Source organism: Mesoplodon mirus, assembly GCF_964341445.2.
Source record: "Mesoplodon mirus genome assembly, chromosome: 6".
NCBI classification, from domain to species: domain Eukaryota; kingdom Metazoa; phylum Chordata; class Mammalia; order Artiodactyla; family Ziphiidae; genus Mesoplodon; species Mesoplodon mirus.
The window spans coordinates 55635317-56788749 of NC_138982.1; the positions used below are offsets into that span (position 1 = coordinate 55635317).

The 1153433-nt window shown below is 36.0% G+C and overlaps 1 protein-coding gene across 4 annotated transcripts; it reads right to left on the reverse strand.

The window, feature by feature from the left end:
• Positions 1-125017: 125017 nt before the first annotated feature.
• Positions 125018-862826, reverse strand: NLGN1 (neuroligin 1). 4 transcript variants are annotated; one of them, XM_082625148.1, is made up of 7 exons: positions 862208-862826; positions 844174-844986; positions 630117-630176; positions 622969-623121; positions 133291-133503; positions 129087-129876; positions 125018-128302 (listed from the first exon to the last, which is right to left on the reverse strand). In XM_082625148.1, exons 2-7 carry the CDS (start codon positions 844664-844666, stop codon positions 127480-127482), a joined length of 2532 nt encoding a protein of 843 aa, XP_082481274.1. In that variant the 5' UTR covers positions 844667-844986; positions 862208-862826; the 3' UTR covers positions 125018-127479. The 4 variants fall into 4 exon arrangements, with proteins under 4 accessions (XP_082481274.1, XP_082481272.1, XP_082481273.1 ...); XM_082625146.1 differs by having other exon boundaries at positions 862081-862826; XM_082625147.1 differs by lacking the exon at positions 630117-630176 and adding an exon at positions 843688-843747 and having other exon boundaries at positions 862081-862826.
• Positions 862827-1153433: the final 290607 nt, after the last annotated feature.

Genomic DNA, 1153433 nt, shown 5'->3' on the forward strand with positions numbered 1-1153433 from the left:
TCATGAGTCTGGCTAATGGGTTATCAATTTTGTTTATCTTCTCAAAGAACCAGCTTTTAGTTTTATTGATCTTTGCTATTGTTTTCTTTGTTTCTATTTCATTTATTTCTGCTCCGATTTTTATGATTTCTTTCCTTCTGCTAACGTTAGGTTTTGTTTGTTCTTCTTTCTCTAGTTCCTTTAGGTGTGAGGTTAGATTGTTTATTTGACATTTTTCTTGTTTCTTGAGGTAGGCTTGTATAGCTATAAATTTCTCTCTTAGAACTGCTTTTGCCACATCCCATAGTTTTGGGTCATCATGTTTTTATTGTGATTTGTCTCTAAGTATTTTTTGATTTCCTCTTTGATTTCTTCAGTGATCTCTTGGTTATTTAGTAATGTATGGTTTAGCCTCCATGTGTTTGTGTTTTATACGTTTTCTTCCCTGTAATTCATTTCTAATCTCATAGTGGTGTGGTCAGAAAAGATGCTTGATATGATTTCAAAAAAAAAAAAATTTTCTTAAATTTACTGAGGTTTGAGTTGTGACCCATGTTGTGATCTATCCTGGAGAATATTTCATTTGCACTTGAGAAGAAAGTGTAATCTGCTGTTTTTGGATGGAATGTCCTATAAATATCACTTAAATCTATCTGGTCTATTGTGTCATTTAAAGCTTCTGTTTCTTTATTTATTTTCATTTTGGATGATCTGTCCATTGGTGTGAGTGAGGTGTTAAAGTCCCCCACTATAATTGTGTTAATGTCGATTTCCTCTTTTATAGCTGTTAGCAGTTGCCTTATGTACTGAGGTGCTCCTATGTTGAGTACATATATATTTATAAGTGTTATATCTTCTTCTTGGATTGATCCCTTGATCATTATATAGTGTCCTTCTTTGTCTCTTGTAACATTCTTTATTTTAAAGTCTATTTTATCTGATATGAGTAATGCTACTCCAGCTTTCTTTGATTTCCATTTGCATGGAATATCTTTTTCCATCGCCTGATTTTTAGTCTGTATGTGTGCCTAGGTCTCAAGTGGGTCTCTGTAGGCAGCATATATATGGGTCTTGTTTTTGTATCCATTCAGCAAGCCTTTGTCTTTTGGTTGGAGCATTTAATCCATTCACATTTAAGGTAATTATCAATATGTATGTTCCCATGACCATTTTCTTAATTGTTTTGGGTTTGTTTACGTAGGTCCTTTTCTTCTCTTGTGTTTCCCACTTAGAGAAGTTCCTTTAGCGTTTGTTGTAGAGCTGGTTTTGTGGTGCTGAATTCTCTTAGCTTTTGCTTGTCTGTAAAGCTTTTGATTTCTCCTTCAAATCTGAATGAGGTCCTTGCCAGCTAGAGTAATCTTGGTTGTAGGTTCTTCTCTTTCATCACTTTAAGTATATCACGCCACTCCCTTCTGGCTTGTAGAGTTTCTGCTGAGAAATGAGCTGTGAACCTTATGGGAGTTGCCTTGTATGTTATTTGTCATTTTTCCCTTGCTGCTTTCAATAATTTTTCTTTGTCTTATTTTTTGCCCATTTGATTACTGTGTGTCTCAGCATGTTTCTCCTTGGGTTTTTTATGCCTGGGACTCTCTGTGTTTCCTGGACTTGGGTGGCTATTTCCTTTCCTGTGTTAGGGAAGTTTTCAACTATAATTTCTTCAAATATTTTCTCTGGTCCTTTCTCTCTCTCTTCTCCTTTTGGGACCCCCATAATGCGAATGTTGTTGCGTTTAATGTTGTCCCAGAGGTCTCTTAGGCTGTCTTCATTTCTTTTCATTCTTTTTTCTTTATTCTGTTTTGCAGCAGTGAATTCCTCCACTCTGTCTTCCAGGTCACTTATTCGTTCTTCTGCCTCAGTTATTCTGCTATTGATTCCTTCTGGTGTAGTTTTCATTTCAGTTATTGTATTGTTCATCTCTGTTTGTTTGTTCTTTAATTGTTCTAGGTCTTTGTTAAACATTTCTGGCATCTTCTCGATCTTTGCCTCCATTCTTTTTCCGAGGTTCTGGATCATCTTCACTATCATGATTCTGAATTCTTTTCCTGGAAGGTTGCCTATCTCCTCTTCATTTAGTTGTTTTTCTGTGGTTTTATCTTGTTCCTCCATCTGGTACATAGCCCTCTGCCTTTTCATCTTGTCTATCTTTCTGTGAATGTGGATTTTTTTCCACAGGCTGCAGCATTGTTGTTCTTATTGCTTCTGCTGTCCACTGTCTGGTGGATGCAGCTATCTAACAGGCTTGTGCAAATTTCTTGTTGGGAGGAACTCGTGGTGGGTAGAGCTGGCTGTTGCTCTGGTGGGCAGAGCTCAGTAAAACTTTAATCCGCTTGTCTGTTGATGGGTTGGGCTGGGTTCCCTCCCTGTTGCTTGTTTGGCCTGAGGCAACCCAACACTGGAGCCTACCCAGGCTCTTTGGCAGGACTAATGGCAGACTCTGGGAAGGCTCACACCAAGGTGTACTTTGTAGAACTTCTGCTGTCAGTGTCCTTGTCCCCATGGTGAGCCACAGCCACCCCCTACCTCTGCAGGAGACCCTCCAACACTAGCAGGGAGTCTGGTTCAGTCTCCCGTGGGGTCACTGCTCCTTCCCCTTGGTCCCAATGCACACACTACTTTGTGTGTGCCCTCCAAGGTGGAGTCTCTGTTTCCTCCAGTCCTGTCAGAGTCCTGCAATCAAATCCTGCTAGCCTTCAAAGTCTGATTCTCTAGGAATTCCTCCTCCTGTTGCCAGACCCCCAGCTTGGGAAGCCTGACATGGGGCTCAGAACCTTCACTCCAGTGGGTGGACTTCTGTGGTATAAGTGTTCTCCAGTTTGTGGGTCACCCACCCAGCAGTTATGGGATTTGATTTTATTGTGATTGCACCCCTCCTACCAGCTCATTGTGGCTTCTCTTTTGTCTTTGGATGTGGGGTATCTTTTTTTGGTGAGTTCCAGTGTCTTCCTGTTGATGACTGTTCAGCAGGTAGCTGTGATTCTGGTGTTCTCGCAAGAGGGAGTGAGAGCTCGTCCTTCTACTCCACCATCTTGCTTCAGGGCCTAACTTATACTTTAGAATATTTAAAAATGCAAAGAAAATAACACAAAAATAAATGTAGCAATTAACAATACAAAATGGACTTTCTCAAAAAACCTAGAAGACAGAATATTTTCATTAATCCCAGAATAAGAAAGGGCAGGGCCAATCATCATCAGGTCTGAGAAAACTACAGGGTTCTGATTCTAATCCAGTACCATTTGTTTTGTGATTCATCCTAATCATCCTGCTTGCCTATCTGTTCCCTCTCACTCTAATACTCCATCCTTCTCTAGGAGTAACATCCCCAGACTGTTTCCTCTAAGCTTTCTCCCATCTTGACTCCGGCTTCTTCCCTTCCTGCTTAAATGAAACAGGAAGGCTGGATAGAGCTGGATTAGGGCAGAGTTTCCTTTCTCCAGATGGGACAAAATTTCAGAATAGTCCTTTGTTAGGAAGAAAACTTTGGGAGGTTTTCACCATTGCTACTCTTTCTCTCTCCTTGGCAATTTCACGTGGTAACTTTCTTGGATTCCTCCTTTGAGAACCTGGCAAGGCTCCTGAGAAAAAGCCTGCAAGTACATGGGGGCCCTCCTATGACTATGGAAGTCTTTCACTCCCAAGCTAGTGTACAAGAAGCCTCCAGCAACTTGTCAAAAATATTCTTTAAATGTTCTTACCACCTTATAGAGTCTAGTGGCTTCTGCTCCAAAGAAACAAATCTTAGTGGTTTTATCCTCTGGATGTGCCTGACTTTACAGTTTACAGAGTGGCTATATGCCTGTGTTGTACATTCTGTCATGTGTCCAAACCACCAAGCCACTTTTTTAAAGAGGTCATTTCTTATTATTCTTCAAAAAAAAATTTCATAACATTAAAAATCTTATTACAAAACTTTTTTTTTTATTGAAGATGTTCAGAAAATACAGAAACAAAGTAAAAATCAAGCACAATTTCAACATGCAAACACTACAAATGATATATTTTGACATCTATCCTTCCAGGAGTTTTGAAAAGTTTTTTAAAACACTAATTCATTTATGCAGCATCAAAAGACACTGCCAGTTTCTCCTTGGCCCAGGCAAATGCAGGAAATCTCCTTAGAGTAGATGTTTGTGAGCCTTGCCATAACATTGAACAGCCCCATTTGCCTATGCATATTGGTCCCAATAACTGAGCCTGGAAATCTCACCTTGGGGGCTTGGGCATAGTGCCTTCCTGAAGCCTGTGCTGGGAAGCAATATGGGTCAGGGATGCTTCTATCTTGGCAGGACAATGTTTAAAGAACCAGTTTAATTGGCAGTGGGAACAATAGCAAACCCAATATGGTCCCCCTATAGGACTGGTTGCACTTTCCATTTCTCTCACTCTGCCTGGAATTTTGGACAATACATGAGGGAAGAAGCCCTTATGAAGGAGATCTTGAGATTCCTGGTAATATAAGCATTGGGGTCTAAAGCAACTAATTAAAAAGAAAAGCTTTGTTATCAGTTTTTCTCCCAAGATTAAATGGGTCTCATTTATAGTCAGATGCCTTTTTTTTACAAATTATACTACTGTATATTTTTAAACATTTCTAAATACTTCTAAAAATTAAACCCATGCCTGGACTAATACCAGTTTCTCTTACTTTTATAAATTAACATAAAAGATTAAAAAAAAAAACAGGATAAGGAGAAGTAGGAGCCTGGTTGTGGACTAATTTAGAGACCTCACATGTTTATGCCTGGTCAATGACAACCTTTCTCTCATAGGTCTGCTCATTTCTGAATACCAGTCTCCTAATAGGATTCAAAGATTTCCTGTCCTCACCCCAGGCTCTGTTTCAGAAACGCCTATCCAACAGAGTGAGTAGGAACACAGGAAGGGAAAACACAATACACTCGTGTTCTTCTCTAGAGCCCTGTATTATTTAGGTTGCAAACTAGGCTACTATGACAAAGGAACCAAAAAGCTCCAATGAGATAGAAGTTTATTCCTTGTTCATGTATGTGTCCAAAGGTAAGCAGGCAGTCTTGGCCTTGTAGTTATCTCTGCCATGCTCAACTCATGGCTTAGACCTCTATATATAACACAAGGAAGATGTTCCAGTGCTTGCAATATCCCAACCAGTAGAAAGAGGAGCCTATCCCCAATTATATTTAGCATAAGACTCAGAGTGATACATGGTACTTGTTTTTTTACATCTCTTTAGACAAAACTCTGTCATGTGGTCACCCTTAACTACAAGATATCTGGAAACTATAATCTTTAGTTGGGCAAATATGTAGCCACTTAAAACTTTATTATAATACATGGAAAGAAGAGAATGAAAATAAGAGACAGCAAGGAATCTACTGCAGATCTCAACAGAGCCAGAGCCTTCAACAACATTCATTTGCTTATTTGTATTAATTACTCTAGACTTAGAGTATGAGAAAAGAAGGGGAGGAAAATGGCAGTTAGGTCATGATGTTCCTTATGTTGTCTTTTTATCCCTTTTTGTAAGTATTAGATGAAACAATACATAAAATGTATCCTGAAGATTTCCATAATGGGAATGTTATCTATTATACCATTTTTAATGTTAGTATTAGTAGTATAGGTAGATGTGATAGATTGAGTTATTATATTTAGGTATTCATTCCTCATCTTTGTAGGAAAATTTTACATCCCTACAATTGCTGCAATTACTATCTCATTCCCAATTTTTAGTCCTTGGCTAGTTCTTAGACCCACAACTCATTGGCTGAGAAAGGGGCTTCTCAAGAAGAATAAATCAACAATATCACAGCAAATGTATACAGCCATGATTCCTCCATCATTATTTAAAGGTATCTATGGCCGTTTACTTAGATAAACATACTCTGGGGAAAGAGAAATGCACATATTGAAGAATTTTGGCTAAAGGGTCTGAATTTATGCTGGACCCAGAGTCCCATCTTGGTTCCCTCAATTAGAATAGGAGATCTGGTTAATAATCATAGCATATTGACAGGTCCTATGAGGGGAAACCTCACTGTCATCAGTTCAGGTGTGGGTATAACCAGAAGACTTTGTATATGGAGGGTCAATGTGATGCAAAAATGTTTGTTTTTGACTTGTTCTAAAATATCTTTCCAGTAGATGATGAAATGCAAAGAGAAACTCACTATTAAGACATTTCTAACACTAATGTCTAAGTTAGAGGTGCAGGTAGGATTCCCCAACATTCTGCAGAATGAAATTTTAACTGCAGACATATTTGCTGGATGAATCCTGGACTCATACAATCACCCCAGAATGTGGTCCATGGGGAAATAATTCCCCTGGTTAGGGTAAATTTTCAGCAATTGTTTTATATCCTTAGTATTGAGGTCTCCAGAAATACTTGCCTGAACTGCCCTGCAAATAGGAATTATAAGGGGTCAAAAGTTGAAAGATCTGGGGCTTCCCTGGTGACGCAGTGGTTGAGAGTCCGCCTGCCAATACAGGGAACATGGGTTCATGCCCCGGTCCGGGAAGATCCCACATGCCGTGGAGTGGCTGGGCCTGTGAGCCATGGCCGCTGAGCCTGCGCCTCCGGAGCCTGTGCTCCGCAACGGGAGAGGCCACAACAGTGAGAGGACCACATACCGCAAAAAAAAAAAAAAAAAAAAAAAAGTTGGAAGATCTGGTGGAGAGAGTGTATGTACTGGAGCTACAAACATCTGCATTAGAATCCTCGTTCACTTCTCACTAGTTGTAGGACCTATAGTTGATAATTTTTTTGTATTACACTTTTCCTATTCAAATTATTCTGTCATTTCTCTCTTTCAATAGGACTAAGATGGATATACCATCTGTAAGAGAAAGTTATCCAGAATTCAAAAACAGCTCCTGGCATACTACTGAACTCAGATAGAAACTGAGCTTCTGACCTGAGAACATCAAATAACCAAGTAGTAAAAATTATCAATCTTGACCTATCAAGTCATAAAATTGGGTGAGCCCTGTAGCAATCTGTTGTAAGATGGAAGTGGTCTATCAATGTTCAGGCTCACATAGGTCCAGAGAACATAAGTAACCTATAAGAATAAATGACCCAGACTCCCACGTCAGCTGCAAATGCTGCATTAACAGCTCTCCTTCAGCTTCTTGGGAGGGGTTCTCCATTACCAGCTGATAGAGGAAGGAAGTTTGGACTTGATTCATGAATGGATTTTCTTGGCATATGGTTGCAAGCTGAAAATAAACTTTTTTTTTTTTTTTTAACCTACATCTCCTACTTCAGAATGGTCCTGAAAGAGGTAAGGGGAAATCCTCTCAAAGGGCAGAGCCTCAGCCAGGGCATCTGGTCACTTACTTTGTGTAGAGAGAGAAGTGGTCCAAAGTAAGGGTATAACTGGATGCTTAGGCAGTGCTGAATGGATTAGCCGTTTGGTCAGAAGTCTGAAAGGAGCACAGTTGGAAGACTGGGGCCTGTGTTTAGAGCTATGACAACGGGCATACAGTGTGAGCATCTTTGTTTAGCATGCTAACGACACTCCCACCCCCAGCTTCCATCCTTTTATGCCATTTCTCATTAAAGCACCGGCTCATTTGTACTGCAGAATTTCTCACAGTTTCCACTGGATTGATTATATCAGTGTGGTATTAATTAACATGTTCCTTCACACTCACGTCTTTACAGTAATCTGACAGTAGATACAGACTTGATTAGCTCAGCTTTGCTTTCTCTCTCTCTCTTTCTCTTTTGGGTAACAAACCACAGAAAGATGATATTATGTGTACTACCTATTACATCTTATCAAGAAGAACATAATATGATTGTCCTACTTTTGAAACTGTGCACCGCAGATTGGGACTTGAACTCACATGTCCGGACTTGAACACAGCCAAAACCCAGATTGGAACTTGAACCCACATGGCTGGGACTCGAACCCAGCCAAAACCCACAGTCTTCCAACTGAGATCACACACTTGGTTTCAGGACTTAATGAAGCTCAGGTTCTTGATGTCTCATCGCAGAAAGAATTCAGTGAGAGACAAAGTGATAGGTAAGAAGTGGATTTATTTAGAGAGAAACACACTCCACAGACAGAGTGTGGGCCATCTCAGAATGTGAGAAAGGCACCAGGGTATGGGGTTGTTAGTTCTTATGGGAGTGGGTAATTTCATAGGCTAATGAGTGGGAGGAGTATTCCAGCTATTTTAGGAAGGGGTGGAGATTTCCAGGAATTGGGCCACTGCCCACTTTTTGATCCTTATGGTAGGTCTTGGGACTCTCATGGCACCTGTGGGTGTGTCATTTAGCTTGCTGATGTGAGCTTGCTGATACTGAGCCTCAAGGTCTAGTAGAAAAAGTCAACTTGTCCACCATCTTGGACCCATTTTGTTCTAATAAGTTTTTCCTCTGGCTATGTCATTCTTTCAAAAGTTGTGCCCTGCCTCCTTCCTTCCTTATATAAATCATATATATGATTTATATATGTATAAATAATATATATATGAGAGACATATTTTGATATCATTTTGATAATGATTGCAGTCATTGTCTTTTCATTGCACAGTTTCTTGCACCTTTTGCAAACGGTGCTAGAAAACAAATATTTTTTTAGAAATAAATAAATAAAGCATAAGTTTGTTATTTGTTTTACTTATCTATTTGATTTTATATTTGTATCTCTTCTGTTACTTTGAAAAGCCTTGTTTCTTAATGATATAAATATAATTACTCATTTGCTTTATCAATGTGCATTGTAATACATATATTAGTTTCAAAATAATAATACCATTATATGAAATACCAGAATAATGATATCAACATTACTATTCACAAGAGCACTGAATACAATTTCAGTGTGCTTTTGGTATTGTTTCTTTGTTTCCCTTAGGATATGTCCACTAGGGAGGTAGAGTCAAAATATTGTGTTTTAAACTTATTTGGAATAATTCTTGTCCATTCAGTTATGGTACCAACCAGATATACACTTAGGCTGACAATTTGTCACTTAGGTTGTTTCAATATTTTTCAAATTTGGACTATAGTTTGTTCCTTCATCCTGATTTATTATTTTTTCAAAAAATATGTATGACATTTATATAATTCTGTATTCAAAACTAGCTTTCATCCTGAGCTGTCTCTCCTATTCTCTCTTTTCTTACACAGGTAAACCACTTTTATTCATTTTTGACCTACCATGATTTTGGATTTGGGATTTGAACCCAGATAGTCTGGTTCCTTAGTCTGTGTTCTTAAAATGCCGGATTGAAACTGCCCCATCAGAAATTACTAAATCTTTTTTTATTGGGAGGAGTGGGGGAGGCGTGTGCAGTTGAAAATTGCATATATTTGTACCCGGTTCTTAAGATGTAAACTTGGAAAATATCATTCCAGGACTCTCCATAAGTTTCGCCCCCTACCTGTACCTCCCAAATTCAAAACCACCAGGCAACAGCTAAAAGCCTCTTTTATGGCTTTTTGTGTTGTTCCAAAAGCTTACAGTCTTAACCCAGATACCTACTTTATAGATTCATAGCATGCAAGCTTGGCAGATATTCTTTTGAAGTTTGCATTTATAAGCCTTTGTGTACCAGCCTCTGTAAATTTCCATGTGACCTGTCTGAACTGCTTGAAGACAGAGTATGAACAAACATTACAAGCTTTTTGTGAAAGAGAATGTAGGTTCCATATAAAAGATTTTCCTTAAAGCCAGTTATATCTCTTTTAACCATATCTGTTCATTCTGACAAAGTTTCACTACCCTAGGTTACTATCACATTTCTCTCCTCTCCTACTTCCTGACTGTTAAACTGAAATTCTGTAAAGAAAAATATCAGTAAGCAAAACCAGAAACCAAATTTGATAGCTCCAGTTATATCTTATCTCCCTATTTCATGCAACAATAGACTCAACCACATCATCCTGCATTAATTTACTGTTTGTGTTAGAGGTCTATATATTGGGGGTTTTTTTTTGTGGTTTCTTTTGTTTTTGTTTTTTAAATTGTTGACTCTCATGTTAAGATTGAATTTCCCTAGACATAAGTAGGACATTGGTAATTCATATTTCCAATGTTCTTCATTTAAAAAAAATTATCTGTGTCATCCTGTGCAAGTTACTTAATTTCTCTGTTCCTAAATTACCTTATCTGTAAAAGGGAGATTATAATATGTAGTTCCCTCATAGCAGGGATAAAATGAGGGAATACATCAAAGTTTTTAGATCTGTGCCTGGTACATATAATTATTTTTGCACTCCCTCCAACACCAAGAGAGCTATTTATTTTATTTATTTATCCACCAGAACACTTTATCCCTTTTCCTAATAGTTGGATAGTTTAAATGCCTGATTTAAACTGAGTTTAGCCTCTACCCATAAAAGAGAATGGTGGTTAATGATAGTCAAGAGATGGGGCAGGACATCTAAATTATTGGAGTTATTGCAAATACCCACTTAGGACATACCTCAGGTGCTGGACAGACTGAGGTACCTGGGGTACTGAAGAGACAATCAACTTTAAAACGAGAACCTTTTATGAGTAAGTAAGTCTCTCTTCTGCCCTCTGGCCATCATCATGAATTATTTGTGAAACTAGAAGAAGGTCATGGTCAGCCAGGGAGCATCACTTGACTGTCATTAAGTAGAGAGTGGCTGATATAGAAATTATACCAATGATTGTCAACCTATTATATCCAATGGCTCCCCTTTTAACAAATATTTTGAATATTCTCTTTATCGTGTTAAAGTTAAATTCATAGTTAATATAGCCTATCTACACAATAACAAAATTAATGAATCAATATGTTTAACCTGACATAAGGGAGAAAAAAATGCAATTTATAATAAAATAGTATGTACTTCAATATGTGAATGTTCCATCCCCTTAGTTACTAGACTATATAACAAAGTGGACAATTGTTTGTACCATTTGTACAATAATTGTGAATGCTATAACCACAAATTCGGACTGATGAGACATGTTTTAATGACAAATCAAGTATATAAGTAGTACTGTCATTGTGAATTTCAGCAATGGTGAACACTCTTAGCTAAATCTTCCCTCAGTTTACACAGTAATAGCTTTATTGGAAAATTCAATATATGTTAAACTTGCAAGAAATATAGTTTTTTAAATATATACAATGAAGTTAGGTTTCAGAGTCCTATTGTTATAAAAAGGGTTTTAATCTATGGGAAGATTTGGTGATACATTTTAAGGTCTTATGGGATGTGGGGCAGTGCTTATTGTGCAGAACATCTAACAGCCCTGCTTCCACCCAAATGAATACCAGTGTCATCAACTAATCTTTGCGACAAACAACATTACTTTCCCCCTCACTCCAATATTTCCAAAAACTCCCCTAGAGGATAATACTAAGAGGAGAGAAAAGTGCCAAAACAGCATAAGTACATTACATGGATTAAAGAATCTCCATTTTTTCTCATTGCTAGAAAGATACAATAAGTGACACGCTACTCTGTACCTAACTGTCATCTTGGAGAGATTTCTGGGATGGCAACAGATATCTGAGAAGTTAGGAATTTTTGCCTGAAGAAAATAGGATCTAATGATGTTGCTTAAATTATTACATAGAACTAAATTTTTCCCCATTATACATTAGGTGAGGAATTATGGTTTTTCAGACAGCTTAGCTGTAGCCAAGAAATAGTTGTCAATAGTGTATTTTAATACCTCAGGGAATAAGCTAACTGCAAAAGCTAACTGCAATATGGGGGCTATTTGTGACCTAAGGGAGAACAGTCTTCATGGACTTCTGTGTTGCCATAGGAGATATCCTTGGGAAACAAGGATATGGAGACAAAGAAGCCTGGCTGTGAAAAAAAGAAAAATGTCTTTTCTCTTACTAATCTGCCTTTTGTCAGTGTAATTTGCAGGCCCCCAAACACTGAACATAAGAGGGTAGCAAAAAAGTATTGTTCTACCCTGACAATGGCATACTAACTAGCAGGAGATGAGAAGCAGAGATTTTTTTGTTTTTGAAGATGGGAGAAACTTAAACAGGTTTATTTGCTATGGAGAAAATGTCAGTAGAGAGGAAATGGTTGAGATAATGAAGAGTGGAGCTGATCAATTAAGGGTGCACGCCACAGGATGAACCGGGAAGCCACAGTGAAGGGATTTCTCTTTCCCAGGGAGCAACTGTGGAAGTCAAAGCAAAATATTTGGGGATTTGGAATCAACTGAAGGGAAAAGCTCAGGAATTCTTGCATTTTACTCAATATATTTAATCATTAAATGTGGATTATATTTTGAGTAAATCTTCAGAGGGTTTATTAACCTAGTTTCAATTAATTCTTCATACTTGTTTTTTTTATTGAACTTTTAAAGTATAACATATATAAATAAAATTGCCTAAATCATAAAATTATAGCTCAATGAATTGAATAAACCCCTATAACCACCAGCCAGGTCAAAAGACAGAATATTACTAGCACCCTCAGAAGTCCCCTCTTGACCTCTTTAAGTGAAAGTCTCCCCTCAAGGTTGACCATTAATCTGACTTCTAAATCATAGGTTAGTTTTGCATGCTTTTGAACTTTATAAAATATTATACAAAAATAATACAATATATTATACAATTATACAATATACTCTTTTTTGTCTGACTTCTTCCACTCAACATGTTGTTGAGATTTGTGGTACGTGGTTGCAGATTTTTTATTCTCATTGCTATATAGTATTCCATTGTGTGTATACACTCCCAGGGTATATATCCATTCTACTCTTGATTGTCATTTTTGTAATTTGTAGTTTTAAATATTATGCATAGTACCACTATGAACATCTTTGGTTTTGCCTTGGTTTACACACTTACATATTTCTATTGCATATAGACTTAAGAATAGAAATAAAGGGTAAGTTGGTTTTTTAACTGCCAAAATTTGTTGACCCGTTTTACTAGCATGGAGAAACAGTGACATCTGGTGCATAAAACAATGAATTTCAGGTTTCAGTAAATATTTGAAATTTTATAGAGAATCTATTCTTAAAGGTGATATGAAGTCACAAGAATCCTTATGTACAGTGAGCTTATACTTCTTGTATCCGATATTAAAATTAATCTACAATGTATTCACTTTGAACACAAAGAATTTAAGAATAAAATTCATAAACTCATAAATAATTGATAGGTCAAGTAATTAGGTAAGATTAACAGATTTATGGAAGAAATGCTATTTTGATGTGTACTAATGACAATATTTTAAAATGCAAATCACTATCCTTAATGTTGCCACAAAGTAAAGGCTTTAAGGTCTGTGAAAATACGCAATTTTCTTTCTAACCTAAACTAAAAAATCTTGAACAAAACAAAATACAAATATACAGGAACACTATGCTTATAAGGTAATTAAAATGTAAAACTAGGGCTTCCCTGGTGGCGCAGTGGTTGAGAGTCCGCCTGCCGATGCAGGGGACACGGGTTCGTGCCCCGGTCCGGGAAGATCCCACATGCCGCGGAGCAGCTGGGCCCGGTGAGCCATGGCCACTGAGCCTGCACGTCCGGAGCCTGTGCTCAGCAACGGGAGAGGCCACAACAGTGAGAGGCCTGCGTACCGCAAAAAAAAAAAAAAAAAAAAAAGAAATATGTTATATGATTAGAAAACATACAAGTGCATACTACTTTACTTTTATGTTTCTGTGTAATCTTTGTTACAAAATAGATGGATGGGTCACGTATATCCTTTACAGCATTGTTTGGTTATGCCTACAGTTCTAGAAGGATGGTAGAGTTTTTTTTCCATTACACCATGAAGCTCATGTATCAAGGTTTATCACACTGAAACTTAATGCTCTTTAACATTTATTCCACAAATATTTATTATAACCTTTTATCTGCAAGCATATTAGCTAGTGGAGTCCTAGATGAAGTTCCCTCTTTCTCCCCTCTGCCTTCCTAAACACCCTCCTATCCTTTTCTTCCTGTCTTCTATCTCTCTTTAATGTGAGAGAAACATGAGTAAATTTAAATGCTGACAAAAAATTGATTACTGGAGATATTGAAGACACATGAGAGAGCTGGAGAGATGGATGGAACAGAGAAGGCAGAAGAGCAAAAATGGAGGAGTATTAGATAAAAGTAGAGCGACAGGAAGCTGAGGAAGATTTGGTTACTATTTTCTATAAGTAATGATTGAGTTCATATTCTGAAAGTGACATTGGAAGAGGTATCTTGGTAGTTTGAGAAAGTGAAGAAAGTTTGTGGTAGTAATTGTTGACAACTGGAGAAAGTAGGAGCAACTAGAGGAAGTATAAAGGATTCCTGAAAAGCACTGAAAACCCAGTTGAGGCAAAAGATCTTGAATTTGTAATGGTGCCAATTATCAGCAGTGCTTATCAAGCAAAATTTGGTCAGAGAGGAGGAGGATAGGTGAGCTGGGTTGGGTTGAATTTTTTAAGAATATATATAATAAAAGATAAATGAGCTAGAGAGATAAGGGCCTAAAGGATAATTATGAAAATATTTCATGGAGTCGATGTGGGATCTGAAGATAAGGGGTGTTTCGCAGATAGATTACAGATAGATCTGATGGATCAAGAGAAGTTTGATGATTCTTCAGTACTTGGAAATTAGATGAAGACAAAGTATTATGGTAATAATGAAATAGGAGAGGTGGAAGGACGAGTGAGGTTAAGGTGAGAGGAAAATTGTGAACTGATGACTTTATGAAGCATTTGCAGTGATGAGTGCGACAGGAGAGTGTGGCAAATGTGAAGTGGAAATGGAAGTCATTGGAAGTGAGGAAGTCAATAAAATGAGAGGCAAAGATATTAGATGGACATTGGTAGATAATCAGAATAGCTGCGGAACTTAAGCAAGTCTGAGTAATTTAACAAAGCCCTTAATAAATGAGGGACAGTGATCGGGATATTAGTAGATGAAAGTAGTATTGGTGAGGACCAAAAGTAAATAAATGAAAAAATTAATAATTTTCAATAGAAGAAAATTAACTGATTAATACACCTATAAAACAATGTCCAAACTTACAAATAATAAAATGACTGTAAATAGAAAAAATGAGAAACCTTATATTTTATCTATGAAATTATCAGAATTCTAAAAAATCACTGTCAAGGGTGTAATGAAATAGACACTTTAATAAATGTGAATGTAAAGTATTGGAACATTTTGGAAAGTAACAATATTTATTGAATATGTATCAATAAACTTTGACCAGGTAATTCCACTTCTGGGAAACTATTATAAAGGGATTGTACAAAATAATTTCAGTGTTACTTAAAATAATCAAAACTGAAAAGAATCCAAGTACTTAACAAGAGAGGAAATTCTTCTTGTGTAATGTTAAGTAGAAATGTATCTTGCAATATTAAATATACAATATGATCAAATTTTTCAAAACCAAAACCTATGCATTAAAAATAAAAGAAAAAAAGATTGGAACAAAATGTCCTAAGAAGAAAGAAAAATAATACATTTTTCCTCATTTAAAAATATTTTCTTTTGTGTTTTTCAAAGTTTCTCTATTTAGTGATTTATTAATTTTTACTGGAAATATAAAACCAAGTTTATTAACAGTAGAGCTAACCACCAACAGCACTACCACCAACAAAAATTCTAGTGGGTTAAAAATATAAAATAAAATCAAAATAAATGTGAACAAAATAAACAAATAAAATAAGAGAATGATAATCTAAATTAAGATTCTAATGATATTTAAAAGTGGAATTTCATAGGTTGATTTGAAAGTTATTCTTGAGGAGTAAATGAAAAGGGAAACATATACATTGTAAAGTTTAATTTGGTAGAGCCTATTTATAAGTATCTCTAAAATATTTAAGTGTTTAGACCCTTTGACACAGCAATTCCACTTTTGGGATCCTAACTTTAAAAATTGTTAGAACAAGTGCAAAAGATATATTTGTAAGGCTATTTATCATAACATTATTTCTAATAGTAAAATCCTGTAAGTAACCTAAGTGCCTTTCACTGAAGAATGGTTAAATATATCATGCTGCTTCTGTTATGGAATGCTATGCTGGCTCTGAAAAGAATGAGATGTGATATGTGACATTAATGCAAAAGATCTCTAAGACATAGGTGAAAATAACTCATAGCAGTCCTGGCTTCTATCAATAGGTGAAAAAAAAAATCATAGGAGTTCTGGAGTATCAGACTCATCCTCCTGCTGATAACAATGATAAAATTCTGGAGAAAACATTAAAAACAAGATTGTTTAAAGGCAACCAAAATCAGAAACTGGAGGGAGTTTGAACCTTGGAAGGAGACCCCATACAGATTGACAAAACTCATTCTCTGTGTTTCTCCTTATTCTGATTTCTGAAAATTCTGGCTGCACTTGTCTCCAAGCTTTCCTCAATTCAGTGAGACTGTTGGACTCTTTTTGCATTTGCCTTCCTTATTCCAAAATCTGGGAATAATTTCCAGTCAGAGGTCAGAGCCATGACAGGACTCACCTCATTTGATTTCCTTTCTTAAGGATCACAGATCTGTCTTACCTATTGCCCACTATCTGAACATAGTTGTTTTCTATAATTTTTCCACTTTCTAGTTGACAGCAAGAGGTAATTCTAGACCATCTTACATCCCCATGCCTGTAAGTAGAAGTCTCACCTAGAATTTTAGATCCAGCAAAAATATCTTTTGAAAATGAAAGAAAAATAATACATTTTCAGATAAATGGAGGCTGAGAGAACTTGTTGCCAGAAGAATTTGCCACAGTACAAGATATGCTAAAGGAATGTCTTCAAACTGAGGAAATTGATACCAGATGGGAATTCAGGTATATAGGAAGGAGTGGGAAATAATGGAAATATTATATGCACAGGTAAACACAAAATACTAACTTTCTTAAATTCTTCAAGTCATCGAATACTTAAAAGAAAAGTAAAAGCAGTATATTTTGGGGTCTATAACACTTTTAGAGATAAATATGTGACATAGTATCACAAAGGAGAGGGACAGTGCAAACTGAATTTTACCACTATTTCTTACACAATGTGTGAAGTGACATAATATTAATTCAAGAAGACTGTGATTAATTAAGGATGCATACTATAACCCCTAGAGGAAACATGTCAAAGTCCAAAAAGCAAAGCAAAGCAAAATTCCACAAAGCTGTATTAGCTAAACAGCCCATAGAGCAGACAGTACGAGATACTAAAAATTTTATTAACTGAAAAAAAGACATATAGGGAAGAACAAATAAACAAATAGCAAATAGAAAGCAAATAGCATGATAGTAGATTTCATCTCAATTACATCAATAATGTGAATTCAGAGTTTATAAAATGCATAAAAAAGCAAATCCTGGGCTTCCCTGGTGGCGCAGCGGTTGAGAGTCCGCCTGCTGATGCAGGGGACATAGGCTCGTGCCCTGGTCCGGGAAGATCCCACATGCCGCGGAGTGGCTAGGCCTGTGAGCCATGGCTGCTGAGCCTGCATGTCCGGAGCCTGTGCTCTGCAACGGGAGAGGCCAAAACAGTGAGAGGCCCGTGTACCAGAAAAAAAAAAAAAAAAAAGCAAATCCTAACTATTTGCTGCCTACAAGAGATCCACTGAATAATAATAAAGACAGAGTGAACATAAAAAGATGGAAATACACCAAACAGTAAGCATATGAAAGCTGGTATGCTATAGCAATGTCAGACAATACTGACTTCAAGACAAGAAGCATCGTCAGACTTAAAGAGGGTCATTTTATAATTACGACAAGATCAGTTCATCAAGAAGACGTAAAAATCCTAAAGTGAATACACAATGACTCCCCTGGTGGCACGGTGGTTAAGAATCTGCCTGTCACTGCAGGGGACATGGGTTTGAGCCCTGGTCCAGGAAGATACCACATGCCACAGAGCAACTAAGCCCGTGTGCCACAACTACTGAGCCCGTGGGTCACAACTACTGAAGTCTGCATGCCTAGAGCCCATGCTCCACAACAAGAGAAACTACCACAATGAGAAGGCCACGCAACACAAAGTAGAGTAGTCCCCACCTGCCGCAACTAGAGAAAGCCCACGTGCAACAATGAAGACCCAAGGCAGCCAAAAATAAAAATTATTTAATTAATTAATTAAAAAAATAATGATAATATTTCAAAATACATAAAGCAAAAATGGCCAGAATTAAAGGGAGCAATAGATAAATCCCCAAAGTTAAAGATTTTAATAATTCTCTCGGTAATTGGTAGAATAAGTAGACAAAATATCAGCGCAGGTCATCATATAAGATTTGAACAACACTATAAATCAACACGATCCAAGTGAAATTTACAAAACACTATATCCAACAACTGCTGAGTATGTATTTCTTTCAAGAGTGCATGGAACATGCACGAAGATAAATCATATGCTGAACCATAAAACAAATATTAATAAATTTCAACGTCTCAAAATCGTGTTCCCTGTCCACAACCAAATTAAATTAGAAAAAAGCAGCTGAACAATATGTGTAGTATGACCTTATTTATGCTAACCAATATTTTTTTAACATCTTTATTGGAGAATAATTGCTTTACAATGGTGTGCTAATTTCGGTTTTATAACAAAGTGAATCAGTTATACATATACATATGTCCCCATATCTCTTCCCTCTGCGTCTCCCTCCCTCCCACCCTCCATATCCCACCCCTCTTGGTGGTCACAAAGCACGGAGCTGATCTCCCTGTGCTATGCGGCTGCTTCCCACTAGCTATCTATTTTAATTTTGGTAGTGGATATATGTCCATGCCACTCTCTCACTTTGTCACAGCTTACCCTTCCCCCTCCCCATATCCTCAAGTCCATTCTCAAGTAGGTCTGTGTCTTTATTCCTGGTTTACCCCTAGGTTCTTCATGACATTTTTTTTTCTTAAATTCCATATATATGTGTTAGCATATGTGTATGGTGTTAGGGAGTGTTCTAATTTCATACTTTTACATGTACCTGTCCAGTTTTCCCAGCACCACTTATTGAAAAGGCTGTCTTTTCTCTACTGTATATTCTTGCCTCCTTTATCAAAGATAAGGTGACCATACATGCGTGGGTTTATCTCTGGGCTTTCTATCTTGTTCCATTGATCTAATTTTCTGTTTTTGTGCCAGTACCATACTGTCTTGATTACTATAGCTTTGTAGTATAGTCTGAAGTCAGGGAGCCTGATTCCTCCAGCTCCGCTTCTCGTTCTCAAGACTGCTTTGGGTATTCGGGGTCTTTTTTTTTCCAAACAAATTGTGAAATTTTTTGTTCTAGTTCTGTGAAAAATGCAAGTGGTAGTTTGATAGAGATTGCATTGAATCTGTAGATTGCTTTGGGTAGTAGAGTCATTTTCACAGTGTTGATTCTTCCAATCCAGAAACATGGTATACCTCTCCATCTATTTGTATCATCTTTAATTTCTTTCATCAGTGTCTTCTCATTTTCTGCATACAGGTCTTTTGTCTCCTTAGATAGATTTATTCCTAGATATTTTATTTTTTCTTCTTGCAATGGTAAATGAGAGTGTTTTCTTGATTTCACTTTCAGATTTTTCATCATTAGTGTATAGGAATGCGAGAGATTTCTGTGCATTAATATTGTATCCTGCTACTTTACCAAATTCATTGATTACCTCTAGTAGTTTTCTGGTAGCATCTTTAGTATTCTGTATGTATAGTATCATGTCATCTGCAAACAGTGACAGCATTACTTCTTCTTTTCCAATTTGGATTCCTTTTATTTCTTTTTCTTCTCTGATTGCTGTGGCTAAAACTTCCAAAACTATGTTGAATAATAGTGGTGAGAATGGGCAACCTTGTCTTGTTCTTGATCTTAGTGGAAATGGTTTCAGTTTTTCACCATTGATGATTATTTTGGCTGTGAGTTTGTATTATATGGCTATGATGTTGAGGAAAGTTCCCTCTATGCCTACTTTCTGCAGGGTTATTTTTTTATCATAAATGGGTGTTGACTTTTGTCAAAACTTTCTCTGCATCAATTGAGATGATCATATGGTTTTTCTCCTTCAATTTGATAATATGGTGTATCACATTGATTGATTTGCATATATTGAAGAATCCTTGCATTCCTGGAATAAACCTCACTTGATCATGGTGTATGATCCTTTTAATGTGCTGTTGGATTCTGTTTGCTAGTATTTTGTTGAGGATTTTTGCATCTATGTTCATCAGTGATATTGGCCTGTAGTTTTCTTTCTTTGTGACATCCTTGCCTGGTTTTGGTATCAAGGTGATGGTGGCCTTGTAGAATGAGTTTGGGAGTGTTCCTCCCTCTGATATATTTTGGAAGAGTTTGAGAAGGATAGGTGTTAGCTCTTCTCTAAATGTTTGATAGAATTCGCCTGTGAAGCCATCTGGTCCTGGGCTTTTGTTTGTTGGAAGATTTTTAATCACAGTTTCAATTTCAGTGCTTGTGATTGGTCTATTCACATTTTCTATTTCTTCCTGGTTCAGTCTTGGCAGGTTGTGCATTTCTAAGAATTTGTCCATTTCTTCCAGGTTGTCCATTTTATTGGCATAGAGTTGCTTGTAGTAATCTCTCATGATCTTTTGTATTTCTGCAGTGTCAGTTGTTACTTCCCTTTTTTCATTTCTAATTCTATTGATTTGAGTCTTCTCCCTTTTTTTCTTGATGAGGCTGGCTAATGGTTTGTCAATTTTGTTTATCTTCTCAAAGAACCAGCTTTTAGTTTTATTGATCTTTGTTATCATTTTCTTCATTTCTTTTTCATTTATTTCTGATCTGATCTTTATGATTTCTTTCCTTCTGTAAACTTTGGGGGTTTTTGTTCTTCTTTCTCTAATTGATTTAGGTGCAAGATTAGGTTGGTTATTTGAGATGTTTCTTGTTTCTTAAGGTAGGATTGTATTGCTATAAACTTCCTCTTAGAACTGCTTTTGCTGCATCCCATAGGTTTTGGGTCATCGTGTTTCCATTGTCATTTGTTTCTATGTATTTTCTGATTTCCTCTTTTATTTCTTCAGTGATCACTTGGTTATTAAGTAGTGTATTGTTTAGCCTCCATGTGTTTGTATGTTTTACAGATGTTTTCCTGTAATTGATACTAGTCTCATAGCACTGTGGTCAGAGAAGATACTTGATACGATTTCAGTTTTCTTAAATTTACCAAGGCTTGATTTGTGACCCAAGATATGATCTATCCTGGAGAATGTTCCATGAGCACTTGAGAAGAATGGGTATTCTGTTGTTTTTGGATCGAATTTCCTATAAACATCAATTAAGTCCACCTTGTTTAATGTTTCATTTAAAGCTTGTGTTTCCTTACTTATTTTCATTTTGGATGATCTGTCCATTGGTGAAAGTGGGGTGTTAAGTCCCCTACTATGATCGTGTTACTGTAGATTTCCCCTTTTATGGCTGTTAGTATTTGCCTTATATATTGAGGTGCTCCTATGCTGGGTGCATAAATATTTACAATTGTTATATCTTCTTCTTGGATTGATCCCTTTATCATTATGTAGTGTCCTTCTTTGTCTCTTGTAATAGTCTTTGTTTTAAAGTCTGTTTTGTCTCATATGAGAACTGCTACTCCAGCATTCTTTTGATTTCCATTTGCATGGAATATTTTTTTCCATCCCTTCACTTTTGGAGTGTATGTGTAGCTAGGTATGAAGAGGATCTCTTGTAGACTGCATATATACGGGTCTTGCTTTTGTATCCATTCAGCCAGTCTATGTATTCTGCTTGGAGCATTTAGTCCATTTACATTTAAGGTAATTGTCAATATGTATGTTCCTATTACCATTTTCTTAATTTTGGGGGGTTTATTATTGTAGATTTTTTCCTTCCCTTGTGTTTCCTGCCTAGAGAATTTACTTTAGCATTTGTTGTAAACCTGGTTTCGTGGTGCTGAATTCTCTTAGCTTTTGCTTGTCTGTAAAGCTTTTAATTTCTCCGTCAAATCTGAATGAGATCCTTGCTAGGTGGAGTAATGTTGGTTGTAGGTTTTTCTCTTTCATCATTTTAAATATGTCCTGCCACTCCCTTCTGGCTTGCAGAGTTTCTGCTGAAAGATCAGCTGTTGTCCTTATGGGGATTACCTTATGTGTTACTTGTTGTTTTTCCCTTGCTGCTTTTAATATTTGTTCTTTGTATTTAATTTTTGATAGTTTGATTAATATGTGTCTTGGTGAGTTTCTCCTTGGATTTATCCTGTATGGGACTCTCTGTGCTTCCTGGACTTGATTAACTCTTTCCTTTCCCATATTAGGGAAGTTTTCAACTATAATGTCTTCAAATATTTTCTGAGTCCCTTTCTTTTATCTTCTTCTGCTGGGACCACTATAATTCGAATGTTGGTGCATTTAATGTTGTCCCAGAGGTCTCTGAGCCTGTCCTCTATTGTTTTCATTCTTTTTTCTTTATTCTGCTCTGCAGTAGTTATTTCCACTATTTTATCTTCCAGGTAACTTATCCGTTCTTCTGCCTCAGTTATTCTGCTATTTATTCCTTCTAGCGAATTTTTAATTTCATTTATTGTGTTGTTCATCTCCGTTTGCTTGCTTTTTAGTTCTTCTAGGTCCTTGTTAAGCGTTTCTTGTGTTTTTGCCATTCTATTTCCAAGGTTTTGGAGCATCTTTACTATCATTTTTCTGAATTCTTTTTCAGGTAGACTGCCTATTTCTTCTTCATTTGTTAGGTCTGATGGGTTTTTGCCTTGCTCCTTCATCTGCTGTGTGTTTCTCTGTCTTCTCATTTTGCTTAGCTTACTGTTTTGGGGGTCTCCTTTTTGCAGGCTGCAGGTTCATAGTTTCTGTTGCTTTTGGTATCTGTCCCTAGTGGCTAATGTTGGTTCAGTAGGTAGTCTAGACTTCCTGGTGGAAGGGACTAGTGCCTGTGTTTTGGTGGATGAGGCTGTTTCTTGTCTTTCTGGTGGGCAGATCCATGTCTGGTGGTGTATTTTGGGGTGTCTGTGGCCTTATTATAATTTGTGGCATCCTCTGTGTTAATGGGTGGGGTTGTGTTCATTTCTTGCTAGTTGTTTGGCATAGGGTGTCCTGCACTGTAGCTTGCTGGCCGTTGAGTGGACCTGCGTTTTGGTGTTGAGATGGAGATCTGTGGGAGATTTTCACTGCTTGATATTATGTGGAGCTGGGAGGTCTCTTGTGGACCAATGTCCTGAACTTGGCTCTCCCACCTCAGAGGCACAGCCCTGATGCCCGGCTGGAGCACCAAAAACCTGTCATTCATGCGGCTCAGAATAAAAGGGGGAAAAAAAAGAAAGAAAGGAGAAGATAAAATAAAATAAAGTAAAATAAACTAGTTATTAAAATTAAAAATTAATTATGAAGAAGAAAAAAATATTTTTAAGTAAAAAAAAAAAAAAAAAAAAGGACAGACAGAACCCTAGGACAAATGGTAAAGGCCAAGCTATACAGACAAAATCACACACAGAAGCTTACACATACACACTCACAAAAAGAAAAAGGGAAAAAGATATATATATCTTTGCTCCCAAAATCCACCTCCTCAATTTGGGGTGATTCGGTGTCTATTCAGATATTCCACAGGTGCAAGGTACATCAGGTTGATTGTGGAGATTTAATCCACTGCTCCTGAGGCTGCTGGGAGAGATTTCCCTTTCTCTTCTTTGTTCGCACAGCTCCCATGGTTCAGCTTTGGATTTGGCCCCGCCTCTGTGTGTAGGCCGCCTGAGGGCGTCTGTTCTTCACTCAGGCAGGACAGGGTTAAAGAGCCGCTGATTTGGGGGCTGTGGCTCACTCAGGCCGGGGGCAGGGAGGGGTACAGATGTGGGGCGAGCCTGTGATGGCAGAGGCTGGTGTGATGTTCCAACAGCCTGAGGCGCACCGTGCGTTCTCCCTGGGAAGTTTTCTCTGGATCATGTGACCCTGGCAGTGACGGGCTGCACAGGCTCCCGGGAGGGGATGTGTGGATAGTGACCTGTGTTTGCTTACAGGCTTCTTGGTGGCGGCAGCAGCAGCCTTAGCGTCTCATGCCCATCTCTGGGGTCCATGCTGATAGTCACGGCTCGTGCCCGTCTCTGGAGCTCCTTTAAGAGGCACTCTTAATCCCCTCTCTTTGTGTACCAGGAAACAAAGAGGCAAGAAAAAGTCTCTTACCTCTTCCGCAGGTCCAGATCTTTTCCCGGACTCCCTCCCGGCTAGCCATGGCGCACTAGTCCCTTCAGGCTGTGTTCACGCGGCCAACCCCAGTCCTCTTCCTGGGATCCGACCTCCGAAGCCAGAGCCTCAGCTCGCAGCCCCTCCTGCCCCGGCGGGTGAGCAGACAAGCCTCTTGGGCTGGTGAGTGCTGGTTGGCGCTGATCCTCTGTGTGGGAATCTCTCTGCTCTGCCCTCTACACCCCTGTTTTTGTGCTCTCCTCCATGGCTCCGAAGCTGCTCCCCTCTGCCACCCCTATTCTCCGCCCTCAAAGGGGCTTTGTAGTGTGTGCAAACCTTTCCTCCTTCACAGCTCCCTCCCACTGGTGCAGGTCCCATCCCTATTCTGTGGCTCTGTCTTTTCTTTTGCCCTACCCAGGTACGTGGGGAGGTCTGAGGTCTTCTGTCAGCATTCAGTAGGTGTTCTGTAGGAGCTGTTCCACATGTAGATGTATTTCTGATGTACCTGTGGGGAGGAAGGTGATATCCGCGTCTTACTCTTCCGCCATCTTGAAGCTCCTCCTCTCTTGTTTTTATATTTTGGAAGTGATATATGTTTTATTATGAGTGTCTTTAAAAATATGGCAATGGTTGGTAAAGAAATATAGAAAATGAAATAAAACTCTAAATTAGGAGGGAACAAGTAAAGAAAGAGCAGTAACTTAAAAATCAGAAAAAAATAAGTTGAAGGACAGGGAAAGGGAGAAAATATTAAAGTAAGTAGGAAACAAAGTAAGATGAAAGGAATAAAAGCAATTATATCAGTTACCTAAATATAAATGAAACTAATTTTCTCATTTAAAAACAGAAATGTCACTAAAAAACAGAAATTACAGTTTAAAAAATACTAGGTATATGTTGTTTATAAGAAACAATGTAGGGGCTTCCCTGGTGGCACAGTGGTTAAGAATCTGCCTGTTAACACAGGGGACACAGGTTCGAGCCCTACTCCAGGAACATCTCACATGCTGCGGAGCAACTAAGCCCATGCGGCACAACTACTGAGCCTGCACTGTAGAGCCCACGAGCCACAACTACTGAAGCCCGCATTCCTAGAGTCCATGCTCCACAACAAGAGAAGCCAACACAATGAGAAACCCGTGCACCACAATGAAGAGTAGCCCCCAGCTTGCTGCAAATAGAGAAAGCCCATGCACAGCAACAAAGATCAAATGCAGCCAAAAATAAAATAAATAAATAAAATAAATAAATTTATTAAAAAAAGAAACAATGTAATAAAGAAGGTGTAAGGTGATAAAGAAAGAGATTGTTGAAGAAATACCAGGTAAATAAAACCTGAAAACAAGCAAAGGTACAAGATAGACATATTTAGCTATATAAACATATTAAGGGAAATAAGACATATTGCCTGGAAAAACATACCATAAAAAAAGTTGACAGTCTAATTATAGATAATAAAACATATTTCAAATAAGCATATGATAGATAAAAATTTAATGTCTATTACACAAAGAACTCATATAAATTGATAACAAGAAAACAAATATTCCAATAGAAAAAATATCAGAATATTAAAATGCAGTTCATGAAGGAGCCCATCTAAATAACTGTTAAACACTAAAAGTGTGCTAAACTTCCCTAGTAGTAAGGAAAATGCAAAGTTAAAAAAATGAGCTACATACATTTTACATTGATCAGATTGGTAAACTTTAAAAGTAGTAACCCCAAATGTTAGTAAGCATGAGAGGGTAAAGCTATATAAAGCTGATGGAAATGTAAAAGCTTACAATCTTTTTGGAAAGCAATGTGATGATAGATTTTAAATTTATATATATATATATATATATATATATATATATATATATATATATATACACACACACACACACACACACCCCTTTGGTCTAGCAATTTTACTCTTGGGAATCTATTCTGTAGAACTAAAGGGAAACATTAATATGTATTATTACAGCAACTTTCTTAATGTTAAAAAAACCAGATGCAAGTAAATGCCTCTTGATATGGGTATATTTGAATACATTTTTAAAGAGAAAACTTTTTATTATGGAAAATTTAAACATACATAAAAGTGAACGACATAACAAAATGAATCCCTATAAATTCATCAAATCACATGGAAAATTATGACCATTTTTTCTGATTTTATCTTATGTGTCTACCCTCCAATTTTTTTCTTCCTGGAATATCAAAAGATATAATTTCACCCATAAATACTTCAAATAAGAATTCTTAATAAAACTACAATATCACTATACCTAGGAAAATTAATAGTAATTCATTAATATCTAACATCACTTGTTCAAATTTCCTCTTCGATTTAAAAATTCTTTTTACAGTTGATTTGTTTGAATCAGAATCCACACAAGACCTACATGTTTCATCTTGTTGGTATATTTCTCAAGTCTCTTTTCATCTGTAAGAGTTCCCTGCCTCCTGTTTTATGCAATTTATTTGTTGAGAAAACTTGGTTATTTGTTTTGTAGCATTTTCTACATTCTAGATTTAGCTGTTTGCTTCCTTGTGGTCTTCTTTAACATACTACTTGATTCCTCATTTTTTTTTCTTGTAAACTAGTCAGCCATTAGATACCGAGGGTCTACTAGATTTTAGTTAAATTATTTAGATAGAAATATTTCATAGGTGGTGCTAAATACTTCCTGTTACAACACATTTGTAGGCATATAATGTCTAATTTTCCCACTTTTCAGTGTTAATGTTGATTAGTGGGTTCACATGTTATTGGTATGATCACCAACCTAGTCTTCACCTAAAGGGTTTAGCATCCATTGATCATTATTTCCTAGATCCATTATTTCATCAGGTTTTCTGGTTTAATACATTTTGGTACATGTATACCATGAAATAGTATTTTTCAACTATTACAAATAATAATAGCTAATGTTTTTATGGAGCTTACTTTGAGTAATGTTCTGTTCTAATCACTCTATATCAATAAGCAGATTCAACTCAAGGGTGTTGTTCTTCAGGATTTTGTCAATTGGAAGGCATCTTCTTCCAATCCTAACTAGAAAAAAACCCAAAACATTTCAAAGACCTTGTAATTTTTCACCCCATTCCAAGGATATTGGCTTACACCAATAGCCATAGTTTCCCATTATTTTATCTTTCTTTACCTAACGGTTACTATACCTGGTTTCTAGAACTTATATACTGAAGACCTATTCTAAGCAGAACTCAAGGTTGAACAACAGAGCATACAGTATACCTGATGGTTCACAAATTTATATCTCCAGTTCTGAACTCTTACCTCAAATCCCAAGCTCAAATATCCAACTACCAACTGTTTATTAAGCCTCTTAAACTTCACAGGTTCGGAAATTGCAGACAAAATTGTAAGCATCACCTCTCTACCTCTAGCTCTTTTTGTATCATTCTCTTCCTGATTTATTGCACTTTGCCACACTGGCCTTCTATTTACTTGAAAACACCAATCTTGTACCAAACCCAGGGGCTTTCCACTGTCTGTTCTCTCTGTCCCAGAAACTCTTCCCTCCAATTTATACATGGCTAACTTCTTCACCACATTCAGGTCTCAGTTCTAATGTCATGTCCTCAGTGGACCCTTCCCTGACTAAACTAACTCAAGCAGTCCCCTTCTCCATGTTTTAATATCCCACTATGTTTCATTTTATTTATAACACTTTCACTATCGGAATTTTTATCTTATTTATTTTTATTGTCTGTCCCTCTCCACTATTCACATACTCTATTAGAGTAAGGACATTATCTGTTTTCTTTACCATGTATCTTTAGGCAACAAGAAATTACTGTGTGGTACACAGTAACTGCAGAGTATCAACTTTGTTTTCAATAAATTATTGAATGATATTATTTTTCAATGAGTTCAACACAACCAGTGTTTTAAAACTGTAGAACATATCACCATTTCTTGTGTTGAGCATTAGAGAAAGTAGTTGGTTTGTTTAAAGGCCATGTTGTACAAATAGTATGCATCTTTAATCCCTAGATTCAAATTAAGAGTGGTATATTGTGGCATAACGGATTTGAAACCTACAAACGAGAAACCAGATTCATACCTTCTGTTTCACTCTCACTCTGTGGTTTTTTCCAATTATAACTTTAGCCTCATTTTAGCTTGTCCTCCCCATAGATAAGATTTATTAAGATACCCAATTACAGAATTATCCTTGTTTTCTGACAGCACCCAATTCAGAGCAAAACGCTACTTCCTTGGACCCTCTCCAAAATCACTCAACCAAGATCCAAATCCTTTAATAAGTTCTTTCTGATACTCTCTTACTGAGACACCCCAGGATTCCCCATGATGTGTATTCTCTCTTCCGGCAACTGGTAATAAACACAACTTGTTCAATTACCTGTGTTCTTGGGTCTTTGGCTGTAGGACACTGTTGCACCTGACAGCTTGTTACACCTGGTGGCAAGTGGTAAAATCTCATCTATACCCAGGTAACCCCATATAAGGGAAATTCAAGGGCTCCTCTTGGGTTACTTGACATAGCAGTGATACACTATACACCTAAGCAGAGAGCTGCAGCTGCTAAGATCTGCTGTTAGAAATATTGTGTCTTCTTCCTCCAAAAGACCACAGCCCGGTATCTGAGGGCAGTGACACTGAAACTGTAATGTGCATATGAATCACCTGCAGATCTTGTTTAAAAAATATACAGGTCCTTTCTGTAGGTTTGGATGGGATCTGACATTTTACATTTTTAACAAGTTCCAGAGTGATACTAAACTTTGAGTGGTAAGTTTTTAAAGGACCTAGAGACCCCTACTCCCTCTTTTCCCTTAATGAGGATGCTCAGATGACCACCAGATAGGTAAGATGTAAGTTATGTCCTGGAATGATACAATTCTTCTGCCCTTTCTTCCTATTTTGGGCCAAAGGGTAGAAAAAGGTGGAAGCCTTTGTATTTAAATTAGAAGTGTATATATGCTTGTGTTCCTATGCTTTAGGCACAACCAAAAGCAAAAAAATATTTGAGATTGACTTGTAACAACGTGTGTTACCTGAGAGTTTTTTTTTTTTTTTTTTTTTGGATTCCCTCAGAAACAAACGCTGAGACAAAGATTGAGAGTCAGTTGGGAGGTGATTCCAGGAAACACCAGTAGGGAAATAGGGAAGTAGGCAAGAAAAAGAAGGAAGGCAATAGAGAATAAATTATCAAGCAATTTACCACTGTGGGCAACAGAAAAGTAATCCCATTAAAGAACTCTGGAGGTCTGTGCTGACCATACCTTAGAATTACCTCAAGAGAGGGGTGAGTATTCTTCATTGGTTGAGGCTTGCTTCTAGGGCCATTAACTCCTATCACTTTTGCCTAGCGTTGATGGCAAGTCTATTGGGCTACCAGGCTGGGGTGGGGTGGCAGACCTCTATTAAGGAGTGACACTTATTCACAATAAGCAGGCTTCAGCTTAGAGGTGAGCACTGAGAAGTTGTGGGTGGGACTGGACAGCACTGCTTCCTGAGCAGCAGGGGCTCTTCACTAGTACACAGGTGAGAGGTATTTCATCTATTACCATCAAGAAACAGATGTTTCTGATCAAGGGAAGAAACTGCCTGAAGCTAGCTCCTGTCACCAACAACCTTTTCCATTGAGAGTTGACAGTAGGGCCTCCTGAGAGACCCTGAGGCATCATTTCAAATGGCTGAGACCTTGCTCTTCAGATAAAAGCTCTCTTCTCTTTATCCTCAGCCACCTATCTATCTAGTAATACCCATTCTGCAAATCTAACCAGGTGAACTCTCCACGTTCTTTACAAGCAGTTTATTCATGACTCTTGGTTCAGCAATGAACTGTGTGGTAATTCACACTCTCTCCATTTCTTTCCAGACTCCTTTCTCACTATCATAATTGGAGAGGCATATGGGCTATGATGCAGTAATGATCCTATTAACCAACAGTTCTTTAAAATGATCACTCAGGTCATTAATCTCCTACAAAGCAATCCTCCTAGATTGTTCCCGAAATGCCCTTGAATCATCTAACATGATGCTGGGCTGCTCCCCTTGGGCACATCCCACGAGCCAGGCCTGTAGGGACTGACTTCAGTTTTCACCTCAAACTCTCCTTCTGCTCAGATGTTGGGGATCAGGCCATGGGTGTTTCTAAGACAAGACCAAGGAGGAGGGACTAAGGGGTTGTGGGTTTTTTTTTTTTTTTTTGAAGAATATCTGGCCTCTCATGCTTACAGAAGCCTCCATGCCACAGACTTGATCCCGAGACATAGATCTATATCTGCAACAACGTCCACCGCCAAGGCCTAGGTTAGGCCACAGCTACTAGCGTTACACTTGGTCCCAGAAGTTCCTAAATTGTTGCATTTTCCTTCTCCTCTGGGATAAAATTCAGTATTAGTGAGAAATCAATGAAAGGGGTCGATGAACTACTGTTCAAGTGTCTCACATACTATTAAATTTTCAAAACTTCCACAGCTCATATTAGTTAGAAAGCTCCTGCTTTTGCTGCTCTAAATGAGAATGGTTTGCTAATTTTAACTCAGAAGAGTGGTTAGGACTCTGCGTTTTCACTGCTGAGGGCCTGGGTTCAATCACTGGTTGGGGAACTAAGATCCCTCAAGCAGCACGGTGTGGCTGGGGGGGAAAAACAACTTAACAACTCCAACACAAATGTTGAAGATCTTTTTCCTCACTCTTGATATTGCCATGAATTAAACTTACAGATTCCTGTCACCCTTATAATTTTCACTCACTTGGTTGACCTAGAGATTTCCATAAGTTGGTCCGAGCTGCACATAACATATCCAGCCTGGAGACTGAATCCTGAGAATTCCCTTTGCCTTTTCCTAGTAGCCCTGTGCCATGGGAGCAAGGATGTTTTGTTCTGGCTTTGGCACTATTGCAGCTTCTCAGTACTCAGGACTGACCTTCCAGGATGTCACTTCCCGCACTGGATAGCCTTTCCCACATCCATACTTTCCCTCTCCCCATGCAGCTGTCTATGCAGAAAAGGGGGTGACCCAAAGAATTTTTTTTTTGCCCACCAAATGCTAATCATTGATATTTCTATCTGCTTTCAGCCTCATGCCTCCTTCCAGTTTTCTAAGCAGATTCTGTTTGCAGATATTTACCCCACAAATGTAGGTATTGTTATCATTATGTTTTCTTACATATGTAGCTGGTTTATGCTATTCCTTTTGCTTACAGAGTATGCCTAACTCAGCTGCATCAATTAAGATCCATTCTTGTGTCTTTGAGAACATCCGTATTTCTACCTTTTTCATCAAAGTTTCCTTTATCCTTTGAAAAGTACTCTGATTCATGTCTTTTCCCAACTTAAAATATTGAAACTTAGGATAGTACTGGTAGAAAAAAGCATTAACAAACACTTAATACTGCCAATCCTTTCATAGATGGGGATATTAAGGCCCAGAAAAGTTGTGACTAAGCAAATGCCAAAAGCTATTAGCAGCGCTCGGACCTGAATCCGATATATCACAGTTGTATCAAGTGCTGTTTCCTCAAAGAGAGAAGCCCTGTGGGTTGTAAGCACCTGAAGTTTTATCAACATAGGACACACCACATTCTGTCATTTGTGTATCAATACATGTTTTGTTGTCTTATGTCCATTCTGAGATTGGAAGCTCTTCACAGGCAGAGGTTGAGTCTCCCTCATTTCTGTATTTCCTTTATTATTAGGCACAGTACCCTGCCCTGAGAAACAGCTGGGGCTCACTAAATGTTTAACCAGTAAACAATGCATGAACAAATGAGTGAATGCTCTTTTGCTAACAGTTATAAGGCAATACAGTTTAACTGGAAGAAGTAATGGATGGTTTGGAATGCCTGTTGTTCTGTACCACATTACCTAAACAGCTGGTTAATTTAAGTAATGTGAGTCAAACCAATGTTTTGTCATCACAGAGACAAAAACTGGCTCATTAACTGGATTGTTCACTTTCTAGTTTGTGGCTTTGAGATCAAATAGATAGAAACTCATAGTGTTTTGCATTTTTCCCAAATAAAGCAATGTTTAATTGGGTGGTCTTGACCATGTAACTTAAAGTCCCCTTGGGTCTTCTCCTTTTCATCTACTAAACGGTGTAGTCAATTCTACCCTCTCGTTGCCTCAGAAGGAAATTGCCATGCCAACATTTTTAATTAATTAATTAATTAATTAATTAATGGCTGCTTTGGGTCTTCGTTGCTGTGAGCAGCCTTTCTCTAGTTGCGGCGAGCGGTGGCTACTCTTCGTTGTGGTGTGTGGGCTTCTCACTGTGGTGTCTTCTCTTGTTGGGGAGCATGGGCTCTAGGCATGTGGGCTTCAGTAGTTGCAGCATGCAGGCTCAGTAGTTGTGGCTCATGGGCTCTAGACTGCAAACTCAGTAATTGTGGTACATGGGCTTAGTTGCTTTATAGCATGTGGGATCTTCCCAAACCAGGGCTTGAACCCATGTCCCCTGCATTGGCAGGCAGATTCTTAACCACTGCACCACGAGGGAAGTCCAGCCATGGCAACATTTTTATAAAAGAGGATTTTATGGAGAGAAATAAAGGGACAAGTGGCCCAGTTCCTATCTCTTTCCAAGGAAGATTGTGTAAATGAATTGTTTTATTCTAATATATCAACCCAGCTTTGTGTTAGAGTTTGGCAATTTATGTGGCATGAACTCCTCAACATCATCCTTATTGTCACATCCTGACTCTTTGGTTGATTTACTAAATAATGTGATTACAAATAAAGACATTTGATGGATATTCTGGGGTTCCTTGGTTCCTGGGGTTCCTCGGTTCCTGTGGTTCCTTGGGCTATAAGACACATACACACACACACAAAGAGAAAGAGAGAGACAGAGGTATTTGCTTTTGAATATCTTCAGACTCCTTGGAAATTGGATTTCTGGGTTTTGCCAAAAAAAATTAATTATTGACTTAAACTGGCATATAATCTATTCTTGTGAGTTGTCAAAGGGAAAATTCTCAGTTTGAGTTCTAAAGGGGATCATATGTTCTAAAAACCTGACTGACTCATACTTGATGAATGTTGCTTCTTTCTCTTCATGCCTTATACCAAGTCTGTTAAGTCTTAGTCTTCTCAAGCTTTCTCTGCTTCTATTTTCTCCCTCCCCTAAATCATTGTGTACATTACTATTAAATGTATCTTCAAAAAACACATCTTTGATAAAATCCCTCTCAAATACCTTCAATCATTTATTATTGGCTATATCAGGGTTGGTAAACCATGGTGTGATGACCAAATTCAACCTACTATCTGTTTTCATAAATGAAATGTATTAGAGCACAGACATGTTTATTTATTTTCTTATTGCCTATGGCTGCTTTTGCGTTATAGTAGCTGAGTTGAGCGGTTGCCACAGAGACGGTATCCCTCACGAAACCTAAAATTTCCACTGTCTTGCCCTTTACAGAATTAAAGAAAAAAGTTAGCTGACCTCTGAACTACAGGACAAAAGAAAAACTCTACAGCATGGCATTTATGGCCTTCTGTAAATGGTAGTTAGTGCATAGTGGGTGATCAATAAAAGTATAAGATATGTAAAATTTTATGCTGGAAATAAATCCTGCACTATTAATTCCTAGCTCAGTCTCTTAGCTTCAGCAGTCTCCTGTCCTATGGGGAGACAGCATACAGTGAATTGTCAGGGCATGTACATAGCCTGTGCATTCCAACATGCCTGGGTTCAAGTTCAAACTTTGGCATTTAGTAGCTGTGTGACTTTGACTAAGTTAGTTTTCTTTTCTGAATCCTGGTTTCCTTATTTATAAAATGACTTCAAGGGGTTCTAAGAATAAAATGAAGTAACACGTTTAAAGTACCTAGTACAGGGGACTTCCCTGGTAGCACAGTGGTTGAGAGTCTGCCTTCCAGTGCAGGGATCCCTGGTTGGGGAACTAGATCTCACATGCGTGCCACAACTAAGAGTTCACATGCCACAACTAAGGCGGCTGCCTGCTGCAACTAAGACCCAGCACAACCAAAATAAAAAATAATAATATTAAAATACCTAGTACAGTGCCTGAAACATAATAGTTCTGAATATGTGAAAGAAAGCCTGTTGCATAGTTTCTTGATTAGTACAGGAGCTAGGATTGACTGGAAAACATGGTATATTTGTCAGCTTGCACTGACATAACAATATATCACAGACTGGGTGTCTTACACAACATAAATTTATTTTCTCACAGTTCTGGAGGTTGAGATACCCATCAAGATGCTAGCCAGTCTGGTTTCTGGTGAAGTCTCTCTTCCTGGCTTTCAAATGGCCACTTTCTGGCCATGTCCTCACATGGTGGAATAAGAGAGAGAGAGAGAGAGGGAGAGAGACAGAGAGAGAAGGAGAGAGAGAGAGAGGGAGAAGGAGAGAGTGCTCTGTTGTCTCTTCTTATAAGGATACTAATCATATTGGGTCAGGGTCCACCCTTATGATCTTATTTAACCTTAAGTATCTCCTTGTAGGTTTTATCTTCAAATACAGTCACATTGGGGATCAGGATTTCAGTGTATGAATTTTGGGGGCACATAATTCCGTCCATAGCACATGGCATACAGAGAGTGGTGATTCAGGTTGTATTTGGTGGATTGGCCATCGTGTCTCCCACAGAGTGGATTTAACCTTTAAATGAGGTGTGCATTTGGTTTTCAAATTTCAAAACCATGACATCTTAGCATAATATAACATTTATGTATATTGTTAAGCCACAAAACATATTATAGGACTATGTATATGTGGTAGGATTACATTTTTGATAAAAATATACAGAAAAAAAGACTGGAAGGATATATGTGCACAAATTAAATGAAATTATTACTATGCAGTAGGATAATGGGCAATTAGGTTTTTTCTTTTTTCTTTCTTGCTTTTTATATAATAAATATGAATTGTGTATTTTAAAGTAAAGACGTGAATAAGAACATGATTAAAAAACTTAAAATAAGTACAAAAAACACACATTCTGACAGTGTTCAAACTTTTTAGTTATTTAAGTTTTGAAGGTGAATTTCCCATAACATAAAGTATGCAAATCAGTGGTATTCCATACATTCAAATGTTGTGCAACTATCACTTCTGTCCATAACTTTTAAAAACATCTTTTTTGAGGTATAACTTGCATGTCATAAAATTCCTCCATCTAAAACACACAAGTCAGTGAGTTTTATAAATGTAGAGCTATACAACCAAAACTGAAATCCAGTTTTAGATCATTTCCATCACCCAAATAAGATTCTTGTGTACATTTAGATTTTACTCCCATTTTCACTTCTAGCTTCATGCAAATACTAATCAACTCTCTGTCTTCTTAGATTTGCCTTTTTTAGACATTTCACATATATGGAATTACACCAAACGTAATCTTTTGTTTTGGCCTCTTTCACTTTACATAATATTTTTGAGGTTTATCCCTGTCATAGTAAGTATCAGTCGTATCAAGTATCAGTGTTTCATTCCTTTTTTTTTGCCTTTCCTCAATAGTATTTCATTGTATGGATAAATCATATTTTGTTTTACTCATGAACACTTGAGTTATTTCTATATTTTGCCTATTATGAATAATTCTGCTATAAACATTCACATGCAGGTATTTGTGTAAACAAATAATTTCATTTTCCTTGGGTAGGATCTTAAAAGTGGAATTACTGGGTTGTATGGTAAACTTATGTTTACTTTTTCATGAAACTGTCACATTGTTTACTTTATAACTTGGTTTTTAATTTATACAAGCATGGGACAAAAACAACTACATCTTTGCTTTCATAAGTTGTGTAGCCTACGCTGAGTTCCTATGGCTTCTACATCTGTTTCCTCATCTATAAAATAGGGACACACATGGAACTTATACCACGGAGCTGCTGTAAGGATTAAAGGTATAATGTGTTAAACACTTAGAAAGTGATTTATATGGTTACATGTAGAAATATTTATAGCTATGTGTTCACAGACGTGTTAGTGTACATGCATATATTTCCTTGTTCTGTCAGGTAAGAGGAACTAGAAACAATGGCACACTTAGAGCTCAGATCTTGGTTTCTAACACCATTCTCCAATAAACGTATCCAGGGCTGCTTGGAGAAATGGTTGATTCTAGGAATAGAGAGGAAACACTCAAGATGATCCTAGAGAATCTACTAGTGCCAGAAAGTAAGGAAGTGTTTAAAAATAACAATAAAAAACTAATAATAGGGGTATGTCCATTGGACAAAAGAACCAACTGAAATAGCTCTCGATGGCTAAAACTAAAAAAAAATTGAGCACCGAAATACACAAAGTAGTATTGGATTATAACCCAAAGTATAAAATAATTATCCATAAGACCACACAGATATAAATTTTCAAAAAGTAAGTTGATGAAGAGTTTGACATGGAAGAATAACTAAGATAAAGCCCAGGGTAGGGTTAGTACAAAAATTCCATCTTATTCTCTATGCTCCTATAGATGGACTGTATATTTCTTCTGAGTTTCTAAACAGTCAAAGCAGAGAATAAAGTAAGTTACAGGACTCCTAGAAAATACAAGCATATGTAAAAAATCAAATTACTTGTTCAGGGGCTTCCCTGGTGGTGCAGTGGTTAAGAATCCGCCTGCTAATGCAGGGGACATGAGTTCAAGCCCTGGCCCGGGAAGATCCCACATGCCGTGGAACAACTAAGCCCGTGTGCCAAAACTACAGAACTTGCACTCTAGAGCCCGTGGGCCACAACTACTGAGCCCACGGGCCACAACTACTGAAGCCGGTGCATCTAGAGCCCATGCTACACAGCAAGAGAAGCCACCACATGAGAAGTCCTTGCACCACAAGGAGAAGTAGCCCCTGCTTGCTGCAACTAGAGAGAAAGCCAGCATGCAGCAATGGAGACCCAACGCAGCCAAAAATAAAATGATAAATTAAATAAATAAATTTATTTAAAAAACCAAAAACAAACAAACAAACAAAACCAAATTACTTGTTCAGGAGAAGGCCAGTTTCCGTTGAAAGTGAAATTCAGGAGACATTTCTTTCTTGGGTTCTTACAACATCCTTGTAATAAATATAATAAGGAGTTTTAATAAGATTTTTTACCATAGACTAATTAATAATAAATTTGTTTAATTTATTATGGCATATTTACAAGATAGTGTTTATGGGGACTACATAATCTGTACTAACCTAAAATCTAAAACCATTACTTTCTGAAAGAGGAGGTTTTGATTTAGTTGAAGTCTTGAAGTCATAGGTGGCAGAAACTGGCAAAGAGTAAAATATTTAAACATTACTTGAAATTTTATTTAGTTTTACAATCCAGACTTTCTCCTGATTATTAAGAAATTGACTTCTTAAAAACACATATTTCCCATTTCAATCCTGGGTTTCATATACATGCATTTAAGAAATGGTTAAGACCCCAGCTACTGACATTAATCCTTCCTTTTAATACTATTGCATCCTATTCTGGCTACAAACCTCTGCCTATCTTCAGCTGCTTGCACGACTTTATCTATAAGCCAAATTGTTCCAGAATTATTTAGAATAGGTTGCTTACACATTGAAAGGCAGGGGTTTTCATCAACTGCCAGCATTATTCTGAACTTTCTAAGTAAGATTGGTTTGTCTTTCCTAATCTACTGGAGTTGTAAAGCAAGGCTGTGAGATCACACTGGAAATGGTCAATGGGTGTCCCACAGGGCCCACTTCCAGAGGAAGAGCTAGGAGCTCTGGTGGGGTGGCTCACAAGCATTAGGTTTAAGGAGAAAACCAATCTATATTCACCCCCACTGAGGATTGCTACTGGGAGGGCTCATTTGTTCCAAGTGGGGAAGAAGCACTACAGACTCCCTGCTCTAGGCTGTGTGGGTTCTTATCATTTAACTCATCATGGTACGTCCCACAGACGCTGACCTGGAATTATTCTGGAGTGAGATTACAGAGACAGATGCTTGTGACGGTACTCTGCATAACTGCTTCCATCAGATATCACATTTTTTTTAACATCTTTATTGGAGTATAATTGCTTTACAATGGCGTGTAGTTTCTGCTTTATAACAAAGTGAATCAGCTATACATATACATATATCCCCATATCCCCTCCCTCTTGCGTCTCCCTCCCACCCTCCCTATCCCAGCCCTCTAGGTGGACACAAAGCACCAAGCTGATCTCCCTGTGCTATGCGGCTGCTTCCCACTAGCTATCTATTTTACGTTTGGTAGTGTATATATGTCCATGCCACTCTCTCACTTTGTCACATCAGATATCACATTTAAATTACATTATGTTTTAGTCGCTCAAATACATTTCTGTAAACAGAGCTGCTGCTTAACTTGCAACACTTACATTACTTGTAACATTTTATCCAAAATCAGAGGCTCTATCTAAGGAAGTGATTGGCAAATTGACTGAGGTTCCCTTTCCTTGTGTTAAAAGACCAAGACCTATACTCTCTTCACTGTATAATTTAGTAGCCTATGATTTTAATAATTGTCTTAGATCCAATCATTTTGTCAGGTATCAAATAAACTCCAGTTGAAATGACCATTACCCTCTTGGTGTTTGTCAGTAGGGTATTATTTAATTTAAGATAGATTTAGCAATTCCCCTTTCAAAGCTTGAGCAGATACTTTAACTGAGAAATGAATTTTTCAAAGTATGTCCTTCCCTACATCAAACCTCTGTTATGGTGTGTTTTATTTCCACAGGGAAAACATTTCTTCTAATGTAATTGTGCTTTTTAAAGTGCAGTATCACTTGGGGACATTTTTTCTTATTTTTTTTACCTAGGAACGTGAAGAGAACAAGATAAAAATAACAATTAGCAGTGTACTTTTGTAAAACCTAAATATTTTCATTTAAAGTAGGCTCTTTTAAGGTTTTTATTGATGGATAAGAGTAAACATTAAGATACACTAGAATGGTAAGGTACAGATTAGGTAGACTAGAATTCAAATATAAAAGTAGTCAATGAGTGGAAGGAAAACAATTGTTACATAACTTTGAAAAGTTATTTAGGAAAAGTAAATAATTTTTAAAAATAATTTTAAAAATCATCAGGAAAAAATAGAGTCTCCTCTACTAAGATTCACTTTTACTTAAATTGTTATCAGATTCCATATCCCATTCTCTCTTGCCACTTTTAGCAAGTTTGCCTGCCTTATCTTCTTTTTAATATCTTCTATCTCTTCCTCTCTGCTAGCTACTTCTATAAACATTCTAAAATAATCTCAGGTCAGAAAACAACTTCCTTTGATCCTGTTCCCTTCTGTGTATTGCATTATAACTTTTTCATTGACCTGTAAACATGGTGAAACTTATTTACCATTCATGTTTCAATCCTTTGCAAACTGTCACTTTCAACTGTATTTGATTCATTATTAATTATCTTCATATTGTCAGATCTCTTTAAGTTATTGTTTGACATGAACTGTGTTCCCTGTATGCACCCCATCCTTACTTCCCACATGAAATGTCTTCTCTCTCTTGGCTTCCTGGATAACACTGTATATATTTTTCCTTACTTTTTTTTTTCTTTTAACTGTAATGCTTTTAAAATCTCTTTCTTTGAAGTCTCCTCTATTGCCTGGTTCTAAAGTATTGGTTTGCTCTCCCCAGCCTTCTCCATCTGTGCTAATGCTAAGTGATCTCTTCTATTACCAGGGCTGCAGCTCCCATTACTGTGGTGATGAATAAAAAATCTAAATGGATCAGACAAAGGAAAGTGGGACTACTTTAAGAAGGAAAAGTGGATATTCTGGGTAATAAAAGTGGAAGGATAATTGTAGACAGATTATAAAATAACACTCAATACAGTTAATTACAAAGTAAATTTATAGGCCCTAGTTATTAAAAAAAAAAAAGAAAATTAACCCAAGGCATTGAATTCAGAGGATGTAGAAGATAATAGAATTACTTAAATTAAGATCAAAGAGTCATCATAGTATTTTTGAGCTCTGAGATGCTCCCTCCCCCTCTCTGGATAGAGCAGGAATCTCTTGGCCTATATTCTAGGTGGCGTGTACTAAACGATAGAAAAATGTCATGATATGGATTTTATTTTTTTGCTATGATTACAAGTTATGAAGCTTGTGGGATAGGGTGAAGAACCTAGAAAATAACAAACATCAGTATTTCTAAATCACCCATAAAATATGCTCTTACTACATCTCGAAGTGGTAAAATAAGATGAGTAGGCAGATCAGTTAAGACAGTAAGGCAAAGGGTCCAGGACTTCATTGCTGATTTATTGAGAAGTATATGCTTCAATGTTGAAAGCAAAGCCTGAAAAAATTGCCTGAGTCAGAAGTGGGTTTTGTGAGCCAGCAGTAGCATGCCGGACAGTCAGTGCTGTTTCAGAAGATAGCCAGGCTTACAGGATGGGGGCCATAGAGAGTACAGTGTACTATTCATACTTAAAAGGTAAAGGGAAAAAAGAACTTCTCTGATTAAATAAAGTCATAGCAAGGGTTTACTAACAGATAGTATTAGAATCCAGACTTCTGTCTTGTGGGCCTTCATACCAGGCAGCTTCTAAAAAATGAGGAGGAATTAGAGTATCTTAAGGAAGTTCTTTCTGTTTCAAAACCACTTTAACAATAGTTTGCCCCAACCAAGTAAACATCAACATTTATTAAACAAAATGCCTTAATTCACAGGGAAAATGTTAAGTTATCAAGGGTGGCTGACAAATGTCTTATTGCTCCTTCTACTGTTCTGCTCCCTGGAGCCACTTCAGCATTGTTGGCTGCAGGAACAATTCACTCCTTTTAAAATTCTCTAAATTTACAGCTGAGATGCTCAGAAAATCATTCATCACATGTAAATGAATAGACTGATTGTCCATTCCAAAACACTGAAAATCTTGGGAAAAACAGGAACACAAACTTTCCTTGAAGAATGTAGTGCCTTTGCTTTGTGGGCCTCTCCATTTTAAGAGGCTCTTCATTCTAGATAACTCATAGTGCATTCTCATTTGACAAATCATGTAGTTTTTTTTTTCTTTTTTCAGTGAGATTATTCTTTGCAGACTTTCCTTTCTTATTTAGCTTGATTATTAATAACTTAGAAACACTTACAAATGTCGTAAATGATCCAACGTAATTAAAAATGCAATATAGATGAGAGGTATATATTGAATGAGATTTTGTAATAAAAGAAGTCAATCTTTGAAGGAGAAAAGCCCACTTCATACACAGCCCTTGCATAAATTGACTGCTCTTGGGAATTCCTTGGCCTTCCAGTGGTTAGGACTCTGAGCTTTCACTGCCATGATCCCTGGTTCAATCCCTGGTCGGGGAACTAAAATCCCACAAGCTGTGCTGTGTGGCCAAAAAACAAACAACAACAACAAAAAAAAATTGACTGCTCTCTCTGTAGCTCCATCCTCCCAGCACAGGAAATCACTTCATGGGTGCTGTACAAAGACTTGGAGCTTTAAAGGATAGGCCATGTTGATTGAGTTTAGGTATTGATTTTTATTTCATTTTTGTTATGCTACCTGAAATTCTTAGAATATTTGGGCTCAAAAATGAACACTGATAAAATTGCAAACATTTATGTGAATGGTAAATGGCTTTTAGGTGTTTACATGTTAGTATGAATTCATTTAATCAGGTTGCTTTCCTCCTAAACTCAGCTGGCCCTTGGCAATATGAGATTTTGTTTGGAGAAAGGAAAGCAAATAATTTGAAAACATGAAACACTTTGGTTGCTGTGGGCCAGGCCTGGGTGGGCAATACTGTGGTACAGGAAGAATATTGAAATTAATTTTAATGAATTACAAGAAAAGAGATTTCTAAAAAAAGTATCCTCTGTTTTCTGTGCGGGAGCTTGTATGCACATACACACACACACACACACACATACACGCAGAGGCTATATTCAAGATCTCTGCTCTGTCAGGAAATAGAACTCAGGGAATAACAGTAGCACCATAAAAATTAGCTATATTGTAGCTTAAACAGCTTTTATGGACTGGACTTTTAACACCTTTCTGAATTTCAAAGTACAGACCAAAAAAAAAAAAAAAGAAAGAACATTTTCAATATAATTGGATTATACATTTTAGAATCTCTAGACACCATAAATAAAAGGAGAGTCTCCTGGATGTTTTATATAATAAGATTATCTTTAGGGTTTAGCACCCCAAAAGAGTGTCTCTCTCTTGAAGAACTGGAAAGTTTTCTTTTAATCAGATAATTTTTATTCCAGTCTCTAATAAATTCAAATTTGAGCCCTAATCATATTAATAAACCTGGTTCTTAATATGTTATTGGCTTATATGTCACTCATTCCTTTTTATTATTTTGATTTTCAACTTCTAATTAGGCAACCTAAGTATAAGCTGCCTGAACTCTTTTTTTTAAAAAAAAATATGGCAACTAAGAAAAGAAGGCAGAAGAAACAGGATATTATTGTAAATTATGTGCTACGTGTTACACATGCATTACCTCAGTTATTTCTCCCATCAGCCTGTGACATAGGTCTTATCACCCCATTTTTATAAATGAAGCTGAGTTCAAACAAATCCGACGTGACGATATTGATACTCAGACTTCTCTGTATGTAACTACTTTATTGCACAAGTGAAATTCTGATAGGTTATAACCAGGACACAACTTTTTTTCATCCATGTTTGCATTCTAAAAGGTCCTTTGCATCTCCCCCTCACCTGATCAGGAGATGGCACAACTTTCAAGTCACTTTCAGCTTAAGAATACTTTTGATAATGAGGTGTTACCAAGTCTGATCCTTCTTAAAACAAATCTTCAAACATCCATCTGATTCAAAGTTCTTCCCCTGCCCTAGCTAAGGTCAGAGCTGGGCATCAGAGATCGGAAGTGAGGAAGCTGCTGTTGGCTTTTTACCCCTCTCCATTTACTCGGCACTTGGTTGCTCCAGCGTATTCAGTGTGTGTGTGGCGGGGGGTGGGGGGCGGCCCAAGTTGGGGCTGGAGGGGGTTGAGGTAGGAGGACAAAGCAATGTCTCTCTTGCAGTAAGCTCTACAGTTCATCTCTCGGTGTCCTCTCTGATGGCACACTTCCAAATGCTGGCTGACACAGGGGATTCATGTTCTGGCTGACTCCTTGAAACTTCACTTGCCTTACAGCGAGGAACATTTCCAGCTTCTTCCTGTGGATGCCCTTTTGGCTGGGGCCCATCCATATGTTTTTTTTTTGGGGGGGTGGGGGGCGGTACGCGGGCCTCTCACTGTTGTGGCCTCTCCCGTTGCGGAGCACAGGCTCCGGACACGCAGGGACAGCGGCCATGGCTCACGGGCTCAGCCGCTCCGCGGCATGCGGGATCTTCCCAGACTGGGGCACGAACCCGTGTCCCCTGCATCGGCAGGTGGACTCTCAACCACTGCGCCACCAGGGAAGCCCCATCAATATGTTTTGAACCCTACCTTCCAAGGAATCCATTTGGCATGAGGGAACTCAAACCTCCTTTCTTCACAAAACAATATAAGTGCCGTCTGCTTCCCACTACTGCCCTCTCTACTTGCCTTGCAAATCAAATCAGTTCCACCATCCTCCCACCTTTAACAGTCTCCAGGTGAGAGGTAGCAACCAAGTTCCATGTTTGTATAGGTCCGGGGAATATATGTCAGGTTCCCCAAACAGCCAACTGGGGAGTGAGATCCTCAGTGTACCCCTTTTAGACACTCCTAATGTTTATGTAATTCTCTTATTCTACGTGTCTTGGTGTGGAGGGGGGAATACTTCAATAAGGCTGATGACTCTTTTTACCTTGGTTACCTCTCTGATGGACTAGTGTTCTTTTATATAGGTAGGAAGTAGGGGTTCATTGCTGCACTGGTTTTGCTGCCTTAAGTTAGTCTCACATGGATGTATCTAGCACTTTTCTTTAGAATGTAGGAAGTACCTATCATCCATTTTTCTCAGACTTGGGGCTTCAGCTGAAATTTAGAGGCAATAGGACAAGCCCTAGCTAACACCCTGTTATATTGTTTTTAGAGTTAATATTCTTTTCACTATAACATGCTGTTTCCCAAAATTTGAGAGGCACTGAACATGGCTGGCCCCAGGAAAGCTGTAGGAGGAGGTAAAGCTGTCTTTCCTTCTGGGCTGTCTCCATCTGTCCCTAACCCTTGTATGCCCCACCTTACCCCTACCAGAAAGTAAAGCAACAACAATGACAAAAACCAAAACCAAAACCAAAACACAGGATGTTTTCACTGTCCATTGCTTTGCGTTTCAATAAAAAATTTTTAGTGTGAAAAAAAGAAAAAAAGTCAAATCTACTCCTATTTTTCAAATGCCCTGTAATCTATGAGTTCAATATGAAAACAAATGTATATATAATATATAAAATGAGCAGGCCTTACATTGTGAAGCTCTTTTCTACCTCTCTTGTCTTTTATGAACATGAGATACATATTTTCTGCTACAAATATAATATTGAATTACAACTATAGATCGTCAAAATGTCAGGGTTTGCCAAACCCAGCAATATTTCTATGGAAATAGTTGCAATCAAGCATTAAGGACTTCACCACTTTATTCTAGTTTCTTTCCAACATGGCCACTAGTTGGCCAGTAAATAGTGTTCTGCAAAGAACCACTTATTGAAAAAACGTGTAGGTCTTATTTTTGGCCTTAGAACTACATAGATGTGTGAGCTTAGCAAATATGTTAACCTCTCTTCCACTCAGGGTTCTTATTAAAGACTCTAAGTAATCTTTATAGCCACAAAATGTTAACCATGCACAGAGTGTTCAGATGAACCATTTCAGCAAAGCACTGAAATCCTTCTAATAAAACCAGAGCCATTGAAGCTGCTAACTAGAAAATAACCCCTGACTGATAATAAGTCTCAACAAGCCATTATCCAGGATGGGTTGCTTCGATTTCAGTAAAGTTAAGTGTTAATCTAAGCAGTTAGTTCTTCAAAATTTCCAGAGACTAAAAGATGTATACCAACAAACAAGCACACTTACAGAACATGTTATTTCTTTTCTTTGTTTTTTTTTTTTTTTTTTGCGATACGCGGGCCTCTCACTGTTGTGGCCTCTCCCGCTACAGAGCACAGGCTCCGGACGCGCAGGCTCAGCGGCCATGTCTCACGGGCCCAGCCACTCCGCGGAATGTAGGATCTTTCCGGACCAGGGCACGAACCCGTGTCCCCTGCATCGTCAGGCAGACTCTCAACCACTGCGCCACCAGGGAAGCCCCCAGAACATGTTATTTCTTAAACTGACAATGCAGTGTGTGTGTTCACTAGTATTCACAGAATATTATTAATAATATTCTGAAACATTTTCACAAGTACTGGACTAATCTTTCTAGATAGACATGTTTCAAAATATGGATGAGGGCTTCACTGGTGGCACAGTGGTTGAGAGTCCACCTGCCGATGTAGGGGACACAGGTTCGTGCCCCGGTCCGGGAGGATCCCGCGTGCCATGGAGCGGCTGGGTCCACGGGCCGTGGCCACTGGGCATGCACGTCTGGAGCCTGTGCTCCACAAAGGGAGAGGTCACAACTGTGAGAGGCCCGCGTACCGCAAAAAAAAAAAAAAAAAAAAGATGAATAACCACTGGTTCCAGGATAAAACACCATGGCATGAATTACTCTGACCTCCATAACTTGACCTCTGCTAATCCCTTTCAGTCTTGTCTCTCGCCTTGCCCTGACTCAGACTCTGTCCTTTGGCCATGCTCAGCTACTTGTTCTTGCTTGAAAACACCAGGATTTTTTTTTTTTTGATAAGTAATTTTATTTTATTTTATTTTATTTTTTTTTATTAGTTTCTGCTTTATAACAAAGTGAATCAGTTATACATATACATCTGTTCCCATATCCCTTCCCTCTTGCATCTCCCTCCCTCCCACCCTCCCTATCCCACCCCTCCAGGCGGTCACAAAACACTGAGCTGATCTCCCTGTGCTATGCGGCTGTTTCCCACTAGCTATAAACCTTAGGTTTGGTAGTGTATATATGTCCATGCCTCTCTCTCGCTTTGTCACACCTTACCCTTCCCCCTCCCCATATCCTCAAGTCCATTCTCAAGTAGGTCTGTGTCTTTATTCCTGGTTTACCCCTAGGTTCTTCATGACATTTTTCTTTCTTAAATTCCATATATATGTGTTGGCATACAGCATTTGTCTTTCTCTTTCTGACTTACTTCACTCTGTATGACAGACTCTAGGTCTATCCACCTCATTACAAATAGCTCAATTTCATTTCTTTCTATGGCTGAGTAATATTCCATTGTATATATGTGCCACATCTTCTTTATCCAGTCATAGGATGATGGACATTTAGGTTGTTTCCATCTCCGAGATATTGTAAATAGAGCTGCAATGACCATTTTGGTACATGACTATTTTTGAATTATGGTTTTCTCAGGATATATGCCCAGTAGTGGGATTGCTGGGTCATATGGTAGTTCTATTTGTAGTTTTTTAAGGAACCTCCATACTGTTCTCCATAGTGGCTGTATCAATTCACATTCCCACCAGCAGTGCAAGAGTGTTCCCTTTTCTCCACACCCTCTCCAGCATTTATTGTTTCTAGATTTTTTGATGATGGCCATTCTGACTGGTGTGAGATGATATCTCATTGTACTTTTGATTTGCATTTCTCTAATGATTAATGATGTTCAGCATTCTTTCTTGTGTTTGTTGGCAGTCTGTATATCTTCTTTGGAGAAATGTCTATTTAAGTCTTCTGCCCATTTTTGGATTGGGTTGTTTGTTTTTTTGTTATTGAGCTGCATGAGCTACTTATAAATTTTGGAGATGAATCCTTTGTCAGTTGCTTCATTTGCAAATATTTTCTCCCATTCTGAGGGTTGTCTTTTGGTCTTGTTTATGGTTTTCTTTGCTGTGAAAAAGCTTTGAAGTTTCATTAGGTCCCGTTTGTTTATTTTTGTTTTTATTTCCATTTCTCTAGGAGGTGGGTCAAAAAGGATCTTGCGGTGATTTATGTCAAAGAGCATTCTGCCTATGTTTTCCTCTAAGGGTTTGAGAGTTTCTAGCCTTACATTTATGTCTTTAATCCACTTTGAGCTTATTTTTGTGTATGGTGTTAGGGAGTGATCTAATCTCATACTTTTACACATCCCTGTCCGGTTTTCCCAGCACCACTTATTGAAGAGGCTGTCTTTTCTCCACTGTACATTCCTGCCTCCTTTATCAAAGATGAGGTGACCATATGTGCGTGGGTTTATCTCTGGGCTTTCTATCCTGTTCCATTGATCTATCTTTCTGTTTTTGTGTCAGTACCATACTGTCTTGATTACTATAGCTTTGTAGTATAGTCTGAAGTCAGGGAGCCTGATTCCTCCAGCTCCGCTTCTCGTTCTCAAGACTGCTTTGGGTATTCGGGGTCTTTTTTTTTCCAAACAAATTGTGAAATTTTTTGTTCTAGTTCTGTGAAAAATGCAAGTGGTAGTTTGATAGAGATTGCATTGAATCTGTAGATTGCTTTGGGTAGTAGAGTCATTTTCACAGTGTTGATTCTTCCAATCCAGAAACATGGTATACCTCTCCATCTATTTGTATCATCTTTAATTTCTTTCATCAGTGTCTTATCATTTTCTGCATACAGGTCTTTTGTCTCCTTAGGTAGGTTTATTCCTAGATGTTTTATTCTTTTTGTTGCAATGGTAAATGGGAGTGTTTCCTTGATTTCACTTTCAGATTTTTCATCATTAGTATATAGGAATGCCAGAGATTTCTGTGAATTAATATTGTATCCTGCAACTTTACCAAATTCATTGATTAGCTCTATTAGTTTTCTGGTAGCATCTTTAGGATTCTCTATGTATAGTATCATGTCATCTGCAAACAGTGACAGCTTTACTTCTTCTTTTCCGATTTGGATTCCTTTTATTTCCTTTTCTTCTCTGATTGCTGTGGCTAAAACTTCCAAAACTATGTTGAATAAGAGTGGTGAGAGTGGGCAACCTTGTCTTGTTCCTGATCTTAGTGGAAATGGTTTCAGTTTTTCACCATTGAGGACGATGCTGGCTGTGGGTTTGTCATATATGGCCTTTATTATGTTGAGGAAAGTTCCCTCTATGCCTACTTTCTGCAGGGTTTTTATCATAAATGGGTGTTGAATTTTGTCGAAAGCTTTCTCTGCATCTATTGAGATGATCATATGGTTTTTCTCCTTCAATTTGTTAATGTGGTGTATCACATTGATTGATTTGCGTATATTGAAGAATCCTTGCATTCCTGGAATAAACCCCACTTGGTCATGGTGTATGATCCTTTTAATGTGCTGTTGGATTCTGTTTGCTAGTATTTTGTTGAGGATTTTTGCATCTATGTTCATCAGTGATATTGGCCTCTAGTTTTCTTTCTTTGTGACATCCTTGTCTGGTTTTGGTATCAAGGTGATGGTTGCCTCGTAGAATGAATTTGGGTGTGCTCCTCCCTCTGCTATATTTTGGAAGAGTTTGAGAAGGATAGGTGTTAGCTCTTCTCTAAATGTTTGATAGAATTCGCCTGTGAAGCCATCTGATCCTGGACTTTTGTTTGTTGGAAGATTTTTAATCACAGTTTCAATTTCAGTGCTTGTGATTGGTCTGTTCATATTTTCTATTTCTTCCTGATTCAGTCTTGGCAGGTTGTGCATTTCTAAGAATTTGTCCATTTCTTCCAGGTTGTCCATTTTATTGGCATAGATTTGCTTGTATTAATCTCTCATGATCTTTTGTATTTCTGCAGTGTCAGTTGTTACTTCTCCTTTTTCATTTCTAATTCTATTGATTTGAGTCTTCTCCCGTATTTTCTTGATGAGTGTGGCTAATGGTTTATCATTTTTATTTATCCTCTCAAAGAACCAACTTTTAGTTTTATTGATCTTTGCTATCGTTTCCTTCATTTCTTTTTCATTTATTTCTGATCTGATCTTTATGATTTCTTTCCTTCTGCTAACTTTGCGTTTTTTTTGTTTTTCTTTCTCTAATTGCTTTAGGTGCAGGGTCAGGTTGTTTACTCGAAATGTTTCCTGTTTCTTAAGGTGGGATTGTATTGCTATAAACTTCCCTCTTAGAACTGCTTTTGCTGCATCCCATAAGTTTTGGGTCGTCGTGTCTCCATTGTCATTTGTTTCTAGGTAGTTTTTAATTTCCTCTTTGATTTCTTCAGTGATCACTTCGTTGTTAAGTAGTGTATTGTTTAGCCTCCATGTGTTTGTATTTTTTACAGCTCTTTTCCTGTAATTGATATCTAGTCTCATAGCATTGTGGTCGGAAAAGTTACTTGATACAATTTCAGTTTTCTTAAATTTACCACGGCTTGATTTGTGGCCCAAGATATGATCTATCCTGGAGAATGTTCCATGAGCACTTGAGAAAAATGTGTATTCTGTTGTTTTTGGATGGAATGTCCTATAAATATCAATTAAGTCCATCTTGTTTCATGTATCATTTAAAGCTTGTGTTTCCTTATTTATTTTCGTTTTGGATGATCTGTCCATTGGTGAAAGTGGGGTGTTAAAGTCCCCTACTATGAGTGTGTTATTGTTGATTTCCCCTTTTATGGCTGTTAGTATTTGCCTTATGTATTGAGGTGCTCCTATGTTAGGTGCATAAATATTTACAATTGTTATATCTTCCTCTTGGATCGATCCCTTGATCATTATGTAGTGTCCTTCTTTGTCTCTTCTAATAGTCTTTATTTTAAAGTCTATTTTGTCTGATATGAGAATTGCTACTCCAGCTTTATTTTGATTTCCATTTGCATGGAATATCTTTTTCCATCCTCTTACTTTCAATCTGTGTGTGCCTCTAGGTCTGAAGTTGGTCTCTTGTAGACAGCATATATATGGGTCTTGTTTTTGTATCCCTTCAGCCAATCTGTGTCTTTTGGTGGGAGCATTTAGTCCATTTACATTTAAGGTAATTATTGATATGTATGTTCCTATTCCCATTTCCTTAATTGTTTTGGGTTCGTTATTGTAGGTATTTTCCTTCTGTTGTGTGTTTTGACTAGAGAAGTTCCTTTAGCATTTGTTGTAAAGCTGGTTTGGTGGTGCTGAACTCTCTCAGGTTTTGCTTGTCTGTAAACGTTTTAATTTCTCCATCAAATCTGAATGAGATCCTTGCTGGGTAGAGTAATCTTGGTTGTAGATTTTTCTCCTTCATCACTTTAAATATGTCCTGCCACTCCCTTCTGGCTTGTAGAGTTTCTGCTGAAAGATCAGCTGTTAACCTGATGGGGATTCCCTTGTGTGTTACTTGTTGTTTTTCCCTTGCTGCTTTTAATATGATTTCTTTGTGTTTAATTTTTGACAGTTTGATTAATATGTGTCTTGGCCTATTTCTCCTTCGATTTATTCTGTATGGGACTCTCTGTGCCTCCTGGACTTGATTAACTATTTCCTTTCCCATATTAGGGAAGTTTTCAACTATAACCTCTTCAAATATTTTCTCAGTCCCTTTCTTTTTCTCTTCTTCTTCTTGAATCCCTATAATTCAAATGTTGGTGCATTTAATGTTGTCCCAGAGGTCTCTGAGACTGTCTTCTGTTCTTTTAATTCTTTTTTCTTTATTCTGCTCTGCAGCATTTATTTCCACTATTTAATCTTCCACGTCACTTATCCGTTCTTCTGCCTCAGTTATTCTGCTATTGATCCCATCTAGAGTACTTTTAATTTCATTTATTATATTTCTAATCATTGCTTGATTCATCTTTGGTTCTTCTAGGTCCTTGTTAACTGTTTCTTGCATTTTGTCTATTCTATTTCCAAGATTTTGGATCATCTTTACTATCATTATTCTGAATTCATTTTCAGGTAGACTGCCTATTTCCTCTTCATTTGTTAGGTCTGGTGCATTTTTATCTTGCTCCTTCACCTGCTGTGTGTTTTTCTGTCTTCTCATTTTGCTTATCTTCCTGTGTTTGGGGTCTCCTTTTTGCAGGCTGCAGGTTCGTAGTTCCCGTTGTTTTTGGTGACTGTCCCCAGTGGCTAAGGTTGTTTCAGTGGGTTGTGTCAGCTTCCTGTTGGAGGGGACTGGTGCCTGTGTTCTGGTGGATGAGGCTCAATCTTGTCTTTCTGGTGGACAGGTCCACGTCTGGTTGTGTGTTTTTTGGTGTCTGTGGCCTTATTATGTTTTTAGGCAGCCTCTCTGCTAATGGGTGGTGTTGTGTTCCTGCCTTGCTAGTTGCTTGGCATAGGGTGTCCAGCACTGTAGCTTGCTGGTCGTTGAATGAAGCTGGGTGCTGGTGTTGAGATGGAGATCTCTGAGAGATCTTCACCATTTGATATTATGTGGAGCTGGGAGGTCTCTTGTGGACCAGTGTCCTGAAGTTGGCTCTCCCACCTCAGAGGCACAGCACTGACTCCTGGGTGCAACACCAAGAGAATTTCATCCACCCAGCTCAGAATAAAAGGGAGAAAAAGTAGAAAGAAAGAATTAGTAGAAGTAGAAGGAAAGAAAGAAAGGAAGTAAGAAAGAAAGAAAGAAGGAAAGAAAGAAAGGAGGGAGGGAGGGAGGGAGGAAGGAGCAAAGGTAGAAAAAAGAGAAAGAGAGAAGATAAAGTAAAATAGAATAAAGTATGAAAAATATAATTGCGTTATTAAAATAAAAAATAATTATTAAAGAAAAATTAAAAACAAACAAACAAACAAACAAAAAACCGGACGGATAGAACCCTGGGACAAATGGTGGAAGCAACGCTATACAGACAAAATCTCACACAGAAGCATACACATACACATTCACAAAAAGAGGAAAAGGGGAAAAAATCATAAATCTTGCTCTCAAAGTCCACCTCCTCAATTTGGGATGATTCGTTGTCTATTCATGTATTCCACAGATCCAGGGTACATCAAGTTGATTTTGGAGCTTTAATCCACTGCTTCTGAGGCTGCTGGGAGAGATTTCCCTTTCTCTTCTTTATTCTCACAGTTCCCGGGTCTCAGCTTTGGATTTGGCCCTGCCTCTGCGTGTAGGTCACCAGAGGGCGTCTGTTCTTCATTCAGACAGATAGGACGGGGTTGAAGGAGCAGCTGCTTCGGGGACTCTGGCTCACTCAGGCCGGGGGAGGGAGGGGTATGGAGTGCGGGACGAGCCTTCCGCGGCAGAGGCCGGTGTGACGTTGCACCAGCCCGAGGCGCGCTGTGCACTCTCCCGGGGAAGTTGTCCCTGGATCCCGGGACCCTGGCAATGGTGGGCTGCACATGCTCCCTGGAAAGGGGGCATGGACAGTGACCTGTGATCGCACACAGGCCTCTTGGCGGCGGCAGCAGCAGCCCCAGCATCCCACGCCCGTCTCTGGGGTCCGCACTTTTAGCCATGGCTCGCGCCCATCTCTGGAGCTCCTTTAAGCAGCGCTCTTAATCCCCTCTCCTCGCGCACCAGGAAACAAAGAGGCAAGAAAAAGTCTCTTGCCTCTTCAGCAGGTCCCGACTTTTCCCCGGACTCCCTCCAGGCTAGCTGTGGTGCACTAACTCCTTCAGGCTGTGTTCACGCCGCCAACCCCAGTCCTCTTCCTGTGCTCCGACCGAAACCCGAGCCTCAGCTCCCAGCCCCGCCCACCCCATCGGACGAGCAGACAAGCCTCTCGGGCTGGTGAGTGCCAGTTGGCAGCGATCCTCTGTGTGGGAATCTCTCATCTCTCCGCTTTGCCCTCTGCACCCGTGTTGCTGCACTCTCCTCCGCCGCTCTGAAGCTCTCCCCCTCCACGACCCGCAGTCTCCACCCGCGAAGGGGCTCCTAGTGTGTGGAAACCTTTCCTCCTTCATGGCTCCCTCCCACTGGTGCAGGTCCCGTCCCTATTCTTTTGTCTCTGTTTTTTTTTTTTCTTTTGCCCTACCGAGGTACGTGGGGAGTTTCTTGACTTTTGGGAGGTCTGAGGTCTTCTGCCAGTGTTCAGTAGGTGTTCTGTAGGAGTTGTTCCACGTGTAGATGAATTTCTGGTGTATCTGTGGGGAGGAAGGTGATCTCCCCGTCTTACTCTTCCGCCATCTTCCTCGAGTCCACCAGGATGTTTTAAGCCTCCACAGTTTTTCACAGGCTGCTCCCTTTGGCTACCATTCTAGTTATCTACTGCTGTGTAATAAATCATGCCAACACTAGCAGTGGTCAGGAGAGTTGGTGGTGCTTAGTTAGGTGGTTCTTGCTCAGTGAGGTCTATCCTGTGGATACAATAAGATGGTGGCTGGAATTGGAATTGTCTGAGATTTGTTAATTCACATGTCTTGTTCCTGGGATCAAAGGACCCAAGCAGCTGGTATCTGGAACAGTTGGCTCCTTGAGCATCTCTCTATGTGGTCTTTTGAATTGATCTCTCCAGAATGGCAACTTCGGGAGAGTCAGACTTTTTATATGGTGTCTTGGGCCTTCAAACATACATGTCTCAAGTGAGCAAGAGAGGTGGAAGCTATATCATCTTTTAGGACTAGCCTTACAGTAGTCATACAGTGTAATTTCTGTTGCATTCTATGCATTAGAAGTGAGTCACTAAGGAAGAACAATGTTCAAGAGAAGGGTTATTAGATTCCACCTCTTGGTAGAAAGAGTGTCAAAGAATGTGGGGATATGCTTTCAGACCACTATATGTATATAGCAAATACCTGTTATCTTTCAAGACAGTCATCTCCACTATGAAGCCTTTGGACCATGTTCATATCCTACCTTATTCCTTTCCCTTTTTCAAATTGATCATTTGTTCCATTGTACCTCTACTCATTATACCTGCTGTTATTACTACATGTATGATTACATGTGTTGAATGAGACATATGAGAGTATATGTGAAGCTTATGAATACTAGAAAATTTATTTATTACAAGCCAGATTTGCTTTCCAAAATGATGTTAAAGAATTTTCCAAAGCTAAGAACATTAGGCTTTTGGCATTTTGAAAAATTACAAGTTGCTTACTACTTTGTCTATATTGAGAAACAGGTGACTAGAAACCCTAAACTTATTTTCTTTTTGCTAGAATTATGGTCATTGTAAGTAAAGTGTCTTAGCCTACATTAATAAGTGCCCATACTCTTAGTTTTGAGGCAGTTAAAAAAAATTAGAGAATAACGTGGAATACATTCATCTTCTTTCTCTCAAAACTTTAGTCCATGTTAATCTTGTAGATCTTCCAGTGCTGATTACTGTGAGAGCCATCAAAGGTCCATAAAAGCCCAATATAGTAATGGAGGAAGGAACTTTTCCAAGATGAATTTGAGATGTGATGGATTTGCAAAATGTAATGGCTAACTTCCTGGCAGCTGTGTAATGAATGATAAGCAGAAGTTAAGCAATGCACTTCTATTTGCTTTAGATTTATATGTTTGCCTTTTGGATACATGCTGGCCATTGAAAATGACAGCATTAATCTTTGGCATCTTCCTTTCATCTCCTATATAAAAGCTAGTTAAAAAGCATGTTGCAACTCTCACCCAAATTAGTAGAAGCAAGGTTATATATATATATATATATATATATATATATATATATATATATATATTTAATTTTCCCAAGAGCCAGACTTTTTACTTCCTATGCATTCCTATATCAATATTAGCACCTTGTATGTTGAGAACTTTTCAGAAGTTGAGTACTTTACTGGCATATTTTGGCAACTCAAGGTCTCTGGCACACGCAATTGCAATTGCATGGGGAATGGGTAATTATACTTTAATAGGAGAAGAATAGTAGGGGTCACATTTGGCTCAGAGTCATGGGTAGCATTTTCATTAAACATCACCTTGTAATCATTACTCACTGCACACTTTAGCAAGACAGCTGATGAGGAAGGATGACAGAACAGGGGCATTGTCATCAACAGGCAGAGCACGCACAGGCTCAAGAGTGTAATTTGGTTTGACTCATACTTGGAGACACTTACTGTCACATTATGCCACCCTACAACTAAAAAGAGTTTAGGGGATAAAACTATTGTTTAGGGGAAATGTGCAGTTTCCTGATGGCACACACTTCAAATTCTGTTCAAATAAAAGCTAAGACAAGTGAGAGATCCCATCCATTCTATTGTGACTTCAGTGAAATTTAGGACACAATCCCACAATTTCATAATGTTTCCTCAGGTAATGCATGTAATAGTATCCTTCACTCAAGTCAAGTGATATGAAATGAGAGATACTACCTAATCATTGAACATAGAGGGAGGTAGAGGCAGGGCTCTTTTACTAATCTTTCTATGCCTTTACAAATAGCATGAAGAAAACTTTTACACTGATTCCCACCATGGTTGTTTTATATATTTTTAATTTTTTCAGTTCAGAAATTGTAAAAAAGATGACCACTCATTTATTCTCAGATATTTTCATTCTAAATATGTTGCTTTGTTATTTTTGGTGTGTTCATAAAGTGAAAAACAAAACCCAAATCCCAAGAACCCAGGTATGCATGGTGTTTAGTGTCGACGCACATGGATGGCTTGAGAAGATTTATCCTGTTCACAATCTTCATCAGCCACGCTCTTCTCCTTAAGCTTTCCCCAAACAAACATATGTGCCAATAAAACAGAGAGCATGCATGGCTGACACTTCTCTCTAATAAATCTCTCAGCCTCTGATTCCAGCCAAATTACTGTCTACAAGTCCTTTCTATATAGAAATTTTCAAGTTGCCACTGTTTACATAATTTTCATTAGAACACTTGGCTCCATTAAAAACTTCCCACTTCTTCAAATAGATATTTGCAGCATATGAGAAAAATAATATCTGGATATTTATTATTTATCCTAATTTATGATATAAATTATGACAGAAGAGGTCTGGGATAAAAACTATTGAAAAAGCATAAAAGGATGGGTAAGGTCATTAATGTGTGATATACAATACTTGCTTGAAGTAATTTTGGATGGTTTTATAAACTTATTTTGAGGGGAAATTCTCTCTTTACTTCACGCTTCATGCTTTTACTAGTTTCTTATCTGTATGTTGAGTTAGAGTGATCAGTGTTTGTGTATGATTTCAGCCAATGGCGGCTTCCGCTTGCTCATTAGATGGGAAAAAAGAATAGGAAATAGGCAAAAGATTCACTTCAAATGAGGAGTCGCAGTTTGGAAAGTGATAGACAGCAAACACAGACTCCATTCCTTATCAAGGATGGTCTGTCATAATTTCCCTTTTCCTACCTATTGTTTGTTTCTAATTTGACTTCTGCCTTTCACATGACCTTAGTGGCTCTGTGTAATCTCTTTTATTTTCCCTTTTTTTTTTAAACTGTGAGATATATTATACAATGCATAGAACATAATGTAATTTAAAAAATAATTATGCATACCCTGTATCCACCATCTACACCCAGTGCTGAATCACATCTAGCCCCATTCCTCAATAAGTTTAAAATTTTAGTGGGAAAAAGAAAAAAGTAAGTGACCGAGAAAAATGAAATGATATAGATATTTTAACAGACACATGCATATAAAGAGTGGACACCAAAAATAGGGCGTGGTCAATTGCATTCTTTGGAAAGAGGAAGGAAGAACAGGGATGACTTCATAAATTAAATTAGAGGTGAGCCTTAATAGACCAATAGGCTATTGCTGGGTGAACAATGCGTTGGTATAGGACTCTAGGCAGAGAAACTGCAAACTCCTGACGTGTGAAAAATCTTGGTATATTTTGAAATCACAAGTGAGATTGTGAGATGTAGGGCAGGGAAAGGGCCTTAGTACCTTACATTTTCTCTACAATCTCAGTTCTGAAAAATGAGTGGGACAAACCTGGAGGCAGAGTGACCTGATAGAAGGCTGTTTGGGTAGTCCAGAAAAAGATTACGGTATGGATTAGGGAACATGGCCACACTATGCCAATTCAAGGACTTTTAAAGAGGTACAATTTTAAAGAAGTACAATTTTCAAGAATTGTTGATTAATTGAATCTAGAGGGTAATGAAAAGAGGGTACAAGAATCAGCCCCAAGTTTTTATTCTAAGTGATGTCACTTAGGTTGATGGTGATACCACTAAGTAAGATAGAAAATTCAGTAAAATTGCTTTATAACATGAATTTGGATATAATGGGATTTATGATTGCTTCCAATCCTCCTCCCAGCCCCAGGGAAAGAGGAACATGAGGAAAAAAAACAGGCGGGAGGAATATGGAACAAAGAGTATTTGGGAAGTGAGTGCCTTTTGATCATTTGAGCCTTTTTCAGTCAGTGTATGGCCATCTGTACTCAATATATGTTTCACTGTCTTTACTTTTGTGCCTATTACAATTTTATAGCATGACTTTTAAATTAACCTTACAATAATGTGACCTTGAATTTTAGCCAAAGCAATTTTTTCGACTCCACATATAGCATTTTGGTGGGGCTCTGCAGTATGTATCAGTAGGGGATAGGATCAAAGATGTTGAATTGAGTTTTTGTGGTGCTTATCATGCATGAACATGGAATTCATTAAATAGGTATATGAACACCTATATCTGAATATCAAAACTGTTTTAGATGGAAATATAGATTTGGTGGCCATCAGTATATATTGGTACTTGAAATCATGATTATATTTTTTGTGGGAAACTGACATTTTAAGAGTAGATGGAAGAAGAGCCCACACAGAAAACAGGAATGAAACATTTCAGGGGATCCAATGAATACAGAGTCATGGGAACTGAAAGAATAGGAAAAGGTTTTGAGAAGAAAAAAGAGAGATGGTAACATAAGACTCGAAATTTCCCCTGTGTTTGATTATTAGGAAGCAGTTTGTGGTCTTGGTTAGAGGCATTTTAGTAATATTCTGGGGGTGGAGGGTAGATTGTAGTGAGCTGAGAAATGAATGAAGTTAATAAAGTGAGACTGAGTGTATTCTTTCAAAATGTTTGAATGAGAAGGGGAGGGTGGGATTTGCAGGTAGTTATTCAAGTAGGTAGGATCAGGAGGCTTTAAGATGGAGGAAACTTAAGCCTTTTTGTGGTGCCAGGAGCTAGAGAGAGGTCTAAGCCTCAGGAGAGAGAGAGAGAGGCTAGACTATAGAACAAATCTCTTGGATATTGACAAGAATTAGATCAAGTGCCAGGATGGTAGATTTAGCCCTGAGAAAGAGAAGGAACATCTCTTTCTCTAAGGTTAACTGAGAGGAAAGTAGGATAAATTTGTAGATCAGAAGTAATCAGAAATAGATCAAGAAGAATCAGAAGGAAAAAGTGACCTTGGCTGTTGGCCTCTATTCTTTCAGAGAAATGGGGGGAATGTTGATGACAAACCATCAAAAGAGCTCTTGAATGCAAACTAACAAAGATACAAGGCTGTTTGATGTGTGTTAGTGAGAAAACTACTGAAATGTACCAAAGTGCCTTATGTTTTCTTAAGTATTGTTAAAAAAACACCCTGTTGTTTTGATTACTAAAAAGAAGTTATGAGAAAAAATCTGCTGTAAAAAAAGTAGCACTAGACTGAAGGTCTGGAGGCCGGCTTCTGACTATAGTCTGGCAATAGTTCTAGCTCCATTATATTAGAGGAGCCAATTTAAGAGGTTTCTCATCTAAAAGGGGAGAATTGAACTAAATAACCTCTAAATGTCCTTCCTCATACAAATCTAACTTTATCTGTTTTGATTTTGATTAGGGCAACTAAAAAGGGTGGAGAAATGTTTAAACCACACTATTTAATTTATATGCCCATGTCATTCTGTGGTCACCTGGTAGCAGGAGACAAACTATAGCTTCAAGTTTGGGGTAGAATTTTTTATTTATTTCAAAAATATTTATGACATACCTACTTTGAGTCAAACACTGTACTAGGTGTTGTGTGAATAAAAAGATGTATTAGATGGGTTTAGGTCCTCAAGGGAGCTTACAAACTAGTTAAAGAGTGGAATATCCATCTTTCAAATGTTGAAACTATAAAACCAAGACAGGAACAGACTATGAACATTCCAGGACTGAGCATAACAGGGTAGATGGTCTTTGTTCCCAGGCTGTTTGTTAATTGCCACAGACATTTGCTGTTAATTGGCCAGGACATTTTCCAGTTCAATTCATGTGATGTGCTGCTAGTTCCCTCTTGTCTACTAAATCTGTTGCCACCGTAGCCTGGAGAGATTCTGAAAGTACCACAGAAGACTACAGAAATGTTACCTCCCTGCAGAGGGAATTGGTTTGGGCATGAACCCATGAGCAGTTTAATGTCATTCAGCTTAAGCCTTGTATTATCCTTGTGCTAACGAAACTCTGCCATCAGAAGCAGGGTTGCTGCCTGGGGGCTAAGGGTTGGGGGTTTCAAGGGATAGTATTCTATTAAACTTGACACTAACTCATCCTCTGCTTCTCTGCAAACCAAATGAATTTTCAACACTCTCACCCTCCCTCTCTCTTTTCTTCCCTGTCTTCTTTCCTGTCATTCTCTCTCTCTCTCTTCCTGCTTTATTTGTTCATGTACTCTATAAATTTTCATCCCAATGTTATTGGGCCTGTGCTAGGTTATAAAGATGTAGAGATAAAAAGTATGGTCTTTTTCTCATAAAGCTCATAGAGGAAGAATATACAAATAAACAGTAGGAATACACCTTGATAACTATTCCGGCAGTATTGTGCAATAAAGAGAAAGAGGAGTGATCCACATAAAGAGGAAAGAGGGCAGGGATAATGGTGAGGGAAGACGTTCTGAATGGAGTCTTGAAACATAGCTGTGTGTGAATATGTGCATATGCATATGCTTTCTGGGGAGACGTTACTACATCTTCAGAAAATCTGAGGCAAGAAAATGCCACATGTGGTAGAATTTGATAGAGGTCTGAACATTTTGTTTCTGCTCCAAATGGTGGAAGAAAGTTGAATTTCAATCCTACTTCGACAACTCACCTGCCAAACTAGAGTATATCCATTCTTCTCTCCTATTCTCTCACATCTTCTCTCCTATTCTCTCACATTTTCTCTCCTCTTCAATTGACATTTCATCAAGGAACACCTCCTACATACACACTCACAGGTCTCAGGACCTTGTCTTAATCTATTTGCACTGCTCAACAGCAACAACAAAAAAAGTAACTTTCTCGTTGTTGTAGAGTGTATGTGCTATTACTCATTTTTACTAGTCAGGCTGCTGACGAGAACAGGACAGGGTCATTAGGGGAAGTTCCAGTGGTTTGGAAGGGCTATAGGGTACAAAAAAAGAGTGCATAGTATGAGGTTGGAAAGGTAGATAGAGGTCAGATGATGAGGTGCTTAGTATGCCATTCTAAAGAGAATGGATCTTACTCTGAAGGTGATGAGAGCCACTGAAGCTATTCAAGGAGGGAAAAACACAATCAGACCTATATTCTATAATGGCCATGATTTATTCTGAATCGTGAATCATATTTCATAGTATGTAGTCAAGAATTTGGCATTGCCCAAAGAGAAGTCTGGCTTTTGTCCTCAGCTTCTTGGAGGTAATCCATGTCATACCTGATAGAATTATCTTTGTTCAGAGTGGGGGGTGGCCATACCAGATTTTAGGGTGGGGTCAGTCACATCTGATAATCTTAGGGTCGAGATTGGTTATGACAGAGAGAACAACCTTGTTATTTAGGGTGGGGTCATGTGGTATCAGTCAGACTGGTGGCTGAGATCAATGACATGGGTAATCAGTCAATCCTATGTAGGGACTTCTCTGGTGGTCCAGTGGTTAGGACTCTGTGCTTCCACTGTAGGGGGCACAGGTTCAATCCCTGGTCAGGGAACTAAGATCGTGCATTCAGTGTGGCGTGGCCAAGAAAAAAAGAAAGAAAGAAAAAAAAATCAAACCTGTGTAATGGAACTCCAATAAAAATGATGAATTGTGATGTTTGGGTGAGCCTCTCTGGTGACAATGCTCCATGAGTTTTGCCACATGTTGATTCTGGGAGAGTAATGCATCCTGACTCCATGGGGAGCAGACCAAGGAAACTCACATTCAGAACTCTCCTAGACAGTAAGTTTTATGAGTCTTTTTTATGAATTATTGAAACTGATGATGGCTTTGGGACACCACTCTTCCCCTCCCCACCTCCCCTCCCCACCACACACACACTGCCAAACTCGCAGTTGGTATAAAAATTGAGGTCAGTCTTGGGAACTGTGCCATCTAACTTTGAGGTTGGCTGAAACTTCTTACACATAAGAGTTAAAAGTAGAAGCTTTGGAGTCACACTTGAATATAAATCCGTGTTTGATTACTTTTCAATCTGTGTTACCTCTCAAACCTTTACTTTCTTCATCAGAAGCAGATGGCTTTGGTGCTCTGTGTCACCTCCCCTTAGCTTACCTTGGGTTTAGCTGCAGCCGTGCTTAATAGTTCCATGTGAACTCAGGCTCACTTTGCCCTGGTAGTAGTCCAACTCAAGTGTATGCTGTGTATCTTTTCTCTTTTTATCCCTGAGCTGTAGGAGCCTCTCAATCAATGCAAAAATGGCCCAGGGCCAGTTCTCTAACAAAGGGGGATGGCAGATGTGGTAAATGGCTCAAACTCTTGTCTTTTGGATGGCCATTTCTTGGAGACCTTCTGTTCATTTCTCAGATATTCCAGCTCCTGTTGCCTATAGAAGCAATCATAGCAATACACCTTATATTGGCTCTTCTTCCCTCCCTCACTTCTGCTTTTCTCACCTAAGACCTTTCTCATGCTCTATTTTAGAACCTAAACTACAACATTATCACACTGTTGCTATGAAGATTAAGTGAGATACATATTTCTTTAAAAGAGGTTTAGTGCTTAGTAGATAAAGGCTGCTATTAGAACAGGACACAGAACAAGCTAGTGTTTATATGGTTGGAGAGAAGGAGATTCATTTGAGAGATTTGGGATATCCATCTGAGAGATTTAAAAGATACTGCATGGGTAAAATATATGGTTAAATATGCTAAGGGATAGTGGGAAATCTGAGATGACTTTGACAGTCTTTGAGGAAGTGACTGTGAGAGAGAGAGGCGGGTTTAGTGGTGGCAAATGCCGAATTTAATATCTGACGTATGAAGCTTGATATTCTTGTGAGTAGACAAGTGTGACTGTCCATTATGATGTTCTTTCTACATCTCTATGACTAGAAAGATGGGTAGTCTAAAAACCAAGTTACCACTGATCCTAAGTGACCCTCAACGTCATCAGAGAGATGTATATAGAACAAAGGTTACCAACTGGACCTGTGGGCCATTCACATAAATGGCTTTTGTTTGGTCTGCATAGTGTTTCCCCACATATTGGTATTTTTTTGTTTGTTTGCTTTTGTTTTATTTATTTTTGAATCGTTTTCTGTGATTTTATATGAAAATCAAGATTTCTAGTTTTTCTTAAAAACAAAATCAACTTAACGTCACTAAGCTTGCATTTCTGAATGACAACACTCAGATGGGTCTGAACAGCTTGTCACCTTTAGAATACGACACTCTTTCTTCAGTTGACCACAGGCCATTCCACCTGCCTTTAGACCAAGGGTCGATTGTTATTTACAAGGCAGGCGTTTTTTAGTTTTCTTTATAAAAGAAACATATCACTCATTTTTGTCATATGTTTGCTTCCTTGTAGACATTTGTGTTTGAAACCTGTGCAAAATAAGAGAGTGGGGAATGAAGAAAAACCTGGACAAGGTTATATTTTAAGGGGTGGGTGCTTTGAAATAAGGTCCAAGAAAGGAGCTTGTGCTGAGTTGAATAGTTTCCTGTCAAAATTCATGCTCACTGAGAACCCATGAATGTGACCATATTTGGAAATAAGCTCTTTGTAGATGTAATCAAGTTAAAATGAGGTAATATTGAGTTAGAGTGGACCCTAAATTCAGTATGACTAAAATCCATATAAGAGGACACATACGCACATACACATACATGCACACACATGCACACACACACAAAACACTATGTGACGACAGAGGCAGGGATCAGAGAGATGCATCTACAAGCCAGGGAGAACCAAGGATTTCCAGCAGCCACTAGAAGTTAGGCAGCGGCAAGGAAGGATCCTCCTTAGAGACTTCAGCAAGGGTATGGCCCTGCTGACACCTTGATTTTGGACTTGCAGACCCCAGAACTGTGGGAGAAGAAATTTCTTTTGTTTTAAGGCACCTATTTTGTGGTACTTTGTGATAGACGCCCTAGGAATCTAATAAGGGTAAGATGAAGAAAAGAGGAGATCAACAGAAAAGCCAGTTCAAGGAAAAGTGTCTCATTATTATGATCAAATGCTGAAAAGTGGTCAAATAAAATAGACTGAGATTGGTAGAAGTGACAAGTAGGAGTTTAGTGATGAGGCTGGGAGGATCCCTTTCAAGTGAGTGATGGGAGTGAGTGGAAGCCAGAGGGAGGTGGGCAGAGGAATGAATTCAAAAGATGGTGACAGTAAGTAGATTCAAGAAGCTTCTCTTGGAAGGAGATGAGAGCAACAGGATAATTGAGGCACGTAGAACTTAAGGAGCAAACATAACTTTTTAAAAAAGATAAATACTTTGCATATCTGTAGTGACTAATTGCTGAATGTGCCTACAGATTCACTCAGCACCCTTCTCCATCTGCTCTATCAGAAAGTCGACCTGTATGAATTGCATTAGGAGTGCTCGTGCACTCTGACTGCTGGTTAGTTTTGGTCAATGGGAGGCACCAGCCGAAGTGGAAGCATTGTCCAAAAGTGAGATCAAGGTATTTATTACCCAGCCTTCCTCCCTACTGGTGTCATGGGTTAGCAGTGGCTAAGTTCTCCACAGCTTTTGTCTGATGAGACTCTCCCACAGTAATGGTTCTCTCCCCACCTTCTGGTAACTGCTCCTTCCTCTTCCCCCTTCAGGCCTGTGGGTGGAAACCAGAGAATATCACTTTCTTTTGTTGGTTTCTCTTTACCCTTCCCCTATTCTCATATGCAATCCCTTTCTTACCTGTTTCAGTTACTCCATTTGAATGTTCACCTATTGGAAAGAAGCCCATGAAAAAGGCAGTACATAAGGATTGAGACAATAATTGATATATGTAGATAAATCCAGAGAAGTTGAGAAAACATGATTTTTGGAATCTCTTTCTACTTATAGTCAATCCTTCACACAGGCACCAGAGTGATCTCTTTAATAACATTGATTCTCTACCCTGAGCTTACAGGGACTTCCCATGTTAGTCAGAGTGAATCTGCAGCTTTTCCCATGACATCCAAGGCTTATATGATCTGGTCCCCAACTAACTCCCTGACCTCGTTTTTTTTTTTTTTTTTTTTACACTCCATCTTGCTCACTCTACAGTAGCCTTCTACTCTCCTTCTTGTTTTCTCAACTAGCTTCCTTGTTCTTCCTTGAGCAAGACATGCATATTCCCACCTCATAACCTCTGCATTTACTCATCCCTCTGCCTAGAATGTTCTCCTACAGACATTAAAGTGGATTACTTCCTCACTTGATTCAAGCCATTGCTTGATGTTACCTATCAGAGACAATTGTAACGCCTGCACTCTCTAAAATAGCAATATATATCTCCAAGCATCACATCTGCAGAGTCCAGATGAAGATTCACAATATTAAAAAATCCCCAGATTCTCTTATCCTCAAAATGAGTATTGTCCCATTTTTATCCTTCAAAATATACAAGGTGTGGTGGCCACAAAAATGCCTCTCTAGGATCTCTAACTGGGGAGAATATAATTCCTGTATGTCCCTAGCTGCTGTGCTCTGAAATTCAACAACACATTCATGACAACACAGCACTTTCTGGGGGCTGCTCCCAGCCCGTGACTGAGTGCAGCAGGAATACTAATGCAGGCCCAGTCTTGTGGGATGTGGGACTTGTCTGATGGACAACTTTGCTTTGAGGACTCCCATTGACATTGCTGAATTATTTTAGAAGTGCACCTTAGTCTAAGATTCTTCTATCCGAACTTCATTCCTTCTCTGTCTTTTATGAGAACCAGGCTTACATTTAGTCTTTTGGCTCTTCCAAGCTTCCCTAGCTTCCTCCTCACTTTCCCTCATAGGCACTCATCCTTGTCAATCTTTTCCACATTTAACTCTGTCTCCCTGTCTGCTGCTTGCAGAAACTGGAATAACACATAAAGGAAATTTCTCCCCAGGGCTCAAGGCACACAGCATTGCCTCTTGCTCAGGCCTTTGCTTTCCTAGAAAGCATTTTGATGACAAATCCCAAGGTATTTACAAATTCACTCCCCAAATCAATAACTTCCAAACTCCCCAAATCAATAACTTCCAAAGAGTTTCTCCCATATTTTCCATTAGTGTCATTATTCTATTTTCTGACTCTTCTTTCACACTTGTCATATTTCCCTCCTTTCCATTCTAGTTCTCTCCACTGCCAGAGAAAGCAAAGACCTCCACCAGTTTTAAGCATGAAACTTGGCCTGCAGGCCTCCTTTTTTTTGAAGGGAATACAACACATCACCAGCAGATGATGGTGAACTATGTACATAGGAAGCAGGCTTATTGTTTAGAGTATATATGCGTGTGCATGCATGCAAGCACATGTGTATAAATGGGATTTGTTGGCATCCTAGAAATGGCAATGATGAGGAGAAATTTGGTTGGATGTGGCTGAGGTGCCAGTTTCCTTCAAGTCCATGCTCTGCTAACAAACAGCACATGACCCCTGATAATTCCCAGTTTGCAGTTTTCTTTCCTTTCTTCTGCTTCTGGGGTCCTTTCTTGTGTCCTTCTCAGGGGTCTCACTTTAAAATTTTTCTTCCTTCCTTCTCACATCCTGCATCTGTTACCTCTCAAATGGGTTCTTCTGTGAAGCACATAAGCATGCTTAATTATCTCCCATCAAAACAAACAAACATATAAACAAACAAACACATAAACAAACAAAACTATTTTCTATCTAAACTGTAATCCTACCACATAAACAAACAAAAACTCAAAAGACCATACCTTCTCTACCTACTTCACAGGAATGTCATGGGGGGACATTAGTGTAAACTCCATGCAAGTGGGGATTAGGTCTGCTTAATCAGTACAGCATCTCCAGCCCCTTGTCTGTTACCTGGATCATGACAGGAAATACATAAGCAAACAGACAAATGAAGAGTTATGAAATGGATGAATAAAATGAGATAATACATGTGCTTTGAAAGTGGTGTTCAATATAAGTAGAAAGGCATATAGCATAATTAACTTTTATCTTCTTTTTTGAGTAAACTTTTGCTGAACTATAAAGTACATGCAGAAACATGCACATACCACAGCATAGCTCAATGACTTTTCAGAAAGTATTCATGCTTGTGGAGCCAGGACCAAAATCAAGGAACAGAATATTAGTGATATCCAGAACCCCAGCCTTCCCCACCTTGTTCCCTTCCAGAACCTCCTCATACCAAGCTCTCTTGTACCCAGCTTCACTGATGAGACTTTTTGCTTGGGAATTTCATGCATATTATTCTGTGAAGTTATCTATTCTCATGGCTATGCAATATTTCATTGTATGGATAGGTGACAGGAAAGGAGGGGGGGCAGGGCACAACCCTTAAAGAATGACACAGCTGTTGAGAAAAACTGGATATGACAAAAACTGGTTAGGACTGATGAGGCCCAAGATGGCAGAAGATTTGATTCCCAGTAGACCTTGAGCCTCCTTATGACCTCACTGTAACACATTAGCATATGCTAAGTGACACACCCACAGACGCCATGACAGTTCTGAAGCTGACCATAAAAGGCCAAAGAATGGGCGGTGGTCCTATTCCTGGAAATCCCCACCCCTTCCCCAAAACAGTTGGAATAATCCTCCCACTGTTTAGCCTATGAAATTACCCAGCCCATAAAAACTAACCACCTCCACAGCCCCGGTACGCTGTCATCTTCTGAGATGGGCTGCATTCTGCCTATGGAATGTGTACCTCTCTCAATAAACCTGCTTTCAATTTACTATGGCTTGCTCTTGAATTCTTTCCTGCACGAAGCCAACAAATCTTACTTGGTGGCCTGTCCCAGGAACTTGCCCGAGACCTGGGACATGACCATTCTCTCTTGCCCCATTTTCCTGAAACAAATATACTAAAATTTAGGAATCAGTTCTACTTTTGATAGACATTAGCTTTATCTCCAGGTTTGGCCACTGTGAATAGTGCTTCTCTGAACATTTTTGTATGTGTCTTATGTTGGATTATATCCAGGAGTAGAATTGCTGGGTTATATAACTGTTTTTTTAAGGCTATGTATTAAAATACCTCCTGTAAACACTCCTAAAACATCTAATGAGTAATAGAAACTCAAATTCACTAAAGTAAAAAGGATTTTATTGCAAGCTAAACAAATTCCACAGAATTCAAAAAAATAGAAAATTACTAAAAGCAGACATATAAATTCATAAAGCTCAGCATTTGTGTTTAAACCACACTACATATTTTAATAGATCCAGAAGCACTTAAAATTTTATAACCCAGAAGGATGCTTATGAGGAGGCCACACAGTCATCAAGAGCAGATTAAATTGTCAGGGTCATGTAATATATTTTAGGAAATTTTCTATTAAAAGATTAAAATATAATCTGAATCTTAATAAGGAAAATATTTAGCAATGTAGGAATATCTTCTACCCCAATTTTATTTTACTCAGGAGTTGAAATAGCTGCTTTTTTTTTTTTTTTTTTTTTTTTTTGTGGTACGCGGGCCTCTCACTGTTGTGGCCTCTCCCGTTGCGGAACACAGGCTCCGGACACGCAGGCTCAGCGGCCATGGCTCACGGACCCAGCTGCTCCGCGGCATGTGGGATCTTCCCAGACCGGGGCACGAACCCGTGTCCCCTGCATCGGCAGGCGGGCTCTCAACCACTGCGCCACCAGGGAAGCCCGCTGCTATTTTTTTGAGAGGAAAAAAGACAATTTTTTATGGTGAGGAAAAATATAATGGGGAACACTTAAACTTACTTTCAGCATATTTCAAATAAATTATATTTTCATATACTTTAAATATACATTTTACAAGAACATACATACAGTAACCATTTAATAAATATATTATTGTATTTATAAATTATGTAATTATCTTACATATACATATAATGAAATACAAGTAGAAGGACTTTCATTAAAATGTGTTGATTAAATATCTACACAGTGCATATAATATACATTATGTATATTTTATATTCATCTACCTACATTATTAAAAATTCTTTTGGCCACACAGTTCCTCACAGGTGATTAATTTGTGCTGGAATCTTTATGCTGATTTCCATAGTGATATCCTACCTACATCATAAGGGAAGTAATTACTGTTTTCAGTAGGTGCTTATATAGGTGACCTTGTGCTTTGTTATTCAGCCTTCACTGAAATATGTCATGAAGTGCAAGAGAGAACGGGACTATTATACTATTAGATAAGCATACCTGTCCCCTGGCTAGTTCAAAAGGACATTGTAAGAATTAATGAGATTATATCATTGAAGTACCTTTAAATACTGGAAAAATTCAAATGATGTAATGGTTATGACCGTAAAATAATCACCAAAGGTATATTTTGGGAGTTTGATTGTATTCCATTTGAAAATTATTGTCAATAAATTAGCTTTATAATGTCATTTTTACTAAATGCAAAGGGTAGAGTCTTGGATTAATTTAACTTTTGTGAGAAACACCTTTTCTATGCAGCAAGATTCTTCAGTGGCAAGTCTGAAAACCCAGCCCAAAGGGGCTTAACTATCATAGGGAATTGATTGGCTCAAGTAGTTGAAAAGGCTGCGGGTAGTATAACTTCAGGTCTGGCTGGGTACCAGAGGATGGAGCAATGAAATGGCCACACTCCACTCATCTGTCTGTTCTCAGTCCTGCTTCCTCCTAGGTTATTGCCATTTTCAGGCAAGTTCTCCTATGTAAGAGCAAACTGGGTCAATAGTAGCTTCAGAGGTTTTTTAACCCATGTGGAAACCCCAGAGAAAACAACAGCTTATCTCTCCCAACAGTTTTATGAAAATCCCCAGACTGCTTTGGCTCACAGTGGTGATGCATTCCCCACTGTGGTCAGTGTGATGTGACTCTGTTAGCCAGGGCTGGGCCACCAGTGGATCCAGGAGTCAATAGTTTCAGCATTGTCTGATCCATAGAGTGAAAGGGAAAGGGCTCTCTGCCCAAAGGAAGAGCAGGTGCTGCTACCAGAGGATGAGACTAAAGGAAAACTCAGCAAAGGACCAAGTTTTCTTTCATCAGTGTGAAACGTATAAATCAGAAAGTCCCCCCCCCCAAAATTCTTCCACCAAACCCAGTTTTTTTTTTTAATATTTATTTATTTAATTTATTTATTTGGTTGCACCAGGTCTTAGTTGCAGCAGGCAGGATCCTTGGTTGTGGCATGTGGGCTCCTTTGTTGTGGCATGTGAACTCTTAGTTGCAGCATGCACGTGGGACCTAGTTCCCTGACCGGGGATTGAACCCAGGCCCCCCTGCATTGGGAGCATGGAGTCTTATCCACTGTGCCACCAGGGAAGTCCCCAAAGCCAGTTTTGTTTTTAACATTTCTTGAAGATTGATGAAACATTTAACAGTCTGTGCCTAAATGTTCTGCCACTCTAAATTACCTCCTGTATTTAGCAAAACTACTTGTCAAAATCTCATTGACTCTGTATTTCAGATTCACTGCCATGTTCTTCCCCAGCAAGATCACAACTGTACATGTGTTAATCAGGATATTTGGGACCCATAATCGAACACAATGAATACATAAGACAAATCGGATGACCCTGTCAGGTTCAAACACCTATTAATTAGGAAGCTGTGAGGTTTCAGAGAGTAAGTGACTTGTTAAAACTCCAATAGTTAAAGGAAAACTAGAAGACTAATCAACTTGATTTTATCTGTAGAAGAGATTCTCCACAAATAAATAATTAAAAAGGACTTTAGAGCTTCAAGGGGAAAATTCAAGATCTTATAGAATAGTAGAAAAAAGTAACAAGGGCAAAAAAGTCAAATTACAACAGATGTACTTGTTGGTGGGCCATTTGAATTTTGCTGGCAGGATAACCCCAGCAGGAGAGGTACTTTCACATTGTTTAGCAGAGGCCACAGCAGGGATAAGGAGTTTTAATCACTTTATTAGAATTGCAAAGTCATCAAAGGAGGCATGGGCATGTGAGAGCTATTTGTAGAAATATTCAGTGAAAGGCTTTTGTGACCACAAGAAATAATGGAAAGTAGATGTTGTTCGTGGACACATTAAGAGAAAAAAAAATGATTTATCTTGGCTGAATAGATGAACTCATGAGATGCTCTTTGGCGAAGGAAAATAATTGTTCTGAAAATGAGGTCTTATGCTGGCAGCTTTAGTGCACAATCTTGGACCATCTACTCCAATTAAGTTCTTATGCCTCTTTGGTAATGGCGATTAAAATACTAATCTACCTTATAATGTTGATTGTAACATATAAACTTGAACATAGTTTTTAAAAATCATTTCTGATAGGGGAGTTTTGAACTACTGTATTTGGGATTCTGCTTTTCCTACCAATAATTTCTTTTTTTTTTTTTTTTCTGGTACGCGGGCCTCTCACTGTTGTGGCCTCTCCCGTTGCGGAGCACAGGCTCCGGACACGCAGGCTCAGCAGCCATGGCTCACGGGCTCAGCTGCTCCGCTGCATGTGGGATCTTCCCAGACCGGGGCACGAACCCGTGTCCCCTGCATCGGCAGGCGGACTCTCAACCACTGCGCCACCAGGGAAGCCCCACCAATAATTTCTTAATGAATTTTTTTTAACTTAGACACAAGAGATCTTCGTGGTTTTATAAACCTAACTTTGATATGTAAAATCTGCTGGTTCATTACACCAATCTCATTTATAGCTGAGGTTCAAGGAAGTCAAAGTGTGCATAGCAGTGGCTAGGTTCAGTTAGGCACCTATCACCACAGGCCAGGCCACTTTTTTGCAGTTGGGTATGGATTAGTTTTCTATTGCTGTGAAACAAATAATCATACATGTAACAGCTTAACATCCATTTGTTACCCCACAGTTTTTTAGGTCAGAAGTTCAGATGTGGAATGACTGAGTTCTCTGTTCAGGGTCTTGCAAAGTTGAAACTGATGTGTTGGCCAGCTGTATTTTCATTTGGAGACTCTGGGAGAAAATTTGTTTCCATGTTCATTAAGCTTGTTGGCTGAATTCAGCTCCTTGTGGTTGTAAGACTGCAGTCCTTGTTTCTTTGCTGGCTGTCATGTGGGGCCTTCTCTTTGCTCCTAGAGACTGCCAGTATACCTTGCCACATGGCTCCTTTTAACTGCAAATCCAGCAATGGGGAATCTTGTCAAGCCTCTCTTATACACTGAATCACAAACTTCAGGAAGAGCCCAGTCTCTTTCAAGAGCTCACCTGATTAGGTCAGGCTTACCCAGGGTAATCTCTCTTTCTTAAAATCAACTGTCGCATCTAATATAACCTAATAATGGGAGTAAAATCCATCATATTCACAGTGTCAGGGATTATACAGGCTATGTACCCAAGGGAGGGGGCATCTTGGGAATCATCTTGGAATTCTACCTACCAGAATATATCTTTCTTTGACCCAAATGTAGGTGGCTAACTCTATAATGGTCTATATTTCAAGCAAAGTATTTTCACTCCAGTTTTCAACCTGTTTCTACTTATCTATCACTGCCCTTCCTCCCCACAGCTGTGAAAATTGCCAAGCTATGACACAACATTAGGTAGTGGTTTCCAAATTTAAGTATGCATGAATCTCCAGGAAAATATTAAATTTGCTGATTGCTGGCTACCAACCCTAAGAAATTCTGGCTCAGAGACAGCCCAGGAATACACATTTTAATAGTGATTCTGATGTGTACATTCAGCAGAACAAAATTCATGAAACGCTATGGCTTCAGCATCTGTGCAGTGATCTTGGCAGTCTAGCCACACATGCTCCTCATAGCCTGGCATACATAGCATTGTTCAAACTTGAAAACTGGAATTTCTGAAAATATTTGAGGGCTAAATTTGAGATCCTCTCTATCTAGTCCTGAAAATGACAAATTACTTTAATGTAAAGCAACTTTGGATGAGAAACTTAAAATAAAAACTATACATATATATGTATATATATATGTAATAGAGGAATTACTTTTTGAAGAATTTTAATGTTGTTTCTCTAAGTGTCATTATTAAAAATGGTATCTTTAAAAAAACAAAAAAATGTTATCTTTTTTATCTGTGCTATGTCTTGTTAGATTTACATTAGGCAATGTAAGGCATTCTTCATTGAGATTAATTGTCATGAATATTGACTGCATTTTGCTTTTATTCATACATAATGATGATCATGGAACAAAACAAGAAAAAAATGTTGCAGACTCTGCACTCATGCTAAAATAGACATTGTATTTTGGGATCATCAGTTAAAACCTAAATACAGAGGCAAAGTCTTGATTTATGGATAGAAATGAGAAATGAAAAATAAAAAATAGCACTATAAGTAGAAACACATTCAAAAGGAATGCTTTGGGCTTCCCTGGTGGCACAGTGGTTGAGCGTCCACCTGCTGATGCAGGGGACACGGGTTCGTGCCCTGGTCCGGGAAGATCCCACATGCCGCGGAGCGGCTGGGCCCGTGAGCCGTGGCCGCTGAGCCTGCTCATCCGGAGCCTGTGCTCCGCAATGGGAGAGGCCACAACAGTGAGAGGCCCGCGTACTGCAAAAAAAAAAAGCATGCTTTTTTTGGACAATTTTTTAGAGTTACACTAAATATAGGATTGTTTCATCTTTTCTTAACTCTAGTGACTTAAGTTTTATTCATATTTTATTTTCAAGACCTTTCACCCCATCATTTGATTAAACCTTGTTTGTCTCTGGAAAGTATTAAACTCTTTAAACAAGAAATGTGTGCATTTCACCTAAGACATTTGCAGTCAGGCATGTGGTAACTCCCTCATGATTATGCCACTTTTTGAAAAACAAGGTAATAGATACAAATTCAGATACTCTCTTTAAGAATTGCAATCCATATAAAATACTTACTTTGTTTCACCTGATAAAATGCAAATAAATTTTTTCAATTGCCATTAGTACCAATGATTGTGGTAATAAATAAATATGAATATCCAGCTTCACTTTTACTTACCCATTCATAGAAACCAGTATAAGATTAATTTATCAAATTTTCATGCCTGCTAATTCTACTATTAGATAAAAATCTTGGATTTTTAATAACAGAGTTCCATTCAATATCTAAACATTGTATATGATATTGTTACTGAAATTTATTAATTTCAAAATATATGTGATAATATATGATGATTAACAAAGTGAATTCTAGAACATATTAATTTGGCTAGTATGATTGAAAATGTAACATATATCAGGGTGCTAATTTTTTTACCATTGCATTTCCATATGAATTTTTTCCCAGGAAAAAAATTTTCCCCTTTTTTTCCTTCTTTTTTTGATTTACATTTTCCCAAGTCATCCCTCAACGAATTGAAAGGCAGATTTTTTTCCTCGACTTCAGATCTTTCTTCAGTATCTTCCTTAGGCACATGTTCCTTTCTTTTCTATACACTTCCCTCTTTTTCTTCTTGGTTTAAGTTCCTAGAGTCTTGAATTTTCACTAAGTTGCTGGAAAGTAAAAGTGGTAATTAAAAAAATTTCCATAATCTTCATTACCTTTCTCATCACCCTTATCACTTGAAGATGAGGCATATGAACTTCCTCCTCCTTTATTGAGTAAAACCTAAGCTCTCATACATAGACTCCCTCTGATTTCTTCTTCTCTGTAACTTAAAGTATATTCATATAGCATGTCCTGCTTGCTTGACAGAAGAAATGTCTTGTCATATTAATGCTAATCCCTTTGACTATGGTCCAGATTCCAAATGATCATGTCTCTTCTGAGAACTGTTCAATCTCTTGCTTTTGGATCTTCAATTTGACCACTAACTTTTTCTCTTTAGTTGTGTAGGGTACGGAAAATAATTTTCCCTCTATCCTATTAGGTTCTTGGCTGAGACCCCCATATAATAAAAAACAGATTAACAGGAGAAAAAAACAAACAAACAATTTTAACTCCTGGTATGGCCCCCTTTCTAATGTAAATTTCCCTTACAAAAGGGAAACTTCTACTGTTTTCAGAGCTTCTTTTGTGTCTGAACTTTTTCAAAATAGTCAGCTCAAAATAATCCTTATGCCAAAGGAGCATATTTTGGAGTGGCACATTCTGCTACCCCTCAGCTTATAAACATACTCAAATCTCTATTAATCAATTTTCCCACAAAGAACCAAGATTACCTCTGTAGACCACCAAGTTTTCTTAAAAGCATAGTCTACATGAACTCTCTCCATTTCTGATCATTAGTCAACAATCTCTTGCAGCCCGGCTTTTCCTCTCATGAACTCCCACTTTCCTTCTGAAACTTTAATCTTCCAGTCTTTTCTCTTTCTATTCAGTCTCTGCTCATTTTGATATTGATGACTCCATCCTTTTGGAAACATTCATATAGATTAATATCACTTGGATGATATTCCACCATTTTTCTATTTCTATTATTTTATATCCATCTCTATCGCTATTCTAACTTAGTCTTCTTTGTTTCCTCTTACAATGTATAACTATAAATATCAGGGTTCTAGTTTTTGTCTCTGTCTGTTGCCTTTTATTCTCGGTGATTTCATATATGATGATAACCAGAAAAATCACTTCCTAATCAGATTTCTCTTAGCCTAACCTCTCTCTTGAATTTCAAAATCACCTTTTCAATTGTTTTGTTGAATATTTCACAAGGATGTCCTGCCTGAATCAGAATTTCAACTTGTCCAGAACTGCCACTCTCATCACAGTAGTCACATTTCCAGAATGGTGCTCCTTCCTCTTCATCTTTATGTCCCTAGTACTGGGGAAGGATTCAACATATGCTGAATAAGTTGTTCCCTCTCTATCAATAGTCTTTCTATTTTACTTGTGACTTAGGTTAAGGCCATAGAATTTTCTTCAAATTCTTCATTTTCTTGACCATCAATATCAAGAGAGTCCTGTCAACTCAAGCCTTTCAATATCTCTTGCTGTCATAGTCTTTCTTTCTATTGCTTTTGCCCTCAACTGCTAAAATGTGAGTCACTAGAGGGTAGGAATGTTAGACTGTTTTGTTCACAATTTTAACCTAACCACCTAGAATAGTACTTGGTATATAGTCATTGTTCAATAAATATTTGTTGAGTTGGATTGAATCAAGGGCTCATTGTTTTGTTGTTGTTGCTGTTTTTTATCTGCTTTGTTTTTTGTTTTTGTTTTGCAGGGACTATTACAATAGACTTCCATCTGAACTCTCTGTACCCAGTTATTTCCCTAATCCATCATGCATGTCATTGTCACTTACAAACTACTCCTCCTCTATCTTGGTATACAAATTCTTACTTCTCTGGAGTATATGCCACTCTTTATCCTGACTCATAGTGATCATTTACCAAACTCCTGGTTATTCCCAAACATCTGTCTAAGATAGAGATGCAGAAAACTCATTTTTCTTTTCCATTTCAAATTTTTCCATCACTGAGAGTACAACAGTATTTATGTATATGATCCTCTACATCAAATATCACAATTTCTAGCTCACTGTATCAACCTTCCAGAAACTCTTGAATACATTTTAGCTTGTTGAAAGTATACAGGACTTTGTTGAGGTATCTCTGTATCTTTTAGTTTGTCCAATGTATTTTAAGAGGGTTTTACCTAATATCAAAAAATAGCTTTAATAGCCTATATAAGTTTTCATAATCCTTTTGTTCCATGAAAACAAACTGAATACCCACAGAACTATGTCTCTTTCTTTCTGATAAAGAATGGGATGGGGGCTTCCCTGGTGGCGCAGTGGTTGAGAGTCCGCCTGCCGATGCAGGGGACACGGGTTCGTGCCCCGATCCCGGAAGATCCCACATGCCGCGGAGCGGCTGGGCCCGTGAGCCATGGCCGCGGAGCCTGTGTGTCCGGAGCCTGTGCTCCGCAACGGGAGAGGCCACAGCAGTGAGAGGCCCGCGTACAGAAAAAAAAAAAAAAAAAAAAAAAAAAAAAAAAAAGAATGGGATGGGGTCAGGAAGCTCAATTTTAATCAAATTACAAGTTATTCACTTAATATATTGAGAAGATTATATTCCATAAATGATACTGCCAGACATTGTAGAGGACTGTGTTCTTATGAATAGCTCTCTTGGGAAAAATAAATTATTTCCTGCATTTGAGTTGCCAATCCATTTATGTTAAAATTTAATCAGGTTAGCAAGACTTTATTTCTCATTTTACTCTTTGCATTAAATTACTATAAAGTGATTGGCTTTGTAACTATATGATGCATGTTGATCTTGCTTTATGCTCTAGATCTGTGTTTTGAAAGAAAAAAATGTTATAAAATGAACATCGTGATTTAGAGCCATGTTTCTATTTACATCTATTACATTTCATTCTCATAGGATTCCTTTGTCAATAAGCAGAATATGTTCCTTGAACTCTCCCCCATATTCTGATTATAATTTGCATGATTTTGATGTCCCACGTGTTACAAAGCAACCCAGAGATAATTCTCTTTTTACATTATGTGAAATTACGAGTTATTATCACTAAACATCATTTAATAGTTTAAGTTATCACCTTGCTATTATCTGCAGTCTTGTGCAGAAAGTTTGGATTAGAAATGTTATGAATAGATAATGTTGCAAATCAAGTTCATGCAACATTAATGGGTATTTCTTGTATTACCACAGACGCAACAGTTTACATGTTTTATTTATTTTTTTTAATTTAATTTTATTTTTTTGCTTTATAACAAATATAATCAGTTATACATATACATATGTTTCCATATCCCCTCCCTTTTGCGTCTCCCTCCCACCCTCCCTATCCCACCCCTCCAGGCGGTCACAAAGCACCGAGCTGATCTCCCTGTGCTATGCGGCTGCTTCCCACTAGCTATCTACCTCACGTTTGGTAGTGTATATATGTCCATGCCGCTCTTTCACTTTGTCACAGCTTACCCTTCCCCCTCCCCATATCTTCAAGTCCATTCTCTAGTAGGTCTGTGTCTTTATTCCTGTCTTACCCCTATGTTCTTCATGACATTTTTTTTTCTTAAATTCCATATATATGTGTTAGCATACAGTATTTGTCTTTCTCTTTCTGACTTACTTCACTCTGTATGACAGACTCTAGGTCTATCCACCTCATTACAAATAGCTCAATTTCATTTCTTTTTATGGCTGAGTAATATTCCATTGTATATATGTGCCACATCTTCTTTATCCATTCATCCGATGATGGACACTTAGGTTGTTTCCATCTCCGGGCTATTGTAAATAGGGCTGCTATGAACATTTTGGTACATGTCTCTTTTTGAATTATGGTTTTCTCAGGGTATATGCACAGTAGTGGGATTGCTGGGTCATATGGTAGGTCTATTTGTAGTTTTTTAAGGAACCTCCATACCGTTCTCCATAGCGGCTGTACCAATTCACATTCCCACCAGCAGTGCAAGAGTGTTCCCTTTTTTCCACACCCTCTCCAGCATTTATTGTTTCTAGATTTTTTGATGATGGCCATTCTGACTGGTGTGAGATGATATCTCATTGTACTTTTGATTTGCATTTCTCTAATGAGTAAAGATGTTGAGCATCCTTTCATGTGTTTGTTGGCAGTCTGTATATCTTCTGTGGAGAAATGTCTATTTAGGTCTTCTGCCCATTTTTGGATTGGGTTGTTTGTTTTTTTGTTATTGAGCTGCATGAGCTGCTTATAAATTTTGGAGATTAATCCTTTGTCGGTTGCTTCATTTGCAAATATTTTCTCCCATTCTGAGGGTTGTCTTTTGGTCTTGTTTATGGTTTCCTTTGCTGTGCAAAAGCTTTTAAGTTTCATTAGGTCCCATGTGTTTATTTTTGTCTTTATTTCCATTTCTCTAGGAGGTGGGTCAAAAAGGATCTTGCTGTGATTTATGTCATAGAGTGTTCTGCCTATGTTTTCCTCTAAGAGTTTGATAGTGTCTGGCCTTACATTTAGGTCTTTAATCCATTTTGAGCTTATTTTTGTGTATGGTGTTAGGGAATGATCTAATCTCATACTTTTACATGTCCCTATCCAGTTTTCCCAGCACCACTTATTGAAGAGACTGTCCTTTCTCCACTGTATATTCCTGCCTCCTTTATCAAAGATAAGGTGACCATATGTCCGTGGGTTTAACTCTGGGCTTTCTATCCTGTTCCATTGATCTATCTTTCTGTTTTTGTGCCAGTACCATACTGTCTTGATTACTGTAGCTTTGTAGTATAGTCTGAAGTCAGGGAGCCTGATTCCTCCAGCTCCATTTTTCGTTCTCAAGATTGCTTTGGCTATTCGGGGTCTTTTGTGTTTCCATACAAATTGTGAAATTTTTTGTTCTAGTTCTGTGAAAAATGCCAGTGGTAGTTTGATAGGGATTGCATTGAACCTGTAGATTGCTTTGGGTAGTAGAGTCATTTTCACAATGTTGATTCTTCCAATCCAGGAACATGGTATATCTCTCCATCTATTTGTATCATCTTTAATTTCTTTCATCAGTGTCTTATAATTTTCTGCATACAGGTCTTTTGTCTCCTTAGGTAGGTTTATTCCTAGATATTTTATTCTTTTTGTTGCAATGGTAAATGGGAGTGTTTCCTTGATTTCACTTTCAGATTTTTCATCATCAGTATATAGGAATGCCAGAGATTTCTGTGCATTAATTTTGTATCCTGCAACTTTACCAAATTCATTGATTAACTCTAGTAGTTTTCTGGTAGCATCTTTAGGATTCTCTATGTATAGTATCATGTCATCTGCAAACAGTGACAGCTTTACTTCTTCTTTTCCGATTTGGATTCCTTTTATTTCTTTTTCTTCTCTGATTGCTGTGGCTAAAACTTCCAAAACTAGGTTGAATAAGAGTGGTGAAAGTGGGCAACCTTGTCTAGTTCCTGATCTTAGTGGAAATGGTTTCAGTTTTTCACCATTGAGGACGATGCTGGCTGTGGGTTTGTCATATATGGCCTTTATTATGTTGAGGAAAGTTCCCTCTATGCCTATTTTCTGCAGGGTTTTTATCATAAATGGGTGTTGAATTTTGTCGAAAGCTTTCTCTGCATCTATTGAGATGATCATATGGTTTTTCTCCTTCAGTTTGTTAATATGGTGTATCACGTTGATTGATTTGCGTATATTGAAGAATCCTTGCATTCCTGGAATAAACCCCACTTGATCATGGTGTATGATCCTTTTAATGTGCTGTTGGATTCTGTTTGCTAGTATTTTGTTGAGGATTTTTGCATCTATGTTCATCAGTGATATTGGCCTGTAGTTTTCTTTCTTTGTGACATCCTTGCCTGGTTTTGGTATCAAGGTGATGGTGGCCTCGTAGAATGAGTTTGGGAGTGTTCCTCCCTCTGCTATATTTTGGAAGAGTTTCAGAAGGATAGGTGTTAGCTCTTCTCTAAATGCTTGATAGAATTCGCCTGTGAAGCCATCTGGTCCTGGGCTTTTGTTTGTTGGAAGATTTTTTATCACAGTTTCAATTTCAGTGCTTGTGATTGGTCTGTTCATATTTTCTATTTCTTCCTGATTCAGTCTTGGCAGGTTGTGCATTTCTAAGAATTTGTCCATTTCTTCCAGGTTGTCCATTTTATTGGCATAGAGTTGCTTATAGTAATCTCTCATGATCTTTTGTATTTCTGTAGTGTCAGTTGTTACTTCTCCTTTTTCATTTCTAATTCTATTGATTTGAGTCTTCTCCCTTTTTTTCTTGATGAGTCTGGCTAATGGTTTATCAATTTTGTTTATCTTCTCAAAGAACAAGCTTTTAGTTTTATTGATCTTTGCTATCGTTTCCTTCATTTCTTTTTCATTTATTTCTGATCTGATTTTTATGATTTCTTTCCTTCTGCTAACTTTGGGATGTTTTTGTTCTTCTTTCTCTAATTGCTTTAGGTGCAAGGTTAGGTTGTTTATTCGAGATGTTTCCTGTTTCTTAAGGTGGGATTGTATTGCTATAAACTTCCCCCTTAGAACTGCTTTTGCTGCATCCCATAGGTTTTGGGTCGTCGTGTCTCCATTGTCATTTGTTTCTAGGTATTTTTTAATTTCCTCTTTGATTTCTTCAGTGATCACTTCGTTATTAAGTAGTGTATTGTTTAGCCTCCATGTGTTTGTATTTTTTACAGCTCTTTTCCTGTAATTGATATCTAGTCTCATAGCATTGTGGTCGGAAAAGATACTTGATACAATTTCAATTTTCTTAAATTTACCAAGGCTTGATTTGTGACCCAAGATATGATCTATCCTGGAGAATGTTCCATGAGCACTTGAGAAAAATGTGTATTCTGTTGTTTTTGGATGGAATGTCCTATAAATATCACTTAAGTCCATCTTGTTTAATGTATCATTTAAAGCTTGTGTTTCCTTATTTATTTTCATTTTGGATGATCTGTCCATTGGTGAAAGTGGGGTGTTAAAGTCCCCTACTATGAGTGTGTTACTGTCGATTTCTCCTTTTATGGCTGTTAGTATTTGCCTTATGTATTGAGGTGCTCCTATGTTGGGTGCATAAATATTTACAATTGTTATATCTTCTTCTTGGATCTATCCCTTGATCATTATGTAGTGTCCTTCTTTGTCTCTTCTAGTAGTCCTTATTTTAAAGTCTATTTTGTCTGATATGAGAATTGCTACTCCAGCTTTCTTTTGGTTTCCATTTGCATGGAATATCTTTTTCCATCCCCTTACTTTCAGTCTGTATGTGTCTCTAGGTCTGAAGTGGGTCTCTTGTAGACAGCATATAGATGGGTCTTGTTTTTGTATCCATTCAGCCACTCTGTGTCTTTTGGTGGGAGCATTTAGTCCATTTACATTTAAGGTAATTATCGATATGTATGTTCCTATTCCCATTTTCTTAATTGTTTTGGGTTCATTATTGTAGGTCTTTTACTTCTGTTGTGTTTCTTGCCTAGATAAGTTCCTTTAGCATTTGTTGTAAAGCTGGTTTGGTGGTGCTGAACTCTCTCAGCTTTTGCTTGTCTGTAAACGTTTTAATTTCTCCATCAAATCTGAATGAGATCCTTGCTGGGTAGAGTAACCTTGGTTGCAGGTTTTTCTCCTTCATCACTTTAAGTATGTCCTGCCACTCCCTTCTGGCTTGTAGAGTTTCTGCTGAGAGATCAGCTGTTATTCTGATGGGGATTCCCTTGTGTGTTATTTGTTGTTTTTGCCTTGCTGCTTTTAATATGATTTCTTTGTGTTTAATTTTTGACAGTTTGATTAATATGTGTCTTGGCGTATTTCTCCTTGGATTTATTCTGTATGGGACTCTCTGTGCCTCCTGGACTTGATTAACTATTTCCTTTCCCATATTAGGGAAGTTTTCAACTATAATCTCTTCAAATATTTTCTCAGTCCCTTTCTTTTTCTCTTCTTCTTCTGGAACCCCTATAATTCGAATGTTGGTGCGTTTAATGTTGTCCCAGAGGTCTCTGAGACTGTCCTCTGTTCTTTTCATTCTTTTTTCTTTATTTTGCTCTGCAGCAGTTATTTCCACTATTTTATCTTCCACCTCACTTATCCGTTCTTCTGCCTCAGTTATTCTGCTATTGATCCCATCTAGAGTATTTTTTATTTCATGTATTGTGTTTTTAATCGATGCTTGATTCATCTTTAGTTCTTCTAGGTCCTTGTTAACTGTTTCTTGCATTTTGTCTATTCTATTTCCAAGATTTTGGATCTGGGAAATAGAATCTTGGATCATCTTTACCATCATTATTCTGAATTCTTTTTCAGGTAGACTGCCTATTACCTCTTCATTTGTTAGGTCTGGTGGGTTTTTATCTTGCTCCTTCTCCTGCTGTGTGTTTTTCTGTCTTCTCATTTTGCTTATGTTACTGTGTTTGGGGTCTCCTTTTTGCAGGCTGCAGGTTCGTAGTTCCTGTTGTTTTTGGTGTCTGTCCCCAGTGGCTAAGGTTGGTTTAGTGGGTTGTGTAGGCTTCCTGGTGGAGGGGACTAGTGCCTGTGTTCTGGTGGATGAGGCTGGATCTTGTCTTTCTGGTGGGCAGGTCCACGTCTGGTGGTGTGTTTTGGGGTGTCTGTGGACTTTTTATGATTTTAGGCCACCTCTCTGCTAATGGGTGGCGTTGTGTTCCTGTCTTGCTAGTTGTTTGGCTTAGGGTGTCCAGCACTGTAGCCTGCTGGTCGTTGAGTGAAGCTGGGTGCTGGTATTGAGATGGAGATCTCTGGAAGATTTTCGCCGTTTGATATTATGTGGAGCTGGGAGGTCTCTTGTGGACCAGTGTCCTGAAGTTGGCTCTCCCACCTCAGAGGCACAGCACTGACTCCGGGCTCCTCAATTTGGGATGATGTGTTGTCTATTCATGTATTCCACAGATGCAGGGTACATCAAGTTGATTGTGGAGCTTTAATCCGCTGCTTCTGAGGCTGCTGGGAGAGGTTTCCCTTTCTCTTCTTTGTTCTCACAGCTCCTAGGTCTCAGCTTTGGATTTGGCCCCGCCTCTGCGTGTAGGTCGCCGGAGGGCGTCTGTTCTTCGCTCAGATAGGACAGGGTTAAAGGAGCAGCCTCTTCGGGGACTCTGGCTCACTCAGGCCGGGAGGGAGGGAGGGGCAGGGAGTGCGGGGCGAGCCTGCAGCGGCAGAGGTCGGCGTGACGTTGCACCAGCCCGAGGCGCGCCGTGCGTTCTCCCAGGGAAGCCGCCCCTGGATCCCGGGACCCCGGCAGTGGCGGGCTGCACAGGCTCCCGGAAGGGCGGTGTGGGCAGTGACCTGCGCTCGCACACAGGCTTCTTGGCGGCGGCAGCAGCAGGCCCAGCGTCCCACGCCTGTCACTGGGCTCCGCGCTTTCAGTCGCGACTCGCGCCCGTCCGTGGAGCCCCTTTAAGCAGCGCTCTTAATCCCCTCTCCTCGCGCACCAGGAAACCAAGAGGGAAGAAAAAGTCTCTTGCCTCTTCGGCAGCTCCAGAGTTTTCCCGGACTCCCTCCCGGCTAGCTGTGGCACATTAGCCCCCTTCAGGCTGAGTTCTCGCCACCAGCCCCAGCCCTCTCCCTGCGCTCTGACCGAAGCCCGAGCCTCAGCTTCCAGCGCTGCGCGCCCCGGCGGGCGAGCAGACAAGCCTCTCGGGCTGGTGAGTGCTGCTCGGCACCGATCCTCTGTGTGCGGATCTCTCCGCTTTGCCCTACCTAGGTATGTGGGGAGTTTCTTGCCTTTTGGGAGGTCTGGGGTCTTCTGCCAGCGTTCAGTAGGTGTTCTGTAGGAGTTGTTCCACGTGTAGCTGTATTTCTGGTGTATCCGTGGGGAGGAAGGTGATCTCCGCGTCTTACTCTTCCGCCATCTTACCCGGAAGTCTCAGTTTACATGTTTTAAATCTGACTTGATAGATTTAGAAACTACTAAGGTGAGTTATTTAACAACCGTCATTTAAAACATCACCAAAATTAAAATTAAGAAAGATAATAAAAAGAGTAAAATTTTAATACAGTGGAAAACCTTAATGAGAAGGATAATTTTCTGGAAAAGTATAAATTGCCAAATTTGAATCAGGAATAATTTTAAAAATATAATTAGAAAAATACAGGGAACTTGATAATATAATAAAATAATTATTCTAGCATATATTTGGAGTAACATGGCTTGTTAGCCAATTATTTAAAACTTAAAAAGACATATAATGCTTATACTACATAATATATTACATGGTGTAACAAAAAGGAGAAAACTATCCAAATTTATTTTTGAAACTGGAAAACCTTGATACTAAAACTTGACAAAATAAACCCAAAACAAACTCTAGGTCAGTATCATTTAGAAATATATATGTATAGATTATAAGCAAAATATTAGCATGTTGAATTCAACTCTGCATTAAAAATTATCAGCTATCATGACCAATTAGGGTTTATTCCAGGAAATATAGATGATTGAAGCTTAGGAAATCTATTAATATAATTTATCACTTCAAACTGTCAAGGGAGAACTGTCCTCTTTTTAAAAAAATTTATTTATTTTATTTATTTATTTTTGGCTGTGTTTGGTCTTCGTTTCTGTGTGCAGGCTTTCTCTAGTTGCTGTGAGCAGGGGCTACTTTTCCTTGTGGTGGGTGGGCTTCTCATTGCCGTGGCTTCTCTTGTTGCAGAGCACAGGCTCTAGGCACACGGGCTTCAGTAGTTGTGGCACGCGGCCTTCAGTAGTTGTGGCACACGGGCTCTAGAGTGCAGGCTCAGTAGTTGTGGCGCACGGGCTTAGTTGCTCTGCGGCATGTGGGATCTTCTCGGACCAGGGCTCAAACTCGTGTCCCCTGCATTGACAGGGGGATTCCTAACCACTGCACGACTAGGGAAGCCCTGGAGAAGAGTCTTATCATCCTTCTCATTGAGTCCAAAAAAAGTTATTTCCTGAGAATATTTGTAAGGAAATTCAGAAAGAAAAATGCTTACTTAAAAATCATAATATCTACTTTGATCAATAGCTCATGTCATGCTTAATGGTGAAACATTTAGAAAATTGCCTTTAAAAGTCATGAACAAGATAAGGATGGCTTATGGTTGTCACTTCTAAAGGAAATACAGCCAGGATCCCTAAGTCTTCTAATGTCTTCCAGTCATCAGTTGCTGATATAGTTGCTACTGCCTACCCTTAGTTTTGACACATGAAATGTGATAGCCAAACTGATACCTTTTCTTGTATGTTATGGCTCCAACCATGTTATCATGGAGGATGAATGAATCTGAAGGATCAAACTTTAGCCTGTTATATGGTGTACCTACTAGTGAGAAAGGAGTCAGTCAAGCAGGAAGTCCCATGGGTCTTAATATTATTAAACCATCCACATTAGATAAAGAAGAGAAGAGAGATACACAGAGGCCAGAGAAAAAGAACTCTAAATGAGTGATCCTTCCTAATCCATTTTTACTTATTTAACCTATCTGTTAGTATAGTCTAGGCTTTGCTGTTGCGACAAATTAACTCTGAAATCTTAGATACTCAAGTAATAAAAATTTGTTTCTTGTTTATGCTGCATTTTCAGTGAGAATTGATATGGGTATTGCTTCACTTAGTTACTCAGGGACCTAGGCTGATGGCTTCACCATCTTGTACCTTCATCATCTGGCACATGTGGTCTCCTTGGATGGCTTGCCCAAGAAGATAAAGAATGGAGGTTGCTCACGGGCTTTTTATTGCCTCAGTCTAGAAGTGATTAGTGTCATTTCAATCACACTTCATTGCAATAGAAAGTAAGACCCTTTAGAATAACAAGTGGGATATTTGTTGACCATTGCTGTCTACCACAAAGATTAAAACTAATCCTCTTTGGAACTTCCCTGGTGGTCCAGTGGTTAAGACTCTGCACTTCCACTGCAGGGGGCTCGGGTTCGATGCCTGGTTGGGGAACTAAGATCCTGCATGCCCCCACGGTGTGGCTGAAAAACAAACAAACAAAAAAACTAGTCCTCCTTGGTGACCCTCTGGCTCTAATCAGTATAAAAATGAGATTGCACTAGCTGGGATGGAAAAAAGTTTTTAAAAAGTGGAGTATTTATTAGTTCAATTATTCCTTACTGTAAGTAACTGTGACCTCCCAGGTTTTACTAATAAACTGATTTGAAATGTAAATACCAAATATATTCTGTAATTGTTAGCTTGACCAGCACACTCTGCTTATGAACAAGCCATAGGAGATGCCAACATTATCAGAAAGTTGAGGTGAGCCTAGATTCAGAAACAGGAATATAGTTATATGATTTTACTTATAGTAATAGTAACAATATCACAACAACAGATACTACTTGTATTAATCTTCTATAGTTGCATAACAAATTGACACAAACTTAGTGGCTCAAAACAATACACATCTATTCTTACTATTTCCACGAGTCAGGAGTCTGATTATGGTTTAACTGGGTCAACTGGTCAGGATCTCACTATGATGAAATTAAGATATCAGCCAGGGCTATAGTCTCACCTGAGGTCTGAGGTCCTCTTCCAATCTCACTGACTATTGGCAGAATTTATTTCCATGTAGGTCTGTTAGGTCCGCATTTTCTTGCTGGTTTTCAGCTGAGGACCACTCTCAGCAACTAGAGCTTGCCCTCAGGTTCTTGCCTATCGCCACCTCCTCTCATAAAATGGCAGTTTGTTTAATCTTTGAAACCAGCAGGAGAATCTTCCTAATTTTAAAGGACTCACCTGATTGTGCCTGGCCTATTGAGGATAATCTCCATTTTGGTTAACTTATAGTCAACTGATTAGGAATCTTAATCATGGAAGTGATTACTTCATCATATTCACTGGTTCTTGACACACTCAAGGGGAGGTGATTATACAGGGTGTACATGAAAGAAGGGAATCTTTGGGTCCATCTTATTCAGTCTACTACACTCATAATATTTATTGAGTATATAAAGATTATATAAAGATTATAATCCATTTATAGTTATTATAAAATATTGGCTATATTTCCTGTGCTGTACAATGTATCCTCATAGCTTATTTATTTTATACATAGTAGTTTGTACCTCCTAATCCCCTATCCCTATCATGCCTCTCCCCCCTTTCCTTTCCTTACTGGTAACCACTAGTTTGTTTTCTACATCTGTGAATCTGTTTCTTTTTTGTTATATTCACTAGTTTGCTTTATTTTTTAGATTCCACATATAAGTGATAAAATACAATATTTGCATTTCTCTATCTGGCTTATTTTACTAAGCATAATACCCTCCAAGTCCATCCATGTTGTTGCCAATAGCAAAATTTCATTCTTTTCTGTGGCTGAGTAATATTCCATTGCATGTATATACTACATCTCTTTTATCCATTCATCTGTTGATGGACACTTAGGTTGCTTCCATATCTTGTCTATTGTAGCTAATGCTGCTATGAACATTGGAGTACATGTATCTTTTCGAATTAATGTTTTCATTTTCTTTGGATATATACCCAGGACTGGAAGTTATATCCATTTTTAATGTAACTTCCTGAAAGTCAGTTTATTTTATCGTGCTCCAGGTATTCTCTACATATACAGAAGTTGTGGAAGGAGACATGAAGAAAAGGCTGAAGATTAGAGTCCATTTCAGAAAATTTCCAATTTTTCTTACAGGAAGAAATCTTACAGGTACTGGTCTCTGAGAAAGAAGGATGTCTTCTTAAGTAGAGTTGTTGTTTTTAATCCAAGTATATGGAAATCTTAGTTTCACAATTTATCTCTTTCGAGGATGTATCTTCTAAGTGTTATGAAGTGTACTTGTGGTAGTTTCTGAAGAACTGCACAAGATGCCTGGCACAAGGTGAAACTCAGAACTTGAAACTCAGAACTCTCATCCATCTCTATAGTGATCTGTGTGCACCTCTAATTCATTTAATCACTAATTCTCTGATTTAGTATTCAGTGATGATTCTCAGTTTGAAAAGGAGTACACATTTCAACTAGGACACATTTTTAAATAATTCTTTTTCTTTTTCCCCCTACCTTTTCTATGGGGTTACACATCCTAAGAAAGATTTTTGCTTACCTCTCACTCATCTCCATTCCCTCAAATCACTGTAATGAACCACCTTACTGGTAGAAGTAGATACTATCTTTTGGGTGTGCTGTTGATGAAAAATTGTTTCAGAATTATTGTCCTAGAAATTAAAATTATAATGGAATCTGTTACTCAATTTTTGAATGGGAAATATAGTTGCAAAGAGAAACAATTCATAGATTAATAGCTGTTAAGGTTGTTACTATTTTTTCTAAGGCTGATTGTGTTCTCAAAAATCTGTAGGTATGGGGCTAGCATTGTTTGTTTTGTTTGTTTGTTTTGGCATGCGTGGATCTTAGTTCTCTGATCAAGGATTGAACCTGTACCCCCTGCTGTGGAACCACAGAGTCTTGACCACTGGACCACCAGGAAAGTCCCAGAGCTAGCATATTCGTATGTCACTAACTTCAGGAAACAGAAGGTTGATAAGAAAATCTTGGAGCTGAAGTCACAGAATTTTGGAGGTTGTGGAAGAGTATCCCAGCTGTGGCCTCTGAATGAGAAACCCAGACTCCAACCAGTGACCCTCTGAGAAGAATATGAAGAAAATCAGGAGGGGAGTTATTTATGTATAGTCAGCTAATTAAAAAAATATACAATAGGTGGTTTAGCAGACTTGAACATTAGATAGGGTTTGAAGCTTTACATTTTGTGAAATGGAGTAAATATTAGATAATTATATATTATTTGGATTAAGATGATATTACTTTGGGGCAAAGATGGGGTAGAGGGAAGTACTCTCTCTGTGGGGCCAGACTTTTTGGATTCTAATCCCCTCTGGGTGAATTAGCTGGAGCTAGTTACTTAACCTCTGTGTTTTCTAATCTATAAAATGAGAATAGTAGTAGCATCTACTAAATAGGGTTATGTGAGGATCAAATTGATTAATGTCTGTCAAAGTACTCAGCATACTGCCTGACACAGTAATTAATTGATGTTAACTATAAACATGGTGCCATTAATGTAGTAGGACAACAGAGTCAGTAATATTTTGAGAATTAGGAATAGTCTAGAGGTGACTGCTACATTTAGTGTATAACGTGGGCTAAGGTCACTTGAAACATTTCAATGGCTTCTAAGCAATATCAAACAGCATTTTTAAATGACTTTGAGGCTTGAAATAATTCTCATGAAGGTGCAGGAAGTGTTCAAGAATAATCCTAATAGGGAAAAACAACAGACAGAAAAGAGTATAAATTTATAAATACACTGGGTTAACTCCAGGAAGGATACATGACTGGTAGTGTGGGTCACAAGATTTAACCTCTAAGGGGAGTTGAAGTGTTCCCACTCCTTCTGCCACAGTAGTCTTCGGGAAGAAGAATTTAGATATAAGACAAATATAAAGTGCAACCCTCAATCACATAAAAATTTAAGACAATGGCTTCGGGCTTAATTTGGTTGTGGGAGAGATATACATTACAAGTAAAATTGAATCCATCTTGAACACTTTCAGAAGCAAGTTGAGTAAGAAACAAATGTATCAAATCTAGAAACAAATTAAATTGATTCATTTAATCTTTCTCTTACACCCCTCTGTAGGCTCTCTCCTAAATCTTTCTTACACTGTGCTCTTTGATTCCTTTCACTAGCATTTGTAGCATATGGTAAGCCTGGGAGAACATGAGAAGTCATGCAAGAATCTGGATGTGTTCAGAGGAAAGAGTAGTGAGGGCCACCCTTGCCTGTCTTTAAGCCTTATATGTAAAGTACGGATGCTTACATCTGGTCCAGTTCTCTTGATCAGAGGAGACCTGATTGAAATACAAATCCAAAGCACCAATTGGAAGTAAAGAGCATGAAGGAGCTTTGGGGTCTAATATATATACTACAAATGTGGGGTTAGTTAATGATGTGTGCTTTGAAGAGTTTGGGGTCCTGGTATTTTCCTTTTACATTATATTTACATTACAAATACTCGTATTAACATTGTCCTCAAATTTCTTTTCAATATGTAGAGATAATATAAGTTGATTCCTGAAAAACCCACGTCTAATATCTCTCTGGTATAGAGGCTGCAAAGCTGAACACCTACCACAGGAGTAACCATGTAACCCAGTGACAGGTAAGCATAAGTCCCCAGGAAGGCTTTCTTTCATAATGAAAAGCAAAGTCTCACCAAGAGAAAGCCCTTCACCCCTTCACTTTTCAGTCCTTTCCCTGCTGGGAACACAGAAGTAATGCCTCAAGGGGGAGTAGCCATCTAGAAATGGTGATGCAATAAAGACAAAAAACCCAAGCACAAAAAAGCAGAAAGACAGAAAAAGCAGCTGCTAGGCAGATGTGTCTTCTTCCCAACTTCTTTAGATATACTTTTAGTTGACATATAACAGATATAGAAAAGTACAGAAGTCATAAGAACACAGCACACATCTGTGTAACCACTACCAGAATCAAGATAGTATTAGCACCAGTATTAGCACCTCTAATACCCTCTACCTGTTATTATCCCCTTCCACAAAGGTCATCACTATTGTCTATCATCATTAAATAATCATTAAATAATTTTTAAATAACTATTATTTTTAAATAATTATTATAAATAATTATTTATTCATCAGTAAATATTTTTTCCTGTTTTGGAGCTTCATATAAATGGAATCACAAGATATATATATATATATATATATATATATATATATATATATATATATATATATATATATATATATATATAGAAAATTTAATAACCATGTGGCCAGTTATTACAGTACTAGGAATACAGTACTCAGGAGCTCACGGAGCTTATATTTTAGTGGAAATAAACAGAAAATAAAATAAGCAAAATATATGTTAGATGATGATAAAGCATTGCAGGGAGTTGGAGTATGTTGTCGGGGGGCCCGGGAAGATTATAATTTTAAATCAAGTGGTCAGAAAAGGTTGCAACGAGAAGGAGACATTTTAGCAAAGGCCTAGGGCATGGGCAGGCAGACCGAGATTTGGAGTCTGGATGTTTGCCAGAGTACTCTATTAGCAATAACATTTTCATGACACATAATAGTACGAGCTTTTCTGTAGGGTAAGGGAACACACAACAGTGTTTCCTTCTTGTCTTCCTGAAAGCTTTTTCACCAGTCTTTCAGACTCTCATTTTTCAAGACCAAGTGATGGAATTCCATTTAGCAAAAAACGGAGAGGAAGCAATCCTGATAACGTCAACATTTACAACATGAAAAGGAAGGCGGCAGAATTGGATTACCGACAAATGGAACAGGGGGCATGTAGCATTGAGCCCTTTGCCTTCCTTCCCTACTTATGGGGACCGCGTTCTATGGACTGGTGAGTGTTTCTTTTCAACCATAAAAGGACACTATGCAAACTGAGGATGCTTTGCTCTCACTGGTCCCCAAGATATCTATTCTAGTAGCCCCAGCTTCACCTCCAGTCCAGGTCCATTTCAGTTCTCCTTTACACTGCTGTCAGAGGGTCCTTTCTAATATCTAAATGTGATCCAATCCTTCTCTCCTGAAACTCCGTTAGGTAGAAAACTCTCATTAGGATTTACAAGACCTGTCAAGGTTAATCTGTGCCTAAGTTTCAAGTCTCCTCTGTCATACTTCTGCCACATGACATCGAATTCTAGCCAGAGGCTGTACCCTTTTGCCTTTCTGCATGCTGTTATATTTTCTTAGATGTCCTCTCTTCTTTCTCTTTCTCAGCAATGTAGGAGAATATCTCTGCCATGGCTCCCTGGCAACCTTGCACATATCCACATAGATCATGCAGGCAAAAGCTTGAGCCACAGCTAATCTGAGTCTTGGCAGAATGCCTTTTGTTCTTTCCAGGACTTGAAAGGATGAGAGGCTTTTGAGAAGAAGCTATGAGGTCATCTCTCACTTGCTTCCCTATTTCCCTGGGAGGCTGTTGGGAGACAGTTTCTCATCACCTCTGATGAAGTATGAGGCTTTCTGTCCTATCTCCTTCAGAGAACGGCTGTATAACACCACTTAGCCACAGTCTAGAATTGAGTCCTCAGCAGTAGGGTATCCCACAACTCATATGCAGTCAACCAGCACCTTTTTGTTTTCCTGTCACCCTTTTTGGTGTGCAGGACAAAGACCCAGGGAATTGGTATTTTTAGCTATTCTTTCTTTCACTGTCACTGTAAGTAAGAAGCTTCCTGGATCTAACTGTGGCTCATTATATCTTTACTGACTGAGTCAGTCAGGGCTTACCCTTGACCCTTGCCTTGGCTCTGCCTGGTGTTTTGTTCTTAATAGATAATTCCTGACTCCTTCAATTCCCAACTCAGCCCTCTCCTCACTCTGAAGCCTTTCTTGTCCCACAGAGGTTGCCTTAAATACCCCTCCCCTCCACTTTAATTATATCTGTAAACACCTCTATCCTAACAATTAAGACATAATTTGTCTACACCTGCACTGTCAACTATGGTAGCTATTAGCCAGATGTGACTATTAAGTACATGAAATTTGTCTAGTGGATTACAAATATTTAGTATGAACAAAAGTATAAAATTTTCTTGATACTTAAAACATATTGATTATATGTCAAAATAATACTTTGGAACTGTAAAATTGAGTATATTATTAAAATTAATTTTACCCATTTTCTTTCTTTTTTTTTTAATAGACTTTATTTTTTAGTAGTTTCAGGTTTACAGAAAAATTCCCCAGAAAGTACAGACAGTTTTTCATGCCTCCTCTACTCCCAGTTTCCCCTATGATGAATATCTTGCATTAGTGTGGTACATTTGTAAAATCGATGAACAAATATTGATGCATTATTATTAACTAAAGTCCACGGTTTACATTAGGGTTTACTCTTTGTGTTGTACAGTCTATGGTTTTGACGAATGCATAATGTCATGTGTCCATCATTACAGTATCACACAGAATAGTTTCTCTGCCATAAAAATCCCCTGTGTTGCATCTATTTATCCCTCCCTTCCCCTCAACCCTTGGAAACCACTGATCTTTTTTACTGTCTCCTTAGTTTTGCCTTTTTCAGAATTTCATACAGTCGGAATCATACAGTATTTAGCCTTTTCAGACTGGCTTCTTTCACTTAACAATATGCATTAAAATTTCCTCCATGTCATTTTATGCTTTGATAGACAAATTCCTTTTACTTAGTAAGTCTAATTAAAGATTTGTCAATTTTGCTTACCTTTTAAAAAAATCAACTCAGTTTTATTGATTTTTTTCTACGGCTTTTCTATTCTCTATTTCATTTATTTCTGCCCTAGTTTTTATTGTTTCCCTCCTTCTGCTAACATGGGACTTAGTTTATTCTTCTTTTTCTAGTTCCTTGAGGTGTAAAGTTAGGTTTTTTATTTGAGATCTTTCTTCTTTTTAATGTAGATGTTTATTGTTACAAACTCTTTTAATACTACTGTTGCTGCATCCCATAAGTTTTGGTATGTTGTGTTTTCATTTTTATTTGTCTCAAGATATTTTCTAATTCCTCTTTTGATTTCTTTTTTTAATCCATTGATTGTTCAAAGGTATGTTGTTTAATTTCCACCTATTCGTGATAGACTTTTAAATGAATATTTTAGTATATGGCTTTCATGATAATTGCTTTTTTTTTTTTTTTTTTTGTGGTATCCGGGCCTCTCACTGTTGTGGCCTCTCCCTTTTCGGAGCACAGGCTCTGGACGCGCAGGCTCAGCGGCCATGGCTCACTGGCCCAGCCGCTCCGTTGCATGTGGGATCTTCCCGGACCGGGGCATGAACCCGTGTCCCCTGTATCAGCAGGCAGACTCTCAACCACTGCGTCACCAGGGAAGTCTGATAATTGCTTTTTAAATTTGTATGCCTATGGGACATTTAGCAACTTCTCTCTTCTCTGTAGCATCCCATGCCCATCTCTATAATATACATATCGCATTCCATTCTAATAGTTGCTTATACAACTGCACACAGCAGCCTGGATTAGGAGTACATTGAAGGCACATTCTCATCTAGTCTTCACAGTGCCTAGCTCAGTGTTTTGGTGGCTTATGGTTTGCTGAATGTTTGCTGAATCTGTGAATAAGTTAATGGATTTAAATATTAGTGGTGTCAGGTGTGTTCTAACATCACCAATCAATAAACATATGTGCCAGGAATAATTGTATGCCATAAATGTTGAATTCAGAAAGCCAGCACAATTTTAAGAAGCATGAGGGTTTGAAAGGAGAGAGTGACATCCATGTCTTAACCCTAGGAAGCACAACAAGTAATCCGTGTTTGAAGGCATGAATAACACTTCATTACAAAAGTCAATTTCCAGGACTTCGCTGGTGACGCAGTGGTTAAGAATCTGCCTGCCAATGCAGGTGACACGTGTTTGAGCCCTGGTCTGGGAAGATCCCACATTCCGCAGAGCAACTAAGCCTGTGCGCCACAACTACTGAGCCCTTGTGCCCCAATTACTGAAACCCAAATGCCTAGAGCCCATGCTCTGCAACAAGAGAAGCCACCACAATGAGAAGCCCACGCACTGCAACGAAGAGTAGCCCCCACTCACTGCAACTAGAGAAAGCCCGCGCGCAGCAACAAAGACCCAATGCAAGCAAAAAAAAAAAAAAAAAAAAAAAGTCAATCTCCTACCATATCCCTGGAGCAGCTAACACAGAAATTGTCGGTTTTCAACCTATTTGCAACTGTTTTATTTTATTTTCCTCTTCAAGGGCAATATGGATTCTAGTAATTTTAGTGCTCTAGAGAAGCAACACATTTGAGCATAAGCCTCTGTTCAAATAAAGCAGGTAGCTGACCCTTTAATTTCTGAATGTTATATTTGTTGTTGTTGTTTCTCTCAGTGAAATAAAAGACGGGAAAATTTTTAGAAAAAGTTTAGGAGCAGACAGTGTGCCAGAGGAAAAGATAAAAGGAAGAAGTCTGGAGAATTCATATAAATCAATTGCTCACTGCATAACACTCAGCCTACAGCAACCAAAGCAGTTTTAAACTTGTAAAACCAATATGTGATATTATTTTTCAATTTGCTTTGGACAGATTTCAAAGTTAATTTGCTTTAATGTTAATTTTTAAGGTTTTGCATATTTCATCTAATATTTATCTACTCATACAATCATAAATTTATTTACATGAAAGGATTTTTCTGTCACCAGAAAAGACTTTGTCTATACCTATATATTCTTTGCCTTACGTTTAATTTTTATTTGTCTAGATTGGCAAGCCTTTATTCCTACTAATCACAAATAGAGATTCCCAGCTGTATTTAAGGAATTGAAAATTTTTTGACTCAGGTGTAATTGACACATGCTGTCTTAGTGACAAATCATGCCAGCAATTCTCTCTTGAACCTGACCAGAATAATAGCATACTTAATAATGTAACAGAAGTTCGTGGGGGAAAACAATGGTTCCATAGAGTACCAAAACAAGAGTGCCAAGTGTCCTAAGTAATTTGACTGGGAAACCTTATGGAAGGAAATGTGAGGTCATATTATGAAAGAATTTTTTTTTTTTTGGTGCTTTATAAAATTTCGCCCTTACAGTTTGCAAAATGCTTTCACATGTCCTTTTTTTTTCAACTCCATATTATTATCCTCATGGGTCATAAGTTCAGAGAAGTTAAGCAATGTCCCCAACATTTCTCATCTCAAAGATGTGGCAAATATGCCAGTTGGACTCATGTCATCCAAGGGCATATTTTACAGACAAACTGTTAGGAACATATCTGTTCAGTGTGTGTTTTATGAAACATGTCATTCAACCTTGAGAAGAAAAGCAAAAGTACCCTATTTCCTAGAACAAACCAACCAATCCCTAACAACAACAAAGTACATCCATTCATAAACAAGTTTCATTGCCAGCACTAAGGTAATTGGTACATCCGTTTCTTCCAAATCTCTTAGGGCCTGTAACAGAGTAGTATTATAATGCTTCAGTTGATGTTGTATGGAATCTCCTTGCAGTAGCATTATGTAATAGCATAAGATCAAAAATTTATTTTTGGAATCCTTGTTAATCGCTTTCAAAGTATCAGCTACTCACCACAATGTCACTTCTGAAAGGTAGTTGTTAATATTTATAGAGTTCTCATATATGTTAGATTCTGAGCCGTATACAAATGGCCTAAATCTCTGTTCCCTGGAGCAGTAGTTCCCAACATTACACCACCAAGAGTCCTTATTGTAATCTGTCTTTCCACTGATGGTTCAGACAAATATTTTGTCTTCCAAGTAAACTGTTTACAATAATTTACTGTGGTCTTATATTGGGAAAATAGAATTTTTCTCTAAGGATTTTTCAAATATTTAAGTTGGGATTACCATGGCTACTTCATGGATGTCTGGGTTCCAAGAATTCTAGATCTCTTGTGCCAAGGTTCACACAGTCAAGTGTACAGAGCAGGCAGCACCTTCATAAAGGGACTGGAGTGGTAACATTTACTCCTTTGCCTGGGCACAGCCCATACCCTAAAATTCCCTCATTTTCCTTTGGTAAATTGAATCTAGGCTCCAGAAGGATCTTCTGTTTTATTCCAGAAGTAGCTCTGAATGAAAGCTAGTGTACACTGCATTTCTCTAATGATTAGTGATGTTGAGCATCCTTTCATGTGTTTGTTGGCAATCTGTATATCTTCTTGGGAGAAATGTCTATTTAGGTCTTCTGCCCATTTTTGGATTGGGTAGTTTGTTTTTTGATATTGAGCTGCATGAGCTGCTTGTATATTTTGGAGATTAATCCTTTGTCAGTTGCTTCATTTGCAAATATTTTCTCCCATTCTGAGGGTTGTCTTTTGGTCTTGTTTATGGTTTTCTTTGCTGTGCAAAAGCTTTGAAGTTTCATTAGGTCCCATTGTTTATTTTTGTTTTTATTTCCCTTTCTCTAGGCAGTGGGTCAAAAAGGATCTTTCTGTGATTTATGTCGTAGAGTGTTCTACCTATGTTTTCCTCTAAGAGTTTTATAGTGTCTGGACTTACATTTAGGTCTGTAATCAATTTTGAGTTCATTTTTTTTGTATGGTGTTAGGGAGTGTTCTAATTTCATTCTTTTACATGTAGCTGTCCAGTTTTCCCAGCACCACTTATTGAAGAGGCTGTCTTTTCTCCATTGTATATTCTTGCCTCCTTTATCAAAAATAAGGTGACCATAGGTGTGTGGGTTTATTTCTGGGCTTTCTATCCTGTTCCATTGATCTATCTTTCTGTTTTTGTGCCAGTACCATATTGTCTTGATTACTGTAGCTTTGTAGTATAGTCTGAAGTCAGGGAGCCTGATTCCTCCAGCTCCGTTTTTCTTTCTCAAGATTGCTTTGGCTATTTGGGGTCTTTTTTGTTTCCATACAAATCTTGAAATTTTTTGTTCTAGTTGTGTGAAAATGCCATTGGTATTTGATAGGGATTGCATTGAATCTGTAGATTGCTTTGGGTAGTATAGTCATTTTCACAATGTTGATTCTTCCAAATCCAGGAACATTGTATATCTCTCTATCTGTTTGTATCATCTTTAATTTCTTTCATCGGTGTCTTATAGTTTTCTGCATACAGGTGTTTTGTCTAGGAGACCTTATTGAAGACAGTCTAGAGGAGAAGATTAAGAAATGTGAGGTTGTACTATGAAAGAATATAAAGCTGAGAAAAGATTTCAAGGCTATTCGTACTCAAACCAAAAAAGTTCAGTCTGAAATATTAGCCAAAAGTGGACTCGTCTAGATTTAACCAGATGTCAGAAATGTTGCTGCAGGTACATCTTTACTGAAGAAATAAAACCATGTGCAAAAATGTGCGTGTGTACATACATACATACATAAACACATAATATTTCTCAGTATACAATATTCTTTTTCTTTTCTTTTTTTCTTTTTTTTTTTTTGGCCACACCATCCAGCTTGTGGGATCTCAGTTCCCCAACCAGGGATTGAACCTGGGTTCTGGCAGTGAAAGCCCAGAGTCCTAACCACTAGGCCCCACTAGGCCTAATCCTTCTCCACTAGGGAACTCCCTGTATATAATATTATTATTTTTTAAATTAATTAATTAATTAAATTTTAATTTTTGGCTGCATTGGATCTTTGTTGCTGTGTACAGGCTTTCTCTCACTGCCACAAGTCGGGTCTACTCTTCTTGGCAGTGCGCTGGCTTCTCATTGTGGTGGCTTCTCTTGTTGTGGAGCATGGGCTCTCAGTGTGCAGACTTCAGTAGTGTGGCACATGGGCTCAGTAGTTGTGGCTCATGGGCTCTAGAACACAGGCTCAGAAAGTGTGGCGCACGGGCTTTGCTTCTCCACAGCACGTGGGATCTTCCTGGACCAGGGCTCGAACCCATGTCCACTGTATTGGCAGGCAGATTCTTAATCACTGCACCACCAGGGAATTCCCTACATAATATTCTTAAATGGTGGAATTTCCTCTTGAAAATTTTGGTTGGTTCCTGTTCCAGATTGGTCAGAACCATTGTTAGCAAACCAGATGTATAATAAATCACACTAACTTGGGTAGTTGTTTTATTTAAACATTTAAGAAAAATTGTAAAATATAAAATACATTTAAAAAGGCATAAAACATAAATATATAGGTAGTTGAATTATTGTATACACCAACATCTGTGTAGCGACCTCTCAGTTCAAGTAAGAGAATGTTGTCAGCACCCCTGAACCCCTGTGTCCCCTTTCCCAATGACAACTCTCTGTCTCCCCCTTAGAAGTAACCACAGATCCAGCTTCTATGGTAATCACTTCTTTGTTTTATTTGATAATTTTCACACCAAAGATTGAACTCCTAAACAATAGCATTTAGTTTTGCTTATTTATGAAGAAAACATATTTTTGGCTAGAAATGATTTAGCATTTGCAGAAGCCCAGGTCATCACCATTCAGTACTGATTAAGCACAGCCAACATGTCCACTGACAACATGAGAGGCAGTGTGTTCCCCGCAAACAGCTTAGCTGTGTCTTTGTTAACAAGAAGTTAATTGATTTTCAAGCAATATTTTCTACCATTTAAACTCTTTTCCTCTTGATTCCTTCTTTTTAATCTCCCTGCTTCTTTAAAAATGTCACTGGGTCTTCCCTGGTAGTGCAGTGGTTGAGAGTCTGCCTGCTGATTCAGGAGACACGGGTTCGTGCCCCGGTCTGGGAGGATCCCATGTGCCACGGAGAGGCTATGCCTGTGAGCCATGGCCGCTGAGCCTGCACATTCGGAGCCTGTGTTACGCAGCGGGAGAGGCCACAACAGTGAGAGTCCTGCGTACCGCAAAAAAAAAAAAAAGTCACTGGATGTAAAGGTTAAACAGTTTCATAACAATGCTTTTTTTCTAAAAAAAAACGTCATGAGCTATTTCTACATTCATGGCTGTAGACTGTTCAAACCTGACTTTGATTAAGCTAATCAATTGCTATTTCTCTACACAGCAGTGTGACTGGCAGAAGCTGGGAGGTATTGATTAGTTCAATCTTGCTGATGTCTGTAAAGACTGTTGAGCTGTTTGAAAGAAAGTTGTGGCTTGGACAACTCTCAGTACCATTCTGCCATCTCCTGTGTAGGCTAGTCTATTGATCTCGTAAAACTTATAGATGTACTTGAAATTGTTTTACTTGTACAAACCAATCTAAGAAGAGTTTAGTCCCTTAAAAAGCAGCTGCTGGGCATAGAGAGGCTAAGAGTTCAATACCTCAGAGTATTTGGGGCTAGTAGAAAAAAATGAAGTTATTTTTCTTCAGATCAAAAAAGACTAAAGGGACAAAGACTGCAACACATTAATAAATGAGACATGAACCTTTCCACTGATCCCAGATATTAAAGTTGCCTTTCCAAAGTAAGAGTTTTATTCTTCAAGAGAGACAGGGTCATGTGGGAAAGAAAAAGATCAGAAAATGAAAGGTGATGTCACATCAGGGTAGTTATAATTAATAAGTCTTGCTGGAAACACTATGAGAAATGTTGAGAAAGTAAAAAATCATAATTTTAAATGACTATTATAATCTAGAATGTTGTTTTCAAAAGAAAAAATACTTTCAAAGACAAATTTGCATGTGTTTAATCAGACATAGCTCAGTTGAAATTAGATTAAATACCAGATGTACACTAACTGATTTCAGGGCATGTGGGATTAATCTTTTTTAGTTCATCATGTGAAAAAAGATAGGTCACCCTATGGCCAATGTCTGGTCCTTATTTTGGGAACATTATAAAACAACATGTTAAAAAACTTTGTGGTATGGGAAATTTAAAATACATACAAAACTAAGATAATAATGACTCCATGTTTCCATCACCCAGCTTCAATAATGATCAACTCAGGATTAATTGTTCTCAACCTGGACACCACATCATTTCATTAGTAAATAATATTTTAACACTCATCTCCAAAGACATAGATGTTTATTGCCATTTTCATAGTTACCATTGAAGTTTTATGTTTGTAAAATCCTTTCTCTCAAATAATTACTCTACTTTCTCCTCTCTCATAACAGTTCTCAAACATTAGAGTGGGTGAGAATCATCAGGAAAGCATCTAGGATAGAGATTAAGAATGTGTATTTTCAACACACATTCTGGAAATTTTGATACTGTTGGTCTGTGGGACACACTTCGAGAAACATAACTTTGGAAATTCATACTAGAATTTCAAAGTAATTCAGTGAGGTTAAAAGTAAAGTATTTCATGTGAAGTCCACTTTTAAAGTTGTTTTCTCTGTGTTCATCGTAAATATTAATATTTAGAACTCATCAGTGTTCTATTTGCCATTTCCCCTTATGATAATTTTACATTTGTTCTTTGTTTAAATGACTTTCAAGTTTCATGTAAGTGAGATCTATATGTTATACTTTTAAATAAATTGAGGATTTATCTCTTCTTTTAGGAGGTATTTGTTTTAGAAAGCAGTCTTTTCTGATCCTGTCTACAATATTTGCTATGGGGATTATTAAATATTTAACTTTATAAATTGCATAGCTGAAGCACTCTTCAGGAAAGATGAGATAAATTTGGGTTTCTATTAGAAAAAATAAATAGTAGTTCAATACAAAAAGGCATTCCTCTTATTGGTTAAAGCAAAATTAGAAAATCATTCTGGTAGAGAAATGCTTGGGATGATCTACTTTGTGTTTCTGACTCGGCCCATGAAGAGAGAGGTGGACAAATAAAAGATAAATGGGGAGACTTAAAAGCCAAGCTAAAAACCTTTGGCCAAAGTTCTGGGAGTAGAAGGATCATTGTGAAGAAAAGCTAATGGTTGCTCTTTTATAAGTTGTAAGTAAGCAGGGGTTCTCACTAGAAAGAGAAACAAAAGCTTTCCTTGTTCAAGAAAGTTAAATAGACATTGAAAAACATTCTTAGCAAGCTTCATTATAAAGGATTTGGATCTCTATTGGCCAAAAAGGGAAGTCTGACAAGGAGAAATATGTGGTCACCAAAAATTACAAAAGGAAAATAAAAATCATCCTGTTTTTTAGGATGAAGGTAAGTGTAGAATTTGCAAGAAGACGCAAAGACCATCTCACACCAGAGCCTGTGGCTGCTTAATGTCATTCTTATATAGTTACAAGTATGTTTGAGGTCCTCCTTGGTCCTGAGTTGTACAAGTCAGCTGGAAATTATTAGTGGATGTGAAAAGCAGATGTGGCACTGAAGGTTGAAGGAAAACAGTGTAAATGGAACTTATAATTTCCATGGAAGAGAATGTTATAGGTAGAGGAATGCAGGGAACTATATTCAAATTCTATGGTGTCAAGTAGATGTACCAGGTATGTGCTAGTAGGCAGTATAGGATTAAAAATTCTCTAATGATCAATGGATACGTTCCACTAAGTCATCAGTTTGATTTCTGAGTTGCGGATATGTTAATGGAGTCTGTGAGCTCCTTAAATATTACTGTCAAAAGCTGGAAGACATTTGGAACATACCCTTTTTTTAGAAAATATGTGCTTAAGTATCTGGTTGTAAAGTGTCATAATATGTGCAACATACAGCCAAATACTTAAGTCAAAAGAGAGACAGGCATAAATAACTGTTGCAAAATGTTAACGACTGGTGAATCTCAGTGAAAGGTACCATTCTTTAAATGCTTCTGGGGCTTCGAAAATTTTGAAAATGAAAGTTGGAGAGTAAAAGAAATAATACAAGCATATTTATAAATATGAAGGTAAATACCACATAAAACTATTCAAAAGAGTTGAAATTGATTTTCTCTGGAGAGAAAAACCTGATAATAGTGGCTGTCTGCTGGTTTTCATTATATGACTCAGTACTATTTGAGTCTTTAAACACTATGATTGCAACACTTTGACTAAAAACTGAACACTGGCTTTAAATGAAAAAAAGTCAAATAGGCAGACTAAGAGATCAGATTGCCAGATGATTCACGGAATCAGAAAACCCATTGATAAATATGCTGGAGCAGTTTTTTGTTTGTTTGTTTTTTTGGGGTTTTTTTTGCGGTACGCGGGCCTCTCACTGTTGTGGCCTCTCCTGTTGTGGAGCATAGGCTCCGGACGCGCAGGCTCAGCGGCCATGGCTCACGGGCCTAGCTGTTCCGCGGTGTGTGGGATCTTCCCAGACCAGGGCACGAACCCGTGTCCCCTGCATCAGCAGGCGGACTCTCAACCACTGCGCCATCAGGGAAGCCCTGGAGCAGTTTTATCTATGTGTATAAGGAAAAAAAAAGTATACCATCTCAATGAAGAATGGAATCACTCCAGAAGAGAGTGATAGCCATATGCGAGAGCAAGTCAAAGATGAAATACAGGGAGTCTGCATGTCAGGAGAGGGGACAACATTCCTTATGGCCACTCAGTTCAGTCTTTCTTAAGAGATAATACAAAATAATTTATTCATGAAGGATTACCCAAGCTAGGTTATTTCCCAAATCAAATGAAATCATTACATGCTTTTACTGACGTAGGTGACATAGGTCATCGTCTATACCTCAGCTTCATGGGCACATTGTAGGTGCCCTAGAAAATTAATTTACTAACTACTGGTTCTTGCTCAAGAGGTCAGAGATCATTTGTGGGTAGAGGAACGCAGAGAGCTACTTCACATTTTATGATAGTAACTGAGAAAGAGCTCACCATTCTGGTTGTTTATGTTTTTATTTTGTTGTTACCTCTTGAACAAAAACACCAAGTGCTCTAAGAAGAGGGAGAATCCTGATGATATACTTATCTGTGTTCCAAAAGTTGTATCAATGTACTTTTAAATGGCCTCAGTCTTGATCTCTAAAAGGAAGTATCAGTCACAGGTGATAGCCAGGGTGGACACTGGACCATTGAGCAGCTTGGGTGGTGGGTGAGTCATAGGACTAAGTAGTTGATATGCTCCCGACATATGAATCAATGGGGACAATCATCAATTTCGACAAGAGATTTAGGCTGACATGACCAAGGTTTGGACCGTGATGCTGCTGGATAGTTCTGAATCTTGGTGCCAGTGAATCTGGGCTGCCAGTCCCCTGTCTCTGCTCTATTATTCCATTCTTGTTCCTGGCTGAGGTGCCAGAACTGCAAAGCTTTGTGGACTTCTGATCTGGCCTCCTGTCAAAGCTGGTAAATGACCTTAGTGGCTGTCTCCTTAGAGATTGTCAGAAGCTGCAACTCAGTGCTGAGCTGCCTTGGAGGCCATGCAATGCTAACAACTTGGCTTAAAGATGGAAGAGAGATCCTGACCCACATTAGTCTTTGTGCAAATGAGAAATAAACATTTATTATGTTAGATCATGACTAAAAATTCGGTATCTTTATTGTGACAGCTAAAGATGATTATCCTCATTAGATGAAATATGATTTGGAGAAAGGAGTCACTACAAATAGCATCAAAGACTTCAGAGTTACTCTGGAGATAAGGGTGCTGAGTTCTACAGTGAGACAGTAGATTCCACATCTGTGATTAGGTCATGGTTCCTGGCTGGCAGAATTGGGTAGGAGACTTCAGCAACTGCCACAAGTCAGGCTCAGCAGCAAATCTCAGTGGCTGCTTGGGGAGAAAAAAATCAGTCACTTAAGGAGAGAGAGGGGCTCATGAAAGATATTACTCCAGGGTATTTTGGTTGTGTGGGTCCCAGACATCTTCCTGGAGACGGGATATAAAATACCTGCCTGATCTCCAGTCCTGGATGAGAAGGGGACTATGGCACTCATTTGGTGTTTGGTCTCAGATCCATTGCCAGTATCACAAGGGATTAACCCTGCTGGTTTTCATTTGGTTTGGCCAATGGAGGGAAATGGCAGAAAATTGGAAGGTAAAATCAAGAAGCCAGAGTTCTATTCTCCCTCTTGCACTCTGACTTGGGAGATGTTTAAGGTAATGGTTGTGCTTTTTCTTGTGGTACCAGCTTACCATTCAGTTTACCCCCAGTGGTATTTGTTCGTATCAGGCATCCCTGAGTCCAGGGTTCTAGTAATTTCATATTCTTTTTTAAATCCCTGCAGCCTGAGGGGTGATAGTAGCTTTCTGCTGTTGCTAATGTTAAGGGTTCTCTCATTACCCATTCTGGTTGTGCATCTTTTCCAACACATGTGTAACTAGTTCCCTGTATTTAAGGTCCCTTTGAACTACATGTCAGGAGCTCTGTTTTGCTAATTGGACTGGGCTGACTTGGACTGTAGACCTTGCTGAGGTCCCAGGACCCAGAGTTGGATAAGGTACCAGAATGGAACTCTAGATATAGGGGGAAAGACAGAGGGTCATGCCTTTGGATGAGTAGGGAGATTTGGAAAAGAGTCCTGGAAGAATGGGACACTGAGGGAGAAAGATGTCTTTTATGGGATACCCACATTTGAGCTGTTAGGTAAGGAGTGTGCATTTTCTGTACCCTGTTAGCCATGTTTTGAGTAGGTCTCTCAATTTTGAGTAGGTGCACTTGGAAAATCCTCAGAGTACCTAACTTTCCTCTTACTCACTCATTAAAAGGATCTGAATCTGAGTTTCTCTCCTAGTGAACAATCAGTCTCCTGGTGTCCAGGGCAAAAACTAGACCTCAGTAATATAGACAGTTGTCTTTGGAACATCTAAGTTGGTTTTCTTAGGTCGACTCTCTCTTCCATCCAGTTGGTTTGCCTTTTGCAGATGGTAAGACCCTTATGCAGACTCTGACCCACTTCTTAGGAAAGGGATAGAACTATGCCAATGCTCAAAAATCTTGGACTTAGGTTCACAAATGTAATTATTGAAGTGAAAAATAGAGACTTTAATTAAGTGCCTGTGTGTGTTTGTAAAGAATGAATGATGTCATAATATCCTTTAAAAACTTCAAATATAGGTTCTCAGATTTTCTACTTGTACGTTCACCATTCACACTGAAATGTGAGAGCAAAGAAAAGGAAGAGATGAACTTAAATGCCATGAACTTAAATTTGTTCTAAGCTTTTGGAGAGAAGATATAAATTGCTAAGGAGGAACTTTAAAGACAAACTGAAAAACACTCTATTTCATTGTAGCATGCTTCATTTCATGGGTTTTTAAACTTAACCACAGCGATATGTACTCATGGTGGCAGAGACGTTCCACAATTGTTTGCACAATTCCACTCAGGCAAACTGGGTCAGGCAAGGAGGCATGACTGAAATGACAAATCATCCGAGTTCTCTTTCAATTCTTCCTCCTCTCTAGCTAGTCATCTCTAACCTATTATTTAAGGCCACCTCAAACCCTGCTTCTTTTGTACAAATTTTCTTCTTTGGGAACCCTCTGCTTTTTTCTAACCTGTTTGGTTTTACTGTTGGTACCTGTAGTTAGCACATTACTCAGTAGAAAAGTTTATTCCAACTTTTTCCATTGTACCATGTAACACACTTTTTTTTCTTCAGATATAACAACACTTAAATTGAAAAGAAAAACCACAGAAGCAGGCATGTTGAAAAGAACTCAAATAATACTAAATAGTTAGAGTTAAAGTGGTAAGTCTTTCTATTTTTTCCTCTCCAGGACCATTTCCTTCCCAGATGTAACTACGTCAACTCAACTTTTTCACATGTGTGACTTCAGGCTTCTGTGCCTTTGGAGTCGTTTTTCTCTCTGCCTGGAATGTGTTCTCACATTCTCTGCCCATCTTTCAAGACCCTTAAAAGCAACACGCTCTGTAGACTCTTCCTTGGTGTGCTCAGTCAGTGTTTTGTTCTCTGTACTCATTTCATTCTGCCCTGTTTTGCAACAGCTCTTTACATATCACCTTCACTATAGTATGATATTCTTTCCTTGAGAGAAGGAGCCTATTTTATTCATCTTTGTACCTCTTACAAAATCAAACCCAGCCACTCTTACTACATACTTAGGTCAATGAACAAAATGTATATGATATAGTATATCCATTATCTGTTTTATGAGGCTTTGTCACAGCCAGAATGGCAGCATCTTTGGGACAAGGCTTGAGACCTTTTGCTTTCCTACTAAAATAAAAATGAAATTAGTTAAAATATTACAATCACATCTTTCTGTATGTTTTGTTTTTTTAAAGAGTTCTTTAATTTACAAAAAATCATTTGAATATCACAACATCCTATATCAGTAGGCTGCATTGGTGTAAAGAAAAAAAAATAAATGATCTTTTACATGGTCTTAGAGTCAGTCAGATCTGAGTTTGGCTTCCTTCTCAGCTACCTGTAAGCTATGGGATCTTGGGATAATTCTTTAATCTCTCTAAGCCTTAGTTTTCTCATATTAAGGCTAAAAATTAGTCTTAGAGGATTGTTGAGGGGAAAGAGTGACATGTGAGTATAAAGACATGTGATACATATTTGACACTGAATGTAAGTGAAGATACCTCTCCCCATCACACTGCCTAGGAAGTAGAGCCTTAGATGGGCTAAAAGATTGTCCAAGGCCACATGGCTGGCAAAGGATTGCAAACAGTAACAAAACCAGGAGTGGAATCACAGCGCACATATGCTTTTCCCTTGTGCTTTAACTCTGGGCTGAGACTGCACATTCCTGCAGGAAGCTGAAAATTCCTCACCTTTGCTATCATCCTGCTACCATGCAAACTCCATAACCTAAGATACCACTGCAGCCTGCTGTTTCCTGATGTGATGATGAATCTGAGGCTCTCAGAGGTTAAGAGACTCGTCCAAGGTCAAACAGCTATTTAGGAACCATGTCTACCTTATTGCCCTAGCTCTTGCCTCGTGTGACTGAGACACTGTGGTTGAATCTGGATGGACCCTGGGTGGAGGAGAGAGCTGCAGCTGCAGGAACAGCAGCACTAAGCCTAGCTCCAGAGCATCACACAGAAAGACAGCAACTTGGTATCTCTTGGCAAGCCAGACTCAGAACACTATGATAAGAAGGAGGAGGAGGGTAATTAAGATGAGGAGAGTGAAGACTCAGAGGGCAATGAGGTCATCCAGGATATGGACGAGATGAATGATTACAGTGAGTAGCCTGATGATGGAGAGTCACTGAGGTGGACATGGAAGACAACAAACAGGATCAGGACCAGTGGATAATCGAGGTAGACAGGGCAGGGTAGCCCCAGGGAGATTCCACGCCAGCCAACATGCTCCACACCCTATGCAGAACCAGCTGCTGGTTGTTTAGGAAAAACAAAAATGAAACACAGCAAGAAAGACTTCTGCTCACCTGTTCTACTTATGAGGAAATGTCACACTCAAGCCATCTCCGATTAAGAAAATACAGGTAACAAAATTGTAGGTAATTTATTATATTACAGAGATTTATCCATTTCTCATGAGTGAATATCTAGTTAACATAAATTGGTTAAAATCATACATCCAGTAGTTGAAATTATTACCCATGAAGTGGAACTAGGGAGAAGTAGATATTGACCTGTAATGCATTCCACTTCATCCCAACACATTCTTTCTGCCAACTGCTCTCTCTCTTCTTCCCATACTAAGGTTTGTACAACTTAAGTTGGAAAAAAGCAAGAAGTGTGTTTAGTGAAAAAAAATAAACCCTCATATGCATTCAACCACTATGCTCCAGTATAAGGAGCCTGGCGACCCTTTGGATGATTGGCTATTAATGATCTCATGGAAAGTGATCAGAAGTAAAAGAAATAAGAAATTTATATGGGCTTGGAGCTCCTGTAATGTCATAGAAATGTTTGCTGGAAGGATTTTAGGAGATAAAATTCAGAGCAGTTTCTGAAATTTCTATGCTTTAGATCAGAGCTTATCAAATTTGTGAGGTGGATATGAATTACCTGGGGATCTTGTGAAAATGCAGAATCTGATTCAGTAAGTCCTGGTAAGTCACTAGTTTTCCCTTCTCTAACAGGCTCCCATGTGTGCTGATGTTGCTGGTCCTCAGACAATACTTTGAGCAATAGGGCTCTAGACCATGTTGACCATTTCTGGGTTGCTGAAACACTGAGATCCCCTAAAATAATTGCTAATATTTGCATTTTGAAAATAGTGATTTTATCTGGATTAATGATGGTGTACAACCAAAACATGAGTCAAAAGTAAACTCCAGGATGAGCTTCAGTCATAGTGAAATCAGCTTTAGAACTTGTCTTAATCCATATGAAGATAAGCCTACATTGTTTCTCATGTCTGTAAGTGCTGAATTATTCATATGAATGCGTCAGAGCAGCCTCCTATAAATCAAATGGTGAGAATTGAATTGGGAATTGTAATGGTGAGAAATTTTGAGCTCCTAACCTGATTTACCTGAGCACTCTCTCAGTTATCTTTCTTTTGTTCTGACCTAATCATTCCTGGTGATTTAGCAGCACCTAAATATAGCCCCAGAGACTCTTTCATTGAAGTATGTGATTTTTAAGCTCTGTGATTTTAAAGCCTGGTCAGGTGGATGTTAGAGTAAAAATTGAAATCTCAAGGTGTCATGTCAGAGACTTTCTAGAGAAGGTTTGCAGTTGGTTCATCCAAATGCTTTTACTTGGTTGACAAGGTTGGGCTAATATGATTCTCTCATAACAAGTTATTTGTGATAAAACACCTGATCCGACTCATTTGACAACAATATTTTATTATTCCTTTTAATGAAAATACAATATTCTCCCCACTCCCCCTCAGGACAACTTGGTTTATATAAGGATTGAAATATTTTATATAGATGATAATCATTCGCTTCTGTTGATTTTCTATTGATAAATAGATCCTGAATATTAGAGACTAAGAATTTGATCAAGGACCCTGATACACTGATTAGAGTAGTAAGAAACTGAGCACATTGCAAGTTACAAGCAAAGCTTTAAAAGTAAGTTGAAATAATTGTCGATATAATACAAGTGTTTTTATGATGATATAACAAAAACGTTGGCCTTTGATAATGCATTGTCTTAACTGCCTCACAAGGTTGCTGTGAGGATCAAATAGGAAAGTGTCTTTGAAAGTGATCTATAAAGTCTAAATAGTATTTCTGCCTTAATTCTCCCCTTCTACCAATCTATTTTACATAAGACCACCACAGGAGTCTTCTTAAATCATCAGTTTGATGTCATCATTTCCCAGTCCAAATACTTCCAGATGCCCATTCCAACCTACTTCTGATGAATTGGGTTTGGCTTCCCTTGGCATTTAAGAAACCTCATGCTACCTTTCTAGTCTTATCACCAGTTATTTTACTGTTCTAACCTCATATTCCAAGGCTGTTGGGTTATATCTGATCTCCTCTGAGTTCCTGGACCAAATTTTCCACTGTCTTCTGGATATCTCCATCTGGTTGTTCCATAGTGATCCTAATTCCAAAGTGTCCAAAACTAAGATCATAACCTTTCCTTATATATTTCTTATTATCTATTTAGTTGCCTAAAGCATAAAATGGGGGAGTTTGGGGGGTTGTTTTGTTTTTGTTTTGTTTTTTTACCTACACCTCTCTCACAAGCTCACTGTCAATGAGCGATGTGAAGTTTTCCTTTACGTGCCCTTCTCTCATAGGCACACCCTCTATGTTACCCATATCCATTAACTATATCAGACTTTTTTTTCAGGCCTAATATCCTGTGGTTCTTTTAGTGAACAAATATTTATGAATCACCTGCCATGTGTTGGCTACTGTATACGTTTAACGTTGTTTCTATAATATATTACTACAAATTTGGTGGCTTAAAACAACACATTATTTTACACTTTCAGAAGTTAGAAGTCCATCATGGATCTTACTGGGCTAAAATCAAGGTGTAGGCAGAACTGTGTTCCTTCAGGAGGCTCTAGGGAGGACTCCATTTCCTTGTCTTTTTCAGCTTCTAGAGGCTGCCTGCATTCCTTGGCTTGTGTCACTTCCATCTTCAAAGCTACCGATGGTGTTGGTCCAACCTGTGCTTCTGTTGACACGTCTTCTCTGACTCTGACTCTCCTGCTTCTGGCTTTCATTTATAAGGACACTTGTGATTACATTGAGGTCAAACCTGGATAATCTCTCCATTTCAAAATCCGTAGCTTAGTCACATCTGCAAAGTTACTTCTGCCATATTAGGTAACATGTGAACAGGTTCTGGGGTTTAGGACATGGATGTGTTTGGTGGGGGCAGAGGTGGGTAGGTGAACATTATTCCATCCACCACAGCTATCTTCCTAAGCAGTGTGAACAAAAAAGTAAACATGATGATGTAGTTTCTGCCCTCAAGGAGATGAAAGACAAAACAGTTAGATGAGTGGGCAGCTACAATATTCTGTAATTACTGATGTGGAATTATAATAAAAACTCTAGAATTTCTTTGGGAATCAGGGAAGACTTTGGAATGAAGTGATATCTTAAGACATGATTAAAATTCGATTTGAGGTTTTTGTTACATCTTAGGAGGGAGAATAATGGCACCAAAATAAGTTTGGTATAGCAATTTAGACTCTAATAACATCAATCTGATTCTCTCACGTTTACAGTGGTCATCAGACTGGCTTAACATAGATATTAGTTCTGCTGCAAAGATACAAATATGGGTACTGTATGTACATCCTATGTTTATACACATAATCTTCATGTATATGCAACATGCCATTTAACAGATAATATAGGCTATACAACCAATACATAAATGCAAGGCAGTTTTCTATGGGCAAAGGGGAATAGCAAATCAGGCACAAATTCTGCTGTTCGGGAACTCACAATTCAGAAGGGATAAAAGACATGGGCATACATATTTACAAAAATATGAGGCAGAAAGAGATGACTGTCATAAGAGAGATATAGATATAATATTGTGTGTATACAGGGCTAGAAGGGAGTACTTTCAAGTTAGAGGAAGTAAGGAAGACTTTGAAAATAATGTCTGATTTGAGCTGGAGTATTGAAGGGTGGGTGTTTGGGCTTTGGTCACATTGGCGATGAGAGAAAACATTAAAAAGGTCATGTGCTCCACATGGCTCTTAAGTAGAGGAGAGGAACGTTCCTGCCAGATATCTTTGAGTCTTTGAAACATCAGTTGAACAGATGTGAATTCTAATTACAATTTCACCTGTACCAAACAGAATTATTCACATATTTCTATTGATCCCACCAAATCTTCAGAAGGATTTCTGCTGCAGTCTGGTAAGGAAAATGTATAGAAATAACTCACATACTTCCTTGTTAGAAAAGGAAAGATTAAGAAATTCACAAGGGGGAAAAGTACTATTACTGAACATTTTCTAGAGGAAAGAGAAAAATTTGGAAAATTATTTACAATAAATCATTTAGTACATATTAAGCACTGGGACTCTGCAAAACACTGTGATAGATGATATGGGGAATACAGATATTTTAAGATATATTCTCTATTTTTAATCCATCTATTTTGGGAGAAAAAACAGAGATTGAGTACATGATAAAGCCATGTATGATTCATGTTACATGGCTAGGAGATAAATTGGATCAATTCTAGTGGGTCTGATTTGGGAATGCTCATGAGAGAGAGAACACCTGAGTCTGACCTGGAAGAATAAATAGGGTTACAATAGATGAAGGCATGGTCAGAGGGCTGGAGGGAGGGTAAATTTGTAGGGATGAAATTCAGGCAAATAGAGCTGCAGGTAAAAAATCACAGAGGTAGAATAGTCAAGTCATTTTCAGGGACTTACATGTCATTTTCTTTCCCCAAATCTGAACGGAGCAGTAATCGTGGGGAGTACAACTGCAAAGAAGATGGTCCCTGACTGATGAATTTATAGCCTTGAGGAATGTACAGAGAAAGAAAATCAAGTAAAGTGTGATTTATATTGTGGCAGAGACAAAACAGAGAGCCCAGTTTTTGTCTAGATTAGAAGTCACCAAGACCAGAGAGAGCTACCCAGAGGATGTGGTGCCATCTGAGCTGAGTCCTGAGGGATAACTTTGAGTTGGCCAAGCAAAGAGCAGGAAGATGGAGATGTCTGTGCAAAGACCCAGAGCAGAGAGACCAGGAGCACAATGCATTTGAAGAACTTCAGAAAGTTTCTTTGTGGTTGAAGTCTAGGCTTTTGGGGGAAGATGAAGAAGCTTATTGACGGTAAGCAGCAGCTGGATCATACAGGAGTTTAGAGACAATGTAGGAGGCTGTTTTAACTTCCAGATTAGAGTGATTGAGAGTCAAAACTATAAAATGTCACTGGGTATTAATAAAGACATTACAGATGAGATAGATATGAGATACATGAAAGGAGATTCCTTAGAAACCTGTCTAACTGGGAGGGCACTAAAAGTGGGCTCTACGAATGTATTGCTATAGAGAACAATAAGGAAAACCTACTCAGGAGTAAAGCCGAGGTGAGAAAGACTAGGTAGTGCATCTGAGGAGAAAGGGCAAAATAAGTTACAAATAGGAAAAGAAAGGTTGGGGGCCATGGAGGGAAGGAGAAATGAGGGAGAAACTCAAGAAACTCAGGATTTGCAATAAGATGTTCTTTTGCATAGAGGTGAGTGTAGACAAAACTATGTAGGAGGCAAAAAAAAAAAAAAAGTCCACCAGAAAAAAGGTAGGTAGAAGGTAGCCTTTGCAATGGAGTCACCTTAGCTGGGTAAATGCAACTTGATGGATCTTTTTATCTAATGTACAGAAGAGTGGTTTGACAATTTGACCAAGATATTTAAGGCTGAATCCTCACAAGAAAAAAGCAATCTCATGAGTCTTAATTCACCTCTCCACTTTACTGGGTTTTTTTGTCCACATAGCAAAGAAAGGACAAAATATTTTCTGATAGATGAGCATAGTTACCTCCATGTCAAATGTATATAAAGCTATAGTTTTATGTTTCTTGGTTTTTGGTAAAAAGAACTTTCTGATTTAGGACAGGGAAAGAAAATGTAATTTAACATAGAATTTGAACTGTGGAAAATTCAAGGGGAAATTGATGAGATTGAATCCTATCAAAGAATACTGTCTTTATGACTACTTCCTTCCTCTTAAGAATGATGATTTGTCAGCTTCAGCTCTAATTTTGGGGTGTCTCAATCTTTTCCCATAGTTTTAGAGCCCTTGAAATAGACATATGTATTTACTCTTCAAAGAGCCTTTTGGTTACCACAGGGAAAAAATACTTAAACTTCTCCCTCCTTAACACATCTTTTCACATCTGCTGGGCATCCCAGTTCTTTCCCCTTTCCCCTCCTCACCTAACTCCCCAAAAATGTTTTATTGTAAACTGTGCACACGTTGCTAAGCTCTTTTATTTTGTCTCCCAAAGCACTGTGTAGACTTTGTGTAGAACAGCAACCTGATGTAGACATAAGATATATGAATATTAAGTGTACTTAGATCATCAGCTAAAGGGTTCCTTCTATATACAGTCTTGCTCACACTGTACCCAGTTAACATTTTATCACTTTTTAAAACATACACAGCTTCATGGCATGAGCTCATTCATCTTTGTTAAAAGGCTTCATGGAAATCTGAACAAAAGTAGTTTCCATTAGATATTCTCCAACTCTAATGTGGATCCTTTCTTTTATCACTTCCTTTTAGTTTTTACTTCTTCTTCTTCTTCTTTTTTTTTTAATAGCTCATAGCTATTCTTAAGCTCTTTGGGACTTAGAGTAAAAAAGCATAGTAATAAGTCATATAGCATTAGCAAAGTGTGGTCCCCAAGAATCAACCTCAAAAAAGATGGCCAGAGAATTAGAGTTGCAATAGACATCTTGGGCAATGGATAAAGAAATTAAGCAAGCAATTAAACAAGATCTTTCTCAGTAGCAGGGGAAAAAGTGATTAGAAGACTATCTATTGCTGTACAATTTGGGAAGAAACTCAAGACCATCATGTAGGGTATCTTGAAGATGTCAAGACAACCACTCTTGTCTTTAAGATACCCTACTTGGGAGACATCCCATGCAATCCTGTGGCAACATTTATTAAGCATTTGGTTTAGGTCTGTAAATCCAGGTGCAGGTGAAGATGTACTTTTGTTGTTGCTCTTTCCTGAATCTAACCTAGATCAAACTACTAACCCACCACAATTCTTTTCTTACTACTGATTTTCTTCTGATTATAGGGCCAGCAAATTTGTTATTTTTAAGCTAGTTTGATAGTGAGTAACAGTTAGAAAATATGGTCTGTAGATGTAAATATACTTAATAACCCAAAGCCCTATGATGGCACCCATATGCAGACTGGGATCATAAGCCAGAGGACCTTCCCTTCACTGGCCAGATAGTTTTAAACTCCTTGGGAATTTCCCATCTGGTTGTAAGATGTCACATACGAAGGGAACAGGTAGGTTTCAATCATAGGTATAGAAGGAGACAGAGGTAGTAAAGACCTACATGTGGTTTAGCTAGCATCTTGCTCTTCTACAGTCTTGTAGATTTCAGTAACTAAAACTAAAAAGTTCTCAGTTTCACAATACAATAACATTCATTTTACTCAGGTCTGAAATGAATTAAAATCTTGAATTGGCTGGGGAAAAATACCCAAAAACCTAAACTCCTCCTTACTTGTCACATCAATATAAATTTCAGATGGATCAAAAAATTGAATTATAAAGAATGAGACTGTGAATACAGAAGATAATATGAGCAAATTAAAAAAAAATCTTGGAATGGGAAATGCCTTTCTAAGCAAGACACAAAATCCAGAAAACATAAAGGAAAAACTAATACACTTAAATAACAAAGCACAAACATTTCTGCCTAGCACAAAATAACATAAAATTCAAAGGAAAACTAAGCAAAATTATTTATGACACACATGACAAAAAGTACTGATTTTATTTATCTATAGAGAGCTCTCATAATTCCATATGAAGAAATTAATAAAGAAATAGAAAAAATATACAAAGTAAAGAAAGATTTAATATAAAAAGAAACACAATGGCTTATAAGCATAAGAAAAGATACTTTACCTCAATTTAAAAATGCAAATTAATACCATAATGACATTCCAATTATAGTAAAATGGAAAAGATAAAAAAGTGATAATTACATTTTTGGCCATAGTGAAGGGAAATGGGTACTTTAATACACTGTTGGTGGGAGTGTAAATTTGTATAACATCTTTGAAAATCAATCAGGAAATAGTCAAAAAAGAGAAAATATCCTTTGATCCAACCTTTCTACTTGTAAGAATTATCCCTTAAGTGTACTTCCATTCATGTGCACAAATATATGTTCAAGGATTACATTCCATTTCTTATAGCACTTTTTGTTTTTCTCTGTATTAACAATGATCATTTTATTTGTTGCTTAGTTTTCTACATCCTTCTCAAATGCAGCAAAAAATTATAAAATCCATACAAATGACATTCTTTTTACATGATGAAACATATCAGATTCTCCATCAGTTTTAATTTTATTCTACAGACCTCTCTGTTGGGGTCCCCAGGATCACACTCTGAGCGGAACTGGTTGTTCTCTAGCCTCCTGAGCAGTCATCCTGGCTGTTCCCTCCCTCTGTCTCCTGGATCCATGTCTTCTTGGACTGATACATTGGACTAATATTTTGTTCATATATAAAATTCTAAGTAGATCATAATTTCCCCTAAAAAATGTGAAGGCATTTGTTTCCAGAACTGATGTTGAGAACCACTTCTCTTTCTCTCCGGAAGCTGTAGAAACTTTTCTTCTGATGCCCTAACATTTCATGACTGTGTGCCTTGATGGGGTGCTCTTTCCATCCATTATACTAGAAAGTTGGTAGGCCCTTTCATTTAATAAACTCATATCCTTTAATGCTGAAACATTTTCATGTATTACCTCTTTTATTACAATTATTTTTATTTTATTGTAAATTATGATACAGGTACAGAAAAACCTCATGAAATAAATGTTTATTTAATAATACATCACTGTAAGAAAAATACTCTGGAAGAAACCACCCAGATTAAGAAATAAAACTTTGCAAACCACCTCAAAAGTCCTCCACATGCCCCGTCCTGTTCACAACTTCTTTCCACTCCTTTACATTAACACCATCTTGGGTGCTTGTTACCCATCTTGCTTTTCTTTATAATTTTATCACCCAGGGGTACTTCCCTAAGCAGTTTTTTTGTTTGTTTGTTATTGTAAATTTCTTTTAATCTACAGAATAGCTCACCATATTTTTTTCTTGCAATTTATTTGTTGAAGAAGCCAGGAAATTTAATTGATAAAATATCCTATAGTATGAATTTTGTTGTTTTTATCCCCATGGTGTATTTTAAGCTGCTCCTTTGCCCTATGTATTTCTTAGTAGTTGGACATAGAGACTTCGTCAGATAGAGGTTCACCTTTGGGTGCAAGACCTCTTCAGAATTGGTGCTGTGAATTTCCATCCAGAGGCACATCACGACTGGTTGTTTCTATTTTTATAATGATACCGATGCTCAATAGTTAACTCCATTAATTTATTGGAAGTGAGAAAATCTGAAATTCTAATACAATGATCCCTCTTTTATTAGCTGAAATAATTCTATAATGAGTAAATTCCTTTCATCTATGATTTGGCTACCTAATTACGTAGTTCATAGAAAAATGATAGGACAAATTCTTTAATGCTTCCTTTTATTTATCAGTTTTCAAAACAATGAGTTGATTTCCAGTTATCCTCCATAAGTGACAGAAGACTTTTTTTTTAGCTGTTATTGACTTATGGATTTCAATTTGATTTGTTTCAATCAATTGAAATGATCCTTATTGATACTCAAATCGTCCCATCTTTAGATAGTGAGATCTTCAAGGTGGCTCCTGAGTCCTTCTGATATATTTATAGAAGTCTTTGACAAGATGTTCCAGATTTGTCTCGGACAGTTTGTTCCCCAGGTGTCTCTCTCTGTTTCTCCCTCTCTCCTTCTTTCTTTCTCTCTCTGTGATTTGCTTTTAAAGTAGTGACTGTTATTTCAAGACCACAATGTGAGCTCTGGAGATTCTCATTGCTTCTGGCTTGGTCATTATTTGCTTAACTTTTTTTCTTGTTTTTATTCTGACACTTCCACTTTAAAATCCAAACCACAGGGCTTTTACTTAACCTATTCTATCTTGCATCAGAATATCCTTTCTTCTACATTAAGATTGCTGGTTCTGTACAGATGAACCAGTTTGCAGGGCAGAAATTGAGACACAGATGTAAAGAACAAAAGTATGGACACCAAGCGGGGAAAGCGGCTGGGGGTGGTGATGGTGTGATGAATTGGGCCATTGGGGTTGACATCTATACACTAATATGTATAAAATGGATAACTAATAAGAACCTGCTGTATAAAAAGATAAATAAAATAAAATACAAAAATTCCAAAAAAAAAGTTTGTTGGTTCTCAAAACAGTGAAGATGATAGAATTAGCATATCACAATATTCCTCACTTGCTGTATCCCTCATAATACAGGTAACAGTTTCAGTGTAGCAGTAGTACTATTACCAACACCAATATGATTACTGAAAGTAATGAGAATTTTTGCATATGATTTTCCTATTCTCCTCACATTTTTTATAAAGGTATCATGTCTACATTGTCAAAGTATATAGCCATTGTCTAATGTACTCTCTACCTTATAACCCTCATTTAGTCATAGTTCTTTGAGTGAATATATATTTAGTGTTCATCATAAGTCCTTACATCAGTGCCATCTTTCTGTTTGTCTGAGGTCACTTTCTGCTAAATTTCTCAAGAAATGTTCATGGAAACAATATTCCCTAAGCTCTTGAATGTCATTAATGATTTGTCTATGGCCTTCATACTTGTATCTTAAGTAAAGTTAGTTTATGGCTCAATATAAAAATCATTGGCTCGCATTCTCTTTCCTTGAGCATCTTGCTTATGCTACTCGATTTCCTTCTGGCATAAAGCGTTGCTTTTGAAAACTCTGATGATAACCTAATTATGTTATGAGAATATCCATCGTAAGAGACTTGATCTTTTTACCTGGCTGTAAATGCCCAAAGAATGTTTTTCTTTGATATTCAATAATCTTAATAGAATATGTCTTAATGTTAGTCATTTTTTATCAGTTTTCTCAGACACTCAGTACATCCTTTCAAAATGTAATTTCAAATCTTTTTCTATTACATTTAGAAAATTTTCTGTAATTATACTTTTATTGTATTTATTTTGTTCTCTGTTTTGGTTTTCTTTTTGGAGGATTCCATATACACATATGTTGTGTCTTGTTTGTCTACCTCCTTATTTGTCATTTATACTTGAATCCTTTTTCTTCTTCTTTCTTTTCTTTTTTATTTTTGGACGTTTTCTCCTTTTTACCTCTATTTGTCTTGAGGCATTTTTTAAGTTTCTTAAAGCATTCTTTGCTCTTGTGTTTCTTTCAATTTAATCTTCACATTTGAAATCATTGTTTCTTTTATTTACAATTATTTCTTGAATTCTATTAAAGCACTTTTTAACCTCTCTAATTCTGATTTATGTTATTATTTATAGGTTGTATTATTTCCTTAATATCATTTAATTTATCTAATTTTTATCATCCAAAAGCTTTATAGAAATCCCAATCTGTAATCTCTTCTTCTATTCTTCTTGTTCTGATGGATTTATGTATTTTTCATCTCTCATATATTTGTGAGGATTAGGGAGAGGGAAGAAACAAAGAAATGTTTTCAATCCACAATATTTTATCAGCCCATTTTTCTTGTGGGTTATTTTCCTATTATTTACAGGAGATTCCTATTCAACTCATTAATTAATCTTTCATTGCTTACATATATTGTAAATATTTACTTTCAGTGTGTGCTTGTCATTATTAAAAAAATCTTATCTGAGGTATTGAGATTTTTATTTCAATTCTTATCCTTTCCTTTATAGTTTATACTATTTTATTTCTTATTTAATAAATTCTTCCCTACTTCAAAACATAACAATATTTTCTTATATGTTCTTCTAAAACATTTAAAGTTTGCTTTTCATATTTATATCTTTAATTTACATGGGATTAATTTTTGTGTGTAGTAAGACATAGAGATAATTTTCTGTCATGTAGGTAGCTACTTTTAGCTGAAGAATTTTTCCTTTCCCCTTGATTTGTAATGTTACTCTGGCATACACCAAATTCCTCCTTTTTCATTGATCTATTTATGAGTTCACTGTTATTCTCCATCTGTCTCTCCTAATTGATACTACACTGTTTTAATTACCACAGCTTATTAGTAACTCTTGAAATATGGCAGGTGAATTTGTTGCTCCTTATTCTTTTGCTTTGAAATGATCTTGGACACTCTTGACATTTACTCATCTAAGGTCTGGAAAGAAACAAACATACTCTGCTGCAATTTTGATTAGAGTAGTTTGGATTCATGGATAAATTTGAAACTTATTTTTATTTACTTCAGTTATCTCATAAAGCAGACATACTGTGCTCCCATGGAGCATTTCCAGAGAAGTTAAAAAAGAATATATACATATTCTCCTCCACGTCCAGACATAGGCAATGCACATTTGTACCTGTTCATATATGAATGGAATATTTGTAGAAATATATATAAAAACTAGTAACTGCCAATGTTTCTGGGGAAGGAATTGAGATATGAAGTGAGACAGATGTTTACTTTTCACTGTAAAATATCTTAAACTATTTCAAATTTTCTACTTTGTTCATGAGGTAGTTTTTCTATTAAATGATCTCATTTGAAGAGTACAGTTGTCTGGCCTAAGCCAGATATCTTCTATCTGTGATATCTTCTACCACTTACCACAAAGCTCTAGCCACTCAGAAATCTTTAAATAGAAGTTCTAGGGTAATTACCCCAATTTTCTTACTAAAGATGACTATGATGTCATTCAAATATTTTAAATGGCAGAAAATCAATTCTTCAAATTTATCTGATAATGTCTCAGGCTATGTGTGTAAACAAGATGAAGAATTAATCATTTGATTGCTAGTAATGGGTGAAAAAGGCTATGTTTTATTCACTTTTCTATCACAAATAGCTCAGTGACTTGTATGTAAATGATCCTTAATAAGTATCTTTTAAAGAATGAATTAATGAATAAGTGCATAGAAAATTATTGATAGGTACTTTGAGGGTGGTGTGTGGTGGTTTGTTGTGGGGTGTAAATACAGAACCTAGAATATAGCAAGTGCTCAGCAAATATATCTATTGCTTTTCTCAGTACTATACATACTACTTCTATTCCTATTACTCCAGAGCTTTGTCCTCAACTTAACTCTGGACAGTATTTTTTGTTAATGATCTGGGTAAAGATAGAAGGATGTTCATCATTTTAATGGATTTCACTCCTCTTGGATGGAAAGAACTTCATAGGCTAGAACAATGTGCTGAATCTAATGAAGTTTCATTGAATAGTGTTCAGTATCCTAAAGATGAGGTAAAACTCAAATTATCAAGGACAGGGTGAAGGTAGAATTTCCTTAATGGCTGTATGTGTAAGATTTTAAAGAGTCTTAGTAGGGAGTATGTCTCAGCCTGAATTACTAGTGTGCTATGGCCACTAAAGAAGATGATACTATCATAGATTATATTTTAAAAAATATTTTCTACAGTGAGGACACTTATAGTGGTGTTCTATGAAGCAAAGATCAACCTATACTTGAAACACTTGTTATGTTCAACTCTTGACATCATACTTCCTGAGAAACTTAGTTTGGTAAGATATTCAAAAAAGTGTTCAGAATGGTGTATTGAAAATAGAAATTCTTCCTTTGAGAAGAGAATGACTCATGGAAGATAGAACAGCTGTTTTTAAATATTTAAAAGGAAGTCAGATGATGGAGACTTTATGACTTTTAGGGAAAAAAAAAAAGAACAATAGATCAGTATAAGGAAGAAATTCCAAATGGTCCCAAATGTAGCCAGCTGCTTTAGAATTCCAGACTCATGGTATTGTGCAATGATAGGGTTCACAACCACATGTTAGGATTGTAGTGGAGGATTAAGGAATTAGTTACGTGGTTGGATCAGGTGAGATTTAAGCTGAGTATTTCATATTCCATGATCTATTTTGGCCTAATATAGGGTGACTTCAGATATGGCCATATTTATTATTAGGAAGGATTATTATACACCTGCCTCTGTTGATGGACTTGCTCAATAGAATTCATATAATATTGTGGGAACTCAACAAATGTTGTTTTATCTTTACTATTTTTAGACCTATCAAATAGATAAAACAAGATGTTGCATAATGATGTGATATAGTTGGTAGCACAAAAGGTTTAAGTGTTTAAAACTATTCCTAGTGTGGCAATAATTGTTATTGGGTAAATCACAGAGTTGGTCCATGTGTCTAACACTCAGTACATTGTTTGGCACACGTTGGGCACCACTTGTTGGGTGAATGGATGGCTAACTCCTCTCATTGCTTGATTGGTGATCACTAGCTTCCAACCTGCCCGAAGCACCATTTATTTAATTCACCTTAAGACTTTCCCCACAAATTCTACATCTTGAAGAAGGGGGCATAAATAATAATGGGAGAAGGCATGGGAATGGAAGCTGCAGGAACTGGTGGGGAGACCTCTGGCAGTGCAGAGAAAGTCAGCTCTGAGAGTGAAGCTGAGTGTTTTCAGGAGAGAAATAGAAATGTTTAAGGGGAGATTCAAGGCAACTCTCCAGGATGGGGGCAGTAGAGAAAGTACTTCAAATTATGGCACTCCACTAGAAAATATTGCTTTCATATGACCATTTATAGAATATATTTGGGACATTTCTTTTGAACTCAAAAATAACATTCTGTAACCTGTAAGGAAATGTAAAAATGTAATCATATAAAACAACATGAAATACTACTAAACATCAAAATCCTTTTGTGGAAAGTGAAACCCTTAGAATGTGTTTTTGAACTGTTTGATTATTTGGTACTGATGGCTATATGTGGTCACAGAGACGAGCAAGGCAATGACAATTCTATTTAGCAGTTTGAAAATATTGGTCTTTAGACCATGCATGGGGAAATTCTATGATGTTCTAATTGTTTACTGTACCCTTATCTTGGATGATAGTCAGATGAGAGATGTCCACACTTCATTTAGTCTTCCCTACAAAAATCATTATTGATTAGATTGTGCAAGACTAGAAATATATATCTCTAGATTTTATTTTTGTTTGTTTCTAGTGACACAATTTGACAAAGACTTGTATCAATGATTAACTTTTGTGCCTCTTCCTAAATATTATGAATCTTGTTCTCTAAGGACAATAGATTATGGTTTAAAGGGATTTATTTAAACCCCTTTGTGCTCTTTCTAAGTAACTGTCCGTATATTTCTGCTTTAAAAAAAAAAAACTATTTGGAAGCAAGAAGTCATTAATTAAAAATTGAGAAGTTTTTCTTCCTTTCTTTCTCCCTCTTTCCTCACTCCTTCCCTTTTTCCTTTTCTCTTCCTCCTCCCGCTTTCCTTTCTCTTTTCTGACAAGCTGTGTAACAACTGTACCCAAGTTCCCAAACTTTACTCTCTAAATTCTTTCCCTGCCTTCACCAAGAGGTGAACAGACCATAAAATATCATTTCCATCAAATCAGAACTGTCAGCACATGTGTGGGCAAGAGAAAGAAGTTGCAAGGGAACATTTATCTTGGAAATGTTTTTGTGTGTGTCAAACAGAGATGAAATTATTTCTGAGTTTAAAAATGGTCAACACAACTTGGAAAACATGGCAATATTTATTTGTGATAATAAACCTGTTTTTAATGAAATCCAGGGATGTCCAAACACAAACTGAATCATGACAACCCAATGGCCTTTTGTTACAAAAAACATGACATATGTCCCATTAATTTGCTAAATGATACGAGTGCAGAGAAGGATGAATCAAAAACACTAAAATCCTTTTAAACACACCATCTAATATAGATATCAATTCTGGAAATGACATTCAAAAATAGTTCCTCTGCTTTAATTTCACTTGCTGATTTTTTGTTACTGTACTTTTACAAATTTCTTTAAAGCTCTAATTGTCATCATTCATTTCAACACAAAACTGCTAGCACTTTGGCTTGACTTTTCATAGAGGACTAAATTCTATCACACTAATACATATGTAGGGAGGTATACAATGTCATTTGGAAATATATGAGTCTGAAAGGGCCATCATAAATATCCTACAAACCATATAGTTCATAGGCTATATATACCACATGGTATATATGATGGTTGACTAGATAAAATTACATACCTGTCTGATTTGATTGTCCCTAACAACTTCAGACTTCTTTTACATTAAAATTACTTATTTGGCAAAAAAAGTTTAAGTTTGCTAGAGATTTAAGTTTCCACACGTACAATTAAATCAAAGGCCCAAAATAATTGTTGCTTTTCAAAAATTCACCTTGCTCTTTTCCAGAAGTCATTTGGACCCATTTGATAACATACAAAAATCAAACTAAATGCAAGAAAAGACCTTTCTAAATAAATTTTTCTTATTGTTAACTTATAACATGGTCACCCTATTATAACTTTTAAATTGAATTATTAGGATCTGCAAATTAAAAAAAGGCAATAATCTTCATAAATAAAATCCTAGAAAGAAAGGCACTTATGCCCTGCACATGGTTATTCTAGTCTGTAGATGCTACAACCCTTTTCAAATGGAACTGGTTTCTGGCCTGCATACAAATACAGCAAAGTGCCAGAATAAAATCAAATCAGAATGCTTATGAAAAATAATCAAGTTTGTTACCAAATGTTTCACATCAGTAGGAAATTTCTTTAGAGACTTCTGATGGAAATTTGAAGTGTATGCTGTTATATCAAGTGCAGGAGAGGTATAAGGCTGTTGGAGAAATTCCCTTAGTTTCTTGACTAAAAAGCCAAAACAATTGTTGTAACAAAAAGCTTGACAAGATAACTAAATGAATGATAACAAAATCTCATCAGGGAACTGCCCATTAATTGAATTTATTTGGGGGCATGTTTCACATGTATAACAAAATTATCTAATTTTCACTCATATTAAAAAGTGATAGTCTATAACAATCAATAGAAATGAAGGGAAAGACCAGTACTTTGAACCAATAACACAGAAGAAAACAAATATCAAAGGACTGCCACCATATTCGACAGCTTCCTAAGAATTCCATTCATCATTTTGCCCTATGAAAATATTTCTGTGAAACTCGCCAAAGAAAAGAATCCCAGTAATTTCTATGTAGTAGTGTCTTTAAAGCTGGAACACAAAACCACATTCTCTGAATCCTTTCACTACATTAACATGTGTCAGTATAAGTATGCCAACAGGTGAAATAACTGAGAATAATATGTTATAGATAAAACAATTGAGTTTTGGTATTTCTTTTCTGTAAGAAGATTAGTGCCATCCTTGTTTTCTTCTTTAGTATTATGTATGGTTGATTGTTTTAAAAAATTTTGTTGCTGTTTTTATGTTATACAGCTTAAAAAAATTGAATTAAAGAATTATTATGGTCAAGTTTTAAATTTGAAATGAAGAATGAAATAATCTATACTTCACTCAGATTTTCTACTTTGAGCTATTAGCATGATCTCTCCAGATTCAAATTGGGTATTTTTAATGCTTTAGCAAATGACTTTCCAATTTCCTAAAGTTAATAATGAAACTCATGATATATCTGTAGCAGTCAACTAGATTTTGTTCACAGTCAACATATTCAATAAAAATTTAGAACTATGAGATCTGTCACTCATATTGCTAATGCCATCCTCTAAAACAACATTAATCTGTTGGTAAACATTTGGCAAGAATTTTGTATACTAGCAAGACAATGAAATAAAGTCAATTTTGGCTTAATGTTTGTATAAATTGTAAGCAGCCTTGACTATTTGCAGTTTCATCAGAGGCAGGAAAATCTGAAGTAATAAGTGATGACAGAAATATTCTTTTAATTTTGCAACTTTTTTTCTAAAGAAAATTATCATCTTAATAAATACACTTTAAACATATTGAGTAAAATTTCATAGCAATATTCAAAATATTTCTTGCATTTAAAATTTATGTTTCAGCTTTAAAAAACAGTTCTTAACGTTCTATTTATTGTGAGACATCATTTTACATTAAGAAAACTAGTTGTTGTAATTGTAAAACTAGCAACTAACGCTCATTTACAATGACTTCATCATGACCTGAAACAGTAATAAAACTTAGAGCTGCTTTATCTTCCACAAAGTCGATGCTACATTAATTAAAAAAAAAAAAAGAATAGGGTTATGTTTTGTTTTCCTAAATCATTTCCCTAAATTAGTATAAAATAGATGTCTGTTATGGTATAGCTATGTAGATCAAGTAATAGATAAGTTTAGAGCAACAGATAGGTAGATAGATATAAATATGGCCATCATTAAAATATAATAGAATGGTTTTGCTAAGTGAAGTAATGCATATGAAAAATTTCATTTATATCTTATTTTGTTGTCATTTCTATTTCTGTTTTTATCTCTTGTTTAATCAATACAGTAAAAGTTTTCTGATTAAACAATATTTCAGATGTTAAACAATTCTTTTTATTTGTTTACATTGGCAGCTCACAGTCTAAAAGCATAACCAATCAGGCAAAAACTGCATGTAGACTGCTCTGGATTTTGAAGACTTTTTGCTTCTAATAGTTTTTTATTTGAAGTTACGGAGCAACATCTACATTTTACTGATAGTTAATAATTGGGAGGGGGAATTATAAGTAAACAAATTCCTTGAAAGAGAAGATTTTTATCTTTAGTGTTAGCTTAATGTCTTGCTCAGCACTTTAAAATTTTCTTAGAAGGATAACTTTCTAACCACTACTTTATGATAATTTAATCACCTTTATATTGTGAACCTAGCTATTCTATTTCATGAATATTGCACATTTATTTCCAATAGACCTGTTTCTTGATGATCAGAATTGGAACCTGTGTTTCTAACTGAAATCAATTGGCACATTTTATTTCCACACCACTTTCACATAAGAGGTATTTAAAAATACAATGCTAATATTTTTTCATGAGTTCCTGGGCTTAAAAATTCAAAATATTAAAGTTTCATCAGTTTCATCTTAGATGAGACTTGCCTTTAAATACACGATGTGTTTTCTGTAGAAGTTACCTATATGTCTTCAAAAACCTGACTTGTCTAGAAAAATGGCTCTCTGAGACAGTCATGTTTCTTTTTCTATTGTTGTTGTTGTTCTTGTTTTTTAAAAAAAGACAAAACAGCAATAAACATTTTAGCTCTTTAATGAGCAAAGATCATGTCTCTTAGCATTGGACTAATAGTCATTATTATCTTTATTTCACGCAATGACCAGTGACATGGCCAAGATGTACAAAGTTGTTTCCATCAAGTAGTATACAATTTTTTTTTTGTATAATAAGCTTTCATTCTTGAAAAAGAGTAACTGAAAAGAAAGGTTTCTGTTACTGCAGTTAGTTTGTCAGAGAAAGTTCTTTGCATTATCTTACAAACTATCAAAATTGCTAGTCATCTGAAAAAATGTAAAAAAAAATCACATAACTTTAGTCTAATAGAAATATAGTACAGGTAAGAGAGAAAGTATTTTTCAGGATGTGCTCTTTAAGTCCATCTCAATTTTTTTTAATACAAATGTACATCTGATTACATATACAAACATTTGGAAAGGTCTGTGATATACTGTTACTGGTAAACAACAGGGGGATGAAGAGTTTCCTGTGGCCTTAGAATATTCATTTAAAATCACGCGCATGTGTAAGACTAAAATCCTCCAGGTGTTGATTCTCCTTCTAGGTTTTGCATCTACGTCGCACTCTACTGAGATTGCGTGAATAAATTCCAGTGAATGAACCTCAGTGAGAAAGATAAGTGACGTGAGAAGGGACATAACTTTATATTGAGTTATTATTAGTAAACATTTTGTCATGCAACATGAGTAAATCAATGAACTGAGAACTGTAATCAGAGTGGTAATTTGGGGCATCCTTATATCATAAAAGACTAGTAAGTAACTCTTTGGACACACTTCACCTTACCAAAAGGAACAAAATACAGAGTAACAAAAACCACAGCAAAGTATAGATACTGTAACACAGGTCCAATTAGGGTTATATTTCCATGAAGTACTTAGATGGGAATGAAAAGAATATTAAAAACAGGAATTTTTTTTCTGGGATTCATATCAGCGAGTATTCACCACTATACCTATAGTTTCTTCAAATACCTTTCATAACTAATTCCGCCTATTATCAAAACTACTGTGGATTATTTTATTGTAATTATTTTTGCCCCTTAAAATCTTCTTTAGGTTCTGCCAATTGATGGAGGAAGCTTCTATTAAAAACTCCAATGGGATGAGAAGAATTTTAATTACGGCTTAATCAGCAGCACAGCCACCAAGCATATAAATTATCATGCACATCGTGCTAAAAATATCCAGTTTCCTTTACCCCCACAACTTTATACTGACAGCACTTATGTGATAATGTTGTACCTGCCAGTCTTTAAACTTCATTGTTTTACTGGCAAATTTCAGCATGAGCCTCCGCTAAGGCCATTAACAGCACTGGTGCTTTGTGTACTTATCCAAATATGTAAATATGGTCTACACAATAAAACAGCTCCAAATAAAAACTGGTGAAAATTATCTGACATTCCATTGGTGTGTCCCTTGTGCATATTCATGGTTGTTTTTTTAATTTTTTATATTTTATATTTCAGACATAGTTCTTTCCTGTTTGGTGTTCCACATGCCTAATTCCATCATGTAACATAAACCTTCAAAAAATTAATTCTTGAATGTGAATGAAAAAGTATCATTCAGAACAATTGCTTCAAGCAATTGAAATTCATTTTTAAAGTTGATTTGTGTATATATGTACAATTCATGTTTTTTTCAAAGCCCCCAAAGTTCTTGATATGTATATTCACATAATATTCCTCCTTATTTAAATAGTAAGCGTCTTGTAGGTTGAAAGCCAAGGAATCTTCAGTAATCTTTTACTGCAATCCATCAAAAAAATAGAGTTTGCTTCTCTTATCTGGCTATACCCTGGTTGTTGAATGTGAGTGGGGGTGGGGATGAGGATGGGGCAGAGTATTGTTCTGTCCTCCGGTAAATGTATTGAATGTGTGTAAGGGTTGAATCCCTGGTATAGTGTTGGGAATCATTGTAATGGTGTTGGGTGTCATTAAGGGAACATCATCAGGTGACCTCCTCATAGCTAGTGTGTAATCTGGGGGGCAGGCGGTCCGAAGAACCACCTCATGTGGATGGATGGACTCACATTCATGATCCAAATCAGTGTGCTTCATTTGGAGGGACATGATCTCCTCTTCTTGTGCGTGGGTCAGATCATTCGTAGTCGTGCGCTGAGGGCTGCATCTCCTGTGAACATCATGTCTCCTCTTATCCTTTTTGTAGTACAGGGCTGCAAAGGCCAAGATGTTCAGAAACAGCAGTGATGCTCCAACTGCAATAGTGACGCTCAGCTCTGTTGAGTAGTCCCTTTGATCCACTGAAAATGGGCTCGGTTGTTGTTTGGGATCATCCTGCTTGGCAGTGGGAAAGGCTGATGTGACAGATACAGAATTTTTTCTCGTAGGTCTGAAAGTGATGTCAGTTGATGGCACTTTAGTTGTTGTCGAGGTATACTGAGAAATGTCATTGAGATTATGCAGATGAGGTACCAGCTCCAACCAGAGGTTTACTTTATTGGCTCTGTAATGTTCTTTAACTCTTGGTTTTAATCCAATATGAAGATAAAGTTGGTCTTTCTGGGAATATCTGGTCCATGCTACTTCTTCAAAGCGGTTGGGTTTGGTATGGATGAATTTTGTGTCTTGAGGGACTGGTTGATTTGGGTCGCTAGAAAAGAGAAATTATGAGAAAAAATTGTTTTATTCTTTTAAAAATCAAAATAATACTGGTTTAACATCTAATTGAAGAGGGTGAACTCAGCCAGGCTTTAGACTGTGTTTTAACATAACTTGGGTCAATTTAGAAATATCAATCCCAGCTCAGGCAGGTTGTTGGATGATAATGTAGTATAAGTAAATCTCACATTCTTGTTCTCTCTACCCACGGGCTGCTATATACCCACAGATTTAAAAATTCATGTACATATGCAAGCTAGCAGAGACAGCATTGGAAAAAACTTGGCATTTGGAATTGGCAGGTGAGGATTTGAGTCCTGATGCTGCTGTACACTAAACATATGAATATCTAGGTAAAGCTCTTGTAGCCTAACGTCCGTTTTCTGTAAAATGGGATTATAGTATCTGAGCTGCTCACCTCACAAGGTGGTTGGGGGGATCAAAAGGCATACAGTACTGTAAATTGAAAAATCTTTATAAAATATTTGTCACTATTGAATAACAATAATAAGAAGTCCTGTGTAATTAAAAAAACAAGATAAATTTAATTACTGAGTAATGCAATAAAGGTATGACTGTCTTAAACTTTACAAAGGAAGAATAAAGCAGTGATTTTTTTGAAACACCACAAATATAAATTTTGAATAAAGGAATTTAGTGTATAGTTGGTATTAATCTATTAAATTAAATCATTTGGACACAAAATATGTATTTTTTAAGTGCTTAAGAGGATATTTTAATTAAATTATAGCAAACTTCATTCCTTAGGTACGTACCCAGTTTTAGCAAAATTTGTCCAGTATGTCATTACGACTGCACTCAGCATCACATCATTTTTAGAGAAATTGCAAGGAAATAACTCTGTAGGTCCAATCATGGGGATTCCTAGTACGTAGGGAACCTCATCACCATGAGCTGCATCAGCCCAAGCTGGAACCTGATCTGTTTGGCAATGATGGTAAAAGGCATAGAAATATGTGGGTGAACCAAAGTTTGAGTGAAGATCTGCTGTAGCTACAGCTGGTGCCACCCACTGATGGTCCGTAAACAAAGCTAATAATGTCTTCCTTCTGGTTTCAGGGTTATGACGGTCAGCCCAGTCAGTATACATGAATTTAATGGTTTCTCTCAAAACATCTTTGCCTTCAGGGTATCCATATAGGTTATCAACAAAATTAGAAACAGCAAAGTCAAAATCACTAGCGGAGATACCATCATCGCTATCTACTATATTTTCAACAAATTTTAACCCTTCCCCTTGGTTAACTCCTAACATTATATCATAGTTGAGAAACTCTCCTTGCTCCATCAATATCTGAGGATCATCTGGTATTACATCACCATCAATCACAGGTCCAAAGGCTATGTGGTATCGTGCTGGTTGAATATCTTGGTCAACAAGTTCTTTGTAAGGCTTCTTCTGTAAGCATTCCACTAACTCTACTGTATCTGAAACATTGCAACCAACTTTTGTGGCCAACATTCTGGCATATTTTGCAGGTTGGAAACTAACAGCCCAGCTGGAAAGGGCAGTTCCACTTTGAGCTATTGCTCGTTGAAAAAGTCCTATAGGAAAAAAACAAGAAAGAGTTTCAGATGACCTTTGAATAATGCTGTGGTAAAACAATAAAATCTGATATTTGAGACATGTCCCAGATATGACTCAAGAAACAGGGAGATAGAGACAGTTTTGCTTAAGAGAAGATACGTAAAGTCATCCCCAGGGTATAATGAATTCGAGAGGTGGACCTTAGTCATCTGCTTTGAGTAGCAACTACTTTGGGATCAAGAGATCTAAATTGTGCAATGTCTCAAAAAGGCAGTAAGCAAGGAGAGGAGAGTGTGGAAATACTTGTGGCAAAAAGGCCCAAATATTTATTTGCTCAGCATGTAAACACCTACGCTGTTACCATAGCCAACCAGATGCAGCTAACTCTCTCCCCTTTAATTCATCATCAGACTTTGTATTGTCTTTTGAGGATATTTCCTCCAATTTGGCTGCAAGCATCTTTCTTCAAAATGGCTCTGTGTGTTTGTTTTAATCAGATTTTATCTGAAAAATAATTGTTCAGACCTCACATAACTACTGGGGCTGGGAATTTGCTAATACCCTGGGGATGGCCCTAAAGGCACACGAAACAGAATATCACTTTAGACATATTCTTTCCAGTTCTTTATGTCAGACATAGTATGCTGAATATTCATCTTCCAGAAGAAGTTATAACATTTGAAGTATTTTCACTAGGTTAAAGAAAAAGCCATCAGCAGAAGGATTTAGTGGGGGGTGATTTAACTTTTTCCACTGTTGAATGTGTACTGCTATATTTTATCATAAAAATGAAAAGTACATGGTCCACTGCTTTTCACTTAATTACATTTAAGAATTATAAATCATGGTCCCATATGCAGCTTGATAAGAGCTGCATACCATTCAAATTTATAAATGAACTTTACTTATTAAGGTATTCTCTAATAAAATTCTTGTTTTAAAAATATAATTTATCTATTTTATTTAAAAACTTACATTTATTGTCAATTTCCAAATACAGCTTTATAGTTCAGTTATTCAAACACATGCTCAATCATTCATATGTGTTAGTGTGTAAGAACTCTTTCACAAAGGTGTTGAAGTAATGACTGTATTAGAAGCAAAGTTTTCATTTTTTCTCCAAACACATATATGTATTCAAAATGTCTGTAATATGTTCCTAGATAATTATAAAAATATTCAAAAAGTCAAACAATACTAATTTAAATTTGTTTTGGTTTCTGACATCTTTATGAACATATTTTCAGTTTGTTAGAGCAAAGTTTGCCAGAGCAAATAATATAAATACAAATAATTTTTAAAAAGTATATAGGCTATGTGTTTGTCAACATTTGCTCAGAGAAATATTGTACTGCTTAAAAACTTTATAGCTAAAATAAGATTTCTATAAGATTCTTTCCCATTTTAGGGACTTAATGCCAATAATTAAATATACCAAAAAAAGGTTTTAAGGACAATACACATCACATTTGAGATAGTCTGAAATATGCCATCTAGATGATACTGGGAAAAGACACATATTCTATTGTCAGCGAGAGTGCTTGTTATGTGTGGTTGACACTGATAGATACAGGCCTGAGCATTGTTGCAGCTCTGGGAAGTTCCCAGACCTTAAAGTCTATGTCTGCAATGGAGATAAAATTAGCCTGATGATTTCAAGACCTCTTCTGAGCATCTCCTGGTCAATTCAGGCAGCTTCGCTAATAGAGATAAACTTATGACTAGATCAAACATAAGTCCATTTATCTAGCCAGGCATGGACAGATTTCCTTGAAGAGTGTGATGGAATGCTATATTTTCAATTGTTTGCATAACCATTTGCCACTGTTTACCACATTATGAGTTGATGAATAGCAATGCTAGCTGATGAACTAATTGATTCGTCTCTTTATGCAATGCTAGTATTATACTGGCTGAAAATGGCTTTGGTGCCCATGTTCACTTTACATTTAGAAAAAGTTTTAGAAAAAATCAGTGCAAAGAGCACTTGAGACCAAATGATCCTAAGAAGTCTGAACAGATTGTCCAATGTTATCCTAGATAAGTATTGGCGTTAGTATAGTCCTCAGGCTAGAACAATCTAATCTGTTCAATTAAGAAAAACAACAGCAACGAAGTTTGTTATTTCAAAATAAGTCATTTCACTACAGACCAAAATCTCTATACAATTGAAAGAGTTCTCACACATGTGTCATTTTGTCATCTTGGTTCAGAAATCTACTAATACAAATGAGATGTTACATAAACTATGTCTATAAATTAATCTATAATAATATATGATCCTCCAAATATACAAACTCATTTAATGACTGTTATTTTGAAATCCCATATTAATGTGTCTTTGATACCAAAACCAAATATTCTATGTCTAGTGCTCATATCATAAAACTCAGTCTTACAGAATAAGAAGCTTCATGAATTACAATTGATGGTGTATACTTTCTTAATATATATATAAAATGACGATGGAAAACCAGAAAATACAAGGTGGTCTATGCTGATGTATATTCTCTATTTTCCTGCCTATTGTGTATGTATAATGGAGAGAAAGTATTTGTTTTACAGACTTCTCCAACAAAACACCTCTGTTCTTGTGGATATTTCAAGTTAATAATGCTATAAGAATGGGTGACTAAACTCATGGTAAAATGGGAGTCCATCAAGACCAGCATGATAAGCCTTGGGCAGGCATTTTGGAAAAAGGATGTCAAGGCCAGAAAATGGAGACAAGAACAATATTTCATGGATTTAAGCAGCCTCAGCGCTCCATGCTGCTTTGCCAGGCTTCAGGGGAAAAAAAAATAACACTCTTGGAGTTGAAAATAGAAAAAGCACAAATTCAAACATATTTTTCTTTTTAATCAAAAGCTCTACTAGTGACCTTGATGCTTTGACAATTTTGGATCACACATGCAAAATAATCAAACATCCATTCTCTACTCAGACAACAAGTGAAAATCACATTTCCAGACAAAACAGCTTACAACTGCTTCTGTACTTTCTTCATACTAGTAAAGGGTTTAAAACATCTACTATCTAGAAAACATTATATACAAGCCTTGCATTAAAAAAATAATTTAAAAAACCCTTGTCTTTGATTTTGATTACTGAATAAACAGAGATAACAGAACTGTGAACATCTTTGATTTTCCCCAAAATCACCCTTTGGAGGAGAGGAAAGTAGTGTAATGTTAATTATTCTGAAGTGTGTTTGAAAGGGCATCCATACCAAGCTCCACAGGAGACAAAGAAAAGAGTTTGACAAAAATTTAAACATGCACAGAGGAGCCGAAGAAACAAAGTTTTAAACAGTTATTGAGTTCAACCTAACACTTAGTTTAAACAGAGAAATATATACAGAGCATCACATACTACTGATGGTCGTGGCATGCAGACACCAAAATTGTCAAAATTTGCAACCTGCATAATACCTTTGGTTGAATTGCTCCAACGGTTACCTTCAGAATAATGGGATAAAGTCAGCAGATTGACACATGAACCCCCAGCACCAGATCCAAAAACAGTGATTCTTAAGGGGTCACCACCAAAGAATCCAATATTCTCACTAGTCCATCTTAAAGCCTGTATGAGATCAAGGAGTCCATAGTTTCCTTTTGCAGCCTGATCCCCTGTGCTCAAGAAACCTGGAAAACAGAAATAAAAAGACATCAGAGAACACCCTTTTGAGTTGACATGAATCAAATAGACATCAAATTCAAATAAAATTGAAGCCTGTGTTCATCAAGATGAATACAGTCCAAGTTCTTTAGTAAAACTTTATTTCCCACCAGAATAACATAATTTACTTTAGGAAGAATAGCAGAGACTAAAATCTGAAAAATGACATTTATCTTCCCCAAATGTTCCCAAGTTATCCAGGTAACAGGTAACAGGGGACAGATAAAGAGAATGAAAACATTCTGAAAGACCTCAAGGGAGATATTCTAGGGGCCAAGTTACCTGGTGGAGATATTTGGGATAGTATCATGGGGTGTATGAGAATGTGTTTTTGCATAAATACTGTCAGTCCTCAAGTTGCTCGTGGTCTAATATGGTTGGAATTTAAGGTATGTGTGGCAGAGTGGCAGGATATGACAATATAGAGCAGGGGTATTTATGCATTTTCGTGCATAAAATTATACGCAACTCTTTGCATATATAGGTGTATGCACATTTGTATTGACGATGCCCCATGGTTAAGAATCACTGTACCTGACGTAATTTGAGGTTACATTTTAGAACGCCCTAAATGCTAAACTGAGGAGATCTGCTCAACTAGAAAACAGTGTAGAATATTTGAAGATTTTTGAAAAGTTGAGATTCATATTTCTCCAGTACTCAAAGCTCCATTTTATAGTGAATTTAATAATGAAAAGAAATATATGTTGAATAATAGAAAGAATGGAGGTGGTGAGACGTTACAAAGATCTAAACTGACAGAGTGGAAAAGGCAATTGAAGAAAAAAGGAGAAGAATGGTCTAAAATTAATGAAAAGAAACCTCAATTAAAATAGAACCGTGGGGCTTCTCTGGTGGTGCAGTGGTTGAGAGTCCGCCTGACGGTGCAGGGGACATGTGTTCGTGCCCCGGTCCGGGAGGATCCCACATGCCGCGGAGTGGCTAGGCCCGTGAGCCATGGCCACTGAGACTGCGCGTCCGGAGCCTGTGCTCCGCGGCGGGAGAGGCCACAACAGTGAGAGGCCCGCGTACCGCAAAAAAAAAAAATATATATAGATAGATAGATAGATAGATAGATAGATAGATAGATATAGATATAGATATATAGAATTAGGAGGTCAGAAAGAGAAGCGCTCATGCCCTATGACAATAGCAGAGCTCAGCAGGAAGAATGAAAACTTTCCTTGCATGGCAAGAACTCAGCCAATGAGAGACTCTCACAACCCAGCCAGTGAAAAGCCACCCTACTTCAAACTCTCAATTCCTCCAATGGACTCTTTGTTTACCACAGCCCTCCCAGCTCCCTTTTCCCCCTTTTAAAAAAGTTCTCCTCTCCTTGCTGTGAGGGGACTTGCATGTGGCTTGCCATGGTTGTAAACCCAAAGAGCAATTCTCTGTTGATCCCAAACAAACCCATTTTTACTGCAGAAATAGCTGGCAGTTTATTTATTTTAGTTCAACCTTTTGATAGCCTGCATGGGGATCAAGAGAAGACCCTTTCTGACTTCCAGGTTGGTGGCAAACAAGTGTGATACCCTCATTGAGCCTGTTGTTACTCATTGCTTTTCTCGCCAACCCTGGAATTTAAGATTAAGTCTTTCTCCACTCAAGTGTCTGCCCTATTTGAATTTTTGAAGTCCTCCAGGTTTTACTGGGGATCTGTTGGTTTTTTTTTTTAATTTAATTTCATTTATTTTTTTATACAGCAGCTCCATATTAATCATCCATTTTATATACATCAGTGTATACATGTCAATCCCAGTCTCCAAATTCATCACACCCCCACCCCCACCCTCCCACTACTTTCCCCCATTGGTGTCCATACGTTTGTTCTCTACATCTGTGTCTCAACTTCTGCCCTGCAAACCAGTTCATCTGTACCATTTTTCTAGATTCCACATATATGCGTTAATATGCAATATTTGTTTTTCTCTGTCTGACTTACTTCATTCTGTATGACAGTCTCTAGATCCATCCACATCTCTACAAATGACCCAATTTCGTTCCTTTTTGTGGCAGAGTAATATTCCATTCTATATATGTACTACAACTTCTTTAACCATTCGTCTGTCAATGGCCATTTGGGTTGCTTCCATGACCTGGCTATTGTAAATAGTGTTGCAATGAACATTGGGGTGCATGTGTCTTTTTGAATTATGGTTTTCTCTGGGTACATGCCCAGTAGTGGGATTGCTGGGTCATATGATAAGTCTATGTTTAGTTGTTTAAGGAATCTCCATACTGTTCTCCATAGTGGCTGTGTCAATTTATATTCCCACCAACAGTGCAAGAGGGTTCCCTTTTCTCCACACCCTCTCCAGCATTTGTTGTTTGTAGATTTTCTGATGATGCCCATTCTAACTGGAGTGAGGTGATACCTCATTGTAGTTTTGATTTGCATTTCTCTAATAATTAGTGATGTTGAGCAGCTTTTCATGTGCTACTTGACAATCCGTATGTCCTCTTTGGAGAAATGTCTATTTAGGTCTTCTGCCCATTTTTGGATTGGATTGGATTGTTTGTTTTTTTAATATTGAGTTGCATGAGCTGTTTGTATATTTTGGAGATTAATCCTTTGCCCGTTGATTCATTTGCAAATATTTTCTCTCATTCTGACCGCTGTCTTTTCATCTTGCTTATGGTTTCCTTTGCTGTGCAAAAGCTTTGAAGTTTTATTAGGTCCCATTTATTTTTGTTTCTATTTCCATTACTCTAGGAGGTGGATCTAAAAAGATCTTGCTGTAATTTATGTCAAAGAGTGTTCTTGCTATGTGTTCCTCTAAGAGTTTTATAGTGTCCAGTCTTACATTTCGGTCTCGAATCCATTTTGAGTTTATTTTTGTGTATCGTGTTAGGGAGTGTTCTAATTTCATTCTTTTACATGTAGTTGTCCAGTTTTCCCAGCACCACTTACTGAAGAGACTGTCTTTTCTCCATTGTATATCCTTGCCTCCTTTGTCATAGATTAGTTGACCATAGGTGCCTGGATTTATCTCTAGGCTTTGTATCTTGTTCCATTGATCTATGTTTCTGTTTTTGTGCCAGTACCATGTTGTCTTGATTACTGTAGCTTTGTAGTATAGTCTGAAGTCAGGGAGTCTGATTTCTCCAGCTCCACTTTTTTCGCTCAGGACTGCTTTGACTATTCAGGGTCTTTTGTGTCTTCATACAAATTTTAAGATTTTTTGTTCTAGCTCTGTAAAAAGTGCCATTGGTAATTTGATAGGGATTGCACTGAATCTGTAGATTGCTTTGGGTAGTATAGTCATTTTCACAACATTGATTCTTCCAGTCCAACAACATGGTATATCTCTCCATCTGTTGGTATCATCTTTAATTTCTTTCAACAGTATCTTATAGTTTTCTGCATACAGGTCTTTTGTCTCCCGAGGTAGGTTTATTCCTAGGTATTTTATTCTTTTTGTTGCAGTGGTAAATGGGAGTGTTTCCTTAATTTCTCTTTCAGATTTTTCATCATTAGTGTATAGGAACGCCAGAGATTTCTGTGCATTAATTTTGTATCCTGCAACTTTACCAAATGCATTGATTAGCTCTAGTAGTTTTCTGGTGGCATCTTTAGGATTCTCTATGTACAGTATCATGTCATCTGCAAACAGGGACAGTTTTTTTTTCTTCTTTTCCAATTTGGATTCCTCTTATTTCTTTTTCTTCTCTGATTGTCATGGCTAGGGCTTCTAAAAGTATGCTGAATAATAGTGGTGAGAGTGGACATCCTTGTCTTGTTCCTGATCTTAGAGGAAATGCTTTTAGTTTTTCACCATTGATAATGATGTTTGTTGTGGGTTTGTCATATATGGCCTTTATTATGTTGAAGTAGGTTCCCCCAATGTCCGTTTTCTGGAGAGTTTTCTTTTTTTATCATAAACGGGTGTTGAATTTTGTCAAACCTTTTTCTGCATCTATTGAGATGATCATATTGTTTTTCTTCTTCAGTTTGTTAATATGGTGTATCACATTGAATGATTTGTGTATATTGAAGAGTCCATGCATCCCTGGGATAAATCTCACTTGGTCATGGTGTATGATCCTTTTAATGTGTTGTTGGATTCTGTTTGCTAGTATTTTGTTGAGGATTTTTGCATCTGTGATATTGGTCTCTAATTTTCTTTTTTTGTAGTATCTTTGTCTTGTTTTGGTATCAGGGTGATGGTGGCCTCATAGAATAAGTTTGGGAGTGTTCCTTCCTCTGCAATTTTTTGGAAGAGTTTGAGAAGGATGGGTGTTAATTCTCTAAATGTTTGATAGAATTCACCTGTGAAGCCATCTTGTCCTGGACTTTTGTTTGTTGGAACATTTTTAATCACAATTTTAATTTCATTACTTGTGATTGGTCTGTTCATATTTTCTATTTCTTCCTGGTTCAGTCTTGGAAGGTTATACCTTTCTACAAATTTGTCCATTTCTTCCAGGTTGTCCATTTTATTGGCATACAGTTGCTTGTAGTAGTCTCTTAGGATGCTTTGTACTTCTGTGGTGTCTGTTGTAACTTCTCCTTTTTCATCTCTAATTTTACTGATTTGAGTCCTCCCCTCTTTTTCTTGATGAGTCTGGCTAATGGGTTATCAATTTTGTTTATCTTCTCAAAGAACCAGCTTTTAGTTTTATTGATCTTTGCTAATGTTTTCTTTGTTTCTATTTCATTTATTTCTGCTCTGATCTTTATGATTTCTTTCCTTCTGCTAATTTTGGGTTTTGTTTGTTCTTCTTTCTCTAGTTCCTTTAGGTGTAAGGTTAGATTGTTTATTTGAGATTTTTATTGTTTCTTGAGGTAGACTTGTATAGTTATAAACTTCCTCTTAGAACTGCTTTTGCTGAAAGCAGTTTTGAATCATTGTGTTTTCATTGTCATTTGTCTCTAGGTATTTTTTGATTTCCTCTTTGATTTCTTCAGTGATATTTTCGTTATTTAGTAATGTATGGTTTAGCCTCCATGTGTTTGTGTTTTTTATGTTTTTTTCCCTGTAGTTGATTTCTAATCTCATAGAGTTGTGGTCAGAAAAGATGCTTGATATGATTTCAATTTTCTTAAATTTAATGAGGCTTGATTTGTGACCCAAGATGGGATCTATCCTGGAGAATGTTTCATGCGCACTTGAGAAGAAAGTGTAATCTGCTGTTTTTGGATGGAATGTCCTACAAATATCAGTTAAACCTATATGGTCTATTGTGTCATTTAATGCTTCTGTTTCCTTATTAATTTTCTGTTTGGATGATCTGTCCATTGGTGTAAGTGAGGTGTTAAAGTCCCCCACTATTATTGTGTTACTGTCTATTTCCTCTTTTATATGTGTTAGCAGTTGCCTTATGTTTGAGGTGCTCCTATGTTGGGTGCATATATATTTATAATTGTTGTATCTTCTTCTTGGATTGATCCCTTGATCATTATGTAGTGTCCTTCTTTGTCTCTTGTAACATACTTTATTTTAAAGTCTATTTTATCTGTTATGAGTATTGCTACTCCAGCTTTCTTTTGATTTCCATTTGCATGGAATATCTTTTTCCATCCCCTTACTTTCAGTCTGAATGTGTCCCTGTGTCTGAAGTGGGTCTCTTGTAGACAGCATATATATGGGTCTTATTTTTGTATCCATTGAGCAAATCTTTGTCTTTTGGTGGGAGCATTTAATCCATCCACGTTTAAGGTAATTATTGATATATATATATATTCCTATGATCATTTTCTTAATTATTTTGGGTTTGTTTTTGTAGGTCCTTTTCTTCTCTTGTGTTTCTCACTTAGAGAAGTTCCTTTAGCATTTGCTGTAGGGCCAGTTTGGTGGTGCTGAATTCTCTTAGCTCTGCTTGTCTGTAAAGCTTTTGCTTTCTCCATCGAATCTGAATGAGATCCTGTCAGGTAGAGTAAACTTGGTTGTAGTTTCTTCCCTTTCATCACTTTAAGTATATCGTGCCACTCCCTTCTGGCTTATAGATTTTCTGGTGAGAAATCAGCTCTTAACCTTATGGGAGTTCCCTTGTATGTTATTTGTCATTTTTCCCTTGCTGCTTTCAATAATTTTTCTTTGTCTTTAACTTTTGCCAATTTGATTACTATGTGTCTCAGCATGTTTCTTCTTGGGTTTATCCTGTATGGGACACTCTGCAATTCCTAGACTTGGGTGGCTATTCCTTTCCCATGTTAGGGAAGTTTTTGACTCTAATCTTTTCAAATATTTTCTCGGGTCCTTTCTCTCTCTCTTCTCCTTCTGGGACCCCTATAACATGAATGTTGTTGCATTTAATGTTGTTCAGAGGTCTCTTAGGCTGTCTTCATTTCTTTTCATTCTTTTTTTTTTTTTATTCTGTTCTGCAGCAATGAATTCCACCATTCTGTCTTCCAGGTCCACTTATCTGTTCTTCTGCCTCAGTTATTCTGCTTGATTCCTTCTAGTGTATTTTTCCCTTCAGTTATTGTGTTGTTCATCTCTGTTTGTTTGTTCTTTAATTCTTCTACATCTTTGTTAAACATTTCCTGCATCTTCTCAATCTGCCTCCATTGTTTTTCTGAGGTCCTGGATCATCTTCACTATCATTATTCTGAATTCTTTTTCTGGAAGGTTGCCTATCTCCACTTCATTTAGTTGTTTTTCTGGGGTTTTATCTTGTTCCTTCATCTAGTACATAGCCCTCCGCCTTTTCATCTTTCCTATCTTTCTGTGAATGTGGTTTTTGTTCCACAGGCAGGATTGTAATTCTTCTTGCTTCTGCTGTCTGCCCTCTGGTGGATGGGTCTATCTTATTGGGGATCTATTTTATGGCTTTGTCCTCTGGCTAAGACTTTATTCTGTATGCAAATACTTATTTGGCACTTATGCCTGATTTTTGAAATTGGGCTTTTTGAATTGGAACTGTGATTACCTTCGGCAGGATTCCTTTTGGAACAGGGCTGGCTGTTTGTCCTGGAATTGCTTAGCTTTTTGTCCAGCCTTCAGGAACAGGGGCTGTATCTTTAGAACTGTGCCAGTTCAGCCTTTGACCCAATTCCTTTTGTAATAGGGGTGTTCTATTGGCACTGCACTATTAAGCCTTCAGCCTGACTCCCTTTAAACTGGGCTGCTTCATTAAAGCTGTACTTAGCAGACTTTGGTTTGGCTCCCTCTGGACTAGACTGTTCCTTTTGAACTGGCTGTTATTAGGCCTGCAGGCTGTTTGAGCTCTTTGAGTTGCTTGAGCTGTTTAGGTTGTTTGAAAATGATTCTTTTACTCTAGGTTGAAACCTCTGAAGAATGGGATCCCAGTTAACTAAACATTTTGAGCATGCCCCACTTACAGGAACATTCACCAATTTTATGTTTAAAAACTATGGTCCTTTTATTCAAACAGAAAGTCACAAAAATTATAATCATCCTCATCAGTTCACTCAGTCCCATGTAATTAATTTTTTTTATCTTGATCTTTTGTTAGCACTTTTATGAATTCATCAATTTTCCGTTAGAGTTCTGAAAATGTTTATTCATTCAGTTCAGCAGTATAGTCAGTTACCAGAAACCTGTACTTGTCAGAGTCTGTTCAATGAACTCCTTGAAGATGAAACCCTTTTATAGGAAAATATTTGCAAAAGCATCAGAGTACAGCCAGAACTGTCTGTAAATGACAAGAGACTTTAAAATGACCACAGTTAAAGATTTGATGAAAGTTCATAATAATGCAATTGACAACAGAGGCAAAAAATATACAAATCAATTTTCACTGCAAAGTAAAGGAGCTGTTACAGTGGAGGATTACTGGACTGAATGTCAACATTATGACAGTATGAGTGTGTTTTGTGTTTGATAATTGCAATCATTGTTGCTTTTGTTGTGGTCATCCATTTACAATGCTTGGTGTCAGTTTATTTATCTCTTGTAAAAATAAAATACAGTGTCTGTGTGTGTGAAAAAATATAAAAATAAAAAATAAAAAAACCCCCCAAAACTATGGTCCTTCCTCACGTACCTTTCTAACTAATGGACCAACCTAACGAAAGGTGATTTAGAATATCAATGGCCATTATGAGAATCTTTTGAAATCCCCAAATTTACTTTTCTTGAAACTGAACTGGGCAACCATAGCTCTAAAATTTCCAAAAACTGAATGTAATACCTATTTCAATTGGTATTTTGAAGCTTCCAAATGTTATCAGGAGCCTAAAATTGCCTCTTTGCAAAATAAGAGTTTTAAGATTAACTGAAATAAACAATTAAAGAAAGATAAAATTGCTTCTGAAGCTTCATTCTCCTTCTCTGGCTTCTTTGTCTCACGTGCTGCCTCTGGTGCCATCTTCCTCCTTCCCCTCTATATCACCTACACCTCCTCTATATCTTCAATTCCTCCATATTAATTCTCTTGCCAAACTTCCCTTTTTCCCTAAAACTCAACCCACCTATAGGCAAAGATTTTCCCAAAGTAACCAAAGATCCTCGCAGAATTACTGAGGAATTTAATATAGTTATTCAGACTTATCAGCCTGGTTTCTCTGATTCATATCAGCTAGTTCATATGCTTGTTGGTGAAGGCCAGACCCAGTACCGGATGAAAACTGCTAACTGGGAAAATCCTGAATTCTAGAATCAACTGAGAGACCAGCCTGCTAATTTATATCTGATCAGGCTGAGGAAATCACTGGTGACTTCATCAGGCAATTCCTAGGGACTTTCCAAAGCTTGTTGATTGGGTAAAATTCAGGCTTGCACACAAAAATATGATGAAACTGTTCATGACTATTACAATCTACTTCAGATTATTTTTAGAGAAAATTCTGGTCTTCCTTCAGATGTTGATTCTACCCTGATAGCTTTTAACTCTATGTTTATGAATGGGATGCACAGAGACCTTTCCCTTCTAGTGAAAAGAATCAGGATGGAATGGGAAACCATGTCCACTCCCGATTTAGTTAATCTGACAAGGCTGCTCTCACTCACTTTAGATGGGTCAACTAAAAGGAAAACCATCAAAATTCTTAATCTTCAATTCCAGCAAGTGAAGGCCCCTAAACAAAACCAAAACTGTCCTGGTTTCTGCTATTAGTGAAAAGAGCCAGGAAATTGGAAAATAGATTGTTATAAATTTAAGTGATGTAGATGCCTTCAGTCTTCCATCATCCCTTTCTAAGTTCTCCCCAATTCTCAATGACAGGGCTCCAAGGAACTACAGGGTCTCTTCCCTACCCTCCCTCTTGATCAGCTTGGAGAAAAGTTTCTCCAAATTGGGGATGAATCTCTTCCAGTCCTAAGTGACACCAAAGTCACACTCTCCATGCTCAACCCCACTACTATAAAACTGCTCTGCTTTGGAGTTCTAAAAAGTTCAAATAGTGGGGTTGAACCTCAAGAGGTTCCTGTCTCTGAATCTATTCCTTTTCGTTTAGGCCCTTTGAGAGATATATATCCTGCTCCTTAGTTCCTCTGCTCCTATCCATATATTAGGCCAAGACTTCTTAGAGAAGTATCATACCAGAATTTCTCTCTCCCCAAAGGGGGAGAAAATTCTAGAACTTTACAGTAGTCATCAAAGTAACCTACCAGTAGAATTAAATTACCCTTTGATATCTTCTATTTGTTCTATCTTTGATGATAGTAGAACTGATTCTGGAAACACTGATCTTTGGCCCTATTAAATCAGCTACCATTTTCCTTATGGGCAAAATCTCCAAGTGATGTTGGCAAATCCATAGCACACCTGTTATCAAGATTCAAATAGATCCCTCAAAACCTTTTCCCAGGATTAATCAATACCCTACAAGTAAAGAAGGCATGAATCCCATAATAGAAGATTACAAGGCTCAAGGCCTCATTTTCCCTTGTACTAGACCATGTAACACTCCCATTTTACTGATGAGAAAACCTAAGGGCTGAAGGTAGAAGTTTGTCCAGGACTTCTGAGTAATAAACAAGTTGTTATCCCTTGACACCCTGTTATTCTTAACCTTTATGCTCTACTGACCTCCATTCCTACTGGAAGTAAATTCTTTACTGTAATTGATTTATGCAGTGCATTCTTTATTATTCCAGTTGTTGAAGCTAGCCAATAAATTTTTGCCTTCACGTGGAAAGAAAAACAATTCACCCAGACAATAATGTTTGATGGTTTTGTTGAGAGTTCTTCGTATTTCTTACCAGTGCTGAAGACTGATCTGGATGACATAAAGTTCCTTAGAAGTTCTACTTTGTTGCAATATGTGGATGAGTTTCTTTTTTGCTGTCCTCAAGCTTCCTCACAGGAAAGCAACATCCACTTGCTAAAGCTTTTAGCCTTAAAGGGACATAAGGTCTCCAAGCAAGACTATATCTAGATCCAGATAGACTTCACAGTGTCTTAAATTTCCCAAAACCCAAAACTAAGCACCAACTCTGAGGTTTTCTTAAGCTAGTCAGTTACTGCCAAAACTGGATTCCAAATTTCTCTATTATGGCCAAATCTTTGTATGTTTTACTCAGTGGTAACAACCTTGACCTAATTTTATTGGAAGAACTGGATGACATTGCCTTTGAGGCCTTAAAGAAGAGTTTGATGAATCAAGTGCTCTTGGGAATCCCAATTATCAGATTCTCTTTTTCTTTTTTTGTATATAAAAAGAAAGGGAATGCCTTGGGATACTCACCCATAAACATGGGGGCCACCATTGACTCATAGGGTGTTATAGCCAGCAAATGGACCCTGTGGCACAGGGATACCCCCCTTGCCTTAGAGCCATTATGGCCCCTGTTGGTTTGGTTACAGCCACTGAGAAAATTGTTGTGGGATCCCCTTTAACTATTTTTGTACACCAAACAGTGGAAGCCCTCCTAAACTCTCATCACACTCAGTATTTATTTGTCAGCCACCTCATCTCTTATGAAATTCTTTTGTTAACTGCTCCTCACATAACTCTTCTACATTGTAACAATGTAGCAATGACAGCACATTTACTTATGGCTACTTTAGCCCAACGGGCTTATTTATACACTCTTACGTGGGCTTGTACTTTAGCCAAGGGCAAAACTTTAGCCAAGTATAATATTTATACTGATAGTAGATATGCTTTCAGAGTAGCTCATGATTTTGGAAGGTTGTGAAAGCAACGTGGCTTCCTTACTTCCAGCAGAAATAAAAATGGCCCCTATGTTCAGGAATTATTGGATGAAATATTTTTACTTGCTGCTTTAGTTATTATTAAGATCCTGGGGCATTCTAACTTTGACTCTCTTGAAGCTAAGGGAAATCACCTTGATGACCTTTCCACAAGGAATGCTGCCCTTAAAGGAACCAACAGCAGCCAAACTGCTAGCATAGCCTGGAGGGATACTTCCCCAAATGATAATTTAGAAAAAGTGTCTAGAAAGGCCCAAACAATTGGCCTCAGAAAACGAAATCCTCAACAATTGTTGAAATCCAAAGTGTGGAAATTCAATTATAGAATTGTGAAAATACAACAGGTGTAGATTTGATAAAAAGAGAAAACTTTGGTTTGGACCAAATAATAACCCAGTCCTACTGGAGACTCTAAAATGTCCACTCCTAACCACTGTACCTGCATTAAACATTGGTCTACTGACAAAATGACAGTATTCATGAATCAATATTGGTGGCAAAACATTAACAAGGCTACAAAAAGTGCCTACCTCACTTATCCCACTTGAGCAAAGTACAATCCAGGGAAACCTGTTCTTACTGTTCCTGGATATTTTAGACTGCGTAGTGGCCTTGATGACTTGAGGTCTGGCAAATGGATTTCATACAACTTCCTCCATCTCATGGGTAAAAATATGTTTTAGTCATGGTCTGTATGTTTCATACTTGACTGAAGCCTTTCCTTGTGACAGGCTACTGCCTCTTCTGTGGCTAAAGTCCTTTTGGAAAAGATTATTCCTACCTTGGGAACTCCTTTCAAGCTTCATAATGATTGAGGAACCCACTTTACTGGTCAGGTACTTTGACAAGTCGGCACTGTTTGGCTAGTTTTACAACACTTTCACTGTGCTTACCACACTTAATCCTCTGGCTTAGTTGAACACACTGACGACATTATTAATACTCAATTGGCAAAATTTGTTGAGGCCCTCCAAATATTTTGGCCAAAAGCTTTGCTGTTGGTCCTTCTAAGTCTCAGATCCACCTATTTTGTAACTCATAAACTCTTACCCTTTGAGATAGTCACAGGGTGTCACAAGTCAAAGGACTTGGCTTCTGCCTCTTTTGATCCACAACAAATAAATGAGAGATACTCTAATATTGCAAAGCCTAATTGCTTCTATTAAAAAAAAATCATGTTTTAGTAGAGCAATCTTTTCACAGTGTGCTCTTAAGAGATGAGGATCTAAGCATCACACCTTGTAGCCTGGAGATTTCATCTGTTTAGAAAGACACTTCCATAAGGACTCTCTTAAACCTCAAAGGCAAGGCCCCTATCAGGTACTACTAACCAACTTTTCTGCAGCCAAACTCCAGGGATTGGACTCTCATATTTACATGACTCCCCTAAATAAAGCACTGAACCCTGACTGGACCTGCACATAATCTGATGACATGAATGTAAAGATTAACCAGAATTGAAGTAGACAACATCTGATAAGACAGATTTCCAAAGATATCTGGACCAGGTCTGTAGGAAGTTTGACTGCCAAACATTTGATGACATAATGCTTCAGATGATCTCCAATGTCTATGATCTTGATAACATATGGACTTCAGATAAGAAGTGCCTGAGGGTTCTCTCTTCTACCTCTCTTGGTTACTCAGATGTGACCTCAATAGGTTTTCAATCTGTGTACTTTCCCTCCAACATGAGACATTATACCCAAGAAAGATACTTTTTGTCATTGAGGTACAAAAAGCCACTAAAACTGGAAAACCTAACTCTTGATCAGCAATGTTTTAATAGAAGGATCTTCATCAAAAGGGGGAAATGTAAAAATTAATAAAAAGAAACTTCAATTAAAATAGAGTTGGGAGGCCAGAAGGGAGAATCCATGCCCTATGATGATAGCAGGGTCAACTAGGAAGAAGAAAGAGTTCCTCTTCTTGCCTGGCAAGAGCTCAGCCAATGAAAGACTCTCACAACTCAGCCAATGACAAGCCACTATACTTTGAAATCTCAATTTCTCCAAAGGACTTTTTGTTTACTATAGCCCTTTCAATTTCCTTCTCCCCTCTTTAAAAGAGTTCTCTCCTTGCTGTGTGGGGGCTTGCACATGGCTTACCATGATTAGAGACCCTGACTTGTATTAATAATTCCTTGTTGATCACAAATTAACTCATTTTTGCTAAAGAAAAAACTGGCAGTCTATTTGTTTTAGGTCAACATTAAAAAAATATTGTGGAGCTTCCCTGGTGGCACGGTGGTTGGGAGTCCGCCTGCTGATGCAGGGGACGGGGGTTTGTGCCCCTGTCTGGGAAGATCCCACATACTGCGGAGTGGCTGGGCCGTGGTCCATGGGCGCTGAGCCTGTGCGTCCGGAGCCTGTGCTCCATGGTGGGAGGGGCCACGGCAGTGAGAGACCTGCATACCGCAAAAAAAAAAAAAAAAATATTGTGGCAGTAAGAGCTAAGTCTCTTATATATGGAAATTGTTGTAGAAAGAAGAGTCAAAGATATTACTTTAATAATACTTTAAACATATTCATATATTCATTCATTTGACTGACTTAATAGCTTTTTATAATATGTTTATTATAACTTGAAAGACAAACATCTACCCTCTAATATATTTCTACATTTGGTGTTGTGGGAGAGGAAAAAACTTTCCTCTATGCTTTATGTTCTTCTGGCTGGTCTAAGAATTAAATTGATATGAGACAGATTAACTGTAGAGAAACAAACAAAATTCAGTAACATGTATACATGGGAAAGACCCAGGAAAACTGAGTAATTTGCCAAAATTACTGAAGCCTTCACCTTAAATGCCATTTTCAGCTAAAGACAAAAGAGGATGTTGGAGGTGGTGGTTTGGGACCTCAAAGGGAATGAAGGACAGTCACACAAAGATGGGTCAGACAGAGACAATGGGACACACAGTTGACTTTGATTTCTATGACCTGCTGAGTTCTCCCTACCACATTCAGCCCATATTCTTCATAGCTATCCCTGGTGATAGTTTGCTCCCTGTTATGGGTCTTTTTATCTAATTCTTTAGGCAGCTAAAGGAGGAGGTAAAAGACTTATTGAGTCTTCTATTTCTTAAAAATAATCAGCCTAAAATAATCCTCATGCCAAAGAGACACATTTTGGGGTGGCGAATTTTGCTTCCCTGAAGTATAAATGAAAAAATAAAAAGTATTTTATAAAATATTCTATTTTATAGACTATTCATTTATCATGTAGAAAATATTTAGAGATATTTTGCATATAATTGATTAAGTATATTTAGGGATGTATTTTTCAATCTCAACAAGTTTACAGAACTAATTAATTTTAAAAATTAGATTTATTCTCTTATTGAAGACCCATTATAGAAACTCAACATAATAGGTCAATGTTTGTGATAAAAATTATTTTATTCAATTTAAAATATACCTCTAATTAATTTAAAAAAACAGGAAGTCAATTACATTTGTGAAAAACAGACTGTGATAATAATCTCTATCAATTGAATAAGTCAATCTGTACTTAAAATGAATACATGAACCAGAAATTCTTTAGGATCATTGTGGGAAGCAATAGATGAAGTTAAACCTTCCTGAATAATTTTGAAAAACACTAATAAATGCATATGATTAGTTCTTTTTTCCTTACAAGACTAAAAATGCTAGGAAACAAAAGCACAATGTCTAGTCTATCATGTGTGTGTGCATGTGCATGTATGTGTGTGTGTGTGTGTGTGTGTATAATCCTGGAAATATGAAATCATTCTTGAGATGGGAGTTTTTAAGAATAGGTTCCAAATAAACATATCTTTCTCTTTATACTCATTACCTTTTATTGAATCTACATAACCATTTAAAGAAATTTTCATGATATCTTCTTACATAAAAGAATGTTGTAAATATGCAATATTCATATAAATGAAAGCATATTAAAATACAAAACAACATGACAAGGAACCCTTTTAATTTTATTTGCTATTAAGTGAATTTTGGTATAAGACAGAACCATTAGTTTAAATTCCTGAAGGAATATGTTACAAATGTTTTGATCTATAAAGATAGGCTGATGGCATGAACCCTGAAAACAACATTATGGAAGGATTACTGTGCATTAGATAGAAAGGAGTCTTGAAGGATAAAGGAGATATGAGTGTGTGTGTGTGTGTGTGTGTGTGTGTGAGAGAGAGAGAGAGAGAGTGTGTGTGTGTGACTGAGAGAATGAGAATACACCCTAGATAGTTTATTACCTATAATTCTATATCACACATATATTCAGATCAAAATTTGATTTCTAAATAAAGCTTATGACACGGTGCAAAATCCAGGATTTGTATTTAATTCCTCTTGAAATAATATTGAATCAATCCAGTTATATTCAAATGAATCTCTACATTCACACAAAAATTGACTTACTGATAACCATGTTTCAACACATAGCATATAAAAAAACATAGTAATAAATTACCACTACAATAACTAAATGTAGTATCTCCTATATAATTCCAGTTTTAGTAGCATATTTTAAACCACTCTGGTAGATTGGTCAAATAGTTTTGTATTTATATAACAATACTGTAAATCATGTCAATTATCTCTTTATACATAGAGCAATCTATACTTTATATATAGTTTAAAGAAATCTTGTAGCATCTTAAAACTTAAACAAAATCAATTTAATTCCAAAATTGCACTAAGTCATATGGAATAAATCATTGGGTAAAAGATTGTGTCCTAGGCTTGGAATGTCCAAGCTATTCTTCAGTACTGAATTTCCCTCACTCTTGATTTCTATTTCATGTGTATGCTGTAGTTATCTTATCTATCTATCTATCTATCTATCTACCTATCATCTATCTATCTATCTCTCCAACTAAAAACACCTGATCATTAGAGTGAATTCAGAGAGCCACTATGAGTTTTATATTAGGCCAATTTAATAAATAACCCCTGCCTTTATTTAGGCCAGCCAACTAATAAAATCATATCTCTTTAGACTTGTTAAAGTGATATTATATGCTTGCATGAATGCTTTGATTTTTGATTCTATATCCAAACAAAACTTTGTGGCTCAGCTAAGGGCACAAAATGAAGAAAGTTAAATAAATTGCTACCTTGAAAGAGCCACAGTTTACTAATTGTCCAACTTATGTGCATTGGCAGTATTCTTTATACCTTGCTATTGAATGAAGTATTCATTTAAAGTTCTTTTTAATATCGACTCAGCTGTCATGTCCTTAACAGCAGAATCATTTCAGATCACTCTAGCTGTAACGTTACATTTGTATTCAACTCTTTAACTTACTTGACTCATGACTACAAGGCCATGAAAAAATTATTACTTTTAAATTTAAGGCAAACTTACAAAATTCAAAATTACAGTTTTGTCAAGGATTATGTCACTGGCTCATGTATCCACTACATTTGCCATTCAACTATGTGTTCAAATATAATTTACTTAATGTCATTCTTCCCACCTAAAACTTCATTCTATTTTTTAAAAATCTCCAAATATTGTTGTACCTACCTACATGGAACTACTACTAATCTGATTAATTTGCTGAGCAGATTTGGCTTCAATTTGATGATTACCTGATTTATCAACTAGGATTACTTTCTAGGTATTATTGAGAAACCATGTAATTGATCATGAGTCCACAGGCCTTTGGAGTAGAAAAATCAGTTTATGCCTAAAATAAATTGGGAAAGGGGGAAAAAATAAAAAATTACTGTGACCAAGGTATTGGCTTGGGTTACTGATGTACAGTGAACTCAGATAGCTCTCTGATAGGCAGACCCTAAGGAGTGTGGGAAGAACTAAGTTAAATTGTCTGGCAGCAGCCTTGCAGCTTAGTGGTTGACCCAATCTGTATTCAAATCTCTTACAATACAACCATATAGGCAACATCTTTAGAATGTAAAATGAAAGGAAAGAATCGTGTTTCTTAGTAGAAAAATATATCTAAACATATTCGAGGAGAAACCTGGGATTAGGAAAAATGCAGAATGTTTACACTTGAAATGACATCTAGAATGTCAGAAGTTTAAGATATCAGGGATTCTATACTTTCTTTTCTTTGGGAGGGGGAAAATTTGAATGTCTATGTTTATTGTGTTTAATTTCTAAATGTGTTAAATAGAATATATATACATTTTAGGTTCCATAGTATGTAATTCATGATATACAGAGTAGAAAAGAAATCTTTTGTGTTTATCAATGCTGTTGTCTGGATACAGATGATTGTGGTTGACTCCTTGAGTCAAATTGATAAGCACTTCAAGAGACCATAATGACTAGTAAAAAGCCAGCCTTGCAGACGTGAGACTTTGAATAGTATAGCGAGGCATCCTTCTAGGGATTTGGGACTATGGATCAGCAAATTAGCTCATTAAGAATTTTGCACCTTTAACATAACTGAATTTAAAACTGTGGGAATAATAGCTCAACTTCTCTGGCTAAAAATACACTTGGAAATCCCACGTGCTAACTCTCCCTATCTTCTTAGTTGCCAAGTCAAGTTAGTTCTTCCTCTGCATTATGTTTCTGTCTTCTGTTTTCTACTCATGTTACTGACTTAGTCTGGATCCTCCTCTTTTCTTCTTAGACCCATAAAATCCTTCTAACAATCACTCAACCTTCAGTCTTCCAGCAAACAAGATTCCATTTTATCTGTCAGCAAACTCACTTTTGAAAAATTCTCTGTTCTGATGGGGAACACTGTTATATCTAAATAAAACTCTCACTGGGAATTCCCTGGCAGTCCAGTGGTTAGTATTCCATGCTTTCACTGCTGAGGACCTGGGTTCGATCACTGGTGGGGGAACTAAGATCCCTCATTCAGCGTGGCATGGCCAAAAAAAAAAAAAAAAGATATGGGAAAACCCTCATATTAATACATAATTGGATAGCTTCCCTTTATATTTTTGAGTCAAGACTGTTTAAAATACGATGGTTTAAAATTCCTCAAATTGGATAACTTGGGGTCTGTGTAGGGAAAAAGAACACACAGCACCATTTAATTACCCATCATCTCTAGCTAGCTTCCTTGCTGTTGTGTTCTCTTGAGAGCTACTGTCCAAATTCTTCTTGGAAAGTGACAAAGGATAAGGTCAAAATAATTTCCTTTTTGTATGTATACTCTGGAAAAAAACTGCTCTGAAATGAAGCTGATATCTTAATATCATATAACTTGGTGGTATTTCTAAACTTTTACATTTTGGTGCATTTATTTATTTGTGTCTTGTGAGATAGTTTGCTTTTTAATGACCCATCTTTGGGAAGAGCAAATTGAGTTACTGGCCAAGGCTTTTATTCCTGATAGCTGAACATGAAGGAATACAATGGGAAAGAAGGTGACTGCTAACAGATGCCTGGAAAGAAAACACCTGTAGATATTTCTAAGTCCCCAAATTCTCAGTATTTTCAATATTTTCAAGGTCGGTAGGTGAGACTGATCCTTCTATATTATAATTTAATTTTAACATTTTGTGATTCCTTTCCCCAAACAGGACTAAAATATTTATTTTAACAAATTTCGTCTGAATATAGATAGTAATAGAGAGGAAAAGGCCATGATTTGCTTAGCCCTGACATGCATGCTATTTACATTACAAGAAGGGCTCAAGATGCTGGGGAAAAAGTCAGCCCCAGCCCCAGCTCCAACACCTTCTCCTCTATTCTCCACCCCAACCTAAGGTTGTTAATGTTCACACTTCTTGGTCTGCATGTCAAGAAAAGCTTATCCAACATCCACTGAATTAGGCTATTGTGTATTTCTTGTCTATTTGAATCTGGACAACAAACCTGTACCAAAATTGAAAAAAATTTCTGTGCTTTCTGAATAACCTTTTCTCACAAAGAAGTGAGAAAAGAGAAGTCTCCCTTTTAAAAGGCCTACTGAGAGAAAAGAAATCACATTGTTCATTTCTAATTGTTTTGATTATGCAGGAAGGCGTCTAGCAATTTAAATGCATACTTTACTTTACAATGAGGGACCCACAGTGGTTGCCATATAAAGAAAAATTTTCACAAACTATGTAGTTTAGAACTATGCTACATTGCCTTAGGAACAATAAGCACTATAAAAATTTTTGTAAATATCTAACCATCTAACATATATTTTGGTCTCTCTCATGCACTCCATTGCAGTGTGTGTGTGTATGTGTGTGTACTTTGTAAATTATAATTTGTATTCATAATTTGCCCATCTTTATTTTTTCTGGATTGCGTGTTCCACTATATCTGTCCCAAATGGCCACGCTATACCTGTTTGCTGAACAGGCATTAATATATTACAATTCTGTTACCACATGGAGACAAACAACTAAACTTTCCAAATGAAAGAGGTCTGTGTGTCTTTCTTTGATGGCAGCAGCAGAGTGAAAATTTAGGAGCAAACCCTCTCAAGCAGCCAATCTCTGGGGAAAATGCTCTTAGACATAAAGTGGGTGGCAGTAATTTTAAAGGGAGAAAAATAGGACAGTAGTGGGTAAGGCCTACATGAAAGAAGAAGAGAACACTTGGACCAGCAGGCTGGCCCAGAATACTGGCCCAGATTATTGCCCAGGGACACAGAATTTGAAAGGCATTTGAGCTTTTCTCAGTAGTTGGTGTTGTGAAAAGAGCACCGGACGTAGTAGGACAACTTGGGTGTATAAGAAAGTTACAGTGTGAGCACTTTTGTTAGCTCATCTGAGACTATTTCCTAGTAGACAGTGTTAACAATCACATTTCTACCCTGCACAGTTATCATTATTAAAGGAGATAATGTTTTTGCTGCACAGGAGGGCTTAGTATATGTTGGGTAAAAATGCTTTGGCTTTAATCAACTAAATTTGACATTTTCTTTATCACTTATTTCATTAAAAAAATAAACCATTATTCCATTTTTATTGAAAATCAATACAAATTTCAAAAAAAATTAAAAGAAAAAATGTTTGAAAATTATAAAATAGTTGAATATATATATATATATATATATATATATATATATATATATAGAGAGAGAGAGAGAGAGAGAGAGAGAGAACAAGGTTAAATTTAAATTTACCACAGAGATTTCTTTTATTGTTCTACAGACTGTAGTTGGTGAGGCAATTGAAAATACCTATGTTGCCCTCTAAGTCTTATTCAGGTAGTAAGGGTATTTGTTATGATATAAGCCCATTTAAGGAATCCCACTGAGGGTAAAGGACATGTTTGTATTCACTGCAGGTTGTGCCTTAGAATTTCAAGTCGAACATTTAATTGGGTTTCTTGTAACGAGAACAGTTTTGTGAACCAAAATACTATGATGTTGATTAAATAGAAGACATTGTGAAACCCAGGGTCCTCCCTCGTACAAATCCTTTCCCTGTCACCTGTTTCCTCTTTGTAGGAAACAGGCTTCATTCAGCCTCTGAGACCTTCCCTGAGTTCCAAAGGGCAGATTCAAACAGTTGCTAATCAGGGAAGTGAGGGAATGCAGAAGCAAAGGATGAGCAGTCAAGAAACAGTAGTGCAGCGATTAAAGCGGTATCCTGATTCTTGCTTAAAGAATATATATAACACTTTGAGTTCTTCTGCTGGAACTAAGGCCCACACTCAGGTGGAAGATGGTAACTTCAGGCTGAGCCCAAGATTCCTGGAGCACCGCCCTGTTACCTCATCGCCAACCAATCAGAAGAAAGTCACACACCCTGCAGCCCTCACCCTAAATTTTCTCTGTAAAAACTTTTCAGGGAATTTGAGTTTTTTGAGCATGAGCCACATGTTCTCCTTGCTTGGCCCTGCAATAAAGCTTTCTCTGCTCCAAACTTCAGTGTTTCCATTTGTTTGGCCTCACTGTGCATTTGGGCATAGGAACTTGGTTCAGTAAAGACTCTGTCTTGATTTGCTGATGGCTCATTATTTTAGAATAGTTAGCAAAATTGTTAACACATGTTAGTTGCACTTATCTTAGACTGTGGGAGGAAATAGAGAAAAAAAGAAGACGAATGATATTTGAGTAATTTTGACAATTATGAAACAAGCAGCAGTAGTCAACTGCACAGAGCTGGGACCTGAGTGGGATGGAGACAGTCTGTGTTCCTCAATAGCACACTAGCTGACCCCTGAGAAGGACACAAATAATAAAAAGGGAAGAACAGGACATAAAGTCTGGGCAACGAAGAAAGCTGACAAGACAACTTAATTAATTTCATACTAATATTGACCAAACCAGATTCTTCTTTTTTTCTGAGATAATTTTCTTTTAATTGAAGTATAGTTGATTTACAATGTTGTGTTAGTTTCTGGTGTACAGCAAAGTGATCCAGTTATATATATATACATATTCTTTCTCATATTCTCTTCCATTATGGTTTATTACAGTCTACTGAATATAGTTCTCTGTGATATACAGTAAGACCTTGTTGTTTACCTATTTTATTATTTTATTATTATTATTATTTTTTAACATCTTTATTGGAATATAATTGCTTTACAGTGATGTGGTAGTTTCTGCTTTATAACAAAGTGAATCAGTTATACATATACATATATCCCCGTATCTCTTTCCTCTTGTGTCTCCCTCCCTCCCACCTTATCCCACCCTCTAGGTGGTCACAAAGCACCGAGCTGATCTCCCCGTACTATGAGGCTGCTTCCCACTAGCTATCGGTTTTACATTTGGTAGTGTATATATGTCCATGCCACTCTCTCACTTTGTCCCAGTTTACCCTTCCCCCTCCCCGTGTCCTCAAGTCCATTCTCTAGTAGGTCTGCACCTTTATTCTTGGCCTGCCCCAAGGTTCTTCGTGACCTTTTTTTTTTTTTTTTTTTTTTAGATTTCATATATATGTGTTAGCATACGGTATTTGTTTTTCTCTTTCTGACTTACTTCACTCTGTATGACAGACTCTAGGTCCATCCAGATCACTACAAATAACTCAGTTTTGTTTCTTTTTGTGGCTGAGGAATATTCCATTGTATATATGTGCCACATCCTCTTTATCCATTCATCTGTCGATGGACACTTAGGTTGCTTCCATGTCCTGGCTATTGTAAATAGAGCTGCAATGAACATTGTGGTACATGACTCTTTTTGAATTATGGTTTTCTCAGGGTATATGCCCAGTAGTGGCATTGCTGGGTCGTATGGTAATTCTATTTTTAGTTTTTTAAGGAACCTCCATACTGTTCTCCATAGTGGCCGTATCAATTTATATTCCCACCAACAGTGCAAGAGGGTTCCCTTTTCTCCACACCCTCTCCAGCATTTATTGTTTCTAGATTTTTTGATGATGGCCATCCTGACTGGTGTGAGATGATATCTCATTGTAGTTTTGATTTGCATCTCTCTAATGATTAATGATGTTGAACATTCTTTCATGTGTTTGCTGGCAATCCAAACAAGATTCTTTTATTTTATTTCTACCATCATGGGATTATTTGAGAAGATAAACATCAGTATAAGGTATGACAAGTAAGATGTGGTCTTTATTAAAAGACCAGCTGTTTTTATTATATTCTCCTCTATTAAAAGCTAATCTGACTGATTTCATGATTTTAATACTCTTTAATTTTGAAAACTTTCAGTGTTAGAGGAACATTTCAAGAAATAGAATAAAAAAAGACCATGTATCCCTTTACCTAGATTTCTTTTTTTTCTTTTTTTTTATTAGTTTCTGCTTTATAACAAAGTGAGTCAGTCATACATATACATCTGTTCCCACATCCCTTCACTCTTGTGTCTCCCTCCCTCCCAGCCTCCCTATCCCACCCCTCCAGGCGGTCACAAAGCACCAAGCTGACCTCCCTGTGCTATGCGGCTGTTTCCCACTATCTATCTACCTTACGTTTGGTAGTGTATATATGTCCATGCCTCTCTCTCGCTTTGTCACACCTTACACTAACCCCTCCCCATATCCTCAAGTCCATTCTCAAGTAGGTCTGTGTCTTTATTCCTGGTTTACCCCTAGGTTCTTCATGACATTTTTTTTTCTTAAATTCCATATATATGTGTTAGCATACAGCATTTGTCTTTCTCTTTCTGACTTACTTCACTCTGTATGACAGACTCTAGGTCTACCCACCTCATTACAAATAGCTCAGTTTCGTTTCTTTTTATGGCTGAGTAATATTCCATTGTATATATGTGCCACATCTTCTTTATCCATTCATCCGATGATGGACACTTAGGTTGTTTCCAGCTCCGGGCTATTGTGAATAGAGCTGCAATGAACATTTTGGTACATGTCTCTTTTGGAATTATGGTTTTCTCAGGGTATATGCCTAGTAGTGGGATTGCTGGGTCATATGGTAGTTCTATTTGTAGTTTTTTAATGAACCTCCATACTGTTCTCCATAGTGGCTGTACCAATTCACATTCCCACCAGCAGTGCAAGAGTGTTCCCTTTTCTCCACACCCTCTCTAGCATTTATTGTTTCTAGATTTTTTGATGATGGCCATTCTGACTGGTGTGAGATGATATCTCATTGTAGTTTTGATTTGCATTTCTCTAATGATTAATGATGTTGAGCATTCTTTCATGTGTTTGTTGGCAGTCTGTATGTCTTCTTTGGAGAAATACCTATTTAAGTCTTCTGCCCATTTTTGGATTGGGTTGTTGGTTTTTTGCTATTGAGCTGCATGAGCTGCTTATAAATTTTGGAGATTAATCCTTTGTCAGTTGCTTCATTTGCAAATATTTTCTCCCATTCTGAGGGTTGTCTTTTGGTCTTGTTTATGGTTTTCTTTGCTGTACAAAAGCTTTGAAGTTTCATTAGGTCCCATTTGTTTATCTTTGTTTTTATTTCCATTTCTCCAGGAGGTGGGTCCAAAAGGATCTTTCTGTGATTTATGTCGTAGAGTGTTCTGTCTATGTTTTCCTCTAAGGGTTTGATAGTTTCCGGCCTTACATTTAGGTCTTTAATCCATTTTGAGCTTATTTTTGTGTATGGTGTTAGGGAATGATCTAATCTCATACTTCTACATGTCCCTGTCCAGTTTTCCCAGCACCACTTATTGAAGAGGCTGTCCTTTCTCCACTGTACATTCCTGCCGCCTTTATCAAAGATAAGTTGACCATATGTGCGTGGGTTTATCTCTGGGCTTTCTATCCTGTTCCATTGATCTATCTTTCTGTTTTTGTGCCAGTACCACACTGTCTTGATTACTGTAGCTTTGTAGTATAGTCTGCAGTCAGGGAGCCTGATTCCTCCAGCTCCGTTTTTCGTTCTCAAGATTGCTTTGGCTATTCGGGGTCTTTTGTTTTTCCAAACAAATTTTGAAATTTTTTGTTCTAGTTCTGTGAAAAATGCCAGTGGTAGTTTGATAGGGATTGCATTGAATCTGTAGATTGCTTTGGGTAGTAGAGTCATTTTCACTATATTGATTCTTCCAATCCAGGAGCATGGTATATCTCTCCATCTATTTGTATCATCTTTAATTTCTTTCATCAGTGTCTTATCATTTTCTGCATACAGGTCTTTTGTCTCCTTAGGTAGGTTTATTCCTAGATATTTTATTATTTTTGTTGCAATGGTAAATGAGAGTGTTTTCTTGATTTCACTTTCAGATTTTTCATCATTAGTGTACAGGAATGCCAGAGATTTCTGTGCATTAATTTTGTATCCTGCAACTTTACCAAATTCATTGATTAGCTCTAGTAGTTTTCTGGTAGCATCTTTAGGATTCTCTATGTATAGTATCATGTCATCTGCAAACAGTGACAGCTTTACTTCTTCTTTTCCAATTTGGATTCCTTTTATTTCCTTTTCTTCTCTGATGGGTGTGGCTAAAACTTTCAAAACTAAGTTGAATAAGAGTGGTGGGAGTGGGCAGCCTTGTCTTGTTCCTGATGTTAGTGGAAATGGTTTCAGTTTTTCACCATTGAGGACGATGTTGGCTGTGGGTTTGTCGTATATGGCCTTTATTATGTTGAGGAAAGTTCCCTCTATGCCTATTTTCTGCAGGGTTTTTATCATAAATGGGTGTTGAATTTTGTTGAAAGCTTTCTCTACATCTATTGAGATGATCATATGGTTTTTCTTCTTCAATTTGTTAATATGGTGTATCACATTGATTGATTTGCATATATTGAAGAATCCTTGCATTCCTGGAATAAATCCCACTTGATCATGGTGTATGATCCTTTTAATGTGTTGTTGGATTCTGTTTGCTAGTATTTTGTTGAGGATTTTTGCATCTATGTTCATCAGTGATATTGGCCTGTAGTTTTCTTTCTTTGTGACATCCTTGCCTGGTTTTGGTATCAAGGTGATGGTGGCCTCGTAGAATGAATTTGGGAGTGCTCCTCCCTCTGCTATATTTTGGAAGAGTTTGAGAAGGATAGGTGTTAGCTCTTCTCTAAATGTTTGATAGAATTTGCCTGTGAAGCCATCTGGTCCTGGGCTTTTGTTTGTTGGAAGATTTTTAATCACAGTTTCAATTTCAGTGCTTGTGATTGGTCTATTCATATTTTCTATTTCTTCCTGATTCAGTGTTGGCAGGTTGTGCATTTCTAAGAATTTGTCCATTTCTTCCAGGTTGTCCATTTTACTGGCATAGAGTTGCTTGTAGTTATCTCTCATTATCTTTTGTACACCTAGATTTCTCACATCCTAAAACCTTCCTTTTTCCATCCTTTCCTCCCTCCCTCCCTCCCTTACTTTTCTTCGTCCATCTTTCCTTCTCTCCTTCTCTCTCTCTTTCTTATCAAATCTGGAATCACATGTTGAATTTAGTTTTCCATTTAATCTCCTTAACTTGAAACAGTTCTTTGGTCTGTCTTTGTTTTTCTTAACTTTGAATTTTTTTTTGATAAATACAAGTCAGTTATTATGTAGAATGTCCCTCAATTAGGGTTTATCTGCTGTTTCCTCATGATTATATTTCCTCAGCTTATGAATTTTTGCAGAAAAATCATAGAAGTAATGTTGTTTTTATCTCAATGCAGCATAACAGGGGGCACTTGTTTGATTTGTCCCGTGACTGTTTGCCAGGTTTCTCTACTACTAACTTATTTTCCCCTCCAGTTAGTAAGTATAAAGTAGAGAGATTATGTTGAGACTATGTGAAATCCTGTTTTTCATCACACTTTCATCCACTAATTTTAGTATCTGTTCATGATTCTTATCTGAAACAAGTATTAAATTTACCACATTTTATTATTAGTTGGAATTGGCTGTAAGAAAAAGCTTTTCTTTCTCCCCAATTTGCATTCATTCATTCATTCCTATCATTATAGCCTCATGGGTTCTTATTTTATCTTGGGGTTATAATCTTTTACTATTATTATTTATTTTGATGCTAAAATTGTCCCATATTTGGTCAGTGGGAGTCTCTCCATACTGGTTCCTATGTCATTTTGACACGTTCCATCATCCTTGAGCACATTTTTACTTCTCTTTGATGCAGTAAAATAGCATTTTTTGCAAGAAACCTCTAATAGTTGGGGTCTTTGACTTCCTTTTGGTTAAAATTTTTGAATGGTGTTTCCATATGTAAAGCAATAAAAATATTTAGTAATTACAAAATTAAGTAAATTTACAAAGTAATTTAGTAGGGCTTCCCTGGTGGCGCAGTGGTTGAGAGTCTGCCTGTGGATGCAGGGGACACGGGTTCGTGCCCCGTTCTGGGAGGATCCCACATGCCGCAGAGCGGCTGGGCCCATGAGCCATGGCTGCTGAGCCTGCGCGTCCAGAGCCTGTGCTCCACAATGGGAGAGGCCACAACAGTGAGAAGCCCGCGTACCGCAAAAAAACAAACAAAAAAACAAAGTAATTTAGTAAAGTGTATTAATTAAGATTACAAAAATTAATTACAAAGATTACAAAAAAATTTAGTACTTTCAAAAAATAGAAACTGAAGCATCCTGAATTTTGGAGTATAGGATATCTCATTTGTGAAAAAGTGGCATATAATGAGGTAAAACTGCTAATCTGGAGCACCACTAATCTCACTAATACCACATATAGAAGTACCAACACCCCATTACACACACACACACATACACACATCAAACAAAACAGGTAGTGATAATAAATCTATAACTCTCCTAGCAAAAAATAATTTTAATGACTTAAAGTTTGAGGATTATGGAAATAGCATGGTAGTTTGAATAACCTAGATGATGCCAACAGAATAAAATAAAGGCAATAAGGGGAACAGGAGAACAACTCCTTCCTTGAACACTTCAAATGTACTTTGAAAACTGTAAAAGACAGGAAAGATACATACCAGGTGGTTTAACACTGAACCTCTGGGTTATCTCTACCTGAGCTCTTACCAAAGTGTATTATCACTGGTGTATAGGTCTATCTCCCTGAGTAAACAGAAGCCATATTTGTGTTCCTAACACTTAATTACCATTGAATAAATATTCCATGAAACAATCCATAAATAACAAATGAATGAACTTCCTAGTAGAACTTTAATCACTATGCTCTGTTGCCTGATGGAGCATGTAGCTAAATTTGTATAGTGCCTTCAGTTGATTGTCAAAATACCCTAGGAGTGGGATAATATTAATATACACTATATTTAATACATTTAGAACCCCCTTTGTCCATTTTGAATAAAAACTTTCTTTTAAGAAAAAGCCTAAGCACTATAATAAACTTGAATATTCCCTTTAAATCTCAAAAGTCACCAAAATGTTACAGTCATTGCAGTTAGAGAGAACCTGGCTTTGATTGCATCACTTCATCACTCTCATCCACTGATTCTTCTCTGCAGAGGACCACTGTTCTTTGGCTTGCTTAAGTGGTCAACTTCTACTCAGTCTCCAGGGCTCAGCTCAAATATTATTGCTGGGAGAATTTCAAGCACAGCTAGTCCACTTTCCTCTAAATGCCCAGTTTACTCTGGACATTCTTTTGTAAGTATGAACGAACACTGGATTGTAATTATTTGTTTGTCCCTATCCCCAGATGGGGCACAGTGCCATACAAATAGTAGGTGTACAGTAAATGTTTGTGAAGTTAAAGATGGCTCTTTCTAGGTACCTTTGATTCTACAAAAAAATAGTTAAAAATACATATGGCAAGAGAGAATTAGTTAATGATTTTTTTATGCAAGCCTAAATATGCATATAGTTGGACTATCCTGGTTTACAAATACCAGAAAAATCTAGCACCATTCCTGATGTTATATAAACACAATCACTAAGTAAAAACTGAACATTCACAAGATAAACCTAGTGAAGGTAATATGTTTACTTTCCTCTAATACAATTATCCATGATTATAGGCATAATAGTTAGATTCAAAGGTAAAAACCAAGAATGGTGTAAGTATTCTACAATAAATAATCTAGAAACATATGTCAAAAGAGAAGTCTCAGGTTAAAAGTAGTGAAATCTGCAATATAAAGAAAATTACACTGTTACTTCCCAAAAATCAGATCTCTGATTAAACTTGAATGATAATCCAAATGTCTCACTCCTGCAAATTTTAAATTATAACGATTTTTAAAAAACCTAACTTTTCCTAGGAAGTTTCAATTAGTGGTTCTTAAAAGACAAGCTTGTGAACCCTAGATTAGGGCCATATGGCATGCATTTTGGAGCAGCTGCTAAGTGTACATAAAGGCACTAGAACAGAGACCCAAAATATCCTGGGACAAATCACTAATTCCAGAGTCCAATGTAGCAACACCAACAGCCAGCCTAGGGTAATCTTATTTACTGATGCCAAAGGGATATACGATAGGTCTTGATTAGACGTTAACAGTAAATCCACCTAATATTGAAAACTGTAATAAATCTTTGCTTTTGGATTCTACTGAAGCTTAAGTAGCATGGTGATATTGGCCCCTGCAATGCATCAGAAATATTGCCTGAAGCCCCAAATCTATTGCTGTGTTAACCAGTGAAGGCTCATCATAGAGGAAATTATTCGTGTAACTTGGCCTTCAGCTGAGAAATTCTTCAAAAGTTTTCCTAGCCCAGCAATTCTTACAGTAGCTAATATGGATCTTCAGCTTAGAGGGTCACGGAATACTGTTTAATAGCGAAGGAAATATTGAAACAAGTAGAAGGTCAATTGAGAAGAAGCAGTGATCTGAATCTCCCCCAGGGTGCCCTCACATTAAGCTTGGATTTGTAATTGAAAGTAAATCTTTGATGTCTGGGTGACAAGTCTGAGGTCCTGTCCCGGGTGAAGTTTTCACGAAGCATTATATTTTCCAGCTTGAAGTCACTGTCCTTTTCAGCTGATTTTGACCTACAATGCTACAGTAGGCTGTTGGCTGCCAAGTGATTAGCTATTCAAGAAAAAAGTGAAACTAATCACCGTATTAATGTACATGAGGTGAAATGAGAAAGAATCTGAGGCTCGGAGGCACAGAGACTGATGTTACAAGCTGTGCAGCGAGGCATACTCCCCCAGATCCGGTGGCAGAATCAAACCCCAGCGAGGAAGGGTGACATTTGGCAGAGATGCTGCAAGAGACAGTTGCTGTGGGTTGAAGTGACAGCTTGATTTTCTTGTACTTAAATGTAAAGAGTTAGTCCTCTTTTCAGAGTAAAAAGAACATCCTGTTATTATGCCACTTAGCAAAAAGCATACAAGGGCAGAATTCAAGTTTTTTTTTTTTTCTTTTTTTACTTTGAGGTTTGTAAGGGAGCTACATTCAAGAGAAAGTATGATTTTAAAAAAATGCTAACTTACAAAGTACTTCTGCATCAATTTATAGTTTCTGAGAAACCTATATATAGCCTATCTTCCCTCTGTTAGAAATACCCCTTCTTTCCCTCAGAGAATCAGATAATTGTGGAGATCAATTAATATCACAAATATGAATCTTTTAATGAAAACTAGTTCACTGAATCAACATTCATTTGGTACCTCCTTTTCCCCAGGCACTCTGCTTGTTACTCAGTGTACAAAGTCTAATAAGACATGTCCTCTGTTATTCAGAAAGTTAGGTTTTATTCAAATGTCTCTTGAATATATGTTTTGGCCTTCCTGCAATCTCAACATTGAGAAAGTATGTGAAAAAGATTCTTTGGAATCTATGTCTGGGAAATCAGAATGTCTGGAGAATAAGCACAGAATCTCCATGTACACTAAAATTTGAGAATTCTGATGTCTTAGATGTAAAGAGTATAAGGAATTCCTACCAAAAATATTAGGGCTGGAAGGAATGTTAGTAACTAGTGTAATCAGACAATTGTACAGATGAGAAGCTGAGGATCAGAGAGTGAATATAAATTGCATGATGTCACACAGCTGTTTAGGACCCCAGGTTTCCTATCTTCTAAGCCCCATGCTTGCAAAGGGTAAGAAATAGGTTGTGGGTTTCTTTACTCAAACTTATTCACTACATTGTCTGTTTCCTCTTCTTTTTGCTTTATTAATCAACTATTTCCATGTAATAGTGTTTTGTGTTATAGGACTATGATGGCAAAAGTTTGCTATATGAAGCTATGTACTCTGTTGACCTGTTCTCCAGACTACCTTTCATCTGCCCTTTATTCTAGACAAGGAGGGGTATTTACTCATGCAAAAACCAGTTCTCCCACAACAAAAAATGAATGTGTGAAGCCTATTCTATGTACCTTTATTAAGTTTTCTTGCAGTTAAGAATGCTGATTATTATCTACAAATTATCCTTATATTTCCAAAGGAAAGGAAAAACTGGATTTTAAAATGTGGGGCAATAAAATCCTTAATCTTACTTTTAAAGTTCTAGCTACCTTGGGAAGAAAAGTTCTCTTATCAACTAATTTTATTATTCTTTTTGCTAGGAAATTCTTTTCAGAGATGAAATATCTATGTAGTTCAAGCCAGTTTCCTTTTGTTCTGCACTCTGAGATGATAAACATCTGGTGGGTTATTCTGGCAGGATATTCAAGGAAAATCTTTATTCTTCAGGCAAAATAATTCAATTCTTTTTGGTCTACATTGTATGAAGATATCCCCTGGCTCGTATACAAATGGATAAATACATAATATAGATGAATATTTGTTGATCAGAGCCAAGTTATAGTAGTTTAATTTGCAATTTATTTGAATAAAGTTAATTATAACAAAAGCAATGTTATAAATTCTACAGAAAATAATTTGCTCTTTAAGTTTTTCACCTCTTATCCATGCCAAGAGAAAAATCATCATGCAGCATGATAAGGATTTTTTTCAGCTTATCTAAGAGGAAAGGCCTCTGGCATACTACATTTGACCAGCTCTGCCCTGGGACCATAACGTTGCGCATAAACAGGGCCACCTGTGTGAGGAAATTGTCGCTGCACAAGGGAGTTGGCCTGCAGGGGGCACCTTTTTCTAATTTGCACATAAATGCATTATGAGTTAGTGGTAGCTGGTCCAAGAGGTCCATAACAAGCTTCCTCCAATTGTTTAGGATTATATTTGTGTGTAAACAAGCTTAGACTCTTTCCTTATCACACCATTCTTACAAAGAAAAAAAAATTATACACTGCAAACTGTTCCAATATTAAATGCACATTATTTGTAAAGTTTTCATTTCTTAGTAATCATTTCTGTGAATATTTTAGAGTTATAAAAATAGCAGTTTTCTATTTTATACATAGTTTCCTTGTGTTTCTAAATATTAGAGTTGGTTAATATTACTAGCATCAAAGATAAAAAATTCCACCAAAGCACACGTGGTGGGCTAACTCATAAAAAATAGCCCCAGTTACAGGTGCAAGTTTGGCAATAGAGCAAACCTTGATTTCCTCCTCAGCTGAACTGGTATAGTTATACAGTGGTAAAACAAAAAAAAGCCCTTTCCTTATTAAAAACAGCATGTCAGATCCTGCCCAGAGAAACTTCACTCAGAGGAATAAGTACAGCTTTGAGGGTAAGAAGGGGTGATCAATGTTTGATTATATATATCCCAGATCACAGCTGCTCCTTTCCTGAGCTGGGCCACAGCTCCTCTTAAATTATTTGTGATCAGAAGTAAAGAATGTTAACTTCTCAAACTTCCAGACCCAGCACCAAGTCTGTTCCACTAGTATGACCTCCTTCTCCTTCTCTTTTTTTCAGCCTCTTTGATTAAGCCAGGTCAGACTTCTATTCCTTTTTTACCCCAGAGTCTTCCTCCAGGCTTTCAGTTAAGTCAATGTCCTTCTACTTGTGTTTCCTTTACCATCTGAAAGTTTCTCTGCATTAGATTCTCACTCCTCAAGCCGCCATTTTTTTTTAACAAAACCCTTTCCCTTGCACGCAAATAAACCCCTTAATTTAAACCAAATAAATAAAATTTAAAATATTTGAATATATATTATAATAAATTATGTGTTTTTATTTTAATACATATATACATATATTTACATTTAATTTAATACATATATAATACATTTAATACATATATAATTATAATAAATTATATATATATAATAAATATATATATTTATATATATATATAATTTATATAATAAAAAATAAAGTCTTTCCAGAATGTGGACTAATTACATGACTTTTAGTAATACCAATTCTAATATTATGTAGAAATTAATAATAATTCTTGTCTTATGTAATATAACTAGAATTTATTGAGAACCTTACACTATTCTAGGCTCTTGGTTAAGTACTTTGCATACCATGTTTCATTTAATCTAGATAATGACCCTGAATAGTAGATAAGAGTTTGAGGTCACCTGGTGAGTTATTGACAGAGTAAGACAAAGGTTTTGTCCTAAAAAAAAAAAATGCACTTAATATTTTGATAAAGAAGTTTGCCTTTATGTATGATCTTTTTTTAAGCCAAATATTCATCTGCTGTAACAACCAAAGGATAACTTTTCCTGGGCTTCTAAGCATTTCTCTTCTGAACACTTAACTTTTTTCTCCCTTAACAAATCATCCAACTTACATAACCTCCCTTTCTTCCTTGATAATATAATCTTCTCCTTTCTATAGGTCATTGGAACAAATGCATGATCCATTTGTGAACAATGAAACACAGCAGCCTCCTTCTTATGATACAAAAGGCACAATCAGAGAAGAGAAAAATAACGAAGCAAAAAAGGAAAGTGAGGGAAACTCCTCTGGTTTTAAACATAACTCAATAGAAAATTTGTCTTTCATCAAAAGTATTTCCGGGCTAATGACTTGTGGTTTCTTCAGCCTTCATTTAAGTAGAATAGGACTCACTTTTCATAAAGTAGGTAAGTGGATAAAGTACTTATTCATTTCTACATTAATTTTAAAGGGAATGTGAAATAGCTTCACTTGAAATCAGCACTCATCTCAGAGAAAGCCAGCTGTCAGTCAGAGCTCCTGGGGACAGAACTGTCTAGTCTTATTTCAAGGAGGGGCTATGTTCCCTGGTCACATAACTTAAAGAGACTGGCATTGGATCTTTGCCTGAGTGCTCCATTCTTCATATCTTCAATATAGGATCATACGGTTCTGGCGGGAGGGGGCTCTCTTAATTATATTCAGAACATACCTTATAGTTCAGCTCAAGGGAAAATGCACTGCAGCATGTGCAGGCACAACACTAGGCACCAAGTTTAGAGAGACATGGGAAATAAGCAACACATACATTAGAACAATCACATTATGATAAAAACGAAGGACAAAATGCAATTCTCAGCTTATTGATGTTCTTAAATGAAGCAGTGACAAAATATTAAAGGTGGGGGAAGGGCACTATCCATAACAGGTATGTTTTTAACATCTAGAAACTAGGACTTCAGGTGTACAACATTTTATTCAGAGTCTAAGGTTGTACCATTAAGAGACAAGTATATGTGCACTAATACAATTGTTATATTCCCTTGAGGGCTCCTTATAATGTCATCTGAAACTTTCCATTGTATGGAGAGCCCTCACAAATCTTTTGGACATGGAAAAGCCACAGAGTAGAGGGCAGAGAAGCAAGGGTGGGGAAAATGACATTATGGAAGTCATATAAAGAACTCTAATATCAAGGCTGTATATGGGATTATAGTGTCCATTTTTGGTTCTAACCTCCCACGCTATAATCTGAAATACAATCTTTATATTAGAATTCTTTATTTTGCAGTATGCCCCCAGTACACTTGCTAACAAACCATAAGTACTCAATAAATGTGTGCTGAATTGGTGATTATACATATTAATTGTGGATAATATTTATAAATAATTATGTACATGACTCTTCCATATTAGACTAAAAACATTTGAATGAGATTGAGGGGAGAGAAAAAAATTTCAGCTTTGTATCCTCTGCCAGCCTTTAGCACACAGTAGGCCATGATTTATAGAATGATACAACATATAAATGAATTTGGGTATCATTTCTCCTAGCCAATTTGGGGTCTTGGCTTTGCTGTTCCCTCTGTGCATCCCCTCACTTGCTAATGATCTGGCTGAGCTCCAATTGCAAATCTGAAGGTGGAGCTGGAAGCCTGGCCCCTACCAGATCCGAAGCTGAACTGACTGTGCAGTGATCCACGTTGCTTGCTAACACAGCCAATGTGAATGATTGAGGCATTCCTGGTCTGTTTATTTCTTGTGTACAGACACAGGCTAAAAACATGTCCTATGGATGATTATGTTTTCAAGAATCTGTAATTTACATACCTCACAAATTGGCAAATTTTCAGGCAAATTTATAGACACTCTCAGTCCTTATTCAGATGAGGTCAGACATTGGAGCAAAACAGAGCAGTAGCCATCGCTGTGGAGCCTGAAACAACTAGTCTTTCACAGCCGGGAGGTTTCCAGCTGAGATGGCTGTTAGTGACTTCCTGCCATAGCTGTGATGGACTGTTGGCGCAGGCTTGCTATCTCATCTTTATTGGTGAATGATGAATGCAAGTTGGTCTAGCTGACAGCTAGATTATAGATAACAGTGAGTAAAGTTACAAGATTGGAGAGACTTCCCTGCTGAACTGATAAAATCATTTAGATAAGAAGTCTGAATAAGAGGTAGAGATGTGAGAGAGCTGGGACAAGAGAGACCCATCACAAGGCCCTTCGTACAGGTTTTGAGAAACAGACTCTTAAGAGAGAAATGGAGGTGGGCTTTTCTCTCAAAGACATTGAATATACCTTCTGCCAGATAAGGATGAAGAACCCATGTTAAGAAGAAACTCAATGATTGGTGAGCCTGTTGAAGTGAAGGATTATTTGTGCAATTTCCAGGAATTGTGTATTCCTAGGGCTTACCATAAAATAGGCTCTCAATAAAAGTCCATGGACTTGAACTGAAAATGGACACAGTACTGTCAAGACTAGAGAATCATATTTGATGCTGGTCTCTAAGTAATGCCTAAAAACATGGACGATTCATAAATTTTAGTGGCATTATAAAGAAGCATAGACAATCTTCCCTAATGCATGATTGATTTACAGTAATTTAGAGAATGCTTAAGATGTACCAATCTTCAGACTTGGAAATGCTCCAATTAAATAGGCTTTTGAGCTATTGGTTCTTGAGGATTATTCTAGTCCATATGCTTACCTGGCCCATAACATAATACTGTTAAGGATCAATGGGCATTTAAGCTGAATTAGCTCAATTTACTTGTCACTTTCCTAAGGTAGTCTAACCATGCTCTCTTTGGTTCCTACTGATTCCATCCAGCAGTGTGGCCCTGCTGATTATCAAGAGCCATTTTTCTTCACTGTGAGAAACTTAACCACCCATTCATTCATGAGTGTAATTCCTCTAGAATCAAGAAAATGTCTTATTAAAAATGAAACTAGGGCCATCCCAGTGAGATTTTTACTAAAGCATAGCCTTGCCTGTTCTTCCCACAAAATTTTGTCTGTGTGTGGAAAGCTGGATTTGCAATTATAACCAGTTGGATTAAGAGATAAAATCATATATACAGCAACCAATACAACTGAAAGATCAATGACTTCATTTTCATTAAATTTGACTAGGCAAAATAGATAAGTAAGCGTGTGGTGGGAATCTCGCCATTTCTGCATTTCTTTTAGATCTTTTTGCTTTCTTTTAATCTCAGCAGGCCTTAACCAGGGTCAGCACTACCACTCTCATTTCTGAAATACTTGTTTTGGGACTAGCTAAATAATCTGATGAATGACTATTGAATGTCTAAGAGCCACTAGGTGTATATCCCTTGGGCTTATCACATAATAGGTACTCAATAAGTATACATTGAATTGAATAAAAAATGGACACAATTTTGTCAAGGCTAGAAAATCACCTTTGATGTTAATCTCCAAGTAATGCCAATTATGTTCCATATTAGATAACATATTAGGTTACCATACTAGGTAACAAGTTCATGTAATAGGAGACTTTTGGAGATAACATTCAGAGCTGGTTATGAGTCTAAAGAATGTGAAAAGAAATTGGGCAGAATATTTGACTCAAAACATAAATTGATCAATTTTTCCATTTAGAGAACTTATGAAACTTACTTTTAGAAAACACCTAGAGGTATAATCCTTGATATAAATAATATTTACTAGTAATATGGAGAATTAGGGAATAATTTCATCATTACTTTACAGGCTTTGTAGAGTTTGTATCTATATCTGTTCAGTTCCTGTGTGTTTAGAGACCAGATTTATTTTCCTCATGGTTTTTAATTCTAGGTAAAAACTATTCAAACAAGAATATTTTCCCAAGTGATACTGGCTAGAAAAAACAGAAGACCATAGTTTTAAATCAGTTGCCTGTTAATATTCATCAGTTATTGGCAATATATTCTTCCAAGTTTTTAGAATTGATAGAATGGAATGCCTAATATTGAGTTCACTCTTGTTGCCCTTCCCCACAATCTCGACAGAAAGCTTAAGTCATGTTTCATATATTAAACAACAGCAGCTATGTAGGAGAATTAGTTTAAAAAAATAAGGGTGGTTGTCTTTTGAATTAAATATCACGGGGACTCTAAATGCCACTTTGAAAAAAAATGAGTGCTATGAATCTACGCTTTCAAAATGGAATCTGGGGAGATTAAGCTACTGCTGGCTGCACATCTGTTATACAAAACAGCTGCATCAGAGGGTATGGATTAAAATAGAAATAGATTGTGTAGATGCTCTTTTGCCTCTAGAACATCCTTATAAAACACCTAGTCACACACCGTCTCCCTCTAATTTTCTATCAACAATTTAAATAAATACAAGATGTCAGACAATAGTCCTAGTTCAGGGAAAAAAGGGCTTCAATTCCACCTAAGTTAATTGAGGCTAGAATCATTCCTGTGATATCTATGGCAATTTCACATTGGTGCACTTCAATTAAAGAATAATAAAAGTGCAAAGTAATTTATACTCATAGATTAGATGTCTGTGAAAAATTACCAATTAACTCAAAGGTGGCCTCTGGAGTGCTCACCAAGCATTTTAATGGGGGTCTCTCTGTCACCTCTTGTCCTAATATCTGGTCAGAAACTAGGAATACTCTAAATCTGCCTTTTAAAAGATTCAATATACCTGTTTTGCACATCTATGACTTCGCCTTTTAAAAATTCTCTAAACCACACTGTTTTGCAGTAATAATCAATTTTAATCTCCTCTTATATTTCTATTGTTTTCCCTACACTTTTTTTAAATTTCAATTCTTCCAGTTTTACTTAGCATTTTCTTCAATAAAGTGACAATAAAAAGACATTTGGGGGGAATAATGTTGTTATTCAAATGTTCTGTATTGTATTTCCACCTCAATGATCATACATAAATAACTCTCAATGAGGAAATGTGGTGTTCGTAGTAGAGACCAGATTCTTAATTACTGCTTTCTCCAAACTAGAATTTTAAGTCTTAGTTGATGATGATTATCATGTAGATAGTTTTGTGCATAATATTTGACCTTTTTAAACTCCACAAATTAAACAGGAGGATTATCCCTTGATTATCAGCTCTCAAATCAGTACTATCTTCTTTAAGTGTCTAAAGACATGGCTAAGAAACATTACATGAAGAAAAAAAAACCCTAAAAATAGCTTTATTGAAATCATTACTCCCTTTCCCTCTTCAGTGATTATCTGAAGAAAAACAAACTAAAACATAAAGAAAACCTGCACTTATTTTATTAGGAAAGAAAATGGTCTACTTTCAGTTGTTAGTAATTTCTTCTAAGAGGTGAAAGACCACAATTAAACACAAGTGAAACAAGTTGACTTTCCCCGTTTCTCTGTGATGATGGAAGTGTCAGAAGGCCTGGACCTAACAAGTCAGAAAATCTGGGTACTAAGGTGAGTTCTCCCACTTATTAGAGGTGTGAATTTCAGTGAATATATTGCCTTTTGTGAAACAGTGTTCTCTTCAGACCGGGACAACACCTCACTAGGTTGTTGTGTTGAATAAATGCATTAACATGTTGATCACGTGTGCTAAGGGCAGTTGTCATTTTTGTAGGGTACTTTTCAAATAGGATCCCAGAAAAACTTTTAAATGTTTATTTCTATCTGTAACAAGTATTTTGTGGTTCTTTTTTTAGGAATAAGGAATTATATATACTGTAATTAGTGAGAGCCTGAAATATCACCAACCTAACATGACCTTCACAGAACATATTAGGGAAGTTTAAAAAGAAGTTGGGACAGAAAAAATTATACAGAGGGGGATTTGAAAGAGATTTCGAGGAAGAAAAGACCCAGGGGTAGGGACCTGGCTAATCTAATGTTAGGTAAAAATTTCTGAGTTTACAGTCATAAAAATATGGCTCTGAGTTTGAAGTCTTGCTTTGTGGCAGCAGCTTATTTATATTACTGACTGTTTATTTAAACCTGTCATTGCCATAGTGACTGTGGTCTCCAGCATGCCCACCCACAAGCCTGAAAAGCCAGTTAAGTCATTCTGTGAGCCCTGGACCTGGGAACACAGACATGTTTAAAAGGAGGAATTTAAGTATGATCTTTGTCTTCCTTGAAGCAAAGGGTTATCAAAGCAGTAGGCAAAAGGCATACTTGTTTAAGAAATTAGAAATGTTTGTAAGTGAACATTTAAATACCTCAGTGCCTTGGGTCTGTTTAGATATTCTATTCAGCTTTGCAAGATTTGTGATTAAAAATGGTGTGTGATTAAACAGGCCCAACATACCCTCTCTCAACTTTCCCTCAAATAATGAAAAAGACATAGAGAAATAAAACACTTTAAATGACAATAAAAATCAAGTCTGAAAGTTAGACTATGACAAGCAACTTGGAGAACTTGGAACTGATCATAAAGTTGATCAAACTGGATTTTATATACTTAACACCTATAGATCATTTACAATATAGCTAGCAGTCTAAGCAACTTACAAATGTTGACTCATTCAATCCTGATTAATCTTATTAGGTCAGTATTATTAACTGATAATTATTATTATCAGCTCAAGCTCACACAGTTGATAAGTAGTAGAGCCTGGATTTGAACTCAGATGCTCTGACTCCAAAGTCCATGTTCAAAACCAACATACTCTACTACTGTGGAAACCAGATAAAAGACTACTTTTTGGAGCAGAGTTGCAGTGCTGCACACACAGCCAAATTGGCAAGGATGTGTGTGTAGGTAGGTTTATTGGTTTAGAACCTGTCTCCCCAAAAGACTGTAAGATGCTTGAGGACAAGAACTATGCTGAGTTTGTTCTCTTATGTAAGTTAAGTACCAGGAAGTTGTTCAAAAAAAATTTTTTTTTGTATTGGCAAATAAGTGTATGCCTGAATGTTGGTTACTTAGAAAACTGTTTCCAAGGACTCCTGTCTCAGAAGTCCAAGGTCAACATCTGGTAGGGCATTCGTCTCTCTACTGCATGAGAACTACTTTAAAAATGTTGAATTGTCTCTGATTTTTTTTTATGAAAAAAGCAGTACATTAAAGAAAACTTGAAACCTGAAAAAGAAAACAATAAAAACATAAAATGGAGAAAATAAATCACTCAGTTATTACTAGAAAGAAAAACTGACTTAGGTTATGAAATAAGAATTTTCAAAAGATACGGAGGGCTGCAATTACATTTTCTAGTAATTAAAATGATTATAACAGGACTTTATTCACCTCTGCTTTTCTAGGAGGAAAATAAAGGAGAAAAAAGATGTGGTGTTCAAAGCATTGTGTAACTCTCAACACTAAGTTTTGTCACTGTTAGCAACTGTTAGGTTAGGATAGCACCTGTTATTTTAAATAGACACCAGATAAGTCACGCGAGGCCATCTTAGTTGTAAAGTGGAAGGTGTGGCACAAAGCACACATCTTGGAAATTGGTGAAGCGTGGAAGCAGAAGAAAAAGAGCTGAGGAAAAATGTAGAACCTAGTATCTCCCCTAGGTTTCAGAATTCCCCTGACATTTTCCACCTGGATTCCTGAGTTGGGACCAAAGTAGGGAAAGAACCATAAACTCTCTCACATATATCATGTACTTGAGTTCTTACTTTGTTTCAAGATGAATGCAAGTGTGGTATTAATTCTGAGCCCTTGAATATCTGAGAATAGGAATTTTGTTGAGTGTAATATCCTTGGGTCACAATGTTTTTGCCTAAAACTCTATGTGTGCTGCTCTGTTGTCTTCTGGAATGAAGTTGGATATAGGACTTGATTATTTTTGTTCCTTTCTAGGCATCCTATTGTGTGTTGGTTTTCTTTATATACTTTATTTGGGCAGGGCGTGAGAGCATGCATTTTTCAGTCTTTGTAATTAAAAAAAAGTTTTAGGACTTGTCTAAATGTGGGTATCTCTTTTCAGCCTTTGCTTGTAATAAGAAAAGCTCTCTCAATTTGGTTACACATTTTTTTCAACTCAAGAAAATTCTTCCATAATACATTTCTTTATGCTTCTGTTCCAATTTTTATATCTTTCTTAGAAAACTCTACTATTCTAAAGTTAGTTTTCTAAATTTTTAACATCATACCTCTCATTTTCTCCCTCCTCACTGCAACTCTAGTCTCTTTTTTTCCTAGATTATAAGTGGGCTTTTTAAGTATAACCTCCACATCAATGAATCAGTTTTCTACTGTATTGATTCTACTCTTTGTTACCATCAATCATTGTTGACTTAAAATCTGCCACTTTAATTCTCTTGATATCCTTCCTTATCTCACCACCCATTTTTAAATATCAGACTGATGTCTTTTATTTCAATTTATTTTTTCCAAGTTGATTTATACCTCTGTTGCAGAGGTAATATATTATACATTCTAGGAAGAATGTCAAATTTCTAAAATTATATTCTGGTTTCTGTATCATTTTCAAAGGTCTGCTTTTCTTTTAGTATGGCGATACCTTTCTTTTGCTTGATAATGTTTTTAAATAGGAAAATATTTTTTTTTTAATTTTTGATGTTTTCTCCTTTTTTTCCCCTTGAGCATGGTATCCAGACCTGGAATCTGTCAAATTATGAGTTTTGACTTGTTCTTAGTCCTACTCAGTCAACTTTTCAACTGGCAAAATTCCCTTCTTAGATCTAAGACTGAATAGCTGGTTGATGAACATGCTCCTTGACCTGGTTTTCAGCAGTTACAATTTTACAGACTGCCTCAGTCTCTAACATGCTAAAACACATAAAGAAATAATAACTATTGTATTAGCTAAGGTTCTTTTAATTTATAAGAAGGGAAAATGTTTAAAGGAATCAAGCAAAAAAGGCAACAATAATAAAAGGAATTTATTGGGTAATATAATAAAATAACTAAAAAGTAATTGACATCATGCATGGGTTAATCCAAAGGTTTAATCTCTACCATCAGGACTCTCTCTTGCATAAATTCTAGATACAAGCAGCCAAGAGGATATCAGTATAGTACAAATATGCTAGATGCCAAGATACAAATTCTCGGATTTGGGCAACACATTCTGCCTTTTAGCTATAGGTATGAAATGGGTATGTAAGTAGCTCCCTGGTAGGTTATCAAAAATCAGAGCCAGGACATTTCACCCACCCTATTGAGTAGTAAATATTCAGTCAGTGTAGATGACGTTCCATTTGAGAATAAGAAAAGAAAATTAGAGGCACTGAGAGAAAGAGACAGAGAGAGAAAATATCTGCATGACTGAGAGCAAGTGCTTATCTCTAAAATTTTTTACTATGGGGATTGGAAAACAAATATGGACAATACTATTTTGCATTCTTTGTGTGGTACAAAAATATATAGTATATGAAGTTAGATTAGGAATTTATAAAGATAAAAGAAGTCTGAACTGAAAATGCAATCTGTAAGGAGGAAGAAAAACTTAAGAAGTTCCCCTACAATAAAGAATAAAGGACAACAATATAAAAACAAAGAAAGGAAAGAAATTAATGTTTGAGAAAATGGCTATGTAACCCGAGAGTTATAGATATACATTTTAGAGGAAAACATCATCAGGGCAATTGCAAAGAAGGCAATTAGCAAGTGCAAATTAGCAAGGCAAAAATTTAAGTACAATGATGATATTTCCCTGGGTTTAAACATCAGTATTATAATGGCCTAGAATAAAAAGATACAAATATATAAACACCTACTAGAACAAAATTTTTGAATCACAAGTATAATTAATACATCCTACTTTCAACTATACAGGTAAAAATGTTTCCCAGCAAGGAATGAAAGTCTGACTAGCAGCTGACTACTTTGAGACATGAACTATCTGGAGACAACTAAAAGGGTGCTACAGAGTTTCGAGGGCAGGATATCAACCGATACCTAAAAATTTTTATCCTGACTAAATATTTATTCACACATGAAAGTAAAAGAATGATAATTTCAGATATGCTTGGCTCAGAAATTGTGTCCATTTTGCAGATATTACTTAAAGATGCATTCCAGCTGACTGAATGACGAATTAAAACTCATAATTTAAAAATTGGAAAAATGTATCATTAAAGGACTGGTGTGGTGTAAAATTATAAAACATAGTTAATACTCTAAGTAATTGTGGCTTTGGATAGACAAATGAATAAAACATAAAACATTACTGGAATAGAAGCTGTTTAAGCTGTAAATAAAAATTAATGTAAAAGTTTAGGTCTAAACAAGTAGATAATATTAATAAGGCCTTTGAATGGAGGGCAGCAAATAAAGGTGAAGATAACATATTTTAAATTCTTCACATTAAATTAGGAAAGCAAAAAAGACTTTATTTAATTTTTGACTTTACCCATGAATTAACTATAATATAACTATTGTTTCTAATTTCTTAAAAGCAACTCACTATTTAGATCTTCTGCCCATTTTTGGATTGGGTTGTTTGTTTTTTTGATATTGAGCTGCATGAGCTATTTATATATTTTGGAGATTAATCCTTTGCCAGTTGCTTCATTTGCAAATATTTTCTCCCATTCTGAGGGTTGTCTTTTCATCTTGTTTATGGTTTCCTTTGCTGTGCAAAAGCTTTTAAGTTTCATTAGGTCCCATTTGTTCATTTTTGTTTTTATTTCCATTTCTCTAGGAGGTGGGTCAAAAAGGATATTTCTGTGATTTATGTTAAAAATTGTTCTGCCTATGTTTTCCTCTAAGAGTTTTATAGTGTCTGGACTTACATTTAGGTGTTTAATCCATTTTGAGCTTATTTTTGTATATGGTATTAGGGAGTGTTCTAATTTCACTCTTTTACATGTAGCTGTCCCGTTTTCCCAGCACCACTTATTGAAGAGGCTGTATTTTCTCCATTGTATATTCTTGTCTCCTTTATCAAAGATAAGGTAACCATAGGTACGTGGGTTTATCTCTGGTCTTTCTATACCATTCCACAGTATGGAGGTTCCTTAAAAAACTAAAAATAGAACTACCATATGACCCGGCAATCCCACTACTGGGCATATACTCTGAGAAAGCCATAATTCAAAAAGAGTCATGTACCACAATGTTCATTGCAGCACTATTTACAATAGTCAGGACATGGAAGCAACCTAAGCGTCCATCCACAGGTGAATGGATAAAGAGATGTGGCACATATATACAGTGGAATATTACTCAGCCATAAAAAGAAATGAAACTGAGTTATTTGTAGTGAGGTGGATGGACCTAGAGTCTGTCATGCAGAGTGAAGTAAGTCAGAAAGAGAAAAATAAATACCAAATGCTAACACATATATATAGAATCTAAAAAAAAAAGAAAAAAGAAAAAATGGTTCTGATAAACCTAGGGGCAGGACAGTAATAAAGACACAGATGCAGAGAATGGACTTGAGGACAAGGGGAGGGGAAAGGGTAAGCTAGGAGGAAGTGAGAGAGTAGCATTGACATATATATACTACCAAATGTAAAATAGATAGCTAGTGGGAAGCAGCTGCATTGCACGGGGAGATCAGCTCCATGCTTTGTGACCACCTAGACGGGTGGGATAGGGAGGGTGGGAGGGAGATGCAACAGGGTGGGGTTATAGGGATATATGTATACATATAGCTGATTCACTTTGTTATACAGCAGAAACTAACACAACATTGTAAAGCAATTATATTCTAATAAAGAGGTTAAAAAAAAAAAAAGCAACTCCCTAGGATCCAAGGTGCATGTTTTTTTGTGTTTTGATTACTGATGTACCTCAACTGCCTAGAACATTTCCTAGAATATAGGAGGTGCTCAATAAATATTAGTTGAATGAATTAATGAACTTTTAGAGTTAGAAGCACAGTGTGTATGTGCATTTACTTCTGTAGATTTGGAAACAGCTGTACTCACTGGAAAACTAAAAGTAAACCCACAGAATGCATACAATAAAAACTACTAAAATAAAGGTAACTATCAGGAATTATAACCGAGATAAAGAATAGAAAACAGTAAAGCTAAAATACATACAGTCAAGAGAGTGGTGATGATAATACATATAAATGGGATAAATTCTACTTTTAAACGATGAAGAATTTCTGACTGGTTAAGAAACAAAATCCAAATACATGCTGATTATAAGTAGCATGTAAAAAATATAAAAGTCAGTGGATTGAAAAACATTACAAGGTTAAGAAACTAAAAGCAAGTATTGAGGGCAGTATTAAATTTAGATAAAGTAAAAGTCAAGAAAGAAAATATTAAATAACATATTTCTTTCCTAAAGAAAAATCCACATTTTGGATCAGAGTTATAACCTACATTGAAAATAGTTGTCACGAATATTTACATGACAAAGAGCATAACATTAAAACGTATAAAAATAAGCCTCCTAGAAATATAACAATTTTAAAAATTAATAAGGGAAACACTGGTAGAAGAACAATTATTTTAGAAGAATTTTAAGTAACTCTTTGAGCATTTGACAGACTATGCAGTAAATATAAATGGCCACAGAAAATTTGAATTACATGATTTGAATTTTATGATGTTTGGATTACAGGTTGAATTAATTTGCCTGTATTATACCATAAGCACCCTACAGAGAACACAAGTTCAACTACCTATGTCATATTTACCAAAATTGATCATATGCTAGGCCCCAAACCTTTGTAGATTTCAAAAAGCATATCAATAATATTCATTCCATCATTTATTTATTACTATTTATTGAGGGTCTACTATGTACCAGCAATCTTCCAAGCATTGGGGATACAGCCATGAACAACACAGACCAACTCCTGCCTTCTTGCATTTTAATTTTAGGTGAGGGAGACAGCAATAAACTAATAAACCAGTAAATATATTGAATATCAGAAGGTGAAAAGTTCTACAGAGATAAATAAAAGGAGGGTAAAGGGGAACAGGGGGTGATAATTTTGGAAGAGTTCAATTTATTCCTTGTCTGTTTGGGTCATTTTTCTCAAATCTATTCTTAGCTCTTCTCTTTAAGAAAACACTATTCTCTTTGGAATGAAGCCTTTTATAATTTTATATAAACTATCTGACCATCATACAGAGGATAAGTTAACAAATCCACACTTTTAATATTCAAGTAGCAACCATAAATCCTATTTTTAATCACAAAGGACATAAATCAATAAAATAGTGAGCCTATTAAGGAGGATTTTCCATTTTTAATTAAAACACATCCCCTATTTTACTTTCTCTGGGTCTTAGGAATCTGAAGTTACGATGTATCTGACCAGGATATTATAAGAGGTAATAGGGTAACATGTACTAAAAAAGGTTTGTTAAACCACTGAGCTGGAGTGACATTATCTCACACAGATACAGAGAAGTGCTGGAGTGTGAAGAAGTAACTGAATTAAGAAGTATGTGCTCTCCACTGTTCCTTTTTCCTCACACCAGTTTCACTGAAGTTAATTATTATCACTGCCTAGAACTGAGGTCTCAGCCAAGAAGAAAAGTTCAGGGGAAGGAGCTGGAAAGGGTGGGAGTCACAGGTTTTGAATATACCAAGGAGGGGTAAGGAGGTGGACAATTCTTGTTTAGTTCCCGGTTTCATTGGGTTAAACGTTCTCAAGAGTAGATTTCTAAATGAATTTAGGGGAGACATCCTTAAACGTCAGAACATATGAATTATGAGTTCTCAGCCCAAGTCAGTGACAAGGTTGATAAAATTCAGATCTAATGCTCTTCCTGTTTGTTTGATGATGTGTTAATGCTACAAACAAACAACAAACTAGCCATCATTAGAACAATGAGAGTAATGATTGCCTTTTTTTTTTACAAAGTCCAGCAGGATGGGGTATAAAACATGCATCAAAGGAAGAAATGTGAAGGGAAATTGTTTAAAAATTCAAGATACAAGATAATTTTAGGAAGAGAAGGTTTTCTTATACATTTAAAAATTGCAGTTATAAACTGAACAATTTTATTTTACATTAATTTGGTGCTAAAAGCATAACTGAGTGATTTAGTGGGGCAGGACTAAGTTTCATATTCTTTTATTCACATGGAACTTAAAGTAAATTACTGAAAAGAAATACAGAAAATTAAAGTTTAAATGCTCACATAAAGAATAAAAGGAAAGAGAAACTATATGTCAAATGTCATAGGCACAACCAAAAATAAGCTAGAAATTAGCATATAATACAGATTGTAATAAATACTGAATTTGCATTATTACCAAAGAAGTAAAAGGCTGGGGTGGTAATGGTGACCACTCTTCAGAGATTTGTATTCACTAAATGCCATCTTCAGTGCCGGACTCTCTCGCGACTGAAATTCCCATACTTGCAAATCATTACTTTGGCTCAAGAGGACACTCATCTAAAGGTTCAGCTATCACTATGCATAAAACCAAAGAATGTGCAACTCCATAATTTTATAGAAGATCAACCCAGTCTTAGAAAGGCAAACCCATTTCTCTACATAACTGCCAGGAAAAGGAACTTTGGGGGTGGAGTCAAGATAAGGAAAGAGGCAAGTGTGGAGCATGCCAGCACTGGCGAGGCCAGCTTGACTTAGAAGCGATATCCCAGTTTGGGGTTCTGGGGTGACAGAAAAGTATGAGAGCCCTGGATATCAGGAATCATGAGTGTGGAGACCCCAAATTAGGGAAGAGTGATACTGTGCAGAGAAGATGGGAAATACCAAAGGCAAAATCCTCTCCTTCAATGCCACTCCTCAATGCCATCTTGTTGGCAGCCTGCAGTCTTGAACATTGAAGGCACATTGCTTTGGGAAACTGTGGAAGAGTCTGTTATCCAGACTACTTATCTCCCCTCACTTCTACCATAAGTATTTCTTTTTTGTCATAAGCTAGTCACCCACATTTAGACTCCTAAGCCCCTAATTTCCTCCATTCCCCTTTGTAAATCCATCATTAACAAGCTGGCTCATTGGTAAGACTGATAAACATCAATCAAAAATTAAATTTCATTTAATTAAATATTCATTTTTGAGCACCAATTCCTAGGTACTCTGGGAATACAGAGACAAATATGATCCAGTCTTTACAGGTCAATAAGGAACACAGAACTACAGTAAAATATAGTATGAAAAGTGTAACAATAAAAGGTGTAGAAAACAGTGAGGTAGCACAAAAAAACTAGGGAAAGATTCCTTGAGGAGCTGATATAGCTGGTTTGGGCAGCATAATAAAAACAAAAGCTAGCATTCACTGAGTATTTTCTATGCTGTTGGTAGAAGCCATATTAAGAAGGATCATATGTGCCATCTTAAAAAGTTTATCTTTTAAACTTACACCATGAGGATTTGAAGAAGGGTTTTAATAAGCAGGGGAAATAGGAGGTTATATGGATCTTCTGTCAATTTGGCATCCACATGAAAGGTATATTGGAGAAATGTAAGGCTAGAGAGAGGGAATTTATTTCAAAGGCTATTGGATTACTTTTAGTGTGGTATGATGTCACCTAAAACTAAAGCCATAATAATGAGAAGGGAAAATAGTAGACGGTTTGTTGCAAATAAACAGCAGTTTAATCTGCTACTCTTAGAGGAATATTTGCATAGTTTCAGGGGTTACACCTTCACTAAACTAGGGCATTTTGAGAATGAAAGGGGACACTATTAACAATTGTATCTAGACAGGAGGTATAAAGCAAGAAGGACTATTCTAGGTAACCTGTTTAAATTAGTTTTAAGAAACTAGTGGTAAACTGACAGAGGTCACTTAGGGGTGGAAAGGAAAGAAACACCTCAGAATACCTAAGATACAAGTGGTCAGCTCTGAAGAACTGCCCTGCTGAAACCTAACTCAATGTGATTTTTGGAAAGCAGAAGGTAGATGTGCATACTTCTTCATCTATGACTATCAGATATAAAGCTACCCAACATTTAGAAGCTTCCAGACTTACTGTAGCCACTAACTTTTCACTGGGGTGATTTCTCAATACCACACACTTCCCCCTGGCTCTAGTATACTCTTCCTTGGGACATCCCCTAGTTCTCTCTGAGCTCCTCAGAGGGACAAAGCTGAAGGGGCAGAATATTCCATTAACCCAACTGGACTGTAACTGATACAACAGAAGCTTTCAAAAAACTCTGCTTAGAGTTTGAGCAGCATAAACTTTAGCAACAAGTCAGATGTGCTTTTGAGCTGCTGCTGGACAGCAAGTTGACACTGAGATGAGAGGAGAAAATATCTGGAAACACTCTGCACCAATGGATGGAATTTCTTCCCCTTTGAATTCATTAGAAAACTTCCTGCCATGTGGATTAGGGATTAAATTAATTTCCATAAGCCAATCATATGTTAATATTTTTGAATACTTTGCTGTGTTTCATAATGTCATTTGTAATCACATTTCCATAGTTTTAACAGGCATTTAAGTGACAGTGATAGCAGTACATGCCATTGTTGGAGAATTAGGAAAATGAAAACTATGAAAATGAAAATAATTATCCATCATTTCTTCATCCAAGTACGTACTGTTAAATGATAAGAGAATTTCTTACATTTATATACACAATATGTACAACTTTCATTTGGCTTTTTCATTTAAAATTGTATCAGAAATAACTTCATTACCATTAAAGTCACTTCTAAGTATAATATGTAATAATAATATATAATCTATTATATATTATAATCTATTAGTTATATAATCTATAATCTATTAGTTATATCTTTATATAACTATAATTTGTTAGTTATATCTTTATAATCTATTAGTTATATCTTTATACTTAAACATTTAAACTGATGACAGTATTTCACTAAAGCAAATAATGCTGAAGTAAACAGCTTTGTACATAAATCATTTTTTTCTATATTATGATCATCTTTAGATTTTTAGTAGTGAAAACACTGGGAAGAACTCTATTCATATTTTAAGGTAGATATATATTATAAAAATTTCTTTCAAGAAAGTTTATATCACTTTACACACCAAGAATGTTAGCTCCATATCACTATATTAATCTTAGCACTGGATATTATAATTTTTGTAATCATCTCTGATAACTTCATGGGGGGAAATGGCATCTCATTTTCTTTTAATTTGTATTTCTTTGATTTTTTAGTGAGGCTGCAAATTTTCTCATGTTGTTCATGAACACATTTAAATTTTCTTGATTGAAATTTTCCAGGAAAATATTCATCTCAATTCTCAGTCAGCTTTTGAGATTGAATGTAGTGTTTTTTCAATTTTACACTTCTCCAATGATGGGGGCTCATGAGGCACAGAGGAAGTTGCTGTGCACACAGTGGGTGTTCAAAATATATCAGGGTGAGAGCCTTATTTGAACCTTGTTACACTTTCACTTAGGAACATGGGAGGCCTTCATGTGAAAGAAAATCTTCTGGAAAAAGTGTATCTGAAGACTATAATGAAATGGGGAAATTTTTTTTAATGAGAAGGAATTTAAGCACTTTTCTGAACTTCTTTTAATTCATCAATTTAGGATGAGTGTGTTTCTTGTCAAATTAATATCAGACAAGAACTGGAGGCTCAAGTATATTCTGCTCAGACAGGAGTGGAGAGATATGTTCCCATATGCAGGCAATATAAACAACAATAACAGGCTTAGGGAAACCAGGTCTAAGAATCAGTAGTCACCTTCCTACTGAAAGAAATCCTTCTAAAAGTGGTATCACAACATCATAATTATAAAAACATAAAAATTTATTATATCCTTTTGTTTTGTTCTTACTGAAAACGTCCTTGAATTAATTAGCAAATCCTATAGATACAATACATATATCTGCTAGTTTTTGTGGGGTTTTTTTGTTTGTTTGTTTTTTCAGCGTTCATTGGTGGGAGAACTTTGCCTAAGACAAAGATCTGAAAGAAAGTGTATTATACCTCAAATCAAGCAACTAAAACAAACATTTCAATTTTATCGATTTGGGAATTATATAGTTTGATTTTGTTACAAATTTGTAAACTGAGAATTTGAGAAGAAGGGGAAAGGGATTAGGTGGGTGTATATCATGAGCCAGGCTTGATGGAGATCTCAGTCCCATTTTAGTCCCATTTGAAACACAAATTTTAAGAAATGTGCCCAAGATTACACAGTTAATACATGGTAGACTCATAATTAAAATCTACTTCTGTCTGGCAACAAAGCACATTTTCTTTCTGTCTTTCAGGTCTCTTATAAGTCCTTTAGAAATAGTAGCTCATTTAATTTTCTTAATTCTATATGGTGGGAACTATAATTAACCCTAGTTTACTGTGGCAAAGTTAAAACACAGAGAGGTAAAGAACTTACCCAAGGACACACAGCTAGTAAGTAGCAGAGCTAAGAATTAAAATCCAAACAGTCTGATGCTAGAGTCTGTGCAATGAACCACAATGCGTTATGGAAACAAATGGAATCGCTGACCTTCAGTGGGAAGAGGACACTACAGACTAATTTCTACGTGGTAACACCCTCCAGGAAATTATCAATGTGTGCTTTATAAGTTATATAATACAATAGTCTACCTACATGATGAATATTTGTGCTATTTCTTGGTTCCCACAGAAATCTCACAGACTAGAAAAACCATGTTATTATTTCATCACTAGATTTGTATAAGCATACTTATTGGGGGCAGGCATACTCTGAAGAAGAGCTGTGGAAAGGATGGGCATATTTCATGCTATAGTTTGAAATGAACTTTTTTTTCACCTGATGTAGATAAAGGGCAAATGGAATTTTATTTGCAGGAGCATATCATTGTGGAATTAAAATAGCAACTATGTAGTTATCACATGCTGAATAGCATCTATGTCACACTTATTTTCTTCAATAAGTGGTGCTGGGAAAACTGGACAGCTACATGTAAAAGAATGAAATTAGAGCACTACCTATAAAACTATAGAGCACTAACTATAAAACTCTTGGAAGAAAACATAGGCAGAAAATTCTATGACATAAATCACAGCAAGATCATTTTTGCCCCACCTCCTAGAAATAAAAACAAAAATAAACAAATGGGACCTAATGAAACTTAAAAGCTTTTGCCCAGCAAAGGAAACCATAAACAAGATGAAAAGACAACCTCAGAATGGGAGAAAATATTTGCAAGTGAAGCAACTGGCAAAGGATTAATCTCCAAAATTTACAAGCAGCTCATGCAGCTCAATATCATAAAAACAAACAACCTAATCCAAAAATGGGCAGAAGACCTAAATAGACATTTCTCCCAAGAAGATATACAGATTGCCAACAAACACATGAAAGGATGCTCAACATCACTAATCATTAGAGAAATGCAAATCAAACTACAGTGAGGTATCACTTCACACCAGTCAGAATGGCCATCATCAAAATATCTACAAACAATAAATGCTGGAGAGGGTTTGGAGAAAAAGGAGCCCTCTTGCACTGTTGGTGGGAATGTAAATTGATACAGCCACTATGGAGAACAGTATGGAGGTTCCTTAAAAAACTAAAAATAGAACTACAATATAACCCAGCAATCCCACTAGTGGGCATATACCCTGAGAAAACCATAATTCAAAAAGAGTCATGTACCGCAATGTTCACTGCAGCTCTATTTACAATAGCCAGGACATGGAAGCTACCTAAGTGCCCATCGACAGATGAATGGATAAAGAAGATGTGGCACCTATATATAATGGAATATAACTCAGCCATATAAAGAAATGAAACTGAGTTATCTGTAGTGAGGTAGATGGACCTAGTGTCTGTCACACAGAGTGAAGTAAGTCAGAAAGAGAAAAACAAATACTGTATGTTAACACATATATATGGAATCAAAAAAAAAATAAAAATGGTTTTGAAGAACCTAGTGGCAGGACAGGAATAAAGACGCAGACATAGAGAATTTACTTGAGGACATCGGGAGGGAGAAGGGTAAGCTGGGACGAAGTGAGAGAGTGGCATGGACATGTATACACTACCAAATGTAAACTAGCTAGCTAGTGGGAAGCAGCCACATAGCACAGGGAGATCAGCTCGGTGCTTTGTGACCACCTAGAGGGGTGTGATAGGGAGGGACATGCAAGATGGAGGAGATATGGGGATATATGTATACGTATAGCTGATTCACTTTGTTATAAAGCAGAAATTAACACACCATTGTAAAGCAATTATACTCCAATAAAGATGTTAAAAAATAAAAAATAAAAGGTATTTTATGTCCTCTTATATACATGGTGAAGAAAATACATTGATGTCTTTAGTTTTGTTTCCTTAGTCCCTACTATATAGTAGGTATCCCACAAGTATGTGCCTTTGGGGATGAAGGTAAATGACCTACGCTAATAGAACAATGATTAGACTCATAATTGAGCCAAATCTCTGTTATGTGGAAGTGAATGACATTTGATTTGCAAAAGTTGTTCCATCTGACTTTCCAGGAAGATACACTGATGATGTATCATTTTAATTTCTCTCCTGAGCACTCACTGGAAAAAAGTAGGAAATGACAAGGTTGTTTATTTGTTACAGTAGAGCTCCTCCAAAATCAAATGAACAAAGGTAATCTTAATTTCATGAATCAGTTATCTTAATAAATACCTACATAATTAACTGAGGAATTCCCTTTGGAAAAGCCAACTGAGAAATGATTTCAATATAAGGAAATAGAAAGAGAAAAAACACAATTCTGAACTAATATCAAACTTTCTCACTACTATCAAATATGATGTAAGAACTTTTGTAAGTATACATAGAAATATATATATTAAAAATCATTTAAGTTATATAATGTGCAAATAATGTCAGATTTGATTCTGTTATTTGTGCTCATATGCTGGCCAAATTAAATGGCAACAAACAAAATTATATTTTTAATACACTTGGTATATTTTTATGACAAATAAATATTAGATTGTGATAGCATTAATTTCTTTTTACATCTCTGTACTTTAAATATAAATCCACTTGAATTAATTAGATAACACTATTTAATAAATATTTTTAAAAGACTTGGAAATCTAGGTTCCAACACTTGACATATTTACCACCAGACATCTATTAATCTTTAAGAAATTTTCTTTGCCTTTTTTGGTCACAGTTTTCTCATCTGTAAAATAAACAGGTTGAACTAGATGAGTTCTGAAACTCTTTTTCTGTTATAAAAATTATACTCAAAAAATATGACTACACTGATAAATTATGAAATAATTGGAAGTAAAAATAAAATAATTATATTAAGTGTTATGACTACTGTGTGCTGTAGATAAATCAAGAGGAGATTAAGGAACTGAAAACATTCAAATGAGTTTTGTGAACTTCCACTGACTTTTCTAATCTTTAGATTCCTCCTTACTAAAGTGGAGATGATAGTAAAAATCTTAATTTTTTTTCCCCAGTAAGTAACAAGAGTGGATATTCCCTTGGTTGGCTATGTTTTAGTCACAATTTCAAGGAATTTGGTTGATGTAATGAATTCATTGTGTTTAAAATTACCTAAGTGTTCAATTAGCTAATTGTACAGGTAATAAACACTGCCTTATGTTTTTCATATAATGTCTATGTGAACCTGGCAGGTAAGTATAACAATTGCTCGTTCCCATTAACAAATTTAAGTAAAGCCTATGAAATTAATCCTTATTATGCTTAACTTGCCTATTATAAACCTTACTAGACCTAGCCTGGAATTATTTTCAAAATTTGAGTCACTTAAAGTCAAGGATCCTATCTCTATTTGCTTTTAATTTTTGTATACCAGTAATAAATAACCAGGTCTTTAAGATGTAACTTCATTAAAACACATGCACTCCTTTGCAGCTGGGACAAATGGAAAAAGTCATCACCTCCAGAAGTGAATAATTCCCTGAACTGCCAATTTGGATAGAAAGGCCATAATCAGGCAGCCCAAGAAATGGGGGGAATATTCACAAAGGAACATTTCAGCAAGTCACTTCTTCATTTTAGCATTGTTTTAAATTTTAGTGGATGGTATACAGCCCTTTTTAATTGAGTAACAGACATAGAGCACCTGGTCCTTATGTTGTAAGATACTTAAAAAGTAGAGGAAGTAACAATAAAATTCAATGCATCATGAGTTTAGTAAAAACTGAGCTCAACAAAAACTAGCCTAAAAGCATCTTATATATTGTCTTTAATAGTATCCCAATGTTACAGCAATATGGAAAGTCACATACAAATTAGAACTTAAAATTACCACTTCTGTGTCATGCTAACTGAACCTGGAAAACAAAAACAAAAACAAAAACAAAAAAAGACAAAACACAACTCTGGAGAAAACCCCTCTCACAGCATGGCCTGCTTAGCTCTTCATACTGAGCTAGGCCAAGGTCTTGCATTATATGAGAAATGGACGGTCACAAATACACCTCGATAATGAGGGGGGAGCAGCTAACAGTCCATCTCTTCCCTCTAGATAGTATATGCCTTTAATTAGAAACCATGTACTTTATTAGCATCCACGATCATTTCCTAGTTGTGCTTATAAAGAACTTCCACGCTTTCTTCATAACAGAGACAATTCCAGCCATCTGTCTCTTAATCACCTCTTTGAACAGATTTTGATGATCCAGGGGATAGTTAAGTCTTGGCGGCCATTAGTGAGTTTCAATTTTATTTCATATAGGAAACATGACATTCAGTATAAAGGAGAAAACTATATGGAATTTTGTGATGATGTCTACACAACTTCTAATAAAATAATATCCTTATGCTTTTTTGCTATATTTCATACTGGTATTTCTGCTCTAGAAATCTTTTCCTTGATGTGCGTAATATATCTTGCTATTCTAGAGTTTCATTATAGTGACACACACAAAAAAAACAAACACAAAAAGGACCCAAAATACCCCCCAAAATGAAGGTACTTCATGGTCCTAACTATAAACCTTGTATTTCTGCACATTTCGTTTGTTTTTTTAAAATACCCATTCTTTTTAAAAATAATTAATTAATTAATTTTTTGGCTGTGCTGTGTCCTCATTGCTGTGTGCAGGCTTTCTCTAGTTGCGGCGAGTGGGGGTTACTCTTCATGGTGGTGAGCAGGCTTCTCATTGCGGTGGCTTCTCTTGTTGTGGAGCACGGGCTCTAGGCACGCAGGCTTCAGTAGTTGTGGCACACGGGCTCAGTAGTTGTGGCTTGCGGGCTCTAGAGCTCAGGCCCAGTAGTTGTGGTGCATGGGTTTAGCTGCTGCACAGCATGTGAGATCTTCCCAGACCAGGGATCGAACTCATGTCCCCTGCATTGGCAGGCAGATTCTTAACCACTGCACCACCAGGTAAGTCTCCTCCCTTATCTTTCTGACTTGCAAGAATAATCTAATAATAATAATACAGGGATAGACCAACAGTACAAGGCATATTGCATCACTTTGGTTGTTTATGTTGCAAGTTGGTTGGACCAAATGCAGGTTGTTGAATTTCTTCTCCCCTTGCCCATTACACAAATTGAAAGTCCATGGGATCCCTGGAAGGGTTTAGTGGCATCTGAAAACCCTTAAAATTCTGGGCATACTTTTGTTTGTCTGGAGAAGAAGACTATATTTTTCATTAAAATTTCAAACAAGACTCAAAACTCCTGCCTTTGGATTTTTTTTTCAGAGTATTATATTGTAACTAACATCTCAGACTTCACAGACAGCCCTTCCCAACTCAGGTATTGAATTAATGAGATACTTAGGACTGTTGTCATTTTCTGTTCTGGGAGAAGGGAAAAGGGCAGCAGAGATGAGGAAAGAACCTGCATCAAACCTAAAATAAAAACAAGGGCTACTACTTGGAAGGTTTAGGTTTTCCTTTTGATTCAAACTCTGAGAAGCTCTCTGAATTTGGACACATCAATTGTCCCCTCTTGGCCTCAGGTCCCTTATCTCTAAACAGAGTGTGCTGGGCTATATCAGCAATGTTCAACGCATGTTCTGTGAAAAATCCTGGGGGTTCTGGAAAAGTATTTGAGTGATTCTCCAAAGATGAAAGACTAGTGCAAACAAAGTTCAGTTAGCTTCACACATCTCCTAGAGGGAAAGGTAGAGGTGGTAGATACCAGATGAGTGTATGTGTATACGCTTGCTTCCTGAAGACAACAGCTTTAAGTTATGTTAGGTAGTTCTTTTGGATTTCCATGTCATCCCTTTTTTGGGATGTTGAAATTGTTCAAACTTCGAAAATATTTTATATTTATAATTTTATTAATGTTTTATATCTAGATCTATATTTTATATCTTATATTTATTAGTTTACAATTCTGTTTCCTCTGTTGGATTGTAAGTAACTCAGGAGAGGCATTATTTCTTGCTCATATCTAGAATCTAGAAAGTGGTTGATATATGGAAGGAGAAAGATAAGCAAACATCATTAAAGGAAAATAATGTATGCAAGAATATGGAAGATGGGTTAAACGTCATGAGACAGATAAGAAACAAGCAGCACTATTGGAATTATCATGCAATAATAGTCCATGCGGTGGGATAGAGAGTTGGGGTTAAACTCAAGAGATATTTAAGAAGTTGGATGCTAATGACTTGGTGGCCAACTTGGTAAGAGATGTAGGAGAGTCCAAAATAACTTTTGGATTTCTGTATTAGGGTCTCATAAACCAGGAGAGAAAATACAGAAGGAACAGCAATTTGGAAAGCAGTGATGATTTGTTACATTATGGTCTTGTTACTGGGAACGCCAAGTCATGCAGCCCTTTTGTGTCTCTGGGTATACTTTGTGATTTGAAATGCAAAATGCATTTATTTCTGTGGAAAGAAGTCAACAAAGTTTGAAAAACATTTCTTGGAAAAGTACACATGAGATATTCAGTTGTCAACAAAGTACTTGTTCTGGATCTAGGATATATATTTAGAAGTCAGCAAAAGACATCTGGCTGCACACACTGATTTGAGAGTTGCCAGCGGGCAGGTTGGTTGAAGGCAGGTGAGTGGGTGAGATTAGGAAAAGGCAAAGTGAGAAGGAAGAAACCCTGTAGAATAACAATATTAAGGGACTGACAGAAGAAAAGGAGACAGGGAAAGAAAGTGAAAGCGAAGGAAGAAGACCAAGCTTGTTAGGAACTTAATTGCGTGTGATACTTTGTTTGGTTTAGTGCCAGAAAATTACACAGATTTGAACCTTCCCTTTATCATCAAGGACCAAAAAAGGCATTCACCAGATTAACAATAAATATAAAAAGCAGAAGCGCACACTGATTTGGCACAAAGGGAGAATAAAGCACATATTTAGTTAGGAAGACAAGGGTAGATGTGGGAGGTTCTGGGGGTGAGAACAATGTGAAGTTGTCAGCTCTCCTCTGATCCATGTGAGAACCCTGTTAGGAGAAGGTAAAATATTCTCAGTAATACATGGAAGAAATATAAAACCTCCGAGGGAGCCGAGATTGGCTACTCCCCTCTCTGGTGGCACAAACCATGTAAGAATCCCGGCAAATAAGTTCCATGAAACGTGAGAATTGATTTTGAAAATGTGAAAAAATTATTAGTGGTACATTTTATAAAGTAAAGTACGACCTTAGAATAGTAAAAGGATAAGGGGAAAAGTGATATTTTCAAATAAACACTTCCATTTATATCAATTCAACAACTCTGTATGGTACAATAGATACAAACAGCAACTGGGATTGTCTAATCAACACCTGGGAAGAAATGGAAGAAAGAAATGGATCAGTGGTGTGCATAAGGGAGATTACATTTACATGCATCTTGTGAACCTGAAAAATGGAAGAGAATTGCAAACTCAGAGAAAAGAAAACTTTGCTTGTCCAAACAGGAATCTTATTTGGCCAGATATATTGACTGAGCTGAATCTAATGAGTTCTTGTGCCAATGCAAAATGGACCCCAAACCTAACCTAGGAACCTTTTATCCAAAAATATGATTAAGTGAGACAGAACCATGTTGATTGTGAAATAATAAGTTACTTACTTTGCAAGCCACATACTACGTCGGTTTACTATATGAAAATAATGTGTGCATTGATTTGGGGCAGGGAGAAGGCCTGATTTATCAGTTTTCTAAACTTTGAATCAGATTAGCATTTGCCTACCAAGTTTCTATACAGAACAGAAGAATGTACTCTTAAGCCTAGAAGTCTTTTGTTAGTTGAAGTGCTTGCAAAGTAAAGTACAAGAAGGAATTATGCAATCTGCATGAGTTTTTCAGAAAAGAAAATGTTTATGTATGTCTGTGTAAGTACTGCTGTTCCAGGAAACTGGTTTTAAATAAACTTCAAGGACTGTTCATGACATCAAGAAGTTGAGTGACTTGTCCAAGGTCATTTGGTAAATCTGTGTCATTGTTATAATTGGAACCCAAGACCACCACCCATTTGGAGTCTTTGCTGTAGTCACTGTCTCTTGATACCTCTGACTTTATGAGGATAATGCTATAGAAAAATGACTCCTGTAAATTCTCTTGTCAGTCAGTAGGAACTGGCAAAGTGCCCATGCTGATGGCTTTCGTGATTAGAATGCAGTGCAAACAGGCCCACACTCTGGCTTATAAAACAAGCTAAAGTGTCGCCTGCTTCCTTACCTCATCATTTCTAGAATGGTACTTATCTTTCAAGCCACAAAACAGTACTGATGCCAAGGCCATAAAAAGTATTACATGGTTCTGCCTGCCATCTTTTCAAGGTGGGCTGGCAAAGCAGAGGACCACAGACAGAAAAATCGAGTAATAAAGTTTAAATAGTAGGCAATAATATTAATCTGTTGTGCTGCAGATTAAGAGATTGAACCAACTCCCTGCAGTTCTAATTGGATTTTCCTGTGTTTCCTACAACCCTTAGGGCTTTACCCTGATAAATCCTATTTTTGCTTGCCATTTATTCCCCATGAATGACTCGCTGTAATGGATTTATGTGTAAAAGCACACAAGTGCTTGTACTACCATAGAATTATTTTGTGGTTTTCTTTGCAGATTGCTGGCAAGTTACTTTCTAAAAGTCAAGTAATTAATACACTGAATTGCTGGACTAATTTCTGCCTAAATATTTCATATGCATAATAAGATATAAGACTATAACTCACAATCATGTGTAAAGTGATGCCCTAGAAAACCATATTATGATAAGACTAGGAAAATAGATCCATACATCATTATGGACAATGTCTGAGGTAATCAACTGTAAAATGAAAGAGGAATAAAGCTTTAGGTACACATATGTCAGGTATATTTCTCAAATCCATGAGGTCATTCTCACATGGTCAATTCACTATTATTTTTGGAATAATGCTATCTTCCTCTAAATTTGTCTTCAAGTGTGTGTGTAGGCAAAGAGTACTTTTGTCAGGATATTCTGCACTTAAAGATCAAATCACTGCTTCGTTATGATTCCAATAACAACCATGTTTGCTCCAGTTATAAAACATTAATTATATATATTCCTAGGTCTAGATCAGAGGTGGAGAGTGTGTGAAATAGGGTCCCAACAGGTGCATCTCTGCAGGAGATCACCATACAAATTTACAACCAAATTTTTGATTAACTGGGCCTGCTTAATTTGTCTGATATTATCATACAGCTAGCGATGCTTCTAGTTTTCTTCAGTATGTTTTTAATTTTGATTTAGTCTGGTACCACCCCTGAAACTGCCAACCTCTGGTGATTTGCCCACCAGATCTCCCTAAAAATTCCCACACTTAGCTGGGTGCCCAAATTTTCTGCTTCACACTCTCAGGGCAAAGTCTCTGCTCTTCATCTTGTGGTGTCTTGTCCTTCAGATTTTGTGGACACCTTAATCCTGATTGCCAATGGGTTCTGCATCATCTCTCTGCCTGGTTCCTTCCTGCTACAGTATCCATGATATTTCTAACTTCTTCCTTCCACTCTCTTCCTGATGGTTTCTACCTGATACCTGGTGGCTGCTTTTCCCCACGAATGCTGACATCAGGGAAACTGAACTGCAGTGAGCAATCCCGCTTATTTTCTGATGGGATGTCTTGTTTTTATGCTGTTGCACTTGAACCAAACGTTCTCTGACTCTCCTGGTCTTTGCTTCCAACTCTGACTAGTGATTTCTAACCATCCACATCAACAAACATTTACAGAGCATCCGTCATGTGCCAGGGTATTGGACTAATGGTGATACAAGGGCAAACAGACAGCATCCCTGTTTTCCAGGAGCTGATGATTTGTCCAGGATAGATCTGTTTTGTTGTACTCCTACTACATATCACATGGTTTACACTTAAATCTCACAGCTGTGGTTTTCTAGGCTTGGCAGGCTTGGTAAGATCTGAGATGTTTGCTAAAATGTCAGAGATCTGGGCTGCATTCCAAATTTATTGAACCAGAAGCTTTAAGGATGGGGTCTAGGAATCTGCCTAAGCAAGCAACCACTATGATTATGTGATTATGGAATGGATGATCTGAGGACCCTATCTTGAGAAGTACTTTCAGAATAAGTCTATGGAGTAGGTTTATTAATCCCCTGTTTACAGATAGAGATACCAAGAAGTGGAAAGTTATGTAACTTTCCCAACTGAAGGGTGGAAGAGGCAGGGTCAAAACCTAGTCTATTTGGTTTTAAAATCCTTGGCATTTCCACTCTACTCCTTCACAAAGCCTCTTACCCGTCTCTTCCATGGGTCTTGGTTTCCATTTCAGTGTTCTCCCAAACAATCTGTGTGATTATGGCACTAGCTGGCACTTTAACAGCTGCAATCATTTATTTTATGTGTCCATTTGACTGGGTCATGGTGTACCCAGACATTTGGCCAAACATTATTCTATATGTGTTTTTTAACAATACTTTCTGGATGAGATTAACATTTGAATCAGTAGACTGAGTACAGCACATTCCCCTCCCTAATGTGGGTAGACCTTGTCCAATCAACTGAAGACTTGAATAGAACAAAAAAACTGAGAAAGAAGGCTTGACTGTTGAGCTGGGATGTTGGTCTTTTCTGGTCTTTGGACTTTGGACTGAAACACTGGTTCTTTTGGGTCTTTTGCCTGATGGCTTTTGGACTGGAACTACTGTCAGCTTTCCTGGGTCTCCACCATAGAGATTGCAAATCTTGGGACTTCTCAGCCTCCATAATCGCATGAACCAATACTATATATATACTGTGTGTGTGTGTGTGTATATATATATATATATATATATATATATATATATATATTCTTTTATTGGCTCTGTTCCTCTGTGGAACTCTAATACAAAAGCATTTGGCAGCATTTTAGAAAATAGGGAACCACCTTTTGGATATCTTGACAAGTTACCTGAAATAAAGTTGGGTATCTCGTACTTATTTGAAAGAGGGAAGACTGAGTATGAACAAATATGGCAGAAAATGATCTAGGTCAGAATGAGTCACCAGCTGAACATAAACCAGAATTGTTCAGTCAGAACTAGAGCACCATCCCAATCTCGATAAATGGCAACAACAGCCAGAGGCAATCCTCCCACTTTAGGGAACTGATGAAATGCTTCCAAACAACAGAAAAAGGGCTACTATCATCTGGATCCCTGAACAGAGTAGGAAACTTAGAGAATGTGAAGAACCAAGAAACTACAATTACAGTGAATTCTATGGGGGAAAATAAAGCTTGGGAAATGTTGGTTACCTACCTGATCAAAGGCTTAATGACCAATGTCTCAATTACACTGTTCTGATACAATTCTCTTCAGAGTGGTCTTATTTTTGAAGGGACACATTAGCCTCCATCCAAGAGTTTTCCAAAGATGAGAATGCCTTTTTTGAAGGAGGTCTACAACATGGACCTTGGCTGCAATACTACATGAGGTGAGGTTCTCAAGGACATAAGTGCTGTTTATTGAAAAAGCAACTCTCTGTGCCAAGGGGCAAGGAAAAAGAGTATTTGTGCTAGGAAATATTTTGGTTAAACTAAGAAAAATTTATAAGACTGAGTGAAGTAAAGCAGCATTGTACTTAAACCATTTCTGAAAATCTCCTTCCTATTCCTTAATCTCCCTCAATGAAAAATGATGCATCAATACTGGAAAAAAGCACAAAAAACAAAAAACCTGTATTGGGAGCATTTTTATTATCTGTCTTAAATTCTCCCTACTGCGATTTTACCTTATTAATCTCAGGAAGGTAAGAGGTGGTCAAAGAATGGTATTAGTCATAGTTTACTTGGTAAGAGATATTCCCCTGGTGGCAGATTCTATTACCATGAATATTCTCATTTTAACCTTGCTTGATTATTTAAAGGGAACTTAAGTGGTATGGATTCAACTTGTCTAAAACATTAATTTTTCCCATGAAAAAAATAGTATAAGCCGTAAAAGTACTGTGAGATGGCCAAAGACAATTTTCTGAGGAAATTATTCATTGACTTAATTTACTTTAAATTGCAAAACGCTGCTTCTAAAGTTCATTTATCTTCTGGTACAGGCAAACTTATGAAGTAGGTAAAGTTTGTCTTCCTCATCACCCTCACTCTTTTCACTGGCATAATCTTTGTGTGGCCCCCCCTGCCCCCTTTGATTCCTGATATGTTTCTGTGGTCTTCTGGTTGACCAAGGATTTTTCATCATTGCATCTTACTTGGGGTTGCCATACTGGCTTCATTCCATTCTCCTTCATATTTCCTCCCTGCCCTCTCACCCTCCCCCTTCACTTCATAAAAACTTTTCAGCCCCTCTTTACCATTCTTCCAGGGTTCTTGCTTCCTGCTGGGGTAAGGTCTAACTAATCTGATAAACAACTTTATGTGTTAATGGAAACTGCTATGGATTGAATTGTGTCCCCCCAAAAGATATGTTGAAATTCTAACTCTCATTACCTCAGAATATGACCTTATTTAGAAACAGGTATAATTAGTTACAGGTGTAATTAGTTAACATGAGGTCTTCCCTTGCATTTTCCAACGTCTGGTAGCCTTAGGTATTCCTCAGCTTGTGGCAGCATACTCCAATCTCTGACGTCTCATGGTGTTTTCTTTTCATGTGTCTGCTTCTTATAGGACCCCAGTCATATTGAACTTATGGCCCACCCTAATAGAGTGTGACCTCCTATTAACTAATTACACCTTGCTAATACCTGATTTCAGAGTCCTAACCTCCAGAACCATGAGAGAATAAATTTCTGTTACTTTAAACAACCACAATGGAATACTACTCAGACATGAAAAAGAATGAAATTTTGCCTTTTGCAGCAACATGGATGGACCTGGAGGGCATTATGCTAAGTGAAATAAGTCAGATGGAGAAAGATGAATACTGTATGATATCGCTTATATGTGAAATCTAAGAAATACAACAAACTAGCGAATATAACAGAAAAGAAGCAGACTCATGGATATGGAGAAGAACCTAGTGCTTACCAGTGTGGGGAAGGCACAAACTATTGGGTATAAGACAGGCTCAAGGATGTATTGTACAACACAAGAAATATAGCCAATATTTTGTAATAACTGTAAATGGAAAGTAACCTCTAAAAATTGTACAGAAAATTTAAAAATTAAAAATTAAAAACAAATAAACCACTTAAAACAGTAAAAAAACAAAAACAACCAAGTTTGTGGTACTTTGTGGCAGCCCTAGAACACCAATACAGAGACTAATTTGTTAAAATGTTATTTCTGAATAACTTGCATATGTCTATTACAATAAGGCCTTCAGTAGACATAGCAGAAGCAATCCTACTAATGATGTGACTCAGGTACCGGACAGGTCAAGGGGAAAGGTATTTTGAGATGGAAAGGGATGTGTGGCATCCATCAACCATACATGACAGATCCTGGTATCAGGGTTCTCTGAGCTTACCCAACCTCACAATCTGACATCTAAACTATCCTAAATACTGCAAATACAGAGGGGAAAATGGCCAGGGAGGTAGTTATCATTGGTTGAAAGTCTAAAGTATCAGGCACTCTTGTAGATCCTTGGTCTTCTCCTGCAATTTTGCTCCTCAGACAGTCTTTTCCATTTCAGGAAGGGGCACTTCCCTCTACCCATTTGTCCAAGGCCAACATAACTGACAGATGGAGGAAGAGAAATTTTTGTTCCCCTTGAATTCTCAGCACCTTGCATAGAGCATGGTACAGAGCATGTGTTTGAAAACTGTTTGAGAGAATGAATGAGATAATGATCAGTCTGGAAAACCTGAACTGACTTATCCTCCTGATAGGGGTCACCTGTCACCTGTACTGGGGGAGCCCTATGTCTCTCTGTTTATCTCTCTCACTGGTTCCATGAAGCCTTTTTAAAAATCTTGGCATGGAAACCCATTTGCTGATGAGAGGATGTATAGAGGGAGATATAAGGAGTCAATGGGAGGAGTCCAGATACTGGCCTCAGCTCAGCTACTAAACAGATCCCCAAACCTGGACAGGGCACAATCTAACAGGACTTATTAATGAACACCACACTGCAATTGAAAGTGAATTGGAAATCCAGGAAAATTGGATTTCTAATCTCTGTAATGACAAAACTTCACCCGTGGGGTTTTCATGAATCTCCTCTGGGTCACAGTTTTCTCCTCTGAATATTAAGGAGATTTGAATATTTAAGAGGAAAGCATAAAACCATTTGGTTCTGTGGGGTAAAGAGGTCTGCAAGAGTGAAAGGAATGGAGGGAGGAAGGTTGTCACGTTGGGAAGCTGGAGTAGACAAGATAAAAACACCATTTTATTTGGAGCCAGTGATGAGCGTAGAAATAGTTTTCTTTTACTGTCCTCAAGTATATTCACTGGCAACACATTGCCCTTCTGTTAGATTTCCATGGTTTTCTGTGACCTACATTTGCTGTAATGTTTTACTGACTCCTTTATTTGAATTAACTGCTTTTTTTACATGCCTCCAAATGCCATTATGAATCACTGAAGCTCGAGACCATCTATTACAGTTACAAGGCATATAAAAGATGACAATCATCAGTCATATATCTTCACTCTTCCTGAAACAAAATCTTCTCAGTACAAAATAAATACATTCCCTCCTGCGAGGTTAGCTAAAATGTATACTCCTAAAATGCAAATAGTTCTCAAATTTTTATATGAAGGAAAGTATTCAGTGTGTTGGTTCAATCATAGGCAGGAGATATAATTTTAAATAGTGTTTTTACTTTGAGTCTTATGCACAGGCTTCTGGAAGTATCACATTTTTATTAGTGGGACAGCAAGTGGCACTCATATGCTTAAAAATTTCTCCAAAATATTTTTAGTTTCTGTCTTGAGCATTCCAGAAGCCTATATAATAATAGTTAAATCCAACCATAATTTGTTTCTTAGGCCAAGAAAGAAATATTATAAAAATAGGAAAGTATAAATTTTATAATTTGTATTTTATTATAAATAAATATTATAAAATCACTGGATTTTTGAACTGGAAGAAACCCAAGATATGTTCACTGTTAAGTCAGATGACGATTTGAGGTTCAAAGTCTTAGGTCATTAACCAGGGAAAACTCCTAATTAATAATAGCTGGACCTGAAATTCTGAAGTCTTGACTTTGATTAGAGCTCCCTGTCAATTCCATCATATTCTAACAGTTTAAATAATTAATTAAACATGGCAAAAACTACTCATTGCCACCAAATATTAATTTTTCCCTTCTTTTTCTGATTTTATTCGGGGCATCCATGCATCCAATCAAAACACTGCATTTCCCAATACATTTTAGACAATAACATTTAAGTGTAAGGATTTGGGGCAATTTCTAAGAAGCTGCCATCTTGGGTTGTAAAATGACCTTTAAGAAGGAACTCAGGCTAGGACTATAGAATCCTGGGTTGCTGATAATCATAGATCTACCCTACTGATCATCTGTGAACTTCTTTTACTTGAGAAACAAATGATCAACTTTTTATGAGCCACTATATTTTGGGTTTTCTATAATATTACATATAGTCAAGACTAATCTAACTGCTCACTAGCTTAGTCTATACTTAAAAAATAAAAATAAAAAAACAAAACAAAAAAAACTGAAAGCTTTCTAAAAACTCTCAGTAATTGAATGTTTAGGAATCTGCAATCTTGGATAACCAAAAGGGGTACCAAAGGGTCTTGTGAGTATGGCTCCATTCTTAAAGATATAAGCATTATCTCAAAAGATAACATTACAATATATGCCCATAAATGTGTTAAGTACTTATTAACACTTTTAATAGGGACCATTGTTGTTGCATGGCAAAAAGGACTAAGTTCACTAATAATTGTCTGTTTCTATAAGCTAGTTTCACATAAATTTACTAAGCATTTCAGAATAGCTAATATAAATACAGGTAAATAATTGCATAATTTAGAAACTCAATATAACATGTGTTTATCTTAAACATATATAAGAGTCCTATTTTTAACTTTTGAAAAATTATACTTTAACACAAAAATTAACTACGTCTGTGGGCAACTATTTCATCAGAATTTTATTAACATTAAAAATTATCTACAACTCAAATGGTGCCACATATTCCAAAAGGTAAACCATAGGGATTTTGAAAGAGGGAGAGTTATCAATTTTTCTTTCACATTGCTTCTTGGAGGATGAATAATGCACCCCACCCCCCAATTTTCATAGTCTATTCCACACAATGTGTGAATCTGCTACACAGTGGGAGGTTGCAGATGGAATTAAGATGGCTAAATTGCTAGCCTTAAAATTAGGACATTATCTTAGATTACGCAGGGTAGTCCAGTGTAATCACAAGGGTCCTTAAATGTGGAAGAGTGAGGCAGAAGAGAAGGTCAGAGTGATGAGATGTGAGAAGGACTTGACCAGCTGTTGCTGCCTTGAAGTTGGAGGAAGGGAACATGGTTGGCTTCTACAAACCAAAAAAGGCAAGGAGATGGATTCCTCAACTAGATTCTCCAGAAGGGAATGGTGTCCTGCTGACACTCTAATTTTAGCCTGGGGAGACTTGTGTCAGACTTCTGATGTACACAATTGTCAGATAATAACTTTGTGGCTGTTTTAATCCACTACATTTGAGGTAATTTGTTATAGCAGGTATGGAAAACAAACTTCTCTGCATTTAAAAATGCCATTTGTAATAAAGTTAGTAGGAGAATAGAGTTTAGAGCCTCAAGTTCTTGAGCTGGGGGTTGGTAAGGAGAGGGAAAGCGGTACAAAGACTTTGAACTTAGCCTCAGTTTTGCCAATTATCAGCCAAGAGACTAAGAATCTCATTTCCTTTGAGCCTTAAGCTCTTTCCAGCTTCTAAATTCTATGACATTTCAGGGTCTCAGAAAATTTAGTCATGGGGGAAAATAGGCAATGATTCCCCCTCTCTCCAACCTTTGCTAACATCAGTCACCTCACTAATCCTGCCTACAGTTCTCTTTGAAGGGCACATTATTTTTCCAGAAATATTTGTTGTACACCTACTGTGTACCAGGCACTTCTCAAGGTGTTGGAGATACAACAGTGGGCAAGATAGACAAGGCCCTTAATCTCATAGATCTTTTATTACAGTGGAGAATAGAGAAATACACAGGGAACAGATATGAAAATAAATGTAAGTTCAGATAGTGATAAGTATAATGAAGAATATCAAACAAGGGGATGTGACAGATAAAAATTGGTGTTAATGTGTAAGAAAGGGGTCAGGGAATATAGGCGATGTGAATTTTATGGAAATAACATATGAGCTCAGAAGGAAATGTTAAGGGGAAACCTGCCTGTCATGTGACAATCTGAGGGAAGAACGTTCCAGGAAGAGGCAACAGGAAGTCCCTAAGATAGGGATGACCTCAGTGGGTCTAGAAAGAGAGATAATGCCAGGGTGCCTAAGGCATAGCGATCTGGGTGAGCAGAGGAGGAGATGAAGGGTAGAAAGGTAGACAGAGTAGCCAGTGGGGATGTACCAGTGTGGTGAACAACATCCTTCTCCAGAGTGACAACATGCCTACTCAAATCAACACATATCCCATCTGATCTAACCACTTCATTAAGCATTTACCTGCAGGAATGTCTACTCCTGTGTGATGGAGAGATCCATTAGAAAATACAGGATAAATACTATATTAATGGTGACAAGAATTAAGTAGCAACAAACTTTGTGATGTTCTTCCATACCCTGATTTGAAGTATGTATAATGCAAAGGGCTAAAGATTGCAATACGAAAGAAATAGAGTAATGGTATAGTCAAAGGGAAGGATGAAGGAAGAATTTAACAAATCATCAAAACAAAAGTAGCAGCACCTCAGTTAAAAACATAGAATTACTACCTACATATATCACTAGGGTAAGACACACATTGCTCCCTGCCACAAATATACTAAAGACCTTCACAAACACAGAAGAAGAAAGAAAAATGAGTATGCAGTTCTTTTACGGCTGTTGGTGATTTCCTTTGGGTCTTTGTTGATTGAATTGAGGTTCTAGGCACTGTGCTTATTTTCTTAACTCTTGAGATTGATGAATTATCATTCTCTTTTTACTCTGTAATGGCATTACCTAGTAATAATTGTACATCTTTGATGGCAAAATATAGACAGGTGGTCAGATTTATAAATGCAAGTTACCGAAGGCCAGCTATGTGCCAGCAATATTACAGAGGATGGGGGAACTTTCAGTGAGGACTTAGACTATATCTGATCCCAGTCTTAGCTCTTTGAAATAGTTCTGATCAGATTTAAATTAGGTGTTTGAAATGGGGGTCATGTCAGCTACAGTAATGGTGAATCATCTGCCTTGGCCTACCATTTATTTCCCCTTCTTGTCTGAATAAACTCACTGTTAAGCTGTGGTAGCAAACTGGATCACCCTCACCCTGCTCTTTGCTTCGTAGATTTAGTACAAACTTTGTTAAGACAAAGTTTGACTTGATTGAATTCAACTGCGTCTTCCCACCTCTCACAGACTACCCTCTGTTTGAAATGAGGGTACAGAGTCAGACTGCTGCTTTCCTTTGGGTGGTCGGGCAGGAAGCACAGAATTGGAAATGAATGATATTTTCATGATCTGGAAATAATGGTGAGCGGATGCCTTTTCTATATCATTCATTCATGTCCCCCAAAGGCATTCTTAAGAAGTCTCTGTTAAAATAAATTGGTTTGCCTTTTGCTAAAGCTTTGTTTTATAACGTGTCAAGGGGTTTGAAAAATATAGTCAGTATTCAAAGAAAGCAAAGCAAACACATGTGGTGCTTGCATTATTTACCAATTAGAATTTGGCAAGCACTTCTTGTTTGCATATATTCGCATTAAGAGAAATTCATTTATACATCGTTAACAAGAATATTAATTCAACTTTTACTGAAGGTCTAGAATGTGTAAATTTCTATGCTTGGCACCATGAGGGGTTCAGAGAGGAAAAAGAGATTATAGTTTGGCCAGGCAGCAAGACACACAAAGAATTAATAGTTATAAAAAGTACAAGCAAATGTCTGTGGGGACAGTTATTTCTGACTGTCTTCCTTGGAAAATAGGATAAGAAAATAATCCTGGAGTACAAAATGTCCTTATAGTAAAAATTTCTCATAATCTGTGGTACCTATGTACAGGAGCCATATACATTTGGACTATAAATAAAATCCATTCAATTCACACACTTAGCTTAGCAAGACAATATGAATCAATTTCTTTGTAATAAAAAATACTTATTTCATTTCTAACTGAGCTAAGAACAGTACTGCATGCATTCTGTCTGTATCCTTGTACTGGTGCATTTGTTGGACAGATAAGCATTGATTGCCTACTACATGTCAGGTCCTGTGCCTGAGGCTAAGAATCTTTTGGGGTGTCATCCTATGTAGGATCTGGGCACTGCCATTATATTGGGAGATAGAATAAAAGGTTACACTGGCCAAGTATGTTGTCTTTCTTCATAATTACCATGTTTTTTTTTGGTAAATCTTGCCCTCTTCATCACAGATGAGCTGTACGAAACAATGTAGAGTCCTCATGTAACCCCTACAATTCTAAATGCCAGTCAACTAGGCCTGAGTAACCAGATAGTTTTTACTTACTGCTCTTTTCACTCTTTTCAGACCTACTTAGTTCTCCAGAGGTATAAACCCTCAAAACATAAGCACCATTCATTTTTCAAATCTCATCGGGCTGGAAGAAGAGAAAAGAGAAAAAAGAATTTTTAATATCCTTTCACTTTTCCCACAGAAGGCTAAATTGGCAGCTCATGGGGCTGGACAGGGTTGTTCTACCCATTGTGAGTCTTTGATGTGTGTAACTCTGAAACTAGTCCAGGGTCTAGGGAAACGGAGGATAAGGCAAATATGCAGGAAATTGTACTTCACACTCCCAGCAAGAAATATGGAATAATCTAGGAGGCTCATGTCAACTGAGTACCAAGTTTTTTCCAGCCCTGTACTAGGTCTTGCTGGGTAAATAAAGGCATATCTCTGCCTTCTAAAGCCTATTAGTTTCACAAGAATAGGAACATCTGGTGCTGCCTGGGTTCTAATGCTCTTTTCCCTTTTCCACACAGGTCTTCAGAATGTTACTTAAGAAGGGAAGCCCAGCAAGCAGTTCTCAGTAGAGATCTTAGCCTGCATTATCTCACCAGGAGATGAAAAGAAGGTCTGGGAAACTCCAGGAGGCAAGTTCTCTAGAGCACTGACAGGTGTCCAAAGCAGTTCAGAATGAAGAGCAGTGAGAGGATGAGTCTAGAACATAAGGCTCTCCTTCCTTGTCTGGGAGTGGCGGACCTCAGTAGAGAGCAGTGATGAGAGGTCTTGAGCAAATAAGGGGTTTGAGTGGAAGCCTGTGAGTCAAGGGAAAGGGTGTGAGGTAAAAGAAGGGCTCTCTCCGGAAAGATGGAAGGGTGTTCTAGCTAAAATGCAATTCATAATTTTGTCAAGGATTGGCCCTGCTTCCATGGTGCCTGATATTACCTCCTCGATCTGGACCTGCCTCCTTGACCTTGGTGGCTGACAGCTGATATGAGCCTGGAGAACACCATCTGAGTTCACTCCTCCCACCGCAGACACAGAGGAGACCAAAGGAGGAAAGAAACACGATGCCTCCTCAAGGCCTTTGGAGCATCTGCTCAGGAGATGACCTGGGATTATTCTGAGAATGCATGCTGCATTTTCTTGATTTGAAATCAACTCATTTGTTCTTACTTTTGGTTTGAAACAAATATGGTCAACATAGCTAAAGAGTTCTGGTAGACTCATTTGGACTTTAACAGTTGAGGTGTTTGTCCAGTTGCTCCATTTGTTATTCTAGGTTCTAGACTAATCAAATTAACCATATGACTTCCATATTTACTTCAACTATGTTGATTAAAATATTTAATAAAAATAATCACAGCCACTGGCTATTGAGCACTGGATACCAGGCATTATATTGAAGCACTTTACATGTAGTTATCTCAGTAACCTTCACAAGAGCCTTCTAAGGTTGAACTTATTGAATAAAAGCTCTGAAAAATAGTCTTTAAAACAGAGTCCTTATCTACAATATATTGTGGAAGCATATTAAAATTAAAAGAGCACACATTTACTAATCAGAATTTAAGTGCTACTGTATTTCTTATTTAAAAATATATACAATGTATAGTCATCTGTCTCAATATTTTCATTTTAAATGCAAAATCATAGAAACTAGAAAGAGGAATATACTTTCAGGTGGTTTAATTCATTATTTTACTGTTGTAAAACTTAACTTCCAAATGCCTATGCTAATACAACTTAAAAAGAAATACAAAAGAACTGCACATATATAGATACTATGACTACAAAAACATATAAAACTCCTGAAGAGTTGAAAACTTTAAAAATGGCTGCTTTAATAGAAAAGAATGAAATAAAATAATGCCATTTGCAGCTACATGGATGGACCTAGAGATGATCATATTAAGTGTAGTAAGTCAGACAGAGAAAGGCAAATACCATAGGATATCACCTATATGTGGAATCTAAAATATGACACAAATGAACTTATCTACAAAACAGAAACAGACTCACAGACATAGAGAACAGACTCGTGGTTGCCAAGGTCAGTGGGGGGAAAGATGGACTGGGAGTTTAGGATTAGCAGATGCAAACTATTATATATAGAATAGATGAACAAGGTCCTACTATATAGCACAGGGAACTATATTCAATATCCTGTGATAAACCATAAGGGAAGAGAAAAAAATGGCAGCTATAATGTAAGCATTAAAATATTTTCAGTAACAAAAATACAGTTATTTTGATGTTTCAATGTTAACTAAAGTTAAAATTTTCATTTATTATTATGTTTGGAGAGTTGTACAGACTAATTATAAAAGAAGTGTTGAAGTAATAGTGAACAATGGAATTCTAAACATCTCCATTTTCTATTTGAAAATTGTAATGATATAATATTTAGTTTTAACCTCGGGCTAATTGTATTCTGAAAAGGGAATATGACAGAATCAATGTTAAGATTTTCAAGGGCTTTGTTTTCAATATCTTAGTTTTCTTAAGAGGGAAATTCAGTGGATTCCTAAGGGTAAAATTACCACAAATATATTTTCATGTCACTTGAGATATTTGTTGAACATATAAGAATGTTTTTTTTTATTTTGAATCATATTGAGATTAATAAAAAGTGCCACAATAATTTGTTATTTGTGTTAAGCACAATTAAATAATTTCTGGATCAAGAGGCTTTGTGGCCATATGATCACGTGACTACTTTTCTAAGTTCCATTTCTGTCAACTCATTGCCGGTAATCACGTTTAAATCCTTCTTTAATAAACCCCTGCAGACTAAGATATGCTATCTGGAGGTGGGTAATCCAGAAGGATTTACAGGTGGCATCTAAAAAAAAACCTGTTTGAAGTTTAGTTAATATGCATTTTAATATTTTGCCTGCCTACAAATTCAAAAGTTGGAAAGTTGTGGTAGATGATATACTAAACTGTCCTAGACATAAAACAGTATCTGCGTTAACAACAAAGTCTTCATCTGTGAAGATTTTCTAGGGTGTTAGTCATAGAAACACCATAATCTTCTATAATTTACCATGCACAGATACAAATCCAACTAATCAGAATACATTTTTTGCTTCCTCATGAGCTTATACAGTCTCAGAACTTTCTCCCCAAGGTTTATTATTTAGGAAAGAAAAAAACCCTATATTTAGTGGAGAAAATACCAACAGAATCTGACACATTCCATTGAAACCACAAGGACTTCAGTTACCATTCATGAATGAGTTTATTTTATGAATTAATCCAGTGACTGATCAGCTGAAATGTCCAATAAAGACTTCTTTACATCAGTGAAAACACAATTAATCCATGCTTTTGCTTAATTAAATTTTAAGTTAAAAAACTTTTTTGACAAGCAGAGACTACTTCGCTCTCTGGAAACACATATAGGGTGTTGTAGAATCTTAAAATATATTCTGATTCATTGTCCTTAAAGAACAACAAAACTACTCTGGCATTGGAAGTTATTAAAGACTTGAACTAATTATATGCTAATTTTATGAAATTTTTAAAGAACAAAACAAAACCCCCCACTACTGTAAAAAAATTAGAGATTTGGAGAAATAAACCATATTTAATTATTGATTATCATCTGATTTAATTTTACTTATGGAGATACAAGTCTGTTTTCTCTTACGTTTAATAGAAAAGTATAAAACGTGTTTTGGGCATGAGTTCCTTTCTTTAAGAATCTTAATATCATTGTTTCAAGAAAAATATCTGTACAGTCATGATAATTTTAAAATAGAAGTTCTGTATTATCTGAATCAAATTATGGTATCTACCCAGAATATCTGTTTTATGTCTATGTTGCTATGGAAATGTTTTTTTTTAATAAAGAATGATTTGATTAAGTCTCTGATAATAACAGAATAGCCACAGCTTTATCACTCAAATCTAGAAATTCTGTAGAAGTAGACCTAATAAAAAAAATCTGCCTCTTTCAAGACCTTGCTTCATGAGAAATTCCACAACTCCTAATCTATATTCATGTCAGACGGCATCCTATGTTGATGATGCTGGAGGAGAGGGGGTGGAAGGGTGTCCTCTGGTCTTTCATCCAGTTTCTTCATATAGCTGGGTACCCTGGATGAATCGGAGCTGTATCTGCCTTCTGAAGCTGAAAGAGCATGGTTGATGATGGAATAACAGTGCCCTGGGCAAGGGAAGAAAGTCCTAAGACAAAACACCACAGGAAACTTCCACCTTGAGCTGTCCCAGAACAAATGTGCAACCAACGAATCTGCCGGGTGAATGCTTACATCCTCCTGTCACTCTCTGCCCACCCCAGGACCCTCCAACAAGAATTCTAAACATCTCTCAATGAAGGAAATCCTCAGTAGCAATTGGAATAGTAACCTTTGCCAGACTGCACAGGGGCAGAATACTACTTCTCTTGTCTAGGTCACTGCAGCATCAGGGAATTTCTGCTAGGGGGGATGTGAGATGGTGGGTACCCATGCCAAGGACTCTAATAATCATAGGAGAAGAGATCTTAAGTGTGTGTTTCAGTAAGCAAGTCCTTCATACAGACATATCTGTTCAGTGACACATTCAAATCTGTCTGCAAAAAATTGTAAAGGAAATGTTTTCTCTTTTATAAGAAAAAAAATCCAGAAGTTCTAACAAAAAAATAAGGGCAATTTACTTGACTGACATGTATTAATACTCACTGAGGGCTAAAATCCTACCCTCCGCCACTCCTGTGCAACTCACTGACTTTGGTGAGGGCCAGCCAGATATTTATTCTCGAATAACAGCTTTTTTAGATGAGTCACACTCAGGTTCTCCTCTACTTCTTCCCCATAGTAACATCAGAATATTTCATCTGCATCTCTGTTGCCATGGAAAAAGGAACATTCTGAAAAGCAGGCAGGATTATGAGTTGAAGGCAAAGCCTAATAAGTAGGGGACAGAAAGAACTCAGGTTGAAAACATATACATACCACAGCTAATATTACAGAAAAATGGCAACTTGTATAACAAGGAAAAAAGAGTAGAATTCCATTGAATCTTTGACCTTTTAGATAAAATACTTTGAGTTTAAAAACTATTTTTCAGGTTTTTTTTTTTTTTTGTCTTTTACTTTTTGGGTTTTTTTTTTTTAATAGTAGAAAAACATCCTCATGCTTAGGAATAGAGTAGGCTCACTATTTTCACCACCTGGCGCATGGCTGGCAGACACAAGGCCATTGTACAGCAAACAGCGATAATTGGATTCCATCTACACAGTGAACCTGCTAGATCATCAGCAGTCTTTTCAGTTAGAAATAGATGTGACTAAGAGATGCCGGGAACCATCCTCTGTATTTAGCTTAGTGGAGCAAGAAGGTTTGTGTGGGACCCAGGTCATTTTATCCCAAATTCCTCAGGTACCATGGGTATTGTGCATACAAGACACGTGTCAAGGGAGAGAGATAAGAAAAATGAGAGACATCAAGAGATAGGATGTGTTAAGACAGTAAGACGAGAAAAAAGAAGTGGATTGAGAGTGTAAGAAGCAAAAGGAAGAAACAGAAATGGGAAAAGAAAGATGCATAAGAGAAAAAGAAGGTATGATCAAAGAATAATGAGCAGAGAGAGGAAGTGAATGGGAAGAAATATGGATGAAAAAGAGAACACAAAGGGGAAAAAATCTGCCTTCAACAAGAAATTTCACCTAAAAGGTCTGGGAAAATTAGGTAAAGGAGAACCACGGAAAGAAGTAAGTTCAGTGCATGTTAACATTGTCCTAGACTCATTATCTTGTCCATTTAATGAGATTTCTATCCCTCACACTCTAAGCACGTAACCCAGCAAGACACTATGGCATCTTCCTGGGACAGACCCCTGCCCCCATGTCCTCTGCCTGTCTCTTGTTTGTAGAAAAACTATAGTGTCCCAGACCTCCGCTGAGTCAAAAAAGCCTGGCTCAAGAACGAATGACTGAAAGGATGTGAATATGTAGTGACACAAGGAACAGTCAGGCCAGCAGATCTTGTAACAATATCTGATGCAACATTTCCTGAGTTGTTTTACAGATACTAAAACCTCTACAAAATGGGAGAGATTAACTACTTGATGATCATGATCTCATCGTCCTCAGACCTACTGGAGCCTGAGGATTGGTAATGTTAACCCCTGTGACACAATCCTGTTACCACACCTTCAATCTATCAGAGAATTTTTCACAAGCTGATCACAAACCCAGTGACTCCCCTCACTATCTGGCCTTTAAAGGTGCTTTCCTGAAATCTAGTAGGGAGTTTGGGTTTTTTGAGCATTAGCTGTCCTGGACTCCTTGTCTGGTGTCTTACAATGAATGCTGCACTTTCCTTCACCACAACCTGGTGTCAGTAGATTGGCCTTACTGCAAGCAAGTGAGTGGACCCAAGTTTGGTTCAGTAACGGGCACAAACTTTAGTGGAGAGTCGATGGCAATCCTGGTGGGAGATACTTATGTGTGACAAATCTGCTTCAAGGTTGCCCTCACCTTTTACATTTAAGCTCTGAGAAGAACTTGAGGATTTTCTGACATCTTGATCCCTACTTCTTGTTAGACCTCATTCATCCAAACTTACAATCCCTGGATCTCCAGGCTGCAATTTAATCCAACTGTCCATGGGGTGAGAAAGCTGTCAGTGACCCACCATTGCTGAGGGGAGGTGATGCCATGCAGTAAGGAGAAGAGTAAAGCGGTGAGAGACCTGGAATCAATCTCAGCAGAGCCACTAAGGAAAAGAGACCTTAGCAGAGGTGAGAACAAACAAACCAGTTTCTACCCTCGGGATCTAAGCATTTACAGATTCTGAGGATACTGCTTCTCTAGATGAGATAAAAAGGTTATCAGCACTTTGGACCCCCACGCTATTGAAATATTTCTTCTGATGGCTAAGGAGAATAACTAGTGAGGGGAGGGCTAACTGGTCTTTTTAAGGTCGAGTAAGGTAAAGTTGCCCACTTTAATGGCTGAGAGGGAGGCTGGAGTGAGATTTTAGTCCCAGATAAAAGCCCATAGAAGAGGAAAGTGTTGTTAATATTATTACCTTGTGACGTTATTAGTTGAAATTAATCTTTCCTCAACATTCATAGCACTGTCTCTGAAATCTTATTCTACTGAAGTATTTACCACTTTCTGCTATGTGTACCAATTCACACCTCATCACGTCCGATAGAGTGTAGGGACGTTCAATGCTGAATCTGTGTCTGATTAATCTTAATGCCTTCCACAGCACCTAGATAGAGCCTGTGCATGGTAAGCACTCACCTTACATTTGGTGTATAAATGACAGAAGCAGTAGAGGAGGTCTGTTTCTGGGCCAGGATATGAAGACTTAAGCTCTGTGCTGATTTTGAGACAATTGAATTGAGAACACAGAATTCAAGCCTTAGAAGTTGAGTGGCCAGTGTCTGAGTTATTATTAATAATAACTATAAATTACTATCATGTGCTAGGAGCTTTCAAAGTTACATTTCCTCCCAGCACTGACATTGAAAGGTAGCTGTTATTATCTCCACCTTACAGATGAGGAAACAGGGAATTAAGTACTTTGTCCAAGGGGCCATAATGAGTAAAGGGCAGAGGCCAGAAGGCAGAATTCAAAGTCAGGGCTGTTGGTGCCTTAGTACTGGAACCCAGGCCCCTGCTGACCAGACCAGGAACTCCCAAACTTCCCCTGTCAAATCTGTTCTCCAGAGAGAGGTCTTCATGCCTAGATGTCCAGAAAAAAGGTCACTGGCAGGGGAAAAAATAGCAGACTAACTTGACTATAATGTGGGCTTTGGACAGATGTGTATATGTGTGTGTGCATAACTGTTTGTAGGAAGAAAAAAGGGAAAACATTGGTATGTCAATGCTAGAGAGCTCTTGGGATTATAGGTGACCTTTGTGTATTTTCCAAATTTTCTAAAGTGGATATGTATTACTTTTATAATCAGAAAAATATACTAAAATATAATTTTAAAGCAGTTTTCACAACAGATTGCTTTAATAAACATACAAACACACTCACACATGAGATAATGGTAATTATTTTGAAGGTTGCAACCAGGGATTTTGTGGGATTTTGACTGATGATATCTATTTCCATTTTCTAATAGCAGGCTCAAATGTCTTTAGGAAACATATGTTGTCCTCACTGAACATAGCCTAGCAGGATTGTATTCCAGTTCCCTTCCTCTCCTAACATTTTTTCAAAGTCAAGCTAATCGGTTCCTCCTTTATTAGAATTTGAATCTAGAATTTCAGTAGAGCAGCAAACAGGTTGTAAATATTTGGAATTCACTCATCTTGGTATGGCTCCCCTGACCACTCTGTACCTGATACAAACTGTACCTATAGTTCTGTCTTACTTCTCCAGCAACATGACTTGGTTCTTGCATTTCCAAGTTTGGTTCTCCAACCTTCCTGTGATTCTGTGGCCTCCCACTGTATTTCAGTACATTTCCTTTTGCTTAAGGTAGTCAGAATTGTCTTGTTTCTTGCAACCAGAGATCACTTCACTTGTATTTAATCTATAGGCTTGAAGAAATGTCTAAAGAAAAGCTCATTAGCTTATTAGTGTTGGCTTCAAGATATACAAGAATTTTGGCTCATTATTAGAACACAACACATGCACTACATTGCTGAAATGTAGCCTTGCTTTTTCAGTCCTATGCTCTTTTTGTTAAAACTGTTTACATAAAACTTTCTCACTTTCTGTGGGTATGGCTTACTCAACATTTCAGCAAAGGTGATGGCTGAAAAGGGTAGTGATTTTTTTGCCATTCATGGATCTGCAATAACAAGACATGCTACAAAATACTTTGTTCCAAATAGATCAAATGAAATATTCATTAACAGCATGGACTCAGGGGCTTCACCACCTGAGTGGTCTAATTAATTCCTACGTCTCCACTTGCAAGCTAAATGACCTTGGGAAAGCTACTCAACCTTCAGTTTTCTTCACCTGTAAAACTGAGATAATAAGAGTTCCTGTTCATAGAGTTGTTGTAAAGATTAATAAAGTCAACATATTTAAAGCACTTAAGATAGAGCCTGGCATATACAAAGTTCTACATGTGTTAGTTAATTTTTTCTACACACTGTTGATCTTGACAACATTGATTATTGGCCACTATTTAAAATGTAACTGATTTATTTTTCACATTATAACTTAAGTGCCATATGAGTATTTGTTATAGAAAATAAACCCCAAAATATTTCAGGGTGCTTTTTGATCTATGATCAATGAAAATGCTGCAGAAAAGAGTCCATTCTATAAAAACACACCAAAACTCTAAAGAAATAGCAACTTCTGTGCATGAAAAGTTAGGATCAGTAGTCATGGTAGATGTTTATAATAATTTTTAAACATATATGTATTTTAACTGATAGTCTTGCATACAAGGTGTATCCAAGATGATAAAACTCAAATTGAGAACTTTTGAAAATAAATTTCAGCTTTACTTTAGTTTATAAGTGAATATTAATGAAAATCTAAGTAAGTATAATTTTGGATGACTTGGGAGATTTTCAGATTACCTATAATGTGAATAAAATAAGAGAAAAGTTGATACACAGAATTATCCTCTGAATTATCAATAGCTATAAAGTTATGTTAGGTTCTGGAGATAAAAACCGAGTATGACAAAATCCTAGATTATAGAAAGTTTAGAAACTACCGCCAGGTACACAATAGGCACTTGTGAATGCAATGATGCTACTTAACTGAATGCATTACGTTAATGAAAATCTTTTTAGGAACCAAATTTTTAAGTTTATTATTGTCAGTCTATGCCTTCTAGAATAGTCTACCTATATATACTGCTGAAGATTCAACTTACAAATTTAGAGCTGTATCTTTTCTAGTTAATCCTCATCAATCTTGGCAGAGGATTAGGAGCTCAATGACCTTCAATATTTGGGGTCTAGGAGTTAGGTTTACTCTCCAGGCCTGGCAACTGGCAAACCTGAAATGAGCTCACTGAACTGCAGGCTACCCCCAATCCGTATGAATGTTTGGCCATTCTCCACTAGGAGATTTCCACTTTAACCTCTGATTATACTTCATCTCCCCTGAAACAGGCAACTTTTTCTAAACTGTAGCCTGCATCACTGGTGGTTTCCAAGAGTTGGGCCATGTTTTCTGCACCTGCTGTTCTTTAGTGACGTCTCTTCTAATCTAGATGAAACATGTGGAATCAAGATGATGTGGTACATCAGGAGAGAGGTATTGCTTGTGCACAGACACTTGGCCTGTCTTGTACAGTCAATGGGTTTGACCCTAGAGATTTCCCTAAGCCCCCACTAAGTCCAAGTCCAAATTCAGACTTGATATTTGGCTGGATGTACAATCTCATAGATTAATTGGCCCCCTAATATCTGTAGTGTCTTTTCCTAGTTTATTAACCTGTTTCTTCAGATTGTCTCTTTTGAGTGTTAATATAATATACTCTTAATTATTCATACATTTACTTACTGCAGCTTTTTAACTTATGTTATAATGATACAATGATAATTGCTGTTAAGAATTATGCCTCTGAAATATCATCAATGATATCTTTTAAAGCTCCATTTTCCAGACACAGAATCCTGGGAAAACTGGCAGAAGTGGGCAAGGGGTGAGAATTCTTACCAAAGTCAGCTCTTCAGATCTCTATCTGTGGTACCTGGTCAAGAGAGGAAGAATTATGCTCACTATTCAAACAAAATAAAAAGTAATTGTGTGAGCTGTGATGAACAAAAATGCATAGTGGGAGACCACCCTGCTGCATTATCCTTTATCTCATAACCCCAGCCTCTTGTCTTCTGGGAGCCAGATTGGATATTTGTTTTCCTGTCTTCTCCTTGGCTGCCTTGTGAATAAGCCCTGTCTTCACTGCAAACCTCATATATCTCAGCATTTTGGTTTGCTGTGTTTCTGACAAAGGGAACCTGGCTTGGATAAATTGCCCAGAAAAGAAAAATCCAAGACACCAGTCAGATTATTGCCACAGTTGTCTATGTTGTGTGACTGACAGGGTCTTGGTGCTCCAGTCAGGAGTCAGACCTGAGCCCCTGATGTGGGAGAACTGAGTTCAGGACTTTGGACCACCAGAGACCTCCTGGCCCCACATAATATCAATTGGCAAGAGGTCTCCCAGTGATCTCCATCTCAATGCTAAGACCCAGCTCCACTAAATGACCAGCAAGCTACAGTGCTGGACACCCCATGCCAAACAACTAACAAGACAGGAACGCAACCCCACCCATTAGCAGAGAGGCTGCCTAAAATCATAATAAGTTAGTTCACAGACACCTCAAAACACACGACTGATGCAGTTCTGCCCACCAGAAAGACAATATCCAGCCTCATTCACCAGAACACAGGCACCAGTCCCTTCCACAAGCAACCCTACACAACTGACTGTACCAACCTTACCCACACCAGAAACAAAAGGAACTATGAACCTGCAGCCAGCAAAAAGGACACCCCAAACACAGTAAGTTAAGCAAAATGGAAAGACAGAGAAATATGCAGCAGATAAAGGAGCAAGGTTAAAAAACAGCAGACTAAACACATGAAGAGGAAATAGGGAGTCTACCTGAAAAACAATTCAGAGTAATGTTAGTAAAGATGATAGAAAATCTTGGAAATAAAATGGAGAAAATACAAGAAATATTTAACAAGGCCCTAGAAGAACTAAAGAGCAAACAAACAATGATGAACAACAAAATAAATGAAATTAAAAATTCTCTAGAAGGAATCAATAGCAGAATAATTGAGGGGGAAGAATGGATAAGTGAACTGGAAGATAAAATATTGGAAATAAATGCTGCAGAGCAGAATAAAGAAAAAGGAATGAAAATAATTAAGGAAGTCTCATAGACCTCTGGGACAACATTAAACACACCAACATTCGAATTATAGGGGTCCCAGAATAAGAAGAGAAAAAGAAAGGGACTGAGAAAATATTTGAAGAGATTATAGTTGAGAACTTCCCTAATATGGGAAAGGAAATAGTCAGTCAAGTCCAGGAAGCACAGAGAGTTCCATACAGGACAAATCCAAGGAGAAACACATCAAGACACGTTAATTAAACTATCAAAAATTAAATACAAAGAAAAAGTATTAAAAGCAGCAAGGGGAAAGCAACAAATAACATACAAGGGAATCCCCATAAGGTTAACAGCTGATCTTTCAGCAGAAACTCTGCAAGCCAGAATGCAGTGGCAGGACACTTTTAAAGTGCTGAAAGGGAAAAATCTACAACCAATATTACTCTACCCAGCAAGGATCTCATTCAGATTTGATGGAGAAATTAAAACATTCACAGACAAGCAAAAGTTAAAAGGATTCAGCATCAACAAACCAGATTTACAAAAAATTTTAAGGAAACTTCTAAAGGCAGGAAACACAAGGGAAGGAAAAGACCTACAATAACAAACCCAAAACAATTAAGAAAATGATAATAGGAACATACATTTTAATTAAGTATTTTAAGTAAGGTATTTAATTACCTTAAATGTAAATGGATTAAATGATCCAATCAAAAGACATAAACTGGCTGAATGGATAGAGAAACAAGACCCGTATATATGCTGTCTACAAGAGACCTACTTTAGACCTACGGACACATACAGACTGAAAGTGATGCGATGGAAAAAGATATTGCATGAAAATGGAAATCAAAAGAAAGCTGGAGTAGCAATTCCCATATCAGACAAAATAGACTTTAAAATAAAGACGATTACAAGAGACAGAGAAGGACACTACATAATGATCAAGGGATCAAACCAAGAAGATATAACAATTGTAAATATTTATGCACCTAAAATAGGAGCACCTCAATACATAAGGCAAATGCTAACAGCCATGAAAGGGGAAATCGACAGAAAGACAATCATAGTAGGGGACTTTAACACCCCACTTTCACCAAAGGACAGATATGCAAAATGAAAATAAATAAGGAAACACAAGCTTTCAGTGATACATTAAACAAGATGTACTTAACTGATATTTATAGGACATTCCATCCAAAAACAGCAGATTACACTTTCTTCTCAGGTGTTCATGAAACATTCTCTAGGATAGATCATATCTTGGGTCACAGATCAAGCCTTGGTAAATTTAAGAAAATTGAAATCATATCAAGTATCTTTTCCAAACACAACACTATGAGACTAGATATCAATTACAGGAAAAAATGTAAAAAATACAAACACATGGAGGCTAAATATTACACTACTAAATAACCAAGAGATCACTGAAGAAATCAAAGAGGAAATCGAAAAAATCTAGAAACAAATGATGATGAAAACATGATGATCCAAAACCTATGGGATGCAGGAAAAGCAAATCTAAGAGGGACGCTTATAGCAATACAATCTTACCTCAAGAAACAAGAAACATCTCAAATAAACAACCTAAGCTTACACCTAAAGCAACTAGAGAAAGAAGAACAAAAGAACCTCAAAGTTAGCAGAAGGGAAGAAATTGTAAAGATCAGATCAGAAATAAAAGAAAAAGATATGAAGGAAATGACAGCAAAGATCAATAAAACTAAAATATGGTTCTTTGAGAAGAAAAAAAAATTGATAAAACTTTAGCCAGACTCACCATGAAAAAAAGGGAGAAGACTGAAATCAACAGAATTAGAAATGAAAAAGGAGAAGTAACAACTGACACTGCAGAAATACAAAGGATAATGAGACATAACTACAAGCACACTATGTCAATAAAATGGACAACCTGGAAGAAATAGACAAATTCTTAGAAAAGCACAAGCTTCTGAGACTGAACCAGAAAGAAACAGAAAGTATAAACAGACCAATCACAAGCACTGAAATTGAGACTGTGATTAAAAGTCTTCTAACAAACAAAACCCAGGAACAGATGGATTCACAGGTAAATTATATCAAACATTTAGAGAAGAGTTAACACCTATCCTTCTCAAACTCTTCCAAAATATAGCAGAGGGAGGAGCACTCCCAAACTCATTCTATGAGGCCACCATCACCCTGATACCAAAACCAGACAATGATGTTACAAAGAAAGAAAACTACAGACCAGTATCACTGATGAACATAGATGCAAAAATCCTCAGCAAAATACTAGCAAAGAGAATCCAGCAGCACATTAAAAGGATCATACACCATGATCAAGTGGGTTTATCACAGGAATGCAAGAATTCTCCAATATATGCAAATCAATCAAATCAACCATATTAACAAATTGAAGGATAGAAACCATGTGATAATCTCAACAGATGCAGAAAAACCTTTGGACAAAATTCAACACCGATTTATGATAAAAACTCTCCAGAAAGTAGGCATAGAGGGAACGTACCTCAACATAATAAAGGCCATATATGGCAAACCCACAGCTAACATCATTGTCAATTGTGAAAAACTGAAAACATTTCCTCTAAGATCAGGAACAAGACAAGGTTGCCCACTAGCACCACTTTTATTCAACATAGTTTTTGGAAGTTTTAGCCACAGCAATAAGAGACGAAAAAGAAATAAAAGGAATCCAAATCAGAAAAGAAGAAGTAAAATTGTCACTGTTTGTAGATGACATGATACTATAAACAGAGAATACTAAAGATGCTACCAGAAAAGTACTAGAGCTAATCAATGCATTTGGTAAAGTAGCAGGATACAAAATCAATGTACAGAAATCTCTTGCATTGCTATACAGTAATGACAAAAAATCTGAAAGAGAAATTACGGAAACACTCCCATTTACCATTGCAACAAAAAGAATAAAATACCTAGAGATAAACCTACCTATGGAGACAAAATACCTGTATGCAGAAAACTATGAGACACTGATGAAAGAAATCAAAGATGATACAAACTGATGGAGAGATATACCATGTTCTTGGAGTGGAAGAATCAGTTAACAATGGTGTGGTATGGAATTCCATGGGTAAATATAAATGAAGAAAAATAATTTAAAAAAACAAAATTTATTCTAAGCTCTGGGTGACTCTTGGTTTTTAAATTAATTTTAAAAATAAATTAAACAACAAATGGAAAACCTTATGATATAATACCAGAGAAGAATTTTTTAATGTATATTTTCTGAAGCAACACTTAAAAATAGTAATGTTATACCAGATAACACAGTGTGGTGCTTTTAGAAATGAGAGATGGATCATCTTTTTGGCTTTCTTTTCATAAAAGCACTTATTCATTCACTCTTCCTATATGCCCATTTACACTATTTTTTCCATGGCAGGATGGAATAATCTTAATCATAACTCATTTCCCATATAATAGCAATATGTCCATCTCTTACAAAAACCTCATCCGGAGACATAGGACTGATATTGGTGGAGTGGGAAGAAGTTTTTGGGTTGTGTAGGCCTCTGAGAAAACTGTTCCTCCCTTTATTTCTGCTGCTGCCTGAGACCTCACAGTTCAAAACCTACTTCTTTGGCTTAAGCTCATTTATCTCTCATTGAAATATAAATACCCCTGGAAAGAGTATCATCATTAAACCAATGATCCCTTTCCAAACTGTGGTGTGGAAGACTTTAAGGTGAGAGGCTTTTGAAGCAGAGGATATGTGGGGAAGGTACGCTAGGGAATCTGAAGAGCAAAGAAGTCTAAAGGAAAGGGAGAAAGCTGGAAGCAACCACAAGACAGAATTATCCCATTTAATAGTTTAGCCAATGCTGGCAATGATTAATTCTTGGACAAAGTCTGAAATGTCCCCAACTCCATTTTACTATAATATGGTCATCTTCTTTGTTCCACTGTACCAACTGTTCTGTGTCACCTTATAGATGTTCATATGTGGCTGGGTATTGGATATGGTAATTTTGATAAGGCTATACCAAAATGTAAAACTGCCAATTTACCAATAGATATATTTTATGGTCATCCTATCCCTCAGTCTCACTTTCTCACTAACCCCTAACCTATCACTAGTTCTCACCCTATATTTGAATCTTATTCCATTTCTCATCCTATCTGGCATGAGACATGTGGACCAGGGTTCATATGTGAAGTCTGTTTATAGACTACCTGGTAAATTTAAAAGGCTGATATTTATTTATTTATTTTTTAGATTGTTTCAAAATAACCCTGGCAGCAAAACAGCATGTGTCCTACAGTTGCTGGCAAATAATAAAAGCTTAGTATATGTTTTTCAAAAATATGGAAGAATAACTATGTGTGTCTCACTGATTAGATTGAATTCAGCTAACGCTTTTTGAATCTCTCCTGGGCATTAGGCATTCTCCTGGGCATTGTGAATGCAAAGACAACAGCAACAACAAAATGATACCAAACTTCTAGTAGCTTAGTGGGGGGGGAGACAATTAATTACATACCAATGGGATAAGTATTTTAATAATGGCAAGTTTCAAAGGAGGAGTTAAGTTTAAGGACAAAGGGGCATAGGGCTTTTTTTCAGTTTTTTAGCAGGAGATTAGCAATAACAAAGTCCTTGAGATGTGGAAACACAAGTCATTCTGGGAAATAGTGAATAGTCTGTATGGTCAGAGTTCCTTGGGGGAAAGAGAGTGGCAGGAAATGAATGTGAAGGAAGGAAGCTCATAAAACATGCTCTTTATTGGCCAAAAACAAACAAAAAAAAGTTTACTAATCTATCAGTAGTTCTTTGTGGAAAGCACTTTGGAGAACACATAAGACTATACAGCTTTCCCCAAGAGCTTACAGGCCAGTGAGAAAGACAAGACAAAAACACAGAAAAACTAAGCAACAGTAATCATGGCAGGAACTACATTGTATTATATGTTTCTCTGGGAGCCCAGTTCAATGTTAAGCCCAGAGCAGCCACTTAATAAATAAATATTGAATGCATACTTAAATAAATATATTTCCTCTGTTAACTTGTTGAGAAAAAAATTCATGAGTTATAACATCTGCACAGTATCACTGATTTCTATAAGAATTTAATCTTCTCTTAAATTGCATCTTAGATAGGACACCTAGGCACCTAGTTGAAAAGGTAATGTTCCCCGAAGAAATTACTAGTCATCAAGTAGGCAAAAAACCCTGGTTACCTGAGTGAATTCAATCATTTTTCAAAAATTAAATTGAGAGTAAATAAGGTTTCTGTTTAAGACTGAATTTTTCAAGATAAAATTTCTCTAATGTGTTTCAAAAATCCTATTACAGTATATCTTCTATGATCTCTTCAGATGAAACGTTTTTTTTACAATCTGACACTGTAAAAAATAAAACATATATCTGCTCTGGATATTCTGCTACATGGCCAACATAAAGTGAAATTTCAGGGGTTTGGGCACAGTAGAAAAATTGAAGTATAAGTATTATAAGCCACAATCATGTTTGTTTGTTTGTTTTAATAAACCTCTATTAAACTGTATAGACAAGTAGTTCTAATAGATGTCATTTGCAGGATTGAATAAGGAACCCACCTGAAGTAAATTTTAGAGATAGGTACAATGCTCACTCAGGTTATATTATTTGAAGGCAGACCTTTGAAACTGAAAAAAAAAAAAAAAAAAAAAAACCAGAAATCTGGAAGTCTAGGTTCAAGCCCCAATGCCTGGAATACAGCTTCTAAGTATTCTCAATGATTCCACTTGATGCGTTATTGCAGTTGTAATTTTGCTAAGCAGACAGAGCCTGTCAGAACTTTCTTCATAGTTTCAGCGAGGTCGTCTGTTCAAACAAGTACATGAACACTATCAAACAACATGTGGTTTGTAGTTTCATTTTTGGCAGGGAACACCATTTCATATAATGACAGGTCATAGAGTTGCAAGCCAGCCCCCTTTTTGATCTCTGTCAAGAGAAAAACTGGGAAGCAAAAATAGCTTTGCTCATTTGTCTTTTGCTTATTAGCTGCATAATTTGACTAACAGCTTAAAAAGAAGCATAGCTGTACCACTCACTATGTACTAATAAATAACTACATACTGTACTTTGATTACTTTTTCTCATGTGCATAGCAAAGCAGTAATTGTGACAGCAAATGCTCCTTTCTAATAGCAGGTGGAACTCCGATAGGGCAGAAATATGTTAGGGAGATCACTGTATAGGTCTGGTTATTTGCATAAGAAAATCTCCCCACAATAAACTTATGGAGAACAGAAAGTGGATTTCTAAGGAAGACTTGATCTATGAAGGGCCAAACAAGTCTGGCAACTTTGGCTTCCTTTCACAATGCATGCCATTTTTTTTTGTTTGTTTGTTTTGTTTTTTTTTTGTTTTGTTTTTTCATCTTTATTGGAATACAATTGCTTTACAATGGTGTGTTAGTTTCTGCTTTTTTTTTAAATTTTTTTTATTAGTTTCTGCTTTATAACAAAGTGAATCAGTCATACATATACATCTGTTCCCACATCCCTTCCCTCATGCATCTCCCTCCCTCCCACCCTCCCCATCCCACCCCTCCAGGCGGTCACAAAGCACCGAGCTGATCTCCCTGTGCTCTGCGGCTGCTTCCCACTATCTATCTACCTTACGTTTGGTAGTGTATATATGTCCATGCCTCTCTTTCGCTTTGTCACAGCTTACCCTTCCCACTCCCCATATCCTCAAGTCCATTCTCAAGTAGGTCTGTGTCTTTATTCCCGTTTTACCCCTAGGTTCTTCATGACATTTTTTTTTTAATTCCGTATATATGTGTTAGCATACGGTATTTGTCTTTCTCTTTCTGACTTACTTCACTCTGTATGACAGACTCTAGGTCTATCCACCTCATTACAAATAGCTCAGTTTCATTTCTTTTTATGGCTAAGTAATATTCCATTGTATATATGTGCCACATCTTCTTTATCCATTCATCCGATGATGGACACTTAGGTTGTTTCCATCTCCGGGCTATTGTGAATAGAGCTGCGATGAACATTTTGGTACATGTCTCTTTTTGAATTATGGTTTTCTCAGGGTATATGCCTAGTAGTGGGATTGCTGGGTCATATGGTAGTTCTATTTGTAGTTTTTTAAGGAACCTCCATACCGTTCTCCATAGTGGCTGTACCAATTCACATTCCCACCAGCAGTGCAAGAGTGTTCCCTTTTCTCCACACCCTCTCCAGCATTTATTGTTTCTAGATTTCTTGATGATGGCCATTCTGACTGGTGTGAGATGATATCTCATTGTAGTTTTGATTTGCATTTCTCTAATGATTAATGATGTTGAGCATTCTTTCATGTGTTTGTTGGCAGTCTGTATATCTTCTTTGGAGAAATGCCTATTTAAGTCTTCTGCCCATTTTTGGATTGGGTTGTTTGTTTTTTTGCTATTGAGCTGCATGAGCTGTTTATAAATTTTGGAGATTAATCCTTTGTCAGTTGCTTCATTTGCAAATATTTTCTCCCATTCTGAGGGTTGTCTTTTGGTCTTGTTTATGGTTTCCTTTGCTGTGCAAAAGCTTTGAAGTTTCATTAGGTCCCATTTGTTTATCTGTGTTTTTATTTCCATTTCTCTAGGAGGTGGGTCCAAAAGGATCTTGCTGTGATTTATGTCATAGAGTGTTCTACCTATGTTTTCCTCTAAGAGTTTGATAGTTTCTGGCCTTACATTTAAGTCTTTAATCCATTTTGAGCTTATTTTTGTGTATGGTGTTAGGGAATGATCTAATCTCAAACTTTTACATGTCCCTGTCCAGTTTTCCCAGCACCACTTATTGAAGAGGCTGTCCTTTCTCCACTGTACATTCCTGCCTCCTTTATCAAAGATAAGTTGGCCATATGTGCGTGGGTTTATCTCTGGGCTTTCTATCCTGATCCACTGATCTATCTTTCTGTTTTTATGCCAGTACCACACTGTCTTAATTACTGTAGCTTTGTAGTATAGTCTTTTTTTATCACATGCAAAAGCTTCTGTTAACTGAAAAAACAAGTGTAATATATTGGGTTTATGTAGGAAAATAAGTTTTATAAATACATCTGTTATTTAAACATAAATACATATTGACATTAAATATATAAATATATTTATATAAAATCCATATAAGTTTTATATATAAGTATGTATTACATATTATATATAATACATGATATACATAAATAACATATAAGTATATACATATATGATTTATTAGTTGGCTGTATATAACTGATACCTAAATAAGTTAATATATATATAATTTATATAATATATTACTGTCAACAGAAAGAGGAGAGAATAGAATAAAATCATAGCAAGTATCAGATATCTCTGCTCCCAATCAAACCCTTAATATTTGCTTTTGGAAAGACAGATTTCTGGAAAATCTGTTGCTTTGGCTATGTAAAGAGTTAAATGTGACATTCCCTGATGACTGTATGTAGATCAGAGCCTGTTTGGGCACAAGGGAAAGGATTTTGGAAATGTGCAGATACCACTAAAGTGATGTGAGCCTAAGGTATTTAGGTAACAATTATACACAGCCAACCAATAAATCATGTGCAAACCAGTAACTGTATGTAAACATAATGAAATTTCTTCCTTAAATGTGTACAAATGCACAAATGAACATACTAATGATTAGAGTAAAATAATATTGGTGAACATAACCTACATTAAAAATATCTGATGTTTTTATAATCTTTTATAATTCATATATAATTATATATACATATTATATAATATATATAATTATATATAATTATAATCTTTTATTGTTAATTTAAAACTAATTGTACTTCTCCAAGTGCCTTAAAGAGTTGCATGTTTTCACTTTTTTTCTAAAAGCAGTTACCTTTTATAATACTGTAAGTTTCACAATAGGATGAGGGATTTTTTTTTTTTTGGCTTTTTTAACAGTCCAAAATTCTGGTAGGTGCTATTTTTTTCACTTGATATTTCCTTTCTTTTAAAAAATATGGAGCAAAAATTGCATTTGAAATCATAAACAAAAAAGTCTAAAACTCTTATTCACTGTGCTATTTAAATACGACTCAACAAAGTAGAAAACATACTTTCTAAATTACATAATAATTCACTTTTAGAAACTGAATTGTAGTACAGCGCTCAAGTGTTGTACCTTTTCTACTCTTAAATCCCAAGTGGTATTATGTTCTCATTTATTGAATGCCCCTGATATTCAAGTCACCTAGCTGTAAATTGGCTTCCCTCCCAGGCTAATAACTTGGAAACTTTTTGTAAAACAACTGTAATATTAAAATTCAGACAAGTGACCCAAAAATGGTCCTAGGGGGCAGGCCTGTAATTTCCTGATTCGCAATTTCCTTATTCCTTCATTTGTTAAGTTTCACAACATCAATTTTTATACTGTTGCTGTTTTATCCTGGCCAAATGGTTGTTGAATTTTAATGAACTGTCTCCCTTTGACAAATGAGTTATTGTTTGATATATTACTTTAGGGATATAGAGAATAATCTACTTATGGATACTAGATATTTGGATAAAGTACATTTACATAATACTAGACTATTAGTGTAATGAGTTTTATTAGTTGTAAAAAAGATAATACATAGCAGATTTTGAAACCTGCTGAAGAATGATGGACATATACATAATTTAAATCCCACTACCTCAAATGGAATGGCAAGTTCTTTCACATAACTTGAATTTTTTTTCCTTTCTTATGGTGCTAGGAAAATTTCACTTTCATGAAATAGATTTGAAGGATGGGGAAAGTTTTTCAGATTATTAACAATTATGTAACTAGGGTGGTAGTTGAATGCACTATTAATGAAATGAGGTAGATGTTAAAGAGTAATTTAAAAAATTGAGGACACTGGAGCTATGCTACCCTTCTCCCATAATGCTTCCATTCCACTAGGGAAGGGTGATAGTTTTACTCTCATTTGAGGGTGCACGGCTTGGATTAAAAGTACTCTGTGCTCTGCGCCTTCCATTCATACTTGATTTCAAAACAAATTTACTCAGACACAGTTGCAGTAAAGGAAAATGTTTCAAGCAAATTCCCACATCCTCAGAAGCTAAATGACCCAAAGGTTCAAATACCAGCACGTAAAAAATATTATTATATGCTAATTATGGGCATGATGATGAGGCATTTCAAGATTCTGAAGTGCCTTTCTAATCATTGTAGAAAGAGGAAATTACACTTGGTATGACTTTAATATTAAGTGTAGGTATATTATTTTATTCTAGCTATAGTAAAAATTCATATATTCTAAATATAATAATTTCCTCCTAACCAGAACACTTAATTTCCATTAACATCAGGTGGTGATTAAGAACCCTGCTGGCTCTTTGAAGTGAACTTGAGTCCATTCTCTACTCTACCACTGACTAGCTTTGTAAACACGGGCAAGGAGGCAAGATTATCTAAGCCTCGGTTCTCTCATCTGGAATATGGGATAATCAAACCTACAACTTCTTATTGTTTTGAGGATAAATAATACAATGAAGATCCAATACATGGAGCACATGATGGGTTTATAAATAGTATTAGTTGTTCTTGTTATTTAGCACTGGGGAGGCAGTTTAGTGGGGTGGTTAAGAGCAAGGGCTTTGGGGGCAGATAGACTTGGGGTCCTATCCTGGTCTTGCTATATCCCTGCTGTATGATCTTTGACGTTCTTTCTAAGATTTCTAACTCAGTTTCCTCCATGGTGGCAGGGAGCTTGCAATAGTTCCTATTTCATAGGATTGTTCTGAGGATTAATAAGATGGCACATGAAAGGTACTTATTACACTAGCTGGAACATAGCAACTACTCAGTGAATGGTAGCTCATGTTTTTGACCTTATTGCTGTTATTATTTTTACCATAATTGGCTATTATTTTATGCCTTTTCATTTCTCAAAACTTTCTGGGTGAAAAGATACTTATTTTAAACAAATTTAGATGACCATATTTCATAAAAACACAAAATATAAAGCTAAAAACCAAAAGAACTTTAGAAAAGCATAAAGTGCAATAAAAACATGTGATGATGTTATCATAAATACTATTTTTATTATTAAAATCATTCGGCAGCTGTTAGTTCTGCCTTCAAAACTTTGTTCTCTTCGGGCTTCCCTGGTGGCACAGTGGTTGAGAGTCCACCTGCCGATGCAGGTGACACGGGTTCGTGCCCTGGTCTGGGAAGATCCCACATGCCGCGGAGCAGCTGGGCCCGTGAGCCATGGCCACTGAGCCTGCACGTCCGGAGCCTGTGCTCCTCAACGGGAGAGGCCACAACAGTGAGAGGCCCGCGTACCGCAAAAAAATAAATAAATAAAAATTTAAGAAAAAAACAACTTTGTTCTCTTTGATAAACATCATTTAAGTATTTACTTTCTGGAACTCAAATAGCTATTTTTAAAAACTGTTTTACAAGTTTTTAAATTTTACTATTGAATAAACACTAGAATATATTCATTCAGTAATATGTGATTTGATTCATTCATTCCATAAATATGCAACAAGTATCTATTGTGCTCTAAGAGCTGAGCTTAGAGGATACAACTGTAACTTAAGCATTGTCCTTGGCATCTAGGAGCCCACCATCCTGGCAAACACATAATATTAACTTTTACCAATGAAAAAATCATGAGTAGAGGTTAGTGATTAGGAAATGTTTCTCCCAGGAGCCCATCAAGTCAAGGTGGAGTTAGGAATAGTTAATATCATCATTCATGACTTCTAAGAAGCTCTCCAGTTACAGGCCTCATCCTCAGGTCTTCAGGTATTTTTGGGACCCTGTCAGATTTGGTTGACTCCCTATCATGGTTGCCAAATTTCCTAGGCAGCTCTCTGCTTACAAATCCCCAACCTTCTGATCTGAGTTAGTAAGCATGTCACTAGGATGGGTTTATTTTTATTTTTTATTTTTGGCTGTGTTGGGTCTTTGTTGTTGTGTACAGGCTTTCTCTAGTTGAGGCGAGCGGGAACTACTCTTTGTTGCGGTGTGCAGGTTTCTCATTGCGGTGTCTTCTCTTTCTGCAGAGCACAGTCTCTAGGCACGTGGGCTTCAGTAGTTGTGGCACACAGCTCAGTAGTTGTGGCTCGCGGGCTCTAGAGAGCAGGCTCAGTAGTTGTGGTGCACGGGCTTAGTTGCTCCACGGCATGTGGGATCTTCCCGGACCAGGGCTCAAACCCGTGTCCCCTACATTGGCAGGCATATTCTCATCCACTGTGCCACCAGGGAAGTCCCACTAGGATGGGATTTGAAGTTGTTCTTCTCTCTGGCCCCTGATCTAGTTACTAGATGAGGATAAAATAATCAGCCATTATTTCCATGGGTCTGGAACCATGTTTAAGACAGGATACATCATGAAGGAATTGACCTGATTTGATATATAAAGAATGGCTATTTTCACACTTACCCCTCACTGAGTCCTTGTCTTGTGGCCCCTTTCTTTTTTATCCCTCACCATGATGTTTGTACATATTTTCCTCTACTATTTAATTACTCCTGTGAGAGCAGAGACCATTTATATTTGAGCCATCCCTCCCCACGGCACCAAGCATGGCACTTCATACACTGTAGACATTTAATATTTAGATAAATACAACTATTAAGAAAATTAATAACCTACCCAAATCTCCCGGCCTTTGGAATTATTGTGTACAATGTTAACATCCTTCTTCTTACACCTTGCCTTTGCGTTTTCTATATCTAAATCTTATCGGTCTTTCTGTCTCAGATAAAATTCAGGTAATCCATACAGCAAACACATCATTTCTCTAAACTTAGAAAGCACTTTGCTTTGTGCCAGGTACTGGCTAAGTGTTTCATATGTGTGCCAGGAACAGAACAATGTTAAGGTAGCACATGCTTTGTCTCTTTCATACTCCACCAGAGGGTTTGGCTTTATTCAAATTATAGCTCAAGAATCCAGAAACAGAAATCAGTATTCTTCATTTCACAGATGAGGAAAATAAAGCTCAGAGAGGTTAATGTATCTTGTCTGATGTCACACAGCTCCTAATATGGGAGGCAAGATACAAATCCAAGGCTGCTTTCCCAGGTCTGTGCTCTAAACCATTGTACTAAATTTATTCATTCCTGCTTTGTAACTAATATATATTTACCTGAAGTTCCAGAAGAGACCATGTTCTTTGAGTTCAGGTTCATGCATGATTTACCTCTACATCCCTCAAAGCACTTAGAACGTGGTCTTGTGTAGTAAGTGCTCAATAAATATCTTTGGAATTACTGTTTCATTTAAGCATTGACAATCAAAGACCTGCTTTCATATTGATTCCTGAGCCCCTTGGAGGATGGAAAAAAGTAAAGATGGTAGCCAAACTTGGCACTTCTCAAAGGAGAAGTAAAAATAATCCCTTCTGACATGACAGGGTGGAAAACTATGCTTTGAGAAGCAGCACTGGCTGGCAAATATAAGCTAGACTCTAGTCTATCAGAAATGATAAATTGGATATGCTAGTCTATGTGTTAGGTCTGATGCACAAGCATTAGGCAAAACTCCTGCAATTTGTTCTGATTAGTCTATGGTGATGTTTTTCTCTACTACGAGAAAGTGAAAGAATCTCCATTCCAATTTCTTAAGGTCACAAAAATACTAAAAGAAAATAGTGAAAGAGCTGAAAAGGCTGACACCAAATGTAAAACTAAAAGCAATGGGACTCTATAGAACAATGGGTGGGGGACAGGGAGAAAAAGATAATTGAGATTTTGTTTTAGGAAAACTTACTTGAAATAACACAACTTTCTCAAGCACAAGGTGTAAATGTGCACATAAAGTAGATGCTTCAGGATGCTTTATTGCTGAGAGTCACTTAGGGCCTTTGAAATAGCTATCTTTCCCTTCTGAACATTGACTCTGCTAGTTTTATTAATATAGTTTATTTCCTGTTTTATCATTTGTTTCATTTATCCAATAAACATTTATTGAGTGCCTACTATGTTCTAGGCTTTATGTTAGTATCTGGAGATACAGTGAGATTAAAAGTCCCTGTTCTCAAGGAGGTCATAGCTTAGCATGTGAAGACTTAAATATAATGAGGAAAGTACAATATAAGGGGATAAATGAAGTTTAAACTTATGTATATAAGCTGTATGGAGCATCAGTATTGCAGTAAATGGCAGATTTTTTTTGTTAATTTCTATTCTAGGCCACCATTGCCAATAATTATTTAAAAGTATGCTTACATGGCTCATTACTTTCCATTTTCATCTTTTAATACTTATTTTAAGTGTCATTAAGATTTGTAACTTTTTCATGTATCTAATATTTATGTTCATTACTTTGTCATACACACTGGGATCCACTCAGATTTGAGCATTCACTCATTTTTTCATTCAACAAAACTTTCTTGATTACTTTGTTGAATATGCACCGTGATTGAACGAGCTGAGGTATAAGGATGATAGTACACAATTCTTTCCCTCAGGAAGCTCATAGTCTAAAACTGCACAGTAGCCATCAGCCACATGTGGCTGGTTAAATTTTAATTTTAATCTATCAAAATTCAATAACATAAAAAAATTCATTTCTGCTGTAACAGCCACGTTTCAAGTGCTCAGTAGCCAATGCGGCTAGAGGCTCTTGTATTGAAAAATACAGAAAAAGTTTTATCATCACAGAAAGTTCTACTGAACAGTGCTGGTTTAGAATATGTGGGGAGGTTAGTAGAGGAGTTGGTAGGTTGATTATATAGAATCATGGCCTATGGAGAGAATTGTTAATAGATGTACAGAGTTGGACGCAAGGTTGAGGATCTGGAAAGGCTTCACAGAGGCAGAAATGTTTGGGTCTCAAAGGACAGAATCAAGTAAGTTCAAGGAGGCTTAAAACAGCACAATGTGTTCAGGGAGCTGTACAGCAGGGCCTCTGAATACAGCTAGGCAGGTTGTGCATGTAGCAATTCTAAAAGGTCCCACTTAAATCTTAGTTGTGCTACAGGCACCTGGCTGTGTATTATACTCATTCCTGTCTCTAGATCTATGATCACACCTTTCCTTGACTCTGAAGAGCTTTACATCTCCTCATGTCTCTTCACTCTGGACTTCACTTCATACCTAGCTCCTCCTGTAAGCCTTTTTCATCTTTCCATTCCCAACCCATAAAACCAAGCCTGAACTGTAGAACTTTGCAACATTGCATCCCAACAGCACTTTCATTCTGAGCTACAGGATAGAGCGTATGTACTAGCTTCCACAGTTCCTCACTGTTCTCACTGTTTGTATTGTCTTTTGTCTACATTTTAATGCCCAGGAAGGTAGGCAGTGCCCACGTGTCTGTTTCTTCTATTTCCTTCAGTGTAGTGCTCGGCATATAGGTAGATGCTCTGATTGACTGATACGGTAACTAATCATAAATCATTTTTGTTCGACTTCAAAAAGTATTGCATTTATAACCTGGTAAAGCACTCTAAAGTATTGGGGGTAAAAAAGATTAAAATGAGGGATAATATAGAAAAGTAATATTATAATTTTGGGGGGAAATAAATTACATATATTTAATTGTTATAGAAGAATTATGTGAAGTAACCTTGAGGTTAACACTTACATAATGTGACTCTATTCTTTACACTATAACTGCCCATCGATGTTTCTACTTACATTAATTTTGATTTAGTGCTTTTTGTTTGGAGTGAGATGTACAGAATACTTTTAAGTCATTTTACTTATTGTCAAGTTCCTTTCATATTAATGATGTAAGATTTCTGAGTAACAATAATTCTGATAATATAATTTATTCAGTGTAAATGGCAAGTAATCTTTTCATCTGTTTGACTGCTTATCACTATATCTAATATTTTTGACTTTTATATTTTTCTATTGAGAGGTGGTCTAAACGTGATCATTTATGTGGCTTTCTCAAGCGTTGCTATGAGGCATGATTTATTTTTATTCAGGATCCTCTTTGAATTGCTCCCTGACATTCAAGGTTGAGCTTCGCTTTCAACTGAAAAATAATAATTCATATATGTTGTCTATAAGCCCAGCCATGCCTTCTGTAAATAGGGGGAACATTGACTGTTCTCACCATGAGACCCTCATTTCAGTTCAATCCAATATCTGAGACACAACTTCCAGGACTTAGGCAAATAATAAGTGACCTGAAAATAAGGAGTATTTACACACTTTCCTGCCTTTTCTACTGATTTCTGGAGATGAGCTCAGATTTGGTAGGGTTTTTTAGGGCAGCTTAAATTACGAATGTCCTGTGCATGTGTGCGTGTGTGTGTGCATGTGCAAGAGAGCAGAGACAAGTGTAAGTGACAAATATCTGTCCTCCGTCTCCTGTTGCAGGGTGTCCTAGAATTTCCCTCCTCTACCTTCTTTCTCCTCCCCTTTCACCCCATTTTCTTCCTCCATATATTGAAAACTCATCTCAGTATGTATTGGTTTTGTTTATTAGTGCTATTATAAATTATTTTTTAGTAAGTGAAGGTATTTAAATAAGTAACTAGTTGGGATTTATTCATTCATTCATTCTCTTAGCCAATGGTTATTGAAGCACCTTCGTTATTTTGAACAAAGTCTTATAGGTAGAAAATGCAAAGAAAGATGAGATTCAGATCCTTCCAAATAGAGGCTCATATGGGAGCAATGGCATCAGTGGAAATAAACAGAAGAATGCAATCATGTGTTTTGTGCTGTGGAACTAAAAGGGGCACTGAGATACCTAATTCTGCCTTACAAGACAGACAGGATAGACAATGGGGCAGGGCTTTCCAGACAAAGGCAGCAGCCTGTGAAAAGCAGAGGTAAGAAAGCATGAGGTAAAGGCTGGCAAACACAGGTTATGTGCGGTGGAAGTGGTGGAAAGTGAGGCTAGAGAGCTGGGCACTGCTCCTGGGGGACAGATCTTAAAGTCTGGAATTTATATGGCAGGTGATGGGAAGACACTACAGGGCTTTAAGCCTATGAGTGGCAACATCAGATTTGGATTTTATAAAGATCTTTCTGAGTGTACTTTAGAGGACAAATAAGAATGGAGTTGGGAAGAAGAGAAGGCGTGCTGCGGATATTCATTGGCTTTAAAGAGGAGATGAGAAGTGAGCCAAGTCAAAAACTGATTGGAGGACTTCCCTGGTGGCACAGTGGTTGAGAGTCCGCCTGCTGATGCAGGGGACGCGGGTTCGTGCCCCGTCCCGGGAAGATCCCACATGCCGCAGAGCGGCTGGGCCCGTGAGCCATGGTCATTGAGCCTGCGCATCCGGGGCCTGTGCTCCGCAACGGGAGAGGCCACAACAGTGAGGGGCCCGCGTACCGAAAGAAAAAAAAAAAAAAGATTGGAATAGGGCACAGACTTGCATCTTATCAGCTTACATTCTTCTCTCAACCTGGAGACTTTCTCATTCTATCTCCTGCTGCCTCTGAACTCTGCCTGTCCTTAGAATCTTCATTGTAAGGCCACCCTAAGTCACTTAATGGATTTTACTGTCTTTCTACTGAAAGGATGGTGCACAGGTCAGCGACACCAGCATCACCTGGCAACTTATTGGAAATGCAAAATCTCAGGCATCACCCATGACCTACCGAATCTGTATTTCAGTAAGACCTCCAAGTGATTTGCATGCATGACGCACTTTAAGAAGCACTTTCTTATGGTTCTCCATACCCACATGACAGTGTTTTGGGAGTAGAGTGGCAGTTTCTATGCTCTGCTTCTTCTGACTCCCCCAAAGCACATAACAGGGCATATTGTTGGTGGGTAGCAGGTATTTGCTGGTTGATTTATTTTCAGAATAAGAGGGTTACTTTAAACAATTCAGCCATTTCAATTTAATAGACATTTATTGCAACTGGGAGACCAGTTAAGGGGTTATTGCAATATTGTCCAGGTGAAAAATGAGGTACTGCATTAGGGCAATGTTAGTAGAGATAAGGGAAAATAAATATTTTGAAGGAAACACTGGTAGGTTCTGCTAATTACAGATATGAAAAGTGAAGGTGAGAGGAAGTACAAGACATATGGTGAGGTGAATATAATCACTTACTGATTTTACTGGCCAACTGAAGACTGGATGAGATCCCAAGTTTATTCAGAGCCATTCTTTCTACATTTTTCTATTTGTATTTTTCCCAGTCAACAAATAGTTATTGAGTCAGTGCCTTCCAGAAGGCAGGCTCTTTTCTAGGTGTTGTAGATAAAAAGGCTTATCCTATATTATTTGGTCTTTGCCCTCAAGGAATTTACAGTCCAGTGGAGGAGACAGAAAAACAAACTGACAACTGAAATAGAATGAAGTAAGTGCTATGATAAAGGTAACAGCAATGGGCTGGTGGCCCTGAGGAGGAATATTTAATCTCGATTTGGGATGCATGATTTCAGAAAATGCTTCTCAGAAGAGGGGACTTCCCCAATGAGCCATCAAGACCTAATAAATAGCCAGGTATATGTGCATATGTTCAGTGGATAAGATGGGAGGGTGGTGTGGACTCCCAGAACACAAAGGAAACCATGCAGAGAAGGGCTGTGAGAGAGTGAGCACAGAGGGTTTATTCAGTAAATTTATGTTGTTCCATGTGGCAGCAGTATGCTGTGTCAAGAGGAGGTTTGCTATATTGAAAAATACAGGTAAATAATGTTATGAAGTATCACTCATCTGGTTATTACAGATCAAGGTACACAGTAATTTCTTGCAAACCATGCCTCTCACATGAAAAACACGGCAACTTAGTGATATCCTTGCTCCTCATCTGCAAGGAAATAAATCAAATATAAATTTGTTTTCTCTGCAAGCCAATCTCTTGTTAGACTCTTGCTGATCTTTCAAAACCATTTAAATACCTCTTTTTTTTAAAAAAAGAAGTTAAATCATATTCTTTCTCCCTTTTCCATAGTTCCCAAGTTTTTTGTACCTCAAAATTCATAGGCTTTCTCTTTCTTATAGTCTGAATCTTCTACTTGCTTATGATCTCCAGGAAGTAAGGAATATTTTCTTATTTATTTTTATAAACATCACAGTCATTGACATCATGCTTGGTACAGAGTAGGCACTCAGAGAATAGATGTATTATCTCAGACAAATTAACTAGATTCTTAATTATTGAATGAGGCAGATAATTGATGAAGGTGAGATTTACCATCTTTACAGGAATAAAATTAAAAGTGAGCTTTTCCCACATTTGCTTTATATGTATAAATCATCAGTAACTTAACAATAGGCTTTAAGGGGCAAAGGACTAACACCTTTGCCCCTTCATTAAAGCCATTTGTACCCTGTAAAATATTTCTGACCACCACATCTGCTTTTGCTATAATGGCATGACATTTCTCTATAAACAGTTCAAAAATAAACTTGCACTTGTTAATTTTCTTTGTTAGCTAAATGCAACCATTCAGCTAGGTCAAATTCTCACGAAAATTGGACAACACATTGTAAGGAAAGAGAAAGAAAGAGTGATAAAGCTGCAAACTTTCCTTCAGTTACTGGTGGTTTCTTCTTGTGAGGGAATGATTGCCCGCGATACTAGTGTTCTTGATATTTTACTCTCATCTCCCTAATGTATGGTAAAAGGCACTCTCACTTTTGCATTGTGTTTAATTTTTCTTTCATCTCTAACTCTTCTTTGACTTTTTTGCCTCCTTACTAAATTGAAAGAAAGGGGCTGCGTTCTTTTCATATAGAAATGGTGGCAGGGGGCATAAATGGTTCTTGACAGCTCTTTTATTTTATTTTATTAAAGGAAAATAGATGATCTCACTGAATCAACTTGGGATTATATTGCTATAATTCTGTCACTGTTTTGGAAAGAATGTCCCTCCCAATCCATAGCATCATAAGTGATTAACTATGAGTGCAGATAAAAACTTCACTAGGTGACTTCTACAGGAGGAGGTCACACATTATAAGAAGGTGTTGGAGGGTGGCCTTGTGGGTGTTGCCCCTTAGAAATGGATTTCAAATTAAAATTCTCTTCTTAAACTATTAAGGATCTTGTGAGAAAGCTGAGATCACATTTGGATAGCAGTCTTCGGGTAATAACCCCAGAAGTGTTCCATCTCACTAGAGTTGAAATATACCCATTTGTCTAAAGCAGTGTAACTACTCTGGTTTTGCCACAGACTCTGCATTGCCCTCCTTCCTCTCAAGGGTTGACACGGTATTCTTTAAAAATCAACAAAATAAATGTTTTAAGTTTAAAGTACATTTATACCATACTAAACTTTCTTCTTGCCAACAGCTAACAAATAATCTTAAGGTGGCATGATCTCAGTTGGGGAGACTAAAACAATCTACTTGATACTTGACCCTGACTATGTATACAGCAGAAACTGTCTGAATACTGATGTTTTTCATTATTCTATTGCAACACTCCAATATATTTTCTCTCCCACTGCACCCATCACTTTCTCAAATACACATATTCAACTTTACCTACCCAAGTCTTTTCTGCAACTTATGTTTCTAAATAATCTTGTAGGTACACATAGACCTTAGAATCTCATTTATTCTTCATAATGAAGACAACAAGGTAACTGATATATAGCCAAAAACTCAATATCATCCTATCTAAGCTTTAATAGTTTAAAATACTATTCTTTTATGAGGCAAGCAATTTATTTTAAAATAAATACGGCATTTCTTATATCATAATCTTGGCCCTGCATTTGTTGAATATTTGAGGAATCTATGACAACCTTTAGTTTATCACTATGGTTATCATAATTTCACTACTAATAATAAACTACTGACTTTAAAAAATAATCTGAAAAACAATGATATGGTAGTTGAAATGAGTTTGAATTGCATATACTTTATACTCTCCCCAGATCTATTACAGAATTGTTTTATAACCTTGGGAAAGTCACTGAAACTCTCAATATTTCTATTCTCATCTCTTTAAAATAAAGATAATAACTTCACCTTATCATCTACTTCAGTGATGAAGGTGTGAAGACTCATAACCACAAAAAGCACATCAGGCTTTATGAAAGCCAAACTCAGGATAAATATAAAGTATTTTTGAGAAAGAGCACATGAAGAGTTTGTAAGTACAAAAATAAAGTTTTTATAAAGTGTCTTGGAAAAAGAAAATACATAGAGCAAATAAATCATATCTCGATATTCATTTTCTAAGGTATTTCTGTGTCCACCATATCCCCTGCATTATCAGTTCAGTTGAAGGAACTGAGGAAATTTTTACATAGCTGCATTTAGCATTCAGCTATGGCTTCCCATTGCTAGGCAGTGAAATACTCATCTTCTACTTTAAGCACCGGATTTATTGCTCTCAATGGAAGATTTGCATTTGTTCTAAGATTACAAATAACGATTAAGCCAAAGCAATTACTCTTAACCTCAATTTGTAGCTCTTGCTTGCATCAGGGCACTTTCATCTGTTCCATTTCATTTCTTTTCTTCTTTTAGGATTAAAAATAATAAATTTTATGTATTTATTTATTTTTTTACATCTTTATTGGAGTATAATTGTTTTACAATGTTGTGATCTGTTCCATTTATTTTCATTCTCATTTTGGCCTGGTGGTATTTCTAAATAAATCAATCATAGTAGACATTGGAACAGGTCTATTGAATAACAGCTAGGCTGACTACACACATTGTGTGAAGAATGGAGAATATTATAACTATAATTCAAGTAAAAAAAGAAAGTATACTTCAGGGGTCAGTTATCTGAATAAACCAAGGGAAAAATCTTTTGCCCTAGATTAGCTAGGTAGTTTATTCTTCTTTCCACTTATTCTTGTGAGTACAGAGATAGCACTTTAAGTGGCAAATATAAAACAAATAATGTACTGCCTGCTTTATAAATAATTTGTTAATACCTTACATAGTATGTAGAGCTTTCTTTATCAACAACCATAATTGGTAGAAGTCACTAATGACTATAATAATTGTTAATCTTCATCATGAATTTCCTACCACGTCAGGCACTATTAAGCCCATTACCTTCTTTTATACCTATTTTTCAGATGAGAAAACTGAGGCAAAGGGAGATTAAAGAACTTGCCCGAATTCATGAAACTAGTGTGTGGCAGAGCTTAGAATTCATCTTGGGCCTGACTCTGGAGCCTGTGTTCTCCTCACTTTACTCTTCTACTTTCCCAGGATGAGCCAAATACCTCACCAAGCAGTGTTGTTGTCTGAAATGTTATTATGTCATGGTTAAAGACTGATTGCAACATGAAGAATAAAGCAAAAGTTTATTAATTGTGACTATGCTTTTACATCTACTCTCTAGACTAATATTTCTCAGGAATATAACACAATGAAAGGTTATGAGTAAATGATATTTTGACTGTATGGAAGTATATTAAATTAAAAATCTTGCACTTTTAAAATATTGAGACTTGTTAATAAAAGAACCATCTCTTACTTGATATCCAAATGATTTGTCCTTAACTATAAAACTGAAAAGAATTGTGTTCCATAAATTTCAGTAATGTTCTCCCTTGCTGAAGACAGTGCCTTGTACTTAGTTATTTCTTCATATTTATCACATATAGTATATATATATATATATATATATATATATATATATATATATATATATATATATAATAATCAATAATGGAGCTTATGAACAAAGGAGTCAAAGAGAATTTATCACCAGTCAATATGGCCACTCCTAATCATAATATAAATGAATGTTTCTCAGTAGATATTAAAATTGTATACTCATTTATTTTTAAAGTAGCTTTTTAAAACCAAAAACTATAAAATATGTACTGTAGGAAACGGGAGAAATGAAATGTAAAAAGTAGGAAAAAATCACCCACAATACCCTCAGTTGGAGAAAAATGATGAATTGATACATTTCCTTCTAAATCTTTCCCATGAATATTTTTGTTATTGAAGTAGAGTGTCTATATAACCAAAAATTCTTAAATAATTTCCAAATTTTCGGTATAGTGCACAGTTAAATTACAAGAGTATATTTTTCTAAATTATTTCTATGATGTCCAATAGCATCATTTCAAATTAAATATTTATAGCTTGTCAAGTTGTAAAAATCTCCTACTCTAGGGTTGACTAGATAACTCTTTACTTGATGTGTTCCATAAAATTTAGCACTGGGCAGTTAAAAGATTGCATGGATTAATTTTGAGTCATCAAAACTAAGGCAACTTTCAGTTGAGGCAAGACATACACATTATTAGGAACTCTCCTTTCTGTCTGTATGTTATGCATATAAATTATGGCCAAATGTTATTAACTGTGAGTGTGCATGAGTGTCTGAATAATTGCATGTGCACACTCGCATTTAAAGATGTATGCTTTTGATTTTTAGGTCCAATTAAAATGATGTTACTGGCCTCTGTTCTTTTCCCTTTGGATAGCCAATCTATATCACAAAGTCATTATTCACTGTTCCTTCACTATTTTGCACTTGAACAGGCAAAACAATTTATAATCTTTCTAAAAAAAAAAAATTCAGAATACTAAGCTGTTATGGCTTTCTCCTTCCCAAGGAGGCAGTCTGTTCAGTAAAGAAAGGGATCTTAAAGCTGATGGCCTGCAGAAAAGCTGTTTACTATAAACGCAAAGTCCTGTTTTTCCATACACCATAGTTGGAAATTTTAAAATGCCTCTAGTGATTTATCTTATTTATATCTGTGTACAACTAGAGTTAACTTAAGACAGTTTTAAACATCGTTTGAAAAATTTTATTGTAAAAATTCTGAATGGTTGTGTAGGTAACAGAATTAGGAAAATTCTTATTTGACTGTTTTCTATATTTACTTGATATAAATATATTTAATGAGTCTTTACTAGGGTACTGTAAGGTAAAAGGTGAAGGGTATTTTGCACTTAAAAATATACAATTTCATTTTCCTATTTCCTAACATGACTTGTAAACTACATCGTAAAATACAATATTCAACAAAACTGATTTCAGAGCCAGAAATTTGACACCAGAACAGAGCTCATGGATGTGTGTTAAGTACAAAACCCTCTTGATAATGTATTCCTTGACCTGTTTGTGGATGTGGATGTGGTTTTAATAGAGAAAACATATGCTGAGTGCGGTGAATGGGAAAGACAAATCTCATGTTTTCACCACAGGTGGGAAAAGAGAAATATTACAAAGATTTTTCATTGGCAATCACTCCAGTGATAAGCATGGCAGAGTTGTTCAGAATGCATTATAATATCTCTAGCATGGAGCCACCCATGATTGGTGCAGCTCTTTATTGTACTAGGATTGCATTACTTTGGGCAAGTCTTTTAACCTCCTCTGAGTCTCGTTTTCCTCACTCTGAAAATGCTGAAGATTTGTGGTCCCTCACAAATAATTTAAAATAATTAAGTATTGAAGCACTTTATAAATGCTAATACCTTCTGCACATGTGAGGTAGAGGGGTTAGTAGATACCACAGGGTTCCGGGAGTGGAATTTTAATGATAATCTTCCATGCAATATCCATGTCACTAAAGTAGTGGGTGGGTATTTTAAAGATCAGAAGAGCTTTGAAAAGAGATATTTGGCATAATAGAGAAAGCCTTGGGAAAACTCTTGACATCCAAAGATCCAAATATCCAAGTTTAAACCCTATCTAAGGATTACATTAGAATTTGGAGTCTAGAAAGTAAATTAGGAAGATGTTATTATATTGACCAGAATGATGAATAATTTGGCATAGAAATAAAAGTTTGGGAGAAGAATGACAGAATTGACTTACTGTCACCCAAGCTGGTGACCCTGACATGTGGAATGTGAGCTTCTCAAGGCCACAAAACTTGGAGTGAGAGGTGAGCAAATTGGTGACAAGGAGAGTCCTGGGACTATGAAAGAAGAAGTCAATTGATGTAACTAAATGTTTCAAGTTTGGGAGTAATGTCGTACCTGAAAATTCAAAATCGTGAAGTAAAATATGATTTGAGGTAGTGGTATTATGAGAGCTCTGAAAAATGCTTATGAATTCACTTTACCCAATTTTATTAGTGGCCTTAGAAAAAAATTAAAGACTTTAGTTTTTCAACATAAAAGATCTCTTTAAAACACTAAATGAGTTATTAGAAAAGGGTCAAAACTAGTTTACAAGCTTATATTCCAAATCAGTGTTCTCTTTGCCCATAGCATAGTGTGCCGCTATTTATTTTTAATGAGCAAATCCTACAGTTGGAAAATGATGCAGAGGGGGGCATATTCAGGATAAGAGATATAACAGACTTTGTCCTAAAACTCACTTTGTTCATGATGCTATTTAATTTAGGAACAAAATAGAGCAGTGTAGGCAAATTAAAATACACATTAACTCTTGCAAAGTTCATGTTTTTCATACAACTCTCTAATGACAATCAATAAGAGACATCTGATTTTAAATTATTTTTCATAGGGTTGTATATTTATTGAATTTGCTTGCAAAAACATTTGACTTTATTATTCTAAAAAACATGATGTTACTATATTTTTCAAACTGATTTCTTTAGAAAAAGAAAGAAATTAACTTAGAGATTTAATCATATAATTGTCTACCTATTCTTCCAACAAACTTATTAAAACCTACTAAATGTCAAGTGTCAAGTAAATGGATAACAGGACTCATGATTGCTTTTCCTTAATACGAATGTAAATTTTTATTTCACGTTTTTCATGGATAAATATGTAAACAGATATATTTAAGTTTAGTGACAAATCTGTTACCCAATAAGGATCCAAAATGCAGAAAATAGTTAATTAAACATTTGGGTTAATAGAGCAATAGCATACATATGTAATACATTACTGAAGAACCAAAGTTCACGTATTATAAAACCTATTCTGATATTACTTAAATCTTTTCCTTAATTCAGATGATCCAAAGTCTCTTCAAGATGTTGCTGAATATGGTGGTCACTGTTATGCACATTATCTGGTATCATCATTTTAAAACAAAAAGAAAATTCCATCTTGCGAGCTAGAAAACTTTGGTGGCTACTCTCACGTGTATATAATTCAAACTAGAGCTGGAAGGTATAGTGAATTTTCCTACTCATCTATACCCTTTCAAACCATTATTTCTTTCATTAGGACTAAAACAATTTATGAAAGAGGCCTGTCTGAAACATTTTCTTTTCTGTCAGCCTCTGGGCTGATGATGTAATACAATAATCCATCATGGAGCCAGGGAGCCCTGCTGATGGATTACAGCAGTGGATCATCCACCTGCTGCTCTGCTCTGTAATACACCATTACTGGGGCACAAAAGCAAAGTAGCTTTGAAAGAAGTAAAGATTCCAGGAAAAGCACCATTTGGATTTTATTTTTCAATCTCAAAAGATAGTATTAAAGGTTATAGGAGGTGAGAAATGTTGATGGGCAAATTGAACAAAAGTTAAAGTTATCACAAAAAAGAAAACAAAGTTTTCTAGGTTCTGATTCATATGGAAATTCACTTTATATATTAAAGAAGCAACGTAAGTTTGATTAGAGAGCTTAGAAATAACTATGGGTAGTGAATGATGATCTCGTGAAAGAAGGAAAAAGAAAAAAATTAACTTCCTAACCTTCGGAAGAAGGTTGGTATTATCCCCAGTCCTATCTAGAAAATATTCTAGTCTAATAGATAGTGGTGTCCTGTAGTTAGTAATAATCTTAATACAAATAGCACTTAATGAGAATTCTCTTTGTAAGGTTTAATCTCATCTGTTCTCCACTATAAAATGTAGATTCAAGGAACTTTCTTAAAACACATGGCTAGCAAATGGTGGGGAAAAGATGTAAATCTAAGTCTCTGGATTTTAAAACCAGTGTGGTAGAGTACAAAGAGAATAGATCTGTATATATCTTCCTCTTAGGATTGGGTGTCAATAAAAAAATGATAATTCATATACCTAATCCTGTGCCTGACAAAGAACAGCCGAAAAATTAAAGTGATTTATTTTCTTTCCTTTCCCTCATCCTCATGTAATCAGATGCCTCTGCCTTGAATTATAGGCTATTGTAACATCCTCAATGTTAACCCATGGAGAGTTTGCATATTGACAAGATGGCAGAAGAGCCATTAGAATGCTTTAAACTCGTCATGTTTCTTAGTGCAAATCCCTAATCAGGATCCATAGCAATTTTATCATTGAGGACAATCCAATCGTTTATTTGGAAAATAATGAAGTAAAATTTTGAAGAATGAATACAAAATCTTGAGTAAATTCAATAAACCAATCATGCGATACAGAACTGGACATAATTCAGTTGATAGCAGTTGATATTAAAAAGTAGAACAAAAATATTTGTCTTATAGATTACTTTCTTAATGAATGAAAAACTATGAAGCAGTTGCTCTGGAAGTTAACGAAATGGGAACAGCTTTTGATTAGAGTTTATAGTCCTGTCAAACTCAATCCATACCTGGATTACTTGGTGTGGATCTGGATGTTTCATTTTGACAAACTAAAGAATGATGTCAGAGTCCGGAAGCCATCTCATGTTAGTAAGGCACAGAAAAATTGACTACATAGAGCCAGGAGAAGGGGGGAAAAAAAGCTCTAAAAAGAACATGAGAGTTCTAATTTCTATTTGTGGGTGAGGGGTACAGGGTAATCATGTTTATATTTCTCAAAAGTCATAGCTAGAACACATAGTATGAGATACTGGGGGGACAGATTTTTCCTCAATTTAGATACTAAATTGTCCTGAAATAGGTTCTGCTGCTTTTTTACAGGACTACTGAGGTAATTGTTGAACTACATGCTGGAAGATTCCTGTATTGGATGTAGATTTGGATCAGTCCTCTAAGCCCTTCCAACCCTGGAATTCTTGATTTTGTGGAAGCAGATGGAAGCTGAGGCTCACAATGATGAAAATCTTGAGTCACACTGACACAGCCTTTTATGTTACAAAATATTTTTGGTGTTTTGTCAAAATCGGCAATATTTGTGGGAGTGTTTTCCGCGGTTTATAATGTGGCAGAAAAAAATTGAGAACTTCTGGTCTAATCTGTAGGCCTTGTTTATTAGGAAACAAGGAAAATTAAAGAAGGAAAATTAAGGAAAATTTAAAAAGACAATTAGAGCTCCAGTGCTTTTTAAAAATTGGTATAGTATAGCATTACTTTCTTTTATTTGAAACTGTAACATAAAAGAGACAGCCCATAGAAATGAAAATATCTCAGGCTTGTATTTGTGCTAATATTAATCAACAGGCTCAAGAAATTTTATGGAGAACAGAAATGAAGAAAATTTGGAAACTTCCCATATTAAGCACTCAAAGTCTCCCTAAACACATAGTGAATCTTGGTCAGTGGCTATTAAACATCCTGAACTTCTCAACAGTAGAAGGAATACTTGACATCCTGTGCATATAGTCAGAGGGGAAGTGATAAATCAGTCATTCCTTAATTTCCCTTAAAAGTACTATTGGGTAGCATAGGATATCACTGTTTTTCATTATAACTTAATAAGAATTCACCATTTTTTAATGTCTCTGGTGTTTCTTCATTTATTTTTAAATACTAGTAATATGCTTTCATTTTTTATTGTGGAAGACTTTAAATAATAATTAAAGTCCACTTGTGTATCTGCTATAACACATATAACTCAACTGAAATTACAACAGTATAAACAGTTATGGCCAAGTAATCACATCCCAGTCAATGACAATCACATCAAAACTGCTGTCTGGCTCATAGTGATTGTAAGGTGACATCAACTCTTAGAATTGAGTCAAAATATAGGGGGAAAAGTGTCTTTGTATTGATGAAATGTGACATATGGAGGGAAATTGAGCCTGGCATATTCCTCATGTGCCTCAAACTATTTTATGTAAAGGTACAAATATTCAATGGCAATCAACTCTTCTTAATAGATTGTTATTTTAATGCCAAGCACTTGATCAATGCAAAGAAAAATATACTATAATAAAAATAAAAACAATTAAAATTTATAAGCTTATTTTTAAAAATTCAAAATGAAAATCTCTTTCTGTGGTTTAGAAATCTGTTCATCAGAAAATTAGTCCTATTTACTTAAGATCTTACTACAATCAAGATAGTTGAAATTTCTAAGCAGTATGCACAGTGCTGAAATTAATATTATATTTCTTTATTATTTAGCTCTTCAGTTTTTTGCACAAAGTTCCTAAGTAGAAAAAAGTAACTTCAGTAGATACTATGCTCTTTTCCCACAAGTTTTCTGGATTCTAAATAATGTCAATTCAATAACAAAAACTTACTTTATAATACTTTACTTTAAAAATTATATTAAAACTTAATTATGTACAGAGAGGAGTAGTTGCTAAGTATTTACCAATTAAATAGTGATTATAATAAAAATTGGCTAATACTTGTTAGAAGTTAATATTACTTCTTAATCAACCTGTAACTAATATATTGATCATATTCACTGCAGAAATTTGTCAATGAAGTGAAACATTTAATTGAACCCTATTTTTGGTATTGTTCTCTCATATTTTTCCACCAAAGAACTTTGGGGTAAAATTAAGTTTAGTGTTTTTTTTCAGTTGATTTAAACTAACAAACAAACAAATAAGGAACAGTTCACTCATTTCTTCTACTCCCCACCCTTTACTACTGGCAACAAGCAATCCTTTCTCTGTATCTATGATCTTGTTTTTGTTTTTTACATTTAATTGTAGGAGAGATCATATGGTATGTGGTATTTGTTTTTCTGTCTTCTGACTTACTTCACTTAGCATAATGCTTTTGAGGGCCAACCATGTTGTTGCAAATGACAAGATTTCATTCCTTTTTATGGCTGAATAATATATATATGTATTATATATCTCACAATTTCTTTATCCAGTCATTTATTGATGGATACTTAGGTTGTTTCTGTATCTTGGTTGCTGCAATGAACATGGAGGTGCATAGGTGCATATATCTTTTCAAGTTAATATTTCTGTTTTCTTCAGATAACTACCCAGAAGTTGAATTGCTGGATCATATGGTAGTTCTATTTTTAATTTTTTGAGGAACCCCTATAGTATTTTCTCTAGTGGCTGCACCAATTTACATTCCCACTAATAGTGCACAAGGGTATCCTTTTCTCCGCATCCTCACCAACACTTGTTATTTCTTATCTTTTAGATAATAGCTATTCTAACAGGTGTGAGGTGATATCTCATCAGGGTTTTGACTTACATTTCCCTAATGATTAATGATGCTGAGCATCTTTCTGTCTACCTGTTAGCCACCTGTATATCTTGTTTGGAAAAATGTCTATTCAGATCTTCTGTCAACTTTTTAATTGGATTGTCATTTTTTTTATTTTTTGGATATTGAGTTTTATTATATATTTTGGATATTTATATATATTTTTATATATTTTGGATATTTAAATCAGCCATTTGGATATCTGTTGATATATATTTTGCAAATACTTCTCCCATTCAGTAGGTTGCTTTTTCTTTCTGTTGATAGTTTCCTTTGTTGTGCAGAAGCTTTTTAGTTTGCATTATCCCCAGTTGGTTAACAGTTTTGCTTTTCTTGCTTCTGCTTTTGGTATCCTATTAAAAAAAATTGTCACCAAGACCTATGTCAAGGAGATTACCACTTATGTTTTCTTCTAGGAGGTTTGTGGTTTCGAGTCTCTGTACAAGTTTTTAATCCATTTTGAGTTAATTTTTGTGTATGGTGTAAGGCAATGGTCAAGTTTCATTCTTTTGCATGTTGTTGTCCAGTTTTTCCAACACCATTTATTTGAGACTGTCCTTTCTCTGTTGGATATTCTTGGCTCCTCTGTCATATATTAATTGACCATATATGTGTGGGTTTATTTCTGGGGTCTCTATTCTGTTTCATTGATCTATGTGTCTGTTTTTACACTGATACCATACTGCTTTGATTACTATAGTTTTGTAATATAGCTTGAAATCAGGAAGTGTAATGCTTTCAGCTTTATTTTTCTTTCTCAAGATTGCTTTGGCTATTTGAGGTCTTTAGGGGTTCCATACAAATTTTAGGATTATTTGTTCTATTTCTATGAAAAATGCAATTGAAATTTTGATAGGGGTTGAACTGACTCTGTACATTGCTTTGGGTAGTATGGACATTTTAACAATATTAAATTTTCTATCCCATGAACATGGAATATTTTTTTCATTTATTTTTGTCTTCTTCAATTTCTTTCATCAATGTCTTATAGTTTTCAATATACAGGTCTTTCACATCCTTGGTTAAATTTATTCCAAGATATTTTATTATTTTTGAAGCAATTGTAAATGGAACTATTTTCTTTATTTCTCTTTCTGATATTTCTTTTTATTTCAGTGTATAGAAACACAACAGATTTTTTGGTTTTGGTTTTGTATCCTGTAACATTATGAATGCCTTTATTAGTTCTAAGAGTTTTTCCTCTCTACATGCTTTTCATTGTAGAGCATGCTGTCATGTGGTGGGCTGGTTATAAATGGCTTTTCTTATGTTGAGGTATGTTCCCTCTATACCTGCTTTATTGAGAGTTTTTATTATAAATAGATGTTTTTGTCAAATTCTTTTTCTGCATGTATTGAGATGATCATATGTGTTTTTATCCTTCATTTTGTTAATATGGTATATAACATTGACTAATTTGTGGATGTTGAATCATTCTTGCATCCCTGAAATAAATCTTAGTTGATCATGATGTATGATCCTTTTAAAATATTGTTGAATTCAGCTTGTTAATATTTTGTTAAGGATTTTTGCATCTATGCTCATCAGGGATAGTTACCTATAATTTTCTTTTCCTGTCATATACTTGTCTGGTTTTGGTATCAAGGTAATACTGGCCTCATAAAATGAACTTCCCTCTTCTTCTACTTTTTGGAAGACCTTGAGAAGGATTTGTATTAATTATTCTTTGAGCGTTTGTTAGAAATCACCAGTGAAGTCATATGGTCCTGGACTTTTGTTTGTTGGGAGGTTTTTGATTACTGATTCAATCTCCTTACTAGTAATTTGTCTGTTCAGATTTTCTATTTCATCATGATTCAATCTGGTAGCTTGTATGTTTCTAGGAATTTATCCACTTCTTATAGATTGTCCAATTTGTTGGCATATAATTGTTCATAGTAGTCTATTATGATCCTTTGCATTTCTGTAGTATCAGTTGTAACACCTCTTCTTTCTGAAATGACTTTTATACAAGCACACATAAACACACATTTATTGAGCACATAGTAGATATTCAATAAATATTTCCCTTTCTTGATTTCCTCCAGAAGCTTCTGGTAGACACTGCCTAAAACTATGTGGAAGCCAAAAGATAATATTTTCCTTCCTAAGTAAATATTTTACTTCTGACATATGAAAATCTGCCAGTGAGTAACAGTTTTCAGGTGAATTGTTTTAGTTGTTATTGAATTTCTAAACTATGATCCATGAGCATGAATATTATTCATACAGTTTTCCATCACAGATTTGGAATTGCTTTCACAATACTTTACTCAACTGAATAGGAAAAGGGAAAGATAAAGAAAACACAAAAATCTACATTATCAGGTTGTTTAAAAATTGGTCACTATTTGTTCCATAAAAATAGAAGTGACAAAATATATATGTAAAGGAAGTACTACAGTTGACATTTAGTTATGTTAACCCATTAAAGACACACTAATCTTTAGTTTTCTCGTGTTGTCACATTGATTCAAGAATGGAACTATAAATAACACTAAATAGAATTTTATCCTAACAACTGATTAAAACCCAGAGATATTTCAGTTAAAATGTAGCATAACAATACAATTCCACATAGGACTTTATATTCTACAAAGTACATTCACAAATATTCTCATTTAATGGCTAGATAAAAAGAGAAATACATTGCAGTGAGCAGGAGTATTTGGTGTGAAGATGCTGATGTAGGATGTTGTGTTTCCAAGACCTTGGAAGAAGATCACCTGGAGAAGGTAATCTGATAATGTTGTATAGAAAGACTGGATGGGAGGAAGAGTTGGAACTGGGCTACTAATGCTACAGCAGACATATGATGTGGTGAGGTCTGGCCCAGACTGGTGGCAGTAACATCAGGAACAAATGTAATTACAAAAGTAGAAATAATCAGATGTGTTTGCCTAGAGGTAGAAGTAGGAATGAAGTGACAGGAGAACAAGAGAGAAAGTTGAGGATCACTCTAAGAAATTGAACCTATGTGGCTAAGAATATGACATAATCACGGAGAGTAGTAGGAAAATAACAGGAAGGGAAAATGGTTTTGAAGAATTATTTGATATTAAAAAGTAATAATAGCAGCTCTCATACAAAACTTACTACCTGCCAAACATTTTTCTTAAGTGCTTTAAATTTATTAGCAAACTTAATCCTCAAAAACTTTATGTACAGACAGCCAAGTTGACATGATTTCAGTGAAGTTAGAAGTGCAAAAATTGTTGTTCTGGAATTTGACACTGACTGCCCAAAATAAACCATTTTCAGTTCTTCAGATGCCATTGTTAAAGGTGTATATTATATTGATCTGTTTGGAAGTGAGATAGCATCACACTACTTGTAGGGTCAAGCATGAAGTTTAGGAAGGAGATGGGGATAAATATTTCGAGAAAAAAGCAAAAAAAAAATGTTCACTTAAGGTATTATGCTTTGCAGTCATCTCCTCCAAAATACTTCACAAAAGTATAAGAATGAATATGGAGAAATGAGATATCAGCAAATCAAGTAAACCTCTTGTGGAAAAACAAATGTTATATTAAAAAGATGTTCTTCAACCTCGATTTTATTATAAATAAGGTATACAGTGGTGGAGGAGGCCAAACAATTTTACCAATAGAAACAATATTTAAATAACTGATTACTATAATTAAATGTAAAAAAATATATTTTTCCTTCTGTCTTTCCTTTTTTTGGAGGGATGGAAATACTGAAGTACTTGGGAGAAAGAGACAATCAGGATCTACAGGTCTACAATGTTCTCACAAATGGCTCAGATAAAAAATGAGAGAGAGAATGCCAATGTGATAAAATATTAACATTTGAAAAATCTTGATGAAGTTTTTTGTATAATTCTTATGACGCTTCTGTAAGTTTGAAATTATTTATGAAGAGAAGTTGAAAAAGAAAAACAAGTAATGGATTCTGTTTGTAGAGCCTGTGCTTGTGTGTGCATGTATCTATTTGGGGGTTCTGGAGCTAGGTGAAAGGAAAAGAATCCATGCTAACAATCAGGGAATAAACGGAATATATGCTTTGCATGAAAAAGAAAATCCCACAAGAAATTGATTTCATCTGTTCCATTCTAAGTACTTATGAAATGATATTGCTATGGTTGTAACACTGCATCTAAGAGAATGAAATCAATCTCCTGTGGAGGCTGTCATGGCATCTTGTTAAATGCCTTCTTAAGGTTAAGCATAATAAGAATAGTTGAAGAGCAATGTCTAGTGGATAACGGCTGAAAAGCTCATTGGAATTTCAAAGGAGAGGGATAACAGGTGAGCACTTCCTTTGATGGTTATAGTACAAATAAACTAGAGTCAGACTGGAAGCCTAACTTGATTAACACAGCAACCTCATAGCCTAGAGAACTTTTCTCTTGCTGCCTCTCTAAATTTTTTCTCTTCTGTGTGACCCTCTCTTTGTAAATATTTCTTCCCTCTCCACCTCTTTTAGAAAATCTCTTTCCCTACTGAGCTTTCTTTATCTTTTCCTCTCCCAGATGTTCATTAGATCCTGTTTCTCTTTCTTATCTTTCCTGTCTGTATAATCAGAATAAATTGGCCTTTATAAAATTGAGTTGGTGTATTTAGTGAATACAATGTGAGCCTTAGCATATTTAGAACTGAATTTTTAAAAATGTTTCTCTCAATTAAAAACTACCCTCAAATTGCTATTTCCTTGGATTTGGCCCTTTGTTGATTTGTTTTTTGTTGGTTGGTGGTTGAGTGATACTTATCAGTTCTAAAAATGGATCAAAATTTAACTGTAGTCAGGTAGGTACAGACACCAAGGATGAAAATCTCTCAAGTATCTTATTTCATACTGGTTTTCAGAGTGCTATAAATTCAGAGAACTGTGGATAAAGAATAGGAAGTCTTACTTTTGTTGTTGTGACCGTTCCCTAGGGAGCCAGTCAAGATATTTTCCTACACATAAAATGGTGTCCAGTGCATACTGGATGAATATCAACCTGGCTATTCCTGAGTTGATCCAGTGGTTACTCAGGAGGGAATTCTTCTCTACCCCTCAGAAAGGAAATTTTTATATCTTTCATGTACGTTGTGAAGACTTCAGAAACAAGATTTTAGAAAGGAAGACTAAAAAAAGATAAGGGCATCCAGGAGTTGTGAGCAGCTGTTACTATGGTCTAGATTAACATAGAAGGTGACAGGAAAGGCCTGAAGAATGAAGAAAATTGACTTATAAGGTGGAATTCAGGAGCTCAGACATGATGAACCTGACGTCTGTATTAAGTAAGCCTTGATAGTTTGATTAATGGCTTTTTCAAACTGTAGTACATATATCCTGCCCTGGCTCCCCTCACCCCCTTCCCACCTCCCCAGCCCCTGACCTTATGAGATACATATACACCCATACAAAAAACACTGCTCCGCATAAGTGTTTCTCAACATGTTTGTTTTAAATTTTGGCATTAATTGTAAATTTTGTGCAAAAATCAGACTTTGTTAGTATTATTAAATTCATATTTTTAAATCTGCACATTACAAGTTATATTTACCTCTTAAATATGGGGACCTCCTTAAGTGAGATACCCTCTTATGTTTTATGTTAGATGATATCTTAACATCATTCTTAAAATGATTACCTTTAATGTATATCATTTTAACATATACATTATATGTTAACATAACATAATTTTATAGGAAAAACTCACTCTTCCCATTGACAGATGACTAATTATATGAAGCCATTGAATGAAAAGGATTTCTAAATATTCCATTCAAATTTGATCATCTCATTTTTATTCAGAAAACTAGGAGCATTAAAAAAAACAAAACAAGGGCTTCCCTGGTGGTGCAGTGGTTGAGAGTCCGCCTGCCGATGCAGGGGACATGGGTTCATGCCCCAGTCCGGGAAGATCCCATATGCCGCAGAGTGGCTGGGCCCATGAGCCATGGCCACTGAGCCTGCGCGTCCGGAGCCTGTGCTCCGCAACGGGAGAGGCCACAACAGTGAGAGGCCCACATACCACAAAAACAAAACAAAACAAAACAAAACAATATAGGTCAAAAAGAAAACCAGGTGCTATGGACTAAGTTGTGTTGTTCCTTCTCCCAAATCATGTGTTGAAGACGTAACCCAAAGGTGATGGTCTTTGGAGATGGGGGCCTTTGGGAGATAATTAGGTAAGATGAGGTTGTGAAGGTGGGACCCTCATGATGGAAGTAGTGTCTTTTAAGGAAGAGATACAAAATACCTCCTCTCTCTCTCTCTCTCTCTCTCTCAGTCTCTCTCTCTCTCTCTCTCCCTCACACTTTGCCCACCCCCACCCTACAATGTGACCCAGTGAGAAGGTGGCTGACAAGGGGCCCTCATCAGGGAACCAAATCAGCTGGCAACTTGATCTTGAACTTCCCAGCCTCCAGAACTATGAGAAATAAACGTCTGTTGTTTAATCCACCCAGTCCATGGTATTTGCTTATGGCAGTCTGAGCTGACTAAGATACCACACAAGACAGTGAACATATTTTTGGAAGTCCAGCTGACCCTAATTGAAATATCTCCTGGACAGATTTCCCAGAGAAATGAACTATTCTGGAAATAGCTGTTAGTTAAAAAGGCTTACTGTAGTATTACGGCAGCTGACTGGCTTAAATGGTATTCCTAAAGCCACTATCCAGCACACAGCATGTTTCAACTGCCTTTACCCCATATAGGCCTTCGAGGAGAAGAGAAGCAGAGCATGATGTTTTTATTAAAGAAACACAACTTTTTTTTTTTTTTTTTTTTTTACCAAAGCCTCTACCATTGCTCTTTATGCCTTGGCTGGTTAAAGCTGATGAATTTTCTTCTCACAGCCTGTGTATCATGCTACTTAAAATAATCAACATGTGCCTTGAATTTGGCCTCCTGCCAGTTTGTGTTACCACGGAAAGGCTAGATTACAAATGAAGATGGAAACAAGTGTAAGGAAAAAAATTAAAGGAATAACATTCTTTCTGTAAGCTCATAAAATGGATTTCACTAAGATCTACTTTGCTCTCTGAGAACCATGCAAGGTTTCCTTTACATTACAAAAAAATGTGAACACACACACACTCCAGCTCTTGCCACCCTTACTTTTTAAATTCATTTTGATACTTCATTATTCACTTTGCATGTTCTTGCTTACTTTCATTTGCAATACTACTTCTGTAACATAAAACAACTCTAGCCAAGGAGACATTTCTTTTGTCTGAAAATCAGAACTAAATGGTAAAAAAAAAAATCCATTACACCCTTAGTAGCTATGCTATTTGACATCTCATTGAAACCTGAAAAACATACCTGTAAGATTTTCCCATATTGTCTAGTGAAAACTTTGCAAACATTTTTTCACAGTATATTGTTCACAAATGCTTCATTATCCCCTGAGAAATGGTCTGTAGCAAATCTCTAAAATCTTCTCTCACAGTACTACGGCTTAAAAGATTCATACCATCAAACACTCAACTCAAAGGCTAATGTCTACTGTCCAAATTTCAAATACCATAGTCTAATAAAAATTTAAAAAGTCCAAGCGCCTCTCCAGGGAGCAGCTGTCAAGCATCTCTTGAAAGAAAGAAACATAAACAGCCTCCACCTAGAGCACCAATGTCTTGTCTTTGAAAAAAGACATAGTAAGGGCACGGGGTTTTTTTAATAAAAAAAGAAATTCAAGTTACACTAGTTGATGTTAAAATGATGGGCTTTTGATCTCTCAATAACTGAGGAACAAAAGTGTTTCAAATATATCAGATGTATTCAGGAAGGAAAATGAAAATCTTTTATATACACACACAAGCACATATACACAAATATATACACACATATAGATTCTATTTTGGGAACATTGTGGTTTCTTTTTAAGTGCTTTCACTGTCAATTTTCTGTGCAAAGTCTGATTTATTCTGCTCATAGCTGCATTTCATTAAGTCAGGGCTGCCCTGAAGACAAAACAAGGTTCATTTTAGTTCAGCAGCATTTCACATTTTGCCCTCCTCTCAACACATTTCATAAGTGATCCTTCATTTACACTTTCTGGTTCAGTAAAATTCCTTGTAGTAATATTTCTTCATAAAAGATCTGAAAATTCCTGTGTAGAAAGTATCAAACAGCTTTCTTTATGTCATCTACAGAACAATTTACTTGAGGACAGAGAGCCCTAAATTAAATTGGAAAAGTCACCACTTATTCCACAGAAGTGCAATCTCATTTTTCCTTTGTAGAATCTTAAAGTGTATTATACTATCACTCTAATAGAGAAATTTATTTAAAATCAGTTTAATATTGAAGTTCTTTATAAAATGAAGTGTAAACTATCTCTTTTGAGATCCATTTTCTGTCCAGGATCCTTCTGCTAACTTCTGCTTTGAGCAGAAAAATATGCCATCTTAAAGAATAATGATAGTTTTAGACTCCTTCTTAATTCTCTGATAACCTAATATAATTCAGTGAAGACCTTCAAGATTTTGCCATAAGCCATTAACCACATATGGAAATGAATCACAGTTACATTTATTTTGGCTACGTTGTGACTCTTCTATAAATGCCAAAGATATCCAGGGTTTTCTCTATTTGAGAAAACCCTGGATAGCAATTTTGAATTGGCTAGTGTTTAGAAAAATGGTGATGCCTTAAGGGGACAAAATTCAGATGAATTCACTCACATTATCTGCATTTATAAATGAAGTGATTAAATTCATATTCATCCATTATTTCTTATCCAAATTATATTGATAATTTGATTGGACCCAAATATTATAAGCTATTATAATCTAGTACTGTTTAAGAAAAAAAAAACTTTAAAAATAACCATTTGGCAATTGAAATTTGGTAATTGAAAATGCTACTCCATAAAAAATATATAAACATATAAATGTAAAAATATAAACAGCACTCACTTAAAAATTTTAAATCCTTATGGTTCAAAGGATTTGTACCAGCTGATTTAACCAGCTGATTTAAAACCAGCTGATTTAAAAAAATATATATATCCTACAACATATTGTAGTTTTGTTCTGTGATAATGTGCCAACTTCAATGCAATTTAAATTTAATAAAATCATAAGCATTTCAAAGATGTTTGCTATTTTAAAATCATGAAAAATTAAGTATAAATATGAACATAATTATTAAGTTGTACAGTTGACATTGTAGATAAAGATGGGAATTCCCTGGCTGTTCAGTAGTTAGGACTCAACGTTTCTGATCTAGGGGGCCTGGGTTCAATCCCTGGTCGGGGAACTAAGATAAAAGATAAGACTAGCCAGACTATATGCTGTTTTAGTATAATTTGCTCTGTAAGCAAAATGCTACATATATCTATCCCTATGCGTAATTTAAATACGTTTGGGAAAGTGAATATCACCATGTCTACCTATACATTTTTTTCAAACCTGAGGGAAATTGAGTTTAAAATTGTCCTTGAAATGTTACCTTGCTTATATTAAGTACACACATTAAATTGACCACTGGTCTATAAAATACAACTGTCATAATTTGTCAAAATTATAAATTGTGGTAAGTTCTAGGACATGCTGGGGAAGACGTAAGAGAGTAACGTTTTATAGATAAACCTCTTCAAGGGAGGACCACTTAAACTAAGACTTGAAGATAGAGAAGTCACCAACAGAAGAACCTAGCTGCCCATGTGGAAGACAAACACGTGAGCTGGTGTTTTCAGGCTGCCTGGAGTGTAGTGAGACAGAGAGATGAAAGAATGAGGTAAAGTTGGAAAGGTAGGCAAGGGCTAGATCATACAGAAACTAATAGAGACTGGCAAGGAATTTGCATTTTATTCTAAATGCATGAAAAGCTATAGTAGACTTATAAGCAGATGAGTAAAATTATTTTATAAACTTTTAAAAATGATAATACTGGCTAATGCCAGCGATAATAGACAGTGTTCACAGCAGGTGGTACATAGGAATAGATGGTTTATGATCATGTTACATTAATTATCTGGATTTCATAGTTTATAGAATTGTTTAAAGTTTTCCCATAATATGAGAGAACTCTCTGGATCCTCAATGAATACTACATATGAAGGCCTAAATGATATGTCCTTTAAAACTAATATTTGGTAAGCAAAATACTATTCATCTTTAAATTATTTTATTGTTTCATTGAAATTAAGAACATCTGTTCTTTCCTTCTGGTGAAGAATCCTAAGTATGCTAAATATGGTTCAGATGATATATTTATATATATAGAAATATAGATAAGTAGGTAGGTAGGTAGGTAGATAGATATTATAAGTACATTCTGCTATCTGAATAGTATATGGTACATTTGGGGCAGGCCTAGATGAAAAGTTTAGTTCTACTTTTCTTTAAGTAGTTTAGCATTTTAGTTAATAAGTTGTATTTCCCACCATTGTATTTTGCAATTCAGAAGAATAAAAAAATCAGACTTGTGACTTCCCTGGTGGTGCAGTGGTTAAGAATCCTCCTGCCAGTGCAGGGGACATGGGTCTGAGCCCTGGGCCGGGAAGATTCCACATGCCACGGAGCAACTAAGCCCGTGTGCCACAACTACTGAGCCTGCACTCTGGAGCCCATGAGCCACAACTGCTGAGCCCACGTGCCACAACTACTGAAGCCCCCACGTCTACTCTCACCGTAACTATAGAAAGCCCGTGTGCAGCAACGAAGACCCAATGCAGCCAAAAATAAATAAATAAAATAAAATAAATTTATTAAAAAAAATCAGACCTATTTTGGTTGGCTGCTTTTGCACATGGTTTGTGATTGAAGCCTTTTCTTAAAGTTTTGATATGAGAACTGATATACAGAGATGTTTTTGTATGTGTATTCTTTCCTTCATAGCCATTTTTTTTTCTATTCACATTATGAGGTCCAAAAAATGCTAATAAATGTTCATGAGATATTCTTTTTCTCAGCTAACTTTTAACTAGGAAATGGGTTTTTGAAATAAATCTTTTGTCCATTTGCAGTGTGGGAATCAGCTAAAGAGAAGAAGAGGAACTCTGTTCAAAGACTTTAGGAATATCTGGATCTCGTTTAATACACAATGCTTCAGGCAGCATATTTCATCTAAATCAGCCACTCAGTCCTTGATGCAAAAACTTTTTAGCACTAGATCTCACAAAGAAATCCATCAACAGAACACAATGATCTGAATAGGTTTGTACCAAGCTGTGCTTGTTTTCTGGAGGCTATGTAAAGGTTTATAAAGAACAAATATTCTAGAGATTCATGGGAACTTAAACTGTCTGTGATCAGTTCTTATGAGAAATTTATTTGGGAACATAAATATGTTCTACCTTAGAGGCCTGAGGACAATTCAACATTCCAGAGAAATGCAAACACACACATACTATGGCTGAGATGTCAGAAGAATGTTTGAAAGGTTGTGCACACAATCAGCATGTTCAACATGAGAAACTATTTCAAACACCTGTGGAGGTTGTCAGGAGGTACTGAAGGTAGAAAGTAAAATTTTTAAATATTAGCACATAGAGATCAATTGATAATCAATAGATAGCAAAACGTTATATATATATAAAATAAAAAACAGCTTTTTCTAGTCTTGTATAAGTGAAAGTGAGGAATTAACTTCTTTTATGTAACTCACTGTTTCAAAATGAAGATTGCTTTTGTTGATTTCTATGTGTAAAGGCCACCACTTGCCAATATATGATATCACAGCCCTGCTCTGTTAGATGTACACTTAGAAAAGAAAGAGGGAATTATGTGAGCAGTAGAAATGTTTCCAGACTTGGGGAAAACATGTCTACGGCCCAGGGTTTTCAAAGGCAGAGGAGAGTACCTGCAATGTGGAAAATGCTGTTAAAGACAAATGACCTGTTATCTATCATATGTTGTTCTGGTTTTGACATATAAATCACTTCAAATATTTTTAGAATTTCTTGGGTTAAAATTTTTGAATTTTATTCAGTTTATCAAATATTTTTTCAGCGCTATATCATTTAAAGAAAGTAATGAAAGGTTTGAAAGCCATAAAAACCTAACTGTCTTTACATTCAAGGATGTTTATTTGATATGCAAATGAAGATATACAGGCTAATAACTATTAAACAAAGCAGAAAAATTAGAGAAGAAGATAGGGATGGACTAAATGTTCAAAATACAGAAGTTCTTCTCTTTGGGAAGGAGAGGTGTATGCAAACTTCAGGATAAGTTTCAGTTGGCTACTGAAATGTAGGTTTTTAACAGGTGAAGATGTCAGAAGAAGAAGATATTTCAGAGGAGTCATATGAGGGAAGATGAAGATTTAAGAGAGGATGTTAAATTTGGGTTACAATAAGTGTTTGTGGCGGATGCTACTGGTGATTGCTCAATAGTTCTGGCTAGGGCATCACTGTGATCCATTTCTGGCCAATTGAATCCTAGTGGAAATTAGGGAAGGGTTTAATGTTATCTGAAAAGTTTTCCTTCTTATTAAACATAAAAATATGAGAGCTAGATGAGGTCATGACTGCTGGATGAAATCACACCTTAAGAATGTCATTATTCACCAGGTCCTTGCAAATACAAGTATTCTATTAGTGTACATACAAGAAGAGTAGGGGAAAATGTCAGAAAGAGCTTATGTACTGTTACAACAGGTTTCAGATGGTATACTATGGCAACCTGTACTTCATTTGGTACGTCTATAATAGCAGAATAATATAATTGTGGAAATGTGTAGTGTAAGTAATAAAAACTTTACTGCTGTATTGTTCACACTTATACTTCAGTCAGGCATACAGCAGGTGCTAAGTAAATATTTGATGAATAAATGAAGGGTTGAAACCACACAAATAGTTATTATAGAGTCTTCAATAATTCTTAATAGCTTAATATCTTTGACCCTTATTTAATAATCCTACTTGGGTTTATAACATGTAAGATTTCTTAGAATACATGTATACGTGTAGATGGTATCTGAATTATCAAGATCTATATACATAAGTGGGAGGACACAATTAACTGCTAGTAAATTCTGTTATGCTGCTGAGTATTAATTATATGTTACTGAAAATGAATTTAAAGGAATATATGCAAGAGAGTGGGAAGTAGAGAAAAAAATATAAGTGTAGCTATTGGATCATGGTAATTTGTCATATATTTCCAAATTAACTAGGGGACAATTTCATAAATTTATATTTATTTATTTATGCATATGTAAGTAATGGGGAAATACCTCCCATCTAGGAATCATTTCTTTTACCCTACAACTTCTATAGATAATGTATGGCTTCTGTAAGATTGTCCAGAACATATTATGTCACTTTGAAATCTAAGTTAGTGAAACTGAATAGAAAAACAGTATATGCATAAGTGACACCTTTCCCTAAGGCTTTTTTTGTTAATTAAAAAAAGGGTGCAAAAGTGGGAAAACACCCATACCCCTTAATCAAATTGGAGAATAGTTGACGTTTGTCACTGACAAAATTAAAAATTCATTGTTCAGTTCAGTAGCTTGAAACACTGTTATGTCACATTCTTCACTGAATGACACACATTCTTTTGTAGAAGTGTTCTTCTGCTAAATGCACACCAGAATGTTGGTAATTGGGGCATGCAAATTTGTTCTGCAGCTAAGAACAAGAGGAGGACTTAGAAGCTATTTTAACGTGGTAGTACATTTATGTTTAAAGTACAATAATATTCATGTCATTATCATGTATTATTCATATGCAATGTTTGAAATGGAGGTCTTTCCAAATATATTAAGAAACTCTTATTCACAATAGTCTAATTAATTCCCACACCCTCCCTTCCTCTGGTTTCAGCAAGTATAAATCTTCAAGATGAATTATATCACAGCCTCTAAACTGGCACCTCATGGGCCAGATCCAGCTAGCAGTGTGTTTTGTTTTGCCCACACGGTGTGTAATATTTTAAAGAGTATTTGCCAGAATCTAGAAATAGGAAGCTATTACACAAAAATCTAGATTTTCAGTCACTTTTGTAAAAAAATCAGAAGAGCTGGCAACAGGGAGCCTACACTTCTTATGCCAACGACTTGTTGTAGCTCGGTAGGCCTGTAGGGGACACCCTTGTGCTCTGATTCCACACATGTCCCACTGCACGTGACTTGTCTTCCTTAGGTCTAAAGAGGACTTCTCCAGGCTCTGGGAACACTTACAGCAACTCATGACGTCCTTACATGCAGCCCAATTCAACTTAATAGTCTATGGTGTTAGTTGTAGTTTGGTGTGAATAAAAAATACTGGCTACATTTGGAATGCTGTTTCTGTAACTGGGGATGAATGGTAAAGCTAATGTCAACTATTAGGGGGGTTCTGGGTATCTATATCCATAAAACGTCTTGAAGAAACAAAGTTTTCAATTCTGCTTAAAAAGGTGTTTTTCACCCTTGTAAAAGCACAGTGTCCATGAACCGATTTTCTTTCCCTCATAAACCTGTTCTATGTAAACCCTACTAAGGAAAAGAGTATACCATAGATTTCAGATTACTTTTTTAAAGGCCCACTTTTTGTAATTCAGATTCACATCAGCTATTGTATAACAACAAGTTTTATTTGAATTATCATCAAATATTTGAAAGTATTTGGTTTGATTTAAAATTCACACTATTAACACTTTTATTGATACCTAACATTTATTGAGCAATTACTACTGGTTATAAAATAGTACTGATACCTTTATATGCATTATTTCATTTAATCTCACAAAATCCATATGAAGTATACCCAAATTTTACAGCTACAGATTAAATAACTTCCCTAAGGTCTGAAAGTGGTGAAGTCGTCTTGAGGCCACTTTTGTTTGATTTCAGAGCCATGTTTCTTAACCACTACAACAGTGTGAAAGAAAGACAAGAAAGAAAAAAAATTTAAAAAAGAAAGACTGGAAAGAAGAAGGAAAGAAGGAAAAAAAGAATAGAGGAGAGTAGAATAGAATAGAATAGAATAGATTAATAGAAGAGGTTATATTTTGGCACCTGTATATATTAGTGGTAAATTTTGATTCTGGAACTTTTGATGCAGTTATAAGATTTGTGTGTGTGTGTATATACATGTGTAAACACATGTGTGTACATGCTAGGAATAATGTAAAATATTCTCTTACTGGAAATTTGGTCAAAAAGTTTACAGCCACTGCACTAGAGCATATTGTCTCCACCTGTTAGAGCTGATAATATTTAATGAAATTGTGTTACTAGTTTAGGTAGATACGGAGTTTAGATTTAAACATCTTTTTAAATACATTATGTTCCTTTAGCTTTATAGTGCAAAACAGTTACTAAAATGTATTATAATTTTACAAACTAAGAATAATGGTAGTATCTTAGATTTCAGGGAATTTTTTTGTACTTTAAAACAGAGAATGTTATTAGAATAAAATCAATGTGCTGCAAAATGCAAGCAGCAATGTCAGAGATTTAAGACTGATGCTTTATTTTTTAAAAAGTGCAATATGTTTCTTCAATGTCTTTTTGTTTAGCTATTTTGTCTATTTTATCTTACACGCCTTCTATCTTCTATGAATACAAGGTAGACACATTAATTAATCAAGCAACATTGCTTTATTCAGCTCTGTAGATGTTGTTTAATCAGTAATTAATTTCTGCTATGAAGAGTTTGTTAACAGATCCTAAATTCGTGTCTGATGGAGAAAAATAAATACACTGGAGCTTTAAATAACTGTTGGAGGAGGTAATTGAGAGGATGTGACCGCCTTGTCCTGAGAACTGGACCTGGGCAATTAGAGGCTCCTCACCCCCTCCCTGTCCTTGGAATGTACATCCTGCCCACTGTTCCCACAGCGGGAGCCATTTTCAAGGGCGCAGCCTTGAGACAGCGATGTGTCGCTGAGACCATCTGGACGGTATTCGTGACTGAACCCAGGTAAGGCATCTATATACACTTTTAAGATGCTGGTAGGAGGGGTATAAAGATCTACTCTTCTTGTGGCCGCCCAAGACAAGCCTTGTAAGGAAGTTCCCTTGCTAATTAAATCTGCCATCTACCAATCTGAAGTGGTCTGCCTTTTTCTTCAGTTTCTCCCTACCCTCCGTGTAAGGGGGCCTGTTTGCGAACTGATAGCTGACCATAAATTCATACTTAAACTATTTCTCTGTGGTTGTGCCGACAGGTGTGTTGTGGAGAGAGGCTTTCGACCCCAATCATCTCCATCAGCACCACAAAGTTCACCCTGAATAAAGAAATCTAGATTTTAACCTAATACAAGTCTCTGCTGGCTACTTCTTAGCCAGGCTACACAACCACCGAGGCCATTTGGAGCAGAGAGATGATTAGAGGTGACATCTTGGGGGAAAGCAATTGCATCTTATGATGCAGGTATAATAATTGTAAAGTTATGGCCAAACATCAATCATAGCACCTTAGCTTCTGTGGTTCTCTTCACTTTGGTTTCAGATCTTGGAGTATTTGTAAAACACAAATTTCCCAGTGGCTAACCGTGGCTTCAATTGTCTCCCTGTTCTATGTAGTCTGTAGCAGTCTATAAATTATATATGTATATATATATATATATATATATAATTTTATTATCTTATAAATTATAAATTTTTTTGTATCTCTATTCTACATAATGACATGTATTATACATTTTGTAATACATAACTGTGTATTATAATGCATTAATATTTATTATCAATATATATTATTGATATAAATTAGTGTATATGTATTTGAAGGTTATTGACAATTAAGTGTAGTACATACAATCATGTTCTTATCCTGATCACTATTTCAAAGGTCATAAAGGCTCCATCCGATCTAGCCGTTTCCCAGCTTTTAGACCTCTTGCTATGTTTTAGCTTTTTGGCCTTTCTTTCTCTTCTTAGAACAATAAGGCTCATCCCACCTTATGGCCTTTGCTTGTATTCTCTTTGGGTGGAACATTCTGTGTTCAAACAGTCACATTTCTAGTGTGCATAGGTACTACTTGAAAGAACAGAAAATGTATCTAGAAAATGTGAACACAAACTTACCCTGTGACACAGAAACTCCATATCTAGGTGCATACCCATAGAGAAACACATATGCATCAGATAAAAAGTGATTTTAAAAAAAGTGATCAGAGCTATGTTAGCTGTAATAGCAAACAAGAAGAGAACAAACAACTTGAAAAAAATCCAAATGTCAATAGAGAGCAGGATGGATAAATACACTGTCATGAATTCACACACTGGAATATTATACATAGCACTGAATATGCATAAATATGCACCAGCATGGATGAATATCAGAAACAAAATGTAGACCTAAAAAAGCTAGTTGCAGACAAACAGAAAAAGCTATGATTTAATTTTTGTAACACTTTAAGCATGGAAAACTAGACAATCGTATATATGTGTGTGGTAAAATCATTAGGAAAACTAAGCAAATGACAAACACAAAATTTTAAATGGTGGCAAATTCCGGAGGTGGTGATAATGGAGAAGTTGAGATCAGCAGGTATATGGAGGCTTCAAATGTTTTATTTCTTAAGCTAGATTTTACACATTTGTGTATTTTAGTTCTATATATGTGTATAGACATGGAATAAATAATATAAATAATAATATTTTTATGTATTAAATTGGCCATCTGTCCCTCTGTATTCATCATGTTTTATTTTCTCATACTTATCACTAACTGAAATTACTATATTCATTTACTGATGATCTGCTTATTGTTTGTCTCTCTCCTTTTCCCCACCAGACTGCAGGATAAAACTGGTACCTGGTCTCTCTGGGCTCAAAATAAGAGAGTACCTTGCACTTAGTAAGCACTGAATATACTAATCTGTTGATTTAATGAATCACTAGTGGATATGTATTACAGATATATTAACTACAGAGTACTGTGAGGGAGGCAATTTTAGGTATTTATATATCGATCCTGTAGGGGCCTTAGATTTTCGTTGGATTTATTTATATCTTCAGTGAATCAAACCATTTTCTCATCAAACTGAGTTTCCTGTTTCTGCACCCATTGCTTTTCCTTGAATAGCTGACCATCGAAACGTGTGATTTTATTTTCTTCATGGGAGGCATTTTGAATTTTGACATCTAATGAATCCTAATGTGACAAGATGAAAGATTAGGAAACACTTCAGCAACCCTCCTCTCATCTATTCTATCACTGGATAGGAAAATTACTCGTAAATTTCCTGAAGGATGTAATCCTATTCCTGTTAACTGTCTGAAAAATAATTTCCTTGTATTAAAGGAATGACTTTTTCTTGTTAATTTCTTAATGAAAAACGGTGTGAAAACTATTACTTAAATGGCATGGAAAAGCCAGAAGCACTTAATTACTAAAGGAAGACCAGAAAAATGTTAAGTGAAGTGTAACAACAATTATAAAATGAGCCAAGAAGCCATTAAAGAACATTTAGCATATGTATTTTAAAATTTTGCTTTTACTCAAATTGTACTCTTTGGCTGTTTAATTATTTCAGAAATAATAAATGATAATACTTTAATGTAGAGATTAAAAATAAATTCCTAACATTATTCCCAAGAACTGAGTCATTAGCTAATATAATTTTTTTTTCCAATCACAGAGTTATAAAAAAATCCATTCAACTTTTGGCTCTACAATTTATGAAGTAACCTAATCTTCCTTCTCAGCTCTTTCCTCAAAATTTAATCACTGTAAAAAATTGCTGATTAAAAAAATAATAATAATCCACAAGATAGGAAACTGAAGCAGATACTACCAACAAAGAACAATCACAGATTTAATGTTGCAGAGAGGAGAAACATGACCTACCATAATGGGATGTAATAGCTCAGCCCAGGTTTCTGGACTATAGTGCTGGAGTCTGAACATTACTTTTGCTGCCCAGGCACTAACCTTCAGAAAGTTACTTTCTCTTTGTCTGGTTTCCTCATCCATAATATAGGGATAATAATAACAGTCCTTGTCTCATAGAGTTTTGAAGGTTGAATGAAATAAGACATATAAAATACTTGGAATACCCCCAGCATATAGTATATGTTTTACCATTGGTTATCTGAAATATAAAACTTTAAATGTCAAAATTAATGTATTTGACTCTTAAGTTCTGTGTGAAAGAAATGATGGGTGTCTTACAAAATATCTCTTGAAGCCTAACAAGACAATGAACATGTCTAAAAAATACTGAGAAAATATATTAGAAATAGTCAAGTTAGCATATAAATTTATCTGGCAAGAAACCATGGATCAACTCTATGTTTAAAGTCTTATAAATGTTTTTTGCTTGTCTAAAATACAGGATGTCTTTAAAGTTGGATAAAATAAATAATATATCACAAATCACCTGAAAGGTATAGCTAATATTTCTACAGAAGAAAAGTATCTGGTCAACAGAAGGAGGAGACAAGCCACAGACTAAGAGAAATTGTTTACAATAGACACAAATGATAAAGGACTGTTATCCAAAACATAAAAAAGAACTCTTAAAACACTACAATAAGAAAAGAAACAACACAATTAAAAATAGGCAAAAGTCCTGAACAGCCTCCTCATTAAGGAAGATATATAGATGACAAGTAAGCTTATGAAAAGATTAGGGAATTGCAAATTAAAACAACATCGAGGGCTTCCCTGGTGGCGCAGTGGTTGAGAGTCCGCCTGCAGATGCAGGGGATATGGGTTTGGGCCCCGATCTGGGAGGATCCCACATGCTGCAGAGCGGCTGAGCCTGTGAGCCATGGCCGCTGAGCCTGCGCGTCCGAAGCCTGTGCTCCCCAATGGGAGAGGCCACAACAGTTAGAGGCCCGCGTACCACAAAAAAAAAAAAAAAAAAAAATTAGATAGCATTACACATCTATTAGAATGGCCAAAATCTAAAACGCTGACAATACCAAATTCTGAGAGTGACTTAAAGCAATAGGAACTCTGAGTCATTGCTGATGCAAAATGGTACCCACTTTGGAACACAGTTTGACAGTTTCTTATAAAACTAAAATATTCTTATCACACAATTGAATAATTTTGCTTCTTGATATTTACCAAAATAAGCTGAAAACTTATGTCCACACAAAAATCTGCACACAAATGCAGCTTTATTACTTTTTTTTTATTTTTTTATTTTTTTTTTTTGCGGTACACGGGCCTCTCTCTGTTGTGGCTTCTCCCATTGCGGATCACAGGCTCTGGACGCACAGGCCCAGCGGCCACGGCTCACGAGCCCAGCCGCTCTGCAGCATGTGGGATCCTCCCAGACCGGGGCACGAACCCGTGTGCCCTGCATCGGCAGGCAGACTCTCAACCACTGCGCCACCAGGGAAGCCCAAGAGCAGCTTTATTCTTGAAGCCCAAGAGCAGCTTTATTCTTAATTGCCAAACCGTGGAGGCAACCAAGATGTCCTTCAGGAGGTAAATAGATAAGTAAACTCTGGTACATCCAGACAATGAAATATTATTCAGTGTTAAAAATAAATGAGCTGGGCTTCCCTGGTGGCGCAGTGGTTGAGAGTCCACCTGCCGATGCAGGGGACATGGGTTTGTGCCCCGGTCCGGGAAGATCCCACATGCCGCGGAGCGGCTAGGCCTGTGAGCCGTGGCCGCTGGGCCTGCGCGTCCAGAGCCTGTGCTCCACAACGGAAAAGGCCACAACAGTGAGAGGTCTGCATCCCGCAATAAATAAATAAATAAATAAATGAGCTATTGAGCCATGAAACAACATGGAAGAAACTTAAATGCATATTACTAAGTGAAAGAAGCCAATCTGAAAAAGCCACATACTGTATGATTCTAACTATGTGATAGTCTGAAAAGGACAAAATTATGGACACGGTAAAAAGATTAGTAGTTGCCAGGGCTTAGGGGGACAGAGCACAGTATTTTTGGGGCAGTGAACCTATTCTGTGTGATATGACAATGGTGGATACATGTCATATATTTGTCCAAACCCATGGAATGTACATCACCAAGAGTGAACCCTAATATAAGCTATGGACTTTGGGAGAAAATGATGTGTCAATGTAGGTTCATCATTTGTAACAAATGTACCACTCTGGTAGGGGATGTCCATAGTGAGGGAGGTAGTATATATGTGGTAACAGAAGTTAATGGGAACTCTTTGTACTTTTCCTTTAATTTTGTTGTGAGCCTAAAACTGTTCTGAAAAAATAAAGTCTATTCAGTAAAAAAAAAGTATCTGGCTTGTAGATATTGACTAAGCAATAATACAGTAATGTTAGCAGAATATAGAATCTAATTTTTCTGCATAAGAATTTGAAACCAGGTTTTGAAAGTATGTTTGGCTTATATACGCTTTAGCCATGATTATAAAACAACTAGAAAATTAACTTCAAATAGACAAACAAAAAAGTTGTAAGTTTACTGCCCAAAAGTAATCAGCTAGATGATTTAATTTTTTTTACCTTAAATACCTGGCTCTCCTTCTTTATATTTTTGTGAATACCCAAAATTGAGGAAATAATAAAGATTGAACATTGAAGTGATATACTCATCTTATAAAAACATTTAGAATTATACAGTTATTCAGAACAAACTAAATTTAAGCCAAGTGTTGTATAAATTAGTAATAGTAGTGAATGTAGAATAAATTATAATTTAAGAATAATGATATCAATAACCTATAATGGAATATAATCTGAAAAAAATGAATCATTATGCTGTACATTTGCAACTAACACAATTTGTAAACCAACTATACTTCAATTAAAAAAATAATTATATCATTCTGAATTGCAACTTTGAGTTAAGCCTTGAAGAGGTAAAAAATAACCTCATTAAAAATAATTTGCATAAATTTTGGCAACCAACATGTCTTTCTAGTAGCTTGAATTAACTTAACAAGAGACCCTATTCCTTGGAGACTAAATTTTTATGCCAAATTTCAAGTAATTTACATTTATATATATACTTACATATATATATATATATGAACAGGCAAATTCTACTGAGACCAAACTTGCTATCTGTTACACTATTTTATTTACCCCAGTGTCAAGTTATTTGTATTTTATATTAAGCATTTTATTAGATTTTAGGGGACCTGAAATTTCCTAGTGTTTGGAATGATGCCTATAGATTAACGGATAGAATGGTTGGAAAACAGTGTCAACTCTAACTTTCAGTCAAATGGATTAACAGTCCAACTGGAATGATTAATTTCTTCTATGCTAATTGTGTTAACAAGTAGAATGACACTTGAATATTACCAGATAAATGGTTTCCAGAATAGTTTGAGCATCATATGTGTAAATAAAGCCTGTTTTTGTTTCTTTCTAGAAATCAGGAGCTGGAATAGATGTTATTGCCCCATTCTGCCCAATAAAACCAGAGACAATGACTTTAGTTTTCAGTATTTAAGTTCCCCCACATGTAAAATAGCTGAAATAATACAGACTATTCTTTTTTTTACCCAAAGAAATGTCAAAATTAATATGTCTGTACTGATTCATTACACATATTTACAGGCTTTTGTTATACCAGGACATTCAATGACAGATAGTATTTCTGGTGGTACATCATAATAATCCTTCCATGCAAGATTTTTGAAATTTGTTTCATATCTATGACCTTGCCTGAGATTTTTCAATGTTCCAGCAAGGTTGTCAAAACAGATATTAGTATTCGCATAGAACAGATGAAAAAAACTGAGGTTCAGAGAGTTGACATTGCTTTCCCATGATCATTTCACTAGTAAGTTAGGTGAAGTCTACATGAAAACCTAGGCTAGTGACTCCTAAACAAATCCTCTTAGCTGCAAAATGACGTTGTTTGCATTCTTAATGTTCAAGTGCAATATTTAAACAGTGTTAAGAAACTGCATAATTCATATTTGTTTGTGATTTTTTTGTGTTGTGCTTGTTGGTGTATTTCATTTTCTTTTAAGTCATGTAGAAACATATTCCAGGAGATATTATTCAATGCAATAAAATTTACAGCAATGTTTCCCAAACTGTTCAGTGGGACACATGCTCTGTGAGACTGAAGTTAATAAGCATTCCAGAAAAAAAAACAGATTCTACAGTCAAATTAGTTTAGGAAATCTAGCATATTAGTACCTTTTGAACAGTCAGTGTACTAAGTTCTGCAGTAAGGCTGCCTGTTTAACTTTGTTACATATCCCTCGTGCACCGATGATATAACTTAAATTGATTTTCTTATGGACTGAATTACAGTATAATTGACTTTAGAACAGTTTGTGAAATACTTCTTTAGAGAAAATGTCATGCAAAATAAATTATTTGTAGTCTTTACTTTTTCTAGTAAAAAAGCCTTGACTTGTCACTAGTTATAATGATTAAATTATCATCATTTTAAGCACTTAGAGGGCAGATACTAGATGTTGCTCATCCTCTTCTTTCCTACTAACTAAAAATTGCTGGGCACACAATGGTAAGTTTTTTTTTTTTTTTTTTAATGCACCTCTATTGGAGTATAATTGCTTTACAATGCTGTGTTAGTTTCTGTTGTACAACAGAGTAAATCAGCTATATTCATACATATATCCCCTCCCTCTTGAGCCTCCCTCCCACCCTCCCTATCCCACCACTCTAGGTGGTCACAAAGCACCAAGCTGATCTCCCTGTGCCATGCAGCTTCTTCCCACTAGCTATTTTACATAGTATATATTTGTCGATGCTACTCTCACTTTGCTCCAGCTTCCCCATCCCCTACCCATGTCCTCAAGTCCATTCTCTATGTCTGTCTTTATTCTTGCCCTGCCACTAGGTTCATAAGTACCATTTTTTTTTTTTAGATTCCATATATGAATACAATGATCAGACATTTATGGAGTTACTATGAGGAACATGCTACTGCATTAGAAGTTAAAAACAAATTATAACCAATTTGTAATATTTTTCCTTGAATTGAATAAATAAGTGACAAGGAAACAAGATGAGAGCTCTAACCTTGAGATCTTTCTCCTCTTTTCAGATGAGAATACAAATGCATCCTACTCTGCAAGAGACCAAAAGAAGAGGCAGAAATCATATTTCTCTTGCAAAATCCCCACTTAAACAGGGGAAAATTGGGTCCACTATTGACAAGATAAACTAGAATTATACACAATCACACACACATTTTTTAAGTAAGATAAATACAATATAGCACTGTGGGGAGGGGCAGTGCATTGACTGAACACTTACTTTCATGAAAGGAAGTGTGTGTATCTTCAAACTTTGAGTGTAACACTTTAACATCTTTAGGAGAATGTTATGGCTAAACTCTAACTCCCATGAAGGCAGAGACTGTATTTCCTTCATCACACAGTACGTGGAACTTGGCTGACATATGGTAGACACTTGTTGTATGAATGGATGAATGAATGAGTGCATCATCAATCCTTCCCTTTTCAGTATCATTTGATTAGTTTTCTCACTGGGCCAGAGAGTTAAGAGTAGCTTCAGTTGAAAACTCCTACTATTTTCTTTTTATTTATTTATTTATTTATTTATTTATTTATTTATTTTTGCTTTATAACAAATTTAATCAGTTATACATATACATATGTTCCCATATCCCCTCCCTTTTGTGTCTCCCTCCCACCCTCCCTATCCCACCCCTCCAGGCGGTCACAAAGCACCGAGCTGATCTCCCCGTGCTATGCGGCTGCTTCCCACTAGCTATCTACCTTACGTTTGGTAGTGTGTATATGTCCATGCCGCTCCTTCGCTCCGTCACAGCTTACCCTTCCCCCTCCCCATATCCTCAAGTCCATTCTCTAGTAGTTCTGTGTCTTTATTCCTGTCTTACCCCTATGTTCTTCATGACATTTTTTTCTTTAAATTCCATATATATCTGTCAGCATACAGTATTTGTCTTTCTCTTTCTGACTTACTTCACTCTGTATGACAGACTCTAGGTCCAACCACCTCATTACAAGTAGCTCAGTTTCATTTCTTTTTATGGCTGAGTAATATTCCATTGTATATATGTGCCACGTCTTCTTTACCCATTCATCCAATGATGGACACTTAGGTTGTTTACAACTCCAGGCTATTGTAAATAGGGCTGCTATGAACATTTTGGTACATGTCTCTTTTTGAATTATGGTTTTCTCAGGGTATATGCCTAGTAGTGGGATTGCTGGGTCATATGGTAGTTCTATTTGTAGTTTTTTAAGGAACCTCCATACAGTTCTCCATAGTGGCTGTACCAATTCACATTCCCACCAGCAGTGCAACAGTGTTCCCTTTTTTCCACACCCTCTCCAGCATTTATTGTTTCTCGATTTTTTGATGATGGCCGTTCTGACTGGTGTGAGATGATATCTCATTGTAGTTTTGATTTGCATTTCTCTAGTGAGTAAAGATGTTGAGCATCCTTTCATGTGTTTGTTGGCAGTCTGTATGTCTTCTGTGGAGAAATGTCTATTTAGGTCTTCTGCCCATTTTTGGATTGGGTTCTTTGTTTTTTTGTTATTGAGCTGCATGAGCTGCTTATAAATTTTGGAGATTAATCCTTTGTCAGTTGCTTCATTTGCAAATATTTTCTCCCATTCTGAGGGTTGTCTTTTGGTCTTGTTTATGGTTTCCTTTGCTGTGCAAAAGCTTTGAAGTTTCATTAGGTCCCATGTGTTTATTTTTGTCTTTATTTCCATTTCTCTAGGAGGTGGGTCAAAAATGATCTTGCTGTGATTTATGTCATAGAGTGTTCTGCCTATGTTTTCCTCTAAGAGTTTGATAGTGTCTGGCCTTACATTTAGGTCTTTAATCCATTTTGAGCTTATTTTTGTGTATGGTGTTAGGGAGTGATCTAATCTCATACTTTTATATGTCCCTATCCAGTTTTCCCAGCACCACTTATTGAAGAGACTGTGCTTTCTCCACTGTACATTCCTGCCTCCTTTATCAAAGATAAGGTGACCATATGTCCGTGGGTTTAACTCTGGGCTTTCTATCCTGTTCCATTGATCTATCTTTCTGTTTTTGTGCCAGTACCATACTGTCTTGATTACTGTAGCTTTGTAGTATAGTCTGAAGTCAGGGAGCCTGATTCCTCCAGCTCCATTTTTCGTTCTCAAGATTGCTTTGGCTATTCGGGGTCTTTTGTGTTTCCATACAAATTGTGTAATTTTTTGTTCTAGTTCTGTGAAAAATGCCAGTGGTAGTTTGATAGGGATTGCATTGAATCTGTAGATTGCTTTGGGTAGTAGAGTCATTTTCACAATGTTGATTCTTCCAATCCAAGAACATGGTACATCTCTCCATCTATTTGTATCATCTTTAATTTCTTTCATCAGTGTCTTATAATTTTCTGCATACAGGTCTTTTGTCTCCTTAGGTAGGTTTATTCCTAGATATTTTATTCGTTTTGTTGCAATGGTAAATGGGAGTGTTTCCTTGATTTCACTTTCAGATTTTTCATCAGTAGTATATAGGAATGCCAGAGATTTCTGTGCATTAATTTTGTATCCTGCAACTTTACCAAATTCATTGATTAGCTCTAGTAGTTTTATGGTAGCATCTTTAGGATTCTCTATGTATAGTATCATGTCATCTGCAAACAGTGACAGCTTTACTTCTTCTTTTCCAATTTGGATTCCTTTTATTTCCTTTTCTTCTCTGATTGCTGTGGCTAAAACTTCCAAAACTATGTTGAATAAGAGTGGTGAGATGGGCAGCCTTGTCTTGTTCCTGATCTTAGTGGAAATGGTTTCAGTTTTTCACCATTGAGGACGATGCTGGCTGTGGGTTTGTCATATATGGCCTTTATTATGTTGAGGAAAGTTCCCTCTATGCCTACTTTCTGCAGGGTTTTTATCATAAATGGGTGTTGAATTTTGTTGAAAGCTTTCTCTGCATCTATTGAGATGATCATATGGTTTTTCTCCTTCAGTTTGATAATATGGTGTATCACGTTGATTGATTTGCGTATATTGAAGAATCCTTGCATTCCTGGAATAAACGCCACTTGATCATGGTGTATGATCCTTTTAATGTGCTGTTGGATTCTGTTTGCTAGTATTTTGTTGAGGATTTTTGCATCTATGTTCATCAGAGATATTGGCCTGTAGTTTTCTTTCTTTGTGACATCCTTGTCTGGTTTTGGTATTAAGGTGATGGTGGCCTCGTAGAATGAGATTGGGAGTGCTCCTCCCTCTTCTATATTTTGGAAGAGTTTGAGAAGGATAGGTGTTAGCTCTTCTCTAAATGCTTGATAGAATTCACCTGTGAAGCCATCTGGTCCTGGGCTTTTGTTTGTTGGAAGATTTTTTATCACAGTTTCAATTTCAGTGCTTGTGATTGGTCTATTCATATTTTCTATTTCTTCCTGATTCAGTCTTGGCAGGTTGTGCATTTCTAAGAATTTGTCCATTTCTTCCAGGTTGTCCATTTTATTGGCATAGAGTTGCTTATAGTAATCTCTCATGATCTTTTGTATTTCTGCAGTGTCAGTTGTTACTTCTCCTTTTTCATTTCTAATTCTATTGATTTGAGTCTTCTCCCTTTTTTCTTGATGAGTCTGGCTAATGGTTTATCAATTTTGTTTATCTTCTCAAAGAACCAGCTTTTAGTTTTATTGATCTTTGCTATCGTTTCCTTCATTTCTTTTTCATTTATTTCTGATCTGATCTTTATGATTTCTTTCCTTCTGCTAACTTTGGGGTGTTTTTGTTCTTCTTTCTCTAATTGCTTTAGATGCAAGGTTAGGTTGTTTATTCGAGATGTTTCCTGTTTCTTAAGGTGGGATTGTATTGCTATAAACTTCCCTCTTAGAACTGCTTTTGCTGCATCCCATAGGTTTTGGGTCGTCGTGTCTCCATTGTCATTTGTTTCTAGGTATTTTTTAATTACCTCTTTGATTTCTTCAGTGATCACTTCGTTATTAAGTAGTGTATTGTTTAGCCTCCATGTGTTTGTATTTTTTACAGCTCTTTTCCTGTAATTGACATCTAGTCTCATAGCATTGTGGTCAGAAAAGATACTTGATACAATTTCAATTTTCTTAAATTTACCAAGGCTTGATTTGTGACCCAAGATATGATCTATCCTGGAGAATGTTCCATGAGCACTTGAGAAAAATGTGTATTCTGTTGTTTTTGGATGGAATGTCCTATAAATATCAATTAAGTCCATCTTGTTTAATGTATCATTTAAAGCTTGTGTTTCCTTATTTATTTTCATTTTGGATGATCTGTCCATTGGTGAAAGTGGGGTGTTAAAGTCCCCTACTATGATTGTGTTACTGTCGATTTCTCCTTTTATGGCTGTTAGTATTTGCCTTATGTATTGAGGTGCTCCTATGTTTGGTGCATAAATGTTTACAATTGTTATATCTTCTTCTTGGATCGATCCCTTGATCATTATGTAGTGTCCTTCTTTGTCTCTTCTAGTAGTCTTTATTTTAAAGTCTATTTTGTCTGATATGAGAATTGCTACTCCAGCTTTCTTTTGGTTTCCATTTGCATGGAATATCTTTTTCCATCCCCTTACTTTCAGTCTGTATGTGTCTCTAGTTCTGAAGTGGGTCTCTTGTAGACAGCATATATATGGGTCTTGTCTTTGTATCCATTCAGCCAATCTGTGTCTTTTGGTGGGAGCATTTAGTCCATTTACATTTAAGGTAATTATCGATATGTATGTTCCTATTCCCATTTTCTTAATTGTTTTGGGTTTGTTATTGTAGGCCTTTTCCTTCTGTCGTGTTTCTTGCCTAGAGACGTTCCTTTAGCATTTGTTGTAAAGCTGGTTTGGTGGCGCTGAACTCTCTCAGCTTTTGCTCGTCTGTGAACGTTTTAATTTCTCCATCAAATCTGAATGAGATCCTTGCTGGGTAGAGTAATCTTGGTTGTAGGTTTTTCTCCTTCATCACTTTAATTATGTCCTGCCACTCCCTTCTGGCTTGTAGAGTTTCTGCTGAGAGATCAGCTGTTATCCTGATGGGGATTCCCTTGTGTGTTATTTGTTGTTTTTGCCTTGCTGCTTTTAATATGATTTCTTTGTGTTTAATTTTTGACAGTTTGATTAATATGTGTCTTGGCGTATTTCTCCTTGGATTTATTCTGTATGGGACTCTCTGTGCCTCCTGGACTTGATTAACTATTTCCTTTCCCATATTAGGGAAGTTTTCAACTATAATCTCTTCAAATATTTTCTCAGTCCCTTTCTTTTTCTCTTCTTCTTCTGGAACCCCTATAATTCGAATGTTGGTGCATTTAATGTTGTCCCAGAGGTCTCTGAGACTGTCCTCTGTTCCTTTCATTCTTTTTTCTTTACTTTGCTCTGCAGCAGTTATTTCCACTATTTTATCTTCCACCTCACTTATCCGTTCTTCTGCCTCAGTTATTCTGCTATTGATCCCATCTAGAGTTTTTTTTATTTCATTTATTGTGTTTTTAATCGATGCTTGATTCATCTTTAGTTCTTCTAGGTCCTTGTTAACTGTTTCTTGCATTTTGTCTATTCTATTTCCAAGATTTTGGATCTGGGAAATAGAATCTTGGATCATCTTTACCATCATTATTCTGAATTCTTTTTCAGGTAGACTGCCTATTACCTCTTCATTTGTTAGGTCTGGTGGGTTTTTATCTTGCTCCTTCTCCTGCTGTGTGTTTTTCTGTCTTCTCATTTTGCTTATGTTACTGTGTTTGGGGTCTCCTTTTTGCAGGCTGCAGGTTCTTAGTGCCCGTTGTTTTTGGTGTCTGTCCCCAGTGGCTAAGGTTGGTTTAGTGGGTTGTGTAGGCTTCCTGGTGGAGGGGACTAGTGCCTGTGTTCTGGTGGATGAGGCTGGATCTTGTCTTTCTGGTGGGCAGGTCCACGTCTGGTGGTGTGTTTTGGGGTGTCTGCGGACTTTTTATGATTTTAGGCCACCTCTCTGCTAATGGGTGGCGTTGTGTTCCTGTCTTGCTAGTTGTTTGGCATAGGGTGTCCAGCACTGTAGCTTGCTGGTCGTTGAGTGAAGCTGGGTGCTGGTGTTGAGATGGAGATCTCTGGAATATTTTCGCTGCTTGATATTATGTGGAGCTGGGAGGTCTCTTGTGGACCAGTGTCCTGAAGTTGGCTCTCCCACCTCAGAGGCACAGCACTGACTCCTGGCTCCTCAATTTGGGATGATTTGTTGTCTATTCATGTATTCCACAGATGCAGGGTACATCAAGTTGATTGTGGAGCTTTAATCCGCTGCTTCTGAGGCTGCTGGGAGAGGTTTCCCTTTCTCTTCTTTGTTCTCACAGCTCCTGGGTCTCAGCTTTGGATTTGGCCCCCCCTCTGCGTGTAGGTCGCCGGAGGGCGTCTGTTCTTCACTCAGACAGGACAGGATTAAAGGTGCAGCCTCTTCGGGTACTCTGGCTCACTCAGGCCGGGCGGGAGGGAGGGGCACGGAGTGTGGGGCGAGCCTGCAGCGGCAGAGGTCGGCGTGACGTTGCACCAGCCCGAGGCGCGCCGTGCGTTCTCCCAGGGAAGCCGCCCCTGGATCCCGGGACCCTGGCAGTGGCGGGCTGCTCAGGTTCCCGGAAGGGCGGTGTGGACAGTGACCTGCGCTCGCACACAGGCTTCTTGGCGGCGGCAGCAGCAGCCCCAGCGTCCCACGCCCGTCACTGGGCTCCGTGCTTTCAGCCGTGACTCGCGCCCGTCTGTGGAGCCCCTTTAAGCAGCGCTCTTAATCCCCTCTCCTCGCGCACCAGGAAACCAAGAGGGAAGAAAAAGTCTCTTGCCTCTTCGGCAGCTCCAGAGTTTTCCCGGACTCCCTCCCGGCTAGCTGTGGCACATTAGCCCCCTTCAGGCTGAGTTCTCGCCGCCAGCCCCAGTCCTCTCCCTGTGCTCTGACCGAAGCCCGAGCCTCAGCTTCCAGCGCCGCCCGCCCCGGTGGGTGAGCAGACAAGCCTCTCGGGCTGGTGAGTGCCACTCGGCACTGATCCTCTGTGCGGGAATCTCTCCGCTTTGCCCTACCCAGGTATGTGGGGAGTTTCTTGCCTTTTGGGAGGCCTGGGGTCTTCTGCCAGTGTTCAGTAGGTGTTCTGTATGAGTTGTTCCACGTGTAGCTGTATTTCTGGTGTATCCGTGGGGAGGAAGGTGATCTCCACGTCTTACTCTTCCGCCATCTTACCCGGAAGTGTCCCTACTATTTTCTTCTCAGAGTTTTTTTCACTAAATAATTTTTCAGGAAAACACTCTCTAACCAAGAGGTGAAAAGCAGTGATATAATACACAGTATTGTGTATCTGATTAAATCCTCAGGCATGGAGTTGCACAGCAAGATAATTGCAGGGTTAGATCACTGCAAGCTATGCTAGTAAGTCTGGGCCAGGGCCAAAATGGCCTTTAGGTCCTATTACAATTCTGAGTGATGGCTCCTCTTTCATCATATCTGACTCTAGAGATATTTAAGGAATCTAGAGGGTTTTGCCTAACACAGGAATCCAACTCCCTGTCCCAAAGTCTCATGCAAAGCTGCCCTGCCTAGAGCAGACATATTTTCAAATGGAAAAGAGCTAGTTTATTCATAGTAAACTGAGTTGTTTCACTTGAACCTAGTGAAAGATGTCAAGAAATCAGTATTTCTCCCTTGCTTCTAATAGAATCCCTTCCCCCAACTTCCTCTTAATAATCAGGTGGTCTGTACTAGGTACGCTTTTCCTAAAAAAAAAAATATTGTTAGATCATTTTCACTGTCAGAAAAATGTTGCTTGGTCTACCCCGTAAGTATAAAGTTTTCCTTATATTTTACCTGCCTCTGTAGCCTCGGAATTCAGTGACCTAAGTCCAAATTTAATAATAGTGAGACACATATGTTTAGCATTAGGGTTCATGAAAACAGTCTTGAGTATTCATTTGACTTGGTTCCTTCCTATAGCATCTGAAAAGTGGAGGTAACAAATGCCAATAATATAAGTATTGCGATGTGGCTTTTATTTTCCTGTTCTGAACATTAATGTGAACTCACCAATACATCAGACACATATTTTCACAGCTTGCAGACATCTGTCATATCCTGTGAGATACAAAGTATTCAGTAATCGAGGACTGTTTCAATCTTATGATTTTGGAATTATTTGCAGACTAAGCAAAGATCAAAGCCCCCTATGTATGTGCGTAGCTTTAAACACATTAGAACAGAAACTAAGCCATGTTTGTTGAGAAAAAAAAGGGAAGGTAAAATTTTAAAACTTAAAAACAATAGTCTGCAAATAATAGTCATTTTTCACTTTACTGAATTTTAATTTCCAATGATACACTAATAGTAATTTCTGTTTCTTTACTTCACCAGATTTGATCTAGGTCTGTATCTTAAAAATGGCTTTTCCAGAAGCTACTAGTTTAAAATAAGAATTACTTAGTCAAGATAGTTCTGTAAATTTTATGCTACATACTTAGTAATAGATAAACTTCAATTTTTATTTTAAATTAAGCTAAAGCATCAAATGATCTCAGTGATAATTTCAGCACTGGACCCTGTAGCCCCTAGTATTTAACAGGCCATATTTTGAACCCTATAGGTGTGTACATTTTGTTCTGTGAAAGATCTGGAGATAACAGAATATACTTTTAAACGTCAAAACTGTTAGAACTTTAAACCCATTTACCTAGAACTAGAGTAAACAGTAAAGCTTGCTATTTCAAAAATATATTTGGGGGCTTCCCTGGTGGCGCAGTGGTTGAGAGTCCGCCTGCCAATGCAGGGGACATGGGTTCATGCCCTGGTCCGGGAGGATCCCACATGCCGCGGAGCGGCTGGACCCGTGAGCCACGGCCGCTGAGCATGTGCGTCCGGAGCCTGTGCTCCGCGGTGGGAGAGGCCACAACAGTGAAAGGCCCACGTACCACAAAAAAAAAAAAAAAAAAAAAAAAAAAAACAGCAAAAGTTGTACCCTATCCACTTACTCAGTAATTTTAGACATTTACCTAACACATGATTTAAAATAAGGGCTCTGAGTAATATAATCTTCATGAAATTGACTCAAAAGTGGTTAACTTAGGAAACCAAATGTCTGATTAAGATGCATTAGAAATCTTAAGAAACAATAATGTTACAAGTGGGATGATCAGAATGATAGCTATTATAATAAAGATATTAGGAAAATGGTTTGAATAATCTCAGAACTTTGGCAGAATGTTAAATTGCCTTTTTCTATATCAGAAGTAGCTACAATTGTTTCTGAAAGGAAAGAATAAATAGCAGGTTCTTGCAGGGAGAGTGCCAGCCCCTCCAGGAAGTCAAGAGGGCACAGCCCTGGATCTCTCTTGCATACCCTTTGGAGAATTTGCTTGATATCTGGGAAGACAGGATTAGACCCTGGCCTCTGCTTGCAACTGGGCACCCAGCTGTACTGCCACTGCTCAGGTAGCATTTCACTGTGTATGATAAATTGATCCAGTCTTCACCCCCATGGTAGCATAAGAGAGTTTCTTCAAAATTTCTGCGGCCCACACTCTCCAGCTTCAAGTCATTTACTCAGAAGCTGCAGGCTCCTTTGGGCTGTCCAGAAATATGAGGATAAATCAGGTTTCTCTTAGTACTTCACACACCTCAGTCTCTTTATATTGGGTACCCACCATGGGGCCGGTTACTTAGCTTCTTAGTACAAAGTCAGGAAAGGGACAGGACATCTCATTCAGGTTCACAAAGAAATGTAGCTTTTCTATTCCAAAGCCTTAAATGCTGATATAATTTAAATTATAAAGATTCCCAAAATGATTTAATTAATTTTTTTGGCTAAGTAAATGGCTTCATGTACATGAAAGTACTGAGTTGATAACCAAACAAGATGGGCCATGTTGCTTTCCCATTTCTCTCTTTTTCTCTCGTAGACTGTGTAAAAAGTGTTCATTTTTACCTCATCAATTCCCCATAATCTATTCATTCCTTAATGTTTTGCAAACTTGCTTTCCCATTCATCACTTTCTAAAATGGTCCTTTTGATTCTGTCCTTAGTCTGTTGACTACTTTTCAGGTTACTCTCCTTTTTCTGTTCTTGAATCACAGCCATTCCTTCTTGGTCTTAGAGCTACAATAAAATAATTCGCCCTCTTCCTTCACTTTCAAGATCAAAACAGAGGATGAGGAATGCCTTGCCTAAGAAATTATTAACAGTTTAAGACCTTATTAGTTGTAGCTGCAAAGTATTTTCTGGGTATTGGAATAACCAAAAGAGTTACCCAGGTCTATTTCCAATTCTTAAAAAGGCTTAAATAAAATATGTGTATGGGTGTGTATGTGGGGGGTATGTACGGGCTTGTGGTGTGAGGTTGTGTGTGCTAATAGTATTGGGGGGGGTGTATTGTATGGGGCGGATGGTAGGGGAAATATTTTAAAAATCACTATTTTGTGTGATAAGAAATATTCATTCCATTGTGAGAAAGATGGCCTTGCTAATTAAGAAGGCAGGTAGGAAAAAGTTTTCTCTCATAAGATTGACAATCTGCTTCCAAAAAGTTATTGTTTATCTTTGGGAAGTGTGTGAAATTGCTCCTACAGTCAGAGGAGTAATTAAGGTCTTCGCTAGAGGGAAGACCTTCAAGGGGACTAGGCTGGGAGGTCTTGTCCACCATAGACTATTTCGCCTGACTGGGTGTGCCAAAACCTCTTCCCCCATCCTCCATCTCATTAGTACCCAAACTTCCACCCACCTCCTAACAAAAGTCAAAACTGTGCTCGATTCAAAGGGCAATATCCCTCCAAGAAGTAACTGGCAGGTCACCCAGGGATTAATTCACACTGAATTTTTTAGACGTGAGACTTGTACTGTTGGGAGAAAGAGAGATGGATCCTGAAGGAGAGATTAAATAGATGGAATTGCCTAAAAAGTAGTTGGAAATTTAGATGTCAAAGGATAGAAAGACATTTTTCCAGTGAGGCTTAACCTAAAGATAAGAAAACAGGATAGGCTCTGGAATCTTTTATGATCTGTGAAGGTTTTAATTCCTTGGCTGCTTTTTCTTTGGTTTTACATTTCTCCCCTTCCAACATACAATTAATGTTATTGACCACATGACCTCTCAAAATTCCATAAAATCCTTATTTTCATATAAAAATCAAGAAGTGGGGCTGAGCTGACATGGATGGAACGAGAATTAAATGGATTCACTGGCAGAAGCTGAGTAGAGTCTGAGGTGACCATGAGACTTTGTGGTACCCAGGAATTCACAGCGAGTTTGGGGAGGGTGCTGGACTTTCCACAAATCATGGACTACAGCTTGAGCCTAGCTTATCTGTGGCCAAAGGACAGAGTGACCCTAGCAGAATCTTGGATTCCATGCTTGGTGAACATTCCCTATGGTTCTCTCATCTACTCCCTTGGCACAGAGCACTGAGTCTTATACCTGGAACATAACAATCATTTGCCAGATTCAATTTCCTTATTGAGATCACTTAAAATAATCTATTACTGGATAAAGAACAGAATCATTTTCCTGACACTGGAGGCAGTGACAGAGTCTACTCTGAACACTGTTAAGCCCACAGTGACTAGCAGAGTGCCCTGAACTCTGGGAAGTGCTTAGTAAATGTTTATTGATGATCAATCCAAAAGGTTCCAGAAGATTTACAGGAGGTTACAAACAGACTGAAAAAAAAACCCATAAATCCCTCAAGACAGGGTCAGTCTTACAATCTTATTTTCTCTGAAGCAGTTTTAAAAGAAAAGTTTTCTTTAAAAGAAAAAGAAATTTTCCTTTCCATGAAAGGAAAATTTTAAATATCCTATGTTTATGATACAGGTTTTCAAATACAATCAGAATGCCAAGTATTACTATAAAGGACTTGATTTTTTTGGTTTAATCTTCCCTTTTCTCCCTTTTTGTTATGAAGAATTTCAACAACAGGAAGTTGAAAAAGTAATAAAATGAGTGCGCATATGCCCACTGTCTAAAATCAACAATTAATATTTTACCATGTTTACTTGCCCTCTCTCTTGCTCTCTTACTTTCTTTCTCATTCTGGGAGGGACTATTTGAAAGTAAATTTCATACATAAGTCTTTCTCTCAAATAATTCAGTTTTCATCTTCTAAGAATAAGCATATTTTCTTATGTAGCTATAATATCACTATCACACTTAAAGATACAATTCTGTAGTATCATTCAATATCCAATTCAAATTCAAATATTCCCAATTGTCATTAATATGTCTTTTATAGCTATTTTTTAAACCAGTATCCAATAAAGGTTCCCATATTGCATTTGTTTGTTATGTCTAGAGCAGTCCCCCACCAGTTTTTTCTCCCATTACACTGACTTTTAGAAAAGACCATGCGAACTGCCTTGTAGAAGGGCTTACAATCTGGATTTCTATGTTTCCTCCTGGTTTTAGTTAACCTGTTCCTCTGTCGTCTGCACTTCCTGTGAACTGGAAGTTACAATCTAAAGGTTTGCTTAGTTTTAAGTTAAACAGTCTTGGCAAGAACACCCTATAAGCAATACTTCGTACTTCATATTACTTCAAATCAGAAGGCACATAATGTCAGCTTATCCCACTTTTTTGTTTTTATTTTTTGCGGTACATGGGCCTCTCACCATTGTGGCCTCTCCCGTTGCGGAGCACAGGCTCCGGACGCACAGGCTCAGCGGACATGGCTCACGGGCCCAGCCGCTCCACGGCATGTGGGATCTTCCCGGACTGGGGCACGAACCCGTGTCTCCTGCATCGTCAGGCAGACTCTCAACCACTGCGCCACCAGGGAAGCCCATATCCCACTATTAATGAAATTAAATTTGATCTCTTGGTTAAGGTGGTTCCCACCGATTTCTCCATAGTAAAATGAAGTTTTCCCATTTGCAATTAGTAAGTAATCTATAGAGTAATACCTTGAAACCTTGCAATTATGGTGGTTGAGAGTTACCACCACTCCCACCCCAAACTTTCACATAATGGCTTTAGCATCCATTGGTGATCTGTCAATTGTTTCACTGGGGATTACTCAGCACTTTTTATTACTACTATAGACACAAGTGATATCCTAGAGGAAGTGTAAAGAGGAAGCCAAACCATTAAAAAAATGTTTTTGTCTTGAACTCATTTGGAAGCCTCCAGATCAGCATAGGATAGATAAACAGCAAGGTCCTACTATACAGAACAGGGAACTATATCCAGTCTCCTGGGATAAACCATAATGGAAAAGAATATTTTAAAAAAATGTCTATATGTGTATAACTGAGTCACTTAGCTGTACAACAGAGATTGGCACAGCATCGTAAATCAACTATAGGTCAATAAAAAAACACTAAAAACACACGCACACACAAACAGATAGCAGATGGGATATGTCAACCACATAGTGGAACATATTTGCTTCTATGGAACAGATATTTGAAAAATAGTTCGAAGATTTAGGGAAGTTTGAAGAGGATAATCTTTATAGTTTGTCATTATGACCACTTTGGTAGTCTTCATCAATTGTTGGTTACTTATTCTATGAGAATCTGGAACAGTTTGATAGCAAGCATATTAGAATCACCTCCCATGAAAGAATAAACATAGGAGGGGAAAATCACATAAACAGCAAACACCTTTGAAGTATGAATAATAAGATCATAAAAGTAATTTAAACTAGAAAGACAAAAGGATATCTTCAAGAATGTAAAGAATTGTGTTTCCCTGGTGGCGCAGTGGTTGAGAGTCCGCCTGTGGATGCAGGGGACACGGGTTCGTGCCCCGGTCCGGGAAGATCCCACATGTCACGGAGCAGCTGGGCCCGTGAGCCATGACCGCTGAGCCTGCGAGTCCAGTGCCTGTGCTCCGCAACGGGAGAGGCCACAACAGTGAGAGGCCCGCATACCCCACAAAAAAAAAAAAAAAAAAAGAATGGAAAGAATTCCTTAATTTCTCTAGTTCAGACTGTTTTAACACTACCAAAATCAAGGATTGAATGAGTACAAAGCGATAGGAGTCTTTGACATGTGAAGAAGCACAGCTCATCTGCAAACCTGAGTTTGTGAGTTAGAGTTATCCGACTGGTTTAGTCAGCCTGTGATTTTGCAAGCTTATCTTATGGTTTTATGATTTAAGATAGAAATATGAGGTTTTCCTTTATTGTTTTTTCTGAATATAAAAATTGGATATGCCATTAACAGAAATTATAAAAAGAAAAACAAGGATCACTCTTAATTATGTCTTCCAGACATAATATTTTCTAATATTTTAGTATATATCATTCAAGATGTTTTTCTATACATATATTTTTTAACAAAAAATACAATTTAAGTCTATTACACTGTTTTTGAAATTTGCTTTTTCAGCTAATGTGTTTTATGGACATCTTTCTGTGTCATCTTTGTGTGCTATCATCGTAATGATGGAAATTATTACACTGTATAGATGTACCATAATTTATTAAATAATAATCTGTCAAAAGACACAGGACACTTCCAATTTTCACTGTTGTGAACTGTGTAACAGTGATTATTCCTATATTTCAATTTTTGTGCATTGTCCTATGATTTCTTCATACAAAATTCCCAGATGTAGAATTGCTAAGTCAAAAGATACATTTAAAATAAGTACTTGCAATACATGTTTAATCTAATTTTGCTACATGTTTAGCTAATTTTGTTTTGTCTAAATCTGACTGTTTTATTTTATTTTGCATAATCTAGTTTTTAGAACACTTTCTCTCTCTCTCTCTCTCTCTCTCTCTCTCTATATATATATATATATATATATATATATATAATTCTACAAACTTACAAGAAAGCTGGCTATGACATCACTTTCTATGGTCTGTTTGTTTTGTAAATCTCTCTTCTAGTAATCAGAGGTACAAGAAGTTCTACAGATCCCCAGGCTACAGGGTGGTATATTACAATGAAAGCAAGTCTTATACCAAATTCTTTTACAAATGTTGACTGGAAAGTAGACATAAATGTTGTCATACATAATTTTCTTGTAAATTCAAGGGAGCCCACACTCTCTGTCCTGAGAAACTCTGGAAAAGACTATGAATGGAAATTCTTTTCTTTTACATCATAGGCAGATGCAACAAAGGCAGGGCCAGTTAATCTTTGTGATGGGTAAGGCAACAAAGTACTTCATGGAATGGGTACAAATGGATGTCCAGACCTAGGACACATTTCTGAAGGTATTGAGCTGTTGAGCTTTTTATATCCTACTGCCTTGTTTAGGAAAGGACAGTGATGTCCTTACCACCTTTCTAGGCAGTGACACATTTTAAACACCTGTCATTTTACCATATAGTTTTCTAACATCCCTCTTACTAATTGGCAAACTCTCATGTAGTTTCATTAATAATATTTGTAGTGTTTTCATAGCTACATTGGAATGTAGATTCCTATTTAGGGCCCTTTAAATGCTAAGGAATAGATTATAGCTTATTTAAACACATACACACATATTATATGGCTTATACCAGAGTTTTTTAAAAGTAAATTATCTTTGTATAATATAACAGATGTTGTTATTTATTATTATTGCTATTAATATTATCATTATTATTCCCATTTTCCAGAAGAGAGAACTGAATCTCAGAAAATTTAAAAAATTTGCTCCAAATCATACAACTAATATGGAAAAAAATCTTTATGGCTATAAATCAGAACTCAGCTCTGGGCTTTTATCATCCACAATAAAGAGGTAAACACGGTGGGTTATGTAGCTTCCTCATGGTTAACTGAGAACACAGAGGACTAACAGATATGTGTGAAGATATTTATATAAATCATTGTGGATAATGTAAATGACAACACACTTGTTATTAATAGTTTGAACAATGCAAAGATGTTCCAATGTATTATTACTTCCTACTTTGCCTTGGAGAAAGGCAAGGGTGTCATGACACCTACATCAGGAGGTAAAGTGCATGATGGTGCTTAAAAGCTTCCTAGTGACCTGGCTTCATATAGAGGTGAAGCTTAACAATGGATGATTAATATGTCTAATATACTATTTTCTTCTCTTTTTACGAAGGGGGTATGATGGATAAGAATATGAAGATCTTTCACAATACATGCCTACATACAATACATGCCTATCTTCTTCATGACAATTTTTCAAAAAATATTATCTCAGTGAGCATTTGGCAGGAACTGAATGCCAAACACTACAAAAACACCATGTTTAGCAAGTACTTTTAGAATAGGTATTCTCTGCTATTGACTGAAGGATGTTCTTCATGCTTTTAACTTTTAGTATAAAAATCAAATTTCTAAACCCATTTTTTATCATCCTTTCCCATGTTTTCCCCCTTATACCCTACTTTTCTGCCTTCATGAATGACTGCACCTCTGCTGATGTGCTGCCCTGTCCCTTTGCCTTTAGCCTTGTTGCCTGCTCCACCTGGCACACCCCTTCCATGCTCTCTCCCAGCCACCATCTCCCAAATTTTTCTTTTGTCTTTGTGTCTCCTGCATACCACGCCTGACATATCATAGGTCCTCAAGATTGTGCATGAATGCATATATTCATTTTAACTTATTACATTATATTATATCTGGTCCATTTAGATTCCCCAAGATTTAGAGCTGCCAGGCAAGGAACACATTTTGATTTGGAAACTGGAAAAAGATTTGTGGGCACGTGGGTGGGCCTGCCACACAGTGATTTGACCTCAGGGTAGTAGTATCTGCCTTCTGCCCTGGTGTTCTATCTCTTACCTGGTATGTACTGCAGCTGCTGTCTTTAGGCTAGCGCTAGACAGGCAACTACAGATGTTGATGGTCATGGGAGAAGTGTGGATTCAGTGACCAACAAAGTATGATCAGTGAAATCTATAGACATTGTTTACTTGAAAATCACACATGAACTTTGAGTGGCAAATGTGTTGAAGCAGACAGTAAAAAATTATACTTATGATGTATTTAACTTATATTTATGTATTTTATTTTATAAAGTCACTTTGCCTTTTCATGCTTTTAAAAAATTATTATTAACCACAAATATTCCTTCACATACCTAGTGATATAGCCTTACAGAGTTCCTAGTCATTGGCTGGGGTACCTCATCCATCCAAGCAGCACAGTGGACGTCTGGCCAGCACAAGTTTAAAAAATGTTGAAGTCTTCAAGGAACCTAACAAACCCATTTTAACCCAAGTGTCATATGCACCTTGACTGCTAAATTCACCTTTGTGAACTTAGGAAAGTTCTCAGCTTTTCCTAAGAATTTATGCTCGTTGTGGTCTTTGGGTATTTTTATCCCCACTTTTTTTTTTTTTTTTTTTTTTTTTTTTTGCGGTACACGGGCCTCTCACTGTTGTGGCCCCTCCCGTTGCTCCGGACGCGCAGGCTCATCGGCTACGGCTCACAGGCCCAGCCGCTCCGCGGCATGTGGGATCTTCCCAGACTGGGGCACGAACCCATGTCCCCTGCATCGGCAGGCGGACTCTCAACCACTGCGCCACCAGGGAAGCCCCCATCCACTTTTATATGATACTTATCTGCTCGTATTAAGTCTTTCATCTCCAGATTTGACAACAGGCTTAACCACACGTATTTGGACATGTCTGCATTGAGGATTGTTCCCTATAATGTCTAGGTAATAGCCTCAAACAGATGCAGTTGTTCTTTTGCTCTTCACAGGACAAGGACACACTCTGAAAATAAATTTGTCTCTAATTTCCTTTGTTTCCTGTTTCTATTTTGATTTCCTAAGCCTGCTGTATTTGGCAGGCAGACACATTTTCCAGATGAGGCACTGAGGAAGGCAGGAATCAGGACATGTTTTATGATGTTCTTTTCAGGTTGTTTTACGCAGCACCATATCTAAAGAAACCAGGCTTCCTGAATGTCCACGCATGTGGCTGCTTTATGAAGCCACTGAAATAGCTTGCCCCAAAATGGACAAGTGACAAGCTCCCAACTGAGTAGGTAAAAGCACTGCATTCAGGGTTCTCTAAGGTCAGTCAGTTTGACTAAATGTACAAAGACAAGAACTACACTGACTTTGGGGCTGCTTTTAGAATGGTCAATAAATAATCACCATTCAATCAGAACAGCAGCGAAGAGACTGGATGTATTATTCAAAGGCAGTTAAATGGAGGTGAGAGTAACTTTCTTTCCATTTAACTGAGCTGTTGTAAGGATCAAGTGAGAATCCAAATGAAAATGTTTCAGCAAATGTTAAGTGTAATTCCTATCTATCCAACACATTCTCTTTCTAAGTATTTAACTAGTTTTCATGGTTCCAGCCAGAGAGAAGCTAGAAATATTACCCGAATTATTACCCTTTACAAAATTGTTAGAAGAGAATTCCCTCTTAAAAATCAAATATAGGATGGGTAGCAAACTGCTGGCTCTCAGGTCAAGCTTGGTCAGTAGATGTATTTGGTCAGAGCAGACTTTTCATTTCAATGGACTAGTCATCAAAATTTAAAATTCAGAATGTTTCCCAAAAAAAGTGAACTTCTCTTCTTTATTGAGAAAGTGGGAGATTTGGGAGCCTGATTTCTCATTTAGCATTCATTCATTCATTCAGTCACTAATTCAACAAATATTTATTGAGGTTCTACTATATGCCAGGCACATTTCTAGACATTAAGAACATGACAGAACAAAGTAGGACAAAAATCAGCTAAAAGTAGCAGGAGCTGCTACTACATACAAGCATATGCTCTTTAGTTTTATCAGAGCCATACCACACCTACTTTACATTCTGACAATCAAGCCCACTATATTCATTTATTTTAACTGTCTGGTCCCCATAAACATTTGTGTTGCAGATGCCTGCAGTACACCTGCAGTTTGCACATATTCATTCAAGTTGTAGAAATAGACATTTAATGGACCCAAGTTATTCATTCTTAATAGTACATGAGGGACTAAGTTAGGAAGAAAATTGCTGTCTGTTTTTAAATTCAACTCAAGCCTCTACTGAGTCTCTGTTACATATACATTCCTGGAGAGGGTAAGCTGGGAATTGAACCTTGGAAGGAGGGGAATTTCCACAGTAGGATGCATGGGAGGCATATGCCATTTCAGGGGAAGGTAGTAGAACCGGCACATTTGAAAATGTTGAAGAGACCAATTTGGCAGGAGCATGGGATGAGGGAGGGAACAGCACTATTTCATAGCCCTACACATGATCCAAAAGGTACTATTGCCACTCTGTCCAAAAAATTAGCAATCACAGGTAAACAAATCCTCCAGAAAATAACAGGATAACAAAGAATCAAGTGGTTTTAAAATATTATGTTCTTATAATACCTATATAATAGAAAATGAGCACACACTTGGATCATGTGGTTGTTACTATACCTGTAAAGCTTTGAAAGGGAGAAAAACAGACAACTGAGGAGTTTTTAAACATCTACATTTGGTCCCAAGTAAATTCCCTCATACTTGGGCATGATTGAACCATTCAGATAAGAGTTCTCACACAGCATTCCAGTATATTAAGTTTGATGAGTCATGATAGTAAAAGTACTTATTAAGTCTTGGCTTCAGTCTAAGAAACATTTTTAGCTTGTTCGTGTGTCAAAAATAACCTCTGAAATCATATTATTTCCATGACATTTTTGGAAAGGATGATAAGATATACCCTATTGTGTATGCCTATAAACTGTATTACAAACAGAAGTGAGTGTGGTAGTTAGGAAGTTAGAATGCCATGCTAGCACCTGACATTTTGTAGTTCAGAAAAGAAAACTTTTGATGTCTTTAGGGGCCAAGAAATCTGTTCTTCATCAACATGCAATTTGTTTATTTTATTTTAGTAAGGACTGTGTAAATACCATGCACCTAGGGCTAGATTAGGTACAATGGAAATGGTAGCTTGGAGAAATCAAAGAACTTGTTGTCAATGAGCTCGTGATTTTCCGGGGTCTAGTTTTCCAATGTGGCATTTGCACAAGTTTAAGGAAAGGCAGAGTATCTCATTACCTATTCTCTTCTCAGTCCCAGGGTAAGGCAAGTTTTCATTATTGGGAGTGGATTGACTCCTAAACTATATTAGCAATTATGATGGGTACAATTAACTGATAAAGAATTTATTATCACTTAGAGTACCCTAAGAATTAAATTTGATATTTATTTAACCTTACTCTGTGCAGCACACTAGGCTGAAAGGGATACAAAGAAATAATGAAAGTTGCATTCAACACTTGGCTCTGCTAGACACTTCATGAAGATTATAATTTTTAAACTATGACCGACATCTGTCAGGTTGCAAAGTCTATTTTCTTTCCCTACACTATGCTCTGGTGCTTGCCCTTAGCGAACTCATAAATCCAGTGGGAGAGACAAGGCTACTACATACATATAAAGCAGTAAGAGAATAAACAGAATCTAGTTCTGTGGCCTTGATTTTAATACCAAAACAAACAAACAAGTAGCAACAACAACAAAACCAAAACCAGTTTAACGAAGGGCTTAAGTGACAGAATAGAAGTATAGGGCTCTATGTCTCCAACATCATAGATTTGGGTTGAAGCCCAGAGTTGCCCTCAACCCTTCTAACTCTGTGACCTTGAAATCTGATGCTCAGTTTCTTCATCTATCCCATGACAATAATATGTACTGCACTGTGAGAATTAAAGCTAGATGTAAAACACCTTGCATAATGTCTGCCCCAAAGTAGAACCTCTGTGTTATTCAATTCAATGGGCATTTTCTGCCTCACATTAAATGACCTACATAATTTTTGACAAAGTGACTGGTGACAACTCTCTAGAAACATCTTCATTCCTTATGACCTGAGATTTCAGTCTTAAAGCTTTCCTCCTACCTCTTTGGATACTTTTTGGGTTTTTTCAGGGCTCAGTGTTGTATATTAGTTTGCTTCTTTTATCACTATACTCTCTTTCTATAGAATCTCACACACAACCATGACATATACATGTATATTCTGATAACTCCAAAGGTATTTCAGAATTCAACCTTGCTTTTGAGTCCCAAAGTGGATTATACAATTGCCTATTCAATACCTTCATTGACAGTCTACTTGACCAGTTCCCAAGGGGACTATGTCCACACCTGAACTCTGTGTATCACACCAACTCCCCCAACCAATTGAAAATCCACTCACACCATACCTTTACTTGAAGTACTTCAGTGGCTTTCCATTGCTCTTAGAGTAAAAATAAAAATTTTGCCTTTGCCTACACTGCCACACTGTAATTTGCCATGTAAGTATTTCTCCAGCTTCATCTCATGCTATTCACCATCACATTCAATACTCTTCAGCTAGACTATTCTTTGTTAAGTTATTCAAATACCCCAAGTTCCTTCCTGAGTCAGACGTTTTGCACCTATTGTCCTTTCTACTTATTTGCCTAGTAAATTCTTTGTCAAATTTCAAGTTTTAGCTTAAACTTTTCAGAGAAACCTCCAGGAACCTCCAAATTAAGCAGACTAAGCTTGGTTCTTTCATTACATGCTTTCATAGAAGTCTGTATTTCTCCTTCCTAATACTTAGAGCATTCATTTATATATATATATATATATATATATATATATATATATATATATATATATATATATGTATATATTTCACTTCCATCTCCCCCTGAAGATTGCTTCATAGGGCAGCAACTGTTCACCAGTTCCAGTGTATCTCCCCTACCCACTACAGGACCTTATACAAAATAGGAGTTCAAGAAACATTTTTAGTGGATTAATGTTCAATGTCCAGTGGATTAATATTCAAGAAATGGTGGCTATTAATAGAGCAGCAATGATACTAGTTACAATGTATATTAATCTATTAAGACTGTTATAACGAATACCACAAACTGGTTGCCTTGAACAACAGAAATTTATTTTTTCATGGTTCTGGAAGCTAGGAAGTTCAAGATCAAGGTACTGGTCAATTGGGTTCCTGGGTTGAAGATGGTCACCTTGTTGCTTTGTCCCCACATGTCAGAGAGAGAGAGAGAGAGAGAGAGAGAGAGATCTTCCTCTTCTTACAGGGTTCCAATCCTATTGGATTAGGATGCATTCTTATGACCTGATTTAATCTTTTTTTAAAATTTTTATTGAAGTATAGTTGATTTACGATGTTGTGTTAGTTTCAGGTGTATGGCAAAGTGAATCATTTATACATATACATATATCCACTCTTCTTTAGATTCTTTTCCCATATAGGCCATTTAACCTTGATTACCTTTTAAAGACCCTATCTCCAGATATAATCACACTGAGGGTTAGGATTTCAACATATGAATTTTAGGTGAATACAATTCAGTCCATAGCATAATGTTTCATAAAACAGGTAAGACTTAAGATGGGCCAAAGTCTATGGGAGGAGAAGGAAATTAAAGTACATAGTATATACTACAGATTTTAAAAGCCAAGCAGAAGTGTTGATTAGTGCAGGAGGCATTAGGAAATAATAGCAGGTATAGGCAGGATGGATCAGATGGGTTCTGGCTATGATATTCAACCATGCATAAGGCATGGAAGCAAGAGCTTCAGTAATGACAATGGGAATAGATGGAAGAGAGTCATTCTAGGAAAATTTTTCACAGAAAGAGAAAATAAACTTATAACAGCTTGGAAGAAAAAATATATATATATATTTATGACTCTATGAGACAAGAAGGTGAAAAAAGCACTATAAGAATGAGGAGGCTGTGAAGGAAAAAAAATTAAACCAGAGTAGAGATCTCAAGGTAGACCTGCAAACAAAACAGCACAGCCACTTGACAACAAACTCAGCACTGATTGCCCATGGGCAGAGATCTGACCACCACACCAGGTACAGGATCTCTCTGCTCTCTATGTCCTGTAATTCATCAGCAACGAATCCCAATGTTCAGGTGACCATAATTTTTCTGCCTTTGCCACTGATTTTCATCTTCAAAACCTACCTGCAAAATGGCTTTCTCTTTGCCTTGGGGTCCCCAGTTATGAATCCTGGTGAGCTGGTGTGGTATATTAAGAAATATATTTGGTCTTTGTTTCTGATTCCTAGGACAGAGCTTCTGAAACCTTTGGAATTTCCTTAGTGATAGGAGTGTCTTTTGTTATTCATAAGGAGCCCTTTGAACACAGCTGAATTTATGCTAATGAGGTGACAGGGTAGGGTCCCTAGATAGCCTCAGGATGGGGCTGGTCAAGGGAAAGACCAAGTGACTGGAGGGGTTCTCAGCCCCACCCACCCCCTCCAGGAAGAGAGGAGGGCAGAGAAGGCTGGAGATTGAGCTCTAGAAAAACTCTTGAACAAGCAGATTTGATGAGCTTCTGGGTTAGTGAATATGTGGAAGTGCTGGGAGGGTGTGCACCCAGACATAGCAAGGAAGCTCCACACCTCCTCTCCCATGCCTTGCCATATACACATCTTCCATCTGGCTGTTTCTAGGTAGTTTCCTTTTATAATAAATCAGTTAATGAAAGTAAATGTTTCTCTGAGTTCTGTGAGCCATTCTAGTACATTATCAAACATGTGGAGGTGGATCGTGGGAACTCAGAATTACAGCTGATTGGTCAGAACTATCCATGACAACCTGAATTTGAGATTGGCATCCACAGTGGGGGCAGTCTTATGGGACTGAGCCCTTAATCTGAGGGATTTGATGCTATCTGCAGGTAGACAGTATCAGAATTAACTTTGTAGGACACCCAGTTGTTGTCTGCTGAGAAATAAAGAATTGCTTGATGTAGAAAATTCCCCACACATCTGGTGTCTTGAGAAAAAAGAAGAAAAATCTAGTTTTCCCTTACAGTTAGAGTCAACACCAGAGCACCTCAGGTTAGGTGAATTTATCTCAGATTAAACATCTATTGTTATACTTACCAACTACCTAAATGCATAACTGGTAGCATTTGGCATCCCCATTCTTGGTGGCTCCAAATTATGCTCAAATATCAGTTAATATTTGAATATATGCTTACCATCTTAAAAAGGTTCCTCCTTATTTATTTGAAGGATGGGATATGTATTCATTGATTTGTGTATCTTTTATTTTTGTCTTTGTTTTTAAATAACATGCTGCTGAAACAAAATTTTTTAGTACATCTGTGACTACAGAATCTACCAACATGCGTAAACATGTCATGTGTAAGCATGGCAGATCCAGCTATAAAAAAAGAGAAGAGAAATCTCTCTCCTCTCTGTTATTTAAAAACCATAAACTAAGCAAGGCTAGGCATGATTTTCCGTGTGAAGGAGAAGCCAGAGCAAGCAATCTTCGCTTTAGGAGACCTAGCTCTAGGTTTTGGCTTAAAAACAATGTCATTGCTGAATCTGAAGGGCAAATTTGCCACACGATAATCATGGGGATGTCATAAATTCCATTCTTTCCTTCTCCCTGAAGAGGTTATTATAGAACAAGGATTATTTTGAAAATGTCATCAGAGAGGTGGAAAGAAATAATCTCCCCCTCTAGGTAGAAGATAATAAAAGACTAAGGGATCCTGGTGGATTTTCAGCTAACAGAGGGCACAACCTTCTTTCAGTTAAAGCAAGAAAGAATGCGGCAAGGTTACATCTCTTTTGTACAACCCTGCTATTTTTATTTTATGGTTATCAAGCCTTTCCTTCATGCTCAAGCTCTTATAGAACATGCAGAAAGACAGTTTTCAAAATGGGTTAAAGTTTTAGGGGAAAAAATTTTTCTCTCAAGAAGGTTACCTCCGGGAAGAGAAAAAACAATTAGATGCAGGCAGCATTACACAGCTTGCTATGTTTTTATGGATACTGAAAATGGACAGTATGACTGGGCTTGGGAAAAATGTTTACCCATTTTTCTTTTCATCTATTTCCTTTATTCCACAGGACACTTCAAAGCAGCATGATTAAGAGCCAGACCACAGGTAAAGGGATTTCGAAGAGGAAAAAGAGAAGTCTTTACTTGTGAAAGATGAGAACATTTTCCACATATATGAAATAAGGTAAAAGAATAGATGGAGGAGAGTGTGGGTGTAAATTAGAGGCAGTAAAGTCTGCTTGATTTAAAAAAGAAACTGACAAGTGTAAGAATAGTGAGTTCAGTTTCTCATATTTATATGCTCATGTAAGTTCAGTTCTACAAAGTAAAGAAATTAGAAACATGCCCTAGTAGTATATCCAAAGCTATGATTTTGTCCCCATAAAATTCCATGTACCTGAAATGATGGGTGCTTTAACAGATGGGTATATAGTTCTCATTGTGTAAGATCCTGAAGGTGTTGAAGTTTAAAAGTGAAAACTAGGGCTTCCCTGGTGGCACAGTGGTTGAGAGTCCACCTGCCGATGCGGGGGACACTGGTTCGTGCCCCAGTCTGGGAGGATCCCACATGCCGCAGAGTGGCTGGGCCCATGAGCCATGGCCACTGAACCTGCACATCCAGAGCCTGTGCTCCACAAAGGGAAAGGCTACAAGAGTGAGAGGCCTGCGTACCACAAAAAAAAAAAAAAAAAGTGAAAGCTAGTTGTTTATATTTCATGAAAAATTCCATGGTAAGATTGGAGATTTGAACATCCAGAAATGAATCTATTAGACTAAATTTTATTACCATAACTATGAAGCAAAGCTTAAAAAATTTTTTTTTTAATTTTCCTGTGCTGAAAGCCTACTTTATTTTTTTAATTTAATTTAATTTATTTAATACAACAGGTTCTTATTAGTTATCTATTTTATACCTATTAGTGTATATATGTCAATCACAATTTCCCAATTCATCCCACCACCACTACCACCACTTCTGCTTTCCCTGCTTGGTGTCCATGCATTTGTTCTCTAAATATTTGTCCCTATTTCTGCCTTGCAAACTGGTTCATCTGTACCATTTTTCTAAATTCCACATATATGCGTTAATATATGATATTTGTTTTTCTCTTTCTGACTTACTTCATTCTGTATGACAGTTTCTAGGTCCATCCATGTCTCTACAAATGACTCAATTTTGTTCCTTTTTATGGCTGAGTAATATTCCAATGTATATATGTACCACAACTTCTTTACCCATTCATCTGTCAGTGGGCATTTAGGTGGCTTCCATGATCTGGCTATTGTAAATAGTGCTGCAATGAACATTGGGGTGCATGTGTCTTTTCGAGTTATGCTTTTCTCTGGGTATATGCCGTAGTGGGATTGCTGGGTCATATGGTAGTTCTATTTTTAGTTTTTTAAGGAACCTCCATACTGTTTTCCATAGTGACTGCATCAATTTACATTCCCACCAACAGTGAAAGAGGGTTCCCTTTTCTCCACACCCTCTCCAGCATTTGTTGTTTCTAGATTTTCTGATGATGCCCATTCTAACTGTTGGGAGGTGATATCTCACTGTAGTTTTGATTTGCATTTCTCTAATAATTAGTGATGTTGAGCAGCTTTTCATCTGCTTCTTGGCCATCTGTATGTCTTCTTTGGAGAAATGTCTATTTAGGTCTTCTGCCCATTTTTGGATTGGGTTGTTTGTTTTCTTGATATTGAGCTGCATGAGCTGTTAATATATTTTAGAGATTAATGCTTTGTCTGTTGATTTGTTCCAAATATTTTCTCCCATTCTGAGGGCTGCCTTTTCATCTTGTTTATAGTTTCCTTTGCTGTGCAAAAGCTTTTAAGTTTCATTAGGTCCCATTTGTTTATTTTTGTTTTTATTTCCATTATTGTAGGAGGTGAGTCAGAGAAGATCTTGCTGTGATTTATGTCAAAGAGTGTTCTTCCTATGTTTTCCTCTAAGAGTTCTATAGTGTCTTGCCTTACATTTACGTCTTTAATTCATTTTGAGTTTATTTTTGTGCATGGTATTAGGGAGTGCTCTAATTTCATTCTTTTTACATATAGCTGTCCAGTTTTCCCAGCACCACTTACTGAAGAGGCTGTATTTTCTCCATTGTATATTCTTGCCTCCTTTGTGAAAGATAAGGTAACCATAGGTGCGTGGGTTTATCTCTGGCCTTTCTATCCTGTTCCATTGATCTATATTTATGTTTTTGTGCCAGTACCATATTGTCTTGATTATTGTAGCTTTGTAGTATAGTCGGAAGTCAGGGAGTCTGATTCCTCCAGCTCCGTTTTTCTCCCTCAAGATTGCTTTAGCTCTTCAGGGTCTTCTGTGTCTCCATACAGATTTTACAATTTTTGGTTCTAGTTCTGTAAAAAATGTCAATGGTAGTTTCATAGGGATTGCATTGAATCTGTAGATTGCTTTGGGTAGTATAGTCATTTTCACACTATTGATTCTTCCAAGAACAGAGTATATCTCTCCATGTGTTTGTGTCATCTTTGATTGCTTTCATCAGTGTCTTATAGTTTTGTGAGTACAGGTCTTTTACCTCCTTAGGTAAGTTGATTCCTAAGTATTTTATTATTTTTGTTGCAATGGTGAATGGGATTGTTTCCTTAAATTCTCTTTCAGATCTTTCATTGTTAGTGTATAGGAATGCAAGAGATTTCTGTGCATTAATTTTGTATCCTGCAAATTTACCAAATTCATTGATTAGCTCTAGTAGTTTTCTGGTGGAATCCTTAGGATTCTCTATGTCTAGTATCACGTCATCTGCAAAGAGTGACACTTTTAGTTCTTCTTTTCCAATTTGGATTCCCTTTATTTCTTTTTCTTCTCTGATTGCCTGTGGCTAGGACTTCCAAAACTATTTGAATAATAGTTGTGAGAGTGGACAACCCTGTCTTATTCCTGATCTTAAAGGAAATGCTTTCTAATTTTTCACCACTGAGAATGATGTTTGCTGTGGGTTTGTCATATATGGCCTTTATTATATTGAGGTAGGTTACCTCTATGCCCACTTTCTGGAGAGTTTTTATTATAAATGGGTTTAGAATTTTGTCAGAAGCTTTTTCTGCATCTATTGAGATGATCATACGATTTTTATACTTCAATTTGTTAATATGGTGTATCACATTGATTGATTTGCGTATATTGAAGAATCCTTGCATCTCTGGGATAAATCCCACTTGATCATGGTGTATGATCTTTTTAATGTGTTGTTGGATTCTGTTTGCTAGTATTTTGTTGAGGATTTCTGCATCTATATTCATCAGTGATATTGGTCTGTAATTTTGTTTTTTGGCAGTATCTTTGTCTGGTTCTGGTATCAGGGTGATGATGGCCTCGTAAAATGAGTTTGGGAGTGTTCCGTCCTCCACAATTTTCTGGAAGAGTTTGAGAAGGATGGGTGTTATCTCTTCTCTAAATGTTTGATAGAATTCATCTGTGAAGCCATCTGGTCCTAGACTTTTCTTTGTTGCAAAATTTTTAATCACAGTCTCAATTTCAGTGCTTGTGATTGGTCTGTTTATATTTTCTACTTCTTCCTGGTTCAGTCTCAGAAGATTGTGCTTTTCTAAGAATCTGTCCATTTCTTCCAGGTTGTCCATTTTACTGGCATATAGCTGCTTGTAGTAAACTCTCATGATCCTTTGTATTTCTACAGTGTCAGTTGTTACTTCTCCTTTTTCATTTCTAATTTTATTGATTTGAGTCTCTTTTTCTTGATGAGTCTGGTTAATGGTTTATCAATTTTGTTTATCTTCTCAAAGAACCAGCTTTTAGTTTTATTGATCTTTGCTATTGTTTCCTTCATTTCTTTTTCATTTATTTCTGATCTGATCTTTATGTTTTCTTTCCTTCTGCTAACTTTAAGGTTTTTTTGTTCTTCTTTCTCTAATTGCTTTAGGTGTAAGATTAGGTTTATTTGAGATGTTTCTTGTTTCTTGAGGTAGGATTGTATTGCTATAAACGTCCCTCTTAGAACTGCTTTTCTTTCATCCAATAGATTTTGGGGCATCGTGTTTTCTTTTTCATTTGTTTCTAGGTATTTTTTGATTTCCTCTTTGATTTCTTCAGTGATCTCTTGGTCATTTATTAGTGTATTGTTTAGTCTCCATAGGTTTGTATTTTTTGCAGATTTTTTCCTGTAATTGATATCTAGTCTCATAGCCTTGTTGTCAGAAAAGATACTTGATATGAATTCAATGTTCTTAAATTTACCAAGGCTTGATTTGTGACCCAAGGTATGATCCTTCCTGGAGAATGTTCCATAAGCACTTGAGAAGAATGTGTATTCTGCTGCTTTTGGATGGAATGTCCTAAAAATATCAATTAAGTCCATCTTCTTTAATGTATCATTGAAAGCTTGTGTTTCCTTATTTATTTTCATTTTGGATATTCTGTCCATTGGTGAAAGTGAGGTGTAAAAGTCCCCTACAATGAATGTGTTACTGTCAATTTCCCCTTTTATGGCTGTTAGCATTTGCCTTATGTATTGAGGTATAACTATTTACATAAATATTTACAATAAATATTTACAATTTTAAATAAATATTTACAATTGTTATATCTTTACAATTGTTAAATATTTACAATTGTTATATCTTCTTCTTGGATTGATCCCTTGATCATTATGTAGTGTACTTCTTTGTCTCTTGTAATAGTCTTTATTTTAAAGTCTATTTTGTCTGATATGAGTATTGCTATCCCAGCTTTCTTTTGATTTCCATTTTCATGGAATATCTTTTTCCAACCCCTCTCTTTCAGTCTGTATGTGTCCCTAGGTCTGAAGTGGGTCTCTTGTAGGCAGCATATATATGGGTCTTGTTTTTGTATCCATTCAGACAGTCTATGTCTTTTGGTTGGAGCATTTAATCCATTTACATTTAAGGTAGTTATGGATATGTATGTTCCTATTACCATTTTCTTAATTGTTTTGGGTTTGTTACTGTAGTTCTTTTCCTTCTCTTGTGTTTTCTGCCTAGAGAAGTAGCTTTAGAATTTGTTGTAAAGCTGGTTTGGTTGTGCTGAATTCTCTTAGCTTTTGCTTGTCTGTAAAGGTTTTAATTTCTCCATTGAATCTGAATAAGATCCTTGCTGGGTAGAGTAATCTTGGTTGTAGGTTTTTCCCTTTCATCATTTTAAAAGTGTCCTGCCACTCCATCTGGCTTGCAGAGTTTCTGCTGAATGATCAACTGTTAACCTTATGGGGATTCCCTTGTGTGTTATTTGTTGCTTTTCCCTTGCTGCTTTTAATACATTTTCTTTGTAATTTATTTTTGACAGTTTGATTAATATGTGTCTTGGTGTGTTTCTTCTTGGATTTATCCTGTATGGGACTCTCTGTGCTTCCTGGACTTGATTAACTATATCCTTTCCCATACTAGGGAAATTTTCAACTATAATCTCTTCAAATATTTTCTCAGTCCCTTTCTTTTTCTCTTCTTCTTCTGCGACCCCTATATTCAAATGTTGGTGTGTTTAATGTTGTCCCAGAGGTCTCTGAGACTGTCCTCAATTCTTTTCCTTCTTTTTTCTTTATTCTGCTCTGTGGTAGTTATTTCCACTATTTTATCTTACAGGTCATTATACGTTCTTCTGCCTCAGTTATTCTGTTATTGATTCCTCTAGAGAATTTTAAATTTCATTTATTGTGTTGTTTATCATTCTTTGTTTGCTCTTTAGTTCTTCTAGGTCCTTGTTAAATGTTGCTTGTAATTTCTCCATTCTATTTCCAAGATTTTGGATGGTCTTTACTATTATTACTCTGAATTATTTTTCAGGTAGACTGCCTACTTCCTCTTCATGTTTTTGGTCTGCTTGGTTTTTACCTTGCTCCTTTATCTGCTGCATATTTCTCTGTCTTCTCACTTTGCTTAACTTACTGTGTTTGGGGTCCTCTTTTTGCAGGCTGCAAGTTTGTAGTTCCCATTGTTTTTGGTGTCTGCCCTCAGTGGCTGAGGTTGGTTCAGTGGGCTGTGTAGGGTTGCTAGTGGATGGGACTGGTGCCTGTGTTCTGGTGGATGAGGCTGGATCTTGTCTTTCTGGTGGGCAGGACCGCATCTGATGGTGTGTTTTCTGGTGTCTGTGACCTTATTATGATTTTAGGCAGCCTCTGTGCTAATGGGTTGGGCTGTTTTTTTGTCTTGCTAGTTGTTTGGCATAGGGTGCCCAGCACTGTATGTTTCTGGTCATTGAGTGGAGCTGCGTCTTAGCATTGTGTTGGAGATCTCTGGGTGAGGTTTTGCTGTTTGATATTACATGGAGCCGGGAGGTCTCTGGTGGACCAATGTCTTGAACTCGGCTCTCCCTCTTCAGAGGCACTGGCCTGACACTCGGCCAGAGCACCAAGACCTGTCAACCACATGGCTTAAGGCTCCACTGGGGGAGGATCTGCTTGCAAGCTGCTATATGGTTGCAGGCAGGATTCAGTTCTTTGAGGGCTGTTGGACTGACAGCATCAGTTCCTCAAGGACTGTGAATGTGCAGCCCCTTTCAGTTCTTTGCCATAGAGACCTCTCCATAGGGCAGCTCACGTATGGCAGCTCAAGTGTGTCAGTGGACTCAGCTCGGGTCCAGCTATGATAGGCTGGTAAGCCCTGAGTGTTTGGAGCAGCTTAGAGAATGGCTGAATCAGGCCTGAAGCATCACTGCTGCAACCGCTCTTCCAAGAGGAAGCATAGGTGTTTGTTCCTTAATTCTTCTAGGTCTCTGTTAAACATTTCTTGCATGTTCTTGATCTTTGTTTCCATTCTTTTTCCAAGGTCCTGTGTCATCTTTACTATCATTATTCTGAATTCTTTTTCTGGAAGGTTGCCTATCTGCACTTCATTTAGTTGTTTTTCTGGGGTTTATCTTGTTCCTTCCTCTGGTACAGAGACGTCTTCCTTTTCATTTTGTCTATCTTTCTGTGAGTGTGATTTTCTTTCCACAGGCTGCTGGGTTATAGGTCTTCTTGCTTCTGCTGCCTGCCCTCTGGTGGATGAGGCTATCTAAGAGGCTTGTGCAAGCTTCCTGATGGGAGGGACTGGTGGTGGGTAGAGTTGTGTGTTGCTCTGGTGGACAGAGCTTGGTAAATCTTTAATCTGCTTCTCTTCTGATGGGTGGGGCTGAGTTTCCTCCATGTTGGTTGTTTGGCCTGAGGCGACCCAGCGCTGGAGGTTACAGGATCTTTGTTGGGGCTTATGGTGGACTCTGGGAGGGCTCATGCCAAGGAGTACTTCCCAGAACTTCTGCTGCCAGTGTCCTTGTCCCCATGGTGAGCCACAGCCACCCGCCACCGCTGCAGGAAACCATTCAACACTAGCAGGTAGGTCTGGTTCAGTCTTTTATTGGCTTACTGCTCCTTACCCCAGGATCCTGATGCTCACACTACTTTGTTTGTGCCCTCCAAGAGTGGAGTCTCTCTTTCCCCCAGTCCTGTTGAAGTCCTGTAATGAAATCCCTCTAGCTTTCAAAGTCTGATTCTCTGGGGATTCCCCCTCTCATTGCTGGACCCACAGCTTGGGAAGCCTGATGTGGGGCTCAGAGCCTTCGCTCCAGTGGGTGGACTTCTGTGGTATAATTGTTCTCCAGTTTGTGAGTCACCCACCCAGTAATTATGGGATTTGATTTTATTGTGATTGTGTCCCTCATACCATCTCACTGTGACTTCTCCTTTGTCTTTGGATGTGAGTCCCAGCGTCTGTCAATGATTGTTCAGCAGTTGGTTGTAATTCCAGTGCTCTCGCAAGAGGGAGTGAGTGCATGTCCTTCTACTCTGTCATCTTCTCAGTAGACTTCTGAAAGCTTACTTTAGAACTAGTTTACATGGTGACTGGAAGCTTAAGACCCAATTGCTGATTGAATTAGCTAATTTCATACACTTGCCAACTTGTCCAGAATACATATGTGGACCAATGTGGCAATGTTGTCCTGTGCTCTACAGACAATCTTTTCACATAAAGCACAGGTCATCCTATTGGCTGGGAATGTGTATGGTCAGTGATCTCAAAATAACATGCTACCATAGACAATAGCACTCTCAGGCACACTCATTCCACTTTGGAACTGTGGGCAGAGTGGAGCTCAAGTAGAGTTGAAAAGGTCAAGTGGCTCTCAGACAGAACTCACTGCTTTTGTTCTTTCAAATGCTGTTGCTAGTCACTGCTCCAGAGCAGCAGAAATAATGAGCATATGTACTTGGCCTGAACCCTCCATGTTTTACCAACTATAGTTCACACTCAGGGCTACCCAGTTGACTCTAAAGGTATCATTCAAGTTGAACTTGAATTTCTATGTCTCTAAGGTACTTCCTAGCATATAAGTTACAGAGACTTGAAAACTGCAAGCTATTAAGTCACAGAAGTGAATCGCTAACAACAAAGCCTATTGCCCTGCAGATTCAGATATACTGCGGGTCAAATAATGACTGCTGGGCCTTATTTTACTGATAGCTGGGAACACAGCCAGCAGAGTAATGTTGAGTGAAGCCTGGATTTGGATTGAAGTAGATCTGAGTTCTAGTCTTTGTTCTAGCACTTTTTTTTTTTTTTTTTTTTTTTTTTTTTGCTGTACGCGGGCCTCTCACTGCTGTGGCCTCTCCCGCTGCGGAGCACAGGCTCCGGACACACAGGCTCCACGGCCATGGCTCGCGGGCCCAGCCGCTCCGCGGCATGTGGGATCCTCCGGGATCGGGGCACGAACCCGTGTCCCCTGCATCGGCAGGCGGACTCTCAACCACTGCGCCACCAGGGAAGCCCCTGTTCTAGCACTTTTAAGTTGTGATAACTTGCCCAAGAAACTTTATATTTTTGAGGATTAAAACTTTACCTTTTGGGGGTTTAACTCTCCTTTGTCAATGTAACCTCCACAGTGCAAAGAGAGAGATTTTTCTAAAACTCAAATATGACCATGTCATATCCTGCTTTAAAATCTCTAATTGTTACTCAGTGCCACAGGGTAAAATTTGAATTCCTTAGGAAGGCAAAGTGGATCTCTGGTAAATATTTTCTAGAGAGTTAAATTAATAATTGAACCAATGGGATGACTAGATAGAGGGAACTAATAATGACAAGACTTAGCATTTTTTGAACACTTGCTATATGCTTGATGCCCTGATGTTTCATATTATCATCTCATTTAATCCTCACAACAACCTAACACCTATTTCTAAAGATATTTCTAGCTTTATTATTTTATGATATTTGATATTTAGTTTGTTAATATTTGTTATTTTTAATGTTAATGGACATTTTGTGAAGTATCTAGGCATCTGGACCAGTGGTTCTCAAACTGTGCATACCAGTATTTCATGAGATACAGCTATTACTTTAAAAAGCATTCAGCATTCATACTAAGAAATCCTAAATTAAGCAAATATAAGTGTTTCTTTACTATAGGAACTTACTGACCTTTAATATAAGTTGGTGCATTGTGAATATCCATGGGAAACTATTGTAATACTGTATTATATGACAAAGCAATTCCTTTTGGTTGAATGTCTATTGGAGATACACTGGTATTCCATAGAACACAGTTCGGGAAATTCTGATCTAGATAAAATAATCTTAGAGTGATGAGTCCTTGGCAAATATTCCTGGAACACATTCTTAGTCAAAAAAAGCCTGCTACCACCTGAGGGTTTGGCATCTAAGTAAGTCATATAGTAATCCTGCAGTCATTCCAGGAAGAAACAATGGTGTTGAAGCAATTTTAGAGCCCCTAGCAAGAGCATGTTGTATGGAACAAGAGGGTCCTGATATAAGTCCACAGAATAATTGGGTATATGACAAAGCTTTCATAGATCTATGTGAAATACAACATTGTCTAGTTTAATGAGTTTGCACAAAATTTTAAGATGGGGGATTTAAAAAATATTACAGTAAATCCAATCTATAGAGTACTTTGGAGTGATTAAAAAGAATGAAGGGAACTTATATGTATTGTAGGAAAAGTTGTCTATGGCATATTATTAAATGAAAAAGAAACAAAATGAAGAAAGCACATTACATGATTGCACTTATAATGTTAAGAAGCATGCACATTTAGAAAAGAATAGAAATGGGTCTGGAAATACAAAACACTCAATGGTGGCTTATTTCTGTGGGATGATGAGTTGTGGATGAAGAAAGATATTCAGTTTTTACTCTAAAAGCCTTAGTATTATTTGACATTTCATAACAGACATGTATTACTTTTGTATGAATTTTATTTTAATTGAATCATACATATTCTAACCATGAACAAATAAGATATTCCAGTGATTTTTTTCCCCTAGTTCCTCTGCCTTATCTAGAGTTGGACTATCAATTATTATTACCTTTAAAAAGATTACAGAGAAGAATATTGAGAGTACATAGGGTTATTTACTATAGATTATGGACAACATTAGGTAGAGCTCACATCCAACTATGCAACCTATATAAGCTAGGGGTGTTAACAGGAAAAGGCACACTATTGCCTTTAGTATGGAACACAAACCCACCGGTACCTTACTTTACACTCCACTTGTACATAACTTCTTTCCAGATCCTGCCAAATGCTTAGATTTTTTTGTGTCTCTTTTTGATCACATTGACAGGCAAATGTTAGAGAGATCCTTCTTTCTACTCCCATCTCACCTCCATGGTCTCACTGAACATCTAAGAATCCATCAAGGATAACTTTAGGATTTTACTATTTCATGAAATGTTTCCTGACTTAGCTCCTTGTCCACTACAAGTGAATAAAGGATGCTTTTAAAAATGTAAACCTTAGCATTATTATAATGTACTGAATGAAACTGCTGTATAACTTTAGCTTTTATCACTAAATTATGTACTCCCTAAATACATCTTCATTTATTTATTTTTAATTCCTTGTGTCTGCATACAATAGGGTTCATAGTAGGTGCCCAATTAAGTGTATAGAAAATGGATGGCTTTTGTTGTGGTGTTAGGATGCTACGTGCAAGATATTACAGTAAGCTCTCTGAGGGCTCTGAAACTGAAGCAGACATGTATGCTCCCTCTAGGAAAACAAGTTAAATGCCTACAAATAAGTATAATACTAAGAAAGTGATTAGAGTCATGAGAGAAATTTGGAGAAAAGGTATGCTATTCCCTTCTTCCCTGTAAAAACAACCCTCAGCAGTGCTAAATGGTAGTGGCTCAAACAATTTATGAATTTTAAAAATAAAAATAATTAAAAAAAAGAAAAATTAGCAATTTTAAATGTAGATGAAAATCAACAAAAAATAAGTATTCATGACATGACCCTAATTAGCAGAAAAAAAATAAACCTCCTTGTTACGCAAATTTATCCCCTACCTATAACATTTCTTTGTTCTCTTTGAAAACAGATTAGATTCAGATCCTGAAACAGAGTATTGAACTTGAGTGTCTGTTAAGGTTATATGTTTTTTTTAATTAATTAATTAATTTATTTATTTATTCTTGGCTGTGTTGGGTCTTTGTTGCTGCACGCGGGCTTTCTCTAGTTGCAGTGAGCAGGGGCTACTCTTAGTTGTGGTGCGCAGGCTTCTCATTGCAGTGGCTTCTCTTGTTTCTGAGCATGGGCTCTAGGCGTGCGGGCTTCAGTAGTTTCAGCACGCGGGCTCAGTAGTTGTGGCTTGCAGGCTCTAGAGCACAGGCTCAGTAGTTATGGAGCACGGGCTTAGTTGCTCCACGGCATGTGGGATTTTCCCTGCCAGGGCTCGAACTCGTGTCCCCTGCATTGGCAGGTGGATTCTTAACCACTGCGCCACCAGGGATATCCCAAGATTATATGTTTAATAAAGGATTTGTAATGGGCAACAGACAAAAATGACTTAGGAAAATGAAAGTAACAGAGTTTCCTTCTATTCTTTGGATAAATCAATCATATATTTTTATGGGTTTCAGAGCTTCCCAGCTGGGGGGCAGCCTCACAATGGGGTGTTGCAGAGGTTGCAGGTGTATTAGATATTGCCTCTAGCAACCCTCATGGCCCATTCCTCACCAGCCATAAGCAGGCTGGTTCAGTTATTCCAGTCATTTTCTTTGTGTGCTATGACGAAACAACTTGAGAAACATTGATCTGTTATGTGCAATCTTCATTCTTTCACATGAACCAGCTTTTTGGATAAATGTCTAATACAAATGGTAATATAATTGAAGGGAATGGAAGCAAAACAAAATAAAGTTAAACAATAATGATCATTAAAATTCAAAATTGTTTCCACCCTTGAAGAAGTGACTTCACCTTTTATTCTTACCTTGTTCATAAAATGGATGAAATAATATCTTCTAAGCTTACTATTATATGATTGTTACAAATACCAAATAAAATAGTGGATGTAAAAGTGCTTTGGACACTGTGTATTATTAAATTATAAGGCTGGCTGTCAATGCCAGCTTATACTTTCTCCCTCTATGGAATAGAACTCTCTTTACATGCATCATTCTGTTATTTCTTCTAAGAAGTGAGAAAATATTATAAGTGAAAGTCATTCAGGACTGAAATGAAATGTAACTGGAATATGGCTCCTATGTGTTCTATTTCAATTGCCATTATCTAAGAATATTTGAATTCTAAACATGAACCAACTTAATACTGAAGTTCAAAATCAACATTCAGCTTTCTGAAATGTGAGCATATAGTTTCCAAATGCTATTTTAGCCTGTGAGTAACCAAAATTGTTCATGTCACAATCCATTTTGCAGTATATAGAACTGGTGTTCATAAATGTAAGGTAGTAATGTTGATGCTGTTGACAATGATGGTGGTAGTGGTGGTAGTGATGATGAGGAGGAGGATGATAATGATAAAAATCTCTTCCATTTGACTAAACCTCTGTATTTTCTAAAGCTCATATATTACCTAGTGCAACATTTATAAAAGTGATGATACAAGTTCCACAGAGGCTACTAAGCTTGTAAATTGAGGGGTTAATTGTTTTCCTTCTATGCTGATTTCCTAGATGTTTAATATTCCAAGAAATTTTTCTTTTATGAACTTTTAGGAGGTAGATGTCATATACAGAACTCCCTATGGGAACATTCCATTCTCTCACCCTAAAACATCAGTAGAATATTGAAAATATTAAGTATTTAGTGGAATATATTTTATGATGCTGTCATCTAATGTATAGACACATAAAACCTTAGTGCTGGAGGTGACCACAGTCACATGTCATCCAGTTCCACATCTTAATTAAGCCGATAGGGTTTTGAAGATCAGAGGAGTTAAATGACAGTTTTAAGGTTCCATAGTAAATTAGTGGTAGAGGAGAAATTACAAACCAAGCTTTTAAACCCTAGGGCTTGGTGTTTTTTATTATATCTTCTAAGATGGAAGAATAGCCCCAGGCTTCCTTTATCTCTGCCCAGTGTCTAAGTTAATCCTTCCACCTTTCCCTTCTCCCCTATTCTTAGACATTTTTATACCTTTAATTTCTTGGATCAGGAATTAAAAAGTTATCTCCATGACCTCCAGGCTCTCTGCTTAAAGGACCTCTCCATGAATCATTTATCTTTACATGGATTTTGTAATATGGTTTTATATCTGTTTAACAAATGAGGAAAACAATATCCAGACAGTAATATTTGTTCAAGGTCACACAGCAGTTAGTGACACCTAGTCAGGGCTAGGAATTGTCTGATATCTAATCCTCTTTTCCCACATTTTAATTTTTACAAAATAATGGCTATTATTTATTGAGTTTAAGTGAAAAGCACTGTCTTAACTAAGCACTTTAGTTATCTCATTTAGTCTTCTCATTGACAAAGAAGTAAACTCAGGATGATTGTATCACTTTCCAAGGTCATAGTGTTAGCAAGCAGCCATACAGGATTTGAACCAAATCTAACTTCAATGTACTATTCCATTAACCATACTCTCCTGATTTTAATTTTTTATTTGCAAATAGGAGAAACCAAAAATCATAATAAATTTTGACAGAGACAGTCTACAATCATGGAGCAACTTTATATGCCAGTGTAGTCAATAGTCTTTTGCTAACCAGGCAACATTGATGTCTCTATCAATGTTTGGAAAACCTAGGTTCTTGTCCAACTTTTGCTCTTTATTGGCTTTATAATCTTGAGCAAATCACTCTGAACTGCAGTTTCCTTGCCTTTAACAGATGAATAATTATGCCTACTAATTTGTAGTAGAGGTCTGAGATCAAGATCTGGAGAGTGAGAGATGATTGTAAATTGGAAGGCCCTAGTCGCTGAGAGGGGAGACCTAGAAGCATTGTTGGAACCTTCGAGCCAAGGTAAAAATGAGTATTCGACAGAAAGATGTGTTTGCTGGGTACATCTGTGAGGTAGACAATGATAATAGCACCTTACAAATAACGTAGAAATACATGTAAACTATGCAGCATAATATAAATGTGACAAACATAACTAGAAAGTATGTGAATAAAATCATGTTTACCAAATTTGTAATTTAAGAGGGAACAGATTTTGAAGGAAAGAAAGCATATTTATATTTTTGGGGTTGTTTTTGACATAGTAATTATTTTTGTGACTTGATCTAGTTGAAACTGAAAGCCTCATTGAGTGAGGCATCAGATAAACCGGTGTGAAGCATCCACTTTACAATATTTAGAGCACTCCTGGGAGCTTTGAAACTCTTTATATGCCATTTTAAAATAGAGGATTATGCAAAATGAGAGAAGAGATCATTTTTACAACTTCAGTCATATTACTGGGGGCTTTAAGTTGATATTCATAGATTGGTATTTTAATGAGCTATATAAAGTCTCCTTCTTAATGTTTATGATGTATGTTTGTTCCTGCAAGCTGTGTTTCTAAGAACTTAAATGCCTAAATATTTCTAATACTCTAATAGCCACAAAGGTGAAAACAACAAGGAAATACAAGAAGGTTGGATCAGCTGGCATAAAAACCAAAGCTTGTTCATGTACAACACTGAAAAAACTGGTACCTTAGCCTAAATAAATATGATGCAGAAATATATTTCTGTTACACAAGAGTAGTTCCACTTAACATTTTGAAAATTTCTAGTTAATCTTTGTACCACTCAATCTAAAAATAGAGAAGGAGGGGGAGATAAAGGTAAAGAAAAGAGCTTCTGGCAAAGTGAAAAATTACCTTTATTAGAGTGGCACCTACCTCTGCTGTGCTGTAGTTAAGTTCTGTCTGAGCTGGTGTTATAAATCCTGTTTTCCAAAGATTTATAGTGTGATTATAAAAAAGGGCTGATATAGAACCTTCAAATTTTCAGGACTTAAGATTTAAGTTCATTCATCCACGTACAATTACTGATATATAAAAATTTAACAGTAGGCTTATCAAATATCGGAAGTATTTTAAAGTATTAATATATTTCTAAATATTAGGCACCTAAGACCTATACAAGAATCATTTTACTAAATCTATATGACAGCTCTATGACACAAGTGCTATTTGTATCCACATTTTAAATAATTAAAATGAGTCTCAGAGTAGTTTAAGTGATTATTCCAAGGCCACACAGCTAACAAATGGCAAAGCCAGGATGCAAACTTAGAGAGGTTGATCTTAGCTCCAATTATTTAATTGTGTAGAAGTTAAGCTCATTAGTTCCTATTACCAGATCTAAAACAACACAGAGCATCTCCAGTTGTTTTTATGGCAATAAGTGTTGCAAAGTTCTCAAGACAAAAGGGGATTTAAATTCATTTAGCTAAGGGATGCAAGAATGAAAAGAAAGTCATAGTTTTAAATCAAAGTCTTAAATCACTTTTTACTGACACTTTCCCCTAATTAACACTAGAATAGAATATATTTAAATAGTAAAGAATATGTGTCAGAAAACTTTGTCTTACTTTGGAAATAAAACACATCCTTTATGCATTGCTTTCACTTTACCATTTTTCCTCAGAAACATTAGGAGCTCAAAATCTCTGTATGTTATTGTTTGAAGATCAATTTTTTGGATGTATATGAAAATAATACCCTAATCTACTTGCATGTGAAAATGTGTCTTTTGGAGCTTATAGCGCATTGATAAGTGGATGCTCTTAGGAGTGATGCCTTCAAATGAAGAAAAATGTCAAAGCATTCACTCATGGTATAGAACATTAAAAAAAAATTAAATATCTGGTATGAGTAGTGGGATTATTTCTATTTTGACTTTTCTCATTTTCCTATCCTTACTAATGTATCTGTTCTATGATATTGTTAATATTCCTTGAAAATGAAAAAGCAAAAATTATAGAGGATACCATGTGCATGTAGGCATATATGCTTATATACATTATCTACAGGAATAACATACATGCTTGTGTTTAGCCATAAAGGTTTGCGGTTTGTATCATTGCTCTGAGGATCAATTAAAAAAGAAGAAAAGGGCTTCCCTGGTGGCGCAGTGGTTGAGAGTCCACCTGCCGATACAGGGGACACGGGTTCGTGCCCTGGTCCAGGAAGATCCCACATGCCGCGGAGTGGCTGGGCCCGTGAGCCATGGCTGCTGAGCCTGCATGTCCAGAGCCTGTGCTCCGCAACGGGAGAGCCCACAACAGTGAGAGGCCCTCATACCGCAAAAAAAAAAAAAAAAACAAAAATGAAATAAAGCCAAACCATTAATTTATTTATTCACTGACTACTGAATACCTACTTAAATGCTAATCACTGTGCCTGTTATTGTTACTAATTAATAATGAGCCCCAAATAAAGAATAAATTATATTTGGATTTTAGTATAACATATCTTAAAAGTGTGATAGATAGTATTGACTTATAAATAAAGACTTTTAAATCAATTTACTTTGGTCTCCTAGTGTTTGAATTCATCATTTTAATAGAGAAGCAGGAGTAATGAGTGACATTTTAGAATGACTTTTCAATACAACTGGAGATACACAGTACATTCTGCATCCAACCTGGTCAATTAATCTGTGTCCTGGATCTATTGAACAATGAGCAGAAGAGAGTGGTATTAGCAAAACATCATTGAAATAGCACTGAGTCAAAAAAAAAAAGAGAGAGAGAGAGAGAGAGAGAAATAGGAATTTCAGTGATTAATTCAGTATAATAACAATAATGACACTGATTTCTCCTACATTTACTTTACTGACTGTATCCATGAACTTCAAACTCTATTTTGGGAATTAGTTCTTATGTTCATAACAGCCTTCTGAAGTATAGGGAGTTTTTTTGTTTTTGTTTTTTTTATTTATACATATGGCAATGGAGTAAGAGAAAGTTTAAATTAATATCTATCTATTTATCTATTTCAATATCTAGGTGACTTTATTTTTTAACTGGATAGTTTGACCTTGTGAAGTTCCTACATATAAACCACCTATACATTAAGACTTGGTTCTTATACCTCATACATACATCTTCCTAAGCAATTAGAGATTTCCCTAATTCATGATCTAGTGTGAACTGCCTATATATTAATTTGGCAATTATTAGACATTACTTTGTGACCTTTCTTTAGTCATTCTATTAAACTGTTGTTGATCTTACATATCAACTTCTCACCTACATAATAATCTTGTTAGCTGGGTTTTTCTCTTAGGTTGAAGATTGGTGGTTCCAGGACTAGGTTCACTGGTAGATCTAACAGCACATGTATTTAGCTAGGTCTAATACATTTTTTAATTAGTCTTAATATGCACAGAATTTGACCCTTGTCTTATGACATACTTTCTTGTAAGTTCATGAGTAAGTTCATGTGTTCATTTATTTAGTTTGTATTTTATTTTTAATAATGTAATGGCATCCAGGAACCCTCCATTCAATCCATAAGACAGGAACTTAATGATAACATGTATCTAATAATTCATTCCTTTCCTTCCTCCAGCCAATATAATTACCATTCTGTATCACTTGTGTTCATCATTTCATTGCTTTCCTTTTTCTAGAGTTTTATTACACATGCATATATTCATTAAAAGTAGATTTTATAACTTTAACTTTACAAAAAGTTAAAAAGGCTATATGAAATATTTTGGGATTCTATTTTTTATTTAATATATTGTTAAGCTTCATCTGTATTTTGCATCTTCCTGTAGTTCATTTGTTTTAATCACAGTCGGTTAAAAAGCACATGAAATATTTGTCCACATCTATGGATTGGGAGAGGAGAGTTTACATAAAAATTCAAAGTTCCAGCTTCTCTGAAACAATTGTATGATCTGGAGCTATTTGGTCTGCAGTCTTAAACATGAAGTATCAGAGCTTAGAAGCAGCTACTACTTTCCCTGGGGAGTGTGCATGCTTTACAGTCCCACCCCTGCCAACTTCACTACCTCACCTGGCCATATTGTGGAATATGAGTTGGTACCTCCGTTCTTAGACTGGCCGATTAGTAATTAATAAAAGTAATAGCTAATAGTTAAGAAAATCACAGAATCTCAACTCTTTAAAATGCTTTTTTTTTAAATTAAAATGATAATTTAAAAATAATCTACTCCAGGGCCTCCCTGGTGGCGCAGTGGTTGAGAGTCCGCCTGCCGATGCAGGGGATACGGGTTCGTGCCCCGGTCTGGGAGGATCCCATATGCCGCGGAGCGGCTAGGCCCGTGAGCCATGGCCGCTGGGCCTGCGCATCCGGAGCCTGTGCTCCGCAACGGGGGAGGCCACAACAGTGAGAGGCCCGCATACCGCAAAAAAAAAAAAAAAAAAAAAAAAAAAAAAAAAAAAAATAATCTACTCCAGATGATTCATGAGGACAAATTTACTGCTGCTCAGTACCAGGTGGTACCCAAGCGTGTGTAAGAAGGACTGACAATAAATATTTCTCAACATTTGCCTTAGGTCTTTCTGAATGTGACCTTTAAAAAGCAGCAGTAACTATTTACCAAAAGCCAGAAAAGGTCTGGAATAATATATTTCTTGTTTAGTGCTTTAAATTTGTTTAACCCATCTACATTTTACCCTGGGTCATTTATTAAAAGAAAATGTTTCAAGGTTCTGTGTTTATATAGTCAAAATATATTGAGAAATTGAAACATTCATCCAGATAACTTAAGCAAAGAGTCATGATGTTAGGAAAATAATATCCTTGACTAGGATCCTTGGTCAAAATGACATTTTTTTGGCAGTCTACTTCAAGCAAACATTCTTTATCTCTTATTCATTTGTTCATACACTGGAATATTTTTTGAGTACTTACTATGTGCTAGGCATTGTCCTTGAGGTTTATTTCATAATAGCTCTCTTTTGATAATATTCATTCATTGCCACAATGTACTTAAACCCAAAGAAAAAATACTTGAAAAGCCAATTAGTAAAAAACAAAAACTTTTGTTTTCTATTGATTTCAGGTTTTTATGCATTTCTTCTGGATGTTAGATACAAACAGCAAGAAGAATAATATCTAACCTTACCTGAAAAAAAATCAGGAAATAAACATCCCTTTAAAATAGTTAGATAGAAATAAAACCCAGACACAGCCAAACTGAATGCTGTGATTAGTTCATTTGGAATGTAGAGATGTGGAAAAGAAAGTACAAATCTACAAGGAAATGCAGCACAGGACCTGATGGAATAGGGAATTAAATAACTACAAATCAGGGAAATGTTCACTGAGGAAGAGCCACCCAAGTGAACATCTGTAGTTTCAAGCTTTAACAAGTCTGGGGAAGTATGTACTGGTAGAATGTTCACTTCTAAAAATGACATATCAAGTGTATACCACCCTGAAAACCAAAAAATGTGGAACACTTCATAGAATTCAGCGAAGGCAGTGTTTTAGATTTTTGCAGTTCTTTAACATGCTCTAATTCACAAAAAGCCCTTTGCATTGTCTCCCTTTTCAGTTGGCCAAGCGAGAAATGGTTTAGGAACTTATGGACAGCATCTGATTTTACTTCAGACATGAATGCTACAGAATCAGCAGACACGAATCCACATTTAAATTTCAAAGGATTTGTTCCTGGAGAGTAACATCAAATGTAACCTTGAAAGGAATCTTTAGATGTTTAAAATATCTTCACAACTTTGCTTATCATAAATATTCCAATAAGGTACAACATATTAATGGCTAATACTTTTTTCCACCCTGGATAAAAATTCAACTGAGCTAAAATACAAAGGATAAATTTTTTTTTAATATGTTAGTTTCTTTATGAAGGCATAAGTTCAGCAATAAAGAAAAATACTATCAAAGAAAAAGAAAGAGAACATTTTTGACAGTGTAGGTCAAATAAAATGTTTATGAAAATTAAGTGGCTTACTAAAATGTGCATGGTCAAACAAGAGGAAGGAGTCCTTGTAAGTTAGGCATAGAGAATAAAAATTGAGAAGCAACTCCAAAAAGCTGTAATGGCCATTCAGTAGCACCTAACAATGACTTCAAAGCTAGTTAAATCCAAACTAGAAAGTGATGAACAAGAAATAATGCCCACTCAGTAGGGGGCTGCAAATAGACATAGGGGAAAAGTACTTTTGAAACTTTAGATAAGGGAGCTTATTATTTTTACAAGTTTCCCCAGAAGGACAAATCACCCACAAAGTACAATAATGTTACCTTAAAATTATTATAAGACACTTGTTTCAGATTATATTATACCATTAATTGTTTTCCATTTCTTTTTCCAAGTAAGCCAATTAATTCTAAAAACTTAGCAACAAAATAAAACAATAAGACAATTCAGCATAAAAGTTATTTAAAATATTCAGTATGCAACTCTACACACAGTTCTATTAAAATTTACAGAGTATTTTTTGCTATAAACATATCAAACACTCACACTTATAAAATACATAGATTCACTCAATATTAAAGACATTGCTTATATTTTAGTATGGAAAAATACAGATATAAATATATATGATATCACCTGGATGAATCTCCAGAGACTTAGGCCTAGTGAAAAATGCCAATCCCCAATCATACTCAGATGATTACATTTACACAGTATTTTTGAAATGATGAAATTATAGAAATGAAGTGGTTGCCAAGGATTAAGGATGGGGTGAAGCTGGAGGAAAGTGGGTGTGGCTATAAAAAGAAGCATGAGAGATCCTTGTGGTGATGGAGTTATTATTTATCTTGCCATGTCAGTATCAATATCCTGGTTGTGATATTGTACAATAGTTTTGCAAAATATTACCATTGTGGGAAACTGGGTAAAGGCAACATGGGACCTCTCTGTATTATTTCTTACAACTGTATGTATATCTACAATTATCTCAAATAAAATGTTCAATTAAAAATTATGGTGTTACAGAAATGCATGGCTATTAATCACTTTGAATAAATGAAATGAAGTAAAATAATTCTAAAAACCATTATAAAAGACAAGAAGAGAATATTTTGTTGAGGAAGCCTGAGCATGGATGTCTGAAAGAATTTTATAATTTCCTTCTATATCCAGGAATATTGAGCGAAAAATCAGATAGAAAAAATCTAGCTTCAGTTTATAATGGAAAAATGTAACCATTCTTGAATTTTTGAGAAAGTATTATATACAAAGAATAACACTAAGTTCTTGGAGAAAAAAGTGTATATGAAAGAGCTCCTTAATCTCAAAAAGTTAACAATGTCTTATAAACTTTAAACTAGGATGAGATTCGAACATCAGTTAAAATCACTCCTCAGTGACTCTGGTAATGAGACTTTGGTCACATGATTTAATCTTTTTGAACTTCATTTTACTCATTTGTAAAAGACTAATGGTTCCTACCAAAGACTGAATGAGATATTTTGTGTAAAGATCTTATCTCTGGGTCAGGTGCAGTATAGATATCCAATCAATGGTAGTTACACTGTTTTCAGGGGTTCAAGCATTTGAGGCAAAGACCGAGCCTCCACCTTCTTGAGCAGTTTACCCGTGTGCCCAGCACACACTTCATGGCCGTAGGATATTGTAACCATTCATACAATGGCTCCAAAACCAGCACCACTGATAACATACATTTCCAAGGGTCCCTACGCATCCTATGTACTATTATTTTCTAATGGAGAAGTAGCAGGAATTCACTAGCTAAAATTTAAAAAGGTGGAAATACCAGAAGAGTCATAAAGACTTGTATATACCCAAGAAAGAAAACAATCCTTTCAATATGGTGAAGACACTTTCCCAGAATGAAAATAATCTGGGATCACTGAGTTAAGTCAACAACAAAACCCTTTGATTCAGTAAAGCTAGAAACTCAATCAGTCTCAATTCCTCCCCCTCTGGCACATTCCACATCCAGCGAGAACTTAAGTTCCACGAATTAAACTTTCTAACCTACCTCTTGGTTGCTCTTCTTCCTTAGCTCTACCCTACTTGCCAAGACACAAGTGTATATTATTTTTCACCTATATATATGCAATAGCCTCCTCACTAAACTCTGAATCCTCATTCTTTTCTTGCTGCTAGTTACAATCTGAGAACACACATTTATGCTGTGCATTCTTTCCAATGATTACCACTAGCCATATCCTGAAAACTCACAATGTCATGTAATTTCCTGGTCAGAAGAAATCTTTGGTAGAATTCCATTGGCTCCAGCATAATGTCTGAACTCCTCAGCATGGCACTTAATATCCTCTGTGATCTGACCCCGATTTCATGCCACCCATCTCAACACAAACTATGATCCTGCCAAAAGAAACTAACTCTAATCCTGCTGACTTGCACATCTTCAAGAATATGGGAATCTCTCCACTTCTCCATCACTTACAAAAATCCTACTCATCTGCAAGATTGAACTCAAATCCTACTTCCTCCCTGAAACCCCTTTTAATTCCTAAGAAAAACGAAAGTAAACAGAAAAAAACAACTTTTTCTGTAGCACTACAACTCATCAAATATGTTTATTATATTATTTCTTTGATTTTTATTTAGATTATATTTAATTTTAATATATCTAACTTGGATTGTACATTATATTGTATGTTGAATTAAAAAATAATGTTATAAATACTCAAAGGCCGAATCTATGCCTAGTAAGACTATCTTTGAATCCCCAGTATGCTATGCTCCTTGGTATTTGCCACACACAATACACTGAGTTCTAAACATTCAACAGATATTTTTTGAGTAAATGAAGGAATGACTGCACACATCTGTATCCCTGGATGAATATACCGCAGTGCAATATATCTAGTAAATACTCAGTAAAAGCTATTTGAGTAAAATAGCTCTAGTGAAATATTATTATATTTCTAGAACTCACACAGTCAATTTGAGTGAAGCATCACTATAATATTTTTGAAGCTTAAATAGCCAAGCCATAGAACGTGGATAGAAGGACAAATAAAAAACTGTGGAAGAAATAAGGAAATAACAAAAGCTTAAAGAAAGGATAGTTTGTAATGCTGAAAGATGAAATGAGAAACCATTGTGAAAGACTAGGAAATGGAAAATTGTATTAAATATGTAAGAGTAAACAAAAGATAAAGTGAAATGTCATGACTATGAGATGAGAGGAAACAGCCAGTTGTTTTTATTTTTCTGCCTTTACACAGAAGCTAAGGTAGGAAATGTTACTAAAAACCAATATATAGCAAAAGGAAAATGATAAATATCAGTTGTGTGAAGTACACAGTGTTAGGTATCAGGGAGACATGAAAGAAAAAAAAAGGAAAGATGTTATGCTCTAGCCATTTCCCCTCAAAATCTTACATGTGTATAGAAATTTAATAGGTAAATGCACGGCTATGCCACACAGTACAAATTATATTCAAGAATATTTGTGATGAGGGATTTTGGTGTGATTCTAATAGGTAATAATATTTTTATGTTATGTACAGCAGTTCACCATAACACTAATACACTGCAACACAACAAAAAAAAGACCTCTGATTCAAAGACATACTTCTTTTTTTGTAAAATGTTGATGGGCTATATTATTTTTTTTTATATTTAGTATATTTGATATGTGTCCATTCTCCAGAACATTTACCTGCCAATAAAAACCCATTCTCCCATCATTGTGTTTAAAATAAAATCTACTCCAGTTCCAAAAATTTAGATGAGAAGATTCTCTGGCTATTTGTGATGGTCTTTCTCAACAGAGAATTTTTAACTGGAGGAAAAGGTGATATTTGGATAAGCAAAAATGAGCCTTTATCTATAAAATTAACTACTTTGAAATATTTTTGAAAGGATTTTTGATATGCTAACAGCAATTATTACTCTTTAGAATATTCCCTCTTTCCAGTCCAAAAATTTTTGAGGAAATTGTTTTTTATCTATAATCAGTTTTATGCTTAATCAAAACCTTTCCTGAAACATTTCAACAAATGTGACACACCAGGAAATTCTGTGTAGCAAAATGAAATGTTACTCACTATGACTAACTTCTAGTGCAAATAAACCCAAATGTCAAAACAATGTGGAAGTTATAAGAACAATTGCAAGCTGAGAAAAAGATTTACAGTTTCTCCCAGTCCCCCATTTATTTTATAGCAGCTATATGAGATTTTATTTCTGGATGAAAGCTGCATTGATAAAGAGGTTTAATTGTCTGTCAGTGTGCCTTATGGTGAAGTTGCTTCATTTATTTCAAGCCTGAATCTCATTACCAGTTCATTTCTCCAGGCTCCTCTCCATCTTAAGGCAGTGCTTAATTAGTGTGGCCATGGTGATGAAGGCAAATACAGCTTGCTTTCCCTTCTCCATCTTCTCATGAGGAATCTAATACACTATTGATTTTCCACCCTCAAATAGATCAGACACCATTCAATCATGTTATTAACTGTCCATTAACTTGAATTCCCCACTTTAATGGGCTGCCAACACCATCAAGGCCATCCAATGAACGAATCAACAACTAGGTAGCACCTGCAGTTGCGAATCTCTTTGAAAACCATGCCTAAAATACTGTTCTTTGTTATTTTTTTCTCTAGAGGAGTTTATATTCCTATCCTCATTTTTCTTATTTAGCATTTGAATAAGGTTTTCATTTCGTAACAACTATACTTGGAAAGAGGTGTTTGCTTTTGAAAGGTTGATTGTATTATCTGCCGACAAGCCATAATTTTACTCAAAACTAATTCTACCCTTTTTCCACATCTGTAATATTTTGAAAATAATCTGACACTATAAACAGAACTTGTCAAAGCAAATAGCTCCATCTAATTTTAGAAAAAAGATCTTTATTAATTTTAACTCTAGTTTTAAGAGATGATTACATTAAAAAGCAAAGGGGAAAAACATGAACACCTCACTCCACCACCACACATACACATGAATGTTCAACAGTTAAACCAAGAGGAAAAAGAAAACCTGACTGTGATTTCTTTAAAGTGTGTATCAACATAGGAGGATTCACATTCAGCAATACCTGTGTCATTGAAAAAATGGCGACCACAAAGGCCTCTTCAGAGGGTCGAAAGTCTGAACTTTTGCATTCAATTTTAGAAATACTCTTTATTTTTTAAAGTTATAGTATATATTATTTACAAAGATATTCATTGTACAATGAAAATATAGTGATCATGCCCTTTGTCTGACATGTCATGTCTTTTCTATATGTTGAAGCTCTATTCAAGTACCCTTTTCTCTGTGAGTACTCCCTGATCTCCCCTATGGAAACAACTGCAATTTCTTCACTGCTCCCATTGTCTTTGATTTATTAGGGCACTTCTGACATAGCATGGCTTATAGTAAAAGCACTTTTCTTCCCTTGAGGACAGGTAATAAGTCTTCATTCATTCATTCACTCAGTCAGTTGGTCAATCATTCTTCTAGTCATTTATCCATTTGATAAACATTTATTACAAATCTATAATGTGGTAGCTATTGTGCTAGGCATCAAGGAAAATTAGATAAAAGATAAACACAAGTCTGTCTTTAGGAGGCTCACGGTCCAGTGAAGGAGGTACTATGTAATTAAAATACACTGTCATTACTAAGTTAAAAATCAACTGTAATTTACTGAGAGCTTACAATGTAGCAGGCGCTAAACTCTGTGCTTTGCATGCATAATTGGATTTAAATCATAAACCACCAAAACTTAGTTATCATTGTCCCAATTTTATGGATGAGGAAATTGAGGCCAAAAAGAGTCAGTTAACTGCCTATGTTCACATCACACAGTTGATAGAGGTGGAAGCCTTTGAAATCAGACCTGGCCAACTTCAAAACAGTCATGTTCTTGGCACCTTTCTTGCTGCACAAGGGAATGTTGAGGCCCTAGAAGCAGGATGGCCACATAACATATCACCCAACCCAGGACAATATAAATACTATATTGAGAGGGAAAGGGGGTACTAACCAAATAGAATGCTGAAAATAGACAAATTGGGATCGTCCCTACAAAACCTAGAAAAATGTACACTCTACCCAGAGAGGTACCTTCCTTACCCTTTACAAGGATTTTAGAAAGCTTCTGGAGGGGATGACTTGTAAACTGAATTTGAGGGATTTGGGAGAAAGAACACAAAGTAACTTTTTAGATATAAACTACAGCCTGTGTAAAAGTCTGGTGGCTTGAGACAGTGGTTCCTCCAATGGGCCATTGGGGGAACAACCCTTAGAAGTTAATAGGACTGGAAGCCAGGACGTGAGAATGAAGAAATTGGATTGTAAATCAGGGTAGGCATGGAATGACTACCAGATGACAAGGAACCTTGTTTGCTGCACTAAATAGGTTTGACTTTATTCAAAAGCTTTGGGAAGAAGAGCCACTTCAGGACTTCAAACTAAGAGACAAGATTAGCCACGCACGTTTAAAAGATGATTTCAGCAGTGAGGCAGAGCTTTAATATAAGCATGTTAAATTCATAAAAATAATTTACTTCGTGGTGGAAATTAAAAAAACAACTGTGGGTAAACACTTTTAACATAAAGATGTGTTGAGTCATGCAAAATTTAACCCATGTTGAAAGATTCCTATGTTGTCTAGAGTCTGGCTTAGCAAAATAGGAGCAGCAATAAGAGCATATGATTGCATTGTGGGTTTTCATTTTAAGTAAAATATTGGAAAACTCAAGGAAGATTTTTCTTCCCATTATTTTGCTCAACAAGAAACACAAACTCCATACTCAATTAATGCAAAACCTGAATAAACTAAATTAATCATACCTTCTGTGATCCACAGAAAGCTCTAAGAGTTGCCATGGGTCATAACAAAGTTTTAGGGAACATCTTTAAAGAGGATGCATCAATGTTGACAGCTGCCATGAGGAATCCCTGACTCAGCAAATCACATCAGCACTGCATCCCAGCCAGAAGTGAGCATCGAGAAACACTGCAGCTTTTGGAACAAAAGTTCATTGCCTGAGAGAATTAACTCCACAGATTTTTTCACAGTTTATCTCTCTTTGAGTCTCTGCATTGACTAACAGTAAGTTTTCTTTTCACAGGGGCGCCTATTTCATGCTAGCAAATTCTTTTGAACTTTTTATTTCTGAGATTAATTAAATTAAGGCTTCCTTCTCAATTTCCTTACCATGTTTAACTAAATGGTTAAAATGATGGCATATATATTGCCAGTTAACATAATCACTGATACCTACCACTAATAAGTTTTAATCACTTTCTGTAACTGTTTATCCAGATACGGAACTGTAGTCTCTCCTTTAATCCCAGAACTCTAGGGACAGCCTTCACTGAGAATGAATAATGTTACCACACATTTAAATGGAATCTGTGCCAAGAGAATCTCTAGCATATTTTCAGATGGAACCGGGCCTTTCTGAAAGTGTACTACCAAATAAAATTGACCGCTCTCTCCCTCACATATGTTAAAACCTGGAGATCATAAACAAAATTAAACACTGTAAATTAGCACATATACCAGCATGGCCTATATCATGGCCTGGTATCTACAGCAGAAAATAATATTTGCAATTTAAAAAACGTTTTAGGTATAAGTTATAAATTATTTCAAAATGCATACATGTGGATTTTCATATTCAGATCTCACAACACATTTATGAGATTTGGATCAGATGTTTATCATCTTCAATTTATAGAAAAAGAAAGCTGGTTCCACGGCAGAACCTGGACTAAAATGTCTGCTTCATACCTCCTACTGTTTTCCCTTGAACGTTTGCTTTTTGATTTATACAGTTGTTTCAAGGACTGCTTTTGGTTTTAATAGAAATGTCCAGTTTTAATAAAGCAATTTATCTTTAATATGAGTAACTATCAGAATTTCACATCAAGGAGCCCAACTTAGTTGATACCTTCATTTTGTGGCATTTTCATTCAATTAATGAGATCTTATTTAAATAAACAAAGCTAAGATTCCTGATAAATGCATAACCAGGTTTTTACATAATGGATTTTCTAATGGCTTATGTATTTTTAAGACATTGTTCACTTTTTGATTTTTGGTTATAACACTCATTTGCTTTATGTTCTGTTCTTTAAACTGGAAGTGAGTCTACCTATTAGTAATTTAATAGACAATCCTTTTACTACTCAAAGTACTACTGATTTATGGAGCAGCCGCCTTTATGGGATTTGGTTAGAAATGCAGAGATTCAGGGCTCACACTGAACTAATCAAAATCCTAATTTAAACAAGATGCCTAAGTGACTCAGATGCATATGAAAGTCTGAAAAGTACTATTTTACACTCTATTTAGTGTATCACTTCTGAATAGGACTGCAGAAAACTGTGACTACCAGACACCCAACTTTTTACATATTTTCTTATTGTCTTCCCCACTTGAAACAACCTTTGAAGCAGCAAATTCCCTGCTATTGATAAAAATGTTCTCCTCCTCTTACCTTTACCAAATAATTTTCTAAGTGGGTATATAGGCAGATGGACATAGACATATATATATTACACAAAGAACAATTTTATCATTCACATCTGAATTTTCTACTTTTACGATAAAATAAATATTCAAAGACTGAATTACAAGATGTGAAATATAGATAATCAAATATACTAAGTATATAGCCTTAAACAGAGGAAAGATTTTTGTTCAGGGAGGTTAATGAAACTCTCAGTGGAAACAGGTCCAATCCTGTAAAATCTCATTAAGAGCTTTACTGCAAGTTGTAACAAATTAGCAGCATTATGCATGAGATTTGTATTTAAATTTCCTTTTTGTTTTTCCTGTGAATCGCGTTTGCTTTGGTCCAACATTTATGGGGAAATGCTTTGATTTTATCAGATGAATGTTAATACCACCTCAGTGATATGCTGCAGAGAAAGTACTTGGAGAAGAAAGACAGATAAAACAGCTAATCCAGACATAAGTTTGGAGCTACATTAATTAAACTGTGGGCAGTTATCGTAAGTACATACCACTCACTCACTGACAATGAATCACTGCATTAGGGGGAGCTGGTGTAGAGTGATAATGAGCGGGTATCTTTGTCATTAATTAGAGGCTGTGCCACACCTCTGGCTACTTCTGTCAGGACTTGATCTCTCTATGAAACTCCAGGAGCTATTTCAGTTACTCTTTATAACTGCTTTCTTTGTAAACCTAGAGCAGAGATGTTCCATTACACACTGTGTTTTTATTCACAGCTGGATACACTGACTCCAAAACACTACATAATTGTACCCTATATTCATATCAATTGAAATAATTTTGGATTTAATGATTGACTATTCAAAAGGCTGAGTGAATGACTAGAGGAATTATCTGTTTTTAACACAGGCTTGATAGAATGGACTCACATACATTATATTAATACATAAAAACAATTCTTTGCAGATCTAAATTCAAACAATTTTAAAGGCTCCCTTTGGGGGTGTGAATATTCCATTTGACAATCTACACTGATCAAATAAATTGAACAGCTGCCAAGTTTTCACTTAGCTGTTTGATGTGTAGACCGTCCAAAGTTATTCACATTCATTCACTAATTTTTGCTCTGAAGAATAAATGTGAATGGTTTCTAAAAGTGATTTGAGTTCTAAGCAGAGCTATACTTGAAACTTTGAATAGTTACAAAAATGAAATGATTAAGCCTTTGAAATTCCTTGCCATGAACGAAAATTTCCCATCTGCTTATTAAGAAAACATTCAGAAAATTGGATAATTATAATCATTTATATGTAGCTAGCATCTTTCTACAGTGGTACTCATGGACCCATTGTCTCATTAACCCTCAAATCATTGCCAGAGTGGAAAAATGGAAGCCCTTTGAATATACAGTGGTGGCGAAAACCACAAGTTATTAGTTAAAAAATTACACACATACAAACACATATGCACATAAACACACACACATTTGTTTGTGTGTTTGTTTACTTAATTACTTCATTTACTCCAGGATGTTATTCCCAGAAAGATGTCATTTTACCTTTTAAGGTCACCTATGAAAGTCTCAGAGAGTTTGTAAATACCACTAACATGGGTTCTACAAAGTCAATCACATTTAAAAAAAAATTAACAAATATTCTTAATTAAGAAGAGCAGTGTTGAGAGTTCCCACTAAAATAACATAATTTAGTAGGTTTTCTCAAAAATTATTACTCCTAACAAAAACCTAAATAATATAAAAGAAACCAGTGGTTTTCCATTGTTATAAGTTCTGTTATTCAAAAAAATCACAAAATATTAGTAGAAATCCCATCTCAGTCAAACATACTAATTTACATATTTAGGGGGGTTTTCTACACTTAAATTTTATCCATTTTCAAACTGAACTCCTCTCTACATTTGTAATCTAGCAGTAGAGGTATAGTCATAACCTCTTGCCATTGTATCCCTAACACTCCAGTTAGGATTATTCCCTCTGATTAAGCCTTATAGGTCGTTTTAAATGCATGTATTCTCTGCAAGAGTAAAGGAGACCTAGGTATTAAGCTATTCTGTTAATAACACATATTTATTAATCATAATACCACATACTTATTAATCATAAATTAATTGTGAATTAGTTTACTAGATGAGCTGACTCTCATATGGAAATCCAGATTGTAAAAGAAAAAAAATGAATCTGTATAAATGAGTGTGATGGTAGGAGGTATCAATGATAGGAGAACTGGCTTTCTTATGAGTGGTTCTCAGGGACAGAACTGGGGAGCTGTGTCATCTGTCCCTACTCTCCTATCAGTATTTTAGGGTGTTACCTAATTAAAAGCAGAAGCATAAAGGAGTCATGCTATCTTGTTCCAAAAAGAATTTATCTACATTCTTATTTATTGAGAGTGCTATTTGTTGGCATGATTTGAGTTTATCCATTCATAATATTAATGTTTCTATATTAATGTAAAATTGAGAGTCTCCAAAGGACCAGGGGCTGTGATAGATACTGTGGCTATAGTGACAAAATTACATGGTCTCCATCTTCACAGAATCTGTGGTTCATTTACCATCCACAAAAACACTCACGTACCTCCTAGACCATGTGAAAAGCATTATGATGGAGTCTTAGGGGATAAAGGAATAGAAAAAAAAGGTAGCTGGCCCAGCCTGGGGGAATTAGAGAGTTAAATTCAGTTGAAAAAGGGAGTCAGAGGAAGGGCATCTTGTATTAGTGTGTTCAGATGAGATTTCAATTCTTAACTACAATTGCTTTGCCACTTCTCAGCAAAGCAGGAGAAAGAATATGAAACCAAGAGTTCCTAAATCTCAGATGGTTCTTTAATATTCTATGTCAGATGTCCTAATTTTTACTTAATTCTCATCCACACAGAAAAAGAAAGAAGGCAGCACTGACACTAAGTGACTGATGACAAGCTTCTGTGAACAAGTTACAAGAAGAATTTCAGTCAACTTAATGAAGTTGCAACCAGCCACTTGCTGGAACCATGCCAGAACAAGAGGTTAATACTATGTCAAGAGAAAATAGAGCAAATGCTTATCATTTTGAGGAGAGGTTTATTTTCACTTAAAAAAAATTACTTCAATTGTGTTTCCCAAAATGAACAGTTTCCACATAATAGAAACTCACAGCAAGTGCTATGAAGCAAAAAGAATCATCAATGTTCAGCTTCTGAACTCATTCTATGAGGTTAGCATCACCTTGATAACAAAACCAGACAGAGACATCACACACAAAAAAGGAAATTACAGGCCAATATCACTAATGAACATAGGTGCAAAAATCCTCAACAAAATATTAGCAAACTGAATCCAACAATACATTAAAAGAATCATACACCATGATCAAGTGTGATTTATCCCAGGGATGCAAGGATGGTTTAATATCCAAAAATCAATCAAAGTGATGCACTACATTAACAAATTGAGGAATAAAAATCATAGCATCATCTCAATAAATGAAGAAAAACTTTTGACAAAATTGAGCATCCATTTATGTTAAAAACTCTCCACAGAGTGTGTATAGAGGGAATATATCTCAACATAATAAATGCCATATATAATAAGCCCACAGCTAACATCATACTCAACAGTGAAAACCTAAAAATATTTCCTCTAAGATCATGAAAAAGAGAAATTAAGGAAACAATCCCATCAAAAACAATAAAATACCTAGGAATAAATCTCACAAAGAAGGTAAAAGCTCTGTACTCAGAAAACTATAAGGCACTGATGAAAGAAATTGATGACAACACAAACAGATGGAAAGGTATACTGTGTTTGTAGATTGGAAGAATTAATACTGTAAAATGACCATACTACACGAGGCAATCTAGAGATTCAATACAATTCCTATCAAAATACCCATGACATTTTTCACAGAACTAGAACAAATAATCCTAAAATTTGTATAGAACCACAAAGATCCCTGAATTGCCAAAGCACTCTTGGTAAAAAAGAACAAAGCTGAAGGTATCACTCTCCTTGACTTCAGGCTATACTACAAAGCTATAGTAATCAAAAGAGCATAGTACTGGCACACACACACACACACACAGAAAACAGACACATAGATCAGTGAAACAGAATAGAGGTCCCAGAAATAAATCCACATATCTGTGGTCAATTATTCTATTATAAAGGAGACAAGAATATATAATGGACAAAAGACAGTCTCTTCAATAAGTGGTGCTGAGAGCACTGGACAACTAACGACACGTAAAAGAATGAGATTAGAAAATTTCCTTGCACCATATACAAAAATAAACTCAAAATGTATTAAAGAACTAAATGTAAAACGTGAACCCATACAACTCCTAGAAAAGAACATAGGCAGAACACAGGCAGAACATTTATATGACATAGATCATAGCAATAATTTTTTTGGATCTGCTGCCTAAGACAAAGGAAACAAAAGCAAAAGTAAACAAAAGGGACCTCATTAAACTTAAAAACTTTTACACAACAAAGAGAACTATTCACAAAACAAAAATACAACCTACTGAATGGGAGAAAATATTTACAAATGATATGACCGATAAGAGGTTAATATCCAAAATATATAAACAACGCATACAACTCAATATCAGAGAAACAAAAACCCCACTTAAAAAAATGGGCAGAAGAACTGAATAGAAATTTTTCCAAAGGAGACATACAGATGGCTAACAGGTACATGGAAAGATGCTCAGCTTCATTAATCATCAGAGAAATGCAAAACAAAATCACAATGAGATATCACCTCACACCTGTGAAAATGGCTGTCATCAAAAAGAGCACAAGCAACAAGTGTTGGTGAGAATGTAGAGAAAACAGAACCCTCATAAACTGTTAGTGGGAATGTAAATTGGTGCAGTCACTGTGGAAAACAGTATGGAGGTTCCTCAAAAAATCAAAAATAGAGCTACCATATGATCCAGCAATTCCACTCCTGGGTATAAATCTGAAGGAAAAAACCCCCACTAATTTGAAAAGATGCATGCACCTCAATGCTCATAGAAGCATTATTTACAATAGCCAAGATAGGGAAACAATCTAAGTGCCTACAGTAGAATATTATCCAAGTTCTACAGTAGAATTTATTCAGGCTTAAAAAAGAATGAAATTTTGCCATTTGCAACAACGTGGATGGACCTAGAGAGTTTTATCCTTAGTGAAATAAATCAGACAGAGAAAGACAATTACTCTATGTTATCACTTATATGTGGAATGTAAAAGATAAAACAAACCAATGTATATAACAAAACAGAAACAGACTCACAGATATAGAGAACAAACTAGTGGTTACCAGTGAAGAAAGGAAAGGGGAAACGGTGAGATAGGGATATGGGTTTAAGAAACACAAACTATTATGTATAAAATAAATAAGTAACAGGGATATATTGTACAGCACAGGGAAATATAGCAATTATTTTGTAATAACTTTAAATGGAGTACAATCTATAAAAATATTTCATCACTGTGTTGTACACCTGAAACTAATATAATAGTGTAAATCAACTCTACCTCAACAAAAAATAATCATCAATGTTCATGTCCTTTTCAATACTGATTTTGAAAACTCACATTTGTAATTTTTATTAAGGATTATGATGATAATTAATAATGTAATTACTCTGGCACATCCTTATTTTTGGATTTACTTCTTATTTTCATGATGCCTACAAAAATGTTCATGGATTTCATACAGCAGTTGTCATTATTGGGAACCTGAAAGAGCATACTGATAGTAGTGATTGAGAAAAGAAATGAGGAGCAAACCTTAAACAAATCACTTACTTCTCCCAGGTTTCTGGGGCCAGAAGCTAGTCCACTTACACCCAGCATGCATCTCTCAAAGATTAGCAATGAATCTACACTTGGAAATCTCTACCTATTGCCTACTTCATTTCTAAATATGAATATAATCTTCTATCATGACTTTCTGCCAAAACAAAGTAAGTGTGATCCTGAGAATCTTTAAGAAGAAAGCTAGTCTGGACTGGAGATCGACTTGAGTAGTCCACCTTGTGACTCCTTTCCCCTAGTACCACATTGATTTCTGAGGCCACGAATCCTTCTATGCCTGGGGCATGATGAATGAAAGGAATCCATTTTACTCTTTCTCTTTGGGAGTGGAGGTGATGAGAATGATTTCTGACCTCCTTCTAGAGTCCAAAGTATATGACCAACTTTGCCATTCAGACATTTGAATATTAATAGAAGTCTACTTTGTTAAAATTTTCAAAGAACTGTATACTTGGATATTTGCAAATTGCTTTAACACAGTTAAATATATTGAGCAGCTTGAGAAAAAGAGCATTGTCTTATTGTATGATCTGGTCTTCTTTGATCTTCTAATTTCAGACTACTCTGATCTGAGGTCGTTGTGAATGTACTGATCTCTATCATTACATCTGATATTCTTCACGACCCTTATGATGACTAACACATGGATGAATATGTTTGCTATGCAAGTTCCAGGAAATGGAATTCTAATGTCAAATGCAGAGAAGTCATTTGCTCTTTACTGTCCATGCCTTCCTAGGAAAAGTTATGAGAATAAAACCACTATGAGTCTCATTTTCTTCAAAATCATTTGTCAAATTTCCCTCAAAGCCTTTCTGCATTCAGTAACGTTTGTGAAATATTTATTTACTTTCTGATTTGTTGCTACAAAAATAAGGTAAGACATATAACTTACACAGGTAACTAATGCTCTATGAAATAAGGTTTCCATGATTATATTAGGTGCATTTTAGAAAGTTTTACACTATTAAAGTATATAGATTGTATTGGTACCTGATTAAATCAGCCCAAGTTGTTTAGAAGAACTTTAGGGGTCACCATGGGATACAGGTGGGAAAGCCAAGTGTGTGGGGTTTCCGATTCTTCCCCATAATTGTTTTAACCACAATAGTTCCATTTTAATCTATTTTATACACTCAGTGTCCATTAAAAATGTCATATGAAAAACTATTCTACTGCTAAACATGTTTGAAAATTCACTCCTTGAATGTGATATTTATAATAATGTCTGTAAAATGTTACACATATAATATGTATGTATATATGGGCTCTTACACAAGACAGTGACTCCCCTATCATGTTTTTTAGCAATCTAATTTAGCACACATCATTGCTATTGCTAGTGACTTTCCAGGTAACCTGCAAGATGTGTGACAACTGCCCTTAATTTAATTTTCATTAAATTAATTTCATTAATTTTCAGGCTACCTATTTGTTACTAAAATTAGATTTTTCTTCTTGAACTAAATCCAGCTCCATACCTGTCTTACTTTTTTTTTGATAAAGCATCTTTATAACTTTAACTTTTGAAACTTCTTCAGCAGGTTCAAGGTCTGTTTATCTATTTTTCAGACCCTGTCAAATTACCCTCATACATTTAACTCAGTCACGTTGACCATGAAGAAACAACATGACAAGGGTGTTGAGGCAGAAAAAGGCTTGTCCAGTCATAAATCCACAAATGCCCCCTAGAAAGTGTCCATAACATTTGATATGAGGGCTGCATGCCTGATGAACTCTCATTGCCCCTTGCTGAGGCAGAGAGAAATAGTTAGATGCTACAGACAAGCCTCCTCTGATCAACCTGATGCCTCTGTCTCTTTCCACTCTAATTAAGCTATTACTTTTCAAAAGGTGGGACAGCTGCTGGCCAAGTCCCACAGCTACTGAGATGAAAAAAGTTAGTCTTTGGGACTGGGTCACCAGGTTTCCCTTTTCTACCTGAAAATATATGCTTAACTCTTTTTTGTGTGTAAAGCCAAAGAATGCTGAGCAGAAAAGCAATTTATTTTCTCTAGAAACACACAGGGAGAATATTTATCAAGGTTTAATAGGGTATAACATGGAAATCCTCAAAAGTAAATAATAGATACTATTATTTATACCCTCAGGGCAGACTGCCTGAAAGAGACAGAAGAATCATCAATGTAGGTTTTAAATGATGTTTGAATGATTACCAAATTAAAGCTAACTTATGAGACAAAGTGTTTGAAGATGTGTTATAAACAACTTTACAAACATAACTCATCATTATTACATATTATAGCTTAGCTCTACAAAGACTTACAGGAACTACTAAGCCTTAGGGTAAGTAAATAAGCACTAAGCAGGAATTGACCATGTGTATGTCACTATGTTATGAACTGTGATAACTAAGAGAATCACTGCCCTTAAGATTTTTATAATTTAATAGGAGATATCTGCATATAAATAAGGATGGAGGAACTGAAGACATGGACCAGTCGGGAGTTAATGCAGATTTTCAGATAAGAGACACATGAATGTAAGATAAGAATGAAGAAGAAACTTTCAGAGAAAGAAATCTATTTGGATGTATAGAGTGAAGAAGATGAAGGACCTAAGTATGATCCCCAAGTTTACTTTTAGACTAGGGGGTGGATGGAGCCATTTTAAGAGCTGGGCAGTGCATAAGGATGAGCAGGCGAGTACAGCGAGTAGAGAAATAATAATGAATTAAGCTTAAGGCATACTAAGCTAAAATGTTGGCAAAAGATGCACAAGGAGATGTTCACCCAACAATTACAACGACGTAATCCAGCCTTCTGAGATGGTGCCTCTGGACAAATTCTAATTTCACAAGACACTAAAAATTATATTTTCTCTCTTCCTTTTATTAATTTATTCATTAGTCAATAAACATTTATTGAATGCCTTCTAGGTATCAGGTACTTTGTTAGATACATGGAGAGGAACAAAACAGACATGGTAACCCTCTTGTATGGAGTTCACAATAAACTGGAGGAGGCAAACAACAAGTAAGTAGATAAACAGATACATAATTACACAGTGAGATCAATGTTATGAAGGAAAAGGAAAGGGTAGTATAGGTGGAATGTGCTGTGGATTTGGTAGCCAGAGACATCCTTTCGGATGAGGAGACATCTAACCTAAGACTCAAAAGATGAGGTTATTTTAGGCAAAAAGAACAACGTGTTATTAGATCCTGAGGCCCATAAGATCTTGTCAATTTTAGGAATTCAAGAACATTGTACTGTGCTATGAAATGGGTGGGCAAGTTAAGTTTGCAATGATGGAGACCTCTAAGTGGAGATGTAAAGTATGCGTCAGATAAGAAGCCAGTTTTGCCAGTGACCAGAAAGAGGAAGAATGTTTACTAAGAACAAAGGACTCCTTTTAAAATATAAACATTTTTCTGATTTCCATTTAATTGACATCACTCCTTCCCCCATTTTGAAGCATCTCATTGAAATGAAGCAGAGCAGGAATTCAATGAAGAAAATGCAGGAGTGATCTTTCATCATTGTGGGTCTGTGCTATGAGACAGGGAAGGTGAAGTCCATGTGAACTTTTGTTACAGTTGAGAAGAGGAAAGCCATGTGTTTATAAATACCATCTAACATGGAATGCACATTTTTAAAATCTGTTATTTCAAATGTGAATGCAAAATTTTGTTTGCTTTTCAAAACACACAAAAAAACTGGCAATGGCAATTTTGAGAGTGATATTACTGATTGATATCAATATATATGTAGTCCAATTTCACAATTTATAAAAAGATTTTTACACATCCACTTATCAAATATTTCTTACAATAATCTAGTGAGACAAATGTTATTATTATTATTATTTTATTAAGGAAGAAATTGAAGCTCAGAGAGAAGAAAATTGCCTAGGGCATTATACTTGCAGATAGTTAAAGCCCAGACATTCCTAAAATCCCACGTTTATTCCATGAGATAATTATGCTTCACAATGAATGTTTCAAGTAGAATTTTTCACAGAGATTTAGCGTAGATTAATAGAAATTGTAACCTTCAAATATAAGTCCAACCAAAATAAAACCCAAAGGACACCTATTAAATCTTAATAGCGTATAGTGTGATAATAAGTCCCATTTCACATATGGAGACACTGAGGCAAAGTGACATGAAAGGACCTGAGCTTCAAGCCATACAAACTTCAGTCAAGCTGCAAGATGGTGACTTCACCTTGTAGCTACCATTTCCTGTAAGAGATATTGAGTCCTTAAAATACAAATGTTTAAACATAATAGAGGTAAAACGAAAGGTAGAAACCACCTTTTCATTTTTGTTTCTACACTATGCTATTTTGAGGATGTAAAATCCATAAATTGTTTTTTAGACTATTAGTAAAAGATAAAATTATTGGGCTTCCTTGGTGGTGCAGTGGTTGAGAGTCCGCCTGCCGATGTAGGGGACATGGATTTGTGCCCCGGTCCAGGAAGATCCCACATGCCGCAGAGCGGCTGGGCCCGTGAGCCATGGCTGCTAAGCCTGTGTGTCCGGAGCCTGTGCTCCACAACAGGAGAGGCCACAACAGTGAGAGGCTCGCGTACCGCAAAAAAAAAAAAAAAAAAAAGGTAAAATTATTTAAAAATTTAAGAAAATATGTAAATATTCTGTAATAACCTATATGGTATGAGAATCTGAAAAAGAATAGATATATGCATATGCATAACTGAATTACTTTGCTGTACACCTGAAACTAACACAATATTGTAAATCAACTATACTCCAATATAAAATAAACATTAAAAATTAAAATAAAACAAAAAAGAAAATATGCAAAATTACCTTGCTACCCTAGATTTGGATTAGGGTCACTGTACTACAATTGTATAGTCTATACTATATAGAACACTAGAACATAGATTTTTACTTTCTTGGATAATGTTCAGATTTGTACATCCAAGTAATAAAGACAAATTTCCTCAACTTAATTTCCATGAAAAATAGAATTCCCTTATATAATTTCCTTTCCTTATATTCCAAAACCATAATATTGAATTTTATTATATTTTCCCCTTTAGAAATATAAGAATACAGAGAAGACCATTAGAGAAGGAGAAAAAGAAAAGGAGATTTATGAAACACTTTAGAATGAGTATGTGTTGGGATGCAAAGAAGCAGGAAAGAGGCTCAATCTTTGTATTGTAATAAATAGATATTAACTAAATTATTGTGGCATTGGCTAAAAGGATTGTCTAAATATTAAAGGTATACAAGCTAGCAGAAAAAATTATATACAAGGTTTGAACAATTTATTTATAAGGTCAAACTTGGGAAAGAGGCAATCACAATCAAATTCACACCTTTATTAAATGTTTTCTGGGGTTTCATTTATATCAAGTAAGCTAAAGTGCTGCATTAATCTGTTGCTGGGTATTAGCATTATTGATGAGTTTGTGTGTAACTATTAATCAGTTCGCTTCAGAGAGACAAGCTACTGTTTTAATTTGTTTTCTTAACTACACTGTAATCTGCCTTTCTTTCCTTCCTCTAACCAATATCTCACAGACAGCGGGGGTATGTATTAGAGTGGCTTAGCTGGAAGCTGTGCCTCTAAAATGCCCTCATCTTCTAACAGGCTATGTGGGATCTTATTAAAGAAAGCACTATTCTGAAAACATGTATCTTTATTGCTTGCACTTATTTAGCCATAACTGCATCCTTGTATCTGGTTAAAGTTACTTCAGATAGGTATCTCAATTCTTCCTTTTCCTTCTCTCCTGCAAAATTGTGTTTGCAGGAAATAAGGTTCCGTCTTGTCACAATGCCTTTCTAGTTAATGCAAATAAATGGAAGATTGTATTCCCTTAGATCCTGATGTGCCAGGCAAAGCTAAAGCTTCATTCTTATAAGAAAACTAAGCTTTTTAAAGCCATCCCACATGTGGACACGGAGGGGGAAGTGGAGGGTGGGATGAATTGGGAGATTAGGTTTGACATAAATACGCTACCATGTGTAAAACAGATAGCTAGTGGGAGCATGCTGTACAGCATAGGGAGCTCAGCTCGGTGCTCTGTGACCACCTAGATGGTTGGGATGGGGAGAGTTGGGAGGGAGGTCCAAGAGGGATGGGATATAGGTATACATATAGCTGATTCACTTCACTGTACAGCAGAAGCTAACGCAACATTGTAAAGCAATTTTACTCCAATAAAAAAAAATAAAGCCATCCTAGAGTTTGATTTATTTTTTTGTATTTACTGTTTTAGGTATGGCCCTTGGAACTGACTAGCTCAGGGGAATAACAATGAGCTACGGGGCTGCTCCCTTCCAGAGTCCTGGTACAGATCCAGTTCATTTTGATAATGGCCTAGAAAATGTAAAGACTCGATGGATTAAAGATAGGGGAAAGGGAGATAGAGGACCGATTTGAAGTTAGAATCCATGGGCCCCATGTGAAGGCAATTGTCCATTAACTTTTGAATAACCATAAAGCTGAATGTTCATGTTTTCTTTAGGAATATTATGATTGGACTAACTATATCTTCATGAGATGACCAGAACTGACATATACCAACATGTACCAAAGTGCTCCAGAGACCCACTTTCCCCTCTGAAGTGAAAGAGAGAAAGAGAGAGAGAAATGTAATGAATAATATCACTTTTTGGTTTGTCTCAAAAATGTGAAATGCAGGATCCTGTCATTGGTATCACTTTCATTTATTTTTTTCTAAATTACCAAATGGCAACTAATTTTGAAAACAGTTTTTAATGACATAAACACAGCTCAGTGTACCTATGGATAAATGAAACCTTCTGATATGCCAAAATTCTCATGTTACCTTCCACAATATTTTCTCTTATAATTGCTAAAAAAACAACAAATCTTATCTGTCATACCAATGGTAACTGCTGTCCATTTTTTAAAATGAGATTATTCTCTCTCTTTTTTCTATTATACTTGTATATTATCCTCTGCATACCCTCTTTCCTCTGGTTTTTCTTATGTGTCTTTTCCAGCTCATAGTTGCCTCCTTGCATTTGCCGGTGCACTACTGTCTTAAAAGTTCTAAAGAGTCACCTGTTTTTGGTACCTTCTCAGAATAACTCCTTCACTTTATAGCCATAGTCATGTGGCTATGAGGTACTTGAGGGATGCTTTTCAAAAAACATATTTTTTCTCTTTCTTCATACTTTTAAAAATTCAATGTATTTTTATTTGTAATTATAATTTAGATACATTTGTCTATTCTTTCATATATAGAGGAGATCCAAAAGCTTAGAGGCAGTCAGAGATTCATTTTTTAAGTCATTTATTGTAGGATTTCTTTAGCACAGTATTTGTAGAGTAGATTCAACTAAATCATTTGCTCTTCACTTTGGGACTTGGCCATATTTGAGGAGACTTAGTAGTGATAAATCAAAGTTTAGATGACAGAAAGAGGGGAACCATTGGTTAGTAATTAATGAATTATAAATTGCCTTTTAAACATATTTATAAATTTAACTGGAATTAGGTAGACTTTATAAGGTTTTATAATATATCTTAAATGCAAAAGAAAATTCCCCAAAACAAATGTTATTACTTTTAGAAAACCAAAGTTTAACACTTGGTTTTACAAATATGTTTTCCAGTACCTAAAGAAAGGAGAAATAAATAATTTATCAAACTATCTTAAAGAATGATATTTATGGATTAAAAATGATAGTAAACACAGCATGATCTCTTTTTTAGTTTTAAAGAAGAAAACACTGTGAAAGATCAAACAATAGTTTTGGATCTAGTATGGCCCCTGGCTAGATACTATACTATACTAGCTAAAGAAAATATTTCTGCAACAGGCAAAGGTTAAAGGCAAGCTTATTATTAATTTGGATTTTCCTTGTAAGTGATTGGAAAATATTTCCTATCATTTGGTCTAATTCATAAATCAACTTAAGAAATTAAAAAAAATTCCCAGAATGGAAATACATTCTATACTTGTTGAATAAATAGAGAAACTGCATGAAGCACTGGCAATCAAAATAGAAACTATGAAAACAAATAGCTGTTCTAAAATGTTTAACTAGAGATGACCAGCATTGAAGCCCTCAAATAATCCATTTGCCAGATTGATTAGAGATAACTACAATTTTCATCTTGGTTTCACAAAACCAGGTTAATTTCCTTCAGGCACCAGGTCATCTAAGATCAATCAATGCTCTCGGTAGGTCAGAGCTGCCTGGAAAAGAGAAATTCTGCCTCATAGTTTCAGCACTATGTTTCCTCAGGCTACACAGATTATGGTCTAGTAATGCATCAAGGTTGCAACGTGATTTACAATTGTGAAAATCTGGAGGAGGCAGCAAATATCTTTGAAAGTGAGACATTACTACTCTAAAAAGCTAAAAGTGAGTAAAAATCACCTAGGTGGGTCAGACTAGGGCCGGAGATCAACATTTCTAACCAGCTCCCCGATGATGTCTATGCTGCTGTTCTGAGGACCACACTTTAAACCGAAAGCAACTAGAAATCCCTGGGTTTTCTGGAAAATTGTTATGGTTTCCTGCAAAAAATTTTTGTTTTCTTAAATTTCAGTATGGATCATGTACAAATATTGCCAGTCCTCGGGTTTTTGATCCTTATCTGCCTTTGTATTCAACCTGAGTTTTACTGGTTTGGTCACAGAGAGTCCCTTTTAGTTTGGTTCTCAAATAGCCAACTCACCCTGTATGAATTGATCCAAGTGTTCTTTCCCTTTGAAATATCTTTGTGAAGCCTTCTAGAGCAATAAACCATTCCTTCTTAAGGCACTCTCTATTTTGTTTATTTTTTCTATTTAAAATTCTAATACGAAGTAATTTGCATTATATATAGAACATTTTGTTGATTCTTACACAGAAACCAAATGATTACACATAGGGATGCATGTTCTTCTTTACAACATGCAGGTTGATTTCTCTCTACTTGTACAGCTCTGGTCTGTCTTATATTCATTGAAAGTTTTTTCTTTATTCCTCAATTTAGAAATTAATGCATTGAGTGGATGCCTACGTTATGAGACAAATGGTGGCAGATCCTTAATGAAAAGCAAATCTCTATTGAACTGCTTTTAGGCTGATAAAGAGTTAATGGGTTAAAGAAAAATGATAAATCAAGATACAGTAAACGTACCACCACAAAAACCTGGGTCTACCACATGTTACCTTCAAAGAAAAAATGGTCTGTTTATGCAGTCTCTAAGGCAAATATTGTGTAGTATATTTTGCTTTCTGGATACATTTGTGAATTGGCCATAGAAATTTTGGATGCCTATCAGTGAAAGAATTACTTCCTGAACATAATTGGATAAAATGGATCTGTTGCACACTTCACATGAATACTGCAGAGCTCTCCTGGATGATTTATTGGTAACCTAACCCTTTACAGTAAGAATAAAAGTGCTGCTGAAAGATGCTTTAGATTAGTATTTATTAATTACTTTTTAATTTTTTAAGTAGAGGTCCCTTTTACCCCAAGGACTTATAAACACAAAGGGTAGGAAATACTTCCAGGTCCTTGGGAAAAACTATGTGCCTGTAAATTGTACATTTCTTTAAGCTTGTGAAACTTTGAATGTAAATATTTTAATGTCTTCACTTCTTTTTGAACAAGGCTTCTGTTTTTGTGGACTCTGGACTACATGTACACAAGCCTGAGGCAAAAGCCACAATTTCATAATATTCTGCTCAAGTTCTAGTTGAAAGAAGGAAAGCAGTAATAAAGAGCAGGTTAGAGGAAGAACCACATACTGAGAATGGCTAGATAAGTTTCTAGGGAAAATAGTTTAAGCAAAATGGTACCCAAGGCAGGTTATATGTTTATTTATGGGACAAACTTCTCATCTTCTATTATGCTCTGCAGTGAAAGAATTCTGATCATTCTCCAGTCCCTGGAACTATATGCATTTAAATTAAAAATATAGAAAGTACAGTATACACTGTGGTGGGATCTATTGACTGTGTCAGTAACAGCAGTGTTTTCATTTTCCTTTTGTATTAGAAGTCATCGTGTGTATTCAGGATGGATTCTTGGTCTTTATTAATCTCAGCTGTGAAAGCGTTTGGGATTTTAAAAGCTAATGACTTTTTAAAAAGAGACTGTAGTTCTATTCTCTGGTATCCTCAACTTCTATTTGAAATCTGTCATAAAATGGGTCCTTACTGCAGATTGTCCAGCACTTGGTAATGCATTTTAGGCACCTTTTTTACTCTGTCTTGAAAAATTTGGATACTTGTTTAATTTTAAAGAATAAAAAATCATTTTCTTTTGGTTGATGATTTTTATTTTCTCCCCTCTTTCGACAGTTTGATAAACAAGGCCTCAACTGTGACAATAGAGGTTGCAAAATGGGCACTTTTCATGTGGTTTTTATTTTTATATTCTCTCAACGCTCCTAAGTAATTTATTTTCCTTTCTGGTCACTTTTGAAATTTTCACTTGCCTCTGAATCTTACTGCCTTCTCTCCTGAAGGAAGGTATCTGAACTTCGTTGGCCCCTAGAATGAATTGTTTACACTTCTACAAATTAACCTTTAACTTAGGCTATTAAAGTCAATGCAAAGTAAATCTTGAAACAAAATGGATTTTTTCCCATCACTCTATGATATTACTTTATTTTACATCATGACATCCCAGAGAAAAATACAAAATGTAATGAATGCTAAATATGTATCATGTAGTAAAACCTATTAAAATTTTGTTTGCATTCATAATGATTTAAAAGTCTCTGCCTTGAGCAGCAAATGGTGCCACACTGCAGGAACACAAAGCAAAATATGACAATAAAAAATCCTTCCTGAGATTGAGAACTCATTTGCTTTCTTTCTCTGTAATGTAGCTTGGGATTAAGAGAATTCCATACATCACCACAGTTCTCACTCATAACTATCCAAATGAGAAAAGCATGGGGCAATGGATCCTTATGGTCAATTATGAAGAGTATCATAAGAACATGGGCAAACATAAACATGCTAAAAGTAATTTTGTAGTGTCCACAGGTATAGCTGTGTCATACAACTTTACACCACGTTTAAAGGCCAGGATATAGAATCATAAAAAATCCCAGAGAATGAGTCTATGTAAAGATCTAAACCTCATATTTGGATCTAGATTTGAGAGTGAGAGAGTAGGGCATACTTGTTAGTTAAATCACTTAAAACTTGGCAACAGTATACATTTTTTTTTCTTTCACACTATCTTTGTGGCTCAAGATAATAAAGGCATTTTATACCTTTAGCAATTTATGTATGCATTGGTAAGCTTTGTAATTTTACACTTAACTATTATAGAAAGGTTGATCAGCTTGTTCTTACTGTAACAAATATAAAACAAAATGGCTCTAAGGAGATGAGTGCTTGAAACAAACTCTTACCTGCTTGTTAAAAAAAAAAAGTAATGGTTTGTCTATGAAAAAATGATAATATCCTTCAGAAAAGATTTTACATTATGTCCCCAGATTAATTGCATTTTGGATGTTAAAAAAGATTCGGAATTTGTCTTTGGAGATGTACAACTAGAAAAAAATTAAAACAACAATACAATACAAACTTAACTTTATAGAGATTCTGCTATAATCTTTTGATTTATAATAAGAAAAAAATAGATTCCTGTATTATATATTATCTAAGATTGCATTTTTCAAATATTTATTTCAAATAAAGTAATACTTTGAATATTTTGAAGGTTTTGAGATTGTTTTAAGAAATAAGAGGAAAAACTTTCATGAATTTTACCACAGAGACACAAAGGCTATTAAAATTTTTGAGTTTTCCCTCCCAATCATTTTAAGCAAGTATATGATTTATATAGTGCTTACATCAAGTTGTAAAATTTGTACTGTTTTCTGAACTTAACATTATCCTGTATTCACTTCTCTATATTTCTTTTTTTTAAATATATTTATTTATTTATTGAGGCCGCACTGGGTCTTAGTTGTGGTATGCAAACTCTTAGTTGCGACATGCATGTGGGATCTTGTTCCTTGACCAGAGATCGAACCCAGGCCTCCTGCATTGGGAGCATGGAGTCTTACCCCCTGGACCACCAGGAAAGTCCTACTTCTCTGTATTTCTACCGAAGCTTTTTATACTATCGTTTCAAAGGCTGTAATGACCATTTTTACATATATGACTTTTTTCCTCTGAGTACATATTAAAGTTATTAATAATTGAATTAATGTCTCAAGATCAGGAAAAAAAGTTAAAAATGACTTAACAGTCACATTAAATCCAAAATTGTATATATTCACATAAAAATATATATACATATATATACATGCTTCATCAAATATTTATGAAAGGACAAATTGATTGTGGTTGACATAAGAAGTTGGTGAGATATTTGGTACATTCGGTCAGAGAAGAATAACTTTACACTATATATTTTTTGTACTATTTGACTTTTTAAAAATCACAGATGAATATTAATGATTTGATCCAAAAATGCATTCATTTACTTGAAAATCAATTGACAATCTTTTTTGCAATGGGAATTAGAAGACTTTTATTCAAAGACTTTTCTTGACCATGGTAAGAGCTCAAATACTATTTGTTAAAAACTATAGAATAAATAAATTCATTAAAAAGATTTGAACTTAGATTCCAATATTTTAAAAAATCTGTTTGCTGACAATAAACTGGGTATACTAGCTATTTCATTTTCAATAAACTATTTAACAATAGATAAAAATTAGAATTTTACCAATTAGATTTTTAATTTGAATTAAAAAATGTCTTCTTTCCACTCTTCCTCAGGGTCTCCTTTCCCACTCTGTAATCCTCTGCTGTGAAGGAAAAAAATACAAAGGATCTTCCCTCAAAATGTTAAGAATCACACACAGTGACTACAATACAATTAGAAGGTGGGAGGTAGCTTAAGAGGAAGAGCTGTGTGTTATGAAAATTCTTCAGCATGAAGTTTTGCGTAATGGAAGAAGGAAATTTGAACAAGACCCACTAGATAAGAGTGAAATCACTTACAGGAACTATATTGCCAAGGAAATGACTTGATTCACACTTGATTTATGAGAATACAACTTCATGAAAGCATATTCATAAATGAGTGATAATAGAAAGATACTTCAGTGAAGCAACTGAAGGCCTAATAAATGCTATTTTCTTAATTTCAATCAGGAGGTTTTAATTGTCCCATTCTAAGAAGCATATTTTCCCAAACATTTGCTTTGGAAAAATTTCAAATATACAGCAAAGTCAAAAGAATATAGTAAGCATTCATATAACAACTATACCTAATATTTTATCACATTTGCTTTATCACATATGTACCACCTATCCATTCCTAAGGTGCAAATTTTAAGAAATAATTTTTATATTTTTATAATTGTAGCTTTTATGAAACTGGATTGCATTTCACAACCATCTATCAACATATGTTTTAAATATGATAGTGCTGTTTTTCTTTCAAGGATTGTTTCTAACTTGGTGATAATTCTTACAATCAAAGATATTTTATAATTGAGGAAATATAGTCTTAGTTTTGATTAAAAAAAAGAATTACAATTGTATTCCTATTAGGTTTTTTAAAAAGAGTTAGTTCACACAGTTTAAATATTTAAAGTAAACTTTAGCAAGCTATCAAGACTAAAGCTCATCATTCTAGTGTAAAAACATGAATCATGATTGAATTATAGAAGAATTGGCTTTTGTGGCATATAAGAGTGAAACAAAGATTATAGGAAGAATTTGGAGCATTAAATGTCAGGAAAAGTATTTTCTCAGAGAAGTTATTAACAGGTTGACATCACTCTCTATTTAGACCAGAGAATCCTTTCTAATCACTCTTTACTTTTGAATTGATAAACCCAACCATAATCTCACCCTTATTTCAGTTATCTGGGTTCTCCTGAACAAAGAATATAAGAATATAATTTACATGTTCTTCAAGAACAAAGAACACAAGAATATGATTTATATGTTCAGTTTCTTTTGACTCCCCCTCCCCATCCCCATTTTTCACTCCATACCATCTTTTCAAAGAGTGGAAAAGAGTATGTTGTTTTTGTTTTTGTTTTAAGTAAAACCTAGAGAGAAGGGGCTATGAGAAGATACACGGATTTTTATTGTAATCTACTCATTAATAAATCTTCTTCAAGAATGTATGTTAGTTAAATAAATTGACTGTAGCTGTAATTTAAGTGCCTGTAAAATCCTAGAAAAATATATGAGAAACTCAAAAGGAGAGAACTTTAAAAAACTGTGATTTGGAATTTCTGTATTAGTACTCAGTTATCTGAAATTAGGTGATCAGGTTTTTCATGTAATTATTTCTTCCCATATCCCTTCCCACACAAAAGTACTAAATTAAAAAAATAAAACCTTCTAAAATGTGTGAAAAAATGTTTCTGTTTTATGAGGTAGTGAATTTGAATTGTAACTTACTAACAGTTTAGCAGAAGCATCATCTTTTTGTATTCATTGTACTGCAAAATACAAAATTATATTTTTTTCTCCCAGAAACTGTCCTCCAAAGAATGAATGATTCTTGGACACTTTGTTCTTGTTATTTTTCATAATACATGGCTATAATGTCCCTGTCCTAACAATCTGGCTGCTGGCTAACTCTCCGTATTCTTGTCAGAAACCCTGTTACTATGGCCAGCATTTTTCATCTGCCTTATTTGCTGTGGTTAGAAGGGAAAAAATTGAGATCAGGGTATTAGCACTGGTTGCAAAATAAGAACAATTACTCCGAGGGTTTGAGAGTTTTTAAAGGATGAATTACACAAGCACTATATATGAACTTTCTTACATCTATCTTTTAAATATTCAAAGACTTAAATATCCATATTTTAACTCTGTTCCAAACAGCTAGTTATGTTACAAATTTTAAGTAAGTGACCTCAAAATATGGGATGCTACTGAATATTATAAATCCAATTCTAGATTATAACTGTGTTTTCAAAAAACACTGAATGTTAGGTTGTCCTCAATTTGCAACATTCTTTAAATTATGAATTTAACCATTATAGTTAATATATATGGACTACCTCCAATGTGCCAGGCACTATTTTAATTGCTTTATACACATTAACATGACTGCTCACAACAGAGAGATGAGTGAAAACACTTAAGTATGCACATTTCATAGATGAAGAAACAGAGGTAGAGAAAGTTGAGACAAGTTGCTGAAGAGGAATCATCTCTCAAGCTCAGTCAGTCTGGATCCAGAATCTACATGCTTAACCACTTTGCTATACTATGTAACATCATATTAATATATGTTCATCTAACATATATGTTATTTTCCTTTAAGAATGAAATCTGTGTTCATTAAATAAAACTATAGAGCAGAAGCAAGAAGAATTAAATCCTGCAGCCTGTGGGACAAAAACCACATTCACAGAAAGATACACAGATGAAAAGGCAGAGGGCTATGTACCAGATGAAGGAACAAGTTAAAACCTCAGAAAAAAAAACCTAAATGAAGTGGAGATAGGTAACCTTCCAGAGAAGAATTCAGAATAATGATAGTGAAGATGATCCAGGACTTTGGAAAAAGAATGGAGGCAAAGATCAAGAAGATGCAAGAAATGTTTAACAAAGACCTAGAAGAATTAAAGAACAAACAAACAGAGATGGACAATACAATAACTGAAATGAAAAATACATTAGAATGAATCAATAGCAGGATAACTGAGGCAGAAGAATGGATAAGTGACATGGAAGACAGAATGGTGGAATTCAATGCTGTGGAATAGAATAAAGAAAAAAGAATGCAAAGAAATGAAGACAGCCTAAGAGACCTCTGGGACAACATTAAATGCAAAAATGTTAGCATTATAGGGGTCCCAGAAGGAGAAGAGAGAGAGTAAGGACCCGAGAAAATACTTGAAGAGATTAAAGTTGAAAATTTCCCTAACATGGGAAAGGAAATAGCCACCCAAGTCCAGGAAGTGCAGAGAGTCCCATACAGGATAAACCCAAGGAGGAACACACTGACACACATAATAATCAAATTGGCAAAAATTAAAGACAAAGAAAAATTATTGAAAGCAGCCAAGGAAAATGACAAATAACATACAAGGGAACTCCCATAAGGTTAGCAGCTGATTTCTCAGCAGAAACTCTACAAGCCAGAAAGGAGTGGCATGACATATTTAATGTGATGAAAGGGAAGAACCTACAACCAAGATTACTCTACCCAGCAAGGATCTCATTCAGATTTGAAGGAGAAATCAGAAGCTTTACAGACAAGCAAAAGTTAAGAGAATTCAGCACACCAATTCAGCTCTACAACAAATGCTAAAGGAACTTCTCTAAGTGGGAAACACAAGAGAAGAAAAGGACATACAGAAACAAACCCAAAACAATTAGGAAAATGGTAATAGGAACATACTTATCGATAATTACCTTAACCGTGAATGGATTAAATGCTCCAACCAAAAGACACAGGTTTGTTGAATAGATACAAAAATAAGACCCATATATATGCTATCTAAAAGAGACCCACTTCAGACCTAGGGATATATAAAGACTGAAAGTGAGGGGATAGAAAAAGATATTCCATGTAAATGGAAATCAAAAGAAAGCTGGAATAGCAATACTCATATCAGATAAAATAGCTTTTAAAATAAAGAATGTTACAAGACACAAGGAAGGACACTACATAATGGTCAAGGGATCAATCCAAGGAGAAGATATAACAATTATAAATATATATGCACCCAAAAGAGGAGCACCTCAATACATAAGGCAACAACTAACAGCTATAAAACAGGAAATCAACAGTAACACAATAATAGTGGGGGACTTTAACACCTCACTTATGCCAATGGACAGATGATCCAAACAGAAAATTAATAAGGAAACAAAAGCTTTAACTGACACAATAGAACAGGTAAATTTAAGTGATATTTATAGGACATTCCATCCAAAAACAGCAGATTACACTTTCTTCTCAAGTGTGCATGAAACATTCTCCAGAATAGATCACATCTTGGTTCACAAATCAAGGCTCAGTAAATTTAAGAAAATTGAAATCATATCAAGCATCTTTTCTGACCACAATGCTATGAGATTAGAAATCAATTACAGGGAAAAAGGTAAAAAAACTACAAACACATGGAGGCTAAACAATACATTACTAAATAACCAAGAGATCACTGAAGAAATCAAAGAGGAAATCAAAAAATACCTAGAGACAAATGACATTGAAAACACGACTATCCAAAACCTATGGGATGCAGCAAAAACAGTTCCAAGAGGGAAGTTTATAGCAATAAAATCCTATCTCAAGGAACAAGAAAAACCTCAAATAAACAACCTAAGGTTACACGTAAAGGAACTAGAGAAAGAAGAGCAAACAAAACCCAACATTAGCAGAAGGAAAGATGAGTTAAATATTAGAGCAGAAATAAATGAAATAGAAACAAAGAAAACAATAGCAAAGATCAATAAAACTAAAAGCTGGTTCTTTGAGAAGATAAACAAAATTAATAAACCATTAGCTAGACTCATCAAGAAAAAGAGGGAGAGGACACAAATCAATAAAATTAGAAATGAAAAAGGAGAGCTTACAACAGACACTGCAGAAATACAAAGCATCCTAAGAGACTACTACAAGCAACTCTATGCCAATAAAAAAGACAACCTTGAAGAAATGGACAAATTCTTAGAAAGGTATAACCTTCCAAGACTGAACCAGGAAGAAATAGAAAATATGAACAGATCAATCACAAGTAATGGAATTGAAACTGTGATTAAAAATCTTCCAACAAACAAAAGTCCAGGACAAGATGGCTTCACAGGTGAATTCTATCAAACATTTAGAGAAGAGCAAACACCAGTCCTTCTCAAACTCTTCCAAAAAATTGCAGAGGAAGGAACACTCCCAAACTCATTCTATGAGGCCAGCATCACCCTGATACCAAAACCAGACAAAGATACTACAAAAAAAAAAAAGAAAAAAAAGAAAAAAAATTATAGACCAATATCATTGATGAATATAGATGCAAAAATCCTCAACAAAATAAGCAAACAGAGTCCAACAACATATTAAAAGGATCATACACCATGATCAAGTGGGCTTTATTTCAGGGATGCAAGGATTCTTCAATATATGAAAATCAATCAATGTGATACCGTATTAACAAACTGAAGAAGAAAAACCATATAATCATCTCAATAGATGCAGAAAAAGCTCTTGACAAAATTCAACACCCATTTATGATAAAAACTCTCCAGAAAGTGGGCACAGAGGGAACCTACCTCAAATAATAAAGACCATATATGAGAAACCCACAGCAAACATTATACTCAATGGTGAAAAACTGAAAGCATTCCTCTAAGATCAGGAACAAGACAAGGATGCCCACTCTTATCACTATTATTCAACATAGTTGTGGAAGTCCTAACCATGGCAATCAGAGAAGAAAAAGAAATAAAAGGAATCCAAATTGGAAAAGAAGAAGTAAAACTGTCACTGTTGGCAGATGACATGATACTATACATAGAGAATCCTAAAGATGCCACCAGAAAACTACTAGAGCTAATCAATGAATTTGGTAAAGTTGCAGGATACAAAATTAATGCACAGTAATCTCTTGCATTCCTATACACTTATGATGAAAAATCTGAAAGAGAAATTAAGGAAACACTCCCATTTACCATTGCAACAAAAAGAATAAAATACCTAGGAATCAATCTACCTAAGGAGACCAAAGACCTGTATGTAGAAAATTTTAAGACACTGATGAAAGAAATTAAAGATGATACCAACAGATAGAGAGATATACCATGTTCTTGGATTGGAAGAATCAACATTGTGAAAATGACTATATTACCCAAAGCCAGCTACAGATTCAATGTAATCCCTATCAAATTACCAATGGCATATTTTACAGAACTACAATGAAAAATCTTAAAATTTGTATGGAGACACAAAAGACCCTGAATAGCCAAAGTAATCTTGAGGGAAAAAAACGGAGCTGGAGGAATCAGACTCCCTGACTTCAAACTATACTACAAAGCTACAGTAATGAAGACAATATGGTACTGGCCCCAAAACAGAAATATAGATCAATGGAACAGGATAGAAAGCCCAGAAATAAACTCACACACCTATGGTCAACTAATTTATGACAAAGGAGGCAAGGATATACAATGGAGAAAAGACAGTCTCTTCAATAAGTGGTTCTGGGAAAACTGAACAGCTACATGTAAAAGAATGAAATTAGAACACTCCTTAATACCATACACAAAAATAAACTCAGACTACATTAGAGACCTAAATGTAAGACTGGACACTATAAAACTCTTAGAGGAAATCCTAGGAAGAACACTCTGACATGAATCACAGCAAGATCTTTTTTGATCCACCTCCTGGAGTAATGGAAATAAAAACAAAAAAAAACAAATGGGACCTAATGAATCTTAAAAGCTTTTGCAAAGCAAAGGAAACTACAAACAAGATGAAAAGACAATCCTCAGAATGGGAGAAAATATTTGCAAATGAATCAATGGACAAAGGATTAATTTCCAAAATGTATAAAAAGCTCATGCAACTCAATATTAAAAAAAGAAACAACCCACTCCAAAAATGGGAAGAAGACCTAAATAGACATTTCTCCAAGGAAGACATACAGATGGCCAAGAAACTCAGCATCATTAATTATTAGAGAAATGCAAATCAAAAGTACAATGAGGTATTACCTCACACTGGTCAGAATAGCCATCATGAAAAAATCTACAAACAATACATGCTAGAGAGGGTGTGGAGAAAAAAGAACCCTCTTGCACTGTTGGTGAGAATGTAAATTGATACAGGCACTATAGAGAACAGTATGGAGGTTCCTCAGAACACTAAAAATAGAATTACCATATTATCTAGCAATCCTACAACTGGGCATATACCCAGAGAAAAGCATAATTCAAAAAGACACATGCACCCTAATGTTTTTTGCAGCACTATTTACAATAGCCAGGTCATGGAAGCAACCTAAATGCCCATCAACAGATGAATGGATAAAGAAGAAGTGGTACATATATACAATGGAATATTACTCAGCTGTAAAAAGTAAATTAGGTCTTTTGTAGAGACGTGGATGAATCTAGAGACTGTCATACAGAGTGAAGTAAGTCAGAAAGAGAAAAACAAATATTGTATATTAATGCATATATGTGGAACCTAGAAAAATCATACAGATGAACAAGTTTGCAGGTTAGAAATTGAGACACAGATTTAGAGAAGAAAGGTATGGACACCAAGGGGGGAAAGTGGTTGGGGGGTGCTGGTGGTGGGATGAACTGGGAGATTGGGATTGACATATATACACAAATATGTATAAAATGGATAAGTAATAAGAACCTGCTGTATAAAAAATAAAATAAAATAAAATTCAAAATAAAAAGAATACTGTAAATAGGAAAAAAAGTAGAAAGAAAAAAAGGATCAGAATTTTATGACACAAAGGAAAAGAAACTGTTACTATTTTGGTATATTTTCCTATTTTTAAAATGTTTCACATTTTTATAAACAAAGCTCCATTCATGTTTGAGATATATTACATATCCTTTTATTCAATTTACTATTATATCTTAAAATCTTCTCCAATCTACTTTGCAGTTCTTCTGATTATTATTTTTCAGTGACTGAACAAAATGCCACCAACTGCTTACATACTGGTCTTGTTTTAAACCAAAAGTCATAGAAAAATGATTGCTAAAGCTAGTATGAATAAGCCTGAGAGAATATCTACCATCTACCTCTTTAAATTGCTACTGTCTTTTTTTAATGAACTTCTCCTTGGCCCAATGATCTAAATAAAGTCTCAGATTAAAGAATATTAAGATGTATATAAAAAGGGAAGAATGGGCAGTTATATCAAGAAAGTTTTAAGAATATATGTATACATCTCACATAAATGTGTGTTTTGCCTCATTGGAAAATCCCCTAATTGAAGGTTCTTTTTAAATTGCTTGATGTTTTTACTTAAACAGAGAGGCAAGTAAAAAGTATAATTTGAATAATGAAATCCATTTCTTAGACTCTCATTTTTAACACCCATCACCAGTCAAATAATAATAATAATAATACTGTAGCCATTGTACATTTTTCAGTATCAGTCTTAGAGCCTAAATACCTCATATAAGAACCCCTCTATTGTTCTCTGATATGAACAAACTGGGTAGTAGAAATGTCCTTAAATTTGATTAAATAATTCAAGGTAGACTTCTATAATTTAAGTGTCACTCTTTTCCCAAGTTTTAAATAAATATGATGCATGCCTTTCTCCCTCTGACATAAGCAACATGGAACAATGCAGACTTTTTCTTGTGCAGTTTACAACTCACAGTTAAGTCCATGGCAGAGATGTGCAGCCCACCCACTGATGAATATGATCTTCAAACTCAGCCACCCACACAATACAGCAACCAGATTTCTGATATTTAATCTCTATCAGAATGATAGAAAAGGGTTAATTTATTCTATCTCTTATGATTTAGCATCTCTGTCTCATTGGCTATACATTCTGGATGTAGGCATTGTTGGTGCAATGCTTTTTTGGACAAAAATTATGACAGCAGAGTGAAAAGAATCAGATGTAATATATGGAGATGATGCACAGTCTTTAGCCAAATGCATTAACATTGCAATCTGACAGAAAAGAATGAGGAGAAAAATATATTTATATTTACACTCACACACATACACACACGTAATTATATCATGGTATTTTGTTTCACTAAAGTAATAAAGAAAAGTAATCTGAATTTACAGAAATACAGCTAATATTAAAGTAGATTTGTAGATGGGGAAGGATTATGCAAAGATACTCCCAGAGTAGGAAGTTGCAAAGCACGACTGAAATAAAATTTCTCTTAAAATGAGAAATCCAATGTTGCTTCTAATGTAAAACAGCCATAAATAAATTGCCAGTCCATTTATTTTTCAGAGACTTTAATGCAAAATTGGGAAAGTAATTTCTATCTTTAATATCACCTTATGAAAAAGGAACCAGGATCACAAAGATTGGATGATAACCCTAATGTTACATATGTAGGAAGTGGCAGTCAGGATTTAAGTTTTGATCTTTCTTCTGACCCTAAAGAGTAAGCTCTTTCCATTAGTCCATTACCATTTTTTCTTTGTTTGCTTTTTGTTTTTGAAATGTCCATATGCTTTCTTGTGAGGAAGAATCCTATATATACATGAATAGGAGAACAAAATTGAGACAACATAGAATTTTAGTGTTGTAAGAGCCTTCAGGAAATGATATGGTCTAAATTTCTGCCCAGAACCCTTCAGATGGACAATTGATTACTGTTAATATTTGTAATAAATGCTATTGAACACCTCTGATTTCCTCAGTGAACAGACTGTGCTGATTCCAGAACATAAAACAATCGAGTGTGTGTGAACTTTTCTTCAAAAGGGATGAATCTAACACATATGCTGGTCATCCTTTTGCAACATGACATGTCATAAATTGATTAGCAAAATGAACTTACATTTGCTGCTCTCCTTAAAAACCTCACTAAATAGTAACTCTTTTTCTAATAATATAATAAATCCATCATATAAATTAGATTTTTAAAATATTCTACTTAAGTTTTAGCAGTACTGAGTATTTTCCCTCTGTAGGCAAAAGGCTACATAGCATATGTAGACATTTAACTGTTTGAATTTGCTCCTCCATCACTGACTTCCCCATGGATTGACTTTAGGAAACAGCTTTGTAATTCATTAGAGAGTAACTGCACATCAGTGAGATGTTTCTGGCCTTTGTTCCCTCTAGAGGCCAAATTTTTGATATTTTGAGCTCTATAAAAATGTGCCTTCCTTGCCTGATTACTGTTAACCAAAAACTTGAGCGATGAAGATAAAGGTCTAAATATGCCAACTTTCTTCATGTTATTTGACTATTTTCTGAGCATTTGCTATTATCTATATAATTAGTCTTACATTACCTACTCTATTATAGCAACTTTAGAAAGTAAACTGCTTTGCTTAAATAAGACAAGTTTCACTTAAAAACCAAGTTTGTGAAGCTATTTCACAGATTTCCATGATGTAGTAGTGCATTAAATTCCTGTAAAATTAGTCAAGGTATCTACATTGATGCATTCTGATCTTAATGGAGCAACAATTTAAAAGTAATTCAATACTTCATTTTCTCCCACAATATAGTCTCTATAATCTCATTTTAAAAATCAGATTTCGAGGCAGATCTTCAAGACGGCAGAGGAGTAAGATGTGGAGATCACCTTCCTCCCCATAAATACAACTGAAATACATCTACATGTGGAACAACTGCTACAGAACACCTACTGAACGCTGGCAAAAGACCTCAGATTTCCGAAAAGGCAAGAAACTCCCCACGTACCTGGATAGGGCAAAAGAGAAAAGAAAAAAGAGACAAAAGAATAGGGATGGGACTTGCACCTCTGGGAGGGAGCTGTGAAGGAGGAAAAGTTTCTACACACTAGGAAGCCCCTTCACTGGCAGAGAGGGGAGGTAACAGGGGGGAAGCTTCAGAGCCATGGAGGAGAGCGCAGCACCAGGGGTGCAGAGGGCAAAGTGGAGAGATTCCCACACAGAGGATCGGAGCCGACCAGCACTCACCAGCCCGAGAGGCTTGTCTGCTCACCTGACAGGGCGGGCGGGCTCTGGGAGCTGAGGCACTGGCTTCGGAGGTCAGATCCCAGGGAGAGGACTGGGTTTGGTGGCGTGAACACAGCCTGAAGGGAGTTAGTGCACCACGGCTAGCTGGGAGGGAGTCCAGAAAAAGTCTGGAGCTGCCAAAGAGGCAATGGACCATTGTTTTGGGGTGCACGAGGAGAGGGAATTCAGAGCACCACCTAAAAGAGCTCCAGAGATGGGCACGAGCCACGGCTATCAGCGTGGACACCAAAGACGGGCATGAAATGTTAAGGCTGCTTCTGCAGACATCAAGAAGCCTATGTGCAAGCACAGGTCACTAACCACACCACCCTTTCCGGGAGGTTGTGCCGCCCGCCACTGCCAGGGTCCCGTGATACAGGGACAACTTCCCCGGGAGAACACACGGTGCGCCTCAGGCTATTGCAAAATCATGCTGGCCTCTGCCGCCACAGATTTGCCCAACATTCTGGGCCCCTCTCTTCCCCAGCCTGAGTGAGCCTGAGCCCCCTAATCAGACACTCCTTTAACCCCATCCTGTCTGGGCGGGGAACAGTTGCCCACAGGCGACCTACAAGCAGAGGAGGGGCCGAATCCAAAGCTGAACCCCAGGAGCTGTGCAGACAAAGAAGAGAAAGGGAAATCTCTCCCAGCAGCCTCAGGAGCAGCGGATTAAATCTCCACAATCAACTTGATGTACCCTGCATCTGTGGAACACCTGAATAGACAAAGAATCATCCCAAAATTGAGGTGGTGGACTTTGGGAGCAACTGTAGACTTGGGGTTTACTTTCTGCATCTAATTTGTTTCTGGTTTTATGCTTATCTCAGTTTAGTATTTAGAGCTTATTATCATTGGTAGATTTCTTTATTCATTTGGTTGTTCTCTTCCTTTTGTAAAAAATATATATATTTAATTATTTTTCTTTTTTCTCTTTTTGTTTGTATGCGTATGTTTCTTTGTGTGATTTTGTCTGTATAGCTTTGTTTTTACAATGTGTCCAAGGGTTCTATCTGTCCTTTTAATTTTTTTAGTATACTTTTTAGCACTTTTATCATATGGTGGATTTGTTTTTTGGTTTGGTTGCCCTCTTCTTTCTTCTCTTTTATTATCTTTTTATTTTTTATTTTAAAACCTTTTTATTTTTCTTTCTTTCTTTCTTTCTTTCTTTCTTTCTTTCTTTCTTTCTTTCTTTTTTCTCCCTTTTCTTCTGAGTTGTGCAGCTGACAGAGTCTTGGTGCTCTGGCCGGGTGTCAGGCCTGAGCATCTGAGGTGGGAAAGCCGAGTTCAGGTCATTGGTCCACCAGAGACCTCCAGGTTACATGTAATATCACATGGCAAAAGCTCACCCAGAGATCTCCATCTCAATGCTAAGACCCAGCTCCACTCAATGACCAGCAAGCTACAGGGCTGGACACGCTATGCCAAACAACTAGCAAGACAGGAACACAACCCCACCCATTAGCAGAGAGGCTGCCTAAAATCATAATAAGGTCACAGACACCCCAAAGCACACCATCAGATGCAGCCCTAACCACCAGAAAGAAAAGATTCAGCCTCATCAACCAGAACACAGGCACCAGTCCCTTCTACCAGCAACCCGACACAACACACTGAACCAACCTTAGCCAATGGGGGGAAACACAAAAAACAAAGGGAACTACAAACCTGTAGCCTGCGAAAAAGAGACCTCAAACACAGTAAGTTAAGCAAAATGAAAAGACAAAGAAATACACAGCAGATGAAGGAGCAAGGAAAAACCCCATCAGACCAAACAAATGAAGAGGATATAGGCAGTCCACCTGAAAAAGAATTCAGAGTAATGACAGTAAAGATGATCCAAAATCTTGGAAATAGAATGGAGTAAATACAAGAAATGTTTAACAAGGACCTAGAAGAAATAAATGGTAAACAAACAATGATGAACAATACAATAAATGAAATTAAAAATTCTCTAGAATGGATCAATAGCAGAATAACTGAGGCAGAAGAACGAATAAGTGACCTGAAATATAAAATAGTGGAAATAACTACCACAGAGCAGAATAAAGAAAAAAGAATGAAAAGAATTGAGGACAGTCCCAGAAACCTCTGGGACAACATTAAATGCACCAACATTCGAATTATAGGGGTCCCAGAAGAAGAAGAGGGAAAAAAAGAAAAGACTGAGAAAATATTTGTAGGGATTATAATTGAAGACTTCCCTAATATGGGAAAAGAAATAGTCAATCAAGTCCAGGAAGTGCAGAGAGTCCCAAACAGGATAAATCCAAGGAGAAACATGCCAAGACACATGTTAATCAAACTATCAAAAATTAAATACAAAGAAAAAATATTAAAAGCTGCAAGGGAAAAGCAACAAATAACATACAAGGGAATCCCCATAAGATTAACAGCTGATCTTTCAGCAGAAACTCTGCAAGCCAGAAGGGAGTGGCAGGACATATTTAAAATGATGAAAGGGAAAAACGTATAGCCAAGATTACTCTACCACTAAAGGATCTCACTCAGATTAGTCAGAGAAATAAAAACCTTTAGAGACAAGCAAAAGCTAAGAGAACTCAGTACCACCATACCAGCTTTACAACAAATGCTAAAGGAACTTCTCTAGGTAGTAACCACAGGCGAAGGAAAGGACGTGCAATAACAAACCCAAAACAATTAAGAAAATGGTAATAGGAACACACATATCAATAACTACCTTAAATGTAAATGGATTAAATGCACCAACCAAAAGACATAGACTGGCTGACTGGATACAAAAACAAGACCCATATATATACTGTCTACAAGAGACCCACTTCAGACCAAGGGACACATACAGACTGAAAGTAAGGGGTTGGAAAAAGATATTCCATGAAAATGGTAATCAAAAGAAAGCTGAAGTAGCAATTCTCATATTGGAAAATATTGACTTTAAAATAAAGACTATTACAAGAGACAAAGAAGGACACTACATAATGATCCAGGGATTAATTCAAGAAGAAGATATAACAATTGTAAATATGCACCCAACAAAGGAGAACCTCAATACATAAGGCAAATGCTAACAGCCATAAAAGGGAAAATTGACACTAACACAATAATAGTAGGGGACTTTAACACCCCTCTTTCACCAATGTACAGATCATTCCAAATGAAAATAAATAAGGAAACACAAGCTTTAAATTATACAATAAGCAAGATGGACTTAATTGATATTTATAAGACATGCCAACCAAAAAAACCCAGAATACATTTTCTTCTCAGGTGCTCATGGAACATTCTCCAGGACAGATCATATCTTGGGTCACAAATCAAGCCTTGGTAAATTTAAGAAAATTGCAATCATATCAAGTATCTTTTCCAAACACAAGGCTATGAGATTAGATATCAATTACAGGAAATAATCTATAAAAATTAAAAACACATGGAGGCTAAACAACACTACTAAATAACCAAGAGATCACTGAAGAAATCAAAGAGGAAATCAAAAATTACCCAGAAACAAATGACAATGAACACACAATGACCCAAAACCTATGGGATGCAGTTCTAAGAGGGAAGTTTATAGCAATAAAATCCTACCTCAGAAAACAAGAAACATCTCAAATAAACAAGCTTACACCTAAAGCAATCAGAGAAAGAAGAACAAAAAAACCCTAAAGGTAGCAGAAGGAAAGAAATCATAAAGATCAGATCAGAAATAAATGAAAAAGAAATGAGGGAAATTATAACAGAGATCAATATAACTAGAAACTGGTTCGTTGAGAAGATAAACAAAATTGATAAACCATTAGCCAGACTCATCAAGAAAAAAAGGGAGAAGACTCAAATCAGTAGAATTGAAAATGAAAATAGAGAAGTAAGAACTGACACTCCAGAAATACAAAGGATCATGAAGGATTACTGTAAGCAAGTATATGCCAATAAAATGGACAACTTGGAATAAATGGACAAATTCTTTGAAAAGCACAACCTTCTGAGACTGAACCAGGAAGAAATAGAAAATATAAACAGACCAAACGGAAGCACTGAAATTGAGACTGTGATTAAAAATCTTCCAAGAAACAGAAGCCCAGGATCAGATGGATTCACAGGTAAAGTGTATCAAACATTTAGAGAAGAGCTAACACCTATCCTCCTCAAACTCTTCCAAAATATAGCAGAGGGGGGAACTCTCCCAAACACATTCTACAAGGCCACCATCACCTTGATACCAAAACCAGACAAAGATATCACAAAAAAAGAAAACTACAGGCCAGTATCACTGATGAACATAGATACAGAAATCCTCAACAAAATACTAGCAAACAGAACCCAACAGCACATTAAAAGGATCGTTCACCATGATCAAGTGAGGTTTATCCCAGGAATCAAGGATTCTTCAATATATGCAAATCAATCAATGTGATGCGCCATATTAACATACTGAAGGAGAAAAACCATATGATCATCTCAATAGATGCAGAATAAGCTTTTGACAAAATTCAACACTGATTTATGATAAAAACCCTCCTGAAAGTATGCATAGAGGGAATGTACATCAACATAATAAAGTCCATATATGACAAACCCTCAGCCAACATCATTCTCAATGGTGAAGAACTGATACCATTTCCACTAAGATAAGGAACAAGACAAGGTTGCACAATCTCACCACTATTATTCAGCATAATTTTGAAAGTTTTAGCCAGAGCAATCAGCGAAGAAAAAGAAATAAAACGAATCTAAATCACAACAGAAGAAGTAAAACTGTCCCTGCTTGCAGTGACATGATATTATACGTAGAGAATCCTAAAGATGCTACCAGAAAACTACTAGAACTAATCAATGAATTTGGTAAAGTAGCAGGATAGAAAACTAATGCACACAAATCTCTTGCATTCCTATACACTAATGATGAAATATCTGAAAGAGAAATTAAGGAAACACTCCCATTACCATTGTAACAAAAATAATAAAATACCTAGGAATCAACCTACCTAAGGAGATAAAAGACCTTTATGCAGAAAACTATACATTTTCATCAGTGATGAAAGAAATTAAAGATGATACAAACAGATGGAGAGACATACCATGTTCTTGGATTGGAAGAATCAACATTGTGGAAATGACTATACTACCCAAAGCAATTTACAGATTCAAAACAATCCCTATCAAATTACCAATGGCATTTTTCACAGAACTAGAAAAAAATTTTTCACAATTTGTATGGAAACATGAAAGATCCTCAATAGCCAAGGCAATCTTGTGAAAGAAAAATTGAGCTGAAGGTATCAGGCTCCTGGACTTCAGACTATACTACAAAGCTACAGTAATCAAGACAGTATGGTACTGGCACAAAAACAGAAATATAGATCAATGGAACAGGACAGAAAGCCCAGAGATAAACCCATGCACATATGGTCACCTTATTTTTAATAAAGGAGTCAAGAATATACAATGGAGAAAAGATAGTCTCTTTAATAAGTGGTGCTGGGAAAACTGGACAGCTACATGCACACCAGTCAGAATGACCATCATCAAGAAATCTACAAACAGTAAATGCTGGAGAGGGTGTGGAGAAAAGGGAAGCTTCTTGCAGTGTTGGTGAGAATGTAAATTGATTCAGCCACTATGGAGAACAGTATGGAGGTTCCTTAAAAAACTAAAAATAGAACTACCATATGACCCAGCAGTCCCCGTTGTGGGCATATACCCTGAGAAAACCATAATTCAAAAAGAGTCATGTACCACAATGTTCACTGCAGCACTATTTACAATAGCCAGGACATGGAAACAACCTAAGTGTCCATTGACGATGAATGGAGAAAGAAGATGTGGCACATATATATAATGGAATATAACTCAGCCATAAAAAGAAATGAAACTGAGTAATTTGTAGTGAGGTGGATGGACCTAGAGACTGTCATACAGAGTGAAGTAAATTAGAAAGAGAAAAACAAACACCATATGCCAACACATATATATATGGTATCTAAAAAAAATAAAAATGGTTCTGAAGAACCTAGGGGCAGGACAGGAATAAAGATGCAGGTATAGAGATTGGACTTGAGGACACGGGGAGGGGGAAGGGTGAGCTGGGATGAAGTGAGAGAGTGTCATGGACATATACACACTACCCAGTGTAAAACAGATAGCTAGTGGGAAGCAGCCACATAGCACAGGGAGATCAGCTCGGAGCTTTGTGTTCACCTAGAGGGGTTGGATTGGGAGGGTGGGAGGGAGATTCAGGAGGGAGGAGATATGGGGATATATGTATATGTATAGCTGATTCACTTTGTTATAAAGCAGAAAATAACACACCACTGTAAAGAATTATACTCCAATAAAGATGTTTTAAAAATGAGATTTCACTGTAATTTCTCACTTGATGTGTCCATCAGAGTGCTGATTTAGCAGCAAAATATTCATATAAGATACATAAAATAAACACTCTTTTGGGAATATGTTTAATATCCAGTTGTTTGAACAATTCAGCTTCTATTAACAGCTGCAGAAAATTCTGTAGGTTAATCGTTCACAAGCTGGCCTACCCAGAGCTGCTTTGGACAGAAGAAATTTGAACTATCTAGTTACCATTTTCAGTGATTTCCAGGATTTCCAAACAATCTCAGCTCCTTGACCAAGTGATTGGTGCTCTTTAAAAGCAACAGAAGGCATACAGATAGAATATATTAGCCTTTTCCTGTATCCAAAATGTATAGTCATCCAGACAGCAGAAATATTATTAAAGAAGAAATCTTCTTGACTTGCATGTTTGATTGTTTTGGTTTAAAATATTCTGTGTCCTTTGCCAGCCTTTTCCCTGGTATTTTCTTAGTGGGTAAGGTAAATATCTTGAGTTAAGAAAGACCATGTCCTTCTCAAAAAAATGGAACTCAGAGGTCTTTCCTTGTTGGGGAAGATCAGAAGCTACCCACTATTAAAGAGAGCTGTTAAAGGTAATATTAGCACCAAATTAAAACACTTTCATGGCTACACTTGTAATTATGAAAGAGATATGGGCAGAAGCCACCCCCCAAACATTTTTTACTAAGAGGATAAATAATCCTAATGGCAGTTACATCAGTTTTTGATTACCTGCGATCTATGAAAGATTTTAAATATGTCACCTCTAATCATCTCCAAATTTTGCCAGGTAGATATTATTGTCTGCATTCCACACAAGTAGAAATAAGGGATCAGAAATTTTAAATTGATTAGTTATGATTATACCAGTGAATAAAGGGTAGGTGTAGGATTTGAACCTTGAATTTTGATTTCCCTGACTTCAGTGTGTTTGTTTCTTCTTTTTTTGTTGTTTCTTCTTTCTCTACTACAATGTCTTTATTTTGGGGTCTCCAGAAACTTGCCTTGCAAAAATTACATATGAACAGGAAATAAGGGGAAAAAAGCAAAGAATTTTATGGTTCTAGTATGGGACCTTAGCAAGACTCTACTGAATGCAGTGATGAGTGCAAAACAAATGCTAAGCTTACTCACTAGTTCAGTGACTTACTCCCTTACATCTACTTTGCAGTTTCAAAAGAAGATGATTTAGGTTTTGTTTTGCCTGACGCTTATACAATCAGGGGTAACTTCTTTAAAAAAAAGAAAAAAAATACTAACACTAATTTAGGCACAAAGTAAATATTTATTTAGAATGAGAAAGTAAAACACAGCAAATATTGAAATCTTGGGGATTCAAATGTCTTTCTTTTGAGATCTCTTCACCAGAATTATAAGAAGTGGTTCATTATATACCTTCAGATAATTGTCAGTACTCACAGGGGCCTATGCAAATAAAAAGTCCTGAATATTAAGCTTCGTTAGCATCATGTAAATTACAGTGAGTGTGAATGATTCAAATGCATTTCAGTAATATTACAAGTTAATCCTGATAATGAACCTTTGGGCTATCCACTTTAAATCCACCCCCAGTACTTTTAGAAACACACACACACACACACACACACACACACACAAGCACTCTAATTTTATGGTCCCCGAGGAGGGAGGAACTAACCCTTAACTATCTCTGGTAGATTCAAGAAAGGTTTCATGGGAGATATGACAATTTAATTGTATTGAGAAAGATATGTAGGAGTCTGTTACGGAAAGCGAACGTAGAGAAGCATTTCTAGTTGCGATGAAAGCTTTGTTTGAACACAGTGGAACACTGTCTGGGTCTTCTCTGACCCATCCTGAATCACTGTAATCTGGTGTGGAACCAGACCCACTGTGAGTGTTCAGGAAACCTCACTGAAGTTCGAATAGAGTGATGGAAAGAAGGATAAGTCTCTCTCTGTATGCCAACAAAGCAGCTAAACCAACAAAGGAAAATTGAGTCTAATGGTTAAAGACCAGATCTTAAATATATTCTATAATTTAAAATTATGACATGCCTGTATCACTTCTAAGAAGAACAAAATTCATTTGAAAAAATATTTATTTTTAAAATTACAAAATATCTTGGTGATTTATGGGTCCGATTTTGGACATGAGATATATATATTGGACAAATAATGTATAATATGTTATATGGTATAAATAATATAAATTATAATTTAATTGGGTTAGCAATTACAAGCTAATTGAATGATAGAGCGTGGGCAGAGATGTGTAAAATAAAGTGCTGTTGCTTAGTTTAATTACTATCTCAGATGTTGTTACACCCACAGTGATTCTTTATAGAACAGTGTAGTGTATATTCTTAGTATTAAATTAGCTATTTCCATGCATGATTTGATACTGATAAAGTTAATTAAAGCAATGAAATTAAGATATTAATAGCTTATTTTTGTTTGCATGGAGATTTATATCTAAATACTGATATACACAAGGGTCAATAATCCACATGTGGATTACTTCTATGTACTCTTTATTTTTCTTTTTAGATCTAACAGTAAAAAATAAATATCTTGATGTAGACTTTATTTTATTTTTCCTCCAAGATATTCTTTAATACACAAATGCTTATGACGTTTAGTGGTTAAAAACTGAAGGAAAAGTCATATTAATTTGCAGAAATGTCTACTTCTATGTGGCTCCATTCTGCCCTCAGTTAGAATGTGTGATTTCTGGGCAGGTTATACTGCCAACATGAGTATCAGAAATAAATTTTGATTCATTTTGTGACATTTTAAATCATGTCTGTCATTTATTTTAAAGATCCACTTAATCAAAATTGTTTCTAATCTAGGGGCTCTGATGATCATTTATATTGATTTGCTATTTATTGATTGATTAAGGAACACAATCAACCAGTATTATGTGGTTTTAAATCATTATCTTCATGTAATAACTTAACTTGATACTATGCTTCTTTAAAATAAATTATTGATTATATCCTAAATTTCTCCAGATCTGAGGACATGGAAATATACATTTTTCAAATATTGCTGGAATTGTATTTTTTTTAGATGTGTTAAAAATTAAGCTAGACTATTGTAAGAACACCCTTTAAATGTCACTCAAATTTGGGATGAAAATTTATGGTAGATCCTGTAGTCCTCTGTCAAATAGCTCCTACAGCTCATTTACGGATCTGTTAGCATCGCTCCAAGAGATATCTAGGTAACTAACCCTTGCTCTGGTTCCATAGCACTAAATTCAGGAATGTGCTTGGTTCAAGTGGGGTAATCTTAGGAAGGGCAAGAGTGATGGATGAGAAGCTTGTTCAGAATTAAACAAACAAGGTTTCTAGTATACACTAGCTATCATATTGCGCATTGTACAACCCTAAGATTGATCAGAAACTCCTGGCTCAGGTGTGGTGGTCATCAGCATATATTTGGATAAGGCTGTGTCCCAGCCAGCTTAACCTTCGTGTTTTTTAAGGCTGGGCTGAAGGGAGCAGTTGAACTTTTAGAAGATCTGATGTGATCCTTATGCACTAAGATCATCCACAATTGTTTCCACTAGTGAGGCCTCTTTGGGGAAACCCAGAAACTTACACCATGTTTGCTATGGGATAATGTGGCTGATTTCTCTGCTGTCAACTTTGACTGTGCTAACTACACTTTCTGTTCTTTAGAAAAGTAAACCCTGGGTAATTTGCTAAAGTTAAATTCATGTCTAATCCTGAATATTATGACTTGCATTTTGTTCCAGATTTTCAATATGTTTTCAACAAGAAAATAAGTAATACCTCAGAAATTAAACTCACTCTTTTCATATTTTAATTGGTTATAACTATGAAAAATAGCTTTGAGTTAAATATTTCCTTTTTCATGTCTATGTTTCTACTAAAATAAACATAATTTAAATTAGTGGGAAATAATTATCACAAGCAACACCTAAATCACAGAAGCTTAACAATAAATATTAGCACATCATCATCTTTGCCAAAAGAAAATGGGCAATAATTGTGATTTATAAAGTCTGTTTGATTCTCTTTATTTTCCCAGGACTTAAACAGAGCTTGTCTGAGTCAGTTATCACTTACCTCAATCCTCCATTTGGAATCAAGTCTTTTATTTTGAGATGATCTTTCTACACTGAACTCCAAATAAGCTTATGTTACAAACATTCCCAGAGGAGTCTTGTTCCTGACCTTTTCACTGTTTTCAATTTGATTGACATCATTTCTGCATATTGTATTGGCTTTTGCTTTCTGCTAGTGTACCTGATAGCCCAGTCTTTGCTTCTGTATGAGGTGGGAGCCAACAGTTTATTGTGTCAGTCCAGGCAATATTTACGTTTTAAGTCATGATATTATGATTACTTTAAAAATAGTGGTTCTTGTTTTTTTTAAAACCACAGAGGATCACTTTATTTTTTCCCCCCATTGATCTCATGTTTTCCAAGATTTTGGCTATCACTTTGTATTTTTGTGGAAATAAGTGATTGAAATGGGCACTGTGATGACCAGTAAGTGAGTCTTCTCCATCCATCACATCCCAAAAGTTTCAGTGATGCCACTAACAGTTAATTTGAGTTTCTGATTAGCATGAAATTAGGATTGCTGTATGTTCAACCAAATGTGAAGAAGTAAATTAAGGTTTTTATGAGGATTTCCAAAATATTGAAAATAATCTTTTAGGCTTCACTGCTACCTATGTGGACTTCTAGAAGGAAGAGAACTGAGGCAGAGAATCAGTGTCTTAATCCAAAGGAGTGATTTCAAGGTTTAGAATTTTCTACCAGTGGAGGAAATGATTTTAGGTAAATCTTGTCAGCTCTATGCTCAAAAGATACACTCTTAAACATTTCATCCTGATGCTACTCGGATATTCTAAAGTGGCCTCCCCCAGCAAAAACTCTGAAATCTATCTCTTAAAAGTTATTGAAATATATATAGCATAAACTCTTAGTTAATCTTAATGAAATAAAATACTGAAATATGTAAAAGTTGCATATAAACTTCATGATTGATTAGAATATTGTTATTCTAATGGTATTAAAGTAATGGCCTCTGTACCCCTAGTATAACTTTACATGGTTTCTTCATTCAAGAAAAAAAAAAAACCCAAAATGTGGGATTAAATATTTTCTAGGTCTTTCTTTGACAATCCATGATTCTTGAACACATTAAACCTAAAATTTTATTTTTTATTGACTTGTTTTCTCTTGAGAATCTGAGAAAATAAAATAGTTGAGTTATATGTTGTACATATTAATATCATACAAAGAAAACTTAAGGAATTATTTAGGTAATGGAACTATTTGATGCAGATGAAATTCCACATAAAAAGGCATGTTTTATTCAGAGTCATTCACTTTATTAAGAAGGGAATATTATACTCTTTATGTTGGGAGCAGCAATATATCTTAATGTCTTTAATTTGAGTCTTTTATGTTTCAAATACACTGCACAGGTATGAACACTTTCTAGTGGTAATGATTCACTCTTCTATTTCCCCAATCACTTGTATACCATTAGCTTCTTCATAGCTGCTCCGGTCATGAACTCCTGTGGGGTTCCCCCAAACAATCCTCAGTAACCTATTACCTTATGCTACAGCAGCCACACCAATACCTTTGCCTCTGACACCCACAGCGTCTGCTTTGTCTGTTCCTGCCCTGGACTGAAAACATTGTGGAAAGCAATTAGACAGCTTTACGGATCAAGCTGGCCTCATATTCATGTTGCCCAGTTTCAACTCAGACCTCACCGTTGAAACACAACCCTTTATTTTGTTGTCAGTACCTTTGATGCACCCACCACTTTCATAGTTTTATTATTATAAGTTGTCAACTTTTAACTCCTGAGCCTACATTTTCCAGTCTTGATTTGGATGTCCTGCTGGTATCTGTTACATGGCAATCTCAGAACAAAGTCTTCATGATCATGCCAAAGTTAGTTTTCTGCTGGCTTTCTCTGGTCCCTGTATAACAACACCATCTTTCAGCTCACCCAAGATCAAAACCTCCTCCTCCTTTGTCCCTTTTCCCAAAAACATAAAGTCTCTCCTTGGGATTGGGAGTCCTCATATCACATTTTCTGGTTAAATGATGTTAGACAAGCCAATGAATTCTCTGATTCTCAAATTTCTCATTTGTAGAATAGAAAAAGCAAGCAACTACCACTTAGTGCAACTGTGAGTATTAAATACAATAATGCAAAAGTATTTGCCTATCCCAGACTTACTTTCCAAAGATTCTCTACTATATTTGCCCTTTTCTGTAGCCAAGTAGCACAACTGTTTTTATTTCTACTTTAGCAACCATACACCTCTTCTACTCATTTATTCATTCAGATCTCTTCCATTTGGAAGGCCTTCTAATCTCTCCTTGTCTAAATGTTTCTTGAAGGCATTGGCTGTCCTGATCCTGCAACCAGATCTAACCTGTATATAAACTACTTAAAAGCAGAAAATTATCTCTATGTCCTTGGAAATTCTTACCATGTTTTCTCACAGTAAACATGTGCTTAATAAATAACTGAATGACCTGAGACTATTTCTTCCCTGCTTGCCAGCTTCATATTTTCAAATGTGCAGCTGACATCTTCTTAGGTGGTATAGCCAACTCTTTTTGTCTCACATTCCATACAACACAATTAAGCATTCATCACCTCCTTTTTAATTAAATTTATTTCCCTACAAACCTATGTCCTTCAATATTCTACCAACATTTCTCTGGCTTTCAGGAGCAAATCATCAGTCATCTTTTTTTTAAAAAAAGGCTTATCAAATGACACAGTAACAGAAAACTGAAAGCTCCCTCAAATCCCTATTCTTCTTTCATGTGGGCAAAAGAAATAGAAAAGTTTTCCTATTTAGACTTTCATTTTTTTAAAAATGTCATATGTTAGCCATGCACCTTACTCTTAATTAGTAGACCAACCTCATAGTAATTTATCAGTTTATATAGTTAGCCATTCCAGACATTTTAATAAGATAAATATTCTGATATTTAGCATACAAACTTTTATATTAAAATGTCAGGGACTGTGAGGTGCATGTTATAAATTATCTGGCAAATAATAACCAACTATAATGCATAGTTACAAAACCTTTACTTTCAATTTAATAAAAAAATCTTAGACAGAAATCTTCTATCTAAGTTCTCTTTAATTCAGCCTTTTACAGCCTTAGTTTCCCCTTAGAGTTTCAGAAAAGACCCAACTTCAACGTTGCCTCTAACCATCTCCCAAATCATCATTCTAAGTTCATTTGTCCATGTTATAACAGCACCGTAATAGCAACAGCAACTAATATTTATGTACTGATCAATTACTGAATGCCACCCTTAGTACTGCACATTAGCTGTCTCATTTAATCCTCATAATCACCCTATAGGGAGGCTCTATTGTTTCCATTTTGCAAATGAGGATACTGAGACTTAGTGATGTTTCCACCCAGCCCAGGTTGCACAAGGAGTAAGGTTTAGAGTTGGAACCAAAACCTGTTCTTTCTGCCTCTAGATCCTGTGTGAAGAGGAGCAAAATATGACACCCCAAATATGCCACTTTGGCATACTGATTATTTTGATTTAAATTTACTTAAGAAACTGCAGGTGCCAGAAGGACACTCTGATCCTCCTTTTTTCTCCTGAAAGCAAGAAATAAATCTCCCATGTGAAGGGGAACCTCCCTGTACCAGGAGATGAAAAGACATCCTATCACCAGAGTCAGGGAATTCAGGGCCAAAGTCTGTATAAAGAAATCTTGTTACTTCTTCACTAATTTGTTACCCCAAGCCCCAAACCCTTTGTTTTGTCAATTCAGCACAAAGTTATTGTTTCTTTTCCTAAAAGGTATAAAAGCTACCTGTTTTGGTCACTTCTTTGACTCTCATATCTTTGGGGCTACCATACATAAAAAATTAAATTTGTTTTTCTCCTGTTAATATGTCTTATGTCAATTTAATTATTAGATCAGCCAAAGCACCTTAAAAGGAAGAAGGGAAAAGTTTTCCTCCCCTACATGTGTTAATAACCACTCGAGAATGCAGTTTTCTCAGAAATAACAAGACTGAGGTTCAAACTACTTTCCTGACACTTATGTGACACACCGAGATGGTTTCTTTATCATCTTTGGACTTCCGGGCCAAAAGCCATCTAGACAGTTGTGTAAGAAATGAACTCCCTATACTGTCCCCTGTGTGGTCCAGTTTCACACCTTCATGAACTACTATCAACTCACTTTGTTGTATTTCTCCTTCGTCCAACCTTAAAATATTCACTTGCTGCAGAAAATATATGTTTAGATAACACAGGTTTTATTTTTACCATATATAGTAAGAAATTGTATGATACACATGCAGTTGGGTATCTTAGGGGTCTCATAGCTTCCTTTATGTGCTATATTTATATAAACAGAAAGTCTCATTAATGACTTCTTCAAAATATCTCCCAGGGTATTCCCTTCCTCTTCATTTTCACTATCATCATTTGTCTGGTCACTGCAACAGCCTCCTAGCTTCTTTCCCTCATCTGGTCTCTTCCTCTCAAATCTGGCCTCTGCCCAGCTATCATTTACATTTCCAAAACACCATGCTGATCATATTACACGCAGGCTCACAAACTGAAGGGCACACCTGCATCCAAGGCAATGAAGTTCTTCCTAAGTATTTAAGCTTACTGCCCTGTGAGGTTCTGCTACAGGTAACATATGACTTATTCTGACTTCTATATCATGCAGCTTCTTCTGGCTTTTCCGGAAAGATTAAACCCCATTCTCTATCCCTCCCCAAAGCCTGTGCACGTCTCTTGTCTGCTAATGATTCCCTCCTGTGAAGCCTGGTTATCCTCCTTGACTCTACCCCACAGTTCAACACAGAATCACATCGATATATACACACATATGTACAATGATAATGCTTTTCTCCCCGCCAACCCATTTCTCTCCATACCTGGCATGTTACAGGTGTAAATAAATGTCTGGTATCACTCAATCCCCACACACCTTAATGTGGTGTATACTTGCTGTTCAACAAAACGCTTTCAGTTTGATATTTTACATTAAAAATTTAAAACGTATGTTTACTCCATCTATTATTTTAGGTAAACATCATGTTAAGAGTTTAAAATGAAGCAGAAATAAGGTTGATTAAAGGGAACATGTGGCTAGGATCATTTCTATATCAACTATAGCTCATTCAGGTCACCAACCTTTTCTAAATTAATATTTTAAAACAAACTTTAAAAGCCTGAAAATAAAGTCAGTGTAAGGTGAACATTTCTGATAAGCAACTAATGTTATCTAATTCTAAGTGCAAAATGTACCTATCAGGTTCAAATCAAGTACAGATGTGGTTTTGAAAGGGGGGACATAGAGGTCAGAATACCTAGCACACTGGGCTCATGGTGGTGGGCTGGGATAGACTTGAAGCTTTCCAATAGATGTTTCTGTATTTCATAGAATGTTTGCATTTCATACAACATTTTCACTGTACTCACTAACTTATCCTCAAGATAGGGTCCTAGGGTGCAGAGCAGGCAGCTGCTGTATAGTGAACTTGGAAAAGCTCTGAAAGGTCACCATACTCAGAAACACTTTTCTCTCTGTTATTTTCACAGCACCTGAAATGTCAATTTCCAATAGTTAAAGCAAGGAAGCCCAGTTAAAATGCAAATGCACATATAGTGCTAGAAGAAATGATACAAGGGGGAAAAAATACTCCAACCTTACCTACTTCCCAGTTCTGCCTCAGGCCAGCCTGCTGAGAGAAAATCCTATATAGCTTCAAAGTAAAGAACTAGGGTGTGTTTTTTGGGACTTCTGTGCCCTAATTCTCAAGATAATTCTCTCTGCTTGAACATTTCTACATTTACTTTCTTTAATATTTATGTCCTTTTGAATATTCCCCCAAATGTCCCAAAGTATTTTCTTCAAAGAGATGAATTTGATGATTCCATTTCTTCAAGGGTGTCTAAGTTTAGACATCTGGGGACCCTGGCACAGGTTGTAACAGATGACTTAAACTAGGCAACAGAGCTGGTCTGCGCAGATTCATAACAAATTTGCCAAATGAAATTCCTCTGGTAGAACACTGTATGCCCATCAGAGCAAGGGAGACCTGAGAATAATTATTTTCATAGAAATCTACTCAGATCTGCCTACTTTAACCTAATTAAGACTTCATCAAACTCTGTAATGTCACTGAGAAGAAAAGTAAACACTTTCCATGTGGACTTTTAAGCCACATTTTCTAAAAGAAAACACCATTATAAATCTCTTCTCTAATTTAAAACAGAATAAAATCAATTCTAGATATTGAATTTGCAATTATTGATCTACTATTTCTGAATATTCAGTAGAAGTAAAAGTTACTACTGTTCAGACTACTTCTATAGTCAGTAAAAATATAACCCCCAAATATATTCTAGTTTTACTGAATTCCCATTTGTACTATGATTAATTTAATGGGGCTTGGAAAGTAGAAAGGTAAATTTATAAAACTTATTTCAGTCTCTCAGCAACAGGAGAAAAAAGATCAAGATTTGCCAACTCTGATGACTTTAAACATAGTATCATTATTTACCTATTTTCCTTCATGATTATGTTTTTGAATTTTTTTCCTTATCTGGAGTTACCAAAGGCAACTTCTTTCAGTGCAACAGAGAAATAGTTATAATGTTTATCAAGCAAAGAACTCAGGAATAGAGGGAAGGTAAAAGATTTTAGATTGTACCAAATAAATTTCTTTGTGTTATTATTTTTATCACCAAGAGCATCACAATCTGAGAAAAACACATTAACTTCAGTGAGAATATTTGAAGAACTTACTAGCTATCAGGTCTCTCTTCTATCAAACACAAGGCCAGTCACTTGAAAGATTGTTAGTTCTGATTTTTTGTATACAGGTCATAATTTCCAACACACACAAGTCATTCACATTTGAAGTCCTACCAAAACACACTTTGCCCACAACAAGAACCAATTTAAGGTTAGTGCTGAAAGAAAAAGGCTGTCACAGAGACATGGTTTTACCTCGAGATCCTGTAAGACATGCTTGTTGACAAGATACTAGTTACTTCACCACAGTAGAACTGACCATAATCTAAAATCAACTAAGTCTACAAGATACACATACTGATACACACACAAAGATTCGCTCCATAATCCATCTAAAAGCTGTATTGAGATAGAATTGACATCTCGGTCAACAGTGAAAACTAAATAAGAAAAGAAACTTTTTAAAAGCATACTCAACCTTGGAATAAGTTGACAGGTTACTTATATACAGATTTGAAATAAATTGACTGGATGTCAAATACCTATCTTGATATAACTTCACTTTTTTCTCTGAGCCAGAGAATTCTGAAATCTTTTCATTTTAAAAAGTCCATTATTTTCAAGAGGGTTTAGTTACTAGATCATCTGTTCTAAATGAGGGGAACTGAAGGAAAAAATAAATAAATAAACTGCCTCTGCAAACTTGTATTAGTGAGGCCATGAATAATTAGTCTAAGAATCATTTGTATAGTGGTGAAGTTGGCATTAAGTCTATTGTAATAGCCCTTTTAAGATCTCAAAAAATGTCATTAAGCTATCCAGGTATTCAAATTTGTTTTAAAAATACACTTTTACAAAGCCAAGTGTATTAGTTATTTTGTGATATGCAACAAATTAACCTGAAACTTCATGGCTTAAAACAATGACATTTATTATCTCACATTTTCTATGGGTCTAAAATTTTGGTGCTGCTTCGCTGGGTCCTTTGGCTCAGTCTCTAACAAGACTGTGGTCAAGGTATGGACCAAGGCTGCAGTCATCTTAAGGCTCAACTAGGGGGTGGATCTGTTTCCAAGCTCATTTATGTAGTTGTTGGCAGGATTCACTTCCTAGAGGGTTGAATTGAGGACTTCATTCCTCTCTGGCCATTGGTCAAAGGCTGCCCTAGTTCCTCGCCTCATGGGCCTCTCTGTAGGGCCGCTCACAATACAGCAGCTGGCTTCCTCAGACCAAGTAAAGTGAGGAGAGCTGGTGGAGGGGGGAGGGGAATAAGGACAAGACAAAAGTCACTTTCTTTTATAGCCTCCTCACATTAGACATATTCTCTTCACTAGAAGAGAGTCAGTAGGGACAGTGCTCACACATGAGGGGAGGGGATTACACAAGAGTGTGATTATGAGGATGTGGGACCATTGCAAGCCAATGTAGAAGAAGACTACCACATCATGCAGATGGATTTAAAGTAATGTCTTAAAATGTTTAGATCATGCCTGAGTTATTCCTCTGCACCATGAGAATCTCTCTTTCAAAAGCCAAGGTTTGGTTATGTCTTTTGAATATTTTCCACATATATTCCAGAAGATATGATGAAATAACTGACAAATAATGAATGAATAATTTGTCATAAAAATATTAAAAATTTTATTCTGGGGCTATATATTGTATTTATTAATAAAATAATTAGATACCTCATTAAATATGCAGCTTTCTTTGAAAATATTTAAAAATTTTTAATATAACAAAAGCTAAAACTTCTATAGCAGTTATCATGTGCTTACCAATACTTTAAGTACATTATATATGTAAGATACGTATATGTGTGTATGTGTATATATATATGTGTGTATATGATGTGTACATGTACATATATATGTATATCCCTATATCAACTATACAGACAGTATTGTAATTAAACTTGTTCAAAAGTAAGACATAGAGAAGTTAAGTAATTTGTCCAATATTACATAGCTAATAAGTAATGGAGCTAAGATTCAGACTCAAACTATGAATCTGGCTCCACAGTTCATGTTCTTAATTACTATACTATATGTTTGTTAAATTAAGATGGTAGATAAATACTCAGAATTATTTTCCTTTTCTTCTTTCTAATCTCCCATCTCTCAAGTTCCTATTCATTAACTAACTCACACAAAATATTTTACACCTACTAAAAATTCTAGCATTATATTAAGAATAAAGTATTGTCTTTATGCAGCTTCCAATATGTTTTTCTTAGACTCTTCCCTTGTTTGTTTCTTTTTCGTCCTTAAAATTTATCCAGTTAGGTACTTCAGAATCTGCTATTTCCTTTACTCCCTTTTTATTATTAAAGTTTTTCAAACTATAAAAAGTTGAAAGACTAATAAATACCTATAAGCCCTTTCTTAAATTCACCAACTATTAACATTTTTACCACATCCTCTGTTTTAATCTCTCTCTCCCTCTCCTTCTCATACACACACAAGCCTGTGCACGCACACATACACATATTATTCTTTTGCTAAGCCATTTGATAATAAATTTTAATACTTCTTTTAAAATATGAGAACCTCACAAGAATATAATTTCATTTATTCTCCAATCCTTTGTTATTGTTGTCATATACTTTAAGGCTACATGTGGAATAAATCCCACAGTACATTATTATTTTAAACAGACAGAAATTTTTTAAAGAAATTTTTAAAAAGGTGATTATCTCTTATTTACCCCTTCCCAATTTATCATTTCCAGTAACCTCCATTCTTTCCTGTAGATCAAAATTTCCACTGGTGTCATTTCCCTGAGCATAAAGAACTTTTTTTTAGCATTTCTTATAGTACAAGTCTGTCAATGATGAATTCTATTTGTTATCATTTATCTAAAAATGTATTTATTTAATCCTTAATTTTGGAAGATGTTTTCACTGGAAATAAAATCCTGGGTTCAATTTTTCCTTCCTTTCAACACGTTTGAGATGCCATTCCATCTGTATTCTGCTATGGCTCATATCATTTTTCCCATGTACATAATGATATTTTATCTCCTCTGGCTGGTTTGAGGGTTTTCTCTTTAACATTGGATTTTAGCAGTTTGACTAAGATCTATCTGAATGTGGTTCTCTTTCTATTTATCCTGTCTAGTATTGACTGAAATTCTTGAACTTGATATTTTAAAATAAATTTGGTAAGCATTCAAGTATGATTTCTTCAAAAAATTATCTGCTCCATTTTTTCTCTCTTCTCTTTTGGGACTCATATTACATGTAACTTAGATCACTTGACATTGTCTCTCAAGTTATTGAGATTCCACATTTTTTTCAAGCTTTCTCTGTTTTCTTTGGATAAAGTACTCTCTATTGGTCTGTTTTCAAGTTCACTAACCTTTTCTGTATTCTCCAATTTTATTTTAAGCCCTTCCTTGATTTTTAAAATTTCAGATATTGTAATTTTTAGCTCTAAAATTTTCATCTGGCTCATTTTTATAGTTTCTACTTCTCTGCTGAGATTTCTCCATAGATTTATTTATTGTGAACACACTTTCCTTTAAATCATTGAATATATTTATAATAGAGGATTTAAAGTCCTTTTCTAATAGTTCCAAAATATGAATCACTCAAGTTCTATTTCTATTAACTGCTATTTTGTTGATTATGAGTCATACTTCCTTGATTCCTCACATCTAACATACTTTAAAATTTTTCTAGTAATCATTAAGGATGATATTATTGCTGAGTTTAAATTATATTTGTCAACATAAATATTTTGAATTTTGCTTTCTTCAATTCACAATATATCATAGAGACTATTCTATATTTTTAATCAGATATTTCTCATTATTTTTCACAGTTTCATAGTGCTCCATTGTGTGAATGTATTATGGTCTATGTGCACTGTTTCCTAGAAAATTATCTGTATTATCTCAGTTTTCTAATCTATTTTCAGAGAGTTAGGCAAAGAGTCTCATAATTTTTAGGTTTTTTTATTTCAATATACAGTAAGATATATTATCTAATCTGTTTTCAGAGAGTTAGGCAAAGAGTCTCATAATTTTTAGGTTTTTCTGTTTCAGTCTATAATAAGATATATATCTTATTTCCATTTATTTTTTATTCTCCTCTTTTTTCTTGATCTAGGTAGATAGTGGCTTGTTTAATTTAGTAATGTGTCAAAATGCTAATATGTGATGTATCTATTATTTCTTCTCTTTTTCTCATTTCTATAATAATTAACTTCAGTTTCTTTCCTCATTATTTACTTTTTTCTGTTTTTTTTTTAAAGCTTGACATGTTTCTGGGTTGAGAAATTAATTAATTTATATCATTCTTTCATATTTATATAGATATTTAAGATTATGAATTTTTCTCTTATCATTGCTTTATTTGTATCACTTAGATTTGAATATGTGGAGTTTTAGTATTAATTTTTGGAAATTCTGAAATCAGTGTTTGTATTTTCCTTTTTCCTCAGAAGTTGTTTAATAGAGAATTCTGTTATTTCCAGGTTGAAAAGTCTTTTTAAATAAATATCTAGTTTTGTTGTATGTTGATAAGAACATGTCAGTATTATTGAAACTTTATAACATACTAAGATTTTCTTTATAGCTTAATAAATGGTCAACTTTTATGAATGTTCCAAGTGCACCTGAGAAGACTGTATATGCTCTATTTTCATGATGTACATTTCAATATATATTTATAGTATTTACCTTATTGATTATGTTATTTAGTTCTTCTACATCTATTTCATTTTGTCCTACCTTAGAGTGAAATTGATGTACAGCTGACCCTTGAACAATAGGAAGGTTAGGGGTGCCAACCCTCTGAACAGTTGAAAGTTTGTGAGGCTTATAGTCAACCCTCCATACACCTGGTTCCTTAGTACCTGAGGTTCCTCCATACTTATGGCTCCTCTGCATCCACAGATTCAACCAAGCATGTGTAGTACTCTAGTGTTTACTACTGAAAAAAATCTAGCATATAAGTGGGCCCATGCTGTTCGAGTCAACTGTATTAAAATCGTCTATTACTTTGCTGTGCCATTTTAAGACTGCAACTGCAATAAATTGCAACTACAATTTATAAATTAAAATGAAAGATCAATGCTTTTCAGAAAAACTTGCATGCTCATATGTTAAGAAATTTCATGGTGTGATCAACCTTACCTCTTAAGTCTTTATGAGACATTTCCCTGAAATTCATACACTAATATTCAACTCCCTTGCCATGCTTTTACAGACCATCTTACTGTTCTATTTTTTATTCCTCCCCCTTGGATCAAATTTCCTTGTCCAGCAAATTCCAATTCATCTATCTAAGCTGCTTCTTCTTCCTCCACTTTTTCTCTTCAGTGAAGTCTTCCCAATCCACTCAGGAAGCTAATAAGTCCTTCCCCTGCAGGTTGCTAAAAGCATGATTTAGGCATTTATCATTATGGAATGATGTAATGATTTTATTTCCCCTATTCTTCTATTGTCTCCTTTACTTGACAGTAAGCTCTTTGAGGGCAGGGAGATTGCCTTTTTTACTTTTATATCTAAAGAGTCTCGTACAGTGTGTGGCACATAGAAGATCCTCAATACATATTTGGTAGATGGTGATCCAGTTAACTCTAATAACCGTGAATACTTTCTGAATGCCATACCCTTATCTCACTTATTTCTCACAACCACCCTGATTTCTTATATATAGCAAAGTACCCTTTCGATAATGATTCTACGTGCTGTACGTACCCTTGTACGCTTCTACTATATACATTACCATGTTGGATTGCCATTATTTTCCTATATATCTGGTTCTCTACTAGACAATAGGCTCTTTTCTGAGGGGAAAGTTACTACAGCCTGGTATAGAGCAATTGCTAAGAAATTGTTTGTTGGATGCGTGAATAAATAAATGAGATTGGTACCATTGTCAAGAAAACACTCTGGCTGCTATTATTAGTATTTAGTATAATATTATATTTAGGAGTGAACATAATGAATGTAATATTTATTATACATAATTATCATACTTAAATCATTGTTAAATTAGTAACCAGAGTGTTCTGGGTACATACATTTTAACAGAAAAAGCAGTTCTAAAGTAATAAAGAAATAACATATTAATAAATGACTATGTTTCTTTATCACAAAGCCAATGATTTCATCAACACATATTTTGGAGGAAAAAAAATCTAGACAGAAAAATAGCTATCTCTTCTGAACAATGAGACTATATTAATGAATGGTATATATGACACACATAAATCCTTCTAGTTCTAAAGGATTGTGATGTAACAAGCCAGTTCATACAATCATTGTTTTCCTTTCAAGGAATACTTTCAAGCCATCGAATTACACTGTCTTCTTAGTTGATGTTTAATCAGTTAGAATTTTTGGACAATTTTTTTTAAAAAAACGTTGGGATTATTATATGTGAACAATAGCAAGAGATACTCCACTTGGCCCAAGGAGGTCTTTTATAAAGTGTTGATAAAGAAAATGAATCAATTTCTATACAAAATAGAGTGCCACCTATTGAAAATAGAGCTATAGGTAGGTTTTCTACCTTAAATTATAGGCTCTGAAACCTTAACACTTGATAATTACAAAACAAGCTTTTCAATAAAATTATCTGTAATTTCCCATTGCCCTTTACTCCCAAACTTTCTGAAAAGTCATTTTCATTTTTCTAAAGCTTTTAAATCACTCAACTTAGATCAATGGAGCTGAATCTAGTTGAGATGCCTAATAATAGTCTTAATTTTATGACATATCTTACTGACTCTTTATCCTTCTGGAGAAAAAGGTTTCTTATCCCTTCCCCCTCATACACACACAGAGAAAATCCCATGAATAAATTAAAGAAACACATTGAGCCACATATTCTTACGGATTATCTAGACTTCCAATTATTTCCAAGTAAAATTCAGAGAGCTGACTTAAGTCAACAGATGGTTTAGGGCTTGTTTAAAGAAGAAATTATTTCACTCCATATGTAAGCTTGTGAGACATGCAATCAACTGCTGCACTTTTGCACATAATTTCTAGAATTCCATTTTAAGAAAATGCATCCAGAGGATATTCAATAGAGAACCAGTAGCTTTAGAGTTTCTTCCCCTTTTAGAGTAGCCAAGACCTCATTAGCTTATCTTGCTGGTCCTTAATAAACTGGTTTGAAGCTGCTGCTATTTTGATGTTATTTTTATCTCAAATCCATTTAATTAATTCTGTTGATGATTATTTTAAGCATTTTAATTAGGTATACTTGCACTTCTGGACTACTGAAGCTAAAAACAATACTGTGTATCCTTCTAAGAATTAAAGTAATCATTTATGCAAGGTTCTTCTGAGACAATTATTTCATATGGGTTGATAATACTTCTTAGAGTGGCAACCAGGAAGGCTGATGTACTTTATTCCTCTAGTTCTACTCTTCTTTTTGGCTGACCCATCTACAGTGAATTTACCAATTCCACTGGCTTTCCTCTGAGTGTAATGACTTTCCTTGTACTGTGTTAAAAATATATCCCCACAAATCAAGAAGAAGCAGATTCAGACTAAGTGGCTGAGAAGATTTACATTCTATTGCTAACCCAGTTATTACTCTGCTGAAAACCCCACAGCATCAATATAATGAATCCCTCAACTTCTGAAGCAAGCACAATTTTTCCTCCCAACCTCATTGGCTCCCAACTTTCTGCTTGACCTTTTACAATCTGTGTGTAGCAGAACTTCATTACAACATTTTAATGATGCACAAATGGCACACAACACCAAGGTCACAGAAGATCCCAAGTGAAAACTTTTCAAACACAACTAGAATAGATATTGAGACCTCATTTAAGAGGCAGAATAACCTTATGGAGAAATCATACCTTAGGATTCAGTGTGTTCCCCAAGGGCTGGTAATGCAAAATATTGACAAGGTGGTAAGTTGAACAACTATCCTCAACAAATGTTTTTTAAGAGGAAAAGAATCTGATTTCACAAGCTATAAATGGCTAAGAGATCCTAAATGGCTCTTCCTGTGTCCCATCTCAGTGCTAGAAGGATAATAGCTTTAGAATTACAACCCAGACAGGTTTCATTATATAATTCACAACATTGATGTAAGCTCAAGAAGCCAACACTCTTATATATTTTTTCTTATCAGCTTGAGCCAGCAAAAGGCACCTCAAACTCCCATTGTAAAGTAAGTTAAGAATGTGAAAAGCACAAAATTACAGCATGGCTCTTCTCATGGTTTATTGACTGAAAGTGGAGGAATCTTGAATGCGTAGGAGTAAGCAAGTTGAATTGTAGGGCAGGATGGGATATGGCAAGAAAGAGGAAGGGAGAGTTTGATTCTGATCAGCAATCTCCTTCAAGAAAAATGAATATTTGCCTGGGGAGGGAGAGAGAAAAGGGAAAGAGCCTCAAGGAAATGTTTGGTTCCACTTGCTTTAAGCCTTACTGCTCAAGGAGAGTAAAAGAGAACACATGTTCTGGTTCATTTTGCAGTTTTAAATCAGTTCCAGGGCCGTTCCCATTTTCTCTTTTCCTGCCCTGCCTCTTTTTCCTCTTTCTCTATTTTCACATCAACTCAAAAAGTCCAAGTTATGCATGGCTGAAGTTGTGTGATCTACTAACATATGAGATGGGGTGGCCTGTTCAGGTTTAGCTGGAAAAGAGAAAACATTCCAATTCACTGCTTCCCCTACCATATTCATCTCCCAACTCAATTTTTTTTATTATAGAGTACATAATGAATGCCATGTGAAAACACAAATGAAAAATAAAAGTGATCCTGAATTGAGGCTTCTAGTCCAACATTGGTGGTACCATGATGATTACTCTCAATGCCCTTAGGAAAGCTAAGTAATTTCTTTGGGTGCCTCTCCTCCAACCCACACACTCACCAGCAGTTCGGGCCTCTCACTGTTGTGGCCTCTCCCATTGAGGAGCACAGGCTCCAAACGCGCAGGCTCAGTGGCCATGGCTCACGGGCCCAGCCGCTCCGCAGCATGTGGGGTCTTCCCGGACCGGGCACAAACCTGTGTCCCCTGAATCGGCAAGAGGACTCTCAACCACTGCGCCACCAGGGAAGCCCTCACCAGCAGTTTTAAAGAGGACAAAAATGAGAATTCAGAAGCCACATAAATTATTTCTAAATCCTCAAGGGCCTTGAACCCTTAGATGCAGTGTATACAAGAATGTGAGTTATATATCATATACAGACAGCTTCAAATCTCCAGCTTAGACACCTGATAGCCATGCAAATTCAGCACAATTACTTAACTTCTCTGTGCCTCAGTTTCTTCTCGTCAGTTAGTGATAACATCTAACTTGAGTGGTTATTAAAAGAATTAGAAATAAGAATCCATATAGAGTGGCATATGACTTGATTCAAATATTGCCAGAAGTCATAGATGTTCATTTTCACCAGCCAGAGTCTCAAGGTTTAAAAATGGCTTTTAGCTTAAAGAACATGTATGGCTTTCCCAAGGTTTTTGCAGAAAAGTCCATCTGATTTGGTTTAGCACGCTATTTAATAGGAGGTAAAATTGGGAGTAGAGGTTGATGCATTTTATATCCTATTCACAAATTTGATTACTAAAGTTCCCCCACACCCCCCTAAAACCCTTTCATTTATAATATCTTTTTTTAAAGCTATCCTATCCCATTGGCATTGAAAATACTGTTATATGAAATTCCAACACGGTATCTTTTCCATGCAAATTTGCCTTTGAGGACATGCTAACCCATGGCTTTATTTCATAGCCTAAGTCAATACTGGGCAGAAAGTGATCCCTTTACTAGATTAACTGCCTAGGCTCGCACAGGAAGAAATACTAGATTGCACCATTTACCCTGTCAGGCTCTCTGCCATAGGCTTCAGGGCCCAAGCAGTCTGATGGCTGGCAGCTTTGGTAGTGAGCACAGATGGAGAATAATTGAGGTGCCCTAGTTAGCACCAGGCACATTGTGGAAGCTCAGAAAAGTATTAAACAGCAATGGGAAACGGTTCATATTCTCTTTACATACAGCTGTTATACACATTTGTGAATATATTTGTAGATCAGACTACTCACATTTCATCCTCAAGCCTGCAGGGTTGAATGTGAAAGACCTGGCATTTGCTTAAGAGTTCTCAATATCTTGCCCAAGGATACGCTGAACTTTTGGCAACAGAAATTATCTATAGGCAAGGAGGTATCGACAGGTTTAGTGCTTTAGTTATTTCTGCATAGAAATTTGCTGCTTTAAAATCTTAGAAAAATGGTATGGATAACTATTTTAGAAAATCTTAGAAAAATGGTATGGATTATTATTTTTTCACAATAACCATACAATGCATATATCTACTTCCAAACTATCCTTATACTTTCTGGCAGAGGTAGGTCAGAAAAAATTAATGATAGGAGATTAATTAATATTTTTATTAATATTTAAAATATATATGCAAGTTGATTTATAATGCAAATTCCTCAAGTAGTTTTTGATTGGTATTCATCTATTTATTTATGAATTCTTTAACAAATATATATGAGTATTTACCTATTGAATTTCAGGCAATCTCATGGGCTCTGGGAAATGGCCAGGAAGAAGCAAGATGAAATACATAAATCTCTTTATTAGTGCTATAACATGGCACTCCTAATGCTCTTTTCCAAAATCTGTAAAAGTGAGATTCATCTGCAGTGGAATGGGAAGTGTGTCCAATTCATGTGCTTTTTATCTAGTTTAACTGAAACAGGTACTCTCCAGTATAAATACTTTACTTTGCCATAAAATTTCATTACAGAATGTGTCAAAATGATGTACAAGCAAAGGGAGCTAAAGAAGTTAAATTTTCATAATTCTAAAAGTCAACTGTGAAAATAAAAACTGCCTCTCTGCCTAATTCCCCATGCACAGACTGCTTTTGCATGAATAATGATATAAAAGGCTCTGAGCTCACTCACTTGACAAAGGAGGCATAAAAAATTCTGGTAAATATATTCTTACCTGCCTTGTTACCATTTGCCATCTGTATTGTTACTGCATTCTACAGTCACTTCACTGCAAACGCAAAGAAATCATCTTAACTACAATTCTCTCTTCCCTCAAAATCACAATCAATGCCATGGGATAATACCAATCCAAATATTTTACTCTTCCTTCTATCTCTGACTTCACAAGGACTTCTCTTCAGCATCTATCTCCTTTCTATTTTAAAAGAGGTAGGAGGTCTTAGCAAATCACAGGAAATGAATTAACCCCACCCCCCAGCAGAGCTAATTTTGTAATTATACCCAGGGAATTCAACAATTCTCCTGACTGAAGATGATCCTTCTCTATATTGGAAGGTCACCCTTTTTGACTGAGCTTTGCAATGGATACAGATGGACAGTTGAAGGGGGAAATAAAAGGGACCCCCCACTTGGCAAGTTAGATGACCAGAATCAACTCTGGAGGATCAATGGATGGCAGATGTGGCAGCCAGACTGCCCTCCCATGGACATCCACACCTCGACCACTGCAGGATCAAGGTTACTTTCAGCCAGAGCTGGCTACTGGTGGCAAGAATGACGTATAAGGAGGATGAGAAAACTTTATGGAAGGGCATCCAGTTGCCGAGCAACTCATTTTTGTGTCCTGTGTCTTGGTGGGAGGTTTCATATACATGTCAAATTATCCTTTCACCTTTCTGCCTGGCCACCTACAGACCTGGGGCTAGACTGTTAGAATGAGACATCCAGGAGTCCCTGCTGGCAAATTAAAGTTCATCAGCATCTCCACCGGAGCTGGCTTCTTTTTCTGCTAAGCACTGCAGCATTAACACATGTCTAATTACCAGGAAGTTTCCTCTCCCCCCACAAAAACAGTGCCCTGACACATCAACGCCTCTACATTTTGTTGTGATAACAAACACCTAAGTTATGACTTACTTCTCTCCTCCTCTAATTACAGTTTAAGGCCAATTTAAAGCCAATTAAGTTCTTGGTTTCTTTCCCCCCAGTCTGCCATTAATAGGCCCTAAATTACAAGAATATAAGAAGCTGTGGAACATCAATCTACAGTCACAATACTTTCAGTAGAGTTGTCATGAAATTATAGAAGGATAACGAAATGATTAGATGTAATTAAGTGGGAGGAAAATAGGACCCAACTCAAACTGTCAATCAGCAAGTAATTAATCTTAATGTAGAAAAATGAAAAAAATATATAAGTGGCTTAAAAGTCATATTATAAAAACTGTATTTCCCAAGGGAATGAAAGCATCCAAAGATGAATTAGAAGTCCTTTACTATTAATTTGATTAAATTCATATTTACCATAATAAATGACAAGGCTTCTCACTTTATTAAAATGCCTGAATGGAGAATGGTTTTCTTAAATCTGAATTATAGCACTTGAGCTTATTAGCAAATGACATAGAGAAATTTAATGTTTTATTAAATGGTTCATTACAGGAAAATAGAAACAGAAATGGCCATTTATCTTCAATGAGTAACTATAAAAATCCCATTATATACACTGGTCTTACAGAACTTCTATGGTGAGAACTTTGAATTCTCCTCTGTACTGAAAGTAAAACCTGCTCCAATGAAAGATTTAAGGTTTACTCACCTTTCAAGAAAATTATAACCTTGAGTTAGTAAGAAAAAGCCCAAGTAGACTGTTTAAATGACATCTGAATGATAATAATTCTGTATTACATATAATTCAATAAAGAGAAAAAAATTATTCTCAGAGGGAAAGATTAAAAAAGATCTTCCAGTCCATCTTTCTTCCCACCCATATGAATTGCTTTCAGAACCTCCAAAACCTGAATCTAAAAAAGAGTGAAAGAAAAACTATTCTACTTTTAGTAAGAAAATGCATTTGAAAGAGAATGAAGCATGAAGTAAGGGGGAAAAGCAGACATAAGGAATTACCCAATACACTTATTATATCACTGCAAATTATCTAAATGTATTTCTGGAAAAATAGGCTATAAGATATCATGGTTAAGAGCTTGATTTCTGGGGACAGATCTTTGCTCAAATTCCCTAGTGCAAATTCCTTAACCCCTTTAAGTTCCTCATCTTTAAAAAGGGGATAATAATAGTATCTTCCTCATTGAGTTGTGAGGATTAAACAGTAGAAATAACACAAGCAAAGCCCTGAGCACAAAACTTGCTCTGGGGCTTCCCTGGTGGCGCAGTGGTTGAGAGTCTGCCTGCCGATGCAGGGGACACGGTTCGTACCCCGGTCCGGGAAGATCCCACATGCCGCGGAGCGGCTGGCCCCGTGAGCCATGGCCGCTGAGCCTGCGCCTACGGAGCCTGTGCTCCGCAACGGGAGAGGCCACAACAGTGAGAGGCCCACGTACCACAAACAAACAAACAAACAAACAAAAACTTGCTCTGCATACTGGAATACTGAATACTGGAAAAAACAATGTAGACTTAGATTCTGCTGGAATAGATAAAATTGGCTGTAACATACTTCTAAGAGGCAAACAGAACTAATTCAATGTCCAGTTGAATTGGATAGACATACCTGACATTAAGAAGGTTGTAAATTCATTTATAATAAGATCAAGGACGAAGAAGTCAGGTGTGTATTGGGGTAACATTTAGGGAGTGCTTACCACGGTTTGCAATGATATGCAAACAATGTTTATGATAGCATTGTTTTATCTGTTTACAGGTCAAATCATTTAATTCTCACCCAAAATTTTGAGATAGGTTCCACTGCTGCCTGTCTGGATATTCCATTAGCTATTTGAGGATGGGGTTTATATTTTAAGAGGAGGACCAAACACAGTACATGACATTCAGTTACTTAGGAGCTATGGACTGAAACCATGAATGAATCTTTCCAAAATGCCCAAAATCTTTAATAATTTCACACATCCCACAAGGTAAGTCCAAGTGCAAGGTAAGTCTCTCTCTCCAGATTTCTCTCCAGCTTTATCTGAAAAAGGCCCAGCATTCTAGCCCTATAAAACAAGTCAAGATTTCTTGATAAGTTCATGAATTCATGATCAATACCTCTTTTTTTTTTTTTTTGCCCTGGCCTTTCTGCAGCCTAAAATATGTTGCCCCTTCCTATGCCTGCCAACTTCCTCTTCTTTCCAGGACTAGTTCAAATACAGTTTCTTCAGTGAAATCTTCTCCAATTCCTTCAACCAGAATTAACATCTCCCTATTCTGTGTTGCGGGTGCCACTTAATGTGCTTTGGTTCATTTGGTGATTCATTCATTCAGTAATTAAATATTAAATGGCAGTGATGACCACCAGGCACTTTTAGACACTGGAGAGAAAAGACAGACCTTTCCTTTAAGGTATTCATACTCAGAAAAGTAAACCCATATGCTCAAATGCAGGTAATGAGTACTGTGATATATGCAGAGGACAAGCACAGTAATGGCACTTTGAGTCACAGTCTTGGAAGGCTTTCTGTAGGAGGTGAATTGAGGTGCTGAATTTTGACAGGCAAGTCAGGGGTTAGTTGGGAGAAGAAGTCAGGGTCATTCCAGGAAGGAGAAACCACAAGTGGAATGGCAGAGGGTGCCACGTGGTTTGCAAACTGCAAGTAATTTAAAAGAGTGTTACTTAAACCTGTGATCCCCCAACTCGATGGCAGACTGTCCAAAAGAGTTAAGTTCAGAAGTTGGGAGTAAGTGTGCAGAAACTTTCATGGAAGTTTGATCCTGCTGTGACATCAAGCATCAGTGGACTCATCATTGCCTTGAATATGGTATAAACCAATTCTCATCATTGAACAAATGATTCACATGTGGCATAAGCAGCGTCCTAGTCACATGCAGTAGGACCATGGATGTGTCCAATGTGAATTAGAAATAAACAAACAAAAGTAATTGGTCCTTCAACCCAGTTTGAGAAGCACTGATTTGGAACACCTGAAGCACTGTCAGAGGAGATGGCAAGAAACTAAGAAAGAGAAGACGTGGAGGGTCAGATCATGAAGGGTTATGTGGACTAACATAACAAGTTTTATTATAGAACTCATTTCATTCGTCCTCTCAAGGTTATAAACTCTTTATCAATGATTTTATTTTAGACATCTTTGTATTCCTCACAGCTGCTCAGTTCTGTACTGTCAAATAATTTTTGAGTACAATTATTTGGGTGTGTTTGGTTTTCTCCATAGAAAGAGTCTAGTAGGTCTCCATAGTAATTGAGGTTTTCTTGATGTGTTAGTGCAACCTCTTTACTGTTTGAAAGCACTGACTTAGGTTTACCAATCTCTCAATTTTCCATTTTGTTTAGTTACTCAGAGCTCCAAGTGAGGCGCTGGGAATAGAGCCATGAATTAGACCAAGTCCCAGCTGTCTAGTTGCTCATAACTCAGTGCAAACACTTGAAAGAGTCATATCTGTTGTTCACAATGGAACAATATTTTGAACAAATTATGCATATTTCCTATTCTGAAAAATTTTAATAATAGTGAAGGAAGGCAACAATTTTAAAGTAATCAATTTTAGGTAACATTGTGAATTTTCTTCTCTAATAATTAGACACCCCAGGAGAAGGTAGCAAAATGAAACGAAGGAGGAATTGAAGAGTAGCAATTGGGAAAGAAGGACAAGGATTAGGAAATTGGAAAATAGAGAGATGATGGCTCTGGGGAAAAAGAAAGAAGGGTAAGGAAGGGCCAAAGCCAAAAGGGAAACAACTTCTTAACTGTTAGTACCTAGAGCCAATGAGCATTCAGCCTCAGCCACTCCCTACTGTTCCTTTTCCAGACACTAATCCATCAAAACGACGACTTCAAGAGTATACAAAACAAAGGTTTACTTGGAATGATTTCAAACAAATAGATGTTCAGTAAAACCAACTGAAAAAAGTACAGTAAATTAAATATGATGTCAAAACTGTATATAAATATAGAGCTCATTTCAAATGGTGCATTTATAGTTAGCAAAACTGTGTTTGTAAGACCACTAGATGCATAGATTTTAAAAATATAACAATGGGGGCTTCCCTGGTGGTGCAGTGGTTGAGAGTGCGCCTGCCGATGAGGGGGACACGGGTTCGTGCCCTGGTCTGGGAGGATCCCACGTGCCGCGGAGCGGCTGGGCCGTGAGCATGGCCACTGAGCCTGTGCATCCGGAGCCTGTGCTCCGCAGAGGGAGAGGCTGCAATGGTGAGAGGCCCGCGTACCGCAATAAAATATATATATATATATATATATATATATATATATATATATATATATATATATATATATATAAAACAATGGTCATTTGCTTCTTGCCTCAGAGTTTTCAAAATCTTTCAACCTCATCATCATATTTAATTTCATAATGGCACTGAGACCTGAGTGGAACAAGGAATTCTACTCCTAAGTTTTTGATGAGCAGACTGAGACTCAGGAAGAGTGAGGAATTGGCCCCTAATTGCATGATATTAAGTCTTGAAGGCAGGAGACTCATCCAAGTTGTTTTTTTTTTTCTTTTAAGGTCGACTTCAAGGCACTTTCTTCCACACTCCAGTATCCCGCTAAAAGATAATATTGTTCTGACAGAATGCAATAACTCTAAAAATTCCTATATGTGTGCTTCGGGACTAGTACAAGGATAGGCATGGAGTACAAATAACCTAATTCAATAATGTTCCTCCCTGGATAAGGTAGTGATTAGTTAGCTATAAAACATTATTGCCACATCTATTTTGTTAGAAGCATTTTTTTTGCTTTATAACAAATTTAATCAGTTATACATATACATATGTTCCCCTATCCCGTCCCTTTTGCGTCTCCCTCCCACCCTCCCTATCCCACCCCTCCAGGCGGTCACAAAGCACCGAGCTGATCTCCCTGTGCTATGAGGCTGCTTCCCACTAGCTATCTACCTTACGTTTGGTAGTGTATATATATATGTCCATGCCGCTCTTTCACTTTGTCACAGCTTAGAAGCATTTTTGATAGAGGATTGCTGCTACTTTCACAAAGCAGTTGGCACTGTAATGTAATAATCTCGACAGATTAAGCCAAATTGGGAATTCTCTAGAAATCTACTGGTTGCTAATTTTGTTGTCAGATTTGCAGTACTGAAAATCTCACAGATCTCCGCCATTAGTGGCAGTGACATGGATGCTTAAACTGTACACCCTCTACAAGAAGCAACCAATTACCTCACCTTTCTCTTATTAATGACTAGTAAGATGAGAATTTAAATAAATGATATAGTAAAATATTAGCCTCCAGGCTCACCATCATAAAAATTTGGTTTGTTCCATTTGATTTTTATTGCCATATTGAAATATACCTGTATATCACCCTATTTAATGCATTAAAATATATGCAATAATAAGAAATATGGCTATTCACCAAATGTATTCAAGTTAAAAAATGAGCAGGTCCCAATGAAATTTGCTTCATGGGTTTTAATTGTTGATGCTTATTTATTACAAATTATGCATTCTCAAGTATATTCCTTGCTTAATTAAAAAAAAATCTCATCAATTCTCTTGTTAATTCTTCAATGACTTCTCCAGAGAAAATAATTAACATGAAGAAAAAGGAAAAGTAGAACACACTATCAAAAGAGGCCAGAATTGTGTCCGAGTCTGTCTAACACATGCATTACAGACTGATGCACTGAGTAAATTTTCTCCTACCCAGTACATGCCTTCTCTTTATCCCAGTTGAAATGAGCCTCATTTTACATTTCCTACCCGACACATTCATAAAATGGTTCATAGGGGAAAGAATCCAGTGACATCTCAATATCAGTGTGAGGCTGCAAGTAAAAAAGAAATGAACATCTTACTGAAGAATTGCTTGGAGTTTGTGAGTCTTGAGTTAAGTATTAAAACAGTTTATGTTGGGCTTCCCTGGTGGCGCAGTGGTTGAGGGTCCACCTGCCAATGCAGGGGACACGGGTTCGTGCCCCGATCCGGGAAGATCCCACATGCCATGGAGCGGCTGGGCCCGTGAGCCATGGCCGCTGGGTCTGCACGTCCGGAGCCTGTGCTCCGCAACGGGAGAGGCCACAACAGTGAGAGGCCCGCGTACTGCAAAAAAACAAAAAACAAAATAGTTTATGCTACATGAATAACTAAATTTCTCCACAGAGGGGAAGGGGATCTTTATTGGCCCTGGAAAGGCAGAGAATCCATGTCTAGAGCTATTACTGTCAAGCATATAAATCTACATCTCCTTTCAATACTATTGCACTGCATTTTTATTCAGACAAACAGAAAATTACAGAGAGCAAAAGCATATGAAGCTAGTCTGTCTGCCAGGGATATACTTTTGACTTCTGGATGGGTGGGAAAAAGATTTTAATGACACAAAGCGTAATTTGACATTCTTTTTGAGGCTCTCACACAGGCTAATGCCACTTACTTTCAAGTAGTAGCTCCTTTTATTAGTTTGATCCAATTAGTTCTCCCCACAGTCCTGAGTACTATAATTACCTTCTTCCCTCAGTTTTTGTGACATGCGCTGGTTTATAAGGTATTATGTCCCATTCGCGTCCTCCAGTCCCTGAAACATCCTCCAGGCATCCATGTAGAGTTGATTGCCATATATAAGGGTAAGAGAAAGTCAGAGCCATTCCAAATTGATTGTAAGAAATCTGCCTTGCAGCCAGTTAGTTGTGCTACAGCAAAAGCCAATGCACATAAAGAAAAAGGGAGCTCTCCTTGGGGTATGTGGAGGCTGACCAGCTCACAAATGTGAGAATGGAACGGTCTCATCAGTGAAACCCCAGCCTTGGCACCCCTTCAGAGGGACATGCCAAATCTTCCTTCACTCTGTCTCTTAGACTGGGGCTGTGAAATTCAGCCCACTTGGGTCTCTTCACAAATCAGCCTAATAACATTAAGTGGCACTCTGCAACGGGAGACCAGTGGGAACTTAAGTGAGTCACTTTATTCCTCGGATCCCAGTTACTTGATCTTAGGAGTGGACTCTTATTTCCTAGCATAATAATACTTGAAATATGGTAAACACATCAAGTAAAACATGTAAAAGCAGAGTTGGTGCAGCAGAACCAGAAGTAGGGAACCAGAGGCCTCCCTGCTTGGTCCCTTACCTCCTGCATTTGGCCATGAGGGAAATCTAAGGAACATTAGAATCTCATAGAACTCTGTTTGGAAACTGTGGGATCAGTGATTTCACACACCCATCTAACCCCCTGGGAAATGCCCCTGCAGTTTCTGGTAATTATACTAACAACATCCTTAGGAGTGCTGGTAAGGGCATCCCTTTACAATGCTCTGACTGTAGGATGCCGGAGTTAGCCAAGCCTTTTCCCAATATCTGACCTCTCAGCCCAGAACTCTCTTCTTCCTGTGATGAGACTCATCATGCTCAACTGCTCAGACAAATAGAAAGAAGTGACACCTCCCACCCTCAGAGCAATAACTCTAGTCCCCATTTTACCATTATAGCTTTCCTCTTGTGATTCTAGAATGTTCTTCAGCATTCATGAGTACATATTAAAGAAAAAATGGGTATAAATGAACTTATCTACAAAATAGAAATACAGTTACAGTTGTAGAAAACAAATTTATGGTTACTAGGGGCTACGGGGGGAGGGATAAATTGGGATTGATATAAACACACTACTATATAGAAAATAGATAACCAACAAGGAACTACTGTCTAGCACAGGGAACTCTGCTCAATACTCTGTAATGACCTATATGGGAAAAGAATCTAAAAAAGAGTGGATATATGTATATGTATAACTGATTCACTTTGCTGTACACCTAAAACTAACACAACACTGTAAACCAACTATACTTCAATAAATTTTTTTTTAGAAAAGACATTATCAGCTGAGAGAAGAAAAAGCTTTAAAGAAACTCTTGATGAAAAAGAGGCCAAGCAGCTGGGATGGTAACATTTCAAGAGAAGGAAGGGCCAAAAACCAGACATAATTAAATTCACCTTTTAATCCAAAATAGAGCCTCCTCTCTGCACACAGCCACGACATTAGGTGTCCATCTGTGACATTGCTTATTTGATGCTAAATGATGCAATATTTTCTACCAGTTGATTACAGACTTTTAATCTGTGATAAATACTAGGTCAATGTGCTCCATAATCATACTAGGAAAATGCACAAAAAAAAAAATAGAAGTTTTAAACTCTCAGTTTCACTGACTTGGATTCCTTTCTTTTCATGGCTATTGATATAGGTATCAGCTAAAATCCTGATCCTAACATGATTTTTCTGAGCACTTTACATCTACCCCCTAATGTCAGTACCGGTACCCTGTAACTGTGCCCATTCTTTTGAACTCTAGTCGCCTGACTCTAGTCACTAGAACTCTAGAACTGTAGTGACTTGTCTTTGAAATAAAATGCTATTCTATAATGTGGCTGTACATAGAAGTGTTGACCACGTTTGGTGTAAAATTTAGAATGTACACCTATATGTATAAGTGCTCTAATCCATTTTCACCTCTTTTCATAAATGTTACAAATGATCTAAAATAAAGTGACTTTTATTTTAAGCTTTTTTCTTTTTACTTAATATTTACTAGGGAACCTAAAATACTCTTTCCTTTGAGATTATTTAATGTAACATAACCCTCTTTCATCAGTCCCAGCTCCCAATTGCATTATCCTCCTCTATTTCCCTTTCACTCAGTATCCTTCTATCAATGTCTTTAGCCTCCACATTAAACAACATATTGATTATCCACTTCTTTCTCTCTCAGTATTCTTAAACAGTTCTCTTGTGTAGGCTCGGCACATCCATCATCCTGTGCTCCTCTTTTATACATAATGAATAATCGTATTTACATAGTATCCAGTTCCAAGGAATTAAAGCACTTTTAGATTACTTTGGGGAAATACGTGTAATCAATTCTGACAGCATTTCTGAGACAGGTAGAAGCAAAACACTGTAATCCATTTTTACTAAGTAAGAAAGATGGCAGTGGAGATAGGGAATTAGCCTAGGTCACGCTGTCATTTTCCAGTAGTTACAATTTGACATTCAACCCGTGGCCAAGTGTGCCAGCCCTCTCAATCCCTTTCTTTCCATTCCCACTGCAACTTCCCTAGTCAGGCCATCTACATATACTTTGCCATAACTGGACTTTCTCTGAGACCTCCCATCCCACACTCCCTGTGCTAATCCTGTTCTGCCTCGTCCTGTTACTGACAAATGTGTCTTCCTGAAGAACTTCTCTGATCATGTCACTTACTAGCTCAAAACACTTCAATAACTTCCTATCGTCTAACAAATTAAATATAACTTTTCTCACACCAGCATCTGAGTGACTCAACCTAACTTTTCAAACACATCAATAAGTACTGCCTTATATATATTTGAATACTCTATGTGACCAACGTAGTTACTAGCTGTTCCCTGAAAGTCTCAAACTTTTTCACTTCCAAGTCTTTGCCCATGTTGTTTCTGATGCTCAGAACCACGTGTCTCCCCCTCTATGCTCTAATCCTGTGGCTTTTGTTCTTTGAGGATCATTTTCAATTTTTCTACTTCCGTTAAGCTCACCCTGGATCTGCTGGCCAGATGTAACCTGTATTTTTCATAGGTGCAGAAAGTTTTGCTTGTCTTTTGGCATTTATGATTGTCTAACTTATTCTCTCTCTTTTTTTTTAACTTATTTCATCACTTTTTATACAATATAAAATATTTTTATAGCAGTAACTGTTTTACTAGTATTTTTAAAAGCTTTCTTTGTTAACTAGCATCTATAATTACTGATCTAATGAAAGTTTTTATGTATTTAATTTGAATTCATTAATTGTATTGCATCAGGGACTTCCCTGGCAGTCCAGTGGTTAAGATTTTGCCTTCCAATGCAGGGGGTGTGGGTTTGATCCCTGGTCGGGGAGCTAAGATCCCATATGCGTCTCAGCCAAAAAACCAAAACATAAAACAGAAGTAACATTGTAACAAATTCAATAAAGACTTTAAAAGTAGTCCACATCAAAAAAATCTTTTAAAAAAATAATTTTATTGCATCATACTTATTAATGTATCTTATCCTCAAGTATTATTTTTCATTGCAATTCATAAAATCATCATTTATTATTATATCCTTTTAAAATTCTTGAACTCTGTTTTTCTCTATCACTTTTGTTGGCTCCTCTTTCATCTCTTAATTTTGGTGTTCCTTATGGATTGATTGTCACATCCTTCTTTATGGATTGGTTCTTGTCTCTTACCTATATACTCCCTCCAGGAGAAGTTCTTTTTCTCATAGATCTAATTTGTGATACATGATGTTACCTACAACTTTTGTTTTCATCCCTGATCATTCTCTGTTGCCCTGCTTCCAACTGTCTCCTTAAGGTTTCTATGAGGATATCAACTTATGTTACCAAACTCACACTTCTTCCTCTAAGCCTCCTTTGCCATCATTGGCACCAATGAGTTCACCTCTCTTTGGTGCATTAAGCTGAAATTTATTCTCTAAATCATCTAATCAATCTAATTCTCTCACTGTACACATGAAGAAATTAAAGCTTAGAAAGGGCAAGTGACTAGTCCAAAACTACAGAACACAACTGATCTTCAGACCAAATTAATAGTTAACCAGCAGCCGATCTGAAGGGATGTCTTAGAAACAATCTCATGAAATCCATTGTGTTTATAGCAATTATGTGTTGCAGATGTTGACTCTCTCCCACAACATTCTCTTCTTGAGGATAGATGGAACACACTTCTCTTATTGCTGAGTTCTGAGAATAGATGAGTTTCTTCCTGTGCAACTACTTTCCTTAGACCTTTTAAATGACAAACTTTATCAGATCTCCATTTTATTGCCTTCTAGAAAGCTCATACTCCAATTTTTGCCCACTCATAGCAAATGTTTAAGACCTCAGAGCTCCCAGTTCGAACCCTAGGGTCCCTCTTGGTTTCAAATTACTTTTCCTTCTAAAATATTTCCTTCACATAAATTTCGTCAACTATCTTTGTCTGAAAGAAATAACTTGTAAATTATATCTATTTTTTGGACCATCTTGAATATTTTGGGGGAATAAAACAGAAAAAATTATCTAATTGTAAAAATAAAACAGCGATAGAGATAGAACTTGGTACAAGGTCTCTAGACTACCAGTAGCACACTCTATCTTGTCTGGCTGTTCTTTATATTTACTTGATACATATTGCTATGTGTACTTATGTGTGTGTGTGTTTGTGTGTAGGTATATGTGTGTGTTTAAGATTTATTCACTTCTTATCCCTCCTATCAGATCATAAAATCCCCAATGACAGGAACTGTCTAGAATTTTTTCTTTGCAATTTTCTCAAGAAAACATAATAGTACATGCATATGGTAGCAGCTCAATAGATGGATCTGGATGATTCTCAATCTATTGCTAAATCCTAATTCATATCTCAATTCTCAGTCACCATCTCACTTATATATAGAACTGTCTACCTTACCTTGGCTAAAACTGTAATCCTTCAATTGATAGAATAGATATGTAATCTAAGGGTTTACTGTAAAATTAATTTCTGTTAATGGAATCTTGTCTTCTCACTAACTTAAAGGAAATGGAAAAATTTGCACTTCATAAAAATATACAAGCATACCTCACAGATATTGTGGGTTCAGTTCCAGACTATTGCAATAAAGTGAATATCAAAATAAAGCAAGCTACATGAATTTTTTTGTTTCCCAGTGCATATAAAAGTTACATTTACACTTCATTGTAGTCTATTAAGAATGCAATAGCATTATGTCTAAAAAATGTATATACCTTAATTAAAAAATACTTTTTTGCTAAAAGATGCTAGCCATCATCTGAGCCTTCAGCAAGTTGTAATACTTTTGTTTGTGGAAGGTCTTACCTGGATGTTGATGGCTGCTGACTGATCAGGTGGTGGTTGCTGAAGGCTGGGTGGCTATGGCAATTTCTTAACATAAGATAACAATGAAGTTTGTTGCATAGATTGACCCTTCCTTTCACCAATGATTTCTCTATAGCATGGAGTGCTGTTTGATAGCATTTTATCCACAGTAGAACTTCTTTCAAAATTGGACTCAATCATCTCAAACCCTGTCATTGCTTTATCAACTAAGTTTATGTAATAATATTCTAAATCCTTTGTTGTCATTTCAACAATCTTCACAACTTCTTCATTAGAAGTAGAGTCCATCTCAAGGAACCACTTTCTTTACTCATTCATAAGTAACTCCTCATCCGTTCAAGTTTTATCATGAGATTGGAGCAACTCAGTCACATCTTCAGGCTCCTCTTCTAATTCTAGTTTTCTTCCTATTTCCACCATATTTGCAGTTGCTTCCTCCACTGAAGACTTGAACCCCTCAAAGTCATTCATGAGTGTTGGAATCAGCTTCTTACAAACTCTTGTTAATGTTGTCATTTTGACTTTTTCCCATGAATCATGAATGTTCTTAACAGTATCTAGAATGGTGAATACTTTCTGGAAGGTTTTCTATTTATTTTGCCCAGATCCATCAGTGGAATCACTGTCTATGGCAACAGTAGCCTTATGAAATGTATTTCTCAAGTAATAAGACTTGAAAGTTGAAAGTACTCATTTATCCATGGGCTTCAGGATGGATGTTGTGTTAGCAGGCATGCAAACAACACTAATCTCACTGTACATCACCATCAGAGCTCATGGGTGACCAAGTGCATTGTCAATGAGCAGTGATAATTTGAAAGAAATCTTTTTTTCTGAGCAGCAGGTCTCAACAGTGGGCTTAAAATATTCAGAAAACCATGTTGTAAACAGACGTGCTGTCATCCAGGCTCTGTTCTTCCATTTATAGAGCACAGGCAGAGTAGATTTAGCATAATTCTTAAGGGTCCTAGGTTTAGTCAATGAAAATGAGCATTGGTTTCAACCTAAAGTCATCAGCTGCATTAGCCCCTAACTAGAGAGTCAGCCTGCCCTTTGAAGCTTTGAAGCCAGGCATTGACTTTTCCTCTCTAGTTATGAAAATCCTAGATGGCATCTTCTTTCAATATAAGGCTATTTCATCTACACTGAAAGTCTTTGTTAATTATCTTAGCTAGGTTTTCTGCATAAACTTGCTGCAGCTTCTATATCAGCACTTGCTGCTTCACTTGCACTTTTATGTTCTGGAGACAGCATCTTTCCTTAAACCTCATGAACCAACCTCTGATAGCTTCAAACTTTTCCTCTGCAGCTTCCTCATCTCTCTCAGCCTTCATAGCACTGAAGAGAGTTAGGGCCTTGCTCTGGATTAGGCTTTGGCTTAAGGGACTGTTGTGGCTATTTTGATCTTCTATCCAGACCCCTAAAACTTTCTCGATATGAGCAATAATGCTGTATCTCTTTCTTACCATTCTTGTGCTCACTGGAGTAGCACATTTAATTTCCTTCAAGAACTTTTCCTTAGAATTCACAACTTGGCTAACTCTTTGGTTCAAGAGGCCTCGCTTTTCTCCTACCTCAGCTTTCAACATACCTTCCTCCCTAAGCTTAATCATTTCTAGCTTTTGATTTAAAGTGAGAGATGTGTGATTCTTCCTTTCACTTGAACACTCAAAGGCCATTTTAGGGTTATGAATCAGCCTAATTTCAGTGTTGCTGTGTCTCAGGAATTAAGGATGCCTAAGGAGAGGGAGAGAGATGGTGGGACAGCTGGTCAGTGGAGTAGTCAGACCACACACATTTATCGATTGGCTGCCGTCTTAAATAGGCATGGTTTGCAACGTCCCAAACTAATTACAGTAGTAACATCAAACAAAGAGCAATGGTCACAGATCACCATATCCAATATAATAATAATAAAAAAGGTTGAAATATTACCAAGTGTTACCAAATTACCAACATATGACACAGGGATACAAGCAAATGCTCTTGGAAAAATAGCACCAATAAACTTGCTCAACACAGAGTTGCACAAACCTTCAATTTGTAAAAAATGCAATGTCTGAGAAGCATAATAAAGTGAAGTATACTTGTATTTAAATGCAGCCAGTATTCAAAATTAGGGCAACTTGATGACATTCAAATGCACTTAGAATGTTCAGAATCTAGTAATCTTGGTTTGTGCTTATGATGAGTTAAATATAAGAAACATAGTAAGTAAAGGCAGAGAAAAATACAAGAATTTCTGATCTAATGACATCTATTTTATAGTTTTTTTAACATTTCTATTATATTTAATATTTCTTTCAATGTGAAGATAGAAATATTTAGAACTCTAGAAATCCCACCGATTCATCATTGGTAATTTCCCCTAACAATTTTAATTTTACACTCAAGGTGGATTTCTTTTTAACTCTTTAAAATATTTCAAAACCTATTTTAAGTATACTATACAATTTTCACAGATATTCACTATTAGCTCTTGTAAACATTGTTGGATGGGTGAAACAACACTAAATAAAATTAAGGAATGAGAAAGCAATTTTTTGCTTAGCAGTGGAACCCACCCTCTGATACTTCATAAATATAAAATTATTTAGCAATTTTGTTTAATCCTCACCTCAATTTTAAAATGTAGGCAGCATGGGTATAGGGAGGCCCCTTATGAATTAGAGGTATAAATCTGTATTTCCTAAGATATAGTCCTTAGAAAAGAGACACTTAGAAGGTTGCACTTAGATTGTTTTCTTTATTCCATGTAAGCATAGAAAAACATGTGTTTGTTGAACCCAAAATGTGGGCTCAAACACAGAAACAAGAGGTAACTAGAGTCCAACAAGTGTTGCAATGTGGAAATTGTGACTGCAAGATCATTAGCAGAGCCTGGAAATTCTGCACAGCCCCATTTCCCACGCACTAATGTAGAGCTCCAGGAAGCATTAAACAGTCACACAAACAAACAAAGGAAAAGAATAATAAAAAATAAGTCTGTTTGCTTCTATTAGAGGCATTGGTGCCTGCTCTTAATGAAACAGGGGTAAATATGTTATTCTTCCAATGTTCAATTTTCCATTATTATTTAAAGAACAAAACTCTTGTTCCATCTGAGGAAATACTATTGTCATCTTTTTATATATAAAAGCAATTTCAGGTCACTGCTAAACTATATTTAAGAAAATATAGTATGGAGTCTCAATTTTTCACATGCTTTTGCAAAATAGAAGGTACAGTTCTTAGTAATATGCTTGCAATAAATCTCACACATATTGAGATAACACCTTTTTCTTTAGGTCATTGTTGAAACACTAAGACTATAATGACCAAATAGTCTCCAAACAAATAGTTTTTACCCTAGTAGTACTCAAAATCATAGCGCCTTTTTTGTCAGACACCCTGAAACTAAGAAAATCTGATTTGAGATCAGACCTCTTGTTATATTCAATAGAAATTATTTCAGAGGATTGAATAGCCTCCTTTGTTTCAACAAAGAAAAAGGAATTTTAAAAGCTCAACATTCTATTCTTTAATCTCTGATACACTATTTTTAAATCATATTTGCAAGTAGATTTATTTAAACACTATAAGTAAAATATAAAAGATGAAAACATAAGTCATTAGAGACATCACGATACCATTTTTTAAAACGCTGGTTTGAAATTCCAGTTTTCTCCAGGTATTGTGTAGGTTCAAATTTGCCTGTTTTCTAGATAGTAGAAGCAGTCTTAGCTAATGTCGTTACTTCACACTAGGTGAAATGTATGATTGGCATATTGATCTTCATTACGGGGTGATACAGCAAACTGCTTAGGAATGCAGTTTACAGACTCAAATAGACCTGGGTCAAGTTTTGGTTTTGTCATTTAGGAGTTGTGTGACTTTAACAAAATTTTCTACCACTATCAGTTTGTTTCCTTATCTCTTAGCTGGTATTATAAAAATATTTAATAGAGTGGATTTGAAAATTAAATGAAACAATCTATGCTAAGAAACAGCACAGTGACTATTAATTCTTGGCCATTTTTATTAGCACTGTTTTTCATTAGCCATATACATTTTGGGAAAGGACGTAAATAGCTTTTTTCAGTCAAATGTGATTTTTGACTTTTGTTCCTTGGCTTACTACCTGTGAAATCTTGGGTAATTTATTTAAAAGTCTCTGAGAAGAACCAAAGCAATACAATAGAGAAAGAAAAGTCTTTTCAGCAGAGGGTACTAGAAAGTTAGATATCCACATGGAAAAAAATAAAACTCAACAACTACCTCACATCATATACAAAAATTAATTTGTAACATCCAAAACATTAACGCTCTTAAAGAAAACACTGGAGAATATCTGTATGACTTGGAGCTAGACAAAGGTTTCTTAGATGATAGAAAACAATAAGTATTAAAAAACTGATAGATTAAAATACACCAAAATTTAAAACTTCTGCTCATCAAAAGATACCAGTAAGAAGATAAATAGGGAAGTCACAGAGTGGGAGAAAATATCTCTGAAATGTGTATCTGATAAAGAACAAGTAGCCAGGACATATATAATTCTATATTTTAATAATAAAAAGTCCAACAACCCAATTTTTAAGTGGGCAAAATATTTGAACAAACCTTTCATAAAAATAGATAAATAATGGCCAATAAGCACATTAAAAGTGCTGAAGATCATTAGTCTCCAGGAAATAAATTAAAATTACTACAAACCCTACCAAACTGAATAATATTATAGTCTGAGCACACCAGTGTCGGTTAAGGATGTGAAGCAGTTGCAACTGACATATATTGTTTATATACAAAATGGTACAGTCACTTGGAGAAATATCTCACAGAAATTCCATTCCTAGGTATTTAAACAAGAAAGATAAGGATATTCATAAAAAGATTTGTACAATAATGTTCATGGAAGCTTTATTCATAATAGCCTCAAACTGTAAACAGCCTAGGTGTCCTTTGATAGAAGACTAAATAAACAGACTATGGTATAATAATAATAGGATGAAATACTATTCAACAATAAAAAGGGAAAATGTACTAATATACAAATGACATGAACAGTTCTCAAAATAATTATGCTGAGTAGAAGAAGCCTTAAAGGAAAAAGTGTATACTCTTTGACTCCATCTATAAGAACTTATAAACAGGCAAAATTAAACTATTCTGGAAAAAATATCAGAAGAGTGGTCGCCTTTTGGATTGGGGAATGACTGGGATAAAGCATGCTGGTGATGCCAGTGTTCTGTACCTTGATCACAGTTTTGTTACACAGGTCTGTTTGCATTTGTCAAAACTTTGTTAAAAAACACTTAAGATTTGTGCATTTGTATGTGTTTTTTCTATCAAAAGAAAAAAAATTAAGAGCAAAATAATGAATTCTAGTTATACATGTGCCAAAGTATTTGGGGAGAAATGTACTGATGTCTGAAATTTACTTTGAATTATATCAAAAAATAAGATGAATTGATGGATAGATAGAGGGATAAAGAGATGGATAAATATGTAGTAAAATAGGTATAAAACATTTTAATGACAAAATTTAATGGTAGATATATGAATGTTTACTATAAAATTCTTTCAACTTTATTGATGTTTGAAATTTTTTATAAAAATTATTGAAAAAATTAAAACTTTCTGATGCTTTTCATCTTCTGGAAAAGAGGAGATTATAATTTCTTCCTAAAGGATTTTCCTGAGATAAAATGAGACCATGACATCTCAGGCATATCTTTTGCAACTACTTTTTCCCATGCTGTGGATTACCTATCCATTTTCTCAGTGGTGTCCTTCAACAAACAGAGGTTTTAAATTTTGATGTAGTTTAACAATTTTTCCTTTTATAATGAATGTATGTGTTGCCCAACACAAAGTTGACCTACAATGTGTATTGTTTCTTTTATACTTTACTTCACCTATATTCCCCTTCAGATTCACAGGAAGCTCCTTTCTGAGAAGGCTAGAATCTACTCAGGTTTCCCCACCTAACTTTCACTCATCATCCCTCCTGTACAGAGTTGGCAGTCACTTGCTCAGAGTTTCTTTTGAAGGGTGTCCTTGACCTGCCCTAGGAACAGGTTTTCCTCTCCCTCTTTCCCCTCACAACACACAGAGCTAATCAGAAGTAGATCCATGGTGGACATTCAGCCTTTTGTAGCCTCCTGCAACTTTTCCCTGAAAAGAAAAGAGTAGGCAAAAAGAAAGAGGGCCAAAGAATGTAGCAGGCTGGATGTCAAATTAGGGACCATCACGAATAGTGGGGAGCCAGAGTCAACTGCTACGCAAAGTCAAGGAGAATTAGGACAGAGAAAAATGCCTTTGACTTGTGAGAACTGTGAATATTGACCTCAGAAACATCATTTTCAGGAAAGTGGTTGGAACATCCAAGGATTGGCCTTATTTCTATTCTGGGCTTATCAGTAGCTCAACTTCAACAAACTTTCCAGCTACCGTTGCCCCAACACGAAGGTCCTACCTATTTTACTTGAGTTTCTCACATTCTTACGCAGAAAACTGTTACCTCTCCATGTTCCTTATCTTCCTAAGCACAGGCAGTCACAGGCCTACAAGGGCACCGTGAACACAAATTATTCCAAACACACCACACCCTCACTGTCAGAAACCCCGACTGTGTTGGTTGGTCCTGGAAGTCACCCTATTGCTGTTTTCATTTTTTGGGTATGCATATTTTGTCCTTTGCAAGGAGTGAGCTCCAACAGCTTCACTAACTTACTGAGTCTTATCTCTCTTACCTGATGTCCTTGAATGCTTCATTCTCAAGGCAAAATAAATCCCTTGGAGCCAATGAAAAGGCTTTTGGAAATACAGAAATTAACTGAGGGATCTTGGACTGTGCTTCCCATAAGATAACCTCTTTTGAGGTAAAAAAATTATGTTCTGGTTCTGAAGGTAAATTTATGAGGCAACTGGCACTGGAGACTGGGTACTTCCTTCCTAAATGACTGGCTTTTAAGGGACCCTCTCTTGTTTTCTTATGCACGAGGAGTCTCGTACTATGTGAAACAAATTCAATTGAAACTAGAGCTCGCTAAGTGAATTATGTTTACATTCAATGAGCAATTTTCAGTGCTCAAGACTATGATGGGTTGTGTGGAGCACATAAAAGGAAAATGTCACATGGTCTTTGCCTCAAGAGTTATATATATCAAATAACTAAAGAACAATTTAGGGGATTCCCTGGTGGCATAGTGGTTGAGAGTCCACCTGCCAATGCAGGGGACATGGGTTGGTGCCCTGGTCCGGGAAGATCCCACATGCCGCGGAGCGGCTGGGCCCGTGAGCCATGGCCACTGAGCCTGTGCGTCCGGAGCCTGTGCTCTGCAGCAGGAGAGGCCACAAGAGTGGGAGGCTCGCATACCAAAAAGAAAAAAAAAAAAAAAAAGAACAATTTGAAACAAAATAACCAAGCATCACTGGCTACTGCAGGTCTAGAAGGAAAGGGATTAAGGGAGCTGGAGTATGTTTCTTCAGTTCTTCTACAAGATTCCTAGACAAGGAGGAAGAAGACCCCTTTAAGAATGTGTAGGGATTATGAAAGGTCACCTGAACACTCAGGAAATGAAACATAAGAGATTTAGGACATATCTAGACCCAGCACATAATTTTTTTCCAAAGCAAAAGACTTTAACTCTTTGTAGTAGCTGTTCTTGGAAGAAAGGGGTTTCTTTAAATAAATCAGTGATAGACTCAGTGGGTAACCTTAGGATATTTCATAAGCTACAGCACATGGGGGAGCATTCTGAACAGACTTGTACAAGAAAGATGACAGAAGTTGGCATTAAACTTCATTTTTAGTATGTGCTTACATGATGAAAAGACTATCCTTAGAATAAGTTGTAGAAGTGGCTTACCACTGAGAATCTTCTTATGGAAAGGTGTTTCAGGTAGAGTACATGTCTCACATCACAAGAAGAGTAAAGGATATAGTTGAATTCATTGTCAATACAGTGAATGAGTTGAGCATGAAATGAGGCTATAATGGCTGACCCTCAATGAATCTCCTTGGTACAATGAGTAAGATGTGCCCACTGGCCACAGAACACCTAGACAATAGATTTTAAAAAAAATTAGTTTTGACCAAAACCTAACAATTCATTGGGGCAGTAAAGCTCCATAACTTGCACACAGAAATCAAATGAGAGTTAAAACCCAATGAGAATCATATTCTTCAGATTCACACTGACTGCTACATTCTCTCTTTATTACCTTATTTTAGTTATTATTCTTCAGGAGACTTCACGCCTCATAACATTCTTTGAATAAGAAACACAATTTTCCATATTTGCAAATGTATTTTTGTCATAAAATTCATTTGATATATTTTTATTATTACTGGAGGCATTAACATCAGGCATCATCTCTGCCCTTACTTTTTTGCACCAACACTTTCTCTTTCAGCCTATTAAAATCCCAGTTCTCAGAGCACCATTCTTCAATAATGTTTCATCACATTGTCAATTGTACTTTTTCATTGCTGAAATTACCACTCAATTAATATGCTCAAAACCACTGTCTTAGCCTTCCCCTATGGCTGTTTAATTACTCTTTTCATGTGTTTACTTCAGAGGAAGCAAAAGGTGCTAAAACATGCAAAATAGCATGAGTGACATAGTGGCCTTTAAAAAACTAATTATACTAAATTAACACACTACAAAATGAAGTTCATCCTTAACTATCAACCTTAGCTGATATCTAAGTAGTTTTTCTTCCTATTTCCCCACCTGTGCTTATTTGTAAATAGTATTTTGTGTGATGGCACCCTCTAGATGCATGGTTGACCTTTGAACAATGCCAACCCTCAAAAATTCACACATAATTTATAGTGGGCCCTACCCATCCACATTTCTTCAGTATCCGTGAATTCAGCTAACCATGAATGGTGAAGTATGATAGTATTTATTATGGAAAAAAATGTAGGTATAAGTGGACCTTCACAGTTTAAAACCATGTTGTTCAAGGGTCAACTAGGCTTGTTCACGGAGCTCTGTTATTAAGCCTTTTGCACTGAAGGACATTACATTGGTAGTTCTTTACTCAACGCTGTGATCTCTAACATCAAGAGTTAGTTTTCTCAAGCTTCGTCATGCTAGTGGAGATCAGCCCACTCAACAGAAAGGTGGTGCATTTGTTTCTGAATTGAGTTCATGGAGAAAATATCACTAACAATACTCAGTTTTGAAACGTAAGCAGAGGTGAATGTAAGTGTGCCTGTATATTTTGAGCTATAGATAAAAACCTCTTTCCATAAATACTAGGAGTCACCAGTTAGAATTTATTTTGGTTTAGCTACCTAATTTTTCTTCCTAGGAATTCCCAGCCTTCAGACTTGTTGAAGGAGCCAGCTGAAAAGTGAGAGATAAGGTTCATATGAAAGGGAGTATTTGGGAGCTTCGCTTTTCACTCTATGTCAGTGGTTTAGGTTGCATGAAAATCACTTGGAGAACTTGTTAAATCACATATTTCTGGATCCCATCCCCAGGGTTTCTGATTCAGTAGGTCCGGTGTAGGTCCTGAAAAATTGCATTTCTTATTTATTTATTTATTTATTTATGGCTGTGTTGGGTCTTCACTGCTGTGTGCAGGCTTCCTCCAGTTGCAGTGAGAGGGGGCTACTCTTCAATGTGGAGCACGGGTTCTAGGTGTGCAGGCTTCAGTAGTTGCAGCATGCAGGCTCTAGAGGACAGGCTCAGTAGTTGTGGCACACGGGCTTAGTTGCTCCACGGCATGTGGGATCTTCCCGGACCAGGGCTCGAACCCATGTCCCCTGCATTGGCAGGCAGATTCTCAACCACTGTGCCACCAGGAAGTCCAAAATTGCGCTTCTAACAAGTTTCCAGGTGATGCTGAGGCTTCTCAGACCACACCCCGAGGACAGTTGATTATCTCATCTTTTCCAATGAATAACCTGCCACCTTCCTAATCCATGGACCACGTCCTCCATTATCCTCCCCTACCAAGCATTTTATGCTCTCAGCTGTACTCCCACAGGCTATCTTCAGACCCTATTCATTTCCCTGTTGGTCCACCCAGTTCACTCATTCTCAAGAACGTTTGAAACATTATCTCCTCTGTGAAGCTTTCTCTGTGTTACTTTTCTCTGTGAGCCTCTAATAATTTTGACCTATCTCTACCTCAGCACACTTAAACATCTATCTTTCCCACTAGACTGAGCTTTTTTAAAAAATTTATTTATTTTATTTATTTATTTTTGTCTGCGTTGGGTCTTTGTTGCTGCGGGTGGGCCTTCTCTAGTTGTGGCGAGCGGGGGCTACTCTTTGTTGCAGTGCACAGGCTTCTAATTGCAGTGGCTTCTCTTTGTTGTGGAGCAGGGGCTCTAGGAGCACGGGTTTCAGTATGTGTGGCACACGGGTTCAGTAGTTGTGGCTCGCGGGCTCAGTAGTCGTGGCACATGGGCTTAGTTGCTCCGCAACATGTGAGATCTTCCCGGACCAGGGCTCGAACCCGTGTCCCCTGCATTGGCAGGTGGATTCTTAACCACTGTGCCACCAGGGAAGCTCCTAGACTGAACTTTTTGAAGACAGAAGCCTAGTCTCTCACTTTGTATTCTCAGAACATAGCCTTGAACCTAGTTACACAGCCTAGTACCTAGTACGTAGGTACTTATAATTTCATTGGCTACCAGGATGAATAAATACATTTAAGTAAGATCTGCTTTGTCCAGTTAGATGTTATCAGATAACACCAAAAAAATATTAAAAAAGTAGAAAACATGTCTGCCCCGAAGGAAAAGAAAGTGAGGAGCTATGCACCTACCCTTCAAAGATGTCCTGGGAGGAAAGGGGGAAGCTGGATTGGAGACTTGCTTTGTCTGAAACAAACTGGAGTTACATTCTGGCGCCCAAAATAACTGAAATATTCCAGAAGATGAGAGAGACTAGAACTTCTACTTGGGATCCCCAACCTGTCATCTTTTGCCCACACCAGGCTGCCTCACTCACTTGACACTGTTGTTGTTTTCCATTTATCCAAGGGGTCACAGTCAGTGCAGAGGTAGACAATATAATTCTCATCAAATTGTTCCTCTTAACGCTGTAAATCTCATTTGGTTTCTGTTAGCAATTCACTAAACTTCACTGCCTTACTTAATTGTTAGTTTGGGGTTAAAACTGCTTTACATCACATCTAGTTTCTCTGCAATCAGTAAACATCTAGGGTGTCCTTACATGTATCGTGAGAGAGAATAATAAACTACACTTCCATAGAATGAGGAGACTGGCTTGAAGTAATACTGAAATTTAGCCCTGGGAATACACTCTCATTGGGTGAGACGATAAAACACAGATGTGGTTATAATCTGAGATTATGCAGCAGCTCTGCCTAGGTGGACTCTCAGCCCTGCCACTTTCTGTGTGACTTACAGCATGTTACTTAAGCTTCTTGTGTCTCAGTTTCTTAATCAATAAAGTGGGGATAATAATAGTACCTATTTCATACAGTTGTTATGAGCATTAAATGATGTCATATTTGTAAAGTACCTAAAAGGCTATCTGGCATTTAGTGATCACTACATAAGAGTGTGTTAAATACAACCTGTATGTATAAAATAAACCCCCAAAGCCAGGAAGTGTGGAGGAGGCCTAGGGCATGAATATCCAGGTTAAACTATTTGCTTGCTTGTTTTATTTTGTTTTTAACTCCAATCTGGGCTTTACTTATTATGGTCCTGTAGTTGATTGACAGTTTTTTTAAAGAATAATATTTATAACACTAAAATGTTAATTTCTTGCTTAAGTTAATGAATTGCCACATACCCTTAATAATGAATGACACCAACTATCTCTTTACTGTAATGATATAAAAAAACCAGGCCATTTTCCACATCAGACCAAATAATATATTGTCTACTTTTTAAATGGAGAGTGTATAAAGTTGATAATCCAAAGGATCATGTATCCATGAATAAGGTCAGTGGCCTGAAATACTGAAGTACACGGCAGTGGTAATGAGATGTAGATTTGCCAGCACGTGGATTTCTCAGGCAGTTTCATGAGCCACATCATCAGCCCTTTCTATTGTTAAATGGAATTGCAGATCACTGGCAACAAGACCCTGGATTCCAGCCAGCCCAGCAAGACTGCAGCTACACTCCCTCCAGCTCTCCTTTGCAGGGTGAGATGTTTGTGGCTGATAGATGGTAGCAGGATACTGAGGTAGGAGCTGCATTAGGTGGAGCAAACGCAAACTTGGCAGGCAGATGAAATTTGCTAAGCACATACCAAACACAACATCAAGCCATGTGGCAAAACTGTGAGACACTGGGAAGCAGTCGAAATTGCCACCAAGATTACATGTGACAGAGACTGCAGGGCATCAGGAGCATACGAGACGAGACGAGATAACCACAGACCACACAAGGCAACAGGCTGAAGTGAAAGCTTCTGCTGACCATACATCTTCCTGGGGCTCTTGTCTACCTGGGAGCAGCAACGGGGTCAGTAGTTTTGAATAGGCTTATATGACAATAATCAGTGTAATACAAGATGAGCAAACATGATGTTGCGTTGAGTTCCTGTTTGTAGTTTTCAAGTGACAGTTTTCTGTTTGCTGTTTTAATGAAATTAATTTAATAAAATGAAACCAATGCACTGCCATTTTTTGCATCTTATTAATTTCCTTATATTCAAAGAGTAAATGCCTTCTAACAATTGTATTTTCGTGAGGAATAAATGAAGTAATGTGAGTGAAAAAAGGTGTCATGATATTAGACACACAGTGGGTGCTTCACTTGTGATACCCTTCTTAATTCCTGATAATCTCTCTTGTTCTGAAATCATCTACCTCTGAAGTTAACGTTGCTCCTCTAGCATTCTTTTTTTTCCCATTTCCCCTTTGGTAACCGTAAGTTTGTTTCCTATGTCTGTGAGTCTGTTTCTGTTTTGTAAATAAGTTCATTTGTATCATATTTTGGTTTCCACATATAAGTAATATCATACGGTATTTGTCTTTGGCTTACTTCATTTAGCATGATAATCTCTTGGTCCATCAATGTTACTGCAAATGACATTATTTCATTCGTTTTTATGGATGAGTAATATTCCATTGTATATATGTACCACATCTTCATCCATTCCTCTGTCAATGGACATTTAGGTTGCTTCATGTCTTGGCTATTGTAAACAGTGCTGCTATGAACAATGGGGTACATGCATTTTTTTGAATTAGAGTTTTCTCTGGATATATGCCCAGGAGTGACATTGCTTGATCATATGGCAAGTCTGTATTTAGATATTTAAAGAACCTTCATACTGTTTTCCATAGTGGCTGCACCAATTTACATTCCCACCGACAGTGCAAGAGGGTTCCCTTTTCTCTACACGCTCTCCAGCATTTGTTATTTGTAGACCTTTTAATGATGGCCATTCTGACCAGTGTGAAGTGGTACCTCATTGTAGTTTTGATTTGCATTTTTCTAATAATTAGCGATGTGGAGCATCTCTTCATGTGCCTGTTGGCTATCTGTATGCCTTCTTTGGAGAAATGTTCATTTAGGTCTTCTATGCATTCTTTGGATTAGGGTTAGCATGGCACATCTTTCTCCATCCCTTACTTTTTTTTTTTGCAGTACGCGGGCCTCTCACTGTTGTGGCCTCTCCCATTGCGGAGCACAGGCTCCGGACGTGCAGGCTCAGCGGCCATGGCTCACGGGCCCAGCCGCTCCACGGCATGTGGGATCCTCCCAGACTGGGGCACAAACCCGTGTCCCCTGCATCAGCAGGCGGACTCTCAACCACTGTGCCACCAGGGAAGCCCCATCCCTTAACTTTTGACCTGTCTTTATATTTAAAGTAGGTTTCTTATAGATACATATATTAGAGTCTTGTTTTCTTATCCACCCTCAGAATCTGCATTTTAATTGGTCTGTTTAGACTATTCATAACTGAAGTAACTATTGATATTGTTGGACTAATATCTAGTTTGTAACTCTTTTCTATTTGTTACACTTGTTCTTTGCATCTATCTGCCCACCCTCCCTTTTTATGCCTTCCCTGGTTCCAAACAGCATTTTATATGATTCTATTTTATTTCCTCTTTCAGTGTATCAATTTTACTTATTTTTTAATTTATTGGCTGCATTAGAGTTTACAGTACACTTTTTAAACAAATCTAAGTCTACCTTCAAACAATATCATGCCACTTCTCATGTAGTACAGTGATTTATAACAGAGAATCCTCCATTCCTTCTTCTCATCTCTTGTGATATTGTTAACAGACATTTTACTTATCTATACACTATAATCACCCAATACATTGTTACTATTATTGCTTTAAACAGTTACATTTTAATTCAATTAAGAATAGGAAAAATAAAAAAAAATTTACTTTGCCTTCATTTATTTCTTCTCTGATGATTTTTTTCTTCATGTAGATCCAAATATCTGGTGTATAGTATTTTCCTTCTGCCCAAAGAACTTCTTTTAACATTTTTAATAAAGTAAGTCTGTTGAAAATAAACTTCTTCAGTTTTTGTTTGTCTACAAAAGTCTTTAGTTCTCTTTCACTTTTGAAAAATAATTCTGCTGAATATATAATTCTAGGTTGGTGGGGTTTTTCCTTTTTTTTCAACACTTGAAATATTTAATTCCACCCTCTTCCTGCTTGCATGGTTTCTGATGACAAGCCCCATGTAATTTTGTCCTTATTCCTCTATAGGTAAGTTTTATCTGGCGTTTTTAAGATTTTCCCTTTGTCTTTGATTTTCTGTAGTTTGAATATGATATGCCTAACTGTAGGGGTATTTTGGGTTTTTTGGTTTTGTTCATTTGTTTTTTATTTTTAATTTTTGGTATTTATCCTGCATGATGTTCTCTAAATTTCCAGGATGTGTAGTTTGGTGTCTGTCACTAATTTTATAAAGTTCCTGAACATTATTACTTCTTCTGCTCCATTCTCTCTTTCTTTCCCTTCTGGTATTCCAATTACATATATATTACCCCTTTAGAAATCTCCCCTCAGTTCTTGGAAATTCCAATCTGCCTTATTAATTCTTTTCTTCAAGAGAATTTGCATTTTAGTTTGGGAAGTTTCTGTTTACCTGTCTTCAAGCTCATTGATTATTTCCTCAGCTGTGTCAAGTCTAGTAATGAGGCCATCAAGGGCAGTCTTCACTTCTCCTACAATATCTTTGATTTCTAGCATTTCCTTTTTATTTTTTCTTAGAAGTTTCATTTTTCTGCTTCTAAAGAGTTTTAACCAATATTCCCTTTTTAAAATTCCAATTTTATCCTCACTTCTAGAGATATCTAATTTGGTCATTTCCTGAGCCTTTGTGGATTCTGTAATTTAAATTGGGTTGATTTTGGTTTAGGATTTAGTTTCCTTGGTAGTATTTAATCATTTATAATTTGTTCATCTGCTTTCCAAATTCCAAAATTTTATTATTTTCCTTCTACCACCCTTTCTCTCCTCCACACCCCTACCCCATCATGGATATAGCATTTTAAAATATCCTTTACTGTTATTTTATTATGCTTTCAGGAGGAAGAATAGGTAAATATATGTTTATTCTGTCATCTTTGACTAGAGGTCAATTCTTCTTGAGGTCAGCAGTCACAGTATAGTGTATGATTAAGAGCACATGCCTTGAAATGAGACATACCTTACATGGAGATTCAACTTGGCCACAAACTACCCACATACTTCTGGACACAGTACTGAGCCTCACTCTCCTTCTCTATACAATGAGGTTAATAAGAATATCTAATTTAAAGAGTGGTTATAAGGATTAAGTAAAACAGTGAATATATTATCCAGTGCCACAAAAGTGTATACTATTATTAAGAATAATCATAGCCAACACCCATTATATATTTATCATGACCTATACAACGGTCTATGAATTTATGTATATTAACTCATGATTATGATTTTTGAAATTGATGTACAGAACCACATTCCCTTATCCTCAATTTCATAATTCAAAGGTATAAAAATCAAACTTTTAAAATTCATTTGACAGCAAAACTTGACCTGACCTGAATTTATTTCAGGGCAAAACTTGACCTGAACTTATGTTAAGTTTCAGTTCATGCCATATAGTGTGAATATTCATATGTTTTGTTGCAGAAAAAATAATACAACTGTGATAAATAGTGTAGCACACTCTCCTTAATGGTGTTTCTTATGCACTGTATTACTTCCAAAAATCTGAAAAAAAATGGAATTCTGAAATACATCTGGCTCCAAAAGGACTGTCACCCTGTGTAAGTGTTTTATAATCTTCCTCCCTGAACCTTACATGCTAGCCATTTTTTTGCATATTAGGGTAATAAGTAGAGCTGTGGAGCTCAAGATGAGAACAGAAGTAGATACATTAGGAAGAAGAAAAACTAAACAAATACAAAGTTTGAGAAGAAGGTGTGAGAAAGAAGGGTTGGAATTGTTGAAAGAGTCCAAGAAGATACATTTTGGAGGGAGTAGTTGCCAGGATGAATAGGACTTTGGGTAGACAGCTGGGTAAATGGCATTTTTCAGAATTCCTGCTGGGTGCTATACTATGATACAATTTCAGTATAGGCTTATATTGCTTCAAAGGCTTGGTGAAGTTCAATTTCTGTTTTAGTTTTTCTCTATTTTTTTAAAATGGAATTGGACCTAACTTAGCCAAGTTTTATTTATAAGTTTTATAAAACTTATTTATAAGTTTTATTTGGCTTACCCTTTTCGCTATATTCTTTTTGAACACCTCCTAAGACAATCAGTCTCTCACACACAACTGCTACTTAATAAACATCTTTGAATTGAATTATAATGATCCTTATAGCATGAATACATTGTGGAAATATTTAGTATAAAAGCAGTACACAATATAGAAAGAGGGTAAGATTAGGAACAGAGGTTTTGTGAGTTTGCTCCAAGTTCTGCCTTTGTTGTTAATAAACTGTATAATAGAGGGGGTTTTGTTTGCTTATTGGATCTCAAGGGCAGAGAATTGGGTTAACCATTCCTAACATTTCATGGCACATGGTCATGACAAGTATCCTAAAACTATTTATTTATTTATTTCCCCTTTTATTACTGACCACTTCTTTTATCTAATCTTCCCCCACCTCAGACTCTATTATGCTTGTTATGTGTCTTCAGTTATGCTTGTAAAATATGTAGTAGTATTTTATGTTTATATATTCCTTATTTATATGAGTAGTGTTTGTGATATAGTCTACATTTTAGTTGTGTTTTTTTCTTTTTTTCCCCTACTTATCATTTTTAAAATCAGCCATATGGCTGTATGTACATGTTGGGTTATTAAGATTTTAAAAAATCATCTACATTAATTTTTCTTTTCATCTAAAACTATTTATTGGTATCAAATATGTTCAAGGCACAATAATGGGCATAGTGTTTGGCCTCTGCGAATAGAAGATTAAATAAATGACTATATGTGAAATTTTTTTTTCATTTTTTTACTAATTTAAATGTCTAGTAAAAGGCTTAAAACTACTGATAAAATGGCCTCCTTTCCCTCTTATATGGAGATATTTCCCACAAAATACAAGTTGGTGTCTCTTTGTGACTTTTTAAATATAGGAGTTTTGCATAACTAAGTTCTGCTATGTAGCCAGTGTCACAGAGCAGTCTTATAAATGCTCCTCTGCAGCAATAACTTTTTCTCCAGAAAAACATATCCAGTTTATACTCCTATCAACAGAACACAAGTGTTCCCAGCTTCCCACATCCTCAGCAATCCTGATAGTTATTCTTTTCTAGTTTTTGTCAATTGAATTGATATAAAATGCCATCTCGTTGTTTTAATTTGCATTTTTCCCTCCTTACTAATGAGTTTAAACATTGTATTATATGCTTATTATCCATTTGGGCTTCCCTTTCTTCATCTTTCCTTTCCTAAATATTTTGCCTATTTTCTCTTGGAGTCTCTGGAATTGTTCTTGATTTGAAGGCGTTCCTAATATGTTCTAAATAACAATCCCCTTTATCAATTTTAGATGCTGAATATATCTTCTGTTAAGCTGTGATCTTCCTTTCAGTTTTGTGTATAATATTGTTCACTGAAAAGAATATCTTAATTTTCTCGTTTATGCTTTGTATTTTTGGTTTGTGCTTTTTGAGTCATGTTTAAGTCATATTTTGTAACCTTAAGTCAGAAAGATTACAGGCTAGTTACTTAAAATTCTCGGCAATGGGTGCCCTCATTTGGAAAATCTAAGTTTGGCCTATGTGTTTGTTAATCAGTTGTTCAAAACTGGATTTCTAGAAAAATCTACATAATATTATGATTAGTCAGAACTGGGAATGTAGTTAAATAAAATAATGTGTGTAAAGTATCTCTAATTCTTGGCCCACAGGGGGCATATACTAAACAGCAGTTATTATTATTACTATTAGAAGAGATTATTAGCCAGAAAGAGTTGAAGAAAGAGCCATCTGGGCTCATGAAAAATGACGGGTGTGATTTAGAGGTAGGCATTTAATCTTTATTTGTTTATCTTTGCAACTAAATGCTGACAAAATGGAATGTGTTTATTTTCTCTTTTAAAGATTTCTATGTGAAAGATGTCACAAACTCCAAATGGCATCACTACAGAGCCAACTATTTAACTACAGCTAGACTGACAGTACGGTAGTGACTTTATATTGTCAATAAGCAGATAAAAGGATTCAAGGAGTCTTTGGTGTTTATGAAAGACTTAATTCATGGTGCCCTTTGGTGGGGAATCTGACTTTTACCAGCCTTTTCAATGCTTCTGATAGAAGACTTAAGAATCTTTCATGACTCTGAATGATGACTTTTAAAAAATATTACTTTATTTAATTTTTTGCCAGAAATGCCCTGGGGAACTCTATGGAGGGTCACATACAAATGACTGTCTTGTGTACATGGAGAAAAATTTTCTTAGTGGGATATAGAAAGTGTAACTCTGCGATGTCATATATGAGTCATAAACCTAAAGTATCCCCAATCCTAGCCTCTTTCCCATTCCTCAAAATATAATTGATTCTACCCAGAAGATAACCTGTTTTTCTGAAGAAAGACATGGTAGCCCTGTGGTCCTCATTGCATGTATTACTCATTTAGCAGGCTAACATTTACTGACAGGAATCATGGGACTTCTCTCTTTCTATTCCCCTAAATAACTAACACACCAAGCCTTATACCCAGCAGATACTCAAAAACTATTTTCTGATTTATGGATAATCTATGTGTTACTGTGGAAGTTTAACTATGGTCAAGTCCATGTTATTATTATAGGGCTACAAGGAACACCAGGGAGCTATGAACTTCTGGATGTAGTAGAAAAAGCTCCGGTGCTCTGGATTTTTGCAATGAACACTAGTTTTATCTTCTGTCTACACTAGTATCTGTATATACTCATCCACAACTTGTGATGTTACAGGTGTGTTTTATTTCCTAAGTGTCTACATGTGATGAGTGGTATACAAGGAGTGAGGGGATGCACTGAACAAAACCCCCTGAAATGCTAATTGGCAGTCGACCCTTCCCATTTTCCAGATCAGTCTGCCCTTCACATAAAATCCGCAGCTGCTGACTGCAGGGCCTGTCACTGTTACCAATTCTGCCTCTTCATCACAAAGCATGACTTTTTTGCTCAAACTTACCCAGATTCGAATTGTTCCATTGAAGTGGTCTGGCTGCTGCTGTTATTTCCCAGCTATTAACATAGGCATTACAGAGCTCCAGCCACTCGAAGACTGCAGTCATCCTGGACGGCAGCCACTTGAGGGAGATCTCAGACAGATGGCTGTTTGCAGAGAATTTAACAGCAGTGCCTCTCCACACTGCAATGATGGATTTCCACCTCAAAGGAAGTAATGGGTATTAATTCCCTTGAGATTTCACGATACTCATTCTATGCCTTTCTACCCATATCACATTCCTCACCCTTGCAAACAGGAGGCAGATGGCAGCATTTCGGATGCCTGTGAAGAGGGAGCACCTGTGATTATCAAAAAGCCTTGTACGTAACCTGGGAGAAGGAACCCGTCTCCAAAGAGAACCCCAGCTCCTGCAGATACCAAGACTGGGACCCTAGAATCATATATCTTTGCAGTTTTTTCATCGGTAAAATGGGGATGATGCCTCTCTTACTTCTTCTTTTTTTATTTTATTTTTTTTTTTTGCCTTTTCCTTTTTATCTCTCAATGACTCCCCCTTCCAGTAATTTATGGTAGTAAATTTTCCAGTCGTATTTAAAATATCATTTTAGAGTTTTTCATTTTTAAGTAAACCATATGCAGAGAAAAGTGCTCAAATCTTAAGTTTAGAGCTTAATGAACATTCACAAGGTGAACAAATCTGTGTAACTGACACCCAGATCTAAAAGAAACCATTACCAGCACTTTCAAAAGACCCCTTTTGTCCCCTTCAAGGTCCTGTAAGGTTTTTTTTTTGTTTGTTTGTTTGTTTTTTAAGGTCCTGTAAGGTTTTGAAGAGCAAGCCAGTTGTACCCAGAAGATTTAAAGAATCTTGAGAAACTTTGTATCGGGGACAAATGATACATTGTACATCAAATGAATGGTCTTTAGAAGAAGAAATCTAGAACCATGATTTCTCCAACTTCCGTCTAACTCTGCCTCAGTACTCAGGGACAGCAATGTTTCAACAATTCACCCCAGGACTTTCACTCCAGAGATTTCTTTCCTGACTTTCTGGAAGAAATATTCAGTAAACTAGATTCTTTAAAATCTAGTTTAAAAAGTTACTCACTCTCTTGCATCTTCCTACAAGCTAGTCCATAAATGGTGTCTTCTCAATGGGGAATTCATGCTTCAAGAGGCAAGATAACCCACCACCAGCCATAACTGTTGGCCTAATGATACTTATTAGACATGGATTCTGTTGTGACACAGTTAGATAACTCAGAAAAAATTTAAAAATCTCTAACTATTAGGATTTATTTATAAAGACAACCCTAAGATTTTTATGTTATGTAAACTTGTATTGGTACAACCCTAATTATTCAGTTCAACTTGGGGTATAGTCAATGAGACTGACTGAAAATTTTAAATTTTAATTATTACTATACTACATACGTAATTACCAGTTTGTTGTCAAGTGAAGGTACTTCAGAAGATAAGTTTGAATGTTCTAAAATTAGCATAGAAATTGTTTACAGGTATATGCAGATTTAAGGTGCTTCAAAAATTAGTTATTAACTTAATAACCATGCTTATATTATTAAGTTTCTCTGTAAAAAAACATTGTCCTCTTTATGAGGATAACGATACATAACTTTACAATATATTTCCTATCTGACTTATCATAAATTATATATTGTTTGAGTCTGACTTAAGGAAGATTTATTATTTAATTGGTCTTAAGATAATAGAAATATGAAAACTGTATGTCATTAGAAGAGAAAGAAGAGAAGGCAAAAAATTTGGAAATAAATACTAGACATATTTTAATAAAGGGTTCTCAAGATATGAACTCATACAAGTATATGAAAATAATGTGTTGAAAATCATACAAGCCCCCAATCTCTTTGTTTGTGTACTTACAGCTTTTGAAAATTAAATGCTCATGTATTCCTTTTCACCTTGTAATTCTAGGATTTTCTAGATTGTTTTATGTCATGGTAACAAACATACGTTAAATTTCAACTCAGCCTCAGAGCAAAAGGCTATGTAAAGCAAATGGAATAAACAAAGAGAGCTGCTTCACTGGGTTTGAAGAGAGACCCCAGGGCTGCCCATCTGATGCCAGGGAATGCTAGACATTAAAAGGTTTATTCTAAGCAGAAATCAAGCAGGCATGCACCAAGAAATCTAGAGACATCAGAAGTTTGCCAAAGGTGGCAGAGATCTCCACCACCTACTGGCCATCTGTAGAACACCAAGCAACAGAGCCTAGAGAGGGAAAGGCAGCATCATGGAACCCTCCCTTTGGACTTGCGCCCACCCCCGTAACCCAGGTCAAGGTTCTCACTCCCATGTCCGCCTGTAGGCATTGCTCTTGGAAGAAAATGTTCAAGGGCCCCTCTAAAGAAACTGGAGATTGCCTTTTCCAGAAACTCCTTCACCTGGACACTGTTGTTTGCAAGTGACTGAAACCCAACTCAAACTATCTCATGCAAAAAAAAGAATGTATTATTTCATGTAACTAAAATCAAGAGAAGAGCTGGACTTAGAGATAACAAACAAGAAATGTGATGACCTCTGGGTCTCTCTCTCTCTCTCTCCCCCGTTTCTCTCTCATCACTTTTCTCTGACTCTGTGCATAAAGATCTATTCTCTCAAATCTGTTTTCTCCACACACTTAGAATCATGGCATCTGGCAGTTCCCAGGTGTGCATCTTCACCTGAATGCTGAGAGGAACTGCCTTACTTCTTACTTCTGTTAGTTTCTATTACCTGGCTTCCGATATGACTGTGTTTCACAGAATAGTAAAATTAAAATAAAAAAAAATATATATATGGGAAACCAAAACAGAATTTCCATCTAAGTGTTTTCCCCAGAAGAGATATAAAAAACAAAACAAGGGCTTCCTTGGTGGCGCAGTGGTTGAGAGTCCGTCTGCCGATGCAGGGGATGCGGGTTCGTGCCCCGGTCCGGGAAGATCCCACATGCCGCGGAACGGCTGGGCCCGTGAGCCATGGCAGCTGAGCCTGCGCGTCCGGAGCCTGTGCTCCGCAATGGGAGGGGCCGCAACAGTGAGAGGCCCGCATAACGCAAAAAAAAAACAAAAACAAAACAAAACAAACTTTCTTCTACTAACACTCACTTCATTAAACAAAGGGGTATTTTTAACTCAAAGAAGAGAGAGTTTTATAATCTCAAAATAAAGGGCAGTTCTTTAAATTGAATATATTTAACCTTAGGAAAGTGTTACTACTTTATTTTTTCCATTTCACCCATGAATGTCTTATCACTGACCAGCACCAGTCCTTGTAAATCATCGTTCAGTGATACCAAGCGATATGAGAAAAATATTGTGGGGACGTGCAAGCAGTATGAATATATTTCTCTCTCCATACAATCTTGTTTTAAGTTTATCTTCACACTGACGACCTTTCTCAACCCATTAGTTTACCAGATACCAGAGCCAAGACAGGCTCGTCGAAAGGAAGAAATCAAGGGGAAAAAGCAAGCAAGAAAAAACAATTAGGTAAAGAGATAAACTCAGTGGTGAAAATCATTTGTGGGAAAGGTGTGAAGCTTGAAGGGAATTAGAATATGACACCTGGAAGTAAGCCACTTTGACATTAGATTTATTTGAGCTGAAGGCATTTGAGTTCCTAAAATCACCTTCTGCCTAAAAGCAGAGCCTCCCAAAGAACTCAGTTGTCATAAATTCCCTCCCCTGAAGCAGGTCATAGAAACAGCAGGTGCTGGGAGGCCTCTCTGACCTCCCTTGTCTCCCCCGAAGCAGGTCAGAAGCCCCTCCCAGGAGAGGTGCCCTCCCTGTACCGTCAGGAAAGGAGCATCCTATCTGCAAAGACAGAGGCACACCTGAGGCGTCCAAACAAACAGGCCTTTTTGCTCTTCCCCCAATTTACCTTCCTTAGAGCACACCCTTTGTCCTATCATGGTTTTCCATGATTCTCCACTCTTCATCAATCTAGGATAAAAATGCTCAGGCTTAACTCTTTCTTTGGGTCTTCGTTTTCTTAAGAGGGCTCCCATGTCTCATAAAACTTATGGTAAGTGAATGTGCATGCTTTTCTGTTGTTAATCTGTGTTTGTCAGTTTAATTTTCAGGCCCAGTCAGAGACCCTAAGAGGAAAAGGTTTTCCTCCTCTTACAAGCATCTCATCACTTTCTGGACTATGTACTTTTAAATCCTTTCCTCTCTTTGAATCTGCTACACAATATAAAAACACAACCCACACCCCTAAATCCTTACTTTTAGCACCAAATAAAGGACACAAAATTACTTCTGAATTCCAAATAGTCATGTAAGAACATGCATGCTAATTTGCCGGTATTGTTTTCTAATTGCATTTTACCCATCCCTCCCATATATTCATAAGCATAATTCAGTCTTTAAACTGAAAGTTCTCCAGTGCTAAAGAGCATAACCCAAACTGCTACACTGAAATACGTTGTCAGTCAACTACAAGCCAAGCTTTCAAATTAGTGGATGACTCAGATATAATATAAAATTAATCCTTTACAAATTTATACAGGCTTCCTCAGACTGTTAGTGTAATAGATTTCCTTATGAAAGCACATTTAATTACACCTTTTAGGGAGAGTAGTACATCAAGACCTAGACATCAATGTTTAAAAGATTAGGTAAAATTGCATTCTAATGAGAAAAAAAAATTAAAAAGTAAAAACTAAAACAGTACCAAAATTATCGACATAATTTTCAGTCTTCAAAAAGAGCTGATACAAATCCCATCAATCTCTTCGTGTCATTTTTGGCAGGAAAAACAAATCTGTCCTTCCAAGGAAAGACAGCTTTTGCTCAAAGCTCAAGTGAAAATTTTTCTCTTTGACAAAAAAAAAAAAAAAAAATCACATCATATTCATTTCACTTCCTCAAGCATTTATTACAGAGAGAATCAATTAACAGTAAAGTTAATTACTAACTATAAAATTGCTAATTGAGACAAATTACACATGATGGCTTTGCAATTTGGGTAAATGACAGGTTCAGATGGATGTGAGACCTACAACTTATGTTATCCAAGATATTTGTCTTTTTAACAAAAATTTCAAAAAGACACATGCGTTAAAATATAAGAGCAGCAGATGCTACCGTAAGGCAATGTATTAGAGCACAAAATTCAGTAACAGGATGTCTCCAGCCTAGAGGCTTTATTACTTCAGGTTTTAGAAGCAGGCTACTGAACGTTGTTAAACTCATGATGCAATCTTGTGACACAGACTTTGAGGGCTGAGTAACAGTAAGAGTCAAGGAATACTGTTTGAATGGTTTCTATCATGCTTGCTATTTACATATTATTATTCTAATAATAGGCAATCACTTGTTCTAGTGCATACCTATGCAAACATTTTAAAGTGTTCAAACCAAATGCTAAAAGAAAATAAAGCTCTTTGGATTTTTTTTTTTCCTTTGTGGAAACTTCTCCCTTTCTCCTAGTATGAAGTGATACATATCCAGAGCAGAAAACCTAAATGAGTAAGACGAAAAACAAAACTCACTGATAAGTCAGTCTATCATCCAGAGATACTCATATGAAGATGTTGGTGCCTTTCTATGTACCTATCTTTAGCTATATTTTCATGCTTGAAAGTGTTCCCTTGCAACAAAATAGCATCCTACTGTACATATAATTTTATAATCTACTTGCATAATATATAGATATATTTGGGAACACATTTCCTTGCCTAAATTCAACTATGTATATATATATATATATATATATATATATATACACATATATTTTTTACTAGTGATAGTATTTGGTATTGTAGAATAAGTGGTTTAACTATTACTCCATTTCTGTGACATTTGGAAGTTTCCATTTTTGATACAAAGACACTGCTGTGGTGATCATCCTTTTGGTTAATATTTGTTTAGGGCTTTTTTCAGGTTTTCTTTCTTATATTTTAAAATAAATATATATGCATTGTTATTGGTTTGTTCCGATTTTTTTTAAATATGGTATTAAAGTTACACACACAAATAAACACACACACAATCCACATTGTATGGGATCTAATTTATACACAGGAGTATTTGGCTACTTTAATCAAAGGTAATACTCAGTCTTGTACTTTCTAACCTACAAACGAGGTTGCAGAGGCAAAGGAAAAGTAGGGAAACCAATCAACATACTTGACTGTTTCACAGTCTTGAAAGGAGAACCTTGTGTATAATGTTCTCTAAAGACAATTTAAATTTTGTCTGAAGTATATGTCTAAACGTATCTGTGGAATCTCACTGCTTGAGAAGTCAGGTAGAACCTTCTCAATAAATCCATTCTAAAATGACCACAAACTCTACCAATCTCTATGATTCCTCTAAAGAGACAAAATCACGTGAATGGATCTCAACTAAGAATACTTTGCCAGGTTGCCAAAGAAATGATTTATTATATACAACCCAGAGATTAAGGTATACAGATCTGCATCATAAACGTGACTTCGATTAAAATGTTGGTGAAGCATCCATACACTTCTGTACAATGAGGGACTTTAGACAAATGAAAACTAAGTCCCTTTAAAATCGAGAGCTATGTTGAGTCTATGGTTAAATATTCAAATATTTTTATATATAGCATATAATTTGATAATAGATTCTGTAAGAATATAATGTGTTGTTTCTTAACTGATGGCCATAAAATTAAGATAATGGCTTAACATAAAACTATAGCAATAAATAGAGCAAAAATGTAGTTTATAAAGATAAAAACACCACTTTGAGACACAGAGTAAAGAAGACTATGCTTTTGTTCATATGAAAATCACTTAGATATGTGAGTTTCTGGAGATTTTCTCCAGCTACTCAGTTTGTTCACCAGCCCTGTCCCTATGGACCATTTCCACTTTCACTGCCACTCAGACTTGGAAATGATCTCCTTTCTACTACTCTTCTCTCAAGAATGGTGATCACCATTTATTAAGTCTCTGCTCAGGGTTAGGTCCTGTACCAAGTGCTTTATGTGGTATCTCACTTGATTCCCATAACAAGCTTGAGAGGTAGGTTACTACTCTTATTTTATAGATGAGCAAACAGAGGGTTGTAGAGATTGAATGATTTGCTCTGGGACATAATACTTGTGAAATAAGATTCAAAATCCTACCTTGTTTGTCTAGCTCTAAAACCTCTATCTTCTATAACATGCTATCAGAGCTTAAAGGGAAGGATAAAGTATGGTCTCTTTCCTCTGGATACAATTTAATGGTGAAACACAGGTAAAGGATGAAATTCAATCACATGGGGAGACAGTAATAACGTTTAAGTATGCACCAAGTGTAACAGGTGAGGGGGAGGTGATTATTTCTTCCTAAAGTGATAACATTTTTTTTTTTTTTGCGGTACGTGGGCCTCTCACTGCCGTGCCCTCTCACATCGCGGAGCACAGGCCCCGGACGCGCAGGCTCAGTGCCGTGGCTCACGGGCCCAGCCGCTCCGCGGCATGTGGGATCCTCCCGGACCGGGGCACGAACCCGTGTCCTCTGCATCGGCAGGCGGACTCTCAACCACTGTGCTACCAGGGAGGCCCTGAGTGATAGCACTTAAATAGGGCCTTGAAGAATAAGTAGAATATCGACAGATGGCAAAAAGAGAGCGAACAATACAGATGCGCAAGCACTTGACAGAAGTGTCTTTAACTTAAGCAAAATATGGGTAAATCTGAAAACACAGGTTGTGTTGATACAGCAAAATGTTTAAGATGATATGTTAAGAAGTTTGGTGTTTCTTATATAGGACAAATAAAGGGATAAATTGGATACTTACTCATTTATATAGACCTATGTGGTTTACATATCTTAAGATATTTAGAAGCTATTTGGCAATTAAAAAAATTTTTTTTACATTTTCCATGGAACTTGGTTTGTTTTCAATTTTGAGAACCTCTTAACTATCTTGTTAACTTTTCAACACTTGTAAGATCTTTGACAAAGTTTCAGTTTACTAAAAACATGTAGCAGTATCAACCATAACCTTTAGAAAACACTACTTCTAGATGAGAATAGACAAATGGAGATTTCTCTGATGTTTTCTCTGGCATAAAGCGTGTATTTGAGGCATCACATATGCTTAGGTTCTGTCTCTTAGTCTGAAATTTTAAGGTCTATTCAATCGCCAATAATTTTAAATAATTGCTAGGTGACCTTGTAGCTAATTAGAAATTGACACCATTGTATTGACTTTGATCTTCCTGAAGATAAACTATCACTCAAGGACATAACTGCCTCAGGGTTAGTAAGATACTATTATTTTAGCATTTAAAAAAATGATTTCATCTAACTGTGTGTATATTGGTCTTAAACTCAATTGTATTGTTATTTTGAAGGCAAAAACAGCTATTTGCAAATCATACAGCACTAAAGCCTTTCAAATTCTTTATAGTAAAATATTAACAGTGTGAGGACTGCTAGGAATAAAGAACTTATTCAAGAACTCTCAAAATCCCAAGTGTCTGTTATCATTCTAAGAAAATACCCTTAACCAAGAATTGGACTCATCAAGATGCACTGTTTTGTGCAAAATCTGGAGGAGTTATTTGAAAGACTTCACCTGTCATGCGCATCACAGTTTAAAGTTATTCTCATTTCTGAATTTACTGTCCCCTCACATTTTTGCAGAAGCTGCTTTTTATTTATTTAAAGATGACAATTTTGATTCATTTATTGCAATCTGTAAATATCAATAAAGCACCTGTGTTTCCTCCTTACTATCTGATTCACTTTTTTTGCTCTAAACTTTGTGCTCTGCCTTGGTAACTTAATGTTGAAGCGTAGCAGATTGTGATACACCAAAAGGTACCACTTTGGCATACAGATTATTTTGAGTTGAAACCAGTTGAGAAGAAATAGATACAAAGAAAGTTCTCTGCTCTCCCCCATTTGCCTAAAAGCAGGACATAAATTTACAAAGGTGTCTCTCTTCCTTGCTCTACCAAAAAGGACAAAGTTTAATCCCCAGAGGCAATTTTAGATCTTATCAGTCTGGAGAAGGCACAAAAGGAATCTATATAACATATTGTACTAACTAGCCTTTACCCTTATAAGACTAAAACTGCTTTTCTTTATCATTTCTTCAAAAATTTATCGTTCTCTGTTGATGATACTATCTAAACTGAAATTCTAAGCCACCTCAGGGAGTTACTCACTTTTCCCTGGGTTCTCCCTTGTGTACATATATACTTGTTAATCAACTTTGTTTTTCTCTTGTTAATACGTCTTTTATTATAACAGCCTCAGCTAAGAACTCAGAAGGGTAAAGGGGCAATTATTTTTCTCTCCTACAGCATCATATCAAAAATCCTCAAAAGAATGAAGAGGAGGAGCTCTTGGTTGTTATATTCAAATCTAGCATCTCTACTACGTCCCTTGAAAGTGGTATGTACAATCTCAACCATATTACACAAAACATGAAGAAGAGAATGTAGTCTTATTTTCCTGGAGTTAGATCTGTAAAAGGGAGTAGACCATCTGCTGCTATCATCTTAGAGCTGAGCTATGACCAAAATTTGACCCTGGTTTCTTTGACACTATGATGGTGAGAAGAGAATTACAAATCTTCAAGTAGCTGGCTTCAAAACTGAGAAGCTTTCTCAAGGACAGCAGGAGGAACTGTAGAATTCCTCCACTGGAGGAGAAATGGTAAAGACAACATGGACTGGACAATAGGTACCCCGTAGTGTTAGTCAAGACTGATTGTTCTGTTCTGTCAGAAGCTGAGGGTAAGGACACATGCCCTTTGAGTGGGAAATGGTATTTCCTTTGAAACCAGTGAGATTTCCCAGTCATTCATACTGAGGAAAAAAAAAAAGGTCAAATTAAGGGTTAGAAAATACTGATAACAGCTAGAAAAATGGGCATCATCAAGAAAGGAGTTGGGGTAAATTCTTATTTTGCCTACCGGACAGTAGGGCAATGTGGGCTCAGCATTCCCTGAGGCTCGAGTGCAGGTACTGAAGGAAGGTGGACAGGGCCATGCTGGGGTCACTGGGCTGTGCTGACCACAAGGTCAGAAGCACAGACTGACTGCCATGGTGGGCTGAGGAAGGAGAGAAGGGAGAGAACTTGAGCAAGTTCTCTGAGCTATACTAGAAGTCTCCTTGGGGGCTCTGAAAAGCACTGAATGATGCTTTGAAGAGAAGTTCTGGCCCTACATCTATCAATTTGGCATTTAAAAGAAATGTCATTTCAAAGTTATAGGCTGGAAAGGTCTGGAAATAGTGAACACCTACTCTATACCATAAAATTGCCATTTGTTTTTCTCATATGACAAAACAAAAGTTCCAAGGGAGAAGTGATTGTTCTAGGTTTTGTTTACTCCTGTAAGCTTTGCTTAGTCCAGCGTCTGGTACAATATGAGCCTTAGTGAATATTGTTGAATATTTGTTATTTAATCTCATCCTTACAATAACTCTGAAAGGAGCTAGTAGTATCACCATTTTACAGGTGAGAAAATAAAACTTGAAGAAATTAACAGAACTGCCAGGGCCCCATGGCTTCAGAGAGAGAAGAATAGCCTAGACTTGAACCTGGGTCTCCTCATTACAATTACACAGCTACAACCATTGTGGCATAGTTATGGATCCAAGAAACATAAACTAAAACTTTGACAATAAATAGAAGCTTTAAACCCCCAAGCTAGTTTGCATTTTGTGTTTATAGCTACTGTTATGAGTTGAAACTCTGAATATATACTTTTTTTTTTCTCTTAGGGGTACACCAAGGAAATTAAAAGAAATGGGTCACATTCACTAATGTGAAGTTGGAACCATTTTCCCTCCAGCCAGTTAAAAAAAATGAAGGCATGTTACACAATACAGCAAAGCAAGGATGGCCGAAAGGAGGGAAAAAGCCAACAAACACTAAAGCCAACTTATTACTCCAATAAATGTCAGGTCAGTAATTGTGTGGGACACAGATTAATAATGAAAAGAATGGATTTGTGTCATTCTTAAAATATAAATATGAATGCTTTTGACAGACTTAATAAAAGTACATTGTCCACAGTGACTGGTAATTGATGTGAAACAGCTACCTCTACTTTATCCTGTAAATGGCAGAAGCAAAGCTTCTACTGAGGGTGCTATTCACACATAAATTTTGTTTAATGGTTTCTCGTTAATGTGTTCTATTTTTATAATGAAAGTCTAGCCAAATTATAGGAGAGATGCTCTTAACTCCTTTACTGCTATCAAATTAAGCAGTAATTGAATCAAGCAAGAAATCCCTTTTTGACCTTGAAGGCTGATTTTACCTTCTCATCCCATTATCAGATTTGAGAGAGATATGGTATTAATTTTTCTAGCCTTTTATATTTTACACAATAACCCAATGGTACTAAATAAAATGCTTCCAAATGGAAAATGCAATAAATCATCAACAAACTCATTCATTTTCATACAGAAACAAGTAATTTTGATGAAGCCCAACTTTAATTCACCAATTCAAGTTTTTCACTCAATATTTTACCTGCTATAAAACATTAACTAATAAGCAATTTGGCTGTTATGTATAATCTGTCAGAAGAATTGTGACTATTTGTAGAAAAATCAAATCAGGAAAAAATGTAGTATATGGAATAGACAATACTACATATAGATGCCTTAACAGAATTATTCCTGAAACATTTAAATAATATTTAATTCAATTGAAAAGAGTTTTATCCCTTTATATTATTATGTTGTAAATTTAAAAAATCAAATAATGTTTGAAAAACGTCAGCATTTGGGTTTAACATGTTGAAAGGACTGTCCCTTTATATAACTTCAGTGATTTTCAGGAGAACATGATTTACATGCAATTGCCAAATTACAAGATACATTAGACAGATCCATCCTCATTTTGAGGGAGAAATGGCTAATTATATTCATGCTCATTTGAACTTCAGAGACTAAATTGGCCTTAAACATCACAAAGTTTGTCTTCAGAAGTATTATATTTTGATTAAAAAAATTTTAAGTCCTTTTTGTAATCCATCTTTAAAGTTGTCATTACATGTTCCCTAGAATACCCATAAAAAGTTGAGAATGATTTAGAGGGGAAGCACCTCCCTACTGACTTCCATAAAAATGTCCAAATTCCACTACTATAGTTGCTAAGGTCCTTTGTGATCCTAACCTTCTCTAATCTCATAAGTATCCTATTCATGCATCACCTAGATCTGTGCCCTGTCTTCTCCACATGGCCACATCTCTCTGATTTTGCTCAAGCCATAAATGCCCTCTGCATATGGAACTCTTACCCATCCTTTATGCTCAGCTGAGTCATTGACTTCATGATGAAGGATTCCCATGTCCCCCTTCTGTTGTCTGTTAGACTTAATCACTCCTACTTTTCTCTATTCTCCTATGAAACACAGCTTACAAATACCATATTTTGCTTTCTACTTTTAATTTAACCTAGATATTTAGAAATCACTACTTCCACTCATTACAAGCTACATAATAAAGTTCCTGAAGAAGCAAACTATGTACACTTAGCAGTTGAGAGTGCCAACTCAGAAGTCAAAGAAACCATGATTGATTCATACCCCAACTCCACCAGTTTCTGTCAAGCAAATGTGGCAAAGTTATGTAACCTTCTAAGCTTTTTTTCTTCTACTATACAATTTTACTATCTATCTCTTACGGTTCTGTAAAGATTTAAAGAAATAATGCACCTTGAATAATGCATTTATCATGGTGTCTGACATATACTAAACACTCCAGAGCTATTAGATATTTTAGTTAATAGTTATTTAGTATCTTTCATAGTGGAACACAGAACGTAACACAGGATAGATGTTCAATACTGTTAGATTAGTGACTGAGAAGATGAATGAAATTAAGTCAATAAAAAAAGAAGAAAAGGCTATAATTTGAAAGGGTGTTTTCAATCCTTCCCAAGAAACCCTGTCTATATATCTAAGACCATGAAAGGACCCTAAGTTTCATAAAGAAATTTGCTTCCTTATTAGGTAGGTGATTATATATGAAGCTATGGCCCTGGTGCCATTGTCTTACATTAATCTGTGTTTCTTCCTAACTCTACAGAGCCCTATCTGTACAGTAGAGTGAGGATCAGTATTTTGAATACACTCAGGACATGTTCTCCTCCTCTAGTGAAGGGCATATCTGTACAAGTAAACCTGAGTGTCTGCCTGAAGAGCCAAGAGTGAATCACTTTTTTAGGAGATTAGGGCAAGGGTACAGTTGAGGAGCAAACAGAAAAGAATATGGGGAGAAAAATGTTGGGGTGAGAAGCAAGGGAAATTTAGGATTTTTCTGTACCTGCCTTAATTTTCACATATTTTCTTCAAAATCAGGCACTGATATAACCCTATTCATAAAGGGCCCCTCTCTGTGTGTGTGGGGAATATAATTCCCATCCCACTGACATCAGGCTTGGCCATGTGACATGCTTTGGCCAATGAAATGTGAGCAGTAGGGACATATGCTACATCGGAGCAGCTTTAGGAGATATTCTATGGTCCTTTCATTAATTTTTTCCCCTCCACTGACATGTGCCTGGCAGAAATGAAGAGGGAATGAAACAGAGACACAGCTAAACCAAAATTTTTATTGTTGCAAGGATGGAGATTGGGGAATTATTACCACAACATAACCCAGCAAAAGCAGACTAATACAGAACCTTTTTGGGGTTCATTCTTAGGGCAACTAAATCTTCCTACAAACCCCTGCAGTGGCTTCCCCCACACTCCCACCACACACACACACACACACACACACACACAACCCCCAAGATCAGCCAAGATTAGTCTGGGCCAGCAAAATCACTGTATTCACTCTATTCATTCTGGAGAGCTCAGTTAACAACTGCACACCTAAACAGCATCATTTTGTTTGTGCATGTTCACATGTTAACAAATATGTGTGTGTGTGTGTGTGTCTGTGTGTGTACCTATATAGAGATCTATCTATCTATATCTAAATCTAACTGCATCTCCAGATATATGTACAGTGAGAAGACCTGACTCCTGCTTTCTAGGGCTTGCAATATTGATGGGATTCCACATATGAAAACTTGGGAACATGAAAAAGTAGTTCTCGTTTCATTACATTCAGCACTGCTTTGTCCCATTTAGTGTGCTAAGTACAGAGGATGATGCAAACACATCTTATTAGATGTGGTTTCTCTTATTAAGGAGATGACTTCCTAGCTGGGGATATAAATATGCACATGGTCAGCTATAACCTATCCTAAGATATAAAGTAATATGTGCCATAAGGGAAGGTGAAACAAAGTGCTCTGGGAGGTCACAGTCAGGAAGGATTCAGGGGATGTTTCACAAAGAAGTGGTTTTTGAGAAGACTGTTGATTGATGGGAGGAGAATTGCAACATTTGAAACTAGGAGAATGGCATGATCAAAAGCACAGAACAGGAAATAAAAACTCATTTGATTAAAGCATGAGACTGTGAAGGACATGAGGTGTGTATTAGTTTGCTATAGCTGCCAAAATAAAATACAACAGAAGGTGTGGTTTAAACAACAGAAACGTATTTTCTCACAGTATGGGGGCTGGAAGTGCAAGATCAAGGTGTCAGCAGGTTTGGTTTCTCCTGAGGCCTTTTCCCTGGACTTGCAATGGCCACCTTCTCACTGTGGCCTCACATGGTCTTTCTTCTGTGCAAAGGCATCCATGGTGTCTCTCTGTGTGTCCAAATCTCCATTTCTTATAAAGCCTCTGATTCTATCAGATATGGGCCCATCCTAATGACTTCATTTTAACTTAATTACCTCTTTTAAAGTCCTATATCCAAATACAGTCACATTCTGAGATGCTGAGGGTGATGGCCTCAACATATGAATTTGGGGGAGACACAATTCAGTCCACAACAAGGTGAATAGATAAAGTAAGTTAGAGGCTGGTTGGAAACTGGAAAGAACTGAAAATGTGTAATAAAGAGCGGGACAAACAATTAGAACTGTGCTTTAGATAGATCATGCTTGTGCATGAGGTAAATAAGATAAGGAGAGAGACTGGACAGATCTTTTCAAATACAGACAACTGATGACCTGATTAAAGAGAATGCCAGTGGAGTTGGAGGGAAGAGGACACGTGTGAGAGAAAATGTGAGACAGAATGAATAATGAATATGAAAATATAACTGATTTTATATTTGTGACTGGATGACTATATACTGATGGCCACAAAGTCAAAACTCTTGATGAGAAGAGAAATAGAAGTCTTGAGACTAGAAATACAGTCTAGAGAGATAGAAAGAGATCCCAGAATGAGCTATGAAATTAGAGGAGGGAGCATTTACAAAGTCACTGGCGTCTTTAAAACTGTTTATGTGAAAAACAAGAACAAATTCCAAGAAAGGTCATTAGATTTGTCAACCAGGGAAGTATTGATAATCTTATCAAATGGTCCAGGAGAGATAGGGGTAGGTTATGGAGGAGACGAAGGTGAAGGCTGGGGAAGGAAGCTTGATTGCACTGCATAGGGGAGTATGAAAACAAGGTCTTAAATATAGCTGAAAATATGATAAAGTCAACTTTGCTAACTACTTGGTGATTTAATTTTTACAACATCCTATGAGCTAGATACTATCACAATCCTCTTATACAGATGGGGAAAATGAGACACAGGTGAAGTTGCATATTTAATGTTACATAGCTGGTTAATCAAAGAGCTAGCTTTGATCTCAGGCATCTCGCTCCAGTACACACATATGTAATTGTTGTTCTTTTGTTTCTCTATATAAATTTAGTTTGATGGTAAAAAAAAATCATTTAAGGTGGCAAGAAAAGCATGAACAATTTCATATGGACAAGAATGAGTAAGGCACATCTTTGTGTGGGTGAGGGTTTGGGGGCTGTGTATACTGAGATCAGGCAAATGCAGCAGTGGGCTTATGTTGTATACACATAACAGATAAAACAAGAGCAAGCTGATGGAATGAGTAAAGTTTGTGTATTTGGACTTTGCAGTTGGAGTGATTTTCTAAGTGAAAGAGTCATACATATGATACTTTGTTAGTACCTTCATTCAATATTTATTGAACATCTACTACATCCCTGACATTTACACTAGAATCTAAAGATATGATGAAGAAAAATCCAGAACTTATGGATTTTCCAGCTAGTGACACTTAAAGGGATCATCAGCAATTTGATGAAGAATGGAGCTACTATTTTAAACCAGAGGTCATAGATTATAATAAAACTGCCTTCATCATTAATGGGACATACAATTCAAGGAAAGTCATTACACCTCTGATATCCCAGTTTGTCCACCAATGAAATGGAGATCAAATTGTAACAGATGATTACATCCTTGAATAAAAGGTACATTGGAGAGGTGAAGTCATATTAATAACTGAAGATAGCATGTAATATTACTTAATAAGAAGAAATCTTTATTTTGTTTTCATTAGGGAAATATTAATTATTGGATTTGACCCAGATAGACTTGTTATTTTAAATACATTGAATAACCTTTAGAGGTTTTTATCATTTTCTCCACCAGTAATAAAGCTATAATTTGTAAAATCAGAAGTTAATAAAAAAAAATCTTACAGTAAAATGATGTTATGATTGAGATTTAACACGAACATAATTTAAGCCACTGTTAGGACTCCCACAGTAGCCATATCATATCTGGCCATACTTCATCCTCTCTATGTAGTCTTTTACTCTGTTTAAACAACAGATGCTAATATTTGGACTGATCAAATACATGAAAGTATTTCTGCATTTTGTAATCTTGATGACTATCACTCCATTTTAAAGGTAAAGTAAAAATATTTTTCCTATTGCTTATAAATTAGCATCCTTGTGTTCAGAAAGTACCAAACAGAAGGAGGCAACATAGAATCACATAGGACCTTCTTCCAAGCTAATTTAATTTGTAATCAAGAATATCTTGATTTTAACAGCATACTTCCTTAGGCTTGAACATTTTGGTCAATTACTTAAATAAGGATATAAAAAGGTATTAAAATTGACAGATGGCATGAAACATGGAGGGATAGCTGATATGAGAAGTGACAGAGTCAAGATTCAGATTTATCTTGACAAATACTAACAAGTCAGTCCTACACCTAAACAACTGACAATGCAGCAGTTATATTTTATTTTCAAAAAATTTAATTGCACAAGCCTAGACTGGTAGAGAACATTGTCAGGAATTCATGGGAAAGAGTTCTGACAGTTTTGGTTAAGCATAATTTTAAACAAATGCTCTAAATAATGTTAATAAAAAATAGAGTAATAACAAAGATAAAAGGAAGCTTCAAGCTACACAAATTGAAATATAGATTCCAGTTCATAAAAAGTGATCATTGCTTGTGGATCTGGTGCTTGGCTCAATTCTGAGAAACATATTTTAAGTGATACAGATAATCAAAACCTCATACAGACACAGAGGAAGGAATTGCAGAACTGAATGTGAATTATTTTAGGTCATTTATAAGGTCCATTCTAGCATTAAAATTTTATGATTCTATGGAAAGTATAAACTACTGCAGAGCATGCTTATATCAAACAAATCCCATAAATGTTGTACATATAATCTTTGATTATGCACTACAAGTACTTCTTAAATATGAGTTTGCATCAAAATTATTCTCTTGATAAGTTCAATTATGAAACAATACCAGATCATATCCTATTAACTCAGAGGAAAGCCTAATCATAAAGGCTTTACAGATAAGACAGACAAATATATTTGTTCTTCAAAAATCTTATTTTCCATCCCTTTTTAAACAAACCCTATTTTTACATTGAAATTTACTTAAAGAGATATGCTAGAATTTAAAAATATCCTTTTTCGTATTCCTGCAGGAAAAGTATCTATTAGATAAAAATCTTTTAAAATTGTTTTTAGGCTCAGCAGTATTTAGAATATGAAGGGTTTCTCAAAAATCATTTTATTTTAATATACATATGCTCAACTTCGTTATTTAGAACAGTACTTCTCAAATTTTAATGTGCATACAATACACCTGCAGATCTGGAGTGGAACCTCAAATTATGCATTTCTAGCAAGCTCCCCGGTGATACTGATGCTGCCAGTCCATATTGACCACTCACTGACTAGCAAGGATTTAAAGAATTCTGCTTCACTAGTGCCATCAATTATTCTAAAACAATTCCCACTCAATATATAATGTAAAATAAAAGAAATTACTTTCTAAAGAGGAAAAGAACCTTTGCAATTTACTCTTCCTTAGAAGTCCTTAGCATTTCTGATGCTATTCATCTGATTAATGCCCCTATTTTTCTTTTGAAACATTAAGTCCTTCTTCCCACCTCCCTTACCTCAAAAGAGCTCACAGACTTGTCCCTTGCCACCCCAGGCTCACTTCTCAATCCCCTGCTACTTCCTTTTGGTGGTGTGCTGCACTCCTTTTCACAGGCTTTTGAGGTTGTTATGGACTGAATGTTTGTGTCCTCTCTAAATTCATATGTTGAAACTTTATCCCTTAATGTGAAGGTATTAGAAAGTGGGGCCATGGGGAAGTGATAACGGTGGAGCCATCATGAATGGGATTGGTACCCTTAGAAGAGTCACAAGAGAGTTTGCTTCCTCTGTTCTGCTCTCCACTGTATGAATCTGCCACACTGAAGAGAGCCTCCACCAGAACCTCACATTACTGTTCCCTGATCATCCAAGATCAGCTTCCAAAAAACAAATTTCTTCTGCTACATGCCACCACCCAATTTATGATATTTTGTTATGGCAGCTTGAGCCAAGACAGAGGTCTTCTATGCACTTCTCTAATTTCCTTTTACTGAAGTATTGACATTTTATGGATAAATGAATTACTCAAAGACTTTATCCCAACTTACCTTAAAATACTAACTGATAAAGAAAACTTCTACTTGCTGTGAATAGTCATGATGCTGACCCAAACAGAGCCGTGAATGAGAAAATGTGGAGTAGCACCAACATACTTCCACTCCACATACCTCCACTGCTCTTCCAAACTTCTTTCCAAAAAGTGGTGTAGAATGACTTCCTCACTGGGCAGAAAATTTCACTAGAAATGCACTGTGGCCTTTAATATTTGTCTGCTTCTGGGAAACAAAATTCAGTGTCTAGTTTCATACATTCTTCTACCTATTCATGATTTTATCTAGGCCAGCATTGTCTAGATGCCATTGGAATCACTTGGGAAGTCTTAAAAAATACTGGTCCCTGGACCCAGAGTCCTATTCCATTGGGTGGGGCCTGAGCATTGTTACTTTAAAAAAAAATTATTTGGTGATTCTATTAACATATCCCACTTTCATTTCAAACTCCCTCATTTTCACGTCTATGGCATCTTTTTACTCATGTTAAAGCAATTCTTCTATATCAGGGTTTCTAACCCTAGCAGTGTGGACATTTGGGACTGGGTAATTATTTGTTGTGGAGCTATCCTGTACATTGCAAGATGTTTAACAACATTCCTGGTCTCTATGAGTAGATGCCTATGGCATTCGCCCAATTTTGACCAAAAAATGTCTCCAGACATTGCCAAATGCCCCCTGGTGGGAAAAATCATGTTAAGAACCTTCTTTTACATCATTACCATCATTATATTTCTACCACCATCACATTAACTATTATTCTCCATATGTCAAGATACAGCTAACTGCTGTACACAGATTATCTATCTCATTTACTCCTCAAAGTATGGTTATAAAGTAAATACACTCTTTACTTATGAGCAAAGTGAAGCTCAAGTGATGCAAAGATGGTACAAAAATTGCCAGAGGTCCCAGCCTGGAAACTGATGGGTGCAGAATATAAACTTACATCTGTCTGATTATGACTCTAGGGTCTAAGCTCTTTACCCTTACAGTATATTTTTATTTTACATCATAGACTCTTTAGTTGCAGGTCTCCTCATAAGACTATAAGCCCTCTGGAAGCTTATCACATGATTTATCCTCAATTTCTAGCACATGGTAGGTATTGAATTAATATTTATCAAATTGAATAGTATCTAAATGAGTTTTTGTTTTTCATCCAAAGCCTACCTGCATTCCCAATTTTCTGAATTTTTCAAAGGTATCTCCATCTGTTTCTCACTCTAGTACCGAGTTCTCCTGTTGACTCTCTCAGTATTTTATCTTGGAAGTCTCCATCATTTTCCTAGGTATCTCATACCTGGGCCTTTCCAACTGACTTTTTAAAAAATTAATAAACTTTATTTTTGGGAGCAGTTTTAGGTTAATAACAAAACCGAGTGGAAAGTACAGAGAATTCTGATATACACCCTGTGCCCACACATGCACAACCTCCCCGCTATCGACATTCTCTACCACACATTGTTACACATGGACCTACAATGGACACCTTCATAATCATACAAGGTCCATAATTTATATTAGGGTTCACTCTTAGTGTTGTACATTTTAAGGGTTTGGACAAATGTACAATGATAAATATCCACCATTATGGCATCACACAGAATAATTTCACTGCCCTAAAAATCCTTTGTGCTCTGTCTATTTATCCTTCCCTCAACCCCAAACCCTGACAACAACTGATATTTTCACTGTCTCCATAGTTTTGCTTTATCCAGAATGTCATATAGTTGGAATCATATAGTATGTAGCCTTCTCAGACTGGCTTCTTTCACTTAGTAAAGTTCATTTAAGTTTCTTCCATGCCTTTTCATAGCTTGATAGGTCATTTCTTTATAGTGTTGAGTAATAGTCCATTGTCTGAATGTATCTCAGTTTACTTACCCAGTCACCTTTGAATAACATTTTGGTTGCTTCCAAGTTTTGACAATTATGAATAAAGCTGCCATAAATGTCTGTGTGCAGGTTTTTTTTTTTTTTTTTTTTTTTTTTGCGGTATGCGGGCCTCTCACTGTTGTGGCCTCTCCCGTTGCGGAGTACAGGCTCCAGATGCGCAGGCTCAGCGGCCATGGCTCACGGGCCCAGCCGCTCCGCGGCATATAGGATCCTCCCGGACCGGGGCACGAACCCGTATCCCCTGCATCGGCAGGCGGACTCTCAACCACTGCGCCACCAGGGAGGCAATGTGTGCAGGTTTTTTGTGTGGACAAAAGTTTTCAATTCATTTGGGCAAATACCAAGGAGCATGATTGCTGGATAGCCTGGTAAGAGCATGTTTAGTTTTGTAAAAGACAGCCAAACTGTTTTCCAAAGTGACTAATATTTTGCATTCCCACTTGTAATAAATGAGAGTTCTTGTTGCTCCACATCCTTGTCAGCATTTGGTATTATCAGTGTTTTAGACTTTGGTCATTCTAAAAGGTGTATAGTGGTATATCTCCTTGTTTTAATTTGCAATTCCCTAATGACATATGACATTAAATATCTTTTTATATTCTAACTTGCCATCTATGTATTTCTTTGCAGATCTTTGTAGGAAAACTTCTAATTTTTCACCATTAAGTATTATGTTAGCTATAGCTTTGTTAAAGATGTTTTTTATCAAGTTGAAGAAGTCCCCCTCGGGCTTCCCTGGTGGCGCAGTGGTTGAGAATCTGCCTGCTAATGCAGGGGACACAGGTTGAAGCCCTGGTTTGGGAGGATCCCACATGCCACGGGGCAACTAGGCCCGTGAGCCACAACTACTGAGCCTGCGTGTCTGGAGCCTGTGCTCTGCAACAAGAGAGGCCGCGACAGTGAGAGGCCTGCGCACCGCGATGAAGAGTGGCCCCTGCTTGCTACAACTAGAGAAAGCCCTCGCACAGAAACTCAGACCCAACACAGCAAAAGTAAATAAATTAATTAATAAACTAAAAAAAAAAAAAAAAGTCCCCCTCTATTCCTAGTTTGCTGAAAGTTTTTATCATGAATGGGTGTTAGATTTTGTCAAATGCTTTTTCTGCATTAACTGATATAATCTTGTGATTTTTCTTTCTTAGCCTATTGATGTGTTGGATTACATTATTTTCAAATGTTGAACCACCCTTGCATACCTAGAATAAATTTCACTCAGTTATGGTGTATAAGTCTTTTTATACAATATTAGTTTCACTTTGCTAATATTCTGTTAAGTATTTTCACACCTTGGTCTTCAGAGACATTGGTCTGTAGTTTCCATTTCTTGTAATGTCTTTGTCTGGTTTTGGTATTAGGGTAATGCTGGCCTCACAGAATGAGTTAGGAAGTATTCCTTCAGCTTCTGTCTTCTGAAAAAAACTGTAGATAATTGGAATAATTTATCTTTTAGATATTTGATAGAATTCACCAATGAGCCCATCCACATCTAGTGCTTTCTGTTTTGGAAGATTATTATTGACTCAATTATTTAATAGCTATAGGCCTTTTCAGATTGCCTCTTTCAACAGCCTTTTTAAAAATTAATTAATTAATTATTTTATTTTTGGCTGCATTGGGTCTTTATTACTGTGTGGGCTTTCTCTACTCACGGCGAGCAGGGGGCTAGTCTTCGATGCAGTGCACAGGTTTCTCATTGCAATGGCTTCTCTTTGTTGCAGAGCACAGGCTCTAGGCACATGGGCTTCAGTAGTTGTGGCATGCGGCTCAGTAGTTGTGGCTCACAGACTCAGTGGTTGTGGCTCACAGGCTCTAGAGCACAAGCTCAGTAGTTGGGGCACACGGGCCCAGCTGCTCTGTAGCATGTGGGATCTTCCCAGACCAGGACTCGAACCCATGTCCCCTGCATTGGCAGGCAAATTCCCAATCATTGCACCACCAGGGAAGTCCTCAATAGCCTTTTAAAAGTCCTTTCTCATTCCTATATTTTCCCCTTTAAACATAGACTCTATTTTGAACAAAGATAAATATTTTTGCAAAAGCAATAAAAAAATTGAAAAGTGGGACTACATCAAACTAAAAAGCTTCTGCACACAAAGGAAACCATCAACAGAAAGAACAAGCAACCTACTGAATGAGAGAAAATATACACAAATCATATATCTGATAAGGGGTTAATATCCAAAATATATAAAGAACTCATACAACTCAATAGCAAAAACAATCCAATTAAAAATGAGCAGAACATCTGAATAGACATTTTTCCAAATACAGATGGCTAACGGGTACACGAAAAGATGCTCTGCAGCATTAATCAGCAGGGAAATGCAAATCAAAACCACAATAGAGATATCTCACAGCTGTTAGAATGATTATTATCAAAAAGACTAGAAATGACAAGTGTTAGCAAGGCTGTGGAGAAAGAACCTTTGTACACTGGCAGAGGGAATGTAAATTGGTGCAGTAACTATGAAAAACAGTATGGAGGTTCCTCAAAAAATTAAAAATAGAACTACCATATGATCCAGCAATTCCACTTCTAGGTATTTATCTGAAAAAAAACAAAACAAAACACTACTTTGAAAAGATATATGTACACGCATGTTCACTGTAGCATTATTTACAGTAGCCAAGATATGGAAACAACATGTGTCCATCAATAGACAAATGGATATAGAAGATGTGCCCTATGTATATACATGTATATATACAATGAAACATCACTCAGTCATAAAAAAGAATGAATTCTCCTCACTTGTAACAACATGGATGGACTTGGAGGGCATTATGCTAAGTGAAATAAGTCAGACAGAGAAAGACTGATACTGTATTACCTCTCTTACATGTGGAAACTTATGATATATATATATATATATATATATATATATATATATTTAAAATACACACACACACACACACACACGTATTAAACCAAGCTAATAGATACAGAGAACAGATTGGTGGTTGCCAGAGGGGAAGGTTTAGGGGTGGGAGAAATGGGTGAATTGTTCTGCTGGGTTTTTGTTTGTTTGTTTGTTTAAATAAATGGAATTTTTTTAAAAAAATGTAAAAAGTAGAAGCGCTCCAAAATCGAGTAGAGCATATGCACGTGCTAATGGTGCCAGTGTAAACTGGTACAACTTTAAAAAAAGAAAACAAATCTTTTAAAAAAAGCCTGGATTTTTAAACTCATTAAATGACCAGTTCAAATCATTCTCTCATAAACTTGAAGGATAAAATTGAAAATTTTAGGTCAGTTTGAAAGCCCATTTTAATTTTGTCTTTATCTGCTTTTTCAACTTTACCTTCCATGGAAAATGTTAGATTAGCATGCTTTACAAAGGTCCTTTGCTGATGAATCCTCAGCAAATTAAATCTTGCATTTAAGCCTGATGAAGTAGATCTGAGCTATAGGGGTGGGGGTGGGGCTGGGGTGGGAGATAGTTTGCATTAGGCTGAAATACTACACAACAAACACTACAGAAGGCAGGCCCTGGCTGGGCTCCTTAGATATCCTGGGATTTTGAAGAGCCCAAATGAAGACCAGTGAACATCCCATTTCCCCCAGTCAAGCAATTTAATCCTGACTACCACCGAACACACCTGACACATGCTGTACTTGCCATATTGGCCCTGTCAGGTCAATGTTACCCTTCCCTCTTTTATCTCAAGTATTTAAGTTTACCTATCATCTAAGTTCCACTAACATCATGAATTCTTCTCTGTCCATCTCTACCCAATGAGTTCTTTGCATTCTTGCCCTCATTATGTGATTCTCACACTAGGTGTTTAACATATTTAACATACCTTAAACAAGACATGTAGGTAATTTCTCAATGTACTAGAATTTTCTTATATAACCTCGATTTAAACAATTCTGTGGATTCATCAATCTCTCTGACCTTTGTAAAATCTACTGATGGCTTTCCAACACCTACAGAATCTGGGAGGTGGTAAGATTTTTCTCTGATTCCTCCACTCACTTTTGCTTCCACAAGTAGAGTTGTCTGCTTGGCAAAATTGTTCCAACACTGTTTATGCTAGTTAAATTTGTTTATGTATATAAATTAATTGTTTACTTTAACAATGAAAATGAACGTGAATAGAAAGAGTCATTGCAATGAAAACTAACAAATGCTTTGGAATAATTCAAGTCGCTGTTAATTAGGTGTGGAAGTATAATAATTAAAAATAGGAAACATTTAGAAGTATTCTTTTCTCATATTGATGAGCAATTTTTTTAAAGTTTTTACTCCACTTCAAAGAAATGAAAGCAGGAAATCTGGAGTCAGGGTATTATAGATGAGAAAGAATGTGAGGAATTCCCGTTAATGGACTAGGACACAAAGGAAAGTTGTTGGTCTTACATCAAAAGATTGGCACAGTAATGTGCATTTATATGTTTAGGGATAATAAAATGTTTAAGGTATTCATGCAACTCTTTATTATGAGTCCCTACTTTAACTGACTTTTAAAGATCTAGTCATATTAGAAAAGAAAACTTCTGTTATTTCTTCAAATTAATAACTTTAGAAAGACATGGAATTATCACATTGTTTAAAATAAGTTTTTACTCTTGTTTTGAAGATGCCACTCTACTTTGAAATGCTTTGCCCTGTGTACTTGTTAGTGATATGCTTTCATTATGCAAGGGTGGATTCTGTTCTTTGGAATTAGTTAAATGTCAATTGAAGCTACTTTTGTGAATAAAATAGTGATCACACTGGTAAATACGAGCTTTGGGCAAAAATTAGGTGTAACTAGAATAGAAATTCATCTCTTTGTCTTATGAATTGGCTGTGAAGGAAAATTAAGAGGTAAGTTCTCAAAACGTTATTAGGATTTTAAAATACAAAGTGGCAGCAGGAGAATAAAGGTACCCTTTAGCTATAACTCTTGAAAAAAAATTATATTGATTCTTTTAATCAGTGATTTTTAACAATTTTTCCACATATATTCTACAAAATGTTCATTATTTGTATCATTTTACTGTTAGTAATTTTTTCCATTATTATAAAACGTACAGTTGAAATTATATTTCTGGCTATTTACAACATAGATTCCGAGATATCAAAGGTAAAATCATCTCCTAGAACTTCTCTAATGTCATTCGTCTATGACCAAGTACTTCAAATTAAATTCAGTCCTAAAATTTTTAAAACCTTGCTGGGTAGAATGTGGGAAAAAAAGGTTATCTAAAAGCTTTCTTCAAAATTCCTTGAAATCCGTTTTGAGGAAGATTGTTCTTGTGTTCTGGGAAAAATACCAACCAGACTTTCTATTATGAGAATATCAAGGAACCACCTTCTTCTGAAATGGATATGACTAATCAATTGTATCTCTAAGGAGTTGAACTGTTCCATCAAGTAACAAAGACTATTTTACAGGGCATCCAGAGTTGCACTACATCTCTGGAGATACTGGCTCCCATAGAGACAGTTAACTAAGTAGGAGAAAGCATGCTCTATGTCTGAAGACTGTTGTTGGCCATCATAGAAGTTAGCATGCTCCCTTTGTTGGTATGTACAACTTCTGACAGGAGATTAGGAGCTGAAGACCAGCAGCACAAAGAACTATTTGCAAGGGATCTTTTGTAGACTGTGTTATGGGTAATAATGCTTTCAGACCCAGGTGATAATATCTGGTGTGGAGTTGGAGGGTGCAATAAGTAAATGATGCTCCTTTCACCTTTGTCCAGAGCCTAGAATCATACCAGCGTCTCAGGGGTTGGCCGCTTTGAGAGAACTGAAATCAGCAGGACCATTGGTTTTCTCTATGGGAGCAGTGGTAGGACAGGCAATGACACCTGATGATAATAAAACAGGTAAACAGATTTAACCCAGAACACGTGTCAATGTTCTGGGGACTTTGTGCAATAACTGGAGTATAGGTGGCTAATCCCTAGTGGGTAGGGAAGGGATGAAATTGCCATAGTTTGGACTTTAATAAAAGTGATGTTTTTTATTTGATACACATAATCAAGTGAAGCTTGACTCTGAGATTACACTTTATCATTTCTTCTTAATATAATTTAGTCACTTGCTAAAAAGAGTCATAACATTATTATCTCCTCCACATAAACACTCAAGGCACATGGACATTTTCTTCTAAAGATGTAACAGTGTGCCTTAGGCTTGGATAAACTACATATGAATAGGAAAGCTGCCTCTGAAGTAAGCATATTCCAAATTCAGAAGTAATGTGACAATAGAGTACCTGGCAAGTGAAATATCAATGAATGAAGTCAAAGAAATGAATGTTTGGGAGGCTGGTTGTCAAAAGTGTAAAGCTAACCTATGCCCTTTACTAAAACATAACATAGGAAAAACTATGCATCCTTGTTGGACTTCACGTTCCTCCTCTGTAAAATGAGTATAAAAAGAGTACCTACCAGGAGGTTTTGCAGATCATGAAAGCTAGCCACGGCCATCCCTTCAGCTAATCTCAAGTGCGGCTCAATCCATAGAGAAATTTGCACTGATGGTATTATATTGCCCACGGGATATTAGTTGTCAAAGTGTACGGATGATGGGCAAGACCTGGATGACTCCTTATTTAATGGGAAAAGCACTAAACAAACTGTGAACCTCAATTCTAGCCCTAGGTCTCCTGAAACTGTGAAGCTTGGTTCTAGTATTTTACTTCATTGAGCTTTGAAAGCCTCCTTCTTAAATTATGTGGTTAGATTAGATCAGGAGTTTTAAAAAATGGATTTGTTTGTTTTTAACTCTGGTGTAGTTGTGCTCTGAGAGGTACAGCTGTAGTGTGATGGCTAATAACACAATCTGAAAACCTGGAAAATCTACTAAAATGCACTATACTGTAGTTCCCTAATTAAAAATGGAGATGATGATAATACTACTGGCCTCACAGGATAATTATGAAGAAGTATGGTGCTTAGAATAGTGTTAGGAACATAATAATAATTCAAGAAACATTACTAACCCTAGAATCCCTTTGATAAAGAGCTTTAATTGAAGTAGGATTAGGGATCAAAAGCCCCACTCTATTGGCCTCAATTTCACAATTCTTAGCAAACTTAATATACTCTTAGGATTCTGATCTGACTGATACTCTATTCCTCTTGAGCATTTGATACATATTTGTTGACATTTTGGAACTAATTAGAGTCACTGTTATGATTATAAACAAAACACACAATAGCCTACCATTAATCAGGGTTATTTTGGAGTGTCTGGTCAATTCACAACAATTTTTCCTTAATTCTCGCTTCACATGGCAGAAAGTCCTCTGCAACATTTTGTACAATAGGATGCCATCTGTGCACATTTGATTGGACCAGGATGAGCACCTGACCTATTCCAGCTCAGAGTCTCCCTTTTAGGAATTTGGGATTGAGATTCATTCGTTCATTTTCCTTTAAGCACCTAGATTTGAAACATAAATTCAGGAGCTGAGAAGTGGCCAAGTTTCCCTCCATGTGCCTTTGAAAGAGAAAATGCAGGTCTGCAGAAAGAATGCGGTAGGCACCCAGAGAGAAGCAGCAAGTTCCACCAGGCTCCAAGTCCCTTGTTGTAGTCCCTTCCTTGAGAACAATGGCATTCTGGCCTTTGGGTTTCATGATACCTGAATAATCTTCTAATAAAATCTCCTTTTAGCTTAAGCCATCTGAGTTAGTTTCTCTCACAAGCAACCAAACATTGCAAACCATAGGCTGGTAGCTAGATAATTTTTAAGAAACTAGGAGTAGGAAAAATGAATTCTTTGGTCCAAGAAAATCCACAGAAGTGAGCATGTAAAAAAAGAAAAATGAAAGAAAAACACAAACATTAGACATTTTCACTTAAATTCAATATATTTTTTTTTATATCTATTAGTTTCTGAAGGTTTGGTGCCCAATTCTGTTAGCTTCCATCCTTCTCCTTCTGTTTCTTCTTTGTAAGGTTAAAGCTTCAGACATTTCCTCTGTAAAGCTGTTGATGTTGGTCTAGCCTTCTGCTTTGTATTATTATAATTATTTGACATTTGTAAAGTGCTATGGTGTTCCAAAAATTGTTCAGAATTTCCAAAACAAAAAATATCCATCTCCTTCAGGCAAAGCACATGTCCCTAATTCTAACCAAAAGCCAAGGAATTAGATGCTGATAGAGAGAAATAAAGGATTAATGCTGTCACCTAATTTTGCCTGGGTCCTTTGATAAACAAAATGTTTCACTGTAAAAGAGGAATAAATCACACATGAACTTCAAATTTTGCCATCAGATGTAAAAGAAAGCTAAATTCTGATCGGTTTTAAAATGGAGTTAATGCATTACTAATTAAAGCTTTTTTCTTCTTATGAAGGTTAAATATGGAAATATTCACACAAAAGGAAATCTTACTAAGCTAGTATCTACCAATATATCATCTATGTGCTTCACAGTTTTTAAAGTAAAATATGAAACATATGTATGTTTTCTAATTTATTTTACTTTTTCCATGAGTTAAACATGCAAAATCCTTTATGGTAATCCACTTATACTGACTGATGAAATATTTACCTATAATATCATGAAACAAAAAAAAAATGTATTTACTTTAAATTGATTTGTGTGCATATATATATATGTGTGTGTATATGCATACACAAACACACACATTTTACAATTAAATTGCTGAATGGAAAATCTGAGCTACTTCTAGCTATCATGAACCATTCATCTCTATATATATATTGTTTTGAATAAGGCCAAAGTATAAAAAAAATAAATAAACATGTCTGGGACCTGCAACTCCATCTATTGATCACAAGTTACCATAACATTTGTAGGGACACACAAAAATACAGACACACACACACACACACACACACACATATCCTTTCTTAACTCTTGACCTAGCCACTAGTAACTCTATTCATTTCATGCTGTAATCACTTGTGCTACTCTGCAACAAGGAGAGTGAATCATATGTCCAAATTCCATCTGACATGATGCTACAAATATATTTAGCACAGAATGGACCATTCAGTGCACACATTGTATATCTTTTACAAACAACAAGTAGCAACATGAATAACTAAATGGGTGAATTTTCTTGGCCACATACAAGTGAACTCATGAGGAATTGATCTGTTGACATATTCCCACAGCACGTTTAAGACATCTCTATGAAAATGTTATATCACTGAATATGGGATCCAACTGCGTAGAGACCACTCATTATGAGAGTATTAAACTGTGTCCCAGTGACATCAAAATAATGAAAATGCCTGTAAGGTGTCCCTCTTCTATTTATTTACATATTTTAACAAGAAACAGGAGGAATAGTAAATGATAATGAAGAACCATTTATCCCACAGGGATTGAATAGCCTCTTGTCCTATTATACCAGACAATCATTAATTTTAATTGCTTCACATTTATAACTCACAAGACAAAATTAAGAGCCATCCCAACATGAGAAAAAACAGACTAAGATTGCTGTAAACAGAAATATCTTCCAGGATTTTTTTTAACAACTAAGCACAAACATTGCTGCATTATTTGTCTTAAGGATCTATGATAAATATTTAGGTTTTTAAAATGAACAGAACTTCATACTATATGTATGCTATTAATATATTCTTGCCTTTTCTGGATCTATAAAAATGAAAAAAAAATACATTGAAAACTAACATACCTGAGAGTGTGTTAAAACTACTCATTTAGTATTCAGCATAAAATGTTACCACTATATCTATTTTTGGACAAATTCATCATCATATTTAAAAAAAGGTAAGCCTATTTTACTTATGAAAATAATTCTTACATGAGACATTTATGTTTGATTTTTATGGCACATAAATATGTGGTTTACCCTTGAATCACTTAAAAGTAAAAAGAGAAAGAGCCACTGGTGCATTTGTTGAATCAGAAATTTCTTAGCCATGCAATGGTGCCCATGGCTTAATGCAGGGTGGAACAAAAAAGCTTTCTCCATTTGCTGCCTCTGTGCCTCTGCCCTGAGGTCCTATGTGCAGCTTCAGGGCCTGAATCATGACTCTACCACAATTTTTTTTTTTCACTTGAGTCCTGACACACGTTGTGTCATAAGTCATTTTAATGGGTCATCACCACATTCTTCAAAACTGAAAGCAGAATATAATTTAAAAGATCAGAGTTCATTTCATTAATAAAGGTAAATATGGTTTTGTGAAATTTATGTATTTTTGGTGTGATACATATACATTATATATATATATATATATGTAGTATACAAACATACATACATACATACATGTGTGTGTATGTGTGTTCTGGAGAATGATAAACTTATTGCTTACTATGAGTTGTGGGCAAAAAGGCAGCAATGTTTGAAAGGCACTCTACAAGGGAGAGCAGCTACTGGTGCTGGTTCCTGTGGGCAGGCAGGGGAAAGGATATAGGCAGACCTTAGGACAATGCTCTTCAAAGTGTAGTTCTCAGAACAATTGTATCAGAATCACCTGATCTTAGACCCCATTCAAAACCTACTGATCAAGCAACTCTGATGTTAAGGGGCTTCAAGTAAAACTGGTTTTTTAGGTAATTCTTCTGTGTCCTGATATGTGGGATTCATTGTACTGGAGACCGTCTCCACACTCTAAGAGGGGGGTGTCTAGAACCTTCAAAAACGTATGAGAGAAATATTCTCCCTTATAATTTACATTTCTCTCTAGATCTGTGATATCCAACATAGTAACCACTAGTCACAGGTGGCTATTTAAATTCAAATTTAATGAAAATTTAATAAACTTGAGAAATCAATTCCCCAGTAACATTAACTATACATCAAATGTTCAATAGACATATGAGCTAGTAACTACGGTGTTGGAGAGTACAGATATAAAGCATTTCTATCATCACAGAGGTTTATTCAGACAGCTCTGCTCTAGAGGTTTTCAATGAATTATAGAATTCGGCACACTGTGTTTTGACATTGAATACATTCATATACATTTAGGATATTGAATCACATACAATTTCTAAAATGCATATAAGTCATAGAGACAATATATTTTTTATTGATTTTCAAAGTATTTTCTATTAGATTATATCAGTTATTAAGGTATTTTTAACATTTCAAAAATCAATGCTTAGGAAGGAGGGAGGGATGAACAGGTAGAGCATAGAGGAATTTTTTTTTTTTTCTGTATGCGGGCCTCTCACTGTTGTGGCCTCTCCCGTTGTGGAGCACTGGCTCTGGACACACAGGCTCAGTGGCCATGGCTCACAGAGCCAGAAGCTCAGCGGCATGTGGGATCTTCCCGGACCGGAGCGCGAACCTGTGTCCCCTGCATCGGCAGGCGGACTCTCAACCACTGCACCACCAGGGAAGCCCGAGCACAGAGGATTTTTAGGGCAGTAAAAGTACTCTGTGTGGTACTAAAATGGTAGTTTTATATCATTATACACTTGTCCAAACCCACAGAACATACGACACCAAGAATGAACCATAATGTAAACTATGGACTTTGAGTGATAATGATATGTTAATATAGGTTCATCAGCTGTCACAAATCTATCACTCTGGTGGAGCATGTAGATAATGGGGGAGGCTATATATGTGTGGGGTCCGGGAGATTATGCAAAATCTGTATACTTTCTCCTCAATTTTGCTGTGAACCTAAAACTGCTCTAAAAAATAAAGCCTATTAAAAATCAGTAGAAATGCTTAGAAAAAATGTTTAGAAAAAACATTTTCAATAAGAAAATAAAAGACTCAAAAAGCACATTTTATATTCTAATATCCTTTGCTATCTTTCTTAAGAAAAAATAAAACTAATAGATTTTATTAGGATACAATATTTATGAATATTTATAACTATATACACACATTTCATACCAAATAGCTGTGGGTTGTTTACTAATGTTCCCTTTAAATTATAATGACATTATCTCAAGAAGACACATACTGCTTGAACTGCCATTATAATCAAGTTGCCAATAGAGTAAACGATTTTCATGATACTGGCTGCATCAAACAACATTCAAAATGGATTAAGACCCTCTGAAAAATAAAACTTTAAGGCAATGGAACATTCTTAACTGGAATTGTTATGCAAGTCATATAAAAATTTGCATGCTTATTTGCAAAAATTTTCAAGCCAGTTGCAGTCTTCAGTGTGTTCGTAAAAAAAAAAAATGTATCTGTCTATAAAGGTACTGTTGACTCTCTTTTTTAAATGTCTTCACCCAAGACAGGGAGAGTAAAGAAAATAGTTAACAGCTGAGTTTGGATGAGAAAGGTGAGGTAAGCAGTACATGGAGAAAATTGTGATGTTGCCTAGCACCCAAAGACTTAAAAATATAGGAAGTCACATTTTCCTAAGAGTATAACTATATAACCACCTAGTGGGGTGAGGTATGGCAGTCATTCATTCTAGCCTATTTCCTACTTCTTGCTGGTTGAGAGAATCCATCCCCCATTCCCTTCCTGGGTGATTTTATGCCCAGCTGCCAACCATGGATCATGATTATTCTAAACCAGCTATGCCAATCCTATTCTTCTATGCTAGTAATTTGTCTAGAGCTGAACTGGTGATCCACGTCTGCCCAAAGAGAAGTAAAGTGGGAGGGAGAGCTTGGATGAGGTGGGGTGCAGGAATGGTTCTGAGGAGAGAGAGCTGAGAGATGAGAGAGCCTTTTGGCCCTGTCCCTCCCTTCTTGACTTGTGTACTGTTCTATGACGACTTGAAGCTCTGAGAACCATGACATGCAAAACCAAAACCCTGAGCATGGGGGAAAGGAAGGTTGGGAGAAGAAGGTCTTCCATGACATAATCGAGCTGCTTGCTATACTTGGCCTGACACTGCAAACTCTCAGACTTCTTTTTAAATGTCTTTATAGTTTTCACCACCATGAATGGGATCTTTTGTTACCTTTGGCTGGACACATTCTAACCATTATAGTGGGTAAGGTTGAAGATATACCAAGTCTTCTTAAAGCTATGGAGGAAGACTCCTAGGTGAATTATGACTTGACTCAATGTGTCATCATAACTTAAAAAGAATTGTCAATCTTCAAGGAGCCTGCTCAGACGTGGAAGTATGGAAAAAACAAAACATTGGAGAAAAAAAAATAACCCTTGAATGTCCATTCAAGCCTGCCTATGGGAGAGGGGATTTTGGCAACACACTTGAAGCATTATGACACTGTTGTCAAAGTTATCTTTAGAGTGGACAAGAGTTCTTCAAGCTCTCTTAGGTAAAGATCATTTCTGAAGAAAAACTGACTCAGGTTGTTTTGAGTACAGCATGTGATTTCCCGTGCAGATTTGCCTAAAGGTAAGGAATGTATAAGTCATGCTGATGCTGTTACTGCAGCTGATGTGAGTGTTGGGTGTTCTCATTTTATGATAACAGCTGCATTATACCTCAGGCTCTGTGGGCTTAGTTAATGAGTGACAAACTGTGAGAGAGAGACGGAATGCAGATAGCTGAGCCAAAGCCTGATGCATTCACCAAATTAAGTGCCACTTCATGAAGATTCTTGCCAATCAGTTGGCCGGTCTCTCCTGCCTTATCTTTCCTTCCACATTCTAAGTGGGAAGAACAAAAGTGGAGTGAGCAATAGAGATGGACAGAGAGACAGCAAAGTTGAGAGGTGATTAAATAAGATGACAGGAATAAGTAGAAATGGCAGGGAAAGTAGGAAGATGCTGAGGAGAGAGCAGTGGTATGAAAGAAAAGAAAAAAAGAGGTCTGCACTTAATACAAAAATTAAAGTAGAATCGATCAGTTCAATTGAAGAAAACACTAGATTAAAAAAAATTTAGGGATAAATAAATTTTAACAACCAAACTAGCAGTATATGCAATTTAGGAAAGTTGAGCAGGGAACAAAGAAAGTACAGGAGAAAAGGTTAACTTCTGCCTGGACAGTTGCGCTTCCAGGAAGCATTATTGACAATTATTGGAAGAAATATTAGTATTCCTTGGAAGTCATGATAGGTAGACTTGTGCAAAGAAGGTAAAGCCCTCTCACCTTGGTTCTTCCAGTTAAAGTCAGAGCAACCTGCTCTTTTTCTTCATTCATCCTAGAACTGGCTAAAAATAGTGGCTATGGGAAGCTCTAAGAATACACAGCAGATTATTAGAAAGGATTGACAGAAACATGGTAGAAGAGAGAATAAAAAACTCTGCATCTTCACTTTTTTTTTTTTTTGAGAATGATCTTTTCCCTAACTCACACAGAGCCTTTATTCCATACAAATAAAGAACATTTAAGCTAGGATCTGCCGTTTGTTGTAACCTTTTTCCCACAGAGAGAAGCAAACTGTGATGACTTCTGGTCCTAGCCCCCTGACTATAGTAATCAGACTAGACAGATTATATTTTATAGACTTGTTCCTGTTTACTCCAATGTTTGTTTCCCCAGTTTGTTTCCCCAAATCTTTTATGCATTTGGAAACAAAATAAGAAATGAGCACATGAAGCTACATTTCAAAAGTGAGTATATTCAGTAATTGGGTATCTAATTTTTCTTTAGGTAGAAAAATGGTGAGCTTTCCCAAAATGTAGCTGTGCATCTTTATTGTTGCTTTAGTCACATTATCCGAATAGAAACTACCAGTTTTAATAAAATGAAAGTATACTTTAAAATGTTGGTAGTGATAAGAAAAGGCATTTAGAATATTTGACAGTAAAGGCATGACTAATAGACAATCTCATTAATTCTCAAAGCAAGTGAGAATTCAGAAGTAAGACCTCCTTTGCTGATAAAATCGAAAAGAATTATTAAGTCATTTGCTGAGTCCCACTGAATCACAGTATGGCATATACTCAATACAGTGATACAATTATAAATAACCACAGGGCAGAGCTGGGTCTGCACATTACTCTTTGAACAGGTTCAGGGGGATGAGACACTGAATGACTGTTTTATTGATGAAAATGAAGTTAATGGTGATGATGATGATGTTGCTGATGATGAAACTACTAAGGAAAACTGGGTCAACGGATATAGAAAGGAACTACAAACAGAGAAACAAATATAGAAAATGTCATGGAAATGTTTATAAGCTTTAGATTCAAACCTTGATCTTTTTCATATTATAATTATTTCCATATTTTTTTCAACCCTCTTATATTGAGATTAGTGCTATACAGAATTTAAACATGGACACTAATTCCTTTTCTAACTGAAAAACAACAAAAAGAAAATGGAGCTCTAATTTAATCTTCTGAACTGGTAGCATTCCCACAGTTGATTCCCTCAGATTTGGATTTCTTGGTTCAATAACAGGACCAAAGTCAATTTGAAGTAACATCTGAACTAATTAGTGACAAGAGCAATTTGACTCTTCCCTTTGTTACAAGTGCCATTTAAAGCTCTGACCCCCCTGTGTTAGGCTGAAGAGGTAGGAATTGCATTAGGCTAATCCTCAAAGAACACTGGCAATGGTAGTAGTAATTTCAGGGAAGATTTCGCTTCAATTTTCTATGTTACCTGCTTCTAACAACCACTTTAAAAATCTGGGCAGTTTTGCCCAAAATGTTGTTTGGTCAACCTTATGAGGCTGTACAAAGTGTGTTTCAAAGTAATTTCATTGCCTTTTATCTTTCCAAATATTTGTAATTTCTTCCAATCTTTGCTTATTTCAGCTGAAGCAAAATACTCTAGAAGAGTAAAGTTAAGTTCACCAAAATGTCATTAAGGGATCTACTCTGAGACTTGAGCTATTCTAGGGCACAAGAACCAAAGAAAGTCATCTGGGGAGGATCACTCACTGACTTGCTCTGTCACATTTTAGGACTACTGAGACATTTGGTATTCTGGAGGAAGGAACTCATTTGGCAACTGGATAAGTGTATATATAGGACCAAGAGACCTGATTACAACATTTAGACCCTATGTATTAGTGGGCTAGGTCTGCTGAAACAAATCGGGTGACCTAAAGAACAGAAATTTATTGTCTCATGTTTGTGGAGGTCAGAAGTCTGAAATCAAAATGTTGGCAAGGCCAGTTCCTTCCATGGGCTGTGAGGGAAGGATCTATACCACGACTCTCTCCTTGGATTGTAGATGTCATCTTATCCCTGTATCTCTTCACATCACCTTCCCTCTGTGCATGTTTGTCTTGATGTCCAAATTTCTCTTCTTTATAAGGACGCCACTCATATTGGATTAGAAGTCCTCTGTACTCCTGTATGACCTCATCTTAATGTTATTAACTTTAAACTAATTACATGTGTGATGACTTTGTTTCCAAATAAGATCATATTTTGAGGTACTAGAGGTTAGGAATTCAACATATGAATTTGGGGGGACACAATTCAACCCATAATGCAATAGTTTCTTTAAAAAATCACTTTATTACAAAATGCATGACTTCAGGGATACATGCATTCTCTTGAGCGGATGAGTCACCTGAAGTATGGCAACATTGTGTCAGTAACAGTCAAAGGGAAACTTTTAAAACTCCTTGTTTTAATTTTTCAATGCATATTTTCTACAGAAATACACAAAAGGTTCTCTGTTAATCCATCATCTGGCACAAGAATGAGTTTCTGCTACCTGGGTAAATGTTCTCTTGGACTGAACCCTTTAATTTTGCAGTTTCTGAGATTCAGGATTTGTTGGGATGGAGTGGAAAGGCTGCCTGCACATGCTCTCATAGAAAGGGGCTGATCTTATCCAGGATGACTCCAAACCTTGTGGATATTGATGAGTGATTTCAGCACAGAAAGCAGAAAGTTTCGAATCATCATAGTGCTTTTTTACTGCAGATGTGCAGCCAGTCCCGGGGGATTACAGAATTTCTAGAGTGGGTGGCAAGCATACTTGTAATGTGGAACCAGACAATTTTGGACCACACGAACCAGAAGTCAGCTTTAGGGTCATCTAATCCAGTATTTCTCATACTGAATTTTGTGGAATATTAGTTCAGAGTTGTAGCAGGATAAGCAAAAGTGCTGTGATCAGATATGTTTGATGAATTCTGGGTTAAATAAATATAAAGAGATTTATTTCCAGAGGATTTTTATTATTTTAAAACTACAAATGTGCATTGTGAATCTCTAAGAGAGAGCTTAGTAGTCAGAATTTCCTACATTTTGGTATCATACAAGCTTTTGCAATTTCTTGCATTATTTTTAGTGAGCCAATATTTAGGTTTTAATGAATTAGCATTTTGTAGAACCTAGTATGGATTACTAATCTGGTCTCATTCTCTTGTTTTATATATGCAGAAATTTAGACTCTGAGAGATAAAGCATCAGCATGAAGTCCCTAAAGTCTATAATCTTTGGTTATTTGGCTAAATGAAAGGTACATAATAAACAGCAGAGCCAGGACCCAAAGCCAGGATCTTTGGTCCCAGCCAGTAAACTTTTGCACTGTCACAGTGTTCTTGGATGTACTTGAGCACTCCTGGAGGGTTAGTTAGGTTGGATTTGCCTCTGAGAAGATCTACTTATGCTGAAGAACTGGAATCACCTCAGCCACCACATTGCTTGGTTTTAATTTAGTCCTGAGACATCCTCTAGCCCCAAGGTGTCAATTTTGAGGATGTGTGACAGTAACCTGAGGAGCTTGTTAAAAAATTCAGTCATTTATTCTACCAGTACTTGTTGGAGCACCTCCTGCAAATACAGCCATGAACAAAGCACAGAAAAGTTCCTGTGCTAGTAGAGTTTCAACTTCATCATAAAGAGACAGACGTTAAATGTTAAAAATAAAGAAATAAATAAGATCTGACATTGCTAACTACTTTGATATGCATAAAACATATTAATGAGTTAGAAATTCTTGGGTGAGAGTGGGGGGTTACCCCCACTCTAGAAAACGTTGCTTTCTAGAGGTGACAGTTGAACTGAGACTTGAATGAGGAGAAGGAATCCTTCATGAGAAAGTTGGGAAATGAGAGATCCAGAAAGAGGAAAAGCTGTGCATGGCCTCTAGTGGAGACATACTTGGCATGAGTCAGAGACCAAAAGAGGCTGGAGCATAGGAGCTAAGAGGTAGGTAGAGAGATGGGCATTGAGATCAGATTCCTGGAATCCAGCCCCAAGGATTTTGATTGAATAGGTCAGATTTGCCTTTCAAACAAACATCCAGGTATTTCTGATTCAGAAGGTTCATGAAAAACACATAAGAAAATTCTGCACTAATCCTTTGGGCATGAACTGAACTCAAACACTGTAAAGAAATTATACTCCAATAAAGATGTGAAAAATAAATAAATGAATAAAATATATGTAATGTAAAAAAAATGTAATAACCATTCACAGGCAGTAAAAGAAGAGGCCAAATGCTGGATCTGGTCAAAGAGTTGTAGCTTGCTAACCACTATGTTACTATATACCTGTTACAATTCTAAGGATCTATAAATATTAAATCATTCTAGCGACCCTAAAAAAAAAAATAAGAAAAAAATAAATCCAGAAGCATTTCCTGAGCAGAGTGGGCCAGTGCTCTCCATTCACAGCTCATATATTCAGGGCAAATGGGGAAGAAGTCAACAACTGATTTGGGGAAATTTAAGGCAAGGGTGTTCTGTAGTCACGCTTTAAATAAAGTAACTTATTAGTTACCTCTTTAGTACATGCCAATTGACAAACATCCTGACAAATCCATGTAAGACCAAGTAATGTGTTGCCCTTCAAACATGAAGATGAAATAAAAGAAAATTGACAATGTTTATGAGAAATATGCTAAGGAGTTTATCCAAAATAATAAAGGAAAAGAACAAAAGAAATCAATAACTGTAGTTTTAAATTTAATTATTCTGTATTTGGTTCCTTTTTTTTCCTTCAGAGAGAAAAAAATAAAGGTAATAGGAAACAAAAATGTTTTTATGAGGAAAATTGTAGAATTCCAATAGCATTTCTATTATTCTAACTCTGTTCACTGTCTTTAGACAACTATCCACATACTACTCACCTACCTAGCGACTAATACCTCTTCAAGATGGGTTCCAGATATGGAGTTGCATCATGTTGCCAGGCAACAAAGAAATGCTTGGTGGTGACAAAGGAATGTAATGCATGAGCCAGAATTTGGAATGTATTTTTCAAAGTAAACTGCAATCAAAACTTAACTTCAAAAAGGGAATATCATATTTATAAGGTACTTAAATGTTCCAGGTAAATATCAGCATTGCCATCACTGAAACTCATAGTAGCAATAGAGATTAAATCAATCTTATTACCAGTTGGGATCACCCTTACCAATATGACAGGAAGCAGTTTGACTCAGAAATTGATACAGGGTATGTCTGACTATGACCATTAATCAATCATTTACTACTTTCATTCCTAAATTTTCTTATTCTCTAGAATGATCAATCATTCTTCACCTTATAGAGTTAACTGCCCTTACTCTAAACTTACTATCTATGACATCCTCTGGCTCCCTATCTGTGGGCTCTTTATTAATTCTATGCACCAATAATTCTATTCAGAGATATGTGGTAGAGTTAGAATGATAGCGAGGCTGTTGGAGTTCTATTTTTTTCTTCTTCTAAAAGCATTTTCTTTTTCCTCCCATTAGTCTTATTATTTCTTAAGAAAAAAACTGCATGGAATAATTAAATATTACAATATAAATTATGCAGTTTCTGTTTTGTTATTATAGATAAAGCTTCTTAGCATGTTTCTCAGCAAAATTGTCTATTTTCTTTTCATCCTTAGGAACCAGAGTGCCTCATTCTTGGCATTTACATTTATACCAAACCAAAGAATGGCACACATGAGTGGTTTGAATAGAGTTAATGATTAGAGACCTGGATCCTAGACCTATTTATTTCAACTTTTTATACATATGACCATGCAATATGTTATTTAATGCCTTGGAGTCTTAACTTTCTCATGTGTAAATTAAGGGCACTAATACATGTTCTCTATTCCTGACATGTTTGAGGTGAATATCAAAAGAGATTTAAATAAAAAAAATGAGAGTGAGGGTGTTTTGAAAGTCATAAGTATGGTACAAAAGTGTCAGTCATTAAAATGATTTTACTTGAAGCAAAAAGAAAGCAGCATGGCAGGTTATTTCTGTATTCATGACATTCATATGTGTATGACTTAATGAATGCTTGTAAAATGCTTCAAAAATTACAAAGTGCTATATAAATATGTGTATTATCAATAGAGTATGGTTATCTGTAAGAAAATATGTTTGGTACCATGGTATACAATGCAAAGAGTAGACACTATAACATAGATATAAGTTAATTCTATATCTTAAAAAAGGACACATCTAACAACGTTAAAATAAACAGCACATCAAAACATGCCCCTACAATAGCAATATAAGAAACAGAAGACATATCTAGCCAATGTCACTGAACAACAGATGTAATACATTGAATAAAATGAGATCCCTGCTTTAATATAACATAGAAATAGTTGGAATTATACAGTGTATCAGTGATACCTGTGAGCAATGACCTAAACTCTCCAGCACTTTGAGCTAAAACAACTTCATATGGAAATGTATTTGGTCAATAGTCCCACTAAAGATTTCAACATTCTATGTTTTTATTTCTGGTATAAAACCATCCAAATACTATGAACTCAAATTGTTGGTGAATCTACAAGAGGATGATAAAAATAAAATGAACTAAAATAAAATCAGTTATCCTGACTTGCTTGGCTGATAATCTAAATCAGTGAATAGCTGAACCTTGTTGAACACAATGCTTCAGTACTTTATATTTAATCCTCCCACAACTGCTATACTGTAGTTATTAGTATCTCCAGATGAGGAAACTGGAGGTTAAAGTCACCAGTAGGACAGCTAGATTCAGAGCTGGGCTCCAAATCAAGTTTCATGTGACTACAATGTCCAGAGCCTCAGACACTAATATACTCTTAAATATAGGCTGCAAGTAACGATTTGATAGAATTTATTTAATAAAATATATTGTAGAATTGTGTATAATGGACATAACTGAACTTTAATAATTGCAAAGGTCTGAACTGGGAAGAATATATGAAACAAATTATAAAGAATTGGTTTCTCCAAAAAAGAATAAACTGATAATAAATAAACTGATAATAAATAATTGATATTCCTCAAAATATAAGTGGGCAATTATAGTACTCAAATATTGGAGGAATATTTACACTAATATGAAATGACATCCACCCCCACCCAAGCAAATCAGGCAGAGGAGCAATTTTATATATATTAAACTAACAAGAACTTTTATACATGATGAGATGAGTCTGGAACAGTATGGCATTATACAACCTTTTTTTTGAAAGCATATCTACTATCACATGAATGTCTTTATCTTTTGATCTAGCAATATATACCCATACGTATATATCCTAAGGAAACAATCCAACAAGAAAGAACGACTATATTCCCAAAGACGTTCATTAAAGTATTATAATGAGGAAAAAAATAGAAGTAACTCAATGTCAAACAAAATAGGAATAGCTGAGTAAATTATAATGTATCAATCCAGTGGCATTTTTTGCTGTCATCAAAAATGATAAATATAAAGGCTATATAGCAACATGGAATACTTTTATGATATAATGAAAAGTGAAATAAACAATAATATTGTATGATACTATGATTAAGTAATAGAAAATACGAATGAAGGGTGAAAATAACGTGAAGGAAAATTAAAAAGAACATACATTTTAGGATAATATCATTTTTAGTCAATGTAGTCCTTTATGCATTAATTCTTACTTAATAGTTAATGTTTTAAATGGGAGGTTTATATGTTAATGTTATAAAATAATTTTTCATTTTTCAAATTCACTTTCCAGCGATTTAAATTTGGCAAGAGGCACAACTGGCTGGTACAACCCACTGTATTTTTATTGAGTAGGTGGGTTTGAACCAGGGGCAACAACACACTAATTCTAGAACTTTATACCCTTAAGACACAATTCCTCAATCCAGAAAATGAGATGGAAGTAAATTTTTGCCATTGCTACTACCTGGGAACTCAACATTAACCGCAAAAGTACAAATACAGTCATCACTAAAATGGCAAATGAGAAATCTCAGCTCAATCCATTGAACACATTTATTGAGTATTTTTATATTAAAAAAAAACCTTGGTGTGCTTAAAGCAAGGAAAAAAAAGTATTCTAGGGGCTCATAATCTAGACGTATCTGGACAGATACATAAGCAACCAATAAAAGGATATGATGAAAAGACTAGAATAGGAACACAAAAAAATCCCATGGTTGTATAGGAAGATAATGTCCCTCCAGTAACCTTGTGAAGACTTCCAGTCTCATGGCTATCTTGAAAAATTTTGCACTGTGTACCAGGCTTAGCACAAACCATGTTATAATAGAACGTTCTTTAGATATTGCTGCTCAATTAACTAAAGGGAGCCTTCGTTGGTCTCATTGGAGTCTTTACATAATTGGTACTTTTTTACTTCTTACCCATTAACCCTGTCTTATCTTCATACCTGTCCTATTCAACCTAGATTCTATAAGCCATTATTTTAATAGGCTCTCATGTTTAATAATCCTGTGACCTTGAACCTGACTTGTAAAAGCTGTATTTCATACGCTGAATCTCATCCCCTCCCATCTGTTGATTTCCCTTTTATTTTATGTATTTCTAATTTCTTCCTCTCTCTTAGATTATTCCTATCTATTTTTAACATTCCCAAGTGTCTCTCACCAAACAAATAAAATCACCTCTCTGATCCCACTTTCACCTTTAGCTACTGCTTTATCTCTTCCTCTTTACAATTCATTCTTCTGGAAGAGGTCTATATATATATAGTCTACCATCCTTCTTCAGTACTTATTTTCCCATTCACTCCTTAATTCACTCCACTCTGACTTAATTCTCCCCTCCCCACCGGCCTTTGCCACCAGTTTATTAGTGAAACAATTCTTGATGTCACCAGTGTCCTTCCTTGTTAATTAAAATGAATGTTTTTTGCCCTCAATTTACTCATTTTTATTTTACTTGATTCTCAGGGTAATTTGACAAAGCTGATCACTCCCTTTTTCTTGAAAGTCCTATTCCCTTCGCTTCAGTGACACCACATACTTTTGATTTTCCTTCTTCCTGACTGCTACATTTTGTTCTTATTCATTGGCTGTACATCTGTACCTAATCCTTAAATGCTGGAGTATCTCAATGCTAGGTGCTAGGCTCTCTTCAGTTTCTTTATATCTTTATAAGTAATTCCATACACTTTCATAACTTTACATACCACTTTCTTTTCATTTTAACTGCCTATTCAACATCTGCACTTGGATGCCTCACATCTCTCTTAAACTCAACTAAATTAAAAATTTCCCTCTAAAACTGTTTTTCCACTGTTTTATTAATCTTAGTGAATAATGCCAATATACAAGGTACAGAAGCCAGAACCTGGGATCCATCTTTATAAGTATTGTATGCTGATCAATTGCACAACTGGAGCTCCCAGGGTCCGTCTTTAGTATTCCCTTCTCACTCATCCTTCCATCCAATCACCCATGGATGGAGATGGGGCCAATGACACAGAAGGCAGGAGGAGATATATGATTCTTGGTGGCATTGTGTCTGAACTGAGACTTGCATGAAACCAGACCAATGCTGGATATTATAACTGCCAGAGTCAATAAATACCATTTATTTGTTACCTGTAAAAATGAGAGTCATGACCTTTTATCTCTTCCTTAGTCTCTCATGGACAATGACATTGTTAATACTTTCTCTTGTCTTGGCTTCAAAACAATTGACTCCTGGTTTTCTTCCTATTTCTTTGCCTCTCCTTTCTACTTTGTTGGCATGCCATCCTCATTCAAGCTACAAGATGTTGACAGTCTTCTAAAACTGCTCCTTAACCCTCTCTCCTTTTCTAACTTGATATTTTCTCCCTATGTGATCTCATCCATGCTCACAGATTCAATTATCATTTAGTCACAACCGATTCATACAATTATATCTCTAGACCATAACACTCTTCTGAGTTCCAAATTTGTATAACCAACTGCCTACTTTACCTCTCCTCCTGGGTATTTCAAAGACATCTCAAACTCAACATGGCCAAAGTTGAATGCATGAATTTCCTTCCCTCATGCTCCTAGAACCTGGACTCTGTCCATTGTTCCCAATCTCAGTAAATCGCACCATTAGATTTCTAAGAACACAAACCTGATCATTAAAGCCATCTTTGGCAGCTTTAACTTCTCATATGAAAATTTTAAATCCCTGCTTAAAAAACTTTAGTGGTTGCCCATTCTTTTAGGGTTAAGAAACTCCTTAATATGCTGTAGATGAACTTACATGCTTCAATCTCTACCCACCTTATCAAATCAGATAAAGCTCTCCTTCACCCTTTACACTCTGGTTATACTATTACATTGCTATTATGCCTATCCTTTGCCATAATCCCTCCCATCACTGAATCACAGGCAACTCCCCACATCTGCATCCCCATCTGAAACATGCTTTATTCCATTTGTCTAATTACCAACTGGTCATGCTTCAGATTTCAGCTGAAATGTTATTTTCTCAGAGAAGCCTTCCCTTATCCACTTGGAGATGTCAAATAGCCTTGTTAATGGTTCACATAGCATGGATATCTTTCTATTCTAGCATTTGGCACAGTTGTAGTCATACATATATCCGTGTGTGTGTGTGTGTGTGTGTGTGTGTTTGGAAACTATAAAGGAAGGACCTTGACTATATTTGCTCACATTATATCTATAGTACCTAGCACATGGTAAATTCTCAATACATATTTGTTAAATGAAAGAATATATGAAGGAATGAATGAGCAAGTGAATTTCTTTGCTGTAGTACTCAGAGATTGAGTGTAGAACCTGGATACAAATCACTAAAGTGACAATATATACACTTAATAAATTGGCAAATGGTCAAAAATCAAATTATTAAGTTAAAAAATTATTTATGAGGAAAGATGAAAAGAACTGCCAGTGTTTACTTGAGAAAATGACAGTTAAATATGAAAGGTCATAGATTCCTTAAGGGCACACGTCATGGAAAGAATCACTGGCTTGTAGAATCATGCTCTTCAGTGTAGCTTGGAAAAACTAACTGAAAATAAGAAAACTAGAGAGGCTAGCTTGTAGTAAGTCATACTTATCCATGATAGAGAATCAGTAAAAGAATAACTAGTGCTCATAGCCATTTATAGCAGAAGAAGTACTGACTGAGAGCCAGAAAATCTGTGTTCCAGTTCTAGCTTTGCTATTACCTCTCAGCTTGACTGGTTCAATCACTTAAATATGCTGACCATCAGTATGTTGTCTTTAATGGTTCTAAAATTCTGATTTTGTTATTTCAGAAGAGTTATACATGAAATGACACTATAAACTACCCAAAGGAAGGGACTGCATCTTATTCATTGCTGCACTCCCTGGGGCCTAGCATGGACCACTGCACCTAGTAGAGTCTGTTAACACTGTTGAATTGTGTATCCTATAGCAAATCCTTCAGAATATATTGGGTCAATAAATCTCTCATAAAGTATATACAAAATATTACGTGTATGTTGGATGTGAATTTTTCTATGTGGGTAAAAGAACAATTGCTTTTATAATATAGCCAAATAAGAGAATAAAACCCCCAAATGTGGGGTTTGGGAATATTTATGTTATCAGCATAACTCCTGTTGCACTCAATGTATCAATATATCACTCAGTTGCAATTAGTCTGATTTATCAACACCTAACCCACTTTGTTATAGTAAATAGTCAGTTAATAAATATTTCTTGTGGATTTGCCAATAGTGTGCTGGGTGCTGGGGATACAGCAGTGATAACCAGATGTAGAAACAGTGGTGAACAGGATATATTATTGTTCTCAGGAGACTTAGTCTCTAGTGGAATAAACACACAAACATGAGAAAATCAATTAAAATGACATGAACACAAAAATGCCACAAAAAAAAAAAAGATGAAGGGTAATATGATAGATGATGATCGGAGTGGAAGGAAGTTGCTGGGATGGTTAGGGGAGGCCTCGACATTCAGGTTCAAGAGAAAAGGGCACTGGAAGAGGAATCATAAGATACTATCTCCAGAAAAGAGCTCATAGTAGTTGTTCAACCTTGGGTAAGTCAGGCACCCTGCCTGAATCTCCATTTTCTCATCTTTTCAAAGATACCCGGAACATATTTTTCATACTTCAAAGAAATATTACACTTGTAAGTATTAGTATTAAGGCATTTCCCCTCCTTGAAGATCAATTACATTTTTGCTCTGGAACCAATATTATCCCATGGTTTACACAGCACCGAATTGTCACCTTCTTCTCATACCATAATTCTTGCCTCGTCATTCTCTCTCTCTTTCATTTATTTAAATGTAAAACACACACTCACTATTACGTATCTTATAAGAAGGCACTATGTCCTCCATCCATCACAGCAGGGCGGGCGTCGTCGTCGGGGAGAAGAGTTGAAAGCCCAAGTGTGAGGAGTCCAGGGCACAGTTGCCATGACCTGAATTAGTACAGCTCAGCTCAGGGGACATAAAGGTTGTAAATTATCTGGACAGCATGCACAGTAGGGCTCACTAAACCCCACAGGTCCCTAAGCACTGGAGTGGGTGGTCCCCAAGGACATTCCAGAGCTGGAAGAGGCGGCAGCGAGCATTGGGGGGTTCCCGGGGGGAGCAGGGGCAGTGGGGCTCTGGGTCTGAGGGCTGAGGCTGCGGGTCTGCGCTGGGGGGAGGGGGCAATGGGCGGAGTTCTGGGCTGCAGGACGTTTTGGAGGCCCAAACTCTGAACCTGGATGCCCATTCTGATGGAAGGACTTGGCAGCCTCTTTCCCAGCCAACCACTCCTCACTGATTGGAAAGGAAAGTGGTGGATAGTAGTGGAGGGGAACCAAGGGAGGGATTTGGGGGAGAGCCCCAGTGTTGAGCCCCATCCATCAAATATCCATGTGAACTCACTCTCTCCTTTCCCTGAATCCCCAAATTGATGAGACAAAAACTATATTTTTAGGCCAAGGTATCTAGCAAATAACAATGGATGTATCTGAAGACAGCTGAAGGTATAAATATACTCATCTTCAGAAGTAGGTAAAATCCATTTCTATGTGATGCTGACACCACCTCAAATCCCAGCCTTGGATATATATAAATCTCATTAGCCAGTGTTCTTTCTTTATCTAGAGAGGTATGACCATGGGTCACCACTATATTTGAGCTCATTGAACCTAATAATAAATATTCAGGGTAGCAAGTGAAAAGAGTGTTACTGGATCCTGAATCAAAATAAGAGTGGAAAGCTTAATATTTAAGACTTATGACCCATGGCTTTACTTCTAGTTTCACTCATCTAGGAAATAAGACAGTGAGACTACAAAATCAAATATATACTTTCAACCATAAAAAAATACACGTAGAAGGATAAAACATAAAATAGGGTCCACCCTAGGGAGTACTGTAAAACAAAACATTCCTATTTTTACCAATATGTGTCACAGATTCTTCAAACTTTTAAGAATTAGGAAGCAATCCTAAAGCTTTCTCTGAAGTCCCCACAAATGTATTTACTGCTTTTTTATCTTTGCTAGTATTTTATCTATACCTTTGCTAAAGGATTTTCTACTTTCCTCCACCTTGAATCATAGATTTTAAAATTTTAACTCTCCACCAAAATCTAATTTCAAAGGTCAGGATTTGTGGCTGTTTTACCTCCTCTCAACAGTGTTTTATTTACAGCCTCATATATAGTAAGTGCTTAATAATTATTTGTCAGATGAATGAATGAGTCAAAGTTTGAGGACTCAAATAAAAGTACAAGTGTTTTATAAAAAATACCAATGCAGTATGAAAAGTCTTAAATGTTTCATAAACAATGTTATAAAAACATAAATGATAATTCCATCTTTCAAAAATTCAATGATTACTCTAGAATACCAAAACATTTTTTTTAGGAATGAAGTAAATCTTTCGTCAAATACCCTCTTAAAAGTTTACAGTTTTATCTTTCAGCCTTTCTTAATCCTAATCGCACAATAAGACTTTTATTAACTCTAATTGCTCTTTGATCAGACTTTTGATTATTTACCCTGAGGCTACATTGCAGATTCCAAGTTGTTCTGCACAGTTGTAATTACCATATGTTTTCATTAATCTAATTCTGTTAGCCGGCTGTTTACTGAGTGGTCTTAGTGTCAATCAATTATCCTGCTAGCCCATGCATCAAAACAATTAGAATGGGATTTAGTTCTCAAGGTGGAGTCATTAGGGTATTTTATTACACATTTCCAGCCTATTAGAATATAACCAGAAAAAGACAAATAGGAGATTTGTAAATGTAGCTTTATCACTGATACTAAGTACAGAACTACTGGGGAATCATCTATGTGGCTAACATTATGATCAAAGGATATGGGTCTTGGAAAGCATTATTAAACACTCAAAGAATGAAGCCATGTAGATCTAAGTAAATGGAAAAATAATCAATGCAAATTGACATTTCTTTCAAATACACTGGAAACCAGGCTTCTCTAGTTAACGCAGAAATTGTCCTTCACTGGACCACTACATTTGATATGGTCTCCTAGCAATACTTCTTCAAAGAAATACTTCAAGTGTTTTTAAAAATATTCAAAACTATAATCTTATTCTTCAAAAATGAGTTATCACATTTCTGTTCAGAACTCTTATGGAGTTTGAGTAACTCCATATGCATTGCTCTGCACACATCATTTCACTCCTTCCTCCATTTCTTCCATCAGACAGTCCCTGAGCACAGGCCTCATGCTGCTAAAGACATTGCAAAAAAAGGAAAAGATGACACAGCTCCTGGGCTCACAGTCTTGTGGCAAGGGATTAAACCAATAAGTCCATGCCACTAAGGGGGCAAATATCACAAAGCATAGCCCATTAGACTAATCAGAACTACCAAGTCTTACAGGGATACTTAGCATTTTATTTTACTTTCCTCAATAATAATAATTAATTTTCAATAGACCAGAGACTGTTCTAAAGACTTAAGATGCACTGAGTCATATAGACCTTACAAGAATACTGTGAGTTGGTTGCTATTAGATATCTTCATTTTACAGAGGAAGAAACTGAGGCACACAGTGGTTGAATAATTTGCAAAAGGCACTGATTTAATAAGTGACTGTGCTATGCTGTAAACATAGAACTTGTGCTTTTTTTTTTTTTTTTTTTTTTTTTTTGCGGTGCGCGGGCCTCTCACCGCTGCGGCCTCTCACGTTGTGGAGCACAGGCTCCAGACGCGCAGGCTCAGTGGCCATGGCCCACAGGTCCAGCCGCCCCACGGCACGTGGGATCCTCCCGGACCGGGGCACGAACCCGCGTCCCCTGCATCGGCAGGCGGACTCCCAGCCACTGCGCCACCAGGGACACCCGAACCTGTGATTTTAAACCACTCTGCTCTACCAGGGTGGTTCTCAAACTCTACAGTGTGTGTGAGAATCACCAGCTGCATTTGTTAGAACACAGATTGTTGGCTTCCACCCGTAGAGGTGTGGCTGGGGTCTGATCATTTGCATTTTTTTAACAAGTTCCCAGGAGATGCTATGCTCCTGGTCCAGAGAGCACACTTTGAGAACCAGTGCTGTACTATATTCCAAACCTCTATCATTCTCCTCAATCTTTCAATCTACCTACCACTTCATTACTAACTCTCAGCAGGGAAGCTCATCACTTCCCAAAGAAACTAGGACATTTCTCTCAACTTATTTCTGTTCTCTCACCCCCTCCTTCAACTACATCTTACTATTATTGTCCCTCATTATCTCCTTCTTTCCACATTTGTGAAAGCTTGTTGCTCAAGGTCAATTTTCCCAAATGTGGGCTTCATTACTCTCACCTCCTTGGGACCTTATTTAACAACATGTACCAGTAAGCTGAAAAAGCATGACTTGTGTGTGCACTTAAACTGCAACTTTATTTTTGTCTCCTGTCTCTATATTTACTCACTGGAAAAGTACTTCTCCTCTACCACTACAAAAATCCAAACAATCCATGACTTTTCTGGTCTTTTGTAGGTAGTTGAAAACTAATCACTTTAAATCACAAATACTGTATCTACTAAATACTAATCCAGTCCTAAAAAGTAATCAAAACTCTGAACTCTTATCCAAGCTGAAGCTACTTCTACTGCAGGTAGGCAGGTCTCTTGGCATCAAGGAAAGGAATGTAGTAGCCTGTGTTTCTTACTCTTTCCTCTCCTACTAGGAAAGGGAAGGTGGAACTTTCTTACTTGATTAATGCTACTGTAAGATGCTTTATGCTTTCTAGTCCTGTTGTATGTTTAAAGACTCTCTTTATGGGGATGTTGTGTGCTCTTCAGAAGCTCCTCAGCTGGGCACTTCCCACTGTAGCTGTCATAAGTGGCCAATGAATTGCTCCTTTTTTGGCTCCTGGTTTCCTGGAAGTCCACTCTCCAGAGACCCCTCCATCTCATTTGCATTCCAGGCAGTCCACTTGGGCAAGAGCCAATGTCTACATGCCAGTTCTCAGTTGTGAACTGTATTGGTTCAGAGGTAATCCTCACACATCTTTAGCCCGGGCAAATTCTGGGAGGGCACCTTCTTTCTAGATGTGCACAGGGAGGTCTTAACTTCTTGGTGTGAGTTGGGTACCTGTTCTCTGTGCCCTGTGACTGCAGGGAACCCATATCATGGCCTCAGAGAAGCCTAAGAAACCTAAGCTGACGTCTCTAAGAGGGGTCTGGTACCTGACTTTAAAATTTCACATCTACTGTTTCTCTGTGTTCCAGGGGAACTTTCCAAATAAAATTTCTATTACAAAATTATTCACCACTTTTCTTGTGTACTTATCCTCATTAATCAGCTCTTTCCCTGGGGTGTGGTAATATGCTCAAATTAAAACAAGATAAAACACATCCTTAACCTCCCCTCTCAGAGTCATGTCTCTCTCTCTCTCTCTCCATTTTCAGCCAAATCTCTATACTTTTTCTCCATTTCTTCATGTTTCAATCACTTCCCATCCCACTGCAATTTGATTTTAGCCTTTTTCTCTCCCTGAAAGTTGCCAGTGACTCCCTAGTTGCTCTTTTCTGTGGATATTTTTCAGCTCTTATCACAGCTGACTTCTCATTGGCATCCATGGTATAAACAATTCCCTCCCTTGCAATCTTTCTTTGATTGTTGACACCACTTTTCCCTAGTTCCCTTTATGGTTCCCTCTCTCTAATTCAGAGGCTTTGATTTTTGTTTGTTTGTTTGTTTTTTCCAGACTAGTCCTCAAATAGTAGAGAGTGCCCCCCCGGTTTTCACCATTGACATCTTGCTGTCTATATCCTCTTTCTAGGCAATAGAATGAGCGGTGAATCACCAACACACAGCTTTACCATTCAACACACCATTACCAATAACTCACAAACTGATTTCCACTAGATCTCTACTCTCCATCTCAGATTTAACATGTCTGAAACACCAGACTCCAAACCTACTCTTCTTCCTTTATTTCCAGTCAGTTCTCCAGTGGCACTCAACCCTTCCATTACCTCGAGAATTCCATCTTCAGTTTCACTTTTTAAGAAGCAGAAGTAGCAGCTAGCATCATCAGCGACAGCTACCACTTACTGCACAGTAACTATACACTAGGCAAGTATTCTGTAGATAAGGACACTTATGTTTGCAGGTTAAATAACTTGCTCAAGTCACAGAACTCTTAGCTTGCAAGGCCAGGATTTAAATCCAGATCTAGACAGGTCCTCCATGCTGTGTTCTTCTAGTAGCTCCAGAATCTACCCCTCCTATAAATGCCCAAGCTTTAATGCCTGCCTTATAACTTTGGATAAAATCCAACTTTCTTTCCAGTGTAAGCAAAGCCCTCATTATCTGGCTCCTACATCCATCCTCCTTAATCTCTTCCTACCTATCTATATAACATCTGGACTACAGCCACAGGGAACTTCTTGGATTTGCATTCAATTTGGTGAAAGCTGTTCCTTCTAGCTAGAATGACTAACAAAGAAATGGCCTTCAGGGCTGAGGCTGGTAAGGTGACTTTCCTCTGTTTTCACAAAGCACCCTGGATATCTTCTCTCATAATACTTACCAGAGACTATTACAAGTCTTTTCTAACATTTACTTGAATCACCCATGACTAAACACGTGTACTCTGTTGGTCTTTAGGACTGGGCTTACCTTCCTCTAGGGGCTTAAGAGACTAGAGTACATTTTTAAATTGATATGTATTTAGAAAATACCAATCTAAATTACTCCTATTATTGTAGGTATCAAAACATATGAAAAGAGTTAAAAAGAGAAACTCTTGTCAGCAATGCAGTACATGATGTGCATCTATTGAGTGCATTAAAATAATTGCATATAGTTCATTTAAAAATATTATAGTGATATAATAAAAATAGGCTGTTTAAAGGTTTTATTTTATGGTTAAATTTTTTAAGCACAAATATCGTCTCCATGCTTCACAAAGCAGAACTCTGAGATTTTCAATAAATTATTGGGCAATTACTTAGGATGAGTCACAACCCTTTTTTGGTAACAATTTTGATTCTACTTGTAGGCACCACTCTGTGCAAAAGCGGTGAGAAGGCAAATCATGTTCCCAGATTTTCCTAACAAATGTGAGTTCTAACACAGACTTATATCATGTTTAAAGAATATGGATTGCTATTGAATCAACAGCATAAAATACTGACGCTTCAAAGACATCATAGAATCTAGACCTGAAATGACTACAGCTTGATCTTAAAACAAGCCCGTTTCAATCTAGAATATTTGAGACAGACTGTTCAAGGGACAGGCTAACTCTTGCTTTAGTTTTCTATATGCTGTCCATGTGTTAATTTAGAATATAAATTATCAAAGTTTTAGATAATCCCTAAAATATTTACTAAAGGTATTTAATTATTGGCTTTTTATAAATGGATGATAAAAAAATATGTGAAGAAACTTTGCCTTTCTTCTGCAAAAAATACATTGCAATTATATTACTTTAAAACCCTTTGTAAGGATTCATATGATAAAGTCATATAAAATTCAATACTAGGAAATAATTTGTCTCTACAGATAAACTGATTTGCACTACTTTAGCAAATAATTAAAATCATGGCACATGGCATATTGTCCTTGTTGCTTTGACTACAGGAAAACTGAAACTCCTTATAATTTAAGTTTTGTTCCCTTTGGTCACATTTTGATTCTGAAATCATCCTCAAGTCATTTTCATTTAGACAATAAGAAATAAAAATAAATAAAATGAAAAATACATATATACCTATAAACACATTGACAGTGACAAGCAAATCTTCTCTTTTAAATCTCCTTGCATATTCTTGTCTTATCCAATTTGGTCGTGTTAAAGAAGATTTCTCAATAATTGTAGAGTGTGAGAGAAAGTGAATTCATCAAAGTTCACTCTGTGATAACTTTCCAGAAAGCCTAGGATTCAATAAAGCATGCATTGTGTATCTTCTGGCTATAAAGTATATTTTTCTGGTTAACACACTTTATTAAAAGCCTCAGGCAATATTGTGTCAAAGAAGTAAAAATTGTCGTTAACCCATTTTTTCAGAACTAGTGAAATTGTACAGGGCTGTAATTGTTTGAGAGACCTATATGGGTATAGAAAAAAAATATATATATATACACACACACACACATATATATATGTATATATGTGTGTAGATAGAGATATATCTCATAATCCATTGTTAAAAGACATTAGATTTAATTATATTTGAAAAGCAAAAGTCCAGTAACCATATAGCTTGTGTGGCAGGTAAAATGGCAATTCAAAATCCAGTCATTATTTTAAAACTTCATTTTGCACAGGAGGAAGAGATACTCTTAATAGTAACTAAACTAGATTAGATATTGTAGACTTGAGAAATGCATGCTATAAGTTACATGCCTTATTTTACAACTGAAATACCAAGATGTTTTCAAGGGTTGTATAATTTCTTACTGTAGTTTTATATTTATTACTATAAATTATGGAAAAACAAACACAAATGTGAACCACTCAACTTTTAAGGGATGAAGGTAATGTTGAAAACTCCAGCAAGTTTGATATCATGATATTTGAGTTATACATATACATTACAAGACACATGCCACCTACCATCAGAGCTTACAAAGCCTGAGCCTAGGCTTCTTAAGGCTAGAAACTTGAGTCAAACAACTTTGTTAGTTTGAGAAGACTTCATGCTGGGCCTTAGACTTTATGTCTTCTTTATGTTTTCGTCTAAGGAAGAAAAATGAGTGTTTAAAGAAATAGCAGTAGGGGTTTCCCTGGTGGAGCAGTGGTTGAGAGTCTGCCTGCTGATGTAGGGGACACGGGTTCATGCCCCGGTCTGGGAGGATCCCACATGCTGTGGAGCGGCTGGGCCCGTGAGCCATGGCCGCTGAGCCTGTGCGTCCGGAGCCTGTGCCCCGCAATGGGAGAGGCCACAACCGTGAGAAGCCCGCATACCACAAAAAAAAAAAAAAAGAAAAAAGGAAAAAAAAGAAATGGCAGCAAGGATGAAATAAGATGATGCATATTTACTTTTTTTTTTCTTAGCTCTGTGAAAGTAAGGACTTATAGGACAGCCAAGTTCAAAGACAGGGTAAGGCAGAGGGAAATGGGATGAAATGCTTTCCGGAAGGATTATGAATCATAGTAGACCTTGAAAGCGAGAAATAAGGATCACACAGAGCATGCTGAAGGGGGCAGAAAGTAAATAAATATTTCTGAGAAACTGAATTGTGTAGTAATATAAAAACTTAACCAGAGGTTATAGGGAACTTCGGGGTGGCTTAAGAGTGAAAAAAGGCCCCTGTGAAGATGCCAAAGGACAGATTTTGACAAGGACTCTTTTTTAAAGGAAATATTAGTTGTGTTCAAATCAATAAAATAAAGACGTATCTGTATTTAAAGTATTTGTAAGAGAAAACATATTATTATACATCCCTACAGAGTGACCTTATTACAGTTCAGGCAAGAGTCCTAGAGTTTGTCCAGCATGATCACCGGAAGTGAGGCTCGCAGGTTCTGACTGCTGTGCACCAGCATGGTCTGTTTGCTGCGATCACTGTCTGGCAGTCAGGAGTTCTGCCACATTGCTTAAAGGCCTTTGAGTATTTCTTTGGCCTACTGTGCTTACAGTCACTCCATTTCAGCTATTCTATCAGCTGCTTCACCACCCTGCTGTTATTCATCTTCTATACATGTCCAGCCCAGTAAATCTGAATTTCAGTGAGCTTGACTTCCATGCTGATGTCCCAGGATCCTGCTGTTGTTGACCTTGTCTTGCTATTAGATGTTAAGTACGACTTGTAGGCAAAGTTGATAAAACTGTTTTAGAAACTGTATGATTTTTTCTTCTGATATTCATTTCCAATTCATCTACTGAAGAAATTTTGGCATTGCCATTATTTAGTCCTAGACTTTTCTCTTTGAATGAACGTAAAGGCTTGGTTCATGTCATAGTTCTGTATACTGTACTTACCTTGAAAAATGTATTCTAGTTCATGAAACCACTCTCAGTTTGGGGGTTTAAAAGGTCAATGCTAGACATTGACACTATTTTAAGGGAATATTTCATCTATTTTCGTATAGTGTTCTGTTCAACTTTTGCCTTTTAAAATCTATCAGATTATCATGGTTGATTCTGCTGAGCAAGAATCACAACACAAATTCTGCTTATTACTGAGTCTGGTGATACATGACAGATAGAGTCAGTGAATGGAATGCATCAGCAATCAGCTTGGATATCTGAACATTCTTAACTTGATATCTATAAGTTTCCATATTCTTTTATGTAATATAACAAATGGGTGGTACAAATAATTCACATACTTTCTTAGTTTATTATTTAATTATATTTATATTATTTGTTTGGTGACATAGTAATATTTGTTTCTTGTAACAGCTTTTTCAAGATTGACCTTTTACTTCCTATTAGTATTTCATATCAAAACAAACAAAAATATATCTCTCTTGGCATCTTCAGGTTAACTCATGTCATACACTTTTGGGATTTAGGAAAACATGCTATCCCCTAGAAAGGGAATGCATGAAAGTGTGCTTTGGAAGGCAGAGCTGTAGACTTCTGACTGGATCAGAAAGATATTAAGCATAAGAAGAAGACATTTTAGGTCATTGGCTCCATTGTTAACAGAAAGGGACAAGAAACCAAAGTGCGATGGAAATAACATTTATCTCAAATATTAGTTCATGCTATTCAAAGTTAAAATCTTAATTGTCAAAAAGAATACAAGGTAAATACTACTAAATTGTACAAAATTGAAGCACCCTTAAGATATGAATAAGCCTGGCTAAAGACAGATAGCTGTATTGATAATTCCCTCCCCCCAAAATCTACACACAAACATACACGTGCACCATATAAAAATATGTATACTTATATATATTTTCAGTTTTTTTTTTTTACTGTATTAGTATCAGTAGCATTTGCATTACTATAGCAAAGTGTGTCATGTTTTCTTTTCAGCTATTTAGCTTAGCAGTTCCTTTAGAGCACCATGTGAACCTTTACTTCAGGTGAAGATAGGCATTTGTGTTCAAAGATGTTTTAAAAATTTGCCTACTTAATGAAAGATCCTGAAGGAAAAAAGAAGACAACCTAAGAAATAGTTCTCCCAACTGTGGAATACTTCTATATACGTTTTCACATAGGGGTGGGGAGAGGCAATAGCAAAAGTATAGCATCATTTGATCACAGACTTATTTATCCAAATAATACCTGTAAATAACTCAAGAAACACAATTTGGAAAACAATGGCTGAAAATATAGACAAAGACACTGGCACGCCACTCTTCAGTGTTGTCCTGCAGAGCTCCTTATGACTGTGTATGTTCTTACTCAGAACGGCCATGCAGATCTCATATCTAAACAGCTACCACAAAATCCAAGATCTTCTCTAAATTTAATCCATGTGATTGCCAATCCCATCCTCATGTACTACTTCAAAATGTTAAATGTAACTCAAACAATATTCTTATTTTTAAAAAATATTGGCATAATAATTCAAAAAATGTTATTTGGAGGGCTTCCCTGGTGGCGCAGTGGTTGAGAGTCCGCCTGCCAATGCAGGGGACATGGGTTCGAGCCCTGGTCCGGGAAGATCCCACTTGCCGCAGAGCGGCTGGGCCCGTGAGCCATGGCCGCTGAGCCCGCGCGTCCGGAGCCTGTGCTCCGCAATGGGAGAGGCCACAACAGTGAGAAGCCCGCGTACCACAAAAAAAAAAAAAAAAAAATGTTATTTGGGTTCAAGGACATAAATGTATAAGACTATCATGGAAAATGAAACTGCCATATGTTAACCATGCCCATTTTTATCCATTTAGGAAGAACCATTATTAAAAATTAAAAGAAAAAAAGGTCAGAATTAGAGCTGATTCCTCCAGCTTTCATGAGCAGGGCAAGTTTAGAAAGCAAGAGGACTGCGTTTCAAGCTTCCACCTCATATCAGGTGAATTCGACATTCAGGATGCTGCTGTGAAAAAGTGCTTTAACATCTGCCACCAAAAGCAAAAGTTTAAGTCTTTGTTTCCAGGCATAGTGGAAAAACACTGAATGGGGAATCAGAAGCCGTCCTGGCTCTGCCGCTGACTAGCTACATGATCCCAGGCAAGTCCTGCACCCTCCTGAATGTGCTCAAATGTAACTTGTCCAGGTTGCAGTAGACAACCTTGAGGTACTTTCTAATGACAACATTCTGTCATTTCAGTATGGTAACGGGATGAACTACAAGATTTTGTTTTGTCACTCACTATTCAGAAGTACATAAAAGAAGTACATATGTATATGTATAACTGAATCACTTTGCTGTACACCTGAAACTAACACAACATTGTAAATCAACTATACTCCAATATAAAATAAAAATTTTTTAAAACAAAAAAATAAAATAAAATTTACTGTGGAAGATGTATGAAAATACACAGATTTACTTATTCTTCTCAAGGGGTAATGAACCCCAACCAAATGCTATAATCATTACAAATAAAGATTCTGCTTTGCTATGTGTTTAAAAAATAAAAAAAGCAAATACATTTTGGCTAAATACAAAAGTATACAGTAGGTCTATCTGATGTTGCTTGTCATTTGTTTCTTCATATAGCTATCCAAAGATGTTCAAAATGTATGCTACATTCCTGTTTCAGTAGATATTTGACAGTAACTGTTAAAATTGTGTTTGAAGTTTGAAAGATTTTCTATAACGTGACATGGAGAATTGGAAAAAAAAAAACAAACACTGCCATTCTTATGCTAAATTTTGGGCTGCTACTAGCAAATACTTTTGCAAATTAGAAAAAAGCCAACTCTTTTGGGCGGATGAATTGTAAAAGGTGTCCTTTCTGAGAAGACTAAATAGAAAAAAAGTCCCATTTGGTGGGACTATTAACAAAACAACACCACCTTCTCCAGCTGACATGGCTGGGCAAGAAAGGCTCAGGCTGGGTTTCAGCATCCAGTCTCCCCATCCCCAGTGCCTTACATCACCATCTGGGGCAGCCTTCTTGGGACATCCTGTTGAGATCTACATGCTGGAATTCCTTCAAGATCTCCTTTTGGCATCATCTATCTCTCTTATATCTTGATATTCTCTCTCCACAAATACATGTGTTTCAGTCCCTCTAATAAAATTCTTCTCTGGATTTCTAGCTATTGACTTCGTAATCTACTTCTCTGTACACTCTGGCTTCTATAAAGTTTCACTCACTTCCTCACTAGCCACCTAACACATGCTCCTGAAAAGAGCACTGAGCTTTCAAGCCTGCCCACATCCTCTTGCTCCCTTGTTAACCAATTGGCAAACCCCCTAGATACTTTCAAGCCTTATCTTACTTGATCCCAGAGTTGAACATTTTTGACTATTTCTATATCATAAAATCTCTCTTCTATTAGCTTTGGTGATAACTCCCTGTTTGAATGAATAATTCTCCTAATATCCCTAATTTTTATTGCTTTTTAAATACCAATGTTTCCCCATACCCTATCCTTTGTCCTCTTTTCTACTCAGTCCACACAGTTCTTTTAAATTACCTTCTCCATACCTCAAAGTTCAACTTCTACTATATACTGGTGACTTTCAAAGCTATAACTCAGACCCCTTTCCTGAACTCCAGACTCCAGATTCCAAATAATTCCAAATAATCGGCAGTCCCTCCTGAAATCTCCCAAAGCATGTTACATGCAACACGTGTGAAATGGAATTGGCCATTTTAATTTTCTTCTGTATTTTCCTTTATCTTTCCACATTATCTAAAGCACAAATACATTACAAAAGTAACTTATAAACCTACAAAAATGTTACTTTTAGGATTTTTTAAGTTCTTTAACGAACCCCTTTTCTAACTGCTCCCTTTACTCCCCACTCAACTCCATGGCTACCATCCTTGCCTTATTTAAAACCATCCTCTTTTCTCACCTCAGCTGCTTTAACCATAGAATTGGAATAACTCTCACATAGTCGTGGCATGAGTCAGATGAGATAATACATTTAAAAGGCCTGGAACACAGCAGGAGTGCAATAAAGGGTAGATTATTATTATTGTTGGAATTATTATTTTTATTACAGTAGAATTATGGGGTTCCATAAATTGCAGCTCAACCATAACTACCACTAACTTTATTTGCTATAGTAATAATAGTTTAGGGTTGAACTTGGTCTGATTTACTAAATTAGCATTTTTTCAACTGCTACACAGCAGTGAAAGACTATAGACTAACTCAACGTAAGAGATACAAGCTTAATTTAGAATTGCAGAGAGGTATGGTATACTGAGCATCAGCTTTCAAAATTTTAATTAGAAATCACCCTTAGGCTATTCTGTATCAGAAGGATAACTTTGTAGTTACAAAGTCACATCCAAGAATGTATTTGTTAGTTAATGGAACTAACACAGGCCTTTCTATTAACAGAATTTCCTAGTTTATTGCATAGTAAATTCTTTATCCTTTCAGAACTTTAATCTTTGGGACTAGATTTCCCATTTGAAAAAGACATGATTTTTTAGGAAATATTTGAGCCTTTCTAGCATCTGTTTTAGAATTGAAAGCTACTTTCAAGTATGTTCAAATAAAAGGGAGAAATAAAACATCCATGTTGAAAGTTTTAACTAAAATGTGACAGTTCATGGTAAAAACTTTCACCAAGAATAGATTTGGGTGAGTAAGCTCAGACTGAAAAGGAGGTTTGACTTAACACATTGTATTATAAAAGAGAGGATGAAACACTTTCTTCATTGGGCCTCCAATTTAAGATAGCACTTGACTAAGAAGCTTCAAATTTGACTCCTCCTTTCAGTGACTCACAAAATGCCTTCAAAAACACAGAAAATAAAACTATATATATATATACATATATATATATGTGTATATATATATATATATATATATATATATATATATATATATATTCTGTATTCTGAACTTAACCTTGTTGTAAACCCAGTGTCTTGCATTTGATTTTCAAAGTCCAACTTCATTTTTAAAAATCATCTTCCCAGTAGAAACTGTTCATGAACTGAGTATAAAGACTCAAGGCTTTAAAAAACAGCTTACTACTTTTCTGTCTCCCTGTCACTTTTTACTCAGACCAGCAGAAAGTGAAGAAGCAGGAGACAGAGAGATGTTTTAAGGAAGAAGAACTTCATGAGTGAGAGAGCAGCTGTAAGTCACTTTGGGGCTCAAGACAACTAAGTAGATAGTAGGGACTGCCCTCATTAAGGTTTAAGGTCAAGTGACAGATGAAGCTTCTCTGACGTGGGGGAGTTTATGTGAAGTTATTTTCTCAGTTTTCTTCTCAAAAGAGAGGAGGAATTTTCAGAAGCTTGAATCCAGACCCTCCATGCAGCATGGAGTCAATCCTTCCTCATCTGCAGAGAAGGCACCATCCCCATCTCTGCTGTATTGAGTCCTTTGTCTTGCCATACAGTTTTTCTTCAGGTTTACAAAAAATTACATCCACATTATATTCAACACCTATATTTAATGCCCTTCTCTGTCTTCATCTTAAGCAGTATACAAAAGAGAACTACACGTGCATGAATTTCATCTACTACAAATGACTTGTCTACTTTATAACGTTTTCAAAAATATTCCATATGTATAAACAATATTTTCATAGAACTCCTAAAATGGCCCTGGGATGGAAGAGAAATTGAATTATAACAATGGTGATTAGTAAAGTTGGGAGTAGATTAAAGGTGTCCCCAAACCCAAGAACTGCTACACATCTTTGGTATACGTTCGAGGTACTAATTTTTTGAGCTTCCCTTCAATTATTTCTACCATAGTAAACAAAGAAGAAGGAGATGAGCCTGAAAAAAAAGTATGAAGAGATAGACAGGTAAATAGATAGATAGACAGATATAATTTATATTCTAGTTCATATAGCCAAAGGGTGTAAAGTATACATAGGAAATGGCAAAGAATCAAAAAAATTGAAAGTAGGTTATCAAATTGGCTTACAATACCAAATCCAAATGTGACCCATGAAACCATATCTAAAGAATGCACTATAGGACAATTAAAAATAAAAAGACAGATAAGGAAATAACATCTAAATTTGATGTGAAGACAGGAATCACAATAGTATAAATCTAAGTGGTATTTCAGACACTGATGGTGCAACACTGATAATCTGTACAATATATTGACCAGATATAAACATTCACAAAAGGAATAATATTGTATTTAAACATATAAAGAAGAAAAACTTTTATAATTTCAAGATAAAATGGGCAGAAACTTTAGAATAAAGGAAAAAAGTAACTTGCCTCTCTGTTTTAACTTAAATATGTAACAGATAAAGATACCAAGGATCTAAAAAATAAAATTAATACATATAAGTAATATATTTATCTTTATATAGTTTATAATTAAAGTCTATATGTTATATCTTCATTTTAAAACTCCATGAAAATATTTTAAAATTATTGTATATAAATACCAAAAACCCTGAATAAATTCCAATAGTAGATAGCCCTTAGGCCATATTCTCTGATCCCAATACAGTCAGCCCTCTATATTCTCAGGGTTTGCAGCCATGGATTTAGCCAACCACGAATTTAACCAACTGCAGATGGAAAATATTCAGAAAAAAAATTCCAGAAAGTTCCAAGAAGCAAAAAATAAATTTGTAGAGCATCAGCAACTACTTACACAGCATTTTACATTATATTTACAACTATTTACACACGATTTGCATTGCATTAAGTATTATAACTAATCTAGAGATAATTTAAAGTATACAGGAGGATGTATATAGGTTATGTGCAAATACCACAGCATTTTATATAAGGAACTTGAGCATCTGCAGATTTTGGTATCTGCAGGGGGAGGAGGGGTCCTGGAACCAATCCCCTACGGATACAGAAGGATAACTGTAGTATAAAAAATAAGGTTAGTAATAAGATTGCAAATCTTCCAAAATTCCCTGAAATTTAAACAAAAAGGACTCCAAAAAAGTAAATTTTGGGGCCAAAGAGAGGGAAAAATTCTATTCAAATATTAGTAGAAAAATGACAGTGAGAGTACTACATATCAAAAATTGGAGGGCATGGTCAAAGGTTTAATCAGAAGTTAAAATTTTATCTGCAAATGCTTTTATTATTAATCAATAAAAACTAAAAATAAATTAATAAATCAATTAAATTTTGTAGTGAATAATTTAATGAATTATAAAGCAGAAAAAAATCTGTGAAAGTTATTTGACAAAGGCAATCAAATAGACAGATTTATGCCTTATGTAATACTGAGAAAAAGAGGAAAAAACCCAAGAAGCATCATTTAAGAATGAAAGAATATCTAAAATCTGAGAAAAAGTTTGAGAATGTAATATACAAATCTGTAAAATCTGGTATACAAATCTCAGCAGAAGGATGATTTTCTAGATATATGTGGTTAACCAAATTGACCCTCCCCATACCCTAAAAAAAAGAAAACCTTAAAATATCAGTAATTATGGAAGAAACTGGAAAAGCTGGCAAAAATGTTTGGGACCAAAGTGGTTCAAAAGCAACTAGCAGGAATCTGATATCATAACATTAAAAAAGAGAAAAATTTCCAGACTAATATAACTTTTTATATTAACATAAATAGCCTAAATAAAATAGTAGCAAACTGAATTTATTGCAAACTTGACCAAGTAGAGCTTATTTCAAGAATGCAAGATGTTCATACATTGAATATTAAAATTCAATATTCATGTAATTCCTCATAACATTAAAGAAAAATAAATGAATCATCTTGATAAATAACAAAACTTTACGAGTTAGGTTATAAAAAGTAAATATCTTTCTCATGCCTCAGTGTAAGAATCATCACTCCAGGGCTCATATGCTGGCTCCAAGCATGGAGGATTCAGGCGCCTTCTTCTTATCATTCTGCCATCCTTAGGTATTTCCTCCTTCCAACTGGACAAAGAGGGCTCACTACTACATCTTTATTCAGGACAACAGGAGGGGGATGGAAAGAAACTTCTGTTCATGCCCTAGTAGACAGAAATTATGCACATGCCCCATTTAAATGATTGTTTTGTTGTCTAAATAATACAACCTTTATTCTGGGCTAAAAATCAGGGGTTAAGGGCTTCCCTGGTGGCACAGTGGTTAAGAATCCCCCTGTCAATGCAGGGGACACGGGTTCAAGCCCTGGTCTGGAAAGATCGCACATGCCGCAGAGCAACTAAGCCCGTGCGCCACAGCTACTGAGCCCACGTGTCACAACTACTGAAGCTTGCGTGCCTAGAGCCCATGCTCCGCAACAAGAGAAGCCACCGCAATGAGAAACCCGTGCATCGCAACAAAGAGTAGCTCCCATTTGCCGCAACTAGAGAAAGCCCGTGTGCAGCAATGAAGACCCAACGCAGCCAAAAAAAAAAATTAATTAATTAAAATAAATAAATTTTTAAAAAATCAGGGGTTATCCAAGAAGAAAGGATATTGGGGAAAACCAGTAGTAAGAATCTGCTTCAGATCAATGTTTCTTTTATATGTCAGTATTTTATTCTAACCCATAAAAGAAAACAGACAAAGCAAAATAATATTTCAGAAGTTCCCAATAGACTATAACTATCTAAAATATAATGAGCTTTGGTATTTATATATGCATTATGATCTGCAAGGTTTGAGCATCTGTTTGGAGGAGAAAATTTTCATAATATTGCCCTTTTTGACTTCATGTAGGCAGTGATTAATTAAGGTTGGTTTAACCCAAACAACTTATCTCCACAGATAAATATCATATTTTCCTCAGAAAGACATGCACATTTAATGCTAAGATATTTAAAATTCATCTTATATAGTACCCTTCAAATAGTTATTTTTTTCTGTAATTTTATAGCATGAATCATAGTCCTGTAGCTATATCTCTTATATTCTTTGTTTTGATAGCCTTTCACATAGATGCCTGAAATCACCATTTCATGATGCTCACCATATTATCAACTCATTAAAAAATATCCAGCTTGGTAGGAATCAGTGAGTTCTCTAAAGAAAGAAAATCCATCATATGCTTAATTTAGTGGGGAAAATAAATTTTCCCATCCCCATGGAAATCTGTGAGCTATTTAATATGCAGGATTTTGCTAATCTTTCTTAGGATTCATGGATGAGAAGATTACATTTAATGTTATTTGTCAATAAGTTTCGATCATGAACAGTATCATCATGCTTTCTTCTAAATAAAACAAATACAACTGAATACAACTCTTTAAATGTATTTAGTGTATTGGAAATGTTAAGAAATATTCAAATATATAATCAGGACCACCATGGAGGAATTAATGTTTCATAAAATACAATTTAATTGAGAATACATAAAAAACATTTTTAGGATAGCAATACCTACAAATAATATTCAATTACATCTAAATTGAATTAAATTTAGTTTCTTTTAAATTACAACATTAAGCTTACAAGTAACTTATTAAAGAAGAAGAAGGAGGAGAATGGGGGGAGTGAGTAGAAGAGGAGGAGGCAGAGGAAGAAGAAGAAGATGATGATGGCAATGAAAGATCTTGTGGTCAATTTAAAATACTGTCATTTTCTTTTCTCAGTTCACAAGCTGGCTTTCGCTTGCTTCCTTTGATTGTAGAATATTGTAAGAGACAAAAAGCTGGATTCTTATCTTGATTTACCACTAATTTGCCGTATAACTTTAAATAAGTCTCTTTACATCTCTGCTTAATTTCCTTGTCTAAAATGAACTTGGATAGACCACATGGTGCAATGAAGTATTTAAACTCTGCCTCACCAAGTGACTGTGTTCCAATAAATCCTTATTTACTAAAACAGGCAGTGGGCTGAATTTGGCTTACTATATAAATACAACATATAGTTTATGGGCCCTTGTTCTAGATCTTCAGTTGAGTGACTGGTTGACAATGATCATTTTATTATTATGCTTCATAATTTTCAAGCCTGCTTACATATGAAATATTAGATAATAAATTTTAAAACTAAATTTTAAAATATATATCTTGAGACAGTTGATAACATCTGAATAAAATCTGTAGATTAGATAACAGTATTATAACAATGTTAAAAAATAACCTCCGAACACAACACTGTAAAGCAATTATACTCCAATAAAGATGTTAAAAAACAAAACAAAACTCTGCCTCATCAAATTTGGATGATTTTATTTTAATGTCATTAAAGATCTCTATAACACCTAGAAAAGGTTTTTTCTATGTAGTTTTATGTTAAAAAAGAATTTACTTCACTCGTTAAAAACATAACATTAATTCTATATTTTGCTAATAATTAGCGTTAGATTATAATTTACTCTTTCATATGATAAGCTGTATTCTTGAGTGTTCAGAATGGTCTACAATTCTATTAATAATACTGATCTATATAATGGAAATGTATTCAAAATGAAGTATTTGACTAACGAATAATTTAAATATCAAACACTTTCAAGGTTCTTTCATCGTTAGATCATGTCTTAACAGTTATAGAAGCGACAATTTTAGGATAATTCCTAATACATTCATATGTTAGTAATATTGTTCCTCTTCAACTATTTTTACCTAAAGTTTAAGTCAGGCAATTATTCTCTAATTTCCTGTTTATATTCCATATTCCAACCTATCAGTCAAACTATGATTATGCCTAGACATGATGTCATACCTATCTATAGCATTATTTGATTGGCAAGGAAGCTGGTTATACATGAAACTGACATCATATCTCCACATAATAAAACATTCTTTTGACAGTGTATTTGTCATGGACTCTTTATGTAAAAACCAGTTAGAAGCTGTTGTTGTTATAAAATTTTCCCAGTGCTATAATATTCTGAATTTTCTAAGGTAAGAAAAGATACACCTCCTCTTTTTCAACACATTATATGTATCTTGAAGTACACTGGGGAAGGTTGGTTGAATGCCACACACAATTCTTTATTATTTTTTCTTCCTGATAGGGCACAGTGTTAATGCTCTCTGACAGGGGTCTGCAAACTATGGCTCACAGGCTAATTGTAGTCCCTTGTCTGTTTTTCTATGGCCTATGAGTTAAGAATGGCTTTTGTATTTTAAATGGTTAAATAATTCAGAAGAAGAATTTTATTTCATGACTTGTGACAATTATATGAAAATCAAATTTCAGTGTCCATGAATAAATTTTTATTGGAATATAGTCACACATTACTTTTAATGTTTTATCTATGGCTGTCTGTTTGCTACAACGGCAGAATGAAATAGTTGCAGCCAATGTCATATGGTCCATAAAACCTAAAACATTTACTATCTGCCCCTTTACTTAAAGAGTCTGCCAATCTTTCCCTATGGTCTGTTGATACCTAAAGGGGTTTTCATGGATCCTGCAAATACGCAGTATTATTTCCAGATTCAATGGATAATTATCATATTTGTGAGCCAGCCCACTATTCCTATATTTGTGTGTGTATGTGTATGTGGCAGTGTAAGGTAATCTAAATAAAATGATGGAAGTATATTTAAAAAGAAAGTCCAGGAAAAGCAGCTTTGGTTTTAGTTTGTCCACTGTGTCTGAACCTAGTTTATTGTGGTTTAATATGAATAATAAATTAGAAATAAGTTCTAAATAATTAGCTTTTGTTTCTTTTAATGCTTCAGAGTAGATTGTGGTTTTGTTTGTTTGTTTGTTTGTTTGTTTTTGCGGTACGCAGGCCTCTCACTGTTGTGGCTTCTCCCGTTGCGGAGCACAGGCTCCGGACGCGCAGACTCAGCGGCCATGGCTCACGGGCCCAGCCGCTCCATGGCATGTGGGATCTCCCCGGACCGGGACACAAACCCGTGTCCCCTGCATCGGCAGGCAGACTCTCAACCACTGCGCCACCAGGGAAGCCCTAGATTGTGTTTTTACTCAAAGAATATACATGAAGAAAGCAGGACACAAGAGAAGTAACAAATCAAGAAGTGACATTTGGAGTAGGTGGCAGATGTAGTAAAATGATGATTTCACTTTAACCTAACAGTTTATCCAGGAAGTTAAAAATGAAATTCATCTTGCAAAGCAAATTTTCTGTAAATTTTAAATGCAGGTTTCCCAGTGAAAATGGTTATACTTCTATGCACTTCAATGATAATGCTAATAACAATAATAACATTTTACATTTATCTCAAGATTTACAGTTTAGAAAGAGCTTCTTAGTGGTGACTACTGATGTAGATGATTAGTAAAGAATGCTTCATTTAGCACAGAGTTTTGTTATAGAATGCACTGATGTCGATGAACCAGGTACTATCTGTGAGTCATATTTGATTATTATTTTTCAGGAACAGTTTGTTGAAGGTTACTGAGTATAGCAAAATTCATCAATAAGCATCTATATTTCTTCCATTCTTGTCTTCCATAAATTACAGTAGTATAATGATGATAATATTTTAGACTTTATAAATTGTTTCCATATGTACCATCTGTAGTTATGTCTCTCAAATACATCATTTATTGGCCTTTTTCTTTTACCATTTGGCTATGGAGTATCTTTGGTGGCTGTATCTGGGGTGACCATATAATTTTTCTCCAAACTGAGATACTTATGATGGTAAAACAGGCCCGGGCAATCCAGGACTGTCTACCATTAACTAGGTTATCACCCTAATTTTGCACCCATTTGGAGTGCAGCTCTAAGAGTTAACAGAACTTACTTCAAAAAGTGACAGTCGGGCTTCCCTGGTGGCGCAGTGGTTGAGAGTCTGCCTGCCGATGCAGGGGAGGTGGGTTCGTGTCCCTGTCCGGGAGGATCCCACATGCCACGGAGTGGCTGGGCCCGTGAGCCATGGCCGCTGAGCCTGCGCGTCCGGAGCCTGTGCTCCGCAATTGGGAGAGGCCACAACAGTGAGAGGCCCGTGTACCGCCAAAAAAAATAAAAATAAAGTGACAGTCTTTTATTTATTTTTTTTCAATGAAGCTCTTTCTGCAAGACAATTAATATGTTTTTTGGGGGTTTAAACAAAGTTTGTCTTGTGGTAAAACAATTTAGGTAATGATAATAAGATTTGGGTAAGTATTAGGCAAGAGAACCTAGTACAATAAACTGATTTATAAAGGTGAATTTTTTGTTTCACAGTCAATTATATGGTTAAATACAATTGGTTGCTTTTATTAATTTTTTAAATTAATAATTTTAAGATACAATGAATTTTCATAAATAGCAGAGTAGGTAATTAATCACTGAAAGATATAGAGGTTAAAAAGAAACTAGGTGCCTTTAAAAACTAGTGTTAAGAAAAAACATAAAATGAAGGAAAGCACTAAATACTTATGGTTTATTCTGATATAAAAAACATATGTGCTCTCTGTTACCAAGTCCATATAATCATAAAAATAGAATTTGATTTATGAAAGAGAGATCATGGAACATCTATTCTAGTCTTTTGTTTTATAGACGAAATAACCACAGTACAGATTACTGTATCTGTCAGACATCTTTCAGTTGCAAGTAATATAAGTCCAACTTAAACAAGCTTAAGCAAAAATAAAGTCATTTATTAATTTAAAAAATCCAGGGTAGTATTAGTTTAAAACGGGACAGGATCCCAGAATCAAAGAGTCACAAGGATTTTTCCTTGCAGGATATCTTCTCTTATGGGCAATATGGCTGCCAGAAGCTCCAGGCTTTCATTTCCCATCTCCGTGGCTCAGTAGAAAGAGTCGGACCAAAGTCTGGGACTTGAGACTCACTGATCTGACTGGGGCATGTGCCCACCCTTAAACCTGTCTCTTTAGGGTGGAATGGATTGACTGGCCAGTCCCGGGTCACATGCCCATCTGTGGGTCTGTAGGAAGGAAGGTCTCACACTTAAAGTGTATGGACTGACGAGGTGAGAAAGAGGTGTTTTTCCCAGAGAATACTCACCCTTCATCCTCCACCCCCTGCCACAATAGTGTTTTTACAAAAAAGAAAAGGAAATCACACCAGGTACATCATCAAGTATGGTATTATGTGTCCACCACAGTATGGCCTTCGTCACAGACACATGTACTTTCTACTGCACTGTGCGTGAATTATCATGTGGAAGAATTACATAAAATGATGTAACATTAAACCATGGTGAAATTACGTGAATATATAAAGACATACATTAAAATTCACAAAAAAATCTATAAGATATAGAATACGAAGATCAGAATGATACCTGCTCTTAAAGAGGTTATATCTAATAGGAAGAAACAAGATCAACTATGCTGTGGCTTCAGTATTATTAATATGCTAATCAATACGGTTAAAAATCCCAAGCAAAAGTCTTCAACATTGTCTGATTTTATCAGATAATATATAAATGTATTCGACTAATTTTAATAAACTGAAAAGCTACCACAAATTTTCCAAAGAAAATTTTCTTAATATTTATTTTTCAAGCAGGATGGAGACATAGTTATTTTTAAAATCTAGTTATATAAACATCTTTTGTTTTTATTACTTAGGACCTCTTATGAATAAGTGTGAATATGAATATATTTATTTAAACTCTCCTTTGCATATAAACATATATATTTAATATGCTTAAATTTACAGCACACACTTAAACATTCCAATTCCAGATTCTTTTGTAGCTAGGAAAAGATATTTTATATTTTCCAGTAACTATATTTTTTATGTCAGCAAATGCTTAACTAATATTTATAAATGAGACTAAAACTTGTCTAAATGAAAGTCTTAATATTCACAGAGACAAATTTTGAAAGTTTTTACTAATTTTTTCCATTTCGTTAATATAATTTAAAAGTTTAACATATACTCCATGAAATGTTCTTTGGAGCATTTTAAGAAATGAAGAAAAACAATAATTCATTAAATACCCTTCATCTTCTTAGTTACAAAATACAGTTCCAACGTTTGTTTAAGCCACTGTAACCACACAAAACCTGCTTGTATCTTTCAATTGCTAACACTTAATAAGTAATCTGTTGAAGCATTTTCCAGGGCTATAAATGGAAATCTTTCCAGAAGCAGATGGTTAAACATCCATCAAAATCAGAAGACAAAATTTATTAGAAGCTGCAAAGGTAATTGATCCAGCAATGCAAGACATAATGATTTCCTCCTGACACATTAAAGTCTAGCAACACTCTGGTAAATCTACGGTAATAAATTCATATAAATTCTAGTTTTATTTAATTTTCATTTATTATTGCAATGCCATACTTCACTTTCTGACACAATTTTATACAGATATTCTGTAGTATTTTTTAAGCTGAATGTTTATTGGATGCCTTCATTTTTTAGGGCTTGGTTTTACCAATGGAAGACTATTTAACTATTCATCATATTTAGTCTCCAAGTAGTAAAGACAGGGTTTCAAAAGCACAATTCAGATGTCTCTTTTACCTCAGAGTCTATAAATTGACATTTATAGTACTGGCTATTAGAAGAGTTTTTCTGAAAATATAAATAAGTGGAAGTAGAACTTGTAAAATGCCCCAAGTCACACAGGAAGATAAATCTTTCTAATTATGTTTTGTTTACAGTTTTGCTCTTTTCCACCATGTAGATTAAGAAGTCTTATATTTCTTAAATGTATCATTTCTGCTAGGAATGAAAAATGACTAAAGGCTGCATCATACATAAAGCTCCCCTTTTGGCAGCCAATTATTGAAATAATTAAGAATAGATTCAGAAAGCATATTTATACCTTGAGGATTTGCAACCATAATAAAAGGCACCTAAAAACATGCTGTCCTTACATAAAGGGAACTGTAAGTCTAGATAGAATGTGCGAGGAGTTTTTCTCCAAATGTTAATTTATACTGATTATCTAATTGTTTAACTGTTTCTCTTTATGAGTAAGTACCATTTTTTACATGGGTGGACAGTAGTTAAAAAACAGAGTGAAGAAAGATGTCTTCCCATTGGGCAAAACTTTTCTAGGCTACAAAATCATGATTCCTAAAAATTTAATGAACTGTGCCTTCCATTTTTAAAAATGTCTTTTAGAATGCATTATTTATCAATTTCCACAAATTCCTTTATTTTAGCTAGGGTTTTTTCTGGATTGCCAGTAAATTTGAGTTTTTTGTAATCAACTAAAACTTCCAGACATAGAATTACTTTCAAATAAAACTTTAGTTAGAATCAAGATAAAAAGCATTACTTTTTAAGATTCATAAGCACAAGTACTGGAGTTTTAGAACAGTTTAAGACAAATACATAAATATTCATGAATCTGTCCAACACATTTTTGCCTTCCCTCCTGTTGCTATGGCATAGACTTCCCTCTTCCTATCTCTAAAAAATGTTCTTTTCCTGTGTCCTAGGCCCAACTCCTGCCTACTTTTTCAGGTACTATCTTTCTCCTGAAACTTTTATCTCTGTCCATTTACTTGCCCATATACTAATGACAAACAAATCCATTTCTCAAGCTCAGACCTTTCTTTTGAATTTAAGGCAACCACACCTACTTATCTTCTGGTCATGTTCACATTTACCTTCTGCAGATGCCTCAGTATCAAATCTTGACACATCAACAGAACACATGTTGGATAATTCAGCACTTTCCATATGGTAATAATTATAAAATCAACAACTAACATTTAGTTTAGTAATGTGCCTTGTGTTCCCGGCCCTGTGCTATACGTTTGGCATTCCTTATCTCATTTAATTCTTACGTTAAATTCTGAGGGAAATATCCTCATTTTGTAAGTAAAGAAATCAGAACCTGGAGAATTTAAGTAATATTTCCAGTGCCAGCCAGCTCGAAGTGGCAGGCCTGTGGTTTTCTGACACCAAAATGTGTATGCTCATAGCCATATCTCTATGCCTCCTCCTGCATTGCCTCACAGAGTCTTAAATGTTGATATCAACTTTAAAACACACTCACTCATGGAAGCAACCTGAATGTCCATTGACAGAGGAATGGGTAAAGATGTGGTATATATACACAATGGAATACTACTCAGCCATAAAAAGAACAAAATAATGCCATTTGCAGCAACATGGATGGACCTAGAGATTGTCATGCTGAGTGAAGTAAATCAGACAGAGAAATAAAAATATATGATATTGCTTATATGTGGAATCTAAAATAATGGTACAAATGAACTTATTTACAAAACAGAAGCGGAGTCACAGATGTAGAATACAAACCTATGGTTACCAACGGGGAAGGGGGAGAGGGATAAATTGGGAGATTTGGACTGACATATACACACTACTATACATAAAACAGATAACTAATAAGGACCTACTGTGTGGCACAGGAAACTCTACTCAATACTCTGTAATGACCTATATGAGAAAAGAATCTAAAAAAGAGTAGATATATGTATATGTATAACTGAATCACTTTGCTGTACAGCTGAAAATAACACAATACTGTAAATCAACTACACTCCAATATAAAATACAAAAATAAATTTAAAACAAAACAAAACAAAAAGAATATCAACCGATGATTTTAAAGGCTATGTGTTTTTGAAATGGAAGTGAAGGCAAGCAGTGTTGATTGCTCCTTCAGAAGAAGATAACATAAGCAAACAATATTTTAAAATTAAAAAAAAATTCTCAGAGTCTAGCATGATGTCTTGCATTGGATATTTGTTAAATAAATATTATCTGGAAAACAAATGTAAAAACAATAAATAAATAAAACACTCACTCATCTCCACTGGAAGTCAAATATCAGGACTTTGAGGGGCAAATGAACAAATAGTTAACTGTTTGATCTTTCAGTTTCTTGACCTCTGATAGCAGCAGATAGTACAATTCAGTAAAATGGAGTAATCATTGTTTTTTTTTTCTTTTTTGACTATCAAAATAAATTGCCTCCACTGTTCCAATTCACTAAATATCTACTTGATTCTACTCCATGTAATCTGTATATTCCAATTCCAGCAATGAGCAAGAACACTGAACACTGGCAATAGATATGTCAATAATAGTGATATTAATGAGTAATCTATTTTTTTCAAACCTCCATCCTTCTCATAATTTTGTCTTACATTAAGCAAAAAAACAAAAGTTAAATTGTTGCTCACAATAGTTAACTTCTGTATTGGATATTTTAAAGCAATTTTATGTGGATGATTTGCAAAGGTTTTAGTAAAATTACTTTTCATCCATAACATTAGCCCCTGTGCTGCACATGCCATGAGAAAAACATATTTACAAAAATAACAGTTAATGTTTATTGAGGGTACCAAGTGTTGTGTTAAATGCTTTATTTATAACTTCATAATACAGTAAAAGAGTTAACACATATAAAGTACTAAGGACAGTGCCTGGCATGTAGTAAGTACCATAGAGATGTTTATAATATTATTATTTTCCTTCTTATTATTATATGTGGGAATATATTAATCCTAACAACTAATCAGTGAAGTATTTGCCACTATCGTCTACATTATATAGATAAGTTAAGACAATTGTCTCAGGCCACATGACATGGGTGAAACATTGTGGCAGACCATGTGATTCGAGAAACCCCTCTTTCAAAAATGACACTAAGCTACTACTTAAGTTCGTTTTTCTTTCTAAATGAAATGACTATTAAACATATGATAAACATTTAACCTCACCAATGTGAATTTAAAAAAAAGATCTGTATTTCACTTGTCATATTAATGATTAAAGACAATGAATGTCCCACTGAGCAGAGGCAAGTGCAGAGAAAGTCATTCTCTAATAGTAGAAATATGAGAAGAGTTCATCTTTCTGTAGGGCAATTTGCAATAGATAGAGAAAGATCCAACATGGACATAGCCTTTGATTCAATAATTCCATGTCTAGGAATCTGTCCTAAAAATATGATCCTGGAAATGCAAAGAGATAATTTATGCAAAAACTGAGAAATGAGCTAAATATCCATTAATGGGGGAGTAGGTTAAGTAAATTATCATATTGCACATGACAGTATACTAAAAATCATACTGTAATAGTTACTGACGTGGGAAATGTTCATAAACTATTGCTAAATAAAAATGCATGCTACAAAAATAATATAAAATGTGATATACCTTTCCTGTGAACAAAACAATAAACAATAAACATCTGTATGTAGATACACACACACAAACGAACAGAAACTTTTACATGAACCCTCCCCAAAAATGCACCAGAATATTAAATTGATTATCTGTGTGGTGGCTTAACAGGTTATTTTGGTTTATTCAGTATAATTTTTTGAGTTGCTTACATTTCTTCAGACTGAATGCATATTACTTCTCCTATTTAAAAACTAGGTGTTATTTTTAAATATCTAATGTAACAAAAGAAAAAACATTGAATGGGCTTTTTCCAGTTATATGAAAGTCAGTCTCTGTGGAAGAAGTTGATGACATATCTAAGGAAAGAGACAGATGACACAGACACATAAATACACACGCTGCACTCAGCATTGGCTTATGGCACCAGGAAAAGTCATACTGTATTTTTTTTAATTTTAATTTTTTTAATTTTTATTTATTTGTTTGTTTGTTTATTTATTTATTTATTTATTTTGCGGTACGCGGGCCTCTCACTGTTGTGGCTTCTCCCGTTGCGGAGCACAGACTCTGGGCGCGCAGGCTCAGCGGTCATGGCTCACGGGCCCAGCCGCTCTGCGGCACGTGGGATCTTCCCAGACCAGGGCACGACCCGCGTCCCCTGCATCGGCAGGCGGACTCTCAACCACTGCGCCACCAGGGAAGGCCCTCATACTGTATTTGACTTAAAGTTGTGGCGCTAAGGCCCACCCTGACAGCCTGGAGCTGCCCTCACTTAAGAAATGCAGTCTACTTTCACAGGGAGACTGCAGCTCACCCCTGTCCTTTCCCTAGGAATGCAGCACATAGAGAGGAAGATTGACAGCTTGTTAAAAGCTAATTAGGAAGAGCAGAAAAGAAGCAAGCGGGTACATTTTCCTCCCTCAGTTATGCTGAAGACCAAACCACTTGTAAATGCAAGTGGGAAAATAGTACATTTTTGTATACTGAATGTATCATTTTAATATATTTTTAAGAATCGAAATCCTGGATTCAGAAAAATAATATATGTGTAAAATAAACAACTTTTCATTGGCATTGAAAATATGTGCATATTTCTTACAGGGGAAATGGCATTCTAGCTCATTAAATTATATCAAGAATCATAGCTAAAAGTCAACACAGGCTGTCACCAAGCATCATACAAATAATATGGCATGGGTTTGCAGATGAATACTACAGACTGTGCAAATAATGACAAGGAAAACCTTATTCCCAAACCACTTAGTGCAGATTCCAGCCAGCTTTGCACACTCCAGAGGCACTAACATTATGCACAGGGAAATTAGGTTTACACACACATCCAAAAATGTATTTGTTAGGATACAGGTGTAGGAGGAAATGCTGGTAGCTGCACAGATGCAACCAACGTCAGCAGAGAGATTTCTCGTTCCTGGTCCCACCACCCGCTCTGAAGGAAGCCAAGATGTGATGAAAAATACCATCTATTTCAGAATTTCCAAAAAACTCCTGATATCAAGCAGATGAGGCATATATTAGAGTCCTGCTATCATATAATGTTATTGACTTTCAAATCAGATCAAATGAAGCTCAGATTGGATGAAAGCAATCCAATCAAATTTCTATTTAAGGCCAGGTAAAGGGGGCTTAAGGATCTAAATTATTCAGAAAGTGGCCTCCATCTCATTTTCTCTTCACCATCAAAGTCTGTCAATATAAAGTTACCCATAGAATTCTCAGACAGAACAAATATAAAGCTTTGGTTAAAACTCTTCTCTTTATTATATATTAATTTATACAAATAATGATTACTGAATACCAACTCCGGGCAACCAATGTGAATTTGGCATGGTCATTTCCTTCAAGGAGCTAACAATCCAGGAGGCAAACAAAAATACAAAATGGATAATTAAAATACGGTGCATCAAATCATCAGGCTAGAAAACACTGGAAAGGAGCAAAGGGGTAGTCAAATAGCAGATAGCCTGGGGATGATGGAGAAGGTGAAAGACAGCCTTACAAGTGAGTCTCACAATTTTCCAGCTACATCAAAATCGATAACAGGAAAAATCAATGAGACTAGATTGGGAGAATTCCCTTTTCTGCTGGAGTCACATCTTTCTTCCCTCCTAACTAGGCTTGCTAGTCAAACTCCATCCTGACAGTGAACACCTTGGGTTTAGGAGAGGGATCGCTGACTGATAACAGTTCGTCCCGACCAACCTTTCCAGGACCAGAAGCTGCCCCTCCCAGTTTCTCCCTGCAGTCCAGCATAGAGCGACAGGGAGATGCTGCAGGAAGGTTTCCACTGACTTCACATTGCTTGTGTAAACAAAGCTTGAGACAGAAGTTCACTTTTTGTCCTTTTTTAATATGGTATTTTTTTCCATATGATCATTCATGATCTGTTTTAATTGAGCTCAATTTGGAATTATCATAAAATACAACATGAAAATACATTTTCTTGTAAGAACTGATTGTCCTTAAGAAAGGAGTGCAATGTTTTCTTCCTGGGATGTTTATTTTAATTCTCCTTGCACAGGGAAATGTCTGGTAATATTAACTGGACATTTAAAATGAGGCTTTATTACAAGAAATGATAAAATGTTTCAGTTTCTTATTTCCTATTTTGTTTTGTCTAATATTGGCTGGCACATTTATTTTTCTGTCAAGTAGTTGTTCATTATCTGGGCTTCTTGTCATTTCTCTTGGAAAATATAAGAAAACATATTTATTACTAATGATGTTATGAAGAGATTGATTTTCCTCTGTTTTACTACTTACTGAATAATTCTTTAGCAGCTGCAAAACATTAAATGTTAAGTAGAAATACAACATTGCTTCCTGAAGTGGTTCTGGAATAACGAAATGTCATAGCGTCACACTTAGGAAGCTTTGTTGGGCTCCCTAAATGCTGTTCTTACTTTTATAGGCAATAATAGTAGGAGATGTGAAAACTCAGATGGCAGGAAAGGGAATTTGCCTGTAAAATACAACAAAAGCACAAACCCTCCTAAATCTAAGAAGTTGGATTCCTCCAAAAGCTTTAATCATTTGGTTCATTTTCAATTCTTAGCATTCCCTGATAAAGCAGATAACACAAAATGTTACTCAACTCAGGTAGGAGCAGACACTCCAAGTACCTAAGGAAGAAAAAAGCTCAAATGTAATTGATTATGAATGGCCTTTCACTGGAATTAACTTCTAGCCTTTCCTGATCTGGCTTGTTTTCCTGGTGGGAGTAATGGGTGCCGCACTGAAACCTGAAGAACTGATTCTGAAATGCAAAGAAAGGATGGGTGGCTCAGCAAGGATCTCGCTGGAGTTACAAGGTGTAGAGAGATACATAAGGCCCCTTTAAAAAAGTAATTAATATGGGGCTTCCCTGGTGGCGCAGTGGTTGAGGGTCCGCCTGCTGATGCAGGGGACACGGGTTCGTGCCCCGGTCCGGGAGGATCCCACATGCCGCGGAGCGGCTGGGCCCGTGAACCACGGCCACTGAGCCTGCGCATCCGGAGCCTGTGCTCCAGAACGGGAGAGGCCACAACAGTGAGAGGCCCGTGTACCGAAAAAAAAGAAAAAATTAGTATGTATAAAAAAAAAAAAAAGTAATTAATATGGAAGTGCTTCCAAAGAAAACATGTTTAAGACTATGTTATGTCCTTTATTACTTTCAGGGCTACTAATATGCTAAACTCTCAGTCCAAAAAGAGAATTAAAAGTAAATATACTGCACTTTTAATTAAATTAACATATGAAAATTTAGTTTTAACACTAACGCCCAGATCTGTACCTTTCATCCTTGTCATGACTATCACTATTTTAATGGAAGACTATCAGTCATGCAAGGAAATATTTGAAGCTGTAATAAACTATGAAAAAAAGGGAAACAAATACAGGTTTATTCCCATAGGCACAAGAGTTTCACTTCTCTTTTGATTGCATTTTGCTCTTAATGGATGGAAACTTTGTTTCCCCTCCAAATTGAAAAAAAAAGTCTTTAAACCTCGAACTCTAAAGCTCATGCCCCACGTTCAGTAACTGTTGGTGCTGTTCCGAGATTGGAGTATGCTGGAAATACAGTAAAATCTGAACCACATCATAACCATCTGAATCAACCTGAGGTGTCTCACCCTCATCCTATAATGGCTACTAGGCTAGTCTCCATTGAATAACAGAGGTCAGGTTTACATTTTGATCCTGTTTCAAACCAGTACCATTAGAGTCAGTTTTTCTTTCTGGGGTTACTTTTATGAGTTAATTAAGCAGATGTAAGTCTAAACTTGCCCGACCATATAGCTCTTTGCTCTAAAACAGTATAGCAATCATTATAAGCTGGCAAAAATACAGGCAGTGCTTCACTAAATATATATATATATATATATATATATATATATATATATATATATATATATATAATGTGTGTTTTATATAAATAGAAATACAAATATATATTTTCCTCAATATTCCTGATCATGATATTTCCCTGGAAAAAATACTCCAAAGCTAAGAACGCACTTAATAGTGGGTAAAGAAGGATCATCAAAGTTCTACAAATGTGGAGCAGTGTGCAGCTTCCTCCATCAGTGTTGGCATCTACTTAGGACAAAGAGCCAGTGTCCTGTAGCATTGTGGATGTTGTTCATAAGTAGAATGCTTTTATGGTAGATAATGCCCATGTGTTCATGGTATAGTGTCAATTAGAAGCTGATGATGGTGTCTAATGAATAGCAAAATGGCCAAAATGGGAGAGACAATGTCTAAATAATTCATCAAATGCATAGTTGGCTTCTGAATAATCCAGAGATGATGGCAGAAGGACAGTTAATTCTAACTTCATCTTGTTTTCCCTTGAAAGAAATTAAAGAAAAACTGTTTGAGAGTCAAGGACACATAAGCCAATACAAAAATAATTTTTTTATCAATCTATCTATCTATCATCTATCTATCCCTCTCTCTCTCTCTTCTCTCTCTAACCATCCATCTATCTAAACAAGCCCTAAAAAGCCTTTGGCTTTCGTTGATTGGAACATCCAGCTTAATAATACATTCTGATGTGTTTAATGTAGTGCATGAATTGAAAGTCATATCCAGTCAACCTTTTAAGCCAATTGTTTTGTTTTAGGCTTTAAACCATGGGGAGGTGCAATAGGATGATCCAAGCTGTCACTCGAATACATTTAGAGATGCCTGATTCTAATTAAGCACATCAACTCTGATGCCTGACTTCAGTGAGACAAAGGGTGCCATCAATTTGATAAGACTTCACTAAGCAGGGTTTAAAATTAATTCACAATTTCTTTTATGTTTGTCATGTGTTGTGAAAATGAACTGCCATTCAATTTTTCATAAGCCATGCATGAGCAGAAGATTTAATTTCAGGCAGTATTCTGGAAGGCCTGGGTAGTTTGGGGAGCAAATTATGATTCCATACTGTGATCTTCATATAATTGGAGCAGCAAACAAAACTATCTGGCATGTGGATATTGACATTCACTCTCAAAGTCTATACACATTTATACAGCTAGACAACTTCCACTGTTTTCTCCCCATAATTAACCCCTGAAAGCTCCTCTAAAGCCCTTTTACCAAACTGTACCATGTGTAACATTTAAAACATTTAAATACAATGTTCTATAATTATGGAAAATGGGGTAAGAATTGTGAAGTTTCAGAAGCAGTGAAAATAAATGGTGGTAAATGATGATCATTAAAGCCATTTATAGTGAGTGTTCATATAATACAGTATGTCAATATTTATTACTGTAAATGTAAAATAATAAGCAGCTGGCTGGTTTCAAGAGCACCTGGTTGACAAATGCACACAGAGATTCAATAATCTTCAACTGTTTATGAGAATTATGTCACTATCAAATATCATCTGGGGAGAAATTATAAGGTTACTTTATGAAATCAGGAAATAATAGAATATGATTATGGGAAGATCTCAAGGAATTTTAGATGAGATGTTGTCTCCCTATGTTCAAGTGTTCTCAGATGGGTCAGTCTCCTTCATTTTGTTATTGGGAGTTGGAGTAAAAGACTCATTTTGAAATTTAATTTTTTCACATTGGCTTTTCAGAATGGAGAATATCAAATCTATAGTTTTATATAAATGTTTCAGGACAAAACTCAGGAAAGATAAACTTATGTTGATCAAGTTAATGGGTTCCATTATTTCCTCTGATGAGAATGAGGTATAATGTATACTGTAGACCAAAATCTACAAGATACAAGACATTTTTAAAGGTGAGTTTTAATTTAATCATGACTTTATTTTCTGTTCATAGATCAGTGCTTGAAGCATAAGTTCCAATATATTTAAGTTTATTATACACAATGTGCTTTTTAAGACCAAATAATCATTTTTGACTTGAAGATACACTGACTGAACCACTTTTTAAGAACACTAAGATAAATATCATCCAGCTTGTTAGATGATAAAAGTGGACTTGAGCGGATGCTTTATGCAAAAGCAAGGCCAAAAACAAAACCAAAAGCAAAAATAACCCAGTAATACTCTAAAGGTGACAAAAGGCATGTTTCTATTTGGGCAAAAACACAAAGCAAGAATTTAATTGTCTATTAAAATAAATTTTAAAATGATTTTTTTTCACTTGTAATATCATTATAGTGAGTCAAGGAAAATGGATACAAAAGCCAAATGTTAAAAACACATGTTTCTGTCAGCTGGAAACCCTTATGTCTGTTTTGACAATCCTATCACAAAAATACAGACTGTCACAAAGGGAAAATCTTTCAGTTTCCTCTCAGGAAGATCATTATGAGCCTTTTTTATCGATTGCTTCCTGCGGTATGTATAATCCTCTTTGTGGTTTTGTGCTATCCATGGAACCTGTTGTGTGTAAACAACCACAGGTGATTAGCGATCAATGAGTGATTTTAACCTACAAGATAAATGTAACAGGACACGGACCTTCATGTTAAGGGCTGTTTGGTTTTCATTCCCTACAGATTTAACTTGATTCTTTTCAGCTGAAGGGAGAGGAACATGGAAAATCAATGTTGCTGGTTGAGTCCAACACAGTTGAGTGCTTCTGCTCACAAGAACAGTTAGATGAACGTTTCCAGTTGAAATTTAAGCTACATCATGGACTGTAATTTTTCTAGTATGTGCATATTTGGCATTTTGAGGTGTGCTTTTATACCTCAAATATTCTGCTAATGACTCATTTCTATAAGCCCATTTTGCATAACCCATACAATGCTTCTCTAACTTTAAAGAAATGTGAAGTAAGACCCAAAGAAGATCTAAGGTCAAAGTTATTTAATTGTCAAGACTAAACAGATGATGGTTTTATGAAGAACCAATGATACTGTCACAATTTTATCAGTTATATGGACATATCTCAGAATCTAAAACTCTTGGAGCTAAAAGGAATATTATAGATTACCTACTGCAAAATTTTTCAATATGACTGACCATTGGAATTACCTGATCAGCTTTTTAAATATAAATATTTCTGGAGTTTTTCTTCTAGATACACTCAAGCAGAGCCTGTGGAGGTCTAGTAATCTGAATTTTTAAAAGGTCCTCAAATGGAGATATCTTGAGAAGAAAAAGCCACATGCATAATGGTATCATAAATAAACCTATTTTAGCAAAATAAAAGATTAAAAGTGTTTACTGTATACATATATTTTTTTCCATGTGCTACACAAATACATACATACATTGCAAATTTTTGGAAGCATACAAAAACTATTTACACTAATCCCTTCTTGAAATAAAATTTACAGTCTAGGTAAGGGAAGAGATATATGTTCACTGTCTTATAACCTTTTGGTCTGGCTTGTGTTTCCCTTGTATTCAACTTTAATTTCTTAAAAAAATTCAACTTTTAAAATAGGTTCATCAGGCCATTGTGTTGATCAGCTAAATTTAGGAAACACTGATTTACTCATTTCACCCCCAAATATCATCCCTGAATCAGCTGAGAGATAGAAAGTTGTGTGGGGTACAGATCACCATCCCTAAACTCCACTCTTACCATCAAGGACATCTGCCATCAATCACTGATGCCGAGAGCTCCTGAGGTGAGACTTTTTCTCAGTACCTCTCTCTGTAGGAGTTGATCAAATGGGATGCAGAGTAGAGAACAAGGGGTAGGAGCCTCCCCCAGTCTGGAGGGTGTTCTGGTCTTCCTGTCAGCTATAACACTGCAGAAACCAAGCTAATGGTTAATTACTCATTTGATCTTATCTGTCATAGCCTGGAATAGTATGCAGTTCCTAATTTGTGCCTCCTTGACATTTTATACACACTAGCAGTATCAGTCAAGAGGGGCTAAGATGGACAGCCAAGATGGATTGCAGTCTCAAAGAACTCCAAAGTCTCAGTGGTTTAACACAACAAACAAGTATTTCCTAGTCATTGTGCACATCCAATGCAGATCACTGAAAGGCCTGCTCATTCTAGTAACTCAGCCACTGAGGCTGAGGTTCTATAGGAAACACATGCTTCAGTGCTCAGTGTGCCATGGGGGGGGATAGGATTGTGGTGAATCATAGTTTAGCTCTTAACTTTTCTGCTATAGAGAGATACTTTTGCTTCATTTAATCTGTTAAAACTTATCCAAATGGCCACACCTAACCTCAAGGAACTGGGGAGTGGGATTCTACTCTAAGCTTGAAAAGAGAACTGAATTTCTTGTGAACAGCACCAGACACTACTCAACTACCTTCAAAATACAATGAGATTTTTCTCTGCTTTCCATGCTAGAAAATAAGCTTCTTGAGGATAAGCACCTTCACTTAATCATCATTGCATTCCCAGTGTTTGACAATAGATACTCAATAAATATTTGAAAACACAACGACCAATTTAAGTTTAAGTGTTATATTTACCTAGTATTAACCCCAGAAGCATGATTTTAAATCAGAACAACTATATTATTGGGTCACAACTACAAATTTTGAAATGTTAACAGAACATCTAATATTAACTTTGTAAAATGCAGACACTAATATAAAGCTTCTTACAAAATTGAACAGAGCAACTACTTTACATTTTTTAATAGAAGACATTTGCCTCTACTATCCTATCGTAGGCTAATCACATTTGGACAATGCCCAACACTTTAGAGAGATATAAATAAAGAGTTACAGATAATACAGATGATACAGAATCACCTGTCAAGTGTAGTAGCTATTAGTGGTTCATGTCTAACAACTGCTTACTAAGTGATATGGTATAGGTAAGAGAAGTCACAGATTATATGCTTTCTTCTGCATGCTAGTCCGGTCTCTTTCTTTGCATTCTAATTAATGAAAAAACAAACTTTGTATATTTAATTTTCAGTAGTAATAAATCACTTGTAATCTAAAGAGCTTATAAATGTATACCTGCTGCTCATAATATCATCGTGAGAACTGGGCTCACTTGAGTCCAGTCTCCCCATTTGAGCCACTACTAAGGTTTGTAAAGTCTATTGATTTTGTCCTCTGAGGCAGAATCTTTGTTTCATTTGTACGTACTCCAACACCTCTCATTGATAGGCCAATTATTTCATAAACTTAGTAAATGAGACTCAGTTTATCATTAAGAAAGAAAAAAGGCAGCTAAGAAGCTAATATATTCACAAAAGGTGTTAGCTGAAGATTCTGCACTCATAACTAAGAGCTCATGCCCTTACTTCAAACCAAAGTATCTTAAATCTGGCCATTTTTCTAACAGTCTTGATGATCTTTTTGCTCATTAAATGGTCTGGGAGCTGCCGTATGGAATCAGAGGAGGCAGATGGGAAAGGAATAAAATTATTAGTTCCATAATTTGAAAATTTGTGTTACAAGTTAATTCAGAAAACTTGCCTTATATATCTATATGTGTATATGTCTCTGTGTTCACATAAGTTTTCTTTTACATGGTTTTACATGCTACTCTAGGTAAAAAAAAAACTATTTTTGTTACATTTCTAAACAATGAAAATAAATGCATTAATTCAAGACAGAAACAGTACAACTAGAATCACTTAAAAATCCTCCAATTTGTTAATATACTCACTGTCTCACATATGGTAGTGAATGCTGAAGCAAAAGTACCAATACTAGAGTAAAAACTGAGACAATAGAGTCTTCCTTTCCAGGCGATAATGTTAAAACCACAGTGGGACATCAAAATAAGACATATACCTTGAAGACCTAAAAGAATGATAGAATCAATATGCTGATTCATGAAAGGTTTCACGAGTTGTTTCTTTTTAAAGGTACTTTCTTCAATCTTGTGGCACCCTTTCAGCTGAGGATTTAAATTTAAAACTTGTGAAAATACAACAGTAACTTGCAATAATAATGTCCTTGGGTTGCCATCTGCCATTGTAATTCTGGTCATCGAAACAGATTCACAATGGTGTCACACTACTAAGACGTAATTACCCTTATAATGCTAGAATAAATGAGAGAAATAATTTTTATAGTGCTTATTAACCTGAAGTGTCTAAACTCATAGTGTAGGAACCTGAAATAATGCAAATTAAACACACTGTAATAAACATGAAATGCATGGTACTTATAGGGAAGTGTAGGTAGACACCTATATGGCCATGCTTAGGGTGAAACATGGTGCCCTTAAGGAGAAAGCACATGCAGAGACTGGATTTATAAACTAAAAATCAGAATAAGTGTTTGATACATTAAAAAAAAAATACAAAATCCGACCACTCACTCCTAGCCTATTTTGTTAGAGCTGTTACATAGGATTCTAGATCTAGTTTTTGCCTTAAGACAACAGAGAGCCCAGCTAGCATTCGAGTAGACACAGAGAAGGATTAAAATACATTGACAAGCTATTACAAATTAGAATAGTACCCTCAAAACTTGACTTGTTTATAAAACTTATTACATTTACACTTCACAACAAACTTATGAGGTTGATATAATTACCCCCCATTCACTGTATAACATAGATCGAATATCCTACCCAGGAATTTGAGTCAAAATTCACACTCTTTCAATTATAACATGGAGTCTGAAGAAGAACAAGTTTTTTTCTTTTAAAAATGAGATTTCCAGAGCCATCCTTTCAACACAGGCCTCTGTTTAGAAAATATTCTCTCAAGAAAATATTTCTTATAATTAAGTCTTTAATCCTCTTAATGGCTGACATTACCAATTTTACTGATACAGTGAATATGCTAGGCCTTGAGAGAGACCTGATAAAAGTAAATCAAAGGAGGTTCACATTTTGGAAAAAAAGGAAACAGATGTCTTCCACGTTAAAAGTAATTTTAGAAGACTTAAGAACGATTGCCTTAGGTCAGGATTTAGCAAATTTTTACTGCAAAGGTCCAGATATTAAATGCTTCAGTTTTGCGGGTTACAGGGTCTCTGTTTCCACTAATCAAATGTCAATGCTGCCACTGTAGCATGAAAGCAGCCATAAGCAACAATTAGATGAATGAACAGGTCTGTGTTCCAATAAAAGTTTGTTTATGGACACTGAAATTTGCATTTCATAGCTTTTACATCTTGAACTATTTTTCATTTGATGTTTTTCAACTATATAAAAGTGTAAAAAGCATTCTTAGCTTGAGGGCCATACAAAAATAAGTAGCATGCTGGATTTGACCTATGGGCTGCAGTTTGCTGACACTTGTCTTAGATAACCCTGCTCTTAGAAATTACTGTGTGAAAATAATAAATGTTTGGAAAAAAATAAAAATAACGTAAAAGAGGAAACTATTCCTTTTAAAGGGTTAATATTAATGTAGAGATCCAAAAATCTTTATGAAGTAAATGATAATTTTGCACAACAGAATCCATGTTTGTGAGAAGTTTTGGCAACTAGTTCAATATTTTCCATGAGGCATTACCCTTGAAAATATGTTTAAGAATTTTTAACTAGCTCAGAATAACATTGCTGAAGTCTTTACACTGTCCATGGGGATTGATATACGTCTCTGGGGTCTAAAAATCTGTATCAGTTACCACCTTCCCTCGTGGTATAATTCAATATTTCATTTGAGTTTACAAATTCTAATAATTTTTGTGCCCTAGTTACTAAAAAAAAAAAAAATGCTTTTAACACTAACAATTGTTTACAAAGACTCAAAACTACATACACAAAAATAAGACAAAATCTCAAACAAACTTCTTAGTCTAGACAATCAAAAATCTAGTTTCTGGTTTTAATGGATTTTTTTTCCTGCATCACTTTAATAGAAAGCGTGTGTGTGTGTCTGTGTGCGCACATGTGCACGTATTTGTGCTACATAGACTCCATATTCTCATAACAGATGGAACCAGCCACTTTGAACTTCAAGAGGCTGGAACTTGGCTGACTCTGTGGAGGAGTGGCTTTATTGGATTTTTCATTTCTCCTGGGTTCCAATAAAACTAGCATCTATTGACTTTCAGTGAAGGTAGAAAATCCATATATTTATGCTAGACTGCATAAAAAAGTTTTAGGTTAGACTTTTATTATTGATTCTGGTCCCAAGATTTTGACTAAGAATTGTATCCCTTATTCCCTAAGTTGCAGCTAAATTCCATCTCTGGTATTTTTTTTAGCTGTATGACCATAGGCAAGACACTTAACTTCTTATAAGCCTCAGATGATTTAACTATAAATGAGCTGACATGAGCAAGATCATGAAAGGCTTTATGTGCTAAATAACTAGTTTGGATTTGAGCAAAATGATGAAGCCCTGAACTAAGGCAGTCAAATTAAAAATGAAAAGATTCCAAATTTCTGAGAAGGAGGGAACCTAGCATAGAAGTTAAGAACAATGGCTGGGCTAAAAAGCTACCTCTGTTTGTGAATAATGGAAAGCACTAGTAGAGCCCACATAACCACTAAGTTTCACTTTTTTCATTTGTAGAATGGAGATAACAGTACTTACCTCACAAGGCTGCTATGAGCAGTTAATGAACCCCTGAAAATAAAATACCTACAACAGGCACTGGTATGTCTTCATAAAATGCTGGCTCTTTTTTTGGAGAGTTGGCCACAGGCATGCATGATCTCTTATCTCTCAAAAGAGAAATGTATGAGTTTTAAAAATCAACCTCATTGGATATTTAAATAATGACATATTGTTGGCAAAGCTATGGATGCAATCGGCCCCGTGATTTGATCTTTTCTAATCAAGACTGATCCATCACCAGAGGGCAGAGAGCAGAAGAAAGAACTACAATCCTGCAGCCTGTGGAACAAAAACCACATTCACAGAAAGACAGACAAGATGAAAAGGTACAGAGCTATGTACCAGATGAAGGAACAAGCTAAAACCCCAGAAAAACAACTAAATGAAGTGGAGATAGGCAACCTCCCAGAAAAAGAATTCAGAATAATGATAGTGAAGATGATCCAGGACTTAGGAAAAAGAATGGAGGCAAAGATCGAGAAGATAGAAGAAACGTTTAACAAAGATCTAGAAGAATTAAAGAACAAACAAACAGAGATGAACAATACAATAACTGAAATGAAAACTACACTAGAAGGAATCAATAGCAGGATAACTGAGGCAGAAGAATGGATAACTGACCTGGAAGACAGCATGGTGGAATTCACTACTGCAGGATAGAATAAAGAAAAATGAATGAAACGAAATGAAGACAGCCTAAGAGACATCTGGGACAACATTAAACACAACAACATTCACATTGTAGGGGTCCCAAAAGGAGAAGAGAGAGAGAAAGGACCAGAGGAAATATTTAAAGAGATTATAGTCAAAAACTTCCCTAACATGGGAAAGGAAATAGCCACCCAAGTCCAGGAAAAGCAGAGAGTCCATTACAGGATAAACCCAAGCAGAAACATACTGAGACACATAGTAATCAAATGGGTAAAAAATAAAGGCAAAGAAAAATTATTGAATGCAGCAAGGGGAAAATGACAAATAACATACAAGGGAACTCCCATAAGGTTAGCAGCTGATTTCTCAGCAGAAACTCTACAAGCCAGAAGGGAGTGGCATGATATACTTAAAGTGATGAAAGGGAAGAACCTACAACTACTATTACTCTACCTGGCAAGGATCTCATTCAGATTCGATGGAGAAATCAAAAGCTTTACAGACAAGCAAAAGCTAAGAGAATTCAGCACCACCAAACCAGCACTACAGCAAATGCTAAAGGAACTTCTCTAAGTGGGAAACACAAGAGAAGAAAAGGACCTACAAAAACAAACCCAAAACGATTAAGAAAATGGTAATAGGAACATACATATCGATAATAGCCTTAAATGTAAATGGATTAAATGCTCCAACCAAAAGACACAGGCTTGCTGAATGGATACAAAAACAAGACCCATATATATGCTGTCTATATATACAAGAGACCCATTTCAGACCTAGGGACACATACAGAATGAAAGTGAGGGGATGGAAAAAGATATTCGATGCCAACAGAAATCAAAAGAAAGCTGGAGTAGCAATACTCATATCAGATAAAATAGACTTTAAAATAAGAATGTTACAAGAGACAAAGAATGACACTACATAAAGATCAAGGGATCAATCTAAGGAGAAGATATAACAATTATAAATATATATGCACCCAACATAGGAGTACCTCAATACATTAGGCAACTGGTAACAGCTATAAAAGAGGAAATGAACAGTAACATAATAATAGTGGAGGACTTTAACACCTCAGTTACACCAATGGACAGATCATCCAAAATGAAAATAAATAAGGAAACAGAAGCTTTAAATGACACAATAGACCAGATAGATTCAATTGATATTTATAGGACATTCCATCCAAAAACAGCAGATTACACTTTCTTATCAAGTGCGCATGAAACATTCTCCATGATAGATCTCATCTTGGGTCACAGATCAAGCCTCACTAAATTTAAGAAAATTGAAATGATATCAACAATCTTTTCTAACAACAATGCTATGAGATTAGAAATCAATTACAGGAAAAAAACATAAAAAACACAAACATGTGGAGGCTAAACAATACGTTATTAAATAACCAAGAGATCACTGAAGAAATCAAAGAGGAAATCAAAAACTACCTAGAGACAAATGACAATGAAAACATGATGATCCAAAACCTATGGGATGCAGCAAAAGCAGTTCTAAGAGGGAAGTTTATACCTATACATGCCTACATCAAGAAACAAGAAAAATCTCAAATAAACAATCTAACCTTACACCTAAAGCAATTAGAGAAAGAAGAACAAACAGAACCCAAAGTTTGCAGAAGGAAAGGAATCATAAAGATCAGAGCAGAAATAAATGAAATAGAAATGAAGAAATCAATAGCAAAGGTCAATAAAAGTAAAAGCTGGTTCTTTGAGAAGATAAACAAAATTGATAAATCATTAACCAGACTCATCAAGAAAAAGAGGGAGAGGACTCAAATCAATAAAATTAGAAATGAAAAAGAGGTTACAACAGAAACTGCAGAAATACAAAGCATCCTAAGAGGCTACTGCAAGCAACTCTATGCCAATAAAATGGACAACCTGGAAGAAATGGACAAATTCTTAGAAAGGTATACCCTTCCAAGACTGAACCAGGAAGAAACAGAAAATTTGAACAGACCAATCACAAGTAATGAAATTGAAACTGTGACTAAAAATGTTCCAACAAACAAAAGTCCAGGACCAGATGGCTTCACAGGTGAATTCTATCAAACATTTAGAGAAGAATTAACACCCATCCTTCTCAAACTCTTCCAAATAATTGCAGAGGAAGGAACACTCCCAAACTCATTCTATGAGGCCACCATCACCCTGATACCAAAACAAGACAAGGATACTACAAAAAAAGAAAATTAAAGACCAACATCACAGATGAATATAGATGCAAAAATCCTCAACAAAATACTAGCAAACAGAATCCAACAACACCTTAAAAGGATCATACACCATGATCAAGTGCAATTTACCCCATGGATGCAAGGATTCTTCAGTATATGCCAATCAATCAGTGTGATACACCATATTAACAAATTGAAGAAGAAAAACAATATGATCATCTCAATAGATGCAGAAGAAGCTTTTGACATAATTCAACACCCATTTATGATATAAACTCTTCAAAAAGTGGGCATGGGGTAACCTACCTCAACATAATAAAGGCCATATATGACAAACCACAGCAAACATCATTCTCAATGGTGAAAAACTGAAAGCATTTCCTCTAAGATCAGGAACAAGGCAAGATGTCCACTCTCACCATTATTATTAAACATAGTTTTGGAGGTCCTAGACATGGCAATCAGAGAGGAAAAAGAAATAAAAGGAATACAAATTGGAAAAGAAGAAGGAAAACTGTCACTGTTTGCAGATGACATGATCCTATACATAGAGAATCCTAAAAATGCCACCAGAAAACTACTAGAGCTAATCAATGAATTTGGTAAAGTTGCAGGATACAAAATTAATGCACAGAAATCTCTTGAATTCCTATACACTAATGATGAAAAATCTGTTAGATAAATTAAGGAAACACTCCCATTTACCACTGCAACAAAAAGAATAAAATACCTAGGAATAAACCTACTTGGGGAGACAAAAGACCTGTATGCAGGAAACTATAAGACACTGATGAAAGAAATTACAGATGATACCAACAGATGGAGAGATATACCATGTTCTTGGTATGGAAGAATCAATATTGTGAAAATGACTTTACTACCCAAAGCAATCTACAGATTCAATGTAATCCCTATCAAATTACCAATGGCATTTTTTACGGAACTAGAACAAAAATCTTAAAAACTGTATGGAGACACAAAAGACCCCAAATAGCCAAAGCAGTCTTGAGGGAAAAAAAACGGAGCTGGAGGAGTCAGACTCTCTGACTTCAGACTATAATACAAAGACAATATGGTACTGGCATAAAAACAGAAACATAGGTCAATGGAACAAGATAGAAAGCCCAGAGATAAACCCACACACCTAAGGTCAACTAATCTATGACAAAGGAGGCAAGGATATACAATGGAGAAAAGACAGTCTCTTCAATAAGTGGTGCTGGGAAAACTGGATAGCTACATGTAAAAGAATGAAATTAGAACACTCACTAACACCATACACAAAAATAAACTCAAAATGGATTTGAGACCAAAATGTAAGACTGGACACTATAAAGCTCTTAGAGGAAAACATAGGAAGAACACTCTTTGACACAAATCACAGCAAGATATTTTTTGATCCACCTCCTAGAGTAATGGAAATAAAAACAAAAATAAACAAACGGACCTAATGAAACTTCAAAGCTTTTGCACAGCAAAGGAAACCATAAACAAGACTAAAAGACAACCCTCTGAATGCGAGAAAATATTTGCAAATGAATCAATGGACAAAGGATTAATCTCCAAAATAGATAAACAGCTCATGCAGGTCAACATTGAAGAAACAAACAACCCAATCCAAAAATGGGCAGAAGACGTAAATAGACATTTCTCCAAAGAATATATACAGATGGCCAAGAAGCACATGAAAAGCTGCTCAACATCACTAATTATTAGGGAAATGCAAATCAAAACTACAATGAGGTATCACCTCACTCCAGTTAGAATGGGCATCATCAGAAAATCTACAAACAACAAATGCTGGAGAGGGTGTGGAGAAAAGGGAACCCTCTTTCACTGTTGGTGGGAATGTAAATTGATACAGCCACTATGGAGAACAGTATGGAGATTCCTTAAAAAACTGAAAGTACAATTACCATATGACCCAGCAATCCCACTACTGGGCATATACCCGGAGAAAACCATAATTCAAAAAGACACATGCACCCCAATGTTCATTGCAGCACTATTTATAATAGCCAGGTCATGGAAGCAACCTAAATGCCCATCAACAGATGAATGGATAAAGAAGATGTGGTACATATATGCAATATTACTGAGCCATAAAAAGGAACAAAACTGAGTCATCTGTTGAGACATGGATGGATCTAGAGACTGTCATGCAGAGTGAAGTAAGTCAGAAAGAGAAAAACAAATATCATGTATTAACGCATGTATGTGGAACCTAGAAAAATGGTACAGATGAACTGGTTTGCAGGGCAGAAGTTGAGACACAGATGTAGAGAACAGTTGAGACACAGATGTAGAGGACAAACGTATGGACACCAAAGGTGGAAAGTCACGAGGGGTTGGGGATGGTGGTGTGATGAATTGGGCAATTGGTATTGACATGTATACACTGATGTGTATAAAATTGATGACTAATAAGAACATGCTGTATAAAATAATTAATTAAATAAAATTAAAAAATAAAAAAGCAGACTCACAGATAAAAAGAACAAACTAGTTGTTACCACTTGTGGGGGTGGGCATATAGGGGTGGGGGAAAAAGGGTTATCATGGGTTTATATGAAGTCACGTGTGTGAAACTTTTGGAAATTGTAAAGCACTATAAAATTTTTTAAATCTTTCATTCAATACAAAATTATATATATATATAAAATAACTGATCCATCAAGAGGTTTTCTGAGAAAACAGTTTGAGAATACAAAAACAAAGAAAAACAAGAAAATTGTCACTTATTTATAGAATGTGGTTTTCCAGAATATATAAGGGGAAAATCTTAATTGCTACGAATAAAGACAAGGTTTACAATGTGATCTCTGTTGCAGAAAAGGGCCAGAAAGCTAAGCAGCCCAATGAGAAGTTGATAGTTACTCAAAATAATTCTTATCCTTCATTTATTTGAGTTGTATCACAATATCTGCTTATAATTCAAATGCAAATCTTTACTACTCACTTTTTCTTGCAACTTCTTCATAAAACAACAAAGTAGAATGAGCAACTAAGATAATTTTTAATTTATCTGCCACAGAATGTAAACCATCCCCGATTTCTCTGTGTGTGTGTGTGTGATTCTGGTAAATTGTTAGATGCATTTAAAACTGTTCATTTACATATAGTTGTTTTACTTGTGCATATGGTTTTTCTCTAATGATATTATAGTCTTGGAAAACAATCCAATGTCTTCTGCAGCTCCCCTAACACTGAGAGTAGCACTGCGCGTTGTTCAGGTGTTAACATTTCTCCTCCAATGAGTGAAGCATTTGTTTATCACATTGTTATTTAGTAAAGTATCCTTACTCAATTACAATATACATTTATAGAAAGCACTGTGATCTGACAAATATCTTAAGAAAAAGAAAATCTATCAAAGCCAATCTGAGCCTTTGAGATTTGGCAAAGTAGCTGAGATTAACATTTCTGGAGTGCACTAAGAGTCCGCTTGATGTTATTCAAAACACAGAAACAACCTAGTCATTGCCTAATGGGATTTGTGTCTACATTAAGGAAAAGTAAATAAAATATCACAAGAAACCTCCGCTGATTTATATGATAGTCATTATCATTTCATCATACGTTTCTGAAAGGGGAAATAGAAAAGGCCAGAAGGAGTAATAACTAATTACATCAGATCTGACTTCTCCTAAAGTGCTTGGGGTCCTCCCAAGCACGAGTGGGTCTGAGTCACTTGTAATTCTGTGACAAACTAAACTGTCTCAAATGCCTGCTATTTTTATTCAACACCCAAGACAGCCATTTTCTACCCCTAACATGTGGCCTTAACTGAAATGTGGTTTATTGTGAAATGTTCTGCTAATGGAGGCTCATTTTTATCTACTTGCTGGTCCAGTGGTGGGAGTCATGTCCTTTCTCTGCACCATGAGGCTTCCAAAACACTACCTTTCTACTTTCCTTTCTCCTGCCATTCACTGAACTTCTAGTCTCTCACTTGTGGTACCATCAGTCACTAGAGACTTTGGAATCTGATTTATGGTCCTTTCTAATCCAAGTTCTAAAATTGCCGTGGATGACTCCAGTGCCCCTCTGAATGTTTAACTTGTTTGCTTTCTCATCTCTTAGACCATTGATTCCTTCTTTTCCCACTTGATCGTTCCATGACTCCCAAGATACCAATTTTTGCTCATCACTGGTACATCTCCTACTTGTTCCTAAGAATTCTAAGATTCCCTAGTCTTCCTTGTTGTCTGTCCTTTTCAAGGTCTGGTTGATTAGGACTTCCTGTGATTCTCTGAGCATCCTTCCAATAAAGGCAACCCTCACCCATCACACCAGCCACCTTTATGCTTACGTTAATCTCCTTCAATTTCAGGTGGCTTATACCAAAAGAGGCTTAGCAGATATCCCACACTTAACATGTGAGCTAAGCTGTAACACAGCAGCTACCTGAGGCAATTAGTGTCAGGGACTCATCCTGCACACACATTGGTCATTCCCTGGTCTTCAGCCAGTCATCTACCAGGTGGTCGTCAAGAGTGCTAACTCATTCATTCTCTTTAGCCCATAGGACATGTGACAAAACCATCATTCTAATCAAGATTAACAAATAAAAAACAGTTTAATAATTCCATCAGTTTAGTCCTCTCCACCTCCTGCCACCACAACCCTGAAGAATCTGTTCACACACCCAAACTTCAGTAACCATGGCTGATGCTACTATCCTAACAGTTTTCCTGAACAATAATATTGGAGCTACTTTCTTTCTATTTTTCTCCCAGATTTAACATGTAGAAATATTCTATCAATTTTTTAAAAAAAATAATATGAACCTTCCTTTTCTCTCACAGATTTCCTAGCTGAGGATGGGTTTATTTTCTGATGGAACACAATTCATTGCTCTCAGCATACTGGAATTAATCAGAACATACCAGTGTATTTTTCTCTATACATCTATAGTTTAGTAATAAATAACAGAAATGACATAGAAAAAGTAGTTACAGCCTAATTTATTCCTTATGAATCAATCTTTAAAAAAACAAAACTAAGGACTAACCTATTGCCACAATAACATAAATCAATTTGAAATAGTACCACTTTTTGCTTGATAACTGCAGGAAAACTCATACTACTAAGTGGTTAAAAAATAAACAAGTAACTCATCTAATATTGATCTTAAGTACCAGTATGCTCACTCGTCTGAGTGAGCACACGAAAAAACAAAACAAAACAAAACAAAACAAAACAAAACAAAACAAAATCTGCCCTCAGTTAACAGGAACCAAATCCTTCCATTTGCTCAGGTGAAAATCCTTGGCATCATCCTGCCTCTGTTTTTTCTATCCCATCTCTCCTCCAAACTATGAACAGATGATGTTGGCAATACCTCCAAAGGCATCTAGAATCCTAACACTTCTCACCCGTCTCTGTGCTACTACCCTTCCCCAATCTACTATCTTGTCTCACTTGGATTATCACAGCGGTCTCTTACGTGGTTACCTAACACCTCCACACAGAAGTCAGAATGATCCTGTTAACATATAGGTCAGATCTGTCATGTGTCTCCTCAAAACTTTCTAGTGCTTTCCTTTCTTCTATGCATGCACAGTAAAAGGTCAAATTCTTCAATGACCTTAAACTCCCTATGATATCTGTCTTCCTATCTCCGACCCTATTTCTACCTATTTTTTCTCACACTCACTTCTTTTCCATTTCCTCAAGAGTTATTGATCTTCCTTGATCACCAGGGGCATACTTCTGCCTCAGGACCTTTGCACTTGCTGTTTCTTCTGCCTGAAATGCTCTTTCTTAGATATCCACAGAACTTGCTTCCTCGTGTACTTCAAAGTCTGTCTTTAAATATTTGCATATTGAAGGCTTCCATGACCAATCTATTTTGAAAATACTGTACCCAGCTCTCCTACACCCCCTGCTACTCTCTATACTCCTTATTCCACCTCCATGCTTTATTTTCCTCCAAAGCACTTCTCATCTATGACAAACTTAATTTGTTATGTAGTTATTATGTTAGATTCTTGTTGACATTCCTTAAATAAAACATAGGGTTCACGCAGGTGGGATATATTGTTTGTTTTTTTTATTGATTTACCTGACCCCTAGAATGATGCTTGCAGTATAATAGGTTCTCGCTTAATATTTATTGATCTAGTGTCTGAATTCATTTATTAATTTATTTATTGCAAGAAAAGAGAATAGAGTCAATGAATGTAAAAATATCAGTATAACTAAACAATCATTGAGGTTGGAACTAGGCTACACAAGTATACTGAAATAAATACTAGGAAATTATAACAGTAAATAGTTTCATGGTTCTTTATCATTTATAAAACACTTCTGCATACACAAACGCTCTCTCTCCTTAACAAGACTGTGTGAGTGAGGAGGTAGTGTTATTCATTTTACAGGTAGGTAACAGCCTCAGAGATCTTAGCAACTTACTAGAGGCCACACAGATTTGAAGAAGTAGGCCACTTTGAGTGCTTGAACAGTGCTATCTCCAGAAGACTACATTTCACTACCTCTTCCAAGGGAACTCTCTAGACCTTCAAACCACCTCCCAAATTCAGATTATTTTGGATAGGATGTTTAAAAAATGTTATGTTCCCTTTTATTGTGAAAATTGGGCATCAGAAGCACCAGGATAAGTATGACAATTGAATTAACTCTCTATCTTCTTACTTCATAGTTTGGGGTACAAAAGGCATGCTTTAAACTCTGTCCTCCTTTCTTAGATTATCTCATTCTATCCTGTTTCCTTAGCTGAAGTGGAATAGCTTTTCACCTACTGGTGTTGCATTACCTTCAGTACTTAAATTTCATTTTCATTGAAAATGAAACCCTGTTTAATGAATATTTATGAGTATGTCCCTGCAGTGTTCATTCAATGTGTAGACTTCCCTTCACAGCAGGCTGCAGTTTTACATTTTGCTTTTTATTGCTAAAATGTTAGCCATACAAATCGATCTTGCTTAGGAAATATGAAAATAACAGTTCCTCTTCTAACTGGAACATTTCCACCACAGTCACTTGGTGCAACACTGATGGTGATAAAAAAAATAATACATAATAAATAATAATAATTAGAATAATTGGCCCCAACCCCAGGGTAATATGCAATTTACATTTTTGATAGATGATATTAAAGTATAAGTCTCCCAGTAGATGCAGAGTTTCCTAGCTAAAACATTCATCATTTCTAAAAGCACCAAGTGCAGATGCTGTGATAGATATTCTCTTCTTGCCATGAATAACATCTACTAGTTCTTTCACTATCAGGTGTCATCAGGAGGAGTTCTAGGGAGGAATTAATTTGAAAGAGCTTATTGGATAGACATACACTTTAATAAAGAGATTTGTTCCTCCCAGAAAAGATTTGGGAAACTTTAAGTTGCTCTTTTTTTCTTCTTTTTTTGTAAATGACAGTGATTACCTATAAAATATTCCATTATAACTGCAGAATCAAAAGTCACATAATTCCCATCCATTCAGCAAAAAGCTAACTTAAATTAAAAGTGGGTGGTCTGACATCTGATACTGTGTGGGCAAATCTGACAACCTGCCATATAGTTTAAATTCCTTTAAGGTGCATGTACAACTTAGCTGGCAATTTGCAAGAAAGAAAGAATATGCAAGAATGCAAAATAAATGACGCCAACCATATGACACTCAGATTGTAAACCCTTGATGACAAGAACATAGCTGATCACCTTGCAACTGTTACAAGTTTTTCCTCCTTCTGAAGCTATTGTGAGGAATTGAATTATGCAAGTAGCACTTTGCTCCTCTCAAATCAGGGGAAAGTAAGAACTTCACGTAACTTTTGTTCATGAAACATGGATTAAATGGAATGTATCTCATTTGCCAAGTTGATATAAAACCTCTGGATTAGGTATGTCTATAGAAACTGACTTTCACAAGAAAATTCAGATGTTCTATTAATAGAGAATTCTATAAGAATGGTATTTACAACTATAATTGACCTTTCTTTTAAAATTTTATTCCTTTCAGAAGTTAACTATACATTGTCTATGTGAGCGTACTTCTAAATGTCATGGCATTGTTGATAGAGGAAGAGAAAAACAAATCTCAAGTGGAAAATTAAGGCAAAAGCCATCTTATTACCTGTGAAACAACTCAATTCAAACAATATTAAGTGCCTTCTATGTGTCATACACTATGTGACATAGTCCCTACCCTCAGGTATTGTAGATTTTAATTATTCCAATAAGTCCCTGAGATAGATATTATTAAGATTATTTTATTTTAATGTAAGATCATTGAGATTCAATAGTTTGTCCATGATCACAGAAGGTAATGTACCATTCAGTTGGGGTACACAGCACTCCTCACAAGGCAAATTGGAAAGTTATCAAAGTTTAACTGGCTTCCTAAAGAACAGAGGATCAAAAGGCTCTGTCACAAGTATATGGTCGTGGGCAAAATAATTAAACTTTCTAAGTCTCAGTTTCCACATATAAGAGAATACAAATACTAACCACTCCCTATGATTAACAATACGTAACTAAGTACTCTGGATGTAAAATCTGAAGTTTTATATTAAAAGTTGTTTAGAACAGGGCTTCCCTGGTGGCGCAGTGGTTGAGAGTCTGCCTGCCAATGCAGGGGATGCGGGTTCGTGCCCCGGTCCGGGAGGATCCCACATGCCGCGGAGCGGCTGGGCCCGTGAGCCATGGCTGCTGAGCCTGCGCATCCGGAGCCTGTGCTCTGCAACAGGAGAGGCCACAACAGTGAGAGGCCCATGTACCGCAAAATAAAATAAAATAAAATAAAAAGTTGTTTAGAACAAGTCCTTAGTCATGGCAATAAAAACAAACAATAGAAATCTATCTACACTTGTATTCCAGGAAATCTGTGTGTGACCATGAATGTTGTGGAATTTCAAGGACTCAGAAGAGGGTTCTGCAGTTCCTACATACAAGGCCCTGGGCTGGACATGACCAGGTCTTCAGAGAAGTATGAGACTCTCAGAGCCCCTCTTCCTACCACTGCAAAGGCAGGGTACAGGGACACAAGGGGTAGGACCCCTGGCTCAGAATGAAGAAAGGCTTTGATGTTCTTTTTGGCACACATAATGGCTGGATGAGAATGAAAGACCAAGGTCCCCCCAATGGTCCCCACTGTCTCCATCCATCCAAAAATGAGGTCGCTCTTGAAAAATGTACAGACACTCACAGTTCCAGGAAAGCTCTTTCTAACTTCAGCTCTCTATTATTCTTCCTCTCTTTCCACAGTCTGGGGAAAGCCAGAGAGGTACAATAGATAGGAAGAGTAGGAGAAAAGACTAATTGCATCCCCATCCCTGCCCATAACTTCCTGAGCCTGGGTCAGGCCTGAGTTAGGAGAGGGGAGAATTAAAATTTGATGAGATACTTCAGCTTTGACAGTAGACTTTAAATATTAAAAATTAAAAAAAAAATAATTCACAAAATGTCCAGGAAAGGTATAAGAATATTTTGAATTATGGGAAGAAAAATAATGATTTGCCAAAGCTTATTAAAAGGGGAAGTGATAATAAAGACTCAATTGGCTTTTTGCATATACCCTACCAAAATCAAGAGGTAGTAAAACTACAATACAGCTATGATGATATTTTGAAAGAGGTACCGGATTACTGGATTGTCTTAGGTTTGGTAACACTGGGTTAAGGCTTATATTGAACCAGGAGGGAAGGGGGCAGGGCACAAACTTTAAAAGAATGACATAGTCATAGTACTTCACAAAAACTAGTGAGAACCAACTAGGCCCATGATGGCGGAAGATTCTACTTCCAGTAGACCTTGAGCCTCATTATATGCTCATTGTAATACATTAGCATAAGCTAAATGACACACCAACCAGTGCCATGACAGTTCTGAGGCTAACCATAAAAGGCCAGAAAGTGGGAGGTGGCCCAATTCCTGGAAATCCCCACCCCTTCCCCAAAATAGTTGGAATAATCCACCCACTCATTAGCCTATGAAATTACCAAGCTTATAAAAATTAACCACGCCATATTTCAAGGCCTCTTGCCTTCCGAGATGGCCCACACTCTGTCTGTGGAGTGTGTTTCTCTCTAAATAAATCTGATTCTTACCTATCATTTCGTCTCTGAATTCTTTTGCAACGAAGAAAGAACCTCAGAATTCACTGGCAACAATATCAAAGTCAGAACTGATAATGCATCAGACACTGCCTCCACCCATGCCCCGCCAAACTCAGTTTCTTAAAATTCTTAACATGGATGTGTTCCCTGCTTCGTGGAGCATGTAGCCACATACACATGTAAAAGAACTTTACAAGACACATATACAATAGGTACTAAAGATGGAACCAGTAATAAAAACCTCATGAGATCAAAGAAATGAAATTCACTGTGTACTAGTCCAGAAAGGGAACTAAGTTTTAATGTGGATAGAATCTGGATGGGTAGTAGAGGATGAGGGTATGTGAATATATAAAACAAGTGGGTTTGTTTGAAGCAGATTATTCTCAGAATTTAGTGGGAAATAAGGTTGGAATTGGACAGTAGGAATCCCTACAAAGCAGACTCAGGTGAACTTTAATTTATATGGGAAGCTAGAAGTTGATTTTTGAGTTTTATGGTTGGAAAGGGAAAATTAAATAAAAGAGTATTATCTAGGGAAACTAGAGTTGGGGATGTAGACTTTTTTGAGATTTCATGGTATAATTCAATTACAATTAGGAAAACTAAATTATCTTTTCCAGAACACAAGAGATAACTTTGGTAGTTAGAAAGGTAATCTTTTATGATCTGTTTATTCATAGATAACATGGAAACAGAAAAAAAACACAGCATTTAAGGAATGAAATTATACTTTAACAAATTATCTTTAGGCCTAGAGATTTAGAAGTATTTCATTGCATGGCCACTATAAACTATTTTTAAATAGAACTAGATTATAGTAAGATCTTAGAGTTTTTAGCACACCACAACTCTAATGAAAAGGACAGCACTAAAATAAAAATAAATGACAGCTAGAGAAGTTTTGAATGACATTTATAATTTTTAAAAATCTTTGCATCCTAATTGGAGTGGGAGAAATCAGAACAATGACATAGATGTTACTTTAAAGAAATAATTTTTTAAAGGTATAGTTCTATTTCTTAATCTGGGTGCTGATTTATTATTATGTAAACTATGAATATATATTTTTCAAACTTTTAAATCTATGGTATATTTTAAAATAAAAATTATAAGTTAGAAATGTTTCAAATTAGTCTTTTTAGAATAAATTTACAAATATATATTTGTCAACACATCCATTCTTCATCGGAAAAAAACCATAATTATCTTCCCCTGTTCTATAGATGGGCTTTGCTCTGGGAGCAGGCTCTCCCTTTCTTTTGTTCTATATTCGGAAATGGGACTGTAATTCCTTCAGCTCCCAGGTTAGCGGGAAGAAGCATGGTAGTTCTCTGAGGTGGGCAGCTAAAGAAAACATCTGGACAATAATAGCTGTTATTAGTCTACATTTTGTCCAGGTAGACTTTTTTTGGGGGGAGGGTTGTTTGTTTTTGTTTTAACATCTTTATTGGAGTATAATTGCTTTGTAGTGAGATGGATGGACCTAGAGTCTGTCATACAGAGTGAAATTAGTCAGAAAAAGCAAAACAAATATCGTATGCTAACACATATATATGGAATCTAAAAAAAAAAAAAAAAAAAAAAAAAGGTTCTGAAGAACCTAAGGGCAGGATGGGAATAAAGACGCAGATGTAGAGAATGGACTTGAGGACATGGGGAGGGGGAAGGTTAAGATGGGACAAAGTGAGAGAGTGGCATGGACATATACACACTATCAAATGTAAAATAGATAGCTAGTGGGAAGCAGTCACATAGCACAAGTAGATGTTTTTTAATTGTTCTGAATTGGTAAAATAAAAAGCATCTGCCCCAGAAGTTTCTCTCCTTATCCTTTAATGCACTGGGCTGGTTTGTCAGTCAGAGAGTTACTACTCTTTGAATTTTTTAAATGAACTATATTTTTTCTTCAAAATGCTGTTAATCCAAAACTCACATCAAAATACCAACATCCCCAAAAGAACCTCAGTGGCTTAATTTCATTATCCACAGACAGCTTTCTAAAACTTACTTTTTTTAATTAAGTACTTAAAATGGATTATATTATTAACATTTACATAAGAGATTTTTCTATTACAATAAATAGTGCTTTAGTGAATATTCCTGGCTTCTCCCTTCCCTCCTGCTCTTCCCCCAAAAATGACCCCAAAGGTCTGGCCCATCATGAATTTCTAAGTGTGTATTCTTATTCCTTTTTTAATTATCAGGAAGACTATCAAGGTGTCAAAGAGAATTTTCACACCAAAAAAAAAAAAAAACCATAAAAAATTGAAAATAAGTTTTTGAAGATCATAACACTAAATATTTCTAAAGCAATTCTTGATAAGATTTCAAATAAAATTTTATTAAATGCACATAAATATTACTTTATTTTCAAAATAATCATATAATCTTAGGACCAGATGATTCCTTAAAAGGTTTCACCAGTCTGTGGTTTTTAGGTATTGTTTTTGCTCATATACCTTCTAAAGGAATATTTTTAAAACTATGTACTTTTATACATTTCACATCTAAAATGTTTCCTCATAAATTTAAGACTTGAAAATATGTAATTCCCAATACACCATAAATATTGGCAGGTTAAAATAATGTTTGTAACTATTTTATTTGTATCTAATTGTCACATCAACTTAATAACCACCATCATATATTATAAAATAAGTGAAATCAATAAACTTTGCTGAAACAGTTAAAATATTTTGCATTTTCTTTTTATTATTTATTTTTGGTATAACAAAAATATACCCCATGGCTTGAGGGATCTTAATTCCTCCACCAGGGACCAAACCTGCATCCTCAGCAGTGAAAGTGCTAACCACTCCTGGACTGCCAGGAATTTCCTATGAATTGTTTCTTTCTACCCTTGAACTTTAGTTGATTTCACCTCTCCCTCAACATTGTATTTTAATAGAATAAATGTTTTACATATGAAAGACCTCTATTGATCATCCTTTTACAATTTTTCTGCCACAAAAATATGTATATAAAAAAACTTAAGTAAAAATTTCCTGTGATCATGAGAATCTGTGTTAACATTTTTATTCCAGTTTTAACTTTTAGAATAACTATTTTTAGTATATACTTGATCAAGACAAATAAACATAAGTTTTGATAATTACTAACCAAAATAAAAATGTTGGAAATTCATTTCTTCATGAGATGGATGGCCCTTGATTCTACAACCAGTTCTTGTATTCACGGCTGAATATTTTTATTGCTCTAAAAAGATGGTATTCAAAATAAATTTTATTGTTAGTTTTTATATGTCAGTCCTGAGTAAACTAATTCACATAAATAAGAAAGTGAGAATAGAAGGAATTTTGTTATAGAAGTGTCATCTGATTCTTTAAATTCCTTCCAAATTATGTGCCAGAAATCACACAGTAATCTGTAATAAAAATTTACCGTTAATGATCTCTTAGCTGACAACTCAATTAGCATCACCTTCAATTTTGTTGAAAAGAAAGAACTGGAAATTAACTGACTTGTAAAAGGATTTTTTACTCAGCCATTCTCTTTCTCAATAAAATCACCAATATTCTAAATTTTCTTTAAGACTCTGAAGATTTTTTAATTCATTTATCAGCTATATACTGAAGATTCCATGAGCTAGAAGACGGAGATTATATCATATATCACTTAGAAAATTTTAAAAGTATTTCCTAAAGATTGCTTCATCTTGGAAGATGTTTAACCCATCCCTGAGAATTTTAAACCACAGGATCAGTAAACTTTGGGAAGCGAGAGATGGATGTTGTTCTCTATGAAGTGCACTTATAAAAGGAGAAGAAGAAAAGGAGCACATGTAATACCTCCAAAACAGTCACCTTCTCAGACCGATCCATCTTAGAGTGGAGTGTGTATCACCATTCAGGATGGATATTGATTCCTTTAGAAATACTGATTCTGAAATCTTTGGAATATCTTGAACTTCCAGGATTTGCTGGTTTAGTTCGAGGATCACAGTTATCAACAGGACCCTCTACTAAAAAGTCCAATCTCTCCTGCTTGTCTTCTGCCCTCTCTCACAGACCCTAGTGACCATGGTTATGAATTTTTTAAATCGTGTATGATCTTTTCAATTATTACAAAAGCAGTTCATGTCCATTACAGAAAAATAGGAAATACAGACAAGTAAGAGGGAGAAAATATAAAATGTGTGTAATCTCATCAACCACAAATAATCACTTTTATAATGTTGTTTATCTGTCCATACCTTTTCCTGTGCAAATAGTTTTTGTATAAATGGGCAATTTTTACAAACTGTTTTGCAGCTTAATATATCAATTAACATCACTTGCATATTTTTTCAATATTGTCAGAAGTTGTATCTTGTAAAATGTATTGTAGGACTAAATTCCACCATTTCTTCTAAGAATTTATTTTATTTTTTCACTTACTTTTTAAACATTTTTTAATTGAAGGATAGTTGATTTACAATGTTGTGTTAGTTTCAGGTGCACAACAAAGTTATTCAATATTTTGTAGTAACCTATAAGGGAAAAGAACCTGAAAAAAATATACATATATATATGTATAACTGAATCACTTTGCTGTATACCTGAAACCATGGTTGTGATTTGACTTTTTCCCTCCCAGCCTTTCTTTTCATCTCCAATTCTAAGACCCATATAATTAAAAAGATTTGAAAATATTGGACTAGAACATCTATCTCATCCTTTAGCTTTTTAGGTAAGACTCTGATAAGAAAAAAAAAAGAAATATATATATATATATATATATATATATACATATATATATATATATATATATATACACATATATATATGAAACTACAAAAATGACAATGATGATGAGAGCAAACAATTACATAACACTTATTTTTGCCAATCACTATAACAAAGGCTTTTCATACATTAACTTATTTAAATCTCAGAACAGCCTTATGAGATGGGCACTACTGCTCTTTGCATTTCACAGATAAGAAAACTGAGGAATGAAGAGGTTAAGTGACTTGCTCATAATATTTAACCCCCAATCAGTATGCCTGCTGTGACTGCACACCTACAGTTATCCCAGAAAAAAGTCATACTATTAGTCAATAAAATTACTTTCCAGAGAAGATACATAGCATTAGAACAAAACGGCAAAGTGATAAGTTGTTTCCAATAAAGAACTTCCAACTTCTTTTTTCCAATTACCTTTACCCAAAATCTGCCATCTTCCCTATTCTGAGAAGAAACTCTGCAGTTCTTGAAGATGGATGCAAAATTAATAAAAAATAAACTAGGTTGAGAAAATTCAGCCAATGCCCACTTGGGATAAATTTTAAATAATTGTGTGAAAGTATAATAGCTTTTATAAAACATAATATTAAAGTATTTATCTATTTCCTAGGAATAACTTCTCAATTTCAAAAAGTGTACAAATGTGTTTGGATGAATGAAGAGAAATGGTTCTTTCTAAATTTGAGCTATATTTCCTAACAAAGTTAACATTATATATGAAAATTTGTTGAGAAATAATTAGCCACAAAATTGAGTTGATTGGTTTTAAAGTGAAAGATGTGGTATTTGAAAGACATTCAATTTTCTTATCAATTTTCATTGGATTATATTTTCACATTTAATATCCATGCAGGAATTAGTTGAAAGTTACAAAAGGAAAGCATTATGATACCTTAGTTTTTTAATGGTCAAAAATGCAGCTCCTTAGCATTTATATAGTATTTTTACTTTAAAAGTACTATTAAGTATATAAAAATATATAGTGAATACTATTGCTTACATAATTATGATATGGAATCTTTGTAAATCATTGTTAGCACTAGTAAAGATTATTCAACATAGTAATAATTGCTTTCATATACCCAAATTCTGGTTTCCTTCAATAACCCACATCAAATAGCTCTGAAAATCTGTAGAATATGGTTTGTAAGATGACTATTGGTCAGAACTTTTTTTCTTGCTCATTTGTTTCTTTTACTATGTTGTTATATGTTAATAGCTATAAACAAGATCAGTCATAATTAAAATAACTAGATAAAAATCTATGCCACCATGACAAAATATATTTTGTGAAATTAAGTATGAATGGGCCCTTGCTAGATAATACAAGACTTTGTTATTTATTCATGTTTTGTACAAGTAAATCATATTGTATTTTTACTAAATTGAATCCATAGTTTATCTTAAAAGGAAAACAATGAGAAATCAAAGAAGGAAATAATAAATGCACAAAATCAAATTTGAAAATATATAAAAAGTTAGAGTAGCACACATAATTTTATACAATAGTTAGAAAACAGGTATATTTATATCATTTAAAAAAAACAGCACTTTATGCTAATAGCACAGGTCTCAAACCCAAATGCCTGCAGTGGCCAGGAAGGTAACATAAATATGAAGTGTGCTAGGTAGAGAGTGTGGGAAAGGGAAGTTTCACTCTCTGTCTAAAAGAGGTAGCCATTAGTCAGCTACAGAAAATGGTTGCCAGAGTTCAGTGGAAGACAGAAATACGGATTTTTTTTTTAATGTAAAATATTCCAGTTTTTCAATATCGGCCATTGGCTCCATTTCTTTTTAAACTACTATGTTAGTTTACTTTCAAGATGGCCCCTATTAATTCTTTAAGCTCTATATGCACATAACATTCCCCAATAGGGAGCTGGTACAAGTGACACTGTATCAGCAGCAGACATACTTTTTAATAAAGTCAGGGTCATCTTCACACAGTACACCACCCTTCACATGGGGCCCTGCATTTTTACCTTGTTGTGGGCTTCACAAATTACATACAATCTGTGAAGCCCTAAATAGGACTTGCCATCTCTGCTTCCTGGCTCTTGTTGAGAAGTCCGTACTGCTCTGCTACAAAGAGTGGCCGCACAGAGGAATACAGAGGCATCTGATGTGTGAGTGAGGAAGCCGTTTTGGATGTTAAACCCACTCAAATCTTCAGATGACTAGAAGCAAAGAGATCATCTGACTGAAAACCCATGAGACCTAAATGAGAACCACACAGATGAGCCCAGTGAACAACAATATTATGAGACAACTCAAAAATAAATTGTTGTTTAGGCCACTGCATTTTGGGTTGGTTTATGTGGCAATGGATAACCAGAACAGGCACCCTGTGGGCCATACAAACATGTGCCTGCAGGCCTCTATGACCTTTGATCCGCTAGCCTGTGGCATATATTAGCCCACTGACCACCAGGGTTGATGGCTATGAAGAAATATTCATCAAAATATTATTTTATGTTGGTATTTTAAATGATTTTAACATCTTGATTACACTGTTTGAAGAGTTCAGACAATAAATTTTCTTTTTTTTCTCATATTGAGCTGTTTTATCATTTGACCTGATATTAGACAAAAAATTAATATATGATTTAAATTATTTGAAATGGTTGCTATAATTTGCTGCTCAGTTGATATACATTTGACTAGCGTATGTTACCAATTCAATGTTTTTGATTTTGTTATCATCTGAAGACAACAATTTGATTTGAAATAATTGCCTTATTACTGAGTCATTCCAGATACCTTTCACAAACACGTGTCTAACAAGCCATCAAATCTTCTCCCAAGTGCCCAATTCCCAACTCCCCTCACCCCCAAATCTAAAACTATTTCTTTCTTCTGCATATAGAGACAAATTGCCTGAACTATATTTATATTTTCTTTCTTCTATCATGCTTGGCAAATAACCTATGTTTGCCTGATCCTCTCCATTTGAAGTCCAAGGAGAGTTTATTAATGAAAAGTGATCAAAAATATTAAAACATAAATATTTAGTTTTTTATACAACTTGGTTTTTATTCCAGGTCAGAAAGAAAATCTCTTTCTATATTCTCCCTTAAAGATTTCTAGTTGTATCGCCTGGATCACTGAGGCTGTTTCCTTAAAACATTATTTTGTAAGTGTTATATTTAGCAAATAATCAAGGAACACCACCACCGCCAAGACATTACACAAGACTTAGGAACTGTCTGGCACCACCCTGGTTGCTAAGGCCTTGAACTTGACCTTACTATATATCTTTTGCTGTAATGCATTCAGAATGGCACAGAGGAAAATGTTCTGCTCAGGATAGAAAGTGAGTGACAAGTAAGAATAGTCATGTCCTCGGGGTCTGTTTCAGTCAATCAAGCGATTCAAATAATCCCAAGTACTACAATTAGCAAAGATCAACAGCACTTAATTCTTCATTGTGTCAATTTCTGATGTTTGTGCTGCCCAAGTTTTTACATATAGAAGAAGAAACATCATGGTGAGAACACATACAAGTTGGTAAAAGTCTTTAGTTTCCTTCCTCATTTTGACAATCATTTACTGTATAATTTGGGACAAGTCATAGAATTCATATACATTTTAATTGCTTCCTTCAATGAGGATAATACAATCCTGTTGGAAAAATGCCTTGATAATCTCTTAAGTGAAGTGAAAATTCATATTTATAGGTTCAATTAAATTTGAGTTGTTGAGAAATGATTTTTTTAGGGTAAAATAGATGAGATTTGATCACAATCAATATAAAAGAAACCAAGTCTTTAGATGAATGAAAGAAAGATATTTTGAATGTCTCCAGATGCATTCCTAGTATCAACTGAACTGGAACACAGAAAAAATAAATCACTACGACCAAAACAATAGATTACTAAAGTCAACTTCATTGTTTCTACTGTATACACAATAAGCATCGAAGTGTTGTAAAACAGTTGATGTACTCCATGTAAGTTCCAAGTTGTTTTGGAGGGTTTTTTAGGTTTAACTCATTGAGTCTCAAAACTTGAAGTTAACATGTTAGTTGAGAAATAAGTCAATAGATCCTGAAATTGAAACGCATACGTTGAATTCTAATTTACTTTTATATTATGTTCCTTGAATTTATAATTCCATGTTTGAAATTACAAACTGTTAATTTTAAATATGTTAATGCATTTGTCAAGCAGGTATGAAGTGTTAGAACAGTGATTTTCAAACACTTCTCCCTCCTTCCTTTTCTCTCTCTCTCAGTCAAAACAAACTAAGAACTGAAAAGCTCTGATTGACATAGGTTGGGAGGCCTGGAGCACTTAGTCTTCCTTTTCTCAAGAATCTTTCCTTCTTCATTTTGGTGGCTCCTAAATGAATTTGTGAAACTGTTTAAAACCTGTAGGTTGAGCTAGAGATTGGCTAGGTTACTACAAAAGTAGAGTAGAATACCTGATAACTATAAGTAATAATCTTATTTCCATTTCACTTTAGTGCCTTAAAGTAATTGTATTTAGTCTTTTCAGATTGGAAGATCAATATTGGAACTGCTGAATTCATAAGATATAAGGTTTTCTCCTCTTTTCTCAATGTCTCATTGAGAAATATCTCAACTATTCAGGTCAGTTTGAAGTCTAGGGCCCCTCTACTAAAACTTAAAAAAGAAATAGCATCTCAGCATGCTCATTTGATTAAGTAAAGTCAACACTCTTCAACAACCATATTAACATTTTTAATATTATTTATCTTCTAAAATGTATGTAAACCTTTAAAAAGTATTAATTATCTGTTATGAAAGAAAAAGGAGATTACCCTGAATTATTAGGGGGATCCAGCAAAATCATAGGAGTCCTTGCAGGGGAAAGAAGGAGGCAGGACACTGAGAATCAGAGAAGATGTGATGATGAAAGCAAAGGTCAGAGAGAGAAAATGAAATTTGAAGATGCTGGGCAGCTGGTTTTGAAGACAGAAGATGGGGCTACAAGCCAAGGAATGCAGGCAGCTCTAGAAGATAGATAAGCAAGGAAATATATGCCTCACTAGAGCTTCCAAAAGAAATGCAATCCTGCCAACATCTTGATGTTTGGATTTCTGATTTCTAGAACAGTAAGATAACAAACTTAGGTTGTTTTAAGCTTCTAAGTTTGTGGTTATTTGTTATAGCAGCAATAGGAAGTTTACACAATTAGTGAAGATAAGAAATGACTTAGAGGAGGCTGCCACTCTACGCATTTTAACATTTTGTTGTCTAATACCCTTTGGAGATGCGTAGCAAGCTACAGAGAACTGTGATGATACCTGATAACCAGGTCATTTCATGTTGTAACACATCATGAAGCATTAAATAAGTACAGTGAAGATCCCATAAAAATATATACCAAAAGGATTACAAACATCAAACTCTGAAGATATTAATAAGTAATATTTAATGTATTATTTATATTAATAAATAATAATAATAATTACTACATTTGACTGAATATTTACTATGCATCAATGAGATAAGCATTTTACAAACACTATCTCATTTAAATCTGAAAATAGAGATAAGTGTTCATACTTCAGTTTTACAGATGAGAAACTAAATCTATGTTTAACTTGAAAAAGGACAAACAAAAAGAAAGTGAAAGGATTTGAACCAGAGTCTGTTGACTTAAAATTCCGTGTTATTCACCAAAAAGAAATTGAGATAAGGAACCAAAAATGAAAAGTTGAAGTATAAGAGGTTGCTCTGTGGGAAAAATTTGTGAGTACCTCCTTCCTGAGTTCAGTATTTAAACTTGTCATAGATATGAGGCCTCTCAAACTAGGTAGAAGGCATCAGGCATCCCAGAATTTCTGCCTTACTTTTAGTTTGAATATTTTCCCTAATAGGGAGTAACTGGTCTAACCATCACTAGAGAACTCAGGAGTGGCCACTTTAGGTCATGGCTTAGAAAAATCTAGAGGAGAAAAAAAGGTATGTTTACATACTTTCATAGAAAATCTGCTTTTGTATTCAAATGATGTTCTAATGCTTGCCATTTTCATGAATATTGATTTTTACCTGGTCCTATACCAGTCACCATAATATATTATATTTTATACATATTAGTGTTCCCATTTTTACAAAAGAGATACCTAAGCCTCACAAAGTTTGTCTAAAATTACAGTCAATTTAATTCCAGGCATGACTGACTCCAATAGTTATGCTAAAAGTATCAATCCAGAGAAATACAAAATAATCCAAAAGATCATTATCTCCTTTAATCTTCCTTTATGATAAAATCCAAGAACTTCCTCCTCTCCTCATCCAGTGAAGCTATATCAGATTCTGCACATCAGATCTTTCATCTCTAAATTTAGCCCTATTTTCTGTTATGTAAATTCTCAAATTCCCTTTGGAGGGCACTTACTCAAATTTTCTTGCTAGAACTAGTTTTTAAGCATTGTGTACCTTCTTCCTTTTCTAAGTTATTCTCACTTAATTAAGTAGTATGCTGGAAGTCGCTTATTCTGCAACTGCAGTCTGAAGTTGGGAGAAAAAAAAACACCCGAATTGACACAAAACAAGGCCTGCTTTCTTGCTCTCTGCTTTCTTTGACAGTTTTGTCCAATCACCAGAAACCATCCAGAACATTTCATTTGCTCTCATCTTCCAACATTACTCTAATTAAAGCCTTTAGATTTGTTCTCAGTATTCTCCAGGAGCCAGTGAGCCCCCAGCCTCATAATACTAGGATATCCTTTATGGATAAACTAGAACATTCATTCTATATTACAGTCAGGTCAAACTCAAGCACTTTTATGAAAAAGTAGCCTCATCTCTGTTTCCCATACATTTTGTGTAATCTTCACTAAGCTATGTATCTTTTTTAGGCTTTACAATAATTAAAAATTGCATTAAAGGATACATTCTATTAAAACTGCTACCTCGAAGGTCACCAGTGATTAACTGGTCACCATTTTTAGTGGTTTTCATGCAATCCTTTATTGTCACTATTATGACATTTACAAAGAACTTTTACATGTATCCAATTGTTTGATACTAAATACTATAATTAGACTGTATTGTAATTATGTGCCTCTCTTATATATTTCCTTGAGCTGGAGTTTAATATTTCTTTGTTCCAAAAATCCCTTAACTTATAGTGATCAATAAATGAATGAATCGATGAACGAACAAAATATTTCTAGCATGCCACAGGTGTGTTTGACCAATTGTGTTTGTAGTTTCATAATACAATAGATAAAATATCTTCAGTACAATATTAATATCTTCCAAAGTGTAGGATTTGTAATTTTTAATACATTTTATATAGGATATTAACTGTAGTTACTGAGTGTTACATGATGTGTTGCAACATGAAAGGACTTAGTTATCAGATATCATAGTTCCCTACAGCTAGCTCATTAACCTCAGCAATAGTGGGGTAGATGAAAGGGAATTGGACTCAAACCCCTCAATGTCTGATGATCAGAATAAGTAATCATCATCACACTAACTTTTGCTATGTATTGATACTACTGTATATGCTTACACTGTGCCAGTTTAAATAATGTGCTTATCTGATCTCATTCTCCCAAGAAGCCTAAGATAGAATGAAGCATTACCTAAATTTTACAGATTTGAAAACAGGATTAGATCATTTAAAATCATGCTCATGACATCCATGTTCAAACTATGTTGCCTCTCTCACACAATCTTAATTCAGCCTAAAATGATAATTTAATCAAAAAGAAAAAAGAAATGAGAAAAGAATAAGAAAGATTAGGATAGGTAAGATAGGCATTAAATATGAGCATGAATTGGAAAAAGAAGCTGCATGGACATTGGAAATAAAAGGAGACAAACACATAAGCATTACAGTTCTTGAAAAAAAATTTAAAAGACTAGTCAAGGCCTGAATAGGGGAGCAGCAGATGACAAGTTACATGACTTGAGCTTATAAAGTTGCAGTTCACCATCACTATTTCTGACACATTTACTACAGTGTCTGCATGGCTTAACAAATGAAATGGGTCTTTATTAAGTAGACTGTATATTACCAACACTGAAAATAACTCTAGAAGTTACTTGATTAGTTGTAAGTTAAAGAATCATAGGCAGGAGAGTATGTACATATTTTTTTCCTTTTTGAACGTTCTTAGAAAATGTTGAAAAACTTAATTGTATATTATTCAAAAGCAATAAATATCCTGCCTGCAGATATAGACTTCAGTCTACCTGTCAAGAGTAAACAATGTTTTTAATGTGAATTTGTTTTATCTTGATATCCATGTAGACATTTGAAAATAAATGAATCAATTATGTCTTCCATATGCAAAACGCTGGTTACTCATAAGATGTAGGTCATAAAATTTGAGTCTTTTTCCAATAGGAAATAGATTCCCATTGATTTGGTCACATTCTCTTACAAAACACCCCTTGAGACCAGAAGAGTCATTTAAAACTGGCAAGTTGGGGTTAGAAGTCTAATCTATAACCATGGAATGGAGTCAGGTTAGCCAGGTCCGAAGAAATTCATGCCTGAAATCTCAGCCTTGTTAATATGCTGCCCAAACAAGCTAATCTAAAGGGCCAAAGTCAAACTTAACGTGGAAATGATTTTTAAAAAGTCACAATTAATGCTATTAGTAATTTTATTAAAAACTCATAATCAAAGATCAAATGTCATTCAAAATAAAATCTCATGCCACATTCAAATACAGGCACATCATCTAATGAACATCCCGCCACACAAGGTATGGCACTCTTTTAAGTTAAAACAAAGTCAAAACAAATAAACTTGAAACAGTTATTGATTTATGAAACAGTGGTCTCTGGATCTCACCTAGCATTAGTTTGAAGGGCCTATATCAGGGAACTCAAATCGTTACTCCACTCAACCTGGTAATCTTGCCGTTATTGATTTATGTTTGCTTTAGCCATTCCCTGTCTCTAGGCCTCTATGCTTTCACTTTCACATAGCAACAAAAACCACACACACACACACCACATACACACACATGACTTTATTGTGTGTTTTGTCCTGGACTGTGAAGGTATGCATCTCAGTAGATAATACTGTTTTTCCTCTCTCTGTATGTTCTCCTTTACCTTTTTCCCTATTTTATAGCCTCTATGCTTCATTGCCTCTGGGGATATATAAGGCTGATCACAAATCAGGCAGAGCCTGTAAGCTTTGCTGGCTTTTTTTTTTTTTTTAACATCTTTATTGGAGTATAATTGCTTTACAATGTTGTGTTAGTTCCTGCTGTATAACAAAGTGAATCAGCTATACATATACATATATCTCCATATCCCCTTCCTCTTGCGTCTCCCTCCCACCCTCCCCATCCCACCCCTCTAGGTGGTCACAAAGCACCGAGCTGATCTCCCCGTGCGATGCAGCTGTTTCCCACTAGCTATCTATTTGACATTTGGTACTGTGTATATGTCAATGCCAGTCTCTCACTTCATCCCACCTTCCCCTTGCCCCTCCCCGTGTCCTCAAGTCCATTCTCTACATTTGCGTCTTTATTCCTGTCCTGTCCCTAGGGTGGCACACATATATAATGGAATATTACTCAGCCATAAAAAGAAATGAAATTGAGTTATTTGTAATGAGGTGGATGGTCCTAGAGTCTGTCATACAGAGTGAAGTAAGTCAGAAAGAGAAAAAGCAAATGACTTGCTGGCTTTTGCCTTACAAAAGCCTAAACCTTTTTTTTTTTTTTTTTTGCGGTATGCAGGCCTCTCACTGTTGTGGCCTCCCCCATTGCGGAGCACAGGCTCCGGACGACGCACAGGCTCAGCGGCCATGGCTCACGGGCCCAGCTGCTTCGCGGCATGTGGGATCTTCCCGGACCGGGGCACGAACCTGTGTCCCCTGCATCGGCAGGCGGACTCTCAACCACTGCGCCACCAGGGAAGCCCAAGCCTAAACCTTTTGAACACAGGCTGAAGTGGAGCAGAGGTTTCCTCTGATTCAAAACTGATCTGCCCAGGAATTTGGGTGAGGGGATAAGCCTGTGGCTAACAGAGCAATGGGAACTTAGCCATCCTAGAGAAAGATGAGATCTCAAAGAGAGATGGATGAACGAGGGAAAGATGGGTCAACTAGGGAGGGAGAACCATGGTCCAAAACTATGACCCATGCATCATAAGGAAGCACAGGGCCACCAAATTTCAAGAGGCCACTTGGGCTTGTCGGTGAGAATGCCAATGACACAGTACTTGACTAAAGTGTAATTTCCTTGTTTAAGTCCACTGGACTTAAGTCCACTGGAGTGTGGTGTGATTTTGGCCTACAGAAGGGACCCTAACAATGAATGAGACATAATTTACCAAGACCAGCAGGATAGAGTTTCAGTCTATATTTTTAATCTTTTTCAATATATATCTTTCTGTTTTAAAACAGCAACATAAAATTCAACAGAGACTCTTCAGGTACATTAAGAATCACCTCATGGTTGGAAGCAGAGCAGTCTTGGTAAGAATACTGTAAAAAGGCATCAAGCACTTTTCTTTGGCTATTACTGAGTTCTTCTACTTGACATACTTTTTGCATGAAGTGAAATGTGGCCTGTCCTTGCCAGAGTAGATAATAGTACCTGGACACTAGCCAGTTTAACTAGGATGTTGAGAGAGGAGAGCATGTCAGCATTCACTGTGAGACTCATCCAGCTGCCTCGTTCAATGCCTTCTTATCTGTCTTCCTCACTCCTTCCTAGGCTGTCAGCACTGAACCTGACACTCAATGAACCGCTCAACTGCTACTTTAAAAACTCAGCTAGGGCTTCCCTGGTGGCGCAGTGGTTGAGAGTCCGCCTGCCGATGCAGGGGACACGGGTTCGTGCCCAGGTCCAGAAAGATCCCACGCGCCGTGGAGCAGCTGGGCCCGTGAGCCATGGCCACTGGGCCTGCGTGTCTGGAGCCTGTGCTCCGCAACGGGAGAGGCCACAACGGTAAGAGGCCTGCATACAGCAAAAAAAAAAAAAACAACAACAAACCTCAGCTAGAAAATCATGGCTCTTATTTCCTGTGGTCATTAGTTTGAGGCTATAATGAATTTTTAGTCCTGTGGAAAAAACTAGAAGGTGGACTTACAGCTGTTCCTTCCATATGCTAGGATATCTAAGGTCTAAGCCCTAAATTTGAAAGAAAATTGCGTTCCAAATGCAAACCACACCTTTTAATCAACCTTGCAAATTGCCTTCACTTCCACTCACTATCTCCTTGGTGCATAAAGTGCAATTCTTTCACACATGGATTCTTTCTTGAAAAGTCTTTTCTGTTTCTCACTTGAAGCAGCACTGCTCTGGGAACATAAAGAAAATATTCAACAGTGTTAGCAGAACCACATTTTAGTTCCTGTCTTGGAGTTTGGGTGAATGGTTTTCTCTTAAGTGAAAGAGAAAGAGGGACGTAGGGGGCATCCCAGTTGATGCAGGCCACTGAGGGTGCTCATCTTACCACTCCAACCTCTACATTTTTTCTTTCATTATATAGATATAGATATAGATATATAGATATAGATATAGATATAGATATAGATATAGATTTTTTTTTTTTTGCGGTACACGGACCTCTCACTGTTGTGGCCTCTCCCATTGCAGAGCACAGGCTCTGGACGCGCAGGCTCAGCGGCCATGTTTCACGGGCCTAACTGCTCTGCGGCATGTGGGATCTTCCCGGACTGGGGCATGAATCCGTGTCCCCTGCATCGGCAGGCGGACTCAACCACCGCGCCACCAGGGAAGCCCCATTATATATTTTTAATTGAAAAGATAGTAAAGTACCATAAAGGAGATGTTCTACATTAATACAGTAATCACTTATAGCCATACTACCTATACTATTTTCGTTTGGAAGACTACCTTCTTCATAAATGTATATTTCACATGATAGTGTATGTTAAAGCCCATTTTTCTACTTCTGCTATTTGTAATGCTGCTGTTTTTATATTAAGTTATAAAAGTCCCCCCATAAGTCCTATTTTTTTAAGATCAAAATGTTAAACGATTACATAATATTGAATTCTGTTGATATACCTAATTTACTAGTATAGAATTTACTAACTCATATTTCTAATTCAAGGCATGTGGATTGTTTCGAAGTTTTTGCTTTACAGATGATGCTGCACTGAGAAGGACTGCATACTGAGAGCTCTGATAGATACATGAGGCATAGACCAGACACCTAACACATATGGTTAATAAGGCCCCCAGTCACTGTTCAGGATGGATACTCTCCAGTCTGTTTTACAAGTGAGGAAACTTGAGGCTCACAGAGGTAAAATACTTCCCCAAGGGCACTCAGTGAGCAAGTGGCAGAACCAGGATTTGAAATTCATATCTATCTGACTCCAAATCTCATTCTTTCTCCCCTTTGTCACAGAACTCTTTCTTTAGTGGAATTTCCTCAAGACAAAAATCCCAAGAGTGAAATTGTGGAATCAAGGAGTGTGACTATCTCAATGGCCCTTGTTACTTACACCTCAATGAAAATTAACGGTGAAAAGGAGACAAGAAAATTTATGTGCAAGCCTATTGTCTACCTTCCCTAAAGATCTCATGCTCTTTCAGATCAGAGGGGAGCACTATCAGGCTCTATATTTTTTTATATTTGAGAAAATGATATGCAGGGAAATTTAATTGTTAGCTCATATTTCATGCAACAAGATTTCCTGTGATTTTATGAAAAATATTAGAAAAATGCTGCTCAAGATTTAGCACATTGTAAGTAAAATATCATTATTATCATAAACGATTTAAATACTTGTTGTTTGCAACTCTATCAGCGTAGATGGAATTCTTAGTAAACAGAGAAACACATATTTAATCTGTGAATAAATAAGGGGGCTTTGTGTAACAAAAATTAGAGGGGTCCCTTTAGCCAGAATAAAAATAAACGTCAAGAAGACAAAGGGACGCTTTCATGGTTTGAGATACACTATTATTATTATGCCTTTTCAACAAGTATCAATGCTCTCTCTTCCCTTTCACTGGAAACAGTGGAACCTTTGCTGAACTGACAGTCAATTAGAGCCAGTCAACAGAAACTGCTTTGGGTCACATGGCACCAAGAACTGTTGTTGCCATCGCAACTGCACTATGATAAATTAGCCTGTCTCCAGTAAGTATCTGGTTTGCCTACATGCCCTAGAAGGTGCCATTTTGATATTCTCCTTGACAGTTTTGAGCTAATCTCTGATTCAACCTTTTCAGTGGGCAAGCTAACATTTACATATATTGGGGGAGAGTAAAAGAAAATTAATATTTTTGACTCATTAGATACATGTGTCAGTGTTTCTGAATGATTATCATATTTAAGGAGTACTTTTGCATTCTCATGAAGTTTGATCATTGTTTTAGAAGCCATTTTATGCAAGGTTAATATGAATTTATTTCACCTCTTAGATACTTGCATATTAGTGTCACATAATAACTGAGATAAACTATTAGATTTCGCAAAGCTAGAGGAAAAAATGTTAGCTGTAAAACCACTGGAGCTTGTAATAGCTTAAATAATTATTTCTCAAAAATTAGCACATTTTTATTGTTTAGGGGATTACTTTCTTAATAAATTCTGTGTGTATATTATAACAGTTTGTTTCTTTCTAGAGGTACAGTGAGTTTAAGGAGTTTTGCTTTTGTTTTTAATTTACTATCTCTCTTTTACTTAAATTTAATGAGGTTCGTTGATATTGGCATGTGAAATACAATAAAACATACTGTGATTTCAGACAAGGTATACGAAAACAATGAATCATCAATATTTAGCAACTATATAAAATGCTTTCAGTTACAAGGTGTTTCACATAAATTTCCTCTTTTAATTATCATACTCATTTTACAGATGATGAACAATTTAAGAAGATAAGAAAATTGCCAGTTAAAATGAAATTAAAACAGCCCAAACAAAATTAAGTGTCTGACCCCAAACATAGATTCTTTATGCTGCATCACTACCAAGGTGATTGTTTTCCTCAAGTAAGCACATAAGTATTTACATAATATACACATTGGTTGAGAGCCTTATATATTATTTATAAAAATTTAGTAATCTTAAATCCAGTAGAATATATATGCTGAAGTTGCATGTAAATCTGTATATCATATATAGAACTTTAAAAAAAAGGATACCAAAGAAATATGAGCTATATTAAGGAATTCTCTACACAATTTTTCCCATTTTTTCCTGTGTGGGAAATGAAAAGAAGAAAGAAAAAAGAGAGTCACAATAGAGCAGAATAAAATAGTAGCAAATTTCAAATTTTTGACTTAGAATGATCACATGAATTACAAGAAGGGAGAATGAAGGCTGGTATTCAGTTTGTTGAAGGAAAAGGTTGCATTCTCTCCTCCTCTGTCCTTCATGGTTTGGCTCATTCCTAAGCCAATGCTTCTCCAAGTGTAGCCCGTGGATAAGCAACACGACCTGCATCACCTGAGGGTATTGGAACTGCAGAATCTGAGGCACCACCCTAGTTCCACTGAACCAGAATCTGCCATTTAGCAAAGCCCCGGATCATCTATGTGGCCTTTAATATTTGAGAAGCACTGTATCCACTGGAACTTTTACCAACAATCAGGAAAAAGAAGAAAGATATTGAATATCAACCCCAGTGGTTTCAAGTGCATGGATTAAGACTACAGTGACTTTAGGGTTTAAAACTAGGAGACCTCTGGGTTAATAAATTTCTCACCCATTCACCTGACAGATGAGAAACCATATAATTCATCAGCAACAATGAGCATCTTCAGGTGAACTGATTGCTCAATAGTAGAGACTGAACAAATTGAGTCTTAAAATGAGATTGTAAGGTCTAGGATGCCAGGGACTGTACCTGGCACAGCACACACACACACATACACACAATCCTTTTTGAATAAAACTTTGTTATGGGAAAGGCCCAAAGCCGGCAATCCTTTTGTTTGAGAAAGTCCTATGATAAAGGATGATCCACAACATAGGCCCCTGGGAACAATTTATCCACAGAAGTATCCAGAAGGAAACAGAAGATCAACAGCTTGCTAGCCTTGATAATGAGTCAATCCCGGGGTTAAAATGAAGTTTGCATTGCTTTTCTTTTCGAGATACCAAATGCCAGTGTCTGGGCTTTTTCTATATCTTAATTGAGCCTCCCAACCCCCCTCAATCAAATCTTTCTTGCCTTGAATCATTCCATAAGGACTTCCTGACTTAGTAACTAGCTAACATAATAAAATGCATATGCTAGTCATTTTCTAAAAATGAATAACATTAATTTTGGGAGACAATGTCCTAATCCAAATGTGTGCCAGTAATGGAAGAATGATCCATTTTCCTGTCCCACTGGTAGGAAGAGGTACTTTGTGATAGTTGAGACAAATAGTGACTCTTAAGGCACTGGGTTTAAGCTGCTTGAGTCTGGCCAGTTGATGTTATTACATTTTAATCTTTAGATAAATTAATAAAGCTAAAAAATATCTTTAGCCTGCCAATAGTTCCCATTAAAAAGGTTTGTACAGACATTAAAATTATGTTAACAGAATTCAAAATGAAAGAAAAATAATTATTGTGCAGTCCCTCTATTTCAACAAGCCAAATCATTTTCACTTTTCTCAAATGAAAGAAAAATAATTATTGTGCAGTCCCACTATTTCAACAAGCCAAATCATTTTCACTTTTCTCTATTTCCTTCTGGTCTTTTACAAGCAGTGTCTTTTTTTTAAATCTAATTTCAGAAATGACATCAGTACTAATTGCCCCTGGCTTTGCCAACCCCACTAGAGTCACAGATATCTGCCACCAGTAGGCTTCATTCTGCCTGGTTCCAGAGCCAACTCTGTACTAGACAGGCTTCAAACCCAACACAGGCAGGTGGTGCTATATTGGTGGGTGTGGGTGATGGGGATAGAAATTATTATTGTCCATTAAATATTTAAATGCTTTAAATTTTTATGTATAATAAATAATTCTGAACTCTTCTCATGTAGCTCTTCGCTTATTTTGAATTATTTCTTTAGGATAATTTACTACCAGTGAGATGATGAGGTTTAGAAATGCAAACATTTTTGTTGCTCTTTAAATATTATGAAAATCTCTTTCAAAAAGCATTTTTTTGCTCCATCCTTAAGGGTTTGGGTGGGGATGGAAGCTGGCATTGGAAAGTTGGAAGAACTCCCCAGGGTGTTCTGATGCACAGCCCTGAGTTGAAACTACCAGATGAGTGTGATGTTTTCACTGCAATCAAACTAGCCTTGGTATTAACATTTAACTACTTTTTTATTTAATTTAGTAGCTATAAGTATTCCCTTAATCCCTTATTTTTATAGCTTTAACTGACATACATTTATTTCTACAGAATGTGCTCTTTTTTCCTTTTAGCTCTACAGTATGTTGAAAAGTGAAAAATAATTGAAGCAACTGTAAGTTGCACCTTCTCTAGGATGCGTCTTTCATAGTCAGTCTCAACTCTTCATATGGGATAAGAAGAGAGAAAATGACTTAGCTTGAGGACAGAAATGTAGGGACATGGGGAAGGAGAGTGTTTGTCCTTGACTCCAAAGAAACCCTCTGTGGAATCCTGGACTCTGGAAATACCATGAATGCACTGCTCTCCACCAACTGAAAGGGGCAATGCACATTTTAAATTGTGCCTCAAAGTCAGAGGGTATCACCTGACATAATACTTCAATCTGAATAACAAGGACTTGCTGGGGAAGAACCCTTACACTTAAATATCCTTTCAGAAAGTGAAGTGAGAAATGCTGGTGGTGGCATTTCTTTATAATGAAGCAGAGCTGTAGGCTTTCTGGGTTTTGAATATTTCCTGCCTGCTGACACTGGCCAGAGGCAATAATAAGTAGGTATTTCATGCCACCATTTTTTCCTCTTTAGGTTTTAATGATGACTAGGCCCAGACAATGGGAAAGCCCTTCAACTGTTCCTAGAGGGGAAAAAATGCCAAAAACTATAGGAGAAAATAGTTTACAATTTGCTTAGGATTTGAGGTTTTCAAAGACCTTTTCAAGCAGTTATTAGTAAATCAAAAAGAGCCTGAGTAAGGTAGACATTCTTAATATTTCATTAAAAGAAGGAGAAAAAAAAGGAAAGAAATCAAGTGTTACAGAAGAAGTAGATTTGAAATAGCCCAAAGAAGCAGCCACTGTTTTGGCTCTGTGTTGGGAATGATGGAAAATGTAGTTGTAACCTTATCACAAATTTGTTTACAAATAGTAATAGGTTGTCTAGATAGATGGCAGTGCATTAATGCTCTGGAATTTTTCAGGGCAGGGTGATATCTCTTTTACATTCTTAGAAACTATCACAAAGTAGGTACACAATAAGTGTCATAAGACATTGTCTTAACACAAGTCATAAATTAGTTTATCAGGTGTTTACTAAGTCAAAAGTAGCAGAGATCTATAGAGTGGGTGAACTGGATAAAGAAGAGAATAGATGGGAAGAATGATAATAAGATAGAGAGCGATATAATCTTGTGCAAAGAGCACAGGCACTAAGGGGCCAGATAAAGTTAGGTTCAAATTCTAACTATGCTACTAAACTAGTTGTATAATCATAAACATATTACTTAAACTCTCTGCTTTCAAGTCTCCTAATCTGTAATAGTTGTTAGTAGCTAGTGAATAAATACTAGTTTTCTTTCCCCCTGAAATCAAAGAGAACCAGTTGGTTAGGGTGCTTCATTTTCCTTGACTAGAAAGCCATAGTACTGGAATCAATGAGTTCCTTCTCACTCCAAGAGGTCTTTCATTCTACAATTTATTCACGTAGCAGAGCTTAGTTTCCTTAGTATATCACAGGGATATGTTCCCTGTGATTAAATTTCAAGGACTGTGCACAAACTGATGGAAGAAATTTTTATTTCTGTTAGGGCAAGAGTTCTCAGAACCCCACAAGTCCTACCATGTCAGTGACATCCATTTTGCTTCAAGGAAAGATTATGTGTTGAGACTTCTTTGCAATTATAGAGGCAAATCTGCTAGAGAAATTGCTTCTGGATCCATGTCTTCTGTTATTTTTACCAAACATTTCTGTGCTTGCTTGAAATGCCCCAAGTGATGTATTTCTTATCACATCCATCGTCACTGGCAGATCTGGTAATATAACTCACAGACAGCGTCCAACAGGCCAGTGTATGCCACAGGGCGGGCCACACGAGAGGTCTGTCTTCTGCTCTCTTAAAGATTTAAGATAGTGATAGACTAGGAGTGGGAAATGTCAGGAACACATGCCATTACTGCCTTTCCTTGCCAATAGAATATATCCCTGATAGACCAGGGCTCTCTCTCACTGAACTAGCATGAAGCCTTGGCATCCTCCTTAACATGTTGCTCTAAGCAGGCAGTACAAATTGGGGTTGGAAGTTAATATGAAATCTTTGGCTTTCCTTGCTCTAGAGTCATTTTAACAATTGGGCTGAAGTTGCAAATTCAAACTGTGCAAAATAAGAATAAAGAAATAACTAAGGCATTCGCAGCGCCATTCATCTGTAGAAAATTAATATAATCTGGAACTTGTAGGAATAGACCTCAGCAGGCCTGAGGCCTCATCCTGCTATGGAGATGATCTATTTGGGACATAGAGCTTAGGCAAGCACATAGAGAGATTCTGGAATTGTTACCAATTACTTGCATCAGGCAAGTAACCAGAACTTGCCTGAACTTACTGTCAGGAGGTGCCAAGAGTGTTCAAAACCCCATGAGACTAGAAAGGAGAGCTTTTCCAAAGTACTTATAGGATCCTCACCTCAAGAATATGGTGGAAGCAGTGGTTTCAGGGTCTTTCTGGGTCCCAGAAAGCCAGGGCACCTTGGTCTTCTCACCGGGAACACCGAAGTGTCTCCAACTTTGTGTAGTTTGTATTGGGAAGCTTATCCTGCATCTCCCTGAGTGGAGCTCACTCTGGTCTACATCCGTTGGCATTCTTCTGTCAAATCTTATCACCATCACTTTGCTGGCTACCAAGCAGGCTCACAAACACAAACATGTCTTTATATGGTCAGATCTGGCCCCAAGCATTCCCTCCCAGAAGTAGAAGTGATCCAGAAGAAGAAATGAAAAACTGTGCCATCCATATCTTCCTCCAGCCGCCATGCTGAGGATGGAAACTTTCCGTGGGCCTATATGTCACGTATTTGTGCTTGTCTACTTGAAAGCTGAATGGAAAAAACCATGTTATCTACTCACATATGTACAAAAGTGTAGTCCACTTAGGAAAATAAGGCAGAAAAAATAAGGCAAGATATATTTTTAAAAGAGGTGAAAGTTAAAAAGAGAAAAGCAGGAGAGATAGGGATTCTAACCACTTGACAGTAGGGATAGCCTTTTATTCTTTTTGTGTTTCCAGGGCTCCCACAAAGCCTCAAATGTATTAGCCCAAGAATAAATATTTGTTGGGCCAAAACTGAATAGAGGAAAGGGAGAGCTAAGGAGACAGAAAAAAATGAGAAAGAAAGATTTTTACACCATACCTCTTTTTTAAAGAAAAGTCCACACAATAATGAAATAACATGTGGTGCCTAAAGGAGCCCACAAGAATTTATATGTGGACTAAAAACCTCAGAGAGTTTAACTTTTCAAAAAATAAAATAAAATTGGCAGCCTAAAGTCACATAAAATGAATATATTGCAAAGTTCTTAAAGTTCAAATTGTACTGTCATGTAGAAGACCTACCAAATTTCTTGGAAAAGTAAATCTCTACTTAAACAGTAAACTCTGTAGCTACTTGAAAATGGAAAAAGAAAAAAAAGAAAAGAGAGCACCTTCTGAGTCTGTGGTGGGGAAGAAAAGACTATAAGTATTTTAAAGCCAACTTCTAGAGGGCACATCAGGATTAGAAAGGATGTAATAAAAGATCCCCTTACAGCTCCCTGAAATATATGACAGTATTTCAAGGAATTTGGCTGAGACTGACACTGACTCTCATTTGAGACTTTAAAATAGAAGACAAACTGTCCTAGCTTTCAGCAACTGCTTCATTGTTTCGGAAGGTATATACCCACAGGTATAGTTTCCTACCTTTTCTCCTATTTCCTGTACCTCAAATGCAACTGCCTTGATGAGGTAGCCCTGGCCTCACCAATAGATAATTCTCACTTTTTAATCACCTCTTCCCAGTCTGAAGTTGCCATCTGTCCCTTCTAGAAAGGAAATATGAAACTGCAGTAGTAGAGAGCTTTATTTGTTAAAGAATTTAAAGGAACATTTTTATATTTTATATAAATATTTTATACATATTTTTAAATGGTCAAAGCACAAAATTAGATCATCATTATCATACAAAAGCTTTTTAACATTAGCACATACATGTCCTAAGGTAAAAGATTCATCATCTGTCCAGGTCATGATTAATCCTGATTACTCCATTTCCTTCACTCATTCAGGTGGTAGCCAAGTCTGGTCTGGTCTGTTCTTTCTCCAAACCATCTCTTCTCTTCATAGGAATCCCTCTTCCTTAGATCTAATCAACACTCTCCCAGATTGTTGCAGATCAGATCTGATAAGGCCATAGCCCTCTTAAAAGCACATCAGTGTGGTGTCCTTTTGTCCCCAGGGTAAACTTCTTAATCAAAGAGGCAATGCCCTTCCTGACCTGGCCATTGTTAACTTCACAAGTCTCTTCTCCACACTAAACTTTTCTAGACTTTTACATGTGCTATTCACCCTGTGTAGGATGTCCTGATCCACTAAAGCTAAGTTAGGTGGCAAACCCAAGGGCTCTTATAGTATTTTCATCATGGCAGTAATAGCACAGTACTTTGTGTTTATTTGTCTTATCCTATGGAAGCTCTTTAATACAAGTAGTGAGTCTCACTTTTGTTTCTAACACCAAAACACTGTCTGGCACATAGTAGTTAGGAAATACATATTTGTTAAATAGATGCTCCTGATACCTTTAGACTGGATGCTGTGAGTTCACAGAATAGTTATAGTCTAATACAATTACAATCGTGTTCTCAGCTGGCCCAGAAGCAAGCCAAAATGCACTATTCCATGTCTACTCCAAGCTTCCTCAATGACAAAGAAAAAAAAAAAAAAGAGTAAGGCTACCTAGCCTGTTGAAAGAACCAATGATCAAATAGTAAAATATAGTTGCCAGAGGCTTGCCAGCTGAAAAACTGAGTTGAGTAGCCCTGGTAACTCAAAGATCATGTGTAAGAATAAATACCTTAAATTATTCCATTTTGTGAAAAGCAAGTTTATGTAACCATTAGAAAATGTTGCTATATGAAATCAAGTTGACCTATAAATTTGAGATATCACATTTTTCTTTATCCTTACACAAACTCTCTTAAAAATCAAATTTTTAGTACCAAGAATCAGCTTTTTTTTTTTTTTTTTTTGGCCACACTGCACGGCCTGTGGGATCTTAGTTCCCCGATCAGGGATCAAACCCTTGTCCCCTGTAGTGGAAGTGTGGAGTCTTAACCATTGGACCACCAGGGAAGTCCCAAGAATCATCTGTTTCTAGTCCTGAAATCCTCACCAGACAAGGAGGAATGTGAAGACACAGGCCAGTCATGTATCCATCCCTGTGGGAAGGCCAACACAAAGGACAGAAGCTGAGACCCTTATGTGGTCTGTTTCATGGGTTCTATCCAAGAGGAATAGGAAAACTGTGGGACTTGGAAAAAGTTAAAGTATCCAAGCTAAAAGAAGTTGGGATACAGGGATATGGAAGAATGAGGGAAACTGGAGGGTTTCTTGAAAAGGTATGAGCACTGATTAGGATAATTAAATAACATTTATTCAAGGGCTATCTGTGTAAGCAACCAGATTTTGGATGCCAAGCAAAGTGCAAACCTGTCAAAATAAAATCTACACCAGAAGATCTGATCATTAGTTTTTATACTAGCTTGTCATTAAAATGACTTAAATATAAAAGTTGTATTTTAGACAAGCAAAATCTATCTGAAGTTTCAATATATACTGTGTAATTTTGTGAGACAAATGGCTCTGTCTCTGATAATAGCAACTGCAATACGTCCTTTCAATTCAGTTCAGAGTTCTTGAAGGGTGGTGCAGTGATTTTCAAAGTAAATCAATAAAATTCCACACCATTTTAGGGCCTATTCTTGCAAAAAAAGTTAAATCCCCTGCGTAAATTCAGATCATTTCCCAACATAGTTTCCAAAATGAAGTGAGCAAAATCAAAATGTCCCAAGTACCATGAAGAGAGTTACCACTATTTTATACTTCAGTTTTGAAAAACAGAATCTTTTATCACTTTGTAGGGAATCTTAGAAATGAGGATCTCACTTACCTAAGTTTTATACACAAAATATGCAAATCTTGCAAAAACAAAATAGGAAATATTCTTTAGGGGGCAGCTAACAAATGGAACAAACTCCAAAATGAGATTTCAAACAGATTTAACCATAATTTTATATTATTCAACTCTAACATGCAATAGAGAAAAATGCCAAGCTGCTGAAAGAAAACACATTCTTTAAAAAAAAAAAATCACACAAACAACAACAAAAAAATCACACTAGCTTCCAAATATTCTGTTTCTATTTCTATTTTTTAGTTATTGGTTTCAGAAGTGAGTCTATGTATTAATTGTGCTTCTTCCTTCCTCCCTCCCCACATCATGGTGGGCCACACACTGTACATGAACATCTTAAAGAGAGAAATGCATGTGAATTCCTAATGCATGCTCAGTCACAATGCCATGTTCAAAACTGGAAAAGGGTTTTTCTGGAAGGTGAGGGAAAATATATCTATATTCTAGCTTCTGCTAGGCTAAATGACAGTAACTTAATATTTTTAAATTAGATGGTCAAAAAGTCCTAAGAGAGAATTTCTATGTGTTTTTCTTGAACTCTATGCTGCTTTCCTTGAAGAGCAGTTGCAAAAGATAGGAGTTTGGAGACAGAGGACTTGGCTTTAAAACAGGACTATGTTAATTATCGTTTTTATGACCTTAAAATAGTCACTTCATAACTACCTAGTTTTCTCTGCAGCAGTATTGGCAATATATCACACATCCCCTATCAGGATAAAATGCTAAGCAAATAATAGTTAAGCTTGAATTGTTTCACTGAGTTACTAGGATTACTTTCTTGGTCAAAATAAGTGTTGCCCCGTCTCAGTGTCAATTCTGTCTCTGAACCTTTGTACTTTGCATACCTGCCTTCCTCGGAAACTCTGAAGACCTCAAGATGGTTTGGGATTTGGATAGGTAATCCTAAGTAAACCCTGCCTCTTAAAAATGAGAAGTTACAATAGATTCCCTCTTCTACTCCCCCCACCGCCGTCCCCCCATAGTTATGAAAACCTACACAGGATAGAGATGGAGATAGAGTTATTCCAAACCATATTTAATTATAAGGAAAGTAATAAAAAGGGAACCATGGGGAGAAATCCATGATTTTTTAAAATCCATTTTTGTCTTCATTTGGCCAGCCTAAATCCAGCAATAATTACTTCTTTTTGTGTGTGTGTGTGTGGTACGCGGGCCTCTCACTGTTGTGGTCTCTCCCGTTGCGGAGTGCAGGCTCCGGACGCACAGGCTCAGCGGCCATGGCTCACGGGCCCATCCGTGGCATGTGCTCCCAGACCGGGGCACGAACCCCTGTCCCCTGCATCGGCAGGCAGACTCTCAACCGCTGCGCCACCAGGGAAGCCCAATAATTACTTCTTTTCCTCTGGTTGGCTACCTGCATTTGCATTTAAGCAGGACAAATGACATTAGGGTATAGTCACATCTACAATGTAACAGGTGCACCCAAAGCTATGGTCAGACTCTGAGAAGGTCCAGATCATTCCAGTCAAAAACTTGGGCACATTTAAAGTTTATGTTTGAGAAATCAATGTTTTTAGCATTCAGTAAAACAGAATACAATATCATTATAAGCGTTCTTCTTATTTTCTGTCTTGAGCATTATCTTTACTGATCTCTTTTCAATATTTCCAAAAGGTTTTGCCATTTTATCCTCTGTGTTTTGGTGAGGAGAGAACATGAGGAGTAGAAGATCCACCAGCTGCTCAAGAGCCACTGGCTGGAGACAACTGATGGGAAAGGGAAAATCTGAACACATAATCTGCAATGAACTCAATTGATTGCATATGCATTGTTTTATTTCCATGTTTAGATGTTTCATAATTAACTTATGTAGCTCTTTGCTATCCTTAAGAAAATTGTTGATTTTGCTAATTTGATTCAAGTAAAGGAATGGAATAAAGCCATCAAAAAAATAAGTATAATTTAGTCCCTGCTTAAGCAAATTTCTTCTGTAAAGGGACATACAGTAAATATTTTAGGCTTTACAGGCCATACAATCTCTGTTACAATTACTCAACTCTGCCATTATGGCCTGAAAGTGACCATAAGGACATGTAAAAGAATGGGCATGGCTGTGTTCCAATACAACTTTATTGATGGAAATTTGAATTTCGTATAATTTTTACATCACAAAATATTTTTCTTTTGATTTTTCTCAATCATTTAAAAATGTAAAAATCATACTGAGCTCAGCAACTGTATAAATCTGGTGGTAGGCTACATGTGGCCTACCAGCCAGAGTCTGTCAAGCCTGGTTTAATCTTGCTGGTCTAGTTTAAGTAGGAGCTGTAAAGCAGTGACCAAGGGTCACTCATGTTCCCAACTGAAGAGTTTCATAGAGGTAACATCATTCAGCCTTGTTCAAAATGTTTTTGACAGAAAGTTAAACAATGTAGCCTACTAATGCAAGTCACTCTAAATTATTTTTTAAAAGTTAGTTTGAAAAAAATTTCAGTGAATTAATTTTAATCACAAAAATCATTAATGCAGACTCTATTTCAAGTTCAGCAAAATTTTGTTTTCTGAGATCATCCTTTAAGTTTTGAAGCTTATGTACACCAACACCTCAAAGCTTTTCACCTCTGCTAAAGTAATCAAAGCCCACAGTTTCATGGAGATTGAAATGGGGGTGAGGAAAGAAAAGTAGAAGGAATGGAATTGGCTTCCTGTCTATCTTATTTTGCTAAAAGATTCAGAGATGTATATGTCTATCATTCTCTCTCTAAACTGAATTATTTTAACACAATATTTTCAAATAATTCTATTATCTTTGGGAAAAACTAATTTCTTAACCCACTGATCAAACTTGATTTTTTATTGCTACTATCATTTTCAATGTTCCTTTAAGCTCTATCTGAATCATCCACAGGACAATTTCATCTTTCCTTTAAATTTCAATTTGCTTAAAGTCCTTGGATCTCTTTGAAAGTGTGTTGATTCTGTGGATGATAGTCTGTTTATTACAGTGACTATGGTTGGTGCCTTGTCAAGGAGTGCACAACCCCACTACTAAAAAAGGATTCAGAGTTCATATTGACAGTTTTACCACAGAAATGGATAAGTCCCTAGTCAACTGCTAAAAAAACAAACAAACAAAAAAACACACAAACAACAACCACCACACAGATGACAACAAAAACAAAACAAAGCCAATTAACCAGTTCCTTTGGCTCCCCAGATCTAGCAGCTAAGTATATTAGGGAAATTTATATGCCCTAATATCAGTGGTATGCTGTTTAATACTTTAAAAACCAGCTGTCTGGGGAGAAGAGCCCTGATTTGTAGCTTTTGCTGATTTCTATGGTGTGAATATGCCCACCATGGCCCATTTTAAGCTACGAATGTGACATATTTGAATGCAGAATTGGGGAAAGATGGATGCAATTGGCTTTTACAAACCAGTATGAGCTAGCTCCAGCACATCACTGCCTGCTACTGTATTAAGAAACTATAGTAATTTTTCTCCCTATATCTAAAAGAGAAACTGAAAAGCAAAACTCCTTCCTATATTTACTTAAGCAAAATGTAAAATAAAAATGCATGGTGAAATATAATTGTATAAATGTACAGTTATAAAAATAAAATCCTCTAAATGATTAAAAGATGGAAAAATATTGGACTTTAAATACATCTTCAGGATAACTTACAAATAAAGAGCTTGACATTTTATATTTTTTAGTAAGTTCAAAATTGTTACATATAACGAGGGGACATCTAGCAGAAAGATGATCATTTACGTCAGTAGAAGCTAATTGTTAAGACATAACCTTTCATTAGATATATTTCCTCTTTCAAATCTTAGCAATTCAACTATAGTCTCAAAATGCATTTCTTTTATGTGTGGCTTTTAAATCTTTTTTTCCTCAATATGAACTTTTTACAGTACACCGTGGCTTTTATGAATAAATCTGATTGATTGAAATGACTCATGTAGTCTAAAAGGGACAAGAACACCCTGCTATTTTATTAATATTGATTTATAACATGAGTGGTAGATGTTTATGGCAAGGAGAGAAGAAATCTATAGCTTCCTTGTAGAACTGAGTCCCTAAAGTTTATCCAGCTCAGTGAAAGACTTTTCTCTTGTTAAGATATTTATTGTTTATCTTGCCTTTCACTAGTTAGAAAAAAACACTTTACTTGTTCTACATTCAAGTGAGGGTATCAGTATGACAGTATACCTAACCTAGACATAATAAGATCAAAATGTAAATTCTCACTGGATTAGGGTACACACTTTAAAAGTAAAATCTCTTTATTAGGATGAACCATGCCTGTTGGTGACTGAGACTATATTTAGACTATACTTAGTAGCTTAACAACTTATCCAATCTTAGATATTCATATTTACAACCTAATTTCTAGGTTCTACAGATCCACAGTGGGCATCAGCCAGTGTGTTTATTTAATAATATATTTATAGGAATTGAAAAGGGTAGCAACAATATGGAAAAGTACCCTTTGAGGGAAAGTACCAAATCTCACTCTCTCAATTTAACATGGTAGTTATTTAGGGAAATAGTAGGTGCTTGAAGATTTTATTACAAAGACAACTAAGTGCTACAAAGGTGATGATCTCTACTAGGATTTCCAGAAGGGAAAGCAGTGAGGCTGAATCTTGGAGGATCTTATTATGAGGCAAAAAAAAGTCCAGAAAGATGGTAAGAGTTTAAAAATATGTAAAAAACAGAAGAGTAAAAAATCATGGATTCAATGGAATTGAGTTTCAAAAAGGAAGTAGCTAAATGCAAAAGAGAAGTAAGGTACTTGCTTGTGAATGACAGAACATTGGTCTGACAAAGAAGATCTTTGGGGACCCTGGAAACAGCATTTGGTAAGGCATAAGAATAATTTATTGTGAAAATTTGATGGGATATATTTACTAGTAGGTTTGGGAATCAAGGCAGGTTGGGAATACCAACTGACAATCCAGTTCAAGGAAGGGGAAAAGAGAGTGTGACAAGGAAGGAAGTATCTATTTGAGTGAAATGAGAATTGAAGTCAAGGTCCCTAGCTGAGGAAAGAATATGATTAGGTGAGAAAAGGGGGTGGTAGTGATGCTATATAAGAAGGCTGGATTGAAAGAATTGGAGATTTCAGGGCTGAGAGGCACCTTATAATGATGTATGCCAATGTCCACTGGGTGAATGGGAACTACAGTCCAAGGTTGGAATGGTAAAGAAAACGAAAAGCAGAGGTAATGTCAGAGAATTCCTAATAGAGCATATACCAACTTTGCTCCACATGCCTATATTTTGTAAACCAAACAAACACATGCCAACTAAGGTCCTAAATACTAGGGAAGTAAAATGCCTTTCCAGGGCATGGGGAATTCACATAAGCAATCCCCAAGCCTTGCTACACTGGAGATGGAAGCCTATCTAGTTCTTGCAGATACTTCACAGCAGGGTATTTGGAAGACCCAACTTAAAGGAGACATACTATTTCCCAGAACCAAAGAGACTTTTATTCTACATACCATAGCCTCCTAGTTCTCAGACGGGCCAGGCTGACAGTAATTATTGGGTTCTGTGTACACTAGGCAGAATAAAGCTCCCCAAAGATGACTATGCCCTAATCCTGAGAACCTGTGAATATGTTGCCTTCCATGGCAACAGAAACTTTGCAGATGTGCTATCCAGATAGACCTAATCTAGTCACATTAGTTCTTAATGAATCCCAGCCCCACCACTGCAAGAAACTGAATTCTGTCAACAACCTGAAAAAACAAGGTTTTACCGTACAGCCTGCAATAACTAACGCATTCCTGCTGACACTTGATTTTAGACCAGTGAGACCTGTGAAAGACTTTCTAATTCCTTGACTATAAGATAATAAATATGTGTTATCTTAAGCCACTAAGTTTGTGACAATTTGTATGGCAGCAATAAAAAACTCATATACTGTATGACTCTGAAGTATCTAATAGAGTGTATCTTTACACTCAAATAAGAACATCAAAGAAGATCTTCCAGGACAGTGAACGACTTGGAGACTCCTTCCCCCATCCCAATTGGTTGGAAAACTTGTCAGCTACCAAGGACTACTCCATTCTCATAAACTTGAGTCTCTGAGATGAATTGTGCCTGGCAATGAGCTTGTATGTCTTCCTTTTACCTCTTGGTAAGCCACTATGCTCCATTGGTTCCCCAGGCTTCTGCTCAGGTTCCTGTTAGGTGTTGTGCTAGATGTCAGCATCCAGTGGGATCAGAGTAGCTATATAATGGTAATAATAATTATCATACTGTTGCATTATTATTATTGCAATACTCTGTGATAGTGTTACAGTGGAACTCAATACCAAATCCAGTATGTCATAAGAGAGAATGCAACCAGTTTGGGAAGGGTAGGAAAGAGGACATGGAGGTGCTTCATGGGATTTTAAATAGCAAATAGGAGTTTGAAAGTTGGATAAACTGGCAGGATGTTTCAGGCAGGAGTAGGGGCACAAGTAAAGGCACGAAGAAGAGGAATGACTTTGGTTCCTTCTTATTCACATCCTTCATGAAAAAGAATAAAGGGTATAAGTGGCAGGAGGCCAAAGATGTTGTTAGATAAATATTCAGAGTTCATATCACGCAAAACTTTCTATGACGTGAAAAGGAGTTTGGGATTTATAAACAATAGGCAAGCTACTATAGAATTTTAAGCAGAGGAGAACAAAATTGTATTTATGCTTCTGGGGCAGCATAAAGGACAGATGGAGGTGGGTTAAGCAAGAAGTAAAGAAACAGGTTAGGAGCCCATACAATAATGATTATACAAAAAAAGATCAAGGAGTAAGGCAAAGTGATAGACCTAAGGTGAAGATCTGAAAGTACTTAGAATGTGCAGGATTTGGTAACCTGTGGTGAGGATGATTGAGGAAAGAGTCAAAGACCATCATTAATCATCATGGTCATCACCATAATTAATTTTTGCTGTGTCTTAATATATGCTTGTCACTATGTTAAGTATTTAACTTGGATTATATCATGTGACCTGCACAATAATACTAAGAGAAAGGTATGATTCTTACATCCATTTTAAAGATGGAAAAACTGAGATTTAAAGAGGTAAAGTAACCTTTTCACAGTCACACTGTTAGTATGAGAGCCGGATTCCAAATCATGGCAATTGACCTCAAAACCCACTTACTACAAAAGCTGTGCTCTTAACCACTATGTCATTGCCCACAAGGCTTACCCCCATGTTAATGGCTTGGATGACTGGGTGGATGGGGGTATCTCTAATTAGAAAAGTCAGAAAAGAGAGATAAATAACTTGAGGCTGGAAATATATTCAATTTAGGATGTGGGTTTGAGGTATTAGGAGACATCCAGGTGGAAAGCCAAAGGGCTCTTAGATATTGGGATCTGGATTCTCAGAGAGTTGTGGAAGGGAGATACTTGTTTCCTATCTGAAGCTCAGGCTGGGTCAAAAATTAATGTAACTAGCAGGTATACAAGAGGCAGGGGCCCAGGAGATTCATAGATGTAGTATAGATTCACTTCAGATATTTAAAAAAAAAAAAAAAAAAAAAAAGCTTCCCCAAATTTCCAAGGTAGTACAATATCGCCACCTACTGCAATGACTGTCAAGGACAATATATCTTCTGAGTCAGCTTAAAACCTCACTGCTGGTTATGGCAGTAACCCTTTGGCACTCTTCACTTCCCCTTCCCCTCTACTTGCTGCAGTCACTGTCCTCTGTTACCTCACATTTGCCTGCCCCGTGGTTCCTGAACCATAATTGGGATATAGAGCTGGGTAGGAACCCCACAAGAGTAGAGAGATATGGAAGTCATAGTAAGTGTTCAAATCTATAGATGTGATGATATAATGTCTTCTGTCTCTCATTTCTTAACTGTCATTTTCTTTTTTTGTTGTTTTGTCTTTTCCTTGTTCTGAATAGCGTGCTATTACATTAGCCTGCGGGAAGTTATACACTTTTTGAAACTCAAGTTTTCTCCTCTGTAAATTGGGGCTACTATTAGTTACCTAACAGTGCTATTCTGAAATTTAAAAGAAAATGATGCATATCAAACATGTATAGGAAAATCCTAATAATGGTTTTTTTCCTCTCACCCTTCATCTGGCCAAACACACATTTAGAAAGAATGTATCATATCTGAAAAAAGAAGTTGCATAAAATGGAAACAGAGAACAAAGGTGGCAAGAGCTATTGGAGGCCATGATATAGAAACTTACAAAGTAGTCTGTGTTCACAGGCCCAAACAGAAAAAGGGACCTAAAAACAAAAATACATAAAAAATGAAAATGCATAAAATAAGGCAATTGCAAAAAACTATTTAAATATGTGTAACAAACTCTGATGTAAAATATATTTAAAATAAGTAAATACTAATAAAGTAAAAAATAGATGATTTCTCTCAATTATCAAGTTTCCATGATAAACAAAACCATTTCATTTATGTGCTTCAGTAGAACAGTGATGAAGGCGACTGTTACTTCCCCGAGAAGTCTGCTTCCAAAACGTAATTGCTCTGACCTTGGCTGTAGAATATGCATTCTGTCATTTAGTGCACTTGCCTGCATATTCATTCATCAAGTATTTATTACTTACTGCTAGGTGTGAGGCAATGTGCTAGAAGCAATTTTGTCTTTTCTGCACGATGGGCATTATTATGACTTGATTAGGACAGAGCTGGAGGGTTTATTTAGGGATAGTATAATTAGATTTCATTTGATCACTGGGTATTAGAAAGGACCAACCTTTCTGAATTTGAATATGCTGGATTTGAGAAGAGTCCCCAGGATACCTCAGTGGGGGCCACTCACACCCACTATCCTGGTAAGCTTTCGGATTGTGCTGGGGAGGTTGGCAAATGGCCCTGAACATTGGCCAGGAGTAAATCATCCCCGCTGTTCAACGTTTGTGGATGTTTCAGCTAGAAAAAATTGGATTCGGGAATTTTAGAGGAAAAGGTAAAGGTCAAGCTAGGCATACAGGTGAAGAGGGATGTACTGGGCAAAGGTATAATGTACATAAAAAAGAGGAATTATTTTAGGGTTGTGCTTTGACCAAATGCAATACTCTGCAGGGATTTGAAACCCTTTTTCTCTATAAATATTTTAAATGATTTTCAGATTATTCAGATAACTTGAAAATCCAACAAAATACCACATCAAGTTACAGGGAATCTAGGGAGATATTATTAGCCTACAATGCTCCCAGCTGGGAACCAAGAGATCAATGTATGTATTTGCTACTTCTGGTTATTTAGTAACCATCGCATCTGATCAATAGTCCAAAAAATGAACAGTGTGCAGTATTACTGTTGTGTCCAGGAAGTTCACAGTGCTTTACTGACATTACCTGTCAACCTTTCCAACATCTCTGTGTTGCGTGGAACAAGTGGTCTTGTTTCACCCTGTTTCTCACAGAACTAGACATGCAGGCAAGGCTTTGGTTGGAGAACAGGTCCTTAGCGGGAAAGAATAAACAGAAAAGGTGCCATGTCTGCTCATCTCCACTCTTCTCCAGTCTATACATTGTTCCCTTCAAGATAAACACTCAGTGATGAAGGATTCAATATTTATTTCCTTCTAGTTCTTTTCCCCAAAGTTTTTTAATTGAATTCTCATTACAGGTGCAACCAATTCTTTTTCTATTTGTAGCTGAAAATTGCCATAGCACACAGATTCCGACCATACTTTAATGAAGACTTTTATTAGCACAGTGGCTTCTACTGCTACGTGTGAAGGAGCTCTCAGATTTTCCATTAGAGGCCACACTTTGGATGGGTTTATAACCTGGAAATAAACCTTTTCATCAGGTTGAAGTAAGGCAAAAATGTTTTAGCCTTAAGAGTACTTTGTTATTTCATGATAATAAATCAATTTTCCTTCAAGACCAGAGTGCAATAACAATTTGCCTCCAATGCTATCTCTTTGTATTTCTTCAGGTTTATATAAATGATCACCTTTCACACGTTTATATCTCCAGAAAGCATTTGTTTGGGGTCAGGGAAAAGCGTTCAAGAGTAAGGCAGTTGAACATTTTGTGCATGATGCTAATGCAATATCCAATAAGGGCGGTTGGATTTTACACTGTGGAGCATCTCTGTACCAAAGGCACAGACTGCATCTCTGATCCAAGCAGCCTTTTCACAAATGCATTCTGTCAGTCACCCAGGAAATAGACAAGCGTGTGTGGGTGATTCTGAATAAACCTCTCACCACTCTCTGAAAAACAGCTGAGGGGATAGGTCCCAGGAATGAGGGTCAGTATTTTGGTCTGAACACATGAAAGACAGTTCCCTGTGTGAAATGGGAATTTAAAAGGGAATTTCCTCTCATAGTCCAGGTTAATACAGAATCTTAAAGGGGACAGCTTTTGGTTGCAGATTCCTATGCTATACTCTTTATAGCTAAGTGGAGTGACTGAAAATGATTACTGGGTAACCAGAAAATGATACCGAGCCCAAATAAACTCATATAATTTTACCTAATCATACACACACAAACACATGCTCACACACACATACACAAAAACAGTGAACACTTTATGTTTGGGAAAATCTCTCCTGATTTCCACAATTCGACACACTCTTCTTTATGTCTATGAGACTGAGGAATTTAAATGTTTTTTCGAGTCATTCAGAATTGGAGTTGGTGATGGTGCTTTTTAAAGTATCAATTTATACACTGTATATCTTTTGAAGGATGTGTATTTTGTTGGATGCATCTGAATTAAACAGCTTTCTCAACCAGAACAACTAGTCCTTATTATTGCTACTGGCAGCCAAACAACTACCATGGTTGTTGCCAGACCTTATGTTTGCTGTGTTCTTTTATTCCTTTTCATGTTTTGCTGTCTTTCAGACACAACCATCCTAGCTACCTTCTTTAACATAAATTGGACAGGATTTTAAAACATCATTTAACAACAATGAAAACCCTTTTACTTCTTGACAACCCAGAGTAATGGATCCTTCTAAAGAGAAACAGATTGCTTTAAAAAACGGCATGTCGGGCTTTCCTGGTGGCGCAGTGGTTGATAGTCCGCCTGCCGATGCAGGGGACACGGGTTCGTGCCCCGGTACAGGAGGATCCCACATGCCGCGGAGCGGCTGGGCCCGTGAGCCATGGCCGCTGAGCCTGCGGGTCCGGAGCCTATGCTCCGCAACGGGAGAGGCCACAACAGTGAGAGGCCCGCGTACCGCAAAAAAACAAAACAAAACAAAACAAAAAAAAACACGGCATGTCACATCTAAATGGTCATGCCACCGAGCTTTATGAGAAAAGGTATTAACCCTTTGGGATTCCTACACTGACCTCTATTTTGGTCTCTTTGTCACAGTCTCCAGTATAGCAGTAGCAGGTAGCTGGCTAGAGACTACAGTTACGCAGAAAGAGGACAGAGAGTCAAGATGGCTGCCAAGACGGGTAATCCACCTGTCAGCAATCCACAAACCTCCTCCCCTCAATAACCAGCTTGTCATGCTGCCTATAGTCAAAGCTCCTTTTGCTTATATGCAGCTCTGAAAATTATGCTTATTATTGCCATGATCTCAAAAAGGCAAATTATTATTATTATTCCTTCCCATGTCCTACTTTCACCCTGAACAATTATGACTTCAGATGAGAAATAACAGTTTCACATCAAAATGCTCAGACATTTATGGAAATACATAGCTGTCATTCTGCATAAAATTAGAAGCTTTCAATTTTGGTTTCAAAATTATTCTATGTGCAAATAATGAATACAAACAAAATATTTCTATAGCTGCTGTGGAATGTAGTATTCTACCCTAACAATAGGAAGCTTCCAGCCAAAGAAGTTAATTAACAACTAAATCATGATAACCCTGTCTTTATGCATGTCTTGTAAACGATGAGCTGTCAATAGTCCATATTCAAATGACAAAGAAGGTAAAAAAAATGAGGACCTCTGAGTTTTGGTTTTAATTGGGACACTGCAGAGTTGAAATACTCCCCAAAATCACAATGTCCTCTTCAACATCTGAAAAGAAAATCATGTAGGTACATAATGTAGAGAAAGACACACTTCCCAATAACTTTCTGCTATCTATTATTTTAGGTAGAAGTTCTGGGGAATCAAATATTCATATTAATAAAATTTCATAGTATAATATACATTCATTCAAAAGATCAGCCTATATTGAAATAAGCATAACACAGAAATATGTTCAACACTATTTAGTTTATCTGTGATGTCAAGAAGCACTTCAGTATCTTATTTTGCTTTAGGATAGCTGTTATTACATCAATTATTATTGGACTGGGAGGTTCAGATATGCCGATAATTGAGAGTCCTGGGAATAGAATAAAGAGGGTATTGTGATTCACAAAGATTCTATTCCCTGCCTCATATATGCATATCACATACACCAACATGTTCCACTGTCGCTGGCAATAAACATTTCCTATTGATGCTACATATCTGCATTATTTTAAGGAATGAGATACAGTTAGAATATCAGTTAAAAGTCACTTAGAAAGTTCTAATTAAAGTTCATAAGTTATTTCCTTGAAAAGAGCTCATATTTTGGTGATGATGGTAGTGGTTGAAGTGGGTTTTTTTCAATGTTGTTTTGAATCTTCAGAGTGAAATTTTTATAAATACAGATTGATAATTTTAAAAAACAGTTATTAAAATAATGATAAAACTTGGAAAGATCTCTTTCAGAGCTGGCTATTTTTAGAAAGCAAAAAAAAATATGTTTCCCTAGTATATTTAGAAAATGGCTGTGCTTTAAGACTAACCATGGAAAATTAGAATTAAAATTATCCTCAATAGCAACATAATATATTGGATAGAGCACTGAACAGGAGTTGAGAGACTTGAGTTTTCTGTGAGAACTCTGTCTCTAATTAGCTGTTGTCCTTCACTTAAAGTTTTCAAAATTTTAGTGAGGTGGAGAGTGGGAATTGGATGACAGTTTTTATGACTTGTTCCAGCTCTAAATATAATACATTTATTTGATATTTTAGACAAAATTTACCAAATACTTTTTTATCAAGATCACTAGAAAAGTTAAGTCCACATCTTGACTGGATTCTGACTTTACAAGTCCAGCATTTAGCTACGCTGGTAAAAGAAGTCAAGGAAACAGAACTGAGAAAAGATGTATGAGATCTGAATGATGAACTATTTAAGCTTTTATTGATAAAATGCATTATTAAAATTATTTTTGCTTCTAAAATATTTTGCCTTATGTACAGTTTAAGGGCTTAGTTTATAATTTAAGTGCTATGGAAATCCTGAGAACCAGAGGGATGCTTGCACTTGCTTCCTGTTTAATACTCTTTGTCTTCATAAGGAAAGAAAAATAATAGTTGGTAAAATTGATGAAACTGTTAAAAATGTAGACTATTAGAGTATTTCTAGTATTCAAGATGCAAATTTAAAAATTTTTATACCTAACATTTATTTTTTCAGTTAAAAAGTAATATCCATATAACAGTAAATTTGAGGAGTACAACAAGGAAGACAAATATTATTCATGGTGTCTCCTTCATAATGCACATAATTTTACAATTTTGAAGTATTTGCTTTCATTTTCTTTTTAAGTGTCCTTCTTTCACATAGCTATAATCATATTGTTTTTATCATTTTGTATGCTGATATTTCATATAGCATTATATAATAAACATGTTGCCAAGACTTTGCAGGGTCTAGTGACCATTACTTGTAATGGCTGCATAAGAGTCTGTGTGTACCATAATATACCTAAATAGTTCTCTACTGATGGGCCTCTAGGTGGTATGAAATACTTCTGTCCTAAATTACATTGAAACAAGCATCCCTACGGTAAAATTTTTTTCGTATTTTGGATTCTTTCCTATTAATGCATTCTTTGTAAAGAAAATAATGACAAATAATGTTATCATGTATATGATTCCTGATACAAATTTCCAATCACTTTCTAAAAAAATTTTACCAATCAAAATACAACTGATCCTATAAGATACTATTATTTAACAATTGTTGATTTGGGGACTAAAAATAGATTTTTAATGTCATTTCAATGTACATTTCTTTTCTTTTTCTTTTTCTTTTTTTTTTTTTTGCGGTACACGGTCGTCTCACTGTTGTGGCCTCTCCCGTTGCGGAGCACAGGCTCCGGATGCGCAGGTTCAGTGGCCGTGGCTCACGGGCCCAGCCGCTCCGCGGCACGTGGGATCTTCCTGAACCGGGGCACGAACCAGTGTCCCTTGCATCGGCAGGCGGACTCTCAACCACTGCGCCACCAGGGAAGCCCCAATGTACATTTCTTTAAATACAGAGGGGTTAACTCTTTCTTATAGATTTATTAATTACTTTTTTTGGCAGTGAGTACTTCATGTCTTTGTCCATTTATCTTCTGAGTTTTAATATATTTCAGTATTTAATGCTTTAGTGTTAAAGATTTGTATTTTAATATTTGCTGAAAATGATGTCTTAGACCACTAAATTTTTTTCTTCCCTGCAGCTTATTTCTTCCCTGTTTTCTCTGTTCCCTGAGTTTTGATTTTCAGCATTTAAAAAATATTCAAAATAAAACTAAAAAAAAATAAATAAAACTAAATAACTGAATATTTAGTGAATTGATAATGTTGACATACATTTTATTTCCTGTAGATACTTATCCCTTAATCACTTACTGAATGACCTTCCTTTTTATTAATGATCAAAAATTCTTATTTATCATGTATTTAATATAGTACATATATCAAATTCTTATACATAACAGAATCTATTTCCAGGCTAACTATATAGCATTTACTATCCTAAGTATTTTAAGTTTTGTCTTAAAGTGTTTCCTTGCTTTCAAACTCTAATATGGCAATGACAATAAACAACGTAGCCATTCTTTCACTTCTCAATCATCTACTGTACCCAGAACAAGTACTTTGAGTTTCCTTTATATAAAGTGCTTCAGATGAGCTGGATGGATATAATGTATTTATGAAAAAATAACAGAATACAGGATATGAATATTGTTCTAAATTGTGTGGGGAGTTGATTACAAAAACCACTTTAAAGAATAAAATTGAGGTCAGGGGTAAATGTGCAACATAATTTCACAGTAACACATTAATATTTGCTAGATTCCTCAGGAATGATCTTCAGAGGATTGCAAACAGTTGTGACAGTTTAGCTGAACCTTACTGTATTGGTAGATTATATATGTGTTCATCTGATTTTAATTTATATGAGATAAAAATATGTGTACAGATAGAGTCTAGGGTTTTATGCATATACATACGTAGGAGACTTCCTTTCAGTTTCCTCTGTGTGTTATGGGTATATGTGAGTGTAAAAATTCCAACTCACTCCAAAGTATGTAGGTCCTTATTAAGTAACCTAAACAGATGTATATGTATGACTGATTCACTTTGTTATAAAGCAGAAACTAATAAAAAAAAAAAAAAAGAACTTCCCATCACTCACTGTTAACAATATGTTAGCAGATAGTACAGAAAGTGCTATATTTATATTTTTTACTTGAAGATCACTCTGAACAGATGTAGGGCAGGCCATAAATCTGAAACCACCTATATTATAATAGGCCTCATTACAAATAGCACATAGGGTAAACTTTAAGACTAGGACAGGTAGTTTTAGCATGCCCAGAAATAGCAATTAGGTTCTAGGAAACAAAGTCATAAATTGAAGTTGATTCCTTCTGTCCGATTGTTCTGGCTTATTTTTAATATTTAAAAATATCTGTTTATAATTCTATCTCCTCCAGAGAATTCTTGTCAATTACAGAGCAGAGAATTCTGTGTAAAAGAAATGTAAATTTATTATTTATTATTATTTTTTTTTTTTGCGGTACGCGGGCCTCTCACTGATATGGCCTATCCCGTTGCGGAGCACAGGCTCTGGACGCACAGGCTCAGCGGCCACGGCTCACGGGCCCAGCCGCTCCATGGCATGTGGGATCCTCCCAGACCAGGGCACAAACCCACGTCCCCTGCATCGGCAGGCAGACTCTCAACCACTGCGCCACCAGGGAAGCCCCAATTTATTATTTTTAATGTTGATCTAATTTCACAAGAAAGAAAAACTCTGAATTATCAAACACATCAATAGGTTTAAAACTTAGAAAGAAAAAAGCATATCTACTTATAGACTACAGGTACAAAGTAATGAAATTTAAACAAAGTCTAGAGAATTTATCTATCCAGTGATGGTCTATATGCAAAATGCTATTCTGATGCTCAAAGCACTTTTTTTTTTTAACATCTTTATTGGGGTATAATTGCTTTACAATGGTGTGTTAGTTTCTGGTTTATAACAAAGTGAATCAGCTTTACATATACATATATCCCCATATCTCCTCCTTGCGTCTCCCTCCCATCCTCCCTACCCCACCATTCTAGGTGGTCACAAAGCACGGAGCTGATCTCCCTGTGCTATGCAGCTGCTTCCCACTAGCTATCTATTTTATATTTGGTAGTGTATATATGTCCATGCCACTCCTTCTCTTCGTCCCAACCTACTCTTCCCCTCCCTGTGTCTTCAGGTCCATTCTCTACGTCTGTGTCTTTATTTCTGTCCTGCCCCTAGGCTCTCCAGAACCTTTTTTTTTTTTTTTTTAGATTCCATATATATGTGTTAGCATATACTATTTCTTTTTCTCATTCTGACTTACTTCACTCTGTATGACAGTCTCCAGGTCCATCCACCTCACTACAAGTAACTCAATTTCATTTCCTTTTATGGCTGAGTAATATTCCATTGTATATATGTGCCACATCTTTTTTATCTAGTCATCTGTCGATGGACACTTAGGTTGCTTCCATGTCCTGGCTATTGTAAATAGTGCTGCAATAAACATTGTGGTACATGACTATTTTTGAATTACTGTTTTCTCAGGGTATATGCCCAGTAGTGGGATTGCTGGGTCATATGGTAGTTCTATTTTTAGTTTTTTAAGGAACCTCCATACTATTCTCCATAGTGACTATATCAATTTACATTCCCACCAACAGTGCAAGAGGGTTCCCTTTTCTCCACACCCTCTTCAGCATTTATTGTTTGTAGATTTTTTAATGATGGCCATTCTGACTGGTGTGAGGTGATACCTCATTGTAGTTTTGATTTGCATTTCTCTGATGATTAGTGATGTTGAGAATCCTTTCATGTATTTGTTGGCAATCTGTATATCTTCTTTGGAGAAATGTCTATTTAGGTCTTCTGCCCATTTTTGAATTGGGTTGTTTGTTTTTTTGATATTGAGCTGCAAGAACTACTTGTAAATTTTGGAGATTAATCCTTTGTCAGTTGCTTCATTGGCAAATATTTTCTCCCATTCTGAGGGTTGTCTTTTGGTCTTGTTTATGGTTTCCTTTGTTTTGCAAAAGCTTTTAAGTTTCATTAGGTCCCATTTGTTTATTTTTGTTTTTATTTCCATTTCTCTAGGAAGTGGGTCAAAAAGGATCTTGCTGTGATTTATGTCACAGAGTGTTCTGCCTATGTTTTCCTCTAAGAGTTTTATAGTGTCTGGCCTTACATTTAGGTCTTTAGTCCATTTTGAGTTTATTTTTGTGTATGGTGTTAGGGAGTGTTCTAATTTCATTCTTTTACATGTATCTGTCCAGTTTTCCCAGCACCACTTATTGAAGAGGATGTCTTTTCTCCGTTGTATATTCTTGCCTCCTTTATCAAAAATAAGATGACCATATGTGCGTGGGTTTACCTCTGGGCTTTCTATCCTATTCTGTTGATCTATATTTCTGTTTTTGTGCCAGTACCATACTGTCTTGATTACTGCAGCTTTGTAGTATAGTCTGAAGTCCTGGAGCCTTATTCTTCCAGCTTCATTTTTCTTTCTCAAGATTGCTTTGGCTATTCGGAGTCTTTTTTGTTTCCATACAAATTGTGAAATTTTTTATTCTAGTTCTGTGAAAAGTGCCATTGGTAGTTTGATAGGGATTGCATTGAATCTGTAGATTGCTTTGAGTAGTATAGTCATTTTCACAATGTTGATTCTTCCAATCCAAGAACATGGTATATCTCTCCATCTGTTTGTATCATCTTTAATTTCTTTCATCAATGTCTTATAGTTTTCTGTATACAGATCTTTTGTCTCCTTAGGTAGGTTGATTCCTAGATATTTTATTATTTTTGTTGCAATGGTAAATGGGAGTGTTTCCATAATTTCTCTTTCAGATTTTTCACAATTGATGTATAGGAATGCAAGAGAATTCTGTGCATTAATTTTGTATCCTGCAACTTTACCAAATTCATTGATTAGCTACAGTAGTTTTCTGGTACCATCTTTAGGATTCTCTATGTAGAGTATCGTGTCATCTGCAGACAGTGAAAGCTTTACTTCTTTTCCAATTTGGTTTTCTTTTATTTCTTTTTCTTCTCTCATTGCTGTGGCTAAAACTTCCAAAACTATATTGAATAATAGTGGTGAGAGTGGACAACATTGTCTTGTTCCTGATCTTTGAGCAAATGGTTTTAAGATATTCTTGAGAAATGCTTTCAAGAATCATTTTACATGGAATTACGTTTCTGGTCATGGCCAAGTGGCTTCTATTGGAACAACTATCCCAAAGGTGACAACTATATGTTCTGACAATTATAAATCACACAAAACTATCTGAAGACACTGGACAGCAACTGCAAAGATACACATATCTTTGGAAGAACATAACAGAACCTAGAATCTCTACAATATATCATTCATGATATCCTTTGATATATTCCAAATTACATTAAAAGAATAGGAAAACATGATACACATTCAATAAAGAGGAAACTAATGAAGACTGATTCTAAAGTACCCCAGGGTCTGAATGAATAGACAAGGATTTTAAACATCTGTTATAACTATACACAAGGATGTAAAGACACTACACTCAACATTAATGCAATAATAAAGTATGCCAGGTGAGAAATAGAAGCTGTCAAAAATAAATGAACCTTTAGAGCTGAAAAATATATTATCTGAAATAAAATTTCACTAGATAGAGTTAACATTAGAGGAAGACAATAGAAAATTTAGTGAATTTGAAGATCGATCAACAGAAATTATTCAATCTAAAGAACAGAGAAGAAAATATTGGAGAATCATTTTACCAGGACTTTCTAAAACATTTCTGATGGGCTTTTAAATTGTCATAACTTCTTTAGGCAATAATGTTGCAAATAGGTCAAAATATATAAATATCCATATAACTCTTGACTCAGTAATTCTACTTCTAGGAATTTATCCTAAAGAATATGAGATCCTTGGACTTCCCTGGTGGTGCAGTGGTTAAGAATCTACCTGCCAATGCAGGGACACATGTTTGATCCCTGGTCCAGTAAGAGCCCACATGCCGTGGAGCAACTAAGCCCATGCATCAGAACTACTGAGCCTGCACTCTAGAGCCCGTCAGCCACAACTACTGAGCCCACATGCCACAACTACTGAAGCCCTCACGCCTAGAGCCCGTGCTCGGCAACAAGAGAAGCCACCGCAATGAGAAGCCCTCACACCACAACAAAGAGTAGCCCCCGCTCGCTGCAACTAGAGAAAGCCTGTGCGCAGCAATGAAGACCCAACACAGCCAAAAATAAATAAATAAAAATAAATTAAAAAAAAAAGGAATATGAGATCCTTAAGGGCAGAGGATAACTTATTTTTTTGTCTGCTATACTTCTGGCATCTAGAACAATGCCTGGCACTAGTAGGTAAAAATAAATAAATATATTTGAAAGAATGAATGAGAAAAAGTATGGATGAATGTATAAATGTATAGATGGAAAATGATACAAGAATGTAAAGCTGACCTTTGAACAACACGAGTTTGAACTGCAAAGTCCCACTTATAAACAGATTTGTTTCAATTTCTACCATCCAAGATTGGTTGAATCCACAGATGTGGAACCTCGGGTCCAGAGGAACTGCATATACAGAGGGCTGACTATAAGCTATACGTAGATTTTTTACTGCATGGAGGGTCAGTGGCCCTAACCTTCTCATTGTTCAATTGTCAATTTTATATACAAGGATCTTTATAGCAGCATTGTTTCTTAAAAAAATACCAAATATCCAAACCCAGATACTTGATTACATGAAGTCTAATATATTCATTGATTTAAATGTTTTTCATATTATAAATGATGAAGAAGAGTATTTATCTCTAATATATTCATGTTACAATGTTTAGTGAAAAAGCAGGTTGCAGAACAGTATATACATGACATGTATTTTAATAGAGAAATGTGATTAAAATCTTTTCATTAAAATTTAAAAATAAAACCCATAATAAAACAAAAAAAATGAGGTCATTACTAAATAACCACACCTTACTTTTTATTTAAAACTACCTAGCTCACGTGGCCCTATATGATTTTTTTTTTTTTTTTTTTTTTGGTACGCGGGCCTCTCACCACTGTGGCCTCTCCCGTTGCAGAGCACAGGCTCCAGACGCGCAGGCCCAGCGGCCATGGCCCACGGGCCCAGCCGCTCCGCGGCATGTGGGATCCTCCCGGACCGGGGCACGAACCCGCGTCCCCTGTATCGGCAGGCAGACTCTCAGCCACTGCGCCACCAGGGAAGCCCCCCTATATGATTTTTAAAGACCAAAGACATTCTCAAAGGACAAACATTAATTAGCATACAGGTTATTTTATAAAAAGTGCCACAAACTGTGAAATACATTCCCAAGGTGTTTAAAACAAAGGTAAAACCACTACAGTAACTGTATTCCTTATAGGTAAGTCATTTATCTTGGAGACCATTAGACAGTGATTTAAGAGTACATATTCTAGGGCTTCCCTGGTGGCGCAGTGGTTGAGAGTCTGCCTGCCGATGCAGGGAACACGGGTTCGTGCCCCGGTCCGGGAAGATCCCACATGCAGCAGAGTGGCTGGGCCCGTGAGCCATGGCCGTTGAGCCTGTGCGTCCGGAGCCTGTGCTCCACAATGGGAGAGGCCACAGCAGTGAGAGGCCCGTGTACCGCAAAAAAAAAAAAAAAAAAAAAAAAAAAAAGTACGTATTCTACAGTTACAAGCCTGAGTTGAAGTCCCAGCTCCACAATTATCAAGAAGGATGACTTTGGGAAAAAAAGGTATCCTCTCTTTGCCTCAGTTTTCCTATCTTTAAAATGGTGATGCTAATAGCAGTTACACGATAAAACTGTAAACACTATCTAGTTAGTATATGTAAAGCATTTAAAACAGTACCTGGCACACATTGCTGTATAACTCTTAGTCATTACCTTACACTTGTATATGTCAGTTTTATTATAATAGCTTTTAAAAAACCTTTTTATATTGAGATAATTTTAGCCTTGATATGAGTAGCAGTTCCCATATATCCTTCACCCAGGTTGTCTTTATGTTGACATCTTATATAACCAAAGACCATTTATCAAAAGTAATAAATTAACCTGGTTGCTGTACTATCAACCAAAGTACAGAATTTATCCATGTTTTTCCAGTCTGTTTCACTAACATATTGTTTCTGTTCCAGAATCCAGTCCAGAACGCTACATTGCATTTAATTGTCATGTCTCTTTAGTCACATCCATTCTCCGACAGTTTCTCAGTCTTTCCTTATCTTTTATGCCCTTGACACTTTTGAAGAGTAATGGTCAATTATTTCATAGACTGGCTCATGATTTGGGCCTATCTAATGTTTTCTCATGATTAGATTAAGTTTATGTATCATTAGAAAAGATACCAGAGCAGCAATGTGCCTTTCTCAGTGTGTGGAATGCAGGTATATCAATCATATCATTATGTATTGCTGGTGATGTTAACCTTGATCACTTGGTTAATGTAATGCAGTATCTGTCAGGATTTCTCTATTGCAATGTTATTATTTTTTCCTGTGTAATTTCACATTTGGGGAGGAGGATACTTTGAGACTAACAAATAACCAGTTTCTGTTTAAACTTTTTTTTTTTTTCGGTACTTGGGCCTCTCACTGCTGTGGCTTCTCCCGTTGCAGAGCACAGTCTCCGGATGCGCAAGTCAGTGGCCATGGCTCACGGGCCCAGCCGCTCCGCGGCATGTGGGATCTTCCCAGACTGGGGCACGAACCCGCGTCCCCTGCATTGGCAGGCGGACTCTCAACCACTGCGCCACCAGGGAAGCCCTCTGTTTAAACTTTTACTCACCAATTTTAGCATTCATCAGTGGATCTTGACTAAAGCAATGATTACTTTGGGGTTTAATGGTGATTTTTCTTATTTTCTTCATTCTTTCTACATTTATTCACTGGAATTCTTCTCTAGAAAAATTTGTCACTTCAACCCCATTCATGTATTTATCTACTTACGTATTTGTGTCAGTATGGATTCACAGATATGTATTTAAGATTTGGGATATAATCTAAAAATTATTCATTTATTTAATGTATTTATTTATGCTATTTATTTTGTTGGTTAAGTTGTTCTACCTTTGGCCATTGAGAGCTATGTCAGGTTAGCTTCTGTGCCTTTTGAATATGCCCCATTTTTTTAGCACTTTTTACTTTCTGGCAACACTAGATGCCCCAGGCTTATCTTATGTTTTCTTGCCCCAGCTCTGGAATCATATAATAACTTTTAAAATCACACTATTTTTAGCAATATTCCATATTTCTTTCACAGAAATGTAAATTAACAATATTGCTCTAAAATTTTCCAATTATTGTTTAATTGTTAATTTGTTTAATTAATATTGTCCCTTCATTAATTGTTCTAAACTGAAAGGTGTTGTTTCAATTTTATGTATGTAACAAAACACCTGACCATTATTTTAATTAATCAAAATTAATCAATTCTTGCTAAATTTTTTAAATAAAATGAAGCTCCCCAAATGTTTTAAACTGAGATATAAATATTCGGTGATTGAGTTACAAAGAAGAAAAAGCATTTTGTAAAAGTGATTTAACCTGTTCTGACACACAACCACTGCAAATGTGCTATCAAAATTACCCACTTCCACAGGTGTCATAACCTACTGTTCAAAACTTAAACATCTTGTTTCTTCTAAGAACTCCTACCAACTTGACATTTCTTAGTATGTTCCTGCCTTCCAGGGAAAGCAATTTGATTTTTCAGCTCTTTAGTACTGTTACTATACTTAGAATGTTATCACATTGATCAATCACTATCTTCAGTTTTAAAACTTTCTCCGGGATTTTTTGAGAGGCTTTTCAGGCACATGGTAAGCTTTAAAACCTCTTACCTACCCCAGCCTGACCTGCACTAAATTCTTTGTAAGCATCTCTTAATTTCTTACTGGGTAGTTATATTTCATTTACAAAGTACATCTGAGGCTCTTTCTGCTTGCTTATCATATGAAAATAAGTCTGTCATTCGATTAGCTAAAATGTTCAATTGAAATGCTGAACTCTTCTTAGAATTTTAGAAAGACAGAAGTCTCCTAACATCTATCCTGTTTAATATCATAAAACCAACTGAAAACATAACTCTGTAAAAATGTAGGACATTATTAGGAATACTTCTGGACTAAAGATTTAAAATCAAAGTGCTTTCTCATTAAAAAAAATAGTGATGCCATTTTTTTTTTTTTTTTTTTTTTTTGCGGTACGCGGGCCTCTCACTGTTGTGGCCTCTCCCGTTGTGGAGTACAGGCTCCGGACGTGCAGGCCCAGCGGCCATGGCTCATGGGCCCAGCCGCTCTGCGGCATGTGGGATCTTCCCAGACCGGGTCACGAACCCACGTCCCCTGCATCGGCAGGCGGACTCTCAACCACTGCGCCACCAGGGAAGCCCCCTGATGCCATTTTTTATTTAAAATTGCTTTGAATAAATAAAAAGTCTTGCTACATTAATTTTCATTTATGAGTACAATGTTCAGTATGCTTATTTTTACTATCATGTTATTATCCATATTTGCATCGTGTTTCACAACTTATAATAAATGGTTTTTGCATGTATTACTACATCTGATGCTTTAAACAAATTTTTTAGAAGAAAGAACAGATTTTATAAATGAGTAGTCCAAGGGTGAAAGAAACTCAGCATACAGTGCAGAGTTAGGACTTAAATACAGATCTTATGAATTGAGGTTCCAGACACAGAGTTTGCCTGGAAAGTAAAGTTTGGATGAAAGGAAGAGGGAGCTGAAAGTCACTGCCACATGTACAACTAATAATTGCCATGGATTCATGAATTTCTGTACCGAGTGTCTTAGGTCTTTAGGGCTGCTGTAACAAAATACCACAGGTTGCCTAGCTTATAAAATGACAGAAATTTATTTCCCACAGTTCTGGAGGCTGGAAGTCAGAGATCAATAGACTAGCACGGTCTGGTGAAGGCCCTCTTCCAGGTCTCAGGCTTCTCCCTGCATCCTCACATGGTAAAAGGGGCTGAGGAGCTCTGTGGGGTTTCTTTTCTAATAACACTAATCCCATTCATGAGGGCTCTCTGCCTCAGCTAATCTCTTCCCTAAGGCCCCACCTACTAACACCACCACCTTTGGGAGTTAAGATTCCAACATGAATTTTGGGGGGGACACACACATACAGACTAGAACACCATGCCAACAAAGCACACATTCTAGCAGTAGCTAAACATCTTTTGTGCTTTTCTTGTGGTGCTCAGGTGGTGCTGGCAAAGTCTGACAGGGAGTGAGGAAGCTTGTGAAAACTCTTGGCTCTGTTACAGGAAAACCTGAGAAGACAGGGTTTATACCCCAATACTCCTTTGCTTTTGAAAACCAAAGCCTGCTAAAATTACTAACCATGACTAGTTGCATTGCCTTTAGAGCATGTACTCCCTAAACACTTCAAAATCCATTAATTAAAAAGGGCACTGTCTTAGGGCTCAGGTTAGGTTTTCTCCATCTGTAATCAAGTTTCTCCCTCCTTTCATCACCTTTCAAAAACACTCTACTAGTCACAAAAGGGAATAATTAAGAGATGGAATAGATCTGTGCAAATTTATTTCTCAAAATGTACCTCCTATTAGGTAGTCTCAAATCTTTACCTTTTTATACAGTGGAGATCATGCTGTTATTACTGCTCTATGACAGGGGTTCATGACTTCAGTCTGTGAACTTGGATGAGGAAAAGTATTGCATGTCTATCATCACTAACCTCTAACTGAAATTTTGCATTGTGTTCCATTTTGAATGTAGGCAATAAACCACAGTAGTATTAACAGTACCATAACTATGTCATCATTACAAAGCATAGGTATTTTCATATCACATTATAATTGATACAGATACGCCAAAATATTATTTATGCTCATCACTACTTTGAAATGATGTTTGTTATTAGACCCACTTGCTAGATATTGTTATTCAATGTGTTAATAAGAACGTCCATATAATCTTAAACTTTACATTTAAAAATATTTTGATATTTTATATTTCCATATAATTGGTTTCCTTTACAATTTTACATATTTTATTTTATGCATTTAAAACATTATTCTGAGAAGCAATCCACAAGATTCATCAGATTGCCAAAGGGGTCTGTAGCCCAAAAAGCGTTAAGGATCTCTTCTAAAAGTGAAAAGCTGACAGTCTACATACATGTATATCTCCAGGGGTGAGGATAGGAAGTCTCTTGACTGTCCAATATCATAAGATAGTCACTGTCCAAAGTCTACAATCCAAGAGACAGAATGTGTAGCTGAAGGAAGAAAATTTTATATCTGAAACCAGGTCATGATAATTTAAAAATACTAAGCTTTCACAGTTGACCAGGATATTCTAACTTGCATAAAAGACTACTTCAAAAACATTTACAATATTTGTAAGTATCTTTTACTAAGAAAGAAAATTCCACAGTGAAACTAAACAAGAATTTTAAAGAATTTCTTGATCTATATAAATATGGAGCACAAACATCTAGAATTACAAATGGATCCATCTTTTAAATAATTTATAGTTAAAACTTTGAATAGAGTTATAAGTTAATTTTCATTATACTGATAAAAAATTTTAAAGCATCTCCTTAGCTTACAATATTTTAAAATCCGTAATACATGGATTTTTGCAGTTAGCAAGTAATAATTGAGTTCCTTCATGTGCCAGGCTCTGTTGACCTCAGGGTTTGGGTCACTTCATCGTAATACGATGTGAGTGACATCATGTCATCAGACTCTAAGGTCTGGCTCACTTCCTCTTTCACCTACTTTTCCTATATCCTGTCTCCCTGTCTAATAAAGAACAAAAGACAAAGCTGCCAAAGGATGAAGGGAAGTTCCAGACATTATCCAAGAGAAGGCCCTTTGTGCAGGGAAATAAACTAGATACTTAGTGAGATTATAAGCTTTAAAACTCACTTCAAAACTTTACTTTTAGAGAAGCCAAATAGAAACCAAACAGAAAATCCTTAAAGCAAGCTGTGGGGCCTCGGTGGAAAAGAAAAGGAGTCATTCTGCTAGCCCTGAAGGCACTTAGGCTCACCCCAAACACTGAAGAATCATATGCAGTGGGCCCTCTGGTTAGCCTCAGGGAACTAAGGAGGTTCAGAAAGGTAACACACACACACACACACACACACACACACACACCAGGTGGAAAGACTTTTCTACAGCAAAAGTAGCAGAAAAACAAATTCCCTTAAAAAACAAACAAACAACAAAATTTTATTTAGTCAAGGCATCGTTGGACAAATCCAGTGATTATTTAGGCATTTTCCCAGAGATCCTGCCTGCCCACAGAGATAACGAGAACATGGCAGAGATAGTACAGAAGGCGTTTGTAATTCTAGATTTTTTTGCTTCATTTTAGTTCAGATTACACTGCAGTCTAAATCACAGCTGCTCAGTCATTAGCACAGGCCCACCCTGGAGACACATTAAAGACCCTTCTATTGCCCACACGTTCAATTTAGACTAAAGAGCTAGCCAGTTAGTCTGTCAAATCAAATTGTCCTCCTGACTGTATAGTGTTGGCCAGGGGACTCCCTCAGTCCATGAGAGGGAGGCAACTTCCAATGCCCTTGCCCACATGATCACACTCCCCTGTCTCATTACCCAGCTACCCTGGCTGCAGCTAGCACTGCCTCACCTGGTGGATCATCCAACCAGTCTTCATTTGTTTAAATTATAAGCCAAAGGTGCTGTTCAACAATTTATTTCTCATGAATTCCAGTAAACTGCCATGACTGTTTGACAATAAAATGTTTTACAGATAATAAATATTTCATATTTTATTTTAATGTCACACAAGTTTAAAAAAAATCTTTTTTTCAAGTTTTAAAATTTTATATCCTAAGTAATGTCCCAAAAGTTCCCAGCCAAATCAAGACAATGATTAGGTATTTCACACATTACCTGAAACAGCAAGCATACCTGAATGCATGCTCTTGTGGCCTCTATCAAGACCATTCTAGTTCATATCTGCACCATTCTAGACCATGCTCCTGTGGCCTCTATCTAGACCAAGCAGCAAGCATACATGAATGCATGCTCTTGAGGTCTCTATCTGGACCATTCTTCTTCCAGATGAAAGGTATCAACAGCAGCAACATGCAGGTCTGACCCAGTTGGGAGCTTGTCCTGATACATTATCAAGATTGTAGTCCAGACATGACTCTATTGTACCAAGTTGTCTGGGTTTCAGGTATCGTACACATGTTTAGCTACTAGTAGGGCTATACTATCTTTTGGAGAACAAAAACCAGTGATCTATCTCCAACTTGTTTTTTAACTGAGATTGAGATATTTCAATTCAAACAACATTTGCTGAGATCCTCTTATATGACAGGCATTTTGTTAACTCCTAGGGAAACAACAGTCAAGAAGATCTTTCTGCCTCTGGTGGCTTCTCAGTATAAAATCCTCATGGAGTAAACATTTAATTTCACACTCTCCCATTTCACTGAGGGCTAATATAAGAAACATGAAGATTGTTTCTGTCCCTTTTGAAAAACTATAAAGCTTCAACTATCTTCCAGCTTGATATATTTTTAAATTCAGAACCAGGTAAATCTCTCATCCTGGGTACTCCTTTTACTGGACCATTAGAGCAAAACTAAAACAGTTCCCCTTTTTGCTGGAACTATCAGAAACCTCTGAGCTAAGACAGAGAAAGACAAACATCTATGATCTCACTTATATTTGGAATCTAAAAACTAACAAGCATGGACTTCCCTAGTGGTTCAGTAGTTAAGACTCCACACTCCCAGTGCAGGGGGCCCTGGTTCGATCCCTGGTCAGGGAACTAGATCCCGCATGCTGTAAACAAAGGAGCCCACATGCCGCAACTAAAGATCCTGCATGCCCCCAAAAAGATCCCAGGTGCTGCAACTGAGACCCGGCACAGCCAAATACATAAAATGAAACAAAACAAAACAAAAAAGCCAACAAGCAAACACAAAACCCCAAGCTCATTGGTGGGGGGTCGGGGGGGCGGCAAATGGGTGAAGGGGGTGAAAAGGTACAAATTCCCAATTATAAAATAAATAAGTCATGGGGATGTAAGGTACAGCACAGTGACTATAATTAACAATACTCTATATTGCATATTTTCAAGTTGCTAAGGGAGTACATCTTACAAGTCCCTATCACAATAAAAAAAAATCTGTAACTATGTAGGGATGTTAACTAGACTTATTGTTGTATACGTTTTGCAAAATATACAAATATTGAATAATATGATGTATATCTGAAACTAATAAAATGTTGTATATCAATTATACATCAATAAAATATAAAAATACCTTAAAAAGAAGAAAACACTGAGCTACATTAGCACTAAATTTTACCTAAAACCAACCTCTAGGTCTCATGTTTTTCTAGTTATTTTTAATTTCCCAAGCTGCTTCAAACTAAGCAAGTATTTATTATTTCAACAAATAGTCAACAACTAGGTGAGATGTACTTTATTAGGTTTTTGTGATGATGTGGTCCTTAATTTCATGAAATTTATAGTTTTTGGTTTTGAAATCAGAAGCAGATATATATAAATAAATTTATTTAAAAGCTTGAATTTCAAATAAGATAAAAATAATGACAAAAACATATTTAGGCAACTTAATAACAGGCTGAAGAGACACATGGTAATGTGTATGGTAAACACTACAGTTTTTTGATGCAAAAGTAAGGATCTCTGCTAAAACCTAGGAGGATGTGTTCTGAACAGACTTTCTGATAATCCAGCATGCTTCACACACTGCAATGTATTTGTACTGGTCAGCACTTCCTCTCTCTCAGCCTCTGGATCCATTGCTGAACATCACAGCTAGCAATGAAGTCAGCCGTGTCTAGAATAAAAGATTTTCTTTCAAATGTGTGCTTAATTTATCTGAATCAGATGCCTCTGCCTGCTGGAATTCTCGATACAGACTGAAACTAATTTGTCCTCTGTCGGTCATCTGATGCAAGCAGCAACAAAAACACTAGTCAAAGAGACAATGAATTAGAGCCTCATTTGCCATATATATATATATATATATATATATATATATATACACACACATACACACACACATATAATACATATATATGTATAATTCCATAGAGGCCAGTACAAAAATTGGAAAGTAGAAGTGTAAAGATGTGCTTTCTCTCGTGCTGATTTGAGGGCCTCTTCCCACACCAAGGAGGCTGTGTTTCCATTGATGTGGTCAGGTTAGGTTACTGACCACCTGCAAATGCGGCTTCCTAAAGACAGACTTTTTCATTCATTTCCTATTCAAAAATTAAAAAGTGTCCTCTTAAGGTAGATTCTGGGTATGGATTTTAAGAGAAACTTCATTTTTCCTTACAATAAAAGATTATAGATTTCTGGTGTCCAGGGAATAAAACCAAACAACATTTTCCATAGGCCATTAGTTAGCATACATATACAATCCTAGATACAATCATCTCGCAAAGTTCAAGATTATTTATCATTTTCATCAAATTTATGGGCACTCTTTAGTAGGATTTTTATATGTAGAACTGGTTTTAAAGGCATATATTCATTTCTATGTTGAGAAAACAGCTCATTTTTTATCAAATATGAGAAATTAGTAATTGCTTTTATTTCTTCCTGAATCTGATAGCAATTTCAATAGTGGTGCATGACTCTGCCACTTAAACTACAAAGTTCAGATTTAATGCTACTCACCATTTATCTGCACTTAAAAAAAATAATGGTGTAGCCAAATGATATCCTTTGTGGTTGGAATTAACTTTTTTATGATCTATTGCTATGTTCCTTAAAAGTGTGAAATATCATTCAGTAAAAATATACTCAAAAATATGAAAAATGACATTTAAGTCGAGAAGAGACTATCTTGTGCTCTTTCAGAATCTATCGATAACTTTTGCCTTTTAGTCCAACCGAGGGTGTTTCCAAGGCTTTTCTCCTGTTTCTGTTTTCTTCATTCTCTCTTTCTCCCTTTCTCTCTCCCTCTTTTGCTGCCTCCCTCCTTCTTTGCTTCTTCCCACTTTCCAAATGCCTCATGCAAATATTTTGGGTTTAGGCCCAACTGGCGACTAGGGTACCTCAAGATATGGAATATGGTCAGAGGAAATATGCCTTAGAGTATCTGAAGTGTGTGTAAAATGTAAGGATTTTGTTCCACCAGAACTAATGAATCAGTATCCTTGGCCATAGGACCTTGTTAAGTTCACATTTTTATGAAAGTTTGATATGCCTGGTGAAGCTTGAGAGTCACTGCTCTAGATTTTCTTTATGTAAAACTTCAAGCAGTCAGACCCTGCCTGATTTCTGGTTGAATCCTTCTTTTTGCCATAACTAGAACCATTTTACTCTCACTTAAAGATGTGGAAACCACAACCAAGAGGGACACAGATGTACGAGTGCCTTTTTATTCACTAATAAGTGAATAGTGGTCAATGTAACTTTACTTCGTGATTTACTGTATCCTAATTATTTGAAAACAACAACCCAAGTAAACTCTGCATGATGCCATATAAACCAGAATCTCTGGGTAGTGAAAACGTGGTATTTTTCAGCTGCTGAATGATATCAATATAGACAGAGGTATTGACTGAACATATACAGATAAAACATTTGAAATATTACTGCCTTTAGCATCTTCCCTTAACTTCTTGGTTATCCAGTCTCCTTATATTCTCACATTCACCTTCTCCATACTCACCCACATCAACTACTTCTCCCCCCACTCAGTAATTGGACCCATAGGATTCTGTAACTGCTGAAAAAAAGCTCAGGACTCTCCAATTGTTGCACTTTTACCAACCATTTACCAATCATTGATGTGAAGAGAAAGCCACAGATATGAATTCGATGGCATTTATGAATGTAACCGAGAAATATTAGAAAGCTACAGTTTTAAAATCCACATTAAAATCCAAAGACATGTAGAAAATCTGGACTATTGTCTTTGCAGGGATTAAGGTTTTGGACAGCGAGTTATTATTTTTTTTAAATGGCAATAAAGCCACATAAGAACACTCTCCAGGGCTATAATTGGAAAAGCTAAAGCAAATCTAACTCTCAGTTTGGACAAGTGAATCCTGGTCCACCTCACTTTGAAAAAATATATATACATCCAAGTATTCTTAGTAACAGAATTTGAAACTTCTCAGCCTATCACATGTCCCCCTTACCCTGCCTTTTCAGGTGATTATTTTCTAGGAGTGAAATGTGCCTACATTATTACAATAGAAAGAGTAATTGACATATCCTCCCAACCACCATCACCTAATAATAATAAACCACCTTTGTTCACAATGTTAATTAGCAGTTGCCTGATAATTAATATTAACCAATATGTTAGTTTACTAACAAGCCATGAGGTAAGAGAATATATGTAGATTGTATGTTCCTTTAAAAACTAGTATAGTTGGTTTAACTTCTGGAAAGTGGATTTGTAATATTTATATTTGACATAGAATTATTCATAAATATCCATAAAAATCAGTTTATCTATCAAAGATAGATAAAAGTCAAAACCATAATATAAGTGACATACATTGGTAGTTTCAGTAACCTTGTACAAAAACTTCTAAATTAGCAAATACAGAAAAATATATATTTCTTTTCATCTAAGACAGCCTGTTTACTAGATGTATGAACTCAAGCTATTGGCCACAATTGCCTCTACTTTCTGGTCAATACAGCGAACACATTTTTGCTAGGTTGAAACTAAATTTAGGAGACACAGCTGACTGATTGTTGTGCTGGGATCTGGTATCATTTCTGTAGACTTGGTAAAGATAGGGTTATATTTTAAATTTTTCTTGACAGTTTCTATACAAATCAGTTTTAAGAGTGCTAATTAATCACAAAATTGACCCTTAATGTGCTGCTCAGATCTTCCTAGTAGTACAGATGGGTTGTATTGTTGGAAGACAGTATTGTGCCTAAGACGGCCATAAACATTCAAATACAGTTGGAAACTTGCAGTTCTGAATGATGTGATCTTCTAAGTTTTAACTCTTCTCCATTTTTACTCCTCTTTCCCCATAAAGACATTAGTAAGACATTAGAAATGTTGCACATCTTTCTGGAATAAATTAAACCCTATTATACCTAAGTACAGGAGAATGACTATCCCCAAAAGGGTGCTAGGTAACTAACATCATCACTGTATAAATCTCCACTACCAACCTAATACATATATTCTTAAATAAGAAAACATGGCTTTATTGAAAAAGTGGTCTCTTCCGTGGCTATGTGTTAACACAGGCACAACATCTTCCGTGAGATAGATTCCTTTTTGTTTAAAACCTGAAAATCAATTGGATGCTGCTGAGGTTTCAAATTTGATATTGACTAAAACTTAGTTGAGAATATAAAATCAACTCTATGTAAGTCAATTGTCAATTTCTAAAATAGTTTTACTCATAATAGGTGATACCAAACACATGACTGCTTTCTCAAAAAAACATCATTATTCTCTCATCCTCTCTCACTATCTAGTCTTTCATATAGAGAAGCAAACCTTAGCTCCTATTAACTATATAATGTAGAAAAAGAATTACTGTCTATTTAATTACTGTCATTACTGTTTTCAAATGTCGGCCCCCCACCATTAGAAATTCTCAAAGTAATGAGCTGCCTTATTATTTGCTTGCAGAGCATTTCACAAAAATATTCTTGCAACCAGATCTTCCTAAACCACAAAATTACCCTCATGAAAGAACAGATGTCAGGCTCATGGGAAAGAAGCAGATGTGTTCATAGGTATCTTTTTTTTTAGGGGGTTCTTTCAACTGTGCAGGCCTGGTGCTGTTAAACTAGTCACCTGAAGAGGGAGCCTACCACCCCTTACTTCTCAGACTCCAGAACACATGGCTAACAGCATAATACAGTTCTCACACATTTTTCTAATCAAAATTGTCAAGCAAGGGTCTTGTCTTTCTAAGATTCTAGCATCTCAGCTCTTTGTCATATTTCATTCCCAAAGAGCCATCCCTCTTCCAATGTCAAATTTATACTCATCAAAGTTTTCCTCCATTCATTCATTTTGAAGCATAAATAATGTCTACTAGCCACATTAAAGGGCATCCTTCCAAGAGGCATCTGTATTTCCAAATGTCAAAACACCATGTTTAAGATTTAGGGCAAAGTCTGGAATCAAGCCACCTGAATTTAAACTTCAAAATTTTTAGTTCCCAGCAAGGTTACCTTGATCAAGTTTCTTCATTTTTGTGTCTCAGGTTTTCATCTGTAAGTTTGCAAATATAACAGTACCTCTCTCATAGGGATGCAGTCAGGAATAAACTACTTAGTGTATGTAAAGCACTTAGAGTGGTTCTTGGTACATTATATGTTCAATAAATGTTGGCTATAATTATGCATGCATGAGAAGTAAGCACAGTCATTGAGGTTGGAGCATTTTGGAGGCAATGAAGTATTGATATCTTTCCTAAAGGCACTGAAACACTAGTATATACGTGATAATATAATACATCTTGATGTTAAGACCTTAGGGGATGAAAGCGCTGAAAGTGAGTTTCAAAACTGAGATTTAAAAAAAAAAATGGATGAACTGAAATAAATACAAAGAGTAAAAGTGAAGAATAAATACAACTGGGGTTATATTTACTTCATACCAAGTCTTCAAAATAAAGCTAAAGATGTCACTTAATATGGAGTAGCATTTACTTTTGACAAATATCATACTGCTCTCACAGACTTACTCTGGAATTAGTACTAGCTAACTATACCATTAAATTGAGAGTCCAATCTGAAATAATTTAAACAAAGTTTCATTAGTTAAACGTCATCTACATACACTTTCTGTTATACTCCCAACAAAAGCTGATGGATTGGCACACGTGATTTTTTTTCCCCTCAAAATGTAGTTCAGACTCTTTTACTCTATTTTTTCCATCTCCCTTCTCCACAACCCATGTGCCCAGAGTTCCTCTACAAATAACCCCTTTTTACCAGTAGAACTGTTTACTTAGGCCTGTATAGGTGAAAGGGATGCATGTGCCAGAGTTAAAACCGTACAAGTGGCTTCTGCCTTCAGAGCTGACCAGAAGTGTTTGATTATACCTTGCACTTAAGTTTCAGTTGTATACATAAACACTGCCTTAGTCTACTCAAATTTTTCATGGCATGGTTACAAAATTAATGTCAAAATAATTACATATTGAAGGTAAAGGAAAATTTCAGCGTTTTGGAGAAGGCAAATATCACAAATATTTTTACTAAAAATAAAATATTTTTCATTATTTTTTTCAAGATGCCAAGTAGTCTGAAAATTCAAAAATTAAATGATTCTTATTATGGTTTCCTCCTTTATGTAACTGTTTTGGTAAAATTGCCTTATGATAAATAAAGATTTTGCTTAAGGGAAAGAAATTTGTCATCCATGATGTAAATAGATTAAAGACAATGGAAGATCACATTCTAATTTAAAAAGTGACAGTAAATGATAATCTACTAAGTAAATTGACAATATGTACATCAATTAACTGTCACATCCATGAACTAGGACAAATTTATAATATGTTACTTATATCTCATTTCTAAAATGGAGACAAGTGGTTATTTTTCCTGTCATATTATGCTAGTTAAATAAAGAGTATAATATCATATTTCTTGAATACTATACTAAGTTCTTGCATTTAAACAAGCCATTTAACTGCCTATTATTGGACTGACAGCTTTATACCAAAGTAAAATGGTTAAATTTTTCCTTTCTGATCATAATTTTTCTGTTTGAGACAGATCATTACTCTTTCAATTTTCCCCTCACCACCTTCATCAGAATATCAGAAACAGCTATGTCAGGTTGTACTTTGAGTTTGAAGAGAAAATTAACTATGTCTGTTGCAAGAGACTGATCAATTTCCCTTTATTAATATAAGATGAAGACTCCATGACAACTGACCAAGTTCTCCTCTGCCTGAAGACTTCCAGACCTCATCTTCTAGGTTACTTTATTATGGTTACCATCCTACTGTGGAGTGCCAGTCCTGTCAGTAACACAACTGACTTACTTAAAGCTTAATCAGAGCAGCAAAGTACCTCTGGCATCTTGCATTTTAAATACTTTTGCTTTCAGCTTTAGTCCAAAGCCTGAAGGGAAATGGAAACTCATCGGAAGCCATAACCATCAAATTAGTCCATGTGCAATTCTCCCTTTTCCTCACTCTGATCATGACTGAGGCTTATTGTCTATTAAAGACATTCAGAATAACTTCATTGACACAAGTTCTAGCACATTCACAATGAAATTAACTGAGGAAGTAAATGCCATTACATACTCTTGTACTCAACAGGATTTTATTGTAGACAGAACTTACAAGAAAGAAGCATCACTCTGCTTATCAGAATTCTAAAACCTAAAAGTAAGCAAAGATTTGCTGGTATGAAGCATGATAATGAAGAAGCTTTAGGAATTGTATTATCCATTTTGGAGAAATCTGGATTAAACATAAACTGCAAAGAAAGGCAGTTGTATGCCATTGACAGAAATAAAAAGGCACAAGTGAGAATGTTCTGTTTGTAATATTGAGCCAAAACAATCTGGAGTTAACTTTTTAATAGCCTTTTTATTTTAAAAATGAAATGTGTGTACAAATAGATCATCTAAAAACTACAGAGAGGAAAATAATAGAAAAAATAAAGTTTTCCACCAGCCATCACTCATATTGCTATCTGAATGATTTTTAATTTTAATTACTGAAAGCTGTTCGTTCTTACTAGCTCATATAGGTTATTTAACAAAACAAAAGCTTTCATCTCTTGCATACGTTCTATTGATATATGTCACATATTATATTAAGCAATTTGCTTAAATTTATGAATTCATTCCAGAAATATTTAAATAGTTGCTGTTGTGGTTTTGTGACTGACCTGGTCTGGCTGTTAAGCAGTGAGCAAGGCACAGAGAGTTCTTATACGTACAGAGTCGAAAACCTGAACACTGGAAGCACAAAGTAAACTAGGTTAAGTTAGATATCCTGCCAACTAACTTATCTAGAATCTCTTTTATGCTTAAAATTGTACTATATAATCAATGCATTATTGTAGTGAAACATTTATTTAAATAATACAACAGAATACAAGATAAAGCACTGTCCAAATAGTCATTGTTATTAGTTTGCTGTGTTTCTTTCCTGATACTTTCCACGAATTGATTAATAGAAACATATATGTATCTTTATCATTCTTAAACGATCAGAATATGTAATACACACAATTATATGTATTATGTTTTTATTTACTTATAAATATACTGTAGTCCTCTTTCTATCTCAGTAAATACAGAGGTAGTGAAACATTTATCTGAACAGTGTTCTTTGCCTGAATATAGGATGATAAATAAATTATTATGTCACACTCATAATTAAATATTTTCAACCACATAGAGAGGTATAAAACTAAAAGTTCAGAAACACACACACACACACACATAAACTTCAGTCCATCTGCACTATCCAAAGTTTTATTTTTAATTGTTCTGTTGGAATCATTTTAACTCTTACTGTTATTTGTTAAATATTATAAATATTATAGTTGTGTATTTACAATTACATAAACACATACATGTCAATTACTGGAATTACCAACTCATAACAATATCTATTAACTCACCAATACAAAAAATAAGAAATTTAGGAGACAAAACACTATCCCTCTCTTCCTCTCCGTCTCCCAACTCTGGATTTTGTTATTTCTTTTATTTTATCACTATTTTCAAAAAATTTCTAGTGGTTGCCATAAGGACTTTAAGATTTATAGACCTTTACTTTTTTCTCTTGATTTGTCAAAATCACACATCATCTATAGACTTCACAGTATAAAGATAAGAGGAAGTAGTCACTGTTCTTTCAAAACCGTACCTTTTCCACCATCTAATATGTGTTATTTTATAATTATTATTTTTACGTTTTCAAGGTTCAAATTTTGAGATATAATGAAGTCTTCCCTGACTTTACAGTAGGCTAATTAAGAAACCCTAAAAACAGATAAATGGCATTAAGAGTATAAATCATGTACTATATTGAACTATAGAAGGATATACAAACCTATATTGTAACTCAAAGAAGATGTCTAATACTCTTTGGCTGTCCATTTATGTTTATGCTGACTAGTATAGGCAACTGGCATGCATTTCTGCGACAGTCTTATAAGCCTCTATCCCATAGGCCTGTCCCTGAATGTGCCCTCTTACTGAAGCAGGGCAGGCAGACAGACATTGTGGAAGATTCTTCTTTAAGAACAATGTTATGAAGAATTAAGTGAGAGAGTAGCATTGACATATATACACTACCAAATGTAAAATAGATAACTAGTGGGGAGCAGCCACATAGCACAGGGAGACCAGCTCGGTGCTTTGTGACCACTTAGAGGGGTGGGATAGTTCGGGTGGGAGGGAGGAAGACGCAAGAGGGAAGAGATATGGGAACATATGTATATGTATAACTGATTCACTTTGTTATGAAGCAGAAACTAACACACCATTGTAAAGCAATTATACTCCAATAAAGATATTTTAAAAAAAGAATTAAAATCATTAATATTTCATCTCTTTAGACAGTATTTCTCTTTATAAGAGAATAGAGGTTTGGATATAAATGTCCTTGCCTTTTAGAATCTTTAAGGAATCAACCTGATCACATTGTTCACAAGGGTAGGTTATTTACTCTTTTAAATGTATTTTAACTAATCTGTTGATGACACTCATCCTTCCTCTTGCTATAATATATATATATATATATATGTATATGTATATATATATATACACACCTTGATTTATTAATTTTATAAAAAGTTTTTGAATCTCTGGAATGAAATAGATAATATTTTTATAACAACAATGGGCCACAGAGGACCATTTGAACAGACATAAACTAACTGATAGGCTATAAACTGCAGTCAGAAAAATCAATATAATTAGAAATTTAAAAGTAGCCAACAATTCTCAGAAATTCAAAAACAAAAAAAATGCATATAAATAATGCATTGGGTCAAAGAAGATACCATAGTGGAAATTTCTAAATACGTAGACAGAACAACAGTGAAATATTACCTATAAAATATTTGAGATACATCTAAATGTTAATGTTAAATAATTAATAAAATATTTACTAATGTTAAATAAAAAGTAAACTAGGGTTAATAAACTAAGGGTTCTAATAAAAATTATAAAATATAACAAAGTAAAACCCAAACAATAAAAAGGAAGATAAAATTAACAAAATAAATAACTACTAATAAGGAAAATAAAGAAACAAAACAGTGAGGGTTAATAATACCAAAAATTGGCTCTTTGAAAGATGTATAAAATAAACAAAACTCTAGTAGGATTGATTAAGAAAGTAAGAAAGGAGCACAAGCTTTAAAAAATTAAGACTAAAAATGAGTAGGAGTGATATAACTACTGATACCCTTGAGATTTAGAAATACCATAAGAATAGTGTGAACAACTTGATGCCAAAAAATTTTAAATTTGGATGAAATGGACAATGTTTAGTGTACATGCCCTGTATAACATCTAAGAATTTCAAATATGTAAAATAAGAAAACCCATTTATACATTATCTAGTTCAAGTCCCTAAATAGATAAGAAACTGAGGCCTAGAGAAAAAGATTCAGCTTTTCAATGGGGGGAAAGCTATTTTAATTAACTGATTTTATTTACTGTATCAATGCAGTCAAAGAATATTATCAAATGCCTCTTTATCTGTTATCTCTCTCATTCATATCACATGAGAGTACTGTCTCCTAAGGACTAAAATAACAGCCCTTAAAAATATTTTTGAAGACTCCTACCTGCATGGTAGTCTCTCTGAATATACCAGGTGTGGCCTGTTATTGATACAAAGCAATAGACTAAAAAACAAGCCAAAATAATTTTGCTAGGTCACAGTTACATATGCCTGAGAGGGAGAAAAAATAAAGAGGCACAAAGGCATACTTTTTTAGAGTGCAAGAGTACTAACAGGAAGACAGTGTTGTGTTGTTGTTGTTTTTTTAAGTATAACAATACTGTAAGCTCTTTGAGAGTGTGATATCGTTTTCATAGTATTAGTTATTAGGAAGATGCTCAAAATACTTTTATTTACTGTCAAACTAGATAAAATACCAAATCCCTTGAATTGGGAAGATTTCATTTCTTTTCTATCTTTCTTTTTATTTTTTCTTTCCCTGAAGTATTTCAGGCTTCATTGCTGTGCAAAGTGAGACAACAACAACAAAGTGAAATTAAGCCATACAGAAGCAGAATATTAAATATATATTTTTTATTAAGTAGAGAAACAATTTGAATTTATACTATGATTTTCTCCAATCCAAAACCTTAGAAGTTTTTACTGTAGACAAAACCTAGAGAGGCATTTTCAAACTAAGACATGATCCATGATTTCAATTAACTACTGACATTACTAGTGTGGCTTCTATTGTTGTGAAGACGTGAATAAGTGATCTGAGAATCATTCTCAGACCTAGAATGAGTATTTTGCAGGGACGTTGTAGTAATGAAAAGTCCAAAGCTACCGGTATGAACTATACATGCAATTTATTCCTAATGATGAATAAGGAGTTTCATATAAAAATTTCATTTGGGCTCAGTACTTACAGGTTTAAAACTGACATTCCAAATGAAATGAAATCAAATAATGTATGAGTTAGGAATTATCATGGGAACCATCCATGCTGACTCCTTTCGATATTAAAGTTGTATGTTTACAATGAGATAACTAATGATAGAAATCATGACCCATTTTAATCAACAACTGGGATAAATAAGAGAGTTCAGAAATTGGAAACCTATCCAAATGGCAGTACTCCCTGAAATATATCAAATCTTAACATTTTACCCAGGCCATACATGGGTTTGATTACTAGATTATAACTTTAAAACAGAAGGTAACTGCTTTTCCAGACCTTGAAAAAGGTGGCTGAAATTAAACATCCCAAAACAGGAAATGACAAATCATTCTATCCTTCTATTTTGTCTGGTGTATGGATATAGGGAAAATATATGACTCAGTGTAAAGCACAGAAATCTGATGGACCTCATTTTTCTTCACTCATGCTTCTTTTAAATCCAGCACAATGCTGTCCTCTGAGATTTCAAAATGGAAAAGAAAAGGCTGGAAATCTCTTTCCAGGCTCACTATGCAAGTGAAGATGATAACAAAGAGGTAACTGCAAAATGAAGTCATTGAAATAGTAAGATATATATGTATGTGTATGTGTGTGTATATATATATATATATATATATATATATATATATATTTATTTATTTATTTATTTATATACACGTGTGTGTGTGTATATATATATATATATATATATATATATATAAAATACAAAGAGAAATGTTTTTGTACCTAGGGCAATACTGAGATTTAAACAGTTTTTTAAAAACTATTGTTTCTATTATTAGCACTTGGTCATTTTATTTAATTTTTAAAAAATATGCTTGAGAGAGGGAATAAGGGGATCCTGGAATTCTTGGGCAGTAAAATAAAAAAAAAGTAATATCCTGAAGATACCCAATAGAGCCCAATAAATGGAATCTATTTCAGAGGCCGCAGTCTTTAAGAATTTTATCCCTCTTTTCTCCTTCCAAGGTGGTAACATGATTTTTCACAGGTTTTTTTTTTTTTGTACTTGTAGGTCAATTTTCAAAGCTTGTTCAATATTGCCAATTCGCAAAGTATTTATTTCGTGTCCACTTTGTAGGACTGGGAGGTGAGAGAGGAGGAAAATCATTCAGGTTAGTTAAGAAAATTGGAAGTTAACTTGGGTTTTGAAAAATAAATGATAAAATCTCCAAGACTGATATGGGAGGGAGTCTTAGGTTGAGAACACTGTGTGTTTCAAATCGTGATACTGGGGATATTTAGAATGTACAGGAAACATCACGTAGTTTTTTAGGATTTTGATCACGAGTGTGCCAGGCATCAGCAGTCAGTGGGTTCAAGTTGGATCAACAGTTGAATTTGGATCAACCCAAATTACCGTGGCTCTCAGCTTCAGTTTGCTTGAAGGCATTTCCACTCAAGGACCATCCACTTCAAAGCCTTTGGCAGTTATTCTTACATGTTTCTAGAATGTTAGCCAGTAATTCTTACATGAACTTCTTCTTGTGCTCAAGAGTGAGTCTTAAATAAAAACACGAGCCACATGAAAGATCTTGTTTCTTCAGTTTTTTCTGTTTTTTTTTTTTTTTTTAACTAATGCCCTGGGAAAATGCCAAAAGAACGTTTTCTATATTTCCAAGTTCCCAGTGTCCCCAAAGTCAGAGTAATGTTGGGTTCTGTGTGATAGAATGGTGACTCCATGCAATTTGTACTTCCCTGTGAATATGAGCTCTAAAGTTCATTCTATACTGAGTCTCACAAAACCTGTCATGAAATTGCATCCGTCAACCTCTGGCTTTCCAGCGATATTTTGGATCTCTTGCCATTTGCCCTACACTCTAGTCTTCTACTACTCCCTGGTCTTCCATTTACAAACCAACTCTCATTTTCTTCCGATTCCCTGTGGAACAGTCTCCATGCATATGCATTTATGCAAATAGATTCCAGGAAGGATCATCAACCTCTCTGTTTTTGCAGAGCTGGTTTTGAATCTAATTTGGACCGAACTGTCACACCTATGGTGTATAATATCACTGCCATTTTTGCTGGACAATAGCTCCTGGCTACAAGGGAAGTTTTCTGTGACAGAAATATACGTGCTACTTTCTTTTTTTCAACCTCTGGCAAATACAATTACTAAATATCAAGTTTTTTATCTGTATTCAGACAGTTTTCACCTGAGAGAGATCTGCCTTATATTCCCATTGCAATTATGTGACTTAGACAAAGTTTTAAAACACTCTTTAAAATTCAGTTATGCTCAGTTGGAAAATAGGATAAACACCTCCAAAATACAGGTGGTTTTAAGGAGTAAATGAGATAGCATGAGCAAGAGGATAATGTGTAGTGAAAGAGCTACAAAAATGCTACTCATGTTTGGCAATATTACTATTACTACTATGGCAACAGCATAAACATATTGCAACTACACTCCTTAGAAGTGAAGTTTCTGCAACTTTAGGAAAGCCTCTTTTTTATTCTATCCACACCAAAATAAGAGGCTGTACACTTGACAAAATACCCCGAGAGGAATGCCTCAAGATCCTGATATTGGACACAGCTGAATAACAGAAGAGAACTAGGATCTTTCCTTCTCTTTGCTCTTGGTGGGAAAAATAAGACCCGGCAATGAAAATTCAGGGAGAGAGAAGATTCTGAACAGCATTACTATTTCATCACAAAGTAACTGATATGATGAGGAAATGTGAAATTAAATGTTTTATTTATTTATTTTTGCGGTACACGGGCCTCTCACTGTCGTGGCCTCTCCCGTTGTGGAGCACAGGTTCCGGACACGCAGGCTCAGCGGCCATGGCTCACGGGCCCAGCCGCTGTGCGGCATGTGGGATCTTCCCAGACCGGGGCACGAACCCATGTCCCCTGCATCGGCAGGCCGGCTCTCAACCACTGCACCACCAGGGAAGCCCTAAATGTCTTTTTAAAGGATGATAGTGCTGTGGCAGTGTATGGTCCCCAACCTTCAGTGTGGCCACCATAATAATATAAATTATAAAAGATTTGGCATATTTATTTATAAAGTTGAATTGTAATGTTGCCTTGTCTCTACTGGGGATGATGGGTAATACTCAGAATTATCTAGAATTTCATGTTAAAATTAGTTACAGTATTTCTTGACATTCAAGCCATGTATGCTGAATAACAGAAGTTTGTTAGAAAGCGTTAGTATTGGCAACTCTCTTTGAACAGTCATGGTCATCCTTTACTTTACATATGACAGGCCTCTTGGTGTGTGACTCTTAGGAAAGATTACAAAGTATGGCACATCTTGGAAGACTACAAGAATGCATGATGTTGCCATAGACACATCTAAAATTAATGTTTCAAATATGTAGGCTTAGTGCAGAAAACTCCTTTGCCAAGTACATGTCAACTTAAAAAAATCAAGACTATTTTGTTATTAGTAGCTTCTAGTTAACTTACCAAAATAGACATTTATTAAACAATGTTTAGAGTACAGTTACTTCTAAAAATTTTAAATATTTTCATGAATATTTTAAGTGATAATTTTGTTTTATTTAGACATACACACTTGAATGACAACATGCAAACATCCAGAGGAAACAACTTGAGCAAAGAAAATGTTTTCATATTAATTGTATTATAATTATTCTTCCAAGGAGTCAATGTTAGTTAGTAACTTGGTACACGAAGAGGACTAATTTTAAAATACAAGTTTTTTTATATCACCACTTTTATAAACACTATCATCAGTTGTTAATGTAATGATCCTAAAAAAATTCATCCACATTTTGGCAAATACTGTTTGTTAAAGCATCTAAAGTGATAGACTATGTCACATTTCCTTTTTACTCCTTCCTTCTAATAGTGAAAAATGTGATATAGTGCATTAATATTTATAAGACAGGATTGATACACTTTGCTCTACCAAAAGATAATTCTTCATGATTTTGAACAAAATGTTTAGTGCCTTCTGATTTTTGATCTTGTAGTATGCTCAAACAAGCAAACCAGCCTGGCAAAGATCTGAGCTGTCTTGGTTCGACTCTTCTAGCAACTAGTTATAAGTAGAAAGGTAACAATCTTGCCAAACCTCATCTTGGCAAAACAGTAGTGATACCTTTCTACATGTCTCCCTCTATTTCAGGGCTATATGTCTTTCAAGCCCCAGTTCAGTTATCAAACCTCCACAATGTTTTTCCCAATGAATATCAATTTTAATGGCAATCCATCCCCTGTACTTCCATATTTTTTTATCAGTCAATAATTTTGAATTTATCATGCAACTTTCTTCTTGGGCTGTCATTATTATAATAAAAGAATGAATGTAAATATTAATTTGAAAAGAGCTAAAGGAGTTATTCATTATCCTGTAGATAAAAAGTTAGTCCTGGTTATGATATGAGTGAATATTATATACACACAGAAAGTTAGCACAATTTCATACTCACATAACTTACCTTTCTTTCTTTATAATAATTATTATTTCCATATATGCTTCAAAGGAAAGGGTCTTCCTGGGCAAACCCAAAAAGAAGTGAAGCCTTCAGTTGGCATTCTTACACTGTTTCCCTTTTTGTATATTGAAATTGAAGAGTGGTTATGGGGGGACTTCCCTGGTGGCACAGTGTTTAAGAATCCGCCTGCAATTGCAGGGGACATGGGTTCAATCCCTGACCCGGGAAGATCCCACGTGCTGTGGAACAACTAAGCCCATGCACCACAACGACTGAGCCTGCGTTCTAGAGCCCATGAGCCACAATTACTGAGCCTGCATGCCGCAACTACTGAAGCCCGGGCATCTAGAACCCGTGCTCCACAGCAAGAGAAGCCACCGCAATGAGAAGCCCACGCACCACAACAAAGAGCAGCCCCTGTTTGCTGCAACTAGAGAAAGCCAGTGTGCAACAACAAAGACACAATGCAGCCAAAAATAAATAAATAAATTTATGAAAGAAAAAAAAGAGTGGTTATGGGACATTTAATTTAGGAACAAATATAATTTGATTACTTTAATTAAAATGAGTTCCCAAGTAGCTAACATGTTTTAAAAAGCTATACTGGTGTACTTTGCAAAGGAAAATGGATATTTGAATTATTTGGGGAAAAAAGAGTCTTTTTCCCCCTATATTATAGGTGCATTTTGCTTTAAAAAAAAAAAAACTAACAAAATTCTACAGCATAAAAGTGATAAAATGAGAACCTGGACATTTGAATGGTAAAAAGTTACCTACTTTGTTTTTTTACATTTCTTAAGTGTTTGATCAGTGTTTACAAATAGCATTTATAAATACATTAAAGATATAGTATTTTTACATATAATGAATAAAAATATTTGGGGTGTAATATATCAATTATATAAAACAAGGTACATCACCATCAAAAGTATATTCATTTTGGTAACTAACTTGTAAAATGATTATCACAATAATTTTAATTAAAACTCAGAAAAGATACTATCACCATTACTGCTGACCCTGAGTTCCTAACACACTATTGGGTTGATGTATTTTGATGTTTAAAATCGTGAAATTTCTAAAGGCACAAGAAAAATCTGCAGAAAACATGAAGCTTAAACACAATCTGTCTTTGTTAAGTAATGCATGTTTTAAAGATTGTATCAGTTTATCAAAAGAGGGGGTGTGGGTTCGATCCCTGGCCGGGGAGCTAAGATCCCACATGCCTCGGGGCCAAAAAACCAAAACATAAAACAGAAGCAATATTGTAACAGATTCAATAAAGACTTTAAAAATGGTCCAAATCAAGAAAAAAAAATTTTTTAAAGATATGTATTCAGTACAAAGACTCAGTCAAAATACACTTAGACACATACAAGAAATAGTTGATGTGTTAGTGTATAATTCAATCCATTTGTGAAATTCTGCCACCGAGCATGCTGCAGTGTAAATATGCAATTTTCTTGGTGTTAGACTTTTGGGACACTCTGTAGTGTACTTGTTATACTTATTTTAGATTGGATTTAATGTTGGATCTACCGCTTTACTTACAAAAGTACTTCCTCTGTAAAAGGGACTAAGTTTGGAAGAAAAAGTTATTAAGGATATTATTTAAAAATGTAACCAACTTTGTATAAAATTCAGTTCATACTGTTTCCTGACTTTTCAGATGTGCTGAAACTATTTTATTAGTTCATACTTAAACTTAATTCTTTAAGCCCCAAAAGCATCAGTAATAGGAACATTGAGAGAGAGAAATATTTCTCCATCTCACAAATAATTGACTACCTGCCAACCTTATTAAGGAAAGGTAACATTTGTTGCTATTCTTTCTGTGTCAGCACCACCATGCTGACAACCTACAGTTAATATCTGGGAAGACATCTAAGGAGTTGACTAATTAAGCAGGTTACATGTGATTGTGGCTGTGTCTTAAAGATAGAACAGTATGCAAGGTGAACAAGATATGGGTATAAAGGTGTGGAAGACTCAGTGTATTTCTCCTAAATTTCTGATCAGCAATTATATTAAAATAGCAATAATATAGGAAGATTGGAAGATCACAAATAAATTCACTTGAGACTAACTGGAAACATCTTTGCATTTATGCTCTATCAGTATCAGCTTGATGAGATTAAAAACAACTCGTCAAGTTGTTATTGATAATATCAAGAATATAAAAGACTTATAATTTAAGCAAGAACATTAAGCTCCACTGGAATATAAAATCTACACAGAAAGGAAAGGAAAGGATGTTTCTCATTTGCTTTCACAAAATAAACATGTCACTGATTCACAATTTTACGTGAATCTTAATGCAAAAATACCCCTACAAATATATTAATAACAAATAGAAGTAAACAAGATATTTAATGAATTATGTCATGACCAGATAGGGTTCACCTCAGAAACACAAGGTTAGTTAAATATTAGAAATTCTCTATAATTCACGATAACATGAATTTGATAAAGCTTTAGATTCAGTACCTTTTATTCCTAGGGAACTCTTCCATGGCAGCTTTTCTTTTTCCATCCTAAACAATTATTCACTTTCAGACTCAACTAGGCATTCATAATTCTGTATTCCTTTCTTAAAGAGAGTCCTTTAAATTGTATACGTTTTAGGCTCCGTATAAACTGGAAACACTCTAATTTACCATATTGATAGATGAAAGGAAAAAAGTGCCAAATGATATCAAACTGCATTTGATAAAAATTTTAAGTCTATTTTAATAAGACTCTTAGCATATAAGAAATGGATGAGTAGTTCTTTAACATGTTAACATGAGTATGTTGTGACCCTGACCAAAAGACCAAGTCTGGTGTAATGGTAGAATTCTTGAAGCATTCTTGAAGTTAGGCAAAATGAAGGTTGCTCCTTCTCTTATTTAAATCCTAAGCTAGAACCACGAGGTAAAAATCTTTAACACACTCACAGTTATTTATTGAGCATCTTCCAGGTGCCTGGCATTGTTAGTGAAGGGGATAATATTGCTAGCAACCAAACCTGGATCTAGTCCTCATTCAGTTAATGTGTATGGAAAGCTGGGGATAACATTATTAGTATTTTCAAATATCTTGGTTGTTGGAAAATTTAAGTTATTAGAAAAGTTATTAGAAAGTATAAAAATCATTCTTTAAGCTGGCTGTTTAGGAATCACTTCAGAACAGTAACCATTTGTAAAATATAGTTTAAAAAAACTTGTCTCAAATTGTACCTTTACAAAACCCTGAAAAATCAGGGAATACATATAATCACAAACTTATATGACCTAGATATATGTGTCTATTGAAATAAACATCAGAGACCTGAAAATAGAAGAGAACTTATTCTTGAAAATGAATGACTTGACATTGTAAAAAGCGTTTATCTTCATTAAATTAATTTATATATTCACTACAGAATAATTACAACCCTATAATGAATTTCAGGAAGTTAGATTTGATGAAATGTTCTAAAATTTGTCAGAAAATAAATTTGTGAACATAGGAAAATAATGAACAAAAAAGTAATGAATGTGTGTGGAGTGTTCTTGATCCATCAAATATTAAACCATATTATAAAGCTAAATAAAAATGCCATGATATAAGCAACATAAAATATTAAAAGACAAATAGAAGGGTAAAGAGAGTCTAGAAATAGACCCAAGTAAATATAAAATTCTTTTTTTTTTTTTTTTTTTTGCGGTACGTGGGCCTCTCACTGTTGTGGCCTCTCCCGTTGTGGAGCACAGGCTCCGGACGCGCAGGCTCAGTGGCCATGGCTCACGGGCCCAGCCGCTCAGCGGCATGTGGGATCTTCCCAGACTGGGGTACGAGCCCGTGTCCCCTGCATCGGTAGGCAGACTCTCAACCAGTGTGCCACCAGGGAAGCACTACACCCTTCATTATATTTTTTTCTGTATTACTTGAGCTTTCTGCAGGAAGTATTACACTTATATGAAGAAATGTGTGTGTGTGTGTGTGTGTGTGTGTGTAATTAAAACAAATACATTAATATAGAGAAAACATTATGCTTAGGTAAATATATTTCATTTTAGTATATATGACTCTCTTACATTTGAGCTCAAATGTACTTGGTTATATCAATGAACTATGAACACATCTATTTATTGAATGGAAAATTTTCCATAGTCATGGGATCTGAGAATTGCATCACAGTAGAGGAACATAGAAATCATCTAGTTTAATCATCTGTCATAATACTATATATGAAGAGGGAGCCTCAGGTAGTTGAGATGAGTTACGAAAATCCACAGTAGAGGCTAACGCCAAAGGAGGGATAATTTCCTAATCAGTACCCTTTAAACTGTATCACACTGTTTGCTTCCCATGTTCCCAACACTGCCCTAAAGTGCTTGACTAAGGACAAGTAATTAGCATTGGCATAAAGCAGTATTTTAAGACAGCATGGAATTCATACCTAAATCATGCTGAATTACTAATCCTAAGAAGTACTTAACATTTTGCACACCACAGGTTTTGTATTAATAAAATAGTATGAATTTTCTTTTTTCTTTTGTTAAAAATTTGTTTGCTTATTTATTTATTTTATTTTTGGCTGTGCTGGGTTTTCGTTGTTGCACGCAGGTTTTCTCTAGTTGTGGTGAGTGGGGGTTACTCTTTGTTGTGGTGTGCGGGCTTCTCATTGCGGTGGCTTCTCCTGTTAAGGAGCATGGGCTCTAGGCGTGAGGGTTTCAGTAGGTGTGGCATGCAGGCTCAGTAGTTGTGGCTGGCGGGCTCTAGAGCGCAGGCTCAACCGTTGTGGCGCACAGGCTTAGCTGCTCCGCGGCATGCGGGACCCTCCTGGACCAGGCAGGTGGATTCTTAACCACTGCACCACCAGTGAAGTCCAAAACAGTATGAATTTTCAAACAAGCTTCTAGTAACGTGAACCCTTCTAATGTTTGTAGGTTGTCAGACATATTCAGATGAAGGAGCCACTGCACTCTGCAGTCTCTTGCTTTGCCTAATTTGTCTTATGGTTTTTTAGATGACTGAGTGACAACACATGGAGTCTAGAGATCGAATTTGTCATTTTTTCCCTTAATGTCTATAAAGTTCAGTAGAGACTTAGAAAAGTGACTAATCAATGTGAACTAAAATTAAGTGCATATTTATCTGGAACACATATAGAGTAATTCAAACAAAACAATATCAAGTTGAAGGAAAAAATATAACCCTTCCCCCCATGGAAAAAAATGATCTTTTAATTATACGTTACTTACTGTAAAGCTTATATAGTATTTCAAACAATCATCTGTAGTCCAGGAAGAGTTGATGATAAGCTGTACATAAAATGATTAGAAATATCCTATGTCCCTTCTGCATTTTCAGGAGGTTGTGAACTCTTCAACTGGTTTCTCATCTCATTGCAACTTGCCACTCACCCACCCTTCCCCAACACACTTTCTTTATGCGTAGAAAACAGCTTTTCTGTTCTTTATGAGTGGTTTAAAAATACATCTATTGCAGGTAATTATAGCTCATTTTTAATGTCAATAGATAATATTTAATTCTATAACAGCTGGAAAATAAAATACTTCACATCTCATTAAAACCCAATAGGAGGGGGCCTCCCTGGTGGCGCAGTGGTTGAGAGTCCGCCTGCCGATGCAGGGGATACGGGTTCGTGCCCCGGTCTGGGAGGATCCCATATGCCGCGGAGCGGCTGGGCCCGTGAGCCATGGCCGCTGGGCCTGCGCATCCGGAGCCTGTGCTCCGCAACGGGAGAGGCCACAACAGTGAGAGGCCCGCATACCGCAAAAAAAAAAAAAAACCAATAGGAGGTAAAATAATTCACATAAAAATTAAATGAAATATCTATTAAAAATAGAAGAAAAATTAGCTGAGAAAATCAACAAAGTATTCCAAATTGGAAGGTGACTGTATACTTCAATAAATGCAGGCCAGTATTCTAGAAGGGCTATTGCTTATTTCACATCTTCCTTTTCTTAGCAGTTCAGGGGAAAATGGTATTTTATATATATATTTATATAAAATATATACATATATTTATACATACAAATATATGTAGAAATATATACATTTATATATTTTAATGTTAAAAGCAATGAAAGAGTAAGATATTTTAGCATTCACAAAGATGACATTTGCAATAGAAATAAAATATATAGCTTTATACTGTTACTACCCTGTGAGATACATGATTTGAAGGTTGCTAATCATTAAAATTAATTTGAAAACCATTGTGAAGACCAGTGGAATTGGGAGTCTGGTGAGCTGACATGGGACTAACTCATGGCTCTGTCCTCTCTAGGGTACAACTTTGGGAAAGACTTGATGTCTCTAAGGTTCTCTGTCTGTCAGAGATTACAACACCTACCTCATAAATGTGGAATGAGGATTCAAGTTACTAATAGCTAATACTGATTTCATGCTTACTGTGTGCCAAGCACTCTTCCAGGATTTTTACCCTTATCCGTTTATTAAGCTATCATAACAACATTAGGTATTACAATTACCACTATTTTACAGAAAAGGAAAAAGGGGTTAAGTAACATACTCAAGGTCTCACAGTTAGTAATTGGAGAATTTTTATCTGAGTCCAGGTAATAGGGCTTGAAAAATCATGCCCTGCCATTAACAAGATCGCTGGCATAGAGTAAATATTCAGTACAGGGAAATTTAATATACTTGTTTGTTATTTACTCCTTTCATTAGACTGTAAGCTTCTTGAGAACAGAAAGTTTTTGTTTACTGAATAACTTTTATTCATCTCTTTGACACTATATTCACCTAACCTGTTTCAAATCTTCAATAAATGTTTCTTAACTTATACAAGTACATAGAAGTGAATGTAAGCTTTTCTCCTATTATATTATTGGTTGAATGAAAATAATTATTCTTAAGGGGAATAATTAGTATGGTTCACTTTATTATTATTTATAAAAATGTTCCCATGGAGCCAAGGCTGTATTTTAGAGAAATACAGGTAGGAAAAGGTGAAAGTGAATGAATTTCATAATATAAAGAAGTTTTATCTTTTTCTCTACATACTTATAAAATAATTTTATAATGAATATACTTTTTAGGAGTGCCTCAAGTAATACAATAATATAGCTTTTCAAAAACTTCTCTTCAGAATAAACTAAAGCTAACATTTCTAATATAGCTGGTAACAGTCATTGTTAGAAACATTTATTTGAAGAATTGAGGACTTGATCAAAATGTCTGTTTTCCCTTTGTGTTTGATTTGCATTTTGTAAGTAATAAAAAACCCTACCATCTTTGAGATGTGAGAAAAATGCATTGAGAGATCTAAGTAATGTATAAAAATCTTTCTGGCAAATAAAGAGCAAAACAAAGCTATTCATCAGTTGTCATCTCAGAATGCAATCCCAAGATACCTTTTAAACAACCTTCTCATTGCAGTGTTTCTTTTTTTTAAACAAGAACATATTTAACTGTCTTTTGCAAGTTCATCATTTCAAACAGTTGTTCTTTAAACATTTAATCAGATAAAGGAAGATATGTAAGAGAGTCACCTTTAATATACTTTTTAAGACAACTACTTTGGAATATTATAAGCATCAGAGGCAGTTTAACATTTTCCTTTCTTGTGCACTCATGGAGCAGTAGGAAAGAAAAAAATGTTAACTACAAAGGAAGGTTCTAAAATTTTTTTAGACTATTAATGTTTCAGGGAGATATGTATTAGAGTGGTTCTTGATTCATTTAGACATAAGGACAATGTCTGTCCACCATTCACATGGTTATTAAAAGAAAAGCTTCCACTTAATTTAGTAACTCAGACTCACAGATGGCATAGCTCATGCCCATCAAGAAAATTACCATCCTTAAGGTGAGTGATACCGGTTTGAGTTCAGTGATACTAAGACATGGAAGGGGAGTATCAGTTAGGTGTAATACTGTGAGCACACATAATTCATGTTACCCTTGAGCAAATGAGTTAATCTGCCCATGTCTTAATTTCCTCCTCAGTAAAATATCATCATTCTCTCCCCAGCAGGATTCTCTCTGGTTCAATTCATTTGTGGAAATGGGAGGGGATGGCACACAGTGAAATCAGATTCCCCGTCTTTCCAGGTCAGAGTCATGGTTGTAGCATCCAGAGAATTAAGAAACTTGCAGTTTTGGTGGGATCTGAATGAGGATTTCACCAGCTTGGGTCCATCCTATCCTCCTCCCATCTTCTCTCATCCCAGACACTCCAGGTAATCTCCAGATCTGTTTCTAACTTCCATTCTAAATTGCTTAGAAATGTCCCTGAAATACCAGGGCCAGTTTACCTTATATGAAAGCACTGAGCCCTGGGTCTCCTGTTATCTTCTGAGAGTGTACCCTAGTGAGCCAGAGGATCTAACAGAGTGCGGGCAGGTTTTTCTGTTCAATGAGGCTTCATTCAGTAACACTGGATGGAGTCCTGAGTGGAGAATTTATAAATATGCATCTTAGATAAGATGGCTCATTCATTCATTCCTACTAATATTTTCAAACTAATATTTTCAAATATCTATTATGTTCTAGGAGCTGTACTTGTACCTGGGACACAAACCAGCAAAGCATAGCTCTTGCCTATCAAGAAAATTACCATCCTAGTGGTGAGTGAAAAATACATGACTAAACAAATGGTTATAGGACAAAGTGTTGAATACTATGATATCAAAACATTTTAAATTAAAATTTTAAATGAGAATAAAGAGAACTAGATTCAGCCCTATTTTTTCTTCTAATACCTCACCTCAATTTTTAACCTATAAAGAAAGAGTTGGACTAGATACTATTTAAATCCCTTTCACTTTTAACATTCTTTTTTCCCTATTAAGTTGCTCCTTGATTAATTCCTATATCCTTATCTATCTATCTATCTATCATGAATATTACTGAATCCTAAAGAAATATTTGAAAAGAGTAGTTTTTTTTAACAATATAAATTTCTCATTATAATTCCAGGGTGTGCGTGTGTCTGTGTGTTTGTGTGTGTGTGTGTGTATGTGTGTGTGTGTATGTGTTTTGGTTTATTTTGTTTCTTTGCTTTTGTTTATAGAAGATCATTAGCCTAGATGTTCTATAGTAGAAAGTGGATAGGATTTGGCCTTACAACTCACAGCACACCAGCCATATACTGAAGGTCCGAAAAACATGCCCTATTATGTATTGATACTGTAATAAAATTACAGGGTTTGCCCATTAAGGCACAGACTCATTTTACATGACTACCTCAAAATTATATTTGTTCTACCATAAGTAATGATATGTCTGTTAATATATTAGAATTTGTTCAACTAACATCAGCAGATGGTGGGAGTATGGAATTAACAAAATGAAGAGTGAGGTACCTTTATAGAAATCACTATCTTTTAAGATCACTGAGAAACTCTTTTTCACATAATCCAGTGGCTTTTTCCCCAAACCCTTTTCCTCCCTAGAGATACCATCTTAAATGCATGGTATTTTGCCAGTTCAAAGAATTTCCACAGATCATAAGATAATGTCTTTATTCTTATGTCATAATCTTCTTTGCTTTATAACGGTTGGTCATTTTAAACTACTAAACTGTGAGCTCCTTGAACTTGGCAGCAACTCTGTGTTTTTGTTTTTGTTTTTTCTGGTATAGTGTGTAAACCAAACTAGACACTCAATAAAAGTTGTCAAATGAGTGCAAGTGTTGAATAATCATGCCAAATAAAGTTTAGAACTATGCTTACTCTGTTAATGTCTATAATGAAACAATGAAAAACATTATTATTCACTGTTCCTTCCTTCCAATATTTACAGCCTAACTCAAGAAATTTAAATGTAAAAGCAGATGAAACAAATTGAAAACTTTTCTTACTCTGCTGTTAAATTTACAGAAAAGGTAATACCTCAGCCCTCTCCCTCGTGTTTCAAGAACTTATTGCGTCAAATTTGCATCCAGTTAACAAAGTATTATTCTCCACAGCTTTTGTTTTCATATTTAAGTTTTCCTTAGAAATGTTTTCACATTTAATTTTCCTTAGGACCACCCCTCCAAACATACCTACCCACATGCAACCAAACCCACACACTCCATCAATATATGAAAACAAAATAAATACAGCACTTCCCTCCACTCTACTTTCACCTCATAACACTCCCTCTGTCTTACTTTCCTTCATTACCAGAGTTCTTGATAGAGCAATCTAAAAGGGCTACCTCCCCCCCACCTCAACTCCAGCTAAACATAGGTTCCTTAACCATTTGCCATTTGAATTCTGGCCCTATCATTCTATAAAAACAATGTTCCCCAATGTCACGCATGACCACCAAAGTCACCAGCATTTCTCCATTGCCTTCTTGGAGAACTGACCATTCCTTTTCATCATATTTCAACCTTTGGATCTCCTTTCACTTCTGTGTTTTTTCTTACTTATCCTGATCCATCTTCTTCATTGTGATTTCTTCTATGTAGAAATTACCCAAGGTTTCTACCTTCAACACATTTTGCCATCCAATATTTCTCCCTTAGTCACTTCATTTGCACCCAAGACTTCACCTATGCCCTCTATGGATACCATCCAAATGTCCATCTCCAACAACAGGTCCCTCCAGACCTACAGATCAGTGTTTGTTATTGCTCATTGGGTATCTCCACCTTGCTACCTCACTACAAACTTAAATCAGCAAACATGTAAAAGACTGAACTCATCCTCCATCCCCCGAACAACTTTCTCTTATCCCATGTAGTTTGTGAATGCCAAAACAATTCTCCAATTTCATCTACTTTAGGTGCTAGACTCAAAATTTTTCTAAAGCTGCCTTAATGGATAAATATACTCTCATTTAAGAGGGGTGGGATGAAGTCATACGAGAGGATCTATATTTGGGAAAACGTATACACTGGAAATAATGATCCATTTACAATAACACAACAAACAATTTTACCACATTTGACTGGTATTTGACTTGGGATATATAGATGTGGAACAGATATAAAGATAGTTAATTTGGTAGAGTGTTTAAATTTTTCCAAAACCTTTAGATTTGCTTAGACGTTGAGAAAAAAAGTAGGAATAATTATTATAAAGCTAGTAGCTTCTATGCTCACAGTGCAAAATCATCTATGTGTTGTAATTCTTAGAGTGGGGTGACAGCTCTAATATTCACAGAGATGCTGGAAGAAATGAAGTTGTACAGGTAAGTTGAAGTCAGGTTGTGAGAGTATTAAAAATTGGGTAGGGAATATCAAAAACATAGTTTCACCTTTGACTCCTCCTTCCTGCATCCATTCACGAGGTGTCCTACAATGTCTCTCACAAACAACAACAACAACAAATCCTCTTTCTGTTCATGCTCACATTTATAGTGCAACCCTCCTTGCTGTGTAGGTATGTGATATCCTCTTTATAGTCTCCCACCATTATATACATACTTATTATCTCTATTATTTTCTTAATCACAGTCCAGGCATATCTTTTTACCTCAAAAACCATCACTAAATTTCCAATCTTAAGTTGTCTATCAAATTAAGTATAAAACATACCCTTACCCAGGTTTTCATTTGTAAAACAACACAGTAGTTAGGCTGGAATCTCTGCCTCAGGTTGTCTCTGGGTTCCAGTGTCCACAGAAACCACTTACTAGCAGTGTAAATATTTCAAGTTGTATTTTTCTGTGCCTCATTTGCTTTATCAGTTAAGAGGGAACAACAATAACAGGGCTATTAGGTACATCTGTAATAACACATTTCCTCTCTGACTGTCACAATTGTTTGGATGATTTAAGCATTATCCACATAACCTGTAACATTTGTTAAGAGGGTAGATCTCATGGTAAATCATCTTACCACAATAAAAAAAAGCACACATTAGTTTTTAGAGCCCCTCAGAGGGTCTTCAGGGTCTCATCATGCTGATGGCTTGACCTAGCTCAACACTGGGTAAAAACTCACTGTTTAAAAATACGACAATTTTATATAACAGGTAAACACTCTAAATTCAAGTTTCACTTGAAACTAAAAATAAATAACAAAATGACAGGGCAATAGCTATTGTGTTACATGATTTAAGTTCAGTGATTTAAGAAAAGGTTGGTGGATTTTTTTCTTTTACTCACATTAACCAAAGGTGAAATAAATTACTGGCTTGGGGCTTCCCTGGTGGCTCAGTGGTTGAGAGTCCGCCTGCCGATGCAGGGGACACGGGTTCGTGCCCTGGTCCAGGAAGATCCCACATGCCGCGGAGCGGCTGGGCCCGTGAGCCATGGCCGCTGAGCCTGCGCATCCGGAGCCTGTGCTCCGCACCTGGAGATGCCACAACAGTGAGAAGCCCGCATACCGCGAAAAAAAAAAAAAATACTGGCTTGTATCCTAATCTCTAAAGAAAAAGTAGTTATCTAATTCAAGGAGTTAAAGAAACAGTAGTGTGAGGGTCTAATTTTCTCTTCAAACTTTCATTGTTGATATTATAAAATTAAAACAAGAAAACCTATTTCCTGAATAAAAGTAATTCATACACTCTAACATCTTGAACTGGATGAATATATGCAGAAGAAAACTATAGCTTCATGTCAGTAAGACTTTTCATGTGAAGCATCAGTCAACCACGACTGCTTGCACATCATATTTTTATTCGCACTCTCAGGATTCCAAACATAGAGACAATTTCACTCTATGAGTATAGAATCCATTGCCTCAGCAATCGTAAGTCCCAATTTTTTATTCTCTCTCTAAGCAATTCAGAAGTTCTTGGAAATATTCTGAAACTCTACCAACATCATTATCTACTTTTTTTTTTTTTAAACAAGTTCCATAGAAAAGCAGCAATGAATCATTCATTGATTCAACAAATATTTCTTGAAAGGCTCTTTGTGACAGGCAGGGATTTAGGGCTGGGAATCCAGCATTGAACCAAGCAGACAAATCCCCAGTTCATATTAAACATACATGCTAGTGGGATAACTTTAAGACTAGGGTTGGCAAAAGTTATTTATCGTACTAAAGAAGAACTTAACTTCTCAAGGTATACAAAATTACTTAGAAAAATTTCACTTGATAAGTGTGATAACCTTAATCAGTAATTGAACAAACCATAATGTAAAGGCTAAAAGTTAACTTTCAAAATAAAATATGTCATAAATGTGCAGTTGGCTGAACAAAATCTGATACACTTAAAGTATCCAAAATATGATAAATGTAAATTAGCCAAAATTAGGGGGTCATACTTATTTTACAAGGCTATAAATTTGGCAAAATCTGATGTTAAAACAGATACAAATAAAATGTTCTTATATAGACGCTTATCAATTTTTCCTTGTCAAAATAGCAAGTTGACCAGGTGGTACACAATTTCAAACGTTCACACTAAACAAAATTCTCAGGTTAACCAGGCACAATGTAAAAGAACAAGCCTTGACTTGGGGATCAAAAAATCTGGTTCTAGACTCAGTTCTTCCATTACTTCCTGTCACCTACCTGCACAGCACTATTTCCTATTCTGTCCAATCAAAATAAGACTAGTTATTTTTTTTCAACTGTAAGTGTGTCATTTGTAAAATTTCAAAAACACAAGTTTTCAGTGAAGCACTATTCACAACAGCCAAGTTATGGAAGCCACCTAAATGTTCATCAACAGGTAAATGGATAAAGAAAATGTGGTATATACATTTAATGGAATATTATTCAGCCTTAAAAAATAAAATAAATCCTATCATTTATGACAATACAGATGAACCTGGAGGGCATTATGTCAAGTGAAATAAATCAATCACAGAAGAACAACTACTATATGATTCCACTTATATGAAATACCTAAAAGAGACAAACTCAGAAACAGAGAACAGAATGGTATCACCAGGGACTGGTGGAAGAGGAGGATGGGGAGTTGTTTCAATTGGTATAAAGTTTCACTTATGCAAGATGAATTAGTTTTAGATATCTGTGGTACAGTGTAGTGTCTATAGTCAACAATAGTATATTATGCAATTAAATTTTTTTAAGAGGATAGTCTTATATTAAGAGTTCTTACCACAAACAACAACAATAAAGAGAGACAAGGAAGTTTTGGAGGTGATGGCTTGATACCTTGGCTGATACCTTGGTTGTGGTGATGGTTTTGTGGGTATATGCATATGTCCAAACTCAATGAATTATCTACATTAAATATGCCCAGTTTTTAGTATATCGAATACACTTCAATAAACCTCCTTCAACAATACAAGTTGATTATTTAATGACTTGAAATTATATAAAAATTTCAGGATTATCCATTGTCTAGAGTGGCATAGTCTCCACCCCTTCCCACCGACCTCCTCTGCACAGAACCTAATAGCCACACACATACATTTTGGCTAGCTATTGTTTTGTTCATTTACTTATTTTTGATTTACCACAGTTAAAAAGAAAAATAACTTAAATGTATACTACTAAATATGCTAAATACTCTGCAAAAGAAAGAGTTAATTAGCACTTTAATATACGGATACAAATGAGAACATACAGTGCATTTGAATTTGAATGTTCAGTGTGTCACTGAGTTTGCACTTCCATGCTAAGACTCAGATACCCAGCGTCTACCTCAGGTGACAGCTATTCCTTTTGCTCAACATATTGTACATTAATGAATATCATTATGGAACAAAAGGCTTTTCAGTCTTCAGATACGTTTACAACAGACATTCTTTTAAAATTCAGGTTGTCTCATAAAGAAGGGAGACTTGTCTATTTTTACTGTCCTAAAGCAGATTTTCCTTTATTCTATAGTTTCTATGACAAATACATTTAAATATAGATAAACACATTTAAATGTTAATAGAAATGTTACCCTAAAGTATATGTATGGTTTTATTTAATTTTATATGCATTAAGAACTTAAAAAAAAAACCCTCATTTTTGTCTGGAAGGCAAGGAGGGGAATTCAGAATGAAAATGGAGTACACTTAATTTCCTATTTCTTATCATTTTCATGCATAGTTTGGGGAAAAAGAACAAAACTGTTTCCTCAACATACAATTTTAAAATTATTTAGTCCATTGTGTTAACATGTAAAAGGGATGCAAAAGTTCCAAAGGAGATATTAACATCTATTATGTAAGTATATTTTAGATGATTTTCGTAACACATATTACAGCGATTTTCAAAAATGACTACCATGTTACCTAGTAGATAAATACAGGGGCCTTGAGATCAATTTAGCAAGTAATTATATATTCAAGATCCCCTTCCCCATGTGAGCATTATCATTTTGTTGACAGCCTTAGAAAAAAATCCCAACCAGAAATGCTCATTTTAACTTGAAGTTATAGAAAATGCTATATTGTTCTAACTTTTGATGCCACTAATGGATTGTACCACACTGTCTGAATAGAAAAATTATGATACAGGCATAGTAATAGGGGTCTGAAAACTTTTCTTTTTCAGTAAGAGTCTCAAAAGTCTAGAAAGTTCTTTCATGAATCATAATACCACATTAAAATATGAAATTAACAAAGTCAGTTAAATTTAAATTGCCTGGAAGAAGTTGCTAAAGATAATTCCATGAAACCACAATTATTTTCCCAAGTTTATATTGTTCCATTGGTGAGAATATGTTGTCAGGACTTAACACTTTTTTCTTTTAAAAATAAATATATAAAATCCTCCAACTTGTATATACAGTAAGGTCTATAAATGAATAAACTATCATTAATATTGTTTTTACTGGTATTATGATTATTACTATCATAGTATTAGTTGTATTAATAATAGAAACAGCAGTTGTAGTAATGTGGTGGTAACCTCGAAGAATAGTTAACTTCATAGTATGAATAACACTTCAAAATTCCAATATATGTCTTACTTACAATAACATTATAGGACTCTTAAGTCATTATAGAATTGTCATAATGGTTGAGACGATATATTAGGCATTATAAAGTTAGGACTGTACTTCAAAACATTCTAGCATCTTTAATATCCCCCATAGTCATGATGGTGTAGATTTATATTACAGATTTATCTTAACCATTTTGAATTTACGTTTTATCCTGAGTGAGGATACCTGGTTGCAAGTTCCAGCTCTGGCATGCAAACCTATCAGTAGTGCCATCCTTACACACATCACTGAGCCTCACACATCCCACATACAAATTGGAATTATTAATACATGCCTTGCCAACTTTACAGAGATCTTATGAGGATCAAATGAGAAAAAAGCTGTGAAAACAAGTCATAAATGTCAAAGTGATATGTAAATCTATTATTTTTCTAACTTCCTTTAGTCTATGGAGCTATATTCATTCTCCAATTCTAAGTTTCTCATTTTCAAGGTGAGAAAGACAGATGACCACTTCTTTTTTTCTTCCCGGAAGGAAACATCTAGTATTCTTGGATTGTGACTCATGACTGTAATTCAATATTAAAATTTTTTTATGTATCTGTGGTAGCCAAATGCTGTTTTAAATCATCTTGGAAATAGAGAAGACATAGATAAAAGAATGTGTGTGTACGTACATGCAATATTGACTATATTATCTATATTAATTGCATATAATAATAACATGTACATTGTTCAATATATACTACATCTTATTAAAATGAATAACCCACTGACTTAGATTATTGACAATTAATTATGTTTCCAATGAAAACATTTGGGCCCAAGTTTTACTGTTGCAAATTTAAATGATCACTCCAGAAAGAAAATTTTATTGACTATCAGTTGCAAACTAAACAGATCTTTTATTGAGAAACCTCTCCCCTTTTTGTAAACAATACGTGCCTAACACTAGCACAGCCTGCTTTGCGTTCTAGAAAATTATATTTTATTTTTTCCTAAATTTTAAAAAAGCTAAATATCACAACACATTTTTAAAAATAGTTGGGTTCCATTTGTTACATGATTGAATTTCTTCGATATTTCCTAGCTGTATGGTGTCATCATATTTTAAAAAAAATAATAAAGCAACCATGTGTTCTAAATAGATGGATAATGCCACACTATTTTGTTGGAAGGAACATAGAAATGAGATTCATATTATAAGAGCTATATATTTTCAAGAGGCTCATTTCATAAATAACTTGCCTGTTGTGCATTACAGTTGATGCTGTAGGCATATCAAGCACTAACTTATTGTTTATTATAGATAGACCCATTTTGTCATTTTGATGGTACAGATTCAAGTATGGCAATCTTCTTTCCTCTCTCTGCTTCACTGGCTACATGACTTCCCTTGGCTAAAACCATACCAAAACACACACTTGAATGTTATAAGTTATGACAGCCTGGGAGCTGAATGGAAATCCTATTAACTGACCTGTGAAATTAGAGAATTATAAATCTTGATGGGACAGGTTGGGCTGTATGCATAGCTTACTATATTAAATAGGTATCTCTTTAACATGCTCAGATAAGTCCAAGTAAAAATAAAAACATAGCCTAAACACATGGAAACATATTGATAAACTGATTGAATATATATATTCATATACATACATACATACATATTATATATATATATACACATTCACATATATAATAACTATATGTACATACCCCAACTCCAGTTATTCTATAACCTGCTAAAACTCATCTTGAAAATAATATTATGGCCAATCAGCAGGGCACCTTGGGATCAATTACCTATTTGCTGTAGATAAGAAGAAAACATCACAGATGATTTTTAAAACCGTTAGATATACGACTATGCTCAAGGCCAAGTATTAAATAAGATGGGCTGCATGTTAACTGTTAGAATACAAGAGGGCAGAAGAAAAACATAACAATCTGAATGAAACAGATTTGAGAAAACAAATCAGGTAAACCCTACAAAAGAATCCAAACCCTGAAAGTCATGACTATTTGGATTATGAAAAAACACTAATTTTCCCAGTTTTTCTTTCTTGCTGGACCTCTCCCCTAAACTCCAGACTTGCATATCCAATTACCAAGTAGAAACCTCCACTTTAATACCTAATGGGGGGGCTTTCCTGGTGGCGCAGTGGTTGAGAGTCCGCCTGCCGATGCAGGGGACACAGGTTTGTGCCCCAGTCCGGGAAGATCCCACATGCCGCGGAGTGGCTGGGCCCATGAGCCATGGCCGCTGAGCCTGTGCGTCCAGAGCCTGTGCTCCGCAACGGGAGAGGTCACAGCAGTGAGAGGCCCGCGTACCGCAAAAAAAACCCGAAAAACTAATAGGCATTTCCAATTCGATATCCAGACCTGAGCTCCTGCCGCACCACTGCAAAGTTTTTCCTCCCGCCATCTTCTCAGGATATGGAAGCTCCCTCTTGCAGTGCTTAAGGACAAAAACTTTAGAACCATTCTTGACTTTGTAAGTCCATCCTTCAAATCCTATCAGCTCTATCTTCAAAACACTCAGAATCCAGCCACTTCTAACCACCTCTACACTTAGCACTTTGGTCTGAGCTACCATCATATTTTGCCTAGATAATCATGGTAGTCTCCCACCTAATCGCCCTTCATACACTCTTGCTCACCTCCAACCTACTCTCGACACAGAAGCCAAAAGATCACAGTTAAAGAGTAACTCAGGTCATGGTATTACTGCTCAAAACCATTCAAAGCCTTTCCATATTACTCAGGGAAAGAAAAAGAAAGAAGCCACATTCCCTCCAAAGGCAACTCTACATCATCTGCAGAGTCCCCAGGGCTTATCTGACTTATCTGTAGGCTGAGTTGCTGTTCCTTGAATACACATAGCCCCTCTCTCAGCTCAGTTCCTTTGCTTTTTGCTTTTCCCTCTACTTAAAACCCTTTTCTCCAGATATCTATTGGTATAGACTCTCAGTCAGGTCTTTATTCAAAGCCTTCTCTGGCCACCCTATTAAAATTAACTACTCCTTTTGCAAATTTCCCATCTACCTTCTATGATGTGTTTTTCTCCTCAACATCTATCACTATCATAACATACTCTGTATTTTACTTATTCATTTTGTTTATTGCCTTTCTCTTCTCATTTGAACATGAGACACAGGGAAGAGAATTTTTTCTCTTGTTTGCTGTGTCCCCAGTACCTAAAACAGCATCTAGCGTGGTAGAGCAGTATGTGAATATTAGTTGGATGAATGTTGAAGGACTCTCCTACCTGGAATCACCTGTCTTTATCACATAGAAAGGGATCCCTATTTCTGGCCATATACCCTCAGCCTAGGTTTTTAAATCGCCTAAGCTTTTGAAGGGCCTTTAAAATAGTTTAGGTCCTGAAAAACATGACAGAATTCACACTACAGAAAGAAATCTGCAATGTCAAAATTAATGTGTTTAAGTAAGTGTCTACATAACATGACAGCAACACAAATCATGCCATTATATATACATATAAGGAAGAAGATTCAATCATAGGAATGATTTTAGCAAACTCATGATTATGAAAACTCTAAAACGTCCTTTAATTTTGTTTTCTTTAGATAAGCAAAATGTTAATGTGAGAAATGGTACAATTTTGTCTGATATTTTTGTGGGGCCCACAAAAATAAGATGGCTTAAGGTGCTGTCGCTTTGCTGTCCATGCCTCCAAATTCTCGGCACAGTCAGCTATATATTTACAATTCCCTTCCTCTCTTTTTCAGCTCTAATAATAATGTACAGCTTAACATTCCCTGCATGGGCTGACCCGCAACTGTTCTGGGCCAGCTGATTCATATTCATTCTCTAAAATCCAGCTCAGGCACCCTTTCTCCCCAAGCAGTTTTTCTCATTGATCCCTGCCCTGCTGTAAGATAATAGGTCCAATTTGGTGCCCCTAAATAGCATAAGCTTATTTACATTGCTTCACTAGAATGCTCATCTCATTATACAGACCCTGTGTAATCTACATTTTGCTTCCCTCTCCAAATTCAATCCCTATCATACTACTCCTGATATGTTGTGCTCTAGCGCCACTGTTCTGTTTTCTCTAGTCTAACTAATCACAATTTAAGAAACTTGGTCCTTCCTGGTCTTTCCCCATAATGCTGTGTCCGTCCATCTTGGAATGGATGGCTCCTCAGGTCTCAGCAGGAAGGGCCCCAACCTTGGGCAGTCTTTTCTGATCACCTAATCTAAAGTAGATTTTTCAGCTTCATCTCTGAGCATCATAATGTTTTACTTTTCCTTGCAGTACTTACTACTCTCTGATATAAATTTTTTGGTTTTTTTAGATTTCCTATATACTCTCCTTACCCTCATGTAGAATATAATCACTATGAACCAGAAACTTTGTCCTGATCCCTATTATAGGACCTGGCACCTAACTGGTGATAAATAAATACTTGTTGAATAAGTGAGAGAATTCAAAATGTATAAGTTCAAGTACCTTTTTCACAAATCAGTAAGCTTCTTAAGAGCGGAAAGATTATGTTTCACTCCTCTTTGTATCCCCAATATCTAGCTTGGGATAAATTAACCATTTAATTATTGTTTTTCAAATGAATTAATCATTATCAATATCTTCACCTGAAGCCCTTATTTTCAAAACACTGCAAACTGGCTTTTTAAGGAAAAGTATTCAGACAGAACCTTAGAATGAATCTCTGAGAAATCAGATACACAATGTTTAAGTGTTGCCTTAAATGACTAAAGCATCATGGCTGAAATAGTAATAACACGTTCTATTGCTTCCCTATGTGTACAGGCCCTCTTGCAGTTAGTTGTAGGTATATCACTAGTTGTGGCCAACTCCATCAGTTACTTTGAACTGAGGCAATGAAAGGCTATGTGAAATTCTGTGATCTTCCTCTGCCTCAGGAAACAAGGAGGCCATGTATTGCGATGGCAGAGACGCAGATCAAGATCAAGACAATGTGAGTTATAGAAATGTCACACAGAGGACAGATGATCAAGAGAGTTTCCTGTATCTCCAAAAGAATTTGAGTGAGCAAGAAAAAAATAGTTTGTCATATTAAGCCACGGATATTTTTCTTTTTATTGCTGCAGCAAAACTTAGCCTATTCTGACTAATAGAGAAACATCCTCCTATTTAAACATACACACACACAGTGAATAGTCAATGCACTCTTTGTTATAAAAAACACTCTGGAATTAAATTGCATAAATTTGTCAGCTTCTTGAATAAGTATGTCTCATGGGTGCAACTACATAAGAAACGTAGGAGGTGAGTGTCCATTTTCAGTGAGGTGGCTTAACCTTGCCTATTTCCATCAGAGCCTTGACTCAAAATACACTGTAATTTACTCTACGACATGAACCAAAATCACAATTTAGGATTAGGCTCCTTCTTAGCTATCTGAGAGAAAATATCTTAGAGTAGAAGATGAGTAATATTTCACTTGGGAAACCTCAAGTATTTTAGAATCTGAAATAATAGGACCAATCAAATAATTTGATAATTTGAATAATCAAAAGGAAGCATATGGTGATTTCAATTTTATCATTCCTTTGATCTAATCCTCTTAGATCTACTTCTCATTAGTGGAAAAGAGCATATCAAGCACCATGGAGGCAAAGATCATGTTACATGGAGATGAGCATCCAACAAATTTGGCTGGAAAGTTCTTGAGTTTGAAGAGCAGAGTGTAAACACCAATTATTTTTTGACTAATAAAAGGCCTTATATTTGGGGGAAATAGGAAAGAAAGGAAAATATTAAATAATAGAATACATTTTACTGATATTAGCCACTACAAATATAGCAAGCCAAGCAAAGGATATACAAAACACAATCAAGTTGAAAGTTTTGAAAAATGACATATGCTTATGTTTTTTCCCACCATGAAATATGAAAAAGGATCTTTGTAAGTGCTCATTATCATAATGGCATTTGCAAATAAGTGAAAAATAAATGAAAATCATACTTCCAACATTTTAAAACATCCTTTGAAAAAGTTTTTTTTTTTTTTTGCTAAAAAGCTTTCTCAATCCCTTTTAGCAGAGTATCATAATCTGAAATGTAATAAAGCCTAATTTGAATTCTTATGAAGTGAATGAAATGAGGAATATTTTTAAGATAGAGATCTTAATTCCTCCACTCTTGATTTGTTCATTGGCTGGCAGTTTTCTGTGCTCTTCTCCTGGGAACAGTTTGGGGAGGATTAAGTGGATTTTTGGGCCCACTTTAGACTGTGAGATTGTTGGATGGAGTTTTTATATACTCACAAAGCTGAAAGAGCCCATATAAAATTTCTAGTCTGCTTTAAGAAGATCAAGACAAGACAATCTGAGATCATGGTGTTCAATGTTAGACAATGAAAGATATTTCTAGTTACTTATATTAGATATATTGAAACTACTACCAATGATCAATAAGAGAAAAATCCTCAAACCATAATATCTGTACACAATGTCACTGAATCATACTCCTTATGATAAGGAACATTTAAACTTAGATCAGTAGTCTTCATAATGGTAAGTTCTTGCCCAAGGGAGTCACGATGTGATTCAAAAGAGTGGAAGAAGAAAATAGCAAAACATATATTTATATGTATCTACCATAAAGAAAAAAAGAAATCTAACTTTTCTAATATACAAAATGACACTGAAGCCTTCCTTGGGTATGTAAATCAAACACATCATTTATGTGCACATGTCACATACACATGTCATATACAGTGTATGACGACTCCTGAGGGCAGTGAGGACATTGCCTAGCAGCCTTTTATGTCCTTGTTAATTTCATTGTTCTAAGGCATACTGCACATTACATGAGCCCAGTTAGGTAGATTTATTGTTTATGTTATCTAATTTTAACAAAACTAGCACTCACGGGGGGCAAGTGGCTTCAAAGGATTCCTGCAATAAACCCACAGACTGAAGGTGCTACAAGTACCAATAAGACACAAAATGGCACTTTTATTTTTCTGTTAAGAGTGAGCTTGTAGCCAACTACATTCCAAGGCAGAAACCATGACAGTCTAATCCTATCTAACAAGAATTCAGCCTTCAGAATTATCAAGACATTATATGGATTTAAATATACTATGACTAGTAATGAACTGCTCCTTAAATGTACGTTGGTATCTTTGTGAATCATCTGTTTCAACCCTAACTTCCATTAAAACTAAACATTAGATTGATCTTAGAAACAGTCTTCTGAATATCTGGGTGACAAAACATGAAACTAATATCTTAAACATAGCAATGCTTTTTAAGCACATGGGTTTAAATGTGCTTAAAAATGAGTAAGATAGTTCTATTTTTAGTTTTTTAAGGAAGCTCCATACTGTTCTCCATAGTGGCTGTATAATTTACATTCCCACCAACAGTGCAAGAGGGTTCCCTTCTCTCCACACCCTCTCCAGCATTTATTTTTTGTAGATTTTTTGATGGCCAGTCTGACTGGTGTGAGGTGAGGGTAAGCTGGGATGAAGTGAGAGAGTGGCATGGACATATATACACTACCAAATGTAAAATAGATAGCTAGTGGGAAGCAGCCACATTGCACAGGGAGATCAGCTCAGTGCTTTGTGACCACCTAGAGGGGTGGAATAGGGAGGGAGATGCAAGAGGGAGGAGATATAGGGATATATGTATATGTATATGTATAGCTGATTCACTTTGTTATAAAGCAGAAACTAATGTACCATTGTAAAGCAATTATACTCCAATAAGGATGTTAAAAAAAATGAGTAAGATAAAATAACCATTGTTTTAAAATGATATTTCATCTTTAAAACTTCTGTCTTCTATATATTTTTATAATATAGATAATATATTAGTACCATAATATATGTATATAATTTACAAATATATCCATGAACTGAGGGTTCTTACTTCAAAAATGTATCCTAACAGGTGAGTATAATAAAAAAAAGTTAAGAAACAACAGTCTAGAGCAGCGGCCCCCAACATTTTTGGCACCAGGGACTGGTTTTGTGGGGAGGCGGGATGGTTCAGGCAGTAATGCCAGCGATGGGGAGCGATGGGGAGTGGCAGATGAAGCTTCCCTCACTCGCCCGCTGCTCACCTCCTGCTCTGCTGCCTGGTTCCTAACAGGCTGAGGACCACTACTGGTCTGCGACCCAGGGTTGGGGAACCCTGGTCTAGAATAAATGGTGCCCAGTATGGTAGCCACTATCCACATGCAACTATTTAGCACTTAAAATGTGCTTTGTGTTACAGAACTACATTTAAAATTTTTGTTTAATTTTAAAACAAAGCAGTGTCAAATACTGTTTTCTGTTAAACTAAACTGTATTATTTTGGTAGGACTACATTTTACTTTATCTGTTGGAAATAAGCGTATGAATTGAGACATTCTGTAAGTTTAAAATATACACCTCATTGCAAAACAGAAAAAATACATAATGTCCATTAAGAATTTCGTGTTGATTCAATCTAGAAATGATTATATTTTGGTTGAATAAAATATTCAGTTGAATGAAATAAATTTTTTTAAATTAATTTTATTTGTTTCTTTGTACTTTAATGTGGCTACTCTAAAATTTAAAATTACATATATCAATTGCATTATAATTCTATTGGGCAGCTGGGCTAGAAGCAGTAAGTGCTAGATAGGGAGTTTTACAAAAGGAACATTTAGGAGAATAGCTCCATAACTTTTGCAAGATTCAAAACTAGACTAACAGATCATTTTTTTAACCTGAAAAAGTACATGTATATATACAACTTTAAAATAATGTGAAGATATTTTTAATTAGGGTTTACTCAGTTTAATACAACCAAGAATTTCCATTGACATCTACTGAGTCATATAGAAATCATGTACAGTTAACTGACATGACATTAAATTGTAGTTACCCAGTTTTAATTCTACTTCAGAAAAAGAGCAAATTTTTTACTTCTATGTAAAGAATAGAGCAACGAGGACTGAAAAAAGAAAAAAAAGATAATATAGCAAGTTGATCTGTTTAAGAGAATAATAGACAGAAACAAATTTGGGTTCTTGATCATATGATACCATTAAAAAAAAAAACTAAGTGTATTATCCTTTCCTCTTAAAAATAGCAGATGAACTGGGCCAGCCACAGCGAGGCTTTTGTTTTTTTTTTAATCCAAACCCTCTGATTCAGTTTGCCTATAATAATAATGGGTCAGCAAAATAAGATAATTAGTAGTTTTCTCATACAAAACAAATATCCAATTAGAAAATTTACTTACAGAATGTGTACATAGCTTAAAAATCTATCCCTCTACATGCTTTATTTTCCACATCTCCTGCCCCCACCTGCTCTTTATCGGAAAGATTCCTTTTGCTGGACTCTAGCAACAGGTAGAGAATAGGTACCCTATGGGGTAGATGATGGTAGGTAAATAGAGCACATCAAAATATGGTGTATAGGGGCTTCCCTGGTGGCGCAGTGGTTGAGAGTCCACCCGCCGATGTAGGAGACACGGGTTCGTGCCCCGGTCCGGGAAGATCCCACATGCCGCAGAGCGGCTGGGCCCATGAGCCATGGCCGCTGAGCCTGTGCGTCCGGAACCTGTGCTCCGCAGCGGGAGAGGCCACAACAGTGAGAGGCCCGCATACCGCAAAAAAAAAAAAAAAAAAAAAAAGAAAGAAAGAAAGAAAAATGGTGCAAAATTAAGCTTAAATTACAGGGTTTTGGCTGTTTATTTTTAAGCATTTTCATCATAGAATTCTATTTGTATAATTGTCCTTTGAACATGAAATAACACATGAGGAGCTTTTTTTGAAAAACTCAATGTCTGGAATATCTTTGATTTCTCTGAAGAATTGTCATGTTTCACAGTTAAACATAAATGAAACTTGGTAGAGTCCCAGCTCAGAGCCCAAATCATCAACTCTGAAAATGTTTTGAGACTATGTTTTTTCCCCTTTTCCATTTCTTCTATTTTCTATAAACCCGATTCATTATTTATATATAACCATAATTTTATTATATATACTCTGATAAGCTGCCACAAATACTTTCTAGAAAATGGAAGGGTAAAAATAGGTGTTTAGGGGCTTCCCTGGTGGCGCAGTGGTTGAGAATCTGCCTGCCAATGCAGGGGACACGGGTTCGAGCCCTGGTCTGGGAGGATCCCACGTGCCGCGGAGCAACTGGGCCCGTGAGCCACAGCTACTGAGCCTGCGTGTCTGGAGCCCGTGCTCCACAACAGGATAGGCCACGATAGTGAGAGGCCTGCGCACCGCGATGAAGAGTAGCCCCCGCTTGCCACAACTAGAGAGAGCCCTCGCACAGAAACGAAGACCCAACAGAGCCAAAAATAAATAAATAAATAAATTAATTAAAAAAATAGGTGTTTATTTAATATGTAGTTAATAACCTTTCTAAATATCAAGATTATATAACTTATGGTGAAGTATTCCTAAGGAAGTATGTGGATACTACTCATTTTAATGCAGAGTTGCTTGTAATTAGGGAACAGTTATATAGGCTTGTTGTGGTCCCTCTAAACATGTTCTTCTAGAAAATTAACCCAAATATAAACTGTAGACTAAAAACAATCTGCTTGGGTAAATATTACATATTGGCTCTAAAACAGAAGGGTCAAACATACACTCTGAAAAACAAATTTCTTATGAGTTTAAACAGATAACGTTATGATATGTTTCAAGGGAAAACACTATGTATTGGAGCAATGTTTTCACTTACGTTAAAAGGAATAATGAATATTTGTTAAAGCTTATTTTCATACAAAATGAAAAAAAAACAACTCTAGCACAATTAAATAACATTAAGAATAGTTACATATTTTCTGTCAGAAAAACTGTTCCTAATTATGATGATACTAACACAAAAATCCTTTTTAAAACTTATTTCTATTTGAGTATGTTATATATTCTCTATGAGAACTGACTTTTCTAGAAAAGGTGCTGTTTTTCAAAGCTCAAATACGGGAAGCTAGCACATACCAGAACAGAAATTAATATTTCTCTTGGATCTGTCTCATCTCAGGGATATGTCTCAGCTCTTTAGAAAGGTTTCTAAATGGTGGCTTTATTGATATATAAATCAGTTATGAAATATAACTTGTCTCACATATGGAAAATTTTTCGAAGAATAATATTTAAACCTATGGTCCTAACTGCACTATCAGAAAAAAATGGGTTGGGATGTGGGTAATCAACAGTCAGTTTAAGATCTCTCACCTCAACCGCTGTCTGTTCATGGCAATAGTTGAGCACCTGTAATGTTATTCAAGATAGGTAAAGTATCAAAAGGCAAAGTTAAAGAAATTACAAAATATTTTTCCTTTTGTTTCCCTTTGTCTTTACAAAAGAGAAACCCTAAGCTGAGTTCAAAACATTTATAGATTTCATAGCCCATTACACGTATAAAGTCAATAGTTATCCTTTCTGCCACATTGTATATATTTTAACTCAAAAAGTGGTGTTTTAACACTGTTTCTTTGTTTGTTTGTTTGTTTTGTGGTACGCGGGCCTCTCACTGTTGTGGCTTCTCCCATTGCGGAGCACAGGCTCCGGACGCGCAGGTTCAGCAGCCATGGCTCATGGGCCCAGCCGCTCCATGGCATGTGAGATCTTCCTGGACCGGGGCACGAACCCGTGTCCCCTGCATCGGCAGGCAGACTCTCAACCATTGCGCACCAGGGAAGCCCTTAACACTGTTTTTAAGTTTATCTATTTCTCTTACCCCGTGCTAAGCAGGAAACAGAATACTGTAAATATTAAATGCATGGTAAATGCAGAAATCACTAATCAGTTTAAAATAAATTACAGCTTTCTTGCGTTACCGTTCCAGTACACAGGGTGTTTCTCCAGAGGATCCAGGGGCTTTTCTTGCCACTGCTACTGGGGGCAAAGTATTACTACCATTAACAAGATCTAACCTCATTTACGTGGGACTAGGCATGAGGCCTGTGTATGGACATGGTTAGTACTCTTTACTATCCACATCCTCCACCAGCAACCACTATTTCCACCTGCTCTGTGTCCTAAGACATGTATATCCTGAGAAGAGGACACAGTGAATTAATTTGCATGCTTATTAATGGCTTTTGAATTATATATGCAGAGTACTCTACTCATCTTAAGGAAACTGGAAAACCAGATGACATACAGTGTTTATTTCTAGTTTGGGTTGCAAGGCAGCTACTGTATTAAGCAGTTAATAGATGCATTCTGCATGCTAAAGTGAAGGTTATAGAAGCAGAAAGAAGAGATAGGTCAATCTGGCCTGGGTTAGTTTTGCAGAAGGTAGGGTGATAGCTGAGTCTTGGAGACGGGGCAAAAAGTGGCAAGTAAGTGGTTGGAAATGATCCAGGTACGCTGTGAAGAAGTCATTCTGGATTGTGTGGAAGGAACTTTCCAGAAATGAATAGAAGATACAGTTTGCTAAGATGAAGAGCAACATACTTTAGCAGATCTGGAATGGCAGGAAAAATCTGGAATGGATCCCAGGATTGATGAAAACCATTTAGAGACGTAGACCAGAGGAATATAAAGCAAAACAAAACAGAACAAACAACAACAACGAAAACAACCAAACTGATACTCTCCTGTATTTTTAAGGTATTTTGCCTCCTTGTGGTGTGGAATGAAATGACACACACATTTGAGTCTAGAGGCTGGAAGGTCAGCTAGAAGGCCTGTTAACCCAAGGTGAACAGTTAGTAGCAATAGAAATAGAAGGGAGGAAGCAAATATAAGTAATTAAAAAAAATTTAAACTCTGCCAATTAAAAATAGGAAGACAAAGGAAAAGGAGCAAAATTTGAATGTTTATGAAGTAGTTCAAGGAAAGACTTTAGAAAGAAAAAGAGAAAGACCTCATGAGATGTCCTGGCAGATGAAATTGCAGTACGTGTTTAAGACAAAGTAGTGAAAGTGAGTGTGGGATATCAAGGACTATGGCACTAGATCATGGGAAGCTGGGGGAATCCTGCCTTGGTCTGATATTAAGGACTCATCAGAGGGAGGAAAGGATCATTTGAAAGCAAACCAAATTTAAAAGCAAATTCCAAGCCCTCATTGTTTGTTTGGAACAAAGAGGAAAAACTAATGCTGGATGAAGAAGAGACCCATATCTCTGTTTAATAATAATAATTAAAAAATCAGTAATGGGACTAACTTACTAGTTTGCATAGATCATCTCAGGGATATAAGGCAGGTGAGAGAGGACATCTTCAATTGTCTCTGAAAAGTATTACTGTTGTGCTCTCAAATTATAGATCCAATAGCTAAGAGCTAGTCCTCCCCTGGGATTCTTTCTCTGTGTATTTGTATTTCACAAACCAATTTTGCTCACTTAATTCTGATAGAGAACTTTGCCTGGTTGATTGTGGGTGGTCTGCTTGTCTGTTTGGATTTTTGCATTTTTACCCCAGCTGCTTGTTTAAATGACTTTCTTGCTTCTAATTATCTTACATCTTTTAAAATTATTTCAAAATATTTATCTATTTTTTAATATTTAACTGCGTAAATGCATGGAGAAAAACAAAAACTAAAAACTACAACTGTGCTGGCATGAAAGGTACATAGAGACCTTTCCTAAAGTTCTCAGTCTACATTTCGCCACAAATATTCTTTTTCTTAACAGTCTATTCTTTTTGGAACTACAACTTATCAAAATTTGTGCTAATAGTTTTGTTTATTTGTTTAATGGAAATCTTTTTACTCACTGTGAGGTTCAGAAAGGAAGGACTGGGTCTAATCTTTTTTCAACATTGTGAGCACAGACCCCCAGCTACCAGGAACCAATCGTGGGCATATATTAAATGTTTGTGGAATTAATGAGTGAATAAGTGAATTAAGATGATGGCCTCTACTCTGAAAAGGAAACAAAATATATTTTTGTTCATGTATTGGTGAGTTGCAGTCCTTTTGAGTGCCTGAAAGTTGTTGTTCAATTCTGGCCCCAGAAGAACACCTTGACTAGAAATGAGGGAAATGTTTCTTCTATGTTCTAGGCCTTATTCAAAATCACTGATCTTAATGAAATCTTAAACCACAGACGTCCAACTTTGTCTTAGAATTGAAAAAAAAAAGTCTCTTTTTTAGGACAACCCAGAGCTTAAATGAGGTCATATTAATAACACAGAAACTCAAATAAGAAGACATCATAATACAGTAATTTATTACAGTTTTTTATATTGGCCAGTCTCTGGAATAATACTGATCATATTGATTCATACTCCTCAAAGCAGGAATTCAGTAGAGCTCTCCACAATGATGGTTTGATTCTTTCCATTATCAAAAAAAGGAGGGAAAAGCAGCAAAACCCCTGTGTTGCTCTTTGTATAAAAGACAGATTCCCATACTCACCTGAGTCAGGCAGTGCCCAGCTTATCCCTCGATCCTCTATGAGAGAAATATCTGTCTCATTCACTGACTTTACCAAGCATCTCACCCTAATGAGGCACAAGCCACGATTTTTTTGTATCCATAGCAGAATGTCAACTTTGATCAAGGTCTAGGCCTACTCAACACACTTTTTAAAATGCAAATCTAATCATTTCACTTATCTGCTCAATGCCCTATCATTGTTTCTCATTGTTCTTAGAATTCCTAAATCTTTAATGAGATGTTGTGTGGCCTGCTGCCTGTTTTCAACCTTACTTGACACTACTCACCCCTTACTCAAAGCATTCCAGCTGGCTTTGCTCATCTCTTTCAACATGCCAAGCCGCTCTCTTCCCCTGGCTTTCACCCACACTTTTTCTCTGCCTCAAACCTGGCCCCCTTCACTCCATGACCACATCAAATCAACACCTAGTGACTCTTCAGATCCACTTTAAATTTATTTAACAAATACTTTCTGAGCGAATACCATGTGCCAGGGACTACTTCAGGCTTTAGAGAGCTAGACAATAATAAAACAAAAAAAGCATCCAAATATAAATAGGAAGTAATTGGGTATGATCAATGTAATAGAGAGGATTTTAAAAGGTAGATGACTTGTAACATGATGGCTCTTTTTAGATTGGATGAACATGGACAGTCTCTCTGAGAAGAAGACATTTAAACCAAATCAGAAGAATAAGGAACTGGCCCCACAAAGATCTGGGGCAGAGGGAAGAGCAAGTATGAAATCCCTAAAATGGGAATGAGTTTGGTGTGTATGAAGAATAAAAAATGGCTTGCATAGAGAGGAAGAGCATTTTCAGACAAACTAAGAGATACAGGTACAAGAGGTACAGGTACTGAGAGATACAGATACCTATTCATGCAGGGTTTTGTGAGACAGGGCAGGGAAGGAGTTTGGATTTTATTCTCAGTGAACAGTCAGGAAGCCAGTGGAGGGTATAAGCAGAAAAGTGAGCTGGTATAATTTATGGTTTAAAAAGATAATTTGATTTTGCTGTGTGGAGAATGAATTACAGGTAGGGAGCAAAAGTGAAAGAGATAAATAATGTAAGAGGTTCAAGGAGAACTGGCTTCGTTTGGCAGAGGGGAAAATGGAAAGGAGACAGACCCAGGGTATACGCTGGAACAATTCAATAAGAGAAGCTGATGAATTGTATGTTCAGCCTAAAGGAAAGACAAATCGGAAAAAATGTTTAGAGGCGTTGCTTGATCGTCCAGATGGATGGCAGTGCCAATGCCATCAGTGCAGTGCTGTGCCCAAGAGAACACTGTCTGGGTTAGAATTCTGGCTCCACCACTTAACACTGACCATATGACTGTGAGTAAGTTACTTAACCTCTCTACTTATTTGTTTCTGTGTTTATAAAATCGGGAAAATAACAACCCTACCTCATAAGCTTACTGTGGGAATTTAATAATGTAATCCTTGGACTCCCCGATGGGGAGCCAAAAAAAATGTCACCTATACAAACTGCCCAAACAGCTTTTGGAATATGTTCTCAATGAATGTGCCTGTGACTGTTATTACTGTTGTTGCAAATATTATTATAACCTAGATGTGGAAGACAATGAAATATGCAGACCTGAGAAAATCAACATATTTTAGCCATTAAGCTTGAGATATTCATTAGTCATTAGAGATGTTTGTAGGCAGAAGTACATAAGTCTGATGCTCCAAGGAATAGTCAGTCCTGAAGATACAGTTTGGAAGTCACTTATTTACAGATGGCATTTAGAGCCATGCATAAATTCCCCTAGGGAGATGTGGTAGAGAGAGAAGAAAGGGAGCCAAAATTTCTGCTTAGTGGCACTTCGACATGTAGATATCAGGGTACGAGAGGAGGAGCTAGCAAAGGAGGCTGAGAAGGAGCAGACCGTGAGGCAGGAGGAAACCCTGGTGTGATGCCAAGAAACAAGCATGACCAAAAGGGACTGCTTAACTGTGTCCTGTGCTATGGAGAGATGAAATAAGATGAGAATGGAGAAGTGACCAATGGAACCGACAATCTCGAAGCCCCGGGGAGTCTCAACAAAGTCTTTACTTTTCAGTAAAGTATAAGAAAGGGAAACCTGAATGTCACCTCCCCTGGGAAACCTTTTCCGAGTGTGTAGAATAGATTAGCTGCCTTCTCACTACACTTACCGTTTCTCTAGGTAATTATAAAGTCAACTTTGCACTAAATCATTATCTATGTAAAGAACATCATTTTTGTAATGATTCATTTATTTTATATATTCCCCAATAGCTACTAATCTACTGGACAGCAGAGATCACATCCATCTTGTTTTTCACAATATGCTCAATTTGTATAGAATTAATGAATGGCTGAATTAATCAAGTAATGAATGATACTACATGACTGTACCTAAAACACATTTTTTTTGTTTTTTAAACTAACTTCTTTTAACTAACACTCACTCTAACCAACATGCTTACTTTCAGGTTTTCTCTGTTTTGGGCATAACTAAATAATTGCTTTTATTGCAACCTACCATTTTGGAGAGAAAAAGTAGAATAAAAATAATGGACACTCTGCTTTGCACTGTACCATTATCTATCTAAAGTTTCTATTTTTCCAAAGGACAAACAACATCTCTACTCCAGGAGATCATTTTAGCACTCAGTTTAAAATTGATTACCATCCAGCCCTTATTAAAACTCAGTTGACACAACTGGTATTTGAGAGAAGAAATCTATGGACTCAGTTAACTGTCATTGCTCTAAATTGTTTTTTAGCTCTATCCTATTATAAGTGAATTCTTACTTGAACTGTATTTGGTTACCTCTTTGCTGAAATGACACTATAGAAGTTGTGGTCATTTATTATTACGTCTTTGGCTTTTACAGAGGGTTACTACATAATCATATGCTTGAGAATATTTCTGCATCTTCTAATGACATAAAGACTATCACACGATTCCTATATTTTTCTTGGTGTTCCAACTAAAAACAACTCATGATAAATTTCTCTGTACTATAGTCTGAAAAAAAAACTTTGTGTATTTTTTATAAAATATAGATATATATGTTTCCTTTATCTGATAATAACCATTATGAAATTCAATCCATTATCCTTTTTACCTTGCTTCTAGGAAATTGGGATATACATTTATGTTCAATTCCAGTATATATTCGTAGTCTAAGTTTCTGCCTCTTTCTTTATACTATGGGTATTCATATTCAATATGATTTTAGCGACCTATTTATATGTGTGTGCTTGTCACAAATTACATCCACTTTTTTGAAGTAGAAAGAGTATGAATAAATAAAAATAAAAAAGAATTTCCTTCTCTCTCCTCTTTAGTTAATCCCAGAGATAGTCCATCCTTCATGGTTTTGCTCAAATACTACAAGTCCATGAGACATTTTTGACTCTTCAAATATAGACTGATTCCCTCTCCCACCTCCTAAGAACACATTTGGATGATAGTGGGTTATTATCATCTTATAAAATTTAATAATTGATTATATATTACTCTCAAATATAAGGTCACATTTAGAGTTGTTTTTTTGCTTTAGGATTTAGAGCCAAACAAATAAAAACAATGAAAGAAAAAGAAAAATAATCACAAAACATTGTGCCACTTGAGAAATGAATATGCTTTTCTTTTTAAATCTTAACTACCTAGATTTTACCAAATCTCCTTTCTGCTAGACTGCTCAGATTCAAATAAGAATTTTGATCACTGCATTCATATTGACCCATGTGATATTCTATGCTTCCTTTCTTTCTTTGTTGTTCTGATTTTTTTTATATATCAAGTGACCATGTACATACAAATCAATAATAAATATATATTATTATGAAGTACAATATCAATTATTATTCTCTATTGAGTGCTTGTTTTCCCCCTCAATTAGATTGAAAACTCTTTAAAGATAAGGACTGTACTGTTCTTACTTTTTATCCTGAATAGAAGATGTACAGTTCTGCAAACAAGTGTTATATATTTGATGACTGACCACATCAAAGTTATATTTATTTCTGTCATTTGTCTGATAATACTTGAAGCATTATTATTGCATAGACATTATAGTTTATAAGAATTAACAGGTCTCACAACCATTTCTAATAGAATAAATATAAATTTAGTTGTTCATTAAAATTGATACACACTAACGTTAATGAAAGCTTGTTTTAAATGGTTTAGCCTCACATGGCATTATGAAGTTAGCTAAATGTAATTCTTCAAATGTAACTAGTAAGTAAACTAGCACTCTATTATTTTTTCCATAGATGGGTAGTAGAGACATAAGATTACTAAGTAAAATATTTAATTAGACCCTTTACTAAAAATTTGCCAAATATCCAGAGATATCAGTAGTTCTGAAATCTTTGAGAATTTTTTCTAATATAAATCACATGTGCTTGAATTATGAATGCATATTTGTCTCTAAAATATCCATAGCAAAATCAAAGTATCTTATTAAATTTCCATCAGATAAAAATCTTATGTTTGCCTAAGGTAGATCTCCACAAAGATACTTTTTTAAAATTTTTCTCTAAAAAATAACATAAATTTATTCTAAATTTTGAGAGGGGGCTGAAACACATTTTTAACACTAAATTAGTTAATGTGTTTTTTCATTTTTAATATTTGAAAATATATGTGGATAGTTTCTATTTTCAAATACGTTTACTGTATAATACCTCATCTTAATAGTGAAGAATTTATTTCAGATTCTCTTTCAATGCTTGTCCATAAGTACATATGTTTACCCTATTTACAGTAAAAATATTTAATACTATTTTCCTCTCTTGAGACCACCTAATCAAAGCATTTCTCACTGTTTCCAACACAATAATTTTTATTTTAACTATATACCAGAACATTAAAAAATAACTCTATTAATAATTATTTTAAATACATTTTAAAGGACTTTTATATAACATGTATTAGATAACCAAGGACAAAGAGTTAAAACTGGCTGAGTACAAAGAATGTATATAACCAAAAGTGAAAGAAAGTCTAAATGTTTACTAAAAGAAGTGTGAGGCTGAATGAGATATGATTATGGAGAACTCTAAAATGAAACTGGGGAAGAGAGGTTAGCAGGCAGAATCCATTATCCCCTAGCCTTTTTTTTTTCAAACTTATTGCAGTTTTTCTTACCACCAATAGCATTTTCAATGCAATGATATTGATAGTCTGTGTTACCACTTCAAAGGAAACCACAAAAGTGTCTTGGTTGAGAAACTAACTCCAACCTGTTCCTAGCTTCTTCAAAACAATGCTATCATAGGAGGTATTTTTTTCTTCTGTGCTAATTCTTCTTTGTAATGAACAAAATATGTTTTTAACATTAAATACTTTAAACTGGAAATTTGGCTGCTAGATAGCTGTATGAAATTTTTTACTGAAACATTATCACCTTTTTAGTTGTTGCTAAAACAAAGAAACTTGTAATATTTTTCCTCTGGGATGGCAAATTCAAATCAAAATGAATTATATTATCTGTTTCAGACATCCTGATATTTCCTGGCAGTCAGCTGACAGTAAGTCTCTTGATTAGCCAATTTGTACATTGGACCCCGAAATTCATTTCCTTAACACCAAAACATCCAAATTAAAACACAGCTCAGGATTTCCTCTGACATGGGATCAAATCTTATTTTCTACTTAAAGTACAAAACTCTTCCAAGTGCCAACTAAACAGCAATACTTTTGGATCCCACACCCAAGAAACCTTGGCTTACCTTGTTACTGTTAGACAAAGTATTAACAACAACAACTAAAACCCTACAGTCTTTATTGTTGCAGTTCTCCTGGCAGATCAGCTGTTGAGCTGGTTGTGGTATACCACACAGGCAAAGTGTGCTGAAACAAATGTTATGATAACTTATTCTTCATGAATTAATTCATTTAAATACATTTTCACAAGGCCCAACACATATTTTAGGAAGTGACCAGAATACATATGTTCCCGAACTAATGTCCCAAAACTCACCTAAGAATGTTTCACTAACAAAGTGTTGTACTTTATTATGTTGAGAGGAGGTCTATAAAGGACAGCTGATTCTTAGTGGTGATTATTAGTTTACGACATCTTTAAGAGGAACAAAGGAGCCAACTAAAGGTTAAATCCTAAACTGCAGTAGAGCCAGAACAAATATTCACCATTGGAAAAATCTTCCATCATCAGCACCAACACTGACTGCCATTATACAAACCAAGTTCTTCATTTTTTAGCTGGTTAATCTTTTGTCCTGAAATCCAATTATTCAGAGTATGGCAATTAAAGTTAGGATATGAACATGAATATAGGATTCAAATTGGATCAAAGTCAGGTCCTCATCAGTTCTGAATACATTTTTTAAAATGGGCAAAGCTTATACCAACATAACACAGTTTATTTTATGGTATCTTACTGTATGTGAGTACAACCAGTAACAGAGTGAGGCAACATAAGGGGTGGCCAAAAGACTTTTTAAAAATAAAATCAGTGTATATGACTTTATGGATGTTCAAGTCCTTAAAAATACTGTTACCACAATTTGGCATCTAATTTGAAATTTTCAATTGGAAAACTAGTCACTGCATCAGGATTTTCAATTTAAGAAATTCACAAAAATATGAGAATAATAATTGCTAAAAACAACTAAGCTATAAACAATACCATGATTAAAGTTAAATGCATTAAAGATAGTGCAGATCCTCACATTCAAATCTTGCCTAAGAAACAGATGACAACACTATGATATTTAAGATTAATTTAAGAAGATTATTATTAACATCTCTTTATATATATTCTAATATAGAGAGTTTTCATTGGTGGGAAGTCATTCATCCCTGTGCAGTGAAATTATAAGAATAACTGAAGCAATGCATGATTAGACATGGTGGGGAAACTAATGCTTACTTGAACAATGGTACAGAAATACTTTATATCTACATTGACAGAGTGTATCTATTATATATTCCACCATACTCCAAATTCAAAATAGAAAACTAGAAAAAGATCAAGGACTCACTTTGCTTTGTTAACATATCTCCTTCCCCAAGACACACAAACTTGATTGATAAAAATCATTCCTTTTTATATTTTGAGATTGGTATAAACACAGATTATGATTACATAACAGGGATTAGAATAGTAAAAACTAACACTGAAGAGAAAAATAAACTGATTCTCAATGGCTAAAATAAATTATATTAACAATTATTATAAAGGAGAATATAATTCAAATATTTTTTTCAAAATATTTCAGAGTAAAGAATGAGTGAGGTATCTTTTTGTGCCCAAATAACACAAATGATAACTTTTAAGTGCATATTAAGGGACAAGACTTTGATCAATTAAGATTAAAAAAAAACTTTTATAATGAATTGTACTCTTAGCAAATACCTTTAACTAAAATACCACAGATAAAGGTGTCTTATTAAATGATATAGTTATATTTCTCACCAAATTGTGACAATACTATAAAAAATAAACTTATACAAGTAGAATAGCAAGTTTATGCCTATATCAGAGTACTTAAAATTTTATTTTAAATAATATTGTTCTATACTTTTCTTCAAAACGAAAGATCACTAGTTTGATTTTGTTTTACATGTATATACATTATTGAGTTGAACTCTTTGACACTTTATGAAATCAATGCATGTTTTGCAAATCAAATAATTCAATCAAAATACATTTAAACAAAATATTTCTAATTATATTTGATAAATTTAAGAAACAAACAAACAAACCTATACAGAAATGGCAATCATTCCCCAAAGCTAGTCCATACACATATTCTTGAAGAGAATAAAAACTTATTTCTACATTCATGTCAAACCTCAGGCAATTTTATAGCACTGTAAAAAAGAAAAGTAGAAGAGAGAAAAATCTGCCCAGGGACTAATCCTTCTTAAGAAAGGTCCTGCCATTGTTGCCTTTCACATTTCTATAAAGCCAAGCTAAGAAGAGCACTCCATAACAATGTGAATAATTTCATTACCTTTTATATTAAATATTAAAACCAACCCTAGCTGTCTTTTGTCAAGTAATTTATGAATATTTATAGAATTTATTGAAAATATCAAAAATGTTGCTTCAAAATCAACAAGCATAAAACAATGAGTGAAGCAAAGCAAAACAAAACTATCACATATTTCATGGATTGATGGGGGGAAAAAAAAGAAATTTCTTACCGAGTACCCCAAGTCGATAGTTGACTGTGATGACAATCACATTGCCATAACTTGCCAAGACACTCCCATCATATAAATTTCCAGTCCCTTCCATATATGAGCCACCATGGATATACACCATCACTGGTTTGGGACCCCCACTGTCCCGAATATCTGAAAAACAAATGGTTGGCAATTGTTTTTATCCTCAACACGCATAATGAAACAGAGAATATATTTACCATTTTAGGGACAAGAGGGAAAGATTTTAACATAGTTCTTTAAATTGCTGTCTTTGTTAAAGTGTTTCTTAAGCAACTTATATTAAGATCTATTGCAGAAAATAGCAATAGATATCCATTGTTTTCTACCTAAAATTTTGTTAAATATTATAAACTGAATTACAAAACTTGGACAAATTGGAAATAGGTGTGAATTTGAGTGTTTTTTTTATTGATTCCTGATGTGACAGTAGAATCAAAAAAATAATAGAATGATAATGATTCTTAAAACTTGATTTTACAAATGTTATAGCTTTCATATGGAATTTATGAACCATAAACTAAGTACAATGGTATCACTGCTACTATGAATAAAACACTGTTTTTCCATTTCTTAATTTCTGTAAAGATATGTATTGAATGCATCATAATTACAGGGAATAACTTATGCTCCAATTTGAGAACATAATTACAACACTGTGCTATAAAAGTTGCAAGAAGTTTCATTTAACTATTCAAGTACTCTCAGATGAATGTTTAGGCAATAGAGTCCAAACATCTATATTTCTGTCTTTGTTACATTTAGGGGACTTTCATTTAAGTGATATTTTTCAGTTCAGTCTAGGTCATCTGCTCATTCCAATTACCCTTACCCTTCAGAAGAAGAAAACAGACTAACATATTTTTTACCCTCTTTTTGTAACTATTCTACTCTTCTTAGCCCCACTTTGGCTCTAAGATTTTGTCATACAGACATGAGACAGAATACAGCTAAATCCAAGCGTAAAATGCCAAAGTTTAGGGTGATGTTAAAGTGATTTCTACAGCTCTAAATTTTAATCAAATGTATGTGCTTTTCTAAGATACTTTACCCCGATTATGCAGTTTCAACAAGGGTCTAGAAATAATATATAAGGGAAACACAGGATAATTATAATTGGTATTAAAAGATACTAAGTTCTATAGATAAAAATGCTAAGCAGTATATTGGTGAACATGATTTTAACTATTATGTAGATTGAAGTATTATATGTGTACATATATCTATATGATTATGAATATAAACATACCTAAAACATTACCATTAGATAATGGTCGATGATCTCTTCTGCCCACAATTGAAACAAAATTACATCGTGTATTATCTTTCTTTTATGACAATATTAAAAGTGTCATTTAAAAGTATGTCTTTGTTCCTTTGCTTTTGACATTTTTTATCAGACAAATCTCCTACATCATAACAATTGAGGTTTCAACTTTCAGAATGGACTAACATGATACAAACTCATTGAAAAAACTGGTGATAATTTAGAGGCTGATTTACATTTCTTGTAAAAAAGATGACTAGTGTAAATGCTTCAATTTTTCTACTATAATAATAAAGTGATTTCTTTCAATGAAAATCATTTTAAGATCAGGAATTGTAGCTCAACTTGTTTGTCCAGATTTTCAAGTTGGGGAAATAGCTAACTGCAGAATTTAGGACTTTTAAAAAAGGCTACTTTATGTTTGACTTAATATTTAATATCAGTGTATAAATTTATCAAAATCTCCCCCTCTCCCTGTGAGGGTGTACTTGAGAAGAATGTCTTATTTTTTAAATGGTGAGATGAGGATACTTTGACATTCACCAGACTCAGCTACATTTAGTGAAAAAAAAACCTAAATTTATTTTCTCCTTAAATCGTTGGGAGGGAAAATGATATTCACTCATTTGTAAGATCTGGGGGCTTGTGGAGATGTTAGGCTTACAGAAAGAAAACAATTCTTCTGAAATTGTCAAACTCTCCTCCTTAAATGCCTGTTCGCTGCACACAGTTTTAGCGTGTTTTTCTAGTATGGCTGGCACTGAAAAAGCAATAATAAATTATTAAACTGAAGCCATTAACTGACTATTCACAGCAGACTCTGTGCTCTTCTAATTGTATGCTTCGAGGTAGCACAGAGGGAGGCTGTTTCAGAATTCTTCTTTAATTAAAATTACATAGAATTACAAAGCACCAACTGTGAACAGTAATGAAATCTTGGTAGAATCGTTCGTTCACCTGGAAAACAATGCAGGCACACATTGGGAAGACCTGCCATATTTTATACCTAATAACAGAATGAAGTGGACTTTGTCAGGAAACACTGAAAATACGATAATAGATGCTAGGAGCAATTTTGAGTGGTATATCTCTATTTTTCTTTGAAAATTACACTTGAAAGATTACTGATTGTTTGGGCTGATTCTAATTTCCAATTTGTCTTCCCAAACTTCTCAATGATTTCAACTTTGCCTAAGAACTTAGTGTGTCCAGCAGTTCGTTTCCAGAAAGTTTTATAAAATTCTAATGCTGTGTTCTGAACAGTATTTCTTTTTGCTTGAAGTAACCCTTAAGTTAATGCTATATGGTGTATTAATTGCCAAAATAGGTACAATTTTTGTACATAACAACTCAATATTGCTAATAAATCTTGGAAAATGCCATATTTATATTACAGAGAAATTAGAATTATTTTATAATGTTTTATCAGAGTGGTCAACCTTAGACTTTACTTTTGATAGTGTTTTATCATAAATTCTATCTTAGACTTTACTTTTCCTCATAGTCTACAGGTCATTTTTGATGTAAATATAATAGTAAATTGTTTAAATATGATAAATATAATAACATAATAATATAACAATAAATGTAAATGGTTTAAATTATATCTCTATTTACTTTGATTTTAAAAAGAACCAGACCTCTATAAGTGAAACTGATATATCAGATAGCCTACCATTGAATGCTATCTGCTAATGCCATCATTTTAATAATAAAATTTGGGGTGGCCACTATGTCTTAGTTGAAATATATTAGAGGTAGTAGCTTATAATGAATTTATTAGAGCCATGTTGTCCCTCTAAACCTTGTCTCATATTTTCCCTTAGAAATAAAGTAGATTTTACCTAAGATATCTGACTTTGCCTAAACTAGCTGCTACTTACCTTACTAAAATCAAAAGAATACCCAAAGACTAAAACACTAGTTCAGGTTTAGTAAAACTACAAATATTCCTAAAGAATGTTTATATTTTCTGTTATTTGCAATGTTTTAAAGCTTTGCTAAGCATCTAAATCTCAGAAAAATGTGGGAAGATAAAAGAGAAATACTAAACTGATGATTATTTTTCTTCTAAAATTTTTATGGTAAGAAAGTATTTAAGATTTTCAAGTTAAAAAATAATAAACTGGAATCTGAGTAGACATCTTAATTTTTAATTTTAGTAACTATTTTATCTTTCTGATAAACCAAAAATTTAAGCCAGTGTAGCAAGTGCCAACAGCTCTAGAGCAGTTAATGTGGATTTATTTTTGCCTGACAACCAATGTTTGAAGTCATAATTCCCTTTAATAGTCCTAGTGAATTCATGTGCCAAATGTTCATTGCAGCACTGTTTACAGTGGCCAGGTCATGGGGGCAACCTAGATGCCCGTCGACAGATGAATGGATGGGGGAAATGTGGTACATATATACAATGGAATATTACTCGTCCATGGAAAGGAATGAGATTGGGTCATTTGTAGAGATGTGGTGGATCTGGAGACTGTCATGCAGGGTGGGGTGGGTCAGAGAGAGAAAAACGAATATCGTGTATTGACACATATATGTGGAACCTAGAAAAATGGTACAGATGAACCTGTTTTCAGGGCAGAAATGGAGACACACATGTAGAGAACAAACATATGTACATCAAGGGGGGAAGTGGTGGGACGGGAGTGGTGGTGGTGGGATGAATTGGGAGATTGGGATTGACATGTTTACACTATATGTATAAAATGGATAACTAACAAGAACTTGCTGTATAAAAAAAATAAAATAAAATTCAAAAAAAATAGCCCTAGTGAATAATTATTAGTCACATAACTCCTTAAACATGTTTACTGGTTTCTCTTTCCTTAAAGGACTCATGAAGTTTTTAATTGCCCATAATTTTGAGTTTTGGAGCATTTAACGGTTTTAAAATTGTGGGGTATTGCCTCAGTTAAATCTTTCCCTGATACATTTAAAGATATTTCAAGATTTTTTTTGCCCCCTACTCATTTGATGAACCTCAGCTACTATTCAGGACCAGCAAGAGAATATAGAAGTGTTGGATGAATCTGCATTTGTTAAACTGGACTTACGATCAAAAGTACAATTTTTAGTTAAAAAGTATACAAAAGTCTACAAGAGCAACTTTTAAAAAGCTCTATATAGGATAGAAAATTGCATTTGAATGTTGAAAAATTAAGGTATTCCCAGCACAGTTTAAAAAATTAAATATCTCTTAAATTCCCAAAATAAATTGGTAGAAATCTGGGATTTTGCTTTGACCCAGCTTTAATCACTTCAGATTAGTCTTTTTGAAACTATGGAAAAAGCCAAAAAATATGCAGCTCTTATGATTATTATTAAAATTTGATGCAATTGTGTTTGGCCTAAAAGTGGCAAAAAATAATGGCAAAAACACAAATGAGAATTAGAAGTAAAGAACAGTGCTCCACTGAGAAGCTTTGGATGAGTTTAAGTGAATGAGGGGCACGCCCCAGTCAATGTCTCACCTAGCCTCTGAATACAGTGTTGAGACAGAAAGCTAGAAATCAAGTAAAAGAGTTGGGCTGTCAGGAAATAATGGACAATCCCATATAAATGACCAGATAACTAGACTTCTGACTGAAGTAAAAGGAGTAGTTTATCAAGTAGCTTAAATTTGTTGCTTTATCTAATAATGCCGATTCAAGATCTGAAACAAATTAAATGTGAAAATCGGCATCGGTTCTCATTCACCCTCACATCAACAGAAAACTTTTCAAACAAATTCAACGGAAGATGCTCAGACTTTTCTATGAAGGTTTTTATCTGGAGGGTATTTGAATTTATCCTTCTTGTCTTCTAAACAATTACCCAAATAACACAGAGGAATAGACAGAACTTGAATTTAACTGCTTTGACTCTACACTTTTGTGCATTTAAATATATTTATTGATTTGATAACTCTTACGACCACTGGCTTAGTACGTAACCTAAATACTACCTGCCAATTTAAGTAGGGGTTTAGGAGATTTTTAATGGCTGTTTAAAAATGTTACATGTGCTTCAAAATAGGTCTCTGAGATATATTCATGTTTATAGGGCTTAGCTCACTGTGGTTGCTCAGAGGTATCATCTATAAACATGTAAATATCTCACTTGATGCTGTTTTACCAAAAAAAAAAAAGCATATTAAATCAGCAATCAAAATATTTTTAAAACAGGAAAATGATGTATACTAACCTTGTGAGTACACACTAAGAATTTAGGAAGTCTTAAGTATTATTTAGATAACAAATGTCTAAGAGCTAAGGATTTTCAGAGGGTTCAACAAATCTCAAAGCCCTCAAGTGGAAGCACTCTTCATAGGGAGAGCACTGGGAACAATAACCCATGTCCTCAAAGTGACTAAATGTCTTTGATGTTTTAATACTTCAGATTTCCAACAACGTTAAAAAAAAATCACAATTTGCATTTTGATATTATGTCTATTTTTAGCTATTTAGCATTCAAAATGACAATCTTGTGCAGCTATAATGATTTAGTTCAAACATTAATGACTGCATTGTATTTAATCTTTAATCCACTGGTGGTGTTCATGATAAATGAATTTTTAACCAAATGTCATAAATTTCATTTAATCAAAAGAATTCTTAAATGTTATAAAAATATTAACACTCAATATAATTTTAAGCTTTTAATACTTTGCTTCTATAATTTAATTTTCTACTATGAAGTAGTTTATTAAATATATATCTCAATGAAAACAATTAAGGATGCATTCATTCATAGTTGTACCTCATGGAACTAGCATGTCTACTGACCTGCTTGTGGATTATTTTATTTTGGAAAATCTTTCTTACCATATTATTAATATCTTTATGAGGTCTAATTGCTAGGGTTCTGGGAACTATTTTTAAGCCTGAGATTACATTAATTATCTCTATAAGAATCATAACTAGGATGGTATTTAAAAAAAGAACTAATTGGAGCCAAAACGAACTGAAAGAATCAATGGCCTTTTTTAAACAGTCCATTTAATACCAGGTAAAGGTACACAATGGAATGAGAAATGTCAAATCAATCTAGTGAGTACTTACATTTACAGAGGATGTTAGAATTGTATGTCATAAGAAAGTTGGAAAGAGAAAAGAATTTTGTTATTAGTACAGTAGGAAAAACATTATTACTTATAGTTGGCAACAATTTGAAATTCAGAATATTTTCATTTGCCAATCTCAAAATTACGTGCCTTTGAAATTAAGGGATATCCATCTAATCTTCTCAGAGTACTTAAGTGGTTGCATAATGTTTACTACAGTTATCTAAATAGGTGTAATATCCTTCATATCTATATGATTTCGTTTATTTATGTGATATTTAAGCACATCAACAGAAAACAGTATTTTTTTAATCTAAATTATATTGCTCAAGAAACACTTTATATCAGCCTTTAGCTTGTCCTTCATTTTATTGGGTGTGGGTTTTTTTAAACAAATATCAAATGTAAAAATGAAACATTTTGATATTGGGTAAAATATTTACATAGATTATAAAACATGCAAAATGGGTACAGAAGGACTACAGGGGAGAGATTGTTAGTTCAGGGAATATGGACAAGTTTCAGTCAAAACGTGGGATGAAACATATCAAAAGTCAGTTCAAGAAAACAAAAAAATGCCCCCTTTTTAAAAGGTTGTAATGGTTGGCATCAAAAGCAAAACTTAACACTCATTTTTTAAAAAATTAAAAATGTGTATTTATATGTAACAACAAGCAAGAAGACAAAACACATCAAAAACGGGAATTAAAAACAACTCTTCAAAAAAAGACAAGAAGTAAAAAAATAGAAAGGGGTGGAAAAAGTGATTGAGGCCCTTGTCATGCAAATAGATTTGGTGGAAAAAAATACCTTCATCTTCTGCACCGTCATTATCACCTAAATCATCTGTCTGTTTCTTTGTAAGGGGACCTAGGATTGAGAACGGAGAAATGGAGGGAAAAAAAAAAAAAAGACAATTCAAGAATAAACAAGACTGAGGGGAAAAAATAAATGTAAATACCAAAATTCTCAAGAATATTTCCAAAAAAGAGTGGGAAAGTGGTTACATCAAAGTTGATTACCTATTTTGTTTAAGAAAAAAAAACACTTTCCCTAAAATATCTCATAGAAGATTTGGTTTGTGAATATATCCAGCATAAAAAATACGTTATGGTTTGAAACTCAAGTCATAAGCAAAGGAAATGATTTTTTTTAAATACCCACTGCATACAAAAAAAGTAAACAGTTTTATTAGATGAAAGAACTTAATTTATTCAGTGTCTTTTCTAATTTGAATTGGAGACAACAATAAAGAAAATAGGCCAAACTCATTCTTTAATTTGGGACAGTATAATAGCATTAGGGAAAACAGATACGAAAAATTTTAGGTTTCTTTTTTCTTCTTTTTTTTTTTGTAAAAGCATTAACACTTAGGTTTTATACATTTTTATATCATACATTTTTCAAAACTGTGACTTTTTAAAATTACTTGTCATTATACAAATATTTCCCCATGTGTTCTCATTAAATAGTAACCATGGATTTAAGAAATTTCAACTTGCACAAGTGTATGAATAAATAATCTCATCACTTGGTAGAGCAAATGTACCACTGTAGAAGTTGGTGTTTAGCAATTAAGGTTGTTACAGAGTCAGGGCTTATATTTCATAATCAATTTAGAAATATAATGGAATTATGCCCTAGTGCAATTCCATGCCCAGTATAATTATTTATAATGGGATCATATTTTAGGATAATAATTGTATTAAAATACTGTGAATGTTTAATAAATGTTTTATTATTCTTAACAACACTAATTTGCTAAGAATAAAGGCACACACAAAAGGGGAAGTCACAGGCCATATGAAAGTAATTTTAAGTGTCACATGATTGACATATTCAGTGTACAAAAAAGCAGGTGAAGCCCTACATTTCTTTTTGTTTCCACAACCATTTAATTTTTATGGCATTTCATAATCCTCATGCAAAAAGCAATCATTACAAACACATAACGCTCAAGTTAAAAGACAGACAACCACATAACGGTAAGCAAGAGAATTTTGTCATGCATAAAATAATAGTTATAGAAAAAGGAAGAAAAAAAAGAGGGCTGAAAGTCATATGTTGATTTCAATAATATAAATAGGAAAGAAGCAGGCATTAACTCTAAGCACACTTCATAGGGAAGGATTGTTAAACATTTTGAGAAAGATTTCTAAGTCTTTTCAGCGATTACTATGCATTATGTTTGTAATTCAAAACTATACCTAATATCACAGTCTTCAAAGAATTAAAGAACACCATCCCAGAAAACAGAAGGAAAAAATGAGATATAGGTGAGTTTCATCAGCTCAGAGAGACAGCCTTGAAAAATAGTAATAACTGGCAAAGATCTAAAGATTGGAAATGGAGAAATTGATGATGTAACTGAAGGGACCCATTGACTACATGATTGTAAGGTCATAGTTTCAAGGCCATTCCAAATACGGACAGAGGAGCTGTACACAGTAAATTAAATGATATATTTCACAGTCCTGCAAGCAATCATTCCATTAAGAAAAAACCTAGATGAAAGCAATAGTTTATAATTAGCACTCAGTTGCAAGTTCACAGAAATCTACATGTCTTGAATATGACCCTGTTTAAATGCAGAAAGTATCCTCAGTATTATTTAATGTTCATGCAACAATGTTGCTGCATTTCTGAAAAATAAAAGAAATTTAAATTTAAATTTAAAAATTGCTGTATCAGAACTATATTTGAAATAGTTCCAATTTTAAAATATCATGTAAAATATTAGACTTAGAAAATTTTTAATTTTTCTGTAATTACCTAAAGGAGTAAATGGACAAACCTCAACAAAAATATTTTCTTGCATTTTTATTTTCAAGGATACTATATAAAAATTATGGTTTTATTTACTAGTTAATGACACACATTAATTGGTAGTTATTTACTGCTGCCAAAACCACACCTGTTTTCAAATTTTAGTTAAATGACTTAATTTGCTTGACTCTTGGCTATATTGGGAAACTCTTAATGTGAGCTCAAGTTTTTCTTTGTTGAATTGTTAGTTCAATAATTTTTGGAGACAAATGTAAACCTATCACAATTAAATTAAGTGTGGGTCTTTATAAGGTATCTCTCTTGGATGATTATCTTTCTTTCTCCTCCTAGGGTACCCAAGGCAATTTACATGACTCCCTTCTTTGGGAAATCATTCAGGTTCTACAAACAAGAGCCAATAGTTTTACATACTTTGCACACATACAGAATTGTTAGCTCTTGGTCTACATGAGATGGGACAGTAAAAGAACCTTTATTAACATATGATCTCCCAGTTGTTTGCATGGGAAACATAGTTCTCAGATGCTATTTGACTCTGGGTCTGCATTAGTAGATAAACCATGGAAATGATACTGTATATACGAGAATTTTTCCGTGAAGGGAATGGTTGAACCAGCCTTTTGCTACATTATTTATTATCACCTTCCCTATTCAGAAAGCTGCATGCCTCTAACTGATGTGGGATAATGATTACATACATACACTATATAGAACATCCTTTACTGTAAGCAAATCGGAAGGGTTAGAAACAGATTACAGATATTGCTTCAGCATCATGAATAGATGAGGGCATCATTACCCTAGCGAAGGATTAAGTCACTCTCCCAGCTAAAGAATCTCATTTATTGAATACTATAGGTTTTATTTAAAACCTTATTATTGGATGATATTAAATTGTTCCCACATTATGGGTTCCAGCAGTATTTTAGTGAGTCAAGCATAGCTGGGTTTTCTTAAAATCAAGAATTTTTTACACATCTGATTTTTTGAAGGTTACCTGGGAAAAAGAGGACTGATAACAGTTTTCCCACCAAAAAAAAAAAAAGACTATAAAAATAAAGAAAGCAGATTTCCTTTATCTCATGTGCCTAAAGGAACTGAGAATAAATATCTGAGAGGTTTTGCATTGCAAATTGAGAAACTAACTCAACATTGGTTTCCCTGAGGAAGCCTCAGTAGAGTAAACATATGTTTGTGGATAACAGAAACATCGTTATATAATCTCAAGATTCATTATTCCCAGGCTGGAAAGAAAACCATTGTCTTGATCTCTCTTCTTTCAAGGATATTAGCAACTCTGGCTCATTTTTCTTTTCTTTTAATCTATTACTGTTGATATAATTACTGATGTTAAAAAATTTTAAGTAGAAATAAAATATCGTAAGAGGTAATTGTCATTAATTGTCTTATGAAAATTAGGCAACCACTATTTAGACTATGTATTCCTGAAAGTTGATCAACATGATTTCCCTAAAGGGTAAAACATTTATCCATCATAATAAATAGCAATCATTATCAACATTCCAGCCACAGCTTATGCTTCTTTTAAACTACAGATAGTGCATCTTCAATACCAGCAGTTTAAAGGAGTATCTTAAATCACCAAAATATAAAGCAAATGAGTCCTCAAAAACCTGAGTGTAGAAGTGATTTATCCTATCTTGAAACACTATAGGGTCTGTCCTCCTTGAGGAACTCACACATAACTCTTATTAGAGTTAATAAGAAAGTGGACCTCATGTCTTTTTGAAAGGGAGTGAGAGTAAATACTATATTTTATACCTCCTATGGGCAATAAATAGATTCAGTGGTGAAACAACAGTACCCCGAAAGGTAAAGGGACTCCTAACCATGAACTTTGAACTCACTTAAATCTAAAATAGTTCCCTTGCCATTAACTTAAGTATAATTCAAAGTTATCAGCCTTTATAAAAGATGTATGATGCATTCTTACAATTCAGAATCTGACCATAGTGCCTTTTATTTTTTCAAAAAGGAATAAAAATATCAGCATTTCTCTGTAGTTAACTGGAGAATAATTATGAGCTTTGAAATAATTATTATCCACCCACATTAATGCTGCTTGTTATCATTCCCTTTGATGAAAGTTTAATATACTTTAGGTCTCAACTACATTAGAACTGATTATAAATTCCTTCATTACAGGTTCAATTCAGCAGAAATTTTCCGTACTTTGTGTCACACATATCTGCAAAAAAAGGCAAGTAGGTTGAGGGTATCATTAGCTCCTAACTTAGAAAGCTGTCCATGAGAATATGTGTCCTTCTTAAGAGAATATGTCTTTGAAATTTTTAGGATTATTGAGAGCTCCAGGCTCCAGTGAGTCCCATTGTGATAAATGGCAAGCCCTGGCTAATGACACTGCTATACTCTTTCCCCGCCCTCTTTACCCAACAGCCTTTGAGGTAAACTGACTCTGAAGGATTCCTAAGGCAGTTTCCACAGAATGGGAAATTTTAAGGATGTTACCATTGTTGTTCTGGACCAACTGGAAGCAGGCTAAATCTTTTCAGGGATGTTCTTCGGACAAATTTATTTATAAAACTAAGGTCAAGGATGTAAAAATCTAACTATGTCTGAAGAACATACGGAGGGCAATACCAGAATTCAATCCATTTTAAATAAAAATAGCAGTATATTACTGTATCTGATTTTTTCCCAAACTGGTAAACATTAAAATACAATGACTTTAAGAAATCAAATATCACAACAATTGGTGTCATTGCAAAGGTATTAAATTTTACCCATTGAAATTTAGTCGATTTTATATAACTGCAATACACACCTCTTAAGAGTGGAGAAATGTGCGAAAGAAACTGATTTGGAATAATAATTAATTTGATATTACTGTATTACTTAAAGTTATCACCCTTCTTAAACTATCAATTATACGAACATATATCAAAAAATCATGGCTGGAAAATAACTTTCTTTCCTGAAAATTTTTCAATTTAAAAGACAACATCTTTGAATAATGTCATAAATCTACATTATGATAAAATTAAAATGTAATGCAAACAGCTGTGATGAGATATTGGAAGCAAATTTTGGAACAATTGATAGTTTTCAAAGAATCCATACCTGTGCTAATTTTGGTGGCACTAGTATGTCATTCATGACTTTTGAGTATCTTTTAGGTGAGCTGACTATTTAGGCTAGTGGTTCATATGTACACATGCTATGGAAACTGGCGTCCAAGGGTATGAAAGCAGCAGGCATGCTTTATGTTTATCTTTGTGTTGGAAGAAAATGCCAGTATGAAGACAAAACATATTCCGTCAGACAGTTCTTCAGAGGAAGAACACAGTAGAAAACATGACTTTTGGGAAAAACAGAATCTGATGTTAAAATCCAGAAAGAGGGGAAGAAAAAATTTTTTGGTCCAGTATACTAAGAAGACCCTATTTATAGTTATATGAAAAACAAGTTTTTTCTTCATAAAATTACCTTGATTACAACACTTTGAAGTCAAAAGCAATCCTGTCTAAAATAAAAATTATAGGATCTGGGGAAAATATTTTTAACTAGATAAAAAGTAAGTAAAATGGGCTAATCCCTAATCTGAGCATCACCAAATTTGCACATGCTCATTACTTCTTATATTTGTTTGATTTTTTTAAAAATGCAGATGCAGTATTTTTATAGCTTGAAGAATGTCAGAATAATGTTCCCTTCCCATCTGGAGCAGCATGGCTGTATGCTATATAAACCCTTCAGTACTTTGTGAAGATACACTCTCCACTGCCCTGGCTTTCCACATATTATCCAGAGATGTACCTGGAGTATGGTGAGGACACAAGTGCCACCAGATGCTCAGCACTATCTCAACAAGGCTGGAACATTGAGATAGCATCAATAGTCCAATCTCCCTGTCACGGCTCCCAGTATTCAGTTATCCAGTCATTCAACAAATGCATATTATGCTAGGTCCTAAGGATGCAGTGGGCAAAAAAAGCAAGACACTTGCTCGCATGAAAATTAATTTTGTTGGAGAAAGAAACACTAAACAAATAATCACACACATAAACACATACAAATTGTGTTAAGGATATTAAGTCTTGATGTTACCAGAGGTTATACAAAGGGAACTGGTTGAGCCCAGGCAGTCTTCATTGATGGAGTGCAATGTAGCCTGAAGAGTGAAGGATAAGTGAGTACTAAGCAGAAAAAGAGGCTGCAGATGGGTAGGTAGGGTGTGAAGAAGATGCCAGACAGAAAACAATGACGTGTGCAAAGGCTTAAAATGAGAGGGAGCCTGAAGGTCACTGTGGCTGCCATATGGGGAGTAGAAGAGAGAGTAGTGCATGGTGAGAATGAAGAGATAGACAGGCATCATTCAGAACATGCAGCTCCTCTAGCCTGGGGATTTTTGTCTTAATCCTAAAAGCAATAGGAAGCCATTTAAAAGGTTTAAGCACAGACTGATAAACTCTGCCCTATCTGAATCTTAAACAGAAAATTAGAAAGAGGCAAAGTCATTCGAAGAAATATGGCAGAAGATATTTTATACAGAGGTTTTGTATTATATTTTTATCAGATGAGAATAGCTTTATTAGAAGAAATTAGATCAGGAAAAAGAACCTACAATGTCTTATTCTATTTTTGTTTGCAAATAAAATGAATGTCACCAAAATGTAAAATCTAAGACTCCAGTATATCTGAGATTTTATAAATATTTTAAAGTTTCTTATTAAACACATATTTAGATCTATTTTGCCTGAGAATTAACATATCTTAACTATTCTTATATTCGTAGAAAAATATAGTCCACAAGCTATTTCTGATTGGATATCTCACTCCCATCTCAGTATAACAGGGATGCCCAGCATGTCCACCTCAAAACCAGTTTTACCTCCCAACACAGGTTTGCTTTCATAGGTATAACCCTTCCCTCTGTTTCTAAACTATAAATGTGGAAATAATCTTGAATCATTCTTTCTTACTCCCTTTTGCCTTAGCCAGATTTCATAAATTTTCCAAGAGAAATTTTGTTCTTGTCACCCTCTCCCCAAACCGTCTATTTTTAGCCTGGTCTGTGGCCACAGTTACCATATGCCAGAATTATTACAGTAGTCTTGTAGTTGCTCCCATGATCATCCAGACTCTAGACTGTCTCTCAAGCCATTTTGTATTCTATACGTTTTTGAAGTAGTAGATTGTAATAGTGGTGAACCCAAAGAGAAAAGGATTTAATAATCATCAGCAGCTAACATATACACACATTCAACTCCTTCTAAGACTAAAACTGAAAGCAGTCCAAGGGAATGGGAATGCAAAAGTATATACAACAACCTTGTACTGTGAGATTTAAAATAACTATAAAGACAGATGAAAACTAAATATAGTTTAGCACTCATTTTGATGTTTTAGAAATTCATGAGCAAAAATAAGATTTTTTAAATTCAAAATGGAAACAAATCATGTAAAATATTTTTTAAAATGCAGTTCAGATTAGTGTTCATTAAACACCACTTTCATTGTTTCACTACTCTATTTAAAAACCTTTACTATCTCCTTATTCTGTATTATCTTAGACTAAATGTCCCAGACTGATCCATAAGACCCTCTTTACTGTTTCCAGATTTTATCTTTTCATTCCACTGAAAAGATACAAAATACATCATATCTGAATTCTAACAAACGTTTAAAGAAGAGCTAATACCAATTCTTTGTAAACTCTTCCAAAAAATAGAAGATGAGGGAGTGCTTCAAGATTCATATTATGAGGCCAGCATTACTCTGATATTAAAGCCAGCTAAACACACTACAAGAAAAGAAAATTACAAGCAATATCCCTGATGAACACAGAAGGAAAAATCCTGAAGAAAATGTTAGCAAACCAAATTCATTACAAATACATTATCATTCAAATACATGAATGGAATCATATGCCATGATTGAATGTCATTTATTCCAGGGATGCAAGTATGGTTCAACACTTGCAAATCAATGTGAAAACACCACATTAATAAAATGAAGGATAAAAATCAAGGATCATTGATTAGGAAAAGCATTTGGAAAAATTCAACATCTTTTCATAAAAAAAAAAAAACCTCTTTCAACAAACTCTGTATAGAGGGAAGGTATCTCAACTTAATAAGGGTCATATATGACAGATGAATGTAAAGCTGAAATCATATTCAATGGTGAAATGCTGAAAGCTTTTCCTCTAAGATCAGAAACCAGAAAAGGAAGCTCACTTTCACCACTTTTTCTCAACATAGTACTGGAAGTCCTATCCAAAAGAATTAGGCAAGAAGAAGAAATGAAATGTATCCATCAGACAGGAAGAAGCAAAATTGTCTCTATTTGCAGATGATCTGATATTATATATAGAAATTTTTAAAGATTCCACCAAAAAGAACTGTTAAAACTAATAAACTATTTCAGTAAAGTTGCAGGATACAAAATCAATATACAAAAATCAGCTGTTTGTATAACAATGAAATATCAGAAAGAGAATTTATGAAAACAATCCCAAATGTAATGCCATCAAAAAGATTAAAATTCTTAGGAATAGATTTAACCAAGGAGGCAAAATATTTGTACACTGAAAATTATGAGACATTGATGAAGGAAACTGAAGAGGACACAAATAAATGGAAAGATATTCCATGTTCACAAGTTGAAAGAATTAATATTGTTAAAATGCCCATACTACCCAAAGGGATCTACAGATTCAGTGCAATCCTTATCAAAATTCTGGTGACATTCTTCCGGAAATAGAACAAGTAATCTTAAAATTTGTATGGAACCCACAAGGTTCCAAATAGCCCAAGCAATTTTGAGAAAGAAGAACAAAGCTAGAGGCATCACACATCCTGATTACAAACTATATTACAGAGCTATAGAAATCAAAACAGTGTGGTCAATAAACCCATGCATATATGGTCCATTAATTTTCAAAAAAGAAGCCAAGAATATACAATGGGGAAATGATAGTTTCTTTAATAAATGGTGTTGGGAAAACTGGACAGCCACATGCAAAAGACTGAAACAGAACCCCATCTTACACCGAACACAAAACAACTCATAATGCATTAAAGACTTGAATATAAAACATTAAAACTCCTAGAAGAAAACCTAGAGGGTGAGCTCCTTAACATTGGTCTTAACATTGGTCTTAATGATGTTCTGAATTTGATACCAAAAGCAACATGACAAAAGCAAAAATAAACAAGTGGGACCACATCAAACTGAAAAGCTCTGCACAGAAATGGAAACCATCAACAAAATCAAAAGGTAACCTATGGAACTGGAGAAAACATTTGCAAACTACTTATCCAATAGGGGGTTAATACCTTAAAATGCATAAGGAACATGTTCGACTCTGTAGGAAAAAAACACAATTTAAAAATTCAGGACCTGAATATATATTTTTCCAAAGAAGACCTCCAAATGATAAACAGCTACATGAAAAGGTGTTCAGCATCACTAATCATCAGGTAAATGTAAGTCAAAACTACAATTAGATATCACCTCACACCTCTTAGGATGGCTCTTATCAAAAAGACAAGAGATTGGGCTTCCCTGGTGGCGCAGTTGTTGAGAGTCCACCTGCCGATGCAGGGGACACGGGTTCATGCCCCGGTCCAGGAAGATCCCACATGCCGTGGAGTGGCTGGGCCCGTGAGCCATGGCCACTGAGCCTGCGCATCTGGAGCCTGTGCTCCACAATGGGAGAGGCCACAACAGTGAGAAGCCCGTGTATCACCAAAAAAAAAAAAAAAAAAAAAGACGAGATAACAAATGCTGGAGAGGATGTGGAGAAAAGGGAACACCTGTACACTGTCGGTGGCAATGTAAACTGGTACAGCCAATATAGAAACAGTATGGAGGTTTCTCAGGAAGTTAAAGATTGAAGTACCATATGATTTAGCAATCCCACTTCTAAGTATATACCCAAAGGAAATGAAATTATTATCTTAAAGAGATATCTGTACTTCCATATTTATAGCAGCATTATCCACAATAGCCAAAGTGTGGAAACAACCTAAGTGTCCATTGACAGATGAATGGATAAAGAAAATGTAGCATATACATACACAATAAAATATTATTCAGCCTTAGAAAAGAAGGAAATCCCCTCATTTGCAGTAACATGGATGAACCTGGAGGGCATTATGTTAAGTGAAGCAAACCAGACATAGAAAGACAAATAAACAAATACTGCATGGTATCAATTGATATGTGGAACTCATAGAAACATTAGAAAAATAAGTGGTAGGGTCTGGGGAGTGGGGAAAATGGAGAGTGGTTGGTAAAAGGGTAAAAACTTTCAGTTATAAGATGGATAAGGTCTGAGGATCTAAGGCATAACATGGTGACTATAGCTATAGCTGATAACACTGTACTGTATAATTGAAATTTGCTAAGAGAGCAGAACGTAAATGTTCTTACCAAAAATCATATGTGAGGAAAAAACAAACAAACAATAAAAATAGAATACTTCTTTTTCCAGTGTGAGTCTTGTCACTGTTGCACAGAAGAGAGCTCTCACACTAACATCTTGTGTGTTTATACCATAGAGTTAATTCATTAAAGTTCTAATTATAATCAACTCAGAGAGAAGGAAAATAGATGGATAATCATGGGTATCTCCTCTAGAGTAATGTGTACAAATTTTTACACCAAAAAAAAGGAGTACTACTGTGTGTTTCAGCCTCAACTGCTGTCTTCAGGATATGAACTAGAGGTAGTTCTGTACTCCTCAGCAAGACCTGATTGTGAAAATACCTTAATTCCTTGACCTTACTACATTCTATCTCCAGAAGTGAGATAAATAAATTGAACAAGTAATTATTAAGTTCCAGTTATTAAGTTCCTATTATCCAAGTGGGTCTCACCGAGAAATAAGCCAGTGAAGACAAACCCTTGAATGCTAAAGTCCTGAGGAAGCCAGGTTAGTGATGAGTGTGTGTTCCTGAGATGACTTCTTGAGTTTCCAGTCTCACACATGCCCATCCTTGTTAAACATCTGTGGTTCTCAGTGAAGCAGTTTTATCCTCTTTCTACTCCATGCACTCCTTTCCACATGGGTTGTCTCTCTCTTACCATGCAAGTGGGAATCTGTTGGGGACACAATTCTGTGCTCCTTCTCGCCTGATACAGTAAATGTAAAGCTTACACTAGATACTACAGAAACACTTTTGAATCCAGTGATCATACATGCCCAGATTCATAGGGCAGATACTAGAGCTGGAAGGGACCCTGCTGAGTGACTATCAAATCCTCTCACTTCACAGGTCCTGAAGAAAATAAGAGTGTGAAATGACTTTGCCTAGCCCCAAAGCTAGTCAAAAGTAGAGCTAGATCTAGATCTCAAGTTTCTTATCTAGTTAGCTCCTTTACAATAAGTCACATGGCAATAAATGACAAGCAGAGAAATGGAAAAACTGGGTGTGGAAGTATTTGATGTAGTATAGATCTTTTTTACATAAACCAGAAACCAATAGACCTACCATAATTATATAACAACTATAAAGCCATTAGTATTCCCCTAATCAGCATTTTATTTAGAAATCATAGAAATGCCTTTAAATGGAAAACGAGAAAAATATCAAAAACAAGCCAACAGATTAGGAAGGACAGAGATCATAGGGTTTAAACCAAATAAGTAATACAAGTCAAGAGGAACAGTTTCCCAGTAGTGCATATTATTAAACTGAATTGTTTATGGAATAATTTAAGTGTGGACAAATTAAAGTCAACTTAACTTAAAAGAAGAACAAGAATAGCTAGGGCTAAGGTATGGCCATATAGGCCAATGAAATAGTGAAATTCTTGCACAGATTAGCAAATTACTTTTACCCAGAACCCTGTACTCTAGGACCTAAGATGCTTTGGCTTTAGCCCCTTCCCCAGATGTCCTCACTGCAGCAGGTTTAAGAAACTAAAGGGTTCATGCCTGGCATAGCAGGGGGCTCCTAGCACCTAGCCACATTGCTAGGCTGATATTCTTTCTAACTAGACAATTTATATTTTTAATATTACCTCTGGATTAATCTCAAAGACATTTCCAAACCCAGAAGTCTATGACTCTAAAATGTATTCCCTAAAATATATATTAATACTTCTTGATATTGTCACTACGTTGTAATGGGTTTGGAGATATATATATATACCTCCAAACATATATATATATATCTCCTATCATATATATATATATATATATATATATATATATATGATATATATATGTTTGGATCCTGACTCATCCATGTTTGGGCATGTTTTTTTAACTTCATAGATTCTTAGTAGCACAATGCTAACCCCCCTAAAAATATTGTTGTAATAATTATAAATGGCTAGGAAACGGCTTAACATAGAGAAGTTTGGTTAAATTTTTGTCTGTCTTTCACTTCTCTCCTATCCATTGCCTCAAACCAAATTCTTAATATGCACATACACACACATACACGCACACACACTCACACATATACCTCCTATCATATCATGTACTAAAGAAAAAAGACTTAGAATTAGGTCATCCGTACTCAGCCATCTACTAGTTATGTGACTTTTGTAATGTTTTTACCCTCTGTATTACTGTTCCTTCGAATGTAAATTTGGACAATGCCCACGGAACAGAACAGAACAGAATCCAGAAAGATTATGTTAAAGTACTTCTTCACCCAAGAACAATTTCCCTATTAGCTGCACGTAGCTCCATATTTTGACAATGACCATCTGGCAGAAATAGTTTTCTGGATGAGTCATCAACTGAGTGTTTATCTTGTGTCTAACACATAATGGAATTTCATATAAGTTTAATAGGCTAAGCCAAGAAATACAGCATAGTGATTAAAAGTAGGGTTTCCAGAATTATGCTACCTGGTTTCAAATCCTGCCTCTGCTACTTAAAATCTCTGTGATCTTTTAATTTCTCTATTTCTCCATTTCTTGGTTTGTAAAATAAGAATATTAATAATGTTACTACCTATGGAGCTGTAATAAGAACTAAATTAGTCAATATACCAAATTGCTTACTTGATGCAATGTAAATGGTCAATCAAAATCTTAGCTATTGTAATGAAGTAGGTGGTATTATCTTCATTTAATAGTTTGGGAAATAGAGATGAATAAACTTGTTTAAGAAACATGCTATACTAACTACTCCACAGGGATTATCTCACTGACTCCTCACAACTATTCCAAATCCCAGGATTATTATTATTCCATTTACAGGTGCGTTGGAAGGGGAGTCTAGGGCTTAGAAAAATGACAAATTTGTCCAGTATCTTTTTTCTAATAAGTAGGGAGCCAGGATGTGGAGCCAGATCTGTATTGTTCTGGAATTCATACCATCAGGATTATTCTGTACCCCTGCGGAATAACACAAAAATGTCATAAAATTGCTTTCAGGGAGATCAATAGAATAGCAGTCAAAATCTAAGAGTGTCTCATTGGGAGACATATATATATATATATATATATATATATATCTGAGACTCCCAACCCACTCAGAGTAGACTCTGCTGCTAATTTATTATATGGCATTAGATGCATTAAAATGATGAAGAAAACAGTAAATGAATCAATTACAAATGTGGGAAAGTGGAAGATAAGATGTGCTGAGTAATTCTTCTATGCTATAGGGAAAGAGAAACAAAGTTGTATACACAGGATTAAAACAATAAAGACATATGTGACTACTGTGCTCTGCAGAAGGAATGGGTCTCATAGATGTCTTGTCCCTAACAGAGACACTAAGTAAGCATCAAATTAGCTTCATGCAAGCAAGGCAGCCTGGAAGAAGGCAGGAAGCATGATCTATTTAAATGTAGAACATCACATTTGAACCTGAGTCTGTTACTTCGTCCAAGCGGTATGGATCCCACAGGCACACTAGGGCCCAGATGGTGACGCTGTAAGGCAACTGCGCTCACAGTAAGTACCCAGAGGAATTAGCGGCATGAGATGACTCATCTCAAAATGACAGCTGCCAGGTTCTGTAGTGAAAGAGCGCAAATTAGTAACAAAAGGCCTGGGTTCTAGGTTGAACTCTGCCACTTAACTAGGTGATAATCTGTGTGACATTGTTCAAGTTACTACACATCTCTAAGCCTCCCTTTCTTTAGCTGTAAAAAGGAAAAGACACTGCCTTCTAGCCACCTCAGGAGATTATTGTAGAATCAAATAAGATGATGTTTCCGAACATATTGTGAAAGACTTTTCACATGTAATGTGGGAGCTTTGTATTATTGGAATTAAGTGAAGTGGAAATAGTGGGGACTACCAGTTACAAAGGTCATGGCTATGACACAAAGAACTGACTGCATCACATGTTCAAAAGAAGAGTATTTGTATTATCTTAAAGAAGAAAGCCCATATATACTTAAAACAATTTTTTAAAAATTAAAATCCCCTTGCTTCCTATTACATGCCTATTAATAACACAAGTTCTGGAATCAGATATCCTGTTGTTGCACCCTGGCTGCACTATCCTACCTATTATCAGACTTTAGGCAAGTTACTTGATAACTCTGGCCCTTGATTTAACCATCTGTTAATTGGGAATAGAAATAACACCAAGCTCATACATTAAATGTAATAATATATGTTGAGCTCTTAGACCAGTCTCTGGAACATTTTAAGGACACACTAAATATTAAGAATTATTAATAAGACACAGTAAATGAAACATTAAAAAACTAGATTGATACTAGAACTGCATGAGAAAAAAAGGTATTTTATGGTATCTTTATAAAAGTAAAGGTTCCAAATGTATTTAATAAAACCATTACCCATTTAATATTTAGCCATTATAGGTTTGAAAATGATTACCAGCAAATGAGGATTAAAAAGTACTTTTTCATTTTTGGCAAAATGTCGGTCTGAGTTTGTAGCATTAGGGAAAAAATAAAGAAAATTTAAAAGCAAAATGTCATAGCATTCTTTATTTCCATTGTAATAATACTCATCAAGAAGTGAGTTCAGGTGTGGGACAAGCTAGCATTCTCATACTTTATCCAGTTAAGATGTCAAAAATTTTTGCAGAAAGGTTAAGAATGATCTTCTGGATGAAATTATGCTTTTAAATTATTTGAATATTAAAATATTATTGTTAATTATATTACCAACTTGGATGTTCTAGCTTTATTTTTATAATGTGTAGCAATGCTTAAAAGGTGAAATCGCATTGTAAGAAGCGACTGTTTGAGGGTAACCCTACTCACAATGTGCCTTTAAGAAACTCAGCTTAAGAATATCTGTAATAGATGCAGAGAACAAACGTATGGACACCAAGGGGAGAAAACGGCAGGGGGGTGGGGGTATGTGATGAATTGGGTGATTGGGATTGACATGTATACACTGATGTGTATAAAATTGATGACTAATAAAAACCTGCTGTATAAAAAAATAAATAAAATAAAAATTTTAAAAAAAAGAATATCTGTAATAGGAAGCATGACCACTGAAAGCTTGCATTCTATCTTGTGCATGAACTGTATTTTGGGAAACCCATGAGCAAAATTAACGTATTTGATCTTCAAAATATAAACATGCCATTTTAAAAGAGGCTTATCTCTCAAGTATTTAATGGTTACTGGATTATAAGAATCAATATAGGATAAGAGGTCCCATGCTTTATTGATTTCTCCTTCCTCTCATTTTCATTCTTCCCTTTAAGCCATTAAAATGCCTTGAATCAAGCTACTTTCTGTAAGATAGTTCACAGTAATAATATTTATCAAAGACAACATGTTTAATAACATATTTTTCTACTGGCAGTCAAGATTGCCTTTGAAGAAAAAAAAATCTTACCCATATAAATATAAACTTTTATATTTAGTCTCCAGAATTTTTACAATGAAAACAGAAAGCACATTTTTCAAATATATGGAAATCATATTTGATTTTGTGAAATATTTCACATTTAGTTAAACAGCCATGTCACAAATATCACAGAATTTTTATTTTAATATAGAAAGCTCAAAACAGCTGTATTACAATTTAAAGCAATAAAAAATATCCAGTTGACTTCAAACAAGAGATGTGTTTCAAAAATTTGCACATGAATCAATGTTTGTAAATTTTAAAGACACTAAGACACACTGCATTGTTGAACACCCCGTGGTGAATTATTTGGATATATAAATCCCTTTTATAAGAGAAAAATCACTCCAATGTGAGTTTTCTAAGTTACCATTCCTATGTATTTTTCCTTTGAATAGGATTACATCTGTATTTATTTAGTATTAAAACTCACCTTTTCTGGAACATGTTAAGAAACAGTATCTAATATTTTAATTGCATAGAATCAGAGTTTATTTACCCTTTGTGATTCACCTGAAAATAACTTTTCATTGAGAAGGAATGAGTTTCAACACTATTTTGTTGGAATGGTATAGAAATCTGTAGGCAACTTAATTGTTCTGGATATTACTTATTAAGCAGAAGGGCAGTGAAGAAACTCACAAGAGAACAGGAACATAAAAAGACTAAAATGGTTCATCATTTTAAAAAAGGAAGAAAGAAAACTTAACAGATAGGGATATTCAGGACAATTTCATTGCACAAGATTCACAGTTGGAATATTTTCCCACATTGTCCTTTATCTGTATCTGAACATATCTTTCAGAATTAATCCCTGTAAGAAAATCAATATAATTTAGTTCTCCAGATAGTGCTTCTCCAACATGTGTGGATAAAAAATACCTAGGGAGCTTATTAAAAATGACAATTCTTACTTCCCCTTCCCCCTGAGATTGGTCAGGGTTCAGTCTAGAATTCAACAATTAAATGATAAATAAGGTCCCTGGGCCATACTTTGAGGAAAACTTGGGTTCTAGACCCTTTTCCTATTTGGGGAATCTTGACTCTTTTTCTGTTTTAACTCTCAACGTGGAGTAAAATGAAAAGCTATACATAAATATATGAAACTGACCAAGTTGTGTACATGTTTGGCTATGACACACATCAGCTGGAAATGCCTATGTGACTGCAAACTGAAGGCCAATGGTTCCTTCTGTTTGAGAAGACAATGCCCAGAAGAAACAGAGTTGCCCACTCCCCAAAAAAGCTGTATTTCATGGGAATATTTAAATAGGTAGATAAGTAAATAGATATACATACAGATAGATTGTGTGTGTATATGTATGTATATATATATATATATATATATACATATACACACACATATATATATATCTCCATGTAAACATGTATGTGCCATTAAAAGTACTAAGTAGCGCTATTCCTTTGCTTCCATATTTATGTCTAGTCAAAAAATAATCTTTACCTCAAAATATTTTACACTATATTGGTGTGAATGAATAAAATTTATTTAATACTGATAATATTTTTGATTCTTTGGGGTTCACCTATTAGTAAGAATATCCACTTTACTATTGTACATAATATAGGAAAAAATGCTATGTAGGAAATCCTAAATAGGAAAATGTCATTTTTAGACAAAACAATGACCCCAACCTGAAGCAGTTCAGAACTTTCCTTTAGGATAATTAAGGCGTGTAATGTAAGGAAGATGTGAAAATTGTCAAGAAATATCCAAGGGGGATAAACATCAAAGAGTGAGAGAAACTTGTTCCCTAGAACATTATGAAATAAACAGAAATATAAAAATGTAATAAGAACAGAGCACAGTGATCCAAGGGTGGTGGCACCATCTGTGGCCTGGGAAACGAGGAATTCTTGGCCCTCTGCCTGAAGCAGGAGCCAGGGAAGCAGGCAAACTTTGGAACAATTATTATATTAAGAACTAAAGTCTTATTCTCTTTGTCTACAGGCTATGGGTATCTATGTCTCTCCCCCCTGTTTATGTGTGTGCCTATCTTTGTGTGCATGAATGTTACATCTGTCTCTCTGTGTGTTATTTCTCTGTATGTGAAGGTGTGTGAATTTTTCTGTCTAGTTAAGTGCATGTTTCATTCTTGTGGAGTTACATGTCACCACTTTTTTTGTGTGTCTAAATGGCTCTGAATGTATGAGACTCTGCCCAATTATATCTTGCTGCTTATTTGCCTGCTTCGTTCTGCCGTGTGTATCTCTCTGATCAGGCACGTGCTTTTTTCTATCTGTTGTATATATTTCCCTGTGTCTCCATTTATGAGTCTCTCTTTTGCTGCTTCTGAATGTCCTTGACACTCTGTGTCCCATTCTATCTGTATTTTTGTGTATTTCTCCCTGTGAGCCTCCTGGATCCATCTCACTGTATCTCTGCAGTGGTTGTCTCTGAGTTTGTGTTTCTAAGGGCATGTATCTCTGTTTCTGCATTTTTCCCTGTATGTATCTTCCTTTCTCTCTCTTTCTTTCTGTGCCTGTGGGTATAGTTTGTGGGTCTTGCTTGTTTGTTCTCATTTATGTGGGCATCACTGAGTGGGTGTCTCAGTGTGTCCACTTTTCTCTATATGTCTCTCTGTTGAGAATGCCTGTGGGACAGTAGGCAGACAAGAGAAGCTCCCATGATACATACCCTCTCTCAGAACCGGTCTGTCAGTGAAAGGACTTAAAGAAATTATCTAGCCCTTTATTGCCTCTAGACAGGGCTACAGCTAACATATGCTATGGAGGGATGTTAATATTCATCGTCCTGGCCTTTTCAAATACATTCTGTTGACACTCAAGTTTTACACTTAGAATATCTATTCCGTGATCTAAATATCTCTAAGCCCTATTTCCTTAAGAGGAAATATATGGGTAAAAGCAACTTTTTGTAGGGTTGGTGTGAAAATTACAGATGTAAACTTCCTAGTATACTACCTGGGACATAGGTGATGCTCCATAAATTCTATCACTATTACCAGGGAATATTTCTAGGCTAAAATTTTGTTGAAAAGTTAAATTCCTCTAAGGGAAACTGCTATATAATCAAATATTTTAAAGAGAGATTATTTCATACAATGTCCCTACCTTTAAAAAATACAGCTAGGGGCTTCCCTGGTGGCACAGTGTTTGAGAGCCCGCCTGCCCATGCAGGGGACGCGGGTTCGTGCCCCGGTCTGGGAAGATCCCACATGCCATGGAGTGGCTGGGCCCGTGAGCCATGGCCGCTGAGCCTGCGCGTCTGGAGCCTGTGCTCCGCAACGGGAGAGGCCACAACAGTGAGAGGCCCACGTACCGCAAAAAAAAAAAAAAAAAAAATACAGCTAGGAGAACATTACAAAAGGGACCTCTTCAAGGAAATATTATGACAACTTTTTGGATGGAAAATATACTAGAAGATATATTTCCATTCTTTCAGTGGCCTATGGCACTAATCCGGTAGCTCTAGATTATGCACAGTCTTAGATCAATTAAAATACAACCCAAATGACATCTAGGGCATGAGATAGTCTACTGCAGCCTCTTCATCTGAAGCAGGTGAGGACATTGAGGCCAGGGAGACTGAGAGTCTCAGTAACTTGTCCTAAGTTACAGGCTACAGTGACATATGTGCTACAAAAACCCATTCCCTTCAGGTTTATAGTCCATGCTGTTTGCAATGCATTTTGCTACATCCACTATGAATTTCAATTTTTTTTTCATTTAGTGTATCTTTTAAATATATAATTCATTCACAAAGTTGAAAAATCAAATCAATAAATATCAAAGTACATTGAAAAGTCATAGTCCCATCTCATCCACCCCTAACTCCCCTGTTCCTGCCTTTTATTCCCAATCCTATAAGTAACTACTCTTCAGTTTTGTGTGTGTCCTTTCTGTATCCTTCATGCAAACTCAAGGAAATTACTTATACAGATAGAAGCAATTATTAACTATATGTATTTTTCTTTTTACTCTTTTTTACGTGAAGAATGATATCCTAAATTCACTGTTTTGCTCCTTGCTTTTTTTTACTTAATGATATATCCGGGAGATCTTTCTATACCAGTAAATGTAAAACTTCCTCATCTTTTTTTTTACAGTTGCATAGTGATTTTAGATTTTTGAAAAGAAATCTAATTAGTTGTGAATACTTAAACCAAAGAAGGGGGGAATGAAGTGTGGTAACTAGATATAAGTCTACAGTGTGAGAAATTCCTATAGCAATTTTAATTCATGGGTGCTAAGGAACAATGCAAAGAAAAGGGAGTAGGCAAGCTTTGAGAACACAATAAAAGCTGCCTGGCCACACCACACCTGTTCCCTTTCCTGTTCTCCCAGGGGCTGCCTGAGGTATGGAATGAGTAGATAAAATACCTGCAGTTATTTTACTATTTACTCCCAGGAGCAAAAGTCCATAAAATACAAACGTTCATAAAATAGGAGCTGTTAGAAGGTACTGAACTTTTTGAAAATATGCCGTGCTCAGAACTGCCATAGTAAGTTACCAGTTTACCAAAACACACACACACACACAGTTTTTTCACAGTTTTGTACAATACATTTTTTATGGTTTTATAGTAAAATGAAACATCTTGCTGAGATTTTTCTTTATTATAATTCCACTACCTATTGCCTTTACTGCATCAGCGGTCCCCCAACATTTTCTGTACCAGGGACCGGTTTCGTGGAAGACTATTTTTCCACAGAGGGCGGGGGAGGGTTCAGGCGGTAATGCGAGCGATGGGGAGCGGGGGGCAGCAGATGAAGCTTCGCTCTCTCGCCCACCGCTCGCCTCCTGCTGTGCGGTCCGGTTCTGGTCTGTGGCCCGGGGATTGGCGACCCCTGTACTACATTACGATTAACTTGGTTATCTATGTAATAGGAGGAAATTAACATTTAAGTGACTATGAGACTGTCAGGAACTTTGCTAGGTGTTGCATGTACTTTATCCTAGCCTAGTTAGCACTTTCAAAGTCCTATCTTCCCCAGTTGCCACAGGGCCACACAATTAGATTCCACAACTGATTTGTCTTACTCCTCTCTATCCACAATTTACAGTAGACAAAGATAACTAAAAACTTCAGAAGACTCTCCGACAGTAGGATTGCTTTTGTTGGGCTCACAGGGCAAGTTAGTTGTAATAACAGTAAATAAAGGCACAAGGAGAGGCAGATTCATCCGCTGTGTCTTGCGTGTTACCCAGTGAGACCTCGAACTTCCCTTAAGTCTCAGATCAAATAAAGTCTAATAAAGTAAAATTACCAGAAGCTCTTTTTCCATGACTGAGGCAGGAAACATTGTCCAGATTTGAGCTAACAGTTTACGACTCTATTAAGAGCATGGGACACTAAATCTACATTTAAAAGAGCCTTCCATCTTTTTCAAAACACTAAACACATATTGTTTCACTGTGTTCTCCTAACCACATTGTAAGTCAAGGGTTGATGTTCCTATTTTTAAATATATCCATCTGGGACTTCCCTGGAGGTCCAGGGGTTAAGACTCTGCACTTCCACTTTAGGGGGCGTGGGTTCCATCCCTGGTCAGGGAACTAGGATCCCACATGCCACGGGAGATAGCCAAAAATAAATAAGTAAAATAAAATTTAAAAGACTCTTCAAAAAACAAAAAAGAGTCGAAAGCTCTAAAAGAACAATAAAAATAAAAACTAAAACATATCCATCTTATAAATGTAATCACAGAAACATTGGAAGTTAACTCCACTGGTCCAAAATCCCATCACCAACTAGTGGTGGCAACTCTGTTACCCATGTTTGATCCAATACTCTTCATGGAGACCAACTTAAACCATCTTCAGCTTCAGAAATAACCAACTGCTCATGATAACACACGATAATTAAGCCAATCCAAAAATGGGAATGATAAAATAGCAAAATGGAAACTAAAATATCTATTAAAGTTCATTTACCCATTAGCAGTGAACCAATTCACTCTTAGGTATTTGTTAAAATGAATTAGATAGATCCATATGTTCTGATATTAAAGTTATGTAACACATGATTAAGAAGAAAAGGCAAATTTCAGAACAATATGAAAAGCATCATCCCATCTGTATAGAAAAAGAGCTAAAGACACACATGTTTAAATGTACACAGATATTCCTTGGAAGGATATCCAGAAACTGTTATAAATTGTTTTCTCTAGGGAGTTAGTATGGTATGTGTTATAGGGAAATAGTTTGAACATTTACTTTTTCACCTGCACTCTTCTCAGTGTTTCCATTTTTTTATCATGAACATATATTATTTTTATCACTTAAAATATCATATGGTCATAATTTTTAACTGCTGTTAAACCTGGGACAAATCAAATAAATATTCAAGGCATACCTTTAAATGTCTGCTTTTCTTAGATTACTTCTTGCTCTATGATGCTTTGACTTTATTTGTGCCAAAATCTCTATTGACTTCTGAATAAATATTTAATTTCTCCAATTAATTATAATGCTAGTGGGGAGTTTAAACTACACAGGGATAAATGTGTTGAATTTTTACCTCATCAATAAAATGGCCACTCAGAATGACATTCCGGTTGGATTAGCAAGACACATGCTATTATCTTGATTACCAGTGTACATTGAAGATGCAGATGGGCAACTCAAAAGTGTATATGTTTCATGAAACATTCTCTGAACCTTTTAAGTCTTCCAGCTATTTGAACTTACCACAGCAATTATTTCAGCTGATAAACTACAGAGTATGATTTGAGATTCACATTTAGGACATAAATATAACCTTTGAATCCATTTATGATCCCAATAAGCACATACATACACATGTATGCATGTATTTCTGTATCATACAGAGAGAAACATGTAAAAGTCATTGTTATTATACTGTTAAATATATGAACCAAGTGACAGCACTAGCAACTATACATTAATACATTCCTTAACTCACATTATTATGTAGGGAAGTTAGAAGCATGCCAGCATGAATTAAGGACAAAGTGTCAACCTTAAGTTTAAATAAGGACTTTTCAAAGAACAAATGATATATTCCACGGACAGCTGTCTAGAAAACGTGTAGCTTTTTACATTTTTGCAGTGCAAGTTTGAAAGCCTATTCATGTATTTTAATTCCCTGACTCACAAACCTTACAGATTAATGGATAGCACTTTTTGGGCAAAAATAAATAAATAAATAAATAAATAACTGACAAAAAATTTTTAAATGGTTAAAAGAAGTTATAGACTGAAGCATCAATTTGTGAACATTTCATATAATCTTGTAAAAATAGTAGTTGAGGGAAAAATAGTAAAACATTTTTTGTTATTTGATTCCATATTCAGCTACTCATCCTTAAGGTCTGTTACCCCGAGCCTGGGACCCATACAGTTAGATTTGTAGCTGACAACTCTTCTCAAAATCTACTTAACTGAAATACAATCAGCTTAATTTTAACATTTCTGTGATATACAGATTTATCTTATGCTCCACAATAATTAGTTCAAACTACATTAATCATCCCTGCCATACTGCTTTCAGGTGGTTTGATGTTTCTCTGGTTTCTCCAATATATTTTGAGCATCTGAAGGAGAGAGGCCATGTCAAACTCATCTTTGCACCTGAAGTCACTGCCCAAAGCTTGACACATTTTAGAACTCAGTAAAGGTTTTTTAAGTAAAGAAGGGGAAGTAACAAAAATTAAGGGAAATGACTTGAATCAAAGTAGCACTTCACCTAATAATTTTGCACTTATTTTTACTCTATAAGAATAATTTTTACCATTATAAATATTATTGGTTAAACAGTAATATATCAAAATCATCAATCACATTGATTATTATTTTTGTTTGTATAATCCTTAATACTAAATTCTATTTTTTGTAATGTATAATCCTAAATTCTACTTTTGTTCCTCTATTTAAAGAACATGAAGTGATTTAAGTTGCTTATTGAAAAAAATCACCTGACAGTTAAAATTGATTTTTGCCATCCATGTTTGGAGCACTAACTTCATTGTTAAGAAAGAGAAGACTAAGACACAAAATACACTCAACAGTGATACAATATTTTTTGACAAGAAATATGGAGGTTAAATATTGTCTTTCTATAGCAACCTTAAGGCAGATAAACCAGAGGAAACAGATATTATTAGAGAATGATGGCAATAAATTATTTTTAAGAGGTATATGTTATATTATTCATATCTTCTTAGGAAAAAGATGGCAAGTTTATTGGCTTCCCTCTGCCCTTATCCTCTGCCAGCAAGAGCCATCTGTAATAAGATGGAAACACTAGCACACACAAAAATTCACCTCTGTTTCCTAAAACCATTGCTTAATAAACTCTGCTGAATATTTTGCAAGGCTCTAGTCTTTTCCATTTTTCTTATTTTTCAACAATGATAGGGATACTGAGGTACTTGTTTTGGACAATTTATAGTCTAATTTCAAACTAAATAAGAGATTCATAAAGCTAGAAAAAAATAAAGTGGACCCACATGAATAAGACACTCATATCATAAATCTAAATGTATGATCACAGGCTATGAAAAAAGTGATTTAAAAAATGGACACTAAAGAAACTGTATGCTATTTTAAAATACACTTTTACAACCCCGGCTTCTATAATCAGGAATGGCCTTTCAGGGACCAAGGATCAACTTTAACACCCTAATTGAAAAATGAATTTGATTAATGTTCATAGGATTATACTCCTTAGGAATGCACTATAACCACTGGAGCATTGGTTGTTTAATAAAATGTTTATTCTCATTATTAGTCACAAATGTGCTAGATTTTTCTTGCATGAAATAGATACTTAGGAAAGTTGAATGAACCCTTTCAGACCAGCATGGAATTTGGAAAAGAGTGGTAAATGCTCTTTAACATAAGTCATTTGAGTGTTCAGGGATAGATTCTACCACTTATTTATGAAGATTCACTCACAGAATCTATAACACACTACTTTGGATATTCAAAGTACTATCTTATGGTTGTAATAAAATCTAATAAAGCTAGCTTTTATTATCTATTATATCCTGGGCACTGGCAAAACAACCTTGCATGAATGACCTTATTAATTCTACTCAATAACTCTGTGAGGTAGATACTGTTATTATCCCCATTTCATAAGTGAGTAAACTGATATTTCTAGAAAGATTAAGTAACTTGTCCAAATCAATGAGTGGAGAACCTGAATTTAAAGCAGTGTTACAGAGCCTGCAAGTTTAAGCATTATTATTGCTTACCCAGTTATATAGATACTCTTTTGACTAAGTTTTATTTTTAAAAATTTGAATTGATCAACACCTCTCTATGGTCTACACAGTCTACACTGTTGGCTTGGATATAAAGATAATGGCAATAATGAAGTCAGAGTCACAGGTTTGATTTGTGTTCAGTTGATGTTGTCTTATGAAAGTCTATTCCATTGCTATCAAAACCCATCTATCAAAAACCCATCTATCAAACCTCCCTACAAGAGTTCTTTTTCAATGAATCATAAGAAAAGACTGGAGAGGTATCTGCATCTAGTTTGGCAAAAAAACAGTCACTCCTGTTGGAGAATCACTGGAGGATCACACATATTATTTCTGTGTATAGAGGAAAATAAACATATTAACAGCCAAGTCATTCACATGGCTTCCATGGGAATTAGATTTGCCATCAGAGAGTGATCAATTACGAGGAAATCCCCTTTAATCATGTAATTGATTTCCTCCTCTTACACTTAAAGTAGCAAAGATTGATCCAGATGATGGAGTAGGAAGACGGTACTCACTTCCCCCCACAAACACATAAAAAATACATCAACATGGGGAAAAAATCTTACTGAAAATTAGCAGAAAGACTCCTGTACAACCAAGGCTGTAAGAAAGATCCACATGGGATTGGGTAGGAAGGGAAGGAAAATGATCAAGTCAGAACCAGTGCCCCTAGGAGGGGAATCAGAGGAAAAGGGAGATTACATGTGCAGAGATCTAGCCTGGGGAGTGAGCAGTTAGAGCCATAAATTGGGTGCCCCAGTCCTGGAGTCTGACATGGAAGATGAGCCCCCTTGGCTGGTTGGAGGGCCATTGGAACAAGAGGGCTGTGGGAAGTGTGTACTCCACTTGGGAGGAGTGTGCAAGTGCTGATATACTCACAAGGTAGGGTGGGAGGGTGGATTGAGAACTGCTCCAGTGGCTGCCCTGTTTCCCATGACCACCCCGGCATGGGCCTCAGCTTGAGCCAAGTGAATGTTCCATCTCTGCATACTTCACCTCGCAATTCCACACTGGAGTGAGGGCTGCCATAAATGGGGAGAGAGCTCAGCCCTCAGCCATGGGACGCAAAGGCAACTTGGACCCTAGGCAGTGTCTGATCATAGTGGGGGTGGCCATTGTTGGCACTTACACAGGTTACACATCACAGGTGGTCCTGATCTCTTGAGAGTGTCTGGACTGTGACAGTCTGCACCCTGATGCCCACTAAGAGCCAATGCAGGCCTGTCTGCTCCACAAAAGGGTGGGGGCAGCAGAGGCTGGGGGGAGCAATCAGCTGTAAAGGACAATGGAGACTCTGAGACAGTGGAGGCTGCCATTGCCAGCACCTGCACAGGCAGTGCATCAGAAGCACTGCCTCTGTCTGTGGCCAGCCTACTCCAGCTCACACCATGTCATGAGCCAAGAGCCTGCATAGGCCCCTCTTGCTCCAGTACTTTTACCCTTTGGGGCAAGGATGCTGGTGGTGGGAGAGAGAAGACCATACATTCAAAGGGAATAGAGCCAATTTGGCCCTGACACTCATAGCTTCTGCTCCATCAACTTGGTACCTGACCCCACCCCCAATATGGAGACAATAGTCACTGAACAGAGGGGGAGCCCCACCTCACACCTAGCTCCAGCTCTAGCTCTTCCATCTCCAGCCCCACTTCTTACCAAGGTGACAGCTGCACCCTGAAGAAAGATGTGACTTCTATTCACATCAAATCCAGCTTTCCCACCAAAGGCATGGGCACATGCAGACTATATAGAAATACTCCTACATAAGAACACCTCTTCAAAACCTCAGTAGGTAACTGTTTCACCTAAATTCATAGAGAAAGAGAAAATTAAGCAAAATATAATGACAGAGGAACTGCTCTCAACTGAAAAAGAAAATCCCTCAAAAAATAAATAAAACAGAAATAAACAATTTACCACATAAAGAATTTAAAGCATTAGTAATAAGAATGCTAACTGAATTAGAAAAAAGAATAGATGAACAAAATGGGAATTTTAATGAGGAACTAGAAAATTATAAAATAACCTATCAGACTGAAGAATACAATAACTGAAATGAAAAACCCTAGAAAGAATGAATGGCAGACTAAGTGAAACAGAAGAATGCATAAGTGATCTAGAAGACAAAATAATGGAAATCACCCAATTAGAAGAGCAAAAAGAAAAACAAATTTAAAAAATGAGAACAGTTTAAGAGATCCCTGGATAACATCAAGGGCACCAATATTTTCATTATGGGATCATAGAAGGACAAAAGAGGGGGGGGGGCTAAAAATAAATTTGATGAAATTATGGCTGAAAACTCCCCAAACCTGCAAAAGAAAACAGATATCCAGGTATAGGAAGCACAGAGAGTCCAAAGTAAGGTGAACCCAGACAGACTCACACCAAGACATATTATAATTAAGATGGCAAAAGTTAAAGTTGAAGAGAGAATTCTAGAGCCAGCAAGAGAAAAACAAAGAGTAATATACAAAGGAACCCCCATAAGGCTATCAACTGATTTTTCTGCAGAAAATTTGCAGGTCATAATGAGTGGCATGATATATTCAAAGTGCTGAAAGGCAAAAACCTGCAACTTGGACTACTCAGCAAGATCATTTAGAATTGAAAAAGATATAAAGATCTTATCAGGCAAAAATTAAGAGTTCATCAGTACTAAACCTACACTAAAAGAGACTGTAAAGAGTCTTCTCTAAGTGGAAAAGAAAAGGTTATAACAGGAAGAAAGAAACTATAGGAAAGGAAAAATTCCACAGGGAAAGACAGGTAGTAAGAACTGAGGATCAACCAATTAAATGAGCTAGTACAAAGATTAAAAGACAAAAAAAATTGTACAAGCAGCTATAACTACAATAAGCAGTAGAGAGATAAACATGAAGATATAAAGTAAGACAACAAAAACACAAAATGTAGGAGAGGGGAGTAAAAAAGGCAGATCTTTCAGAATGTGTTTGAATTGAAATGTCTACAAATTTAAAACACATAGATATAGTTAAGGTCAACATATAGGAACCCCTTGGTAACCACAAATCAAAAACCTACAATAGATACACCGAAACAAGAAAGAAAGGAACACTATTAAAGAAAATTATCAAAACACAAGGGAAAAACAAAAAGAAATAAACAGAGAAAAGGTACAAAAACAACTATTTAGAAAACAAATAATAAAATAGCAATTAGTGCATACTTATCAATAGTTACTCTAAATTTCAGTGGACCAAATGCTCCAATCAAAATACATAGGGTGACTAACTGGATTTTTAAAAAAGGACCCATCTATATGCTTGAAGAGCTAAAGACTGAAAGTGTGGGGATGGAAAAATATATTTCATGCAAATGGAAATGACAAGAATGCATGGGTAGCAATGCTCTATCGTACAAAATAGACTTTAAAACAAAGTCTATAATAAAAGTCAAAGAAGGGCTTTATATAATAATGAAGGGATTAATACAAGAAGGGGGTATTATACTCCTTAACATATATGCACCCAATAAAGGAGTGCCTAAATATCTAAAGCAATACTAACAGACATAAAGTGAGAAACTGTCTATAATACAATAATAGTAGGAATGTTAACACCCTCTTGACATCAATGGACAGATCATGCTGACAGAAAATCAATAAGGTAACAGTGATCTTAAATGATGTAATAAATAAATTAGATTTAACAGATATCTACCGGACATTACATCGAAAAACAGCATAATACACATTCTTTTCAAGTGCACATGGGACATTCTCCAAGATAGATCACATACTAGGCCACAAAATAATTCTTAACAATTATAAGAGGATAGAAATTACATCAAACAATTTTTCCAACTGCATTGGTATGAAACTAGAAATTAATTACAGAAAGAAAAATGAGAAAAGAACAAACACATCAACATTAAACAACATGCTAATTAACAAAAATGGGTCAATGAAGAAATCAAAGAGGAAATCAGAAAATACCTTGAAACAAAGAAAAATAGAAACACAATTTTCCAAAATCTATGGGATGCAGCAAAAGCAGTTCTAAGAGAGAAGTTTATAGCAATACAGGTCTTCTTCAAAAAACAAAAATATCTCAAATAAACAACCTAGCCCCCCATCTAAGGGAATTAGAAAAAGAAAATTAGGGCTTCCCTGGTGGTGCAGTGGTTGAGAGTCCGCCTGCCGATGCAGGGGACATGGGTTCGTGCCCTGGTCCAGGAAGATCCCACATGCTGTGGAGCAGCTGGGCCTGTGAGCCATGGCCACTGAGCCTGCACGTCCAGAGCCTGTGCTCCACAACGGGAGAGGCCACAACAGTAAGAGGCCCGCATATCGAAAAAAAAAAAAAAAATTAAAGCCCAATGTCAGCAGAAGGAAGAAAATAATAAAGATAGAAAGGAAATAAAAGAGTGCTTTTCCTTATTGTTACAATATTTAAACCCATTCAAAACATTTAGTTGCACTTTTAATGTAATATCTACCAGTTTTGAAAATTGTTCAGATTTGATACATTAGAGTTGTATTCCTCAGGTACTGAAAATGTTGTTTAAATATTTTATCAATGCATTAAATTAATGCAGACAGTCTCCACCAAAAAACTACTAGAACTAACAAATGAATTCAGTAAAGTTGCAGGATAGAAGATTAATATACATATATCTGTTGCTTTTCTATAAATAAATAATTAACTATAACAAAAAGAAAGCAAGAAAACAACCCAATTTCAAATTGAACCAAAAAGAAAAAAATGCCTAGGAATAAACTTAACCAAGGGGGTGAAGACCTGTCCTCTGAAAACTATAAAAGATTGATGAAGGAGATTGAAGATGATACAAAGAAATGGAAAGATACCTTGTGTTCAAGGATTGGACGAACTAATATTGTTAAAATGCCCATACAATTCAAAGCAATCTACAGTTTTAATGCAATCCCTATCAAAATACTCATGATGTTTTTCAGAACTAGAACAAATAATCCTAAAACTTATAGGGAACCACAAACGACCCCAAATTGCGAAAGCAATCTTGAGCAAAAAGAACAAAGCTGGAAGGATCATGCTCCCTGATTCAGACTACACTATAAAGCTAAAGTAATAAAAACAGCATGATACTGGCACAAAAACAGCCACACAGATTAATGAAACAGAACAGTGAGCTCAGAAATAAACCCACAGGTCTATGGTCAATTAATCTACAATACTGGAGGGAAGAATATACAATGGAGAAAAGACAGTCTCTTCAGTAAGTGGTGCTGGGAAAATTGGACAGTTCCAAGGAAAGAATCACACTCCATGTACAAAAATAAACTCAAAATGGATTAAAGACATAAATATAAGACTTGAAACCATAAAACTAGAAAATAAAGAACATGAGTAGAATACTCTTTGACATAAATCATAGAAATATTTTTTGGATCTATATCCTAATGCAAAAAACAAAATAAAACCAAAAGTAAATAAATGGGACCTAATCAAACTTAAAAGCTTTTTTGCACAACAAAGGAAACCACTGAAAATGAAAAGACAATCTACTGGATAGGAGAAAATATTCGCAAAGATATGACCAAAACGGGTTAATACCATATGTATATATATACCTCATACAAGTCAATATATATACATATTTTTTTTTTTTTCCCGTACGCGGGCCTCTCACTGTTGTGGCCTCTCCCGTTGCGGAGCACAGGCTCCGGATGCGCAGGCTCAGCGGCCATGGCTCACGGGCCCAGCCGCTCCGCGGCATATGGGATCCTCCCAGACCGGGGCACGAACCCGTATCCCCTGCATCGGCAGGCGGACTCTCAACCACTGCGCCACCAGGGAGGCCCTACAAGTCAATATAAAAAAAAAAAAAAAAAACAGAAAATGGCCAAAAGACCTGAATAGATATTTCAGGTGTGAGGATTTCCAAAGAAGATATATAGACAGCCATCAGGCACATGAAAAAATGCTCAATATCACTAATCAGATGAGAAATGCAAATGAGAACCACACTGAGATATAACCTCACACCTGTCAAAATGGCTATCATCAAAAAGTATAAAAATAACAAATGTTGGTGAGGCTGTGGAGAAAATGGAACCTTAGTACACTGTCAGTGGGATTGTAATTGGTGCAGCCACTATGGAAAACAGTATGCAAGTTCTTCAAAAAACTAAAAATAGAACTACCATGTGATCCAGCAATTCCATTTCTAGGTATATATCTAAAGAAAATAAAAATACTAATTCAAAAAGATACATGCACCCTAATGCTCACAGCAACATTATTTATAGTAGCAAAGATATGGAAGCAACCTAAGTGCATATCAACATTTGAATGAATAAAAAAAGATGTGGGATATATATATTATATATACATATACACAATAATGCAGATGGACCTACAGATTATTATGCTCAGTGAAAGAAATATACTCTATATTATCACTTACTTGTGGAATTTATAAAATAAAACAAATGAATGTATATAGCAAAACAGAAACAGACTCACAGATACAGAGAAGAAACTAGTGATTACAAGTGAGGAGAGGGAGGGGGGAGCAGTGATGGGGTACAGGATTAAGAGACACAAACTACTATGTATAAATAAATAAGCAACAAGGATACATTGTACAGCACAGGGAAATATAGCTATTACTTTGTAATAACTTTAAATGGAGTATCATCTATAAAAATATTGAATCACTTTTTGTAAACCTAAAACTAATATAATATTATAAATCAACTATACTTCAATTAAAAAAAATACATGCACTAAGGTTGACACAAAAAGAAAGAAAGAAAGAAGAAAAAGAAAGAAAGAAAGAAGAAAAAGAAAGAAAGACGAAAAAGAAAGAAAGAAAGACAAAGAAAGAACTGAAAATGTGGTACTCAATGGCAGTTGCTGAAGGTCCATCAACTAAATCAATTTCTCCACACACATTACTGGAGTAATCACAGTTGTATCAGATTGGCAACACTAGAGTAGATTAGACCTTATCATTGATGTCAGTTGATTATATCAATCTACAGTAAGAAAACCAAATATCTTCAAATAACTCATATCATCAAATATTAAAATAAGAAAGGATAAAGGATGCAATTATACTTTTAAAAAGCCATTATTCCTTTATTATATCTCACCAAATCCTTCATATAATCCATAATAAATAAATTCCATTTATGAGCATATTATTTATATTTAGCTTAGGGGCTCCCTAAAACCCACTGATGAAGTTTACAAATGACAGGTGTAGTAAAACATGATAATTTCTAAGGAAATATTCTCATTTGGTACCCAAATATTTGTAAGAAATTGCAATTATTTAGAATTGCACATTTGGGATTAATGGTTAAGGCAGAAATTTAGTTAAAGAAAAATATGAATGGGGCCTCTTCACCTGGATGTTTTGTGATGAAGCAAAGGGGAGAGAACCTGTAGGAAAAATACAAGTTGATCAGACAAGCTAATGTTGCTGGTAGAAACTGGCTATAATGCATGGTAAAGAACTCCAGCAGAAAATCCGAAGTAGATAGACAAGAGGTGATGTTACCGTATCTGATACTGATTGTCTATTATTACTGTCCACATTTAATCTCAGTGCTGTGTAGTCCTACTACATGATTACTGTCTTTATCTTTCCTTTTATTCCATAATTATGTAATAGTGATGTATTTTCTGATGTCCTAAGTTAAGAAAAGCGTCACTTTAATTCTGTTTTGCAACCTTTGCATTTATCAAATACTTTTTTGTTTTTAAAGTACTTTAGAATCTACATTCACATTTAATTAACCCCTAAATTCTATGCTCTCAGAATTATTAAATTGCTTATGTGAGTTATATCAACACAACCAATAAGTGGTGATGCCAAAATTGAAATCCAACGTGGAATCAGGAAGAAGAATGATGGCAATGAACGTTTATTAAAAATCTGGCATTATGAGAAAACCTTAAATACATTACATCACCAAATTTGAACTACCTCCTGCAGTAGACATGATCCTAATTTTATGATGGGAAAAAGAAGTAACAGAGATTCGTATTTTACCCAAAGTTACAGAGTGCACAGCTAGGAATCAAATTCAGGTCTGGTCGACTCCAAAGGCCAAAGTCTTAAGGGAGAGCAGCACATTCCCATTAAAAGATTAAAGAGTAGACAGAAGACACATATGTATTTTAAAACTCATAAAAATAATGAAGGATGTAAAGCCATAAAATAATCTAAATTATATAATCTGAATATATAATAATGAGTTATATTTGAAAGATTTAAGTTCTTGTAACTTTAATTTTTAATTATTGCAAATTCAATGCAGATTTAGTAAACCCAGTATTTCTTATAAATACTCAGAAAAGACAAGCATATTAGATTATGGTAATAAGCATCTAGATGAAAAAAAAACAGGAAATTCAGGAAATATAAAATTATTTTATTGAGTTAAGATTGTTGCATTAATTTAATGTGATGATAAAATGTTTAGACAACATTTTCAATACCTGAGGAAGACAACTGTAATGTATCAAACCTGAAAAATTTTCAAAACTAGTAGATATTACATTAGAAGTGCAACTAAAAGATCTGAATGAGTTTAAATATTGTAGCAATAAGGAAAAGCACTCTATGTTAAAATGATATGTAATATCCAGTATGTGTGTGTGTGTGTGTTTGTGTTGTGGGACTGTATTAGAGACATTCAAGATCAAGACAGTTGATTAAACAAAAGCTAGAATCTCTCTCACTCCCCACATATCTAGAAATTCCGAGAAAAAGATATGAATAAGACTACCAATGTACTCAGAAATATCACGGAATTCCAGAAATACAGAAAACAAATGAAATTGGATTGAACATAGAAAACACTATCAAAACACTCACTGAAAACTACCACAAAAGGTGGCTTCAATACCAAGAGAGACCAGAAGTAGAAAGGACTCCAAAGAACCCATAATGTAGCTATTTGGGATATGATAGTAGAAGCAGTTGTGGAACCTTATAATGTCCTCCTACCCCTGTCTTGGGCCAGACCAGAAACAGGAGTCACTGTTTGTTGACAGGATTTTTAAATATAGAATTTGTGTTGAAAATATAGGCTGAGCAGGTAGCCAAAAACTCAGAGGAAGATTAGGGAGTGCCCAGAGGCAAAGATTGGCTATTGAAGCACCTTATGTTGCAGGATGTCCTTTTCTTCCCCCATGAACATTTCCTATACGTTCTCCCCATCTCCACTACTAATAGCTTTATCTGAGCCACTAACATGTCTTGCTTTGGCTATCTCAGTAGTCTTATAATTAGGGTGATCACACATCAATGTTTGCTCGTGACAACTTCAGTTTACACCTTAATTCACTCTCCTAGCTAAAAACCTTCTAATTTCTTCCAGTTGCTTTTAAATTAAAATTTAGACTCTTTACCATGGTCCACATGCTCTGCTATTTGAATGAATCTACTCTCTGCCTTCCTCACTGTTCTATAGCTATACAGTCCTTCTTTCTGTTTCTTAGACATGTAATTATATCCTAATCTTATGACTTCACAGATGCTACTTTCCCTGACTAGAAGGTTCTCTGTTCCTTACACGATTAGTTCCACTTGATAATCCACCTTAAATGCCATCTCTATAAAGAAACCTTTTCTCCCCCAACTCATCTGCTTTCATACTCCAGTCACTCTGTCACATAACCATGTTTTGTTTACTTTATAGCACTTATCAACTTCTAAAATATTGGATATATTTATATATGTAATTATCTGTGTGTATTATACATTTATGACTCCTCCTCCAACTACAACTTAAGACAGAGTACTTTTCCTCCTACTGTTATATCGCCAGGATCAAAAACAGTGCATGGCACAAATAGGTATTTAATTTAATTATTAATTCAACAAATTTTAATAAAGTAATGAAAGTTATCTACTAGAAACTTATAACAAAACCCACATTTAATGGTAACATGGTAACAGATCAGCTGAAATCAAGAATGGCCAGGATTTTTTTAAAAACAAGATATATAGAGGGACTTCCCTGGCAGTCCAGTGGTTAAGACTTCACCTTCCAATGCCGGGGGTGCATGTTCGATCCCTGGTGGCAGAGCTAGGATCCCACATGCCCCAGGGCCAAAACACCGAAATATATATATATATATATATATATATATATATATATATATATATATACACAGAAACAATATTGTAACAAATTCAATAAAGATTTTAAAATGGTCCACATCAAAAAATCTTTTTAAAAAAAGATGTTTATATGAATTTATATGAATATTTTCTTTCTTAGACAAGGTCAAGAACAAAATTACTTCAAAGTGAGCTTCTAGATCATCTCTGTAAAACTAGCAAAGGAGGTGACCAAAAAGCTGACTTGTGACTCCTACCCCAATACTGATTATACGGAAATAAATGATTTATAAGTGGACACATTTTCCTTCCCCTCCCCATGGAGGAGGGAAGATGAATGCTTTGCCTCACTTCCCATTCAGTATGCGCAGCTTCAAAGAGTGGATTGGAGAGCTTGGTATGCATGCCTTGGAGATCAGTGGGAAAAAGTAAAGACAAAAATTGACTGAAATGAGTTATGGCAGAGGGGCAGAATGTTGTATTGGGGCAGTAACTGCCCTTGCACTGACTGAAGACCAAAGGTGAATACTTCCAGGAGAGTGAATATGGAATTCATGGTAGAGATGTTGACTGCAGGTCATTTGAAAAGAAAGTTTACCCAAGCAGGCTTTAGCCAGAGTAAAACAGCTTTTTCAAAAGATGTCCAAGTGATGCCTTTGGATGCAAAATTGAAGGGAATTATAACCTGCTGGCAGAGGGAGAGGAAGCTTCAGTTGAAGGAGTCAGGCAACCCACAAAAGAACACACTTAATGAGTGGGAAGGAGGATCAGGGTCACCAAGGAGCAGGAAAGGGAAGAGAAAAAGGCCACCACACCCCATTCTCTGGTGCAGGCTTCTGATCTGAAGCAGTAGCAAGTAGCAGTAGCAAGTTGGGGGAGAAGAGAAGTTTAACTTTGAATAAAATGTGAGGTTTTCATAATTACAGTGGTCTAGGGGACCACTGTAATTTCCTCCAAGGGACAGGAAATTGTCCACCAAGTGGATAAAAAGGCACAATAGGAAAAAAAGAAGTTGCTTTATGATTGTGATATAATGAGTCATTAATTCCATCATTGATTCTACTCAATAGTGAAGAATTTTATGCCAAAAAATAGAACCCCCCCCCACAAAGATGCATTTATAGGAAAAGAAGAAACAATATTTTCAAAATCTGTAAGAAATATTAGCATTTACATAGATGACTTAAGAATCTAGGTCAAACTATAGGAATGAGTTCAACAGGTTTCACACATAAAAATCAAAAGCTTTCAAATATAACAATTATGAGCAATCAGAAAATATTATAAAGAAAAGTGTCCATTCATAATAGTAACCAAAAATATGAGCTAAACTTTAAAATTTTTAACTGCATTAGAGATAAAGCCATTAACTTACTAAATCATACAAAAGACCAAAAACAGGCAAAGAAAAAGGGTGCAAAATGATGTGTATGTTTTAAAATACACATAAAATGTCCTTGCAAAATCAATGAGTACGCCTGTAAATATATAGGAAATGATGGCAGATATACTGATTACAGTAGTTGTTTCTGGGAATGGAAAAGGGTTTGGATAAGGGTAAAGGGAGATTTTACCTTTATCTTTAGGGTGAGAGTGTTTACAAATATAATATAATCACTTTTTTTGTAATTATAACTTTAAAAAGGTAAAGTAAAATAAAGGAAAGAGATTTTACAGTTCTGAATACATTGACTTGTTAGGAAATAAGTGAATTTAAACATATATGAAAATTTAATTTTGTGTAAATTTGAGAAGCACAATCATTATAATTTTTCTTTATTCATTTTTATATTCTTTTTTAAACAGAGTATCTTCTAAAATTTCATTAGTCAGTATGAGAAAATGTGAAAAAAATTGATTTTTACTTCATTATAATAAAAAGTGTTCTTTCAAATTAAAAAAAATTCTTTCCACTGTACACTGTTTAAGATGAGAATAAATTAGTCAAAACTTTAACCTCGGGACTTCCCTGGTGGCATAGTGTTTAAGGATCTGCCTGCCAATGCAGGGGACACGTGTTCGACCCTGGTCCGGGAAGATACCACATGCCACAGAGCAACTAAGCACATACATCACAACTACTGAGCCTGCGGTTTAGAGCCTGCAAGCCACAACTACTGAGCCCACGGGCCACAACTACTGAAGCCCGTGTGCCTAGAGCCCATGCTCTGCAACAAAGAGAAACCACCATAATGAGAAGCCCACGCACCACAACCAAGAGTAACCCCCACTCGCTGCAACTAGAGAAAGCCAGCACACAGCAACGAAGACCCAACACAGCCAAAAATAAATAAATTAATTGATTAAAAAGAAAAAAAAACTTTAACATCTACATAAGGGAAAATGGAAATGAGTCAATAATCTTTTAAATCTCTTCTCTCTTTAAATAACTGAAACAAATATTTATATGACTAATAAAAATGTACCAAGGATTTTGTTCCCTCTGATCAACACTAATGAATGGTCAATACTAATGATAAATACTAATGATTAATGATCAATACTATTGATCAATAATGATCAATACTAATGATTCTACAGTTCTCTTTGATCAGTGTACTGATCATTACTATCATTCATCAAAGAGAACTATAGAATTTTTAAAAATAAGGTTACACTTTACTGATTTTTTGTTAAATTCAAGACTTAAAAGACTTCAAGTTAATTATAACATGTTAAAGTTTGAATGCACAGCTATTTGAAAATGTACATATAAATACATATGTATGTATATATGTATATTTAGAATTAGATATTTTAATTTGTTTCCCCATTTCTTCCTCAAAGGATTCCCATTCTTACAATAGAGCATGTACAAAATAATTTGTTTAAATAAATATCAAAACTTATTTTTAAAATCTAAATCAGGTGTAAACATTCTAACTATCAAGTTTAATGTTACCATATTTTAACAATATTGAAATCTTGGAGGGTAAGGTAATAATATTTTAAATTCTAGAGCCCTACTGAAGGCTCAATAAATATTTGAAAGAAATGAATGGATAAATGAATGAAACTCAAATTACCCATTTACTAGCTTTTATTTTTAAAATACAGTGTCACATTCAAACCTTGCACAACTCAACTTCTCATTTTATCCCTTGGGTACTTACTCATTCAAGGAGTATTTGTTTAGCCCATCAATTAAAAATGAAGGGATTCAAAATGACCATGTAGGAAGACCCTGAACTCACCTCCTCCCAAGGATACAACAAATTTATACCTACATATGAAATAATTTTCCTTGAAAAGGACCTGAGCACTAAATGAACAGTACCTCCATAGTAAAAAAACAAAAGAGATGCATCAGGAAGGGTAGGAGAGTCAGAAACACAGCCTTCCTCAGACCCAGCCCCAGATGTGGTGACCTCATAATCAGGAGAGATCCCAAAATTACAGAACTCTCCCTCTAGGAGTGAAGGAATTATGCCCCACATCAGCCGCACCAATCCTGGGGGCTGGGACTGGAAAGATGAGCCTCCAAAAGGTCTGGTTTGAAAATCAAAAGGGATTATGATAAGGAGAATCATAAACTGGTAGGGAAGAGAGGTCCTGCAGTTAAAGGGCTTGTGGACAAACCCACTGGCCCTGAGATCCAGTGCAAAAGCAACAGATTGAGAAGCAGCTATACCATAAGTGAGGGAGACCCACTTACTAATTTTAAACCATCTGTCAGAGAGTTAGGGACCTACAGGGACTTTATGTGATGATAGAAGCACTGGTGGATGCCATTTTTATAATCTTATTCTAACTTGCTGGTTATGGAGCCTACAGCTGTCACTTTTGGTGCACTATCTATATCCTGCTAGTACCAGAGGAAGGACTCTGACCATCCCATGCCACACCAGGAAGGATGAGAGCCCTGAGCTACATCCTCCCAGCAGCTGAGCTGCAAATGGGCCAGGCAAATGCCCCAAGCCCTGCCTATCTCATACAAAGATGAAGCTGTAACCAGGACAATTAAGTGACTCAAATCTGATCCTCCCCATGTGATGACTGAGCCACCATCTGGTTGGGGAGAGTGCACTGAGCCCCTCCCTCCCTGCACAGCAGTCATGGCCCTATCACAGCCAGTGGATGAATGCAGCCCACATGAGGGGCATCCATATAGTGCCTGGCTCTGGTGGCCAGGGCAGATTGTGCTTCTGGGCTACATGGATCTGCTCCTACATAGACCACTCCTTCAAGATTGAGAGAGGTAGCCATTTCAGCTAATACATATAGACAAACACAAAGAGATATGCAAAATGAGACAGAGAATTATATTTCAAAACAGAGAACAAGGCAAATCCCCAGGAAAAGATTTTATGAGATAGAGATAAGCAACCAACCTGATAAAGAGTTCAAAGTAATGGTTATAAAAATGCTCACCATTCTTGAAAGAAAAATAGATGGACACAGTGAGAATTTCAACAAAGAGATAGAAAAATATAAGAAAGCACCAAACAGACATTATAACTTAAGTGGAAAATACAGTAGAGGGGTTCAACAGCAGAATAGATGAAGTAAAGCACAAATCAGAGACCTGGAAGAGAAAGCACTGGAAAACATGCAGACAGAGCTGCAAAACTGAAAATGAATGAAAAGAAGTGGGGATAACTTAAGGGACTTCTGAGACAATTTCAAGTGGAATAACAGTCACATGATATGGTTCCAGAAGAAGAGAGAGAGAAATGATCAGAAAATTTATTTGAAAAAAATAATGGATGAAAATATCCCTCATCTGGAGAAGGAAACAGAAATCCAGGTCCAGGAAGCCCAGGAAGTTCCAGATAAGATAACCTACAGAAAAATACACCAAGAAACACTATAATTAAAATGTTAAAAGTTAAAAATAAAGAGAGAATCTTAAAAACAGCAAAAGAAAACCAACTTATTATGTACAAGGGAAACACCATAAGGCTCTCAGAATATTTCTCCGCAGAAACTTTACATGTCAGAAGAGAGTGACATGACACACCCAAAGCTCTGAAAGGAAAAAAACTGCCAGCCAAAAATTTTGTACCTGGCAAGGTTATTATTCAGAAGTGAAGAGGAGATTAAGAGTTTCCCAGATATGCAAAAGCTAAAGCAGTTCATCACCACTAAACCAGCCTTACAAGCAAAGTTAAAGGGACTTCTCTGAACTAAAAAGACACTAATAATTTAAAAGGCATACAAAAGAAAAATTTCAGAGAAAAATGTAAATACATGATAAAGGTAGTGAATCAATCACTTCTAAAGCAAGTATAAAAGGCAAAAGACAAAAGTAGTAAAATTAAGTGACATAAAATAATTACTTGAGGAATACATAAAAGATAATACATAATACATAAAATGTGCCAGGGAGAGTAAAAATTTAAAGCTTTGGAAAGTGTTCAAAATTAAATTACTATCAAACTAAAAGAGATTGCTATATACATAGGATATTATATGTGAACCTCATGGTAACCACAAAGAAAAAAATTATAATAAATACACAAAAGGAAATGAGGAAGGAATCTAAACATAACACTAAAGAAAACAATCAATCTAGAAGGGAAGAGAGAAAGAGAAGAAGAAACAGAGAGGAACTGCAAAAACATCCAAAAACAATTTACAAAATGGCATTAAGTACTTACCTATCAATAATTACATGTAAATGGACTAAACTCTTCAAACAAAAGACATAAGATGGCTGAATGGACTAAAAAAATGAGACATTTTTCTATGCTGCCTACAAAATTCACTTCAAATCCAAAGGCATTCAGACTGAAAGTGAAGGGATGGAAAATGGCATACCATGCCAATGAAAAAAAAGAAAGCTGGTGTAATAATACTTATATCAGATGAAATAGACTTTTAAACAAAGAGTGTAACAAAAGGTGAAGAGGGTATTATATAATAATAAAGGGGTATTACATAATGATAAATGTAAACATTTTTGCATCCAACATAAGAGCACCTGAATATTTAAAGTAAATATTAATAGAAATAAATGGAGAAATTGACATTAATACAGTAATAGTAGGGGTCTTTAACACCTACTTACATCATTGGTAGATCATCCAGACAGAAAATCAATTAAAAAAAAATTGGCCTTAAACAACACATTAGATCAGATTCACTTAATAAACATATATAGACTATTCCATCCAGAAGAGCAGAATACAAATACTATTCAAATGCTTGTGGGATATTTTCTAGGATAGATCACATTTAGACCACAAAACAAGTCTCTATAAATTTAAGAAGATTGAAATCATATCAAGTATCTTTTCTAACCACAATGGTATTAAATTAGAAATCAATTATAACAAGAAAACTTTAAAAAGCACAAACACATGGAGATCAAACAGCATGCCATTAAGCAACCAATAGGTCAATGAGGAAATCAAAGAGGAAATCAGAAAACACCTTGAGACAAATGAAAATGAAAACACAATGTTCCAAAATCTTTGGGATGCAGCAAAAGCAATTCTGAGAAGGAAGTTCATAGTAATGCCTGCTTACCTGAAGAAACAAGAAAATTCTTAACTAATCTAATTTACATTTAAAGGAACTAGGAAAAGAAGAATACACAAAGCCCCAAGTTAGTAGAAGGAAGAAAATATTACAAACATTAGAGTGGAAATAAATGAAATAAAACTAAAAAAAAAGAAGAAAAGAAAACATCAATAAAACTAAGAGCTAGTTCATTGCAAAGATAAACAAAGTTGACACATCTTTAGTCAGACTCATCAAGAAAGAAAGAGAGAGTTCAAATAATTACAGTTAGAAATTAAAGAGGAGAAAGTATAACCAATACCACAGAAATACAAAGGATCATAAGAGAAAACTATGTACAAAGATAATCCAACAAATTAGACAACCTAGAAGAAATGAATAAATTCCTAGAAACATATAATCTTCAAGACTAAATTATGAAGAAAAAGAAAATCTGAATAGGCCAATTACTAGTAATGAAATTGACTCAGTAATCAAAAAATAACTCCCAACAAACAAAAGTTCAGGTGCAGATGGCTTCATGTGTGAACCTACCAAATATTTTAAAAAGAGTTAATGCCTATCTTTCTCAAATTATTCCAAAAAATTGAAAAGAAAGGAACACTTCCAAACTCATTTTACAATGTCACCATTACCCTGCTACCAAAGTCAGATAGACACTGAAAAACAATTATAAGTCAATATCCCTGATAAACATAGATGCAAACATCTCAATAAAATATTAGCAAGCCAAAGTCAACAATACATTAAAAGGATCATACATCATAATCAAGTGTGATTCATTCTAGGATGGAAGGATGGTATAATATCTACAGTCAATTAACATGATACACCACATTAACAAAATGAAGGATAAAAATCATATGATCATCTCAGTAGATGCAGAAAAAGCATCTAACAAAATTCAACATCCATTTATGATGAAATGTCAATAAAATGGGTATAGAGAAAACATATCTCAACATAATAAAAACCATATATGACAAATCCACAGCTAACATTATACTCAGTGATGAAAAGCTGAAAGTTTTTTCTCTAAGGTTAGAAACAAGACAAGGATGCTCACTCTTGCCACTTTGATTCAACATAATATCAGTAGCTGTAGCCACAGCAATTACACATACAAAAAAGAAAGTAATAAAAGACATCCAAACTGGAAAGGAAAAAGTATAACTGTCACTGTTTGCAGATGATATAACATTATATATAACAATCCTAACGGCCACACCAAAAAAGGTATTATGTGAATTCAGTAAAGTTTCAGGATACAAAATTAATATACAGAAATATGTTGCACTTCTATACACTAGTAAACTATCAGAATGAGAACAATCCCATTTACAACTGCATCAAGAAGAATAAAATACCTAGGAACAAATTTAACCAAGGAGGTGAAAGGCATGTACTCTGAAAACTGTGGGACACTGATGAAAGAAACTGAAGAGGACACAAATAAGTGGAAAGATATTCCATGCTCATGGATTGAAAAAATTAACATTGTTAAAATGTCAATACTATCCCAAATGACCTACAGCTTCAATGATATCCCTATCAAAATTTCAATGGTACTTTTCAAAGAAAGAGAACAAATAATCCTACAGTTTTTATGGAACAACAAAAGACCTTAAATAGCCAAAGCAATTTTGAGAAAGTAGAACAAATCAGTAGGTATCATGCTTCCTGATTTCAAACTATACTACAAAGTCATAGCAATCAAAACAGTATGGTACTTGTACAAATACAGACACATAGATAAATGGAACAGAATAGAGAGCCTGGAAATAAACCCAGGCACAAATGGTCAATTAATCTACAACAAATGAGACAAGAATATACAGTGGGGAAAAGACAGTTTCTTCAATAAATGGTGTTGGGAAAACTGGACAGCTACATGCAAAAGAATGAAGCTGGACCACTTTCTTGTACCATAAAAAAATAAGCTCAAAATGGATTAAGTATTTAAATGTAAGACCTGAAACCATAAAACTCCTAAAGAAAACATAGGCAGCATGCTCTTTAACATTGAACTTAGCAATAATTTTTGGATATGTCTCTTCAGGCCAGGGCAACAAAAGAAAAAATAAACAAATAGGAATACATGATATAGCCAAGGAAATCATCAACAAAGTGAAAAGGCAACCATTAATGGGAAAAGATATTTGCAAATCATATGTCAATAAGAGGTTGATATCCAAAATGTACAAAGAACATATACGACTCAATATAAAAAAGCATGCACTCTATCAAAAAATGGGCAAAGGACCTGAACAGACCTTGCAGATGGCCAACAGGTATATGAAAAAGTGCTCAGCATCACTAATTATCAGGGAAATTCAAATCAAAACCACAATTAGATACCACCTCACACCTGTTAGAATGGCTATTACCAAAATGACAAGAAATAACAGGGGTTGGTGAGGTCATGGAAAAAGGAGACCTCTAGTGCACTATTGGTGGGAATGTAACCTGGTACATCCACTATGGAAAACAGTATGGATGCTTCTCAAAAACTTAAAAATAGAACCACCATTTGATCCAGCAATTCCACTTCTGGGTATTTATCCAAAGAAAAAGAAAATACTAAATCAAAAATATATATGCACCCCTATACTCATGGTAGCATTATTTACAATAGCCAGGATATGTATTCAACCTAAGTGTCCATCGATAGATGAATGGATAAAGAAGATGTGATACACACACACACACACACACACACACACACACACAGGAATATTACTCAGTCACAAAAAGGAATGAAATTTTGCCATTTGTGATAACATGGATGGACCTAGAGGATATTATGCTAAGTGAAATAAGTCAGACAGAGAAAGAAATACTGTATGATTTCACTTGTATGTTGAATCCAAAAAGCAAAACAAATGAACAAATAAAACAAAACAGGAATGGACTTATAGATACAGAGAACAAACTGGTGGTTGCCAGAAGGGAGAGGGGTCAGGCGACAGACCAAATAGGGTAAGGGGATTAAAAGTTATAAACTTCCTGTGATAAAATAAATGTCACAAGAATGTAATGTACAGCATAGAGAATATAGTCAATAATATTGTAATAACATTGTACTGTGGTGACAGATGGTAACTATACTTATGGTGATCATTTTTAATGTGTAAAAATATCAAATCACCTGAAACTAACAGGATATTGTATGTCAATTATAGTTCAATAAAAACTAAAATAAAAAATAAAAAATGAGTGAATTTACCACTGCTCTCCAGTCAAGAAAATTACTTCCTCTACAGTTTTCTAGAATTATGATATTCCTCAATGTGCTCAAATACCCTAATCATCACATCTGCATTTACGTTTATAAATTTGTTTCTAAATGATGGCATATGATTGCAAAATTAAGATGAGTCACAAGGATAATGAAGTTCCTCATTTTCTTTTCAGTTTAGAAGAACCTACTATGCACAAAATTGTGCTAACCATTCCCCATATGCTTACAGATCTCATCATACTATGGGAAGACAGACTTGAACACAATTTTAAAATCAGGATGTTTGAAATCAGTGATAACAGCAAACTACTATGGGAAGGGAAAAAAGGGGGGATTCAATTTTTCTGTGCAGTCTTAGTGAAGGTTTCTTTGTGGAAGTGCATCTGAGGTGAAACTTAAAGAATCATAGGGATTTTGAGAGGTGAAAGACAGGAGCAAGACTACTGCAAGCTGAGGAATCAGCTCGAACAAAGGAGTGAGCAAATGATTTTTACTTTGTAAACTGAGTGAACTCCAAGTTCAGTTCTGAAGTGTTATGTTATTGGTAGCATGTTTTCTGATTCACAGACTGTTCTATAAAGCCTGTATATAAGTGGCAAAATGACAAAAATAGCAAACTTCTTTCCATTTTATTGAGTGCTTACTATGTATGTTGCATCACATGCAGTGTCTTATTAAATCTCCTAAAAGCCATATGTGGGAGGAACACTTCCAGTCTTACTTCACAGATTAGGAAACTAAGAGAGAAAGGTCAATTAATTTGTCTGAGGTTGTATTTCTTGTTAAGTGGTGGACTACAGCTGTGATTCACATGGCTCTCACTCAAAAGGCTGTTCTCTTTATCATTATACCATACCTTCTCTCAAAGGAATTAGGAGTCTATGAGGAACAGCACTGACCTTGAATTTTAGATATACTGTAGTAAATACTGATTTAATATTCTACCAGTAGAAATGCAAAACATCAAAGGGTAACAACGAAGTAATTAAAATATTCATATATCACTCTATAGTTTACAAAACTTTTAAAAACAATTAATTTTAGAAAGAGCAAAGGACAGAAGTTAACTCATTTGTACCCTACACTTTAGATCAACCACCAATTTTCTGTGCATGAGGCTGTGGGCAAATCAATTCACCTCTTTGGGTCCAAATTCTGTAAATGTTTTATCTGTGTAATTATCTTTTTACATGGTATTATTTCTAACTAGACAGTGAACTCCCCGAATAAGAGCATGCTTACTCATTTTTGTCATGGCACCAGGCACTTTCCTGGCATTTTCAGCTATGAAATGGATGATGGATAAATAAGCAAATGTTTCCTCACCTGTAAAATAAGGAGTTGCTCTAGATCTCTTAAGATTCCTACCAGCTTGAGAATTCTATTAGGGTGTGACATTTTCCAGAAGTCCAGGAAAAGAACATAACTTCCAAACTTTGCTGCATCTTTGGAACACAGTAGAAACTAAGGACGTCCATTAACTGCCTTGAGCTTTGAAAAGTATAGATTTTGCATGAAGAAAATATAAACAACAAAAATACTGGATATTTTTCTCTTGTCCTGTAGGAGAAATGCTACCTTTTTCCAATGGGGTGGGTGATGTAAGGGAAGAGTGTATCAGAAGCCAACTGACTCTGAACTCTCCTTTTGTGTATTTCAAATCATAACAAGATGCTCCTGTTCATTTATTCACTGGTATATGACTAAAGGAAGTTAAATAGATGAGCTCAACTTTATATTCTTCTATCTTTCCATTCAGTGTCTCTCTCACCAGCTTAAAGCCTATCTCCAATCCTGTCATTGTGTTTGCCAAGCACTGGGTACATGATTCTTGAGACATAGACCCACCTCTCAAAGAGTTAAGCACCTAGAAAGGCAGACACCTCCATGTATAGCATGTTTTACTCCAGACACACACATGAGTTGCCAAGGGAGCACATGCTGAAAAGTTCAAAAGAGTTTTCTGAGTAGAAAGTTGGGTTTTTCTGAGCTGAGAAGGAATATGACTGGCAGAGAACACAAGATACTAGTATATATGCTTGGGGAGAATGTTGGGAAGTAAAGTACAGATTGAGAAGGCAAATGGTTTAGTCACTTGAACATGTCCTGTAACTCAAGCAATGGTGGAAGATGAGGAATGGGGCAGGTTATGGCTGCTCTTTTAAACCATGCTAATTAGCTTGTTTTTTCTCCTGGAAGAAATAGTTAATCACTGAAAGATTTTGCCAGAGGAGTTTCATGGTATATATGATATTCTGACAGTTGTGAAGAAGGTGGATCAAAGGGGAAAAAATCACTGTTAATACTTTAAAAATCACTATTAATCACAATAATCAAAACTATGCTTCCTTATTCAGACTTTTTGAGCCATGAAGAGTCTCAAATAAAGTAATGGAGATCTACCTAGTTCAATTAAAATTTAAGTTTTGTTGTTTTACTTTTGACTGAAAAAATAATTTAGTACTTGTGATTGGCTATTATATGTATTTGATAGGTAAAAGGAAGAAAATTAATTAAAACATAAATGTAGTTTGATGGAAATAATTTTCTTTTAAAAATACACGGTCCTAGGGAGAGAAAATTAAAAGGTGACCTTGAGGAAATACTTGGCATATGTAATATGTAAAGTGTAAGCTGATGAATGGTGACCATTCCAAGAGTTTGAGCATCTTTGAAAGAGGTACATTTGAGATGAAAATCTTCTCAAGATGCTAAGAAGTAAATCTACACAGGATTGCTTACTAGAATTGGAGGAGGGGGCTATTCATTCATTAATAAACTGCTTAGTGCATGCATTGTCTCAGCAATTTTTCTCTCACTCCCTGTTGAATCACCTTGAGTAACTGACAACTGATGAGTAAACTCATTCTTTATCAGATAAGAAGAGCTTCACAAAGAACATCGCAGCTTTCATATAGCAGAAATTGGATATTTTCTAAAAAATCAGTACTGTTCTCTGAACAATAACAATAACAATAACTCTAATCTCTCTCTCTCTCTTTTTTTTTTTTTTTTGGCCAAACTCAGGTATTGGAAAGTCAAATTGTTTTTGGTTACCTAATTTTCAGTTTCTAATGTGGATAAATTTTCTAAGTATTTCATGAATACATATGAATTTGAGACAGAAATTCAGATAGGAAAAAAAAAATAGAAGGCAATGTCAGGAACTTATTTCTGAATAACTGTGCTTAGGTAATACTAAGATGAACAGAGAAATTTAAATAAGATTAATCTTTAAACGTTCAAAGGAACCTTAAAATTACAATTTAAATTACAAAAAATTATTATTCAAAAGCAGAAAGTGAAATGATTAGGAAGGCAATTGTATCAAATATGAAGATTTTTTAATCGCTGAACTTTGACAAATGACTTGATTTGTCCAGAATAGTTTCTAGATTTTGAAACTATCATTTAACTTGAAAAAATATGAAACTTTAAAACATATACAATTAGAATATCAATTAATGTGTGCCTTACTCCTCCAGATTGAATGGGTCACCATTGTTTACTCTGAGTCCTCTTTTTGTTTACTAAATAATGTATTCATATGTTGAATGATTTAATGAATTAGCTGGATAATTTAAAACAAATAATAAATTTCTGATGGAGAGGTCTTGAAAAGTCAGTATCTGAGACTGTCTGAATAATTCTCTAGTATTATTATTTTTAATATATTTTAGGTGAAAATGCCTGTTCCCTTGTAAATACCTTCGCACCCTCCAAGATTTTGGCCATCATTCCTTACATATTAGAAAATATTTTTTATGCTAAGTACAAGCCAACTTCAGTCTATATTGTCCACCCCTCATTTATTCACCAACATATGCTGAATATCAATTATGTACCAAATATAATTTGGTCATCAAGTGTAAGAAATCCCTTTAGGCTTACATTATTGTTTTAAGTACCAATTTCATATTACTGATTCAGTGTCTATTAGAAGGCAAATGTTCAATATGAAAGGAATACATGCCAAGCCCTTCTTTTGTTTTTCCAGGTTATTAATTTATTTCCACATTATAATTACACATTAAACATTTAAAGCCACTTACAGTTGAAATTTTAAACTACCCTCTCAAGATAAACTGTAATTACTATTTATCATTACTGATCTAGAGAATGGAGCATCAATGAAGGAGATATTTTAGGGAGATAGGCAGCAGAAAGTTTTAATCAAAATTTTGAAATTATTATTTATCTAGATAAAACTTTGGTAAGAATCATTTTCAATTAACACAGGAGTTTTTAAATGGCACTGTCTATGATAAGATGACAGCCAGAAATAACTCATGTCCACACCCTGCTTTCATTTATAAACTTGTCCCAAAATTATACAAATGGAAATATTTATCATTACTTGCCTATGTAAAACAATTTTTCCTTTGCTTCTTTCAACATCCATTGAGACCAGTTCTCTTAACTTTACAAATTGTGAAACTTTAGTTTCAGCACTACCTGAGTTTTAGAATAATTCAATGCAGGGATCCTGCTCTACTAACTTTGTGAATAAACATTTTTTTCCCTCTGTTTCTACCCCTATAAAGTGGGGAAATGCTAACATTTTTAGTGCTATACATAATGTATGTAGGATGACAAGCACACACCAAACATATGGTCATTGTTCAATAAGTAGAAGATATTACTGTTGCTATTGCTACTAGTAATAAAAGTAGGAGGAAGGGCTTCCCTGGTGGTACAGTGGTTGAGAGTCCGCCTGCTGATGAAGGGGACATGGGTTCATGCCCCGGTCCGGAAAGATCCCACATGCCGTGGAGCAGCTGGGCCCGTGAGCCATGGCTGCTGAGCCTGTGCGTCTGGAGCCTGTGCTCCGCAACGGGAGAAGCCACAACAGTGAGAGGCCCGCATACCGCAAAAAAAAAAAAAAAAAAAAAGTAGGAGGAAGAGGAGGAAGGAGAATAAGGTGAATAAGAAAAAGTATAAGGAAAAGAGGAAGAAAAGACAAAACATAATAAAGAAATTATGTTTGTGCGTGTGTATGTGTATATATATATATATATATATATATATATATATATATATGCATCTCTATAATAACATGAATATAGTGACCTAGAAAATAGATTTTCTCCTCCACCAAGTTTTACTATGTCACCAAAACCCTGAGTATGACCTACCTCCAAAGGACATAATGGATGTAACACAAAGGTGATGGAAGGATCTTGACCAAATAATATGTTGGAATAAGATATGCTGAAAAGAAACAGAAATCAATTTTTTCTTTTCTCATTGAAGCAGATAGTAAAAGTGTGTAAAGCAACTTTTCTTGGAGTCCTAACCACATAATATAAGAGTAGGACTCTCCATGGCATCAGTGGTCATTCCAAAACCCAATAATTAAAGGAAACTGGACGGAGTTATAGGTTTAGACTGGACCAATAGAATGTATGGTTTGAAAAGAGCATGTAAAATTCTCTAAAACAGGATATCATTCCAATTAGATGCTCGCTTACTCTTTTGGGTTCTAGAGAAAGGAGGAGGCTATAGGAGAAATATTTCAATATCAAAATAAGAAACAAGAAATTCCAGATCCTTTTTCACCTTCTGCTCATACTGGTAAATTTTCTCTTTGTTTCTTTGTATATTATTTTATCATCTCTCCAGGGACATTATCACTGATTTCTCTCAATCTGCTTAGTCTACAATGTAGAAACAGCTCTTGTCTATCTGGTCAATTACCTGTTATTATTAAACCAATGGAACTTTTCCCTCACACTGTTTTAGATTCTGAAAACTCGTTTTCCTGTATATCTTTCTCCACAAAATTAAAGTTTTCTCTGCTGCCCCAGATTTCGTGTCTCTTTTCCTTTCTTTCTTTCTAATATTCACAAACCAGAAGTAATTCTGTGAGCCAGAAGTAATTCTATCCTTAAATAGACAACCTCCTCCATACAAATGTTTGTGTACATATGCATCTACATGTGTAATTTCTGGCACATGTCTTCACTTATCCATCTTGAAGCCCTAATGATGGACATAAGGATATTTTTTCTAATGAATAAGACAGAAATTATTATACAGTATCATGCAGTGTTATAAAAACCAATATAAATGACTGATTCATTGACTTAAGGTAATAAAAATTACTTATTGAGGAAAACTGTACTAAGATATTTATTAATACATATATCTTTTGATAGACTAGAGAACTCTATATTTCTATTTTCTATTAATATTCAGAAAGTTATGTTTTAGAGTAGAAGGAGACATAGAAACCCTTTCATTTAGCTATCCACCTGATGACTGAATCTTTCAACAGTATTCTTACCAGGTAGGTATCCATCCAGATTATGCTAATTGTGGCTAATAGTAATTTGGCATAGCCCAATCTATTACTGGCATCTGTGAGGATGAGCATACCCTTTAAAATGTGAGCTGGAATATGCTTCTTACTCCTAATGCTGTGGGACCATAGTAACAAACATACCTGTTCCACAAGGTGGCCCTTCAGATAAATAAAGACAGCCATGCTGTACCCCTAGTTCTGCTCTCATCTCGCTTACTCAACAGTCCAAGCCCACAGGAGGCAGTTTACTCATTCTCCTGGCCATACCCTCTAAACAGAGTATAGTCTGTCTGCAGTCCTCCATGATGAATGTAAAACCTAAGGCAGGTCTAATCAGATACAGTATAATTATCACCTCCTTTTTGCACATTATACTTCTATTATGTCACTTAAGATCATATTGGTTTTCCTGATGACCACATTCTACTTTAACACATTTTTAAGACCCCTCTCTACTGCAATCCCAAGGCATGTTTTGTCATGAGCTCCCGTTAAACTTTTCTCCATCCTGAACTGTAGAGGGTTTGTTGTTGTTGTTTGTTTGCTTATTTTGTGCTGTTTGTTTGGAACTCATCTGTGAGAATACAAAAACTTCACAGACAACTTTAAAAACTGGACATTCCCAATGAAAAGAAGGTTTAAAAACAATAGATGAATAGTGTTTTGTAATTTTTTTAATGAAATCTCTCAGACATTTGTTAGATTATTGGATACAGTGAGGATCTGCTTGTAAATGTTTGGATAATAAATGATTATTTACCTCTTAGGAAACAGTGAGGGGCTGTGCTTGATGTGTTAAACAATAAATGAGTATGAGTTTGCTTCTGTCTTTAACATTACTGATTCTGTTTCCCCACTTCTGAATTTCCTTGTCTTCCTGTCAAATACTATCCCTTTATCCTTTCCATTTTATTTCCTTCCATTTTTTGTGTTCCCTCTTTAGTTTTTTTCTTCCTCATATCTCTCATTTTTCTTATATCTCTGGCATATAATAAAGGAGAGTCCATCAGGAAGAAGCTCAGAAAGAACAAAGTTGAAGGCATGGGACAGTTCTATTACCTGTTAACAAATAATAAGTTCTGTTAGCTATACCATGTATGCAAATTAAATGAGAGACTTCATGGTATCAAAAAATGTTTTACAGGTCTAGGAAAAATTCACAATGAATGAGATATAAAGAAAGGTAAACTAAAAAAATCACAAATGTCCTATCAAACCAAAATTATACTTGTAATATAAAAACAAACCAAAACCATGAGTTTCTCTTAAGTGTTTTCCAATTTTATTCAAAAGGACATGAATATATATATCTTATTTTTTTCCTACCCCTTGCATACTACCTGGCACATAGTAGATATGTGAATAAATGTTTGCTGAATAAAGAAATAAATTCAATCAGACAAGGGAATAGGTATTTATACTTTCTAGTAGAGATTGGAACAAAAAATGGAGGGGAGCTTCCCTTACATCATGTGCTGGGATAACATTAATGAAATAATCAACAGTTAATTATCTCTGTCCTTAGCAGTACAGGAAGTATAGAAAAATTTTCTGACCAAATACGTTTAACAGATTGGAGGAAGAGAAAGAGGGAAGTAAGTTCTCCAAACCCTGTACATTTCTCTAATCATGTCCTTATCAGCAGTGGTAGCAGGGGAAAGGCTACAGACATGTCTCGTGCCTGTCAAGGACCTATGTTGGGGGCGGGGGGTTAGAAGGGCATATCAGAGCCATATTCTTTGATCATTTGGAGAATTCTGTGACAGTTATTGAAATGGATACCCTAGAGTATCATAAAATCAGCATTGAGAATTTCTGTTTCAATGAATTGAATTTTTCCCCTCTTCTTACTTTTATGTTTTATGACATGCTCTGACCCCACTCCAAAATTTATCCTAATCTTTGCAGAATCAGAGTCAATGAACAAGCAGTCACTTTTCAATATCTAAGTTACCCTGTTGTAGTGAGCTAAGCACTTAAAGAGATACATTAACTTCCAGGACTCTTGGGTGCTATTCAGAGTAATGGTTTATAACAGTTAATAATGTATAACGTAACTAGAGAATGCCTTAGGCAGACTCACTGTGTGGTAAACATAATAAAACAGTTCCTTTTTAGTATCAATTGGAAGTACATTATTTCCCCCACCATTAAGACATAGTAAATGAAGAAAAAGATCAGATCATTTGCATATTTTATGCAACCATGGTATATTCAATCTCATTTAGATTTTAATCACTCAAATGTTTTGTTGTTCACTTCTTTTTATGTATTATATTTTTAAATGGTTCAAATATCTGTTTACATCATCACTTTTATGATGGATCTCACGTTTAGCAACCCACTGTTATAGTAAACTGCTTTTCATTTTATGACAAAACAAAAAGTGCTTCATTACCAGGGAAGGCAAGTTAGACCCAGCATGTTTGCTTGTCAGAGAACATCATTCTCTGGTGTCTACTTTAACACTGTTCTTTTGTTATTTCCCTTCTTTCCAAGGAAGTCACTTCTCTGCATTTCCTCTAAACTCAGGACCACCCAAACCACCCTTGGCTTATTTCCTGTCCCGGAGAAATAAATAAAATAATCAGGATTAAATCAGAATAATGTCTCAGTATTACTGACTAGCACTAAAATTACTAGCAAGCCATAAGATTCTTATCCCTCTGACTTCCTCTAACCCTTCAACTGCTTTCTGGGATTATTTCTTTGCTTTGAACTCTGAGAACTAGATGTTTCTACTAGCCCATTCCAAGGATTTAATCAAAGACTTTGATATTAAGCTGATGGCTATTGTCTCATTGTTATTAGGTTGGCCTTCTGACATTGATTTGTTCCTGGTAAAAAGTCTATGTTATCTCAAATGAGAAGCTTAAATCAGAGGAAAAAAAAGTAACAAGGACAAAAAGAGCATCCACTCAATTCATACAACAATGGCCAAGGCCTTGTTTGATCATTTTGCTAATTTTGGAGTTACCAGGCTAGAAGAAATATTTCTGTAGGAAATGAAGGTCATTAAGGAAGATGAAGTCTATTCAAACATTAATGGAGGGCTCCTGATCTCAGAAATATGATGATTTATTTAATAAAAAATCTCAGAAAGAGCTGTCCAAAATGAGCTGAATAACCATATTTAAAAGTGGCAATGCTCCATAAATCTTGCCTATCAGTCTGCCTCATCAGGACCCCTTAGCTTTTGCCCCAGTGTAACTGCACTTTTGATTCACACTTTGAGCACCCTACCAGAACAAGCAAATTAGGGTGTTTTTTTAACACAAGGACTGCATCTCAGTATTATCATTACCTGCTCATTTGAGTATTAAAAATTTTTGCACACTGCCATATATATATATATATATATATATATATATATATGCTGAATATAAAGAAAGAAAACATTATGTCAAAAAGGGCAAAATTGAGTCAGCTTTCACCTTTTCTCAGTGTATTTCACAGAATGGCTAGAAATGAAGCAGAATTTCCTATCTTATTTTACCCAGAGGCTACCACAAACAGCTCCTCTGTAAATTGTTATAGGCCCAGAGTTAAAGCTGCAAGATTTTAGGTAGCTCCAGGTGAACATTTGTTAATCCCTCTTTTTTGCTGACTTGAATATCAAGATTTATGTAATGCCAACATATTAATGAATTAGAAATTTTAGTTGCTCTAATTGTTGTTTGTTATTGTATTACAGCAAAATTGACATTTCAAAAGCTGTGATTAAGAAAAATAGGTGAATACCTATTTTAATAAATGCTTTTCTCTGGTTTGGTTTAATATTATCAAAGTTTTCTGGATCTTGTAGATGTATGAACTCATTTATGTCATTCATGACTTTAATAAGTGGGAAAGGTACTAAGCATAAAACTAAATTAAACTGAACCACTTACTAAATGTTCATACAGTAGAATGAACTATGCAAGAAGGGGTAGTCTGGGTTTATGCACCAATGAGTAAAACATTAAGAGATTACATAAATAAAATTTCTTGGTTCAAATCCATTCACTATAGTAAGAACTTCTGAGGTAAAACAAGAACAAATCCTGCATCATCTTGATTAGAATCACCATAATTTTGGGTTTCTAAAACTGTATGAAACTCTTATGGTTTTCATAATTTTTGTTTAATCATTAGTGTGTTCATTCAGTAACTATGTCCAAAGTTTCTAAGTTGCTCAAGAAACTGTGGAAAGTGCAAAGATAAATTAGATGGGCATTTTTCCCTTAAAGGATTTTATAGCGAAATAGAGACATGTATAAGCAACTATAATTTGAGGTAGGAAGTGGTAATTGTCTTAAGAGAAGTAAAAATAAAGTACTATGGGATCCCAAAGCAAGAAGACAGAACTTCCAACTAGTAAGAGAGAAGATTTTATATGAATGTAAAATTTTAAAACCACTGGCACAGAGGCACACATGGCTCAGAAATAGATCACAGTATATTGTGGAATATAATGGATCACTAAGGAGGTTTTTCAATTCATTTGAAAAGGATGGTCTAATTTAGTAAGTGGATATTATAACTGACTATCCATTAGAAGAAAATACATTGGATCCTTGTCTCACTCAATTCCTGTTGATTAAAGATGTAATTATAAAACAATAAAAATCATAGAAGACAATTTAGAGATTATATAATACAACCTAGGTATTTGAGAGTTTGTTAAAAACAAGACAAAAGGCTTAGAAGGTATGAAACAAAAGATAAACATATTTACTACATAAACATTCAAAATTCATCTATGAAAAAAGTAAATTTTAAGCAGTTAATAAATGATAGATTAGAGAAAACAAATACTTGTAATGTAGATAATTTAAAAGGGTTATTATGTTTAATATTCTAAGTTATTTAAAAACAGATAACAAAAGGACTGATATCTCAGAAAAACAGGCCAAAGATAAGAATAGATAATTTACAGAACAAATCAAAATGGCCAAATATAGATGGAAGTATGATGAACCACCATGGAGAGTGTGAGAAATGCAAGTGAAAGTCATCCTGAGATATGACTATTTTCCCCAGTGGATGGCATATGACCAAAGGTGTAATAATGCCTAACATGCCCCCATGTACTAGGGGACTCTCATACATTGCTTAAAGAAATGTTAACTCTCACAAACTTTTAAGAAAGCAATTTGAAAGCATGTGTTCAAATTAAAATCCACATACCAGTGATTCCACTCCCACAAGATGTTAGTGGCAAAACTAGAAGAGGACAAGTGAATGCTTATCAATAGGGAAATGGTTGAGTAAACTGTGGTTTATCTCTGCTGAGAATATTATGAAGTTATTTTGAAGAATGAGTCAAATCTTCATCATCTGATGAGGTGGGATTTTGGTAATGAGCTGTTAAGTAAGAAAGAGCAAGATGCAGAGAAGTATAGACGAAATGTTCCCATTTTGTAAACCAAAGATGTGAAACTTTTGTATGTGTGTGTGTGTATAATTACATGAATTAAAAGAATATGGAGGTAGCAAGTTAAAATCAACATCCTGGGGGTCGGGGGGGTATGAATAAAGAAGGTGATGGGAAAGAAAATGTGTAAGGTAAAAGAAAAGCAACACAATAATATGGGCTGAACATCCTGCAAGTATATAAGTGTAAAACTACAAGCTCATCAATAAAGGTATTGAAACTAGGAGACAAGCCTGCACCAATGAGGATCCCAGAGTGAGAGTCATAAGAGAGGATGTACAGTTCTATCAGAAGTAATTTCACAGCCACACTGATTGAAGGTTATTACCAGCTCCCTAGGAAGGAAAAATCAAGGGCTGCTGTTGGAACCTATGCAGGCTTCATTTATTTGGTTGCATATAGTTGGATATAGTAACTGTTTAGTTATCTTTTTTATTTTAATGTAAAAATTGAGCTGAACTTGAAGAATCATTACAAATATAAATGGAGAGAGGACATCTTTGGTAATGTAAAGTTAGTTTCTTTTGTTAAAGTATAAAGACGTGTTACAGAGGGCAGAGGGAGACATTTCTGGAAATATTCACTTAGAGCTTAATTATGGGAAAGACTGGCTGGCTAAGCAGTTTGGATTGTCTCCTGTAGGCTGCAGGCTGCTAATGACATATTAGCAGGAAACCTACAAGATCAAATGGATTGAGGTTAGGGGACAGAGTAATAAAATGAGAATTTTAATTTTAAATAACATTTTACTTCTACTGACATGGGTCAGAAACTGTCAGCAGAAGAATTTTTTGTTTTCTAAATACATAAAATTAGAAAGCCTAATATAATCAATTCCCTCCTATCCATTGTATTAGTCTGCTTGGGATGACAACACAAAATTCCATACATGGGGTGGCTTAAACAACAAAAATTGATTTTTCACAGCTCTGGAGGCTGGGAGATCTAAGATCAAGGTGCCAGCTAATTCAGTTTTAAGTGAGAAATCTCTTCCTGGCTTGCAGAAGGCTACCTTCTTGCTGTGGCCTCACATGACTGTTCCTCGGTATGTGACTGCATTGGGAGAAAAACAGAGCCCTCACTCTTCCTCTCCTTATAAGGCTACCAGTACTATTAGATTAGAATCCCACCCTCATAACCTAATTTGATCTTAATTATCCCCTGTAAGTCCTATCTCCAAAGTCACATTGGGTTTAGAGCTTCAATAGGTGAATTTGAGACAGACACAATTCAGTCCACAGCACCCATCATCCAAGATTGATAAAGATTTTTAAATTATACATCCTACTTCTTCTTTTGTTACAAAGTATCTTAAAGCAATTTTCAGAAATCATATCATTTCAAACCTATAAACTTCAGCATGGGGAGACTTTCAAGATGGTGGAGGAATAAGACATGGAGATAACCTTCCTCCCCACAAATACATCAGAAATACATCTACATGTGGAACAACTCCTACAGAACACCTACTGAATGCTGGCAGAGACTTCAGACTTCCCAAAAGCTGTGTGGCTGACAGGGTCTTGGTGCTCTGGCCGAGTGTCAGGCCTGTACCTGTGAGGTAGGAGAGCCGAGTTCAAGACATGTGTCCACCAGAGACCTCCCAGCTTCACGTAATACCAAATGGCAAAAGCTCACCCAGATATCTCCATCTCAATGCTAAGACCCAGCTCCACTCAACGACCAGCAAGCTACAGTGCTGGACACCCTATGCCAAACAACTAGCAAGACAGGAACACAATCCTACCCGTTAGCAGAGACTGCTTAAAATCATAGTAAGGTCACAGACACCCCAAAACACACCACCAGACGCAGTCCTGCCCACCAGAAAGACAAGATCCAGCCTCATCCACCAGAACACAGGCACGAGTTCCCTGTATCAGGAAGCCTACACAACTCACTGAACCAACCTTAGCCAATGGGGGCAGACACCAAAAACAACAGGAACTATGAACCGGCAGCCTGTGAAAAGGAGACCCAAACACAGTAAGTTAAGCAAAATGAGAAGACAGAGAAACACACAGCAATTGAAGGATCAAGGTAAAACCCCACCAGACCAAACAAATGAAGAGGAAGTAGGCAGTTCACCTGAAAAAGAATTCAGAGTAATGATAGTAAAGATGATCCAAAATCTTGGAAATAGAATGGAGAAAATACAAGAAATGTTTAAAAAGGACCTAGAAGAACTAAAGAGCAAACAAACAATGATGAACAACACAATAAATGAAATTTAAAATTCACTAGAGGAATCAATAACAGAATAACTGAGGCAGAGGAACGGATAATGACCTGGAAGATAAACTAGTGGAAATAACTACTGCAGAGCAGAATAAAGAAAAAAGAATGAAAAGAATTGAGGACAGTCTCAGAGACCTCTGGGAGAACAATAAATGCACAAACATTCGAATTTTAGGGGTCCCAGAAGAAGAAGAGAAAAAGAAAGAGACTGACAAAATATTTGACGAGATTATAGTTGAAAAATTCCCTAATATGGGAAAGGAAATAGTCAATCAAGTCCAGGAAGCACAGAGAGTCCCCTACAGGATAAATCCAAAGAGAAACACACCAAGACACATACTAATCAAATTATCAAAAATCAAATAGACAGAAAAAATATTAAGAGCAGCAAGGGAAAAACATCAAATAACATGCAAGGAAATCCCCATAAGGTTAACAGCTGATCATTCAGCAGAAACTCTGCAAGCCAGAAGGGAGTGGCAGGACATATTTAAAGTGATGAAAGGGAAAAACCTACAACCAAGATTACTTTACCCAGCAAGGATCTTATTCAGATTCGACAGAGAAATTATAAACTTTACAGGCAGGCAAAAGCTAAGAGAATTCAGTACCACCAAACCAGCTTTACAAATGCTAAAAGAACTACTCTAGGCAGGAAACACAAGAGAAGGCGAAGATCTACAATAACAAACCCAAAACAATTAAGAAAATGGTAATATGAACATACATATTGATAACTACCTTAAATGTAAATGGATTAAATGCTCCAACCAAAAGACATAGACTGGTTGAAGGTATACAAAAACAAGACCCATATATATGCTGTCTACAAGAGACCCACTACAGACCTAGGGACACATACAGCCTTAAAGTGAGGGGAGGGAAAAAGATAATCCACACAAATGGAAATCAAAAAAAAAGCTGTGTAGCAATTCTCATAACAGACAAAATAGACTTTAAAATAAAGACTATTACAAGAGACAAAGAAGGACACTACATAATGATCCAGGGATCAATCCAAGAAGAAGATATAACAATTGTAAATATTTATGCACCCAACATAGGAGCACCTCAATACATAAGGCAAATGCTAACAGCCATAAAGGGGAAATCTGCAGTAACACATTCATAGTAGGGGACTTTAACACACCACTTTCACCAATGGACAGATCACCCAAAATGAAAATAAATAAGGAAACACAAGCTTTAAATGATACATTAAACAAGAAGGACTTAATTGATATTTATGAGACATTCTATCCAAAAACAACAGAATACACTTTCTTCTCAAATGCTCATGGAACATTCTCCAGAATATATCATATCTTGGGTCACAAATCAAGTCTTGGTAAATTTAAGAACACTGAAATCGTATCAAGTATCTTTTCTGACCACACACTATGAGACTAGATATCAATTACAGGGAAAAAAATCTGTAAAAAATACAAACGCATGGAGGTTAAACAATACACTACTAAATAACCAAGAGATCACTGAAGAAATCAAAGAGGAAATCAAAAAATACCTAGAAACAAATGACAAGGAAAACATTACAACCCAAAACATATGGGATGCAGCAAAAGCAGTTCTAAGAGGGAAGTTTATAGCAATACAATCCTACCTCAAGAAACAAGAAACATCCCAAATAAACAACCTAAACTTACACCTAAAGCAATTAGAGAAAGAAGAACAAAAACCCCCCAAAGTTAGCGGAAGGAAAGAAATCATAAATATCAGATCAGAAATAAATGAGAAAGAAATGAAGGAAATTATAACAAAGGTCAATAAAACTAAAAGCTGGTTCTTTGAGAAGATAAACAAAATTGATAAACCATTAGTTAGGCTCATCAAGAAAAAAAGGGAGAAGACTCAAATCAATAGGATTAGAAATGAAAAAGGGGAAGTAACAACTGACACTGCATTAATACAAAGGATCATGAGCAATTACTAAAAGCAATTATGCCAATAAAATGGACAACCTGGAAGAAATGGACAAATTCTTAGAAAAGCACAACCTTCTGAGACTGAACCAGGAAGAAATAGAAGATGCTAACAGACCATCACAAGCACTGAAATTGAGAATGCGATTTAAAATTTCCAACAAACAAAAGCCCAGGACCAGATGGGTTCACAGGGGAATTCTATTAAACATTTAGAGAAGAGCTAACACCTATCCTTCTCAAACTCTTCTAAAATATAACAGAGGGAGGAACACTCCTAAACTCATTCTTCGAGGCCACCATCACCCTGATACCAAAACCAGATAAAGATGTCAAAAAAAAAAAAAAAAAGAAAACTACAGGCCAATATCACTGATGAACATAGATGCAGAACTCCTCAACAAAATATGAGCAAACAGAATCCATCAGCACATTAAAAGGATCATAGGCTGTGATCAAGTGGGGTTTATCCCAGGAATGCAAGGATTCTTCTATATATGCAAATCAATCAATGTGATACACCATATTAACAAACTGAAGGAGAAAAACCATATGATCATCTCAATACATGCAGAAAAAGTTTTCAACAGAATCAACACCCATTTATGATAAAAATCCTCCAGAAAGTAGGCATAGAGGGAAATTACCTTAACATAATAAAAGGCATATATGACAAACCCACAGCCAACATCGTTCTCAATGGTGAAAAACTGAAACCATTTCCTCTAAGATAAGGAACAAGACATGGTTTTCCACTCTCACCACTATTATTCAACATAGCTTTGGAAGTTTTAGCCACAGCAATCAGAGAAGAAAAAGAAGTAAAAGGAATCCAAACTGGAAAATAAGAAGTAAAGTTGTCACTGCTTGCAGGTGACATGATACTATACACAGAGAATCCTAAAGATGCTACAAGAAAACTACTAGAGCTACTCAATGAATTTGGTAAAGTAGCAGGATACAAAATTAATGCACAGAAATCTCTTGCATTCCTATACATTAATGATGAAAAATCTGAAAGAGAAATTAAGGAAATACTCCCATTTACCACTGCAACAAAAAGAATAAAATACCTAGGAATAAACCTACCTAAGGAGACAAAAGACCTGTATGCAAAAAATTATAAGACACTGACACATTGTCACCTTATCTTTGATAAAGGAGGCAAGAATATACCATGGAGAAAAGACAGTCTCTTCACTAAGTGGTGCTGGGAAAACTGAACAGCTACATGTAAAAGAATGAATTTAGAACATTCCCTAACACCATACACAAAAATAAACTCAAAATGGATTAAAGACCTAAATTTAAGGCCAGGCACTATAAAACTCTTAGAGGAAAACATAGGCAGAACACTCTATGACATAAATCACAGCAAGATCCTTTTTGACCCACTTCCTAGAAAAATGGAAATACAAACAAAAATAAACAAATGAGACATAATGAAACTTAAAAGCTTCTGCACAGCAAAGGAAAACATAAACAAGAGGAAAAGACAACCCCTAGAATGGGAGAAAATATTTGCAAGTGAAACAACTGACAAAGGAATTATCTTCAAAATTTACAAGCAGCACATGCAGCTCAATAGCAGAAAAACAAACAATCCAATTCAAAAATGGGCAGAAGACCTAAACAGACATTTCTCCAAGGAAGATATACAGATTGCCAACAAACACATGAAAGGATGCTCAACATCACTAATCATTAGAGAAATGCAAATCAAAAACTACAATGAGGTATCACCTCACACCAGTCAGAATGGCCATCATCAAAAAATCTACAAACAATAAATGCTGGAGAGGGTGTAGAGAAAAGGGAACCCTCTTACACTGTTGGTGGGAATGTAAATTGATACAGCCACTATGGAGAACAGTATGGATGTTCCTTAAAAAACTAAAAGTAGAACTACCCTATGACCCAGCAATCCTACTACTGGGCATATATCCTGAGAAAACAATAACTCAGAAAGAGTTATTCAGGAGAGGTCAACAACAGAAGGAAGGAAAATAAACAAGGAAACTATAATATAATTACTGGGCAGCCTGAGAATCACTTGAAGTTGGCAGTATATTTAGAGTGGCCAGCCACACAATGTGGTTGTAGCCTTTCCTGTCATAGTTAGCAGAATGAGTGAAGAAGCAGACAATCAGGGTCTAGGAAGAGAGGAGTAGGGAATTAAATATAGTTGTAGGTAAGAGATAACAAAGATGGACTGTGAGCTTCTTAAACCTGGGGAAGAAGATATCAATGGGAAGAGAAACAAGGAAGAATTGGTTGAATCAACAGCTGCATTACTGAGTAGGACTGAAGAACTTTAAGATTTGGGGGCATCAAGGGTAAGCTTGGAAAAGAGTAGTTGGTGATTGGAGAGAGGAATACTTGAAAGCAAGCTCATGGAGGAATTTCTGCTTCTGATGGAAGATACAGGGTGTGTCTGTGGGAGTGAGTGGTTGATGTAGGGCTGAGGGCGAGAAGGAAGGAAAAGAGTTCAAGAGGTCAACAGTCTTCACAGTAAAAACTGTGTAAGTTTTCCAAGTTAAAAAAAAGTCAGGTCAAGAAGGCAAATCTGCATTTTTCAGAAACCAGAAAACATATGTTATTTGCCACTCAGAAGTCTGGCAGGAGGGATATTTGTTATCACCATAATCCTGGAAATAACTTACATTCATGAATGAAATTTTGAAGACCAGAAAAATACAAATGCAGTGCACAGGGTCCATAAGATCTTCACCTGCCTGGTAAAGAGACTGTGTTTCAGCCATTTTTCCCAGAATTACTTTCTCCAGCTGTGACAAACCACTCAGTCTAAGACTCAGGGTTTTAAAATCACAGGAAATGGAGTCAGAACCAGATTCAAGTCACACCTCCATGATTTACTAGATGTGACAGTTTGCTCAAGCTATTTAACCCTCAGTTTATTATCTGTAAAATTGGGAAAGTAAACTTAACTTGAAGGATGGTTATGGGACTCATAATAGATAACACTATTATAATATTAGAGAATAAAATAATTATTATATTATAACATTAGATAATAAAATTCCTAGCATAGTACCTAGAACAGGGCTTACTAAAAATTATTATGTTTTATTCCCAAATTCTCTTAAACTTTCACTCTTCCATGACTTTATTTCTGTTGTTCTCTTTTAAGGATATTTTTTTCCTTCCTGTATATGACAAAATTGTTGACTTGTTTATCTAGACTCTTGATGCTTTGGCGGAAGACTCTGTCTTATCAGTGTCTGATTCTTAGCACAGCAGACTCTCACTCACAGAGGTAACTTAGTTAAGGCCTGTTTGAATGAATTGGATAAATGGATGCAACATGTCTGCATTTAGGAAGATGTGATAGTTGTGCATACATGTTTTTCCTTTTACAAAAACATACAGCAAATAAAATGGACTGAATTAAAACTACTTCGTTAAGAACTAGAAAACTGATAAATAAGTGTTAGATTAAATCCACAAGTTATTGGAACAGGAGGGAAGGGGGCAGGGTACAACCTTTAAAAGAATAACATAGCCCTTGAGGTGAGGATATGACATAAACTGGTTAGAACCAACTAGGTCCAAGATGGCAGAAGATTTGACTTCCAGTGGACCTTGAGCCTCATTATATGCTCATTGTAATACATCAGCATATGCTAAATGACACACCCAGCAGCACTATGACAGTTCCAAGGCTGACCATAAAAGGCCAAAAAGTGGGCAGTGGCCCAATTCCTGGAAATCCCTGCCCCTTCCCTGAAATAGTTGGAATAATCCTCTCACTCATTAGCTTATGAAATTACCCAGCCCATAAAAACTACCCACTCCATATTTTGGGTCCTCTTGTCTTCTGAGATGGCCCACACTCTGTCTGTGGAGTGTGTTTCTCCCAGGGCCATTCTTGCCTTTTGAGACAGACAACATTCTGTCTGTGGAATGTGTATCTTTCTAAATAAATCCACTTCTTACCTATCACTTTGTCTCTCACTAAATTCTTTCTGAGATAAGACATCAAGAACCTGAGCTTCACTAAGTCCTGAGACCATGTGTGTGATCTCAATTAAAAGACAGTGGGTTCAAGTCCCAATCTGAATTGTGTGGTTTCATTATGACCATGATGTCTCTATTATATATATTAAATAACGGACAAACATATTATATGCTTCTATGATCCTCCGTGGCAAGCAATGAATGGAAATGCAGAATATTTAAGTCATTTGAAATTGGGTCATGTCAGTTTTGTTATTGTTGTTTTCCAAAAAAGCAAATGGTCTGTCTTTGCATAAGACATAATTATAACTAGTATAGTCCAATTATAGATATTCCGCTACTTTGGTTATACTAAAATCATATTTTAAAATTCAAAGCTATACTTCTATAGTTTGTAACCAGAATTCAGTTTCAAGGGACATATTTGTCACATGGTTGAACACTTGGCCTTCCAATTGTTTTTTGGAACACATTCTCTGGAGTTATTATGCTTAACATGATTTTTGCGCCGTCCACCATAGTTAAAGTTCTTCCTCTACAGCACTGTTCTTTCTTCAGGCAGTTGAGTTGTGCTGAAATGTTCTAATGATCTCAGGGTCAAGTACATTACAAAGAACTTTTTTGCCTTTGAATTTTCTTCAACACATCATAACTCTGTTGGAGTTTAGACCTCAGTGTAAACTGCAGGACACCTGCATTTACATAAAGGGATTATGTACCATCTAAAGAATTAACTACAGGGAACTTGATTTATCTGCCTTTCTATCAAAAGAAATTTCTACTAACTGCTATTTCTGCAGTGTACAATAATAATTAGTGTGCATAATGATTCCTCTGAGGCACAGAAGTGCATTCTGAATTCTCAACAGATGTAAAATTATTTTGGTACAGATCCACAACCACTTGTACTGTACCGCATTCTAGTTCTTAGAAAACTGGCAAATCCCATTCAGTCTGTAAGCTAATGTTTTTTTAAGTTTTGTTAAGTACAAAATATAATACCCTGACTATGATGCCAAGGAAATGAGTTTTCTACCTTAGTTCAGTAACCTCCAATTTGCAGAGGTGATGCAATTCAGTGACACACTGTTACCAGAAACTTCATTACCCAAGTTTAAAACAAATACAGGAAGCATAAGGTTATGGTATAAGACATGAGAAAAGTGTTGTTGTGATAATAAAATTTCATTAAATATGGAGCAAAATAAAGTCACAAAGACTGGACAACATGAAATAGGCTTCAGCAGAAAGTCCAAAATAATGAACAGGGTTACAGGGGGTGGAAAGAGAAGAAGGGCAGGGCATAAGAAAGATTGCTTTGGTATAGTGTAAATCAGGGCAGGGCAGTATCCACATTCTGGAAGAAGCCTCTGATGGGATGACAGAATCAACTCAGTCTAGGTCTCCACAGTTCCAGTTGGACAAATTTCTGACCAGAGCAGAGGAAAAGCACAGGGCAGAAGACTGGAGACAAACTTCATTAAGTTTACCTACTTTGGGCACTGTTATCTTCAACTGAGCATAAATAAACAAAAGGTATACAAAATTTACCAGTGGAACATTCCCACTCTCCAGATAACTTAATGTAGTTTATGAAGATTTTATTGTAATATAAAAATTTTACCCTGTTACAAAGGGAGTTATTCTCAGAAAACCAGGTGATAGAGGAACACTTCATTCTGTTCTTAGTTAATATGTATTGGTCATCACAGCCCAGTGACAGCAATGTTTAATGGGTTATAATCACCTTTTGCCGGAAGAGAAACGTTTTGAATAAACACGTTACCTTCACAGTTAATTTTCACAGTAGAAGTACTAGTTAGGAAATGATGTCTTACATGTGGAATAAGGATCACTGGTGTTGTTTCAAACTAAAAAGTTGAGCATTTATTTTGGAAGAAAGGTCTTTCTAGTTAATGAAATCATTAGTTATGCTTTGATTTACTGACATCAAATTATTTGTCTACATTAATTGAATTTGTCACTAACGTGCCAAATTCTCAAGTCATGTAACCCAATGTAAAATGTATAATATTACAATTAGAAGGGATCCTTAGAGACCATTCAGCTAGGACAATCTCATTTTACAGATGAGTAAACTGAGGGCTAGGAAAAACAAATTGATCCATTCAGGGCCTGTTCAATAGCCTTTTGACTAAACTACGTGATCATACAAAAAAATGACTTTGTAAATCTCGCAGGCCATAAATCATCATCTTATTTTTTTCCTGTGACTTTATTCCAAGTTTGCTTTCTAAATTATAGCAAAAATATTCTGAAGTTAAAAAAGAAAAAGGACAAGTGAAACATTTTTTGAAGACAAGCTGTATATTTAATTCAATCATAGGGTTCTCCACCTTATATTTTCACCTTCACTTTTCAGTCTTTGATTAACTAGAGTAAATTAGGCATAAAATAAAATATAGTCTACCTAAGGTTTTTCTTTCTCTGTCATAGCATTTCTGGTTTCCTAGAAAAAGAAATCAAACAGAAAGAATGTAGATGAATAAAAGAAAGGATAAAAAAAAGTAAAGAAAGCATGCCTAAGTGTATGACCGGGAAAATATGACCACAGATCCAATTAGGTGTCAAAATAGGGGATGCAGCCAGAGGGGTTTAATCCATGTACCAGAACCTCTGAGTACACCTGAGTGATACCCAGGTATTCTGTTCACCTCTATATGATGGCATCAAGCACACAGAAGATGCCGCATGTATGCAAACAAAACATAAGCATGCATTTGAACTCAATTTCACAACTTAATCATACTATATATGCATATCATGACTTCACATGTTTGCAATCACAGGGCCATAAACAGCCTGGATTCTCTGTACCCAGAGGCAGCACCAAGGAGTAGCCATTTTATTACATCAATTAGCCTCTCAGCAGCAATCAAAACTTCTCCAAATAAATAAGCAGTCTTAAACTGCAGGCTTGATCTACAAATGTAGCTTTCAGAGGTTACTTAGACACAAATCTCCCATTCTTCCAACTGTATTGCTACCAAAATCCTCTCCTTTTAGGAACTTTAAAATTTCTTCTGATCCTTTCTTGATGAGAATTGTATAGGTAGGTTGGATCACACTCATAGAGTAATATTTAAGAGAGAGGATCTAGGCCTTAGGCTAATTTGTAATAGACTTTAATTTGGAGTCCATATGAGAATTCAGGTCCAATAAACCAATGAGCAAAGCATTTATCATAAGAAGATGCAAACTATTTTAAAGAATAGAATTATTGCATATGTGTAGTAAAGAATTTGGCCTCACCTACAGAGAGGTCTGGGTTCTGCCTGGGCTCCTTTTTAAACTCTTGGAATTTCCTGAGTGATATGAATGTCTCTGTACCTATGGTGTCCCTCCCCTCTTACCTGATCATTTTTCCTAACCGGGTGACACATGGAGGGCCCCATGGACCACACCTGATAGTTTATGTTAACAAGGTGATTTAGGATTGGGGGTTGACAAATCTTAAAAAAAAAAAAAAAAAACCCACATGGTTTTGAGCCACATAACTCTACATATCTCTACATATCTCCAAGGAGGAGAAGGAGGCTGATTGAGTTTAACTCTCCTGGCAATAATTAAATCAATAATGCCCAGGTGATGAAGCCTCAACAAAATGCTGACCACAAAAGGCTCAGGTGAGTTTCCTGGTTGGCAATATTCTTTGAGTATTGTCATATATCAATGTCAGGAGGGTAACTCATCTGTGAAAATGATGGCAGTTTCTCATTTGGAACTCTCCCAGACTTCATCCGATGTGTCTCTTCCTTTGGTTGGCTTGTGAGATACAGTGTAATATAATGAGATACTGCTGTGACCACTGTGGTGGCCTTGCCCACATACCCTTTATCAGGCAAGTGAACTCTCCTCAGTGGCCGCTAACAGTCACAGTTTCCCCTTTCTTTGGAGAGTTGTCTTTGGGCCAACAGGAGCCACCTTGCCCAGGAGATTACATATTGCACCCCTGGCATGCCTTCTCCCATCATGCACACGTTGGACAAAAGGCCACACCCCCACCCCCATACAGCAAGATGGGACCAGATCTGTGGGGTAATTAATGCTCCAGGACTCCTGGAGCCATCAGGCTAAAGCTCAGTTCCCACTAAGACCACCTTACTTATAAGCTTTATCTCCTACCCTATCCTGCTTCTCTCATGCCATTTCTTACATGAGCCCTCCCTCAATAAACACCTGTAGAAGAATTTTCCACCTCAGGCTCTACTTCTAGGTAACTTGAGACATGATGGATAAATTAGCCAGTATATGAGGAATTGAATTATAAATATTTTTTTATATCTTTTAATTGTATAGTTCACATCTTATATTGAGAAGAGATTCTTCTATTTGATACTGTTATAAGAATGCTAGTTTGTTCCTTGACTTTAAACAGAAGACAAGAGAATGTACTTTCCTATGTTTTAAGTACTGGGTATGGGTCCACACTATGCTGGTCACCACCACGCCATGTGTGTGCTCCTGTGCATATGCACATAATCATCTCAGCTCCTCCATTTCTCCAGGAGATCAATCATTCTTCCTATCTTACAGAAGAGGTAAAATCTCCTTAAGGTTACACATGATGACTGAGGAGGTGGGGGTCAGAGACAGGTTTGAGTCCAAAGTTCATCATTTCTCAGGGGCCATGTCATTTTCTCAGAGGCTGCTGGAAATGTACTATGAGCTATAACCCCTGTAAAAAAAATATGAAAGTGGGCTTCCCTGGTGGGGCAGTGGTTGAGAATCTGCCTGATAATGCAAGGGACACGGGTTCGAGCCCTGGTCTGGGAGAATCCCACATGCCGTGGAGCAACTAGGCCTGTGAGCCACAACTACTGAGCCTGCATGTCTGGAGCCTGTGCTCCGCAACAAGAGAGGCCGCGATAGTCAGAGGTCCGTGCGTCGCGATGAAGAGTGGCCCCCGTTTGCCACAACTAGAGAAAGCCCTCGCACAGAAACGAAGACGCAGCACAGCAAAAATAAATAAATAAATAAATAAATAAGTAACCACTTAAAAAAAATGTATGTAAATAGGCTGAAATTCTGACAGTTTTCCAATGCCACTTCTACTTTGCATGCATCTGTATTTATTTATCTATCTCTCTATTTATTTACTTATTTATTCTCCACTTTGTTCCACAAAGGTCTTTTTAGATAGTTATAGTGAAACTGCCACATTTCTGGTCATCTATGGGGAAGGAGAAAGTCTCAGCTAACTCTCCATTCCTAAACACCCACATAAAATAACCTAGAAATAGGTAATCCATATATATCCAAGTAAAATTAATTTTAAGAGTAGTGATTTCAACTTACTAAATTAAAAAATGAGCATTAAATGCTACTAAAATTATTTCAAATTAAATTTTGGAGGCAAAACAAAATTTATCAGCTAGATAGAAAATCATTGGAGTATCTTTTTACCTGTAACTTTAAAAGTATTGATATTTCCAAAAGACTGACAGATACTAATGCTAATTATATCTGCTGACAGATATAATGCTATATATATATATATAAAGAATTACACCAAATTAAATTGTGTACACAAACTAAATATTTCCAAACTGTGTTTCCAAACTAAGTATTTCCAAGTAATACTTTATTACTAGTATAGTATTTTCAATGAGATAGATAATGTTGTTAACAACGGGCAATGTTAGCAATAGAAGAACATGAATGCACAATATGTTGAGTTTATACACTAAGTTTCTGAAACTATTTTTTATCTGTATATTTAATGGACATGATTTAAATTGATTATGCTCAGAGAATAAGACTTGGCATCTGAAAATCTGGATTTGATTCCTTTCTTTACTGTTTTTGTCACCTCAATCAAGATAAGATTCTGATAATATTTTTACATCCTTCAGAGAATCATTGTGAAGGTTCAATGAGAAAGCATATACAAAAACACTAGGTAAACTTTCAAAGGTAATTCAAATGTTGGACAATATTGTTATTGGTAAATAATAGCAGTTTATCTAGCCATGATAGATTCATACAGAAAAAGTTGTTGACACCTGCATCGAGAAGAATTTGGAACCATCAGAATTACTTCTCAGACCTTATGTCAATATTCCAATGTTGTGTTACAGTTGTTTTAAATACACTTTTTAGAGTTATGATATAATGGCCACATTTATAGACAGGTAGATGTCTACACAGCTGAATACTCCAGATGAAAAGTAAAAACATAAGGCCATGCTCGGGCAGTTTTTAGTAGTTAATGGTTGATCATATGGAGAAAGATGATTTTTTAAAAAAAAATTATATCTGGATGTTGTGATAATATGTAGATACAGCCAGTCATTGTGAGGCTAATTCCTCACATCCATCCTTTCCTTATTCTCTCTCCCTCATTTAGATATGAGAAGGTAAACAGTCAATGTTTATACAGAGATGAAAACTCTTCTGCTCACATACATTGGTGGATAACTCTGAGGGAGAACCATCCCCCCACTACATTTTCTTCCCAGAAGCTGTCACCAGGTGTCAAAAATTGTTCCACACATACTAGGTAGATATTGATACCATTTCCTCCATTATATTCAATAACTTCCACTTTCCCTATGTGATATATTGAACAAAAAGACATGATCTGTGTTTCGTGGGGAATACTTATCTTCCAGTGATAAAGAAGATAAGTAATTTACATATCTTGAGTAAATAATTGCATACATAACTATATTATGATATCTGTTACTATAAAGCTATCATCTGCCCCCATTTCCCTTTTTTCTTCATTTAAACTGTAGTAAGGACATTAGTCACAAGCAAGCCATTTCTGAACTCAGAAAACATAGTTAGAGTTGAATTATCAAGTAATTAATTCTACAGACATTTCATGGTAGATGAAGAATACAAGTGCCATTGTGCATGTTTGCCATGGTCTGCCCATACACAGGGCTCATCTACCAGGGTCAGGAATGGACCATTAAGAATGCATACCACTGACCCAATTGGACTTCCCAGTTTCAGTTTAGTGCTAGGAAAGACAGGTAGCCTGCTAACAATGCTAGGAACAACTGGAGTTGGTGATGTGGACAAAGAGTGAGTGATGGACTCTGCTGAAGAATAGAGAGGATTTTAATTGTTGGAAGGTATGTACAGCAGTAAATAGAGATCTATCAGCCTCACCCCAACAAAGCAATAAAGAAAAAAAAGATTAATAACAGCCTCTTCAGTACCACTGCTGATCAGCAGCCTCCAAAAGTGACCAAAGGCAGGGACTTGCATACAGAAAGGCAGAAGGAAAGACAAGGATGTGATACACAGCACAATTTAATGAATTGCAAAATTTGGAATGGAGTTTCCTTCTCTGGAAAAACATTAAAAGAGGCTCGTGTTTTATAATGGTGATGGTAGGGATAATGATGATGATGATGATGGTGGTGGTGATGATGATAATGATGATGATGATGATGGTTTTTCACCCGCTACTATGCCTAGTTAACTCCTAATTCTCTTTTAGACCTTAGATCAACTGTCACTGCCTTACAGTCTTCCCAGACCTTCATGGCAGACTCAAATTCTTCTGAAATATGCCCTCATCTGTCCCTCCTTTCTGTAGCACCTGCTCCAATGACAGTGTACCTCTATTTGTATGATTGTTTTTTTGTTGTAGTTCTCTCCACTCAGTTATATACTCCCTGTGAGCAGATAGTACATCTGCTTTTGCTTATCACTGTCTCCTTAGACCAAAGCATAGTGTCTGAGGGCTCAATAAATGTCTGTTTAAAGGAAGAGGAAGAAACGGAAGGAAGAAATTAAAAAACACTTTAGTATACATATTGTGTGGCATCTATTATCCTGATGTGATATATATTTCTCACGTCAAGCTTTCAAGGTGAGTCCTATTATTTGCATTTCATTGAATCTCAGAGAATGAAGTCAATGGTCTTAGATTCCATAACTAAAATATGTGGAGCACAGACATAAACCTTGACCAGTGTAGCCCCAAATCCATGCATTTTCCACTACTCCTTACTATATCATGCTGCCTCTTTATGTTACAGAAATTTGTCTGAATTCCTAACTGGCTTATTTTAAATTTTTTTAAAAATGGTGATGTTCCAGTGTTCAGAAATCTTACACAGTTGACAACTGCCTCCTCTGACAGGTTTTACTATATTAAACATTAAACATATGACAAATGAAATATGAGTGTCTACCTCTGAACATCAGATTCTGCAGGTTGTCAAAGAAACTGCATAGGCTGGAGTTAACCTTGAAGGAGAGACAGAGAACTTGCCTAGTGAATCAGAGTCCATTCTTGAACAATTCCCACCCCCTCCACATCAAACTGCCCAATGAGAGGCCAGCAGCTTGCTGCTTCTGTTATTTCATCTATGGATATTTGCTATGATATATTTGATAGTACAAAGCCCTGACATGAAGTAATAAGAATAATAAGTAGCAGCTGTTCAAAGAAGGAAATATAACATGGTAGAGTAAATGGTGTATTTGTCCCTCGAGCTGATGAGTACTTAGTCATGACAAAATCATTTTCACAGAGAACATAATTTAGACTACACTCCAGGACAAGCTACTCAAGATTCTATACATGTCATCACTCCTTGTTAGATATTTGTGTGATTTTAAATATTAAAGCTGTTATCAAATATTAATGATAAATTAAATTTAGACTGCAGAACTCAACTGTTGCCATATATTGCTGAAGTGAGAGTTTATTATGAGTCTTTAAAGGTCAACAGCAGAAAACTTCCATCTAGAGAAAGGTCTCAAAAATAATACAAGTTTTGGTAGACAAAGCATACTGAGGGAATCAAGCTATGCCCCATATTGATCTTCTGTAGCAAAGTTGCTGCTATTAAGACATAGGCCTAGCCAGGCAATCTCTACAAGTTTTGGGGGAAATATACTAAATTCAAATATGTACAAATAATTTTACAGGTAATATACAAACAATGAACCCACAAATCTAGAAAAATAATTTATCCAAAATAGCATTAAATATGCTTTCTGCTTTTCCTACATTAGGGATGACCCATAGGAACAGTTTCCCAAAACCTCAACTAAAATAAGGAAACCAGAAGCCACTTTCATGAGAACAAAATCACAACTTGCCCTCTTGCAAAGGAATCTAGCATAAATCAAAAGTGAAGGAGAAATATATGCCTGAACTCAGGTAGAATTTATTGCATCAATATATCATATAAAAAATTAAATCTTTATTTTCATATATGGGCAATAATGTTTTATGAAAGAATGTATAAGAGTCTAGAGCTATTTCTATAATATACCTAGTTATGAGTCCTTAATGAAATCTCAATCTTTCTGACACTGTTTCTTCATCTGTAAAATGGGGAATACAGTAGCTACATTTTTAAAAGATCATTGTAAAGATTAAATAAGTTAGTGCATATAAAATGTATGTATCATGTAGTAGTCATATATAGCATGTAGTAGGAGCTTGAAAATATTTCACTCTCTTTAATTAATTAAGGAAAACAAAGTATTTTGGAAATGGCATTAACTACGTTTAATCAATGGAGACAAATAGAAAAATTCTATATATACTACCTGGTACAGTAACAATTTTAAAGAATCTCAGCTCTTTTATCTCCTCCCTCTTCTTCTTCAATGTCCCTGTTGATGACTACTTGAATCTTCAGTTTCACTAAAAGTGTCAGCCTCCTTTAAAGGGAAAATAGATATACTGTTCATCCCTAAGAGAGGTAATATAGTTATCCTTGGAGAAAGGGAAGTGAAATGGGGTTCTGGAAGGAAGAGAGATGGTTGAAACAAATCATATTACAGAAAGGATGGAGAGCATTGCAGGATACATTAAGACATCTCTGTGACTTGGTTGATGTAAGAACTGAAGTGAGACCAGTTCTGCTTGCTCACCAGAGGGCTTAGAGGGAGCAAGAATGCCAGCTTCCATGAAGGGAGCATGAAATAGAAGGATGCGGTAGGTGTATGGATACATACTTACTTTCTCAGGGATAGAAGCTCTCTTACTTTTCTCAGTCTTTGTATCTTAGAGTTTCTAAGCTGTAACATAACTATGTTTTCATGAGTTAGAGAGCTGTTATGAAAAACCACAGTAGGGCTTCCCTGGTGGCGCAGTGGTTGAGAGTCCGCTTGCCGATGCAGGGGACATGGGTTCGTGCCCCGGCCCGGGAGGATCCCACATGCCACAGAGCGGCTGGGCCCGTGAGCCATGGCTGCTAAGCCTGCGCGTCCGGAGCCTGTGCTCCACAACGGGAGAGGCCACAACAGTGAGAGGTCCGCGTACCGCAAAAAAAAAAAAAAAAAAAAAAAAAAAAAAAGACCACAGTAAATAGAATAAATGTCAATGAGCCCATTTATGCTATTTCAAAGTTTATCAACCTCTCAGAACATGTGTGTCCTGTGTCCCTTTTATCTGGCACATAATGGGCATGTAAGAAATATTGGGTGAAGGCCAATAATATCATCTGCTCTGTGAAGGCACCGGGTAAAACGTATTTATATACTAACTCAAGAAATAGTTATTGATTGCCTGCTAAGTACAAGATATTGTGCTAGGCACAAGAATACAGTTGGTACCACTTAATGAAAATCAAGCAGCAAGTTAATGGATTATTACTGCATTGATTCTTATGATATTTAAGATATAATACTTATGTACTAATGGCTATCTTAGTTTATAAAACTCTATTAGTTTATAAAATATTGACTAAGTCAAATTTCTTTGTATTTAGTCATTCTCATAACTAATTCCATATCTATATGCTAAGAGTTTTCCTAAATCTACTAGCTGGTTTTTGGATGTTAATAATACAGTGTGTGTTGTATAAGGTCAAAACTTTTTCTATAGGCCTTGAAAGTGTCACAGAAGATAATTTGACTCCTTCTTGATTTCACATCTCATCTACTTTCATTTGGTTCTTCTTTGTCAGTGCTGGTCCTTAGCCCTTACCTCGTCCACTTATGTACAGCTGTTTTAGTTTTTGAGAACAATTTATTCTTTCAGTTTCTCCTTCAATTCCAAAATCTGTCATTAACCAAGAATGCTTCCTTGCCTATGACCTGTGGTATGAGAAAAAGCAAGCATATTTTCACTTTAGACGTTGTTGCCTGTCGTCATTACTTTTGTTTTCTGTATTCTCTATTTCCTAAACTTCACTGTATTTTGTTTAACTTCTATCCCTGAGATTTTTCTTTCTTTTTTGTCTTAACTCATTTTCTTCTCTTTCCAGTCAGCATTTCTTGGGAAAAGGGGGTTGGGTGAGGGATTAGGGAAAAACTGTGGCCAGGATACTGCTTTTATATTGGTTTTATATCTGAATTTATCTAAAGAGTCACATTCATTCTGTACCTTGTGCAAAAGATGGTCCATTCTTTCACTGTTAAACTCACCTAAGAAGGTCATGAAAGTGGGAATCCACTTTTTAAAAAGATCAGAATGTTTCCATTACCCTTACTGTAGGATTAAACCAGTATTTTCCAAAATCACTGGTCATTCCAACTACCTAGTTCAGTTGATGCGCAGCAATTTTGATTGTTTGGCTTCTATGGCAGCCCCCAGGGGTAGTGCTGTGTATAAATTTACCTACCTTCATATTTTATGTGTTTATTACAGTGAGTTGGATCCATATGGAGGAATGAACTGGTTTTGAATCATAATACTCTCTTATCAGACTATACAACCAAAAGCTAAAGTAGGTTTCTTTTTTCTTTTTTTTTTCTTTTTTTAAATAAACAAACTAAATTAGGGAAAGTGAGGGAAGCAAGTACAACTATTTCATCCCTAACATATTTTAAACTATCTATTAGGAAACAAATCACTGTTGTATCATTCTGTTCAATTTTCTTGTGACCATCAATCCAGAATGAAAGAAATCCCGTTTAGGGTCCAGGAATTTCTATCAGTATTATCAAGACAAGCAATGCTGAAGTGTATTCACTATCTTTGTTTTGTTTACAAATAGTTTATTCACTGAAGCTGCTTGATTGGAAGTCCAGAGCCACTAGATAGAGAGCCAGCATTTTTTACATGGTATAAAAATATTTTGACCCGACATATTTTATCATTTTCCGAGTCATTTTTTATCTCTGCCCTTGTCATGATGTGATGCTTAATTATGGATTCCCCAGAAACCATTCACTGAGGTCTTTTAAATCACAAGTACCTTTTCTCGAGGACTCCAACGGTGTTTATCATCATGATAGCAGCTCCCTATGGCTCAGATTGCTATTAAATCCTGAATTAATATACGCAGATCTCTTCCATTGACAAGATAAACAATGTTTCCCTTTGTTTTCCAGAAGATCTACTAGGTTGGTTGTCAGAGCCTGGACCTTTAGTAGGTAGCCTTTTGTGCAGGTTAAAATCTTTACAGATATGTGTGCTTTTCATATAACCAGATTTTGCACGTCTATTATAACACATCCTTAATCAAAAGATGGCAGTGTTTTTCCATTGCTTACCAAGTAAAGGCTAAACCCATAGAAAGTGACATTCCTCAACAAATATGTTTTAATTTTTGTGAGAAGAAGATTAGGTAGATAGATATAGATAAATAGATAAGATAGGTAGATGATATATAGATCTACATCTACAACTTTTTTTCTTCTTACCTCAAAATGGAGGCAGGGACATTTTCTTTCTGGGACACTTAGATTCAGATTCAAAATGTTTTTCCTGGTTATAAACTGGAGGTTAGGATTGGCATGATTTTGGTATTTTATGTATTTCTTTAGCTATGTCATTAATGCACACGTATATTTAAGATACCAAATACTTTAAATTTGTATCTCCTCATTTTTGCTGCTGATGACAAACATGTTGAATGAAAATAGGGCAAAGGTGGATGCATAGTCTGTTTGTATATGTCTTTCAGCCTGCTTTTACAAGTGCTTTGCATTGTAGAATTGAGTATGCTCCTAAACAAGCTACTAGCAAATTATATCCAGAACATATAAAAAGATCATCTGCCATGACTAAGTAGGATTTATCCCAAGAATCTGAGTTTGGTTTTACATTTAATTAATGTAATACACCATAACAACAGAATAAAGGACAAAAATCACACTATTACTTCAACATATACAGAAAAAGAATATGAAAAAAAGTCTACAGCTCTTCATGAGAAAAACACTCAATAAACTAGGAATAGAAAGGAACGACTTCAGTCTGATATAGGACATCCTCGAAACACCCAGAGCTAATTTTACCATTTTAATGGTGAAATACTGAATGCTTTCCCATAAAATCAGAAACAAGACAAGCATGTCTTTTCTTGATACTTCTATTTAACATTGGACTGGATGTTTTTGATTTTGAAATAAAAGGCACCATTTTAGAAAAGAAGTAAAAAATCTATTTGCAGACGATGTATCTTGTTATATAAAATCCTAAGGAATCCACTCAAAAACTATTAAAACTTATGAGTTCAGCAATTTTGCATTGGGCAATATCACTATAAAAAATAAATTCTAATTTTATATACTAGCAATGAATAATCAGAAAATGAATTTAGAAAGCAATTTCTTTATTAAAGCATAAAAATAATTATAAAAGAGTTAGGAATAAATTTAACAAAAAGTGTAAAACATACTCTGAAAACTATAAAACATTATTGAAAGAAATTTTTAAAAACATAAAAGGAAGACATCTCATGTTCATCTATCAAAATACTTATTGTTAAGATGGCAGTAAATTCCAAATTTATCTATAGATTCAACACAATTCCTAGCAAAATTTCAGCTGACTGTTTTGCAGAAATTGGCAAGCTGTTTCTAAAATTTAAACGGAAGTTTGAGGGACCCCAAAAAGCCAAAATAATCTTAAAAAATAACGAAGCTAGAAGACTCACAATTCCCAGTTTGAAAACTTATTACCAAGGAAGATTGTGTGGTACTAGCATAAGGATAGAAATATAGATCAATGGAATAGAATTAAGAGTCTAGAAATAAACCCTCACAGTTGCAGTAACTAATTTTTGACAAGGATTCCAAGTCGATTCAATAGGGAAAGAATAGTGTTTTCAACACATGGTACTAGGTCAACTGGATATCCATATGTAAAAGAATGAAGTTGGACCTTCCCTCACACCACACACAAAATTAACCCAAATGGACCATAGACCTAAAGAGCAAAGCCTATAAAACTCTTAGAAAAAAATACAGGAGTGAATCTTTGTGACCTTGCATTAGGCAAAGCCTTTTTAAATATGACACCAAAAGCACAAATGGCAAAAGACAAAATTTATAGACTGGATTTCACCCAAATTAAAAACTTCTGTTGCAAAGAATACTATAAAGAAACTGAAAAGACCACCCACAGAATAGGAAAAAGGAACTTGTATAGGTACATGGATTTTCAAGTGAAAACTCATTTTGGTCACTCTAATGACTCCTCTCTCACACTGCAATCCTCCCCAAGCTCCCAAGCCTCCCTCTTACATAGGAGAAGCCTCCATGAGAAGTGACAAAGGAAACATTTTTGTTCAGAAATAGAAACAAAAGGGAGAAGGCTTAATCACATCTCATAACAATGTTCTGATCCCTTTCTCTGTTTGCATTTCTTCTCCATTCCTTTGATACTGGTTCTGCATTCCTGTCTATCAATTATGTTCCTTGGACATTAAGCTTGCCAAGACATTACATACAAAATGTACATAATGAACCTACATGCTTTTTCTAAGCTCGGTGATCACATTTGCAGGGCTTTGCAGGGAAGGAGGGTGGGGCACAGGATAAATTTCCTCCTTCTTCAACCACAGAAATCAATGAGCAATTTCACTTCCATGGTTGAGAAGGCTGGGGGAAGAAGGAAGGCCAAAAACAAAGGTAGGTAGAAAGAGTCCTCATTTTCATATATTGTACAAAGTAGTAAATATAAAGCCTAAAAATGAATCAAGCTGAGTTCATTTTTACCCCATTCCCACAATCCTAAATCCTGGGAATTATCTCTAACTTAGGGCGTCTACTTCCTTCAGTCTTTGCCTATCTTCCAATCATGGAGTCTTCCAACTTTTCTGTGCTCCCATCTGCTTGGTGTCTGCCTGAGAAAGAAGTTTCTAAGAGCTCCTCCAAAGACCAAAATCACCCTAAGGGAGAGTATGGGTATACAAAGATAAAATATATATTTTTATAATGTGTTTGAATGACACACAACACAGGAAAGTATTTTGAAATATCACCTGTAATTAGAAAAATAATATTTATATATAAAACATATTTTGTAAAAGTCATGTGGACATCATAATTCCCCTGTACAATATGAGTCAGCTTTAGACCTGAAGGTGACAAGCCTAACTGAATTGTCAATCTTTAATGTTATTTCAAGACCCCAGAGCAGAAAATTATTATACAGTGTCCTGTGAAAAGGGAATAACAAAACTAGCAAAACCAAATTTCATCCCCAAAGGGTCTCTGCTCCTCTCAAAACTTATCTCTATGCAGATTTGAGACAGAAGATTTGGCCTGGTGTGTAAAGAATCAGCCAGCTGACAACAAGATTTATATGTAGCAAAAGAATGAAAAGTTAAATATATATAATTTGTGAACTGGTAAGAAATTTTAGTCCTTCTCATAAATTCATAAGAGGGGTCTTTTTCCTAACCCTTTGAGTTTGATTTGCAGCACTCTGGGATGTGAGCTGACATTGTTTCATTAGTATTTTACGTTCCTTTTCTCTAGCTCTACAGTAAATTCAAGTAGCCAAAGATGAACTGGGAAAGAAGAAATTTGTTTCACTGGTTCTGATGTGCAAGATCTGAAGGGAGAAAGGATATGAAAATAAATTCCCATGAATAAAAACAAAATATTCACTCCCTGGACCCAAGATTATTAGGACTTTGTATTTCAGTTATTATGTTTTTCAATAGCAGTTGGAGTTTGAATGAACCATGTATACATTTTGCATCTGCAGTTGGAGTTTGAATGAACCATGTATACATTTTGCATCTATGTCCACTCCTAATAATAAAAACCTGGAAAATGGAATATTAATATAACGTACAAACCAATGGAGCTTACACAGGCAAAATGAATTTCATTCCCTTCATCAGAGACCTAGCAGACCCCCATTTGCATAGCCTGATTTATAACTGACAAATAGTGTATTAAGTTTAATTCTAAGAGGGAAAAGAAAAATTTTTGAAGAAAAGGATATGTGATGCCATGTTAATCATACAGAAGGAAGGCCCATTATTTTATTTGCTTTACTCTGCCATTGCTGATACCAACTGGTTTGACCACTTTAAATCAGAGTTAGGAAGGAACCATTACAATAATTGGTTGAAGAATTAACTCTGGGGGTGAAAATTCCTACAGAAAAAAAAAGTAGGAGAAAGGGGGCTTTTTATGAAAGAAAACATGTGATCTATTCAGATTGCTTATATTAAAATGAATCAACTATCCACATAGTCTAATTATTATCTAATATAATTCATAATAAATGGAGAAACAGCACACCTATTACTTTAGGAATATAACTTAGTTAACACCCAAACTAAAGCATCAGAAACCTGATAGTACAAATAAACTCTAGGACCTTAAAATTATCCTTACTACAAAACAAGATATTATTTAATAAAAACAACCAATAAAGGGATTCTCTAAAGTTAATGCAATCATAAATTGCTCTCTGATTATTTCTGTAGCAATAGTGGACTATTTGGAACTTTTTTTAGATTTAATAATCAAAATGTAAGAGTAAAATATACTGGGTATGCTCATGCAAAGAAAAAACACTAGGTAGGCAGGAGTATAATGTCCTTTATTATTTAGGTACTATGGTCATTCACTAGTGTTAGTACATCTAACTTCAAAGTGCACTATATATATATATATATATATATATATATATATATATATATATGAGAAACGGAATCATTTTGCTGTATACTTGAAACTAACACAACATTGTAAATTAACTATATTTCAATAAAAATTGCACAATCTACCGAAAAGCAATGATTTTTGATCTCCTGTTGAATTTGGCCAAATGGTAGACTCTTTTCTGGACAATTTAGTACATAAACACCATCCTTCCTACTTGTAACAAATGCGAAAAGACATAACTTTTCTGCCTTTCAGACCATATGTGTTTTGAGGATTTAAGAAAGTGAAGTCACAGTAAAGAATGCTGCATGCTAATAACCACAGGCAAAAAGATAGAGCAGGCACAGAACAGTGAACTTGGAAAGTGGAGCCATAAACATAAACCAAGATTTCAAGATGAAGGTAGGAACCTCCTTGAATCCCTCCCAGATAAGAAAGTGATGCACTTGCAGACTACATGCCGGAATCTCTCCCTGTGCACCTGTGGACTGTAGAAACAATATATTACCACTTCTACCACTCAGGTGAGCTGCTTTGGAGAAAAGATTTCACCCTTCTTCCCTGGCAGTACAGCTGCTGAAAGCCACTGTGGATCAGGAAACAATGATTAGAGAAAAGAGGGAGGGAGGGAGGCAGGGAGGGAAAGAAAGAAAGGAAAAGAGTTAAGCTTCTCAATTCCAGAGATACTTCAGAATCCCTAAATAATATTTTCCCCTCTAAAATGTAATGATTCCTACAGAATAAACAAAACCAAGAGCAACCATCCCTGAAGGCTGTGCAAGATTTAAAAACAAACAAACAAACAAAAAAACTCTATTATAAATGCACTTATAACTCAAGCACCACCTGCTGGCTCAGTGCTGGATTTTCCCACTCAACAGCAATTACAATTTGATTTGCATTCAAGTCGGCCACGAAAACAATTCAATTTTTCATAGGAATAAGGCAAGACCACTACTGATTTTTGAAATCAGATAACCCAAAATTTTGCTAAGATTTAAAACTAGCTTTGTATTTCCATCTTACATTTAATCGCAAACCAACTTTTGGTGAAACATTAAAAATGTACTATTACAGGAATTGAAAGGTAACTTGTTAATCTGAAAGATATAGTAACTTATATACCAACTGTTGAAATTTATGTACATTCTGTGGTTCAGCATCTCATTAGTTACTTGGTTACAAATACTGTCTTGCTAATGTTTATTTTTACTGTAATAAAACTTTTATGATAATATATGAACCTTGCAATATCTTAATAAAAATAAACTGTGGTATGTCACACAGACTAAATAAAAATGTAACAATAAAAGAAACTATCAAATGAAGAAGCTTATAGAGATGACTCCATTTGATTAGCTAGTTACCTTTTACAGTACTTCAGTAACAAAGAAAATTATATTCTTGGAGAATGGCCTGAGAATTAGGTCACTGAATCAATTTTGCATTTGTTTTAAAAACAGTCACTTTTAGCCTGTCTCACAGAAAATGGCACTAAACTAAAATAAGAATAACTATTATCAATGTAACTACTCAAAAAATATAGTTGGTTATTTCATTAATCAAAATGCACCTCCTCCAAAGTGTCTCTGTTAAATTTCTCTAATTTATTAAAAAGCAGCTATATGCAGCACTTCCAGGCATGGCTTCAAAGCCTAACTGGTAGCAGCATCTTAGGGCTACATTAACTGTGTATCCTAGGCAACCAAGTAATGGCTAAAGCACCACAGTGTTTGTTTAAAACGTGATGTGGAAAGCAATCAGAGGAGCTTCAATTCCGGGGAAATTCCTTTTCAATGTAAGCCTCACACTGTATTAGAGTGGTGCTATTTGCACCATTATAATTAAGATTGTGTCACCATATTCATTATTTTCAAGGGTTTGTAACTGAGCTGTAAAAATTAGTCATAGTAATTAAAAGATGGAAAACATCTAGTTATGCTAAGACATCCTACTAGGGCATTTAGGGTCCTAGTGAAGCGGGTTTAAAGCAATTTAAATGACAGACAATATTTTATCTTAACTAGCTTAAAATACTGTCCTAGCCACTGATAACTTGGAGGTGTGCATTAGAATAAATGTAGACAATAATTTAGTCTGTATTTCTCTTGAAAAAATATACATCAGCTATTCTAAACTATAATTCTTTTATGATTTTTATTGAGTTAATCTTCAGTGATTTTGTCTTTTGATTAACCTGTTGGCAAAGAGCAGTATTTTCATTTTTGATTTTTTGACTGCTTCAAGTAATCAGTCATGATCGAAGAACCTAAACGCATGTTACTTTGCACTTTTTGTTAAATATTTATATGCCTACATGAATTATAGGAGCAGGATTTTGTTCTTGATGCATTATTTTTTAAAACCAAGTTGTTGTTTTTTTAATTTTATCAGTTTCCTTAAGAAGAAAAAAAATGTTTCATCTGCTGTTGTTCAGATTGAAGATAGAACTTGGTTTTTTTGTTTGTTTTAACAGAAAAATAAGCTGTGATTATGGTAAAGGAGAAGGAGTAGTTAACCTTTACTAAAAGTCACACAATGCTGTGATACTCTTACAACGCTGTATGTCACATATTTATCTCATCTAATCCTCTCAACAGACCTGCAGTGAAGGTAGTACTGTTCCCATTTCACAACGAGGAAACTCATAATCCTGGTGGGACCCAATATTCAAAGTCCATACAGTTTTCATACCATTTGTACACCTCTGAAGTAAAAATTTAAAATTAAACATAGTCTATCCTATAATTAAATGATTTTACAAAGTGTTAGAAACAGAATTATAAAGTAATTCCATTTCTCTTCTCATTCCCCAGATTTCTGTGCTAGGTTTCATTGTCATATTAAATTAACAAATGTATAAAACTCATCAAAACTATAAACTCATCAAGAATAAAATGAACCTAAGAATTGCAAAAAACCTATTTTTCCTTAAAGCCAGAGTAATAACACAACCTAAATTATGCATAAAATAGTACTGAATTCTGCCAGAGAAAAAGAAAAAATCATCATCTGAGACTCAATGTGGTAGATATTGGAAAGAAAGCAGTTACAGGTTATATTATAAAATTCCTCTGCAGAGCTGCTCGAAGAGAAAGAAAAATCCCTTGGTGCTGGCCAAAGATCTCTCAAGGCTCATATCATGGCTTCTTTTGAAGCCTTATCCAAATTTCTTTAAATTTCTAAACTTAGAAAATATCATTTGCTCAGTTATTTTCAAAAAGCATATATCAGGGATTTTATCATCTGCTTCTGATATCCAAATTTGATACTCTTATAAGCAAGCTATGAATCTTTTAGCTTTATATTTTTTAAATGTCCTTTTAATAAATCCTATACTTTGTGTTTTTATTGGAATACTGGAGAAAATAATTGAGTATAATTCCTCGCTTTTCTCCCCCATCTTTTCCATTTGTAGAATGTTGAACTAGAGAAAAAAAAAAAAAGATAGGATGTCCCTATTTTAAATGGAAAAGGTAAGGAAAAAATCAAGGCATTAGATAGGCACTGTGTCATATAGTAACCACTAGCCACGTGTGGCTTTGAGCACCTGAAATATGGTTAGTCCAAACTGAGATATATTGTATGTGTGAAATATCCATTGAATCTCAACACTTGGTACAAAAAATGTATGATCTCAATAATTTTTACACTGATTACTTGTTAAAATGATAATGCTTGGAAATATTAGGTTAAATAAAATATATAGTTACCATATATTTTAATATATTTATTTAATATATTAAATATATTCCATCTATTTTTCTTTACATTTTTTAAGCATGGTTGCTCAAAAATTTAAAATTACATGTGGTGAAATTTGTAGCTCACATTCTATTTCTTTGGGACTGCACTGTGTTAGAAAATCAAACCATGAGGCAGTTTGAGTCAGAAGTCATTGATATTCTGTATGTGATATTTCCTAAAACAATTTTCTTTTACTATTTCTTTTATATCCTAGTATTTCCCAGATAATTGATCAAATTAATCTCTTATGTATGCATACACATAAGCATATAACCATATTTTACACTCTCCTGTCCGTTATTATATTTTCAATATCTAGAATAGTGTCTGGCCAATAGTATGCACTCAATAAGTAAATGTTGATTGTATTATGAACCAATGTGTTTTTCTAGCAGTAAACACAACTCAGAGCAGAGGGAAGCAGTGGAGAATTTGCCTCCTAGACCCACTCAGAAATTATAAGTCCCATAAATGAAATATTTGAAACAAAGAGACATGTAAATGAAAAATGAGATTTCTGAAGCATTTACAATAATATGGAAATTGGCAATAAATAAAAATTTATATGATCATATTATTGAATCACCCATTTATGAATCCAACAATGTATACATTTATAATGTGGGAAAGAAACCTGGAGATTTAAAAATTGAATTTACCTTCAACATATACAAGCATGGCTATGAAAGATTTTTTTTTTTTTTTTTGCGGTACGCAGGCCTCTCACTTTTTTTTTTGCGGTACGCAGGCCTCTCACTGTTGTGGCCTCTCCCGTTGTGGAGCACAGGCTCCGGACGCGCAGGCTCAGCGGCCATGGCTCACGGGCCTAGCCGCTCTGCGGCACCTGGGATCCTCCCGGACCGGGGCACGAACCCATGTCCCCTGCATCGGCAGGCGGACTCTCAACCGCTGCGCCACCAGGGAAGCCGGAAAGACATTTTTAAAGCGTTCTATTCAATATTGGTGATATTTCTCCTTCAAAAGGAAAAAAGTTCACTTGCCAGTGTACATCTTCTATAAACAGCAGAAACTCCAAAGTGCAGATTTGCATTCCATCAAAGGCATTATGATAAATTAAGAAGAAATCATTAAAAAAGCTTAAATATTTTGCATATTGCTTCACTGAGACTCCAAGTTTATGGAAGTGTGTGTATTTTAAACCACCCACACAACTTATGTCCCTGTGTAAAAAAATTTAGAGATTATAAAAATCTTTAGTTACCAAAGACTGGAGAATTGGGAAGGATGGAAACAAAATGAAGTTATTGTAATCCCCAAAGACTCAGAGGCCCACAGAAAGCCCAAGAAGTCTAAGCACAGGAATAAGATGTCTTATCTGGGGAAGAAACACTTGACCCATTCCTGATTCTAATTACTCAATGAAAAATGTTTTTCAGAGACCCTTAAACCTTGAAATACATTTCCTAGGAGTTGCTCTGAAGCTGAAGGAATGGAGGAGAGGTCATTTGCTTGGTGGATCTTGAGTCCAACTGTAATTTTAAGAATCCCAGCTCCACCAGATACTACCACTGTGTTCTTAGGTCCAAAGTCCTTCAAAGCCTTGGTTTCCTCATTTAAAATGCATGTAATAATAAACCCTCCAACACAGATTTCTGTGAACTCATCTGAACAAAGCACTAAGTACAGTGTTTATAACAAATTACCACAGACTTGGTGGCTTGAAATGAAAGAATTTTATTCTGCTAAAATTCTAGAGGCTTGAAGTCTGAAATCAAGCTGTCACCAGGGCCATTCTCCCTCTAAAGTCTAGGGAAGAATCCTCCCTTGCCTCTTCCTAGCTTCTCGTGGCTCTCAGCAATATGTGGTGTTCCTTGACTTGTAGCTGCCTCATGCCAAAGTCTACCTCTGTCTTCACATGGCATTCTCCCCTATATGTGTATCCCTGTGTATTCTCTCCTTGTCCTGTAAAGACAAAGGTCTTTGGATATAAAGCCCACCCTCATCCAGCATGACTCAACTAGTTACATCCAACTTATTTTCAAATAAGGTCATATTTTGAGCTTCTGGGTGGACATGAATTTTGGAGGGGCACTACTCAAACCACTATAGATACTTAACTAATTCTAAGGCTCACATGGCTTTAAGCAAGATAAGAGAAAGATTAAAAAAAAAAACCACAGTATAAAAGAGACAATCACCTCTGTTATACACTGTTTTCTCATACATACGTGCAATGTTTACCTAGATCTGTAGTGTAAAAATATTATTTTTCCATTTTCCAAAGCTTGCCTTTAAGAGAGCTTCTATAAAAGTTTTTGTGTTTTTGCTTTTCTTAGGACTTACAGTCTAGCCACATCTTAACCATTTGTCACACAAATCTGTCACTAACTCTAGTCATTTTTCTCTACTACACATCCATTTGTCTTTCTCACTTCTAATTCTACCCAACCTCAGCACCTCACACCAGCATGAGTATAACCACCTTCAAAGCAACACCTGCCTCAAGGTGTATGATTGAATCATAGGCCAAACCACTAAAGATTACTTTCTTACTTTTTTTCACATCTCCTCATAATCCCTAAACTCTCAGTGGCTCCCTATTTCTTTGGGGTAGAATCTAAACTCCTTAGACCAGGTACAAAGACTTTCATGTTTTGACCTGACTCATCTACTCAAATATACTCTCTTTTACAACTAGATGGGAAACATCACTTCCAGTAAGCCCGAGTTTATTGTGTTTGTTGCCCTCCTTCACTTCTTGCTTGCAAGAGGCAGTAATTACAAAAATTCTTTCTCAGCAATATCAAAAAATGTACAGAATACATTATATCAGAATAATTCTGCCTTCATCTCAAAAGGCACTATAAACCAATGTTCCAGGGTAGAAAAGATTGGTAAATGTACCAGAATGTCTTCCCTGAATGAAGGATAAAGAGTTCAGATACATTTTTGTGGACTGAGGGCCCATAGCACATGCCAGGTGTGGATGTTCTTGTCCTTGTACAGATAAAGAAGGAAAAGTGGCTGGGCAAGAACCAGGTTGAAAGGTTAGAAACTTGCTTTTGCTGAAGTGAATTTCAGTTGAAAGAAGAAGATTTATTTGGAAATACCCAGCAGATGGTGAAAGGCGACCCTGGACGTGTTAATATTGTTTCTAGGAGATCGATTGAGATGCTAAAAGAGCATAAAACTCCAGCACTAGAAAGACAGTGACAGGCATACATGCAAAATATTGACAAGATGCAATTATTTTAAATGATGAGCACTGGAAGATGTGTTTAATGAAATTAAAAAAAAATTTAAACAGATACAAAATAGATATTGTTCTACAAAGAAAATATGTTTCTTTCCCGGGGATTCAGCTCTGTATATCACATAAGTTTTCTGGGAATGGTCATTTAAGCTTGCCACTTTGACCAACTGACATGGTCCCATGAAATAATTATGGTACCCAGATTTGCTCTGTTCCCCCCCTAATGTTTCATTGTTGTTTTCTCCTCCCAAATATGAATATGGTTCTTCTGGGAGTTGAGGAACCATCCAAATCAAGGAAATCCCCAATTTTGTTCTCAATTGAAAGATGCTAAGTAGAAAATTTAAGCTTCAAGTTTAAAAGTTTCTTATTTCTTTCTCTATCTCCCTTTTTTATACTCCCTTGATAAACCACCAGAAGGTTTTCTCATCTTTTTTTTTTAATAAGAAATGGAAAGTCAGTTGCTTCTGAAGCAAGGATCATAACCTTTATTATCCCTATTGCCTGTTACTGTTATTAATTTTAAATTTTTCTTGCATTTTTCAGGTAATAAAAAAAGCAATATAGTAGTCCTTTAGTACAAACTGTGCAACACTTGTGGTTTCTCTTAAAAATCAAACATACTTTACAAAAGAAGGTAAAACTATCTATGGCTCCCAAGGTAAACAAAACTAGCTATAAACCAAATGGAGAAAAACACGTCTTACTCGTCCAGTAAATATTTGAGAGCTTGCTATGGACAAGGTTTAGAGCAAAGTGAAAAGCCATAAGCCATTTATAATATTGCTGTATCCTCCCAGATGGCCAATGGAAGTTCAGAGAATTAGAGTATAATCATCATCATATAGAATACTGTCACCTTATAGTTTTTGTATTGTCACTACTTCATAGCTCAAAATTCAATTTTACATAAATTATTTCATATCATACTGATGAGAGAGCCCTGTGAGAAAAGATTCTGGAAAGACACTGCCACCACCATTTTAAAGATGGGAAAACTAAGGTTCTGACAGTTAATTACATTGTCATATTTACCTGATAACAGTGAAAGTACTCATAGTAGAGGTCATGTCTTTTTAACCCCTAGTTTGTGCTCTCCTATTTCATAATCAAGATGAAGAACAGAAATTTAACACTTTTCTACAAGTTCCAGGTTGTGAGGAATACCTGAATAAAAAGGAGAAAGGCAGGGGGACACACTTTAATGTGACCTCCAATAAGCCAGGTCCTCTTATAATCCTTTCCCCTTATGGGCATAACAAATGACTTCCTTCTGACCAATAGAGTATGACAAAAGTGATTTCACTCCCTTGATTATATTATAGTGTATGGCAAAGGTTGTGTTGTCATTCTCATGATTATGTTACATTATATGAGTCCATCTTAGCAGACTAGAGTTTGAGAAATTCACCTGCTGTGCTTGAAGAAGTAAGATATATGCTCTGAACTGTCTATGGAGAGGGTCAAGGAATAGAAAAAGGAGGTGGCATCTAGGAGCTGAGAGTGACCCCTAGGAGACAGCCAGCAACTAAATACTTCAGTCCTACAACTCTAAGGAGATGAATGCTGCCCACAGCCTGAGAAGCTTTGAATTGGATATTTACCCAGTTGAGCTTCTGATGAGACTACAGCCCTAGCTAACACGTAGAATGTAGCCTAGTGGGATCCTGAAAGAGAAAACTCAGCTAAACTGTACTCAGACTTCTAAGTCATCAAAACTGACATAATATATGTATGCTATTTCATGTTACTAAATTTGTGATTATTACTTATACTCCATAGAAAACTAACATAGTACCTATTTATTTTTCTGTAAACTACAGCCTGAGCCCTCTAACCGTAAGACTGATAACAATAAATCAAGGAATATTTTGGGGAGGGAGTGTCTTCTAATAATAAAAATGAACATTTTTTTGAAAACACAACTTTTTGAGTTAGGCATTGTTTAAGATCTTTGCATATACTACATCAATTAGATTTCTAAATGTTGGAGAACTCCAAGGTTCAGTCTTTGGAACTCATCTGCTCTCCATCCTCGTTGTCATTCTAGGCCACTGTTTTTCAAGGTGAGAAACATGCAGTAACTTGTGGTTTTTGAACAAAAGGAGAAAAGGAGACAGGAAAAACAAAATTATCACACATAGTAAGATAAAGTTACATGGAACAATACCTCTTTCTCCAGTGTGTAGGTTGTGTACCTTTGTGCTGTAAAATGTTATTTTAAGTGTGGATAGTGCCAAAAATATTGAGAAACACTGCCCTAGGTGATGCCATCCTGTTTCATGGTATTAAACAGCATCTATCCTAGGATGGAGTCATTTTATGTCAATTTTGATTCTCTAGATTGTACTTCTCTGAAATCCAGGCCCATTTTCTAACTGCCTACTCAACATTTCTATTTGAATGAGTAATAAGTTTCAAATGTATCATGCTTAAAATCAGACTCCTAACCTTCTCTGTGGACCTTAAACCAACTGCCCACAGTCTTCCCCATCACCTGGGAGTCATTCTGACTTCTCTTTTTCTCTCATTCCCCATACCCAATTATCAACAACCTTGTCAGCTCTACCTTCAAAATATATAAGAACCTAACCATGTCATACCATTTCTGAACTACCACTGGAGTCAAGCCACTACCATCTAACTGAATTACTGTAATTAAAATAAACCTCCTGCCCACTCTCTGCCTCCACCTTTGCTCATTTCAGTCAGTCTATTCCCTTTATGGGGGCAAGAATGATTCTTGAAGTAAATCATTACCCCTTTTCTCAATACCCTCTCTTCTGAATTTCTATCTCATTTAGGCCTATATTTAACTGATAATAATACACATTTACTTTTTTTTTTCTTTTCTTTTTTTTTTTTTTTGCGGTATGTGGGCCTCTCACTGTCGCGGCCTCTCCCGCTGCGGAGCACAGGCTCCGGACGCGCAGACTCAGCGGCCATGGCTCACGGGCCCAGCTGCTCCGCGGCATGCGGGATCCTCCCAGACCGGGGCACGAACCTGCTTCCCCTGCATCGGCAGGCGGACTCTCAACCACTGCGCCACCAGGGAAGCCCCACATTTACTTTTTATATATGAAATCAAAAGGTGTATGATATTTGCTGTCAGCCAGGTGGCAGTTTTGATATAGTGGTCACTGCTTATGCATGAGCAAACGTTCATAGGTGCTCACAGCACCGTCACTTCAGTTGAATTATGGGTACTGTTGGGACTACATATCTTGAGTTAACAACTTCAATAAGTTTCTACTATGATTCAACATTGAAATTAGAAGTTATTGTGTTTGCAACAAGACACAGTGGCAGGCCAGAATGAATGGCATAAAGAATCTTTGCCTAAATAAAGCTAAATGAGCTCTTTAAATAAAAACAAAATAAAAATATTTAATTGGAAAACACTGTATCACCATTTACATGGAAGGTTTGTTTTTTTCTTAGTCATATATGGAATAATGGTGAAACTAAAACTGTCTTAAATGTGATGATATATGGTAAAAGCCAGTACTTAAAATGCTCCTCAAAGCCCTTATATGCTCTTACCATCCTGATATCTTTCTGAACTTATCTCTGCAAAATTCTCCCCTAACCACGATGGCCTCCTTGCAGTTCTATGACTATGTCATGAACACTCATGTCACGGCCTCCGCCTCTGCTATTCCTTCTACCAATATGTTCCCACTCCCTCCACACTTGTAAGACTTATTCACTCATTTCTTTCAGTTCTCTGCTCAAATGCCATTTTATTAGCAATATCTTCCCTACACATGCTATTTAAAACAGTCCTCCTCCTCTCAAATTAACTTTTCTCCATACTCTATTATTTTTTTCTTTTATTTACTGTCTTTCTTTCCTCCACTGAAAAGTAACATAGTACCTAGCACATAGTAGGTGCTCTTAAAAATGTGTTGCATGAATGAATAAATGAATGAATGGGTCTTTACAAAAATCTTATGATAGGTATTAAGCTTATCAATGATAGTGAGAGTATTATCATTCTTATTGTACAGGGAGGTACAGAGAGGTTAAATAAGTTTGTGAAGGTCACATCGATAGTATAGTTGTCAGACCCTGGATTTGGTGTGGCTACAGTGCCTGCACAATGAAACTTTCCTTAGTATTGTCTCCTGTGGCTTAATATATGAGTACAGTCTAAGACCGCTTATGAGGATAAAAAAAGCAAAGTTTGTACAGGGTAATGGCTTTTACAAAGCTATCACAGAGTTTATTACTGAGACAGCAAAGGATACCAACCCAGTCTGTAGATACTAACTTTGGAGCAATTTTTCAATCAATTTTGTTATTTTACTAACCTCTCAGAGGTGCCATTGCTTAAGGTATTTCTTCATTCTAAGAAATTTACAATTTTACAACAGACTCCTGAAAAATACAAAAGACTCTAAAACTCTAATAATTAAATATCTAACTCAGGTCCATGGGGGCCCTTTTTTTGCCCAGCATATATTCATGATGTCCATCAAGTCATAGCAGCTTCCTACTCAGGACCAATGCCTGCCTGATACGTTATCTTGGCCAAATGGGAGCCACTTTTCCATTCCATTAAAATGATTAAATGGGTATGCAGAGAGAAGAGTAAGCCATAGTTTTGTGACTACTGTACTGCAGAGATGATACAAAATTATTTTATAATTGTTCTAGCAGTAATAAACATATTTTCTTGCTTTTAAAATTCTCTACTACTTCAAGGCCCTCTCTAATAATCTCTATAAATAATTACATAAAATTTATATAGTGTGTTTTGCCTTTGACAAACCCATTGGGTTGTTGTAAAGATGAAATAAGATAATTCATAAATATACTAAGAGCAGTAGTTAGCACACAGCAAGCACCCTGAACATAGTATTATTATTATAAATTATTACACATTTGTATTTTACCTTAGAGTTTGGTGACTAAACTGACAAATTAGGAAGTAGAAAGTAAAGAATTGATTATGTACAACTAAAACTATAGAGTTTACTTAGAAAATATGTGCTGTGTTGCATATGAACGCTCGAAAAAAAAAAATCTTTTACAAATGAAAGGGTAGACTCTTCACGGATGCTGTCTCTGCCTGAAATGCTTTACCTGACCCTTTTCCTGGTCATCTACCTCTTGTTCATTCTTCAGGACTGTGATGAAATATTATTCCTCAAGGCAACCTTCCTTGACACCTAAGGCTGAATCAGGTGCCCTGGCCTCCCACTCACATACTTCTCATTGCAACTGTACTTCGGTATCATTAAAAATTAACTTCACAAATAATTATCTCCTTAGAATTATCAAAAACTCCATGAGAACAAGTATGAAGTCTTTGTTTCTTCCTCCATCTACAGATCTTAGCACTATGCCTTCTATCTGGTAGGCTTTTAATAATATTCATTTAAAGAATAAATTTAACTCTGTTACCCTTGCTAGTAGAGAAACTCAGATGGAAAATCTAAAGGTCTGGAATATTCAGAATATATTTGCACAGAAATACGAGTAAAACATTTAGTTTTGTTGTGTTTTTTCCTTAGTGGATTTAACTTCCAAATAATGTGTAGTATAATGAAAGTTTGGGGTTTTTTTCCCCTGGAGCTGAAACAGGATTAAAAGATCATCTACCTTTATTGTCTCAAACATTTGTGGTCATTCCTAAGTAAATAATCTGTGATAAATGAACACTAACTCTGCCTATTAAGGAGGTAGACTTTTGATAAGTCTTGATAAGTAGTCTAGAATTCACTGTACATTCCTACTAAACTGTGCTTTCATGTCACATGGTCCCAAAGCCCATTTATAATGCAAGAGGAAAAATAAGTGATGTTTGGATCATTTGAATAGGGGGACATTGAAACTTATCTTCAAACAAGTTATCACAGATACTTTGCAACATGCAAAAAAAATATTTAAACTGTGGGTCTTCAGTTTAATGCATGTGTACCACTTGAGACAGTGTATTTTAAAATAAAGATTTCTGGTTAGTATATTCAGAAATTCTGATTTAATAGGTCTGATTTATGACTCAGAGATTGACCCTTTTTAGAAGCACCCCAAAATCCACAACCACAGTTTGAGAAAACTCTCCTGTAGGGAGGGTGGGAGGGAGATGCAAGAGGGAGGAGATATGGGGATATATGTATATGTATAGCTGATTCACTTTGTTATACACGAGAAACTAATATACCATTGTAAAGCAATTATACTCCAATAAAGATGTTAAATAAATAGATAGATAAATAAATAAATAATAAATAAATAAAAGAAAACTCTCCTAGACCACAGAAAGGTCTATGTCCCCAGCGTAGTGTCAGTATTTTGAGGAAAGTTCAAAATCAACCATATGAGGTTATTTGTGAGACAGTGACAAAATATGCTCCTTTAACTTTCCCATATCTTTCTGACAGTGCTAATAACACCATCCAATAGGATGCCTTCTCCCAGAAAAGAGATATAAATTCTTCTGAAAGCAGTTATACTATAAACAATTAGTGAGATTTCTTCATTCCTTTACATGAATTAATTAGTGTGTAACTAAATGGCCTGAAGAACAAAATAATGGGCCTTAGTGTGTAACTAATGATCTGAGGAACCAGATAATAGGCTGGTCAGTTTTGTGAGGAAAATGTAAAAAGAAGATGGTCAGGAGCTAAGTCAGGCAAGAAGGTACTCAGAAAGAAGTGGTTTAGGTGAAACAAGAGATCAGAATGGGTACATTTACTAAGGGAATTCAGTTCAGGAAGGACTAAAAGAAAGTAAAACCAGATATAATAAGACAGTTTTGTTATTTCCGGGTTGTCTAGTGCGAGCCTTAACAAAACAAACTTACTTATCCATCCATTCATCCATTCATTTACATTCATAGACTCCATAAATACCCAGTGAGTGCCATGGAACTGGGCCTGGAATAGTGCCTTGCTTTGGGAAAAAAAATCGTCAGTGGGTCTTAAAGACACGATGGCCCTATCCCCATGAAATTTCCATGCCAGCCTGGTCTATCCTGGGGACAGAGAAAATGACAGTGGTGTGAAAAGTGGATCTCATTACATAAATTACCCTCAACTTTGGCTCAGCAATTAGGAAATTATTTTATATTAGTGGTTCAGAAAAAGATTTTCACATTCAGTTCACCAATTGTAATACTCACATATTGTACAATAACTATAAAATTTCAGGTATTTTTATAAGCATTTCTTGGTGATTATTAAAAAACTATTCTTTAAAAAAATCTTACGGGCCTCCCTGGTGGCGCAGTGGTTGAGAGTCCGCCTGCCGATGCAGGGGATACGGGTTCGTGCCCCGGTCTGGGAGGATCCCATATGCCGCGGAGCGGCTGGGCCCGTGAGCCATGGCCGCTGGGCCTGCGCGTCCGGAGCCTGTGCTCCGCAACGGGGGAGGCCACAACAGTGAGAGGCCCGCATACCGCAAAAAAAAAAAAAAAAATCTTACATTTTACCACTTATTTTAGAAACAATTTGCATCAGAGAGCCACATACTGAATGGGATCACACAGGCAGGTGACGCATCTATCGGCCTAGTCAGGATATTCATTGATTTGAATCTACCATGTGAGGATCATATCTACATGCATTTTCTAGTCAGAGTCATAGATTTTTACAGTTGGGAGGAACTTTTAGAAATGGATTGTATGCCTCCCTCTATTCTGAGTTGTGTAATTTGTGGTCTAGAGCAGTGTTTTACAACCTGAGACCCATTCACGGATGGTGAAATCAATATAGTGATTCGTGACCAGCATCTCTTCTTAATGAAATAGAATGAAATAGAATAGAAAATAGAGTCCATTGTTACAAAAGGTATTATTCTGTGAAACATTTTTTTTTCGACTTTTAACATACTGTGTATACTGTATGGAAAATGTGCTGCTTACTAAGGATCATACCCTAAACACTTTGGGAGCCACTGGTTAGGAGCCGTTACATAGCAAGCTGGGACCAAGACCTCTAGTTTCCTACTTCTTATGCACTCCCAATTTTATCTGGCAGGATAAACCTTTTTTTGTGAAATGGAATGAGCAATATGAAGTGAATGCACTTCCCTTAAGAGATTTTAACAGGGCTTCCCTGGTGGCGCAGTGGTTGAGAGTCCCCCTGCCCATGCAGGGGACACGGGTTTGTGCCCCGGTCCGGGAAGATCCCACATGCTGCGGAGCGGCTGGGCCCGTGAGCCATGTCCGCTGAGCCTGCGCGTCCGGAGCCTGTGCTCCGCAACGGGAGAGGCCACAACAGTGAGAGGCTCGCGTAACGAAAAAATAAAATAAAAAAAAAGAAAAGAAAAGAAAAAAGAGATTTTAACAGCTTAAAAAGGAAAACTATTTGACTTATTCTTTTCCACAAATTTCTCAACCATAAAGCCTGGCAGGAGAGAAAATAAACAGAACCATTTCAGACCAGATCACATCAAATTCTATTAAAACCAAAGTTTACTCGCAATGTCCACTAACCCTCAGGATTTCCACGGCATCATCATATCGAATGTCTAGCTGAAGTTTCTTTTATTAGATATTTCTTAAATGAACCTATGACAGCGCAGTGCAAGGATGGGCTTAGCAGTTGTTAAAGGCCATCTGCTAAGGCGGAGTCACTTAATAAAAAGTAGCTTGTAATGATTGCTGGAGGCACAATCAAATACTAGAAATGAATTCAGGTCCTGGGATCAAAGGCAGTTTCACTGATTTATGTGTCAGGATAGACGTTCTGAGGCAGTTCCCTCCCCTCAGTGCCTTCAATGTGTTTCAGTTGCTATGATATCTTCATAAAGATACATGGTAATTATTCACCTTGGAACAGTAGGCAAATAAATGAGTACAGAAGAAGGAAAAAATTAAAAGGCAAACTTATCAAATAATAATCTAAGCTACATTATACTTCACCCTGATTGCAGTGTTCTCTCTTGGACTTAAGGATACATTTGGCTCCCAGCAACACTAAAGCTCATTATAATCATCATTAAAATAACACTGTTCTTAAGCCAGCAGGAGTTGGGTGTCTTACTGAAGCTGTGCGTTCAGCCCCCAGGAAGAAGGAGAATCAGGCAGTGCATCAAGTGACCCCTCGGGATAAACCTGAATGGGCTCTGATGAGCTCCAAAGGGGTGAGATCTGAGGTTCTCTGGAGGCAAAGACCGCGCTGCCTCTTGCTTCCTATATATTAGTAGTGCTTAGGCTGCTGTAAGAGAGACTGGAGTTTAAATGAGTCACTTACTTATAGATTATATAAATGATACTTTACCCGAAATGCAAACATTATGTATATATGGTATATATTATACATAAATAAAAAATTATCCTGACAAGCACTCATGTTTAGGTAAAATGAATATATCTAAAAAATTTGTGACCCATCTTTCCAGTAAATGAGATATTTTAGTTAAATTCAGAAATTAAAAATGTCTGTAAAGATTAATTTCTTTAAATCCCTTTTCTAAAACTTCAAATTCATTTTCTCAACCAGCTCTTGTATATAGTCAATTTTGATAGGAAAACAATAAAGTTGTAGACTCAATTTTGTTTTGTAAAATAACTCAAAGCGGGGCTTCCCTGGTGGTGCAGTGGTTGAGGGTCCGCCTGCCGATGCAGGGGACATGGGTTCGTGTCCCGGTCCGGGAAGATCCCACATGCCGTGGAGCGGCTGGGCCCGTGAGCCACGGCTGCTGAGCCTGCGCGTCCAGAGCCTGTGCTCTGCAATGGGAGAGGCCACAACAATGAGAAGCCAGCGTATCGCAAAAAAATAAAAATAAAAAAAATAAAAATAAAAGTAAAAAATAACTCAAAGCTTTTTATATTAATGGTAGAGTTGTTTTATGAATATCTCTAGCTATTGTAAACATGTTTATTAGGGATTTTTAAAATCCTCCAAAATAATTTAAAATACAACTCTCTGCTGTCTTATTTAAATTTTTTTTGTTCAGCAAGAGTTGAAAAAAAATAAAAAATAGGGCTTCCCTGGTGGCGCAGTGGTTGAGAGTCCGCCTGCCGATGCAGGGGATACAGGTTCGTGCCCTGGTCCGGGAAGATTCCACATGCCGCAAAGCGGCTAGGCCCGTGAGCCATGGCCTCTGAGCCTGAGCGTCCGGAGCCTGTGCTCCGCAACGGGAGAGGCCACAACAGTGAGAGGCCTGTGTACCACAAAATAAAACAAAAAAAACGAACAAAAAAAAATAAAAAAATTTTAAAAAAGAGTTGAAAAAATTCATTAACTCTAAACAAAGAAAAAAAAATAAGTCTGGGGCTTCCCTGGTGGCGCAGTGGTTGAGAGTCCGCCTGCCGATGCAGGGGACGCGGGTTCGTGCCCCGGTCCGGGAGGATCCCACAGGCCGCGGAGCGGCTGGGCCCGTGAGCCGTGGCCGCTGAGCCTGTGCGTCCGGATCCTGTGCTCCGCGACGGGAGAGGCCACAGCAGTGAGAGGCCCGTGTACCGCCAAAAAAAAAATAAGTCTGAAACACTGTTTTCTTAGTGTTATGACATAAAAGTGTGAACAGAACAAGGATTTTATTTTTTCATTTAACTATCAACCAGTGCTCTGTGTGGAATAGTTTATATATTTTTGACCAATAAACTTTCTATCTATAAAAACAATGGATGCTACTTATCTAAGTAATTTAAATTTTCTCATCAATGCAGTATCAGAAAGCATAATAAGACTTCTATATATTGGCCAATGGATAGAAAATGAAGAGAAAACTGAAGTCAAGTTTGTTTGTAATAAAAAGGATGTAAAACCTTTCTCCTCTCACAGAGAAATAGTCTCTTTTTTGCTACCTTTATTCTGTAATAGCACAAAATCAGACCCTCAAATGTTAAAGCTCTTTAATAAGTGAGATGAATCACACCAAGAAAATTGTTTGTCACTTATGAAATAAGGAAAAAAGAAGTGGCATATTTATTTTGCCTCTTCTTCTCTTGGTATTGGAACCACAGACGTAATAAATTTCAAGCAGAAATGGTCTATGTGATAGTTGTGGAATTGGGCAAGAACAATGCTTATACTGAGGCCATCAAACATGAATATTATAAGTTCTTATTGGGCAAAACAAATTACAAGGTCCAGATTTATACTTAGGAAATAAAGTGAAAATGGGTATGGAATAATCATTTGAGGGAAAGTCTGTATTCATATTTAAAGAAGTGAGGAAACATCAAGTTCCCTTGATTCCACCTGAGTAAAATCCATCCACTTATCCCTCTCCCCACTGTTGGGCCCTTTTGGGGGCTACTCTGACCTCGTGACTGGATTTTAGGAAGTGCCTCCAAAGGGGTTGCCTTGCCAGAAACCTCCTTCCTTCCATCTTCTATGTTGTACCAAAGGGAAGCAAAGAGTAGTCTTCGACAGCTTCCTTCTCACCATGTGATTATTCTGAGGAATCCCTGGCGGTCTAACCTCCTTGACACCTATAACAAAACCCTTCTGATCTTACCCCTGTTCACTTTTCTTCTTCTATCAACTGTTCCGCTCTCCTCAGCCTACTCCCATATTTTTCTCCAGCAATACTAGACAACTTGAATTTTCCCAAAGTATCCTGGGCACATGCAGGGCCCTCAACTTTTGATACCCTTCCCACTCTTTTCTCAGGTTAAATCTCATTTTCTTAGAATCCAGTTCACAGATCACATTCTCCAGAAAGCCATCCTTCATTCTCTAAAATGACTGGGTTCTCATTACTCATTATGAGCAGCAACATATACATACTTCTATCTGCTGCAGAGTAATTACCATACCATATTACAGAAGCCTATGTACTCTTCAGTGTCTTCCAATTGACTTGCAATCTTCTTGAGACCAAGAACAAGGGGTGGAGGGAGGCAAAAATTGGGAGACTGGGATTGACATATACACACTACTATACATAAAATAGATAAATATTAAGGACAGACTGTATAGCACAGAGAACTCTACTCAATACTCTGTAATGGCTTGTATGGGAAAAGAGACTAAAAAAGAGTGGATATATGTACATGTATAACTGATTCACTATGCTGTACACCTGAAACTAACACAACATTGTAAATCAACTATACTCTAATAAAAATAAAAAAGAACAGCACCTTTCTGATCATTGTCCCTCCTAGCCCAAGGATTAATATAATAAGTTACAATTAGGAAATGCAAATGTGGCATCAAGCACAGTTCTAAGGCCTTTATGTGCATTAGTCCAATAAATCTCACAACAACTTTTGTGACAGACATATCATTGGCTCTTTTTTTCAGATGAGGAAATCAAGAATTGGAGAGGTCAACCAGGGTTGTAGCTATGAGTGATGGAAATGAATTTTGAACACTATGTCATTTGCCCCCAGAACCCATTTTCTTAAATGCCATTTTTTAAAAGTACTTAACAAAGATTCTATAAATGGATGAGTGAAAGTTTATATCCTTAGAGTTATCAACACTTGCATTTCTACTTTCAAGACATTCTCAGCTGAGCTGATGATATTAACACAAAAAATTGAATGTTTTCAAAACATTGTTATAACCAATTATTACAACTAATGTAACATTGTAATTTGAAGCTTAACAAGTTAATATCCTTAAAAGATATTATTTTCTAATAACATAGAGTTACAAATATATTCCCATTATTCTTTGCCTTCAAACATTCATCCCTCTTTTCCTTAGTTTATTTGTCTCTTCATATTTCTCTTTTATCTTTGTATCCTAGACCATCTCTAACTTGGCTGGAGGGAGCAAAACATAAAAAGCATTAACTCTTTAGGAATAAAGCCATAAAATATCACTGAAACATTTTTATAATATCTAACGAGTGCATATGTAGCCTGGTTAAAGGAAAGTAAGCTAAAGAACATAATCATGTACATAATATCTACTGCTAATAATAGTTAACATCTATTGAGTACAAATAGGTATAAGGCAGCATTCTAAACACTTTGCATATTTATCCTACTTAATTCCCACAAGAACCCTCTACTATCATTAATCCCATCTTAAAGACAAAGAGTACAGAAAGGTCAAATAATTATCCACAGTCAGTCATATAGTAAGTGGTGAAGTTGGGATTCAAAGCTAGGCAATCTGGCCATATATTATAGGATTATTATAATTTTGAAAATGGAAATAATTTACAGTTTTTCCCAAAAAGGAGGGCAATTTTCAGTGTCCTAAGCATCATATTTGAAAATATAAAGCTAACATTTGTGCCATCCTTTTCCTTCCTTTAACTGTTCTACTCTTACACTGTACTAACTCATTATCACTTTGCTCCCCACAGATAAAGAAAAAATAAAGTTGATTTTTAAACAAATGAGGACTAAGTTATGAAGCCGTGTGTCTCTGTAATTTGTAAACCCCAAGATGGTAATATTTTATTGAGTAAAGAGAACACTAATAAAGTATCCATTTTTTTATGTTTTGCTTATTTGGGACCTAGCCTCTGTTCTTTATTCTGATTCCACATTATCACAGAGTTCTCAGTGATACTGTGACAGCTATTTTTTGGAAAGCCTCATTTAAGCCTCCATCTGCATCAATACAAAGAGAGGATATTTTGATGTCTGCCTAGAATTATGAAAATGCAATCTTGTTTAAAGTAATAGTTCATTTGAAATCACAAGCTAATTGCATTGCTTGATGAACAGTCTCTTAGAATGTACATTTGCCTCTATCTTTGGGCTTATCATTGACTATCCTGGCTGCTGCTGTATAGGTCTCTCACTGTGACTTTCTCCATGTCTGTCTGTCTCTCTCCTTCTCATGTTGTCTTGCTGTTTTGCATTTCTCTCCACCCTTGTCAGTCTGTTTTGAAGTGTTGAAATTAATCTGTTACTTAACATATAGCACATTGCTCATCATAACTTTAAAAATTTGAATTTTAATACTTCAAGTTTAAAAAAAAGTCATTCATTTATTTATAAGGCTTTGTTTAGTCCTTACTTGTAGGGTTGGTGGTATTTGATAATTAGTAATAGTAATGATAATGATAGCAATAATAGCTGCTATTTATGGAGAACTCACTATGGGCTAGGCAGGATTTAGTCTAAGCATTTCCCATGTATTAATTCATTTAATATTAATGAGACCCCTAGGAACTGAATTCTATTATCCTCATTTTATAGTTAGAAACTTGAGCTTCAACAAAGTAAAGTAACTTGCTTGAGGTCACACAAGTAGCAGGTGGTGGAGCCAGGTTCTTAAACCAGACAGCCTTGTATAGAGTCCAAATCTTAGCCGCTATGCTAAAATGACTAGACAAGCTTAGTGATTCAGAATCTTAAGTGTAGCTAGCTTAATCATAGCTAATAACGAGTGGCTAGCTTAGGCTTGAAATTCAACATATATGGGTGTGAATCCCCCTTCTTACTAGCTATGTGTTCCTGGGCAAGCAACTCATGCTGTCTAAATTTCAGTGTCCTCAAATGGAAATCCACTAAAAACAAAAAATCACTATCATATACTACATGCCTTATAAATTATTATTAGGCACAGCCATAGAAGAATGTACAGTACTTCCTGATCTACATTCCATTCACTTTTTAAAGCTGCTTAAAAGCAGGAACCAAATAATACACCGTGGCTCTTGACAAATGTCAGATTCAAAAGTAAAATAACCTGTATTGCTCTGTGCCCTCACAGTTTTCTATTGCTCACTCCCTGACCCACTTAGTGGGCCGTGATCTCTGTGCCACTCCAAACCTGGAACAAGTATTGTCCCTGCTCTGGGGAAATGTAAAGGGCTGTTGATCAATCTTTGGGGTGGCATCCAGACAGCCTCACTGCCAGTCATGTTCTAGGCCCTAACCTTACCTCCTTAGGTAGCTGGGCTCCCATTTCATGGGGACTTGGCAACACCTTGGTGGGCCAATTCCCATAAAAAGCATAAGCAGCCACCATACTTACTGGGTACCCCTAAGAGCAGGTAAAAGATAAGAATGATGGAGACACATCCCCTGGCAAAAGGACAAGTCCCTTCAGCCTCCATTTTTTTTTAACCCTTTGGTTGGCCTGAACCTAGTAATATGAAAATTATGAGCCTTGCTGCCTTCATATGTTAGCAAAGAAAACAGACATGCAGTAAGTGGTAGTTTTAACAGTTTCTGTTTCATTGGGGGACTTCTTTTCTTTATGCTCCATGTTTTGACTTAAGAGATTGCCTTTTACCTCCCTGACTTGAAAAGCAAGTTACACACTGATTTTTCTCCCTCATCACCAGAAACAAGCTAATAAGCCCACTGTTGGTTCTAAGCTAGAAAACATCTAAATTGGGATATCTGTGAAATAGTACCCTGAATCACTTAAATCTTAACAGATGGTCCAAATGTGCTCGATAATACCAAATATCCATCATAAAATCTATACTATTATTCCACCCACAAATGTCTGCATCTCTTGATTTTGTGTTTTTCCTGTTTCCTCAATTTAGAATATGGCAATCTATGGACCTTCTTATCTGCATTGGTAAATACAGAATATTAAATATGTATCATAAGTGAGAATCTGAGTTCTAGAGTCTCAAACTCAGAGTCCATGAGAGTGTTTAGTTTCACTGGCACAACACTTTAAAAGAGTTCTAACAGATGTCTTTAGGAGGTGTATGCACTCCCAGGTCACCGCAGGAACCATGAGTTCCTCTTTTCTTATAGATTACCTGATCTACTCTCTCATAGTACTTGACTGTTTTTTTTTATTATTATTTAAATTTTTATTAGAGTATAGTTGATTTACAACGTTGTGTTAGTTTCAGGTGTACAGCAAGTAAATCAGTTATATATGCTTTGGAGTTTGCTAAGCCGGAATTAGATGCCTCTAAAAGTATGTAGTACCTCTAAACTGTCTCATGTATGAAGGGACTTCACTGTGAAAAGATCCTCAGTTAACAAAAAATTTATGGATACAATTAAAAATGTAATTATTAAGCTTTCATTAATTTAACAAAAGCCCTGCTATCAGAGACACTGCACTCATGCACTGTGAGGTATTCAATGATCATTGCAGACATAGACTTAGTATTCTATGTAAGCCAAGCTTTAGAAAATTAAATCATCTTTAAGCAATATGACTTGTTTTTAGTTGCTTTCAGTAGGTGACAACTGGAAATAATTCAGAAACATAGCATTTAAAATTAGGTTCGGGTACTTAAATGCTGAAAAATTAGACTGTGCTAGACAGTCAAGTAAGAAAGAAAAGCATGAATCCTGGGAAATCAATGCAGAGATTTTTTTTGTTGTTAGTGTGAGTAGGAATACAGCAAATAGAGTATTATTAAATGAAATGTTAAACATGACAGTAGTGAGATTCCAGAACCTATAGGATTCCAGAAAAGTCAACAAGGGTACCTTGTTGTTCCTTTTCTATTTTATGTAAGGCTAATATTTTCTACTGTACATTTTCATATGTTCATTTAAATTTTCTTACAGTATCAGATTAAATATATGTTCATTCATTAAATATTTGAAACTCCATAATTAGTTGTGTCTACTGAATGTCAAATTTAATTAAAGATACGTCCATCACCAGTTTGGCATGGCATAAAAGCAAAAGTAATGTTAGGTAGACAAATATTTAAATTTCAACATATAAGTACTGCATTAGGTATTTATACCTTTAAAGTCTATCAATGGCTTTAGTTTTAAAAACATTACAAAAGTACTGAAAACACAAAACATTAGAAATATAGACTCCACCCCCAAGGAAACCATTGCTAACAATTTGATGCATATGCTTCTAATGTTTCTTATGCTTTTCTAGATATATACTTCTATACAGTGTACAGGATAGTCATTAGTCCTGTTAGACAAATACCTAGACTCTCCAGACTGGTGCATATGCCTATATCTGTAGCATTGTCTATGTGAACTATTTGGTACAATTTGTGACTTTGACATATATGCCTTTGACATATAGATTTCTTAATAACTACATGCCCTACAAATATGTTAAAAAAGAAATCATACCACAACTCAACAGAAATCACAGAAACTTTGTTTCAAACAGAAACCTTGTTTTTAAAACAAAGTTAGTATACCAAATAATGCATTGGTTTAAATATAAAGCCTTCTTTATTACATAAAGTGTATATAATTTAAAATCAGTATATGAGACTTATTATTATCTTTGAGATATTTGTGGCATTATCTATTGATAACTCTGAGATATATTCAAGTCCTTCATGTGCAATCATTACCACCCCAGACCCAGGTGAGGTGGGCCCCTGGACCCCATACTTTATAAAGGCCTATCTATGACTCCCTGTGATCCTGCACTCCTCAAGTGACAAAGAATATGCAGGGCCAAATGGATGTGTCCACCTGCAGGCTATGGTACCTTTTCTAGACCATTTTCTAGGATATGTAAAACTCTGACATTTCCTGCCCTAATCTTCCTAAGGTTAATCCAGGAACTTGTAGGACTCCTTCCTAGTCCATCTTCCTAAAGGTAGAATATGTGTATCACTAGACCAGAAGGTTGGCCAAGACAGAGCTTTGGGGGCTGGGAAGTAGCATCAAGGGACTTAGAAATAGGATTCATTAGAATCGGAGCATGAGATCCCTTGTGGTATAGCGTTGAGCTGGGGGTAGAAAAGTGATGCCTCAGTCAACAGATGAGAGACCTGCTCTTCAGCCAAGGTCTGACATAGAAATCCAAGGGTTAGAGAATTCTAAATTCAAACCTGGGCTTCTAGGTTATTATGAAAGTGTATTTATCAAGAAGAACATATTTAACAGTTTGTTATTTTACAATTCTTTAATTTTTGCTCATGCCCCATAAACTGTTAGGGGTAAGACTATATATGATTAGTACTCTTAACCTCAAAGTAAAACTGTGATAATTAAAATAGAATTTCTTAAATAATTGCTAATGTAAATTCAATCTGACTGTAAGGACTTTTACCTGTCACTGTTAATTAAAACTGTGCTTTGTCATCTGTGATGATCCATTTATTACAGTAAAAGTCGTTAATTTTTGAACCAATGACAAATTACAAAATATAATTGCAAGGGCTGTTTTATTTCTAAGGACAGGTAGCAAAATTGCCTTAATATTCAACAATAGTGAGGTAATTTCAAGTGTTACCATACCCCATCTCACAGTCCATTGGGTTTTGTATTGGCAGAAGGCAATGCTGTAATTTTTCAGTTTCTTAATTAGATTTAGCCATTAATTTAACGGTTCTATCATACAAGAAAGAGAGTATAACCCTATTTGTGAGTTGATTTTTCTTTCGGTTTTTACTAAACGGTTTCTGATGGATGCATATGGTCATAACATTTACAACTGGAATCTTGTTATCTATTTACCTACTTAAGATTCACATCATTGGGAATACACTGGGAGATGAGGACTCAGTCTTCTTATTTACTTTCTACTGACACAAAAATTCACATCTTAACCCTAACATTTATGATTATAGAAAAATGTACAAAGCACTTATCAAACTATTATTTATTCTTCATTACTACTTTGTGAAGTATATTGTTATTATCTTAATTTCACAGATTAATTAAACTGAAGTGCACAGAAGATGAGGAACATCCCCAAATCACACAGCATGTACGTGGCAAATTCTCTGACTCCACATCCTATGTTTTTTTCCAAAACACCATATTTCTCAAACATCACAACTTTTGTGGCAGACAACGATGAGAACTCATAAGTACACAACACTGACTTATTATCTTCCCCAAATCAATAAATATTGCCAAATCATAAGGTATCTGTGGAGGATGAAAGATGGGTAAGACGTAGTTCCTGCAATCAGGGAGTGTACCTACTAATACAGAAGTTGAGAAATGCCTATGTCAAATTAAAGAGATAGGATAAGTCTAAGTGTCCCAGAGGAGTGCAAGGCACCACAGATGTCCTAAGGAGGGAGATACGATTTCTGACAACAGCAATCAAAAGAGTTATGACTCAGTAGGGATAGCAGAACATGAGCTCAGCTTCCCAGGATGAATCAAGGTATATAGGGAGAAATCCAAGTTTCTAGGTAGATGAAACAGCGTAAGCAAAAGCTAGCGATGGGGAAAAGAAATGTGTGTGTTTGTGTGTGTGTGTGTGTGTGTGTGTGTGTGTATCTTTGCCTATGTCTATAGTCTATATCTATGTCTACATCTGTGTTTACAACTATACCTGTAACTATATCTATAACTATGTCTATATCTATATGTATATGATCTATAACCATAGATATCTATAGGGAGATATCCATGTCTACAGGTTTGGTAATGCCTGCTAGATCTGATGGCTGAAAAAAACAATAGTCTACTAATAACAGAAACCAGTGGATTAAAAAAACAGCCGAATATATTTTCACCAATCATAGCAACACAGAACAAAAAAAGATAGTTAAGAATAATGTAAATGAGGAATGTGGAAACCCAAAATTTTATACATTGCTGGTGGGGGTGTAAAATAGGATTAACGGCCTGAACACCTTGGAGCCAGCAAATCCAATTCCAGAAACCGATACTCAAGATGTACCTGAACAAGTACTCAAAGACATATGCATATGCACATTTATTATAGTAGAATAGTATGGTAGTATTATTATTTATAATGGAGAAAATTTGAACAGTCCAAATCTTAATCATATGGAAGTTTAAAAATAAATTATAGAACATCTTTTTCTAAAAACTGGTAGATATACATGTATTAACAAACCATCGTTATATTGTTAAGTGAAGAGAGCAACTGATGGAACAGTAAATACAGTATGCCTGCATTTAAGTAGATAAAATATATGTCCATATGTATGACAAGTATGGAAAAGTCTATACCAAATCATAAACAATATTTATCTCTGAAAATAGAACTACAAGGAACTTTCAAGTTCTACTTAACACTAGTACTGTTTGAATCCTTGCAAGGAGTAGGTTTAATTATTTTAAGTTTAAATATTATAAGTTGTCATAACTCATAACACATTATTCTCCCCAACCTTACTGCTTCTGAGGGGTAAATTACTCCAAAAATCTCAACCTCTTTTAGAATTTTTTTCTTAATTACGTTTGATCTGAAGACCACAAAACAGCACTACAACAACTAACTTTCATAAATACAAACAAGGTTTTTTTGTGGCCAAAATGTCCAAAGAAGAAAAAGGACAGATAGGTTATGTTTTCCACTTGATGGCAGAATAATTATTCCATGTTTTAATAATCAAAGAAGTCAGATTATTTCAAATAAAACTTGCTATGTGCTAAAGTTATTCTTGGATTTTCTATTTTCTTCATATCTTTTCCATGAAAAGAAATACTCCCTCAATCTTTCATCAATATTTTAATTAGGCAAGTACTTATACAACTGTAAACCCCTCTTAGGATTTCAAAGATCTCAGGTATGCTTCAAAGCAACAATATGCATTTTTACCTGTCTGGAATCCATTACCCAAAATGGAATCTACCAGGTAATATAAAGGTGTTTTTCTATTTTTTCCTTTACCTTGGGGGGAAGACAAAGAAAGAGAGAGAGAAGAAAGAAAGAGAAAGAGAAGGAAAGAAAGAAAGAAAAGAAAGAAAGAAAGAAGAAAGAAAGGAAGGAAGGAAGGAAGGAAGGAAGGAAGGAAGGAAGGAAGAAAGGAAAGAAAGAAAGAAAGGAAAGAAAGAAAGAAAGAAAGAAAGAAAGAAAGAAAGAAAGAAAGAAAAAGAAAGGAAAGAAGGAAGGAAGGAATGGGGAAGAAGGAAGGAAGGAAGGGCAGGAAGGAAGGGGAAGGAAGGGAGGAAGGAAGAAACATCTTAGTACCACTGGCTGCTATGAAAACATTTTCACAATGACCTATTTCTTTATATAAAAAATGACATGTCATCCCACTCCCCACCAGTATATTTCATTGTGGCTCCTGAAACTTCACATGACACTCTTCAAAGTTAGCTTCAGGTTTGCCACTAGATTTAGGTCACAAATTTATCTAGTTTTTATTATTTCAGTAAAAAAAAAAAAAGTTTCCAAAGGATATTAGTTGAAAAATAATATTGATTTGTACATGCATATATCTAAAGCTGTCAGTACCTTTTGGGGGTTGATAATGCCTGACACTGTAGATTTGAGTGAAGATGGCTTGTCAGTCGGGATGGTAAAAAGCCTATGCAAAGTAATTTTCCCCTAAAGAAAGTTGTTAAGATTGAGAGTACCCTGACTGTTATTGATTATATGGTAGCAGAAGTAGAGTTGCCTGAGCAACTGGTAACTGGCTAACAAATTGAAGATACAGAGAAGGAAAAGCACTGTTAAGTTCAAGGCACATGCAACAGTACACACACAGAGTTTACTATCATTTGATGAAAGCATTTTGGAAAGTGAATACCAACTCTTCATCACTATTTGACAACTCTAAGTAATATGCAGTTTATACAGGCATTTTAATATAGAAACAACAGTGATTTTCATCATCATTAAATTATTAACTAATCTCATTGAGTACTTCTGTGTCACGGAGAGGCTCAGTAGGCCAAGTGGCCAAAATGTTTCAGCAAAATTTTCTACCGTAACATGAATTTCTCTCAAAATACTATCAACCTTTGCAACATTTTTGACAATGCCTCTATCAGATCTCACCAGGGGAGTCTCTACTCATCATATAAATTGAACTCTCAGAAATGAAATGTTGATTGTGACCACTGTTATGAGCACGTTTGAAAAGTGTCCCCATTATTTACCTCATCGAACAACAAATAACTCCCAACTGACTACGGGAAGCAAATAAATTATTTTGGTTGAACAAATCCATACGTCCTAAAAGACTGCAGTCTGACCAACTCTGACCATCATTTTAAACAATGAAACCACCCTGTCATTTTAGAGAATGGTTAAAGACTTGTTCTTCTATGATTGAGAACATAAGCTTTGTGGGGACAATGTTAGACATCAGGACACATTCTGCCATGTGCCAGACTTACATAACATGTTCCTCTTCCTAGCTTATGCCTCCCAATCCAAGCTTTTGCATTGGCTAACAATTACTCTGTGTACTCGCAAGTAACTGAAGCTTCTGCACCTGCTACTGCAGGTAAAAAAATAAAAAGCAGGCAATAAAAAATATGTGTGTGATTTAAGGAACAGTTCTACCATAGCCTCTAATTGCTCTCAGGATCTGAATTGGCAAAACCATAAGACATTCAACAAAAGGTTCTATGCAGGTAGGCCTATAAAACCTAATAATTTCTCACAAAGCAGATCATTCCATTTAAAATAAAAGAAAGCTATGAGCAATAAAGACCATGCTATTAACAATTAGTCTTCTGCACACATGATTAGACTTAGAGAGATAAAGAAGCCTCTAAATTTAACGGTGAATCCCATATTTCTGGCCGGGTTCACTATCCTGTGCTAATTATGTTGAAAGACCTTGTGCTACTTAAAAGTACTTAGACTGCAAAGTATGACACTATCTCCATGGATTCACTGTTAACACTTAACATTTAACTTTGATATTAAAGTGCATTTGAATGTATGAATTCAGGAGTAATTTTTTAAAAATATGTTACAACCATTTTTAGGAAAGGTTTTAAGCCTTCACCAAGTATAATATTTACTGATATGTATGTAATTCAGCATTTCATAGAACTTAAAAAAAAAAAAAACAGTAGGCAGAGAATCCTGTCTTAAGGAGGAATTAAAATGAATCAAAAGATCTACCTAGTAAGTAAAGCCAGTGTAAAAAGGGAGTTCAGAGCAGGAAATCCTATCTGCTGTTTACCAAATACATTTTTAAAAACTTATTTTAAATGATGCAAAAGAAAACAGAATGGATCCACCAGAATCCAGGAAACAAACGCTAATGTGAATTTCTTTATTAAATAGAATTGCATGCCTCTTCTAAGTAGAAAAGACTTGTTCTTTCATATAGCTTTATACTAATTTGGTTGTATAAAGTGTACTTTCCTATTAGCATACAAATGTAACTTCAGTTACTATAAATGGAAGTTATCTACACACCACAGTTGTACAAAAGACCAAAGGTAAAGTTATTGGTAATGTTTAATGTATAAGTTATTAAAAAGGAACTTAAGTAATATAATGCCAAAAAATTCTAGATTTATAGAGCAAACAGAGGAAACACTGTCTTTGCCATTAGAATGGGATGGTCAGAGAATATTTCATTTTCTGTTGGACTGTATTTAATTTGTAAATGTTTACAGTCTTTGGGAAATAAAAGAGAATCCTATTGGCATTCATATAACATTCTTTGAAAAGAAAACCATTTTAATTTCTGAATATGCAGAATAGGAAAACAAGTAAAAACAGTTTTAAAGCCACAGGCAAGCAGAGGAGTCTTTTCTTTTTTCCCCTTAACTGCACAATAGTCAGTGTCTCCATAGAAACTGATGGTAACACAGTAAAGTGTCATCAGCAAACCTGGGCTTCTAAAATATACACAAGTATGTTTTCAAAGATATTGAAAAACACATATATCCATCCTTCCCCAAAGTAACAGGCGATTATTAAATCTCTACAGAGCAAGAACAACAGCTCAAAATTATGGTGGTCTCTTGGTGAAACTAAATTCTTTTTTGGTTATCATCTTATTCAAAGACCATATAGATTATGGGAAAAATTCCTTGCATATTGTGATTGAAGGCTTCTTTGCAGAATCTTCCTCCTTGCAAGGTATTTATTAATTATAATTATATTTGTTTATGTCTGCCTTCCTAACTAACAGGAACCAAGAGGGCAGGGGCCATGGCTAATCAGTTCATGATTGTTTGCCTAGTCTTGAATTCAGTAGGACATGTATAAATTCTTGTTCTGAAGTAACCCCTCCCCAGCCCTATGCCCTCACCATCACACTCACTTTTACCCCTGTTCCTTATCACAACATATGAAAACACTTCTTAAGCACTGACCTTTTGTAAGCAAATGTTTTCATATCATGAAACAGAGGCAGTTGAAGAGAAATTACATATCAGTAGTCTGAGTCTTATGTAGCCCCAAAGTTACTCTGCACTGTAACTAGCTGTGTTACCTTGAGCAGATCATTTATCTCCTCTGGCTTTAAGTACTCAAGTGCAATAGTCTTATATCACTAAGATATATTCTAGCTCTGTTATTTGAAAAGAACTAAGAGTATGGCTCAGGGTCGTGTCTGAATCACTTTATTCTAATTTAAACCTCAATCTATATTCTAAAGTTGAAAAGTCAGATTAACAACTTTCTATTAGTTCCTTGTTAACAAATTTCCACAAATTTTAGTGATTTTAAAATGCCAGAAATTTATTATCTGACAGTTACAGAGGTGGAAGTCCAAAATCAGATTCACTAGGCTAAGTTAAGGTGTCAGCAGGGCTGCATTATTTCTGGAGGTTCTAGGGGAATCGCTTCATTGCCCTCACCAGCTTCTACCAGCTACCCTCTTTCCTGGCTCAAGGCTGCATCACTCTGCTTTCAATTTACTTCCCCACATCTCCTCTATCCCTAACTCCCCTGCCTCTCTCTTATAAGGGCACTTGTGATTGCATTGGGTCCACGCAGATAATCCAGCATAATTGCCCCACCTCAAGGTATTTAACTTAATTATATCTGTATGTAAGCTTTTATATATAGAATGAATAAACAACAAGTCCTACTGTATATAGCACAACTATATTCAATCTTATAATAAACCAAAATGGAAAAGAATATAAAAAAGGAATGTATAGATGTATAACTGAACCACTTTGCTGTACAGCAGTAATTAACACAACACTGTAAATCAACTATACTTCAATAAAAAATAAATAAGTTACATCTGCAAAGTTCCTTTTGCCATATAAGGTAACATATTCATAGACTCAGATTAGAACATGGACATCCTTGGGGGGGGTGGCATTTTTCTGACTATACGCTTCAAAAAATCTTTAGATAAACTTTAATGGGATTTTCTGGCACCTTTGTGAAGTCTATGTTTTAAGATTTCTATTAGCCACTACCAAATACACACATTAGCACTCTATTCTGGCTTCTTGATAATTGGCTTGCCCTGCCATATATCAGTCATAGCTTCTATAGAAAAATCTTTTGCACGCGAAAGATAAATGTGGCAGAAATCTTCGGAGACTGGGTTAGATTCAGGTAATAGCTAAACACCAAAAACACAAATGCAAGTTTCTGCCTAAAAATGATGCATCAGAGAGGAAAAACAGGCATTTTGTTATATACAGATGCTATGAAAACTCAATGAAAATATGATAGAAATTCTGCATTCAACACCAGAAACTCACTGTGAAAACATAAACCACTACTGTTCAGCATCCTTCATACAGTCTTAATGATGGTGGAATTTATTTGTTTCTACTTGTAGAGTACAAAGTACATTATAGTAATATGGAGGTCTGGGTATATCTTTTCTCACCTTGAGAAAGTCACTAACTAGGATTCACATCTATAACAAGGCAGTTTTCCATAAGATTTAATTAAAATGAACTAATCTGGTTATTTTGATGGCTTTTTAAATTATCTTGTATTTTTCTGAGAAACAGAACATTATAAAACATAAGGAAATAGAGCACTTCTGCAGTAGTGATTAACATGAGTGCATTTACAAGAATTTTTGTAGATATACATTTAACAAAAATATTTTAGTATATTTCCCAGGAGCCTGTGGTTTTTGGCATTTCGGAATACATTTCATTTTGCTGATTTACTCCATTGCTCATATCTTACCAAGTTATTTCCCAAAAGATGAATAACTAGCTATGCAGGGTCTCATCCTTTGGATGGGAATAATGTAAATTTGTTCAGTTTGGTAAGTGAATTATCTCTTTTTAGCCACAAAGGTCCACTTAATAAATTGCACTCCAGTGCACTAAATGGCACCTCTGTGACCAGCAAAATTCTTTTTTCTTTTTCTTTTCTTATCATCCTCTAACCTTCCAATAGTAGGTAATTTTCTCCCCACTGGTAGGAGAAGAGAGCTCATTATTTGTGAGGCAATTTACAATGTCTCTATTAACCAGTCCCCCCAAAATTACCTGCTGCTACTCCTATAGCTTTCTACATTATTCTTTCCTCCAAACCTTAGGACATAAAATGCTCTCGAGCATATTATAATTCCCATTTTCAAGAATGATAAACAAGTCAAGGTCACAGAGGCTACGATGACAGTATTGGAGACGAGGACTCAGGCCTGTGACTTTAAACCGTCCATTCTGTTGCTTAGCTCACTGACACAGGAAGCTTACATTTATATTCACTGCAAGAGCAACTTATTTCAAATAATGCAAGAGAAAGCAGAACAGTTTTTGCTTTTGGCCTGGAAAAATGAGGCCATCTGGCTGCCCTCATGACACATATGAATCAGAATATCAAGCTGGAAATTTAGGTCAAAGCAAACCAAGAAGAAAAGAGCTTCACAAGAGTAGACTAACATATTTAATATCAGGCTGATTTTGGATTTTTCCTAAAATTTATAGATGTATGTTTTTAACTGTATTGGTGACATTTAGTTTGGATTCTTTTAGCTTATATTCATGCTTGGTAAATCATCATGAAATTTGGGCTCTGAAATGGAAAAATAGATAAAGTGGATAGAATACAGAATAAAATTAAGATGAAGGTGGTACTTACATTTTAAATCTCCCCTTCAAGTAAAAAAAAATGCTTATTTATATTCAAGGAAATAAAAACCAAATAAAAATAGGATGCATTACAAAAATCAACAATCAAGTTGCTGAAAATATCTATGTATGCACAGCTATATAATGCACAAATTGTCATTAATTTTTAAATCAGAGTCATACAAACATTTGTCATTGAGGTAAGGCTTTGTAAGGTGTTTTTTAAATGAGGCATCCCATAATTTTAAGGCCATGTCCTGTTTTTGAAAGGGAAATGTAATTTAGTATCCATATTATTATCAATTTTGATTACAACTATGAATGCAAGGAGAAAGCTTAGAAGGGTGCATATAACAACTAAAATAAAAACAGTTATCTTACAGGTTACAGGAGTGAGGTCATATGTGCTTCACAAATTATGTAATGATATTAATTCAAACAGAAGAAAATTTAGATTAACCCCCTACAATTAATTATAAGAAACACTGTGACAAGTGATATAGTAACTCATACCATTATTAAAACAAATGAGGTAATTCTACAATACCAGTCAAAGCATATATTTGTCAGCCTTACTGTATAATTAGTTCATCTAAAATTGTTATTTAGCACTGGCATTTGCCTTACTTTTTTTTACACAATAGACAATGTGGAAAATTGGGAGAAGTAGGGACAATAAATAGATGTCCCTAAGATTGGTTATTGCAAGGATTTAACCATGGTTTATGAGCATGACCAAACAGATTAGAAATCTAAGAAATGGTTTTGTCATGATTAAGAGGTAAATGGTCCTAGTTTTTGTTTTTAAGAAATTCAGATATTTTTTCATAATGTAGAAAAATTTATCTAGCAAAATATTGCTTTTTGAGGACATATTTCTTTAGTATGTCCCACAGGACGTGGTAAAGAACAAGGTGTAGACTAAGAACTGAATAAGTATGGTGGCCAATTGAATCTGAGAAGCAACTATCATTTTAAGGCATTTTGCCATCAGTGGGTGAAGTCTTACATATCAAAAGGGAGTATTTTGTCATTCTCCCATTAGAAAGTGCATGAATCCATTAGGTTGCCATAATCTATTTAATGGAATGGTTTGAAAGGTTTTTTACTTCTCATCAGTGGAAGAATCAGTATTGAAAAGAACACCTGAACACTGATTTTATTTTCACTTGTATATAGAAAAAAAAATCTTCAATTTGATAATTCATTATTGCAATGTGATGCTTTTCTTTTCTGAATTTCCATCTCTTGAGCGGAAAAAAAAAATACCACCATTATCATCAAGTAGCATTTATTGAGTGTCTAATAGTTGCAGAAAAATACAAAGCTCCACAAATCAACAATCTCCTGCAACAAAGCAATGATTCTCCAAAAAATTTATGGACTGATACACTAAAACATGGAAAAGCAGATAGTGTTTAAATTAGCTAGAGATAAAGCATATAGAAATAATTTTTTTCTCACTTCTTAAGGCTTATCTTAATGCTTTTAGGCCACTGGTTACCATTCAATGCACTGCAACACACATTTACAAAATGGCCACAGTAATCTGAAAAATATTAATGTAACAATAAAAGGCGAGTAATTTACTCTCTAATTACAGAGAGGGTCCAGCCTATATGAGAGAATAGGCATGAAAATTAGATTGAAAATCTTTTTCCCTCTCCCTAACAAACAGTATAGACATTTGCATATTGCTCTCAATCTTATTTAAAAAATCCATAAAATCAGACAAGAGATAAAAATGGTCACTAATTCATTTATAATCACCTCTATTATCACTAACCTATATGAAAGTACTGTGTGCAAGATACTTTGCATGCATTGTTTATATTTCTCACAAAAGATCTTATGAGGTAAGCACTATTTATATCTGCATTTTCTTTTTTACCAGATGTAGAAACTGAGGCTTAGAGAGGTAAAATAACTTGCTTGAGGTCACATACACCTGGAAATCCAGACCCCCAAAAAATCCACAAAAAAACAAAGAAAAAATCACTGGTCCGCTCCCAGACCTGTGCTTCGCACACAGTGCCATGTTGACTCTCATCAGAGTTCTCTATGGATAGCTATGAAATTTCACTGTAATTAAAATATGTATTTATACATTAGTTAATAGAAGATAGCACAAAACCTGATAATTTAACTTTCCCCATGATCAAAACCAATAAGATAATATTACTTCTGATCATATTTTTAAAGTTATATGAGAAGAGTAGCATTGGTAAGTACAGCCAGGGATACTCAGGCCTCCTCTACGGCTATAGCAGACTGTCCACTTTTGGAAGAGTCATATCTTCCGATCTTTTTCTTTACAACAAACATGTTCTTATTTGGCAAAACACTCCTATGAAACATATTGCTCTGTTAGGTGTTTACCCCATAATGTCTGTAGAACTCCTTGTAGGTGAATAATGATCATAATATAATCATGGAAGTATGATTAGACTGCAGGAATTGAGAATTTTTTGTGTATGTGGGGCAACATGTTTATGTGGCTCAAACTCATAAGAAACAAGGAAACAAGTTTAACTTGTGTTCCTTCATTTGTCAATGGACCATATTTTTAGGTAAAGGAAAAGAAAGAGAAGGAAGGTGAAGGAGAGGAAAGAACTAAGAAGCATAACAAACAGGGTTGTTTGCCCAGCATTTGTCTTCCATTTTCTAGAAACTTCAGTCTACACCATCCTCATAGACAGTTGCCCTATGAATGTTCACTTTAGCTCAGAATGACTCCATTTGGGGCCACAGATGATTGGTTTAGCAGTGAGTAGACCACTTAACCAACATGGTCAACTCAAAGTCCTTTCCCTAGATTTAAAGAACTAGAGATGAAAAAGAAGGTCTTAGGAGATTACATAGCCATTCTCCTACTATGCCATCAGAGAAGTTAGTGTTCAGGGAGGCCCTGAAGTCAAGATACCAAGACAAGCAGAAATAAAAGCTAGGGAGAGAATGCTGTCAGCATTTAAAGCTTTGATTGTAGTTATTTCTGAGGGCCAGTTGCTCCTGTCGCATGCCACTATTTTATTGTTCACTCTTTTCTTGAAATATATAATCTAATAGATTTCCAGTTTTTGATCAAGTTAGTAGGAACTTAGTTTCTTCAGAGGCACCATAAAAAGTCACACATAAATGGCTACCACATATTGAGTATCTCAACATATGCTAGGCACTGTGACAGACCTTTCACAAACTTTTTCTCTAATGTTCACAGACATCCTATGATAAAGGAATTACTCTCTGCATTTTACAGGTAGAGAGAGAAACTGAGTGAGAGTCAGAGAGTAAACTGCCCAAGATTTTACTGCAAGAGTGAGGAAGACAAAACTGACTTGCAGGTATGCCTCCTATATCCAAACCAGAAAGTCTATGGACTACTCACCGATATCCAATTAAAAGAAACAAACAAAAACTTTTAGAGGTAGCATACCAGTGTAAATAGCATTGGAAAATAATAGGATCAAAAGATTCAAATATGAGGCCAAATTTTGCCACTAAAACTTTACCAATAACTCAGAACGATAAATGGGTGGTAATAAAAGCCCCGGTATGAATGTATCCCATGAGCGGCACTTTTTGAGGAGGATTTTGTGAGTCAGTCTGGGAACCTAATCACCATTTCCTACATAAAAATATGTATGTATATTTTTTACTTCCAAGTAATTGACTAACAAGTGAATGTTAGGACACAACTCCTTTGAAACTTGGGGACTGACTGTATTAATACTGTTCTGTTTGATAGAATATTTAAAATTACAGTACTACATTTTCAAAGTACTTTAGGTTTTGAAGGTAAATATTCTTCCCTTTTTCTTCTGAAAAATTAGTGTATTTTGAAATGCATTATTTATTGGCAACTTTATTTGGCCATAAAATGTGTAATACTTTAAAAATTGACTAATTTTAAAAAATTGGAAGTCCGTGACTACATATAAGGCTCCATATACATGGTTAAAAGTCTCTGGAAAAGTGTCATATAACAAAGCTGAAGAGTCTCAATATCATTACAAAAAGGGAGGACAAATAAAGATATAGGTAGAAATTTATTAGTAGAATCTGATAAACCTGCAAATTTTCAATAGCTCAACTATCTGTCTACACTTCAGTGAAGGGCTGGCAGAATATATTTATATTTTCCACCTTTGGAATTAATTTTTTGTTAATACTCTTTGGAGCAACTTGTACGAATGCTGCAAGTGTGTTCTGTCATAGTCAATAAAAGGTAACACAAAATTGCACATGAGAGTAACCTTCCAATCAGGAGCATTGCATACATATGCTGAGGGTCCTATCTTAATAATCTTACTTTTCAATTTACAATCAAGGCAGAAATCCATCAGGCAAGTAATATTTTCAATGATGCCTATGCAACAATGACAGGCTTTCACTCTGGATACCAGAAACTATGCACAAAAGCTTGTCTTATTTATCCAACCATACACTCTGACAAACAAACAAGAGCTTGTGCAATGCTGCTTTTTTTTTTTTTTTTTTTTTTTTTTTGCGGTATGTGGGCCTCTCACTGTTGTGGCCTCTCCCATTGCGGAGCACAGGCTCCGGATGCACAGGCCCAGCGGCCATGGCTCACGGGCCCAGCCGCTCTGCGGCATGTGGGATCTTCCCAGACCGGGGCACGAACCCGTTTCCCCTGCATCGGCAGGCGGACTCTCAACCACTGTGCCACCAGGGAAGCCCAATGCTGCTTCTTTTTGTAGCACAAGACAATGTAATAACAAAATATATGTTGTTGAATCAATTCATATCTTGATATAGTTGAAGCCCTCGGTCATGCACCCCTCAATATGTCCCAATGCACCAAACACACTGAGACACTAAATAGGACCTTGTCATTATTGTTCACAAGCTTTCAGCACACCACTTGCCCCTTAAGCGTCCAACTCATTTTCAGGTTGCTTAGCACCTCTACATTATGTTTAGCTTTATTTGGTGGTTCATCTTGCCCTGTTTTGTCCTACCCTAACCACAATGAATCACTGACTTAAACATATAGAAAAATAGGTATAATTGACAATTGATCTTATTTAATTTGGAGCACAGAAAGAAAAACCCCTGAGTTTTACAACACTTTTAACCAGTAACAACCAATATATGTTCCACAAAATTACTAATAGGGTTGGTCAATTTCACAGCACTCTCTGTTTATATATATAAGGATACAGTTTCCTCTGGACTTTCCCCATGCTTTTCAAGAACTGATATTTTCCTATGTCTTCATATTGCTGTCAGTGTGGTGCCCTTAAAGTGTGTGCTTTTATGCTTTCTTTATAAATTTCATTCTGCGGCATGGATTAAATTAAGATCTCTTATGTTAAGAGTTTTCTAATCACTTTTTCTTTTTCTCCAATGCAGTCTCTCCAATTTCCCCTGAAAATATTTGCTCTGAATATCTGGAGACCCAAAATAAAGCCCAAGAGAAACCTTTTTTTGGTAAATTCACTTCTTTTTTCATCTTTCTAACCACAATTTCTTGTTTTCCTTTTGTTCATTATTTTTCCATGTTTTCAACCCCAAACATTATTTATTTGCAATTCTGTCCTATAGCCAGTATTAGAGAAAAAAAATTCTTTAATTCATGCTACTAAATTCAGAAGAATAAAGGCTGATATGAATTAAAGTTCTAATAAAACACAAGTATAACCAGGTTGTTAAAGCAATGCTTACAGAAATTCTCTTCAATAAATGGATCATTTAACTTATAAATACCATATCAATATTTAGGTAACTTTTTATGTAGTGTTTGAAGTATTGGTAAAGTTTGAACTCATAGTTTAGACTCTCAACTAAATGTTATTTCCTAATTACAGTCAATATTTCTGGAAAACCCTTTGACATATATCAGAGAGCTCAATCTAAAATACTGCAACCTGAAATTGGGCCTGCAGATGTTTGTTTTTCTGGCCCAAATGCAAAAATGTAAGTTGGATTTGAATACATGGTGGGTTATTTATTCTTCACTTTCCTACATGCTCCATTATTCTCCTTTGCTTTTACCTTTGATGCTACCACTCACCTATGCAGGAATTTGCAGTAATGGCACTTGTTTCCTGTAGTTGATAGGTAAATTTTATTTCAGTTGCTCCTTGAAATTTATAGTTAAAACATATTCCCAGGGCCTCCCTGGTGGCGCAGTGGTTGAGAGTCCGCCTGCCGATGCAGGGAACACGGGTTCGTGCCCCAGTCCGCGAAGATCCCACATGCCGCGGAGCGGCTAGGCCTGTGAGCCATAGCCACTGAGCCTGCGTGTCCAGAGCCTGTGCTCCGCAACGGGAGAGGCCACAACAGTGAGAGGCCCGCGTACCAAAAAAAAAAAAAAACATATTCCCAGTCCTTAATAAGACTGACCTTACAGATGGTTCACTGGTCACCCAAAATATTCCCCCCATATTGCAATATCCTCAGTATTTCATCTCACTCTACTTTAAGATGTCAAAATTACTTGCTGTATTATTTTTCCATAAAATTATCTTAGAAAGATTCTTAAGCCAGCTTATCATAATTCTAATTCTTACTCTCACTTAGTGTATTCTTGAGGAAATCATGTAACAAAACTCTCCAAGGCCACAAATTTGCACCATGTGAAACAGCAAAGATATTTGATTTGATTGACCTCTCCCACTAGTGGAGAAGACAGTTGTGTAATCAGCTCTTTCTGAAATCAGGCACGTACTTTTCACTCTATACAGTAACTGTTAATGGGAAAGTGACCCCTCCTTATTTCTATCAGCATTCTTTCCATTGCATTTAACCCTGTTCACAGAGACCATCTTCACAGATGTATTCTGAGTATTAGAGGTAATTCAGCTAAAGACTTCAGAGTATCTTGCAAAAAAAGTTAGCTTTTGAGTATAAGGTATTACTATTTTAGTTCATATTAAATTCAAGTAGCTCATCTTTGTCTTCAGGGTTCTGAAGCTTTCTGTGCACTTCCAAATCTCAGCTATCAAACACATTTCTAAAATAATATAAAAGTTAAACTAGTACGTTACCAAGGATTTTCAACACCCACTGCAGATATTTGATAAGTCCAATCTTACCTCTGTACTTCAGAGAAATCTGGTTGAAAAAAGTCACAGTTTGCATTTATATAGTATTCTATATTTTCAAAGATTGCTTGCTATATTATACAGCAGTCACATGGTATTTGGGCCTCAGAGATATTTATCAGTTAATTCTTATGCCACATATGTAAATATATCTTTGCTTTTTAAAAAATAATTGAGTAAAAATGCGCTTCTGCCATGCACAGAGAAGTGATATCTGCCAAACAAGGTTTACAGCTTACTTATTTTATACTCGAAAAGACAGTGGCTACCTAAGTAAGTGATGCAATAACATCTACCAGGTTAATATCAGAACAATTCTTTCTTTAAACACTAGTGGGCTTTAACAAAATGTTGATTTCAAATAAGAATTTCTTATCTCTAGAAACTAAATACAAAGGAAATCATGATGCCAGTTTTTTCTAAAGATGCCAGATTTGACATAATAATCAGTACATTGAATTTATTTGTACACTGAATTTTACTTACTAATTATTGCTACCAGAAAAATAAATCTTCTACTAATTTCTGATATATTAAATCCACAGTATGCAAGATATATGTATCCAAGAGCAATGAAATTAATCTTGTATTCAGTTATAAAAAGATGCATTGTGCTAGACCATCTTGGCTTTCACATGACTAAAGTCCTTGTGCAAATGGGAATTCAATTTGTCTATTAGTTACCACCTAGAAGCCAATAACTTTTCAAAAATCTTCAACAGTGAAAACATTTCACCTAGAGGAAATATTTGTTGCTGCTGCGTAATTTTATTTTCTTTTTGAGACAGATCAATATCATTCAGAACCAGGTATGGTGAACCTAGCATATGATCAATCTAAAACATCACCGAGGGTCAAAGGTGTGATATAAACCATTCGTACTGATTCCATATTTGATCCCAACACAAGCGCTGAAGAGGACTCTAGGTCCCTTCTAACCCTTAAACTTTATTTATTTCTGAACTGATAGCTGGGTCATAGGTTTTTCCAGTGTAACTTAAAGATATGTATTAATCGGGCCTCCCTGGTGGCGCAGTGGTTGAGAGTCCGCCTGCCGATGCAGGGGATACGGGTTCGTGCCCCGGTCTGGGAGGATCCCATATGCCGCAGAGCGGCTGGGCCCGTGAGCCATGGCCGCTGGGCCTGCGCATCCGGAGCCTGTGCTCCGCAATGGGAGAGGCCACAACAGTGAGAGGCCCGCATACCGCAAAAAGAAAAAAAAAAAAAAGATATGTATTAATCATCCATGCACCTAGATCTATTCTAGAATATAATATACAATACCTTCCTGCAGAGACCTTATTTTCCATCAATGTACACAAGAAACTCTGGACTACTGAATATGACCATAAAATAAAACAAAAATTAAGGGGCTTCCCTGGTGGTGCAGTGGTTGAGAGTCTGCCTGCCGATGCAGGGGACACGGTTTCGTGACCCGGTCCGGGAGGATCCCACGTGCCGCGGAGTGGCTGGGCCCGTGAGCCATGGCCGCTGAGCCTGCACGTCTGGAGCCTGTGCTCCACAACGGGAGAGGCCACAACAGTGAGAGGCCCGCGTACCACAAAAAAAAAAAAAAAAAAAATTAAGGAGTCAATTATGAATTAAGAAGAAAGAATTAAGAAGGGTGCTAATTTTGTAGTGAATGCAATGGGGTGCAGGTGGGAGAGAGACATTGAGAGAGAGAGAGAAAGAAAGAGAGAGAGAGAGAGAGAGAAGGAGATTACTCACATTGACTAGAATCATCAGAAAAGCTTCAGAGATGGAGGGCCTGAACAAATCTTTGAAGGAAAATGGGCTAAAGAGAGGTGGGAAGAAAGGAAAAGAAACCTTCCAGATGGGAAAACAGCATGAGCAAAGGACAGGAGTAGGAGTATTCCCTAAATGTTATTTCAAGTTCCCCTTCTCAGAAGCCAACAATGGCTCCCAATTATCCCTTGAATATAATTAAAACTCCTAATCACAGGCTTCAAAGCTTCCACCTCCCCATCCCCTAGATTCTCCAGCTAATACTCCATTCAGGCATATCAACTTATACTCTACACAGAACTTCTCTTCACCCTTTATAACTTCTACAATTTCTAAAGCTTCTCCTAAGCCACTTTCTCTACAGCACCACAACTTTTTCAGCCTGTACTTCAAAAATGGTTTAAACTCAAGTTCTTTGTCTTTGCCGCCCTTCACTAACCACACCTGGCTCTGATCTCCTCATATACAAAATTAGTCACGTATCTATGTTTATGCTTCACTGTGCTTTTATTCTTGCATGCAATCAGTGTTGCTGTAAACAGAAGCAGAAACTATGTCATTCATTAACTAGATTAGATAATGAGGCCCTTGAACCATTTATGTACCAGGAATTTCTATGGAATCTAGAATCATGGGTTTTTATTACATACGTCATGTATTTATTCACCAAATGATTACCAATAACTGTGAGCAAAGCACTATATACATTTATAGTATATAGTATTTGGACCACAACGTGATTTCAACTCAGTGGGAAACTAAAGAGTAATTCAGGCAGTATGTGAAAAATGCCATATGACGTAATTATAGGAGCTGAGAGCTTATTTCTAGATGTGGTATTCAGAATTAGATTCATGAATAAGGATGTGTCTAAGCTGGAAGAGAATTATGATGCCTAGAAGTGAGAGCATAAAACGTTCCAGGAATGAAAAACAAAAAAGCACAAAGGTATAAATATGTAAGCTATGATGGAGGTGGTGAGCAGCCTAGTTTAATTGGAGCAGAGGATATTTTATAGCATAATATTTTATACAAACCAGTCAGACTGGCACTCACACCAGAATCATTATTTTTTTTTTAATGTCACCTGTAAAATGGGTTTACTCAGAAAGGATTCTGGAGTTCGGCCTCTACTCCTGACTCTCCCAGTAACTAAGTGATTAATATTTGAAAAGTTCTAAGTCTCAGTTTCTTTAAATATAAACAAAAAATCAGAACCACCCAATATCTTCAAGCCCCCCAATATTCCCTGCTTTAACATTCTGTTTACTTTTTTGGTATACTCATTTCAATTTATTTTATTTATATTAATACTTACTTATCTTGTGTCCATTCTCCACAAATAGAATGTGGACTCCATGAGTGTAGGGATAATGTCTACCTCTCTACCACCGTATCTTAAATGCTTAGTTTACTGGGGATATATTTTGAAAATTATCAAAGTGCTTTTTTATCATGAGAAGAGGATTTTTATTGCAGTTCATCCAAAGCACCTAATTGAATGGGTCAAGGTAGAATGGGAACATCAGGATTTGTTAAAGATGAAATACAAAAAGGAAGAAAAAATGGAGATAAAAGTTAGCTTTTGATAGTCAAAATCTGATTTTTCTGCACATCTAAGCCTTTCAAACGAGGTTCCCGTTATCTTGAGAAATAATTGTCAAAATTAATTCAGCTCCTCCTTTAGGGTGATGAGGGTCAGACTTTGGCAGGGTCAACAGGAAAAGGCTGTGGAGCCAAATCCCACTCTCCCCTTTCTGGCCCCAGAGAACACTGGAAAGAAGGAAAGGAAAGTAGAAAAACCATTTCAGTAGATGCATGTCCTGACTTTCCTAGATTGTCCAAAACATAGGGAGGAGCATCAGGTAATTGGGAGGAACCTTAAGAGCAGAATGGGGCTTGTACTAGTTGCAAGCTCCACCATGACTCTATCTAGTCTCTATGACTTGGGGAAGAAGCTAACTCATGTGCTACCCCACATGGTCTTGGAACACAACTAAATTTCATACCCTTAGAAGCATAAGTAGTCAGACAAAGAAAAGCTCTTGGGTTGGTTTTGCTATGTTGCAAGCACTATCTCACATGGTCAAGATATTGAGTTGAGAACCAGCAAGCCTGCTGAGTAGTCCACCAGGATAATGTAGAAGAATCCAAAGAGGCTGGAAGTGAATTAGGGCAGAAAACAGGGTCTGACTGTCTTGAAGCCAAATGGGGCCAATGCAGCCAGTCAGAGCAGATTAAGGTCTATCAGAGCAGGACATAAATTGCACTAGTTTCAGATGTCAGTAATTAGTACAAATAATTGGTACACACACGTGGAATGTGCAGGGACTAAATTTGACAACAGGATGCTGAAATGGAGAAACTCAACTTTTGCCATAGTCTCATACATAACACCCTTCCAAATACTCCTTGACACAGTTTTAGGGAGAGAAAAGGCAATAAGAAAAGTTTGTTTCAGAAATTGGCAATTTGTCCGTGAGATTTTGAAGACTACTTTTGAATACTGACTGTAAGGACTGTTTAAAACAGATGTAGAGAAAGGCAGGATTAGTTTTCCTACACATCCAGTTAGAGGAAGAGTTAGACCACAAGACTTGCCTACAATATCTTTAATAACATAGCGCCTGGCATATGTTTAGTATTCGATAAACAGCCTTATTTTGAGGACGAAAACAATTAAATGGCTGTCTGAGTAACTATGAATCTTTGATTCCAGTGGATTAGTAAGATTAAAAAGAAAATGCAAATGACCTTTTAGTTGTTCTCTGCTTCCCAGCCATGCAGCACTCTGAGGAATACAAAGTCCTAAGAAAACAGTATTGTTTTGGGGGGCCAAAGTTCAAATCCTAATGAGTCATTAACTTTGTCTAAGCTTACTTAAACTTACTACCCCAGGAGAGCACACAAATTAAAAGGATTCCATTGCCTTTTAGGAGCCATTAACAAACCTTTATGTCAGTATTTAAGGAAATTTCCAAAATAGAATTGCTAGCATTCATATTTGACTTAACAGTTTACAAGGCATGTTCACATACACTATGTCATGTAGTGTCATTTAATATTTAAAGAAAATGGCTTTGAAAAGTCAAGGCACACTCTCACTCAGACTCGGTCTAGGTCCACAACCCAAACAAATACATACCTTTCCATGTACGAACTACAGAATGACCATAAGATCAGACACTTTAGACACTAACATGTCTTATTATTGCATTCCCTATCATTCTATTTGATTTTAGACCTTTCTTAGAAAACTAATATTTCCTGAAATTTAATTCAGATTTAAAAACTAGTATAGAGCAACAGTTTCCACCTACAGTGGTTGGTGTCCTCTAGCCTGTTTCATGTTTGTTTGTTTTTAATTTGGGAGCCTCTCTCATTGATTGTTGGACATTACTTGCTAGATATACTGTTTCTAAGAACAATCCTGTAGAGTGAAGAATTATCCTACATCTCATCTCACACACCTTTCAAACACCTTGCTGGACATATATATAAAGTAAAAAAACTATATGTAGTTATCTGAGCTCATAATTTGACTCCTCTTTGCTTATCAATATTTAAACATTTTATTTTTGTCACAGTCGAATAGAAATATGAATTCTCCCCAAATACAACTATTTTTATAAATCCAGAGAAGTTTGTATTTTCTTTTCCAGAACATTATCAAGAGTCACTTACCATTTTGGAGAATAGGGTGACTGACAGCAGAACTGCTAATGGTGTCTGTGTCTCCAACACAGCTTACCTGTATCTGTCTGCATTTTAGCCATTTTAGCAATTCTATGCATAGGCATAGACATCTGACTACTTCATCTATCTTCTAGTGAAGCCATTCCCATGCATTTACATAATAAAGTACATATTCATTTTAAAATTAGTTTTGAAAAAGGCATATGTAGGTAGAGAATATTCTCTATTAGCTTCATTTCAGTATAATTAAAGTACATTACAAAAGATTTTATACAAACAAGTTACTGAGTCTGATCATTTTGCGAACCACTGTTTCAGGGGAATCTATCATGATTCTACAAACGTATGGTTAAGTCCCAAATCCGAGGAAAATAACATGATTGTAGATTCCATTTGGAGTTTCTTCGCAACCATAGGAGAACCCAACATACATAGATTAACAATGTCCCAGTGCCACACACTTTCTCACCCATGATAACTACTCTTCCTGGACACACGTCACTACACCAAACACATCATGGAAATTTAATATGAAGTCCTTGAGTGTCTATTTACATGCAAGACATTGAAGTGCAGTTATTTTGCTAATCTATATGGCTGGGAGAAGCACAGATAAGCATCAGCACACCTATGGTTAGAGGTTGGCAAAATTTTACACAGTGATGAAAATAAAAATTAACCATCCTTAGGAAGTCACCAGAGACCATAATTTGAATTTAAAAACTTTAAGTAAGTCTGATTTAAATAGAAGTGCAGTAAAATATAAATAAAGTTAAACCTCTTTTTCAAAATAAAAAAAAGAGAAGTAAAAAAAAAACTTTCATTGATTAAACTGTTGGGGTTCTTTTGTGTTGATTATTTTTAGCCAAATACTTCATGTCTCCTCATCATAGTGCAACATTAAGAGAACTCTGAATTCAGCAACTCAAGAATAAGTTAAAATTTCTCCAGCATCATGGTCATCTCAATATTGCTCCAGAGTTATGCTATGAAAAATTAATTGTATACTGTAACCAAAGGACAAGCTCTGTTCCTGGGTTTTAACTCAATGCATTTCCTTATAAAATGTCTTAAAACTTGGAAGAAACACACTAGTCGTTAGCTACCTGCACAAGTGAAGCATGTTTAATGATTACTGGAATCTGCTATGCCTCTTTTTCTCCTTCTTCCCTTTACCCTTCTTGTAGCTTGATACAATCCACTTCCTTCCTGCTACACACACACACACACACACACACACACACACACACACACACACCTCATGAGTTTCAGGTTCTGATCCTCTCAACCAAGTGAGAAGATTATTATTTTTTTTAAATTGGAGTATAATTGCTTTACAATGTCGTGTTAGTTTCTGCTGTACAACGAAGTGAGTCAGCTATACATATACATACATCCCCATATCCCCTCCCTCTTGGACCTCCCTTCCCCCCCCCCCACATCCCACCCGTCTAGGTCATCACAGAGCACCAAGCTGAGCTCCCTGTGCTATACAGCAGGTTCCCACTGGCTATCTATTTTACACATGGTAGTGTATATATGTCAATCCTAATCTCCCAATTCGTCCCATCCTCCCTTTCCATGTCCATTCTCTACGTCTGCGTCTCTATTCCTGCCCTACAAAGAGGTACATCTGTACCATTTTTTTAGATTCCATATATATATGTGTGTTAATATATGAAATTTTTCTCTTTCTGACTTACTTCAACTCTGTATAACAGACTCTAGGTCCATCCACATCTCTACAAATGACCCAAGTTTGTTCCTTTTTATGGCGGAGTAATAGTCTACTGTATATATGTACCACATTTTCTTTATCCGTTCCTCTGTTAATGTACATTTATGTTGCTTCCATGTCCTGGCTATTGTAAATAGTGCTGCAATGAACACTGGGGTGCATGTGTCCTTTTGAATTATCATTTTCTCAGGGTATATGCCCAGTAGTGGGAAGGCTGGGTCATATGGTAGTTCTATTTTTAGTTTTTTAAGGAACCTCCATACTGTTCTCCATAGTGGCCGTATCAATTTGCATTCCCACCAGCAGTGCTAGAGGTTGGCTTTTCTCCACACCCTCTCCAGCATTTACTGTTTGTAGATTTTTTGATGATGGCCATTATGACCTGTGTGAGGTGATACCTCACTGTAGTTTTGATTTGCATTTCTCTAATAATTAGTGACGCTGAGCATCTTTTCATGTGCCTCTTGGCCATATGTGTGTCTTCTTTGGAGAACTGTCTATTTAGGTCATCCACCTATTTTTTGATTGGGTTGTTTGTTGCTTTGATATTGAGCTGCATGAGCTGTTTATATATTTTGGAGATTAATCCTTTGCCAGTTGCTTCATTTGCAAATATTTTCTTCCATTCTGAGGGTTGTCTTTTTGTCTTGTTTATGGTTTCCTTTGCTATGCAGAAGCTTTTTATCAAATTACCAATGGCATTCTTCACAGAACTAGAACAAAAAAATTTTAAATTTGTATGGAAACAAAAAAGACCCTGAATAGCCAAAGTAATCTTGAGAAAGAAAAATGGAGCTGGAGGAATCAGGCTCCCTGAATTCAGACTATACTACAAAGCTACAGCAATCAAGACAGCATGGTACAGGCAAAAAAACAGGAATATAGATCAATAGTACAGGATAGAAAATGCAAAGATAAACCCACGCACCTGTGGTCACCTAATCTATGACAACAGAGGCAAAAACATACAATGGAGAAAAGACAGTCTTTTCAATAAGTGGTGCTGGGAAAACTGGACAGCTACATGTAAAAGAATGAAATTAGAACACTCCCTAACACCATACACAAAAATAAACTCAAAATGGATTAAAGACCTAAATGTAAGACCGGACACTATAAAACTCTTAGAGGAAAACATAAAAAACACTCTTTGATATAAATCACAGCAAGATTTTTTTTTGACCCACCTCCTCGAGTAATGAAAATAAAACAAAAATACTTAAATGGGAGAAGTTTATTATTTTGATTTTAATTGTGTGATGGCATCTGAGGTTTACAAAAAGTAATGATCTGGGGCTTCCCTGGTGGCGCAGTGGTTGAGAGTCCGCCTGCCAATGCAGGGGACACAGGTTCGTGCCCCGGTCCAGGAAGATCCCACATGCCGCAGAGCGGCTGGGCCCGTGAGCCATGGCTGCTGAGCCAGCGCGTCCGGAGCCTGTGCTCCGCAGCGGGAGAGGACACAGCAGTGAGAGGCCCACGTACCGCAAAAAAAAAAAAAAAAAAAAAAAAAAAAAGTAATGATCTGTCCACACCTACTTTAAACCCTTTCTTCAGGCTTGCCTGTTTGATACAGTGTATATAGAAAATCCCAGTCCCTGCTTCAGAGTCGCTCAGAATCACCCAACCTTGATTTAGGTTGATTTACTGAATTTCCTGGATTTGGGTTCTTACCTGACACATTCATCTCCCTTCCCTATCAACACAGAGCTCACCTTCTTGAATCACTGACTTTCAACCTATCTCTGATAATTAGATCCTAATATCCTCCTTTCTTCATGCCTAGCAGCCCATGTTCTATGCAGCAGCTAAGGAATGACAGTGATACCTATTAACTTAAGGCCTCAAAAACCACACAGCAATATTTTGTGGGTAGGAATCTTGGGAACATTTTTACCATAGTGTTTAGAACACTTCAAATTATTGATGCATTCAAAAACATTTAGCACTTAATTTTCTTAAGATATTAGTAACCTCAACCCACATAGCTCATAAAACCAGAGGATATGTCTTAACCATACATAAAAAAATGATTCAAATGTGTTCTCTTCTTGTCCACAGAGTTCTTAATGATTTTGTCTCATAATTAGTAATTACCAATAAGTTTCATTTTGTGTCTATTGTAATACTGGGAGCAATTTATTTAAATTGATTTTCAACTGGAGCAACTACTGGGTATCCTGTAATTATCTTTTATGTAACACAAACTGTACATTATTAAATGAGTTTCCATTATTAAAGAGAAAGGCCCTTAGATAGTCTAATAATGAAGGCTAACATCATGGTAAGACTCATCTGGCACCATACTGGGGCATAGAGGCTTAAAATAGTGACATAAATTAAGTTCTATCAGTATGAAGTAATATATTATCCTCAACATAAAGAACTTTATTAAAAACAGTAACTTCTGAATCATTAGATGTAGGACAAGGATTATTTACCTTTAAAGCTTTTGCAGTTTCAATCCATTGTTCATTTGCTTAAGTTTTAGAATAGATGAGTTATGGTCTTAGCTGCTATGGCCAGGAAAATACTAAATTGAGATGACTATATAGTCAATTAAACTACATACAACTTTCAGATTTTAAATATCTTCTCCAGGAAATGTAACTTCCACATAAATTCTCCATATATAATTTTAAAACTAACAAAGAAGCAAACAATAACCTGACTCAGTGACCATCACTTCCAATATACTCTAAATTGGGTATCACGTGAGCTCACAGATCTAATGGGACCATTTCAGCACATTTTAAAAATTGAGTTCTTTGGATATCACAAGCATATTTTCCGTTGGCCTAGGTCTTCAAAGTCCAGATGTGAGGAAAGCTAATGTCCTGTAAGTATATTAGAGCAATAAACATCGCTTATATCTTATTACTCAGGTACAATTCAGACTTACACTATGCTGAACATGGCAAGTACACTATGCAGATTCTGATGTTTAACCTCCAAATTTATCCTTGTCAAATATGCTTCATCTACTTTCTGAGCTCAAAGTGAAAATGCACTGAAGGGACATGTCAATTTAGGCAAACCACGTTTCTGGAAATTTGAATATAAATGAAGTCTTTAAATATCAAATTGTATCTTAATTGCACTAGAAAAAAAAAAGTTATATTTAAAAGACACTATTGTGTCATCAAAAGCATAGAATTCTTTTGAAAAGTTAATAATCACTCTGAATTATTTTCTGTTTTAGCAGGTTTGAATTTTAACTCACTGAACAAAATAAGGTACTCTTGTTATATATGGTTAAGTAATAATAATAATATCCTACATTTGCATATTGTGATAAAAACAAAAACCACTAGCTTTGGAATCATCTGCATCTTGGTTAAAATCAAACCCTATAGACAATTACTAACATGTATCCTTAGAGTATGTTTTTTCATCTGCCAAATGGTGATAATATGCATCTCTTAGGGTTGAAAGGATGATTAAATTTGAAAAAATTCACAAAAGCATAATACTTGACATACCCTTCTCACCTTCACAGTTTATCCTGTGCCTTCATCATATACATTATCTTATTTGATCCTATCAACCAAGTGAAGGGAATTACTTGTGTCTTAATTGTATGGATCTGAGGTTAAGTACAAATGATTTGCTCACAGGAAGTGATTAACTTGTAATTAAGTCATTTTTTTTATTACCATGAAAATGGGGAGTGAGAGAAAGAGGATAAGAAAACTATATTTTGTGTTACTACCTCTAGGTTATCAAATCTAGTCTTTCTCTAATTCTTTACCTTTTACATGTCTCAGCACTGGTCATCGTTCTGTCACTGGGAGATTCCCCCCATTTGGAGTCAATTCCACATCCTGAATTGTGACAGGCTGAGGAAAGCTTAGTGGGATCTGGGGAAATTTCAACCCTATTTTCCAGAAATATAATGCCAGCACTCACTAAACACGGTGTTTTCAAACACACAGTGCATGAAGCAGCATTAAATTCATGAGGAGCAGAGGAGGGGGCTGGGAAGGAGAACCTGACATATGCAGGAATGATCATTTCTTCCACTGAGAACACAAGCGGATAAAAATGAAAGAAAAGTGAATCAAATGAAATCTCTGTATTTTAAAAGGAGTAAAAAATAGCTACTTATACATCAGTTATAAATACATGCCAGCTGCATATTAATACTAAATGAAAGAAAGCAACATTGAAATTTATTTTTGTAAAACTAACCACAAAAACACATGCTGTATACAGAATGCCCTATAATGAAAAGCACAGCTTTCATCTCTGTCAATAGTTGCAAGAGCAGCAACTTATACAGGATGACAATTTAATAACAATCTCTAAATATTCTCTCATGCTGGAGAAAACTCTTTAAATTACAGTGGCTTTGGTAGATTTCTTCAACTAAAGAGATACCTAAGTTTAGGTATGACCCTCAGGTTTCAACATTCATGACGTTCTAATATAGAATTCATTGGCACCTCAGGCAGCAATTTAAAAGATAAGGAATATCTTTTGGAAAATCATGGCATATATAGTAATAGCTATTGTTATTGTAGGTGGGCAGAGATAATTTCATAAAGGGAATCACTTAATGAAAAATTTCAAAGTAATATTAATAATAACATTAGTTATCATTTCTTGAATTCATTATGTCAGTCACTATGTGAAGTGGTATATATATACTTTCCCATCTAATTCTTTCAAAACCCTATAAAGTGGATATTACTAGCATTATCACCATTTCAAAAATGAAAAACAAAGCAAAGAGAGTTTAAATGAATTGCCCACAGACAACACTAGTAAATGGCACAGTCAGGTTCAAATCAGGTCTAACAAACTTCATAACCTGCTTTCCTACTTAATAGGGCTTACACCGTCTGTAAATTCTTAGTAAGTTCATTTTACAAATCTCAGAATCCGTTACAAATATTGTTAAAAAATAAGGAGGTTGAGTGGGGTAGTTAAATGAATTCCCAAACAAACATCATAGTAAGTACAGTACTGAGCACTCATTGAGCTCATATGAGCTCTTTACTGAGGGCATTCCACGCCTGCTCGTTCAGCTTGACATTCCTGTGAGGTAGGTTGCTATCAGCATTCCCATTCTCAGTGCAGGAATCTGGTGCAGAGAGCTTAAATAACTTGCCCTGATCATATATCAAATAGGTAGTTACCAGCAGGTTTGAGTCCAGAGCACAAGTGCTTAATCAAGGCATTCAAATGCTTCTTACTCAGGGAGTTCATCATAAAAACAGTTCGAAAAGACTGTTCAGGTCTAATCCTGAGAGGTAGGGAGTGCAGAGGCACACCTCAAGTACAGCAGCCAGGGAGGGCTGAAGAAGCCAAGGACAGATTCATCACACAGGCTCCAGAGGGCTGACTGTCACAAAAATACCCTCTTACAATTACTGATAACAGCTTGAGCCACAGAAATATATTATTTAGAATGACAGCAAGGAAGCATCAGTGCAAATTCATCCTTGCCTTTAGAAGAGTGAGAACAGCTAAGAGTCAATCATTATCCATCAAAACATCAATCTTCTATTCCTCTTTCATACCCAAACACTGACCATAAAGTCATTTTGTTACCTTGGCTTGGAGAAAACATTTCATGTTTCTATTTCCTTACCCTATTAAAAAAATAGTGCTCAGCATATAAAACAACCTCTGCTTATCTCATCTCACAGGACAGAAAATGCTACATGTATTTTGAAGAGAGAGTAGTCTGAAGGTATACCAAGTTAACAGTCAATCTTCTCATCATGTATTTGATAGATTAACAAATTTCAAATAAAAAATGTAGCTGAAATCCCTACTGGTAAACATTATTTTCTTGAAAAATACTGCTCTAACATGAGACAAATGGGCAATCTTTAAGATGAACTGTTCTACCATTCTTTTAATGTAGCCTGAAGCAGAAAGAAAGTCTGACCCAATTTCCCAAGTCTCAAATTCCAATTCCTAGGCATCAGATTGCTTAATTTGGGTCAGAAAGGGTGCATTTGTTTCAGTTCTTTGTTCAGAACATTCTTTAACCTTATATTATGTATATGATATATACATATAATGTATATATCATATACATAATATAAATATATAATATCTAGTAGGTATATTTAATATGTACTATATATTATATATGTATTGTATATACTATATTTTTAATATATATATGTGTATCTGTATGTGTGTATATATGTGTGTGTGTGTGTGTGTGTGTGTGTGTATATATATATATATATATATATATATAAAATCAGATCAAAAATGTTCTGGACCAAGATCTGAAACAATTATATATACATATAATTCAATCCCCAAAGTTACTTCAGTTTCCTTACAAATCCCCTAGTGACAGAGGTCTAAATGGATTGTCAACCAACTTCCTCTCCTTCAATTATTTGCCCTTAACACATTTCAAATTCATGCTGGAATAGCATTATTGTCATAAAATGGTATTATTGAGAAAGCACAGGGACCATGCATGACCTTGATCGATCTTGCCGCCTGACAATCAGAGAATTAGAATTTAAAATAAATTTAGTTGTTTAGAATTTTTTAAATTTACCACCTCCATAACATAGAGAAGAGTGTTGTTTTTTGGTTTTTGTTTTTTTAGTTTCTGCTTCATAACAAAGTGAATCAGTTATACATATACATCTGTTCCCATATCCCTTCCTTCTTGCATCTCCCTCCCTCCCACCATCCCTATCTCACCCCTCCAGGCAGTCACAAAGCACCGAGCTGATCTCCCTGTGCTATGCAGCTACTTCCCACTAGCTATCTACCTTATGTTTGGTAGTGTATATATGTCCATGCATCTCTCTCGCTTTGTCACAGCTTACCCTTCCCCCTCCCCATATCCTCAAGTCCATTCTCAAGTAGGTCTGTATCTTTATTCCTGTTTTACCCCTAGGTTCTTCATGACATTTTTTTTTTCTTAAATTCCATATATATGTGTTAGCATATGGTATTTATCTTTCTCTTTCTGACTTACTTCATTCTGTATGACAGACTCTAGGTCTATCCACCTCATTACAAATAACTCAGTTTCGTTTCTTTTTATGGCTGAGTAATATTCCATTGTATATATGTGCCACATCTTCTTTATCCATTCATTGGATGATGGACACTTAGGTTGTTTCCATCTCCAGGCTATTGTAAATAGAGCTGCAATGAACATTTTGGTACATGACTCTTTTTGAATTATGGTTTTCTCAGGGTATATGCCCAGTAGTGGGATTGCTGGGTCATATGGTAGTTCTATTTTTAGTTTTTTTTACTGTTCTCCATAGTGGCTGTACCAATTCATATTCCCACCAGCAGTGCAAAAGTGTTCCCTTTTCTCCACACCCTCTCCAGCATTTATTGTTTCTAGATTTTTGATGATGGCCATTCTGACTGGTGTGAGATGATATCTCATTGTAGTTTTGATTTGCATTTCTCTAATGATTAATGATGTTGAGCATTCTTTCATGTGTTTGTTGGCAGTCTGTATATCTTCTTTGGAGAAATGTCTATTTAGGTCTTCTGCCCATTTTTGGATTGGGTTGTTTGTTTTTTTGTTATTGAGCTGCATGAGCTGCTTATACATTTTGGAGATTAATCCTTTGTCAGTTGCTTCATTTGCAAATATTTTCTCCCATTCTGAGGGCTGTCTTTTTGTCCTGTTTATGGTTTCCTTTGCTGTGCAAAAGCTTTGAAGTTTCATTAGGTCTCATTTGTTTATTTTTGTTTTTATTTCCATTTCTCTAGGAGGTGGGTCCAAAAGGATCTTGCTGTGATTTATGTCATAGAGTGTTCTGCCTATGTTTTTCTCTAAGAGTTTGATAGTTTCTGGCCTTACATTTAGGTCTTTAACCCATTTTGAGCTTATTTTTGTGTATGGTGTTAGGGAGTGATCTAATCTCATACTTTTACATGTCCCTGTCCAGTTTTCCCAGCACCACTTATAGAAGAGGCTGTCCTTTCTCCACTATACATTCCTGCCTCCTTTATCAAAGATAAGGTGACCATTGTGTTCTAAAAACTAATGATTATATTTTAAATTAATCAAAAGATTATACTATTGACCTTTCCACCTTTGCTTTTTATTACTTTTAGGCATTTCTAAAACTATGACAGTGGTGATTCATACTAAAAGTATATCTCTGATTACCCCTAAAATGTCATCTTCTTTTTCAAATAAATGCTGTTACTATTCGACAAATGACTTTATCAGTAAGCAATATAGAAGTAAAATTTCTAAGAAACCTGCAGTATATTCACATCAATTAGCACAAAACTCATACCCTTGCTAAATAAAAAAAAATAACTTTGAAAGACAGGATAAAAGCTTTCCAACCTCATCTTCTTTTCACTGTAGCCTCAAAATATTTGCTATTCTGAAATATTTCCCTCCAACTTCTTCCTCTTTTCTCCTCCAGTGAAAATCCTATACACCTCCCAAGTATTAGTCCAACATTTTATCTTTTGTAGAACATTCCCTGATTTCTCCAATCATAATTAATTGTTCCTTCAGCATGCACTTTCCAAAGAACTTTTATCACAGAACAGGCCATATTCTTTAGAACATGGAGCCAGTTTCCATGACTCAGTCATCCATGGTCAGCATCTGGTGATAGTACTCATGCAGTTGGTTTCTCATCAGACACAGGGGTTACCTCAGGCATTGTCCTGGCTTCTGGTTTCAATTTTAAGAATATTATTAATTCATTCTTGAAAAAGTCCTTTCTCCTTCAGGCCAAAATATTTTACTATACTATACTTCACTCCTCACTCTAATCATTTCTTCTACTGATCTTCAAATCATTCCCCTATATTCACAGAAAAAATAACTTGGCTTACAATCTCCCTCTCCAGTCTAACTCATGTAATGATTTTGAGTGATTTCAGTACATGTATCCAATTTCCTAGCCTCTCAGTTTTTTTATCTCTTCTTTTATAATAACATTTATCCCCAAATCATTTCAGCAACCCATTCATATAACCTTAATCTATAGAGCGCCATATGACTCAGAATTCTTCTACCTATAAAATCTTTAAACTATTTTCAGCTCTTTCATTCCCTTATTCTTCCTGAAGTCCTGGGACCTCTAAGTCCTTGATCTGTGTATTTTCTGCTGATCTATCAGTTTCTCCCTGTACTTATTCATTTTTACCAGCCCTAGTGAATCACATTTTTCTCTCATGAAAAACTTCAATCAACTCATCCACTTGTCTTTCATCAACCTTAGGTTGCTTCTAAAATCTAATTGTACATTTTTAACATCTAGACTGTATAACATTGCAGAATGGAATTCTTTGTACTGACAGGCTGGGTCAGTACTAATTGATGGTCTCCAGAGTATTCTCAAACTCAGCAACATACCTACACCAAATCTATTTAATTCTCAACAAAACCCTGCTCCACTAACTATATTCTCTATATCAGGTCATGGAACCACCCAGCTTTTACAGACCCTTCAACACCAACATGTTACAATGCAACACATTCTTCTAAATATCTCTAAAATCCACCCCTCTTTTCAATTCCGATAGAATTGACCCCTATATTTCTCACCTAGATTACATCCGTGGCCCCCTAACTAGTATTCTGCTTCCAGAGCTTTTTTTTTTTTTTCAATCTTTTTTCCATGTGATTGCCAAAGTGATTATTTTGAAATTTTTATCTGATCATGTCACTCTCCTGATAAAATACTAGCTCGTGAATGGTTTTCATTACCACCAACATGAAGACTAAACTCTTTGGCTACTGTACAAGTTCCTTTAAAATCTGGCCCCAGTGTACCTCTCTAAACCTCTTCTTCAGCCACTCCTCAACTTTTTACTCTGTAGTCACTATAGCAACAATGAACTATCACAGCACCCTTGAAACCTCAGGGCATGAATCTTTCTCTTTGGAATGACCCAAGATGTGTCTACCTGATAATTCCTACTACTCCTTCAATTCATAGTCAAGCATCATCTCTTTTGTGAAGCCTGCCCTAGTTTCCCCATGGCTTCATAATAAGTAGGCAATGATAAGCTCTCCCATCTTTGTACAATCAACATGGCCTTTTCTTTTACCTCTAATGCTAATTACTCTATGTAGTTCTTATTTCTTAGATATTCCTTCCACCAATCTATAAGTTCCTTAAGAGTAGGAATCATGTCACATTCATCTTAGTGTCCCCAGTATGTAGAACAAGTACTGATAAATAGTAAACATTTAGTATATGTTTGTTGTATGACTACATCAGAGACACTGTGAAAATGAACTACTCTTGTCACATTAAAGGCCTGTGGGCATTCAGGTTGACTAGATGTATTGCATTTCAATTTGGAAACTGTTTCAACAGCTTATATCATAACTGCTTCCACATACACATAGCAAGATAAGGGACAAACTGAGGAAACTGCACATATCCCACTGACAGAACTGAACATAAATTTTAAACATTACACCAGAAATTATAGATAACTGAAAATTAAATTATATTATACTGGGGCTTTTTTTTTTTTTCTTCCTGAAAATAGCCACTTGATGTCACAGAATGAACAGGGCTCTGGAGTCAGCCATCAAATTTAATCCCACCTCAAGTATTTTTGTATCTCTTTCAATCAATTACTCAATGTTTCCAAAGTTTAGTTTCTGTACCTACCAAATGTGTACATTAATACACAATGAAGGGATGATTATTAGGAAGATTATATGAGTGGTTAGCACACAGTGTCTGGTTGATAGTGAGATGGTTCATTTATCGTAGTTTCTTTTTGTCCCATGGATGTAAGTATTTAGATATTTACAACTCTATTTCTATCTATGTTAAAATATTTTTAAGAATACACGTTCAGAATATATAAGCTTCATATATTGGTTATACAGTTATCAAGTCTATATGGTGGTCTCTGAACAACAATATTTCTGTCTATCTGTAAAGAAACTGTTCTACTTTAAAAAAATTGTTGCTAAGGAAGTCAAAATCAAATTCTCTCCAAAACAGTTTAAAGGCAACTTGAAGACCTTAAATGATAAATTTATTAATATGTTATGAGGAATGAAAATGAAGCAATAAAAGCAGACAAAAGAGATATGAAATGCATAGAATTACATGCAAGAAGAGCTTAAATTTCATACACGTTCTGGACTAGACTGGATGTCAGAAATATATGCCAGCATCTAGCTCCAAGCAGATGTAAAATGGAACTATTTTTAGGTCTGGTAAAAGACAAAATTCTCTAATAATTGGCTGGCTTCCTATTTGTATCCTCAGGTGTGAATCTTGGTCTCCAGATCACCCTTCTGGCCCAGATGATAGGCATTTTTCATTCCATACCTGTTTGGACATCTGTATATCCTGCCCTGGTCCCTCAACAAAGCACTTGTCTGATGGCTTTAGAAATATTCTTTCTCTGTGTCTCAGGTCCTTTAGTTGCAATTCTGTAGCCTTCTTCCCTGGAAATTTAAAATGCTCTGGGCAGTTATACATGCTATTTTACCCTTTTTCTCCTCACCATTCACTTTTATATTATTTCAACACACATTAATTAAGATGACTATTTGCATGGTATTATGCCTACAGTAAAAGAAGAAGAGACAAAAAACAAATGAAGAAAAATTGGCCCACAACCCTAGGACTCAATGTCTAGACAGGGGAGAACATGAAAACAAATAATGAAAAGAAAGTATGAAAAATTGCTTTGTTTGGAGTATATTGAGATGTGCAGTGGAAATTTCGGCATTCTTAAGTCTAAGGATGGATATTTACTCAACATCTCCAGTATGTAGCAACTATATGTTCACAACAAAATTATCATTTGTATTAAATGTATTTTCTGACATATAAATGTTCATGAACAGTACACCAAAGGTATACACATAAAATCAATTATACATTTAACATAGAAACTTTATTATGAAAAAACCCTAAAATTTCATTTTATCTAGAAAAGATAGCCTGTGTATTCTCTCTTTTATCAGTTATTGGGGGCTAAATGGCCACTGTCAGGGCCCAAGGGGGGTGGACTGGCTAAAACTCTTTACATGGCACTTGCACTCATTTGAAATATAGCAGGGCTCTGGCCCTATTACCAAGCCTTGTTGTTTTTTTTTTTCCAGTTTTCCATCTGGACCCTGTTAACATCCAGTCCTGTTGGTCTGCCCGTTAGCCTGCTCAGATTTTACAATCTGTCAAAGGCATCACTACCCCACCTCTCTAACCGTTCAGAAAGCAGGAAAGATTAGCAAGCCCCAAAGTTTGCTGAAGGTTTCCCTTTCTGCACTCCCTTTCCTACCTTTTTAAAATAAAACTTCTTATTTTAGACAATTGTAGATTCACATACAGTTGAAAGAAATATTGCAGAGAGATCCTCTGTACTCTATGCCCAGTTTCCTTAATGGTAACATCTTACAAAACTTTAATACAATATCACAACCAGGATATCAACATTGACACAATCTACTGATCTTACTCAGATTTCCACAGTTTACTTGTACTTCTGTGTGTATGTATGTGTATATGTATGTGTGTGTATATGTACATGTGTATATGTGGGTGGTGTCAGTGTGTGTGTGTAGTTCTGTGCACTTTTATCACTTGTACAGTTTCATGTATCCACCACCAGAGTCAAGAAACAGAAAGATACATGCACCCCAATGTTCACTGCAGCACTATTCACAATAGCCAAGACATGTAAGCAACCTAAATGTCCATCAACAGATGAATGGATAAAGAAGATGTTGTATGTATATACAATGGAATATTACTCAGCCATAAAGAAGAATGAAATAATGCCATTTGCAGCAACATGGATGGACCTAGAGATTACCATACTAAGTGAATTAAATCAGACAGAGAAAGACAAATATCATATGTTATCACTCATATGTGGAATCCAATTTTTAAAAAATGATACAAATGAACTTACTTACAAAAAGGAACAGTCTAACAGATATTGAAAACACACTTATGGTTACCAAAGGGGAAATGTTGGGGGAAGGGTAAATCAGGAGCTTGGGATGAACATACACACACTACGATTTAAAAGATAGATAACCAACAAGGACATACTGTATAGCACAGGGAACTCTACTCAATATTCTGTGATAACCTATAAGAGAAAAGAATCTAAAAAAGAATAAATATATGTATGTGTATAACTGAATCACTTTACTGTACACCTGAAACTACACAACATTGTAAACCAACTGCAGGCCAATCAAATTAAACTTTAAATAAATAAAGTAATAATTGTGTAAAAAAGAAAAAAGAAACAGAACAATTTTATCACCACAAAGATCCCTGGTATTATTCTTTTGTAACAACATCCACTTCCTTCTTGCCCCTTTCCACATACACTCCCTCCTAACCCCTAGCAACCATTAATCTGTTCCCCATTTCTACAATTTTGTCATTTCAAGAGTGTTATATAAACAGAATCACAGTACATAATCTTTTGGGATTGGCTTTTTTTTTTTTTTCACTCAGCATTATTCTCTTGAGGTTCATCCAAGTTGTTTAGTGTATCAACAATTCATTATTTTTTTATTGCTGAGTAGTATGCCATGGTACCATTGCTACATCTTTTATTACAGTGCATTTAAAAATGGCATGATAGAAGAGATGGGCTTTTGCATCAAGCAAGCATGGGTTTAATCCCAAGCTATATAACCTTATACAAGTAACTTAACCTTATTTTTCATGTATAAACCAACCTCGAATGTGTTTTAGAACATGAAATTAGATATTTACAAAACATCTAGCTTGGTTCCTGGCATCAATAGATGATAGTTAATAAAGTATTAGCAGACACCAAGAATAAAAGAATTGGTTAAAACTATTGGGTAATGTGATACTTCCCCTACTTACAACCACTTTTTTCTCATTTACCTGTAGTTTGATTTTCAGATTAGTTCTGCTATGTAAGGACTTCTCAGCTTTTTTTTTTTTTTTTGCTGTTGTTGTTCTAATAAATTGCTCGGTTTACTTCTGCTACCTGAAGCTCCTAAACATATTAATATGATCAGGTCTGGATATTGAGCTGGCTGGTCAATTGAGAAATGTATGTGCAATGAAATGAGCCTGGGATACCAGCATTTTGAAAATCAACTACTTTGAAGACCAAAAAGAACAAAAAAAGGATATTCTATTGACATTCATCCATATTTGTGTAAAAAGATTTCATTAAAAAAGATCCACATAGATTTCAGTGCAATCATTTCCAAATATTTAATCAACAAAGATTTCTTTTTTATTGCTTCACTACTTCTTTATACTAAATCCAAAGCTTCATATTTTTAAAGACTAACAAATACCATTTATTAATAATCAATACATTTTATAAATTAAAAGGATATAGCTGTCAATCAAAACTCCTGGTCAGCTTGGGGAAAATAATGTTACCTTGCTGGTTGATGGATATGAGTAAAAAACAAAGAAATGTAGTGAACCTGAATAACCTCATCATGTAAAAAACATGAAAAGCGTTAGATTTTTTGTAACAATAAAAATAGATCTCAGGTTCCTATTACTGCCATTACAGATACATGGGGACAGAAAACTTTGCCTAATTTGGATCACTTCCTCCAAGTTTATGAACTTATGTCTTATGCCAACTAAGACTCTCTAAATTCTCTTACCATGTCTTATTTACATAATTTCAGAAAAAAACTAACTTCAGGAAAGGTCTTTGCAATGGAAATTTTTAAAGCTACCCTAATAATTACTGGGCTTCAACCCTTAATTTACTATTGTCCTAAAAACTCCCCAGGAATGGTTTCTTATACAGATACCATTTTTGAAAGGATAGTCTTTTATGTCTTTAACAAATTTTCCTATAGCTTTGAATAATGTGTTCAAACTTTACCACATTTTTCCCCTACACGGCTTCCTCTTCAGCCCAAGATAAAACAAAGCTATTAAGTGCACAGACTTTGAAGTCATCCAAACATTGGCTCAAATCTTAGCTTTTCCAGTTAAGGCCTGGTGACCTAGGTAAGTTATTTAAACTCTCTAAGCCTTGGTTTCCTCATCTGTAAAACTGAGATAATAATGTGAATGCTTAACGTGTGGTATGCAATAAGGGCTCAATAAATATGCTTGATAAAATGACGAATAATTCTTATATGAAATAAGTAAATTTCAGACAAGACCATTTTACTATTGATTGTTCTTATATTTTCTTTTATCTTTTACAGAAATCTGCCAAAAGAAATTTTTAATATTGTACACTTTTCATTCACTTATTGCTCCAGAAAATGAAACAAACCTTCACAACCTTAATATGGATCTCCAGACACTAATGATTATTGGGTGACTGCATGTAATTAAAACCATTAAAAAAAACAACAAAAATGGATATTGTATTCAGAGATTGCACTGTAATGTCTAACTAGTTGTGTGACATTAACAAGATGCTAATCCTTTCCAAGCCCCAGTTTTTCTCATGTGTAAAATGAGATAACACCACTGAGCTTACAGGGTTATTCTAAGAACTAAATACAATAATGTAGGTAAGATACTGGCATCATGTTTGATACTCCCTTCTTTTTCTTAAAAATTGGCATTTTAACATCACTGCAAAAATCATGGTCAGAAGGTATGCTACCTTGACAGACCAGACCAGTATTTCAAAAAGCGGCCGTATTTTAAAGCTTCTCCTCTTAACGTATATCCTAAAGCTCTGCTATTGCTTTCAGAGTAAATGCACAAGGATTCTGCTGTAGCAAGTAGGAAGACGTTCTCTTCCTCTATGTGGATGGCATGACCACATCATCATACGTTAAAGATTTTATCAGGGCTAACTAGGACTGGAACCTAATTATTGCCAAGCAAATGATGTAACATGAATTATGTTCAAGTAAAATCACTGTATTTGGAGACACTCTTCACAATTCAACTCACTATGTCTTTTGGCAATTTAGTTTGCTCAGTTACCCAGGGGTACATTTCATAGCATCAGAAAATGCTGTTTTGTCTCTTCCATATTATTCACGAGGAAATAAATTTATAATTTATTATAAATAAATACAAATACAAATCTTTGAATTATCAATAAAATTTCCTAAAATATCCATTAGGCCTTTAAAAAAACAACCTTTATTTACCACAAACCAGCTCCCTTGTTATACCATAACAGTTCTTAAAAATAAAACTCTGTCATTCCAAATTCCCTTACTCTGAGAGATCAATTGCTTACTGAGAAGGCCTAAGCCAGCAAAACCTCCAATGAGTCCCTAAAGGTCTGCTTCCTTCTAAAATGTCCCCCAAATAATAAGCATAATCAGTTATGCTGTTATAAAGTGACATTGACCTCTATTTTTCAGCAAGGAGAATAAAACAATTCAGTTGAAAGAGGCACACTATAATAAGTACTTAAACTTGAGGATAAAACTACAAAATACTATAAATATGATAGCGAGGTAAATAGTAACTAGGCTTGATTGAAGTAAACTAGGCTAAAATCATAAAGAAGTGTCTTAGGTGATGAAGAGAAGAGAGAAAGGGAAGAAGTATGTTTTCTTGAATGTGTCAGGCCTCTATTAGTGAATTTACATGTGCTCTCCCATTTAATCCTTAGGTCAACTCTATCCAAGATGAATTATCAGCATCCCATTGTACTGATGAAGCACAGAGGCTCTCAGAGTAACTTAATAACTTGTCCGAAGCCATTGAGAATTCAGCCAGCCAGGATTTAATCTTTATCTATCCAAGGGTTTCTAAATCATTAGGTGTCAGAATAGACTGTGCTGTAAACAGTGACCTTATGCAGGTCCCTTAAGCATTTGGGCCAGTCTTTATCTACTCTAATAGTCACCATCTGCTATCTCACAGGTATAGATTAATAGCATTTGAAATATTTCTGTATTCTCTTTGAAGGAAGGGTAGCAGATAAATCCCAAGTGTTACTCTGCTCAAACCTTAAAGACCAGTAGAGCTTCATGACTAAAAATAAGCTATTCCTTTCTTGCTTGAACTCTGATGAGCCCGAAATCTTTATTCTGCACTTAAAATATCATTTTATCCACAATACTTTGTAGTGGATCTCTGACCTCTAGAAGACCCAAATTCTCGTCCCAGGTCTAGCCTGTGTTTGCCTTTGGGTCAAATACTAGAAATACCAGAGGGTCACTTTTTTTACCTCGTTTGTCAAGTGGGATTTCCTACTGACTCCATCTGCATCCTGAGGAGGAGCCAATGAGCAAAGTGTATGTGAAAGTGTTGGGAAGTTGAACAAAGAGCCAAATATAAAGTGTCAGGAGAAATATTGTTGCAGGTATAGTGAGCATAAAGTCATTTCCTATGCAGGTCTTCTCTCTTCCATGTGTATAAACATGTTAAAGTAAAATGGTCTAATTCTATATCACTTCATTAAAGGTTTTAGGCTACTTCCACATGCTAAGAATTTTGTTGAGGAAGCAAAATTATATTTTCCCAAACATATTAATAGCCACATATATATCTAAGAATGAATGGTGTATGTGTGAAGGGTATACTAACCATCTTTCAGCCCACCTATAGTAGTTAAAAGCCAAGGCAAATCATCTTATAGGAATAAAACTAAAGAACATGCCATTATATACTATAAAGGTGTTTGCTACCTACATCATTCTTAGCTATTGTAATTTATTTGAGTATTTTTTAAGTACTCAGATACTTATTTGAGTACATTTTTAGCATTCTGTTTTCTTTTTTGTACATTGGGATATACACTACCATAGATGCTTAACTTTCAACCTTTATGTTTTATGTTAAGAACTTCTGACATTTTAAATCTCAACACTGATGATTAACATTTTTGCTTTGTGCCTGAAGCTAAAAACTGATAGGCCCCTGCCTATAGTGACACCTTTCAGTGGTCACACACTCCAGCAGTTACTAATTTTCCAACCCAGTACCTGAAGATGACATTTTGATAAATTTGCAAAGGACTTTCTGAACGATTTATTAGTTCAGTATATGAAAAAGTACACCTTCGGTAATGACATTTTGTTCTCAAAATAACTTCACACACTTTGTTCATTTTTAAATTGATCTACTTATAGAATTTCTAAAAATACCACCAATAACTCATAATTAACAAATGGCACACCTCTATTTCTCGTTTCATCTCACTCAAAAGCAGTGGCTTTTTAGGTGGCGTCCAAAATTATTTTTTCCAGAAAGGAAAAACTACCATAATTCTTCTGTAAATGAATGAGATGATCAACACGTTTTCATCCTTACTCTAAGCTAAAATGAGACTGAGTTAAACATTATGTCTCTCAACATCAAGAAATGGTCCAATAGTTCAAACAAAAATGGAATAGATGCAGTAGAACAATTCAGCACTCTACTCACTTTCCATGTCACATCTGAGCTGTGGTATTAATAATCACATCAAGGCACCAAGCATTTACTAAGCTTCTTCTATATGCTCAGAATAATGATGATAGGTTTCAAACTGCATGGAAATCAAGATCTAGAAGTCAAAGCAATCAGTTTTAACAAATCAGCTGATGCTTTGGATTTATCTGCTTCTCTTTATTTATAGAAAAAATCAACTTAAAGACAATTTTGGAAAAAATTCATAATCATAGCATCATAATAAAACTAACACTTCTTTTTAGTATGTTAAATTTTAGACATGCACATACATGAATACTCCTTACATAGCTTTAATTATATTATAAACAAAATTTTATACTTTGCTTTGTTAAAACCTGATATCACTTAATAATTTTAAACTGCCTGATCCATGAATACATGCATAATTAAGAGAAGTTATAGGCACCATCCCATACTTGCCCAGTATTTGAATGGTGAGGTTTGTTTCTGATTTGCACCGATGAACAGAGGCAATTGGTTCTATAATAAAACTGACCTTATAACTATAAAGTAGCTTTGAATTCTCACTCTGTAATCATTACCACAATGTTCTTTCTGAAGTCAGAAAGAGCAATGTTATATGTTGATTTGTGTCCTCCCAAATTCACATGTTCAAGTCCTCACCCCCAGTACCTTAGAATGTGACTTTAGTTGGAAATAGGATAGTTGCAGATGTATTTAGTTAAGAGGAGATCATACCAGAGTAGGATGGGCCCCAATCCAATATGACTGGTGTCTTTATAAAAAGGAAGCCATGTGAAGGACAGACATTCACACAGGGAGAATGATGTAAGAAGACTGGAGTGATGCTGTCACAAACCAAAGAACTACCAGAAGCTAGATTCCTTCTTAGCACCTTCAGAGGGAGCACGGCATTGCTGACACTTTGGTTTCAGATTTCTGAACTCCAGACCGTGAGAAAATAAATTTCTGTTGTTCTAAACCACCTAGTTTATGGTCCTTTGTTACAACATCCCTAGGAAACTAATACAAACAATATATTAAAAGATTGTACCACATTACCCTCTACACGCTCAATAAATGTAACACTTTCCTAAGAAGTCTGTCTCTTAAGTCCCTTCAAGTCATTCCCCAAATTGCCACCACACTGCTCTTTCTTAAATTAAAAACGCAATCATCTTGAGAATGCAAATTGGTGCAGCCACTATGGAAAACAGAAGGGATGTTCCTCAAAAAAAATAAAATAAAAATAGAACCACCATATGATCCAGCAATCACACTTTAGGGTATATATCCAAAAGAAATGAAAACAAGATATGAAAGAGATATCTGTATTCCAATGTTCAGTGCAGCATTACTCACAGTAGCCAAGATACGGAAACAACCTAAGTGTCCATCAACAGATGAAAGGATAAAGAAGATGTAATATATATATATGATAAGATATTATTCAGACACGAGAAAGAAGGAAATCTTGATATTTTTGACAACATGGATGGATTTTGAGGGCATTATACTAAGTGAAACAAGCCAGCCAGAGAAAGACAAATACTGCATGGTATCACTTATAAGTGAAATCTTAAAAAAAAATTAAAATGTCAAACTCCTAGAGGGTAGAAAAGTGGTTGCCTGGAGTTGGGGGTGGGGGAATTAGGAAAAGGTTGATAAAAGGGTCCAAACTTTCAGCTATAAGATGAATAAGGTCTGAAGATCTAATGTATAATGTGGTGACTACAGTTGATAACACTGAATTGTACAATTGAAATTTGTTAAGAGAATAGAACTGAAATGTTCTCATGGAAAAAAAGAAGAAAGATAAATACATGAGATAATAGATAGAAAAAAGAAAATGTAATCATTTTCCTCAACTAAACTAAAAATGAAAATAAAATTATCCCATCCCAATTTTTTAATAAAAGAATGTAATCATTTACTTTCCTGCTTAAAATGACAGTAATGACTTATCAACATCTATAGGAAAAAAAAACATAGCACAAAAATACAGCAATGATAACTTTAATATTTATGATAAACTACTACAGGCTATGCATGGGGTTTAGCCACAACTAGTATATACTACTAACATCCTTCTGAATTAAGCATTAGTATTCCTCTATTAAAGATTAAAAAAATAATAAGACAGTGAGGAAGTGAATTGCCCATGGCAATACCACTAAAGAAGGGCTAAGCCAGGGTTTCACCCAGGATTGTCTTTCTTGAGAGCACGATAGTTATGGACTATGTGAAAACTACAATAACTGAAAGGCCCATTCAGATATGGTTTCTACTTGTGTTGTAATTCAAGATTATTTCTTCACGTCACACCAACTTTCCCACTACCCTACCTACCATCTCATACACCCATTTTAAATTATGTGCCTTTTAATTTAGCTGGGTGTTTCCCTGTTCATTGTTTCTGCAAACACCTTTCTTTTTCTTCAGATTTGAAATCTCAACCAAACTGACAACTGCCTTCTCATATTTAAGACCTGTCAACTACCATTTCCATGAAGTCTAGTTAGGTTCTCCTTAAGGAAAATTTGATGATCACTGCCTACTTTCTGAATTCATGATAATCTGTAAAAATTCCAATTATAATATTTAGACATTTATATTACTATTCACAGGTCTATATCCTCCTTCTAGACTGTAAGCTTCTTAAGGAAAGCACATTGTATCCCTAGTGCCTACAATACAACAACCTATTGTAGGTGCCTACAACCTACAATAAACATATATTTATAGATTACATAAATAAATGAATGAGATATAACATTATTTTTCAGGTTTATTGAGGTAAACTGACAAAAAAATGTAAGATATTTAAAGTGTATAATGTGATGATTTGATATACATCTGCATTGTGAAAGGACTCTCCCATCAACTTAACACAATCATCACCTAACATTTTACAATTTTTTTCTTTTTGGTGAGAATATAATATAGTATTAAGTTTTCATGGTTCCAAGTTTTTGCTATTACAAATAATGTTGCAATATTTGTACTAAAATGTAAATCCTCTTTCTCTTTAAGTAATCCACTCTTAAGTCAGAGAATAAAACATTCCCTGGACCCCATAGTAGCTGCTCAATAAATCTGATGAATAAATGTTGAATCTTAAAGATATTTCCTTGAACACGTGGAATATTATCCACCAGTTAAAATGGATGGACTAGATCTATATGTATTAACACTGATAAATCTAAAAGGCAAAATGTTAATGTTGACAGGTAAAAAGCAAGTAGAGAAAGTAAATTTGGTTTTATATGTATGATAGGGTTTAGATAAAAATTTGAAAATGCATTAATAGTTTATAGTATTTATGGTCAAATATATAGGCATGTATATAATTTAAAATGCATGTGATTAATAAATGCCAACTTCCTAGAGAGGGAAGGAGAGTAAAAGGATAGGAGAAGGGAATTTAGCTATATCTGTTATATTTTATTTCTAAAGAAATATCAAAACAAAAAATCATATGCAAAGGTAAGGGATCTAAAGTTAATGTGCCAAATGTTACCAGTTTATTAAATCAGGTTGAGGAAGTGCATGGACATCTGTTTTATTGTTTTCTGGATATTTCATTTTTGAAATATTATATAATTAAAAACAAGTCATTTTAAAAGTGTAGCATCACTGAAGAGGGAAAGGAAATAGAAAAATCACCATTAGGCAAATGCCACAGTAATGACTGTTGCAGGCAAGATTCACTCATGGATTCAAAAATTAGAGGGCAAAAGGTAAGGAGAAACAAAATACCTGCATAGTCTCAAAGTATCTCCTCCAAGATACTTATTCATTACCAGGGGAAATATACCAGCTTTACAGTGGAGAAGCCCAGCAGACACCACCTTATCCATGTATTCAAGGTGGGTAATATCACCAGTGATAAAACACAGGGACATCACAAAGCCCTCAGGGCTATGCATTGTGAAGGATGCAATTCTGCCAAAAATGCCTAACCTCATTCAAATCATAGGAAAACACCAGACAAACCTAAATTGAGGAACATTCTACAGGACAACTAACTGGTATTCTTCAAAAGTGTCAAGATCATGAAAGAAAAGAAAACTCTCTGAGGAACTGTCACTGAGACTAAAGAGAAAAAGCAACTAAATGCAATGTGAGAACCTATATAGGATCCTGGTATAGAAAAAAAAAAGATATTACAGCGAAAACTGGTGAGATTCACTTAAGGCCTGCAGTTTAGATAATAGTATCGGACTAATGTAATTTCCTGTTTTTGATAATTATACTACGGTTACACTACATGTTATACTAAAAGAAGCTGGCTGAGGGGTATTGGGGAAATCACTGTATTATTTTTGCCAAGCTTCCATAAGCCTAAAATTAGTTATTTTTTAAAATGTAAAAAAAAAAAATGTGCATACCTATTAACCCCACAAATTTACTTTTAGGAATTTATCCCAAGGAAATAATCAGAAAAGCCCACAAAGCTATATGTGTGCATGCATGCTTGTGTGTGTGTATGTATTCCATTATGGCATTGTTTAAAAAATTAAAATGGAAATAACCTAAATGCCCAAAAACTAATTATGTTTCATACACAAAACTATATGCAGCCATGAAAATTATGATATACCTTGAGATTTATTGGCATACAGAGATGTTTGCAATATGTTGTCATGTAAAAATGCAGAATAAAATACATATAAAACAGAATCTAATTATTATTTTATCTGTATATATATATATATATATATATATATTTTTTTTTTTTTTTTCAGTACACAGGCCTCTCACTGTTGTGGCCTCTCCCATTGCGGAGCACAGACTCCGGACACGCAGGCTCAGTGGCCATGGTTCACGGGCCCAACCACTCTACGGCATGTGGGATCTTCCCAGACCGGGGCATGAACCCGTGTCCCCTGCAACGGCAGACAGACTCTCAACCACTGCACCAGCAGGGGAGCCCTTTATCTGTATATTTTTAATTTTTGTATTTAAGTCCAAAAATTTCCTATTTCAAAAGAATTGATCTTGAGCAATACACAATAACATGTTAACATTTGCTTTTTAAGTAAGTTAAGATAATGGGTGTTCTGTTTATTAATATGCATTTTTAATATTTCTAATAGGGCAATTAAACACTATGTTGTTCCTGGATTTCAAGATATTTTGGTAATGGATACCACTTTAAAAAGTAATATTATAGAAGTGTACTGATGGCAAAAGATCAGCAGCAACACAGTCAGTTAGGTTCTGATAATATCCTAGCAGATCAGTTAGTCTCCGATAATACTTCACTGGGTTAATCTCTGCTTAACTAGTTTCTCCTGAGGGCAGACCTTGTTAAGAGCAGAGAGCTCTTGTGTATTTCAAAATGGCTCCTTTCCCCTGTCCTTGCTGGAAGCCTGAGGGGATTCTTCTCTGATATTTACTGAGAGCTCCTGTAGGAAAACTGACAAAATTGTGGGGTCCCTTATGCTTGGATCCCCCTGGAGTTTTTAAATCCCAGAGTTGTCCAGACTCCAGCAAGTCACAGATTACAGCTCAAGTTTTCTTACACCAGCACTGGTTCCGGACGTGGTTTCCACTGCTATCTATTTCTTTTAAAATGTTTTCTTGAAAGAAGAATCAAGGATAACTCTGGGTGAGGATTGGTTCAAGATGGTGGAGTAGAAAGATGTGCTCTCACTCCCTCTTTCAAAAACACCAGAATCACAACTAACTGCTGAACAATCATCGACAGGAAGACACTGGAACTCACCAAAAAAAGATACCCCACATGCAAAGACAAAGGAGAAGCCGCAATGAGATCGTGGAGGGGCACTATCACAATAAAATCAAATCTTATTACTGCTAGGTGGGTGACTCACAGACTGGAGAACACTTATACCACAGAAGTCCACCGACTGGAGTGAAGGTTCTGAGCCACACATCAGGCTTCCCAACCTGGGGGTCTGGCAATGGAAGGAGGAATTCCTAGAGAATCAGACTTTGAAGCCTAGTGGGAATTCATTGCAGGACTTCAACAGGACTGGGGGAAACAGAGACTCCACCCTTGGAGGGCACACACAAAGTACTGTGTGCATTGGGACCCAGGAGAAGGAGCAGTGACCCCACAGGAGACTGAACCAGACCTCCCTGCTACTTTTTCAGGGTCTCCTGCAGAGGTGGGGGGCAGCTGTGGCTCACCAAGGGACAAGGACACTGGCAGAAGAAGTTCTGGGAAGTACTCCTTGTTGTGAGCCCTCCCAGAGTCCGCCATTAGCCCCACCAAAGAGCTTAGGTAGGCTCCAGTGTTGGATCGCCACAGGCCAAACAACCAACAGGGAGGAACCCAGCCCCACCCATCAGCAGAAAAGCAGGTTAAAGTTTTACTGAGCTCTGGCCACCACAGCAACAGCCAGCTCTACCCACCAGGAGTCCCTCCCATCAGGAAACTTCCACAAGCCTCTTAGATAACCTCATCCACCAGAGGGCAGACAGCAGAAACAAGAAGAACTACAATCCTGCAGTCTGTGGAACAAAAACCCACATTCACAGAAAGATAGACAAGACGAAAATGCAGAGGGCTATGTACCAGATGAAGGAATAAGATAAAACCCCAGAAAAACAACTAAATGAAGTGGAGATAGGCAATCTTCCAGAAAAGAATTCAGAATAATGATAGTGAAGATGATCCAGGACCTCGGAAAAACAATGGAGGCAAAGATCGAGAAGATGCAAGAAATGTTTAACAAAGATCTAGAAGAATTAAAGAACAAACAAACAGAGAGAACAATACAAGAATTGAAATGAAAAATACACTAGAAGGAGTCAATAGCAGAATAACAGAGGCAGAAGAATGGATAAGTGACCTGGAAGACAGAATGTTGGAATTCACTGCTGTGGAAAAGAATAAAGAAAAAAGAATTAAAAGAAATGGAGACAGACTAAGAGACCTCTGGGACAACATTAAATGCAACAACATTTACATTATAGGGGTCTCAGAAGGAGAACAGAGATAGAAAGGACACCAGAAAATATTTGAAGACATTATAGTCGAAAACTTCCCTAACATGGGAAAGGAAATAGCCACTCAAGTCCAGGAATCAAGAGAGTACCATACAGGATAAACCCAAGGAGAAACATGCCAAGACACACAGTAATCAAATTGGCAAAAATTAAAGCCAAAGAAAAATTACTGGAAGCAGCAAGGGAAAAATTACAAATAACATACAAGGGAACTCCCATAAGCTTAACAGCTGAGTTCTCAGCAGAAACTCTACAAGCCAGAAGGGAGTGGCATGATATACTTAAAGTGATGAAAGGGAAGAACCTACAAGTAAGATTACTCTACTCAGTGAGGATCTCATTCAGATTCGATGGAGAAATCAAAATCTTTACAGACAAGCAAATGCTAAGAGAATTCAGCACCACCAAACTGGCTCTACAACAAATGCTAAAGGAACTTCTCTAAGTGGGAAACACAAGAGACGAAAAGGACCTACAAAAAAAAAAACCAAAACAATTAAGAAAATTGTCATAGGAACATACATATTGATAACTACCTTAAACGTGAATGGATTAAATTCTCAAACCAAAAGACAGGCTTGCTGAATGGATACAAAAACAAGACCCATATACATGCTGTCTACAAGAGACCCACTTCAGAACTCTGGACATATACAGACTGAAAGGGAAGGGGTGGAAAAAGATATTCCATGCAAATGGAAATCAAAAGAAAGCTGGAGTAGCAATACTCATATGAGATAAAATAGACTTTATAATAAAGAATGGTACAAGAGACAAGGAAGGACATTATTTAGTGAACAAGGGATCAATCCAAGAAGAAGATATAACAATTATATATGCACCCAACATAGGAGCACCTCAATACATAAGGCAATAACAGCTATAAAAAAGGAAATGGACAGTATCACAATAATAGTGTGGGACTTTAACACCTCATACCAATGGACAGATCATCCAAAATGAAAATTAATAAGGAAACACAAGCTTTAAATGACACAATAGACCAGATAGATTTAATTGATAATTTTAGGACATTCCATCCCAAAACAGCAGATTACACTATCTTCTTAAGTGTGCACAGAACATTCTCCAGGATAGATCACGTCTTGGGTCACAAATCAAGCCTCAGTAAATTTAAGAAAATTGAAATCATATCAAGCATCTTTTCTGACCACAACACTATGAGATTAGAAATCAATTACAGGGGAAAAAATGTTAGAAACACAAACACATGGAGGCTAAACAATACAGTACTAAATAACCAAGAGATCACTGAAAAAATCAAAGAGGAAATCAAAAAATACTTAGAGACAAATGACAATGAAAACACAACAATCCAAAACCTATGGGATGCAGCAAAAGCAGTTCTAAGATGGAACTTTATAGCTACACAAGCCTGCCTCAAGAAACAAGAAAAATCTCAAATAAACAATCTAACGTTACACCTAAAGCAACTAGAGAAAAAAGAACAAACAAAACCCAAAGTAAGCAGAAGGAAAGAAATTATAAAGATCAGAGCAGAAATACATGAAATAGAAACAAAGAAAACAATAGCAACGACCAATAAAACTAAAACCTGGTTCTTTGAGAAGATAAACAAAATTGATAAACCATTAGCCAGACTCATCAAGAAAAAGAGGGAGAGGACTCAAATCAATAAAATTAGAAATGAAAAAGGAGAAGTTACAACAGACACCACAGAAATACAAAGCATCCTAAGAGACTACTACAAGCAACTCTATGCCAATAAAATGGACAACCTGGAAGAAATGGACAAATTCTTAGAAAGGTATAATCTTCCAACACTGAACCAGGAAGAAATAGAAAATATGAACACACCAATCACAAGTACTGCAATTGAAACTGTGATTAAAAATCTTCCAATAAAAAAAACTCCAGGACCAGATAGCTTCACAGATGAATTCTATCAAACATTTAGAAAAGAGCTAACACTCATCTTTCTCAAACTCTTCCAAAAAATTTCAGAGGAAGGAACACTCCCAAACTCATTCTCTGAGGCCACCATCACCATGACCAAAACCAGACAAAGATACTACAAAAAAAAAAAATTACAGACCAATATCACTGATGAATATAGATGCAAAAATCCTCAACAAAATACTAGCAAACAGAATCCAACAACATATTAAAAGGATCATGTACCATGATCAAGTGGGATTTATCCCAGAGGTGCAAGGATTTTTCAATATACACAAATCAATCAATATGATACACCATATTAACAAATTGAAGAATAAAAACCATATGATCATCTCAACAGATGCAGAAAAAGCTTCTGACAAAATTCTACACCGATTTATGACAAAAACTCTCCAGAAAGTGGGCATAGAGGGAACCTACTTCAACCTAATAAAGGCCTTATATGACAAACCCACAGCAAACATCATTCTCAATGGTCAAAAACTGAAAGCATTTTCTCTGAGATCAGGAACAAGACAAGGATATCCACTCTCACGACTGTTATTCAACTAGTTTTGGAAGTCCTAGCAATGGCAATCAGAGAAGAAAAAGAAATAAAAGAATACAAATTGGAAAAGAAGCAAAACTGTCACTGTTTGTAGATGACATGATACTATACATAGAGAATCCTAAAGATGCTACCAGAAAACTACTAGAGCTAATCAATGAATTTGGTAAAGTTGCAGGATACAAAATTAATGCACAGAAATCTCTTGGATTTCTATACACTAATGATGAACAAGCTGAAAGAGAAATTAAGGAAACACTCCCATTTACCATTGCAGCAGAAAGAATAAAATACCTAGGAATAAACCTACCTAGGGGGAACAAAAGACCTGTATGCAGAAAATGACACTGATGAAAGAAATTAAAGATGATACCAACAGATAGAGAGATATACCATGTTCTTCGACTGGAAGAATCAATATTGTGAAAATGACTGTACTACCCAAAGCAATCTACAGATTCAATGCAATACTTATCAAATTACAAATGGCATTTTTTACAGAACTAGAACAAAAAATCTTAAAATTTGTATGGAGACACAAAAGATCCCGAATAGCCAAAGCAGTCTTAAGGGAAAAAAATGGAGCTGGAGGAATCAGACCCCCTGAGTTCAGATTATACCACAAAACTACAGTAATCAAGACAATATGGTACTGGCACAAAAACAGAAATATAGATCAATGGAACAGGATAGAAAGCCCAGAGATAAACCCACACACCTATGATCAACTAATCTATGACAAAGGAGGCACGGATATACATGGAGATAACACAGTCTCTTCAATAAGTGGTGCTGGGAAAACTGGACAGCTACATTTAAAAGAATGAAATTAGAACACTCCCTAACACCATACACAAAAATAAACTCAAAATGATTAGAGACCTAAATGTAAGAACGGGTGTTATAAAACTCTTAGAGGAAAAACATAGGAGGAACACTCTTTGACATAAATCACAGCAAGATGTTTTTTGATCCACCTCCTAGAGTAATGGAAATAAAAACAAAAATAAACAAATGGGACCTAATGAAACTTCAAAGCTTTTGCACAGCAAAGGAAACCATAAACAAGACGAAAAGACAACTGTCAGAATGGGAGAAAATATTTGCAAATGAATCATCGGACAAAGGATTAACCTCCAAAATATATAAACAGCTCATGCAGCTCAATATTAAAAAAAACAAACAACCCAATCCAAAAATGGGCAGAAGACCTAATAGACATTTCTTCAAAGAAGACATACAGATGGCCAAGAGGCACATGAAAAGCTGCTCAACATCACTAATTATTACAGAAATGCAAATCAAAACTACAATGAGGTATCACCTCACACCAGTTAGAATGGGCATCATCAGAAAATCTACAAACAACAAATGCTGGAGAGGGTGTGGAGAAAAGGGAACCCTCTTGCACTGTTGGTGGGAATATAAATTGGTATAGCCACTATGGAGAACAGTATGGACGTTCCTTAAATAACTAAAAATAGAATTACCATATGACCCAGCAATCCCACTACTGGGCATATACCCAGAGAAAACCATAATTCAAAAAGACACATGCACCCCGATGTTCACTGCAGCACTGTTTACAATAGCCAGGACATGGAAGCAACCTAAATGCCCATCGACAGACAAATGGATAAAGAAGATGTGGTGTGTATATATATACATACATATATATATATATATATGTATATATATATATATATATATATATATATACAAAGTAATATTACTGAGCCATAAAAAGGAATGAAATTGGGCCATTTGTAGAGATGTGGATGCATCTAGAGACTGTCACACAGAGTGAAGTAAGTCAGAAAGAGAAAAACAAATATAGTATATTAATGCATATATGTGGAACCTAGAAAATGGTACAGATGAACCGGTTTGCAGAGCAGAAATAGAGACACAGATGTAGAGAACAAATGTATGGACAACAAGGGGAGAAAGCAGCACGGGGTGGGCATGGTGGTGTGATGAATTGGGAGATTGGGATTGACATGTATACCCTGATGTGTATAAATTGGATGACTAATAAGAAAAAATAAAGAAAATGTAATATTGTAAATAAAGCTGCTCATCTTTATTATCCATTTAGTTAGTATTCATGGAAATGTAGGCCTTTTTTAAAAAAATATGTGACTGGAACAGAGTTTTCACCCTCAGGATAGCAATGAATCTATGATACATTCAGAAAGAACTGGGATCATTTTCAAAGAAAGACAACGTCATCAGGAGACTGCCTGTTAGGGAATGATTGATCTGTTAGTCATATCTCTGTACAGGAGAAAAGATCCTTAAATTCTGACATCTTGTGATTAAGACAGATCTAACTGAACACAATTTTCCTTCAAAAACAATAAATTCTTTTAACATGAACACATCAGGCATGCTTTCAACTCCCCGCAGAGTATAACTTTTAACTCTCACTGAATATAGTTCACTCAAAATGATACACATCTTGGTCAGAGCATATGGTTTGGTCCAGAATTGCATCAGTGTATTCTGTTAATAGAGAAGAGGATCCTTAGGCTTGTGTGTATCTATGTCAATAGAATATGATTGGCAGAGGGGGAAAAGGCTTCATATAACTTCTGCAATGCTATGATTTTACTTATCAGGAACTCAAAGTCAAGAGACATTTAAGAGGAGATGTAGAGCTAGAGTTTCCAGTCCAGGCATGATGCTTTTTCCAGTTATATCACAGTTTGCATCCTCAATCACATACAACAGTACTGTAAACAATGAATTCACCCATTAACCACCAGCAGGGATACAAAGATGAATAGCCAGTCCCTGCCCACCAGGAGTTCATGAGAAGAGGTCAGACATATAAACAAAATGCTTGGGCAGTGCTCCATTATAATATCAGTTGGGGCTAGAAACTAATACCAATTACGAATCCAAAAAAACGTGAACAAGTATAACAAAGTTCCTATTATAGAAACAATTTACCAAAAGGATTTGGTCACCACTATTTTAGATCTTCTAATTACAGGTGATTTGTTCACTTTGCACACTAAGAAATACACACACCACATAGGTAAATGTAAATGTTTTCCTTTGAAATACATATCTTCTTATTTTTCCCATGTTGTTTTAGACAAACACTATTTTTGAACACATACCTAAAGAATTGGGGTTTTTTGGTAAGGTGATTCAAGTAGACAGAAGTTAAGCAGTCTTTACACATGTTGAAGTCTTCAGTGTCAATTACATAAACTCTGTCACTTCAGCAGAACTATAACCACACGTTTATTTAACATTGACCTTCAGAATATATAAATGCTTTGACAGGTACGCCATTCTACAACCTTTGCTTGACAAATGGTGGATGATGCACTTTGTGAATGTTTTCAATCTTGGCATCTATTTAACAAATATTTGTAAGGACCAACCATATGCCAGTCAGTAATACTGAATATTTGATGAGCACTAACGTGTAAACCCTGGCTTCTGACTCTGAAGAACTAAATCATCTAGCAGTGGAGATTTAAGGTGGTTGAGGAATTTTTTTAATAGAAATACATAAAAGAGAAGAACAAAGAATGTAAGCAGTGTGATTAGAGGAAAGGGTATTAAACTTTAGAGACCTCACATTTGGACTCAAACTCTGTCTACTCACTAGTTGAATGAGCTTAACCTCTCTGCACCTCAGTATTCTCATCTATGAAATATACACAATACAGTGCCACTCACCCTGCATGGTGCCTCAAAGGATTCCATGAGAACATATGTGAAAGCATCAGAAGAGTGCTTTACCCACTGTAGGTGCTCAGTGACTGGAAACTTCCTTATCCTTTGCCTTAGGATCACAGAGGAGAGAATTGCTAGTTCTGTCTAGTGCTCACTTTTTACTTTTAATTTTTCTCTTATCTAAGCTGCCCATTACTTTTTCATAAAGGGGATGATTTGGCCATACTTTTTCTAGAATTTTTTCCCTGTACAATGAAGTGATTCTGTATTTCTAAAACTTAGACACTGCTTCTACTTAAATGTTCATTTCCAGAAGGAAGCAGCTCAGTAAACGGGCAAGAGATAGTAGATGTAATGTGTTGTAAAATAAAGATGTGGTGAGCTTTCAGGGCATCATTAAAATTTTTCAAAAGTTCATTTTAGGTCCAACTAGAAGAGTAGCCCTTAAAAATGTACTGATAAAGATTTTAAGTGTTTTGTTTTTGCAAAACGATGTGGTTTTTATTATTCAGAAAAGACCATCCTCTTAGCTAAGATATGTGCATAATTCCATAGGGATCCAGTCCAATTGTTTAATATTGTGAAGAAGTACATTTTTTAACAATTCATATTGTTTTGGCACAAAAATAAATTACAGTGCTGAAAAAGCCCTAGAATAAATATAATGACAGTATACCTCATGCTGAATACTCCTCCATCTACCCATCAGTTTGCTAAAAGGGAAAAACACCTAAGGAGTACTTCTGCAGCTCTTTCCAACAATGCACTCCTACTCATCAGCCAGGATTCCTTTGGGAAAAAGACTGCTCATAATGGGAAAGAATAGCACTGATTTATAGATTTTAAACTGATCATTTTCAAGAAGCTAGGCTTTCAAGTATCTGAATTCACTGCTCTACACTTGACCATTTTCTGGTCATGGTTACTGACCCTTACAGGTCATATTAGTACAGAAAAGATGGAATATTTAGAAAAGGAGCAAGCTGAAAATGGTTCCCAGCTCAACTACCAGTACATTTCTAGTCATCTTTCAACTGTAGCTTTTTTCTGATTCATTTGTGGGTGGTTTTAATATCTTTAGGAGCTTCTCTTGTTCAGCAGAGTTCTTTACAGTATCTTTCCAATGCTATTTATTATTTTGGCACCAGTTTCTATATATGCAAGTACTTCCTTTCTTACAGCATATAAAATTATTTTTTCCATACATTATTTAAAAATGGGAAAAAACTTTTCTGAAAGTTGTTTTTGTCCTATTTTCTTTTCTAATTTCAATAAGAAACAGAAGCATAGCTCAGTATTCCTTTTCTGCTGTAAAACCTTAATAAGTCAAACAACTGGTACAAAGAAATTTTTGATTCATAGAATTTTTTTAGGAAATCAATTAACATTTAAATCATTGTTAACATAATCATTGCCATGTGTCAGTTTTAAACAGCTTTTAGTTATAAGCACTTAATGCTCTATTTTAATATGGGCTATGAAGTTATATCTGCCTACTCCAGAATCTCTCTTACTATCTATCCCACTGCCTTTCAAATATTCCTCTGTAGAAACTGAAAAAAATTATTTACAACTCAATGTTGCTTGATGGATTTAAAATAGGTAATGAATTGATTTATATATTTTCCCTGTAATATGCTATATAATATGGTACAAAATAAGACTCCCAGACTAGTTCCTATTTACTCTAAAGTGCATATTTAGTTTAGGATTTCTCAACTTTGGCACTGTTGACACTTTATTCTTTATTGGGGGTAGGGGTCTGTACTGTGCATTATAGGATATAAAACAGCATCCTTGGTCTCTACCAATAGTTACCAGTATTATTCCCCAATCTGTGACAATCAGAAATGTCTCCAGACATTGCCAAATTCCTCCAGTTGGGAATTACTGATTAAGTTAAAGGAAATTAATAAAATTGTATGCCAATGAATAAAAAAAAAATCCAATCTTCCATAGAGAACCAAATGTCTAATACTTATAAGGAATAAAATAGGAAAGACTGTAGCTATCTTGAAAGAAATAGATACAACAAATGGATTTCTGAATCAAACTTAAACTGCACAGATTATTCTAACAATTTTAATACAGTTTATTAAATTAAACATAGTTAGATGACCAGGTTTTAGGATATTATAGATGAGAGACACCCTAAATTGTACAACCTCCTTATTTCATATGTGAGGAAACTGAGATAAAGTGATTTTGTCAAGGTTGAATTTTTTTTTTTTTAAGTAACAGAACTATGTCTAGAAGCAAATTATCTGAGTCTAAGTTTATCATCCCTTCTTTATGTATTAAGTTTAGGACCTGGGGCTTCCCTGGTGGCGCAGTGGTTGAGAGTCTGTCTGCCGATGCAGGGGACACGGGTTCGTGCCCCGGTCCGGGATGATCCCACATGCCACGGAGCGGCTGGGCCCATGAGCCATGGCCGTTGAGCCTGCGCATCCGGAGCCTGTGCTCCGCAACGGGAGAGGCCACAGCAGTGAGAGGCCCACGTACCGCAAAAAATAAATAATAAATAAATACGTTTAGGGCCTGCAAGGGCCTATTTGACAATGGAATTGAACAGCCTTAATATTTTTCTTCTTAAGATCCCATAATGTCCTTTGTCATGAGTGCATATAGGCTGAAAGGAGACTTCAGTAACCAGTGAAAGATAGCTTGTTTATCTTTCACTGGAAGGGTAACAGAATTATAATCTATACAAAGAAAAGTGAAATGCTTAAAGAATTTACCTGTGCAAACACTGGCATGAGTCTTGTCATTTGAGTTCTGACAGACGAATGCCTTCAGCAATCCTCCCCACAGCAACTTAATTAGTAAAAAGCTGCTGTTGTCTGATTAGCAGGGATCCCAAATGCTGTTGCACACACTACTTCTTGTTCTGATTTGCCCTATTACTATGCACATAGTGTAAGTAGATCACTGTTTACATTAACTATATTGGTAAATATTCCTTTTTAATTAATAAAATGGTTATTCTAATGACCTTCACTAAATGGCCCAAAATGATGGATTACAATCTTTACCTAATGATTCTGGATAATTTATAGTCATGAATGGCAGCTGTATTTAAGAGACAGCTGAAGACAAGGAATAGTACCTTTCTCTAATCAGAACAAAGACTTATGTCTGGTGATACATAGCTCTAGGAATACACAGGCCAAATATCTAATCAAAGAAGAAATTCTTCTTTCAAATGGTGGAAGGAAACTCAGAATCCTAAGGGGAAATATTAATGCTTTGTACATACCATCACTACCACTATGTAATGTAGTATCAATATTAACCATGTACTGTTACCATATATTTTGGTTTGTACCTAATTATGGGAGCTTAGACTTTGAAGTCAGACAGATGTAGAGTCAAATCCAGATGCTTCCACTTCCCAGCCATGTAATGCTAAGGAAGGCACATGCCTTCTCTGATTTCAATTTCCCCATCTGAAAAAGGTGGATAATATCACTCACCTTTATTAAGACACATAGCAGTAAGCCTTTAATAAACATTAAGTATTATAATTATCATAGTCATCAACCAGATATTTTCTCTTGGAGTCCTAGAGAAAGTCTACAAAATTTTTCAACTCACTACTCTACCTTTGATTCTCTTGATCTTCTTCATCTGAACATTTCCTTAATTAGTTCATTTCCCTTCAATTCTGCCGCTACTACATTTACGAAAGGCACAATCATTCTCAAGTGTACTACTGTAATAGACCTTTAACTGGACACTACTCATTCCTGCTTGCTCTCCAGTCTCTTCAAGGAATGTTTTAAAAGCACTCTCACACTCTCCTGGTTTACAGCTGAAGAAACTCAAGCCCAGAGAAGTTCATTAACTTGAGGTCATACAGAGTAAATGGCTGAGTCTGAAATTGAGCCAAACTTCTTTCCAGGCCATAATGATACCTCAAAATGTAATATGAAGAGAGGACAGACTGGGGAGACTCAGATAATATATGAACCAGTATTTTTGTTACCAGTCAAAAGGACGTTATTATGCAGAACCTCATGTATCTTTGATTCTGATTCCTCATTTTAAACTAGTGGTAGTAACATTTTAGCATTTTAATAGTGTCTTAGATAAGATAAAGTATATTAAAGCAGTTTTTGTCGCACAAAATTGTTTTGTTTTTACCTCCAAGTTGTAAAGCTGAATTAATATATAAAGCATCATGTTCCAAAGATCTTCACTCAGATAGCATTCTCATATTAATTGATTAGAATGGTTTTGATCCTCAATCATTCAGGCAATTTAAGAGGTTTGACAACTTTCTAGAAGTTAAAATAACACACATATGTTCAGAAACCTATAACAAACACAACATTTGAAAGTTGGGGGACATAAATTTCAATGCACATATACAGAAAATGTCTTTAATGTACCCCCAAATATGTTTTTCACTTGAAAAGAATATAAAAGTATGATTAGTCCAATGTAGTGTTCTGTCTTTCTTTGATAACCAGCTTTTGCCCCAATGGCTGTGATACCTGAAACAAGTGTTCCATGGATGTCAACTGACTTTAATGAGTGATTCATTGTACAATGGAAACTACTTTGCATTCTCTCTAGATGCTTTCATTGTGTGGAAAAGATAAAGCCCCATTTAGCTTGGGGCTGACATAGAGGAACATAATTCACCTGCCTCTGCTGTCTTTGTGTCATGGAGGTTTCTACAGAATGGCAAGAATAACCACTCATTTTACTACAACATGTATCACATCTTCTCTTGCTATATACTTAGGATAGGAGACCTACATAAACCAACAGAGTACAGAAGAAGAAAACCTATTTGTCTATCAATTAAATACAAGAAGTTAAGTAACTTCAGAACAAAACACATGACTTTCAGGAATCACACTTAGCCTACAAGATATTGATGTGGGAGACCATTATGATAGGGGATTTTGACAAAACATAGAACCACACACATATAACTCCTAGCTAAAGACAAACACAAGCATGCAAATGATGAAAGCAGTGAAGAAAATACACTCAAAGGCACACGAAGAAGCCCAGAGAGTCACAAATAAGCAGCAACAATACACACATCAAGATTTGAAGCTAGCAATGCTCTAAGATATGTGAATCAGGGATCAAGGCATCACAGTGTCCCTCTTATATAATAAACCCAGGATGTTAGCTGTCAAAGAAGACCCTGTGGCCCAAGGCTATTTTTTAAACTGCTGCTCTGGAAGGTTCTAAGTGCTAAATGATTCTGGTCATACTTACTTGCTTTTTAAATGACTCCTACATGGTTAATATTCCTGACATACCCTTGTATACGCCAGGTAGATGGTTATATCATGCAGTGATTGTCATTTTAGCTGTGTCACAAAGAGTTGACACACAGCAAAAAGAGAAGTCAGCAAATAGAAGAGACTTAGAAATCACCACTTGCTTATTTGAAAAAAAATACAATACAAATGCCTTTTCTTTAATCCACTTTGTTTTTAACAGCTTATACATCACAATTAAATATAATATGAGAATACGATAATACAAGTATATATTAACTTGGTACCCTTTTGAACTCTAGAATTCTTCTATATTTTATTTTCACTGTATATTTTATTATTACTTGCACTGGCTATTGCTCACAGTGACACAAATGGTAAGCCAAGATTCTCTGGTTAAAATACAAAAATAGAGGCAATAGAAGTTAAGGGACTCATCTGCCTAATGAGACGACACTAGGTTTTACATTCCTCGTGTTACATTTCTCCCTTAGAGAAGAGAGGGCTGTGATAATTATGTGCCTGTCTCCACAGAAGTGCCAGATAAGGCTATCTGGGATATTTATTCTCTTTGACTAACTTTTTTACTTTATAGGATAGTTTTACAAATGTTTTAAGGATGGACCTCCATTCTATGCATGTGTATAAATCATATAGATGCAGTCCTGTAAGAATAGATTGCAATGTACATTATAATCCATACACAGATATTATGCCCAGTGGATCATTTGGGGCCCCCAATTAAAGACCATGGCTAGCACTGGAATCAACACCCCACCTTCGTACCCTTGAAACAGGGCCCTGGGGAGAGACTAGCAAGATTAACCCAAAGAGAGTCTTGCAGCACCTTTAGCTTTGAACCAAAACAAAGTAGCAAGAAGGCTTTGATACCTTTTCACCCTGACTAATTTTTGCCAGCTCTGCAAAAGCATGCACACCTGAGAGCGGACATATCAGAAGTCATCTGATGGAACAGGAAGGTTCTATGCTATTTCCACATTAAAGTTACAGTAGCCAAAATGTTTCAGTATAGAAATCAGAAGTAGCATTATCCTAGAATGTACGAAATTCAGATTATCATTCTTGTAGGTCCTGAATTCCAAGATCCTCCTGAATGCTAATAGTTGTAGGATGTGGTATCTTGGACTTGTGTTATAAATATGTACAGCCACAGCATCTACTAATATATACACTGTCACCTCGTCTGTAAGTTACTTCAACTTAGATATACAAGTTATACTGTTTTTCTTTCCTTAATTATCTATGTTTTATTGGTAGAGTTGCTATAGCCTAATTTCTTTCAATCCCTTTTACTGAGTTTTGGTGAAAGTGTCTATGCACTTTCAAACTTAGGTTTATCACTCCCACAGTAGATCCGGGCATACATCTGCTGTCACATTTATCAGCTTTTATGAGAAAAATAACATGAAGTAATAAGAAACTTTTGGGAAGAATATTTCCAACAAGGATCATCATCCAGTACTTCTCAAAATTATCCATTATTCATGGCTCTGTCTCTCAGGAAGCCCTGGTGTTTGTTTATTTAGTTAGTTAGTTATCTAGTGTTACTGAGGATGAAGTGAGTGAATCTGGGACTTTGGAGTGGGTGGGATAATTCTAATTTTTTTTAGCTGAAGGCAGAATATATGCACCATATTTTAAAACATTCTAAAACAAGAGTGTGTTATCAGATTTTTAACTAATGATTTTAAGGAGGAAGTATTTATACTTCAAAAAAAATGAATTCAAAGCAAAAACCTTGTGTTAGCAGTCCTCACTACTCCCCAGTACCCCTTAAAATGACAGTTCAGATCCTTTGAAAGAGGCAAAATATCAAAATAACAAAAGAAGAGAAAGCAGACAATAGTACCGTTTTGGAAGCTAGAACACAGAGAAACAAGAAATGAAGTACTTAGCTAAAACAGTTGATTTCTAAGCTGCAGTAGGAAGGTCAAAAACCAACCCAATTTCACTGCAGAACTCCAAATGTTCCAAGAATTGGCAAATAAGTAGTTGAAAGGGTGGTGAATCAAGCCTAAAAACTTCAGGATTGTTTGAAAATCTATTTAACAAGCAGAAGGATCCATAGATCCCCTCATCCCCAGAATTTAAGGCTCTTACCTGAGACACCATAGTGAGTGGAATTCAAGAGGTAAACACACCATGGGATCCCACAGCCATACAACTTCCTTAATACTGCTAGACCATTGAACCATATGTTTTCCATGATAATAATGAAAACTGACTGTCATTTTATTTTATTCCATGGCTTTCAAAGAATTTCTACATATATTGTCTAATGTAATCATGAGAATAGTCTCCTTGTATGTAAGACAAAATGATTTCCTCTATTTTTATGTGAGGAAGAAACAGATAAAATTAATCAACTTACTAGTTGTGAAACCTTGAAGAGTGGCAAACAAAATATTCCAATCTCAAATTTCTTGTAGTTTATATTGCCCTTTGATCTCTTCCCATAGGTCTATTTCTCCAGGAAAGTGATTTGCCATCATTGGTGTTCATAACAATTCCTTGAGGAGCTTAATTAAAATAACAATCCCAAAGATTCTGATTAAGACTGAGGTGAGGTCCTGAATAACTAACAAATTATTCAGGTGATTCTAATGCAGGTAGTGGGAGACCATTGTTTAAGAAATACTTCATTAAATATTTTAATTGTCACCAGAGCAGAAGGCAATATATCTGGGCCACACTGGCCAAGTCTCACTAAAAACAAATAAAATAACCCCAAACCCAAAGCCAACTAAAATTTTCAATAAATAACATTATCAAGATATATCCTTGATTATTATTAAGGGTGCTCCCTGTAAGTGAACAGGAGTTGATGTAAATGAAGAGCAGCTGCTTAAGTAAATCCTATTACAATGTTGTAGTCCTATTTTTCTTTTCTTTTTTTTTCCCTTAAAATACCTATTTCCCCCCCTTCTGAGATCCTGCCTGCCTCTTGTTTAATTTAACAAGCACTTGCATGATGCTTAGTATATGCAGGTAATTTCCTGTGTGCTTTATAACTATTAGCTTATTTAATCTTCATAGCAAACTATGATGTAGGCAAAATTTCCCCCAGTTTCATAGCTACTATGGAGAGCTGGGATCTAAACTCAAGCAGCCTGGTTTCAGCATCTGTGACCACTGTATACTCTACAGACTCTATGCTGTACATATGGCTGAAAAGGTAATGCCTTAGAGAAAAAATAGGGCCATACACTAATCCCTCACCTCCTGGGTGAATTGAGATATATGTCTACCTACATTTGCCATTTCAAACAAAATACCTGAAGAATCTTCTCGCAGATATTAGATATCTATCTGTAGATTCTTATTTTGAAAAGAAAAAGAAAAATGTTTCTTGACGTACACATTGTTCCTCAATTGTGAGATAATTCTTTGATTTAATAATAGCTTTGCGGGGAAGGAGAAAAACTATATCAAACATATATGTCAATCATAAAGAGCATTCAACTTGAGAAACAGTAAAAATGTTAAAATGATGAAACTTAGAATCAAGAAAATAATGCAATAATTTAATCCCTTCTTCTTTTTTGGGGTTTCTCCTTCTATTTTGTTATAACAAGGACCTGACCTATACAAAGCTTGCAACTGGCTTGAATACTTACTTAAAGTAGATAGGATAAAAGTAATAAACAAATTGCTTTCAATTGTCAGAAATTATTCTTTCTATTAAGACAAATCCTATGCTATGCTATTCAGGATCAATATTTGATATGATGTTACTAGTACTGTCGATGTGTTTAAATACACTAAACTACAATCCTCTCAACATTTTTTTTAATAAAATAGGGTTATCTCACAGAAAAACCACCCTAATATAGAAAAAGATTCTAAAAATCAAGAACAGAGAGACAGAGACAGAGACCTAGAGAGACTGACAGAGATGAAAGTACAGAGAAAAAGATACCAATTGTCTTTGAACATATATTAAAGGGTACTCAACCTCATTATAACCTAAATAGTAAAATAATACCAAATTTAACCTAAAAGGTGAGACCATTCCTAATCTGTCAAATTGGTAAGACTTCAAAAGTTTGGCAACACACACAAAGGGAGGCTGTGGGGGAAATGAGTAGACTATAGATTGTTGGTGGCAGTGTAAATGTACAACCACATGGAGTGGAAGTTGGCAATTTCTTCCACAATAAAAGCAATTCCACTTCTAGGAATTCATCCAGAAGATAATCCTCCAAAAATAAAAACCAGTACATGCAAAAGATTATTCACTGTGTCATTATTTGCCATGGCAAAATAGTGGACACCATCTAAATGCTATCTATAGGAAATGGATTTGAGTAAAGAATGATGAAAGAGAATTATGTAGGCGAAAAGACAGTCTGCCTTCTTCCATTTTGAATAATTATTCTGAGATTCACTCAGGTTGTTGCCCGTATCAGTAGTTTATTCTCTTTTTATTACTGAGTGGTATTCCATTTTATGAATATTCTACAATTTATCTATTCAGCTGTTGATGGATATTTAGGTAGATTAAGATTTTCGGCTAATACAAATAAGGATTTTAAGAACATCACCTATAAATCTTTCCATGGACAGATGCTGTCTTTTCTCTGGGTTAATTATTTAGCAATCAGATGATAGGATCATATAGTAGTGCCTGTTAAGATTCTTAAGGATCTGTTAAACTGTTATCCAAAGTAGTTGTACCATTTTACATTCCCACCAGCAATGTACAAAAGTGTCCATTCCACCACATCCTCCACTGACTTGGCATGGTCAGTCTTACCTATTCTAATACATATGTAGTGGTATACTGCTGTTGTGAGTAATTATGAGTAATTATGTTGAGCATCTTCTCATGTGCTTGTTTCCTATCCCTAAATTTTCATTGGGGAAATATTTGTTCAAATATTTTGACCAGTTTTTATTTTGTGTTTTGGTTTCTCATTATTGCTTCTCAAGGTTTTGTTATATATAATCTGGATATAAGTCCTTTATAAAGATATGATTTGCAAATACTTTCTCCCAGTGTGTGGCGTCTCTGTTAATTCTCTTAACAGTATCCTTTGATGAGCCAGAGTTTTAAATTTTGGTGAAGTTCAATTTTTTAATATTTTTCTTGAAATCAGGCAGTACTAATTCTCCTAATTTTTTCTGATTTTTCAAAGTTGTTTTAGATAGTCCAGATTTTTTTGCATTTCTCTATGAGCTTGAGAATCAGGTATCAATCTTTGTTTTAAGAAAAAATCCTGTTGATATATTTATTGGCATTACACTGAATCCATAGATCATTAGGGAGAGAACTGACACCTTAACAATACACATTCTTTTGACTTTTTTGACCAATGATCAAGGTATACCTCCATTTATTTCAGTCTTCTTTACTTTCTCCCAACAATACTTTTCAGGTCTTGAATATCTTTTGGCAGATTTATCCCTAAGTACTTCACGTGCTTTTATATTAAACTTGAGTAAAATTTGCTCCTATCTTTCTAGATTCATAAAGTGGAAGCTGATGCCATGGATTTGAGACCATTCTTCTTTCATAATATAGGAGTTTATTGTTATAACTGTCCCCCAATATTCTGCTTTAGGGGCAGCTCATAAACTTTAATACATTGTATTTTTGTTTTCATTCAGTTTAAAATACTTTCTAATATTCATTTTGATTTGTTTTGATCCATATGTTATTTAACAGTATATTATTTAGGTTCTAAATATTTGGCAATTTTCTAGAGAATTCCTCTTTCTGATTTCTAGTTTAATTCCATTAAGGTAAAAAAAAAACATACTTTGCATGACTTTAATCTTTTTAAATTCATTGAGAAAATTGTGGCCCAGAATATGGTTTATCTTGGTAAATGTTCTGTGTGCACTTGGAAAAGAATGTGTATTCTGCTCTAGGTTGAGTGGAATGTTATATATATGTCAATTATTTCAAATTGGTTGTAAAATTGTTCAACTTTTCTATGCTCTTGTTGATTTTCTGCCTATTGATTCTATCAATTATTTAGAGATTATTCTAATTTGTATATTTCTCTTTGAAGTTTGATCAAGTTTTGATTTATGTATTTTGAAGAACTACTATTAGGGCATAAACATTTAGGCTGGCTATGTTCTCTTAAACTCTTTGTCATTTTGCCATGTTGTTTGCTGTCAGACCAAGTTCTACACCCTTCACTCTACTTCTAGACTCAAATTAGTCACCTGCCTGGTTGAACTTTCAGGACTGTAAGACACCAAATAACTATCTCACTCCATTGGGTAGGTATGAGAGAGATTGCTGATTGGCAGCATTTTCCCTAGGATGTAGCCTTGAGTCAGAAAGAGCATGCTGGCCAGGAAAACTGTTTATTGATTAGATATTTCATTCTTAATGGTCAGTCCCATTCACATTTATAGTAAGAAAACAAATCTAGTGGAATCAAATTCTAACTGGGTGAAGTATCTTGTATCAAAGATTCAAGTTCAACAATACTGCTATTTTCCCTATCCCTGCAGGTCTCACAAGGCCTTCAGAATTCCTGTTTAGCACATGAAACAGGCTAAAAGCAATACAAAGGCATGACAATCACTCACTTTAAAGTTTCAATTCTTTTTTTTTTCTATTTTTATTAAAAATAGAATCCCTGAATTCATATTTTACATGAATGATTAACCTTTGGTAACAGCAAATATGAATATGTTATAATTTGTAAGTATGGGTGGTAACAAACCTGGAGCTAAGTTCGAACTTTTTCTTAAATTCCCACTCCTTTGACTTTTAAATATTGTGACTATACTTCTTCAATTTACGCAACACTTCCTTTAATGTGTGGCAATACCTTCCTGTACTGTGTGCCTATATTCTATCAGCTGGGAAAGCAATTAATGCCTTTAATTAGTGCATGAAAATTAATACAGTAAAAGAATTCCTCTTTCCAAAGCTAGTTTGGATGCTTCTTATAATGTTCTTATAGGAAAAATTATCATAGAACCATGAGATTATAGATCATATTTAAAAAATTGATATTCCCATAAAAAGCACTTCCTTCATGGAGATTTCATCTCTGACAAAATAACCCATTATATGCAAAGGGTGATAGAGTTACAACTCTTTCACATTTTTTCATCTAATTGCTCATTAATCCTTGAGTAGTAGGTATCACCTTCATTTTACAAATGAGAAACAAAATATCAAAGGAATTAGAGACCTAACCTTACATACTTAGGGGGTGATAGGAGGGAACTGTTAAAAAAAGAAACAAAAATATTTATAAGACTATGACCTAAAACTTTATTTTAAACTTCTCCATATACAGTTCTTTTAACAATGTTCACAAAGCTGCAACTTACTGTACTTTTTTTTTTTACTTTTTGAGTTTTATTTTATTTACATTTTTATACAGTAAGTTCTTATTAGTCATCAATTTTATGCACATCAGTGTATACATGTCAATCTCAATCACCCAATTCTTCCCACCCCCACCCACTGCCGCTTTCCCCCCTTAATGTCCATACATTTCTTCTCTGCATCTGTGTCTCAGCTTCTGCCCTGCAAAATGGTTCATCTGTACCATTTTTTCTAGGTTCCACATACATGCATTAATATACAATATTTGTTTTTCTCTTTCTGACTTACTTCACTCTGTATGACAGTCTCTAGATCCATCCACGTCTCTACAAATGACCCAATTTTGTTCCTTTTTATGGCTGACTAATATTCCATTCTATATATGTACCACATCTTCTTTATCCATTTGTCTGTTGATGGGCATTTAGGTTGCTTCCATGTCCTGGCTATTGTAAATAGTGCTGCAGTGAACATTGGGGTATATGTGCCTTTTTGAATAATGGCTTTCTCTGGGTATATGCCCAGTAGTGGGATTGCTGGGTCATATGGTAATTCTATTTTTAGTTTTTTAAAGAACCTCCATACTGTTGTCCATAGTGGCTATATCAATTTACATTCCCACCAACAGTGCAAGAGGGTTCCCTTTTCTCCACACCCTCTCCAGCATTTGTTGTTTCTAGATTTTCTGATGATGCCGATTCTAACTGCTGTGAGGTAATACCACATTGTAGTTTTGATTTGCATTTCTGTAATAATTAGTGATGTTGAGCAGCTTTTCATGTGCTCCTTGACCATCTGTATGTCTTCTTTGGAGAAATATCTATTTAGGTCTTCTGCCCATTTTTGGATTGGGTTGTTTGTTTCTTTAATATTGAGCTGCATGAGCTGTTTATATATTTTGAAGATTAACCCTTTTTCCATTGATTCGTTTGCAAATATTTTCTCCCATTCTGAGGGTTGTCTTTTCTTCTTGTTTACAGTTTCCTTTGCTGTGCAAAAACTTTCATGTTTCATTAGGTCCCATTTGTTTATTTTTGTTTTTATTTCCATCACTCTAGGAGGTGGATCAAAAAAGATCTTGCTGTGATTTATGTCAAAGAGTGTTCTTCCTATGTTTTCCTCTAAGACTTTTATAGTGCCCGGTCTTACATTTAGGTCTCTAATCCATTTTGAGTTTATTTTTGTGTTTGGCATTAGGGAGTGTTCTAATTTCATTCTTTTACATGTAGCTGTCCAGTTTTCCCAGCAACAATTATTGAAGAGACTGTCTTTTCTCGATTGTATATCCTTGCCGCCTTTGTCATAGATTAGTTGACCATATGTGCATGGGTTTATCTCTGGGCTTTCTATCTTGTTCCATTGATCTAAGTTTCTGTTTTTGTGCCAGTACCATATTGTCTTGATTACTGTAGCTTTGTAGTATACTCTGAAGTCAGGGAGTCTGATTCCTCCAGCTCCGTTTTTTTCCCTCAAGACTGCTTTGACTATTAGGGGCCTTCTGTGTCTCCATACAAATTTTAACATTTTTTGTTCTACTTCCATAAAAAATGCCATTGGTAATTTGACAGGGATTGCATTGAATGTGTAGATTGCTTTGGGTACTAAAGTCATTTTCACAATATTGATTCTTCCAATCCAAGAACATGGCATATCTCTCTACTTGGTATCATCTTTAATTTCTTTCATCAGTGTCTTATAGTTTTCTGCATACAAGTCTTCTGTCTCCCTAGGTAGGTTTATTCCTAGGTATTTTATTCTTTTTGTTGCAATGGTAAATGGGAGTGTTTCCTTGATTTCTCTTTCAGATTGTTCATCATTAATGTATAGGATTGAAAGAGATTTCTGTGCATTAATTTTGTATCCTGCAACTTTACCAAATTCATTGATTAGCTCTAGTAGTTTTCTGGTGGCATCTTTAGGATTCTCTATCTATAGTATCATGTCATCTGCAAACAGTGACAGTTTTACTTCTTCTTTTCCAAAGTGTATTCCTTTTATTTCTTTTTCTTCTCTGATTGCCATGGCTATGACTTCAAACACTATGCTGAATAATAGTGGTGAGAGTGGATATCCTTGTATTGTTCCTGATCTTAGAGGAAATGCTTTCAGTTTTTCACGATTGAGAATGATGTTTGCTGTGGGTTTGTTGTATACAGCCTTTATTATGTTGAGGTAGGTTCCCTCTATGCCCACTTTCTGGAGAGTTTTTATCATAAATCAGTGTTGAATTTTGTCAAAAGCTTTTTCTGCATCTACTGAGATGATCATATGGTTTTTATTCTTCAGTTTGTTAATATGGCTTATCACATTGATTGATTTGCGTATATTGAAGAATCCTTGCATCACTGGGATAAATCCCACTTGATCATGGTGTATGATCATTTTAATGTGTTGTTGGATTCTGTTTGCTAGTATTCCGTTGAGGATTTTTGCATCTATATTCATTAGTGATATTGGTCTCTAATTTTCTTTTTTTGGAGTATCTTTGTCTGGTTTTGGTGTCAGGGTGATGGAGGCCTCACGGAATGAGTTTGGGAGTGTTCCTTCCTCTGCAATTTTTTGGAAGAGTTTGAGAAGGGTGGGTGTTAGCTCTTCTCTAAATGTTTGATAGAATTCACCTGTGAAGCCATCTGGTCCTGGACTTTTGTTTGTTGGAAGATTTTTAATCACAGTTTCAATTTCATTACTTGTGATTGGTCTGTTCATATTTTCTATTTCTTCCTGGTTTAGTCATGGAAAGTTACACCTTTCTAAGAATTTGTCCATTTCTTCCAGGTTGTCCAATTTATTGGCATAGACTTGCTTGTAGTAGTCTCTTAGGATGCTTTGAATTTCTGTGGTGTCTGTTGTAAGGTCTCCTTTTTCATTTCTAATTTTATTAATTTGAGTCCTCTCCCTCTTTCTTGATGAGTCTAGCTAATGGTTTGTCAATTTTGTTTATCTTCTCAAAGAACCAGCTTTTAGTCTTATTGATCATTGCTATTGTTTTCTTTGTTTCTATTTCATTTATTTTTGCTCTGATCTTTATGATTTATTTCATTCTGCTAACTTTGGGTTTTGTTTGTTATTCTTTCCCTAGTTCCTTTAGGTGTAAGATTCGCTTGTTTGAGATTTTTCTTGTTTCTTGAGTAGGCTTGTATAGCTATAAACTTCCGTCTTAGATCTGTGTTTGCTGCATTCCATAGGCTTTGGATCGTCGTGTTTTCATTGTCATTTGTCTCTAGGTATTTTTTGATTTCCTCTTTGATTTCTTCAGTGATCTCTTGGTTATTTAGTAACGTATTGTTTAGCCTACATGTGTTTGTCTTTTTAACGTTTCTTTCCCTGTGATTCATTTCTAATCTCATAGCATTGTGCTCAGAAAAGATGCTTGATATGATTTCAATTTTCTTAAATTTACTGAGGCTTGATTTGTGACCCAAGATGTGATCTCACCTGGAGAATGTTCCGTGAGTACTTGAGAAGAAAGTGTAATCTGCTGTTTTTGGATGGAATGTCCTATAAATATCAATTAAATCTATCTGGTCTATTGTGTCATTTAAAGCTTGTGTTTCCTTATTAATTTTCATTTTGGATGATCTGTCCATTGGTGTGAGTGAGGTGTTAAAGTCCCCCACTATTATTGTGTTACTGTCCATTTCCTCTTTTATAGCTGTTAGCTGTTGCCTTATGTATTGAGGTGCTCCTATGTTGGGTGCATAAATATTTATAATTGTTATATCTTCTTCTTGGATTGATCCCTTGTTCATTATGTAGTGTCCTTCCTTGTCTCTTGTAACATTCTTTATTTTAAAGTCTATTTTATCTGATATGAGTATTGCTACTCCAGCTTTCTTTTGATTTCCATTTGCATGGAATATCTTTTTCCATCCCTTCACTTTCAGTCTGTATGCGTCCATAGGTCTGAAGTGGGTCTCTTGTAGACAGCATATATATAGGTCTGTTTTTGTATGCATTCTGCAAGCCTGTGTCTTTTGGTTAGAGCATTTAATCCATTCACGTTTAAGGTAATTATCGATATGTATGTTCCTATGACCATTTTCTTAATTTTTTGGGGTTTGTTTTTGTAGGTCCTTTTTTTCTCTTGTGTTTCCCACTTGGAGAAGTTCCTTTAGCATTTGTTGTAGAGCCAGTTTGGTGGTGCTGAATTATCTTAGCTTTTGCTTGTCTGTAAAGCTTTTGATTTCTCCATCGAATCTGAATGAGATCCTTGCCAGCTAGAGTAATCTTGGTCGTAGGTTCTTCCCTTTCATCACTTTAAATATGTCATTCCACTCCCTTCTGGCTTGTAGAATTTCTGGCTTGTAGAATATGGGAGTTCCCTTGTATGTTATTTGTCATTTTTCCCTTGCTGCTTTCAATAATTTTTCTTTGTCTTTAACTTTTGCCAATTTGATTACTATGTGTCTTGGCACGTTTATCCTTGGGTTTATCTGGTATGGGACTCTCTGCACTTCCTGGACTTGGGTGGCTATTTCTTTCCCAAGTTAGGGAAATTTTCGAGTATAATCTCTTCAAATATTTTCTTGTGTCCTTTCTCTCTCTCTTCTCCTTCTGGGACCCCTATAATGTGAATGTCGTTGCATTTAATGTTGTCCCAGAGGTCTCTTAGGCTGTCTTCATTTCTTTTCATTCATTTTTCTTTATTCTGTTCCACAGCAGTGAATTGTACCATTCTGTCTTCCAGGTCACTTATCCGTTCTTCTGCCTCAGTTATTCTGCTATTGATTACTTCTAGTGTAGTTTTCATTTTAGTTATTGTATTGTTCATCTCTGTTTATTTGTTCTTTAATTCTTCTAGGTCTTTGTTAAACGTTTCTTGCATCGTCCCGATCTTTGCCTCCATTCTTTTTCTGAGGTCCTGGATCATCTTCACTATCATTATTCTGAATTCTTTTTCTGGAAGATTGCCTATCTCCACTTCATTTAGTTGTTTTTCTGGGGTTTTATCTTGTTCCTTCATCTGGTACATAGCCCTCTGCCTTTTCATCTTGTCTTTCTGTTAATGTGGTTTTTGTTCCACAGACTGCAGGATTGTAGTTCTTCTTGCTTCTGCTGTCTGCCCTCTGGTGGACGAGGCTATCTAAGAGGCTTGTGTAAGTTTCCTGGTGGGAGGGACTGGTGGTGGGTAGAGCTGACTGTTGCTCTGGTGGGCACAGCTCAGTAAAACTTTAATCTACTTGACTGCTGATGGGTGGGGCTGGGTTTCCTTCCTGTTGGTTGTTTGGCCTGAGGCAACCCAACATTGGAGCCTACCTGGGCTCTTTGCTGTGGCCAATGACAGACTCCAGGAGGGCTCACGCCAAGGAGCACTCCCCAGAACCTCCACCGCCAGTGTCCTTGTCCCCACGGTGAGCCGCAGTCACCCCCTGCCTCCGCAGGTGACCCTCCAACACTAGCAGGTAGGTCTGGCTCCATTCCCCTGGGGCCTCCTTCCCCTGGGTCCCGATGTGCACACTACTTTGTGTGTGCCCTCCTGGAGTGGAGTCTCTGTTTCCCCCAGTCCTGTCAAAGTCCTGCAATCAAATCCCACTAGGCTTCAAAGTCTGATTCTCTAGGAATTCCTCCTCCCTTTGCCGGACCCCCCAGGTGGGAAGCCTGACGTGGGGCTCAGAACCTTCACTCCAGTGGATGGAGTTCTGTGGTATAAGTGTTCTCCAGTCTGTGAGTCAGCCACCCAGCAGTTATGGGATTTGATTTTACTGTGATCATGCCCCTCCTTCTGTCTCATTGTGGCTTCTCCTTTATCTTTGGATGTGGGGTACCCTTTCTGGTGAGCTCCAGTGTCCTCCTGTCAATGATTATCCAGCAGCTAGCTGTGACTCTGTCATTCTCACTAGAGTGAGAACACGTCATTCTATTCCACCATCTTGGTTCCTTCCTCAACTTATCGTACTTTTAGTTTTATAACAATTTTTGCATTACCTATTTCTATTAGAGGATAAAATAAACATGTGCCTACTGAAGTTGATGGAACCATCAAACTCATTTTACACCCACTTCATTTCACAGCTATAGTGACACTTCTTCAGCCTGGAACATCAAAATAGAGGCACATCCATGGTTTTTCACCTTTACTGTATATAAAAGAAATATTCTAGCAAATGCATTCCCCTATCTATTCACTGGTTAAAAAAAAAAAAAAAGAAAGAAAAGGAACTGTATTGATAAACATGAAGTGGCATAAAACCAGAATTTTATCCTAGCTGAAAAAAAAATAGTCTTATCTCAAGTTTTAGATCTCTGGAGGATGTAGGGAAAGAAAACACCTCTACTAAAGTCTACCAATATACCTAACAGCATACACCTTCAACTGCAGTGAGTGGTTTACCATCAGTTTCACAACTTTCCACTTCCAAATGCTGAAAGGTAAGGAATGAAACAGTGTCTCTAGTGATTTTTATCTGGGTCCAGAGGGCCAAATCCAAAACATATATACAGAGAAGCACATGCACCCATCAAAGTTTATATCCTATGTGCATATTATAGTGACCTAGGCACAAAAGAAACCATCTTTATGTCTTTGCATAATAGTATAGCTAGTGATGTAATTTCCCCATGGCCTTGTCACCCATAACTCAGTTCTATATTTTAAGGCATCACAGAAGCTTCCCTAAGCTCAGCTTCCAGAGAACAAACATCTGTGCTATGTAGACATGCCTCATAACATCACAGTATCCCAATATCTCAACTATAAAATAATGCCTGCAAAAGCAATGAGGGTCATAAAAATCAAATTCTGATCATATTAGTAGCCTTAAATAGGTGTACGGTACTGTTTTTTTTTTCTTTTTTTTTTTTTACGGTACTGTTTTTTGACTCGTTTTTTAAATGTTACTTTCACCATTTTCTAGTGACTGAAACAAAGTCATGTAAAAGACTTACCTATAAAGGAATAGGTATAAAAATATTATTTTCTATCTGACTCATACCAAGTGTGGGTCATTTAATTTGAATGTTATTCAGAAACCAACTATGGACCATTGTGATCACTGTTTCCTTTATGTATTATAATAGCAGAGCAAATGAAAAAGCAGAAGGAAACTAAAATTATTCTCAATATTTTAAACTGCACATTTCCAAAGCTATTTTATAATAAAATGTCTCCTAGATACAGCTACCTATTCACTCCATGTATAATATGCTAAGACATCTCATAGGCCTCTTGATTTTCCTTGACCTTCAGATTTTAGAGATAGGAGGTGAGCCAAGTCCTTTTCTTGAGAATAAAGGACCCAGTATGTGTCTTCAACCAAGGTAACACTTTTCTTATGAATGTATCAGAGTAACCTATATTACCTTATTCACTGTTAGACTAATACAAGACAAAAATTTTTCCCAGAGCTTATCTTACTTCTATTCTACTTTGAATCATAAAGTTAACAATGGAGAATTTATTTTTTACACTGGTTTAAGCACAGCACTGTCATGAGACACCCAAATGTCCTCTTTTGACCTCTTTACATGGGAAGTCATTTTCATCCTAATTCTTTTAGATTTCTAATTTTGTTTGTTATTGTAATCTTTTCCATTATATTTATTAATGACCCCAACAGTATATGAATCCAATAGAGATATGAGAGTTACTGTGTTATCTGGAAGATGAATATCATTCTTATTCTTAAAATTTGGTCAAGTTAACAGTAAGTACCCATAGAACAATTTTCCAGCTAGTCCCAAAAATGAACAAAAAGTTTACAATAATCATGTTCTGAAATTCCATACCATGAACTAAATTCTCTTTCACTTAGAAATTTTTAGTTACACCAAAAATATCCCAGGATGAAGAGTTTTAAAAGAAGACACACTAAAGATGAGGAATGAGGGGTTTTCTGGTTAATAAATTAAAATAAAAGGAAGAAAGGCAGAAGAAGAGACAGAAATGTCATGGACAAATTATGACCTTAGGGAAGATACTCAACTTCTGAATCTCAGTTTTGTAATTGATACTAGGTTATAATTTCCTTTCAGGGTTTACCCTCCCCCTCCAACTCTGGCACTGTGAGTCTTACTTTTCTCGGGGGCTCTATATTACCTCTAAGTGTAATAGGACCACTTCACTACTCTATTAATTAATTATACAGGAAACAGGTGGTTGACAGAAAGCATTTTTTTCCTCTTTCTTTTCTTTTCTCTTTTGGCACTGGTGGAAGTACCAAAAGGGAATGACCAAATGTGAAGTTCTGGAAATCAACAGGGGTGAGTTCTCCTGGAACACAAGAAATGAGGGGTGAGGTAGGGGGAATCACAGATACAATTTATACAGAGCAATTTTTCCATATACTGACTAATTACATCCTACTAAACAGCCAATTGATAAACACCATTGTTAAGGTCCCTTCTTACTTTTTAGTAGGCATACAGAAACTAGGGTAGGCAATTTGGCAAATACCAAATTAAAATAATTTAGAAGTTGGTAATAAAACACTGCCTCCTTGATGTCTTTGCATGGCCAATAAATAAACTATAGTTCTCCTTTGCATGGAATTGCACATCAGGAGGCTAATGTTCTTGATAACTATCTTCTTCCATACCTATTTATTAACAGACTCAGTAGTAAAATAATTCCATAGAATTGTGGGTCTCATTTTACTAAAGATAAAACTCAGTCCTTTCAAAAATGTTTTATATAATGAACTCCCTATAGACAGAGTCTCTAATAATTTTGAGGAACGAATGAATGGTATTTTAAGCTTTTCATTGATATAAGATGTCTTCTAATCAATAACAGTAATGAAAAAATTAAGATAATAAAGAAAAATTATTTCTGAGTATAGAAAGCACCCAAACAAAGGAAGAGAATTCAAATTGTACTCAGTTCCTTGAATGGCCTGAGCATACATTCCAGAAAAGTGTGTTCTGAAATCATTTTCTTCAGAAAAATCTTGTATACTCCTATTAGAAATACAGGCAAGACACCATAGATCTTTGTGAATATTTTTCTCTTCTAACAAACAGAAAAAATAAACCCAAACTTTCAATTCAAAACAGAAAAGTGGAAAGATAGTACCTGTATTTCAAAACTAGACAGAGGACTCTACTTCTATTGCCATCATGCCTTATTTCATGTTTATTAGAGAACTAATGAGAATTAATATAGGAAGCAGGAGCTCCCTTGCCCTTATCTGCAGAAGCAGCATAGCTCCAAAGATAATAATTCCTTATAAAGTTAAATTACTTAATATCTCTGAGCCACATAGATAAAATAAAATAGGGATGACAATGCCTGCCTCACAGGGGGATTGTGGAAATTGGATGGTATGTGTATAAGAAACAAATGGCAAGTGGAAACATACAATAGCCTGTAGATATTTTCTGTTATTATTTATGGTATTATATAACTATCAGTGGATTTTAGGTAAAATTAATGTTCATGGACTCTGTTGATGACTTTATTTTTTTAAGTGTGTTTTATTTTAGAAGAGATCCAAAATTTCAATCTATCTATGTGTCACAGTGGCAACATTCCTGCACTGTGTAACAAAGCCCTCTCATCTTCTTCATGTCCACTCAGATGCTCTACTGTCATCCCAAGGGCCCCTTCCCTGACTGTGCTTCCTCCAGCTCTCAGCTTCAGCCCTTCCTCTGCACCATCCCAGTCTATCTCTCTCCATCTTAGATTGGGATGATCACAGGGAGAAAAAATATCTTATTGCTCTTCTCGTGCACCTTTTTTCCCAATTTCAATTCCTCCTGCACACTGATGACAGAACAATCTTCCTAAAGCACAGTTTTCATTAACAACAGTAAATAAGCTAAAGTATAAATGCACTAAATAAAATAATACTTAGTATGCATCTTAAAATATATTTTTAAGACAAGAATGGTTAAATGAACCATGGTAAATCCTCCTATAACATATGTTTTAAAAATTAGTTAAAAAAAAAAAAGGGAATGTGGGAAGATGTCTATAATTTATTGCTAATTGAAAAAAAAGCAAATTGCTGAATAACATCTATTATGTTATCCTGTTTTATAAAAGAGTTAATTATATACTTATTCATATGATAGATATTTGTAATATGTATGTAAGAATACATTACATGAGGCACAGCAATATATGTAAATATAGAGGATTATGAATTTGTTCATAGTAATCATATTTGTGGTATGGGATTGGGGAGCATGAGGGAGGAGATTTTATTTAATTATTCATTTCTTTTATGGGGCATATAATGGGCATTTTGTTTAACTTTAATTTTTGTTTTATAACCATATTTTTCATATATTCTGTCAGTAAATTAGTGAGATGGAAGAGGTCAATGGAGATTTTCACTTACTGTTTTATCTAATATTATATTGTTTGTTTTTTAAAAAAACAAGGAATATGTATTTCACAAGCAATTTGCAAAATTTAAGGGCCTATAATGTTTTAAATTAAAAATATGGATTTAGGCAAGGTTACCTTTATTGGAATATAAAGCCTTGAGTAGATTGTCTTTATTATAGTAGAGAACTATTTAGACAAGTTGTCATTCATCACACCATCTCAGAATTCTACTAAAATAGTCAACAGAACAATGCCCTGCAGTGTCATTTTTAGTATAAGCTAAGAGAAGCAGATTATGCATAAGAAGTTTAACAAGCTGTGGGAGATCAGTAAGGGTTAAGAGTAAAAATAAATCCAGACCAATATATTCTGTTTTTCTATAAATACTGTACTGCTAAATGAGAGCTAGAAGGAGAATCAGGAAGTTTCTTTCTGTTGTGGCCCTAGAAGTCTAATTTTCTTTACCTGATACACTTCGCCAGGAATTCTTTTCTCAGAGAAGTTGTTTCTAATAGCTCAAAGGACTGGGCTTTCTTCATAGGTGGCAATTCCTTTGCCTGTCGCTGGAGGTGTCCACATAGAACCCAAGTCGCCATTTTGGAATGCTAGGAAAATGTTTGAACCAGATACCTCCAAAGTTTCTTCCAAGGGTGAACTCCTGGGCTACAAAATATGTCTTTTTAGGAACTTACAAAATCTCCCATTTCCTATCAGATCAGTTGTAAACACCCATCTTGTCACTTAATGATATATATATATATATGGCTAAGAGCATACCATAGGAGAAACTGTCCTAGCGAAAGTACATTAGAAATGTTAAAGGAAGGACAACGTGAAGGCAGTCCAGATAGCAAGGGTGAGTGTGGAACCAGATAAATCTAGAAAAAATTGGCAGAGGCCAAACCACGAAAGATATTATATGAAGAGCAAATGAACACCACAGAAGGGTTTTTAACTAGAGTATAAAAGGATGGTAAAATAATCTGTCATGTTTTGAAGATATCAATTCTGGATATACTATTATTAAGATTGAAAGGAGCTAAAAAAAAGTCAGCTCATGATGATCCTTGACTCAAGATCCTTCAAAGGCTCCTCATTTCAAACAGAGTAAAAGCTAAAGTCCATAATGTAGCCTACAAGGCTTTCTATGATCTGCTCCATACCCCTCCCCCACCATTTATCAGATTTTAGCTCCCACGAACCTCTTTTATATAACAAATATTTCATGGTATCAAAAGTTAAGAATATTTTAAGAACTACAAACTTTTCACTACTGAAAAAACTTTCCAGAAGCACTTAGACCCATAGTTCTCTGAGACTAGATACTGAAGTAATCTCATCCCAATCCTTCTTTGGAAGACAACTACAAAAACCATCCTTCAAGGTGAACCCTCTGTAGTTATCAAAAATCCTGTCTGTGTACCTAGTGAGCCTACAGTATTAGAGGACACAAATATCTGGGAGCTGGTTTCCCTGTCTCTTAACTTCAAGAGAGAAAGAATGGACAGGGGGAGCAGAGTGATGTGTAAGAAACCCTGCCTCCTTGAGTTTTGCTCGACAGGTAGAGATTCACTGTGCTGGAGCTAACACAACACTGTAAAGCAATTATACCCCAATAAAAATTTTAAAAAATATTCAAGCACCCAGCTGGTATTCAAATATCTAATGATTGATTGACTGAATTCTCTGGCCTTCACCTGAACATAAAGCACAAAATGACAAGGCGAAAAGTAAACCAAGGTCGTTTTTTTCTGCTGCAGTTTATGGCCATTTTTTCTGAGTGTTTATAATATACAGACCATCAACAGAAGCATCCCTTCAGATAAAATAATCTCACAGTAACTTCAGGCATTTTCCACAAGACTAAGATGCACCAAAATTTTTGAAAGGAAAGTAAGATGAAATTTTTTACTCTATTCCTAGAAACTTCATAGCTACGGTTTCCAGACACTCTGGGGAAAAAATAATGCAGAACAAATGTTTGCACAACCACCATTTGGGAAGCCCCATGTTATAACCAAAATATATAGCAAAATTCAAGAAGCACTAAGTGAAATGTACAGCATACTAAACCCATTTCCACTGATGCTGCCCTCAGCAAAATGAATTTTTTTTCTCTAAGAGGAAGATACTTTATTTCCTACAATCTGGACTGCTCAAGATAGACATTGCAGATGCATCTGAAAACAAACTTCTATGTTGTCAGCAAATCATGAAGATTGAAGGTTGCCTCCTTTCACTGCTAGATTTAAAGTTATGGCAGCATTTCTATTATAAAAAACATTTTCCAAAAGTTTATACCCCAGCTGTAAAATAATCTGCTCCTGGATCAAGTTTTGTAGGCTTAAGAAAGGAGAAAAATATTAAAGTTCATTATGAAATAAGGAACATTTTTAAACTCCATCTTTAAATTATAAATTACCAAAAAACATTTTTCAAGGCTCTTGTGCCACAACTTAATTTTAATGTACAACGCAAGAAAAATAATGACCAGACATTTGTGAGATGGAAACCCATTTTCACTTATTCTGAAGGCATGCTGGAAAATAATTTCCCAAGTAAATAACTGTTATTCCAGAGTAGATTTTACTTGTAGTTGGACTGGATTTACTCTTGTAACCATGGTTATAGGTAACTACAAACATCTATACTTACTGAGTTCTCAAATGATATTATACTTCAAAAATAACTCCCAGACAGAAACCAACATTTCTGAAGTACAAAGATAGAAGTGAAACCCTTGCTCCTAGTAGTGGCACTTTCTTTCATATATACATATTTCATAGAAATATTCACTACCCGCCAAACACACACATACACATACACATACACACACAGAAACATAGAAACATATGAGCCAAGCACAAAGTCTTTTGTTGTTTTTGGCTGTTCAGGAGTAAAAGGAAAGTTAAGCCCCAAAATAAATGAGAAAAAAAGGAAAGAAAAGTGAACCCTAAAGATTTTTTTAAAATCTACACTTAGGATGAACAAATAGCATCATAAACAATCTTTTTCAAAACAAAGAATCTGTATTCTCCACATGTAAGTACCCCCTGCCTGCTTACTTAACAGAATACTCCTTATTCAGTGATCAGTTAATAGATACTTGCTAATAATAATGATTTGAACCACACATTTGATATAAAGTAACCACTTTCAGAATGGACTTGGTTCTCTCCAATCATTGAAATCTAAAACTATCTATGAAGTTACCAATCGGAAAGTTCACTGAGAAGGCCAAATTGTCATACCACATTTTAAGTCCTGAGAAGGCAACTTACCTACTGGCTCTTATCTTGGAATTTTATCTGAGGCTCCCCATCTGGACCAACTTCAACCAAACCACACCTCTTCCTTACTACACCCCTCAAGCCTCATCTCTCCGAAGAGGCTTCCTCCCCAAACTTCAACAACTCTAATATTTGCATGCAGTGTTAATTGGGGTAACAAAGTCAAGGAGGTTTATGACACTTGAAATAAAATTTAAGCAAGGCATGTCAGAAGCATATTGTTCTACATCAAGGAAACATGTAGGAAAGGAAATTTAAAGAATGCTGGTACCTGACAGATGCCCTTGCAGAGATAGACCTTACAAAGGATTGAGCCTCCCTCTGTGGAAAAGAAGAAATTCTGAAGGATGATAATATTAAATAAGTATGCTGTTAAATTGATTACTGCACAAAACTGGTGGTGGGGTGGTGGGTGTTGTCTAAGTATCTAAGGTCAGTAGGAACTACCTGAAAGGAATATACTGAACCACTTGATTTGAGGAGGAAATGCAGAACACTGCCATCCACACATATTTTAATAAAATTTTCTTTTCTTTCCTTTCTCTCTCTCTCTTTCTTTTTTTTTTTTTGGTTCTATCTCCTTAAACATAGCAGACTTACTCCAAAATTAAAGAAAAGTAGGTAAGATTATGAATAATTATAGTACAGTTAGGGGTTCTAGAACTTCATATTCATTACTTTAAAAAATATTACTGTTCTCTATTCATGATGCCAACAGGGGAAAACATCAGTTCTGTGCCTTGAAAATTTTCCTCATCCTTTGGAAAGAATGCCAGCCATTTAAGCGCTTCCTTGGAAATACTTTTCTCCTTGTCTGTGTAGACTTGGTAATTCCTTCCAAAATAGCTTAGCTTCCCAATTACACTTGACTGGCTCTGCCTTTGTTAGTTTTCCCAGGCATGTCTCATAAGTAACCAACAAATATAGTTTATTCTAAAGACATGCATTTTTCTCTGGTTTCCTTTGTCTAGAAAAAAGAAAATCCTCCTCAAACAACTCCTGCCTTTTTTTAACCTTCAGCATTTTTCAAGTTCTCTTGAATTTTTGGTATACAGTATTAAAAAAACTTTTCTATAAAGGTTAGAAAACGAATTTATTGAATTTTGAAGGCTTTTTCAACTATAATTATACAAGTCTGATAAAGTCTGAAATGGAGATTGATTTCTTCAATGTCTTAACAGAGTCAAGCCTTCTTTTTTTTTTTTTTAAAGCAATGAAGGTACAGATGTTTAAACCAGCAATATTAAACCAGACGTGAAGGGGTTGGACATAAAGGGATTAGTTATGCATACATGACTCAAAGGGAGTTGTCTAATAGAAACTTGCTAAAAGCCCTTTATCTAAGGATTCCCAAGTTTCAAATAACCTTTTGTTGGATATTTTACAAACTATTGTTACATGGCTCTTCCTTTAAACCTAAATTATTATTTTCTTTTTTAATGATAACTAAAGCTAAGTCTCTGAATAAAGAATATATCTTTTTAATTTGAGAAGTATATGTTAATTAAAAAGGTAATTGTCTATTGATCATTTTGCTATTCTTGAAGTCTAATTTTTAAGAACTTAGAGATGGTGTTTGCCAACCTAATTAACATTGGATCAACTCTAGTCTGAGGATTTGGTCCATGCGCAAGGAAATAATTAGATCCTCCTGGTTAGAGGACTTAAAAAATAAAGGCAACAAGATATTCTACAAGTCAGATATGCCCCTTACCACTGTAATTAAAATAAACAATAAAGAAAAGGAAAATGATTATAGGAATCCTAAAATTGCTTATAAAGTAAGAATAATTACTTATATAATGCTCCACAAAGTGCCTTGACTTCATTGAGTAACTAAAATATTACATTTAGCTTCTTAAGACAAAATTTTAAAGTTATGTCAGGTCCCAAACAAATTACTTTCCTAAAAAATGATGTGGCTTAAAGTATCTCTAAGATTCTCCTCAATTTTATTAGACAGTAACTATACAATGTTTTACATATTGAGTGAATATATGTTTAAAACTCTCATTTGGCATACCCTCTAACTCCTTTCTTTATGTGCATATTTACATGGATTCCTTCATATGTAACCAATCACAAGGCCAATATGTTGCTCTGCACAGCTTGGATGCTCGATGACTATTGTTAAAAGGCAAAACCTAAAATTCATGAAATGTGTGGAAATTCATATGAATTGCAGGCAGAAAAACTCAGTAATAATGAAAGAATAAGAAAGAGGTTTTATGGGGTTTTTTCCCTCCAGATGAGTGAGCTCACTCTAAGGTTAATGCCAAATGACATCCTCACATCTATAAACAAGAACAGAAAAGAGTCTTCACTAAGAAGAGCATGTTATAGAGCAAGGTTATCTCAGAGGTGAGGAATCCAAGCCAGTTCAGATGACCCTGGGGCTCCAGGAAGGTTGCTTATTCAGGCAGGACAGGCTCAAGTCAATAAGAACTATTTTTCACTGCTTAAACTCCCAGCTATGCAAATGATAGAAGATGAGAGCAGTATCTGACAAGAAGAGAAGCAAGCATTCACGTAAAAGAGAAAGATACAGAGACATAAAAGAGAGAAGTTCAAAGGACAAATACTGGATTCAGATACAACATCAACAAAAGCCTCATGAGAAGACAGCCGAAGAATTCAGACAATGCATACAGATTTTCAGGAACAATTCTTTTGCTGAACAGGCAGCAGATAAAAAGTCTCACCTGGATGAAAAGTACAGCCAGCTGCTTGAAAGTTTAAAGCATGAGTCCTTGTGACAAAAAAAGTATGCAAAATAAGTGACATGTAATCTTCTTAAAAATGAGAAAAAACTCAAGCTGCTATTAAGAAAATCATGAGTAAAAGAATAATAGCCTTAAAAGCAAGAGATTTTGTACCAAGGGCTGCAATGAACTAATTTGCTACAAACAAACAACATCAAAAGCCATGCTACGTGAGACGATGCAATGCTGCAAATAATGAGATTTTGGCTCTCAAGTTAATACACTAGAAAATCACAAATTGCAAATGTTTCCATATAATGCATTCAGCTTAAAATAATAGCAATCAGAGTAAAGAAAGGCAAGAAAGAAGACATCACTTTTGATGACGTTGGCTTACTCATGAACCAATCTTTTTTTAAAATAAATTTATGTATTTGTTTGTTTGTTTATTTATTTATTTATTGGCTGAGTTGGTTCTTTGTTGCTTCATGCGGGCTTCCTCTAGTTGCGGCGAGTAGGGGCTACTCTTCATTGCAGTGCACGGGCTTCTCATTGCGGTGGCTTCTCTTGTTGCGGAGGACAGGCTCTAGGTGTGTGGGCTTCAGTAGCTGTGGCACATGGGCTCAATAGTTGTGGCTCGTGGACTCTAGAGCGCAGGCTCAGTAGTTGCGGTGCATGGGCTTAGCTGTTCCGCAGCATGTGGGATCTTCCCGGACCAGGGCTCAAACCCGTGTTCCCTGCATTGGCAGGTGGATTCTTAACCACTGAGCAACAGGGAAGCCCTCATGAACCAATCTCATGAAAATGGTTTTGTTTCCCAGACAGTGAGTTTCAAGAGATCCCGAGGAAAATCTACTTTTGCCTCCCACTGGGATAGTTTTGCCATTTTTGGCAACAGCTTGTTTTTGAAAATGAAGGATAGATTATGATTCATCAGCACAGTCTTAGAAAATGATTTGAAAATTCAACAGTTATAATGGTCACTTTAAAATCTCTAAAAACAAACCATATGACAAATTTGTAAGCTGAGAGTCATAAAAACAACTAATAAAAATAATCCCAAATGATTAAGTCACTATTCAGAGACCAATTCTAGAATAGCTAGGGGAATGTGGCCCACAATGGTATATACATCCTTGAGAGAAAATTTGGTAAACATTAGTTTCAATAACAAAAAGAAGCTCTTAAGTATCTATCTCTCTGAAAAAAATATTATCAAGAGTACCCTGTATAAAATAATAAACTTTGATGCAACAGATTGTTCTGAATATCTTTTGTTTTAATTTTTCATTGATGATAAAATTTCAAGGAAAAAATTTTGCAAAGAGCTGGTTAAAATAAATTTTATAGTGTCCTATTCTAAAAATGCCTGAAATTAAAAATAATGATACTTGACATATTCCATTTGAATAAGTTCCTTTTTTGTAACAGTTAATAGCTATTATCTTCTAAATTCAAACTCATGAAAATAAAGACACTAAGTTTTTACTCATATATGAAAATCCTAGATAACCCTTATCTTTCTTCTGGTGATACTAGTATTCATCCTCTAGCTTCACTGTCCAAAATGGTAGCAATTAATCATAGATGGCTGTTTAAATTTTAATTTATATTAATAAAAATTGAGTAAAATTAAATAGTTTCTCAGTCACATTAGCTATATCTTGAGTTCTTAATAGTCTCATGTAGCTAGTGGCTGGCATACCCGTCAGAGCAGATATAGAACATTTCTATGACTGCAGAAAGTTCTATTAGACAACATTGATCTACAGGCTATAAACAGAGAAGAGACTTCATAATTTGAATGTATTGTGATATAGATGCTAATATAAATTCAATTGCCAAAGCTATATATCTAGCTACAAGAAAAAATAATCACACTAAATTTCAAAGATATTTCTATCATCCTTTATATTAATCAAAGTCCATAGTCCTAACACTAAGTTTTTTCAGTTTTGTACTGAGCTTTTCAAACTGGTAACTCTGTTAAAAGTCAATTGATTTGTATTTGTAGACTCCTTAAATACCTATTTTATTACGTTAAACATTCCAAGATTTTTGAGGCAGATTTAGGTGACTAGGTCAGGCAAGTTGAATGAATACTTCTTAATTACCTTATTATTTTACTAGTTAACAATTGCTCTTAATTTTGGATCAATGACTAACATATTGATGTGTTAGCTAATTCATAAATAATGCATAACAGATTATTTAGTAAATGGTTCATGATTTGTAGCTTGAAACAAACATGTCTTTTGTATCTTCTCAAAGAGGAAAGGGAAAGACCAAGACCCATTTGGAAATGCTACCTGGGAGAAGATGTAGAAGCATGAGTAAATGTACACATATGCCCACTTAATCAAATATACTAAAACTGGTAAATATATCCAAATTTGTTTATTCAACTGCAATATGAGCAAAAGTACCAGGGTGGTAGCAATGGTGGTATGTGCGTCTGAGGGAGGGTTAGGGTGGGAAAGAGGCAAAAATTTTCCATTTTCTACGACGTCAAAATACTTGTCCACGTCTCAGAAAACAGTTCACATTAGCTTATCTCTAAAACTCATATCAAGGATACTGTTCCTAATGTATTAATGTCATCCTTTTACCCTAATTCTTTACCACCGTAGTTCACCCGTCCATTTTTCTGCAAAATTAAGGAAAAGGTGAGTGGTACTTCTAACAGTGGTATCCCCAGTACCCCAATGACTCAAACTCTGTTTGCTGAATACTGTTTAAACATAATAGAGCATATCCAGAAACAGTTGATGATTCTCTAAATAGAATCAGGAAAGTGGCAAGGGAGTAGAGTTAAGAATATTTGACTTATTTATCTGTCTGACCAAACTGACATGGATGAAATTACATACAACTCAAGAAGATTCTCACTGAAATACATATTAATAATGTTATCCTCACAAGCCTTTTATAAAACTATCTGGAAGCCTCCAGAAAAAAATATAAAGAAGGAAAGAAAAAAGTATAAGAATTATAAACCATATCACCTCCCCAGTTAAGAAAAATAAGGCAACCTGTGAGCTATAAATTAGTCTTGGAAATACTACCATTGGTTGCCTAATGCTAGCTATGTTCTGTTATAATGTAATTAATTAATTAATTGAAATAGCCTCTGTTTGTTCTTATTGCATGTGGTAGCTGTCTTGCATTCACGTCTTTAAAGTATTACACTTCATAGCTAGCTGATTTAAATTATTCCCTTGCAGATAAAACTAAGATATATCAATATTACACCATAGCTAATTTATTTAAATTGGTATTCTAAGTCTTTTAAAATATAAAGAAGAAACTATATCCTTGAGGTATCCTTAATTCATTGTAAGACGGGAACAGACATCTGCAACAGTTTAGTTTCTTGGGAACAGGGAAAAACAGCAACAGTAGCATGACAAGAAAACATTAAAGATGGCATTTAAACTGTTGCAAGAAATGAAACAAGCTCATGCTACATTAAATCCACGCACGAAGTGAAGTGTTCAACTCATCCTCCTCTCTAGAATTCTTGGTGAGTCAGTGAAATAGGCGGAAGAAAATGTAGACAGACATTAATCCTTTATCCATTGCAATTCCCTTTGTTCCTATTAAAAAAAGAAAAAAAAAACTGAAAGAGTGAAATATGAAAATGACTCTAGAGGTCATGGAGCCCAAACCTCATTTCATAAATGAGGTGAAAACTGAGGCCCAAAGAGATGACATGACTTGTTCAAAGTCACACAGCGATGCAATGACAGAAGAACAGGAAGCCATGAATCCAGCCCGAGCTCTTTCCACAGCTAATGTGCTGACAGGAGGCTGGAGGGCCCAGCCCCTTTCCCAGAAAACCACCTTTCAACTTCATGTACTGGTTCTCCTAGCACAACTTTCTTTCTTTGAAAAAAAGAAAGAAAGAAAGAAAGAAAAAGCTAATAATGTTCTTTATTCTCTTTTGGAGTCTTTTAAACAGATATCAGTGGGACTACAGGAAATTTTAAATATTTACAAGATTTTTAAAATTACTGATCAAATGACACAATTGTAAAAGCCTATTAACCAATATTTTCCAAGTCCCAGCCTCTTGCAACATCAATCTAACCAAAGACAACTACCAAATTAATCTTGGTAAAACAGTTTTAGTCATGTCACTCTCTTATGCACAAACATCTGGCGGCTCTCCTTTGCCTGCCAAATTAAATGTAATATCCTCACACTGGCATTCAAAGTCCTTCACAAAGTCCCAATTCGTCTTTCTTTCCTGGTACTCCTCACCTGTTTCCCAGCCCAACTCCAGCCAGGAGACAGTAACAATCCTTGTTCTTCCCTACCTCCTTGCCTCTTCTCATTCATGCTCTTCTGTCCTCTTGGCACACCTGCTCTCCTTCCATATCTGCTTGTCAAAAGTCCAGGTCACCTTAAATACTGTCATTTTCTGATTGCCCACTCTCTAACCTGATCTAAAACATATTCACAATTAGATATCATCCCTCCTATCTTTTAAGCCTCCAAAGACTCCACTTTTTTCTTCTTTCATGAAGATTATCACACTCCCTTATATTTACATTACATACATACCTGTCCTAACTTCCTTTCCCATCCAACTGAGCCCTTTTAAAACCCAGTCATAGGCTCCCCTGCTGTCAACATGCAATCAGTATCATTGACTTTCATGCCAAAGGATTTTCAGGACAAAACACATAAGAATGATTTAACATTCACTAAGTTTAACCTTCACTGAGGTTGATGTGGAAGCCCATATTAGAGGCAGGCCACCAACATGGACATGGCAAACGAGATGGACAGAGAGGAATAAACATCATGCATTGCTGTGATGGGACAGGATGGTGATGGGACAGGATGCTGGATGCTGGCATGTGGGGTTTCAGGAATAGTCATAGTTTGGTTCTTCCCACAGCTGAGCTTCCCTGAGACCCAAAATTTCCTTGGGTGTAGAACATATTTAGATGCTTTTTTTTTAACTCTTTCAGCATAATTAGTGCACTGCAGAAGTCATTTGTTCAATGATCTGGAAGGCGGCGTGCAGCTCCCCTAAGGCCTGCATCTGTTATTGGGCAGGAAATAGGGCAACTTGCTGTGTTTACTAATTGGGTTGGCTAGTTACTTTGTTCTCTTTTTATTTTTCAGAAACCCCCCCAAATAAGTAATTTTCCTATTTGAATCTTATTATTAAAAGTGATCATCGTGATCACGTTAGAAATGTAAACTTTCATTTTCCTAAAATCTCAAAATGAGTTTGATTTTTCCCCCCTTTTTCCTGGGACTATTTTTCTTCTTCTTCTAGCAGGTCAGCATCAAAATCAATTTGGGCATTCTATCATGCTCTGATCTCACCAGATGTTCCTGCCATTGCTTTAGATAATTTTCTACCTCATGTCCCACATTCTGTATTCTCAGTCTTTCTCTGAGGTTTATGTGGTTTTAATGATCTAGGAGTATGAGTCTCAGGGAAAAGCCTCACCAGCCCCTGCATGTACTTCTCACAGCAAGACATGCGGCTATGCTGATTTCAGGTTCTTTGGGTCCATTCCGCTTCCATGCAAATAAACACAGCCCTTGATGTGAACAGTTAAATAGCTGGAAAAACAGGCTGAGTCTGTGTAATTGGCCTTGTATACATTTCTCAATCTTGGCTTGTCAATGAGAATTATACTCACACAGGCTATGGCAGTATAAGGGTGGCCTTTTTCTGAGCAAAGTATTATGTACACTACTCATTTCTCTTTTGGAAAGCTAGAGCTATACTCAGCTCTGAAATGACAGTCATAGAGGAATTTTAGTGCAGAAGATGCATCATCTGTTTTTCCCCTCTTTGATGAAAAAATGAATGTAGGGTTTTTTTCAGAGGCTTTCCTTGACTTGATGAGATTAATATTTTATTTGAACACACTACAAAGACATAAATAGCTTTTCTTGTACTTTCATTTTGATAAGAATAAAGAAAAGGAGGGCATATTCATTCCCATGATCAATTTTGCTGAAAACTTCACAAGCTCATCTATTCCTGGAGTAGATCTGGAAATATGATTTGTTAACAGCACCAATTTCCTCAGGACCATACAGTCTCCAATCTGCTGTCAACTTTGACAATGCCTCCTTGCTCACTGTCCACTCCCATATTTTTGCAATCAATTTCCAATTCTGCTAATTCTGCTTTGAAATCTCTCTCAAATTCATCATCTTTTTGATTCCACTGCAAGCCACTTTTCATTTGAGCTATAGGACCATTATTTCCTATCTAGTCTCCTTTCCTGTAATCTAATCAATTCTCCAACCTTCCTGTTCCTTGCCCACTTTCTTCTGAAACCACACTTATCATAATCACTTGCCCAAAAAATCATTAATGCATAATCATTGATAGTAAAATCACTCAGCCTTCTAGGCCTTCTAATATTTCACTAAAACTAGTATTGATCTTTTACTATAATTCAATATTTTCTGTGATGTAAATAACTGAACACTATTGTCCCCAGTCTTTGTTAACTGCTATGCCTTTCCTTTTGCTGGACTCAAGTCCTACATCTTTGCCTGCTGAGAGCCTACCCATCCTTCAGGGCTGATTCAAAATATTACCTCTTTTAAGGAACTTTTCTGATTCACACCCAACTTGATGAGTTCTTGCATTCTTAAAAGGATCTATAACATGTCTTTCTTTAATGACCTCTCTAGTCTTTTAGTACACATACTTGATTATCTATAATTTACCTTCATACTAGATTTTTTTTTTTTTTTTTTTTTTTTTTTTTTGCTGTACACGGGCCTCTCACTGCTGCAGCCTCTCCCGTTGCGGAGCACAGGCTCCGGACACGCAGGCTCAGCAGCCATGGCTCACGGGCCCAGCCGCTCCGCGGCATGTGGGATCTTCCCGGACCGGGGCACGAACCTGTGTTCCCTGACTCGGCAGGTGGACTCTCAACCACTGCGCCACCAGGGAAGCCCCATACTAGATTTTAAGTACCTGAGTGCAGCATGTATAATGTGTACGTCTGTATGTGTTATTAATTTGTACAGACTGGATTTTATATTCCAATAGCTAGCATGAGGCATACCACACAGTAAATGCTCCAAAAATACGTGTTGAATTCAATCAACATGTATTTTCTGAGTTATTAGTGTTCTGAAAATTTATGTTCATTTGTCTAGTCATTAATACAAATCTACATAAATTATGCACCTGGGCTTCCCTGGTGGCGCAGTGGTTGAGAGTCTGCCTGCCGATGTAGGGGACAAGGGTTCATGCCCTGGTCCGGGAAGATCCTACATGCCGCGGAGCGCGTGAGCCATGGCCGCTGAGCCTGCACATCCGGAGCCTGTGCTCCGCAACGGGAGAGGCCACAACAGTGAGAGGCCCGTATAAGGAAAAAAAAAAATTATGCACCTATATGTTCTTTTTAACAATTTACATGTAACTAAATAATTTTACTCTCTTTCTAGTTGACTGTTTGTGATTTGCTGTCTATGCATTTCTTTCTTATCACTTTCAAGCTTGCCTCAACCAAGGGTAGGTTACAGACTTAGGACTCTTTCTAAGAGTCTAAGTCTTCCTTGTGCTGACATACTTCTCTCTCCCTCTAAGTTCTGCTGTTAAAAGATGACTCGGTTTTATACACATATATGTATATATATATATGGCATTATCTTCAGAAGTTTAACTTACATTTTGTATATGGGAGATTAAAAACTTGTTCAGTATACTACCCTGACCTTTTGTTTGTTTTGTTTTCTGGAAGCTTTTTTCCTTTTCTCTTTCTCCTCTGATACTGACTTTTTCCCTTTTCTCAAACTTCATTTCTTAATTTTTTTTTTTTTTTTGCCCTGCCATGTGGCTTGTGGGATCTCAGTTCCCTGACCAGGGATTGATCCCGGGCCCTCGCCAGTGAGAGCACAGAGTCCTAACCACTGGATTGCCAGGAAATTCCCTCAAACTTCATTTCTTTATTGTAACTCACTCTCTATCCTGCCCTTCCCTCTTGAGTCCTGGTGAAAAAGCATGTTAGAGAAGGCTGGTTAGGGGAAGCAAGGTCAGTGGGTCAGAATGGAGGGCACTGGGCACTGAGACATCCCAGAGCCATCCTGTGCTCCATCCCTTCCTCGGCCGTCCCAACACTAGTCAACCCTCCAATCCTATCAGGCTGCCAATAAACATATCTTATCCTTCATTTCCTCCTTTCTACCCACCAGCCATTGCCTTTGGTAAGGCCTGCATAGTCACTAACACACCATTACAATAGCCCTCTACTCATCTCTACTGTGGTTTTTCATTCGTGGATTATACCATTTACACTGTTGTCAGAGAGAATATTCTAAAGTGCTCATCTGATCATGTCAAGTCTTTGTTTAAAATATTTAATGACTTGCCATCACCTAGATAAAACCTCCAAGGTCCTTAGACACAAAGATCTGGGTGCTGCCTTATCAAGGCTTCAGTGTACTCTCTGACCACATGCTTCTCTCTACCTAGTCAAGCCCCTTCCCTCCTCATCCCAGTAGATCCTCTTCCTCAGTGGATGGGCCACCTCCTCATGCTTCATAGTCCATTTCAAGCAAGATGATTACAATAAGCCCTTTTCTCTCCAGCTCCCATCCAAGATGGAACTAGCCATTCCCTCCTCAGGACAGCACCCTACCACACATAACCTTTATTTACTTCCCTCATAGCACCCCTAACATCTGCTACACTTAATGACTAAGGGCACTGTCAAAGGAGTTAAGCTGCTTGGTTCTGAATCCTGGCTCCACCAGTCTCTAGCTGTGGAATCTCATACAGTTTATGTAACCTATCTGTGCCTTATATTTCTCATCAGTAAAGTGGGGACACAAGCAGTAACAATTTCAAAGAGCTTCTACGAGAATTAAGTTAATATATAAAACCTTAAAACAATGGCTAGTCCATGATAGGCATTGCACAAATGGTAGCTATTATAATAATTATTTTTTTAATTATTCCTTGCTTGATTGCCCCTTATGGGCAAATACCATATCTAGTATATCTAGTTGTTTTTATTCTCAACTTCTAGCATAGTCCCTAGGACATATTAGACACAGTAACTGCTTCATGAAAGAATGAACAAATGCATAAAAATAGGAATAAGAGAAAAACAGACCTTTTATTTCCCCAAATTACAACATGTCCCTTTTTCATTGTTCCCCTTAGATGTGAAGGGAACTGTAAGGGTACAAACACAAATGTTCATAGCATTTCAGTTGAGTGTTTTAATCAAACTTTCCGACATGCACAGAGGGTTTCTGTTCTACTATCTCTCAGAATTACAAGAGCATCTATGGGTATGCAGAATGGGGGAAATGCCAGCAAAGCCAGGAAGCAGGACTGGCTGCATAATTTGTGAGGCCCAATGCCAAATGAAAATGCAGAATCCCTTGTTCAAAAATTCTTATGAATTTCAAGATGGCAACAGTAGAGCATTTAACTAAGCGTGAAGACATTCTGCATACAGGGATCAGTTTGACTGCACAGAAGACCCTCTTATGAAGCTAGCCCTATCAGGAATCTAATATCCTCTACTCATCAGCTCTGCAATGTGTTCTGAAACACAGATTTAGTCTATGTTACTGCCAGATTTGTCTCTCTCAACTAGATTAAGAGACTCTAGGTCTACCATGCTCTTACTATGCCTCTCCACCCTGAATTGTACAAGATCCAGCCTCCACCATCCACTAGAAAAGCCACTGGCTTCTCCATTTACCTCAGTAATATAAGCTGCCCATTATTTGTCAGGCTCAAAATACTCCTTCATTTATCAGTCATTTTGGGGCACAAACCATGTTCCAAAACTCTGCCTATGGTGCTGTACATATAGGAAGGTCTCATTCTCTGGTTTGCCTCATTTAAAAAGAAATTTCTGGTTTTTCATAGGAAAGCCAGTAGTTGATAATACCTAATAAAAGAAGAAAAGGGCAAAATAACCCTCTGGATACACGCACATGTTAATGGTGATATGAACGAACTGAAGGCTAAATCATAAGGAAGGAGCTCCCCAGCACAGGCCACTGGAGGAGTTATTTCATACTATATAGAAAATCCCTTAAGCAAATTCAGTTAGACCTCCTCTTAGCTCATCTAGCACTCAGGCGCTGCTTCTTGAGTAACCTCAAATGAAATGCCTTAGTAGAAACAGTGGCAAGAAGTCCTATCACAGAGGTAGATGGTAGAACAAGGAAAAAAGAAGGTAAAATAATTACAAAAGAAGATATATTTGTCACAGGAGGGAACTTGGGGTTGGGTAAGAGGGAAAGAAAATTAAATTAGAAGGTGGGAAGGGAAAATGAAGCTTCTGGCCTGGAAAAGGAAAATCATTCTCCGTGCTCCTATTACACAAATGCGTTGCTGGCATCCTATATTAAAATATAAATTCAGTGCAGAGGCAATAAAGCTGGCAGAAACGTGCAAAGGCAGAGAGCCAAGAGCCTCGGCTCAGCTGCTGGCAGCCACTCGGGCCCCTGCAACAGAGTCCAGGTTATATCTGTCAGACACTGAGCCACTGAACACTGTTATTTCTTAGTTAAGGACTCTGGTGTTGGCTTTGAAATTTTCTTTATTTTGGGAGCCATAAACAAATAGTGATTGCATAGCAGAGAGAAGCAGAATATATTATTACTTGCTCTGTCTGGTGAGGAATGATAGCAGGTGCAGTATTACTCAAATAAATGTAGATGGTGGGAGATGAAGGCTTTCTCCAACAAAGTGCATTGTTTCTTAAGGTTGTTTATGTTTTGGATGAATATTTATTGAATCCCTTGTGAGTACTGAGGATAGAGCAGTGAAGAAGAGAAATGTTCTTCTGGGGCAGACAAAGTATATATGTAAGCACATAAATGAACAAGATAATTTCATATAGAGATAAAAATATAATGAAGGAAATAACCAAGGGGATGTAAAAGAATAAGTGGAAGAAAATGGTTGGTGAGGTTACCTTAACAGAGTGTTCAGCAAAGGCTCCCTTGGTAAGGTGGCATTTTGCCAAGACTTGATTTATAAGACTTAGGAAAAGAGGTAGACATTGTACATTTGAGGTAGAAGGAACAGCAAGTGCAAAGGTCCTGGGGTAGGATAGAAATTGGCTATTCCGGTTATCAAAAGAGGATCAGCAAGGCTAGAATTTAGAGAGCAAGGGGGAAATATATGGAAGGAGACTGCAGAGGTGGGCAGGAATCATCATGTAGGATCTCGTAGACCATGGTTGGTAGTACTACACTTATTCTAAAAGCAATAGGAAACCCCTGAAGGGATTTGAAAGGGGTGATAGCATCTGATTTCAGACTTTAAAGATCACATTGGCCACTATGTGAAGAATGTACTGCAGGAGCAGGAATGGAAATAGAAAGACCTGTTATAAGGCTATTGTAGTGGTTCAGGCAAGAAACGATGGAGGTTCTAGATTAAGGTAAGGGACGTGGAGAAGGAAGGAGGGAAGGGGTGCACTGAGGTGGAGGGATAATGTCTGCAGTATCCTGAGTATCAGGAGTAAGTGATGCCTGCACACATCCCTGAGGGGTCACCTCATGAGGACAAGGTTGGCTCCTATAGCTTCACAATTAGTAAACACCTCACTTATCTGAAGGCTACATCTTCAAAAGCCTCAGTTATTTAGAACATAAAATTTTTAAAAAATCTTTGAACAAAAACCATATATTTAAGTTGCTATGGATTACTCAGTGGAGACCGTCATTTCAAGCCTATTTATTTTTTATTTCACAAACAAGTTTTTTTTTTTCTTTTTAATTGTGATTGCTCAGTTTCCCAACCCAAGACAGATCAGATTCATCACCTCAGAAGTGGGCAGGCAGTGTTTCTAAAGCCTGGCAAAGTAAGAGCAGTAACAGAAGACAATTGATATCTGGGCAAAGGAGGTAGAGACACACAGATATACATACTTACACATCCCCACCCACAAATAAACAAGCAAACACTTGAAATAAACACTCAGAAATATTTTAATCTGGAGTTACTTGGTAAAATGGTCCCACAGACCATGCTAGCCTTTGAAGGCATGAAGGGACTACAATATTTATTCCTGGGTGCTCACATAGGGGACAACTTTCTACCACAAGACATCTCTAAACCACAGACACCTCTCCTATGTGTTCCCATAATGGTCCTTGCTTCCCTTCCTCAGGTCTCTTACTACCTTGTTGTTTTCTCTTTCTGTATCTGCTACCCACACAAGATAGGGAATGCTTTGAGGACAGCTTTTTAATGCCCTTTTTATCTCTGTGTCTCCAGGGCCCACCACAGGGCCCTGCATAGAGTAGATGCTCAACAAAAGTGTGGAAAGAACCACAGAGCAGCAGCTGTCAACTTACCTCTAGAGGAGACAGCCTGCAGCCCAGTAACTCGGCAGCTGTTGTATCAGTAGCCAAAGCATTCCCAAGGTTTACAGAGATTTGCAGAGGTACAGCATAGGCTCTTTTTTTTGTTTTTGTTTTTGTTTTTTAAACAGATGGATAGAAAGTTTTAAACCATTGCTTCTTGGCAGAGCACCAAAGGTGGGCTCAGGCAACAGGACTGATATAATTATAGTTTTGGTTAAGCCTGATGTGCATATTTTGTTCTCCATACACATTTAAATTTAATTAAATGTTTTATTATAGGGAACACAGTGCCAAATGTCAGCATCATTACCTTTTTTTTTTTTTTTTTTTTCCTCACAGAAACAACCATTCCCTCATTTTGTTTTGAGATTTCAATACAGATCAGGCTTACATTTGCTTGGTCATATTGACATGGTCACTAACAAAAATGTCCTGTTTCTTATGACTTGTTGGCTGTCATTGCAGGTTAAGCTCCCTGAGAGCAAAGAATATGTCCTGCCCAACTGAGCCTCCAGCAGTTCTGGACATGAGTGCTTTGTCCACAGTGGGCTCAAGCAGTGAGAAGAAACAGTCATGTAGGAAATCTGAAGCAGTGCTTTCTGGATACAGAACACAAAACAGAGCAAAGCAACATCAACACCCAAAGAATAATACATAAATATATAGATATACAGATAGATAGATAGATAGATAGATGCATAGATAGATGAATACATAGATACATAGATAGATGATAGATAGATATAGATAGGGGAAAGCACTGCTTGGATAGTCAGAGTCCACTAATGGAAATATGAGGCCCCAGTAAATATTCTACATTTTACGTGCGTGTGTGTGAGTGTGTGTATGTGTGTTTCTCTCAAAAAGCCCTTTGCTAAATGACACAGGTGACCAAAGATCTTCATAAAATAAAAACAGGAAAAAAATCTCATCCTTGGTCTTTCAGAGTAAATTGAAATACAAAATATTTTAAATGGTCATTACAGAAAATATTCCTCTTCCAAATCCAAATTTATAGATATTTCAGTTCTCATTGAAATAAAGTTAATCCCCTAAATAAATGACTTCTAATTTTTTTTAAGCAGCAGAATCCCGCCCCTCCTTTTTTCTTTTTTTTTAAGAAATCTTGACACGGTAGGTAGTCTCTCCCTATATGTGTAAGGAATGAAAGTCAAGTTGTGCTGGTGGTGTGGATGTGTGAGGGCATGGCACTGGGTGATGGTGGGGACTTGGGTGTGGGTCAGGAGAGGCGCTGGCGCTCAGAATCCTCGGGAACCGCCTGGCTTGTAAATTACTGTGCCAAAGGGACATATCAATTCTTTCTGGCCAAAGCTTAGAGCTGCAAACTGAGGCCTGACCTCTCACTACCTGGAACGATGGTGAGCTTGAAGAAGATGGTGAGTGGGAACTTAGCAGGAATGGAGAGTGGTCACTAGCCAGAGGCATTCCTCTTTCCACAGACCCGCTTCATGGGGACATATCTGTTCCTGAGAGGCCTAGGAATCCAAATCAGAAGGAGCATAAGTGTTCTTAATAATTCTACCCAGGCCTCCCTCTTCCTTTCCTGGCAGCAGCAATATTTACACATGCTTCATATCTACTTGGAAGTGTTACATTTGTCCTTGTGTCATCCCTGTGCTGTGCACAGTTATCCCTCTATCCTCTCTCTTCCTACTTCCACTTGGAGAACTTGGAAAAGAAGGTTCTAGAAGAGGAGCCCTGAACCTTTTCTGGAAAAACAGAATGTGAGCCAAAAAGAAGAGAGGGAAGGTATTTTTGTATCATCCTCCTAACTAGGAGACAATATGTCATTTCCTTTTTGATGTAACAGTGGCAAAAGTCTTTGCCTCAAAGGAAAGGGATGAAGGGAAGAGTGAAAACTTCTTCCTTCAGTCCTGAAACAAGGAACAGAATATTATGACTATTATTGATTAATCAGTTTTTCTACTTTTGAAAATTATAATAATGGTTGCAAAGACCCCAGCCTTTTATTAAGATTTCTTTTTGTCATTGTTGAAAACTAATTTTTGCAACATTTCACATACTTTAATGAAAATTATGGTCTATAATTAAATTGCTCTAATGCTATCATTACATAGATACCAGATGAATAGGATTAAAGTGAACAAAAAAATAGCTCTTCAATTAAAAATTATTTTAAAAAGAACTTGGTCCAATTTCCTAAATATGACAAATGAAACAGTTTTGAAAATCAATGCTACTACAGCTTTAAATCGGTAAGATCTTAATCTTAACTAAAACCGTGTTTGCATGTAAGCAACCATCTGGATAAAATGTTTAAAATTCAGGGAAAATTTTTTTAAAGTCTGAATCATTTTGTCTACACAAAGTCAAACACTTAGATATTTAAAAGTATCTAGATTAATGCATAGTACACTATCTTGATAGAAAAATACTTAAAAACAAATTAAAGTAACTTCTCAGTAGAGGACAGAGAATCTGTGTCTATTAGAAGGCCTGGATATCAAGTGAAATTTGAGTTTTGATTTGAAAAGGAGCCCCAGCATTCCTAACTAGCAGCCATGTGACCTTGGGTAAGTTATTTAACCCCAACAAGCAATAATTCTTCAACTATAGAATGGGTATAATTATAACACCGTTTTGAGATTTTTCTGGGGATTCAGTTTGAATGAAAAAAATGGAAGAGTGCTTGGTATCCCTCAAGAACTCATATCCAACTAGAACCTCAGAATGTGACTTTACAGGTTAAATTGTGGTTCCCCAAAATTCATATAGTGAAGTCCTAATGCTCAGTATCTCAGAATGTGACCTTATTTAGAAATAGGGTCTTACAGATATAATTAGTTAAGAGGAGGTCACTAGGGTGGGCCCTAACTCAATATGACTGGTGTCCTTATAAAAAGTGGTAATTTAACAATACAAGAGCAAAAAACACAAAAATCCAATTAAAAAACAGGCAGAGGATCTGAATAGATATTTTTCCAAAGAAGACACGCAAATGGCCAATGAGTATGTAAGAAGATGCTCAACATCACTAATCATTAGGAAAATACAAATCAAAACTACAATAAGATACCACCTATAAGAATGGCAATTATCAAAAAGACAACTAATAATAATCGTTGGCAAGGATGTTGGGAAAAGGGAACTGTTGTGCATCGCTGGTGGGAATGTAAACTGGCACAGTCACTATGGAAAACAATGTGGAGGTTCCTCAAAAAATTAAAAATAGAACTACCATATGATTTAGCAATTCCACTTCTGGGTATTTATCTGAAGAAAATAAAAACACTAATTCAAAAAGATGTACCCACATGTTCATTGCAGCACCACTTACAAAAGTCAAGATATGGAAACAACCTAAGTGTCCACTGATAGATAAATGGATAAAGAACACATAATAGAATACTATTAAGCCATAAAAAAATGAAACCTTGCCATTTGAGACAACATGGATGGGCTTTGAGGGCATTATGCTAAGGGAAATAAGTCAGTGAAAGACAAATACTATATGATCTCACTTAAAAATGTGGAATTTAAAAATCAAACAAACAAACAAACAAAAAAGCAAGCTCATAGATAGAACAGAGACTGGGGGTGAGGAGTGGTTAAAATGGGTGAAGGGGGGGTCAAAGGTACAAACTTCCAGCTATAAAATAAATAAGTCATGGGGATGTAAGATACAGCATGGTGACTATAGCTAATAGTACTGTACTGCATATTTGAAAGTTGCTAAGAGTAAATCTTAAAAGTTCTCATCATAAGAAAAAAATGTATGGGGATGGCTGTTAATGAGACTTATTGTGGTGATTGTTTTACAATATATACAAATATCGAATCCTAATGTTGTGCACCTGAAACTAATATAATGTTACATGTCAGTCATGCCTCAATAGAAAAAGGGAGAATGCCCTGTGAAGAGATACAGGGAGAAGATAGCCATCTACAAGCCAGAGACACCTACAACAGAATCTTCTACACAGCCTTCAGAAAGAATCAACCATGCCAGTGTCTTGATCTCAGACTTCCAGCCTTTAAAACTGTGACACCAAAATTTTCTGCTGTGTAAGTCACGCAGTTTGTGATACTTTGTAAAGCAACCCTAGCAAAGAAATGACCTTATTTGGAAATAGGGCCTTAGCAAATGTAATTAAGATGAAGTCATACTGGATTGGGAAGGGTCATAAATCTTATGATTGGTATTCTTATAAGCAGGCCATGTGAAGACACAGAGACACTGGGAGACACCCAGGGAAGAAAGCCACATGACAACAGAAGTAGAGACTAGAGCAATACAACTACAAGCCAAAGAATGCCAATGACTTTTGGCAACCAGCAGAAGCTAAAAAAGAGGCAGGAAGATTCTCCTTTAGAGCCTCCAGAAGTAACCAAAACTGCCAACTCCTTGATTTTGGGCTTCTCAGCTCCAGAACTGTGAGAGAATAAATCTCTGGTGTTTAAAGCCACACGGTTTGTGGCAATTTGTTACAGCAGCCCTAGGAATCTAATATAGGGAGTATTACATAAAGTATTCTGTCCCCTTACAAAGGACTATGTGAAGATTTATGATTAGAAATTATGCTTCCACATCTAGTCCAGAGTTTAAGATTATCAAATCCAGAATGAGATTATGTGATTGTTACTAGCAAATGTATGTACTGGTGTGATTTTTGAAGTTGGCCATTTCCTAAACTACTTTAGCATGTACCACCATGGGAGGAAGAAGAAGAGGAGGAGAAATATGAGAGGACAAAAGACTATCAACAAAATCTGTAAAAAAAAAAAAAAAAAAGTAATGTAGAAGTTAATTAAAGCAAAGATTACATCATAATTATGAAGCTAGTAGTATGTTCTATATGTGAAAACAACACTTTAAAACACGTATCATTACACTGGATAGTAGAAAGGAAAGCATTTTCTACAGAGGATTTATTCTGTGACATAGCTCTTTTTGCTGGTGGCATGTCATATGTTTTCAACTTCAACCCCAATTTCTACAAGAAAAATGTATTTATTCTATGGAAAAAATGAGCTGGACACCTATAACGGTCTTTTAATCATCAGCTTCAGGAGACTCTCTCTGCCTATCAGTAGACAATGGAACAATTGATGTTGTTCTTTTAAAACTTTACAACCCTTTTAGACCTGCTTCATTTCAGAGTTCCAACTTAAACTGTTTAGCTTTTAGAAGACTTAACCACATCTGTCCAAGGATACTAATTCAAATATGAAGCCAAATATCTGGTTTAATCTGGTTTCCCATTTATCTTCAGACCCCAAATAAACCAGATGTTTTAATTATTTCAGTATGTAGTGATTTTTCTTCTAGCAAATTGGTCACCAAATTTTCTATTTGATCTGGGATCCCACATAAACAGAATTGTTATTGTTGCTGTTGTATTGTTTTGCTTTATTCCCTCTGTTCTAAAATCATCTCCTTAAAGAAAATACAGTTGGCCACTAACAAATTATGTATATTTGGGCAGGATACTTAACCTCTTTGGTCCTCCATTTCTGTATTTGTAAAGTGGGAATAAAAATCTCATAGGATTTTTGTGATATTAAATAAATTAATAAGGCTAAAAGTCTAGAACATATTAAGGCCTCACCAATGCTAATTCTATCTCCACTTCCCTTAATGTTACACACTGAACAATTAAAATAGGAAAAATCAGATGAGAATAGAATCATATTACTACTTCTACCCATGTACTCATACTCATGTACTCTGCCTAGCTACATGTTAATTTAAATTGTCTACTAATGCTCTTTTTAATCCAAAACCTCCAATTGTATACTAGATCTCAACTTTCTCTAAAGATATTATTCTAGAAGTCTACCATTTTCCTCTATATTTTTAATTGTTCCCTTCCTACTCTATACAAACATTTCTCTCTTTTTAAAATTTTTTTATTATAATAAAATTGCTTTACAATGTTGTGTTAGTTTCTGCTGTACAATGAAGTGAATCAGCTATATGTATACATATATCCCCATATCCCCTCCCTCTTGCGTCTCCCTCCCACCCTCCCTATCCCACCCCTCTAGGTGGTCACAAAGCACCAAGCTGATCTCAGTGTGCTATGCGGCTGCTTCCCACTAGCTATCTATTTTACACATGGTAGTGTATTTATGTCAAACCTAATCATACAAACATTTCTCTATTTCTTCCATCTTAACCTATAGCAACAAAACAACCTCTACTGTCCTTACACTTCCATTTTTTCTGCTCCTTCTTACAGCAAAACTCCTTAAAATAATTATTTATGCTTAGTGATTCCAAATCTTCCACCATTCTCTCTTTGACCCACTCCAGTGTGTCAGACCCACACCACCCCACAAGAGTTCATTTGGTAGAGTTGATCACTCTTGTCTATTTTGATGCATTTTCTTTACTTAGCTTCTAGGACAACAAAAATATATTGGTTTACCTTTATCTCACATGTAACACTTTCTCAGTCTCCATAGTCTTTCCTTCTCTTCTTCCAGAACTCTTAGTGTTGGAATGTCCCTGGATTAATCTTTGGTGTCATCTCTTTTCTCTATTTTCATTCAATTCCTTTAATTAATTCCTTTAATTCTCACTCAGCCTCATGACTTTAAAACTCTACCTTCTATATCACAATGACTCCCAAATATATATCTCCATTTATACCTCTCTCCTGAATGTCAAACTGGTTCCTTGATGCCTACACTTGGATGTCTAAGAGTCACCTCAGATTTAACATGTCCAAGCTAAACATCATTCTTCTACTGTGCCTCCTCCTACACTATTCTACATTCCTTTTTTCTGTCTTAATTGATGGCAAATCTATTTTTCTAGACATTCAGACCAAAATCTAGGAATCTTCTCTGACTGCTCATTTTCTTTTACAACCCATAACCAAGTGAGCAAGAAATGTGATGTTTGTAATATATCAAGACTATGACTTCCATTGTTACTCCTCTGGTCTGAGCCTGGATCAGGCTGACATCTTGTCCAAGCTACAAGAACCTCTTCTTTGCTCTCCCAGTTCCTCCATACTCTCCTACAATCTACTGTCAATAAGTCAGCCAGAATGATCTCTTTAATATAAAGTCAGATCATTCTGAATCTCATTGCCTCGTTCTCTCTACTCTTTCCAGATTTACCATACCCCTAGTTGTTCCTTAAATACACAAGGCAGAATCTCATCGTAATGCCTTTGTGCTTGCTCTTTGCCATGTTCTTTCCTCAGATACTCATTTCGTTTCCTTCAGGGCTTTGCCCAAAAGAAGACAACACTGGCTAACTTATTTAAAATTACCTTCACCCTCCACACCAGCACACTCAAGCCTCCATACTCTGTTTATTTCTCATATTCTTATAACTTCTAAATTTAGTTGTTTATTGTGTTTATTGTCTACAATGTGTCTCCACACACTAGCATATAAGCTCCAGAAGGGCAAGGATTTTTTTTTTTTTTTTTTTTTTTTTGCGGTACGCGGGCCTCTCACTGTTGTGGCCTCTCCCGTTGCGGAGCACAGGCTCCGGGCGCGCAGGCTCAGCGGCCATGGCTCACGGGCCCAGCCGCTCCACGGCATGTGGGATCTTCCCGGACCGGGGCACGAATCCGTGTCCCCTGCATCAGCAGGTGGACTCTCAACCACTGCGCCACCAGGGAAGCCTGGGCAAGGATTTTTCAATTGTTTTTTTTTTCACTGATGTATCTCAGGGGCCTAGAGCAGTAATCTAATCAGTACAGAGTAAGGACTCAATAAACATTTGTTAAGTGAATAAATTAGATAGAAATGTATAAGCATGAAGGAAGAGCATTCTGGAATATAATCCCCTTTTAAAATCCTAAACGCAATGACAGTGATAGCAGTCATTTTTATACATACCTAGTTAGGAAAAAATCAGTCTCTATGTTCAGCAAATCACCAAATAAACCCTAAATTTATGGAAAAGGCTCTTGAATGAATTCAATATTATCTCAGGTAAAGACTACTAAGCAGAGTGTGTAAAAGTTAAATACTTATGAAAATCAGGAATAAAATTCTCAAGGAGTCAAGAACTGTACCACAGCCATCCACAGAGATTGTAATTTTCTATACAATAAAATTGGGGTAAGTGAAAAAAAATGAGTTAACTTATGCAGAAACGAAAATTAATTCTGTATTCATCTCACACGAGCTATGCAAATTATAGTCAAAGTACTGGAGAAATACAAAGCTAAACAACTCTAGGGTATCCGTAAGCCAATCAATTTGCTGTGGATTCTCTGGGTCCCTTGTTCCCCTTCTCATGTTTACTGCCTAATATTTGACCACTTTACGGTTTGTTGGCAACTCTCATAAGAGAGTGAACTAGAGAAGCAAAATGAAACAAGCAAATTAAAGCTACTCCTGATAGCAGCCAGGAGGAATACGTTGGGATCTTTGTCTGGACAGTGAGAAAACATGTGTACTATTTAAAAGTATTCACTAAAATGGGTACTAAGCATGTTTTCTGGAAATCAGTTGCTAACATTGGCTTGACCCAATTCAATAAGGTGAGCATTAAACCCATCTAAAATAGAGTCAGCTGATAGAATAAAAAGAATTCACGATATATTTGAATGTGCAAAAGCAAGCAGGAAGAAAAGGAGGGTAAAAGGGTGGAGACATACAAGCCTCTGCTGTAGAAATCATCTACAGGAGGTAATTTAACATAATGGAAATGCATCTAATATAAGCAAGAACTAGGGCCAAACCTGACTCCACCCACTTACTAGCAGTAGAAACTGGGTCAGAATGCTTAACTCTGAGAACCTACTTTCAAATTTGTAAAATAAGGACAGTCATATACTTTCTTCATAAAGTTTGGTGATAAATTATATCAGTCTCTACATCCAAATTCCATTTCTATCACATGTTGCCTGCCTATTTGGCCAAGTGCTGACAGTCATCTCATTTTAAGCACTCATCCTTTCTTTCAATTTTTCAAGGATAAAGCCCTGAAGAAATATCTACAGAGTAGTTAACATACGGCTAAAACTATCATGGGAAATTTTAAAAGATGGATTAAAAAGTGCAACTGGGACCTTTTGTAAATGAGAGGCAGCCTATTGGTAAAAATATGTTTTTTTCTTCAATTGTACAGGAAAAATAGTATAAAAGCTCTGTTTAAAAGTTACAGCAAGGCATCTTTTGGAGGAGGGAGAAGATGTTCTTCCTTTCATACAGATTAAAGTGCAGAAAATGCTTTGTTCTTTGTAAACTTACTTGAACATAAGTTCTATGGGAAGAGAGATCTTTGTTTCATTCATTACTGATAGTGCATATAATAGGCAATTAAGAAATAGATTTGAATGAATACAGCATACATAGATTGGCACAAGAGTGGTGGTCCATCTGCCTCTGCAGAAGACCATACACACTTAAAAAAAGAAGAGATAAATAATAAGCCAGAATTTTATTAGCACCTAGATAAAATGCAACACAACTATTCCTATACTTCCTAAACTTCCACAATTCTGTTGAAGAACTCAAAGTCCATATGCAGTATATATCTTAGCATATGCATATATATGAAATGACTAATATTTTTTGAACCAGGAGAATATGATTTCCTGAAGTGAACAGACCCTTCACGATAGAGAAAGAAAAAAAAGCTGAAAGTTTGGGGGAAAAAGTTCTATTCCTCTGCTTAAAAGTCAAGCTCTGGGCTTCCCTGGTGGCGCAGTGGTTGAGAGTCCGCCTGCCGATGCAGGGGACACGGGTTTGTGCCCCGGTCTGGGGGGATCCCACATGCCGCGGAGCGCTGGGCCCGTGGGCCATGGCCGCTGAGCCTGCTCGTCCGGAGCCTGTGCTCCACAACGGGAGAGGCCGCAGGGGTGAGAGGCCCGCGTACCGCAAAAAAAAAAAAAAAAAAAAAAGAAAGTCAAGCTCTAAACTTTGATTTTGTTTATTTTTTTAAAAAACTATTTATATAGAAAATTACATTTAAATTATTTGTTATTTAGATGTTAGGATAATATACAAAGAGCTAATAAACAGCATAACTTAGTTATTAATAATATATTAAATACCAAAGTGAACCAATGTTTTAGAATTCTTAATATGAAAACACAGTAGATTTGGACTATTTGGACTACCACAGACTGACGTAGGTATCTATAGATCTTGTCCTCAGGCTAATTATAAAGTAGTTCAAAGTTTGCCAAAGTAAATATCATAGCCTACATACTTCTTTGCCAACTCTCTCATAAAGCAGATGGAACCAACAATCGAAAGAACCATTAAAAAGAATTTTTTAATGAATTCATTTCTTTCTGAAGTTGTATGAGAGGAAGGTCACTTTCTCACTTACTAGCTTACCTTTTGATGTCCTTATCAATTTTTGATTGTACATATTTTTATGTATTATGCTATATTTATGCATTCTTCAATAGCATCTTTATTTATGACTTTGTGAATCAACATCTTTGTGATAGGAGGCAAAAGTCACTTAGCTAATTACACATGCTTGATAAGCTGCATAATAATAACCACTGCAGTACTGTACATTAGTTGAAAGCATATAAATTACTGCAGTTATTCTCATTTGGGAAAAAACAAGAGACTTTTTTAGTTATCTAAAACATCTTTGTTGCCTCCATATCTACCTTCTTAAGTATACTATTCTTTTAACCCAAATCATGACATTAATAATAAAATAAAGGTTAAATTCCATTCTATCAGTCTGACCAAAGAAATAAGAACAAAAACAAAACAAAACTCAATTTAATGCAAATACTTCTGATCTGCAATTGAGGATTTGGTTATATGAAGCTTCTTCCACATAATGCAATCCCAGTGAAAAAAAAAACAGTTTAGACGTTCCCCACCCCACAAGAATGTTGTAATGAAATCTGACTTGGTCCAGCCAGGAGATTAGAAATGCACAGAGAGAGAGAGAATGTACAGAACTGGAATATTAATATGACTTCTGTATGAAGATTGAAAATTCTACAAAGTTATAATAAGGTCAAAATAACACAGATAATTTACTGCCAGAGAAAATCATACTCTCCTATGAGTGATTTACTAGATGTTCTATAAAAATGGAGTGTGGACAAGCTACATTCAGATGCAAGCTTGCAGCTGTCAGTGTCTACATTTGCTCAATCTGGCTAGAGGATGCTTTGAAGGTTGATTTAATTGTAGCTTCTGAATCATGTTCTTCCCTATGTTTTAAATTGTTTAACATAAATATAAAAATGTTAAAGCAATTTTAAGACTGTAAATATTTAGTATAAAAAGCTGCAAAATCTCATTTTTTTCTGGAAGAGTGACTGAAAACGGAAAGACTGTCTGGGAAAAAATACCATTACTTAATAATGGTAATTGCCCCACAGTTATGGCAAATTTACCCTTATATGAGAAAGTTCATAGGGTGTTCAGAAGGAACTAAGGATAAACAAACAAAAAACTAGGTTTGTGACTGAACTGATCAATTTTAAGAGAAAAAGGAATCTATTATCTATAGAAAAGGGTTCAGAGGTCAAAGCTGAACAGCTGGGAAGGCAGCATCTTTGCGTTCCCTGCAGGCAATATAATAACCTAAGTATTTTTTCTCTATACACAAACTCAAAGCAGAGATTCAACTCCTGTCCATGCCACCAGCGCCAGCACACAGGGCACCACCAATGAGCTCTGTCAATATCATCTACTCAGCTAGAGCTCTCCTCAACCATCTTCCTATTCTTTGACAGGCTTCATTAAATTCCAAATATCGCCTAACCATTCACTTCCCAGCATCAGCAAATCATCCTTAGGGAGAATATCTTGTTCTTCCTCTGCAAGCTGTTTCCCCCATTTTTATTTTCACTTTTATACATACCTCCTTTTCTACATATTTTCTTGCCGGGTTTTCTGGCACATTCCTTGGATATTCTTTTTACTGAAAAATGAATAGAAGACTAGAAAATAACATGGCGCTCCATCACAGACCGCCGGAACATGCAACACCACTATCTAACTTAATACGCTCCTGCATTTACTGAGTGAGAAAGATCCCCAATTCGGTGAGCCTGCACATGCAATGGAGAAATGTTGATGCATCTTCTCAGAAGTCATTCGGTAGGAAATGGAAATTAGGAACCCATTTCTACCTTAATATACGTGCTGCAGAGGAAAGAAAATGAGTAGGCACAGGAAAAAAATAAGAACGCCAACACACATAAACAAAAAGAGCTGCATGCACACATGTAAAATATGTCTACATGCCAACAGGAAAAGCCATGCATGCTACCAGTACACATGAATTAATACTGTTAGAATAGAAAAATATAAATATATCTCCCTGTTTTTCCTGTAGTAAACTCACCATCCTCAGTTGGGACGTATATATTTAAATACAGGCAATCTTCACTCTGGTCTTGTACGTACGATGAAACCACATCCAAGTTATTAGTAAACCACACAGGAAGCATGACTTCTGGCAATCTGCCATCAATGATATTCTGGGGACACACAGGAGCAAACTGAGTAGCATTCCTGATATCCGACCAAGGAGATGGTGGTTCTGGAGGCTGAAAACGATGTTCTCCTGTTGGCGGGGCTGCATATGGAATGCCAAGAAACTGAATAACAGGACCCAAAATTTCATTATTGAGTTCTTTCTTAATCCCTCTTATCTTGCCGAAGTTGGTAGTCACCAGTGGGTCTCCATCATCCAATTTTTGTGAGAGCACGTGGGCAGCCTGAAGCAAACAGCCCAACACACAAAGAGTCAATGAGGCACCCAATCCCCTGTGTACCAAGCATGCCATTACTGCTCTCCAAACATAAGTTGGCCACATGCATCTGGGCAGTGCCATGGTCCCACATCAGTTGTGTAATTGTCTGGTTGCAGCGAGGCAAAGGTGTTTGTATCCACTTGAGAAAAACCGTATAACGGTAGAATACACCTCAGATTTCTCAAAGGCGAGCTTGTCAAGAAAAGCTCAGAAAGCTCTTCATGTAGTCAGTATCTCCCATTGATTTCACATGTATTGAAGTAGCATCTTCAATCATCGCTATTTATCAGACCATATCCTATTGACCATTCTGTTTTCCATAGTAGCAACGTAGTGAGAGTGGCCATTGACTGTACATTTCCCTCTTATAAATCAAATCCAGTTAGCTGCAGGTCTATATCCTAGAGAAAATGAAAATAAATCATTAGTACAAACAAGTTAAAATAGACAGAGTGATAACTAGATGTTTTACAAGCTACAGAAATACTTTAATAGTGGCTGGAGTCAGGTGAGTTAAATACTACCATAAGAAAATTATGGTTTGATGTGAGATGACAGATGAAATAACCGATAATTAGAATATTGAGAAACTTGCCTCTTGGCTTTATACACATTTAATAGAAAGCAGGCCTTGTTAAAATATACAGTTTCAGAAGCATTTCACAATACAGGTTTCTTAAAATACTGAAGGTTATGTGTGAAATTTTCCCTTTATTGAAAGTATTCAGTCACTTTAAAGGACCACAGTATTAATCACCAAACATACTAAAAATTAGAATTTAGTAGCAGAAAACCTTTTTTAAAATATTGGTAGGGAATTAGTGGAATATAAACAAACTTTGTAAGAATTACTATATATATTAAACAAACAAACAAATAAAAAGATGGTCCCCAATCCTGTGCTATATAGAAAAAACAAAGATTATGCTAGAACAAGAAAACCAATATTAGTTCAACTATGATCACTTAAGTGCAACTACCTTATAAGGTCATTCACCTTAAATTAAGATTCAAGAATTTAAAAGACAAAATGCCTTTAGACACAACTTGGAAAAGAGACAGAAGTTGGCATCATTTTTTGCAGACTTTTTTTCTTTTACCATCTAGCTAGCTATATATTTTAGATATCAGTAAATCTGCAACAGGAAAATTAACTTCTGAGTCAAAGTCAATATATTTTAAATTCCAAATGTTCTCACTACCTGTTAAAGATCAAAGGAACAATACAAAAAGAAAAGAGTGCGGCAGTTTAAAAGAACAACCATACCTAATCATAGCGTTGCATACTAACATTAATCAAACATCTAACACTCTTTACCCAGTCCAATTTAGGATGCATCAGAATAAAATGTAACATTCAGTGCAATGCAATTCACAGTGTAATCTTGCATTAACTGCAAAATAGCACACAACTGGACAAATTTGTCTTTTCTTGTTCAAGCAATGTTTTAAAGTGCTTAGTTTGAAAATAACAGTGTTGATTTGTATTATAAATGGTTCTATCCTGTCATATTATGGGAAGATTCCTGAAGAAGTGCTGGCAGTGAGACTGTCCTGACTTTATATTATTGAAAAGGAGATTGCAAAAACTATATAGGGCAGCAGGAGATTTGGTTCAAGCCTGGTGTTCCTTTAGCTCTGAACAATTCATCACAGATGGCAATAAGAAGATAAATGCCTTTCTTCAAGAATACTTGTCTGTGTTAATTCTCATACCTTTGTTGTGAAAGCACATTAACATACAAAAGGCAGGCTTAGACCCATCCCATTTCTGTGCCAGAACTCTAGCATGTATTGAAGATTTAGCTACACAAACCCACTTCTGTTAAGAGTGCATAATGCTCATTCTTGCACAGAATCGTGGTGGGCCACAGCATGACTAAGTCTTTCCTACTCACCTTTTGGTGTTAAAAAGCAGCATTTTGACACCTAAAATAGAGAACCTGTGGTGAGGACATAAAAGTCTCCATCACCATATTTTATTCAGCTTAATTTTCAAATACAGTGATTTCTAAAAATTCTTCTTTACATACTTGGTATCTCATCCAGAATAAAAAGTACTTGTTTGGCATATGGACACCAAGGAGGGAAAGTGGGGTGGGGTGGTGGTGGTGGGATGAATTGGGAGATTGGGATTGACATATATACACTAATATGTATAAAATAGATGACTAATAAGAATATGCTGGGGCTTCCCTGGTGGCGCAGTGGTTGAGAGTCCGCCTGCCGATTCAGGGGACACGGGTTCGTGCCTCAGTTGGGGAGGATCCCACATGCCGTGCGGAGCGGCTGGGCCCGTGAGCCATGGCCGCTGAGCCTGCGCGTCCGGAGCCTGTGCTCCGCAACGGGAGAGGCCACAACAGTGAGAGGCCCGCGTACTACAAAAAAAAAAAAAAAAAAAGAATATGCTGTATAAAAAATAAATAAAATTAAATTAAAAAATTTTTTAAAAAGTACTTGTTTGGGGCCTCCCTGGTGGCGCAGTGGTTGAGAGTCCGCCTGCCGATGCAGGGGATACGGGTTCGTGCCCCGGTCTGGGAGGATCCCATGTGCCGCGGAGCGGCTGGGCCCGTGAGCCATGGCCGCTGGGCCTGCGCGTCCGGAGCCTGTGCTCCGCAACGGGAGAGGCCACAACAGTGAGAGGCCCGCATACCGCAAAAAAAAAAAAAAAAAAAAAAGTACTTGTTTGGTTACTAACAAAATAACACTCATTTTTGTACTCACAAATCCTTAACTGTGTTAAAAATAAAAGGGCTACTGTTTCCCACTTTAATGTGTTACTTTACTTTAACCCAAATTGTGGAGGATGAGAATTCTGCATTCCAGGGTAAATTTTCAAATACTAATGGTTAGCTTTTAAGGTTACAAAAATATCCCATTATACATGGGTTTACCTGTATAATTACAGTATCGACCCCAAATATTTTTCAGAGGTCACTGTTATAATAATAACAGTTGCCCAAGTTTAATGTAAAAATATGGCTTGTTTAAATAACTGAAAATTTACATATATATGTGTATATATATGCCTAAATATAAAGACTCTCAAATTTGTTGGCAGGGTTTTTTTTTTCCTATTTATTGGTGCTTCCTTAGTACAGTATATGCCAAACCCTTAGTTTTTAGGCATTTACGTCTCATTTACAACAACTCTAAAAACTAGCTTCAACAGTTATCTCCTTTTTACCTACAAGGAACTGAGACTTAGAGGTTAAGTATCTTGGCCCAGGTCACTCAGCTAAACAATAGCAGATCCAGGAGCCCACTGGCATCTAATTTAAAGGCCATCCTCTTTATCATTACACATGATACAGTCTCTCCCTTCACAATGAACACTTTAAAAAAAATTGATCCTAGTGCATTTAAAGTTGAATTGTAAAAGTGTTTTATATTCCTTCAGAAGACAGAACAGAGGTAAATACTCTGACAATTTCATAGAAACAGAAATTTAAACGGTCTACCCTGTTCTTATTGGCACTTTAGATTTTGTTACCTTTTTTACCTTTTTTTACTTTACATTGAATGCAGTGATTGGGTATCCATATGTGTTTACACAAGATCATGTTAAAATAATAAGGAGTAACCCCAAAAAGCCCAACTTCATAATAGCATAAATGTCCATTAACAGATATTGATAAATGAATTATGATATATTCACAAATTAGAATTCTATACTTCAGAGCAAATAAAGAACCTAGACCTAAAAATATCAGCAAGAATAAATCTCAATATTTTTGAAAAAAGATTAGATATAGTAAAATGCTATTTAAATAAAGCTAAAAATATGAAAAACAAAACTACATATTATTCACAGATGCATAAATATGTAATAACAGAATATTTGTTATCCATGGGTAGGGAGAAAAGGGTATGAAATTAGTTCTAGCAATTAATGCTATTAACTGACTAATTGGAACTCTGAATGATAATCTGGGATAAGGCCTTAAAAGACCACAATTAACTACAGCAAGTTTTACAAATCTAAGATTTGATGGTGTTGGGTGACACACGCAAACACACACAAGCACACACCTCTTTGTTATGGAATTCTCTGTATTTTTCTGTATGTTTGAAATATTTTATAATAAATACATTAAAATAATAAGGTCAGAAAACCCTTATTCAGCAGTCCAGGTAAGTAGATGAGCTTATCAATCCACACAGGACTAGCTTTCTCTGAATTTGCAGTAGGTGGAGATACTAGCTCACAAATTCCTCCATTATTCCTCCCTTTGGGTTAAAGCATGTGCAATCCCACTGAGATAAATAAAACAAAAATAAATAACATTTAAAAAAACATAATAAATGGGAATATATTACCTCCTTGCATTAATTTATCATAACACTTGGTCCATCAACTAGTTTGTTCCTGAGTGACCCAGATCAAAGAGGTGATGCTGGAGAGAGTAGAGAGAAATTTCTAGGACATTAAATAATCACAGTGGGTGGCCACATGCATCCAATTTTTCCTTTACTCAACAAACATTTATTGGATATCTATAACGTATAAGCTATTGTGCTAAATCCTATGAGAATTTAAAGATAAGTACAATCTAGTCATTATTCCCAAGTAGCTACAATATTGTAAAGATCTGAATTGACTACACGCTTATCACCAGAGCTGCATGGAGCTTGGCCAGTGCTACACAACTGATGGTTGTTATTTACCATAGTTATGTTCTATAAAGTCACTGCAAACACTGAATTAGGGAATATGAATCCATTGCTCCGAGGGAAATGCATCTGTATACATACATGCATGTGTGCATGTGTATGTGCATATACACACAAACATATATTATATATACATATTTCACATAGTTATAAATTATCATCTTAAACCCTTAAAACAATTCATCCTAGTAGAGTTTATTTTCTTTATTTTACAAAAGAGAAAGCAAAGTTCAGAAGTGTTTAGTTACTTGTCTGAGGCCACCTCACTGATAGATGCCAGAATTGGGATTCAAATCCCCTCCACCAGGCCCCAGAGCTGGAGCTTCTTTCACTATACTGCATTCTCTACCATCTCCATCCTCTGTTTATCTCTGCGTGAGAGCTGAAACCAGAAGTCAGATCATCACCTTGCTCAGCCTCAGCAGGAAGCACGCTCATGGGGTGACTCACATTTTTTGTTGCTTTGCTCATGTCTGTGAATGACTGCAAAAGCACTATGAGTATTGACTTTGGGGCTATGAATAAATTTTAGGGAACATGCAAATTTGCAATCCAGATCCAGAAATAATGAAGACTGACTGTATTAACTAAAGATAAATAATGTTTCATACCTATGAATCTATAAGTTGTTTTGAAGTCAGAACATAGCCTGGCAACGGCACTTAGTAATAATAATGGGATTTAAGAGTTGGATTTAGTAATAATAATTTAATAATAATTGCATTTAGTAATAACTGGATTCAATGGAGTGTGGCAGTTTACAATGGCCAATCCTGGCCATGTAACTGAAATGTGCTTATGGGAACGGCTCACTGTAAGAGAACCTGACCACCAGCAGATTGTAGGCCTATACCAAGATGTTTCACAGGCACACTGTCGGTGGTTCAAGACCTGGAGACAAGGGGTATCCCGTGGGACCCAGGAACGGGAGAACAAAGAAGCCTGAGTCTGAGATTTACAGACCCTATTCAGTGCTTCTCCTGCTGTTGCTCTATTATATTATTTGTCTATAATAAAGCTGTTCAGTGAGTATAACCTATTTGAGTCCTGTGGGTCCATTCAGTAACTGACCACTTAAAGTAAATAATGTGTAATTCATTCACATAGTAATTAAAAGTGAGACGAATAAACAAATGAATGCAATCAGAAAAAAAAATGTTCTTAGGCTTTAGAAGGAGAGACAGGTCTACCTTGAATTAATAGACCTGGATAAGGAAAGAGTTCATGAATCAAGGGGAATATGAGCTGGGCCTCAAAGAATTGGACAAACACTGATGGTTACAGAAGGGGTTCCAGGTAGAGGGCATATTCTAGAAACAGTGGAAAAGATATGTAGTGGTAGTGTGGTGCTCAACCTCCCTGGGAGCAGCTCACACTCCAAGTAGAAAGTCCACACCAGTTTAGAAAGGTCTGGTCTTCTTGCTTCAATGCAGACCCACTCTGAGGGGCCATCCCAGACCCAAAGCTCCCTGTGGAAAGAGGCCGAGGGAGGAGTTAGTTGTGATTCCCTGACTGCCCTCCCAGGTGTTTTTCCCAATGGTATGCCCAAATAAACTTTTAGCAGGCAAACCTCCATCTCAAAGTCTTTTTATTTTTTTTCCCTGGGAAAGCTGACCTATGACAGAAAGGAAAGCAGCAGCCACATTTGAGGAGGGCACAGTTTAGTTTGGGCAGAACACACAGTAAATGAGGTTGAGCACTGGATGAGACTGGAAAGGCAGGTTATAGCCAAATCAAGCAAGCACTTAATTAAAAGGCTAAAGAGTTTGGATTTTATTCACTGGATGATGAAAAGCCATTAAATGTTCTTAGCAGTGGAAGAGTATTATCAAATCTATTCACAAGAAAATTAAACTGGCAGTACTGTGGAGCAGAGATACCCAAAGCAGTGTTTTTTACACCACCACAAGAGAACCAGATTAGAGAAGGGAAGTAAATCATTGAACTTCTATGTATTGTAATTTTTTTATAAAGCAAAAAGAGAAGGAAATTAAGCTTTGCTAATATGAATATATGGTTTCATGCCAGTGTCTTCACGTGGTTGTGTGATGCACACAGCACTTCAGATGTTCTTTGGAAGGTGATGATTCTACACTGCGGTGGGTTTGCCAGCAGGTGGCATTTTGTTGTTATCATTCCTTTTCAATGTGTGGTGATGTATTAGAATTAATATCACTGGATAAGCAGATGTATACCTTTTTCATCGTGTTTTAGTTCATGTAACCCACAAAAAATTGGCTACTACATTAAGATTTTCCCACAAGATATAGATTAAAGGAAATACTAGTAATAGAATAAGGACAGGGCTTCCCTGGTGGCGCAGTGGTTGAGAGTCCGCCTGCTGATGCAGGGGACACGGGTTCGTGCCCTGGTCCGGGAAGATCCCACATTCCGCGGAGCGGCTGGGCCCGTGAGCCATGGCCGCTGAGCCTGCGCGTCCGGAGCCTGTGCTCCGCAACGGGAGAGGCCACAACAGTGAGAGGTCCGCGTACCACAAAAAAAAAAAAAAAAAAAAAAAAAAAGAATAAGGACAAAAAAAGAGCAGAAATGAAACTTCTCCTAGTTCTAGCATAAGTTCTTCTTCACCTACATTGCAAGACTGAAAATGATGGCTATCTAATCATATATAATAACAAGCAGACAAAAATATTTGAAAACATCAGAAAAATAACTTTGAAATGGAAATTTATATCCATTTTAGTAGCTGTGAACTGTGCCCTAAGAATCTCTACATCTTGAGTTATTAATGAATCATGGGCATCAAATTTATGTTAAAAAAAAAACACACTGACATCTTTCTCATCACTTAGTGTCTATTTTTGTGTATGTTTTGCAATCTGATGGTAGAGATATTTATGTAGGAGTATAAGTATATATTTTATACTTTTTTATGATTTGGTTATCAAAAACAGAGGGTTATGTGACCACAAAGGTGTGGAAACCATTACTTTAGTGAATGAATTGGTGGGAAAGAAACTGGAAACAGTTTTATTTTCATGTACAGTTTGAAGTACAGCTAAATACATCCACATTTATGTGAAAATGACATCAAGAAAAGCTAATATTATAGATCACCTAATATTTGCCAAGCTCTGTCCAAAGCACTTTACATTCAGTCCTCACAACAAAATTATAAGCCAAGGATTATTATCTGAGATGAGGAAAATGAGGCTTTATGTGGTTAGATAACTTTCTTAAGGCCACAAAGCTAAAATAAATAAATAAATAAAAAGGCAGACTCCCTAACTCTAAAGAATATGTCCTGAACCTTTATGATACATGACATTTTGCTTTGCTTCTGAATGAGACAAACTCAATAAAGTCATACGCTCAGTTTGAAGGTTTTCAGGAGAGTGAAATACACAGGACACGAACAGGAGGGAAATATGAAGGTGGCTGATTAGCTTGCTGAGGTTAATTAATAGGCATATTTTGGAGCGGCTCCAAATGGTGTGGTATTGAAAGTTTTTCCAGCAACATTCCATAACCTGGGTCAGAGAGTAAATGATAGCTGTTAGGATTAGGGATAAGCAAGGCAAGAATGGTAGAATTTCAAGGAGCAAAGGTTATAAGAAATGGTAATTCTAGTGTTGAATAGATTAACTAAATCTGGGTAGGAAGGCGGGCAGAACCAGAAGGGTACAAGGAGAAAACGTAAGAAAGAGTTAGAACCAAAAATCACAAAGATGGGAATATCAAAGTTCAAGACCTTAATCATGTAGAAGTTCAAGGTCTATCACAGCCCATGTTGTGGCCATACCAACACGTAGCTATGGAGAACATGGTGACAAGTATGTACTGTCATGATCATTGTTAATTAATTAATAACTTGATTAATGCTAGCACCAACAAGTATGGACTGGGGCCAGTGAGCTAACTACATCATCTCATTTAGCTGTGTCTAAATACCATGAGTTAGAGATAATTATCATCTCTATGTAACAGATAATTAAACTAAAGATCAGAAACACAAAGCCACTGAAACACTTTTCAACAAAAAAAGAAAACATTTTTATGAATGTAGGGAGTTCCAACAAATAGAAAGAGATAAGGCAGAAGAATTTAGAGACTCTAAAGATAAACCCTGCCTCTTCCTCAATTCTGTCCAGAGCCTCCTTCTAGGAGGAAGGGTAGGCAGGCCTCAGTGGGTTCCCAGGTTACATCCCCTTCTCCCTTCCTTCACAGAACATGTAAGCAGGGTTCTACTTGTTCTCTCTCTCCTTGGGTTATTTCTACTCTGAATGAACTTCTCCAATGTTGTAAATAAATAACAGAGAAAATAGAATGTTACAGAGAAAAGACAAACCAAAATTTGACAGAAATAGGAGAAAAAACTTTTACCAACAAAATATTTTAACAGGAAAAAATCACAAGTATATCACAGAGGTTATACCTTGTAGCAAACTATCTTTGTGAAAAAACAGTATTAACTAAAACAAACAAACAAAACACAGCACTGGGAGCCATGGTCAGTGAATTGGACCCAACTTGTTTACCAAGATCTTCCTTCCTGAAAAATACTCCCCCCCCCCATCAGATTTTGCCGGGTGGGACTCCAGCTAGGATCCCTCAAGGTCTGGCTCAAATGTCAGTACTTCCTTCTCAGATCCTCCCAGTTATGAAAACACTCCCTCCCCGCAACTCTCAAAGCATTTGTTGCCTTTCTTGTAACTGAAACTGTAGTACTTTTTACTGTAGTAATTTGTAAACTTGGATTCCCTATTCATTCTTATATTATTATATCATTTAGTGTCAGGCACGGGGAAGGCCAACATGAAGGGGATAGGCATGGTGATGATTCCCAAAGAGACTAAAGTTCAATGGGGAAGACAAACTTTATGTAAATCAATCACACAGGTAACTATTTAGTCATAAATGCTTTGCCAAGAAGGATAATGCTCTGAGGGGAGAGTTAATGGGTCTGGAGTGGAAAGGATGATCTTCCTGAAGAAGTGACCTGTAAACTGGGTTCTGAAAGATGAGTAGAAGTGGTCAGGGGGCAAACTGTGTCAGACAGAGGCAAGGGGAGACCCAAATGCTTTGAAGCCTGGGGCTCCCTATTAACAAAGAGATCAGTGTAACTTCAGAGAAGGGTGGGGCATCAGGTTGGAGAAGAAGTGACATTTCAAGAAATTCTAGGCCAAGAAATTAAGGATGTGAGGTCTTACTCCAAGTATGATGAGAATAATTATAATCACAAAAATAACATAATCAGGTTAGCCTTAATCTTTGAGAATAGAGGCTATGGCTTTTGAATTGCTGATTTGTAACTACCATCCCCAGAACAATTTATTACATTGTAGGTCATTGGAGAATATTTCTTGAATGAATAACCCATTCATTCATTATATTATTTTTCATTAATTAACCCTATCCTCAGATTTTATTTATTCATCTGTGATACTTGACCTCTGTGAAGGCATTATCTTAATTACAGTTGCAGCAAGAGGAGATAAAACAGAGAAGAGGTGATGACAAGTTGAAGTACAATGGAAATTCCTCATCATGCAGAGGTGTGCATGGACGGTCATATAGACTGGTGACTAATTCCATTACTGTTTGGCAAAAAATGGGATTTTAAGATGCCATAACAGCTTTCTGACAACACAAAGAAAAAGAGATCTAAGTGATAGTGTTTCCTTCTGCATTCTGCAACTGAATATTTCTACTAAGACCATCATTACAACAAATGGCTAAACATTGGGTGGTTCTTGTTTGTTTTGTTTTGGGTATGCAAGTAAAACAATCCATTTAACATCTAACTGTATAAAACAAGTTTTACTTTCTGTTTACTCTGAACCTATTCTCAGATAGAATATCTAAATATTAATTGTTAAATTTAAAATCTACTGAGGAGTGTTGACTTCTAAATGAGCAAGAAGGTTAAGGGGGCAAGAAGGGCAAGAACTGTAAAACAGGTTGTTAAAAAAAAAAAAGCATGGGCAACAGTTTTAATGTATGTGTAAAATACCACAGGACACATTTTTAAAACCACTTGGTGACCCTGTGATTCTCCCAAAAGAAATGAATAATCACTCAAGAGCTCAGGAGAGACAGCTAGGTAGAGCTGATTACTTCCCTTGATATTAATGAGGCTTTTGTCTGACAAGAGCCCCTTTTGGGTTGCAAGTCAACGTGTCCAGAAGCAACTTAATTATGCCTGCCAGTATCTTTATAGAGAAGACAGTACAACCTAAGAGCAGTGCTACCTTCTCAATTCAGTATTTAAGCCTATTTTTCTTTCTGGTGAGTTGCTGTGCCTGAGAAGAGTGGAGAATTGCCATTCCTGGTGCCCTGCTTAATTAAATTCCTCTTTAAAAAATCCCATGCTGCCAGAGAATAGCTACAACTTTGGCAGAGGAAGGAAGGGCTAAGTTTCTCAGTATAGCCCCGTGCCAGGGTGAGTCAATCTTGACCCCTTGGAGGATGATTAGCAGAGAGGGGGGAGTTAAACCTTTGTGCCCATTCAGTCCTAGGCTTCTGCTGGAATTGGCAAATACTATAGTTACTATTGTTTAAGCAGTAACTGTCTGCTAGGAACTGGACTGAGACCACCAACTCCTTTCATGTAAGGCACCAAACAACAATAAGCGTTCTGTCACCCCTGACCTGGCTTAGAGCTCAACCAGTGCCCCAAAGGGGAAAGGCTATTACACTTGCAATCTTCTTCAGATATCCACATCTTTTATTTTCTCTTCGTATTACAGACCCATTAGTACTAATAATAATAAAATTCAAAACAATGCTCTATTCATGGGCCATTTGTGTAACAAAACATCAATGAATATATATTCACAAGAATTCAATATACACATGGAGTAAGTTTAAATTATTTCACCATTTAAATAAAACTGAACAATAGGAAATTTGTAATTATAAATTGCTTTAAAAATTGAAAAAAGAATTAATGGCCAAAATGCCAAACATCATTATATTTTAGATCTTACTGCCCGTGTTCTAAGTGTTTGAAATAATTTTTAGTGCTTCCAAAGTTCCTTGAGATATCACATTTTCTACACGGCAGAAAATAATTCTAATATACATTTTAGTAAAGTATAACCACAAATAATCCGATTATACTTATGAGTTGATAAAATAATTTATCAAAATAAAATAAACTATAAAAATTTCACTAAAAAGTTTTAATTATTATTTATCTTTGATTAAAATGCAATCTTTTAAATATATTCCTTTCTACTTTTGGAATTTTGCACATAGCTTTAAATATCTATCAATTCAAACAAGGATTTATGTTAAGAAAAAATTAAAAGCAAAAATGAAGAGATCGGGTATTAAGCAAGAGGTTACCAATTTAGTTGTTAACATCCAAGGCTAGAACCAGGTCTCTATATTTATTTAGCAATATTTATTGGTCACTAGTGATATACCAGGCACTGTTCTAGGTGCTGGGGAGAAACACACATAGCTTTGAAAAGCCAGACAAAAATCCCTGCCATTATGGTTGTTATACAGATTACTACTACTGTATTATTGCAGCATGTAAAATGTTCTACTCTTATATATTAAATAATTCCTCAGATTACTAAAGACCACAGCTCTAAATAATAGAAACTTTTGGCATCAATCTTAGAGCAACATGTGCAGTAGAATACTTAGCACAGTTAAAGAGGTAAACAAACTAGTGACTTTTTTTTTTTTTTTTTTTTTTTTACCCATAAGAGAAAGGATAGATAACAATGTCACTTGCATGTAAAGTTTTGGATAGCTAAGTAATATAGATTTAAATTAAAAATGACAGATGCACTGACTTGAAACATAATGGTTACTGAAGTGAAACTTTACTCCTTTTAGCATTACGGTTAATGAATTGATGGCTCAAGTATTATTTTCAGGTGTGAATACTGTGATAACTGTTGGTCAATGTGATGTGTAGTAATCACTGTTTTCCTGGTCAGTTCTATCATAAGCGGAATGGTTGTCCTACGGGAAAAACTTATGCCGGTGATAATTCTAAGTTATTTTTTTATCAAATCAGTATTTATTGATTTAATGTGTGACCATGTTAAAGTTCCACTATGGAGTATTCCATACGACAGTATGAAAGTATTCACCATAACTATCTAAAAAAGAGACAAGATTTTCAAGTCACTTTGAAATGTTACAACTAACCTCTTTTCTTCTGAAGACTCAATATTCATTGGGTGTTTCAAGGAAGAAAAAACTACTGTTACACACAAGTGATGCCAAAAGTCTGTATGAATAATAAATTAGCCTATCAATTGGATGTCTCCAAAAAGGCAGTTGTTGAGGAGCATACATAAGACCTTCATATTATTGCCTGACTGCTTCACTCTTCCCAGAATGTACCTACATTATTTAAATACAGACAAAATGTGAGAAAACCACATTCTAAGGAAATATTTGCCCAATATTCTCTCTTCTTCAATTTCTGCCCCAATATACAATGCCACGACCAAATAAATAAATAAGCAAACAGATAAATAAATCTACTTGTTTTCTAAATTATGCCAAGAATTAAACTATAGGTGCAGGTAAATTGATATATGAGCAGATCTCCTACTGAAGCACCACTTACAGCACACCCAAAGGGATGGCATGGGTTTTGGCAGGTAGCCCTACCTGTAGGCATATGTGGTATTAGAAAAGTAGACCACAGAGAAATGAAAGGCTACTGTGTGGCCTGTCTCAAGGGGACTAATACAGAACATGCCTGGATACAGAGTTAACATACTAAACCAAAATTGCTATAGAAGAGTGAAAACTGTGAAAAAGTGTATATTCTTCGATTTCATAAGTCAGACCCAAGCTCATCAACTTAAAGGCAGGTCCTAAGATGTCAACTGCATTTAGTAGGTCTAGTCTCAGGCTGGAACTTTATTTCCTGTGATGTATCCCTGTGATTTCTGATTTTACATCTGTAGCAATAACTTAACTTGCATTTGTTCCAAACTGAATTTCATGCTCAACTTGTTTTTCTTAATTAAACTTCCTTTAGCAACCCCTAATATGTGTATTATTAAAGCTCATTAGTCCCATTCATGCTTGCCTGTCATCTTTTGGCTACACATTCATATACTGAAGTGCTCTGTTGTTATATATAGGAAGAAAATTAAATAATAAATATGGGGAATTGAATGTTTTGTGAGTGTCAGGATGAGAAAGTGCCTGTAAGGCCCATAAGGTTTCACACAAAAGAGGCATTACTGCTAAAGCTAACATGCTGACACATCTCTCATCTATAAAGTCTGCAGTAATGGCAGTAGTAAAGCATTTTGCCATTGACTAGAATTTCTCTTACATGCAACGGAAATAGACACAGAAGAGATTATATCGACTGTTATAAAAAGACTTCATATAAAATCCCCCAAAAGTTTAATGTCTAATAATTTCAAATGTCTGGAGTGATTTACTAGTTTTCCCTGACTTCAGTTAAGCTTAGAGTTGGCAGTCTTTCTCTTTCAAACATGTTTGCTACCAAATAGGTGGGGGTTTTTTTGGGGGGGGGATATTGAAGGCAGAAATAATTCATATCCTTTTATAGCAACATAGCAATATTTGACATTGTCAATGTGAAGCCATTAATAACAAAGCATAAATAATCAAACCTGTTACTATTAAGGAATTATTCTTAGGAACAGTTGAGAATGTAGCTATCCCACAAGATTAAGAGGTTAGCTACCTCAAAATGTTTTAAATTACCTTTTAAAAGGCATTTAAAAGGACACCCTAAATTCATCGTGAGTGTTCTATATGTTCATTTTTTTAATGTTTCTGTGCTTTGCAAATTTGAAATATTAAAAATGGAAACTTTGTAAGTTTTAAGGGTTTTATTTTTTTACATTTCTCGATAAAGCAGAAGAGATGGAAGATTTGCACTTTGAGAAGCCATGTGTTAAATTTCAACAAATCATTAAAAAAGGATTGCCCTTTTCATTTTGCTTTCAATTAAGAGTGTGTAGCAATTTTCTTTAAAAAAATCATTTAATGTAGAATAATATTTAACTGTTTTTAAATGTCTCAAAATCATGGAACGAATCTGCAGCAAATGTATTCAGCACCCCCTGAATGTTAGGCCAGCTAGAACACATGGAAGGCTTTCGAGGGACAGGTGCAGCAAAGCTCCAGTGAATCAACATCAGTTTTTCCATGGTGATAAGCTTTGGGGAATCCAACGCTATTTCTTGTCACATACATTAGGAACTGTGCTTGCAACTTTCAGGGCTAATTGAGAGTTTCTATTTCATTACCCCCAAACTACCACATTTTGTGTTATTCAATAGCAAAATTGAAACAGCTGATCAAGGCTCCCATGTTCTTTTTAATAATCATGACCAAAAAAAAATGTATTTGGATAAAGTAGAACAAATGTAATTAATTTTCTAAATGAACTCTTCAGGTTTTTCAATAGTTCTTAGAGTCAGCCACTCTATTAATAGAGAACTTTTATGTAACTGGGTAACTTTCTCTTCATTTACTGGCTACAGCTTTAAAAATTTTTTGTGGTGTATCATTTTGTTTATTTTTATTTCTATCATTATTAACGTTCCAAAGTGGATCTACCACCTACAAAGTTTACCAAAGTTTTATGTAGGAACTGCTTGTAGAAACCATAGAGTGGGCCAAAGTTTCCCCCTTTTCATTTTTACTGCCAAAAGAAAATGGAACGAGGGACTACTAAGTATTGATTATTCTTGACAGACAAAAATATTGTTCAGCCATTACAAAGGCACTTTAAGCTGACTCTTCCGGCTTTAGCACTATGGCACATGCCATGACCACTGGGTCAGTGGTTGTGAAATATGCAAATTAAATTTTAAAATGACTTCCTTTTTCACATTTCATATTCTCCATCTACTTTTATAGTATGAACATTATATTCTCTACTAGTCTAAAAAGAGGAATCCCAGCCCATCTCCCATTCACCTTCATTATTGATTTACTATTATCATTTAATATGTTACTTGCTAGCTGTCTATTTTAATTTAAACTTTGAAAAAGATGTTAACATTAGTGGACTATGTGGCCAGGATCAGTGGCTAGAATGTACCAAAATGAAGAATATCCATTCTTCTAGTTCTTACTGCACATAAACCACGTGATTTAGAGCTGCGTTTAAAAAAAAAAAAAAAGGCAAACCCAACCTCTCAGATATCTTCTTAAAACTAACAGTTAGGCTTGTAGAAACTATTTCTTACTGTTTTTATCATCTCTAGAAAAACTTACGCAAAGTCTGCAGAAATAAGTAACTTTTCCACCATAGAATCCTTGGGAGACAAGAGTTTCATATTTTACTATTTAATCTTAATAAAGGAATGGCATTGTTCTTGTTTCAGTGTTTAGATTTACGAAACACATATACACACACAAATCCAGGAAGAAAGTTTGGTGAGGCTCCTCTTTTAATACCTGAATGTCTGATGTATCTGGAATTCCTGAAATAAGTATTGGGATGATTAGTGCTTTAGATGATATTGAAGAGTTGCCTTTCAATGAGTTCACACTTAATGAAGAGGTTTCAATGTTAAAACCATAAAGGTCACATTTCATAATCTATAAACAGAAACCCCTGAAAAAATATTTGATGCTTTTCTTTAAAAGAGTAAAATGTAGAAAATACATTATTTTATAGTTTAACGATTATATATCTCCATTTTATTCTAATACAGCTGAATGTCTGAGGTTTAAAATTTAACAAATTGGCCTTAAATAGGAAAAACCAACTAAAACTATGATGCTGAGGTATTAGCTTATAAAGGGAGGGGAGTGCATTAACTTATTTAACTTATCTATCTACATATTTTAAATGAACCACTTCTTTATATGTAATTGTTCTGAACCTATGTGGACTCCAAAATTGGTTCAGAATAATATGCTTTTCTGATTCCAAAGCAACTTATAGTTTCCTAAGTCAATTAATATTCACTCATTTGAGTGATTAATTTTAATTATATCTGCTGAAATTGATTTTCCTACTGTAAATAAAGACGAGCTTTTACTGAGAGCAATGAGATAACATTTTAAAAGAAAAATTAAAAATAAATCCCTGAACTCAGCTGCAAGAAAATGTCTGGGAACGCTCGCACCGCTCAGTTGGAAAGGCAAGTCAGTAACTGGCGAGGGAGGCAGGGTAGGGATCCATCAGAAATGCAGCCGGCTGCCTGGCGCACTTGCCAGCCTGGGCCCTCGGCAGAAAGGCTGCAACGCCTTCCTGGACTCGTCCAACTCGAAGAAAGTTACCTCGGACTGTATTATGCAAAGTCGAGCAAGTGAATTACAAAACAACATGTGTGGCCAGTCACCCACTTCTACTGTCTCTATCCGATGCAGTGACCCTGTAACCCTTTGGTGTTTCTGAGAGGAGGGAGAGGCGGGAAGGGGAAGGAAGAAAGAGCGAGGGAGAAAGAGACAATATGAAACGGCCAATTCCCCCTGCAAAATTCCCCCTGGAAGCCAAGACAGCCACCAAAACTGCGGCCAAGGCAGCAGCGATTTCTACTTGGGTCCCCCGCTTCCACATGCAGGTTTTCCAAGGCATCGCTGCCGCCTCTCCTTAAAGTATCACTAGGAGAAAGCACTAGATCCAAGAGGGATCTCCCAACTGAGAGATTTTCAATGCAAAGTTGAGAGCTTGGAGGGTTGCTTGGCTTCCCCACCGACGCCACAAAATAAGGTTTTTAAGCTCGATCTAGGTAGCTCCCTAGCGATCCACCGGAGATGCGCGAGGTGGTCTACATCCCCCACTTCTCTTTCCATTTCACAGGCACCGTGTCCGCAGCATCTTCCGCGCGGCGGCACACAAACCCAGGCAGCCCCCTCCCAATAAAAGACCCCACACTTACCCTCAGTAAGATAAATCCACAGAAGGAGCCCCCTCATCTTCCCCCAGTCCCCTTCCAATAATTCAAGGAGACAGTTTCTACAACACTTCGCCGTCAAATTCAAGCTGAATTGCTCTTAAGTATTTACCAGTTCCTAGACGCTTATTTTGGAATCTCGAGCACCCGGTTAATTCTTGTTTCAGAATTCAAGATGCTTCCTTTATTTTATTTTATTTTTTTCTTCTCTAAGCAGCCGCAACCCCAGTTTTGCACACCCCCCCTTCCTTTTTTTTTCTTTTTTTTATTCACCCACGGACACTTCCAAAACGTGTCGATTGATCCTTTTTTCTCTCCAGGTGCAACCACGATCCAGAATCCTTGAGACTCAAAGCCACCTCCATGTAAATCCGACCATCAGGCGAGAAATACAAATGATCAAACGTTACTTCTTTCAGCTGCAATCAGATAATCCTACTAATCCAATAGATTTATCTCGATTGGAAATTGACCTCAAAAATGAATCCCTGGTGTTGATGTCCAGTAGAGCGATTTCGTAGCCCTGTTCAGATGACCAAAAGAACTGTGGATTCTTTCCTTCTTTCTTTTTAAAGTCTTTTTTTGGATTCTGGGTGCACTGCTCGCAAAAAATGCCGAGGACCCTGGTTTTCCCTTAATATAGGTTTCTACTCCAAACCAGTGCAGGATGAAAAATGGTACAAAGATACCCCTAGTGGCTTGAGGTGATATTGCAGGGATCTCACTTTTTTTTTTTTTTAATCCCCTCTCCTCACCGTTTTTTTTTTTTTTCCTCCCCTCTCCCCCCTGTAGATAACTGGCTGCTATAGTAGTGAAACAAGAAGAAGGCTGAACAGAGATTAACATGAATAGTATGTGACTACTTGAAACAAATCGTCTGATCTTTCTTCTTTGTTTTACTTTAAAGACTGAATCTTCTGTGCTTCTGTCTCCCCAGTATTCCATCTTTTTTCTACAGAATTTTCCCCAATGGCTTATAGTAGCTAAAAGGCCAATTTGGGGCAGCTAGTGATTTCAAAGCAAATGTATTTGTTTCCTGAATAACTACAGATATCAAAAGAAGCCTCAGTATTCCTGAGATATGCTGTTTTTAGAAAAAACCCTTAACATTTTGTTTCCTTTAAAGGAATATTCATATGTATATGTGTGTGTGTGTGTGTGTGTGTGTACGCATTTTTGGCAGGTTTTAGAGAAAAACAACCAATGCAATGAATTTCAGGATTCTGTTTGGTAAGCAATATTTCATGAACTTGAATGTGTCTACCAATAACCCAGGGATCTTTTAAAAATGAGGATTCTGATTCAGTAGGACCAGGGAAAGGATGAAATTCTGCATTTCTAGCAAGCCCTCTGACTACATTCTGATTTATCAAGGGCCTAGTAAACTTGGGAAGTTGAATTCACTTTCCTGCTGGTAGGTGCAGTAGCTGCAAGGACTCCAAGGTCTTCTTTCTTAACTGACTAAATAATTAAACATTTTTAGTGTATGAGCTACTAAGGAGTCAAGACATCTTCCTTCTACCACTGGTTTTGTTATTAATTGGCTATGTGACTTTGAGCAGTCACTTCTGATCCAGGGTTAATTTATCTATTAAAATTAAAGAGTAAACTCAAATAAACTAACAAGTATACCTGCTCCTGGGTGGAAGACGCAATTGTAAATTAATCTATAAAATTGAAGTAATTATTATTGAAAGCCCACTGCAGTTTTTCATAGAACTTGAAAAGTTAACTCTAAAGTGTGTTTACAAGAGGAAAGGGTCAAAACTTGTCAATACAATTTTGAAGAATAAGGTATGGGGAATTTCTATATTGACTATTAAGGCTTAATATATAATGACAGTAATTTTGTTCATAGCTAGAAGTTAGTCCAGGGGAACAAAATAAAGGGCTTAGAAATATATCCCCACATTTATGGAAACTTGATAAATACCAGGCGGCATTAAAGGGCAGTAAGGAAAGATGAATTATTCAGACAATAGATTAGGCATATGAAAAAAATGTATGTACATACAAAAAGTCAAAGCACAGACTGAGAGAATATATTTGCTATGCGATATCTTTGGTTATATAACCAAAGAAGGACTGGTATCCAAGTACATAAAGATTTCTTATAAATCGATAAAGACAAAAATATTATAGAAAAAAAATGAGCCAACAAGATGAACAGTCAGTTGACCGAAGAGGGTTCTCAATGTCCAATAAACATCTGAAAAAGGTATTCAATTTCCCTAGTTAGTAGAGAAATGCAAGTTAAAATGATGAAATATCATTTCACAACTATGAAATTGGCAAAATTTTATAAGTCCAGCAATATTAAATATTTATGAGGATGTGGAGAAACCGTGAAGAACAGGTAATAGTACAACTTTCAAGAGAAGTTTAGCAATAAAGATTCTTCCATCCCAAAATCCAGTCTCTCCACTCATGCATTCTTCTCTAGGCCTCTATGCATATATGGAAAATACCCATTGCAGAATTACTTGAAAGAGAAAAAATAAAAACATCTTTGGATATATTAGTGGACAAGGAATTTATAGAATATTCACATACTGCAATATTAGATACGGTAAAAAGAAAAGTGAATGCACTATAGCTACTTGAGTTAGCATGACTGCACCTCAAAAATGCAATGTGGAGCAACAAGAACAAAAGCAGAGTTGCAGAAAGATACTTGTGGGATGATATATTTATATATCAAGTTTTAAAACATTATTATATCTAATTATATCTATTGTTTTTGAGCATATGTGTATGTAGCAAAATTATATAAACATGCATGATAATGATAAGCATGAAATTCAGAGCATAGGTTATCTCTGGGATGAACCAAAGTTAATGAAATTGGAAAGACATTGTGGGGAGCCTCAACACAATGTGCAGCGCTTTGTTTCTCATACTGAATCTTGACCACACAGGCATTTATAATATCACATTGTAAAGTGTTTGTATGTCTGAACCATTTTCTTAAAATGAAATATTTAAATTAGATGATTTCTACGAATGCCTTGTAGTTTTAGAAAAATTTCTGTTTAGAATAAGTATATGTAGAAGTGAAAAAAATAGTATGGGAGTTCAGAATTTCATAATGTACTGTCTGCATAGAAGTCTATATAGATTTTTTAAATCTATACAGATTTTTTTAAATTTGTAATTCTTTATATTTCTAAGAACTGGAAATGCATAGATGCTTATTTATTTCTATAAGGGGTATAAAAATTTCCAGCTAAATGAAATTTCCAGCAAGCAAAAATCACCACCTAAATGAGAAAAATATGGTTGAAATAGGGGGAAAAACTAATGCTTAACTAGCTTTTTGGGGCGGGGGAGAATTTTCCTTTGATCTTACATATAGCAACTGGGCCTCTGAAATTGTGAAACAGGCAATTAATTGATCATGTTCAGTTCTGACCAGTTAACTGGAAACCACCAAATTCAGAGTAGCCCCAAGCCAAACTACAACACAAAAGAAGATTCTTCCAGAACATTTAAAACACACATGCAAATTCAAATAAGGAGGCTTTGTTGATGTGAAATATGAGAACTGGAAATCTCATTTCAAAGTCATTAGATAGTATTTTTCATAATTAATGCAAAATAGGAGAAGATACCAAATATTCAGGAAGAATTTTTTAGAGCCCAATCTTAGAAGTAAAATGAGCTACATTAGCAGTTAATATTCTCAGCTCACAGTGAACTCAGGAAAGATGTCTGGACAAATCGTCAAACAATAGATTGTCAACCATTCAGAACAGTGTTCCTGGGCAATAAGCAAAGCAGCTTTGTTATAAAGAAAGAGTAAGAGAACAATTTAATTTCCTTTGAGAATAGAGCAGACAAGGGGTCTACAAGAAATAGATACAATATTTCTGAAATTTGGAGAGGCTGACATATTCTTTCAGTAACCACTTATTGAATACCTCTTGCATACTGGGCATGGTACAAAGCATATCACAGAAGACTGGACTTTAAAATAAACAACAACCACAAACCCTGAATTTGCTATTGATGATTGATTTGTTGATTGTAAATGGTTAGCAGTTATTCTGAATACTTCACCATGCATACTGAAGAGATATAGATATTAATATAAAAATGAAGGTTCATTTTTAGTGTGTTTAAGTGCAAACTTGTTTGACAGGTTGAAAGAGTCACTGAAGGTGGAAAAGTAAAAGAAGGAGAAGTAGGAGGATGAGAATAAAATATGAATAAAATTCACTTCTTTTCCTGATGATTTACTTTACAGAGATGATAGAAACTTACTTAATCTTTATATTCCTCATAGTGCAAATGATTAGTGAATGAATGATTTAATAGATCAAAGAGTGAAACTAGTCAGTACATGAAGAAAACAAATTTATTCTCTATGCTGGATGGGCTCACTAGTCTCTCTTCAGAGAATGAAATAGAGGAGGGAAGTAAAAAATTACTATGACTAACAATAATGGGAAATGAAGGGCCAAGAAGGGCAAACTTGAGTGCCAACTGGAATATGGGATTCTATTTTGATTACGTCACTAAAATTTCAGCTGAAAAAACCCACAGTAGGTAGGATTACACATCCTATTTCAATTTCTTTACTGTAAACAAATAAAAAAATGATTAATACCGAATGGATCATGTAAAGAAATGGCATTGTTCTATGAAAGACTAGATGAGAAAGTATTTAATTGTTGCTTTTAATACAAGAGTCATTATGAAAAGAGAACTGTAATTTTTTTTTTTTTTGGATAATTGATATAAAAGCGCACTTTTATGACCAGGTCAAATCAATCAAGTTCTGCCTGGTAGTAAACATTTTAGGGTGTTATGAAAGATTGGTCTATGTCTGAAAAAAAATACTTCATAAAATATTGTAAAACATATTTCAAAAACAAGTCTTCGGAAAAAATACTCCTCTACCATCTTCAGAACTCCCCTGAGGTAACCTCATTTTAAGTGCTCAAGTCTTGAATCTAAATGAATGGCAATTGGGGATTATGAAAGGCATAAAAATAAAAAGTGTTGTAACATTACAAGGTCTAACTACTGCAAAGGTGGCTGTTTACGAAGAGGTTCTTTCTACAGGGAAGAATCTGCTCACATAAGCCTGCTTAATTAGAAAAGACTACTTAAAACACTTGACTGATACTGAATATTTCAGGTATGTATTGGGAGAACACACCTGCTTGAATGCTAAATTTACCAGATGCATCTTTATATTTCTTGGTTTGAAGACCTGTAATGGAAACCAAAGAAGGAATGATCAAGACTAGATATTTTAGGATGAAAATATTACATAGAGAAATGGGGCTTCTTCATCAAGGGTTGTATGAGATAATGAAACATATTTTCAAAGCTCAGGGACTTAGTCAGAAATACATCCAAAATTTCAAAACAGGCTTAAATCATTTTGATCTATTAAAAACTTCCAAATATTTGTGCTATTATGCTAATAATATGCTAATAATTATGCTAATAATTAAGAATCTGTTTCATTTCTTTTTGAAGGAGCTCCTTTTTAAAACATCTATAATTGATACTTATCTTTAATGGGTACAATTATTCTTTACTTAAAAATATATACATTTTCAAAGGTCATGAAGAACCTAGGGGTAAGACAGGAATAAAGACACAGACCTACTAGAGAATGGACTTGAGGATATGGGGAAGGGGAAGGGTAAGCTGTGACAAAGTGAGAGAGTGGCATGGACATATATACATTACCAAACGTAAAATAGATAGCTAGTGGGAAGCAGCCGCATAGCACAGGGAGATCAGCTCAGTGCTTTGTGTCCACCTAGAGGGGTGGGATAGGGAGGGTGGGAGGGTGGGAGATGCAAGAGGGAAGAGAGATGGGAACATATGTATATGTATAACTGATTCACTTTATTATAAAGCAGAAACTAACGCACCATTGTAAAGCAATTATACTCCAATAAAGATGTTAATATATATATATATATGTATATATACATTTTCAACTTCAAAGATTTTAGTTAATAGCTTAGTACATTATCATTTTGTGGAATATGTGATTTATTTAAAATTGCAGATTTTTATATATTTGTAAGAATGAGTAGTATTTATGCTGACCCTCTCATAACTGTCACAGCAGATTCTCTTGATATTTTAGCTGCTTTTGACTCCATCATACCATGATTAATTTTAATACATTGTAGTGCAGTCTAAAATGTATTTTATAATAAGTATTAAAAGTATTCCTTAAGTATTCCTTTAGTACCAAATAAATACAACCAGGAAACTAGGAAACCATCCTATTATACATCATCCATTAAAGTTTATTGTATATTAGCTTATTTGAGTCTTATTTCCAGTATTAATAAAATTTATTGTAAAATTTGATCTAACTATGGAAAAGTCACATGAAAATTAATGTTCTGTAGTTCAAGCTGGAAAAAAAATTTTTTAGTTCTATCCCAATGGCATTGCCATCTCATTGACTTCACACACATGGGTTGGTTACTCTTTCTTCTCTGAATAGGATTTTATGCCAATTACACAATTAAAAGCAAACACTAGCCTGGATTTTCATTATTGTTCAATTAGTGATTTTTTTTTTTTTTTTTTGTGGTATGCGGGCCTCTCACTGTTGTGGCCTCTCCCATTGTGGAGCACAGGCTCCAGATGCGCAGGCTCAGCGGCCATGGCTCACGGGCCTAGCTGCTCCGCAGCATGTGGGATCTTCCCGGACCGGGGCACGAACCCGTGTCCCCTGCATCGGCAGGCAGACTCTCAACCACTGCACCACCAGGGAAGCCCCTCAATTAGTGATTTAATGAGCATCATCTACCTGTCCCAAAGTATTTAGTTCCATAATTTCCTAAAACATTAAATAAAGGAGACCTTTAAATTACACCTTAAAAGGGAATGGATATTCCCTCTGTCTCTCTCTCTGTCTCTCTCTCTCTCTCTCTCTCTCTCTGTGTGTGTGTGTGTTTCTGTGTGTATCTCCATCTCTTTCTTTCTCTCCCTCTCTCTCTCTCTCTCTCTCTGTGTGTGTGTTTCTGTGTGTATCTCCATCTCTTTCTTTCTCTCCCTCTCTCTCTCTGTCTGTGTCTGTCTCTCCCTCTCAGGATCTCTGAATACATAAATCTGCCTCTTTAGTTAATGTTTGATTACTTACATTGAACTAGGAATTATGTAACAAATGTTTCAAAAGAATGAGTTTTTCTAAAATCACATGTATTTGGATTTAGAGCTTGCTTTTTTATTGTATGTGAATAAAATCATTTCTAATACCTGGAAACAAACAGTAGAATGATGCAATCAAATAGAATGATAAAACCACATTACACTTAATGCATAAGAAGTTGTTCAACCTTCCAACCATCCATTCTAAAACTCGTGACCTTCAGCTTAGCATTTTGGTTTTTTCTCTAAAAACTTCCCAAACCTCCCTAGAGATAAGCAAGCTAATAAATGATGTTTTGTTGTTTTAAAAATGAAATCTTGACCACTTATATCTAAGTTTACTAGAAGGGAGGGAGAGAAGGAAAGAGACAAAATAGTAATTTTTAAAAAGTAGTTGCTTAAGTACATTATGCAGAGAAGATAATGTCAAAAAGTCGAAGCAAGATCTGCTATAAGTCACAAAGTTAAAAGACAATAAGGTAGTTTAGAAAAATGGAGTTTACCTATTATACAATGAAGCAAGTATAATTCTTAGCTATCTGCAATACATTAAACCAATTCATAATTCATATTCTCATTCACAAATCTGATAAAAGATACAGGAAAAATAGCTGAAATTAGTTTTACCAGGATTCAAACTAATCATTAAACAAAGTAGAGTACATTTGAACTGTGACCCAAAGAATTACAGTTTTATAGTCCTCGCATAGACTCCCAAAATCTCCTTTTGTTAAATAGAAAAAGCCCAAGAAGGCAAATGACTGATGTAACTAAGGTCCCACTGTGGTCCATGGCATTGATAGATGAGAAACCATTGTACCATGCCACTTCAGACTTGTTTCTGTTTCTGTTTGGTTGCTTGTATTAAAGTGTCATTGTTCTTAAACTAAATTTTAAAAATTGTAATTAACAAACAAACCAAGGATACATAACATTAAATGTACTTAATATAGTAAGTAGAACAATGGCCCTCCAAAAATGTCCACATCCAAATCTCTGAAATCTGTGAACATGTAACCTTATATGACACAAGGGAATTTGTAGATGTGATTAAGGAGCTTGAGATGGGCCTGATGTAATCACAAGGATCCTTATAAGAAGGAGGCAGAAGAGTCAGAGTCAGACTAAGAAATGTGATAACAGAAGCAGAGATCACAGGGAGATAAATAGAGAGAGATTTGAAGGTGCTACACTGCTGGCTTAGAAAATGGAGGAAAGGGCCATAAGCCAAGGAATGCAGGTAGCCACTAGAAGCTAGAAAAGGCAAAGAAATGGATTCCTCCCTTGAGTCTCTGAAGAAGACAGCCCTTGCCAACCCACTTTAGACTTCTGACTTCCTGAACTACAAATTAATAAATTTTTGTTTTTTAAGTCACCAAATTTATGGTAATTTGTTACAGCAGCAATAGGAAGATAATACAATTAATTTAAAATATTAGAAGTATTTTGAGAATAATCAATGCTACCCAACAGAAACAGTGTGTGTGACATATGCAATTTTACATTTTCTAACACACGTTTTTTAAAAAGAAGTAGAATCATGTGAAAGTAAATTCAATAATTTATTTTATTTAGCTCAATATATTTTTAGAAAGTATCATGCAACACTATAAAAATTATTGAGATATTTTATAATTTTTTCATACAAAGTATTTAAAATTTAATCTTTATATTGGACATCTAGGTATCCAATTCCATTTCAAGAGCTCAAAAGCCACATATAAGTGACTACCACATGGAACAGTACAGAATCAGACTGTAAGAAACAAAAAGAAAAATTCATATATTATTCTACAGTTGATTCTAATATTCTCTTATCTATAACAATCTAGATTAAGAATCATAAAGGAATCTAAAGAAATCAGGATGATTATATGGCCGATTTGCTTGTAACTTTGCACTTACGAAGTATGTTTACAAAGAAAAACTGGGAAAGGAAGAACAACATAACATGAAAGAAGAATATGAATACCTAATAATACTGAGTTGTCTGATGTTTGTGAAAAATGCTAAGGATATAAGAAATTTCTCTGATATTTTCAGAGCAAAAAGATAACCAAGGATAGGATAAGAATGACATTGCTTGGGGCCAACTAGGTAATCTGAACAAACGACCAATAGAAAAGCAAACCATTAAACCCTAGCTTCCAGTTTCTCCATAGAGAAGAATGATGTTCAAACTAGAAAACAATATGATGGTGAGGAAATGGTAAGAAAGCCTAAGGTGATTTAAATTAGTTTTAAGATTCCAAGTCTAAATCAATCAATTATCTAATAGGATACTAAAAATACATGAAGATGTATCCTGGGAACTAATATCTATTATCTTTGAGTCACCATGGAAAAATGCCATGAAAATTGTTAACTGTCCTGTTTTTCAAACAGAATTCCAGAAACTGAAGTTTACTATTCTGGACATTAACTGAAATTCTAGAACCCACATTCACATGTGTTCACTAAGTGTATGACAAATCAGAATAAAATCTTTTTATTAGAATTACTGGGGTGGCAGATCAAAAATGTGGCTCAACTTGTTTATCCTGACTCCATCCAAGGCCTTTTATAAAAATCACTCATAATTTTCTTCTGAAGCTGAATGATGGAGTAGTTGAGTAGATCCTTTGAAAGTTGAACAATCATTCTGCTGTGGCATCCAATGAATGTTCTTTGATGACTTGTTCTCTTTTCCCTTTTTTTGAGGATTATAGTTTCCAAAGGAATTTGTTTTGTAATCAGGACTGTCCATTAAGCAAATTAGTCTAATGATGGGTATAAATGAGAAACTTTGGTAGGAGCCTGCCTTGGATCATACACTTTTAAAAACAGAATATCTAAAATGATCAAGTGTTTTTGGAAATCTGCTTTCCAATAATGCCTTTTCAAACTACTTATTTATAGAAAGCCTGATATAAATTATTTAAATATTAAATTTCAAATTGAGTTTTAATTTTATTTAATCAAATTTTAACATCTAGTATCTTGCTCTATCTTCTAGTGCAGTAAGGTCTCCTTATTTCTGGTTTACTCATCAATATAATATGAATATTTCTATTTAATTAATCAACATATTTTTATCAAAAGGTATTTCTTTTTTTTTTAACAGATCTTTATTGGAGTATAATTGCTTCACAATACTGTGTTAGTTTCCTTTGTACAATAAAGTGAACAAATGGCATTCTTCACAGAATTAGAACAAAAAAATTTACAATTCGTATGGAAACACAAAAGACTCCAAATAGCCAAAGCAACCTTGAGAAAGAAAAACGGAGTTGGAGGAATCAGTCCCCCTGACTTCAAACTATACCACAAAGCTACAGTTATAAAGACAGTATGGTACTGGCACAAAAACAGAAATATAGATCAATGGTACAAGATGGAATGCCCAGAGATAAACCCATGCACATATGGGACCTAATTTATGACAAAGGAGGCAAGAACATACAATGGAGAAAAGACAGCCTCTTCAATAAGTGGTGCTGGGAAAACTGAACAGCTACATGTAAAAGAATGAAATTAGAACACTACCTAACACCATACTCAAAAAGTATTTCTTATTGATAGCATTTAATTGAGTTACAAAGAACTTTGGGTTATAAATAGAGTGCTTTTAATAAAAGCTTCAAAATTAATTCAAATCTAAAACAAACTAGTCAAAATACAACTCAATCTTAATTTTGGTTACATACATTTGAAATGAAATTTTATGATATAATGCCAAAGTTCTTTCATCTTTTTTGACTCCTAAATTGGTGAAATTAAAAAATCTTTCTCTATCCTCTTGTTCCCTGAATACATCAAGAAGTAGACCAGGAAGCAATGTAAAAGATGAAATAATAACAATAATAATAGCAATAATGACAGAAAACAGAATACAGTCTCAATATAGCTTGCCTCCCTCCTTTTCTCATTCTCTCTTTCTCCCCTTCTACCTCTCTTTTTTTAACATACATATAATACAATATATAATGTATAAGTGTATATAATATTAAATATATTTAACTGAATTAAACTGGACCTTTTCGCACAGAGTGATGTGCACAGGAGTTGCTTGCTATCAGATGGATCTGGATTCAATTCTTAAGTGTTCCACTTGCTAGTGACACTTTATTCCCTCTGAGTTTCTCTTTCCTCATGTGCAATATTGAAATGGCCACATTATTTGTGGAAAAGCAGAATTATCTATTTTCCTCAATTTTTTCACCTGTTCACCTTGGATAGAGAAAGGTCTCTTAACCCAACACATGTCTAAGTCCTGTTATTGGGAATGATCAGCATTAATAAGAGAAAGGTTTGTTGCTTTTGTAAATGCTCTACTAAAACACCACCAACAATCAAGAAAACCAAACATCTAAAGCCACTCTCCAGAGCTTTGTAAGGAATGTACTATGAACAACAGATACATTCTATTTCATACGTAGTATCTCTATATACTTGGGAGAGGGAATGTATAACTCAAGGAAACATCCTGAAGGGAATTCCCTGTCAGGCCAGTGGTTAGGACTCAGCGCTTTCACTGCGGTGATCTGGGTTCAATCCCTGGTCGGAGAACTGAGATCCCGCAAGCTGCACAGCACAGCCAAAAAAAAAAAAAAAAAAAAAAAGGAAACATCTTGGGATACAGGGTTACCATCACTGGTCGATGAACCAATAATATTAAATTTTATTAAAATAAAACTTTAAAATAAATAAAACTCATTCTGATATATCTTGAAAGTTGTGGAGAAAGTTGTCCACTACAGAGATTTTTATCTCAATTCTAGGTAAAGGAATTTGAGCCAAGAAATGTGTGACATAAGAAGTGTGATACTTCCCTTAAATAACCAAATACTTCATGCCAAGAGCATCTTTGATATAAGAGATTCTTGTACATAGAAAGACCTTTCAGTATAGGTGATATTTTCCTTAAGAATATCAATCATGGTTGTACTTTGAGTATTAAGTACTTTAGCATATCTAATTTTATTTGACTTGTAAAAAAAAAAACCTTTGAGACAAGAGAGCAGATAATATTTGTTCCTTTTTATGACTGAAGAAGTTCACTAAGAGGAAAATTGAATTCCTTATGGTCACGCAGGGGTTTGTCAAGTGTAGAAATCAGACCTTGGACTCCCAGTCTGACGTTTTCTTCTAACAGTACATATTGCTATTTTTCCTAAATTGGCAGAAAGACCTAAGATAGTTTAGTCTTTTAGTTCTCAAAATATTTTTGGCGGTGGTAAGTTTTCCAAAACAATTACATGAAATTATAAGTCAAATATTTCAGATGAAAACAGAACTGATGTAGTAGAAGGGAAGGAGGCAGGGGACCAAGAGGTCTGCCCACCATGCTCCTCCAGCCCCTAGGAGGGCAATTTGGAGCACCACTGGAAAACCACTTGCTCCTTTTACAGATAAGAAAACAAAGTAATCAAGTGATTCATCCAATAAGCTCATCCAGTTAGTGACGTCATGTCTCTTGATTCCTCCTGTCCAGCCATTACACACACTACTTTCTCTAAGCATGCTCAGCTACTTGTGGTTTTTCAAATCCACCGTGGCCTTTCTTAAGCATTTGACTTCTTCACATGACTTTCCTTTTGTCTTGAAAGTTCTCTTTGAAAGCTCTCTTTCTCAACCAATTCACCTTCTTACCTGTACAGATCCAGCAAATCTTACTATAGTCAGCACTGACTCTAGAGCTCACGACACCACTCACTCCACCCAACCCCACCTCTTACCAGCCTCTGGTCTCACTCCCAACCTGGGTTAGGGAGGAATTTTAGTCAATCTTTACTTTTCCTTTTCTCTTATCACACTTGCACTTTTACTATTTGCTCTTTGAGGGAGAGAGTCACCTTTATTCACAAGCACTTTGAACTTATTCAGTGTCACAACAAAAAAATTTGTCGAAAGAAAAAACGCAAGAATGAATGAATGCTATTTTCTAAGTAATTTTTTACAAAGAGCACGAATGTGGGGCGATGTGGTATACATTCCAGGGAAGTGGGCCTCACTTGAACTTGCTGCATATGCTGTATCACACTGCCAGAAAATAGGGCAGCCATGATCCTCAGCGGCTCCTAATTCACAGCTCTAAAACTTTCCATTACCATAAGAGGAAAACCTTGCCAGATACCTATGTTAAACAATCTAATCTTTTATTCATAAATTCGAACAGAAAACCAGAAAGCATTTAAGGAAAACCAATAGCATTAAAAAGGAAGAACAAATAAATAGGGAAAAAAAAGAGAAATAAAGAAAACCATGGTGGGGAAATATATATTTAAGAAAACAGAGGAAAAAAATTTTTTTCATTTAACCTGTTACTCTTAATGAGACTCAAGGGACTACTGTTTTAAGACAACAAAAATAGGCTTCTCTGAAACATACCTATAAAAGAATGATGAGTTCTTATAGAATTTAAATACTGAAGTGAAAAATTTATTAGAAACCCTCAGTAACCAAATGAACATGGCTACAGATTAAGTCATAAACTGAAGGTGAAGTAAAAATCTCCGTTTTAAAATCTAATACATAATAGATTGTGAAGAAACATCTGTATGAAGGCTCACAATCCTGGGCTTTCCCTTGGTTTCTTTTACTTCTTTTGCTTTTAAGGTAAACAATACAATAATTTTATTAAAATTAAGTCTAATAAAACATATTTTCAATAGTACAAAACACTCTCACAAAACTGATAGGATAAACTAGTACATTATTGGTGTTAAATACTTTGGGAGAGTAATTTTACTGAACTTTTTAAGAACCATAATATTTCCATTGTAATTTTTCATTTTTCACCTCAGGCAAAAGTAGTGACAAAACAAACACATAGTGCTGAACAAATAAGTCCTGGAATTTTTTTTTTTTTTTTCTGAAGCTACCTTTATTTCCCCAATTTCTTTTTTTAATTTTGTTTGTTAAGTAATGGTTTTGAATATTCATGACATATCTCAAATTCTTATCTGTCATTCATTTAATTTAGCTTCAGGATTTTGATGCTCAACAGAAGAATTCTTTATTAAGAAGGAAAATATTTCCCCTTTCCTATATAGGTGTTTACTGGAGGTAAACTTAGCCGAGTGGTTTAATTATCCCTACTCTAGAAATTTAATCCAAAGAAATAATCCCAAAGAAGGAAAACCTATTTACAGAAAGATGTTCCTTCCAATATAATTTATAATAGCAAAATTAGCAACAATCAAAATATCCAGAATTAGTGAAATATTTAAGTAAAATATGGTAATATGCTTGATAAATATTATTAGGAAATTCTGTAGCAACTTGGAAAAACATTCAAGATATAATGCAAGTAAAGGAAACAGTATTCAAAATTAAATTTCTGCTCTGATTTCAATTATATAAAAATGTAAACATTTGGATTTGAAGAATTTTGAAGGATAACAAAAAAATAAAATATTTGATTTATTTGAATCAGTGTATACCTCCCTTATTTCTATTTATTTTAATAAAACTAGTACACTGGATTTTTAAAAAGAAAACAGAATTTTCCATCCTTCCCATCAATATCTCAAACTTATTGAGATTAAGAGTACCCCAAAAGAAAAAAAAATGATTCGGTTTAGAATTAATAGTAAAATATATGTATGGTTCATACATTCAACCCTAATATTAAATAGGGGTTCTTGAAATTGATGAATGCCTTTTCTAAATTATCTTATTTTATAGGTGACCACTTTTAATGGAGCAGTGGAAACTTACATGTTTTAACATACCATGGTTTTCAGAATTTACACACACACATACACGATTATGCAATTCTCAATTATCTTCAAAGCAAAGATTAAAGTAGATAATTGGAGTAGGTATTATAGGTATTATCATCCTTTTTTAACAGGTAAAGGGGCTAAAAAATTTTCTTAAGGTCCTATGGGGTCATAGAATGAAACTCATTGCAAACGTTTCTTCTACATTAGTGTCATCTTATGACACCACTTGATATTAGAATAATTCATTATATATTTGACTTATGGGTGATAAATCTTTTTTTGTTGTTGTTTTCAAAATGCAGGAAAATTCTTCTTTACGCTTCATTTGTTCATTCCTTTTCTAACCAAAAAAATTTGAAGACACACTATGTACCAGGCAGTCTACCAAGCCCTAGAGATAAAGAGACGCCTAAGTTACAGTTTATCCTTAAAGGATTTGCAGTCTAGGAATGGTGGCACAGTGGTTAAGAATCCAACTGTCAATGCAGGGGACACAGGTTCGAGCTCTGGTCTGGGAAGATCCCACATGCCACGGAGCAACTAAGCCTGTGCACCACAGCTACTGCGCCTACGCTCGAGAGTCCGCAAGCCACAAGTACTGAGCCCATGTGCCACAACTACTGAACCCCACGCACCTAAAGCCCATGCTCTGCAAAAAGAGGAGCCACCGCAATGAGAAGCCCGCACATCACAATGAAAACTAGCCCCCGCTTGCTGCAACTAGAGAATGCCCGCACACAGCAACGAAGACCCAATGCAGCCATAAATAAATAATTTATTTTAAAAAAATAAAGAGGTATGAGTCAAAGAGATAACTGCTGAAGTAGAGCTATCGATAGCACATAGACAAGAAAATGTTTAATCATTTGTGTGATGGGGATATAGAGGATGTTGGGAAAAATACTTGAGAAAGGTTAAGTATGGAAGATGAGCAACAGTTAGTATTGAGATATAAAGTAGGGCAGAGAGTGATACTATTTTAGAATGCAGATTCTTTTTCGGAATTTAAGGATTTCATAGAACTTTGTTAATGAGTGTCACTAAAGAATCTAATTTTGCAAGCATTATTTAATTCCCAAATAATTTAGTCTTGATTTGCATATGGTTTGTTCAATTATACATGTTTTGGTGACCTACTAACCCATATAATTAACTAATTTGTCTGAATGCTGTTGAAGTTGAGGTGAGGGAAGGTCAAGAACAATGCCTAACAATTAAAAGCCTAGGGGAAAAGCTAGAATCTGTAGCTTCAATCTCCATCCTAAAGCTATTTCCTATTGAAATCATGACGCATGAAATTTGTGGATCAGTTAACCCATTAACTAACAAGATACGATGATGCATGCTTTCAAGCCCTCTTTAGACTAATTTGAAATAATAAAGTACTATTTTGTAATAACTGACATCAGCCGCTCTCAGTGCCATTAATTATAGGCTTACATCTCTCCATTATACCTCACCCCTTATAGCCCATTCTTTACCTAATCCCACTTCTCTCAGCCCCTCTTCTTTATGAATAATTCTGTTTGCTTTGAGTTTGAAGAGGATGAACATAGTGATGGATTAAATCTCTATTCACAATTAATGAAAAAATCAGTTTAATTCACTGAATTCTAATATGCCTTAAACAGCTTTAATTGGCATTGTTTTCTTTCATTCAAAGGAAATGCTCTTCAATACATACATCTATAGTCTTAATAAAATTCTCATTGTAACATCTGCTCCATCTTCACTCCAATTAATTCTGAATTTGAAACTGTCAAGTCTGTCAGAGCATTTCTTTCTGCCAAAGCACCTTAGTGGTAGTATGAATCAGTTTATCTTTATGTGATATTACATATAACTAGGAATCTGAAGAGCCATGTCTCAAAATCATGTTTCTGGAACTTTTCCTCCTTTCTCTGTGGTGACAGATATCTTACAACTTCTCTCTTTTTCCCTATGCAATGGGAAAAATAAAACTATCTCTCTGAAGAACTGCCCATGTTACATCCACCATCTTTTAGTATCTAGCCTTCCCTAGGCCCATCATAATTGTTAGAAGAAGGCTCCAGCTTTCTAAATGCACTCTGGTTCTTTTTTTCTGGCTTCAGGGAAGTAGAACAAGTAAGAATTCAGCAGCCCAGATGCTGGGATTTACTAGAGTTTGCAAAATATAATTTTGCTGTTCAGCTACCAAATCCCAGTCACTTTCGGGTAATCTCCCTTTTCCCACTCCCATGCTGCACCACTGCAAAATACTTGCTCTCACACTGGCATCCACTTTATCCTCCATCTGTAAGGCAGCCTGCAGCCTATCTTACTCTATTCAGTCTATACGGGGGACTTCTTGTGATGCTGCCATCTCTTCATGAGCTAAGAGTTCACAAAGGAGAAGAAAGCACTGATAATTGCACACTGGCCCTTAGGTGTACAAACAGCATACCTTTAACATCTTCCCATATGACCAAAGTAAGTTATATGGTGACTACTCTCTTGAATTCTTCACCTGGTTGCCTGCTCTCTTCCACATCCACACAGTGCTCGCTTTCCCCATTTCCCAGGACTGAGTTCTAATGGTCCTCTGCTGACTTCCCCAACTTACAATGGTTGTAATCTAGCTCCACATCTCCTCCAACTTTGCCCTGTGCTCCTAGGTCCCTCATCCTCGTCGCCTTGGGCTGGGTTTCCCTTTTGGCAGGACGTTTGCTTCATAGTTCCCTCTACCCAACACTTGATTCCAACTTCTCCTAGACTGTAAGCTCTAAGAAGACAGGAAATTTTACTTATCACTATATTCCCAGAATCCAGAAAATAGGGGTGGTTAACACATATTAACTGAATGAAAGATTTTCCTCATTAATTCCTGTTAGCTTTCTGAACTCTTAATTGTAACCTTGGTAAACATGATAAGTGAATTAAAACAACAGTATGTTATTCAGAAAAGATTAGGTTGGGCTATAATAACAACTTTTAAATCCCTGTTATTTATAACAATAAAGATTGATTTATTGTGCATGGCATGTACAACATGACTCAGTAGAGATTCTGGTCCTTATAGACACTGAAGAGTTCAGGGAATGAGGGTTGAACCTCCTTGTGATGCTTCCATCTCTTCAGGAGCTCAGAGTTGATGAATGAGAAGAAAGCATGGATAATAGCACACTGGCTCTTAGATGGACAAACAGCATATCTTTAACATCTTCTCATACGACCAAAGTAAGTTATATGGTGACAATCAAACTTCAGGAAGGCATGGAAGTATAATCCTCCCATGGCCCTGGATGGAGAAGAGAACTAAAAATGTTGATGAGGGCTAGTCATGTTTCACACAATTAGTAAAAATGATGATATCCTTAAGCATCCATTTCTCAGTAGGATCAGCATAGTTCTACTTAATGTCTTTCTACTTGAACAAGTAGGATAAATAGAAATCTGCATTCTTCATTATTAATCCTATATCCCTATATTGTTCCCTTCACTAAGGTTTATAAAGGGCATAGAGAAAAAGCAGAGGTATTTAACAGAAAACTGTGCCTACAACAGGTGGAAGGTGCTCAAAGAAGCAAACTTCTTTTGGGGAGAAAAACATTCTATGCAGATGGAAGAGCAAGTAAGTACCTGGTGTGCCTAGTATCTTTGTTCATGGAGCAGCAAAAAGGCCAGTGTGGCTAGAGCAGAGAGAAAGGGGAAAGAGACTGAAGATGAGGTCAGACAGGTAATAAGGGCCAGATCACATAGGATCTTACTTGCCATTATAGGGATTTTGACTATTATGAGAAATGGGAACCCCTAGCAGGATGTTGAACATGAGAATGGAAGAATAAGTTTTATTTTGTAAAAAATCAGTCTCCTGCTGTGTTGAAGATGGATGTAGAGAGGCAAGTGTGGAAACAGGAAGACCAGTGAGAAGCCAGTTGCAGAAATCCAAATGGTAGATGCTGATGGCTCTCACTGGGGTGACAGGGATGGAGGTAGTGAGAAAGGTGTGGGATTCCCATATCTTTTGAAGGTAGACCCAAGAAGATTTCCTGAACATAGGAGGGAGGGAGCAAAAGAAATGACTCAAGGATGACTCTAATGTCTGTGACCTTGTTGCATAACATTTTCACATGTTCGAAGATCTCAGTAAAATATAAATCTGTTTGAGAGCAAAGATATACAAGCAGATTGGAGAGAATCTAGAGTCCTGGTAATGCTAGAGGCTCTTAATTAGATAAAAGTTGTTGTTCTTCTTCTTATCTTTTTAGTAATATAATTTTACTACTTGATGTACATAAATGTCTCTTGATAGTCAATAAACTTAAATCATTTCTGGCTTTTGGTGCCCATTTACCTATATTTAACTTCCCTTAGCTTTTCCTAAAGATATACTTGTTTATTCTGAATTTCTCATGTGATACTTTTTCAGGTGAGTTTGAAGCATCTCTAAAAGGCCCCGTTGATGTTTTTCAACTAGCAAATGCATGTACATCATCAATAATTCCAAGTTGTTTTCGAATTTTTATCGAACAGCAATTCACTCTGAGCAGGCACACTGTGTTCTCATTACACAATGTTTGATGACTGCAAAGCTGAAGGCTTGTGCTGTGGCCAGCTCATGTCTTCAGATGACCCATACTGCAAGCACGTTTCCCTACTATTGCAACATATACTACAAGCTGAGTGACTGGAATGGTGGAATCAAGATTATCTCAGGTGGCAAGGCTGCAGGTGGAATAGGCTTTTTTTTTTTTTTTTTTTGGAGGATGTGAAGAGATAAGGATTGCAACTTTGGATATGTTAGGCAAAGTTTATGAGACATCTTGGTGGAGTGTCCAGTAGGCAGTACTGACTTGTGTCTTTATATAAAAATTTGGAATTCAAAAGAACTTCCTGGAATAGAGATGCAGCTTTGAAAAACTATAGCATATAGATGCTACTTTCAGCATGAGACCAAATGAAATAACAAAGGTAGTGAATGTAAACACATAGGATGAGAACCAAGAACTGAACCTCAGAGCAGTCCAATGTTAAAATGTCTAGATGAAGTGGAGTAACCAACAAAGGAGACTGAGTGACGAGTGAGGACAATTGCTGGACAGATTAAATAATATGATATATATAAATGTAAATTGCTATATATATTTTAGTTACTGCAGTCTTTAGTGGTTGAATTAATGATGTAAGCCCCCTTACATCATTACCCACTTCCAAGACACACATTCACACACACACATACACATCTGATCCTGGTCTACTTCTCTAGGATTATCTCCAGCTATACCATCTCCACATTCCCTAGCATTTGCTCAAATTGCACTGTTTTTCATTCCTTGAGCATGCTTCTCAGTGGCTCCCCTTTATTCTTGGCTCACATTCTTTTTGCTGTCTGAAATATCTTCACCCTTCTGCCTCTCTACAAACACATGAAAAGATGCTCAACACCACTAATTATTAGAGAAATGCAAATCAAAACTACAATGATGTATCACCTCACACCAGTCAGAATGGCCATCATCAAAAAATCTACAAACAATAAAATGCTGGAGAGGGAGTAGAGAAAAGGGAGCCCTCTTGTACTGTTGGTGGGAATGTAAATTGATACAGTCACTGAGGACTGTACGGGGGATCCTTAGAAAACTAAAAATAGAATTACCATATGATCCAGCAATCCCACTACTGGGCATATACCCAGAGAAAACCATAATTCAAAAAGACACGTGCACCCCAATGTTCACTGTAGCACTATTTACAATAGCCAGGACATGGAAGTAACCTAAATGTCCATCAACAGAGGAGTGGATAAAGAAGATGTGGTACATACATACAATGGAATATTACTCAGCCATGAAAAGGAATGAAACTGGGTCATTTGTAGAGACGTGGATGGACCTAGAGACTGTCATACAAAGTGAAGTAAGTCAGAAAGAGAAAAACAAATATCGTATATTAGTGGAATCTAGAAAAACAGTATAGATGATCTTATTTGCAAAGCAGAAATAGAGACACAGACATAGAGAACAAATGTATGGATATCAAGGGGGAAAGGGGGGATGGGATGAATTGGGAGATTGGGATTGACATATATACACTATTGATACTATGTATAAAATAGATAACTAATAAGAACCTATTGTATAGCACAGGGAACTCTACTCAGTGCTCCGTGGTGACCTAAATAGGAAGGAAACCCAAAAAATAGGGGATATATGTATATGTATAGCTGATTCACTTTGCTGTACAGTAGAAACTAACACAACCGTAAAGCAACTATACTCCAATAAAAATTAATTAAAAAACTAAAATAAAATAAATATAAAGTCCAACTGTGCTGATCTTCCATGACCCAACTTCTTCAATCCTTTTGCCACAACACTTCAAAAGAAATTGGACCATGAAAGCATTTTCCCAGAATGTTGTATAGGCTTCAGCAGATTATACCTTTCATTATACTTTTTAATGTACATATTTCATCTCTCCTACTGGATGGTTAAATTCTTTACAGGCAGAGATAATGTCTCAAGTAATCTCTATACTTTTCACAGCATCTAATTTAATGCTTAATATGTCATATGGTCTCAATGAATTAGCTAGTAATCCAATGAATCAGTTAATGAATAAAGTAATAAATATGTTTATTTTAAGCAACGTCTTACTTCTTTTGTGGCAAAAAAGTCTTCAACTAATATTTTTCTTTTGATATAGTACTTGGTCTCTTTTTAATTAATTTTATATTATTGCCAAACATATGTAATGCCTGCTACTGTGTTTTTAAGTTGAAGGTGGAAGTCCCTGTGCTGTTTGTGGCCCTCAGGGGATCTTGATGTGAGAGGTATATCTACAACCATAGTGACCTACACCCCTGTTTCTGCCAGAAGATAATAAAGCTTTTGGAAGGGGTTTTGAGCTAGGACCTAGGGAGACATGAGATCTGAAAACAAAGAGTAGGAAAAATGTGGAAGGGAGTACACAGATCTTAGAAGTCAACATCCCAACTATATAAGCAACCAATGTGTTCTGGGCAGAGACAAGAGGCTGAAAGTGAAGGCGATGCTTCCTCAGATAGAAATTCTCTGATGGTTTGCCTGCTAGAGCAGGACCCAATGACAACCTTCCTAGAGAGCAGCCGTCCCTAAGCTGAGAGTCAGGAAGGCCACCTAAAGCTCCTGTCAAGTAATGACAAACTTTTTTGCAGTGGCTGAAATCTAAGCCCAGAAGGAAGTGCTTATTGATTCTCGAGTGTATTGTAGATGATTCTTGACAGGAACAATCTAGGCTTCTCTTTGATATAAGACTAAGGAAACAAACAGAAAACAAAATAAAATAAACCTTATTGTATAGATGATAATTCATAAACTGTTATATATTTTAACATCTTGATTTTTCAGCTAAATAGCTTATAGCAGTATATGATCTTGTGTTCTTCAACATATTTAATCCTTGTCACTGATGCAAATGATGAGAAGGTATGGCTATATTACCTTGTGAAAGCCCAAGAATATCCAGGACTGAACAGTCTTACAGTCTCGCAGAGAAGAATTTTCCAGAGACAAATATATATAAAGATAGATAGATAGATAGATAGATATAGATATGCATACATATAAGTTATTCTGGCGTTTTAGTTAATCTTGAGTAATTTCACCATTTCTAATGTTTGCCTTTTTATCTTGGGGTAAATGCAACTAACTAAAATTTTCTCTAAGTTTTATAAACTTCTGCAAATTTAACGTGTTAGAATATATCTAAGAGTCTAGTCCAAAATGTAAAGGCCTGCAGAAAAACTAGCACTGACCTAAAACTGGTGAGTATTTGAACAAGGAAAAAAAATCACTCTGTTGACCCCTTTAAATTTACAGCAGTAAACAACTAGTTAGTCCTCCCTTTTCCTTCCCTCCCCTCTTTCTTTCTGTTCTTTTTTTCTCTCTCTCTCTTCATTACAATTCTACATCTCTAGGACTATAAGGAAAGTCATAATGCTCAGATTTACTGCAAAGCTGACCTAGATAAAGTAATTTTATCACTGAAGTCAATTGATAATATACTTTAATGCCTTTTATTAATGATCAGATGTATTCTCTTCATGAGGGAGAATAATATTTCATATACTATTTTAAAATCTACTAATATATAACTCTCATTTAACTAGCCATATAAAATATATATAAAAGGCTTTCTAGCATTCACAGAGCATAAAACATATATTAAGCTAAAACATTTCTTTAAATCTGTTGTATATCTGTCTCTATCTCTCTATATATCTCTATCTCTAGTTATATCTGCAGAGAAAGAGAGTACTGATTTAAAGTATTTACTTGCTGTTGAGTCTTCTACTTCCAAATAGGATGTAGAGGAGTGCAAAACACCTTCACTACCTTTGTAATAATAAGGAAAAATTAGACAAATAAAAAATCATAACAATCTGTGTGGTGAATGAAGCATGGTAGTTGCTAGGAAGCCTTGATGAACCAAATTCCAGACAAGAACAGGCACTTAATAGGTGAGCCATGAGTGTAGCAGCTTCTACACACTGGGTTAAGTGCTTGATCTGGGCAGAGAGAGACTAGGTCTGTCATAGACAGAGAGACTTTTCAAGGACAACGGCAAATCAGTCATGCCTTAGATAACAGTGTAGGGCATTTAGGTTGTGTGTGTATCTAAAAGATACCCAAATGCTAGAACAAATTGTTTGGACCATCAATTCTTTCCTCCTGAATCTTTCCAAGAAAGCAGCAGTGGAGGAGGGGCTGAAAGTTGAGAGATTGCATAGTATTCCCAGCACCTCAGATTTGGGGGCTTTGCTAAGGATCAATCCAAAATAAACCCAAATATCTGAAAGTGCAAGCTCTTTCCTCTCTCTGGTAGTTAATATGAGGGGTTGCTCTTTCAGCATCCTTGCAGGCTGAGTTGATCTGGCAATGGCACTCATATTTAATTAGATTAAATTCATCTACAATTAGATGTACCAACTACCATCAGTGATGCCTCTGCTTTTTTTTTTTTTTTTTTTTTTTTTTTTTGCGGTACGCAGGCCTCTCACTGTTGTGGCCTCTCCCATTGCGGAGCACAGGCTCCGGACGCGCAGGCTCAGTGGCCATGCCTCACAGGCCCAGCCGCTCTGCGGCATGTGGGATCTTCCCAGACTGGGGCACGAACCCGTGTCCCCTGCATCGGCAGGCGGACTCTCAACCACTGCGCCACCAGGGAAGCCCCCTCTGCCTTTTTGAACTTACAATATTGGGAGTAGGAGGCAGTTTATTTCTCAATTTGTTTAAAAACAAAGCAAAATGATAACAAAGTGTCAGGGGTTAGTAATATAGAAATAAGTGTAGCAATAGGACAAAATATAAGGGAGGGGGATCTGTGAAGTGGTAAGTAATAAATACTTAATTTAAGGTAGACTTTGATGAGTTAATAATCCATATTATAAATTCTAAAGCAATCACCAAAACAAAGAGGTTTTTCTAAAATTTTAACAGATGATATAAAATGGAATGTTGAAATACACAATTAATTCAAAGAATATAAAAAAGCAGGAATAAAATAAGAGGATTAGATAGGGTAAACAGAAAATAATAAAAGAAGATAGGAGACTTTAACACAATCTTATAATAATTATATTAAATGTAAGTGGATTAAATAATTCAAAGACCAGACTAAAATTAGGTTAAAAGATGAGATGAATTATGTGCTGTGTACAAGAGTCACACTTCAAATATAAAGACACAAATTGGTTAAAAATAAAAAAGATAGAAACACCTTTCCCATGCAAACCCTAATTATAAGGGCACTGGTGTGGCTATCATAATACCATAAAAATAGGCTTTAAGATAAAGAGTTTTATGAGAGATTAAAATTTTATCATTATTTCATAATGATAAAAAGTCAATTCATTAGGAAGACACAAAAATTGAATATGTATATACCTAATAAATGAGCTTCAAAACTTAGTTGAGGAAGAAGTAAATGCATTCACAATTATGGTTATGGAATTTATCACTACTTTCTCAATAACTAATAAACAAGTATATTAAAAAGTCAGTTAAGTCTATGGAAAATTTGGATTAAGGTATCAACTATCTTGAACTAATGGATATTTATTTATTTATATATTTATTATTTATTTATTCATTCAAACAAAAACTAAAAATGTACATGGAACATTTACCAAGATGTAATATATGCTGAGGCACAAAATAAGTTTTAAAACCTTTAATATTAAAATCATGAAGAGTATTTTCTCTGACCACAATTAATTCTTAGAAATCAACAGCAAAAAAAAAAAAAAATCTTAAAAAAGAACACTTCATACATTTGGAAATTAAAAACACTCTCCTGAAAACACATTGATCAAAGAACAAATCACAAGGTAATTCAGAAAACATTTTAAGTAAATGATAATAAAATTATAAAATATCAAAATTTGTGAGGTGCAGCTAAAATGGTGTTTGATAGAAATTAATAGCCATAAATTAATGTTAGAAGAAAGAGAATAAATAACACCCCCAAATATGTATATATATACAAAGAAACAATTTAAAACACCAACAAAACCAAAAGTTGTTTTTATGAAAAGATCAATAGCATTGAAAAACACCTAGAAGACTGGTCAAGAAAAACAAGGGGACATAAATTACTGATATCATGAACGAAAGAGGTAAGATCAAGTAAAAAAAAAACTTTCAGATAATAGAAGGAAAATATAGGAATATTATGAACTCCATGCCAATAAATTTGACAACTTAATTAAAATAAATAGATTGCTTGAAATGCACAACTTATCAAAAGTGGTTGAGAAAAGAGAAAATCTGAATAGCCCCATATCTATTTTAAAAATTGAATTAATAATTAAAAGTCTTTCTTAAAAAAAAATAACAAGAACAAAAAAAAAGTTATAGGCCTAGAGGCTTCCCTGTTGCATTTTATCAAATATTTAAAGAATAAATAATGTCAATCTTTTAAAAAAATCTTTATGTTAATAGAAAAGTATGGGATACTTCCCAATTCATTTTATGAACTCTACATAATCCTGATACCAAAACGTGACAAGGAGATCAAACACAAAACTACATATGTTCCTTTTGAACACAGGAGTAACAGTCCTTAACAAAATATTAGTAAAATGAATACAGCAATATATAGAAAAGCTTCAATTTGTAGCTTCCCATTAATTCAAGGCAGGCTTAACATTCAAAAATAATTCAATGTAATTCATCAATTAAATGTTAAAAATGATATAAACATCTCAACTGATGAAAAATAACTATAGAATTTTATACCCATTTGTGATTTTAAAATATTTATCAGCAAACCAATAACAGGAATTTTTCTTGATCTGATAAAGGACATATCTAAAATACACTAAGCAATCAACAATATCTAGATAAACAGCACAATAAAAAATAGTCAAAGTTTGAAAAAACCACTCACTAAAGAAGACATATAAATGGTCCATTAGGGCGCAAAAAGGTGTTCAACATCATTAGAGTAAAATAAGTTAAAAGAACAATGAAATACATTTTCATAATCCACCCCCCCCTCACCGAGAAGGGCTTAAAATTTAAAATACTAAAAATACCAAGTGTTGACAAGGATGTGGAGCAACTGGAACTCTCAGACATTGCTAATGGGAATGTAGAAAGGTTTGACTATTATGAAAAACAGTTTGTTAGTTTTTTTTATATTTACACAGTTACCATAGGAGTAAAAATTCTACTGCCTATTTACACAAGAGAAATTAAAAAAATTCATAGTAATTTATAGGAGCCAAAAACCTTACAGCTAAATGTCCACCATCAAGAGAACTAATAAATTGTGGAATACTATTCATAAATAAAAGGAACAAACTACTGATAAAGTCAAAAACCTGAATGAATCTTTCAGACTCAAAAAAGCCAAACGTAAATCATACACACTGAAGTTCAAGAATGGGCAATGCTAAGCTATGCTGATTAAAGTGTGATTCAATTCAGAAAAGTAGGTGTTAGAGATTGACTGGAAAAACACAAACTTTGGGGGATAATGGAAACATTCCATATTAGGGTATTTTCCCCCCATGTATTGGATTCTCCCTCAATAGCACCACTGTATCCTAAAAATGATAGTGAATTAACCATCACTGTTGATTCAGTCTTAAACAAACCTAGTTTTAAACATATTGAAGCAGGGGTAGACCTTTATATAGTTTTGTTTCTCTTCTAAAGTAATTTTGAATTATCTTTCACTCTTAATTTAGGAAACTGCCAATTATTAATTATACTTTTTAAAGCTTTATAAAATTATAAATTTCAGCATAATTTTTGAAAATAGATTTGGTTTTAATATTTAAAAATTGATAAGTCATCTACTGGTGTCCCCACATGGCACCAACTGAATCAACTGCTATAACAAAGATAATCAAAAATAAATTTCCAAGAGTCAAACAAGTTGCAACTCTCACAAGCCATCTTAATCAACTGATCCCTGCTCTTTCTCTGTACCTCTCTTTATGTACAAACACCAGCTAACATTATACCCAGAGGGGAAGTTTTGTCTCCTTTCCTACCCCAAAATCAGTGCTGCCCTGCATATCAGCCAGCAGAGGGCTCAGTGAGAGAATTTCCAAGTCTTCACAAAATAGTTTGAAGCACCTCTGTTAGTCGGCTTTGTTAAACATGTAATTTGCCTCTTAAATCTACACAGGCAGTGTAGCTGATTATTCTTATTAGCTGTTAAACCTAACCACTACTTATGTTCATTCAAACAGTTCTCTTTTCACTTGTCACATATATCCAATTATTCACAGGCATTTTTAGTACCTGAGTAGACAAATCCTAGAATTTTAGAGTTGAAAGTCACCTCGGAGGTCATTCTTCTGAGGTCTTTCAGTTTAAAACTCCTACCCAAGAAGCTCTTTCAACAGTGTTCCTGACAGATAACTGGGTAACCTATGCTTGGGGAAGGGAGATAAACATATTACTTGTGAAGGAATGTAATGCACATATGCACAGTTCAATTACCTGTCACCAAAATCTCTTTTCCTCTATATTCTATTCATTGATGCCAGTAATTCTCTCTGCATATACAAAACATGGAGTAATTTCAATTTCTCTTCTGGTGAACAGCCCTTCATTTATTTAGAGACTCTTGTCATTGCTTTGTATTTGGTATCAGTCTTGGTAAACAATGTAATTTCCTTTTCATACATATCTATGTGCACTTAGTGTTTTTTTTGTTTGTTTAATTAGGATTTCTTTCTTAATGAACCAGTTAACTGTGGTAATCCCCATCACTTTGGAAATTTGGATCTGCAAGACTAATTTGCAAGTATTTATAATTTGGAAATATAAAGACCTCTGAAGTCAGGAATAACTTTGGGATCTAACCCAGGGCCTCTCAAACTTTAATGTGCACTGAATTACCTGGAATTTTATTAAAACACAATACCTGATTCAATAGTTCTGAGGCAGAATCTGAGAGTGTACTTTTTAAATAAGCTTCCTTGTTGCTAGTCCACAGATCATATTTTGAATATCTAAATAGTTTCTTATATAAAAATCATTGATTCAAAAATATAGTGTGCTTTTCTACACTACTGTATTATATAAATAAGGCAAAACATTAACAATAGTACATATATATAAATAAGTGATGCTATTTAATACAAAAATCTCAAATGTGTAGGAAAAATTAGAGACTATCATATTAATTCTCCACTGCCAACAATTATTATCTGAAGTATGGATGATTTGAGCTAAGAAAAAAATATTCTTTCAAATTATCTTGGATTATTTAGAGGCCAATAATTGCTCAAAAGTCATGCTGTATTTAAAACCACCGTAACTTTTCTGACCCTGTACCTGTTAAGAATCTGATTTCTATAGACTGATTTCCTTTCTTCCCAGGTAGCCAGCTCTCACTTTTGCCATCAAAAAGACTTTTCCATGTTTTCACAAAGGTGAAAATGAACTTATTATACAGTGGATTAGTCACACATTCTACAGAAAATTTCCCATGTGTCACAGCATGAATTTTACACAGTGCATCTATTTCAATATGGAATAAATAGTTTTCTCTTCTCTAAGGAAAGGGTCATCCATTGTTTAATAGTCATCATCTTATGGCTGGCTTACAAAGAGTATTCTCTATCATTTTGGATATATTTGTTTTACTTAGTTTTCTACTAATTTGTTGATAGGAATCACTGTGATTTATAACTATATAAATTGTAATTACTACTAACTTACTATTGTGCCTAGGAACTATATACAGAGCTTTTGTTAATAACAACAATAATAAAACAGCTACTACTACCATTTTTTAGTGGCTTTTTCTTGCAAAGTACTGTCATTGGTCATGCTTACAGAATTCTGAATAAGTAAGTACAATTGGTACCATTATGTAAATGAAGAAACAGAAGTTTATAGATATGAAAGAGCTTGGTTTGGGTCACCTGAGTAGTAAACAGTTAAGTTAGGGTTTGGAGCCGGATGGCTTTGATTCCATGATCACAGTGCAACTCTGCCTGCCTCTGGAAGGGATTTCATATTGATGCATAAAAGATTTTCTGTTAGACTCACAGACTTAGAGAATGAACCACACTGGGGTGGGGAAGCATGGGGGGAAGGGATAGTTAGGGAGTTTGGGATCAACATATACACACTGCTATATTTAAAATGGATAACCCACAAGTACCTACTGTATAGCAGAGGGAACTCTGTTCAAAGTGGCAGCCTGGATGGGAGGGGAGTTTGGGGGAGAATGGATACACGTATATGTATGGCTGAGTCCCTTTGCTGTGCACCTGAAACTATCACAACATTGTTAATCAGCTATGCTCTAATATAAAATAAAAAGCTAAAAAAATACAAATAAAATAAAAGTTTTAAAAGAGATTTTCTGTTGAAGAAAGTAATTATAATTATCTTTAAAATTGAGAGATTACATCAAACTAGATCCAAAGTTTATGTAAAAGACAAAAGGATCTTTTAAAGGGTGGATCCTCAGGGCATAAATATAACCCTTCTTAGGATCAGAGATCATTAAAAAAAAATTTATGTCAAACACAATACTTTCAAAAACACAAAACGATTACTCCAGCCGTTAAGCCGTTTAAATCTTGCATATTAACTAAGTGGCAAAGAGTATCCAACCAATTTAATCAATCCATAATATAGACAGTAGCAGAGCTAACATCTCCGATGTTTAGTTCAAGCTATCATTGAGCTGGCTTAGCTTTGTGTTCTTTTCCCAAGATGTGATGATCCTTCACTTCAATTCCATTTTTTACTTCTTTATATTTTTTTCTGTAAAAACTCAAGTAAGAACCTGACAATTACACCGCTCATCACTGATATTCCTTTATTTTCTGTAGTCATCACCTCACCACCTGTCCGCAACTCCAGCCCAACTCAATCTGTGACTCCTCTGCTGCAAAAGTTACACGAGGGTAAGACAGAAGTGGAGGTGATTAGAAGAAAGAACCAGAATGAAGTTTTTTGGTTAAAGTGATAATGCAGTGAAGAAATCTGATTAGATTATAGAAATGTTTGAGATGAAAAAAGACCATATGTGTATGGAAAAAAACTGGAAGAATGTCAGGGAATTTAAATTAAAAATATTCTTATAGGATATAGCTATAAGTGACTAAATTGTAGTGCATATTTTAATGAGTCAGAACTTCTCAATGTCTAAGATGTTTCATGATAACATTTTAGTTTACATTCTATTGTTCTAGCCGTTAGTCTACCAGAAAAGTTTGTTAGTAAAATTAATTTCACTAAATATTAGCATAATAGTCTCACAAAGACTTCTTGTGGCTTGTGAACTTTAAGAACTTAGCAAATACTTTCAACATTTTTTCAGTAGTTTTAGGAAATATACTTAATACCCAATAGCCATATGATGACTCCCAGGTCATTCGAAAATTCTGTGTGATGAATGTGTTGAAGGGAAATAATAAGATAAATATCTAACATTATTCTTATTGATTAACTCATTTAGACTCTTTTCTTTACTTTTTGTTTTTTTGCGGTACGCGGGCCTCTCACTGCTGTGGCCTCTCCCGTTGCGGAGCACAGGCTCCGGACACGCAGGCTCAGTGGCCATGGCTCACGGGCCCAGCTGCTCCGTGGCATGTGGGATCTTCCCGGACCGGGGCAAGAACCAGTGTCCACCGCATCAGCAGGCGGACTCTCAACTACTGCGCCACCAGGGAAGCCCTCTTTACTTTACTCTTCCTGCACTCCCTAAACTTCAGTCGTTTGTGAAGACTGACAAAGGACATAAAAGCAGAAGATCCTGACACCAGGCATATGTGCCTAAACGCACTATTTATCAAAACGTGACATATATTGGATCCGATACCCAGTTACACTGATATTTGCTCTAAACCTCTGCATGTATTTATTAAAAGCAAAATTTTCTCCATCTTAATTGCCTAAATGTACTTCTCATTCACATTTCACTTGTAAAAAATCTTCAAGATTGCTAAAAAAAATTATAACAAACTGCCATACTCTGCAGGAAAAGCGAAAAGGATAAGTTCAATTGAGATATTAAAAGTCAAAACTTGACTCAGCCAACAATAGAATTCATGACTCCTTTCAGGCTTTCAGAGTCTAACTCAAGTGACACATATCCTCATAATCTCCTCATCACTTTCTGCATTTTGAAAACTATCATCTGCCAGTGACCTGTGGAATTAATCATTGAGGTAGAAGATAAGGTTATGTCACCAATCATGGCCCACTGGGAAGGGTTAGCTTTTAGGAGAGACTATGTGACTGACTTCTGTAATAGAGTGAACAATGTTGGATGACTTGCAGGCAAAGGAAATACGAATATAACTTATAAAGGATTGCTTTGTCCTCCAAATTTTAAGGGTTAACATTGTCAGCAGGCTAAATTTGGTTCAGAAATATGCACAGTCATCTTCTCCAAGAATGTAAGCATCATAAAGAACTGGTTCAAACAATTTTTATAACAAGCATTGCATGATTTAGCATACCTCCTGTGAATAATTTAATCTAATAAAAAAAGAGGAAGCATTGTTTTCATTCAGGGAGAAAGTAAATTTTAGTATAAAATAATAGGCAACTTTTTTATTGACACAGGAGTATGGATCAGTAAACAGGAAAAAAAACTTGTATGGCTCACTGAAACTATATTAAAATAGATATACAGAGTGAAAGATATTATATAATCACTTTGCTCAACCAAAATTTGAAATATTTTCTTTTGTCTTTTGCTAAAGAATATTTAGAGCTTGTAAGTATGCTGGAATATTAGTCTAGGAATCAGGCTTTCATTTATTCAGGGAACAGATAAGCACAAGTGAAAAGAAAAATCTTGATACTCCTTTTAAACACATAGCTTACCTGGATTTACTATCTAGTTGTGTGAAAGAGGGATAGTTATGGACTATTTTGATCCACAATGATGGTGACCATACTTGTGGTCTTTGCTCAGAACACGTGGTACGTTTAATCTAACAGAAATTCAGAGTTAGTGGTTTAAAAAAATCCCTAACACATAAATATATCTTATGACAAATCTTTTTCTTAAATGAAAGCAATTGTGGTAGGAAGAACATAATATAGAAATATATATTCACAATTCTCAAGGAATCACAATAGAGCAGTGTTTTTCAAACTGTAGTGTGTAACCCATTAATCGGGCATGAAATAAATCTAATGGGATATGATTAGTTATTTTTTAATGGTACACAGTAGAATAGGAGAGAATAGAATATATCAGAGGGCACTGCACATTGTAAAGTAAGAATAGTTTAATAAGATCTCTGCTCCATATCATATACATGCACATACAAATCTAAACATATATATATATATATATATTACACATACATACACGTGTCAGTGTGTTTGTGTATACTTGATCCTAATATAAAATAATACATGTTTTGTGGGCCACAGTAAAAAATAATTGAAAAATCCTTCAATAAATAATATCAAAGTCCAGTCTTTATTATCAAACAAAAATCATATACTGTACTTTCCTTCAGAAAATTGTCTTAAAACATACTGACCACTATTAGCTCTCCAGACAGATCACATTATTTCTGTAACCACTTCAGAAGCATCACATGATGTGGAAAGAAAAGTTTAGGTGCTGGTCTCATATAAACATTCTAGTGTTCAAGCACAGTTTCCAGTTTGATTTCCTCAATGCTTTCTCTTTCACCTTTTTATTATATTAAGGTATGCAAAACTTTAAAGTCTGGCTGATATCATAGAAGCATTTAAAAATCATCTTATATATATTTTTGTATCCTGGTTTGACTTGGTTAAATGTACATAAAGCTTCTTTGATATATTGACCAACCATTAATTTTAGAGATGCAGGATAGATTTACAGCCATCATTTGACAGGATGATAAACTATGAGATCCAGAGAAACATCAGTAATAAGTTAGCTGCAGGTGTTAAGTGAAGGACCAAAGATGTTTGGTGTTGGCAGGCTTTGGTTTGGAACAAGGAAAACAGAAACAATCTCAAAGAACTTTTTGAGCTTTTACTGTTAGAGAAAGTAGTAAATGGGTAAGTTAATAAATGTATAAATTACTATAGTATGAGCAAATTGCTGGGAAGAGAGAATGAAACATTTTATTGCTACTCCAGGGATATAACTTTTGGGAAAAAAATTCAAACATGTTCAGGTTTTGTTTTAACAGGCTATTCAAAGAAGACATCTGGTCTCTTTACCAAGACTTCTGTTCCTGCCCTAGAATTGTAATCTGACCACCTTCATTTTATATAGACCCCAAGAGACTACTAACAACTTTTGATTACTGATAGCATGGGAAGAATTCAAACCACTAACCCATTGTCTGTAAATAATTTATTCTCATACCAATGCCATAAACAACCTAATTCTGTAAATGCTGACACATGATACTTAGTATGAAGAGAAGAACTTATGTTTAGTAGCAACCTGAGAAAAAATAAGTACATAAAATTAACAAGGAAGTATCAGTGTGGTTCATTGGAGATCCGGGACTGCATATCTGGATATAATATTGGATAAATTGAGAAAATTAGAGCAGTCATGGATCAAAAGTTATAACACAGCATTTCTGTGCATCACAGAGACCCTTTAAGGAAACCCCAGCTCAGCAATGAGTTCATTTATCAAAGGGATAATGACCCAAAAACATTCTTCTGGAGACAGTGTGGAAACTATGTCCTTTTAAAAAGAAAGGCACCTGTGGAACTAATTAGAATGAAGTACTCCTTTCAAAGTATGGGCTATAATCCTGTTGAGTGAATAAAAAATTTACAAGACTCTAGTTCAGAATGAGAAAGAACTCAAATGACAGCTGATGGTGGCCTCTGGTATGAAAATAAGATTTGGAAAGATTCAGACTGGTATGCACTGAGATAGTCACAAGAGAACATAGTAATTGTACCCAAGAACAATTTAAATAATGCAAGTCACTCTAGTCCCAAATTCAGTTAACAAGTGCCCCAAAGTGGATAAGCCTCCCCTATAATGCATATCTTACTTATAGACTCAGGGAAAAGTTCTGAAAAGATGGTTTTCTCCAGGGAGTAAACCGGGGGCTTAATGTAAGATGTTTTATTTTTATTTCATACCTTTTGAGTTTAGCAGTATTTGCTTTAAAAAAATTTTTTTTAAATTTATTTATTTTTGGCTGTGTTGGATCTTCGTTGCTGCACACGGGCTTTCTCTAGTTGCAGCGAGCAAGGGCTACTCTTTGCTGAGGTGTGTGGGCTTCTCACTGCGGTGGCTTCTCGTTGAGAAGCATGGGTTCTAGGCATGCAGGCTTCAGTAGTTGAGGCGCACGGGCTTAGTTGCTCCGTGGCACATGGGATCTTCCCGGGCCAGGGCTCGAACTCAGGTCCCCTGCATTGGCAGGCAGATTCTTAACCACTGAGCCACCAGGGAAGCCCAGTATTTTCTTTTTAAAAAAGCGTGTGCATGTATTAATTTACAACAGTATTTCAAAAGAGTATTGCTCTTTTTGTTAAGGAATTCAGTAAGATACTGAATTATTTTCTTCTTCATTCAAGATGCAGAATACTTTTTTGTTTGCAGATTTGTGAGTATTGCTCAACTTATGTGTATAAGTACAAGTATATATAAAGAGATGATATTGAACATTTGTTATCATTTCATTGTCAGTTGAACAATAATGCAGAGATTTGACAGCACAACCCACTGCCCGGGCTTATCATACCAATACGTACCAGACAGAGGATCTAGTGAAATCTAATTCATATGCATTTTTCTTTTATTACTCTTGTGAGAAAGTCTCAAATTTTACTTAAAATTAATCTATCTACCTAGCTTAATCTCTATTCTTGCCAGACAGGGCTTCAAAGAAAGCTACTTCTCACATACTTTCTTAGAGTTATAAGTCTTCTGGGATGTATATCTGTTTCTATCTCTGCCTTTACACTACCTCTTAGGCTTCAGTTCATCTTTGACAATAAAATTTTTGCAGAGTCATCAATGACTATCTTGCAGCTAAATTTAACAAATAACTTACACTCTTTATCATGTATTGAATTGTCAGTATCAATTCACATTCTTGATTACTTTCTCCCTCCATGTCACAGCACTTTCTTTCCCTGATTCTGTTGTAATACCCCTTCCCAGTTTTTTTCTCCTAACTCTAGGACCTTCTTGGTCTCCCATCCCTTCAATGTTGAGGTTCCTCAGTTTTCTATTATGGACACTTTCCCTTTTCATTCTGCACTCTCTTTCTGGATTGTGTCATGAACTCTATGGCTTAGTTTGCCACCAATATATGGAAAATTTCCAAATCTATATATCTAGGTCAAATATTTTTTAAACCTATTTTTCTAACTATCTACTACATACCTCTTTTTGGATGTTCCACAAGTACTTGAAACTCAATATATCTCAATCTTATCTCAAGGATTTCTCCAAACCCAATTCTTTCCATGTACTCCTTTTTTTTTTCAGGGAATGGTACTGATAACCACTTAGTTGCCCAAGCTAGAAATATGGTGCTTCCTGAGTCCTTTTTCCTCATTCATTAAATCCAATAAATTACTAGACTGTACAAATTCTATGACATCTACTTTTCTCTGTTTTCATCGCCACATCCTTATCTCTTATACAGTTGAAGGCATAGCCCTTTGTCTTTCTACCGTCCCATGCTGCTTCTCTCTAGACCATTCTCCAACAGCAGCCAGAGTAATAAACACACATACACACACAAGTAATCACGGCACTTTCTTACTTAAAATCAAATAAGCACTTTCTATTACTTTTAAGATAATAAAGTCTTTATTATGACTTAGCACACTATTATTTTTTTAAATTGGAGTATAATTGCTTTACAATAGTGTGTTAGTTTCTGCTTTATAATAAAGTGAATCAGCTATACATATACATATGTTCCCATGTCTCTTCCCTCTTGCGTCTCCCTCCCTCCCACCCCTCTAGGTGGTCGCAAACGACAAAGCTGATCTCCCTGTGCTATGCAGCTGCTTCCCACTAGCTATCTATTTTACGTTTGGTAGTGTATATATGTCCATGCCACTCTCTCACTTTGTCACAGCTTACCCTTCCCCCTCCCCGTATCCTCAAGTCCATTCTCTAGTAGGTCTGTGTCTTTATTCCCGTCTTACCCTTAGGTTCTTCATAACCTTTTTTTTTCCCTTAGATTCCATATATATGTGTTAGTATACGGTATTTGTTTTTCTCTTTCTGACTTACTTCACTCTGTATGACAGACTCTAGGTCCATCCACCTCACTACAAGTAACTCAATTTCGTTTCTTTTTATGGCTGAGTAATATTCCATTGTATATGTGTGCCACATGTTCTTTATCCATTCATCTGCTGATAGACACTTAGCTTGCTTCCATGTCCTGGCTATTGCAAATAGAGCTGCAATGAACATTTTGGTACATGACTCTTTTTGAATTATGGTTTTCTCAGGGTATATGCCCAGTAGTGGCATATGGTAGTTCTATTTGTAGTTTTTTAAGGAACCTCCATACTGTTCTCCATAGTGGCTGTATCAATTTACATTCCCACCAACAGTGCAAGAGGGTTCCCTTTTCTCCACACCCTCTCCAGAATTTATTGTTTCTAGATTTTTTGATGATGGCCATTCTGACTGGTGTGAGATGATATCTCATTGTAGTTTTGTTTTGTTTTGTTTTGTTTTGTGGTAGGCAGGCGTCCCACCACTGCGGCCTCTCCCACTGCAGAGCACAGGCCAGATGCACAGGCTCAGTGGCCATGGCTCACAGGCCCAACCGCTCCGTGGCATGTGGGATCCTCCCAGACCGGGACACGAACACATGTCCCCTGCATCGGCAGGCGGACTCTCAACCACTGCGCCACCAGCGAAGCCCTCATTGTAGTTTTGATTTGTATTTCTCTAATGATTAATGATGTTGAGTATTCTTTCATGTGTTTGCTGTCAATCTGTATATCTTCTTTGGAGAAATGTCTATTTAGGTCTTCTGCCCATTTTTGGATTGGGTTGTTTGTTTTTTTGTTATTGGGCTGCATGAGTTGCTTGTAAATTTTGGAGATTAATCCTTTGTCAGATGCTTCATTTGCAAATATTTTCCCCCATTCTGAGGGCTGTCTTTTGGTCTTGTTTATGGTTTCCTTTGCTGATAGCACACTATTATGACTTACCACCTTATTCCATCTCACACACGGTTCAACACTCAAAACATTATTTTGGTACTCAATTATACCCATGCTTCAGAATTTTCCCTGTCCTTTTTCTCTAAAACATACTCCTGACCTCTTATATACCTGGTTAACTTCCATACATCATTTAGATTTCAGCTAAGACATTATTCTCACTGAGAAAACTTCCCTGACTTCCATCCTTCCACCCAAGTCTTTCTTTACTGTCACTCATCTGTATTCCCATGACAAACAATATTTTATTACATTATCACATTGTATTACAATTCTCTCTTTACTTATCTCTAAGCTTTATGAGGGAAAGAACTGCATCTATTTTCTCTACCATTTTATTTCTAGCTTTCAATGTTGTGACTAGCACAGATTTTGAGTTCAATAAACATTTAATTGCATATATAAATGAATGAATCATCATCAATCTTATTGATGTCTTAGTCTCAGAAATCCAAGATTCTTTGGCTACTCTTATAAGAATTTAACTTATGATATCTGACTTTATTTAATCTCTTTTAGTCATGTTTCAGAATACAAAATAATATTAGAATATGCTTGCTATCTTCTGATAAACTTTCAACTCACTGGACACTGTCAAAATCATCAGAAAACTTCAAGACTATTCAAGAATTGGTTTTATCCTAATGGATATGGTCATATGTATATACATCAGGAGTTTATGTACTGCTTTGAAAAGGCAGACTAGTGCTAAAATTAATCATTATCTTGAAGAAGCTCTGAGTTCTTTACTGAGTTGTGCCAGGGAAGCCCCACATCCAAGTGACAGATTTCATTAGTAGCACATCCGTTTTTGCTATCTTTGTAGAACATTGTTAGTGCTATGCTAATAGACAAAAGTAGAAAATCTGAACATATGTTGTGAAATTAGCTGGAAGCTATATAAGCAATGATTTTTCTTTTCTGCATGAAAAGTTCTGTTTTAATGACATAGATTCTGACATTTTAGTGCAAAAAAACAAAAACAAAAAATAACCTCCCAAGAAACCCAAAACAAAACCAATAATGGATGTTTCAAACAGAATTGAGAAATTGGACAAAATTAAGCTAAGTAATATGCTCACCTGAGTTGTCTAAAGCCAGGGTAGCAAGAGAATTAGATAAAATGATGCAAGTATATAATGAGTTTTCTTCAATACATTCTACTAGACCAAATGAAAAGTTGAAGACAGGTCATGTGAGTATGATGAGGTAGAAAAGTTAAAGAAAATATAAAGAAAAGTTAAAGAAAATATTTGTCTGGAGACAAATCACACCAGCTACAGCTATTTGAACAAAAATATGTATTTTATAGTTATTGGAATGGAAGGGATAACAGACATGTAGCATGGATTTTTAATTGCTCTTAGAGTAATAGTTGACACCTGCAGCAGCCTCATCTTTAAATATAAAGGACAACTCTATATAAATAACACTAAAATTGAGGGATGAGACTGAAAAAGGGGATATTAAATGGAAGTCTAAATAAAATTCCTGATCCCACAAAATACCCAGTAGTCCATCACTTATCCCAGGTCAAAAGTAAACAAACAGGGGGCTTCCCTGGTGGCGCAGTGGTTGAGAATCCGCCTGCCGATGCAGGGGACGCGGGTTCGTGCCCCAGTCTGGGAAGATCCCACATGCCGCAGAGCGGCTAGGCCCGTGAGCCATGGCTGCTGAGCCTGTGCGTCCAGAGCCTGTACTCCGCAACGGGAGAGGCCACAACAGTGAGAGGCCCGCGTACCGCAAAAAAAAAAAAAAAAAAAAAAAAGTAAACAAACAACAGAGAGTTCTTTTCTAATGAAAATATAAGAAAACTCAGTATCTGACATTTACAGAACCCCAGTATAAGGGCTGGCCTCTTTCCTATTCACCATGAAGAGAAAACTAATGATCAATTCTGTCCACATCTATAGAGCTTCTAGGAAACTTTTATATACTCCATTTCTAACCATAAAAGGTAACTAATCATTAAGGAAAGAAGCAATGTGGAAAAAAAATGGCCTAACTATGCAAATGGAAAAATCAACTCCAAAAGAGACAGAAAAAATGTAGAGAACAGAATAAGACTTTAAAAGATGCTTTCATTAGTATCTGGGAAGAAGATATAGGAAGACATTGAATGCATAAAATAAGAAATGGATTCAACAAAAATGGAACAATAAAAGAGCTCTTGGAAAAGGCAAATAAAATTTCCAAAATAAATGTTCAGTAGAAGAAATGAAAGTCACATTAAAGGAAATATTCTAGAAAGAGTAAAAATATATTAAAAAGATGAAATAAATAAGAGAAAATATGTAATGCAAGAGGTCAAACAAGGAAGTCCATTATCTGATTAACCAGAATTCAAGAATGAGAGAATAGGAAAAAAATGTAGGGGAAAAATTATCAGAGAAATAGTAGAAGAGAACTTCCCAGGGCTGGAGGATATGACTTTTCAATTGAAAGAGCTCATCAAGTACTTAGTAAAAAGAATGAAAAAAGAAATCCATGTATAGATACATCTTTGTAAAAATTAACCACATCAAGTTCAAGGATGGGATCACAAATTCTTTTAAGGAGAAAAAAAATAGGTCAGCAATGCAGGAACATGAATCAGATTGGATTCTAGTAATATTGCAAGTATGAAAACAAATAGAGCAAAACCATCAAAGTAATGGACTATAAATGAAAAAAAAAAGATTCTATGTAAAATGAAACTATCAGTTGAATATGAAGGTAGAAAAAAGGCATTTTTAGGTATGCAAAGTATCAGAAGGTTTACCACTCTTGCTTCCTTTCTCAGGAAGTTAATCTTCCAATCCACATATAATTAAATCACTATCCTCAGTCCCCTCATTGATACCTTTGAAATTTCAAACCTCCACTTCAAATGTCAGGAATCACAGACAATACGCACTGACTCCGCATTTTGCAGAATGAGAAAGGACATTAATGCTCCCACCTATTCCTCACCCTGTTTTTTTGCTCTACCTAAGCTTTGACAGCCTTAAATTTATTTTTATATTTATATAGTTAGATTAGTTCCAAACTCTCAAACCTAGTAATTGTTATTACTGTGATTCTGCTGCTGCAAGTATAGTCAGTTGCAACCTTGATTCATATACTAGGGTTGTATTTCATCTAAGTCCAATAGCCCCTACATTTCTATAAGGAAAATACTTTTTTGTGTCATTTAGAATGAATTCTCATTTTTTAATCCTCCACCAAATGCCTTTACCATATTTGTAATTTTGTGCAAGTTGTTAAATCATTCTTTGTATCTTACAGACTCCTATTTTCCAGAGTCTTCTACCCAAAACCAGTTGTTCTACTCTTCTCTAAGTCAGCAGTATAGCTATCATAGTAGGACAGCATGTGACTGTGCTTCTAAGTTAAGCCCACTCTTTCCTTGACATGCATTCATCTTCTTTGGTATAACCTCTTCTTACTATAGTACATCTTCAATTAACTTCCAAAGAAGGCAGGATAGTTGGGGACAGGTCAGGGGCAGGGAACAGAGAGAAGGTTGATGGGCTGAATGAACTAAACTCTTCTTTCACAGCAGGAAATCAATATGCTATGTGTAAGTAGATTTTTTAAAAAGAGATATAAACATATCATTTAAAAATACACATCAGAAAAGGTAAGCACAGAAACAGAAGTGGTTGCCGCTTGGGGACGGAGGCTGGGAGGAGGGAGGAGTTTAAAAATAAACTTGCTTTTCAGTAAACTTGCAATCATTAGTGCTGTTCACCAAATATTCCCAGTCTCTGCCTTGTGAGAATATGGCAGGACTGAACTTCCTGACAATGGAGCTGAGTGAAAGTGACATGTGGAAGCTTTAAGAACCAGTCCATAATTCACCACCCTCTCCCTTTTTCTTTGTAACATTAATCAGAAACTCTGGTGGCTAATCATCAGCCCGAGTCTCTGAACGAGAATACATGTTTCAGAGCTAGCCCCCAGACAACTTGGGATAGATATGCAGTATGAGCTAGAAATAAGCCTTTGCTATTGTGAGCCAATGTAATTTTAGAGTTGCTTTTCACTGCAGCAAAAGTTAGAGAAAGAACACTACTTGATTTTTTTTCAACATGTGCATGATTTACTTTGATAATAAGACATTTTGAAACATCAAAAGACATTGCCAATTTCTATTTTGTCCTAAGTAACATAAATATCATGTCTTTGTTAACGGATGAGAATGCCAAGTTTATAAACTCAATAAAATGATTTTAATTCTCCTTCTCAATAAGGTTCCCCCTCTGAACCTCAGAACATGGAAAATTGAATGATTATTTTTTTCCACTCTCTGGAAGTTGCTACATAACTAGTATCATTCTAGAGGCATAATAGAAAAGCTCATTACATATAACAGATGCCTTAAGTCATTAGGGTTTAATTCCTTGTGGGACACCAGTTGAGAACCATAGTCCCCACAGGAGTTAGTATGGTAACTCATGGAAAGATAGCTAGCATTATTATACCTTTAAATAATTAAAACAATGAAGAGTAAGTAAGAATTACTTCTTTGCTATGCTAGTTTACATAAGGTACTGTTTTTCAAACTTCAATGAGTCTGGAGTGGGGATTTTTTTTTTTTTTTTTTTTTTTTTTGGCTGCGACGGGTCTTAGTTGTGGCACGTGGGACCTTGGCGCTGGGGCTCCTCTCTACTTTTGGCATGCGGGTTTTCTCTCTCATTGCGGCGTGTGGGCTCCATGGCGCGTGCGCTCTGTAGCTTGCAACACGTGGGCTCTGTAGCTTGCAACACGCGGGCTCTCTAGTTGAGGCACATGGGCTTAGTTGCCCCACAGCATGTGGGAACTTAGTTCCCAACCATGGATCGAACCTGCATTCCCTGCATTGGAAGGTGGATTCTTTACCACTGGACCACCAGGGAAGTCCCCACATGAAGAGATTCTGATATGGGTAGCCCTTAGACACACTTTGAGAATACTGCCTTAATGTTTTACTATTTACACATTAAAGTTCAAAAGATTGTTTACTTTCTGCTTCAAATGTTGATGAATGATTAACTCAGTGAAAAAAGTAATGGAAATGGAAACTGGGAGGAAGTAAAAATCACAATTAAAACATTATTAAATCCTCATTTTCAGGGAAGATTAACCATCTCAAGAATTGACTCTGATTATGACAGAGTGGGAACCAGAGAGTCATGCTTGGTCACCTCTCAGAAGAGCTCAGTGATTGGTAAGATATCAACTGGATCAGTGGCCATCTTCCCATCTCTACAGACACATCCAGGAGAGGCAGAGGAGGATCAAAGAGAAAGGGATTCACCAAGCCAGTCAAATTCCTGGAGACCCCAACGCCACTCAAAAAGATCACTCTAAGAGGCAACTTGGTTTATAATTTCCAACCCACTTCTACTGCCTAGTCACAGTGCTTCGTTTTTGCCACATGACTCTGTAAGTCAGTTTATCAGTTTCAGATCATGACAGCTGACCTGATGACTGTGAAAATATTCTTAGTTTTGTCAAAACTCATCTGTGCATGTCCTTGGCTATACTCAAATCTCATGCGCTATTTTGGAATAAAAAAATGCCATATCCATTTGACCTTCTCTTTTTCCCACTTATTTTTACAGCAGAAAACCAAAAGCTAGCAATGGATGCTAAAGAAACAACACTGAAATGTGAGCAAGTATTAAAAATACGTGAAATCATTACTGAAAATAGGTCTTGTTCATCATCATCAAAAGTAAGTGAGTCAACATCTATGGACATTGTTTAGTCTGGTGGGACCATCTCACTCCAGTTTTGGAGTCTGTTCATTTTGGTAGCCTAAACACAATCCTACTTACATTTTTTTTGGTAGCCTAAATACAATCCTACCTACATTTTCCCCTTCGTTTTATATGTATATTTTAAGACTCATAGTTCCCTCCTCAGTCCTGCCACTGCCACTTGCAGCCTGATATCTAAATGTAGTAGGGAATAAGATGGGCATTTGGTGGAAAGACAGAATACACACCATTTAATAAGCGAGTTCTGTTGCACTGCTGTGACACAAAGCAAAACATCAAGTAGCCATGGAAAATGTAATGTATTTAATAAAGGATATTTTTTACTATACCAAAACATGCCTGCATATGTTAAATTTCCCTTGAGCAAGCAGTCTTCTCCATATTAGGAACACTAAACCTCACATTTGATTACATTTCTACTTTACTTTGGTGTAAAGAAGATCAGCAACAAATTTCCAGTCTTTTCCCCCAGCTGTCTAGGGTCTTATGATATATCCCAGTGAACAAACCATACTCCTGGCATCTAGCTTTTCTATTCTTATTTTCCTTTATTCCATGTGTTTTTTTTTCCATCTTTTCATTGTAATTCTATTAAATTGTATCTTTATGAACTATCTCAAAACATAGGCTAAAAATGTAGAAGTAATAAGTAGGTAATAAATAGAGATAGAGAGGAAATGTTATCAAGAGTGTAGATGAACCATGCACCATGAAGGAAGCTCAAAACTGTGGCCCTAAGCTTAGAAGTTAGCTCCTGCCCAGTTGAAACAGGCCCTCTCAGCATGTTCTGTGACTGGTCTTCTTTATCTAAAATAATGGAAGAGAGAGGTATCACTTTCTGTAGTTCTTAAGTTATTGATGCTTTTGATCCCTTCGGTTTTCATTAACATGAGTTGACTACTAATAAAAGTAATGATGTTTAAGAAAAGTTACATTTGTTTATTAATCAAGTGAAAGCATGAATCAAGACAGTATGTTGAGTGTTACAGTGGGTGGAGAGGTCCACAGGAGTTGAGCAGAGGTGGGGCAGGAAATGTGAGCAGTGGTTTAGAACCTGAGTTTTAAATAGCGTCCAGCTTGGCTTTGAATCTTTCCTATCAGTATTACTTTCGGTATTTACTGTCTTAGCCTCAGTTTCCCTTGTCTATAAAACAGGAATAACACAGCATCTGCCCTTTTGTGTCCTTTAGAGCTTTAAATTGAGATAAAGGCATTGGAAAGCTTAGTACAGAATGTGTTTTCCATTTACTTTTAATTGATTCTTACTGTGAAAGTTCCCTCCCTTAAAAGCCTAAGATTTATAGGGCAATAACTCTTATACATAAGACTATAGTAGAAGGGCATATGTAATAAATGCTATGAAAGTGGCATAAGCATAGTGGGGAAAGGTGCAGAAAGAAATGATCAAAGTCAGAGACCCAGCTGTGAGGCCAACTTGAAGGAAAGCCTCTAGTGATTTAAATGAAGGGCTACCTAAGGTGTTTGAGAACACATAGTAAAGGTACAACAAGACTCAGGGTTGAAGGACAAATTGAAACAGACTGTATAATTTCAAAATAAAATGAAAAAGCTATCGAGAAGAAACTAATAATGAGAACATTTCTTCTGCAAAAGGAATCCATCTGTGAAAAGTAATATGCTCTTTGTTGCCACCAGTTAGGATATGAGGCTACATTATAGCTCTTCTCATAACAACTAGCATTTACTGGGAAATTAATACATGCCAGAAGTCAGTTAGACACATATCAGTCCTACACAGTAAGAACTACCCCTATTTTCCAGAGCAGATGAGGCTTAATAAGCTTAAATACTTTCATTAAGGTCAGTTAGCAAATGGTAACATGGAGATGCTTCCTGGCTAAAAAGTCTGTGTTCCAAAGCCTGTGATATTTTCATTATCATCCTTCACCTCTCTGCATAACTGCATCTTATGGGATCTTTTGTGGTGATTGTGTCAAAAATGTAGTTTGGTCGTTTTCATGGAGAGTGAGCATCTCATATAGGATTTTACATCAACTCTCTGAAAAAAGCATAAGGTGCATTTGAATAAATAAAATTACAGGCTTTACTTTCCAGAAGAACCAGGTGACATCAACTTCAGCAGTGTCTCATAGAAAGAATGGTTGCCCCCATGATCATGGGGTAACAAATAACTCAATATTTTCTGTTCTTCTAGTGATTACAGCTTGTGACAGTGTGTTAATTGCTATGAAGTCTCTGCTAAACTGGAAACACATCTCTGTAGCATTATGAAAAATATAAAAGTCCTTTAATTTGGGAAAAAAAATCATGAGGAAATAATCTATAAACAAAGAGGATAAGTGAAAATTGCCAATATTTACTTTTCTAAATTTTCTAATACATATTTAATTTGAACTATAACAATTGTATGAGACGTCCAATAATGACTAAGTTCTAATCAGTAACTGAAAATAATTCAAGATACCTCTGAAGATTAAATAACTACTTCCATTATTCTATAAAAAATGTAATGGTATGATTGCCAAAATAGCATTTCCAAATAGGCAACTAAAGGAAAACAGAAAACTGAGGCCATTTTGTATTAAAGACACTAAAATCAATGGAGAACAACAATCAGAAAGAACTTTCCAAAAGACTCTATAGTAGATTAATGCTATTTGTTATATGGTTTTGGCTTTCTACCTTCTGGACATAGTGCTGTACTTCCTGATCTTACAGCTGTGTTGGACCATGCAACCTCTGCTGATTAATGAATCAAAAATAGAGGTGTAAAGTGAGTCACTTCCAGGCTAAAGCATTTCATTATTTGTTCAAGACCCCTGGAGTTCCCTTTCCCTCTATCCCACTGACTGACAGACTTTGAGATAGTGGCTGTTCCATCAACTTGGATTCTAAAGTGAGGGGATATAGAGCATAAGTTGCATTCAAGCTACAACAGACATGGAGCATGAGTGAGAATTAAACTTTTGTAGTTGTGAGTCACTAAGATTTGGGAGTTGTAACTGTAGCATAACCTATCCCAGAACTGCCCAATAAAATAAAATGTAAGCCACATATGTAATTTTAAGTTTTCTAGTAGCCACATTTAAAAATGCAAAAAGAAACAAGTGAAACTATTACTAATATTTAGCCCTATAGATAAAAAATATATCATTTGCATTTAAAAATGAAAAAGAAACAAGTGAAGTTAATCACTAGCCACATTTCAAGTGCTCAACAGCCAAACATGGCTAGCAACTACTGTATTAGAGCAGATTTTGATTATTATGATAGCACAGACAATATATAGTATCTAACTAATCACTGAGATTCCTTCAAGAAACACATATACATGTACACAGTAAGACAAATGGCTTAGAAATAGGAAAGAGTTGGTAAATTCTGGTTTGCTTTAAGATGGCAATGGGTTATCCCAGTGGATATGTCCTCTGGGCGGTGTGAAAACTGAAGAAGAAAAGCATTAGGAATGTAAATGTAGTTCCAATTATCCTTCACTTTGCCAGTTCCTGAAAATAGAAGAGTTATACCTTGAAATGTCCACAGTTGGTCCTCAAGAGACCAAATAATATAAATGACTTTTTAAAAAGTTTGAAAGACATATCTGAAAGAGATGACATTAAACATCTACAACTCATAGGGTCTTAGAGTTGAGAAAAAAATATAAGCAATAAAGAGAGTTTTAAATGTGTCTAAAGTAATCAAGAGTGAAAGAAATGCAAGAACAGAGTGAAAGCTTTGGGTTTTTAACAAGAAATGATTATTAGTGACATTTGGAAGTATAGCTTTAGTGAATTCATGAGTTAAGGGACCAAATTAAAGGAAATTCAAAAGAAATCTAGTGAGGAGGAAATTGAAGTAATGACTAAAAGGATATAGTAATAGTAAGAGTAGAAATGCATTTCTATAAAATAGAGCCCCATTTTAGCTGAAGAGCCCAAGGAAACTTAATAAGAGAAAACAGCCATTTGCAGATCTGCATGAAGCTAATAATGAAATGCAGGATTTTATAAGGAGATGAGTGGCATCAGGGCAAAAAATAGCAGAGGACTTAGACCAAGGATCAAATATCCTATTTGGAGGCTTACAGGAAAATGTAAGGTTGAGATTTAGACTGGCTGCCAATCAAAGGTAAAATCTTTGACCTGTTGAGAATTACATGTTTAAATAATTGGTTACCTTGACTTTGAATGAAAGGAGGCATGGGATTTATAGGTAGTTGGAAGTTTAGCTGGAATAAAGAAAATGAGAACCTGACTGTCTAATAACATGATTTCTATAGAAATATGTATGTATTTTCCCATACAGGTAAAAATTAATAAAATTTTTAGGAAAAATAAAAAGGGATCAACATCAAGACTATCACATAAGCTAGAAATAGCCTAAGAATTAAGAAAAATTTAAAGACAATAATTGAATTTTTTCACAAAATTGAATACCATAAAGACTTGTAATTTTAAACGTCCTACAGAATTAGCAATAGTAGGAAATTCCAGAAAAGTTTTTGCAATACCTATTGCCATGTTATTTTGCCTATATACTCTTCTTCTATATATACTAAGCAAAGCCCAATACAATCAAAAATACTTCAAGAAGCCTCATTTTTAAAAAAGAACATCGACTAAAACCAAATATTTTAAATATAATTATACACTAAGCAACTGACAAAAGAAAAGTGATGAAGTGTAAAGAAATAGTCTATGAAGTAATTATTTAGACTCTATCTTCAGAAATAAAGCAAAGGAGCAGGCATTTACTTAGCATCAAGTCAGATTTATGAGTAGAAAGATGAGAAATTAAAGAACCAGCAGATTAACACCTTAAGTGACAATTAACTCAGTAATGTTTTCTCTGCTGGTAAAAGACCAACACCAGTAGCTCTCAGTCAAAAGTGCTAAATTAAGTACAGATGATGGAAATTCTTCATTCAAATATCTGAAAGTAATCCAACTAAGCTCACTTCTGGAAATTACCCTCACAAATATCTTTTGTGTATGAGGATAGTATCTACTACGGTCCAGAAGAGAACATTTCTTCCTTAAGTGAGTTTAGCTTCTGTTCCATTCATTCCCCCCACCATCTCTCTTTATTATCCAGTATGACAGCACATTGAATCCATCAGTGTCCTTTATTCCTTCCCCACTCTTACAACCTAACATTGATGAGTAGAGCTAGTTCAGAATGATGGGTAGGCTCCAGACATAGATGGACTGAGATAGCTTGGGCTTTGGAGTCAAACAGGCCTGTGCTTCAATTATCCCAGATTCACCCACCACCTACTAGCAAGTTGTTTAACCTCTATGATGCTTACTTTCCTCATTTATCAAATGGGGATAATAATATCCACCTCACAGAGTTATTGTGAGAATTAGAGCTAACACTGCAAATAAAGCAGTGCATCTCGGCACATAGAAAGTATTTAATAAATATTTATTTAATAAATTAGTTTCACTGTTAAGGTCTGAGCACAAATCATGCTCTGCCATTAGAAGCTCTGTGGCTTAATTCTTGTTGATACAGTTCCTACCTCAGCATTGCTGGGAGGACTAAATAAGTTAAAATATGTAAAGCACTTAGAACAGTGTCAGGCAAATGATAAATGCTATATAAGCACTATCATTATTATTATTATTACTAGGCTCAGAATAAGTGAGCTGGGAAGTTCTGGAAACAACAAAGTCCTAATGTATAGGACTTTGTATGTAATGTATAGAGGTCAAACTTTCTATGAGCACAGATACAATTAGGAGGGTCAGAAAAGGGGTCAAGAATTCTTGACCTTAAAAATTAGTGAAGAACAAGAGACCAGACCATAAACACAATGTTGAATCTAGGCTTTACCCCCTTTTTTTAGAGTCACTGTCACATTTGGGTGTTCAATACTTGTAGGCACATAGTGGCCACAAGGAGAACTGGGATCTTACATAGGCAGTTTGTAGAGGTAGAAGGCTGGTCCACCAGGGAGCTCTTACGTGCTTCTCCATAAATGATCTCTAGCTTCACATAAGCTGCACACTGGCATGAACATACATAGGACTTGTGTGACCTCTCAAGGCATCCCTTCAGGTTTGTGATGTTGTGTCTCTCACTATACTCCAAAACCAGGCAGACATGGGTTCTAATCCTGACTCAGTCACTTACCACCTTTGTGACTTAAGCACACTACATAGTGTATCTGACCCTTCACTTATGAAATACCTATCTCTCAGGGTTGCTTTGAGGTTTGGGGATATTACATATACAGTGTCTGGCATGCATTCAGCTGGCAGTTGTTAAATATTAGCTACACAGTCTCATCTGATTTCTTTCTTTCTTTTTTTAATTGGAGTATAATTGCTTTACACTGTTGTGTTAGTTTCTGCTGTTCAATGAAGTGAATCAGCTATATGTATACCTATATGCCCTCCCTCCTGGGCCTCCCTCCCCCTCCCCATTTTACAATTTGTATGGAAACACAAAAGACCCTGAATAGCCAAAGCAATCTTGAGAAAGAAAAACAGAGCTGGAGGAATCAGGTTTCCTGACTTCAGACTATACTACAAAGCTACAGTAATCAAAACAGTATGGTACTGGCACAAAAACAGAAATATAGATCAATGGTACAGAACAGAAAGCCCAGAGGTAAACCCACGCAACCTATGGTCACCTAATCTATGACAAAGGAGGCAAGAATATACAATGGAGAAAAGATGCCCCCTTCAATAAGCGGTGCTGATTTCTTTCTTTGACACCATCAGAATGTGTTTATCCTCAATGCCTCTCTCTTTACATAGTGCAATTATTCTTACCCCTCTTTGGGAGAAATGCTCATTATGCCCAGAACCTCACTAGGCTCTTGCACACATTGACTTCTACCACCTGGTTACACCTGGGTGATTTTAGTACCATCTCTCAGGCTAGAGAAAGATGCTGTCAACCAAGGTAGCCATATAAATGAAATAAGTCCTAAGTTTTCTTTCAGCCTTTATATAATAATTCTAGATGTAAACTTAGCTCTATAAAAGCATATATTTTAAATTCAAGTTGGCACTTCCTTCTGTTTACAGGCTACCAGAAACCATCTCCACTTTGTTTCCTAACAAATTACACCCTGTTACTGCTCCAGGTACACCTCAAATCAAACTTCAGTCTCCAGCACATCATCATGAATTGAGGATGTCCCACCTGCCACCCTCTGCATTTCTTTCTTTCTACTTCCCAAGTTTAGGGCAAAACCTAAACTTGCCCTTCCAAACCAGATGATGTGTCACCACCTGTGGCACCCTCCCCAACACCACCATACATTCAGGTTGTCCCAGCCTCTGAATTTCCATGGCCGCTATCATCATAAAAGCACTGACCACAGTGCATTACGATTTGTTGAATGTTTTTCTGACTGATCTTCGAAGATACGAATAATGTCCTACTCATCTTTTTAACCCCAGTGTTAAGCACAATCCTTGCTTCTAGGATGGGCATTTAAAATGTTTAGTAATTAAAGAGATTATCACTCCTCTTACTTCAGTGAAATGACCAAGGTTATTAATAATAAGTGCATAGCACATACATTTGCTCATTCCTATCTCAACATAATTTTCCATCTATTCCCATCATGTTAGTCTAAGTACAAACAGATTTCAGCAGCATATTAAAATACCAAGTAGGTTTTTTTTCCCAGAAATGTGAAGAAACCAAATATTAAGAAATGCATTAGTGTAAGTCACCATAATAACGAATCTAAAGTGAAAAAAATCATACAATTATTATTATTATGTACAGATATTACATTTTATACTATACTAGATTTTATGTAAATCAAAACCCATTCTTGATAATGATTACAATTGTTAATGAGAAGAGAGGGATAAAGAATTATTTTACTAATATGATAAAACATAAATATATTTACCTGAAATCATAAACTCACAACATGAGTTTAATAAGTTTACAATAGAAATACCCCCATTAATGTCAGAAACAAGATAGAGATGGTTTCTCTTACAAACATCTTTCGTCATAAGTAAGGAGGTACTATCCAACACATTTAGATATGGAAAAGTAAGACAAATTGGAAGAGAGTTGAAAAATATATTATTTGATATTGATATTTAAACCAATATCAATTGATTTAATTATATTAATCAATTAATAATATATTAATTAAATTAATTATATTACATTAAATATATTAATTATATTAAATTATTTTATCTGGAAATTCAAAGATATCAATGAGTAAGTGAAAAATTAATATGCAGAAATCTATAGCTTTCATACATGCATAAAAAAACCAATCGTGCTGAATAATGAAAGAAAATATTCCATTTAAATAGCAAAAAATATCAAAGATCTAGGAATAAATTAATAAGAAATGTGCAAATTCTATATAAGAAAAATTTTTTAATCCTCTGAGGAACATAAAAGGACTAAAACAAATAAAAACCATGTTCTTGCGGAAGATACAAAATTATTATTAAGTTGTTAGTATCTATAAGTTAATCTATTTTAATATGTGTTAATGATAATATTCAACAGATTTTGTAAAAACTAGACAAACTATCCTAAAGAACACATAGAACAATAAACAATCAAGGCTAGGTAGTAAAAAAATAAAGATTAATGAGAAAGACTATATTTATTAGATATCAAAATATATTAGATAAGGCTTTAATAATTAAAAAATTGATCTGGTGGAGAAGTAGAAAGAGAGAAGAATCAAACTGAATCTAATCAAAACCCTATAAATAAATCACTTATGAAAACTGAGCAAATCATCACTGACATATATAAAAAGAATAACATTTCAAATCAGTGAAGAAAATATGTATCATACATTGAATAGCATTGTGACAATCTGGGAAACTATCTGAAAAAATAAGTTGGATATGACCTCATATTTTATGATGAAATAAAATTCTGTTGAATTAAAGATTTAAACGTAAAATTAAATTAACTACTCAAAGAAAACAGCAGAGAAGTTTTAAAACATAATTTAAAATGAGGAATGACTTCCCAAATTACACAAAACTCAGAAGCAGTAAAAGAAAAACTGATAAGTCTGACTACGCAGAGTTAATAGATTCTCCAAAGGGGTAACAACTTCATGAACAAAGTCAGAAGATAAAAGATAAATGAGGGAAATATTTTCTATTCATATCACATACTCATGCACACACACACACACACACGTATACCTTTGTGATATGTAACTATAGCTATATATATATATGCATACATATATAATAATTAGTTACCACTATATTTAAATATAATTATAGGTTACATATATATTTATAATGATATAGAACTTTGAAATAAATCATCACAATACTCATAGCCCACTAAGAAAATAATGAGCAAAGCATATGGACTGTTTACCAAAAAGAAAAAAAATCAACAACATATGGCTTTTAAACATAGAAAAGGACACTGTATTCTCAGTTATATTAGCAGAAATTTAAATTAAAACTAAAATGAGATGTATTTTAAACCATTAGTTTGGCAAAAATAAACCTGCCTGGCAACATATTGCATTGGTGACAGTGCCTGTAAAGGCAACTGAAGATGCAGCTGGTGGGAGCGTAACTAATGCAGCTTCCAATGAAGGCACCTTAGAAAAGTCCTTCAAGATTAAAAATATTTCTACCTTTTTATCTGACATTTCTAATGTTAAGTATTTATATTTCATGTAAGCAAAATGATGCTGGTATAGGGTATAGATTGTGATGCTCTTTGTCACTGCAGAAGATAGAGCACAGTCTAATTGTCCATAGTGTGGAGCAGATTAAAGAAAATATGACACATCCATATTATGGAATTCTATGAAAGTTTAAAAAGAATAAGGTTACGCTGATGAGCACATGATAAATAAACAGATAGATAGACGGATAGATACTTTAGATAGACAGATAGATGATAGATAATAGCAGAAACAAAGTACAGAATAGAAAAGTGTATATTATGCTGCTGACTCTATAAAATATATTTTTAAAAACATACATATAAACATATATAGATGTTTAGGAATACATAGACTGTACATAGAAGGAAAAGAAGAAAACTAATCACAGTGATTGTCCCCAGGGTGAGTAAAAGGATGGCTGGGTGACAGGAAACATGGGAAATTAACTTTTCACTATACACCCTGTTGTACTTTTGAATTTTGTATAACAGGTATAAATTAGTTCATGAAGATAAACAAAAAACTATTTTAAATATTTAAAGTAAGAGATATCTCTTCTCTCCAATACTTTTCCCACCTCTTTCTAAGAAGCATCTTCCAGCTGCTCCCCTTCCTTCCTTTCCTTCCAAGCATTTTCAAATGTAACTTCCCCTTTCTCTCTGTGTAAATATCAGAAATCTTTATGGGTAAGAACTTCAAAAGTGCAAGCAAACAAAAATCTCTGCTATTATTTATATTGTTTTCTCTCTGCTGTCTTAGTTTTTATTCCTCCATTAAGAAAATAATTTTAACTACCTGTTCCATGTCAAACACTGTGTTAGATTCCAGAGGCATAATAGCGAAAAAGGCCAAGGAGAGTCAAGGAGTTTGCAGGCCAAGGGAGGAGACAACTAATAAGGCAGTAAAGAAACAGTGCAGTAAATCTTACACTACAGAATATATAGGACCATATGGGAACTTGCAGACCATATGGGACACACGCTTTGGATGTCCATAAAGTGATTTCCAGAGAAAGCAACATTTAAACTACACAAGAAAGATAACTAGAAGGGAATTGGTCATGAGAATGACTTCCATTCAAGGAAAACAATCTGAGTGCACACTTAGACAGGAGAGCAAACCCATTACCCTTTTCAAAAGAAGTTTAAAGTGTTTGAAACTTCAACAACGCTGGAGAGGGTGTGGAGAAAAGGGAGCACTCTTGCATTGTTGGTGGGAATGTAAATTGATACAGCCACTATGGAGAACAGTAAAAAAAAACTAAAAACAGAACTACCATGCGACCCAGCAATCCCACTACTGGGCATATACCCTGAGAAAACCGTAATTCAAAAAGAGTCATGTACCGGACTTCTGGGGAAGATGGCGGAAGAGCAAGACACAGAGATCACCTTGCTCCCCACAGGTACACCAGAAATACATCTATACGTGGAACAACTCCTACAGAACACCTACTGGACGCTAGCAGAAGACCTCAGACCTCCCAAAAGGCAAGAAACTCCCCCACGTACCTGGGTAGGGCAAAGCGGAGAGATTCCCACACAGAGGATTGGTGCCGACCGGCACTCACCAGCCCGAGAGGCTTGTCTGCTCACGCGCCGGGGTGGGCGGGGCTGGGAGCTGAGGCTCGGGCTTCGGTCGGAGCGCAGGGTGAGGACTGGGGTTGGCGGCGTGAACACAGCCTGAAGGGGCTAGTGCGCCACAGCTAGCCGGGAGGGAGTTCGGGGAAAAGTCTGGACCTGCCGAAGAGGCAAGAGACTTTCTCTTGCCTCTTTGTTTCCTGGTGCGCAAGGAGAGGGGATTAAGAGTGCTGCTTAAAGGAGCTGCAGAGACGGGCGTGAGCCGCAGCTAAAAGCGCGGACTCCAGAGACCGGAGTGAGATGCTGGGGCTGCTGCTGCCGCCGCCAAGAGGCCTGTGTGCAAGCGCAGGTCACTGTCCATGCCCCCCTTCCGGGGAGGCTGTGCAGCCCGCCACTGCCGGGGTCCGGGGATCCAGGGACGGCTTCCTCGGGAGAACGCACGGCACGCCTCAGGCTGGTGCAACGTCACGCCGGCCTCTGCCGTCTCAGGCTCGCCCCGCACTCCGTACCCCTCCCTCCCCCCGGCCTGAGTGAGCCAGAGTCCCCTAAGCGGCTGCACCTTTAACCCTGTCCTATCTGAGCAAAGAACAGATGCCCTCCGGGGACCTACATGCAGAGGCAGGGCCAAATCCAAAGCTGAGACCCGGGAGCTGTGAGAACAAAGAAGAGAAAGGGAAACCTCTCCCAGCAGGCTCAGAAGCAGTGGATTAAAGCTCCACAATCAACTTGATGTACCCTGCATCTGTGGAATACATGAATAGACAGCGAATCATCCCAAATTGAGGAGGTGGACTTTGAGAGCAAGATGTATGATTATTTCCCCTTCTCCTCTTTTTGTGAGTGTATATGTGTATGCGTCTGTGTGAGATGTTGTCTGTATAGCTTTGCTTCCACCATTTGTCCCAGGGTTCTATCTGTCCATTTTTTTGTTTGTTTGTTTTTTCTTAATAATTATTTTTTTATTTTAATAACTTTATTATATTTTATCATACTTGATTTTATTTTACTTTATCTCCTTTCTTTCTTTTTGTCCTTCCTTCCCTCCTTCCCCCCTCCCTCTTTTCTTTCTTTCTTTCTTTCTTCTTCTACTAATTCTTTCTTTCTACTTTTTCTCCCTTTTATTCTGAGCCGTGTGGATGAAAGGCTCTTGGTGCTGCACCCAAGAGTCAGTGCTGTGCCTCTGAGGTGGGAGAGCCAACTGCAGGACACTTGTCCACAAGAGACCTCCCAGCTCCACATAATGTCAAATGGCGAAAATCTCCCAGAGATCTCCATCTCAACAGCAGCACCCAGCTTCACTCAACGACCAGCAAGCTACAGTGCTGGACACCCTATGCCAAACAACTACGAAGACAGGAACAGAACCCCACCCATTAGCAGAGAGGCTGCCTAAAATCATACTAAATCTGTTAAAAATACAAACACATGGAGGCTAAACAATACACTACTTAATAACGAAGTGACCACTGAAGAAATCAAAGAGGAAATCAAAAAATACCTAGAAACAAACGAAAATGGAGACACGCTGACCCAAAACTTATGGGATGCAGCAAAAGCAGTTCTAAGGGGGAAGTTTATAGCAATACAATCCCACCATAAGAAACAGGAAACATCTCGAATAAACAACCTAACCTTGCACCTAAAGCAATTAGAGAAAGAAGAACAAAAAAACCCCAAATGTAGCAGAAGGAAAGAAATCATAAAAATCACATCAGAAATAAATGAAAAAGAAATGAAGGAAATGATAGCAAAGATCAATAAAACTAAAAGCTGGTTCTTTGAGCAGATTTAAAAAATTGATAAGCCATTAGCCAGACTCATCAAGAAAAAAAGGGAGAAGACTCAAATCAATAGAATTAGAAATGAAAAAGAAGTAACAACTGACACTGCAGAAATACAAAAGATCATGAGAGATTACTACAAGCAACTCTATGCCAATAAAATGGACAACCTGGAAGAAATGGACAAATTCTTAGAAAGGCACAAGCTACCAAGACTGAATCAGGATGAAATAGAAAATATGAAGAGACCAATCACAAGCACTGAAGTTGAGACTGTGATTAAAAATCTTCCAACAAACAAAAGCCCAGGACCACATAGCTTCACAGGCGAATTCTATCAAACATTTACAGAAAAGCTAACACCTATCTTTCTCAAACTCTTCCAAAATATAGCAGAGGGAGGAACACACCCAAACTCATTCTATGAGGCCACCATCACCTTGAGACCAAAGCCAGACAAGGATGTCACAAAGAAAGAAAACTACAGGCCAATATCACTGATGAACATCGATGCAAAAATCCTCAACAAAATACTAGCAAACAGAATCCAACAGCACATTAAAAGGATCATACACCATGATCAAGTGGGGTTTATTCCAGGAATGCAAGGATTCTTCAATATATGCAAATCAATCAACGTGATACACCATATTAACAAATTGAAGGAGAAAAACCATCTCAATAGATGCAGAGAAAGCTTTCGACAAAATTCAACACCCATTTATGATAAAAACCCTGCAGAAAGAAGGCATAGAGGGAACTTTCCTCAACATAATAAAGGCCATATATGGCAAACCCACAGCCAACATCGTCCTCAAAGGCGAAAAACTGAAAGCATTTCCACTAAGATCAGGAAAAAGACAAGGTTGCCCACTCTCACCACTCTTATTCAACATAGTTTTGGAAGTTTTAGCCACAGCAATCAGGGAAGAAAAGGAAATAAAAGGAATCCAAATCAGAAAAGAAGAAGTAAAGCTGTCACTGTTTGCAGATGACATGATACTATACATAGAGAATCCTGAAGATTCTACCAGAAAACTACTAGAGCTAATCAATGAGTTTTGTAAAGTAGCAGGATACAAAATTAATGCACAGAAATCTCTGGCATTCCTATACACTAATGATGAAAAATCTGAAAGTGAAATCAAGAAAACACTCCCATTTACCACTGCAACAAAAAGAATAAAATATCTAGGAATAAACCTACCTAAGGAGACAAAAGACCTGTATGCAGAAAACTATAAGACACTGATGAAAGAAATTAAAGATGATACAAATAGATGGAGAGTTATACCATGTTCTTGGATTGGAAGAATCAACATTGTGAAAATGACTCTACTACCCAAAGCAATCGACAGATTCAATGCAATCCCTATCAAACTACCACTGGCATTTTTCACAGAACTAGAACAAAAAATTTCACAATTTGTATGGAAACACAAAAGACCCCAAATAGCCAAAGAAATCTTGAGAATGAAAAACGGAGCTGGAGGAATCAGGCTCCCTAGCTTCAGACTATACTACAAAGCTACAGTAATCAAGACAGTATGGTACTGGCAGAGAAACAGGAAGGTACATCAATGGAACAGGATAGAAAGCCCAGAGATAAACCCACGCACATATGGTCACCTTATCTTTGATAAAGGAGGCAGGAATGTACAGTGGAGAAAGGACAGTCTCTTCAATAAGTGGTGCTGGGAAAACTGGACAGGGACATGTAAAAATATGAGATTAGATCACTCCCTAACACCATACACAAAAATAAGCTCAAAATGGATTAAAGACCTAAATGTAAGGCCAGACATTATCAAACTCTAAGAGGAAAACATAGGCAGAACACTCTATGACATAAATCACAGCAAGATCCTTTTTGACCCACCTCCTAGAGAAATGGAAATAAAAACAAAAATAAACAAATGGGACCTAATGAAACTTCAAAGGTTTTGCACAGCAAAGGAAACTATAAACAAGACCAAAAGACAACCCTCAGAATGGGAGAAAATATTTGCAAATGAAGCAACTGACAAAGGATTAATCTCCAAAGTTTATAAGCAGCTCATGCAGCTCAATAACAAAAAAAAACAAACAACCCAATCCAAAAATGGGCAGAAGACCTAAATAGACATTTCTCCAAAGAAGATATACAGACTGCCAACAAACACATGAAAGAATGCTCAACATCATTAATCATTAGAGAAATGCAAATCAAAACTACAATGAGATATCATCTCACATCAGTCAGAATGGCCATCACCAAAAAATCTAGAAGCAATAAATGCTGGAGATGGTGTGGAGAAAAGGGAACACTATTGCACTGCTGGTGGGAATGTAAATTGGTACAGCCACTATGGAGAACAGTATGGAGGTTCCTTAAAAAACTACAAATAGTACTACCATATGACCCAGCAATCCCACTACTGGGCATATACCCTGAGAAAACCATAATTCAAAAAGAGTCATGTACAAGATTGTTCATTGCAGCTCTTTTATAATAGCCTGGAAATGGAAACAACCTAAAAGTCCATCGACAGATGAATGGATAAAGAAGATGTGGCACATATATACAATGGAATATTACTCAGCCATAAAAAGAAACGAAATTGAGCTATTTGTAATGAGGTGGATAGACCTAGAGTCTGTCATACAGAGTGAAGTAAGTCAGAAAGAGAAAGACAAATACCGTATGCTAACACATATATATGGAATTTAAGGGGAAAAAAATGTCATGAAGAACCTAGGGGTAAAACAGGAATAAAGACACAGACCTAGTTCAGAATGGACTTGAGGATATGGGGAGGGGGAAGGGTAAGCTGTGACAAAGTGAGAGAGAGGCATGGACATATATACACTACCAAACGTAAGGTAGATAACTACTGGGAAGCATCCGCATAGCACAGGGAGATCAGATCGGTGCTTTGTGACTGCCTGAGGGGTGGGATTGGGAGGGTGGGAGGAAGGAAGATGCAAGAGGGAAGGGATATGGGAACAGATGTATATGTATAACTGATTCACTTTGTTATAAAGCAGAAACTAATACACCATTGTGAAGCAATTATACTCCAATAAAGTTGTAAAAAAAAAAAAAAAGAGTCATGTACCAAAATGTTCATTGCAGCTCTATTTACATTAGCCAGGACATGGAAGCAATCTAAGTGTCCATCATCGGATGAAGGGATAAAGAAGATGTGGCACATATATACAATGGAATATTACTCAGCCATAAAAAGAAACAAAATTGAGATATTTGTAGTGAGGTGGATGGACCTAGAGTCTGTCATACAGAGTGAAGTAAGTCAGAAAGAGAAAAACAAATACTGTATGCTAACACATATATATGGAATCTAAGAAAAAAAAAATGGTCATGAAGAACCTAGGGGTAAGATGGGAATAAAGACACCGACCTACTAGAGAATGGACTTGAAGATATGGGGAGGGGAAAGGGTAAGCTGTGACAAAGTGAGAGAGTGGCATGGACATATATACACTACCAAATGTAAAATAGATAGCTAGTGGGAAGCAGCTGCATAGCACAGGGAGATCAGCTTTGTCGTTTGTGACCACCTAGAGGGGTGGGATAGGGAGGGTGCGATGGAGGGAGACACAATAGGGAAGATATATGGGAACATATGTTTATGTATAACTGATTCACTTTATTATAAAGCAGAAACTAACACATTTTAAAGCAATTATACTCCAATAAATATGTTTAAAAAAAGAGTTTGATAAAGAATGGATAAGTATGAAGACTGGAGAGAGGAAATCCAATTAGGGCCTAATGGTGGCAATTCCATTCAAATATGATAATAAGAAAAATTTGAAAAGATAGGGGAAATTGAACAGATTCAAGAGATTTTAAGGAGTTCAAATACACAAGATTTGATGACTGATTGTATATTGGAGATGAGAAAGAGGAGTTAAGAATTATCCCAAATTTCTCTGCTAGAGCAACATGGTATGGTGGACTGATGTCATTCACTAGGTTAAGGAACACAGAAAGAGGACTAGAGTTATGGAGAAAATCTTTGAATTCAGTATTCTATACATTGAGTTCAGGGTGTGTGAAAGATTTCCCAGTGGAGCTGTCCAGTAAGCACTTGAATATGCTGGTCTGTAGATTATGGAGATTGACCTAAGCTGGATGTATAGACGTGGGAGTCATAACTATAACAGTTGAAACTTAAGCCATAGAAGTGGACACATCTGTTCCAGGGAAGTACACAAAGGGAAAAGAGGCTTTAAAGTAATGTCATAAAGTGAACCATAGTTTGCAGGGTAAGGGAGAATGAAATATCTTAAACAGAGAAGAGTAGAAAGAAAAGTTAGAGAATAAGGAGATTGCAGTATCACAGAAAGCAAAGGGAGAGAATATTTCTAAAGAAGAGAGTAGTCTAGTAGTCTGTGTGTGCCAAATACAGTTGAGGGAACAAATAAGATAAGGACAAAACATTAGTTAATTGGACTTGGAACAAGCAATTTCATAAATGAGTTATGTGTGCAGAATTCATAATTGCATTTGGTTGAGGAATAAGTGAGATTGTTGAAAAGAGTTTGTGCCTTCTTCCTCCAACTAAAGCCTCCATAATTCTCTCATTCTAACTCCTGTATTCCCTCCTCATTACTTCATTGAAGCCCATGAGCTCACAGTGGAAGAGCAAGAAAAATGATAAGGAATAAAGAGGGGTCATGCAAAATGATAAAAATATCAATACTTCAAAATGACATACAATTCTTAATGAGTATGTACCTAACAACAGAACATCAGAATTAGTGAGGCAAAAACTGATAGAACTACAAGGAGAAATAAAGACACTATTATAGTTGGAAACTGTAACACCCCTCTATTAGAAATGGACAGATCCAGAAGATAGATAATCAGTAAGAATACAGTTGTACTCAACAGTATCATCACTTCATTAGATAAATTGGCATATATAGACCATTTCACCTAGCAACAGCAGATTACACATTTTTTTCAAGATCACATGGTATGATCAACAAGGCAGATGACATTCTGTGCCATAAACACACCTTCACACATTGGAAAAATAGATATACAAGGTCTGCTCTCAGTCCACAATGAAGATAAAATAGAAACCAAAAACAGAAAGATAGCTGAAAAATCCAAAATACTCGGGGATTAAACAATACATTTATAGATAACACATGGGTCAAAGAAGGAAATCTTAAGAGAAATTTAAAAATATTTTGAACTAAATGGAAATGAAAATACAATTTATCAGAATTTGTGGGATGCAGCAAAAGCAGTGCTTAGAGGGAAATTTATAACATTGAACACATCTATTTAAAAAGAAGAAAGATCTAAAAATCAATAACTAAGCTCCCCCTTAAGGCCTAGAAAAAAAGAGCAAATTAAGTCCAAGTAAGCAGAAGAAAAGAAATAATAAAAATTAGAACCAAAATCAAAGAAATTGTAAAGAGAAAATCAGTAGAGAAAATCAACAAATCCAAAAGCTGATTATTTGTAAAGATAAAAAATTGATAAGCTTCTAGACAGGCTAACTAGAAAACACCAACAACACCAAATATTTGTGGGGATGTGGAGCCACAGGAACACTCATTCATTGCTGGTAGGAATGCAATATGGTACAGCCACTTTGCAAGACAGTTGGCAGTTTCTTATAAAACAAAACATACTCTTACCATGTGATCCACAGTTGTGCTCCTTGGTATTTACCCCCCAAAACTAAAACCTTATGTCCACACAAAAACCTCTATATGGATGTTTATAGCAGCTTTATTCATACTTGCCAAAACTTGGAAGCAACCAAGATGTCCTTCAGTAGGTGAAAAGAAAAATAAACTGTGGTACACCCAGACAAGGAGCAATGAGCTATCAAGCCTTAAAAAGAGAGTCCTCCATAGGAAGCTTAAGTGTATATTACTAAGTGAAAAAATTCCAATCTGAAAAGGCTACATATTGTATGGTTTCAATAATATGGAAAAGACAAAACTCTGAAGAAAGTAAAAAGATTAATGGTTGCCAGTGGTTGGGGGTGGGGATGAAGCAATGAATGGGCAGAGCACAGAGAGCTTAGTTTATTCTGTATGATACCATAATGGTGGATACATGTTCACTATACATTTGTTCAAACCCAAAGTATGCACAACACCAAGAGTGAACCCTAATGTAAACTATGGACTTTGAGTGATAATGGTGTATTAGTGTAGGTTCATCTCTAATAGCAAATGTACCATGTGGTGTGTGATATTGATAGTGGGTGAATCTATCACCCACTATCAATGTGGGGACAGGGGTTACATGAGAACTCTGCACTTTGTGTTCAATTTTACTGTGAACCTCAAACTGCTCTAAAAAATAAAATTTATTCACTAATTAAAAAAGAAAAAACAGCAAAGCAATTAATCCGGTTGCAGGTTTTGACCCATTCTATTTAGTGGAAACATAATGATTATAAGGAATAACTTAGCTTTTTCTCTTCAATACACAATGATATGCTCTGATATCCAATGTCTCCATATATGTCTGTCATAAATGAGTATAATAACATAAAATTATTGGTATTATCTTAGTTTCATTAAAATTTTAAATTTTAATTTTTAATTTTAAATTTCCCTTGACTTCCAAAGCACACGCAAAAGCACATTTGTCTATGCTACAATTGACTTCTACTTTAAAATAATTTAGTATGGGTAAAAGCAGATGTTTAATCCTATAAATTTGTAATGATCTATCATATATCAACTATTACTAACAATGAAAGTTTTATGTTTTGTCCTGAGTTCTTTTCACTTTTATTTCCAGACAGGACTCACAGCATACATCCTACATATGATTTGTGAAAGGAAAAATCCTCTGTGCTCTCTCTAGGGCCTTCTCATCTCCTGCCAGGCCAGTGAACAAGATGAGTTTCTTTTTATAACGACAAGGCACAGAGATAATTCATCAACTGGAGAGCACAAACAATCCTTTATTCAGCAGAATGACAAAAGGTTATTTAGCTTCTGGCATCTACTATGGTTCTTGCAAGAACTAGGCCCGAGAGCCAATATGATAATTAATAAATTTCCAACATCTGGGCAGTAAAACAATTTTTTATGAATGCTAAACAACGATAGTGCCAAATTAAAACCTCCCCTTCTCGTATTTATCTATCTGAACCCTTCACTGTAGAGCCAGATTTGCCTGTGTTCTGGCTATAAAGTGGGGATAGTGATGACATAGTAGGAAGATATTACACAACTTGGAAAATCCATATTACTAAGTGTCATTTAATCATATGGACAGTGACGATATCACCCACTGAGCCTAATGGAGAATAACCCTTGCCAAGAGTAGAGTATCAAATTAAATGACAGGTGAGTGATATTGATCTTCACACTGAATAAAGGAGCCACATTTAAAGGATGAATTAGAGCCTCAGTTTCTCTAACTGTCCTCCAGCATCCTTTTTTTATTTTTTTTAAATAGAAAAATAATTTTGGTTATGTGGTTATTGCTTGTATAGATTGAGAAAGGTGACATTCAAGTCCTAAAAGCCTTCTCATAAACTCAGAAGCACCAAATCTTAGAACCAAACTTAGCAGCTCATCCACTTCAAGCCTCTGTCCCTTCCTTAGATTTCCCAACAAAAACAGCATATGGTAATGACTGCAGTTGTTTGAATTAGACAATACAGGCCATTAGAATTTTTAAGGAGAAATAAATGTAGGCTAAAGTATTAAAGACATTTTATGAGGCAGTATAAACGGTATAAATCATAACTCCTAGGTAGAATACATTGCAATTTATGAAAGATTGAATAGATACAAATTGAAAACAACATGACCTTGAATAAAAAGTGGCCATATTTAATTGAATTAAAATAGAATCCTAAAAGGGAGAATCTGCTAGGACACATGAGGGCTTCCTTTGTTGTTTAATTAATGTGTCTGTATATGAGAAATATCCCTTCTCCCACTTTGATTGGAATCTATCATTAAATTTTTACACAGAAGTTATATTTTTAGATGAAATTATTCAGAAATTATTAACTTTGAAGATCAGTTATAACATACTTGTAGTTCTCTGCAAGAACCAGAAAGCTCAACTACAAATGGTGTTTACAAAATGGGGCATGCATACACCAGGGAACTGATAGATGGTGCATAGAACTGCAAGAATACCTTAGTATTGTAATAAAATGTAAGTATATACATTATAATAAGAATACATGTTTGGATGTGTCATCTCAAATATGTTTTATTAATGAGGGTGTGTGATCAAAAGAGCTTGGAGAGCAACGTTCTAGAGTGACAAAGCTCAGCAAGGTGCATTATCCAGTGAAAGCTCTATGTTATGTGATAAAAATCCATAGACTATGAGTTGGAAGAATAATTCATGCCCTGATTTCCTCATTCACTCAACAAATTTAGATTGAACCATTTGATAACACTAGTGTTTGATTATTTCTGACTCTATACAAAGAGCAATTTATGTGGTTCGGTCTAATAGTTACCAAGTGTCTTTTATAGGCAAGGACCATGCTACCTGTTGCAAGGAACACAAAGGCAGCTCTGACTCTAAAAAAGCATGTAGATTTATAAAATTTGTACAGAAATAAATATGCTAAAACTGTGCAGTATTGAGGAAAGGAAGAGAGAATGTTGAGGAATGGCTCTAGTCATATTTTTTGTTGTTTTCTTTTCTGGGTTTAGCCACATGATTTACCATTTTGTGTATATTATTTTAGTATGAAGACAATTAATACATTTCTCAGGCCTAACAATTAGAAGAGGGGTATAGGAGCACATATTAAAGTTCCACCATCACAAAATGGCACCAGCTTTGGTAGCTGAGCTAATGGTTATGTGGAAGTTTTAGACAAATACTGTGAAACATGGTTTTGTTAAAACCTTTTCTCTGTTTTATTTCTAAATATGCCCTGGATAAGGCCATAAAACTTGCTGAATTTCTTACAGGAAAGTAAGCTCTCTAATAAAAATAAGTATCTTTTCCTAAGCCATTTAAAATCCATTTGACTTATTCTCCAAATAAATAAATAAATAAACAAACAAAACAAACAAACAAAAAAACTTTCGAATTTAGTTAATCAGTTTTGTTCAAAACTGCAAACACAGCGGCAAGAAAGGGCAATTGTGGAATGCTTAACTGTGTCTAGCAATGTGAAACTTCATGTTTCTGTTGACTAGATTGCCTAAGATTTAAACACAGTCATTGGGGTGAAAATTATATTTAAACTATATTTATTTGAAGTAATTATCTACTTTTAATTCAAATGTTAGTGATTCCTAAAAGAACCCTTCAGATAATGCCACTTCCCTGTTCTCTGACTTAATATTGCTCCCCAAAGAAAAGGAAATGTGACATGGATGCTTATATGCATTTTCACTTGTCACAATTTTTCGATTTAAAATTTTTTTATTACTTTTTTCACCTAACGTGCTTGAACACAAAAATAAATAAATAAATCTCTAATAACAATCCATATTATTCATAAGCTATTAATTGAATGCTAGGTCCAGCAACCATAAATCCCACCTCTTTTTCAAGAATTCACTCATGAAATAGACATATTCCTCTCCACATCCAATTTAACGCTGTCCCTCAGCATACATGCCACAGCTCTCATTTCCTTCCACTCTGTGTGAATTAGTTGTCTGTATGTCTCTTTACCCTAGTGGATTAGAAGATAGTGCAAATTCATACCTTATTCATTTCTGTTTCTCCATAGAACTTAACACAGTTTTTTCCAGATTTTGCTGTGGAAAAAGCCAAATGGAATAAATGTTTGTTGAATGAAATTGTGAAACATTAATGAAGAAATAAACAGCTTACAACAAATAACGGTGAAAAAACCCACAAAAAGCAAACAAACAAAAGCTCTCTTTCACATTGAGGCAGAAAATAAACCCTAGGAGTGAATGATGAAACAACAGCATAATCATAATGCAGCAAACCTAGAAGCTATGTAAGTCTGCCTTACATTTTGATCCCTTAAGTGAAGAATTTACCTCGCTACGTTGCTCCTCATGTAAATTCCTATTACAGCCGAATGTGATTCCTATCAAATCTATTCCTATGACTAAACTCTGTTCTGTGTACTGAAGCATCTTCCATGTGCTTATCTCCTTCACATTATGGGTCATTTGAACATTGAAGTTAGATTTACCACAGTCCTTTTAAAGAAAATCCATTCTCCCTAAGATTAACTTGTTGATGAAAAACACATCAATACAACCAATTCATGAATTCATAGAAAAAGAATTATACCATAATATTTTTTAAATTCACAGAAGTACCACATGAACCTTATATTTTCATGCGAAGTACAATTTCTAATGTTCACAATTTACCTAAAAATTTTAGAACTATTACACAGCTAAGATATCCTGACTTTTTGCTTGCTAGTGAAAAGAAAAATCCATGAATATAGAAATACTATTTATAATTTAAGTACATTTTTGATGGCAAAAATTTGACTTAAATATGTAAATCCATAAAGACAGGGTAATAGGAAAAATGTACGGCAAAAGCTTCACACAGGATGAAAATGAGTTTTAAAATCTTTCTTCAAAATATCTAAATGTTGAAAACATCAAGATTTGTCAAAATTACTTTTGTAACAGCAATTTTAACACAGCCAGAGGTGAAGGTTATATTAGAATTTTACTTTGTGTTTGTTTGGGATGGAGGGGAGAAAGAGAAGGAAACCTTTTATTAGTGAGTGTTTGATGAACTTCCTGTCCCAAAATATTCTTAAATATGGGCCCTGCAGGAAATACATTTGAACCTATTCCAGAAGTAGTATCTTTCTGATGGACTTGGGATGACGGAATTATGACTTTGGAATGACAGGAAGACAGCGAGACTCTCAAGGAAAATCGTGAGACAATGAGTGAGAAGACATCTAATGGAGATGGGTGTCAGAATGTGCAGTCAATCCAAGCATAGAGTTTAGGTTGGACTCAACCCCACCAGGACCCAACATGCCTCCAACCTCAACCTATGGCTGCTCTCTGCCTTGGTGAGGACAGTTTCATATGATGGGAGAACTGTATTCCTGGGGGAGCAAACTGAAGAGTTGTGGGCTTCTCTCTTAATAAGCAGGAAAAGAACAGTAGGCTGCACAACTCAGGAGACTGACAAATGTCCCAAATCTCTAGCATACACAGGAACAGAGGGACACCAGTAGTGACATCCCCCAGATGTATGACTTGCAGAGCCTAGGGACATCACACAGGAAAGCAGCCTCAGATTACATTTGTTTATTCATGGTAGTTCCCATAATCTCAAAAGAGACCAAACAGAAAAGAAAAAGAAAAGCCTCTGAACAACATAAAATTTCCCAAAAGACAATAGGATATGTGAGAAAAAATTATCGCATGCTTCAAAGTATAATTCATTTGTTCATTGATCAAATGGAAAAAGCATGTGCAATGGCTAACCCTGCCTATGAAATGAAAGAATTGATAATCATAACACTAAAAGTTATGAACCAAAATTACAAAGAGAGGAAGAAAAAAACAAGGCAAAAATAAGGAAGGAGCTAGAAAGTACAATTACTCTTTCAGCAGTGATATGCTAGCCACTAAAAGTAGACAAAAGAACACTAGAACAGATCTTTCATACAGGAAAAAGCACAAAGTATTCAGTTGTCCTGAAGATAGAATTTTACAACACACTAATTCTGTCACTACCACTTATTAGGTACCAGATATGTACCTCTCAATGTACATCTACTATTTCATTCATTAATGAGGCAGTATTAACACCCTCTTTTTACAGTTGAGTAAGCTGAGCTGTGGCTAAATAGATTGCCCATGGTCACAAAACTGCTTGTTGAACAGAAGAGCCAGAAATCAAGCCCAGATGTCTTGCTTCAAAGCCAATGTCCTTCGGGACACCAACATTTGCTCTCATTATAGGTAATCTGAAAATGTCAGGAAAAGTGAACCATAATTAACAGAATGCAATACTATGGTCACCATTAAATCATTTTTAGAATGCAGGCAAGAAATATGTGTGTGTGTGGATGTGTATATATGTGTATATACATCCACAAACATACTTTAGGAAAGCAAGAAGATATGTAATGCATTTATAAATAATCTGATCAATAAAATAATATGAAACAAAGTTTCTACATTTACAAAAACAATTCAACAATTATCTAGAAAATTCACTAAAACAGACAGTTCATTGCTAGTTTGTTTAAAGCCATTATAGCATGGTGGAAATACTGAGTTAGACTATATTTTCATTAGCAATCACTGACCAACTCCTCCACCCTCAGTGTGACAAAATAATAAGAATGCTTCTTGCAACCTCCTTCCATTCAGAACCATAGGCTTATGCGTCCCGGAATAGAGTGAGCCTGAGGTTAATTCTTTCTCATCATCAGCAAACATGTATTTATTCCCTACAGGGAAAGAGAAAAATTTAGTCCCAAAGAATTACTTCCATGCAGAGAGGTGTGAAGTGGCAAGTGCTTAGGGACCCAGCTCTACTTCAAAACCTCAGTTTCAGCCTGAAATGAGTAGAATTTGGGTTCAAAGAGGATAGCGATGGAAAAGAACATACTACATGTTAAAGCAAGAAATTTACAAAACAGTTTGAAAAAACAAGATTTTAACAACTGAATTTGAATGTAGGGCCTGTGGCATTCTTTTTCATTTTGACCCTTCTTTTGAAGACTGGAGTCTCCCCACTAAGGAATTGTTTTCCTATTTTTTTTTTCCTCTCTCTGATTTTTGTTTCTTGTTTTTTTAATTTAGTTTTAGTCATGATGTGAGATTGACAGTCCTGAGGGCTGAAGTTTATCCATTCCCATAACGGGTCTGGTGCAGACACAGAGTGAGCCATTTTTATGCACACACACACACACACACAGCTTGAAAAGAACAACTTCTTTTACAAAAACAAAAAATCAGCTGCAATAAACTGATCTGGGCACAGTCTGTCTGCCCCATCTCTTATTCCTGAAGGCACATTCTCAAATGTAAACTGACATTCCAGGCAATCAATTAAGACCTTTGTTCTGATTCACTTTGTTATAAAGCAGAAGCCAACACAGCATTGTAAAGCAATTATACTCCAATAAATAAATAAATAAATAAATGTAGGTCAAAAGCTGTAGGTTCTAAAAAAAAAAAACGTTCGCTCTGGCCAAGCACCACACATTTGATCCTACCTGCTTTCACTCAGTGTCTGTAATTGACTTCTTGGTTCTGGGACTTCCCAGATAGAGTCTCTTCGGGGAACATGAACATTATCTTCTGAAAAGCTTTATGGCTTTGCCAACTAAAGACCTTCCAAAGTCCTGGTGAAAGGCCCCACTCAGGCCCCCACTCTGCAGAAAACCATCCCACCCCCTGCTTCATCCTGAATCACCAACACTGTATTCATGAAAAGAAGTTGGGAGGGGTGGGGGAAGATTCCGTGACCACAAAGAAACCTTCAGTATTGGAAGTCAACATGCTTTTGGGACTTGCCTGGTGGCGCAGTGGTTGAGAATCCACCTGCCAATGCTGGGGACATGGGTTCAATCCCTGATCCAGGAAGATCCCACATGCCGCAGAGCAAGTAAGTCTGTTCACCACAACTACTGAGCCTGCGGTCTAGAGCCCACAAGCCACAACTACTGAGCCCATGCGCCACAACTACTGAAGCCCACTCGCCTAGAGTCCGTGCTCTGCAACAAGAGAAGCCACCACAATGAGAAGCCCGCGCACCCCAACGAAGAGTAGCCCCTGCTCACCTCAACAAGAGAAAGGCCACGTGCGGCAATGAATACCCAATGCAGCCAAAAATAAATTAAATTTTAAAAAAAGAGAGAAGTCAACATCCTTTTAGTATGAACTATGTCCAGGATTGACTCTCATCCCAATATTATTTATGTCCCTCGTATGGAATCATGTAGCAGACATTCTAATTGTTTTTCTTTCTTCCTGTACATTTTTGCTTTTCATCTTCATTGTAGGAAGGAATTGTTTTCTGAATGAACACTAAACACAATGAATGACACAACTTAAAAAATAGTATAATGCAGGAGTTCTTTACACTTTGTGATATGGAATCCTTGGCAATCTGGTAAAACCTAAAGTCCTCATTCCAGGGTAAAGTTTTAAAATTCATTTTAAAAACACATAGAATTTCAAAGGAACCAATATATAGTCATCAATATTTTAAATTATTAAGTTTGTAATATAGCATTTTATGTCTCTAATAGAACATTAAGTAACAAAATGTAACTACCCATAATTTTAAAGTAGAGATTACTTAAAATGATACTTGAGATGTCTGCAGCAACTCTAATATATGAAAAGCTTTTAATTTCTATAGGTAATGGAGCCACAATTAGAGCTAGTACTAGTGTGTGTATTGCCTAAATTCATAATTAAAGAAAATAATACAATTCAGCAGAGGATACTGAGTTTGTCAGTGAAGTCTTGTGAGTTTAATTTAAAACATCTGGAATAACATAATGACAAAATCAGTTAAACCTAAGAGTTGCAGAAAATTTTATTCCACCCCATTTTTTAAAAATCTGAAATATGTAGACTCTGACAGGAAAAAACTTCCTATATATAACATGGTAACTATCAGCTTTAGTATGATGGCATTCAAGCATTCCACGTTCTCTTCTCTGAATTGTATGCTTTTAAGAGAATAGAAAACTCCCTCTGCCAAAGCAAAAAATAAAAAACATCATTTTGATAATAAAAGGTATAGTTAATAATCTGGCCAGGTTTCAATATTTACCAGGAGCATTCCTTATTTAAGCAAAAAATGGTATCTTTTAACATTCATTGATTTATTTATAAACATTTATTAAGTGCCTACTATGTGTCAGTGTTTTAGAAATTCCTAATATCAGTTATCATTTAAATTGTTACTTGTTCATTTGATCATTCATTAAATACACATAAATGAAACTGCTTTCATGGCAAGGTACTATTTGAGCGCTGTTCAGCAACAAGCAATATAAATAAAGTTCTTGATCCCATGGAGCATATATTACAGCAGGTAAGAAAAATTTCAAACAAGTAGTTAACTAAGCCATTATTTAATAATTGTGTTAGATTCAACAACAGAAAAGGACAGCCAAGGAGACTATATAGCAAGAGGATTCTGAATGGTCAGGAAGGCTTCTGAGGAACCAACATTTTCACTGAGCTTTAAAGAATATGTAGTTATTTACTGGGTGAAGGGAGATGAGATAGGATTCAGTGGGTGTAGAAAGCTTTCACAATGGAGGGAATGGAGTATGCCTAAGTCCTGAGACAGAAAGGAACCTGGTACACTGAAAGGCACTTAGGAGAAGAATGGCACAGAATAAAGCTGGAGAGGTAGCAGGGATTATATTCTGTAGGACATCTTGGGATGTATTAAACACTTGATCATTATCCTAAGAATTATAGTATATAATTAAATTGTATTACATTAAAACAACACAGAGTTTTAAGTAAGGCAGGGACATGATAGATCTATGTTTTCAGAAGTTCACTTTGGCTGCAATGCAGTGGCTAGATTAATGCAGGGAGTTCAGTGAGGATCGGCCATTGCAGATCCTAACCCAGGCAAGAGAAGAAAGTAACCTGAACTTGGGTTATGACAGTGGGAACTGGAAATAGGCAAAATCAAGGAGGATTTGGAAATTTAAATTTATAACTAGATAAAGAAGATGAAAAAGAGATAGATGTCCAGCATAATTTCCTGTTTTCTGATGCAGTGGTTGAAGAGGGATACCATTTACTGAAACACAGAATACAAGAGGAAGGCTGGCTATGAAGGACTGTGTGGTGTGTGGTTGTGTGTTTGTGGGGTGGGGTGTGATGTGTGAGATGTGTGTGTGTGCTGTGTGTGTGAGGGGAAAAGAAAGGCATTATTACAGTTTATTTAGTTATAGATGTGTTAAACTTGAGACATCTATGAGATACCCAACTGGAGATATCAAGCAGGCTCTTGAATCTCTGAGCCTGCTACTTAGAATTGGGGCCTTGCCCGTTTACATCCAGGAGTTATTGGTCTTGAGAAACTGACATTTAATAGTCATATTTAAGAAGACAAGCCTGCAGGGAATTCTGAAAGAAGAAATGAGAGAGATAGGAAGAAAAGATAAGGAAAAGAGAAAGTAGCCAATGAAGTCAAATGCTGCTGAGAGTTCAACAATAAAGAGGACCGAAAGATGTTATTTGCTCAAAACTATTTTGGTGCAGAGTTGATGTATAGCCAGACTAGAGTGGTTTGAACAGTGAATGAGAAAAGAGGACATGGAAACTTGGATGTAAACAGTTCTTTTTTTAACCTTGGGCTGTGAATGGTAGCAGACTAGTGTGGAAAGTAAATGTGAGGTCACGAGATTTCAAGGGTCCTCATACTATCAGAACATTTGAACCACAAGATATGCATTTTGCAAACTATATTTTTTCTCTTTTTAGGCTAAATTTTGAGTTATTGAAGCTGATGGAAAAAATAAGCTTGAAATAAATTTGATGTAAAGGAAATCAAAACATTGACTATTTCTGGAAATGCTGAAGCACACTTATAAACTATCAGGTTAAAAGCCTTGGAATATATTCCACATGCTTCTTCATGAATTCACCAGTTGCTTTATACATATGTTCTGTATTATGTACAAATAAGCAAATACATGGATTATACTCAATAACTAGAAACAATATTCACTGTAATCTCCAGATGAGAATTCTGAAGTGAAGTAAAAAGGTTTGCCCATAGTGGTCCAATGAAATAAAAGCCAAGTTAGAAACCGCACTGACCATCGACAGTTGCCAAGATCTTCTGGAAGAGGCATATTGGTAACTGAAGTTGACTACATTTCTTATAATCAAGGTTAATTGGCAGTTTACAACACATATGAGCCATTACAGGCCTCTTAATTGTCACATTTCTGATGTTGCTATTTTCCTATTTTGCTGCCAATAACTCGTGTGTTATTTCTTCTCTTCACTGAGCAAGGGAAACAAATTGTCTTCAGTGAAGAATATTAAGTGAAGGAGAAAGAACTCTAGCCATGGCTCCCTTCTAGACATGCATTTAGAATTTCCCATGGAAAGATATCACAAAGTGAAAATTACCAAGTATCAGACTTACAGTGCTGTTCTCTGTAGCACCTTTGGAACTGGCATTAAGTATTTCAGGATAATTAGAGACTGGTAAACCAACAAATTAATAAACTATCCCCAGGTGGCCTCAAAAAGATAATATGGTTCCTGCAAAGCGACAAGCCTTCCCAGGGAGAACAGCAGGCACTAGAAATGTCTGCTTCTGTAACAACTAAGTAGGCCACATTGATCAACAATCTTAAAATATAAGTGAAAACAAGTGGTTTAACTCAAAAAGTAAAATCTTACACATGATTTTATATAAAGCATATTTATAGAGATCTTTCTCATGGACAATTTTGCTTTTATAAATTATCAGATGACAAGAATAAGTTTTTGCACATTATCTCATGCTGTTCAGTATTTGGCTTGAAGCCCAGGAGAGGGTCATGCCTTTATAATGATGGAAAATGCAACTATAAAACAGCCAAGGAGTTTAGAAAGTGCCACTAAGCAATGAGAAAATGAGGTTCCTACACTGCTTTGCGCACAGTAGGCACTCAGCAAATATTTGCCAATAGATTTGTTCTATTTGTTGCCATATTGCTTAATTCTTATATATTTACTTAAGTAGGCTTTAACCAAGATTTTAAGTATCCAAGTTGTTGTGTATAGGTCTCAATAGCTATGAGGCTTCAGGTTAGTCATTTGATGTCTTTAAGTGTCAGTTCTCTCAGTTGTAAATGGGGTTAATTTTATAAATATAATATGTACATATAATTATGTTATATATATATAATGTATATACACAAACATCCATATCTTCTTGCACATTATTGTGGAAAAAAGGGGATACTATACAATACACAATAAGGCTTCAGTAAGTTGTAAAAGGTCTATAAAATTATATATAATAAATATAATATAATTCACATATAATTCAACTTTAGTTTATAAAACTACAACAAACAGCGACTCAAATATAAGTACGCTCCAAGACTTAGAAGTGCATTTTTAGCTTCTGCTGTTAACCTGATCACTGCTTCCTCTAAATGTTTTAACATGAAACCCCTCTGTGAAGGTCATATAGGAACTTATAAGTACTGCCAGGGAAGAGGATGTCAATTAAAATTCAGTGATGTGTGCCATTTGCTATATCTCTTTCCCAGTTGTTCTACACTTAGTATTTATACTCTGCACCAAATTACTAATACCTCTCCTGCACATGATTGATGTCATAGAAAAAAACAAAAACCCCATATATTTTTCAGTATGAAGAATAAAAAATATTTAGCAACACACACACACACACACAAATGAACTTGAAACATATGTGGGCACAGGAAGAAAACATTAGCTAGAAAAGCATACAGTCCTGTTGTGAAAAACTGAGAATTGTGGCAACATCAGAGTAGTAGTCATATTCTCTGGAAGCATTTATTAAATGCATGACTTGACATAGCGCAAACCTCAAATCAACTTAATTTGTGTCATCTAAGAGTTCACACACGAATAAAGGTATCACATTTCATTGAAATTACCCCTTTAGACCTGGAGATTTATTTATATACTTTAGAGATTTTGACACATAAGATACTATCTTCCTAAGTCTCCAGGAAAATTGCCAAGAACTACAGTTTAATGTTTATGGCCAAAAAATTAATAATCACTTCTGAACACTGAAAAACAGAAATCCATTCTTGATAATAGAGTTTGATTGTTGTCGAAATGAACTACTTACCACTTGAAATGTTTAAACTTGCAAAAATATTTTGTAGAAAAATTATTACAGTATGAGTTAAAATATAAACTCATTAAGTGTCTAGCAACTTCAAAGTGTAGGTCATGACAGGTATTATTAAATCAAGAATGAGTGAAAGGATACAATTTTGGGATCAGCCATGGACTTGCAAACTGTGGGTACTCAAACACACTGTCTTATTATTATAGGGCTATGACTATACTAAGGCATGTGGGTGTCCTGGGTAGGCTAATCATTTGGAACACATCCAATCAACAGCCTTTAAGTGATTGTTCAGCATTTAATTAATGAGCCAGGAAGAAGCCAACTTTTTTCTGATAAAAATTTTATAAACTATATCTATTCTTTACACTAATGATAATTTTTACATGCACTAAACAGAAAAGAAATTAATATATTTACAATTGTCTTCCATTCACATTTTTCCCGTCTCTCAAAACTGAACAAAATCTATAACTGAAAATCATTAATTACAATGGTAACAGAAATGGTACATAGTAAACAATTATTGTTGTATGCTAAAGGAAAACTTCTAAGTGAGAAAAGTATGTTGGGAAAGTCCTCTCCAATTTTGGACTTTGGGTTTTGTTTTTGCTTATTTTTAATATTTCCTAGGTTCTTACAAAATAATTAGTACTAGACTTCTGAGAGCCAAGCCTTCAGAAGTCATCTTATTTCCTGTTCACAACTCTGAAATATCTTATTGGAAGAGTTAAGTAAACCTGGAGGATGTCAGCTTGTACATACACATAGGCATTAGATAACCACTGAAATGTAGCAGATATTTTCTTTAATGTCCACCATGTATCAAGCTTTGTGTTTGGTGTTGGGGTAAACAAGAAGAACCTGACTCAGACCTTCATGAAACTCACAGTAGAGCAAGGAATACACACAATTGGTCAAGTGATACTACTAAGTGTGCTAAGTGTTGTGATTAGGTAAATATAAGCCTAGGATGTCATGGGAGCTAGTAGCAAGGGGAGTAAACCAACACTGGGGAGTTAGAGAAGGTCTCTCTGTGCAAATGAAGCTATTTAAAGCAATAATCCTGCTCAGTTTTGGGATAGGGTTTAAGAAAACTGGAATTCACCACCCTGTAGGTGGGAATGTTTTGTTTTACTTAACTGTACATTAAAAAGTATGATATGAAATAGGTATACATGTATATGTGAATAATTTTAATCTCAAAATTTTCATTAAAAAAGTATCTAAATTATCGTGTGAGCTGATTCTGCTGGTTTACTGGATATCTGTAGAAGTTTAGGAGAGGACATGAATAAAAGGCTTTCTAAAGAAACAATGACAAAGTCAAAACACAAAAATTCTTTGTCTAGAGAAAATGTATTCATAGTGATTCATGGAGAATAGTGCTCTTACACCACTGCATAACTGTCTTATCCCGTCATTTTGGAAGTAATTGGTACGCTTTACTAAAAAAGATGAAAAAACAGAATAAGAAAAGCTGAAAAAAGCTGCTGGTAGAGTAACAGAAGCCCCAGGGCTTCAAAATCTCAGAGTTGGATTAAGAAGGGATTTAGTAATTAATAAAGATTAAAAGACATCTAGTTAAAACAAGAAGTCATATTTCTTTAAATCTTACTCTAAGTATGTGCTCTGTTTAAACATATGAGTAATATTAATAGCTATACCAATCTTTTTTTATGTATTCTCCCCAAGAAAAATCTTTTCTTCTTTCCTCTATCAGCCATATTATGTTCATATTCCAAACTCACAACCAAAGGATCTCTGGTAATTGTGATGAGATAACATCAGAAAAGCTAAATATTAATGTGCCCCTGATTGAAAAAATCTACATAGCTAGTCTCTCCACTGCTCATGATTTCAATGTATCTCAGATTTTCCCATGTTTGGTTAAAAGTATTTGTTTATTTAATATCTATCACCTAATTGGTTCCAATTTTCAGCAAAAGAAAAAAAAATAAAATTTACTGCATATTTATATATCTTCAATTTAGTCCTGCTCACCTGTGGTATATGCTGCCTTCTTGATGAATATAAATTTCAGTATTTTGTATGTTTACATAAAACTACATTTCTTATTTTTATTAGTCGGGAAAATATTTATTGATCTAACCTTTACCTGTCCCCAATATCCCAGAATACTCTACAAGTTTGCTATTCAAATTGTGATTCTTGAACCAGCAGTACAGGTATTACTTAATAGCCCATTATAAAGAAACCCAGGCCCACCAAGACTTTCTGAACCAGAATCTTCTTTTGACAGGATCTTTGGATAATTCATACTCACATTAAAATTTATGAAACACTGTTCTAAGAACTTTCTGAGTATCACTATAGATGAACAATTACCAAGATATTTTACAACTGTCTCAATCACCAGGTTAAGATAACTACTGATGGACTGCAAGTAGTGATGATTATAGGCTAAGTAAGAAAAATATTTTAATAAAATATTACAATTTCAATAGAATTTGGAAGTTTAGTCTAGAGCTCAAAGTTTGCATAAGTGAAAATTAACTATAACTTTAAAAAGACCATGCAGTATGACAAAAATTTTTAAGTGAGGGTGCACCTAATTATAGACTATTTAAATAATTGGTGGCTATTCAGTTCAGTAATATGCTCTTTATTACAAAGTGTTAAGTTAGGGACTGATGAGAGTGGTAAAGATGAGGGATGAAAGAGTGCACATTCTACACAAGCAAAGACAGGAACTACATCTTTGCAACCTAGATTCTCAGAACAATACAGACACAACACAGGCACTCAGTAAAGGACTGATTGATGAATACAGAATGATGAAGACATGGTCTCTATTCTCAAAAAGGAAATAGAATCCTGTTAGGGAGAAACATAAGAAAAGGCATGAAGATATAAAAATCCAAGTATAACTGGTAGCACAAAATCCATGGAAGTTGAGGGGAGATGAGAACAAAAGCATAGAGAGATATGTCTAGTAAAAAAAAAAAAAGAGTCTAGAACTGTGAACTTTGAAAGGGAGAAGGAAATAATTAATTTTGCAGCCAGAATCTGCCATATGGAAAAATAACAAAATGGCAGAAAGATAATAAGTAATGAAACAAAACTTTATTTGAATTAATTGGAAATTAGGAGAGAAGATATAGTGAAGAGAAAAAAGAAAAGGGTAAAAGAGAAAGAGAAAAAACAAGTAGGGCTGAACCAACACCAAATTGTGACAAGGAAAGACATTTAGAAGGAAAGATGGGCTACATGTACAGCTGTCATAAATAATACAGATGGTAGAAAAAGAATGGATAAAATATTTGTTAATTGCTACCCAGAGACAAGGAAGAGCTTAACCTTAGGATCCAGGAAAACTTAATTACATAGTTAAGTTAAATAGCAGGCAAAATATATACTCCATAACTAAGAAAATGTGTTGGGTTTTTTTGTACCAAGTACAGAAAAAAAAGGAGTTGTATGTAAGAGGAACTAAAATCTCAATTATTGCTTTATGCCAGCGATAGCTCTTCTAACAATAATAGAGTGAAATTAGATTCAATATAGAACTCTGCTTATCCAGAATATCATGTAATACCCTTGTATATAAATTATATTCTGATGGTATAGACATAAAACATCTAGGTAGACATAAAAACAACTGTCAACACACATCTATCAGCACAGTCTCAGAAGCAAGGTACAATTTTAGATTCTATACATACCAGATATAAAGAATATAAAGAAAGTAGAGCCTATGGCAGGGTCTCAGTACTTAACTCTGGTCATTTCTGGCTAGATAATTATAAAAGAAACTAAAACTGAATTTCACTGGTGATAAATATATCCAGATAATGATTCTCCTCCTTGTTCAGTTGTCAGTTGGTAACCTGAGAAAATACTGTTTACTAGATTTCAAAAGGAAAACCTTCAATAAAATCCGTAGTGGTCACTTCCCTTAATTCACATAATAGTCACACATTAAACATTTACTGTTGTTGTTTTTGCTGTTATTATTATTATTATTATAACTGAAGACTGGGGAAGGCTTGGGTTCTCTGTTTACAGTTTTAGAGTTCATATTTGCAAGAATGATAAGGGGATGGCAGGGTGTGGGTGGTATACATAGGATGCATTGATTAAGGAGAAAGCCAAATAAAAGAAATGTATACCAATCCTCCTTGATGAGTGAGAGGGAAGTCTACTGCTAAATCCATGGTGATTGGCTTGATTTAATAAATATGATTTATTAAAGCATAAAGAAAAAATACGTTAGACAACAAAAGCTAAAAGTTTAAAATAGTTTATTAGCAAAACCCCAAAGGGTAAAAAAAGAGATTTAATAACTATTACAGAAAAAATAAAGTTAATCAAGAATTAAAAATAAGAAAGAATTAACATATAAAATCAATAACACGAAAAGCCAAAAACCAATACCACACAAAAAAACAGCACATCCAAGGAAAAAAAAAAAAAAAAAAAAAAAAAAACCTGAAATTTAAGCTGGCACCCAAAACAGTTTGTAGTTTGAATCCAACCAAGTTAGTTGATAAAATCAAAAATAATAGCACTTGACAGGATGAAAATAAAGCTCAAAGACTCTACAACATAACATTCACAATGTCCAGGATAAATCCAAAAGTGCTCAGCATATGAAAGACCAAGAAACACAAACTATTCTCAAGAAAATAATGAAGGATAATGCCAGATGATCGATGATCTTGAGGCTGAAATTAGCAGAATTTAATGAAGTCCTTATAACCATACACAACAAGTTAAAATACCCTCAAATAAAAATTAAAGAACTCTGAGAAAAAAAGAAACTATTGACAATAACTAACAAAATATGGAAGTCAAAATAAAATATTTGAAATAAAATATTTTATTGTATATCACAATGGAGACAACAGAGAAAAGAACAGGTAACTTTAAAGATAGAATAATAGAATTTATACAATCTGAAGAACAGAGAGAAAAAATATTCTTAAAGAGTTAACAGAGCCTTAAGGACCTCAGGGACAATATCTAAAGGTCTAATATACATGCAATAGGAGTCTTGGAAGGATACAAGAAAGAAAAAGGGACACAAATTATACTAGAATTAATGGCTAACTATTGCACAATTTGGTAAAAGACATAAATTTACCTATTCAAGAAGCTTAATAAACTAAATACACATAGGGTATATACAAAAAAAAAAAAAGAAAGAAAGTAAAGTACACCTAGGCACATAAATAATAAAATTATAAACACACACCTACAAAGATAAACAAAAAGTCTTGAAAGCAGATAGAGAAAAAGAATATATTATGTGTGGGACAAAATGATTCAAATGACCACCGAATTCTCATTAGAAATTATAGATGCAGGAAAACATATTTAAAGTTATTTTTAAAGGACTGTCAATCCACGATTCCATATCACTTGAAAATATCCTTCAAGGATAAAGATGAATTAAGGAGAATTCACTGTTAGCCAATCTATAGTGAAATAAACATTAAATAAAATTCTTTAGGTTAGGGTAATTTTTACCAAAAGAAAATTTGGATCTTCAGGGAAGAATGAAAGCATTGGAACTGAAAGTATCTAGGTAACTATAAAAGACTTTTTTTTCTTATAATGTCTTCAAAATTCATATAACTATTTAAAAATTACATTATTATATTGTGGGCTTTATAATATATGTAGGTGTAATATATATGACAACTATAAATAAAGGATGGTGGGGATAAGGGTAGATGGACCTTTATGGATTCAAGATTGCTGTATTTTTTTCTGTGAAGTGATAAAATATTAACTATAAGCATACTGCAATATGTTAAGGAGGTATATACTGGAATCCCTACAGCAACTGCAAGAAAAGCAAAGAGGTATAGTAAAAAATTAATAAGGAAATTAAGTTAAAATTCTAAAAATATTTTAAATAATCTAGAAGACCAGAAAAAGGGAAAAGAGGATCAAATAAAGAGAAGAGACAAGCAGAAAAATAATAAAAATAGTATGCACAGATTCAAGTATTAATAATAATAATTACATAAAATGTAATTACACTCTAATTAAAAGGCAGACTTTCTCAAAATGCATTAAAAAAGAGACAAACTTATGGTAGCCACAAAAGATATACTTTAAATATAAAGATATACTTCAAAGTAAAAGGATATAAAAAGATATATCATGCAAAAGAATAAGCATAATGGGGATTATCTATATTAATATCAGATAAATAAACTTCAAGCAAAGAATATTGCCATGGATGCACTTATTGATGATAAATGAAGTAATTCATCAGGAATACAAAACATTCATAAAGATATTTTGGCCTAATAAGAAATCTTCAAAATACATGAAAAAAAATGAAAGGAATTAGAGGAAAACAAAGACATTTACATAATAACAATTGAAGATTTTGATACCCATTTTTAAGAATATGTAGGTATATTCTTTAAAAACTAGACCAAAATTAAGTAGGCTCATAGATGATCTGAACAAGACTTTAACCCTCTAGATTTAATTGATATTTATAGAATAGAGCATGCAATAATTGCAGAAAGCACACCCTTGGTACATTCACCAAGAACATGGTACATTCACCAAGGTAGACAATGTGACTGGCCATTAAAAACAAAACCTCAATAATTTAAAAAGTATTGAAATCATAGAGATAATCTACAGGTCAAAGACAAAATCACATGGGATAGTAGAAAATTAACTAAATGATAAGAAAGTTACAACATACAAAATGTATGGGAAAAAAACCATAAAGCAGTGCTTTAAGGAAATCTATAGTCTCAAATGTCTTTATCAGAAAAAAATAAAGATTCAAAACCAAGTATCTAAACATTCATCTTAAGAAAAATAGAAAAAAATAAAAAGAACAAATTGAACTGAAAGTAAGTAGAAAGAAATAAAATCATAAAGTTAAGAGCAGAAATCTGTGAAATAGGAGATGATAAAGCAATAGAGAAAATCAGTGAAAAAAAGAAGCTGGTTCTTTGAAAAGTTCAAAACAATCAGTAAACACATAATCAGTATGATCAGGAGATATGGAAAGGAAACACAAATTAACAATAACAAGAAATGCCAGAAGAAATATCACTCAGTTGTCACAGACATTAGGGTAATAAGGGAATAATATGAACAGCTTTATGCCAATACTGTTGACAGCTTAGATAAAACAGACAGACTCCTTGAAAGACACAATCTATAAAGGCCACTCAACAATAGTTAAACTGAAATTGAATAAATTGAGAAATATTCCAATAAATAAAAGTCCAGTCCCAGATGGTTATCACTTATGAATTCTTCTAAACAATTACAGAACAAATAATACCTAGGCCACGAAAGCACTTTCAAAAGATAGAAGGAAAAACTTTACAACTTATGAAGCTAACTTTAATGGGATAGCAAATTTTTTTTTAAAAAGGCATTCTAAGAAATGAAATCTACAGACCAGTAACCCTTATAAACCTGGATGCAAAAAAATCCTGAGCAAAATATTAGCTAATTGAAATCAGAAATATACAAAAATAATGATACATCTTGACTAAGTGGGGCTTTTCCAGGGAATGCAAGGTTGGTTTAATGATTGAAATTCACTGTGTAACCAGTCATACTAACTATTGTGACTAAAAAAGAAGCCAATATGACTTTTCAATAGTTTTTTTTTAAAGAATTTCAGAAAATTCAATACCCCTTATGGTTTAAAAAAAAAGTCTCAGCAAATTAGTAAGGGAGATTAGAAGGGAATTTCCTAAAACTGATAAAGGGCATCTATTTTTTTTAAAGTCTACAGCTCAAAACAAGATAAAAAGTAAATGGGTACTGATATCCTTTTGTGACATCTCTTAGATTTCTGAGAAATAAGTATAAAAATGAATGTATATTTCTGATAGCTCTGGCACAACCAACTAGCCAAACAAGTGCAATTAGAGGCATACCTCCAGATAGTCTTATGATAAAAAAACAAAAACTCATATTTGATAAAGTCTCTTTAAAAAACCAACAACTGTGGTTAATAACCTACTTAATTGTGAAAGATTGAACACTTTTCCTTAAGATTGAAAACAAATCAAGAATATCTGTTTTTACCATTCAGCAGACTGGAAGTTTTGCTGGAAGTTTTAGTCAGTGAATCAAGGCAAGAAAAAATAATACAACCAGACATATGGGAAGGGAAGAAGTAAAAACATTATTGTGAACAACATGATCATATGTATAGAAACCCATAAAGAATCTATCAAAAAGCTGCTAGACTAGAAAGTGATTTTTTAAAACTAGCAGGATATGTGGTCAATATTAAAAATTACATTTATATAGACCAATACCCAACTGAATATTAAAATTAAAAGCAATTCCATTTATGACAGCATCACTATACAAAATACTAAGAGATACATTTAACAAAAGATGTGGAAGATCTATGCAAGACAGTTAAAACCACAAAACATTGCTGACATAAATTAAAGAAGTTGTAAATAAATGGAGCAATATTTCATGTTCATGAATTGAAAGATATCTATTCTCCCAAATTAATCTGTAGATTCAATACTATCATTAATAAAATTCCTGCAGCTTTTTTATAGAAATTGACAAGCAGATAAAATTTATATGCATATACAAAGGAATCTGCACAGCCAAAACAATTGTCAAGCTGCTTATAAGACTTACGTGGAAATGTCTAGAACATTCAAAGCAATTTATTAAGGAACAGCAACATTAGAGGATTCATACTATCTGACTTCAAGAGTTTGTATAATGCTACCGTAATCAAGGCTAAATAATACTGGGATAAAACCTAATAGATCAATGAAACAGAATAATGAGCTCAGAAACAAATTCCCACTTATTAGACAAATACATAAAAGCAATTAAATGATAGTGGAAAAGTCTTTTCAGCAAATGATGCTGGAATAACTGGATATCCATAGCGGGAAAAAAGAAGACTCTCAGCCCTACCTCATACCACATAAAAATAATTCAGATTATACATTTAAACATAAAATGCAAAATAAAAAGCTGTTGGAGAAAGATACTGAATGTCTGCATAATTTGAGGATAGTCAAAATTTCTTAGGTAGGCCACAGAACACAGACCAAAAGAGAGAGAGAGAGAGAGAAAAAAATAATATATATATATTAGACTTCATCAAATCAAAAAGTTCTACTCAATAAAGAAAATAGATCATTAAGAAAATGAACAGGAAGGCAACAAACTCAAAAAAATATATGTAAAACATAAATCTGGCATAGGACTAGTATTGAGGATATATTACAGAACACTTACAATTCAATAATAAAAAGACAGCCAATAAAACAAATGAGCAAAATACCTGAAACACTCCATTAAAGAAGACTTACAAATGGCCAATTAGCACATGAAAAACTGCTCAACATCTTCAGCCAGGAGACAAATTTAAATTAAAAACATAATAAGATACCACAATAACTACAGAACAATCATTCTGATATGGTGAAATGCAGTAATTGTTGAATATGGGGCAGTGACTATATGGAAGTTTTTTGTAATTTTCTTTCAACTTAGAAGCTTTCAAAAAAAGTTTAAAAATCAGAGTATAAACCCCAAGGAAATACTATTTACATATATATATATATATATATATATATATATATATATATATATGGCGAATAAATCATTCACTGTGCATGTGTTAGATCTTTTTCTACATATAGTATTTGTTTTACAGAGTAGTGGTCAAGTATATAAATTCTTGTGTTCCACTGTCTGAGTTTTAATTTCAGGTTTCTACTTACCATTTGAGTGGATGTGGATGAAACAATTAATGTCACTGTGCCTCAATTTCCTCATTTGTAAAATATGAGTAATAAGAGTACCATTTTTGTACGGTTGTTGTAAGCATTTAAAGAGCTTATGCATGCAAAGCACTTCTAATTTGACCTAGCACAAGGTAAATACTTAAAAATGTTAGCTATTATAATATTATGACATACACAAATTAACTCAGGTACATCATCCATTCCACATGTATTTGCAACAGACAAGAGTACACACTGAAACTGTTGAATAACTGATCCCCATTTTTGTTAGCAGTTTCATCCGATAAACACAAATTGACATCTGTTATTAGATGCTGAAACAAAGCCGTTTTATGTTCTTTGGACCAGGGAGCATGTAAAAACGAATTCCTTCACTACGTAGGCAAAATATGGCACATATCCAGAAGGCAGAGACTGTGATTCATACTTCATAAACATGCCTGGATTAAATTCTCATACAAGTGACTTAACAGCTGTGTGACCTGGGGCATGATATTTAATGTTGCTGAACTTCAATTTCTTCATTTGTAAAATGAGGTTGATAATACCTCACAGGCATATACTGAGGAATAAATGAAATTTACTATATGTAAATCTTTAGTACAGAGTATGGTATATAATATAAACTCAATAAGTGGAGTTCTCACATGCTGTGGAGCGGCTGGGCCCGTGAGCCATGGCCTCTGAGCCTGCGCATCCAGAGCCTGTGCTCCACAATGGGCGAGGCCACAACAGTGAGAGGCCTGCATACCGCAAAAAAAAAAAAAAAAAAAGAATATCAGTGTCCCAAATTTTAAGCCCAAGGTAAGAGGGTTGCAATAGCAAAATTAAATTTCCAGATATGGAGATTATTATTTATATTTTTACTACGTTATTTTTATAATGTAAATCAAAAGACTGTGTAAATGCCAGAGAGAAATATGACTGAAAAAATTCCTAAGAAATATGGATTATGCATAGTACTCTATAGTTTATATTCACATTGTTTGAATATTTTATTACTTTGAGTTGATAGCACCTTCTCATGTAATTTATTTGACTCTCTGGATTTTAAAAATGAGAGGCCTAAGTATATATATTTTTTAAAGTCTGCATTTTACTACCAACCACAAATTCGAAGAGACGCCATTCTTTTTGCCTAGTTGCTCAATGCCTTAAAACCAATTTATTCACCTATCATGCTCTTTAATAATTCAGTGCAAATAAATCAAAGGTTACTGGTTCCTTTATCCTTTGATATTCTTCTACCTATTCTACCTTTCTATTGGCCCTCTGATTCAGTGAATTACAATCATCCCTTGATATCCACATAGAATTTGTTCCAGGACCATCCCTCCTACCCCCCGCCAATACCAAAATCCAAGGGTGCTCAAATCCCTTATATAAAATGGCATAGTATTTGCACATAACTCACACACATCTTCTGATATACTTGAAATCATCTCTAGATTACTTATGATGCCTAATACAATACAAATGCTATGTAAATAGCTGTAAATGCAATTAAAATGTTATATAAATAGTTGCCAGCATACAGCAAATTCAAGTAAGTCTTGCTTTTTGGAACTTTCTGGAATTATTTTTCCATGTATTTTTGATCCAAGGTTGGTTGAATCCAAGAATGCAGAATCCATGGATATGAAGGGCCAACTGTATTGTATGTGAAATGGATTCTGATCCAATATGTTTAAGAATATCTTCCCTTGCTAACTTTATTTCTTATTATGTAATTATGACTGATTCATTACTATATTCTAATATATTTATAATTTAATAATTTTAATAGAACTATGAACCACATATACACACACCAATTTTAACCTTAGCTAGAAAACATCCAAATCTACAGGAAATCCTAAGGTAACAAAATGCTATCATTTATAACTTTCAATCCTTTCTGCATTTACATATTGCTGTATTGACTCATAAGAAGTACACATGTATCTAAAGAAGTTGAAATCCAAAGGAAGGTAAAACAATACACAAAATGGTGAGGTAGTAGTGCTTAAAGATATATAGTATTCTAAGAGTTTATATTGTTAGAAAGGAAGGTACAGATATTGTTTAATGTTAGGCACTGTTTTGGCAAGAAAAGTGGTCTTTTTAAATTTAAGTATAATACTGAAAAATAGAATATAAAACATACAAAATAGAACAAAAAATGTCAACAAACATAAGGCAGGAAAAAAGAATGAAAAAGCAAAATACTTCCCTACAGAAAAATAAAACAAAAACTAGTAATTATAAAGCATATAAGATAAAAAAGAATTAAAATGGATCAGTATACTCAATGAATATACATTAAATAAACTCATAAGTTTAGATGAAACAGAAACTCTTAGAATGCATTAAAAATGAGTGTATACTGTTTACAAAAATAACTAAAACAGAGAAAGTATAAAAGTAATGAAAAAGAAGAAATTAAGCAAATAGAAAGGAAAACTGGTGTAATTATATTGATTTCAGAGAAAATACATTTTGTGACAAAAAGAAATATTAGAGGTAAAATGAGTAATTAATTACACAGTGATAAAAAAGAACAGCTCACTAGGAAGACATAATAATATTTCTCCTATATCTTCCCAGGAAAACCATTGAGTGAATTACAAGAAGAAATGAACAAAAACAAACATTTAATTTGGCAGTTTTAACCTAGATTTCTTAATATCTGACAGACAAAGCAAACAAAAAAGCTAGGATACAGAGGATTTGGAAAAGACAAATAATGATATCTAATGGACAAGTACAAGACTCTAGCGAGAACAATTAGTGAATTAACATTATTTCAAACGCACATAGAACATCTACAAATACTGATCACACAAAAAAGCTTAACAAAGACCAAAGGAATGATATACAAACCACATTGCAACAAAATAACAAATATTTAACCCCTCCATATCACGGTTTGAAACTTTATAAATATACTTTTAAATAATTCATGGGTCAAAGAAGATACCACAAAAGTAGTTAGTATATATATAGATCTGAAATGGTAATGAGTACACTACGTTTTCTGGGATACACCTACAGCAGTACTTAGAGGAATATTCATAATCTTAAAGGCATATGTTGGAAAAGAAGAAAGATTAAAAAGGAACAAGGTAGAAGTCTAACTTAAGACATTAGAAATTTTTTTAAAAATCTGAAATCATTAAAAGGAAATTCTATTTGAACAAAATTTAATGAAATATACAGATTAGTTAGAATAAATCAGGCCAAAGTTGATTATGTGAAAAGAAACTCCAAAACTGAAGAGGACTGTTTTGCTCAGGTATGCATCTTGAGCAGGAGACAGCCATCCATGAGTGTGGGAGGATAAAATAGTAAAGAACAACTAGCATTATACTCTTGCTTCCTTCCTGCCATTGCCTTGAGCCAAGTAATGCCTGTTCTAAGAGCTGCAGTGACTCAGAGCTGTTCTTCAGTATCTAAGAAGTACATCAGTGTGGTACAGAGCCACGTGTATGTGGAGGGATAAAAAATAGAAGGAGTACTAAAGAGCCTTAGGAAGTCTTTTCTCCACAACTATTGCTCCAAATCCCTAGACATATAATTACAATCTAAGGTTCTTAGATTTTGTGTGCTATAAGCCCCTTTGACAGTCTGTTGAAACCTATAAACTTCATCTCAAAATATCCATAAATATAGCATTACAAAGAAATTAAAATTCAACCGTCAAAATATTTTTTTTAACTTATGACATAGCACTGTGTGCGCTTTTTCTTAAAAAAATAAAGCATTAACTATGATAGCTACAAGACTAGTACTTACTGTAATTTCAAAATAATAATAAGCAGAAATAATACTTGATATATCTCTAACTATAAGGGGCATGAAAACATCTGTGATATGTACTGTGATAACATCTACACTGCTGTATGTTTATTTCTTGTTGTTACCCAGTAACTTGAATATTGTTTAGTGTGCTGTAAGACATTATAGAGTTTATCTCAAGTTGTTAAAAATGGTAACGTACAAATGTAAATAGACACATCTATAATATGGGTAAGTTTTGTTTCACCTATAATAGATGTTTATAAAAACAAGTGATGGGGCAATTGGTCTTTTTGCTTCTTTTTTTTTTTCATTCCTTTTTTTTTTTTGCTTGCACAGGTTGCACTATTGAAAAAACTAAGACTGTATAAACCTGGTCAAAAGCTTCAATATACCACAATCTTGTAGGTGTCAAATAAAAAGTTATCATACTAACCAAAAAAAAAAAAAAAGAAATGCTAAAATTCAGTTAGATAATAGTAACTGTCTTTCAAAGAGCCTTAAATAAAAATGTGACTTTGTTTCATGTATTCATGGGCCCCCTGATCCGATGTTTTCCCCTAATGCTGCTTCTCCTGAGGGTCAAAGAGGGAGGCCTTGACCTGAGGATTTGTTCTGTGACACAAGATAGACTTTTTATGATTTTGTACTGTTTGGGCATCACTCCACTCCCTATGGTTCACCCACTCCCCCTCATTCCCTGGCTTACTGGGGCTAACAGGGGCTATCATCTAAGCCTTCCCCATAAGGATCATCTGACAGAGTAGGCAACACTCCCAAGGGAAAAGAAATGGGGGAAACGGGAGGGAAAAGTACAGTATAAGGGTTTGTGTACACACATACACACGCATGTGCACACACGGACGCACATGCACACACACACACGTTCATTGTGCTCATGAAACACTAATTACCTGATATGCGATGATCTTACTTTACTTCTCTTGTGATGAACAAATGAACTAAACAGTTTGGAGTTTTGCTGTAGTCTAGGTAGTTTCAAAGATTCTGTAGTTACTAAATTCAAGTAACATTTGAATGAGCTTAGAGAAAGAGCTTAGAGACCAAGATAAGTGATTGACTAATTAAGCTGAATAATTAAAAAGCAAGAACTATCACCTAGCCAAATTATCCAGAGATTTCCTATTGACAAATTAGAAAATTTACTACATTTACTACCAATTTTATCAGACTAAATCCTGTTGATGTCCTTGATTGGGTAATTATGTAATGAGATATGGAAAGTAACTGCTATAAATCTTAGTATCTGTCTAGACCCCGTGAGTAACATCTTGGACCTATTCTTCTTATATTCTCCATTGGTTTATTCAAATCTGAGCGCACACGTGCAGAGCATCACCAAAATAACAGGTTCATTTTTTAAATATGTCAAGACCAGAGAAAGAAAAGTGAACTTTGGTTTCTTTTTTACATTTTCTGTTCAGTGAAAGTTAAATATTCATTTCAAGTGGAAACCCATTATTCATTTCTTTTCCAAGAAGCAAGTCATGCATTGTCTCCTATCACTTTAATGTCATTCATCTGATTTTGAGTCTGCAAATTCATAATGCAATATCCAGTTTGTGGCCAGCCCTGAGATTCACACGCTTTGCACATTTCATTTGCAAAAAATGAAAAAAGAAAATAATAGAGTGTCAGAGGAGTTGCCTAAACTCACACAAACAATATGCGACAGCACTAGAATATACTCCAATCCCTCTGAACCAAATCTAGTAACTTTTCAACTGTCTTATATAAGAAACATCCTACAACTTGTCCATCGCTTTACATATTCAGGTCAGATTCCTTTCTAGGTCTCTTCAATGACAGTTGCAAACCTCCATCACTGTCTGCAAGTCTCCTACTTGACACCAATACTTCTCACTTTTATAACATCTCTTTCTACTTCACACACACACACACACACACACAAAAGATAAAAATAAAGATGACTGTGTGTTTATTCCTTCAATCTTAAGCCCTTTCTCAAATCATATCAAATTTTCTTCTCTGTTAAATACTGCTGATTTTGCTTCCCTGTCCCACACAATTTTGATGGTTCCTCCCACATCCCATTCCCATCTCCTGTGGTCTTGGCTAGGCTGTCAACAATGTTCCCCACCCCCACATTTGTCTGTAATCTGGGGCAGGCACATGGCCAGGAAAAGTCAAGCAGAGAACTCCTCTGGATTGATATATCAACACTGAGAGTAGAAGAGTCTTTTCCCCAGAGGCTGCTAAAATGGGAGGAGTGGAATCTGGACCTCTCAGAGACCACCAAACTAATGACACAAAGAAAGCCTGAGTACAGAATTAAACCATAAAGGACCATGATTGTCACAGCTGCAATGACTTTGATCCTTTAGATCTAGCTTTATGGAAGCCAGTTCCAGCCCTGAGTTACACAAAAAGTGACAACCAATAAATTCCCTTTTTTGTTTGTGATATTTTGGGTTGGTGTTTTAAAATATGTATCAGTTCCATTTCCTCCCTCTTCCCCTCCCTCTCTGCCTCCCTCCTTTATTTTCTTACTTCCTTCATCCTCACTCTTACCCAAGGATTCCTTCCATCATTTCAGGAACTTTGCTTCACCAACTCATTCCATGACAGCCTTCATTTTCTATGTCTTCAGATCATGGCTTTCTATTAAGTATTTTTTCCATTGCATGTAAACAGTCTTTTTTCATATAACAAACAAACACAGACAGCTTCCTTGGCATATCCTGCTTTATTTACCTCCTTCTCATTCTACTTTCTTTCACAATTAAGCTTCTTGAAAGAAAAGTCTATACTTGTTTCATCCACTTCCTCAACAGGTTTTAACCCTATTTACTCCGTTGAAATGCAATATGCAACAGTTAAAATTGATATACTGTTTTCCAAATCCAAGTTTCACTTTTCTGTCCTTGTTTTACTTGGCCTATCTCCAACACATGATGTTGTTGATTACTAACTCCTTGAAACTTACTCTTCCTTTGACTTCCATGCTTCCACTCTCTTTGCTTTTCCTCTTTCATTATTCAATCTCAGGTCCCTATAGAGGCTCCCTTTCCAAGCCTATACCTTAAAATTTATTATTTTTTAGAGTTTAATTCTTGGCTTCATCTCACTTTCCATGGCTTCACCTACCACCTATATGTAAATGGCAGCCATGTCCACATTTCTAGTCCAGATCTCCCTTCTGAATTCTGAGCAATATATACAACTGGCTGCCAATGCTCATTCCATTTAGATATTACAGATACCTCAACCTCAACATATCAAAATATGAACTTGTCTCTCCCTTGTTCTTCCTCTTCCCTTCCGTTGGTCAATGTCACCACCATCCATTCAATTGCTCCCACAATGGCCCCAGTTCAAGTTAACACCTTAGATTTCTCCCTCTTTCTCCAACTCATAAGCAATCCATAATCAATACTTATGGATGCTACCTTTTACATGCAGATAAACAAATTTTCTACCTCTTCTAGCATACTGAAATATTCTATTACTGGTCTCTCTATCTGTGGTACAACCCCATCCACTCACACTCCATAGAGATGTCAGAATGGTCCTTCAAAATACAACTTTAGGGCTTCCCTGGTGGCGCAGTGGTTGAGAGTCTGCCTGTCAATGCAGGGGACACAGGTTTGTGCCCCGGTCCGGGAAGATCCCACATGCCACGGAGCGGCTGGGTCCGTGAGCCACGGCTGCTGAGCCTGTGTGTCCAGAGCCTGTGCTCCACAACAGGAGAGGCCACAACAGTGAGAGGCCCGCGTACCGCAAAAAAAAAAAAAAAAAAAAAAAAACTTTAATGTTTCACTCCACTTTAATGACGAATAAGGCACAGATTCTTTATGTTAGCTCACAAGGACCTTTCATCTTCAGGTCCTTCTTATTTCTTCATTCCATGTTAACCACCTATGACATCTACTTATTATACAGTTCCCTAAATGCTCCATATTCTCTTATGCCTCTAGGGCTCTGCCCATCCTGTTTATTCTTCCTGGAACACCCACTCCATTGTGAAGCAGGCTCACATACACCAAAAAAAACACCAATTTTTAGAGCAATTTTCAAAGAGTTGATAAATAGATTTAAATTATGTTTGCAGTTATCTTGCCTAATGGTGCAACTCCTAAAAGCTACAATATTAAGATTATCCAAATCTTTCTTCCACATACAGGTTAATAGAAGAAAAATCATTTTTATATAACTTACTATAAAATTTTGACTTTTTGCTAATACCTGCCTGGAAACGTATATTCAACTTATAGCATTACTACTGTCTCTAGAGGACGAAGTCCCTGCTCAGGCTCTGCTCTGCTAGTCAAAGGGAGACATCAGCTTGCTTCTGAGCTGAATTATGTCTTCCTGCCAATGGGGTTTTTGTTCTCTTCTTGGCCTTCTCCTTAGGTAATTCTCCAGCTTATCTCAGTCTACTCTCAAGTAATCAATATTTATGAGACACTGGAGGGAGAGAACTACAGTCATAAAATATCATAACACCATGCCGACTTCACTAATTTCTCAGAGTAGAAAAGGACTCCCTTCCTTCCTTTCACCCCATTAGCTGTACTGGATGCCAATTCTTTTAAAGCACAATGCTTCTTTAGTTAATAAATGAATCCAATTAACTGATTTCCAACAACATTTAGCAGATGGACTCTTTTAGAAACTGTTCCAGATGCAAAGATTAAAGTATTTACATCACCTTCAAATTTTATAAATCTTGCTAAGAGTAATGTGTTTAGTCAGAAAAGATGAAACATACACTTGAAGAATGATTAGTAATAATTCTTCACTAAGCAAATCAATCATTCATTGATGCATGCTACAAATATTTATTAGATTCCCACTACATATCGATCATCATGTAAGGATTTGGGAATTCAATGGTGGACAGGATATAGTGCTTGCTCCCCAAAAGTTTGTATTAATATTTAGTCAGACTTGTAAGCAAAATATAGCATATCATATGAGATGTTTTGTTTTTAATCAGCTGATTGTAATTCATATATTTTGTTGGAAATTTGGTAAAAAAATAATAAACAACTCTACATATTTAAAGGTCAGGTAAGAGAGCTGAGTAATTAAACACTAAGTAATAAATACACATGTATGGAGGGATGCATGAAAGCATGTATATATACAAATGCATACACACAGAGATTACAGTTATTTCATAAGGTTTTTTATTATCAGAAACAACAGAGTGATTTGTTTAAGAAAAAGTTTATAAACGTAACTTTTTACAGATAGAAATAGCATTAACTACACTAACAAGTTATCACAGTAACATTACTTTTGCAACTATGTTCTATTTTTCACAAATATTAGTAATTATAGAGGTGTGACTTGAAAGTCTAAGTTAATTACTAAAAAATAAAGTATCATTATTATTTGTTCATTTTTGGAAAACTTACTAGGGTGTAACTTTATTTCAGTAAATTTCATTCTGGGAGACCTTCAAGATGGCGGAGGAGTAAGACATGGATATCACCTTCCTCCCCACAAATATACCAGAAATACATCTACACGTGGAACAACTCCTACAGAACACCTGCTGAACACTGGCAGAAGACCTCAGACCTCTCAAAAGGCAAGAAACTCCCCACGTACCTGGGTAGGGCAAAAGAAAAAAGAAAAAACAGAGACAAAGAATAGGGACGGGACCTGCACCAGTGGGAGGGAGCCGTGAAGGAGGAAAGGTTTCCATACACTAGAAGCCCCTCTGCGGGCGGAGACTGCGGGTGGCGGAGGGGGGGAGCTTCAGAGTGGCGGAGGAGAGCGCAGCAACAGAGGTGCGGAGGGCAAAGCGGAGAGATTCCCGCACAGAGGATCGGTTCCAACCAGCACTCACCAGCCCGAGAGGCTTGTATGCTCACCTGCCAGGGTGGGCGCGGGCTGGGAGCTGAGGCTCGGTATTCGGTCGGTTCGCAGGGAGAGGACTGGAGTTGGCTGTGTGAACACAGCCTGAAGGGGTTAGTGCGGCACGGCTAGCCGGGAGGGAGTCCGGGAAAAAGTCTGGAGCTGCTGAAGAGACAAGAGACTTTTTCTTCCCTCTTTGTTTCCTGGTGCGCGAGGAGAGGGGATTAAGAGCGCCGCTTAAAGGAGCTCCAGAGACGGGCGCGAGCCGCGGCTATCAGCGCGGACCCCAGAGATGGGCATGGGACACTAATGCTGCTGCTGCAGCCACCAAGAGGCCTGTGTGTGAGCACAGGACACTATTCACACCTCCCCTCCTGGGAGCCTGTGCAGCCCACCACTGCCGGGGTCCCGTGATCCAGGGACAACTTCCCCTGGAGAACACAGAGCGCACCTCAGGCTGTTGCAATGACACGCCAGCCTCTGCCGCTGCAGGCTCCCCCCGCATCCGTACCCCTCCCTCCCCCCCGGCCTGAGTGAGTCAGAGCCCATGAATCAGCTGCTCCTTTAACCCGGTCCTGTCTGAGCGAAGAACAGACGCCCTCAGGAGACCTACACGCAGAGGCAAGGCCAAACCCAAAGCTGAACCCAGGGAGCTGTGCGAACAAAGAAGAGAAAGGGAAATTTCTCCCAGCAGCCACAGGAGCAGCGGATTAAATCTCCACAATCAACTTGATGTACCTTGCATCTGTGGGATACCGGAATAGACAACAAATCATCCCAAAATTGAGAGTGCACTTTGGGAGCAACTGTAGACTTGGGGTTTGCTGCATGCAACTGGCTGGTTTTTGGTTTTATGTTTATCTTAGTTCAGTATTTAGAGTTTATTATCATTGGTAGATGTGCTTATTGATTTGGCTGCTCTCTTTTCATTTTTTATATATATAGATAGATTTTTGTTTTTCCTTTTTCTCTTTTTGTGAGTGTGTATGTGTATGCTTCTTTGGGTGATTTTGTCTGTACAGCTTTGATTTTAACATTTGTCCTAGAGTTCAGCATGTCTGGTTTTTTTTTTTTTTTAATACTTTTTAGAGCTTGTAATCCTTGGTGGATTTGTGTTTTGGTTTGGTTGCTTTCTTCTTTCTTTCTTTCTTGTTTTCTTTAATCACATTTTTCTATATTTAATATATTTTATTTTAATAACTTTATTTATTTTTCTTTTCTTTCTTTCATTCTCTTTTTTTCTCCCTTTTCTTCTGAGCCGTGTGGCTGACAGGGTCTTGGTGCTCCGGTTGGGTGTCAGGCCTGTGCCTCTGATGTGGGAGAGCCGAGTTCAGGACACTGGTCCACCAGAGACCTCCCTGCTCCACGTAATATCAAACAGCGAAAGCTCACCCAGATATCTCCACCTCAACACTAAGACCTAGATCCACTCAACAACCAGCAAGCTACAGTGCTGGACACGCTATGCCAAACAACTAGCAAGACAGAAATATAACCCCACCCATTAGCAGAGAGATTGCCTAAAATCAGAATAAGGTCACAGACACCCCAAAACTACCAGTGGACGTGGTCCTGCCCACCAGAAAGACAAAATCCAGCCTCATACACCAGGACACAGGCACCAGTCCCCTCCACCAGGAAGCCTACACAACCCACTGAACCAACTTTAGCCACTGGGGGCACACACGAAAAACAATGGGAACTACGAACCTGCAGCCTGCGAAAAGGAGATGCCGAACATAGTATGTTAAGCAAAATGAGAAGACAGACAAACACACAGCAGATGAAGGAGCAAAAACCCACCAGACCAAACAAATAAAGAGGAAATAGGCAGTCTACCTGAAAAAGAATTCAGACTAATGATAGCAAAGATGATCCAAAATCTTGGAAATAGAATGGGGAAAATACAACAAATGTTTAACAAGAACCTAGAAGAACTAAAGAGCAAACGAACAATGATAAACAACATAATAAATAAAATGAAAAATTCTCTAGAAGGAATCAATAGCAGAATAACTGAGGCTGAAGAACGGATAAGTGACCTGGAAGATAAAATGGTGGAAATAACTACCACAGAGCAGAATAAAGAAAAAACAATGAAAAGAATTGAGAACAGTCTCAGAGACCTCTGGGACAACATTAACTGCACCAACGTTCAAATTATAGTGGTCCCAGAAGAAGAACAGAAAAAGAAAGAGACTGACAAAATATTTAAAGAGATTACAGTTGGAAACTTCCCTAACATTGGAAAGAAAATAGTCAATCAAGTCAAGGAAGCACAGAGAGTCCCATACAGGATAAATCCAAGGAATACACACCAAGACACATATGAATCAAACTAACAAAAATTAAATACAAAGAAAAAATATTAAAAGCAGCAAGGGAAAAGCAACAAATAACATACAAGGGAATCCCCACAAGGTTGACAGCTGATCTTTCAGCAGAAACTCTGCAAGCTAGAAGGGAGTGGCAGGACATGTTTAAAGTGATGAAAGGGAAAAACCTACAACCAAGATTACTCTACCCAGCAACAATCTCATTCAGATTCAATGGAGAAATTAAAACCTTTACAGACAAGCAAAAGGTAAGAGAATTCAGCACCACCCAACCAGCTTTACAACAAATGCTAAAGGAACTTCTCTAGGCAGGAAACACAAGAGAAGGAAAACACCTACAAAAAAAACCCAAAACAGTTAAGAAAATGGTAACAGGAACATACATATTGATAATTACCTTAAATGTCAATGGATTAAATGTTTCAGCCAAAAGACACAGACTGGCTGACTGGATACAAAAACAAGACCCATATATATGTTGTCTACAAGAGACCTACTTCAGACCTAGGGACACATACAGACTGAAAGTGAGGGGATGGAAAAAGATAGTCCATGCACATGGAAATCAAAAGAAAGCTGGAGTAGCAGTACTCATATCAGACAAAATAGTCTTTAAAATAAAGACAAGTGACAAAAAAGGACCCTACATAATGATCAAGGGATCAATCCAAGAAGAAGATATAACAATTGTAAATATTTATGCACCCAACATAGGAGCACCTCAATACATAAGGCAAATGCTAACAGCCATAAAAGAGGAAATCAACAGTAACACAATCATAGTAGGGGACTCTAACACCCCACTTTCACCAATGGACAGATCATCCAAAATGAAAATAAACAAGGAATCAAAAGCTTTAAATGACACATTTAAATTAACAGGATGGACTTAATTAATATTTATAGGACATTCCATCCAAAAACAACAGAATTAATTTTCTTCTCAAGCACTCATGGAACATTCTCCAGGATAAATCATATCTTGGGTCACAAATCAAGCCTTGGTAAATTTAAGAAAATTGAGATCATAACAGATATCTTTTCTGACCACAACACTATGACACTAGATACCAATTACAGGAAAATATCTGTAAAAAATACAAACACATGAAGGTTAAACAATACACTACTGAATAACCAAGAGATCACTAAAGAAATCAAAGAGGAAATCAAAAAATAGAAAAAAAAAATGAACAGGAAAACACAACGACCCAAAACCTATGGGATGCAGCAAAAGCAGTTCTAAGGGGGAAGTTTATAACAATATAATCCTACCTCAAGAACCAAGAAACATCTCAAATAAACAACCTAACCTTACACCTAAAGCAATTACAGGAAGAAGAACAAAAACCCCCAAAATTAGCAGAAGGAAAGAAATCATAAAGATCAGATCAGAAAAAAATGAAAAAGGAATGAAGGAAACAATAGCAAAGATCAATAAAACTAAAAGCTGGTTCTTTGAGAAGATAAACAAAATTGATAAACCATGAGCCACACTCATCAAGAAAAAAAGGGAGAAGACTCAAATCAATAGAATTAGAAATGAAAAAGGAGAAGGCATAACTGACACTGGAGAAATACAAGGGGATCATGAGAGACCACTACAAGCAACTATATGCCAATAAAATGAACAACCTGGAAGAAAGGTACAAATTCTTAGAAAAGCACAACCTTCCGAGACTGAACCAGGAAGAAATAGAAAATATAAACAAACCAATCACAAGCACTGAAATTGAGACTGTGATTAAAAATCTTCCAACAAACTGATTAAAAATCTTCCAACAAACATAAGCCCAGGACCAGATACCTTCACAGGAGAATTCTATCAAACATTTAGAGAAGGGCTTCTCTGGTGGTGCAGTGGTTGAGAGTCTGCCTGCCGATGCGGGGGACACAGGTTCGTGCCCCGGTCCGGGAGGGTCGCACATGCCACGGAACGGCTGGGCCCATGGGCCATGGGCGCTGGGCCTGTGCGTCCAGAGCCTGTGCTCCATGGTGGGGGAGGCCACAACAGTGAGAGGTCCGCGTACCACAAAAAAAAAAAAAAAAAATTAGAGAAGAGTTAACACCTATCCTTCTCAAACTCTTCCAAAATATAGCAGACGGAGGAACACTCCCAAACTCATTCTGTGAGGCCACCAACACCCTGATACCAAAACCAGACAAAGATGTCACAAAGAAAGAAAACTACAGGCCAATATCACTGATGAACATAGATGCAAAAATCCTCAACAAAATACTAGCAAACAGAATCCATCAGCACGTTAAAAGGATCATACACCATGATGAAACGGGGTTTCTCCCAGGAAGGCAAGGAATCTTCAATATACACAAATCAATCAATATGATACACCATATTAACAAATTGAAGGAGAAAAACCATGTGATCATCTCAATAGGTTCAGGAAAAGCTTTCAACAAAATTCAACACCCATTTATGATAAAAACCCTCCAGAAAGTAGGCAGAGAGGGAACTTACCTCAATGTAATAAAGGCCACATAGGAGAAACCCACAGCCAACATCATTCTCAATGGTGAAAAACTGAAACCATTTCCTCTAAGAGGAACAAGACAAGGTTGTCCACTCTCACCACTATTATACACCACAGTTTTGGAAGTTTTAGCCACAGCAATCAGAGAAGAAAAAAATAAAAGGAATACAAATCAGAAAAGAAGTAAAGCTCTTACTGTCTGCAGATGACATGATACTATACATAGAGAATCCTAAAGATGCTACCAGAAAACTACTAGAGCTAATCAATGAATTTGGTAAAGTAGCAGGAAATAGAATTAATGCACACAAATCTTTTGCATTCCTATACTCTAATGATGAAAAACCTGAAAGGGAAATTAAAGAAACATTCCCATTAACCACTGCAACAAAAAGAATAAAATACCTAGGAATCAATCTACCTAAGGAGACAAAAGACCTGTATGCAGAAAACTATAAGACACTGATGAAAGAAAGTAAAGATTATACAAACAGATGGAGAGATATACCATGTTCTTGGATTGGAAGAATCAGCATTGTGAAAACGACTACACTACCCAAAGCAACCTACAGATTCACTGCAATCCCTATCAAACTACCACTGGCATTTTTCACAGAACTAGAACAAAAAATTTCACAATCTGTATGGAAGCACAGAAGCCCCCGAATAACCAAAGCAATCTTGAGAAACAAAAATGGAGCTGGAGGAATCAGGCTCCCTGACTTCAGACTATACTACAAAGCTACAGTAATCAAGACAGTATGGTACTGGCACAAAAACAGTAATATAGATCAATGGAACAGGATTGAAAGCCCAGAGATAAACCCACACACATATGGTCACCTTATTTTTGATAAAGGAGGCAAGAACATACAGTGGAGAAAAGACAGCCTCTTCAATAAGTGTTGGTGGGAAAACTGGACAGCTACATGTAAAAGAATGAAATTAGAACACTCCCTAACACCATACACAAAAATAAACTCCAAATGGATTAAAGACCTAAATGTAAGGCCAGACACTATCAAACTCTTAGAGGAAAACACAGGCAGAACACTCTATGTCATACATCGCAGCAAGATCCTTTTTGACCCTCCTCCTAGAGAAATGGAAATAAAAACAAAAATAAACAAATGGGACTTAATGAAACTTAAAAGCATTTGCACAGCAAAGGAAACCATAAACAAGATGAAAATACAACCCTCAGAATGGGAGAAAATATTTGCAAATGAAGCAACTGACAAAGGATTAATCTCCAAAATTTACAAGCAGCTCATGCAGCTCAATATCAAAAAAACAAACAACCCAATCCAAAAATGAGCAGAAGACCTAAATAGACATTTCTCAAAGAAGATACGCAGATTGCCAACAAACACATGAAAGGATGTTCAACATCACTAGTCATTAGAGAAATGCAGATCAAAGTACAATGAGATATCACCTCACACCAGTCAGAATGGCCATCATCAAAAAATCTACAAACAATAAATGCTGGAAAGGGTGTGGAGAAAAGGGGACCCTCTTGCACTGTTGGTGGTAATGCAATTGATACAGCCACTATGGAGAACAGTATGGAAGTTCCTTAGAAAACCAAAAATAGAACTACCATACGACTCAGCAATCCCACTACTGGGCATATACCCTAAGAAAACCAGAATTCAAAGAGTTACGTACCACAGTGTTCACTGCAGCTCTATCTACAATAGCCAGGACATGGAAGCAACCTAAGTGTCCATCGACAGATGAATGGATAAAGAAGATGTGGCACATATATACAATGGAATGCTACTCAGCCATAAAAGGAAACGAAATTGAGTTGTTTGTAGTGAGGTGGATGGACCTAGAGACTGTCATACAAAGTGAAGTAAGTCAGAAAGAGAAAAACAAATACTGTATGCTAACACATATATATGGAATCTAAAAAAAAAAATTGTTCTGAAGAACCTAGGGGAAGGACAGGAATAAAAATGCAGACGTTGAGAATGGACTTGAGGACACGAGGAGGGGGAAGGGTAAGCTGGGACGAAGTGAGAGAGTGGCATGGACATATATACACTACCAAATGTAAAACAGATAGCTAGTGGGAAGCAGCCGCATAGCACAGAGATCAGCTTGGTGCTTCGTGACCACCTAGAGGGGTGGGATAGGGAGGGTGGGAGGGAGACACAAGAGGGAGGAGATATGGGGTTATATGTATATGTATAGCTGATTCACTTTGTCATAAAGCAGAAACTAACACACCATTGTAAAGCAATTATACTCCAATAAAGGTCTTAAAAAGAAAAAAGGAAAAATAATTTCATTCTGCACTTGATGTGAAAACATTTAAGTTTACATATAATATCAAAATATCAGAGACCATATTAACTTGTTATGTATAACTTCCACCATTTCATTAGGACATATAATAAAAAATATGTATATTTTATGTTTAAAGTAAGCACAGAAAATTGTGGCGATCAGTATATGTATGTGTGTGTATATATATATATATATATATATATATCAAACTACATCAGAATAACATAAAATATTAGCAAAATGTTCTCATTTTTTTCTGTTTTGTTCTTACAAATAATTTTGAACATTTCAGTTAAATGCTGCATATATATATGTGCAGATACTTTATATATACATATATGTATGTATCTAAATCTGTATCATCTATGTCTGTACCTATATGAACATATCTATATCTATAGATACATAGATACTTTTAAGAAATTATTTGGAATTAATTTTTTAGGATGATGTAACATTCCACAGAATATGCAGCATATTTCCCATGCAACAATCCCAGAACAGTTTGTTCAATCAGCTACTGATTCAGGTTTATTCTGTTTTCAAGTAAAAGAAAGATAATTATTTTATCAAGTACTAAAGATCCTATCTCATACTAGCTGAGGGTGGTTTTAAGACTCCCAAAGATGACAAACAAAACTTGAAGGGAGATGATGAAGGGGGAGGAGGAGGAGGAAAAGTGAGAGAGGAGGAGAAGAAAAACATATACACGGGACTATAAACTTCACTAGAGACCTGGCCTAGGTTAACCATATATTTTACTTCCTTTACTTTGTTCTGGGTTTGAGGCTGACAGTGGCACTCTTTCTGCTGCTACTGGAAGCAATTTTATAAGGGAAAGGCAACCCTATGGCAAATTACAGTAGAGACCAACATTCATAATTTTCAGAGGTAGGAGATCCGCCACCTCGTTAAAGGGAGCCCTGTGTTATCAGCCTGCTGGCATCCTGGCAGCTGTAGAGCACACAGCAGGCTTGTCCTCCTGACCATTAAGAAGATGCTGAGAAGCTGACTTAAGAATACTTCTTTGGGGGGCTTCCCTGGTGGCACAGTGTTTGAGAGTCCGCCTGCCGATGCAGGGGACACAGGTTCATACCCCGGTCTGGGAAGATCCCACATGCCACGGAGCGGCTGGGCCCATGAGCCATGGCCGCTGAGCCTGCGCGTCCAGAGCCTGTGTTCCGCAACGGGAGAGGCCACAGCAGTGAGAGGCCCGCGTGCCAAAAAAAAAAAAAAAAAAGAATACTTCTTTGGGGACTGAAAAGGGAATGCACACATTTAAGTAGACTAGGAACTACTGCCCAATGGATAAAGAAATCCATTATTTTATTATATAATACTCCTGTTTAAAAACAGACCATTGGCAGTGGGAAAATCAAAGGGGAGGGGTGAGAGAGAGAGTTTTCTGGAAGAGACCATGTTTTATCACTATCTGAGAGGAGTAGTACTCAAGGTTCAGATTCCTTAAGTGGCAATTATTTCACTGAAGTTTCATGTTTATAATTTTTTCTTTCTGGAATTCAAGGTCTATATTCGAAGGTCAAAGCAGAGAAAACTAAATTCATTCTAAACATCTTTTCTGCAAATCAGCATTTATAGAACTTCAAAGCTCATTTTCCACAGTGGAGAATTCATTCCTACTTTTAACCCAATGGCTAACATTCAAAATGAACAGAGAAAACAACGTCTTCCTTGAAGTTTTGTTTCATTCTTCTAGGAAGGCCTGGTACTCTTGCTGGGACAATACAGATTCTCAATTTGCAGTAATTATCAATACAGCTTCTCAATATTTCTTTTACTTTGTATAGCTTAAATTCACATACTTAGAGACAATGTTTAAATATTTCATAGATCTTAATATTAGGAAGGGTAATGGACCATTTCATGGATTTCTACTGTGTGCTTATTGACTCTTTGGCTATCAAGGGTTTTGACTTCTCATTCTACGAAAAATTTCTCATGCTACACACTTGAAAGTAAGCTTTATATAGAACTGACAGATTTGTTTCCTCAATATAGCTGTCTTTTGTGAAATAAATACTAATCTCTGAGATACTGCATTCTTGATGGAATTTACAATCCAACACTGTTTAATTATTGATGATGAGAGATCCATCAACCCAAAAGATTCTTGAGGAGACAGATAAAAACAAATTGCTATCTTATTTGGGTCAAAAACTCAGAGTTGAATAAAAGTACCTAACACAGTATAAATAACAGATTTTTTAAAGTTGATAATCAAAAAATACTAAGAACAAGACACTGCAGGCACAGTAATTAAATTCTCTGAGAACTTGTGTCCCTGTGACATTTTTTATGTGTTCACATTCCAGGTAGGACTATTTCTTTATTAGTAATCATAAAAGAGCAAAATATTAATTTTTAGTAAAAAATATTGAATAGAGGATAATTTGAAGAAGTCCAAGGGAGTTGGCAATATTAATAAATTCCTTCTATCCAAGGCACCATGCTACATACTGGCAGTTCCTCAAGGTTAACTCAAATACAATTTGCTAACTGAAGCTATTCTCTATTTGAAATATTTGATATAATTCCTAACTACAAATTTTATTCTTGAAATATTCTTTCTGGGTAAGGAACATAATTCCCTGTAGGGCTCACATATACCTTTTCTATATAGGTCAAGATTTAAGGAGATAAAACAATGAAATCATTCATAAAGACATTACAAAAAGGATAAAATAATAGAGAAGATAGGGGTGATGTTTTTCTTTGTTGGAGAAAAGGGGAAAAAGAAAGAAGAAAGAAAGAGATAGTTTTAAAGTTTACAGTCAAATTTAAGAGATACCACCACTGGGCACAATAAGAAGCTAAGCATTTTCAAATTTATCTTACATTGTAATATAACCAGCATCCTGTCTCTGTGCTTAGTGACTGAGAATACAGTATTCTTTATTTTGGACATAATTATCTTATGAGAAGGACTGCATGTTTCCCAAGTCCCTAAATTCTATGATATCTCCACAGTTCTTCTAAATATTTTACTTCTGGTGAGTTTCATATTAACCCCAAAGACTTCAGCATTAATAAAAAGATTTGAATTTCTGAAAGCTGGAATTCATTACCTTTTTTCTTGGGATGTCAATACTGCTAAAATTTGCAAACCTGCCTGCTTCAGCAAAGTTCAGGTTCATGATCTCTAAGCAATCATAAACCTATCTATTTGGATAGGAAATTGCTCTAGTGCACAGGAATATCAAGTATCATAGACACAAGTTGAGAAACATTAAATGGGTTTGGTCTCCGCACCTAAGTTCCAAAAAGCAGCATCTAAAACAATGCCATTCCAAGCCCAATAGAAGAACAAAATCACATGCATTGAAATTCTGCCTTTAACAAATTTTAAACATTCTCTAAAATCTTTTGCTATAGGTTGATGATGTCCCTCAAAAATTTATATGTTGAAGTCCGAACCCCCAATATCTCAGAATGTGACCTATAGCGAAAGAAATAGGGTCTTTTCAGATGTAATTAAGATGAAGTCATACTACAGTAGGTTGGGCTCCTAATCCAATATAACTTGTGTCCTTATCAACAAGGGAATTTTAAACACAGACACTCACACAGGAAGAATGCCAAGTGAACATAAAGGCAGAGATCGGGGTGATATATCTATAAACCAAGGAACACCAAAGATTGCCATCAAAACACCAGAAGCTCAATGAGAGGCATGATTCTTCCTCACAGCTCTCAGAAGGAATCAACCCTGCTGACCCCTTGATCTCAGACTTCAAAGGACTATGAAACAATAAATTTCTGTTGTTTAAGCCACCTAGTTTGTGGTACCTTGTTATGGCACCCCTAACTAATACATCTATGATAAATTTTGACCTTAGTAACGGGCTCGGAGATACTGTTGGCTTATTGTGAACTTTTATTCTAATGGATGTGTTTCTTTGTAGTCTATTGCCTTCATACTTCTGCTACCTGCACTGCATGGGAGTCATTTCCTAGAAACTGCCTTTATTTCCTCGAGAATGACATGCACCAACAGAAGTATCCCAAAGTGTAATGTCTTCCTTCAGTAAATTGCTGAAATGACAAGGGTTTCTACTGTATTTTTTTTCTGAAGATCAACATATTCTTTCACTTGATTTTTTCCTAGAAAAACATTAGAATTCTTATTTGCTCATTACAGATTACAAAAGCAGTTATGAACTAAAGACTCCTCAATGCAGTGTGTCACTTCAAGATGCCTCTTGTATTCTACTCTGCTCTGCATTACCTGTAGAATTAGCAGTATTTATTATCCAAGAGTAAACTCTACTGAAGGCTGGGCTGGAGGTATGAAGATGAATAAACACAGGTTTTAACCGTTAAGAAGTTCATAATCTTCCATGGGAGACAGATATATAAACAACTAATTAAAATACACTGAGTTGTGCTCTCCAAAAAACTGTAATTAACATGTTATTGACTGCTTATTATTTTCCATACTGCTTTAGGCACTTAGAATCCTTATGTCATTTAATCCTGTAACAGCTTCAGGAGGTGGGTACTGTTATTATCACCTTACAGGTGAGCAGCAGAAGAAAAGACAAGGGAATGTAGCAAAATCACATGGCTAAAAAGTGACAGAGTCAGAATTCAACCAAACAAATCTATGATTTTAGTGCCTCTGCCACAAACGCTATGTGTGTTAGGGGTTGGGGAAGAGGTCAGGGAAGCCATAACAAAAATATGCATTTCAGCTGAACCACAGATGAATCTGACAAGGAGATAAAGAGATGTATATATCTGGAAGAAGAAATCTCCAGAAAAATAATGCAAGACACAGGTAATCAGAAGCAGTTCAGTATGGATGGAGCTGATGACAGATAAGGAAATAGTGGCAGCAGAAGAAGTGGGACAGAGATTGCAGACAGAGTGTGGAGCACACTGAATGCCCTACAAAGCAGTTTGCAGATTACTCTGTAAGATAAAAGGAGTTTTCTTTGGGTTTTGAGCATATGAGAGACACAGCCTTGTCTGTGCTTTAGATGCAGCCCTGGTGGCTTGTGGAAGAAGACAAGCCAGTTCTAAAGTCGAATCTGTCCAAACCACACAGATCTCCAAGGGTCACCCCAAAATGGTTCAGAATCTAATTATATCTATATACATAAGTATAATTATATATAAGAAAATACATCTATAATTAATATATATATAATTATAATAATTATATATATAAAGGGAGAGGCAAAAGGGGTAAAATGTTAATGGTAGGTGAATCTGGATAAAGTGCATATAGGTGTCCTTTGTACTATTTTTATTTTGCAACATTTCATAATTTGAAATTATTTCTAAATAAAAAGTTTTTTAAAGCACAGAATTCAGAGTGGTGGTTGCTGTGGGGGGGGATGGGGAGAAATTGGTTAATGGGTTAGGGGTTTTAGTTTGTAGTAATAAAACTGTTTTAGAATAAGATAGATGTGGTGGTTGAACAACATTGTGAATGTGCTAAATGCCACTGAATTTTTTGTGTTTTCCTATAGATAGATAGATCAATCAATTGATAGATACATAGATAGAGATATATACACCAACAGTTTGAGGACTTAATTCTGCTTTGTACACATCTCCCAAATGCCAGTTTCAATCCAGCTACCCTAGGAATACTCTCGTGAATCTATGAAGGTTAACAGGTACAAGTGCTACAAGCCAAGGAGCATTTTGAAATGACAGATACTAATCACCCAACTAAACATACAGCAGCCTATGTAATGGGACTGCTTTGCCAGGAACAATTAGAGAAGAGGAGGCAACCACCACTATAAGTGGGAGTAGGAGAACTAATTAACAACATGGGAGGGTATTGCTATCTTTCAGTGGCCTACTGATGGTCAGATACCTAGTTGGAAATCTACAAAGTTGCTCTCTTTGAAGAGATGTTTCAGTAACTATTTTAAAGGTGCATTATCTATCGTAATGTCAAGGATAAATTATTGTAATTTTGTGTAAAATATATCCAAACTAGCAATAGATAGAGAAAAAAGAGATGATTAAAACTTAAAACTTTACAAAAAGTATAAATAGTATATTATTTAATATAGTAGTATTACTTTAAGCTTTGATAACATTTTTATTTCTTCTGAATATTTGATCTCACCCAAGCCTAACAACCTTATGATGGAGATAGAACAGATATTATAAAACATCCTTTAGATGAAGACCACACATCTAGTAGCTGTGGAATCACAAGTAGCTCTTTCACATACCCTAGTCATACACCAATTCAGATCAGCTCCTCAATTCCAGAATACTTAATGAATTTCCCTATTATACACTAACTTTTAATTCAATTGCAGTGGATAACATTTAGAACAAGTTTTATTTCCAGTTCCTTCAACCATAATATGAAACTGATTGAACTCACTTATTATACGTGTACTATACAGCACAGTAACCATAGTTAACAATACTGTATTGTATTCTTGAAAGTTGCAAAGAGTAAATTTTAAATTTTCTCACCACACACATGTAGTTAAGTGAGGAGAAGAAGGTGTTAACTAACCTTATTATGGTAATTATGGTAATCACTGTGCAACATACATGTGTATCAAATCATCATGTTGTACACCTTAAACTTACACAACCTTATATGTCAATTATATCCCAATAAAGCTGGAAAAAAAAAAAAAAAGAAGAAGGATTCTGAGGCCCCAAGTGATGGTGGAGCCAAAAGATGGAAGAAGCCTGGATGTCTGAATGACTGCATGGAGCGGACTCCTCATTGACCCATACTGAAATGTGAATGAGAAATAAATCTTTATTGCATGAACTCACAACTCGGACCTATGAAGCTATTCACTAAATAATAATTATGTGCCAGGGAGTATAGTAGGTTTTCTCCCTTACATGATCTCATTTATGCCACTTACATGAACAACTGTGACTCTGAATCATTATGACATACAGCACAAAGTTTGAAAACAATGGCAAACATGGCAATACTTGCTGATGGCAAGAACACAAAGAGATGGGTACTCTCATACACTTCTTGTGGAAGTATTAATTATCATAATCTTTCTGAAGTCAAGGTCTGACCAATCTGTTCTAAAATTTGACCCATTTCACTAAAAGTCTAAAACAATTACCTTATCTTTTGACCCACTATTACACTTCCAGGAAGTTATTATCAGAAATGTCAAAGATGGGGCTTCCCTGGTGGAGCAGTGGTTTAGAGTCTGCCTGCCGATGCAGAGGACACGGGTTCGTGCCCCGGTCCAGGAAGATCCCACATGCCGCGGAGCGACTAGGCCCGTGGTGAGCCATGGCCGCTGAGCCTGTGCGTCTGGAGCCTGTGCTCCGCAACGGGAGAGGCCACAACAGTGAGAGGCCCACATACCAAAAAAAAAAAAACAAGAAATGTCAAATAGGTAAACAGAGATAAATAAAATTGTCCATTCAGCACATAATTATAAAAAAATTGAAACCACCTAAATAACTAATATTATGTATATATTTTAAATAATTCTAATATATCCATTTGATGAAATATTATGCACCCATTAAAAATCACGTATTCCAAGAATGGTTAATAATGCAGGAAAATGCTTACAAATAAATTTATGTGACGTATGCTAGATACAAAATATTTCAACTTGTTACAAATATGAATGCAAATAAGAAGATGAAAATGAAATAAACTAACATGTTAATATTAATTGTCTCTAGATGGTGGGATTAGAAAAAGATCTTTATTTTATCTTCTGTCTCTATTTTAAAATGTTATATAATGATCATATATTATTTTTGAATTCACAACATATGTTATAAAAATAAAGGAGGCAAGGAATTTTCTAATCCATTTTTGAAGTTTCAACATAAATTTGTTTAAAATTAAGAAGTGTTAGTGCTTAAATCTGCAAGTTCTAATAGGAAAATTCACTTATGTGAAGCAGCTCATTCCCTGATGATGTTAGATAAGTGAGGTGTTATTGCAGTATTTCTAAAAGTTGTCTACCATCTGAGTTTATTTTTTAATTATCTGTTGTTTTTCCCATCTAAATTTAAAATTATTTTCACATATAAAGACCTATGACTTATGGTAAATTTTTTGATAGCTTGCGTTCTCCTGTTTTTGATTCCACCAAAACTATTCAACAATGAACTCCCTCTCCATAATAATTGCAAAATATTTTCTCCATTGTACAGATGAATGAACTAAAGGCAGAGAGGTATGTTAATATACCTAGAACAAGAAACCCTTCTCAGTGTTATGTGGCAGCCTGGATGGGAGGGGAGTTTGGAGGAGAAGGGATACATGTATACTTATGGCTGAGTTGCTTTTCTGTGCACCTGAAACTATCATAACATTGTTAATCAGCTATACTCCAATATAAGATAAAACATTTAAAAAAAAAAATATATATATATATATACCTAGAACACAAAACAAGACATGCTAGGGCCATGCTGGAGGCAGCTGTACTGGCTTCTGGGAGGCCATTCTGCACATCTTCCCCAACTCATGTCAGTGGTATCATGTTGTAGCTAGGAACTGGCCATCGTGTAATATTTACACCTAGGAAGTCCTCAAATACTACATCAGGGTTTTTTAGTTTTTAGTTTTTTTTTTTTGTTTTTTTTTTTTTTTTTGCAGTAAGCTAGTTTACTAGCACACCACAGCATATACACAACAATATGATTCTTCTAATTTTGCTTAATTAACTCAGGGCCAGGAGATTGTTAAGTGGTCAAAAAAGACGTCAGGCTTCACAGTGTAGATCTTTGGAGTTAAAATGCTCACTGGTATTCCAAGCACCTAGAAGAGTGCCTGTATACCATATAGGTGCTCAGTAAATATGTTTCATGTGTTTACCAGATACCTGCAGATAAACTTTTCTCTCAAGTCAACCATGCATCATCCTAACTTCATTTATCAGTCTTCTTTAAAACCTTGTCTATTTTCATTTCTTTGTTTATAATTGTTGTCTTTCCATTAGTTCTTTAAGCTATCATCTTATTCTATTCTCATGTTTCCATGAGAAAGGATCTACCTTTCACACCAACAATTCACAGGTCACCAGTGACTTCCTGATTAATAAGCACAATAATTCTTTTCCTCTCTTAATTCCACATCCTCTGGAACATTTTATACTGTTAATATTCTTTCCTGAAACTTCTTTCTCACTAGAACTTGAAGGCACTTGTGTATTATAATTGCATGTTCTACCATATTTTATTTTGGCCATTTTTATCTTGTTCTTTTCTTCATCTTTCAGTCTAACATAGGATTTGTACAATGTTTAGCAGTCATCCCTTTAAGCTTATTTCTTTGTGATTTCCATTCAAAAGAAATACGGCTTCATCTCTCACCTCTAATCCAAAACATTCACTTCTGTAAATTCCATCCAGTTCTTTCCTTAAGCTCAGTCAGAGATTTCTAACTGCCAACTCTGACATTTCCATTTGAAAGTCTAGCCTTTACATCAAATTTGACTAAAACTAAATGTATTATCTTTTTTACCAATTCCTTTCCTCAGGTAACTACTGTGTTTCTGTATGCTAAGCTAGGGTGTTTCTCTTTTCCCTGCTGCCCTGGTAGGTCTCATCCACTAGGATCTTTCCCAGCACAAAGTTTATATAAGGTTCCTACAAGATGAGTCAGTTGTCCTGCAGTACTACTTCCTCCAAGAAGTTCTCAGAAACAAATAAAATCAATTATTCATTTCTTTTTCCTAAGCATTATGTCTTCAATGTTGGCTCAGTCTACAAAAGCCAGTATCCTCTGTGATGCTGTTTTAGTTCTCTGAGCTGCAGGACACAGCACCCTGCAAGCATGGTAGGAGGCCAGTTAATTGAACAAACTTAATTGTGCACTGGTAACTTTGAAAATCTTAATTCCTCTGTTGAGAAATGACTAAGCATATTATTGAGAAATGGAATTATGAAATGTTTCCAGATCAAATTAAGCATCTACAGGTAAACTAATATAGAACTGGGCTTCAAAAGCTTACCTTAGGAAAAGCTGAATGAACTGTGCTCATTCTTTGAAATGTATTGATTTGTAAAACCAATATCCACTGTCTACAGAAGACAATCCAGAACTGAAAATATTTCGGAATAAAATACTTCTAAAGATAAACAGGTCATTTTAAGATTAACCTTCACCATTACGGGCTTCTGAAGAATGCCCATATCTATTCAATAATCATTTTGTTCATTAACTCCTTGTGCATAGAATTTTAACTCATGCCACAGGAGGTGGTTTCAGGAATAATACGTATTTATGAAAGACAGTGTTAAATAATAAGAAACACTAAGGATTTGGAGTCAAACAGTAGTCTGACTCTACCACTTAATTTCTGGGAGAACTTGGAGGACTCCTTGATTTCTCTAAACCCCAGTTTACGATCTGTAAAATTAGAATAAGAAAGCTAATTTACAGGGTTATTATGTGGATTAGAGATAAAGTACATAACATGCCTCTCTATAGTAGACTCTCAGTAAATGATATTTATTATTACTTATAAAGCTAGAGAGTATGAGCAGATAAATAGTAACAAAATGCCCCTTACATCTTAATGCCTAAAACAACAGTTCTCAAATTTTTTGTCTTTGGATTTTTTTAGACTCTTAAAAATTATGGAGTACTCCAAAGACTTTTTCTCATTTTGTATACACTTACGGATTACCATAATAGAAATTAAATTTTTTTAATTAAAATATTTATTTACTGCTTTATTTTTAAACAATAATGAATCCACTACATATCAATATTAACAACATATACTTATAAAAATAAAAATATCATCAAAATCAAAACTATTCAGTGAGAAGTGAATTGTGGCACTGGTTTACACTTTTGTAAGTGTCTTCAATGCTGGGCTTATTATAAGACAGCTGGGTTGTCATATCTACTTCTACATTCAATCTGTTGGGATATGTTGTTTTGCTTGATATATTACAAGAAAATCTGTCCACACACAGATATGCAGTTGAAAGGATATCAGGAACTTTGAGGGATTCTCAGATCACACTTTGAAAACAGCTTGCCTGAAGTTAGTCAAGATAGTTTCTTGGAGGAAGTGAGTCATTAAGTCAATTCAACCATGATGAAGATGACAACGGTAATAGTAACAATAACAACAATAACAAATGAATACTAATTGGCAGAAAAGATACAAAGAAACATTCTAGGCAATGGTAACATCTATGATCAAAGTTGAAATGTGGAATAGAAGGTACCCAATGTAAAATATCATGAGGGAACCAGGTCAGGAGGGGTAATAGATCTGTACTGAAGAGAACTAAGAAAAAAAAGGAGATAAATTGGGGGGCTCAGGGGTGGAGGAAATGTGGGATGTGAAAACTTCTAAATGCAATTGGGAGTAAGCATACTTGTATTTATACTTTGTATTGACTTGTATTTTGTTTTCAAACTGTTTTGGATGAGTAATCTTCTGCTGATGTTTTTGAGCAAAATGATTCATACTAGTGAAAGTAGAGTTTTAATTATTCAGAATAGTTAATAATACTGATGCTTAGGGTACATATAGAGTCACAGATCACTTGTAGAAAGTTTAGCACTCCCCCAGGATCTTCAGCCCATAGTTTGAGAACAAAAGATTTCTTCACAGAGCTAGATTTGGACAAAGAAAATGTCCCAGAGGGATTAGAACAAAGTGAAGATTGTGCCTCTCTTACATAAAACAATTCACCATGACCAGAGTTATAAACAATCTTCACAGAAGATGTGAGGGATGAACAGTGGATGGATAAATGAAAGAAGCTAAGAAGAGATGGACTGTGAATTTTTAATAGAAGATCTAGGTAGAAGACATTGTTGGAGTTAAAATAAACCTCAAGAGAAAATGAACATCTCCTCTTGAATTTGCTTGGAAATACTAAGTTATCAACTAATAGAAATTTGAAAAGGAAAAATTAATAAATGGCAATCATTTGAAGTAGAGGGAGGTATTAAGATAGTGAATAATAACCACTGCATACGAGATAATTTGAAACAGAAAGAAAATGATAGTAGAGAGTGCAGTAGGGGGTTGTTGCCTTAATCTGGGAGTGCAATAACAAAGCTGAAGGTTAAAGTCACCCTGAAGGCAGAATTATCTGAATTAGAGACTTGCTATGGAAAGACACAAAACCCAGGGAGGAAGTGGTAGAGGCAGGGGGGAGAGACATGGTGATACAGATTTAGAAGTGACCTTCTAATGAAATGAACGACTCAAGGAAATGCATGGAAAAAGAGAGAGCCTCGAGCCCAATGGTTAAATTTTAAGGAAGATTAAAATAAATTAACAAGAGCAATAAAGGTGCAGAGGAAGATAGGAAGTGGTTAAAAATCTAAGGGAGAAAATCTAGAAAGAAACAAGTAGTTTGGAGGACAGGGAGGGTTAAAAGGGCAAGAAATGACTCCTAGTGTCATTGGTATCTTGCTTGTTTTCAGTGAAAATGCAAATACTTACCGAGCATTTACTATGTGCAGGGTAGTCTTTTAGGGGCTTTATATCAGTGTTACTCAAAACAGGGCCAGAGGACTACCACCATTCAGGGGTCTATTCCCTATCAGTCTGCCATGAGACAAGCACAGAAATGAGAGTAACCTTTGCAAAATTTTATAGCAATTTGGCACAGTAACATCATCTGCTGAATCTAACCATAAAAATTTCTTTTGATTTTTCATTTACTTTTTCCTTAAGGAAAACAGTCCTTCCAAAAATGGTCCTTCACCACAGATAGTCTGAAAAGCACAACTTCACAAGCTTTATCTAATTTATTTCTCAAAGGTATGCCATGAAGCATTATTCCTATGCCCACTGTACAGGTGAAGAATTTAGGCACTGAGCAAACTCATACAACAATTAAGTGGTAAGAAATTTAACCTACATAGAAGGTTTAAAACAATGCATGAGGAGAAGGAAGGAGCAGCAAGGGAAGGACAGATTTTTCATAGAATATTACAGTACACTTTCAAAGTATAAAGAAAATATCACATGGGGAGAGAATCTTTCTAGTTTCCTTTGTGAGTACACAGCACATGGTTGAATATCTGTGGCCTAAATCACTAATGTTTATAGAACAATGACAAAACCAACCTGAAAATTAAAAGAATGGTATTAATGTTGACTTGTGAGTTACTGTTCTATTTCTCAAATATGTATTGAAGGTCTACTACATGTATGACATGCGGTTATGCTGAAAGGTGGGCCCTGGGGGCAGGAGATATTCTAATTGGATGAAGTTAAGTAAGTTGATAACTTTTCTAAGCCTCAGTTTCCATATCTACATAATGGTAGTGATAACAGAATCTTCCCCATTTGAGAGCTAAATGATGTGGTCCATGTAAAACTCAGTGCAATGCCTGACTAATGCAAAGGCTCAAAAAATAAAAATAGAAATGAATGAGGTGGGAGGAACAAGTGTACTCAGGAGCCTATATTTTCCCAAGAGGACTGGATAACCATATGGTTAGCTAGACTGTAAAATTCCCCAAGTGCTACTAAAAGCTCTAACTGAATTTGGTACTTTACCACCCTTTTAATTCAGAATCAAGGATTTCAGCCATGCATAGACAGTTCAATCTGTTTGACTGATTCTCTTACATCAAAGCTCATATAGGTGTTAATTGCTTGAAGTTGATCGGGAGATGTATCTGACTTGCTTGTAATGGACCTCTCTGGCACTCAATAATTTCTAGAGTAAATTCCTGTCTCTTCATACTCCTTTCTCTCTGATTCATCCTCATGTTTAATGCTGTCTACATGTCCCTGGGGAAACAGCCTAAGTCCCTTTCAAACCTGACTCTGTAAGATGGTTACAGAATGGACAGTACTGTGCTTTAGGTCTGGAAAGAGTATTCCTAGACAGATCTTTACACTGTGGGAACATCAGAGACACCTGGGACCAATGCTTATCCCCAAAGATGATTTATCTCTGAAAACCTCTCTTTTATTGTCATGTAGACACCAAAAAACTGATTATAACCAAGTTAAACTTTCTTTATCCTTTGTAGATCCAACTCTTGTCTGGGCCAGGGAAATAGAAATTCTGCAATATAGACCACATCTAACTTTTGGCAAACAGTACAAATGCAAAGATCCAATCAATTGCTGAACTCTACTGATTGGTACTTCTACCCTTACTGGTTCCCAAGAAAGATCAATAAAACATGCCTTGAGTTCTTGAGCTCTAGGTAATATTTGGGTCGCAACATCCAACATTTTAATAGTTCAATTTAAGCTGGTTGAACTATTACAGGAGGAAGAGATGCCAGTGTTTGAACAATAAAATACTCAAGGTTTAGAATTTTCCAGAAGCCATGCTGGTTGTCTTAGTTATGAACATTTTGGCTTTTTAAATTTATTACTCTTTCTTTCTTTCTTTTGACCTGTTTTCACCTAGTTTAGAAGTACTGCACAAGTAACTAAGATACCTATATTACACTAAGTCCAAAGGGTAATTACAGCACATCAAAATTCCTGCATGATTTATAAAAATACATATTGCAACTCTGAAATTTGCAATCAACTCATTACCACAGTGCTTAGCCTACATTAGTAGTTCTCTAAATATGTGTTAATTAATGTTAATTAATAAATATTGATTTTTAAAATTACTATTTAGGGTATGTATCTAAGAATTCTCATAGCAAAATATAATTTTGCATAGCCAATTTTCATCCACACATGCTAAAAAATAATTGCATCTCATATTTTTATTTTAAATAAAAGCTTAAAAATTCCCAATAACCCAGGATAACAGATTTATAAATAAGGTCCCTGATTATAATTTCTTTTTTAAATAAAATAAAAATATGTATGTGACACTCTTACAAACAAGTGCTATTACAGCGTTTAACTCCAAATTATTTAAGACTAGCCTTTCACTCAAACCTGTTATAAAGACTCTTGAAACGGGTCTGTTTATGTCTTATCATTATAGCATAAAATTATCATAAATAGTTATGGTAATAGTTTTACTTTTCTTTTTTTTTTTTTTTTTTTGCGGTACTGTTGTGGCTTCTCCCGCTGCGGAGCACAGGCTCCGACACGCAGGCTCAGCGGCCATGGCTCACAGTCCCAGCCGCTCCACGGCACGTGGGACCCTCCCGGACCAGGGCACGAACCCGTGTCCCCTGCATCGGCAGGCGGACTCTCAACCACTGCGCCACCAGGGAAGCCCTACTTTTCTTCTTTAAGTGCAATCAGACATTAATTTCTTCAGATTATTTCAGTTATTAGGGAAAAAATTGAATACAGAAAAGTTTGCCATACTTTCTCATAATCTTATTTTCAACAAGAAATTAAATAACCTCATTGGCCTAGATGCCACCTGTTTGTCAATCTCTGCTGACCTTAACAAACTCAAGAAGCAGAAAATTAGCATGTAAGCCTTCTGAGTAACCGAATAAATGTCACAGAGTCTGTGCATTGTTATGCGAGAGTTGTTAGTCATTCTTGCCAAGCCTATTTGCTATGATATTCACATACCAACATGCATGTGTGGGAGCACGCACACCTACACACACAGCTGAAAGGACTTGGGGATTTGGCTAATCCCCAGCAAAGTGGAAATAGAAAATTAGAATTGTGAGTGTAGTTAATTGAAAAGACACACTGAAATTCATTCATTCACCCATTAAACAACGGTATTTTAACTGAGTTAAGCAATGAGCTGAGCATGAAGAATAAACTGGTGAACAAAACAGATACTGCTATAAGATCAAGTAATTTAGTAGGCATTCGTTGGTAATCTAATATATATATAAACTGATGAACGCAACAGTGCAAAAGTACAGAAAACTATAAGACTGAAAAAGGCGGACAGCATGGGGCAAGGCAGGTGGAGGGAATTAGGAAATACTTCCCTGATGAAGTGACTTTTGAACTGAAATTGGAAGATAGACAGGCATGAACTAGATAAAGTCATTGCAAGAACTCCAAGGAAAAAGGCTGAACAGCATGTAGGAAAACCCTAAGGCATGGGAGTATGGTTCAAGTGTTTGACAGCAGATCCGTGTACCTGAAGGGCAGAGATCATGAGGTAATGTGCTCTTTGGCAGAGCTGAAATGGCAGGGAACCTAGTGATGAAACTTACTTGGGCTAGTAGGGTAGGATAGGCATTTGGAGTTATCCTAAGAACAATGGGAAGCCACTGAGAAGTAGACATATGAGGAAGAAATCCAGAAGAGCATGGTGTCACTGAATTCAAAGGAAAAAGTTTTTCCAAAAAGTAGGGAGATCAAGTGAAATAAAAACTAAAAACCACAATGTAGCTACTATCGCTAATCGATGTAAAAGCTCTCTTAGTGGAGGGATCTGGTGAGAGCAATACTGGTGTGGTGTGGAAGAGAGCATTCTATTGCCTACCTAATGGCCATTGCCCTCTTTTTTCTTGTTGACAGAGCCTGTCTCCCACCACTGAGGCTAAAGATGCCTCCCTTGTAGCTAGAGGACGTATCCTAGTATTGGCCAGTGAAACCTAAGTGACAACTGCTGGTGGCTTCTTGAAAGGTTTTTCTTCCTTAATGAAATGTGAAACACTGAGAGATAAAAACATGTCTTACGTGAGGACACATTCCTAGAACCACTGCAGCTGCCTTGTAACCATGAGGCGAAAGCCAAGATCACAGAGTATCAACACCCTTGAATTGTTGACTTAAAAATGCATAGAAATCATCTGACATAGAAAAAATAAACCCTCATTTTAAAGTCACTTTTAGCTGGGCATTTAGTAACTTGCTACCAAAAGAAGCACATCTCAGTTAAGGGGATTAAGAACTGCCTGGGTGATAAAGAACTGGAAACAGAGTTTAGATTGCTCTTGGAAATGACTGAAATATTGAGGGGTGGGGAAGTTGCGGGAACTGGAGTTTGGGGAGAGATATGGATTTTTTGTTTGTTTGTTTTCTTTTGTTTGTTTGGTTAGTTTTTGTTTTTAAGAGAGAAAAGATTTGAATATACTTAAGTGATGATTGGAAGAATACAATAATTAGGAGAAGATAAATGATACAGAGGAAACAAGAATCAACTTTAGCATAAGCTTACTGAAACTGAAAGGAAATGATATGTACAGCTCCACAGGACACAGGATATCTCTTCCTCTTCCTTAAAACACTTTCTTTCTTTTTTTTTTTTTTTGACATTCATGTCACAAACACTCCTGGTTTCCCCTACTTCACTGTCAGCTTATTCTCACTCTCCTATGTTGTCTATACCTTTGTGGGATCTCTCAGTGTTGGGGTAGACCCGGAGGGCTCAATCCTAATCCTCTTCTTTAACTATACTTTCCATAATTTTAATTACCATCAATATGCTGATGACATTTAAAGGTATATTTCGGGTCTTAATTCACACCCAATGGCTGCATTATCTCCTCAATATGCCTACTTCTATGCCTACTCATAGACATTGGTCCTGATTCTGCAATTACCACATATCACTCCCTCCAATCCTGCCCTCCCCCAAACCCCACACACCTGCAAAATACAGATATTTCTTCTATTTCCAGGCCTTCACTCTTGGTAAATGCCAATCTAATATACCTAGGTGTTTAAACCAAAGGTCTGGAATCATCCTTGATTCTCTTTTTTCATCATCCTCAACTCTTCTCATATTCAACCAATCAGAAAGCCTTATTGGCTTTACTTCCTACATACCCAGATTCAGTCCACTTCTCTCTCCATTTCCTCCACTCTAGTCCGAGCCACCATCATCTTGCACAAGAGTACTGTGACAACTTTCCTGCTTCTCTGTTTGCCTGTCCAAAATTCAATCTCCAGGTAGCACCCAAAGTTGTTTTTTATCAGCATAGACCAGATCAAGCCACTTCCTCATTTAAAACCTCAAGGGCCTTCCTATTACATTTAAAATAAATCAAATTCCTTAGCATGACTATAAGAACCTACATGACCTGGCCCTGCCTATCTCTTCAGTTGTACCTCTCCCTCAATTTCCCTTATTTATTTTATTCAAACCACACTCATCTCTCTGCTTTGGGAACATAGCCTCTGTGAATACCAGCTCCTACAAAATCTGCACAACCAATGCAGCAAGCCTGCTTCAGAGTACTGATACTTACTTACGTTTCTCTCTTTCTGGTACTTTCACCCTGATCTCTGAATGGCCTGACTTCTCAGCTCCAAATATACTTAATAATGATGACAATGATTTCCCAATATATATGCATATCAAATCATAAAAAATAAAATAATAAGATAAAATATGACAATTTTGAAATGGAAGAAATGTAACTGGGTGAAGGATATTGGAACTTTGTGTACTATTGGGTTGGCTGAAAAGTTCGTTCAGTTAATGAATACGTTGCTCAATAAAGTTCTTGGTGAGAAAATGAAAAACGTCTCTTTTATTTGTACTTAAAACCAAACGAACTTTTTGACCAACCCAATATTTTTGCAGCTTTTCTAACTTAAAAAGTTGAATATTGAAACCTGAATTATTTCTTTAAAAAATAAAATTTGAAAATTTGGAAAATGGCAAAATAATGATGGTGACAATGATGATGATGACAGCTGATTGCCTACTGTCTTCCCCAAATTATTTTTCTACTCTTCTCTTCCTTGTTTGTGCCTTGGAGGGAGGACCTCCAATGATGGCCCCACCTAAATTCTCTTATCCCTGAATTCTGGTTGGGTGTCCTGATAGTGAACACTGCCAGGAGATTGAAGCGTGGGAAGAAAGAGGTCAAGGTGTTGCCCACACTCCCATCCCCAGTTTCTCCTCTTTCAAGCCATTCTTCAAACAGTGGCTGAGTTTCCCCATCACCTCAGCTCTTTCTGGGGGATCCTCAACCATGGTTACTTTTCTGTCCCACAGGCTCTGGTAAATAACATCATTCCTTCTTTTTGTCCCTTTAGGCTTAAAGGTAGTAATGGCTTCCCACTATTGCTATTACCTGGGCAATTTGCCATGTCCTGCCAGTTCCCTTAACTAAGTCCACACCTCTGTAAATACCCCCTTCATTAAACTCTCTTCAGTTGAACCTTTTGAGTGTGCTAATTGGCCTTTGACAGATACGATGGCTATGATCACTGAACAGTTTCTACAATCCAGGCACTATTCTAAACACATTGCCTGTATTTAATCTTCACATTAACCTTATTATAAAGGTCTTGTCAAGGCTTCAACTTTACAAATGAGGAAACTCAGGAACAGAGTTTAAGTTTAACTTGCTCAAGGTTTCCCAGCCAATAAGTGGTAGAATTTGGATCTCAATCTATATTCTTAATCACCATGTTCCTTGCCACCCTATTAAATGATGCCTTCTCCCAAACCCTCTTTATTCTTTTCCTAGAACTTCTCACTTTTAAAAATTATTATTTATATTTATACAGGAGTTTACTCTCTGTCTCTACTATAGAATGATAACCCATGAGGCCAGAAAACTAGTTTGGCTTATTAATATCTACACACACAATGCACAGAATAAAGTTTATATATCGTAAGTTTTCAACAAAATATGTTTCATTTTAATGCAGCAGTAAGAAAGTTTGAATGTGAATGCTGGCAAGAAAGTTGACAGAATTTATATCTGATAGCATTTATTTTCTCTATGAAGCAGAAAGAGGGGTCATCTGTTCAAAATAATAGGAGGATGGATAGAGCAAATGTCTGCTAATGGTGAAGAAGCTTTGAAATCCTCATTGCGCAGAGCAGGAGACTAGAGAAAAGCACTAGAATTGCTTAGGCTGTGATGAGAGCTCAGCTGAGGTTGGTCAATATGAATTTAAAGTATTCCCAAACTTTTCTGTTTTCAGATTTCCTCCAGCAGTGCTCAGGTGCCCTGGTGCAAACACAAAGAAAACAGACCCTAGTGGAATCAACCAAGAATGGGGAAGAAGGCTGATGATATATAAAAAGCACAATGGTTCCAAAGGCTTAGCTACCTGAAACTATTTAGTGCTGAAAAAAACTGTCCAACATACCTCAGCAGGATCTAAAAGCATTAGTGTATTACTGCAGAGGGTAACAACTGAGATCACTGTATGCAGAGGGCAACAAGCTCAGAATTGGAGTCAGCTCAGCCATTTACTAGCTGTGTGATCATTGGCAAAATACCTAATCTCTCCAAGTCTCAGGTTTTGTTTCTGTAATTTGAAACATGTATGCCTTCTTTGAAGAGTTGTTTTGAGCCTGGGAATTAAGCTTTAATTAACCTGGCAATGTCATACATATGAAACAGATCATTCTACTATTATATCCAATAAAAGAAAAGGCACTGATTGACAGAAGACCATGATGATTCTCCACATGAGTAAGTTTTTTTATGTGTTTCCTTACAGGTTTCATTTCTGAAGCAGCAGAACAAAACACCAAAAAAAACTTTAAAAAAATAATTTAGGGGCTTCCCTGGTGGCGCGGTAGTTGAGACTCTGCCTGCCGACGCAGGGGACACGGGTTCGTGCCCTGGTCCGGGAAGATCCCATATGCCGCGAGCGGCTAGGCCTGTGAGCCATGGCCGCTGGGCCTGCACGTCCGGTGCCTATGCTCTGCAAAGGGAGAGGCCACAACAGTGAGAGGCCCGCTTACCGCAAAAACAAAATAAATAAATAATAATAATAATAATAATTTAAATAAGCTATAAAATATAATATATGCATGTATATATGAATTAATTATCTCAGTATGCTCCTGCAGCATATAGTGGTGAATATCTAGCTTTTGAAGGTAGAGGGTATAATAAATAAACTAATATGATAATGGCACTTTTAAATGTTAACCTTTTTGATCATTACCCATTTTCTTCAGGGCAGCCAAATTGAAGAAAGTAAAATAAGGAAGATATATTTTGGGCTTTTGATTTTATTTTTACAAAATAATAAGAGTCAGGAGCAGGAAGTTTTTAAAGACCAAAATCTACACACTTGTATTTAAAATGACAGTTATAATACCTAGACCACAAATCAACAATATAAAAGTTACCTTGTCAAGATTGGAAGAAGAGAATGGCAGAAGTAAAGGTGAAATAAATGTATCCTGGACTAGCATGAAATTACATCAGTGGCTCATTTAACTCAAGCAGAAGCCTAAGTTTTATCCTCCATTTTATGGCTATTAGAGTCTACCCTTTTTTTTTTTTAACTTTTTTTTTTTTTTTTTTTTGCGGTATGTGGGCCTCTCACTGTTGTGGCCTCTCCCGTTGTGGAGCACAGGCTCCAGACGCGCAGGCTCAGCGGCCATGGCTCACGGGCCCAGCCGCTCCTAGGCATGTGGGATCTTCCCAGACCGGGGCACGAACCCGTGTCCCCTGCATCACAGGCGGACTCTCAACCACTGTGCCACCAAGGAAGCCCAGAGTTTACCCATTTTGATGAGCAGCATTACCTGCTCTCCTTCTGCTATACAGACAGTCACAGAAATCTATCAATCGTTTTATCTAGGCATACAACATGATATCAAATATGAAATAGATTTCACAATAACCTTAAACAAGCAGATACTGAACTTTTTGAAAAGGTGTTTTAAGTCAGAGTTTTATGAAGAGGACTGTTCATTTGATTTTCAATAATCTTTGCATTGTTTTCCAGTAATATCGCCAAGATTTGTTAAAAGGTGACCAGTATGTGCTATAGTTTTCAAACTTCATTTTTTGAAGATTTTTTCAAGTTAAAATTACACATAGATATCACCAAAAATAAAGTAGAACATAAATTATGAAATAAATACCAAAGTGTCAATACAATCATTTATAGTTTATTAGCCAAGAACGTATGTTCACTGGTCAGTTAAGTAAGTTGTTATTTACAGAGGACATGCTGCCAGTGAATAACTATGAGTAGGTATAAATGATCTATATCAAAAGTGAATTACATTGCAAGAATTTGACCCCTTCTAGTTTTTTACAGCATTCCAATTTTCAGTACTTAATGGTTATGGGTTTAACTGGTATAATAGTCTTTCTACTGAGAAAATACAATGCAATTGTTCTCTAGAAAAAATTTCCAGCTTAACAGTAATGTTTACACTTTTTTCCACCTTAAACAATGGAAATTCATAAATTGGCAGGAAAATATATGTTGTGGAAAGTTGAGAATTAAATATCCAAAGTTCAAGTCTGAAAATAAATTTAAAAGATCTGCTATGGGCCAGCATGTACATAGCGGTTCCACATAGTCAACCATGTGATCTATAGAGACTTGAAGCCAAATCTGTCAATACTGCAAATACACGTATATGTCTCATTTATTCCTTTCTCCCTTATCAACTGCTTTCAAAATTAGGAAAAATTTTTAGAAAAATCTCAAGGCAACAGAAATCATAATTGATACAATTGTGTAAAACAGTATTGGAAGTAAAGTACATTTTCAAAAAAAAATAATTTAGTCACAAAATACCTCAATCTATTCTTTTAAGAATACATGTTATCAAAGAGAAAAAATTAAAATGTGGTACTCAATTTTAAATCTTGTGTTTCCATTTTAAAATATACAGCTAGTTGCATCCCCTGGAAAGATTAGTGATGCAAATGCTTTATTACACCAACTAGCTTCAAACCACTCTGTAATTCCTCTAAACTGGTTATACAGAGTTATATTTTGTGAATTCTGAAGGTTGCTGGCTTAATTTAAAAAAAAAAAATATATATATATATATATATATATATATATATATATATATATAGACACACACACACATATATATATGTAATGTGTGTATCCTAGTTTTTTGACCAAGTCATACTATTATTAATTAGGCAGAGTAAAAATTTTAAAAGATTTATAACTACTACTAAAAAGAGACAGGTTATTAATATTCTTAAATTTAAGACCCCTAGGTTTCATCGTCTACCCTACTGCTTATCATAATATCTTATAAAACTTTAATAGAATAAATCAAGCACCTTTCAAAAAGAATGTAATTTTTTAAAGTTTTAACATAATCATGAAAATATATATTATAGTTCTTTCAAGTCTAATGTTGAGACTCATTAATTACTGAAAATATACAAGAAAACTGAAGTGAAAGTTAAACCCTTTAACACAGACATCTATATACAGTCACATGGTAACAAAATAAAGTTACAAACATTAGTCTGTAGGAGTCTTTCCTTCCTTGGAGAACACTTCATACTTTACATTTTGCATGTTATACATTATTTTTTGATGGATAAAAGGAAAATGTGATCTACTTTATTAACTGGAGGGACTAAACCAAGTTAACCCTATAATGAAAATGAGAACAAATTAGATGGAAAATATAATTAGTATTTCAAAGGGGAAAAATAACCATTCAACACATTTTAAATACAACTATAATAACTCAATATTCTTCATACACTGAAAATCCTTTCTAGTTCTTTATAGCATTACAATTTTCAATATTGAATAATTTTAAAATCAAGAGTAAATTGACAATGTACTCAACATAAATCATTGCAAGAATACTGGATGACAGAATTAAGCTCCAGAATGTTGCTGGCATTTTCCCAACCTACAAAGACACTTTCATTCCTCCAAATTTAAGTTAATTGCTGTTTGTACATACTTCTTACATAATTTGAATGCAAGTGTCATGATTTTTAAGCTAAAAGGGCGAATATGCACCTCTACTTTCTATAATAAAATTTTCTATAATAAAAATAGGTTTATTTCAAAACTCTAAAATTAGATTAATGCAAAAAGCATCCAGACGTTTACATCAGGGCCTGGTGGCTTAATATATTTATATTTAATATATTTAACATACACTTCATATAGGTTATTTTGCAGGTGCATGGAGAGCACTTTTAATAGTATAAAATAAACCTCAGCTTCTCCAAATATGTGGAACCAGCACATTTTTCCTTGTATTCTCCATCCTGGTACACATATTTCATACAAATAGAAGTATAAAGCGTTTACCCAACCTCCAGGTAATTCCTTTGTATAGTTTCCTACATATTTCTTATGTAACTCCCATTCATCTCTTGCATTAAATTCCACAAGTTCATAATCATTTCTTAATGTAATCTTAAAAGTCAACAGTGAGCCTCAACAGGTTTGGAAATTCATTCTCCAGGCTTTAAACCGGTGCTTCCTAGACAGGTATTAAAGAGAAAACTAAAGAATATGATGTGTGCTACAGGCGGATAAAAAATTTTCCCTTCTGCAAATAAACATTGTCGCCTAAGCATTAAACAGACCTCAGCAAGCTCCTGTCTTTCCAGGACTTCTCAGAGCCTGCAATAGGCTGATGTGTATTATTCACATCAAAGGAGAGGATGGGGTATGCAACATTTCCCGAGCATCTTTGACCAAGGAAATCTTAGAAAAATTAGTCTTGCTGAAAAACCATGTCTCTACTGAATGTAATTTGGGAAATGCTGGAAAATTTTTCCAGATAAGTCTATTTTTGAAGAACTTCAGAAAAGAGAATGCTAAAAATGTCCACATAGAAACTGTTTTTTACTTTTCTTACTAACATATATCACTGTTCCCTCTCCTTACATTTAAGGAAGAAAAAGGAACATTCAGTCCCTATTAATCCCCTGAAGGCAATTGGACCTTCATCTTTCTCTCTACTGAATAATTCTAATTCCTTTAAGCTTTCTTCAGAGCTCCCATTTTAAAACTCTTGAGTCTTTTTTTTTTTTTCCCCCGGTATGCGGGCCTCTCATTGTTGTGGCCTCTCCCATTGCGGAGCACAGGCTCCGGACGCGCAGGCTCAGCGGCCATGGCTCACGGGCCTAGCCGCTCCGTGGCATGTGGGATCTTCCCGGACCAGGGCACGAACCCATGTCCCCTGCCTCGGCAGGCGGACTCTCAACCACTGTGCCACCAGGGAAGCCCCTCTTGAGTCATTTTTAATGCTTCCTAAATCTTCTACAGTTTGTCTATGACTTTCTTAAAAATGGTAACCATAAACTTTGAAAATAAAACTATAAAAATAAGTAAAACTTTTCTTAGTGATTCCTAATTACTAACAGATACCAGGATCATGTTCATTTTTTAAAAATAAGAGTGTGACATTATGTACTGCGTAGGAAAGGCTGTATACTATGTCTGTAATTCCAGCACTAGTGGTATAGCCCAGAATCTAGAGAAATTTTTCTGAAGAAAGTTGGCGGGTCTCCTCGTTCAGTTATCTCTTTCAATTCTGTCATTTTTTTCTTTACATTGTTTTAATAGGAAAGACAATATGTATATTATTCAGTTTTTCATCATCTTATGTAAACTCTACTCCTGTCTTAACCAGGAAATTGGATTTCTAGTAAAGAAACTTTGCTGCACAAAACATTTATGCACCTGCTGTATAAAAAAATAAATAAAATTAAATTTAAAAATTAAAAAAAATTTATGCATCCAGGATATAAGATTTTCTCCATTGTCAAATGAACAGGGTTTGGGTTTGGAAATAGAGTCCAAAGGAAGAAAAAAGAAACACTATAAAAATGAAATTTATCTCAAAATAACAAAGTGATCAAAGGCATATTCCTATTTCCTCAAGAGAGAAATATATTCACGTGCATCTGCTATAAACCACAAACTAATGAATCCTTGAGAACTAACCTCTCTTTATATTTTCTGCAGTGTTAAAAACAAAATTTTAAATACCAAACTCCACAATCTGTGGGGACTAGATATTTGGGAGCTCAGTTTAAGGGCTGAAATGCAGAAGGAAACAGACTGTTAAATTGGCAGCTGGTGCAAAATACAGAGCTGGTGGTGGAGATGATCATGACAGTGGTTGAAGGGTGATCAATGGCAGGGAAGACAGAGTCAAGGAAGACAATGAAGGCAGACCAAGGAACAGCAGATGGCATGTGTGGTGGTTTGTAGAGGGGAGTGTGAAGGGTAGGGGATGGCAGTGGTGAAAGTAAAGGCATTAGCAGAGGCTAAGCCAAGAGTGATGGTGGCAGGAACAGCAATAGAGGAGACAATGATGGTAGCGTCTACATGATACTTGGTATATTATAGTCTTGGAGTAGGACTTAAAAGAACATCAAAAATGCACAGACAAATGAGAGGAGAGTAAGTCCAATAAGCCAAACAAAGAGTCAGGTCAGAGTAGGGATCAGGATCCCAAGTATCAGGATCACAACTGGGATTAGAAGAAAAGTCATTTCCATCAAGATTCAATAGCAAGAGGTGCAGCGGCTGCTCACAGGAGTGCTAGATAAATTCCAATGCATGTTTTATTGCAGCCTCAACTATCTTTTACTAATGCTCCTGAAATAGCCTCACCTTCTTTCACCCCATCTTAAAAGATTTCTGATCATTGTGGGCAATAGGGTCCTGGCAATGGGAATGGTAGGTAATGCCAGTAGCTGAGGAGCTGGTTGCAGTAATCAAGAAAGCAGGAGCTGAGAAGGAGTAGGGAGCAATAGTCAAGCTGTATCAAATATAAGCACTTTCTAGGTAGATCAGGCCTTAAGACTTTTCTTTCAAATGTCATGTCGTACATCTTATTGCTGGTTCATACTGTGTCAGTCATGCAGGAATCAGAATCCAACTCAGAAGTTTTTAAGAGGACATCTTATAGAGGTGAGGACAGGGTAAAGGGAACCAAAAAGGAATGCTGCAGCACCCAAAGAAGAGCAACTAAAGGAAGTCATTTCCTGGCCCAGAGCAAGAGGAATAACAGTGTTACTGGAGTACAGTTAGAGCTGGAGGGTGGAAAGAAAGAAACTTGTTGAAGTTGTAGTCATGGAAGGATGCCAGAAACCATGGCCCAAAGATGAAAAGAAAGGGGAAAAAATAACCCCAAACTCTCTCTTCTACTACCTTCCATTCTCCTGCCATTGACTGGCACCTGCTAGATTTAAACAGGAAGCCAGTTGTCCAGGTAGCCTGGGTAAATGCAGCTCAAAGAGGTCAAGGCCAACCTCCCAGGGCATAGAACAAGACAGAAGGGCAGAACATGGACCTGGGTGAGGTGGGGTCACGAACAGATAATAACCAGTACATGTTTATAGCATTAATAGGATGCATAGTTAAACCATGCCAAGAAATCAACTCTCTTGAGCACAGAGTCTTCCCCATTTGACTTCCCTATAGCATGGGGTCCCCAAATTATCAGATGGGTCAAGAGTGGTAGGGAATTCAGAGTTATAAAAATATGTTCCAGAACTCCTATGTGTGCCATGCATTATTTGTCAAAGAATGGGACCATAAGCCAGAGCAAACAGAAAATAAGTAGCAGCTTTTTGCTTGTTTCTAAAAACTCTGAAATAATTTAAATATTAGGAAATATAGTCTAGATTTTTCTTTATTAATATATTTGAATGGTGATGAAAAACTATTTTGCTTTTAATGTCGGTCTTTTAAAGGTGATGCTTAATTTCTTAGCAAAGGCTACATAATAATCATTTCTGCCTTTTTGCTCATCAAGTGCCTAGTATTTGATAAGTTGATTTTAAAAGGACGTTTTAGACATATGATCAAAAGTAAAAACATTACTGCTAGTAATAGAGATCATGTGCATTTGATTTTGCCCTTGTCCTTGTAGATTAGTCAGTTTCTGAATAGAGTTACAAAAAGCCAAGCAGTTTGGTTTGGTACTGGTGTTTCTGCCTGACTCAAAAGTCATTATTTCCCCCTCATAATATCCCTCCTTCATTAAAAATGTTAGCCTTCTTTCTTGACTGAATGCATAGACTATACTACATTTTTCACTAAAAATGACTTTCTTTTACTGGACTGATGCTAAGATATCACAAAATAATGTTTCAGTGAACATGAGGTTTTTATTCATATCTATACTATTAAAAGAGGATCTAACTTTATAACATAAAAACACCATATATTTAAAGTGAAAATAACAGCTTAAAAGGGTAAAGAAATCTTTAAAAATAAAATCAACTTTTCTGTGGCAGATGATGGGGATAGACGGAAGAAGAATGTGAGAAACAGTGGCTACATTCACAGCACAGTTAAAGGATTACGCCAGTTTGTGAAAACCATACCATATATTATATGGAGAAAAGTATTAAAATTATTCAACAACAAAAAAAATCAATGGAACAAAAGAGGTAAGTCATCACCATGGCGGTCAGTCAGGAAACAGAATTGCTGTTTTCCATGGGAGCCTTTGTTGCTACTTTTCTAACACTTCAGTGGTTGAAAGGAAATCAAACTGTGAGAACTTACTGCCACTCCAGTGAGCCCTGGGGGATTTGTCACAAATTTGGAACCTGAGTGGCCTCAAGCTTCACAGTTCTGGCCCTTAGAAGTGACAGATAGCAAAGAGAGCAACAGAGAAAGTTAGTTACACAGAACTGAACACCAACATATTTTAAATTGTGGGGCGAACTTCAGGCCACTTTTCAGTTCTACATTAGACTAAATGACCAAATGATTTCCTCCAAAACATATGCTATACTTAGGAAATTCCAAGCAACAGCCAATATTTTGTAGCTACTCACAGATAATTCTAAACTTACTCTTGCCTGGAAGAAAGCTTCTGAAAGACTGAAAATTGGATAAATAACTAGAGTAGATTTGCAACTCCTTTTAGACTATTTTATATTGTGTCATTTTCCTAAAAACCTAAAAAAATGATAGGAACATTCAAAGAACTTAGGTCTTGGTCCCAGACAGATGATGAATATCAACAGTCTATTTTAGAAGTAGATTTTATAGAGTGAAGTTGACTCCAACTACATAATACGTTCTATTCTATGAATTCTGATATCCTCATTGGGAAACTGCTTGTTACACTTGGAACAAAAGTGTATTGTGTATTCGTTGAAATATTTTTTCAAACATTGTCTCACTCTAAATCAATGTTTCTTAGGTGAGGCTCACGAACCTGCTGTCACCTGGAATGTTTGATGAAAACGTAAACTCCCAGCCCCCATACACAGGTAATTCATATGCCTGTTAAAGTTTGAAAACCACTGCTACAAAGAGCTCATGCATTATTTCAGAAGTAAGAATATGAAAATTAGAATCTATTTTGCTATGCTTCTGATACTTCTAGAAGATTTTAGGAAATGATGGAAGAATATTTTGAGTAATTTAAGTAGTTCAAAAATTGTCTAATATGAATCAATCATAATACATAGTTTTAATTTCAAAAATTTCCCATCCCACCTGACCCCCACCTTCTGGTTAAGGATTTTGGATTCAGTAGATTCTAGAATTCTGTGTAATCATGGATTTTCTACTTCTATAGTCTGGAAGGAAAAAAATCTAAACTTAATGATCAATCAGTATGTTAGCTGATTCTTAAGTATATTTAAAAGGCCCTCATTTTTTTAAATTTAATAATTTTATATATATTAATACAATATATTAATCAAAATATAAATCAGAAATAAATCTTAATACTAAACAATAAATTTTACAGAAATGTTTTTTTAAATAACTTTTTTCCTATAAATACAAATTATACAACTTAAGCTAAGAGGTTCCCAAATGCAAAGAATTATCTATTTAAGGAAACTTCCATTATGCATTAAATAAGAAACTCATGTTCTAGGAAAAGTTCTATTAAATACATACGAGTAAGAAGCAGAAAGATCACTATTTGAAGATGAAATTATGATTCCTAAATTGAAAATGATTAAATCTATATAGAAGAGCTTAAGAAGTTGGTTGGCTATAAATTAAACACTCAACATATAAATAAAACTTTCTTATATACCAAAAATAACATGAAAATAGAAAAAAAGCATTCACAATACAAACAAAAATATAAAATGGCTAGAAATCTAACAAAGAAAATAACACCAAAGTATAAATTTCACTAAAGGACATAAAAAATCTGTCTCTCTTCTCTCCCCCTTATTTTTCATCACTAAACAATCAAGTCAAAGTAACTGGGTAAAGCAGGGTAAGGTAGGTCATGGATCCATGATGGCCCAGAGCAAGGTGTCAGACCCTGGCAGGTTGAGGAATGGTTTCACAGAGGAAGGCAACCCAGTGTGGGGAATCAGAGCATTAGAAGGGCAAGGAGAGTATACATAGAGGGGCAAGCCCAGACACAGGCTGTTGGAGCCCAAATGAGATGAGGAGGGTGTTCATGCGGGGAGCAGCCCAATGAGGACTGTCAGAGTACTACTTAGGTGAAGAGGGCATCTATGCAGAGGAAGAAGCAGTGGCAGCAATGGGAAATTTTTCATACAGGACAACTGATCAAATGAATAAATATCTTAAGAATACTGGAAGATGTGTTCCTCACTTACAGATAAGCAATTTGCAAATATGGAAAGGAACAAGACCAGAATGAATTCTGTGGTATTTGATTAGATTTGAAGTATTAATGATAACTCATTGTTTTAAATAGGTAGAAAGATATAGTAATATTGATGTAAATGTCTGTGAATATATATTCCCAGCTCTGTCTACTGAGAGAGCCTGGAGGGAGTGACACTCCAATAGCAATACCTAGCACCCAGATTTTGGCTTTTATATATTATTTTCCTCTAAAAGGAAATAGTCACTGCTAGAAGATAACATAAGAGAATATCTCGATGACTTTGGGTATAGCAATGATTTTTAGAGACATCAAATGTGTGATCCATGCAAGAAATAATTGATAAGCTGGACTTCATTAAAATTAAAAACATCTGCTCTTCGAAAGACTGTGAAAGAGAATGAGAAGACAAGCTACAGACTGAGGAAAAATATTTACAAAATACATATCTGATAAAGGACTGTTATACAAAATATACAAAGAACCTTTAAAATTCAACAATAAGAAAACAAACGATTTTAAAATGGGCCAAAGACTTTAAAAGACACCTCATTCACCAAAGAAAATACATACATCGTAGATAAACTCATGAAAACATGTCCCACATCATATGTCATCAGAGAAATACAAATTAAAACACCATAAAACTATAGTGCTTTAATATACAATAAAACATTATCACTATACACCTATTAAAAGGGCCAAAATCAGAACACAGACAACACTAAATGCTGTTGAGGATTCAGAGCAACAGGAACTCTCATTCATTGCTGGTGGGAACGCAAAATGGTACAGCCACTTTGGAAGATAGTTTGGCAGTTTCTTACAAAATTAAACATACTCTTACCATTCTATCCAGCAACCACGCTCCTTGGTATTGATCTAAAGAAGTTGAAAACTTATGTTCACACAAAAGCCTGCACACAGATGTTTATAGCAGCTTTATTCATACTTGCCAAAACTTGGAAGCAACCAAGATGCCCCTCAGTAGGAGAATAGATAAATAAACTGGGCCACACTTAGGTAATAGAATGTTATTCAACACTAAAAAGAAATGAGCTATCAAAACATGAAAAGGCATAAAAGAATCTTAAATGCATATTACTAAATGGAAAAAGCCTATCTGAAAATGCTACATACTGTATGATTTCAACTATGTGACATTCCAGAAAAGTCAAAACTATGGAGACATTTAAGAGATCAGTGACTGTCAGAGGTTAGTGGGGAGAGAGGAATGAATAGGCAGAGCACAGTGGATTTTTAGGGCCGTAAAACTATTTCTATATGATACTACAATGGTAAACATATGTCATTATACATTTGTCAAAACCCATAGAATGTATAGCACCCAGAATTAATCCTAATGTAAACTATGGACTTTGGGGGGCAACAATTTGTCAGTGTAGGTTCATTGACTTTAACAAATGTACCACTCTGGTTGGGTGGCATTAATGAGGGAGGCTACATGTGTGTGGAGGAAAGGGGTGTATGGGAAATCTCTGTACCTTCCATTCAATTTTACATTGACTCTAAAACTGCTCTAAAAATTACAGTCTATTTTATTTCCAAAATCATACAAAAGAAATTAATTACCAAAATGAAAAAATGCTTACAGATATTGGTTTAATCAAAAATGTCACTAAATATGCCATGCAAATAAAAACATTAATATATATGAGATAAAGAATTTATATATTATATATCACATAGATTTGCTAGATTTGATAAGAAAAGTAGACTGACTGAAAACAGATATTGACTTCCTATTTGCCCCAAACTACTCTTTCCCTAGAAAAACTAAATGAAGCGTTAAGTGACAAAAAAAAAAAAAAAAAAAAAGGAAATAGTGCACCTTGGAGAAATTCCCAGGTTCGAGGCTGGAGAAGAGAAAGTTCAAGATGAGCCTGAACATCTTACTGTGCCAGAAAGCAAGGTATTATTTCTCCAAGCATGATAGAGGCATGTCAAAAGGTCACAAGTTCTACCCTGAAGCACTCCACTGGTCAAATATGGGAAAATTTGAGCAGAAAAAAGAAAGAAAAGAGATTAACTTATTGTACCCCATTAAATAAAGTTGAATATCATGAGTACATCCTGATAAAAAGTAGTTAAATAATTAATTAAGTTAGCTGGGAATGAGATATTTATGTAACTTTAAGGCATCGCTTTCAAAGTAATTATTCATTACAAAGGGCAAAAGAGTAACTTTACAGAGAGGAAGACAGGCAGACATCACCTTAATCCAATGCCACCAGAGAGGATTCAATGAAGAAGAGCATAACATCCCATCTATGATATTCTTCCCAAAGATTCATGCTCATAAAACTAATCATGAGGAAACATAAAACCAATTAACTGACTACCAAAATACTGCCCTATATCCTTAAAATTGTCAAGGTTATGAAGTCAAAAAGAATGAAAAACTGTATCAGATTGAATAAAGCTAAAGAGACATGGCAACGAAATACAAAACATGATTCTAAACTGGATTCTTTTGTTATAAAGGACATAAATGGAACACTTGACAAAAACTAACAGAGTCTGAGAATTAGATGGAGTAATATATCTATGTTAATTTCCTCATTTTGATGGCTATATTGTGATTAGGAAGCAGAATGTCCTTATTCTTAGGAAATGCTCACTAACGTATTTGAAGGGGAGATGGGCAACTTACTTTCAAATGGCTTAGAAGAAAGACAGGCATTTGTTTTCTCCTTGCACCTTTTCTATAAGTTTGTTTTTTTCAAAATAAAAAGTGTATAATAATTTGAAAAAAGTGATAGGTAGACTGGGTTCCTGATTCTGAAAATTTAACAGCATAAAGATTATTTAAAATTCATTTGGTTAAGTTGATAAAATTCTAAGAATATTTTTTTTTTTTTTTTTTTTTTTTTTTGCGGTATGCGGGCCTCTCACTGTTGTGGCCTCTCCCGTTGCAGAGCACAGGCTCCGGATGCGCAGGCCCAGCGGCCATGGCTCACGGGCCCAGCCGCTCCGCGGCATATGGGATCCTCCCAGACCGGGGCACGAACCCGTATCCCCTGCATCGGCAGGCGGACTCTCAACCACTGCGCCACCAGGGAGGTCCTAAGAATATTATTTTAACTTAACAAATATACTACAATCCATCTGCAAGAAAGCCTGATAAGATAGAAATAAAATACTTTAAAAAGTGTAATACACAGGACTTCTATTACTTGGCATTATAAACATATCAGAAATAAACAATAAATCATAACAATGTAGCATTTTTCAAAAATAAACAGATTAACAAAACTGAAGAAAAAGTCCAGAAGATGCATGTACATGTAAATATTTTGTACATAATAAAGAACACATTTCAAATTAGGATGGAAAGATGTGCTCTTCAACACTGCTATTTAGAGCTTTATCTTTACTTCACAACAGTGAAGTAAAAGTTTAATTGTAAAAATCTCAAAACATAAAGGTATCTAAAGAAAATATAGGTTAATATGTATATAATTTGGTGTCACAGAAGCTAAGCTTGAAGTCAAAGAAGGAAACCATAAAGGAGACCTATATTCCCATAAATAGAATAAAGGGACAGTAGATTAGAAAAAGTAGATAAATCTCAAAAATGGAATTCATTTGGCTAATAAATATAAAGTGTTTAGATCATTAGTAGTCAAAGTTTTTCCAATTTAGGCAATGAGAAAGAAGATCACACCTACTGAAATGGCATATATTAAAAAGAATGTAGGGACTTCCCTTGTGGCATAGTGGTTAAGAATCCACCTGCCAATGCAGGGGACATGGGTTTGAGCCCTGGTCCAGGAAGATCCCACATGTCGCGGAGCACCTAAGCCCGTGTGCCACAACTACTGAGCCCCCGTGCCTAGAGCCTGTGCTCCACAACAAGAGAAGCCCTCACACCACAATGAAGAGTAGCCCCTGCTTGCCTCAACTAGAGAAAGCCTGCATGCAGCAACAAAGACCCAATGCAGCCAAAAATGAATAAATATTTTTTAAAAGGAATGTAATGTACAGTACTGAAGAGCGCACACTGAATCTTTGCCAGAGGGATTATATATGGCCACCACCATTAGGGAGAGCACATTGGGAATATACATTAAAAAGACTGGAAATGTACATATTCCTCACCAAAAAAAATTCCCCATCAAAAATTTACCCTACGGAAATAATTAAACAACTGTATAATGTGTATGCAAGGCTTGTTGTTGATAAGGGGAAAAACAAACCACAAATCTAGAAACAATTTAAAGAATCAAGTAACTAAGTATTAAATTATGTCATTAAAACATGAGCTAATAATTATGTCATCTAAAATTTCACATATAAATATGAGAAATAAATTTATGACAGAGCTTAAGAGGTCATTTTTGTATTAAAAAGTGTGTGTGACACACTCCTCAGAAGGAGAGAATTAAAGAGTAAAAGAAAGGCAGAGAAAGAAATTGAATGGATAAAAGGAGCTATCTCAGGATGATAGGATTCTAGGGTTTTTCTATCTGCACTATTTCTTTTCTAATAATTATAAAGTGAGCATGTGTTTCTTACTTAATAAAAATAATAAAAGCTATAAAAAGTTGTGAGGAAAACAATCTGAGAATAAGGAGGCAGAAAATTTACAAAATTTTTAATGAAGAAACAAAACATCTGAAGAGTGTAGTTAATTTAATTTTTCATACTGTGCATTCTCTTCATATTTTGTATAACATTATCTGCTATGCAATTTAAAATATCTGCTATTAAGTTACAGAAGAAATGTATAACTGATAGGGAGCCAACATCATATTTATAAAACTGCAAGTCATTGTTGCAAGAAATGTTATAAATTTGTACGTTTCTGTGTCATGTATGACATAAAACTAAGCAACCCAAAAGATTTAGCAATGGTATTTGAATCATACTTTCTAAGGGATAATTTAAATCCACATGATGATAAAATATGAATTACTAATTTTATGAAGAGAATGATTGTTTCCATGAAATTAGAAATGCTTATATTTGATTCAAATAATTAAGCAAAATATGAAAACATATTTTTAAATGTAAATAGATTATTTGAAGAATTGAGTTGAAGCATCATATCAAGAACTATTTTTAAATCATTTCAATTAGTAAACTTCTAAATGACTGTCCAATTCTATAGTCTTAAAATGGAAAAAATACCATTTTTCTGAAAAATATCAGAAAAATTATTTTATTTTCTACACTACAAACTTTCTTGGACTAAAAATGTTAAATAGGACTCTAAAATTCAATGACATAAATGACACACAAAAGTAATTCGTGCAGCCACAGGGAATACCTCATGACATGGAAGGATATGTCCAAATACAATACTTAATACAAAAAGGTAGATCATTTTCTATAAACAAACAAATAACACAAAGTACTAATTCCAAATAACCAATTCCCAATGTCACCTGACTGTACTCACAAAAAGTTTTAATTTTACAATTATAAGAGCATATATTGATATTACTGGACATAAGCTTTGAATTAAAACATACAGGTGAAATGCTACAGTTCAATCCATGGTAACAAAAGGATTTATTCTATAAAAAATTATAAAAACATATTTGTAGACTTCAAAATAAACACTTGGGTTTTCTTATATCTCTACCAAGTATATTAGACTCACTTCAGCTATATATTTTAAAGGGATGTAATCTTTGTGCTTGAACCATGCCAGCATCAATTTGATCATACTGAGTTCTAAAGAATACAATTATCATTTGCAAGCATATATCTCTGTATCCCTCATTTCTAATCTTGATTCCTCCATGTTTTGGAGTGATATCCAAGTAAGGAATAAAGACATTATTTGACATGTAAATTTTTACATGGCTTTACTGGGCAAAGTCTCAGGATTATACTTGACAGGAGTCTACTTTGTGATCAAAGACAATATTTTTGGAACTGAAGCAGTCATTTAGAAATTGGGAAAGCAAAAGAAATGTGAGTTAAGGAAAAAAAAATCATGCTCCTCCTTGATGCCCTGTTTTTCATTTGACCCTTCAATGCTATTTTTGAAGGGTGGGTTATCATTGAAAAAACAGAATAAAATAAATCCATTAGGTGCCATGTATTCTATATACACTATCTCATTTAATCCTCCTATGCTAAGAGGATAATACTGTTATTTCAACTTTACAGATGAAAAATGAGACTCAGAGGGATAAGGGGCTTGCCTAAGATTATACAGCTCATAAATTTGGGGGATGGAATGCATATGTGGGACATTCATCTTGCTTATTCCTTTGGTGATCTAATCCAGTCTCATGGTTTAAATGCCATCTGTATGTCAACAACTCCCAAATATATATCGATATATTATAGATGATATAGATACACAGAGATAGAGACAGAGATGTAGCAAGCCTAGATCTCTTGCTGGACTCTGGACTCTTGTGTACAACAGCCCAAAAGACATTTCTACTTGAATCCCTAAAAGACTACTAAGTTCAATATGTCCAAAATTGAACTCCTGAATTCACCTCTCAAAATCTGCTCCACCCTAAGCCTTCTCTATCACAGTTGATGGCAATTTCATCCTTCCATTTTCTCATGCCCAAAACCTTATTAGAGTTATCCTGTACTCAACTCTTCTCCTAGAAACTACTTTTAATCCACAAACAAATCCTGTAGGCTCTATTGCCAAAGTATTTCCAGAATCCAACCATTTTTTTAAAACCACTTCCATATCACCATCCTGGTAAAAGACACTGTTTACCTATATTATTGCAATAGTGTTGTAACTGGTCTCCCCACTGAAAAACTTGGTTTCCCTATACTCTGTTACTGACCCAAAAAACAGAATTGTCCTTTTAAATTGTCAGATTACATCAGTCTTCTGGTCACACCCTTCAATGGACTCATCTTAATCAGACTAAACGCTGAAGTCCTTACAAGGGCCTATAAGGTCCTACATGATCTGCACCACTCCCCTGACTTCTGTGACCTCATCTCCTACTTCTCTCTTCCTCCCCCTTAGCAACTCCTGCCTTAGTTGCTTCCTTGATGATCAAACCAGGTGAAATTTGGCACTGACTGTTCTCTTCACCTAAAGAGCTCTTCTTTCAAGTCTTTTCCACCTTCTTAGTGAGACTTACTCTGACCATCTGATTTTGAATTGAAATGATACCTTCTCTCCCCAATATTCCCCACACATTTTCTCTCCGTGATGCTTATCATCTTTGAACACACTATACAATTATTTATTCATTTTGTTTATAGTCTGTCTCCCCAAAAGTAGGATGTGAGCTCCATGAGCTCAGGGATTTCCTTTCATATAGTTCACTGTTGTAGCCCAAGATCCTAGAACTGAGCCTAGCATTATAAATATCTTTGACAAAGTGAATGAATCAACCTAACTTTGGATATTAGTCAATTTTCACTATTAATGTTACCTAGCCACACTTCTTTTTTGTTTGTCTCTCACTAAGGAGAATTTTACTTTTAGTTTATGGTAATCGGGATTGACTACCATAAATTTCATAAACATCTGATTGTTCAGTTGCAATGGAATCTTCATAAAAACATGCCATGTTTTAACCAGTCTGACTCATACATGAAAATGTTTATCCTCCACTTAATTTTCATCAGCCATTTTTTGCAGAGATTCCCATCTCAATGTCTTAATTCTTTATCTTCTATTACTCTCAGTAAAAAAGAATATATGGCCAGAGGAACAAAATCAGCAAAAGGAAGATGGTCAAGTATGAAAGAATCTGGTGAAAGAATAGAGTGAAAGATAAATGCAAGGACAAATCAGAAAAATTATTTACAAAAGATCATCAAGAAAGATTAATTTCCATGACATGGAAATTAATGTTTCAAGATCTGAATCATGAAAAAATCTCTACAAAAGCTTAAGGAATGAGAATAAAAGATAAAGGGTAGAAGTCATCTGAAATATTTAGCCTATCAAGCTACTGGTGAACAGTATCACACACTTTATGAGAAAGCAAGTGAATATCTGTCCAGAAAAAGCTGAGTTAAGGATGAAAGGAAATGAACATTTATTGAGCTCATCCTCCATCACATATTGGGCACTTAGCAACACACTGATGCTCAAAGAGGTTAGTTAACTGAGATCATGAAATGGCCAGAAACAGACAGTGGATTAGAAACCATTTTTATCTGATTCTAAAGCTTACTCATGCAATTCAGAAATCAAAACCTTCTAGAATTTTGCTATAAGTCAAAGCAAAAGATTTTGGAGCCAAATGGCAAGGATAACTGAAATTTTTTTTAAAATAGGATTGTCATACCATACTATCCACAGGTACAAAAAAAACCATGGCTTTGTTTGAATACCCTACTTCAAGACTTCCATAACTGGCAAACTCCCACTCTCCTTTAGAGACTGAATTCATGTGCCCTTCTCTGTCACAGCATCACCAATCATCAACAGATAACATTTACTACTCTATCTATGCAAACCTACCAGCAGAGGTTGGGAGGAAGTCTTCCAGTAGTATGGCAACAAACCACTGGGGGAGGCATCAGCGTGGTCCATCAGTCTTCCAAACTTATACTGAGAACCCAGTAGACGAAGCTCTCAATATGCTTGATATTAGGAATACTGAGCTAAACACCACTATCCTCCTGTCTTAGTCATTCAGGCTGCTATATATAAAAAAAAAAAAACCCACAGAGTGGGTGGTTTATTAACAGAAATTTCTCACAGTCTGGAGGCTGGAAGTCTGAGAACAGAGTGCCAGATTGGTTCAGTGACCTCTTCTAGGTCACAGATTTTTCTTCGTATCCTCACAAGGCAAAAGGGTCAAGGGAGCTCTCTGGAGCTTCTTTTATAAGGGCACTAATCTCATTCCTGAGGTCTTCACCTTCATGACAATCATCTGCCAAATACCCCACTTCCTAATACCATCACATTGGGCATTGGGATTTCAACATAATGAATTTTGGGAAGACACAAACATTCTGACCATAGCACCTCCCTTTCATGGAGTTCAGATACAGTGAGGGAGACAGATGGTAATGGGCTACAAAAGCGCAGAGTACAGCCTTGGGCATGGATCAGGGGAGGAAGGGAATCAGGAGCAATAAAATATAAAGTGCTAGGGCAGGCATGGTGCTAGGGAAATTTAGAAGCATGTACCATAACACAGATGATGAGTTGGCTTCAGGGTGTGCAGAGAGCAGGTAGCAGGACCTCAGTCTCTCAGGTAAGGCTTGGGGGCCCATTCCCTGTCAAAGTATCTCCTTATGAGGCAGGTATCCATTTACCAACTGATGAACAGCAAAATAGGAATGGGATGTGCAGAAGTCAAATTACCACTAACATATTGCACCCCCAAATTCCAGAGCCTTTCTTTTTTTCTTTTCTTTTCTTTCTTTCTTTTTTTTTTTTTTTTTTGTGGTACGCAGGCCTCTCACTGTTGTGGCCTCTCCCATTGTGGAGCACAGGCTCCAGACACGCAGGCTCAGTGGCCATAGTTCATGGGCCTAGCCGCTCCACAGCACGGGGGATCTTCCTGGACTGGGGCACGAACCCGTGTCCCCTGCATCGGCAGGTGGACTCTCAACCACTGCGTCACCAGGGAAGCCCCCAGAGCCTTTCAACAACATAGTTTATGTCATTATGCTCTGAAGCAGTAAGGTGGTAACTTATTACAGCTATAGCTATAGCTATTGCTCCATTGACATTAGCTTTGGGAAAGAACTGAAGAGGATAAGAATTAGGAGGGGTCAACAAAGATAAAGGTAAAAATAATTTTTGCATTATACTTCTAAGCATTTGTTTGCAGACTTGCCAAGTCATAAGCTACTGTAAGAAAAAAAACTGACTATCCGGCAAAAGATTATAAAATATTTGAAATATAAAAATAATATTTTAATGGTTCTTGAAAGAAAATCATCTATGCTAATGATAAAGAAAAAAGGAGAAATGAAGGAAACAGTAGCACAGATCAATGAAACTAAAGGCTGGTTCTTTGAGAAGATAAACAAAATTGATAAACCATTAGCCAGACTCATCAAGAAGAAAAGGGAGAAGACTCAAATCAATAGAATTAGAAATGAAAAAGGAGAAGTAACAACTGACACTGCAGAAATACAAAGAATCGTGAGAGATTACTACAAGCAACTACATGCCAATAAAATGGACAATCTGGAAGAAATGGACAAATTCTTACAAAAGCACAACCTTCCAAGATGAACCAGGAAGAAATAGAAAATATAAACACACCAATCACAAGCACTGAAGTTGAGACTGTGATTAAAAATCTTCCAACAAACAAAAGCCCAGGACCACATAGCTTCACAGGCGAATTCTATCAAACATTTACAGAAAAGCTAACACCTATCTTTCTCAAACTCTTCCAAAATATAGCAGAGGGAGGAATACTCCCAAAGTCATTCTACGAGGCCACCAACACCCTGATACCAAAACCAGACAAAGATGTCACAAAGAAAGAAAATCACTTTTACAGGCCAATATCACTGATGAACATAGATGCAAAAATCCTCAACAAAATACTAGCAAACGGAATCCAACAGCACATTAAAAGGATCATACACCATGATCAAGTGAGGTTTATCCCAGGAATACAAGGATCCTTCAATATACACAAATCAATCAATATGATACACCACATTAACAAACTGAAGAATAAAAACCACATGATCATCTCAATAGATATAGAAAAATCTTTCAACAAAATTCAACACCAATTTATGATAAAAAAAACTCTCCAGAAAGTAGGCAGAGCGGGAACTTATCTCAACATAATAAAGGCCATATATGACAAACCCACAGCCAACATTGTTCTCAATGGTGAAAAACTGAAACCATTTCCACTAAGATCAGGAACAAGACAAGGTTGCCCACTCTCACCAGTATTATTCACCATAGTTTTGGAAGTTTTAGCCACAGCAATCAGAGAAGAAAAAGAAATAAAAGGAATCCAAAACAGAAAAGAAGAAGTAAAGCTGTCACTGTTTGCAGATGACATGATACTATACATAGAGAATCCTAAAGATGCTACCAGAAAACTACTAGAGCTAATCAATGAATTTGGTAAAGTAGCAGGATACAGAATTAATGCACAGAAATCTGTTGCATTACTATACACTAATGATGAAAAATCTGAAAGAGAAATTAAGGAAACACTCTCATTTACCACTGCAACAAAAAGAATAAAATACCTAGGAATCAACCTACCTAAGGAGACAAAAGACCTGTATGCAGAAAACTATAAGACACTGATGAAAGAATTAAAGATGATACCAACAGATGGAGAGATATATCATGTTCTTGGATTGGAAGAATCAACATTGTGAAAATTATTATAATACCCAAAGCAATCTACAGATTCAGTGCAATCCCTATCAAACTACCAATGGCATTTTCACAGAGCAAGAACAAAAACTTTCCCAATTTGTATGGAAACACAAGAGAGCCCCAAATGGCCAAAGGAATCTTGAGAAAGAAAAATGAAGCTGGAGGAATCAGGGTCCCTGACTTCAGTCTATACTACAAAGCTACAGTAATCAAGACAGTATGGTACTGGCACAAAAACAGAAATATAGCTCAATAGAACAGGATAGAAAGCCCAGAGATAAACCCATGCACATATGGTCACCTTATTTTTGATAAAGGAGGCAAGAATATACAATGGAGAAAAGACTGACTCTTCAATAACTGGTGCTGGGAAAACTGGACACTACATGTAAAAGAATGAAATTAGAACACTCCCTAACACCATACACAAAAATAAACTCAAAATGGATTAAAGACCTAAATGTAAAGCCAGACACTATCAAACTCTTAGAGGCAGAACACTCTATGACCTAAAAAACAGCAAGATCCTTTTGAACCACCTCCTAGAGAAATGGAAATAAAAACAAAAATAAACAATGGGACTTAATGAAACTTAAAAGCATTTGCACAGCAAAGGAAACCATAAACAAGACAAAAAGACAACCCTCAGAATGGGAGAAAATATTTGCAAATGAAGCAGCTAACAAAGGATTAATCTCCAAAATTTACAAGCAGCTCATGCAGCTCAATAGCAAAAAAACAAACAACCCAATCCAAAAATGGGCAGAAGACCTAAATAGACATTTCTCCAAAGAAGATATACAGATTGCCAACAAACACATGAAAGAATGCTCAACATCATTAATCATTAGAGAAATGCAAATCAAAACTACAATGAGGTATCATCTCACACAAGTCAGAATGGCCATCATCAAAAAAATCTAGAAACAATAAATGCTGGAGAGGGTGTGGAGAAAAGTGTACACTCTTGCACTGCTGGTGGGAATGTGAATTGGTACAGCCACTATGGAGAACAGTATGGAGGTTCCTTAAAAAACTAAAAACAGAACTACCATATGACCCAGCAATCCCACTACTGGGCATATACCCTGAGAAAACCATAATTCAAAAAGAGACATGTACCAAAATATTCATTGCAACTCTATTTACAATAGCCCAGAGATGGAAACAACCTAAGTGTCCATCATCGGATGAATGGATAAAGAAGATGTGGCACATATATACAATGGAATATTACTCAGCCATAAAAAGAAACGAAATTGAGTTATTTGTAGTGATGTGGATCGACCTAGAGTCTGTCATACAGAGTGGAGTAAGTCAGAAAGCGAAAAACAAATACTGTATGCTAACACATATATATGGAATCTAAAAAAAAAAGGTTATGAAGAACCTAGGGGCAGGACAGGAATAAAGACGCAGACCTACTAGAGAATGGGCTTGAGGACACGGGGAAGGGGAAGGGTAAGCTGGGACGAAGTGAGAGAGTTCCATGGACTTATATACACTACCAAATGTAAAATAGATAGCTAGTGGGAAGCAGCCGAATAGCACAGGGAGATCAGCTCGGTGCTCTTTGCCCACCTAGAGGAGTGGGATAGGGAGGGTGGGAGGGAGATGCAAGAGGGAGGAGATATGGGGATATATGTACATGTATAGCTGATTCATTTTGTTATAAAGCAGAAACTAACACACCATTGTAAAGCAATTATACTCCAATAAAGATGTTAAAAAAAAGAAAAGAAAAGAAAAAAGGAGAGAAGATGGGAAGAATGTGGATGGGCCATGTTAAGGGTAGAAAAGAAAAGGAGAAAAAAATAAAAGGAAGGTAATAGCAGAAAAGAGAGAAAAGGAGTAAAGAGAAACACCTCTGCACTTCCCTTTTCTAAACCATCTGTGGTTTCCAAAACGTCTGTGCACCACAGGATACTGTGTTCTTCTGCCTCACAGTAAACATGGTTGTGGCCATAGAATGGGGAAGGGGAGTTCTCAGGATTCCTTCACTGTGACCAAACAGGTCTGCCCCTTCAGCATGATGTTCAGTCACCCTCCTGATGTTGATGTGACACAAGAGATGATTGCTGAAGGATGCAGCAGCCCATAAAACTAGATAGATATAGATAGATGATAGATGGATAGATAGATGATAGATAGATAGATAGATAGATCCCAATAATACAATGTTAAATTCTGGGTCACCAAATTCCCCAAGTGAAAAAAAAAATTAATGGACTTCTTGTACACTGTTAGCTGTAAAATGTACAGATTTCAGTCCTTCACTCTTCCAAACTACATACCCAGATAAACTGATGTGTGTATTATATAGAAATATAGTGCTTGGGTTTCGAGATCCCTTTCTGTGAAGTTCAAAGGTTTATTATTTCCAAGTTAAATGAACTCAGCAGAGTCAACCAGAATAATCACACCTAGTAATAGCTAATATTTATTTGATTTACTTATCCTTATGTGTCACGCTCTGTGCCAAGCACTTTATCTACATTCTCCCTAGACTTCCAAATGCTCCAAAGGTAGAGCTATCCTTATCTTTCTTTATAAATAAGGGAACTGAGGCATAGAGAGGACAAATGACAGACGGTTAAGCTGGAATTCACAGATAGGCCCTCTGACTCTAAGGCTATACTCTGAATATTCCACTTCCTGACTCCACTAGAGGATTCTACCTTCAGCTCTGCTGTATTCAACAGTACCCTATATTCATATAGAGCTTAATAGTGTATAAAATGCCCTTTCAGACTTTGACTCACTTGATCCTCACAACTACTTTGTGCATTAGGCAAGGATATGTTGTCTTTCCCATTTCATGGGTAAAAACTGAGCTAGGTTAAGCAGCTTCCACCAATCATTAATATATGGCAAAGTTAGGACAGGACCTATATGTACATCATCCAACTCTAAATGCAGTGCACTATCCACTGCATCAAGCTCTTCTTCATCTGACTTCTTCTAGGAACAACCAACATTTGTCTTCATACTGTTAAATTACTTGTCGAGGACTAAAAAAATTAAGGATCAGAGAAAGAGATATAATGCCTGTCAATTGCCTTAAATTATCGCCCCCTCCCATCCCCTGCAATCTCCTTAGATTTAAATAGCAATCCCAATATAATAGGGAGCTGTAAATTTGCCTATTTTGCACTTGACAAAAGAGGTTTTTGCTGAAACCATTACTTGAAGGTACAGAATTTAACTATATATCATTGAGTCACTATAATTATTTGAAGGAATGTTAAGTCAAAGCATTTGAAATCACCCTTTAATCACAATTCATTCAAAAAACAAATATGGTGTTCAAGATACTCCAGGTGTTCTGACTTTGCTTTGATAAACATTGAACCAAAGACCAAGGAAGAGTTTTGTTCACTTTGCAGTTTCCTCCTTCAGTGCCCCTTGTCTCCTTCTGCATCTTGTGAGTTCTTATTTCAATTTATTTGTTTAGGAGTTCCAGGTAAATTTCTTTTTTTTTTTTTATCCTATGATAAACCATAGTGGAAAAGAATATAAAAAAAGAGAATGTATATATATGTATAACTGAATCACTTTGCCATACAGCAGTATTTAACACAACATTGTAAATCAACTATACTTCAATAAAAAAAAATAAACAGCTGAGGTCTAGGAATATAATGAGTTAGTTCAACAAATATTTATGTAATTACTCTGTGACAGGCCTTGCTCAAGATGCTGGGGATTCAGCAAAAAACTTGGGACTCAGACCTCTCCCCCATGGAGCTTGCTTACACTCAAATTGGGGACTAGGATATCTCATTTCTGGGATTCAGGACCAATATCTTTGTTAGGTGTTGACCAAGTTAACCTGACCTTTACCTGTCTGCAGTGTTTGAGAACCAGTCCAGGTAAATTTCTTTGATGGAAGTTTTCATATGTGGATGTCTTAGGGCCTCTCCACTGTTAATTCCCAAGATTCTGTCCCATGTCAAACTTCCTATTTCCTACTGTTTTTCTTTTTAGGTCCTACACCTTCAGCCTTAATACCACTCACACTCCACCCCTTGTGGTCCAGCTCCAATAAATCTGACTTCAAAGTGAGACGTTGCCCCCTAAATCCTCCTTCCTTGCTCTCCCCAAAGACATAAATGTGCAGGTTCTTTTCCTTTCAAGAGTTTTACTGCTAATCACAGAGGGAAACTAAGAGTAGTACAACACACAATGTCATTCTAATTACTTATCTAAAGCTCCTGATTTCCCACTGAGGTAGCAAACTGAAGCCTCCATATGCCCTCTGCTAAACAAAGTATAGCAGTAATTCTGGGAAGATTAAAAGAAAAAAACACTGATCCCTTAAATCCATTGCTATCCTAGCTGCCTGAAGATTGCTCTTTTGCCAGCCCAATGCAAATATCACCATCTAATCACTCCTGAGCAGAGACTGGGCCTTCTACTTGCCCTGCCCTCTGCCCTTGCCCAGCTTTTTGCATACTACCAATAATAGTACTGTTACAGACTGAATGTTTGTGTCCCTCCCAAATTCGTATATCGAAACCTAATCACCAATGTGATGATATTTGGAGGTGGAAACTTTGAGGGGTGATATGGTCATGAGGGTGGAGTCCTCATAAATGAGATTAGTGCCCTTATAAGAGAGACCCCAGGAGACAGTTGTCTGTGAACCAGGAAATAAGCCCTCACCAAACACTAAATCTGTAGGTGCCTTGATCTTGGGCTCCCCAGCCTCCAGAAGTATGAGAAAAAATATTCTGTTGTTTAAGCTACCCAGTCTATGGTATTTTTGTTATAGCAGCCAGAATAGAATAAGACAAGTACTACATAATAAGTACCTCCTTTCTCACATTCTAATCAATGTTCAGGAATTCCTCTCTCTCTTAAGCCAGTGGTACAGCTACCACGTTGCTGCAAGACATAGCTCAGGGTCAACATGGTGTGAGGATGACCATTTCAGGTCCTACATGCCCCCTTCTCTGGGCTTCCTGTTCTGATATGTCACATATCCCAATGAAACTTAAGAATGGAGATGCCACTGAGGCACTTTGGGGCACCCTCTCTGTGCAAAGCTCACGCCAACCCCTCTGCCATTGATGGCTGCCTTCCCCACTATCGCCACTGATACTTTCTCCTTCATCCTCTTCCAAGGAAGAAGAGGTCTCTTCCTCCCTTCTTGCCCATGGAGTGGGCAGATACCTGATATCCTTAGATCCAGGCCTCCCCACTTGACCCATGGCCTAGGCCCAGAACTTCTCTAGACATCTGGGAGCCAAGGCTCCCTGAGGAAGTGTTAATGGATGTCAGCTAGACTCCTGGCAGTTGGCAAAATTCCTTTGGATTCTTTCCTCAGTAATGGTTCCTCTCTCTAGATTTGGAAGTACTATTTTAAAAATGAAATATAAAATAGAGATGCATTGGTCGGTAGATAGATAGATAGATAGATAGATAGACAGGTAGATAGAAAAAACAACCAAAAAATAAGCAATACATGCTTCTTTGACTCAGAGGCAAATTTGTATGACTAAAGTCCCACAGGCAGAAGGACATTAGATCAGATCACATTAAATACCCCCAACTACCCTCCCTCAACCACTTCCCTCATAAACAGATTAAGTATGAGCAATTTATCAGGGGAGCAGTTTGGCTGGGGCGGCAGTGCAGGAAGACAATGAAAGACTGTTATAAACAAAGAAGGATAAGTACTGCCAGAGAGTCAAGTGCAACTAATCTTCTCTCTCATTTTCTCCTTTCCATCTGTAGCACAAACCACAAATAATCAAGTACTGTCATGAAGAGAATGACTGTTACCTGGAAAGGAACCTAAAAAAGCATTTATTGTCAGCATTATGCACTGCAGACTTTACCGTAACCAGGTCAAGAAAGTGCCATTACATGAGCATGGAGATCATTTTACTTTATAGAATCATTCTTTCTTGTGATTGTGTGTAATGAAATTTACCTGATGCTGTCAAGGCTGGGGGGTGCTCAGGAGTATTAAGAATAAAGCCCTTTTGTTCAAAGACCTAAGGCAATTCTCCCTTTCCAATGTTTTTATGATTTGGGTTAGAATTGGCAAAGGTAAAACAACAGAAGACCTAGAAATCTCCCCTCCAAGAACAGACAGTTGGAATCAATACATTTTCCTGAAATATCTTGTCAAGCATGGCATTAAAGAGACTATCTTCAGGATTGTATGCATTTGACTATGTCTTCATAAAAAATGTCAGTATGCTAATAATGTTATGTGCCTTCTATTTTCCTTTCAGTGTACAGATTTTCTCTTCCCCACTATGGGACTCAAAGACAAGCTTACCTGATGTCCTTAAATCAATCCTGGTTCCACTGTTTTACAACAAAATCTCTAGTGCAAATATGTGTGTGCATGTGTTTGTATGTGTCTGTTTGCATGTGCATGGGTGTGTGTGAGAGAGAGACAGGGAGTGAGAGAGAGAGAGAGAGGATGTGTTTGTGCACTGGAACGTGCATCTAGAAGTTTATCCTTCATCTTTGTTTTTCATAGCATCATTTACATTACAAAAACAGTAAACGGGCATAAGTTGCAAACATACAAACTTGCTGATAGTTTTCTGCAAAGGGACAATGGCAGGATCAGAGAGATACCTCTTGCTCCAAATACAATTTAACATTTTGAAATATGATTTACTTTCTGGACTACAGCCAGGCAATTACCATTGGCAAATATTTCAAGTGGGAGAAATGAAGTGGTTGCTACTAGTCCCATAATTTGGAATTGCTGCTAACAGATTTTACATATCATCAACTTTTCTGCTATTCTTTTTTAGAAAATACAATAAAATCTTAATATTTCTGCATTTCAAGCCTTAGTGTCAGCTTTGCTGATGCTTGAGACAAAACTGTGTAAGTGGCTCCCTCTGGTGCTGCCACTAGCATTAGTTTTGGGGTTTTTTGTTTTGTTTTTTGTTTGTTTGTTTGCTTGTTTTTAATATTCACAGCCATAGATGTAAACTAGATTAGCTGCTGGGAAAGGTAAGTAGAAGCTCTGAGGGCCTGCATCACTAGAATTGTCTCTTGGAATACAATTCCACTTGGAATAAAATTAGATGAAGGGTGACATCCTTTATGATATGGGAATAGACACAATTTCTTCCTTGGCCTTTTTCCTTCACTTCATATACACCAAAGAGAACTGCAAAAGGTAAAAGAAAAGTCATGTTCACTAAACCCTGGCCAGATACCCCCTTCCTTGTTCCTGAAATTCTAATGTCCCAAGAAACTTCTTAAGTACTTCTAACAGACCTCCACACGGCCATCAATTCTCCAGCCCTGGATTCCACTTTGACTTGTGGCCTACATAGTAGTGATTGGAGCAAACATGGGGTCATAAATAGTCTGTTGCAAGAGGCAACTGAGGGCTCCAGAACAGCATCACTTAATGGCAGTGGGAAAGAAGCTAGCAAAATCTCCTTCCATGGCTGCGATCCATAGTTGTCTCCAATGACCGCTCTTTCAATACAAGTCCTACCCACAGACAGCCAATGGTTGAAGTCTAGGCTCCTAGGTCAGTCTCCACATTGTAATGCAATGGTGATTAGTCAAAGGCAATCTGCAGTCTTCAGGCTCTCCCAGGCTGATCTTGTCCTCCTTTCTCTCCAAGAGGCAGTACATCCTCCCTGATACATTTCTCTAAAGCACAGCATAGCTTCTACCATCAGCCAGAATGTTAATGCATTATCACTCTGTACACTGAGAAAACAAGTGACCATATGTAGCCTATGCCAGCGGAGCTCTAACTGTGAAGAACAATGGCTCTGAGTCAACAACAGAATTAAACTACTCCGTCTTGTGAAGCTCTTCTGAATATTTTAAGTGTTGCCTTGAAAGTGTGGGATTATGTGCAAGCATAAACATTAGCTTAATGCAATTTTTTGGTACAGAATATGCCAGAGTTTAAAAATCAGAATTGAAATGCAGAAAATAACTGCGATAAATTTAATTTTTTTTCATGTGTGATTAAAACATGACTGAAGAGGCATACTTTATGTATAATTAAAGTTGCTTTGTAATTAATAGATTTAAGCATGTATAGAAAATGATACAGCTTAGTTTGGAGATTTTACAAAGGTGCCTATTAAACACTCACTCCCTAGCAAGGCTGACTCAAATGTTTTCACATTCTAATGCTGATAGAGTCCTTGAATTTTTTTGAAGCTGCCAATTTCACCATTTCTAAATGCTTTACCCTTCCTTCCATGAGCTTGTAAAATAAAAACAGCCCTATCTTCCTTGCATTAGCCAAAACAATGATGTAGAACACTCTATAGCCTAATTTCAAAGGCTCCAGAGGCAAAAAGAAAGATTCCCTGAATGTCTGAGACCGGGTCTGACTTAGCTTTGCCTTCTCTACTATGCCTAGCACTATGTCTAACCTGCTGCATAAAAAAATATGTATCAAATGTCTATTACTGAGTATGCAGAGAGTGTGTTTGTACATATTTGTGGAGGGTTATCATGGTAATAAGAACACTTTTGGACATTTTTTCTGTGCCAGACAAAGGTGCTATAATACATTATTTCATCTAATCCCACGACAGCCCTATGAAGTTGACAACATCAACCCTTTTGGACAGATACATGAACTAAATCAAAGAAAGTTTGAAGACTACGAAGAATAACGCATTTTGTACTATCTTGGCAACAGGATCACCTTTAGGGCTAAAGAGTGAGGCAGAATAAGTTCATTTTCCTCAGTCTTGTTAATTTTTTGCCCCTTTCCCATGCCCCAGTTCCTCAATACCCCACCCTCTCCAGGGATTGCCTCTTGAACTCTCTCTAGAACCCTAAAGCATTCTTCTGGTAAGCACCTGGCATGAACAGAGGCTTCATCTCACTGGAAATGGCCCTAGTTTAAACTGATCTTCCAGGCCTTCCTCATCAATACCTGTCTATTTTTTATTTCATCCATTTTAGCCAAGTATCACATGGGGGAGGGAAAAATTCAGACAAACATATTTGTACTAGAGTGCTAGTTGCTGACATTCATAGTTAGGAGGCTTTTGCAATAGTCCCATGGTACAATGGAACATTTTTAATTTGAGTTTTGGTTTTAGATACAGAAAGGGAACCACAGAATATACTGTAGGGATCAGGAGTCATGGTTACAGGGGTGGGAGGCAGGGGAGAAATAAGATTCATGAGGATAAGAAAAACATATACAGTCTGATAGATGGATGCTGGGTTAATCTTCCCAGCGGCCAGGAACACATTTCCTAGTGTCTCTCCCCTTTCTCATCTAAAGAGTATATGGAATATTAATAACATTTCCAAGAAAACTACTTGTTCCTTCTCATACTTTCTGATATCAGGCAGTCATCTACAATTTTCAATTAAATCAGATAGATAGATACATAGGCAGACAGGTAGATAGATAATAGATACACACACACACACATATATAAAACTGTTTTGCAAGCTTAAGTATAGCAGATTTAAAGCATATTGCAAACTTAAATATGCTCTTTATATTCTATCTCCCCGACAGACGTTTCCATTCCAGTGATTATGCCCTCTTTCTGCCCTATACCAGCATCACCTCACTCTCTTGTTCTTTATGGGTTTGCATGGTACAGACAGGGCCCCAGGAGGAGAGGTGGTTCTGTGAAGCCTCATGCTTCTTTAGAGTTTTAGAGAAGACTGGTGAGGGAATGACATTCTAAATTGAATACCAAGACTATTCCCAGCGTATTTCTGACTAGCAGAGTCGTAATGCACCGATTCGTGAGAAATTATGACCATGTTTATGGAGTTCTGTAGAAAACATGCTCATGCTCTTCTGACTGATTCCTTCCTTGTTCCCTGGGTGCTGGTTATTCTACTCACTGATTCCCAAAATGAGCTGCTGTTTTTACAAAGAGTGGATTCAAGGAAAGTCAGAAGGGACATGTTGATTTCATGTGCAATTTAGTAGAAACTGAGGAATGTATCTCACTTGAAACTGCACCTCCTAGACCTTAGAAATGTTACAATTTTTTAAGTGATGATGAGGATGAGTGCTGGGTATTAAAAAGCAGATTAGCACCAACTAGAGCCTCTCTCCCTTAAGCAAATGGGACATTTCAATAAGTGTTCTATAATCAGCAGATCTGGAAGGATTCAGTCAAGCATTATATTGAAAGGGAGCTTGGGAAAGAAGGTATGTTTGGAGAGGCAGAGTGTTTCTAGTACTTCCTGGGGAGAGGGTACCCAGGTTAGAAAACAGTATCTAGGCAGGCTATAATAAGAATCTCCTCTTTTGATGACAAACAATCAAATGATCTCAAATGGATTTGTTATCAATCACTTATATGCATAAACACATACTCAGAAAGTCATATTTTCCATTTTAAATAATTTAATTTGCTTTCTGGTAGAAATGAGTTGCTTCTTATATGAGTAATATAAACCAGTTTTTCCAAGGACCTGTTTATCTCAGGATAAGTATATAATTTATATTTCTGATCTGCATAGGTCCTAAGCCAAACTACTGAACACAGAATGAGATGAATTTTCTCAATGAGTACATTTCTTTCTTTTCTACAGTAAAATTTCTGTGGATTAGTATGTTTTTTGGTTTTGGTTTTGCTTTTTTCCTTTTGAAAAAGTCTAGAATGACCAGTTACCTCTGTAACATGTCCTATTCTTAATTTTTACTGCTTTTGTTCAAGCAGTGCTTTACTTCCTCTTCTTCTCCATTCATTCATTCATATCCCAATGTCCTTCAAGTAACAATTTCTTCACTAAACCTTCCTAAACATAAAACTCTCTTCTTTCTGTCTTCTGGCAATTATTGCCTATACTTCTAAACTAATAATTCTATAATCACAGATACAAATCATATATGATGCTGGTATATGTATTACTGCCCTGTATGTAAAACTGATGCATGAAAATATTACATGAAGATTGGGATGTTCCAGTCCAAGTTCTATCATTGTATGTACTGAGCAAGTCATTTCTTATCTCAGTTTCAGCTTTGCCACCTGCAATCTAAGAAGGCTGCCCTATAATTGTCTAAAAAAACCATTATGGCCCACTCAGTTTCTCAGCTGGAAATACCACTGAATATTTATTGAGAGTTTTAAAAATGAATTGTTCTCTTTTTAAAACATGTTTTACAGATCATCTGGGGTCAAAAATTGTGATTTTCCTTTTAAGTCATAAAACAGTGATTGCAATGTAAATATAATCTCAACATCCTATTTTATGGTCTAAGACTCTACCATTAAATAATATTCTCCATGTTAAATACTAGTATCTTGAATATTTTTCTTACGGACAAATGGACCTACATAGAGGATTAAAATAATTTAATTAATTATTCAATAAAAATCTACTTGCAGCAATATTATATCTCTATCTTACATATTCCATGCTTTAATTATTTTAAAAGAGAGCTTCCAGAATATGTAGTTTAAAAAAATAGGGAAAGGTTTCTTCATGCTGTATAAATCAACTCACTTTTATGGCAAAATGGGTAGGTAAGAGGTAACATCATGTTTTCTTTGTGGTGACTACAGCTACAATGAGAGAAAAGAGAGTGGGACACCTTTGGAGAGCTTGTTATTCATCAGAAAGTAAGTACCCAGCTTTCTGACCACTTAAGAGCAGTGGCAATTTTCAAATACAATACAGAGAAGAATCACTGTTGTCTGTGGAATTGCACAGTAAGAACTGTCAAGATATATCCACAAATAGTAGAATCTGACTGATCCAAGCCAAGACTCCTCTTCGTTTTATTCATACTTTTTAAAATCAGTAGTATGGGGTTGAGTAATGATAAAACAAAAATTAAAAAAGAAACTTCATTTTTACCTGCTAATTTTCTCCTGCTTTTTACTGATGACTCTCTTTTTAAGCAGAACATTTATATATAGTGATAGTTAATTCCTTGTGGAAGTTTTCTTTGTTCTTGATGGAAAATGCATTATCTCCTTGCCTCTTCCCAGGTCTACATCCTTTATTTGGCTTTGATTTATTCAATAATCTTTCCATTCCAGTATGTTTGAGAAGAAGGGTCCTCAGTTTTAACTCTGTTCTTTTGAACTTTCTGCATTGCTTACAGTTGTTTTAAATAACAAATAAGATATGCATGTGTAAACCTCCAAAAAAGCTGTATAATCTTAAAGATATACAATACATATTGTATATCTTAAGCTTACCAGTTTAGAGTGACACATCTTTATTACTATATATCTATATAATACCAGTTTAAATATATATATATATATATATATATATATATATATTATAAACATTCTTTATTACTGATAATCTTTCCCCAAAACAGTTCTGAGACCCAAAAGACACATTTAATTTCAATTTGTCCAACTATATATTTTAAACACTGAAACCAAGGCCCAGAGAGATGAAGTGAATTACAGGAAGTGACACATATAGTTATTAGAAGAGTCTGCTCTATAAACTCAGGTCCCTTGATTCCTAGTCTTGTGCTTTTTTCATCCTACAATTATCCATCTGGAAGACTGGCTACATTTTGTACATTGCAAACTGGGAGGGTAAATAGAGAATAAAAAGGGTTAGCATTAGATTCTAATCACACTCTCTAAGAATTATGTATTATTCTCTCTTATCCAAAAGCTTAGAGATTAATTAAATAGTTTGTTTAATTAATTAACATTATTCCACTAGCTTGTTTAAAAATGAGGACACATATATCATTAAAGTTGCCATATTTCATTGACTCTGACACACTATTTTTTAACCTTTAATATCTCTGAAATCAGGATGCATTTTATAATTCCTTATAGCCAAGCAGTAGTGGAAGCATAGTTGCCATTGACTTTGTACGTGAAAATTGGTTGTATTTCTCTGCCACGACCAGACAAACATCACTCCTGATATTTTAGGACAACTGAAGGAAGAAATATGAGATCTGGTTGTTGTCTGAAAATCTTCAATTGTCACATTCTAGTAAGATCAACAAAACACCACCGTCAAAACTTTCAGAAGGTATCAGCTGCTTGGAATGAAATCCTGAAGACAACCATGAAGTACTCTTAAGAAAGGGTATATCACCAACACACACAGACTACTGTCGGGAAAAACATGGATATGGATATGACTCTGGGTCAAAAAAAAATGATTCAAAAGAGTGAGAATCTAAATAGGACAAAAATTTTTGAATTCTTAAACCAATGTGTTTATTAATATACTTTTTATACATGCATAAGATTAATATATTAGAAAAATCTACATCTATTTAAGTCTAAATTGCTCTTTGTTAAAGTATAAAATTCTAAGTGGTAGGAAAGCATTGTATAACGATTTAATTGGGATGCTGCTTCTTTCTAAAGCATACATAAAATAACAATGTGTCCTGTAGTCAGTGGTTCCTTAGTTTAAATGAAATATTTGTAAAGTATTCAATAAAATTAACCATTTTATTCCCTAAGAGAAGCCTCAGGAACTTGCAGTACCTTAGGGTACTGTGAACCATACTTATTTCACAGTGGATATGCTGAAGTACAAGACACTGCTAAGTCCAGTGGAGAGAAGTTCAGACAGCCTAGAACACGCCCTCCCCTTGTGGTCTTTACTTGATACAAATGTGCCCACTAAAATGTGAACTATTTAAAACCCAGTTTCACTCGGTTTTCACTTTCAAATATGCCTTCTTAAAACAAAAAGGAGGAGCATCTGTTTTTGACCCCAAACACAAATGGAGTTACTAATTATCATTTTAAGTTTGATTCAAAAATCAGTTTCCCTGGAGGCAAGGAGCCCAGGTCAGAGGTGGTAGCTGTGCTGCAAACCGCTTCAGGCTTGGAGCCTGAAAATAGAGCACTGACGATGCAAAGATGTGACTCTGAACATACATTCTGAAACGCCAGGGGTAACAGAGAAGATTGCCAACGACCACAAAATTTGCTTTGGAACAAAGGGAGAAATCAGATCCATTCTTTTCTAGTTCACGGTTCTTTTACCGTGTAGCTTTGGTGTTAAAGTTTAATTGCCCCTTTATATTGGGGAGAAGTTATAGGGTAGAAAGGTGGTTATTGAAATACTGAGGATAGAGGGTAAAAAAGTTGAAAACCAATTGCTATCTGGTCATAGAGCAAAATACATATAATGACCTCAGCTATACAACCTCCACCTACCCTGCCTTAATTTTCCATCTGTCTGCAAAACTACAATGTGTACCTCACTCAAATGGCCCAGGCATCACTCACATCTCCTTTCCCTGAAATCCTATTGTACATGTTGATGGGAGCATAATTCAGAGTTTATTGCACACAATATTGTCTAATTTCTAAACATATATTCTTTCAGGAAGAAAACATTTATTGAGTGATGTATGACACCATTCATTTTTTGTACATGTATATATGTATGTACATATACTTCCTCCTTCCAAAAATAATTTGAAGCAGTTTATGATAAAAAGCCCAAATACAATCAAATCTTGAATCAAATTTTAAGTTTTAAAATGGATTCAAATAATGAAACAGGGTAAAAGGAGATTTTCCAGACCTCTTTTTCAACTGAACACAAAACTGGCTCTGAGCTTCCATGAAGTCAGACCAAAAAAAAATGAAAATACGGCTTTCTTTGCTTAAAAAAAAGACTCATAATGCTTAATGAGATACTGGCTTGTGAGCTAAAAATTAGTTCCCTCCCCCACCAGACTCTCCAAGTAAACAATTATCAAAAGCAGGGAAGTAATTTTAATTGGGCATAACTGATATCAAGTCCTTTTTCATGAGAATAACTGGCAACAGTGTTCAGTCATTTCTCACATTATTTCTTATTTATGAATATAAGATAATATGACAAACATAGATGACCTATTTAGTAAGAAGAACATGCTCTGCTTTAACTGTGGTTTCTGTTTTTATGATACAGTTATAAGTTGAAAATGTAGGGTTTTGGATTTATATGTGGAATGTAGCATAATAATTCTCCAGATAATACTGAAAAAAAAAATCTCTGGAACATTATGAAAGCAATCATTCTATATCAGAAGCATGCAGCCTGACATGTGTACAGTTTATGTCCATGGATCCAAAGACTGTTTAATTCTTGTGTGTATGAGTGTTTGTGTGTGCGTGGGCGCGTGCACTTAATTCCAGTGTAGACATTCCATATTATAAGAACTTCAAGGAGGTCAGGGCATGATGTTTATGGCACATCCTATTAGGTACCCTAGGTTACAACTATTGCCTCCTTCTTGTCAGTTAACAAGAGCTCTGATCTTGTCTAAGTGTAACACTGCCATGTCCACAGGGAAAGCAGACCTCTCCTCCAGCCCCTGGGGAAGGACCATGATTGATCAAAACCAGTCATGCAATGTATTATCTCTTTGCCAGTGATTAGTTTAGGAGTGGGATGTGTCACAGTTTTAGTCAATCAGGCATAAAGGGAAGTTTGCTGATAGCTTCTGGAAAAAAATTTCCTTTTTGATTACAAGAGACATTTCCATGAGAAGAAGACTTCCTCTCTTCTTTTTGCTTTGGGTGGGACTGTTTGAAGAGGTAGTGTTTGGCTTGGTGGTAGCCATATTGTTTATCTTGCTTCCAAAATGGAGAGCCAAGAGAATCACAGCAAAGCTGTCCCAGAGCTGTGACATCCTTGAACTGTTGAGGTAGCCAACTGTGGACCAGTATACTGCCATAATCCTTGTCCTGAGAGATGATTCTTTACTGTTTAGATGTTTAATTGGGTATTGTGTTGCTTGCATGCAAAGGTTTTGTAACAGACACCATATTTTATATTTCTATATTCTACACAGACATGAGCAAAAATTGGCATTCAACAAGCTCATGGGAAAAAATTGTATCAATCAGATAAGATCATTGGTCATCAGGGCAATATTGATATATCTTTGTAAGGCAGAATTCTTCCCTATAATGGTAAACTACACTGAGGTAAATAACTGAGCAACCTAATTTAAAGTTACTATAGTCCATGCTAATACACCTGTACAAAAAACCATTATTCTACCAAATGCCATCACTGGCATGTGCTATCTTTATACATGCATTAGAAAAGTGTATTAAAACAAAGATCTGCATTTTCTTTCCTTGACAACATTTCTCATATGATTGATGACTAATTTGTAAGCATGAATAGCAAATTTTATTGCTTTACTCAATAGATTGAAGAAGACAGGGTGCTCTCTGACCAAAAAAAAAAAAAAAAAAAAAAGTTAGGAAGAGTAAGATGCCTCCATTCTGCCGTTATTTTCCAAGTAAACTATCATCCAGAGGAAAAATAAAATCACAGTATTATCAGTTATTTTATGAATATTTAGCATGTGAAAAAATTATATCTATCCCCTTTTATGGCTATTTACTTTTTCTTTATTTTTTCTCCTTTCTGAAATATTTAGGTGAATTTTACATATTCATTTATTCTGTTACAGTATCAAACACTTCTAGTTTCCAACCCCGAATCAGTTTCCCCTTCTTTTTTCACAGATTCTGATTTTCTCCAAGGTAATGGTATGCAGAGGAAAAACATGTTTCCTAACCTGTCGGGCACGTAGTAGTGATTTGACACAGTTCTGGTAGGTATAGAAGTCTAAGGGGAGAATGTCCACATCACAAAAATGACAAAATGCTCAAGGAGAAGACTTGTTTGGTCCTTTCCTCTCCCTTTTTTCTTTTTTTAATCTCATAAAGAGCTCTCTACCATTTATTAAACAAAAATCAAACAGATCCTCACCACCACTGCAATGCAAAAATGGGGAAATAGGAAACAATGAATTTCCTTCCTTCAGACTCTAATCATTCTCAAGTTCTCAACCCAGGACGATTTAACCTCTAAGGGACATTTGGCAACGTCTAGAGATAGTCTCGGTTTTCAGAAGCAGGTGGGTGAGTGGGTGGAGGGTGCTACCGGCATCTAGTGAGTAGAGGCCGGTGATGCTACTGAACAGCCTCCAACATACAAGATACTCCCTCCACAACAAAGACAAAGACTTATGAGTCCCACATGACACTAGCGCCGAAGTTGAGAAATCCTGAACTAGAAAACCCTTTGTTACCTTCCCTTGCCCCCTCCTTCTTTGGGCCTAGAAGGCAGACATGATGCCAGAGGCAAAGCAGTAATCTTATGACCATAAGAAGGAAAGCACCTAGATGATAGATGAAACCTGATTCCTTCTTTAAATGCTTAAGCAACTGTCTTCTCCTGATTTTGTTTTAATAATGTGAGATAAATAAATCCTTATTTGCTTAATCCACAGTTAGCCAGATTTTCTGTTGCCTCATAGCCAAACGTATTTCTAAATAATACATTTATCATTCACTTATGGCCTGCTTTATATTTAGACATGGAGCTAAGCATTCTGAATGAAACGATAAATTAGGTATGGCTTCTGACCTCTGGGAACTTACTCTCCAGGGAGGGAGCCAATCATCAGCAAGTGTGAAAGGTGGGGGACTCCTAGCATGAATAACATGTTGTGGGAGCTCAGAGTAAGGACAGCAGGGTGACAGAGAAAAGACCACTCTAAGGAAACAAAAGGTTTTCCCATCCCACAGTTGGGGTATATGTGTTGGGGGAGAGGGAGCTGGGAAGTAATCCATAAAGAAAGACTAGTATAAGAAAAGCACAGAAGCCTAAAATCTCAAGTAGTATTGGGGAAAAATGGTAAGGAGGAGTCAGGTGAATGGAATGCAGAGTAAACTGGGGAGGAGTTCCAGGTGGAAGGTGTTTTAATCTAAAAAGGAAGGTTGGGGAGTAAATTGTAAAAAGACTTGAATGCCCTCAGAGGTCTAGATATTACCATCCAAGCTATAAAGAGCCATTGGCCATGGCTGATAAAAGATCTGCAAGACCAGACCTGTGTTTTAGAAAAAATAAATAAATAAATGCTTGGTGAACTGGACTTGGGTGATTCCATTTACAAATAATTAAATATAACTGAGGAATCACATCTTTCTATTTACAATCTAATAAGACAGAAACAGACACCAAACTTCATTTCAAAATACTTGAAAATGTAGCAGAAGTGTATTGTTGAACTGTTGCAGTTTCCAATGTTACTGTTAATTCCAATTGTGTTTTGCTTATAGAAACTACAAATTAGTATTTGTTCGATAATTCATAAAATAATTCCTTTGTGTAAAAATTTTAAAAAAGAATTCTAGAAATAAAAAATTACTATGCTTTGCTTTTTAAAAAAATGTTAGAAGTGGTTTGTTTCAGCACACAGAATCCCAGAGAGGTATTTTTCAACTATGCCTACTATATCAATATTGCCCCTCAAAAAGTTGTCAATAACATTGGAGCTTAGATTTATTTACATCTGTATTCTCTAGTTATAGCTACTTACTTATCCTATAAAAATTGTATCTAACTAATTTAAAGAAATTTGAAGGAAGATATAGACCCTGCCACTGGATAACCATGTGGAAATAATAAGAATAGAATAAAATATGAGAATTTCAGGGTTGGAAGAGACTTTAGAAAGTCAGGGAAGTCAGCCAACCATGCAAAGAGTGATTAAACCTTCAAACACTCTGCCTGCAGCAAATGGAGTTCTCAGCCTACCTTCTGTAAGTATATATTCCACCTTCAATTTCAAAACAATTCAGACATTTATATTTGAAAATATGTTATACCTAAATATAAAAGGAAAATTTCACACAATGAACCGCCACTAAGGGAATAAAAGACTGACAGAAAGTACTTTGGAGTGGGAGGAGGGAGACTATGGAAAGGAGAGTTGCTTAAGAGGGCTTTTCTGAAGCCCACACTGCAGGAAGTCTAGTACAGTCGGTTGAAAGACTGACTCCCTCAATTTTTGCTTACGTTAATAGGATTGGAAAGAGTAACTGTAGAATAGCAGGCTTACAGAAAACAGTTACTTCTTTTAATCAAACCATGTAATCAGAAGGCCTGAGTAATAATTAACTTCCACTTGCTCTGTGAATCACTCTGCAGAGCAGGTAGACTTGAGATTCATTCTCTGCCAAGGGCACGGTAAACGTAATGTTTTTGTACTTTACACTTAATATTTTAAGTACGTGCATGGCCCTTGCTTCTGAGCTCATTTCAAAAATCTGGTGTTCTGCTAGGTTACAATGGCTGATTGAAATGCCGAGACATTTTATACGTTTTACGCTCAAACACATGCACCCACACCTTTCCTTAGTGATATTTTTATACCTATGGTCTTATTTATAATTAAGCACAATTAATTTTTTGAGAAATACATAACTGTAATTTTCATGTAGAGCATGATCATTTATTTAAGCGAAAATAGTCTACTGTAGTTTCAGTATAAAAAGAAGAAAAATGAGTATATTGAGTACCTATAAAAAGGCAGAGTAATAGATACAGGGTTAGTTCTCTGATTCCATGTTTTCTAAGTCCTACATGTATCACTATGGTCCTGGAAATGAAAAAAGAAAGAATACCTTTGTGGACGCCAACTGCTCGTGATTCAGAATAATCACAAATATTAAACACAGAATTTTCCTCATCTTTATAACCCTCTAACAACCTCTTCTGGAATAAATCATTCCCAATTGAAAAATCTCAACCTAAATAATTTTAAATTCACTGCAGGTGGCTTTTCATCTCTACTCCCAAAGTACTGCGCTGGCCGGTGGGGAGCTATGGGAGAAGGTCGGCAATGTTTGGACTACCTTCTCTGCCCAGGGGACTTGACTGCCCCATAATGCATAATCTATTAGCTGCTCATCGCGGGGATCTACCGAGAGTGACATCTTGACTCGAACCAGGCATATCTGAAAACCACTTCGCAGGAAATGTTGTGCGGAAGAGCAACTTTCTTATCCCCGTCAAACTCCGAGGCGGAACCGGTCCCGGAACGAGCCGGAGGGCCTGGGGGGAGAGAGCCCGAGGCTGGAGGCAGCTCCTCCGCGCTCCGCCCCGGCCTCAAGCAAGGGTTTTCCCGTGGAGGCGGCATTGTTCCTCCAGCAGCTCAGCCTTCGTGTTTCGCCAGGAAACCCTCCCCGCTCTCTCGTAATCTTTTCCCTATTGCTTTGGTACCTCTCTGCCGATTTCTCGGCTCCTGGGCTCTGTGGTCCCTGGACACCGCTCTAGGGTGAAAGGCTGCAGCGACTGGGGCGCCGCTCTAAGGCGTCGGAGGCGACTGCACTCGTCCGCCCGAGCTCGGGCGGCGTGCGCGCCTCACTCTCGCTTCCTCCCTTCTCTCCGGGGCTCTCCGGCTCCGACGGGCTCTCCCGGCCTCTTAGCCCGACTCCGGCTCGCCTCCCCCGCGGTCTCTCCTCACACCCGCGCCGCGCGCGCCGCGCGCGCCGCGTCGGCCGCCGGGTCGTCGGCGCGCTGACACGACGCCCCCCGGCCCGCAGACCCGGACTCGGGCTGGAAGGGTCAGGGCGCCGCGGGAGGCGGGCAGGAGGGCCGAGGCGAGCCGGGGCAGGTGGGGAGCGCGGGGGGTGGCGCGAGGGGGTTGGGGGAGAGGGAGCCCAAGAAAAGAGAAGATGCATCTGCTCTGAAAGCGCCAAGGAAGAGAGGACGGAGGGGGCAGGAGCGGAGAAAAGCCGAGAACACCCACCAGGAGGGGTGGGAAAAACGGGAAATTTACAAAGTGCCGGGGCTAGAGCTGGTGAGCGGAGGAGGAAGGAGGCTGAAAGGAGAAAAGGAAAAACAAGGGCAAGTTCCCACCTCTCCCCAAAAGGTCGAGTCTGAAAACACTTCCCAAGTACAGAGAGAGTTAAACAGGGACTGATCTTGTTGTAAAGGGTGGGTTTAAAAACGCATTAAGTGTGTAGTTTTTCCTATACTAGACTCAGCTCCATCCCCTTCAACTCTGGTAAATGACCCTCCAAGTAAATGAACTGGCAGTAGGCAGAAACGGAAGCTGAATTTCCTCCACTGTGGAGTCCTCCTGAGGTACTGGCTCTTCTTTAAATGAAAATGACCATTTGGGAGGTTCCATGACCCCCAGTGCTAAAGAAACCACCCAGTTCATGAAAGTTCGTTATTTTTATTGCCTTTATTTTCGTCACAGGATAGAGGTACGGGGTTGGCACCAAGAAATGTTTAAAACAGCTATCGAGGTAGCATTCTTTTACAAAACGACAAAATGGGCTTCCTAAAACAGCTAAATGGGGATTGGGAAACTCAGTTACTCGGCTGGAGGCGGGGGGAGGGGGGGAGGGAGAGAAAGAGAGGTAAAGAGAGAGAGAGAAGAGAGGGGAAAGAAGCATTTAAACTCTAACAGACGTCTACACCTCCAGCAACCCTCTCCCCCCGCCCTCGCCCCAACCCAACGTAACTGAGAAAGGGTTAAGCTTACGGAGGAGAGAGCGGGGCAGGGTGGGTGGAAGGTGGGGAAGAAGAGGGAGAGGCAGGGAGTAGGAAGTTCTCGGCAACCCCCGGGATAAAGAAAAACACCGGAGCTCGGCGGACGCAGGAAGCTCCCTTACCTTTCTCTCTAAGCCCCGTTTGCACCTGATCTGCAACCATAAATATTTCGTGATGCTTAGTGTGCAGCCAAACGATGGCCGAATGTTAATTCTTCACTCTCCCTCCCCTCTTTAAAATACAGGCTCAAAAGAATGTTAATACTGTTCTCGTTATCCATCGGCTCCAAAACATTCCGCTTTGTCAGGAAGAGAGACGAAAACCAAGCGCTTGGGCTCGCGTATATGTATTTATATATTAAACGGTCGGTATATAAACATATATACGTTTTCTGCATATAAATCCAAAAAGAAAGCACCACAGATGCCTCTGAAAGAGGGAGGGGCGGGGAAAAGAAAAACTTGGCAGGCCAAATGTATCCAAAGATTTCGTCCCAGGAGCCACCTGCTTCAATATGAAGAATTCCCGAAAAGATTTAGAGGGAAAAGGGAAAAAATAAAAATAAAATAAAATACCCAAAACACACACTTGAAACTGGAAGACGCCTAAGACGCGTGGAAATGGAGAGGATGAGAAGAGCTCCCGAGGGTACAGATCCGTCAGCTAAGTGAGCAATCGCCTCCGAAAATCACAGGAGGGGAGGTGGCTGCAGATGCGTCCCCTGCTCCGGTCCCCGCCGCCGCCGCTGCTACCTGTAGACACGCGCACACACACGCGCGCACACACACAGCACAACCTCCTCTCCCTCTCCCCCCTCTCTCGTGGCGTTGCCGGGTGCAGGAGTCTGAATCAAGCTAGACCCATCCTCCCGACCCCGTCCAGCACCCTCAGAGCCACGATTCCCACCCCTGCCACCCTCTCTTCGCCCGGTTTGTGGCACAGCATTTCACCCCCCGCCCCCGCCCCACAAGCCCCCTCCCCGGGGCCGGAGCCACGATCTCAGTGGGGGTGGGCTTCGGGGGCGCGGGTCCTGCGGTGGCAGACTTGAGGCTGGCGGTGGTCCCTCCCTTTACAAGTTCCGCCCTCCTCCCTCCCTCCTCCCGCAGCGCCCGCAGCTTCCGCGGCGACAGGAGGGGTTAAAGGCCCCGGGCGTCACGTGTGACGTTCACTCGGAGCAGCGTGTGAGTGAAGCCGCACGGCCGCCGAGCCGCGAGGCCTCGGACGCAACGGGTTTCTCGGTTCTCGGAGTCCTTGTGCTTCCCTCCCAGGCGTTTTCGTCTTGGTGACTGAGTGAGGAGTTAGAGGCAACAGCCTTCTACTGTGTTCCTTCAGTTTCTTTTTTTGTTTTTTTCCCTCCCCCCCCACCCCCTTGGTAGATCCCTTGCCACCAAACTCGCCCCTATTTTCTGTTTGTACCAGCTAGAGGCAGGGTAAGCTCCGAACTGACGTGTCGGTTGTAGTCTCCTATGTGGGAGTAGTGTAAATACAAAGCCACTGCCTTTGGCCTCTTCCCGCGGGCTGCGCCCACATCTTCTGCCGCTGGATAGGTGATTTTTAAAACTTCATCGTAGCTAATCAGTGTTGGCTTTTGTGACGGGTGTGACTCACTATACCACATTGTTTACACCTACCCACCTCCTACCAGCTTCTCTGTGTGAATTTTAAATGCAAGTGAGTTGCGGGACAGGGGCCTACCAACAGAACCACTGAATTAATTGATTGCAACGTGGTAATAATAAAATTTACCAGTAGGAAATCCCTAAGAGAAGTCTGTCACACTTGGTCTTGAAAAGTGTTTTTTTCTTGTTTAAGAGCTTGCTTCACATTTCTCATTTGCATGTATGCTTTTATCTGTAAAATTCAGGTCAAAGAAAGGAACTTTAAAATAACCAACACTTAGAATGCAATTGCTCTGAAGTATTACTCATTAATTTACTACTAATAATAAATAAGAAACCTAAGGTTCCAGAATATGTGATCCGATTTTTAAAAACAATCTGAAATATGACATATCATTCCATCTGCTTAAAAGGAATTCAGTACCACATTCTCCCGACATAGTTTTAGAATTCAGTGTATCTTGTCATTTTTTCCTTCTTTTTAGAAGTAACCTTTAGGTGATGTGTTGACAAATATTGTAGTAGATTTTGATATTGCTCCCAGGAAAGTGAAATTTCATTCAACTAAAGCATGTATCTGATTCTTGGTGACAGATCTACCCTACCCAGTTTGTCTAAATCCTAAATCCTGTGAAAGGTCTCTGGAATCTGGAGAGTTCTCTGGAAATTTCCTGGAAAAGATGAGATATAAGTATTCCAATGTCAGTGAAAGTACCTGATTGAATCCTTTCATCTTTCATGGGACTACACAATTAAGGTAACCTAATAGAGGGTATCATTATGATAACTTCAGAACCAAACTTTTTAAAAAGAAATAGGGATTATTTGATAAGTTGTCCATTGTAATTTACAGAATGTAAAGTTTTGTATACTCTCTTGTTTCCCAAGGCTGTGGGTACCATATGCTAAATGCATCCGCTGAGGTTAATATCAGAACCCTAAAGGTAATGACTGAACATTTTTCATTTTTAATATTTGGCATTTATAGTATAGATTAATTCTAAATAGGTTCTACTGTGTTTTTTCATTATTCTTTTCACAGCTACACTTTATCAGCTGGGCACTATTATCTCATTTTTATGAGTTAGTCTTACGAAGCCCAAGAATTTTAACACAATAGAATTGTCACACAAACAGCATTTATCATAATCTGTAAATAAAGGCAAATGAACCAAATTCTCCCGCCTATTTTTCTCCACTTTCCCAAACAAACCCCCTGAGGGAGATAAATCCATACCATACCATTGAATCCCACAAGCAATTAAAAAGCAAGTAATTTTGCTTTTTATTTATTTTTTCTTCTTTTGTTGGTATGCAGTTAAGAGCTGGGACTCTGGAATCAGATTGCCTTGTTTGAATCCTGGATCTATGCTTAATATGTTATTGCCTGGTGCATGTTCCTAATCTCTCCGAACCTCAAACTCCACCTCTGCAAAATGCAGATAATAGTAGTACCTACTTTGCAGGAATGTTGTGAGGAGTATCTAAAATAATGCATGTAAAGCACCTGATATATGAGTAAGTAATTTTTCATGGTTCACTCTATTTTTAGTATCTATGGGATGTGTTTCCTCTGCTGATTCAAACATCAATATATGTAGTGACATTTGGGCTTAGTGTTAAAAACTGATCATGAAATTTGGTTGCATACATGCTATCTATAACATGAAAATCATTAGTGATTTGTGAATCCCTAGGCCCTCCCTGCCTTCTCTTTTCCTTATGGTGTGTATCTGTCTTCTATTAGCTAATTTTAGTGTAAGGAAGCATATTAAATTTGAATGAGACAGAAGAGAAAACATTAAACACATGAATAGATGATAAAGGCAGCAATAAAATGTAAGAAATTGGATTCAATTTACATTGCAGATCATGTAGTCTTCCAGGTTGTGACATTAACCGCGCTGGACTTTATGGCCTTTTACCATGTTACATACTGTTTAGAATGAATACTGGAACTCTCTGTAAAGTCAATTACAAATAAAAACCATGTGAAATTTGCCCAAACATATGGGCTTATCATAGATTTGGAAGGAAATCTTAAGATAATACAAATGTAAAGTATTAGCATTTTCTGAAAATATTGGTTCAAAAGATTTTTTAACCCAGTAGTTATATATATAAAGAAAATTTAATGGCATGTTCTCTTAAAGTCAAGAAAAAGCAAGAGTATTACTCATTCTTTGGAAAAGCCCAAAGGCTCACAGCAGGAGGTTAGCACATTTTTTTTCTTTTTCAAGGGGCTTCAGAAGAGAAAGTATTAATAAAATGTTATGCTTAGATAAAATTTTACTACAACCTTTCTCATAAATCATATGTATTTTACTTAAAATAGGCTAAATATAAATAATATACTGAGAAAGAGTTTATGGGGGCTATGAGAGTTCACATTTCAGCTGTGAAAGAAATAAAACATAAAGCCTCATAATCTGTCAAGGAGTGGCATTGCAAGGTAGACCACCTGCCCAGCTTCCTGGGCAGACTATTATAACCTAGACAAAAGATATAGATGTTATTAATATAGAAAAGACAGATACTGACTTTTAGAATTACCAGTATAGTCTGATAGAGTTTAGTATCCATTTGGCCACAATCCACCTGGTCTCCAAGTCTAGTGTACCCACAAACCCCCTCTCAATCCCATATAGTCTGTATAGCATGGCCAAATTCATCTTTTTACCTAGCCCTTACCAAATCAAGCCATTCATGAAAATGCTTAATGAACCTGTATCTCCTATCATGTGAAATACAAAGTCCTTATTCTAAAATCCAAATCTATCATACTCTCAATCCCACACACCTTTATTCAGCTTCTTCTCCCATTACTTCTCTTCCTAATCTCTACATTTCTCCTGAAAGATAATATTTGCTGGTCTCCAAGGACAATTCTAATGATTTATTCTCGTGGTGATTTCAAATCACCATCCCTACCTTCTAAACACTTCCAAAAATACTACCTCAAAGATCCCCTAAATCAGAAATTATTTTCCCTTATTTACTCTGAATGTAACTAATGCGCACCTTTCATAATGCAGTTGCACAGTCTCTCTGTGTTACCATTATTTCTGGATCTTTTGTCTCTGTTAGCTTGTTTACAGGATACTAAACAATCTCTCACCCTGAGACTTTTCCATTTACTATTCCCTCTTCCCAGGTCTGTCCTCTTCCTAATGGCTCTATGACTCCCACCCTCATTTATATGAGGTCTTTGCTCAGATGTCACTTTCAAAAGATGTCTTCACTGACTTAACTATCTAAAATAGCATTTTCCTCCTCACTTATTCTCTGTCTTTTTACTTCTTATATTTGCTTCAGAATGCTTATTATAACCTGATTATATTTATTTGTTTCCCCTTACCAGAAGGTAACTGCCACAAAATCAGGAATTTAGCCTGTTTTGTTTACTGCTGTATGACAAGCACCTAGAAGTATGCCTGACTTGTTGCGGTCTGTAATGGTTGAACAAACAAATGAATGAATGATTGCAGTCAATTTGATTCACTAGTAGTAATTTTGGGGGCATGATTACAGACCATCAAGATTTCATCCAACAATTGAGCATAAAGGCATAGAAATTTGCTTGGGTATCCTTGAAAGTTATAGTTTTAAAATATATGTCTTACTTAAAATACATTAAAGCCATAATTACATAGGTCCCCACTTTTTTGAGATAATGTTTAGAATGGACATTATTAGCCCCAAATGTATTCATAAAGCAGAGATACCCTACTTCCAAAGATACTCTGTTCCTTTAAGAGCCAATGGGTACTTTATTACATATGACTTAGATTTCACATTTGCTCATTTCCCAGAGTTTTACTATTGAAACAGAGTATCTAGGTAATGTTCTTTTACTTATGTTCTAAAATACTTTTGTTGTTATTACTTAAAAACTACAAATTTATATGGGACTTCCCTAGTAGTCCAGTGGTTAAGACCCCGTGCTTCCACGGCAGAGGGCACGGGTTCTGTCCCTGGTTGGAGAACTAAGATCCTGCATGCCTGCGGCCAAAAAAAAATGCCAAAAAAAACCTTGAAATTTATAGAAGCAGTTATAAAACCCTAAAATCACATTAATAATATATGGTGTAGTTAGTTCTTAAATAAGTCAAGATTATTTTGTATTATTCAGTAACTGAATTCTCACCAATCTTTTGACTGCCTGTCTGTACCTATTATTTCATTATGGAAGGATAAGAAGAAATATGAGATGTGGTCCCTTCCTATTTGTATTATATGGTATCTCTGAGTCTGAGGTAGGATAATACCTAGACAATATGATGCCTTCATGCACAATACAAAAAGACTTTCCAGGGAAAGGCATTCCAAGCACAGGAGCAACATATTTAAAGGCATGAGCTCACAAGAGTGCAAAATGTGTTACTAAAGGCAAGCAGTTCAGTTTAGCTGCAGCATAGAAAGCATGTAGAGGAGTAGCAAAAAATGAGATTTTGTGTAAGTGGGGTCAGATAATGAGAGGACCAATGAAGTTTGAACTTAACCCTTAGGCAAGGACAGTGGAAGGCTTTCAGCAAAGTAGTGTGATCATGTTTACCTTTTAGAAAAGTCTGTCTGTAGCAGCATGGGGAACGAATTTGGAAGAAATGGTAAAACCAAGGAAAAGGCAGCCGGTTATGACATTATTGAAATGAAGTGAAAAGAGGTAGGGGTGTCTGCATTACATAGTAACAACTGAAACAATAACAACAACAACAAAGGAATTAAGAGCAGTGTGTTAATTCAAGAAAAACTTGGAAACATGAGAAAAAGTTTAAAAGACTTGGTTTTTAAGCAGGAGCAACTAGATGAATGGTACTGTCAATCATATCTTTATGAAGCAGGAATTTTTAGTATATCTATTTCACAGATGGAGAAACTAGATCCAAGGCATAAAAGTTTAAATTTGAAACTATATCCTCTGATTTTAAATTCAGTTAACTTACCACCATCACACACTATCCTCCTGAACAGAAAAGAAATGAACAGGTATGAGATTATGGCTTTCAAATACACGTTGGTCAAGTTTGTATTTAATATGAGTACAGGAAAAAACTACTTCAGCTGGAGATCACTGGCAAATATGTAAAGTTTAGATATTCTGCATTGTTTATTAAAAGAAGTTAGTATGTTTGATGTCAAGAATTGTCCAAAACTTCAACAAACATAGAGGAGAGAGAGAATGAGAGGGATACAGAAAGAAAAAAAAAAGAAAAAGGAAGGAAGGAAGAGAGGAAGTGAAAAGGGGAGAAAGGGGGGAAGGGGAAGAAGGAAGGAAGGGGAGGGAGGGAAGGAGGGAGGGAGGAAGGAAGAGAGAACGACTGAGAGAGAAGCAACACAAGCTGCAGCTAGAAAAATGTCAACTGAGGATTGAGTTTCTAGTGTGTCTTATAGTATCAATTTGACTTAAATACGTGGAGGAAAGGACAAAGAGTTAATGGCCTGAATAAATTCATTTTCTAGATTGACACTAGTATTTTTAAGAAATATGAAGAACTGGCTTCAGGTAATGGCTGTGTAAGATCTTATTAGACTAACCTTCCTGAAGATAACTATAAACTCATGGACATAACACAAAAAAAGCAGTTACATAAAGGCAGTTTATAATAAACAGAAGCAGGCAGATTCTTGTAGGGAATCCACACACAGAGAAGGGAGTTCTGCAGAATGAGTTCTCACTTTTGCAGTTGTTAGCCTGGAGCCAGGAGCAGTCAGTGTGGCAAGAAAACCAGTGATTCCTTGGTTTGGGGAATCAGAAGACTGAGTCCAGGGGAAACTGGTAAAGAGGGGGAATCTGAGGGAAAAGAATATAGACCTAAAGGGTATGCTCAAATTCTGTCTGCCTACATCTTTGGTTGACTCCTGAAACACACACTTGTGCAGTAGGTCCATAACAGTTCAGTTAAAGAAAATAGATCTAAAGTAGTTTTGGAACCATTGCCCAGTTTGCAGCTGGAATCTAACCAAGATAACTTCCTGCTAAAATAAAAGAAGTAATACTCTTTGGAGGAAAAACAATAGAATTCAGAGTCTCCGCAACTTAACATTCATAATGTTCAAGATAGAATCCAAAATTACCTGATGTATAAAAATTCAGGAAAATATAATGGGTTGCCAAGAAAAAAGAAAACAGTTGACATTATCTATATGTTGGAATGAGCCAACTGGGATTTTTAAACAGCTGGTATAATAATCCTCAATGAAATAAAAGAATATAAGCTTGCAATACATAAAAAATACAAAATATTTAAACAGAGAAATATAAATAATAAAAAGAACCAAAGGACATTCTAGAATTGACAAGTACTATATTTGAAATTAAAAATTCACTGGATAAGCATAAAAGTGAAATGATGGTGATGACTGAGGAAAGAGACAAAGAATTCTTGTCTAGTAGAGTCAGGAATCTATTATCCAAGGTAAAGAACAGAGAAAATAAAAAGAAAATAAACATAATATAATGCAGTCCCAGAAGGGGAAGAACAATAAGGGGGCAAAAAATATTTAAAGACTAAATAGTAGCTGAAACTTTCCTATGCTGCTGGTGGTATGCAAAATGGTGCATCTACTTTGGAAAGTAGTTTACTGCCTTCTTATGACAATAAACATATACATGCCAGGATCTGTATTAGGACCCAGCAATTCTACTTATAAGTATTTACCACAAGAAATGAACATATAGGTCTACACAAAGATTTGTATGCAAATTTTCATAATAACAGTTTTTCATAATGGCCCCAATCTGGAAACATGTCATTAAATGTTCATTAACTGGTAAATGGATTGACAAATTATATTACATCCATACTTTGGGGTACTACTCAGAAACAACAAAAAGAACACAAATCTCAAAAACATTATGCAAAGTGAAAGAAATCCAACACAAAACAGTATTTGCTTCATGATTCCATTGACATGAAATTCTAGAAAATGCAAAACTATAGTAATAGAATGAAGATCAGTGGTTGCCTACCACCAGGGTTGGGTAGTCAATCAATGGCAAAGGGTCACGAGGGAACTTTTAAGACCAGTGGAAATGTTCTGTATCTTAATCGTAGTCATGGTTCTAAGCCTGTACACAATTGCCAATATTCATCAAATTCTGTACTTAAAATGAATGAAATTTATTGTATGTAAATTATACCCTAATAGAGCTAAATAAAAATAAAGAAATGGTATGTAGTTGAAAAGCTAATGTGAAATCTTATGGAAGATTTTGCAGTTGAAGCGAAGGAACCTAGTGCAGTTGGCAGTAGGGAAAAAATGCAAGTTCTTATTTATGAAAAAAATCCATGCTTTAGAAAGATTAACAGCAAAATACATGATATGCTAAAAGAGAAAGCAATATGGGCTGAGAAATCTGTCCAGGTGATCAGGTCAAACCTTATATGGTAGCAGTTGGAATGGAAAGGAAAGGATACATATGAAACATTTCAAAGGAAGAAACTAGTTATTAGGAATATGGTTCATTAATAAAAGAAAAAGTTAAAAATACTGCACATAAATGTAAAACTAAGACATGAAAGCATTCACTCAAAATATTTCATCAGTGTTTACCTATTGGGAGAGAGTGAGAATTTACAGTTTTTACTTTTTACGCCATATAACTACTCCACATTGAACATTTACTCTATGTCAGTTGCTCCCCATTTATTATCTTTCTTAATCCTCACAATTAAACTATGAGGTAGGTTTACTAACCCCATTTTACAGATGAGGAAACTAAAGTCCCATGTTAAAATAAATCGTTCAAGATCACACAACTAAAACACCATAAAACTGGATTCAGACTAAAATCTGGCACAAATCCCATTCTTTTTAGCCCTAGTCTATATTGAAAGAATAAATTATTAATATCATCACACACTATAATGAAATCAAGGAAACTACAAACTGAGAAAGAACCATTGAATCTAGCAACAATTTTGTGGAAGACGTTTGAGTAGAAGAAACAAGGGAAGACCATTGGAGTTAAGAAAACTAATTAGAGAATGAATAAATAAAAAGCTGATATAACTTTGATTACCTGATACTTTTCTTAATCTCTTCAATGGTCTTCCATATTTAGAGTAAAAGCACAAACTACCTTTCAACAGCATCCACTCCTCTTATCATGTAACTGACAGAAACTCAAGTCCAATTAAGTAAAATAAGCAAACTCCTGAAAAGCAAAAACACAATTTATTGGGTTATGTAACTGAGAAGTTCAGGATGCATTGAGCTCTCACATGACTGTATTCAGAGACTTAACTGAGCTCATTAAGTTTTTCTCTTTCCCTTTTTTTCATTCCTTGGCTTGCCTCAGCTTTATTAGCAGGCAGACTCTCTTCATATCTGGGGCTGAATGCCTGTCAGCAACTCCCAATAAGCCCTTTCAGCTAAGCATCCCTAGGGAAAATTACCTTGTTAACTCTAAAAAAGAAATCACATGAAGGACCTTAAATAATTTGCTTGAATCACACCCTTTTTTTCTGCAACAAGAGATTAAATTAATTTGCTGTACCAAGCCCACTGACACATGGTATACCCCTACGCCAGGTAAGGTGCCCCACCAAGACTTACACATACAGTGGAGGCTGATGTAGGAAAGGCCCGGGATGGTTACCAGAAGAAGAGAGGTGAAAAAGCTTTCTGGGCAGACTTCAACTACAGCCATAATAATAGTTTACCACATGCTGCTCCCAATTTTTCTCCCATTAGCTCCTTTCCAGTTCCTTCTATCTAGCAGAAGTGGATTAGATGTTGTGAAACCACATTTCACGCTTTCCCATCTCTGAGTCTTTGTTCAATTTGTTTATGCTACTTTGAGTTCCTTCTCTAAACCTGTCTGATGAAATATAAATTTTAGAAACTAATGCATGGCGTATTTCAGGTGCTTAATGAATGTGCATTTAAGGGAATTGTCTAAGTAATTCATTAGACATTCAGGAGACAAGATTATACCCTCAAAGAGCTTTTAATTAGAAGGTTAGAGAAAACACACATACAAATAACCAAAGTATAAAACAAAGCAGTGCAAGTGAATTAAAAAGAGTAATGGGGGGCCTCCCTGGTGGCGCAGTGGTTGAGAGTCCGCCTGCCGATGCAGGGGATACGGGTTCGTGCCCCGGTCTGGGAGGATCCCATATGCCGCGGAGCGGCTGGGCCCGTGAGCCATGGCCGCTGGGCCTGCGCGTCCGGAGCCTGTGCTCCGCAACGGGAGGGGCCACAGCAGTGAGAGGCCCAAATACCGCAAAAAAAAAAAAAAAAAGAGTAATGGGAATTCAGAGAAGAAAGGATCAAGGACATTTTAGGGCAGGGGAAAATGGACTTCAGAAAAGGCTTTGTTAAGAAGGAAGTATTTGATTTGGCTCTTAAAAGTGATTGAAATTCAGTGCATATTTGTTTTGAATGAATAGATGAACAAATGAATGAACTGATATTAATGAAAAAACAGATAAAGCATATAAAATTTAGATTTTCCATAAAGAAAGAAAGATTAGGTTTTTAAGTCTAAAACGTAGTGGAGTCAAGAAAAAAAATGTTTTCTTTTTTTTTAAGTTAGAGAACTGAGTCTATTTGAAGAAGAAAAATACAAAATGGGATATACTAAATTCATTAAGAAAAATTAGATGTAAGATTTAGGTCCAGAAAAGATGAGGAGAATGAGATTCAGAAAATAAATGGAGCGTTAAAGCCAATCTTCTAAGGAAAAATATCTTAAATAGATTTAGGGGAAAAAAAGAAATACAAAATGCTACAGGAAAATGCCTTTCTTTAAATAATTGGCTTAAATTTAAAATAGCAAAGATTAGAGTGGATTTCTCTGTTTATAATGGATCACTGTGTTTTGTTTTAAATATGCTCAATTATAATTTATGGACTATATTAAAGCAACAAAATACTTCCTCATACAATATCGAGTGCCTATTTCTTAATAATCTAGTTCAGCCGAAAGTATAAAAGTGTTCTTCCAGTCATTTATATATAAATAGAGGTGTTAAGTGTCCCTTACAGTATTAGGAAATCAATATAACTATTTAATGCAAAGGAAACAAGAGATGATTTAAGTATCTTAGGATTCAAGTTGGAGATAATTGCCCTCTCACATTTCTTTCTCGTTTTCTCCATTTTAGAGAAATAAAAGTACTATATTTGATACCTAAAATAATAATTATAATTTTTAAATTCACGAACCAGATTGCAAGCCTAAAGTAGCAGTTTCATATTTATTCTAGGGCTCTCACAATGGAAAATGTATTAGAAGAACTTGATATTTGTTACATAATTATGAAGAGGAACATTTTGGGCTTTACCTTAAACCCATATTCTTATACGCTTTCTGTTTATTTATGTGGCAGTCACTTAGAACTATGACTAAAACATTTTGGTCACTGGAAAGTGGTAGATGTTTGTTCCTACAGGTACTGGGAAGTAATGAAGCCTCCCATCCTATTAGAAGGATTCCCCCCCAATAGAAAATTTCTCTTGTAAAAATCACATGTGGAGGGAGGAACCAGGCAAAATGTGACTCTAAAGTTGTTAGATGTGATGATTAATGTGCACTGAAAGGTCATTTCATCATTTTTGCAGAGGCTGGAGGGATCTCCTTCCTCCTTCAATCTGTTAAGAATTTCATACATGGCCTTCTCTATCTCTATATGTTTGTAACAAAATGCAGTGTATCGAGGGGCAGGGAATGTGGAAACAATGCGCTTCCATTAATTATGTTAAGTGTTTACTTCTCAGCTCATCTTCTACTAAACATCTTCAAGCACCTTGCCTTGTTGCCAGATTCAATGATATGCATCCTTGCACTCTCCGGGTCTTACTTCACTGTTTTCTCCCTTTTTTCCTTCTTTCCTTTCCATGACTCCCTTCCCTTTATCTTTTCCAACACAATACTCTCAAGACCAAACCAGTAGAGTTCAGCTCAAATATTCCCTCTTCCATGAAACCTCCCTTTTCCCCCAAGGTGGAAGTAGAACTTTTTCTTCTGAACTTGTCTGGCACTTTATCTGTAGTACCCTTGTTGCAGGCATCAACAATTTGCCTCACTGAATTTTTACGCATTTCTCACTTACCCTATTTGAAAAATGGTTTATAAAGTTTTCTGTTCTTTTTTCGAATATTTGTCAGAGTGCCTGTCACATGGGTTATCTTGCACATATAAATACTTCAAAAACATTTGTGAGGGGCTTCCCTGGTGGCGCAGTGGTTGAGAGTCTGCCTGCCGATGCAGGGGACACGGGCTCGTGCCCTGGTCCGGGAAGATCCCACATGCCACGGAGCGGCTGGGCCCGTGAGCCATGGCCGCTGAGCCTGCACGTCTGGAGCCTGTGCTCCGCAACGGGAGAGGCCACAACAGTAAGAGGCCCGCGTACCGCAAAAAAAAAAAAAAAAAAAAAAAATTGTGAATATATAAATGAGTGAAAAATAAATATGTTAGAAAGAAGAACATTTAAGAGGCTATTCCGATCATTCAGTGGTGTTCTCACCCTTCATACCAGTATGATGTTGATATACCCTAGGCTGCTAGCAGTGGAAATGGAGTAAGCAGAAAATTATGAAAGCTATTCAGGAGATAGAATTAGTAGGGCATGGCAAAGAAAGTGAGGGAGAGGGAGCATTCAAGATTATTTCCAGATTTCCTGCTTGAGGAAATGAGCAGCTGATTGTACCATTTACAAAGATAGAGCATTCTGAAGAAATAGCAGCTTGAGGGAGAAAAATAATTTATTTTATCTGTACATGTTGAATTTTAAGTGCTTGTGAGACCCAAGTAAAAAAACCAACTAGGCAATTGATTATGGATCTGGAGTGAGAGTAGTGTGGATATATATATGGGAATTGTCGGTACATGTGTGGTCATTGAAGCTGTATGAGTGACTGGGATAGATTATTAGGGACAGTTTGTCAACAGGAAATAGGTCCTAGAATCAAAGGAACAACAGAATTTTAGGGTTTAGGTAAAAAAGGAATTTGTGGAGACTGAGTAAAATATATCCAACACTAGTGAGAAGGATCAGAATGAGAACTTGAAGGTGTCCAGCAGTGACATGGGTGGCCTCAGTGAAAACAGTTCCTGAAGAGCATTCAGAGTGGAAGCCAGACGGAGGTGTGTTTAATAGGGAGAGGAGAGGCAATGAAAACCGCAGTTATGGAAAATTCACTCAAGAGTTTGACTGTAAAGAGAAAGATTGAGATTTGTGGCTGAAGAGAGAAATTGGGTCAGAGGAGGTGTTTTTGATTTTTTTTTTTTTTAGTTTTTATTAATGGAGAGATTAATTTTGAAATATTGATGGAAAGAAGTTAGTAGAGAAGGTCAAATTAATGAAAACAGAGAGAAGGAACATTGATAAGGTTCCTGAGAATGTAAAAGGGCCTACATACTCAAGCTAAGAGAAAAGATACTGCCCTTCTAACAAGGAGATAAGTGCAGATATAGGTTTACTGGTAGAATTGCTGGGAAGTTGAGGAGATTCTGCCTGATAGTTTCTATTTGTTTGGTGACATAAGATCCAAGGACATCTATAAATTGTGTGTGTAAGTGTGTAATCTGAAGGGGTACTGAAGGTTTGAAATGACCAAACAATCAATATTTAAAACAGCAAATATATATACACATATGTAGGTGTGTGTGTATATCTGTATATGACCAGAGCCACGTTCTGTGACATCAGGGATAAGGACTGACAAAAGTGGTGACCCCTACCCAGGTCTGCTCCTATGGGCAGGGTAAGAGGCAGCTGTGCAACTTGGACATGGGCCAGGCCACCCAGTGGCTTGGAGGTGAGATATGCAATGTCGCTGTATGTGCAGCAAGAGCTCCATGTTACAAAAATAAGATCTTGTTCCAGACCTGGGACCCAGGGATAGAGAGACCAATAAAATTTCTATAGACAGGTGACGGGCACACAGAGAGAGAAATCAACTACTCAGAAAAGTTTGCAAATTAGTATCCCAAAGCACAAGTGAAAAACTATTGCTGAGAAAATCAATTAACAAAAATTAAAATCCAAGAGACAAATTCACTGCCAGTGAATTGAAAATAACAGAGCCATCTAAAAATCACTTTACATAAATATATTTAATATTGTCAAAGAGATAGAGTAAGAAACGACACTCATAAAAAATAAAAACTAAGAGTCAAAAACATATAGATATAATTCAAGAACAGAGAAATATAAAAAAATAGTAGTCCTGGAAGAAAGTTATAATTACTAAAAATAACTAAAAAATAAAAAACTCCAGACTGGATAAATTCAGTGATAGTATTGAGGTCCTTACCCAAAACATAACAGGAAAAGAGCAAGGTAGTAAATATTAAATATTAAGAGAAGTTACAGGGCCTGGTGCTTCTGTTTAGGATGTAGAAATGTGGAAAGAGTATTGCTCCTACACTAAGAACAACAACACCAAAAATCCTGATAAACTGCAAAATCCTAACTTCTCTTGAACGTATCAGAGAGCTAAGTTTGCAGGGCAACTAAGTAGCCTGAAGTCCAAGAGCAGAGACAAGGACATGAGCACACTTCACCTGTGGTCTCGAGTGAGGAGAGGAAGCGATGGATGCCAGGTGCACACAAGCAGGTAAGAAGATTTCAGCTAAAATGTTCACAAATTGGTAAAGGCAATTTTTAGATAATAGAACTCCTGGGAGCCACAGACACAAGGGGAATCCACATCCACTTACAGTCTCTTCTCTGAGGGCTTCCAGTGGGTGCTAATGATAAAGATTACTGGCAGGATTGGTAACTGGAGAAGACTCTCATCAGTGAAGGCCTGGAGGAGGGGAAAGGTCCTTTCTGCAGGAAAAACAGGAGGCCCCACCCAGGCCCTAGATCCTATGGAACAAAAGCCTTCAGTCGCTGGACGAGGGGCAGCAAACTATCACACCCAGAGCTGAAGAAGGCCCATTGATTGCAGCTGGGAGACAAAAAGAAAAAAAAAAAAAAAAAAAAACACTCTACATTGCAGATGATGCCAGATATAAGTCTGATAGCATAGTGGCTTTTTTTCCCCCTCTAATATCATATTTTAGGTCTTTTGCTCTTTTTTTTCCTTTTTTTTTAATGAAGATACAATAATGCATAAAGCTAAATGATTTCCTGGGCAGTAATAGCTTAAATTTAGCTTACAGATTTTGCCAAGTGATGTTTTCTTATTCTTCAGACAATCATGATCTTCACAGTTGCTCTATAACCCCGTGGGCTTTTACCACCATTATTTTTAAAAAATCATCAATAATTTTCATTTCAATGACACCATGACCAAATACCTCTTCATCAGCCAACATACTTATCCAAGTTTATGTACTCTGTGATGAATATAAAATATTCCTCATTGTTCAAGGATTTGTTAGACTCTTTGGAGAAAAGTGTATTCTTGAGCCGTCAAAGGCCTTGATCACTCTGAAGAGTATGTTGAACGACTGCTGACATGACACTAGCCACATTTTTCTCCAGACTTTCCCCAAATCTGACTTTGAGCAGAAATCCAGGCACAAGTGATTACCTCCCTAGTGCCTTCCTCTTGTTAAGAGGTTTAAAGTGCTTGCAGTTCTCTCCTGCTGAAACTGTTATTTTAGCTTCATCATTCAAATGAGTTATGATATAAATTGCTGGATTGTTTAGGGGTTAAATGAAATAATGAGGTAAGAATTCAGGATCGAACTAATACCTTACAACCACCCATAAAGAACTGTAATTAAAGACTATTTTTATCCAAGTTCAATGTCATCAATAGCTTGTTCAGAGTACTAAGCAAATGGGATTATATCTGGAGGTTAAAAACCTCAAGAGCCAAATATTTTCCTTCTACTGCCCAGGGAGAATTCACCATAAACAACAAACAAACAAACAAAACCAACACCTTCTAAACCCAAACCAAACCACACTAAACCAAAACAGCAGAAAAATTCAGGAACACACTATATGTATGTTGACTCTAGTAGCCTAATCTGTCTTTCCAAGATGGCAGCCTCAAAGACTATCGGTATTAACTCTGTTCCTTATCTCTTTTATCCTTGGTCACTGGGCAAATGCAAGACCCTCCAGTGAACTACTTTGTCAATCCCACTATCCACGCACGACTCTGTGGTTCTTTTGAGTCTTTTTTATTCAAATTGATTTCTTCTCAATCCATCCTAGTGCTCTCTAGAATCCTAGTTCTGTGGTAAAAATATTTATCTACATCTTTTTCATTCAGTGTTTTTTTAAACCTCCTATACTAACCAAAACCAAGCCAAGGAATAGCTTCCCCTGAAAAATTTGTCAAGTACCACCTGTTCATATTTCATACATCCTGGTTCTGTTACCTCAGAGAGCAGAAGGAAATTTGGCAATCTCTTAGCTCACCATTGCTGCCTCTAGATATGTTATTTTCTCTCTTGAGTGCAAAATATTTCCTCACTTGACATATAGTATTTGGTACCACTTTTCTCTGCTGCTGTCACTTGTTGACCTTCTGATCATTTCCCTCTGTTTGTTGAACATTTGATAAAATGACTCATGATTTTCTTTCCATCACAGCTCTTGCCATCATCATAGGAAACTTCAACTTTTGCATGAACAACCTCCAAGATTCTTAAAAATGCTTGCCATAATTGCAAGGTCTAGGACAATGATATTTTCTAACAATTACAATACGCTTATGGAATTTTGAAGCAATTATTACATACAAAGAGAGTTAATTTCCTTTTTCCTCTTTAAGTATATCCAAAAAGATTGCTTTAGTCATCATCATAAAACTGCTCAGCAGTTGGACTGTGCTTGTGTAGAGTATAGCACATTTAGCAAAGAATAAGCTTTTTTAAAGTAACGATCTATATGGAAATATGCAAAGAAACAAAAGGATTAGTATAGGATAATGGAACACATGGACTAAAAAATGAGCCATACCCAGCATTAAAAAAACTGTGAGTGTATATGAATGTATATCAAAAACTACAAATAATTACACTGTGAATATGCACTCCTCTTGAAACCCTATGCCAGGGGATGCCAAGGGAAATATTTCTGTCTCAGGCCATTTGGATTCTCTTCATCACCTAGTGCTGCCATCTGCTGACCTCTTCTGCATCCTACACTTTTCATGTCCTGTGTTAGATCAGAACAGAGGTTATTAATTTTAATATGTAGCAGAAAAATCTCAAGCTCCCTGCATAGAGCTGCCTTACACTCAGACTTTTTGGAGGCTTTGTCAGTGCTGTTTCTATAACCTGTAGCTACTCCATTGTCCGCACAGTTCTGAGATTTAAGATTTGCTCTTCCTCCAAAAGCTCTGAAAAGTGCCAGCCGCAGCCACTCATTGCCTGGGAATGGCCTTTCTGCTCTGCATGCTCTCTGCTTTGCGCCTGCTGACTCTTTCTGGGCCCCTCTGAACTGTGCTGCAGCTGTAAGAGAACAGCGTATTAAACTTTCTGGCAGGATGATGGCAGTTCGGTCCATTTCTGTTCAACAAAAGCTGATTGGAGCTTCTGGGTTGAGTCGTACCTCACAAAGGCTCCCTCTCTGCCCTGAAAAGATGAAATCCAGATTACTTGTTTGCAGGACCTGACATTGCTTCCAGCATCAGTTACCCAGGTTGTATTGTTTAGCTGTTTGTGCTCACTTTCTGTGAGAAATAAGGCTGTAGACAGAAATAAGTTCTGTGGGGAAAAAAATGTCTTAAGACTCATACTCTTCTAGATGATTTGGAAGAGCAAAATCTGACTTTCTGAGTTGGCTCTCTGTGAATCACTAAAGTAAACTTTGAAAAATCACGTGGCTTAGTCGACATGTGTTCATGAAAATATTTTACCCTTCCAGTGAGTTTGGGCCAGATCTTCACATTTGTTCACAGAAAGCCAATAACATAGAGTGTATTTCAAAATATGGTCTGGTTCCCTCTTCATCATATCATTCCTGGGTCTTACTCCAGATCCACAGATCACAAACGTTGTGGAGTGGAGCCTGGAAATCTGCATTCCAAGCTGCTAAACAGATACTCCTTATGCATAGCGTTGAAAATCACTGTGCACATGAAGGCTGCTCTACCTTGGCTGTGTGTCAGCGTCATCTGCAGAGCTTTTAAAACATACAAATGCCTGTTCTCCATCCCAGACCTACATTGACTCAGAATCTTCAGAGCTAGAGCTTTCCGAATTCTTCTGAGAGAGGGCTAGCATAAAGAACATCTGCACTAATCAGATGTATATATTTCATTGATTAATAATAACAGCTCCCATTTATTAAATGTTTGCTAAGCAAAGTCCATGTTAATGTATCATTTCATCCTCCCAACAACCCTATGAGGTTGGTAGTATTATTAAGCATTTGTTATTGTTGTCATTTTTCAACAGATAGCTTAGAAATCCTAAAGAAGTCACACACTGAGGAAGCTGTAAGACTGGGACTAGAACCAGTCTGTCTGACTCTAAGTGCTGGCCTGTGTTTCTTCCCTGTCACACATGGCCATTGCCTCCCTGCCATTAGTTTTTTATAGCTACCATTTTAAAAGTGTGTCCAGATTTTTTTTTACTTGTTTTGCTTTTCTCCTTTTTGGTTTCAAAATTAGCACCATCTTCTGATGTTTCTGCTCTTTATTTTTTCTTTGTAATTGTTGATCTAGAATTAATTCTCTGAGACAGCTAACTAAAATGTTGCATGTGCACAGAGCATTTTATGAGGGAGGGAAGCTTCCTATAATGTCTCATGGCTTTGCGTGTTACCAGAGAGATAGAGTCTTCACCCACAACAGGATTCCTTCCTTGATTATTACTCCTAGTCCAGTGCATTGGGCAGGGTGCCCCACGTGTGTGCTACCTTAACAAGCTTTCTTTAACTGTCTTTCCTGTGGTCCCATGTTATGGTACTCATATATATAGTTGGACTGTTCTACCAGACTATAAGCTTCTCAAGGAAGGAGGTGGCATCTCTTATTTCCACATGCCCAAGGCTGGCAGACTGAAGACCTTGAAGACAAAGCCTTGAGAAGCAAATGGCTCTGTGCACCAACTACACCACACCTCCACCTTGAATATGTGCACACGTGACTTAACTTTGCAGAACCTGACTCCTTTGTAACACAGGGACAATAATCTGTTGTCCTATCTGTTAGGCTTGCTGGGAAGTAATGTACACAAAGCATGTGGTGCTGTTACAAGCACAAAGGAATGACTATTACTGTAATTATGGTAAATGGTAGAATGGTCATTCATTCGTTTATTCACTGAGTGCCCACCATATTTGTCAAATACTGTACTAGAGTCTAGAACTCATAGGAGCTCATAGGACTTATGGGACATTGATATAAGAAAAACTGTACAATTTTAAAACAAATCATATGCCTGGAAAGAGAGAAAGAGGAGAAAATGTGATCTGAAATCTTGAAGTAAGTCAGACAGAGAAAGACATATCATATGATATTGCTATATGCAGAATCTAAAAAAAAAATGATACAAATGAACTTATTTACAAAACAGTAACAGACTCACAGACTTAGAGAATAAACTTATGGTTACCGGGGAGGAAGGTTGGGGCAGAGGAAGAATAGACTGGGAGGTTGGGATTGACATGTACAAGCTGCTATATTTAAAATAGATAACCAACAAGGACCTACTGTATAACATAGGAAGCTCTGCTCAATACTCTGTAATAACCTAAATGGGAAAAGAACTTGAAAAAAACAGATCCATGTATATGTATAACTGAATCACTTTTCTGTACACCTGAAACTAACACAAAATTGTTAATCAACTACACTCCAATATAAAATAAACATTTTTAAAAAATAGAAAAAACAATAACAGTAGGTAACATCTTCTGAGGCAGGGCAGAGGGAAAGAGAATGCTGCTCAGAGAGTCACAGAAACCTTTCTGAAAAAGCCAGACTTGTTCCTTCTTTTTTTCTTGGTGAATTAGGCAGCAACATCAAGTTGCAGGTAGATCAGAGGGAAGAGGTATTCAGAGAGTTGAAATAATTGTTGCAGGGAATGAAAAGTGATCTGACTATAAGACATAATAGAATTCCCAGGCAGTACTGAGGAATCAGTTCATGATGAATATGAATTCAGAGTGAGAAAAAGTCTTAATTGCATGGTTTCTTCAAAGAGGATTCAAGCAATTAGAAAAGGAGAAGCTGATTAGTTGGGTTCATTCAGGTTTGCATATTGGCTGGGTAGGTGGCAAATGGCTTCAGGGTATTGACAAAAGGGTGATTAAGATTATGAGCCATGCACTCTACTCTGGATGCAGATGGAATTGGCAACAAAAGTTGACTAACAGGAAGAATGTGAAGAGAACAATTGTCTGAAAATCCTGATGATGCCAGAAAGCTTGTAGTAGATGCAGATGAGCAGATAATTTGAATTGAAGAAGTTGTCATCCAAGAGTGAGATGTTTGAATTACTGATGTCACAAATGGAGCAATTTGGGAAAATAACAAATCAAGATTGCGACCATGGAAGTTGTGTGACTGAGGTGGAGAGATAGAGAATATCCCTGAGGATATAGAGGTCATGGAGACCAGAGTATTGAAGTCTTTGTCTAGACTTGCACAGTGAACCTTCAGTGACCACAGTCACTAAATCATGTAGCAGAGTGATCAGAAGGTTAACAACAATGCAGGGGAGAGAAGGTGAGACTGCATAGAAGCAGGGAGTTTGCCAGTATGGAGAAGGAACAGTGGAATGAAAACAACTAATGGGAGAAAAGAAGACACCAACACCATCTGAGGTTAGCAGCTTATGAAAGTAGAAACATCTTCCAAGTAAGAGTTCTGCAGAGTGTGTGTTCTCCTCAGGGGATAGCCAATCTTCAGTTAGGAAAAGAAAGTTGAGAGAATATTCTGAAAAGCTTCAAAATATAAAGGAATATTTTGATCACGAAATCCTAGGGGCTCAGGAAAAGGAGGAAATGAAAGAAAAATTAAGTCCGAGTAGAAGTACACACCTTTGTGTAGCTTTCTGTATGAAGAAAAGTAGATGAAACATATTCAATACTTAGACTAGACAAAAACAGCAAACTTGGGAACAGTGATTTCATTCTATTAGTGCCTTGTACAATTACGGATACTTCAACCTAACCAAATTCAACAATAGCCCCAACCAAAGGCCTAAAACGTTGGGGCTTAGGTCCAGGCATTTCCTTTTCACATTGTCTTCCCTTTACTTATTCAACAAAAATGTATTCCAATCTAGATGTTTAGAATGTGTTGGTGAACTAACTAGGCAAAGCATTCTGCTCTTATGGTGCTTATGTTCAAGAGGGGTAAGACACACACAAAAAAGTGATAAGTAGCTTTACATAACAAATGAGAGCATAGCTTAGCAGGTTAGAAAGTGATGAGTGCAATGGAAATGATAAATGTAGAGCATATAAGTGGCAGTCACGCATGACAAGAAGGAGTTCAAATGATGTTGGGTGGTCAGGTTAGGACTCAATGAGACAGTGATATTTGAACAAAGCTTGAAGGAGACATGGAATTAGCCATGTGGATACCTGAGGAGAAGAGCATTCCAGGCAGATGGAATAGCCAGTGAAATGACACTAAGGCAGGAGTGTGCCTGGTTATGTTTCAGGAATAGGCAGAAGCCAGAGTGGTTAGAGCAGAGTGAGAGAGAGGTCAGAAGATCAGCGCTTCTCAAACTTTAAAGTGCATATGAGTCATCTGGAGATCTTATCAAAATGCAGAATCAGATTCAGGAAGTCAGGTATGAGGCCTGAGATTCTGCATTTCCAACAAGCTCCCAGGTGATGAAGGTGTCACGGGCCCATGGTTCATGCTTGAGTAGCGAGGATTTAGATGACTCTTAGTTTGGAAGAGTGAGAAAGTAATTAAATTATGGGAGTCTAATATTATTATGACACGGTATGAAGGACTCACTTGAGGTTGTAGTCATGAATTTAACCCTTTGTGGCTATGTGTTTGCTTCAACCACACTCAGCTGCACAGAGACAGGCATGGAGTTGGCAAAGAGTCAGATTTAACCAGGGTTGTTGTTTTGCAATGATAAGGGGAGAGAATCCAATGGAATTAAGCAAGTATACCAGGAAGTAGTATAATGATTGACCATGGGATTTAATATGGGTAATGACATGGCCTGGGGTCACTGGTGGAAAGTCAGACAGGTCTTGTGGGCCCTTCACAGCTAACAGGGCAGTGGTCTTAAGCCGTAGTTACTGAACATGTGATCTCATCCTTCACTGGGTTAATGGTACCTGCGATAGATAGGTGATTTCAACACTCTAATGGAGAGAGAACGTTTTCAAGGCAACTCTCACTGAAGTGTCAGTGATGTCAGGAGGTTTGCAGTGTTGATGCATAGATGCTGTTAATACACACAGCGACACACAAACAAACACACAGTAATATGCTATACTGTTAGGAAATAATGAAAATTTGAGATTTAGGAAGTATTCCATTATGTTGCCTTTTGATGGTAGCTCTGCTCACCACTGTTTGAGTATCTGCTAACATCACACTTCATTAATGTATAATCACCACTGTGGCTGCAGGTAAACCCATCACTGACTCTTTTCAACTCATTTACCCACCATTGCAAAAACTTCCTGCTGACCTAAAAGAAAACCCCAAATAATGCTGCGTTATAAACTACCCCACAGAATTCCTCTTTTCTTTATCTTATATCTTGGTTTGCTTCTGTTTCACCTTGCTTTCTAGTTCCAATACCTGTATTCATACTGATACTGATCTTGACCTCTGACTTGAAGTTAAAGCATTTTTTCTAATCCTCCACTCATCTTCAGCATCTCAACTTTTTCTACTACAGACTCTTTAGGGTTAGCTTGCCCCTCTGGCCTTATTATACTGTTTTTAATTAACATTCCCTGAATCAATTACTGACCCCTCCTCTCCTCACCCTCATTTTCCCCATGATCAGTAAGAGAAAAGATGCCATAATTTCCATTTCTCTCTTACTTCTTTTCTCCCTTCTTATTGCTTTGTTTCCTTTTGCATGCTACTCTTTTTCACACACACAAAATGTCATCTTATCTAGAATTTAGTCTTCCTTTTTTTCCTCTTGAAGAACCAATCAATTATAACATGGGGCTTAACCTTGGGTCGTTATTCATCCAGGCTTGTTCATTTGTTTATTTCAAATGTCTATAGGAAATAGGTCTCTTTAAAAAAAAAAAAGAAATAGGCCAAAGTGATATCATGTGTGCATGTTTTCTCCAGTTGTCTTCAGATTTGGACCAAAGCCTGAGGTTTTAGGATGCCTGGTCTCCAGAGAGCCAAGCTTTACTGTAATAAGCAAATTGTACATAAAGATGGACGCTAATAGCTACAATGGGAAATAACATTAACTCTGCAATTAAGACAAAAACTTTATATAAACAAGGAAATGGAAGGGTTCTTTATAGAATCATAACCATCTTTAGAGCTGGATGGCACTGAGATATCTTTCAGACAACCATGAGATGAGAAAAATTAAATATGTTCTTATTGATATATGCCATCGCTTCCATCACTTGGAGGCATTTTACCACAAGCTATATTGGAATGAGAGAAATGAGGTATTCATTAATTTGCATGTGTCTACTGACATGGCTTTAAAACCATACTTACATCCCTCTGTCTTGTTTCCACAACACTTGGTTCACAGCTTTATTATTCTGCTTCTTATTCAATGCATATCTAGAGGTACAAGAAATAAGACCCAGGGAAATAAGGTTTCCCTCTGAAAGTTAACACTATTTAGATAATGCATAATTTGGGGAGACATGTCTTCCTGAAATTGTTAGTTGCAGTTTAATCAATAATAATAACCTATTCTAAGAAAGCACTTTTTAATCAGTTTCTTGCAAAGACTCTTTAAGCGATATAGCATAGAAGTTACAAGCATCAACTTTAGAACCAAACTGGGTTCAAATCCTGGTTCTTCCATTTCCTAGCCATAAACTAATCAAATTACTTAACCTCTCTATGTCTTATTTTCCCTACCTGTAAAATGAGAATAATATTTTCTGCCTCAAAAGTTTGTTTTGACAGTTAAATGAGTAAATATGTAACCCATAGTAAGCTCTATATAAGTCTTTGGAATTGTTCTTTTATGGTAAATTTTAATTTTATTGGAGCATAGTTGATTTACAATGTTGTGTTAGTTTCAGGAGTACGGGAAAGTGATTCAGTTATACATATGCATATATTCATTCTTTTTTAGATTCTTTTCTCTTATAGGTTATCACAGAATATTGAGCACAGTTCCCTGTGCTATACAGTATGTCCTTGTTGGTTATCTATTTAAGGTATAGTAGTGTGTGTATATTCATCCCAAGCTCCTAATTTATCCCTACCACACCCACGTTTCCCCTTTGGTAACCATAAGTTTGTTTTCAGTATCTGTAAGTCTATTTCTGTTTTGTAAATAAGTTCATTTTATCATTTTTAATTAGATTCCACATATGAATGGTATTATATGGTATTTGTCTTTCTCTGTCTGACTTACTTCATTTAGTATGATAATCTCTAGGTCCACCCATGTTGCTGCAAATGGCATTATTTCATTCTTTTTTATGGCTGAGTAATAGTCTATTGTATATATGTACCACATCTTCTTTATCCATTCCTCTGTTGATGGACATTTAGGTTGCTTCCATGTCTTGGCTATTGTAAATAGCGCTGTGATGAACATTGGGGTGCATGTATCTTTTCACATTATGGTTTTCTCTGAATATATGCCCAGGAGTGGAATTGCTGGATCATATGGTAACTGTATTTTCAGTTTTTTAAGGAACTCCATACTGTTTTCCATGGTGATTGTACCAATTTACATTCCCACCAACAGTGTAGTAGGGTTCCCTTTTCTCCACACCCTCTCTGGCATATATGGTTTCTGGATTGGAATTGCTCTTAATAACAGGAAAGGGGAGTAACTTAGAAAGGTACTATGAACATTCTGACCATGGCAAAAACATCTTCAGTGATTTATTCATTAGTGTCCAGAATTTAGTTATTATTTCCATGTTTGAGAGGCTAATCATCTTCCCTGAGTGCATTAATATTGTTTAGTTTGTGGACCTACAAGGGTGATAAACACATGCTGGACTATAGTAAGTTCGCCCATGCCATCCAATCCCATGAGGCCACTTGCCTGCTGAGCTTGTCCATGCTAAAGCTTTTCCATTTAACACACATACACTCACTCTGTGTTGTATTTTTCATTCATTGTCTATCTTCCACATTAGCTTCAGAACTTCCCAGGAGAGGAACCAAACTTATTTAACTTGGTGTCACCGTTGGGCAGGAGTTCTTATAGTTGAATAGAATTTGCATTCTGTGTTGGAATTTAAACATCTTGCAGGTAGGGTCTATATCTTATTTGTATTTGCAGTGCTAGTTTGTAGTGGAATGCCTAGTTCACAGCAGGAACTAAGTTGTTGTTGGTTCAGTGTAATTTAAAAATGCTGAGGTTCTTTTATGGTAAGTCAAGACAAATTCCAAGGTGTAAGTACCAGGGTTCCACAGGACTCAGTTGATAAGGGCTCATTGGCACAACAGCTCACAGAAAGAATCTAGGTTAATCTCTTTTTAAATGAAATGAAAAACATTATTCATAGATGCCATTATTTAGTTTTAAAAACCAAACAGTTGGGGGCCCAGGAGGAAGATGGCGGAAGAGTAAGACGTGGAGATCACCTTCCTCCCCACAGATACATCAGAAATTCATCTACACGTGGAACAACTCCTACAGAACACCTACTGAACGCTGACAGAAGACCTCAGACCCCCCAAAAGGCAAGAAACTCCCCACATACCTGGGTAGGGCAAAAGAAAAAAAGAATAAACAGAGACAATAGGATAGGGACGGGACCTGCACCAGTGGGAGGGAGCCGTGAAGGAGGGAAGGTTTCTACACACTACAAGCCCCTTCGCGGGCGGAGACTGCAGGTGGCGGAGGGGGAAAGCTTCGGAGTAGCGGAGGAGAGCACAGCAACAGGGGTGTGGAGGGCAAAGCGGAGAGATTCTGGCACAGAGGACCGGTGCCCTCAGGCACACACCAGCCCGAGAGGCTTGTCTGCTCGGCCGCCGGGGCGGGCGCGGCTGGGAGCTGAGGCTCGGGTATCGGCTTTCAGTCGGAGCGCAGGGAGAGGACTGGGGCTGGCGGCAGGAAGAGAGCCTGAAGGGGTTAGTGCACCACGGCTAGCCCGGAGGGAGTCCGGGGGAAAGGGTCTGGAGCTGCCGAAGTGGCAAGAGACTTTTTTCCCTTTTGTTTCCTGGTGCGCGAGGAGAGGGCATTAAGAGGGCTGCTTGGGGAAGCGCCGGAGACAGGTGCGAGCCGCGGGTAAGGCGCGGACCTCGGAGACGGGCGTGGGACGCTGGGGCTGCTGCCGCCGCCGCCGCCGCCGCCGCCGCCGCCGCCGCCGCCGCCGCCGCCGCCGCCGCCGCCGCCGCCGCCGCCGCCGCCGCCGCGGGGCCTGTGTGCAAGCGCGGGTCACTGTCTGCCCCGCCTTCCGGGGGGCCTGTGCACCCCGCCACTGCCGGGGTCCCGGGACCCGGGGACGGCTTTCCCGGGAAAGCGCACGGAGCGCCACGGGCTGCTACAACGTCACGCCGGCCTCTGCCGCCGCAGGCCCGCCTCACACTGCACGCCCCTCCCTCCTCCCCTCTGCCTGAGTGAGCCAGAGCCCCCGAATCAGCGGCTCCTTTAAACCCGTCCTGTCTGAGCGAAGAACGGACGCCCTCCAGCGACCTACGCGCAGAGGCGGGGCCAGGTCCAAGGCTGAGACCCGGGAGCTGTGAGAGCAGAGACAGGGAAATCTCTCTGTGCAGCCTCGGAGGCAGCGGATTAAAGCTCCACGGTCCATTTGATGTGCCCTGCGTCTGTGGAGTGCATGAATGGACAGCGAATCATCCCAAATTGAGGAAGTGGACTTTGAGGACAAGATTTAAGACTTTACCCCCTTTTCCTCTTTTTACAACGAATTATCCCAAATTAAGGAGGTGGACTTAGAGAGCAAGATTTCAGACTTCTCGCCCTTTTCCTCTTTTTACAACGAATTATCCCAAATTGAGGAGGTGGACTTGGAGAGCAAGATTTTTGATTTTTCCCCCTGCTCTCTTTTGGTGAATGTGTATGTGTAATCTTCTGTGTAAGATTCTCTCTGTATAGCTTTGCTTCCACCATATGTCCCAGGGTTCTATCGGTCCGTTTTTTTTTCAATAATTACTTTTTAATTTTAATAATGCTACTATATTTCATTCTTTATTCTATTTTACTTTACCTGCTCTTTCTTTTTTTCCTACCTTCCCTTCCTCCCTCCCTCCCTCCGCTCCTCCTTTCCTTCTTTCTTTTTCTTTCCGCCCTCCCTCCCTCCCACCCTTCTTCTTTCCACTTTCTTTTTCTTTCCTTCCTCCGTCCCTCCCTCCTGTCTTTCTTTCTTTCTTTCCTTCCTTCCTCCCTCCCTCCCTCCCTTCTTCCATTCACTCTTCCTTTTGCTTTCATTCCTCCCTCCCTCCCTCCTTTCTTTCTTTCTTCCGTCCTTCCTTCCTTTCTTCCCTTCTTCCTTTCTTTCCCTCTCTATTTCTTTCTTCTACTAATTCTTTCTTTCTACTTTTTCTCCCTGTTATTCTGAGCCGGGTGGATGAAAGGCTCTTGGTGCTGCAGCCAGGAGTCAGTGCTCTGCCTCTGAAGTGGGAGAGCCAACTTCAGGACACGGGTCCACAAGAGACCTCCCAGCTCCACACAATATCAAGCAGTGAAAATCTCCCAGAGATCTCCATCTCAACACCAGCACCCAGCTTCAGTCAACGACCAGCAAGCTACAGTGCTGGTCACCCTATGCCAAGCAACTAGCAAGGCAGGAACACAACACCACCCATTAGCAGAGAGGCTACCTAAAAACATAATAAGGCCATAGGCACCCCAAAACACACCACCAGACGTGGACCTGTCCACCAGAAAGACAAGATCCAGCCTCAACCACCAGAACACAGGCATTAGTCCCCCCCACCAGGAAGCCTACACAACCTACTGAAACAACCTTAGCCACTGGGGACAGACACCAAAAACAACGGGAACTACGAATCTGCAGCCTGCAAAAAGGAGACCCCAAACACAGTAACATAAGCAAAATGAGAAGACAGAAAAACACACAGCAAGTGAAGGATCAAGATAAAAACCTACCAGACCTAACAAATGAAGAGGTAATAGGCAGTCTACCTGAAAAAGAATTCAGAATAATGATAGTAAAGCTGATCCAAGATTCTATTTCCAAGATCCATAATCTTGGAAATAGAATAGACAAAATGCAAGAAACAGTTAACAAGGACCTAGAAGAACGATAGATGAATCAAGCATCGATTAAAAACACAATAAATGAAACGAAAAATACTCTAGACGGGATCAATAGCAGAATAACTGAGGCAGAAGAACGGATAAGTGAGGTGGAAGATAAAATAGTGGAAATAACTGCTGCAGAGCAAAATAAAGAAAAAAGAATGAAAAGAACAGAGGACAGTCTCAGAGACCTCTGGGACAACATTAAACGCACCAACATTCGAATTATAGGGGTTCCAGAAGAAGAAGAGAAAAAGAAAGGGACTGAGAAAATATTTGAAGAGATTATAGTTGAAAACTTCCCTAATATGGGAAAGGAAATAGTTAATCAAGTCCAGGAGGCACAGAGAGTCCCATACAGAATAAATCCAAGGAGAAATACGCCAAGACACATATTAATCAAACTGTCAAAAATTAAACACAAAGAAATCATATTAAAAGCAGCAAGGGAAAAACAACAAATAACACACAAGGGAATCCCCATCAGGTTAACAGCTGATCTCTCAGCAGAAACTCTACAAGCCAGAAGGGAGTGGCAGGACATAATTAAAGTGATGAAGGAGAGAAACCTGCAACCAAGATTACTCTACCCAGCAAGGATCTCATTCAGATTTCATGGAGAAATTAAAAACTTTACAGACAAGCAAAAGCTGAGAGAGTTCAGCACCACCAAACCAGCTTTACAACAAATGCTAAAGGAACTTCTCTAGGCAAGAAACACAACAGAAGTAAAAGACATGATACTATACATAGAGAATCCTAAAGATGCTACCGAAAAACTACTAGAGCTAATCAATGAATTTGGTAAAGTAGCAGGATACAAAATTAATGTACAGAAATCTCTGGCATTCCTGTACACTAATGATGAAAAATCTGAAAATGAAATCAAGAAAACACTCCCATTTACCATTGCAACAAAAAGAATAAAATATCTAGGATAAACCTACCTAAGGAGACAAAAGACCTGTATGCAGAAAATTATAAGACACTGATGAAAGAAATTAAAGATGATACAAATAGATGGAGAGATATACCATGCTCCTGGATTGGAAGAATCCATATTGCGAAAATGACTCTACTACCCAAAGCAATCTACAGATTCAATGCAATCCCTATCAAACTACCACTGGCATTTTTCACAGAACTAGAACAAAAAATTTCAAAATTTGTTTGGAAAAACAAAAGACCCCGAATAGCCAAAGCAATCTTGAGAACGAAAAACAGAGCTGAAGGAATCAGGCTCCCTGACTTCAGACTACACTACAAAGCTACAGTAATTAAGACAGTGTGGTACTGGCATAAAAACAGAAAGATAGATCAGTGGATCAGGATAGAAAGCCCAGAGTTAAACCCACGCACATATGGCCAACTTATCTTTGATAAAGGAGGCAGGAATGTACAGTGGAGAAAGGACAGCCTCTTCAATAAGTGGTGCTGGGAAAACTGGACAGGGACATGTAAAAGTTTGAGATTAGATCATTCCCTAACACCATACACAAAAATAAGCTCAAAATGGATTAAAGACTTAAATGTAAGGCCAGAAACTATCAAACTCTTAGAGGAAAACATAGGTAGAACACTCTATGACATAAATCACAGCAAGATCCTTTTGGACCCACCTCCTAGAGAAATGGAAATAAAAACAAAGATAAACAAATGGGACCTAATGAAACTTCAAAGCTTTTGCACAGCAAAGGAAACCATAAACAAGACCAAAAGACAACCCTCAGAATGGGAGAAAATATTTGCAAATGAAGCAACTGACAAAGGATTAATCTCCAAAATTTATAAACAGCTCATGCAGCTCAATAGCAAAAAAACAAACAACCCAATCCAAAAATGGGCAGAAGACTTAAATAGGCATTTCTCCAAAGAAGATATACAGACTGCCAACAAACACATGAAAGAATGCTCAACATCATTAATCATTAGAGAAATGCAAATCAAAACTACAATGAGATATCATCTCACACCAGTCAGAATGGCCATCATCAAGAAATCTAGAAACAATAAATGCTGGAGAGGGTGTGGAGAAAAGGGAACACTCTTGCACTGCTGGTGGGAATGTGAATGGGTACAGCCACTATGGAGAACAGTATGGAGGTTCCTTAAAAAACTACAAATAGAACTACCATATGACCCAGCAATCCCACTACTGGGCATATACCCTGAGAAAACCATAATTCAAAAAGAGACATGTACCAAAATGTTCATAGCAGCCCTATTTACAATAGCCCGGAGATGGAAACAACCTAAGTGTCCATCATCGGATGAATGGATAAAGAAGATGTGGCACATATATACAATGGAATATTACTCAGCCATAAAAAGAAATGAAATTGAGCTATTTGTAATGAGGTGGATAGACCTAGAGTCTGTCATACAGAGTGAAGTAGGTCAGAAAGAGAAAGACAAATACTGTATGCTAACACATATATATGGAATTTAAGAAAAAAAAATGTCATGAAGAACATAGGGATAAGACAGGAATAAAGACACAGACCTACTAGAGAATGGACTTGAGGATATGCGGAGGGGGAAGGGTAATCTGTGACAAAGCGAAAGAGCGGCATGGACATATATACAGTACCAAACGTAAGGTAGATAGCTAGTGGGAAGCAGCCGCATAGCACAGGGAGATCAGCTCGGTGCTTTGTGACCGCCTGGAGGGGTGGGATAGGGAGGGTGGGAGGGAGACGCAAAAGGGAGGGGATATGGAAACATATGTATATGTATAACTGATTAAATTTGTTATAAGGCAAAAAATTTAAAAAAAAAATAAATTAATTAAAAAAAAATAAATAAAAAGTAGCAAAATGGAAAAAAATAATAATAAACTACAATGAGATATCATCTCACACCAGTCAGAATGGCCATCATCAAGAAATCTAGAAACAATAAATGCTGGAGAGGGTGTGGAGAAAAGGGAACACTCTTGCACTGCTGGTGGGAATGTGAATGGGTACAGCCACTATGGAGAACAGTATGGAGGTTCCTTAAAAAACTAAAAATAGAACTACCATATGACCCAGCAATCCCACTACTAGGCATATACCCTGAGAAAACCATAATTCAAAAAGAGACATGTACCAAAATGTTCAATGCAGCTCTATTCACAATAGCCCAGAGCTGGAAACAACCTAAGTGTCCATCATCGGATGAATGGATAAAGAAGATGTGGCACATATATACAATGGAATATTACTCAGCCATAAAAAGAAACAAAACTGAGCTATTTGTAATGAGGTGGATAGACCTAGAGTCTGTCATACAGAGTGAAGTAAGTCAGAAAGAGAAAGACAAATACCGTATGCTAACACATATATACGGAATTTAAAAAAAAAATGTCATGAAGAACCTAGGGGTAAAACGGGAATAAAGACACAGACCTACTAGAGAATGGACTTGAGGATATGGGGAGCGGGAAGGGTAAGCTCTGACAAAGCGAAAGAGAGGCATGGACATATATACAGTACCAAACGTAAGGTAGATAGATAGTGGGAAGCAGCCGCAGAGCACAGGGAGATCAGCTCGGTGCTTTGTGACCGCCTGGAGGGGTGGGATGGGGAGGGTGGGAGGGAGGGAGTTGCATGAGGGAAGGGATGTGGGAACAGATCAGATGTATATGTATGACTGATTCACTTTGTTATAAAGCAGAAACTAAAAAAAAAAAAAAAAAAAAAAACAGTTGGAAATAAAATATGCTTTTGTAATCTTTTTTAAGAATAAAAAGTTTCTCACTATTTCCCTTGTTTCCATAATAAAATGGCTTTTGTATGTCAGTGATTCCCTACCAAAATGAACATAGGGATTGATGAAGTGACACTGTAAAAACTTTAAGTGAAACAAATGTTGGAACACCAAGGAACCCAAAGCAAGCTCTCCTTGTTTCATATTTTCTGTGCAGAAATGTATTTTTAAAGAGGTAGGAAGCATAGAGAGAGGGTTCAGGTCATTTCTTAAGTTGTACACTTTTCTACACCATAGATTTTATTACTCTGATAACTCCTACCCTCAAAATCTTCCAGCTTAAGTTCTGTTTCATAATGCAGAATTCATCAAGGGTATGGAAACCATTAATCTTCTTTTATGCACCATCTGGTGAAGGACTGAAGTTACCTCTGGTCAGGAACTGAACAGTTCCAAGAATTTCAGTAAACACTAGTTTCAATACAAACCTCTGAGATGGATATTTGCAAGGGCCAAAATGACCATTCAAAGGTCATGCTCAAGAACAGATGGATTTCTTCCTAAAGATTTCACTAGGTTTTAAAAGATATGGAGAAAGCAAGATCAAACTTCAGTCCTGTGCTTGCTGAGTGCCATTCACCAGACTGTGATGTCAGAGTAATTCCTGAGACACATGTAACTAGGACGTGTAATTTGGATCCATGTTATGGTACATCCTCCTTTAGACTATGATGGCTGTGAAGCAGTATTCATTGGTGAATAACAAAAAAAATCACTAACAACAGAAAAAAACAAACTAATTTGCTATGTAAAGTTACTTGTATGCTCATATTCAGTTACTTTATTCCAAACATTTGAAACAAGGAAGGAAGAAAAAGTCAGACAGAACTAGAGTGATTATTTGGACCAAATTATAACTGAAAAGGATGTTGCTCATATTTTGCAGATTGCAAGCATGACTTTTCTTACAAACTTTGCCACATAGTTTCTAGGGACACGTGGTTCCAAATAAAGGATACTGTGATAGACAGCATATCGTCCCTCCAAGGATATCCATATCTCCATCCTCAGAATCTGTTACCTTAAATGGAAGATGAGACTATGCAGATGTGACTAAGTTAAGGATCTTGAAATGGAGAGATTACCCTGGATTATCCAGGTGGGTCCAATGTAATTACAAGTGTTCTTATATAGGAAAGAAGCAAGCAGGAGTCAGAGAAGCAAATGTGACAATGAAAGCAGAGGTCAGAGTGATGCAGCATAAGCCAAGGAATGCAGGCAGCTTCTAGAAGCTGGAAAAGGCAATAACAGCTTCTCCCCTAGCACCTATAGAAGGAATGCAGCTCTTCTGACATCCTGATTTTGGCCACATTAAGACCCATTTCAGATTCCTGATCTCCAGATGTGCAAGATAAAAAATTTGTGGTTTTTAAGGCACCAAATGTGTGGTAATTTGTTATTACCAGCAATAGGAGACTAACACAGATACTAAAATTAAATTTTGGTTTGGAAAAAATGTAAAGATAGGTTTCTGAGTCCTGAGAGGCCCTAGGCAGTCCAGGAAAAATGGGAATACTGAAGTGATCACACTGATATGATGCACTGCACAGGGCAATCCTAAAATCAAAGTTCACAGGCAACTCAGCAAGGTGCTAAGGACACATGGTCCCATAAAAGTAGTTCAAGGGGCATGTGTGAAAAGAAAAAGGAAATGTTAAACTTCAAAATTCACCCAAGTCTGTGACTCTTGGCAACAAGATATATAAAAATTTTTCTAAGAAGCAGGGATAAAATGACTATTCATCAGCTAGCCTCTTTGATTTTATGTCATAGAATCTATTCCACAAACAAATGTTTTATATTTACCATTTGATTATTATTCATCCTTCTCTATTCTTGATTTGTCTTAAACAATGCATTCTCATTCTATCCTAAAATTTCGACTTCCTAATTCCACACAAGTTCAAAATAAGTAGTAAATAGAGCAAAATTATACAATTGGGATTCAGCCTGTCAAAAATCTCAGGGAAAACAACAAAGATCTTAAACTTTATTTTCAAATAAACATATATGAGTGACTCTGACCAAATTAGAGTATATTAACCTGAACCTATGTCTTTTGTTATTAACTTTTCAGATGTAAGCATGTTGAGCTTTATTTTGCCTTTACTTATGTAAAATACAGTGGGTAAAAGCACATCTTTGAGTCTGTCGACCTTGGGTTAACATCTCAGCTCTTCCACCCACCAAATACTTTGCTTGTCTGCCCTTGAAGTTACTTAACATCTCAATGCTTTAGTTTCATCATCTATAAAATAGTGAGAATAATAGTATACAGCTTACCATGTTGCTGAAAGGATTTATTGAAAAAAAGATATAAAACACTCAGCAGAAAGCTTAACATAAAGCTAAATTAAAAGTAGATAATATTAGCATTATTATTAATTTCATTCACATAAAGAGAGCTAAATCATTAACAACTATTCACTATATTCTAATAATAAATTACTAAATAAACATGTCCATAATACACTTTATCAGAGGAACCTGTTATAAATTGAATTTTATGATACCAACACCTGCCAGATCTTCCTTGCCCTTAATTTAATTACCTGGCTAGGTGCAAAACAATACAACAAAAAGGAATATTTAGAACATTTCCTTTAGAAAATCATGGGGTTTTTTTGTTGTTGTTGTTAAGTTCAAACATGTTTCTTTCCTATCCTTTTATCACAGTTATTTGATGATTTGCCAATATGAACCTAACAAGGAGTCCACTAGATAGACTTATTCCCTGCCTCGTCTGCATTTTCACAGACCATTTGTCATACTTTAACACTGTTTGTGATGATAATATTGACAGGTTTCTCTCCCCAGTTAAACTTTTGCTCCTTGAGAGAAGACACAGGTCTTATTTATCTTGAAATACCCTGCATGTATTAGGTAATTTAAAATGCAATGATTTAGTAAATGAAGGAGAATTATAAAAAAGGTCAGTTAAAATATTCCAAGTCCTATCTGCACCTAATTCCTGAATGATGAGTCTATGATTTGTGCTCTCTTCACTAAACCAGTAATAGATTCCACATTTTCTGAGACTTTCCCAGTAAAGGATCTCTAAGGGGAACTGACCATGGCTTGGGGTTAGACTAACACACCACTTATTGTAAGTAATATATAGAAATTAAATGAGAATTTAAACAACAAACTTAGGAATTCTGATTTTATTTCTCTTATTAGCTGACTATATATGTTAAGACTATAGGCAGTCAGTATTTTAATTACCCTCACTATGCAAAGTAGTAATTAAAATAAGTAAATAAATAACGTAAAATAAGTAGTAAGTAAAAATAGAGTTTTCAGCACAGAATCTATTTCATTGTTGTTTTCAAATTCCTCACCCCGCCCCTCAACCTGAGAGCCTAGGTCTGACTAGGTTTCTGTCCTTCAGTTTGAATGGTTATACTCTTGCTTGGCAGAGAATAAAATCATGCCCTAAAGTTTGTAGACTTTCTATAAGCAACCCAGTGAACAAAAAGATGCATTTTCAGTAACTGCACTATAAAATTGTCAAGCTATAGTTTTCCAGTGACATTACTCAAGTTAGTAAATTTATAAGTACTGTAAAGAAAATTTTTTAACTTTCATAATTTATTGTCCAATGCCTATTAAAACACTTTGTTAGGAAGTGGCTATGTACACTAAGTTATCTTTTCATGATTTTACAAAAAGCACTAGGACCAATATGTTTTCAAAATAGAGTTATCAATTACTAATAAGAGTTTATTTTATTTAGTCACCCTATCTGTTAATTGATGTTTTCGAGAATCAGCAATCATGCAGCAAACTTGCTAAGTAAATAGAAAAATTGGAAGGTGAAAACCTTTGGGTAACTATCTTCATTTTGATGCAGACAAGAAAGAAACTATGGTTGCTAAGGACAAAATAGATAAAACTCCATGTGGTTGAATGCATAATAGACCTTAACGATGCCAACTATTGAAATAACAACTTTGAAAACATATTAAAAAACAACAGAAATTAAAAAAAAAAACATTGTTTTCCTCCTTTGAAAACTACCTAGACCACACTTTTCTTATAAAAGCAGTTGAGGCTGTGCCACCAACTAAAATGAAAGCTTTGTTTCTTCTCTTTCGCATATGGGCCCTCAACTGACATATAAAATATTTTGGGAAACAAAGTATAAGAGAGTCAGAATTACCGGGTTGATTTTGCTCTCGAAAACAGTTTTCTTCTACTTCTTGTGTAGCCTGCCAAGCTCATCATACTTTTGGCAGATATTAGGCACCTCTTTTGAATCAATCTCATGAAACTGGTTAATGCCACAAGCAGCCACTGATACCTGGCAATACACATCAGAGGTTTTTATTATTGCTATTAATCAATGAGGTGAACTGACGTTTAGAATGTGCATATAACAGGTGTGGCGACTTTCTCCCTATAATCAAAAGATTTTAAAGATATTTGGAAGATATTTGAGGAGGACCCTAGTTTGTTGAAAGGTCAAGGCTTTGAAATTAAAATTCATTGTTTCATTTATTAATTCAGAGTTTGACAAACTTTTTCTGTAAAAAGATACATAACTTTTTTTAGCTTCAAGGCCCATATATATGTTCCTCCTCTTCCTTCTCCACCCCCAACCCCCCACCCCAACCTTTAAGATTTAAAAACTTCTTAGTTTGTGGACTGGATATGGCCCACAGGTATCATTTACTGATAGCTGATTTAATTCATTCAAGTGTTTTTGAGCAATATGGCCAAAGTCCTCATAAAACTTAGTGTACTAGCAGAAACAGATGAATAAAAAAGCAGCTGTACTACAGTGTGTCTGGTGCCATGATGTAGTATAGTTTGCTAGACCTAACCCAGCTTCAAAGGTGAGGTAATATGTGACAAAATTATTAGTAGAAGGAGATAGAAGATTAGAGGTGAACATTTGCTAGGAAGAGAGAAGAACCTGTAAAAAGGCCCTTAAGGGAGAGTTTGGTATAACTGAGAAATCACAAAAATTTTACATAGCCTATAATGTGGAGAAAAGAAGATGAAGAGCGGATCAGAGACAGAGCACGCAAGGCCTGATAAGCTATATTAAAGAGTTTAACCTTACAGGCAATGAGAAGGCATTAAAACAATTCAATAAAGAATATGAAGTAAACCGGCACCTCAATGTTCATTGCAGCACGATTTACAATAGCCAAGACATGGAAGCAACCTAAATGTCCATTGACAGATGAATGGATAAAGAAGATGTGGTATATATACACAATGGAACATTACTCAGCCATAAAAAAGAATGAAATAATGCCACTTGCAGAAAGATAGATGGACCTAGACATTATCATACTAAGGGAAGTAAGACAGAGAAAGATAAATATCATATACACACTACTATATATAAAATACATAACAACAAAGACCTACTGTATAGCACAGGGAACTATACTCAATATTTTGTAATAACCTATATGGGAAAAGAATCTGAAAAAGAATATATATACATATGTATAACTGAATCACTTTGCTGTACACCTGAAACTAATATAACACTGTAAATCAACCATATTTCAATTAAAAAATAAATTAATTACAAAAAGAATATGAAGTGAGCAAATCTGGATTTTAAAAATATCTCTCTGGTTGCAAAGGGAGATTGAATTGGAGAAATTCAAGACAGGAGGGAGGTCAGCATTTAGGAAGCAGTGGCCCTAGATACAGAAGAGTAGCTAAATTTGAGTAGGTAAATGTGAAAGGACTAAAGTTGAAATCCCATTTATGTATAAAAATCACTTACTCTCTTGGTATCTATAAAACTTGACTAATGACATTTCCTCAACTATTTGTCCCAGAAGGTTTTTGTGAAGCGCAAGCCAAATGACGTATATAAAATAACTTAGCAACTATAAAAAATATACACTTTTCTTATAAGAGTAACACTTTTCATTATTATGGTCAGGTAAGTTAAAATTACTAAGCACATTAGCCTTGATAAAACTATATTTTGAATAACATTCAAAGAGGCAAATGAACATTTGCAAACCCTACTTTATCTCTTCTCTCCTAGATCTGGAGGCTCATGATTTGCTCCAGGAGAGCCTCCTGGTAGTCTGGGGGTCTTGCATCAGCTGATTCTAGATTACTAGCCCTCTTGCAGCCTCCCTATACTTACTTTGGAACTGGAAAAGTGACAGGCAAATGATTATCTTAAAACATACTCCAGGGCTTCCCTGGTGGCACAGTGGTTGAGAGTCCGCCTGCCGATGCAGGGGACACGGGTTCCGGCCCCGGTCCGGGAAGATCCCACATGCCGCGGAGCAGCTAGGCCCGTGAGCCATGGCCGCTGAGCCTGGGCGTCTGGAGCCTGTGCTCCGCAATGGGAGAGGCCACGACAGTGAGAGGCCCGCGTACCAGGAAAAAAAAAAAAAACAAAAAACCATACTCCAGAATTGTTAGGGAGAAAACTGCCCTTGTGTAGGTTAGAGAAAAAAAAAAATACTTAACTGCCTGGTGTAGAAGATCTCAAGGGTGTTCCAAAGACTTCAGATCAAAGGACGGAATGTCTTTTTTGGGACAAGGAAGGATTATTTTTCCCCTTCAGAGAGATAAGGGAAAAGGAGAATGAGGAAGAAATGGGGACAGTGAAAAAGGGAACCTGGGAAGAACAAAAGTGCCACATGGGGAGGGAGCCAGGAGCCATAAGGCCAGGAGCTTTCAGGGAGGGAGTCCTGAGACCACAGGACTACAGAAAAGAGATGTCTTATTTCAAACTTAAAAGTGTTTACTGCCTGATAGGCAGAGACCACTTTAGCTTTCCCCATTACTCAATTCTTCAGCACTTCAGGGAACTACTATATCATATCAACTTCATGAATGATTTGTAAGAAATGGGTGTTGTAGATAATTGTTTTAGTTGCAGGTGAAAATTGGCAAGGGAGTTGCATTTTGTGAGAAATTAGCATGTGGAAGCAGAAGGTTGGGTAATAGAGGAGATCATGAAACTATGAACTCTCTGCAAATCTGAAGAAAGCTTGGGAGATCCCTAGATTTATATTGGCCATGGAGTTGAGTTGAGGTCTTTTAGGTAATATACAGAACTCCAAGGAACAGAGGGCCCCTCAGCTGACTGTCAGTTGCAGGATCATCATGAATTATCAGGAAGCCTTGTTTCAGGCAACCAAGTCTACAGCTAAGAAGGTTTGAAACCACCTATTGATGCCAAGTGTTTAGAGATAACTAGCTAGTAATGCTACTAAATTATGCATGTATATTCTTCATACTTTATTAGTAGTAGAACAACCTATTAAATGTCCAGATAAACTTAAAGTTTCCTGTAAACCCATGCTCTGCTTTTGAAAATTATCCATTTAATCTCTTTCTTGATATATATAAGTATAAAATAGAAATATACAGAATACCTTTCATATGATCATTTCAAAATTACAAATATGAAGCAATATTCATATGACTTCTGGGAAGAAGATATGTTTATTTGTTGTATTGATGGAGCAGTGAAATGTATACAATATTAATAGCTTATGTGATGTTCTAAGAAGTAGTAAACTTCATAATCCTTTCTTGCACATTGTCTATGACTAGATAGCTCTGGGACCTTTAATAAGCTAATTAACTTCTCTGAGTCTATGTTTTCTCATCTGTAAGATGAATTGTTGAATGTAATAATTTTTAAATATCACAATTCTAAAATATTGTTTATTTTATGAATTGCAATGGAAAGGCCAGAAATATGCTGTGTACTTACACTGTTGCCTTAGTGACAGAAATTTCTATCAGCATCACAAATGCATAGTAATGTATTTAGATGGAATTATTTATTAATCCATATAACTCTAAAGGTCATAAAATAAGAGGGTTGTAAGAGATTTCTGAGTATTCCACCAAACCTCTATTTTGATACAATATGGTCAATATATCCCCAAAATGGTCTCACTTCTAGGACATCTCCCATGAGAGAGAATTTTTTTTGCGGTACGCGGTCCTCTCACAGTTGTGGCCTCTCCCGTTGCGGAGCACAGGCTCCGGACGTGCAGGTTCAGCGGCCATGGCTCACAGACCCAGCTGCTCCGCAGCATGTGGGATCTTCCCGGACCGGGGCACGAACCCGTGTCCCCTGCATCGGCAGGCGGACTCTCAACCACTGCGCCACCAGGGAAGCCCAAGAGAGAATTTTTTAATATATGACATCTATGTGCCAATTTGCTGGCATCAGGTTCTATGACTTGTTTGAGACATTTATTTTGGTGTCAGTTGCAGATGATGATAACTCTTAGGGACTTTACTTTAAAGACAATGAAAGGCCTCTCTCCTTCTCCTTGCCCTGTGAAAAAAGATCCAAAAAAAGGCTGTTTTCTCTTTTTTCTACAATTCATCATCTACCCAGTTATTTCTCTTTTATTTCAGATTCACACACACACACACACACACACTACAGATTCTTTCCTGCAGATAGAAAATACTGTGCACCTGTAAGTAGGTCGGTAAGGCCATATAATCTAATGTGGAAGGAGCTGGCTTCTATCCATTTGTGCATAACAATGCATGGGCAGTCAGAGCTGGATTCATGCTTTTTATTTTTGTTACTTTTAATGCAGTAGTAGATAGAAAACAGATATAAGCATTGCAGTTTTAAGATGAAAAGAATCCTTGAAACATCATATGCATTTGTCTTAAGGAAGATTTGTAAATAGCATGCTCTTATCGTTACATAAATGGTACTATTTTGAAATGCCAAGCAACCCTTGTTGGAGTACAGTTTTGCAGCCTTTATTTCTGAAAATATGTCAATAACTGTAATAAATAAAAGGCTTGAAGCTCAATACTCTCTTTTTCCTTCTGTCTTTCACCAACAGAAAAATGTTGAAAGCAGACTCATCATTCAATATGAGAGAGATGCCAAATGAGTGAAAGAAGTTATGGAGAAGAAACAGTAGAGTCTGGGCAACTTGCCTAAAGGGACACTTGGGTTAACCTTCATATTGGAATTGAAAATGTGAATAATTTTCTCTTCATTTTCCCCCTGGATTCTAACAACGAAGACAGTCTTTGAACTTGTTACTTGTTCTTTTATCAAAGCAGAAAGAGGCAACAAGAGAACAGGTTTCGAGTCAGAAAGCCCAGAGCTTGAATCTAATCACCACTACTTACTTATATGATTCTTGTGAATATTCTTAATCAGTTTAATTTCAGTTTTCTCATCTAGAAATTGGTATGAAAACAATAATTACCTTATGATGGTATTATGAGAATTTAAAATAAAATTACTTGTAAATAGTATACTATTTACTTTGTGCAAAGACATCCCTTATTAAGTTATATCCATTATTGTTATTTGGGTATATTGAATACATATACTGAATTTGAGTGTATATCCTGAGAAACCACTAAATAAAAAGAGACTGGCTTTTTAACTTTTAAATTTATAAAACTTCCCCTCTGTTTTAAATAATATGCATGAACAAATAGCCAAAATGACTATATATTCAAAATTACGTATTGGAATAAAATGTTTAAATCGAGACACTTATGTATTTTCAGAACTATGAAGTTGTAGAATGATTGAGTTTATCATATGTTACAGTCTTTGGATGCTTAGAGAAGAAAATGAAGCCAAAAAATTTAGTTCAGTTTATTTCTGAGAATAACTTTTCTTAAGTGGCTAAAATGAAAATCACATTAGTAACTTATGCTGGATATCCTCTATTTGCCCTTCTGATCCTCTCTCTGACCTTCTCCGCCCTGCTCTAATTGCATAAGACCAACCTTGACTGTCTATATTAACTGGCTCATTTGCCCACTGACTTTGGCTTGAGTTCAGCCAGTGGAAACACAAGCAGGAGATCAAAAAGAAGCAGGAGAAATTATACTGCTGGCCAAGATGAAGCAAAAGAAATCATACTTAACTCCCTCTTGAAAAAACTAATGAATTATACAAATACATTAAAAATGCAGTATCAATTATTGGATATCAGGTGGTATAGGACAGTGATCCCTGAGAGAGAAAAAACAAGCTGAAATCTGAAATTTCCCAGTTTACTGCCAAGAGAGTTTCCAGCTTGCAGTGCAGGAAGTGGAGATCTTTCTGTGTTGAGGGGATGGAAGTGGGAAACAAGGAAGGCCAAGGCAGCTAGAGAAGACAGCTGCACAGAGAGAGTTTGTTCTAGGTATCTACAGAGGGTTCCTGTGGAGTCTTTAGCTTAGTATTGATAAGCATGTGTGTTGTGAGAAAATTGTCTAAGGCTTGGGGTGAAAACCAACAGAAAGAAACAGGCAGAACAACCTTTAGTGTTAACAAAGATCAGGGGTAGTTTATGTTCCCATCAGACAGTAAAAAGCCACAGAGTTCATGGGATACTAGGTAAAGTACTCAAAATGGTATCTGTTCAGTAGTGGGACAAAATGAACTCTAAATAAAGGCTCTTCTGGTCCCATCTAACAAAACTTAAAAGCAAGGATCAAACCATATCCTAGTAATTTAACTGTTTCCCAGGGAAAAACAAAACTCAAGAATATTTATAGAAATGCAACAGTATCAGGCACTCTAAAAGGTAAAATCCACAATGTCTGCCAAGCAGGAAAATGCAGTCCGCAATGTGTAAAGAGTGGTCAAACAATAGAAACAGACCAGGAAGTGATCCTGATTATAAAATTCGTAGAAAAGGATGTTAAAATAGAATCATTATAGTAACCATATTCCATATATCTATATATTGGACAAGGTAGAAAAGACTGAGCATGTTAGGTACAGATATGGTGAAAGGTGAAAGGATTGATGAACTTGAAGAAATAACAATAGAAACTATAAAAAATAAAACACAGGGGAAAAAAGACTGAAAAAAAAAAAACGAACAGAGCATCAGTGAGCTGTGGGGCAACTTAAGGTGGCCTACTACATGAATAACTGAAGTCACCAAGTAGAAGACAAAACAAAATATTTGAAGAAATAAGGGCTGGAATTTTTCCATATTTGATGAAAATTAGATAAACCCACAAATCCAAAAATCTTAAATCCCAACCCAAGAAACATGAAAGTATACCAGGGCACATCATCATTTTTGAAAACCAGTAGTAAAGAGAAAAATCTTAAAGATTCCTAGAGGAAAAAGATCCACTATGTACAGAAGAAAAATAATACTATGTAACAAAGAAGGTTGTATCCCAGAATGAAAGGTTGGTTTAATCATTAAAATTTAATTAGTCTAATTCATCCCATTAAAAGCATAATAGAAATAACATAATTGTTTAAATAAATGCTCAAGAAGCATTTGACAAAATACAATGTACATTCATGAGAAAAAACACTCAGTAAACTAGAGATAAAAGGAAATTGTCTCAATCTGATAAAGGACATCTCCAAAATCTTCTAGCTAACATCATATTTAATCATATTTAATTTTTTTCTCCTAAATTAGGAACAAAAGAAGGATGCTCTTTCATATTATTTCTATTGAACATTGAATTATAAGTCCTAGGCATTGCAATAAGACAAAAAAAATAAGTGGCATAATTAATAAAATTAGCAGTAAAAATATTGTTATTCACAGAAAACAAAGGGGTCTCTATTTAGAAAACCTGATTGAATTCCTCCCTAAATAAAACACAAGTCAAGTTAATAAGCAAACTTACCTATGTTGCCAGATATAAAGTCAATATGCAGAAGTAAATTTTATTTTTATAAACTATAAATAAATTCTTGAGAAATACATTTTAAATGTAATTTATAATATCATAAATAATGTTTTTATATGTCTAAGCATAAATCTATAAAAACTGTGCAAGACCTATTTCCAAAAACTAAAATACACTGTTGAAAGTAATTCAAGAAAACCTAAATAAATGAAGAGAGTTGTCATTTTCAAGTATTGGAAGACTCTGTGTTATTAAGACAACAATTATCTCCCAATTGATCTATAGATTCAATGCAATCCCAATCAAAATTCTGGCAGGAATTTTTGTATAAATTGACAAGAAACCTCTGAAATTCATACAGAAACCCGAATGATCATGCAAAGAATTAAAATTTTAGAAAATTTACAAATCTTGATATTAAAACATTTTATAGAGCTACAGTAATCATGACAGTATGAAATTGTTGTAAATATAGACTAAAGATTAACTAAATAGAATAGAAAGTCCAGAAAATATGTGCAAAATTCACACACGTATATAGTACATTGAATTTTGCCAAGGTATAAAGTTCCTTCAGTTATAAAAAGAGAGTTTTGCTTTGTTTTAACAAATGGTGTTTGAACAGTTGGAGATTTCTATGAAAAATAAAATGACTTCATCCCTATTTCATTCTACATGCAAAAATTATTTAGGTTATAATCACAGACCTAATGTAAAAGCTAGAACCATGAAGATTTTAATAGAAACTATAGGACTATAACCTCAAGAACTTGGTGGAGGTAAAGATTTCTTTTTTAAAGTATGAATGAGTGTATTTATTTTGAATAAAAATCAAAGTCAAAATAAACTATAAACTTTAAAATGCCAACAAATACTATAAGCATCACAAAATCCAAGAAAATAACCTTAAATAGACCATCATTAATTATCTGTTTGGCATATTTCTATAATACTTTTCCCCAAATGTTTTCTAGCTGCAAACACTTTGATTGCCTTCTCAAATGACAATTTTGCAATATTTTCTACAGAGAAACCTCAAAATAATTTAGTCTCTCCTCTAAAAGACTGGTTGATGAAAAAATTTCACTTATTAACCTTTTAGAAAATATTCTTTTTCAGCTTCACAAATTTGCATTAACAGTAACACAAATTTTTAGGATTGCTTTTAAATTTAGAAAAAATCTCACTCAGTTTCTTCTATTTAAGACCTGTAAGACTTCAGAACATTTTAAGTTTTCTTGTGCAAGAAGTCATCTTAAATATTCTTTGAAAAGATATTATGTATTACCCATTTTGTTGTCAAAGTTCTTGCTACATGCACATAATATAATTTTATGTTGTCTTCACTCATATTTTGTAGAGATGCATAAAATGTGTGACTTGATTCAATATTTTTGTGGAAATGCATAAAACATCCAACTTGTCACATGAAAGTACCAGCTGTTTGCAGTAATGCTTATGGTTTGTGCTCATAAACACAAGCATTCTTATATTCTCTTTTCTCTATAGTTGTTGCAGTATAATTGCAAAATAATAATGGTATAAGTTTAAGGTGTACAATGTGATGATTTGATATACATATACATTGTGAAATAATTACCACAATCAAGCTAATTAAGCATCCATCACCTCACATAATTACCCTTTCTTTTTTGTGTGTCGTGAGAATACTTCGGATCTAGCCTTTTAGAGTATTTCAAATATACAACACAGTATTATTAAGTATAGTCACCATGCTGTACATTTGATCCCCAGAACTTATTCATTTTATAACTGAAAGTTTGTACCCTTTGACCAATATCTCTCCAATTCCCCCATGCTTCTCCCCAACCCCTGGCAACTACCATTCTACTCCTTGCTTCTATGAGTTTGATTCATAGATTCCACATATATATGAGATAATATAGTATTATATGAAATAATACAGTATTTGTATTTCTTATATAAATACTGTATAAGAAACTTATTTTACTTAACATAATACCTCCCGTGTTCAATCCATGTGATTACAGATGGAAAGATTTCTTTTATATGGCTGAAAAATATCCCATTGTATATGTATACCACATTTTCTTTATTCATTCTTCTGTAGATGAACACTTAGGTTTTTTCCATACCTTGGTTATTGTGAATAATGCTGCAATTAACATGAGAGTACAGCTATCTCTTTGAAATAGTGATTTTTGTTTCCTTTGGATATATACTAAGAAGTAGGATTGCTGGATCATAAGGTAGTTCTAACTTTAGATTTTTTTGAGGATCTTCTATACTGTTTCCCATATTGTATTTGCCATAACACTATTTTCTATACTGTTTTCAATTTACATTCCCACCAACAGTGTACAAGGTTTCCCTTTTCTCAATGTCCTCACCAACATTTCTTTTCTCTTGTCCTTTTGATAATGGATATCCTAACAGGTGTGAGGTAATATCATATTGAAATTTGATTTGCATTTCCCTGATCATTAGGGATGTTGAGCACCTTTTCATATGCCTATTAGCTATTTGTATGTCTTCTTTGGGAAAATGTATATTCAAGCCTTTTGCCCATTTTTAAAATTGAGTTTATTTGTTTTTGCTATTGAGTTACATGAGTTTCTTATACACTTTGGATATTAATCCTTTATCAGATATATGGTTTGCAAATATTTTCCCCTATTCCATTGGTTGCCCTTTCATTTAGTTTGATGTAGTCCCACTTTTCCCCTTTGTTTTTATTGCTTGTGCATTTGGTGTTGTATCCAAAAAAAGTCATTGCCATGACCAATGTCACAGAGATTTTTCCCTACGCTTTCTTCTAGATTTAAGTTTCAGTTTTTATATCTAAATCTTTCATTTATTTCAAATTACTTTTGTATATGATGAAAGATAAGGATCCAATTTCATTTTTTAGCATATGGATATCTAGTCTTCCAAACACCATCACAGAAGACACTATCCTTTCCCTATTGTGCACTCTTGGTGCCCTTGTCAAAGATTAGTTGACTGTATATGCATGTGTTTACTTCTGGACTCTCTAGTCTGTTCCATTAGTCTATGTGCCTGTTTTTATGCCATTAGCATACTGTTTTGACTATTATAACTTTGTAATATAATTTGAAATCAGGAAGTATGATGCCTCCAGCTCTGTTCTTCTTGCTTAAGATTGCTTTAGCTACTCAAGGTCTTTTGTGGGTTTACATAAATTTTAGGATTGTTTTTCTACTGTGAAATTTAGAATTTTGATAGGGATTACATTGAATCCGTAGATCACTTTGGGTATTATGGATATTTTAACAATATCAGGTCTCCCAATCCATGGACACAGGATATCTTTCCATATATTTGTGTCTTCATCGGTTGCTCTCATCATTGTCTTATAAGTTTCAGTGTAGATATCTTTCACCTCCTTGGTTAAATTTACTTCTGAGGGTTTTACTCTTTTTGATGTGATTATACGTGGAACTATTTTCCTACTTTCTTTTTTTGGATAGTTTGTTGTTAATGCATAGAAATGTCACTAACTTTTGTATATTGATTTTGTATCCTCCAACATTACTGAATTTATTAGTTTTAAAAGGTTCTTGGGCTTCCCTGGTGGTGCAGTGGTTGAGAGTCCGCCTGCCGATGCAGGGGACACGGGTTTGTGCCCCAGTCCAGGAAGATCCCACATGCCGCAGAGCAGCTGGGTCCGTGAGCCATGGCCATTGAGCCTGCATGTCCGGAGCCTGTGTTCTGCAATGGGAGAGGCCAAAACAGTGAGAGGCCCATATACCTAAGGAAAAAAAAAAAAAAAAGGTTCTTGGTGAGATCTTTAGTATTTTCTACACATAAAATCATTTCATCTGCAAATGATGACAGTTTAACTTCTTCCTTTCCAATTTTGATGCCTTTTATTTCTTTTTCTTGCCTAATTCCTCTGGCCAGGACTTCCAGAATTATGTTGAGTAGAAGTAGTGAGAGTGACATTGTGTGTTGTTCCTAATCTTAGGGGGGAAACTTTTAGCGTTTCACCATTGAGTATGAAGTTAGCAGTGGATTTATCATATATGGCCTTTATTATGTTGAAGAACTTTCCTTGTATACATAATTTGTTTAGAGTTCTTATCACAAATGGATGTTGAATTTTGTTAAATTCTTTTTTTCTGCATCTTTTGAGATGATCATGTGATTTTTGTCCTTTATTCTGTTAATATTTTGTGCATCACATTTACTGATCTGCATATGTTAAAACATCCCTGCTTCTCAGTATTAAATTCCACTTGATCATGGTATGATCCTTGTAATGTACTGTTGAATTTGGTTTTTCTAATATTTTGTTGAGGATTTTTGCATCTATATTCATCAGAGATATTGGCCTGTAGGTTTTTTTCTGTTTTTTTTTTCTTTCCTTTTTTTTTTTTTTTCTTGTAGTGTCCTTATCTGACTTTGGTATCTGGCCTATGCTGAGTGGGACTGGAGCTGGATCATGGGCCACTTCAGGGTCCACAGCCAGGAACAAGGTTAGCAGACCCAGTACCCAAGGCATGAGCAGATGTGGCTCCTCCCTTGTCCTTTGGCAGATGGTGCTGGTGGCAGGACCCAGGCCAAACAGTGCTGTAGCTGAGTCCACAGGGAACAGCACTGTTTCCAGATGGGCACAGACCTGACTTCTCAAAATGGCCCTTTTTGTTCTTGGGCTCCACCAGAGTTTTGCAACCCCCCTACTTGGATCCTAAAGATCCCATAAGACACTTTTGTCTGTGAATGACTGCCAAAATATTATTTTTCTGGGGGGATATCAGCTGGGGATTTCATATTCTGCCAGCTTTCTGACGTCACTCTCTAGGCAAAGATTTTTAAACAAAACATAAATTTGATAAGCTATAAAAATTGATACATTTTAATTTATTAAAAGTAAAAATTTTGAACATCAAAATAGACTACTGAGAATCCTGTCATAATGTATATGCATATCAAATCATTCTGCTGTAAACTGAAATATCTTACAAATTTATTTGTCAATTACCTCAATAAAGCTGGGGGAAAAAAAGGGTACTGTTAAAAAAAATAGTCAATCTACAGATGAGGAAAATATACTTGCAAAACACATTTCAGAGAAAGAACCAATATACAGAAATTATACAAAGTAACAAGTCAATAATAAAAAAGAAAATCTATTAAAAATGGTCAAAGGACTTTAACATTCATTTCACAGAGACACAAAATGGTCAATAGGCACATGAAAAGGTGTTTACATCATTAATCTTCCAGAAAACACAAGTTAAAATCATAATGAAACATCATTTTACACCCAGTAGGATAGCTAAGATTAAAAAATATATAATATAAATGTTGGCAAATTTGTGGAGTGACTGGATCTCCCATTTTTTAATGATGTGATTATAAAATGGTACAACTACTTTTGAGAACTGTTTGGAAGTTTCTCATGAAGTTAAACATAAATCTATCCTATGATCTAGCAACTCTACCGTTAAATATTTACCCAAGATAAAAAAACATATACGTTTATACTAAGACTTATATAACTTAGTCTGTTTATGCGAAGAATATTGATAGCAGCTTCAATGATAATAGCTAAAACTAGAAACAACCCAAATATCCATCAAGAGTTAAATGGATAAACAAATTGTGATAGATTCACAATATAGAGTACTCCTCAGAAATAAATATGAACAAAGTACTGGTAATTTTAACAATAGAGATAAATCTCAAAAATACTTAGCGAAAGAATTCAGACACAAAAGAGTATAGACTATTTGACTTTATTTAAAGGAAAGCTAAAAATAGGCATAACTAATGCACAGTATTAGAAGACTACTTCTTGATTACCTCTTGAAGGTGGTAAACTGGCTAGGAAGGGGCCTGAGGGAAGTTCCTGGGGTGTAATTACCTCTATCTTTCCTGAGGTTGTAGTTGCACAAGTTTATACAATTATCAAAGCTCATCAATCGGACATCTATTTTACATAAATCTCATACCTCCAAAATGACAACTTGCTGATGACTCAGGTAAATTTGAGAAAAGCAAGATGATGCTAGAAATCAAGTAGATGGAAGAGACTTGAGAGCAGGGAACTGCAGACAAGGTCAACATTTGTGTTAGAGGGAAGGAAGACACCTGGTGAAAGAACAGTGAGCATGAGATAACCCATCATTATGAATAAAACTTCCCACCAGATTACAAAGAAAAACTGGAAAGACAAAAAAAATCTTGTCATTATTTACGATAAGTAAGAATTAGAAAAAATAAAGTAAAAGGTAGATCATGAATAGGATCGAACTTGGAGATTTAGAAATATGAAATGGATATTATGAGAAAGTTTACGGTATACAGAGGCATAATGAAGTTCCCAGTAGCTACTTCCCTGACCAAGTTTAGCTCCAATGTTAACATTCCTCTAGCCTTTAGGTTCTGTGCTGCTTGGAAGAAGAATCTCAATTCTGGTAGAAGGAAAGAAAGAACCATTTTTCTTACTCTTGCCTTTTTCATGTTATAAATCCTCAAATATATTTTTTAGTGTTAATAATCATTGTAAAAAATATTTTTTCTTTTTTTGTCAGTTCCTTACTATGATAAGTCACTGTATGGTTATTTATGCTAGAATGGATATGTTAATTTACTCATTTGCATCAGTTATGATACTCTTCCCAGAAAGAGAAAAACACCTTTATGTTTGATTAAACACAGCTTGTGTGATTTAAGCGCAATTTTAAAGCTTATTCCTCGTCTTGGTATTATTTTTTAGCAGGTCTGCTGATTCTAATCTCTTGTATGTTAAAAAAAAAAAAAGCAAAAACGTTATTCAGCAGCTAGTAAGGAGGACAGCTTTATGTTATTGACATAAAGTATGCTCGGGTCAATTGACAGGTATTAAAAAATCCATCTGAAATAAAATATTTTTCTGCTCTAAAACTGTATCATTGCTTTAGCTTCATTTTTCTTTTAACTATTTAGATTTCACCTTACCTGTCACATCACTGTAATGACTCAAAAGTAGTCAAAACCATTTATGACATTTACACATGTATACTCTTTGAGCTACCGTAACTATTTACATTAGCAATTATTTTTGCACTGCCTGTAACATTTCTTGTATTGCTCATGAAAATACTTTGATTGCTGTATTTATTTTTCTTGCTTAAAAAAATAGTACTTTTATCTGATATTTTCTTCAATAAATTCAGTATTGATAATGGTGTATCTTCTGATACCTTGACCCTACAAATCCTTAATCTCCTCAAAATTAACGACTTCCTTGCTTGTCACTTCTGTGTTTACTTAGTCCTGACTCCCTCAGGAAGATTAAAGACGTTTCTTCTCTGTTCCCATTGCATCTTGTATAATACAATGGCAGTCATCACACTATGTTAGTTTCCACTGTTAAACTTTCATCAATTGGAACTACTTAATTTACAAAATGTGTCTTCTCAAAACCATACAGACTTATTGTCCTTTTTTCCCATTTCTCACCCCTTCTAAGTTTGCTTTTTGTACTCAGGATTACAGTCCTTCTCATCTCCCTATTCTTCTCAGTCGTATCCTATTTTATTACTACTACCAAACCTAAGCACAATTATGGTTAAAGGAAGAGAGAAAATAAGATATGGAAAATACCACCTAGAGAATAGGTTCCCAAATGGTGATGTTGTTTTGGTTAATTCCCTATAGTTTAGGCACTGGTCCATGGTGTTTTAATTTCAGAAATTTATGTTTGAGTTTCATAAGCCAAATGTATTCAAATTAATATCTATATCTATGTCAAAGCTAGGTTTACATCAATGAATATAATTGTTCTTATATCCAGAACTGTAAGGCCCAATACTGTGAACTGGATAGATATCCTGACATCTTATTAGTGGATCTGCTTATACTGAAAAGGCTGTAAAACTAGACTCCCTTGATGCTGCTACTAACAACAACAATAAAACAATTCCTAACCCTTATCTAACATTTTTCTGTGTGTATTCCAGAAATGGTTCTAGGCATTTTTTTTTTTTAGAAGATGTTGGGGGTAGGAGTTTATAAATTTATTTATTTATTTTTGCTGTGTTGGGTCTTCTTTTCTGTGCGAGGGCTTTCTCTAGTTGTGGCAAGTGGGGACCACTCTTCATCGTGGTGTGCGGGTCTCTCACTATCGTGGCCTCTCTTGCTGCGGAGCACAGGCTCCAGACACGCAGGCTCAGTAGTTGTGGCTCACGGGCCTAGTTGCTGCACAGCATGTGGGATCTTCCCGGACCAGGGCTCGAACCCGTGTCCCCTGCATTAGCAGGCAGATTCTCAACCACTGCGCCACCAGGTAAGCCCAGTTCTAGGCATTTAACATTTAGTTCTCACAACAGTGTGATGTGATAGGCACTAATATTTTTCTCCATTTTACAGATAATGGGACTGAGGCACAGATAGGTACAATGTAGTGAAGGTGGAATTTCAAACCAGATAGTTTGGCTTTAAGTTGCATGTTCTTAATCACTATGTCAGAATACCTCTCAATTAAATATACTACTTCATAAATTTGATTCATAAATGAGAGAGGAAAGAGACAGAGGACGTGAGGAAACCATTTTGCTGATGCAGATCATGGCAAAGGCAATTTGGTTCAGTAGTTACCACTTCCAGATTTGATATTTCTCTGCAGAAGTAAAAGTTGCTTTTCTTTTTTTTTTCTTTCTTTTTTTTTTTTTTTTGTGGTATGTGGGCCTCTCACTGTGTGGCCTCTCCCGTTGTGGAGCACAGGCTCCGGACACGCAGGCTCAGCGGCCATGGCTCACGGGCCCAGCCGCTCCGTGGCATGTGGGATCTTCCCGGACCGGGGCACGAACCCATGTCCCCTGCATCGGCAGGCAGAATCTCAACCACTGCGCCACCAGGGAAGCCCAAAAGTTGCTTTTCTATTCATGTAGAAATGATGTAACTCTATGACCTAAGAGTTGTTGCTAGAAGCTCACTGGAGTCTACTCTTCTAGCTCTCTCAATTATATTGATAAACAACAGGTAATAAAACAATTTTGCTTTACACAAACTAAAATAGTGTCTGTTGCAGCTCCTGGTCTCTAACCAATACAATAATTGGTACCAGAAGTGGGAACAGCAATTGAAAGGGGCAGCAATAGTGAAAGACAAGATAGGTGTCTTGCTACAAAAAATTCGATGGTACTGTTAGAAAAAATGGGATTAAAGGTGCTATTTTCCTACCCCAATTTTTGTACCTCAGAGTGGCCACCTTTAAGTTAAAAGAGAAGTTAGAGGGTAAAAAAAGTGGAACCACTATATGAAACAATAATTTTCAAGACAATGGATTATCTTATAATAAAGGACAATAATACTTGAGAAGGTGAAAAAAATTATGGGCTCTATAATTGCTCCTACTTACTGTTCTGAAGCAATATCCAGGCTTTTGCCTTGGGAAAGGGAACTAAATCAGAGTCTGTTGGGCTCCCTGAGTTGAGGAGATAGAGTTGAGAGTATAGGGAGACATTAGACAGCTAGTGTTACCAGGAAAAACTACCAGAGAGGAAACAGCTGCACAAATAGAGAGCCTCAGAGATCGTCAGAGGACCCCCATCAAATATTTAGCTGAGTATTAATCACTGCATAATGAGGAAATTACCAGAAACTAAGAAAGAAATACTCAAAAGGTTGAAAAGTAAATAGGGCCCAACAGTCATACAGGGCTGGAGACAGTGTTTGTTCCAATAGCCAGATTGAACACAGGACATTGTATGGAGTACTCAAAACAGTCTTGCCTCAACAACAGAAAATAATTAGCTTTAGCCTGAGCCCAGTCTCAGTACTGCCTAACAAATCTAAAAAGCAAGCTCCAAGAAGACCAAACTACTTCCAAATAACTTAACTGCATCTCAGAAAAAAATCAAGGTATTTAGAAATTGAAGAAGACACAAGTAAATGAGATTTCTCATGTTCATGATCCAAATAATTAATATTGTTAAAATACCTACACTACTCAAAGCCATCTATAGATTCAATGCAATCCTTATCAAAATTCCAATGGCATTTTTTCACAGAAATAGAAAAAATCCTAATATTTGTATGGAAATACAAAACACCCCAAATAGCTAAAGCAATCTTGAGAAAGAACAAAGCTGGAGGCATCACACTTCCTGATTTTGAACTCTATTTAAACCTATTTTAATCAAAAGAGTATGGTACTAGCATAAAAGCAGGCATATAGACAAAAAGAACAAAATCAAGAGCCCAGAAATAAACCCACACATATGTGGTCAATTAATATTTGACAAGGGAACCAAGAGTCATAATGGGGAAAGATAGTCTCTTTAATAAATGGTGCTGGGTAAACTGGATATCTACATGCAGAAGAATGAAATTGAACTCCTACCCTTATGCCATTTATAAAAATTAACTTGAAATGGATTAACGACATAAATGTAGAACCTAAAACTATAAAACTCTTCGAAGAAAACTTAAGGGAAAAGCTCCTTTACATCAGTCTTTGGCAATGATATCTCGGATACAGTAACATCAAAAGCACAAGCAACAAAATTAAAAGTCAATGAGTGGGACTACATCAAACTAAAAAACTTTTGCACAGCAAAAGAAACAATCAACAAAATAAAAGGCAATCTATGGAATGAGAGAAAATATTTGCAGACATATCTGATAAGGAGTTAATATCTAAAATATATAAGAAACTCATACAACTCAATAGCAAGAAAACAAAATCCAACTTAAAAACGAGCAGAGGACTTGAATAGACATTTTTTTCCCAAAGAAGACATACAAATGTCCAACAAGCATACGAAAAGCTGTTGAACATTCTTGACCATCAGGGAAATGCAAGTCAAAACCATAATGAGATATCATTTCACACCTGTTAGAATGGCTACTTTTAAAAAGACAAGAAATAACAAATACTGACCAGCATAAGGAGATAAGAAAATCCTGGTGCACTGTTGATGGGAATATAAATTGGTACAGCAACTGTGGAAATCAGTATGGAGGTTTTTTCAAAAAATTAAAAATAGAACTACCACATGACCTGGTAGTTCCGCTTCTGGGTATATACCTGAAGGAAATGAAATCACTATCCTGAAGAGATATCTGCACTCTTTCATTTATTGCAGCATTATTCACAGTAGCCAAGACATGGAAACAACTTAGGTGTCCACTGACAGATGACTGGTTAAAGAAAATGTGATATATATATATATATATATATATATATATATATATATATATATATATATATATAACATGAATGGAACTGGAGGGCATTATGCTACGTGAAATAAGCCAGAGAGAGAAAGACTGCATGGTATAATTTGTATGTAGAAACTTAAAAAAAAATTCAAATAAGTCAAATACATAGAAACAGAGAGTAGAGTGGAGGTGGAGGGATGTTGGCCAAAGCATACAACATCAGTTATATGATGAATAAGTTCTGGGGATCTAATATACAGCATGGTGGCTATAGCTGAAAATACTCTACTGTATACTAGAAAGTTGCTATGGGAGTAAAGCTTTAATAGTCTCACCATAATAAAAGCAATAAAATGTGAAGTGAAGGTTGTGTTAACTAACAATAATATGATAAACATTTCAAATCATTACATTGTACACAATAAATTTTCTTTAACATCTTTATTGGACTATAATTGCTTTACAATGGTGTGTTAATTTCTGCTTTATAACAAAGTGAATCAGTTATATATATATATATATATATATATATATATATATATATATATATATATATGTCCCCATATCTCTTCCCTCTTGCATCTCCCTCCCTCCCACCTTCCCTGTCCCACCCCTCTAGGTGGTCGCAAAGCACCGAGCTGATCTCCCTGTACTATGTGACTGCTTCCCACTAGCTATCTATTTTAGGTTTGGTAGTGTATATATGTCCATGCCACTCTCTCACTGTCACAGCTTACCCTTTCCCCCTCCCCGTATCCTCAAGTCCATTCTCTAGTAGGTCTGCATCTTTATTCCCATCTTGCCCCTAGGTTCTTCTGACCATTTTTTTTTCTTTTTTTAGATTCCATATATATGTGTTAGCATATGGTATTTGTTTTTCTCTTTCTGACTTACTTCATTCTGTATGACAGTCTCTAGGTCCATCCACCTCACTACAAATAACTCAGTTTCGTTCTGTTTTATGGCTGAGTAATATTCCATTATATATATATGTGCCATATCTTCTTTATCCATTCATCTGTTGATGGACGCTTAGGTTGCTTCCATGTCATGGCTATTGTAAATAGAGCTTCAATGAACATTGTGGTATATGACTCTTTCTGAATTATGGTTTTCTCAGGGTATATACCCAGTAGTGGGATTGCTGGGTCGTATGGGAGTTCTATTTTTAGTTTTTTAAGGAATCTCCATACTGTTCTCCATAGTGGCTGTACCAATTCACATTCCCACCAACAGTGCAAGAGGGTTCCCTTTTCTCCACACCCTCTCTAGCATTTATTGTTTGTAGATTTTTTGATGATGGCCATTCTGACTGGTGTGAGATGATATCTCATTGTAGTTTTGATTTGCATTTCTCTAATGATTAATGATGTTGTGCATTCTTTCGTGTGTTTGTTGGCAATCTGTATATCTTTGGAGAAATATCTATTTAGGTCTTCTGCACATTTTTGGATCAGGTTGTTTGTTTTTTTGACATTGAGCTGCATGAGTTGCTTGTATGTTTTGGAGATTAATCCTTTGTCAGTTGCTTCAGTTGAAAATATTTTCTCCCATTCTGAGGGTTGTCTTTTGGTCTTGTTTATGGTTTCCTTTGTTGTGCAAAAGCTTTTAAGTTTCATTAGGTCCCATTTTTTTATTTTTGTTTTTATTTCCATTTCTCTAGGAGGTGGGTCAAAAAGGATCTTGTTGTGATTTATGTCATAGAGTGTTCTGCCTATGTTTTCCTCTAAGAGTTTGATGGTGTCTGGCCTTACATTTAGGTCTTTAATCCATTTTGAGTTTATTTTTGTGTATTGTATACCATAAATTTATACAATGTTTTATGTCAATTAGATCTCAATAAATGGAGAAAAAAGAATATTTAAAGTAATATAAAATTATCCAGGAACCAACATGGTAAACTTCACTGTGTCTGATATCCAATAAAAAATTATTAGTCATGCAAAAATATAAGGAAAATATAACCCATAGTAAGAAGAAAAAATAATCAAAACCAAACCACATCCAGCACAGTTATAGCAAAAAGCAGATCAGGATATTTAAACTGTTATTATCACTGTATCCCATAAATTGGAAAACCTATTGGAAAGATTGAACATGTTAAGTAGAGATATAGAAAAAATAAAAGAGATTTAAATTGATCTTCTAAAAATGAAAACCACAATGTCTGAAGTTAAAAATATACACTATAGGATCAATGGTAGATTAGACATTGCAGAAGAAAAATTAAGTGAACTTGAAGACAAAGTAATAGAACCTATCCAAAATAAAACAAAGAAAGAAAAGACCATTTAAGAAATTAATGGATCATGACTAATTTGTAGGACAACTTCAAACCACTTACTAAATGTGTAATTGGAGTCCCTGAAGGAAAGTAAAGGGAAAAGTACAAAACAAATATTTTTTAATGACCCAACTTTTTCCAAATTTAAATGAAAACAAAATCTCACAGATAACAGGAATCTCAACAAATGTCAATACAAGTAATATGAAGAAAACTATACCAAAGTATAGCATAATCAAAAAAAAGTGTTAAAAAGAAAAAATTTTAAGTAGTCAGAGAAAAATAACACATTATGTATAGAGGAACAATTGGTAAGATAGCAGATTTCTGGTTGGATGCAAGCAAGAAAACAAGAGAAGAAAGAAAGAAACTATTAACCTACAATTTTATAACCAATAAAAATATCTTTCAAAAATAAAGTAAGAATAATAACTTCTTCAGGTCTACAAAAACTGAGGTTTTCATCACCAGCAGACTCATGCTACAAGAAGTATTAAGGGCAGTCTTCAGATAAAAGGAAAATGACACTGGGTGGAAATCTGGATCTACACAAATGAATGAGAAGCACTGAAAGTGGTAACTACATGGATAAATATATAAAATATTTGTTATTTTGTATAAATCTCTTTAAAATTAAATTATTTAAACAAAAATAATAATGTAGTGAATGTTTTGCAACATATGCAAAACATTAGTTGCATATGTTTTGCAACTAAAATTTATGATAACTGTGTAAAGGTCAGGAGGGAAGAAATGGAAGTATACTATTCTAAGCTTTTAATACTATATATTAAGTGGTATAATACCACTTGAAGGTACACTGGGATAGATTAAAGCTGTATACTGTAAACCTTAAAACAACCACTAACACACAAAAAAACAAAGAATTATAGTTAATAATCCAACAAAGGAGATAAAATAGAATCATAAGAATATACAATTAATCTATAAAAAGACAAAATGAACACAAAGGGGACACAGAATAGATGTGACAAATAGAAAACAAATAGCAAATTATAAATTTAAACCTAACAGTGTCAATCAAGCCTAATGGCATTTAAGGCAAGTGGTCTAAATACTCCAACTAAAAGAGAGATTGTCAGATTGAATATAAAGCAACTCCCCACTATATGTTGACAACAAGAAACACACTTTAAATATGAGAAAAATAGGTTAAAATGGAAATAAGATACATGCTAATACTAATATTTTAAAAGGCCTGGAGTGGTTATATTAATATCAAAGCATATTTCAAAGCAAAGAACAGCAGGGGGAAATAAGATCATTTCATAATGAAAAAGGGTTAAATTCTTCAAGAGGACTTAACAAATCTGGTTGCTTACACACTTAATAATAGACCTTAAAAATACACAAGGCAAAAACTGATAAAACTGCAAGGAAAAACAGACAAATCCACAATTATAGTAAGATATTTCAACAATGCTGTCATGGTAACTAATAGAATAATTATACAGAAAATCAGTAAGGATATAGAAGATTTGAGCAACACTGTCAACCATCTTGACCTAATTGGTATTTATAGAGAATTTCACACAAATACAGCAGAATACACATTCATTTCAAATGTATATGGAAATTTTACAAAAATATACCATATTCTGAGCAATAAAATAAATGTAAACATATTTGAAGGGCTCAAGTCATTCAAAGCACATCTCTGACCAAGATCAAACTATTTTCATAATAATTTGGCATTATTTGCTTTCTTTTTCACTCTCTTTCTCTCATGAATTTACAGTGGAGTTTTCCAGAATCTACAAATGTGTGATATCAGAACAGATTGAATGCAGAAGCAGATATGAGACTCCAACTGTCTTCTATTAAGCCATACATTAAAGATATTTTCAAAAAATTAAAATAGTATCACTCTACTCACTGATATTTTTTGGAATAGTAGTTCTTTTTTTTCCATAAAATACATCAAATATGGTGATATATAAGACTTTTAAGTTATTATTTTAAATTATTTAATACTAATTTCTAAAATTTCTCAATTTTAATTTCTAATATTATAAAAATTGGTAGACATAACTCATATAAAGAAAGGTCCTCTTTGGAGATTTCAATAATTTTTAAGAATACAAAGGGATCCTGAGACCAAAAAATGTGATAAGCATTGCTTCAAAACACAATTCAAACATTACAACTCTTTGATTCATAAAAACATAACTGGTTTTTCAATATGAATATCTCCATTTTGATGTGTCCATTTTGTATGACTCACATTGGATGTTTAACATGGTCAATGCCAAATTCATCCTCTCCTCCTCTCCCATGAAATCAGTTCCTTCTACTAACATATTTGTTTTGGTTAATACTTAATTCTCTGAGTCACTGACACTTGAAACCTTGGAGTAGACATAATTTCTTCTTCTTATGCCCATATTTTGGTCTCTCTGTTAGGTGTTTGTATTTTGTTAGTTTATTAGATACATCTGCCCACTAGATTCTAAGTTCCCTGAAGATAGTGTCCATATATTAATCATCTTCTCTATTTTCCATGATACTCATCCCTTACTCAAAAACAAGATCTATTAGTGGAATGATTCACAACTGACTGTTTGATAAAAATGACAGCAAATAGGCACTGACAATTTATTCAATAGTACAGACACACTATTACTTGCACAACCTGGAACATTTATATTATATGCTGGAATTCATTCTTTAATACAAAATTATGAGTGTGTTCATGAGCCTCTGGTCATAATTAAACACAACAATGTAACTTGAATTATCTTTGAATTAACACCACCATAAAATACCAACATGTTAGGTAACTATAAAACATCAGTATGTTATGGAAACCTCAAGATCAGTTTAAAGCCGTGCAGAGAATTGCACTCAGCAGGAGAAGCTGCAATACGTCCATATGGTTTAGATTTTGCATTAAGCTTGTTGTACATAAATTTGTGCTCCTAATTAAAATAGCTATCAGTGTTGAAAGCTGGGGAAAGGATTAACAAAGCCACCAGTGCCAGGCCCTGGCTTTGTTCGAAGTGTAGACATTTTTAACAATAGATAATGATATTTGAGGAGGATGAGTTATAATAGGGTCATAACAGCGAAAAGTGGGGAAGTTTGACAATATGGCTGCTGACTGACACTTGCTCCTATGGGGTAATGCATGTTGTGAGGTAAGTTTTTTGCCCAGGGGTACAGGAGCCAACAACTTTAGATATTTTAGAATGAAATCATATTTGAGGGGAAAGGTAAGAGCACTGTGTTGATGTTGAACAAGTGGCAGGACCTTGATTGTAATTACCTGCTGTGGATGTAGCTGAATGACGTGCAAGATTCCCACTCTGAGTTGGCTGTACTGGAGGCACTGCCTGGTTTGCTAGTGCCTTGCTTAGGTTTACCTTTAAGAAATACAATTTTATTGACATTTTGAAAAGATTATACCAACTTGTTACACTGCCCCCAGACCACAGGAAGCTATATTTACCAGGATAAGTTATCTGGACAGCTAACACAATGAGGGGATCACTATTCCCTAATTATCTAAACTGATAGGTGAAGCAATATTCCATGAATTATAGTACTTTTAAAAACATAATTTATGGCCTTTCCATTTTTTTTCCTAAATCATTTGCAAAATTGAGTTTAGACCTTAAACACTGTGGCTATCGGCTATACCTGCAGTTACAATCAATGGTGCTATTTTTTCTACATTTTAATTTTTTTTAATCGAGCATATCATGTTAACTTAGTCCAGGCATCGACTGGCTTTTGGCTAGTCAGTTCAGTCAAAGTGGATTTTGGAAATAGGTTGAAATTATAAAAATGCAGGAAGAATTTTTTTACTTTATTTAATTCATGCAAAAGTTAACCAGTTTAAATTTCTGGACAAGAAAACCCCAATCAAGAAGGAAAACACAAGTACTACCTTTATTTAAATTTAGTAATCTTTTGTTGATCCCTTAAGTAATAGTTTTTAATATGTACTATGGAAAAGTTGCAGGTGGCTGAGAAAGAATCAATCTTTCATTCTATCAACAAACATTTACTGAGTGTCTTGTATGAACCCAGCACTGATAAAGAAAATCTACATATAATATCCTAGTTGCTTCTATAGAATGGGGTAGAAGTTATTGTACTTCTAGAAAATATAAATGGTCAATATTCTAGAGCATACAAAAGCACTTAGACCCAACTGTATTTATGCATTTCTATCATAAATAGAAATGTTATTAGCATTGATGTGACAGCATCCTTAAAAACAAATAGTTAGGGGGCTTCCCTGGTGGCGCAGTGGTTCGGAGTCTGCCTGCCAATGCAGGGGACACGGGTTCGAGCCCTGGTCTGGGAAGATCCCACATGCCGCGGAGCAACTAAGCCCGTGTGCCACAACTACTGAGCCTGTGCGTCTGGAGCCTGTGCTCCGCAACAGGAGAGGCCGTGACAGTGAGAGGCCCGCGCACCGCGATGAAGAGTGGCCCCCGCTCGCCGCAACTGGAGAAAGCCCTTGCACAGAAACGAAGACTCAACACAGCTAAATATAAATAAATAAATTTATAAAAAAAAAAATAGTTACTTTAGTATTCTTAAACAAAGCTTAGATAAATGATTTAAGAGTTCCTTGGTTGCTGAAGTATGGATAAATTATAATCAAATAAAGCAGTTAAATCAAATGTACTCAACTTCATTATAAGACAATTGTACAATTTTGAGTCCATTTTAACCATTATTTCTTCTACCCTAGAGAGATGGAAACAGTTTTCTGGTCTGGAGACTGCTAGGTCTTTGTCTTAGTCTATTCCTTCACTTCGTGGTCCAACACTCTTGCCTTAAGCCTAACATTGTCACAGATCTTGCCAACTAAACTACACATCTCCTCTTACAGTATTATGTTTGCAGCAAACTTGAAGAGGGAGACTTCTGCAAGTTACTTAGACTTTAGGTAGATAAGAAGTTCTAGTGAATACTATTTCTTATTAGATTTCTTTCTTTTTCACTTTTCTTCCTTTTCAGTTTCTATGCTGTTGGACTGTTCTGCTCTTGTCTAATTCTCCTGAACTCTCTGTTCATGCTACTGTTGCTTTCTTTATTGCTATTACTTATCCATATTGCTGTTGGCCCTAAAAATTCCATCTGAGCCTTTCTCTCTGTGGTTTGCTTTTGTGTTGATTATTTGAAAGACAGAAAGGGCTATTTATCTGCCACTTAGAAAATGTCATCATTCTGATTTGAGGAGACAAGCTCTCAGGCTGTATCATCAGAAAGGTCCTTGGTACAAGGGAGAAAACACACTGTGTCTGCAACATGCCAGTTAGTCTTTGTGATAAAGCACCTGCCACTTATCAAGGCCTCCAGCTGAAATCAGAGACCTTACAAAATCACCACCTCTATAAATCCACTTTTAATTCTTCATACTTTCCTGGGTAAATAAACATGTGATGTCACAGGAAGATTTTTGAGAAACACTGAATGATTTCTAAAGAAAGATCTCTTTCCTTCTAATTTTAACTCACCATGAATAGATGGGTGTAATCCAAAAAGTTCTGAGCATTTTTTTGAGTGTAAGCTGGGCCAGCATTTCCTGGAATTGATCTTGATTGGAGGCATCTGGTTTATAATCTCAGCATTACAAAGAGGCTCTGAGACTCCAACTTGAGCTGGCAAATGAGTTTCAGTGAGTCGTGTCTGGAAAAGCCTCTCCTTTGGGGACAACAAATTCTATAGGTTCTTTTAAAATTAAGTTGCTTTGTGAAAACTGGCACTGACATACTTCAGGGTTTTTTAGATTTCAAAGTTCTAATAACATGAGAGGTGATCTGATAATTTTTGTTTATAGACTCAGGAAATTGATGAGAATCACTGTACAATTGAGAAGTTTTCTATAATAATTAATGGATCTTGGGCCATCATGGTATCCATCCTTATTTTTAAAAATGGTCTCATTAATCATTCTCATAAAATTGACATGTAATATTTATTTCAAGAAAAGCTTCTGCTCATTGTACTATGTTTCTCTTTGTTCAAATGAGTCATCTTTATAGGCTTGATGGGATTCAAATATTTGTAGGACATGTTCTACTTGATTCATTACACTTGTTTTCAACTATTTTTCTAGACATCTACTATATAAAACTGATAAAAATGAAGTTGCACTGTTGAAAAAAGGAGGAATGTATTGGATCCCACTCACTCATCCTCCCTTCATTTCCTGCTCCAACCCCAGAGGCACCTCAGCAGAACCCCTAACATCCAGTAAAGCTCAGATCAAAAATCAGATTGCTAATCTAAAGCATAGAATCCTGGACACAACCCTGATTTTCAGCCTCTTGTAAAGATATCATGGTAACCAAAAATTTTGTAACCTTAACATTTAAGGTTTGGTAAAAATGCAGGCACTTTTACATTTTTAGGGAGTATTTTTCCTTGCTTTATATGCTCCCTCAGCATTTTTCATCTTATAATTTTTATATCACAAAAATTTTACATACTAATGTAGAAAAATCATAAATTAAAGTACAATGAAGACAGAAAAATAACAACTAATATTTGTAGGACCTTTTGTAGATCTGTCAGGCTCTATTCTGTCTTTACATGTAATAATTCATTTAAATCACCCAATAATTCTATGAGATTGTTACTACCATTATACCTATTTTATAGATGAGAAAAACAAGGAAGAGAGAGGTCAAATAATTTGCCCAGTGCTATAGAGCTAAAAGAAAGACTGGCATATGACTTTTCGTTTGCACGGATAGCCTCAGACCATATTGTTCTTTTCAATTAACAATGTATGTCCATGTTAATAAATATGCCAGTTATTGATGATTCCATAGATACACAGACAAGCTACGTATACATTAGAGTTACTCAAAGAGGAATCAACACACATACTCATTCTCTCTCTCTCTCTCTCTCTCTCTGGATATCCTTTAGAGAGAGGTGAGGAGATTGAAAGGGGAGCAACCATCTCTGTCTCAGCCAGAACAGTTTTAAATTTTACCTCTTTCAAATATTAGGGTTTCACTTACAATTTTGTTCAAAGAAGAGGTGTTTTTTTAGATTTAAAAGAAATTGAAAGGCTTAGTTTTAGTCAATAGAGAAGACATAAGCAGCTTATCAAATTGCTTCCTAGCATTAACTAATGAACAAAATTTTATAACTATATACAATATCAGATGTCAAAAGAGTATGATCTTAGCAACAAGCAATATTGAATCCCCGTGGTTGACTAAGGCTTGCAGATAAGCCAACAAAGAAGTTTTCTTAGCGAAAAGTAGCATTGGTCTGTTAGGTTAGAAGATTCAGTAAAATTGGAGATTATTACTAACTTAAACTAGCACCAAGAGGCATCCTTGCTGAGGTGAAATTTTAATGAAAGAAACCAAAAAGGGAAAACCAAGGGAGCTGAAATATGTCCTACAGAGGGGATACCATGATAACAATACCATAAAAGTTAAAATGAATGACTAATCAGATTGGTATAGAAACAAGATTCTTATATTGAAACATTTGTGGCTACAAATACTTAAGCAATTAGAATGGTATAAAAGAATAACATAATCCCATAAAGCAAATAATCAAATTAATGATTGAATTAAAAAAACATAAAATATACAATAAGAAAGATATGGTTAGAAAAAATAATCAGTCCAAATGAATGTATCAAATTCCATTTCAAGAATTCTAGTAAATATGCCTTATTCACAAAATTTAAGAGTTTTTTTTTTTCAGGTACAGGTAGAGAAGTTTAGATTAGGAATGTCTTCTTTTTCAAAATTTAAAATTAATATATTGAATTAATGTATGTTTTGAAACCAAATGACCATTAACAAAGAAATAAAGTGACATAAACAAATTTATATTCATTAAAATGCATTAAACACAAAGATTAAATATATCAAATTTCATATATTTACCACAGGGAACTGCTCCTTGAAGTTTTCTTAATGTGAAAAATTCTGACTTCAGACTACAGTGATTTTAGACTGTTTGTGATGAAATGCGATGTCTGAGTGATTTTAAAAAGCCACTTTACTTTCAGTTAATGGGTAAATTATAAAGTATTTTTACACCTGTTTCTAATAATATTTCTCCATCAATTCAATTAGAGATTTTTAATCCCATAACTCACTTTTTATAACTTTCGACCACTGAAAGTACTTGTCATTGGAAGTTACCCAAGACTTACCACATAAGTTATGAATGTCCTTATTACAGCCTTCTTCCTGACACACCTAGAAGTATAAAGCAAAGAAAGGGTGAAAAATGACATTAATGACATTAATTAATTTTGCTGACTTTTTCCCATGTTTATTGATACAACTGGCATATAGCATTGTGTAAGTTTAAGATGTACAATGTGTTCATGTGATATACATATACTGCAAAATGATTATCATAATAGCATTAGTTAACACCTCCATCACCTCATTATAATTACCATTTTTTTTGTGTGGTGAGCACATTTAAGATCTACTCTTTTAGTGACTTTCAAGTATGTAATACAGTGTTAACTATAATCACCATGCTTCACATGTTTTTTTTACTTTTGTGGTAAATAACAAATTATAATATCTTGACATCTATGGATATGGAAAATAAAATTTTTAGATGTGCTGTGAATTCAGTAGATGAAATAATCTAGTTGCTTGTTTTGTATACTATGTTAAAATAACAATTAGTGGCAGTGTATGAGAGTGTGTATGTGGTTTATAAAAAGTTTACTCACCAATTTAAAAAAAAACCTCAAAATGAAGATCCTTCTCTGTCAGTACAATATAGTTTCATTTTTATACACTGATGCCTAGGGCAGGGGACCCAAACCCCCTGTTAGGAACCGGACCACACAGCAAGAGGTGAGCAGCTGGTGAGTGAGTGGAGCTTCATCTGCTGCTCCCCATCACTCCCCATTGCTCGCATTACCACCTGAACCATCCCCCCAACCCACCCTGTGGAAAAACTGTCTTCCACGAAACTGGTCCCTGGTGCCAAAAAGGTTGGGGACCGCTGGCCTAGGGCAATATCATTTGGAGGATTTTTATTCAGAGTGAATAGAGGAACTCAAGGTATATTTATGCCTTTTTTTTTTCTTTTTAGAAAAATTTACTATGCCATGGCATGTGGTGACTTGGTATACATAAACAGAGTGCTGTACAATGAGGAGATTTTAAATGGAATTTTTAAGGAATACTTGACAATTTTTCTTTTAAAGATTTGAAAAGTAAATCTGTGTACTGATGGAGTAGGATCTAATCCCAAAATAGGATCAATATACCAAAACAGATGTAAAAATAGTCTTTTTAGCAATGGGCCATTTCTCTATAGATTGCTGAATACCTATTTACTGTCTAGGTTTCCAATTTCTAAATATTATAGTAATATTTATAGCATGCCCTATATATTGGCAAATTTAATGTCACCAAAAATACAGCAGATTAGAGTATTTGGTATATAAATTATGGCATAAAAAGAGGTAAGGGAAAAAGAGGAAATCTAGCATTGTAGCCCTTGTCCGTTCATATTTTTATAAACTTCTGTGAGTCTTAAAAACATAGAAAAATTACAAGGCAAGGCAAGGATATCCCCTCTCACCACTCTTTTTAAACATCACACTGGAAGTTTTAGCTAATGCAGTAAGACAAGTAAAGGAAATAAAAGATATACAGATTGAGAAGGGAGAAATAAAGCTGTTCGCAGAAGACATGATTGTCTATGAAGAAAATTCAAAAGAATAAACAACAACAAAAAAACCTTCTGAAACTAATAAATGATTATAGTAAGGTTTCAGGATACAAAGGTCATATATAAAAGTCGGTCATTTTCCTATATGCCAGCAATGAATAAGTGGAATTTGAAATTAAAAACACAATACCATTTATACTAGCACCTCGCCAAATTGAAATAATTAGTTATAAATCTAACAAAAGATGTGTAAGATCTATGTGAGAAAAACTACAAAACTCTGATGAAACATAACAAATAAGAACTAAGTAAGTGGAGAGATACTTTATGTTTATAAATCAGGGAACTCAATGTTGTCAAATGTCAGTTCTCCCCAACTTGATCCAAGGACTCATTCAATAAAATTCTCAGCAAGTTACATTGTAGATATCAACAAACTGATTCTAAAGTTTATTTGGAGAGGGAAAAGACTCAGAATAGTCAACACAATATTGAAGCAGAGGGACAGAGTTGGAGGACTGATACTACCCAACTTCAAAACTTACTACAAAGCTACAGGAATCAAGACAGTGTCGTATTGGCAAAATAACAGACAAACAGATCAGTGAAACAGAAAAAAGACCACAGAAATAGATCCACATAAATATAGTCAATTGATCTTTGACAAAGGAAATACAGTGAAGCAAAGACAGTCTTTTCAACAAATGTTGATAGAACAATTGGACGTCCACATGTGAAAAAAATTAAAAAGAATCTAAATGCTGACCTTACACCCTTCACAAAACTTAACTGAAAAATGGATCATAGATCTAAATGTAAAATTAAAAACTATAAAACTCCTAGAAGATGACATAGGAGAAAATCTAGATGACCTTGGGTATGGTATGACTTTTTAGATGCAACACCAAAGTCATGACCCATGAAATAAAGAGTTGATAAGCTGGATTTTTGGGACTTCCCTGGTGGTCCAGTGGTTAAGACTCCACACTTCCAATGCAGGGGGCATGGGTTCGATCCCTGGTCAGGGAGCTAAGATCCCACATGCCCTGCAGCATGGCCAAAAAGAAGAAGAATTGATAAGCTGAATTTTTTTGCAGTTAAAAACTTCTGCTCTGCTAATGACAATGTCAAGAGAATGAAAAGGCTAGCCACACACACACGCGTGTGCACACGCACACACGCACACACACACACACAAAAGGCTAGCCACAAACTGGGAAATAATACAGGTTTCCCCCACTATCCAAAAGTAAAGCATTCTTATGAAAACTTTTATAAGCTGAAATGACATAAAGCAAAGAAGCAAATACCTCAGGGCACATCTTGCTAATGGATGCACAAAATAAATCAAATAAAGCACAGATGCTCAAGATACAGTTCACAGCCATGGCAGTTTGATGCGGAGTGTAATTCCTGGGAAAGGAGCCTGGCAGTGTCACTACCACTCCTCAGGTGTGAGCTGCTGCTATAATTGCTTGCTTCAAAACAAACGCTGAAGGCTATCATTTCTTCTTTAGGTTAGTGGAAACAGCTGCTAATGTAGACCTTTCATAAAAGTGAAGTGGTGCAAAGCAAATTTTTGAAAAGCAGAGAATACCCATACTTGCAAAAGACATATCTGATATAGGACTGTTATCCAAAATATATAAACAACTCTTAAAATGCAAAAATAAGAAAACAAACATCTCAATTTTAAAAAGTGGGCCAAAGACCTTAACAGACACCTCACGAATGAATATATACAGATGGCAAATAAGCAGAGATGCTCTACATCATATGTCATCCAGGAAATGCAAATGAGAACAGTGAGATATCACTACACATCTATTAAAACGGCCTAAATCTGGATTACTAATAACAAACTTGTCATTATATATTAGTCCAAGTTCATAAAATGTGTGACGCCAAGAATGAACCCTATTGTAAACTGAACTTTGGGAGATAATGATTTGTAAATGTAGGTTTATTAGTTGTAACTAATGGACCACACCGGTGGGGGATGTTGATAATGGAGGAGGTTATACATGTGTTGGGCCAGGAGTATATAGGAAATCTCTCAGTTCCACCCAATTTTGCTGTGAAACTAAAACTTCAGTAAAAAGAAAATAAAAGTCAACTTTTAAAAATATAACAAGATTTCTGCTTTCAACCATGAGGAAGTTGCAGAGTCTGTACTTAACTTCCTAGAAACAACCAGAAACTGGAAAAAATACATCAAACACCTGTTTTCAGATTGGGAACTACATAGTATAAAACTGTGATCCCTGATAAAAAGGGAAATGATAGAAACAAGCCCTATAAGCCCTGTGGTTCTCCTTCTGGAGGCACAGTCAGGACTACGGTAGATTCAGGATAATCATAAGCAGGACATGGTGATTTCACTGACTGAAGAAAAAATATTTCAGTTCAGGGTGTAAAAGCAAAGTTCCAGATGAAAAGAATTTTTCATAAAAAGACCTTCAGGAATCTCCACAGGAGTCCCCTTGAATCTGATGTTAAAATTAAACTGTACATACATACAACAGAACTCCATGAGACCAGGGAAAAAACTCCCTGAGGCCAAGGTGCTGTAAACTGCAGAAGTCCTCCCAAGGCTCACACAGGAAAGGGAATCATTCAGCTCGACCAACTGGACTGGACAGCTCTTGATGATCACCAGAGCAGTCAGTGGAGACTCCAGAGAGGCATACTTAAGTGGTAGAACTACATTATTCCTAAAGACTGGTCAATACCTACCCTGTCAAGTGTTAAAACAAGTCTCAAAAAGATCAAACTGATCCAGAACAACTAAACTGTCTTCTGGAAAAAAAGTGCAACAATCTTTAAAGGAAGATAACAAAATCCAAGCACTCAACAACATAAAATCACACTATACAGCAGCCAATCAAAAATAACTAGAAAGACCAAGAAGCAAGAAATTGTGACACATAAGCAAAACAATCAGTCCCATATATTCTCAGAAACTAAGATTAGAAAGTAATTTCATCAACCTGATAATGAACATCTATAAAATCCTACAACTAACATCTACTTCAGGTTGGAAGACTGAATGCTTCCCTCAAGCTCAGGAACAAGAAAAGAATTTCAGCTCTCACTACTTTATTCAACAATGAATGAAAGGCATGTATTTTGGGAAGTAAGAGGTGAATTTGTCTTTATTTACATGTGACAGGATAATGCATGTAGTAAATCCTAAGGAATCTTTTTGAAAACTACTCAAAATTATAAATGAGTTTAGGATACAGTTTCAGGATAAAAAGTCAATATACAAATATCAATTATTTTATATTCTAACACAACAATTAGAACTTGAAATTTAAAACATGTCAGTTTTAATATAATATAATGCAAACCTATAAAATATTTAGGATTATATTTAATAAGATATGTTCAATAATTCCTGAGAGAAGTTAAAGAAGACCTAAATAAATGGTGAAATACAGTGCCTTCTATGAATTAAAAGTCTCAATAATGTTAATATGTTGAGTCTCTCCAAAGTGATCTATGGATTCAATGCAATTCCAATGAAATCTCACTAAGTTTTTTTTTTCTGAAAATCAACAAGTTAATCCTAATGTTTAAAAAATACATATGACATAGAATAACCCAACCAATTTTGAATAAGAAAAGCAAAGAAAAACTTTTAAGTGGCAAAGTATTTGCATAGACATTTCTCCAAAGAAGATATATGAATGGCCAGTAAGCACATAAAAAGATGCTCAACATCACTAATCATTAGGGACATGCAAACCAAAGCTACAATTAGATACCACCTTACACCTATTAGGATGGCTACTATGAAAACAAGAATGACAAGTATTGGTGAAGATGTAGAGAAATTGGAACCCTTGTGCACTACTGGTGGGGATGTAAAATGATACAGCCATTTTGAAAAATAATATGGAGTTGTTTCAAAAATAGAATTACCATATGATCCCACAATTCCACGTTGGGGTATATACTCAAAAGATCTGAAAGCAGGGTATCAAAGAGGTATTTGTACACCCATATTCACAGCAGCATTACTCACAATAGCTAAAATGTGGAAGCAACCCAAATATTCACGGATGAATAGATAAGCAAAATGTGGCATATATATACAATGGAATCTTATTTAGCCTTAAAAAAAATTCTTCAGTATGCTACAACATGGATGAACCTTAAGGATATTAGACTAAAGGAAATAAGCCAGTCACAAAAAGACAAGTATTGTAGGATTTCATTTTTATGAGGTACTTAGAGAAGTCAAAATCATAGCTATAGAAAATAGAATAGCGATTGCCATGGGTTGGGAATAAGGGGGAATGGAGTTATTGTTGGATGGACATAGAGCTTTAGCCTTAGAAGATTAAAATAGTTCTGGAGATGGATGGTGGTGACAGTTTCACAACGATATGAATGTAATTAATGCCACTGAAGTGTACACTTAAAAAAGGTTAAGATAGTAAATTTTATGTTATGTGTATTTTACCACAATAAAAAATGGGGGGAAAATCAGTCAGTGCAATTCACCATATCAACAGTTTAAAGAAGAAAATCATGTGATCATCTCAATAAATGTGGAAAAAGTAATGTGTTAAAAACTCTCAGCAAACTAGGAATAGAAATAGCTTCTTCGATTTTGGTTAAAGGGCATATACTAAAAATCCTACAGCTAACATCACTTGTAATGGTGAAAAGTTGAATGCTTTCTCCCTAAGATTGTGAAAAAGCAAGGATGTCTGCCCTCACCATTTGTATTCAATTTATAGTAGAGGATACAGGCAGTGCAAGTTCCTTGGATAACAATTAAAAGAATAATGCATTACTATAAGTTAATAGAAGAAAATAATTATCATTATTAAAAATGTTTGGTTAATCTCAAAGAAAGGCAGAACTGAGAGAAGCTTATCTCTAGTTGGGAGCAGAGACAGCAGTTAGCAACAGGGGGAAGATAATGAATGAATGTTCTGTTTTTTGTTCTTTGCTTTAAAACTAGAAGACACTAAAGCTTGTTTTCATACTGGTGGTAAAAATCCAGTATTTTTAAAAGTGGTTAATATAATGAGAAGAGGAAACAAATAGAAAGTTCTTTGAGCAGGTGGCAGGAGATGCAATCCAGTGCATTAAGAAGGATTAGTATTCGATAGTGAGAAAGGCTCTTCCTCAGAGCCCACTTACGCATTAGCACAGTAGGAACAGTTTTGGGGGCTTACAAATGATTTTAGGGGTCCGCAAAAATGTTTTCATTAATTTTAAAGCCATAATGTCCTGCTTTTCCTTCATCAAATCACAACAAAACTAGTATGGAAGCAGATCGAGGATTGTTGGCAGATTTGGTGGTGGAATTAGAGAAATCACCCATCTGATCACTTTTATATTCTCTATAAGATATGAGATTATCTGGCAGTAATGACTTGGTACCTTAACAGAGATTGAACGAATTAGAAAAGTAAAAAAATATATACAATAGACATTTCTGAGAATAGTGAGAATAGAGAAATACAGAATGCTGAATAGGGGTGGGTGCTCATTTGAAATCAGAGATCATGCATACAAACAGCAATGCCATTTTGCTAGGCTGTGTGATTTACCCCCGAAAAAAATAAGTGGCTCAATTCATGTAGTCTCTGATGTGTGTTAGTCAGTTGCCACTCAGGGAAAGAGGAGAAAGGACAAAAGGAAATTCTTGCTCTCTCCCCTTGGCTTGATATCTCTTCCTCACTTATATATACATATATCTCCTTAAGTGAAAGGGATTTACTTTAAACTTTAGGATAATTTGAAACTTTTATAATTCTCAAAGACATAAAATGGAGAAAATGTGGATCCATATTTGGTTTACAGAATCATAAATGGCATGGGTTTGGGAAGATAGGGCAAAATCCTGGCTACTCACAGCTGTGCAACCTTGGACAAGACGCTTAACCTCTCTGAGCCTTTATTGTCTTCAACTGCAGAAGGAAGAAACAATATCTAAATTATAATGGTTTTGATGAAGATTTATTGACATTATGTACAAGGAACAATTTAGTACAGTGCTTGTATGTGACTGTTACATTATTAATTAAAGGAAAAACTCCTGTCAATGAAAGTTATTAACAAAAATTGAAACATAATCAAATCTTCATATATGGTCAAAGTTTTAATATGATCCCAAAAGTGATCAGGAAGATACACACATAGCTCTTTAAAAAAAAATTATGTCCTTGGAAAATCATTCTTTCATGCTATTATTCATTTATTGCATAAATATTTATCTAACATATGTGCTATGCCCAGCACTTCCTGAGTGCTGGAATACAGTGGTGAATCAGGCTTCTGAAGAGTCCTTTAATCCTGGCATTTTTTATATGGCACTGAGTTTAATTCCACATAACTCAAAGTTTCACATGCAGAGAGCAAGTAATCAAACCAGCTTCAGTTCTCAACTCTGCTCTTTCTTTAGGGAACTATCTTGGTTATTTTGAGGACAGATAATTGCTAACTCACATTGACCTTTCTGCATGACTTGTTTTCCTCTCTAAAAGAATCTGCCATACACCTGATATTTTTAAAAAATTAAGCCCTGCCTTCTGATCCCCTGTCGCTCTCCCTATGATGGCATATGATAAATACATTCTTGATCAAAGCTGATCATAGATAGCAACATATCTGAGCTGTCTCAGCTTTGCTGTCCATAGAAATGCCTGCACTAAGTTATAATTCAATGTTATGAACTAAGCTGTTATCAAAAGCTGATACAAGAAATGCCCATTTTTAAAGTGTTAATCTGTTTTCTGTAAAACATGTGTTGAAGACATTATCCAACATTGTTACTCAATATCCACACAATAAATTTCATCTAGAACATAGGGATAGGAGAGTATTTGTCTCACCAGATAAACTTTTATGTTTTCTATAATCTGACAAAAGTAGTATAGCACAATAGTTAAGATGATGGCTTTGGAGTCAGAAAGATTTGGATTTGAGGCCTACTCCCAACTTTTTCTGACAAGGGAAATTAAAATTTTAAGTCTTGGTTTTCTCAATGGTAAAAAAGAAATCCTGGATTTTTAAGAATTCAGTAAGATAATACATGTAATATAGTTTACAATATCTTATATATAGTGAACACTCAACATTATCTTTATGTTTACTATGAGAAATACATAAACCTACACTTTTTCTCTCCTGCCATAATTGGCATATCTAGATTTTCTCCCCTACTGCAATTATAACCTTGCCCAAGTTTTCCGGTACAATAATTTTCTCATTTTTTCTTCTAAACTTTTTCAATGATGCTTTGTTTACATATTTCTAAATTTATTCAATATGGAAGATGCCTTAAGTGTTTTTTAAGTACGTGGGGGTATAAATATCTAAAGAACAGAAAACATTCAAAGAGATTCTATTTTGTAGAAAAATATAAAATAATAAAGCATTTCAATTAAATAAAAAATTATTTTATCCAATAAATAAATGATACTGAAACCAAAATAATGTTAGATCCTTATTGTGTTTGTGTGTATGTGCATGTATATATCTGTGTATGTACGTGTGTCTATATATTTGTGTGTGTGTATATATATATATATATATATATATATATATATATATATATATAATTCTAGCTCTTTGAGAAATGCTCATTATAAAAGTTTCAACTTATCCTAAAGTTTAAAATAAAAATCTCTTTCACTTAGGGGGATATACGTATATATGAGAGAGAGAAAAAGAGATATGGAAGCCAAGGGGAGAGAGTAAGAGCTCTTATTCTTTCTCCTCTTTCCTTGAGTGGTAATTAATTAATTTATATACATAATATGTATTTTATGTATATGTGTATTATATGTTTTATATGTATGTTTATTAAATATTATATATGTACTACATAAATATGTACAATTTTAACTCCCCCCAAAATGTAGAATAAATTCTCATTGAATACCTAAACGCTGCATGAGAGAATTTTTCTAAAGGTAAAATGAAAGGAAGGGACAATAAAGAAAAGATCAATGCCTCACAGGTTTAAAAATCTACAGCTTAGCAGCTAAAACTTCTAAAAGCAAATACTGAAAGGCAATGTAGACACTGAGGAAAAGATTTACAATAAATAAGACACGTATAAACTTATAATAGTTACTCTAAAACATAAACATAAATAAATAAAAGGGGTTCTTATCAACAATAAAAAATAAGAATTTCTGATTGAAAAGGGGACAAAAGATGATGAATAAACAGCTTACGTTGATGGCCATTCTAATACGTGTGAAGTGATATCTCACTGTGATATTGATTTGCATGTCCCTGATGATGAGTGATGTTGAGCATCTTTTCATGTACCTGTTAGCCACTGGGATGTCTTCTTTGGAAAATGTCTGTTTAGAGCCTCTGCCCATCATCAAGGAGACAATAGATAGAAATTATTGGCGAAGATGTGGATAAAAGGGAACCGTAGTACACTGCTGGTAGGAATTTAAATTGGTTCAGTCACTATGGTAACAAGATGGAGGTTCCTCAAAAAATTAAAAGTAGAACTAACACATGATCCAGCAATTCTACTTCTAAGTATACACCCAAAGGAAATGAAAACAAGATATCGAAGAGATATATGCACTCCCATATTTACTGCAGCATTATTCACAATATCCAAGATATTGAAACAACCTAAGTGCCTGTCAACAGATGAGTGGATAAAGATGATATGGTATTTACATACAGTGGAATAGCATTCAGCCATGAGAAAGAAGGAAATTCTGCCATTTGCGACAACATGGGTGGAACTTGAGGGCATTATGATGAGTGAGGTAAATCAGACAAAGAAAGATAAATACTGTATGATATCACTTATATGTGGAACCTAAAATAACCAAACTCATAAAAACAAAGAGTAAAATGGTGATTACCAGGGGCTGGGAGATGGGGGAATAAGAGAGAAATTATTTACGAGTACAAACTTGCAACTAATAGACAAATAAGTCCTGGAGATCTAATGTACAACACAGTGAATATAGATAACAATATTGTATTATAATCATAAAACTTGCTAAGAGACTAGATCTTAATGATTCCCACCACAAAAAAGAAATGATAATTATGTGATGTGATGAAGATGCTATCACTACAACAGTAATCATATTGCAATGTATAAATATATCAAATCAACATGTTATACACCTTAAATTTACACATTATGTCAAATATATTTCAATTAAAAAAAATTACCGAAGAAATAAAATACACAAAGAAATTTAAATGTCAATTTCAATGGCAGTAAGATATGCAAATCAGAGATATAATTTTTATTTATTTATTTATTTTATTATTATTATTAATTTTTTTTTTGGCGGTATGTGGGCCTCTCATTGTTGTGGCCTCTCCTGTTGCGGAGCACAGGCTCCAGACGCGCAGGCTCAGCGGCCATGGCTCACGAGCCCAGCCGCTCCGTGGCATGTGGGATCTTCCCGGACTGGGGCACAAACCCGTGTCCCCTGCATCGGCAGGCGGACTCTCAACCACTGTGCCACCAGGGAAGCCCGGAGATATAATTTTTAAACCATCAAATTGAGAAAGTTTTAAAACTGATTACATTTCCTATGTATGCTGAAATAGATATTCTTACATATTATTGCTAAGAGTTTAAATTGCTAAAAGTTATCTGGAAGGAAATCCAGTATAAAGTATCAATAATTTTAAAAATATTCTATCTTTACCCCCGTAGATCTTAAAATTTAACTTTAATCCAATAATTCCACATTTAAGATTTCACTCTAAGAATACAATCATATTTTCATGTGAAAGATTAATGTAGAACTATTATGCACAATGTAAATTTAGAAACAATCAAATTATCTAACAATAATTGTGGAGAAGGTAAAAATCAGCATGTACATCCATTATCTCAAATGTTACGTGGTCACCAAAAATTATAGATGTTTAAATAATAATATAAGAAAATGTTTGTAATAATATTAAATAAAAACAGAGGAAAGCATTACAATTAGTCTATGACTATACAGTTTGATAAGAAGTTCTCTAATATATACATTACATATTTAAATATATATATAATATCATATATTTTTATATTTGTATACTTCATGTTTATATATCATGTACTGAATTAATGTATAAAATAATTCTACATATATAGAAATATATATATCATATATATGTTAGAGTACATCTGATCATACTCAATCAGGAAGACAGAGATCAAGTAACAAAAAAAGTTAAAGTGCCTTTTCAAAGAAAAGTGATAAAGCTTTTATTTCTTGCTAAGGTGGCAAATTAGTACAGGATGCTGGCTCCCTCTCTCCAAATCACCTCTGGAAAACCTATAAAAGTATGAGAGAAAAGCACATTCATAAATTATTAAAAATCTGAGTTAACTCTGAGGAAACCGATGTTATCATGAGTTGTATGTGTGATGGAGCACGTGATTGGAGCCTGGTGTGAAGGCAGTCAGAGTTGACTTTTCTTGTTTATACTGTGAAAAATAATACACATAGAGAATACATAAAACCAATAGCTTAAATTATTATTAAATCATCAGATGAGCACCAAGCAGGTCAAGAAATGGAGCCCTGCCCATATGCTTGAAGCCTAAGCATGCGTCTTTGCAGTCAAAACTTCCTACCTACACTGCTCATTCCACCTATACAATCTAACCACAACTGTGACTTTCACGTACACCTATTCTTGTTCTTCTGTATAAAATTATCAACTCTATGTCTCCCAAAACACTTGAATTTTTATTTAATTTTTTGAATGTATTATTAAGTAATGAGTTTGCTCCATTTATCATCATCTTTGGAAATTGTTTTCAACTATACACCTTTAGGAATTATATTGACTCAGATTTTTTACTTACTCTTATATTCATTAATTCATTCATTTCTAATAAACATATGGAGATACAGTCTACAGTCAATATAATGAACCCTTCTAAGTGCACATGTGTATGGGTGGTTTAAACCCTCATGTACCCCCCCCCACCAAAATCAAGATATGGAATATTTCCTTCATCTAAAAAAGCTCCCTTGTCCCATTTCTAGTCAATTCCCTCTAGCCCTCATCCCTGGATGCAGAAAACCACTAATTTGCTTTCTGTCAGATATTGTATTTGACATTTCTAGAGTTTATGTAAAGGAGATCACACAATGTAACTTTTTGTGTCTGACTTCTTCATCAGCATAATATTTCTGAGGTGTATCCATGCAGTTATGTGTCTCAGTAGTGCATTAGTTTTTATCTTTTTATACATTGTTTAGGTATACCAATTTTTTTTAATCCATTCACCTGTTTATAGATATTTGTGATAGGGCCCTCTTTCAGCTATTAATTCTGATATGAACATTTATCTCCCCTCTTTATTCATGGTAGCATACTTTCTTCTGAAGTCTGCTTTGTGATGTTAATATAGCCAATTAATCTTTTTTATGCTTAATATTTTTATAGCAAATATCATTCCATCATTTTACTTTTAAACTTTTTCTTTATATATAGAATTTCTCACAAACTACATATTTTGGGGTTGTGTTTCATCCAATCAGCTAATCTCTGCCTTTTAATTGGTGTGTTAAAACCACTTATATTTAATGTTATAATTGACATGTTTAGGTTTAAATCTACTGTCTTGCCATTTGTTTTCTACTTGTTTGATGTGTTCTTTGTTCCTCTGTTTTTTTATCCCTCCCTTCTTTTGGACTGAGTAACTTTCAGTATCTCACTATCTCTACTAATGGTTATTTAGCTAAAACTCTTTTTTAATATTTTCTTAGGGTTTTCTTGAGAGTTTATAAGCTTAACAAAATTTACCTCCAAATAATATTATAATATTCCACATTAAGAGGATTATCACAACATAGTACCATTTCCCTCTCCAGCCCTTTGTGCTACTGTTTTCATACATTTTTGCTTCTATATATGTTACAAAGACCACAATAAATTACTTGCATTTTTGCCCTAGTCAATTAGCTTTTATACAAATTTAAAATGGAGAAAAATTGTTTTTTATTTATTTTATTTATTTATTCTATTTATTTACATCTAAGTTTCCTTCTTGTATCACAAAGAATTTCCTTTGACATTTCTTGTCATGCAGCTGTATTGGCAATAAATTCTCTGATACTATGTTTTCCTGAAAAAAATTTAATTTACCTTTGTTTTTGAGAAGTATTTTCTCTGGATATAAAATTCTAGGTATTCCTCCCACCCCTCCCCACCTCAGCTCTTTAATGATGTTATTCCTTTGTTTTCTGGTTTGCACAGTTTCTGAAGAGAAGTTGTCTGAGGTCATTGCTATCATTGGTGCTGTGCATTTGATGTAGCTTTTTTCATCTGGCTGCTCTAAATTATTTTCTTTATTGTTAGTAGTTATCAACTTGTTTATCATCTGTTCTGACATGGAATTTCTGTGTGTGGATTCTCTGAGTATCTTGGAAACATGGTTTATACTTTTCATCTTTTTTCCAGACCTGATTTCCTTAAGTTTGTTTTTTTTTTTTTTTCCTTCTCCACACCTTTCTTTCTTCTGGGATTCTAATTAAATGCATGTCATATCACTTGATGTTTCCCCCACAGATCACTGAGGTTCTGATCATTCCTTTTGCAGTCTTTTTTTTTCATTCTGTTTATTTTGGATTGATTCTATTGTTATGTCTTCAAGTTCAATGATATCTTCCTCTGCAGCATCTAATCGGCTCCTAATTAATCCAATAAAATTGTTGCCTTTATTATGTTGAGTCTTCCAATTTACGATCGCTATATGTTTCTCCATTTATTTAGGTCTTTGATTAATCAAAATTTTGTAATTTTTAGCACACTGATCCTTCTAGATATTTTGTTACATACATATCTAAGTTGATCATTTGGAGGGAACTATAGTAAATAATATTTTAAAAATTGATTTCCTTTTCAACAAAAAGGAAACAGAATTATAATTGATTTTTATGTGTTAACCTTGTATCTTGTGACATTGGAAACTCACTTATTAGTACTAGGAGTTGTTTTTTGTTTTTCAGAATCCTTGGAATTCTATATATAGATAATCATTTGTGAATAGGGAGACTTTTATTTCTTCTTTTCCAATTCCTATGCCATTTATTTCTTTTTCTTTCCTTACTACACTGGCTGGGAGTTCTTATATCATGTTGACTAAAAGTGGTGAGGGTGGATATCTTTGCTTTGTTCCTTAAGGGAAAAAGCATTAAGGGATCTTAAGGGAAAATCATTCAGTGTTTCATCATTAAGTATTTTCTTAGCTTTAACTTTTGTATACATCCTTTTATGAGACTTATAAAGTGTTTTTCCCTTCCTAGTTTTCCAAGAGTGTCCATCATGAAGAGCCGTTGGATTTTGTTAAATGACTTTTATCCATCAATTGATATAATGATGTAATTTTTTCAATATAGTGAACTATCTTGATTGATTTTCCAACACTGAACCAGTCTTACACTCATGAGATAAAACCCTCATGAGCCCGATGTGATTGCTCCAGAGAGAATTTGTATTTTATTCAGCTCAATTACCCAAAACACCATGCAGTGGCATTGTTCCTGTTAATTTATCAGCATGGGGTTTACTGTGCCAGAATATGTACACATATTATGTGAATAGTATAATGTTGAAACCCAAACCTGCATGAGAGTTGGCCTTCAGTTACCATTTCTCAAGACAAACTTTTTTTTTTTTACTTAGACCCTAAGGCAAGATAGAGAAGTTTCCTTGCCTTCTTACTTTGTTGATGTGTTAGATTTTACTAGTTTACTATTTTACTACAGATGAAACTCATTAAAAATTTCACTTTAATAAAGACCTCACTCCCAATTCTCACATTACATGGAACCAAGGACTTGTCACCTATTTCTGCATAGTTAATAAAATGCAGATCTTTTATTTTAGAGGTTACAAAATTCCCCCAGGAGTTTTGCAGCCCCAGGATCAATTTATTCCTCTGGATTTCAGCCATTTTTTGGGTTTCGTGTGTTTTGTTTTGATTGTTCTTTAATTTCTTGATTTCTTAGATTTTTTGATGGTTTTACTTTAATTGTTTTAAATTGGGGGATTTTTAGGATACTTAATGGCTATAGCTAGCCAAAAGTGGGAGTCTATATCATTTTCACATTCATTAAAAAAATAATCATTCATGTTCAAAGTTCCATGCACTGCTCTGTCATTACCATCTTGCCTAACTGTATTCTTTTGTTTATTATTTTTAAGTAAATAGTCCATAGAAACTTTCAGACATGTGTGGCAAAAGCAAGTTCTTGCAGCAGCACCAAGATAGAATGACAATTTGAGATCACAGCTAACCAGTACAGAGACAATACAAGGTCACATCAAATGTGGGTAGCTCGTCTTAAAGAGCCAGTTAGTAAAACCAACAAAACAAAAAACAAAAATGGAAAACAAACAAAAAAAGTTCTAACCCAAATAACATGGTGAAGAGTTTAGGAGAAACCACAAGAGATTCCTGAAACCTCACAATACTCCCTTTTGGTCTAGAAATGCCCACTGGGGACCTGGCAACTCTCATGAATCTGACCTTTCTCTACCTCTTCATTCCTCCGAGACAAACGCTTGTTTTCTATCTCATGTCATTTCCTCAGGGTTCTGCTGTGTGTTAATAAGTTTTAATAAGATGGAAAAATGCATGCTATTGTGTTTGGTAGCAAATGATTTACCCAGGAAATATGATGTCTTAACTTAATTAAAATGCTTGTCTCCACAAAGCCCGCAAGGAGCAATGTTAATGGTGAGATTTTCAGACATTGTGTCAGCCTCATAGAGATCCATTTCTCACTGTGAGGGAATTTGGCATCCTTCAAGTTTTACTGCCACTGAATGGAAGATCAAGTTAAGCTTCCACCCTGTACCCTAAGCACCCAGTTGATTTCTAAAATCAACAGCATTTATATGAAAGTGAAGAAAAGTTTATCAGACACAATGGAATTTAAAAGTTTTGAATTTGGGAATATACTGATGTTAGTGCAAACTACATGAGAATGAAAAAAAAATAGTTAAAAAGAAAACTCTGAGTGGAGAGACTTTTATTAGAGCTTCATTTAATATTTATATTTTATTAATACTGCCTTACACAATAAGAAAGTCCTTAATTTAAAAAATATCTTTTAATTTATTTTTGTATTTTTAAATTATTGATTAAAATTTATGAATAGGTGATACATTTGCATGATTCAAAATCAAAGCTGAGAATTACCATATTCTGTAGTCAGGTATTCTAGCCAAGGAGAAAACAGATTTTATCCAATATTTCAAAGGGCACATCAGGGAAAATGTACCCTTCATAAATATAGAAATATCCAGAATAACAGAAAAAAATAAAATCTCTGCCTTAAATTTTTCACATTGAAAAATATCAGACTGAGTGACTGAAAACTTTTTGCATTTAGGATTAAATGCCTTGCTATACAAGTACACAGATATTCAGCTTACCCCTGCACAAGAATGCCTTAGGAAGCAATACAAAATTATAACAAAAACCTGAACTGCCCACAAAGAGGAGAAATCTCCAGCAGATAGATACACTAGGACTGTTCCAAAAGAGACAGACTTCTCTTGTCTTCCTTCCAGGCTAAAGATTTTCACCACTTTCTTACTGAGGAGGAATTAGAAATTTCTATCTACACATCATTGAAAAGCATATATGTATATGTATGTATGTATATATATACACACACATACATACACACATGCATATATAATTAAAGTTGGGGAAAAAACGACTTATTTGTTATAGATACTTGGACTTGTGGATCCTACCTATTTCAAACCCAAAATAGGCTCTCCAGTTAAGCAGCACCCTTTCCAGAAGGTGCTCTATCAAGACAAATTTCTTACTGTATGTACCACATACCACAAATCATAAACTGTCACATTATTTGCAGCATGATGTCAATGTTTATAAATGCACTAAAACACAAAGCATCTATCAATAGCTTATATTTCCATTTAAAGAAGATTATAGGGAAGATAATAGAATCATAAAATTTTACAGCTGGAAAGAACCTAATAACAATAGCTAAACTCAAATAACACTAATTATGTGACAGCCAGTGTTCTGTATATTTTAAAAATATTAATGTATTTGATTCTGAACACGAGGACAGTTACTATTACCATTCCTGTTATATACAGATGGAAATTGAGGCACAGACAGGAAGTTTAGTGAATTACCCAAGGTCATGTAGCTTAATAATTTTTGAGGTGGGATTTGAAATTGGCTCCAGAATCTGTGTTCTTAACCACTGCAAGTCTAAGAATCATTTCTAAGTAAATGAAGGTAGACAGTATTACAACGAGGATAGAAATATTGTGTTGGAATCACATGCAAAATTTATGACCACTGTCATTCATATTTTCAATTTTCAATTATTGCAATGTGACTATACTTAAGAAAAATGGATTTGGCTGTCCCTCTTGATTAGTCTAAGCAATTATATACTTTCCTTTATCTTAAATAAAAAACTACAAAAGTCTATTAACTCTGTAAAGAATAATAGGGCTCATTTTTTTATGGAAAGATAAAGGCTTGAGCCTGCCACTCTTAATCCTCAGTGAATGTTTAAAACTTAAGACTATTTTCACTTAATACAAAATGATTTTATTAGAAATAATTGAAGTAATTACTCCCAAATTGATCTATGCTTCCCACCGCTTCAGATTTCTACCTTTTTTCTTTTGAGTTTTCAATGTTTCAAATGTAAAGTGCTTTTTGAGACTTTTGTAGAAAAGATACTTTTAAAAATACACACTGTCAAAGTGTTACCAGTTTCTATAAAACTCAGTTATATCAGGCAGTGTACATATTCAAATGTTGAAGTGACTCATCTTAGATTCCCTGTGCTGCCTATATGACTTATAACACAGACATAACTGGTTTTAAACTAGAGAACAAGAGATTGTCACTCATTTAGTAAGACGACCTTGGATGAATGAATAAGTGAATTAAATTTTCTGGTTTCTTATTTATTCCTAACTTGAAGGAAATCTCTCTCTCTCTCTCCCTGCTTCTCTCTCTCTCTCTCTCTCTCTCTCTTTCTCTTTCCACTTGAAGTTTACAATATCCATGGTGCTCTGGGGGCCGAAATGTTGTTAAAATCTCAAAGAATGGTCTCAACCACTGCCACACAGATGCTACCTTGAATTCCTGAAACATAAAACAGGAATTTGAAATCAGTTTCTAAAACTAAACAAAGGGAAGAGTTTGTTTTTAAATATGATTATTATCTCCTCAAATATTGCCTTAAAGTGCTTAGTAAATTTTAACCAGTTTTTTTAAATTTTTTGCTTTATAACAAATTTAATCACTTATACATATACATATGTTTCCATATCCCCTCCCTTTTGCGTCTCCCTCCCACCCTCCCTATCCCACCCCTCCAGGCGGTCACAAAGCACCGAGCTGATCTCCCTGTGCTATGCGGCTGCTTCCCACTAGCTATCTACCTTACGTTTGGTAGTGTATATATGTCCATGCTGCTCTTTCACTTTGTCACAGCTTACCCTTCCCCCTCCCCATATCCTCAAGTCCATTCTCTAGTAGGTCTGTGTCTTTATTCCTGTCTTACCCCTATGTTCTTCATGACATTTTTTTTCTTAAATTCCATATATATGTGTTAGCATACAGTATTTGTCTTTCTCTTTCTGACTTACTTCACTCTGTATGACAGACTCTAGGTCTATCCACCTCATTACAAATAGCTCAATTTCATTTCTTTTTATGGCTGAGTAATATTCCATTGTATATATGTGCCACATCTTCTTTATCCATTCATCCGATGATGGACACTTAGGTTGTTTCCATCTCCGGGCTATTGTAAATAGGGCTGCTATGAACATTTTGGTACATGTCTCTTTTTGAATTATGGTTTTCTCAGGGTATATGCCCAGTAGTGGGATTGCTGGGTCATATGGTAGTTCTATTTGTAGTTTTTTAAGGAACCTCCATACCGTTCTCCATAGCGGCTGTACCAATTCACATTCCCACCAGCAGTGCAAGAGTGTTCCCTTTTTTCCACACCCTCCCCAGCATTTATTGTTTCTAGATTTTTTGATGATGGCCATTCTGACTGGTGTGAGATGATATCTCATTGTAGTTTTGATTTGCATTTCTCTAATGAGTAAAGATGTTGAGCATCCTTTCATGTGTTTGTTGGCAGTCTGTATATCTTCTGTGGAGAAATGTCTATTTAGGTCTTCTGCCCATTTTTGGATTGGGTTGTTTGTTTTTTTGTTATTGAGCTGCATGAGCTGCTTATAAATTTTGGAGATTAATCCTTTGTCAGTTGCTTCATTTGCAAATATTTTCTCCCATTCTGAGGGTTGTCTTTTGGTCTTGTTTATGGTTTCCTTTGCTGTGCAAAAGCTTTTAAGTTTCATTAGGTCCCATGTGTTTATTTTTGTCTTTATTTCCATTTCTCTAGGAGGTGGGTCAAAAAGGATCTTGCTGTGATTTATGTCATAGAGTGTTCTGCCTATGTTTTCCTCTAAGAGTTTGATAGTGTCTGGCCTTACATTTAGGTCTTTAATCCATTTTGAGCTTATTTTTGTGTATGGTGTTAGGGAGTGATCTAATCTCATACTTTTACATGTCCCTATCCAGTTTTCCCAGCACCACTTATTGAAGAGACTGTCCTTTCTCCACTGTACATTCCTGCCTCCTTTATCAAAGATAAGGTGACCATATGTCCGTGGGTTTAACTCTGGGCTTTCTATCCTGTTCCATTGATCTATCTTTCTGTTTTTGTGCCAGTACCATACTGTCTTGATTACTGTAGCTTTGTAGTATAGTCTGAAGTCAGGGAGCCTGATTCCTCCAGCTCCATTTTTCGTTCTCAAGATTGCTTTGGCTATTCGGGGTCTTTTGTGTTTCCATACAAATTGTGAAATTTTTTGTTCTAGTTATGTGAAAAATGCCAGTGGTAGTTTGATAGGGATTGCATTGAATCTGTAGATTGCTTTGGGTAGTAGAGTCATTTTCACAATGTTGATTCTTCCAATCCAAGAACATGGTACATCTCTCCATCTACTTGTATCATCTTTTAATTTCTTTCATCAGTGTCTTATAATTTTCTGCATACAGGTCTTTTGTCTCCTTAGGTAGGTTTATTCCTAGATATTTTATTCTTTTTGTTGCAATGGTAAATGGGAGTGTTTCCTTGATTTCACTTTCAGATTTTTCATCATTAGTATATAGGAATGCCAGAGATTTCTGTGCATTAATTTTGTATCCTGCAACTTTACCAAATTCATTGATTAACCCTAGTAGTTTTCTGGTAGCATCTTTAGGATTCTCTATGTATAGTATCATGTCATCTGCAAACAGTGACAGCTTTACTTCTTCTTTTCCAATTTGGATTCCTTTTATTTCCTTTTCTTCTCTGATTGCTGTGGCTAAAACTTCCAAAACTAGGTTGAATAAGAGTGGTAAGAGTGGGCAACCTTGTCTTGTTCCTGATCTTAGTGGAAATGGTTTCAGTTTTTCACCATTGAGGACGATGCTGGCTGTGGGTTTGTCATATATGGCCTTTATTATGTTGAGGAAAGTTCCCTCTATGCCTACTTTCTGCAGGGTTTTTATCATAAATGGGTGTTGAATTTTGTCGAAAGCTTTCTCTGCATCTATTGAGATGATCATATGGTTTTTCTCCTTCAATTTGTTAATATGGTGTGTCACGTTGATTGATTTGCGTATATTGAAGAATCCTTGCATTCGTGGAATAAACCCCACTTGATCATGGTGTATGATCCTTTTAATGTGCTGTTGGATTCTGTTTGCTAGTAGTTTGTTGAGGATTTTTGCATCTATGTTCATCAGTGATATTGGCCTGTAGTTTTCTTTCTTTGTGACATCCTTGTCTGGTTTTGGTATCAAGGTGATGGTGGCCTCGTAGAATGAGTTTGGGAGTGTTCCTCCCTCTGCTATATTTTGGAAGAGTTTCAGAAGGATAGGTGTTAGCTCTTCTCTAAATGCTTGATAGAATTCGCCTGTGAAGCCATCTGGTCCTGGGCTTTTGTTTGTTGGAAGATTTTTTTATCACAGTTTCAATTTCAGTGCTTGTGATTGGTCTGTTCATATTTTCTATTTCTTCCTGATTCAGTCTTGGCAGGTTGTGCATTTCTAAGAATTTGTCCATTTCTTCCAGGTTGTCCATTTTATTGGCATAGAGTTGCTTATAGTAATCTCTCATGATCTTTTGTATTTCTGCAGTGTCAGTTGTTACTTCTCCTTTTTCATTTCTAATTCTATTGATTTGAGTCTTCTCCCTTTTTTTCTTGATGAGTCTGGCTAATGGTTTATCAATTTTGTTTATCTTCTCAAAGAACCAGCTTTTAGTTTTATTGATCTTTGCTATCGTTTCCTTCATTTCTTTTTCATTTATTTCTGATCTGATTTTTATGATTTCTTTCCTTCTGCTAACTTTGGGATGTTTTTGTTCTTCTTTCTCTAATTGCTTTAGGTGCAAGGTTAGGTTGTTTATTCGAGATGTTTCCTGTTTCTTAAGGTGGGATTGTATTGCTATAAACTTCCCTCTTAGAACTGCTTTTGCTGCCTCCCATAGGTTTTGGGTCGTCGTGTCTCCATTGTCATTTGTTTCTAGGTATTTTTTAATTTCCTCTTTGATTTCTTCAGTGATCACTTCGTTATTGAGTAGTGTATTGTTTAGCCTCCATGTCTTTGTATTTTTTAGAGCTCTTTTCCTGTAATTGATATCTAGTCTCATAGCATTGTGGTCGGAAAAGATACTTGATACAATTTCAATTTTCTTAATTTTACCAAGGCTTGATTTGTGACCCAAGATATGATCTATCCTGGAGAATGTTCCATGAGCACTTGAGAAAAATGTGTATTCTGTTGTTTTTGGATGGAATGTCCTATAAATATCAATTAAGTCCATCTTGTTTAATGTATCATTTAAAGCTTGTGTTTCCTTATTTATTTTCATTTTGGATGATCTGTCCATTGGTGAAAGTGGGGTGTTAAAGTCCCCTACTATGAGTGTGTTACTGTCAATTTCTCCTTTTATGGCTGTTAGTATTTGCCTTATGTATTGAGGTGCTCCTATGTTTGGTGCATAAATATTTACAATTGTTATATCTTCTTCTTGGATCGATCCCTTGATCATTATGTAGTGTCCTTCTTTGTCTCTTCTAGTAGTCTTTATTTTAAAGTCTATTTTGTCTGATATGAGAATTGCTACTCCAGCTTTCTTTTGGTTTCCATTTGCATGGAATATCTTTTTCCATCCCCTTACTTTCAGTCTGTATGTGTCTCTAGGTCTGAAGTGGGTCTCTTGTAGACAGCATATATATGGGTCTTGTTTTTGTATCCATTCAGCCAATCTGTGTCTTTTGGTGGGAGCATTTAGTCCATTTATATTTAAGGTAATTATTGATATGTATGTTCCTATTCCCATTTCCTTAATTGCTTTGGGTTCGTTATTGTAGGTATTTTCCTTCTGTAGTGTTTCTTGCCTAGAGAAGTTCCTTTAGCATTTGTTGTAAAGCTGGTTTGGTGGTGCTGAACTCTCTCAGCTTTTGCTTGTCTGTAAACGTTTTAATTTCTCCATCAAATCTGAATGAGATCCTTGCTGGGTAGAGTAATCTTGGTTGCAGGTTTTTCTCCTTCATCACTTTAAGTATGTCCTGCCACTCCCTTCTGGCTTGTAGAGTTTCTGCTGAGAGATCAGCTGTTATCCTGATGGGGATTCCCTTGTGTGTTATTTGTTGTTTTTGCCTTGCTGCTTTTAATATGATTTCTTTGTGTTTAATTTTTGACAGTTTGATTAATATGTGTCTTGGCGTATTTCTCCTTGGATTTATTCTGTATGGGACTCTCTGTGCCTCCTGGACTTGATTAACTATTTCCTTTCCCATATTAGGGAAGTTTTCAACTATAATCTCTTCAAATATTTTCTCAGTCCCTTTCTTTTTCTCTTCTTCTTCTGGAACCCCTATAATTCGAATGTTGGTGCGTTTAATGTTGTCCCAGAGGTCTCTGAGCCTGTCCTCTGTTCTTTTCATTCTCTTTTCTTTATTTTGCTCTGCAGCAGTTATTTCCACTCTTTTATCTTCCACCTCACTTATCCGTTCTTCTGCCTCAGTTATTCTGCTATTGATCCCATCTAGAGTATTTTTTATTTCATTTATTGTGTTTTTAATCGATGCTTGATTCATCTTTAGTTCTTCTAGGTCCTTGTTAACTGTTTCTTGCATTTTGTCTATTCTATTTCCAAGATTTTGGATCTGGGAAATAGAATCTTGGATCATCTTTACCATCATTATTCTGAATTCTTTTTCAGGTAGACTGCCTATTACCTCTTCCTTTGTTAGATCTGGTGGGTTTTTATCTTGCTCCTTCTCCTGCTGTGTGTTTTTTTGTCTTCTCATTTTGCTTATGTTACTGTGTTTGGGGTCTCCTTTTTGCAGGCTGCAGGTTCGTAGTTCCCGTTGTTTTTGGTGTCTGTCCCCAGTGGCTAAGGTTGGTTTAGTGGGTTGTGTAGGCTTCCTGGCGGAGGGGACTAGTGCCTGTGTTCTGGTGGATGAGGCTGGATCTTGTCTTTCTGGTGGGCAGGTCCACGTCTGGTGGTGTGTTTTGAGGTGTCTGCGGACTTCTTATGATTTTAGGCCACCTCTCTGCTAATGGGTGGCGTTGTGTTCCTGTCTTGCTAGTTGTTTGGCATAGGGTGTCCAGCACTGTAGCTTGCTGGTCGTTGAGTGAAGCTGGGTGCTGGTGTTGAGATGGAGATCTCTGGAAGATTTTTGCCGTTTGATATTATGTGGAGCTGGGAGGTCTCTTGTGGACCAGTGTCCTGAAGTTGGCTCTCCCACCTCAGAGGCACAGCACTGACTCCAGGCTCCTCAATTTGGGATGATGTGTTGTCTATTCATGTATTCCACAGATGCAGGGTACATCAAGTTGATTGTGGAGCTTTAATCCGCTGCTTCTGAGGCTGCTGGGAGAGGTTTCCCTTTCTCTTCTTTGTTCTCACAGCTCCTGGGTCTCAGCTTTGGATTTGGCCCCGCCTCTGCGTGTAGGTCGCCGGAGGGCGTCTGTTCTTCGCTCAGACAGGACAGGGTTAAAGAAGCAGCCTCTTCGGGGACTCTGGCTCACTCAGGCCGGGCGGGAGGGAGGGGCACGGAGTGCGGGGCGAGCCTGCAGCAGCAGAGTTCGGCGTGACGTTGCACCAGCCCGAGGCGCGCTGTGCGTTCTCCCAGGGAAGCCGCCCCTGGATCCCGGGACCCCGGCAGTGGCGGGCTGCACAGGCTTCCGGAAGGGCGGTGTGGACAGTGACCTGCGCTCGCACACAGGCTTCTTGGCGGCGGCGGCAGCAGCCCCAGCGTCCCACGCCCGTCACTGGGCTCCGTGCTTTCAGTCGCGACTCGCGCCCGTCTGTGGAGCCCCTTTAAGCAGCGCTCTTAATCCCCTCTCCTCGCGCACCAGGAAACCAAGAGGGTAGAAAAAGTCTCTTGCCTCTTCGGCAGCTCCAGAGTTTTCCCGGACTCCCTCCCGGCTAGCTGTGGCACATTAGCCCCCTTCAGGCTGAGTTCTCGCCGCCAGCCCCAGTCCTCTCCCTGCGCTCTGACCGAAGCCCGAGCCTCAGCTTCCAGCGCTGCGCGCCCCGGCGGGCGAGCAGACAAGCCTCTCGGGCTGGTGAGTGCCGCTCGGCACCGATCCTCTGTGTGGGGATCTCTCCGCTTTGCCCTACCCAGGTATGTGGGGAGTTTCTTGCCTTTTGGGAGGTCTGGGGTCTTCTGCCAGCGTTCAGTAGGTGTTCTGTAGGAGTTGTTCCACGTGTAGCTGTATTTCTGGTGTATCCGTGGGGAGGAAGGTGATCTCCGCGTCTTACTCTTCCGCCATCTTACCCGGAAGTCAGCTTCTTTTTTTTTTTAAAGAGGAGGAAGCTTTCCAATGTTTAATGAGAAAAAAAAATGTATTATTTTATAATTTACAGCATGTATAGAACGATGTACTTTTCTTATATTGGTCCATATGTATTTCAAATCACAGGAGCCATATGTGGCAGTCTCCCACTTGTCCCCCAATGTCCATTTCATCCCTTCATCCATATTAATAGAATTTTTAGCTGGGCACATGGCCACTCTGAATACAGATTACATTTCCCAGTCTCCTTTGCAATTAAATTAGTTGTGGCACTGTGACTACGCTTGGCTAACGTGATGAGAAGAAATGTGATGAGATAAGAAAGTAAAGAAAAGCAGCTTGTGAGATCTCTGGGGAATATTCCTGAAGAAACAATGCAGTCGCACCATTTGCCTTCCCTTACTTCTTTCTCTATTCATTGTTTGGGGCAGATGCTGACATCCTGAACCATGAAGTCAAGACCTTATAAAGTGGAGCCACTCAAGCTAATTGTGAGTCCTCAACATCATAGACTGCCACTCTAGTTACTGGCAGATAGACATAACTTGGTCTGAAAATGAAGGTATTTTTCAATTCTTAGAGCAACCCTCAGACCTCACATGTGCACGAACGGGAAGTGGTTTACAAAGAAAATCATACTGCTCCAAAAGTCATGCTGCACACTCTCCAATGCCCAACTTAGATCCGACTAGGATGGATAACAGATAAGAAGAAAAGCACCAGAAACCATTACCAGGAGGCATGAAGGCCAATGAACAAGACAGTTTCTACTAAGACAGCAATACTTACTAGGTGATCTAACCAAGGAATTCCTTTTATTGATAGAGAAGACAGTCCTCACTCTTCCTGCCCATGGTAATTTGATAAATCCACTGTAATAGTAACCCCAATTGTCTCTTTTCTCTGGATTGGAGCTTTTATTGTGGTTATGATCCACTGTATCAGTCCACTGTATCCAATCAAAGAGAGAGAAACCACACAGTTATTTGAACAGGGAAAGTTTAATATAAAGAATTATTAACCATAACAGAGGATTTAAATAATGGGAAATTGGCTAGTAAGAATAAAGAGAATTCTGAAGAATATAAGAATAGCAGATATAAAGACCAGTCACTACCCCTGGGACTGGGACAGAGTATCCAAGAAAGAAACCCTACATGCACAGGACTGAGATCCTGACCTTGGTGGAGAGGACATGACATGGCCCACTGCAGAGCAGACCAGTCACTGCGGAGCTCGGCCAGTGTAACTTGCTAGAAAACTGCCCTCTGCAACGTGTCAGAAATCTACCCTCTAGGGTGACAGGGAAATTTGTTCATGCGGAGGTGTCTCACCAGAGGCACTGCACTGCTATATCCACCTGAGGTGTGTGTGATGGGAGTTAGCTGTTGGCCATGGGATGCTGCTAACTGCTGTGCATTGGAAATCCTGGCACTGGAGAATCCAAGGGTGCTACAGGTAGTAGGCAGTCTGCTACCAAATCGCCTGAGCAGGGTGATATGCCGTAGGAAGCAGGGGGCTGCTGGGTGCTGCCACCACTGTGCACTACGGGAGCTAGACCCTGAAGAATCTGGGAGTGCTTCCAGAGCCCGATTCTGGAGAAGACCACACATGCTTCAGGAACCCACAAAGCAAGTGAGCCCCTGAACCAGGAACGGCAGCAGGTTTCCTCCTGCAATGTCTCTCCAGTACCCTCTACTGACAAAGTTCCAGTGCCAGCTGGAAAAATAACAATATTTAAAGGATCCACATACGTTTTCACGGAGCAGGCAGAAAAGGTGAATTTGGAGTAGAGAGCTAGTAAATCGGTAAGTTGCACACCTACCACTGTATAGTGAGTATGTGGAGGCAAATAATCTACCTGTTAATTTTGATTCACTGGACTATGACAAGCCACAACCACACAGAGAAAACTACACACCACCAGAAAATATGGACTTTGAACTGGATGTAGTCGTTTGATGAGCTTTTGGGTCATTTTTCTTGTGGAAGGAGTTACTGTTGTTCCATGTGTGGGGAAAACAATGTACAGATGACCCTTGAACAATGCAGGGGTTAGGGGCACTAACACTAGTGCAGTCAAAAGTCTGTGTATAACTTATAGTCAGCCATCCTTATATGACATTCCTCCATATCCGAGTTTCTGTATCTGTGGAGTCAACCAACGACAGATCATATAGTACTGTAGTCTTTACTATTGAAAAAAATCCATGTAAAGGGGACCCACACAGTTCAAACCTATGTTGTTCAAGAATCAACTGTGCACAGATATTCGATTGCAAAAGGGATGCACAGTGGTACTGATTTCCAGTTGTCCCCCATATCTGTCCTTCCTTTCTTTCAGAATATAATTCTTAACTGGGCACATGGCTGCCCAGAATAGAGTTTATTTTCCAGCCTATAGCAATCATGCATTGTTAATAGCAGTTCATTCATCAGTTCTGGCCACTGAGCTGGAAGGAGAAGTGTGTAGAGGCTTTCAAGAACCTCCTTTAGGGAATAGTGCATATTACCGACTTCTTGGTTCCATCCACCATCTTTTTTCTTGGACTTTAGGTCTCTTCCTCTTGGACTAGAGAGCAAGGCTATGTACAATGGAATAAAAGACAGGTGCCTGAGTCTCTGACACTTGTAGCATACCATGCTAGCCCTGCAATATTTACTTGATCGGTTTTTATGTGAGAGAAAAGTACATTTCCACATTGTTCAAGCCACTGTTTCGGTTTTTTGGGTTTTTTTTTAACCACAATTGAGCTTAAACATAATATATTCTGTCTTTAAGTAAAACTATCATTTCTAACTATCTACAGATAAACTACTCAGCTATAACTCTGATTCCCCTCTGTTGTTCATAATGTCCTTTTGACCAGTTAGTTTGTAAGTAATAACTTTATAGCAGGAAGTAGTTAATAAGGTAAAAGGTAAATCATATATATGTTATAAATATAAATAAAGAATTTGGGGATTTGGGGCTATTGTGGATTATCTAGGCCAGACATATTCTATCTGGTAGCATGGATGACAGAAAGTTGGCTATAAGGTACATTTCTCAAATGAACATCCAAATATTTCAAAGATGATATATATTTTTATAAAATTCATGTGATTGGGTTTGATTCATTTTCCTGTGCCAAAGATAAATTTAGTGGAAGAGGTGTGAGACTGAATAAGCTTTCCTGATTCCCCTTTGCTGTCTCATTAACATGAAAACATTGCCACCTCAAAATAATACAAAACACACAAACCACCACAAGAGACAGATAAGCAAAAATTTCTCTTTCTAATGCTTCCTAAATATATACAAATAGATAAAAAGTAGGAAATGATTGTAGATGACCTCAAGGTTTGAAGGGGATTAGTAAAAAATGTTAACAAGGCCAGTTTTTGAAATATTTATAACATAGCTCATATTTTAGCTTGGTGAAGTGCCAAAATTCAGTTCACATTAGTGAAAAAGAAGGAAAAAATGGAGAAAACCCAAAACCCAGTTATTTCAAAAAAAAGAATTCCAAGGGTTAAATATGAAAGAAAACTATCAGTATATAAATATGGGTAGTTAAAAATGATAGAAAGGTTTGCATATTAATGGATGATTACATAAAGGGGAGATAATATACTATTGAGGAAAATCATGAAAATCACATACTTTAACCAGGGTCCAAATTTTTGTTATAATGTTTGTTATGGACAAAACGTGTCCCCCCAAAATTCACATATTGAAGCTCTAACTCCCAATGTGATTGTATTTGAAGACAGGGCCTAAAAGAGGTAATTAAGGTTAAATGAGGTCATGAAAGAGAAGCCTTAATCCAACAGGATTATCAGAAGAGGAAGAGACACCAAAAGTTTGTGTGCACAGAGAAAAGCCATTTAAGGACACAGTGAGAAGAGGGAGAGAGAAGAAACCCAAGAAGAGAGAGCCACCCAGTCTGGGGTATTTATTATAGCAGCCCTAGCTGACTAATACAATCTTACAATATGGTCAAGAAAGCAATAAAATAAATGCAATTAATAAGAACCTACTATGTGCCTTGGCCCTAATTCTAGGTTTATTTAGGCTAAATTCTGTCTTGAGTTGGTCCTCAAATTAGCCAAACTGTCTTTGTCCATGTTTGATGTCTCTCTGTCTCTCCCTGCATCTTCTATTCCATTAGTGACAGCCAAGAAGTATGTAGTAATATTTTCTGTGACAGGTCTCAGCCCCTTGATTACAATCAACAAGCTTATTAGCAATTGTTACAAATGTTTAGGTAAAGAATAAGCACTGACATTAATACCACAAATGCCAACATACATCATACATTCATAACAAAGCTTAGTGTCGACAAAGAGGGCAAACTCATCCACCAACAGGCCAAAAGTACAGCTAAAGTTAAGCTACCATTTGATAGTTGTATTTCCTAATTAATCAACCTATATTTTCCTTGCATGTCTTTCATAGCCCAGGAGACTTGAAGGAAAAATCATTTAAAATAATTTTAGGGGAGCAAAATATCACAAGAGAAACATCAAATTTTCTTAAATATTTTAAGAAAAACTTCTCCCTTTTATGTCATTTTAAAATTTTTGTATGTTCACAGAACTATGTTAGACAAAGATAACAAACTTGATGCATAACAATTTTATGGGTTTAGATGTTCACTTTATTATTATTATTATTTATTATTATTTTTTGCAGTACGCGGGCCTCTCGCTGTTGTGGCCTCTCCCGTTGCGGAGCACAGGCTCCGGACGCGCAGGCTCAGCGGCCATGGCTCACGGGCCCCGCCGCTCTGCGGCATGTGGGATCTTCCCGGACCAGGGCACGAACCCACGTCCCCTGCATCGGCAGGCGGACTCTCAACCACTGCGCCACCAGGGAAGCCCTAGATGTTCACTTTAAAAAAAATTTAACTTCAACTAGCAGAACAGAATAAAAATTATTCAAAATAAGTTTTAGTACATGGAAGAGACATTGTTCAGATTGACTCGGTACTTAAGTGGGCCTTAAAGCATCATACTATTTTTAATTCAGGGCAATGTACTAATTAGCTGTGTGGCTTTGCTCAAGTCCCTTGACCTCCCAGGGTCTTAATTTCCTCAAATGTGAAAACAGTGATGTAGGACCAAAGGGTTTCTGTGGAAGATTGGTGCAGAGATGGCCTCCAATTTGCTCCAGACTGCTTGTATCCATGCCCTTGGGTAACTCTTTCCACACTCATTTCCGGCTCAATCGTGTGCTTGGCTTTGGCCAGTGGGACAACAGCAGATGTGATTCAAGCGGATTTGAACAGTGCTTTCACATTTGGGATGTCCCCACTTGCTGCACTTGGAACCCTGACATGTGAGCAAGCCCAAGCTAGCCTGTTGGAGAATGAGAAACATGCTAGGCTGTCACTCTCACACTCATTGCTTTAGTCAGCAGCCAGCCCACCACCTGATCACCTGGCTTTGGTCAGATCATGTAGGACCAACCAGACACCATTCCAACTTGCTAACTGCAAGCATATGTGTGATCCCCAATGAGATCACCCAATTCCAGCTCAGACTAGAAGAACTTCCCAGCAGAATACTAAGTTAAATAAGTGGATGTTGTGAAGTCACTAAGTTACCAGTGGTTTGTAACACTAATAGATAATAATAGTTCCTAAAGTCTTCTTTAGTTCTAAAATGTTATGATTCTGGATTCTATGTTATAAAATTACAAAACACAGTCTTTGCAGACAGAGAATCTGTTCAAGTATTTCCATTTGGAAAAACCTTTGAGCCTCAGAGTCCTACTCTAACATACACAAGCTGACCATCCTTCCCGATTGGCCAGGGACAGTCCCAGCATCCCCCTGTTGTCCTAATGTAATTCTTAATACCACTCTTTTTCTCTCTCAAAAGTGTTTCAGCTTAGTCAATAAATTATATGGTGGTCTTAAAATATATTTCCTAGGTTTGGAATCAGGAAAAATGAGATTAAAAATAATATTGATTATTACGATTAGTTTTTGATAAGCAGTCCATATCTTTATTGAGCACAAAATATGCAAAGCCCTACTACAGGAGTCATGGAGATACAAAGATGGACAAAACATGGTCCATGAACTCACAAGTTTACAATCTACCATTGCTATGAATGGAACTGTGTCTTCCCAAAATCTGTATGTTGAAGCCTTAACCCCTAATGTGATGGTATTTAGAAAGGAGGCCTTTGGAAGATAATTAGATCTAGATGAGGACATGCGGGTGGAGATCTCATGATGGGATTAGTATTCTTAGAAGAAGAGACACCAGAGAGCTTGTTCTTCTTCTTTCTCCTCTATCTGAGGACACAGGGAGAAGGTGATCATCTATAAACTAGAAAGAAGCCCTTATGAGAAACCAATCATGCTGGCACCTTGATCTCTGACTTCCCAGGCACCATAACTGTGAGAAAATTAATTTCTGTTGTTTCAGACTCCCACTTTATGGTATCTTGTTATGGCAGCCCAAACTAAGATGACCATATAATTCCTCTAAAATATATAAACTGTAGAAAGCCAAACACCCCAGGTGTATGAAACAACTTGTATAGTGAACATGTACATGTGAACTTATTTGTGTACTGAGTACAGTAGCTAATAGGAAAGATTTTAGAGCCAAGTTACTTGTGATCAACATTCACATAAATACTGTGACCTTTGGCAAGACACATCCCTTTTTTACCTCACGTTTTTAATCTTGAAAATGGGATAATAGTAATAACATTTAATTCATCATACTTTTGGAACTATATACATATATATATAAAACAATATTTTAGCACTAGTGCTACTTAAGTATGAGATATTATAGGGAAAATAGTAGAAGTGCTTTCCTTTTTTCCTACAAAAAAGAAAAATGCATTAATAGAATCTTGAAATTTATGTATTTATATGCTATATTACTTAAATTGAACTACCTTTGAACTACAGTAGAGTCAAACCTTGGAGCTTATACTCACTGAATGAAATATCAGGCTCTGACATATTTAAATATCTCTTCTTTTCTGAGTCACCATAGTTGATTTTGTCTAAATTTAATTCATGTATGATGTAATATTTGTACTGTCAAAAACAAAGCAATATTTTGTTCATTCAAATGATGTGTTGTCATTAGTTGTTATTAACTGATTAGAATAATACTCATTAAGGTTAGAACGCTAATATATTATGATTATATTTATTCTTTTGTTTGCCAAACTAATTTAGATGTGTTTTGAGTTGCCAAGGAACTTATTTAAGACTGGAACAATTCTTAATGGTTAAATGAGTGAATCACTTGTTTAAGAGAAAATGTGTCCGAATAGGACATAATTGGGTATCTTAGAGATGTGTTCTAGTTGTATTATACACAGGAATATAGATATGTACTTCAGGGTTGATAATGGTGTTCTTTATTATCTTGAACTGACTTTAAGGAATTATATGTGTATATTACATATACTGTTGACCCCTTGGGGCACCAACCCTCCCTACAGTCGAAAATTCATGTGTAACTTACAGTCAGCCCTCTGTATCTATGGTTTCTTCATATCCATAGATCCTTTCTATCCGAGGTTCCACATCTGCAGATTCAACCAACTGAGATTGTGTAGTATTGTAGTATTTACTGTTGAAAAAAATCTGCATCAAGTGGACTCGGGCAGTTCAAACTAGTGTTGTTCAAGAGTCAAATATAATAGAAAACTCCTCTTGCATTTGGCTATTATTTATAATTTTTAACTTTGTAAGTACATGTTCTTTATCAAGTCTTTTCTCAGATCTGGCCTTCACACTAATGACTGATACATGCTGTATTTTTTCCAGCTGCTATTGATACCAGTGGACCAGAGCAAAAATATGATTTGAATTGTGCTTTATGTTGAATGGCTCTTGTATTTCTGAGCCAGTATAGGCAATGTTTTAAATAAATTCAGTCGCTAAAGCTACCTGACAAATCTTGGCTCATAATCACCAAAAGTGATTTCTTTCACTTGATTGTTCCATTGACTTTAAAAATATCAATTTTATTTTGGTTGTACATATCAAGACCAAATCAGCATATATGAACATGAGAGAATTATCCTTAGTTTGGGGCTTACAAAATTAATAGCACAAATAAAAGAGAAAGTGTATAGGATTTGAATACAAGCTCTCTAATTATAAAAAGAGCAAAAACAAACAAAAAATATCACATACCTTCACCCAGTTACGACTCAGAACAAGAAAGAGCTAGTACTAAAAGTTACATTTATCCCATAATAGTCGCTATTTTTAGGGCTGTCTTTATATGAGTATTAAAGTAAAGCACAGAAAGTAAAAGAAATGAAGGGTCCTCAAAATTTGCCCTTGATAGAAATGTCAAAGAAGCTATAATTTTAGTCATACTAGGCATATATACCTAGCTAAAGGTACTCTTTCAAATGCATAGCACTTGCATTTTAGTGACTGCATTTTAGTTTTATTTTAAAAAATTTTTCTAACCCCCCATAGACAGTCAAAATCTAAGGATTAAAAGTTGAAAGAACAACAAATGCAAAGTGAATAGTTTTTTCTGAGCCTCCAACCTTATATATGGACAAAATAACTTGTAAGACTAAAGGAAAGTAGGAAAGATTATTTGATAGTCACGAGCTGCCTGTTGAGTAGAAGTTTGTGGCAGATTTTTGCTTGAGTGCCTAACAAGTAGAGGAAAAGAACTGTGCCTTAAGAACTATAAGTAATATAAAGGTTGAGGGTTTTTAAAAAACAGTAAGCACAGTGAATGGCAGCAGTAAATATGACCCCCAAAAAGGCTAATAGCATTTTAGGCTATTCTAATAGAACTAGTGAACTGGCAAATCCTTTCTATTTTATTCTGGACAATCGTGGTGAGGTATAGATGCTACACTTAACATAATGTGTATCAACAAGAGTGACCAGAGGAGAGTGACGAAGACGGTGAAAGAATTCAAAACAATATTTAGTTGAAAGGCATGTAGATTCAAAACAGACATGAAGGAGAAAAGACTCGAAAGGTGACATGTAGAGGTCATGATGGTAACATGCAAATAACTGAAGTAAAAGGAAGAAAAAGCACACTTGTTTTATTATTGGTCCCCAATTTTGTCGGAGAGAGATTTTGTCCAATAATAAGAACTGCCTAATAGGTCAGACTCTCTAAAGAAAGAATAGACCACCTCAAAAGGTATTATGTTCCCATTCACTGAAGTATCGATTCAGACCACACAGATGTTTAGCAGAAATGCTGTAGATTCAGTAATATAAGAGTAAATGAGCTATATAATGTTTAATGTTCCTTCCAAGCCTAAGGAGCTTGACTGCAGGATACTCAAATAGACAATTAGCTAAGAGAAAGTAAAAACTATTTGTTTTTATAATGAGTGTGAGTACCCATGAAAAAGGACCCATTCAACACATAACTCCAAAAATTTCAATATCATAAATTTTGTCAGCAAATTTTTTTTCCAAAGTGAAAGAGGTCTAAAAGGTAGGTATAAATTTACCTGATTAAAAATGCAACTGCTTTCTGATCTGAGATTTAGTTAAAGAGGAACCCAAAGGTTTGAACTTGAAATAAGAAAAAGTAACAGCAAACAACATTTAAAATTTAAAGTGGGCATGAGGTGATATTTCCAAGAAATATAAGGATATTTTTATAAAGATATTTTAATGTGCAGCTCATATAGGAGAAAAAGAAATGTATGGCTTCTTTGTAAGAGAAAGAAAACTGCTCATGGAAGAATGCTATGCTCTCAGTCTTTCTAAATGTCCTATACCCATGTATCTCAAGGAGCTCATACACTGCTTCTGTTCTCAAAGTTCCCCAACTCAAACTGCCCTGCCTGCATATATTTTCACAGGCACCACCTTCAGTACCTAGCTATTTTCTGTCCCCATCTCCTGAACTACAGGTGGATTTAATCTCTGACTTGTAGCCTCTCAGGCTACATGGTCTCTAACTTTCCCTCACTATTCCTTTATGGCAACCCATTCTAGATTCCAAAAATATGGGAATTATGACCCTTCTTATCTATACATTCCAAAGGAGGATACAGTTACCATATGCGATTTCAAAATATTTAAGAGGGATGTACTTCAATAAAAATTTATTTCCTGTCTTACTTCTTATAGATGTCCATGTCACACCACAGAAAATCAATTTTGAATAATTTTGGTCGCTTTGTGAAAGCTTCTTAGAAATTGTCCAAAGATGGTTAAAACTTCCTAGACCCTAAAGGCCATCCTCATACTGTTCATAAGATGCATACAAAACCCCAAATCCCTTGTATAAGAGTACAAGACATGCCTTAGAACATTTACTAAATATTAAGTTTCTCATACAAAGAATTCATTTTTTTTTCACATTTTAATAACCATCACAAAACGATTTTCATTCCAGTGTTCAAATATGCCACTGGATCTGTGAGTACAGTCAATTTATGTTTTGTTGGATCAACACATGTAAATGGAAATCAAAACAGTACTACTACTGTTATGTGGAGCTTAAGCAATTAACAGTTAATTGCTTAAGAAACATCAAATTTTTTTCTTTCTGAGACTGAAGAGCTCACCAGGTATAAACTGAGACCCAAGATTAAGAATCACTTCTACAGCATTCATGACTAGGGTGGTCCCAGATAAGGTTGGATGAGTCTCTCCAATGTGCCATTGTTAAATTTATTTACCTACCTCAGAGATATATTTTGAAGCAAACTCATGCTGACACACTCATCGGGTGCACCTCTAATCACACTTAAAGTTGGACAAAGACAACAGTAAGCTCCTTTCACAGGTGAGGGAGCTGATGAGTAATAGCTGTCAACAACACTTCCAGATAGAAATCACCACTTTTATTCTTTTCAGTGCATAACCCCAGAGTTTCTATCAAACATTTGACAAACAACTTGTGTATTTAAAAAGAAAACTATTTTTTGAGACAAAAAAATATCCTTCAATATCTGTAGCAACTTACAGATAATACATTGTTAGGAATGTTTCTTCAACAATATACTTGGCATTAGGACTGTTTCTTCAACAGTGTAAACTGTCAAATCAGATGTGTCAGAAATGCTGACATCAACTGACTAAGACTGGTAAAATCATGGCTGGAATGAATGGAATTTAAGAGGGCATAGTCAAAGAAAGAATTAATGAACACTCATGGTTCTTTATTTTATTCTTATATTCATTAGATGCCCAGAAAGGAATGTCCCTAGAATACCTTAGTTTAACTTCCTAAAAAAAATACCTTCAGTTAATTACTCCTATGTGGTATGCTCATAATTTTAAAGAAGATATAAGGAATTACCACTTGAAGTGCTTTTATTTATCTTCCCCAGGTAATATGTAAAACTACCTAGTTAAATGGCAGATACACAGTAATACATGGTAACAGTAAATAAAATTGAGACGGATTGTACTAGCATCATATTGTTGGTCAAAACTTAATTCCAAGTGAACTAAATCCTCCAGATTTTTATAGGAATTTCTTTTGTGCAGGTGTCTACATCTTTTACATATAAAGTTAACCTTTATGTTTAAATTCATAATCCTCCCAGTTTCTATTTAAAATTTATTCCACTTGTTTTGCTGAAATATTCTAGTCTCCTGGAATAATTTTAAATCTTAATCCTGAATTTACGGTACTTCCTAGTGTCCTGAAAATTTCATAAGCATTCCTCTCATCCTTTCACCCAAACATTGCTGACAATAGTGACTTACACAGGGCCAAGGACAAAACACTATGATATTTAATGGATGCACTTTCAAGGGCAAAGATTTGTTGCCCAAGGGAGAATGACAGTACAGTGATTTAATTCTATTCATTCTTAGAGCAAATGTGGCTCATTCAGCATAATTTCTTAATTATGATCCAAATGAAAATGTAAAAGAAATTATTTCAGATCAAAGTAAAGGCATATAGAATGAAGATAACTGTGTAATCTACTTTATGTCCATGAGAGATTTAGATCTTTTATATTTAATATTAATCACATCTAATTCTTTGACTATCTCACCAACATCATTTAAAATCATAATTAGCACTAAATAGCTAGAGAGGATCACCAACTTGGAGGTCATGGAATGAAGCCAGAGTATTGACAATGGAGTCTACTAATGCTATTGGCTTCAACAAACTCCACAAGTTTGATGGGTGCAAAGCTTGGACATTCTGGCAGTAGCTGTATGATGAAATGAAGTGGCACCATTGTGCAGCAGGTACATTTAGAACACACAGGCAGGGGCTTCCCTGGTGGCGCAGTGGTTGAGTCCGCCTGCCGATGCAGGGGACACGGGTTCGTGCCTCGGTCCGGGAAGATCCCACATGCCGCAGAGCGGCTGGGCCCATGAGCCATGGCCGCTGAGCCTGTGCGTCCGGAGCCTGTGCTCCTCAATCGGAGAGGCCACAACAGTGAGAGGCCCGCGTACCGCAAGAAAACAAAAACAAACAAAAAAACACAGGCAGCTTGGAACATGGCAAGTACTCAAGAAATGGTACATTTTATGCAAAATGATGAAACTGCAAGGGGAGAAATAGAATGACTAGTGACTCCAGTTGTAAACTAATATGCAGCCTCAATGCATTAGGGAAGAAAACACAGCCCTTTGAGTCATGGTCACAGATAGCAACTGCCTTTGCTTATATCTTCAAAAGGGAAGAGCTCCTGAAGACACAACATTAGCGTTTCTACTTGTAATATTTGCAAATATGAAATTATGACCCTTACTAAAAATGCAAAGAAAACAGCCTGTGTCTAGAATACAACATCCCTATATATGTATTAATATGGAGAAAAGATTGTGTAACATTTCAAGTTATTTTTCATATTGCATATGTTTTAATTATGAAAGTCAGTGGGAAACAATCTATCAGAAAGCAACCACTCTGAATTAACATGGCAGAGTCAACCCTCAAGGAGGTTCACACTTGACTCCCTCTTTGTGCAGGAGGGGCCGATATTAAACAGGCAGCATGAAAAGGAATCATCAGGCAGCATAGTGCCATGAGACGCACTTGGCAAAGTGAAAGATCTGGGCTTTGGAATCAAAAAAGACTTAGGTTTAAAAAGAAGAGATACATGTATATGTATAACTGAATTACTTTGCTGTACATCTGAAACTAACACAAAACTGTTAATCAACTATACCCCAGTATAAAATAATTAAAAAAAAAAAAAAGTAAAGAAGAGGAAAGAAAGACTTGGTTGGATCTCTGCACTGCCCCTCACTAGCTGTTCTACCTTGGGCAGTTACTTAACCTCTCTGAGACTCAGTTTCCTCACATATACAATGAGGATAATAATACCTGAGATTCCTGTGAAAAGTACTGGAAAATGTAACATACACTAAGAGTAGTGATAGCTGGTATCATCTTTTCCCCAGACACGTTAGAGTCATTCTATTTCTTTGGACAAGAAACATCACAAAAATAACGAGGCAAGAATCACACATTCACAGGTGCATAAAGTAGATTAAATAATTTCTTTATTCTATAGAACTTTACTTTGGTCTGAAAGAACTGTCTCAAGGAATTTGGCCTAAAATAATTGTGGGTTCACCTATGGTTTCAGGCTGAATCAAGAATGTAGTAAATAGAAAGAGCCCATGTATGTTAGTGGTTGATTAAAAATCAAGCTAGGGAACAACCACTGTGGAAAGCGGATTGGTAGTATCTATTATACTAAAGCTAGAGACATAACCTGTGACTCAGCAATTCCATTCCTAAGTATATACTGAGCAAATGCATACACATGTCCACCAAAAATGTGTACTAGAATATTCATAATAACACTATTCAAAACAGCTTCAAACTGGATACTACACAAAAGATCATCAACAGTTGACTAAATTGTGATACATTCACATAAAGAAATACTGCTTAACAATAAGAATGAATGGTATACGTTAGAAATAACAACATGGGTGATTCTCACAAATACAATGTTAAGCAAACAAACATGAACACAAAAGAATACACATTAAATCTATATAGAGTATAAAAACAAAAAAACTTAAACTATGCTGTTAGAAATCAGGGTAGAGTTTGCCCTTGAGAGGTGGTGATGGTGCGGGGTGCGTAGTGACCAGAGAGAACCACTGGGAGGTTTTAAAGTGCTGGTAATTTTCTACTGTTTAATCTGTATATAGTTGCACAGTTTATTATGTTTGTGAACGTTCAACAAATTCTATACTTAAATGTGCACATTTCTATATGTGTATCATATTCAAATAAAAAATTAAGAAATTAGGGTGTGCTAATATTCAGTGCTTGATTTCAACATATTCTTTGATCCTTTATCCCATGGCCTTTAGGAAACGTAAGCATGCCAGGCAAGAGAGAGTTCCCAGAAAGATTTTGACCAAAACAAGTTTTAGTATGTTACTCAGTTCCTGAATAAATGCCAGAAAACACATTGTTTAGAGACATTATTAAAATTCATGCAATTTAAATGTTAATGTTTTAAGAATAACCTTATGCTAGGGGAAAAATGTTCTATTTGCTTTTCGTTTCCAACATGAAAATTTAAAATTTACATAAATATATCCTAATATTTTGCTTATAAAAAGTTGAATTATATAAGAAAAGCCTTTTCTATCTCCATTGCATATTTATTATCAATATTGCCATCTGCCCCTTCAACTCATTTCTGGACATAGTAAACAAATATATTGCCACCTACTGATGACTCCAATGGTAGGTACATGATATATGAAATTTCAAGAAGATAAATATTGTAACATGCATTACTTTACAACTCATATACGTTGACATGTAAAATCACATTCACATTTTAATATTATTCTTTTGGATTTTTTTCTTTAAATGAAATGCTACTTTACATATTTTTCTACATTAATTCTACTTTATGTATTTGAAATATTACTTTACATATATGGCTTAATATTTATTGAGACAATGGTTTTCTCATTTGGAAATCATACTCGTGTTATTCTTGTCTGCTGTGCTAAAAATGATAGTGGTTTTAAAAGGCTTAGTGAAACTTGGGTGTATGCAATCATTTTCTGATGAGATCAAACCCTGGACTTGTTCAAATGTTCTCTTTCTACTTTTTGCAAAGTTTTTTTTTTTTTAAATAGTAAAATAAAATAAATTTTTTATTTTTATTAAATCAAATGTTCTCAGTTTTCTTTGTGAAAAGATAACTTGGAATGCTCCTTAAAATTACTTATCTTTATAATTTCCTTCAGTTGGTATTTAGACTTTAGTTTGAAAAGAGTACACTAATTGCCATAATGGATTAATTTCCTTGAGTAATGGACATGTCAAATTTACTTTTAGATCTATCAGTTTCCTCTAAAGCCAGGACTCCAAAGACATGTTATTTTTGGAGCATGCATAAACAGCATGCATAAACTCAGCATCACGTTGAGGGCTCCCTGGGGCTTCTCCTTTCATTGACCACAACTCTCCTGTGCCTTGTGGAGGGAACATTTTCCCTGTAACAAAAACTCCTTCCCCAAGAAGAATCCTGGACACAGTCTCTCAAAAGAAGGAAACTTCCTTTTTTTTTTCTTCATATTGTTTCAGGTCATCACATATTTTTATGTGTCATTTATTCTTGGTGTTCCCTGATTGCTTTGTCTTAAGCATTTCCTACTCTGGAACATACCTTTCACTTCTCTTTCTCCTCCCTATGCAAGACCCTGTTAGATGCTAGCACCAAGGGCAGGATATAAAGGTGATTAAGAGGCCCTTTCTACCCTCAAAGAGCTTACAATATAATGGCCAGGACTGCTTTTTTTGAGATGTAAGAGAATCAGTAGCAAAGGGCTATAAAATTGATCAAATGAATATATTTTTCTGTAATTGACAAGGGTTAACTATGACATGAAAGTTAATAATTTCCTCCAAAAACAGCACTTAAATGTAGGACTGTTCTACTTTCCAAATTTCACAATTGCTCATAACTTGTTATTGAAGAAGTAGGTCACTATGCCCTCCCTGTAATGGGTGTTTGGAATAACCATTTTACAGAATAATAACCATTTTACAGAATAAGGAAATCAGAAGAGTCAGAGAGCAGATGAGGACTGTATTTGAGAGGACAGAGGGTTTTTCAAGTGCTTCTGAAATCATCCCTGTAGGCACATCATGTCAGCCAGGCAGGCTATAGCTAGAAATAATATTAACAATGTAAAATGATTTTCCTGAATATTAGATCTAGATTTGCATTAATGCAAAATACATATGTAGAAATGCTATTACTTCAACTGCAAATTAATTTATAAAAGTGGTTCAGAATGTTAAATAACTTTACAGAAGGAAAGTATTTTTTCCTGTTCTCTGAGGGCGTAGTTTACATGTGTAGTCAAGTTTTTGTTGCTGAGGTACCTTGGCTTCCTGGTGATTTATAGAAGCCTGCAAAAATCTGTAAGCATTATCGGTATTGCCTGTATGCTGTCTCAAGTTATTTGCTCCTACTGTTTGGGCCACTGTTCCTAAAATTCAGCCATGGTGGGCTAATGTTTCTCTGGCCAGTTATGTAAGGGTAATAATTACAGTTAACGAAGTGCTACACAAAAATGGATAACTTTACTAAGTTATGAACATGAACATCCACCAAACACATAGGGAAAGAACTTAGAGTTATCAAAAATATATATTATAATGAAAACATGTGTATGTCCTTAAGCAACATTTATTTATCATCTACTATTTGCCCTATTTCAGGTTTTTGGAATGAAATGGTTCCATTCCTTAACAGACTTAGTCCTGAAAGGATGACAGACACATACGCAAATACACACTGTGATAACGGTGAGGTAGAATACGCTTCCTGGCTGATTAGTATTTCTCAGTCTCTTTTGTTCATTCCTCATCCTCTGATTTTCCTTAAAATTGGTGTTCCTTGGCATTCTTTCCTCCTCCTATCTATGCATTATCCCTGAGCAATTTCCTTCCCTATAACTGACTTCAATTACTCCCCTATGCTGGTGAGCCTAGATATTTCTGTTCAGTCTGGGTGGCTCCTTCCATTCTCTCCATAAGCCTATTGAACATCTCTACCCAGATATCCATGCTCATCTCAAAAGCAGTTTATCCAGAACAAAATGTATCACTTTCCCTTCTCTTCTCTATATGTACCTATCTTAAAAAAAAAAAAAAAAAAAAAAAGATATCATCATGATGCTCTGTGGCCCTATCCAGAAACCTAGACATTACCCAGATTCTCTCTTTCATCTTTCTCTCAGCATCCAGTCTGTGTGCCCTGTAGCCTATCTCTTTGATATACCTCAAAGTCTTGCAGCTGAATATGCTCCTATCTTGTTGCCTCAGCTCAGGATATCTTTCATCCACCCAGCAAATATTTCTGGAAAGTCTTCTCCATTTCAATCCCTCATCTTATTGCAATAATCTTGTGTTTTGTGCCCCAATGTAATTTCCATAAACGGTAGAAACCTCATTTCTGCCAGAGTAATGATTCTAAAATGTGAATCTGGTCCTATTACTTCTCCACTGAAACATCTCTTTTAGCTTTTCATGGTCCTAAAACATAGTTTTCACATATTGGGAAGTGGGGGAAGGAGGTGTCAGAAAATTGTCAAAATATCAATAATCTTTTTAGCATCTAATTCTAAAGTAGAATTGATATAAAATCAGACAGAAAATGTCAAATCTGCTACCCTTCCTCCATAGAGCTCCCTGTCAGAATAGCTTTTCCTTTCCTCTTCAACTAATTGATGAAAGACTAAGGACATGTTTCCCCATATCTGGTATACATACTTAAGGGTTTCTTTTTTTTTTTTTTTTTCAAATTTTTACCAAAGGACAATGAAGGATATGGTATAGCATATGTGAATATCAAACCTCTCAGGACAAAAAGCAAAGGTAGCTGAATCAGCAGAATATCCCCACCACCCCACCCTCATGAGATTCTCTCCAGCTCCCAATGGGTATTCCTTCCTTTCCTGTAGATATGAGTAGTTGAAATGGTGTGGTAAGAGGCAAATGGAATTGCCATAGAATAATACAGTAATGGGATACTTCTAATGTGTTTGTGAAAGCCTCTCTCTCTGTCAGACTTCACCCTGTGACAACATGACCCAAGGAATAAAATCTGTCCAATTAGATATTCTAAAGACTTGAAGCCAAATGTTACATGTCTTAACTACCCCAAGAGCTTACAGGCCATAGAGCTATGGATTCTGGAACATTTTGCCATAAAACCTTTCTTAAAATAGAAGTTCAACATGTCAACCAGGTAAACTTAAAGTTGCTCCTGTTGAAGTTGTGTTGAGCAATGGAACCTCACTTACTCTTCTGTCTGCCCCTGCCCCGTCACATGTCCTTCAACCTCCACTACATGGAGGTCCCTCCAGGTGCTATTTCATCTTGGAAAGCCTGATCTTAAAGCCACTAGCCTATGAGATAAAGCCTATAATGCTTTAATATGGCTACTAAAGATTTCCAAAGGCCCATTCCTAATTTTTTATTCTGATCTCTTACTTTGCACCACCCTCCCAGCCACCAATTTACCCCTGCCACTACTGCTTCCCCCAAGCCCCCACTCCACACACTCTCTACACAAGCCTACTGGTTACCAGGTTACTTCAAGAGAATGGTCGTTGCTCATGGGATTCCTTCTGCAGTCCTCACTCCCTCCTATCTCCATCTACCCATCACATCTCACCTCACCAGGCTCAGCTAGGGGATCACCATGCATAGGAAGCATTTCCTGGTCCCTCAGTTAGAAATGACCACTTCCTACTACCTTTCCAACTGCACACTATATACACTCCCAATGCAGTGTCTATAAAATTGTATTATGTTTATTATTGAAACTCAGCAGGACCCTGTGGTGCCTTTCCAGGGACAGACACCACCACCCCCATGTCCCCTGCCTCTTGTTTGTAGAAAAGCTTTAGCCTCCTTGGCCTTCCTGGGGTTCCAAAGAGCAAATTAAATCAGAGAAGTGAGAAAATACAGAAACAAAGGAAAACAGTGAAGCAAGACAAAATAATAATAGTTTAGCCATAAAACAAAGTCAAGGACCTTTATTTCCTCCTCAAGGCTATAGATAATATCCTGAGCCATATCCTTGAGTTGTTTTGCAGATACTAAAATCCTCATCAGGTGGAAGAATTTAACTGCATGCTGACAACCAGCATGTAGACCCCAGACCAGTTGGAACCAGAAGGTTGATGACTGAGATTCCTGAAACACCACCCTGTTACCTCACCAACAAGCAATCAGAGAATTGTGCATCAGCTGATCACACACCCTGAGACCCTATCTGTCACTTTAAAAATCCTTCTGTGAAAGCCATCAGAAGTCTTTTGAGCATTAGCTGCCCATAATCCTTGCTTGGAGCCTTGCAATAAATGCTGTACTTTCCTTCACCACAACCTGGTATCAGTAGATTGGCTTTGCTGTGTGCTGGGCAAGGGGACCCAAATTCCATTCTATAACTTTATTAATTAATTTCTTTTAAATATGGTGAATTTTAAAATACAGAAAAGTACAAAGAAGAAAGTAACAAGAATCTATATTCCCTTCATCTATAATTTATCAAGGTAAAATTTTTGATTTATCACTTTTAATCTTTTTTTGTTTTTTTTAAAAATAAAATCCCTTTTGTTTAAAAGTGCATTCTGCTTACAGTATATAATTCAAATAGTGCTCAAAATCAGGAAGATGAAAGTTTAAGAAAACTCAAAACTTTATCACCCAGAAGTAAACTTTATTATTATTATGTAATTATTGTTCAAGTCATCATATAAAACATATATACAGTTAGAATATGAAAGCCAGGTTAGCTGACATTAAAAGGAAGCATATTATAGATATTAATTTTGTGATTTTAACAAGAGAAAAAAAATGATAAAATATCCAAAGGAACTATCAATACTTAACCAAGGAAATCATTCCTCAGGATAACAGATATTACTGTTTAAAAGACTTACAAGTTTACCAAATAAGTTTACAAAAAGCGTAAAGACATTGGACTCAGATTTTTTTTCTCCCCAAAACCATTAAGTTTCAGACAGTATTAATTAACTTCTTGCTAAGGAACATAAAGACTTTAATACTTTTAGAATTCTATGTTTTCCCTCTACCGTTCTATTTTTTAGTTATATTGTTAATTTTATATTGTTCAGGTTTTAATACTTACTTTGTTTTTTCCAAAAAACTTTTTTATTTTGATATAGATGCAAACCTACAGAAAAGTAGCAAAAGTAGTGCAAGGTATTCCACTTTACCTTATGCCTAGATGCCTCAAATATTATGTTTTACCACAACTGCTTGACCTGAGAAGATTAAGAGAAAGTTGCAGACATAATCTTTACCTATAAATTCTTCAGTGTGCAGTTCTTAAAAGTAGGGGCATTCTCTTATATAAACACAGTGCAATTATCAAAATCAGGACATTAGGGAGAGATCTTCAAGATGGCGGAGGAGTAAGACGTGGAGATCACCTTCCTCCCCACAAATACATAAGAAATACATCTACAAGTGGAAAATCTCCTACAGAACACCTACTGAACGCTGGCAGAAGACCTCAGACTTCCCAAAAGGCAAGAAACTCCCCATGTACCTAGGTAGGGCAAAAGAAAAAACAGAGACAAAAGAATAGGGACAGGACCTGCACCTCTGGGAGGGAGCTGTGAAGGAGGAAAAGTTTCCACACACTAGGAAGCCCCTTCAATAGCGGAAGCAAGTGGTGGGCAGGGGGAAGCTTCAGAGCCACGGAGGAGAGTGCAGCAACAGGGGTGCAGAGGGCAAAGTGGAGAGATTCCTGCACGGAGGATCAGTGCCGACCAGCACTCACCAGCCTGAGAGGCTTCTCTGCTCACCTGCTGGGGCAGGTGGGGGCTGGGAGCTGACGCTCAGGCTTTAGAGGTCAGATCCCAGGGAGAGGACTGGGGTTGGCTGTGTAAACACAGCCTGAAGGGGGTTAGTGCACCACAGCTAGCTGGGAGGGAGTCTGGAAAAAAGTCTGAACCTGCCTAAGAGGCAAGAGACCACTGTTTCAGGGTGCAAGAGGAGCGGGGATTCAGAGCACCACCTAAACGAGTTCCAGAGATGGGCAAGAGCCACAGCTATCAGCGCGGACATGAGAGCTGACATGACAATAAGGCTGCTGCTGCAGTCACCAAGAAGCCTGTGTTCAAGCACAGGGCTGTATCCACACCTCCCCTCCCAGGAGCCTGTGCAGCCTGCCACTGCCAGGGTCCCGCGATCCAGGGACAACTTCCCCGGGAGAACACACGGTGCGCCTCAGGCTGTTGCAACGTCATGCGGGCCTCTGCCACTGCAGGCCCGCCCTGCATTTTGTACCCCTCCCTCCCCCCGGCCTGAGTGAGCAAGAGCCCCTAATCAGCTGCTCCTTTAACCCCGTCCTGTCTAAGCGGGAACAGATGCCCTTAAGCGACCTACAGGTAAAGGCGGGGCCAAGTCCAAAGCTGAACCCCAGGAGCTGTGCGAACAAAGAAGAGAAAGGGAAATCTCTCCCAGCAGCCTCAGAAGCAGTGGATTAAATCTCCACAATCAATTTGGTGTACCCTGCATCTGTGGAATACCTGAATAGACAATGAACCGTCCTAAAATTGAGGCAGTGGACCTTGGGAGCAACCGTAGACTTGGGGTTTGCTGTATGCGACTGACTGGTTTCTGGTTTTATGTTTATCTTAGTTTAGTATTTAGAGTTTATTATCATTAGTAGATTTGTTTATTGATTTGGTTGCTCTCTTCCTTTTTTAAAATATATATAAATATATATATTTTTTCCTTTTTCTCTTTTTGTGAGTGTGTATGTGTATGCTTCTTTGTGTGATTTTCTCTGTATAGGTTTGCTTTTATCATTTGTCCTAGGGTTCTGTCTGTCAGTTGTTTTTTTTTTAGTATAGCTTTTAGCACTTGCTATCATTGGTGGGGTTTTTCTGTCAGTTTTTTTTTTTTTTTTTTTTTTTTTAGTATAGCTTTTAGCACTTGCTATCATTGGTGGGGTTTTTCTTAGTTTGGTTGCTCTCTTCTTTCTTTCTTTCTTTTATTTTTCTTTCTTTTAATTATGTTTTATATTTTTAATTTTTAATGACTTATTTTTTTTTACTTTAATAATTTTATTTTATTTTACTTTATTTATTTCTTTATTTATTCTTTTCTTCTGAGCTGTGTGGCTGAAAGGGTCTTGGTGCTCCTGCCGGGTGTCAGGTCTGTGCCTCTGAGATGGGAGAGCCAAGTTCAGAATATTGGTCCACCAGAGACCTCCCAGTTCCACATAATAGCAAACGGCGAAAGCTCTCCCAGAGATCTCAGTCTCAATGCTAAGACCCAGCTCCACTCAACGACCAACAAGCTACAGTGCTGGACACCCTATACCAAACAACTAGCAAGACAGGAACACAACCCCACCCATCAGCAAAAAGGCTGACTAAAATCATAACAGGTCACAGACACCCCAAAACACACCCCTGGACATGGTGCGCCCACCAGAAAGGCAAGATCCAGCCTCATCCACCAGAACACAGGCATCAGTCCACTCCACCAGGAAGCCTACACAACCCACTGAACCAAGCTTAGCCACTGGGGGCACACACCAAAAAAAATGGGAACTAGGAACTTGCAGCCTGCAAAAAGGAGACCACAAACACAGTAAGTAAAACAAAATGAGAAGACAGAGAAACACACAGCAGATGAAGAAGCAAGGTAAAAAACCACCAGACCAAAAAAAATAAAGAGGAAACAGGCAGTCTACCTGAAAAAGAATTCATAGTATGATAGTAAAGATGATCCAAAATCATGGAAATAGAATGGAGAAAATACAAGAAACGTTTAACAAGGAGCTAGAAGAAATAAAGTGCAAACAAACAATGATGAATAACACAAGAAATGAAATTAAAAATTCTCTAGAAGGAATCAATAGTAGAATAACTGAGGCAGATGAATGGATAAGTGACCTGGAAGATAAAATAATGGAAATAACTACCACAGAGCAGAATAAAGAAGAAAGAATGAAAAGAATTGAGAACAGTCTCAGAGAACTCTGGGACATTAAATGCACCAACATTCGAGTTATAGGGGTCCCAGAAGAAGAAGAGAAAAAGAAAGGGACTGAGAAAATATTTGAAGAGATTATAGTTGAAAACATCACTAATATGGGAAAGGAAATAGTCAATCAAATACAGGAAGCACAGAGAGTCCCATACAGGATAAATCCAAGGATGAACATGTCAAGACAAATATTAATCAAACTATCAAAAATTAAATACAAAGAAAAAGTAGTAAAAGCAGCAAGGGCAAAACAACCAATAACATACAAGGGAACCCCAATAAGGTTAACAGCTGATCTTTCAGCAAAAACTCTGAAAGCCAGAAGGGAGTGACAGGACATATTTAAAGTGATGAAAGGGAAAAACCTAAAACCAAGGTTATTCTACCCAGCAAGGATCTCATTCAGATATGATGGAGAAATTAAAACCTTTACAGATAAGCAAAACCTAAGAGAATTCAGCACAACCAAACCAGCTTTACAACAAATGCTAAAGGAACTTTTCTAGGCAGGAAACAGAAGTGAAGGAAAAGAGCTACAATAACAAACCCAAAACAATTAAGAAACTAGTAACAGGAACATACATATTGATAACTACCTTAAATGTAAATGGAAAAAATGCTCCAACTTAAAGACACAGACTGGCTGAATGGATACAAAAACAAGACCCATACATATGCTGTCTACAAGAGACCTACTTCAGACCTAGGGACACATACAGACTGAAAGTGAGGGAATGGAAAAAAGATATTCCATGCAAATGGAAATCAAAAGAACGCTGGAGTGGCAATTCTCATATCAAACAAAATAGACTTCAAAATAAAGATGATTACAAGAGACAAGGAAGGACACTACATAATGATCAAGGGATAATCCAAGAAGAAGATATTACAATTGTAAATATTTATGCACCCAACATAGGAGCACCTCAATACATAAGGCAAATGCTAACAGCCATAAAGGGGAAAATGACAGTAACACAATCACAGTATGGGACTTTAATACCCCACTTTCACCAATGGACAGATCATCCAAAATCAAAATAAATAAGGAAACATAAGCTTTAAATGACACATTTAACAAGATGGACTTAATTGGTATTTGTAAAACATTCCATCCAAAAACAACAGAATAAACTTTCTTCTCAAGTGCTCCTGGAACATTTTCCAGGATAGATCATATCTTGGGTGACAAGTCAAGCCTTGGTAAATTTAAGAATATTGAAATCATATCAAGTATCATTTCCAACCACAACGCTATGAGACTAGATATCAATTACAGGAAAAATTCTGTAAAAAATACAAACACATGGAAGTTAAACAATACACTACTAAATACTCTAGAGATCACTGAGGAAATCAAAAATACCTAGAAACAAATGACAGTGAAAACACGATGACCCAAAATCTATGGGATGCAGCAAAAGCAGTTCAAAGAGGGAAGTTTATAGCAATACAATCCTACCTCAAAAACAAGAAAAATCTCAAATAAACAACCTAACCTTACACCTAAAGCAATTAGAGAAAGAAGAACAAAAAAACCCCAAAGTTAGTAGAAGGAAAGTAATTATAAAGATCAGATCAGAAATAAATGAAAAACAAGTGAAGGGAACAATAGCAAAGATCAATAAAACTAAAACCTGGTTCTTTGAGAAGATAAACATAATTGATAAACCATTAGCCAGACTCCTCAAGAAAAAAAAGGAGACGACTCAGATCAATAGAATTATAAATGAAAAAGGAGAAGTAACAACTGACACTGCAGAAATACAAAGGATCAGGAGAGATTACCAGAAGCAACTATATGCCAATAAATGGACAACCTGGAAGAAATGGACAAATTCTTAGAAAAGCACAACCTCCCTAGACGGAACCAGAAAGAAACAGAAGATATAAACAGACCAATCACAAGCACTGAAATTGACACTGTGATTAAAAATCTTCCAACAAACAAAAGCCGAGGACCAGATGGCTTCATAGGCGAATTCTATCAAACATTTAGAGAAGAGCTAACACCTATCCTTCTCAAATTCTTCCAAAATATAGCAGAGGGAGGAACGCTCCCAAACTCATTCTACGAGGCCAACAACACCCTGAAACCAAAGGCAGACAAAGATGTCACAAAGAGAAAACTACAGGCCAATATCACTGATGAACATAGATGCAAAAATCCTCACAAAATACTAGCAAACAGAATCCAACAGCACATTAAAAGGATCATAGGGCCTCCCTGGTGGCGCAGTGGTTGAGAGTCCGCCTGCCGATGCAGGGGATACGGGTTCGTGCCCTGGTCTGGGAGGATCCCATATGCCGCGGAGCGGCTGGGCCCGTGAGCCATGGCCGCTGAGCCTGCAAGTCCGGAGCCTGTACTCCGCAACGGGAGAGGTCACAACAGTGAGAGGCCCGCGTACCGCAAAAAAAAAAAAAAAAAAAAAAAAAAAAGGATCATACACCATGATCAAGTGGGGTTTATTCCAGGAATGCAAGGATTCTTCAGTATACGCAAATCAATGTGGTAAACCATATTAACAAATTGAAGGAGAAAAGCCATACGATCATATCAATAGATGCAGAAAAGCTTTCAACAAAATTCATCACCCATTTATAATAAAAACCCTCCAGAAAGTAAGCATAGAGGGAACTTACCTCAACATAATAAAGGCCATTTATGACAAACCCACAGCCAGCATCGTCCTCAATGGTGAAAAACTGAAACCATTTCCACTAAGATCAGGAACAAGGCAAGGTTACCCACTCTCACTACCCTTATTCAACATAGTTTTGGAAGTTTTAGCCACAGCAATCAGAGAAGAAAAAGAAATAAAAGGAATCCAAATCAGAAAAGAAGAAGTAAATCTGTCACTGTCTGCAGACGACATGATACTCTACGTAGAGAATCCTAAAGATTCTACCAGAAAACTACCAGAGCTAATCAATTAATTTGGTAACATAGCAGGATACAAAATTAATCCACAGAAATCTCTTGCATTCCTATACACTAATGATGAAAAATCTGAAAGAGAAATTAAGAAAATACTCCTATATACCATTGTAACAAAAAGAATAAAATACCTAGGAATAGACCAACGTAAGGAGATAAAAGACCTGTATGCAGAAAACTATAAGACACTGATGAAAGAAATTAAAGATGATACCAACAGATGGAGAGATATACCATGTTCTTGGATTGGAAGAATCAACATTGTGAAAATGACTATACTACCCAACGGAATCTACAGATTTAATGCAATCCCTGTCAAACTACCAAAGGCATTTTTCAAAGAACTAGAACAAAAAAATTCACAATTTGTATGGAAACACAAAAAACCTGAATAGCTAAAGCAATCTTGAGAAAGGAAAATGGAGCTGGAAGAATCAGGCTCCCAGACTTCACACTATACTACAAAGCTACAGTAATCATCAGTATGGTACTGGCACAGAAACAGAAATAGAGATCAATGGTACAGGATAGAAAGCCTAGAGATAAACCCATGCACATATGGTCACGTTATTTTTTATAAAGGAGGCAAGGATATACAATGGAGAAAAGACAGCCTCTTCAATACGTGGTGATGGGAAAACTGGACAGCTACAAGGAAAAAATGAAATTAGAACACTCCATAACACCATACACAAAAATAAACTCAAAATGGATTAAGGACCTAAATGTAAGGCCAGACACTAGAAAACTCTTAGAGGAAAACATAGGCAGAACACTCTATGACATAAAGCACAGCAAGATCCTTTTTGACCCACCTCCTAGAGAAATGGAAATAAAAACAAAAATAAACAAATGGGACCTAATGAAACTTCAAATCTTTTGCACAGCAAAGGAAACCATAAACAAGATGAAAAGACAACCATCAGGATGGCAGAAAATACTTGCAAATAAAGCAACTGACAAAGGATTAATCTGCAAAATTTGCAAGCAGCTCATGCAGCTCAAAAACAACCCAATGCAAAAATGGGCAGAAGACCTAAACAGACATTTCTCCAAAGAAGATATCCAGATTGCCAACAAACACATGAAAGGATACTCAATATCACTAATCATTAGAGAAATGCATATCAAAACTACAATGAGGTATTACCTCACACTGCTCAGAATGGCCATCATCAAAAAATCTACAAACAATAATGCTGGAGAGGGTGTGAAGAAAAGGGAACCCTCTTGCACTGTTGGTGGGAATGTACATTGATACAGCCACTATGGAGAACAGTATGGAGGTTCCTTAAAAAACTAAAAATAGAACTACCATACGACCCAGCAATCCCACTGCTGGGCATATACCCTGAGAAAACCATAATTCAAAAAGAGTCATGTACCACAATGTTCACTGCAGCTCTATTTACAATAGCCAGGACATGGAAGCAACCTAAGTGTCCATCAACAGATGAATGGATAAAGAAGATGTGGCACATATATACAATGGAATATTACTCAGCCATAAAAAGAAACGAAATTGAGTTATTTGTAGCAAGGTGGATGGACCTAGAGTCTGTCTTACAGAGTGAAGTAAGTCAGAAAGAGGAAAACAAATAACATATGCTAACACATATATATGGAATCTAAAAAAAAAAAAAAGGTTCTGAAAAACCTGGGGGCAGGACAAGAATAAAGACATAGAGGATGGACTTGAAACGGCGAGGGGAAGGTTAAGCTGGGACAAAGTGAGAGAGTGGCATGGACATATATACACTACCAAATGTAAAATAGCTAGCTAGCGGGAAGCAGCCACATAGCACAGGGAGATCAGCTCGGTGCTTTGTGACCATGCAGAGGGGTTGGATAGGGAGGGTGGGAGAGAGACTCAAGAGGGAGGAGATATGTGGATATATGTACGTGTATAGCTGATTCACTTTGTTATAAAGCAGAAACTACACACCACTGTAAAGCAATTATACTCCAATAAAGATGTTAAAAAAAATCAGGAAATTACCATGGATGTAATAGTATTATCTAAACTCCAGACTACATTCAGATGTTACCAATTGTCCCACTACTGTTCTTTTATGATCCACAATCAATCCAGGATTATTCACTACATTAGTTGTTATGTCATTTACTCTATTTTAATCTTTAACAGATCCTCAGTCTTTGTCTTTCATGGTCATAACCTTTTTATGCTCACAGGTCTTTTATTTTGTAAGCTGTCCTGCAGTAGTTTTGTACGTTAATGGGTATATGCAAGATTGTCCAAAGCTTCACCTTCCTGGTTTCTTTCTTTTGATCCAGGAATGCTGGATTTGCCTGAGTTCTCTCATCTGTGAGATGACACCTTGGCTGTGTTTCTTTTGGGGGGGTTATATTTTCTTTCCCTTAGACCAGCGGTTCTCAGTCAGTCCTGGCTGCAAATTGTTATCACTGAAGCAGTTTTCATGGGCAGGGACTTCTCATCCATCCACAATTTTGTAGCCTGACAAGAGGGGGAACAGAGCTCAGTTGATATAAATTTGTACTCTTCGTTGGAATACCTGGGCTGCTTCTTCTCTAAGAGCCTATTACATTCACTATACTACAGCCCACTCCATCTACTCTTATCAGAAAGAACCCCATTGTTTGGATTATTCCTCCAATTGGGTGTCCAGCTGTAGAACTTTATTTTCTTGAGAAATATCCAACCTAGCCAAGTCTCTCAATTATACTTGTTCCTTCCCGACTGCTGTTTTTATTATTCTCCAGTAAGAAGAATAGGAAGATATGAGCACTTATTTGCTTCTCCCCAACTTTGGGGATACTGGTAAGAATCCATAGTTCAGTACTTTGTTATTATCTATATTATTCAGGACTTCAGTAAGTCTCTCTGTCCCACTCTAGTATCTCATCTCTCTCCATGGGTGCCAATTTTTGGAATTATTGCATTAGTTTATGCTCTTTCTATATTTGGTTGCTTTTCATTATTTATTCATATGTCTGCTTTTCTCTAATGGACTATAAGCCCCAGAAAGTCAGGTGTTTGTTTTCGTCGACTTAGGGCATGGCAAAGTGTCTGACACATGACAAGCACTCAATAAATGTTTTTGATTACATTTTAAAAAATATAATGAGAAAACATATGGGGGAACACCAAAATGTTACTCATTTAATCAAAACTTGAAGTCTTCATTCAAGGTGTCTATTATGTGTTTGAACATCAAATATACAGTACATAATTGTATGCATTATGCAATTATTCCTGACCTCATCTCAACATTTGATGAATATCAGTAAAATCTTACCCTTTCCAAACCTCTCTCCCAACTGTTCATTTCTCAGGCCAAAGTATAGAAAGTAGGACTCAAAGGCTCACTAATTTACCAAGCATCATTTTTCTCCCATTTTCTTGGTAATTATAGGCACATCTTTTTGTTCTTCCCAGAAAGATCCCTTAGAATTCACAGCACCATCACCACCTCCCAAAACAAATCAAAACACCTTCAATACCTGAAGATTATGTAAAAACAGCCAAGCCCTTTATTTTTGCAAAAATTTCTTTTCTGACAAGGTAAAAAACAGGTATTCTACTCTAATTCTTTACCACAGCATCCCTTTGTACATCATTACTCATTGTCATAGGATGTTCCACAGTGAATAGGATGTTTCACAGTGAATAAACAAAACTACTAGTTCTTTTCCAGTGTTATTTTATGGTAAAAAAAAAAAAAGTGTTGGGCTTAAGGTTTCATTAATGGACATGTAGACAGTGTGAACGTAGAGACACACTCATCCTGACATGAGCAGCTCCCGATGCCTCGGCCATCTGTCCTTCCTTGACTGGCTCCCCAAGTCTGCAATCATCCCATGGCTTCCTACCATTTGGTCATTTTAGAGATATATTAGTTGAATTGTTCTTTTTTGTTTGTTTGTTTACTTTTCATCCAGCTTTGAAACTCTGTTATACTTTCTCTCTTTGGCAGCTTTTAAAGATGTTACTTTCTTACACGCATTTAAAATCTTTTAAGAAGGGAGTCTTGTTAAAATTAAACATGAGGTCTCTAAGAAAGGAGAGATGAGTGCCAAAAAATTCAAGATAAATATTTTATACTACTTTAAAATTTAAAAAGGGGTCTATTCATCCAATTCTTGGCTATAGAAAATAGTACCAAGGACAAGACAATAAAGTGGAGGAAGCCTATTAAACCTATTGGGCCATAATAATTATGCACAAATGGATGGACTGATTTAACTGATTAATTAATTTATATCTCAAGAAAATATTTTTTATATTGCTTACAATAACACCATCAATAGGTAAAAATGAAGGATTGGAAAGGTTTGGATGGAGTGAAATAAGATATAAAAAATAAGTTAGGATTTGTGTAAAGCTAAATCAAGGCCTGGCAAAGATGTCAACATTCTAAACCCCTGAACCTGTGAATATGTTACTTTATATGTCAGAATGAATTTTGCAGATGAAATTAAACTAAAGACATTGAGATGAAGAGATTATTCTGGATTATCCTGATGTGCCCAATATAATCACAAGGGTCCTTTTAGAGGGAGGCAAGAGGCTCAAAATGAAAGAAGGTACTGTGATTGAAGAAGAGATTGGAGTTTTGGGGTCATAAGTCAAAGAATGCCAGTAGCTTCTAGAAGCTGGAAGAAGCAAAGAATGGATTCCCATCCAGAACCTCCAGTAGGAATGAGCCCTGTGGACACCCTGACTGTAGTCCAATGACTTCTGACCTCCAGAATTGTGAGACAATTAACTTGTGTTGTCGCCACTAAGTTTGTTGTAATCTGTTACAGCAGCAGTAGGAAACGAATGCAGGCTTTTGAATACTTTCCACAAGGGCCTATATCATATCAAGAAATAAGCTGCAAAGCTATGTGATAAAGTCAAAAGTGAAATGCTTTCTTTGTTGCTGTCTTAAAATATGCAATGAAACTATTGCTTATCATTATACTGTAAAGTTTCAGTGGTATCCAACTTTTAGAATTGTTTCATATTTCTGTTTAAAGTTCTGTGTGTTAATACACATGAGTGTGAAACTCTCCATAGCCCTCTGCAATGTAAATTAATTTTGTTGTTGTTTTTTTCAATAAAACCTCTGATGTAATTACATCTTATTGACTTTATAAAATAAAGCTCCCTGATTGTGAAAACAGAGATGTTATTTGAAATGTTAGTCTCTATGATCAAGATATTTGCTACATCAAGGAAAAGCTACCAATTCCCAGAGAGTTTTCACACCTGAAAATTAAACCAATTTGTTTTGCAAATCTGTCTTATGCAAATTACAAAATCAATCCCTAAATATAGGCCTCTTAACAAAAGATTTTCCAAAAGGATTAAAGATTCCTTACAGAGGTCAGTTCCTCAAATGTCCCTCAATACAAATACACACACCTAATAGTCTATAGTGAGACTGGTTATTTAACAAATGCCACATTATAGAATATATCTTGAAACAGTTGCCTCATATGGGAGAATGCACTGGACAACATCATATTATAACAGTATTCTTTCTTTATTAAAAGAGTGTATAGATTTTATGTTTCTAGTGTTTCTTGTGTGCATTCATGGTTAAGTATATGGGGTCTGGGGCCAGACCATCTAGATTAAATCCCAGCTCTGCCACTTGTGACCTGAATTATTTAATCTCTCTGCTTCCTCAGGAACATGGGGAAAATGATAAGGCCAAATTCATCTGATTGTTTTGAAGGTTAAATAAGTTAAAGCATGTAAAATACTTATTGATATAATGAGGCCTTGTACAAGCCAAGCCTTCTGTTAGCAATTATCATTAAAGTCAGAAATACAAAATAACTGTCCATCAATCTCATATATACATACCTAGCTACCATTATGTAGTCAGCAAATATTTATTAGGGTCTACTGTAACCTAGGCAGGAAAATATCAGCATCAGTTTTTTATAAAATGAATCTCTCTCTTAGGCCTAGTTTCCAGAGCTAAATATATTTTGAACATTATCAGTCATCAAAGCTTAACAGGAAGAGGTTCAGGAGAAGGGCTAAGATAGGCTGAGAAGGAGGACATCATGTTCCAAGAAAGCAGGGTTCATCCTAAACCTGACTGTGGGTTCACAAGCCTTAGAACTACAAAATCTTTTTCAGAGAATATGAGAGGGAAAATTTTAAAAGAGAGAGAGAGAGATGGTAAAAATCTTGATAAAAGAAATTAAGCAGGATATAGAATAAGAGATAGAATCATAAGTTCATATATTTAATGTTCAGTATAGGGATAGTTGATTGAACAGAACTTTTGGCAGAACTTGTAACAGTTCTCTGAGGGCGGCAATTTTAGCAGTCGAAGGGAAGACATTTCTTTCTTTTTTTTTTTTTTTTACATAATTTTTTTTTCTTTTAACAGTCAAAGAAAAGTTAGCCCAAAAGTCAACTTTTCAATCACATTCACCTGCAGAGGATATAGTATGTTCAACAAGAACATCACGTTCACAAGCAACCGTTTGCTTAATATAATCAACCTCCCAGAAAAGACCTTGACCATTGTAGAGAGTATTCATTTGTAACTGAGTTGCAAGGAAAAGTCTGGGTTGAAAGAAAACTTATAATTGTTCATTTTCTTTATAGCAACCTAAATTTGGTTGTATCACCCAAACTGGGTTTCAGTATCAGTCATTTGAGATATTTATCCCCCCATCTTGGTCATGTTGGGGTTCCAGGGTCTTAAACTCAGAACCCTCCATACGTGACTCCATACTGTTTGCTGTTAAATGCTCCTAGTCCAAGCCAGACCAGTGCATTGATGTCCTCTGGCTCTGCTGCTTCCTTGCCATGCTTGGGGTACAGAAACTTCTGTGAACCCTTGGTTCTGGCAACCTGTCTAGATGCAGCCATTCTTTTCTGAGATTTTATACTTTCTTTCCTACTGCAATCATGTGGAGAAAAGTAAGGATCAGAAAAGGACTTTGGCAGAGACTTTTGTCTCCTAATACAAACTGTCTCCTCTTCCCTTCAGTGCTAGAATGCTCTCAGCTTATAGTTAACTAATTGCTAAGGAAACATCAGCAGACTACATTTTAAGATGCTATTTCTCCTAGGAATATTTGCATTTCAATAAGTTTCTCTTATAGGTTAAATCTTCAAGGCTCAAAGGTATAAATCTCTAATGATGGAAATGACAGGTCAAGAGGTGAAGCCTTTGGGGACCCAGTTTAGCCTTGTTAAGTCCTCCAGGTTCTCATGTGTGCATGCTCTTTCAGGGAAATCCTTTCATTCATCTCACATGGGAATGAGGTAAAGGAGACAAATAAGGAAAAATGCAAAGCGAAAAGCTAGTTAAATAAGATGTTCCTTGATATTCTTCCTAAAAGTTATTGCTCAAGCAATTTTACTTCCCTATAAGTAGGGGAAAAGGTGAAACAACTTACATATAATTTTTGTTACTTCATTAACTCTAACTGCAACAGTTTAAATTGTAAACTAAGTCTGAACAATCTGAAAAAGTATTTAAAGTGTAATACAATGCATCTACATATTTCTATATACATTTATCATCATAACATTAATATAATCAACTAATTCCATTTAATGTGAGTATATTATTTTCCTCTACAGTGATTGGAAGATTAAATTTAACTATGGCCCTTTTACTGAAAAAATTACAGTACCTTGTAAAACTAGGGCCAAAATTAGATACATACTTCTGCTAGAATGTATTATATTTTGAAAAATCACATGTTTATACCATTTAAAATTCCATGTAATAAATGAATTCATCTGTATATCTATTATATATAATATATATATTCTCTATAAAATGTAAAGGAGTATACAAATACACTGCAGTACCTTTATTGCAGTTGAGATTTTTATCATAATTTCACCTTATGAAGTTGATAAAGGCATAAAAATTCACAAAGTAAAATCTTGAAAAAAATTCAACCTTACTGCAAATTTTGGGTTTTACTCTACCAGTACAGGGGCATGAGCCTATTTACAAAATATAATTTGACCTGCTCATCTACACTGCCATGAACCGACCTCACCAACGTTTGAGTCATTCAAATCAGTAATACTCGCTCCTGTGTAATTAGACTTTATTTGTTGCTCTCATTCTCATCCTCATGTTCTACCCCCACAGAACTTCTTTTACTGAGTTATATTTGGAGTGATGTCTTTAGATGCTATTTTTGATCTAAGGCCTTTGCCCTTTCTTTTGATCTATAGTGAAAAGAAGAGGGCATTAATGTTTACCTGGGTTTATCTGCACTTCCGAGTATGGATCTCTTTAGGAGCACACTCATTTAAAGAAAAAACAATCTGCTTCTGTGTCCACTCTGCACCTAGAACCAAAGTTCTTAGTCAGGCTAAACTCTTACTAGGCTAGGCACACTGACCCATAGGATCCTCCCAGTCAGGAGCATATTATGGTACCCTATCAAACTGGGATTCTTTAAGTGTTCATTTGACATTCACTTAGAGATAAGACAGCACAGTGAGAGAAGAGGACGGAGAAGAAAGAGTACCTTCTTACTACTTAGCCTCTCCTCTATTCCTCTGAAGAATTCAGTTTTGGTGAAAAATTCTCATACTGTCATTCAGCAAAATAAAAGCTTCTTGGTTAACCAGATCTGCCTTCCTGAAAGGCAGTTTATTGATTATCTATTGTCATTCAAGCACACCTCTTGGGATCTGACTTTCAGCTACAAAGGGCTCATTACAGTATTTTCATATGTTTGTATTCTCCCTGTACCAGAACGGTTCCAGCAAATAGAGTTTTGTTCATTTCATAAGTTTCCCATCAGAGATGTTTCCATACTTGTAACCCCTCTGGAAATTGCCCAGGGACATTTCTGATGGTACCTCCTGTGTACAAATATTTGAAAAAAAGAATAAACAGATTCATTAAATTATGATATGATTAAATCATCGACCAAATAGAAAATTTATATAATAAAGCCAGAAAAAAGGTTGTAAAATATAGTTTACAATAATTATTCACATTCAAGGCTGTACATCAATACATACAACAACGTGGCCCTGAACATGAATTCTATCCAAATGATTCATATATTAGATTTTAAATAACACAGACTGAACTAGAGGCCAACAATAGCCAGCAAATAACCTTATATAAGAATAAAAATACAAAAGTATATATCCTAATATCATTGCATTATTTGTTTTCATAAGTTTTTTTTTTTTTAATTTTTGCTTTGCCTGTACATCACAGTTACAGCTACAGACCAGGTAGAGAATATTATACATGTTCTAACTGACGGCCACCAACCTGAAAGACAGCTAACATACTACTGATTCATCCTATTTTGTGTTGTTAAGGAACAGCTACAGCAGCTCTAAATATTGCAAAAATTTGACTGCAATATTTTGAGATCAATATTTTCAGATCAGTACCTCCTCTGTCTTCTCTATTAATTTCTCTGTGCTGTGCTGTTTGGGGAATATAGCCCCAATCAATCTCATGCCACATACATGTAATGTGCATACATAGTAATCCAAAAATATCAATTTAACTTACAAAATACATAATTTACTGTTCAGCATCTCTCATTCAGGTCTGTGATTTCGGAGACAAAAAATAAACATAAAACTTGGTTATTGCCTTCAATATATAGTCTATCACATGTGCTCTTCCAAATGTAAATTATATTGGAGTAATTTATTCTTCAAAAGTAACAGTGGACATGCCTTAAATTCACCCTGTTCTAGAATACATTTCCAACTTTTGGGTCTCAGCTATACAAAGGAGAGAGAGAAGATTAGGGGCAATGAAATGGACTGCACAGATGAAAAAAAGACTGTATAATGGACATTTTTTATTAGTCTCTTTTCAGTATATTTACATAAGGAGGAAAAAAAACAAAATAAAATGAAAACAGGCTTATTAGTTTTTTAGAAGCTTGTTTTTGTAGATGCCATGGTGTTCTGTTTGGAATACAGCCCCAAACCATCACACTCCATTATAATTAACTGGGCTGCATGTGACTTTTCTACTGATGGGCTGATTTTGAGATGGAAATTTTGGAGGAATCACATCAAATGCTGGAGTATGCA

Coding starts and splice junctions, on each gene's coding strand:
- NLGN1 (XM_082625148.1), bottom strand. CDS start 844,666: ATGGCACTGCCCAGATGCATGTGGCCAACTTATGTTTGGAGAGCAGTA. Junction 133,504..622,968: donor CTATCGACTTGGGGTACTCG/GTAAGAAATTTC, acceptor TCTGTTTTCCAG/GTTTCTTGAGCACAGGGGAT. Junction 129,877..133,290: donor TTGGAGCAATTCAACCAAAG/GTATTATGCAGG, acceptor TTTTTCCTATAG/GACTTTTTCAACGAGCAATA.